Consider the following 1,153,433-nt stretch of genomic DNA (forward strand, 5'->3'; position numbering starts at 1 on the left):
AAGTCTGCATGCTTCTTATTTGTTCGCACGGGCCCAACTTTGATTAAACTCCACAATGGGTAATGCCAGGAGCCTCATATAAGTGATCTTTTTCCGAGCTTGAACTGATAGTGCTTGCTCAAAATAAGGCTGTGCTTTTCCCACTTTGTAAGAGGCATCCAGTGTGGAAACTATAAACATATTACCTCCGGAATTGGAATCACCATATGGATTCCAACAGGCTGCACAGCCTTTGTACACCTTTGGTTTGAATCCAATGAATCAATTTCAAATACTTTTACTTTCAGCCATGCTGAACAAGAGCGAAACTGCAATACAACATAGCAAAAAACTTTGACAATGCCATTATCCATCATTCTTGAATTTGAGCTGGGAGCGGTTCCCTCAGAATATTCTGTATCTTTTTAGTTTTGGGTTGTAACAATGGTCTTTAAGCTGCAGTTTTGTATGGTATCTTACGTTTTCTTACAGTATTGGTTAGTTACCTATCTTATCTGACAACCATAATTTCCGTTAACAGATTACACACGTTTTGGGGATTTGTTATGAAATACTCAAACAAGTGCGTTAAATTCACCTTTGGACCTGACTTTAGTGCCATTATGGCAAAACCATAAACTGTGCCCATCGGGCTCCGGGTGCATTATTGTGACCTTTTCCCATTGACTTGGTCTATTTTACCTGTCCCAGCACCTGTTGGGCTGAGCCAATCCCTGTGACAAGCTGGTTTTGACCACGTGACTTGGTCCTCAGCCATACGTGCACCTATTCTTGCTGCTCTAAAGCTGGCAAGGTCTTGAGCTGTACCTGCAGTGCTGGGCTGGCTTTTCGGGCAGTCTGGTACTGCCAGATGGGCCAGTTTGGAAGGCCCAGTGAGTAAGCAAATTGTTTGTCCCATGGGTCGTGATGGGACCGGACAGACCAGCCCCCACACTGGCCCTTTCAAGCTGGTCCATCTGGCAGAGGCGGACTGCCTGAAAAACCTGTCCAACAGTACATGTGAGGTGGGCTCTGCTAGCAGGGGATGGCCTTGGGTCATGCCTCTTCTTTGCCATCCATCCTCCAGTGGCCTCTGGCCACACCTTTTATCTACTACCACTGTCCCTTGTGCACTTGGGCTGCTTCCCATTTAGCTGACTGACTGAAATATTTATAGAGGGCACTAATGCCGAGGCGTCTTGGAGCTGGGAGGTGTGAAAGTCGAAACAGCAGCAATAATTGGAGGACCCAGGCACTCCTGGCCTGGGACTGTCTATATGTCCAGCAGACAAAGCTTTTGGCCCTATTCTCGCCCACTACCCTGACAGCCGTACAGGCAGGTACAGGACATAATGTCAGCCACACCCAAGGATTCACTGCCTACTACACGACGCCTGCAGCGGTGTTTATCAAGAGCTGGGCACAAAGCATTGCTTTGGCCACACCTTATGCCCATTACTTTTACTACCTCCAGTGCCTACTGAATAGAGCCAAGTACCAGCACCACAGTATAATTTCGGTATCACCACTGACCTTGTCCAGTTGTTGCTGGACACTGGATGTACCCATTAATGAGGTCCTGCGCCTAATGAACTGCCTTCGGTACCCTCTGGGACAGCCCACAGCCATGTATAGCAGGCACCTTGCCTGGTGCACAGCAAGGATGTACTGTGCACAGTATCCTCCCATCAATATTGACTGCCCATAGTCTTCAAGATGCATGTTTTGCTTTCTCGCCCATCATGAATACTCTGTGACAATTTCAATGTAAATTCAAATGTAGGTTCTTATACAAGTACTTTGCATGCAACTTTCTAAGAGCAAACATCGGTGGATATATTTTATTTGGGAACATGTTTTGAACCTGCATCATAGATGGCCAATGTTAGAAGCAAGTATGTGCCAGCCTCAGACAGCACTGGGATAGGACATAGGCCTCAAGCAAGCCCGAGCATACTGGTTGAGTGTAGAATTTAAGTGAGGATTCTTGTTCTTGCATACCCATGACCCTATTTTTAATCACACATATGGTCAGATATCTCCGCCTTGTATGCCATGTTCCACAGCATCAAGCCACCATGTCGTTGAATGAGACTTATATTTTAATTTAGCTGCACTGCTGTCTAAACCTATAATCTATGACTCACTTAAGTGCCCTTGTTGCTTAGACTCAGCAGTTTCTGTCCAACACACAGCCTCTTTCTTCTACGCCACCCAACTTTCTTAAGTAGGGGCATACGTTGTCTCACCTTTGAGTGGGCCTCTCATAAAGGGGTCGCCTTTTAGATCGGACTACAAATCCTCATCTGTGCCCTGTGTCTCTCGGCAAAGTCTTCAACACGCCTCTTTATCTCCTTTCTTGCTCTCAGGTACAGTGTGGGTTCATAGGTTTGTTTGGTGCAATGTTGGGGGCATGAATCTCTAATTGGTTCAACTTTATTTCCAAGCTGCACCCATCCCATTCTACCCACCTTCTTTTATCTTGTCCACTCCTTCCCCACACATTCTACTATACCCACCCTCTTCCACCCATTCCCACTATCTTTTCATATCTGTCCCCTCTCCTCCTACTTTGCTTAATACGCCCCCCTGCCCTCTCTCCCTTACCTTCCCCAAACCTCCCAAAATACTATTCAGGCATCACATCTATCGCCTCCTTTTGTGTGCTCCAGGTCACATCCATCTTCTATATCAAAAGAAGAAAATGGTTTTCTTTTCCCCCACTCACCCTTCACCCTCTGCCTACCCCTCCCTGCCAGAACATCTTTTCCTAAATCCCTTATCTCCTCACCATGGCTATTCTGTTCTTTTCACACCAACTGATGCTCTCATCTGCCCTCCCTCAACATCCAACTTCTACTCACCTCATCCGCCGCCATCCTGTAAAGGACATTCCTTGTCTCACGGAGGCAGACACTGAACCGTTCACTCTACCTCCTCCGCCATTTCCTTTGCCCCTCTTACTAGTCAACCCCAAGTATGGCTTACCACAAACTCCATCAACCATTTCACTTCACTACACGACCCTTAAGACATCTGGTCCTGATGCAGATCTCCTAGCCATTATAAAAAGAAGGCCAGGTGGCAATGTACCACAATCCCCCATGAAGCCATCACTCCTGTAGATGGGAGCCACATTCACAACCATCACAAGACGACCGAAGACGAATAGCAGTTATTTTGAACAACACCTTACTGAACACAAGCTTCCAGGAATATAGCACAGCTGAAGGAGAATCACTCCTCATCCTTTAAACTCATTCACCTTCCTTCTCCTAATCATTCCTGTTGATTTATAGGCAGAGATGCCTTCCTTGATGTTGTCTTAGACATCACAGTAAGCCACAACAATCTTTGGTACCAGGAGACCTTAATATCTGGTGCACTCGCATGACAGAACCCTAAATTGCTCATACCACATCTAGATGTCCTCAGCCATCCCAATCTACCTGCCAATACATTGGACGATATAACTATACAAGCCTCGATTGTTTTCTTATCATCCTAAAGACAGGTGTGCTTCGATTGATCGGCCTCTTTCTCTTATATGGATATATTTTGTATATATGTGAATTCTTTCCTGACCGCAGTGAAATGGTTCTTTGCCACCTCTCTTACGGCTGACTATAACTTTCAGATTCATCTTTTCTTCTTCTTTCACATCACTTGAGCACTCATACGGGCACTTTTTCTCATGCACTTATAGGAGCAACCAAAAAGCATTTATTGTACGTAAATGCACTTTTTTGTCAAAAATATGAAAGATTTGAATTGATCTTCATGATACAGTGTCCAATTGTTTTTTCTTTCTTTCTCTTGCTTATCAATTGTGGTTGATGAAAATACAATATTGAGTATTGTTTTTTTTTATCCTGGTCAATAGGATCAATTGCTTTTTGTATCGTATTGCACCCAGGTCCTTTGGCCGTGTTTGGGTTACTCCATTAGCTTGTAATGGAATACATGTAGCTGGGCATACTGTAAATACAATCTCCAATCAGCCGTGATTCATTACAATAACAAAAAAAAAACTTCCCATAATTTGGGGTGACACTAGTTCCTCTCCTTTGTGTGAGCTTCACTGCAGAACAATTAATACAGCAGCACAGTGACTCAAAACTACCTGCAGTGAAACAAGCTCAACCTTCCAGCACGTGACTAATCTCTCTCCAATCAAATAATAGAATTAGATCACTTCTATAACTGGCTTGCAACATGCCTTATCAAACGGATACCCCTCAATAAATCGACACACCCGTATCCCCGACAGAAGAAACTGGAACATTAACTAGCATCACTCATAACAACCAGTGTAATGTGACGAGGATTACCAAGAGACATCCCAGAGGCAGAAAACACTTTCTGGCCTCTTCTTAATAACTCTTTGATTCTGAATTCAGGGTACTGGTCACGACAAGCGAGCCAGTTCACTCCACGTGAAAACACTGAGCAAAAATCGACATAAACATCCTATTCATCACATCTACTGCCTTCCTTTGCAGTATAAACCGTCCTTAACAATTCACTATCTTCAGGCACCTTCCCATCAACCATCAAGAACTATTACAATAGACAACTTATCAAGCAAAAGCAAGCAAAGCCAACAGATCAAATCAGCTACCGCCCTGCAGAAGCCCCCTTAGGAAAGTGATTGAAAGACCGGCTTTCACTCAGGTCTCTGACTTCATAGAAGGAGACAGCCTATAGGGTCCAAGTAAAAGCCCAGCTCCAAAACTAGCAGATGTAGATTTTGAGCCAGCCGGTTTGCAAGCTGGACCTTATTTTACAATGTAAGTGATGTATTGTTGTATTTATTGTATTTCCCTTACCTGTCCTCTGTTTTCTTTTAATTATTTTCCCTTTCACCCTCATGCAAATTTTCTCTTGTGCTGTTTCCCTGTCCTCGCGCCACCTCTACTATTGCTATGTTATTCCTTAGATCATGACAGTTGCTCTGTGCTACTGAGAAGCACAGATTCGCCCAGCTGTGGGGCCCTAATAAAGAGATTACTTCATTATTTTTATGTGGGTCTTCACTTTCTTCCACATTTTGGCTACGATTCTTGGGCTCCGCAGTGACACGTCTCTTCTTTGCTCCTTGTGCTGACAATCTTAACTTGACGACAGTCTGTTGTAATCAAAAGAAGATCCAACTCCAGGGTAGCTTAAGTTAATATTTATTAAGATGTCATCATAAGGAGTAGAAGTACAGTGAGCCCCACGAGGAGCAGCCTCCCTGCTGCTCAGTCCATACACCAACTGCCCAACCTCACTCATCCAACATTCCACAGCATCATCACGCACCAACATTACTTACACACACACACACACACACACACACACACACACACACACACACACACACACACACACACACACACACACACACACACACACACACACACACACACACACACACACACACACACACACACACACACACACACACACACACACACACACACACACACACACACACACACACACACACACACACACACACACACACACACACACACACACACACACACACACACACACACACACACACACACACACACACACACACACACACACACACACACACACACACACACACACCTACCTACCTGTAGGTATAACACAGTCCTGCCTGACAGCACAGCATTTCCTTTCCAAAAGGACTGCTTTTGCTGCTAGGTGGAGTAATATTTATTACCAAAGCAACATCTACTGGACAAAATAGGAATATATGCATTTGGCTGGTTTCATATTGCATTATTAAGATGCAGACACTGAAACAGTCCTGTGCATCTTTGCTGTGACATCTGTGAAAAGTGAATTTATTTACACCATTATATATTTCTGTGATGCACACACCTGTTTATTATCTGGCACATGGTATCAGACTGGATGAGAACCAACTGCCTGCAGCTCAACTACAGCTAGGCAGAGATACTGGTCTTTCACAACAAGACCTCCCAATGGGGCTCCACCCAGTGGCCATCTGAGCTAGGACCTACACCAACAGACCATGCAAGAAATCTAGGGATCATCCTAGAAAACAAACTAGGCGTGATGGCACAAGTCAACGCAGTGTGCCCCTCTTGCTTTCACATCCTACAGTGCTATAAAAGATCTTTAAATGGTTGCTTCATAACACCAGACGAACCATCACACAGGCACGCATCACCAGCATGCTGGACTATGGAAACACACTCTATGCCGCAATCTCTAAACAGCTCCTACACAGACTCCAGACCATTAAGAACATCTCTGCAAGACTCATACTCGCCATGCCACACGCATATAACACTGCACCTCAAGAAGCTTCACTGGCTCCCGATGCACAAGCGCAATCAATTCAAACTTCTCACGTAAACATAGAAAGCAGCCGCATACACTTTCACCAACCCACCAGACACCTACGCTCTGCCTCACTCTCACTCATTCACTGCATAAGCAAAAGCAACAGCTGGAGGATGCTCATGCTCCTACATTGCACCCAAGACATGGAACGACCTCCCTCAATGCATCAGTGCCTTCTCCTCATTTCTTGAGTTCCAAAGAAGCTGACGACCTGGCTCTTTGTATAAGCTCTTAGGGCACCTTACACCTACACACCTGCCCGAGCGCCTGGATACCTTCTCGGGTGATTAGTGGGCTATACAAATTAATAAAACATAACATGACACATTTCAAATATCATGTGTGTTTTATGCACAGAGCGTGATGATATTTGTGAAATGATTGTTCTAAAATAAAGTAGGTAGTGCATCAGTTTACTATTCCACACTGCCTCTACTGGATGGAAAGGGTGTTTCTATCTCCTACAATCTGATTGCACTCATTTTATAACTGTATCATGCTGTTGCTACAGTTCAGTTAATTTTTCCAGTAAGCAGTGTCCATACATTTCCATAATATTACTCATACTAATTATTGGCACAAACATGCAGTGTAGCTTGCCTGCTGCGTTTTTGGATGTACTTGGTGAACACACAATGCAATGGAACTCCGGTATAAAATGGTTTGATAATTATTTATTTTCTGTGGATGGTGAAAACGTTAGTGCTAAAAGAAAAAATAATTATTGTTGAATCTGCTAGGTAGTGAAGCTCAGCAAATATTCAAACATTTACCTCCGTGTCAACAATCTGGTTAATCTTGTGGAGACTACAATCAGTGTTTTCATGCAATTGATAGACATAAAACCTTCGCTGCGGCGGCTATTCCGCCGCAGCGCTAACTGGCGCGGGGGGGGGCGCGCGGCTCACCTGCGCGGGTGACAGAACCGTTCCGTCACGGCTTGCGGGTGAGCTGTGCTTGTGACGGAACGGTTCCGTCACGGCCCCACCCGCTTAATGAAACGCGCCGCACAGGGACGGCGAGCGGGCCGTGACGGAACGGTTCCGTCATGAGCACAGCCCACCCGAGGGGCGTGACGGAACGGTTCCGTCAATAGCGCCGAAAGGGTTAAGTTACAATTCAACGATGAGCCGCATATTGTCATATACAAATTTTTTACAAGTCATCAACTATATTATTAACCTATTGATTCCTATGTAGCAGCCTTGCACATTTTAGCTTCTCATTGTGAATTTGATGGTACACTTGATTTATATATATAAATGATCACATTGTTGTCCATTGTTTCAACAAAACAATTCAGAAACAACTGTTGAGACATCGCAAACCTGCATTTAGAACCCACGACATGATGAAAAGCGATGACGTTGGTATTCATTTCATCAAAGTAATGTCAGAGCATAAACATCTCAATGAGAAAGTTTGTTTAATCAAACCCAAAAGCATTACTGAGAAAAAGGATAAATATAAAGAAAAAGTCAGGCAAAAGTCGGTCTTCAAAGAAATCTGGTTCTCTGCATCTGTTGCACAGGTAATGCAGATGTGGTTCACATTAAGCTATTCGAGACTTTATCCAGCTGTGTGATAAAGTATGAAATGCAAAAAAATAGGTCATTTTGCCTCTGTTTGTGACAATGGTTTAAGGAAGGTCAAATTAATTCAAGATGAAAATGAAGAAGAGGACAAGGAAGAAGCCATCAATATAATTCTAATCATATGTGACCAACAAGACCCTTCAGAGAAAAAGACACTTCAGAATCATAATTTGTGTAAACCTATTTCGGTTATTAAAACTTGCCCCAATACCACCAAAAATATAAATTTGGAACCATATGTACATCCTCAATGTAAAATCGCTATTGATAATGTAGTTACTTTGGTATTAGCTGATTCTAATTCTCCTTCTACTTTTAATTCTGACATTTATTTTTTTTAATAATTGGATTGATGTACCTTTATTTGAACCCGCTATTAAGGCTTTTTCATGTTGTGGTAATATTATTGATATTCTTGGATTTTTTTATTGCAGATATTCAATTTAAACAGAATTCATGTCATGGTAAAATATAGGTTTCTCATGAGAAACAACATTTATTAGGATGGACACATCAAGGCCATTTAGGGTTGACTCAAACTTGGCACTGATGATCCTATTTTGTATTTGTGACTAATTCCATGGACATTATTTTGGATTAGTTTCTTGAAATTTTCAATGGCACTTTAGGAAAAGTCAATGGTTTTTTCTACGAAATTAAATGAATTGAAAATGCCATATCAGTCAAACACAAGATGGGGCATCTGCCCATGACTGTTCCTAAAGAACTTTCCCTAATATTAGACAATATGTGCAAAGGAGGAATTATTCAACCTGTGGAGTCTTCTCAGTGGGTGTCTATTGTTTTAGTTTAAAAAAGCAAGAGATTTAAGGCTATGCACTGATTTAAGATCCCTTAACAAGCAGATCTTAGTGGATTGTCGCCTCGTCCCAAAATTCAGACCATTTTCGCAAAAATGGGAAAGGCTACATTTTTTACCACCTTAGATCTCAAAGCAGCATATCATCAAACTGAATTAACTAAAAATTACAAACATTTGACCACTTTTGTAAAACCTTGTGGGGCATTTTGTTACTTACGTATGCCTTTTGGATTAGCTGTTGAAGCCTCCTTATTCCAGAGATTAATGCATTCCTTGTTTGGAAGTATGGAAGAAGCAGCAATTTTTCAGGGTGGCATCCTCATTTTGTAGCCACCGTTGGGTAACAAAATCACATTCAGCTCACAGTGTTAGCAGTTTTACAAGATAAAGGCATGGTGCTACACAGAGACAAATGTACATTCTTACAAAGTTAAATTGGGTATCTGGGCCATTCTATTTCTCCCAAAGGTATTATTCCTAGTGATGAGCTTCTCAAAGCCATCAAGCACGTTCCCATGCCCAAATCACTTGACGGACCATTTATACTGTGGCTTAACTGATATGTGAACGTCTAACAAAACCTTAGGAATGTCTGACATAACCTGCATACATCAATGTAAGTCTTAGACACATTCTTATAAAGAAGTAGAACAAGCTACTTACCTTCGGTAACACTTTATCTGGCTGAGACTCTATATAGCTGCAGATTCCTTCCCGTAGAATATTCCAAGATAGACTGGATACAGAAGTTTTTGAGCAATCCCCTTACTTGCCAGTAGGTGAAATAGTTTGGCTCCATGTTGGGCCGATGGCATCGTCAGCACCCAAGTTACTTGCATGGTACATATATAGGTGCCACCCCAGAAAACTAACCTCATTTCTCAACATTTTTTCCACACCAGAAACACTGAGCTAAGCTTAAGAGGAAAGACTAGTGTACCAAAAATGAGAGTCCTAAAGGATCTCTTTACGAAAAAGACAGTTTGGAGAATGGGGAGGTCTGTAAGGAATCTGCAGCTCGATCAAGTCTCTACCAGATAAGGAGCTACCGAAGGCGAGTAACTTCTGAGTTTATCTGATAGAGACTTTTAGCCACAGATTTGTACCTTAGGACAGATATTAAAGCATTCTCTCCTGGAGGTGGGTTTACGGACTGTCGAGGTAGTAGCATTTAGCAAACGTGTGTAATGATGCCCACGTAGCTGCCCGACAGATGTCCAGGACTGGGACTCCTCTAGCTAACACAATGGTCGCAGCTATAGCTCTGTTGGAGTGAGCTCTTAAGCCCTTGGGGGCAGTTTCTTGGCCATTGCGTAGTGGATCTTAATGCAAAGGGTGATCCTTTAAGATAGGGTTCTCTTGTGAATTGCCTTCCATTTCTTTGCCGCTACAATTCCAACAAAGAGTTCATTTTCCACCCAGAATTCTTTTTCAATATCAATATAGAACGTTAACGCTCTTTTGGATCCAGATGTGGAGTGTCTCCTCTTCTTTAGAAGGATGAGGAGCAGGTGGAAGTAGGCAGGGCGATGTTTTGCCTGACGTGATCAGGCGTAACCACCTTCGTCAGAAAGGATGCTCAGGTTCTATGAACCAGCTTGCCTGAATAGAGGTGTAGAGAGGGTTAACTGAAAGCCCCTGCAAATCACTAACCCTCTTAGCAAGTGTTATCCTAACAAGGAAGACATGTTTGATTGTTAAGAGCCATAGAGGATAGGCTGTGCATCGGCTCAAAAGGGGGGAGAACACAAGGTGAGAACTAACTTTAAGCTCCATTGGAACATAATGAAGAGCGTGGGAGGAAATGTGCTGTAAACCTTTAAGGAATCTAGTTACAACATGGAACTTGCACAGGTAAGGTTGATGCTGCAACTGTAGGAAGCTGGAAAAGGCAGATATCCTTTTACTGTGGCCAAAGCAAAGCCTGGAATAAAAGTAGATATGATAGAATGAAAGTAGAATTTGAGGAAAGGGGGCAGATAAAGGACCGACTAATTGGGTGTACACCAAGCAACAAAAATGTTCCATTGGCAGGTGTAGATGGTTTTAGTAGAAAAACGTCTGCCTTGTAGAATAACATCACATATCTCAGGAGGGAGATAAAACACCCTCAACTGTCACCGCTCAATCTACATGCATGAGGTGGGTAGTGAACAGGTTCGGATGTGGAACCCGGCAAAGGTGCTGCAACAGAAGATCCACCCAAATGGAAAGCCTGACTGGAAGACAGATGCTCATTTTCAGGAGTTTGGGATACAACACTCTCCGTGCCCAGTCCGAAACCACTAAGATTGCTTGGGCCCAGTGTGCTTGATGTTCTTGAGAACTCCTGGCAGGAGTAGTATTGGCAGGAAAAAAGTATAGCAGTCCTGAGCTCCACTTGAGATAAGATGCGTCTCCAAAGCGAGAGTCGCTTTGGAAACTCCACTGTGCAGAAATAAGGACATTGTGCGTTTTCAGCTGTGGCGAACAGATCAAACCAAATCTCTCTCCAATCTCAGAAGAAACCTTTCACAACCTCTGGATTAAGACTCCATTTGTGATTCGCTGGCCATAGACGGCCGAGTTCGTCACCTTTGACTTTCTGAGAGCCAGCCAGATGTTGCCCCAAAAGGATTAGGTCCCTATTTTCCAGCCATGTTGCAGTACCACATGGTAGTGGTGTTGTCCACTAACACTTGAACTAGCCTTCCCTTGATGGAAGGAATAAATGCTTTCATTGCCAGTCTGACTGCTCTCAGCTCCAACAGATTGATGGGGAGAAGTGACTCCGCAGGAGACCAGAGGCCTCTGATCGCCACCTCTTCCAGGTGGTCGCTCCAACCCAAAAGTGACAGATCTGTCACCACTCTGAGCTCTGGCTGGGGAAGAGAAAGAAGTCTATTGTAGACCCAATCACAAGCCTTTCTGGCTCTGGATGCAACACCTCTCCATTTTGCATGGAGAGTAGGTCTTTCCTCCTCCCAAATTTGTGTGGTGCACTCTGTGTCATTTCCATAATCTGGGAGTACCATGTTTGTCTGGCCCACTGGGGTGCGACCAGTATGAGGGTCATGCTGCTTGTCCTGCACTTGCTGAGTACCCTGTGAATCAGGGGAATCAGCACCATATCCAGAACAACTCCATTGAAAGGGAGCATCTAAGAGGGAGATGTGACTGGCACGTTAATAATGAACCCCAGCGAATGAATCGGGAAGCGGCGGAAAAGCGTAGGCAAATGTCTTTGACAAGCTTATCCATAGGGCATTCCCCAGGGACCCTTCCCCTGGTTGCCTCGATGCGAAGTGTTGGCATTTTGCATTCTGGCGTGTTGCAAACAGGTCTATTGACGGTGTTCCCCACCTGTCGAACAGTCTCCTTGTTTCTTGAGCATTCAGCTCCCACTCGTGCGAGGCCGATGTCTGTCTGCTGAGCCAGTCCGCTTCCACATTGTCCTTTCCTGGCAGATGTATCGCCAGTAGATCTATTTTTAAAGGTATTGCCCATTTCCATATTTCTTGTGCTAGCTCTGACAGTGGTGCTGACTGTGTTCCTCCCTGTTTGTTTATGTAGAACATCGTAGTTGTGTTGTCTGGATCAGCACTGTTTGATTGTACAACTTCGTCTGGAAGGCTTTCATAGCTAGGAGAACGGTCTTTAGTTCTAGGTAATTGATGTGTCTCATCGCATCTGCTTGTGTCCACAAGCCCCTCACGCGTAGTTTATCCATGTGTGCTCCCCATCCCTTTTGGGATGCGTCCGTGGTGATGGTCACTGTTGGTGTTGGTGGTGTTAGAAGTTTCCCTTGTGTTATGTTTCCTTTGTTCCACCATGATATCTCCTCTTGCACTGCATGCGTTACAACCACTAGGTCCTCCCAACACCCCGTCGCTTGTGACCATTGGTCCTGCAGCCACTCCTGGAGTGGTCTCATGTGTAGTCGGACATTTGGTATTATGTGGATGCATGAGGCCATCATGCCCATCATTTTGCTCACCGTCCTCCTGGTCAGAGCTTGCCCCTTCTGGTAGAGGCGCGTCTCCTTCAACAGTGCCGTTGTTCTCTTCTCGCTGGGGAACACCTTCTCCTGAACGGTGTTGATTTGTGCTCCCAGAAATATCTTGACCTGTTGTGGATTTATGGAGGATTTCTTCCCGTGAATGGAGAAACCTAGGGCTATTAGGTCACTCTCCGAGCGTGCTGTTTGCACATGTTGTATGACTTTGCCTTTATGAGCCAATCGTCTAGGTAAGGGTATACGTGTATCCCCTCCCTCCTTAAGTGCGCTGCGACTGCTGCCAGACACTTTGTGAACACCCTTGGAGCTGATTTTAGTACGAAGGCCAATGCCGTGAATTGATAGTGGTCTGAGTGGATTGCAAAACGTAGCAGATGCTTGTGTCGTCTGTTCATTTGGTTGTGTAGGTAGGCATCCTTTAGGTCTATGGTGACCATGAAGTCCCCTGTTTGGATCTGAGGGAGTACTTCTTGCAGGGAGGTCATTTTGAATTTTTGTGTCTTTATGAATTTGTTGAGGAACCTTAGGTCCAGGATGGGTCTCATTGTTTCGTCTACTTTGGGTACCAGGAAGTATGTAGAGTACACCCCCTTGTTCCTTTCCATGGGAGGTACAGGCTCGATAGCCTCCTTTAGTAGCAGTTCCTCTGCTTCCCTCTGAAGAAGCTCTAGTTCCTTCTTGGCTAGTGCTCTTTTCTTTGGTCTTCTGCTTGGTGGTGTTTTTTCTAACTCTATGCAGTACCTGTACTGTATTGTGTTGATGATCCATTTGTCCGTTGTAATTTTTCTCCACTCCTGGAGGAAGAGTCTTAATCTTCCTCCCACTGGTGTTACGTGGTCGTGGTGTTTCGGTGCGTGATACTCATGTTTTTTGTTTTTGTGCTCCACCCTTGGAGTTTTTTGTAGGGTGTGCACTGTCAATGTGGCCGAGTCACTTGGAGGTGGTTTGCCGACCAACCCTCCTGGTGTTTTCATGTCCACTCGCTCTCCCGCGAAAGGACTGGCCCCTATGTTGATATTGCCATTGCTGTTTTTGATGGCCATGTTGTGTATGGGTGTCGCTTTGGTGGGAATGTTGGAAGGACTGATGCGACGTTCCCGGGTGGTTCCCCCCTCTCCAGTGTGGTCTCCTTGAGGGGGACCCTCTCTTTGCTCCCCTGAATTGCAAGGCCCCCATGGATCTTGCGGTGTCATTATCCTTTTTGAGTTGTGAGAGCTTGTCGTCTACTATAGGACCGAACAGTGTCTCACCGTTGAACGGAATGTTCAGGATGTTGTGCTGCACCTCCGGTTTAAAGCCTGATATTCTGAGCCAGGCTTGTCTTCTTTCCGTGATGCCCAGCATCATAAGCCTGCTGGCCGTGTCTGCCCCGTCCAGTGCTGTTTTTAGGCAAGAGTTTGTCAAGTTCTTCCCTTCCTCTACTAGGTGCGAAGCCCTTCGTTGGTGCTCCTGAGGGAGGTGTTTCACCAATTGCCCCAGTTCCTCCATGATCTGGTAATGGTGTCTGTTGAGTAGTGCATTTGAATTAGCCATGCGCCAGTGCATAGCGGCATTCCTTTCGATTTTCCTTCCTGTTAGGTCCATCCTTCTGCTCTCTTTATCCGGGGGTGGACCCGAAGAAGTTGACACATTGGCCCTTCTTCTTGCTCTTGCTGTGATGATAAGAGTCAGCAGCAACCTTCCCCTGTATGTAGGCTGGATCCTTTGAGGAGTGCTTGTATTTTTTCTCCGTCCTTGGCGTGACAGGTTTACACGTAGCAGGTTCCTTGAATGCCTCTCTTCCTTGCCCCTTGATGCTTTCGAGCATTTGCTTGTACTTGGTCCGAGTGTGCATTGGAAGTAGTGTCTCTACTAGGAAGTCCCCTTTTGGCACCTCCTCTTCAAGCTTGACCCTGAACGCTGTAGCAGCGTTCTTGATGCATTCATTATAGAGCCCAATGTCGTCCGGTGGCGAGGACCTGGCTGGATATGTGTCCACTCCCTCTTCAGGACATTCGGCGTCGACGTCCTGCCACTCTACCTCCTCCGAGTATGTTGATTCTTGGTCCACTCTCTGTTCGTCATCTCTCTCCTCCTCGTAATAGGCATCATCATCTTCCTGATATGCCAGATCTTCCAGGCTCTCCGACGCTTGTTCTACTTCGAAATCTTCCTCTTCGTTTCCGACCACCTGTACTTCTGGTGACTTTGGCCTCAAAGGAATTGTGTAAGTTTTCATTTTATCTTCAAAATCTTTCTGTCGCTGCAGGATGTTCTCCATCTCTGCCTCGAGTATCCTCTTCTTTCTTTCCATCTGTGCCGCCTGTTCAACGGTGAGTGGTTGTGCCGGTCTCTTTGGCGCGCTAGATGGCGTCGAGATGGGTTTCGTCATCGAGACTGGTTTTGACGGCGACTCTGTTTTCGGCGTCGGGGCTGGTCTTGCGTCTTTCGTCGTCGAGTTCGAAGATGTTTTCGTAGTCGAGCGCTCTTTTTCTTGGAGGCTTTTCGACAACTTTTGTTGGTCGCCGTCCTTCGGCGCCAGGGAGTTCTTCTGAGAGGATCCGCTGGGCCTGGATGTCTCTGCCGACGCCGAAGTTTTCGGTGTCGGCGCTTTTGGGGTCTTGCCCTCGTTTTTTCGAGAGTCTTGGGTAGACTGTCGAAAGTCTTTCGGGCCTTTTTGGGGCATCGATTCTCCTACCTTTTCAGTAGTCTTCTTAAGATCGGTCTCTGCGACCGTGTAGCCGATGTCTTCTTCGGCAACGTAATCCTCCTCGTCGGTCGAGAGTCCCAGGTCTCGAAGGGAGGGAGGTTGGCCCTTGCCTTGCATGGCGTAGTTTGCAATCATTTGCCTCTCTCTCACTCGAAGGGTCTTCGGGGTGAATGCGGAGCAGGCGTTGCAGTCTCTGCTTTCGTGGTCGACCGGCAGGCAGAGGTTACAGACTGGGTGTTGGTCCTTCTGCGCGTGCTTATGATGGCAGTTGCAGCAGAATTTGAATGGTGTGTTGTCCATGTCTTGCGTTCAGGGGGCCCCCTGTGGACGTCGAAGAATCTCGAAATTTTTCGGGGGCGTGGCTAGCAGCCGATCATGGCGGCAGCATAAGGGACGAGCTCCGCAGCTGAAGCGGCCTCTTCGTCAATCCGACACATAATCCGGCACAATTTCCAAGCCCTACAGGAGGGTACCAGAGCCCAGGACCGGGTGGTGTAAGCAGCGACAAGCGGCGATACAATCCGACGTCTGGAGACCGAGATACGTCGTGGCTGCGGTTCGGCCTACTCCGACCTCCTAAGCCGGGGTCTCCCCTGGTCGAGTGGCCCAGCAGGAAGTGCAGGCGGACCTGGGAATCTGGACCGGAAATGCCCACTGGCCGCGGGGGACGACAGAACGAGTGCCTCCCGGACAGTCAGACGCGGCGACGCACGCAGGCCACAGGAGTGTGGCGGACAATAGCATTCTTGCCGGTGCCCCGGCCATCCCCGATGTCGAATAGGCGGCTCTAAGTGTGAAGGAACCTGTGACGACGAGGGGCATCCGCCATTTTCTAGAACGAGGAAGGTGCTGCGCACTTGGTGAATACCGGCACTCTTCGCCCTACGGAACACCCTACCGAGGCTTGAACACAATATATTTGGTTTGGGTGGTGCGATTACACCGCTCCGGACACCCTGGAGCGTAGGGGCACGAGGAGCACGAAATCCAGCGGTATGGCAGGGAAAGGTCCCAAGGGCGGCGCCACACAGACCCGCATCGAACGGTATTTCTCCGACAAGCCAACTACCTTCCCGGTAACGGGGAAAGATCCGGGAGGCAAGACGACTGACACCCCGGGAGGTAAGAAGGCGACACTGGACGATGTAATGCATGCTCTGGCTCAGCTACAAACGACAGTGGGTGCGATTTCCACGGATGTCACCTTGCTCAGAGCAGACCTCCACAAAATGTCGGAGAAGGTTAAGAACATGGAGGTGGTTACGAAATCTCTAGTGGAGGACGTCTCCGAACTTCAACGGGAAATGGGGAAGATGGCGCAAGACAATAAAATGCTCCGGGAGAAACTGGATGAACAGGAAGGGCGTTCGAGGCGGAACTACATCCGTATTATTGGGGTACCGGAGTCGGAAGGAATTAAAGCCATGGACCTCTTTGTGGAGAGCCTAATCACGGACGAACTTAAGCCGAAAGGATTGTCAAACTTTTTCTCCATTGAAAGGGCCCATCGAGTACCAGGAGGCCAACCAAAGCCAGGGGCAACTCCGCGGCCCATAGTAGCCCGTTTATTTAATTTCCGCGACCGGGACGCCATTTTGCAGGCGGCCAGGACTTCTCCTCCTCTTAAGATACAGAACGCTACCATCGCCATTTTCCCCGACTACACGGTGGAGGTCGCACGTCGGTGACGAACCTTCTTTGATGTTAAAAAGGAACTGAGGTCAAGAGAACTACCGTACTCCATGCTCTTTCCTGCAAGACTTAGAGTGGTAGCTGAGAACAGAACGTGGTTCTTCGACAACCCGGAGACGGTACAGGAATGGCTGGAAGGATGGAGGCCGGGTCAGAATCCACAACGGACAAATCGACCCAAGAAGGATCGAAATGCAGGTCAACGCCAGGGTTCCCAGGCTTCGGGAGGTGGACCAGAAAGTAGCGAATCCTTGGGGGCAGAAGGCGGCCAAGAAGAGAATGAGGAACAATGAGCTTCAGACTTTACTATCGTTGTAGACATTTAATGCTGCGTAAGCGCTTCCCGCCATTGGACGCTGGGTGAAGGGCCTCCGAGGGTGTGAATGAGAGACTGCCGGCAGCGGAGAGTCCCTCACCTCAACGCGCAAGTACACTGTTTTGGGGATGGGGTATGCACTCTGGTCAGTTGGGGGGGGCGGGCAGTTTTGAGTCCGTGCAGCAGGGGGGCAGGGAGGGGGTGGCTAGGGGTTCGGGAAGGTTTGCAATACAGGACCCCTTGGTCCTGCGAGTTTTTGTTCTATGCACACATATGCTTATTGGTACGTTTCATTTTTCTGATAGCATCTTGTCTATTTGGGACAGTGAGGAATTGGAATGTTGGAAAGAGTTACATCTACCCTACACTTGTCTCCGCACGCCACCTCGCCTACGGCGAGGGGGCTTCATGGTTGTTCACCATCTTTCTCATGGCTGGAACAGATAACCATACCACACCGAAACCATTGCACGTCATGTCATGGAACGTCAGAGGTCTAGGGGACAAGATCAAGAGGGGTCTGGTGCTACAGGGAATTAGAAGACAGGGGCCTGCTCTAGTTCTCTTACAGGAAACACATCTGACGGGGGCGGCCAAGAAGGCTCTAGATAGGCGAGGTTATCATATGATAGTGCATGCGGAATTTACTTCAGGATCCCGTGGCACGGGTATTTTGCAGAAGAAATCCTCCCAATTTATAGTGAAATTAACAGCAGTCGATGCTCATGGCCGCTTTGCGGCAGTCCATGGTCAGTGGGAGGGGAAATTGTTAAATGTAGTTTCCGTGTATATACCGTCGGCGCTACACTCGGTAGCCCTGCCGGACCTTGGCAGATTTTTGCTGGACCTCCCTGATGGGGACTTGCTCGTAGGTGGGGACTTCAATATGACACTCACGGACACCCTCGACCGGTTCCCCTCCCGAACACACACAGACAGTCCCAGCAGGTTACAAACCTTTCTAGACGCACAGGGATTGGTGGACATATGGCGTACACTACACCCAGGCCAGCAACAATATTCATATTACTCGGCCACCCACAATAGTCTTTCAAGGATTGACTACTTTCTCGTATTGGGCAACGGGCATCTTACCGTGGCCAAGGCAAGTATACAGCCGAGGGGCATCTCGGACCACTCACCGCTCACTCTGACAGTCACCACCACAGGCACTAAACGACAACGGATATTCCCGATCTTCCCGGGATATCTTAAAGTCCCACAGATAAGTAAGGACCTGAAGAAAGCTACCCGGCTTTACTTTGAGGAGAACCGGTCCTCGGTAGACTCCCCCTCCACATTATGGGAAGCATATAAGACCATGTTTAGGGGCCAAGCCATTGCCATTATTGCGAACCACAAGAAAGCACATAGGAGGGAAGCATTAGATTTAGAGTTGGGCCTCGAAAGGGCCAACACCGCCCATATGGCAAACCCTTCGGAAGACACACTCCACGATCTACAGGTTCACCAGCGTCGCCTCACCGACCACTTACGAAGAGTCACTTTGGCGGACATTGCTGCGACTCAACACAGGGTCTACGACATTGGGGACAAAGCTAGCAAAATCCTGGCGTGGCTAGATAAGAAGCAGGGGGAAGGGAGGAATATTCTACAGCTCACTGACTCGTGTGGCGTCGTCCACACCCTTCCAGGCGAGATAGTGGAGGTCCTAGCTGATCATTTTAGTGAGGTGTACACTCCTGCGACAGTGGTGGCGGAAGATGAGGCTCGGGATGCCCTCGAACGTGTGCCTCTGCCGAAATTGACGGACGAGGCGTCGAAGGATATCGACGCACCTTTGACTGCTGACGAAATCCAACTGGCCATTGGCTCCCTTCATTCGGGTAAGGCTCTGGGCCCCAATGGAGTACCCATTGAGTGGTTTTAAACCATGTCAGAATCCCTGGGTACGCCCCTTCTTCAGATGTACGAGGAATGTAGGCTGAAGGGAATGTTACCGCCGGACCAACGGATGGCGACTATTGTAGCCATCCCGAAACCGGGTAAACCCCCCAGCAATTGCTAGTCATATAGACCCATCTCCCTTCTGAACCCAGAAGCCAAAATAATAGCTAAAGTACTGGCGAACAGACTCTTGCCGTGCTTAACTCAATTGATTCACCCAGACCAATACGGCTTCATGCCGCATCGAAGTACGGCCCTAAACCTTCGCAGGGTGCATGGGGTTGTGGCGAGGCTCTCACTGCTGCGGGAGCCGGCCACTATCCTATCACTAGACGCCAAGATGGCCTTCGACATGGTGGAGTGGAATTACCTCTTTGCAGTGCTCGCACGTATGGGCTTTGGTCCGGTGTTTATCTCCTGGATACGTATGCTCTATAAAGACCCCATAGCCAGAGTGGTAGCTAATGGCCATATTTCTCGAAGCATACATCTAGGACGTGGCACGCGGCAGGGATGTCCGCTTTCGCCCCTCCCTTTTGCTCTGGTTCTGGAACCGCTGGCGGTTACTATTCGTACCACGCAGCTCCTGAAGGGGATCCAATGGAATCCGCAATGGGAGGATAGAGTGTCCCTCTACGCGGACGACATGTTAATATACCTCACTGACCTGGAGGACAGCCTTCCCAACCTCCTGGCTCTATGTAATGCACATGGGCGAGTCTCGGGTTACACCATCGACTGGGCAAAGTCGACAATCTTTGAGCTCAAAGGGCCGCTTCCGCCACTCCCGGACTCTTGTCCGCTGGAGATAGCACCCTCTTCCTTTAAATATTTGTGGGTCCATATTACCCGCGACGAGGCGGAGTTCGCACAGCTTAATTTACAGCCTCCCTTGCTCCGACTTCGTAATGACGTGCTGCATTGGAAGGAACTCCCACTGACATTGCTGGGAAGGGCAGCGCTCTTTAAAATGATGGCCTTGCCGCGCTTTTTGTATATTCTTGAAAACGCCCCACGTTTGATACCGGACAGCTTCCTCCAAAAGATAACGGCACAGATCACGGGCCTGCTCTGGGGGAACCGGCCAGCCCGGATCTCACACATAAAGTTGAATAGGAGTTGGTACGATGGGGGCATCGCATTTCCCAACGTACGGCTGTATTACTGGGCGGCCCAGCTTAAGATCCTTAATCAATGGATACATGCCCCGCAAGAGGATCCAGCGTTCAAAGCAGATAGGGCACAACTGGGCACGAACAGTCTGTTGGCCCCACTGTACCAACGCGGTATTGCGGCGAAACTCATGGGACCCACGAAACACACTGTTCACCTATGGTACAAGGCGCAAGCAAAACTGAAATGGGATTGGACCATCACAAAACGTACACCTTTATGGGACACGAAGGCGCTGGGACATCTGCGACGCACTAAGGGCTTTACGCAATGGGATAAAATCGGGATTTCAACTGTGGGGGACCTGTGGACGAGAGAGGGGGTGGTTCCTTTTGCAACTCTTCAGGAACAGTATGAGCTGGGGGATAACGAACTATACAGATATGTACAGATTAGACGCGCCCTACAAGCGGCGATTCCACCAGACACATCCCCACCAGAATCCTCTCCGCTAGAGGACCGTCTGCTCACGGACTTCTTACAGGAGGGGGCAACCTCGCTGACTTACCGCAAATTGATTAATAACATGCCTGACCCACTAGAGAAGTTGAAGGACAGATGGACGACTGATGTCGGAGACTTAGACGAATCCGACTGGAATGCAGCCATGGCGTCTCCTCGTGAGGCAGGTATATCCTCCAAATTCCGCCTAGTGCAGTTAAAGATTCTACATAGGATTTACTACATTCGCACGACACTACATAAATTGCAAAGAGCAGACCATCCCTATTGTCTCAGGGGCTGCGGGGCAGAGGGCACGTTTATACACACGTTATGGGACTGCCCGTTTATTGTTAGTTATTGGCAGCGGGTTCTACGTACCATCGCACAGGCACTTCACACCTCACTCACACTGGACCCGCGGATGTGTTTACTGAATGTGTGGGGGCCTACTGACCTTACTTTTTACGCAAGGGCGTGGACCACGATAGGGCTGGTCACGGCCAAACGAGACATAGCACAGAAATGGGGGTCGGCTGACCTCCCCACATTGGCGCAATGGATCCGAAATATGGACATGCTCATGCTAACTGAAAGAGCAGTATACAAACTACGGGATAATCCTCGTAAATGGAACGGAGTCTGGCAGCCTTGGAATTCATATAGGGGAGACATATGTGAGCCACTGGATGAGGAGGATCTTGAGGGTTCTGATGATGAAGAAGAACACTGATTGGGGATTGGGGCTGGATGAAGGGCAGCACGTATGGGGAATGGGGTGGGTTTGTGCTGGGAGTCTGTTGAGGGGGGAATGGGGTAGGGCTTAGGGTACGAAAATGTATGATTGGTCCTTCACATGACAACTATGATGCTAGATGCTATATCGAATCTACTTTAATGACATGCTGATTCATGTGTGCAGTTTCTTTTAGTTTATGTTCACTGTTACACAAAAAACACAAAACGCAAATTGTAATTTTTACGGTACATTTATACGTTCCGTTCACCTGATCACTTTGATTAATAATGCTGCTACACGCCCAGAAAAGGGCCGGAAACGTACCTACTGTTTTATATTTACCTTGTGTCATGAGCTGGCCTCACGAATGTAAGCATTTATGTGATTGATGATGATGATACTATTTGTATTTTGCAACAAAAATAAAAAAATTTAAAAAAAGAATCTCGAAATTTCTCCGTTCTTCGTCGTCCTTTCGATGGTGTAGTCTACCTTAGTCTTCTCCAATGTTTTTTCTTCAAAAACTCGAGTCTTGCTTCTTCTTTTCTCCAATCTCTGGAGACCTCTCGGGAACGATCCAGACCCAACGGCGGAAAAAAGAATCTGAAGATGGCACCCAAGTGTGGGAGCTTCCGCAGGAAGCATGCCGACGTCACAGGAAGGACACCAAAATGTGGGACGTCGACTCCCACCTGGGCTACGGAAAAAAAAAAAACCACAAAGAAAAGACTACGATTCCGGACCCAACCACTAGACCGCGGAATAATGCACAGCATAGTGAATCCAGAAAGATTCACGCTGCAAAATTGTGCTTTTCTATAGCGCAGCTATCACTCCAGGGAGTATCTTGGCGCTGTAGCCCGTAGCCAGATGGAACAGGCCGGAAAACTACTCGAGCATCGGGCCCTGCATACTTATACCAAAGCTTTGCACGCGGTTTTCGTAAGATTGAAAATCCAGGTTTTCAAAGCTTTCCTAAATAGGTTCTCAGTGGGGATTTGCCGCAATTGCGGCGGGAGCTTGTTCCACGACCTGGAACCTATCACTCCAAAAGATTGCCCTCCCTTCGTGACGAGCTTAAATTTGGGAATCAACAGCAGATTCATGTTTGAAGACCTAAGGTTACGGGATGGCAGGTAACATCTGAAGCGATACAAAAAGTATTTAGGCCCTCGCTGGTGGTATGCCCTGAATGTGATAGCTAGTATTTTAAACAGGATGCGCTTCTGAATTGGCAGCCAGTGAAGGGCCTTAGGCGCCGCCGAGGCGGACAACTTCCTCGGCCAGCCCAGGAATAGGCGGGCGGCTGCATGCTGGACCAACTGCAGCCTGTGCAGGACCGATTTATTTAATCCTGCATACAGGCTGTTGCAGTAGTCCAGTCTAAATGTTATAAGTGCAACCGCCACCGCTTTCCTGGCTGCCAGTGGAAGAAAATCAAAAAATCTCCTTAGGCCTCTAAGGATGTTAAAGCAGGTGCCGGCCACAGCACCACCTGTTGTTTAAATGACAATGACTCATCTAACTTGATACCCAAGTTACGGGCCGTTTCAATGGTGTTAGGAGGAACTTCTGCATGTTGCGGCCACCATAGTTTGGGGGGAGAACAGATTTTGCTGTCCAAAAGGCAGGATTTCGTTTTTGCCCGAATTGCACTTGAGATGGTTATTCCTCATCCAGTCGAAGGTGGTTGCGAGGCAGTTTCTAAGATTTTCTTCTGCTCCCGGCACCACGCCATCCAGTACCAGGATGAGCTGAGTATAATCAGCGTACGATATAGTGCTGATCTGGAAGGATGAGATCAGCTCGATCAGGGGGACCATGTACAGATTGAAAAGTACGGGGCTCAAGCTGGAGCCCTGCGGCACCCCTGTCGTCATCGCTTTCTCCTCTGAACAAAACTCTCCCAGTACCGTGACTTGCCGCCTATGACTGAGGAAGTTTTTCAGCCACTCAAGTACAACTCCTGCTATCCCTGATGTTACTAGGCGGCCAATCAATATGGAGTGTGAGACCGTATCGAAGGCAGCCGATAGATCTAGTAAAATCAGTACAGCCTTCTTCCCCTGGTCCATGGTGGTCCTCAAGGTCTCCACAGTAAACAACAAGGCGGACTCCGTAGAGTGCATAGCCCTAAACCCGGACTGGTTAGGGTGCAGGATATCATTATCCTCCAGGAACCTTGTAAGTTGTTTATTTACAACTGCTTTCGTCAGTTTGAATAATACTGGAAGCAGCGAGATGGGGCGGAGATTGGATATTGTATATATACAATCGCGTCCAGAACCAGACAGGACGCCTGGATACATAGCGGTTTGGAGGTACGCATACTTCTGATGTGGGTGACCGGGATTCCTGAGCCAACCCCCGTTAAGGACCCCAGGCGGAGAGGCTGCTGCGTCTAAATGCGGAGGACTCGAGGGGGCACTGGACTTTGAAATTGCCTTACCTCCCAACTTGCTTCACGACTGTGCCTGCTCTCGATTCCCATTCCGGCAGTATAACCCCGTCGAGCAATTCCTTACCTGGGCTGAATCATACAAAGGCATTCTGGGACTTGTGGTCGTGATTCACAGGACCACACGTGTGCGCAATGTTAACTGGGGGCGGAGCAAGGTACTTACATCTCCTTCGAGGCAGGGTTTGCCTACGCCACAGCATATGGAGAGGTCAGAGAGGAGCGCTGACGAAGGCCGATGCGCTGAAATGCATTCGCTCAAGACTCTTTCCTAATAAAGTGCGCCTTTGTTTCCTCCACATGGGTTACTGCTCTTTTTTTCAAAGGAGGTTTTCGTGAAACATATATTCACATACATACACATATACACATACATATATAAAAAAGTAACAATGTCCCAAGTTTGCAATTTATACAAGAACAAGGGGATATCGTGGTTGTCGAGAGCTCATAGTACACCATACAATAAAGCCAACAATTAAAAAAAAAAGATTAGTATAAATGCACAACATAAAATCGCAAAACCAGGGAATTTGTTAAAAAAAGAATATATGGGGCGTGTCTAAGATGGCGGCGTGATCGGACGCAGGTCTCCGGAGCTCCCTGCCCGATCCCGCCATTTCGCCAAAAATAGCCGCGATTCTCCCTTAATCGGCACTCAGAGGTCAGAGGACTCACCCGCCGGTGTACGACCTGCCGAGATACTGAAGCCCTTTGCGCCTGCTGCGGGAGAACTGCCGAAGACTCGGACTTGGCGCCATCGAGCAACGGTCGCGCCGCCGGACCGGAGGAGGTCCCCTTGGCGGCCACCGGAGGTCCGTTGTTCCCCTGTGAGGTGGGGGCACTCCTGAACACCCGGCAAGGCTTTGCTGAGCCCCGCCACCGCCCGCTCGGGCCCTGGGGGCTTGCCGCCACGCCAACACTTCTGCCCGGGCCGCCCTGATCCGGCGGCGGACCACGCGAGACCCCGGCTTCTGGCCTACTCGCGGACCGCGAGTGGCCTGTGCATCGGACCGGCGGCGAGTCCGGCAGGGCGCCGGCCCGTCCCTTCCACAGCGGACCTCATAGAATACCTTCCGGGCTGCCACACCTGTCGCCGGAGGTGGCGGCTGCCGCCCGAGCAGCCCGGTGAGCGACCCGGTGGCTGTGCAACTCAAGGCCCCGGCTGCGGGCCTAGTCTACTCCTCCACCTACCTCAGATTCCTGCCGAGAGCCAACCGGAGCCCCGACAGGCCCCGCAACCGGAGGGGCCCTGGACGCTGCCCCCTGGATCTCCTGATGGCCCCCAGCAACCCGGGGCAACACAGCTGACCTGGCCTGGCGAAAGAACTCCCTGAGCACACCGACCTACCACAGGTGAGGAGAGTGGAGAAGGGAGTGGGAGAGCTCGGGGGGCGCAATCGAGTCCCCGGCGAACGGACATCCCTGTGGGCCCCCACCGCAGAACACTAACTGGTACCTCTGGAGCGCCTCCCCGGGGGGGTAAGCCGCACTCCACTCACTGCGGTCTGTCGCCGGCCGGGCGGAGGCCACCTCCTTGCCTGCAGGGCTCCTCCAGAGGGGGTTGGCAGACTGTACACCGCAAACGGTCCCCTCCCCAGCGCTTCAAGCCCGATGCCTCTGTCATTTCCCGGGAGCGTGAGACTGCAGTGGCAGAGGTGATCAAGGAGACCTCTTCCCCAGAGTGATAATAACTCTTGCTAAGGAGATTGTGTATCGCACCTGCTCAGCCCTAACGACGGGTGGGTCGGGCCGGGGGTCCGGAGGAGCCGCCATCGGAAATGACCCCTTCATTGTTCTTTACCACGATCCTGTGTGCCTTGACAGGATTGGGACTACAGGTTTCAGTTTTGATGGGATGGGGTTGGGGGGAGCTGGGTTTGGGGTTTTGTTATTATGCTGCGGCCTACTACTGTCCTTATCTGCATGTACTATCTTGCATACTTTGGTGGCTGTGGGCTGTTTTTGGGGGGGATGTTGGGTTAGGGAGGGATCCAGGGTGGGGACCAGGGTGGGGACCAGTGTGCCACGCTAATTCTGCTCTCGCGCAGAGAGACCCTTCACCAAGGTGCATATGTCGACTTGGGGTATTCACCCACACAAAAGGTTTGCACCCAGACACAACTAGAGACCACACCATGCACTATTCGCCAAGGACCGCCACGTGCTCCCTTGGCACGCCTATAGCCCAATCAGCGCTGCATCACACACCCCTTGCGCGATGACAGACAGCACCCTTAAGATTATAAGGCTTAATGTGAAGGGGCTTAACAACCCGATCAAGAGGAGAGCTGTTCTCTCTTACTTGGAAAACTCTGAAGCTGCTATTTGCTTGCTACAGGAGACGCATCTCCTCCAGAAGGACTGGCACAAAATGCGCTCGCGAGCCTTCCCACAGCAACTCTTTTCCTCCCTTCCAACAAAGAATGCCGGGGTTGCGATCCTAATCTCTAGCTCCTTTAGAGGGAGGGTGGGTAGCAAGGTGGGGGAAATCAAAGGCCGCCTCCTGGCATACACTCTCACTATGGGTGACACAACACTCACAATCGGCTCCCTGTACGCCCCAAACACAGGTCAGGAAGCCTTCTTAAAGGGCGCCATTTCCGAAGCCCTCCAAACCCCACATACAACCCTACTCCTGGGCGGGGACATTAACGTTGTTATGGATACACATGCCGATCGGTCTGGCCACCGCTACGGAGATACTGGAGCCTTGTCATCTGCCGGACATGAATGGCTGTCCGAAAGGGGCTTGGTAGACCTCTGGAGGGCCCGCCATCCGACTGCCTCACAATTCACGTTCTACTCACATGTGCACCGCACCTACGCCAGGCTTGACCACTTCCTGGGTTCCTCAGACCTCCTTACAACCCTTGAGGACATTACCATCACGCCCGCAGCCCTCTCTGACCATGACGCGGTGGAACTCTCCCTCGCTCTCCGCGCACCCCGCCGCCTCCGGGGCCCATGGCGCCTCCGCGAAACCTTGCTACAACGCCCTGATGTCACTAAACATATTGGGGACTGCATAGACACTTACCCATCTACCAACGATACACCGGGCATCTCAGCGACGGCTCTTTGGGGGGCTCTGAAAGCGGTCGTGCGGGGCGAACTCATAGCTATTGCGGCTGCGGAAGCTAAAGACCGCAAAAGCAAGAGAGAGGACCTTACGGCGCGGGTGGCGGAGCTGGAACGGGTACACAGCCGCACATGTGCCCCTCGCGTGTGGAAACAGCTAAAGGCGGCTCGGGCCCAACTCGCCAGTCTGGACACAGACAGGACGGAATTTGCAGCTCTCCGCCTACGACATACTTACTATGTCGGAGGGAACAAAACGGGTCGTCTACTGGCCAGTGCTCTAAAAGCCAAGACCCAACGGGCCAAAATCACCACTTTGGTTGGGGCCAATGGTGAAGTGCTCACAGACGACGCCCAAGTGGCCGAGGCGTTTTGTTCATACTACGCTTCCCTATATGGGGGGGAGGAAGTCTCATCCAGGGATATTGAGGCATACCTAAACACTGCGGCTATTACCGCGATCCCGGAGTCTACTGCAGAAGCTCTCGATGCCCCCATAAGCCAGGAAGAAGTCTTAGCTGCCATATCTCGACTGCGCCCACTTAAATCCCCAGGACCGAACAGCTTCTCAGCGGGCTTCTATAAGCTCTTCAATCGGCGTTTGGCCCCGGTGCTTGCTCGCCTCTTCAACTCCTTCGAGGGGGCGGCAGCCATACCTCCGGACATGCTAGCCGCTGAAGTGGTGGAGCTTCCTAAACCGGGGAAAAAACCCACGCACTGCTCCGCGTTCCGCCCCATCTCGTTACTGAACCTAGACCTAAAGCTTTTTACAGGTATCCTTGCTGCCCGCCTTGGCCCGTGCCTTCCTGGTCTTTTGGAACCAGACCAATCTGGCTTTGTTCCAGGCCGCCAATGTGGAGACAATACTAAACGGGTGCTCCACCTTATTGATAAGACACATTCTCGAGCTTCGGACTCTGCGCTTCTTGCCATCGACGCGGAGAAAGCGTTCGATCGCGTGAACTGGGATTATTTACAACACGTACTCCGCCGGTTCGGTCTCAGTGACCGTTTTTGCTCGCGCATAGCGAGCTGCTATCATCACCCGCAGGCCACGGTTCGCCTGGGGAGCCTGCACTCGCTTCCGTTTGAGATCCAGCGAGGCACCAGGCAGGGGTGCCCCCTCTCCCCCCTCCTATTCGCGATGTATATCGAGCCGCTAGCACAGAGAGTCCGAGATAACCCGAGGATAGAGGGCATCGACTTCGGGCGCGAACCCCATCCTATCAGTTTATACGCGGACGATGTCATAGCCACTCTACACAGCCCTGATACTTCTATACCTGCCTTCATGGAGGAACTTGACTCATTTGGGGCTGTTTCAGGCTTCCGCATTAATATCGCAAAATCCCTCATCTTACCTCTAGGCAAACATGCGCGCCCGCAGGCCCCGGCAGTGGGTCACCACAGCCGCCTACAGGTGGCCGACCGGATACCATACCTAGGTATCACCCTGACTCCCTCAACCGACCTCACGGTCTCCACTAATTACGCAGCTCTCACCACCCAGATACGATCAGACCTGACGAGATGGTCCAAACAACCTCTTTCTCTGTTGGGGAGGGTGGCGGCTATAAAAATGTCAGTCCTGCCGCGGATTTTATATTTGTTTCAAACAATCCCAATTATGCCCCCAACGGGCACATTGAAAACCCTACAAGACTTACTGTCTGGCTTTATTTGGGAAGGGAAGAGAGCCCGACTTCACAAACTGCTTGCACACAGGAGCATGGACGAGGGCGGTCTCGGAATCCCGGATTTGGTGCGATACTTCCAGGCATCCCAACTCCGGTACCTGGTGGAGTGGTACAGACCCGAATCGGAGAAGAGATGGCTCTTCCAAGATAGAGCTATGGCGCAGTCGCCGCTGTGGCGGGTTCCATTCCTGGCCAAACACCACAGGCCCAAATACATGTCACGGTCCCCAATCACTCGCACGACCCTACAGGTGTGGAATCGGGTAGCACTTAAACGCGGACTGACTACTTTCCCTTCCCCTTTCACTCCCCTACTGGACAACCCTGACTTCCCCCCAGGTGAGGGCCCGGGCGCATTTTCTCAGTGACGGGGCTCGGCATGCCGAGCTGCGGGTCACCTTTTTGACCTGAACGGATTTCTTTCCTTCGACGACATTAAACAAGGATACGGGATAGAACACCCCCACTTCTTCCAATACCTTCAGCTCCGACACTGGCTCACTGACCCGAACGTCATTACCCTAGTAGGCCGCCCCATGACGGACTTCAAGAAGTGGCTGCTTACTAAAACCACAGACAAGCGCCTCATCTCCGAACTCTATAAAATGCTTGCCCCTTCACCCTCCCAGGCTAAATCACCCGGTCAATGGCGTTGGGAGGCTGAACTTGGGAGAACCTTGTCATCCAAAGAATGGGGGTACATTTACCACAGAGCCTCACACACTACACGAAACACCAAAGCAAGAGAAGCGGCAGTCAAACTCGCCATATATTGGCACCTTACCCCAGTCCGATTACACCAAGGCAACCCGAAGCGCAGCGATCTTTGCTGGAGAGGGTGCGGGGAACGAGGTACCCTAACTCACATCCTCTGGGAGTGCCTCGAGCTGGGAGACTTTTGGAAACAAGTCCTGGATGACATAGACTCCACTTTCGAAACTGAAGTCCCGAGATTCCCTGCATACACCGTGTTGGGCCTACCCAATGCCTTAATGTTTCCCCTCAAATCACTGCGAGGTCGACAGATGGGCATTGCTATGCAGGCAGCCACACAACACATCTTGTCACTATGGGGCACTACGACTAAACCTACACACACGGGATGGCTCCACAAACTGTGGTTCACCCTTGGGATGGAGCGTATCCATGCCACTCTCACCAGCTCCACAGACGCCTTTCGCAAAACGTGGCTTCCTTTGCTGACCCTCTTGTCCAAGGAGTTCAATGAAGTTACCTGCCCCAAATACCTTAGGGTTTTGCGTCTCACTAACACCACCGATGACTCCCGGTGACTCTACTCTTGGCCTCGTCATACTCCCGCGACATAATGCAGATGTCACTGACCTTCCTGGGCACACTGGTCGGGGCGGAAGGAAGGGGGATTTTGTGGGGAGGGGGTGGGGGTTTTTGGTTTGTGTTGTTTTTCTCATGTCAATCTTTTGCCCTTCCAAGCATGATGTCAAATCGCTCATTGGGCATATCTTCATTGCTTATTCTGCTGCACAAGGGAAGACATGCTTGTCTGTCCCGCCCGCAATGTATGCTCTAAGCTTACTTTTCTCACAGAGATGTCTTACTATATGCCTGTTAAAACTTTCAATAAAAAACACTCTTGAAACTAAAAAAAGAATATATATCATTTATTTCAAGTATCACAATTCCATCTTCATATACAACACAGTCATGAATAAAAACATTGGAATCACAAAAAATGCCATACAAAAAATGTGATTCCAATGTTTTGCCGCGGAGAAGACCTAGTTTTCCGATGCGAGCTCACAGGAACCACCTGCGAGTGAGGTCCGGATTGGAGGTGTTAATTCCTTGCATCACCCGATGAATGGGAGTGACGCAGAGACGTCAAAGAAAGGTTCAACTTCTTGAACTTCCTCTTATGGGACTTACCTGAAGAAGTCCTTGAAGACCAACGCGAGTAACTCCAGGAGCGGGCCACAAAACCGCCCATGCGAAGGGTACCTGGAGAGGCATGGAGTTGCATGGCGAGCAGCCAAGAGCTTCATTGCATGCTACTGGGTGGCCTAGGGTTCATCGTCTTGCACTCTGAGATGTAGAGTCGTGGTCCGCCTTTCCATGCACCGTAGCCTAACCAAGTGGGGGTCCATGTCTGACTTCTGTCGATGATAGTCGCCACAAAGTTTGGACCGGGTGTGTTTCTTTGGGGATATACCGAAAAAAATGGAAAGCCCACTAAACTTTGACAAAACGGCGAAAGATGCAAATTAAAAGTGAGTGAGGGAAACTAGACACAGATCATTGCTGATGGTGTGGGAAAGAAAGTGAGATCACTGCCTTTATAGGCACCATGCATGCCGCTTTAGTTTTTGACAACGAAACATGGAGTCAAATGACGTTACCCACCGGGCTCAAGGGGATTGAATAAAAACATCCAGATCCAGTTTGTCAACTGGGAAAATTCTAAGGTAAGGAATCTACAGCTAGAAGAATCTACTAGACAGGTAAAAAGCACGTAAATTCAGACTACATTGTTTAGGTTATCATCTGACCTTGAAGAACAAGTTACTTACCTTCGGTAACTATATATCTGTAAGAAACAGTAGTTCGTATTAGATTCCTTACCTTAGAATATCCCCAGGCGTCAGACTGGATCCGGAAATGTTTGCGTAGCAGTACCCTTGCGCGTCGGCAGGCGTCGTCTGCGGCTCCGCGTCAGTCGTCAGTCGTCGGCGTCGTGATGACTTCTTCGGAGTACTTAGACGCCATCTCCGCGTGCTGACGTCAGTTCTTAGACACAGCTTTTCCGCGCCAGAAACGCAGAGCCATGTTAAAAACCAACACTGATGCCATTGAAACTAGGGCCCTGAAAGGGGATGACCTTAACCCTAGATATCGGTTCGCAGAACGGGGGGATGGGTGGGGCGGTAAGGAATCTAATACTAACTACTGTTTCTTACAGATATATTGTTACCGAAGGTAAGTAACTTGTTCATCTGAAAGAAACAGGTTAGTATTAGATTCCTTACCTTAGAATAGATACTCCAGCAATACCAACCCCGGTGGTGGGTCTGCGAACCAATAATCACACCAGAAAGTCCTGGAGGACGGAATGGCCAAAGAAGCCATCCCTCCGGACTTCGCTGTCCAGGCAGTAGTGTCTCGCAAACATGTGCAACGATGCCCACGTAGCTGCCAGACAGATGTCCTGCAAGGGGACACCCCGGCCCAGGGCAGTGGTAGCCGCCGTGGCCCGAGTGGAATGGGCCCTCAGCCCAACAGGAGGCTCCTTCTTTGCCAAGGAGTAACAAGCCTTGATACACAAGACGACCCACCGAGAGATGGTCCGCTTGTGTACCGCCCGTCCCTTCTTAGCGCCCACGTAACCAACAAAGAGTTGGTCATCCACCCGGAACTGGCGTGTGCGATCCAGATAGAATGAGAGCGCACATTTTGGGTCCAGACGGTGGAGCCGCTCTTCCTCCTTTGAGGGATGCGGAGGCAGAAAGAAGGTGGGCAAGGTGATAGATTGCCCAATGTGGAAGGCTGTGACAACCTTGGGCAGGAAAGAGGGTCTAGTCCGCAACACAACCTTGTCCGGATGGACAGAAAGGAAAGGAGGTTTGGATGAAAGCCTGGAGCTCACTCACTCTCCTGGCACAAGTGATGGCAACCAGGAAAGCAAAGCAGTCTTCAGAGTAAGAAGGCGGATAGGACAGTTGTGAAGTGGCTCAAAGGGAGCGCACATCAGATAAGTAAGAACCAAGTTCAAGTCCCACTGAGGCATCACGAATGGAACAGGTGGAAACGTATGTGTGATGCCTTTCAGAAAACGAGTTACAATAGGGGACTTGAACAAAGATGGTTGATCAGGCAGCCTTAGAAAGGCTGAAAGGGTGGAAAGGTAGCCCTTGATAGTGCCCAGAGCAGAGCCCTGCTGGGCAAGAGAAAGAAGGAAGAGAAGAACCTCAGAAAGAGGGGCAGAGAGAGGATCCACAGCCTTTGCTGTGCACCATGCCACAAATCTGTTCCACCTGCAGGCATATACCGACTTTGCGGAGGGACGCCTGGCTGCCAGAATGATATTACAGACTTCAGGAGGCAAGTCAAATGGCCTCAACTGTCGCCGCTCAATCTCCAAGCATGGAGGTGGAGACTGGACAGGTCCGGGTGGAGGACCGTCCCCTGCTACTGCGACAGAAGGTCCTCCTGAAGAGGCAGACGAACTGGGGGAATCGAATGACATACTGAGTAGCTCGGGATACCAGTACCTTCCTGCCCAGTCCGGAGCCACAAGGATGACTTGGGCCCGGTCGCGTTTGATCTTCTTCAGCACTCTGGGCAGAAGTGGTATAGGCGGAAAGGCTTACAACAGACCGTAACTCCACTCGCGACGAAAAGCGTCTCAGAGCGAGTACTGCCTTGGAAATTCCAACGCGCAGAACTGATGACATTGTGCGTTCTTTTCGGTGGTGAAAAGATCTAACCAAGGCTCTCCCCACTGCAGAAAGAGACCTTGCGCCACGTCAGAGTTCAGACGCCATTCGTGATCCATCATGCACCAGCGGCTGAGTTCGTCCACCCTGGCGTTCAGAGAACCTGCCAGGTGTTGAACCACCAGGGTCACGCCCTGATGTTCCAGCCACTGCCAGAGGTGCAGAGCCTCCTGGCAGAGGGTCCACGACCCCACCCGGCCCTGTTTGTTGCAGTACCACATGGCGGTGGTGTTGTCCGTGAACACCTGCACTACACTCCCCCGTACAGAGGAGAGTAATGCCTTCAGTGCCAGACGAATCGCCTGCAGCTCCAAAAGGTTGATATGGAGCCGGGACTCCGCCGGAGACCAGAGGCCTCTGATCTCCGCCTCTCCCTTGTGGCCTCCCCAGCCCTGGAGGGACGCGTCCGTCACAACTACGTGCTCCGGTTGGGGAAGGGAGAGGGATCTGCCACTGACCCAATCGCGGTCCGTGAGCCACCACTGCAGCTGTCTTGCAGTGCCCTCCGAGATCAGGACATGGTCAGACAGGTTGCCCTGATGCTAGGCCCACTGAAACTTCAGGTCCCACTGCAGTGCCCGCATCCGCCATCGGGCGTGATGCACCAGAAGGATGCAGGAAGCCATCAGCCCCAGAAGCCGCAGCGTCAACCTGACTGAGACCCGGGATAAAGGCTGAAAGATCGGAATCAGAGCCTGAATATCCCGAACCCGCTGCTCGGGGGGATAAACCCGAAACTGCGCCGAGTAGAGAACCGCTCCGATGAAGAGGAGCTATTGAGAGGGACACAGGTGTGACTTCGGCACATTGATGGAGAACCCCAGCAAGTGCAGGAGGTCCGCCGTAGTCCGGAGGTGACTGACGACTGTCTGGGGCGAGCCAGCCTTAAACAACCAGTCGTCGAGGTAGGGGGAAGACTGAAACCCCTAATCTGCGCAGATGAGCTGCGACCACCACCATCACTTTCGTGAACACCCGAGGGGTGCTGGTAAGGCCGAAGGGGAGCATGTAAACTGAAAGTGCTCGTGGCCTACCGTGAACCGCAGGTATCGCCGGTGGCCCGGCAGGACGGGGATGTGGAAATAAGCGTCCTGCAAGTCCAACGCTACCATCCAGTCTCCTGGGTCCAGGGCAGCTAAGACCTGAGCTAGTGTCAGCATTTTGAACTTCTCCTTCCAGAGGAAGCCGTTGATGTTCCGTAGGTCCAAGATAGGGCGTAGGCCCCCTTTGCCGTTCTTGGGCACCAGAAAGTAGTGGGAGTAGCAACCACACCCTACTTCTGGCCCAGGAACGCGCTCGATGGCCCCCTTGGCCAAGAGGGCCGCAACTTCCTCCTGCAGAAGCCGCAAATGATCCCCCGATACGCAGTGGTATCGCGGTGGCATGGCTGGAGGGGTCGTCTCAAAGGGGAGGGATTAGCCCCTTCGGACGATTTGCAGCACCCACCTGTCCGATGTGACAGTGCGCCAGTGGGAGTGGTGATGGCGAACCCTGCCCCCCACTGGCGTCACATGGGCCCGAAAGCAAGGGCTAGGAAGGTTTTAGGCGGCTGCTGCGGGGGAAGGTTGGCCCGCTGTTGTCCCTGACCGCCTCCACGGCAGTTTCCACGGCCGCCACCTCGTTGGATGTTAGTCTGCGGTGCGTGGCTGGCAGCACATGTGGGGGCGCCCCTTCCTTGGTCACGAAAGGAGTGAAAAGCACCCGTTTGCTGGCGCGGGCCGAGAGGCCCAAGGACTTGGCCGTAGCCCTGGAGTCCTTAAAGCGCTCAAGCGCATGGTCCTTGTCACCAAAAGGCGACGGCCATCAAACGGCAAGTCCATGAGGGTATTCTGGATATCCGCTAAAAAGTTGGCGGACCTCAACCAGGCGTCCACACCTTCCCCCGCAGCAGCCGCCTAAAACCTTCCTAGCCCTTGCTTTCGGGCCCATGTGACACCAGTGGGGGGCAGGGTTCGCCATCACCACTCCCACTGGCGCACTGTCACATCGGACAGGTGGGTGCTGCAAATCGTCCGAAGGGGCTAATCCCTCCCCTTCGAGACGACCCCTCCAGCCATGCCACCGCAATACCACTGCGTATCGGGGGATCATTTGCGGCTTCTGCAGGAGGAAGTTACGGCCCTCTTGGCCAAGGAGGCCATCGAGCGCGTTCCTGGGCCAGAAGTAGGGTGTGGTTGCTACTCCCACTACTTTCTGGTGCCCAAGAACGGCAAAGGGGGCCTACGCCCTATCTTGGACCTACGGAACATCAACGGCTTCCTCCGGAAGGAGAAGTTCAAAATGCACAAGTCTGTGGTATCCAGCCCACACCGGATGGAAAAAACGTGCCGCATCTCGACCCTCCGCAAGGGCTTGGGCGAGTTTAGCCTTGACCTCCGCTGGGCATTTTGGCAGCACGTCCGCGACCGAGTCCCACAGGGAGTGGGTGTAGCGGCCCAAGAGGCATGCGGTGTTGGAAGACCGCAGTCCCAGACCAAGGGAGAAGAATATTTTCTTTCCGTAATTCTCATACCTCTTGGATTCCCGATCAGGCGGAGCCGACGGGAATGCGGTCTGGGAGTTTGAGGCCTGGATGACCAGGCTCTCGGGGGTGGGGTGGGTGGACAGGAAACAAGGGTCGCCCGGGGCCGGGTAGTGGCGTCTGGCCACGTTCCTATCTACAGGCTGGCCTGTAGCGGGCCTGGACCAAGTGCCCAAAAGAACGTCAGTTAAGGCCTCATTAAAAGGCAGCAGAGGCTCAGCCGAGCTTGACTGCGGTTTAAGGACCTCAGTGAGGAGGTTAGTCCTCACGGCCGCTACGGGGAGCTCAAGGCCCAAGGCCTTGGCCGCCCGCGTCAACACCGCACTGAAGGTTGCCCTCTCCTCCGAAGCCACAGTAGGAGGTGAGACAAAACCAGTGTCTGGTGAAGTGTCCAGACCACTAGCATCCCCAAGTCCACCTGTCCAGTCCTCCTGGGACTGATACTCACGTGTCAGAGGGTCCTCAGACCCCTCCCAATACTCCTCGTCACCCATCTCCTGATAATCAGGGTTGTCAAGTGATGGGGCCGGTTCATTGAAGTAAAACTCCCCAAGCGGCGTCCAGAGCGGCACCGCTCCGGTGCCGGAACCGGGTCGAGGGAGGTATCGAGGACGGAGACGCCGGTGACACCTGAGGGACCGGCGCCGGTGAGGTCGTCAGGTCAACCGGCGACGATCCGGATCCAGAAGCGGATCCAGTGGGGCCCTGCGGCGCCGGGCCCGAAGGCGCCGTCGGGGCCGAAGCACCCGACCCGCTAGGGCCCCCAGACTGGTCCGCTGGGCCCAAAGGCGCCGCGGAGCCCGCCGAAGGAGTGAGGGATCTCATGGCCATGAGGAAGCGCTTTATCTCCTCCGGCGTCGCTTGCTGCCCAGGGACCGGAGGGTATGGGGCAGGTCGCGACACGGAGCCGCGTGGGCGGTGTCACCCGAACCCCCGGCCACGCCGTGCGAGCGTCGGGGTGAGTCAGAAGAGCGATGACATCTCTTCGACTTCTTGTGCTTACCTGACGACTTCGAGCCTGAGGAGTGATGGCGACTCCCGGAGCTATGATGGCTCCGACCCCGCGACCTGTCCCTCGACCTCCGTCGGGACCGGGAACGGGACCCCTCGCGGCGCAGGGCCGACTGCCGGAGTTCGAGCCGCTTGCGGAACCGCTCCCGCCTAGCTTTCGAAGTCAGGGCCCTGCAGTCGGAGCAGGCCTTGTGGTTGTGATAGACGCCGAGACAGTGGAGGCACCACGGTGAGGGTCGGTGACCGACATCAGTCAGTCGCAGTCCTCACAGGGCTTGAAACCTGGCATCCCTACCGGCACCGTTCGGAGTCGAAGACTCAAAAAATGATCAAAAGGGATCGTAAAACGTTTAGTCAAAAAATGACTAAGGTACCACTTTTTCCAGATCTGCGCTGCTGGCGCGGAAAAAAAAAAAGAACTGTCGTCAGCACGCGGAGGTGGCGTCTAAGTACTCCGACGACGTCATCACGGCGCCCACGACTGACGCAGAGCTGCAGACAACGCCTGCCGAAGTGCAAGGGTACTGCTACGCAAACATTTTCGGATCCAGTCTGACGTCTAGGGATATTCTAAGGTAAGGAATCTAATACTAACCAGTTTCTTTCAGATACAGTAGTAGCAAGGCACTTATCCCAGACTGAGGTCACAACAGGTGTCTCATCTTGGTCATTGCCTACGTATCAAGTGTCTTATCGATGTCAGTGGCTGAACAACTTGACACTTTCACAAGTTCTAGGAAAGAATAGGACAGACAACATTGCAGTCAAAAGCAGATATGTCAATTATGAAGCAAAAATACAGAAGATGGAGTCTCTGCCTACTCAAGATGGAGTTGGTCATTTTGGACTTTAAGTCAATTGGGTCAAGGCTGCTCCCATCACCCATTGTCTTCACTGGCTCTCAGAGCACTTCTTCCTGCCATAATATAGCCCTTCAAAAAACAAGTAGACAGGCTATTCGCTGTGGAACACACGTGGTGATCACACAAATGATGAACACAAAAAAACCAAGAAGAGGACAAGGACCAAGGGTGCTACAATCCCCCAACACTTAGCAAAAATATGCTTTACTAATGAATGTTCTCTCAAGCTTTTTTTAACTGATAATCCCAGGCTTTGCCTCTGATCGCTCACAAAACCTGAACAATGTTTTGGAACTTACTCCCTAATTCTGTACATCTACATGATCCTTGACAGAGGAGACATGGAATAGTGAACTTTACAAATGGAAATAAATTAACAAACTGTTGGATCTTACAGCCGCATTGGCTATGAAGGAGATTGCCAGCACCTAGAAGGCAAGAATGGGTCCCAATTCTAAAAAGTGGGGCGGGTGGAGATGAAACACTGGGGCAGGTGGAGATGAAACACTGGGGCGGGTTGAAATGAAACACTGGACCAGGGTGGAGAAGAGGCATTGCTACACGAGGAGGCCATGAGGATATGTAGGTACCCCTTTTCTGATATGCGGAAAGAGGTATCACAGAGCTTATACACTATCATGATACACCTGAAGTGCAGGATTAGATAATAGAGGTTTAGACAATAAGTGAAGAGGGCTCAAGAGAGTGACATTTTCTGCCTTAGCGGGACAACTGTGGTCCGCAACCCCCGTACCACCGCCAACCCTAGGACATCAGGCATTGTGAATTTGTCAGATATGAAAATGCTGGAACCTCATGGAGCAACAATCCTAAATATAAAAGAGTAGGTACTTGATGTTGTGCTTTTTAAAATGCTGTATTGTATACATTTATTAGAAGACCTTCTCGCATATACGCTATTTGAACATTGGCTATCTGAAGGAAAATAGGTTACAAAGTATGCGTAATAAAGTGTATAACATACAAATAATTCATTAATAGGTTTCAAAAATTCAGAAATGTAATCAATGAACTGCATGCTCTATTATTAGATGCATGCATGAAAAATAGCAACAGACTGTTTTAATAAACGTTTTTAAAAAATGAAAAAGGGGTGAGTATGTGAGGTCAGAGAAGGGGTTTTGGCTTGATTTATATAGTTAAAGCGTATTTCCGGCTGACAAAAACAGCGCAAAACGATTATGCATGTATTTATATATGTAGAAATATTAAAAGAGTGCAAACCTAACTACAAAGCAACAGAGTGTTGTACATGAGTGTGGAACAGAAGTGGTGCCAGTCTCTTCAATCATAGCCAAAAATCTGGGGAGGAGAGTTGCATAATGCAGGACGATGACGAGTATTAAGTGCAACCTTCAGATAAGGCCATACTTCTTCAATAAAAAAAGAAATTTCCTTAGAAAGAAGAAATTTTAAAGTTTTTGGCAACAAAACCAACAATAAATTGAACTGCCAAACCAAACTAATGGACCGAATATACTTCAATGGGTTTACATAATTCTGCAATACAAACATGAACATTCATGATCAGGTTTTTGCGTTGCTTATTTTTAAATAAAATCATTCACGAGCAAATCCACACTGAGCGGAAAATGTTCAAATCCATGAAGATGAAAAACAGATCAATGCAATCTTATGAGAAAATAAAAAGAGACCTTAATTTGCCTTGAACCTAAGACTTTATTTCCATTCGGAGCCGTTGGATCGCTTAACTTCATTCATTCAGCTCGTTGCACAAGGCAGAGTAGATAAAAATTGATAATTTAATTATGAAAATATTTTCTGCAATACACTGAAATAGCAGCATAGAGGTACAGTGTCCATTAATCATCTATAAATGTTAATCTCCCAGGGCCTTCATTCTTCATCCACCTCCGGTATCTTTTCCATCGTGGGTCCGAGGCCATCTTCTTCTTTAGTTCTTCCTCCTGCTCCCGTTTATAAACCTGATGGGAAAATATAATTCCCGATTTAAAATACTGTACAAGTTTCAACCCATTTAGAACCATGAGTATGCGCTCTCCTCCAAACGCCACATATTCTCGTCACCTTTCACCCTCCCCCCTCTAAACTTCCTTCCACTTATTATCCATCCTGTGACTGAGGGAAGCCACCCAGTCCATCATAATCCTTATCCCTTTAGGGTGGCGAGAGGAAGACTGAAGGTGCACGGTAAATCTTGCCTTTTCATTTATTGTAACCTCTTATGAATCCATTCCCTGTATCGCCTTTTCCCTCGGCTCTCCATCTTCCAAAACCCAGAACTTTCTACGTCGTGCTATTTATTAATGTTTTTAATTAATTATGCCGTCTCAGCCCAGCCCACGCATAGGTGCTCGCAAACATTTACCCAGGGGCCGCAAAGTAAGGCCTGTGATGTGCCCATCTTAGGTACATCCCCTCTGCATGGGACGACTCTTGGTGGCCGGAAGCCCTTGGAAAAGCACCCATCCCGACAGACCACGCACGGAACCTAGGCGTTATCCTGGATTCTTCACTTTCAATGAACAGACAAGTCAGCGCCGTATCCTCATCCTGCTTCAACATTCTTCGCATGCTCAAAAAAACATTTCGCTGGATCCCCACCGAAACCAGAAAAACAGTCACCCATGCTCTGGTCACGAGCCGACTGGACTACGGAAACACCCTCTACGCAGGTACTACCGCTAAACTCCAGAAGAAACTCCAACGAATCCAAAACGCCTCAGCCAGGATCATATTAGACATCCCGCGTAACGAACACATCTCTGGTCACCTGAAAGACCTCCACTGGCTACCCGTCAATAAGAGGATCACTTTCCGACTGCTAACCCACGCACACAAATCACTCTACGACATCGGACCAGAATGCCTCAACTCACGACTGTCCTTCTACACCCCCTCCCGCTAACTACGTTCTTCCAGCCAAGCCCTCGCCACTGTACCTCGCATCAACAAGACAACCATGGGAGGCAGATCCTTCTCATACCTGGCTGCTAAAACATGGAACTCACTCCCCACTTACCTTCGCCTTACCCAGAACCACCCAGCATTCAGAAAGCACCTTAAAACGTGGATATTTGACAAGTAATCCTCTTCCCCTCCCTAAGCGCCTTGAGACCCTCTGGGTATGTAGTGCGCTATATAAATTCTTTGACTTGACTTGACTTGACATGGTGGGAGTGGGGCTTAGTGAGAGAGGTTAGTCTGGAGAGATTCAAGTGTAAAAAGCTCCTCGATGCTAATGGCAAGCCACAATATGCCTATTGACAGGCAGCACATGCGCAAGTCTGGTAAGCTCAACCTAAAGAGGCATAGGGCAATCAACCAAACCTGCCTGTCAACTGAACACCTTTTAAGTTATTGGATTGAACTATCTGAATGTTGTGACATACGCTAGAGGGCTACTGTCAACATGAGTAGATGTTCACAGGACGTGCGCCTACCACTACTGCTAGACCTGTTTGAGCTATATGGCTAAGCTGCCGCCAAAATTAGAGGTAATAAGTAACAAGTGTGACTCAATTAAAAGGTGCTGTCAACGCAGAACACAGTTCTTCGTCCCACTGGCTAATACACAAGGGGTGAATAATTTGTGTATCATCTACTTCTATAGCCAGTCTTCAGTACGCACATTCACAAAGATCACAATATTTTATAAATATCTTCAACACATTTGGTAAGGCAGAAACAGGTAGAGAACCTTGAGGACTGGATCTCTCTATAAATAACCCCATGTGCAAGTCCCAAAAAGGAGCTAAACCTGTACATTAAACGTTACATTACTGAATACTTTAACCTATGTAAATACTTCACTAAGCAGCATAAAACTGCCACCTAAATCTGCCAATCTCCTTGGAACTGCATTCCTATCTGGGCTATATGCAGCTGATGACATTTAAGGGAATACAAAAGGCTGGAGGTGCATACCTCCTTAAAGCTAAGGGAGTTTAAAAATAATGCAGAAAGCCAAACTTCTTAATTAAAGAAAAAACTTTACTTCAACTTCTCTTCTCACTATATACATTACAGTATAAGCAAGAGGGTAAACTAAATTAATACTACTTTTCCTCTTAAAATCGCAGCGTGAAATCTGGATAACGAGCACTCGATGCTATAAAAGATGTGTGGGAAGACCAGCGTGAACTCGGCCTAGGAGGGTACAACAGACTGAAGTTATGCCACCTTCACAATATTATAGTTCTAATGAAGATAGACGAACAGTGCTGGATTCCCTCAAATGGTGACATCTGTTCACAATGATATTCAAATGATACTATGTCCTGTCTTTTGCAAGAAAAGGGTCTATTAGGTGAAATTAGAGGCAGTGAGAGTTAATGGTATAATTTGAGAACCATTTCAAATTCCAAAAGCTGCAATGCCTAGGATGGCCCACAGCGGTTTAATTCCCTAGCTATGGTTTTTCCAGAGATACAAAGGCATCCATAAGTGCATGTTGGAGGAAAGGGAGTCTTGATATGTACAAAACTTTTCATAAGTTTCCTTCCCTACAGTAATGGAGGAGGCCTGTAAATTAATTAGCAAAAATGCGTACAAAATTAATTATCGTTAGGAGGCTCAAACCCATTGCCAACAAGCTTCCAGTAAGAGTTTCAAATTTCATATTTTAAGTGACCCAGATAAGAGTCTATGGTGAACATTTTAGCTTTAAATTGATTCAAACTCGTCTATGCAGCCCACTATGGTTAGGGTGAACGCTAGACTTTTGAACACAACACTTCCTGGTCACTCAATTTTCAGGCCCCTTATGTTGCAGAGTATAGACACACCTCAAAAACACAGAAGAGCTGTCTAAAAGCCTACTTTTGGGGCAATCGCACCACACTCTTCTTGTTCCACTTATCACAATTTATTTTATTCAAAAATGTGTGTGATTGTAGGGATAAGATGACAAAGTGCTGTAAAACCTCTAACCTTTGGAAAACGTACACTGTTCAGTTAAAATTGCCATTTTGAAATCCACTAATGCTCATCACATCAGATTTGCTCACCTCATAGTTTTCTTTTTTCCACAGTTCTCGTTCCAGGAAAATCGTTTTTTGATGGTCTTCGACTGTGTCAAACTGAGACTGGGACATCTTCATATATCTGCGTATAATGTACAGTCTTTCTTCCTCGCCATATTCTTGTCCTTTGATGTTAAATGTGTAAATCCACCAGCAGTACCACACTATATATTTGCACAGGTACACAGGGCATAAGACAATTTGGAAGAGAAGAATATCATATATCTGAGGCTTCTGATAACCTCCTTTAATATCTATTTTAGTCTTTATAATGTCCCGTATTATCTCTTCTTCCTCTGCTTTTATTTCTTCTTTGGACCGTCTGTTTTTGCCCTTCTCTTTAGCCCGGTTAAAAAGGCCTTGTTGCTTGGCAATTTCCGCTGCTTGAATTCGATACTTTGGCACCGTAGAAAGGTAATTTATGGCTTCATTGTAGCTGGCCCACCAGCTGTAAAACTAGAACATCAAAGGTAAAAAGAACGTATATCATCTTACATAAAGAGAGCAAATAGAATAGCACAAAAGACAAAAACTGTTCCTGACCCAAATACAAACAACCTCCATAAATGACCACAAAAGGCTAAGCCTATAGGCAGGATATGTACATGCACAGCTTCCACGAAAGCCAGTGTAAATATGCATTATTTGAATATATAGCAGATTCTACTTAACATACAAAACAAGCACACAGTCGTCACCCATTCCATCGTGGACTCGCCAATTACAGACATAATCTAAGAGAAAAATAAAAACCGAAGTGACTCTAAACCACTATGGCACAATCACCGACCATTTGTAGGTGTTCCAATCTTTAGTACATTGTTACTCAGCAGGCATATTTTCCAAGCAGAGCCTTGCCACAGGTCACAAGTAGCCATTGGTCAGATGCGAATCACTAAATTAAATAGATTACCTCATTACTGTCAATTTATCCAAGACAAAAAGGTAGTTAACCAGATAAATGGGAAATACACATTTCATAGCTCATTATGCAGGCCTTTGGTGGACACATACCCACTCCTTAGGTGGTGTGGCCATGACAATGAGAAGGCAAATAGGAGATTGATGGTGAGAAGGCGTAGATCTGTAAACATACACATTTTCACCTTTGTGATGGCAGCCACATTTCCATTTTAAAAAATTTGGAATTTGGCATATGCTTTAACTGCAACACTACAGCAGCGGAGCCTACCAGTGTTGAAAATGCAGAAATGCTTTCCTTTTGCAAAGTGTTCATAAACACATACATTAATAATTTGCAACCGGTTAATACTATTTTAAAGGGAAGCACTAACAAAGGTCAGGTGAGATGTAAATAACTGATTTTTTCTCAAAGATTAAAGGCATGATGGAAAGGGAATTGGTCAGCTTGATTGGTCTTTTTAAATAAATGGGATTGAGTACTTCTGTCAACGCGGTGCTAGAGGATAAGTTAGAAGCTGTAAAAAACGTACTTTTGTGTAGTGTTTTATTGAGTTAGAGGTTAAAAACAAAACTATAGGCATGTTTGTAAAATGCTCAAAGGAGTAAAGAGGTTTTTGAGGATCAGTCCCATTTCATGCTTTGTAATGAGGAAAGGTTTTTTGAGAACAGTGGCTTCCAGCACTTTAAGAATTGGGCTTGATTTGCTAATGGTGGGTAGTCAAAGCATGCATTAATTTCTTTCTAAACAGCTCCCATGATTTCTACTAACAAAGTTCATGGAGCAGACAATGTCAAATCTTGAATTTAATTTGGATAGTAGATTTTCAGAAGGGAGTCTGTGTTAAACAGTGAATGCCACATGGGAGATTTAGAATTGATATTCCAAGGATAAACTTAATGAGCTATAAAAATGACATTTCCAACTAAACACTCTTGATATTTTGAATTTCACGTTGATTATACAAGTTACAGCCTTGCAGAAACAGGCTTTACTTCTGGCTGGCTATTTTGATATTCTTGCTCTCAAGGCTGCGGTCTTATCACCGGTCAGCCTTACTTTAAATCACCTATAACCAATGTATCACCGGTATAAGATGGCCCACAGCTAACTGTAAGTCTCATAAGCAGTAGGAAAGATGCAAGACTGCCTTCTTTTCACCTCTTTTCTACACTGCCCAAAGTTACCTCCATGGGTGATAGATGTAATAGTTCAAATTACAATGCCCTATCAATGCATAGTTCTCGGTTCTGCATTTATACATACAATATCGTGGTGTACATTTATTTTCTTGCAAATGTTATCTTTTCCATGGAAACTCAAATTAATTGCATTTGTAACCATTGCACAATAGGAAGATGCTAATAGGTTATTTAAGTTTTGGCCTAAAAATAATTTTAATTTCTGAAAAGCAAACGTCAAATTACTCACTACTGTGGAGTGCAATGTTGCATTACTCCATTCTTCCTTTAATGTAAAGGCCTGTCTTAAAAATATTTAAACCTCAATAGAATAAGCTCCACAGGCTTTATATTTCATACCAATGAGCCCTAATTCAAGGCAAACTGAATGTACATGTAGGTTTCTTCTAGACCATAAATGAGTTAAAAATTTTAGTCCAAAAAATTCACAAAGAAAGAAACTTGGAAAGGGGACACATTCAAAGCCGCATAAAACGGCAGATGGAATTTTCGGAATTCTTAACGATCATCAAATGATTGAACAGTTTTTTTCACATTAGTTTATGAACAGAAGGAAGGCCTACTATTTGAGAAAAGGCTGTTACCAGTCAATTGTACAGTATGTGGTGAGAGTTTAAACCTTTGGGAAATTATGACACCAATATATTTATAATGCTACAGCATAACCTTATTTTTCTCTATATTTGTTTTAAAACGAGGCACAGAATAGGTGTTGAGAATCGAGGCCAGCTGCATCTTGAATCCAACTCTGAGTTCGGGAGGACATCAAAACTCCCTCCACCCACTGAGAGGTTAGTGGAAGAGGTACACTTAAAACGCACTGAACAGACTGCTACTGCTACAGTCCTGACAAATGACACAGGAAACAATGTTACTAGCGTTCCCCTCTCTGTTGTTCCGCTAGGAAATTTGGAATTTTTGCTCAGGTCCCTATTATTGCCAATTAGCGAGAGCATCAAAAAGGTTGAGATCAGACTCACCATCCTGGAGGCTACACTAAACAGTATGAAAACCTCGGCTGGCCTCCAGGGCAGATCTCCAGAGACTATTCCCACTTCCACGGCTCCCCAGAAGCCCCCCAATAGGGCAGCGAGTTTAGCCCCCCCACAGGTCGCTACTGTTGCTGCCCCTCCACAACCCCCTAGGACTAACTCTGTACCAGCCAATCCACCTAATCCCAACAGGTCATCTTCCCCTGTAGACCCAGCTCCTCCTATACAACCCAGTGAGAGCACTGCTCCCCCACCTTTAATGAAGCCTCCCCCTAGGCCACGCAGGCCCAATCTACCCCCAGAGGCAAATGATTATACGGTAGTCATGGCTGGTGTTCCCCCACTTGAAGCTGGCGAAGTTGAGAACTTTTGCTCATTGAAAAGTAAGGTAATCAAGTGGTTGAATGTGAACAGACCCCTCCCGGTACATCTCAATAATGAAATCATAATGGTGAGAAGGGTGCCCTGGGTGGGTAAAACATACAAATCTATAATAGGGGATTGCATATTGGTGAGTTTCAGAGATGCTGGGACTGTTACTCATATATGTCAAGGGAAGAATAGATCACTGGAATCAACAATTCAAACCCTCCATGTGTCTTTCTTTTTCCCCCCTATCCCAATGCACCCTAATCAAACTTACGACAACTGGACGAGGGTCGTTCGGAGGGGAAGACATCACGAATTTAACACTCGGCCACTATTTCGCCGCCCGGAGCTACCCTTTCACAGCTTTAACCGATTTAGTTGCCTGAACGGACTTGAAGGGGTTGATTGACACATGGGAAGATTTTCCAACTCAATGGGTACTGTTTCTCTAGGAGATGGAAAAAAAGGGGTCTTAACACGGGAGTTGGAGCAGCAAAGCCCCCAGGTACAGCAAACCTCATCCAGCAGGGTCGGGAGGTCCGCGCCAGATGTGTCCATGGTTACAGTTATTGAAAGCACAGGGGGAAGAAACGGGCTGGAAACGGGACGGGTAGAGACTGTGGCGCAAACGGAGCTCCAAGGGGGAATAGAGCAGGTCTATGAGGCACTGAGAATTATTTCCTGGAATATAGCAGGTTTGGCAGCCAAATTTAACAACAAAGAGTGGTGTGATTACATTAGTAAATTCCATGTAATCAGCCTACAGGAGACATGGGCCCTTGATAACAACTTCCACATGCAGGGGTATAAATGTTTTTTTGTACCGGCGCAAAAATCCAGATCAGGGAGAGCCATGGGAGGACTATCCATTTATGTAGATCTAGACCTCCCGGGCAGTTGGTCTACCCCAGATTGGAACTCCCATGTTATACAAGCAGCACGGTTTACCGGGAAGGGGCTAAGACTCACTGTTTTCAACATTTACAACAATGGGGCTGGGGGAGACCACACCTCATTTGTAGGAGAGTTGGAAGACAGATTGGGCCAGGAAATTACAGCTCAGAAAAAGGGGCAGTCACACGCTCTGCTGGTCATGGGAGACTTTAATTGCCACCTATGCTCGGCACTGGTTCCAATAAATACAGAATGGTCTCAATGTCCTGTAGAGAATTGGCCGCATTTCTCCCACACGCCGGAAGGGTTAGCTTTTAGTAAGCTCCGGCTTAATTACGACCTAGTGCACACTATCAATATGATGGGTACGCAGAAGGATGGCACCCTCCCACCCACATTCAAGGGCAGAGGATGCTCATCTATTATTGATTATATCCTGGTTTCAAGATCCCTATTAAGAAGAATCATTAGTGTAGGGATTGAATGGAGCAGTTTTAGCGCCCACAACCCCCTCGTTTTGGAGCTGATGTATCGGGTGGGCTCAAAAAGTAGAGACCAACGCACAATCACGGAGAAGGTAACAGATCAAGGCAGAAGATTAAGGTGGTCCAAAATAAACGGGGAAACTTTTTATAAGTCCCTGGTGGACGCTGGCAAATCCGCTATTAATGACTGCTTAGACATAGACGTCCAAGGACCGAGGTTACTTGAAGCATTCGGCCAGATTGCTGACCTAATAGATGGCCTATTAAAAACCAGCGCGGCCACAAGGAACCATCGTAATCCACGATGGTTCGATAGAGATTGCTCAAAGGCTTTGAGGGAGCTTAAAAGCTGCCTTAAAACCAAACCAAGGGACTCCCAACAAATTAAGGTGTGTAGGGAGAAATATAAGAGAGAGATCAAGAGGAGGAAACTTGCTCTACAGGGAGAAGCGTGGGCATACCTAAGAGAAGCAGGGGAAAAAAAGGACATGTCCGGGTTCTGGAGAATTATTAACAAACCTACTTTCCAGGAAAATAACACCCCTGAGATAGGGTCCAACATCCTCCCAGAACAGTGGGTCACTCATTACAGGGGCCTGTATAATTATGAGCCCGGTACTTCCGTAGAGCCACCTGAGATTTCACTTCAGGCCTCAACGGTAGTATTTACCATTAAGGAGATCACTGCTGGAATAGAGGGTTTGACCAAAAATAAAGCCCCCGGCCCTGACGGAATTCCCCCTGATTTGTTCCTGAGCTGTGTAGAACTTTGAGCTCCCATAATGACCAGGGTCATAAATACCGCCATCAATTGTGGCCTGCCACCGTCTTGGTCTAAGGCCATAATTGTGCCGATTTTCAAGAAGGGCAACAGGGATGACCCTAAGTGTTATCGTCCTATCTCCCTGATTGATGTATCTGCCAAACTCCTGGGTAGGGCGATCCTTAATAGATTGTCCGAGTGGACCGAAGAAAATAACATCTTCTCGGACACCCAATACGGATTTAGGACGGGGAGGTCCACTAGTGATCAATGCCTGAACCTTTACATGCTGACAGCCAAATACACCATGGCCAGCGATGAATCCACCTATATGGGATTCATGGATTTGGCAGCGGCATTCGATCACGTTAATAGGGAGAAACTTTGGGCATGATGTCTCGCATGGGGATAGAGGGTGGCCTAATTAACATCCTAAGGGAACTTCACAGTGACACTACGGCCAGGGTTCGATTCAACAGGGAGGGGTGTGGAAATTAGCAATATTAATGTACATAAGCGGCGTTCATTTGCCTTCTCCCATCCCCCTCCCTGTAGGCACCATGAATACCGTGAAACGTTGACCGCACCATCCCCGCTAGTAAAAGTCAGTGCCCATATATACATGACAGCCATTTTAGGCACCATGGCCTTTTTGCCCGCTCATTGGAATCCCCGGCTTCCCTCCTGCGCGTATTTGAACACCCCCCCCCCCACTCTCACATGCACAGACCATAAAACTCTCTCCCTCTGCGCGACCCTGCTCTGAAAAGTAACCCTCCTGCTTGACCCACGCACCCCCCCCATTTTCCTCTTGAAGAAGCATCCTTCGCCTCAGCTGACATAACCCCCCCCCCCCTAGCTGTACCTGACTGCGCCCGCTCTCTCATATACGGGTCATAAGATCTCTCTCTCTGTGCGACTCTGTCCCTGGGAATCACACCCCGTGCCTGACCATCACCTCCCTTCTTCCTATGAATACCCCTCCCTTGATGACCCCTCCACTGAGCCCGATTGTCCGCACGGACCACTGGTCATCCCCTTCGCCTGAGGATACAGTTCATTGCCCACCACTGTATGCACTCGTCCCTCTTCAAAAGAGCTACTATTGATCATGACCTCCCCACCCCTCCGAGAATCGATCAGGCGCACACATTCCAAAGAAATCAGCGGAACACTCAGCTGAGCAATAAGCCCCCTCCCATTGTATGGTGTGAGGACCTGTACTGTAGCCACGTGTTGGATTGCGCCAGAACGGGGAGGGGTCGGGGATGGCTTTTCCTTGCTTCACAATGTCACTATTGTAATAAGGAATATATGTGATGTATAGAAGGCGATGCCTCAGAGAACTTGTTAGAGCACCTCCCGATGACACCTTGTTTCGTGTCTGAAATGACAGGCTCTCCTCATGAGAAATAAACTCTGTTCTTGTATTCCTGCTTCCAGCGCCCGTCTCTTTATTTGGTAACTATTCAGGATGGGAACTAAGAGGTGTCTTGCGCCAGCAGCCTGGGCATCGATTGTAAACTGGGCTGACTTTTCCACAATTGACGTCCCAACGCGGGGCCCATCAGCGACATAAGGTCCAGTAAGAGAGGTCCAGACGATGGGGTGAACGTCGAGACGATTGGAGTATACCTGCCTTGAGAGGGCCCTCGCCCGGCTGCCGATTGAATGAACTTCACCGATTCTGAGCGGACCTCTCTCGGGTGACCTACTGTCCTGACTGGGATCCCACAGGAATGCTGCGGTAAATAATGAAGTAAGAGAACGATCGGGCGCTGGAAGGAGGGAGGCGAAGAACTGCCCATGCGGTCCGGGTAAGGTCGTGTAAATGCGACAAATTGCGAAATGATTGTTTGATTTGGATAATACTAGTATTACTCTTTTGTTGATTTGTCTGGAGATTCGCTGTCTGCAAACAGAGAAATAACAGGCTCTCTCTTTGCAGGTAGCGAAGGATAGGTAACGCAGACTTTTGTCCCCGTTGTAATCCGTCGTGCCTATCTTCCTCCCCCACTGTTTTCCCGAACTGTTGTTCGCGGATTGTTGTCTGGAGATTCTCTGTCTGCAAACAGGGAAGAACAAGGTCTCTCTTTGCAGGTAGAGAAAAAGTAGGTAACGCAAACTTTTAACCCGCCGTACCTACTTATTCTCCCCACTGATTGATTGATTGACCGTACATTAAGTGTTCGGTATTGGTTCTTTTGAGGTATTCACCGCCTGCAAACAACGGAGAATAGAAATATTCTGTCTAGTCTTTGCCCGCCGTGATAAGATAGGCATGACGGATTACAACGGGGACAAAAGTCTGCACTACCTATCTTCTCCCCACTGATTGGTAGCCTGTTTAGCCCGGACCGCTTAGTAGAGATGAACCATCCGGCTCCACTGGAGGACACCCCTAATAAGGACATGTTCATTAAGCATGGACTAGTCGCTATAGCTTATAATTAGTTATGGCATAAATATACAAAGAAGGACCCCGAAAGTCAGTGGCCACTGATAGGTTCCTTTGATGATAATAAAATAGAAACCTTAGAAGCAGCGCTCCAGAAAAATAAGACTACGCCCACCATGCTCGATAGTGTTGGCAGGTGGCGCAAAGAAGTGGAACAACGAAAGAAAAGAGAAGAAACAAAAATAGGGAAGGAGTTACGAAAGGCAGCCCACCTAGCCGCTAAACAACTAGAAGAAGAAATAAAGAAAAGAAGGAAAAAGAAGTCGAGAGAAATCAGTAGGCCACTGATGAGCTTCCGACTTCGCTAAAAATAAGAAACGTTATAAATAACCCACAATAAGAAACATAACAAGCATTAGAAATGCAATAGGTCTCGCAGCATTAGAGTTAGTGCTTTTAGAATTGTTTATGGGTTTTTTTGTAAATCTTTAGCATTTTTGTTCCCTGTAGCCAATGCTAAAGAATTAAAAAAAAAAGCCATAAACATTTCTAAAAGCTCTAACTCAAATGCTCCGAGACCTATTGCACTGTGTGAGGGTGAGGGGTTGAGGGTGAGTGAGGGTGAGTGAGGGTGAGTGAGGGTGAGTGAGGGTGAGTGAGGGTGAGTGAGGGTGAGTGAGGGTGAGTGAGGGTGAGTGAGGGTGAGTGAGGGTGGGTGAGGGTGGGTGAGGGTGAGTGAGGGTGAGTGAGGGTGAGTGAGGGTGAGTGAGGGTGAGTGAGGGCGAGTGAGTGAGGGTGAGGGCGAGGGTGAGTGAGGGTGAGGGCGAGGGTGAGTGAGGGTGAGGGTGAGGGTGAGTGAGGGTGAGTGAGTGAGAGTGAGGGTGAGTGAGAGTGAGTGAGAGTGAGAGTGAGGGTGGGTGAGAGTGAGGGTGGGTGAGAGTGAGGGTGGGTGAGAGTGAGGGTGGGTGAGTGAGAGTGAGTGAGTGAGAGTGAGTGAGAGTGAGTGAGAGTGAGAGTGAGTGAGAGTGAGTGAGAGTGAGTGAGAGTGAGGGTGAGTGAGGGTGAGTGAGGGTGAGTGAGGGTGAGTGAGGGTGAGTGAGGGTGAGTGAGAGTGAGTGAGAGTGAGGGTGAGTGAGGGTGAGTGAGGGTGAGTGAGGGTGAGGGTGGGTGAGGGTGGGTGAGGGTGGGTGAGGGTGGGTGAGGGTGAGTGAGGGGTTGAGGGTGCGGTCAGGTAGACCCAATGCTGCTTGGTTTAATAATTACTAGTCATGTACTGATTAATTAGTCAAATTCATGCTGCCCCTCGATCACCCTTTTATACTCCTGCCTCAACAGACCTACGGGAGCTCTGACACTAATTAAGCATTTTGTTGGTCTAATAGTTTGTAGCGAAAATGGAAAAGAGAGGTTGAATACGTGAACATGATGATCACACCCAACGACTTTGTAGCTCCTAGTCCCTGCCACTGTGGTCGGTGCAAAAAATATAGGTCAGCCTTGTCAAACCAGGTTTTGAAGCCTCCAAGTATGCACAAATGGAGATGTTTTGAGGTAGCCTGAACAACAGAGTCCTGGAATGGGTCAGAAAATACCAGGCCTTATTAACACAACTCGGCAAAGGAAGCACAAACCTGAAGTGGCAACACTAACAGGAAGGGACAGGTATACAAGAACAACCTTCCACTGCTGCAATGAAACAAAGAAAAGGGTACAGGGGCAGAGGTGGGAGCGGGGATGATGCGCCCTTGTGAGACTGCAGTACTGAGAGAATGGGTCTCAAGCGGGGGGTCTTGTGGGGGATGACGGTGTGAGCAAAAGGATGTTGAACAACCCACGATCTGACTCAACATCGTTACAGTTGGTTGATAAACGCAGCCTTTCAGTGGGCTTCAGTCTGGGTCGTGGGCATGACGAATGTTGCTTTATTGAAGGGGCCAAGATTTGCAGATCCTGCTGAACCAGATAAACGGCTCTGTCAGGGACCAACCCTACAAAAAAACAGCATTTAAAACAAGGCGGGAGAAAGAGCGCCGGGGCAGTGCCAGGAGATCGCACGAGCTGATGAGCGCGCACTAAGCAGAGAGGCACTAAGCAGAGAGCCACTTAGCAGAGGGCGCACTTAGCAGAGTCAAAAAAAATCAATAGCCGAAGGTGACACGCTGCTCTGATACAAGCCCAAAAAGTATTTGCAAACAAAAAGGAAGAAATGCGCAAGCAGAAACAAGTGAACCACTTGAACACTGAGGAAAATGAATGGAGTGGGGGACCACAAACAAAATAGCTTTCAAACCCAGGTGTACAAAGAAAACACCACTGAGGCGGGGGACTTGAAAACTCAAAGACACAAAACATAACCTTCCGCCTGTTAGCTCTCTGAAAGGTTCCAGGTGAGGTCCTCGCCAACACGTTCTCCGACAAGATCCGGAGAGAGTAAAAAATGGCTGTCACTTCCCCTCGACGGGACTAAACAGCTAAAAAAGAAGCCGGAGGGAAGAGAGGGGAGGGGGGAGGAGAAATGCGACACGGCGGGAAGGGGAGGGGGCGGAACGGGGGCGGAGAGGGGCGAGTAAAATAAACAAAAAAAAAAAGAAGCCGGAGGGAAGAGAGGGGAGGGGGGAGGAGAAATGCGACACGGCGGGAAGGGGAGGGGGCGGAACGGGGGCGGAGAGGGGAGAGAGAGTAGGCAAGGCGACACGGCGGGAGGGGGCGGAGCGGGTAAACAGACGGACATGCACGCGCCCGTGACTTTTAAGGTCAATGCGCATGCGCATAAGCTTAATGCGCATGCGCATTGACCTTAAAAGTCACGGGCACTGCAAGGAATCGCCACGATTCCTTGCAGTGTTGCCAAAGAGTGGATAACTCGCAATACTCTCGCCTTGCTCGATGCGCATGCGCATCGACAGGCGAGACCTAAAAATGGCGAGGGAAGCCAAGCTTGACTCCAAGGCAGACACGAGGTAGTTAGGCTTCACCGCCCCTCACTGCTCCAACCATGTCTATCCCACCGCCCGCCATGCCCAATAACTGTAAAATGAAATAGATACAAATCAGCAGATACCTACCCCCATTCCGGAAGCTCCCGAGGTGCAACAGGCCCGCGGCTACGCCCATCCGGAAGGCGAGGCCTTGACGCGTGCAGAGCAGGGCCCGGCTGACTGCCATCGGAGGGGGAGGCCGTGGGGCGGATGGCCCGAAAATGTACCGGTCTCCCTTCTTCTGCCGCCCCGCAGGCCACGGGGGGGGATGTCTTGCCTCAGCCTCCGACCCCCCCCCCCCCCCTCTATTGCCTGATCCGGCCATCATCAAATACCGGAGCCAAGGCGAAGGGGTCCCTTGTCGGCAGCACTTCTTTCGGCAATTATGGCTTGGACAACACTGGAGGGTTGCAGGACAGCGCCCTTCTGCGACAACACTGGAGGGTTGTTGGTTACGGCAGCACCTCCAATGATGGCTGCGACGATGGAGGGGGGGGGGATGTCTTGCCTCTGCCTCCGACCCCCCCCCCTCTCTATCGCCTGCTCCGGCCGTCAGAAAAACGAAACCAGAGCGGAGGTCGGTAGCAATGCTGCGGCAATACTGGAGAGTTGCAGATAGCCTCGCCCGGTCTGGCCGCTACGAAAAGTCCAGAGAAAACGGTGCCCTACAGGCCGCACGGGGGGGGGGGGGATGTCTTGCTGCCTCCGACCCCCCCCCTCTCTTCATTGCCTGGTACGGCCATTCCAAAGTGCTGGAGCCGAGAAGCGGCGTGGGGTCGCTGGAAGGGGGAGGCGGCACGAACGAGCCTCCCCCACCCCCCCAGGTGGGGGCTTCCAGCGACACCCCAACGCTTCGATCAACAGGGTCCCAATCGAAAAGCGGTCCTTGGCCCAGGACCGGTGCACGTCCTGTGTTTTTCTCTCCTCAACCTTGAAGATTCTATGAAAGCCGGGGGGCCCCGACCCTTCCACACGGGGGCCCCCGCCCCCGTTGGGAACCGCGACATCGGCGCACTCCTGCCGTCGCCAACCTCAGTTTTGAAATGACTAAGACCCTGCAAGACCGCCAGCTTGAACAGTTCCGGTGGGATACCAATATGACCCGGTAGGAAAATTGTTGCCTCTCTCCCCACTTTTTGACTGATGGTTCACATTGCCAGTCTCTTCTGTTGCCCTTTTCGAAAACAAACTTGAACTGCCGAAAGAGGTTCTGGTCCAACCACGAGATGGTGGAGACATTTCGACTATACTTGGGCCTGCCTGACCTCGCCCAAAATGGCGCCGGTACAAATGAAACTTTCAGCTACTTTCTGTACCCTGATTGCTCAAGCCTTGACGTTCTGAGATGTGTAAGAAGTTTTTGGACAATGAAAGTAGATAAGATGGAGATTGACAATGTGTTCAGAAAAGAAAGTGATATAAGATGGATATTGATTATGTGTTGGGACAATGAACTGGTATAGGGTGGGTACCAATTATGTGTTAAAGCAATGAATTGATATGAGATAGGTACTAATTGAGCATTCGGACAATGAATTGATATTAAGTTTTAACGCACCATGGTTATTGAAAGTTTGACTTTGACATTTATGATGCTTACTCCCAATGAATTCCGATACGATGTTATTGCACTTGCCGCACTTTATATTATGAAATGAATGGCCACTGACTCCGTTCCCCTCACGCCCGGCTCCAGTCTGCTCTATGGCCGGCCCACTGGGTTGTAGGCTCGTGTTTGTGCGCCAACATTTTTTATTAAAGGTTTTTGAAAAAGTACAACTGTAGCGATTGCATTAATAAGTCTCGAATGTGTTACTACTGTCTCCGATATAAGTGAAAGATAAGCAGCTTTATTAAGGTTGAAGGTTAAAAAGCCCGATACTTAAGCCATTACATTACATGCCACAGGCAACAGGAAAACGTTTTAGGTGCCCTTAAACAATGCTGAAGAAAACGCCACCTGACCACCACCCTTGCGCATGATCTAAAAGACCACGCTCGAGTGATCCTTGCGGATACGCAGAACACCAATGATTATGTTTCTAACACTACTGGTCCCTCTGGGCTTAAACGCCGAGATGGTAGAGAATGCACCGTGTGGAGATAGGTCGAGTATGTGGTAAGTAAAAACTTTTTCGGATTTATGCGCGCTGATGTGTTTTGAATGTTGCCCCCACCCCCCTTCTTTCTCCTCCCGTCTGCAGGTCACGTCGGAACATCGGCTGAAGTTTGGAGGAGTGATGACCGAACGACCGACGGATGGGGGAGTAGGGAATTTGAGCATAGTGCTTATACATGACGAGCTTTGTAAGATATAGCCCCTTGCTTAGACATGACTGTTCCTCCCTCAGAACCTAGTGATTGGGAGGATGGACTGACGTAGATACTCGACGAGTTAGTACGATATGACAGAATATGACTCGAACCAGCACGCCAGATAATACAACTATGACGTTTAACTAGATAGGGAAAGGACAATGAAAGTTCCGGGGTAAGGTTTGCCTAAGCACCGCCCGTCTGGAAAATTAGGAATGTTGTTAATGTTTTAAGACCGTGTACCATCTCCTTCTCGCACCCGTATAGATATAGCTAAGCTGTCCGACTGTTCTCCCGATTAATGCCCTCCGTTGCCTCAGCCTGGAGAACCTTTTCGCCAAAGGGAGAAAAGGAAAAATGATTCAAAGATCCCACCGTGAGTAGTAGCCTGACCAGGTTAAATCCTGACCAACTGACCGAGGTGCAAGTATTAGCAACCGAGAACACTCGCAAAGATGGCAAACGAAAGGGAAAGGAGGAAAAAGGTAAAAAGAGCTCAGAACGTAGATAAATAGGATACTAAAGATGCGCAGCATGCAGAAAGAGATCTTTTTGGCCAATAACTGTTCTATGTTTTGTCGTGAATTTTTTGTAACACACGTACTGTCTTCCCTTGTCTGAGTTTGTGTGTATGTAATGTATGGGTTTATGTCTTCCCTCTGTTTGCGTTTCCGTGTTACCTGACCCCTGCCGTTCTGTGTTGTGAGCGCACTAAATGACCTATTACCGTACACGTCTCTCTCTCTCTACCTTTCTCGTGTCATACGTGTACCGAATGGCTCGTTTAGAATGTGGTACGACTCTCACTCTCTATGAGAGCCACCCCCCCTCTATTGCCTCTTCCCTTTTTGTGGTAAAATTGTGCCCCGCCGTCACCAGCCTAATCGGATACTCATTGAACGCAAAGGTGTTCAGCAAAATTAACAGAAACAAAAATGATTGCAGCTCGCCATATTACTACCTCTCCTTTCTGCAAAAATGAAAGAACTTGAATTGGTTAAGAAGGAAGGGACAGGTAAGACGGCTGATGCCCCCTAATCTGGCCCTTTTGTAGGGGGACTATATGTCAATGGCATCCTATTTTTCAGTTCGTTAGATATACAAGCCCCAATGTCCAGATTGATCCCCAATGCCCAGATTGCCCCACCCCTCTGCACTCAAGCGCGAATGTCCAAAGCGTCCCCGCCTCTCCCTGACCCCTGTTCCATATCAGCTGTCCTTGAAGAATAACTGATGACCTTGATTAACTGTCGCTCCTCGATGAAAGCCTGTTTTCCCTCCCCCTCTCTCGATGATAGCACCCCTGCCCTGTTTTTGAAAGGGTTAGCCGGAATGAACGATAAATAGACTTGGCACAAACACAGTAGGAGTGCCGACATGTGTACTTCATGGTGGTAGGGTTCTGACTGTGACCGATGAACGTAGCCCCCCCAATGCGTAGGATTGAGGGCGGAATTCAAATGCTTAAATGTCTTCTCCTACCAGTTCTCTAAAACTTGTTTTGTACCCATTCAAAGATATACGATCATCGGAGGAGAAGGGTCGGACGTGACGTACAGCCTGGCTGCAGATCTTGAGACACATGTGACTTCGACCAAAGGTGGAGCTGCAGAGCAACAAGATACGGGACGAGACAGCAATCTCAAACGTGGAAAATAAAAGGTTGAAGGGCTGCCCTGAAGCCCTCTGTCTGCTAACCCACGTGTGCCTGAAGTCTTCGCCCCCTTTTTGGGCCAGATTGATGGGCCTGCCTGCTCGTTTTCCTTTGCTCCCTTGGTCCCTTGATGTGTCCAAGAAAAGACCTGACCCCACTCCGCCCTCTCTTCCCTCAACTATCCAACACCCCCTCTTTCCCACTTGACTTTTTGACTCAGACAAGAAGAACAGCGTTTAGATGGAAATGGGGTTTGCCACAGAAGGAAAAAGGAAATACACGTGCCAAGCATAAGGCACCCTTAAAGAATTGGTTAGGGAACAGGACTGTGGTCTAACAGCAGAGGACTGACCGCACCCTGCAACGCGTAAGGATAGATCCGAGCTGGACCTATAGCTCCACCGCCGGTGCTCAACAGCGCCAACGAAAGAAAACGGACTAGAGCCTACCAGTGATGGCTCACTGCTAAAAAGACACTGTGACGAAGACACCCATCAATTTGACTAAATTACTTGTGTCGAACTGAATTCCGCCCTCAACCACTTTGTATTGCTTTCAAAATGTTTTTCGGTCACTTTTAAAAGCTGTACATTGATGCTACCGAAAAGAAAGTCAGAACATCTATACTATGTAGTATGTTGATCTCTAGGCTTGTATAGGTAACCCAGCAACTGTGAATTCATATGTGCTACATTCCACCAACCGCATCGATCGTGCCATGGTTATATGCAATTCACTGGTATATGACAAACGCTATCTCATCGTCCACACATGTATTATATGTACGCCCATTAGTTAGGAAATGAACTTACTTATGTTAAATATTTACAACAAGGGGTGGTGAGGGACAGAGTCTCTGAATTAAGCAGAAAACTCTCACCCAGTCAAGAGATCAGGGCTAGATCCAACACCGTTTTTTAGCTCACTGCACCATCCCAGTTTCAGAACCTGGCTGTATGCAAATTAGTCTGTTCCTGTCCCAGTGCATGATGGGAACAGGGCAAACCAAACTACAAAAGCCAATTCTTACACTGGGAAGGAAACAAGCTCCCGGGGACCGGTTTCTGGCATTACAGCCGTCTTCGGCCCAGTTTGCTTGAATCCTGATGGTGCAATGAGCAAGGGACTCATGTCTGAGTATACCCTTCCACGCTTAGGGTGGACAAAAATATTTACAACAAGGGGTGGTGAGGGACAGAGTCTCTGAATTAAGCAGAAAACTCTCACCCAGTCAAGAGATCAGGGCTAGATCCAACACCGTTTTTTAGCTCACTGCACCATCCCAGTTTCAGAACCTGGCTGTATGCAAATTAGTCTGTTCCTGTCCCAGTGCATGATGGGAACAGGGCAAACCAAACTACAAAAGCCAATTCTTGCACCATCAGGATTCAAGCAAGCCGGGCCGAAGACGGCTGAAATGCCAGAAACCGGTCCCCGGTAGCTTGTTTCCTTCCCAGTATAAGAATTGGCTTGGTAGTTTGGTCTGCCCTGTTCCCATGATGCACTGGGCCAGGGTCAGACTAATTTGCATATAGCCAAGTTCTGAGCTGGGATGGTGCAGTGAGCTGAAAAACGGTGATGGATCAAGCCCTGATCTTTGGACTGGGTAAGAGTGGTCTGCTTAATTCAGACACTCTGTTCATCACCAACCCCTTTTTTGAATAATTTTTGTCCACCATAAGCGTGGAAGGGTATACTCAGATGTGAGTCCCTAGCTCATTGCACCATCAGGATTCAAGCAAGCCGGGCCGAAGACGGCTGAAATGCCAGAAACCGGTCCCCGGTAGCTTGTTTCCTTCCCAGTATAAGAATTGGCTTGGTAGTTTGGTCTGCCCTGTTCCCATGATGCACTGGGCCAGGGTCAGACTAATTTGCATATAGCCAAGTTCTGAGCTGGGATGGTGCAGTGAGCTGAAAAACGGTGATGGATCAAGCCCTGATCTTTGGACTGGGTAAGAGTGGTCTGCTTAATTCAGACACTCTGTTCATCACCAACCCCTTTTTTGAATTACTTATGTTAAAAGCGGCGACTGTGGAAATTAGCAATATTAATGTACATAAGCGGCGTTCATTTGCCTTCTCCCATCCCCCTCCCTGTAGGCACCATGAATACCGTGAAACGTTGACCGCACCATCCCCGCTAGTAAAAGCCTGTGCCCATATATACATGACAGCCATTTTAGGCACCATGGCCTTTTTGCCCGCTCATTGGAATCCCCGGCTTCCCTCCTGCGCGTATTTGAACACCCCCCCCCCCACTCTCACATGCACAGACCATAAAACCCTCTCCCTCTGCGCGACCCTGCTCTGAAAAGTAACCCTCCTGCTTGACCCACGCACCCCCCCCCCATTTTCCTCTTGAAGAAGCATCCTTCGCCTCAGCTGACATAACCCCCCCCCCCCCCCTAGCTGTACCTGACTGCGCCCGCTCTCTCATATACGGGTCATAAGATCTCTCTCTCTGTGCGACTCTGTCCCTGGGAATCACACCCCGTGCCTGACCATCACCTCCCTTCTTCCTATGAATACCCCTCCCTTGATGACCCCTCCACTGAGCCCGATTGTCCGCACGGACCACTGGTCATCCCCTTCGCCTGAGGATACAGTTCATTGCCCACCACTGTATGCACTCGTCCCTCTTCAAAAGAGCTACTATTGATCATGACCTCCCCACCCCTCCGAGAATCGATCAGGCGCACACATTCCAAAGAAATCAGCGGAACACTCAGCTGAGCAATAAGCCCCCTCCCATTGTATGGTGTGAGGACCTGTACTGTAGCCACGTGTTGGATTGCGCCAGAACGGGGAGGGGTCGGGGATGGCTTTTCCTTGCTTCACAATGTCACTATTGTAATAAGGAATATATGTGATGTATAAAAGGCGATGCCTCAGAGAACTTGTTAGAGCACCTCCCGATGACACCTTGTTTCGTGTCTGAAATGACAGGCTCTCCTCATAAGAAATAAACTCTGTTCTTGTATTCCTGCCTCCAGCGCCCGTCTCTTTATTTGGTAACTATTCAGGATGGGAACTAAGAGGTGTCTTGCGCCAGCAGCCTGGGCATCGATTGTAAACTGGGCTGACTTTTCCACATGGGGGGCTGACCGACTCATTTTCCTGCAAGAGTGGAGTTCGGCAAGGCTGTATTCTTGCCCCTTTTTTGTTCTCCCTTTATTTAAATAATTTGGAGCAGTTTTTGCTAAACTTAAAGGCAGATTGCCCAAGGGTGGGGTCGCGTCACATCCCCGTTCTGCTCTACGCAGATGACGCGGTCTTGCTCGCACGCACACCTAGGAGCTTACAAATTTTGATTGACGGATTCGTTAAGTTCATGGGCTCCCTAGATCTTTTTGTTAACCTGGGCAAATTTTATGTGCTTCTGGCTGGTAAAAAACCCTGCTCCAAATTTACGTACACAATAGGAAACCACATAATAGAAGAGGTTAAAACATTTCCCTACCTAGGTGTAATTTTTGATGGTGCCTTACAGTTCAACTCCCTGGTTGAGGAGCGCTGCAGTAAAATGATCGCTTCTAATGGGGCTATAGCAAGCTATGGTAGGAGGTTAGGCAGATGGAGTCCTGAACAGGCGATGAACCTGTACAGCTCCATATGCTGCTCCAAAGTGATTTACGGGGCAGAGGTATGGGGCTTTGTTAATACCGTAAAAATCCAACAGGAGGAAAACAAATATATAAAAACCATCCTGAGGGTATCCCCAAGTACTGCTGGTTTTATAGCACATAGGGAACTAGGGAGGCCCCACCTAGATGATTTGGTAAAACTAAGGCCAATTATAGCCTGGTTAAAAATCTGGGTCAACCCTGATGCGTCTCTAAGCAGAGAAATTTTAAATGATCGCTTAGAAAGGGACAAATGTATGCGAATACCATGGCTCAATTATGTAAAGATTACCTTAGAGGAACTAGGTTATGGGAACCTCTTTACCAACCCTGTAGCAATTGTAGCCCAGCACAAGATGTTAGTAAAGAAAGCCTTTTTAGAGCAGAAAAGACAATGGAGAGCTGAGGCTGAAGGGCTTAAAAAGACAGTGAGGGCCCATAACCTGGTCAAGAGCGTTGAGGGAATGGAGCCATATTTGTACCTCATACACAACGCTCAGGATAGATTTTTGATGTGCCGCTTTAGACTTAACCTACTTCCATATTTATTGGCATCACCAGCAGGGTTCTCAACAACAATTGAGCAGAAAGGATCCTGCGGCTGCGACAATAGGTCTCCGCAGGATTCCCTTCATTTTGTTCTACTCTGCCCTTTTTTCACAATGCCCAGGCGCAGATTCCTAGTGGAAATTTTAAAACAAGCCAACTTGGAACATGCCAATGAGGCATTAGTCTATTTACAAAAAGCATCGGACCCTTTAACATTGTGCTGTATAATAAATGTTATCAAAGTGGCGGTCCGTTTAAGGGTAACCAGGGGAGAAGAATGATGTTTTTTAAAAATGGTTATTAATCTTTTTAATGTGTCGCATTCCCTCTTCCCTTTTTTCTGTATCATGTCAACATTATTTTTCACAATTGGGATTTTGAAATTGTTTAATGATTTTTTACTCATGTATATATGTATGTGCTTTTATGGTGATTTTTAATCATCGAATAAAGAATCCTTGAATTGAATTGAGTCCAACTCAAAATAATGCTACTAATGCATAGATTCTTGCTTAGTTAATGTTAATTGGGACTTCTAGAGCGCAAAATCACCGACAGGTCTCTAGAGAGAGCCTAACCTCACCATATCCGCATGTACATGCACCGAAACTTGGCCTAGGTTATGCCCCAGGCTTCAGTAAAAAGAAGCGTTTTAAGTTTTTTCCTAAATTGAAGAAGGGTGGGTGCGTTGGCTTTCCAGAGTTGAGGGATCATTGCGGAAAAGGCTCTGCCCCCTTTGGAGGATTTATTGAAGCGGGTGCAGGCCTAAAATCAGACAATCGAAGGGAACACCCTGGCACAACGTTTGAGGGGCTCCTTAATGTAAGCTGGGACCCGGCCGTGGATGGCTTTATGGGCTATGCAGAGACCTTTAAACCTTGTTCTCGGTTTGATTGGGAGCCAGTGCAGCTACTGTAGTGGGGGGGGGGGGGGGGGGGGGCATGTGCCCGCCTTTGCTTTCTGTACAATGGTCTGTGGCAATCATTCGACATATCATTATGTTTTATGGGCAAAAAGATATTTGTTAGCACCAACATGCCACAAGAAACTACTGTTTCAAATGTGTCTCTTGGGAATTCAATACATTTAGAGCCAATGACAAGTATTTAATTTACTTCAATCAGAAACAATCCCAGACAATTAACTAAGCCAAGCTTCACTGTGCCAACAAAATGGAGTTAATAGCTAGTTCAAAAGGGGTAAACAAATGTGCTTGTTCATTAGACCTAAGCAGGAGTTGTTTCTACTTTTGAGAGGTTGTGTTCTCAGGAGTGTGATGGATTCTTACAACATGATAAGTTAAACTAAATGTATGGGAAGTTGCTCTAGTGACTAGGAACATAAGTGAGGAGCTGTGCATTTGCCTGGGCATCAGGTGTAGCAGTAACAAAGCAAAAACTAGCCAGTCATACCTTTTTAATACAGCCTTGCAACTATGATGCTAATGTTTTGGGACACACCACTACTTAAAAAAAATGATAACATATATAAATCATTCAAGTTTATGCGTAGGTTGCCTAAATAGCTTACTTGGAAGATGGAGATGGCACACACAGTGACCAAGATGACTATCCTTACATCAACCTTGGGGGCCAGCCTACGGCTGTAGTAATGGTAGTAATGCCTGTAGTATTCTTCTGGATGATCAAGCATGTAATCATAGTCCTTACGCGTTTCTTCATCCTGCAGCATAAAAAGGAGATTAATAATGAGAAATCTCATGTCTGCTACATGAACAGCCATTAACATTCAGAGATTTGGAAAAAAATATTTTCAATCAAAGATTTTAATGCTCCATCTGACTTTACGATCCAGACCAAGGAACTGTCAGTTTAACACCCAGTATTCTATGCTTAAAGACATGCATCCATTTCAGTCAACAAATACATTCTTCAATCTACTTGGCTCCTGTATTTTCAGTTAGGATTAAAAAGTTCTCCATGATGGAATTTTCAGACACATTAGGTCTGAAACACATTTTCATAGATTAATATTTTTCATGTAACTCCAACCATAAAGAAAACATTACTAAAAAGCTACCAGTGTCTGTCTTTAAGCAGGTAATGAAAAGTCAGCTATATAGAACACGCGGCTAAAAATCTCATCTTAATTTCTTTCTTTTTTTAAAGAACGGTGCATTCTCACTGTGTTTGAGATCATTTTAACTCTTACTTGATAAATCCAGGAGCCTCAAAGTTAAAGAATACAGGGCTAAGTAAACAGCGAAGTTAATTTTTCTACTCTGTGAAGCAAAGATGGAGTCAAGTAGCTGAGGTGTTTGATGCTTGGAATTTTAGAAAAAGTCATTGCTGCATCCGTTTTAGGTCTCGCCTAGTGACGCAGCGCATGCACTGTCCGCCTTGGTGAGATCTATTGTCGTCGTTTTGCTAGCGAAGGGGTACAGGAGATGTGCAAGCACCCGGACAGGTGATGTGCATCTCCTCTTGTACGGCTCGCAATGTTGTTTCAGCACGCTTGAGCGCGTCTCCTGTTCGTCATGCGTCTCTTTTCATCACTGCTTTTTATCACAGCGCGTGCATGGCACGCTTTCACTTTCGCGTACTTCCACTTTTTTCTACTCCATATTGTATCCGCGCAAGCACTTCTTTAGTGCGCACCTATGTTTACCCCCTTCATTCTTCCGAATACTCGGCTCAGATCTGCCTCGCATCCTGTTAATATTCCACCGGGGAGCGCGGCTGGGCACCTGGGGCTGCCTAGGGCAGAGGAATGCTGCGATGTCAGGCTGCGTGTGTTTTATCCCGGGCAGTCATTTCATTGCTGTTTTCTTTAGGAATATGCCTTCTCTCGCCTCTAGTCAGCACGTGGTTTCCACTGTCCCTCATTTATTGCAGGGAGTCTGTCACAGACGGGCTGCCATTGTTGTGTTTGTGAGGGAGTTGTGTTGTTTATGCAACTGTTTGGTTTTTCTGTGCTTGATCTTTTAAAATGTTGGTGTCACTTACCTGCTGAGGCATCAAAATGTAAGCATACACTTCAGTTTCTTATGCAGCTTGGGTTATGGCGCTTCCCAGTTATTCTATGTGCTCTTGACTCTGCAGTTTGTGTGCGCACACAGTACCAGCTTGTAGATATTGTGTTGGATGGCTTAGCATTGTTTTTACTGGGTGACGAACGTATACTGTTTGGCATAAAGGGCACGGAGTGCGCCACAAATTGCTTTCATTGCCAGTTCAAAGATTCAATATGCACTTAATTTGATATTGGGTGCTGTTTTGTCCTCGACCTGTATTCTACTTTAATTTTGAACTTTCTCCTTTTTTCGGGAAGAACGTTATTTTTATTAACTTCCAGGGTTCATATTTGGCTGGACACTTACAGGAAATTTACATTTTGCTGAAGACCTTCTATTGTGGCAGCTACACCAACTGCATCATCTCGTTACAAGACGTACTTTATTTCGAAACTTTTCAGTCTGCTGAACAGTACTCGAGCTTTGACCGCAACAATAAAGTGGTTCACCTCTGTTCGATTTGCATTTTTACACCGAGCACTCCACTTGTCAATTCCGTGATGTGTGACAATGTGAAGTTCTATCTGCCGATTTCAGCATCCTCTCCAACCTACTTTCTGCACCTTCAGCTCAGCTTTAGTTATTCCCATGAATTTACTGCTCTTCCATGCCACCAAATAACCTCATTTCGCCCTCTTCTTCACCCTCCATAACACTATGCCCCTCTATATTTCCCACACCATCCTTGGTAAGCCCTTTTGCCTTCCATCACTTTAACAGAAACCAAGATGGGTGCCCTTAAACGTCAAGCCTCCCATTGGGCCCCTTTCTCCGACCTTTTTGCCCAACATGGTCAGATTCTTGCTCCTCCTTTTGGGATCAGTCCTTCCTAATATACCCTGCATGCCTCTACCTGTAATCTATCTCCTGGTTTTCTTTCAGCAAACCCTGAAATGCATTCCTTTTCATGCAAGAATCCTGTCCCAACACTCATCCGTTTACCGCTCACTGAAAAGAAGTCTGATTAGTTGTTCTTCACAGAGGCAAGATTGGCAGATATCCGTGTAATGTTCCCAGAAAGTATTTTTTCCGACTCAGTAGGAGCTGGAAGTGAAATCAAGGTGCACAAAAACACCTTTAAGTCTTTCCCCACTACTGACTGACTCCCTCCTTGCCTAGAGCAACTCATTCCATCTATTCACATTCTGCTCTCCAGGCATTCAGCTCTCCTTTGCTGAAACTTGTGATTCCACTACAAACCTTTGCTTAGCAGGCTACCAGACTGTCCTTGTTGGCTTCTTCTTTGACATGTATTATATCACTCTTATTAAATCCTTAATCTATACTTTTGAACTGCAGCAGTTTTTTTTGCGCGTCATTGGTTCAAACCATTCAGCAACATGACATTTTTTACAGATTACATGATAATAGATATTTTAAAGCCTTCACTAGTTCTTGGAGTGTCCACCTTGCTACCTTGGTCATCATTGCTACCTCAGCCTTGATCAAACATACCCGATTAGAGCCCTGATTAGGCTTCTCCGCCCATCTTTTCCCTGCTGTACAGTATCACTAGATCAAATATTGTTGTTTCAGCCTCTAATCTGTAACTTGAAGATACAGTAAGTACAACAGCTTTTCCTTCTCTTAGCAATACATGATCTGGAAAAATTGTATTGAAAGAGATTGCAACTCTTAATGCTATAAACCAAGCGTTTGTGTAAGTGAAGTAATGGAACAGGCAACTTAGCCCATCTGCTGACCACACTTGAGGATGCACAGGGCAACAACCGTGAAAGTCAAGTAAAGTTATTGTTCCATCTGCCTTTCTTGTGACTCTGTCCCCACCAAGGAACTCTTTGGTATCTTCTCTCAATTAAAAAACATTGTCTGCGCCAGTGATATGTGTCCTCTCCTGTTCTGTGACTTTCTGGCCATTTGACTGCGAAGGTGCCTTCATTTGTTCACCATCTTTCTTTTCCAGCTTCTCACTTGCTGTTTTGTACTGCTGTCACGTTGATTTCAGTTTACCCCTTCACCCTTCAAATTCAGTGATCATGTTTCTGATGCGCGAATCTGGATCACTAATGGATCCCTGCTTCCAAAAGTGGTTTATTACAAATTTTCAGTTCACCTCCGTGTCAGTTGTATGTCAAACCTGTGCTTCATGTCCAAGCACAATACGAACAGTGGCCTATCATTGGCTTATTGATTTTTTGCTCACTACTGTGTCATACATACAAAAGCTAGCCAATTTGGCAAGTGTGAAGGTTGTTGTACCAGTGTTTTGGTTAGCCCTGAGAGCGAGACACACTGGAGTAGTTACTGCAAGCGTCTGCCCAGCTAAGCAGGATAGGATATCTGGTGTCAGCTGTCCCAGAGACATGGCAGGGCTCACTACTGGTAGCACTAGACAACAAGCATTTGCAATGCAATACCTCTCGCTTTTGCGAGAGTTTCAGCTATTGGCATTGTAAATGACAATGTCTTATTTCTTGGTTTTAAAAATAAAGACATTTTCATTTACAATGCCAATAGCTCAAACTCTCACAAATTCAAGACCTATTGCATTGCAAATGCTTGTTTTAATAGTAGGGATGGGGAAATGTTTTTGGTTGTAGGATAGAAGCACGAATGGGTTTATCACGAGTGCCTCTACCATGCATTCCCTTTCCAATTTACCACGAAATTTCGAAGTATAGACATGAGTGGTAAAATGGGTATGGGTGGCTAAGTTAGCCATCTACCACACCCCTGCCCCCCCGCGCTGTGCCTTCCACTGCCCTAAAACCTACCCTGACACCCCTCAACATTAAGAACTACCCCAACTACCTATTCCCCTCCCACTGTCCTAAGACCTAAAACCCTACACTAACCCGACCCCCCTGCCCTTAAACTAACCCAACCCTTTTCACTGCCCTAACACCTACCCCGACCCCCCTGCCCTAAAAACTACCCCAACTACCCATTCCCCTCCCACTACCATGAGGCCTAAAACCCTACACTACCACGACTCGTCCCTTAAACTACTCCAACCATTCCACTGCCCTAAAACCTACCCAGACTCCCCCTGCCCTTAAAAAAAAAAAACAGCCCCACTTACCTCACCGTAGCATCTTCCCGCTTCCGTCCTCCAGCAGCTAGACTGCGCACTGCCTCAACCCCGCATATGCGTACTAATGGCATATGTGTGGTTAAGGCAAGCCTGGTAGAGCTTGAGTAGTCGGAGCACGCGTGGTACAGACCACGATGTTCCATCTGTTTCCCCATTTTTTCACGTTTCTCTCAAACCTATTCCCTCAACAGTTTTCTTAGCTGCCATGCAGACTCTTCGACCACCATTCCACCTGCTGGTGTATAAAAATCAGAGCAGAACGACTATAGTTTTTATGGATGTTTCTTCTAGTCTAGCATGAAATTGAGGATTGTCTCATTTGGGCCAAGATGCCATGTAGACGCCTGAACAGGTGTGCTTTCCTCATGGCTAGGCGGTGGTACAATCATCACTTACAGTCTCTGGTGTGCTTAAAGGTTTTCACTTTTCATCTTCATTATCAGTTCTTCTAGACAAAGAAAGCAGGTGCATGCATGGTCATCCAAAGAACATATAGCTCAAAGGGTGGCAAGTTCTACAGCTCTCTTCAATTTCTATGTACGTGCCCACAGAGACACTTTGGAAGAGTGCTAAGAAAAGTCGAAAGGGAAGATTAAAGCAATTTTCAAACGGAGATGGTTGCGTCAGACCAATTCCTCACCTCATCAAAAAAGGCCACTCGTTTCAAGAATATAGCCATGACGTTCCTACAAGTAGTTCTTAAAGGCTTCCTTACGGCTAATGTTCACTTGCCCCAATGCCCTTACTATAGAACTTCCATTTTCTTGAAAAATTCACTTCACCTCCCAGGATTAACTTTCGAAAGCAAAAAATGCGATTCTAGGACTGCTCGGATGGACACGAGAAAGAACTTCTGAGCTTAATTTATGTCTTATGGTAAGTGGCTTCTCTAGGCAAGTAAGAATACACAACGACTACCATAGCTTTTCTTGACATTCTGCAATTAATTGTTTTAAATAACCAGGTGTAGCAGAGATCCAGGTCTCAACAAACGATAACTGCCTTTTACCAGCAAATCCGCCAGCAAGAACAAATATATAACAAGAACAGTTTGCAGACCCTCCAGGATATTGCAGCAAAGACAATTTGTTTATCTCAGCAGATGAGATAAAAACAGCGGGCATTGCGTTCTGCCTCAAATTTCATGGGGAAAAGAGTGTTTTTTAAAATCTGAACAAGCTATTGGGCTGGTTATAGAAAACGTGTTTCCTCAAGTCTGGCACCTTCAACCCTTTGCCGTTATCTGCAGGTACATCTTTCTGAACAATTTTCCATACAGTCCTAGGAATTCATTCTGCCCCACACTCTGGATAGATAGCCTGGTACTATCTATCATACAAGAAGAATGGCAGAAAGTAGCAACAAAAAAAGAAAGTAATGCTATAGATGATCTTCTGAACCAAAAGGCTATAAACATGGCCCCTGATTCGTCCGTCGTCTCAGTTTTAGGGCCCTATCAGAGTAACAACCAACATATTAGTAGCAGTCTCTTATACCACAATACAATGGTGGACCGACCCAGCAAACATAAGTATGGAAGCCGGCTTTTGTTCTCAGTACACGCAGTCTGGTATAGAATAAGGAACATATATAGGGAGGTCACCAGGTGCACTTGTTTAAGAATCAGGGTCCGAAAAGGTTGACTTTCATGTCCCCTTCCGATCACTAAGCAGACTTATACCCGCTAGCTAGGGGCTTGGAAGGCACAGAGGATTTTATTTCGTGATAGGGGAAGTGCATAATAACATACAATAGGGTGGACATGAGAAAGTGCAGGTATGGAACTGCTTGCTTGTCTCGCCAACTTTTTCAGCAGCTCACAACTGCTCACTCTGCTTGAGAGCTTGCTCATGAATCTCACCAAGTGGCTCGCTTGGCCTGGTGACCCAATAATAAGCACAAGGTTGAAGAAGCTGTTGCATGGAGCTTTCACTTCCCTCCTGACCAATCCCTCACCTTCTAGGCCCCTTAACATGAGACCCATAAAGTAAGCACACAATGATAAAAATCAATTAAGAGATCAAGAATTATGATTTTTTAAGTAAATGTTACAAGGCGCACACAATAAGTAATGAGATGATTGAAAAAAAATCAATTAGTCCAGGAGGTGCAGGTTATCAGATCTGGGTGAAATCTAGTGGTATAACCTGGTGAGCCAATTTCCCTTCAAAATTAATATCCTGGATGAAGTAAGTCCTTCAGTGGGCCAAGGCAATATAGTATAGCCGGATGCACTGAATTTGGGCTCCACTGAATTTGGGCTCCACTGTCCCTCTGTTTTGGTTCCAAAAGGGAACAACTTGGAAAATGTGGCTGTTGAGGTCTCTGGCATCACTTTCCTTAACCTTCACCTGTTGCTCTGCCAGGAATCTTTCACCAAAGCAGGTGACCCAAAAGGCTGTATGTTCACTATAAGGTATTTGATGGGTGCCCTTTACACTTCCACTCTAGATTAGGGAAACCCAATTAGAGTAGGGGATGGGAGCGTTGAAGATTGAATTTGGAGGCTATCATGGTAGAAATGTACAATTTTCATAAAGATCATTTTTAGAATATTGTGCCAAAAATCAGCTCAGCAGCAAATTTGTTTTTTAAGAAATAATACAGCTAAAATGGATTTTCTAGTCCTGGGATAATCTCTGACTGCCATAACTTGGCTTAACACCCCTAGCCATTCATTTAAGAAAAAATAAAATAAAGTCAGTTTCAGCTAACTCAATAACTATCACATCTGAATCCTATTACTATAGGGACAGAACAGTCACATCTTTGATATGGCTTACCACTGCGCATAATGCCCATGGCATCTGTGGATACCAAGTCGCTACTCACAAATAGGTTTTTTTTAATTACTTTTCACACATGCTTCCAGCTGCTTATCCTGGAGGCAGTCAGAGTTGCTAGTGCAGCCCAGTGCCTGGTTGCTATTGCAGCCCAGTGCCTGGTTTTTAGAATCACTCATGTAGGTCATGTATGTCTGCATGGCATCCAACCTTTGTCTAATGCCACCAGTGCGATTTACAGACATCTGTTTGAGAAAACAATCACTGAGTGATGTCACTGACCATATCATGAGTGATGTAATATGTGAGGTCATAAGCAGTGCGTTGCAGGGGCGTAAGTTATAGTTAGCTCAGCTTATTATAACTGCTGAATTTCTCTGATTCTGCACATGTGAAATGTCAGTCCAACAATAACATTCCTGGAACCTCTAAAGTTTTTTTTAATTCTATTTTCTAACTATGTCCCTGTAACCTTTGTTTTTTTCAGTGAAATTCTATGTTTTTTTAACCAGTAGTCAAGTTTGTTGAGTGTTGGAGATAAGGGGCGGGTCTGCGAGCAGCTCTCACAAATCCTCCAAAGAACTTTCAGCAATCCCGCTGTGTGGTATTGACTGGAGGCAACAGGAGGTCTTGTTTGCCCACCAAGGACCCTCTGGAGCCAAGGAGACTGTATTACCCAAACAGCAGTGCGCCTGGAGAAACATTCTCAGAGTAGTGGAGAAAGGGGGCGGGCCTCCAGTGACTTGCCAGGTCCCGTATTTTTATATTATTTTTTTTAACAGGGAGGGTCAAGTACACCCACCCCTTTCCTCGAGCCTCAGGGTTAGGCTTTTTTTATGGTGGAGGGGTCCTTCGCAGCCCATCTCCTCAGACCAATTTTGGCCCGGGGGACTCATCTCCCGGCCTATTGTGTGGGTGCCCTGGTCCTATCCAGGGTATCCACTTTGTATAGCTGGGGACCGTGGGGCGAGCCTCAAGGCCCCCCCTCCCCCGCGGGCACTGCTTTGACAGAGAGATTTACTAACATGCAGCTACCTAGGAGTCAAAACAAATAAACTCCACATCCAGTACAAGAGCAAATTGCTTTTGTTTGCTCAAAGTGGAGCACAGTTTGATATGGCTTGGCGGGAGGAGTAAAGCTCCTGCCAAGCCATAGCAAACAGTTATGTCCTGGGGGTGTGCACCCTGAGACATAGCAGGAGTCGTGCCTAGTGTGTATTGGGGGATAGAGGGGAGCGGTTCCCATGGCCCTGTATGGCTCCAGGAGGGGGCTGCCTTTTTTAAGAAATTTGCCCCGGGAAGGTGGTGGTGTGCGTGCACCCCACATTAATTGAAACTGAATACCCAGGGAGGTGGAGGTCTCCAGAGCTGGGGAGTGTCCAAGAGGCACCCCATTTATTAATTTTAAAAAACAAACCCCGGGGTGGTGGCGGTCCCCGGAGGAGGCACTACGGGCTTACCCTGTATTTAATTAAAAAGAACCCATGGGGAGGTGGTGCTCCCCAGGGCATCAATGAGCCCCAGAAGGGAGAGGTTCTTCCCCCCCATTACTACAATGCCTTGGGAACCTGGCCCTCTTGGGGGCCAATATGAAACGAAGCACAGGAGCCCGCACTTGTGTTTTTTTTATTTTAAATTTGATTTTGAACCCACCGAAAATTTACAAAAATAATCATTTCGGCCCTGTGGACTAGATCTATATACACACCCTGCTAGGGGCTGCCCACCGTGCACAGGGCCATGCGTCCTCCACAAAAGGGAATGAGGGCATTCAGCTCTTTCACAAGTAAGACATCAGCAACGAAAGTGGTTTCCTACAGGTCCAGCGACTACTATGCCGATGTGTGCGTTTGAGATCAAACCATTTTTTTGCTTTTCGTCAAGGTTTGTCACATTAGTGAGGGCCTAGCATCTTCAACGACCGTAACGTTTTACAAAAAACTGTCAAAATGCGAGGATTGGGGTGTATTATATGACATCCGAGAGGGTATCTAGACGCTGTGCTGCACTGTCAATCAAACAGTCAGGTCTTGAGTCCCTTCCTAAAGCGGGTCACTGAGTGTGAAGTGTGGAGGTGGAGGGGGGGAAGGGTGTTCTAGTACTTGGCGGCGAGGTGGAAGAAGGAGCATCCTCCGGTGTGGGAGCAGCATATGCGTGGCATCTATGCGAAGTGAGCTGAGCTTCCTGAGAGGAAAGTGGAAATTCAGGCGTTGGTTCATGTAGGCAGATCCTTGGTCATGGAGGGCTTTGTAGGGAGCTTGAATTGGCATCTCTTCTTGATTGGGAGCCAGTGGAGGTCTTTCAGGTGCTGAGTTATGTGGGTCCTCTTAGGCAAGTTGAGGATCGGTCTGGCTGCTGCGTTCTGGATCATCTGGAGTCTTCTCGTGAGTTCTGTGGTGGTGCCTGCATACAGTGTGTTGCCTTAGACAAGCCAGTTGGGGATGAGGGCAATGAGCATAATACTGAATAAAGCATCTAAGAGTTGCTCCTCCGCTACTTCATTGATCATCTCCTCTACATCGGACTGGGGCTTGGCATTATTCCTGAAGAGTCAACAGTAACTTGATGTAGAAATTGGCCAAGGGTTAGGCTGAAGCTGTACTTCTGTTCCACTGCCAGGCGTTTATGAAAGCCTGTATACATACATTCTCTAACTTGCAGGTACCAGTGGCATACACAAACAGGGCAGTATAGTTTCCCACCTACTCCAAACTGCTATCCTATAAGTGTGCAATACATGAACGCCAAATAACGTTAAGTGGTTGGTGAAACACTGAATAAGTTCAAGACATGGGCATGCCTACCTGTTTTGTTTACACATTTATAGCCCAAAGAGTGCAAGGTGGAACTATCATTTGTTTCAGAAGAAATCTCCTCTTTGGCTCCAAATTAAAGGCTAGTAGAGCCTCAAAACTTTCCATCTTTGAGGACATATGAATTGGACAAGTGTTCAAACACTTTATTTAATATCAGTCGGATGTGTCTTTACTTTCTGTTAAGGCTCAACGTATACTGGATACTTCTGGGCCATTATAAAGGATTTTGCAGCAGCGGGTCTAGAGTGGACCATTCCAAAGAGCCCAGCAGTGCTGCCAGCCGCATCATCCATCTTTGTTAATGGCACACTGATGTAAATCCCCTTGCTGTATTTGTGTACTTTCTTTACATGTAGCTCTTTTGGGTGCATCTGTTTCAGGGCAGATAAGCTTTTTGCAATCTGTAAAACTAACGTGTCATTCTGCACTACATCTTTTCACTGCTCCAAAAAAGAAACTCTGGCTAACCCGATAAGCTCTGCGTTGTTGGCAGTTTGATTTGTGGAGAATGGATCAGATTCTATGTTTTATTGATAGATTAAAGAAGGTACCTGTAATGCTTAAACTTCTGCTTCATTACAGAGAAGCCTTTTCTTTCATCTGCACGAATATAATACAAGTGTTCTACTGTTCCGAGTATTTTTCTGAAATATTCGAAGAGATGTATTTTGCAATTACCTTTTGGTCTGTAGCCATAAGCCCATTACCTCAGATAATCAATGACATGGATGGTAACAAATGCAGAGTTGCCGAGGATCAAGGTCTTTTCATCTTTTGATTGACAATCTGCATATTCAAAAGAATGGCCTCTGAATCGGTGATGCTCTTTGCTGTGGCTGGGTTTTATGAATGTACTTTTGCTTCTCGGCCTGCAACGTCCAGCAGTTTTCTTCAATAGTGTGCACGTTTATCACTAGGCGTGGCTCGCCTCCTGCTTAACAAAGAGACTGACTCGCATTACAAACCAGTTCTCTCAGTTTCCGTAGTATTGTGGGTGCCAGTGTATTTTTAATGCCTATTTTGTTATGCACAGACGCATACATCTTTTCACAGAATGATTTTGCTCACAATTGTAGACCAGCCTGATAATAAACGCACATCACTGGACAAAAGAACTGGACAAAAGAAACCATGAAGGAAAGAGTTGGAGACTATTGGCTACAAACCATTTAAGAGCGGGCATTAACAGTGCATCGGACTGCCCCTGGCTGTCGCTGGGAGGAGGGGGGGGGGATGGGGTTGTAAAAGGACACTTTCGGTGTTTACACCAGAGGGATTACTTTTTTGGGGCTCGCCGAGCCATTGCATTAGCAATGCTTAAAGTAAGGGCTTTGAAAAGTGCTCCTAAAATGTGGATTGGGTACCGTGCATGTGAGCACAGCTTCCATTTGCCACCAGACAATTTGTGCACGCGCGCTCCGCCACTGCTGCCACACACATTCAGCTCACCAGGCTGCACACCCCCTCACCCCCCCATATGCTCGCTCACCAATGTCCCTCCAACCCTTCCTTTGATCTCCGCTTTTCTTTGAATTTTCAGCACGAGGTCTCACAGGCTCCTCTCCGCCCCCTTCCTTTAATGGCCCTCCCCGTAACCTGCACAGAGCGTGCATCGCTTTTAAAAAAAAAAAAAAATTATACCCAACCCTGCTGCATATTATAGCCCAAGCCATTGTTGCTGCTTATTTATCTTATGCAACTAACAACCATTGACAAAGCCAATAGACCCGACTTATTGTCAGTATGCTGCTACTCGTATCCTATATCTGGAGGCAATGACAGAAACAGACAAAATACAAGTGGGGCAGCACACAGCTAAGCACAATTTTTTTTTTTGCACGTTCTTTAAGCCACTCCCTTTATTACATTACCCACGCTGCCGGTGTTATCCTTTCAATCCACTTTTTGCTGCTGTACTGTTCCTCACATTTTAGCAAATTAAGGCGTTATGTGAGGCTGTTAAAGCAGGATGATGGTAGGTGGTATTGCAAGTTATTTCACCCTTCACCCCCTCTCAACTCATTGTAACCTCCTTCAGCGCTGTGCACCCCTTCACACACTCGCACATAGTTGACCCTCGCTGCGTGTTCTCTTCAGAGAGGCCAGGTATTGGATGGGCGTGTCTCCTGTTAAGGGGCGTCATTCATTCCAGTTACCTTACACAAGGTCACGTTCATTTATATTGTCCCGGGAATATTAGCTTATCCGTACAGAACTAAGATGTCGAGCGACTTTGTGACTCGAACCAGATTCCCAGTTCTAAAGTCAGCGCGTCTGGCCATTACACCGCATCCTGGGGTAAGGGGAGAGGGGCAGGCAATGCCACATGGAGGCTCAGCTCGTCATGGGCTCAAGGTACCAACAGGACCTCGGGCTGAGCCAGAGCCAGGCATCCCCCCCCCCCCACACACACCCTCCTCCAGTATTCAGGGAGCCGAGTCGAGCCTGCCAGGACCTCTCTACAGGCCTCTGCTCTGCTGATGTGGACGGCATTAAACGAAGAGTGTACTGTGAGGTGATGCCACGAGTCCTCGCTTCCTTCCCGATGGCTCTGCACACGAGTCTCTTCTCCGTACATCTATCTCCCGTAGCGCCTCGCTCGCACACAGCTGCTTTCTCCTAGCGCTGCATGCTTCTAGCTCACTAAAGCTTGGCGATGAGTTAAAGCGCAGTGCAAGACCTTTTACAATAGTTGACTAGGTATCTTTCATTTGTTTATTGGTACATTTGGATGTTAAACAGGTACTGCTAATAAGGTGAAATCTTTGCCCAGATGGTGTTACCGTGAGTAAAAAAGACAAAATATTTAATATAACAAAATGTGTTGCATTATGCCGCATAATTTGCCTTTTCTTGCCATATAATTTAGCGGCATACTTTGGTCCATCACTGCCACATAATCCCAGTGGTCCTAGATATAATGTTCTAGTTAGACCACTATTTCTATGTCAGCAGAGTATAAAAGCTCAGAAATAGACATGTGCATACTTTTGTAATCGTCTAGCGTAGGGGCGGTATGTCGGGGTCTCGCACATGACCTATTTTGCAGCTATTTTCTCACATTTCTGTAGTTTTTGTAAATACAGTTGGGTAATTTAGGTGGCTCCTGGACATGTCACAGCAGCTTCTTTTGGCATCTGAGGTATAATCACCCTTGGATCTCAAGGGGCTAACTCTCGGGTCTCACCGGAGGGTCACTTTATTATCTCATGTGAAGGTCATTTGAGGATATAATGTAAGGGTCACTTTAAGAGCTAACATGAGGGTTATTTTATTAAATGCTTTAGATTTCACAGGTGGGTCTCCATCAGTCAGCCAATTAATCAATGTACTGGTACACTGCTTTTTCCCAGTGGAGACAGATGCAAAGCGGAAGTGTGCCTGGGATTTATTGAGGCTTAACAGCAGTGCAAGGTATAACTCGGACGGACCGTCAATGGGGAGCAGGGAGTCTGGAAGCACATGCTTCAGAATATGAGCATAAACTGTGTGCTACTCAGAGCTGACAACATTACGCTTATCTGCTCCCTCACCCGCCCCACACACACACACACACAACCACACACACACAACCACACACACACACACAACCAGCCACACACAGAACCAACCACACAACCACACACAGAACCAACCGTCAGTGCACACTTTCACCAAGCACAGACATAATCAGTCATCAGTGCACGCTTACACCGGGCACAAACACCACCAGCTGTCAGTGCACGCTTTCACCGGACAACCACCACCAGCCGTTAGTGCACGCTCCCACCAGGCACACACCACCAGCTGTCAGTGCATGCTTTCACCAGGCACACAAACACACCACCAGCCGTCAGTGCACGCTTTTATCAGGAACACACACACCACCAGCCGTCAGTGCACGCTTTCACCAGGCACACACACACCACCAGCCGTCAGTGCACGCTTTCACCAGGCACACACACACCACCAGCCGTCAGTGCACGCTTTCACCAGGCACACACACCATCAGTGCAGGATTCCACCAGGCACACACACACACCACCAGCCGTCAGTGCACGCTTTCACCAGGCACACACACCACCAGCCGGCAGTGCACACTTCCACCAAGCACACTCACCACCAGCCGGCAGTGCACACTTCCACCAAGCACACACACCACCAGCCGGCAGTGCACACTTCCACCAGGCACACACACTACCAGCCATCACTGCACAATTTCTACAGACAGACACACACACACCACCAGCCATAAGTGCACACATCAATTGTTAACGCATCCACAATTAACTATTGTAACAATAGCAGTATAGCGCACTTTACTTCTAAACATAAATTTAAAGCGCAGCATGCCACCATTGCTACAAAAATAAGTACAAATTTTTTTGCCCTACAATTTATAGACTTTTGTTGCAATTGGTGTTGCAATATTTAGCAATGCCAATAGCTCGAACTTAATTAATGCGAGACATATTGCATTGTAAATGCTTGTTCTTTTTTATTTTGGCTGCTTAGGTACAGCATCCTGAGCAGCCTGAGACAGAGTTTTTTTTCTATGACTATCAGCGTGCATGGCACGTTGGCATAACTACTACAAAAGTGAAAGCAATACAAACTCAAACTGATCAGCTCTTTTATACTTTTACTGCATAAGGGCTCAGGGGCATATCTCAGCCCCTCTCGCAAGCACTGCTTGTGTTGAGGGAGGTTAGTTGGAAAGGGAAAAATCTCCCCTTTTCAATTGTATCTCTGCAGAGTGGATCCCTGCTTGGGGAATCGCCACAGGAGAGTGATTCCAACCAAGGATCAACCCACTAGGCACCAGGGATTTAATAAGATGAGCAGCTCCTTAGGCAAACGCTTGTGCTCCCAAAACCTCAAAAAGATGTAGTCTTTTTCCCCCGAGGCAGATGGGCGGGGAGGAAACACCCCAAATCAACACCCATCTCGAAGCTGTGTAATTAGGCAGAAAAAAACACTGGTGTAGGGGTTGCCCACCATAGGCACGGTCATTTCCCCCAACCCAAAATAATGCAACAGTCCTTCTGTCCCCACTTCCCAGGGAGTAGCAGGCTGAAGGTTTATCTCACTATGCTCCCCTTAGGGGGGGACTGCACACCATTCACAGGGCCATGCCTCCACCACAGAAAGGGACAAACCAGTCTTTCTGCCACCCTCCCGAGCAGACACGGGTGGGTGTTGCCCCTAATTTGACCCTGGGGAGCCCAATACACACCAACGATTTCAAGATGCTGCCAAAAAAAACTAAAGGAGGGGGCAGCCTACCCTCACAAGGACTCTCAAAAACGTGACCCCTTGCTTTCATATGCTTCCAAGGGCAGGGAAAAAAACTATAAAGAGAAAATCACCCAGCAACCTTTTTTCACTTAAGTTCTGAAATCTACAGGATATACATCAATGTACGACCCAGAGGGTTAGAATTTTTCCATATTTATCATTTTATTATAAATCTATGAAAAAATTATTATAATATATTTCGGGAGGTAAGCAGGGAATTTGAAGATATACCCCGATATCCTAATTGATGGGCATATTGCTTCAGTCCATCTGGTTTAAAAAATATATATATTTTTTTTTAAATTATGAAACGTCCTCATAATATCAGTTTCAATGAAAATGTTATTTATTGGGTACACGTGAGTTAGAATGAATGTGTAAATAGTAACTGAACTCTTTATAAATAAAAGTGTAATTTTTAATTGGTAGTAATTATGTTTTATATCTTTACCAATAGATCACTGTAGTCATAAAATTAGTGTCCAGAAGAACGTGATTTTATTGAGCTTTCATCCACAAACGTCACGTTGACAACTCTAGGTTTTGGTTATTTTACCGGTACATATGGATAGCTACATGTTAGATATTTATGTACTTTTTTATGTGATGTTGATGATTTAATTTATGTACATTTATGTATAAACTGTGCCTGTATATATAAAGTTAAACTGTCAGCAGTGTAGGCCAATGATGGCTGCACAGGTATATTAATTCTCAAGTTATGTCTTACTCTATTATGCTCAAACTTTGTGTGACCTCACAACTTGGAAGTCACAATAATAAATCACATTTTTCAAAACTAAACAATGAAAAGGAGCATACAATTATACACAATTCTTTTGTAAAATACAATCAGTATCACAAATCCATCAGATCCAAAACTATTGAGCAGGGAGTCTTGGAGTGTCTTTCTCTTCATTTGTAGTCATAAGTGACATGCGCACATCAGCGTCCAAGTTTTCATATGTTAAAAGGAGGATTGCCTTCTTGACTGATCTGTCGTGTTCCATGTTTTAATCAGAATGCCATTCCGTCTGTCCTACGCTATGGGGAATCCCAGCGCATAATAGTATTGGAGTAGAGGAAGAAAACGCCAGTTCCCTTGAAAGATTTACCCAACCCTGAGGAAGTCCATGTTGGACAAAACGCATTGGCTGGGTTGATGTACGCATGTCACTTATGACTGCAAATAAAGAGAAGCTGGGGAAAAACACTCCAAGACTCCCTGCTCAATACTTTTGGAGCTTATGGATTTGTGATACCGATTGTATTTTACAACAGAATTATGTATAATTGTATGCTCCTTATTATTGTTTGGTTTTGAAAAATGTGCCAGTAAATACACTCAGAGATTACTCGGTGATTAGTACCGGAATTTGTCAGGCCGTGGTTTATTTAATAATTAGTACTGTTATTAACAATTTATACTGCTAAAACAAAATGATTATTACATATAAATGGGTTCAGCACTTTCGTTTTGTGAGGTAGAGGTGTGAATAAGGGAACGCCTGGGGTGCAAGAAAACAGTGTGACGTGGGGGACTCTGCCTTGATTATTTGTTACTTGATCCTGTCCCCTATACTGTAAGGGTATCTCTCACATTTCTGTGGAGTGACTACAATTGTATACACTATGATTCAGTCAAACCAATCCAGATTTAGCTCGTTTGGGACAAAAGGCTTAATTTACATAAACAAAACAACGTGTTATTCATTGAGAAGGTTGGTGAAACGATCCTAATGTCACTACAGGGCCCAGGTAAGGCCTTTGATTCAGTCGAGTAGCCATTCAAGTTCCCTTATAACATTCCCTTGTTGGAAAATAAATAGATTTGAACACCGTTTCCTGTCCAGGGAGTGAATACTTAACACTGCCCCATTAGTCAAGGCAAAGGTTAATGCTAGTGCTGTGGCCTTTTCCCACAAGTCAAAGGACAAGGCAGAGATATCAGGCGGAGTAGACATACCAAGGTTCTCTAATCAGGGGTTGGAATAGGAATCAGCTGTAGTCTGAGAGAATCTATTTTTACTCAGACAATATATTACTACAGAAAGGTGACACAAATATCAGCATCAACAGACCAGGGTCTATATTTGAAATGTAAGGAAGGTACTCTGGATTTCAAATTTACTGGCAAAAGCCTCTTTAGATATGGATGTAAACGATGACACTTCCTATTCCCTTTACAAGTGAACAGATAAATTTAAATCCTATGGGGAGATTGATATTTACACATCCGGTTACATTTTATTCAGATAATGTTGTATACCCTTAGATCTGAGATGGCGAATTGGAACGGATGTTCCTGTTCTCTGCTACTCTGCACTGCCCTCTTCAAAATAATTTCCAAAAGGTCTTCACAACCTTCAGAACACAAACACACCATTTGATGTACCTGATAAGTTGGAATAGTACTGCAAGTGGTGGTAAGGATGGAGATATGTTCTACTAGACACCTGCCTTATCTTACAAGAGCGGAAAAATTATAGCAATAGGTGTGAGGTTTCCATAAGAAAAAAAAATGTGGTTTTGATTCAGGTATGCTTGAGTTGGGTCTGGGTTTCCATAGATCAGAGTGGCAATACAGAAAGATTATAAGTCCATCATATTGGGTCAATTTCTTTCACTAGGAAAATAAACTATTTTAACTAAGGTTGAATGAGTCTGAATATGACGTTTGCTTTTTTAAAAGATATTATTTTAAAATAGGTGCACCCTGGCAAAAGCACCTGATGAGGGGGTCTGAGTCTCTATCTGTAGACTGGTCAGCTAAGACAGTTGTTGGAATATAAAGCAGTGATTGACAGTAAAGTAAGCAACAACGGGAAGGCTTCTTTTTTGCTGCATCCTTAAGTGATGTTTTTATTTTCACTTTTTTCTTTATTGACCGAAACCGGATTTTCTATATTGGGATTCAAAACACTAATAACTAAAAGGAAAACATCTGCAATGTTCAAAGACCACCATCCAATCAAACAGAGGGTTCCTTAAACCATTGCAGGGGGTACCTTAAACAAATTCATAGCGCACCCTGATAAGGGTAACATGTTAAAGCACAGAGCAAACTGCTCCACTTGCTATTCCAGCAACACCTAACATTTGGGCTTGAATTGCAACTTATAAATGGCATAAACATTCACTCCTGCCGCAGGTGTACAGCTGTAGTTGGAAAAGGGTCAAACTCAACTGAGGATCTAGACGCACCAAGTCAGAGTTCTTCGATTATAGAATATCCATTGAATCTGAAACTTGTTGTGAAAAGTTACCACAGCTAATTAATGCTAAAATTGCAGGACTAATGAGTATTTCCCCACCAGTGTACATATCTTGGTGCTTACCTCTCCCACCTACTTAAAGCTTGCCATTATTTTACCTTCTCTCACTCACAAACCAACTGAATGGGAGGGGTCACAAAGGTCTACCATACTTTTTGACAAGGGACAAACAGTATAATCTGCCACATATGATTCGGATGGCCATACATTTAGCTGGTTCAATTTACTGTGTGATGTTGAGTAACCATAGACATCATATTTTAACATACATGGGGACGGAGAAGGCAAAAATCAGGCAAGTAACTAGAGAATAAAGAAAATTGTCTTACGCCACTTTTACTTAAAGCTGGAAATGCTGTATTAAAAAACAAGTATAATGTTCAAGTTGTCCTTAATGTATCAGACGGGTGCATCTGACATCTGTAATCCAAAACGCGTGCCGGGTGAGGCCTCACCCGTCGTGCTTTTTGGATTACAGATGTCAGATGCACCCGTCTGATACATTAAGGACATTACTTTTGAGAGCCTTTTAAACGATCTTTCAACCAAATATACCAGTGGAAGAACGCGGATTCTCTAGATCTTAAATCATCAACTTCAATAGTTCCCAACGTTTTCGGAGTGTCACCTAAATCTATCTTGCAATACGAAGATTAATTTGACAAGAAATCCTCCATTTATCGTGCTTCCTACCATAAAGTCCAGGGCCCTGTTGGGTCGGAAGTATCACCGACGGAGCGACTCAACACATGATACCACTTTTCGCCATAGCCCTGAGGAGTCGCGGGAAGATAATCTCAGACACGACGAAACATGTGTCTGCGGGTTTCTATGAACATTAAAAACACCCTTTTCTCAAGACCGATTCCAAGAACACTGATCCTTTTTTTGCATTTATATGCTTTGTCTCCTATTGTACTATAAGGTCTACACTGACAGTTCTGTTTATTATTTAGAGTGTGCATGGGTCTCAAAAATTACTGTACAGTGTCTGTCTTGACTGACACTACATTGAGGGGTTATAGGGCTTTTACCCCTCACCCATTGTTGCACCTCAGACTCATCATATATTCACGAAATATTATTGTGTTATTACCCAGCTGTGCGCCCTTTCATTAACCTACCAAAAACCCTTCTTAGACGCTTAAAGTATAATGTTCAACCAATGATTGTCTCTCTGCGATAACTACGGTGAAGCCAAAGGCTTAAAACGGAAGAACCATAGGTACAAAAAAAATGTGCCTTGCTGTTAGAAATGTCCTTACATGAACCTTTCTAGACCCGATCTGGCCAGGAAATTTTAACCACAGTTTGGCAGCAAAAAAATAAAACTATGATAGTTAGACTGCAATGCATACCACCTACCAACAGACGCGCGCACACACACACACACACACACACACACACACACACACACACACACAAAGCAAGTGAATCAAGAGGTCTTGGCACGTTTACATCTCATTTGATACTTTTTAATATGCAACAGGCAGGGGAATAAGCAAAACGTCTTCATAAAGGATTATTCTATTCACGAAACTGATTTTACATTTGGCTCCATATTGTAACTGCTGAAATGTAATGTTTGTAACTCATAACAGTCAAATGTGCTGCCTTTGCAGCTTACTACAATGCATGCAAGATGTGTGTGGTCAGGATACTATTTTAAGAGGCCACGAGATTGAAAAGTGAATATATAAGCACATTTTTTTTTTAAAGGGTCATGGAGAAGTTGCATATTGCTTTTAAAAAAAGTGACTAAAAGGCAAGCCGGTGGGAACAATCACAAGTTTGACAGCCATACATTCAAAAGTGAGATTTTGCAGCCGATGTGTACTGAACTGCAGGATGAGAGAGTATTAAACAATTGCAATATTATAGAGGTCCAGGAAATAATCGTTATCGAAGTCTTACAGAAAATCAATGTGAGGTTGTAAACAACCCGTCCTTCACTGGTTTACCTCATTCCTCCCTAACATGACCCAAAGAGCCATGGCCAATCAATCCCTATCCAAGCCCACTGCGATCACCATTGGGGTCCCACAAGGATCCGCTCTCACCCATTCTCTTCAACTTATTCTTGGAACCTCTAGCAGACGCCTTAACATCTTCTACCATTAATTATCACATGTATGCAGACGACACCCAATTGTATCTGAAAATCTCCTCCCAAGAGGACTTCATGTCCCTCAACACTATTCTACAAAATACTCAGAACTGGCATACTTGCACCCACCTCAAACTCAAAGCAACAAAACTAAATTCCCTCTCATTACCAACCTATAGATGAAAAATCCAATGGCCTTCACCTGCTCTCCTCACATCATAGACTCAGACTTGGGAATTACCCAAGACAAATACCTGAACATGCAGAATCACATCAGTTCTGCCACCAAAAGAGAACTATCAGTTGAGCATTTTTACTAAAACCGTTTCTTCCCAACGTCGACTTTAAATCTGCGATTCAAACTCTTGTCTTGCCCAAACTGGACTACGAAAGTGCTACACTTACAGGGCTAACCTACATACAAGCTGGCCCCTCTAAGGGCCTCCCTTAACTCTGCTGCCAGACTCATCACAGGAACAAAAAGAAATAAGGCATCACCCGAACCTAAAACCCTTGAACTGGCTCCCTTATGAGGTAAAAATATAACTACAAATTGTGTGCATGACTCTTAAAACCTTACCTTTCAATACCCCGAGGTATTTGGCACAAAAATTAGAACTATCGGGCTGTCCGTAAAAATAAAACATGCAACCTTTTTGTGTATCGCCCTAAAAATGCGGAATTCTCTGCCTCGGAAAATCTGTTTTTAATTCAGTCAACCACCTCCTTCAAAAAAGAAGTGAAAACACTTATGATGAACACATTTTTGCCCTAAGATCACTACTGTTGTAATTTCAACAATTACTGTTGCTTTCATGATCAGATCGATGAATATGATTCATTTGTTGAGCATGACCACTGTATTGCGGACTTCCTATGGAGATCAAACTTATCAACCTGTTTATCTTCCTTGTTTGCACCTTTCTCATACTTGTGACTGTTTCTTGTCTCCTACTTATCTCGTTCGTCACCTAATGTAAAGTGCTACAATTCTCTCACGAGTCATAGAAAACGTAATAAATAATATGAACAGACGAGGTTTAAGATGATAGGAATGAGAGTGCTAGCCATGAGCACAAGAACTAACTGGAGTGTAAATATACGAGACCCATCGTGTGCAGTAATTTAGTTTTCCATTCTCGTCACCCTTTCCCAAGTGTCCTCTTAAAAAGATCATTGCAATCCTCGCTTCTTAGCTAACAGCAGTAAAATCTGTGCATTCAAACGAATCCTACCCAAGATGTTACCTTCAAACCCAAGACTGGTTAAAGGTTTCACTTATGAGACGGCTGGAATTCATTTTAAATGATTATTTACAACCTATCGATCCAGACGTATTTGACCGATATGATGATATCTCATTCACGCGTTGATCCTTCCCAATCAAGGGGCATACTATCAACGGCCAGCGATAATTATCACTGACCGTACTTAGCAATAATTATATTATCACAGGTATCTCTGGAATGTATCGCCCTGGGAGCGCATTATTAACAACGCGTTACTCCAGGGCGATACAAATGCCAGAGATAGCGAGATTGTTGCCCTTTTCCAGCAATGTTCCCTGCAAAACGGCAATTACCTTGCTGATACGACCCACAGGGTCGTATCAGCATAATCCACCCTAAAGTGGGGGGTAGGTAAGTCTGCATTTTAGCTGACATTACTTTTTGGACAAAACAGCTGTTGTCTCCCAAAAACTAACGTGTGCTAAAATGATGGGGTAGGCTTGAAAATATTGCGATGTGAACATCAGCGATATTTGCAAGGTTGTCCATCCGGGTACGCCCAGTGACGCCCACTTTGCATCTTATTAGAGATGCGTTGGGGAAAAAAGAGCTAACATGCATGCTAGCACCCTCTTGTAAATAGGGTCACTGGCGTAACGGAAAGTGAGGGGCCTCCCTTCACTGTACTTAGAGGGGCACCCTCCGGGCTCAATCAGGAGCTCTCCGGCCAGAGAGCAGTGCCGAGGGGGCCTCTTGGAGCTAGGGCCCCCCGCACCGCGGGGGCCTGTGTTACGCTCCTGAATTTATTTATTTTTTTATTTATTTATTGACATTTGTAGAGCGCGGCGAATACCCGTGGGCGTCTCGGCGCTAGTTAAGGGATGGATCAGCAACTGGGGTAAAGAAGATATACAAGGCTATTGGTCAAATAGGCTGTTAGTTTTATCTCCGCTTTTTTGGCTTAAAAAAAGCGGAGATAAAGCCCTTGTAAATATGCCCCTAAATTCCTAAACCTTTGCCTGCAATTTGCAGCAACACAATGATATACAGGTCCTTTGGACTGAAGACATAGCTAACCTTCAATGTCTCGTAAGCGGTTGCTACCAGCAAGAACTTCTCGTGCGCGGTCTCGTCGGTATCTCCGGGCTGGCGGCGGTAGCGATCTGGGTGGTATTGCCTTGCCAGGTGGCGGTAGGCACGAGCGATCTCCTGCTTACTGGCCGTGCGCCCCACATCGAGCACCTCATAGCAGTCGCGCGTCCCACAGTAGAGACCCTCGAGCAGACCGCGCGCCGGTCCCACCGCCGCCAAGAGCAGCACCAGGACAGCGAACGGCCCGCCGGCTCCCGCCACCATGTCCAGCCAGCATGCCCAGCAGCCCAGTGAGTTGCTGGAAAAGGAATGCAGGGCAGGGGACGGGAGCCCGGCGCGTCAGCGTTCAAAGAAGGTGAGAGACGTAGAAGAAGATAGATAGACATAGAAGGGGGACTAAGGGCAGTCCGTGAATAGTAAGATGGCCATGTTGAAAACTCTGCAGTTCAAATATAACAACGAAAGGGGTAAGAGGCTTTAATTGCTGAGTTCGAGTATTCGAAATACTATATGTAATTAGGTACACCCTGTACAACTTCAAAAATCTTTAGTTTGTAAAAAGACACTGATATATTAAAATATTAAAAAACGTTTAGACAATATTGGGAATATGTTTATTGAAATTGATTTTGGTAGTAGGTAAACAAATATATGCATTACAAATACCTAATTAAATAGGAGGATTGATCTGTAGGTTTCAGATGTCTAACTGCATTACAAATAAAACATTTGAAAAGGGAAGTGGGAGGCCAAGATAGCACTCCCCGGTTCAAATACGTAGGACTCTGAGCAGCATAAGGAGACCAAACTATTGCTCGGAGTGTTTTGTTTCTGTTCTGTATCCTGTAATCTAGGTACCACACAGCCTTCTGGTCCACGTCGCCAATTATAGGTGTATCATTTCATTGAAAGCGAAAACCCGTGTGACGTTTCCAGTTACACATTAGTTTTGCTTAAAATAAACTGACATTAGTAATAGCTTATATTTTAAAGGGAAAATACGTCGTCTTGAATATCATCGAAATAATTCACTCTTGTTGATTTTTTCAGTACACTCTAATTATTTCGCTTGACATTTCTCAAAGACATTTTTGCGCTCAGAACACTTTTTGTCGTCACAACAGGGATTTATTCCCGCTGTTCCTTAAACTCTACTTGCAAATTAGGCAGTTATTAGCCATCTAAACATGGCGACCGCCGCATGCCAGACTGGATTCCGCTGTCGTGGCGTGTTATTCCGTTTCTATTTATTCATATTTGCAGTTTAATATAGCGCTAACTAGACCCGAAAGAAGGCATTTGAACACTTTGGATGAGCACCGATTACATTATATAAAGCATTCATTTTTTTAAAGGCGCGGAGATTATATTAAGTAATTTTCTGTAGTAAAGCGAGGAGACAGTTGTGTAGTTCGAAGATTTATTGTGGAAATAGCAAATATCAAAGGGGAACAGGCAATGCCAGGCAGCACGACTAAAACTCAAAGAAGCCAGTACATAAATGAATCCTAACTCTAGAACATTACATGACAACACCTAAATTATATGTCTCACGCGAGCACGAGTCATTAAAGGAAACTTACATGAATAATAAGGAAAAGAATACACTACACATCTCCCTCTCTTCATAAACAAGCATTTGCAATGCAATAGGTCTCACATTAATTAAGTTTGAGCTATTGGCATTGCTAAATACTGCAACACCAATTGCATCAAAAGTCTATAACTTGTAGGCCAAAAAATGTGTCTTTATTTTTTTAGCAATGGTGGCATGCTGCGCTTTAGATGAATATGTTTAAAAGTAAAGTGCGCGATACTGCGATTGCTACTATTGTCAATTGTGGATGCGTTAACAATTGATGTGTGCACTGATGGCTGGTGGTGTGGGCCTGTAGAAATTCTGCACTGATGGCTGGTGGTGTGTGTGCCTGGTGAAAGCGTGCACTGACGGCTGGTGGTGTGTGCCTGGTGAAAGCGTGCACTGACGGCCGGTGGTGTGTGTGTGTCTGGTGAAAGCGTGCACTGACGGCTGGTGGTGTGTGTGTGCCTGGTGAAAGCGTGCACTGACGGCTGGTGGTGAGTTTGCGCCTGGTGAAAGTGTGCAATGACGTCTGGTGGTGTGTTACTATCAACTATTGTCCTCTGGGAGACATAAATCATTAGAAGTCATTCACTTCATTCACTTTCATCCACCATACACAGTTGGGCATTTAATTCAATCCAACTTCCCGAAACCCAAGTATTGGCACAAGACCCCCAATAGTATGTAGAAATAGTTACACAAATAACATTTTATGATGTCGCATTGCTATGAAATGATGATGTTTTGATTTATAATGAAGATTTGTTAATGAATGTTTTTTAAAAACTCTTTGTAATAATAAATTGTGTATCTATTTCTACATACTATTGGGAGTCTTGTGCCAATACTTGGGTTTCGGGAAGTTGAATTGAATTAAATGCCCAACTGTGTATGGTGGATGAAAGTGAAAGATTTCAAATGATTTATGTCTCCCAGAAGACAATAGTTGATAATAGTTCTTGTCTGAACCCTAGTCCTTTGGGTTTCCAAGTGTTCCACTCGTTTCTTTATATATAGTCTGGTGGTGTGTGCCTGGTGGAAGCGTACACTGACAGCTGGTGGTGTTTGTGCCTGGTGAAAGCGTGCACTGATGGCTGGTGGTGTTTGTGCCCGATGAAAGTGTGCACTGACGACTGATGGTGTCTGTGCCCGGTGAAAGCGTGCACTGAAGGTGTGGTTGTGTGTGTGGTTGTATGTGTGGTTGTGTGTGTGGTTGTGTATGTGTGGTTGTGTATGTGGTTGTTTGTGGTTGTGTGTGTGTGGTTGTGTGTCTGTGTGTGGTTGTGTGTGTGTGGTTGTGTGTGCTTGTGTGTGGTTGAATGTGTGTGTTTGTGGGCATGTGTGTGGTTGGGTTGTGTGTGTGGTTGTGTGTGTGTGTGGTTGTGCGTGTGGTTGTGTGTGTGCTTGTGTGTGTGCTTGTGGTTGTGTGTGTGACAGTAATACTAAAAGCATCTCAAAATAAAGGAACACAAACATAGAGTTTGTGGAAAGAGAAAGCAGGTTGTAAGTCAAACGGGCAGCAGCAAAGCATTGAAACCTCTTCCATTCAGATGGGTTGGTTCAGTGTTTTGCCCTAAAATAGCTGGGATTTTAGTTTTAGTGCATGCACGTTTTAGAGAAGGGAACGTGGAGACTTGCCCCGTGACAAAACAGCTGTGGCATCAGTAGCTGCCTTTCGACCAGGTTTGTTTGCGATATACAGAACTGCTGCAATAGCAATACAAAACAAGCAGTGTGGCAGACACTGGCTGGGTTAGTTTATGAAAAACCCAGCTACACGGCGGAGGCTGTAAATAGACACGTTCATCGTGAGTGGAGGGGGGGAAAGCCTCGCAGTTCATTTGGCTCTGCTGAAGCTACTCTGTGCCTGGGGCGGTGACCGTTCCGGGTTAGCTTGGGTTCAGGTCAGGAGGCCCAGCGATGCAATAAAGGGGAGCCTTCTGTACTCAACTCTTCAAAGATGTGCTAGATTTGATTAAGACTCCACCAGGGCAAGGGAGGACGGAGAAGAGAGAGATAGTGAGGTTGGGAGTTGATTTGTTGGGAAGCAGAGTCCAGGGCACAACGCATGCCTTAAACAAGGATAGGTCAAGCAGCAATTAGGGAGGTGGGGGGAGGGGTTAAGCTGCAAATCTGGAGGATGTTAGAAAATGGTGGATGGAATAGGCGCCATCAGAAAACAGCGATGTGCCGACAAAAATGCACAAGCTTGGCGTGCCACACTTTATAAAAAATATTATTAAGATGAGCAGTCTGACCACAAAGACGCACCGCCTATGCTTGTACTCTTCACATACTCACCGGGAAAGCTATTGTTTCCGGTTTTGAATGATAGGGAAAACCTGCTGAGAATCCAAGGCAGCCACATGGCGACTCCAGTTAATACAAGTATCCGTATTAAAGCTAATAGACATGAAAAACACAAAGCTATGAATCTCCCACACCTGATAAGAAGCGTACTTCACAGCAGTCCTAGACAATTTGAGTATTTTAAAGCAGGCTGACAGATACTTGTCAGGATTAGCGTGTAAATGCGGACAGCCCATCGCCTATTGTAGAACAATGCAGTGAGGCCGGTGGCAGCACTGTCCGGCCCTCCCCATGTCACTTACCAAGGGGGTGAGGGTGGGTGTCACTATTGGAACTTGTCTCTGTTTTGTGAGCTCACAATCCCCAAAACCAACACCAAAGCAGACCAAACAAACACATTACTTGCCCAAATGTGCAACTGCAACACTGCTAATGAGCCCGGGGGTGTTGAAAGTAGCTAGGGAAAAGCATTAGTCGAAGAAACCGATGAAGAGTTCCTTCTTCTTTGGGAATTATCAATCACATTTTCCCCGTAGATCGTTCTAATCAATATAAAGAATTTGCTAAGGCTATGGATGGGTACTTACGTTTGTGAGATGCAGGATGACGAAAAATAAATAAAACATTTATTTGCATAAAATTGTGGCTTCTGAAAGGCCTTTGTGATAAACAAGATTTTGTCTGTAGGCGCAGCGCCTGGGGGCGGGATGGGGATGAGGGGCTGTGAGCCGCATTCACCATTGTTGAATGTGTGCTGATTGATTTGGGTGAGCCGCGCATAACAAAAGAAATGCGTGGCTGCTATTCTGGAACTTGAAGCGTGCCTCGCGCTTGCAAACATATCACAAAGCGCTCTTAAAACCAAGGTACTGTAAAGAAAATATATTATGGTGTGAGCAGCGTTTATAGCGCGGCTGCAAAAAACATAACATAAGTTGAAGCGCAGCTGCACTTCTTAAAAGAATAGGCCATCACCCAAAGGAAAAAAAAAACGCGTGGCCGCGAAAGTGGTGCATTATGAAAGCTGAAAGAGATAATAGTATTCAAATTTCAAAGACACAACACATTAACATATGAGACTGCATGTTTTAAAATAACCATGCAAACTGCAATAACCGGATGGCAAATTTCGCAGCCACTTTGATGTTCTCAGTGAGCCGCCTCAGTGGTCGCGCGGCTCACTGAGAACATCAAAGCAGCCGCAAAAGTGATCACGCAGGCTGACAAATAGTGTGCGCGCCCGTCGCGCATGCACTGTACCCGATCCGCCTGCAGACTTTGGGAGCACTTTCAAAAGGACCTTTACTAAATATCTTGCATAGCATCGCTTATGCATTAGCTAGGCGGGACCTAAAAAAACAAAATGGGAAAATGCAATCAAGGAAGAAAAGGAATGAGGGAACAGAAGGAAGCAGAACAAGGAGAAGGTACAGGGAAGAAAAGAAATACAATCACGTAACATACTCATTCAACCAAGCAGGGAGAACACTCCTCCTCTTAGCAAGGTTTTTATTATCAACATTCAAATTATGTGACTCATTAACTGGTTCAACATTAACAGAAGACTCTTCCCCTCCTGTTAAAGCAGAAGCAGAAACACTGGGGGTATCATGACTGGTGGAAGATGCAGACTCCTGATTATTTTTAGCTGCTATTGCTTCTACAGGAATAAAATCTTATGAGCCTAAATGAGATTGTAAGCTACTATTACTAAAATAATCCTCCACCCAATCAAAATTGGATGAAGATGCAGATTGTTGTGAACATTGTACATCTTGGTGATTAACATCCAGAGCAACATTCTTAAGATTCCACACCTTTCCATCAGCAAGCCTAATAGAATTGCATAGGACCTCATTAATTTGCTGTGGTGTATCAAATCTACTTTCACCTTTGGAGACTTTAATAGGTTTTCTGATACGAACCTAGTCCCCCACATTAATAGGAACCTGTTTAGTACCATGATGATTGTCGTAATAGAGTTTGCTCTTCAAATGAATAGACTCTAAACTTTTTTTAACATCAACAGGAGACCATTGTTGCACAGTCCCTTCAACAAGCCAACTAGGATTAAATTACACCTAGGCGTCCTCCCTCTCATCATAATGAAGGGAGATAGCCCGGTTGAGGTTTTGGTGGTAACCCTATAGACCCAAACAGCTTTCTGTATCTCTAACTTCCAGTTCAAGTGTTTACTCATGGCCGCTTGGATCACACCCTTGATTACTCTATTGAAGCGCTCCACAGTGCCATTTCCACTAGGATTGTATAGTGACGTAGTTTTGCGTTTGACACTGTCGAAGCTCAATGTTTAACTGCAAGAATAAAAGATCAATGACAACAGTAAAATAAACAATTCGCTCTCAGCATGTTTGAGTATGCAAGATTTATTGGGAACCCAATTAGAAAGTAATCCACAATGTTATATACGTGCACACGGAGACCTCAGCAAAGCTCACTGAGTGCCCAATTGGTATGACAGTGCAGAGACATTTTATAGGTATAAGCCCTCACAGGATGGGCATCATAGCATACGTAATCTGGATCAGGCTATGACCTGCTAGACCAATCAGTGAAGTGCACATATGGTGTGATACCCTTTTAAGGCTCGAAGTGTGCCTACACCCTAACATTGTTACCCACGTGTCATCTACAAGAGCAGATTTGGGCTTTTCCCTAAAGGTGAAATCTGCGTTTCTAGTGTTTGTGGATTTTGGCACGTACTTGACCAGCTGGGGCAGGTCATGTCGACATCTTTTACTGGAGATATGATGTTTAGCAATAGCAAGCTAAAAGCTGAAAGCTGGCACGTCATTTCTCGGAAGCCTTGCGTTTGCTCTGCACGTTGCAGCTGACTGAAACTGGCTTGACACACAGAATGGAGCGTGCGACCATTCTGTGGATTTCTGCTGGTGTCTTTATTTAGTAGTACAAAGAAGACTATAGGCCTGAAAACATATGTATTTGGTATCATATAAATGTCTGCTTCGTCATCCCCAAATCTGATACTAAATCATATGTTAATCAGAAGTCATTCATCTTTGTCATCTCCTGTTCCTCATCCTCATCCTTGTGAGTGTGGTGTGGTGAACCACCTTTCCTGAATATGCAGTTGGCACAGGACCTGAAAATTGCTGCACAACAAGATGGGCATATTCTTATCAGGAGGCACAGTGTCAAAAGAGCTGCTACCACTATTATGACTGCCTCAAGTATCCATGAGCCCCAGCCTGTGAACCATTTCATCACATCTTCCCATAGACTACATGTGTGTATCCTGTCGGCCTCATCTCTTATATTCTTAATTTTTTTAATGGCTTTTATTATATTCCCACTGTTATCCGGAATAAATACACAGCATTGGCTCTGAGCCAGGGAAGATGTTGGGGGAGATGCCTCATGGAGGACGGAACAGACTCCTCCCTCCTTGGCCAGAATCATATCGAGAGCAATCCGGTTTTGAATTACGACAGCCCTCATTGAGGTGAGCTCTTCTGTTATATTTCCTAAGGCATCAGTAGTAGAGTCCGCTAGATCTTCAATCATCCTGGACAACTGGTGTATCCGTTCTGAAGTATAGATATTGCCTAGTATTGGAACCATTGCCCCAACACCTGTTAACGCGTGGTCTACCCAAGCGGCCGTTCTCTTGGCCCTCACCAGTGTCATCTTTGTTTTTTCTGCTGGCACTAATTTTGTGAAGTGGGTCGTTTTTGGGATGATGGATGCTAAGTAGCAACTTCCATACCATCCTGGGGGCAGGTAGAAGTATGCCCATGGACCATAAACAAACAAAAGGCCTTTGTAACCTACCAGACCTGGTGACGGCTCGTCACGACTCCTAACTCGAGTTAGTCTGGTTGTGTGGTTACAGCTGCTCATTCCCATGTAAATCTGGTGAACTGCCTTTATGGGTGGTATGCCTTTTATCTTGTTTATCCTGTCCTCGCAATCAAATAGGCCCTGCTCTCCTTGAGCGACCTCCTCGAAGGTACATCCAAATGAGATGCACTCCTTCCAATTGTCTTTGGACAGCAGTTCTGAAAGGGTGCATGTTCTGGTAGCTCCCTTTGGAAGAACCGGCACTCTCTTGGGTGTTACTACTTCTTCCTTGAGGATGCAGGAGGGGGCTGGAACTTCCCCTACCCTGAACCTTGGTATTTTCAAGTGGCCTGTTTCTATGTCATCCCAACCTGCCCTGCCCTTCCATTCCTTGTTTCTGGACGCCCTGTCAAATCCCTTTAGCATCTCTAAGTCTCCCTTAGTTGGCTGCATATTCATACATGGGATCCTCTTAGGTCTGGGAGGGGGGTCTGTTGTCCTTCTGCTATAGCTATAGCCCTCGCTACCGCTGGGATCAACAGTCAGTATTTCAGATGAGGGTGTACCTATCGATACTGACACAGACATGCCGTGTTGACCTTGTAACATGTCTCGCAAAAGGACACAGCCTACATATTTGGATAATGGCAGGAAGTTGTACTTTAAACTATGTGTGGTGTCGGTGGGCAGGTGTGTGCAAACATAGCAGTCAGATATATTCAAAATTGTCACATACAGTTTCAACATTTCCACATATTGGTTCCCCTCATATGTATCCCACAATCCTTCTTGGTCCCCTCTATTCACATCCACCCCCACACCAGTAATGTTCATTGTTACATTTTGTTCATAGTCTCTTGGTGTTTTTGTTGGCTCAGTTCCATCACTACCATCCCCCACCCTTCCATTGAGGTGTGGTATTTCAAGCTCATTAGAATATGTTATTATAATTGCTGTCACTATAACCGCTGGAACTGGTAACAATATTGCAAGAATCACTGCTCTCCAATTACATGTGTGTCTCTCAGTGGACTGCATGACTCTGTACAAATCTTTCCCTTCCGTATGCTATGCAATCTTCTTGTGAATAGGCCCTAAATTTATTCTTGGTCCACTCGGTCTTGTGAATAGGCCCTAAATTTATTCTTGGTCCACTTGGCGCTATGCTGGCTGGCCCTTAGAGTCAAGCATTTAACCACTGCTCTTCTCTCAGTTTTCAATGTCTCGAACAGGTCTAGGACCAGTGATTTCTGTTGCAAAAGTGGCACAATGGATGGTGTTCAAGGTTTTGAATAGCTAGAACCAGTACTCTGTATCGCAAAAATAGAACTATTGAGAATGTTAAAGCGTAGGTCTGTTAACTCTTGCTCAGGAATTTGCTCTTGGCCCGCCGGAAAGGAAATGTCATTGAAAATAAAACGTATTAGCTCACTGAGCAATAGCGGCCTCGGTACCAGGAGGGTCAGAGTTGCAGTTATGTCTTCTCCCGGGCATAAAATAGTTAATTCTATCCTGGACCGTTGTCCGCAGGCTTGTATTGACACAGATCGAAGTCTATTTGTCAGGAGCATTGCATTTAGCCAGCAGTCTGTTGATCATTAACTTCCTTGGTCATGTTTCTGTTTGCTGTGGGAGCGAAGGTGGTATCCTCTGCTGGGCTCGGCGGCTGATATCTGAATCGGTTGCTTCCTTTCTCCGTCCGTTACTTTCTTTGTGTGTGACGCATGAATCCACGAAGCTATGCAGTCACACTTCACCGCTGTGGCCGTCGTGAGGATGACTTGTCTGGGCCCCTTCCATCTCAGCTGCAAGCAATTCCTCCGTGTGTGGGCTTTGACCCAGATCCAGTCACCAGCTTTTAGGTCTTGGGCTGGTGGTGCCACTGCATCTGGAAGGGACGTCAGCACCTGGCAGTGGAGGTAACGTAAGACATGTGTTAACTCTTTACAGTAACATAGCAATAAGTCGTCCATTACTGACAGGGGGGCTGTTGACACATAGCCTGGTATTTGCATGGGTCGGCCAAATATAATCTCGTGGGGGCTTAACTTTGTTATTCTGTCTGGTGTACATCTCATTGCTAGAAGCGCTAGAGGCAGCGCGTCTACCCACGAAAGGTCAGTTGACGCACAGATCTTTGCAATTTTATTTTTCAGAATTCCATTTCTGCGCTCGACAGCCCCTGCCGCCGGCGGGTGATAGGCGCAGTGTAGCCTTTGTTTTATGGCCAATCCCTTGCACAGTCCCTTTATGACGTTGGAAATGAATGCAGGCCCATTGTCGGATGCCAGGACGGAAGGTACCCCAAATCTGGGCAATAGCTCTTTAAGTAGACACTTTGCCACGCTCTGGGCATCACAGTGTTTGGTGGGGTAGGCCTCTATCCATTTGCTAAACATACAAACGATTACCAAAACAAATCTATATGACTGGGTGGGGGGCATGTCTATATAATCAAGCTGAAGGCTTTCAAATGGTCCATGGGGGGTGGGAAGTGGCCAGGCGCAGTTGGGATACCTTTTGCAGTGTTGTACTGCGCACAGACAGCACACTGCTTGCACAGCCTTTCTGCTGTCTGGCGGAATTTCGTGTTGTACCAACACTGGGAGAATAACCTGACCATCCCATCCCGCCCCACGTGTGAGGGTCCATGGAACAACCTACTCATGGAAGGGAGCATGGTTGAAGGCAAGCATATCCTGCCATTAGGTCCTACCCATAGCCCCTCTTCAGTTTGTTTGCATCCCTGTTGCTTCCACTCCTCTCTTTCATTGTCAGCAGCCTCCCTCTGAATACGTATTGGATCAGAATGCAGTGAACCCTTACCCTCTTCTGTGTCTGTCTTGTTGCCTACTAGTTGTACCATAGCTCGCTCGCAGCCTGTAAGCGTTATTCTCTTTGCTTCTTGGTCAATGAAAGCATTGCCTCTGGAGATGGGGTCTTTTGATGAAGTGTGGGCAGCACATTTTATTATGGCCACCTTGCAAGGTAGTAGCAGTGCTTGGAGGAGGTCACAAATAAATTGTGCATGCTGTATTTGCTGGCCTGCTGATGTAAGGAACCCCCTCATTGCCCATAACTGGCCAAAATCGTGGACCACCCCAAAGGCGTACTGACTGTTCGTGTATATATTTACTTTCTTCCCTTCAGCCCATGCACATGCTCTGGTAAGTGCCACAAGTTCAGCTGCTTGTGCACTTTTTGCTGCTGTCAGTCTCCCTCCTTCCAACAATCTAGTTGCTGTGCCCACCGCATAGGATGCTTGTAGTACTCCTGTGTCATCCCTTAAACATGACCCATCTACAAATAGATCTCCTTGAGCATCTGGGAGCGGTGTGTCTTTAAGGTCTGGTCGTATCTTAGTATGCCTGTCTATGGCCAATGCACAATCATGAAAGGAATCATCTGAATCAAAATCCTCCAGCTCATGCTGCGTGGGTAGCAAGCATGCAGGGTTCAAAGTGGTACACCTCTTGATGATAATGTGTGGTGTCAGGAGTACCAACTCATACCTGGTGAGGCGTGCATTTGTGAGGTGCTGTGTCTTAGTGGATGTCAGAAGTGTGTCCACGGCGTGGGGCACATGTAGCACTAGTGTGTGTCCTAGCACTAAGTTGTCTGACTGTTCCACGGCGAGTGCTGCAGCAGCTACTGCTTTCAGACACGGTGGGAGCCCTGCAGCCACTGGGTCTAGTGTGGCAGAATAGTATGCCACGGGGCGGTAGAAAGCTCCATGTTTCTGAGCCAAGACCCCCGTTGAGCACCCCCCCTTCTCGTGGCAAAACAAATGAAAATCTTTTCCATAGTCTGGTATGCCTAATGCTGGTGCTCCTTCCAATTCTCTTTTTAGCGCATTGAAGGCTGCCTCGCATTCTGGTGACCAGGGTACAGTGTCAGGTATGCCTTTGTGTGTCAATGCCTGCAGGGGTTTTGCAATGAGAGAGAAGTTTGGTATCAAATGGCGACAGTATCCTGCAACTCCTAAGAAAGCTCTAACTTCCTTCTGAGTGCGGGGTCTGGGAAAATGTGTTATTGTCGATATTCTGTCTGGCAACAGTTTTCTTGTTCCTTCTGTTAACTCATGGCCTAAGTATTTCACAGAGGTGAGGCAAAACTGTAACTTCTTTGGGGAGACTTTGTATCCCTTTAATGCTAAGTGGCATAGGACAGCGATGGTGTCCTTTACACAAGCCTCCTTTGAAGGTGAGGCCAATAGCAAGTCGTCAATATACTGGATAAGTGTGGACCCCTCCTTTAGTACCAGGGAGTCTAAATCTGTTTTTAAGGCATGTGTGAAAATGGATGGTGACTCTGTATAGCCCTGTACCAGCTGTGTCCAACAAAATCTGAAAGGTGAAGAAGTGTTGGCTGTCAGGGTGCAAGGGGATGGTGAAGAAGGCGGAGCTAAGATCCATCACAGTGAAAGTCGTAGCCCACACAGGTATATTAGATAATATTGTCGCTGGGTTTGGGACCACTGGGAAAGATGGCAAGACTATTTTGTTCAATTCTCGGAGGTCCTGAGGGAATCTATAGACAGGGGCCCCGTTCGGGCCCTTGGATCCCTTTTTCACAGGAAGTATAGGGGTGTTACATTGACTGTATTGAATCTCTCTTAAAATTCCTTGCTTCAGAAGGTCTTTTATAACTGGAGCGATGCCTTCCTCCCCTTCTTTTGAGATCTTGTATTGTGGCACTCTTGGGAGAACTGCCCCTGATTTCAGTTTTATCTGTACCGGTGGGTAGTTCAATACCCGCCCTACGTCATTGGCACTTGTTGCCCAGACCTCCGGCGGCACACAATTGCGTAATTCTAGTGGTATTTGGAGGTCGGTGCTGGAAGGAGTGCATTTCATAAATGCTTGTATCATTAAACCGTTTACCTTGCTCTCTAAAAAGACCCCTGTTGGTGAGCAGTGTATGGTGCATTGTAATTTGCATAACAGATCTCTCCCCAGCAAATTCACGGGGCAGAACCTGCTAAGAATAAATTGGTGGTGCACTGTTATCGCGCCTACTACAAACTATAGTGGTTCAGTAAGGTATTCTGTAATAGGTTGGCCAGTCATGCCTACTGCGGTTATCGTAGTCCTAGAAAGTGGAGCTTCAGGCGTTGTTAGTGCCTTCAGCATTGATCTTTGAGCCCCTGTGTCAATTAGAAATGGAACAACCCTGCCCAATACCTCTCCCTCTACATATGGTCCGGATTGATCTACTAATATTGCTGGTGCTATTATCACGCAGTTTCCCACTTTCAGGCATCCCTATAATGGTGCTGGGGGGGGGGGGGAGTGGGGGCCAGTCATTCGTTACTGGAGTCCATCCCTCCCCCCCTGCCCATTGCTGCTGGGACTCATTTTCATGTGGCGTGTTGTCTCGGTACTCTGTGTGCCGAGTGTAGTTGGCGTGCTGGTGTCTGCCCTCTTGCCTGCTGTTCTGTTTGTACCTACTGTCCTCATTTCTTTTCTTTAATATTGGACAATCTGCTTTCCAATGATTAGGGTCCTTGCAATAGAAGCCTGCTGTTCCTTGGGGTGGCAGGGAGGTTGATCTGCGGGGTAAGGAAGGTGTCCTACCGGTCTGCTGTCTTCCTACGCCTCGCCCCCCCCCCTCTGCTCCTTTCCCTACCTCTGTTATTGCTATAAAACTGTTCCTGTGCTACCATTAACCTGACTTTTTCTTTCTTTAATTTTTCTGTCTCCATTGCCTGCGCGCTAGCCTGGAAATCTGCGCAGTATTTAGCTGCCGATAGCACTTTTTCAATTTTCTCGTTCTGCCAACAGACGAAAGAAGTTTGCAGGTGTGTCCTGATGGGTGGTGCAAGGCCTTGTACAAATGTAGTTACCAGGGCTGGCATTGCATCTCCCATCGGGTCTTTCAATCCACTGTTCTGCCTATATACTTGCAGGAGGCGGTCAAAGTATGCATTCACACTTTCATCTTTCTCCTGTTTGGTACTTGTAATTTTGCTCCAATCAACCCTATCTTCCGGTACCTTTTCCTTCAAGTGTTCCACTACTTTTTTGTATAACTCCTCTACTTCTGGGCCTGGCGTCCCTCCGTTCCCCCGCTTTGGTTCAACATCTGGCCACTCAATCGTTCTTTTACAATCTTCCCATAGATCTTTTGGGATGATGATGTCAAAGAGCGCATTGAGGTCGCGCCACAGTAGACCTCCCAATGCTATCATTCTGCTAAGCTCCTCGTACCATCTTCGGGGTTCCTCTCTTAAACGGGGGAAGTCTCTGCTGAAGGCGCTAATGTCTTGCCTTGACCATGGGACATAAACATATGCTAAATCATTTGGCGCGCTGCCAGGTGGTGGCGGTATCTCTCGTAGGGGCATGATAAGTGATGGGACCTCGGTTGTCGTGGAGTTGCCTGTTTGGTTGGCTGTGGAGATGGAGTGGGCCAGAGAGTGAGCTACGTCAATCACTGCACATGTGTGTATTAACTGCTTCCATTGTTGTAATTTATCTATAGCATATTCAAGCGTGTCCTGCAACTTAGACTCCTCCCATGTTATCAAATCTGGGTCTGTGAATCCGAACTTCCCTACCTCCCAATCATATTTTTCTGGAAGTTGGGCACGACTACCTGTGGTCGTCTGGGCGTCAGCTTGTTTTGCATATGCTAAGTGGGTCTGGGGTGCTTTGTTCATTAACTCTGCTCGTGCTAAGGACAGTGTTTTCTCTAAATACCTCCTATGCTGTGTTTGTATAAAGGAGTCCACAGTTAGTGAGCCCTCCACTAGCCGCTGTAGTAGCGCTTGACAATTTAAAGAATCACTTTTTAACATCAGTTTTGGTGAATTTGGATTTGACGCTGAAGCTCCTCCCACCATTCCTCCAAAACTGCCTCTTCTTTTGTTCTCTGGAGCTGACTCTGTTTCTGTTAAACACTGCTCTAGTGTGGAAATATTGTGTTCTGTGTGCTGGACATATGTAAATGCATCCCATATTAGCGAGTGCCATTGTTGTTTGCTGAATGAGTCATCCTGTGATTCATCCTCAAATAATTGCTGCCACGGTCTGTCTATTAGCTTAAGTATTTTAACCTGTTTTTTAACACATTGTTTGAGAATACTGTGCTTTTTCTCGTTGTAGTCTGAAGCGGCTTTGACCGCTATCCCTCTTATTAGCTTCAGCGTACCCAGGTCTTGGATAGACTCCAATTCCGGTCTCGCAACCTTATCTTTCAATGCTCTGTGTACAAAGGTTATGGCTGCCTTTCGTTCCTCGGGAGTTAGCTCAGTGTGTTCTGACTCAGGTGCCTGCAGCGGTGAATCACCACCTAGGCATCCCAAGAGAATGTCTTCTAAGACTTGATCTTCTGCCTCTTCTTCTTTAACTTGTACACATGGGAATGCGCCTATTGTATCTAATTGCTCTTTTCTCCATCTGCCCTCCAATTTTGCCTGTAATATCTGTTTTTTAATTTCCATAAGTTTGCTGTGGACTTTAGATTTAACTGCGCTTGTTGAACGCATATCGCTTAACACAGAGTCCCAATTATGGTACGCCTCCCATTCTAAACTTCTAATCTACTTTTCCTTTATATTTAACATCTGGCGCAAGTATGATAGTTTGGCCATGTCATATGTGCCATTACATGGGAATTGGAGATCCTTGTTTTTAGATGTCAGATCATGCCACTTATGTGTGTACATGATTGAGCTTAAGCCTCTTTTTATAGCTACATTAAATGCAGGTGAGTTCTTGGGTGGGGCTGGCTGAGTCATATTTAAATTCTTTTTACTATTGAGGTTTCCCATGGTTGAGTCGTGTGTAGCAGCTAGTCCTAAACGCTTTACAAATAGCTGTTCAAGTATACCAAACGGATGGGTTGCAGCGTGGACTTCAATAGAGTAACATGTGACACAATAGGTTGACAGAAATACTTCACTTATATTTCAGCCGTACAGTATTTGCAAGAGGGCAACAAGAAAGCCATACATCAATCACCCCAACAGGTCATGTATGCCAATTCACCAAAGCATTTTCACAAGGGAGAAAAGAAGCCAGATCCTAGTTTGTTTATTTGGGCCTTGACGGCCTGTGAAAACAGGTATGGTAGGAAAACAGACCCTGTCTGAGGCTGTGCCACAGGGTGCTTGCATTCAACAAATAGAGCGATAGTGGAGAATTGTTTCGTTCAGTTCAGTCAATCACATAAAACATCTAGGACAAATACGGGGATCCTACGCAGCAGCGCTGTAGAAAGAACTTTCTGTGCAGAGAATGTGTGTGGGTCTGCTGTACGTAGTCCCAAAGAAGTGAGGGGAATATTAGAAATGTTATCAAATTTTCGATTTTTAGAGAGGTGCACTTTAATCGGTCTTTCCAGCCAGTCCCTTCCAGAGGCCAGGGGGTATTGTGGGCGGGAGTACTTATTTGGCAACGTTGGTAACTGGGTGTGTGAGATGGAGGTTTTCTACCAGATCTCCTTCAGTAACGTTCTAGTATACAGTTTGAATGAATAAGCCGGCAAAGGTAACCTAGAACCTAGCCCTAGGCAAAAATACTCCACCTTCCTAGCAATATTTGGCCACTACATAGGCCAAGCACATCACAAGTACACAATAAAAAAATGCAATGAAACCTATAATGATTGAGAAAAGAAACACTGTTGTACTAGGCGTCACACCCCCCTCTTCGTGCCGAGGATATCCCCTAGGCACGAACCTAGAACCACTCTGGCCCCTAGGTGGACGTCTCCAGGGGGAGGGTGGAGGCGGAACCCAGACAGGGCAACTGGCGTTAGCCAAAGAGCCAGGAGCGCCCGGGGCGTTCCTCATAAATGCCAAAATATTAGGCCAGCTGCGCGTGGGCGATGGTGCTGGACCCAGGCCAGAGCTCATGAGAACAAATAAAATCACGATCTATCAAATACACAGTACAAACTAAATCTAGTAGCCAACCTGGCCACTCGTATCGCGATACTTAACAGGCAAAAACACTGTGTGCCAATCTGGGGAGCGAAACTGCCACGCCCTAAAACGGCGAGCTACCTGCTACCACCCACAGGGGAGCACAAACTGCCACAGCTCACAATGAGGGGCCAACTGCTACAACCCAATACCGGAGGGTTAAAGTCCCCTCCCAAGTGTACTCACCGGGCTTCGTCCGGTCTGTTAGAGCCTACCGACGTCCACTGCACCCGCTGGGAATGGTCTGGCGATGGTATCCCGCATCCCAGCTGCCGGTGACTCTCTGCGGCGGGGGTGGGGGTTGCAGACCTTCGCCCTCAATGGCTGGCCAAGGGCCCACTGACACGAAGTCACCAAAGAGTTACTGCCGGCCAGGAATCCTGCAGAAACTTGCCGTCACCAGCCAGCCAGGGAAACTCAGGGGACCAAGGCCAGACCCTATAAGATAAAAAAATGTATGTGAGAAAAGGCAGTGGACTTCAGGCAGCAGTGACAGAGGTGAACACACGCCGGTGGCACAGAACGTAAGAAAGGTCAACAGCACTGAGGGCTGGAGAAAAGGAAAAGAGAGCTAGACGGGAGCTACCTCCCGGGCCGTGTGGTGACAAAAACACACGTAAACCATCAGAGCCAGAAACAGCAGAATGAAGAAAGCGATCAGAAAAGGAACCACAAAAGACATGGAGTCTGAACAAGCCTTGTACATATCCCCAGGACACAGGCACACCTCGTCAGACATGGAGAGGCAAGAATAAGAAGAGTCAGGAGCAGAAACACAACACAAGCGTGCCGAGAGCGAAAAGGAGCAGGACAAGACCAAAGACAGCAGAGAGGCCACACACGGATCATCCACCGGATCCGACCCCCTCCAGCAACCAACCAGGCCGGGGAGAGATAAACAAAAAGAACGTTATCACCTCAAATCCCCGCCCTCAGATGGGTGCCGAAGGGTCCGATCACCAGTGCTCTGTCGGTGTAGCCAGTCAGCTGTAATGAGTCCGCATTCTCTCCACCAAATGTCGAAGCTCAATGTTTAACTGCAAGAATAAAAGATCAATGACAACAGTAAAATAAACAATTCGCTCTCAGCATGTTTGAGTATGCAAGATTTATTGGGAACCCAATTAGAAAGTAATCCACAATGTTATATACGTGCACACGGAGACCTCAGCAAAGCTCACTGAGTGCCCAATTGGTATGACAGTGCAGAGACATTTTATAGGTATAAGCCCTCACAGGATGGGCATCATAGCATACGTAATCTGGATCAGGCTATGACCTGCTAGACCAATCAGTGAAGTGCACATATGGTGTGATACCCTTTTAAGGCTCGAAGTGTGCCTACACCCTAACATTGTTACCCACGTGTCATCTACAAGAGCAGATTTGGGCTTTTCCCTAAAGGTGAAATCTGCGTTTCTAGTGTACGTGGATTTTGGCACGTACTTGACCAGCTGGGGCAGGTCATGTCGACATCTTTTACTGGAGATATGATGTTTAGCAATAGCAAGCTAAAAGCTGAAAGCTGGCACATCATTTCTCGGAAGCCTTGCGTTTGCTCTGCACGTTGCAGCTGACTGAAACTGGCTTGACACACAGAATGGAGCGTGCGACCATTCTGTGGATTTCTGCTGGTGTCTTTCTTTAGTAGTACAAAGAAGACTATAGGCCTGAAAACATATGTATTTGGTATCATATAAATGTCTGCTTCGTCAACACCACACCTCTCGAAATCATTTTCAGCCAAGTTAGACACAAACTGTACCCCATAGCCTGTTTCTAAAATCGACCGCCCTGAACTTACCGGGCTAATCTTGCTGCAAGCGAGCCATTCTTTTTCCGGGTCATCGCGCAGGAAGTGCAGCACCAGCACCATCAACGACTGTTAGTCTCCCTCGCCGACGCTCTCTGACATCGAGTGGCCGCTGAATGGGGGGACTACAGCCCCCACAATTCCTGCACTGTCCTGCCCCGCCCACCAACTAGCACTTCCGTGCCCGGAGGCACAAAACACAGCTGCTTCCTCCGCGTCGCGGGACGAGCGGAGGCGAAGCCCGGTACAAGGGCGGGACCGTCTGTGGCCGTCCGGGGCCTGACGGAGACTGGACTGGGCTACCCCCTTTACATTTTACTTTTCGCCTCTTGGGAACTGCGATCAAGGTGACTTGTAAAAACCTTTTAGTCCATATCAAAAACATGTTAAGTAGTTGGTACTTGTACTAATTGCATTGTGTAGATTCATTTTGAACATATACTCACAGCTGTTTAAAGGCAATTATAAATATGAGTACGAACAAAAGAACACCAATGGCGACTCGTTCGTCCTCAAGGAAAAAGGCACAAATAACTACCCCACTCCCAACCTTAACTGCTATAGATAGGATGCTCCAAAAGACTATAGGAGTTGTTGTCACTGCGATTGAGAGCACGGAGAGGCGCCTCTCATTACCACCAAGTATGTGCCTATCCACTCAGCTTACTCAGGAAATTAATATGCATGCAAACACCTCCACAATAATGGCGTATTCACAGGACTCTATTCTCATGGAATCGTATGCAGGCTTCCCAGAAAAAGAAAATGAGAACAACTGTGCAACCACACTATATCAAACCTCCCCAATTGACTTTTTCACTCGGGAAAGCAGGTTGTCATTGACTCCTAATATGCGGACAAATGTAGAATTCCCCCCACTCACTAATGTTTCGGATGGTGTAGAGGGGACGGATGTCTGTATTATTAATGACAGTAATTCTGTAGATAAAGTGCCTACCTCTGGAGATCAAATACAGACGAAGGCTACCCAGGGAACCACAGGCCCCGATATAGAACTGTCAAATCAGGTAAATGATAATAATACTTGCGTGGAAACCCTCATGCAACGAATGGAACATTTAATGAAGTCGCTCATGCTCCCAATGTACGAAAGGATAAAAGTGATAGGGGAGAAATTGGTAAAAATAGAGGAACTGCAACAGCATAATAATGAACTTCTGGTAAAACATAATAAACCCACCCAAATACAGACCCAGAATAAAGTTAATGATAGGCCAGCAAACCTATCAAATAATAAGAATACTATAGAAGCTGCACCAGGCATACGCAAACCCGCCAAAGCACGCAGCTACTGACACTATTAAGCAATGGGCATAAGGAGTCATCAAAGGACCCGCCAGTAAACTCAGGTGGGAATAGAGATGAGTTGCCTGCTAGTGCACGTGTACCGTCCAGAGAAGCAGGACCGGAAAATACAAACGGGAGGGATGAGAGTAAGAGGGCAGCTGAGGGTCTGAATAATAACAACCAACAGAAGCAACCCAATAGAGCAAGACCACCCAATAAGAACACACGCATTGATTTGCCACCCGAGTCTCACCCTTTTACTGTGGTCATGATAGGAGTTCCAATTTTAGGAGAGGGGAAGCTAGAAAACCACTCAGAACTAAAGAACAAGGTTAGCCATTGGCTAAATAAACACAGGCCTATTCCCCCTTTCCTAACTGGTCAAATACTCCATGTAAGAAGATTAAGCTGAGAGGGACAGAGGAAAAAAGACCAAGAAGGGGACTGCATTATCATACATTTTAAAGACAGGCGTGTGGTGAACTATGTTAGCGGTTGGATGGAAGGTGACTTAGAAAGTAGAATTCAACCAGTAGATCTCATTTATTTCTACCCTTCACCACCCATGTTTCAACGCAATATGTTCACAAACTATACACAAGGAAGTAGGTACTATGATCCTTATGACAACCAATATAGGATACCTACTTTCAACCGATTTGACGCCTTCCACTTTCAGGAAGGCCTCGAGGGAGTGGATTGACCCTTTGTCGAGATTGGGACCCCAGCAACCTATAATTCGTTTGAACCACAAAGTAGTGTAGCGAACAGGGAACAGGCGCAGGCAGTCCTGCATTCAGTACCCGCCTCACGGGATAGATTGGAATCACTACTACTAAATATCCCAGGGGAAAGGGATGAGCCTGAAAAAATACGCAGGGCAATTGGCGGTAGATAATGAATTACTGAGTAACAAAAATCTAGTTAAAGACCCATCCGCACAAATGTGCCAACTTATAAGATTGCCACTAACTGAGCGGAACAATGCCCTCGACTTAAAAGTACTTAGCTAGAACGTTGCGGGCCTTGAACCCAGACTAATGGACAAAGACTGGGTCGATCTAATTTCAAGGTACGACATAATTATGTTCCAAGAAACTTGGGCACCCTACGACCTGCATGTTAACGGGTTCCACTGTTATAACACAGTGGCTCGCAAGTCACACTACGGTCGAGTTGTCGGAGGATTGTTTGTCGGATTTACTATAATGGCCGGGGGAAAACACAGGATTATTAACACTAATAAGGCTAATATACAAGCTATTGAGTATACGCGGAAAGTTTCCTTTGTTCAAATAAATTTGTATTACAACGATTTTATTTCGGTTCCAAATAGGAATTTCCTAGCACTTTCTAAATTTATCTCTAAATTAGAGGATACTCGGGGCAAAAGTAATGGATTAGAGATTACATTGGGTGGCGACTTCAATGCTCAGCTCTCAAAGAATATACGGCAGGCAGATTTAAGAAAGGGGGACTCAGCCAATCAAAGGGGCCAAGAATTGAGAGTCATGCTAGACAAGCATATTTTGAGTAACATAATGGACTTTGGTCAAAAAGCTCTGTCGCACCAGGCCCCTACGCGTAGAGGACTAGCTAGCACCTCAACTATTGATTTTATTTTTGTCTCTCCTGGTTTGACAGACCGTATAATAACAACTGATACAATAGCATCAGACTTTGGGGACCATAATCCCGTAACTGTAACTATGAAATTAGAACCCCGACCCGTCTTTAGTATGATGCAAGGAGAAAAGGATATAAGTGTAACTACAGATAAATTGAGGTTGAAATGGAAAGGCATAGATAAAGAGGGAATTACCATGTCCCTCCTAAGAGAAGAACAGAGATCAATAGATTGCTGTCTAGATTCCACAACTAGTGGTCAGGTAATTTTTATATATTTTAGTACAATATGCTCCACAGTCAGAACTTTGTTGACAGTACCAGCAGCCCAGGGCCCCAAAGACCCTAGGTGGTTCGACAACAGCTGTTCTGTGGCGAATAGAAATCTACGCAAGGCCCTTTCAGAGATCCCCAGAGTTAGGGCGAATGTTAGTGCAGCAAGGAAAGCATACAAATTAGCCTTAGATAAACGGAGAACCACACTATTGGGTGAACGCTGGGAGGCCCTAGCTGAAACTGCTGGAGGGAAATCAAGCAACCTATTCTGGCCTGCAGTAAAAGAACTTCGGAATATGGGCCAACAACTCACCCCAATTAGTTGTACCATTGCCAGTAGCTCCTGGGAATCCCACTTTTCAAAAATTAATGCCACACCATTAAATAATCTGACCCTCGATACACTCGAGGTGATTAGCAATCTAAAGATAACTCTGGGAGAAGTGGAGGAGGCAATTGCCCAAAGTCTAGGAAATAAAGCTCCCGGTCCAGACGGGCTGCCTATTGATCTTATTAAATGGAAACCTGATCTCTGGGCCCTGATATTGCTGAATATTTTTAATAGCCTACCTCAAGCTACAATGCCTAATACTTGGGGTACTAGTATAATAGTCCCCATATATAAGAAAGGAGATAGGTCTGACCCTATGAATTACAGACCAATCTCATTGTTAGATAACACACTAAAAATTTTGGGCCGTGTCATCTACAATAGGCTAATCTCATGGACAGAGGAAAGTGGGATTTTATCATCTTGCCAATTAGGATTCAGAAGTAGGGTTGGTACTGTTGAACAATGCCTCAACCTTAAATTAATTATTGATAAATATAACATCGCTCGTTCCGTCCCTATTTATTTAGCATTTATGTACTTGTCATCCCCTTTTGATTTGGTTAACAGGTCCATACTTTGGTCTATTTTATTGGAGTATGGCCTGGACATTTCCCTGGTCCACTTTTTAGCTTTTTTACACACAGATCTAAAGTCCAGAGTGAGAATAGGAACGGGTGGGGAACTATCAGGACCAATTAAAATTGGAAGAGGAGTTAGGCAGGGGTGCGTTTTAGCACCCCTGCTCTTTATTATTTATATTAACGGACTCAGTAACCATCTTGGAAAGTCAACCACAGATGTGCCCTAATAAATGGTAAGCCCATACCGGCTCTACTGTATGCAGATGACGCGGTATTAATGGGACGCACTCCGAATTCACTCCGTATTTTGGTTTTAAATTTTACAAAATTTATGGGCAATTTAGACCTGCGGGTTAACTTTAAAAAATCTTTTATAGGGGGGCGTGGCTAGCAGCCGATGATGGCGGCAGCAACCTAGAGAGGCTCCCGTAGCGCGGCGGCTTCCCGCATCAATCCGCATGCCTATCCGCTCAACAATCGACCCAGAAGGGGTGTCCTAGGTTCGGTGACCGAACGACGGTCGCAGGAGAAATTTGGGAGCGTTTACGCCCCGGGAAGAGGAGGAAAGAACTACTTTGACTTCTACCGAAGTGCTGCCTGGTGGCACGAGTACAGCCGCGGTGGTCTAGTCGAGTTCCATCCGGGCGGAAGTGGACCCTCATCGGCGGGGCCGACAGGAAGTGCCCGCTGCGAACATAGATCGACACCAGCGAACCTCCGGACTGGCGGGTCCCTCTTGAACACTCAACTTCTAACTCTAACTCTCCGGCGACAAGGCGGAGCAGTGTATTGCGGCGATGAATTGCCGCGACTGAAGTTTGAAAATCACTGTGTAGTCGCCGCCATCTTGCACCTCGTCTGCCACTGCTGATGCAGACCCACTGCCGAAGGGACTAAAACGCCAGTAGCGGTCTCCGAACTGTGCCTAGCGGACCTCTCCATCAAGACGCCTTGGCGCCACTGGACGTAGGCGGCCTGCTTGCCCTTCCACCGAGAGTGCCCCGACGTCGAGCCAAAATGGCGGGGAAGGGACCCCGACAAACCGCCGCTCAGGCGAAACTCGACAAATTCGCCTACGACAAACAGGCACTTTCCTAGTCGGAGCAGCGCAAATCTCTGGGCAAAGGTGCGGACAGTGATGGGGCTAAAAAGGCTACCCTGGATGATGTCCTACGCGCCCTGGAGCAGGTTCAAGCAACGGTGGGCTCGACTGCTACCGAAGTGACCCTAATACGAGCAGACCTCCAAAAAATGAGCGAGAGAGTAAAGCAAGTGGAGGTGGTAGCCAAATCGCTTGTGGAAGATGTCTCGGATCTACAGGTAGCGATGGAAAAGTTGCAGGCTGACAATAAACTCTTGAAAGACAAGCTGGACGATCACGAGGGGCGCTCAAGGCGGAACAACGTCCGCATTTTGGGGGTCCCGGAATCTGAGACTAAAGGGGCCATGGACCTGTACGTGGAGGACTTGATCAAGAATCAGCTAGCCCCTAAGGGGCTCTCCAACTTTTTTACTGTAGAGCGAGCCCATAGGGTACCCGGTGGAACACCTAAACCGGGAGCTCTCCCTCGTCCTATCCTGGCGAGACTTTTCAACTTCAGGGATCGGGACACGATCCTCCAAGCGGCCAGGGTGGCACCACCTACCAGATCCAAAACTTGCGCATCTCCTTTTTCCCGGATTACACAGCGGAGGTCACGAGAAGGAGGAGAACTTTCCTGGAGGTGAAGAAAACGCTCCGCGAACAGGAATTGCCATACTCCATGCTGTACCCGGCCCGGCTACGAGTGGTGGCCGACAAGAAGGTCTGGTTTTTTGACTCTCCGGAGACAGCAAGGGACTGGCTGGAGGGATGGCGCACAGTGGACCGCACGTCTGGCCGTCAACGCAACAGGCCCCAAAACGACAGCCGGCCCGGCTCACAGACTTCGGCTAGAAGGAGTGCGAGTGCATCGCCAACGCGAGATCGATCTGGGGCTGCCGGGGGGCGAATGAGATTCACAGGCAACGGAATGGTTAGACTCTGACTTCCTCCCACAAGGGTTGCTCAACCTCGTTGTTATTGGACTCCGGCCTGGACATCCCGAGGGCGGCAAGGGGGCCGCCTGCTTTGGGAGACACTCTCCCCTGACGCGCAAGTACTCTGTGTGTGGGATGGATTAAGCGCTCTGCTAAGTTGGGGTGGCGGGCAGTTGAAGGTCCGTTAAGCAGGGAGGCAGGGTGGGAAGGGGTGGGGAGGGGTTGGTTCTTTTTCATGAGAAATTCACTACGTCGATCAAGAACTGTAAAGTGTGTTACGACTAGAATTGTGTTATTGCAGGTGCGAATGGTTCCTTCTGGACGTTTTGTGTGTTTGTTGATTGAAGATGGCGGATGAACGACTCAATACCGTGAGGATGGATGGGGCGCAGACTAATGGCTCCGCCCTCCGGATCCTTTCCTGGAACGTGCGGGGCCTAGGGGATAAGGTGAAACGTGGCCTAGTTCTGTCTGAATTAAAGCGCCATAAGCCAGACTTAGCACTCCTGCAGGAAACTCATTTGGTGGGTGGGGCTACCAAGGCCCTGGACAGGAAGGGGTATAGGATGATTGTTCATTCCGAATTTTCATCTGGTTCACGGGGCACGGGTGTCCTGATTAAAAAATCCTCCCATTTCATCACACTGAGTACTAAAACTGACAATCAGGGGTGCTTTGCGGCGGTGGTGGGGCAGTGGGACGGTCGTCCGTTAACGGTGGTCTCGGTGTATGTTCCGCCGTCCCTACACTCAGTGATGCTCCCAGCCCTGGGCGACTTCTTGCTATCTCTCCCGGACGGTGACGTGATCTTGGGTGGGGACTTCAATGCAGCTGCGGACCCGCAGCTTGACAAGTTTCCGGTAGCTGCTTTGCCGGGGGGACCCTCCCGGTTTCGGCGGTTCTAGAGGCACTGGGACTGGTAGATATTTGGCGCCATGTTCACCCCCTGGTCAAACAATACACGATCCACTCCACAGTTCACAACAGTCTCTCCCGCATTTATTACTTCTTAGCATTGGGGGAGGGGTTACAGCGAGTGGACGCGGTAGACATACACCCTCGAGGCATCTCTGACCACTCTCCGTTGACTCTCACCATTACCACCCGGACACAGTCTCGTCGCCGCATATACCCTATTCAGGCCTCTTACCTTAAAGTCCCGAAAATCAGGAGGGCTCTTCAGAGGGCCACGGAGCAATACTTTGTTGAGAACGAACCGACTGCGGCATCCGCCGAGGTTCTCTGGGAGGCCTATAAAACAGTGTTGCGGGGACAGGCTATAAGCTCAATATCGGCGCATAGGAAGGAACGAGCAGCTGAACACTCTGCTCTCGAGCTCCAACTGCGCGAAGCCACAACCACCCACGAAGCCGACCCCACAGAGGACACAGCACACAACCTTGCACTCCAACAGCGATTATACACGGACCATGCACGCCTCACGGTACAGGGACATATCACTGAGACACAGAATCGGGTGTATGATGTAGGGGACAAGGCGGGGAAGATGCTGGCCTGGCTTGATAAGAAAGGGGGTAGCTCCAGGGGGATCCAGCAGGTGAGGGATGGTAATGGCTCGATGCTAACTGACCCCGAGCGGGTGGTGGAGGTGCTGGCGACCCACTTCGAAAGGGTGTATACTCCCGAAAGGGAGGTGACTGCGATTGCGGCCCAGTGTGCGCTGAGCGACATAGATATCCCAACGCTGCAACCGGAGGCTATGGCCGACCTGGATGCGGCACTGACTACCGACAAACTACGGATAGCCATAGGGGCACTCAAACCCGGTAAGGCGCTTGGTCCGAACGGCGTTCCGGTCGAATGGTTCCAAGCACGCTCTGAGGACCTTTGTCCCTACCTACTTAAGATGTATGAAGAATGTCGGGAGAAGGGGCAGCTCCCACTGGACCAGCGAACGGCCACGATCGTGGCTATACCAAAGCCCGGCAAGCCTCCGGAGGAGTGCTCGTCCTACCGCCCCATCTCCCTGCTGAATGCAGAAAGTAAAATTTTGGCGAAGCTTCTGGCCAACCGTCTGCTGCCTCACCTGCCTGATCTTATCCACCCAGATCAATCGGGGTTCATGCCTCATAGAAACACTGCGCTTAATCTTCGTAGGGTACATGGGGTATTGGCGAGGGCAGACCAACTTAGCGGTAGTGCAGTTATACTGGCCCTGGACGCGAAGATGGCTTTTGACTTGGTGGAGTGGACCTACCTTTTCGAAGTTCTGTCTCACATGGGCTTCGGCCCGAACTTCATATCTTGGGTAAGGCTACTCTACGCAGCACCAGTGGCGCACGAATGGCCACATATCACGCACGTTTCCGCTTGGAAGAGGCACCCGGCAGGGTTGCCCTCTATCTCCCCTGCTCTTTGCGCTTACCCTGGAACCTCTGGCTATTCGCATCAGACAAACTCCCTTACTCAAGGGAATTCAATGGAAGGAGGGATGGGAGGACCGCTTGTCCCTCTATGCGGACGACATGCTGGTGTACCTGACGGATCCCGAGCATGGAGTTCCGGCCCTTTTGCGCTTGTGCGACGAGCATGGCGAGGTTTCTGGTTACACCATACATTGGAACAAGTCGGAGATGTACGTGTTGGCGGGTCAAACCCCGACACTCGGGCCAGACTGCCCTCTGAGTCTGGCTGGTTCCTCCTTTAAATACTTAGGCATCCATGTCACGAGGGACCCATCTGAATACAAGAGACTAAACTTGATACCTCCACTGGAGCGTCTCAAACAGGACGCCGGCTTCTGGGCGGGGTTGCCGTTAACAATGCTGGGGAAAGCAGCGTTGTACAAAATGAAATCGCTGCCCCGCTTTCTGTACATCCTGGATAACACACCATTCCCGGTGGCAGCGGAATACTTCAGGAAGGTTGCAGCGGTGGTTTCCGGGCTGTTGTGGGGCAATCGCCCTGCGCGCATAGCCCAAGCTAAACTTTGCAGAGGCTGGTATGATGGGGGCATTGCACTTCCTGACTTGCACTTGTATTACTGGGCAGCACAACTTAGGCCCATTAATCAGTGGCTACACGCCCCACAGTCTGACCCTTCATTCCAAGCGGACAGGGCGCAGCTGGGCACCAATAACATACTTGCCCCACTTTACGATCGGAGAAAGCTGAGACTGCTCGTAGGACCCACTAAACTCACTGTGGACACCTGGCACGCGGCGACAGCTGCGCTAGGATGGAAGGGTACACTCACTAAGCTCACCCCGCTTTGGGACGCGCGCGCTTTGGGCAATTTGAGGACCAGTAAGGGGTTTTCCCACTGGGACTCCATTGGCATCTCCACAGTGGGAGACATGTGGGAGCGGCGAGATGTTATTTCGTTCGCCCGCCTGAGAGAAATATATGACCTTGGGCCGCACGAATCATATCGATACGTGCAGATCCGCCATGCTCTGCTCTTGGCCATCCCTTCCGGATCGACTCTCCCTGAGTCGTCCCCGTTGGAGGATCGCCTTCTGACCGACTTCATGGTGGAGAGAGCAACTTCCTTGACGTACCGTAAGCTCCTAAACAATTCACCAGATCCTCTGGCACCCCTCAAGGAAAGGTGGGAGCAGGAGGTGGGCGCCCTAGATGAGTACGAGTGGAATGAGGCTCTGGCTTTCCCAAAGGAGGCGGGCATATCGGCCAGGATGAGGCTAGTCCAGCTAAAAGTCCTTCACAGGGTATATTACACGAGGACACTGCTACACCGCATCCACAGAACTCCACACCCTTTTTGCTTGCGTGGCTGCGGGGATGAGGGTACCTTCTTTCACACGTTCTGGGAATGCCCGCGCATACAAAACTATTGGCGCCAAGTGTTGCGTACTGTATCCCAGGTGCTAGAGGTCTCGGTTCTTCCGGAGCCAAGGCGGTGTCTCCTCAACATATGGGAACCGACGGATCTGTCTCGGCATGGCCGACTTTGGGTGTCACTGGGAATGATGGTAGCGAAGCGGGACATTGCGCAGCGTTGGGGGGCGGCAGACCTTCCAACAACGTCACAGTGGTGCATGAACATGGACAGAACAATGGTAACTGAAAGGGCGGTGTACTTGAGTCGGGCTTGTCCAGGCAAGTGGAATAAGGTGTGGTCCCCATGGAACGTGTACCGAGGCGACATTTGCGATCCACTGCCAGAGGACGATCCGCTAGACTCAGATGATGAGGGGGGGATGGAATGAGGGGGAGCGGTTGAGGTAGGGGGTCCTTTGGGAGGGCAGTGGGGAGGTGGTAATCTCTACGCACTCCACATTGGTTCCTAGATAACGCACGGCACTTTATCCTGTCCTGGGGTCTTCCTATAGCTATCCTGCAATGTTCTTTGTTAATGATCGCACTGTGATTTCCCGAGGTTCTTTTGTTTCCTTTGTTATTTTCATTCAAAAAATAGAAAACGAAAACCTCATTTACTCTGTATGATACGTGTGCTAGTGCCTTACATTCATTTATGTGGCGAGCCTTTCACTACAGTGGCTTTCTCACCACATGGACTTTAACTTCACAAGGCTGTCATTGCAATTTTCTTTTTTCATTTAGCGGCCGGCCCCTCGGGGTTGTAGGCGGCGTGCTGTGTAACTGTAAAAAGGTACAATAAAGGTTTTCAAAAAAAAAAATAAAAAAAAATCTTTTATAATGTCATGTGGGCCAGGAAAACAACAGATGAACTCCATACAGGTTGGCGAAGAAAAACTCATTGCTACCTATAATTTTCCATATTTGGGAGTGACCTTTGCTGCGAATGGCTCGTGGACTGGGCACTCAAAATGTGCCCTAATTTTTCTTTCTGCAGCACTAATCATACTTTCTATGGCAAAATATACCCCCTCATTTTGTTCCTTTTTAAATTAAATGTTTTAAGAGTTACCACTTTATTCCAATCAAGATGGCTTCAGGTGTTCCATACCTTTGTAATAAGTAGGACTGTTAGCGCTCTAGTTGTTCTTTAGAACACTCTGAGACATTCTGTCATTGGGCTATACTTGGGCTACATCTGGGTGATATTTGGGCTCTTTTGTCTCTGGTGGCCATCTTGGGAGACTGCATGTCAGTATTTTTTAATGAAATAGAAGAGGATTTGAGAAGTCACTCAAAATGTGCCCTAATTTTTCTTTCTGCAGCACTAATAATACTTTCTATGGCATAATATACCCCCTCATTTTGTTCCTTTTTAAATGAAATGTTTTAAGAGTTACCACTTTATTCCCATCATGATGGCTTCAGGTGTGCTATACCTTTGTAATAAGTAGGACTGTTAGCGCTCTAGTTGTTCTTTAGAACACTCTAGGAGGCAGCAGTAGAACACAAAGGAATCAACTGACAGTCTCTGTCCTTGTTGGATGTACATGTTTTACTGAGAATGTCAGACTTCATTCTCACATGACTGAGAAAGATAATGTGAATTTACAGAAAATATGCTTTCAGTTTAGCTTATAGATCCCCTTCCAAACCACTGTGGGAAAATCATGAGATATTAGTTTTCTTTCAAACATGATTCATGATATCACAGCAGAAGGCTTTTTCACATGGTAAAATCACCTTAGAACACACCACAATTCCTAAAATGAGTATGGTACCATCAACAAATGATTTATAATGTAACTAAAGTCCTAAAACCCTCTATTAACTACAATGCTTTTTAATGAGGTGCTATCATGTATATTGGTCCCAAGATGGCTGCCAACACTTCTTGGATGAAGTGCTGACAGCCAATCAGATCAGATGTGTGGTTAGGGTCCTCCCAGATATATATATTTTTTTGAACCTAAATTACTCAAAATCCACTGGAGCACATATCTTGAGACATAGCAAAGGCACATCGGGCTACCAGTCCCTACAATTTTGCCAAGTTTTGTGGAAATCCATTCAGCCGTTCGGGCTAAAAGTGAGTCCAACCGCCCTATGGAAATTAACATGGGGAAAACACGTTTTGGGACCCCCCTTTTATCTCGGCTCCCGCTTGACGAATCCCCTCCAAACTTTCAGGGAGCAAAGCGCAGCGAGGCAAATTTAAGGAAAATTACAGGCAGATTCCAGAATATCTTATCACCATCCCTAGAGTCAAGAAGGCGCGCAGGGGTGGAAGGCACTTCTCTGTCCATACAGCCCGCCTTTGGAACTCGTTACCCCGCGACCTTAGAACAGAACCAGACTATCTCCGATTCAGGAAGCGGTTGAAAACTCACCTCTTTCCCTAATTTGACTCCCCCCCCCTTGCCTCACTGACCCGCAGATGTATGGATTTTAGCGCTGGGATACTCACGGGTGACTACGCGCTTTATAAAATTTAATAATAATAATAATAATAATAATAATAATAATTCCTCAACCGGCGCCAAAGTTATTCCCAATAGAATGTTGCGGATTTCCTATGGAAAACAATCCTAACTATAACTACCTACTGGCGACTGCCAGTAGGTAATATATATATATATATATATTGTCATGTGATCAAGGGATCGAGGTCCCGAAACGCGTCATGGCGGCGTGTTTGTCTGCACAAGGATGAAATAAAAACACGTTGCAATTTTCCAATTGGGTCCGGTTTCGTTGGTGTTCTAAGCAGCGTTTGGGACATAACGGAGTTCGTCTCATATATATATATATATATATATATATATATATATATATATATATATATATATATATATATATATATATATATATATATATATATATATATATATATATCCAAACAGCTTGGCGAAGTTCGTGCCTGCGCCTCTTAATGTGGCGGGCCTCGACGGGGTTTCGCCTCGCCCCGTTGAATCCAAAAGTTTACCGTCTTTGATTGTGGACAGAGAGTCGAGGCCCAGATTAGCTTAATTCAAGTGCTTTTATTTAGCAACACTAACACCCAACGCGTTTCGCAGCCTCCGCCGCTTTCTCACGAGAAAGCGGCGGAGGCTGCGAAACGCGTTGGGTGTTAGTGTTGCTAAATAAAAGCACTTGAATTAAGCTAATCTGGGCCTCGACTCTCTGTCCACAATCAAAGACGGTAAACTTTTGGATATATATATATATATATATATATATATATATATATATATATATATATATATATATATGATAAGAGCCACTCGCCAAACATCACAATGGCTATAACCGAAACTCAACACTTCAAATGACCACAGCCGCTGAAAGCACGCATCACAATGGCCCTAGTCAAAACTCAATACTTCACCTGGTGCAAACACTGCATATCAGCCCACTCCTGACTGGGGGAGTTAAACAGCTGCGGTTGAGAGCCTCAGCGACCAGGGTTCCATGCTCTAAAGTAGACACGTCCGTCCCAGTTCGGATTCCAAACTCCCGCTTTCTAAGTCAACAACCCTCAGCTTTATAATCTCAAAACACACTAGAAGGTTCAGAAGAGACCTCCCCTGTGCCAGAGGAATCTTACCAGAACTGGCCAGCTTCCAAGCAAGCATTCCCTGGCAGGAAGAAGTTCTCACATCACCTTCTCCAATCTTGCATGTTCCAATCTTTATCTTGACGAAGCTCAAAAAGCCTTCCGGGTACATTAAACAATCTCGAACAAAAACAATCCTTGAATGTGAATAACCCAAACAACTTACAAACGCTGATGTGCACACAGAAAAGAGTCAGACTTCAGGATGACATGAGGCCATGTCAAAGCCAATAGTAAAAACTTCATAATTCTACCAATGTACAACACAATGCACATTTGTGCACACACTGCTTATAGATTCACATACTTCATCTCTCAATGTACAACACCGAGCACATTTGTGCATCACTGCACTTCGAGACCAAGAAATACATTCCACGCCTCTCTCTCTCTCACTGATGCTTTCAAATGCACATCCCAACCTTCTGTTCTTGGCAAGGCTGTCCTACTCTGTGACACCTCCCCCTGAAAGACTGCAAGATTATAAGAAATAAACTTTTAAGAGAAACAAGGCATATGCAGGAACGTCGTACATTCAGGCTAGGATAAAATAAATCACTAAAGTCAATTAAAATAATGGTAGTCAAAGGTCATCACAGGGGGTCAGACCACAAGAGTGCCTCTAGCACTACAACCCTTACTTAATAAAACAGAAGAGTAAATCTTCCCCTCTAACATGATCGGAGGATTCGATTCTATTAAAGACCAAGAGCAGAAGATTATCTCTCCATGCCTCTCCCTTAACTGTGCTTTGTTTTTCAGTTAATTTTCGAACCCATTTCATCTTCATAGGAGACTGTTTGTCCATGACATTGTTAGGATTTGCTTCATTCTTTTTGGATCTATCTGATTGCCGTGCTCCAGTTTAAGAGGCTAAGGTCAACGCTACTGCGCACGATAGACCAGGAGGCAGACCCAGCTGCACCCGGAACTCACAGCGAACCGCTCCCATGCTAGTCAGGCCTTGCTGGTGACCCATTGTTGGTGATGAAGTGGCGGCACCACACTGCAGGGAACAGGTGCCAAGACACAGATCACTCATTGCCAAGCCACAGAAACGAGGGTGGGAAGTCATTAACTTACGCCCGGTGACTGGAGGGACCACAGTTAGTGACTAGAAACGAGCACACACAGAAAGCAGTCAAGAACAGTATATAGATGCAAAGAACAGAAGGTGGTGGGGAGGGATCAATTTCGAATTTTGCTACACCTACAGGGACTATAAATACCCCCTACAGTGAGAACACAATTCTCAATCTTAATTTTTTACTTTTTTCCATAATGATCACATGCCATCTAGTCATCACGATCACCAATTTTATTTATGGTAATCTGTACTTCAAAATAGTATTCTCTTTTTTTATGTCTGTACAAATTATTAGTCATAGAAAATACATGTATATATACACATCATTGTTTCACAATAAACAAAGAATACTAACAGCAAACAATATTCTGAAATAAACGAATACATTTTGTTTTCTTATTTTCACCCAAAAAGGTCATACATAATCAAAAAGGTGTCCCCCGGCGGAAATGAATAGAAGTGTGGACCAACTGGAATGAATACAGAGGTAACATCTGTGAACCCCCCAGGCTATCCCAATTGATGAACCGCTGGTACTGTGAACGCAATGTGATGTATTATTATTAATGCCTCTATAACATGATTACTGTGTATGTATTGAAATTTCCTGCGCCCATATGCGGATATTTTATGCCTGAATGTGATGACCACCACCTATTTCTTAGTTGTCAATAAAAAGAATTAAAAAAAAAAAGGTGTCCCCTGTAAGATCAGGAGGTACACTCAAGAGAAGGTTGTGTATTCACACAATCAGTTCTAAAGTTCTGAACCTAAGTTCAAGCATTGTGTACAGCCTAATAATTAATTCAGGTACAATATATCACAACGACTGCTCTTGTCATAATGGCAATTCGACGTGGACGCGTTTTGGCTTCCAGGAATCTTGGCCTCCTCAGAACAAGGGTGAATAAAGAACCTAAAAAATACACAAAGAAAAAGGAACCCACAAGGTATTACACCTATCAACGAGGATTACGTCCAATTCAATGTCACCCAGGCGCAACGTGGCCACCACCAACACCAAGAGTGAGACAACCATTTACCCAAAGAGTCAGTCAACCAAAAAAGTGAAACAAAAGTCCAGACGCAAGAATCGTGCAGAATAAAAAAATAGCGAAAATACTACAATATCAGGACCAAAAGCCACCTTAAACAAAATACTTGATGTAAACAAAACAAATCAAGACATCACCACCTATCACATCACACAACTCAAAAATCTACATAGTGATCTCAACCCAAGTAACTCCTACATAAATAAATAACGATACCCCGAGACCAAGATCAAAGACTTACTGCTCTCCCAATCTTAACTGTACGTCAAAAAAGCACCTCAGGGACTCGATTTTCTGACAATAAAAAAGAGTAACAATGGCATCTGTAAAACATGGGCAGACCTGCCCCCTCCCCCCCCCCCCCCAAATAATTTAGGGAAGCACAGCAAAAGTCCTATATCTACACGCTAAAACAATGACCAAAAGACGGGAATCTCTTAACTGACAGACTGTCACAATTACGGCCTGGTCGCTTCGGGCCCTCTCGCAGCGACCTCCGGCTCCTATTCTACTTTTATGGAGTCCGGCAACTCTGTGAACAGACCACACAGATCACCAAACAAGGTACCAATCGCCTACCACAGAGAAACCCCCAGTGTTACAATGTGCAAAAAGTTATCCCAGCACATTGTGAGCCTCGCCCCACTTTCCTTTTCCTTTCGTGATTAAAACGCGGTATGCAGATGATCCAGCGCTCCTAATGAAAAACTGTCTTTCAAACGCTACTCATCTCCACAATACTCACCATTAATCATGAATCACTACTAAGGCCAATAAACTAAAGAGACAATTTTTGAGCGACTGAATCATGTGACCTAATTAAAACACTCTATTCATAAACTATTTACAAAATTATATACAACTGCAGTTTATCATTTCTTACCATGGTTTTTGATCATATGACATTTAATTAAGTCACTAATGCGAATGGATCTAATAATGATAACTAGACCATGAATAAACAAGACCAGCTTGTCATTTCAAAAATCTAAATTTATTAGCTTTATTTATTCAAAGAAAGAGCATTTTTATTCAAAATCATTACTTATTAGCAAATTGAAAGCATCATTCAAGGAAAGGCTTATTAGACTGACATATTAAAGGTAAATCAATTAGCATGAACTAAAGCAAAAATATAAATTTCCATCCCCTAAGTTCTATCACCCTGTCTAAAAACTCTCTTCACCTAAAGAAAATTCATTAAAGACTGCTGTCCTTACGTGCGCCAAAGAGTCCAACAGCACGTCACGCTCATCAGGAAACGGAAAGCGAGGAGAGATTCCCTCCTCCCCGTGGGTCAAGTTTAATACCTTTCTAACTAGCTAATCTTCCCAAAAAGTTTTCATTTTTCTTTGCCATCAGAGTTCCCATTGGCTGACTTATGTCAGTTCATTTTGCGTCATCACCATTTTCCAACCATGTCCGAGCTATTTCTTTAGCTCCATTGTCCTTTTACTTTCGTGTCATTTTGCTTCCTAGAGAATGTATAATTTCTCTCGAGCTACAGTTCATGACTTCCTTGCCTTGGCAATCCTGCCGCTTCCTGTCCTTGAATCAAACTCTCCAAGAGCACGTTTAGCACATTCTCATTTAAACAGTATTTTTCTGATAAACTTTTCAACATGGAAAACCACTTCTGTGCATGGCTCCTTTCTGGGCTGGGTTCGAAACGCCATCTTTTTCACAGGCCTAAGGCCTCTTCACGAAAACTAGTATTTAAACAAACACAAGACATCAATTAATTAAAGAATTGTGATCCATACTGTTACCCGCCCCCCTTCTAATTATTAACCAGGTTAATTATGTTACCTGGCCAAAGCACATATAGCAGCAATTATATTAACCTTCTTCTTTTAGGCCATAAAGATCCTCCACAAGCTTTTGCCACAGAAAAGACATAACGCAACATAAGCACACAAAATAGGCACATGCCATTAATTAAACAGAGACAATAGACAAGGTTAGTTTATTATTTTTCCACACACTTGCGAATGCAACATAGAAGCACATTAGTCCCACATGTAATGTCTGCAATTTTAAACTAAGTTGATTAATAAATTCAACACATGCTATTAGTACTGTTATATTTGTTATGGAAGTTTAACTTTGCGAGTATGAACAAAAATTCATTCAATAACTCGCTCCATCAACTCCATCATCTGGTGATTTCATAATCACCAAACCACACCCAAAAATGTTAGCAAAATTTTATCTTCATGAAACACGTTTTGAACTTTCACTGTATTAGTATTTCTAAACCTTTGATTCAGCAGTCTGTCTGCAACTCTCATATTAGGCTCTACGAAACTCTTCCAGTTCTATTTCCTTCTCTTGTTCTTTTCTGAGCTTATAAATTCTTTTCTTTTCCCTCACATATTTCTTTCTTTTGTGTATCATGCAACTAATTTTTTAGCAAAAGTGTCACTATAACTATAACTATTACAGGATAAAGTATTTTACAAATGATTGAACTACCAATCTCATGAAACCAGTTTCTGATTGCTGCAAATCTTTTGCCAAAACGTTCTGAAAAATTATCTTCTTCTAAGGGTTTTATCTCAGAGTGTAATTCTGTAATATTTCTGATAAACATCTCTATGTTCTGGCTCTTATCTGGAATATATGTACAGCAATGCTGGACATGTAGAATTCCACAAACTCCTCCTTCTTTAGCAAGCAGAATGTCTAGAGCAAGACAGTTCTGCATAACCATTGAGCGCATGGCAATGAGCTCAGTATCAACTAATTGAAAACCACTTGCAGTATCTGTTGACAATCTGTCCACAATTGTAGACACTTTTCTGATTTTATTTGCATTCAGGGTTATTCCCACCATAGGTATAATTGCACCAAATATATCTCCTAATATTTCTGAAAAACTTTCCCTCTTGATCCTATTCAGGTTTTTGCCAATTTCAAATGAGCCTTCTGAATTTCTATCAATATGAAAATCTTCGGCAAAACTAAACCAATATAACATGTCCCATACCAGTGGTCTGGAAGACTGAAGTAAGTTTTGTTCCCACAAACAAAATAAATTCCAGGAAAAATTGGATCTTTACCTCCTTTAAATCCCCACCCTCCTAAGATACGATAGGTATCTTCACATTGACTAGCACCCACAAAATAATTATCAAATTGAGTGTTATCTCTCCTTATGCACAGTTTTCCACTAAAGGGTTTATCTATGTGTATAGCAATATTTTCATTTCTACCATTAAGCTTTTCATCCTCACTTTGCCAAAACTTAGATTTGGTTTGTTTCAGCATCTCGTTTCTTTTATAAATCGCTCTTCTCTCTTCAACCATGTTTAAAAGAGACTTTTATTCTGTTCTCAATTTGCATGTTAAATTGTTTCTAAAAGCGTACTCGTATGTAAGCTCATTAGTCACTATGAAAAATTCCCTCATCTGTTTAGCATGTTTCAGTTTATTTAAACTATTGTCAATCTTTAAATTTGCAAAATTCTCATCATAATCAGAGTAATAATACTCCAGACGTCCAGTTTTATAAAACAAACTAGCTATTACACTACAAGTAATGCCATAGGTAAGAGGAAGCATATTAAAGGTAACCCCTTCTGAAACAGAAGCAGGTAGTTTCACACAGATGTAGCAATCTTTCATATTCATTACCTTAACATATTCAGATAAAAGTCTAGAAAAGGTATTACTAGAAAAATCACCAACAGATCTATCTTGGTGGATTTCCGGTTTGTGCTCAATGACTCTATTAGTCTTACCCACTACATCATGAATAACTTGTTTAGCCTCAACTTTACTAGTCATATTAGCTTTATACATTTCTTTGTCAATTCCAAATGGAAAAATGACAGCTAAAATTAGACAGACCAAAATTATTAAAACCACACAAATAGAAGACATTTTACAACATCTTCTTAAAATAGAGCATCTCGAATTATTGTTAGAATTAGGCATCTTTTACTTGGGACAAGAGCCTTACAGAAAAAAACAAAAACAAAAATTTAAAAATCACGAAATATACCCCCCTTATTTTACTTTTTTTTTTAAATAAAAGAAACATCTAACAGCTTTTCTTCGACCTTACGTCTTACATCAATGTGTTTTTCCAGCTAACACAATTTCTTTGACCTTGTGTCACCTAACACAATTTCTTCGACCTTATGTCTCCTACAACTTTTAACCTTATATGAAAACAAACTTAATCATTGTCACTTGTGTCATCTATATCATCTTGGCTACTACTGCTCACTTCCACTACTGGTGGAATGATTATATAAGTCCATTCAGGTGATTTATTTTTTTGATTAGGCTTTAACACTCTCTTTGCTCTACTGCTAATCCCTTCTATTTTCTTTCCTGTTTGATCTTTCTTGTCTAAATCACTTTTCTGACTTGAAATTTCATCAACCTGTACTTTTTATGTATTCATTAATTTGAATTTCAGGCCCTCATTTTCATTTGGCCAAGTATCTCCTTTTCTTGAGAGTTTCTTCTTTGGCTCAGTTTGATTACACTCAACTCTCCAGGCTCTTTTTCTTGATCTTCTCACATTGGATTCATCATCACTTTCATCTGTTTCGCTCTCTGTGATATCAGCTTTAGATTCAGGCACTTCTTTACTCGGCAGCTTCACTCTGTTAGGAACATCATCCTTATAGCTGGTACTTGGTAATTTGTCTTCTTCTTCTTCAATTACTCCAATCCACCAGTTTCAGAATTTTCATTGCTTCTTCCAGAGCTTCCAATCCGCTTTTCAATACTCTCCTAATCTTGATTCACTTCTTGATCAGACTCTTTTTCTGCTTCTTTTTCTAGCAGATCTGCATCATTTTCAGAGTCTACTATCACAATTTCTAGATCTTTTTCAATCAATGTCTCATTCACATTTGAATCTTCCAGATGTCGACTTTCTTGTCGATCTTCAGGATCTGTATTCCTTTCAGTTCTTCTTCAGAATCTGAATCAGTTGTTGTATCACCTTCTTCATCAGGATTCTCAGGTGGTGGTACTCGAATGGTATGACTTGCATGAATCCACCTTTTCAGACCTCTACACTTTACTGCATTTGTTGTGACAAGAATCACCTGTCTTGCTCTCTGCCATCTGGGTACCAGACAATTTCTCCTTCGATTAACCTTTGTCCTCACCCAATCTCCTGGCAAAAGATCATGAGCCTGTTCTTTTTCTTTTGCACTTCAGTTCCTACCTGATGGAACACAGAAGTCACTATGTCAAACAAATTTTTACAGTAGTCCATATTTGCACTATCATTTATACTTAGTACTTTATCTACTGGAACAAATGCTTGTCTCATTACTCTGCCCATGAGAAACTCATGTGGGCTTAGACCTGTTTTTCTATCTGGAGTACTTCTCAAAGACATCAAGACAAGTGGAAGTGCATCAGTCCACTTCATTCCTGTAGCCAAACACATTTTTGCAAGCCTATTCTTGATTGTACCATTGACTTGCTCAACAACACCTGATGCTTCTGGTCTGTAAGCACAGTGCAGCTTTTGTTTTATACCGAATGCTTCACAAATCATCTGTAACAATCTGTTTTCAAAATGTGTGCCACGATCAGTTTTGACCGTCACTGGAAATCCATACCTAGGTATGATTTCTCTCAAAAGCAATTTTGCCACAGTAACTGAATCATTATGGCGAGTTGGAAACGCTTCCACCCATCTCGAAAACAGACAGATTATCACTAAGACAGATCTCAATCTGTTATGCGGAGGAATATCAATGAAATCCATCTGTAACCTGGTAAAATGACCACCCTCCGGTCCTATGGTTCCCAAGCTTACAACTGTTTTTCTGTTTGGATTGATCTGCTGGCAGATCAAGCATCTTTGGCAAAAGGACTCTGCAATTATCCTGAATTTTGGATTGTACCATGTCTGCCTAAATAACCTAATCATTGAATCTCTTCCCAAATGTCCTGGACCATGATACATTCGGGCCATGTCAGCAATCATGCAGTTTGGCATTACTGGTCTGTCATCTTTGTAAACCCAAATTTCATCTTCGTCTCGCTGTCTACAACCTGCTTTTAACCATGTGTCCTTTTCCTCATCATCTGCCTCATCTTGTAAATCTTTTACTCCTTGCCATGTCTCAACTACAGATGTTAGCATAAGTGAGTTGAAAACATGTTCATTATGTTTTCCCCTATTAATGGACATATTATTTTTCGCACAAAATTTAGCAATTTCATCAGCATATGCATTTTCCTTGGTCATATAATCATTTTCTTTTTGGTGTGCTGTGCATTTTACTACAGCAATTTTCTCTGGCAACTGAATGCCATCAATCAGGTTTTTAATCAATTTTGCATTTCTGAAAGGTGTTCCCGCAGAAGTTAAATAACCTCTTTGAGACCAGAGCTGGCCATAGTCATGGACTACGCCATATCCATACTGACTATCAGTCACTATGGTAATTTTCAATCCGGTTGCTTCTTCACATGCACGAATTAAAGCAATCAATTCTGCCATTTGAGCTGAACGAATTCCTTTGAGACAAGAGGCTTCAACCACATCTGCAACTGTACAGACAGAATATGCTGCACTCAGAACGCCTTCATCCGTCCTCAAGCATGAGCCATCAACAAAGTAAACAAAATCTGATTCAGGCAGCGGGACATCTTTTATGTCCTGCCTAGGTTTTTGTGCAATATTCTAAAACATCCAGGCATTCATGATCAATGTCATTCTCATTTCTGATCTCTGTCACAGTACCATCAGGCAATAATGTGGAAGGATTAAAATTCACACATTTCGCAATAGACACGTTATCTGATCCCAGAATAACTTTTTCATATTTTGTCAATCTGTTACGCGTTAAATGCTGTGTCTTACTTCTAGTAAGAAGAATCTCAACTGAATGGGGAACATATACTTTTACAGGAAACCCCATTATTATCCCTTCACTTTGTTCCAGACTCACACTTGTTGCAGCTACTGCCTTTAAGCAACCTGGTAATGCTTTTGCAACAGGGTCAAGAACTGCTGAGAAATAAGCAATTGGCTTTCTCAGTTTCCTATGTCTTTGAATCAAAACTGATAATGCACATCCTTCCCTTTCACAGCAATACAGTTCAAATTCCTTTTCATAGTCCGGCATTCCCAATGCTGGAGCTTCACACAAACTTCTTTTTAACTGCTCAAAAGCCTCTAACTCAGTTTCTGTTAGGGTAATCAGGTCTTTTATGTCTGCTTTTGTCAGTCTCTGTAATGGTTTTGCAATTACTGAAAATCCACTAATCCATTGACGACAATAACCCACCATTCCTAGAAACATTCTGACCTGTCTCTGTGTTTTTGGAGGTTGCAATGCTTGGATCATTTTTATTCTTTCAATTGTTACTTGTATAATTTCTTTTGCAATCCTGTGACCAAGATATTTTACTTCCTGTTTACAAAACTGTATTTTTGCAGGTGACACTTTATGTCCCTCATCTGCCAAATGATTCAAAAGAGTAATGGTATCTTTCACACAGTTGTCTCGTGATTTTGCAGCAACAAGGAGATCGTCAATGAATTGCACTAATGTCGATTTTCCAGGCAAATCTAGATTTTCCAAGGATTTCTTTAGCAACTGATTAAAAATAGATGGACTTTCTGTATACCCTTGAGGGATACGATACCATGCTAAGATACGCTCTTGAAATCTGAACGCAAACATTTGTTGGCTTTCTGGATGCAATGGAACAGTAAAGAATGCATTGCAAAGATCTATAACTGTATACCATTCTGCATCATGCGGAATCTGATAAAGAATTACCGCTGGGTTTGGTACGACTGGGCAACATGGGACAACTATTTGATTGACCTTTCTCAGGTCCTGAACAATTCTGAAAGTTCCGTTTGGCTTTTTGATTCCCATAATTTGTGAATTACATGGACTGCTTTCAATTTCTTTTAGAACACCTTGCTTTATGAATTTTTCTATTACAGGTATGACACCTTCAATAACTTCTGCTTTCATTTTATACTGAGGAATGTTTGGATAATTTGCTCCTTGTCTCACTGTTATTTTTACTGGGTCTACATGTTTCATTAAACCCATTTCATCTCCAGATAAATCCCAAATTTTAGTATTGACTGTCTCTTTTAATTCTTCAGGTAAATCATTTTTGTCAAAAGCAGGAAATAATTTACTTTCTTCTGCTTCAACCATTAACATTGTTAATTTATAAAGGCCATCCTCTTCTTCTGGAGTTTGAAGCTCAATACCATCAATATATTTTGCAATTCATCTTACAAAGATGACAAACATAACATAACATAACATAACAAAGGATGTCCCTCCCTAACAAGTTTACAGGACTCCTATCACAGACTACAAATCTATGTTTGTCTTTAAATTTACCAATTTCAACTTTAACTGGTTCTGTCAAATCTGTTTTAATCTGTTGATTAGCTACGCCAACTGCTTGGATGGTGTCACCAGAGAGAGGTAGGTTTTCTATTTCCACTGATCTAACAGTAGAACGGGTAGCACCTGTGTCCACTAGAAAAGTGATTTCTACATCATTCACTTTACCATTAACAAATGGACCAGACTGATCTACCTCAAGAGTGGCTCCAAGCACACACTCTTCCTCCTCTCTCAGGCACCGTCATAAGTAATCCTCAGCCTCACTTCCATCATTTTCTTTCAACCAATATTGTTGGGAAACATTTGACACATTCACGCTTGGTGATCTGTTTACCTGTTCACCTCCGCAGAATCCTGTTTCTGTATTGTATCTCTGCACATTAACACAATTTGGAAGTGGCGGTTGTGGAATCTGACTCTGCTGATTTACTACCTGTCTCTGTAGCTCTTGCTGCTGATTTATTTCATTTAACTGTCGCTGTAGCTGTTGCTGCTGATTTATCTCATTCTGCATCTGTGGATTTAATGATGTAGTTTTGAAATTTCTGGGCGGATTCTTATACCCTCGCTTCCAGTGTCCAATTTCGCGGCAATTAAAACATGGGAGTTTCTGCTTTAATTCTTCAATATTACCTGTTAATTTTGGCTTATTAAAATTACCCTTAAATTTTCCTTGATTCTGGTGAACATTTTTGTTTTCTAAAGTTGCAATCTGTTGTTTAGGCACTTTTACCTGTGCCCACATTGCTTTTTCTGTCAGCTTCTTTTGTTTAGCATCAATCTCATCACTGCAGTATTTTGCTTTTCTCAGGATGTCATCAACTGTGAGTGATTGCCAACCAACTATTCCTGATCTGATCATCTCACCAATTTCAGGTCTCAAGCCATAAACAAATCTGTATATAAAATGGCTCATATCCTTCTCACTCAGCTTCTCATAACCACTATATTGTTTAAATACCAGCAGTAGTCTTTCATAGAATGAATGTACTAATTCTTTTGGTTCCTGATTTGTTCTGTCAATTTTAACCCAATCTACTTCTTTTGGGGGAATCTTGTTTTTCAACCACACAATCACTTTATCATACAGATTTATAACATCAGGTGAAGGTGCACCTGTTACTTTATCTCGAGCTGGTTCTTCTTTGGGCCAATCTATAGAAATTTTACATTCTGTCCAAAGATCTGAAGGAACAACAATGTCAAAGAATCCATCAAGATCAATCACAGAACGTTTGAGACTTTAACAAATCTCTTTACCTGTCGATACCATTCCACGGGTTTTTCTCTCAGTCGGGGAAAATCATTTGTAAACAGCAAAATGTCCTGTCTTGTCCATGGAACATGAACATACCCTCCGCCAGCTATTTCTCTCATGGGAAACTCAGTTGCTATTTCCCCTCTTTCTCTTTTGTCTTCCTCTCTTTTCTTTGTCCATTTTACTCTCCATTTGCTTAATTCACCTTATCTTTTTAGAAACACTATTAACTCTTTTATATGAATTATCCTTCCTGTGGTGTTCATGTTTTCAATATCTTTTTCAGAGAAATCCACTCTGTAATGTTTTTGCAAATTTTTCTGTCTACTCAAATCTATTTCCAATTTAGCAGCCATTTCTTCTAACTGATCATATTTGGTTTTCGTTTTCCATTGTATGCTTTTGCAAATAAACAACAATTCATCATCCTGGGGGGGCGGGGCCAGGCGCCGTCTGAAATGGCCAGCTAACTCCGTGCTCCTGCCGGGACCGTGACTGTCCCCTGAAATCCGGCCATTATATCCTCGCTGGGGCGTACTGCCAACGGCGCCCCAGCTTCCTCAGGCAAGTGCCGACAGCATCTCTTTTGAAGCGGAGCCCCGGGACCCTCCAGGAGCGCATCACCGCGACCGGAGCTCCAGCGGCCTGCCCCTGTGAGGGTGTGGAACCCGAGCGCCGCCGGCCGCCAAAATCGAGGCCCAGGACTGCGGCCTGTGCGGAGGGCGGGGCCGGCGTGTGGCGGTGCCGCCGGTGCAAGTGGGGCCTACGAAGTGAAGTGAGTGCGGCGCCGAGATTGCGACCCGTCTGGAGGGGGCGGAACACACCATACGGCACATAGGGCTCCACGCAACTTGCGGGTCCAAAGGAAGGGCTGGGACCCGGCCAGCCGCCAAAATCAAGGCCCAGGACTGCGGCCTATATAAAGAGCGGGGGTGACGTGCGGGGGAGCCGACGCGGGTGGAGCCTGCGAAGTGAGTCTGGGCATCAAGGTCGCCTGACTGGAAGGGGGTGCAGTGCCTAAAACGAATGCAGGAATCTGGAAGTAGCCTGAGGGTGCGAGGGAAGGGCTGAGACTCAACGCTACTCCCGCGAGGTGGCCATCGGGCTACGTACAGGCCACGTGTGACTGTGCCCCAGGGTTGTCCGGTCCCCATAGACAGTGAGCGGGGTGGCGGAAACTTCCTGCTGAAATACGGACTCTATCTACTGAACCCCGACGGGTCTGTTGGTGGCGAGAGGCGGAGAAGGCCGCAATCAGAGGAGGACGAGGGCCCAAAACGCCAGTGAGTGTTGACTCCGTCAGAAGCGGTCGCTCCCCTCGCTCCCTGGCTCAAGATGGTATTGTAGCACTTCATTGCAAACATTGTCTTGTGCTTTAATATTGCCCCCATTAGTGACTGCGCTCCGTCTTGATCATCTAAAATTGCCGCATTGCCTAATTATAGCGTAACGCTATTTTGCACAGCCCACATCGAGTTGATCAGATTGTGTTGCATATTTTAGCGCTTGTGTGCTATCGTAGCGCTTTTGCAGGCTCGCATTGTGTTCTCTGTTTATCTGTGCCTGATTGTGCCTGCGTCTCTGCCCACCCCAATCTCGTCGTGTTTCCTTTCGTTTTGCTGCCATCTTGTTGTTGTTGTGCCTTCCAGCCCGCCTCTCCACCCCGCTCCCGCCTCCCAGCTGACCCTTCCTCCCACAGGAAAGGTAAGGACGATCTCGTAGACCACAGCGTTGTGACCGTCCTGACTCCGTCAGAAGCGGTCGCTCCCCTCGCTCCCTGGCTCCAGATGGTATCGTAGCGCTTCATTGCAAACATTGTCTTGTGCTTTAATATTGCCCCCATTAGTGACTGCGCTCCGTCTTGATCATCTAAAATTGCCACATTGCCTAATTATAGCGTAACGCTATTTTGCACAGCCCACATCGAGTTGATCAGATTATGTTGCATATTGTAGCGCTTGTGTGCCATCGTAGCGCTTTTGCAGGCTCGCATTGTGTTCTCTGTTTATCTGTGCCTGATTGTGCCTGCGCCTCTGCCCACCCCATTCTCGTCCTGTTTCCTTTCGTTTTGCTGCCATCTTGTTGTTGTGCCTTCCAGCCCGCTTCTCTACCCCGCTCCCGCCTCCCAGCTGACCCTCCCTCGCCCCTCCCCCTCCACTATCCACTTATGTCAGATGCATTTGCACGCAGCGTTGACGCGCAGTGGTCGCGCCCCAAGCGCGCCGCAGGTGCGCCAAAGGTAAGCCCGTCTACGCCTGTCCGCGCCTGGACCGCGCCCAGCACCAGACCCCCTGGCCCCCGCGATTCCCTTTCCACCCGCATTACTTATGATGCCGCAACCCTCTCAGCCCTTAACCCCAGCCGACTCCCAAACTGCTGCCAAGCCGCCCCAGGACACACCCATGGACCCTTCACCTGCCACTTCTGCAAATACGATTGCATCAGGACCCACACCAAATCCACAAACTCCAAACAGAGATCCGACACTAACCACCTAAAGTGCATCCTGATCAACACCCGCTCAGTCCACAGACACTCCATTGAACTTTGGAACCTACTCGACACTACATCGCCGGACGTCGCCTTCCTCACAGAAACATGGATGAACGCCTCATCAGCGCCCGACATCGCCGTAGCCATCCCGGATGGCTACAAGATCATTCGAAAGGACCGCATCAACCAAACAGGAGGAGGCATCGCCATCGTCCATAAGAACACCATCCGCATCACAACCAGTTCCGAAGACAACCTCGCTTCCGCCGAACACCTCCACTTCCAGATTCACATAGACCACAAAACCACACTCAGAGGCACCCTCATCTACAGACCACCAGGACCCCGCACACAATTCAGCGAAGACATCGCTGACTTCATCAGCCCACATGCCCTCCCCTCCGAGAATTACATTCTACTGGGAGACCTCAACTTCCACCTGGAAAACAAAAACAACAACAACACCACCACCCTTCTGGATAACCTGGCCAATCTAGGACTCAAACAACTTGTAGACACCCCCACTCACTACGCCGGACACACGCTCGACCCTATCTTCACCTCCAGCAAGCACATCTCCTTTGATCACACCACATCTCTCCATTGGACGGACGGACCACAGCTGCGTTCACTTCAACTACAAAAAGTCCACGACCCACAACCCCCCACAACCTATTCCGCGAAGAAATTGGAAAAAAATCACCACCAAACAACTCTTCACATCGCTTCACCAAAACCCCCCCACCAAATCATCGGACCCAAACCAAGCAGCCACTAACCTCACCCAATGGATCACCCATAGCGCCAACAAACTTGCACCCTTGAAAAACCATCTAATCAAGCAAGGCAGCAAAAAAGCCCCTTGGTTCAACGATGACCTTAAGAAATCCAAGAAGTTCTGCCCTACTCTCGAGAAAACCTGGAGAAAAAACCCAACCACTGATAACCTAGCCACCCTCAGGAACGCCACCCGCAAACACCACCAACTAATCCGATCCACCAAGAAATCCGCATTCAAGGATCGACTTCACAACAATGCCCAAAACAGCAAGGAACTATTCAACATCGTCAAAGAATTTACTTACCCCACCGCCGGCACCAACGACATTTCTCCCTCCCAAGACCTCTGCGACTCTCTAGCCTCATTCTTCCACAACAAAATCGCCGAAATACATAACAGCTTTGAAAACCAGTCCGAAGACTTGTCCACTCCACCAATTTCTGATCCAACACCGCCCTCGAACAACCTTTGCGCCTGGAACCCAATCACCACCGAAGACACCATCCGCCTGATGAACTCCATCCACTCAGGATCGCCAACCGACCCATGTCCCCACCACATTTTCAACAAAGCAGGCTCCATCATCGCACCCCATCTCCGCGATGTCATCAATTGCTCCTTCAACTCCGCTACCTTCCCGGAAATCTGGAAACATGCCGAACTCAGCGCCCTCCTGAAGAAACCCACAGCAGACCCCATCGAACTTAAGAACTACCGCCCCATCTCGCTCCTCCCATTCCCCACCAAAGTCATTGAGAAAGCCGTCAATAGTCAGTCCCTCGACCCTTCACAATCCGGCTTCCAAGCCAAACACAGCACCGAAACCGCCCACATCGCAGCAACAGACGACATCCGAACACTACTGGACAACGGAGAAACAGTTGCCCTCATCTTACTTGACCTCTCCGCAGCCTTCAACACAGTCTGTCATAGCACCCTCATACAACGACTCAGCAACGTCGGAATACAAGGAAAAGCATTGGAATGGATCATGTCGTTCCTTGCCGGAAGAACCCAGAGAGTCCGCCTCCCCCCCTTCAAATCAGAGGCCAGCGAAGTCATCTGCGGCGTACCACAAGGATCATCACTCAGTCCCACCCTCTTCAACGTATACATAAGCCCCCTCGCATCCATCGCGCGCCAACACAACCTCAACATCATCTCCTACGCAGACGACACCCAGCTGATCCTGTCCCTCACCAAAGACCCGAACTCCGCAAAAACCAACCTTCACTAAGGAATGAAAGAAGGAGCCGAGTGGATGAAGAACAGACGCTTAAAACTGAACTCTGACAAAATGGAAGTCCTCATCTTAGGCTCATCCCCCTCGGCCTGGGATGACTCTTGGTGGCCACCAGCCCTGGGAACGCACCCACACCAACGGATCACGCATGCAACCTGGGCTTCATCCTGGACTCCTCCCTCTCGATGACCAGACAAGCCAATGCCGTCTCATCATCCTGCTTCAACATCCTACGCATGCTCAAAAAAGTCTTCCGCTGGATCCCCACTGAAACAAGAAAGACGGTCACCCACGCACTGGTCACCAGCTGACTGGATTACGGAAACACCCTCTACGCCGGAACCGCAGCCAAACCACAGAAAAAACTTCAACGCATCAGCCAGACTCATACTGGACATCCCTCGTCAAGCTCACATTTCCGACCACCTGAAAGATCTCCACTGGCTCCCCGTCAACAAGAGAATAACGTTCCGTCTCCTCACCCACGCACACAAAGCCCTCTATGACCTAGGACCCGAATGCCTCAACACAAGACTGTCCTTCTACACCCCCACCCGCCAACTACGATCTTCCAATCAAGCCCTCGCCGCAATTCTGCGCATCCACAGATCCACCATGGGGGGAAGATCCTTCTCCTACTTAGCGGCCAAGACCTGGAATTCTCTCCCCACCCACCTCCGCCTTACTCAGAACCACCTCTCCTTCAGAAAGCAACTAAAAACTTCGATATTCGATAAGTAAATGTATCCGCCTCCCCAAGCGCCTTGAGACCCTCTGGGTGAGTAGTGCGCAATATACATTTCTGAACTTGAACTTGAACTTGGGGCGCGGACCTCTTAAAAAATGAGTGCCCTGCCCGCGTGAATTAGAAACCAAGGCGCGGCGAGACAACAGTGGTTAGGCCAGAGCCCGGACCTACGCCAGTGAGAGGGGTGAGGCAAGGTATTCGCTGGCCAACATACGGACCGAACCCTGAGCCAGCACAGGCCCGCGGAAGGTACCATCCCAGGCAGGATACGCGGACGCCTAACGCCAAAAGGCCCTGCTCCGTCATGCGGCTAAAGGGGGAATGGTGACCCAAACCAACAAGCTGGACCAATATGCAGTGATAAGACTGCAACAGCAGTCCGCCGGGGCGGCAAAGGACAGTAAAGAACAGGCGGAACCGTCCCTGACTTCCATCATGACCGCAATCCAGACCCTAGGAGCCAACCTTGAGACAAAAATAGACAAGATCTCCATTGAGGTAAATTTACTGCGCAAAGACTTGGGGAAAACCACAGAGCGGTCCAAGGCTAACGAAGGGAACATAAAGACGCTACAGGCCTCTGAAAAACGGCTGGAGGACAGGGTAAACAAGCTCGTTCACCAACAACGACAAATGGCGATGAAGCTCGAGGATCAGGAAGGGAGGGCCCGAAGGAGCAACATCCGAGTGGTAGGTGTGCTGGAAGGACTGGAGGGGGACAGCACGGAGCTGTGTCTGGAAAACCTAATCCTCCGCCACCTAAAGCCCAAGAGACTATCAAACATCTTCACCATCGAACGGGCCCACCGAGCTCCAATCCCCAAGCCAAAACCAGGGGCCCCACCGAGAATGATCATCGCTAAAGTGCTTAACTATAGGGACCGCAAAGCGATCCTCCAGGTCGCCAGACAATAGGGAGACCTGCAGTACGAAGGGGCTACGGTCCGCTTCTTCCCAGACTTCACGTTGCAGGTCCAGCAAGAATGGTGCTCCTTCCAAGGGGTTAAGGTGACGCTTCGTGAACGAGGATTAAAATACATGATGCTCTTCCCAGCTAAGCTAAAAATAATTTCGGGAGGTAAATCACACTTCTTCACTTCACCGGGGGCGGTTCAGGAATGGTTGGACGCCACGGAGCCGAAGGCACAGGCAGGTGGAGACATCGACAACTGGAGGGAACACGGGGTTTCCTCCCCTGGTTCGGCGACTGGGCGAATGGAAGGAGAAGAACAGAGCCAGCGATCTTGGTGTTCCAGGTCGAACAGTCCCCGTTGGGACTCGCCCCGGGACAACTCAGCGAGATGAGGACACTGACATTGATGCCGTGATTCTTCGAACTGTAACGTATAACATAGACATTGTACTGTTGGGGCTGATGTAAGTGAGTAATTGTGTGTCTGACCTGAAACTCTAAGACTTCATACTGCATTTTCAAACTATTTCAGTCCTGAGGTAAGAACGCACTGGGGCAGCATGGGAAGGGCGGCCAAGGAGGGGGCCGGCTTACGTTTTTTCCCGCAAGAAGTTCCTCGGAGGGGGCTCGCCTCTCTCCGGGGTAGGGTTGGGCGACAGGCGCTCTGCTAATTGGGGTGGTGGGTAGTTTGGAACCCACTGAGCAGGGAGCAGGGTGGGGGGGGACTGTTTCACGGGGGAGGGAGGGTATAATGCACGAAGTTGGGGGAAAGGGAATGGGAGACTCCACAACTGCGGTGATGATCAATGTTTGCATTAAGCATAAATGTTGGGGGGGTAGCTGGGAAGCCAGGGGAGTTGGGAAGGTTTTACGGTCATGTGTAGTTAGCAATGTCAGAATCGACCCGAGCACCATCATGCAGGTACAAGTCATTTCACATAGCAACAGTTATGGCTAGGAGGTGAGAAAAAAGCCTCAAAGTTCTGAGCTGGAACGTCAATGGGCTAGGAGACAGACTCAAACGCACCATAGTCCTGCAATTCATTAAAAGGTACCAGCCGGACGCAGTCCTGCTACAAGAAACGCATCTCATGGGGAACACATGTCAGGCCCACAACAGATGGGGGTATACCCTTGCAGTCCACTCTGGCTTCACCTCAGGCTCCAGGGGTGTGGGGATCCTGTTGCGCCCCTCATTGCCCCTTCACATAGATCACACTGAGTCAGACCCCCAGGGCCGCTTTGCAGTAGTGTCCGGCAGATGGGAAGGTTATCATCTGAACCTCCTCTCTGTCTACATCCCACCTGGCCTCCAAACTCAAGCATACGCAGATCTGGGCAAACTGCTACTCTCCCTCCCTGACGGGCAGTTGGTAATGGGAGGAGATTATAATGCGGTAGTGTCAGGCACCCAGGACAGGCACCCCCCAGAGACATACCACAAGGGCAGAAATGGCTGGCGGACTTCCTAGAAGCCTTTGGGCTCACAGATGTCTGGCGACTGCTACATCCAGCAGATACTCACTTCACCTTCTTTTCCGGGGCACATCGCTCATTCTCCCGCCTCGACTACATCCTCACTCTACTACAACACGACACAACGGTACAAGAAGCAAAACACCTTACCCGCGGCATATCTGACCACTCGGCGGTTTTTACACATATAACATTCGGGACTCGGCATGAGGGCTGCATTAAACCAATAAGCGCTTGGCACTTACAAAATGAAGAGACTAGGAAGAAGCTAATTAAAGCAATCACCCAATACTTTGACACTAACGTAGGGTCGGCGAACTCCCTAGTTACCCTATGGGAGGCATTTAAAACCGTGATCAGGGGGGAGGCGCTATCGGTCATTGCAGTAAAGCGAAAAGACAAAAAAAAACAGGTAGCCGCCATGGAAAAAGATTTCGCGAGGCTGGAGAGGGAAGTGCGTGACACTGGGGCGCCTGATGTACAACATAGACTGCAGCTCAAAACAGTAGAATATAAGGAACTAGTTACGCAGGAAGCTCAAGCAGTAGCCAGGCACAAGACGTGGAAACTATATGACCAGGGCGACAAAGCTGGGAAGCTTATAGCATGGCTCGATAAAAAACAACAGGCTAGTAGAGTAGTACCAGAAATCCGAACGGCCACAGGGACTGTTATAACCGAACTCCGGGAGATAGTGGCTGAATTTGCACGACATTGCAAAAAGGTTTACAGCCGGGAGTCGGACCGTCCAGAGGAGGACTCTGTAGCCCTCCTGACGGACATCCGAATGCCTTGCCTGTCGGCGGAAGACCGTGAGTCCCTCGAGAGCCCGCTCGAAGTCACTGAGCTGCAACGTGCAATCACTGACCTCCGCCCAGGCAAAGCCTTAGGCCCCAACGGCCTCCCAATAGGGCTCTACAAATTAAAGCCGGATGCACTTAGTAGACACCTAAAACACATGTTTGAAGCAAAGAGACGGGACGGTTGCCACGAGACCAGCGCATAGCCAATATAGTGGCAATACCTAAAGAGGGGAAGCCTAGAGAGTCTTGTGCCTCATACAGACCAATCTCGCTGCTCAACGCGGAGCCAAAAATCCTGGCCAAAACACTGGCAAATCGACTCCTGTCGGTCCTACCTACCTTGGTCCATCCGGATCAATCAGGGTTCATGCCCCACCGCAACACCGCACTCAACATACGACGCCTTCACGGGGTACTCGGGCACGACACAGGTCGCGAGAAGATGCGGTGGTGGTCTCTCTCGATGCCACCATGGCATTCGACACCTTAGAGTGGCCCTACATGATCGCGGTACTTCGTAAATTGGGCTTTGGGCCTAATTTTGTATCATGGATCCGTCTCCTTTACACTGAGCCGCTGACCCAGGTAGTAGTGAATGGTAAGGCCTCTGAGATCTTCACCCTAGAGAGGGGGACTAGACAGGGATGCCCTCTCTCACCTCTCTTATTCGCACTCTCCCTTGAACCGCTTCCGGCCTGGATAAGGCAAGATGTCTACCTTAAAGGGATAGCCTGGACAGAAGGATGGGAGGACAAGATCTCCCTATACGCCGATGACATCCTACTGTACCTCACCAGGCCGCATAGATCTATAATGGCGGCGCTCAACATCTTCACGAGCTTTGGCCAAAACTCCGGATTTTGGATAAACTGGAGCAAATCCCACTTGTACGTACTCCATGGGGCCCCTCCGAGGCTCCCTGCCACATGTCCCATAACGGTGGCGGAAGACGGCTTTCGAAACCTAGGAGTCTTTGTCTCCACAGACAAGACTCTGCTGCACGAGAGAAATCTACTGCCACCTCTACGACGGCTCCAGCGAGACGCTAAATCCTGGCAGCAACTCCCATTATCATTGCTGGGCCGTGCGGCCCTCTTCAAGATGATGACGTTGCCAAGATTTCTCTATGCTTTGCAGAACTTCCCTGACCTAGTACCCAAATCGTACTTTGCAGCAGTTGAAGCGGCACAACGTGTCCTCCTATGGGCAGGGGCGCCTAGAATAGCCCTGCGCAAACTCACATTGGGGTGGTATGACGGTGGAATCGCCCTCCCCGACATCCGCAAATATTATTGGGCCGCCCACCTTGTGGCGATCAACCAAGGAACATATAGTGACGGGAACGAACCCGGGTACGGGATGGATAGGTGGCTGCTACCTGGGGGTAACTACGAGATCGCACTCTACTCTAAGCTAGCTAAACACCAACTTACGGGCCCGACACAACACTCAGTACAGCTATGGCACATTGCTCAGCGGGAATTGGGGTGGTCGGATGTCCTTACAATGTCAACTCCACTTTGGGCCTCCAAAAAGCTTGGCAACTTGGGGCGCACCAAGGGGTTCCGTAACTGGGACCTGATAGGAATCTCACAAATAAGAGACCTCTGGGGCCCTAAAGGAATCCTCACTTTCACCCACCTGCGGGAAACATACGACCTAGCTCATACCGAACACTTCCGATACATGCAAGTGCGGCACTCCCTACAGGCGAACATTCCACCAGATACGACACTGCCACAGACCTCCCCACTAGAAGACAGATTATTGGACGGACTCATCCCAGAGCACGCCATCTCTCTCACTTACAAAAAATTGATAAACAATCCCCCGACACGCTCCTTCCCCTGAAAGAGAAATGGGTCACTGACGGACTAGAGATAGATGAGGAGGAATGGATGTTCGCTCTTGCCTCCCCTAGGGAGGTGGCGATATCGGCCAGATTGCGATTAGTCCAACTGAAAATCCTTCACAGAGTGTATATCTCCTGTACTAGGCTTCAAGCGATGGGGAGGGGAGGAGAAGGGCTCTGCAGAAGGGGGTGTGAAGGGACAGGCACCTTCTTTCACATACTGTGGGACTGTCCGATAGTGCAAAAATAATGGAGAAGAGTGGTGCAGTGTATGCGGGAGGTTTGGGAAGTTGAGATTCGCCTTGAGGCTAAAAGATGTCTCCTGACTCCTGAACATTTGGGAACCCACGGACCTATCTCCAAAAGGGAGAATCTGGGTGACACTTGGGCAGATGATAGCAAAGAGGAACATTGCTAGACTGTGGGGAGCCTCTAATCCACCAAAACTGATGGACTGGCAAAGCGACATGGACTGGTGCATGCTGCAAGAAAAGACTGTATACATAGCAAGAGGGTGTCCCCGCAAATGGGGAGAAGTCTGGTCAAGATGGAACGACTTTAGGGGCAACATATGTGAGCCTCCTCATGTCCCACAGTTCGGCCCAGAAGACATAGACTAAACTGTTTCTCAATTGGCTATAATCGTAGAAATGTACAAATTACAGATGCATTGCTGGTGCTGAAGCGGAGTCGAGATTAATGTAACTAACTGACCGTGCTTGTTTCTTTCTTTAACAGACACAATTTTTGAACACTTCAAAAACACAGCTTAATGTTATAAAATATAAAATCGGACCTACATGAATCCGCATCCTGAACGAAAACCCAAATACACACATTGATTTACAACGCCGCCGTACCCCCGGGTTGTCGGCACATGGGCTGTGTGACTTGGTTATGATTGCAAACGTGAGAACATGCTGCTGCCGGCCCCAGGGGTTGTAGGCAAAAAGCTGTGTAATTCCTAACGGTACAATAAAGGTCTTAAAACAAAAAAAATCATCATCCTGATATAGCTTTAAACTATCAGGTCCTATTGTGCCAATAATCAATTCCTCAAAATCCGCTTTCAATTTTGCAACATCAAGCAATTTAAATTCTGGGGGCTGTGGAGTCTGTGTTAAATCTATTTTATATATGCTCTTTTCTGGAGTTCCAGAATCAGATCCTGCAACAGTTGGAGATTGATCATTTGAAAAACTTTGTTAAGTCTGGCATCTTTATCTCTCGGTGAATTTCTTATAAATCTGAATACAATTTTTCAGCTACTTTCTGAATTTCTGCATTTAAAGGGACAGTCAGAGCTGAATGTCTAATTTCTTTTTGATCAAAAACTGGAACAACAGGTCCAATAGTTACTGGTACCGTTACTGTTCCATGCCTTTAGTTAACTGCTGTATTAATTCTTCCTTTGATCGAAGGTATTCTGAAATATCTGGAATATCCTCTGGTCTTTCTGTTCTCTTTACATTTCTTGGAATTTCATTTCTCACTGGAGTTTCAGCATAATTTCTACTTTCTCCAGATGTACTAGAATTAGTTCTTGTTTCTACTCTTTCAGAAAATGTTGCATTATTCTGATTTAATCTAAGTGGAGACTCATCATTAATTTCTCTAGGAGGAGCACATGGAGAAGTTCCTTGAGGAATTCTTGGGGTTGACCATGAACAAACTGGTTGATAAGGTGGCGGCCGTTTTGATTTTGTAATATAAATCTCTTCCAAAACTGAATCTTCTAATTCACTATCTTCAGCAATATTATTTTTCTTTGCAGAACTCCTTTGACCTGTTTCCTCAGTAAATCTTGCTGGGTACAAACCATCACACATATTAGCTCGTCTCCAACGACGCATTCTATCTTCATGTGTTTCTCGATTGATGTCCAATCTAGTGCCTCTTGTTACACCTCTGTTTTCACGTTCTAATTCAAACATCTCATCCTCCCATTCAGCTAAAGCCTCAAATTGTGTAGGTCTAGGTACATCATTTTTTCTCTCAAGTTTTTCAACACTTTAATGTTAAATGACCCATCATCCGGCCATGCCAATACACCATCTTTTGCGGTATATTCCATCCAATTCTCCATCCAAAGGCAAGTATGATAACCATATTCACCTTCCATATAGGCTGCAGGTGTTTTGTACTTATGAAGTAATCTTACACCTTGCGTTTCAATTTTCTTGTCACTTTTGAAAATATTTTTTTATTTCTGAAACCATGAAGGCTTCTTTTCCTCATTCATGTAATAATAACTCATGTTTTTAAACAATTCTGCTTATTTCTAAAAGATCGTAAAAAAATGTCTTGTTGTTCCGCTACTCTAGCCAATCCGTGTGCGAAACTCACCTACAAGCCAATCAGGTTAAGTCACGTCACTATTCTGTTCAGCCAACAAAATTACAGAATTTCAGAATGAGCCAATCAGGTACGAGCCTGCCAAGTCACATAAGCCAATCAGTGCGCGAATACTGTGACGTATGTTAGCCAATCACAGCGCGAACCTGGTGACGTATGTTGCCACTGCAGCTTCACTGTCCTCGCTCTGCTCTGACACTGACACCTCCCTTACAAAATATTTTCACAGCGCCATTTTTACAAATCTTTAAATTAAATTTGGTTTGTAACTTCACAAAAACAAACCATTTGTCTGTTTTGCTAAAATAAAGAGATAGCTTTTTCAATCATTCAAGTATTCTTTCACGTGAAATAGACTACGGTATTTTCACAGAATATTTAAATTTGTTGATAAAAACAAGTAGCTTTGCTCTACCCTTCTAGCACATGCAATCATACGGAAAGAATCCCTAACCATTCATACATGAAATTTTTGGTAGGACTTTAACCCACCAATAAAAATCCTCACTTGCCAGTAAGAATAGACGAAACTTCCTTACCCTTCACTCAAGCTTGGATAAATTCTACTACTCTTTTCACAGTGAGTTTTAAAACAGGACAGTTGTCCCTATACTCAAAAGCTACAATTTCATAGACAATCCTCACTATACATTCTTCCTAACATACCTAAGATCCCTAAACTTAAGCTGTACGTCCACAACACTAGTGATATATGACAATACCACTGTAGGAGAGTAGGGTCTGCTATCCTATGGTCACCCCAATTTTTGCTTTTTGCTTCACTGGTTTTCGACTTACTGAGGCTGTGGGCCTGCTAATCAGACCCCAGCCTGCTGTTCTCTCTCTAAATTCGTAATACATGTGCTATAGGTACATACCACAATTGGAAATGGACTCCTTGTCAGCCCCTGTTCCATGCACTATAGGTGCTCAGGGCATAGGTGCCACCAAGGCCTACCAGGGGCTGAAGCATAGCTTTTGTCACCCCTGGCTGTTTCTTAAATTGACACAACTGGCTGATCACTCAGCTGGAGCAAGTTGGTGTAATCACCTCTTGCTTAGATGTAGTATACCTATATCTAAACCTATATCTGGACACATATAAACCTGTGAGTCACTCCTATGGAAGGCCTTATCAATCCTGGAGGCAGAGTGCGTGGATTAATGTGAGATGGAGCTCTGGCATGAGCTGAGCCTGTCTGCAGCTGTCGGGAACAACTCCCTAAGCTGATCCGGGATAATGCCATACCATATACTATTAAGTGCCTTATAATCCTCGGGGTTATATAGCAACTTTGATTTGGCTTTATCAAAACATGTCGTGTAAGGTGTCATACGATTTGGAATACTATCCCCTCGACAGTTCTGTCCACGGGGATAGCATTCCACCCCTCTAGAGGGAGAAGACATGTTCCTTTACTGAAAACGCGGTTGATTTTTAAAAGAGCCTAAGATCCACAAAATGGATGCCTCTGCCACAGACACGGGTCTGACCTCCTGCTGCTGACCGAAACTCAGCAGAGGAGGCCTGGACAAAGAGTTTCATGTTGCAGGGCGGTGTTACACCACCCCAGACAGGAGATAGTGGATTGTAGCAGGGAGGTTTGAAAGAAACCAGACACTGCCTGGGGAGCACAAGGCTGCCCCTTGCATAATCCGGCCAAACCGGTTCTGGGGCACACCAGCCCCTGTCCCAGTGCGGCCTGGATCAAAGGAAAGGGGTGTATCCACCCCCTTCCTGGGTCCCACCCATAGGAGGGGACCTAGCAGGTAGGTAATCCAGCCCCCTAGATTGGTATAAGAATGGGAGCAGTGCCAAAGCACTCAGATTATCCTGACAAAACATTTGAAACGAAACCCTGGACCCTTCGACATCCTACTCAACGTAGAAGACTGAAGAATCTCCCTTGTGGTCAAGGAGTGACCACCCTGTGCAAACAGGCACCATCCAGCACCTTGACCCTTGCTTTGTTGCAGTTCCCGCCGGAACTCGAGCGACAGAGATCGACGAGATCAAGCTTGCCTGCCTTCCTACAGCCCGATCCACAGTCCCTGCAGAGCTGAGACCCGTGGAGGCGACCGGAAGCGTGGGGCACGCCATCTTGAAAAGGCCACGAGACGCTGACCGTGCAGCCCACGAGTGACCCTCGAAGCTGAACACCGGGATCTGAGAAGCCCCAACCCTGAGCCACTCTTGCATCGAAGCTCACCCCTCTACACTCGACGAGTGCTGCGTGGGGCCCTTCTGCTTACTTTGGCTCGATTCGTTGGCCCGGTCACTTGCCAGCTGGCTTGTGGCCCCTGTGCGGACGAAAACCTAAAACCGACTTGCGATTCTGGTTGCTCCAGACTTGCACCAGCTCCTCTGAAAAGGAGCCCCCGCTCTGACCCTCCTGGTCCGAGTGAGAAGCAATCCCCCGGTCCTGCGTGGATTGCTCTTGCCAAGTGTTGTTTGCTCCAATCTTGAAGTTGACTGCGCCGACGGTGAGAGCCTGCGTGGGACAGATCGTGACCTGCTCCTGGACGTTGCAGATGCCCCAGAGCCCACGTGACAGCAGAGAGAAGCTCCTCGACGACCACCTGATTGCGCCCGACATTGCCTGGTTCCGTCCTGGTTCCACCCTGGTCACTACTGAGTGACCCAGACTCTGTCCCCTCTGCTTTCAGATACTTTTCTACTCCGATCCACCCTTGGATCCCACCGGACACTTCTCCTTCCCATCGCCTGCAGAATCTTCAGCTCCAAGCACCAAGAGTGTGCGTGTCAAAACCCGACGCCACTTCGACCCTATGCACCCGCTTCCTGTGGGTGAGGTAACATTGCAACGATGGTGTTCCCACACTGGTACACACCTCTAGGGTCTGTGTCTAAAGTTTTGTTCCTCTAGGTTCAGCGGAAGTGTCCTTAAAATCTATTTGTGTAACTTTTACGCACCATTGACTTTTTTTTTAAACCTTTATTCGCAACAAGTAATGGAAGACAAGCATGAGGCCATCAAAGACGTACATACAAAGCATACAAAAATTCAGGTGTAGTGAAATGTAGCGGCATACAGACATTGTCCAGGTGTCATATCCAGAAGGGGATGCACAGAGGGCAAAAAATGAGGCCATGGCAACAATAGTGGCACGAGACGTGGCACATCATTACAGAGCATATAAACATATCAACAATACAAAGATATCTTCCCAAGGGTGAGGACGGCGGCAGGGCCGCGGGCACGCACGTACCGTGCGACAGACAGTGAGGTAAGGCATCATAAGCAGCACCACGAGAGAGAGGGCTCCCCCGCCGATGAGAACAGCATTCTCCCTATATCAACAACAGCAGCAGTGCAAACATAGGGACCCTCCCACCGTGCGGACTGGACAAGTGGCAGATAAGTGTGTAATTCCAACAAAGGAGGCCCCATTAGCCCACCCCGACCCGATCAGCACTATCCGAATCAGAGTCCCGTACAGCCCTGGTAAGAAGGTACACCTGCAGCGGGCTCCAAAAGTCTCTGGGCCTACAGCGCACAGGCATCATCTCTGCGTAAACATTATATTGGTCCTGGCAATAAACGACATCTTTCAGCCAGTCTTCGAACTGCGGTATCCTGCCCCTTCCCCAGCAACAGGCCACACGCCTCTTCGCCAGCAGCAGAGTGACATCCACAAACCTACGATACAACGCCGGTACAGCTTTGGTATAACCCAACAACAGGACCATAGGGTCAAGTGGCACTCCATCGTCAGTCATAACCTGGAGAGCACCATGGACTCGCACCCAATACTCCGAAACCACCCCACACTCCCACGCCAAATGAAGGAAATCGGCACCTGGCATATGGCATCGAGCACACCTATCATCCCCCGCTAGCCGGAACCTGAGCTTCCGCGCCGGGGTGTAGTAAAAGCGCTGTATGAACTTGTAGTGTATGAGTTTTAGGCGGCAGCTAGAGGAAATGTTGGCGGTCATACCGCAACAATACTTCCACTGGTCATCAGAGATAGAGATCCCAAGCTCTGCATCCCATTGAGCACGCGCCCGGCCAGGCGAGACAGCACGTTGTTTCCTGATGGCACCATACAATCTAGACACCAAGTGACGTCCATCAGATAGTAACAGCACATGAAGTGGCAGAGTCACACCCGGCTCCATCGGGAACCCAGGCAACAGCGACCTTAGGCCCTGCCGCAGTCGGACATAATAAAACATTTCAAGCGGGGAGTACGCACCACCCCCGAAGAACTGATCCAGGGTACAGAAGTTGCCCTCACGAAACAGGTCACCCCAGGCACGTATCGCCAGACGACTGCACAGGCGCTGGAACCCAGTTTCCTGCAAAAGAGACAGAGCAGGGTGATATATCAAAGGCAACGCAGGCGAGTAAAGAAAAGCAACACCCAGCGCCTTCGCGATACGCTTCCATGCATCAACAGTGCAGGTCACCGTCGTCTGGTGTGTGTCAATGTCCCCAGTATTACCCAGGACCATGCCCTCCAATGGGAGAGGGTGAGCAACCCACTGTTCAGCGGCCACCTGAGGCATAAACGGCGTGGGACGCATCCAATGGTAGGCGTAGTGCGCCTGAGCGCTGACATAATATAGTTCGAAATCAGGGACGTCAAAGCCCCCGTCGGCATAAGGCAGCGTCAGTGTAGCCCACGCCACTCGTGGCTGTTTGCCCCCCCAGAACAGCCGAAGCAACTCTGAGCGGAGGCGCGTGAAAAAATAAGCCCCGGGGTAATACGGAATATTTTGAAATAAATATAAGAAGCGGGGTAGCACCACCATTTTAATGAGAGACGCTCTACCCGCCATTGACAATGGTAAAGACCTCCACCTCGTGACGCTATCTGCCAACTTAGTTATAGCCATACCGTAGTTGAGTCGTAGCGTCTCCTCTTTGAGCAATGACACAGCAATACCCAGATACCGCAGCTCCGAGTCACACCACTCCAGGGGGTAGTCAAGTGGGAAACGACGAATCGCTGCAGTGAGTGGAAAGAATTGGGATTTCTGCCAATTGATATTAACTCCAGATATACCGCCAAAAACAACAAATTCTCGCAGCAACGCATTAAGGTTCAACTGCGGATCTTTCACATAAAGGGTAACATCATCGGCATACAAGGATATGCCAATCTGCCGCTGAAGACAGTTAAATGCACTCTGTTGATGCAATTGCCGAATTCTACATGCAAGAGGTTCTATAGCAATGGCGAACAAGAGGGGAGAGAGTGGGCATCCCTGCCTGGTGCCTCTCGTGATCGGGAAAGGGGAGGACAACACACCATTCACAACCACTCTGGCCATAGGGTCGGTGTAAAGTAATTTAACCCATGAAATAAATATTCTGGGAAAGCCCATCCGGCAAAGAACGTCTATCAAATAGCCCCATTCTACCGAGTCGAACGCTTTTGTCGCGTCTAGAAAAATAGCAGCCACCGGGAGCTCCGGGGATATGGTTGAAATTAAGGAGAATAAGGTACGAAGATTATGCGAGGTCGCCCGTCCAGGCACAAATCCTGACTGGTCAGGCAGTACTATAACGGGCATAAGTTCAGAGAGACGCGTCGCCAACACCTTGGCCAGAATTTTAACATCGCAGTTGAGCAATGAAAGAGGCCTATAGGAACCCACGTCAAGGGGATCCTTCCCTGGCTTGAGCAAAGAGGTGATAGCTACTTCCCTCATAGACCCTGGCAGGCGTCCCACTTCAAGGGACTCCTCGAAGACTTCCCGCAACACCGGAGCCATAATATCCACGTAACATTTATAAAATTCTGCGGGGAGACCATCAAGGCCTGTAGCCTTGCCATTATTAAGAGACATGATGGCACTCCTGACCTCGTCGACCTCCAGGGGCCTACCCAGAAAAGCCCTATGGCCATCAGAGAGCCAGCAAAGCGACAAGTCATCCAAAAAACCCCCGTACCTTACATCCCCGGAGTGCTGGGAAGTGTATAAATGTGTGTAGTGCTGTAGAAACGTGTCCCGAATAGTCGTCGCGTCTGTACTGCGCGTACCATCAGTCAAAACCAACTCCAAGACATCCGTGCTATGCCTCTGGTGTCTTGTAAGAGCAGCCAGCACCTTCCCTGGTCTCTCACCTTCACAATACCGTCTAGCCATCCAGTATTTTCCCCTATGTTTCGCTTCCCTGGCCGCTTCCTCCTCGTACTCCGAAAGTTTGCCCCTAAACTGGTGCATGAGATCAGGGTCAGAGCCAGAAAGCAGTTCACGCTCCAGGCGTCGCAGGTCGGCTTCTAAGTCAGCAAGTGTACGAACAATAGTCCTAAGTACCCCACAACTCTTGGAGATCGTGACCCCCCGGATCGTGACTTTGAAAGCCTCCCATATCACCTCCACACTGTCCACAGACCCCCTATTCCTCGGAAAGAAAGCCTCTATTTCTTCGCCCAGCTCCGCTTTAAAGATGGGGTCCAGAAGGGCCGATGGGAAAAGCCTCCAAGGCGGACGCGGTCGGTGCAATCCAGGCACCGACACCACAACCCGGACTGGACAGTGGTCAGAATATGTCCTGGGGAGGTGTGTCACCCCATGCAGTCCAGCCACTAATCCTCTGGAAAGAAAGATATAATCCAGCCTAGCCCAGGTACGGGCCTGCGTTGTGAAATGCGTGCCCTCCTTAACAGTGGGGTGTAAATGTCGCCAGCTGTCAACCAGCCCCGCCTCCTCCACTATGCCCCGCATAACATCCCTGGACTGAATGTTGTATTGATGACTCCCCTCCGATCTGTCCTCAAGTGCCCCCATCGCCAGATTAAAATCCCCCCCCCACACAATATGGGAAGCATCCACAGCAAGTACATGACCCCACAGTGCAAGAAAAAACGCAGGAGTATCAACATTCGGTGCATAACAATTCACAAAAAGCACAGTGATCTGCCCAATCCTACCCCACAACAGTACATATCTCCCATCAGAGTCTGAGTGAGATCCCAACTCCTGGAAGGCAAGTGACCTTTTAATCAATATGGCAACCCCCCTTGCATAAGAGGAGTACGATGAAAATTTCCTCACAGTGGCCCACCTCCCTCCAAACGCATGCGCCGGCGACTGGCGCAGATGTGTTTCTTGTAGAAGCGCCACCTGTATGGCATGCCGATCCAGATACTGCAGCACATTGCGACATTTCCTGGCATCATTGAGCCCTCGTACATTCCAAGAAAGAATCGATATCCTATCCAACACTTCAACCGACATTATTCATAAGGAATTCGTGCCATGGAACCCCGAAACACCGCAACAGGCACACCATACGAGCCATGACAGTAGGCCGCAGCCGCCACACACTCACCCACCTAGTAACACGACAAGCACAACCATCCACGCCGTCTTCCGGAACCAAACCTGACCCCCCTCTCCCAAAACCAAACAAAGCACAACCGTGCAACAGGCACGTAGCACCACACGAGAACATTCCGATCACAGCACATCCAGCAAGTGAATGTAAAATTACCAACGCGTCCCTACCTCCCACCACCCACCTGATCAACCCCAATCTGTCAGGACCGCCTACCACCCCCCCTCCCCACACCCCAGGCATCCATCCATCCGCACAAAAAAACAGTCGTACAACAAAGTAAAGTGTAAACATAGAGGGGGTATTCCCAGAGGGGATGCCCACCAGAGGTGCACTTCACCACCCGCTCACACCATGCCGCCCTTCCAGCCGAGTAGGCAAAGAGACGGGGCAGGCACAGTGCTGGGGTGGGTGCCCGGAGCAAAGAATAAGAAAGATCCAACCATCGCCACACCAATAGCCACAGTATACGGCCACTCAAAGCGGCCCGGAGGACAACCCATCCTCCCACCATAGCACACTTCATTGGAAAAAAAAAAACAGCCGTCAGCGGCAGGTGTAGTTGTAGTAATATGAAGTGTTCAATACAGACATCGTGCCATCAAAAACCTGGTCAGGAGTCCTCCTCCTCTCCCGCCGATTGGCGATCATTCTGTCCCAGTCCATCCTGGCGGTCAGCAGCAGCCCGCTCCCTCTTCAGCCGCTTCACAAAGTCTTCCGCCTGCTGCGGATTCGTGAAAAAAGTCTGCTTCGCCTGATGAGTGACCCTCAGTTTCGCAGGATAAAGCAAGGCATAGTCTACCTGGAGGTCCCTAAGCTTCTTTTTAACTGGCAAAAACTTACGCCGTTGTTCCTGCACCATCGGGGTGAAGTCCGGGTATATGGTGAAGGTGACCCCTTCAAAGGAGAGTGAGCGGGAAGTGCGGGCTGCATGGAGAGCCGCATCACGATCCCGATAGTTCAGGAGGCGAGCGATGATAGGGCGAGGGGCCGCCCCGGGAGCCGGTCGCGGTCCGAGCGAACGGTGTGCCCGTTCCACAATAAACTGGGTAGAAAAGGCCCCCGCCCCAACTGCCCCAACCAAAAGTCTCTCCACATACGTTTCCATCTTCCCAACATTCGTCGTCTCCGGCACACCCACTACGCGAATGTTGTTGCGCCGACTTCTCGCCTCCAACTCCTCATTCTTGGCGGCTATCACTCGTAGGATATTGTCCATCCTCGCCAATTGAGTGGTATGAGCGGCCGCAGTGTCGTCGTGATCCGAGATCCGTTGTTCCGCCGTAGTCAGGCGCTCTTCATGGACATCAAGTTTCTGCACCACTGCGTCCATGCGGGAGGATAGTTTGTCCACTTTGTCCACTATGGTGGCGAAGCCCTGCCGCATCTCCTGCATCATCTGCTGGAAATCAGGGGTGGCTGGCTGTGAGACAACATCAACGGCAGGCGGAGGTGGAGATCGTGAGGTCCCAGCCTCTTGCGCAAGGCGTGCGCCCCTTCTAGAAGCCGCCGATTCAAAGGATAACTTAGTCTGCTTATTGTCAGGTTTGCCCATGGTGGTACACACACAGCACGTACAGTTGGCGTGAATAGGGAGGTAAGGAGGTTGATCCTCGAATGCAAATCAACGCTCAACCCGGTAATGTGCGCAAAAAAAAGGGTGCAGCGCAAACAATGCCAAAAATGGGTCATAGAGTGCACACCCCCGCATAGGGCTTCCAGCACCCCCGGTGCAGAATCAGCAGTCCGACACTGCCAACAGGGCAGCCGTACTAAAGTTAACAGGACTTAGTCCAGTGGGGCACAATAACGACCCCCTCCACCACACCATAAAGTAGAAAGGGTAGTGCTAACCACAGCCCTCGAACTGGGACAGCGTGCAGAGGGTCAGCGCTAACCACGTGTCACAAGGGTCCAGGGGGACGCAGTCAAGGATCTCCGGGCAGAGCAGGCGCCGTAAGGGACACCCGTGGGCTGTGGCAGGCTAAGGACGGCAAAGGCGCTACATCCAACAGAAGTTCCCACCGGGAAAAAACTGACACGGCGGGCCCCGTAATACAGCGTCCGTTGCAGTGAAATAAGGGCGCCAAATGATAAGAGTCTAAGTTCGCCGTGCCACGCCACACAATCCCTTATATAAACCCCATGCCGAGGTGAAGTGCACTTTTGCTCACCACACGTAGAGTCCGATCAGCTGCAGCAGCTCCGCATATGGGGGGCACGAGCAGGCATGCAGGCCCCGCCACTCCCCTCCGTGCAATGGCCGCGTCAGGGTCCAGGGGCAGATCACAGCCTTCAAAGCAGTTCCGATGCCACAACCTCCGTTGCCAGCCGCACCGGCGTCTCTCATGCAGCGCTGCCGTCCACGAGCCAAAAGGGCAGCAAAGAATCACCAACAGTCACGCAGGCATGAAGAAGCACCGAGGGGGGAGGGGGACAGGCCCTCTCCCACGTGTGCAGCCGCGGACTAGTGTGGGCAGGCTCGCCGGGCTGCCGAGTGTCCGCTCTCCAGAGCGTGCGGCGGTGAAATCTCCGGACCCTCTAGCGTCGGGAAGGAACCACCGATCGGGTCAGGATTTCAGCCGAGGGTAGTCCGTGGCTAACCCGAGCAGAATCCGGGGTCAGGGCAGAGAAAGGCAGTGGTTAGACAGGATCCTTAGGCGGATTAAGGCTCCGGGCTGCAGGAGCCTCACAGCAGTGCGGCCATGCTGCAGTGCGCCCTCTAGCGCCCCCCCTACGCACCATTGACTTTGCATTGGTGCAAGCCGCACTTTACGTGCTGCACCCGAATCCCGCGGGCTTTTCCCAACTTCAGCATTGCTTGTCCCGACTGCTCCCAGCGATTTCCTAGGCCCTAGGCCTAACCACTGTTCGATTGGTATCTCTTATACCACTTTTTTTAATATATGGTTTGAGTGGCCACCCGCCTTCATCCATAATTGTGCAACTTTGTATGTTATACTGTGCTTTTGATTTAACGCTTGTGCCCCTTTGCTCATAAAGAGTACTGGGGATTATTTTAGAAATAAACACATATATTTTTATAATATATACTTGTGTGGTGTCCTTTCATTTGATATTACAGGATTGTATGTGGTAAAACAGCTCGCTTAACACAACCTCTTGAGTTAAGCCTTTAAGGCTGCTTAGTCTATGCTACCCTTAAGATAGCTTGTCTAATAAGGTTGACTTACAACCAGACACCATAAGGGATTGTTTGGACTGATACAAGGTGGTTCCAGAATTGGAAACATCATATATCAGGCCAACTTCTCACATTGGTGTGCAGTGGTGCGGATTCGAGCTTGCTGTTGTTTTACCATTGCAATCTTTTTTATCAAATTGAAAGATCACATCAAGTACCTTAGGTACATATAAATCAAAAGCTTAGCATATTAAGTCCGCCTGAACTTAGTAGTTGTAGATTAAAGGGATTAGCACACCCTGACTACAACTCACTAGCAAGGTACAGTAGGAAAACACTTAGTGTAGGTAAGTGCACCACTTGTACCTCACTAACAGTCATGTCTGACGCAGGTGGAGCTTCAGGCTCTGTCCCTATGACAGTTGACCCTACCAAGGCAACTTCCAGCTATGACAAACTTAGCCACAAAGACTTGAGTGCCTTGTGCATTGCAAGGGGGCTAAAAAGGGGCAGACACCCCACCATTCCTATCCTGATAGCCATCCTGGAAATGGATGATTTAAACAAGGAGAGTGTAGCTCCCTTAGCTTTAGGAGATGGAGTGACCCACCCTGAGAATGAGACAACTCCAGAAGATGAGGAGGAGGAAGAGGAGGATGGCTCAGAAGTAGATGACCCTGAGAATCAGGATCAACAGGGTAACCAGGTTGTAGTTGCCAGGCTTAACCAGGCCAACTTAAGCCTACATGGGAATGGAGAGGGTCAGCACCTCCCCAGACCATACACCATAATTTCCTCAGGCAATAGAAGGGTGAGGTGTCCCTCGAGGGGACTCTCATGTTTCTAGTGTCTCCAGGGAATCTCAAAGGGGAATGACTTTTCCCCAGAGGAAAGAGCATAGGGCCAGGGTGAGGGCTGTCCAACTCCAGATAGAGAGGGAAGAGATAGCCTTGGCTCAAGCAAGACTTGCCTTGGCAAGAGAACAAAAGTTGTGTGGCTTAGATGCCACTGGTGGCAGAAATATTCCTAGAGAGAAAGACAGGGGCTGTCAAGGTTAGCAGCAGACAAGTAACCCAAGTGAAGAATACACAAGCCACTAACCTTAGGTGTCTAGCCAGCGGGGACCACAGAGAGAAGATAGTCTTCCCTATACCCGATAACACTGACCTTCTCCGTGTGACATACACACCGGACACAGGTAGTCCTCCAGGTAAGGGGAAGGATAGTTGCTCGGGGAAGGTTGTTGTGAAGACACCCCTCAAGGTCTGGTCTAAGGCTTTGGATGACTTCAAGTCACAACAATGTCTGTAAACACAAGAACACTTGTTTAGTACTACTATCAGGCAAAGATCACAGTGGTAACATATACACATATAATCAAGTAGTCACTTACGAATAACCACCGCTTGAAACGGCCTGAAGTCTGGGAAAGATGGAGACTCTAGTTCAAGCAGGAGGGGGGCTGTTAACTCACAGCTCGATTCACAAGAAGGAAAATTAAGTTAACTCTCTCCTCGAGTAGTTCGATTCACTAACGGGAGGGAAATATGTTTTTAGTACGTGTTAGGTTCAAAAATATCCTCTGGGAAATATCCGAAGGAAAGTAGATACCTACACTCGGATAGCACGGCCGTGCTAAATGTATATATCAGATTTCTACTTACTAGAAATTCACAAAGTATCTCGGCGTCCTCAGCGGGAAGGCAAGCGTCCGCGCACCCTCGGCTCTCGGCGTCCTCAGCGGGAAGGCAAGCGTCCGCGCACCCTCAGCTCTCGGCGTCCTCAGCGGGAAGGCAAGCGTCCGCGCACCCTCAGCTCTCGGAAGGCTAGTTCCAAACACGATCAATAAACCGGAAGGATTGACAAGCATCCGGTGGTGGGACGAGAGTGTTTTTATACGCCCCCAGAGGGCGTATGCCGTTTAACCAGGTCCCAGGGCTTTCTGGGAGATGTAGTGCTGCATCGGTATTTCCGAATACAAGCTCTCCAGCTATGGGTAATCGCTACAGGGGCTATGACAATAGAAACCTGACAAAAATTGTGCCCCCCTACAAGGAAGGGGATGACATCCACAAATGGATGACTGCTCTTGAGAGAGCCTGCATGGTACAGCAGGTTCCTCAGTATCAGTGGGCTGCAATTTTATGGTACTCCTTTTCTGAGAAAGGGAGGGATAGGCCCTTCACAGTTAGACCTGAGGATGCCAATAACTACTCTGTCCTCAAGAGTGCTCTTATTGAAGGGTTTGGCCTAACCACTGAGCAATACAGGTTGTTGTTCAGAGACACACAAAAAGCACAGACTAGACTGGACTGATTTTGTTGATTGTGTCACTAAGGCTCTGGAGGGTTGGCTGCAGGGAAGTAAAGTCTCAGACTATACAGGATTGTACAATCTTATAATGAGAGAGCAGATCCTTAATAACTGTCAGAACCAGCTGTTGCATCAATACCTTATTGACTCTGATCTGACCTCTCCCCAAGAATTGGGAAAGAAGGCGGACAAATGGGTCAGAACAAGGATTAAGCAGAAACCCCAGAACCATGGTGGTGACCAGAAGAAAACAGACCAGAAGGGGGGAGATAAGAAAGATAAAGAAAAAGACCAGAAGTCTTCTTCAGGCCCACAAAATTCTAATAAGGAGGGTGGTTCCCAAAATGGTAACAAAAAGAAGAAGAATGATGGCCCAAAGAAACCTTGGTGTAATACCTGCAAATCAGTTTCACACTGGGGCAGTGAATGCACCAAGAAAAATCCAGTTCCTACCACTGCAGCTCCTAAAGCACCTGCACCCCCTAGTACAGTCAGCAGTGGTGGTGCACAACCTAAGGGGATAGTAGGGTTAACCTTGGGTACTGAGGTGGATTCTGGCCTAGTCAGAGTCCCCACTCAGGCAGTTCTCCTATATGATGTGGACTTATCCTTGACCACTACAGTGAGCCCCAGTAACCTGGGCAAATATAGGCAGACTCCTTTAATCAATGAGAAACTGGCTCAGGCCTTCAGGGACACTTGTGCCAGTGTCACTATGGTGACACCTGACCTTGTGGACCCTGGTCAGATTGTACTAGGTGAAAGTTACCTAGTGACCAATGCAAGCAACTCCACTACTTCCCATAGTGTGGCTGTTGTGAACTTCTCCTGGGGAGGGGTAAATGGCCTAAAGAAAGTTGTGGTAAGCGCAGACCTCCCAGTAGACTGTCTGTTAGGCAATGATCTTGAAAGCTCAGTTTGGTCAGAATTGGAGTACAGGACTCATGCAGAAATGCTAGGGATTTCAGCTCATGTCCTTGCAGTGACAAGGTCTCAGGCTAAGAAGTGCCTTCCTGAACCAGTGGTGGATCTTGAAACATTAGACCAACCACAACCCAAGAGAAGAAGCAAGAGGGTTAAGGCTGTGCCTTCCCACTTGCCCCAGGTTGAGGATCAGACTTCACAGGAAGCTGATTCTGCAGTCCAAGAGGAGACTGTCTCAGAGGAACTTGAGCCTGACCAGGTTGAGTTTCTGGGGACAGGGGGACCCTCAAGGGCAGACCTGGGGCAGGCCCAATTAGATTGCCCTTCACTTGAACCCCTCAGACAGCAAGCTGCTGCTGAGGCTGCAGGGAATGCTCAAGGTGCCCATAAAGTTTATTGGGATGATGGACTCCTTTACTCAGAGGCTATAGACCCCAAGCCTGGTGCCACCAGGAGGTTGGGTATACCTTTGAAGTTTAGGGGTTTCCTTCTTACCTTGGCCCATGATATTCCCCTTGCAGGACACCTAGGCCAGAACAAGACTTGGGACAGACTTGTCCCTCACTTTCACTGGCCTCACATGTCAGAAAATGTCAAGGAGTTTTGTCGCTCCAGTGTCACTTGCCAAGCCAGTGGTAAGTCAGGTGGCACAACAAAGGCCCCCCCTGATACCACTACCTGTGGTGGGGGTACCCTTTGAAAGAGTTGTAATAGACATTGTGGGTCCCATGGATCCTCAAACAGCATCAGGGCACAGATTTATACTGGTGGTAGTGGATCATGCCACCATGTATCCAGAGGCAATTCCCCTGAGGACCACCACAGCACCTGTGGTGGCAAAAGCCCTCATTGCAGTTTTCTCAAGAGTGGGCTTTCCAAAGGAGGTTCTTTCAGACAGAGGTGCCAAATTCATGTCTGGATACCTTAAAGCAATGTGGAAGGAGTGTGGAGTAAACTACAAGTTTACCACACCCTATCATCCACAGTGCAATGGGCTTGTTGAAAGATTCAACAAGACCCTCAAGGGAATAATAAAAGGATTACCAGAGAAGCTTAGGCGGAAATGGGACACCCTTTTACCCTGCTTGCTCTTTGCTTACAGAGAGGTCCCACAGAAGGGGGTTGGCTACAGCCCTTTTGAACTTTTGTTTGGCCATCCTGTGAGGGGTCCACTATGTTTGGTGAAGGAAGAATGGGAGTTACCTCTCAAAAAGCCTAAGCTAGATGTTGTGGACTATGTACTTGGTCTCCGCTCCAGGATGGCTGAGTATATGGAGAGAGCATCCAAAAACCTGGAGGCCAGTCCAGAATTTCAGAAAGCTTGGCATGACCAAAAGGCTGTTCTGGTTGAGTTCCAGCCAGGGCAGAAGGTGTGGGTGTTGGACCCAGTGGGCCCAGCAGCACTCCAGAACAAATGGACTGGACCCTACCCTATCATTGAGAAAAAGGGAGAAGTCACCTATGTGGTTGACTTTGGAACCCCTAGGAGCCCCCACAGGGTGCTCCATGTGAATCGTTTGAAAGCATTTGTTGACAGGGAGGACATGAGTCTCCTCATGGCCACAGATGGGGATCAGGAGGAAGAGAGTGACCCTCTCCCAGACCTGCTTTCCTAGAACCCTGATGATGGTTCAGTTGATGGAGTAGCCTTGGCAGGCAGCCTCACGGAGCAGCAACAGGTGGACTGCAGACAGGTGTTGCAGGCCCACAGGCATATGTTTTCACTCACACCCAGTCAAACTAACTGGTGCACCCATGAGGTGGACACTGGTGACAGTCTGCCTGTCAAGAATAAGATCTACAGGCAACCTGACCATGTCAGGGATTGTATAAAGGCTGAGGTGCAAAAGATGTTGGAGCTTAGAGTGATTGAGCCATCGGAGAGCCCATGGGCTAGCCCAGTGGTCCTTGTGCCAAAACCTCATGCCAAAGATGGAAAGAGAGAAATTAGGTTTTGTGTGGACTACAGAGGTCTCAATGCTGTCACTAGGACAGATGCACATCCCATTCCAAGAGCAGATGAGCTCATTGATAAATTGGCTTCTGCCAAGTTTCTGAGCACATTTGATTTGACAGCTGGCTACTGGTAGATCAGGTTAGCTGAAGAGTCGAAAGCCAAAACAGCATTCTCTACCCCTAGTGGACATTATCAGTTTGTGGTAATGCCCTTTGGTTTGAAGAATGCACCTGCCACCTTCCAAAGGTTGATGGATCAAGTCCTTGCTGGGTTGGATGACTTTTGCGCAGCATATCTAGATGATATTGCTGTCTTTAGCTCCACCTAGGAGGATCACCTGATCCACCTGAAGAAGGGTCTGGAGGCCCTGCAAAAGGCAGGCCTGACTATCAAGGCTACCAAGTGCCAGATAGGGCAGAGTAAGGTTGTGTACCTGGGTCACCTAGTAGGTGGGGGTCAGGTTTAACCATTGGAGAGCAAGATCCAGACCATACAGGACTGGGCTCCTCCAACTACTCAGACACAAGTCAGAGCCTTCTTGGGCCTGACTGGGTATTACAGAAAATTTGTAAAGAACTATGGGTCCATTGTGACACCATTGAATGACTTGACATCCAAGAAGATGCCCAAAAAGGTTCAGTGGACAGTTAGCTGTCAAAAGGCATTTGATGACCTGAAGAAGGCCATGTGCTCTGCACCTATCCTGAAGAGTCCTGACTACTCCAAACAGTTCATTGTACAGACAGATGCTTCTGAGTTGGGGGTGGGAGCTGTGGTTTCACAACTTAATCAAGATGGTCAAGACCAGCCCATTGCTTTTATTAGCAGAAGGCTGACCCCCAGGGAGAAACGTTGGTCAGCTATTGAGAGGGAGGCCTTATCTGTGGTTTGGGCCCTGAAGAAGTTGAGGCCATACTTGTTTGGAACTCACTTCCTAATTCAGACAGACCATAAGCCCCTCTTGTGGCTAAATCAGATGAAGGGTGAAAATTCCAAACTGCTCAGGTGGTCCATTTCCCTACAGGGGATGGACTTTACAGTGGAGCACCGCCCAGGGACTGACCATGGTAATGCAGATGGTCTCTCCAGGTACTTCCACTTAGAACATGAAGACTTATCTGGTCAAGGTTAAGTTTAATGTCCCTGCGTTTGGGGGGGGGGGGTTGTGTAGGAGAGTAGGGTCTGCTATCCTATGGTCACCCCAAGTTTTGCTTTTTGTTTCACTGGTTTTCGACTTACTGAGGCTGTGGGCCTGCTAATCAGACCCCAGCCCCTGTACCATGCACTATAGGTGCTCAGGGCATAGGTGCCACCAAGGCCTACCGGGGGCTGAAGCATAGCTTTTGCCACCCCTGGCTGGTTCTTAAATTGACACAACTGGCTGATCACTCAGCTGGGGCAAGTTGGTGTAATCACCCCTTGCTTAGATATAGTATACCTATATCTAAAGCTATATCTGGACACATATAAACCTGTGAGTCACTCCTATGGAAGGCCTTATCAATCCTGGAGGCAGAGTGCGTGGTTTAATGTGAGATGGAGCTCTGCATGAGCTGAGCCTGTCTGCAGCTGTCAGGAACAACTCCCTAAGCTGATCCGGGATAATGCCATACCATATACTATTAAGTGCCTTATAATCCTCGCGGTTATATAGCAACTTTGGTTTGGCTTTATCAAAACATGTCGTGTAAGGTGTCATACGATTTGGAATACTATCCCCTCGACAGTTCTGTCGACGGGGATAGCATTACACCCCTCTAGAGGGAGAAGACATGTTCCTTTACTGAAAACGCGGTTGATTTTTAAAAGAGCTTAAGATCCACAAAATGGATGCCTCTGCCACAGACACTGTTCTGACCTCCTGCTGCTGACCGAAACTCAGCAGAGGAGACCTGGACAAAGGGTTTCCTGTCGCAGGGCGGTGTTACACCACCCCAGACAGGAGATAGTGGAATGTAGCAGGGAGGTTTGAAAGAAACCAGACACTGCCTGGGGAGCACAAGGCTGCCCCTTGCATAATCCGGCCAAACCGGTTCTGGGGCACACCAGCCCCTGTCCCAGTGCGGCCTGGATCAAAGGAAAGGGGTGTATCCACCCCCTTCCTGGGTCCCACCCATAGGAGGGGACCTAGCAGGTAATCCAGCCCCCTAGATTGGTATAAGAATGGGAGCAGTGCCAAAGCACTCAGATTATCCTGACGAAACATTTGAAACGAAACTCTGGACCCTTCGACATCCTACTCAACGTAGAAGACTGAAGAATCTCCCTTGTGGTCAAGGAGTGACCACCCTGTGCAAACAGGCACCATCCAGCACCTCGACCCTTGCTTTGTTGCAGTTCCCCCCGTAACTCGAGCGTCAGAGATCGACGAGATCAAGCTTGCCTGCGTTCCTACAGCTCGATCCACAGTCCCTGCAGAGCTGAGACCCGTGGAGGCGACCGGAAGCGTGGGGCACGCCATCTTGAAAAGGCCACAAGACACTGACCGTGCAGCCCACGAGTGACCCTCGAAGCTGTACACCGGGATCTGAGAAGCCCCAACCCTGGGCCACTCTTGCATCGAAGCTCACCCCTCTACACTCGACGAGTGCTGCGTGGGGCCCTTCTGCTTACTTTGGCTCGACGCGTTGGCCCGGTCACTTGCCAGCTGGCTTGTGGCCCCTGTGCCGAAGAAAACCTAAAACCGACTTGCGATTCTGGTTGCTCCAGACTTGCACCAGCTCCTCTGAAAAGGAGCCCCCGCTCTGACCCTCCTGGTCCGAGTGAGAAGCAATCCCCCGGTCCAGCGTGGATTGCTCTTGCCAAGTGTTGTTTGCTCCAATCTTGAAGCTGACTGCGCCGACCGTGAGAGCCTGCGTGGGACAGATCGTGACCTGCTCCTGGACGTCGCAGATGCCCCAGAGCCCACGTGACAGCGGAGAGAAGCTACTCGACGACCACCTGATTGCGCCCGACATTGCCTGGTTCCGTCCTGGTTCCACCCAGGTCACTACTGAGTGACCCAGACTCTGTCCCCTCTGCTTTCAGGTACTTTTCTACTCCGATCCACCCTTGGATCCCACCGGACAATTCTCCTTCCCATCGCCTGCAGCATCTTCAGCTCCAAGCACCAAGAGCCTGCGTGTCAAAACCCGACGCCACTTCGACCCTATGCACCCGCTTCCTGTGGGTGAGGTAACATTGCAACGCCGGTGTTCCCACACTGGTACACACCTCTAGGGTCTGTGTCTAAAGTTTTGTTCCTCTAGGTTCAGCGGAGGTGTCCTTAAACTCTATTTGTGTAACTTTTACGCACCATTGACTTTGCATTGGTGCAAGCCGCACTTTACGTGCTGCACCCGAATCCCGCGGGCTTTTCCTGACTTCAGCATTGCTTGTGCCGACTGCTCCCAGCGATTCCCTAGGCCCTAGGCCGAACCACTGTTCGATTGGTATCTCTTATACTACTTTTTTAATATATGGTTTGAGTGGCCACCCGCCCTCATCCATAATTGTGCAACTTTGTATGTTATACTGTGCTTTTGATTTAACGCTTGTGCCCCTTTGCTCATAAAGAGTACTGGGGATTATTTTAGAAATAAACACATATATTTTTATAATATATACTTGTGTGGTGTCCTTTCATTTGATATTACAGGATTGTATGTGGTAAAACAGCTAGCTTAACACGACCTCTTGAGTTAAGCCTTTAAGGCTGCTTAGTCTATGCTACCCTTAAGATAGCTTGTCTAATAAGGTTGACTTACAACCAGACATCATAAGGGATTGTTTGGACTGATACAAGGTGGTTCCAGAATTGGAAACATCATATATCGGGCCAACTTCTCACAACCACTATTTTGAAACGGAACAAATGCACTGTGTAACTTCACTTGTCACACTTAACTTTGCCGGCAAACCAGGAATTTTCACACTGCTGGAAAAAACCTTTCGACTACATGTAACAACTGAACGTGTAACTTCACTTGTCACACTTAACTTTGCCGGCAAACCAGGAATTTTCACACTGCTGGAAAAAACCTTTCGACTACATGTAACAACTGAACAAACTTAACAAGGTTTTTATCATGTAACATGTCAGTTACCATAGTAACCGTAACTCTGCTACCAAGTAATTGATCCACCGCTCCTAATGAAAAACTGCCTCGCAAACGCTACTCATCTCCACAATACTCACCATTAATCATGAATCACTACTAAGGCCCATAAACTAAAGAGACAATTTTTGAGCGACTGAATCATGTGACCTAATTAAAACACTCTATTCATAAACTATTTACAAAATTATATACAACTGCAGTTTATCATTTCTTACCATGGTTTTTGATCATATGATATTTAATTAAGTCACTAAGGCGAATGGATATAATAATGATAACTAGACCATGAATAAACAAGACCAGCTTGTCATTTCAAAAATCTAATTTTATTAGCTTTATTTATTCAAAGAAAAAGCATTTTTATTCAAAATTATTATTTTATTAGCAAATTGAAAGCATCATTCAAGGAAAGGCTTATTAGACTGACATATTAAAGGTAAATCAATTAGCATGAACTAAAGCAAAAATATAAGTTTCCATCCCCTAAGTTCTATCACCCTGTCTAAAAACTCTCTTCACCTAAAGAAAATTCATTAAAGACTGCTGTCCTTACGTGCGTCAGAGTCCAACAGCACGTCACGCTCATCAGGAATTGGAAAGCGACGAGAGATTCCCTCCTCCCCGTGGGTCAAGTTTTATACCTTTCTAACTAGCTAATCTTCCCAAAAATGTTCATTTTTCTTTGCCATCAGAGTTCCCATTGGCTGACTTATGTCAGTTCATTTTGCGTCATCACCATTTTCAAACCATGTCCGAACTATTTCTTTAGCTCCATTGTCCTTTTACTTTCGTGTCATTTCGCTTCCTAAAGAATGTATAATTTCTCTCGAGCTACAGTTCATGACTTCCTTGCCTTGGCAATCCTCCCGCTTCCTGTCCTTGAATCAAACTCTCCAAGAGCACGTTTAGCACATTCTCATTTAAACAGTATTTTTCTGATAAACTTTTCAACGTAGAAAACCACTTCTGTGCACGGCTCCTTTCTGGACAGGATTCGAAACGCCATCTTTTTCACAGGCCTAAGGCCTCTTCACGAAAACTAGTATTTAAACAAACACAAGACATCAATTAATTAAAGAATTGTGATCCATACTGTTACCCGCCCCCTTCTAATTATTAACCGGGTTAATTATGTTACCTGGCCAAAGCACATATAGCAGCATTTATATTAACCTTCTTCTTTTAGGCCATAAAGATCCTCCACAAGCTTTTGCCACAGAAAAGACATAACACAACATAAGCACACAAAATAGGCACATGCCATTAATTAAACAACTGCATTTAATACTGACAAAGACAATAGACAAGGTTAGTTTATTATTTTTCCACACACTTGCGAATGCAACATAGAAGCACATTAGTCCCACATGTAATGTCTGCAATTTTAAACTAAGTTGATTAATAAATTCAACACATGCTATTAGTACTGTTATATTTGTTATGGAAGTTTAACTTTGCGAGTATGAACAAAAATTCATTCAATAACTCGCTTCATCACAGACTTCCACTGGCGCACTCAAACAGGGCACACAAACTTCACTAGGAGGGGCACCTTAAAACACACACCGAACTACGGCGTCTCACGTGATCACAGCTAGGCGTACCACGTGATCGGCCCCACAGTAGCAGGAAACTAAAGACAGACTTCTATAACAACAGCTAACAATGCACTCGGTGCTCAGAGTGCTTATGCTCGAAAAAACAGGCTAGGAGCACTAAAATGTGGATCTGCTCACTTTCTAAAATATATACAAAAAGAATTGCCCCAAAGGTTCGGTAGTGAGTGCGGGAGAAAAAGTGAACAACAAAATACCATAACTAATGGGGAGGGGACAGAGCACATCACCCAAAGGAAACCCATATTTCTATTGGCCAAACAAGCTAATTTTACCCAATCATTCATTCAAACAACCATGTATCTCAAAAGGTGCCTCACAATTATTTTCAAACCCCACGGTGAAAGGATGGCAACCCAGCAGCACCCTGGGGAAACACAGAGATGGACCCATAATAAATGTAAATCAAAATTATAAAAGAATAAACAAAAACATAACGTGTAGATAGAACAAACAGTAAAAACATACAACACTATTAACACATTTGTACTAAAGTATGCACAATAATGCACATATGTGCCGGAGAATAACCAAACATATACTCAGCTATATACAAAGCATATTACAGAAAATCAATATGTACACAGGACAGAATCGTCCTAGTCTCTCTCAGATAGGCAGAAACGGTGATCAAATCAGCGCCCATATTTCGTCGCGATCGTTCAGACCATGTGTTGCCGTGTGGTACTTCTCTATCATGCGAGCTTCAAGTTTGTTTAGAGTCATTTGTTGGGTCACCTTATTTTGGGATTTCACAAGCAAAAGTACTAACCACTTGATGTCACTATCGCTGTGTTTATGCTCCAAGAAGGGCTGGACTAAGGGGGCCCCCAGAGTTTTGCAACAAATTCTTTATTGGTGTTGCATGATTCTTGACTTAACTGCTTGTGTAGTCTGACCAATATATACCTTATCACACGGGCATGAAAGGCAATATAAAACGTTTCGTGTTGCAATTGGAGAAGCTATTTTGTACATGTTTCTCATTATTCATCATCACGTACTTTGAATTGGTCGTATAGGTACATACCCCACAGTTATTACATTTAAAATGTACAATAACTGGTGGGAGACCCAACATATGTCTTAGTCCGCCTTTGGGTTGTGTTTCCCGAGCTGCTTTAACAAGATATTGCCGTAAGTTTTTTCCTTTGCGAAATGCAAATAACAGCTTGGGAATATCAAATTGCTCAGTTAATCTCCAATTACGCAACATGATTTTTTAAATCTTGTTAGCTTTGGGGTTATATGTGAGCACACAGGTGAGTCTATCAGATGTCTTCTTTTCTTTAGGGGTGAGTAAGGTTTCGCGTGGGGTAAACCATGCTCTTTTTAAGGCTGTTCTCACTAGCTCCCTCGGGTAACTTCGGTTACACAACTAGGTTTGAGGTCTTTCAGGATTCTGGAAGTAATCTGTTTTGTTAGTGCAATTTCGCATAATCCTTAAAAACTGGCCATACGGCAAATTTTCTTTTACGGATCTGGGGCGGCCACTCGCAAAGTGCAATAGCGTATTGCGGTCTGTTAGTTTAGTAAACAAACATACTTCTAAAAGCCCATTATTGTTACAAACAGATACATCCAAAATATTAATTTCAGAATCATTGAATGTGATAGTAAAATTAAGATCAATTGAACGTGTGTTCTGCCAATTGTGGAACGCCATGAGATGTTCCTGCGTTCCAGACCAAATCATAAAAATGTCATTGATGAAACGCATCCATCGAGCAATATTGGACTGTAAGGATTGCAAGAGAGTTCCACAGGAGCGTCAGGAATCCGAAGAATAATCCACAGTCCTCCCCTACGGCCTCTCGACTCTATCAAACACTAGAGTACGAGAGACACGCCAGGGGAACACAGGGAGACAAAACAAGGGAAGATGGTGAAGAAGAAATGATGTGTAGATACTCTTCTGGATGATCTGCGTGGTACATCAATTGGGGGAACTGGCAACAGGCAGCCTGCAAAGAAAAGCAAGTAAGCAACTATCTATTGGTATCCTACACTGAATAAACACTAGCACAACTAAAAATAGAAATAACACATACCGGAAACCTTACTCAGCGAAGAACATGTATATAAACGACGTCTAGATAAGGAACATCATCTGGCTCTGTGACAAAGATAATGTAAAGTATTAGTAAGTATGCACGAAACTCAATAGTGATTCTATGGTCTAATTAATACACTTCTCACTTTAGCTGTCTGGTGGACTTCGTGAAGTATTAGGTACAAATGAGGAATATGTAAGGAAACCTTTAGCCACCTCTTTTCTTGTAGGGTTATCTCTAAATGAAAAGCAAAACAACATATATAAATCATGCGTATGACTGTTCTTTGTATAAGTATAAAAGAGCGCAAAAGCGCTGTTACCGTGATTCTCTGTGAAGAAGCTGAAGATAATGCCCCCCTTGGGATCCACGCAAGAATTACTCCAAATGCAATAGCAGTATTCCAGAAGTAGTATAGATAGGGAATAACTAAAATACGGAAGTGGGACAAATGTGGAAGGGATACTAACTGACTAACTAAAGGGAAAGGGGGAAAATCGCGGATGCTCAAACCGGAGCACCGGAGATCAGGACTGGCTGTCCGGTAAGGCAACTCAAACACAAGCACAAGCTGAGTCCAACCGGAAGGCGGGGAAAAAACCCGGCCGCCGGACTAGACTCTAAGGAAATGGGGAAATACGAATTGGTTCACGAAGAAGAACGTGAACTCCTCACATAAGGGATTACAGGCGCCCAAGCCTGAACGCCTGTAAACAGCAAACCGCCAACGAACAGATGAGCACACCGAGGCCCGCTCCAGGAACGCGGGGGCCGGTCAAGCACTCTGCCGAGCAGCGCTTCGAAACAGGAAACTCCAGGGAAAACGGAAGTCAGGCAAAGAAGAACAAGACGGATGCAAAACACGAAGGGAGCTTGACGCAAGAACGTGAAGCGTCGCTCTCTGGATCCTGATGCCCTAAATAGCGATCGTCTTAAAGGGACAGTGTTGTTTTAGGAGTCTCGAGGCATGACATGGACATGAATGGGGCAGCATCATGGAAGATGTAATTTTTTTCAAAGGTGTCCATTACCAGGTTTGCAATCTCAGGTGCAAAGCAACACCCCATAGCCACGCCCTTGACCTGGGTGTACAGTTCATCCTTAAAAGCAAAGAAATTGTCTTTAAGACAAATCTTAGCCAGGGCTGAAATAAAGTCAGTGGGAACTACATGGGGTCTTGGCCTCTCATCTAGCACTTTCTCTAACACAAATAGAGCCTCATCTTGTGGTATGTTGGTATACAGACTTTCGATATCGAAAGTGACCAACAACTGCTGGTCACTATCGAATATCGAGTCTTCTATTTTCGAGATAAAATCCATGGTGTCCCTAATGTAGGCTTTTGTTAGGGGCACAAAAGGTTTCAAGAATACATCAATGTATTTTGCAAGAGGTTCCAGTAGAGTCCCACACGTTGCAATAATCGGACGTCCTGGTGGTTGTTGGCTATTTTTATCAATTTTGGGCAGGACATATATATTGGGAATTTTTAGATGTAATTGTGTTCAAGTATTCATATTCTTTTTTTACAAATGAACCCTTCGTCCAATGCTTTGGTAGTCAAATACAATTTATGGGCATTAAGACTTGCAGTCGGGTTATCAAAGATTTGCCTGTAATGTTGACGATTGTTTAATTGATTCAGTACCACATTATCATATTCGTTGGTGTCCCAGAGTACAATCCCTCCCCCCTTATCAGCAGGTTTAATAACTGTAAGTGGGTTGTTGGAAAGTTCCTCAAGTGCAGCCTTTTCAGGTTTCGTGAAATTGGGTTTAAAGAAAGAACTCTTTTTATTGTATTCATCCACTTCCCTAAATATTTGGTCTTCGAATAGGATAATCTCATCAGGCATAGATGCTTTTTCTGGCCAGAATGAAGATTTATTATACAGGCCACTCGTATTATTCCTCATTAGCAGAATCATTGTCTGAAAAGAAAATCTTTAATCTTATTTTCCGTAGAAACTGTAGGACTTCCGTTTTGGTGTTAACGGGGTCTTGTAAGGCTACGGGGACAAAAGACAAACCTATATGAAGGACTTGTGTTTCTATATCTGTCAAAGGATGTTTAGACAGATTATAGATCGGGATCAATTCATTCTTTTTTACACCTGGGTCCTTCATAAGTTGAAGATTCATCACTGTTGAATGAGTGTGGTTACAGGATGCGCTGGGATGCTCCACGGGTAGCCATGCGCTATATAAGTGCGTATTCATTCATTCATCTGTTGTATGTCCTCCTCTGTGTTCTGAAGATCCCCTGTTCCGTGGGCGGTGCAGGTGCTCTCCTTTCTCCCCTGTATCCCCTACCCCTGTGGCCTCTGTCTAAAAGAGGTACAGCTCTTGGATACTGAAAATAATTAGGGTATGGGTGGTAATAACCTCCAGAACCTTGGTCAAAATCTGAAGAGGAATCAGAAAAGGTGATTACATTTCTGCGTGATCTCGCCCTATACTGAAGATTAAGCGTATTCAGGTTGTTCTTTTTAAAGAAATCTTCTTTCAGATAAGGGTAAACTGTATCAATTTTAAAATTCTTTATATCCCTTGCCACGTATGTACTCTGAATACCACAATGGTTTTTTCACTGGATTCCAACAAAGCCTTAGCATCAGTGATCCCAGTATCTGACCCAATTTCTTCTTCCAATCTCTTAATCTCTTTCAGTTCTTCTTCCCTTATCCTAAGAGCTGTTTGTATAGAGAGAACTTTCCAATCTGGTGAGCATTTGGTACCAAGTACATAGAACGCTAGATAGCAACACACTCATTAAAGCCTCTATATGCCTTCTGCACAAAAACTCACCTTGCGATTGAACGCTTCGCAGTCAGCAGTGTACTCAGATGTGGGCAAGGCATCACGTGTGGATGGTGGCAGAACCCGAGAACCCCCACACTCATCCCTGACCACTAGATTGGACTCGGTTCTAGCAACAGTGGCGAAAATAGGTACAACCCTAGACCTAAAGCGCACATCCTTGGAGTCCAAAAGTGAAAGTCAAATCTGACTTTACACTCCTGAGGGCCGATCACTGCAAACTAGCTGAAAAAGTTTATGCTAATGAGCTTGCTCTAAAAGACCTGCAACCAATGGCCCACACCCACGCGGCGACATTGCAAGAAGCTATTGGACCGAGTGAAAACCTTGGAAGACAAACTGGAAGATGTGGAAGGTCGCTCACACCGCATCAATGTGAGGGTGGTGGGCCTTCTAGAGGGTGAGGAGGGGCATGACCTGTTGGCCTATGTCGAGCGCTGGTTGAGGGAACTGCTACCGGAAGGTGCCTTGTCACCCCAATATTCGTGGTGGAATAAGCGCACAGGGTGCCGTCCTGCAGACCGCCGCTGGGAGCCAACACGCGTTCTCTCTTATTTAGAATGGTGAACTACAAAGACATGAACACTGTCTTGAGAGAAACACGCAAGTTGAATGACATTAGGATTCAAAACACCCAGATTATGCTGTTCCCTGACTATACAGCAGAGGTGCAGAAACGGCGGAGCTCTTTCAGCACTGTGAACCGCCAAATCAGAGAATTGAACATACTTACTCCCTGCTGTTCCCGGCCAAACTGCGGATGATGTCGAATGGTAAGTAACTGAGCTTATAAAGCGCCTGGTTACACTAGCCAGTGTGTCCCCGTGCTGTACCGCTGAGGAACCCATCCTGGCCTATTCCTATGAGCCGCCCACTCCTGGGCACCCCAAGGAGAAGCCAGGCATCCTTAGCGATTAGGGCCGGTGTGGAGATTAAGCAAGCTATTGCCCAGAGTTGCAGAGTGGGACCCATGATTAGAGTAGGTACTGTGGTGAGAATTATCGGGTCTGCGGACATTGAGCCCAAGACCCTGCCGCTACGGGAATTGAACCCTGGTCCCGGGTCAGATCTCTGCATCAGGGTCTGCCGCTCTAACAAGTGAGCCACACTTCTCCAAAGGGTGCCACTCACTTCTTTGACAAACAATCGGACGCCTAGGACTGGCCTAGCGACTGGACACAAACCGACTTGTGACGCAACTGCACCAAGACAAGAAAAAAGAGGCTGGCGAAGGGGCAGGGGCCTGGGCTGCCCTACCTTGGGCGGCTCCTGACCAGGAGCAAATAACAGAGACGTGAAGCCCTCCACGTAGTGGTGGCAATCCAAGCCAAGACACAGGGTTCAGACCATGAGGCGGAGTCTGCCGAGTCACAGAGCAAAAATGACTTCACTCCCATATGGTCTGGTGAACCAGACTCTCTGTGCTTGCCAAATGTCACACTGCAAACTTCAGACGATATAATTTGAGTGGCCACAAGAAGACAGACGGTTGAACTGTACCTCATGGTTCAGAACTGTAGCAATGAAGTGGTTCCAAGCTAGGTGCCCCATATGGTACAGGTGGCGGGTTGTTTTCTGGGAGGGCTCAGGAGAGGGGGCTTCAGAGCACAACACTTCCCCCTGCGCGACGGCTTACACACTAGCACTCAAACCTATGGGAAACACTTGGAAATTAAAGTAGAGCACTTTGGGGGTAGACTGCAATTAGCATCACATAGCACGTGGCCCCCAAATATAGGCATCAGTATACACAGTAGTTGCCATGGTAGAGCAATGCAGTTTGGGCAAACTCCTGTTGCGAGTTCACCCTTAAGAGGATGTGCAAGTTGCAATTCAAACCTCAGTTTTTCTTTTGAAACCCTACGGAGCACCAACCAAGTACCTGGTTCCCCACTACACAAACATACTTCTCTACTGCGGTAATTACAATACACTCCCAACATGACGGACGCAGGTGAACATCATCACATGGAAAGTGAGAGGTGTACACACGCCTGCATGTCGATACTCCATATATTCATACTTACAGCGTAGATCCACCAGCATAATCCTCCTACAAGAAACTCATCTGACCCAGATAGAAGCAGTTTGTCTTCATTAGCACTGACGAGGACAGGTATATGACACTAACTACCCCTCTCAAGCTAGGGGGGCCTTGGTATGGGTGAGAGCTGGGGTTCCCTATGTGGTGAAGGTAAAGGCCAACGAGGGGGCAGATACGGGATTACGAAAGGCAGACTAAATGGCCAAAGTATACATATTTGTTCTGTTTATGCCCCCAATATAGAGCTAAACTAATTCCTACCAAACTGATCGAAGTCTTGGCCCGATAGAGGGGAATTAACTGGCTTATAGTTGGCGATTTCAACTCTGTACTTGATGTGGCGCTAAATCGATCATTTCTACCACTAACGCACACCACAGCCATGTTGAATGCACAGGCGCTGATTACATGGCTGGCCCACTAGTCCCTGGTCGACATACGGCGTACTCGCATGTAAGGCTGAACCGTATAGTGGGGTCCCCTATCTTGCTACCCCTTGTTGAAGAGACAGATTACTAGGGGCGCACAGATTCCGATCAAAATTCTCAGCTCTTACAACTCAAATTGGATGTGGGCCTGCCACCCGTCCCTACCTGGCGCCTCCAGTTGGCGGCGCTGGAGGACCAGGCGTTCCATACACCAAGAACAGACTCGCCAACCTATACACGCTGTGCGCAACGACACGGGTGCATGCTATATATGCAACACGAAATACATACAGAAACTATGCTACACTATGCAGCACTCTACCAATCTTCGTTGACCGGGAACGGTTGGACGCAGTCCTAGATTCAGTGAGTCTGACTAAGATCACCCCTGAACAGTGTGCGACATAGGGCACACCTATTGCTCTTGAAGAAATCTGTGAAGCTATTATGGTGCTAGCGACAAGTAAAACCCCTGGGCCAGATTGGCTGCCTGCCGAATATTACAAGGCGTATGCTGCGACACTGGCCCGCGCCAACACACCCTCTATGCTGCGGCACTAGAGGAGTCGAGACTCCCCCCATCTCTACGTGAAGCGCACCTAGTGTCGCTGCTAAAACCTGACAGATACACCACTGACTTAGGCTCCTACCGGCCGTTGGCCCTACAGAATGCGGAATATCAGGTTCTAGCCAAAGTCCTAGCGGACCGACTGATGCCCATAGTCCCAACCCTAGTCCATGTGGATCAATATGGGTTTGTGCCCTCTGGGTAACACCTACTTAAACCTGAGGCGCTTTTTTAGAGCTGTCACATATTCGGAGAGTCGATGGCCATACTCTGGATGCTTAATATCAGATCTGGAGAAGGCCTTTGACTCCCTGAAATGGGAGTTCTTATTTGCCGCACTAGCCCGCTATGGCCTTGAGGAAACATTCATCCGCATGATTAAGCTGCTACATAGGGAACCAACGGGGTGGTGAGGACAGGTCCATATATATATACCTGCGCCAATCACCAGGGGAAGGGTAACTAGGCAAAGATGCCCGCTGTCCAGATCCTTTGTCATTAGCCATAGAACCCTCGGCATGGGCTGTTCTGGTGGAGCAGGCTGGGGTATCCCGCTCGGGGAGGGCATGCACACGATCTCACTGTACACGGAAGACATCCTTGTGCATGCTGATCGATCCCCCCACAACTAGCAAGTGCTCTGGGAGATTTTGCTGCCTTGTTGGGACAGAGTTAACGCAGCGAAGTCAAGCTCGTATCCTTTCAACAGCGCACGCCTGATCCCGATTTATATACTTAATGGGGCGTGTATACTGTGGAAGACAGATGCCTTCCGCTACCTGGGCATAAGGATAGATCATCAGCAGGCAGACCTACTTAACAGTACCCTGGGTAGAGCGTTGACAGCTGCCTGCTCCAAATGACTTCTGAAGCATGTTTCCACTATCAGTAGTGGGCCAGGTGGCTGTCACTAAAGTGGTGATCCAACCGCGACTCCTCTACTATTTTGCAAACTTATCCTTATATATCCCCCCGTCCTTCTTTTGTGCTCTTGAGAAAGCAGAGACTTCCTCTGAGATAACTCTCGCCACCGGGTAGCTATCAAGAAACTTTACCTGCCAACAGGTCAAGAAGGCCTAGTGGAGACAAACATGGAACAGTATTATCTTGCGGCACAGCTGCAATGGGTGGTCTGGTGGCTGGATGACTGCCAACGACGTGACAAAGCAACCACACTGCCGCCCTGGTCCCTAACTGCCCTGGTTAACCTGTTTCACCCCTGTGTGAAGTCAAAGCCACCGGCACCTCTGCTGCTCAATACGGAATACATATGTTATCGAAGATGCTTAAATATTACACAGAGCGTGAAACTATATGCACCTGCTTTGCCACTGAAGGGCATGCGATCACTACGGCAGTTGAACTGCACAGCTGGTGGGGAGTCAGGAAATATGGACCTGTATCGGGAAGGCGCTCTAATACCGTATGCCACGCTAGTCGAGGAAAATGGGTTACACCCAAGTCAATTCCTGCTACATTGTTCGCTTTTGGCAGCTCTAGCCAACAAATGGTCAACGAGCCCCCAACACATCTCACAATCCATTGCTTGCATGTGATGGGGCGAGGTGGACATTTCACACAGTGGCTTGCCACTTCCCTAAGACAGCACACCGCAATCACACTGACACCATTGAGACATCACTGGGAGAGAGACCTGAAATGCCCACTCACAGACCCCGAATGGGTCTCTGTACTGGAGAGCATTATACATATCCCCTGCCGCCATATACAATAATATTATGCTGAGAGCATATCTCACTCCACCTAAAATCAACTGTTATTTCAATTGCGTGGACGCTGCTTGCCCTTGTTGTTAAAGATTAGACTGCAAAAACGTCAACATTATCGGCGCCATCTTGCCCCTTTTTAAGCCCATTCGTGCGCGTAAGCAGCAGCCATTTTGAGTGCCATGGCCTCCCTGCCCCTCGCTGATAGCCAGCGCGTCTCTCTCTCTCTCTTAACCTCACAAGCATTCCCCCGCACACTGACAACCCCCGCTCTCTCATGTCTTGGGTCATAAACCCCTCTCCAGCGCAGTTTCACCACTGAATCTCATCCTGTTCCCAGCGCGACACCTCCCCTCATTCCTTTCATGGCCTCAAACCCTTTTGATGCAAACCCCCTTTTCCTGTATCCCCGTTTGTCTTCCCTGTTCCCAGACCGCCACCTGGCTCTGCGGATACTGTTTATTACCCCGTACAGTAGGAAGCCTCCCCTCCCCATCAAAAGACCCCCGAACCGATCAAAGCCCCCACCCCATGAGATCCGATCAACCCCATGCATTCCGTGAATCGGCGGAATGCCCTGCTGTGTGACAACTATCACCTGTTGTGACCGGGGTGGGGAATCCGACTGTAAATGTATGTGGGAACGGGTCTGAAGGGGAGATTCCGAGGATGTTCTTTCTAGTACTAAAGTATTGCGAGAATGTGTTATGTGTAATAAAGGTCGTAAACTCCAGTATAAGAGGCCAGGCCTCAGAGATGTGGTTAGAGCACCTCGTGACGATACTTGCTGTCTGAATTGATGTGTTCTCCTCCGGAGAGAATAAAATCCTCGTTTCCCGCCTTCCAGTCTCCAGCGCCTGCTTCTTCATTGATTAATATTGGTGGGTCATAGAGGCGATACCGCCGGGCAACATAAAGGGGTCTTTGGTTACCGGTTGTCTTTGGAACCCCTTTTACAATTGGCGTCCCAAACGTGGGGCCCATCAGCGACTCGTGGATCCAGTGGGAGAGGTCCTGACGACAGAGTGAACGACTGCAACGATCGGAAGGTACCCTGTCCGATAGACCCTCGTCTGACAGCCGATCATCCGAACTTCACTGGTTCCGAACAGACCTCTCTCGAGTGATCTGCGGTCCTGACTGGGAACCATCAGGAGTGCCACGAGAAGTACGGAGAGAAGAGGACGATCGGGCGCTGGATTCGGAAGACGAGAAACTGTCCATGCGGTCCGGGTAAGGTCGTGTAAACACGACGAATTGCGAAAGTGATAGATAATTGAAAGAAATTGATAATTGTTGTGAAAATACTAGTATTACTCTTTGTTAATTTATTGGAGATTCTCTGTCTACAAACGGAGAAACAACAGGCTCTCCCTTTATAAACAGCGAAGGATAGGTACGCACCCGTCGGACCTATTTTTCTCCCCCACTGAACAATTGCCCCTTCGCCCCATTGATTAACTGTTATAGATTGTTTTCTGGAGATTCTCTGTCTGAAAACAGGGAAGATTAGGTCCCCTCTTTACAGATAGTGAAAGGGTAGGTGACGCGAACCTTTGCGAGCCTACTTATTCTCCCCATTGACCATATTGATTTTTTATTTTTGACCTAACGTTGATTGATTGCTCAGAATTGGTTCATGAGGTATTCACTACGTGCAAACAACGTAGAATAGAAATATTCTGTCTAGTCTTTGCGCGCAGTGATAAGATAGGTAGTGCTGACTATTATCCCATTGCGATCCGTCATGCCTGTCTTCTCCCCACTGGTTAGTAGCCTGTTTAACCCGGACCGCTTATTAGAGATGAACCATCCGGCTCCGCTGGAAGGCACCCCTAATAAGGACATGTTCACAAAGCATGGATTAGTCGCTATAGCCTATAGCCAGCTGTGGCATAAATATACGAAAAGGGATCGAGAAAGTCAGTGGCCACTGATAGGATCCTTCGAAGACGATAGAATAATCGCACTAGAAACAGCCCTTGGTAAGAACAAGACGACGTCCACTATGCTTGACAGCTTCGGCATGTGGCGAAAGGAAGCCGAACAACGCAAAAAGAGAACCGAGAGTAGGTTGGGAAAAGAGCTGCGGAAAGCAGCCCACCTAGCGGCCCAGAAACTAGAGAAAGAGATAAAAGAAAGAGAGGATACCAAACAGAAGCTAGAAATAGAAACATCAAGCCAGTGCCTGGTTAGAACTCCCTCCACGCTCTACCCTGATTTACACTCAAAACAGCGAACCAACGATGATCTGCTGCTAGGTCCTCCGATCATCCACATGCCCCCTCCATACGCCCCTTCCCAACCCTTAGCCCAACGCCCACTATCCCCAGGTACCACCGAGAGTAGCACCACGGCTTCAGCCCCCATGGCCTCCGTGCCGGCTGAACTCCTTGTATTAGATACTACGCAAACGACAACGCTGAGCGACCCGGAAGCCCGAAGGGGTGGTCCTGCTAGAGCATATAGACTAAACAAACATGAACGAGCAGGGGTCGACAAGATAGCAAAGATACTGATAGAGAGGAGGGAGGATGAAGAGTCCGTCATGGATGTGTTTAATTCTTATACTGGGAGTCACAGACGACACTTCACTGTACAGCTGTGTTACCATGTCTTAAATGCATACGAGGACCGATATCAAGAAAAGGGTCCACAGAGCCTAACGACTCTGTACCGGAAGGTTGATATCGGGGATGAGAGTGAGAGTGATGTGACGGACCTCCTTACGCGTACGCTTGAGGTTTTCCGCCACCTCACTGAACAAAAGCCAAAAATCGAATCCACTACCTCCGTAGCAACCAACCCGCAAACTGAACGACCTAACACTATGATGCCGATACGAGAGGCTGCCCCTTACTGGGTTCCTCCACGAGGTGAAGGGACTCACGATGATGCAAACCACAAAGATGCAAAGGGAAGGGTAGTGTACAATTGGGTCTACCAACCATGGGACCGGCAAGAGATTCTGACCTTCCGGAAATCTCTGCCAGACCTACGTAAAAACCCCACTGCCTTCTATACTGAGTTGGGTACGGCCCTAGGATCGACGATTATGACTCTAGCTGACATCGACTTGTTTTTCGGGTTATGTCTACCAGCTGATGTGTGGAAGCAAATCCGGAAAGTCGACCACTCTGAGCTGTTTGGACATAACTGGTCACAACTTGATGGCATAGACAGACAACGAGAACCCGGACAAAAGCCTTTAAAAGCCATTTTAGACCTCCCGGATAAAATCGTGCAGAAATTAAAAACCCTGATCCCAGAAAAGAAAGTGGACTGGTCGATAGTAACGGCTTGTCGCCAGAAACCTCAGGAGGATGTATCGGAATACTTCTCCCGGTTTGAAACGGTGTTCTCCGATTACAGCGGCCAGGACCTGACCACTGCAACCGGACACCATCTGTTTGTCCAGAATTACGTTAAGGGCTTATCACCGGAGGTCTCGCAGAAACTGCAGGCCAGTGAAAGTAGTTGGGCAGCCTCCAAACCTACGGCTATCCTCCAGATGGCCCAATATTATGAACATCAGAAAAACGAAAACGATAGAACAACAGAGAGGAAGAAGAAAGAATTAAAGGAGAGGGTGATGATAGCACAACTGCAAGGGGTGACTCTGGGACGAGACCAATACCGGGGAAACCATCAGATGAACGTCCCTAAAACGGCACCTCCCAAAGACCGTGCTTCAACTCCCCACATTGGACGTACAGACATTAGAGAGGACCAGTGTGCCTTCTGTAAAGGATCGGGCCACTGGAAATCTCAGTGCCCGGTTCTTTTTGAACTCACCAGAAACAGAGATCCTAGAGATTCAGCAAACGAACCAAGAAATAGGGGACCACAGCGAGGGCCCCCAAACAACGCAACTAATGATAGATCCAGTAGACCAAACACATTTGATCGACCCCGACAGAACCAATGCCAGCAATCTGACTACGATGACGTTCATGACTTTGCATAGGACTGCCTAGGGCAAGGGAGGGATCCAGTCGAGCTCCATGTTGACCAGCAAGGCCCTTATGTCACTGCTAAGGTCTTGGGTACAAAGTCACCATTCCTGGTAGACACTGGCGCAACACGTAGTGCATTATCTAAACGACTGATTCCAAGGGCACCCTTGTCTGGCTTACTAATAACATCGACAGGTTTCGATGGGACGCCCTCCACTAACCCTTTGTCCGCCCCAATCCTCTTTGACTTAGAAAACAACACCACTGACACCACGTTTTTACTCTCCTCCAATAGCCCTGACGCAATTATGGGACTCGACTTATTGAAACACTTCCGAGCAACGATTAGATGTTCTCAAGATGGAGTCCGAGTTTTCCTTTACGACAATCCTGTTCTGCTTAGACATTGCCCCCCCAGACACATGTTTTCCATCACCGACGCTGACACTTCCCTACTTGACACTCTGCCTCCGTATCTGTGGGCCAAAACGGATTCGGATGTAGGGCGCATGATGATTGACCCAATACACATCACTGTTCGACCAGATGCAACACTCCCAAAACTTCCACAATATCGAATATCGCCCGAGGGCGAGAAGGCATTGGTAGAAATCATCCAATCACTGATAGACGCAGGAGTGGTAGAGGAAGTAGTTAGCAACGTTTGCAACAGCCCAATCTTGCCCATCATTAAGAAGCAGGGAGAAGGGGATGAGAAAGCATACCGCTTCATCATTGACCTTCGGGAGATCAACAAAGTGGTGGTACCCCAGTACCCTGTGGTCTCGGACATTACCACCATCCTGACTTTGATTCCCTCCACTGCCACCACCTTCACTGTCATTGACCTCAAAAACGCATTCTTTTCTATCCCCATCCACCCAGACAGCCGATATCTCTTCGGTTTCACCCTAAAAGCCCGCTCATATAGGTTCTGCCGAGCACCCCAGGGCTACACAGAAAGCCCTAGCATCTACAGCCAGGCCCTCAAGAGACAACTGGATCAAGTCCAGTTACCCGATGGAGTGGTATTAGTACAATATGTCGATGACATCCTCTTGGCAGCCGACACCACTCCACTAGCTGTCACAGCCACCATTCAACTCCTGCATTTCCTTGCAGAAAATGGCCACAAGGTCTCCAAGAAGAAGTTGCAATTCTGCCAACCCCAGGTCACTTACCTAGGCCACCTTTTGTCCAAAGACGGAAGGAAACTGACTCCTGACCGGATCCAAACCATTCTCGACACCCCCGTCCCTAAGACCCAGAAACAGGTCCGCTCCCTACTAGGCCTCACCTCCTTCTGCCGACAGTGGTTGCCCAACTTTAGCCTTGTAGTAAAACCACTGCTTTCATTGTTAGCAAAGGACATCCCTCTCCCACTCCCTTGGACCCCTGAGTGTCAGGCTTCTTTCGTGCAACTACGAGATGCCCTCTGCTCGGCCCCTGTGTTGGGTACCCCTGATTACACAAAGCCCTTCTCCCTTTACACCCATGAGAGGGAGGGGTGCGCTTTATCTGTCCTGACCCAGTCCATCGGCCCAAAGCAACGACCATGCGCTTACTTCTCAGCCACTCTTGACCCCGTAGCCAGAGCCCTGCCTGCTTGCCTTCGAGCCGTAGCTGCTGCTGCGATCTCTATCCGACAGAGTGAGGGGATCGTGCTCTCGAATTCCCTCACAGTACTGGTACCCCATGCAGTTGACACCCTCCTAAACCAAACCAAAACGCAACACCTGACGAGTGCACGACTGACAGGATACGAACTGACTCTGCTCGCACCCCACATCACACTGAAGAGATGCACCACGCTGAACCCAGCAACCCTGCTGCCCTTACCAGAAAACGATCCCAATGTGCACCCTGTACACGACTGTGTGACCCTCACCGACGAACAGACCAGAAGTAGGGTTGACCTCAGAGACACGGCTTTCCCCGACCCCGACGGAGAGCTGTGGGTGGACGGTTCTTGCATCAAGCTCCCCGATGGCACCACTTCAGCTGCCTATGCAGTCACCACGGCTCGAACTGTAGTCGAGACAGCCCGCATAACGCAACGATCTGCCCAGGCAGCGGAACTGATTGCCCTGACACGAGCCTGTATTCTAGCAACAGGAACCACAGCAAACATTTACACCGATAGCCAGTATGCCTTCGGGGTGGTTCACCATTTTGGGCTCCTTTGGAGGGAGAGGGGATTCTTGACCTCACACGGCACCCCCATTTTACACGGGGACCTAGTCTCCGCCTTGATCGAAGCCGTCCTTCTCCCCAAAAAGCTTGCAGTCATCAAATGCCAGGCACACAAAAAGGTGACAGACATTATTGGACAGGGAAATGCACTAGCCGACCTCACTGCCCGAGCGACAGCTGAAAATAGGACGACAACACGCATGTACGTGACCAGGTCACAAGCAGAAAAATGGACTGACGCTAGGGACACTATCAGAGACATTCAAATGGCTAGCACACAACACGAACTGACTGAATGGACACGGGTGGGACTGAAAGATGACGAAGGCTGCTGGCGGACAAAAGACACAAACAAATGGTTGTTACCTGACTCATACCTGATTCCCATATTGACTATGGCACATTCCCCTGCCCACATAGGATCAGCCCCCATGATTGAACTTGTCTCCAGAGTCTGGCACAATGATAAGATCACAGAGTCCGCCAAACGCCTGGTCCAACAATGTCTGATATGCCTGCAACACAATCCCGGGAAAGGAACTGTAGTACCCCGGGGAGGGTTCGGGGTCCCGAATCACCCATTTGAAGTCCTGCAGATGGACTACATCCAACTAGACAGATGTCAAGGCCTGAAATATGTACTTGTGGTAGTATGCGCATTTAGCAAATGGGTGGAAGCATATCCAACCCGTGACAACACTGCTATGGCCACAGCAAAAGTACTGTTAAAGGAGTTTTTCCCCCGTTACGGCCTTTGTCGAATTTTGTGGAGCGACAATGGCCCCCACTTCGTAGCTGAAGTTATCCAACTCATTTTGAAGGGGTTGGGTGTAAAACAAAAGTTCCACGCAGTCTTCCACCCCCAATCTGCTGGACTAGTGGAACGACATAACGCCACACTGAAACTAAAATTGGCCAAAATAGTAGCTACCACAGGACTGAAATGGCCAGACGCACTCCCCTTGGCGCTGCTTTCAATGCGTTCCACCCCCACCAAACACCACTTGACACCATACGAGGTTGTTTTCGGCCGGCCTATGAATGTCTGGTCTGCACCAAAACCAACTTCCATTCATGACGTCCCGGACGTCCTAATGTCTGATTACTTATGTCAGTTGACTAAAACGCTGTCTGTTATCCATCAACAGGTGCTGCATGCCATCCCTGACACTTCCAGGGGTCCCGGACACACCATTCAGCCTGGGGATTTTGTCCTGATCCGGAACTTCCAGCGTGCCAAGAGTCTGGAACCCCGGTGGACGGGCCCCTGGCAAGTCCTCATCACCACCCGAACAGCACTACGGGTGGAGGGAAAACGCAACTGGCTGCATGCACACCACTGTAAGAAGATCTCCTCGACCCTGACCTCGACTGAAAACATCGACAGCCAAGAAGAGCTCCTGAACAAGGACCGACCATCACTAACCTGCTATCCTGATACCGACACACTTGAACTTTCAAAATTCTCTGATCCCACAGTGCCATCAAAAGAAGGGTATTTCCTGCGTCGAAAGGAGGGAGTCTCGGCTAAGTAGACCACGGACTGAGTTAAATCTCAGAACGGTGACCTAAACACTACCAAGGGTTACCCGGAGAGAAGCAAAGCAAAGTCTGTGGTTCTGCCCGCTACCGAGCCCCTTGAAGATGATGGAAGCGCCAGATAAGAAGATGATGGAAGCGCCAAATAAGAAGATGATGAAGGAAACAGGAAATACCCACCGCAGAAACCCAAAAGCAGACAAACTCCATAGCCCAAAGACTATTGCGCTCTTCATCACAATCCTCCTCTGCTTTCTCCTCATGACCACACTCTGGATTGTGGAAGAAAATGCACCTGCTCACGAAACATTCCTGACCACTGTCCAGCCTACCACCATGAAGGAACATTATCTGATCTCGCTCTCTCCCCAACTCAGAGAGAGGCGAAAAGAATTTTGGAATAACTCCTTCGTACAACTACTTCACCAGCACAACCTTGCCACCAATGCCACCAACTGTTGGATCTGTGGGTTGCTACCCCACGCCACTGGACACTCGATACCATTCATCCCTTCACCTTTCTCAGTTCACGGTTCCTGTCTTGCCTGGCTGATGCTTCTGCAAGAAAGCTTTAAGGACAATGCCACCTCCAGCAAAACGGTAACGCATTTCTACCACGGGGTCTGGCGGAACAGAACAAAGACACACTTCTGCCCGCAGACCAACAACAACACAATCCACTTGGACATCCCTGCTAAAGAACAAGTTGAAATGCAAGTGTTCAATAATCCAACCAGAACCACCTTCTCCTACCTGCGAAAACGAACGGCTGCCACTCTGACTGTGGCCCTGTCAGTCATCAACGTCACTGGCCACATGTGCATGGAAGGGCTTGGGACTCAGCTGGTAGGCCACAGTGCCTGCCGGTTTTCCAGAACTCTGGACTCCATCGACCCGCCTTCCTTTGTGGCATCTCCAAACACGTATTTCGTCTGCGGCACGAAGGCTTACACCTGGCTCCCCAAAGGCTGGGGGGGGCACTTGTTTCATTTCCTTCATCCTTCCTCCGACTTATGTGGCACCAGCAAATCATCACAGACAAAAGCGAGCCAAGGACATCGAACAAGCCGATTCAACAGGAGCGCAATTCATCGATGCTATGAAAGGACTAGTCCCCCTCTGGGGCCCGATGGCAAACAGCCGTGCCATCCGACATCTGACTCAAGCAGTTGAGACAACAATGAACATCACGGCTGGTATCCTTGCTAACAACACCGCTGAACTTCAAGCGGTCCGCTTGGTGGCCCTCCAAAACCGCCTTGTCCTGGATGTGGTTCTTGCGGACCGTGGTGGAGCATGCCGCATCATTGGGTCCAGCTGCTGTACATACATACCGGACAACTCACCCTCAGTGTACAAAGCCATCGAACATCTTCACAGACTCTCTTCAGAAGTACACCAGGAACAAGAAGAATGGTCGCTTGGTGGTTGGTTCTGGAACACCGTTAAGAACTGGGGTTGGAGACTGTTCACCATTATCCTGATTCCTGTAGTTGTGATGTGCGGTCTATGCTTAGGAATTCAATGTCTGCCACCTCTGTGTTCATTATGTGCAAATTGTATTTGCCCTAAGACTGTGGACTTTGAAAACGAACGTATGAGAGCAATATATGATGCCGAGGTTAGGAATTTGATGAAGATTGACATTGAGTAAGCAAGTTGGCTAAGATATGTTGAAAAGGGAGGACTGTTAAAGATTAGACTGCAAAAACGTCAACATTATCGGCGCCATCTTGCCCCTTTTTAAGCCCATTCGTGCGCGTAAGCAGCAGCCATTTTGAGTGCCATGGCCTCCCTGCCCCTCGCTGATAGCCAGCGCGTCTCTCTCTCTCTCTTAACCTCACAAGCATTCCCCCGCACACTGACAACCCCCGCTCTCTCATGTCTTGGGTCATAAACCCCTCTCCAGCGCAGTTTCACCACTGAATCTCATCCTGTTCCCAGCGCGACACCTCCCCTCATTCCTTTCATGGCCTCAAACCCTTTTGATGCAAACCCCCTTTTCCTGTATCCCCGTTTGTCTTCCCTGTTCCCAGACCGCCACCTGGCTCTGCGGATACTGTTTATTACCCCGTACAGTAGGAAGCCTCCCCTCCCCATCAAAAGACCCCCGAACCGATCAAAGCCCCCACCCCATGAGATCCGATCAACCCCATGCATTCCGTGAATCGGCGGAATGCCCTGCTGTGTGACAACTATCACCTGTTGTGACCGGGGTGGGGAATCCGACTGTAAATGTATGTGGGAACGGGTCTGAAGGGGAGATTCCGAGGATGTTCTTTCTAGTACTAAAGTATTGCGAGAATGTGTTATGTGTAATAAAGGTCGTAAACTCCAGTATAAGAGGCCAGGCCTCAGAGATGTGGTTAGAGCACCTCGTGACGATACTTGCTGTCTGAATTGATGTGTTCTCCTCCGGAGAGAATAAAATCCTCGTTTCCCGCCTTCCAGTCTCCAGCGCCTGCTTCTTCATTGATTAATATTGGTGGGTCATAGAGGCGATACCGCCGGGCAACATAAAGGGGTCTTTGGTTACCGGTTGTCTTTGGAACCCCTTTTACATTGTTTGCCACCTTATTGATGCAGACTTGCTGCACATGTTATGGGGATGTCCGCACCTTCAGGGATACTGGAATGTGGTGTTGGACGCCCTCGCCCATTGCATGAAACGCACCATTCCCTTTGAATGGGAGATCTATATCCAACACCTTTACTGTATAAGTAAAAAGCACAAGGTGCTCGCCTGCTTCCTAGATCTGGGGATAGCAGTAGCTAAGCGGGTGAACACTAGGAAATGGAAGGCTCCTGAGCCCCCTCACATACTGGCTTGGGGCGCTCCCTGCTGACGTGCGAGGGCTAAAGCAGAGAGCGTTGCGCTTCATCAGGAGAACACACTGGGCATTCGTAGGACCCCAATTGCTACAAACTGGGATGGGATTCTGAGTGAGCTACAAAGCACCCATAACACCACTGTACGCACACCAATCTCAAATGATAGTAACACCCCTGAGCATGCACTAGGGGAGGAACATAGGCCCTGACAAAGATGTAATTAAGGATTCACTGCTGTTGGGCGCGCTTACGCATCACCTGAAACGGGTTTCAGGGCGCACATCAAAACGATCCAACAAACAAGAGCAGAGAGTATGCATTGATGCAAGGGACCAGGAAGCGATCCTCGGCACTCCAAACGCTGGACCTTTGACAAACAAGCCCTATATGGCCGTGGGGAATTTCCCTTAAGACTCTAGATTACTGCATTAAGGACTAACTAAATCCATGCCCATTTCTACATCTGACAGATCTTAGGATCGCTACGGACAAGCTTGGGATCACACAGCTCACTTTGACAATAACATATGGGAGCTTTTTTATACGGAATTCCAATTTAGACCTTCCCTGTACTCATATTTGATTTAGATATTTCTGCTGTGGCCAAACTTCCTTACAGATCAGGACCTTTATATATCTACATTGTTATTTTCATAAATAACTCGTTTTCCCCTTCGTAAGGGTGACTGCCCTTAGGAGCCCTGATGAAGTTCTCCCAGGGAGAATGAAAGGTGTTGGCTGGAATCTAATGTCTTGAAACCTCATAAGAAATGATCAATAAAGAATTTTAAAAATCTTACTTTCGCTCTCTGGACTTTGCCACTCTGCGCACACCCACTATTTGCTTGACCAGGAAGCGCTCCAGTTAGATGCACAACTACGAGTTTTATTTTTACTTTGCCCGTTTCATTATTGCCTGCCTCCCCTGTTAGCAGACAACCACACAGTTAGCACTTACTGACAAAACAAATGGGGGATACCAGGGAACTAAGTAACTGCAAATACCACCAGAGGTCAACATGTGAGGAGTATATAAATTCAGTATGCGCAAATGATTGTCACCACTAGAGGAGCAGATATGTCCAGATCACCCCTGTACCAATATATATCGTCTACTAAGTAACCAGCTAATAATGGCTACAACAGAAAGTGATTTGCACTGTGTAGGTGTGTGTTGTTAATTGAAATTCAATAAAAACAGCCAAACAACAAAAAAAGAGGCTAAGGGCAACGCTTTATCAAATATTTATAGGGTATCTGTTTGGACCTTTAATCATTGCAAACAGGGAGTTTACTGATCTGTGTGGTTTCTTATACTCCTGGCTGTATTATTATTTGTGGTTCAACAGAGAAGCCATTGCACCACTGGAGTGCAGACCTTTGAGACCTGCTAGTTATATTTCCCTCTATAATGGAAATGTAATGTTTGCTTTTTTCTTTGGTATTGGAATTCTCAGTAAAGAAAATCAGTCATAATCAAGCCAGCAGTCTTTTTAGGAAGAAGTCACAATCTTGGCATCAATATCCTTAATAGATTCCAAATCACCCATCACTTTAGTGGGGAAGAATTTCCATTATCTCGGTCCATTAAGCATGGTTGCCATAAGTAATGTAAAAATGCCTGTATCAATTGGGAATGCATCTACATGGGTTATATACACATAATAACAATAGCTGCATTGCCCCTGGCACCAAAATCCACCAATTGTTTCCAAAAATCAACTTCTAGGTTCTGAAAATATGCACATTTTCATCTCAAATACATGCTTTCATTTTTGTATTCACATATTAATTCAATTAAGCAAAAGTTTATAATTCGGTAGGCTGAGCTGCAAAGAGGGGAGCTGGAGAGCATGTAGTAAACAAAGAAAAACATAGCGACAACGTTTGCATTTTTATATATTTATTAAAAAGCATCATTTTCATCAACTGGGCAAAACAGCTCCCAAAAGTCGAACAGCAGGTATATTGTGATGCGTGTTTCTCAATCATCATGAATAAAAAAGTGTGCAATACATTGATTGGCCTGGTTTTTTTTTTTTTGGACTGCTACAACACAACTGAGCAGATAGAGGGAGAAATTTAGATCTGTGACATCAACGTGAGTGAGGAAGGTGTGTGCCATGGACACCAACATAGACGCAGGTCAGTGTCTTTATATTTCAGAATTAATTTCCGCATACACCGCTGATTTTAGCTGCCGCACCAATGACACAATGGAAAGCAACCCCAAACATTTACTTTTGTTTTCGATTTATTTCGCATCGTCTGACTAAAATCACAGGACAATCTGCAGTCAAAGAAGCGCACGTGTAACTCCCCGTGGCAAGCCGCGTGTAAACAAGAACGGCAAATTCCTGTTTTAAATATAAAACGAAAGTAACATGGAAATAAAATATTTACAGCGAAGTTCACGTGAGATTTGTGTATAAAATCCGGAGTACCCAGTGCCGTTCCCGTGCGATGGCTCAGCTCTTTCTAAATATACCAGTGTAGGGGAAGGAGGGCCGGCTGCAGGCAGAGGGAGTCACAGCCAGAGACGAGGCTGTTTCTCTTACCAGCTACAGCCGCCTGGCGTTCCGGCTCTCTCCGAGGCTAAGGGGCCGTTTTCCTCTCATCTTTCCGCAATACGCAGACTCGCGGTGGACAAAAATCCACACTTGTTCGACCGAAGTCGGCGGAGACAACAGCCAGCCTTTGAGAGGAGAACCATCAACATAACGAACAGAAACCCCGCCTGCTGCTGTTCTCCACCCGGCAAACATGGCCGCCCCTGCAGCAGCCGCCACAGCGCAGGACGAGCTGGGTGAGTGCGAGCCCTTCCCGGCTCCTGTCCACAGAGCCACTGACAGTGTGCGACCTGATCTGGCTAAACCCCGTGTTTTGTAGATTGGATTTATTTTTATGAAGGTGCCCGATCTGTGTGACAATAACCCCTCCCATATCCGGCTCAGGGCTCTGTTCTGTGTGTGCAGCGCACTTGTTACTCTGAAGCTTTTTAGTCGTAACGGTTGCGTGTTTCCTCCGCTGGCCAGGTTGTGCTGTTGCGGGTGGGTGTTATTGGGGGCGCCCTTGGGCCTGGAGGTGTGCTGAGGGCCTAGGCATGGACAGCGGCTTTGCACTGTCATGTTACGAAACTGAAAGCTCGCTTCTCCTTCCGTGTCTCACTCCGGCTGATTTTATCACTCGGCAGCAAACGCACCTCTGAATCCCTGTAACGTCTCGCGCCACTGTCTTGCCTCTGATTCGCGATGCCAACGTTTGAGGACACACGTTACTTTTTTGTGTGTTGTGTCAATGATATAGGGAGCGGCTAATGACGATATAAAGGCGTAAGTTGTTGAGTGGAGAAGCGTTGGCCAGTGTAGTCTAATATTGTGAGACGAGTCAGTAATTGAACTAAAGTAGTAGTCCTTGAGCTAGGAGACGCATTTTTATGGTGTCATTTAAATTACACTGGTTAATAAAAGGAACCCCAACAAGATCTGGAGTTTTCATATGTTTCGTAATATTAATTCTCGTATTTGGTGATATGACATAAAAGTGATATTACCCATTGATTGCTATCAGCCATAACCGGGTAGGTGATCTAAGTCAGGTAACAGAATTTGTTTTTGATTTTTGTTCAAAGTATTTTACTGAAGTTTAAACAAAAGGGGAATGCAATTAATAAATGGAATGAATGATACAGGCCAGACAAAGCGGTACATCTGCAAAAAGTTTAAAGGAACTCACAAAAGCAGATATAAACAAAAGTCGATGGCAACAATAAAAGGAAAAATACTACACCATGTCCCTGTAAAAAGTATGAAACACGGTACATAAGTAAAAGTAGCACATGTAACCCAAAAACATCCGGAAATATTGTGTAGGGACTGGAAGGAAACAAGCCATGTATCAAATTACACCGTAATAGTCAAGGGTAAAAAACGAAAGGGGGAATAGATAGGGAAGGAGGGGTAGGGGTGCCCCCGTGGAACAGCTGCTTTAAAGGTAAAAATAGAAAAACAAACGCAAAAAAATCTTAAAATGGTTCAGGTATTAGAGGTGTATGCCTCGGAGTCCTGAGCACAGTGTTGAGCATAATTGTCCAAAGATCGCCAGACTATGTTAGAGATATTATCGAAGAGGAGTGACTATCAGAGTTCAGTGTATGAGCGCTACGAAGATAGGATACCCAGACCCACCAAAAGTACAATAACAAAACGTTAGTAATATTGTTCCATGTGCACAGGAACGGAAAATGTCCAGTGCAAATGTGAAAATGTATTTCAAGCACCAGAAGTGGATGCTCCACACTTAAACTGATGTGCCTGCATGATGTCACCATTTATGATGAGAGGGTGTCCTATAGTGTCTGATATTCAGGAACTGCTCTACCTACAGCTGTTCTCATAACTACTGTGCTGTGACCATGTTCCATCAACACCGTGACAGCAGAACTGCCAATGAAAAGCTATCTAGTACAGGCACTCTAGGCAGTTGACTTCCACTCAGGTTGGGCAAGCGAGATCAACAACCTTCCTTCAACCTAGATTCCACATTCACTGCACCCATGCTTGTGCAGGCAAAAAATCAAGTGCAGTAATGTCTTTTACAACATACTCTGCCCCTCTCAGGCTTTTCTTTTCTTGCAGAATGTTTCTTTGGAATTGAAGAGACCTATTTTTTCTTCAAGGGACAGTTACCTATTCATTACTTGTCTAAAAAGTACTGCAATGTTTTACAACTACATTTCTATTCAGCCAGATAATTTCAATCCCATTATCAGAGGGCTCTAGTACAAGAGTATACTATGGCTGTGGACAGGTAGGGTTAGAACACCTCCTGTCTGGTACATCTAAAACTTTTTGTAATGTTGAACGGTTGCTACCAATGTAAAAGTTGCAACTAATGGCTGTAATATCACTCCACACCGTAGAGATCCACGAGTGACCAAAGGCCTCTTCAAATTTTCTTTTCATGAGTCTGACAAGGGACTATGCAACACCTGTGAAAAATATCAAACCTAAGTAAAATTACAAAAAAGTGATCATTCGAATACTTGAACATCAGCCCCTGTGGACTGGATTTGCCCTGGCCATATCCCAATTCATAGTGTTCTTTCCTCAGTGTGGCATAACGCAAAAGGACTAACCATATGCAAATCAGTTTGGTCCTGCCCCATTGAATACAGTCTAGCCTGAAATGACAGACTACAAACCCTCTGAACAGGAACACAAGCAACACCGGACCGATTTTAGACCTCTTCACTGATGTTTTGCCCATCTTTGTCACAGCTGCCTCTCCTCAGCACGATGGATTATACCCAGATCTTTTGACTGGGGGTGAATGTTTGGATTGTTAAGCATTACATCCATCAATTGTTCTTTTTGCTTTTGTCACCTGAAACAGGAAGGGTATGCCAAACATGGGTCCCATGCTCACTGCGCTACTGAATTCAAGCTAACTTGGCTGGCTGGTGAGGGGTGATGCCCCTCAACCAATCAGAGGATGCTTGTTTCCGGTCCATGGAGGACCACCTGGCTTTCCAGTTTGGGCTGGACTGTTCCCATGAGGGACAGGGTCAATACTGGTTTGCATATGTCTGGGTTCAGACGGGGTGGTGTTGTGAACAAAAAAAACAATGGATTAAACCCAGATCTTTGACTGGGGATGAATGTTCGCATTGTTAAGCATTCCGTCCACCCATTGTACTTTTTGCTCTCTTCAGCATACCAACACTGACTGTTATGACTGTTACAATCCCTGGAATTTAGAAAGAGGCCTTACTTGGATATGGATGGCATCAACTAATCAAGATGGGATTTCCCCACTCCCTTATGCCGGAATTGGGGTTTTCCCCGCTGTTTATGCTTGTGCCAGAATCCTGTGTCTCTCACTTTTTTCAATGACCTTCTCACAAACTCTGCTTCAAAGCTCTTTATTTCTTGTTCATGTCCCATACTTCTTCTGTTCTCCCTTTGAAGTGCCTTCAGTAATTTTTAAATCCTGTTGTGTACATAGCAATATAATATCACATTTTTTTTCTTCTTTTCATAATACCTTTCTAATTCTCCTCACATGTTCTCAAGTTCCCTATGTGCCTAATGCTTTAAAGCAGACTTATTACAGATTTGGCCTTGAAGGTAGAGCTGCTGATCTTGGAATTGAGGAACCAGGCTTGATCACTGCCATTGGCTCAACATCCTGTGATTCCGGGCAAATCAATCTCCCCCCAATGCCTAAAAAAAGAAATTCATAACATGATATGGCACTCTTGTAAGGCGCACTAATGCCCCGGTCAAGGATCGTGGTTTTTAAAATTACAAAAAATATATTCAGGCAAATACCATTCCATAATATCACTGTCCTTGATTTTATATGTTTATTGGTTTCAGACTTCCTCAGTATGATTGCTTCTAATGCATGACAGCTGCACTTAACTGAATCCTTAATAGAATGAAACCTTTTCTAAACTCTTGCTTGGGTTTCAATAGATTGCTTTGATCTATTGGACTAGGGGTTAGGATAGTTGCTTGGTTTTAGTTCTGGGTTGGAGAGATTTTAATTCTCTCCTATGATACAACACAAAAACCTTAGGACTTTGCTTTGAAACATATTGGGCCTTTCATTGGTTTCTTTCATCATGGTTTTCAGATTTTTGGTATTGAATATTGCAATGTTTTTACATCACCAAATAGAAGTTATTCCTGAATGTTACGGCGGCCATGTTGGTGATCAGGTAAATGGACTTAACTGTGTGGTGATGTTTGTTATAAGGTTAGTTAATTTGTTTATTGATTTGTAGAGTTTATATATAGCACTAATTTGACCTAGGCATCAGAGTGCTTCACAAAATTTACATAGCAATAGTTATGTGGTAGACATAGAGGCAAAACTGGCAGTACGTCAGCGAAACATATGACTGTGTTATTATCTGTAGCTGGTACAAGTTTTTGGGGTAGAAAATAGCATATGAATATAGATGTTATTTTTACAGCGCATATTAGGGCACGCATAATGACATAGTGGCAGTGCGTAGACAAAATGTGAGGACATTGGGATCAGTAGTTGATATGTTTTTGAGGTAGAAGCAGTGTGTGTGTATATAGATGGAGGCGGGACTCACCTTTGGCTTGTGGTAATTTCTACTGGATGCTTGGGGCGCTGAGGAAGGCAGTAAATCTGCCGAAATGCGTTTGCCTGGTCCTGAATAAAGATGCTTCTAACGGTTCCCCAAGGGACTCTGCTTCTTTCTTTTGGGAGAAGGTTGTTTGAGATATATATATTGTTTAGCAGCGCATATTTGCATTTTCACAGGGTTACATGGGGAATAAGTAGACATGCATAGAGCTAAATAACAAATGGCTGCAGTGTACAGTCGAATGGATGGATACATTCTTGAGGTAAAACCAATATATAGATATAAATATTGTTTTACCAGCGCATAGTAGCAGAACATATTGTGATAGGCATACAGACACGATGGCAGTGTGTAGGCGAGATATATGTAGGCATTGGGATCTATAGCTGATACATTTTTGAGGTAGATACATCATATAATGTAATCTCATCAGTTCCATGCACCTGTCAAGAGAATGCATTGGAGTCAATGGTTCTGGATCCTTGCATTGTGAGTATTTTGAGTTCCCTTTGATAGAGGCTCGAGATGTCACCAGCATGTACATTATCCACATGTACAGAAGAAGATATAACAGTTCTGCCGTGTTTGAAGCAGTGTATTGCTGGATTTGAGTCTTCTCTTTATTATTGGTTGAAGGGCTGTGAATGCGCAAGGGTGAATTTTCCTGTTCATGTTAGAACTGGTTGTGTCTCCAATGCTCTACAAGCAAATGGCCACAAACAAAATCAAGGGACTGCAGAACAAAAGAGAAGGACTGCGAGTTTACCCTTATGCCTGTGTTTTGGTAAAAGTAAAAAAAATAATACTGACAGTAGTTGTTTTAATAGTACTTTGTATTGGAAGCAGAGTACATTAGTGTGGGGTGTTTGGATGGTGTTTTCACATATAAGTGCTTTAGAACTAATCATAATAGAATACGAATGGGAGGATCCGACAGATGTGTGGTTCTGGAGGCAGTTTACGTTGGTGTTTGTTTTTGTGCGTGTATCAGCTTGCTCATACTAGGGTTAGTCCACGTTGTGCACAGGTGGGAGCATGTGATTTGCCTTCAGATGGTGCAAGTATAGTAGGCAGTTGCTTTCTCATTTTGGTACCTTATGATGCTAGCTGGGAGTAATGATGTGGACTGGTATTGAGAGTGGGAGGGATGTACAATACCTGTTTTTTTGATAGTTTTCCTTTGTGTGCACTGGGAGCTGTGGTGTTCCTTCTGGTGTATATGCAGTATCCAAAAGGTTGTGAGTAGCTTCAGGAGCTTTCTGGCATTTGGTCAGCTTGCATGAGCTAAGTTTGCGCTTTAAAAAGCTTGCATTCATTCATGGCCTGCTGTTGGGTGATTTTGAGTGCTGAGCTGCAGTGGGCTGTAAATCCCAGCCTTGTGTTCCTGCGTGGATATGTTGTCACTTAAAAGAGGGAGGAGTGCTGAGAATTTGTTGCATTATTTGCCTGTTATGTTTGCAAGGATCTGACGTTATCCCTGTGTATTAAGTAAAGTGAATGATATATTATATATATTTATTTATGTATTTATTATTTATTTATTTATTTAAAGAGTTTTATATAGCGCTGGCTAGAACTGGAGGTATCGGAGCGCTTTACATTAGGTGTGGCTCACTGGTTAGAGGAGGCAGACCTGGAAGCAAAGGTCAGCCCGGGACCAGGGTTCCATTCCCGGCTCGGCGGGGTCATGAGTCCTAAAATGTCCATGGACTTGACAATTCTCGCTCCGGTGCCTACTCGATTCACGGGTTCACACTCTGCGACTCTGGGCAATAGCTTGCTTAATCTCCACAACGGCCCCTCGCGGCGGGATGCCTGACTTTCATCTTGCGGATACCCTGCCGGGGTTATCTCACAGGGGAATACCAGGACGGGTTCCCTAAGCAAGCGCTTAGAAACTGCTCGGTGATTTTTGCGCTATATAAATTCCTGTACATTTACATTTACATTTAGCATTAGAAATTAACAATGTTACAAATTTATATCCGTTACAAGAGCAAATCAAGGCATAGAGAAAATAATTTGTTACATAATTACATATGTTACTGGAGCATTAAATAATATAGAAAAGAAGTCCTATGGTGCGTAGAGAGTAGTGGGGGAATAGTAAAGGAAAATGACTCAAGCGCACATGTAGCAGCCCGAAGGGCTCAAACAGTGGACCAGGGCAGACCCTACTCCTGGACCGAAAGAGGAGCAGTTCCTACGAGAGAGGGGTCGCGGACAGGTAGTCCACACTCACCTAACCGCACCGACCTTGGGGGAAACATCTGGGGGTTAGGGTAGGCATGACAGGAGACAAGCCAGGCCGTCGACTCAAGGCAATTCGCATGCAAAGTCGACTGTAGCGGGAATGCAGAGCAGCATGGGAGCGACCGGAAGGTAGATAAGGGCAAAGGGCAGACACCCAGAGACTAGTAACGTGGCATGTCTATATGTGCATGGACTGTGTGAACATGGTCTGAAATTTTGGGTGTGCATTGTATGAGAACGCAATGATTCATAGAATGCTGTGATGTGTGTACTGGGAAAGTCTGCAGTTTAATTAAAGTTGGAGTAAGGATGGATCCCTGAAGGGAGCTAAAATGTGGCTGTAATTAAGCGCTTACAACATAATAAGGAACTTTACTATTAACAATCGGGTCTCAGTCTAACATATCCAAAGACCCTGCCGTCCAACTACAACATTCGGATACCTTGGTTTTAACCCACATTTTTTTTGTTCCCGATCTTTTCGTCAGCATGCCTTTAGTAATATAGTTCGATATATGCTTTTGATTTAAGTAAAAAACTGAAACTTGCGTGAAGCTGGAACAAATGTGCAACACAAAACCGTTTCAGAACCTGTTCAGCCTTATAACTTGATGCGACTGGTACAGAGGATGCCATGTCTCTAGTGGGCCATGCCGCATGAAGGCATTCTTGAGGACAACGTTGGATTTGGAAGGGCCACAATAATCTCTCGGTTTGGTCTAGAAATATAATAATACTAACATGATTTGAGGGTTCTGCACAGTGGTGTTTTAGATGTTTTGTGTTTTACAGAAGTCCATTTCATCTCTGAATTTCTTCAGGTTTCCCTACAGGCACTTCTATAGGAATGTGCGTATTTCTCTGAAGGCATTGGTTAGTTTGAAAGATTTATAGTAGAATTCAAAACAAGTTACCCTGCATGACTAAAATAGTTAACTAATAAATAGTACACTGAAAACATGCTGCCATGAATAATAAAGGTTATAGGCTTAGTGGTTATTCTGTAGTACTTGAAGCATCATTATCAGTGTCATACTTGCAGATCTAGGTATCGATTTCACTCAACTGAGCTAGTAAAACATTGTCACAACATACAGTAACGGCGCGTGTTCCCTTTACAAAATTAATTGATTTGTTTATTAGTGCTAGTTTCTAGGAATATCAATAAATATTCTATAGTTACGTTCTCAAGTTCAGAGCAGACCCAAAACATTTTTGTCTTCAGGATACTGTTGTAATATTCTGTTGCAGGAGACTTTTTACTTGTCAGCAATTCACTTTAGTTTTGGTTTGCAAGTTTGAGTCCTGCTGCAACTTAATAGTTTTGCAATTTTGGGAAGAAGTTTCGCTGGGTTTGAATGAGATCTGACAGTTGCTATAGGTATCCCCAGTCACAATCTCAGCTTGGATCCCAGAAAGGACCATCAGGGTTGTGCTCTATCAGATATGTTACTCAACTCGGTCTGTACAAGGAGCCACTGGGCATTCTGTTGTCAAGTCACTGTCTCCCTTTATCATTTTGAGGTCAAGCCTAGCTCAGCGCGCATGCGCTGCCCTTTGGGCGGCTTCCTGTGAGCATCTCTGTGTGGGTCTGACTCCTCCCACACATTGGATTGGCCTTTGCGTGTGTCTTTCAATAATGAAAGCACGCAAAGGGCCAAAGGCTGGCGCTTGTCCCACCGCTTTAGCAAAGGTTCACTCCCACAGTGTTTTGCTTGTGGGAGCGAGCAGCGGTGCACAGGGTGGCAGCTGCATTCCTTGTTTTTTTCCTTAAAGCGCGAGGATGCTGTTCTTTGTTAGGCATGTTGCAAGCATTTTTACTTTGATGAACCCTCCCACGCTTGCATCTGAACGCAACAAAACCATAGAGACAACAAACCGCGGAGATAAGCACTGCTGTCTCCGCCTCAATTAGAAAGTCAAGAAATTGCAGCGTCTGGTTTCTGGGTTGGGCATTCCAGATGACTGGCAAAGATCACACGGGGGGATCCCGACAACAGCTGAAGTATCCACTGGGGCTTTCTACCTCTCTCTTGCTCTCACAGCATAGGCCGTCGGAGTGCTCTCCGCCTTAGCTATTTTTGCTCTCCAGGTTCAAACAGTCCCTGAAGCTATGTCTCCGCTGTATATCCTGCCCAAGACAAGGAATTGCCTCCTCCCTCCCAGCTGCATGAAGGTCTCCAGTGCTCTTTCTCGCGGCTCAACCGGTGTAGACGTCTCTGGAACTTTCTCTGGGTCAGGGATGTTTCTCTGCTCTTCTAACTGAATAGGTCTCTGAAGCACTCCCTTGCTCTTTCTCCGCGTCCACACTGCCCGGATCAGCACTTCATCGGCTCTTTCTGCCCAAGATACTGCTGGTCTCCCTGCTCTGACTGTGCCCTCTGCCTTTCATCTCAGTCTGTTTTCCCAGCTAAAACAGTCTCATGTACTATCTCTCTGACGCAGTTATGTCTGTCTGCTCTCTTAGCTGAAGCTGTTTTCCGAGCTCTCTCACACAACTGGTTCGGCTCCTTGGTTGATAGTCACTTGAACTCTGACTTTTACTTATCTATATGTTTAGTGTTGGAGAAGTCTCCTGTCTCCTGTCCTCTCTCTCTCTCTCTCTCTCTCTCTCTGGCCAGTTGCCTCTGCTCTCAGCTGAGGTACTGACTTGGACTCTAGCAAGCAAATGCTTGGTCCACGTGATGAAGCAGTCTCTCAAGCTCTTGCACCTCTTTTTGTTATCTGAGCTTAAACTGTCTCTTGAGCTATCACTCTGCCTCAGCTGCCTCTGCTGCCCCACTTGAGCAGTCTTCAACTAAACAGTTTACGCTGCCTCTTGAGCTCGCTCTTCTCCCCTCGCTCTCTGGCCTGGCTGTCTCTGTTCTCTCGGCTGAAGCAGTCTCTTGAGTTCCTTCTCTGGCACAGCTGCCTCTCCTCCTTTCCTGCTGAATCAGCCTCTCGAATACTCTCATGCGGCGGGAGCTTCCCTTCGGGCAGGCGGAGCTCGGGGGCCAGGGCAACCCTTCCCGCGCCTCAGCCCTCCACCCCTCCCCACCCGTCCCACTCCCACACCGCTACCATATCTTCCCCTCCTCTCTGAGAGCCGAATCCCTCTAGAAGGCAGAAATGAGACTGCAGGCAGACCTTTGCAGTGCCTGAGCAGCCCCCATGACTCTACAGATGTAGTAAGCTCTATATAAATGCAATTACAATACAATTTGAAAATTGTTCGGTTATGGTGATTCATTTAAAAAATACACTCTTGGTAGTAAGGTAGGATTAACTTTTATGAGGATTAATTTATTTCAAAAATTGATTTCAGAGCAGCAATTTCACAAGCACAGTAGTTTTTAGCTCACCTTTCAAACAGTACGAAAGCAGAAACACAAAAGTTTTTCATTTACACACTATTGTTTGGGAACTCTTGGTTCGATTCAATCAACTTAAGTGAACTGAAACCGCCCGCAGCTCCCAAAATGCACAAGGTTATTCAAAGAAAATCCAGGACTGAAGAACTGCGGCCTTCGTGACACAGAGCTATCTGGGAACCATATAATATTGGCACAGCTACTGCATACTGGAGGGGAAACGGCCATTACAAAGCAGCTGTTACCACACATAGCCGGTACCATGTACCAGTGGCACAAAACTATCTTATATATATTTCTAAATCCGACTACTTGAACTAGTGTGTAGCAGTTGTATAGCTCTTTAATTCCTGGCTGCACAACACCTACGAACATGTGCTGCATAGCTAAACACTTCGAAGGTCTCAAAGGCGAGACCTATTGGCTATGACAATGCTTGGTCTGATGGCAGTCACATTTGTCTTTGTTTATAAGGTTTTTTTATTGATCTGTCCGAGGCTATTGAAAACACTGGAACAACACCTCTTTAAGGTGCATCTATCAAATTATCAAGATTGAACTGTCCGATTGTTGTGATTCCAGTTTGCTCGCATGTTAAATTCACTACTATCAAAGAAAAACCAAAGGAAATGATGGACCGAGCGTTGACAATACAAGCACTCACCCCCAGTCAACTGATCTGGGTTTAATCCATCACTGTTCTTTAGCCCACTCTTCCACCCCAGTTCAGACATGGCCATATGCAATAATTCACTCTATCTTCAGTGGTTCTGTCTAAGCATGAGAATTCAATCCTCGCATGTAAAAGAAATATTTTATTCTAACTAACTATAATAGGACACTGATACAAGCATTGAATGGTGTTGTTGTTTTTGGACTTGGAAATTCCATTTCGCGATGTATCTGCGCACACTTGCTAAAGCATCTACAATCCAGTCAAAATTCTGTGGGCAGATTGATCATAGCCTACGGCAGTGGTTCCTAACCTTTTGACTTCTGGTGACCCCAAAATAATCATTACTGGAACCCAGTGGCCCCTTCCAATCATTAGTGGAATCTGGGGACCTCCCCACTGAGCCAAGTTTCTAGCCAAGGCCCCCAGCATAAGCAGTGTTGACGATTAGAACTGCAAAACAATACACCAAAAACATTCAAACAACTGCACCAATGATGACCATTTTAGTTAATGCACAAACATATATAAGTAAAACAAATCACAATTTTAATATGAAGGTTGGCGCTTTTCTAAATTCAATTGAGGCCATTCATCATCCATACTGGTTGATGCACTTTCACTGCTCCCATGAATCAATCTAAGGCTACTAATTTAATTCTTAGTCTCCAATTCTTTCATATTTTCAGTACGTTTAAATATTTTCAGTTGTACATTTAGCTTACTTATATGCACTTTATCAATCTGTTAATGTTATTCAATTTTCTAAATAGTCGCGGACCCCCTGAGGAGGCTTTGCGGACCCTCAGGGGTTTCCGGACCACATGTTAGTTTGTGTGATTTAGGTAACATGCTCACAACACTGCTGTGATGCACCCTGTGCAAACAAGTGCAGCACAGGCTGCATGTGCTTCCCCGCAAAGGCCAGTAGTGATCATAGGACACAACATTTTTTTTATGATCCAATTTCCACCGAGGTAATTGTTTTTATCCTGTGAAATAGCTTTTGGACTGTTTATCTGCGAATCGGTCTTACTTCCAAAAAATCATTTTTCCCTAGCCAAGTAGCATGTCCACAGAAAGGACAGCGTGGGCACGCCTGTGAATCGAAAATCTGTACTTTTAGAGGAAAGAAGATCGCTTATTTTTCTGTTATGCTTTCAGAGACTGGAACTTGGTGCTGGTATTTGTGGGATTGGTACCATCACTCTTTTGATTTTAGGAAAGAGTTTAAAACCTCTTTTTCAGAAGGTATGCACCTGAAACAGTCACTTGTTTACCCAAAATCTGTTGGAACACTCTTTTATTTTAGCATGAAATAATGTGTAGAAGATTGAAGTTCTTTTTTTATAGTGAAAGGAGTATTCGTGCTCCAAGGATGTGATTTTTTTATTTTTTTTATTTCTACAGGTCAAGAATCCGATACAACTGAGTACATTTATTACACAGTGCCTATTACTTACTATTCTACCATTTTTAAATTACATATTACAATGGGAAATTGCAAAATGTATCTGTGGAATTGACGTGGATGATTAGTGTTCTTCATTGCTTGTAATTTGAAATTGAAACTGATTGGTGATACAGCAGGCTAATTAAATGTCTGACTTATTAATGAGGACAGACCGATATGCAAGTGGTTTTACCCCCTTTCCACTTGGCAAATTCATAGCTATATATCTTGTATGGATGAGATATTGGAAATTGGATTGAACCCAAAGAGTTTGCTGACACTTTTGCAGTATATGGAAGTTCTAGAATAGTTAGTTACTATGTATAATTATTGTTGAGCAAAAAGACTGTTATGCTTGGGATACATTTGTATTTTATTGCCTGCAATCCTGGGTCAGGCTGTGGTGGTTAGGGCAAGTAGCTGGATCCTGTATTTACAAAGTGTAGAGAACGGGAGAACGAGAACCAGGCCCAGTTGGCTTAGGAAATCTTTGCCTGGTTGTAGCCTAATCTTATAGCTCTGGAAGTGGTTTATCACTGGGAGAGTAACAATCGGCATGCTGACTGTCTAATGTTACCACTTTCATTGTTTACTGTTTTCACGACCAAGTTTTCTAAGATGGAGTGTCAGTTATATATGATTGCATTGCTTTTTCCCTCATGTCCGAATGTCAATTTTCATATGAATGTGGGCAAACTCTTTTACTAACATGATCCAGATGTCTCCTTTTAGTCTTTTACCCAAATCCATGACGAACAATGGTTTCACCCAAAAATTTCCGGATAATAGAAAATTCATTATAATAGCACAGTTTGACCGTGTAACCCTTGATGCTACTCTTTCAGAGGGTCCTTTCCGCTCTTTGAAGATTGTCACCACCTCCTTATCCAGTTCGCCATCTCCATCTCTCTGGCCTAGTTCTAGTTCATCTCGGACAAGGGGTCTGGAGACTGTGCTGCTAGAGTGTAATTAAGGGGATGCTTGCAGCAATGTACCCTGTGTATGAAGGATTGCCGTCAGCAATGCTAAAATCTTGTGTTCAGCACATGAAGACATTTTTCTTGTGGTATGTGTTCAGAGGCTTACATTCCTGTTTCTGCGGACCATTTTAGATTGTTTTGTAGAACTCACCCTCCTTCCTCCCTCTCTTCTCTCCCACTATGTTTTCTGTTCTTTTCTTACTCCCTCTCTTCTTGTTTTCTCACCGTTGACTCTGTTTCCATTCCTCCTGCTTCTCCCTTTTCTAGTAGTATGGCTTTTTCTGTTCGGATCACTGTAGAAATAGCAAACCTACTATTATACCTTTTTTCCTCATTTTTGCATTCCGCTACAGGTACCGTTTGTTCTCACAAACGGTATTGTAAGGAATTTTGAAGGGGTTTTTTTTCTTCTTCTTCAAACCTACTTATCCGATATTTGATAACAGAAGAATTTTTTTTTTTTTTTGTCAAAGTGATTTTGCTGCAAAGTTAATATTTGTCATACAGGGTTAGTCAGTTGTCTTCTCTCCAGCTTGGTGTTCTTTTATAGAATAAACAGTTAGATTTCTGATGCGCTTGGGTTATCTTATTAGGATTATCTGTGGGCAGCTGCTAGAAACATGATTAGATATGTCTCATGCAATTAACCAGGTTATTGTTTTCTGTGAAGCAATTTAAATGGCAAGCTAGTAATGCATTCCCTGGCTCCTTCTTGCAATCTTCTGTTTGCCCTCAACGACCGTCAGCCTGCTCACTTTGAGCCTGTGAGGAAGTTTCTTTGGTACTGCTTACTCTAAAGTGATCTTTTAGGTAGTTATTACATTGGCTTGCAGAATGGGAGATCCTGCAAATTTGAAGCCCCCTTCCTTCAGATTATAAACTTAAGGTGGAAAATCTTTTATGGTATTAGGCATTAAAACCTGGAACCAATTGCGATGATACAATATGGTAACCAGTAACGAGAACAGGCGCTCATGCAAATCAGGGTAATGTAATCAAATCGCAATGTACATAGGCGGTGCTCCAGGAAGATCCAGGGTCGTTACCACAACCCCAACTGTACCCCACTGGTGGAGTGACAAAACAAATAAAGTCTTTCCGAGCACACAACAGTCAATAATGCAGTTGTAAGTCAATAAATATCCTCCTTCAATTAGCGGTTCAGCAGGGACTGTATCCGAGGTTTATTATTTCCATTTGTCGATAAACAGTCCAATCCACAAGCAATCCGTACAGCCAATAATCCAATCCACAAGCAATACGTGCAGCCAACACGTGTTTCGTCTTGCCTGTTCAAGGCATTAGACTTCTTCAGGGCTGCCACCCAAATCAAAAACACATAATAAATATATATGTTCCATACCAGTCAAGAAATACGATCCCAAAGGCAGGATCAGGAAAGAGTACACACCATCACAGCAACCCGTGTATATAGGTTAAGGATAAAGAACCAAGTTACCCTGTTAACAACACCCAAGTTGTGCTCAAAAACAGGGTTGCACCACAGAAGCTCCCAGAGTTACAAAAGGTAGTTGTCACACGAACCTTATCAATAAATTGCACGCAATGTTACACCACATTGCACCAGCATATCAAGCTAAATTCTCCGTCCTGCATAAAACCTAGAAAACACAATCGGAAAATACTGTACCCCATTACTCCATATAGCACAATGTGGATTTCCTACAAGTCAGGAGTCCGAGATCACACACCCTCCACCCCACAGTGCTCGCAACCCGTGGTTAAACAGGTCACAAAACCCAAAAACACAGTTACATCTGCTGCATGGTCCTCCACATTCATTTATAAGTAGATCCGAATTCACCACATTCCTAAGGGAGACATGCTCATAAAAAGTAGAGCGCACTCAATGTGTCAGTGAGACGCGATCAAATTCTGCACACCCCATCCCATCAAGAAAACTGATTTTCGTTATTCCACAAAGTAACCATAACGCGCTCATCTCTACCAATGCGCACAAGTCCGTCTATTTTATCCGAGCAGCTCCCACGTAACAATTGCAACCTCACGGGTACGTAATCTAAGATTCAAAAGATTGAGTGAGGACGGCTGCAAAACACGATCATACTACTTCAGAGCCCCCTGCGTATCGCATGCTTACCTCCTGGTCCGGGAAATGTGTCTTCCAAAAAAGCTGGCGTGTTGCGCAAGCGCCATCTTGGAATGGCTTTAAATACACTTTAGTTACGGGTGCCATCTTAGAATAGTCAAATACACTAAGGAATTCAAAAGGTCCCCCAATTGCCTATTGTAAATACCGACAACCAATACAGTCACGGGCAAAGTCTTAATCAAACCCACCCCATCTCATATATCTAAATTATTACTATATCTCTATCCGACACAATTACCTCGTATATGCTAGCACAGGTATGTTCACTATAGTTAAGGCGCCAACTTAAAGTGGTCAACAAACATACTGGTTCATGCGCTGTCCTTGATATCAATACAAATACCAGTACTAATTCTCACATACCGCAGTATTATAGCCACAACAATCACAGTAATACCACTAGCTGTAAAGTCACGCGATACCCTACATGGAGTCCTTAGAGGTATACGTCGGCTATATAATACGCCGTACGCCGCCCCTGCCATACTCGTGTAAGACAAAAAACAGTGTGTTAGAGGAGATACAATATTACTATAAGATACAAGTACCAGCTCCGGTCAGCAGTAGTGTGTGATCCACTGATTACCTAGTCACCCAAAGGGTGAACTCTCTGGTCACCACAGAAGAGTAACAAAATAATATACATACAAAAAGCTATGTAGTGCAACCAAGAAAACCGGTGAAGTCAAGGAAAAAGTCAAAGTATAAATTACAAAGAAAATGTAAAAGTCGAGGGGAAGTATGAAGAAAACCGTAACTTGAAGAAAAGTCAGCTCTTGACATAGAGCAATTCACAATTACATAGTCTGATTTTTAACAATAGTCCAAAACGTTACACATACATCATGGTACAATCACATAATTAAACAGCACAGATACATTGATCCAGATGGAGACCACATCCAATCCCCAGGCGTCGTAGTAATCCCCCCATAGTATACTTATACATACATGTCTAGTGGGGAACATAAACACAGCAAAACAATACCTTAAACGAGGACATTCACTCTTGACCAAGAAAATATTGAAACTCCTTGTCAACATTCATACCTCGTTCCACTGCTCTGAGTTTCATTAGCCAGAGGACTTCACGCCTCCTCAATCTTAACTGTCTATCACCCCCTCTGGGATCTTGCCTCACATGATCCATACCATGAAAGTTAAAGGTGTGTTGTTCCCTATTCTCATGGTTACGTACCTTATGGGAAGCAATTGTGTATCGTGTATCCCCATTTTTAAGGGCTCTAAAGTGTTCAGTCATCCTGTCCCTAAGTCTTCTGATGGTGCTACCCACATAAATCATCTTACAGAAACACACAATAACATAGATTACATATGTCGTATCACAGTTGATGAACATGGCTATGGTGTGGTTCTCTGTATCATTATAGTTAAACGTGGTTATCTTGTTAATAGCCCACCTGCAAGAGCTACATTTACCGCATTTGTAAAAGCCCTTGAGTGTATTCTTCAACCATGTCCCCTGGTCACTTTTTATAGGGTAACTAGGACTCACCAAATTAGATATAGTCAAGCTTCTCTTAAATGTTCAGCCTGGATTGACTGTGAGGTAAGGTATTAAATCATTGTCTGTCCGAAGCAGATACCAGTGCATTTTAAGAATAGAATACAGTCGCCCTTTATCAACACTATAATTGGTTATTACCCGTATCGTCTCCGTATCACGTTTCCTAGTATCTTGTTCCTTCGTACCCAAGGTGTTGCTGTGTTTCAAGTTCCTCGCCCTAGTCACCGCCTTTTCAATCACCTTTTTCTCATAGCCACGTGCAAGGAATCTCCGTGTCATGTCCCTCAAGTTATACTCAAAATCAGTCTTTAGAGCAATTCCTCCTAGCACGTACCATTTCTCCATACGGTATTGCATTAACCTCACTGCTGGGGTGACCGCTATTTGCATGTAAAACTGCGTTACAACTCGTAGGTTTCGTGAACATCCTGCTGTTAAGTTTCGTATTCTCATGGTCCACAAATAATTCAACATGTAAAAATGTTATGTGGTCCTCATCATATAATGTAGTAAATTGCAAATTAAGTTAATTATAATTCAGATAATCAAAGAAGTCCTTGAGTTCGTCCACAGACCCCGTCCAAAATAATAGACAGTCTTCTATGAAACGCCCCCAATAGTGTATATTGTCTCCCTTTATGGCCCCAGATCCACTCCGCCTCGAACCATCCCATAAACAGGTTGCCAAAAGACGGAGCGAATCTGGAACCCATCGCAGTACCAAGGCGTTGCTTGAACCAATGACCATAAAACAAAAATACATTGTTTTTTAAGACCATCTCCGTCATCTTAAGGATCATTTGTGTATGTTCATAATATTCCGCAGATCTTCTGCTAAGAAAAAAAATCCACTGCATTCAACCCCAATCTATGGTCTATGTTAGTATATAGTGACACTACATCGAGTGTCACCATAATCATCCCGTCCTCCCAAGTCATATCATTCAATATGTTCAAAACATGCTTGGTGTCTTCAATAAATGTGGGCAGGTTGTGTACATATTGCCTCAGAAAATAGTCAACAAACAGAGACAACCTCTCCGTTGGGCCCCCAATCCCCGAAATAAGGGGTCTCCCCGGTGGTCTGTCTACACTTTTTTATGCACCTTTGGCAAAGTATACATACAGGGTGCTCGAGGTGCAACAACCTGTAAATATACATATTCATCAAAGTTCAATAATGACAAATCATACCATATTTTAAGTTGCTCATTGATCTCCTTGGTTAGTGTTCCCAGTGGGTTACTCGTCAGTCTATCATAGTAAAGGGCATTGTTGAGTTGTGAGTATACTTCCTCATTGTAATCAATAGTGTCCATGACAACTATATTGCCCCCTTTATCAGCCATACGTATAGTAATATTCTTATTACTCATTAGTTCTCTCAAAGATGTCCACTCACCCCTGGACAGATTATCATCCCTCATGCTAGGTCCTTGCTTATTTGTTTTCTCAATCATTTTATCAAGATCAAAAAGTCACTGCTCTGTAGAAAGCATCAATGGTACTACCTGTCGCCATTTGTGGTGTCCATTTGGACTTCAGACGTAACCCACTGCCCTCGATCAAAAAAGGTTAATCTCAAATTCATCTAGTAGTTTGGAAACCGTAACAGGGTCGTCCTCTTTCTCTGTGAAGGAGAGCAATATTTGTGTATCCTTAACCTCTTGTATCGTCAGACTACTCACATTCATTATTTTCAAACTTTTAGATTTCTCAGGTAAATTCACAATTTTTTTTGGAGCTTTAATCGTCTCACAAATTGAAATAAATGTATCTTGGTCATGTACCAATCAGCTGTTGCCATCGGGCAAAACCCCACCCCTTTCTTCAGTACTTTCCTCATGTTGTCCGATAATTCAGAACTGTCCAAACCACTTATTTTTTCCATGATCTGGTTCTCATACCTTGTCTTACTCCTGTTTCTTCTCCTTCCTCTCTTCCCTCTCCTTGTCTTTTTGCAACTAGGTCTCGATTCCTGCTTCCCTATTCTCAATCTCTGTTTCCCGGACCAGGAGGTGAGCATGCGATACGCAGGGGGCTCTGAAGTAGTATTATCGTGTTTTGCAGCCGCCGTCCTCACACAATCTTTTGATTCTTAGATCACGTACCCGTGAGGTTGCAATTGTTACGCGGGAGCTGCTCGGATATAATAGACTGACTTGTGCGCATTGGTAGAGGTGAGCGCGTTATGGTTACTTTGTGGAATAACGAAAATCAGTTTTCTTGATGTGATGGGGTGTGCAGAATTTGATTTTGTCTCACTGACACATTAAGTGCGCTCTACTTTTTATGAGCATGTCTCCCTTAGGAATGTGGTGAATTCGGATCTACTTATAAATGAATGTCGAGGACAATACAGTAGATGTTACTGTGTTTTGGGGTTTTGTGACCTGTTAAACCACGGGTTGCGAGCACTGTGGGTGGAGGGTGTGTGATCTCTGACTCCTGACTTGTAGGAAATTCACATTGTGCTATATGGAGTAATGGGGTACGGTATTTTCCGATTGTGTTTTCTAGGTTTTATGCCTGACGTAGAATTTAGCTTGATATGCTGGTGCAATGTGGTGTTACATTGCGTGCAATTTATTGATAAGGTTTGTGTGACCACTACCTTTTGTAACTCTGGGTGCTTTTGTGGTGCAACCCTGTTTTAGAGCACAATTTGGGTGTTGTTAACAGGGTAACTTGGTTATTTATCCATAACCTATATACACGGGTTGCTGTGGTGGTGTGTACTCTTTCCTGATCCTACCTTTGGGATCGTATTTCTTGACTGGTACGGAACATATATATTTATTATGTGTTTTTGATTTGGGTGGCAGCCCTGAAGAAGTCTAATGCCTTGAACAGGCAAGACGAAACACGTGTTGGCTGCACGTATTGCTTGTGGATTGGATTATTGGCTGTACGGATTGCTTGTGGATTGGTCGGTTTATCGACAAATGGAAATAATAAACCTCGGATACAGTCCCTGCTGAACCGTTAATTGAAGGAGGATATTTATTGACTTACAACTGCATTATTGACTGTTGTGTGCCCGGAAGGACGTTTCCACTGGAACCAATTGCCACTGCATATCCAATTTATAGATGAGGAATCTGGTTTTAAAAATCCCTTAAGACCTAGCTTTTTCAGGCAATGGATGCTCTACCATGCTCTCATTTAACTGACTTAATGAAGCTTGGGACAGGGTTCACCCTGTTGCTTAGTGTAGCACTGGGGATACTCATTCTTGAGTGACAATTGCGCTTTTCAAATGCCCTATTCCTTTATTAGGTCTCGCTACGACGAAAGCGCGTTCTCGCAGCGAGAACTATAGTTGGCGTCTCAGCTCAAAAACCAGTGTTTCGACCAGGCCTGGCCGCGCGCAGCGTTTCCCCATAGGATAACGTTGTGCGCGGCCAGGTCTTTTCTCCACAGCTTGTCAGAAAAGACCAGATCGCGTCGCGCGCCTCTCTGGAATGCAGGGGGAGTCTGCAGAGAGGCACGCGGCGCTGATAAGCGTCGAAGCTTGTTGTTGCTCTGTGGTGGATATTGGGTTACAGGTGCCTCCAGCCCTCGATCGCGCCAGCACCTTTAAGTATGTGGTATCCCATTGCTTGTTGTTCTTGAACTGTTTTTAGTGTGTCAATGTGAGCATTCTGTTGAAATAACAGGCTGTGCTTCCTGTTGATTGCTGGTATCTTACTCATCTGATCAGTACAGTGCAATTGCCCATCAAAGCTGCTGTTTTCCTTGATGTGCCAACTTGTGTAGGACTAACTATTGTTAACTGCTTTTGGACATATTCCATGTTGCTTTGCAAAGTGCTCCAATTGCCCGTTCGACATCTGCGATTTTCAAAATCTCGAATCAAATCCTGGTTTCAGCATCATCTATTGTTTGCGAGTACCTGTCACTGAAATTGGGTCCAGACTCTTTGACTTTCTTGATGTGAGACCCCTTGACCATAGTCTTCATTTATTGATTCCCTCTACAGCACTCCAGACTTGTTTTCATCTGTTTCAGAATTGAATGAATAAAGCAGCGGGTTCTGATTGTCATTATCTTATTTTACTGTCTGTATGCTTTCTTAAGCAAGCTTTTTGTTCCGTTTTGAATTTTGTTATGTACTGTGCCGCATAGTCAAGTTAGGCACAGGGCATTTTTCATTTATCAACACGTATAGACCCAGATATACACATTGATTACATTGTTACTCTGCCATTTAGGCTATGTGATCTTAGCGTTTTCTGCTGGGAAAGATTAGAGCAGCTCCGATAGCAGGTAACGCGAGTGGACGCAGATCACACAGCCAGGCAGGCAGCGCGCCGGGACTTGAGATGCTGTCAGGGAGAAACGGCGCAAATAAACCCGGGTGCCTCTGAAGCTCCTTTCAACCCGGAGAGCAACGTCTTAATCTGAGGCTGGATGAACATATCACCTGCTGAACGGCTAAATTACTGAAGAAGAACAGGCACTGGTAAATCCAACCATTCTGGATGTAACCTTGGAAGAGAAGCATGCGCACGTGTGCGTTTGTACATGGAACCAACAGAGGGACAGAGATGTATAAAACAGTCCCTCATTTATTGCAATATGCGCTCCTTTGAGCTGCAAGGGCGCAGACAATAGCATTAGGAGATAGAAATCCTCCCCAGGGCTTAGCAAGATGTGATTGACTGACTGAGTAAACCCAATAGTTTAAAAGGGCCGGCCCAAATATCATAGTATATATTATGGAAAATAATAGTTTGATTTAATTTAGACATGCACAGAATCCTAAATCGAGCCAATTTGTTGTTTTCCTTCCAGGCCGTGCTGTTAACTGGAGGTATGACTTGGGTGACTTCAGCCACTCCTGGTTTTGTTAAACAAAGACTTCCATCACCTGCTTCTCTAATTTGCTCATCCGTAACCACCCACGTTCTAATTTTTTATGCACTTTTGCATGAAACAATATTTACTGATTCAAGCATCGTCCACCATCTTGAATTGATAAATAAAAAAAGCAAAGCAAATTGCACCCATGACATTCTTCTGGTGTGCAAGATTTCTGATGCATGTTCACACATAAGTCATCATGCACCATTGGAATGATGCAGATGTCAGCAGCAGCGCCAGCCACATAACACACCACCATTTGACTGTGCCTCAGCATCAGACTTCAAAGGCTGCCGCTCCCCCCCGCCACAGCAATGCCGAGAGCTTGTTTCTGGAGGAAAGTAAAAGCCTGCCATGCTTGTTTATAGTAGCCTTGCTCCTCAAATGCTTCTCACTAGGGACACTCAGCTTCAGAACACTCGACTTGCTAGCTGCAATGCAACATCGCTATGCTTTGCCTCTAGACACGTTGATCCCTCGTAGACTGTGCTGGCTCTGCCCCTCCTGATTCTGAAACTGACCAACGCAGTCACCATGCAGTCTCTTCCCTCCATCTCATGATGTCTGCCCTGCCACCATTTACTTTGGACCCTCACGCCCTCTCACCCTCACACACCCTCTCACCCTCACCCACCCTCACTCACACCCCCTCACCCTCCCTCACCCACCCTCACACACCCTCACCCCATCACCCTCAACCCGTCACCCTTACCCTAACACCCCCTCACCCTCACACACGCTCATTCACCCTCACACACGCTCACTCGCCCTTTCACCCTCACACCCCTCACCCTCACACCCCTCACCCTCACACCCCTCACCCCCTTCTCACACCCCTCACCCCCTTCTCACACCCCTCACCCCCTTCTCACACCCCTCACACCCCTCACCCCCCTCACCCCCCTCACCCCCCTCACCCCCCTCACCCCCCTCACACCCCTCACACCCCTCACACCCCTCACACCCCTCACACCCCTCACACCCCTCACCCTCACACCCACACACCACATCACTCTGGAACACCACCACATCACTCTGGAACACCACCACATCATTCAGGGACACCACCACATCATTCAGGGACACCACCACATCACTCGGAGGCACCACTCGGGGGTACCACCACGTCACTCGGGGGTACCACCACGTCACTCGGGGGTACCACCACGTCACTCGGGGGTACCACACGTCACTCGGGGGTACCACCACGTCGCTCAGGGACACCACCACACCGCTCAGGGACACCACCACACCGCTCAGGGACACCACCACACCACTCTGGGACACCACCACATCCAATTGCAAATTAAAAAAAAAAAAACTATGCAAAGCGTTGTCATTTACAATGCCAGTAACTCAAACTTTAATGCTGCGAGACCTATTGCATTGTAAATGCTTGTTCATTCTGGGAGCATACTATGCCAAAAGCCTTTTTGGTACCCTTTCTATGCTTTACCTCCGATAAAGTGGATTTCTAGCTCAGCCACATTTCCAGTCTACAGCTGTCTTGAGCGTTCATGAAGGACAAGACATTGACCTACCCGTAATCTATCCCAATCCAGTATTCTCAGAAGAATGTCTATTGCATTTTTGGACATCGGTCTCTGTTCATTTAAGTTAACTGTACATTGGGAGTTTGGCAAACATGGGCCTAATTTATTAGGGAAGCGTAGATCAAAAACATCTGTGACTATTCTTTGCTACTAGATTTTGATGCCCAACAATAGGGGCAGAAAAGGCATCGGGTGGAACTTTCTCGGTAGGTTAAGGAAAGAACCACTAGCAAATAGCAGATTGTGAGTCTTGTCTTTGCAACGGGAAGGGTCATTAGGACGGGACTAAGTGCCCCGGAATCGGCTAGTCTAGCCCGAGGCATTATGGCCAGTCTTTAAAGGTGTAGACCAATTTTACTTCGTGTCACTGTTGTGACTGGTGTTTTTAATTGAAATGTAAATGAAAGCTGTATGGTTTTGAGAAAACAACATCAGAACGAGGAGTTTTTGGATGTAAAACCATGTGAAAAATACATTGCCTGCCTTCTCAGCAAAGACTTGCTTTAATAGGTAAGGAATCTGACGAAAAGCCCGTGGACTGGGGTTATTGAAATTTATCGTATTCGTCCTTACTATGCACCATGGTGATGGGGGGGAATAATGCAACGGGTCCCGATGTTTTGTACCTTTTTAAAAGTATTATTTATTCTCTATCCGCTGCCTTTTCTGTGGTTTCAAAATGTTTTTCTCAGTCATCTGCACCATTACATTTTAATAAACAATAAAACAAAATGTGTAACTTTTGACAAAAACGACTTGAAAACTGCTTATTCTTCGTTTATACACAGTTGTGAATGAAATTAAGGTGCAGCGGTGTAAGCGCTCTTAATTGATCCTCTCATCCAAGGAGAACAGAACGTGTTTGAGATGTAGTTTTATTTTTCCGTAGCTTTTTTTCTGACATTCACTCATACAGAGGGAAAAAGCTCAAGCGAGAAGCGAACAGACCTAGGTTTGAAATAGATTTTCTATAGAGATGTACACTGTATTTCCATGGCAACCAGCATCCATTCTTATGTGTTTTGGAACATTCTGAGATTATGAAAAGCGTTTTCTCAAATGATTCATTTCAATATTTATTACTACATGAGCTGTTTTTATAGCCACGTGACTGTTGAGCTACTGCTCTTTTTAACATAATGCTGATTTTCTTTTTAGTCAGCAGTTTCATAAGTTTGTATGCTGTAATATTCCTGCTGTATGTCCATACCCTCTTACCTTGACAGCTCGTGGAAGGAAAACCAGTTTAGATCTATTGAGCGCTTTCACTGAGATAAGGAAATATATAATGTAGGCAATTACTTTCAGCATGAAGGATTCTGCGATTTTCACTGTAAAATAATACAGAAGAATTACCCAAAAAAGCACAAATCCGTTCATTCGCTTGAAAATAAAAATCCATCTGCACGCATGATTTTTAAATGGAAGAGTAAAAAAAATCTTACATGTCTACCAAAATGTTACTCTTTTGGAATTAAGGAGCAATTAAGTGACCGAGAGAATAGAGTGTCTCTGAGGAAACTTGCGGAAGGGGGTGCTAGGCTGAGCTAGGGAGCTCTTTCATTAATCATTTTAGCACTATGCAGCTATAGTAAGCCACGAATTACTTCACATACTATTTTCCACATGTTTTTGAAATAGCTGGTTTCATATCTGCATCAATCACTCGGTGCTTATTTACTTCAACCTGCCCCAAAGAAAAAACTTTAAATCAAACAGCTTCCGTGTAGTAGTTGGTATACAGGTATGTATTGTCTTCTTTAAATAGAATGTGCTGAACGTGTAGAATGTAGTAGTGTTCTAGTGTATATATACGATGGCATGGAATGTGGGGAACAGTGGGAGACGGGTGTAGGAGGTTGGCTCTTAATATTGTATATCAAAATGAGATCCATTGTGTAAAGAGTACAGGGGTTCATTTATGAGTGGATAGGGGCTTGCTGTGGCAATCCCAAAGTGCTCTGTTTAGGGGTAGTGTGGTCAAGCACATTAGGCATAACACAGAGGCGTGCAAGACATCTGAGAATATACACAATGGTCAGTGAGACACACTACTCAAGAAGAAGGTCCACACTCATTTATAAAAATAGCAAGTATCTTTATATATTGTTTAGGCATCAGAAGAAAATTGTTCGTGTAAGTACGTTTTTACTGATAAGCGTGGCTCAAATCCACCCGAGTGACTTACCGGACTCACCTATAGTCGCTATATAGGAAGTCAGCCGGACAGTGGAGAAGAATAAACAAAAGTCTTTATTAGGCCAAACAACACTCATATGAGAGGGCCCTGTCCGACCTCACTCCTAGGAGTGCGAACAAGAGGACTGACTCTCTGCATCACAGCAATACATTATAATGCAATACAGTAACGAGGGGTACGCCCCTAATGAAAAGTTACCGAGCCCCAGACCAGCGAACAATGCTCTCATAGAGCAGGCATCTGCACCTGCAAGGGATACATTATTATCTCTACTCAAGGCCATGGAGCTAGGCTTCAGCATCTCTGGGCATGAGAACATTACTGATAAAGAGTCATGTTAGTTTCGGCCACAGCAAGCTGAGAAATGAAAACTGCTGTCTTAGTACATTTCTGTATTCCTGCGGGAGGGGCATATGAGCGAGCAGGGCCCGCAGGCACAGAGGGTTACACAAAATGGTGGCACACAGGCTAAGCTAAGAAACTAATATGGTCACACGTACATTTGAACATAGTAAAGAGCAAGAATAGTAATTCAGCATAGGTGCATATACGAACTTCATTAGTTAGTCATATGATGCTAACTCGCACATCATCATAGGGTAATTAGGGTATCGAAAAGTGAATTCTATCAGACCCTCCTTTTAGCATCATTGGCTAACTATAGCCTCATTTATTTGCAAAAGGTAGTGCCGACATCCATTCTAGGGGCAGGACTCTATTTCTTTAATCTAGAACATCTTCTGCAATGAACATCAACCAACTTGCATCAGCAGGAATTTCAGTAATCATAGAAGTAGTATATTGACCAGGTAGCTTCTTTTTCGGACGCATATTCGCAGCACACATTGAACAACATGGAGGGAGGCAGTATATGCAAAGGCAGCAAGTTAGAATTACACTCACCACACCAACCAAACCCATCAATATTTTCCAACCCCAGGAAGAGAAGGCACCCCAGAGCCACTCCTGTAGGGACCATGTCCCATTATCCTGATGTAGTTCAGTCGCTAATCTATGTAATTTTTGTACTGCCAAGTTAACAGTCGGGGCTGAGTCAGGTATATAAACACAGCAAGACGTCCCGATGACGCGACAGGCCCCGCCCCTATCAGCCAGTATGACGTCCAGCACCATCCTGTTCTGGATCGTGAATAATCTCATAGCCTGAATCTCAACAGATATGTTAGTCGTAATGTCAGCTTCAGTTAGAACCACCTTTTCCATTACCCTAGACAGTCGTCTAATAGCTCTGCTGTTAAATATCGGACCCCAGAAAGGTAGCAAACCCTTAGAAAAATCAGTCCATTGTTGGTACGAGGTGTCCGTCTGATCAACGTCATCTACTTGAAGTTCCCTCCTTTTGCGCTGCTCTCGCGGCTGCTCCTGAGGACTGGGGAATCGACGATGAGTTTTGTGGTAATCAGAGGGAGCCACATACACAGGGGGAATCATGTAGGCTAGGTAGCACACCCCACCCCAACCCTCGGGCAACCATAAGTATCCATTATCACCGCAGACGAAATAGATACTGGGTGGGGCAATCAAAGAGGGGCTAAGAGGCAAGCGTATCGAAGCAGTCACATTACAAGAGCTATTACCAACTTTGATGGGACCCCTTCCCTCTATACAGAAAAATGGAGAAGGACCCACCACAGCCAGGGGTATCAGAGACTTGGAACTGTCGTTACTCTTCGGGGGGTGTCTGTAGGACAGAGTGGCATTCAATTTCAGGAAACTATCCCTAAGTCTGTCAGTATCATTTGGTATCAGGAATCGACCCAGCCTTTTCTCACACGTCTCTATAAAAGTCTGGTCAAAACGTCCATCAGTATATATTCGTCCAAGGGAAGATGGAGGCAGAGGGCGTACTCGCATTGTCATTGTCCACCCCCTATTCTGCAGTCGGGGAGTCAGGGAATCTGGCTGTTGGAAATATTTAACAAGACCTATAAGAGTATACCACCCCACACAACTATTCACCGGCGTCAAAGGGAGAGCAAGGAATCTATCTTTCTTATAGGCAGCAGAAGGCAAAAGCCCACAAACCCAGCAATCTGTCATGTTGGTAGTGGCGTGTGCATGGTGCAAAGTCTTAATGAAAACATTATCTTGGTAGCTTTTTCTCAGCATTCTTTCACCGTAATCAACAGTAATCATATTGTGTTCAGGAACAGCAGTGGGTGTGGGTGCAAACACATGAACAGGGTAAGCTTTATCCAAGAAAAATAATATTCCAAGAGTCATTATAAAAGCAATCAGAACAATGATGATGACCACTATCTTTCCTCGTCGCGGAAGGGCCAACCAAGGGGAATCAGGCACAGGTCTTGGAGGAGCCGCAAAGGGCTGCTCCTCATCAGGAATGGGACGCCCAAAGGGATACATTCTGAATAATCTTTCAAAAATATCAAAAATCTAAAATTTTTTGAAAAATCACACTACTACTAGAAAAAAATAGTCCCAGACAATCCTCAACCGGCCAGAGGGGTTCTTCAACCCTTAAAAAGGGATCTTCTCCCTGTGTCCTTCAAAGCCTCACAGGCAGGCTTTTACCGTCCATACCTTACTCCAACGACGCTGTTCAGCAATTTGGAAGCAAGGGAAACACTTAATTCGGGCCCCGCACCACTCTAAAGTCTCATAGAACACAATCTTCGGCTAAACACCAGGGCTCTTACAAGTCCATCCCTATCACTAAATCTTCTTATTCAGAAAGTCCACTAAGCCCTTCTTCCAGTGTTTAGTCCATCATATTTCAGCACTTTTTACTTATTTTCTCCGGGGCCGCAAATTGTAGCGAGTGCTCCCTGGCACTTCGGGGTCAGTGAACAAAACAGGTGTATCTGTGGCAGACGCTGGACTCTCTGATGTCTCTTCACTAGTAGCAAGGGGAGTAGTAGATCTCACTGAATTCTCTATTCCGCTACGCTCTTCTCCAATCAGTGAAGCATCCGAGAAAGGAGCATACCTCGGTATAGACTCATGCTCTTCGTCAGCGATGCCATCCTGTACCCATTTGTCATAGGGCAACGGGAGCGGGACTCTCTTCACATGTGAGGCATGTGTCCACGCCTTCCTTCCGTCGATCCGAAGTGCCGTGCGTGTGGTGAGGAGCACCTGGCGCGGCTCCGACCACCTTGGCTCCAGACAAGACTTCCGCTGATATCTTCTTACTACAACCCAGTCCCCTGGGTGGATGGAGTGTCCAGGCCCCTCCGGCAACGGCTTCAGAGTGTCTGCTACCTGCTGATGAATAGAACGAAGATCTTTAGTCTAGGCATACAGATAATCTGTCAACGAAGGGTATGGCACTTCAGTAAAACATTTAGGCCTGGGCACTCCCCAGATATTGGCCGGACGGCCGAATACCACTTCATGGGGGGAGACGCCCATTTTCGCATTCAGTTACTCTCGTTGAAAGCAAGGCTAAGGGAAGTGCGTCTGGCCAACGGAGACCTGTACTCTCACATATTTTGGCCATCTTTAGCTTGAGCGTGCCGTTAAACCGCTCCACAAGTCCTGCTGCCTGGGGATGTAAGGCTGAATGGAATTTCTGGGAAATTTGCAAACCTTTACATATTTGCTTCACTAATTCTGCATTAAAGGACGTACCATTATCACTCCAGATCACCCTAGGTAATCCGAAACGAGAGAAATACTCCTTTATCAACATTTTTGCGGTAGAAATGGCTGTGCAGTCTTTCGTAGCGTACGCCTCCACCCATCTACTAAAGGCACATACGACTACAAGGACGTACTTCAAGTTATTGACCCTTTCCATTTCGATGTAATCCATCTGGATCACCTCGAAAGGGAAAGAAGGGGGTGCAAAATTTCCAGTTGGGACAGGAGTACCCTTTCCAGGATTGTGTCTCAAACACACCATGCACTGACGAACCAGGTGAGTGGCCACTTTAGAGATATTTTTATTGCTCCACACCGGGTCTAACAATTTACAGATGCCCTTGGCGCTAATATGGGCAGGCCCATGCGCCATCGTCACTACTGGAAGAACATACGCATTCGGGAGCAACCATCGTCTCTTATCTGTCACATCTGTCCAACATTCATCCGCATCCAGTCGTCCCTGCCCATCCTTCCATGCTCTCAATTCCTCGTCTGTCGCTTTGCCCTGTATGTTCTTGACACTCTGTACAGTGTCTGCGAACATATGAACATCTGGGACCCATCTAGCTGGTCCTGCCACAAACATCCGTGGTAATTTTTCTCTAGCAGTTTCCTTTGCTGTCTCATCAGCGAAAGCATTGCCTCGTCCTACATCATCCACTATTGTCTTGTGTGCGCTACATTTTATCACAGCCAATCGTTTGGGTAGTGTCAGTGCCGTTAGCAGTCGTAATATCAGTGGACCATGTTGTATGCGTTGTCCGTGAGAAGTCAGAAATCCCCGTTCTGCCCAAAGTCGCCCATAATTATGAGCCACGCCAAAAGCGTATTGGCTGTCAGTATAAATGTTCACGTCTAGCCCCTCACTCAATTCACATGCTCTCAGTAAGGCAATAATCTCCGCAGCCTGGGCAGAATTGTAAGGTATCCTAGAAGTCTCCACCACCGTCTGTAATGTTGTTATTGCATATGCTGCTGTCGATGTACCGTCTGGTAATTTAAAACAGGACCCATCTACATACAACTCCCTGTCTGGTTCGTCCAAGGGCCTGTCTGTCAGATCCACCCTCCCCTTTGTCTCCTCTTCAGTCCTGAACAAACAGTCATGTATGTCATCGTCTTTTGTATCTGTGTCTGTGGGGATAGGTAACAAGGTGGCGGGATTCAGTGTAGCACACCTTTTGATCGTGACATGGGGTGCAAAAAGAGTCATCTCATAACCCGTAAGACGAGCACTAGTTAAGTGCTGCGTCTGTGTCCTGTTCAGCAAAATGTCCACAGCATGCGGTACCATTACTGTGAGGTCTGATCCCAGTACGAGCCCTGCCGATTGTCTTATGGAGACCGCAGCAGCCGCCGTGGCTCTCAGACAGCTCGGCAGCGCTCTTGCCACATTATCGAGCATGGCAGAGAAATAAGCACAAGGTCTCTGCTTCCCCCCAAAACACTGAGTTAAGACAGACAACGCGCAACCTTCCGCCTCATGCACGTAAAGAACAAAAGGCTTCTGGTAATCAGGTGTCCCAAGAACTGGCGCAGAACACAAAGACGTTTTTAGTGACTCAAACGCTTCTTGACATGCAGGGTCCAGGGTAGGGGCTCGCGCACTTCCTTGGTAGTCAGATACAATAGGGGTTTTGTTAGTAACGCATAGTTAGGTATCCACTGACGACAATACGATGTTATGCCCAAGAACGCGCGCACCTCTCGCTGCGTGTTAGGTACCTGCATGTTAGTGATCGCCTTTATGCGCTCTGGCGTCAATCTCCTCCCCACTTTCGAAAGGAGGTGACCGAGGTAGGTGACCTCCGTTCGACAGTATTGAAATTTTGGAAGGGACACTTTATGTCCTCTTGTAGCCAAATGATGGAGTAATTTCACAGTAGCATCCCGACAACCCTGTTCGTCATCCGATGCTATCGGGATATCATCCACATACTGCAACATGACGTTGCCAGGTGGAAGTTCCAGCTCATCCAATTGTGCCTTCAAAGCCTGACTATAGATGCTCGGACTCTCAGTGTACCCCTGAGGAATTCTCTTAAAGCGGAAGCTTCGGCCAGCCAATGAGAATCCGAAGAGATACCTGCTCTCTTCATGTACTGGGATGCTGAAGAAAGCATTTTTCAAGTCTAGGACAGAGAAATATTTAGCAGAAGGGGGAATCATGGTCAATATTGTTGTAATGTCCGAGACCACCGGGTACTGTGGCTCCACTACCCTATTTACATGTCGCAAATCAATCACAAATCTATAAACATCAGGGTTATTATCAGTAGCCTCAGGTGACCGTCTTTTGAGGATAGGTAAAATAGGGCTGTTGCATATGTTCGAATCAGTCTCTTCCACTACACCCGACCGTATTAAATCTTGTATTATTTGTAACAGGGCCTTCTCCCCCTCCCTCTGAATCCTGTACTGTGGAACTCTGGGCAATTTCGCTCCTACCTTCACTCTTATTGTCACTGGGGCAATATCCATTTTTCCTACATCTGTATCATTGACAGCCCACAAGCTGTCGGGTATGCCTTGGAATTCAGGTGGTAAGGGGTCATCTTTCGAAAAACACTGCAATGGGCGGGCAACATTCGGGCCCAAAGTAAGGTACACACCGTCGGGAGAACAATAGATGGTGGCGTGTAACCTCTTCAATAGATCTAGGCCCAACAAATTTTCCCCACAATTGGATGTCAATAAAAACGGTGAATCAACAGTGAAAGGGCCAATCGTCAACGTGAGAGGTTTAAATGGGGCTAATCACCGGAGTTCCTGCGAAACCCACGGAGATGTTATTCTTGCCAGACAGAGCCGCCCCTGGGACCCGAGAACGAGCCACTGAACTTTTCATTTCACCCGTATCCACTAGAAATTTTTGTTGAGACCCCGATAAGTCGGCTTCGACATAAGGTCCCCTCTGATCAACTTCCATAAGTACTGGTCCCATGCTCTGTCCTACGCTGTCCTAGTTGTGGGAAAACCCTGTCAAATCGTCCACTGAGTAATCATCGTTATAATACTGGCCACCACCCCTCTGCAACTGTTGTCTGTCTGCACCATTGTCAAAGTAATTTCCTCCCGGTCTCCCGCCTCCTTCTGACCGTGCAGCCTGTTTCCCAAAATCACCACTACCTCGTCCTCGTCCTGGACCGGTGCCCGACTGAAGCAGTGGGCAATCCCGCCACCAATGCCCTTCCTGCTTACACTTCGCACACTGATTCGGTCCCAGCCTCTCCCTACTTTCACCTCTCCCAAAACCGCCCCCACGACTCGGCGCTGCACCTCTTCCCCTTCCTCTAGCCACTTGCTGTAACAAAACTCTCGTCTTTAAATCCTTAGCCTTCTTTTCCTGTTTGTCCTTACTTTCATTTTCCCTGTGTTCATAATATTGCGCCATACTGAGGATACCCGAAGGAGAGGACGTTGTCCACGTGCTCTCCGACGCTTGCAGTCTAGCTGATATTTCAGGCAATAAGTTCGTAACAAACCTATTAACAAAAAGCCGCAATCCGCCATCTTGTGACACATCCTGCCCACTGAAATCCATAAACGTTTCCTCAAACCTCGTAAAGAAATCCGAGACCGCTTCATCCTTTTTCTGCTTACAAGCCGTCAACTTGTCCCAATCTACCTTTTTCGGGGGAATGAGAGAGTGCATATACTTTATTATGCGCCCTGGCAAAGCTAATATTTCAGCCTTCGGCTTCTCCCCTGGCTTACGCTCCTTGTCCCAATCCTGCAACTCCTGCCATGTACCTCCCAACTCTTCCGTATGATCCGTACCTTTCACTTGCCGCCACACATCAACCGGGACCAAAAGTCCGAAAAACAATTCAACATCAGCCAACGTCATCACAGTGGAAGACGCCGCTTCCGTAAGCTCTTTGTAATAGGCCGTCGGGTTCTTTCTAGAATCCGGTAGCTGGGCCTTCAATGATAATACCTCACTTCTCTTCCATGGCGTATACACCCATTGCTCCTGGAAATGTGCATCGATCCTGTTCCTGGTAACAGCCTTCATTACTGGATCTAGCAACTCGGGGACCTCGGGATGGAAAATAGGGTGCACCTCGTGCATTGGGTGGAGACCTGGGAAATTGGGTGTGCCGGCAGAGGGTAATTCATTCCTGTATTGCAATAGTGCACGCAAACTACTCATCACTTCTTTCACCCCTGTGTTCGTTCTATATGCTCCAGCCTGTATATCTCGTAAAACCGCTGGAGCCACACCTCCATACCCCTGCTCCCATAGCGGTATCAATACATTGGACATATGCCACAAAGCGTGCTGCTGCATCAAAGGCTCAAAATCTTTCATAGTGGACCAAATATCCTCAAACGAGTAAATATTGTTCCTGGCCCACTGACATGCCTGATTGGCCACCATACTCTTTTCATCTAGACCAACCGTAGAACGCGTAAGCAACTTCCGTACCTGCGAGAGTAATCCGCTACCTGCGCCTCGACTCGGCGTTAGCATCTCCTGACTGGGGGTGGTACTAGCTGAAACACTAGGGAGTGCCAAAGAAAATTGGGAGGGTGCAGGTGAGGTGGTCTGGAGTAAGGAAACGAGGGGTGTCGAGGGCGAAGATTGTTGGGGAACACTGGCTGAAGGACCCGGGACTTCACTACTAGGGGCCGAAAGTGGCAAGGAGGGATACAAAGGCTGTGGAGCATAAGGGGGAGGGGGTCGGGTATTCAAAATGTCTTCCATCTCATCTGGGTCGTCTTCGCGCACTACATAACTCTTATTTTCTTTCAACCTGCAGAGCCTATCTGCGCGCTCCAAACGCTGCTCATTCTCATTCTTAGTGTGTTCTCTCGCCTTCTGCGCCATAGTCTGGGTGGACTTTTTATAAGCTTCTTTCTCGTCTCTCATCTTACGCTTCCGAGCTTCCTTCTGCCACAATCTCAAGGAATCAAACATGCTCTGGCGACTACGCCTAGCAAACAATTTGTCCTGTAAATAATCCAATTTTTCTTCCTCAAAAGAACCCGTCAAAGGCCATTGCAAATCCACATTATCAGCGGTATACCGATGCCATAAAGTACCAAACAAAATCGGGGGCAATCCATGCTTGACATACATATCAAAGCTTGGAGTGCCCTCAGGAGGGGCAGGTTGGCTTTTAGCCAGTCTAGTATCTGAGGGTCGACAACAACATCCAAAACATCGTAGCTTACTAAAACACGGCATCTTTACTTCGGTGTAAAAGTAGCACTTCTCCACAGACTGCGTTACCTTGAATCACAAGCTCGAGCTCGTTCACTCACACATATAGACATACATCGAAAAACCACGCATGCACATATACAGTATCTCCAAACACGTGTTACCAAATGGGACAAGGCCCGTCGACCAAGTCCTGGGGAACCTGGACTCTACCGCAGACCGAACAGTACACTAACTGTTCTGAGGACGGGGAACAGATCCGCCACCCGTGCGGCACTATGGATCACTGCGCACTTTACCGCGGGAAACCCAGATCTCACCTCCACTGAACCACCACACTAGGAGTTCAGGGTAAGTACCGGAGTCTGCCCACAATGAGCCACGCCTTCACCACAGTACCACCCGGTCGGATCGCTACAAACAATTACATCTAAATACATCCCCAACCTCGTCAAGTCTGTCAGAGCACCAACTCGTACTCTGAGTTCCCCGGAGCACACTAGCCCCAGGAGCACACCGGCTCCTCAAACCATCGGAGACACTCTAGTCTCCCGGAACACTCCCGTTCCTGCAACAATCACAGGTGGATCACTCACCTTCCGTAGGCGGCACCGACCTCTACGGTTCTCCACCTCCGGCTGCCAGGACCAACACGGTCAGCTTCAAGTTCTGCCTTCTGGACCCCGGCGTAAGATCCGAACCGGGACCTCTCCCGATCAGCAGGGTGGGGCAGCGCTGCGAGAACCAAGCTCGGCATCAGATGGGTACCCGGGCCCACCGTGCCGACCAGCGGGTCCCCGGTCTTCTGCTACCCACTTACGGGTGAGGAAGATCCTTATCGCGGGGTCCCTATTCGGGCGCCATCTGATAAGCGTGGCTCAAATCCACCCGAGTGACTTACCGCACTCACCTATAGTCGCTATATAGGAAGTCAGCCGGACAGTGGAGAAGAATAAACAAAAGTCTTTATTAGGCCAAACAACACTCATATGAGAGGGCCCTGTCCGACCTCACTCCTAGGAGTGCGAACGAGAGGACTGACTCTCTGCATCACAGCAATACATTATAATGCAATACAGTAACGAGGGGTACGCCCCTAATGGAAAGTTACCGAGCCCCAGACCAGCGAACAATGCTCTCATAGAGCAGGCATCTGCACCTGCAAGGGATACATTATTATCTCTACTCAAGGCCATGGAGCTAGGCTTCAGCATCTCTGGGCATGAGAACATTACTGATAAAGAGACTTGTTAGTTTCGGCCACAGCAAGCTGAGAAATGAAAACTGCTGTCTTAGTACATTTCTGTATTCCTGCGGGAGGGGCATATGAGCGAGCAGGGCCCGCAGGCACAGAGGGTTACACAAAATGGTGGCACACAGGCTAAGCTAAGAAACTAATATGGTCACACATACATTTGAACATAGTAAAGAGCAAGAATAGCAATTCAGCATAGGTGCATATACGAACTTCATTAGTTAGTCATATGATGCTAACTCGCACATCATCTTAGGGTATCAAAGTGAATTCTATCATTACATAGAAATATTTTTCAGTTCAAAGCGTCAACAGTGCAGTTTCTGAGTTCTGCAATGTTAACCTATGTGAGGAAAATCATATGCGGTTTATCGATTCTTGTCCGCGACTTACGGGACCATTTTACAGGAGTTAAGTTGAGTAGTGGGCAAGATCCAGGGCCGCACCAGCAGAACACCACCAGCAGTGCGAGGACAGCAGGGTGCAGAGGTGCAAAACAGCATCTGGTGCCCAATGTTATCTAATGGAGAGCGGTCACTGTCAAAATAGGCTGCAGGAGGGGACTATGTGACCAGTCCAATTAAACCAACAAGTGGCTTCGGTTCCTGCGAAGTTGGGGGATGTGAGGTACACCTTTTGGTCCTATTCTCGGGGCGGGGTGTCTGGGTGCAGAGGGTCTTTGGTGTGTCGGGTTTACCTGTCCCGCAACAATTGCGGTTGAGGGCGTCTGCCAACAGAGGCTCCAGGCGATGTCGGGGAGTTCACAAGGGGTCACTCCAAAGTGGACTCGGTACCTAGAGGGCTTGGGGACCACGCTGACACTGTTCGCCCACTTCAACACAGCTGGGGGTCTCGGGTCCAGTGGTGCTTGGCGGCGTTGGGTTTTGGCGGGCCCGGAGTCCTCTTGGTCTTTCTTTTGCTGTCTGCTGGATGCAGGGGACAATTCTGCTGTCCCTCTGCTTGTCTTGATTCCTGGGCAAAGACTGGCAGGTCTCCCTGGCTTTGGGGACTCCACACCTACAGGACAAGTCCACTGTTGGTGCAATAGACTAAGTCAGCGGGTATGCTGGGGTTGGTACCAAGTCTGTTATTGGTTATTCTGTTCTTGCTGTGCGTCTCTTATCAGTCCAGTCCTCTTTCTTCAGGTCATCCTGATCTGAATCTCTTGTGCAGGGATTCCCCTAAATACTGAATTTAGGGGCTTTAGTGTAGGTTAGGGTTGTAGCCAATGGGCTACTGACCCTTGTGGTCACTAAGCCCTGTATATGGCCATTTCCTGTTTGAAGTGGGTATAGCCCTGTCCCAGAATTCCTAAGTATGCCATCACAAAGATGGCTACTTCTGAAAAATGGTGTCCACCTCAGTTTAGCCCACCTTAGGGGTGATACTAACCTGGGGGTAGCACATCTACCTGACTAGCTAATTTTCCTGCCTGACCAGGTGCCAAAGAGGGCTTTGGTCAAGAGGGTTGGCTTAATCTCCTGTGAGGGGGAGCCAGATTCGCATTTCAAAGGTGGCAGCTCTTTGAAGCTTACCAGCCTAGGAAGGTTTATGAGCAGGTCATCCTATGGGAGGGAGTGTTACACACTCTTCCTGAAAAGTCTTTTGTTCTGGGCCTTCCGAGAGCAAAGGATCTCACTCTAAGAGATCAGAACAGTGTCTCAGGTAGCAGGGTGGCAGAAACCAGTCAGGGAGCACACCAGAGGCTGATAGTCTTTCATGGGGCACCTCTAAGGTGTCCTCTGAGTGTATGCATTGGTAAATCAAACACTGGATTCAGTGTGGGTTTACCAATACGAGCTGTTTGATACCAAACGTTCCTATCTTCAGTAAAGCCACCATGTAGCTGTTGAACTTGTTTTCACCAGTGTCCAGCACATGTTTTAAAATGGCTTTCCTGGTAATTTGTAATGGCAGCAATAGGACTGACCAGCACATGGTTATATCTTCTCATGCAGGTATGCCCTCACATGAAATATTCAGCATCCTGCCTTAGGGCTATCAGGCCTGCTGTAGGGGTGACTTACAAATATTACCTGCACTGTTAGGAGACAAGGTACTCGGGTATGTGTGATATGAAGTGTTTTTACTTTTGTCTGTACAAGGACAGAGCCTACAATGGCAGCCTTGCATGTGCTTGGTGAGGGGTCACGTAGGTTGGCACAATACGTGCTGCTGCCCTTAGGAACCTTCTTTAGTACCTTGGGCTCTGAGGCCATTTACTAGAGACTTACAAAGGATGCTAAAGTTTTTGCCAGTTGGGGGAAATAATTGTACAGTTTTGGAAAAGAACACTTGTACTGGGGGCCTGGTTATCAGGAACCCAGTACACTTCAGTCAAAGTTGCATCAAATACCAGTCAAAAAGTGTGTGTGTGTGTGTGTGTGTGTGTGTGTGCGTAGGGGGCAGGTGGGGGGGGGGGGAGGGGGCACTGCAACAAGAACCAAGCTCCCTACAACGGTGCGGGCTGAGATGAACTGTACTTCCTTGTGCGAAGATACTTGCAATAAACTTGATGGAACTGCAAAGTATGGTCTGCATCATCACTACAGTATTTTGACGATGAGCAGGAGCTGTTATTAAACCGGTTTCAACCAAGCACCTGTCGCAAGGCAGTGCTTTACATGGCATCGATTATTGGATGTTTCCACTTAAAATTGCAACACGTTTTGGAAGGAAAACTAAGGAAGTGTACCTGTACCGTAAGCATACCTCATCAGTGTGGGCATGCTTTATCCAATTCATAGATGTGGGTATCAGTACAGCATTTGAAGCAGGCCAGCGAGAGCCAGTAATGGCAACCTTTCCAACGACTAATGGACCCTCAGCGGGGGCAACATTTAGAAGTCACACTTGCAAACACGCTGACCCCCGGGAACCAGAGAATGCATTGATGAATACATGCTTCCAAGGCTGGGTGGAGTGCCGGCATATAAGCCGATGTATTCTGCCTGGCAACCTAACAATTCACATAAGGTCAAAGCAACGCGCCGTTTGGTTTTGTCATCTCGCAAGGTCATGCCAATGTGTGGCCGTCTTTGATTGTATTTTTACTTTGGAAACATATTGTGCTACTGCGCGCAGCGCTCTTGTGTTTTATTGGTGCAGGAAAGAAATCACTGTGCGTTCAAGCACTGCTAAGAACATAGCTTGTATAGTGACTCATCAAGGGGCATTGCACCATTTACTCAGCATCGCAAAACAAGGATGTATACAGCTTTGTACGTGAAATACTGCTTCTGTGGTAATTCTTTAGTTTTTTGGGTTCAGTTGATTTGAACGTGTCTGCCAGTGAACCTACAGCAGCTACGTGCAATGGGACTGCACATCCCGTACATTTAAGTCCACCCAAGGAAATGTTGGCAACTCCTGGGGAACCTGCTGTTCCGTGGAGTGATTGGAAGGAGTACTTTAACTATATAGCTAATATGGAGGATAGTAGCGACCCTTTGAAAGCTGAAAGGAAAAAGAGAGTTCCCATGTATTGCCTGGGCCCAGAAGGGTTAAGTATCTATAATTAACTGCAGAAATCAGAAAGGAGTGCTGGTTATATAGATGTGTTCAAAAGCGGAATTTTGGATTTGGATGAATACTTTTCGCCCACAACGTGTAGAGCAGTGATGAGACATGCCTGCTTTCAAAGGAAGCATGAATGTATTGAGGATTATGCATCCACATTAAAAATCTGGTGATCACATGCAGATTTGGAAACCTGCACGATGAACTAGTATGCTACCAGATTGTTCCTTTACCATTGTTTGACCAATAAATGAGATGTTTTTAATATGTTGATGTAGACAGTGCTATTATAGCATTTTTAATCTCACAACCTTTTTAACATTTGAGTGTATATTTTTGCAAAAATTTGAAATGTATTGCTTGTTGGTTCAGATAACGTATCTCATGTTATTATGAATCTTTTAACTTTTACTAAATAAATGAATGATATTTTACATAAACTTTTGTCCTTGTACATGAGGTTTTTATAGTACGTGTGGGTCTGACAGATTGTTTCAGGTGTAAATTTGGTAACCCGTATAACACTGCAAATCCCTTGTTTCCCAATGAGAACGTCCGCTTAGGGATGTACCTCAATTAAGATTTACTAAATCCAGGAGAAGGAATTCTGTACTTTGTATACCAGGTCGTGAGGTACACTAAGAATATGTCCATACATGAGAGACTGTAGGTAGAGGAAGAGGCGAACCTCAAAGACCTAGCAATTGTAAAGAAGGCAGAGCTTTCAGAGTGTTGTGCCAAAACTACCCTATCGCAGGAAAAGAAGGTCATAGACTCTGTGAGTAAAGTGTCTTACACCAGGCAGAAGAGTATACTGACCAGTTAGCGGTGCTAGGACCAGAGAAAGGATAGACGTAAGGGTGACCATTTGGAACTAGGAAGGATCAATAACATTGTTTGTTTTTGGTGTGGCAGTACTTCACATTCGGCTAGGTTTGATAACTGGCCCGCAAAAATGGCTAACTACTTAGAGTGTGGCATAATGAGGCATTAACCTAGAGTGTGCAAAAGAAGAGCGGCACCAACAAAGTAGCATGTGTGAGAGGGAGTGATGAGGAGAATTCCTCAGAAGAAAATTAGGAGTATGTGGATGCAAAATGCTGTTGGCATAGAAAAGTCGTATTAAACATTGCAGATGAAAGAATAAGCAAACCATTGTTTTGGTTCTCGTTTGACTCTGGGTCCCCATACATGATAATTGCAGAAAGTGTTTGGAGAAGTACTTTATTACCAAGATCGGCATTCACTTAGAACCTCCGTATATTTCCCCAGAGAGTTACACAGGGGAGAGAATTGATATGGTGAGTTTCAGACAGTTGGTTTGTAGGTTAAAAAACAGACCTGCATCTTGTAAATTGTACATTGCCAAGGATGGACCGTCAGTGCTGGGGTGGAAGGATACAAAATTAAGTATACTTTTAGATCCTAACCGTGCAGAACAAGTCATGGTAGCATGTGATGAAGAGGTCGCGGGGAAATGGGTGCTACATGAATTCCCCAAAGTATTTGAAGGAAAAATTGGAAAAGTAAACGGTTTATCATACAAATAAGACTAAAGGACGGAGCCACACCTAAGATACATAAAGCATGCAGCATTTCTTTTATTCACCGGGATGTGGTAAAAGAGCTAGCTAAGGTATTGGAACAACAGATCATTGAACCTGTGGAGGCGTCCGAGTGGGTTTCTCCAATAGTCATAGCCATGAAGGCTAATGGCAAGGTTCGTCTGTGTGTGGACTTGATGAAGCTGAATAATAGCATTGTGGTGGATCAGTTCCCGTTGCCTAGAATAGATTAAATGATACTGTATTTTTATTGTCTGATTGTGCTTTTATGATTTTAACAATCGACTAAAGCTTGTTTTTGACTTGACTTGACTTGAAGTCATTATCTAGACAAGCGAAGTGGTTTTCATTGTTGAACCTGTCTACAGCATACTACTAGGTGGTGTTGGATCATACCATCATCAGGCATCTTACAATGTATTGTACACCCTTTGGATGCTACCAATTCAGACACCTGCTGCTTGGTGTGGCATCGGCAGCAGATATGTTTCAGAGGCTTAAGTTGTTTTTTTGGGCACATACCAGAAGTACATTCTTCCAGGATGACATTTTGGTTATGGGGAAAAGCAGAAAACATAATGATAAGGTACTAATGTAGGTGCTACATATTCTTTAAATTAAAAAAAAAAGTTTGTCAGCAGAGATTAAGTGCAGGTTTGCAGAGAGAAAGTTCACACATTTAGGTCATGAGATCAATGGTGTTGGAACAAAAAAGGGAGCTAGAGGAGGCTACTAACTGTGCTCCCCAACTTATGGGGATGAATGTAGATAATTTCTTGGATTAGCAGAATTTTATAAAAAATCTATGGAACATTTTACACAGAAAACACATGACATGAGACGATTATTGAAAAACAAGGCACAGTTTGTGTGTAATGAGGAGTGTCAAAAATCATTTTTAGAGATCAAGTAAGCAATTTGCAATGCTCCAACGATGCAAGGTTTTGATCCGACTGCAGACATATTGGTGACTTCTGATGTCAGTGGTAAAGGGTTAGGCAGTATGTTAACCCAGAAGAGCGGGTAAAGAGGTTGTAGTTGCGTTCACATCCCATTTGTTGGTAATACTCTGTGATAGAAAGGGAGACATTAGCATGCATGTGGGCACTGGAACATTTTTCTAGCGTTCACAAGGGGAAGAAAGTTTATGCTGAGATCAGTTCATAAATCCTTAACCAAGTTGCTAACCCCTGAAGGGTTATCCAGAGCATCAGCATGGACCACAAGATTATCTGTGCGGCTACAAGACTTCTTGTATGAAGTGCAATATGTACCAGTAGTCAAAAATGTCACAGCTGATTTCCTGAGTCGAAAGTCACTACCTCTAAGAGAAATCCACCAGGATCCCTGAATGAGTTTTGTGTGGCTGGTATTTTTTCGTATGAGGGGATCAACAGTCTACAAAAGTAAGATTGGATGGAATAATACAATAAGGATGATGTGTTGAAGGATGTGAAGGACAAGATTGTGAATGGTTGGGGAAATACTAGTAAATCTGAGATAGTTGGAGAAAAGAAAACATTCTGGGAGGTACGCAAGACGATGTATTTATTTGTAGCGGCAACAACATTATTCCACCAACTGGGGTTAGGGAGAAAATAATCTCTATTGGTCATGAGGGACACTCCAGCATTCCATGCATGCAACTCAATATAAAAATGTTATACTGGTGGCCCTAGGTAGATCTGGAAGCAGAGCGATTTGTAAAAGCATGTATGGATTGTGAGAACGCAGACAAATCCCAGAATACCTTCAATCCTTCCACATCCTCTTTGGGGTGTCCTAAATTGCTGTGGGATGACATAGCACTGGACATCTTGAGTCTGTTACTTTGTGTGATGGTTAATGTAAGAACGTTATAGTTCTGGTGGATATGTTCTCCAGGTGGATTGAATTGGAGGTAGTGACTAAGGTGGCTACAGGTACATTACATTTCTTGATGTTTTTTTTTTTTTAGGAGAGGGGTTTCCTCCGTCAATATTGATGGACAATGGGGTACAGTTTAAGTAAGAGGAAATGAAGATATTTGTCAAATTAGCTGCCATAGACCAGAAGTTTACGGCGTTATATTATCCTGGTGTAAATGCTGTTGCGGAAAGGGGAAATGGAGTAGTGAAAGAATAAAACAGTTGGCTAGCAGAGAAAAGAAGAATTGGGAGTAAGAATTGAAGAGAATGATATGGACATACAGAATTACAGCACATGAGACTGTGGGTGAAAGTCTGTTTGGATTGACAGTTACAGCATTCAGAAGTGAATCCAGGTTTGATGAAAAGAAGTAAGAAATTGAATTGGGATGGTACGGATGTAAGGAAATGCATTTTGGCTTTGCAGGAAAAGAATAAAACTTATGTAGTTCTCTTACACCATGTTTGGCATCAAAATATCATTGGGTTTGTGTGAAATCAGTCAGGAAAGTAGCCAAAGGAGAAAGTAAATTCAGCAGTCCTAAAGAGGTAGTGAAATTTATGAAGAATACAGTGGAGCTGGACGATGGCAGTATTTATCACGAGTCGATTTGCTCTTGCTAACCTGGCAAAGATAAGGTGAGAAACAGTGAAGATGGCTTGAACAGATTTTGGTGGTTGTAGGTGTCCCATGGAAAGGAACAGGAATAAAGCAGCTAGGCCATTGCTGAAGAGTGTGCAAGAAACTCGTGAAGGGAGTAAGACGGTTAAACTGAAGTTTAGTAGAGAGGATCAAGGAGGTCATAATGGTAAGACTCTATTGATCCCACAAAGATCAGCTGCGGAGTACCCCAATGATCCTCGCTCAGCCCCATGCTCTTCAACATCTACATGGTCCCCCCTCGCCACCATCGTTAGATAGCATGGGCTCAGCATAGTTTCCTACGCCGATGACACCCAGCTCATCCTCTCCCTCACACAGAACCCTGAAGACCCAAGGCTCGGCTTCCAGAAGGAATTCAAGACGTCACAGCTTGGATGAACAACAGCTGCCTTAAGCTGAGCTCTGAGAAGACAGAGGTCTTCGTCCTTGGGCCCTCCTCCACTGCCTGGGACAACACTTGATGGCCTTCCGCCCTGGGAAACCCAACCACTCCATCAGACCACGTCCGAAACCTCTGCATCATTCTAGACTCCTCCTTCACCATGACTCACCAGATCAACGCCGTCGCCTCCTCCTCCACCTGCTTCAACTCCCTTCACATCCTCCACAAGACCTTCAAGAGGATTCCCATCCGAATGCAGAAAGACCGTCACCCACGCACTCATAACCAGCAGACTGGACCACAGTAATGCCCTCTACACTGTAATCCACAAAACCCTGCTACACAAGCTCCAAACAATCCAGAACGCCGCAGCCAGACTCGTCCTTGGAACCCCACGACACAGGCACATGACCCAGCACCTACGAGACCTCCCCTGGCTCCCCATCGAGAAGAGAGTAACCTTCAAGCCACTCACCCACGCCTACAAATCCCTCCACAACATCGGACCCAAATACCTCAACAAAAGAGTCTCCTTCCACTTACCCAAAAGTAACCTCGCGCATCCGCAGAACCAGAGGAGGCGGAAGAGCCTTCGCCTACATCGCAGCAAAGACCTGGCATGAGCTTCCAGTCAACATCAGATGCTCCCCCACTCTGCACACTTTCAGGAAGAGCCTCAAGACCTGTCTCTTCGACTGATCCGGAGCTGCACCCTCCTCCACACCCCCCCCAAAGCACCTTGAGACCCTCACGGTTGTGTAGCGCGCTTCATTAACCCCTGATTGATTGATTATTTTTGGAAGAACTATTTGAAATCCTAAAACGTTAGAGAATTATGTCTGTGAATAAAGTTTTAGTTATCTATTGTAATCGTGAAAAAAGGGAGGATAAGAAATATTCCTCTATTTTAAGAGAAATGGATGTGTAGTAGTGGGGAGATAGGAATGCATTGTCTCCTTTAAATAGAACGTGTTGATTGTGTAGAATGTAGTAGTGTTTTAGTATAAATATTGCATGGAATATGGGGATCAGTTGGAGATACTGCAGGGCTGAGATTAACCATGTACATCCTTGTAAGAAGATACTTGCAATAAACTTCATGCAACTGTAACATATGGTGCATCATTGCTGCATCTACAAAATGGCATTCAAATCTGCCTCGTGCTTTTCATGGATCTAGATTATTAGCACTCTAGTTGTTCATTACAACTCTGTGGTGACCCTGCAGTAGAAAACTGGGTAATCAGCGGACTGACAGCTGCTTGTAAGTACATGTTTTGCTAGACATGCCAAACGTTTTTTCTCACATGGATGTTGAAGCGACCTATGAATTTGTAGTAAATGTGTCCTCATTTTAGCTTCTAGATCATTAACCATAGCTTCCATAAAAATCATGATACAACGCTGTTCACAAGGTCAACCCTTTTGACCAGTGCTTCATTTGTGTAGGTGCTTAAAGGTGCTGAGCACCGGCACCTGTTTCTCAGGGCCGGGTATATTTAATTTTTCTCCCATACACAGCCAGCACTGTGCACAGGCCATTAAAAAGCTCCAGCCTCGAGCGAGGCTTGTGCTGCTGTAGGTTCAGAGTCAGTGCATGCTGCTAGTGTGCTTGCTTTGGCGCGCACCAGTGCCTGGCCCTCAGGGTGGGGGAAGGGCAGGTGTGTTGAGTCATGCGCAATATAAACTGCACGAACGATGAACTGGGAGCATAATTTCAGCTGTGCTACCCAGCAGTCTGCGCTTTCCAGTGTAGCCAAAGCCGCAAGATTGGGGGAGTTGTGTGTACGTTATTTTACACACAACTGTTATCCTACAGGTGACAGAATAGTGCTTGGCCGTGGGACACTATTGATAAATTCCTGCACAGTGGCACCCGCAGGAAACTGCCCAGTAGCTGCCTGCCTCAGGAGCCCAGACAAGGCCTTGCAGTGTAATAACAAAATACGGGAAGCAGCAGAGGGTGGGCCAAAAGTGAAAACATTTCTTCCTGCCAGTCAGTGTATTCGTACCATGCTCCTACCTGTCCCAGTACCATTTTGTCTCTATCAGACCCGTCCTCTCCCTACTGCAATGGGCACTGTTGCAGCCACAAGCACCTTGAACACCTCCCATCTGTGCCACTGTGACTGTTCCCCACTGCTACTTCCGACAGTACCCCTCTCTCCACAGTGGCCTTCTCTCAATATCCCAGTGCCCCTCTCTCCACAGTGCCTTTCTCACCTGTATTTCAGTGCCCCTCTGCTTACAGTCCCCTTCCCCTCTGTATCACCATGCCTCGCCCTCCAACAACACTCCCTCACTCCTGTTACAGTACCCCTTGGCTCCCTTCCTCACTCTCAGAGCACCCCTCCCCACTATTGCTTTGTATTAAAGCATGCACTGGGCCCTGAGTATCCACACTTTGAGTTCGCACGTGAGACCGCAAAGCCCTTCTCAGTCTTGGCCACTCGAACCAGGAGGCTTTGTCAATTACCCCCTAACCAGAGAGAGGATACACAGATAATTACTCAGCTTAGACCTGGAGGAAAATAGCATTGATTCAAAAAGTGCTATTAGAGGGGCTAGGCTGTGTTAGGCACTCTGTACCCCCCACCCCACCCCCACAACCATGCTGAGATCAATCACCTCACACCTTCTCTTCACCTCCAACTTACAGCCTTATGTCCCTGTTGGAGAGAGATCAGAGTTTTGACTGGTTGTAGTTTTGACTCTAGCACAGAGGGGTAATGTAGAACATGTACCATGCAGATGACAGAACTATATTATATGGATAGCTCAGTGGGTTTCTGTTTTTTGTCACAGACATCCTTTTGTTACTCGCTCTCATAAATTACAATCCTAATATAGCACAGGCGGCAGACTCAGTTGAATTTTGTGCTTTATTAGTTAAAAAGTATGTGTGGAAGCTTGTCTGCATGACGTTGAATGTCTGACTTCATTTGAAAATAGGTGGCAGTGGGATTTTGTGACTTAGTCTGATCATGTAATAGAACTATTTGTTTGAAGCATGGGAGTTTGGTTCTCCATCAGGGCATAATCCCAGTGGTATAACTGACACTTTATTATGTTTTTATCAGGGATACCCAATGTGACATAACAAAACATCTTTTTATGGCATAAAACGTAACACAGTTAAAGAATCGCGTTTGTGTGTCTTGGACAACACTGCTGTGCATTGATGAGACCGGCCAAGAATGATACACTCCTGTCACCTCTCAACTTTACATAATTAATGACTGAAAATTTAATAAAGCAGAGGTTTACTCTTTGCTTGCTCTATCTCAGTATCTGCTTTTCTTCCTCCTTCACACCTCACACCTTCACTTCTCTCCAATCTTACTTCACTTTCTGCCCTACATCTGCATTTTCTCTAAATCGCCACCTCCCCTCATTAAATGCTTTTAATTGTTCACCTTTCCATCTTTCCCTTCCACTCTACTCTCACACGCTCTCCACTGTTCGCTTTTCTTCCCTTGCCTTTCTCCTCTTTTCACTTTTCCTTCTCATCAAGTTCCACTCCAATCTTGCAATCCCAAACTCTGCTTTCCATATTTCTCTTCACATTGTCTACTGCATCTATCTTTGCCTTTAGACCTCTCCTGCTCCCTCGCTCTCCCTTTTAATTTTTTCCTTCTTTCACATATGTTTATATCTACTCCAGGAATCTGTGTTCTATCTCAGGGTCATAAATTGAAATCTGGCATGGTCACTCAGTCTTTCATCTTTAGATAAAGTTAGTGCAATTGAGCTGGCTAACAACATTTTTAATTTGGTGTCAAGGCCCCCTCTAGTGAATATGTGCTTTACAAACATACATGGTGTGTTTCTCCCTCTATCCCTTCATTTGTTCCTTTCACATTCTTTTTCTTATTTCCTCCTTCTTTCATCCATTACCTTTTTATTTCCTTACTCGAGTGCTCCTCTTCCTGCCTGCATTTGTTACTGCCTTCTTTAATGTATTCCTTCCTTCATTCTTTTCTTTCGTTTAAACAGTACAGTGTAAGCACATTTTCTTTTGTTTGCAAAGCTGCCTCAAGTCCTCAAATGACCTTTCTCTAATTTGAGTTCACTTTTGAGTTTTTGTCATAGGCTTCCAATATGTTATATTATGTTATATTGATTTGTATAGCGCACTAATCACCCAGGAGTGTATCCAGGGATTTGAGCAGGTGTGTAGGTGTGAGGTGCCGGAGTTGCTTTTGTGAAGAGCCCTTCATCTTCTTGCAGAACTCAATAATGGATGAGGTGACTCTGATGTGTTGAGGCTTGTGGATGTGGGTGGAGCCAATAAAGGGAAGTGGGTGGGGCTACTGGAGAGAGTGGGTGGAGCACGGGAAGTGGGTGTGGCCTCGTTAAAGACTGTGAGCACCTGCACTTCATATTTTACGAATTCAGCACAGCTTTTGACAGGATTGAGTCCAAAAGAACTCACCACAGTTTCTAAATTAATATGGCATTACCAACAGGGCCAGACTGGGAACCACAACGGGCCCTGGCAAAGTGCTCGGCCGCCCCCCTCTCCCCACTCGAGGGGGGGGGGGCAGTTGGAGGTGCCGCCGAGCTCTTTGCCAGGGCCGGTTTTCGGACGATTTTGTTAGAGGGCTGATTTTGCAGCTTTGCTGCAAAAATGGCTCTGTTACAAAAATGGCCCTGTAACAAAAACGGCCCCCAGGGGCCCCAAACCGCCCCCTACCTGTGCAGCGCACCGGGGGATTGCCCGGTGCCGCTATGGCCAGTCCAGCCCTGATTACCAATAAAAGTTACATGTTGTGACTAAAATTCAGTACCAACTTTTCTTTATGTCCTTTTGTGTTCTTAAACACCAGCCATTAATTACAATGCATTTAGGCAGGCCAAAATGTGTAAGAAAGTGGCTCTGTATATACTGGACCAAAGTAAGGTACAGTGTGCAGAGTCCACAGTCCCCAGAGGTATGGCAGAAGCTAAAGTTAGATATAACCTTACTCTCTAAAGTGGTAGCTTGGTCGAGCAGTAAGGCAGTATCAGAGGACAGTCTAAAGCATTTGTTGTACACACTCAGTCAGCAAATGGTCTCACATACTCAAGAACTGAACTCGAGGCCAATTGTTATGTATATAAAAATATATAGTTGTTTATTTTAGAACCACAAGTAGGTATCCTAAATACTTTCTCAGAATGAGATGTTGCAATTGAATACTTTCAAATAGCAATAGACTTTAGAATGCAATAGTTACAGTTGTTGCAATATGCAACACAAGGTAAATACAAAATAACATTGAGCTCAATGGGAAGTTTTAAGTAAATTCAATAAAATCACTTTACGTATGTTTTTCTTACTCCGGGCTGGATCCTGGATTCAGCCCTGGTGCATTTCCTGTAAACAGTTGAAAGAAATTGTTTTTGTTACACAGGCTTTTTTTTTTTTTTTTTTTTAAAGGAATATTTGTACGTTTTGAAAATCGACAGAAGACATTCTGGCAAAAAACAGGCAATGTATTCCTATGGAGGAAAATTGGGTTAACAGTAAATCATGGTTATAATTACTTTTGAGGGTCCGTGCTGGGCACAAAGATCCAGCACCAGGGTCTCTCATGATAGCAAGTGAGTAATTTAGTTTTTGTTGTCCGGACAATTTTTAAGGAATATTACAAAGTTGCAAAACTCGACACTTAGAAGAAATTCTGAGTGAAACCCAGCCAATGTTACCCTGTGGAGAAAATAAAGTTTACATCGTCTGTGCTTTGTATGTACTTTATCTGCACTTTTATGGTCCTCCGGATCAAAATAAAGTTATTGGTCTTTGGGTAAGTATTCGGCTGGCAGAGTTAAGGTTCTGGGGGTAGACTCACGGGGTCTCCCAGGGTCAGGTAAGTACAGTTGTTACACCCTCAGCGGCACTGGGGCAGCCGGGTGCAGAGTGGGTAGGCCCAATGTTATCCTATGGAGGATAGGGGGCCTTTGGTTGGTGGCTGCTAGCAGGCAGACCACACAGCTGTGGGAGTTGAGCTCCTGGTCACTTCACAGGGCTAGTGGGGAAGTAAGATAGGATAGTTGCTGCACTTCCAGTGGCACTCGGGCGGCTGGGTGCAGGGTGCTTTTGGGCCGTCAGGTGCCCAATGTATTTCAATGGGAAAGCTGGATGTTGAACAAAGGCTGCAGACTCTGGGATGGAGATTCTTCAGGTGCGACCACCACTTTGAGAGGTAAGTTGGGAAGCTGGAGGTTAGGTAGCCACCCGTGAGTTGGGCACAGGGGGCAGTGGGGCACCGGGTGCAGGGGTGTCTTTGGGTGTCGGGATATCTTACCCTCGGCTGGTCGCGGTCGGAGGGATCCCTTGTTGTGAGGCTGCAGGCATCGTCAGGAGAGTCAAGGAGGGTCCTTGGGCACTGGATTTGTGGTCCCAATCGCCGGGGGGACGTCCTCATGGTCTTTGTTCACTCAGGCACAGGTCGGGCTCGGCGGGTGCAGAGTGTGCTGGAGCGGTACAAAAGGGGGTGGTGATGGACAGAGCATCTGAACCAATCAAACACTCTCACCCAGTCAACAGATCTGGGTTTAATCCATCACCGTTCTTTAGCCCACTCTGCCATCCCAGTTCAGACATGGCCATATGCAAATCAGTCTGACCCTGTGCCTCGTGGGAACAGTCCAGCCCAAACTGCCAAGCCATGCCTTCCCTGGACCGGAAACAAGCTTCCTAGGACCGGTTTCTGGCATTACAACCGTCTTCAGCCAGGCTTGCTTGAATCCAGTGGCAAAGTGAGCAAGGGACTCACGTTTGAGCATACCCTGCCAACTTATGGCGAACAAAGCGGTACAAAAGGGGTGGTGATTGACGGAGCATCTGAACCAATCAAACACTCACACCCAGTCAACAGATCTGGGTTTAATCCATCACCGTTCTTTAGCCTACTCTGCCACCGCAGAGACCAGGGGTTTTTGCTGTTTGAGCAGAACCACTGCTCATGGGAGTCCCAGTCTTTAGATGATCAAGGCAGTCAGGTCTTCCCAGGTTTTCGAGGTTCCTGACCACAGGAGACACCAGGATTTAGCAGGAGCAGGCTCAAGATCAACAGGCCAGTAGGGCTGGGGCCAAGTCAGTTGGTGTCGTCCTCTTGTTAGCAGCTGCACGGCAGGTCTTCTTTCTTCTTGTTCTTCTTCTTGTTTCAAAATCGGGATCTGAGGATGGAAGGTTCAGGGTGCCCCTAGATACTAAATGTAGGGGTGTTACAGGTAGGGCAAGGGCAGGGACCAATGGGTCCCTGTCCTGGGGGAGTACACCCCGTAACCTGCCACTCTCCAGTGGGAGGGGGGCAGGAGCCTAGATCTGATTGGGTAGGGCTCCCCATCCTTAAGATGGCGGGAGCCCGGAGTTGTGCTTCACCTCGCCTCCCCCACTTGAGGGGTGGAGTTGGCAGAGGCTGGAACACCCCCATTCCTCACTTAGGGTTTCCCGCCTGTCTTCCTGCCAGAGTGGGGTCAGAACCGGTGGGGGCCAGTTGCTGAGTACAGCAAGTGGCCTGGAGAAGCTCACAAAAGGCGGTATGCCTTTGAAGCTTCCCCTGCCCATCCTGGGGGAGGAGGCTTGGCATCTCGTCCCAGGATGTGCATTGTTTCAGGCTCCAGAGAGCGGCAAGCTCTCGACCCAGGAGTCCAGAAACATGGCTGGTGGTGGCAGCCTCGGTAGCCACACAGTCAGGACACTGTGAGCTGGTTAGGTTTCAGGGGCATCTCTAAGATGCCCTCTGTTGTGCATTTGGCATTAAATCCCACACTGGCATCAGTGCGGGTATAATGTGCTGAGAAATTTGATACCAAACTTCTCACTCTTCAGTGTAGCCATTATGGTGCTGTGGAGTTCGTAATGACAACCTCCCAGCACCATATACTCTTAATGGCATCACTGCACTTACAGTGCCCAGGAATGGCCCTGGGTACTGTAGGGGCACAGGCTCATGCACCTGTGCCCACACCACTGGTATAGTACACCCAGCTAGAGAGGTGACTGGTATGCCAGGGCAGTGTGTTTGTGGGCATGGCACACAGGGATGTGAGCCATGTCGACTCTCAGTTTAGTTCTGCACCAAGACACTCCGCCTGCAAAGGCAGTGTGTGTGTGTGTGTCAGGGTACAGGGCCTCTAAGGGTGGCACAATAAGTGCTGCAGCCCTAAGGGGCCTTCTCTGGTCACAGTGCCCTGGGTACCTAGGGTACCATTTACCTGGGGCTGACCTGTGGCCAGAGATGCCAGTTGGGATAGTTTTGGGGAAAAGAACACAGGCCCTGGGAACCTGATTGGCAGGGACCCAGGGCATACCAAGGAAAAGTGCATCAGTTATCAGGCAAAAAGGGGGGGGTTACAGCAACAGAAACCCACTTCCTTACAATATGCTGCCTGTAACCTACCTAAATAGTGCATTGAAAACACATCATCGAACAAACTGCTGTGTGACTTTCACTACAAATGTGAAGGGTCAGATCTATAATTACAGAAGTATCCAAGGGGACAGGCACCTGGATACTCTGACTACATTCCGGGCCAATAACTTCCTAGGTTTGTTACCTCCTATCACTCAGCGATCCCCAACTGGGAAAATATTGCTTCAATAAAATTGTTACATGCCCTTGCTCTGTTTTCAAAAGTTGATGCACAACGTCATGAACAGAAAAGGTGGTTTGTGCCTTACCCACAAATTGGAGATAAGCAGTCAAATTAGAGGTATTTTCTGCTTCTTGCTCATATCCTTTGGAAATCAAAGTGTAAAAAATGTCACGGAAGAGATGTAGCTCAAGTGTAAAGGGTTTTTATTGAATCTCATAAAAGCCTCTAAAGCAGGAGACCGAGGTGGAGAAAAACTCATAAAGTGAAAGCTTTCTTGAGCAAAAAATAAATAAACTGCTTGCTGTAATGGTTGTATTTCCTTCAAGGGTTGGGCTGGGCACATGTTTGTTGCTGTTCAAGCTTGTTCAGTGGTTTTTGAAACCCAGACCAAGGAAAGGGAACATTTGTAATAGGAATTACCCTGAGCTTAGAAGGGATGACTTGCCAGTCATTCTCATATTCTATGTTGAGAGGGTTATATGGAGGATTGCCCTCCCTGCACCATAACTAAGAATGTAAGCAGGCTGTCTACTGAGGACCTGCTCTGTCTGGAGAAGGGAAGGGGTTGGGTGTATCCATATTTGCCTAAAAGGATCCAACTCTGGCATTACTTGAAGGTTCCATAAAAAAGAAAGATGTTAAATGCTAAAATTCTGAGGAATTTTATCACACAACAGCGCAAAAAAGGATGTTAGAAAAGTATTTTATTTTATGAATATTGTGTCTTTACTTCAACATCCAGATGATAGTCCCTCAAAATGTAGGTAGACCTACTTTTTCAGGGACATTGAGAACAACCTACATCTGGAAAGGATAAAAACTTGAAGTTGATAGTAGTTTATGGGTGCTATATTGACTATCGTGAAATGTTTAAAATAGCCTTGCCATTGGCCTTTTTTGATTGTTTTTGAATTTGCCATATTTGATGATTTGGGGTTGAGAAAGATAAGCAGTGGGTAATCGTACTCTATTTTGTACTGTTCTTTGTCTTCAAATTCCTCCTCATTGCTGTCTAGTCTCTCCATTGTCTTTCTGTCCCACCAAGGTTTAAATTATTGATAGGTTTGTGGTTTTAGGTCGAGCCTAGCGCAGCGTGCATGCGCTGTTTTAGGAGATGACCTTTTGGAATCGGTCTGCACTTTTCCTCACACTCGTGCGTGTGGCGGCATCCACCTTGCAGGAGCGAGCAGTGGCGCGCAGGGGCCATCTGTTTGAAATGATATGGCCATGCGCGCTTGTTTACATTTGCCTACTCGCTACATTTGCCTGCGCGCGGTCGCTGTAGCTTTAATTTTCTTGATGGCTCCGGGGGTTCTCTTTCTACTGAACATTTGCAGGAACTGTTGTAAAAGGCGTTCCATACACTGCCGTGTGCGCCCACAGATCACTACCCCAAGACCCAGTGCATCATGGGAACAGGGCAGACTAAACTACCAAGCCAATTCTTCACCAGAAAGGAGACAAGCTACCGGGGACCGGTTTCTGGCATTTCAGCCTTCTTCGGCCCGGCTTGCTTGAATCCTGATGGAGCAGTGAGAAAGGGACTCATGTCTGAGTATACCCTGCCACACCTATAGTGGCCAAAAACGATTTAGAAAAGGGGGTGGTGATGAACAGAGTGTCTGAGTTAAGCAGACCACTCTTACCCAGTCCAAAGATCAGGGCTTGATCCATCACCGTTATTTATCTCACTGCCCCATCCCAGCTCAGAACCTGGCTATATGCAAATCAGTCTGTCCCTGGCCCAGTGCATCATGGGAACAGGGCAGACTAAACTACCAAGCCAATTCTTCACCAGAAAGGAGACAAGCTACCGGGGACCGGTTTCTGGCATTTCAGCCTTCTTCGGCCCGGCTTGCTTGAATCCTGATGGAGCAGTGAGAAAGGGACTCATGTCTGAGTATACCCTGCCACACCTATAGTGGCCAAAAACGATTTAGAAAAGGGGGTGGTGATGAACAGAGTGTCTGAGTTAAGCAGACCACTCTTACCCAGTCCAAAGATCAGGGCTTGATCCATCACCGTTATTTATCTCACTGCCCCATCCCAGCTCAGAACCTGGCTATATGCAAATCAGTCTGTCCCTGGCCCAGTGCATCATGGGAACAGGGCAGACTAAACTACCAAGCCAATTCTTCACCAGAAAGGAGACAAGCTACCGGGGACCGGTTTCTGGCATTTCAGCCTTCTTCGGCCCGGCTTGCTTGAATCCTGATGGAGCAGTGAGAAAGGGACTCATGTCTGAGTATACCCTGCCACACCTATAGTGGCCAAAAACGATTTAGAAAAGGGGGTGGTGATGAACAGAGTGTCTGAGTTAAGCAGACCACTCTTACCCAGTCCAAAGATCAGGGCTTGATCCATCACCGTTATTTATCTCACTGCCCCATCCCAGCTCAGAACCTGGCTATATGCAAATCAGTCTGTCCCTGGCCCAGTGCATCATGGGAACAGGGCAGACTAAACTACCAAGCCAATTCTTCACCAGAAAGGAGACAAGCTACCGGGGACCGGTTTCTGGCATTTCAGCCTTCTTCGGCCCGGCTTGCTTGAATCCTGATGGAGCAGTGAGAAAGGGACTCATGTCTGAGTATACCCTGCCACACCTATAGTGGCCAAAAACGATTTAGAAAAGGGGGTGGTGATGAACTCTACACCTAATGTAACCCCCTTTTCTAAATCGTTTTTGGCCACTATAGGTGTGGCAGGGTATACTCAGACATGAGTCCCTTTCTCACTGCTCCATCAGGATTCAAGCAAGCCGGGCCGAAGAAGGCTGAAATGCCAGAAACCGGTCCCCGGTAGCTTGTCTCCTTTCTGGTGATGAATTGGCTTGGTAGTTTAGTCTGCCCTGTTCCCATGATGCACTGGGCCAGGGACAGACTGATTTGCATATAGCCAGGTTCTGAGCTGGGATGGGGCAGTGAGATAAATAACGGTGATGGATCAAGCCCTGATCTTTGGACTGGGTAAGAGTGGTCTGCTTAACTCAGACACTCTGTTCATCACCACCCCCTTTTCTAAATCGTTTTTGGCCACTATAGGTGTGGCAGGGTATACTCAGACATGAGTCCCTTTCTCACTGCTCCATCAGGATTCAAGCAAGCCGGGCCGAAGAAGGCTGAAATGCCAGAAACCGGTCCCCGGTAGCTTGTCTCCTTTCTGGTGAAGAATTGGCTTGGTAGTTTAGTCTGCCCTGTTCCCATGATGCACTGGGCCAGGGACAGACTGATTTGCATATAGCCAGGTTCTGAGCTGGGATGGGGCAGTGAGATAAATAACGGTGATGGATCAAGCCCTGATCTTTGGACTGGGTAAGAGTGGTCTGCTTAACTCAGACACTCTGTTCATCACCACCCCCTTTTCTAAATCGTTTTTGGCCACTATAGGTGTGGCAGGGTATACTCAGACATGAGTCCCTTTCTCACTGCTCCATCAGGATTCAAGCAAGCCGGGCCGAAGAAGGCTGAAATGCCAGAAACCGGTCCCCGGTAGCTTGTCTCCTTTCTGGTGAAGAATTGGCTTGGTAGTTTAGTCTGCCCTGTTCCCATGATGCACTGGGCCAGGGACAGACTGATTTGCATATAGCCAGGTTCTGAGCTGGGATGGGGCAGTGAGATAAATAACGGTGATGGATCAAGCCCTGATCTTTGGACTGGGTAAGAGTGGTCTGCTTAACTCAGACACTCTGTTCATCACCACCCCCTTTTCTAAATCGTTTTTGGCCACTATAGGTGTGGCAGGGTATACTCAGACATGAGTCCCTTTCTCACTGCTCCATCAGGATTCAAGCAAGCCGGGCCGAAGAAGGCTGAAATGCCAGAAACCGGTCCCCGGTAGCTTGTCTCCTTTCTGGTGAAGAATTGGCTTGGTAGTTTAGTCTGCCCTGTTCCCATGATGCACTGGGCCAGGGACAGACTGATTTGCATATAGCCAGGTTCTGAGCTGGGATGGGGCAGTGAGATAAATAACGGTGATGGATCAAGCCCTGATCTTTGGACTGGGTAAGAGTGGTCTGCTTAACTCAGACACTCTGTTCATCACCACCCCCTTTTCTAAATCGTTTTTGGCCACTATAGGTGTGGCAGGGTATACTCAGACATGAGTCCCTTTCTCACTGCTCCATCAGGATTCAAGCAAGCCGGGCCGAAGAAGGCTGAAATGCCAGAAACCGGTCCCCGGTAGCTTGTCTCCTTTCTGGTGAAGAATTGGCTTGGTAGTTTAGTCTGCCCTGTTCCCATGATGCACTGGGCCAGGGACAGACTGATTTGCATATAGCCAGGTTCTGAGCTGGGATGGGGCAGTGAGATAAATAACGGTGATGGATCAAGCCCTGATCTTTGGACTGGGTAAGAGTGGTCTGCTTAACTCAGACACTCTGTTCATCACCACCCCCTTTTCTAAATCGTTTTTGGCCACTATAGGTGTGGCAGGGTATACTCAGACATGAGTCCCTTTCTCACTGCTCCATCAGGATTCAAGCAAGCCGGGCCGAAGAAGGCTGAAATGCCAGAAACCGGTCCCCGGTAGCTTGTCTCCTTTCTGGTGAAGAATTGGCTTGGTAGTTTAGTCTGCCCTGTTCCCATGATGCACTGGGCCAGGGACAGACTGATTTGCATATAGCCAGGTTCTGAGCTGGGATGGGGCAGTGAGATAAATAACGGTGATGGATCAAGCCCTGATCTTTGGACTGGGTAAGAGTGGTCTGCTTAACTCAGACACTCTGTTCATCACCACCCCCTTTTCTAAATCGTTTTTGGCCACTATAGGTGTGGCAGGGTATACTCAGACATGAGTCCCTTTCTCACTGCTCCATCAGGATTCAAGCAAGCCGGGCCGAAGAAGGCTGAAATGCCAGAAACCGTTCCCCGGTAGCTTGTCTCCTTTCTGGTGAAGAATTGGCTTGGTAGTTTAGTCTGCCCTGTTCCCATGATGCACTGGGCCAGGGACAGACTGATTTGCATATAGCCAGGTTCTGAGCTGGGATGGGGCAGTGAGATAAATAACGGTGATGGATCAAGCCCTGATCTTTGGACTGGGTAAGAGTGGTCTGCTTAACTCAGACACTCTGTTCATCACCACCCCCTTTTCTAAATCGTTTTTGGCCACTATAGGTGTGGCAGGGTATACTCAGACATGAGTCCCTTTCTCACTGCTCCATCAGGATTCAAGCAAGCCGGGCCGAAGAAGGCTGAAATGCCAGAAACCGGTCCCCGGTAGCTTGTCTCCTTTCTGGTGAAGAATTGGCTTGGTAGTTTAGTCTGCCCTGTTCCCATGATGCACTGGGCCAGGGACAGACTGATTTGCATATAGCCAGGTTCTGAGCTGGGATGGGGCAGTGAGATAAATAACGGTGATGGATCAAGCCCTGATCTTTGGACTGGGTAAGAGTGGTCTGCTTAACTCAGACACTCTGTTCATCACCACCCCCTTTTCTAAATCGTTTTTGGCCACTATAGGTGTGGCAGGGTATACTCAGACATGAGTCCCTTTCTCACTGCTCCATCAGGATTCAAGCAAGCCGGGCCGAAGAAGGCTGAAATGCCAGAAACCGGTCCCCGGTAGCTTGTCTCCTTTCTGGTGAAGAATTGGCTTGGTAGTTTAGTCTGCCCTGTTCCCATGATGCACTGGGCCAGGGACAGACTGATTTGCATATAGCCAGGTTCTGAGCTGGGATGGGGCAGTGAGATAAATAACGGTGATGGATCAAGCCCTGATCTTTGGACTGGGTAAGAGTGGTCTGCTTAACTCAGACACTCTGTTCATCACCACCCCCTTTTCTAAATCACTACCCCAAGTTCACCTTTGAAGCACATTTACAAAAACCCTATCGGGGGGGGGTATTCTTACGTGCCAAGTAGCCAACATACATACTGTGAAGTAAAAACAAAATGCACTCTGGATACATGTGTCGCCATCAGGGTCTGCAGCAAACAACATTATTTAAATAAAAGAAGCACGCATTTTACGCATTTTACAGTAAATACAAATCATGTTGCATTTATGGAAGATTTTGCCACGCCATCCCTGTGTTCTCAGGCCGCTTTGCGTCATCTAACGATCAAAGGATGCTGCAATATTATTTCCGAAACTTCAGGATTTGTGGCACAAAAGGGGGAAAAGGAACACCCACATTCTTACATGGTTTAATCTTGAGCTGGAGTTCACACAATGTGTGCAGAAAGCTTACGACAGCGCAGTCACGAACTGACACAGATGCCGATTAATTAATTCTCACCACTGTGCACAGCGTTGGCTGCTGAGAACACACCGGAAATTGGGAAATCTAGCCCCACGTGACTTCCTTGCTGCAAGAGAGCTGTGTTCAGAGAAAGAGCCAGGTGTGCCTTAACAGCAATATTGTCACCCCTTGCACTGTCCTTCTACAACCGAATGCTACGGCATGCCTGCAAGCACAATGCAGAGCGGGCAGCTAGTACCTCAATTGTGACACTGCTGGTGCAAGTTGCCACAAGGTGTGGTGGTGTGTGAGGTTAAATGGCTTGTGCTTAAGATGCTAGTAAGATCTGAATGCCTTGAGTAGCTGGTGTAGTGGATGTGGTGTCTCCTATGTTGTGAAGTGCAGAAGAGATGCATGAGGTTCAGAAGGGTGTTCCGATCATGTCTCGGCAAATGTCATGCTGGAGGTAGGATCACAGTATATGGTGAATGTGGTAACAGTGATGGAAGGACACTAGCAAGGAGGAGTTAACAAGCAACCTGGTAAAAGGTGGCAAAGTTGGGGATTACTATTTTAACATTATGAGGAGTTGGAATGGATAGATCCAGGAAATGTAATCCAGGATGAAGTGCCATTTGATGTTATGTACTGCTAAAAAATGTGGGTGTGCGGGTTAGTGTTACCAGAGGCTCCAAGGTTTAGCGCTTCCGGGACTAGTGGGAATACGTTATTTTCAACACCAACAGCAAAGGGGGTTATCTTATAGCAGAACATTTTTTGACAGGTGTCCACGTATGAATTGGTAATGTGTCCCCTGCAAGCCCTATGCAGCCTGTCTCTATTTTGAACTTCCAAGAGATGTACTGTGAGAAAATAATGAGTACTGAAAATACCATGTCCTAGCTATTGTGAAGTAAAGTTTATTTTCTATTAAGGACACGGAGCAAGGATTATGCTTGACTCTTTCATTGTATTCACATAGCAGCCTTCACAAAACCTATATTTTTTAAGACCACAAATCCCATGAGCTTTTGCAACAACTCAACATGACAACCATAGAGCAAGTCCCATATATCCAGCATGGAGGGAAAACGTTTCCTCTTTCTTCGAGCAAAACATCCTGAAATCAGTTTTTTTTTCTCCAAATCTTTGCTTGTGGTCTGAGCCTAAGGAAAATAACAAGATATAAAGGGTAAATTCCACAAACCATCAATCGTGTCTAAAATATCGACAAACATTGGCAGAAATTAAGATATCGATAAATTGACAAGTGTCATGCGAAACATAGCATTAACATACTTAAGAACAAAAATTGTATGAGAACCTTTGTTAAACCTATGCAGTGACAACAACACTCAAAATTTACTTATCCAACACTGAAGACTTCTTAGGAAATGGGGACGGTAATAGATGGTATCCAATCAGGCGGGATAATCCCTTCCTTCGTGTTCTTAATAGAATTGAAACTTTCCACCGCGAGTTTGAAGCTGGTTGACAACCAGTGAAGCCATGCCAGAGAGCAGTTTAAAATAAAAGGTCTTAAAAGTTGAATCTGAAGACCAATCAGCTGCTCTGGTGATCTGCTTCAGGCGTCTCCCCAAGAAAAAGGCCTTCAAAGCCATAGGTCTCCTAGTGGAGTGGGCCCCAAAGGAGGACTGGACTCATCCCACCCATTGGGCGATAGTAGTCGCTAAGACCGGCTTGAAAGGTTTCTTGAGGGAAATAAATAGTTGAGCCATGGTCTATATTCCTCTGTAAAAAGTTTCATATTCTCTCAGGCATCGGACCACACACCATTTTGGATGATCCCGGGAAAGCCAAGTGATGAACCACCCTGGTATTGGACTTAGTATATCATAAAATAGTGAATGACAACCCTTCTGGGATAAACATATGACGTAATATCTAGGGCACCAGAAACCCTTTTACAAGAAATGAGGTATAACAGGATTGCTAACTTAGTTCCTTACGAGACAAATACTGATTATCCTGCCATAAGCGCAGCATTCTGTACACAACATTAACATCCCAAAGGGAGGAGTGCTTTGGTTCTGGTGGAAAAGATACCAAAGAGACGACCGATTAGTGGATATTCAGGAATAGGCATATGACCCGCTGAAATTGCAGATCTGCATCCTTTGATTGTGCGATAAGCTAACCCTTTGTCAACTAACTCGGACAAGAAATTGACAGTATGCTCTACATCTGTCTCCACGGGATCAAGATCCCTTCGCATACACTAGTGTGACCATCGCCTCCATGCCAAACCATATTTCTTAACAGTAGAATCTGCCCATGCTCTTCTGATGAGTGAATCAGCCTGTGACGAAGGGCCTGGGACTTCCCAACGTCCCCTGTAATCCTCCAACTCATCAGTAAGAGAGTCCCGTCCTGAATCATCTGGTGCAAGTTGCCATGAAGATCCGTCAATAGATTAGGGGATGTGGTATTGTAAAATCCATAGAAAGTTCCAGAATAACTGTATACCATACATGCGATTTCCAGAGCGCTGTCACTAGGATTGCTTCTGCCTTTTGTCGCCTGACCAATGTGGTGAGTGTGGCTATGATTGATAATGGAGGAAACGCATACCCCCGAAATTAGCTCCAGTTTTGCAGGAAAGCATCTGTCCCCTCTGCTAGAGGATCCGGATGACAACTGCAAAAACATGGAAGTTGATAGTTTAGTCTCGCTGCAAAGAGAGCCACCTGGCATGACCCCCACTAAATCCATACTTCTCTGAAATCGAGGGGGATTCTGTTTCCATGCGCTGTAATCCTTCAGGTGTCTGGATTGGCAGTCAGCAGACTGATTGAGTCTCCCTGGCAACTAATTTTTAAGTCACAGACCACATACTCCAGACAATAGTTCCAGGTGTCTTTAGCCCAGTCTGCCAGTACTTTGGACCAGGTATCCCCAGGTGGTTGATATATCTCACTGCCGAGATGTTGTCCATCTTCAACAGAATAGCACAAGGCACATTGTTGGCTGCTAAAGTCTGCTCCTCGAAAGATCCTGCAAGGAGTTCCAGACAGTTGATGTGGAGAGCCTCCTCTTGCTTTGACACGGTTATCCTGTTGTAATATTTCCACAGTGTGCACCCCCTCCCTGATGACTGACATTTGACTCGATAACGAGGTCCAGGGCTGAGCCAAATATGGCTCTGCCGTTCCGGGCATGCATGTGATGGAGCGACCACCGAAGTTCCATCCAGGCCTCTGGAGAAAGATCTCTTGCACATTTGTCACACTCCTCCAGAGGTGATGCGCCTTCAGGCCTTTCCGGTCCCGGTAGTGCAGTGGACCCTGAAAGATCGCCTGGGTTGACAAAGACAAAAGGCCTGCAATCTTCGCCAAATGGCGTAGGGAAATTATCTTTCTCCCGTCAACATTTTATGCAAATCCTGATGGCTAATAATCATCTTGTTCTGAGGCAATCTGAGGAACTGTCGCACTGTGTCGACACAAATCCTAAAGGTCATTTGTTACGCTAGAACAAATTAAAAAAATTCCAGACGTTCCCTGTAAATCCCAGTTCTTGCAGAAGAGACTTGGCCTTCTGAAGTTGGGAGACTATAGTGGATTTTTCCTGGGGCATTAGGAGAATGTTATTTAGGTACACTATTAGTTGAACTCCCCGTGCGTGAAGCCATTCCTTGACCGGTCGCAACAGTGTGGTGAAACGCCAAGGTGTGGAGGACAGGTAGAACGGCAGGCATGTGAACTCCAAATTCTGGCTATCCCACTTGACTGTACAAATAGTCTGTGGGGAGGAAAAATCGGGATAGCGAGGTAGGTGTCCTTTGGATCATGCCTCACCAACCAGTCGTTGGGCAACAGAACACCTCGTAGGAGATGGAAGCCTTCCATTTAGAAATGGTGATACACCACCCATTGATTTGAAATCTTTCAACTTTATGACTGGTCTGAAACCTTGGTCCTTCTCCACCAGGAAAATATTGCTCTGGAATACTCAAGGGTTAAGGATGGAATGGGCAATTGCTGCTTTTTTGAGAAGCTCTCTCTCCTCTTTGTCTACCACCTGTGTCACTTCCTGTGAGAAGACCATGGGATGGGAGTATTGACTGGGCGTACCGTAAAACTCTATGTGAAAGCCCCTCCTGGTTTGGAGCACCCATGCATCCCATGTTATGGACGTCCAGTTTTAACTGAACCACTGTAGCCTTTTCCCCACTCCTTGTAGGGAAGAAGGGATATCGCTTACTGGTGGTGCCACCTAGCATGTTGCTGGCTCCTCGGAAGGCTCCACTGCTGCCACGTCCTCTGCCACGACCTCTGAAGGGTTAGAATCCTCCAAATTTTTTGTGGTATTGCCACTGGCTAGAGTGCCTTGTTTGAAGTTTATGGGGGGGTTAGAGTTATATGCCCGGCCGGAGAAGCTCTTCCGACCCCGCCAAAACGTTGCTCGTTGAAGACCTTCTTGATGGACCACTGGGCCTTGTCCAGGATGTAAAGGTGTTGACGAAGTGTGTAGCTTCTTAATGAAGGGTTTTCCAAAGAGACCTCTATTCGTCATTGGGCCGTCTTCTGTGGTGGCCAACTCACCCAACCTGGGGTCAATATTAATCAGTCAGGAATGCCTGTGCTCTGTGGATAAGGCACAATTGGCCTTTTCTAAAAAAGAATGGGGCCATTGAGCCCAACCAGGCAATATAGTGCGATCGATCAAATGACCGTGGCATCTTCAGCCATATCCAATATTTTGATAAGCGGCCCCAAAACATCTAAGACCTTATCCTGACAGGATCACCAGGAACGGTCTAGGCCCTTCTTAGTGTATTTGACAAATTTAGTAATGAACTTCGCCATTCTGGCATCAATGTCTGGGGTACTTGCTACCTTATTGGGCAAGGAGGATCTGGGGCACCCAGCCCTCAGACGCCCCGGACATCCTGGTACATATGTTTTCTAATGCGGCTTACCACATTGTGCCACTTTTGGTCTGGATTAGTGCGGAGACATAAATAGCTTCCAGGTTCAACATGCCTGGCTTCCCCGTGGAGTCCTGCTCGCATGTGCCCTCCAGCCTGGTTTTCTTAGCACCACCCTCCAGTCACAAGGGTCTGCTTGGACCTGGTTCATCGCCGAGTTCCCATCGGGGGCATCTGAACAATCCCCAATATTCTTATCTGTTCCTTGATGGGAGCAGGAATTGTGCTCGGGGTGGGTGAATATCCAGGCTGGGAATCATCCTGTGCCTCCTGGGCATCCATGCGCCTTTTAAGGAAGGCCAGGAGAAGCCTCTCAAAGGCGTCAGGCGAGGTAGCATTTGCCCTGTCATTGGCGTTCAGTTTGGCTTTGATTAGGCCCACCAATTATCAGACACAGGTTCAAGTCTCGGGCCCTGTCAGGGGTAATAAAGTGCGTCTCACTGCCAGGTCAATAATACGTTTGCTCAGGGATTCCAGAGCCGAAGAGACTGCCCTCTCTAGGGATGCGCCCGTCCTCATCCTCCTAGATATGGAGAACCATCTGCTCCTCCTCAACGGACTCGCATTATTCGTCAAAAGCACCTGCCATGGCTGATCAGGTGAAATTAGAGGTCAAAAGGCAGGGATATTGAGGGGAAACGTTATAAAAAACTCCCTAGCCAGCCCAGGCAAATTTGGGTTAGCCAATGCTTGTTGTCTGCTCGTAGAAAAAAAAAACCTGAATCCAGCCCTCTAAATACAATGGGCCGTAAGGGGGAAAGTGTCAAGAGCGAAAACGCTTATCAAGAGCATAAACTGTTACAAATATGCACAGAATGCAGGGCTCGGAGTCTCCTGCGCTTGCTAGGCTGTTTTCCCTTCACTGACCGCTTAAGGGGCAAAAAACTACGAGATGCCTAGACGGGCACCAAGGAATGAGAAGAATGTGATAGGAAGGGGCACGTCTTCTTTTTTAAGAGACGCGTACCCTCCACACCACCTACTGAGGTTAGCCAGTCACCATCTCTCTTAGCGAAATGCCCAAAAAATGTAGCTGCATGGTTCGGGATGCTGTGAGCCTCCTTTAACAGTCTTGCAGACCATGCGTCTCTCTAGAAAGCGAGACACAACAGGAATAAGCAAAGGAAAAACCCCACACCAGTGTGAGGCCGCGGGCCCTGGAATTTAGGCCCAGAGGTCCCGGCCACAACGTGGACTCGTCCGTACACGGCCTCGAGTGAAGAACTGCGGTTATCGCCTAGGGCAGCCCATCTTAGACCTCTAAAGCACCAACGCTCTCCAGAGCATGCACAACGGTCAAACCGTAGGATTCCAACAAGTCATGCAGTGTAAATCAATACCCAAAATCCAAGACATTGAGAAAAAGCATTTATGTGGCTGCTGATCAGTGAAGAAAGAGGAAGTGTTTTTCCTTGATGTTGGATATATGGGACTCTGTTTGTCATATTGAGTTGTTGCAAAGACTCATGGTATAGTAGTCTTTGAATGAAATATGTTTTGATAAGGCTGCTGAGTGAATACAATGAGTCCAGCATAATCTGAGTCTCTGGTCCTGACATAGAATCTCAGGTGACCTTGACCGAGAATAGTGGTGAGATGAAGAGGCACCAAGCTTGCAGTTGTGGAATGTCTGTGTCGGTAGAAAGGTGCAAAAACATTTTGGCGATTTTGAAAATGAAACAAGAAGCTTATGGGATTCACTCTCTTTTCAGACCAACTCGAACGTGTCTTCCTGCGCCTTGGCCATGCAGACACAGATGAACAACTGCAGAGTATCATATCCAAATTCCTTCCTCCTGTACTTCTGAAACTGTCAAGTGCACAAGAAGGAGTTCGCAAAAAGGTACGTTTGTTCTTATTGGTTGACCCATATTAGTGAAGCACATGTTGAGATTGACCAGAGTCCTTCATTATTAGCCCATCACTCTGAAGTGGTGTTTAAAAGACTCTCAGTCTGTTCCGCACTGTATATTTTATGTTGCAATTAGTGGGAGGATAGTCTGCTTGTTAATAATTACTCGAATTATACTTTCTATTTTAAGTTGTGCTGTTCTTTAGTTCTTTTATTTTTGTAGTATTTTAGGTCTGACGACAAACAGCTTTCGCTGTTTGGCTAGACCAGTGGTTCTGAACTCTGTGATGTCTGCGGAACCCACTGTATCACAACTGGAAGCCTGGTACCCCCTTAGCCATTTCTATGATTTGTACTGCAACAGTAATTTACATGTCAAGTCAAGTCAGAGAATTTATATAGCGCACTACATACCCAGAGGGTCTCAAGGCGCTTAGAAAGAGGAGGAGGATTACTTGTCAAATATCCACGTTTTAAGTTGCTTTCTGAATGCTAGGTGGTTCTGGGTAAGGCGAAGGTAAGCGGGGAGTGAGTTCCATGTTTTAGCAGCTAGGTATGAGAAGGATCTGCCTCCCATGGTGGTCTTGTTGATGCGAGGTACAGTGGCGAGGGCTTGGCTGGAAGAACGTAGTTGGCGGAGGGGGGTGTAGAAGGACAGTCGTGAGTTGAGGCATTCTGGTCCGATGTCGTAGAGTGATTTGTGTGCGTGGGTTAGCAGTCGGAAAGTGATCCTCTTATTGACGGGTAGCCAGTGGAGGTCTTTAAGGTGACCAGAGATGTGTTCGTTGCGTGGGATGTCTAATATGATCCTGGCTGAGGCGTTTTGGATTCGTTGGAGTTTCTTCTGGAGTTTAGCGGTAGTGCCTGCGTAGAGGGTGTTTCCGTAGTCCAGTCGGCTAGTGACCAGAGCATGGGTGACTGTTTTCCTTGTTTCGGTGGGGATCCAGCGAAATGTTTTTCTGAGCATGCGAAGAATGTTGAAGCAGGAAGAGGATACGGCGCTGACTTGTCTGTTCATTGAGAGTGAACAATCCAGGATGACGCCTAGGTTCCGTGCGTGGTCTGTCGGGATGGGTGCTTTTCCGAGGGCTTCCGGCCACCAGGAGTCGTCCCATGCAGAAGGGGATGTACCTAAGATGAGGACTTCTGTTTTGTCTGAGTTCAGTTTCAGACGGCTTTGTTTCATCCATTCGGCAACTTCTTTCATTCCTTCGTGTAGGTTAGTTTTGGCGGTGGTGGGGTCATTGATGAGAGAAAGGATTAGTTGAGTGTCATCCGCGTAAGAGATGATGTTGAGGTTGTGTTGGCGGGCGATGGCCGCGAGGGGGCTCATGTATACGTTGAAGAGGGTGGGGCTGAGAGAGGATCCTTGTGGTATGCCACAGATGACTTCAGTGGCCTCGGACTTGAATGGTGGGAGGCGAACTCTCTGGGTTCTTCCGGTGAGGAACGAGGTGATCCATTCAAGTGCTTTTCCTTGGATTCCGATGTTATTGAGGCATTGTAAAAGGGTGCTGTGGCAGACTGTGTCGAATGCTGCAGAGAGGTCGAGGAGGATGAGGGCGACTGTGTCTCCATTGTCCAGTAGAGTTCGAATGTCGTCTGTTGCTGCGATGAGGGCGGTCTCAGTGCTGTGTTTTGCTCGGAAGCCAGATTGTGAGGAGTCGAGGGATTTGTTGGCTTCGAGGAAGGCGGCGAGCTGGTTGTTGACAGCTTTCTCGATGACTTTGGCCGAGAATGGAAGGAGCGAGATGGGGCTGTTGTGGATGTCCGCAATTTTGTTGTGGAAGAATGAGGCTAGGGAGTCGCAGAGGGCTTGAGAGGGGGTGATGTCGTTGGAGTTGGCCGAGGGGTTGGAAAATTCCTTGACGATGTTAAAAAGTTCCTTGCTGTTGTGGGCGTTGTTGTCAAGTCGATCCTTGAATGCTGTTTTCTTGGCCTTTCGGATTAGTTGGTGGTGTGTGCGGGTGGCGTTTTTGAAGGCGTCCTTGGTGTTAGTGGTTGGGTCTTTTTTCCAGGCCTTTTCAAGGGAGCGGCAGAGTTTCTTGGACTTCTTAAGATCATCGTTGAACCATGAGGCCTTTTTGCTGCCAGGTTTGCTTTGACGTTTCTTCAGTGGTGCTAAGGTGTCGGCGGTGTTGGATAGCCATAGGGTGAGGTTGGCGGCGGCTTCGTTTGCGTTAGAAGAGTGGGCTGGGGTGTTTAGAAGGAGCTATGCGGAGATCTGGTCCGTGGTGATTTTGTTCCAGTTTCTTTGCAGAGTTGGTTGGAGGTGGTTGGTGGGTTTTGGTTTGTTGTAGGTGAAGTGAACGCAGCTGTGGTCAGTCCAGAGGAGATCCGTAGTGTGGCTGAAGGAGACATGATTGCTGGAGGTGAAGATGGGGTCAAGTGTATGACCTGCAATGTGGGTGGGGGAAGTGACCAGTTGTTTAAGTCCGGTATACACTATATGAACTATTTTCCTCTGTAACTGCATGCTTACATATGAGACCAACTGTATACCAGTGAAAGACCCTGGTCTAATTTACAAATCAATAATCAGTTGTGTGAGATCACAACCCTCAGCAGAGGCGCTGGTACAGAAGTATTAACTGGATTGACCCTGGCCTCAGACAGAATAAATGTAATCACCCAGCACACGCACATAGATTCAATCAGTGCTTTAAATGGGAAAAAATAAGTGCAGGTACTCATAAAATGCGCTAGAGGTGTAGTGAGTGGGCGTGGCTAAGGGCAGGACATGATGATACTTAACGACTTCTATAATAGTTGCAGCACACACCAAAATACATGATAAGTGTGGTTATATAAACAAAGCAGGTTAACTCATTACACAAAATGAAAGAGAAATGCAATAATATGTTAACATTTACTTTTTTTTGCAATAGTTGCACCTTCTTAATGCCATACTGTTAATTGCTGTTGTTTAGCACATTACTATATATTTTTGAGCAAGTGAGTAGGTAGAAACTGAAAATACCCCCACTTCGAACCAAAGCTCTTATGGCACCAAGCAAATCATCATGACCCTCCCCAGAAGATATCTCTTGTCTCTTCCATCAATCTATCCATTCATCCTTTCATCCAACCATTTACCTGCTGATGTTCACCATTTACCGTTTACATTTTGTTGTCTATTCAGGTTTTCATCCATCATTTAGTTGATTTTCACCATTCCGTCTGTCCACCCTTCATATCCAAACCTATCCATCCCTCCTTAAACCTATCCATTAATCTTTTCACTCATCCATCTCTTTATACACCTTTTCACTCACCCATCAATCCTTTCGCTCATCTATCCATCAACCCTTTCACTTCTTAATACCATCCGCCCTTTCATTCCATCCCCCCTTTCACTCAATCCCTCCTTTCACTCATCCATCATCCACCCTTTCATCCATCTCTACCTTTCATTCATCCATCCAATATTTAACTTATCCACCCATCATCGGCCCTTATATCCAATCATCCACCCTCTTTCACCCATCCATTCACTCATCCATCTATTCATATGCACATCCACCCTTGCTCACTCATTCACCCATCCACTCGCTCACTCACCAACCCTCCCTACTACGTTATTTATGAACCTTTGTCGCCGAGCAGACATGTACACACAAAGGGCCCTCCATTTTCTTTAAAATACCTCCTGAGAGTGTCTTGATTCTTTCTCTCTCACTCTTTTCTTACAAAAAACAGGCTTACAAATGCAGGCAAAGAGACAAACGTAAGCAGACACACAAAAGATTTTGGTATGTTTAAGGTCATGTTATACTCTTCAGTATGGCTTTTTTAATTGCCACTGCCAGGGGATTTCCAGGATTCCAGTGTTTACGCAAATGCAGAGGATAGTGTGAATGTGTTGACAGCACAGGGCCAGAATGAACCCCAGAGCTGCCAAGGTTTCAGATTGCTATGTGTGACATTTCCATATTTTCATTGTAATTATGAGTGACATTTCAACGATGTGAGTGACACTTTCTCACTAGCAAAATGAGGGAATCCTATAAATATTAAAAAATTACACATTAGAGTCGAGCTGCTGTTTCAGATTGAATGTGTGACATTTTCATAGATTCAGTGGATTTACGAGAGTCAGGCAACAACTAGATGTTTAACACTTAGAGGGGCACATTCTTGCGAGCATAACCATGGTATGAAGTCAATGGAAGTAGACAAATATCAGAAATCACACTCATTTGAGCAACAAGGAAGTCAAACTCGGCAGCAGGTGCTTTTGAAGCTATTATTTAATTTCAATAAAAATCAGCACCCTCCACCCCAACCTCAGCTTTAGGTGCAGCCAAACCACATATAACAAAGTGATCTCTGTGACAAAAACAGCAACTCACTGAGCTATCTATATATAATACAGTACAATACAATATGCCTTTTTGAAGACGCATTAACCATCTATGCTATTTATTGGTCAGAGTGCAAACTGTAAGTAGAGAAAACTGACTTCTCGACAGCGGCAACAATAATCCCATGAGTTATCTCTGACTTAGCAAGTCGAACTGTGCCGAGAAAATAAAGGGTGCTGCTTTGTAATGTCACTGTCAAGCAGGGATGTTAAACACTTTGCACTACTAATAAATCAGCAAAACTGCTAGTTAAGACAAAACGTAGCGCATATTCAGCACACACAGACAACTCTAGTGTGCCCATTTGCAAGAACCTATGCCGTGCTGGAGCCCTAATCATTTTTGTAACAAACAGTTTAAATGTCAGCAGCAGGAGAATATTAAATGATCTCTTTACTGCTGTCTGAACGATCCACCGAGGAGCTGCTGCCTGGCACCGCGGGGATCGCTAGCCTGTCTCTTCTTCAGAGAGTCAGACAGCGAGCCCTGCTGCAGTGTCTCTGCCTGTGCCACCAGATCCCACTATGAGACTCACGATGGCGTGGTGAGTCTGGGCAGAAGTCGGGCTCTACTGGGCACAGCAATAACAGGAGGAGGTGAGCGGGTGATTGATTCTCAAACACCGGCTTCCTCCTTCAACTCCAGGCAGCAGGGGAATTTCATGGGTGCACTGGGGCCCGGCTGGCAGGCAGGAAAGGAAACATCCTGCCACAGCATTGGCATATAAGAAGCAGACCGGCCAATGGAGGCATTTGGCGTTAGGAAGGCAGGCGCCTCAATGCAGAAAACAGATTAGCGCTCCAGGGGCCTCTTCGATCGCATTGTCTGGGCATTAACACTCACATCAAGAGAAAGGACGTGTGAGATTCCACCGCCCTTCTGTCTGGTAACATTTATGTTCAAAGTGTTACACTGCACTGACTTACTTTTCACTTGTCACTACCTGAAGTGCGGCGCTTTGAAAATCACACGCGTACACTAGCAGGTAAAATGAATCCCGACGCACCTCTTTCAAGCACAGCATGATGGCGAGCACCGGACATTATCCAAAAGAGCCCTGCTGAATAGCTCAGCTGGGGCTCTGATGGGTGGGAGAGGGCTGCAGAAGCGGCGCCTCGGCTGCCAGTGACATGTCCCACTCCGGCTCACCAGCACAGCCACGAGGCTACCTTTTTATGAGTACCGGTACTCTCCTTTTGAAGAAGAGAAGTGCCGGTACTCAAAGTGATAAATTTAGAAAGTGCCGCTACTCAGTACCGGTGAGTACCGGCCCATTTAAAGCACTGGATTCAATACAAAATATACACAAGTGTGAATTGTTCTTTTGTTCTTTATTGTTCTCCTGTTCAGGAATATTACTTCATACTCAAATGCACAGATTCCTTAGCAAACACAGGTTTCGATCGCACCAAAGGGAGAGTTATCCCGCGACTTCCTCACGGCTAAATCCACTATCATTCTTATCTCCCTGTCGGTTGTAATTCCGTCCTGAATCTTTCAGTGTTAAGATTTCAAGCATAAATCCTTAGGATCCTCACACGGTTCCTCTGTCTTTCTAATAATGTGCAGTTTTGCGTATTATTAGTGGTCCCCTTATACGGGGAAGTCACCACCCTTCTGCCTGGTATGTGATTCAGTTGCCGTGTTGCCTTTAGCGAGTATGCCGACGGCGGGAACGAGAGTGGTAACTTCCCCGTAGCCCGCAGGAAGCTGCGGTATAACTCTCCCTTTGGTGCAATGGTACGTTCGTTGGCTAAGGAATCTGTGCGTTAGAGTATGAAGTAATATTCGTGAACAGGAGAACAATAAAGAACAAACGACAAAGAATAGAACAATTCACACTTGTGTATATTTTATATGGAATCTATATGCATGTGCTGGGAGATTACATGTATACTGTTTGCCGGTCTCTGACCGCTTATCAGAGAGGAGGGGTGCTTTGTAAGCACTGTTACTTGCAATTGACACACCACTAAACATATTATTGTGTGGACTTATCCCCTAGGGCGCCACTTCCCTACGCACTAGCCACCCCTCTTTCTTAACAACTGGCCTAAGGCAGACACAGGGCAGCAATTGAGCTTGGTATAGACCAAGCTGGGGATATTGCAGGGTCTTTGCGTCAAAAGGTGGCAGTGATCGTGATTGCATAAAATCTAGAAGACAATGGTGCTTATTATGCCATAGTGTATGATTCCTACTCTGCCTGTAGAAGTATTTAACTTGTGTTGAAAAGTACAGATGTACGCCATTTCAATACAAGAAGTAAAGGTTCTTAGAGTAGCTAAGTGTCTTGCATGTAAAACAGATGATGGGAGACTCTGCGGCCTGGAAGGACCTTTAGGTAGACTGTGTAAATGTGTAGATCACGGTCTGCTTTGATCTCTGCCTCTCTAAGTGTGCTGATACGTATGATTTCTCTTGAAAAGAATGAGCAATTCAAAATTGGTTTTAGTCAGAAGTTGCTTGCTAGTTCAGATCGGAGTGTGCTTTAAATACAAACAGTAACAGCTCGCATTCAGATATGATCTGTCCTGAACTAGCAGTCCACTTACTGAAATTCTTTTAAAAATGCTTATGATTAGTTTTTCAAACCTATCTTTATTGATCATATTAGTACATATATCAATTACATTTGGAAGACTGTACAGTTGACTTCAAGTAGGTATTGTTTGTTACTTGAGGAAACATGTGTAAGGGTTTTTAATCTCAAAATTCTTATGATTATTTACAAATATTATGGTTTAAAGGTCATATGTCTTGTGACTCACTGGATAGGTGCCACGGACCCTCAGGGGTCCATGAACCACAGGTTCAGAACCACTGCTGTAACTGCTGACATTGTGACCCCTTACTGAATAAAGGCTTATTTAGATGTTATAACTGAATAGGTCTATCCTAAAGTATATTAGGTCCCTGGCAAAGCTATCTTTTTACTTGGTGACAGTACAGTCTTCCACAAGTAGAATAACTAACCTGAAGTACCCTAGAACTGGATACTCTTGTGATCGATGGACTACACTGCATTACGAGACTCCTCAAATATTACATGCACTGCTTTGGTGTGCATTCACTGCATATTCTAAGATTAATTGGTTAAGATAGGAACGTTGTTTACCTGGGGCAGCATTTCTCTGGCCATAATACTTTAGGAAATTAACTATAAGAAACTCCCATCTTCCCATGGTAGATTGAATTATACTATCTATCACTTTTGTACCTCCGATATTATGATGATTGATCTAATCTGATTTTTATGACTTTCTGATGCTTCAAAGAAAAGTTTGATTCTTTCAAGTGTTCTGGGATCTCCACTGAAGCCAAAACGAAAGGTCACAGCATTTTGAATCTAAAACAGATATCTAAGCAGCAAAAATAGTTTCCGCACTATGAGTGGCTTTTAATGGTTGTGGCGAGTGGAACTAGGATATCCAAATACTAGACTTGGCTTCCCAACTAGCTTTCATTGTGTGAACCTGATCAAATGACTATTTTCCATTGCCTCCGTTCAATTTTAAAAAATTTGATAACACGCAGGTGTTCTTTTTGCAAGTTGAACACTAGTATCTCCCCTTGTTTGCTGAAGAGCTAATAAGTGATGTGTAGCAAAAGCAGTGGAACACGGGGGACACCAATGACCATTATTGGAAGGCATTGATCTCGGCTAACATTTTCGATTATTTGTACTTCAAATCCATATGCAAAAATACATAAACAATCATTCATCAAACAGACACCTAAATGATGAAATATTTTATTTAATTCACAAACTATTTAAAAAAAACAAAAAACATAATTTTAAAGGGAAGGGTGGCGCTTTTATAAATTCAATTGAGGCCACTCATCGTCCAAACTATATTCTGTTTGATGCATTTGAACAGCTCCCACAAATCAATCTGAGGATATGAACCTAATATTTAGCCTCCAATTTCTAGTTCCTTCACATTTTATTGAAAATTTTACATTTTACATTTTAGTTCTTTATCGACATACACTTCATTAATCTGTTAATATTTAATTTTTTAAGCAGTCGTGGACCCCCTGAGAAGGCTTTGCGGAACCCCAGGGGTCCCTGTACAGTAAGTTAAAAACCACTGGCCTAATTAAAACGGCAACTAAACTCATAAAAACTCCTAAATGTAGAACATAGGGTGCAAGCCCATTAGCTCTAAACAAAGAATTCCTGATTGCACTTAGCCTAGTTGTTTGTTGTTCATCAAATGGGCAATGTTTTATAAGGTTCATAAAATTCTGTTTTATTCCAGGTCATGGAGCTTTTGGTCCACCTAAATAAGCGTATTAAAAGTCGCTCAAAAATTCAGCTGCCAGTGGAAACATTGCTTGTCCAGTACCAGGATCCCGCAGCTGTGTCGTTTGTCACGGTGAGCTGTATTCTTCTTCATATTTGCATGTAGAGGAGCATGATGCTTATTTTTGTTGTTTATTAACTTTTGCAGTTTGTCTTGTTTCTTTCCTGGAGGTTGGCTTGGCATTTTCTGCTTGCTTGCCGAAAGATCATGTCTGTTAGGAATAAAACCCTCACTCGTGTAACTTCCTTGCAGGTTGAGCCTGCAATAACTCATTAGAAGACTGTTATGTTATCTTATTGCAATTTATATAGCACACTTATACCTGTGGGTGTCTTGTCTGTATTACTTTGCTTTTTAGTGACTCAAAAGAAGTTTTTGTATAGTAAATATGCTAGAAAAGGAGGGCATTGTATGAATATTGCAGTCCATGTCTTTCGAAGTTGTCATGAAGGTGTAAGGTTATTTTTGGTAGAATGTCCCCCTTGTCTTCCCTCTTCCCACTAGAAATGCTTTGCATTATATATCTATATATATATATATATATATATATATATATCTATATCGTACTGGCGGTTGTCAGTTATGGTATGTTATGTTAAAAACATTTATTACGCGCACGTACACCAAACGGTTTCATGGCACAAGAGTCACGGGGAGACAGCGGCAGGGAGATAGCTTAGGCGTCATATGCCTGGGAGAACAACCAGGTCTTGAGCTGTTTTCTGAACTGCGCAGGAGAAGTCAAAGACCTTATCTCCACCAGGAGGGAGTTCCAGAATTGTGGGGCCAAAACTGCAAACCTTGAACCACTGTCCTTTTTGCGTTTAAAGGAGGGGGTTGCCAATAGGTTCAGGTGGGAGGACCTATGGTCTCGAGAAGGAGTGTAGCGTTGACGTCTAGCTGAAATAAAAGCTGGACTATTGCCATGAAGAGCTTTAAAAATGGTGCACCCCAACTTAAAGGCACAGCACTTGATCACTGGAAGCCAGTGGAGGCTTTTCTTAAGTGGTCTAACGTGATGCCACTTTGGTTGATGAAAAATCAACCTAGCAGCTTGGTTTTGAACCAATTGAAGGCGTCTCAGTTGGTACGCAGGGATGCCAACATACAATGAGTTTGCAAACACAACAGGTGATGGACCGAATGTGGATCAATGCCACACACTCAACCCAGTCCAAAGATCTGGGCCCAAATCCATCGTTTTTTGCACTCCACACCACCCTGGGTTAGACAATGGCGATATGCAAATCAGCTCTGACCCTGTCCCCATGGGAACAGTCCAGTCCGAACTACAAAAGCCATGTCCTTCCCCGAACGGAATCAAGCATCCGAGGACTGGACCGGTTTCGAGGTAACACCTCATCAGCCCGGCTAGCTTGACTCCAGTGGTGTGGAGTGCCTGGGACCCACGTCTGGGCATCCCCAGCGCACTTAGGGCAGAATATGCAAACACAACAGGTGATGGACCGAATGAGGATCAATGTCACACACTCAACCCAGTCCAAAGATCTGGGCCCAAATCCATCGTTTTTTTGCACTCCACACCACCCTGGGTTAGACAATGGCGATATGCAAATCAGCTCTGACCCTGTGCCCCATGGGAACAGTCCAGTCCGAACTACAAAAGCCATGTCCTTCCCAGAACGGAATCAAGCATCCGAGGACCGGACCGGTTTCGAGGTAACACCTCTCATCAGCCCGGCTAGCTTGACTCCAGTGGTGTGGAGTGCCTGGGACCCACGTCTGGCATCCCCAGCGCACTTAGGGCGGAATATGCAAACACAACAGGTGATGGACCGAATGTGGATCAATGTCACACACTCAACCCAGTCCAAAGATCTGGGCCCAAATCCATCGTTTTTTTGCACTTCACACCACCCTGGGTTAGACAATGGCGATATGCAAATCAGCTCTGACCCTGTGCCCCATGGGAACAGTCCAGTCCGAACTACAAAAGCCATGTCCTTCCCAGAACGGAATCAAGCATCCGAGGACCGGACCGGTTTCGAGGTGACACCTCTCATCAGCCCGGCTAGCTTGATTCCAGTGGTGTGGAGTGCCTGGGACCCACGTCTGGGCATCCCCAGCGCACTTAGGGGTCCAGGAGAACCAGGGCCTGGGTAATGCCCTTATCAGCCCCCTCTAAGTACGTCCATGACAGTAAGAATAACAGACTCCGTGGAATGTGCGGGTCTAAAACCGGCGTGTTGGGAGTCCAAAACCTGGGAGTGTTCAACGAAAGAACTGAGGCAGTAGGTAGTTATAGTTAAGACCAAAGTTTCTATAGGAAATGTATTTTTTGTTTTGCAACTAACTTTGGCGCTGCTTGACAAATCTCCACAAAACGTCCCCATTTTGGTTCACCTGCTGTGTTAAAAGGTTCGGGGAGATCCTTCAAGCAGGGGCGAGAAAAAAGGGGGTGGTCCCAAAACTTGGTTAAGTCCTTGTGGATGTTTAATTTTTTTAAAAATACAATTAAAGGTCGAACTGCTAAACGGAATTACACCAAATTTGGCAGAAAGCTTGATATTGGCCCAGAAAGAGTGCTTTGGTGTAAATCAGTTAAGTAGTTTTTGAGATCTCTTTCTTTAAAAAACATAGATATCTGGGGACGAGAGTCCTTGCAGTGGACTCTCGAACCCTCTTAAAATTTGATTGGCTGTCAACACTTCAACCAGGAAGTGTTGCAGGCATTTTGGGACTCTGCTTGAAGCAGAGTCCCAGAAAAAAAGTAAAAATGGCAGGGTAAAAATTTCCTGACCCCCCCCCCCCCAGATCAGGTGTGTGTGTGTGGGGGGGTCCCTCAGGGGCTCTGCCGGGAGTAAAACGCCTGTATTTTTTATTTGTATAAGGACTCGAGGGTGCATCAGAGAATCTGTGGCAAATTGTTTAAAAAACAAAGCGCTGACTCCCGCGCTTCCTTTACTATAGGCCCCGGGCAGGCCACGTCTTGGTGGCATTATGGAAATGTAGGAGGGGGCGCATGGGGCCCCCTCCGAGGGATTATCATAGACCCGGAGAGCACCACCTCAGAGGGGCTTTAAATATTTGGGTTGGGGGCGGCTCAGACCTCCCCCCGGCGGCTATCACCTCCCTGTGGGCCAAACTCTGGGATGGGAGGGGGGCCCCCTCCCAGGCCTTTCTTGGACCAGGGGACTGCCACCTCCCTGGGGCCGGCTCCTAGTCAAGGAAGGAGAAGGGGCCGCACCGGCCCCTCTCTCGTGGAGTCCTGGATGGCCCAGAGACCTCCACCCCCAGGGCCGGTCCAGCAATGTCCTTGGGTGCCCACCCCAGGGACATTGCAGTTTGCTATAGCCTGCCAACCTGCTCTGCTTTTAACAAGCTAGAGCAAAAAGGCTCTTGCTTGCTGAAAGCGGAGCAGTGTCTATGTCCCTGCCCGCTGTGAAGCGAGCAGGGAAACGGTCATTGCTTTGAGATCCAGGGAGCTGCATGTCAGCAGCTCCCTGGATCCCAAAGCAATGTCGGCTTCCGCCGGAGACTGGGAGCCGGCAGTGACCGCTGGGGCCTTGAGGCTCCCCTTTGGTCCCCTATGAAGAGGCCAGGCCACAGAGGTGAGTGGATGTGGGTATAGATCTATGAATCAGTGAGTGGGTGTGTGAGTACTGGTATGGGTCTGTGAATGGGTTTGTGAGTAGTTGAATGGGAGTGTGTATGAAAGGTTCTCTGGGGGTGTGAATGGAAGCATGAGCTATTTTTGGGGATGATGACATTTTATATGTCATGAATGATTTCATTAGTGATGTCACTGACCATGTCATGAGTGATGTAAAATGTGAGGTCATAAGCAGTGCATTGCGGAGGCGCAAGTTATAGTTAGCTTAGCTAACTATAACTGCTGAATACCACTGGTTTAGTATGAATGAAACCTGAGAATAACTATAACGTCTCCTGTAACATTCCGTTTTTTTAGTGTATGTATATAATGTATGTGTGTGTGTATGTATGTGTGTGTGTGTGTGTGTGTGTGTATATATATACACACACAGTCAGGAAGCACAATTGAGAAAGGCCACAGGAAGCTTAATAAAAGTCCATTTATTGTGCATTCGAACTCTTGCCTGCAGTCCAGTCACAGTACAACCGGCTTCTTCAGTAAAGGGTATATATATATTACACACACTGAAAAAACCATAGGTTTTAGGGGTGTTATAGTCAGCTGGACATTTCACTAGTACAAAACCATTGAAATTCCTCCGTTATAGTTAGTTGTACTAAGTTTAACTAGCACACCTGCAATCCACTGCTGATGATGTCACATATGACATCATTTATAACCTGGTCAGTGACATCACTGATGACATCTCAGATGACATCTCAAATGACATCACTCATGACATCACTCATCACATCACTCATCCACGTGACCATCTAATACACCTCATCATACACTAGTATAACTTTTCATCACTCACTGTAAAATACAGAGTACCATATTTGAGTCTATTGACACACCAATACAAGTTTCTAAAAACCCACTCAGTGATTCCTAGATCTACACACACACATCTAATCACTTACCTATACAAGGATTGCAGCGCCTGCTCGGCATTCACCCCGAAGACACTCAGGGTAAGTGAAAGAACGAGGAGAGCCAACTACAACATGCAAGGCCAAGCTCCACCCCCGTCGCTCCGGGACTTGGGCCTCTCCAGTGGGGAAGAGGACCACATCGCCGAGGGACCAGATGACTACATGGTCATTAAGACAGATATGAAATTTACAAAGGAGGTAACAGATGTCGACCCCTTAAACCCGACAGACTCTCGAAAAATCAGTCGGACTCTCAAAAATCAAAGTCAAAGTTCTCGAAAGGAGCACTGGCACCGAAACATTCGACGGACGCAGCTGCATCCAGGGACAAACAGCCCAGCAGATCCTTCGAAAAGGACTCCCACGTCTGCGAAAACCCAAGACAAGCCAAGGTCGTCGAAACACGTCACGAAAAGGCACGCTCGACGCCGAAGGAAAAGGACCCGAAACCAACTTCGACTTCGACGTCATCGAAGAGATCGGCCGAAACCCTCGACGTCGAACAGTTCGCCGAGATGGAGAGGAAAAAGAGAAGGCTCGAGGCCGAAATGAAAAGTATCCTCCAAAGGAAAAAGCAATTCGACGAATGGATGAAAAGGTTCACCATCCCGTCGAAGCCGCCGACGATCGACGAGGTTGATTACGAAGAGGAATTAGACGCTGAAGAGCCACCAAAAACTCCGGAGCCCCAGGAACAGCAGGAGCAAGAGGGCCTATACTATTATGAGGGAGAAGGCAAGGAAGACCAACAAACAAGTTTGGGGTCGGCATCCTCGGTGGCACAGGACCTATATTGGCAGGACCTCGACACCGAAAGCCCGGAAGAGGCCGTAGAAACGTATCCTTCGAGGCCTTCGCCCCCAGATCACATTGGCATCTACAATATGGTCATCAAAATTGCGGCAGCAGCATATGGGGTGAAACTGGAGGAAGAGAAACCAAAAGCCTGCTCCCTTTTAGAGACCCTGCTCCCCACTCAAACCAGAAGTCAATTCCTCCCCATGCTCCCAAGTGTCCTGGACCAGGGAAGGGAAGCATTCAAGGAACCATCAAGCTGCAGATCTGTCACACCAAGGACAGAGAAGAAGTATAAACATTCCTCTAAGGACCCACCATACATCCAGGGATCCGTCACGGCTGACTCCATTGCAGCAACCGCCAGAAAAAAGGGCCAACATTCCAACAAACTCAGGCCCACCTCCAGAAAAGGAAAGTAAGAGGATAGACCTCACTGGAAGAAAAATAGAGGAATGCAGCAATCCACTGGCGCAGTGCCAACTAGAATGCCCTACTCAACAGGCATACATACCAGCATTGGGAGAAGGTTGGACAGCTACTCTAACACCTCCCTTAACAATACCAACAGAGAGCAGCTCACATTGTGGAGGAAGGCAAGAACACGGCAAACTCATGCCTCAAATCAGCCCTGGATGCGGCAGACGCATCCAGCAAGCTCATGATGATTGGGGTAACAGAAAGAAGGCATGCGTGGCTGAGGATCTCAGGCTTCAAGCTGGAAGTCTAGAATAATATTCTAAACACACCCTTCAATGGAGAAACACTGTTCAGAGCGGCAGTAGATGAGAAACTGATGCAGCTGAAGAAGGAAAATGAAACTGCAAGGTCCATGGGGGCGTTGCAGTTCAGAGGTATGAGAAGGGGCACCCCAACACGGAGACCAAACGGAAGAGGGGGAAACCATCCGGGAACATCACATCAGACTTTCCAGCAGAACTACCAGGGCAACAATAAAGTGCAGCAGGGTCAGCAACAGCAAACCTGGCAATACCAGCCTAGGGGCCCAGTCCTTTTGCGGGAGGGCGAATGGACGAGGACAAACAAGAAGAGGGTGCCAGCAACCCACCTCAAAGTGACTTCGCTCCACCAAATGTGCCCACCCACACAATAACTCTAGGGGAGGGGCACAACAAAATAACCAAAAAAGTTTTACTCCAATCAGAGATCAATGAACATATAACACCAGTAGGACGCAGACTAAAACACTTCTTCCAAGAGTGGAAGAAAATAACAACAGACAAATGGATACTGAACATCATACAGTTCGGGTACTGCATAGAACTGGAAAAGAAACCTCCAAACAGGAAACCAAAAAGCAAGGCGCGCTCAGCAAAAGAACTTACGCTCCTCCTACAGGAAGCACAAGAACTCCTCCACAAGGAGGCGATAGAAACAGTACCGTTCAAAGAAAGAAACAAGGGAGTGTACTCAAACTACTTCCTCGTACCAAAGGTGGACGAAACGTTAAGACCCATCCTGGACCTATGGTTCCTAAACCAATACATAAAGACTCAAAAAGTCAAGATGACATCCCTACAGGAGGTTATTCCTCAGATAAGGGACGGAGACTTTATGTCCACCATAGACCTCAAAGATGCCTACCTACACATTCCCATGAACAGACAACACAAGCATCTACTAAGATTTGCCATCAACAAAGCGCACTACCAGTTCACAGCCCTAGCCTTCGGACTAAAGTCCGCACCAAGGGTCTTCCCCAAATGCCTGGCAGCGGTAGCTGCGCACCTACAGAGAGCAGGGATTCATGTATATGTGTTATATGCTGCTCTTCCTCTCTCTTTGTCCCTCCTTAGTGTTAGTGTCTGCTTGTCTATGTCATGTCTCTGTGATGTCATCCATGATTCTACCTGTTGCTATTCAAGGGATTTATCAGTTACCTGGAGGCTGAGCAGGAAGTTATCTGCTCCCGGTGGGGGTTCTTACCATATTACATTCCTACCTGAATGCTGTACCTGACTATCTAATCCAAGAATAAATATACTACATGAACATTACAACAAGGATCTATCATCATTTTTTTACTGAATTTAACACTGGCGACGAGGTAAAAAAAGGACCCATTTAAAAGAAAAGGAACTTCAGTGAATTTAAAGAGATCATCATTGCAACCAAAGACAAGAAGATGTTGTGAACAATTTTGCATATTTCCTAATTTATGCAATGTGTAGTTTGCGCTGTAATTTACCCTTGAGTGCATTTCTTCTAAGTACTGTGGTGTGCTAAATATCTATTTATATGCTCAATGCTTAGAACTCTGTTTCTAGGTTATGTATGTATGCTGTTACATGTTCTTTTCTGTGTGGATTTGCAAGTGATACATTTTGAAATAATTTATTCTATTATTGCCTACTTTACTGGAGCCACGTTTGTGCTCAACCTTTGTTGAGGTGCTCATTTGCTTTCATTTTGGTGATGATTTGTAGGCGTTATGCTTATTGGGGTCATTTATGTGCTCAACTATGTTGAGGTGCTCCAATTTGTTTTCATTCTTAGTGATGATGAGCTAGAGTGATGCTCAATATTGATGTTTATTTCTGTTATGAACCACTTTATAGTGCTCTATTGTTAGAGGTGTTCATGTGCTTGCTATTAGAAGCCATAGGGGCTCAATTTTATTGTCATTTCAGATGAGCCACTTATAGTGCTCTATGGTTAGAGGAGTTCATCTATTTACTGTGAGGAGCTGCAGGGCTCAGTTTTATTGGTGATTTTCTGTTACTTACTGTGAGGAGCTGCATGGGCTCAGATTTATTCTATTGATAGAGAAGTTGTGCATTTTCTGTGAAGAGCCGTTTTGTCAGGGACCACTTTTACTGTGCTCTATGTTTTGAGGAGTTCATGTGTTTACTTTGAGGAGTTGGGCTCATTTTTATTGTGCTTTATTTTAGAACAATAGAAAATATTCGAATTTGAGGAGTTGATATTTCATTTTCTATCCACGGTACTGAGCCATACTGTACCTTTGCTCATTTGTATTGAGATGTTCAGTTTTCATTTCATTTAAGCTTACATTCTTTTGTTAGCTTACTGTGCTTGTACAACCTTTGTACCTGCTCCCCTTTGATACTCTTATTTCCATCATGTTGAAGAGGGTGTTTATTTCTGGTGCATTTATGTTCTTTCTTTCTCCTGCCTTCTTCTGTTTCATCGTATTCATTTTTTTCAATTAAAGGAGGGAGGTGTGTTATATGCTGCTCTTCCTCTCTCTTTGTCCCTCCTTAGTGTTAGTGTCTGCTTGTCTATGTCATGTCTCTGTGATGTCATCCATGATTCTACCTGTTGCTATTCAAGGGATTTATCAGTTACCTGGAGGCTGAGCAGGAAGTTATCTGCTCCCGGTGGGGTTTCTTACCATATTACATTCCTACCTGAATGCTGTACCTGACTATCTAATCCAAGAATAAATATACTACATGAACATTACAACAAGGATCTATCATCATTATTTTACTGAATTTAACAATACCCCTACCTCGACGACTGGCTAATAAAGGCAAGTTCATACAAACATTGTCAACTACATGCAGAGCGGGTTACACAGACGCTGATAGGACTGGAATTCTCAATACACTGGGGGAAATCCTCGATGGAACCAGAACAGTTGAAGATCTTCCTGGGCGCACAGATCAACACCATCCAGAGCAAAGTGTTCTCCAGCGACAAGAGAACACTCACCTTGATGAAGGAGACACGTCAATACCAGAAGGGGCAAGCTCTGACAGTGAGAACAGCGAGCAAGATCATGGGGATGATGGCGTCATGCATACACCTAGTCCCCAATATACGACTCCACATGAGACCATTCCAGGAATGGCTCCAACAACAATGGTCACAAGCTACAGGGAGTTGGGAAGATCTAGGGGTTGGAACGCATGCAGTGCAAGAGGAGATAGTGTGGTGGAACAAGGAGAACATAACAAGGGGGAAGCCTTTAACACCACCATACCCAATAGTGACCATCACCACAGACTCATCCCAGAGGGGATGGGGAGCACACACAAACCAGCTCAAGGTGAGGGGTCTGTGGACTCAAACAGATGCGATCAGGCACATCTACTACCTGGAACGTGTTCCCTGCCCTGAAAGCCTTCCAGAAACCACTATACAAGCAGAGAGTGTTGATACAAACCGACAACACAACAACGATGTCCTACATCAACAAACTGGGAGGAACACAATCAGCTGCACTATCCAACTTAGCGCAGGAGATATGGAGATGGGCCATCCCACTAGAAATAGACCTCCTGGCAATATACCTACCAGGAAAGGACAATGTGGAAGCGGACAGGCTCAGCAGACAGACATCAGCATCCCACGAGTGGGAGCTCAATGCACAGGAAACGCAAAAGCTATTCAAGAAGTGGGTGACACAGAAAATAGACCTATTTGCAACACACCAGAAGGCAAAATACCAATACTTCGCAACCAGGGGAACAGTCCCAGGGGAATGCCCTATGGATAAGCTGGTCAAAAACATTTTCCTACGCTTTTCCCCCGATACCACTGAGACACAGGGTACTCAGTAAATGCAGAACCAGCAACATGACACTGATTCTGGTGGCACCACAGTGGGCTAGGGAGTCCTGGTTCTCACAAATAGTGGAAATGGCGCAGGCACCATCATACAAGTTCGCAAAAAGAAAAGAATTGCTCTCCATTCAAAACTGGGAGGTACTTCAGCCAGAGATCCTCTGCCTAGCTGCCTGGCTCCTGAAGACTTAGAGTTTGCACACCTAAAACTCCCAGAGAGCACACTGCGGGTGCAACGGGAGGCAAGGAGACCTACCACACGGAGGTGCTATGTGGCGAAATGGAAAACATTCATACAATGGTGCATCAGTGAAAAACTACACAAGAAAATAACCAAGGAATGAACTGTGCTAAAATATTAAACAGACCTGCTAAAAACAAATGAGCTCTACCTCGCTGAGAGTACACTTAGCAACGGTAGTAGCCTACACAAGAGGAGAGACGGGAAAGAGCTTCTTTACATCCCAAGTAGTAAAGACATTCCTAGAAGGGGCTAAAAGGATAGCCCCCCCAAAAAGGATGCCGCCACCAGCATGGAACCTTAATATAGTTCTAACCGTGCTTATGAAAGCGCCTTTCGAACCCATCCACTAGGCCTCACTACAGATGCTCACAATGAAGAGAGCCTTTCTGGTAGAAATTGCCTCGCTACGCAGGGTAAGCGAGCTACAAGCGTTGACGCTACAGGATCCCTACATTCAAAAACACAATGACAGGGTGGTAATAAGAACTGACCCACACTTTATGCCAAAGGTCGTGTCAAGGTTTCACATGAACCAAACAATACAGATACCAAGTTTCTTTCAGAAACCATCCACAAGCGCGGAGAGATCACTGCACACTCTGGACACTAGAAGGGCTGTAATGCATTACATGGAAAGAACTAAAGCGCACAGGGAAACAAAGCAGTTCCTTCTATCCTTCACAAGCAGTTTCCTGGGAAGACCAGTAACAAAAGGCACCATTGCACGATGGATAGCACAAACTATACAATTCTGCCACAAGCAGGAGGGGCAAAAGCCCACACTACCAGGAAAAAGGGAGCAACAATGGCCTTCCTGGCAAACACACCCATCCAAGACATCTGCCTGGTGGCAACATGGGCTTCAGTGCACACGTTCACTAAGCACTACTGCTTGGATATACAAATGAACAAGGAAGCACAAGTAGGACAAAAAGTGCTACAACATATACTCAACAACCAATGATCATCTTCCACCCAGCCTCCACAAACATAACAAACCGCTACAAAGTCTATGCACAGCATAGTGAATCCAGAAAGATTCACGCTGCAAAACTAATAGTTTCTTACCTGTTGGCCTAGTTTTGCAGCTTGAAGACTTTCTGGATTTGCTAGCGAACCCTCCCACCTCCGCCAGAAAGATGAGACAGGAGGAGAGAATACAAGGACAGTATACAATCAGACTTTTTAAGAGACAAAATTAAAGTTCCTTTAAAGAAAGAAGGACATTGAAAAGATTGGAAAAGGATAAACAAACATGACACAATTAAGAAAAAAAAAGAAAGAATCCGAAGATGGCGCCCAAAGGTGGAAGCTTCCGGGGGAAGCGTGCCGACGTCGCAAGAAGGACACCATACTAAGATTCCGGACCCAACCACTAGACCGCGGAATAATGCACAGCATAGTGCATCCAGAAAGTCTTCAAGCTTCAAAACTACTCCGACTGGTAAACTATTCGTTATCAGTAGCTTTCTGAATTTAAGGTAATCCTAACCTAAGGGGATTGAAAGTCCACACAGATTTATATTTGGAAGTCTAAAATGAAATTAAATTCGATACTTAATACCAAATATCCTCCTATCCTTGTTTCTTACATTTCTGTCAAAAGAAACAAAAAATACCCCACATATATGTGTGTAACTGTTGCATGGAACAGGAAATGGCCAAAAACACAGCGTGGAACCATCCAAGTTTGCTTTGCATTACATTGCTTCTTGGGACTGAGTGTCTGCAGTATTTGAGCTTGGGGTTGGCAGACAAGTAAAATAACCTAACTAGTCTAGGCATTTTTGAACAGCAGGCACGTTTGAAAGTCCTGAGTAGTGAGGATTGCTCAAACCACTATTTTTCTTACTGAGAATGCCCTACAAACCTCAAACTTCGGGTAAAACCACAGAATTTCCTCATTTTTTCTTAGAGGAAAAAGTTCTGAAATCCACAAGAATTAACAGAAGTCCTTCCTACCTTTTAAGCTTTCCCACAGTTCATCTGTTAAAATGGGCGCTGCCAACGATAAGAAAGTTCCCACAATGTAACATGGAAATTTGAATACTTTTCCTTCAAATTAAGTCATTTGTGGTATATAAAGTGCTCCTGAAAACCAACCAACAAACCTGGGAGACATTTTTGGAAACTTGAATGAGAAATGGATTGTGTGGGGGCACCTGCCTGTTTTCACATTGGGTCCTGCATCTAGGCACCAGATTGTTCTTCTACCATGCAGGCTCATATGTCAAAACTATGACCAAAGAAATCTAATTTTCTTAACACTTCCCATGAGGGCCAGTTCAGTTTTAAGGGCTAGAAAAACAATTTTGGAGTTCTGGACTGGAAGCTGGATGCCAGAACAGGCCAGGAACCAGCCTATTTACATTTTTTTTAATTTTTTAAATCGTTTGCAAGGGTCTAGTGGTATTTCTGCGCTGGCAAGTTGGAGCAAAACCTCCCAATGTGCCCGTCACCTGAGGTAGAAAGACTGCCTCCTTTGCCCCTCTGCATCATATTTTCTAGGAAGCTGATGTCTAGTCTCACCTAAAGCTTTTTCATGACTTTCTTTTTGATTATTATTAATAAAAATGTAATGAAGACTGTTCATATCATTTGTGTAGTGCTACACTTGGATTGGAATATACGTGATCTATCGCTATTAAAGTTGATTTTACTGATTTTATCTTTTTACTTTTAGAATTTTACGATAATTTACATAAAGATGGGCTACCCCCGTTTACCAGTGGAAAAACAATGTGAACTGGCTCCAACTCTCCTGACTGCAATGGAAGGCAGGCCTCAACCACAGCAAGATAGGTATGTTACACTGAAATCCCTTGCTAAGCGGGGTGACTTCATAGATGGAGCCATTTGGCCTGAGATTGTCACACACCTTTTAATATAATGAAGAGTTTAACTAAAGTTTCTCATGTCAAGAGCATCAGACAGTGTTGTGCTTTTACCTGTAGTCATCTTGCACTACTTAATATACATTACAAAACTAAAGTGGTGTACTGTCGTGATCGCTTATCGGAAATGTTAAGTGTAAACCGCAGGCACCCAGCTGCGTGTCTGGATGTTTTGGAATGCTTTGTTTCCAGTCTTGTAATATTGCTAATGGTATTATGCTTGTAGTTTCATCTTTCTAATATGTCTTTTTTTACTTGGTATACCTGCTTTATATTCCATGATGACAACCACATACAGTTTTAAGTTAACAAAATTTCCTCAAAATAACATTATGTGCTGCCTAGCAGCAAGACCAAGTTCTCCTCTTTATATCTTGGCCAAAGTTGATGTGATTTGTGGCCAGTGCTTAATTGGAGCTGGTGGTTGCATGTGGGGCCCACTGACACTCATTTTTAGGAACCAGCACTTCTATTTACCTCCGAATTTTCCCTCAGAACAAAAGAGAAACAAACACAAAGGGAAAGAAAGTGGAAGACTGAATAACCGTGATAAAGGGAGAAAGTAGGGGCGAAAAGGCACATGCAAGAGGATGTTATTAGAGCAACTTTCTTAGATAGCATAGTAACACAGAGTAGTTAATGTACTATGAACAGATTTTGGCAGCCAGGAAATTTGGTGCTGCACTACCTGATGTAATCACTGTATGTAAATAGCAAAACAGTTGCCCACCTGGTACGACAAGCCAACATTTAGTCAAAGTCCTACCGAGAGGCAACAAACAACTTTTGTTTGAGCAATGTAATAATATAGATCAATATAAGCAAGGAAGACAAATAAAAGAACATACTCTAGCAGAGGATCATTTTGTCTTGCATTTTGTCTTGCATTTTGTTGATCTATATTGTTACCTTGCTCAAACACAAGTTTTTTGTTGCCTCTCGAAGATGATATGATATGATATATGATAATCTTGGCGCTTAGATTCATATGCTAAAAGATGGTAGTATTTGTTGTTCTCAGTCATCCGGTAAAGGTTTTAAACAAATGTTTTACAGACTGAGTCCGCCAGGCTATAAATCCATGTTTTTAGGGATTTCCTAAACTCCTATTCAGAAGTGGTTGCACGAAGTTTATGGGGTAGTTTGTTCAACGCCTTGGCCCCTATTACTGCCAAGGATTTTCCTCCTTTTGTTGCCAGTCTGAATTTTGGGACAATCATCAGATTGGCTGTTGCGGATCTAAGTGCTCGAGTGGGATGGTATCGGTTGAAATTTTTATACAGGTACCTTGGGCCATGCTTGTGGAAGGCCCTAAAGGTGATCATTAGGACCTTGAACAGGATGCGTTTCTGAATAGGAAGCCAATGGAGCGCATCCAACGCAGCAGAGGCCGAAGATTTTCTTGCCAGTCTTGCTGCCGCGTGCTGGACCATCTGCAGTCTATGTAGGGCAGATTTATTTGCCCCTGCATATAAGCTTTTGCACTAATCCAGTCTGGATGTGATCAGCGCCACTGCGACAGTGCGTCTGGCTGATAAGAGCAGGAGATCAAAAAATTTCCTAAGGACCTTAATGATGTTAAAGCATGAGCCAGCAACTTCCCTAGCCTGCTGTTTAAAAGAGAGGGTCTCATCAAATTTAATTCCTAGGTTTTGCGCTGCCACGATGGTATTGGGCGGGGCTTCTGCCTCTTTTGGCCAACACGTACAAGGGACCAAAAAGATTGTTTTGACCAAACGGCAAGATTTCCGTTTTGGCAGTATTACATTTAAGGTGGTTGTTATTCATCCCGGCAAAGGCCGCCGTCAGACACTCTTTCAGGGCCTGTTTGGCTTTTCCCGGGTCTTCATCCAAAACTAGAACTAGTTGAGTGTCGTTGGCGTATGCTATTGTGCTGATGTTAAAGGAGGAGGAGATGAGCATATGTAGTTGGATTGCTTACTCTTGTTGTCAATGTTTCAATAATTGCACTTGTTTCTCCACAGTCTCATGCATCTTCTCATACCCACCCTTTTTCATATGAAATATCCGGCTGAACCGTCCAAGGTTGGCGCCCCTTTTAATCTTGCGGAGAAACCAAAGACTGTGCAGCTACTGTTGGATTTTATGTTGGATGTTCTCCTAATGCCTTATGGGTAAGTGGAAGTAAAATGCTCTACAAGATTCTGCATAGACGTCAAGATGCTTTGTGTAGTAGTTGTCTCTTAGAGGAGACGTGTGATGTTTGTAGTTTAAGGCTTTTTAAAGCTTTGTTTATAGGAAATAATTTAGGATTTTCCATCATCTAATCTTGTTGTGTGTATATATATTTTTTGACCTGCAATTGAATACTTTCTATGGATGGATTTCTTGGACCTGTGACTTGCAGTGAAATTGGAGAAAGTTGTTCCTGGATTCTTGCAGCAATGTAGCAAATGGTGACTGAATATGTTTCATAATGTTCAATAAGTCTAAATCTCTTGCAATGAAGCTGTAAATATCGAAGCGAGTTACATTTTATAATCACATTTCACTGTCTGTATACTAAATAGTGTTTACACATGGTCTTGCCAGCCGTCAAATGCATATAGAAGTCCACCCTTTTGGTTTGCCTGTGGATGCTGGAGCATGCATACCTTTTCATGAATCTATACTTGCCGTCTTATGTTGGACTACTCCTGGGTTTTCGCTTCCTCTGCACGTTTGTCTGCCTGCTGTACTTTATGCATGCATTCTTTGGTTTGGTGCATTCTCGAGGGTAGCTGTTCGATGTGGATGTCTGTCACCCTGGCCACCCTGCTTTTAAATCTCACTTTATGGTTGTCTTGTGATTTGTATGTATGGCTTGACTGCCTGTGCTTGTGTGCATGTACTTCTCTGTCAAGTTAGTTTTGTGTACGTTAAACTTATTTTACTACTCCTTTTTACATTTATGCAATTAGATGTTTTATCAGTACTTGGGTGCATGAGGGTGGAACTGTGTTTGGATTTTTCTCTGCACAGTGCCTGGTTGACCCAGGCTCCAGCAAAATTCAGTTTGAAAAGTTCTCACTGGTATCCTCCCAATCAATCCTCCCACTTTATTCCCTGAACTACATTTTTTTTTCTTCACTGTGCATTGAGTCTACCATCCTTGTGGCTCCCCAACAATTCTGCAGCCAAGGCAGAGTGTAGTTTCAGGAGCTTCTACCAAGCTTCACCAATTCACAACCGTGTGTGGCAATATCCAGTAGCTTCACCTGTTTCTGGGATTCCGTCTAGCTCTTGCTCCAGCTCTGTGGCTGGCTCCATTTTCGTGTGGTGTTATCAAAGATTAAATACTGCAGGAGGTGTTGTTGTCTGTGGCTGATGTAGTTTAATGCGTTGGTGTTGCCAGGTCAGTGATGCCTGAATTCAGTTGACTTCCCTGTCCACACGGCTTGTGGGGGTGATCTAGATTATAGAGATTTCTGAGCTTAAAGGTGCAAATGCACCGGTATTTTACTACCTTTCTCTGTACATAGAGATTGTTTTCATACCCCTGTATAGGAATACATCTCAGCTCAGAAATTTCAAAACCTTTTTTGTGATTCTGTTCCAAAGTGTATTTTAATTTTCACTAAAATATGGTTATAAGGGGGATTTTTTTGCTTTGTCTATTATAGGTTTATTTCTGGTGACGTTGGAGGAGTGAATGGTGCTGGAATTTACTGGATAGCAAAAGTGAGGGGGAGCGGGATTCTCCCTTTAAGTCGATTTAAAGCTAAGGATTATATTCAATGGATTGCTGAGATTTCCTCAGTTGACGCTGGAGATTATTTGTGGGCGAATGAGCTGTAGAAATGTGCTTTGAGTTTACTACATAGTACTGGACATCCGTGAAGACCGTTTGTACACTGTTGATTGGCTGTTGTGTGCTTGAAGACCTTGATGTCCTTTGGAAACAGGTAGAGGTCTGTAGTGTTGTGGTTATTGGGTGGCATGGATCACAAAATATACGAATTGTATTCCTCTTTGCAAGTAGCCCCTATTTTCTGGCAGTAGATCACGTAATCTCTACTCGTTACTGCGAGTTCCCTAGGTCGGCGATGTTTTGACAGCCAGGTTCTAAGGTGTGGAGTTTAACAGCTTATAAGACTGCTTTATACACAGGAAACTTCTGCTGAGCATAATGACTGACTGTACCATAACACTAATAAAGATATCCTCTCTATATAGATATAGGCACCTTTTGACACCTCGCAATCCCGAGTTTGGAAAACTCTCTTATGCTCTACGTTTCAAATCGTAAGATAAGTGTGTGTGAATTAGGTGCAGACTCTGCCAGAGCTGTTCTTTTAACTCCTTTTGTTTATATATATATATATATATATATATATATATATATATATATATATATATATATATATATATATATATATATATCTATATATATATCCACAAACACCCGGAGTCTCGTAAAGAACAGTTGATGATCTAATCAATTTTAAACAATTTCACCACCTATTGCAAACGCCCATTGAGCGAGAATGCCCTTAGCCCAGACGCAGTAAAGCGTACCTCCACCTAGAACTTTCACATTACTGCACCCGACGAACCTCATCAACCATAAACACCTATTGCAAACGCCCACTGAGCGAGAATGCCCTTAGCCCAGACGCAGTAAAGCGTACCTCCACCTAGAACTTTCACATTACTGCACCCGACGAGCCTCATCAACCATAAACAATTACAACTGACACCCATGATATTTCATGGCTGAATTTATCAGCTCCCTTTCTCATGCATCTATGATGGGGAGATATATCACAATCCGTAATTGGGCTATTCTGGAACTGGCCAAAAAACTAATCTAACAAAAAAACTCCCTTCTTCAGTCAACTCCCAAGCACGGTGCTTGACTTGCCGTGTTGTTCTAAGGTAGACTTTAGGAAGAGGGCATATTGAATGAATTTGTATAAATAAGCATCTCTGTCATGTTTCATTTTTGTGGCTGTTAACCAATGCATACAGAACTGTGACGCATAATTAGAAAAAAAGAACCAATTAATTATTACATGCATTTTGCCTGAAAAGCCCAACTAGATGTTACTTTCTCACCTGTTCTTCCTCCTTTCCGGTGTTTGATTTAATAGTGACCAAAATAATCAAACTAGTCACGATTTTTAAAGCTTTCCCACTCCGTCACCTTGCTGAATTTGGAGCTTTGTGAAGCCTTGGCATCCATCTCCACTCTTTTGACCTTTGTGTCCTTTTCGATCGTCTGATATCATACCTTCCCCCTACAGTTCTTGCCTTCATGTCTCTCTAGTGCTCTGTCCCCACTACTGCAACACTGCCACTCTTTCAGTCTCTGCATCCCTTCCTTCCTTGGACAAAACCTGACCCCCATCTCAGTATGCCACCTGATCTTCGGTGCACCCTTCCACCCTGTGGAGTACACACCTTCCTCCCGCCTGGAGGTGTTATGGTGCAGCCTCACCGTGCTTTACCATCCCCTCTTTGAAACTGCCTGGACTTGAATTTTTTTCCAATCCAAGCTTTAGACAATCTTGCTTCCAGTAGTACAAATATAGAAGAAGTAGACCGAACATAACATTTAAATGGGGGAGGAGGATAGTTTAAAGGAGTGTTTTAAAATGCTTCAAAATTCAGTTTTCAAATACTCACGCAAGGCCTTTGCGTGCATGAATTTTTAAAGCATTAGTAATGAGATGAAGTCCCTAACATGGAGACCAACGGTTCATTCCAGTTGGAGACGATCTAGCCCTACAGCCATGCTGAACAATGTTCCTAATCCATGATTTGCAGCGTAGCCTCCTGGAGGTCATGTTGCACCTTTACTGAATGTTTTGATTCAGACTAGGGGTGAGAAATCCAAGTTGATCATGCCCTGAAAAGTAGTTTTTTGACTGAACTAGCCTGATCCCATCTCAAATGAGTCTTCTCACTAACTGCTGCACCTTATGGGCCTGAGCTTTCACTGTCAGACCAGTGTTCTTGTATTGCTGTAGATCCGTAATGAAGGAAATGTTTCTTGTAATCCTAGTTCTCCATCGTGAGAATCATCATTGTACTCTTGATTGAAATCAAACAGTCCATCAATCTCACTAGCTTTTAAAATGAAATAAATATTTGGTTTTGCTCAGGATGGGGCAATTTCTCAAAAATGAATTGATATCAACTGGCTGAAAAGGCCGGCAAAACACACATGAGCACATAGTGAGTGCACCTAGCACTACTCCTCCCCTCCCATGCCTCGGCCTGCCCCTTCCTGTAAACGCTGTCGGAGCCAGCGGCTTGAAAATAAAACAAAACAACATTGAAATGTTTTTTTTTTTGCTGCTGGCTCTGAGGCAGTGGGGCGACGCTCCTCCGCCATTGCGGAGGAGCAGTGATGGATAAGCAGTTTGACTCGATGCTGGGAGCGTCTTAATTATATATGACTAAAAACAGTTGCCAGTCAGTTCAGGTAAGCTGTAGACTGACCGACTGATGTATTTTTTAATTTTTTTATTAATTAACAGGAAGCCACAATTCATCTGCCCCAAAATCATCACTTTTATTGTTGAAAGGGAATGTCTAACATTGATTCTGCTTTGTTGGGGAAACAACACGTTAAAGTTTTGTATATGTACCGAAATATCTAAATGCTGAGCTTGGGGAAGCAGGGGTTCAATCCTTGGGAATCAACGAGTATTTGTACTAACCGGCAATCCATAAATTAAACAAGAATTTATAATTTTATTTTGTGTTTTAGATTTGTCCTACCTGAAAGTTACAATCGACAGAATACACCGTCAACACAAGGTTCCCCACAATCTAGCGCGACTGGAGGATTAGGAATCCCCCAGCCACCTCCTGGTTTGAGTTTCCAAGCTGCAAAACGAGTTATTGGCGAAAGTCCATGGACTGCTGAAGAGCTGGAACAGGTAATGCCCCCCCCCCCCTGAACTCTACATGACTCTATATCACATTAAAAGTTAATATAATAATATAAAGTGCATGCTTTAAAAATGCTTTTCCTTTGTTTGTTGACTTGTCCGTTTCTTAAAGGAATATAAAGCCTTGTGTAAGTAAGCCTTGTGCATTTCCTGACTAACACTTTCTGAACGGAAATGTTAGTTCTGTAACCCCATTACGGTCTAATAGTTTGGATAATTTGTGAAGGGTTTGTAAGAGTTTCCAAAACGTATTATGCTTATCAATACAAAGGAAAGCTAATGAATAGGGATTTTTAGTTCATTTGAAACTACAACAGACTTGTGACTGATGTCCTGTTTTTAAAATTCATCTACTGTAAGCACCATCTAACTTTGAATTAGTGGGATTTTTTCCTGGTACATAAGCTCCTGAAACAAAGAACATAAATCTACTCTGAATAAATGTAGTATGCCAGAATTTTAAAACCCCCGCTCGGGTTGCCGGATCACTGACAGAATTTCGACCTCCTAAATATCGACCTACAGGAATATCGAGTCAACAATATCGATGGCAAGAATATCGACATCCTATCTACAACATGGTAAGTACAAAAATATCGAAAAAATAATATAGATGTAAAAAATATCGATGTTATAAATATCGTTTTTTTTCCTTTTAATATATAAATGTAAAATAAAGTATATAACGCTAATAAATAAAATCTACATAGTTAAAAGTATCTAATAATGTTTAAAATCAATAAATAATACATATATATTAATAATACATTAATTAAATATATACAGTAAATATATAATATATATGTACTGAACAATAAGTATTAATCATTATTTTACTAATTTATAAATTAATAAAATATATTCTAAATTACTAATAGATTTACAAACATAAAACTAACAAATAAAATGTAACTAATATAAAAAATAAAATAAACATTTAATTTCGTACAATTAATTATATAAAACGTTGGATAGCGTAAGGGTAAAAATTACTATTCCCACTCCAGATAGTGCAACAGTAGGGAAAGCGTTGGATAGCGTAGGGGTAAAAATTACTATTGCCACTCCAGAGAGTGCACCAGTAGGGAAAGCGTTGGATAGCGTATGAGTAAAAATTACTATTCCCACTCCAGAGAGTGCAACAGTAGGGAAAGCGTTGGATAGCGTAGGGGTAAAAATTACTATTCCCACTCCAGAGAGTGCAACAGTAGGGAAAGCGTTGGATAGTGTAGTAGTATAAATTACTATTCCCACTCCAGAGAGTGCAACAGTAGGGAAAGCGTTGGATAGCGTAGGGGTAAAAATTACTATTCCCACTCCAGAGAGTGCAACAGTAGGGAAAGCATTGGATAGCGTAGGGGTAAATATTACTATTCCCACTCCAGAGAGTGCAACAGTAGGGAAAGCATTGGATAGCGTAGGGGTAAAAATTACTATTCCCACTCCAGAGAGTGCAACAGTAGGGAAAGCGTTGGATGCCGTAGGGGTAAAAATTACTATTCCCACTCCAGAGAGTGCAATAGTAGGGAAAGCATTGGATAGCGTAGGGGTAAAAATTACTATTCCCACTCCAGAGAGTGCAACAGTAGGGAAAGCGTTGGATAGCGTAGGGGTAAACATTACTATTCCCACTCCAGAGAGTTGAACAGTAGGGAAAGCGTTGGATAGCGTAGGGGTAAAAATTACTATTCCCACTCCAGAGAGTGCAACAGTAGGGAAAGCGTTGGATAGCGTAGTAGTATAAATTACTATTCCCACTCCAGAGAGTGCAACAGTAGGGAAAGCGTGGGATAGCGTAGGAGTAAAAATAACTATTCCCACTCCAGAGAGTGCAACAGTAGGGAAAGCGTTGGATAGCGTGGGGTAAAAATTACTATTCCCACTCCAGAGAGTGCAACAGTAGGGAAAGCGTTGGATGCCGTAGGGGTAAAAATTACTATTCCCACTCCAGAGAGTGCAATAGTAGGGAAAGCATTGGATAGCGTAGGGGTAAAAATTACTATTCCAACTTCAGAGAGTGCAACAGTAGGGAAAGTGTTGGATAGTATAAGGGTTAAAATAACATACTTATAAATGAAAGATTTTTGTAATTATAAAAATATAAACTATTAAATAAATATAAACCATATACAATACCTATACATAATTATAAAATACATGCTTAGCGAAATATATTTAACCTAAAATAAATTTTAAATAATACCATTTAATAATATTTTATGACCAATTAATAATTAATTAACAATTATATTATTAACAATACAATTATTTTTAATACATAATTAATTAAATTTACATTACTTCCCACCATATTTCCCTATAAAACCACTACCCACAACATAACACATTTATCCATTTATGAATTAATGAAAATTAATTAGCAAATACTTAAAATTAATTAACTATTAATTAAAATTATTTACCAATTAATTAAATTTATGTTATAATTTCTACTAATTATTATTTAATTAACCATAATTAAATTACTTCCCACCCTATTCCCCTATAAACCCACTTCCCGCTACAGAACATATATATCAATTAATCAATTAATTGAATTTTTTTTCCAATTAATTAAAAATAATTAGCAATTAATTATAATTAATTAATAAATCCTACTAATTATTAATCAACTTACCATAATTACATTACTTCCCACCCTATTCCCCTATAAACCCACAACCCGCTACAGAACATATATATCAATTAATAAATTAATTAAAATTATTTTCCAATTATTAACAAATAATTACCAATTAATTATAATTTATTAATAAATCCTACTAATTAATAATCAATTTACCATAATTAAATTACTTCCCACCCTATTCCCCTATAAACCCACAACCCGCTCCGGTACTAAAACATACAATTTTCTTATAAATTATTTTATTATTATATAAAATTAATACACATATAATAGTAATTATTTTAAATACTTAAGTTAAACATATAACACATACATAATAAAAAACTATAAAATAATACAAATATCGATATTAGTGTCATCGAAATTAGTAACATCGATATATATGCTATCGATATTACTAACTTCGATATTACTAACATCGATATAAAGAATTTCGATATTACTTACCTTAGGGTCGATATTCTGTCCTACGATATTCTTGACTTCGATATTATGCTCCTTCGATATTTCATACTCGATATTATGGTAGGTCGATATTTCCTACTCGATATTTTGACTGTGTACCGGGGTTGCCACCTAGCCTCTTTTATACCATCTTGACTGGTATTTTAATGCCTCTTTCAGTAAAAATATTAGAAAAAGTGTTCTACAGATGACCTAATGAACATTGGCGCTGACTGATCTAGTAAACCAACTGAAAGGCCATGTTATAATACAGACTATTTCATACAAAGTTATAGTTATGGATCATATCTGGGTCTTTGCAGAATCTTAAAATGCGAACAGATGGCTGGTATTTTTCTCTTGGAAAAGTTGCAATCCTATACCCCACACTCCTTGTCCGAATATAAGCTTAACCCTTCCACCTTGTTCCTAATCAGCTGAAAGTCCAGTTAAGTAATATACATGAAACCTTCTCAATTTGACCTAATTTTCGGGACAGCTTTAGCATACGCTTATAAAGATTTCTCAAAAGCCCCTATGTGGTACATCATGTCAGTCCACTCTCGAAAATGACCTGCAGTGCCTGTTTTACAGGAACTTAAAGTGCTCCTCAGTAATCCATTTGAGGTGGCAGTCTTCACTTACTTTACTGATGTGGTGTAGTTTGAGCCACCACACCTCCAGGACCGAAGCCATCGAAGATTGCTCTAATGTGTGACCCAGCATTTCATATATTGTTCAAAACACCCTACTAAAAACCATCGAATCTGGGTCAATCATAGAATATCTATAGATACGTGCCTCTAGTGCCACACCCTCAAGGCAGGCTTCTGATGGCTTCTCATCTATTCTATGGAGTTAAACTAGAAAACAACTGGTATGGCGTCTACAATCCCTGTGGTCATGCATATACAATAGTCTACTAGACCATCCTCGGGTATTTGGAGACCCAGATGTGTCACCCACACTCTCTTTAGAACTTCTAGTGCGACATTGTTTACTATACAAATGGCACATAAGAAAGGTAAAGCAGGTTGCTCAATGTGTGACCCGAGGGTGCTGGACAGGGGGTGCTGATAAGTCACCAGCTGCAGAGGGACTTGTAGGATGAGGAAGTGTGAAGGGTATCTTGGAAGGAGGCCAAAGGCAAGTGTTGATCAGTGAGAGAGGGAGATGGGCAGCAGGGCAGACAGAAGGAGGAAGGTTACAAGCAGCACAGAAAAGCAGGAGCGCTGCAAGTGACCTGGGCTTATATGTTAGGTAGGTAAGTGTACTCGTCTTCAGATGGTATGTAGGGACTGTATAAGCAGATAGAGAAGATGGTGCTGTGGGTTAGCTTTGTTTGTTTGTTGGTGTTGCTGCACTTACGGTAAGCAATAGTTTCCAAATTGGGGCATAGGAATAGGATTCTTATGGGAACAATGGGTGCAGTAGCACTCTTGGGACTGTTGAAAGCACGTTTAATGATGGTAAGAGCTAGTGCTGTTTATCTAATGAATCTGACATGTTTGGCTGAGAGACGTGCATGTTCCTTAATAAACTAGACTGGAAGAGGGTAACGAAGAGCAGTAGAAGCAGCAACTCGAATGGAAATAGTGAGAAGAAGGTGGTTGGGAAACTTTACCAGGTTTGTTAATATAGTGTAGGGTACCCATGTTGGGCAAGGAGAAATGTTATCTGGCTTGAGTCCTGTTTCGAGAATTGAAAACCTTTTGGGGCGATTGCTTTAGGGTTGTAAAACCAACCACATATTGAGGCAGTTCAGCACATCACTGCCAACATAAATGCATTTTCTCTGAACAAACTGGAAGCATTCTGTTTTGGGATATGCTGACTTGTGTCTGACCTCTGGAACTATGCAAATAACTTTTATCTACCTGTGCCTCCCATTGTAAACATGTTTGAGGCATGTGTGGCTTTAGATACACAGGCTTTGCATACTCCTGCCATCTAGTGTTGAGTGCAAGTTTTTCTTCGAAAAAGTTTTTTGAGTCGCAAGGTAGTGACTCCTCCTCTTGGTGATAATGCACATGTGCATCAACTCCATTGTTAGATTGTTTTCTTTCCGCCCTCGGGTTCGGACGTGTGTGCATGTACTCCGGTTCGAAGTTGTTACAGTGCTCTTTTTGGTTCGTGCAGTACTCTTATTACTATTATTGTTTCGATCGCTTTTTCCATTCTGCAAATCGAGGTATAGCTACGTCGCTCATTGAGTCGACGCGCTTCTACCACAGCTCCAACAGGGCCGCGCCCTTCAGGGCCTTTTTCCTCAGTCAACGCCAGGTTCTGCACAGAATGTCCTGCTGGTGATGGAACGGACGCCACTTCCGTTACTGCCCTCACTACCACATGAAATATTCCTGGACCGACTTGCATCAGGTCTGTAATCTGTCTTTGTCTCCAGAATACAACTAAGTGAATTGCGAAGCTTGTCGCTCCAAGAAAATCCCACCAGAGTAGAGAACCGACACTCCGGACATCTTCGGCTATGGAAATGTTGAAGAACAAGAACAACACCATGAACCATCTTTTGTGGAGAAGAGGCGTTCTCCGTTAAGGGCAGTTCCAGCTCCGACCTCGAAATCGAGGACATCACACCGGCTCAACAGTCCGTGAGTATGGTACCCCCATCCCTCAACACTGTGTGTAACCATCCAAGAAACATTGCCTTTGGTCCGCCACTGCCTTCTGGTCATGGTCTGCGCTGAACAACTGGTTTGAATGCCCCGCTCTCCGGCTCTGCGTAAAAAATACTAATAAAGCTGAAGCCTTTGACATCAGGAACTTCAGTGCCTAGCCGATCTTCGGTGCCGAGCCGGCAGTTGCCATTCACCAATTCGACGGTGAGTGCCACCCCAGTTCAGACATGGCAATATGCAAATCAGTCTGACCCTGTGCCTCGTGGGAACAGTCCAGCCCGAACTGCCAACCTAGTTAGTGAGCTAAAGAATGATGATGGATTAAACCCAGTTCAGTTGACTGGGGGTGAGTGCTGGCAATGTTCAACACTCCGTCCATCATCCCCTTTGGTTTTGCTTTGTTCGCCATAAGTTGGCAGGGTATGCCCAGACGTGGGTCCCTTGCTCACTTGGCCACTGGATAAAAGCTAGCCTGGCTGATGACGCCAGATTAGCCAGAAACCGGTACCAGGATGCTTGTTTTCCGGTCCAGGGAAGACATGGCTTGGCAGTTCGGGCTGGACTGTTCCCATGAGGCACAGGGTCAGAATGATTTGCTTATGGCCATGTCTAAACTGGGGTGGCGGAGTGAGCTAAAGAATGATGATGGATTAAACCCAGATCAGTTGACTGGTGAGGGGTGGGGGGTGGGGAAGGGAGTGCTTGCAATGTTCAACACTCCGTCCATCATCCCCTTTGGTTTTACACTAGACCAAAGGACGTGTATTTTCACATACCAATAAATCCACCACATCTCAAATATTTCAGGTTTATTGTGGCCGGCAAACATTACCAATTCAAATTCTTCCCTTTCAGTGTGACTACTGCACCTTGGGTATTCTCTAAATGCCTAGCAGTTGTATCAGCATATCAACACAGACAAAAGGTTCATGTATTTCCGTATCTAGACAATTGGCTTATCAAAGTCAACACTCCTCAGCAGTTTTAACAGCACATTCAGATTTTAATAGTCTCCATCGCTTAGGCTTCACTATCATTATCACCAAGTCCCACCTACAAAATCTGCTCTTCAACCATATCTAGGGGCTATCCTAAACACAAAAGTAGGATTAGCCTTGCACAATAATGCAAGGGTCCAATATTTCCTAGCACTCAGACCTCAGTTCCAGACTAATCAACAACTTACAGTGAGAACAGTCATCTGTCGCAAGGTGGCCTCCTGCATTGCCATAGTCCCTTATGCACAACTGAATATGCGTCTGCTGCAGGAAATCATGGCGCAAAAGTGGTCTCAGTCACAGGGTCAGTTAGAAGATCTAGTGTTGATAGACCACTGCACTCATCTCTCTCTGCAGAGGTGGAATACCAAAAACGTAGGCAGCCTTTCTTTGACCCTGTTCCCCAGACCACTCACAACGGCTACATCACTCAGGTTGGGGTGCACACTTGCAGAACCTCACAATACAGGGCCTCTGGGACACCGTCCACCAGGGTATCCACATCAACTATCTAGCGCTTCAAGCTGTTCACCTAGCATAGAAAGCATTCCTACCTCACCTGATTGGCAAAGTTGTCTTGGTCTGGACAGACAATATGACAGCCATGTATTATCTACAAAAACGGGTGGGGACACATTCTTCAAAATGAATTCACCTATCCCACACCATTTGGAGGGGGGGCTCTACATAACAAAAAATAATCTCTTAGTGGAATACCTTCCGGGAACAGACAACCGCTTTTCAGACCTCCTCAGTAGGATGCAGTAATAAGTCCATGAGTGCGAACTCCACCCCCAAGTACTTCCATTAATGGGGTTCACTCAAATAAATTTGTTATCTGCAGAAAACGCCAAATGCCCAAACTTTGCACCCAGGTCCCCAAACCCACTATGGATGGGCAACACACTAGGATGAGTCGGTCAGGAATATTTGCCTATGCTTTTCCTCCTCTCCCTGTCACTCCATTTCTGGTTTGGAGGCTCAGGCAAACATCTCTCACACTAATACTAATGGCTTCCACATGAGCTCCTCAGCCCTGGTCCACAACATTACTGGACCTCGCTGTAGTACCCCACAAGAAGTTCCCCATGGAGAAATCAGGCACCCAGATCCCAAAACTCAGCATTGCAATCTGGCTCCTGAGATCATAGAATTTAGGGCCAGATGTAGGTAGGCTATTACCGGTCGGTAACGGCCGTAATAGGCCGTTACCGACTGGTAATAGGCTTTTCCTATGTAGGTGGTATATTTACAGATTCGGTAAATAACGAATCGGTATTTACCGAATCGGTAAATGAGATGTAGGAAGCACTGTAAATGAGATGTAGGAAGCACTGTAAAGAGTGCTTTTGTGCTTTAAGGATTCGTTATTTACCACCAACTATTGGTTGGTGGTAAATAAGGAGTTCCTGTGTAAATGCAAATCTGTGCATTTACACCTGTGCCATGTGACAGACATGTATGTATGCCACGTGTGCACACCAGCACTATTCAGGGGTGCAACAGGGTGTCAAAGTGCCACCCTGCCACCCTTGACTATTTCCCTATTTTACCGAATCAGTAAATACCGATTCGGTAATTGACATTCATTCCTACATAGGAATGAATGGCAATTACCGAATCGGTAACTACAGATTTCGGTAATTACCGAATCTTAATGATTCGGTAATTTTTACCGAATTATTACCTACATAGGATTTACCGATTCTAAAATACCGAATCGGTAAAATTCGGTATTTTAGAATCAGTAAATCCTATTTACCTACATCTAGCCCCTAGTTACTTAAATCTACTATTACTGAATGTATGACCATTTTTAAGGAAGCCCATAAGTCTACAGGTCGAGCATGTTACATGGGTAAATGGAGAAGGTTTATTATTGTCACTCAAAACCAATTGATGCTTTCAATGTCAGGGTTCTGAACAGTCTGTTACCTGCTTTATCTACAATTCTCTGGACTCCATAAGGTTACATATCGCTGCCTATCTACAAAAGAGGCAACAAATGTCTTTATTCAAAATACCTTTCATTAAAGCATTCGTGGAAGGGCTTAAAAGAGTAATTCCACCCAGGGCCCCACCTGCACTTTCCTGAAACCTGGACATTGTTCTTTACACGTCTCATGGGACCTCCATATCTGCCCTCTTCAATTTGTATCTTTGAAGGTGGCATTTTTAATTGCTGTTACTTCACTTATACATGTTACTGAGCTCTAAGCATTAACCTTAGTGGAACCTTTCTTACAGCTCCACAGAGATTGGGTGGTCCTTCGTACCAATCCTAAGTTTCTCCCTGAAGTTGTCTCTCACTTGCATTTTCATCAATCCAGTGAGTTACTGGTTTTCTTCCCTCAACCAGACTCCGTTGCGGAAAGAGCTCTGAACACTAGATGTCAAAAGGGTCCTTATGTTCTACATTATTAGAATTAAAACTTTTAGGAAAACGAAGCCACTATTTGTTGCTTTTTCACCACCTCATAAACTAAAGCCTATATCCAAATCCAGTATTGCTGGATGGATAGTTACCTTCATTAAACAGGTTACCTAAAGGCCAGAATAACTTTGCTTGCACCTCCTAGAGCACAATCCACTTGTAAAAAAGGAGCATGCATGGCTTTCCTGGGAAACATTCCAATAGCTGACATATGCAAAGCAGCTACATGGTCTACTCCACACACTTTCACTGAACAGTGTATGAATGTCTTAGTACGCCAAAAAACTAATGTAGGACAGGTAATTCTACTTATTCTTTCAAACAACGGCAATACCCACAAATAAGCCACCGCTTCTGAGGAGGACTGCTTTACAGTCTATGCAAAGTATGTGCATCTACAGCCACCCATGCCTCAAACAGAATGTTACCCTGTAAGCATCTGTTCGTGGCATGATGAGCTATATATTCACATTCGCCCACCTCTTTCCCGGACTCTTGCAGCCGTTACGGTCTAATTATTATGCACATGGACATCTATTTACTTACATTTATTCTACACTCCATTATCACCCGCATGTGGGAAAACAATCTAACAATGGTGCCCATGCGCATTATCACCAAGAGAAAAAGTCGCTCTCCCTCATGACTCCAAAGACGTCTTCGAAGAAAAACAACTTGCACACTTCCGAACCCAACACTAGATGGCAGGAGTATGCAAAGCTTGTGAATCTACAGCACAACCTGCCACAAACCGATGCTTACAGGGTAAGTAACATATTCCTTGCTGTAAATATATAAAAATAACTTTATAGAGTACTTTCTAATATTTAACTCCTTATGTTCCCACCCTCTGCCTGTCATATGTTCATCTGTCAATTAATACCATTCTTTGCAGTGCATATCTTATTTAAAATGCTTGTGCCTTTTTTTTCAAATGTTCTCTGGAAAGCGCTTTAGCATGGATAGAGGTTCTCCCGACATCATATGTTAAAAAAAATAAAAGATCGATGGTGGTGTCAACTGCGCTTTACTTTCTTTATTTTGATCTTGTTTGGCAGTGTAAATTGGGGATAGTGAAGTTTATTGAAGCTGAACAGGTGCCTGAAGTGGAAGCTGTCATCCACTTGGTAATTGCTTCGAGTGACACCAGGCACAGTGTGGCAACTGCAGCTGACCTGGAGTTAAGAAGCAAACAAAGGTAAGCCCTTTAGTTTCTACATCTGTGTTGTTACTTTTCGATTCCTTTCCATGTTTAAATCTATGCTTTCTCAAAGGTAGCATTTTGGCTTTTGTGGCAGAGTGGGGCTATTTAAATTCCTGGTTTTGTCTGGGTTTTTATAAACCTAAAAATGGCACAGTTGTGGCCAGTGTTCTAGATTCTGGTGCAGAGTAAAATTATTCTTGATTAGTTTGGATCCACTTTATTAAAGAGTTGTTTTCACTTCATAAAACTATTTCTAAATGGGCATTTTTTTTATAATTTCAAATGTTTCGATTTTGAAACTCTGACCACACAAAAATTATGATCTCTTCGAGTTAAGTTAAATTTAAGTAACAGTTAAGTTAATTATGTTGGAATAATTCAATGGGACCTAGAACACATTGGTTTGAATAATGCATCTCAATAATAGAAGTGATTAATGATACGAATGTCATCGGTCTTGACCGTGGCTTGTTATCAATATTCTGTCTGCTTCAGTGTATCAGAATTTAGAATGAGCAATGTAACGAGCAATGGCGGTTGGATGGCAAAGCGGGTAAGTTTATTTGCAGAGAATCGTTTTTAGTTAATTTCCAAAATTGCTTAAATATTTAACCTGTTATTTTCTTTGACTAGTCAATTCTGTGTAAAATGTTCAAAGTTTAATTGTAAAAATGTTTAGAGTATCAAAAAATGTCGTTCAATTTAATGGATTTTTTTCACTTTATCCCCAGCCTTATTGACTGGAATAACCCTGCAATTGTTAATAAGATGTATAAAGTATATCTGGGAGATATCCCTCTGAAAACTAAAGAGGTAAGTCTTTTTGCTGTAACTATTCTAGACATGAGGCTATTTTTCGTGTTCAGTATTGTTACAGCTCCAGGAGGCCTTGATGGTTATTTGTTTATGACTGAGAATTGAAAACAAATATGGGATTACATTCTGATGTGTTGTTGTTTCCTCCAAATACCCCTCCTCGACTTGTCACCCTTGAAACTTCTTAAATAGCTAATTTTCCAGTTGTTCATTTGGCCTGAGATGCTAATTCTTACTTATGAATGGGAAAGAAAAGATTTTGGCGGCACTTCACTGAAGATATTGAAAAGTTAAAAATGAATATAATTGGATGACTTGCTTTCTTCTTTCCACGAAAAATACTGAATCCGGTTCACTCTATTTGAGCAGGAAAACAATTATTTAGAGATTATAGCTACCGTTGTGGGGATGTGGATGTGTGCTTAGGACTGAAATGCTCACAAAATGGAGTGGAGTTGCTGAAAGGGAATGGGGACCACACTCCCACATTCTCTTCCCTCCCTTACTATAGAATTCCTTCCCCCTCCATAACTCTACTTTCCTAAAGAATGTTTACAGCTCAGTTTGTTACTTATATACTAGAGCTGTATGCTGTATTTGATTTATTTAACAAGCTTTCAATAGATATACTGCACTTAAGCAATATTAGTGTACTTTGTAGAGAACAAAAAACTAAAAATGATTTAAGAATAGCAGTAATCGCTTTGATACAAAGGAGTAGTTAACTGAGTTGAGACTGCTACAGAGTCAAATTAGAGTAGGGAAGATGGAAAAAAATTGTAGTAGTTAACAAAAAGGTAGGAAGTTAGGTTGAGTTCTTAATTATGGCTGTGGAGTGTTCCATAGTACATCTGCAGCACAGGTGAAATAGGGCGTCAAAGCTCGAGTGGTTTTAAAATTTTGGAGTTTCCAATTGTAGTAAATCTTCTCTTTAGCATGTAGTAATTATTTTAACATTTTAAATGCTTTTGGACCTGTAGAATCTACGAGTATATCTGGTGTTTATTGCTGATAGTGCACTAACCATCCTTTTTAAAGAAAGTAACATTGCATGAAAGACTGCTGTGAAGATCTTGTAACAATACTTCATAAAGTTTTAGGGGCTTCTCACAATTGGATGTTCTGGAATTAGTGCACACCCTGGAAATTCAAAAGCAAAGAATGTGGTGTTCTAGGTGGGGCAACTGAGTAATAACTGTAATTTACATGTATCCTGCTCATGCATCAATGAAATGGATATATAGTTTGCCCATGCAAACATTTACTAAATCTACTAGGGCATTATGAATGTGATATTTTCAGTTTCTGTAATGTCTCAAATTCACTAGACTTGTTTTTGTTGCACTGCATTGGAAACTTGTGCAGGGCTAAAAGGGGGAACTGCAGAGTATAATCAAAGGAAGCTAGATAAGAAGGCAATGAACTGGAGAATAATAGTTTGCTAGTCGAATGTATATAGATAAATGTTTAAAAAAACATGATCTGCCATCATGAAAAGAGCAATCTTTCATCCATAGTCATTTCGTTATATATGGCTGACAGGTATGCTAGTATTTCTGCATTAAAGAAATTGAAAGGCTAAACATTTGCCATGTGGTCAAAGGAGTGCAACCTAATATGGTAAAAACATATCGCAAAATCGCTTTCCCGCTGGGGTTGAGTTGCCAATTACATGCTGCTGTATGCTAGTGGCCAGCCTAGGAGCTACTTTTCGTTGCAACGTTCACAGAAACTAGTTCTATTAGGTATTTTGTGGTGGTAAGACATTTCACATCCGCGTTCTTTTGTTTGGCAGGGTAGTCCAATGAAACCAGAATGGAAACGGGATCCAGTCGGCACCCGGGTTAAATTAAAGATTATCCCTCATCTCCTACGTTCCAGACATGCTGCTGAGACCTTTCCTGCCAATATCCAGGTATTCTCAAAGAAATGTGGGAAGCTTGATAAGGTGTTGCTTTGATACTATAAGTAGGATGTTAAAACATAATTTCTGATGGATACTTCTTCCTGCAGAATTCTGACCTGTTCAATATCCCCAGGTGCAGACTAGATCTGGAAACCTATCGTAGCTACCTCTCACCTTGGTGCTGGAAGCGATACCCAAGTGAAATCACAAGAGCCATATAGCACGGACCCTGGTGCACTGACATCATAAACCCTTTTTTGTATGCCTTTCGAAGAAGACTTGCCTCTTCTTTTTTTTTTTTTCTTCAAGTTTTTATGTGTTTTTCACAAATAAATTCTCTCAAATTCTACTGTACAGTGCATAGGGATGTTGCTGCCAATGAAGTTTGTCTTTACACCTGGGCTCACTTGCAATGAACAGATATCCATTTCAGATTCCGACAAAGTCTGACGGTGGTGTCTGGAGTTGAATATCATGCGATAACTGCTGTGGCATACTCCCCATAGCCATCAAAGAGCACACGACCAAACATTTTATGGCCTTTGCCCACAACAAACATTAGGCTCGTTGCTGCTTACTTTCAAAGCGAAGGTTGCATTCCTCGCCTTCAAAATCCTAGAGAGAAGAAGAGGAAACCCAATAAGAACTCCCCTCCACACAGAGCGAAATCAAGAGGTTGATTGCCTCAACGCACTGTATGCCCCTCCCCAGCTCTGAGTCCTCCTTGAACCTGTTCTACTGGATGTCCTTCTGAGGAGCTTCCCCTCTGGAACCAACTACTGCTGCGCCTGCCACAGGCCTGTTCCGCGCCATGCCCCGTCCTAGGCCGTTTGCTGCCTCTACTGTTCACTGCATTGATGGCAGCATATTAGGAGTTTCTGGTGCCATGAACCAATCTGGATAATTTCTTCAGTGACTTGATGGCGCTGATACCGTTGACACTGCTGGCCAAGGAGGAGGACTCCATTATTCCCTGTCCTGCAGATGCAGGAGGCACGTTTTTGGGCGCTTTATCACTGCGCCTAGTCACCTGCAGTGCGGGACGTGCCCGGACAAAGACCGGTCCAAGAGCAGCCTCGTCTGTGCCAGTGAGAACCTGGAGGGGATGGGCTGGGCCGGTAAAGTCTCTAGGCTTTTTCTTTTAGTGCTGGGTTATACTTCTTTCCCATCACTTTTGGCATCCGATGAAGAGAAAACATCACCCTTAAATTGTGAGGGCTTTGGGTAAGAATTTCCACCTCAGTTGCCATCTTCTTAACCAGTGCAATGGGGATCATTGATAAAGAAATTAATAAGATTGAAGAGACTTGTAATTTATCATTGGACCCCGTCAGAGTTACAAAGTTATTTACATTTGAGTATTTCACCTAGGAGTAATATTAGGACTGTTGCGGACATTGTGAATAATGAATGTGTTCTCAATTATTCTTAATCCATTACTTCCATTTCTCAATCTGATTCATTATCCCATCCTTGTCCTAAGCCCAAAAAGACACCAGGCTCTACTCCTAGAGCACCAGTAAATAGTATAGAGGGTGGGGCTGTATCTGCTAATGAATTGTTTAAACAGCCAAATAAAAAGGTTAAAACTAGGATACCAGAAGTGATTACGACTTCTGGGGAGCGCGTGGAACGCGAGCCTGCCTGTCATCTGAGAGTTGTAACCAAGACGAATTGCCTAATTTTAAATTGTCTTAATCGCCGCTTGCATTTTACAGCCCCACTTACCCGCATTTTACAGCCCCACTTACCCGCACTTTAAAAATACAATTGACACCCGCCGCTTGAGCGGAACACTCACTCCCTTCACCCGACCGCTCCATCTTGGCTGAGTGAGGCAGGACTTTCCATCAGTGGCCGCCATAGGTGGTGAGGCGCTCTAGTGGTTGGGCCAGCTGCCAGCTGACTATATTTAAAGTAGGCATTGCTCGCGCGTCCTCAAGGATACAAGAAGTGATTACGACTTCTGGGGAGCGCGAGGAACGCAAGCCTGCATGTCATCTGAGAGATGTAACCAAGATGAATTGCCTAATTTTAAATTGTCTTAATCGCCGCTTGCGTCTATCGCATTTTACAGCCCCACTTACCCGCACTTTAAAAATACCATTGGCACCCGCCGCTTGAGCGGAACACTCACTCCCTTCACCCGGCCGCTCCATCTTGGCTGAGTGAGGCAGGCCTTTCCATCAGTGGACGCCATAGGTGGGGAGGCGCTCTAGTGGTTGGGACAGGCTACCACCCCACTATATCTAGAACAGGAAACACTGGCGCGCAGTGACTGCGCGCAGCGGGCACGCCGATGGTGCGCCGGAGGCGTGCCAGAGGCAAGCCCGTCTGCGCCCGTCCGCGCCAGTTCGGGCCAAGGGGCAGGAATCCCTGCCCGAGTCCCTCCTGATTTGATGCAATATAGTAGGGAGGCATTACTAATGATTCGGGACAACCCCATGTATAGCTGTTTGCACACTATTTCTCTAGAGGATGATGGGATTTTTTGCCCCCATTGCCCTGACTGCGGCTTCACATTTATTCCTTGTGAACCTCCCCATATTGACATCAAAGAGAGTGCTCCCCTTTCTCTGCTGTACGTGAATTGTCGTTCTCTGCCCAAACACTCAAATGAAATCCATTTTCTGCTTGAGGATAGAGAGCCGGATGTCCTCTTTCTCACGGAGACATGGACAAATTCAGCTTCTGGCTCCGATGTCGTCCTGGCCCTTCCTCCTGATTATACCCCGATCAAACCGGATCGAGACTCTGGGCGGGGAGGCGGCATTGCTATTATTTAAAAAAAAATGTATGGTTGCAGAGTCACAAAGGGGTCCTTGACAGACTGCGAAAATGTCTCCTTTGCCATTTCCTTTTCGCCCACTTGTACCTTCTCCGGTATTTTGTTATATCGGCCCCCGGGGGCCTTTTCCGCCTTTTGCAATGACCTGGTAGGTACGGTCATAAACCTTGCAAGTAGCTCCTCCAACTTCTCGATTATTGGTGACTTTAACCTTCATTTAGATGATTTGAATTTATCCTCTTCTCGAGAACTGGTTGCAGGAATGGAAGCTTTTCAGTTTAAACTTATTGTAACTGGCCCTACCCATAATGCTGGCCACCTGCTCGAGCCTCTGTTTACTAATCTAGAGGATCTTACCCTAAAGGAGAAGATTGCAGTACCCTGGTCAGATCATTTGCTTCTTTCCTTTGTATGGACTCCGGTGATCGTCCCGCAATCCTCTATAAAAACCACTAAGTTGGGCCGAAGTTGGTCTAAACTTGCAGTTGAAGAGTGGGTAACCCACCTAAACAAGTCCATCCCTGACCTCGCCACCAACCCTATTGAAGCAAATGATGATTTCAATACTTGGCTGGAAGCCTCCTTAGACATTGTGCTACCAAAGAGGTGCTTTGACTTGCGAACTGGTTCTAATAAGAAACCTTGATATACGCCTGAACTTAGGAAAATTAAACAAACCTGTAAGCAGGCAGAACGGAAATGGAGAAAAATAAATTCTACACCGAGTAAGGACAACTATAGATTAGTACTTAGGCAGTACAAAGCTGGTATTAAAGACGCTCAATCTAAGTACTATCAGGGAAAGATTATGTCTGCTGCTAATGCCCCGAAGGAAATATTTAAAATCTTTAAGTCCCTTACCACTCCTCCTGACCCCCTCCCTGATGCCTCGAACGCCCAATGGTGCTGTGATGAAATTGCTAACTTCTTTTTCTCCAAAGTCACTAACATCTACTTGCAGTTTCCTCATTCAGTTCTGGATTTGCAATCTCTGGCTCCAAGACCGAAGTCATGTTATTGGGTCATGCCTCCCCTACTAATCTTGATCCTAGCTGGCCAGCAGTACTAGGCCCTAGCCCGCTGCCGAAGAGCCAGATTAAGAGTCTGGGCGTGTGGATTGACCCCCGTCTCAGTTTTCTGGTACAAGCTCGCAAGGTCGCAGCCACCTGCTATGGCTTAATCAGAACGCTGAGGAAGATCCTCCCTCTTCTCCCTTGTGATGCTAGGCGCACGTTGGTGCAAGCCCTCATTCTATCACAACTTGACTGTTCCAACGCGATCTATTTGGGCGCTCCACAGGGGACCATTAAGACCCTTCAGCTGGTTCAGAACTGCGCAGCACGTCTACTGCTAAAGGTGGCGAGACGTGATTCTGCTAAGCCAGCACTTCGTCAGCTTCACTGGCTTCCTGTACAACAGAGAATTGTGTTCAAATCTTTGTGTACTGTATACAAATCCCTCACTGGTAATGGGCCATCGCTCCTTCTACCGATGTTTCAACGCTTGCCGGTATTGCGAACCCTCAGATCCAACCATAAAATGTTGCTGACAGTCCCAAGGATTCGCCGGGCTCGCTCTGGCGGGCGCAGATTTGCGCGACACGAGTCAAAACTTTGGAAGCAACTCCCTGAATCGATCCGTTTTGAACCTAACCACCTAAAATTCAGGAAACCGCTGAAAACCTTCCTTTTCCCTTGAATGGCTATGACATTCTGGTTATCCTAATGCGCTGGGATGCCTATGGGTAATCATGCGCAATATAAGTGCATATTCCATTCCATTCCATTCCAAAACTACTAAGCCGCCTCCTGTTAATCCAGGTGTGGTTTAGTGCTCTGCTTGCCTCCATGGTTGCTTTAGAGTCTCTAGTTAAAAACTCTTTAGACCCATTAACTTTGAGGCTAGCACTAGTGGAAAAATCGACTGCCAGTTGCTTAGAACTATTGAAATCTAATGCTATTAGCCCTAACTGTCAGACTGCATCCACTACTTTGCCGCCCGTTATCACAAATGCTACTTCATAACAACACTTTACTGAAAAGCAGGTTTCACAACGGGCCCCTGCAGTGTTATTGTTCCATCACTTACTACTCCTAGCGATAACTTGGTTTTATCATCAGACAACCAATCTTCTAGAGGCCCAGGATCCCCTGTGGCCACTGGAGTATCAAAATGTTTAGATCTTCCAACGGAAGCCATCCTTTTTTTTTTTGTTGTTGTTGTTGTTCTGATGAATGTCTCTAAATTAGATCAGCAAGACCTAGAGACCTGGGAAAATCTGAGGAATAAATCAATCCATTGGGTGGGGAAGAAAACTAGACTGACTTGAGGCCCTTTTTAATGATATCAAAATGGTCAGTAGGGTAACGTGGGTTGGCAGGGGGTTAAAGTATTTTTGGGTGACTGCGTAGTTATGTCTTTTAAGGCACCTACACTGGTAGATACCATCTTACATAAAGCCTGAGCACCAGATATTTCTCCCCATCAGATCACTGCTATACCTCTTGGTTATTTCTGTCGCCTGGAGGCATTTAACAGATGTATATGACCTCCCTCTATTGTACCTCCTCGGCCAGTTGGATGGAGTGTATCCAGGGGTTTCAGGCTACAACCGTTTTGCACCACTGGCTTCATTGGAAGGTGTGAATTGACACAGTCAGAGTGTGGAGATGGGTGGCTCAGTTGATGGATTTTTGTGGTCTCAAACGCCCTTTCATCTGATTGCCTTGGACTATCGCCCCACTCTAAAGTTCGAGCCTGATGCCCGTTGCGTTAACCTCCATGTAGAATTCTATTTTGGAATGTGGTAGGATTACACTTCAAAGTTCATATTACGGATCAGTATGATTTTATTTCCAAATCTTCTATCCTGTGTTTTCAGGGAAACCAAGTGTTTTCCTATTAATGGTTTTATGACAATCCAAACAAAGGTTGAACCTTCTCCGGCTGGCAGAGGGAAAGGGGTTGGGTCATTTATATTTCAAATTTGTCTGCCTCCGTTTGGAAATCAGTTACTGAATACCTCTATTATCAAAATATTATGATAAAAACTTCTTAAGTTTTTTTTCATTATAGTTTGTTTATTGGCATTTCAAAAGATATATAATGTCAAACAGAAATGAACATACAGACCGTTGCACAACATCCATCGTCCTTGCGTGACTATACAGCATTATACGTAGAAATAAATAACAGTAGTGTAGCTGATACATACAATTAGTCAACGTTGTGTGTTTTCAAGTATTCTATGCAATATTTCCAGTAATCTCGAGTTCTAGACCCCCAGGTAGCTCTTCCTCATAAGTCTGCTGGGTGTCCTTGCAATACACCATCTTTTGAATCCAGTGTTTGATCCTTGGTGCTTTTCTGCTACCCCAGCCCAATGATATCCTAAGTTTAGCCAGGAGTAAAGCAATTGCACACAACTTGCGCTTAATAGCACAGACTTTAGGGACCAGGCCTAACAGACATGTACGAATATTACATTCAATAGTTGTGTGTAGCATGCTGCCCAACATTTGCATCACCTTCAACCAATAATCTACTACCCTTGTACAGGACCATGCAAGGTGTATAAAACCTGCGCTCTCAGCGTTGCAACGTTGTCAGTAAGCCCGTCAGTGCTCCAGTCGTGGCCCATTCTTGGTCTGTCAAAGGAGTGTCTGGACATTCATTCCATTTCTCCAGTGCTTTTTGCGTAGTGTCTGCTATATCTTCCTGCAATTGAACATATAATTTGGATACCATATGTTTAGGGGTGGAAGTGGTGAGTAGTAATTGTAGTGCGGACAATTGCTGTAGTTCCGCAGTGTAAGAGGAGTACAGTTTCTTTATAGTCCCCTGTAATCTGTGATCTGTAAACAATAGTGTTTGATTGCTGATGAATGAAGGGTCATCCAACGTTTTAAACAACCTGTTGCAATGTAGGCAGCCCATGGTGTCAATGCCCACTTGCCTGAGTAGCTGGTAATGTAGTGGGAGCGCAGAAGCGTATAGCTGCAGTTTGTGTCTTGCGGCCCATTATGTGCCAAGCATTGTTCGTTGTGTCTATAGTGTTAATATTTTGGTTATGAAGTGGGGGTCTGCGATGCGTTATGATTGCAGTCGGTGGGATCGGTAGTGCATCCCCTTCCTCAATTGCAACATGGGTGAGGTAAGGGACTTTGCGATACCAAAAATGGGCGTATTGTGCTTGTACGCATAGATAATATAACAAGAAATCAGGGACTCTAAACCCACCTCGTGAGTAAGGTAGTGTTAATGTGCGCAGTTCGACCCAGGCCTGTTTACCCGCCCATATCAGACTTAGTGTCATAGTGGAGATTCTACGAAACACTGCCATAGGTGGTTTAATGGGGATATTATTAAAAAGATAGAAGTTTTGGCAGAATAACCATTTTCACAATGGCTAAACGAACAGCTAGCGAGAGCCTTAATTGAATCCATCTCTCTAGTTTCTCTTCCAAAGCACTGACAGCCCTGCTGAAATTTGTGCGAATCACTACTTCTGGGTCCCGGTGGTACCAGACACCTAGATATTTCACTGGTTCTGATTGCCACTCTAGCAGGTAGTCTGTCTGGTGCTGTTGGGTGGTATCTGTTAGTGGTATAATTAGTGCTTTAGACCAGTTGATGTTAAGTTCCGACTGTTGCCCAAATTTGATATATTCCCTCAATAGTGGGTTTAAATGTTGCCCGGGGTCTCTGACATACAACATATTGTCAGCGTATAACGATATGTGCAAAGGTCTTTGTGGGAACTGAAGCGCTGAGTAGTGATGCCCCTGTCTTATCTTACAGGCCAGTGCCTCAAGCACTATAGCAAACGGCAGGGGGGACAGAGGGCAACCTTGCCATGTCCCCCGTGTTATAGATATGGTGTCGGATATATATTTGTTGATTTTTATGCGGCCGTCTGCGCCGTGTACAGCACCTGGTTCCATTGTAGAAACATGGGGGGAAGCCCAAGCGCCGCAGATTCGTATGTAGATACGGCCATGCTATAGAATCAAAGGCTTTAGCCTCGTCTAGTAAGATCGCAGCAGCCTTGGTGCTGGGGATCAGATAATGTGATAACGCAAAAAGTGTTCTGGTATTTTTGGGCCGTTGACATTGATGGAATAAACCTCGATTGAACGCGTAGGATCAAGTTCGGCATCAACGGCTGCAATCTGGTGGCCAACAGTTTGGACATAATTTTTGTGTCCACATTAATGAGGGACAATGGTCTATAAGAGTCACCATATTCCGGATCTTTATTGGGCTTCAACAGAGCTAGCAACAGGGCTTCTCTCAATGTTTGCGGTAGTAGTCATTTATCGTGAACATCCCCGTAGATTGCCACCAGGTGCGGTGCCACTAGATCCGCAAAGGATTTTTAAAATTCTCATGTGAACCCATCAGGGCCTGGTGCTTTCCCATTGGGAAGTGATTTAATAACTGCAGTTACCTCCTCTACGGTGATCGGCAAGGATAGAAACTCTCTTTGGGCATCAGACAGCCATGCTATCGATATGTCTTCCAGATAGTGCATGATGTCCTCTGGAGAGGCGATGGGCCGTGCCGCATATAGCTCTCCGTAAGGGGACATGAATTCTTTCAATATACCCTGAGTATCATGATGCAGATGACCTTTTGAATCCCGGATTGCTCGAATTGCTTGTGGTGGACGTCCTGCGCATATTTTAGCTGCCAATGTCCTGCCTGGCCTACCACTTAACCCGTAAGATCTCGCCACTTGGCGTTTAGTAACATATCTGAGTTCATCATCTGCGTATGTTTGATATTCTGTCAGTGTAGCTCTAATGCCCCCTAAAAGTTTTGTGTCGCTTGTTTCTTCGTACTCGCGTTCTAAAGCACGTAGCCTGTCCTCGTGAAGAGAGAGCTGTCGCCGTATATCTTTTAGAATACCAGCATTGGTACTTAAGCAGACTCCTCTAATTGTAGCTTTGAAAGCTTCCCATACCAACCCTGGATCTTCCGTGGTGGGCGCATTTAGCTCAAAGTACTCGGCGATGGCACTGCTAATTGTGTCGGTGTATACTGAGTCAAGTAACGCTTTCTCATTGAACCTCCAGCTATATAGAGGTGGGGTACATAATGTGGTATAGTGATGGTAAGTAATACCGCATTATGATCAGACAGTGTTCTGGGTAAGTGTGACACGGACTTTGTCCATAAGGATATGTCCGTAGTACCCAGCCAATAATCTATACGAGACCAACTATTGTGTGCAACTGTTGTGTGTGTGGCCTCCAGGTGTGCAGGGTGTCTCGTTCTCCAGAGGTCAATGAACCGCCTGTCTGCTATAATATCTTTCAGTTTGTCTAGTGCACGTTTGTGGGGTTCTACTGACGCACCAGATCTGTCCAATGCATCGTTTAGCGCGATATTGACTGGACATGTAGTAAGCGCTGAGTTACAATCTAACATTGTACTTTTTGCAGTAAACATTCTATTGTATCTAAACACAAAATGTATCTTGGATTAGCTTTTTCACAGTCTCAGCCTTGCAAACGTAATGCTTGCGTACAAAACCTGCAGTTAGATGGTCTGTCTTCTCAAGACTTGGGAACTCATAAAGTATAATATGTTTAATAGAAAATAGAGAATAACCATTGTAACTACAGTTGTTGACACTTTAGTTAAGGTGATGTTTATGCCATTTTTAAAATAGTGCGAAATTCTTTAAAAGGAGATCAGACTCTTCATATAAGGGTTTAATGCTTTTCAAAGGGATTGAGTAGTTATCTAGTATTTTCTCTTGTTTATAGGTGGTGTACGATGGTCTTTTCGGTGGGAATTCGAATGCCAAGTTAAGAGCATTGACTCTGCAGTTTGTTCACCATATTTGCATAGTGTAAGTAACAATATTTCATTTGATTGTTTTGGTGTATAATTTATCAGTTCAGTTAGTTTACATAGTACTGAACATGGCTGTGAAGTGGACCACGGGACCACCAATTATGCAAAATTTCAAAGTAGTGTTGTGTAATTCTTGAGGGAAGGGGTTGCAGCATTCAATAGTTAAACAAGAGATTCTTGTCTTGATTTCACTTCTTTTTACCAAAAGTACACAAACTGTCAAGCGTGGGGAAACCCAATTGGTCGAGAGCTCACATTTTCAGGGTTCACCCTGAGAAAGAGTGCCGGATGTTGTACTTTGAATTTCAGTGCTTCCAAGTGCCTCCAGTTCTCCTAATACAGGGCATGGATGTTTCATCCAATATGAATTATTTTGTGATGGACAAAAGTGGGTTCGGAGGGACCATCTACTATTACCACTGATATTAAAAAGGCACTTTCTTCTGAGGAGGAGCCAAGATGGCGACCGGAGCAGACCTGTAGGCTCCCGGCTCCGCCAGCCTTTCACCGCCGCACCGATATCCTGGCATAGATCCTGGTGAAATTGACGACGGATTGGGTGCGACGCGGCGCTGATCCCAGCGGTGTTTTCCCGGACTCTCGACCTGCCCGGCGGCCGGAGATAGCCGCGGACCAGTCTGCAGCCCTGGACCCCGCCTGCACGGTCTCTTTCTGCCGTGCCCCGGAGAACTGCTGCCGGCCGGAGTGCTCGATCGGCGCTGACTGCTGGACCACCGGTGAGATCCTCGCGAGGCGCTGCCCGTGCTAAGCCACCTGAAGTGACTCGAAGCAGGCGGGGAGAAGGAAGCGCTCGCGACGCTGCAGCACCCCTTCGGAACGGCTCCTTTGTTGGCGGCTGACGGTACGGGGAGAGGATTGCTCGGCCATGTTTGATTGCCCAGGATTGCCTGACCCCATGCCTCTCTACCCGGGTCTGCCACGGGGCGCTTATCCTGCACTGCGTGTCTCACTGGCACGGTACATAGCGCCCCTCCAGCATTGAATGGGCGTACGCTAGTGCTTCACCTATCCTGGCGATCACCCCGGAGTTTCGCCATAATGGCTTTGCGTAGTGCTTTGTGTGGTGGGGATGTGCGCCCGTCCCCGCCAGTGGCCTGTGCTGCCCCGCCTGAGGTGGGGTTCGAGGTTCCAGAGACTCCCCGGGGACATGAGAGGCAGGGGCTACAGCCTATACTTTCTCTTGGCACCGTTCTGTCCGCCCTGTGCGACCTCCGTGCGGATATGTACCACTGCTACGGAAGATTGGGAGGCAAGCTAGACGACATGGCGTCTGCGCTGCGGCGGGACTGTAACGCGCTGATCCCGCAAAGTTGCCACTCTCCTCCGCCTACATTCCACGGGGATACAGCGCTTTCTCCTGCCTGTTGGACACCTGAGCCCGCTTCCAATTTTATTGGCGCCCAAGACCGCCCGCCTGACAACTCCGTCCGGGATACTTTGTTTCCCCTTTCAATGAAGAGTGCTACATTTTGGCTGGATTTATTATCGTGTGTGCCTTGGGACCTATCTACGACATTGCTGGTTCTAGTGTCGGCTCCTGTGTTGTGTCCCCTGACTTTGCTGCCTAAAACCTCGTGCACTCCTGGTGTTTCTGTGGAACTCCCTGCTACAGTCGACGGATTTCCTGGTGACTTTCGACTGCCATTTTGTGTTCCTAAGTCGCTTTCGTTCTTTCTCTCGCCATATTGCTTCTTTGTTCTACAGTGGGCGGGCCTCTCTCGGGGAGCGTATCTGGGGGTGTATCCACGTTCGGGCCAGGGCTAGGCTGCTTTCCTTGTCATCGGCTTCTTGGCTGGTTGAACTAGGTTTGGGATTGTTTTTTGTGTCCAGTTTACTCGAACGCTGCAAATTGATGTTTCGCTCCTGTATCTGCCTTATTGCTTGCCGCCTATCCTGATCTTGGGGTCGAAGATGTATCAGTGGCTGGTGGGGACCGGGATGCCTGGAATTGATCCTCCTCCTGTTCTATTTGTCTTTGAGAGTCGAAGATTAGGGTGTCCTTTTCTCCCTCTCTATATCGGATGTTATACCTTTTTTCTTTTTCCTTTTCCTTTCTTTTTTCTCGCTACATTTCGGGTTTATTGGGCGACAGACACACTGCTGGGGGGGGGCAGGCCGTAGCCTCTGCATGCGTGTAGGGTGGGGGGTTAGTAGTTAGTATCTAGTTATTATTTCTATGGTGCCTTATTTTATTCCTATTGTTGATTTTTTCCTTTTGGTCTGGGTCCATGTCTAGATTACTAGAGGTTAGGTGGCGGCGGGCAACGGGTGGGACGTGAGGAGGGTCATCTAGCTGGCTCTACAAATTGCTGCCATGCTGCCCGGGTGGGACTTGACGGTTGGGTCGATATCCTGTGTAGAGATTTGTAGTTAATGTCATGCTCCTCCCGCATGGATCCTTCCTTTTTGCTTCTTCTTCTCTTATGATTCGGGACAGTACGATTTGATTCAATATCTGCATTAAAAAAACCTTTAAAATTAACCTTCACTTGTTCTGGGACATGGTATTACAGCAATTAATGTGTAACTCTTTAATGCTTGCTTAGGATGATGGGGTAATACTGTGTCGCCGTAACGCTTGCATTGGTGCTTTAACAGTTTTGTGGCCGGCCGGATGGTTGTAGGCCCGTATTTGTCCTTCTTTGATGCACAATAAAGGTTTTCAAAATTTTAATAAAAAAAAAAAAAAGGCACTTTCTATTGTATGATCTTTTCAGCAAATTCTTTATGTAGTATCTCCAGGTGAGAGATTGGATATGGATTTCTTTTTTTCTAGGAACTCACCTAGCAGGTGCTAGGTGAATCAGATGCAGGGCCAGCCACAGATCGAACAGACATCACAGCTTTGAATGACATTGTGGCTGCATGACAGAAACTATGCCAATTACCTCATTAACTTGTTTCCTGTGCAGGACAAAGACCTGGATCCGAAGCTTGTTAAGCCTTTGGTTGTTGTCCATTCCAAATCTTCAGATCTTGTACTTTTCAAAGAATGCAGGAGAGAGATGTTTTTGTGTGAGGCACATTCATTGTGGGTATTGTGTATTGTCGGAATAACTGTGGGTCTAGAAAATAACTCATCTGTTCGTTTTAACCTGCTGAGTTGTATATTCTATACAGTGTGTATAGCCTACATCAGGACTCTCATCCGTGCGAAAAGATTCCCATCAGTTACACCATCTATGCCGCCCTTTTGTCATCATTTGGGTCAGCTGCACAGAGCTGGGAGTCCTTGTTGCAGACAAAAACACAGTGCTTCGTGTAGTGTCTGACTAGCTCTAAAGAGGGACTCTATCTGTGTGTATGGTAACTGAAAAGCAGTGCAAAACTCAGAAAAATATGAGTGAAAAAGACAAGAAAAAGTGCTCTATTAAAATTTGGGTAGTGGATGCAACAACAACTTTATTCATAAGCCATCCACTCCCAAAGATTAAAAGCTGAAATGTGCAAAGAAACAGTAGTTTCTCACAAATATCTACTGTGTAAGATATTAGGTCGACATGTTTCTGCAGATTTATTGATCCAGCTGGTATCAACTGCTTCCTCAGGACCATTATTTATCTTTGCTACTGCTATCATAAAGTGTTGTGTGAAGAAAACAACAAATAGAAGGAAAAACTTAGTTTTGTATCATCTCATTTCGTCCTCTCACTCCTCTTTAGTGTGAGAGGTATACTCATCACCTCACCTGGCTACAGCTCAGGATCAGGGAGCACCGCTCTGTCCGTCGGTACACCAAACCAGCATCTGAGCTGGTGTGGAGGTAACTGTGCTTGAGGTCTCTAAACTCTCCCTAGGACCCCTTTTCTAAATGTTGTTGTGTTATTATTGTGTATTGTCAGCACATAACATGAAAAAGAATTGTGTGACTTATGCTCTCTCAGGCATTTGAAGGCCTGTAGACCGAGTGTGGAGAAGCAATTTATGGCTTTTATTAGGATGAAAGGTGTCTGCCTGGCTTTATGAAGTTGTGTGTTTCCGGAAGCTCCTCTTCCAGTTGGCTTTTCAATCATGAGAGCCTATTGAGAGTTCTCCCATTAGCTAACTTTAAGGCATCTCAGCTAGGCTCTGAGGTCGAGAGGGCACCCAAAGTTCATCCTTCTTTTTGAGCACCCTTCAGCACTGCCCGTCCATGCAAATGAGTCTGTGCTTAAACTGGCAGCTTAGTTGGTGACCGGGGTCTTTGTACTTGTACACCAAGGAGAAGAAAGGCCAGCAGGCTCTATCCGTCTGTCAGTCTGTGCAGTCTTCAGTAACTGGGGTCGCTTGATTCCATCCTATCTGGGACATTGGCATTTGAGGGTGTGTATGTTAATGTGGTTCACTTGAGTTTGCAGACAAGTTAATGGTAAATGAAGGAAGTGGGCTCTTTTTAAAGTGGACCAAAAAGAGGTACATTGTGTAAAGAGTCCAGGCACACACCGAAGGATTTACAAAGGCACAAATAACACCCCAAATGCTCTCCTTTGTGGTAGTATGGGCGAGCATTTCGGCATATCAAAGGGTAGCGCTAAGCATTTATTGCACACCCAACAGCAGTAAGTGAGACCACACTCCAAGAAATCAGACCCCAATTTATAAAAATAACATATACTTTTATGTGAAGTTATGTACCAAGATCATTGGAATCAATTAAGTACTTTTCGAGGTCTGAATTTGTACAGTTTCTAAAAATGGACACCGTGCAATTTCTGAAGCTGTAATGCTTGCTTTTGGAGGAAAGACATACACTGCATACAGGTACTTCACAGCAACTTACGGGACCAATCTCCTAGACTTCAGATAAATATGGGGCAAGGTCCAAGGCAGCACCTACAGGTCACCCCAGTTGGCTCTGGGGCGGCTGGGTGCAGATGGGCTTTTCAGGTTGGGTGCCCTATGTTATCCTACTGGTGGTGGTGGGGGGGAAATGTACTGCATTCTGGCACTTCACAGCGACTTGGGTGTTTGGGTCCCTTACGGTGGCATAAGATATGCTGCCGCCCTTTGGGACCCTCTTTAGCACTCTTGCCCTAGGTACCTGGAGTACTGTTTACTAGGGACTTACTGGGGTATAAAGGACTTAGCCAATTGTAGCACAATTAGACAACACTTTGTTTTGGGGAAGGGGCACTGGCACTGAGGTCTGGTTAGCAGGCCTCTGTGCACTGTCTGAATCGAAAATCAGCATCTAGTAGGTAAAAACGGGGAAAAGGGTGGGGGGATAACTGCAACAAAATCCCAGTTTCTCACAGTGAAGGCCTGAGCTCTTCACCGTGACTAGTACAGTAGGACTGATCTTGCAGTATACAAAGTTTATTTTCTTTCCATTTTTATTCCTTCCTCAGGTAAGCTGCAACTTGCTGTACCTTTTTGATAGGTATGATTGGGTATTGGAGAGTCCTGTTAGTAAAGGATTGCCATTGTCCATCTTCAACATTATAAGTGCTCTTTGTGCCAATAATGATTAGGACTTGATTTAGATTTTGGCGGACAGGTTATTCCATCACATACATGACTGATATCCCTCTGCCAAATTATAAGTACATTGTATTTGAATTCACTTGTAATTGGGTGGACAGCATATCCGTCATGTTTGTGATGGAGTAACCTGTCCACCAAACTCTAAATCCGGCCCTCATTTCCTTGTAGTATACAGAATAATGTATAGTTTATTGAATGGTCTTATTCATATTTATATCGCACAATAGTCAGTCTCACAAAGCTACTAGTTAAGGATTTGCAACTTTTTGTTTGTCTGGAAGCATACAGCAGTTGGAATCTAGGGCAGTTAAAGCTGCAACGCTTGGAATAAATTGTTTGTATTTACTGTCTTTTAAGCCTCCTTGGTCTAAACATGGCAAACAGAGCATTAGCATTCAAGAGGTGTGGCTTTTACTGACCACTCCGTACAAGCTTACTGTTGGTGTAGCACCAGATAAAGTACGCCAATGAGTGCTAAATCACATTTAATTTTTGTATTGTTGAGAACTTGAATTAGATTAAATGCTGGATCGTCTGTAATATGTCACCTATATGAAAGAATTTGGGGAAACATTTTTAATATTTTACAATTGCTAGTTTCACTAGATAAGCAAACCTGATTAGCAGACATTCTTTTGAGATGTTTAATGCACTCATAAGGACACAAAACTTGTCAATAGAAGCTCATTAATCAATCTGTAAGGCAAGGAAAATTAAGTGTAAAAAAGATAGCCGGCTGAGTGCATTAAAAAATTCTAAATACCTCCAAAGTAGATGTTTTAAAGTTTTTCCCTTTCTGCAAATAGTAGGATATCGCAATGACCTTAGTAAGCAAAGATAGAACACAATTATTTGTATTACTTGAATGTGATTTTTTCTTTTTCAGTTGTCCGGATGTGAAAATGAAGCCTTTGGGCCCCATGCTTCTTAATGGTCTCACAAAGCTTATAAATGAATATAAAGAGGTAAGTTTAGTTATTTCAGGTTAATGGCACATCAAAATACCATACTTTCTCATTTTCATCTCCTTTCTTTTCTATATTAATCTTACTCTGCCTTTTCTCAGAAGTAAATGATTTTCATAAACCCTATCTTCGATCGTGGCATGTGTAGCTGTAAATACACATGCTGTGCATACTCCTGCTATCTAGCATTCAGCGTGGATGTGTGTAACTTGTTTTTCTTAGAAGACGACTTTGAGTCACGCGGTATAGTGACTCCACCTATTATTGGTAATGCACATGTCCATTGGCTCCATTGTTAATTGTTTTTTTTCCCCACTGTCTGCTTTGGTCAAGCTTGAACAGATATCTTGGTCAATGCCTCTCTGTGTTTGTCTTGCTTGCCTTCAAACTTCTATATACCTTTAGGATAAAAGATACCATTGTCGTCGGCAGAATCTTTTGTGTCGTCGCGACCTCTGTCCGAGTCTGCAATTAGGTTGTTTTTGTGGCTCCTACAGGGTCAGCCCACCTCTGGACCTTCAACCTCCATGACAGACCTCATGAATACAGTCATCCTAATGGAAAGGATTAATTTTCAGTACTGCCGATAGAGCAGAGCGAAACCCCTCTGCACAGACCACTAGCAGGTTTGCAACTTCGGTCTGTCCCCGGAGCATGACCAGGCCTCCTGTGAGGCCTGCCTTAGCTTCTGAGGTGGGTCGGGCATGGAGCCCATAAGGAAATTGTCAAGCTTCCAGTCTGTCACAGCCCACGGTCTATGCTCTGCACTTAGACAAGGCTTCGGATCAGACACCAATCCAGCCTTCGGCACCAAAACTGCCACTGAAGACATGGCATCAGGCTCCAACGACACCTTCCACGCCAAACACATCCTCTGTGCTGATACCACAACCAGCCTCGAAGCCGACCTTGGCTCAGAAAAATCCATTGGTGCTGAAAAATGCCATTGGTTCTGGCTAGGCAGAAAGCATTTTTGCCACTGAAGAGGCTGGCTGACTCCCACATCTCCATGGCCTTTGATGACCAGGGTCAGCCAAACGTGCAACACCTGCAGCAGGAACTCAACTTTGAGCAGAATAGAATCCTAATCCATCCACAGGCTGGCAGTATCATCACACAGCCTCCTCCCAAGACTTTGGACACAGTATCTCACAAGAGGAAACTGTCTTTTGAGGAGGCTCTCACCTTGGAGCCTGAACAACCAACCAAGGCCAGAAAGCACCAGGATCACACTCCCACATTCATCATTCAGGGAGTGCGGGTGGTAGTTGTATTCCTTTCTATCCTTTAGTCCAGTGGTTCTTATTCTTAACTTGTGGTGTGGGTACCCTCAGATCTGTGAAGCCTACTCTAGGTGTCTGCGACTGCTTAGAAAATGTAATAATATTAGCAGATTAATAAAGTGTATGTAAATAAAGAAGCAATATGAACATTTTTAAAGGGTTCTGTAAATGTGAAGGAATTTGAAATTGGATACTAAGAAGTAATATTCTCAGCTTGATTGGTGGGAGCAGTGCAAGTGCATCAATTAGAATATAGTATGGACGATGAGTGGCCACAATTGAATTTAGAAAAGCTCCAACCGTCCCACTAAAATTAAAATGTTTTTTTAATTTGTTTATTTGCTTGTGGATTAAGTAAAATATTTAATCATTTGTGTTTTTGTTTGATGAACGCTTGATTCTGTATGTTTCTTGTCTATTGAATTGCGGTTCAAATAATAAAAAATGCTTAGGTCCTTGGCTTCCAGTAATGACTCCCTGGGGATCCCTGGATTACAATACTGATGTAGCGAGGATCCCCAGTTTCCATTAATAATTAAGTGGGGGTCCGTAGAAGTTAAAAGGTTAAAAACCACTGCCTTAGACACTTGTGATGCTCCTCTAAACCCCTAAACCCCAAACCTCAGGATGACCCTTGGTATGATTAGGCTGTTAATCCACTTGGGGGCACTTACCATTACCTCTATCCTGCCAAGCCTTCCCCTCCAGACGACTCTACATAATACCACAAGGCCCTTCATCGAGCCGCCGCGTTCCACAAGGTGGACTTGCGTGAGATCCCGTAGCACAAGGATTTCTTCATGGAGATGCTCACCTCCACAAGGTGCTATCTCCAGTTTTTACCCATGCTCAAGGGCATACTGAAGACTGATTCTGACTGAAACATTTAAGGAGCCAGTAAAAGCCAGGGTATGCACTCCTAGGTTGGACAAGAAGTTTCACCTCTTTCTCAGCTTAATTCTCAGGTTTCATCTCAGGTTTTGTCGAGGCCCTTGTAAGGGTGTCATTCTATAGAAGGTATTTATACTGGATAATTAGAATGACTTTTAGGCCAGTGCTTGGTGTGACAACATATTGTCTATTACACTTTCTTATTTTACTTTTCAAATTCTTCTTAAAATGGGCAGCGAACATCTTTATCACTAATTTATTTTTAAGATACAGCCTTGTCGTTTTGTAATGGATGATATATTTATGAACATCTTTTTCTTCTAATTTTTTTCAAGGACCCTAAACTTCTGTCCACTGCATATTCAGCGGTAGGAAAGCTGTCCAGGTGAGAATAATGTGTTGCTTTAGAACATATCTTAATAGATGTTTACATATGTTAATGAGAATAACTTGTACTGTGTAACCTGTTAAGTATTTAATACATAAATTAAGGTTCTCATCACTTTGTGTTTTTTTTCCTGCTTCATTATTTTTTTAATTTTATAGTTAAGAACTCTTTATTAAAATTGAAAAATATCACATACACGCGCCTACAACCAGTGGCCGGGGATGGGTAGAAAACCAGGACCGTAACTGGATGGGAGGAAAATATGTTGATGGTGGGTGGTTCCAATAGAGGAGGAGAGGGAAGAGGAGTGAAAGGGGAGGAAGAGCGGATAGTGGAGGAAGAAATAGTCCAGGCTATAGTACACGCCTGCCCGCCCGGAAGCGCAGGAGATGCTTCTGGGAGCGCAGGCAACAAGAGAAATATTGAAGTCTTCACTGAACTCTGGGCATATTGCCAGTCAGTCTAAGCACCCAGAGATATCTAGGATAGGTGAGTTCCCAGAAGTCACAAGCCAGGAACTGAATGCCAAAGCCACACGTTTTATCAAACCAGGGCAGTGCTCCCTCCACTGAGGCGGTGATCTTCTCCATAGCTAGTGTGTCCAACATTTTACGTAGCCAGTCTGAATGTGTAGGTTCAACATATTTGCCCCACTTTGATAGGAGAACTTGGTACCCCACCCAGAGAGCAAGCGTAATCGCTTTGTTCTATCAAACCTAAGTGGGTAAGTCAGGAGGTTAGAAAGTCCCAGCAATGTGTAGCTTGGGAAGTGGGGGATGTTTTAAGTGGAGTGGATCTCCTCTACATCCTGAAGACTACTTACCAGTATCTTTGAAGTTTTGTGCATTTTTTTTAGAATGTAACACGAACGGCAAGTACTTCACATACTCATATGTTCACTGAATGTGTCACTGTTGTCCCAGTTAGGATTACATTTTTGGTGCTTGATTTATTAAAGTAATGTACATTTTCAGCTTCTCGGAAGCCTTCTAGCAATCACTTTATGAAAACACTTTCTGCTCTGTTATTTAGAAAAAGAAGAAGTCTTCAGCTTGCCAAATGATGGTAATGATGGGTTATGATGAGAGAAAGCAAACTGGGATCCCAGTGCTGTCACTTTTAATTACTCATTGTGCTCCATTTTTGGACAAATACGTATATATATATATATATATATATATATATATATATATATATATATATATATATATATATATGTGTATATATATATATGTGTATTACAAGCTTTTAAAGATGACAGATTATCACGGAACACACTGGGGCTAAAGAAATGAAGCGGTTTCCTGGGACTACAGGTCCCAGCATGCACAATCCATCAACACGCACTTAGCGAGGCCCACGTGGGGCCACTAACTAAATTTAAATAAGGAAGCTGTCCGTGAGACATTTGTTTAAGAAGCTGCCCATGATGAATGAGATGGAATAAAAGTGTGAGCTAGCTTTAAAAGAACCGGATTGTGGGCTCCTTCCCTGAGTGCGCTCCTAAAAGTTCTTGGGCATTTGTTTCGACATATATATGTGTATATGTATATGTATATATATATATATATATATATATATATATATATATATTCCTAATGGTATAAATACATGTTTCTAAAAGTTGAACAAGGTGTAGATTGAATCTAATATTGGGGCTTTGACAAATCCCCCTTTTGGTTCAATTTATGTGAAAACAGGTTTGTTTAAATTTTTTGTTATAAGCAGGCGTCTAATTAGCTAGATGGGCTTATTACGGCTTTCTTCTCAAAAACAAACACTCTTTTACACCAGTCATTCTGGAGGCCATGCCCAATCACACTTTAATAATGTTGAATAAAGTGACAATAGTTTGAGTAAAAGATACAATTGTCTTGATGGTGCGTAAGCAATATCTCCTAATATTCCTCACTCTTTATTTCTTTTCAGCCGGATGCCACAACTGTTTACCAAGGACATTGCTCTTGTACAGCAGTTTTTTGAAGCTTTGTGTAAGGTAGGCAAAATAAAGACATTGATGGTGGACAGTGCGTGTGGTAATTTGTTTGGTTGAAGCCTACTAGACAGTGCAGCTTTCCGGTTTGCTAACCACATCTTGGGGACAATCGGAATGTTTTGTACCTATTGCTTCCCATTAGGTTTGTAACTCACATTTGCTTGCTTTCTATTTGCTGGCTGTATAGGTTTTAGGCTGTCCAGCTTGAGTTTGGCCTTTCCGTTTCGCAAACCATGTTTACTGTATTCTTCCACCAGTACTGAATTTCAGCAAACAGGCCTTTAAATCTTGTTCTTATCTAGTCACATTTTCCGTGCATTCAAATACAGAGGTCAAATGTCAGGCTCTGTCTGCCATGGAGCCTGGTGTTTACTTTTGTTTCTCTAACTTCAAAGTGAGAGGATTTATGTGACAATCATGCTGGCTATTGGGGGTGTACCTGAGGAAGGCTGTTCAATGTTATTTTCTTTTCTAGCTCACAACAAGATTCCATTGTTTGTAAATGAGCTGTGCAGATATTTCAGAATATATTAGAATTTGAAAAGCACATATGAAGCAAATCTTTTCAGTAATTTTGAAGGGTGGCGGGAACAAATATTTTAACACAATCAAAATAAATCAATACACTGAATGATGACATTTCCACCCATTACCGTTTGTGCACTGTTTCCTTTTACCACTGAAACTGTTTGTCTGTGCAAATTTAATGGTCATTTCAATTGGAGATGTGTTGTGTTGCCTTTAATGACAGTACGCTACCACACCATACATACTCCACTTTACCCAACTCCACTTTACTTTGCACCCCTCCACACTACGCCACTCCATGCAACTCCGCACTGTGTCACTGCACTCTGCTCTGCACCCCTCCATACTACGCCTCTTCACTCTTCGTCACTCAACTCTAAACCTCTCTACTCTATGCCAATGCATTTTACTGAAAACCAATGCATTTTACACCAATCTGTTCTGCCTCCCTGCATTCTCCAACATTGTACTCTACATCACAGCACTCTACGCCACTCTAGTCTTCTCTGCACCACTGTACTCTACGCCACTGCTCTCTATACTACTGCACTCTACCATGCACCATTCCACTCTGCACCACTCCACTGTACTCTCCACCACTGAACTCTACGCCACTTTTGTCTGCACATCTGCACTCTGTGCCACTTCACTCTACTCTGTACCACTGTACTTTACTGCACTCTACGCCGGTGCACTGTATGTCAATACACTCTACGCCACTCTGCTCTGCTCCACTCTGCATCGCTCCACTCTTTGCCACTGTACTCTATGCCAATCCACTCTAAACCACTCGAATCTACTCTGCGCCACTGCACTAAACACTACTACACTATAGGACACTTCACTCTAACACTACTGCACTCTGACACTGCTGCACTCTGCGCCACTCCATTCTACACCATTGCACTCTACACCAATATATTCTGCAAGACTAGAATGTGAAGTGGGGTGGGGAGCGGCACCAGAAAGCCGCCATGAGTGTGGGGCTGAGTCAATAAAGGAAGGAAGGGCCCGTAGGCTCCTATTGTCAGAGAGCGTGCTACAACCTGAGCAGCAGTTTATGCAATTCCTAATATGAAAGCCTGATAATGCTCCTATGTTTGTTCAAAGGATCCAAGAAAAAAGGAATCGAGCCTGTGCCTCAATCGCGGGACTCGACATCTGCACTCTTGCAGACGTCAAGTCCCGCGATTGAGGCACAGGCTTGATTCCTTTTTTCTTGGATCCTTTGAACAAACGTAGGAGCATTATCAGTGCAGACGTCTGGTCCCGCGATTGAGGCATGGGCTTGATTCCTTTTTTCTTGGATCCTTTGAACAAACGTAGGAGCATTATCAGGCTTTCATATTAGGAATTGCACAAACTACTGTTCAGGTTGTAGCACGCTCTCTGACAATAGGTACGGGCCTAACCTTCCTTTCTTGACTCAGCCCCACACTTATGGCGGCTTTCCGGTGCCCCTCCCCACCCCACTTCACGTTCTAGTCATGAAGAAGACCCCCCATAGTAAGGTGGAACTCAACCTACGCCATTCGGGGGTCGAAACATCGAGTTTTATATCTACACCTGCCCATGAACAACAGATTATTGTTACTGTGTTTTAGCATATGGGATAGGTTTGCAAATGTTGTCTATGTGGCTCAAAAAACATGCCTATGTGATGTCAACTATTCATTCTGGGACCACATTTGGCCTTTGAAACTATTCACTCGGCCCCATTCCTCACAAACCACTTACCCACCCCACCTCTTCCCCCTCCATTCTTTGGGCACATTGTTTGTCTATATTCATTGAATACGTTTTTGCATAATAACATCTCTCATTAAAAATTGCGTAATTATGTTTGCATTGAACAGTATAAAGAATTTTCTGTTTTATCAAGAAGTGCACTTACTGGGACCCTTTTCCTTGTAACATTGAATACCCAGGTCCCAGTACCATTGGGTCTACCCTTCTATGTAACGCCACTTTACTCTAAGCCACTCTATGCCAGAATACTCTACGCCAATGTACTCTACACCATTACACACTATACTTCTCTGATCTACTGTGCACCACCCGCTCTATGCAAGTGCACTGTACCCCGCTCTACTGGGCAATACTGCACTCTTTGCCACTGCACTCTACACCACTCCAGTTTAGGCCACTGCACTCTACTCTGCATCACTCCACTCTATGCTATTCCACTCTACTTTACAACACTGCACTTTGTCACTGCACTCTACACGGATTTACTGCCACTGCACTCTACCCTGCACCACTCCACTCTACCATGTACTACTCCACTCTACGTAACTTCACTCTACTATGAAGCAATCTACTCTACTCTACTCCCCTGTACTGTACTGCAGTCTACTCTAGTCTACTCCACTGCGCTCTATGCCACTGGACTCAACCCTGCATGTCTCCACTCTGTCACTTCACTCTACTTTGAAAAAATCTACTCTATGCCACTGCACTCTCTGCCACTGCACTCTACACCAGTCTTTACCACTTTTCTGCACTCTACGTTGTGCCACGTTTTGCTCCACGCCACTGCCTTCTATGCCACTTCACTCTTAACCACTGCACTCTACAACAATGCTCTCTAAGCTAACTACTCTGCACCACTGCATTCTACACCACTACATGCTACGCCACTCTATTCTGTTCCCTGCAATTCTGCTCTGCAAGACTGCATGCTGTGCCACTCTACACCATTGCGCTTGTCACTGCACTTTATGCCACTCTATTCAACTCTGCACTGCTCTACTCTACGCCAATGCACTCCACTCTGCACCACTCAAATCTTTGCCACTCCACTGTACACCAATCTACTTCATTGCACTTTATGCCATTCTACCACTAGATTCTACGCCAAGGCACCCTACACCACTTTACTAAAAACCAATACACTCTGCGCCAATCTACTCTTCACCACTGTACTTTATGCCACTTCACCCTAGGCCACTCTTCTCTACTCTACTCCACTCCACTCTTCTACTCCACTCTTCTACTCCACTCTATGACCCTTTATTCCATTAAACTCTACTTCACATTGACGCTGCTTCACTCTATGCCACTCACTACTACAACACTCAACTTCACTCTGTCACTCTACAACACTACTCCAATCTAGAATGCTCTGCTTATCTTCCTCTATGCCACTCCTTGCCACTTTACCCCACTGTATTCTATGACGTACTACTCCACTCTACTGTGCACCATTCCACTGTATGCCACTCGACTCCGACACTCTATGCCACTCCACGCCAGTCTACTCTCCAATACTTCTCCTATACTACACTACTCTACTACACTGTACTTCACTTTATGCAGGCTCTTCTACGCCACTCCGCGACTCTCTACGCCACTCCACGACTCACTGTGCCATTCCATAGCACCCCACTTTACGACACTTCACGCCACTGTCCTTTACCCCTCTAATTTTTAGTCATGCTGAACAGCAGCCATGCTGGCGTACAACATGGCTAAACATATTGGCAAAGCCAATAGCTCTTGCATAGATGAAATCTAAATGCTTTGCCATTGCTTGTTATTTATGCTGATATAAATGTTTTATATGAATTTTATTAACTTGAAACATACTTTCAGCAAATTAATCTTCAGTCTGTCCTCTATATTTCCCTCCTTTGGAAGGTCTTTAGCTGTGTATGCTTGTTCTGGAACAGTGGAGTATTAGTCGACTTAGGGTTATCTACATACAGAATGTTTTTCAAAGCTTAGTGATCGCATTGCAGTATTGTTTGGATGTACTTTACAGAAGTAGTCTCCAATGTACATTTGTATAACACTGACCATGTCTTGTTTTACTTTTGCAGGAAGCACCCGACACCAGGCTTTCTATCCAAGAAGCGTTGTCTATGATGGTTGGAGCTTACTGTAAATTGGAAGGAGCACAGGTTACACTGATGGAGGCTCTTGTAGCATCATACTTGGTTAAGGTATATACTTTATTATTTTACAGTGGATTTGTATATCTGTAATGGGGTGGAAGGGGTAAAAGGAGGTGAGTCAGAGGCCTTGAATAATGATCTTAAAGATGGTTTTATTTTTGTATATGATTTCCTCCTCCTGCTAGTCAGCCTCTCTCGGGCAAAGGCTGCAGGGTCCGTCTTGGTGTTTGGATCTAGACTGGGAGGGTGTTGGTGCTACCGCTCCGTCCAGCATCCGGAAACATAGAAAGACAGATGGAGGGAGATTAGAAGGATGACCTCAGTTTGAACATGCAGGGGCCAGGGGTGAAGGAAACCGAGTGCAGAGGTGTTATATACAGGTACGGCTTGTGCCTACAGTGCTCGTGAAAGGGAGGGGTCTTTGGGACACTTAATCACTGTACAGTCACTATTTACAAGCGGGATTTAGCTCACGAGGTAGGCTACATCGCCCTACCCAACCCGCTACTCTGCCCCGTACCTGGTCAAGCCACGCTCCTCCCGCGGGAGCGTGGCGGGGTGCCTCGTGGCGACGTTGGTCTCCTGGCTTGGTGGAATCAGCTCGGGAGTCTTCGTCTTGGCTCGTCTCGTCTTCTTCCTCCTCCTGGATGCACAGCTCCGCTTCCTTCTTTGCTCTCCTTCGCCTTTCTCGTCCTCCGGGGAAACGCCGTTCGCCGACTTCCTAGATCGGCCTTCTTTTGTTGTGGTGACCTCTGTCAGGGGAGGAGCGTCGTCAGGCTGGAATCCCCAGTTAAAGGAGCCCTGGTTATGTACATCCTCGTAAGTCCAGAGGTGATCGTTTTCCTGACGATGCCACTCCTCCTGATAGTGCGGAGTGGGTTGCTGTTGAGAAGGGACAGAAGCGGGTGAGAGGGGGGCAGCTAGCCACCAGTCATGTATATGTTCTTGTTCCCCGGAAGTCTGACCCGCTCCGTCACAATATCACATGTATATTACTTCAGACCCGTCATAAGACAATAAAACCCTCCAATTTGCATCATGGAGTGAGACCGAGTATCTCCTTATGACATTGCTGTCCTCCTCCCTCCTTTGCCCATCCAATCAGCATAGGTGAACATTTGAGCACAAGGCTGCTGAGCATGAGAAATCTAATCCTTTATTTTCACATATATCCATCCGCAGTATGAAATGATCTAGCTAGACGTCTGAACTAATGTAATTAATATGGCTTTGGGTAGTTGGCACCCATTTGGTTATTTTCTTACGTAGCCAACAAGCAGTAGGAAGAGTTTAAGGAGATCCTAAAACTGTTTCAGAAGAGGGCCTATGTATTTGTATTGAGGAAAAGACTATCTATAGCACTTGCATTAAGTCATCTCTGAATGCTGTTGATGTGGCTTGTAGGCAACTGAGCTCAGGTACATTTATCGGCACAGGATTTTGGGTTTCTGGCCAGATGTTCAAACTAATATAACTGATATGGCTTTGGGTGGTTAGCACCCATTTGGTCATTCTCTGCACAAAATACTAAAATAAAAAAAAGAAATTCACTGAAACTGCGAGAGTGGGGTGGATGTTGCAACACAGATTTTTTCAACAGAGGTCCATCAACAAAGACTTTACACAAGGCAGCAATGTGTAATGGCCAGCTCAAAACAGCATTTTCACTGTGACTAGTGGCCAAGTACATCTTTGGCAATGGCAACTGCATCCAAAAACAAAGAGAAAGACCTTACAGGGTAGAGGATAACATAAAGGGCTAGAGTTGTTGAGGCTTATTTACCACTTCAAAGTGGAACTGTATCCCATGACTGTACAGCCCTATTTATGTTAGACCTGTCAGCCTTAGGGTGGTCTTCCCCAAAATCTTTTGCCTTACTCCTCCGGTTTCTGCTAAATTCATTTATGTTGGCCCTAGGACTCTGTTCACTTTCCCACTGCTAATCAGTGCTAAAGTGCTTATGCTCTCTCCCTTCAGCATGGTGAAATTGGCTTATATACATTTGGCACATTTAATCTACCTCTAAGTCCCTAGTAAAGTGGTACCGCATGTACCCAGGGCCTGTAAATTAAAGTCTACCCGTGGGCCTGCAGCACTTATTGAGTAACCTTTTAAACATGTCTTGGGTCTGCAATTGCAGTCTGTGTGTGCAATTTTAATCTCCTATGTCAAACTGGAAAAATAAACCTTTTGCCAGGCCTAAACCTTCCTTATCTGAAAGAGAATATTAGTTATAGATTCCTTCCCAGGTGTCAGACTGGATCCAGAGAACTTTTTTCATAACAGTACCCTTGCGCGTCGGTAGGTGGCGTTGGTCGTCTCCGCGTCCGTCGTCGTTGTTGCCGGAATGACTTTGTGGTGTCTACTTAGATGCTGACCCTGTGTGCTGACGTCCGTTCTTCCTTTTCCGCACCAGGCAGCGCAGATCCGGGGAGAGCGTGGCCCTTGGTCACTTTTTGACTAACTCTTTTTCGACTTTTGTCGACACCTTTTTTGAGTCTAACGACTCCTGGTGCACAAGGGATGTTCAGCCGTTGGCCCGGTTTCAATCATTGGGATTCCTGTCACAAGTTGATGTTGGTAACCAATCCACATCTTGTGTGCCTTTGGTGCCTGGAGCGCGACTACTACCCGAAGTCGTGCTCCGACTGTTGGGCCCTAAACCCGTAGTCTTTGCGGGAGCAGTCCCGAAAGCTTTTGGAAGCTCTGCAGCCCACTCCTCACCGCTCAGTCCAGGTCGAGGGGAATGTCATGAGACCGGTCGTGGATCCATCACCATTCTTCGCACTTATTGGATAAGTCGAAGCACAAGAAGAAGGCGAAAAAGCATAGTCGCTCTTTGCCTTCTCCTCGTCCGATGGCCGTCAAGACGTGGGAACCTAAGCATCGCCCACTGGGACGACTCCATGCTTGCCTCCCATTCTGGGAGCTGGAGCTTCCCCTGCCCAGCTTTGTGTCTTTTACGAAGCCCTCCACTCCATCTTTGGGCAGCCTGACTCCGCTGGCGCACCTTTGGGCCCCGTGGACTTGGCTGGGAGCTCTAAGCCTTCGATGCCGGCAGCTCCATCCTTGGGACCCGTGGATCCACGCCTGGATCCGTACCGGTTGACTTCACGGTACCTTCCCCGGCGCCGATCCAAGTGGCGACACCCCAGACGCCGGCTGCGCCCCCAGCCGGCGTCGACCCCAGCCTCACCCGACATCTCCCCCTACTTTGGCCACAGAGAAGGGAGCCTCCTACGGTGTGGTGTTGCGTAGGGCGGCTGAAGCTTTGGGGCTTGAGCTTCCTATGGTGGCAGTCAGGACTAACCTCCTGAATGAGGTACTTCAGCCGTCAGCCGCCTCTTCGGAGCCCCTTCTGCCTTTTAATGAGGCCCTCACTGACATCCTTCTGGGCACTTGGTCAAAGTCAAAAAGTTTATTATGTTTTGGCTCTCAATGAGGGCCACAAAGTAAAACACACAATATACATCACAAAAAATGAAACAAAAATAAAACCATGCAGTCGAGCATAAGCAAGGTGACACATACAGTCATTAGTCGAGCAGTCCCCAGCACCTCCCCGTGTATTATTAATAAATATCTAAAAAACTTTTAAAAAAGTTAAAAATTCTGTAGCAAAACATTTCATTTGGCGGGCAATAAAGTGCATGGAGAAAAGTATTTACATTTAAAATTCCTAGTTGCAGACAGATTGGTTTTAACCATTTAAGGCGAAAAGGGCGCAATACATTACATACAAACAAAACATGGTTACGATTCTGTACAGCATTACGACAAAAATTACATACAGGAGACACACCGTACCATTTTGCGAGAAGGGAGTTTAGAGGAAGCAGGTCTTGTCTTAATAAAAACCATAGCCTTCGGACTCTATGAGGAATATTCCAAATAAGATATTGTTGGGGCTGTTTGAATAAGTATGTATTTAACAGAGATTGTCTTTCTTTTTTCCTTGATTGGGCTAGCCTATCCAGTTTGTAACATAGTTCCCAGGATGCATTTTTTAATTTCACCTTGAGTTCAGCAAGATCTAGTAAAAACAAGGTGTTTGCATCCAACTCTAGCAGACTTACGGCATTTCTAAAGTTTTTTACTAGTAGAGAGAACTCGTTGAGATCTCCCAAAAGCTCTCTTTTAATAGCTTCTCTAAGGGAACCAATTTTACCTCTAACCAGACAGGCTACCCATCTTACAAGGGCAATCAACCCCTGAACCCACTGGGCACTTGGTCCAAACCCAGCACAGGGGCTACTATGGATAAGATGATTGCCCGATGCCACCATCCTTCCCCGGGTGACCCACTTATCCTCTTCTAACACCCTACCCCAGAGAGCTTGGTGGTCCAAGCCTCAACATCCAAAGGTGCGTTCCCTACTGCCCCCCATAGGGAATCCAAGAAGCTGGTCCATCTTGGGAAGATGTTTTCTTCCGCCAGCTTAGGGCTGCGGTTGGTGAACACCACATGTCTCTTGGGCCGTTCCAGCCACTCTGTGTGGGACACGGTTGCGCAAGTGCTGCCACAGTGCCCGGAGGAGGCCCGGGCCATGATCACCCTTTCTGTCGCAGAGGGTAGAGACTCATCAAAGTTTGCCATCCGGTGTGGGCTGAATACCACTTACTCGCTGGGTAGGACGATTTCAACGTCAGTAGCCCTGAGGCACTAAACCTGGCTGAGGTCCACTGGCTTCTCTGGGGATGTTCAATCGACCCTGTTTGAACACACCCTTTGATGGCCGTCACCTGTTTGGAGACAAGTCGGACAACGCGCTCGAGTGCTTCAAGGACTCCAGGGCTGCGGCCAGATCCTTGGGCCTCGCTGCTACCTCTCGCCCATGCACCCTGCCTTTCGCCCCTCTCTTGGATAAGAAAGGGGTGCCCCACCACGTTCCACCCAGAGCCAAAGACCTGTGCATGCTACCCAGTCTCTGCACGACCGGGGACGTGGGACCCAGTGTTTTGGTTCTGGCGGCCAGCGGGAGCGCCAGTCTACCACTGCCCCCCCTCCCCCCCCTCGCAGCAGCCTTCACACCTTCCTAGTCCCACCCTCCAGGGCCACCAGGGATTTGCCATCACCTCCTCCACTGGCACATCACGCTGGACAAGTGGGTTTTGAAAATTGTCCGAAGGGTCTACTCCCTCCCCTTTGAGACTTCCCCTCCCTCCATGCCACCAACACTCCATCGCATGCCGGAGGATCACTTGGCCCTTGTCCGCCAGGGAGTTACGGGTTTCTTGGCCAAGGGAGCTATCCAACGAGTCCCTGTGCCAGAAGTAGGCCGTGGTTGCTAGTTCCACTACTTCCTGGTACCCTAGAAGGACAAAGGCCTGCGTCCTATCTTAGACCTCTGGGACGACAACCGCTTCCTCCGGAAGGAGAAAGTTCAAAATGTTAACCTTGGCTCAGGTCTTCTCTGCCCTCAACCCTGGAGACTGAATGGTAGCGTTGGACTTGCAGGACGCTTATTTCCACATCCCCTTGTTTCCTGCCCATCGGCGTTACCTACGGTTCACGGTAGGCCACAAGCATTTTCACGAAAGTGATGGCGGTGGTTACAGCTCATCTGCGCAGATCAGGGGTGGCAGTCTTTCCCTATCTCGACGATTGGCTGTTGAAAGTGGGCTCACCCGAGGCTATAGCCTCCCGGCTACGGCAGACCTCCTGCATTCGCTGGGGTTCACTATCAATGTGCCAAAGTCGCACCTGATTGCCTTTCAGAAGCTCCTTTTCATGGGAGCAGTTCTGGATACAGCTCAGTTTTGGGATTATCCGCCAGAACAGCGAGTCTGGGATATTCGGGCTATGATACCGATGTTTCAGCCTCTATCCCGGATTTCGCGGAGAATTACCCTGAGGCAGCTGGGTCTCATGGCCTCCTGCATCCTGCTCATGGATCATGCCAGGTGGCGTATGTGTACTCTGCAGTGGGACTCGAAGTTCCAGTGGTTGCAGCATCAGGGGAAATCATTTAGATGTCGTCCAGATCTCGCAGGGGGCTGCAAGTCAGTTGCAGTGGTGGCTAACAAACCCGTATTGGGTCAACCTCGGATCCCTCTCCCTTATCCAACCAGAGTTCACAGTAGTGACAGATGCGTCACTCCTGGGATGGGGTGGCCACATGGGAGAGGTGGAGATCAGAAGCCTCTGGTCTCTGGCAGAGTACGGGCTCCACATCAACCTTCTGGAGCTTCGGGCAATTCGTCTTGCAATGAAGGCGTTTCTTCCTTCTGTCAAGGGAAGAGTAGTGCAGGTGTTCACGGACAACACCACCGCCATGTGGTACTGAAACAAACAGGGCAGGGTGCTATGTCATAAGGCTCTTCGCCTTTGGACATGGCTGGACCATCCGGGCATATCTCTGGTGGTTCAACCCCCGGCAGGTTCCCTTAATACCAGGGCGGATGAACCCAGCTGCCGGTGCATGATGGATCAACACCCGGCAGGTTCCCTTAATACCAGGGCGGATGAACTCAAATGCCGGTGCATGATGGATCACAAATGTCGTCTTTACTCGGAGGTGGTGCAAGGTCTCTTTCAGCAGTGGGGAGAGCCTTAGTTAGATCTGTTTGCCACCAAAGGGCCATTGACCCATCCTTAGGGCCATGAATCTTTTTTCCATACTGCTGCATAAGTGCATTTAGATATGGCAACGCAACACCAGGCCTAAACCCCGAAATAACCTTCCAGGCATGTTTGTTTTGCCAGTTCTGCCCTGGCAGAGTGAAAAGACCAGAACAGGACTCTTTTATTTATTTTTAATGTTTTTAGGGCCTGCTGGGGCGGGTTCGTTTCTCAGTATTCGGTTGATTCAAGCATTTGCAGTTAGTGTTCTAGGTAGCAGCTATGTTTTTGTCCCACTTGGCTGAGCCATCCAGCAAGCTCAGGCACGTCACCAAGGGTGAAAATGCAACACAGGGTCAAGACTGATTTGCATATAGCTGTATCTGAAATGGGGTGGCGCAGTGTGCTAAAGAATGATGATGGATTCAACCCAGATCTGTGACTGGGGGTAAATGTCTGAAAAGTTTCAGCGCTCCATCCATCATGTCCTTGTATTTTCCTTGTCCGGTTCTCAGCGCTGACCTCCTAACCAAACAAAATCCTCAATCTGTCACAATGAATGTGCAGAAGAAACAACCAAGGTCTTGACGATGTGCCGAGCAGCATGTTATGCAAATGGAACAGCCACGTCTTTAGTTTCTTCTGAAACCCTGCTAGTGAATCACATGCTCTCAGTGAAAGTGGCAGACCAATCCACAATTTGGGTCCATGGTATGCGAAAGACCAACCACCCTGCCGTGATCTCCTGAACTTAGGAATCGAGGCCAGATCTGGATGGCTTGAATGCAGGGAGCGGTTGGAAGAGTATTTTGACACCAAACATCTTAAGTACAGAGGCCCTGTGTTTGCAAGGCACTTTTGCATATAGCAGAAGGTCTTAAATTGGACCCAATGGGCAGCCACTGCCAGGTACACAGCTAACTGGTTGTAGAAGTGTGCCTAGGTGGACACAGTAGCTTATGGGCTTCCACATTTTGAACAATTTGAAGTTGTTTAAGCAGGGCTTTAGCCATACTCGGGTAGAGCACGTTTCCATAATCCATTCTGGAAATAATTAAAGTCTGAATCTGAATTACTGTTCGTTGGGCTGCAGCCGGTAGACAAGCTAACATATTTTCTTCAGGCATTTAAGGATGCCAAAGCATATCGCTGCTGCTTTATTTATCTGGAGACTCATGGATAGTTTATCATCAATCCATACTCCCAGACTTTTCTCCACCTGCATTGGGGGTTGAGGCCAGGGTAGAAGGCTAGAGATGAGAACTCCAGAGATGGGGATGGTTGCCTACCAAAACGACCTCTGTTTTGCCCCCTTTGAGCTTCAGCGAATAATTGATGTTCATCCAGGCCGAAACTTGAGCCAATCAGTTGCTAAGAGCATCAGCATTTTAAGTGTCACTAGAAGATAAGGACAACATCATTTAGGTATCGTCTGCATATGAAAAGAGTCCATCCATGGGCCTCAACAATGTCAGCAAGAGGCTGGGCAAATAGATTAAATGTAAATGTAAAATGTAAATTGATACTTGTATAGCGCACTACTCACCCGCAAGGGTCTCAAGGCGCTTGTATGAATACCGCTGTGGAACCCATCCTGGCTTTCCCTGTGAGGCGTCCACTCCTGGGCACCCCCAAGGTGGAGGCCAGGCATCCTTAGGAGAGGACTCAAGGTAGAACCGTGAGGCACCCTGGAGGTTCACAGATGGGATTTTGTGAATACACCGGATAGGTGCGATTATGCAGGAAAGATCTAATCCAAGCTAGGGATGTACCCTGCACTTTCTTCCTTCCAGGTGACCCAGCAGAGTGGAATGATTCACAGTATCACATGTGGCACTGAGATCTAATAGAATAAATTCAGCTCAACTGCCAGAATCGAATTGGCTATGCAGATATTCCATGACACCAATGATAGCGGATTGAATGCTTTAATATGCCCTGAATCTTGATTGTGATGGATACAAGATCTCATTCTGCTCCACATAGGATGTAGGTTGCCAATTACAAGCCTTTCCAGCACCGTAGCTAAGGTAGGCAACAGAGAGAGTGGCCGATAATCAGACCATAAAAGCAGGTCAAGATTAGGCTTTTTTATTAGGGGCGTAACTAAAGCCCTCTTCCATGCCAAAAGGCACCCTGCCTTCTGCAAGGGATACATTCAAAATCTGGGTAAATGCACCATAGTAAACATGGCCAACTTACTCAAAATAGAAGGGGGGCAGGGGTCAAGCGGGGACCCAGATCTAATGACAGACAGCAAGAAAATGAATGAAGATACTTATATTGGGGCAAAAGCGTTCAATACACCGGACACCTGTGGAGGATGTACATTTTCACAGGCACTCAAAGTATTAGAAAAAGTTGCTTGAATATCCATTATTTTGTGTTCGAGGCATGAGGGCTGCTGAATTCGTATCTGTGCATAGATCGCCGCCTAGTGTTGGGTCCGGATGATTGCACATTGTTGTCCTGGAAGAGTCTTCGAAGTATCACGAGATAGGTGGCTCCTCCCCTGGACTACAGTGCGCATGGGCATCCTCTCCATCCTCATATTGTTTTTTTCCGCCATTGGGTTCGGATGTCTAATCTCAACTCCAGTTAAATAACTAGTACTCTTTCTATTCCTAAGGCCAAAAGGCCTTCTTAGCGTCGGTATTGTATTGTTCGGTGCCTGGCCCTTTCGGTTCTTCGATCGGCGTAGAAAGAAGTTTCTCTCGACAACACAGGCCCAGACTACATCGACGATGGAACGGACCCCGTTTAAGCGGTGCCCCGTTTGTAATTCAAAGTATTCGAACTTAGATGTGCACCCGGTGTGCAATACATGTTTGTCCCCCGACCACGACGAGTCGAAATGTTTCGCCTGCTCAAGGTTCCGCTCAAAGAAGACTATTCTACTTCGACGCGCTGCGAGGCAGTCGGCCCAGCAGTCGGCACCAGCACCTGCGAACATCTTCGATGCCGGGGACGAGGACCTCTTCCAGGATGAGGAAGAGGCAGAAGAGGACGTTCCCGAAGAAATGTCGGAACCGGCGTCGGAGCAGGACTCCAATTTCGAGGTGGACGAGCCAGACGAGGAGTTCGTCCACGACCAAGACGTCGTCGAGGTAGGGGACAACGATGAGGCCCTTGCGGCCGTTGATGACGACTCCGGTGGAGAACCGAGTCCGCCCGCAGTTCCGGGGCCTATCATTAACATTCAGCCCTCTCCGGCTCCGGTCGAGGCATCGCCGAAAAGGCCTTAGCCAAGGTCCATCCTCTTGGTCTACAGCTCCGCGACATAGCCAGGCTAAGACCCTTTCAAAGGAGCCATCGGTCGATTCTTCGAAATCGAAACCGAAACAAACGGAGCCGAAACCGAAACTACTCCAGATGGTGATCGGTTCGACGTCGACTAACACCTCGAAGGTTGTCGATGATCCTTCGACGCAGAAGATACCCGTCGGTGCCAAGACTGGGGCTTCGAAGCAAGGCTCGGCCACCAAGCACGTCGCCTCGAAGGGCTCGGCGTCGACGCCAGCGTCGACGACCAAACATGGCAAGAAGAGCAAAGGCCTTCCATTGGGTAAAGGTCTCCAGCCACCCCTCTCAGGACTCAAGGTTGGGCTGGCGAAAAGGGTCGAAGCCACGGCCAAGGACGCCCCGAAATTGTCGACGACGTCCAAGGATGGAGGCGCACCGCGCCGGGAGCTCGATTCGACGCGGTCAAGCGAGCGGCCTACACAGGCGTCGAAGAAACCCGAAACAGCCGCTTCAGGTTCGAAGCATGCGGAATCGACGCCGCTTAAGTTTGGCCTTCTGCCCACGGCCCGTCCAAAGCATCTCGAGGCTTCCAAAATGGCGAAGGTGTCCTCACATGCACAGGTCGTCTATCATGAGCCTTCTTACGACAACCAGACAAAACTGTTTATTGACTCTGAGTCGGGCAGGCTTACCGTCCACAAGCGGAAGATCGCGCCTGAACATCCGTTGGAAGGTTACAGGATTCCCCTCAAAAAGAAAATGGTCTCCACCACCTCTCCGGTTCTTGTTGAACCTCTTCAGGACTATTCGCACCATACTGTTCATTCTCCAACACAGAGTGAGGAGGACTTGAATGTGGACTATAGCCAAATGGCCTTCTCTTACAACACTGACACTGATCAGGATGCCTCAAATCAATGGTCAGGAGCAGGAGATCAAGGCGATGACACTGATGACCCCCATACCGCTCCAGACTCTCAGTCCTACAATGTGAAACAGTCTCCAACTGAGGACACTGCAGCATTCAAAGCATTAATAGAGCGGGCAGCCCTTAAACATGACGTTGAAATGCATGCTGAGCCAGTGGATGACGATTTCTTATTCAACACCTTCTCCACATCTGAACGCTCCACCAAAACTCTGCCCATGCTTAAGGGGGTCCTCAAGCATGCCACAGCCATTTTCAAGGAACCAACCAAAGCCAGGGTTATCAATCCCAGGATCGACAAGAAATACAGGCCTGCCCCAGTGGACCCCACCTATATCAAAGGCCAGCTCCCCTTGGACGCCCTCGTGGTGGCTAATGCACGCAAAAGGGCTGACTCTCAATCAACTGGTGACGCTCCCCCTCCGGACAAAGAGTCCAAGATCTTTGAAGCGTCTGGGAAGCGTGTTGCAGCGCAAGCCGCTAACATTTGGAGAATAGCCAATACACAGGCCCTGTTGGCTAGGTACGACAGGGCGCACTATGACACCCTAGAACAATTAATGCAGCACATGCCTGATATGTACAGGGAGGCAGCGGAAATGGTTATACAAGAGGGCAAACTGATCTCCAATGCGTCAATCAAATGCGCACTGGACGCAGCAGACACTGCAGCGAGGGCAGTAAATACTAGCGTGATGCTGCGACGCCATGCATGGCTATGCATCTCAGGCTTTAAATCAGAGGTCCAAACTACTCTTCTCAATCAGCCGTTTAATCCGGACTTCCTGTTTGGACCGGAAGTTGACACCACACTTGAGAAAATGAAAAAAGACACTGAGACAGCGAAATCCATGGGGGCTCTTCAGTCACAGCAGTTTCGGGGAAGTTCCTTTCGTCGCTCCGGTAACAGGGGAGCAACAAGAGGACAGGCTCTACAGCATTCCCAGGACGCCACGGGTAACACGCAATCTGCCTACACAAAAAACACCAGAGGTGGATACCGTGGAAATAACACCAAAGGGAGAGGCAGCGGCAATAACAACGCCAGTTCCTCCACTCCCAACAAACAGTGACTTCTTGTCACTGCCCCCCGACCATCTAACACCTGTCGGGGGAAGACTCCAGCAGTTCCTGCCACTCTGGGAAAACATCACAACAGACAGGTGGGTGAGACAACTTATCCGGTACGGCTATTGTCTAGAACTAACCTCCACCCCCCCCCCCAACATACCCCCAAGAAACCGTCCTATGTCCGCAGAGCACTCGCTCTTATTGCAGCAAGAAGTGCTCTCCATGCTGCAAAAAGGAGCCATAGAACTCGTACCTGTCGAAGAAAGGGGTGCAGGGGTGTACTCCCTGTACTTCTTGATTCCAAAAAGGGACGGGTCCCTGCGGCCTATTCTAGACCTCAGACCCCTCAACCAATACATCCTTTCGGAGCACTTTCACATGCTAACCTTACAACAAGTCCTGCCGCTGCTCCGTAAGGGCGACTTCCTAGCCACCCTGGATCTCAAGGATGCGTATTTCCACATTCCCATTCACCCAAGTCACAAAAAGTATCTCAGGTTCACAATCAACAGTCAGCATTACCAATTCAAGGTTCTGCTGTTCGGGGTCACTACTGCTCCCAGGGTTTTCACCAAGTGCTTAGCGACTGTGGCAGCGCACCTTCGCAGGCAAGGTGTTCACGTGTATCCCTACCTGGACGACTGGCTCCTGCAGGCCAACTCTGCCATGCAGTGCGGCCGCGACATGTCGCGGACCATTCACCTCCTTCACAGTCTGGGGTTCTCTCTCAACTACGCAAAGTCTCACCTGCAGCCAGCCCATGTGCAACAGTACCTGGGGGCAACACTAAACACCCAGTCGGCCACGGCGCAGCCGAACCAGGCCAGGGTCAACAGCATGCAAACGCTCATTCGGAGGTTCCAACCTCAGCGGTCCCTCCCAGCGCAGGTTTTCATGCAACTGATCGGCATGATGGCATCCTGCATATTCATAGTCCCGCACGCGAGGCTGCACATGCGTCCCCTTCAAGAATGCTTAGCCCGTCAGTGGAACCAGGCTCATGGACATCTAAAAGACCTAGTGTTGGTGACCGGTCGTGCTTACAACTCTCTGCATTGGTGGACCCCACAAAACCTTTGCAGGGGACGACCGTTCCAAGAGCCTGTCCCACAGATAGTGCTAACGACGGACGCATCTCTCCAGGGTTGGGGAGCGCATGTCCTCCACTACACAGTGCAGGGGCTATGGACAGCACAACAGCAGAGGATGCATATCAATGTGTTGGAACTCATGGCGATCTTCATGGCACTAAAGGCATTCAAGTTGCACCTGTGCAACAAGGTTGTGTTAGTCCGGACGGACAACATGACCGCCATGTATTACATCCAGAAGCAGGGGGGCACGCACTCCCCGCAGCTGTCTCACCTGGCCCAGAGCATGTGGAAGTGGGCCATTCAGAGGAACATCTTCCTCATGGCGGAGCATCTCCCGGGTGTCGACAACCAAATGACGGACCTGCTCAGCAGGCACAGTCATCAGATGCACGAGTGGGAGATCTACCCGTCGGTTCTCCATCCGTACTTCCAACAGTGGGGTCATCCAGACATCGACCTCTTCGCCACAAGCGATAACGCAAAATGCCCAAACTTCGCCGCCAGGTTCCCACACCCGCAGTCTCAGGGCAATGCGATATGGATGAACTAGTCAGGCAGATTTGCGTACGCTTTTCCGCCAGCCCCCCCTCATACCTCTGGTGGCGCGCAAACTGCGACAGCACTCCATGACACTCATCCTGGTTGCTACAACGTGGGCACGACAAGCTTGGTTCACCACGTTCCTGGAACTTTCAGTGGTGCCTCACCAGCGGCTGCGCCTCACTCCCAGCCTCCTCACTCAGAGCCATGGCGACATTCAGCACCCAGATCCCCAACAGTTGAACCTTGCGATTTGGCTCCTGAGGTCATAGAGTTTGGGTACCTGAACTTGCCTCCTGAGTCATGAACATCATCAAGGAGGCGAGACGACCGACTACCAGGGCCTGCTATGCAGCCAAATGGAAGCGGTTTGTTATTTACTGCTCCAACAATAACATTAATCCGTTGGACGCATCTACACAAAATATCATATGTTACTTATTGCATCTGTACCAATGCAACCTAGCATACAGTTCAATCAGGATCCATTTGGCGGCCATAGCCGCTTACCTTCAAAACAGGCAGCACCTTTCCGTTTTCAGGGTGCATGCCATTAAAGCCTTTTTGGAAGGACTTAAGAGAGTAATCCCTCCCAGACACCCCCCTTCACCAGTCTGGAACCTAAATATTGTTCTCACCAGACTCATGGGGCCACCTTTTGAGCCACTCCATTCCTGTGAAATACAATTTCTTACCTGGAAGGTGGCCTTCCTAATAGCTATTACATCGCTGCGGAGGGTCAGTGAGCTGCAAGCCCTCACAATTCAAGAACCCTACCTGCAAATTCATGCAAATAGGGTGGTGCTTCGCACCAACCCTAAATTCATGCCAAAGGTGGTTTCGCAGTTCCCCCTTAACCAAAACATAGAACTGCCAGTTTTCTTTCTTAACCCTGACTCGGTGGCAGACAGAGAACTGCACACCTTAGATGTCAAAAGGGCTCTCCTGTATTACATCGACAGGACAAAAGACTTTCGAAAAACAAAGCAGCTGTTCGTTGCCTTCTCTCCACAACATAAAGGCAACCCCATCTCCAAGTCAGGTATAGCCAGGTGGATTGTTAAATGCATCCAGATCTGTTATCAAAAGGCTAAGCGCACATTAACAGTTCCCCCTAGAGCGCATTCCACACGCAAGTTAGGGGCTTCCATGGCTTTCCTGGGTAACATTCCTCTAGAGGATATATGTAGAGCAGCCACATGGACCACCATACATACATTTACAAAACACTACTGCGTAGATGTACACTCCAAACAGCAAGCTGCTGTAGGACAGGCTGTTCTTAGGACTCTCTTTCAGACTGCTGCAGCTGGCACGGGCACCCGCTGGTAAGGAGGTAACTGCTATTTATTCTATGCACAGATATGAATTCAGCAGCCCTCATGCCTCGAACGGAATATGCTACTTACCAGTATGCATCTGTTCTTGGCATGAAGGGCTGCTGACATTCATATCGCCCACCCTCCTCCCCGGTGCCTGTCGCAGCTGTAGCTCTCAGAATCATTTTCAGGCATGGTCATCACTTTCAGTATTACACTCCATCTCTGCCACAATGGCGAAAAACAATCTGAGGATGGAGAGGATGCCCATGCGCACTGCAGTCCAGGGGAGGAGCCACCTATCTCGTGATACTTCGAAGACTCTTCCAGGACAACAATGTGCAATCATCCGGACCCAACACTAGGCGGCGATCTATGCACAGATATGAATGTCAGCAGCCCTTCATGCCAAGAACAGATGCATACTGGTAAGTAGCATATTCCTTAAAAAGAAGTAAGCAAAATCATCACATTGAACTTGTGTAAGAGGAGTAGTGGGGTGCTGTAGATTTCTGATCTGACAAATTCTTAACAACTCTAAAGAGTTATTGTTTTTTTCCTACGCATAATGGGAACCAAGGCTTCTACTGGGGATCTAACCCATAAGTTGCTATTATCAGCGTCCATGTCCTCTACATTCCTAAGAGTGGAGCGATGTGCTTCAAGTGCTGAGTTAAGCTCCGAAAAAACAATTTTTTACCAATTTCTCCTCATGGGATTCATCTGGCCAGCCTGATTTCAAGCCCCCAACAGAACCTGGAAGGAGAACGGGACCACAAAGTGGATTGTCCAATTTAAAGGAGGGGGGAGTTGAACTGAATATTACCCTGGTTTGAAAAAAGTGAGTCTAACAAATGCGCTGTTACATGTGTAAGGAGCTTTGTAATCAACTGCATATCAAGTGCCTCGAGATCTTTCGTCACAGATTTAGCAGTTTTGCACGCCAAATCGTCAAAATGAATGTTCAAATCACCCATAATTATAAAATGGATGAATTTCAGAATAAATGGCTCAAGGGCCTCCGCAATATTCCAACTCCAATTAGATACATTGCCAGGAGGTTGGTACATAAAGCCGCCAGACAGAGTAAACTTATCAGCAATTGATGAGGAAAAAAATCAGTGCTTCACAGTGGGAATTGCTAGTTTATCAACTTTGCACCCATATTGTGATTTACAAACAATAGCTATCCCCCCCCCCCACCTTTTTAATTTTCCTGACCCAGTCTCTGGATCTGATAAAAAAGGGGGCAGTGCTATATTCACATCAGATCCTGAGGCTGAGGTAAGCCAAGTCTCAGTCAAAAACATTGTATCTGGCTCATGGTCACTGAGAAAGTAAAACCGCTCCCAATGGTGCTTTACTAACGACCTGAATTGAGGTTAAAAAAAGCAGAACTGCTACCAACCTCGGGCAGGATTATCCCTAATATACACAGATTGAGCTACCGGAATTGCAGCTACTTTATAGGCTGGGAGATTGGTCATAAAACGATGGTGTGCGCACTTTTGAATGGTTACTACTTGATCCAAGTTTGCCAAAAGGGGAAAGACTGTATCCTGGGGGAGAGGTAAATGAGCTTACCTGGGTTGGTTTTGGTGTGCTTTATCCAGTTCAAATTTGTATTTAGTTATTCAATCCATAAAAGGGTCGGACAATTGGTTAAAGTCACTAGCCACAATTATATTGGTGTTAGAGATATTAGCAAGTTTTACTTTTATGGAGTGGCAAAAGTCAGGGTAATATTTAACAGGAGCATAAACATTGAACAAAGTAATATGTTTGTTGTGGATAATGGCATTGACCGCCACTCATTGTCCATTCAATGGAGAGAACTTGTAGAGAAAAAAAAACCTAACCAATCCATTGTTTCTTCAGTTTAACAGATTCAGATGCGTTAAAATGTTTGTTGTTAAAAGGCAATTTGAACACCAATTTTAGACAAGTGAGCGAGTACCTTTTGATATTTTATAATATGGTCCAGTCCACCAACATTCCATGAGACCGCATTAAACATATTGGGTATAAGAGGAGAGGAGTACAGTAAAATGTGTGACAAGCTGCATAATGAGAGGAGACAAATTTACAACAATTATTATACAAAACGAGGGACAGGAATATGGAAAAAAAGAGAACTCAAAAATCATACAAGCACTCACAGAAACCAGAGAAGAGAAGGGTAGAAGTATGGAATGGAAATATATAAGAAAGCCGGAGCAGATCAAGGATAAACATCTAGATCTGGAAAGATAATGACTGAAAAGTGATATAAGACGTGCCAGTACCATAAGATCAATAGCAGAGCACAGAAAACTAAAATAAGAAAGGAAATAGCCATACGAACACAACCATTTTTAGGACTTCTGGGCAACAGTATCCATCTTGTTGGATGTAACGTTCTGGAGGAAAACTTTAAATTTAGCAGAGTCATCAAAGGATTTAAGTGCCTTTATAAGTTAATTTGCATATGCAGGGATGGAGAATGCCATAATGTACATTCATATGTCGCATTTAAAATCTGAAGGCAAGTAATTCCTTACTTCTAGCATTGGAGTCTCCTTCAAAACACAAAAAAGGTCTGAAAATTATAGAAGAAGCATAATTGTGGCGCGAGGTTCAGAAAAATGAGGATGAAGTTGAGCTAAACGATGAACGTGTTGCAATTTAGGAGGAGTAGTAGTTGGACATCCAAGTAGGTCTGGTGGCAATTTCTTTAAGAATTCAATAAGATTAGGACCCTCAAGTGCTTCCAGTAGTCCATACAGACGGAGATTATTGCTACGATTCCTATTTTCCGAATCCTCCTAGTGAAGTTCCAGGGTCTTTTGTTCAAGTAGTGGATTTTTTTGGACATATCCTAAAGGGAACTAACACATTGTTCGTTTCAATCATTTTGCCCTTCGCAAGGATCCATTTGTCTTCAGTCAATTGTAACTTCATCTTAGTAGCCTTCATAAAAGGCTGAAGAGCCCTCCTCTCATCCAAAATGTTACCCAAAATCGGATTCCTGGATGAAGAAATAGGTGATATGGAATCATTCTTAGCCCTCTGAGATTTAGCCCCAGAAGCAGTAGCCTTAACCCCAACAACTGGGTTGGTAGCCAGATTAACATGGAGGTTCTTACTATGAGGCAGTCGCTGCACAGACTTTGTACGTCCCATAAACTAAAGAAGTCAGAGAAAAAAGCAAGGCAAATTATCATGCAGCAAAAATCAGGAACGCAGAAAAGATACCTTCAAATTACCAGATTAAAGTTCATCTTTAAGGTATAAATGCCTGTGATGAAAAGCATTGAGTCAGAAATATCAGACAATCTAAAACAAATAACTTGTGCCCAAAATTAACAAAACGGGTGCATTATCCAAAAAGGTGAAGCTTCAGTTGAACAAGCAACACAGTTCCTCAAGAGAAGTTCCTGAAGAGACAAGGCCGTGCAATACAAAGTGGTGGCCACATACAGTGGAAGAAAGGCTCTTTAATGAGGAGAAAACTCCTCAGTTTGAGAGGTAAAAAAATACCACCAGGTGTGGTATCAATTCAGGACTGTGTGGTATAACGAGGGTTAAGTGAAGAATGAACGTCTTTTCCTTTAAAAAGAAGCTCTGCCACTGGTTGGAACTCCTAGGACCGTTGCCATCCTGCCTGGTGCGCTAAGCCACGCCTTACCTTGTTAAGTAAGGTATTTAAAGATGAATGTAATATGCTATCCTATTTGTTTCACTGAGCAATTATAGCTTTAATTATGTTTTAAAAAATGTACTTATTAGAATAACTTCATCTAGATCACACATACAGTTATTCTATCAGCAAATCAACGTATAACACTTCCATTTGTTTTATTCTAGCCTGAAACGCAGGTTCGTCAAATAGCAGTGAAATTTGCAAGCACCGTTTTCTCACCAGCCCACATACCTTCGAGATATCTACTTTTACTGGCTGCAGGAGATTCGTAAGTTCCAGCATTGAATAAATGTAGTACTTTGTCATTGTAAACCGGTTATATATTCCTTTTGTTGCCTGTTTTAGTATGCTTCTTGAAAATTTAAGTGATCCAAAACTAAGGCCCATTTGTCTCCTCATATGAAATATTTTCCTCCCTTGTGGGTTTGAAAAACTGATGATGCTGCAAAGGCATAAGTTGCACAAACGTACTGGTCTTTAGTTATGTTTAGTTAAATTTACTGCATAAATACTACTCGTACAGAAACTCTTTAAGATGGATAGCCTAAATAGTTGTACAGCTATTCTAATGGGAAACTAATTGACTGTTCTACAACAGGTTATAAGGATGAGATTATATCTAAAGTCATGAATGACCTGTGAATACCTTTTGTCTAGGCAGTGCCATTTTAAAAAGGAGACAACTTTTGTGTCATTTGGTTGGTGTATGAGTTTCTGCGGTATAATCTGGTTCTCCACCAGCAACTAGTGTTGGTATTGTAGGCTAAGAACTATATGAATAATTTAGAAAGGCTGTTAAGCGCCATCTCTTCCAGATGATCTCCTAATTCTAAGCCTTTTTATACTTAAACCCCAAGATACATGGTGCTATAGAAATTGCAATTATGAACATTGTGATGGTCGTACCCGATGTAGGTTGGCTTAAGTGTTTTTTTAAAAATGTTTGCAGTCTTATAGTACATACTTTGGGAAGCCTAGTCTGTGTAACAATCGCAGTTGATACTGTAACCACAGCTCTAAATTTTAAGATTAACATTTTTTGAGCCGCCTTTGGGACCATGGCTTGGAAAAAGTTGGTTATTGCCTAGGGCGTGGAGTTCTAGTATTCTGTTAGTTAATTGCAGTGCCAAAGTATGTACGTCCGCATCTGTCATCTTTCCAGCTGTTTCCAGCATCCTCTGGGCTTTGCTTCGTTCCTTTTGTGAAGCTTGGCTGGAGTTTGGCACCAGTGCATCATTATTTTACTTGTTGTTTATCTCTTCGAGTAGCTTTGCATTGTTTTATGCGCCCTCAAGAGAATTTTTTGTCAGTCTTTATTTGATGTCTCTGCCAAATTCTTTTTCCCTTCGTTTTTGGCCTGATGGTTTTGCTGCTGTTTGGCTGATTAGTTTGAGCAAGATCTGATTTAGCTGGGTCTGGTGGCTTGGTGAACTGCTACATCCACTTCAGGAATTTGTATTTGACTGTAGGGTCACAGGTTTGAATGCTGGAGTGTCCAGTCAAACTTTCAGCCTTCCAAGGTCAATAGAATGAGTACCTTTAAGTTGGTTAATAATAAACATCTTATTTCAGCACCCATGTGGGTGAGCATGCACCTTACCAATGCACATGTAATGTTGTGTTTTATGTTAATTTTAATGTTATGTTCTCTTTCAACATCAATTTTTCATATTCTGTGAGCAGCCTAGATGTTCCCTTCTTGACATCTGGAGTACCTATTGCCTTATTTAGAAATGGCAATGTCTATCCCTGTCAGATAGGCTGAAGTCAACCTTGAAGTTTCCCTATTTTAATAGTGACCCTAGCATGATACCGTGTTTCTCCTGCCATCTTTTTAAGTCTTCTCCCATGCATCCCAGGCTGAAATCCCGATTGACACAGGTGGGTGGTGTTCTCTTCTTTTTTTGTAAATGGAGATGAAAAGGAGGTAAAGCCTCAGACAACTGCTACTTCATCCTATATTCCAATGTGATCCTAGTTATGAGGGATGAATAGAAATCTCAACTTCTGTGTTTTCTTTAAAGCCATTGTGCCCCCTGAGAGGCACAATGGCTAGATGATCTATGAATCATCATAGTTTTTCAAATACTTTTTTAACCCTCTTTACTATGAAGCACAGCTCACCCACTTGTAAGTATTTGGTCAAGTTAGGAATTGTGAATCCCTCTGTTCGAGGCATGTGGGCTTCTGAATTCATATCTGTGCATAGATCGCCGCCTAGTGTTGGGTCCGGATGATTGCACATTGTTGTCCTGGAAGAGTCTTCGAAGTATCACGAGATAGGTGGCTCCTCCCCTGGACTACAGTGCGCATGGGCATCCTCTCCATCTTCAGATTGTTTTTTCCGCCATTGGGTTCGGATGTACTTTCTTGACTCAAGTTCGGAATCAGTATAAAACACTTTGCGCAAGGACCAAAAGGCCTTTGGGGCGTCGGTATTGTCTCGTTCGGTGCCTATACTTCATCCAGTTCTTCGAACAGGACGTTGAAGGCCGTTTGCCTTTTCGACACCAAAGGCCCCAACTACGACGACGATGGAACGGAGCCCGTTCAAGAGATGCCCCGTCTGCAACTCAAAATACCCTCACATTGATGTGCACCCAGTGTGCAATAAATGTTTATCCCCGGACCACGACGAGGCCAGCTGTATGGCCTGTTCCAAGTTCCGGTCGAAGAAGACGCTTCGACTTAGACGCGCCGCACAACAGTCGGCGCAGAAAGCGGCGCCTGACTTGGAGAACATCTTCGAGGCTGATGACGATGAAGGCGTCTATGAAGAGGATCCTGACCAGCAGTCGGACCCTGCGTCGGAGCAAGACTCTAACTTCGGTGTGGACGACGATGAAGAATACGTCCAGGATGAAGACGTCGTCTAGGTAGGAGACGACGCAGAAGCCATCGGAGCCGTCGATGACGACTCGAGCGATGAGCAAGGCCAACCCACAGTCGCGGGGCCTAATATTGACACTGTGCTCTCTAAGGCTCAGGTCGAGGCATCGGCGAAAGGCCTTAGCCGAGATCTTACTCCACATTCTATAGCCCCGCGTCAAGGCCGGGCTAAGAATACTTCTAAGGAGCCATCGGTCGATCCACCAAAATCGAAACCGAAACCAACAGAGGCGAAAATGAAACCGAACCTGTTGAAGACAGTCCTCGGATCGACGCCCTCAGACTCCTCGGCTCCAGTCAAGTCTAAAAGTGTCATCGACCCTTCGGGGTCACAAGGGGCCATCAGCCCGAAGAGCGGGGCGCCGAAGCCAGTCTCTACGGTCAACCACGTCACTCTGACGACGTCGACGTTCAAACATGGCGACACTGCCAAAGGACTCCAGGCTCAAATAGACTGTCGAACCGATGCTTGCAGCCTCAAAGCCAATGTTAAGCAAGGTCCTTGAGTCGAAGACCAAACCCGACCCGAAAGAGCATATCGCGGCGAAGCCCAAGACCGTACCTGCTGCGCACCAAGGGCTCGAGTCGACGCAAGGCCGCAAGCATGCTGGTGATCCACCGAAGCAGATCAGATCGAAGATGACTTCAATCTCGAAGAAGGTCGGGTCGTCTCCGGTGCGTCCTCCACCAATTAAATACGGACTGCCCCCGACCGCTCGACCCAAAGCGGTTGAACCACAAAAGAGAACAGACACGTCCAAGAAGGTGTCGGGACCTTCCAGGTCTCAGTCCATTCCAGAGGAGGTAATGTTCCAGGCACTCTCGTATGACAATCAGTCGAAGCTCTTCATCGACTCGGATTCTGGCAGGCTCACCATTCACAAACGGAAAATCGCTCCAGAACATCCTTTGGAGTCATATAAAATCCCTCTCAAAAGGAAAAGGGATTCAGCCACCTCACCTGTTCTCTTTGAACCTGTGGAGGCATATACACAACACTATGCCTATTCTCCCACACGCAGCGAGGAGGATGTGGGAGAGGGTTACAGTCAGGTCGAATTCACTTATCATGCTGACGCAGATCAGAAGGAAACCTCAACCCTGGACTGACCCTGTTGACCCTGATGAGCCACACACTACGCCTGATACTCAGTCCTATAATGTCAAGACCTCGCCTACTGAAGACACGGCGGCGTTTAACGCTTTAATCGAAAGGGCGGCCATTAACCATGACGTTGAAATACACCATGACCCAGTGGAGGAGGACTTTCTGTTCGATACTTTCTCCACCTCGGAAAGATCGGTAAAAATATTGCCTATGCTAAAAGGTGTCCTTAAACATGCTACTGACATTTTCAAGGAGACCACAAGGGCAAGGGTTGTAAACCCTAGGATTGAAAGAAAATATTGGCCTGCGCCTGTGGACCCTACGTACATCAAGGGCCAGCTCCCATTGGACTCCCTAGTAGTGGCTAATGTTCGCATGAGAGCAAACTCTCAAACAAGTGGTGATGCTCCTCCTCCGGACAAAGAATCCAAAATCTTGGAAGCTTCTGGCAATCGTGTAGCAGCTCAAGCAGCTAATATTTGGAGGATCTCAAATACGCAGGCTCTATTAGCTAGATATGATAGGGCTCACTACGACACGTTAGAACAGCTAATGCAACACCTGCCTGATGTTTATAAGGAAGGAGCAGAAATGCTAATACAGGAAGGAAAGTTGATTTCAAATTCATCCATCAAGTGTGCACTCGATGCAGCAGACATGGCAGCTAGGGCCATCAACACTAGTGTAATGCTGAGACGTCATGCCTGGCTCCGCATCTCTCGTTTCAAACCAGAGATCCAGACAACTTTGCTCAACCAGCCAGTTAACCCTGACTTTCTTTTTGGTCCTGATGTAGACACTACCCTTGAAAAAATTTAAAAAGACAATGAGCCGGCAAAATCCATGGGGGCTCTGCAGTCACAGCAGTTCAGGGGTAGTTCCTTTCGTCGCTCCGGTAACAGGGGAGCCTCTAGAGGTCAAGCATTGCAGCAGGCCCAATACAACAAGGGTAGCATGCAGACCGCCTACAACCAGAATAACAGGGGTGGATATTGTGGGAACAGCACCAAAGGCAGAGGACGTGGAAGTAACAATGCCAGATCCTTTGCCACCAATAAACAGAGACGCCTTGTCACTGCCCCCAGACCATATAACACCGGTCGGGGGAAGACTCCAGCAGTTCCTGCCAGTCTGGGAAGGCATTACCACAGACGGGTGGGTAAGACAACTTATCCAATACGGCTATTGTCTGGAACTAACCTCCACTCCTCCCAACATACCCCCAAGGCACCGTCCTATGTCCGCAGAGCACATGCTCTTATTGCAGCAAGAAGTAATCTGCATGCTGCAAAAAGGGGCCATAGAACTCGTGTCTTTAGAACAGCAAGGTACAGGGGTGTACTCGCTGTACTTCTTAATCCCAAAAAAGGACGGTTGCCTACGGCCCATTCTAGACCTCAGACCCCTAAACCAGTACATCTTGTCAGAACATTTTCACATGTTAAAACTTTACAGCATGTTCTACCATTGCTCAGGCAGGGGGACTTCCTGGCAACCCTAGACCTGAAGGATGCCTATTTTCACATTCCCATTCACCCAGGTCACAGGAAGTATCTCTGGTTCACCGTCAACAACCAGCATTACCAGTTCAAGGTCCTGCCTTTCGGGGTCACTACAGCCCCCAGGGTGTTCACCAAGTGCTTAGCGACAGTGTGGCTGCGCACCTTCGGAGACAACACATCCATGTCTATCCTTACCTGGACGACTGGCTTGTTCAAGCAAAGTCAGCCCAGCAATTTGCCAGCCACATGTCCCGCACAATTCACCTCCTACACAGTCTAGGATTTTCACTAAATTACCCCAAATCACACCTTCAGCCCGCACATGCACAACAGTACCTAGGTGCGACAATAAACACTATGACAGCAACAGCGCAGCCGAACTCAGCCAGAGTCAACAGCATGCAACTGCTAATTCAGAAATTCAGACCCCAACACTTGCTCCCAGCGCAAGTGTTCATGCAACTGATGGGTATGATGGCCTCCTGCATCTTCATAGTCCCACACGCGAGGCTGCACATGCGTCCCCTCTGGAACCAGGCTCGTGGACATCTAAAAGACCTAGTGTTGGTGACCGGTCGTGCATACAACTCTCTGCATTGGTGGAACACACAAAACCTTTGCAGGGGACGACCGTTCCAAGAGCCCGTACCACAAGTAGTGCTGACAACAGACGCATCTCTCCAGGGCTGGGGAGCGCATGTCCTCCATTATACAGTGCAGGGACTATGGACGACACAGCAGCAGAAGATGCACATCGACCTACTGGAACTGATGGCAATATTCATGGCGATGAAGGCGTTCAAATTACACTTGTGTAACAAAGTCTTGCTGATCCGGACGGACAACATGACTGCCATGTATTACATCCAGAAGCAGGGAGGGACACACTCTCCACAATTGTCTCATCTAGCCCAGAGCATGTGGAAGTGGGCCATTCAGAGAAACATGTTCCTCATGGCTGAACATCTCCCAGGCAAGGACAACCAGATGGCGGACCTGCTCAGCAGGCACAGCCATCAGATGCACGAGTGGGAAATACACCCCTCGGTGCTCCAACCATATTTCCAGCGGTGGGGTCATCCAGAGATCGACCTATTCGCCACTCAGGAAAACGCAAAATGCCAAACCTTCGTCGCCAGGTTCCCACACCCGCAGTCTCAGGGCAATGCGATATGGATGAACTGGTCAGGCAGATTTGCGTACGCTTTTCCTCCAGCACCACTCATACCGCTAGTGGCACTCAAACTGCGACAGCACTCCATGACGCTCATCCTGGTTGCTCCAACATGGGCAAGGCAGGCCTGGTACACCACATTCCTGGAACTTTCAGTGGTGCCTCACGAACGGCTGCGCCTCACGCCCAGTCTCCTCACTCAGAGCCATGGAGACATTCAGCACCCAAATCCACAACAGTTGAGCCTTGCGATATGGCTCCTGAGGTCATAGAGTTTGGCTACCTCAATCTACCCCCTGACTGTATGAACATCATCAAGGAGGCAAGGCGACCTACAACTAGCGCGTGCTATGCGGCCAAATGGAAGCGATTTGTCATTTACTGTTCCAATAATGACATTAACCCGCTAGATGCGTCCACGCAAAACCTCATATGTTATTTGCTGCATTTATACAGATGCAATCTGGCATATACTTCCATCAGGATACATTTGGCTGCCATGGCAGCTTATCTTCAAAACAGACAGCATCTTTCTCTTTTCAGGGTGCCAGCCATTAAAGCTTTTATGGAGGGACTCAAAAGAATGATCCCTCCCAGACACCCTCCCTCACCTGTCTGGAATCTAAACATAGTTCTCACCAGACTTACGGGACCACCCTTGGAACCTCTTCACTCTTGTGAAATACAGTTTCTTACATGGAAAGTGGCTTTTCTGGTTGCCATCACATCGCTACGAAGCGTTAGCGAGCTTCAGGCCCTAACTATTCAAGAGCCTTTCATACAGATTCATGCTAATAGGGTAGTGCTACGTAACAACCAGAAATTCATGCCTAAGGAGGTGTCGAAGTTCCTTATTAACCAAACCATAGAACTGCCAGTTTTCTTCCCCAATCCAGATTCTGTGGCAGACCGTGCACTGCACACCTTAGATGTTAAAAGAGCTCTCCTGTATTACATCGACAGGACAAAAGATTTTAGAAAGACGAAACAACTGTTTGTTGCCTTCTCTCCACAACACAAGGGCAACCCCATTTCCAAATCAGGTATAGCCAGATGGATTGTTAAGTGCATACAAATCTGTTATCAAAAAGCTAAACGCACATTAACACTTCCCCCAAGAGCGCATTCCACACGCAAGTTAGGGGCATCCATGGATTTCCTAGGTAACATTCCCTAGAGGATATATGTAGAGCAGCCACATGGACCACCATACATACATTTACCAAACACTACTGCGTAGATGTACACTCCAAACAGCAAGCTGCTGTAGGACAGGCTGTTCTCAAAACCCTTTTTCAGACTGCTGCAGCTGGCACGGGCTTGTGATACTTCGAAGACTCTTCCAGGACAACAATGTGCAATCATCCCAACACTAGGTGGCGATCTATGCACAGATATTAATGTCAGCAGCCCTACATGCCAAGAACAGATGCATACTGGTAAGTAGCATATTCCTTCTTAGTCAGAAAGTATCACAAGGTGTACGTAATCCATCACCCAAAAGAAATTGTTGACGAGTGTCTGGAACTTTAATATGGTTAGGGAGCAATATGGCCTGAAATAAATAGGAGTTTGGCTGCTACAGTCATTTATTGGTTTCGCCAGTACACGGTTTGCGCTGTGCTTATGAAATTGCTTGTATTTGATATTTCCTAAATCGGGGCTGTTATCAGTTCCCATAGCCAAATTACTGTGTTCATTCGCTTTTGTGTGGACCGTATTTTTTTTGTTAACTTCCCCTGGCTGCAGCATTTACTATACTTCTACTAAAACTGTTTAAGCCCCTTTCACTGTCAAGATAAAGTCTCTTCTCACGGAAAAGGCAGACAGCTTCTCACGGAAAAGGCAAACAGCTTCTAACAGTTTGCTGGAATCCTTGCTTTATTTAAACTTATTTGTGTAATGCAGATTCTTTAGTCTTGGAACGTTTATGACATTTCCTATTCATGTCTCAATAATCTTACTTTGTAGGCATTATCAGATTGAATTTTTCAACTTAATCAATTTGGTCAATATGATCAAATTTTAAATGTTGTAATAAACATTGCACGTTAAAAATAAAGTTCATATACAAGAGCTATGCTATATTTTACTAGTAAACAGGCAGCCACAAGTGCAGTTACCTTGCAGACAACAGGGCCATGATTTGAATGGTGCAGCAGGTGCAGTAGCACCGGGATCAAGAGTACATAGGCCCCGTAAACTAAGGTAAAAACCTAATATTGCTATTTGTGATTACTAAACAGGCGGTCACAATTGCAGTTACCTTGCAGTTAAAAGGGACTTGATTTGAGCGGTGTAGCAGGTGCAGGGGCACCGGGGCCAAAAGCTCTTGGGACCCCACTAAACCCAGATTATTGCTAACTTTTCATACTAAACAAGCAGTCACAAGTACATTTATCTAGCAGTCAATAGGGTCATGATTTGAATGGTGCAACAGGTGCAGTAGCACCAGGACCAAAAGCTATAGCCACCCCACTAAACGCAGAATATTGCTAAATTTTACTACCAAAGAAAACCGTCACAAGTGCAGTTACCTAGCAGGCACTAGGGCCATGATTTCAATGGTGCTGCAGGTGTAGTTGCAATGGGGCCAACAGTTGTCAGAACTCCTCTAAACACCAAATATTGCTATATTTAACTCCTAAATAAGCAGTCACAAATGCCATTACCTTGCAGGATCTAGGGTCATGAATTCAATTGTGCTGCAGGTGCAGTGACACAGCGTCCTAAAGCTATAGTAGCCCCTCTAAACACCACATCTTGCCATGTTTTACCACTAAGCAGGCATTCACAAGTGCAGTTACCTTACAGGCAATAGGGTCATGATTTGAATGGTGCAGCAGGTGCAGTGACACTGAGGCCAAAGTTTGTCATAACTCCTCTAAACCCCTAATATTGCTAGTACATCAATCAAATTTATTATTTCCCTCTTTGATTTCCTTTTTCAAAATGTTGCTATTACTTACCCGCACTATACCATTAGTAACAGCACAATATATTGCCTTTTTTGTACATAGACCAGTCATAACACCGTAACAGATTTTCTTGAACTTATATTGTATACCTACTCCACAAGCTGAAACTTGCAACAAAAACAGCTTATTATTAATCACATAGGCGAAACCCGAAACATTTTCCAATGCTTGTTATAATAGGTGTTCTCCCCAGCCATGAAACGTTGCCCTGTCCCTTATCAGCAGGGAAGCTTTTATGTCTGCCAGTATAGGGGAGTAATTCAGAGCAATAATGCAAGTGCTCTGCATTTTAAGCAGTGTTCTGACATGCTAGAACAGAAGCAATACTTTACCATTGTGATTGCCTACTACATTAGTGATAAATACTAAAGTTAGACATCCAGTGTTCACTGCAGCATATGGAGCTAGTCAAGAGCCAAGCACTGGCAGCAAAATATTCGCCATTCTAAGTTATTCATTTTTTTCTACTTAGTGAGACCTTGGTTTGGTACAATTTTAGTTTCAGGAATGTTTAATTTTTCCATGCAGTGAAGACCTTGAAGCTGAAAAGAAGATCAGCCAAAGTTGTACTCTGTTCTTCATTTAAAGGCAGGGCAATGCAATCTTTGAATCATCTGCTTGGTGAAGAAGTTAACGTTATAAAGTCAATAGGCTGTCTGTTGTTGAGATGTGTATATTTAGCAATAATGGGAAAAGGATGATCTCCGCGGAACCCTACTGCAGATTTTAACTTCTTTACAGCAGCAAAAGATACTATCGGAGTTTAATTCTTAAAGAAAGTAATGATGTTCTTCAAGTCCAGATCTCTAAATCCCATTTCAATCATGCCCTTCAAAAGTACAGCATGGTCACTAGTGGCCCAAGACCAAAAACACAATTACAGCACCACCAGCATTGTTCAAGGTTTGCTATGTATACAGGCTCTGCATACTCTTGCCATCTAGTGTTGGGATCAGACAATTGAAACTTTCGAAACTTTTTTAAACTTTGAAGTCTTTTGAGTTATGAGGTCTTTGTGACTTGTCCTGTGGTCTTGGAACGCATGGACACTGACTCCATTGTTAGATTGTTTTTTCCTGGCATCAAGTTCGGGCGTGATTTCGTGGATTTTTACGTTCCCAGTCTCAATGAGTTCATTGGTTCTCATTATGTCCTCTGAGTTTGTTCTCTTCTGTCGCGAGAAGACTTTATCTTCTGCTATTGGTACCGATTCCATTCCTCCAGTCCATCGTTTTCAGGTGTTTAGGCCTCTCTCCCCTTTGGGCTTTAGCGGGTTCTGGCCTATCCTTCGGAGAATGAGATGCGCTGAGGTAGCAGAGTGTACACCTTTCAAGCGATGCCCATGGTGTCAGTCTAAATACGCCACTGCCGATCTTCACGCCGTCTGCAATCTTTGCATATTGCCGAAGCTCGACGAGTGCCGCTACAACTGTTGCTTAGCATTATGCAGCAAGAAGACTGTACGCCTGTGCTGAGACTGATTTTGGGCCCTTAGCAGGATCGCACAATCCTTCTTGGAAACGCCTGACCTCTTTGGTGAGGCAAATCCCCTCAACACCGAAGAGCAGGAAAAAGCACTTTGAGTTGCTCGACCTTCCGCCCACACCAGCCCAGCCCAGTCCTGTGTTCATCGAATCCAACATCTTGGAGTCAGGTGAGTAGAAGCTCTTGGAGGAAAAACTAGCACCTGAGGATGTTCCATCTTGCTTGGCCCGCTCCAGTCCATGCTTGAAGACCATGCCAAACGTGAGTACATTCGATGCTCCAACCCCTCCGGAACATCTAAAATCAGTGCACATTGGAGCCGTATACCTCCCCTCCAGGGGACAGGCTTCTGATGAATAAGTCTGCTTGCAGATTCCTCACTTGTAGAATAACCCTTAGGCATCATATTGGATCCAGAAAACTTCAAAGCCACAATGGACTCAGTTGGTGGCGGAAATTATGTGGGACGACGTCCCTGAGGGCAAAAGCGCCTGACCGAGCGCATAAACATAAGTTCCCTTTTTTCCACGCCTTAGATGTAGATCCGGAGCTTCGGTCTATGGAGAGCTTTCCTCCCATAAAAAATTTCAAAAGCAGTACCATGTCCCCTCCAAAGAAATCAAGTTTTAAGCCCTGTAGGGATTGTAATTTATTTTATTCATTTATAAAGTTTTTTTATATAGCGCAAACTAGACCCAAGAGGGTATCATAGCGTTTTACATTTAGGATTGTTGCGAGTTACATCAGATACAAGAGCATAGTAAGGTACAGTACACATAAACAATGATTATAGAATTTGTTGGAGGAAGGGGAGGAAGGGGAGGAAGGAGTAATAGAGGGGAGACTACGAGGAACTGTGATGGAAGGTGACGGTCAAGAGGAAACCAGGGCCAATCTCCTCAGTAGCTGTCTAGCCGCTCCACCGGGCATCAGCCATGTTGCTCAGGTCTCAGCAATTCAGGAAAAACAGTTTTTAGTTATTTGATTTGAGAAGGTTGTATAGCGATGACTAGACCCGGAGGTATCAGAGCGCAAAACCAGAGGATTGTTGCATTACAAGGAATATCTAAAAAAGTTTATATAGTGCTGGCTAGACCTGGAGGTATCAAAGAGTTATACAAGAGGAACATTGCGTTACAAAGTACATCAGTTACAATACTGTATTAAGGTACAGTAAACAAACAACGAGAATGAGCGAATTTGTAGGAAAGGAGGGGAGGAAGGAACCGTAACAAGGGAGACGAGGAAGAACTATGTCCAATGTCCGGCTGGGCAGGTGACGGTGAGGGGGAAACCAGGGCCAAGCTCCTCATTAGCTGTCTAGCAGCTCCACCGGGCATCAGCCATGTTGCTCAGGTCTCAACGATCTGGAAAAACTGTTTTGAATAGATGCATAGGCTACGAGGATAGAGGTAACAGAAGGAGCAGGGGAGGGAGTAAAAACAAACCAGAGAAGGAGCGGGGGCAACTATATAGGCCGATGTGGGATCTGATCAAGGTCTGGACGGAGTCCGGTGGCAGAGAAAACTGTGGCAGCCATCTTGGGGTCAGGCCGGGGATTCTGACCTTGGAGATAGAAACAGCAGGTACCCATTTAAGTGTTTCGCTCGAGGTGTCATTAGGAGGGTGACGTCCCTCATGGTGGGCCACCGCCGCACTGTTCCACAGTCCAGTCACAGTACACTCAGTCCGCCTTGCCATTGTTTATACACCTATTACACCAAGCCCGATCTCATCAGGAAAATTAAGCGATCTACTTCGCCTTACAAGGCCGCCATTTTAGGGTCCGGCACCGTACAGTTGCAGGACATTGGGAATGTGCTGTCGGCCCCGTTATCACTAGCTCCTCAGACATTGATAGCACTGGCTGCTCGAGCTTACATGTCGCATTGAGGGCAGAACGCCTTAATGCAGACTTGCTCGACTTAGGGATGCAGGCAGTAGTCCCTTCGCTGCCTGGGTCAGTAATGTCAGGGCGGGGGAATCTCCCGCGCTCCAACCGTGATCAACAGTAATCCCGGTGGGCGGCCCACTATCTAACCCCAATGCCAACACTTTCCACTATATGCGCTCATCCAGGACCCTCAGCGGTAACCGGGGCCATGGAAAGATGCGGCAGCTCACTGCCTAAGTTCAGCCGCGGCACCCGGGCCACATACAGGTGATCCTGCGGTGGCGAGGGGGGGCACCCCACACCTTCACAGCAACTGGGCCACCCCTCACTAATCTTTCCACGTCTCCGGGGGTCCGCCACTCACATCAGGGGTGCGATCTGCCCAAACATCTGATCACTCTCAGGCCACCGCCTCCGCCGGTCCGCAGCCAGCTGACACAGCCCGGCGCCAAAATCCGTACCGGGCGGGTATGGCAGCGAGGCTTGAGGGTAGTAGGGCCCTAGCTCTGGTGCCCACAGGATATGCGCTGCGGTGCCACCATCTCCTGGATATCGCCTGTACGTGCTGCCCCGAGACCACACAACACGCTCCAGAGACCACTGCGCATTTCTGCTCCCCTGACTTCACAGGGTCTTGTTTCTCGGCATTCCCAGGGCCCAGCTCCTCGGGGATAGCCGCATACAAGAGTGGGAGGCTTTTTTTAAATTTTTTTTTTTAATTTTTGAAAACCTTTATTGTGCATGAAGTAAATAACAAATACGGGCCCACAACCATCCGGCCGGCCACAAACTCTCATTTAGCACTATAGCTTGCAGTATGGCGACACAGTAATACAGCAGAACCGCGGTTATTCAGCAGAAGTAAAACTGGAAAACGCCGCAATACCGTGACACAGGAGGAATGAAGGTTACATTTTAAGTTTTTTATGCAACTATTGAGTTCAGGTCGTGGTGTTCCGTACTAATAAAATAGGAAAATAAGAACAAGGTCCATGCAGGTGGGACACGACATTGGCTACAGTGTCAAATCAATTCACATATCGATAATCAAGTCCCAGCCAGGCAGGATGGCCTCACATTATCCACGCTACAGGGTAGCACTCTACATCCCATTCGTATCTCCGCGGCCACCCATCACCCAGTGTGCCTGAACATGGGCCAAGAGAAGGTAAAATCATAGAAGAAGCAAAAACAGGTCCCATAGAAACTAACAAAAATGAAATATAACCCCCCACCCTACACACATGCAGAGGCTATGGCCTACCCCCCCCCCCCCCCCCCTAGCAGCGTGCCTGTCGCCCTATAAACCCGAAATATAGTAAGAAAAGAGAAGCCGGAAGAAAAGGGAAGAGACAGCAAGAGAATGTAGAAAGAAGGAAAAAGAAGACAATAAGAAATGAAAAATTATCACTCTTGAATATAGGGAGGAAGAAAAGAACAAGCTGATCTACCACTCCCAAAAGAAGGAGGCGGGGAGGAGCCCACACAGTAACCGATCTCCCGGACTCCCAGTCACTTGCAACCCCAACGCCTTGTGAAACAAATAGTCAGCGTCATGTGGAGGGGGAGGAACAATTCTGATGGAACAGGCAAAGGAAGCCAGGAACAGTCCCAACCCGATCCCCGCCCATGCATCCATCACACGAAGTAAAGCCTAGCCCTGGCCCGATCTGGGACGTCCCCCTGCGCCCGCCCACCCTGAGAAGCCTGAAACTGCGAGAAGAAAGGGAGAGCCCACCCCCACAAGAACAAAGGGACAAAATGGCCACACTCGGCAATAGAGAAAAGTCCGAGGACTGAGTAAAATTCGCCAGTCCCAACCAAAGTCAACACTTAAGTAAAGCAGCATGATGAAAGCCACAATACCACACATCGCGGAAGATAATGATGTCCCCAAAAGATAAGCACAGTCAGGCAGGATAGGCAGACACTGTAGCAGCAGCCCCTGGAACTCCGTGGGAGAGGTTGCTCTCAGTGTTGGGGAGAGAGACACTGTAGCAGTACACAGGCGGGAATATTGTAGCTCGTCCACCTTGACACCGCGAAGCTGCTGATTAGTTCCACACGTCCCAGGCAACAATGTTTCACTGACCGGGATCAGTGGAGGCTGTTTAGCAGAGCAGGGAGAGAGGATGGGCAGGGTGTATTCCGAACCAGACAGGCAGCCATCGACCTTCTCCTCCAGCTGTAGCAAATACGTGCGCCATTCACCCCGCAGTTCAGTTAGAGCCAGAAAAACAGAGGCGAGGGTAACTTGAGAGTGCTCCTCCATTACCTCCGTGGTATGAGACTCTTCAGCCAAGTCAGCTCCCCAACTAGATGCAAGCCGGAGCTGTCGAGCAGGAGCCAGGGCGCCACCCGCCATTACCACAAAGGAGCCGGCCGTCATGGTCCCACCATCGAGCAAACAGTGATTCCAGGCAGAGCCGGCGTCAGGAGAAAATGATCCGCTCCCTCGAAACAGGACAGGTCCGCAGTCGCAGGCTGCAAACAGTGGGGGGGGCTCTTTGCCGATCGGCACAGGAGAGGCGAGGCAGTGAGGGAGTTATGGCTGCTGAGGCGCCCCCGGCATGCGATAAACAATGAATAGGTATCCTACCGCTTTTCACCGTGGGAAGGAGCAAATGAGGCTTACAAACGGCCAGCAGTCCCAGTCACCCGAGCACCTAACGTAGAAGCCAATTGTCCAGTCGGCCAGCCCAGGATGACTGCGCCGCTCCAAGGTAATCGGCCCCAGTAGCCACGGTAGTCGCAGGCGGCGCTGTGTGGAGCGGGTCCCGGGTCCAGGGCTAGGGTCGTCCCCTGCGCGGCTCTCGACGTTTCTCAGGCTGCCGGGCGGGTAGAAACACCGGAGGGACACCTCCGGAATCAGGAAACTTCCCCAGTCACTCCGCCGGTACACAGGTACAGGATAGGAAGCGGGATTGTTGTGCGGGAAACAAGGGCTCGGGGAGCCGGGAGATCACACGTCCGTCTCCGCGGCCATCTTGGCTCCTCCCCGATGCCCAAGTATCTTTTTTTTTTTTTTAATTTTTAAAACATTTTTTAAAACCTTTATTGAGAAAAATCAAAGTTGACACAGTGCAATGTGCAATATCGCAGTGTAATAGTACATAAAGCAAGAATCAGACAATCGGTGCATTACAAAGAGATATCAACTGACAACATTTACAAAGGCAGTTTCACAGCTCCACTCCATCAATGTCCCTCCCCCGCGGGGAAACAACGCACAGCAGACACAGCAAAGAGGATCGGATGAAGCGAGGGTGGAGCGCATATGTCAAGGTGGCGGGGAGTGGGTCACTAACCAATGCCGGCGGCCGCCACGGACTCAGGGCCGGTGGAGAATGCGGGAGTGGCAGCGCCACTTTGGCGAGGAAGGGAAAGAAGATGGGTAACCAGGGGGCTCCAGATTTCTACAGGTCGGGACCTAGCAGGCATTAAATCCCAGAATTCCGATAAAAGGGGCTGGCACCTGGAGGCATCCTCCAGCCAACACTCAAACCTGGGAGCCGGACGACGACCCCAGCACATGGCCACCCTACGCCTGGCAAGGACCAGCAGCATCGCGATGAGACGGCGAGAGACATCGGGGCAGAACTTGACGAAACCAAGAAGGCACAAAGGTGGATCCGGGTACACCGCTGTGCCGGTAATGTCAGAAATTGCAGAGCACACCGTCTGCTAGAATCCCGAAACTCTAGGTCAGAGCCAGGCAAGATGAGCAAAGTCTGCCGCAGGTGCAGCACAACGCACACAGTTCTCACCAGGGGTAAGTCCGAGCCTGTGAAGCTGCACCAGGTTGTGCTACAGCCTGTGCAAATATTTCAAATGGATCAACCGAGGCGGTAATGCGGCGACAGCCTCTTTGTTTGATTACAACAGTAAAGCCAGTCGGCACCCCACACCTCCCGAGCAGGGTCCGAAGAGATAGGGGCAGACACCATAGTAAGAGCATATAATTTAGTAACTAATTTATGCGGGGTCGAGGAGGTGTAAATTAAATCCAGAGCTGTCATGGTGGGTGGGGGCTGAGGGAAGGTAGGGTGCAACGTCCGGCACGTGGCACGCAACTGGTAGAATAGAAGCGTGTCAGGAAGCGTATAAAAGTTTTTCTCTGAGTAGAGATCCACAACCGTCGTTAGGCCCAGGCGCCTCGCGCACACGGATATGCTAGAGGCCTGGAGTGAAGGAAAATCCGGGTGGTTTACAATTGGCATGGAGTTGGCCTACCAGGCCCATCGGAGCGTCTCGACCGTGTCGACCTCAGCACAAGGGCGCACCACGGGTGCAAACAGGGCTGTAGAAAGGGGCCAGGGAGATGCCAAGTCCGTCTCCACCGCGACATGAGGCAGATAAGGAGAGGGGTGGATCCAGAAATGCAGAAAGCTGGTCTGAGCGCAAAAGGTGTAGAGCCGAAAATCAGGCGCGCCCATCCCGCCGGCAGCCATGGGTAAGGTAAGAATGTCGTAAGCCACTCTTGGCTGTTTACCCGCCCAGACCAGTGAAATGATTAGGGAGCGTAATTTGCAAAAGAAGTGGGAGGTGAGGGGGATGGGAATATTTAAAAACAAATAAAGAAATTTAGGGAGGACAACCATTTTAGAGATTGCAATGCGACCCGCCAGGGACTGCGGAAGTCGGCTCCACGACATAATCCTGGATTCAAACCAGCCCACAGCGCACCCAAAGTTTGATCTCCAGAGTTCATCTAGATCCCTGCTAAGCCAGATGCCCAAATAACGCGTAGGGCCAGAGGCCCCAGCGAAAGGAAAGTCCGATGGGAATGACACAGTAGCATCAGTCAAGGGGAAAAGAACCGACTTGCTCCTGTTTACCTGGATGCCCGATAGCCCACCGAAGCGAATGATCTCCCGGACCAGAGGTCAGAGTGGCGTCCAGCAAGGCAGCAACGGCCGGTAGGTTGGGATTAATTTGGTGTATGACCGAAAATATGGTGCGGAGATTATGCGAGGTAGCCCTTCCGGGGATGAATCCTGATTGATCGGGAAGGTCAATGGTGGGCATGAGTAGAAGGAGGTGGGAGGCGAACAGTTTGGCAAAGATTTTGTTGTCGATGTTAATTAGGGAGAGAGGGTGGTACGAATCGTGACGGTCCGCAGGCTTATCAGGTTTTAGAAGCAGGGTTATTAGCGCTTTGCGCAGAGAAGGCGTTAAAGAGCCGTTGTCAAATGAATCGTTGTAAATTGCAGCCAGATGGGGCTCCAAAACGCCGGCAAATGTTTTATAAAACGAGGCTGGCAGGCCATCCAGTCCAGGGGCCTTATTGCCTACTGATGGCAGCCAATATTTCCTCCCTGGAGAATGGTTCTTCAAGGAATTTGCGGTGGCAGTCCCCAACCAAACCAGCGCAATAGAATCTAAATATTGGTCAAAATCCTCACGTGGCAGAGGAGAGCCAGCGGAGTAGAGCTGGGAGTTAAAGTCAAGGAATCGAGATTGTATTTCCGCCGGATTGTTTTTTCGTCCGGACCACCATCACTCAAGGCTGTGATATATGAAGCCTCAAGGGGAGGACGTAGGAGGTTGGCGAGTGTACGCCCCGGGCTGTCCCCCTCTCCAAAGCGATTCGCCTGACCCTCCCTGCCCAGAAAGGAGAGTTCAAGCCCAGCCTCATCGGAGAAGTCAGTGTGTTTTTGACGTAAAAGAGCGAGCGTCTCGGAACTGGGGTGAGCCACCTGAGCAGCATTAAGCGTTTTGATTTCCTCCTCAAGCTTTGCCAAAGTGGCACAAATAGAGTGAAGAACGCTCCTGACTGGGAACCATCAGGAGTCTATCGGACAACGCCGGCCTGTTTAGTGATACTCTCGCCACGAATGACGACCTTAAACCCTTCCTATAGGGTGGATGCAGAGTCCACGGAGCCCGCGTTGAGATCAAAATAGTTAGTAATCGCTGTCTTCACAGAAATCGGATCGCGAAGGGCATTAGGGGGAAGGCGCCAGGTAAAGGCCTGACGCGGGGAGCGTGGGGGGTGAAGATGGATCTGAACCAGCGCGTGGTCAGAAAAAGTGCGAGCCAATATGCCCCGCGTCGGTAAGCCAAGACAGGGCACCCGGCGATGCCAGCCAGAAGTCAATGCGCGACCAACATCCACGTGCACTAGTGAAGCAGGTGCCCTCCCACACGTCTGGCTGAGAGTGACGCCAGGCATCGTAAGGGGGCATTGTCAGTTAAAATGGATGAGAGAACAGCAGCAGCACGCGCGTGAGACGAGTGAGATCCATATCGATCTAAGGACGCGGATAAAGCAACATTGAAGACCCGTAATGCGAAGGTTACACCTTCGGGAGCGGGCCTCTAAGTCTTCATTCTTGTCCCGGATAATGTCGAGGATCTTGTCCAACTGCAGCAGTTTCTGCCGGTCCTGGGTGACCGCATCCTCAGTGTCCGAGACCCTGGTCTCGACGTGTAGAAGTCCGTTATCGTGGGAGTCCACAAGGGCCTTCACCGCGTCCAGGCGGGCTTAGAGCTGGGCGGCAATGCCCGTCACGGTGGACCTGACGTCCAACATGATGGCCTTAAGGTCGTCCTCACGGGTCGAGGGGAGCCTCCACGTCGACCCCAGAGTCGGCACCGGCAGCGTCCTAACGAGAAGACTTTCGGAGCTCGAAGGCAATCTTTGGCTGTTTTGGGGCGTTTTTCCCCATAGTGGAACGCCCCAGCAGGTAAGCAGCAGCCCAAAGGGATGAAGAAGAGCCGGTTGCCCCGCAGGGGGGAGCAAGAGATAATAATAATAATAAAGAAATTTATAAAGCGCATGGTTACGCCATCTCGGCGTGTCCCCGCGCTAGGGTGAGATAGAGTGGCAGCGACCCGGCTCCATGGCCTCGGCATTAACTTAGACAGAGAACAAGTGGGTTTTAAGCGCCTTCCTAAACCTAGCTTCGGTGGTCTCCATCCGAAGATTTATAGGGAGTTTATTCCAGTTCTGAGCTGCCAAGACCCGGAAGGATCTGCCTCCCATTCTGGCCTTCTTCACTTTAGGCACCATCAATAGGCCAGTCCCACTGGATCTCAGGGACCTACCAGGCACATAGTTGGTGACAAGGTCCTTCAAATAGGAGGGGCCTAAGTCCTGGGTAATGCGATGGCATGTGCACATTTAAACATCACTCGCTTCCTAACTGGCAGCCAGTGCAAAGCATCAAGGGCTCTTTTGGAAGCTGCCATCCTAGGTTGCGCCAGTACCAGTCTCGCAGTGGCGTTCTGCACTACCTGCAGTCTCCCCAGGCATTTCACAGTAGCGCCCAGATAGAGGGTATTGCCATAGTCTAGGCGAGCTGTAATGAGGGCGTTCACCGACGTCTTCCTCGCTTCTATAGGAAGGAGATCCATACTTCTCCGTACATTTTTGAGGACTCCGAAGCATTTCCCCACTACACGTCTGGTGTGTGTTTCATAGGAGAGAGTGGGGTCCAGCCAGACCCCGAGATTTTTAGCCAGGGTACATGGAACCAGAGTGGGGCCCAGACTAGGAGGCCACCATGCCGACGTCCAGCCTAATGAATTTCCCCCTACCACGAGCACCTCCGTTTTGCTGCCATTCCACTTCAGGCAGTTCTCTGCCATCCAGGAGGCAAGCTCCTGCATGCATGCCCTGAAGTTAGAGGCAGCAACTTCCGGCGCCCGAGATGGGGAGATCACCAGCTGTGATTCGTTGGCATGAGACAACCTCTACTCAGAAACCCTGCGCTATCTCAGCCAAAGGGGTGACATACAGAATGAACAAGATAGGGCTCAGGGCAGAGCCCTGGGGCACACCCTGTTCTAGCTTGACATCCTTGGAATAGTGCATCCCTTGTCTGACCTGGAAGCTCTGCTCTACCAGAAATGATTTCAGAGCCGGGCCAGAGACACTGCCTTTATTAGGACACTGCAGCAAGGTGTAGTGTGCCGCAGTGTCGAAGGCAGCGCTGAAGTCTAGCATAACCAGGGCCATAGTGTGCCCAGCGTCTGCCCCCTGTCTGATGGATTCTGTGGCCAGGAGTAATGAAGACTTCGTAGAATGGAATGCCCGGAAGCCCGATTGAGATGGTTGCAAGAGGCTGGATTCCTCAGAATAGGTCATCAGCTGTTGATTGACCACCTTCTCAGCTATTTTGGCCATGTACGGCAGAAGCGAGATAGGTCGCAGGTGTTCCAGTATGTCTGAGCTGATGTTCTGCTTCTCCTGGAGAGGGAGAGCAATGGCCCTTTTCCACCTACCAGGAACCGTATGAGATCTAAATGAGACCTCCAAAACATGCCTGATTTAGGGCTCCAGAATATCCACACTTTCGAGCAACACCTTGGGTGAGGCAGGGCCCTTGAGGGAACCAGACTTGATGCTACTGCAGATTTTCCTGAGGAGCTCGGGGGAGGGAATAGTAAAATTATACAATCTCTGACCCACCTCATCTTCCCCAGTCTTTTCCTCGAAATCCACACCCCTCATTCCAATCCCTGGAAAGGAGGAGTACATTTTCTCCACTTTTTCCGTGAAAAAGTTCGCAATCCGGTTGCCTGACTCACACGAGCCAGCTACTGGTGCGGCGGTAGCTGCAAGGGAAGAGATCCCCTTATATATTTTAAAGAGTTCTTTGGTGGAATTTTCCGCAGACCCAATTTTCGTCTGATAGTAGGCAGCTTTTGCCCTCCTGATAAGGCCATAATATTTTTTTCGTTCCTCAGTGTATATCACTTTGTCATGGCACAAAAAACCCTTTCTCCACTGCCTCTCCAGGCGTTTACATTCAGCTTTTGCAAGGCTGATGTAAACCATGGTGCAGATTTCTGAGCCCTACCCACAGATTTATTAGGGAGTAGCGGGGCCACCTTATTAAGAGCATTGTCTGTGCGCCTTTCCAGGTTTAGGGAGGCAGTTTCAATATCTGTGCCTCCTGGGGGCCCGCCTGTTGTCAGTGCACTGTTATCATCCCGCGCAAAGTTTTTCCATTTCCTGCGTGGGTGATTGCATGGCTCTTTTTCCAGACCACCAGTCTCTGGGACCTTCACCTTGAAGAGGATCAAACAATGATCCGACCAGGGAACCGGGAGAGGGGGGGTAACTCCTACATCCTCCCAACTGGCAAACACAGGGTCTAAGAGGTGTCCATGCTGATGATGCTGATGTATGGGGGCACATGATTTCAGGCTCATATGAAGCAATAAAAGGTCCTGTTGTAGGCTAGAGGCCTCCTTATCCAATGGATCCTCCAGATGCAGGTTCAGGTCACCCAACAACAGAAGCTTATCATGTCTTAGTGCCAAGTGGGCGATCCCCCTCAACCAGACTCGGGAGGAAACGTGTAGGGGGACCGGGAGGTTTATAGACTAAGAGCCATTTCACCGCAAAATTAGCATTAATTTTAAGTGTAAAGGAGCCCGCCTCACTGTCGCAGATCATAGAAGGTTCAAGGAGGCATTCAAGGGGGGGGGTTAAAAATGACTGCTATCCCACCTCCTCTGCCTGTAGCCCTATCCATTCTAGCTATAGTATAGCCAGGCAGAAGTGCTTCTAGGATATCTGGCTCAGAATCATTATCCAGCCAGGTCACCGTAAGAAACAGAATATCAAACTTGTTATCGACGAGCAGGTCATAGATTTCACTTTTATGTTTACATAAAGACCTACAGTTAAGTAGCCCGCAGCATAGGACAGTACTCCCTGACTGCCTTTCCCGCTCAGTATTCCACCTGAACGAGCAATGACTGCAGGTCTCAATGCCTGTAGTGCTGTAGAGCTATATTGAATGCTTACCGCTGTTGGAGCAGGATTTCTGGCCCTGGTCCCCGTACGGCCGCGGACGGGCGCAGACGGGCTTGCCTTTGGCACGCCGAAGTGTCTTGGCTCTCCCTTCCTGGCCCTCCACACAATGGCGCTAATCGCCGCGTCTGACCAGGGCAGGAAGGCTGCAAGAACGAGCCCAAGCACCTAGTAAGGCCAGGAACCCCTCAAAACCGGCACTGACACCCCCAGGTAGGATTCCCAGTTGTTATTTTAAAATACCCCAGTTGCAATTGCTTCGATTAAAATGCAGTGTCAAACGTGAAAGTGCAATTTTAAAAACAGCAGGTCAGCCAAGCGAGCTAAGCGCCAGCAGCTCACGGGCTCTGCCACCGCCCACTCACCACAACGCGCCCGCACTTCCAAGCGGCCTTTATCTCTGCTCTCCTGCAACAACTAGACCGCTACCTGGCCCACCGGAAGTCTCTTGGATCTCCCTTCCTCGCCCTCCGCGCAACAGCGCTAATCGCCGCGTCGGACCAGGGCAGGAAGGCTGCAAGAATGAGCCCAAGCACCGAGTAAGCCCAGGAACCCCTCAAAACCGGCACTGATACCCCCAGGTAGGATTCCCAGTTGTTATTTTAAAATACCCCAATTGCAATTGCTTCGATTAAAATGCAGCGTCAAACGTGAAAGTGCAATTTTAAAAGCAGCAGGTCAGCCAAGCGAGCTAAGCGCCAGCAGTTCATGGGCTCTGCCACCGCCCACTAACCACCGGTGAGACGGATACGAATTCCGCCTAATACGCCCTCCGGGGTAAACAAGAGGCACCCAGAGGAAGGAACAGCGGGGAGAGGACGTGGAGCCCCCGGACTCAGCAGAGAGGTGCAGGTTAAAAGCTGCATGACCGGCCCCGCTCCGCCCCAGGCCACAAGCCAGTAAGGCTGCAATATAGAGTATCCAGCGAGTTACAGGGCAGGACGATACAGCCAGCCAGCCAAGTAGAGACCTCCCAAAGAATGTAAGTTGTGAGGAGGCACCACCGCAACCGCTAAGAGGCTAGCTCCCAGGAGGAGAAGGGGCGACAACACAACGCACCACCAGCCGCCAGTTAGGCAGCAACACTCCGGAGATGACGGCCCAGCTGGAGCATACCCCGTGCTAGCTCCCAGGAGGAGAAGGGGCGACAACACAACGCACCACCAGCCGCCAGTTAGGCAGCAACACTCCGGAGATGACGGCCCAGCTGGAGCATACCCCGTGAAGGAAAGTCGGAGCAGGCAGACACGGCCAGGCACCAGGCTGAAACTTCGGGCAGGGTGCAAGCAGACACAACAAGTCCACAGGGGCAAAAGCAGCAACAAGCGGGGGTTGCTGGTTGTGCAGCCACAAAGATGTTGTGTGGGCCTGCCTGGGCGGCGGCAAGGGACGATCAGAAAAGGTGACCGTGGAATCTCAGCATAACCACGGTCAGCTCCTGGAGATAACGTTCCAGACCAGGACACAGCACTAGGTGCAGGAGGCATCCAGCAATGTCCGGCCGTCCACAGCAGCCACAGGCGAGGAACAAACACAATCCGGAGGCCGCAGGGCCCAGCCAGCAGATTCGCGAGCCGGCCCCACCAATGAGTACAGCAGGAGGTGGTGAAATGGCGGCTCCGGGCATCAGCAAACTGTAGAGAGGCCGCGGGTCGAGACTGGGCTTAAGGCCCGGCCCGACGATGCAGCCCGCAGGAAGATGATGAAGCAAGCAGGGTACAGACCCCAGCGGGCAGCGCCCGCGTACCTAGGGAGGCAGCGGGACTCTGGGAGTGAGCGACCCGCCGAGACAAGCGCAAGCGAGGAGACGCGAGGGGGCCCGCAGCGCCAGGTGAGACCAGCGGCCAGCAGGCCAGGGCACACCAGAAGCGCCAACCCCTCAACAGCCAAGGCCGAGCGAGACGGACCAGCCCCCAACCCCACCCGCAGTGCCCCAGCAGCCGCTGCACTCACCCCGGGGAAGCCAGTAGCAAGGAGTCCAGCGCCCGGATGCAGTCTCTTGTGTCGAAGGCCCGATCTCGCAGGCCCGAGGCAGGGAGCTCGGCCTCGCAGGGGAACCGGCACCACTCCACCCCCGAGCACGTCCAGAGGGCGGAATTGCGATGGATCCTCGCCAGAACGAAGGGGGAGTCGGGATAGACCGGCGAGGCACTCCAGAGTTAAGGATGTCGTCAGGATCATTTTGGATAAAAGTGCTTGGCCGGCAGAGCCCACTCATTGTGCTTCCATCTTGCAGCCGGCCAAGCCACGCCCCAGAGTGGGAGGCTTCACGCAAACGTACAGACAAATTGAGCTCTGCCTCTCACTGATAAATACAGGATAATCCAGGCAGTTGTCCCGGCCTCGGGGGAACTCTGTAAGGGGACAGATGTCCATATCAGACCCCCACTCTATTTGTTTATGGTTCTTGGGCTCTGACCGTGATACCAAATCCTGTTCACCCTGCCTCAGTATGAACCCCAAGGCCATTAGAGAGCAGAAAGACAAACACTTTATGGCCGGGTTCAAGGACGACCATCAGCTTCGTACGCGCTCTCAACGTAGTTACCATTTGCCACCTTCTTTTTCCACCAAGTGCTGAAAATACTTGAAAATAAATCATAGAAGTACTCCAAAGTAGGTCACCCAGACAATCCCCGACATTTGTCTTCTGAGCCAGAGTTAGATGAGATTCCGACTGAGGATCCTCCATGCAGACCTGCTGCTCCGGTGGGACCGGATTCGGACAGACCTCCACTGTAACCGAATCCTTCAGCACCAGCTCCCTTTCCTGCCCCTTTGCTGCAGTTCCCAGAGTTCCAGACACCAAGTTTGGTTCCAGTGGCATTCCTCAGTGCCATGTCCAGCATCTTCGCAAAGGCGTCCACTCCATACTAGGTCCCCAAAGATTTGAAGGCTCCACCACTGTTCCCGATATTCTTGCAGTTGGATCTGGCACCTTGCTGCCCGGCTTTGACCTGGTGCTTTGATTTTGACACTGCAACTACCTTCATAGCTGCTGCCACTACCATCACCAGCTTCAGATAGCCAATGGTGCAGCAGACAGACGTCAAACACCTCCCACAGAGAGGTACAGAGGCTAATGGAGGAGGAGATCTTACTGAGCATGCCTCCACAAATCCTTTGGCACAGTTTTGGTTCTGGTGGAAATCCTACTCAATGGAGAATAAGTGCAGGATCTCCTGCAAGACTTTCAGGGCCTATGATGATGCCCTGGATACCTCTCCAGAATTGACAATGGAGTTTCCTGCTGGGCCACCAATGTCTGAAGTGGTGTTCCCTCATAAAGTCATGCTGAAGGCTGCAGAGGCCTTAGATTTTACAGTTGCCATCAGCAGAAACTAAGACCAACATCCTTACAGAAATCCTAATGCCGTCATCGGCCACATCAAAACCCTTGCTGCCTTTAAATGAGTCTTTACTGTCCCAAGTCCTGGCACCTTTGTAAAAGCAATTATCTACTCCAGCAGTTGAGGGGCTTATGTCCCGATGCTACCACTTAGCCTCAGGTGATCTGCCATTCCTTTCCACACACTCCCCCTCGGAAAGCCTGGTTATCCAGGCGTCCTGTTCAGGTATGCAACTGAGGGGCGCTTCCCTACGGTGCTATCGAATAGGGAGGCTAAAAGACTAGAGAATTAGGGCAGGCAAGCTTTATCGGCTGGACGTATGGCCTTAAAGATGTTGAACTCCAACTGCCTCATCACCCGTTATACCCATGCGTTGTTGTGGGACATGGTCCAAATAATGCTGCCCCATATCCCTACAGACAAGAACCATTTTCAAGGGGTCTATGCTGATGGGCGATATGCTTCCCATCATATGATTAAGTGGCTCCGGACATTCCTGGGGTTGTTTCCGAGACCAACTGCACATAAGGTTGAATCAAGGTTTTTTGATTTTGCACAGGTATTGTCGAAGAGGCGAATCGCCATGAATTGCAAGGCTATTAGAAGCCCCAATGTGCAAGCCTGGTGGGAAGACATCACAAGATGGGCTAAAGCTGCAGAAAGGGCGCTGTATAGAAAGGGGGATAGGGGGGTACGAATTTGCCCCATTGCAGATTTATGGATTGAAATAATACTCACACGAGAACACCTGGAGACTGGGCATGAGGAAGACTCCACGGATAATACTGACAGTTCAGGGGAGGAGCAAGTTGAGGCACCCAGGAAACAGACCGAAGAAGAGGTCTAGACGACGAGGACTCCTAGATTTCAAGGTAGAGCCACCTTATGCATGATCTATGGCAGGAGAAGAAAGGCCAAGCACCGCACAGACCACATACAACAAGAGGTGATGTTTAGTCAGAACATTCGATATAGGTAAGTGGAAGATAGCTTGCCCTACTACACATGGACCCCCAACCCGAAGATACATATCCTGACCAGACTGAGACCACGTAATTCGATGCTGGAATTATAACGTCAAAACACAGATAGAACCAGGAGGGCTGCGTGCATGTACAGGTGTCTATTTGTTTTTTCTTGAATCGTTCCAATTTACACATTGGCGAGTTCTCCTATATTAAAATGGTTATATGGCATATACTGAATAAACTCATATCACTACAAAATCAAAGACTTTGTATGTTACCCTTGCGATATAGTAAGGGGCTACTCCCATATAAGATACATGATGCTCTGCTGTATAGGTTATAAAATATGCTCCAGAAAGTAACAGCAAATGTAAGTGTACTAACCTTACAATGATGACATATTCATATGCTCGGAAATGCCTACTAATGTGATGATTATGTAATCTTTTAAAATGCCAATAAAAATTTACTTGAAAAAAAAGTGGCTCCAGGCATCTAACTTCTCTTCTGACGTCCTGTCCAGCTTAATGGATCTTCCTTTTGAATGGGTACTCTTCTTTGGTTATAAGGTAGATTCGACGTTGGAGAGATTTAAAACATCAAGAGCCACAACATGTTCACTGAGCCTTCAGCTTCCACCACCAGCCAAGGACTTTTAATTCTTTTGCCACTTTTGTGGCTTTAGAAGAGGTTCCTACTTCCTTTCCAGCCAACATCCACTGCTCCAGCAGCATCCTAACCCCCTTGTTTAATACAGGGGTTGTTCCAGAGGATGAGGCCGTGGATCCACCTTGCAACTCTCCTCCTTTTCCTCCCCTGCACATCTATGAAAGCAGCACTAGTTTGTTTCTTCAATCCCACATGGAGCCCGTGGGAGCGTGGGTGTCCCATTTTCTTCTGTCCTGGAAAGCCATTATTGGACCAGTAGGTCTTTCAGATTATAGAAAAGGGCTACAACTTTCCCTCCCTTCAGGCTCTGCCTTCCAATGCACCCTCCTACCAATAATTTGGTCATTTTTTTAGCAGGAAGTGGCAGCTCTCTTTTTGAAAGAGGTGGAAGAATTAGTGCCAGACGAGAAATATGTCAAGGCTGCTATCTACGTTACATCCTGGTGCCCAAAAAGGGCGGCTGCGTGTGTGCTATCCTAGACCACAGGAACCTGAACATCTTCCTCCAAAAAAAAGTTCAAGATGATGACCCTAGCTCAAGTTCTTCTGGCGTTGTAGCTTGGAGACTGGATGTAATCACTGGACCTCCACAGTGCATTCTTCCACATCTCTATTCTGCGGGATCATCATAAGTAGTTGTGATTTTTGGTAGGTTTTTTGCACTACCAATTTGCAGTACTACCCTATGGATTGACATCAGTACCTCGAGTCTTCACCAACGTGATAGTAGTGGTTGCAGCTCCTCTTAGATGGTCGGGTATACCAATTTTTCCCATACCTGAACAACTGGTACTCAAGGACAAATCGCCAGAGATGGTATTGCACCACCTGCAGTGGAAAACAACCCTGTTGTTTGACCCGGGCTTATCGATAAATGAGCCCAAAGCTCACCTTTGGCCCTCCCAACAACTCCAGTTCATTGGGTCGGTAGTGAACACCACCCTTCTCCGTGCCTTTCCTCCTCGACAGAGGTTCACAGACATCCAGGAGGTGAGCCCATCTTTCCGATAAGGTGCGAGATTTTCAGTCTGAGAGTCTTCTAATTCCTAGGTCTGCTACCTTTTGTATTCTCCTAGTCACAGACACATTTTGACGCATAAGAGCCCTGCAGTGGTGCCTCTGCAGGCAGTGACTACAGTATGACGGAGACCTGTCCGATTCCATTGTGATCTCTACTAATGTTGCAGCAGATTTGGCTTGGTGGGGTAACAAGGCAAACCTGACAGAGAATGGCCTTGACTCGCCCTCGGGCAGTGACAATGGTAGTGACGAATGCTTCCACCTTGAGGTTGGCAACTCATCTGGAGGATCTGGAAATCGATGACCTGCGGTCTCCAAAGGAGCAGGTTCTTCACATCGACCTTCTAGAATGCCTTCCTTCCCTCCTTCCTAGGTCAGTTCGTCCAGACTGCGATGTGGCATGTGAACAAGCAAGGGGGGGGGAGGGGTGAGGGTGAGTAGGGTCGTCTTTGTCTGGTGACATTGAGACTATGGTCTTGGGCTCACTGCCAAAGGACCTGGCTCACCGCCAATCACCTAGCGGGGTCTCTGAACTTCTGACAGCCTGAGCAGGCGGCGTCTTGCCGTTTCCAGTGGCGTCTAGTACTATAGGTAGTCCAGGACATTTTCGCCTGGTATGGCACTCCCCCAGTGGAGTTATTCACTTCCTTGGAAAATGCTCAGTGTCAGCAATTCTGTGCACTCCATTATCTGTCAAGTGGAGTCTTGCTGGATGCATTTCAGTTGAAGTGGAACTCATTACATGTTCGACCCCATACTCTTTATTCCCTTGATTCTAAGGAAGATTCACCAAGACCGGGCCCAAGTCATTGTTATCACCCCGATTGGCCGAGAGGGGTATGGTTTGCAGACCTCCTTCACTTCTCCAGGAGTCCTGTGCTCTACCTTCCATTCAGGTCGGACCTTCTCTCCCAGTCGGTGGTAATGGTTCTGCACCCCAGCCCCTGAGACCTCCACTTATATGCTTGGAGATTCACCAGGGAGAACTGAGCTCAGAGATGACTGACCTAATTTGGTCAGTGCGTCGCCCCTCCACGAAGTGTGCATACTCAGACAGGTGGGCAACTTTGTTGCTTGGTGTTCGGACAATGATGTGTATCCCTTGCAGGCCAAACTATTCCAGGTGCTGCAGTTCGCGCTTTCCCTAGCTTAGAGGGTATGTGCAATTGGCACTGATCTCTTTAACCACATTGTTTGCTTTCCCCCTGTCTGCCGGATCAGCCATCCCTATTTAAGTCTCCCATTGTCCTGGGTTTTCTTAAGGGCCTGGCTAGATGTTTCCCTCAAACTCCATTTGTAGTTCCTCAATGGGACTTGAATTTGGTTCTTAGATTTTTTATGAGGACTCCGTTTGAGCCCCTACACAGTTGCTTCCCTCGCATGTTGACCCTCAAGACAGTAGTTTTGGCTGCCATCACGTCTGCTAGACGGATCAGTGAGCTGCAAGCCCTTCGCTGTCCTCCCCCATTCACTACCTTCTTTCAAAACAAGTTGATGTTGCGAACCAGGACTGTATTTGTTCCATGGTGATCACTACTTTCCACCTTGCCCCATCGAATACCCCTTCAACCTTTTACCCCCAATTCATACTATAAAGCAGGAGAAACAGCTGCATTGGTATGCCCTCGTCAAGAAGGAGCCACCAGAAGGAATCTGGGCCCATTCCTCAAGGGCTAAGTCTAGCACTTCTTTATTGGCTCAGTATGTCCAGATTGCAGAAATATGTAAGGCAGGGACATGGGCTTCCTTGCACACTTTTGCAAAGGTGCGCAGGGACGGGCACTTAGCAAGACCCGTCTTGCAGGATTTTCTGGTCTAAATCATCCATCCAATCTCCTCCTGGGCAGGGTGTTGCTGTGAAATCTGTTACACAGGTTAGAAATCTGCATGTAGAAGTATCCATCAGAAGAAAAAGTTATGTACCTGCTGATGTCACTTCTGGCACTGACTGAGTTCAGCGGCCTATGCTGGCTGCATCGCAGCTTTGAAGTTTTCCGGATCCATTGTTTCATATGGGGATTGTTCTATAAGCGAGGAATATGCAGGGAGATAGCATATCCACCAGAAAGAATGTTACTGAAGGGAAGTACCTTTTTCATTAAGACAGATGTCGAAGCTGCTGCCACCCGTCAATGCGCCACCACATCCGAGCGCTGGTCGACTATGAGCCAAGACTTTGATTCCAAGAAAGGACCTAGCCAGGGGTCTCGGTCCTCAACCAACCCCAAGCCAAAGGACCTCGAGTAATGCTGAGCCATCGAAGGCAGTTTCGCCTTTGAACCCGAAACCAGCACTGGCACCAAAACACCCCCAGTTAATGCAAAAACATTGCCTCGGAAAGCCTTTGCTGTCAATGTCAAGGAACACCTTCTTCTCAAGAGGCTACAGAAGGAGCTGGACGAACACCAGAGGAGGAGCCTTATCCATCCACATACTGGAAAGATCTCAGCCTCTGAAAAAACTTTAACCAAAAAACAGAGGTTTGCTTTTTAGGAACCCCCCTACCGGACTCATCTATGCCCAACTTGCCTCCCAAGAGGCCCATGGGCAAGGTCCCTCTTTCTCCTTCGCCTCCACCACCACGTCCACCACTATCCTTACCCCCCCTACACTACCTTGACCCGCCCTACACTACCTTGACCCACCCTACACTACCTTGACCCACCCTCCCTCTCATGGGACTTTGGAGTCTTACTCCGATACAGGCAGTCCTAGCCCTTATTCCAAGGACCTTTCGCCAATTGACCCTGGGGCTTCCGAACACCCAAGGGAGGACTACAACCTTGAACTCCACATAGACCCGGACTTATGCATTTTTCAGTCTGACAGCACAGCATACTACAGCGTCATCCAAAGTTGCCTATAATAAGGTGGTGGTTTACACTACCCCTGATGAGAACGACTTTTTGGTGGAAATGCTCTCAAAAACAGAGCATTCTGTTCAGGAGCTTCACATGCTCAAGGGCTTGATTAAGTCCACCCTGGAAATTTTCAAGGACCCGGTTAAATCTTGCCTGGTCACACCACGCATCAAGAAATAAATACAGCTGGCGGCCACCAACCCACTCTATATCAGGGGCCAGGTCCCTCCTGACTCCTTAGTAGTCACTACGGCTAGGAAGAGAGCAGCAGCCCAGGCCACTGGGGTGCACCACCTCCTGATAAGGGGAGAAAACAGATATACACTGTAGGAACATCCTTGCATTGGCACATCTTGAACTTCATAGGTCTCTTTTCCAGATATGATACAGCCCACAGGGAGGAGATGGAAGGGCTCTTGCAGCACTTCCCAGGTCAATATCCTAGGTGGGGATGGGACCTTGTAGAGGAGTGTAAAGTAATTTCTTGTGCGACTATTCAGTGTGCTTTAGATGCGTCGAATACCGCGGATAGGGGAGTCAATGTCTCGCTTATCCTCAGGCACCACTCCTGGCTCAGAGTGTCTGGATTCAAGCCAGAGGTGCAACAGCGCCATGTCAACCTGCTGTTTAATGGGGAGGTTCAGGCTCTCCTACTCTAAAGAGCCATAGAGCTTGTGCCCCTTCAACATCAGGGCAAAGGTGTCTCTTCCCTGTACTTAATCATTCCCAATAAGGACAGATCCCTCAGACTTGTCCTCAACCTCCGTCCTCTCAACAGGTGCATCTTGTCCGAACACTTCCATTTGGTCACCCTACAAGATGTCCTCCCTTTTCTCCAACAAGGCGACTTCATGGGCACAATAGACCCGAAGGGCATCTGCTTTCATATACCAATCTATCCCGCTCATCTGTGCTACCTCCGCTTCATAAGTGGCCAACACTACCAGGTACTAACTTTAACATCACTACCGCCAGAAGTGTCTTTACCAAGTGTTTACTGCAGGTAACTGCTCACTTCACTTTTTGGACCAGAAGCTACAACTCTTCTGAGCCAAGTTTGGATTACATGACTCTATTAAAACTGTGCAAGAATTCGAAAGAAAGTGAGCCTGAACGTTTTGATCAGGAACTGGCATTGATCTTTTGAATGTCTACTCATACAGTCAGTCAAAACAAACTTTATTTGGTTTGTTACAACTATATAAGTACAATTTACCTCTTATCCTAATAAAAAACATCAAAAACATAACACAGCGGTATCACAAACCATATTACTTCTCGATATACATATAGTTTAACTTTCATTTCTAAAATCGGAGTATTCTAACAGTTAAATTATTAAAATTACTTAATTCATACCTATACAACACCTCCTTAATCATGCAGCACATACTACTGTAAACACTAATTGTTCCACCCTTATATGATGCCAAGGAGGAGCATTATTAGTGCTTACTCTGTGCACTTGAGGAACACCTTGACTTTATTCATATATTTCCCCAGAGCACAGGCTATATCTAAATTCCCCATTTCCAACAAAAGATTAACGGCTTGCATCCTGTTTGTAATATTATAATTTTTAAAAATCGGACATAAAAACTCATTTCGTATATATCTAAAAACCACATACAATCTAGTAAAATATTGCAAGTAGTACCTAATGTGCAAGTGCAATTACCATTACATCCTATCATTTGGTTTCGAACCCCATTATTAGCGTAGCATGGGTTTATTCCAATTCGCATTTTTAGGACTTCCCGCCTTAAACTGTGACTTGGTAGCCGGTCCACATAGGGAAAATGTTGGTCGAGCTCCCAGACCAGTGTCATGTGGGCTACCGAGGTCTTTTGTAAAAGGTACTCCCGATCATAAGTACGGGACATATCGGACCCTTGAAGCCTTAGTTCTTTCTTACCTATTATTATGTGGTCTGGCAGCGAACGTTCCTTCAGATCGAGCACCCTATATGCATTACTTATTGATGCTCCAGTCTCTTTTGCCCAGGGTAGCTCGCTAGTGGCGATTTCCTCTTTGGCCCACTGGGAGATTTTAAAAAGCTCCCCTGCTCCCAATCGCTGCCAGAATCGTACAAGGGCCATACAAGCAGTTATCGCCCACAAGATGATTCCCAGCTCAAGTCTTGCCGCCTGTACCATAGATGATTTAGGCAGCAGGAATAAGCTTTTTAGTATATTTCCCTCCTCTCTATCCTAAGACGTCTTACCACTTATGTAAATAACCTCGGCTCCATACAAAAATTGTGGGGGCAACATTGCTTGGTAGGCTTTTTCGGACCGGTCTATCCGACATTTCTCCATAGGTATTATTGAATCTTTTTAGGCCTTTCACAGACGCCAATGCCCTCATTTTTAATGCTTGTGAATGTGTATACCATTTCAGGGTACCAGAAAACCACATTCCCAAATATCTGTAATCAGCTACTCTCTCAAGCAATACTGTGCCCAGGTACCAAGAGAACTTCGTTTTCCTCCTTCCAAAACATAACATTTTTGTCTTCTCATGTTTACTACAAATGTTTTGCTTGTACAATATTATTTAAATCGATTTCATTTTCTTTGGAGGCCTATCTCAGTCTGATCCATGATCACCAAATCATCAGCATATAGGAGGCACGATATCTGGTTTCCGCCCAGTTTCGGGTTCGCCCCTCTGACCTCTCTTAATTTTTGGGGTAGGTCTGCTAAGAACAGGGAGAATAGTAGGGGGGCGAGTAAACACCCCTGCCTTAAACCGTTTCCAATTGGGATTCTCTTCGTCAAACCTCCCTCCTTATCCAGAATTATCTGTGCCCAATTTTCTGTATGCAGTGCTTGGATTAGGGCTAACAGGTCACCCTGTATTTCATACCCTACCAATGTTGACCACAGCTGTTCCCTGTCCACCAGATCGAAAGCTGCACGGAAGTTCACGAAACAGCAGAATAAATTACCCCTCTGATCGATCGACTTCCGTGCAATGGACCAAAGAGCAAAGCAGTGGTCAACCGTTGCGTGGCCTTCTATGAACCCCCCCTGTTCTGGTGGTACTATCTGTTTGTCATCCACCCATTCCTTTAGTAAACCTAGAATTACTTTAGAGAAAACCTTTTCACCTATGTCCAGAAGGTTTATTAGGCGGTAATTATTTGGGGAGTTTACATCGCCTTTTTTGTGTATTGGCCTGACAAAAGCCCCTTTCCAATTATCTGGGAAATTGCCAGTATTTAAAATCACTTGGAACATATTAGAGAAAAACTCCGCCCACCATACTATGTTCGTTTTTATTATGATAGCTGGTAGATTATCTGGGCCTGCTGCCCGTGTTAGGTTTAATCTGTTTATTAAATCTCTAATGGGGTCTGAGGAAAAGTGTACTTTTGTTTCTTCCTTTTTTCCAGGCCAGACATTGGTCGTTGTTCCCTCCCTGTTTGGCCATTTACCATAGATTTCCTCCAGGTAGGTCACCCACTTGTCCTCTGGCACCGAGCAGTGGAGGGTCCCTAAGACTTTCCCCCTGCATTCCTGTATTAACAAAAGCCTCTCACATTTTTTCTTCAATTGCCTCAAGTAAAATCCCCCAACATTTATCCTTAAAAATCAATTTTTTATCTCTAATGGTTGCCTTATATTTTATCTTTAATTTCCTAAGTTCTATAGCCGCTTCATCACTATAATTACCTCTTAGGCGTCTCTCCTGTTTTCTAATACCAGCCTTTACTTTCCGGCATTCATCATCAAACCAATGTTTGATATTATTGGGGTGTAATTTCGCATTAATTACTGATTTTGTTTACCGTGCTTTAATTTTATCCTGAGGCATTCCACCAGTTGCCTTATTGTATCCTCATACCAGGTTATACCCTCTTCTGGTGCTAGGTTATCTAAATTCACAGTTAACTGGTGTGCACTCAGTTTCTTTATGTATTCATCAGTAATTCTCGTAGTGAGTCGCTTGGGATATTCCACCTCTACTGATAGCACTTTTTGTCTATGCGGGGAGCTATTTACCTGGAGTTCTACCTGCAGTGGATAATGATCATTACCCTCCACCCTGAGTATTTCAAACTGTTTAATTAAATGGAAATTCCAGGCCTGTATGAATGCGTAATCTATGGGGCACATTTGTTGCCCTACTTTAAAAGTACGATTCGCGGGCCGGTCCGCTTCTTTTCTTCCATTCACGCAGACCAGGCCCATGGCCCCCAACAGTTGCCCAAGCTCATCATCTTGAGTTGAGATGTCACAACGGGGAAATTGTGCAAGCTCTATTTTATATACTCCTAGCAGATCCCTCAGCCAGGAGTCCGTTTTATTGGGATTCAATCTATGATTGAAGTCCCCCAGTATCATGAACAAATCTCTTGGATAACAATCACATAGGTCTTCCAGGCTCGTTTTTAAATGTTCCAGGTCAATCTTATACTCGTTTGTTTTCCCTTTCGCACTCTACTACCCAAAGCTTAGTTGCACTTAAGTTCGAGGGGTTCCATGTCTTTAGCTATCCTTGTTGAGACCAGCGTCATCTGACCACCAGAAGGTCTACCTGATATGTTCTTTTTTGCAGGTTTTACTCATACATTTGTGCCCATCTTAGACTATTCACTTAGTAGAAACAGAGTAGAGACTAAAAGACATGCTTTTGTGTCTCTTAAAGTGGTGTGTTTTATAAACTTTTTTTATTGATTTTCTACTGCAAAAAACAAGTACACACATTGACCCTTGTACATTGTTAAGTACAGCAGTGATATCTAGTAGCTTATAGACCTGGAAACTAATGAGACTGAATCTTAGTACTGTATCCTTTGGCATGTTTTAAAAACATATTTACAATCTTTCCTGTCAAAATTCTAATTCGCATATTTGGTTATGGGCTTGAGATTGAGTGCCCACCATTGCCAAGGTGAATAACGTGCACTGTAATTATCCATTAATTACGTTTATTTATTTTTTCAACTCTGTTTATTCGCATTTTTTATTTTCAACATTTCATTGGGTGCACCATTTACATTTAGATAATTCTTCAACTTTGTCTGGGTGCCAGTGCACTGACAGTGCGGTGAGCCAATAAGGCGCTACTACAGGTACACCTATACGGCATGTGACTGAGTCTTGGGCACCCAGGCATGTCCGCAGCAGTGCGTCCCATTTCCGCGTGGAGAGACAAGTCTTATATGCGTAACTCAGTTGCAATAAAAACATTTGCAAGAAAACAAGAACATCAAAATACAGCATTGTCACCAGGATTCAGTACAAAATGCCCCTTCAGTCCCATTCCAGAGGCCCGCCTCCCTCTCCCTTTTTTCCCATGTTGTTTGTCCCTTTTCTCTGTATCCATTAATTACGTTTATATGGTCCCATTTGAAAATACAGTAATGAAAAGGGCCTTACTTAAATGATATACATTGAAATGGTAAAATGAAAAAAGATTCCAGTAAGTTCAAATTATGGTGCTCCGAAATAAAAACGCACTGCAAATCCCACAAAGGCCACACCTATTGCAAATACACTTAAAAACAAGAATGGATAATTTCCCACTATCACTTTTCTGAACGCCACTGTCTTTGATAAAAATCTGTCTAAAACATGAATTCACATTTCTTAATCTGCAGCCATCTATTAACATATAACCCAAATGTCATCTGAAAACTGTCTGTTTTTGGTTTGTGTTTTCTAAGCTGTTTTAATTTTCTGACAGGCGTGAAGAGGTGTATGGTGAAGCACAACGTGCACTCCGAACGTGCCCTACAAAAAATGAAAAGGAGAGCACAGATGGACAGATGCCACCTTTTCCAGAAATGGTCCATTACATTCAAGAAAAGGTAAATCAGGGCATGTAAATCTCATCTCCTAAAATTGTTTGCTCAGTTTAAGTCCAGCAATGGGCTATTCTTTGCTAGATAAGCATTAAAGCTTTGCTTATATTAGGCTGCAGTAAAATATTAACAAACTCTGTCCCTTTGAACTTACCCCCAGATTCATCAAGGCTACATTCTGCGAATTCCAAATTGCGATAATTACCGAATCGCAATTTAGAATTCGCAGAATGGCATTCATGAAGAAATGTGATTTTTAAAAAACGTAATCGCAATCGACCGCATTTGCCAATTGCGATTTTTTACAATCGCATAAAATTCGCAGAATCGGCCTTTTTCCATGTTCAAATTGCGATCTCGCAATTACCGAAATCGCAATTTGCGATCTCGCTAACTGCAAGATCGCAAAAACGGGAAGGTACATTTTGAGCCCATTGATGACATCACAACCAGGCAGTAGGCTGTTCCCTCCCTCATTCAGATCACTGAGCCTGAAAGTGGAATCAGTACTGGGAAGAGCTCCACTACAGTCAACTTGCAGCACCACAGCAGGACATTAACCACCTTCAAAATGTCCCAGGAAGCAGCAGGGAGCAGTGCCCGAGGGAGGAAGAGGAAGATTAAGTTTTCGGAGCAAGAACTTGAGTTCCTCATTGAGGAAGTCTGTAAGGACCATGTCGCCTTTTTGGCCAGGACTCCAGGAGGGTGCCTGAGGCTGACAAGCGCCGCATCTGGCTGCGCATCAGTGCCAAGGTCAATTCTGTCGGGGTGACCCAGCGGTCAATAGACGATTTGAAAAAGAGATGGTACGACCTCGGAGGGCGTGCCAAAGAGCGAATCGCGGAGAGGCTGGGGGAGCGACTTACCACCGGTGGAGGAGAGCCCACTGCCACACCCAACACTCCACTGGAAGACCTTGTGGGGGACACCCTGACTCCTGAAGCCTGCGTGGGGGTTACCCAGCTTGACTCGTCCAGACCCACCCAACAATCCCAAGGTAAGTGCCATGTGACTGCGACCCAGTCCCCTAACAATGCCCATGACTCCTGAGCTAGCTATTTGACAACCCCAGTAATGCAGGCCATTCACACCTGAAATGCCCTATTGCATTGTGGTAGTTGTAGTGTAACCAAAATTCCCAGATAGCCCAACACAGCCAGACCTGTCAATTCAAAGTAATTCCAAAAGCCAGTCAGGGAAAGCAAGCCGGCATGCATGTAGCAACATCTCGTATGCAAGATACATATCATTAATCATGCACCCATTTACATCACAGGTGCACCTGAGCAACCCAGCACCGACAGTGAGGCCCTACATATTGAGGAGATCCCGAAGGACACAGAGGGTGAGGGCCAAATTGCACCACGACCAGGACCATCTCAGCCACCTGCAGCAGTACCACCACCTCCCCATGTGGACAGGGCCACCCCTGCAGCCACAGGTGCCCAGCACCCCAACTGACACCCACAGCAGTGGTACAGGCCACACCACCAGCAGCCAGGAGGCAGACCAGGCGCTCAGCCGCAGTAAGATCGTAGTCCAGCGGACTGACACGCCAGCAGCGTGACGCCTCAACACGCGCGGGCAGGGCTGTCCATGTACGGGATCCTGGCCTGGCCATTGAACGCCGCATGCTCGCGGTAAATCAAAAGCAGGCTCGTCACCTGGCAGCCATACACCTGCAGCTGCATAAGACCGCCCAAAATGTTGGACAGCTCACGGAATGCATGCGAGGGCATGGCCGCAGCTGTTCGTGAGAACAGCCAGATCCTGGTATCCTAGCAGGATATCACCCGCCGCCACCGCCAGCTGCTGACCCGCCTGTCAGCCTACCCCAGGTCCAATCACATCATTGGCAATGCTACCTCACAACTTTCCAGCCGGTCCCTTCCAATGCAGGTGCAGATGGACCAGTGTTGCCAGGACGTTGCCAGGGCACTGGAACAGGTGACAGCAGCAGGGCATAGTCTGCAGCCGACTGCCCATGGTGAACCAGGGGTGGGTGATGCCAACGAGGGCACTTCAAGCCATAGCAGCATGTCCTTGCCGCTGGTGACTGAACGCTGCCGCAGCAGCAGGCCCACTGCAGCATCACGGGCCAACACTGTTATTGAGGACACCGAGAGGCGACTGGGTGCCTCCGGACGGAGGCGCCAGTGACACTTTTCACTCTGCCTGCAGGGCCATGCTGATTCTAGGAGCAAGCCCTCTACCCCTGCATGGGGACGTATGATGCAATACTGTTCTCATGTGAAAGCATGGACAACAAAGGCTACATTATTGAGAATTAACAATAAGAATTTATGGTCTCACGTAAATCCGACTCATGTCATTATTACATTTGTCATGCATGAGTGTTGTGTGAGGGGAATGGGTGCACTAGAAACAGTTCATTGTGATTTGGTTGCGGCGTCTGTGTCCTTCAGCAGGATTCTCCCCGCGTGCATGATGCACGTTTGCAGGTTGGCTGTTGTCCCCTTCTGACTCACTACCAGAGATTTCCACAGGTATCCTCCGCTAGGTAGCAATGTTGTGGAGTATTGCACATACGGCCACGATGCGGCAGCAGACCTCAGGCTGGTATTTGATGGCCCCACCAGTCTTGTGTAGGATGCGGACTCTGCTCTTTAAAAGTCCAAATGTCCACTCAATGCAATTCCGAGTGCGAATGTGAGCATCATTGTAACGCTGTTGCTGTGGTGTGGCAGGGTTGAGGTATGGGGTGAGGAGGTACTCACGGAGGCCATAGGCGCTGTCACCTGAATGAAAGGAGCAGAGTGTGAGTGCCTGTCATGCGCAGCTACATGGTCTTGATCTACTGTTTGTTGGCACGTGTACTTACCTAGAAGGTGTCCTTCGCCATAGTTTCCCCTGGCTAGTCGTGTGTGCAAGCCGCAGTGCCGGAATATGAAGGAGTCATGCGTGCTCCTCGGGTATTGTGCCACTATGTCAGTGATGATTGTCTTTGCGTTGCACACCATCTGGATGTTCAGGGAGTGGTAGGACTTGCGATTCCTGTACATGTATTCTGTCCCTTTGGGAGGGCAGATGTGGATGTGGGTACAGTCTATGCATCCAATTACATGTGGGAATTGTGCTAAGTTGTAAAATTCTAGCTTGGTTTGATTCAGGTCCTGTTGGGTGCTTGGGAATTTAATGTAATGGTGTAGGCGGCTCAACATGGCATCCAGGAAACTCCTCAGGCAGCGGGACATGGTGCTCTGGGAGATCCCCCCTGCAACGGAAACTATCCCCTGGAAGCCAGGAGATGCAGGCTGCACAAGACCTGGACATGGGTGGGCACGGCTTTGGTCCTCCTTTTTGGGTGCTGCATCAGGGGGTCAAGGTCCCGGATAAGGTTTGTAATCATTGCCCCATTCAGCAGGTACTTCGAGTAGATTTCCTCCGCAGTTTGGCCCAGCAGTGTGACCCGCTGGCGGAAAATTCGCTCCTGGATCCTGCGTCTGTTCCTTGCTGCAGCCTGGAGCCTTCGCCGCCTGACCACCATGTAGAGTCCTGGTATTGTGAATGTCCTTATGTTCCTACTGCGTCTCCTTAAGTGTGTTTGGTCAGGCCCACACCTGTGGCTAGTTTGGTGTTTTATTTATTTATTTATTTATTTTACTTCATGGTTACCACCTGGTTTGGGTTTTCCTTAAATTAGCGATTTTTAAGTTTTTCGCTAAATGCGATTTTTCATGAATTTTATTAGCGATTTCGCAATAGTATTCGCAGAATCATTGGAGTCTCGCTAATTCCGATTCGCTAAGGGGGTTCCACCTAGATTCTGCGTTTTTTTTTTTCTTTTTAATTGCGAATTCGCAAAATATTTTTTGCGATTTCGCAAAATGGTCTATTTTCTTTTCATGAATTGCGATCGCAATAGCTATTGCGATCGCAATAGCTAATTCGCAGCTATTGCGATCACCATTTTGGTTGATGAATCTCCTTGTTAATCTTTAGTTGGAGCAGGTGAGGATTCCTCATTCATTTGAATGCTTTTATGAGTCTCTGTAGCATCAGAAATACTGTTCTCCCAGCTGTACACTAAGATGGGCATGACTATCTTCTCAAGATGTCTGGTAACATGTGTTGCTTATTAGGAACTGAAGAGAGGGGAATACTGTTTAAATCAATTTTCTGCCTAGTATTCAAAAGATAGTGACTAAAATCAGTAAATGGGCAATTTTACAATTTGGACGTTACGATCTAAAAAGTCTGAGTCATAAACTGTCTTGATGGACTTAAAAGGTAACATCCATGAGCTAGTGCCTGTAGATAATACTAGCAGCCCGTCCCGACGTTGTCCAGGAGCAAAAGGCTTGGGAGCAATCAGGCTTCAGGGCCCCGGCCAGCCCCGACGTTGTCCGTGGGTCCCCCGGAGCGCACCCGCGGCTGCTTCACCTACCTTAGCCACCGCTCCACCCCGTGCTCCTGTGTTCACCGCTTCGCCGCTCCTCGCGGCTCCTCACCGCTCCTCCCCGCCTGTCCATCGCTCTTCACTGCTCCTCCCCGCCGTCCGCTGCTCCTCACCGCTCCTCCCCGCCTGTCCGCCGCTCCTCCCCGCGCTCATGTCCACCGCTCCTCCTCGCGCTCCTGTACGCCGCTCCTCCCCACGCTCCTGATGTCAGCACGCACGTCGCGGCTGGCGCTACTTCCAAGGGACTACTTTTTTTTATAGTACATTTTTTAAACAACGTATATATATTTTTTTTATATAGCCTATGTCCATCTGTTTGCCCTGACGTTTTCAAAGATGTATTGGGTGTTTGGATTGGTGGTGTAGTTTTCGAGTTTACCTGGCTCAAAGGACACAGTTCTCTCTTTATAATAGTAGTATAGATATCTGTTCGAGGAATATAGGCTGCAGATTACACACTGTGCATAGATCGCCACCTGGTGTTGGGCCCGGATGTTTGTAGTTTGTTGTTGTCCTGAAAAGTTCTTTGGAAGTCACGAGATAGGTGACTCCTCCTTTGGACCCCATTGCGCATGGGCATCGGCTCCATCCTCAGATTGTTTCGTTTTTTTCCGCCATCGGGCTCAGATGTGTTTCCTGCGCTCCGGTTTGAAACCGAATTTCCTTTGGCGCTCAATCCTCACCCAGTTCGACGGTATTGTTTCGATCGCGCTCCACATTGACGCGATTCTTCAACGCTTTGAAGTCATCGATTCCGGTCGTCGTAGAAGGCCGTCGGGCCTACCTAGGCCTTTCTCTCTGGCTCATGGAAAGGACGCCATTCAAGAAGTGTCCTTAATGTGGGTCGAAGTTTCCCCACACCGATCTACATGAGGTGTGCAACCTTTGCCTCTCACCGGAGCACGAGGCCAAAGACTGTTCCGCTTGTGAATCTTTCTGCTCCAGGAAGACAATTCGGGACCGACGAGCTCGAAGAACAATGGCTCGCTCGTCAGCTTCGATCCCCGACAACATCTTTGAAGAGGGCGTCGACGTGCGACAACACCAACACGCCGAAGGAAGTGCCAGCTCCTCTGATGCCGAAGACTCAGACGTCAAGGACATCACTCAAGCTCTACGGGTCGTAAGTAAGACCGTCGACCCCAACCCTTCATCGACACCCTCAAAAAAGGCTTCGGTCACACCCTCACCTTCTGGCCCGGGTGCACACCGAGAAACTGCTTCCCACGCCCCGCCTTTGGGCCTGGCAAAGAAACCTACTAAGCCTTCAGGCGGCTCGGGCTCAGCCTATTCCCGGTGCCGATCCTATACCGACACTGAAGAAGAAGCCGTCTTCCTCAACCACGCCGACCACTGCTCCGACACCTAAGCATACAGCGCCGAAGACTGGCAGCGGCTCATTGATGTTGAAACCGCTCTATGAGCCGAGTAAAAAACCACCCAAAGGCCCCGATTCACACGCTTCGGAGCCGAAAAAAAACTCGGAACCGAAAAAATATGTTCCGGTAAAAGACATTTCGAAAGGTCACACTTCTAAACCAAAAGACCCTAGACCAGCTACTGACTCGGTGCCGAAAAAACCTCCAGAACCGAAAACTTTGACGTCGAAGGATCTGCCCTGTACAGAAGAACTTTTTACACCAGATCCTAATGAAAAAACTCTTGTAAAGGATCCTAAGACTGGCCAGCTAGCTCTTGGCTCCAAGAAGAGACCACTAGAGGCGCCCGCACCTCCTCCTCCTCCAAAGAAGAGAGACATTGCAACCTCTCCATTAACGGTCCCTTCTCCACCACCTCCCCATACTGTCCCTCCTCCTACACCTCCTCCACCACATCATTCACCTACACCATCCACTAATCCAGATGATGTGGATACAGACTCTTATGAGACAGGTGGGGATGCACATGACCCAGCAGGGACCAATAGTCCCCCTCAATCGCCTAATCCATGGGATGATTAGAACACCCCTGATGTGCCTTACGTCCCACAAGACGATGTATATCCTTTTAGACCTTCCCCACCAGAGGACACTATAGGTTTTAACCTACTAGTCCAGAGAGCTGCCCAGTACAATTGGTTTGACTTGCACACCAATACTGTGGAGGAAGATTTCCTATTAGACACTTTTGATAACACACAAAGGTCTACTGCCATTTTGCCAATGCTTAAAAGTGCCATCAAGCACGCAACAGAGGTTTATAAAGATCCTGTAAGGGCTCTGGTCCTCAACCCTCGCATTGAGAAAAAATATAAAACTGCCCCTACAGACACAGTTCACATTAGAGGTCCAGCACCACTAGATTCTTTAGTAGTGTCTAATGCACGTAAACGTGCTAATTCACAAACATCAGATGAGGCCTCACCACCAGATATAGAATCTAAGCTCCTTGACACCTCCGGTAAACGAACAGCGTCACAGGCAGCCAACATTTGGCGCGTTGCCAATACCCAAGCGGTGTTGGCAAGATATGACCGGGCACATTATGATGAACTGGAGTCCATAATGCAGCATCTACCAGACAAATCTAAAAATAGGGGCAATGAACTTGTACACGAAGGTAAAAATATTATTACTTCCATTCGTTGTGCTCTAGATGCTGCAGATACTGCCTCAAGGGCAATCAATACCAGTACCCCTTTGCGGAGACATGCCTTGCTACGTGTTTCAGGTTTTAAACCTGAGGTACAAAATTCCATCCTCAATCAGCCATTTGATGAGCTGCATTTATTTGGCCCTAATGTCGATGTGTCTCTAGAGAAAATGAAAAAAGACACCGACACAGCAAAATCTATGGGAGCCTTGCAGCAGCAAGCTCCCAGACGTTCTTTCCGTCGCTCATCATATAGAGCCAACACAAGAGGCTACTCTCCCGAAAGCCCCTCCACTTCCTATAAAACCCCTAGCTAATCCACATACACTAAGAGCTACCAGAGAGGTTATTACAGGGGTAACAACAACAAAGGCAGAGGCAAAACCAACAACTCCCACTCTGCCTCCACCCCTACCCAATGACTTTCCTCCCCTTCCCCCCCCAACATTCCACTCATGTGGGGGAAATACTGCAGCAATTCCTTCCTGCCTGGACCAACATCACATCAGACCGGTGGGTGCGACAAATTATTCAGTCAGGTTACTGCCTAGAACTAACATCTACCCCACCCCCAACATACCACCTAAACAGTGTCTAATGTCACAAGAACATCTATCACTGGTAAAGCAAGAAGTAGTATCTCTGCTAGAAAAAAGTGCAAAAGAACTAGTTCCTCTGCACCAACAAAACAAAGGGGTTTACTCCCTATATTTTCTCATCCCAAAAAAGGACCGCTCTCTAAGGCCTATTCTGGACCTCAGACCGCTAAACATATACATGCAGTCAGACCATTTTCACATGGTCACACCAACAAGTCCTTCCTCTGCTGTTACAAAACAACTTCCTTGCTACTCTAGATCTCAAGGACGCATACTTCCACATTCCCATTCACAAGGCTCACAGGATGTATCTCAGATTTGCAATAGACGGGCAGCACTATCAATTCAAAGTACTCTCATTCGGAGTCACAACAGCACAAAGAGTATTCACTAAGAGCCTAGCAGTAGTGGCAGCACATTTACGAAGACCGCACATCCATGTCTTCCCGTACCTCGACGACTGGCTCATAAAAGTCAGTTCATGCAACCAGTGTGTAGAACACACTCATGCCACAATCCAACTGCTCCACATCTTGGGGTTCACAATAAACCACACCAAGTCTCATCTGCAACCATCCAAAGTACAGCAGTACCTTGGTGCTACAATAAACACCTCAACAGCGCTAGCTTATCCCACTCCAGTTAGGATAGCCAGCATGCAAACTCTTCTCACACATTTTCAGCCTCAACACTCCCTTCCAGCACGAGTGTTCATGCAACTCATAGGGATGATGGCCTCTTGCATTTTCATAGTGCCCCATGCAAGACTTCAAATGCGTCCTCTACAAGAGTGCCTATCACGTCAATGGAACCAGGCTCAACGTCAATTAACAGACCTAGTGTTGGTAGACGGTCGGACACATCGCTCTCTGCAGTGGTGGAACACCAAAAACCTTTTGAAGGGATGACCGTTCCTAGAGCCAGTTCCTGAGAAAATATTGACAGCTGATGCATCGGTCTCCGGCTTGGGGGCCCACCTACTGCAACACACCAGCAAGGCAGGTGGACACCGCAACAAAAGCTACTCCACATCAATCTGAAAGAAACACGTTAGTGTTAGATTCCTTACCTTAGAATATCCCCAGGCATCAGTCTGGATCCGGAAACTTTTGCGTAGCAGTACCCCTGCGCGTCGGTAGGCGTCGTCTGCAGGCGTCCCCTGCGGCTCCGCGTCCGTCGTCGGCGTCGTGCGCCGTGATGACGTCGCTGGAGTATATAGACGCCGCCTCCGCGCGCTGACGTCAGTTCTTCTTTTTTCCGCGCCAGTGGACGCAGATCTGAAGAGCAGTACTCCGGTCTTTGACCAAGTTTTTCGAAGTTAAATACTCACTTGTGCCTGATAGGATGCCTGGGTTCAAGCACTGTGATGACTGTGAGCGCACGATGTCGGTCACAGACCATCACCGCCTCTGTCTCTGGTGTCTGGGCCCGACCACGACATGGACTCCTGCGTCGACTGCCGGGCCCTCACCAACAAGGCTAGGCGGGAGCGGTCCCGCAAGCTACTGGAGCTCCGGGTGTCGGCCCCACGTCGGGACCGGGAGCGGTCCCGGTCCGGCCGGAGGTCGAGAGAGCGTTCGAGGGAACGATCGCGGAGCCGCGCCGAGCGTTCCGGAAGTCGACACCACTCGTCAGGCTCGTCAGGTAGGAAGCATAAGAAGTCGGGGCGTCGTCATCGTACCCCCGACTCCCCCCCGACGCTCGCGCGATGCGGCCGGGGGCTCGGGTGACCCCAACCCCGCGGCTCCGCGAGAGTCGCCGGCGCGGCCTGCCTCATACCCTCCGGTCCCTGGGCACGGTGCGACGCCTGAGGAGATCGAGGCGTTCCTCATGGCCATGAGGGCGCTCGGTTCTCCGACGGGGCCTACGGTGCCTTCGGGCCCAGTGCTACCGTCTGGGGGTCCTGGCGGTTCGGGTGTCCCTGCCTCGGCGCCGTCGGGTGCTCCGGCCCCGGCGCCGCCGACGGCTCCGACCCCGGCACCGCAAGGGCCTTCGGGATCGGCGCCGGCTGGTCTTCCGGCCTCCCCGGCGCCGTTGCCATCGGGGTTACCCCCGACGCCGCCCCCGCGCGACGCCGGTTCTCCGGTGCCGGCTCCGGCCGGCTCCGGGGTTCCGGCGCCGGCTCCGGGCGGCGCCGTCCCCTTACCTTCCCCGACGCCGGACGCGGCGCCGGACGGGCGTCGCTCGACGCCGGTCCCGGCGCCGATGGGGCCCATGAACCCCGAGGAGCCGGTCTACATCGTTGACTCCGAATACGGAGGTGATGAAGAGTTCGGTGAAGGTTGGGAGGGGTCCGAGGACCCTCTGTCACGCGAGTGCCAGTATGACCCGGACTGGACAGGTGACTTGGGGGATGCCAGTGGTCTGGACGACTCTCCTAACCCTGGTTTGATCTCTCCTCCTACCGTGGCATCGGTGGAGGGAGCTGCATATTCTGTGGTGCTGATGAGGGCTGCCAAGGCCTTACACCTTGAGCTCCCCGTCGCGGCCGTGAGGCCTAACATCCTCACCGAGGTCTTCAAACCGCAGTCATGCCCACAGGAGCCACTGCTGCCGTTTAATGAAGCCTTGTCAGACGTTCTGTTGGGCACTTGGTCCAGGCCCGCTTCAGGTCCGCCTGTTGATCGGAACGTGGCCAGGCGCCACCGTCCTTGTCCGGACGACCCCAAGTTCCTGTCTACCCACCCCACTCCTGAGAGTCTGGTGATCCAGGCCTCGACCTCCCAGTCCGCATTCCCGTCGGCCCCGCCCGACCGGGAATCCAAGAGGTATGACCAATTTGGCAAAAAGGTCTTCTCGTCCATTAGTTTGGGCCTGCGGTCTTGCAACACCGCCTGCCTCTTGGGCCGCTACACCCACTCTGTGTGGGATACGGTCGCGGAACTGCTGCCAGAATGCCCCATGGAGGTGCGGGCAAAACTCGGTCAGGCTGTGGCTGAGGGCCGAGATGCAGCGAAATATTCGATACGGTGTGGTCTTGATACGACCGACTCGCTGGGCAGAGCTATGTCAACGACAGTGGCGATTCGTCGCCACGCCTGGTTGAGATCCGCCAATTTTTCGGCAGACGTCCAAAATACACTGATGGACATGCCGTTCGATGGCTGTCACCTCTTCGGTGACAAGGCGGACCACGCGCTGGAACGCTTCAAGGACTCCAGGGTCACGGCCAAGTCCTTGGGTCTCTCGACCCAGCGTCAGCAAACGGGTTCGTTTCGTCCCTTTCGTGGCCAAGGAAGGGGCGCCCCCACACGTGCTGCCAGCCACGCGCCGCAACAATCCTTTCAACGCGGTGGCGGCCGTGGAAACCGCCGTGGCGGCGGTCGGGGACAACGGCGGGGTCAGACCACACCTTCCCCCGCAGCATCTACCCCAAAATCCTCCTAGTCCGTGCTTTCGGCCCCATGTGACGCCAGTGGGTGGCAGGGTTCGCCATCACCACGCTCACTGGCGCACGATCACTTCGGACAGGTGGGTGCTGCAAATCGTCCGAAGGGGCTACTCCCTCCCCTTCGAGACCTCTCCTCCAGCCATGCCACCGCAGAACCACCGTGTGCCGGGGGACCACTTGACACTTCTGCAGGAGGAAGTTACGGCCCTCTTGGCCAAGGGGGCCATCGAGCGCGTTCCTGGGCCAGAAGTAGGGCGTGGTTGTTATTCCCACTACTTTCTGGTGCCCAAGAAGGACAAGGGGGGCCTACGTCCTATCTTGGATCTAAGGAACGTCAACGGCTTCCTCCGGAAGGAGAAGTTCAAGATGTTGACGTTAGCTCAGGTCTTGGCTGCCCTAGACCCACAAGACTGGATGGTAGCGTTGGACTTGCAGGACGCCTATTTTCACATCCCCGTCCTGCCGGCCCACCGGCGTTACCTGCGGTTCACGGTAGGCCAGGAGCATTTTCAGTTTATCGTGCTTCCCTTCGGCCTTACCAGCGCCCCACGGGTGTTCACAAAGGTGATGGCGGTGGTCGCAGCCCATCTGCGCAGGTTGGGGGTTTCAGTCTTCCCCTACCTAGACGACTGGTTGTTGAAGGCGGGCTCGCCCCAGACAGTCGTCCACCACCTTCAGATGACGGCAGACCTCTTGCACGACCTGGGGTTCTCCATCAATGTGCCGAAATCACACCTGTGTCCCTCTCAAAAGCTCCTTTTCATCGGAGCGGTTCTGGACTCGGCGCAGTTTCGGGTTTATCCTCCGGAACGGCGGGTTCGGGATATTCAGGCTTTGATTCCCATCTTTCAGCCGCTATCCCGGGTTTCGGTCAGTTTGACGCTGCGGCTGCTGGGACTGATGGCTTCCTGCATCCTTCTGGTGCATCACGCTCGGTGGCGGATGCGGGCTCTGCAGTGGGACCTGAAGTTTCAGTGGGCCCAGCATCAGGGCAACTTGTCCGACCACGTCTTGATCTCGGAGGGCACTGCGAGACAACTGCAGTGGTGGCTTACGGACCGCGATTGGGTCAGGGGCAAGTCCCTCTCCCTTCCCCAACCGGAGCACGTTGTCGTGACGGACGCGTCCCTCCAGGGCTGGGGTGGCCACTTGGGAGAGGCAGAGATCAGAGGCATCTGGTCTCCGGCGGAGTCCCGGCTCCATATCAACCTGTTGGAGCTGCGGGCGATTCGTCTGGCACTGAAGGCATTCCTCCCCTTTGTCAACGGGAGTGTGGTGCAGGTGTTCACCGACAACACCACCGCCATGTGGTACTGCAACAAACAGGGCGGTGTGGGGTCGTGGACCCTTTGCCAGGAGGCTCTGCGCCTCTGGCAATGGCTGGAACGTCAGGGCGTGACTCTGACGGTTCAACACCTGGCAGGTTCTCTGAACGCCAGGGCGGACGAACTCAGCCGTCGGTGCTCGATGGATCACGAATGGCGTCTGAACTCGGACGTGGCGCAAGGCATCTTTCTGCGATGGGGAGAGCCTTGGTTAGATCTATTCGCCACCGAAGAGAACGCGCAATGTCATCAGTTCTGCGCGTTGGAGTTTCCAAGACGGCACTCGCACGGCGACGCCTTTCGGCGCGAGTGGAGTTGCGGTCTGTTATACGCCTTTCCGCCTATACCACTTCTGCCCAGAGTGCTGAAGAAGATCAGGCGCGACCGGGCCCAAGTTATCCTTGTGGCTCCGGACTGGGCTCGAAGATACTGGTATCCCGAGCTACTCAGCATGTCAGTCGGTCCCCCGATCCGCCTGCCCCTTCAGGAGGACCTTCTGTCGCAGCAGCAGGGGACGGTCCTCCACCCGAACCTGTCCAGTCTCCACCTCCATGCTTGGAGATTGAGCGGCGGCAGTTGAGGCCATTTGACTTGCCTCCTGAAGTCTGTGATGTTATTCTGGCAGCCAGGCGTCCCTCCACTAAGTCGGTATACGCCTGTCGGTGGAACAGATTTGTGGCATGGTGCACAGCAAAGGCTGTGGATCCTCTTTCTGCCCCTCTTTCGGAGGTTCTTCTGTTTCTTCTTTCTCTTGCCCAGCAGGGCTCTGCTCTGGGCACTATCAAGGGCTACCTTTCTGCCCTTTCAGCCTTTTTAAGGCTTCCTGATCAGCCTTCTTTGTTCAAATCCCCGATTGTAACTCGATTCTTGAAAGGCATCACTCACATGTTTCCACCTGTTCCGTTTGTGATGCCTCAGTGGGATTTGAACCTGGTTCTGACCTTTCTAATGTGTGCTCCCTTTGAGCCCCTTCATTCTTGTCCTCTCCGTCTCCTGACTTTAAAGACGGCTTTCCTGGTTGCCATCACCTCTGCCAGGAGAGTGAGTGAGCTCCAGGCTCTTTCTGTCCAACCTCCTTTCCTGTCCATTCATCCTGATAAGGTGGTTCTGAGGACTAGACCTTCTTTCCTGCCCAAGGTTGTTTCGGCCTTTCACATCGGGTAGTCCATCACCCTCCCTTCCTTCTTCCCGCCTCCGCATCCTTCAAAGGATGAAGAGCGGCTCCATCGTCTGGACCCAAAACGTGCGCTTTCATTTTACATGGATCGCACACGCCAGTTCCGGGTGGATGACCAACTGTTTGTTGGCTACGTGGGTGCGAAGAAGGGACGGGCGGTCTGTAAACGAACCATCTCTCGATGGGTCGTCCTCTGCATCAAAGCGTGCTACTCTTTGGCTCGGAAGGAGCCTCCTGTTGGGCTGAGGGCCCATTCCACTCGGGCCACGGCGGCTACCACTGCCCTGGGCCGGGGAGTCCCCTTGCAGGACATTTGCCAAGCGGCTACGTGGGCCTCGCTGCACACCTTTGCGAGGCACTACTGCCTGGACAGTCAAGTCCGGAGGGATGGCTTCTTTGGCCGTTCTGTCCTCCAGGACTTTCTGGTGTAGTTTGTATTGGTTCGCAGACCCACCACCGGGGTTGGTATTGCTGGGGTATGTATTCTAAGGTAAGGAATCTGACACTAACGTGTTTCTTTCAGATGAACAAGTTACTTACCTTCGGTAACGATATATCTGTAAGAAACATTAGTTAGTGTTAGATTCCTTACCGATCCCACCCATCCTCCCCGTTCTGCGAACTGATACCTAGGGTTAAGGACATCCCTTTCAGGGCCCTAGTTTTACATGGCACCAGTGTTAGTTCTCTCATGGCTCTGCGTCTCCTGGCGCGGAAATGCTGTGTGCAAAGAACTGACGTCAGCGCGCGGAGGCGGCGTCTATATACTCCAGCGACGTCATCACGGCGCACGACGCCGACAACGGACGCGGAGCCGCAGGGGACGCCTGCAGACGACGCCTACCGACGCGTAGGGGTACTGCTACGCAAAAGTTTCCGGATCCAGACTGACGCCTGGGGATATTCTAAGGTAAGGAATCTAACACTAACTAATGTTTCTTACAGATATATCGTTACCGAAGGTAAGTAACTTGTTCATCTGGAGTTACTAGCTATATTCCTAGTACTAAAAGCTTTCCAAAATCAAGTATCAAACAAAGCTGTGTTAGTCCACACAGACAACATGACAGCCATGTATTACATACAGAAACAGGGCGGAACACACTCCCTGCAACTCTCTCAACTAGCACAGGACATATGGCGGTGGGCTATACCTCAAAACATATTTCTTCTAGCCCAGCATGTTCCAGGAGTACAAAATACCATAGCGGATCTGTTAAGTCGTCAGACTTCAACCATTCTTTCAGATATGGGGACAACCTCAGATAGACCTCTTTGCCACCCACGAAAACGCCGAATGCCCAAGCTCCGCCGCCAGATATCCACACCCACTGTCAAAAGGCAATGCGATATGGATGAACTGGCCGAACAAATTTGCGTACGCTTTTTCTTCCTCTACCACTCATGCCACTAGTAGTACGCAAACTACAGAAGCATTCTCTAACCCTCATCCTAGTTGCTCCAATGTGGGTCAGACAGCTGTGGTACACCACACTGCTACAACTGTCTGTAGTACCGCACCAAAAATTATACCTGTCTCCACACCTTTTAAAACAGAACTGTGGAGAGATTAGGCACCCGGACCCAGCTCAGCTCAACCTTAGGATCTGGCTTCTGAAATCCTAGAATTTGGATATCTTAACCTTCCTACAGACTGCATGAATGTCATAAAAGAAGCTAGACTCCCAACCACTAGAGCATGTTATGCAGCTAAGTGGAAACGCTTTGTAATATATTTTCACAACAACAATATTAATCCCCTAGATGTGTCTATTCCACACATTATAGGATACTTACTGTATCTCCAAAGATGTAACTTAGCCTACACATATATTAGACTGCATCTGGCTGCAATAGTAGCAGATCTGCAAAACAGACAGCATCTATCTCTGTTCAGAGTGCCTGCTATTAAAGCCTTTATGGAAGGCCTTAAGAGAATAATTCCTTCCAGAGTACCACCTTCACCTGTGTGGAATTTGAATATTGTTCTCACACGGCTAATGGGACCTCCCTTCCAACCATTACATAAATGTGAACTACAATTTTTAACATGGAAGGTTGCATTCCTAGTAGCTATTACTTCTCTGCGAAGAGTTAGTGAACTACAAGCACTAACCATTCAAAAACCCTTCTTGCAAATGCATCATAATAAGGTCGTTCTATGCACTTATCCGAAATTCCTGCCCAAAGTCATTTCTCCCTTCCACCTCAACCAATCTGTGGAACTGCCCGTTTTCCTCTCGCAGCCACAGACAGTAGCAGAAAGAGCTCTTCATACCCTAGATGTCAAAAGAGCATTGCTATACTATATTGAGAGAACACAACCCTTTCGTAAGACAAAACAACTTTTTGTGTCTTTCTCACCACCACACAAAGGTAATCCCATTTCAAAATCTGAGATAGCTAGATGGATTGTCAAATGTATACAGATTTGCTACCACAAAGCTAAACGTACTTTATCTGTTCCTCCTAAAGCCAACTCTACAAGGAAAATAGGGGCTTCAATGGCATTTTTAGGGAACATTCCCCTAGATGATATCTGCAGAGCAAATAGGCCAACATGGATTAACCAATACAATGTACACCGAGAGCATATGCATTTTAGCTCTGGTTAGTGGCAAAGTGCCCAGAGTCCTAAAGCCAACAAAGACCGGTCATAAAAAATAGGAGGAAAAAGGCAAAATGTTTGGGGATACCCCTGCAAAAAGTGCCAGGTCCAACACATCGTATCAAAATGTGCCTGAGTTTTAATATCTCTGCATTGGACAGCAGTTTGGGAGAGTTGATTTTAAATCCTTGGACTTAGTACCTTGTACACCTGCTATACCCACTAGTGCTTCCTAAATGACCTATATAATCATAGTGTGATCAGAGTTGCCCACCTGTTCTTGCAATAGGGATCGAATTGAAGAGTTCTCCATTCAGCACGAGAAAAGCTTCCGAATTCAAGGTTTTGCCTGGTGAGGAATGTGAATCTGAGGTATTGAATGTTGGAGACAATTTAACCACACCCAATCATATGCAACGGCTTCAGTGCCATTACGCCCAATGCTGGCAAGTTAAACTTCCGATAGTTAAATGCTGGCTGCTTTTATTAAAAGAATTTGAAGAATTCATCTGCTGTGGAGTATGTTTTAAAATGGGGCAAATTTATATATCTTACAAAGACTCCTTTCCAGTGGTGCTCAATAATTCGAGCAGAGGCGGGGACCAGGGACCACACATGCACACTCACATCCCCTAAAACACATTCATTCATACATACATACACATGCATGCACGCACCAAACATTAAAAATAAATAACACTTACTGGGCCACAGCAATAATCTCTGGTGAGAAGAGGGAAGTCTTAGTGGTTCCTGCGGATTGGGACTGCCGCCTCCTCTCATTGACCGAAGAGGCAGCAGTCCTCTTACTCCTCACAGAGTAGGATGGGGTCAATGAGAGTTGCTGACCCCAGCCCACTCTGTGACTAGCCTCACTGATAGCACTTCAGGGCTCACAATCGAAGCGCTGAGGTCTGAAACAATCAGTGACGTTCCCACTGATCGCGAGGGGCAGGACCATCAAACGCTTGCTGAGCTGAGGAGGTCACACGCAGAGGTCTGTGCCATCTTTTGCCCAGCAAAGTTCAGCTCAGGCAGCCAAGCACCTGCTCATTTTGCACAAGTTCAGTGCCGGGCTGCCTGACCTTCACAAGAAGAGTATCTTATAAGGCTGACCTTTGCTCAGCCTCACAGACCATCTTTGCTTTTGGGAAAAGGTTGGCGGGGAGGGAGGCGGGTCCTCTGCGACCTTCAGCATGAGTCACTGCTGCTCATTTTTATAACTGCTCAATGTTCTTCAAGAGTTTAATTACACTTACAAATTGAACAATACGAAACAAGTTTGAATGTTGATGTTTAATTACATTTGTTAGGTTGACTTTTAAATCGGATGTATTCTCTACTAAACTTCTTTGCATATTAGAATTAATAGAATGGCATAAGTGTTTCTGCTTGTTTTTTCAGGCATCCCAGAGAATAAAAACGCCAGCTAAATACATGACAGGAACGTCAGTCCTCCCGTTTAATCCGGCTACATTTGCAGAGGTACTCTATGAATAAAGTTTTCCATCTGTTGCAAATACTATACATTCAATCCATTAATAACATTTCCTTCACAGAGATTGCTTTCCAACAAATGTATGCAAAATGATAAATCTTGTTCCCATAACTCATTACGGTGCAGATGTACAGTCCCTATTTAAATGCATCAGTAGTTGTATTAACTTGTGTAATTGATTTACACATGTATAAGGAAAGTGACAATAGGCTTCTTTTAGTACTTTAATTTTTGGTAGCCCTCCTTTGTATGCCCTGTTTTAAAAGGCAAGTTGAATATGCTTTTTATACGGCGGCCTCTTTGGCTGCCCTTATACTCCTAAAGACCTTGTCCTCAAGCCAGGTAATGCATGAAACTGCCACAGGCTCAGTTTATACAAAATAATGATTTAAAATGTAGCTGAGATGTGCCTCCAACGCATGTTGTTTTCTTTGTCCAGTTGTTATGGAAAAAAAGGGCATTCGAAAACACATATGCTAAAATAATGTTCAATTTATACAAGTTTGCTGCTCAGACCTTTATCCGCAGAGATCCAGCCATGGGCTTTAGACATTGTTGTGGTGTTTTCCTTTAACCAAATCTTTGACGAATCACTTTGATAAATTTGTCACACACATTTTCGAAAAGGTTGACATTTTAAGTATATGTGAAGAGATTGTGTAGATTCGAATCCATTGAATGAGTTTTGGAGTCCTATTTTTATATAATATATACATTTTTAACGGTATCCGTGCATAAACATTGTCAAGAAGTCATTTAAAATGTTTCTAACATGTTCAAAATCATTTAAAAACAGTTTAAAAAGCCAGGAACTAAATGTTCTTTGGTAAAGTATGACTTTGTTGTATAGTTAAGCAAATCACAGTTCTAAATGAGTTCGATCACACAAGTTGAACTACTGCAAGCGTACTTAGAATGCCATGCTTATAGAAAGTGTCAGTTTGAAAAGTTATTTTGAAGAAGGGGAAAGAATTTCTGAATTCGTTCCAGCACATGGCGAGACAGATTTAGATTAGATGTCCTGGCTGGGAGACATAACATTATTGCTTCCTGCTACAGAAGGGTACAAAGACTGCAATACCTTGCATAGCACGCCAAGTGTGCATAGATGAAACTCCTTGCTGACAACAGCTGTTGTGGAGGTAGATGGTGCTGAATTCCATACCTCGGTGCCGATGCTGGAGCTGAAATTCAATTCAGGCATGAAAGGCACCTGCAGTTCCTCGAGGAAGGCATGCATCAAGATAGGAATACGCTGGGGACAGAGTGGTGCATGGGACCATAGGGTTCCAGCCTGGAGTCTAAGTCCGCTGGCGTCTCCGTGACAGATGTCTAACTCTCATTCTTCTACGCAGAACAGGCATCGGAAAACAGGTACGATGCAGTCATCAAAGACTGGTCTGAAGGATAAGAACCAAGAAGCACTTAGTTCTCGTAGGCGAGGTGCTCCCAGATGTTACCATGCGCTCAAGGTAATATCTCTCCAGGAGAGCTTTTGCAATATCTCTGGCGGATGGTCCGTCCATTGTGCAGCAGGTAGACAATAATCAGGATTCCAGCTACAGCGAGCAGGATCGGAGGTAGACCCCCGAAAATGCTTCCAAATACAGAGTGTATAAAGTTAGGAATAACTCCGAGGATCGCCTGGAAGCTGTTAAGGAATCCTGACCCTATGGTCTTAAATAGGTGTACAATGCCACCCGTATCTGACATATTAAAGATACGACTCACCATTTCTACCAAATGCAGGGGGCAGTTGGTACGAATTAGTGCTTGTATCTCTGTTAAGGTCCTTGCAACTTGGAGTTCAAAGGTTTCTCGAGCTGAGCTTTAATGGTACGGTTTGCTGTAAAAGCCTGGCCTTCATTCTGCTCAAAGCAACAAACTGTGTAAAGGAAACATTCAGTGAAGGCCATAACAGTGCCTCCCCTGACTGTATTTGTCGGAGGAAACAATACTTGCATACAGCAACTAAATCTGGTGTTCACATTGACCAGATATGCAATGCCAGGGAGCATCCCACAACAACCTTGATCGTTCAGCATCAAGTAACTCCCATTCGGAAGTAGCTCAAAAGCTGGCGTGATCAGAGCAGCTGGAGTCCTTTTCGTGTGGCAAGATAGATCTGCAATTGACCCTTTACAACCTCCGTGCAGAATAATGTCTTGGCACATGAGAGAACGGCTTAAAGCGTTCTTGCAGTTAGTACCACTTAGAAACACTTCTCGATCCCCACTCCAGCATAGAAATCTATATGGTAATTCTCAAGATTTCTTAAAGTAAAGCTAAGTGTTGTTTTACCTCTGCAAGTTTTGAGGTTTCTAGCCAATCTGGGCACAACTTCCCAACACTATAGGATGTTACTACCCCTGTATGTTCTCTCTGTACATAACGTGGGTCTGGCCTATGCATGCGTAGTCCCTCGGTGATATGTAGGAACCGTTTGACATGTGTTTGTGTCTAAGGGCCAAATTGTACTTTAGTATGTCATCAACTGTTGCCCCTTCCTTTATAGAAGAATTCTACCGCCCATGTGTTGGTGTAGGTAACCTTATAGAAAATGAGGCTGGATCTGTTGTATTAAAACCTGAAAAGTATGCAAATTTCTCTGCAAATGCATGTGAACTGGTTTTTGGTGGTGTTGGGCAATGTTCCCCCCGATGGTATTCAAAAAAATTCCTAGATGTAATGGATTTGTCCAGAAAATGATGACCAAAATGTACAGTTCAATTTGTCATAGTATGAAGAACCCTCTAACATTTCATTATTAGAAAATGCAGCAGTTTTCTCGAAATCAGACAACATATTATTTTCTGTTTCAGTGTCCCAATAATCAGAAAATGTACTGGAGGTAATTACATCACTTAATGAGATTTTTAAATACATGATTAATTTATAAAAGTTCGGTCGGTCCGAATATGTTAAAAATCAACCTTATCTCATCGGGTATAGGGACTGCTGTAATGTTCACTGATGACCAGTCTCTTTGTTCAGGATGTGATGATGGATGTGGCTTCAGTAGGATGTTGACCTTGTGTGCTGTGGAACTTCGTTGAAGATAGTACCCATTGATAAGCATACTAAAAGTCAATACTGAACCTAGCCAGAAAAGAAAAACGATATCTCAGAAATTACCCAGAGTTCAATCCAAGGTGATATCGGGTATGTATTTTGAAGAAAGAGAAGAGCGTTCTTTGCTTGTTGCCTGAACGGTGTTTTGGCTGCCGTAGTTTCCGGCTTGCTTGGATCCAGAGAAAACGTATCAATGTTAATGAAATAGCCAGAAGCAGTTTGATCAATTGTTGGAATTGCATCGGGATTAGTTGAAATGTTATTTTCCTCTCGTCGAGGCAAGTTGATGTAGACGTCTGTATTTGGTCAAAAAACAGTTTGTGAATTATTCTGATTTTCGTTTTGAATTTGAATGTCTGGTTCAAGTGGAACAAGTTCCATAGTATTGCTGCTTAGTTCTTCATTCCTTTCAGGTGGCTCTTCAAACCTTTCTGTTTGAATTTTTTGAATTGTAGCTAGAGGAGGACGTCTGCTACATCGGAGTCCACTAGGCCTACTGTTTAGTATCGTACACATAGTGTGGTTTGATTAAGTTGATTGAGACTAATCTTGTCTCCTTCTTTCCGGCAAGAGGCAGGAGCGGCACACTCCTTCTTCCATGTACTGCAAGGACTGGTACAGGTTTTCTGTAAGAGGGTCCACATTTCTTTTTGTCCGCTATTTTCTCTCTGATCAGATCCCCAACTTTTGGAATCTAGACAGGTCTTGCCGTGACTACCTTGACTTTTTCAGTGGCGGTCTGCTTTAGATGGACATTGCTTTGTTTTGTCCTGGATTCATTTAGATCCTGTAAAACAACCAAAGGATCATGGATATCCAATGATTTTTCATCCGCCACTGCGCCTTCACTATCAAGATCAGGTACCCACATTTGTGTCACAAAGAGGACCTCATATGGAGTGAGACCTCCTAGTGAGTTTCTTGGCTGGTTGTTTAATGGCCGCTGGACCCCATAAAGGTGTGTGACCCAACTACCGCCCTTGCCTAATACCCTAGCTATTAAAGATTGCTTTAAGTCCCGTTTTTTTCTCTCCACGACCTAATTACCCTCTGGATAGTACGGATATGAGAACCGCAATGCTATGCCCATTCCTTCCATGGCCTCTTTGTAGGCCCGAGAGCTAAATGCAGGGCCGCGGTCAGAGTGTAACATGCTGACTTCGTATGTACCGATAAAGACTCTCAAATCTTTTATAACAGTTGGAGCATCAGCAGAACGCTGAGGCCATACCCATAGGAATCTGGAGCATGAATCCACTGCAACCATGATATAGCTGTAGACCCCGTCCGTTTGTAAGGGGCTTTAGTGGTCCAAGTACACACATGCGAGAGGTTTGTCTGACTTCAGTAATGGTATCTGTGCCAAGCGTGTAACGCTGGATCCTTTAATCTGCTGGCAGATGTCACATTTTAAGATATAGTTTTTAGTTTGCTTAGATAACTCTGGCCACCAATAGCGTGGGTTCAGTAAAGAAATAGTCGCTGTTATTACTGTGTGCGCAGAGTCGAAACCCTTGTGTGCAGCTATTATTAGACCTTGCCTACGATCCATATTAGGTATTACTCTATCCCCCGCTCCAGGAATCTGAGCATGTGGAATGTTTTGTGCATCTAACTTGTAGGAGTATTTGATTGGACATTTTTTAGGTACTGCTGTGCTGCCTTTGTCGTTTTTGAACGAGTCAGCGCAGCTACGGAAGCTGTGCGACTAGCCCCCTTTGCGGCTTCATCAGCCAATAAATTCCCTGCAACGTGAACGCCATCACGTTGATGACTCAGTGTATGGATCACTTGAGTCCTCGGTAGCTCGGATTTCAATTCCGCAACCTGTTTCCATAACATTTTATGTTTAATTGTGCCACCTTTTGATCTTTGAAACTGTTTGTTCCCAATTCTGTAAGTACTCATTGTACGACTGTACACAGTAGAAAGAATCACACGTGAATAATGTGGGGAATTCTCAATCCGTATTTACAAGTGCCAGTATAAGTGCTTTTAATTCTGCCAACTGAGCTGTGTAATCTCCTAGAGATTGCATTTTTGTGCAACTAAAATGGAACTTGCCATCACTCATGCGACCTTTAACGATGGCACATGCCGAAAAATATTGTTGCCTACTCCCTATCACCGGTTGCGCAGATCTGTCAGTATAAATAATATATTCATACTGATCTAAAGGCAAGATTTCATTTGGTAGAGGATCTTCTTGTTTATATTGCAGGAATGCATGAGTTTGTAAACTTTGATCAAATCTGTATTTAACATCTGTTGCAGTGAGAGAATTAGCCCATTGTATCCATCTTGGATGTAACTCTTTCGCATTTGGGATGCTGGCTTTTGTAACTGCTTCTAAAGCTGGTACTGGAGTTACCACAGTAATGCGTTGCCCTTGAGCCAGTGCTCTTTCTCTTGCTACAGCAGTCTGAAAGGCTGTCGGGAAGTGAAACGCATTTCTGCATTTGTGTACAGGTGTGATTTGTATTTTTGCACACAAAGTTATTCATTAATGCGGCACTATGTGCTTTTTGGACTGCAAATGTCTTTGTGCATGAGTTTAAATGTCTTTAATCTAAAACTAGACTATATGTATTGTCAGGTTTAGAGACGGAAAATAAAGGATTGTTTATACGAAGGTAAGTTTTTCAATGACCCCCTGGTATTCACGTTGATCTAAGATCTCCCTGACCTGTTTTCTAGCTCCTTGCTTTATTGGATATTGCCTCTGCGCTATAGGTAACATTTTTAACAGGATCCTGTGGTAGGTTGAGTTCTCATCCCACCCTGCATAATTTTTGTACAATGCCGGAGCTTGGGCTACTGCGCATATGTACGTTTAAGGTGAACGGGAGCGAGGTTGGAAAATATAGGAACATTTATACTTTCTCCCCTGGGTCACTCCATTACGAATGCAGGAGGCCAATCTTGTTCTGCTAACAGGATGTCATAACCAGATAACAAGTTCTTCCAAAAAGGACCTTTTACTTTCCTGGGCTTTCCTGGGCTCCAACCGAAGCTTTATTTCATATACCTTATGTGGGTCGCCCACCCTGGTGTCTGGTGTTTCCACCGTAATGTAATCATTCAATTCTGCTGTCATCAGAAATTCCTTCAGGTTCAGGCGATCTATTGTTACTTCTGCTGCACTGTCTAGCACCGTCGGAGCCCATTTCTCATTCAGAAGTTGTGTCCTCAGAATTCTGGGCATTTCTGATTTTCAGACCATCAACTTTCTTTTTCTTAAATTGAGGTTTTGAGTTTTGCTTATCTTCTTTTTTAGAAGTAAAGTCTTGAGCGCACTGCATGTCTCTGGACTGTCTGAGCTCCTCTCTATTTTCTGACCGTCCTTCCCTTTTAGAGCTTTTCTTCGAGCCCTGAAAGGAACAAGAGGAATGTGTATCAGTATCCTGACACCTGTCAGGTTTCCTAATATTATCCCTATTCCTAAGGTTGTACCTCTTTTCAGAGGGCTCCTGTGGAGGAGACCTATTTCGGGATTGAGATCTCTTGTCTTTAGAGTTTTCTTTTTTATTATCCCACTTCTTTTTAGAAGAATTAGGTGTCTGATTTGAAGTGTCCTTCTTAGGACTGCCCTGTATATGAGGTTTTAAAGCTTTTTCCCCCAAATGAGCACTGCCTAATTCTGCATACGCAATTTCAATTAATTTGGGTAGTTCAGCCTCCTGTATTAACGGGCCGGCCTCCCTTAGGTGTTGGCGGTTTGCCATTGATGCTGCTTCCCCTTAAATGTAAGCTATTATTATGGCTGATACCTGGTTGTAGTTATTTAATAACTTCATCCCTAAGTTTAAGGCAGGTTCTGCTCCTTAGCCATTTTGTATTTGTCTTAATACATCTGGATCTACTGCTAATGAAGGAATATCATGAGTTCTGGTATATATGGCAGCAAAGACTGTACCCCAAGAGGCGCAATCCTCTAACTGTGGTGTAATCCCCATGGGCAAACAGATTGTTAAAATTCTGTGTTTTTCAAATAGTGTCGTATTTGGAAATACTGCTTCTAACTCGGTTATTTTCTGAGCTATCCAGAAAGGAATTTGTTCACATTTTGTGGGCACTGTGCCCATTACCGCATGTAATGTTTGTGGAGTAATTTTAGTACCTGAGCTCTGTGTCAGAGCTGGATTTGGTGTAGTTACTGTTTGTTGAATCGCTACTGTCCTTAAGACGAAGTGTGTCATAATTCTGTAGAGTTTTATAAACGCTTTGATTTGAACAAGTAGTTCATCACCTGGCATTGTGTCAATGTCTGAATGCGGTGCATAGATCGCTAATATCGGCCATTTTGCTCCTGGTCTTCCTAAAAGACCAAGCCTTGCTCTTGTTCTTGTGTGGGGTAGGGCGCCATTAAACCAGAAAATATGTTCCTGGTAGGTACGCGGAATTTCTATCCCCTCAAACCGAGTGTAAGCCGCTGGAACCTCTTCATGTGTGTAATAATGAAAAAGTTTTGTTACAGCATCTGCTTCTGGGAATGTAACCAAAGAGTAGAATACCTCTGTTTTGAAATCTTCGTGTACCTCTATCACAAATATTACTACACCTCCTCTTGGAGATAAACCATGTCTGAGTAGTTTAACTGTAAGAGTTTGTCTTACTTTGGGTGTAATATGTATTGCATCAGCATCTTCCTCACCAGACTGATTAAGTTCTTGGACTAGATGGTTTAAATCTCCCTCTTGTTCAACCATCGTGTTTAGAACACAAGCTAACTTTCCAAGTAAGTTAAGAAAGGTTTTATGCACAATTTTGGGGATATTGCCTTCAAGCTTGAATAACCAACAGCCAATACATAGGATATCTCGCCTACTAAGCTGTGGCAGAGTTTTTCCCCCCTACTCCAGATGTCTCTGGGTTTTGTAAGTCAGGTCTCTGAGATAAAGCACGACTGAGCTAGTCAGATTCTACTGTTGAGTATGTGTGCTATGTATTTACCATGTTGGGCAAACCATGTTTGACATGTTATGTGCCATTAGACCACGTTGGGTCCTATGTAGTGTAGTTCTAATAGTACCCTTCATGCAGAACCTACGCATTTGCGGATATCGTATACTGTGGGCTTGGTGGCAAACTGACTACGTACTCCCCCACCAAATATGTCAGCCTATATTTTCGCATTAGCTAGCTCGCAGTGCTACTAGAATCTCCTGTTATCAGAGAGATTAGTTTGTGCAACTTTCAGAACATAATAATCTCAGACGCATGGAAACAGTATACTGCTTTTCACCCAGTCACTCGTGCTTGCTTGTTTTGCTCTAAGAGAGATACACAGAAGAAACAGTCAAGCGTGTTTGCAATAAGACTTTATTGTACCGTTCTTCTTCTCTTGTAAAATAAGTGCCCTGCTAGAACTGTAACACAGTAGCAGAGATATAGTATCAGCAGTACAGTAAATAATAAGGAATAGTACAGCTCTACCATTTTTCAATAGTCCTGAACCTATACATGAATATAAAATGCATTTATGAAATAGAGTGCATACTCCTAAGATGCCTGTCTTGATGTACCTGAGTGTACCTAGCATGTGAGTAGGTGCTAAAGAGTTAATAAGCCTAAGAGCCTTTATTGTCTATGAACCCAGAATCTAAGAGCCAAGAATCCCACTAGGATTTAGTCGAACCCCCATACCTGAATAGTGAGAGTGTGGGACTTCGTCCTGGGCTTGAGTTGGACACCCCGCACGGGATGGTTAGACCACTGTCAGCTGGAGCCATGGCATGCCAGAACTGCTGCATCTCTGGTCAGTGTGTCAGTCTTGAAGTCTTGGTTCCCTCCTGCTTACTGATAGCAAGAGGTGCTGTATTTATACAGTCTTATGTATGTGTGTTACCCATTGTTTAGTATGAGGATCACTTTGGGGATTAAACCTTTTTTGTGTAGATAGGAGAGGTGAAGTATGCCCCCCTGGAGAGTGTACTCCTAAATTATTCATATGTGCTAAGGATGAAGTCTTGGCAATATCTATCTGGCAGAACCCACCCCTGTCATGAACTAGGTGAAAGGTTTAGTCCTTAAAAGGCGTCAATCCTTATAAGGATTTCAGTCCCTATAAGGCATTCTGTCCTTATTTGGAGTTCTGTCTTTTAAGGCTCGTTCATAGGAAATGAAGGGGAGATGATGTAGGGAAATAGTATGATGTTCTCTAAACCTATGCCAGGGTAAAATATAACAGACCTCCCACCTGATTTTAAAGTGGGTGGTGGAATGGGCAGTGTTTACTTTCACATACTGCCATACAAAATGTGGCGGTAAGTGAAAGTAACTGGGAGGAAACTTCCATGGCGAGAGGGGCCATTCGTTTTTTTGTTTTTCTAAATAAAAAAACTGCTTTGGGATTTTGTTTTTCAAAAGTATATAAAATTATTCAAAGTGAGTGTTGAGAGAGCTGTATGGCATACTTTCAAAACATCAAAACAATGGTCAGAGATGTCGACTGGGCTGGTGGACATCCCCAATTTCGGAGTGCTATTACTCCAAACTCTGTATCACCCCCTAAGTCCGCTGTGTGATGGAATATTTGAGAGTCCAATTCTTAAGTAAATTTTTTTAAAGATGTAATCTTTATTTATTAGACATTTTTACAAACAAACATTTGGAATGTTTGAGCGACTCTCAATTACTTAATTCTCCAAACTACTCATCAGGAGAATTAATTTGACAAACAGCATACCAGTGTACGTCTTTAATAATAGTGTAAGACACAAACTTTATTATTTTCTGTGGGAGGCATGAGCAATAGAAGAAGGAAACCAAGCAAAACCCCAGCCATTTTGGGCAAACTTCCAAGTCCCCTGCTGTTCCTTAACTGGCAGATATTTAAATTGATGGCTTATTGAGACCTACCCCATGTCACCTCTTACACCCATTCGATTCCATTCCTTAAAGTTCTCAGTGCAATCAAATGCTATTCCTGATTTTGTCAAGAAATAAAATGCAGCCTCCATCTGCACTGCACACCTAAGGTTTTACCAAAACATGTACCTTTAAATCAAAGAAGACTCACCTAGTTGCCTTTAGGTCTCGTTATTTTTGTAGACTTCAGAAGAGTCTCTTGAAAGACCAGAACCCTTTCTACAATAATAACCTTTTAAGACTCTCTACTGAAAATGTGTGCTTCCTATATATGTATTTTAGGGTGGCCACATTTGTGTCCATAGCACATGTCCACAACAGATAATATTTTGAAAATCCTGAATACCTTTTTCATAAGCGCAGACTTCCCTATTTAGAATGGTTTCAGGACCCTGCGGTGGCTTCTGTGTTTTTATATATGTCTTGTGTTTGATTCGAAGTACAATTCCTCAATCTTTCACTGGTTCCACCTGTCTCCACCTTCTTCTTGTCAAATAGCATTCAAGAGGCCTTAGTCTTTTTAGATTTTCTGTGAGGTGCCTACAGTTGGGCAATGAGTGCCTTTGTCTCCTTTGGTATACCAACAACTCGGAAATAGGTTCCGATCTCTTTCCATCAAATTCCACTTATCTTTTGAGGCAAGTGCTAGTTATCAAATCTATTAACAGCACTAAAGTCCATGAATTTGAACTCCTCTCCTACTCTTGACCTTTTTAATTCCCATTCCTTTCAGCAGTAACTTGGATGTTACAGCTGTTACTAATATACAAAGCAATGTTTCTCTTCGAAGAACGTATGAATATGAGATATTACCTTTCCTGAGCATTTGTCTCACTGTTATTCTTCCTGATTAGGTCTTGAATGGTTGAATTTGATGTTGTTTCTTTTTTATACATTTACCTTGTATCACTGCAAATCTGCTATTGAAGTACTACCTTGTCTTCAGTAGTAGATAATTTTCACTATAAGCTGTATCTTCCTAATGGTTTACGCGCTATGCTTATTATTACTGGCTTTATTGTGCACCATTCCAAAGAGATTTATTAACTTTGTTCTAAATCATTACCTTTGCTATTCTAGAGAGTTAGCTAATGGTGTTCTCTGTGCCTATGATGGTAGCATGTGACGCCAGTAACCTTGCGTGTCAAACGTGATTCAGATTGTATAAAAATATTTTTATGTCTTTGATGATCATTACCTGTTCCCTATGATATCTCCTATTTTGACAGTATGTTATAGCCCTGGCCTCACAGCAGGCGCCTGGCATAACTCTTTCACCATATTGTGCACTGCGGAAGGCCTGTTATCCTGACTTGCTCCTCACAGACTCACCCACCCTCTAAGGCCTTTAGAGTGCGGCCTCTGTCCCAATTTGCACTCAACCTACTTAACAAGAATTCTTTGGCTGCAGTTTGGTTTTGATCCCTGTTGGAGTGTATCCTACCCTAGGACTCTGTCCTAGAGCAGGACCTGCTGCTGAATGGAAGAAATATCTGCACAAGCTTAGCTGCAGAGTGGATCCTTGTCATATTGAGATCTTTAGACCCTCTGGCCCTTTCACCAGTTTTATACAAAGTGTTCCTGGCTTTTTAGTTTCATTTTAAGATTGCATATGTAGTTTTAAAGGTTTGAGCTTGCTGCCTAAAAGGGCAGAAGTGGCTGATGGTGCCACACATGAAAATTTGATTGCGAGGGAAAGTAATAAAGGCTTGAAGATAAGTCTGGCACATGTCTGCTCCAAAAGGCTGGGACCGATATTGTTACTGTATTGACTCAACTGCACTGGTCTTTCTGAGGTTCTGGACTGCCTTTGAATCCTATATCTTTTCATAGGTCAGTAGCCTCTTCTTGGAATCTCAGGTAAAGCAATGCGAAGGCCGAGAATACGGTGGGAGAAGAGTGAGAACCCAGGTCCCTTGCAGGCTTTGCAATTGCTACAGCTGTGCGTAGTACACCTTGTCTGTTGATTGTTAAAGAGTCCCTCTTCTGGATAAAATTACAAGCATTCCCTCCTTGGCTATTTTTGAACAAATACACATTTTTACCATGCTTGTGGACATAGAGGACGATTTTGTTATTTATTTGGAGGTTCTTTCTACTGCTTTGCATTCCCCATTTTAATACATTTATCATGCAACATTGGTCCCATGCATACAAGAAATTAGAAAAGAATAAAATATAGACAGAGTCAATCTATATTAACCCCTTCGATGCTGTTGACGGAACGGTTCTGTCATGCACGTCGGTTGAGCTGTGCGGATGACGGAACCGTTCCGTCATGACTCTGCCCGCGCAAGGCGGAGTCAGCATGGGCGGGGAATTCGCGCCGCAGCGATGCGGTTAAGAGTGACATGTCCTGCCGGACAGTGGTCTTTCAAAAGTTTACTCAATATACATGTAGTTATATCACACAGAGTACCTTCCACAAGTCAGCCATTGTGGAACACAAGCCTGTGCCCAGCACTTACAGAACGGGTACGGAAGGTGGGTATAGAGAGCAAAGAAGGGCTTTATAAGGCAAAACACATTTCTTCTGTCATAAATGCAGTTGTACAGAATATTTCAACGAAGCACCTTTAAAACACATAGTAATCACGTTTGTTGTTTTTGGTACTTAAAGGTCGACGGCGTTTCGGACCCCTAGTAAATCACGGGGACCATCATCAGGACATTTTCAGTGAAAGCCTTAACAATAACTTAGCCTCTAAATGCCAGTGAACCTCATTGGGAAACGGCAGTGGAGGAATGGAATTGACGGGCGCCCAGAGTCACAATTCCATTCCAATGTTGCATGATAAAAGTATGTTCCCCGAGGTCCCTACTGACTAATTTGGGGCCCCTTGTTGCTGTTAAATTAACCATTTTATTACATGGCATATTGTACGAATTGCTATACTGACTGCCTTCCTGTCCATGTCTGTAGGACCGCCAAAGGGCAGGTCCAAAATGGAGGGGGATAGCGGTTGGGGTGGGGGAGAGGGGTAGAAAGAAAGGAGAAAACCCAGCAGAGGGATGGCGTTAGAAGAGTGAGAAATGGTAATTGCTGCGAAGAGACCCCCCTGTAACCCCCACACCCCCCTCAGATGAGGGAGAGCTAGAGGATGGATTGAGCCCCCTTCTGAGGATTCAGGGGACAGGTGGTAGAACACTGTTGTTGGCAGAGATGTGGCAGATAGGAGAAACATTAGCGATGCATCAACTATAGAGGGGAGACCGTAACACTGCAGAGGAAGGAGGGAGTATAAGAGCAAGAAAACAGGTAGGCAAGACAAGATGTGAAGTGAGGGCTGTACGTGTGAAAAAGAGTCCCCAGGAATCGGTGGCGGCAAGGGCTAATTAATATATGGGAAAGGTTGGCAGTTTATGCTAAATAAGTACTGTGTCAGACAGTTCTAGTTTCTTTGAAGATTACCTGCAGGACACACACCTAAATTGGATTTTGCATCGATCCGGTGATTGTGGTTGTCAATTTGAATACTTGGGCAGAGTATATAGCCTCATACTTTTCTTCTGGGATTAGAGTGCTTTTAAGTAAGTGCTAAGATAACTGTATGTATCATCTGATATCCTGAGCATTTTGAAGGTATTTCTCTACCCAGATTTACCCTAAAATGCATCTTTACTCGAAGTCGAAATGTTATACACACATGGGCGGCACTATGGGTTGTTTAGGAAGTAGGCAAGGAGCCTGTCACTGAATTCAAAATACAATTGTCCTATGTGTATCTTTCTTCTGCAATTAACTTGAATTGTTTCAATGATTTGAATGGTGAAGCCGGTGCAGTGGCACCGGGTTTCCAAAAGTTGTCCGCACTCCTCCAAACACATAATATTGCTAGTACATCAATTCATTCTATTATTTTCCCTCTCATTTAATTTTTCCAAATTTTGCTATTACTTACCCGCACTATACCACTAGTAACAGCACAATATATTGCCTTTTTGTACATAAACAAGTCATAACACGTCAACAGACTTTCAGTAACTTACATGGTACAACTACTCAGCAAGCTACAACTTACAACAAAAACTGCTCATTAATCAAATAGGTAAAACCTAATGCATTTATCAATGCTTGTTAAATATTGTCTGTTTCAGATCATTTTGTACCTTCGAATGTGCCTTGCCCATAGTGCAGGAGTGGTGCCTACCTCACAAAGTTTAGCGGATATGCAAGATCACGCTCCGGCCATTGGACGTTACCTGAGAAGCTTACTCTCTGAGAGCTCCATATCCTCATCTCCTCCTTCTTCCAAAGGTGGAGAGACCAACCCTGCTCAAATTTATGTCACTCTTCTTCAGCAGCTGCTATCTGTCGTTGGAGGTGAGAACGCTGTTTTTTACATTGAGGTGTTTTCTTCAAAAACTGTAAAGAATTAATAAATCTTAACTTTCCTGATAATGTAGTCTACATTTTGTATTAGGATGTACATTTTTGATGGATACTTTTGCCTGGGGATTCCTCACCTTTTCAGTCTCTCTATGCGCCAGGCTCGATCTAGAAAGTTTGTAAAAGCTCTCCTGCCCTGAAGTTTGTAATTGGCTCAGTCTCAACATAGGATCTGCACCAGGCATGACATCGCGGGGCATTTATGTTCCATGCTGGCTCCCTGACATCTGTCGCAGTTTTCCACACCCTTCAACTCTGATACAGAGTTGCTCTCTGTGGAATAATTTTCACCCCAGAAATAAAATAAAATGTTAGTGTTGAGCAAAATGTTCCCATCAAAAAAAGTCAGGATTCATATTTTGTGTAGTGATGTAATACAGAATGTAAAATGTATGTGGTCATTACAACAAATAGAATGTCATATATCTGATAGAGACCTCTAACTGCAGATTCCTTACCTTTGAATTTCCCAGGCTGGATACGTAAGATTTTTCTTCGAGCAATACCCTAGCACGCCGGTAGGTGGCATCGGCCGTCTGTGTGACGTCGTCAGGTTTGTCTCCTCCATTGTGATGTCCCTGTCACCTATATAGGCAGCACCTCAGCGAGATGACTTTGGTTCTTTCCTTTCTGTACCAGCCAGCGTAGATCCGTGAAGAGAGCCACACTGGCAGTTTGTGACAGGATTTGTTTGATGTTTTGGTGAACATTTTTTGGTGTGTAGATTTTTTCAACATGTCAAAGAAGACTTCTGCACCGCCTGCCACCGTCCCATGTCAGTTACGGATTCAGTCCTGGTTTGTCTTTGGTGTCTGTAGCGCGACCATGATTTGAGGTCGTGCTCTGACTGCCGGGACATGGCTCCGAAAGCAATGCCTAAAGGTGCTTCTGGCCTGGCGCCCGGCACTGCGTCATTCACCCTTGAGGTCTTGTTTACGGTTCCCTTTGAGAGGAAGGTCCAGGCACCGCTCAAGGAGTCCTAAGTCCTCGTCCTCACACTCAAGAAGTTGGTAGGTCAGGGAAGAGGCCTAAGAAACACAAGAAGTCAAAGTGTGCTTCGACTTTCCTCCGTCCGTCCATCGGCTGACGTGATGGAGGAGTCTGGGCACTCCACGCCTCATTCTGCGGAACCTGCGCATGGGTTGGTTCCACACTTCCCTGCCCTCCCGAGACCTGTATCGTTCCCTGCCCAGCTCAAATAATTTCATGACGCCATGTACCTTCTATTTGGGCAGCCTGATTCTCCTGGCGCTTCTTTGGGCCCCGGTGGCTCAGAGGGGGCTTCATCGGGTTCCTCGCCTGCTGTTCCGATACCCCCCGCTACCCCTCCCCCCCACCTTCCTGGATCCGGTGGTGGATACGGACCGATGTCTGTCGCACCATGGCAACCTTGCCTCGAGCAGAGACTCTGATGCCATTCTTATTCCTGATGATTCGGAGCTGTATTGGTGCCTATTGATGCAGATTCCAGCTCCAACTGCACCCTTGTCTTAGATCGGTTCCTCAGCCTTCTTATGAAGAACTAGGAATGAAGGAAGATTGGGAGGGGGTTTCTGGACCCTTTACCGAACCAGCCTGAACACGAAATGGACTGATATGAGGAACTGGGTGAGGCCAGTGGATTGGATATCTCTCCAGATTCTGGCCTGCTTTCTCCCGCTTTCGTGGCTACGGAGGAGGGAGCTTTATATGCTAAGGTGGTGAGAAGGGCAGCTGAGGTCCTGGACCTTCACTTCTCTTCATTGGAAGTCATAACTAACATCTTGACAGAGGCCTTGCAGCTGGGTGTCTCCTCCTCTGAACCCTTCCTGCCATTCAATGAGGTCTTGACTGATGTCCTTCTGGGAACCTGGCCATAGCCCAGCACAGGGACTTATGTGAATAGGACAATAACCAACCGCCATCGCTCTGCACCAGGTGACTGTGCAAAATCTATGAGGCCGAATTCGGGGATCAATTTTGACAAGTTTTTATTAGCATTTAGCAAAACTCCAAACGTCAGCCCAATGTGATGGTATATCCTCTTCTTTCCCTCTGGTTCTGTGGCCATGGTCTTCCTTGTTGTGGAGGGGCACCCCAAGAGGCTCAAGAAGGAAGAAGAGAAGGGCAGCAAGTTATTCTGATTTTCTACGCTTTTGTTGGACAGAACTCTCCACTGTTCTCAAAAAGGAAGAGGTATACATACATGCAGTAGAAAAGACATGAGGGCCTGTATACGGCACTGTACACGAGACCATTACCAACACTGTAGGAGTGTTTATACTAATTATCCCAGTCCCTTAACTTCAGGGTACTGAGAATGGACCAGCGTTCGGTCCATTCAGGTGCAATTACTAGAGTTATGCGGGAGGCAGAAGTAGGGGTAGGAAGTGTCAGACGTGGTATTCATGAGGAGGACATGTGGGTCAGTGCAGGAAAACGAGTGCAACAACACAGTGACGAGGCGCACTACCTGGTTCCCTCCCTTTACTCCCTCCCCCTCCTGATTCACTTACTGCAATAGCCGCAGCTCTCAAGAGTTGTGGCGGCTCATAGGCATCCTCCAGGAGTATCAACCACTCCTCATACCAGGTCTCCGGACCTTCGTCGGCTTCTTGGGCTGAAAAGGTGATGGCATCTGGACTCTCCGCTCCATTGGTTTCCTTCTGCTTCTGGGCACAATCCCTTGACACTGCGTTCTCCTCCTCTCCCGCAATCAGATCTCCTTGCTCCTCAGGCATCTGGCGCGCTTCCGGGTTCCCTGTGACCTCCTTACGAGGTGTTGGCCTCGCCTCTCATTGCTCCCATTGGTTTGGGCCTCCTATCCGGGGAATTCCTTCCTGCACATGAGGCATTATAAGAGGTAAACCCTTTCTCTCCCTGCCTCTGGGAAATAGTGTTCGTCCGTACGCGACCCACAGGGCCTAAGGTTAGGAGGGGTAGAGAGGTGATGGAGTCAACCCCCTCGCAGTGACCTAAATTTCCTCACCAACCACTCTAACCCCGAGAGCTTGTTGGTCCACGCCTCTACCTCACAAGGCGTGTTCGATTTCCGATTCGGAAAGTTTGCCATTTGTTGAGGGCTTGATACAACCTACTTGCTCAGCATAGCGATGTCATTGATGGCGGCCGCTCGACTCAACGCCTGGTTGAACACTTCTGCCTTTTCTGGAGATATCCAGACTACCCTCATGGGCATGCCTTTGATCGCACCCATCTCTTCGGTGACAAAGTAGACATGGTCTACAGCGCTTTAAAGACTCACAGGCTATGGCCAAGTCCTTGGGCCTCTTAGTTTCCACACATCCCGTTTGTGCTACGGAAGGGGCTTTCAGCCACGCCAGCCATACCTTAGCCACAAGGCTGCGCAAGTTCAGCAACCTCTGTGCAGTAGTGGGCACGGCTCGTTCCAGCCCCGTGTGCGGGCGGCCAGAGGTCAGGTCAGTCTGCCACCCCACCTGCAACCTCAGCCTCCAAATCCTCCTAGTCCAGCACTTCAAGATCATGGGTGGTTAGTTGGTGGCAGGATCAGTCATCACCTCCACCACTGGTAAAACATCACGTCGGACAGGTAGGTTCTTCATATAACACAGAGATCCACCTTAAGATAGATGTCAGAATAAAGTAATCACAGATCATGTGTGTTTCCTACGATAGTTGGAAGCACATAGTGTTTGTTTAAATACCCCTCACACATCAAAAGGGCCCTTGGTGTCATTCTTCATCATGGGGGTCTTCCCGCCCCGCTGTGGGACGGGGCGTGCTACGACCTACGACTACGTGAGCGCACTAATTTTCAGGACTATATGTTGTGTAGGAAAAAGTGAGTGGAAGGGTCAGAGGTGAGTGAAAAAAAAGTGTGTTAAAAAGTACCTGGCTCATGGACTAGAAACTTTAATATTCCTTAGGGCTGATACTATTAAAAGAGTCGGTTGGAGGTATCCTGCTTCAATGAGCGATCACTCCTGTGTATGTCCACATGTTTCAAAGCTTACAGGCTTCTTCTTCAGGACAAAAAGAGATCCCTTCTGTTCTCACTGTATAGTCGAAACAATATCTGTGAATATCTAGAGTGGTAATATGTACAAGTGGTGTTACTAAGTGAAGAGGCAATAAATCATGCACAATATACAATACCCAATAGGTATTCAATATTATAATTTGTTTTTGTGGAGTCAAAGCTCCATGAGCCTTAGAACGGGTGGGAAGGGTGCCTATAGTAACATTTGACTCTAGGACACTGCCTCGCTTAGGTAACACCTCCCCGCGTTCAACTGAGCCCGGGGAGGTTCTCTGCACTACGGACAGGTTTCTAGGGCCAGGGCTGACCCCTTTCACGGTCCTCGTTGTTAAGAAACACACTAAAGTCAGCGCACTCCATGGATCTATGCTTCAGGGGTGAAAGTGGTGAAAAGTTGCTTCACACAGGGAGGGGGAGAGACGACCCATCCAGTGACATTCTTCTGAATTTATATCTACACACACAAAGATAACTAGGTATTTTGGACGGAAAGCAAACGAAAGAGACAAGGGTAACACTTAGAGACCCTACAAAGATTTAGGATTAGGTGTCGCGCGCACTAAATAGCGGCATGCTTCATCCTCGCCACCTATCCACATACTGATAGGCTATTACCATTTGGGGTGACTCACAGGGGCGTAACACAGGCCCCCGCAGCCCCTGCAGTGCGGGTGGGCCCCAAGCTCCAAGGGCCCCTCTCAGCACTGCACTCTGGCCAGAGAGCTCCTAATTGAGCCTGGAGGGGGCCCCCTCTTCGCCCTCAATTTTCGTTACGCCAGTGCTGACTCAGCCACGATTGGGAGTTTGTATATAAAATATTGATCTGGACACAGCAGGGATCCAGTTATAGGAGAGAAAGAGTTTAAAATAACCCCTTTCCGAACCACCTTTATGAGAAGGGTACCGTAGGTTAATTAAAAATACCAGTGCAGTGTTCGGATTGAACATCAATCTCTCAATCAACCCTCATTTATTGCCGAAATGTTTTCGCTCTCACAATGAGCCCAATTGGGTCTGGGGCCTTCCTCGGGGCTATGCATAAATGTCCCTGCCTGATCTAGAATGCGTTCCATGCAATTTTAATGAGGCATAAGGCTCTCACCCGACGAGCAAGAGTCCTTCTGTAATTCAGGGGTACCCCGTCTTGTTCTATTCCAGGGATCAATCAATAAAACACTTCTTCACTAGAGCATATATCAATTGGAGGGAATACAAAGTAGTGAATGTGAATCTTTCAGAAGAACAACAAGAACTGCCATGAAACCATAAAGGCTCCTTGAAGAATGCTATTATTTGTTTTTGTTTATTTGTTAGAAGAGCATAGATGTAGTAATGTAATACAGAATGTATGTAGTCATAACCACATATAGAATGTTATATTTCAAGTGGTGTTCAGTTATAGGAGCAGTGCTGAGGACAAGATGTTTAAGGAGGCTGTCTCAGCAGTTGATAAATACATTTGACATATTATGATTGTCTTCGTGTCATTACACTCTGTTATTCTTGCCATGAGCAATTGCCCGTTTCAGACCCTCATGTGATCTATTTGTGGTGTGCGAGTCCTACGCACGACTCACCGTTGTGTGACCAGGGTGGCCTCATGCACTCTAAATCCATTAGAGAGGTGGACCTTTTTATGGTGGGCTCTACAACGGTTGCACTTCAGGTCTTACTTGAAGTCCTGGACCTCATACTCAATCAAACTTTCTAAGGACAAGAAGAGTGAGCACAAGAAAAAGATACCGATCTTTCTTCAGGGATAGGTCACTGTGCCGTTCATCTACTCAATTAACACAATCCTCTTTGGACCTGGCATCAAATCTGGCTTCTACCCAGTGCTGACTCCAGTGTTGGTTTTAGCTCATATTCCTCCTCAGACGCTCCCAGAGTTTCCAACCTGAACAGGCCTAGCTTATGGCATTCATGCAGGCCATCATGGTGCTGTTTCATAGCTCCCAATTCACCATTGTGTGCTTTTGCAACCTATGGATCCTGTGGGGTCTGTTCTGGAAAACTACCAGTTTGCTTTTCCACAGTACCAACTGACCAATTTAGCCTCCTAAAGGTGCCATCCCAATTCCAACTGGTGCCGCTTTTGCACCTAAGGCTTCACCAGTAGCTCTTTTTATTATGCAATAATGGACACTGTCATTGCCTTCAAAACCTATTCCTAAAACCAATGCTGTCCTCGTGACAGGCACTCAGTTTAAAAGAGGAAGCCTGGTTTAGAATAAAGTCTCTGAGCCGGACTTTGCCTAGTGATGAGTACTTTCAGTTACTCGATATCTTTGGTACAGACTCTGAAGACTTCCAGGTGCTGGACATTATTGGACATGACCACGTCCGTAGTAGTGAGACAGCAAACATACTCATTCCTACTAACACTGAAGATGCACACTACCTAACCCTTCAAAATACCAGCAGACTGGATACATCCCAGGTTTTGGTATTTGAGTGCCCTTCGGTGCCGCCATCAGCAGAGGTGGCTGCGTTTTGTGGCAATCCAGAAGACGATATTGGTCCTTGAACTACCTCTTCCTTTGGAAGAAATCAAAGCTAATCCTCTTATTCAGATTTTTCGGCCGGTGTCTTCATCTTTGGAGCCCTTGCTCCCAATTATTTATGCTCTGATGGCACCTATTCTGGCAGTGTGGGGGCAAGCAATCTTCCTTCCCAACTGTGAACCTCTAGATTGCCGGCTGACACTGAGGGACCTCCGCTTTCTCCTTGTTCAAACTTATCCTAAGAGCTCGGTAGACCAAGTGTCATCCTGCTGTAAACCGAATCTGGAATCCTTCCCCAATGCAACTGTTCATCTGGAGTCTTAAAATATAGAGACTATGAGAAAATGGTTTCTTCTTAAGGAAGTCTGGCTGTTTGGTCCACCAGTATGACTTTCTTCTTGGCTAGTTACTCCCACCAGGCACTGAGGATATGGCACTGATGGTTGTGCCGAGCCTCAGGGGCTAGCTTCTAGATAACTTTGCCAAACTGGTTTGTGATGGACCGGATGTGGCAAAACCGATCTTGAGGATGGCAAGCCACTCTGGACTTGGGGGATGTCTAGGAAATTTTGATGGATTTACCCTTTAGTGGCCCTCGCCTCTTTGGTGAAAAAGCTGATTTGGGCCCTTGAACATTTTAAACAGACTTGGACAGTGATAGTTCTCGTTGATTAGTTCTCCTGTATGCCAGCTTCGCATACAGTACTCCGTGTCATGGATAAGTCCTTCTTTTCTGCAGCGTCCTGCCTCTCAACCAGTACAAACCACCAAACCAATTATTCCGACAGTATAATGGGTGCTGCGTATCTGTAGACCAACAAGCGGCGCATCAGCAGTCAGCTTCCCCTTCTCCACAAAACTGCTTAGGTTTTCTCTTAAGGGAACAACCACATTCTGTGAGAGGGAGATTGTCGCACCACGTGAATGCTTGGCAAGACATATCATTGGGTCCTCCCAACCATCCTGTTTTCTCAGCCCAGTCAGACAAGGACATTCGTATTCTGCAGCAGGAAGCCTTAACTCATCATTTGCCTGCTGAAGGCAGACTTGCTGTAGTTGGTGTCTGCACATGGACATGCTTCATTGTCCATGCTAATCCACTCTGGGTTGTCCAACAGTGGAACCAAGTCTCACCTGGAGCCCTCATAGCACTTTGTTTCATCAGTGTGGTGTTGTTTACAACAATGGCTCAGGGCTTTCCTGTATCCCCAGAGAATGCAAGACCTTCAGGATATGATTTCGGTGTTTCTGGAGGGATCTCTTTTCTCAAATCTGACAGCCCTTCGCCTGCTGGGCCCTCTGGCTTCTGGTCACTCATGCTCGCTTGCATATGCACGCCCTTTAATCTCTCAGTATTGCATAATTTTCAAAATCCTACTGTAAGCTAGCATCTAAAAAGAAAAAATGTGGCCAATGATTTTAGCATCATGAAATTCATTGTATAAAAGAGCTGATGTTTAACATTATATATGTAAGAGTAACCTAAATGAAGAGGTGGCCACCACAAATATGACCACATTGGAGGCAAAACACACCACCCCGGACGTCAGATCCTGTGGGAGGGCAGGTTTGATATATAGGCGAGGAGGCTGTATGTATTTGCCAAAAGATCGTTTTTTATTATCAGAAGTATCAAGTGTCTGTGAGTCAGGATGCTTTTCTTCTGATGGGATCCCGGTTGAGCTGGATGGGGATGTAGAGGGCGATGGTCCCGGCTCCTCTTCTTCCAGGTTAAGGCTATCACCCTGGAGGTTCATAAGAGAGGAAAAGAAGGAGCCGTCAGACACGAGTTCTAAGTTACTTCTGTATTGTAGACCCGTCGCCACACCTTAAAGTGCTCAAGAAGTTTTCTCTTTCCGTGTAGTTTTGGGGGAGGGGAGTCTTTAATTAGTGTCTATGGGACCTATCCGGGTGCTGGTTGGGAAATCTAAAACAATGCGCGGTTTGTTAGGAAGCCTCAAACATTAATAAAGAATGCCATACGGGAACAACATACTTATATGCCCCACTGTTGGAGAAACAAGACACCAGAACTGAGGCTTATTTATCCGCTCCACTTGGTCATGGAAGGTCTTGCCCCCAAGTTAAATAACCACTCTACCGGCATTTAAAGGGCATGGGTCTACGGGAACCAGTGGTTATCGCTTCCCTTGATGCGACCATGGCCTTTGATACTGTGGAATGGTCCTATTTTTGTGGGCTGTTCTGGCTAAGTTTGGATTCGGACCGTAATTTATTAGCTGGGTGCAGCTATTACACATTGAGCCGCTTGTCCAGGTGGTGGTCAATGGAAGAGTCTCGACACCCTTTCATTTAGGACGGGGCACGCAACAGGGTTGCCCCCTGTCTCCTCTTCTTTTCTCTCTAGCTTTAGAGCCCCTGGCGGCCTGGATCCGGAGGGAGCCATCGATCCGAGGAATACGATGGTCCCCTGAGTGGGAGGATCGGATTTCTTTATATGCAGATGATATTCTGCTTTATTTGACCTCCCCTCGGAAATCCCTCATGGTGGTATGTGATGTCCTAGCTTCCTTTGGTAAAAACTCTGGACTTTCCATTAATTGGGGGAAATCTGTGTTGTATGTCCTTCACGAAGAGGCCCCGGTCCCCCCGAGATACTGTCACATCCAGATTACCACGAGTGGATTTAAATATCTTGGGATTTTTGTTTCGCGGGACCCAACAACTAGATATGTTGAAAATCTTACCCCCCCACCCCCCTAGCAGCAGCTTAGAGGTGACTCCGCTCATTGGCAAAGGCTTCCGATCTCTTTTTTGGGACGGGCAGCCCTATTCAAGATGATGTCCCTGCCGCGATTCCTTTATGCCCTTTAAAACGCTCTAGACGTTGTACCCACTAGCTATTTCCGCAAGGTAGAGGGACTTCAACGAATTTTGTTGTGGGAGGGTAGGCCCCGCATTGCCTTAACCAAGCTAAGGCTCACATGGTATGATGGTGGTATCGCCCTCCCGGATATCAGGCGTTATTACTGGGCCTCCCAGCTAGCTGCTATTAATCATGGAACATATGAGCCAGTTGAGGATCCCGGATATGCCATGGATAAAATGGCTCCTGCCGGGTGGTAATTATAACAGAGCACTGCATTCTAAACCAGTAAAGTTTGGACTTACGGGACCAACAAAGCATGCAGTAAAAATCCGGCATGATGCCACGAGTTCTTTGGGGTGGAAGGATAAATTAACATTAGCTACCCCACTTTTTGCTTCGGAGAGATTAGGTAAGCTTTGGCTTACTAAGGGATTTGATAAATGGGAACTGATAGGGATTTCAACTATTAAGGACATGTGGAGCAAGGGGGGAGTGAAATCATTTAAAGAAATGCAGGTAGAGTATAAGCTCTCAGACTCTGAACATTTTCGCTATTTGCAGGCTCGACCCTCATTAACGGCGGCTCTGCCTGTAGATGAGGAATTACCGGAGGCCTCGCCGCTTGAGGATAGAATCTTAGATGGCCACCTCCCCGACAAGACGATCTCCCTGATTTATAATAACTTATCAATAATAGGGCGGACTTGCTTACGGCTCTGAGGGTTCAGTGGACGCGTGATAGTTTAGAACTGGATGATGAAGATTGGCAATTGGCTGTGTCCTCTCCAAAAGCGGTCGCTATCCCTGCAAGATTGTGACTGGTACAGTTAAAGATATTACATAGGTTCTATGTTACTGGTCCTCGCCTAGTACAGATGGGGTTGTCGGAAGAGGGATTGTGTAGACGAGGATGTAGATTTTATGCATATTTTTTGGGAGTGCCCCCAAATGACTGAGTATTGGGGTAGGATTCATAACGTTATTCGGGTGGTCACTGGAGTCTCCCTTTTGCCGGAGGCACGAAGGTGCCTTCTCAATATATGGGAACCTACTGATTTGATTTGAATAATGCGCAGACACAGTGGACCACACTAAGTTATATGATTGCTAAACGAAATGTCGCCCAAAACTGGGGTGCTGAGCTCCCTCCTACCCTCGATAATTGGAAGAAGGATCTGGATTGGAGTATGTTCAGTGAAAAAACTGTGTTTATGGCGAGATGGCGTCCCCGGAAGTGGGCATCAGTTTGGAATCAATGGAATCAGTATAGGGGAGGGATCTGCACGCCACCTCGGAATTCAATATTTGATGTCCCCCCCCCCTCCCCGTGATGCCCTTTATAAGTGCATATTGTGGTTCAGCTCCCCTCCTCTCTTGTTAATTTACTGCAATTATAATGTGATTTATCTGTATTGTGTCTTTGTGTTTGATGCCTTGTTTTAATAAAAAGAAAAGTAAAAAAAAAAAAAGGGGATGGGTAATTTCATAACGGAACCCCTAGTTCCCTACCCGCCACCCTTCCCGGTTCACCACCCGCTTCCCTCGTACCACCCTCCAGTTCCCTCGAGATGCGTCCACTCACCGGCTCTGCCGCAACTCTCCTGAATTGCGGCCGCTCTCCAGCATCCACCACTCCTCACACCACCGCTCGTCCGGTTCAGCGTCTCCTTCTTCCAAGTCGTCTACGCTCCTCGGTTCTCCTTCAGTTGTCCACTGGCAGGGTCCGTCGTCTTCCGTCCGTTCTCCCATCACCATTCCTGCTGCTTTCATGCCACCGGTCTGAACAGCATCCAGTTTGGTTTCTCCTCTTTTCATTGGGCCATGACATGTACTTCCGGGGTTACACTCGCCCACTTCCGGGGTCACGACGTCTCGCTGTGGAGAGACTGGATAGTGGAATGAGTTTTGCATTTCTTCGTGATCCTGTAAGTCCCGACTGTAGATGGGAATACGGGCTTTACAGGGATGATCCGCCCACGATGGCACATCGGTGAGTCCCTCCTGTATTTCCTCACAGATCCACATCTGGTTTTTCCACAATTTAGGAAGCAGAGAAGAGGCCCACTTTACTGACCATTGCTTATAAAGTGTACCGAATTCTTAAGTAGAACTTTGCTATCATAATATCTAAGGTCAGTTCTCAGAATAGAATGTGTCGGGATCAATGAGACAACTGTAGGTAGAGTATCCACCAGAAAGATTATTACCAAATCTAGGTAACTTGTTTTTCACCTTTTGAATCAATACCACAGCAATCCCCCTCCCATATTATATGTCTGATAACATATTCCCACCTCAGGAATCTTGCAGTTCAGATCTTTGAAAATGGCCATCCATTCGTACTAAGCAACATTGTTTTGTAAGGGGCAGATTGAATCCCACATCACAACCCACCATATGTTCAAGATGGGCATACCTCTGGACAAGGCAAGAGATCACCTTCCCCCTGGTGGAATTGGCCCTGAACCTTAATGGCCTTTCTTCTTTCAAGGACATAGCAAATGTAGATATATAGTACAATCCGTCTGAACAGTGTCCTCTTCTGAACAGCCTTGCCATTTCTGGCACAAACTGAGATTATCAGTCTATAATTGCTAGCACACTAGGATATAAAATTGCCCTGTGCCCAGGGTAAAGAGATTTTGTAAAGGGACAACACCCCAAAAGAATGTGATCCACCACCTCTGGAGGAATATGGAAATAATTTAGAATGCCTTGCTCAATCTCCAGGGATGAAGTTTAAGGCTCTGGAGGCTGGAGTGCAGAACCTACCTCCCTCAGCTTCCCTGTGACTGCAACAGTAGGTCTCCTCTGAGCGGAAACAGGAGAAGAAGACACAGTGATGGGCACATACATGCCAACATTTTGTAACCAGGAATAGGTAGATTGTAAAAACCAAATCGGAGGCATTGATTTTCCCAAATTACTGACACTGTAAGACATGTGATTTTAATCTGGAGAAAGATAAATTGAAGACCTTTTTCGTTCCAAAAATTGTGACTCTTGCCTCAATTGAGTCTGTCGGTGTATGCATGCAGAATAGGTTTCTTATGCCAAACCCTCTGTGGACACACCAGAGCAATGCGAATATTGAGTGCCCAATTCTGGTGCAGCGTCTTTGGAACATGAGGACTCTGAGGCAAAGGAGGGAATGCATAACAGGGATAAATCCCAGGTCAAATGGAATTCTTCCCTGAAAGTTCCCTGCAACAGTAACTAGAGGGTGCCAAGCAGTGATGCCACCTTGGGACACAGACGTCCCCTGGGGTCAGCCCTCCTATTCTGGAATTCTGCCAAGTGGTTGGCAAGCAACCAGATTCTGTGAGCCTCAGCTCAAACCCACATTTTCAGTGCTTCTCTACACAAATGGTATTAACCCTCACTGCCATGCTTGCTGACACTACTTCACAATCATATTCTCTAAGAATTGTGATGAATTGACCATGAATGGATCCCCCTCCACGGTGATCCAGACATAGTCTGGCGGTGCACCCCAATGCTACACCTATTTCCTAAAGCAGCTAAAGTTCTTTTGTACATAACCAGTTTTGTTCCCTGTAGTTTATTGAAAATTACAGGAAAAGCCGATAGTGGAGATTTTAGTTCCTGGACGTCCATAATTCTTTTCTCAAGCTGCCTTGTAAGATTGTGAAAGCTAATAAATTGTGACCTAGCATTTGGATTGGATAGCCAGATTATTGCTCTTGAGTCAGTTTGCGATTTACAGCTCATTACTCTTAATGCACATAGCTTAAGAAACTGATCTTCCGTATTAAAGGAAATGAATATCCTGTGGATATGGATCTCTTAGTTTAGGTGGGCATAGCTCCTGGGAGATCTTTGAGCTTTGGGTTTCTCTTGCCTCTGTTTTACTTATGAAATACATTACTGGTTTCATTTTCCATTTGTAAAAGGTCATGGAAAAGAGTAGCATGTTCCTCTGGGATATGTGCCCCTACACCTCCACTAAATAATGGACCTTTTTCTTTTACCTAGAGTTGTGGTCTGCACCAGTTTTCTCCTCTCCATTGTTTGGCCACGTACATATTCTTCCTTATAAAAAGATCAGCTGTTGAACTCCTCTCCTTGTCTCGATTTGCTAACTTTCTCAATCGTAGTGTTCTTTTCTTCATCCTCCCCCAAACTCGCTGTGCCTTCCCACCCAAACTCATCTAATTTTCACTTTCCTCTTCATTCTCAGCCCTAATCACCATGCAAGTGAGAGAGCCTTGAGGTCATAGTGATGAGAAATAGTGCTGGAATGGAAATTGCTGCGTTCCATTTATGTGTGTTATTTTCATACTCATTTGCATTATGCAGTCTAATAAAATACACATTTTCAGACAGTTGTCCTGAGAGAGGCTATCCTTCTTGTTAAAAAGTGGTCAGTAAAACACGTTCAGTGTAATTGTATAACATGCTTAGCAAAAAAGTACTGTGGGGTACTTGATCACTTAGTAAAACTGATAGAAGCATGTGGCATTCATGAATGAATGAAGATGCGGGTAGGAGAGGAACTTATCATTTCCAGGCCGGGACGAGACCTTGGACGTATATGTGACAACAAGCACCACTTGCCTTTTTATCCCCATGCAGCAGAGAATGGAGTGTTTAATAAAAACGCAGACAAAATGACTAAATAGTTTGGCATATATGATGTGATTGATTAGGACGAATGCTTATTTTACACTTTGATGTGCAGGAATAGCATTGACACATGGATGGATCCTTGTGAGGTCCTGAGGAAAGCCAATTAGCCCTGTTAGGCATTGTTGTGATGACTGAAACATGTTGACCAGGGGATACTGAGACTCCTAGTTTCCTCAGTGAGTGCCCCTGCCTATTTTTTTTAATAATCTTTTTATTAAATAATAAAACAAAATTACATAAAATAATTCTCAGGTGGACGCCAGCAATGCAAATGCACAGGTTACAATACCATACAGAATGAAATATTCCACATTTGGTAGTTAGGGTCCATCGGATTCTTGCAGTGCTGCATCGAGGCCCGACACAGGCGGATCACAAATGTCACCCCGGTGACTATTCCACGCTCCCCAAATCTTACTCCATTTCCGTGGGGACCCCTGGGCAACATAGACTAACTTCTCCTTAAGCATACACCAATCAAGGTCTTCCGCCCATTTGGTGACCCGGGGCGGCTGGCCAGCTCCCCAGAGTTGGGCTACATTTCGCTTAGCCACCATGTACGTCAATGTAACCCACTGTTTTTGGTAGACACTCCAATCAGGCGGTTCCCACGCGCTTAGCAGGCATCTCTGAGCCTCTGGCTTCACCTCCACTACCAACACCCCCCCAACTCGGCATGTATTCCGGCCCAGTATGTCTGTACCATATCACAATGCCACAGTGTATGCATCAGGGTGTCCTCTTCTCCACACTCCCGCCTACAGGCACCACTCTCAGCCCGCCCCATTCGTACCAGGCGCAGCCCCGTAATATAAGATCTATGCAGGTTCTTCAGCTGCACCAATCGGAGCCGCATCTGAATAGCAACTACCTTGGGAGAGGCCACCGCCTCAGTCCAGTCCCCATCGTCTAACTCTAGCCCATCTGCACACCAGTGAGCTCGAATCTTCAGCAGTGGGTCCTCCTGAATGATTCACCAGTTTACGATAAATCAACGATAATGTCTTCTCCGGGATATGCCAGTCTAGTACCCGGTACTCCAGAGGGGACGCCTCCGGGAGAACCGCACCCCTCAGGTGTAATTAAGGCATGCCTTACCTGCAAATAGCGGAAATATTCATTTTGATGCAAATTATATTGTTTCACCAGGGACTCAAACGTATGAACAGCGCCTTTCCCCCAGGCATCTCTAATCCTAGAAATGCCAATGAGGTCCCACTTATTGAAGCCCTTGGTCTTCCACATACAACCTAGCTTCTCAGAATTGAACAGAGGGGTGTCCAACGTTAGTCTACCCTCCCACCCTAAACATTTATTAGCCGCGTGCCACACCCGTATCACATCGGCAGTTGGACCAGTCAGGGGGAACTTACCAGGTCTAGAATATAAAGCTCTATCAATTATCCCTCCGGGTGCTTGACCCCTTTCCATGGCATAACCTGGGTCCCCTGGTATCCCATAGACTATATGGTTCACTGCGGCCAACTGAGCGGCCCAGTAGTACTTACGGATGTCCGGAAGCCCAATCCCACCATCGTACCAAGGGAGGGTCAACTTGCTGAAACCTATACGATTACTACCACCCCAGAGGAGCTGCCTCTGGAGGGCCTCGATCTCCCTGAAATAAGCTACCGGGTCCATCGAGTTCTGCAATACATACAAGAACCGAGGAAGCGCCATCATTTTAAACAAAACGGCCCTCCCGAGTAAAGAGAGGAAGGGACCTCCAGCGTTCCACGTCTGCCCTACATCTACTCAATGGAGCAGCCAGCTTATTCTCATAGCGCAACCTCGGATCGAGCGAAATATAAATACCCAGATACCGAAACCCAGTTGTCTCAATCCGCACAGGGCACGACTGCGGGACCACCGGAGGGTCCCCGACAACTACAAAAATCACTGACTTGGCCCAATTAATGACCAAGCCGGAATACCTGCTAAAGATAGCCAACACATCCAGGAAAGCCCCAAAGGACTCCTTAGGCCTAGTAAGGTAGAGCAACACATTGTCGGCATATAACGAAATCTTGTCCTGTCCCATAGCACCCACGCAGCCAATGGTTGCAACGCGAGCGCAAAAAGCAGAGGGGACAGCGGGCACCCCTGTCTTGTTCCCCTCTCCAACTGAAAATCACGAGACTTGCAGTTGTTGACAATCACTCTAGCCAGGGGCTTAGTGTACAGTAAGCGCACCCAACTGATACTCACTTCCAAAGCCAAACATTTCCAACACCGCAAATAGATACCGCCACTCCACCCTATCAAATGCCATCAAAGCGTCCAACGAGACCAACACCGTTGGTTCAAGTATTTTCGAGGCCCCCCCAAGGACCCCCTGTAGCCGACGCAGATTCAGCGCCGTATTGCGACGCGGCATAAAGCCAGACTGGCCCGAATGAATTAAAGACGTGATCACCTTGACTAACCTGGTCGCCAGGAGCTTAGCCGATATCTTCGGCTCCGCGTTAAGGAGTGATATGGGTCTATAGGAGGAGCATTGCGTCTTAGGTTTGTCCGCTTTATAGATAATTACTACATTGGCGATACGCTGATCATAAGGGAGCTCACCACACTCCTTACTTTCCATAAACATGGAGCTAGTTTATTAGCACTCAACTTATACAATTCGATAGGGATCCCGTTCGGACCAGCTGCCTTACCAGATTTTATCTGCCTAATCGCTTGGGCAACCTCATCATCCGTCAGCGCGGAATCAAGGAAACCCCTGTCATCCGCTGACAAACAAGGCATAGCAATGTCCCTGATCATCTCACAATTTTCAGCCACCGTAAAGGCACTCCCTGCCGTATAGGCCTTCTGGTAGTAATCAGCAAACTCATCTGCCACTGCCTGCGGATCCGTAAGCATCCGCGACTCCGACCCCTCCAACTCCTGCACCAACACGGAGGTCTGCTCCCCACGTTCAAGCCAAGTAATCAACTTTCCGGCCTTTTCTCCTTGTTCATAAATACGGCTCTGGACCGCTGCATGGCTTGCTGCCGCCCTATCCCTAACTAGCACTCTATACTCTTCCTCACGGAGAGGCAACTGATGAAGATCAGCCGGCACATGTGTCTCAGTCACTTTCTCCTCCAAGCGCGCAATTTCCGCCTCCTCCCGAACCATTTCCGCTTGTGCCTTCTTCTTCTTCCCGACCACCAGGGACAACACTTCCTCCCTCGCCACGCTCTTATACGCTTCCCAGAGGGTTTGGGCGGAACCCACCGATCCTATATTCTCCCGAAAGTAACAATCCGACATCCGAAGAACTTCTTTCTTAATGGCGGGATCCATCAGGTGCCATACACTAAGGGGAGCAACCCTGCCAACTGCCGGCAACTCTAGGTCAAGGTACACCCACAACGGGGAATGATCAGATATTCCTCTCCCGAGGTAACGCGCCTCCCGAATCTTAGGTGCCATCACTGCCGGAAGCAACACGTAGTCCAGCCTAGACAGGCTACCATGAGCAGCTGAGACATGGGTATAATGCGTGGCTGTCGGGTTACGTACATGCCAACTATCAATCAGACCCAGTGCTGCCAGAAAGTCTGGCAACCATTTTTGTGATTGACGAAGCACACGGGATGGACTACAATCCATTTCGCCATCTAAAACTGAATTAAAATCGCTGCCGATTACTAAGTCGCTAAGAGGTAGAGAGAGGAAAACGCTGCCTAGATCACGATAGGTCTCGTTCTGCAGGCCAGGTGGCACCTACACCGACAATAAGACAACAGTCCGACCCCCAACCTGCCCAGATACCCCCACATATCTACCCCTCTGATCAGTCCAAGTGTCCTGCACAGACAACGGGAAGGAGTTCTTAACCAAAATCCCAACACCCCTGGAATCAGTAGTGAAGCCAGCATGCGCCACTAACTTGTACCCATGTTGGAGTGCCAAACATTTATTGCCAATTAAGTGGGTCTCTTGTAAGAGCACCACATCCGGAGAATGCCGCCTAATAAGCTGACTCACCATCCCTCTCTTGATCTTGTCTCCCAGGCCATTAACGTTCCAACTCAAAATTTTCATCCCGACCCCTTAGCTCTACTTGGTTCCGCACCCATGCAACACAAGTCTTGCTACAATGTCCACACCGGAGAGAAAACAATTAGAGAAACCACAACACTCCCACCCTGCACCCCTGCACTCGGCATTTGCGAAACCCCAACTCGCAGTGTGCCTGTCGCCCCATAATCAAACTAAACTACTATCTAAATATAGATCTGATGAGGAGTACAGCGCCCCCGACCCCCAACCCCTGTCCGAATCAAACAGTCCCATATCCCACACCAGGAGAGCGTGCACACAATCAAAATTTCCGCTACCCCCCTCCCCCACACCATCACCCCCACACCAGTCTATGGCCGCTCATGAAATCACTGATCCTGTGCTTCTCCTTCATCCTCGCCACTGCGACCCGCGACTCTGTCTGTGTCTGAAGACCATCAGCCCAGTCCGACGCCACCTCAGGATTGTCAAAAAAACCAGACCTTGCCATGAGCCGCAACTCGGAGCTTAGCAGGGAACATCATAGCATACTTGTATCCCATGTCCCGAAGCCGCTGCTTAACTCCAAGAAAGCTTTGCTGCTGTCTCCGTAGTTTCTGGGTGAAGTCCGGATAGAAGTTAAGAGTCGAATTTTCAAACTTCAAAGGCCCCTTCGACCTGGAGGCCTGCAAAATCGCATCTCTGTCCCTAAAATTGAGGACCCTTCCAATCATCGGTCAAGGAGGGACGCCCGGGCGCGGCTGTCCGCCAGGCACTTTTTGCGCCCTCTCGACGGTAAAAAAGGTACTCAGGCCTTTAGGTTGCAGGTGATTCAAAATAATGTCTTCGACGAACAGGTCGGGGGGCCGTCCCTCTGCTTTTTCCGGGACCCCCGTAAGACGCACATTGCTCCTCTGGGCCCTCCCTTCGAACTCATCCAACTGGCGACTCGCGGCCTTCCAGCTGCCTTCAAGCTCCGCACCTCCTGCTGAAGTTCAAGCTTGCCATCTTAATATCCAGGGACTTCACCTTCTCACTTGTTTTAGTGAGGTCGGTCCGGATCAGATTGACCTAGATGGTCACTGTATCCAACTTATGGTCCAGCGATTCCATTTTTTGGCCCAGAGATGTTTTAACACCATCGATGGCCGCCATCACATCTTCTAGTGTGAGTTCAGGAGTGGAACCAGAAGCATACGTCCCACCATCTTGCATCCGACCAGACCCTACGGGCGAGCCCTTCAGCGTCGTATACCGATCCAATTTATTTGACTGCTCTTGACGGGCTCCTCTGGTAGATTTAACCTGAGACTTCTCCGCCTCAGGTCTGGTCGCCATCGCAACTTCTTGGAGCAAGGCAGCCTGTTCTCAGAGGCCACAAACTTCCCTCAGCACCACGGCCAGCTACCAGGGGACTTCACCTCTCCGATCTCTATTTGTTCGATCGTAGTCTATTCTGGTACCTCCACATCCGATGCCGTCGCACTCGTCCACAGTCGACTGGTGTGCGGGCGCGGGGGGGCCGAGGGGGACCGCCCCTACTAAAGCAGACGTGACCGGCAACCAAAATGGGGGTCGGACCGGCCACTTCCGGTGCTCAAACCCGCTGTTGTTCAACTCTGGTCGGGGTCGGATCACACCCAAGACTCCGGTCGCCTTCCGGTCGTAGGCCCCAAACTTGCCGACCCCACAACTTTGCAGTCCAATGTCAGAGCCGGTCGCGGAACCTCTCATTCGATGCGGCCTCCTTTCTGCCACGCAATTCCGATTCACCGGGACAGGATTGTATTCAGGATATTACCGGTGGCGGCAGGGGTCTCGGGAGCCCCGAGCTCACGCGGCCATCTTGGATGAGCGCGAAGCTTCTCCTGTCCCTGCCTATTTTTAACATTGGCGGGATGCCCCAAACAATAAACTAAATGTTTGAAGCACCTTACACAATTTTGAACTTTAGGACTTTAGGATGCCTATTACAATCAAAGAGCTCCCTTGGGTTCCAAGCTCAAGCCTGTCCAGATATATACTAGGTATAAATGTCTGTGGCTGACCTACATGTGGTTTGCCTTTGGTACCTGGGCTCGCTCTAAGATTCCAAGGTCTGCAGTCATTGTGCTTTGGTGCACCCCAAGGTCATTTGAGACTGGGAAGTGTAGCTCTTCATGACAAAGCATTACAAACCCTCTTGCCAGGATCGGTTGAGTTCTAAATTAGGCCTCCGTCCTGCTCGCATGACAGGTGTAGGATAGTTCCCCTTTTTGACATGGTCAACCCCACGTTTTGTTCACTGATAATGATGTTCTTGAGTGTATATGCACTGGGTCCCTGATAGAGGCACAAGTGTAGCTGTTCTTTCTCTAAAAAACTGTACATGTTTAATTGCAACCCAATTGGCAAGTACTTTAGATCCCTTGTAAATCCCTAGTAAATGGCACCAATGGTACCCAGTTCATGCATACTGAAGAGGGTCCTTATGGGCTGCAGCATGTATTATGCCACCCAAAGGGACCCACACAAAAACCACATGCAGACTGCCACTGCAGGATGCGTGAAAGGGCGCAAGCCTTTCTGAAAACATGACCGTGCACGCACCCTGTGTGCAATGGCCACACAATGTATATACTATATGTAAGTTGACCCTACCATAGGCCTTAAGAGCTCTAAGGCAGGGCACATTTTATTACATGTGACTGCACATGTACATTAGCAGATATGCCCCTATGATGCCTACTTGTATTTCTAGAACATTGCAAGTGATCAGACAGCCATGTTAAAGGTATGTACTGGGCACTGGTCATTGCTAGTTACCCAGCTACACAATGGCTGCACTGAAAATGATGGTGTTTGGTATCAAACACCTAAAATCTATACTGATGCCAGTATCAAATGTATTGTGACACGTAGCCAGAGGGCACCTTAGAGGTACCCCCTGAAAATGTACTATTCCTCTATTGTGCTGCCTGAACTATATCGTCCAGACTTTCACCACAGACAAGCTTTTAACCCCCTGTAGGTGAGAGCCTGTGCTCTCGGAGGCTAGAAACAATGCCTGCTCCAGAGAAAGGTGTTCACACCTCCTCCAGCACACAGGTTAGTGTAATCAGCATATCAAGGACAGAGGCTTCAAAGCCTCTGCCGCCTTGCATATGTGGCCATGGCTACCCCCCCAGGACCTGGGGGGCTCCACCCCCTGCCCTGAAGGCCGTTTGGCACCAGAATAGGCAGGAAATTAGATAGTCAAGAGGCTTGTTGCCCTTTCTGGCTAAGATGGGCCACCTGAAGTGGACAGCCAAGAAAATGTTTCGACATTTTGGATTTGGTGAGACTAGGAACTCTGGGTCAGGAAGATGCCTACTCTCCACAATAAGTGGCCATATAGGGGTTCTAGTCCTCCCAGAGGTAATTAACCCATTGACTACTACCCTACATTGCTCTAAATGCCCCTAAATTCAGGATTTAAGGGTCCTGCTAACACCAGGAACTCTGGTGCACCTACTGGGAACCAAAGAAAGGACAAAGAAGAGCCAGAGACTTGAGAACAGAGGTCCTACATCGAAATTGGTGCCACACCCTGCCAGGCTGCTTGTACCTCGACAGTCACAAACACGGCTCATCCAGGAGCAGAACAGCCCCACATCTTCTAAGTGGATGGGTCCCCCCCCTTCATCATCCTAGCAGCATCTCACTTGGGATGGAGTAGTCCTCCCCCTGCTACTGCAGGTTCAGACCGCACTTGCCCTGTACCTCAACTTGCTGGCCAGCGGGTCTACTGAGTGAGCAGCTCCCCAGGAAGAGGTCTTTGCTGCTCCAGGAGGTCAGATCCGTCCCCTGCCAAGTTTGTAGATGCCAGGCCCTTCAGGAGTTGCCCAGCACCAATATCTTGGGTACCGGAGCATTCACCACAACCAAGGTTTGTTGTTTGTCTAGTGTGGGTACCACAAATGCCAAAGCCGGCCTGCTGACTAGAAGCTTCAGGATCACCAAGGTCTGGACTGAGAGTGTCCCGGCTGTCCTGCTTTCTATAACTCTCCAGGTCACCAAAACCAAGTGAAAGCCTCTAAACACAGCAACCCGCCGTACAAATGATCTCTGAATCCTAGCCCCCCCAGCCCTGGTCCATGAAGGCTGACTGTACCCCTGTACCCCAGAGACCCTCAAGGGTCACCCCTTGGTGCCCATGAAAGTGACTGCATTGTTAGAAGCAAATATTTAGAGGTTGGGAGTTCCAGTCTTGCCCTTTTTAGACGAGCAGTTGTTGAAGAACGGCCTGCCCCAGTAGTCTACCACCTGCCTTCAGTGGGACCGGAATTCAGGTGGGCACAACATCAGCAGGATCTTTTCAGTGTGATCCAGATTTCCAAATACACCATTTTCCAATACATCTAAGCATCAGTCAGTCACTAGGGAGGCTCTCTGGGACCTCCACTGGCTCCTGCTGGAACATCAGATTCAGTTAAACTCTGCACAGGGAGATCAACAATCGAGGCCCACTCTTGCTACGATCATTAGCATTCCTTTACTTGCCTATAAGGCTTCTTAGATTAGCGTCTGCTTACTTACTGAAGGTTCTCAGAATTCATAGATTGCATAGAGGTGGAAGCTCCACATAATTTTTGGAGTCCAAACTCGGGAATTCCTTGCCCCTTGAACTACACCTTCTGGAGCAAGATCTCCCTTTTCGTGAAGCCTTGAAGACCTGTCAGTTCAGGGAATAACGTTGTCTCCCTGATGCTGCTACTGTATCTGCTGCAGTGCTGGGAGGCCTTCTGGTAGCCATGCGCTAAACAAAAACTGATGAATAGAATAGAATCTTAGTCTAGAATACGAGCTAGAGCGAGATGGTCCTTTTCTGCACAGTCTTGCTTTTGTTTGTTCCAGTGAACCCGATAAACAGATAGTTGTTTCATCCGATGTTCTTTGGTAGATTCAATGCAGAAGCTGAGAACCCTTTTTGTATCCAGCCGGGGACGTTCCTCCTACTCTTTAGAGGTTGAGATGAGGCAAAAACCAACAGAAGAGTGATATTACAACCAACATAAAAAGTAGTTACTATCTTTGGTAGGAAGGCTCGAGTCTGCAGAACCAGCTTGTTTGCGTAGAATATGGTGAAGGGCAGGTGAATAGAAAGGACCTGCAACTTGCTGACCGGTCACACCAATATCTTGAGGGTAATGAGCCCTAGGAACAACTGTGAAGAGGCTCAGAAGGCATTCAGAGGGAAAAAGTGAGTACCACATTTAAGTCCCATTGCAGCATAACAAATGGTATAGGAGGGAACATAAGTTATAACCGTTTGAGGAAACGCAACACAGCAAGTGACAAATAATGATGGTTGGTTGGGCAGTCATAACAAGAAGGCCGAAAGACCTGACTGGTACACTTTAACAGTGCCCAAAGCAAAGTCGAGGGACAAAACAAACCACAGAACTTCTGATAGTTATCATCGAGTGTGTCGATCTGTTTAGCAGTGCACCAGGTCCCAATTTACTTACTTTCTGTAATGCTCTTTCTAGTAGAGACTACCTAACCACAGATTCCGTACCGAACTTCCCACGTCTCCATTCCGTGAACCGATCTCTTCACATATAAAGATCCAAAATCAGGAATCTGTGCTCAGGTCATGACCAATCTGTAAATCTCTGCCTCTTTGGGCACGGAAGTATCAAAGCAACTGATATCAGCGTGCATGGATGGCTCTTCTATAGTCCAGTTTGCAGAACAGTGTTGATACGGAGCTGCCGGCATGTTTGGGTACTAATGATGATTTTTCAGATTCAGCCTGACCCCTGGGGAGTATTCAAAAAGGGGAGATATTTGCTGTTAGATAGCCTCTACCAGATAGACCACTACCGAAGGTAAGTAACTTGTTTGTTTACTACACTGACATACAAATGAGCCTCATTACTTTTGATTTGTTGCTTTGTGATCAGCTTATTAGTGCTCCATATTCACATTATAAATGTTAAACATAAAGAAACTGAAGAGAAAGTCCTGGTGAAGAATAGGTTGCTAATACAGATTAGTAACCTTAAAACATTGGAATATTGAGAGCTCCATTGAAAACAATCGAGCAGCAGCAGCCTATATGAACTGGTATAGGCCCGCTGCTCTTAACATTCCAATGTACTAATAAACAGCTTCTGCCTTTGTCTTTCCCCTATCTTTCCAAAACACATGGAGTGGGCAGGGGAAAGCGAAAGCCAGAGGCTGTGCTGCAGAGCACACCTGAGCCTTCCCTACTCCCTAGCTCAGAGTCACCTAAGCCTCAGAGAGAGAGAGAGAGAGAGAGAGAGAGAGAGAGAGAGAGAGAGAGAGAGAGAGAAAGAGGAAGGGGTAATGCTGCTCAGCTCCTGGGTCTCCCTGGCTCAGCTGAACGCGGAAAAAAAAACATTTAGCCAAGCTGGGGAGAACCAGGGGCTGAATTAAGCCACCTTTCACAGCTCTTGCTGTGAATGTTTAACAGCTAACAGCCGTGGCTCAGTGCGCTTTTAACTACTGAACAGTCACAGCAACATCAGTGAAACAAAGGCTTAGGAGCTTCAAGGATTCCAATCTTCTTGAGCTCTGATGCCTTTGTGTTTATAATTGGGACATTCTGCCCTTAAGGGATGGAATACTCTAATAGCCTTACAGCACACTGTAGCAGGACTATACAGGCCATTAAAGGCCTGCTCCCTCGTTAAAGCTGGAGTGGGCCTTTAATGACCGGTATAGCCTGCTACAGCGGGCTGTAAGGCTATATTATAACATTGGAATGTTGAGCGCTAAATTGAATACAACTGAGTGTTCCGGGCTTCTAATGACTGGTAGAAGTCCAGAGCATCAACATTCCAATGTTTAACAAAGGCCTCACGATGCCCGAGGGGATTTCAACCCCCCTCAGGCTCTGTGAGACCTTTGTTTTACAAATGAGAACATTCTGCCCTCCGGGAGTGGAATGTTCTAATAGTCTTAGTGCTATTTGTAGTGGGCTCTACCGGCCATTAAAGGCCCACTCCCCGGTTAAAGGTCTTCAGCTCGGGCCTTTAATGCTGGAGCAGGCCTTTAATGTCTGGTAGAGCCCGCTATGGTTGGCTCTAAGGCTATATTAGAACATTAGAATGCTGAGTGCTCCAATGAAGACAATTAAGTGGCTTGGGGCTTATAATGACGAGATAAGACTTCTGCTCCAACGTTCCAATGTTTTTTTCTTTTAAATTTAGAACATTCTTCCTCCAGTGGGTGGGATGTTTGAATAGTCTTATAACCTTTCTGCCTTGGGCTGCAACAGATAATATAGGCCCTCTCCCTCATTATATAACTTAAATTCTGGGCCTGTCACAAGGGTATACAAGGCTATAATAATGGTTTGCCGTATTCATGTTCCATAGTCCTACTCCGTACACAGCCCCTTATGAGCTTTCTGCTCATCTTTCTCTGGTTTTAAAAAAAGGATCCTTGATCGCATCTTTGGGTTTTGTTTTCACAGCCTCGTTAATGTCTTGAAGAATACTCCAAATTGTTGTCTTTAGTTGTACCAATAATATGATATGGGTTTAGTGCTTTGAGTTCCTCACATGATACTCTGGTAAAATCAAGTATATTGGTGTCAAAATTGCAATGTCGGAAAAATATTGTCACAGGGCAGGATTGTTTTCTCTCTACTTCATATTAATACCGATTAAATAGTTAAATAGTTGTAAGTTAAATAGTTGTAAGAAGGTTCAGAATTCATGAAATGTTTTAATCAAGATTTAGAAGCTGTTTCACTATTAGATTTCCATAAATTGTATATGACAAGGGGACACATTATTTTAATGGATGTTCTGTCTAATTTTATTCAGGTTTGCCAGTGATGTACTGTCTGCTGGAAGCAGTTGCTGTCTGTCCTCAGAAACTAGCCGCCAAGTTTACGGATAAAATCGACTGGATAAAGGTATCAGAATATATAATTATTTACTAGCATATACACTTATGTAATGCTAACTTAAAAGATTCCTGTGTCTTTTTCTTACCATTGTTTTAGTGGTTTAATTTTAAATCATTTTGTGACTCTAGTTTCTTAAGTGTCATCATCTCAGTCGTAGTATCCTGTTACAACTCTTCAAATGTGGGTGGTATTTGGTTGGCTTGGTTGATTCTCTTCAACTGTTTCACTCAAAACAACGTTTCATAAAGTGACCAATCACCTGTTAAATATATATCAGTTCATCTTTTGTAGAACATGTCAATAAAATTTCAAGCAGCCCTATAACATTTGTATATTTCCCATTTGTACTTCATTCACAGGACCCATTAGTGAGGCATTGCTTTCCAGTTCTTAATATGCTCTTTCCACATGTTTCAAGGTGCCTGTAGCACAATTTTGGGATCCAAAAGATGAGCCACTATTATAATCCAAACTCAAAGCACCCTTTTCTCTACTCTTCCTCTAGGCACTAACCACACGCCACTCTTTCTTCGACTAGTATTTAGGTCATCCTTTGTGACAAAGCACTTTCATCACATACTAAGTATCGTACTGGCGGTAAAGCAGCTGAAGTGTGCTTAGTCTGGGAGGATAGTTTCTTAATTGAGCTAGAGTTTTTAACTGGGGAAATGAAGAATTCCTCATGTTTTAGTTAAGCTACTTCTGTGTAGAAGCAGATCGATCATGAGATTTTCAAGTATTACTGCCTACTATATGTTGTGCATCCACTACATCACCGAGGAGTCCTCCATATTTTTGCAGTGTCTTACAGTTAGTCTCCAGCGTGTGATGCAGCAGAATTCTCCCGTGTTGACTGGTCTGTATTTCATTTGGTAAAATTATCCTGGAGACTCTTTTGCTCGGCAGACTTGCTCTACATGGCTGGTCTTCCAGACGTTTTTTATCTGTATACAATCCAACCATATGTGTATTGCTGAGACTTCCCTCTCCTTACATCTCCAAAATATGACACCGGTGTTAGAATAAATGTATTTTAGCCTCTTGTGTGTAAAATACCAGTCCATTATGATTTTATAGGATTATTTTGTACTGTGAATAATTCAGAAACTCTTTTGAATATTCCTCTAGATTTGTTCCATGCATCCTCACTAATATTTGACCCCTTGGACATCGACCCATTGTTTCTGATATCCCACGTTGCGCTTTACTTTCTTTTAATTTAGAATGAAATGTAGCAGTTATATTAGCCCTTTGGCTGTATCATATTCTTATTGTATTTTTTAATGGGTGGAGCTGCCTCGTAACCTCTTAAGTTAGATGGTTGCAGAACCTAGTGCCTAAATTGGAAGTATTGGAGCCAACCATAGTCTGTGACATTAAAATCTGTTACATTCTTTGAACTGTTACATTTGGTACCTAGTGGAGGACAACGCTCCCTCAGTCTCCATCTCAGAAAGCGAACTCATTCCATTGCAGGAAAAAACATGGATTAAGATGCATGGGGATAAGAATGTGGTGAGGCTCTCTCTAAGCACTATCTAGTCCCAAATTTGCAAAGTATGTTTGGTGATTCCACCAGTTTTGTTTTTCAAGCTGCGCTAAGTACGGTTAGATTCAGAAAAGGGACGCTGCTGAACCTGGTGCCCTATGTCAAGCTGTTTAGATCCTGATGGGGAGGAAGGAGTTATTTTGTTGTCAATTGCCTTGTGATATGTTGATTATGGGGTTGTTACCAAATTTACAAGACACAAAGATGTGTTCCAGGTGGGGCTGGTATTCTCATATGGAGGGCTTCAAGATTTGTACCCTTCTGTGTACTTTGGCTAGCCTTAAAAGGCTGAAGGCTGAAGACTGGGGACTGTGGATCAGATCTCTGCAATAGTCACTCAGATCTGTATGCTGAAAAATGTGGAATGCCTTAGCTTGATTTTTTTATACACCAGACTATTAACAGAAATACAAATAGATTGCTGTCTCACTTACAAAAAGGGAGTCTGTCTTAACCTGAAAGTGACATGCAGCTCAGATTTGGGACTAAAGTTAACTACATGGCTTGGTTAAAGCTGTGCTGTTGTGCTGCGACTATTTTTTCCAACTTACTTTATTTTGCCCACCGTAAAATAGACAATCTGCAAGCCCACAGGAGGTGCAGCACCTTGTATCAAGAGAGGTGGAAAAGCAGATTCTAGCTTTGTTTGCTCCTGCAACCAGAGGGAGTGTAATGGATCTCTTCGACCACACAAAGAGAGGTAGTGCGTTCAATGTTACTCAAGAAACTCTTTATGAGGGACATTTCTAACTGCACCTTGTGAATATCCCCAGGCACCAGACTGGTTCCAGAAAGTTAAACCGTAGTCCTGTGCAATGGTAAGTGGTGCCATGCAACTCTGCGACAAACTCGTTTGGCTATTGAAGGGACAAGTGGCGCCGCAAAGTGTCACCCATGTGGCACTTATATGCACTTTTATGTGTGTCAGTTCCTTTCTTTCTGTGCTTCAGATGCAGATCTATAGCTCTGCTACTTTTCTTCATAATTTTTTCTTAAATAATTCTTCTTTTAAATTCTTCTAGTATACTAGGGAATATGTAATCACCTAAGACTACTTATTTTAAACCTTGTAGGGACTGTCACAAACAGATGTCTGTGAAGTATCCCCATGAGTTGTCCCTCTAATGTTTGGTATCAGCTCACAACTTCAAGGCCTGTGGCGACGGCATCCAAATGAATCCGAAAACTGTCTTAGAACGTGAAGTAAAGCTCTACACCACAAGACTCCACTCCTGTCCCACCCCTGGCCGAAATCGAAAGTGCAGACCCCCTCCCATCCTAAAGTTGTTCCTACGGTAGATCTTCATCGTGGTTGAATTCATCTGAAAGAAACACGTTAGTGTTAGATTCCTTACCTTAGAATATCCCCAGGCGTCAGTCTGGATCCGGAAACTTTTGCGTAGCAGTACCCTTGCGCGTCGGTAGGCGTCGTCTGCAGGCGTCCCCTGCGGCTCCGCGTCCGTCGTCGGCGTCGTGCGCCGTGATGACGTCGCTGGAGTACATAGACTCCGTCTCCGCGCGCTGACGTCAGTTCTTCTTTTTTCCGCGCCAGTGGACGCAGATCTGAAGAGCGGTACCCGGTCTTTTGACCAAGTTTATTACAACTTATATCTATCTTTTGTGCCTGGTAGGATGCCCGGTTTCAAAAACTGTGACGGTTGTGACAGCACGATGTCGGTCACGGACCATCACCGACTCTGTCTCCGGTGCCTGGGCCCCGACCACGTCGACTCCTGTGTCGATTGCCGGGCTCTGACTAACAAAGCTAGGCGGGAGCGGTCCCGCAAGCTGCTCGAGCTCCGGGTGTCGGCCCCACGTCGAGAACGGTCTCGGTCCGGCCGGAGGTCCAGGGAGCGTTCGAGGGAGCGGTCGCGGAGCCGCGCCGAGCGCTCCGGAAGTCGACATCACTCGTCGAGTTCGTCAGGTAAGAAACACAAGAAGTCGGGGCGTCGTCATCGTACCCCCGACTCCTCCCGACGCTCGCGCGATGCGGCCGGGGGTTCGGGTGACCCCAACCCTACGACTCCGCGGGAGTTGCCGGCGCGGCCTGCCCCATACCCTCAGGTCCCTGGGCAAGGTGCGACGCCTGAGGAGATAGAGGCGTTCCTCATGGCCATGAGAGCCCTATCTCCTCCGGCGGGTTCCACAGCGCCTACGGGCCCAGTGAACCCGTCCGGGGGCCCTAGCGGTTCAGCTGACCCTGCCTCGACGCCGTCGGATGCTCCGGCACCAGCGCCGCCGACGGCGCCGATCCCGGCGCCGCTAGGGCCTTCGGGGTCGACGCCGGATGGACGTCCAACCACTCCGGCGCCGATTCCATCGGGGTTGCCCCCGACGCCGTCCCCGCGCGACGCCTGTTCCTCTGTGCCGGCTTCGGGCGGCACCGGGGCTCCGGCTCCGGCGCCGGCTCCGGGCGGCGCCGTCCCCATACCCTCACCGAATCCGGACGCGGAGTCGGACCGGCGTCGCTCGACGCCGGGCTCGACGCCGATGGGGCCTGTCGACCCCGTGGAGCCGGTCTACATGGTTGACACCGACTATGGTGATGATGTGGAGTACGGTGAGGGCTGGGAGGGGTCTGAGGACCCTCTGTCACGTGAGTGCCAGTATGACATGGACTGGACAGGTGATTTGGGGGACGCCAGTGGTTTAGATGACTCTCCTAACCCTGGTTTTGTCTCTCCTCCTTCCGTGGCATCGGAGGAGGGAGCTGCTTATTCAGTGGTGTTGATGAGGGCTGCCAAGGCCTTAAACCTTGAGCTCCCCGTCGCGGCCGTGAGGCCTAACATCCTCACTGAGGTCTTCAAACCGCGGTCATGCCCACAGGAGCCTCTGCTGCCGTTTAACGAAGCCTTATCAGACGTTCTGTTGGGCACGTGGTCCAGGCCCTCTTCAGGTGCGCCTGTTGATCGGAACGTGGCCAGACGCCACCGTCCTTGTCCGGACGACCCCAAGTTCCTGTCCACCCACCCCACCCCTGAGAGTCTGGTGATCCAGGCCTCTAACTCCCAGTCCGCATTCCCGTCGGCCCCGCCCGACCGGGAATCCAAGAGGTATGACCAGTATGGCAAGAAGGTCTTCTCGGCCCTGAGTTTAGGACTGCGGTTTTGCAACACCGCTTGCCTCTTGGGCCGCTACACCCACTCTGTGTGGGATACGGTCGCGGAACTGCTGCCGGAATGCCCCATGGAGGTGCGGGCAAAACTCGGCAAAGCTGTTGCTGAGGGCCGGGATGCAGCTAGATATTCTATTCGATGTGGTCTTGATACGACCGACTCACTAGGCAGAGCGATGTCCACGACGGTGGCGATTCGTCGCCACGCCTGGTTGAGATCCGCCAATTTCTCGGCAGATGTCCAGAATACTTTGATGGACATGCCGTTCGATGGTTGTCACCTGTTTGGTGACAAGGCGGACCACGCGCTGGAACGCTTCAAGGACTCCAGGGTCACAGCAAAGCCCTTGGGTCTCTCGACCCAGCGCCAGCAAACGGGTTCGTTTCGCTCCTTTCGTGGCCACGGAAGGGGTGTCCCCACACGTGCTGCCAGCCACGCACCGCAGCAATCATTTCAAGGCGGTGGCGGCCGTGGAAACCGCCGTGGAGGCGGTCGGGGTCAACGGCGGGGTCAGGCCACATCCCCCCCCCCGCAGCATCTGCCTCAAAATCCTCCTAGTCCGTGCTTTCAGGCCCACGTGACGCCAGTGGGTGGCAGGGTTCGCCATCACCACGCCCGCTGGCGCACGATCACATCGGACAGGTGGGTGCTGCAAATCGTCCGAAGGGGCTACTCCCTCCCCTTCGAGACCACTCCTCCAGCCATGCCACCGCAGAACCACCGTGTGTCGGGCGACCACTTGCAACTTCCGCAGGAGAAAGTTACGGCCCTCTTGGCCAAGGGGGCCATCGAGCGCGTTCCTGGGCCAGAAGTAGGACGTGGTTGCTATTCCCACTACTTTCTGGTACCCAAGAAGGACAAAGGGGGCCTGCGTCCTATCTTGGATCTCAGGAGCGTCAACGGCTTCCTCCGGAAGGAGAAGTTCAAGATGTTGACTTTGGCTCAGGTCTTGGCTGCTCTAGACCCGCAAGACTGGATGGTAGCGTTGGACTTGCAGGATGCGTATTTTCACATCCCTGTCCTGCCGGCCCACCGGCGTTACCTGCGGTTCACGGTAGGCCAGGAGCATTTTCAGTTTATCGTGCTCCCCTTCGGCCTTACCAGCGCCCCACGGGTGTTCACAAAGGTGTTGGCGGTGGTCGCAGCCCATCTGCGCAGGTTAGGGGTTTCAGTCTTCCCCTACCTTGACGACTGGTTGTTGAAGGCGGGCTCGCCCCAGACAGTCGTCCACCACCTCCAGATGACGGCAGACCTCTTGCACGGCCTGGGGTTCTCCATCAATGTGCCGAAATCACACCTGTGTCCCTCTCAAAAGCTCCTTTTCATCGGAGAGGTTCTGGACTCAGCGCAGTTTCGGGTTTATCCTCCGGAACGGCGGGTCCTGGATATTCAGGCTTTGATTCCCATCTTTCAGCCGCTATCCCGGGTTTCGGTCAGGTTGACGCTGCGGCTGCTGGGGCTGATGGCTTCCTGCATCCTTCTGGTGCATCACGCCCGGTGGCGGATGCGGGCTCTGCAGTGGGACCTGAAGTTTCAGTGGGCCCAGCATCAGGGCAACTTGTCCGACCACGTCTTGATCTCGGAGGGCACTGCGAGACAACTGCAGTGGTGGCTTACGGACCGCGATTGGGTCAGAGGCAGATCCCTCTCCCTTCCCCAACCGGAGCACGTTGTCGTGACGGACGCGTCCCTCCAGGGCTGGGGAGGCCACTTGGGAGAGGCGGAGATCAGAGGCATCTGGTCTCCGGCGGAGTCCCGGCTCCATATCAACCTGTTGGAGCTGCGGGCGATTCGTCTAGCACTGAAGGCATTCCTCCCCTTTGTCAACGGGAGTGTAGTGCAGGTGTTCACAGACAACACCACCGCCATGTGGTACTGCAACAAACAAGGCGGGGTGGGGTCGTGGACCCTTTGCCAGGAGGCTCTGCGCCTCTGGCAGTGGCTGGAACGTCAGGGCGTGACTCTGACGGTTCAACACCTGGCAGGTTCTCTGAACGCCAGGGCGGACAAACTCAGCCGTCGGTGCTCGATGGATCACGAATGGCGTCTGAACTCGGACGTGGCGCAAGGCCTCTTTCAGAAATGGGGAAAGCCTTGGTTAGATCTATTCGCCACAGAAGAGAACGCGCAATGTCACCAGTTCTGCGCGTTGGAGTTTCCAAGACGGCACTCGCACGGCGACGCCTTTCGGCACGAGTGGAGTTGCGGTCTGTTATACGCCTTTCCGCCTATACCACTTCTGCCCAGAGTGCTGAAGAAGATCAGGCGCGACCGGGCCCAAGTTATCCTTGTGGCTCCGGACTGGGCTCGAAGGTACTGGTATCCCGAGCTACTCAGCATGTCAGTCGGTCCCCCGATCTGCCTGCCCCTTCAGGAGGACCTTCTGTCGCAGCAGCAGGGGACGGTCCTCCACCCGAACCTGTCCAGTCTCCACCTCCATGCTTGGAGATTGAGCGGCGGCAGTTGAGGCCATTTGACTTGCCTCCTGAAGTCTGTGATGTAATTTTGGCAGCCAATCGTCCCTCCACAAAGTCGGCATACGCCTGTCGGTGGAACAGATTTGTGGCATGGTGCACAGCAAAGGCTGTGGATCCTCTCTCTGCCCCTCTTTCCGAGGTTCTTCTGTTTCTTCTCTCTCTTGCCCAGCAGGGCTCTGCTCTGGGCACTATCAAGGGCTACCTTTCGGCCCTTTCAGCCTTTCTCAGGCTTCCTGATCAGCCTTCTTTGTTCAAGTCCCCTATTGTAATGAGATTCTTGAAGGGCATCACACACATGTATCCTCCTGTTCCGTTTGTGATGCCTCAGTGGGACTTGAACCTGGTTCTAACCTTTTTGATGTGTGCTCCCTTTGAGCCCCTTCATTCTTGCCCTCTCCGTCTTCTGACTTTAAAGACGGCTTTCCTGGTCGCCATCACCTCTGCCAGGAGAGTGAGTGAGCTCCAGGCTCTTTCTGTCCAGCCTCCTTTCTTGTCCATCCATCCTGACAAGGTGGTTCTGAGGACTAGACCTTCTTTCCTGCCCAAAGTAGTTTCTGCTTTTCGCATCGGGCAGTCCATCACCCTCCCTTCCTTCTTCCCGCCTCCGCATCCTTCAAAGGATGAAGAGCGGCTCCATCGTCTGGACCCAAAACGTGCGCTTTCATTTTACATGGATCGCACACGCCAGTTCCGGGTGGATGACCAACTGTTTGTTGGCTACGTGGGTGCGAAGAAGGGACGGTCGGTCTGTAAACGGACCATCTCTCGATGGGTCGTTCTCTGCATCAAAGCGTGCTACTCTTGGGCTCGGAAGGAGCCTCCTGTTGGGCTGAGGGCCCATTCCACTCGGGCCACGGCGGCTACTACTGCCCTGGGTCAGGGAGTCCCCTTGCAGGACATTTGCCAAGCGGCTACGTGGGCCTCGCTGCACACCTTTGCGAGGCACTACTGCCTGGACAGTCAAGTCCGGAGGGATGGCTTCTTTGGCCGTTCTGTCCTCCAGCACTTTCTGGTGTAGTATTGTATTGGTTCGCAGACCCACCACCGGGGTTGGTATTGCTGGGGTATCTATTCTAAGGTAAGGAATCTAACACTAACGTGTTTCTTTCAGTTGAACAAGTTACTTACCTTCGGTAACGATATATCTGTAAGAAACATTAGTTAGTGTTAGATTCCTTACCGAACCCACCCGTCCTCCCCGTTCTGCGAACTGATACCTAGGGTTAAGGACATCCCTTTCAGGGCCCTAGTTTCAAATGGCATCAGTGTTGGTTCTCTCATGGCTCTGCGTCTTCTGGCGCGGAAAAGCTGTGTACAAAGAACTGACGTCAGCGCGCGGAGGCGGCGTCTATGTACTCCAGCGACGTCATCACGACGCCGACGACGGACGCGGAGCCGCAGGGGACGCCTGCAGACGACGCCTACCGACGCGCAAGGGTACTGCTACGCAAAAGTTTCCGGATCCAGACTGACGCCTGGGGATATTCTAAGGTAAGGAATCTAACACTAACTAATGTTTCTTACAGATATATCGTTACCGAAGGTAAGTAACTTGTTCTTTAGGTAAGTCCAAAAAGAAGCATAACCAGTCCAAGCTAGATTCTGCCCCATCCTGCCGATCCCGATCTCCAGAAAAGGTGCAAAGCGTCACTGTGCCTCTAGGTCTCACTTCTGTTCCATTGAGGATCCAATGATGCGCCCAGAGTTTCTTGGACTATTTTGATGTCCAAGCAGATCAAAGCCTTTAGAGACGCCATGGTACACATCTTCCTCCAGGTTCCGTCTCCATTTGGCTCACCTTTGGGCACCGAAGTTCCTGAGCAGTCTCCAGCCGAGTTACCCCTGGCAGATCTGTCCTCTGTACCTCTCAAACTTGCTTCAACATCTGTGTTGACTTTGGGTTTCTGTGGTGGTCCCTTGGACGTCAGTGCTGGTACTAATTGCGCTGGCACCAGAGGCCGATCCACAACCTATCGAGGTAGCCAGTTCAACAGAATTTGTTTTGGCCGAGCTGCACACCAATCCTGATGTCACACAGCCAGTACTCAATCCCTCTGACTCACGCTCTACACCATTACCACACAGACGCTGCACCAGCTTTTTTGTCAGACTCCAACCATAGTCTGCCATATGGAGACAACAGTGGGTGTAATTGAAAGGGGTTTTACCCACCCTAAGATGAAGACAGCTGATAACCTGCAAATTGCCAGTGCACTGGATATCTCACCCAATACTGAGTTGATTTCCCTTCCTGGACTAGCTACTGGGTGTGAGAAGTTGGCCTGATATGCAGTGCTCACTATTCTAATGAACACTATGTATCAGTCCAGACAACCCTTATTGATGATTGGTTGTAAGTCAACCTTATAGACCAGCTATCCTAGTAGCGTGGATACGAGCAGTCTAAGGCTAAAGACTCGAGAGGGCGTGTTAAGCCAGCTGTTATACCATCACATATACCCCTTGAACACCAAGTGAAAGGACACCACACAAGTGTTATGAAAATAAACAATGTATTTATTAGAATCACAACAGCCCTGTACTCTTTATGAGGACAGGGTACTAAGCACAAAACAAAACTCTTACGAAAATACTTAAGTTAGCACAGTATATACAAATGCCCGAAGGGCACGGAAAACCATATACTCTGAAAGTGGAATGCGAAATTACTAGCAGGTAAGTACAGTACTAATAGGCTTTGGAATCGCTAGGTCTTGACTATAGAATCTTTAGATTACTTCTAGGAGGCCCAGGGGACTCGGGTTCAGAGTGTGCACTCTCACGCGTGATGCGGGACAAAGTCTATGGTAGCTAGTAATGACAAAGTTAGTGTTCTCCGGCGAACCCGACCTGGTATGAGGAAAACGAAAGTGGATTCTGACCCTTGGATAGTGAGGCTATGCTGGGGCACCGAAATGCCGAAGTTACCTAGCCCAGGGGCTGCAGCTGCATAGGTCTCAAAAGACGTCGGGAATCCTCGTAGACGGACCAGGAGCCTGGAAGGAAGATGCTGGCAGGCGACCAGTGAAGAGAGTTCGAAGTGATCCAAGCCCGGATCTTGAAGATGGACGATACCTGAAAGCAGAGGGGACCAAGTTCGTGACTACTAGCCAGTAGTCAGGTGGCACCAGGAGGGCACCGGATGGTAGTCACCTCGACTAGGTGAGTGGGCGACGCTGGGCTCTGCAGATCTCACGGACCAGGAGGCGTTGTCGGCGACCAGGATGGAGGAGCGAGCTGTCCCACGATGGATGAAGCTGTCGGCGTCGCTGGACCCAGGATTGGGCAACAAAGCCTTGGCTAATTCAAGCCCACGCGGTGGACCTAAAATGGCGTCTTAAGTGGACCAGGAGGGTCCGGGGTGCTCCTCTTTTGGAAGGGAGCAAGGGCCAGTCTGGAGCAACCAGACCAGCAGCAGTGATGTCGTCGGGCGTCGTGAAGAAGGCCGCAAGCCAGTGGGCTAGTAGCCAAACAACGCGGTGAGCAGCAAAAAGCAGAAGGGCCCCACGCAGATCGTGGAGATGCTGGGAGGCTGGACTTCGGTGCTGGAGCTGCTCAGGGTCGGGGCTTCTCGGACCCCAAAGCACTCACCAGAGGATCCCTCGGCGGTCGTGCTGGAAAGAAGTCGTGCGGTCTTGAAGATGGCCGGTCCCTCGAGGTCTCGTCGCACTCACGGTTCTCAGCTTTGCTGTAGAGGTCAGAGGTGCCAGGGAAGCCGGTTCTCGTCGAGCTGGGCAGTCTTGCAGCAGACCGCAGTGTTCTTAAGATGGTGCCTGCGGATGCAGGGTGACTACTCCTTAGTCACAAGGGAGAATCTTGAGGAAGAAATCTTGAAGTCCTTTCGAAGAAAGTCGTGTCTTGATTCCAAAGATGATCTAATTTGGAAGGGTCCCCGCTCCTGCCTTTATCCTAAAGAAAGGGGTGGGTACGCGACTAGGTCCTGCCCTAGGGGTGGGACCAGGAAGGGGGGTGGTTACACCCCTCTCCCATGCCGGACTTTCCCCAGGCCAGGGGCTGGTGTGCCCCTGGAACTGGTTCTAGCCGGCAGATGCGTAGTGAGCACCGGGGTGCCACTCAGCAGTCACCTTCCTGTAAAGCCCTGCCTACCCAGGATACACAAAACCCTGTCTGGGATGGTGCTAGCACCGCCCCTGACAGGAAACCCTTTGTCCAAGCTCTCCTCGCTGGAAGGACTCCCAGCAGCAGGAGGTCAGACTCGTGTCTGTGGTGGCAGCATCCATTTTGTGGAGCTGAGGCTTCGTTTAACTTTAACCGGGGTTCACAGTTACATACATGTCGTGTCCCTCTAGAAGGGTGGAATGCTAGCCCCGTCGCCAGAATTGGCGAGGGGTTAGTATTCCAATTCGTATGACACCTTACTCTACATGTTTTGATAAAGCAATACCAGAGAGAGCATTTAACCGCGAGGATTATAATGCACTTAAGAGTATATGGTATGCGTTATCATGGAACAGCTATTAGGACTTGGTTCCGCAAGCTGCAAACGGGCTCAGCTCATGCCAGAGCACCATTTCACACGATTCCAAGCACTCTGCCTTCAGGATTGTCAAGGCCTGCCATAGGAGTGACTGATAGGAATCTGTGTGTCCATTTTTAGGGTTAGATATAGGTATACTATATCTAAAGCAAAGGGTGAGTACACCACCTTGCCCCAGCTGTCGTGCAGCCAGTTGTGTCAGATTTAGATGGCCATCCAGGGGTGGCATAATACATGCTTCAGCCCCTGGTAGGCCCTGGGTACACCTATGCCCTGAGTTACAGGGTCTGATAAGGTGGCCCAGTACCAATTGGAAATGTACCTAGGGTACATGGAATCCATTTTACAGAGAGAGCAGTAGGCCTGGGGTCCTGATTGGCAGGGTCCCAGGTCGACTATGTCAAAAACCAGCTAAAACACAGGGCAAAAAGTTGGGGGCAACCATAGTCAGGATTTACCTTCCTACACTGGGGAAAGTACATACTTTGCCAGAGTCATTAGATAAGCTGCTGTAGTTTTAGACCTCCACCTCCCCACAATGGAGGACAAAAATAATGTCCTCAATCGGGTCTTTCAGCCTGGCCAGGCTCCCACCCAAAACTCTTCTGACGCTAATTAAGGCCCTCACTGATCTACTCCTGGGCAGTTTGGTTAAATCTTGTCTGGTCCTCTGGTCAATTGCCAAGTTGCACGTCACCATAGACCAGCTCCATGCAACCCTGATAGTTTAATTCCGCATCTAACCCCTGAGAGAAAACTACTGCCCTTCCAACTGCTCCTCCAGAAAGAGTCACAACGCATAGAGCCTTTTTGGTAATAGGATGTTTTCATCGGCCAGCCTTGCCCTGAGGTCTGTTAATGATGGATGCCTTCTGGGATGCTACATTCATGCATTCTGGGGCATGGTTGGTGAGAGCTTACCAGCGGTTCCAGAAGACTTGGGGGCGTGCTTGGCTCATGCCATTCAGAATTCTTGGGATGCGGCTAAGTTTGTTATTCAGTCTGGCCTAGACACCACTGATTGTCTGGAACGAGTTATTGGGACACATTTAGTGGATTGGCGTCGGTTATGAATGAGTGCCACAGGCTTTTCCGGAGACATCCAGGATCCCTTGTGGACATGTCTTTTGATGGATCTCGCCTGTTTGGCTTAAAAGCAGACTTGGTGAACAGGCGTTTTAAAGAGCCGAGACTTGGAATGCTCTGTGCCTGTCGGCACCAGTTTGGCATTCTTCCCAATAGTTTTGCCTTTTTTGGTGGTATGCCTAGGGCTTCACATCTCCCCTGATTCAGGGAGAGCTGTCTGTGGCAGGGAAGCTTCAAAGGCCTTGCCACCTTTGTAACATGACCCCTAGCCTCTCCTGCTATCAGGAGCAGGCCCCCTTCCTGTCTCACCCCCTTTTTAGCTGGAAGACAGGCGGGAAAAATTAGAGCAGCCCAGAAGGTGTGCCCACCTCTGCCAACCCCACCCCACAGGTGGGGGAGGCGAGATAAAGCCCACTCTTCAGTGCCCGCCATCTTGTAAATGGCAGCACTCTCCAATCCGAGTTAGGGATTGCGCCCACTCCCCCACGTGGGGTGGGCACACCAAGGGTGTAGTCACCCTAAGGTCTGTAGCCCATTGGCCACTGACCCCGAGACCCCTAAATACAGAATTTAGGGGGCAAACCTGAACCAAGAAGGCAGATTCCTGCAACCTACGAAGAAGACACACAATAGAGGAGACTACAGAAAAGAACTGACTTGACCCCAGCCCTGCCAGCCTGTCTTCAGTTTCTGGAGATTCTGCGCCAAGAGTTGACCTGCCCTGCAGCCAGCGTCCTCCAAAACCCCTGGGAGGCCAACAGCATCTCTGTTCGAAAGAAACTCCAAAGCCAGACTCAGCCTGCTGAGGACGAAGAAGCTAGATGCCTGGAACTACCACTGCACCCGTCGCCTATGGCCGGAGTCCTAGTGGCCCACCAGCCGCAGGGAGATCCCCCAGCACTCTAGGCAGAGTACACCATGGGTTTACCCCTCCAGAACTCATTGATGTTGCCTGCAGCCTCTGCAGGGAGACCCCTCCCCCAACAGCGAGTGGCTCTGTGAGGTAAAATCCAACCTCAAAATGCACCCCTGCATCCAGCCGCCCTGTGCCGTGGAGTAAAGGACCCGAGGTGCACCTACGTCCCATAGCCTTCCAACTGACCTGCCCAGCTGTTGGTTACTCCCGGAAGATTTCCTGGACTGAGCCTGTAGCCAAAATGCCAACCCAGCAACTCCTATTGAAAACAACAGGGAACACGAAACCGGCCCGTGTGCCGCTGTGGGTGCACCTTGTGTGCTAACTTTGACCCCCCTTTACCCTGAGCTTTACCCTAGGAGCTCTGCTCCCTCAACCTTGTGGCCTGCACAAGAGCAGCCACTAACAGACGGCCCCATAAGCTATCATTGGGCCTCAGCACTTTACACTGCCCACCTTAATGCCACTGAGAGTGCTTTTTGAGTGCATCCTTGACCTTGGGGGACCTCTTGTTCTAACCCCTGAAAATCAACCCTCAAGACCATTTACTTACCTGCAAACGGATAACCTCATTTTTTCCATTGGATTGCATTTACTGCTTTCCTCTGAAAAACGTGTGTTGAGGGTGTTTGTATGAACATATAAAAAATTGTTTTTTAATAAAAAGAACTGTTTTTCTTACCTTTTATATAGGAAATGTCCCAGTGTGATATCTAGGCATATCACACTGAGTAGAAACAGTAATGTAAAACGTGCTCTAAACAGTAATCAAATGTAATCCAAAAGTAATTTCAACTGTATTTGACTATTTCACAAACCTCTAACAGGTCCTTATTCATCCAGCTGGTTTGTTGAGCAATCTGTCTTGAAAAGTACAATTCCACTTACATGTACCAAGTTTTGCTTAGTTCTAAAAATTAAATACAACAAAGAAACATTTTTTATATAAACAATTGGTCTGAGTTCAATCTTGGTGTTTGACAATATTTCTTGCCTGGTTGTGTACAATAAATGCTTAACACTACCCTCTGATAAAGCCTTACTGCTCACCCAAACTACCAAAAATAGAGAGTAAGCTATTATCTACTTTAACCTCTATGCCTTTGGGGATCCACTGGACTCTGTGCACACGCTACCTTACATTGGTATAGTATATACAAAGCCAACTTCCTGCGCATATCATGAAGGAACCCGTCTGATTCCTTCCAGTTTCAGTGGAGACTGCAAAAGATCCGCAGTGGAGATTGCTCGACTGCAATTGGACCAGCTGCAGACCCCTTTCCCTAGCCTGCCCAGATGGTGGTGATCGACACTTCGCTACTAGATTTGGGTCTCTGTCTCCACATTCATTTGACATTGAAGGTCTTCCAACCAAACATCAAATAGAGGCTGGCATAAGTTCTGATGGACATCACCACCAACCAGTGGTGCTGCAACAAGTTGGGCAGGTGGCGTCCGCATAATCAGCATGACGCATGAGTGAGTTTCAGGCCATCTTGGTCCGCCTGCCTTATACAACCTTATAGTCGGACATATAGGTGTTAAGAACTCGGGCCGTGTTTCTGCTGACGACAGTCATCCTATTTTATGTTGGACATGTAATCAATCTTTCATCATTCTTTCCTCCACCACATTCCTTGAAAGAGGCAGAGAGATTCCTTTGCTTGGACCCCAAGAGAGAACTGAGCTTCTATGCCGCACATACCAAGAACCATTGGGTGGCCAATCAGATGTTTGTGGCGTTCTTTGGACCATGTCATGATGGATAACCTCTGTATTAAGATCGACTACACATTGGCTGAGAAGTGGCGTCCAGAGGGTTTGATAGCTCATTCCACCAGAGTTGTCACTGCATTGGTACGTGGAGTGCCTGTCCTGGGTATCTCTCAGCCTGCTGTGTTTGCTTCAGTGCACACGTTCAGGAAGCACTATTACCTTGAGAGGTGCATTGGAATGGATATTTGCCTGTACAGATACGCAGGACTTCTTGATCTGATCTTTCCACAGCCCCACCACTTTAGGAGGTAGTATTTTGGTATCCATTTACAAGCTGATGAATTTGCAGTTCCAAGAATCTATCAGGAGAACAAGCTACTTACCTCCGATGGCACTTTCTGGTGGTTACTGTATCTGCATATTCCTCCATGCTCTCCCAAGTTCCAGTGTGGTGGAATGGTCTCCTGGTCCATATAAAAAGGTATAAATTAAGGAATCTGCAGACTGGTCCTTCTAATCTGTGAATGGGCTCCTCATCTGCAGTTGCCGACAAGCTTACGAAAAGAACTGAGATCAGGGCCCATGAGTGGCACTTATATGCGGCGCCGCTTATCACTTCCAGCACGGAATGAGTTCTGTACTGAGTCGCACAGCGCCACCTACAGGCACGCAGGAGCACTGTTTAAGTTTCCTAATCGCGTTCCGACCTGGGGACATTCATACGGTGAGGAATCTGTGGTTAGCTAGAGTATAACACAGCAGAGCGTTTCCAAAGATAAGTATCTAGATCCCCACAATGTCTTCAAACACCTAATACCATTCTTCTAAGCCCAAGCAAAAATCTTGGGGAGACTTGTGCAAGACGAACTGGCAGTATTCCTGGAGGAATTGGAAGTCTTTAGAGGCTTCTATGTTTAGGACGGAATGTCTGAAATGTATTTGGAATGAGGGTGGCACAGCCATCCTACTTCTTCTGGGCCTCTCTGCCATGTTGATACTGTGCATCGCTCTGTTCTGATCCAATGACAAAGAGGTGGGAATTGGGGGCATCACTGTGCAGCGGCTCGTATCTTTTCTAGAGGTTTGCACCCATTCTCTCCTGCTTCCCCCTGGCACGTTAAAGAACACTACTGTGGTTTTTATTCTAGCACACTGGCATCCTTGTAATCATTACTATTTAATATTTACCACTAATTACTTTCCAAGATTATCTGAGCTTTGAGTGCATAGCACTTTCATATGGTGACAATATGCAGATGATTGTCTGATTGGACTAGGATTCCTAGTTTCCTGTAAAATTTCACAGCTGCTTGAAAGCTCTGCTGGCAGTGGTATTGGCATCACTTCTTAAAGCCCATGATATAGGACAATTGCTAATTGATAAAAACAGTAATCGCTGGAACAGATCCTTGTGGTCAGTTAGCATGGGAGAGGCTCGAACACAGTTACCCTAGGTTCAATCCCTTGGGAGTTAGGTCAGATCATGACCTCTCATTTAATGTGCAGATTAATACTGTCTGTAGGGCACAATTTTAACTTCTGCATTTTCTAAAATGGGCATTTCGATACACAGCTTTGTCTCGACATGTCCTCCAACCAGACAGATGCCTTTTAATAGTAAAATAACAGTAAAATGAAATGACATCAAACACCACATGACTGTAAAGTTAATGCACTTGGAAAAGCCAAAAAATAAAGGAGGAACCGCCATGATGGAAAGGGAAAAGAGAGCAAAAACCTGCAGTGGACTAGCTGCAGAGTCACCTTAAATGCAGGTGCAAGCCCTTATTGCCATTTTAGAGTTGAAGAGAGAAGGAGCAGCACCCAGAAGCACAAGAGGAACCAGGCCCAGGCAAGAAACTCTCCGAGATGGACTTTGTATGCTGTTTTCTAAGCTCCAAAGAACCCCGGACCCTGCAAAGTACTCTGTTCTTGGATGCTCAGGCGGCCAAGAAACAGCAATGCAACATTATACAATTGTTGCAAAGTCTTGGGTATTGTGCAGATTGGACCAGAATAAAGGGATCTACCGGGCACCTCCTGTTTGTGCATTAGCCGAGCTGCAGCATGTACAAAACTTGTCATTCGTAATTTTTTCATCATCTGAGCTTTGATCATTTGTCACAGACAAATGCTATGTTGGTTAGCAGCGATGAAGAGATTGTTGATGCATCATGATTTCTACAGCCATGAGTATTTTTCCCGTCCAGCTACCCCAGCCCTTGAGCGATTGCTTGATCTCTTTGTTTGGAAAATAAGGATCTGTTAAAGATCCCTCGGATAAAACATGAGCTATTGTATGAGGTTATTTTGATTATTGGGACTCTAACTTTAAAATACATTTCTGTTGCAGATCTGGAAGACGGGTTCTCATCTCCCTGTTAGGGCACCCCTTTAAACATACCTGTTCTGTTAATTTATTAGGGCTCTTCTGATGTGCTTAGTCTACTGTCAAATTCGGTATTTTAGCTCCAAGAAGCCACTCGCAAATTCTTAACATTTTAGTTACATGGAGGGAATGAAAAGGTGAGTGGAGGATGGCAAATGGAGGAAAATAAGAGCACATGGTAAATTCATCCAGCACAAATATATTGAACTTGTACCGTAAGATTTGTTCTTCAGTCCATCGGATCACAAATGGGAAGTAATTTCTGGACTAGTTTGTGCCAAGCTTTGAAACACCAAAGGTTTTTCTGCACCATGGGTTTGGAGACGATTGAGTAAAAACTGGCCAGTTTTTTTAATGGTAATTATCTTTCCTTTAAAACAGTTCAATAAGGAATGTTTCCATCTAAAGCTACATTTGCAGGGTAGGAGCGGTCTGAATGATTGGAGGCAGAAAAGCAAAAGCGTGGTCAACTTTTTGCCTTTAAACTCGTATCATAATAATATTTGAATGCCTGAGAGAAGCTTGCAGGTTAGAAAATATAGTAGTTCTGCAGTTCTGTTCTCAGAAACTCTGGCAGTCCAGTATGTAGACTGGTGAATAATACAGAGCATGTTTAAATCTGTGTTACTCCACTGGGAGCCTATATAGGGATCTCATTTCAAAATTACTTTATTCGGTTACTGTACAAAGTAAACCATAAAAGCACAGTTTATAAATTCACATAAAAACAATCCATAAGGTTTTTTTCTTATTAGACAAATATACATAATATTATATCACAATTGATTTCCGTTGTATAAAACATTTTTTTTAAAAGCAGTATAGAGGCAATGGTAAATTCATTATCAAGATATTGTAATGCCGGACGACATTGTCTCAGTCCCTGTCGTTTTAACATTGGCATGATCCATCTTTTTCTGGGAATGAGAACATTTTCAAAAAAACTGAATATGTAGGGAAGATTGTGAAGAAACGTCGTCACACGGGCATTTACATAAGATTCTGGACCAATCGTTACGTTCAGGAAAGCTTAGCGCTCTATGGATAATGTTTAATCTAAAGCGCGTTAACAGAAAGCTCTCATAATCACTGGAAACTAGTAAAACATGTGGTTGTATGTTTTCGAAGGCCAGGGTAAGATAATGTGACTGGACTCTTGGTTTCTTATTTTCAGACAAAGATCTCATTTCGCTCAGGTACCTCATACAACTGACCTTAAGTTCGTTTCTAGTCAAATTACACAGGGTATGTGGACCCTTATAGTATTCTTGAAGTCCCAGACAACCTAAGAATTTTTTAACATATTCCTGCCATCTGATATGTTTTACGCCCTCCAGCCCCATAATATCTTTTAAAATGTGATGATTAAAAGTGGTCTTCTCTGTGGTCCACACCCTATGCCAAAGAAGGACTGGCTGAATCTTAATCACATCCTCCAGATAGGGCAGACCAAGTTTAGCATGGCAATTAAAATTAGGTGTACTGTCAGGTACTGATAAAAGGAATTGGAGGAATGTGTTTTCTACCGCCTGTAATAATTTTATGTTAGCGATGCCCCATATGCCCGCTCTATAAGTGGCAATCGCAACACATTTCGCTTTATAAATGTGGAGTAATTCCCCTGGAGATCGTTTACCCAATTTGCAACTAAAATTGGATAACGCCATAACTGATAAGCTGAACAAAAGCCTTCTTAGTCTGACTGCCCTAGTCCAAGTACCTACTTGATGAAATAAAATCCCTAAATAGGAAAACGTTTTGGTGCACTCTATAGCCTTACTGTAGATAAAAATAAAAATACTCTTGCTCTTTTTAAGAGACCTGTTGCTGCAGTTCATTGCAAAGGTTTTTGTACAGTTTCAGTCCCAGGTTAGACATAAAATTAGTAAAAGAAGTAACTAACCTTTGAAAGCCGAGAGGCGTGCGAGCAATAAGGACCGCATCGTCTGCATATAAGAGTGCAGGAATAGGACGGTTAGCTATTAGTGGTAAATTTCTGTACTCCTTAATCAGGCAAGACTCTAGGTCATTTATATACAGTGTAAATCGAAAAGGAGCGAGAACGCAACCTTGCCTAACACCTTTCTTCACACTAAAATCTTTTGAACAATCCCCGTCCTGACCAAAACGTACCCTAGCCCTTGCCCCTGAATAAAGTTGCCTTAAAAAGGAAATCAATAAAATGTCTACCCCAGTCCCTCTAAAATCTGCCATAACTGTTCATGAACTACGCAATTAAATGCGACTGTTAAATCGACAAAGGTTAAAAACATCCTTTCCCTTCTAGCATGGGTATATTTCTCTAATAGGATATGTAAGTTCAGTCCCTGTCCAATGGTCCCCCCGACCCTTGCGGAAACCGTATTGTAGATCACTGATAACTCCTTTCTCCTCCGCCCACCCCGGCAGTCTTTCTAATATTATCCGTCCTATTATCTTCACGGTTGAATCCAGTAAAGAAATCGAGCGATAACATGTTGGATTTGCTCAGTCTCCCTTCTTAAAAATGGGGATGATTATTGAGTCATACCAGGTCATTAAAAATCCATTGGTACAAGCAGCATTAAAAATCTGAGTTAAAGGTGGTCCTCACAGTGCCAGATTGGATTTAAATTAGTCTACCGGGATCCTGTCCGGCCCTGGGGCTTTACCGCCACAGCTTGCATTTATGGTGGCTTTGACCTCACTCAAAGTGATATTCAGGGTTATTTTTTAAAAGGGGGGAGGTCCAGAGTCAGTCCCGTTTTCCACAATACTCTGTGCATCACTAGTTTGATTATTATATAACTTTGAGTAGTGCGAGATCCACTCTGATTCACGTATTGCAATTTCTATGGTCGCAGAAGGATCTCAATTGGTAGAGGCTTCCCGCAGTGCGCTCCCAGCCTCCTCTTTCAGCTATTTCTTCCTATCCTTCTGGGCCCTCTTGTAGATCCTCCTTGATTCCCTAATGAGCTCCTGATCTTTCACCCTAGCGTTTAGGGCATGTTTAAGTTTAGTGTGAGCTTGTGTGCATTGGGAATCAAACCAACTCTCGCTAGGTATGTTATTCCTTTTTGCTTAAATGTATAGTGCCTGCTGTTGACTACTCTGGAGGAAGAGGAGGAGTTACGTATCACCGCTGTAGCTGTCTCTGCTCGCCGCTTCTATTCCTGCGGCTCCCTGCCGCTGCTGCCTTCAATGCCGTTGCTCCCCCCGTGGCTTCCTCCCTTTGACTACGACCTGGTTGGAGGCTCGCCCGGGTTTGGGAAAGGATAGTGAAGTGCGGGGGCGTGAGCTTCGAGCTCCGAGCTCCGAGGTACGGCGCTAAGGGTTCCAAGCAGACGGAAAAGGGGAGTGCCGTGCAGTGCCTGGCCGCGCTTGGAGAACGGTGCACGGCCGGTTGGAGCTCCCAGCGTTGCAGCTCCCGGCGTCTCTGGCATCTTCCGGCATCCAACCCCCCCCTGCGGTGGCACACCTCCAGGCCCCCTCTGCTGAAGTCTGCACAGCCATAACTCTTATAGTGAGTTCGATTTTCCCATAAGTTAAGTTCACTCAAGCAGCTAAGCTCACACAGACAGAGCACAGACAGAGCGACGGAAGCAACTTGAGCAGCAGCCGCCGCAGCGCCAGTGTTGCGCCAGTGTTGCGCCAGTTTTGCGCCGCGCTGGTAACCCACCAGTAACCTTAAAACTTCAAATAGATCCTTGATAGCCCATGAGAACGGGTGGCACAGCTCCGGGAAAGTGACCTGCGGTGCGGAGCGGTTAGCTGTGAGACTCACCCGCCCCTGGCTCTTGGCGTTACCTTGATTGTGGAGACTCTTGCCCTTGATTGGATTCTCTTCTGCACCTAGCCGCACCCGCTTCACAGGTGCTGCGTTGCTTGTGCCTGTCCGCGGGGGGCTGTTGGGAGCAGGAGTTGCTCACAGCCCAGGAGCTCTGAACTTTGTGGGTCCACCCTGTGGTGTGAGAGGCGGCCAGAAGGAGCGGCGTAACTGCAGGGACTCGCTTTCCCAGGAGTCCCTGACCTGGACAGTACACCTGGTCCGCGCTGCCTCGGTGCCACGCCCATAGGTCATCACACGTCCTATTTGAGAGACCCTGACCCCCCCCGCCTCTGGGGGCCAGAAGATGCCGGGCAACCCCCCTAAGCTGGTCCGTTTCAACCTTTGTCCGGCAATTAACTCTACCCCTGGTGACCTTAGTTCTTGTTCATAGTTCTTGTTCATGGGTCTTTGACTGTGATTGCTCAACCCTGGGTAGTTGCCTTCTATAAATGCCGATGGCAACTCGTTCAAGCCAAGCTCGGAGGGGGGGTTGCTTCTGTGGGTGGCACCATGGACCAATTTATAACACGCGCATTCTCAATCGTAGAGAAGGAGATTGCTCTGACGGAGCGTAGATTATCACGGGAATCCCTGGCTAATAAACGCTCTTCCCTGGGCCACCTAGCGTTAGTCCCTTCCCCCGCCCAAGTTGCCAACCCCTTGCTGGATGTTACCTCACCCTGCGATGCCCAACGAGCCAACCAAATTAGGGCTAGTTTGGACAGGCTGTCCTTAGTTGCCCAGTGCAGGGCTGGGGTAACTATATCTGGTTGATATGCTTTATTTCGATACATAAAAATATCTTAAAAGCAGTACGTACAACAAATATTTAAAAAAAGGCATTCACCAACTGTACATAACAAAACATCAAAAGGGATAAAAAAGACGATAAAAACATTGGGATAAATATAATTAAAAAATAATTGAATTGATACAGAAAGCCTATTTGAACGGATCAACCAGGACCATTTAAAAAATTTTGAGATGCCACAAACTACAAGGGCAGAAGTGTCTGTTAATAGAATCCGTAGGGCCACTGAATATTGGCGGGTGCCAAATGATCTGCCCACTGGTTTGAGCCAACGCTTCCTTGGGTTACAATAGTCCGGACATTCAAAAAGGATGTGAGCAACCGTCTCCACCCGCGTGGAACATAGGGCGCAATAGGGGGAATGCTGGGAGGTCGATTTCCATCTCGATAGCAAATTGCCTACTGGTAGGGTGCCCACCCTAAACCTAAAGTACAATGCCCTATCAGATGCAATGGAAACCAGATCAAGATAGGGTTCGTAGGCCACCACGTCTTTGATTCGTAGAAAAGCTGAGGTGGAATTGCAGTGACGTGGGTTGCTAATGAGTTTGAGAGAGACCCAGTACCAGTACAGTTTCTTCAGGGTGGCTTTGGGTGGGGCAGATGGAGTAACCCATGCTTCGCCCAATCCCAGCTCCCCCAAGAGGCTTTTGACATCCCTCAACCACTTTACCCTGTGCCAACCCCCCATGGCCATCACCTCGGACAGGCCCTCAGTGTATGAGGCAAGTTCGGGAACCCTCCACAAACGAGCCCACAACAACAGGGGCCGTAGTCGTGCCTGATCCACAATCGATCTACATCCCAGGTCCAGTAGTACGGGAACTGTGGGTGTGCTCAAGGGGAGAGCCATCAGATCTTTCAAAAATTTGCTCTCCACTTTGGATAATACCTCCAAATTACAAGTGCCCCACAGCTCTGCCCCATATATTGCAGCGGAGACCCCTCTAGCTTTATAGATATCAATAACAGGGGCCATGCAATGTTTGGGGGAAGAGCAGTGTTCCCTGAGTAACGCACCGCCTACCCTTTTATGGCTGAGAAGCATTTTATTAATATGCGGAGTCCAACTCATGGAGTCACTAAGCCGGATTCCCAGGTAATCAAACTCTGCTACCTTCTCCAGTGGACAATCATTCAGGACCGGTGGACGCCCTAGTTTCCTGGGGGGATTCATGACCAAATGTTTGGTCTTATCGATATTGATCACCAGTCCCCTCAGGGAACAGAACTCCTGGAAACGGTCGAGAAGCTTTTGCAGGCCTTGGGGGGTCTTCGAAATGAGGAGAGTATCATCTGCAAAAAGCAGAGTAGGGATCCGGATGCCCGCCAGGGAGGGTGCATCGGCCAGTTCTTTTTGTAAGTGCTCCATCACCCCATCCACATACAGAGAATAGCGTGGGGGCTAGCACACATCCCTGGCGGACACCCCTGCACACCGGGATCCTATCGGTCCCGTCCCCTTGACCCCCCCCCCCCCCCATACCCCACCGAGCCTGCACATAATTCCCTGAGTGTAGTTTAATAAGGAGCGACAGAATATAGGGGGCAACCCCATGTTCTGCAGGACCCTCCACAATTAGAAATAGTAACTGCCTGGGGGTTGGGGGCCATATGGGGCAGGGGTTTCTCCCTACCCTTAAGCCACTGGGGTGAGAGGACAAGAGAGAGGAGATTGTGGTCACTCTCAATTGTCGACTTGATCTCCATATCCCTTAGGGCACCCCATAAACATACATCAAGAAGAATGTAATCTATTCTAGATGTATGATTTGGCCTATTGTAGGTGTGGGCCCCTTTCAGATCTGATTTGGACCTCCCATTGACTGCCCTGAAGTCTAATTCCATATTGAGGGAGTTAATCTGTAGAGCCACTTGGGTCCACCTCTTAATGGGGGGCAAGGCCAGAGCGGGGATCCCCCTCCTTGAATCCTCCGCATCTGTGCCTAATACATCATCCGTATCAAGGGGCTCGAACGTGCAATTGAGATCACCCGCCACCAAGATGTGGGATTTGTGGGGGCGCTGCCTAAGCAGTCCTTCCAAGAGAGCAATGGTTGCCGATTGTGTGCCACCCTTCGTTCCTCTAGCGTAGATGTTAAAGATGTCCATAAGCAGGACACCCCGGGAATCCTTTAAGGTGATGTTAAGGAGGTCGGGAGAGTTGGTGGGGTGCTCCTCCACCTTACACTCTAAGGAGATCGCGACCCTTCCCTGCCACCGGGGGAACAGCTGGAACAAAGTGGGTTGAGTATCTTACCTTGTGACAGGGCTCCCTGAACCAAGTTTCCTGGAAGATACAGATGGAGTAACCCTCCACAAGGGTATTCCAATCCGGCAGGCCCAACTTCCTATCAATACCCGCGACGTTCCAGCTGCAAATCCTAAGAACTGGATCCGCCACAGCTAGCTTGCCGTGGAGTACGGGTCCATCTCCACCCTTCAACTGATCCAGGGTTCCTATTCCACTGCCCCTGCTTAATCTCCCATGGGACGTGTTATCTCCCAATACAATAATAGGGGCCACCGGGCCGGCGAACAGGATGTCGCCGACTACTGGTGGCTTAAGGGCTGCGCTAACTACATCCGTACTCTGGGCCCGGGTAGCCTCCCCGTGGTGGACATCGTTCAATATCCTGGAGGGCTCCAGTCAAACCCAGGCCAGGGAGCACATTGTCCACTTGTCCATCAACTCGCCCCCCCAGCCGTCACAACTCCACCTATGCCCCGGGCTCACAGCACGTCTTTTCCCCAGCCTGAAGTGTTGCTCCAGGTAGTGGGGGTTGCTGCTCCAGCTAAAAGAAAGCGTGCTGTCAGCCCTCGTAAGGGTAATATGCTCAAACCTCACAACAAATTAAGGAGGAAAAACCTGTACAGGGGGGGTGTGTTGAAGAAGGGCTTAGGGGAGGGGGAAGCTCTCTTAAAAACCCAGCAGAAAGGGGAGGGGATGGGGACTTTGCAACAACAGCCAATCTTAGATCCCCAGATGGCCTCTCATGTAGGTACCCCTCCTGTTAATCTTTTGCTCCCTAAGATTGAATGTTTGGTGAAATCGCTGATTCTTCCAGTGATAGAGAGGCTGAAAAAATTGTCAGAGCGGGTGGATAACTTCGAACAGACTATCCTTGATAAGTTTTTTCTCGGTGAAATCTTTGATCAAACTTCATTCTAAAATGAGAGAGGAAGGGCAAGCACCAAACTTGATATCAGGGCCCCGTACAGGGGGCATCGGTTCTTCGCCAGCCGCAGCGGGGAGGTCGCAGGGCTTACCCGTGGAGAGTACGCCAAGTGAACCTCCAGCACAACCGGTGGGAGGGAAGCAGGCAGCAGGGTCCCTACCCGTGGTTAATCTAACAAAGCCCAAATCCCTGGGTAAACCTAAAAAACTCCCCAAATCTGCTACGAAGCACAAAAACTCCCCCAACCCTCGAGCAGCTGGATCAGCCAAGACCATGACAGCATCTAGTATTGTTAGTGTTGGCGGGTCCTGTCCATCAACTAGAACTTCTCCCCCTACCCCAGCTCCTAAAGCACAGTAGGAGGGCAAGAAAGGGGCAATCACTGCACCTTATGCAAGCCTTCCCCCAGGATGCCAGTCATTTGTGGTTATCCTTACCGGGGTTCCCCCTCTTAAACCAGGTACCCAAGAGTGGTATACTGAACTTAAAAATAAAACAGTATTCTGGCTCAGAGAGAATAGACCCCTTCCTGGTTTTATTGATGGGCGGATCCTTCACGTGAGACGGGTTGGCTGGGTAGGCGAAAGGCCAAAAAACCTAAAGGGTGACTGCATATTAGTTAATTTCAATGATCCCAGAGCAGTTAAGCACATTTGCAATCAGGACTCAAACAGTGACACCCCGGGTATAAATACCCGTGATCTTGGCTATTTTTATCGGCCTCCGCCAACCCTTTGGCCTGGTAGCCAGGTGCTTAGGGAGGGCAGGAGTAGCTGGTATCCCCGTTATGAGACTCTTGACCCTAGGCTCATGTCAAGGAATGTTGGCCTACGTCCCTATTCGGCATGGTGGGGCTGCTGACACGATGACCAAGTAGTGGCTATAACTGGCTGCAAGGGAACCACTAGTGTTATGCGCAGTGGTTTAAATGGCTCAGGGCATAGTGTGCTCCCTTGTGATAGTGACTCTTCCCCAGCTCTTTTATTGGTTCTCTCCTCTAGCTTACAGAATGGGAATGCAACTGTTGGTTCCAGCCCTGCCGCTAACAGGATCCTGCTGACGGCAGATGTTGCCCAAAGCGACACTACCTACACTAGGCTAACCCATCCTATCCGTTCCTCCCTTCCCGAGCTAGCCACAGGTACTGTAAATCTGAGGGTGATTTGCTGGAATGTGGCGGGTATTAGTCACAACGTAGAGCTGCCTGACTGGAATGCCCTTATTGAGTTCTTCGGGATTTGTGCTTTCCAGGAGACATGGTCTATAGAACCCCGACACAAAGTGGGCTACATGACCTTTCACGTCCCCGCTAGCACACCCCCGGCGGGGAGGGGCCGCCCGTCAGGTGGGCTACTTATCTGGGTCAGTATCTCCTTGGGCTTTCATGTGAGGCAGCTTAAAACCAAGTCGCCCGACTTACAGAGGCTCTCTGTGAGGGGCCCCCTTAGAGGTAGCCCCCTGGAGATCTTCAATATTTATACTAGAGGCCCAAAAGGGGGTTTACCATCCCCGACCCTAGCGGCCTTGGAAGACGAGCTTAGGGAGTGCAACCCTAACTCCTTTATTTTGCTCATGGGCGACTTTAATTGCACGTATGAGCCATTAGCGGCTGACGACATCATGGACACCATAGATGAGGACACCAGAAGAGGTATCCCGCCTCTCGATTTACCCCCGATTAGGAGATGGTCCTAACGTGCTATACAGTTGAACGCCCTTACTTTGGAGTTTGGGTTAAGGGCGGCTAACGGGAGATCCATTTCTGACCCGAATGGGGCACACACATACAATAGGGTTGGACACTCATCCAGGATAGACTATATCCTCCTTGACTTCCGGCTCTGGGCACACATGGTAGACATGGAGGTTGTCCTATCCACGGATAGTGATCATAACCCACTTACTCTGTGTCTAACTCCCTTATGGTGCATGGGAAACAGATCCCCAATCCCCCCAGTCATAAGGCTGACAGGTGAAGTCTGCCCCGCGAATTGCGGGTGACGGTTAAAATGGGATAAGTTTGTCCTTGATGAGGGGAAGGTTATGGAAATAGGGGTGATTATGACTAGTGTCACATTCAAGCTGGAATCTGCCACACTGACTGCTGAGGAGATTTCCTCTTTATTTAGAGACACCACTAAAGCTATAGGTGATCTTTTTGTCATCCCTACCCGAGGAGGCAGCGACCGGAGGGCAACGCGCCCAAAGGGTAACCCGGGCTGGTATTCCGCTGCCTGTAGGGCAACAAAACGGGCTCTAATTTCAGCAGTGAGGAAGAGAGACGGTGGGTTAGTTGCAGCTGCAAGGCAGAATTACAGGTCAGCCCAAAAGGTTGCCAAGAAGGACTGGGGGGATCAGTTCTGGAGTAACCTGAAAACCGCAAGCGCAGGGAGGAATCCTAGGGGCTTTTGGAATGCAATTAGAGCTAAGCATAGACCTACAGATTCGCTTATCACTTGTAACATCCCCGAGGCTTCTTGGTTGAGCACTTCTCTCGTCTTTACACTGCCCCGGAGGAAGATGAGCTGGACTCCTTTGCTCTACCTATACTTGGTGGTTGCAATACAGAGGTGGACACCTTCTTCACAGTTAAGGAGGTTGAAAGTGCCATTAAATCCCTTGACCCGATGAAAGCTGCCGGGCTGGATGGCTTGCCGGGGGATTTGCTTCGTCTCAACCCCGGAGAGTGGGGTGCTTTGATTGCTTCTTTGCTCAGTGCAACCGAGCAAGGAGCCGCACTCCCAGAGTCTTGGATGGGTGCTGAGGTCGTACCGATCTTTAAGAAAGGTAGTCTGGACGACCCAGCAAACTATCGACCCATAAGTCTGATAGACTCGTCCCAAAAAGTGACAGGGAAAGTAATCCTAGGGAGGGTTCTCCATTGGGTGGTAGAAAACAAGATACTGTCCGACTTTCAAGCAGGCTTCAGGGTGGGCACTGGGACCATCGAGCAGTCATTCCGGCGGCTGATGCTATATTAGAAGGTGGTGGTCATAGGCAAAGGCAGTCTGTATTTGGCGTTTATTGACCTGCGGACTGCCTTTGAACTTGTGCCCAGGGAGCGTTTGTGGAGGGTCTTGTGTGATTTAGGTTTGCCCCCGCATCTGCAGCGATTAATAATGAGGCTTCATGAGAATAACTTTGCGCAGGTGAGGTGGGGACCACAAGGTCAAAAGACTGCCTGCATCAAAGTTAGCAGAGGAGTTCGGCAGGGGTGTGTCCTCGCCCCTACCCTTTTCTCACTCTATATAAATGGAGTAGTGGACCACCTCCTAGAAATCTCAGCTGATGCGCCATCTTTGGCAGGAAGGAGGGTACCCACACTACTATTTGCAGATGACACCTTGCTAATTTCAAAAACCCCGGTTGGCCTACAGACCTTGCTGGTGGGCTTTGAACAATTTTGTGGGTCAATGGGTCTGAAGATCAACACCGATAAAACCAAGTTCCGTGTATTGAACCCCCCCAGTAAACTTGGACATCCCCCAGTGCTTAATACGGTCCCCTTGGAAAGAGTCAAGGAATTTGACTACCTCGGTATTCGGCTACTGAACACTGTGAAGTGGGATAGTCACCTCCATAAAATGCTCCTGAGCCACAAAAGGGTGGTGGGGGCTCTTCTCAAAGAACAGAGGGCATCATCGATGAAACCTATCGCCCCAGTGCTAGACATTTATGCTGCTAAAGGCGTTAGTGCGGTGTTCTATGGAGTAGAGCTCTGGGGCGCCCTGGATGTGAGCAAGTTGGCCCTTTCTGAGAATAGTTTTCTTAGGGATCTGATGTCTCTTCCCAATAGCACTCCCATTCTTCCCTTGTTGCTGGACATGGGCTGTCGCTCCATTCAAGATCAGGCTAGGCTGCATGCCCTCCTTCTGTGGGCTCGCCTATGGAGGGTGCCGGAACTTTCTTGCTATGCCGAGGGGCTAAGGGTGATACTAGACATGTCTGGCTGGGCAAAAATAAGGTGGCTAAGTGACGTGAAAAGTCTGTTGGTTGAGCTCGGGCTGGAAGGGGCTTGGCAATCTCGGTCTGCTCCACCCAAGGCAGCCCTGAAGAACATATACTGGACTTGGGTAATGAACAAAAGAAACACCGAGCTCAGCTTGTGCCGAACTTCAAGGGACTTTCTGCTTGTAAAGGATGTGGCACTCCGGGAACTCTACTTGGACATTATTTCGATCTCCAGGGACATGGCCTTGTTTTTTAAATTCAGAATTGGCATGCTACCGGTGAGAGATTTGACTGCACGGTGGAAACCCCCAGCTCAAACCACCCTTTTTTGTCCTTTCTGTCCACTTAAGCCAGAGACGATTCCACACCTCTTGTTCGAATGTCCTGCCTATAAAGTACCCCGACGTAGGTGGTTAAAGCCACTATGTAGGGAGTTGGGAACTCGACAATGCAGTGTAGCCCTGCGAATTTTAAGATCAGATACCCGCCGCTGTATGTTTGTGGCCTATCCAAATATATAAGCTGGGCATGGTTGATTAGGTCAAAGCGGCTTTCCCAAATTGTTTAATTTTGGTCACTTTTGGTACCTTCTTAGTTAATTTATTACCGCCATCTATGATGTTAGAAGAATCCAGTTTTGTATGGCTTGGTTTTTATGTTTTTAAATAATTGTTGTGATATTTCTGTATTGCTTTTAAAGATATTCTTTTATCGAAATAAAGCCGACTTGACTTGACTTAATGTACAGTGTATCCTTTATTTCATTAGTGATGATTAGAAAATTCTCTACAATTACTTAGTGATCTCTGTTGAAGGGATACCTGTTCAAAATTTGTGGCGTCCTCTGCAACTATATCATACTCAGTTAGGGTTATCAATTAAGTATGATCTTAGATATGTTTAATTTAAAATTATGCTACAGTGATATACCAAGGTTTTATTGTGTTCTTCCAGTTTACCATCAAGAGACTGTAACACATTTTTGTTGATACAATTATTTTATTCACATTCATTTTCCTTGGGATAAAATTAGGGAACCAAAAAGCAAGGAAGAAATTCGTTATTTTTCAATTTTGATGCAAGCAAATGTATTTTGATTATTTGGAGCTTTCATTCTAGCAATCAGGAATGAAAGATGGTTGTGAGGAATTGGGGTGTATTATATGGTGTGATAATGCAACCTCACTGTGTAATACACTTACCAACCCCTTTAGGACCCTTGGGTTTAGTCTGTGAAACCCTCAGATCAATCCTGGGTAGCCGTGGCACTGAGCAGCAAGTCTTACTCTGAGGAATACGTGTTAGGCATTTAAACCGCAACAAGTCAATTGAAAAAGAAATGGACACGACACAAGAAATCGGACACCTCTGCCTATTTGTGTGTCTGCATGTTTGAGAGCAATCAAAGATTCATGCCTTTCAGGCTGCGCTGTTCGTGTGCATCTGTTTTCTTCGGACAGACAGCATTGATTTGAGCTACACATTCAGTATTATGTCATGTTTCATCTTGTGTAACACTTAACACCACACTAGTCATTGTTGTGGTGCATCTGGGAGAAGGACAGGGAAGGAAGATGCATAAGGGGAGAGAAGGAGCTCAGAAATTGGGAGTGTGTACAGCTCCTCTATATGCAGGACCTAGAAGCGCACAGGATCACTCTGCCACAATTCAGCTTTGCCTAGAAAGTGGACAGACAAATACCATTGACATAGCTCACAATGGATATAAAATAATGCTAGTACCCTAAGACAGTCTGAATTTTTAATATTGTGTTTAATTTGCATTATCCCCGTTCAGCAATGTTGGAGTAGCTTTTATCTTTCCTTTTTATATAAACTTGAGGAATAAAAAAAACACATTGCATATTTTTAGCTTTGTGCGAGTGTGATTACTAATGGTTTCAGGAACAAAATGCACTGGAACAGTTGAAGAGTTCCTCTAGACCTGCATCGGTTTTTCAAGCCATGGCTATTAATTTCCGTTGCAAGAGCTTTAATTATATATGACATTAATAAAGATTTATATAGCACTGCACTGCCCGTGGATGAATCTATTTTTGTCTTACAGGAGGCGCTTCTGCTGTAGGCTATGCGCTTGTTTATAAATTCTGTTTCACTGACCTGTGCATTTGCTTCCTGAGCAGGGTCTGATGAGCAGCAGTAAGGAGGAAATGCGCGAGTTGGCATCCCAGCTGTATGCAGTTGTGGTGTCTACAATGTCTGGGGATGAACTGAAAGCTGCCATTCAGAATCTGATCAAGAGTACAAAGGACAACAATGTAAGCACTTTTAAGCACTGAATAAAAATGCATTACACTGTGTTTAGTAGCCTATTGTCCTATGCAGAAGTGGACAGATGAATGTGGCTCAATAGCAGCACAGTTTAACTGCAGTTAGCAGAGTCTGAAATGTTGTTCTTATTGAACTACTTCTGCTTTTGGATCAATTTTCTGGAATCATGCCACTCATACATTTGCAGATGTTCAGACAACTTTATGAATGTTTAAAAAAATGTTCAAGGTGGAAACATCCTAGGAGTTGCTCTATCTTCTTTCCCACCCAAGAAATGCACTTACTGCTATCCTTACAGGTGCACATTTATGATCTGTTTCTGTGAGCAGAAACTACTTGCTAAGGGGGTGGTATTGGGGGGGTGGGGTGGGGGGGGGGGGGGGTCACAGGTAATTTTACACAGGCACACCTTGAATTTTGAAGAAAGGTCCAAATTTGTAATTGCAGAAATTTCATCACTAGTGGAATTTTGACAAGTTAAAGTGCACACTTCCTTCTGCTAATCTTGAGTCTGTGATTCAGGATTACTAATTTACTGCTACAAATTGCATTTATTTTGCTCCCTATGACAACGTTGGGTGCTCAATTTGTGTTGAGAATTGGACCCATAGAGAGCTGCTTGTTATGTCACCGTAACTCTCTGCATGCATTATTATCTATGATTAAATCCATGTATAATGTTCCAGTGAATGGTATTGTTTGTGTTCTAGAACCTAGAGACACAGCATGGCTCTCTACTAGCGTTGGGATACATGGTAGGACGGTATATGGCCAACAAGAAAACAAAAGACCCGGAGTTTCGCCTGGAGTCGAACATGACTGTGATGCCAGAGCAAGACCAGCTCATCCAAACCGCTACAGAAACCATTGGTAACCCATTGACACCAGTAAAATAAGTTTTGTGATAGACAAGGGTGATTTGGGGTAAATGTGTCTAGTTAAACTTAAATAACACAGTTATCCTGTAACGTCAAACAAATCGTGCTTCTTATTAGCTAACCATTTTTAATTCAAATCTCTTGCACAACAGTTGTAGTCATCAAGGTTCCTATATATGGATGTGTGTCAAGAGGACTCAAATTTTCTGATATTTTTCTGCTGTCAGGCTTGACTTTCAATAGTTTTTTCCACTGCAGATGCTTCAGCTACCTCCCAGTCCTGTCTTAAACGGTGTTCCTTGTTTCGTCTAAGTAATGGTTGCCTCTGACATTTCACTGGTGGACAGCTGCATGACAAATTCAGTACTTCACATTTTTGTTGGTTTAACTTGTGCCAAATTATATTTTCCGTGTGCTAGGTGACTTGGCCCTACTGCCAACTATTGCTTAAACAAATCATTTTAATTCAGAGCTTCATGACTTTATTAGTTTAGTTAACACTTTCTGTTGGTAGTTTGACTTGCTTTTAACTTCTCAGTAACCAGTGGGGCTGGGGAAGAGGCTAGGGAACATGTGCCATCATGGTAGGAGATGCTGAACTCAGATTCATCTTTTGTGTTTTTTTTCTCCACTAGAGCAGAGCTTGACTTGTCTCTGTGGCAATGTCCATTTCCTCCTTCCTTCTCTGCTGCTAATGGGATATTTAAACGTTGTGGGCTCTCTAATGGTGCATTTAATGCATGCCCATTGGCATTGGTCTGTCTTAGATGTTGTGTCCCTGCATCTCCCCTGCTTGCTTAAGTAAGAACTAGGAGAAGTGCTGCAATCCCAGAGATGAACTCTAGTTGTGCCTTGTGGATCGGCTTGGGGAGGGTAGCATGAGCTGGCTCAAGACAGTGTTTAGTTCACATGATACTGGAGGGCACCGTAGAGGTAGACATTTTCTAAGGAGCCCTACCACATCAGTGGTCAGTGTTCCACATGGCGCTGAGCTTCTGGCATGGAAAGTCGTGAAAACAAACTGATGTCAGCGCGCATGGGTGGCGCCTATTTTGTTACTGCAACGTCACTTCAGCACGGACGACAATAGACTCGGACCCAATAGACATCCCCTAATGGTGTGCAGGGGTATTGCTCACAAAATATCTTCCGGATCCAGTATGACACTTGGGGAAATTCTAAGCTAAGGAATCTGGCGCGAGGTATAGTCTCTACCAGATAAGGTGTTACTGAAGGTAACTTGTTCTTTGGCACTACTCATCCTTTAATCCCTGCTCCTCCATATGGGAGGAATACCACTATATAATCAATGCACAGCAAAAACATTTTTTTACCTGTAACAATATTTTTTTAGCCTGAAACTCTTCTACGCTTACATGTTCCCTGTTTCTCTTATCAATAGCCTCCATATTTTCATTTCCATGAATGAAACCCAGTTGTATCATTAATCTGCAGAATGTGTTGCCATTAGATATTTCAACTCCTTGTATTTAATTTCTCTCTTATGTTCATGGTCCCTAGATTTCAGTTGTCATAGTGCTGCCTGCGTAAATGAGATAGCCAGCTCAGTATGTAAGCAACCAAGTTTGTATTACAATTAATAAATTGACAAATATTTGAGTTAGTCTAAGAATTATAGTTGAACTTATTTTTTCTTATCTATTTCAAATTCACAAGTCTTACAGCTCTTAAATATATGGAAACCCAACAGTTTGGTAGACTACCAATCTTCCTTTTGTTCTGGACCGATATAACTGGGGAATGAAACCTTTCAAATAATTCTCCAAGGTCAAGCCAATATTCCATCCCTTAGACAATATATATGCAACGATTCGCGGCCAATGAATTCTACTTATTCTTAGAGTTGTCACTACACAACATAGGATATTGTTTGTCATGACTAAAGGGGATCTACATTGCATTTTTGCTTTCACCTTTAAAGTATCCTGTCTTTTGCATCTACATGTCCACATTTCACCTTTAATTAGGCAATGTACACTTTTTTCCTCTTACCATGAAGTAATCTTTCAGAAGCTGTATGTACCCTTCAAACTCCCTTTAGTTGCTGCAGTCGTGTGAACACTGTGCCATCTCTCCAGATGATATGCCTGAAATCCCTGAGACTGAGAATGTTTGTTTAATGAGGGTAGGAAATTAAAAGTTACGGACAAAAGACACTCTTGGTCTCTTGGACTGTGCCATGGCTATACAGGATATAAACCCTGTATAGTAACAAGTATTGGTATGCCTGAATATTTTCCCTATATAAAATCTGTACATTTATTGGCAACATGTGTAGTATACAACTATATTTGGATTCATTTTTTTCAAACATTTTTTACTGTTTTCATATGAATTCTTTAAATATATCTCCATGGTGATTTTTTTAATGAGTAATATATGAAGAAGTATTCATTTTAAAAAACAATTTTATATGTGTAGTATTTGCATCTGTGAAGAAGTTCCTACAAAGGGACCAAAACGCCCTGATGCTGTCTATTTTGTGAATATGGAATTCTACTAAAGGTACAATATGACTAAAACAAAACTGGCCATGAAAATTTATAAAACTTACTAATATACGGACACTTATTGAAAGTAGGACACTTGATAGTGCCTTCCTCCTTTTTTGAAGTATAACTTTGAGACATGTTTGCAAAGTGGAATTATCTGCATCACTCTTGCTCTAGGCATATATTAATCGCAGGGCAATTGTGAGCAAGGGTTCATTAGGTAAGATTACTTTTCTGACGATGACATGGTATGGTGAAATATATTCTCTGCTAGTGTCCCGATCCTGTTTTCGGAGGAAGAACTGAGATAGTTAAGCTTTTATAATAACTTTTTTTCATATAGTACTTAATTGCACATTTTCTACTTTTTCTGAGGACTGTAAGAAATTGCTATAGCCCAAGTTAATGGTACTCCATTTACTGGCCTATGGATATTTTAATTCTGAGGTAGGTTTGCTGTGATTCCTTTATGAAAAAGAAGTAAAATAAATGACCTGAAGGTTTTTTTTTTTTTAACTCAAGTGTCTGCAATACAGTTGCTGAAATCCTACTAATGTATTTAATTTCATCCCATATCTAAATTATTGAGACCAAGTATGGAATACATTTTTATCAAGATTCGATATTCGTAGTGGCAATGGCAGGGATATTATTAAGAGTGCAAAAGTGCTTTTGACCTGGTGGCTCGGTGTTTGTGGCCAGTCAAACCAGTATGCAATTCTCTTTTGTCTGATCTTCCCTTTTATGGTTAAGTAACTTCTACTTATATGGGAAATACATATTGAGATACTGCTTTTACAAAATCGGTTTCTCTGTAGGAGTTTGTCTGCTACAACCAGAGCATGATTTAAAAAATAAAATAATATCCAGATTGATTTGTATTTCTCAAAATATCCATGTATATGGACCTTCTCATCCCAGCAATCCATTGTTTGAGCCTCCATAATAACTCATCTTTTTTGTGAGCAGGGAAACGATTGATGTTGAGTAATTGATTTTGTGAGTTCTTCAATTTTAAATGTGTTTTTGAAAGGGAGCCCAAATCAAGGTCCCTGTTGTAGTTGAATAAAAGCATCTTTGAGCGTCCTGAATAAACATCAGTTGAAAATGTTCGTTATCAGCGTAAGAGTAAAAGATGGCCCTGTAATGTGATGTACATGCCATCCAAATAATGTAATTATGATTCACCATGCTCTGAGTGCTTTGGTGTTGTATTTCAGATTGTTATTGAATATAAAGGAACATAAATAACTCAGCAAATAAACACATTATATGTAGATTTCTTATATGGCAACCAAATTTTAAGAACTTTCTGATACAGTTGAAAAACATTAACGCTAAAAGATGCATCATTCATTTTCCCCCAAAACGTATCTGAGATTGCTTATAACTCCATTTTGGAGTGCATAAAAAAGGCTTCTAAGGTTGTTTATTTAAGAAAAATATCATGCTTGTGGCTCTTCACCATGTTTTTTCATAGACACAAATTGCTTTAGAAACTGTGGTACTGTTAGGGTATTTGGGGTCTTGGATGATTGTTCTCATTAGAAGTTCAGGAACAACCAGACCAACAACAAACCACTCATAGAGCTGCTTGAGAGAAATTAAATTAGCTTGAATAAGAGATCTGAACACTTGGTTAATAGTATTGATTGTCAAACCAAGACCTTTGGTAAAGCTCAGAAATCTTGAGCGAACTTTTCCAATTTGAGAAAAATGTGTGCCAATCAATCTTGCGTTTCTGTAAAACTGGAAGCCTTTCTGTGAAACTGGAAGGACTAATTTCTTTGAGAAAAATATTAAATCCTAAGATACGCGGTCTTTAAAAACACCTTATATGGATGACAGAAATTGTGGGTTGTTTTTGCCCTTGAAGTTCTTTTTCCATACTGAAGGTGTTTGTGATGAATGATCTTGACTTCTTCATTTCCAAGTCTTTTTGAAAGCTCAGGTGCCTGAGAATCCTCTCACACAAACCTTTTCTATATATATGAAAGATGGACGTGTCCCGGCCAACAAATGGTTTTCCTGTAGAAAATATAAATGACACATTAACCCAACAGAGAGCATACAGAACAAAACTCCTCCTAGCTGGATCTTTAAGGTCACGAAATTTGAAAGAAACATATTTAAGGCCCCCGCATATGTGATAGTATTAACAAATTCCTTCTGCTCCTTTTCTTCACTAACCCTTTTAGTAGGTTACAGACACAACGTCTCCACCCTCTCTCCTCACTTTACCCAGAATCCTCAGTGGTGATGAAATCCTGGACCTACACTCCTCCCATCTCCACTCATCACCCCCCCAATTGGGAAACCCTTATACCAACCCCAAACAACAACCTATGTGGGCTTCTCCCTTTATCCAGTATTGGGGTATCTTTCATAGATTCACATGCCTGAATCATTCCCCGTCGTCGTAGTGGGAGTCCCATGGTACATACATTACAAAATAGTAAGTAATAGATAATACCTTTCCATAGGCTTTTATGCCAGCAACCATATTCTCTATAGCCTATTAGTCTCCCTTTACAAAAAGGACCAAACTGAAAACTCAACCAATCCGCACCCAGCACACTCTAGAACCTTCCCAAGAGAGGCCGAGTCCTTCAGATTTTCACTGCACTTCGTTGTGTAAGGGAGTCTCTCTGAGCTCTGCTCAGTTTACTTCAAATGTCTCAGATAAGTCTCTTTCGGATTTCTTTAAGAAGAATGTCTGAGAAGAAAGGATTATTTAGAGCCTATAAATCCTGTGGGAAGAAGAGAGTGCATGTAGATGATGCACACAAAGATTGTGTTTATTTTCTCTATCCCAGCCATGAGACTAAGCAATGTAAATTTGCTGCACCTTCTCCACTAAGACCTTGAGGGATAGAGAAGGAAGGCTTCTACTTTGGCTGAAGAAAAAACAGTCTGCGTCTTCGGATGTTGACAGCGACACGTCCTCTGTCACTCAAGAGTCCCAGGTCGCCTGAAGGTCAGCCTGAAGAGAGGAGGAAACGATCCAAAACCTCTCCAGCGCCTAAAGAATCTCTTAAAAAGGAGAAGCAAACTAAAGTCTCCTCAGAGATTGGATCCCTTCAGAATCCAGGAATGTCTAAGGAAAAGCCAGAGTCTTCTAGCCATTTTAAAGGTAAAAATGGCCACAAGTCTTCATCAGGCGCAGGTTCACCGTCGACGCCTGTTCTCACTTCAACGACGACCACAGTGACTCTCTCGTCGTCGAGATAGTCGCGGCGTTTACCACATCGACAGTGAGTTCTGCAGGTTCTATACTGTCCGCGCTGCCCTTGTCGTCGTCTACTGTACCGTCGACGAGAGTCAAGACCACATCGTGGACGAGCCTGTCAGCGAAGCTGTCGACGACGATGACATCGACGATGACATCATCGACAACATCATCGACAACACCATCGTCGACAGCGAAGACACTGTCGACGAACACACCACCGTCGACGAAGGCAATGCTACCGTCGACGACACAGTCATCGACTGAAGATGTGGCAACAGTAATCCCAATGGCTGTGACAATACCGTCGACGACTAAAGTTTCACCGTCGACGATAAAACAGACAATATATTATACATATACAGGTCAATCAACACCATTTCAACAACCTGCACAACAGTAGTTTAGGACACTAAAAATTTCTCCGCTCTTCTTGTACTTTATTTTAGTTCAAACTCAGACTCTCCATTCCCCTCCTCTTAGTGGAATGTAGAAAAGCAACTATAGCTGCTGTCATAGCAGAATTCATTTTTTATTGTTGTTTTCTATTTTTATAAAACATATTAGTCATTTCACTATATATATATATATATATATATCTATATATATATATATATCTCTATCCAACCAAACAAGTCGCTGTAGACCCCTGCCGCTTGTCAAAGGCGGGCCTCGGATGGGATAGCGAGTCCCAATGTATCCAACCAAAACCTTCTCCAGTAAAGAGAAGAGATCCGGGCCACTTGGAAGTGCAAAGCGTGATTTTATTCAATGGCTTTCTCGACGCGTTTCGCAGTCAATTCTGCTTTTTCACGAGACAGAAACCAAACAGGAAGTGCTGAATAAATACAGTCACATGGTATTGAATTCATACTCATGGAAAACAGACTACAGGTAAATTTACGGGCTGAGTTCGGTGTAAACAAAGACTCACTGTGCAACAGAATGGACACATTAAAGCTGTGGTACGTAGATTAAAGTTGCTGATTTGCAGTCTTAACTAAACAATAATAAATGAATTGTTTTAGCTCACATTGAATACTGTTCGTGAAGCCCCAGTGGGCACCGTGGTTGCACAAAAATAGCGTGCACTGGTTACAGGTTAAAAATAAGTGCAACCAAATGCTGGAAGCATTGTATCCGTCATTCAGTTAGTGAAGAGTTGTGCCCCAGTGGGCACCATGACAGCCTTGAATTCATTCATTCATACTGTCGGAACATCCTCAAACATGTGAAGCCTTATTCACAATACTGTGATTGCGCCCAAGTGGGCAAAACCAAAATGTTCCAAAGTTTCACAGATTCAGCGAAGTCCATTCATACATTTCATGCTCATCTGAGGCTCTTAATAATCGGACAGATTCCCAAAATTGGTCACCAGACCACTCTGTAAACCAAAAGAATGAGAAATATGCAATCAGTGACTGTAATATAAGTGATAAAGTGATAAAGAAAACAATGTTAGTTAAAAAACGGCAGATATATACACAGACAAACCGACAAGTTAACCTAAATGCACACTCAATTCCTCATGCAAATTATGGCCATTAGGTTGGGTGGTCCTATACTTGATAATTAGTCTAGATTCAAGTCTCCTCATCTCCTTGATGCGGTCTCCCCCTCTTTCCCTTAAAGGGACTGTCTCCAGTACACAGAATGATAGCAAATTCGCATTGCTCTTATGGTGCGTTGCGAAATGCCTAGCAATGGGATATTGCTTATCTCCATTGGTTATGGCTCGCATGTGTTCGAGCACTCTTTTCTTGGCCTGGTGTTTGGAGCTGCCGATGTAATGCAACTGGCAGGGGCATTTCAATGCGTATACAACATGGTCGGTAAGACATGTTACATGCTTGGTGATTTTAAATTTGCTAGCATCTTTGGACAATTGTACTTCCTTAATGTTTTTGCTATTGCGACAGGCTTTACACCTGCCACAAATGTAAAAACCTTGTAGCGGGTTCCTCTGTTTAACAGTTTTGGGTAAGAGAGTTGAACAGAGAAGGTCTTTCAGGGATTTGGGTCTCCTGAAAGTGAGTTGGGGATGCTCAGAGATTACTGGAGCTAGGTCCTTGTCTAGTTTTAAAATGTTCCAGTATTTGCTCAAAGCATTCCTCACTCCCCTGGGGTCACAGTTGTAATCAGTGATAAATCTACTGATCACCCCTTCTTTAGGCTGACTTTCTGGTGTAGTGGGGCTGAGGAGGCTTATCCTGTCTCTTTCTTTTACCTTGGCCAGAGCCCTGGCTATACATTTTCGACCATACCCTCGTTCTTTGAACCTTTCACTCATGAGGGTCGCTTCTCTGTTGTAGTCTACTTCATTAGAGCAATTCCGTTTAGCTCTAAGGAATTCCCCTACAGGGATAGAATTAATGAGGTTGGTCGGGTGACAGCTCGAGGCGTGCAGTAAGCTGTTCCCAGCCGTACTTTTGCGGAATAGGGTCGTAGTGAGAGTGTTATTCTTATTCTCAACCCTGACATCCAAAAATTCAATGACTGTGGGATTCGTATGGCAAGTGAAGCTGAGATTAAAGTCATTAGAATTCAGATCTTTAACAAAATCCAACGCCTCTTGTTGGCTTCCACTCCAGACAATAAAAATATCGTCTATGTAGCGTAGCCAACAAGCAACTTTGGTCGAAAACGCCGGGGACTGGTAGACCACCTTCTCTTCCCACAGTCCCAGGTAAAGACAGGCAAAACTGGGCGCAAAACAACTCCCCATCGCCGTGCCCAGTAGCTGATGGTAGACAGTCTCATTAAATAGGAAAAAATTCTTAGTGAGGCATGTATGTGCCATCGCAAGAATCATCTCAGTATGGAGAAGGTAGGAGATAGACCGAGTTTTGAGGAAGTGTCTGCATGCCTCAATGCCTTGCTGATGGGGAATACAAGTGTAAAGGCTATTTACATCTAGGGTCATGAATAGCCACTTAGGGTCCCAGGGCATGTTGTTGATTTTCTGTAGGAAATGACCCGAGTCTCTAAGATATGAGGGCAAGTTCAGCACCAGTGGTTGCAAAAAGAAGTCCACATATCTTGAGGTGTTTTCCCAACAACTGCCCCTAGATGATACAATGGGTCTCCCGGGGGGATCAGTTATACTTTTATGGACTTTAGGTAGGAGGTAGAGGGCGGGTATTTTGGGATGTCTATTGAGAATGAAATTAAATTCCTCTTTCCTAATGAGCTTCCTTTCCCTCCATTCATTAAGTTGTTCTGTGTAATTGGAAACACAGGCAAGATAAATTGCCCTATTACTTTTCTCATACTTAGTGCAATCTCTTAGCTGGGATAGGCCTTCATTGATATACATGTCACGGGGTAACACCACCATATTTCCCCCTTTATCAGATTTTCGTCATCAAGAAATCTGATAAAGGGGGAAATATGGTGGTGTTACCCCGTGACATGTATATCAATGAAGGCCTATCCCAGCTAAGAGATTGCACTAAGTATGAGAAAAGTAATAGGGCAATTTATCTTGCCTGTGTTTCCAATTACACAGAACAACTTAATGAATGGAGGGAAAGGAAGCTCATTAGCAAAGAGGAATTTAATTTCATTCTCAATAGACATCCCAAAATACCCGCCCTCTACCTCCTACCTAAAGTCCATAAAAGTATAACTGATCCCCCCGGGAGACCCATTGTATCATCTAGGGACAGTTGTTGGGAAAACACCTCAAGATATGTGGACTTCTTTTTGCAACCACTGGTGCTGAACTTGCCCTCATATCTTAGAGACTCGGGTCATTTCCTACAGAAAATCAACAACATGCCCTGGGACCCTAAGTGGCTATTCATGACCCTAGATGTAAATAGCCTTTACACTTGTATTCCCCATCAGCAAGGCATTGAGGCATGCAGACACTTCCTCAAAACTCGGTCTATCTCCTACCTTCTCCATACTGAGATGATTCTTGCGATGGCACATACATGCCTCACTAAGAATTTTTTCCTATTTAATGAGACTGTCTACCATCAGCTACTGGGCACGGCGATGGGGAGTTGTTTTGCGCCCAGTTTTGCCTGTCTTTACCTGGGACTGTGGGAAGAGAAGGTGGTCTACCAGTCCCCGGCGTTTTCGACCAAAGTTGCTTGTTGGCTACGCTACATAGACGATATTTTTATTGTCTGGAGTGGAAGCCAACAAGAGGCGTTGGATTTTGTTAAAGATCTGAATTCTAATGACTTTAATCTCAGCTTCACTTGCCATACGAATCCCACAGTCATTGAATTTTTGGATGTCAGGGTTGAGAATAAGAATAACACTCTCACTACGACCCTATTCCGCAAAAGTACGGCTGGGAACAGCTTACTGCACGCCTCGAGCTGTCACCCGACCAACCTCATTAATTCTATCCCTGTAGGGGAATTCCTTAGAGCTAAACGGAATTGCTCTAATGAAGTAGACTACAACAGAGAAGCGACCCTCATGAGTGAAAGGTTCAAAGAACGTGGGTATGGTCGAAAATGTATAGCCAGGGCTCTGGCCAAGGTAAAAGAAAGAGACAGGATAAGCCTCCTCAGCCCCACTACACCAGAAAGTCAGCCTAAAGAAGGGGTGATCAGTAGATTTATCACTGATTACAACTGTGACCCCAGGGGAGTGAGGAATGCTTTGAGCAAATACTGGAACATTTTAAAACTAGACAAGGACCTAGCTCCAGTAATCTCTGAGCATCCCCAACTCACTTTCAGGAGACCCAAATCCCTGAAAGACCTTCTCTGTTCAACTCTCTTACCCAAAACTGTTAAACAGAGGAACCCGGTGCAAGGTTTTTACATTTGTGGCAGGTGTAAAGCCTTTCGCAATAGCAAAAACATTAAGGAAGTACAATTGTCCAAAGATGCTAGCAAATTTAAAATCACCAAGCATGTAACATGTCTTACCGACCATGTTGTATACGCATTGAAATGCCCCTGCCAGTTGCATTACATCGGCAGCTCCAAACACCAGGCCAAGAAAAGAGTGCTCGAACACATGCGAGCCATAACCAATGGAGATAAGCAATATCCCATTGCTAGGCATTTCGCAACGCACCATAAGAGCAATGCGAATTTGCTATCATTCTGTGTACTGGAGACAGTCCCTTTAAGGGAAAGAGGGGGAGACCGCATCAAGGAGATGAGGAGACTTGAATCTAGACTAATTATCAAGTATAGGACCACCCAACCTAATGGCCATAATTTGCATGAGGAATTGAGTTTGCATTTAGGTTAACTTGTCGGTTTGTCTGTGTATATATCTGCCGTTTTTTAACTAACATTGTTTTCTTTATCACTTTATCACTTATATTACAGTCACTGATTGCATATTTCTCATTCTTTTGGTTTACAGAGTGGCCTGGTGACCAATTTTGGGAATCTGTCCGATTATTAAGAGCCTCAGATGAGCATGAAATGTATGAATGGACTTCGCTGAATCTGTGAAACTTTGGAACATTTTGGTTTTGCCCACTTGGGCGCAATCACAGTATTGTGAATAAGGCTTCACATGTTTGAGGATGTTCCGACAGTATGAATGAATGAATTCAAGGCTGTCATGGTGCCCACTGGGGCACAACTCTTCACTAACTGAAAGACGGATACAATGCTTCCAGCATTTGGTTGCACTTATTTTTAACCTGTAACCAGTGCACGCTATTTTTGTGCAACCACGGTGCCCACTGGGGCTTCACGAACAGTATTCAATGTGAGCTAAAACAATTCATTTATTATTGTTTAGTTAAGACTGCAAATCAGCAACTTTAATCTATGTACCACAGCTTTAATGTGTCCATTCTGTTGCACAGTGAGTCTTTGTTTACACCGAACTCAGCCCGTAAATTTACCTGTAGTCTGTTTTCCATGAGTATGAATTCAATACCATGTGACTGTATTTATTCAGCACTTCCTGTTTGGTTTCTGTCTCGTGAAAAAGCAGAATTGACTGCGAAACGCGTCGAGAAAGCCATTGAATAAAATCACGCTTGCACTTCCAAGTGGCCCGGATCTCTTTTCGTTACTGGAGAAGGTTTTGGTTGGATATATATATATATATATATATATATATATGTTACCCTTCATAAATCTACATAACAAGAAGGGGTGACTCAGGGGGCAAGAGTGCAGCATTGAATCTCCCCAGACAAATTCTGAACATAGACGTTCACCACCCCATTTCATTAACACTCCTCTTCATCCTTAGTACCAGACCTTGACGAGGTCAAATCATACAAATCGTATACTGATGTCATTACAAAGAATCATTAGTACCCGGTCTGTGTTGTCCATGGTCCCCTTACTTTTAGGAACATTCCTGGGCACGCTACCTTCTTACATTGATCTTTCAGCCCAATATACTACTACAAATCTTTCTTCTAGTTCTCCCTCTTTGGGAGGGTGCCCTCCCCACACCTCCCCCCCCCCATAGTCTTGCCATTTTTCACCTGGCTACTACCAGTCCAAGGTTGCAAAACTATTTTGGGTATTGTGACACAGCACCACCAAAGGCCCCCCCAGAATACATAATTTTGCCTTTGCTTCAACAAGAATTCTTTCCAATACAGCAGAGTTTAGGGCACATTGCCAGATATTGTATATGAATGCCCCCCCCTGCAATTTCTGAGACAACTGGGTCTATCCTTCCAAACTCTCAACAGCACCCATGTATATGAGCACCCATGGAAGTTAAAAAACATCCTTAATTACCATATCTCTCCTAGGAGCAAGGAATCACTATCTTTAAAAAAAAAATGTTTTACCACAATTGCAAAATATTGATATTCATGCAGCCAGGCTTGTTGCTGCATAACTGTTTCACCACAGCTAAGCTTGCCCTAGACAAACCACACTGGATTCCAATTCAGAGCAGCATATCTCTTTAAACACTTTGCTAAATACATGTGTCTTTAAGGAAATGCGTCATTGCTTTAAAGCAAACATTTCCCTTCCTTCTTCAAACTTTCCTGTACAACCTTCCTTTAAAAAAACATTCTATATGGCTAAGGCTTTTCTCCACCCTTGCCCTTGCCACCCTATTCTCAAGAATAACTTCCTCCTGGAGTAAAGATTGTATCCTCATACCGTCTCTTCAGAAAGAAACTCCAAACTTTATTTTCAGGTTCACCTGCCTCTTCGAAAAGTCAAAGAACTATCCCTGGAGAAGATAGTTTTATGGGAGGTTATCTCACTCACTCACACTGAATACTACAGATAATATTTTAAATCACTGGTCACAAACTAGTTTATACCTTTCACAGTCTTTTTATTATTAAAAAACCTATAGATTAAAAATTCATTACAAATTCAATAGTACATGTAAAGTAAAAACATTTCATATTATACAGTAAATTAAAAAGAATGTTAAAACATATTTATACAGTGTATCAAGCAGGGAAAGAAAATACACATTTTAAATTGTCAACATGATCTTATCATTGATTGTAGAGGACATATAAAGAAAACAAAGGAATGACACAATCTTTCTAAGGTGGAATGAAAACGAACCCCCTACTCTAAAGTAACACCTTTTGTTGTGACGGATTGTAAGATTCACCAGCCTATACCATACTTTAATAGGTTTCCCGTGTTGCAATGTGCAAAATATCAAGAAACTCTTAGGCTTGAATTCTACGAGAAAAAAGCGTTGACGCGTTTCGGTGTCTTGGCCCTTGGATATGGTCACACCTTCATCAGGACAGTTTGAAATCGTTTGGGGTTATAATAAGTATCCTTCCTGTGTGTTAGAAAAGGATCGATGAATATATAATAACTTTTATAGTTCGATGTCATTTGCTTATTTAAGCTAATATTCAATCCTAGGCAAAAGATTGTAAACATGCATTAAGGACATATCAGCATTCAGGAAAACATAGTATTCATGATGTTACACAATTTAATCCAGTGATGTCTCCTCATGGATTAGAATTCGGCTAGTTTACAGTTCCCTCCGTTATAACGTAGTTAATGACCAGATCTATTAACTCAGTCATACCACTCACTCCAGGTTACTGACCTTGCGATAAGGATCTGAATCTCTTATCTTGAGGTTTTGACAGTTTCCTCTCCCAGCTAGACCGTTGCCTTGGTCTGTCGGTGGATATTATGTACGGTCTAGTGATAAAGTATACAGATATGTGGATTACTGAATCACAGACCTCATATTTCTTAGTATTCGTACATAAATGTCTATTCAAAATTATAACGAAATTTCATTACCAGTTAGGATGTTCGCTTGCACTTAAGAATCGGAAAATGCCCTTTGGATATGGGACTTCTGAGTGTGTCTTCGATCAGTTACATAAGAGGAACCCCTATAGAGAATAATATGGATAGACATTTTTTTAAGGGGATATTCAATGTTTGGGGTTTCAATTAACCCTAACTGAGGGGTCAGTCGTTTACCTACCTTCAGTTATATAGGGTATGTCCTTCCCCGTGGTTATCCTTCTTTTGATTAACCTCCACTCGCCTCTGGATAACAGGTGGTGGGTTGTAGGTACTCGGATAGATCTGTGGGGGAAGTAAATTATATATTTGTTGCCCTTTCCGTGTGTTTGGTTTGCCCTCCGTTAGATTCATATAGTCAGCTATTTATTTATTACTCACCTGCCTCTTCTACAGTTCTTATTCCTCGTATTGCCCAGGGACCAGAGGGTGTATGCTGTGCTCTTCAAATACCTTAACTTACTTAAGTGAGTTTAACCCATGTTTTGCTTTTAAAATAGGCCCCTTCTAACACTTGCGGGCCTGTCAGAACTTTTGTCTTACTTCTCTCAGGACATACTACAGCATCCTCTACCATTAGACAGATTGAAGGACTTTAATCCGTTATAAAAATGTGTTAGAAACTAATTGTCCTTTTGACAGATTTTCAACAGTTGTATAGAAGTGTGTTGTTTGAGAGAGTGGGGAATGATAGGCTATTTTAGTTCCAAATATGTAAACCATTGTATTGTATTTCTTATGCAGGTTTATTTTTGGATAATCCTTCTCCGCTGCTGGGAATGGCGGCTTGTACAGCTCTGGGGGAAATAGGCAAGAATGGACCCTTGCCAATTCCCAGTGAAGGTTCTGGATTTACTCAGCTGCGCCTTGTGGAAACATTACTAGCGAGAATACCGTCTGGCAAGGAGACAAATAAGGCAAGGTTCTTTGAGTTTTCTGTCTTTTTTGTTTTTGTTTTATGTACACAGACACTCAGAAAGAAGTGTACTACCAAGACATGAGGAAGTAATGTAAATGTAGGAAATTGGGTTACTGGTTGAGCGGGGTGAAACCTTACTCAAGCAGCAACCACAGTTGCTGTCAGGGTAAAACACAAGCAAACCTCAGATTACCCTGTGCTTAAGCCTCTGATAGCCTGGCACAGCAGCAGTTAGGCTTAATTTAGAGGCAATATGTAAAGTATTTATGCAGCAGTTCAAATAGCAATGAAGTGAAAACACAACGCAAGAAAAATCTATTTGAATTGAGAAAAATTGAATTAAAATACAATTAATAGAAACTGAGATGTTCAATATTTAAGATTTAAATAAAAACAGTGCTTAAAATCACAAAGCACCAACTGTGGTTATCACTGGACCGGGACAGAGTCACTAGTTCAGGCCAACGATGATGGAGCGTGGGCCGGATACAGGGACCAAGTTAGGCCTGCTTAACAAAGAACCTTAAGTACTCTTTGCGGCACGTTGTGAGATCCTGTGTTGAGGATGCCTTCTGCAGCGGCGATTCCTGATAGCTGAGGGCTGCAAAGCATGGTCCTGCGACAAGGATGGACCATTGGTTCTGAGGAGTTTCAGAGCTGCAATGTGAGCTTCTGCGTTGGAGATGTCTCGCAGTGATGCTTCCTAAGAGATGCTGGGTCCTGCATCAGGGATGCGTCGCACAGAGGCGGTTCTGATGCGGAGCTGCAAGGAGATGTATCATACTGCGCCGGTTCTACCCAAATGACCTCTACTGGCCTAGCAGAGCACCTTCAGGCCCACTTCCATGTGTCCAGGACTGGGGTGGCACCACTTGGGGAAGGGGACTCGCAGAAAGCAGAGTCCAGGTGCAGGGTTCAAGATGGTTGAATCCCTCTCTCTCCCTGAGGCTCTGATCAGGCAGCCAGCCAGCTAGCCCTTGGAGTCACTCTGGTGGTCCTGCTTTCAAGATGCACATTAGTCCTTCTCACTCAGGCATCAGGGCAGCAGAGTAGCACTCCTTACAGCAGAGCAACACAGTAGTCCTTCTGAGTCTTCCACAGGTCCAGAGATGTACTGATGAGTTTTGTTTGAGGGTCCACTACTCCTACCTGGTGCCACTTTAAAGTGGGGAAGCTTCTAGAGCCCTCCCCATACAGGGGTGTCTGGATTTTTCTGCCTCCTTGCCCTGGCCCCAAATTGTCCGGGGGTTCAAAAGACTAGTGTGAAACCCTTTGTGATTGTGCTGAGACGGAGTCTTTGTGATGTGCCATTGTGGCAGGTGAAGCACCCCCTCCCCCCATCAAGTCAGAGATGGCCCATCCTTCCAGCACCTTTTCCCTCTTCGTCAGTGTCTGGGAACAATACAAAACAACTGCCAGCTACACTTAGTCGTGTGACCCAGTATACAGGCTGTAGGCGCCAAATACTTTGGACAAGAAAATGCCAACTTACAAAAAGTAACATTTTCAGAATTTTGACTTAAAATCCAAAGTTACCCTTAAAGAGGGTTTTAAATTGAAATTCTTTAGAGACCAAACTCAGTATCCCTCCCTGCTCCCAATTGAAAGTTATCACTTACTAAATGTAATAAGGTAATTCAATGTTATCCTGTAGGAGAGGTTGGCCTTGTAGTAGTGAAAACAAATGTACATTGTTTTCACTGTCAGGACATGTTAAAGTACATGTACAACTTTTTTAATACATTCCACCCTGGCCTATGGGCTGCTTAGGGCCTACCCTAGGGGTGACTTATATGTATTAAAAAGGATGGGTTGGACCTGGCAAAAGGTTTATTTTGTCAGGTCGAAATGGCAGTTTAAAACTGCACACACAGGCTGCAATGGCAGGTCTAAGACATGTTAAAAAGACTTTCTAAGTGGGAGGCCCAGTCAGTCCTGCAGCCAGCTAGTAGCATTTAAGTTACAAGCCCTCGATGCACGTAGTACAACTTTACTAGGGACTTCCAAGTAAATTAAATTTGTCAATTGGGTGTAAGCCAATTTGACCATGTTTGAAATAGAGCACAATCACTTTAGCACTGGTTAGCAGTGGTAAAATGCATAGTCCTAAAATCCAACACAAATGGGTTCAGAAAACAGGAGGATTAAGGCCGAAAAGTTTGGGAATGACCCTGTAGAGAAGTCCAAGTCCAACAGTAAACCTTACTAGAAAGTTAGTTGTTTGACCTGAATACTTGTTCAAATCTCCTCACGTGGAAGGGAGTAACTCTGTGGATGTAGGTTAATACTAGCAATTATGTTTGATTCTCAATCCTAATTGCTGTTTTGTAAGAGTCCAATCAAAAAATCGTACAACGCTCACATGTGGAAAGATATCTTGACAAAAAATAGGGGTGAAGTCCTCGTATTCTGCTGGCCAACTTCTTATCCTAGTAGTTTGTCTTCCGCAGTTATACATTAGGCAGCTCAAATGTATTTGCGGTGTTCAGAGAATTAGGAAAGGTCACAAGTATTCGTGAACAAGAAAACTTAGCAACCTTATTTTTAAGTCACTTTAGTGCTCACTATAGTGGGAGCTTGTCTGGAATAGCATAGGTAGATTGTCAAATAAACTGGGTATACTTTATATAGACCACCCTGTTGCGGTACTGACACAGCTTAGCACTCATTCTGATACTAGACACATGGTCCCCTGTCTTTTTGGGATTGATGTATCTTATATATCCAGATGTTATTGCCTTTCTGGGTAGCAAAATGTCCACAGTTTCAGCCACATCATGTGCACATGCCCTAATAAATGAAATCCGGTGGGCAACTAATAGGTGTAACCCAATGCGTGTTGTTGTCACCATTCCTCTTACATAAGCAGAGTGCTCACAAACTTTAATTAGTCTATTCCCCAGGACTGGATTACTTAAACTACTCTGCAATTGTAACCATAACTTTAAATGTCTGCTTTTACATTCTTGTCCCTACTGTAAATGAGGAGTGTTCTGGTTAAGTAGAAACAGCTCACTGGCCATGCTACCTTTTGCACTTTTAGTCTCTCTCTTCTCAGCCACTCACCCTTCCTTTCCGGTAGGTGGTGGATGCTAAGGTCCCATTGGGGGGAGAGTCACTGTGTACTTCTAGATAGCATGGCTTGTAGGGTTTAGATAATTGTGTGTGTATGTATATATATATATATATATATATATATATATATATATATATATATATATAAAATCACACTCCTGTTTTGGGATTGGTAAGCCTAGCAGTAAGAATACATGGATTACTACAAAAGTAGAACTGTTATTCTCTTTGCTGCTGAATCTTAAATGGAGTGTCTTCAATACCCACCTGTTGACGCTGCATCAAAAGAAAACTGCATTACCTTTTAATTGTTGTGTGAAGTAGTAACAAAGTTTGTATTAATCTTTTAAAGGCAAAGGAACGAGCAATACAAACCCTCGGATGCTTTCCAGTGGGAGATGCTGACTTTCCCCATCAGAAAAAATTGTTGCAAGGCCTAATGGATTCAGTAGAGGTATGGTTCATTTGTGCACACTGTTGCAATAAAAGTCTTACAACAGCTCTGAAAGTAGATACTCTGAATCATTCATTAAATGCAATATTAATATTCAACCTCAAAGTCAGCTGTGATTTGCGCTGAAGAAAATTATGTCTGCATAAAGTCGATTATTACTGCAGTCGAGCTGAATGATGATTTTTAAACAGCAATATGTTTATATGAACAATAATCGATCGGGTGGATGTAAAGTTAATAATACATATTTTAAGACTTTTAAAGACTGTGTAAAGCTGAATAGAAGCAATGATTTTGTTAACTTGCAAGATGGCAATATCTTTTTCTGATGGATAGTTGTAACTACTGATTCCTCACCTTTCCAAAATCCTCCAGAAATTTTCAGCAGTGCTTTCGCCCTCCGCTAGGTGGTGCTGCATGGCTCCAAGTTGGCGTTGTTATGACCCAAAAGTGACAAAGCGTAGTGTCATATAAGCCCCATCCCCTCAAGTTGACTGTTTCCTTTCTTTCACACCTTTGAACTCTGACCCTGGAGCTCCACTCCCTATTTTTTCATTTTCTGACAGTTTATCAAATAGAAATTCGGTGTGCAAGCGAACGATGTTCCCACCCGTGACTTCAGGTTTCAACCATGCCATGACTGTCAGAAAGCGATAAAGGATCCACACAAGGTTTTCCTTTGGTGTTTGGGCTCAAAGAACACTCCAGTGTGTGATGAGTGTTTCCTCATCTCAACCACCTGGAGGTGATCTGGGACCATGAAGTGAATCTGTACATCGCTGAACATAGACAAAAGTTACAGACGTTATATAAGTGCCTGTCTGCTCCAAGTCAAAAATGCGGATCTGCTTCTGCTTTCGGGGATGATCCTGCAACAGATCTTCATGCGCAAGGTCATTTGTTAAGCCGAAGTGCAAATCTAAGAAAGCACATAAAAAGGCGAAGCGGGACAGGGCCTCATTCGACACTTTCCATATAAAGGAAAAGATGCAAGGGCATCCAGGTGTCAATCAATCCTGCTTACAATCCCTGAATGAGAATATGATTTCACAGTTTGTCCTGATGCACACGGACCATCTTCGATTCCATAGCAAGTTGAGGCCTTTAAATAGGCTATACTGCATGTTCGAGGCATATGAGCTGCAGATTGTATACTTTTGCATAGATCGCAATCTGGTATTGGGCTCAGATGTTTGCACTTTGTTTTGTCTTGGAAGAAGTCTTTGTAGTCACAAGGTAGGTGACTCCTCCCTAGGACGATAGTGCACATGGGCATCCACTCCATCCTTAGATTGTTTTTTCGGCCATCGGGTTCGAATGTGAATTGTTGCGCTCCGGGTTGATATCGGTTTCGAATCCCCCTTTGATGCGCAATCCCTCTCCACTCGACAGTATTGTCTCCATCGTGTTTTCCTTTTCGACGTGCGTCTTAAAATTAACTCTTCGATCTCGACGCGGGCTGTTAAGCCTCTCTGTGCCGACCATGCCTGCAGTCAATTGGAAAAAACTCCTTTAAAAAAAAAATGCCCAGGTGTGGTGATAAGTTCCCACACACAGACTTGCACGAGGTGTGTAATCTCTGCCTCTCCCCAGAGCATGAAGATAAAAACCGCAAGGCCTGTGCATCATTCAGGTCAAAGAAAACCATCGTGATATCTAAGCCGTCACCACCAGATGATAACACTGGGTTTACGCAACTTATCGACAGGGCTGCCCAATACCACAAGGTCTTATAGGGAGGGATGGTGCACCAGAAATAGGAGTCCAAAGAAGTTGTAATATTAAGAAAGAGTTCTTTTATTGTTTCAATTCTTTAAAAGGCCTCAGCCAACACGTTTCGTTCTCGTGGGAACTTTGTCAGGGCTAGATTGTTTTATAGGGGAGTCCCGTGTGGAAGCCAAGCGCATTCAAAAATCACAGAGTCTCCAAGTTGTAGGTGGATCAAATTCTCTCACCTTGCAGCCAGCAGAGGAGACGTAATATGTAGGATTTCGTAAGGTCTATTGGATCAATTGAAGGCCGAGGTAGTCACACTCCGGACAGGCAGGGATATCGTAGAAGATGGATCTGTTTTAGAAGAGTGAAGTACTCAGCCAGAACTGTAGTTGTAAGATGCAAAACTGGGGGTAGGAACTGCAGATAGGCAAATGACCAAAAGAACGAGGGCATCTATAACCCCACATCAACAAGTAAATATATTATCCTTATGTCTGCATAGGTACTTTCTACCTCCTACAGCTGTCGTTGCGTCCGTGTACTCGCACTTACGGACTTGCCGATATTTGAAATTTAAGTGCGAAGCCCTGGTCAGCTGCAGTTGTGTTGGTTTAAATCCAATACCAGAAGGTTCTCTTACATTCTGACTCCTTAGATGAAGATTTTGTGCTAGAAACTTTCTGCCAATGTTAAAAGGCTTGTTAAAACATGCCCCAGAAGTTTTTAAGGACCCAGTCAGAACCAGGGTTCTCAATCCCAGGGTGAATAAAAAATACAAGGCAGTTACCAGTGACCTAATTTACATTAAAGGTCAGGTTCCCTTAGATTCCCTTGTGGTAACTAACGCACGCAAGCGTGCAAATTCACAACGTACAGGCGACGCCCCCCCTTCTGATAAGGAATCCAAATTAATTGACGCATCCGGGAAACGTATTGCGTCGCAGGCTGCAAACCATTGGTGGATCGCCAATGCCCAAGCTTTATTGGACAGGTACGACAGGGCTCACTATGACAAGCTTGAAAAGCTCATGGAACACCATCCTGACCAGTACAAACAAAAAGCCAATGACCTTATCCAGGAGGGCAAACTAATTACCAACACCTCAATAAAATGTGCACTCGATGCGGCTGATATTGCATCACGCGCAATTAACACTAGCATCTTATTGCGTAGGCACGCTTGGCTCCGGGTTTCTGGATTCAAGCAGGAGGTTCAAACTGCTATTTTGAATCAGCCATTTGATTAGGAATATCTTTTTGGCCCCTCAGTTGACGAATCCCTAGAAAAGAGGAAGGATGTCCAAACTGCAAAATCTACAGTTTCCTTCCTCTAGAGGCTCTTTTTGCCACTCCTTCTACAGAGCTGGCTCCAAAACCATGGGTTCAGAACATCCCTCTTCCTCCTACAAGAGCACCACTCAAACATCCCCAAAACCATACTTTTGTGGAGGCTACAGAGGCAACAACAATAAAGGGAGAGGTTGTGGCAACAATAGCTACACCCCCTACCACTAAACAGTGAGTTCCTACCTGTCTGGAATTCCATCATAACAGACAAGTTGGTAAAACAAATTATCCAGTATGGTTACTGCCCGGAACTCACTTCTATCCCCCCCAAACATTCCTCCAAGACAGCGTCCCAAGTCCTCGGAACATCTGACACTTCTCAAACAAGAGGTTCTCTCTCTAGTACAAAAACATGCAATAGAGCCAGTCCCTGTGCCTCATCAAGGCCAAGGGGTTTACTCCCTGTATTTCCTAATCCCAAAAAAGGATGGCTCCCTCAGGCCCCTACTTTACCTCAGACCGCTAAACCTCTACATTCAGTCAGACCATTTTCTCATGGTCACTCTCCAACAGGTGCTCCTACTACTTCAACGGGCGACTTTCTTTCCACTCTGGATTTAAAGGATGCCTTCTTTCATATCCCCATTCACCCTTCTCACATGAATTATCTCAGGTTTGTGGTAGATGGTCACCACTACCAATTCAAAGTCCTCCCATTCAGGATCACTACAGCACCCAGAGTCTTCACCAAATTCCTCACAGTAGTTGCAGCCCAGTTAAGGAGACCACATATTCAAGTTCAAAAAACTTTATTTCGATTAAAAAATCACAAAAGTTGATACATGCCATATAGTTGGTGAAATAAAAATCACTTTATAACCAATGCATGGTATTTCACAATTGCTCATCAGTTCCTACGTTTTAACCTAATAGGCAAATTATGCCTGAATATGCACACGACATATTAAAATCATTAAAACAATCAAGAACATTAATATATATGTTGTTAGCACAAGTAATTCCAACAAACAGCAATCCATAAATACTACAAATACTACATTCAAAGTGCACAGTGCCAATATTATAAAGTGCATAAGCCAAGATCAGTTACAAGACAAAACTATCATACGATATTAGATTTTAAACGAATAGTCCATACCCATCCTAAAACTTTGGCGACTGCAATCACAATCGGCTCTTCCAGTGATGTGGATAAAATCCTAACAGCCTCATTGCTTGACCTGGTTCCCATATTCTGACAAACAGGTTTCAACCATCTTTGCCTAGGTTTATAATAGGCTGGACAAGCAATCAGAATGTGAATCACTGTCTCAACCATATCTGAACAATACGGACTGGCACTGGTATTCGAACCATTCCATTTCATTGTAAATGCCTTGGTAGGTAGAGAGCCCATCCTAAACTGATGGTATAGTTTCCTTTCGTTGGGGGTGGTAATAAGATCCCAATAGCCTTCATACTTGGCTTTGTGTTTTAGGTCGAGAAATGCTCTAGACAGAGAGGGCCCAATAGAGGACACGTAGCGCCTGGTCACAACCATGTTCCAGTACGCTGCCTTAAACTCTGCCTTGGATGGAAAGACCGCATCCCCTGGGTTGGTCCATAACCTACTCATACCCATTTCAGTGAGTGTATTCCTCACACACTTTAACCATAACATTTTATTAGCAACATCAGAGTTCATGACATCATTTAGAGCCAGTGCATAATGTTTTAACTCTGGAGTCACCCAAATCCTCTTCCAATGAGCAATTGGCCTAAACTTCGCCACATCCCTAATGGAGTGGATCGCATATTCATGTCTTCCCTTATCTGGACGACTGGCTCATAAAAGCCAAATTACGCAGCAGTTGTGTGCAACACACACAACACAATTCAGCTGCTTCACAGCTTGGGATTCACCGTAAACCTTGCCAAATCTCATCTCCAACCATCCAGCATACAACAATACCTAGGGGCTACAATAGACACTTCAAAAGCTCTAGCATAACCCAGTCCAGTCAGGATAAGCGCCATACAGTCTCTAATTCAAACATTTCAGCCTCAACACTAACTACCAGCGCGAATGTTCATGCAGTTATTCGGGATGATGGTCTCCTGAATTCTCCTCGTCCCTTATGCAAGACTCCAAATGCGCCCCTTACAGGAATATTTGGCATGTCAGTGGAACCAGGCTCAAGGTCGGGTGACAGATCTGGTGTTGGTGGACGCCTGCACCCATCGCTCTCTGCAGTGGGGGAACACACAAAACCTTTCCTAAGGGCGGCTGTTCCTCGACCCAGTTCCACAGACCGTGCTAACAGCAGACGCATCCCTCACCGGCTGGCTAGCTCATCTTCAAACCCATACCACCCAGGGCATATAGACCCCCCCCAACAAAGACAATTTCACATGAACTACCTGGAATTGTTAGCAATATTCCTAGCGTTAAAATCTTTTCAACTCCACCTCCTAGGCAAAGCTGTCCTGGTCCGTACAGACAACATGATAGCAATGTACTACATACAACAACCGGGGGGAACACACACTGCAGCTTTCACAACTAGCTCAGAGCATATGGAGATGGGCCATTCCGCAAAACATACATCTCCTTGCAGAACACCTCCCAGGTGTACACAATCCTATAGCAGATCTACTCAGTCGTCAAACACAGCAGATCCACAAATGGGAACTTCATCCTCAAGTTCTTATTCTATTCTTTCACATGTGGGGCTACCCAGAAATAGATCTGTTCACCACACACCAAAACGCAAAATGCCCAACCTTCGTGTATAGATATCCACACCCATTGTCCAAAGGCAATGCGCTATGGATGAACTGGTCAGGCAAATTTGCTTACGCTTTTCCGCCTCTCCCACTCATTCCGTTAGTGGTTCGGAAACTCAAACGGCATTCCTTCACAATGATCCTAGTTGCTCCAACATATGCCCGACAACCATGGTTCCCAACACTATTGGAACTATCAATCGTTCCTCATCAAAAACTATGTCTCTCACCCAAGCTTTTCACTCCGAACCATGGAGAAACAAGACATCCAGATCCCAATGAACTCAACCTTGCAATCTGGCACCTGAGGGCTTAGAGTTTGGCTACCTAAATCTTCTCATTCAAAATGCAATGACCTGGTCCAATTAAGGCACTATTCTTAATTCCTTTCCTTGATGTTCAATATTATGAAAAAAGCTATCTTCTTTTCAAATAACTCCCCTATCTCAAATGTTCATGGGGTAAAGAGTCCATCAAGAACATTATCTTACTTTGCTGCTTTGCCCGTTCTGGAACGGACTCGACTGGGGGCATTGTTTCAAGGCCGCTTCTCTTCCCGAGGGGTCCGTCGCCGCACATCGCTGCACTCGATCTCCCCCTGCCGCCGCAGCTCATTTCCAACAGAGCGCAGCCGCTGTGGGGGGGAGAGCGCGGGTGCAAGGGACTACATCACCCAGGTGCCGTAGCGGCGGGAAGCCGCCAAACAAAGAACCCGCGCCTGGAGGCGCATAAATCTGCACGCCATCCCCGGTGGAGCGGGAAACATTAACTTACTTTGCTGCTTTGCCCGTTCTGGAACGGACTCGACTGGGGGCATTGTTTCAAGGCCTCTTCTCATACCAAGGGGTCCCTCGCCACACATCGCTGCACTCGATCTCCCCCTGCCGCCACAGCTCATTTCCAACAGAGGGCGGCCGCTGAGGGGGGGAGAGCGCGGGTGCAAGGGACTAAATCACCCAGGTGCCGTTGCGGCCGGAAGCCGCCAAACGAAGAACCCGCGGCTGGAGGTGCATAAATCTGCACGCCATCCCCCGCATCGCGGGAGCGCGCAGGATCATCCCGGGACAAGGGCGGGACTGTCTGCGCCCGTCCAAGGGCAGACGAGGCTGGGCTGGGCCACCCCCCTAAATTCGAACTTAGGATTTTCTGAGTAAGACCCTATATGTAAATTGTATTGTGGCAATAGTTCATGTAAATGTGGTTGTTAAACATTTAATTGTTATACCTTACTTGCCTGTATATTTTAATATTTTGATTCTTAACGATAAGTAAAATGACGTCAAAATTGGGCAAAATTAGGTAGTCTGTGGTGGGTGGTACAATTACAGGGACTTTAGATCAGTTCATCACTAGGGCGGCCTCAGTTTTAGAACATGAGATCGCCATTACGGAGCGTCGTCTATCCCAAGAACCATTTTATAATAGGCGGTCTTCTTTAGGACCTATAAATCTAGCCATTACACCACCAAGATTGCCATTAACACCCAGCAATGATAAAGACCGATTTAATGTGGATAGTACCTCGCCCCATTTATTTTCTCCGGATACATCTAGAGTCTCAAATAGGGAAACTATCGGAGAGGATAAAGTGTAGAGCGGATACTAGACATTATTTCTGAAGAGAGTAACCCCTGTCCCTCATTAAATAGCCCCCAAACTATTTTTTAAGGGCAGGGGTTCACCTCCAAAAGAAAGTGTGGGGGAGGTCTAAGCACAGGGGTAGAGCGGCAAAAACACCAAAACTGTGTGCAATTCCATCTAAGGAAAATACCCTTGCCCCCAGGAAAACAGTGCTAAAGCCTTCTGCCACACTGTCCCCTCAGTCCCAAGCTCTACTTGAAAAAACTGAGCAAATGCTCAAATCACTGATACCATTGGCTGAAATGATAAAAAGAATAGGGGAGAAGCTGGGTACTTTAGAGGAAGAAATAATATCTAACACTTCACTAATCAACAGAACGATTGCACCTCCTCAAAACCAGACCCAAACCCTGACTTCTCGCGGGATGAGTTAACGCTGCTTCTTGCTCCTGATAGTGAATACAACAGGAGACTTAAGATAACCCACGGAAGGGGTGGGCGCGACGCTCTCTCCGTCCTAACCCCTCCGCCTCCATTTTGTTATTGTTGACCTCCTCAGCCCGACCCGCCTCCCAGCTGAACCGCCCTCCCACAGTAAACAAACAGTGCTCCATTGCCTGGAAGCGCCGTGACTCGCTCCTCGCTTCCGAGCAGAGTGGTCGCTCCCCTGCTGCTGCGTCCTCGCTGCAGAAGGCGTGCTACTTGATTTGAAGTATTTATCGTCGATTGTCTCCTGCTTTGCGTTCTAGTTGCCGCTGCGCGCTCTGTGCATTGATTTTGCCCATTTGTAAAGTTGATTAGCTGTGCGCTACAGTTGTTGCTTTGCCAGCGTGACTCTAGCTGCTGGTCTGCTCCCTGATTGCTTTTTGTGCGCTCGAAATCGCCGCTTTACTTGTGGTCCTGGTCAATTTCGCTGCACTTCTCTGCATTGGTGTTTCCCCCCCCAAGCGCTCTCTCCGTCCTAACCCCTCCGCCTCCATTTTGTTATTGTTGACCTCCTCAGCCCGACCCGCCTCCCAGCTGAACCGCCCTCCCACAGTAAACAAACAGTGCTCCATTGCCTGGAAGCGCCGTGACTCGCTCCTCGCTTCCGAGCAGAGTGGTCGCTCCCCTGCTGCTGCCTCCTCGCTGCAGAAGGCGTGCTACTTGATTTGAAGTATTTATCGTCGATTGTCTCCTGCTTTGCGTTCTAGTTGCCGCTGCGCGCTCTGTGCATTGATTTTGCCCATTTGTAAAGTTGATTAGCTGTGCGCTACAGTTGTTGCTTTGCCAGCGTGACTCTAGCTGCTGGTCTGCTCCCTGATTGCTTTTTGTGCGCTCGAAATCGCCGCTTTACTTGTGGTCCTGGTCAATTTCGCTGCATTTCTCTGCATTGGTGTTTCCCCCCCCAAGCGCTCTCTCCGTCCTAACCCCTCCGCCTCCATTTTGTTATTGTTGACCTCCTCAGCCCGACCCGCCTCCCAGCTGAACCGCCCTCGCCCCTCCCCTTCCTCTGTCCATTAATGTCAGATGGTCCCACGCGCAGCGTCCACGCGCTACGTACACGCCGAAGGTGCGCCAAAGGTAAGCCCGTCTACGCCCGTCCGCGCCTGGACCGCGCCTGGACCGCGCCCAGCGCCAGACCCCCTGCCCCTCGCGCTCCCCTGCCCTCCCGCGTTACCTACGATGCCGCCACTCTCCTAGCCCTTAACCCCGGTCGCGCTCCCAACTGCGTCCAAGCCGCTCCTGGTCGCACCCATGGACCATTCTCATGCCACTCCTGCAAATTCTGCGGCACCGACAACATCACCGCTACGACCACACATCAGACTCCCGACCCCAACCACCTACAATGCATCCTTCTCAACACCCGATCGGTCCACAGGCACGCCATTGACCTATGGAATCTACTAGACACCATCTCTCCAGACGTCGCCTTCCTAACGGAAACATGGATGAACGCTTCCTCCGCCCCAGACATCACCATCGCTATCCCTGATGACTATAAGATCACACGCAAGGACCGCACCGAACACACAGGAGGAGGAATAGCTATCGTCCATAAGAAATCCATCCGCATCTCTACCAGCTCTGACGCCAACCTCGCTAACTCCGAACACCTTCACTTCCAGATCCACATCGACCCCAAGACAACTCTTAGAGGCACCCTCCTCTACAGGCCACCAGGACCCCGCGCAAAATTCAGTGAAGACATCACGGACTTCATCACCCCACACGCGCTCCCCTCCAAAGACTACATCCTTCTGGGAGACCTCAACTATCACCTTGAAAAGAACAACGACCGCAACACCGCCACCCTCATAGACAACCTCGCCAACCTTGGACTTAAACAACTGGTCACTTCCCCCACCCACATTGCAGGTCATACACTTGACCCCATCTTCACCTCCAGCAATCATGTCTCCTTCAGCCACACTACGGATCTCCTCTGGACTGACCACAGCTGCGTTCACTTCACCTACAACAAACCAAAACCCACCAACCACCTCCAACCAACTCTGCTAAGAAACTGGAACAAAATCACCACGGACCAGATCTCCGCATCGCTCCTTCTAAACTCCCCAGCCCACTATTCTAACGCAAACGAAGCCGCCGCCAACTTCACCCTATGGTTATCCAACACCGCCGACACCTTAGCACCACTGAAAAAACGTCAAAGCAAACCTGGCAACAAGAAGGCCTCATGGTTCAACGATGATCTCAAGAAATCCAAGAAACTATGCCGCTCCCTTGAAAAGGCCTGGAAAAAAGACCCATCCACCAGCAACAAGGACACCTTCAAAAGCGCCACCCGCACTCACCACCAACTGATCCGAAAAGCCAAGAAAACAGCATTCAAGGATCGACTTGACGACAACGCCCACAACAGCAAGGAACTTTTCAACATCGTCAAGGAATTTTCCAACCCCTCGGCCAACTCCAACGACATCACCCCCTCTCAAACCCTCTGCGACTCCCTAGCCTCTTTTTTCCACAACAAGATTGCTGACATCCACAACAGCTTTGACAACCAACCCGGAAGCCAACCCACCCTACCATCTGCTGACCATCTTCCCCCCGTAAACACCCTTAACGCCTGGAACCCAATCTCCACTGAGGACACCATTCGCCTGATGAATTCCATCCACTCTGGATCCCCCACAGACCCTTGCCCTCACCACATCTTCAACAAAGCAGACTCCGTCATAGCACCGCACCTCCGAGACGTCATCAACTGCTCCTTCAACTCCGCCACCTTCCCAGAAGTCTGGAAACACGCGGAACTCACCGCCCTTCTGAAAAAACCAACAGCAGACCCCACCGAACTCAAAAACTACCGCCCCATCTCGCTTCTTCCATTCCCGGCCAAAGTCATCGAGAAAGCCGTCAACAACCAGCTCGCCGCCTTCCTCGAAGCCAACAAATCCCTCGACCCCTCACAATCTGGCTTCCGAGCCAAACACAGCACCGAGACCGCCCTCATCGCAGCAACAGACGACATTCGAACTCTACTGGACAATGGTGACACAGTCGCCCTCATCCTCCTCGACCTCTCTGCAGCATTCGACACAGTCTGCCACAGCACCCTTCTACAACGCCTCAGAAACATCGGAGTCCAAGGAAAAGCACTCGATTGGATCACCTCGTTCCTCACCGGAAGAACCCAGAGAGTCCGCCTCCCACCATTCAAGTCCGAGGCATCTGAAGTCATCTGCGGCGTACCTCAAGGATCCTCACTCAGTCCCACCCTCTTCAACGTATACATGAGCCCCCTCGCGGCCATCGCCCGCCAACACAACCTCAACATCATCTCTTACGCGGATGACACTCAACTGATCCTCTCTCTCACCAAGGACCCCAGCACCGCCAAAACTAACTTACACGAAGGAATGAAAGAAGTCGCCGAATGGATGAAACAAAGCCGTCTGAAACTGAACTCAGACAAAACAGAAGTCCTCATCTTAGGTACATCCCCCTCTGCATGGGACGACTCCTGGTGGCCGGAAGCCCTCGGAAAAGCACCCATCCCGACAGACCACGCACGGAACCTTGGCGTCATCCTGGATTCTTCACTCTCAATGAACAGACAAGTCAGCGCCGTATCCTCTTCCTGCTTTAACATTCTTCGCATGCTCAGAAAAACATTTCGCTGGATCCCCTCCGAAACAAGGAAAACAGTCACCCACGCTCTAGTAACGAGCCGACTGGACTACGGAAACACCCTCTACGCAGGTACCACCGCTAAACTCCAGAAGAAACTACAACGAATACAAAACGCCTCAGCCAGGCTCATATTAGACATCCCACGCAACGAACACATCTCTGGTCACCTTAAAGACCTCCACTGGCTACCCGTCAATAAGAGGATCACTTTCCGACTGCTTACCCACGCACACAAATCACTCTACGACATCGGACCAGATTGCCTCAATTCTCGACTGTCCTTCTACACCCCCTCCCGCCAACTCCGCTCTTCCAGCCAAGCCTTCGCCACTGTACGTCGCATCAACAAGACCACCATGGGAGGCAGATCCTTTTCATACCTGGCTGCTAAAACATGGAACTCACTCCCCGCTTACCTTCGCCTCACTCAGAACCACCTAGCGTTCAGAAAGCTGCTTAAAACGTGGATATTTGATAAATAATCCTCCTCCCCTTCCTAAGCGCCTTGAAACCCTCTGGGTATGTAGTGCGCTATACAAATTTTATGACTTGACTTGACTTGACATACCCCAGGGCCGGTAGGAGTTACATGGGCCACTTGGGGTCGTGAAGAAAAGTGTGTCCAGTCTGTATGCAGTGGCTAAAATAAATAATTAATACCCTGAAGAAATTGCCATTAATGTACACGGCAATGAAACATGTTGGCGAGTGGTGTGTGGCTTTATAGGTAAAAGCCCGCCCAGCTTTTTAATTAGATAATGCTGCATGAAAGAACAGAATAAAGGTCGTATGGACGTGCAGGTTATCTTATATATATTTTTTGTTTGTGTGTTACACTGTTTGTATTGTATGTTTTACACACGTTTGTTCCACTGCACTTTATTTGTATATACACATTTATGTTTGTTTGGACACATTTCATTTAAAGCTTGATGACTGCCGATGATAACAGGGCAACTCTGGTGAGTACCTACCAGGTTCCCCGTTGGTGGTTCGCCCGTGAGGGGTCATCTTGCTTGCACACATTTTTTCACTAAATACACTTTGGAGTGTGGTGTCTAGAGGTTATGACTGTCTGACAAGGAACTGTGGCTTATTTTAAATTTGACATGATCTTGATGTACTCTTTACCCCATGAACATTTGAGATAGGGGAGTTATTTGAAAAGAAGATAGCTTTTTTCATAATATTGTACATCAAGGAAAGGAATTAGAATAGTGCCTTAATTGGACCAGGTCATTGCATTTTGAATGACTTTGTGATTGGAGGGCGACCTGGGTTCCTTTTTCCCTCTGTGCTCCTTTTTGTGTTGATACCTAAATCTTCTGCCAGATTGTATGGATATCATTAAAGAAGCTAAACACCCTACCACCAGAGAATTCCACCCAGATCCCACCCTCTTCAGTGTGAAACCTAAATGTGGTCCTTACCAGACTCATGAGTCCCCCTTTTGAACCTCTCCACAACTGTGAACTACAGTTCCTCACTTGGAAGGTAGCTTTTTTGGTTGCTATCACATCTCTCAGGAGAGTTAGTGAACTCCGGGCATTAACCATACAAGAACCATTTTTACAAATCCATCATAACAAAGTGGTCCTTTAGAACTAACCCTAAATTTTTACACAAAGTCGTATCTGCCTTTCATCTCAACCAGTCTGTTGAACTTCTAGTGTTTTTCCCTCAACCAGACTCAGTGGCAGAACAAGCTCTTCACACGTTCGGCGTTAAAAGAGCAATACTCTACTACATTGAAAGGACAAAGTCCTTTAGAAAGACCAAACTACTCTTTATGGCTTTCTCTCCACCTCTGAAAGGCAATCCCATCTCAAAGACAGGAATTGCCAGGTGGATTGTTAAATGCATCCAAATATGCTATATCAAAGCCAAACGCACACTAACCATTCCCCCTAGAGCTCATTCCACACGCAAAGTAGGGGCTTCTCTGGCATTCTTAGGGAACATTCCCCTAGATGACATCTGCAAAGCAGCAATTTAGGCTACACCACACACCTTCACAAAACACTATTTTGTAGATGTGCAGGTAAAACAACTAGCTAGTGTGGGCCAGGCTGTAATAAGAACACTTTTTCAAACCACTGTAACAGATACAGGTAGCCACCGCTAAGGAGGTAACTGCTGTATAGTCTATGCAAAAATATACTATCTGCAGCTCATATGCCTCAAATAGAAAATACTACTTACCAGTATGCATCTGTTCTTGGCATGTAGAGCTGCAGATTTGTATACGCCCACCCGCCTCCCCGGATACCTCTATCTGTTCCAATACTATCTTACTTAGATACATTACAAATGGACATCTCTTTCTACTTCTTATTACTCCATCATAACCCTGCGTGGCAAAAACAATCTAAGGATGGAGTCCCCTACCTCGTGACTACAAAGACTTCTTCCGAGACAAAAACAAAGTGCAAACATCCAAGCCCAACACCAGATGGCGATCTATGCAAAAGTATACAAACCTGCAGCTCCACATGCCAAGGACAGATGCATACTGGTAAATAGCATTTTCCATTTGTGGCACTCGTCTGACTCCTTCTTATTTTCCCTTGGGCCTCGTGAATCCTTGGGTTAGGTTAAACGCTGGTGAATTCCTCTTCTACACTTTCTGAGCCCCTTTAAACAGTCTCAGATTATGCTCCATCTCCAGTACCGACTGCCATTCGCTCTTCAAGACTTGCGCCTGTCCCTCTTCCATTTATGCCGGATCTCAGGCTGCAAGTGTCAGAGAGGGAGTCTGTGCTGACTCCTTTGTTTATCACTGAGCTGATTCGGTCTTGGTCTCTACAGAGGTCATGCTATGGCTCCAGTCTAATGCACTTGGTTCCTGTATAGTCTGATTCAGGCACTACAGTGACTTCATCAACATTTTGGTTCAGATTCTCACCAGATGTTGGCACTACACCGAGATTTAGTGATGGTGGGGCTGATTTAACTCCACATTACAATGATGAGAGTTTATATATGGACTTAGAGGAGGCCAGTGGGCTTGATACTTCCCCTGATACAGGGTTGATTTCCCCCTTTTGACCACTGACGGGAGAGTCTTGCTTTTGCATTGGTAATTTTATTTGCTATTGAGTCCTAGACCTACAACTGCCTTGTGTTGTACTAAGACAAACAACATTACAGAAGTTCTCCAGCCAGGGCCTGCTGTCTTTGAGCCCCTACTCCTTTTCAACAAGCTCCATCAGATACCCTAACTTTGTCTAAGCCTTCCTCTTGCCCATCGGTGCAAAGGCAGGGAGCCATAAGCTATAGAGTAGTGCATGGTGACCCAGATTTTCTAAACCGCACCCTTCCCCCAAAAGTTTGGTGCTCCAAGCTTGTACCAGCATGATAAATCCTAATTGATTCTTCATGACTCCCCGGGAAAGGAAGTAAAAAGGATTGAGTTGTTCGAAAATCAAATGCTCTCCTTGGCCAGTTTAGCCTTCTGGATAGTCAGTGTGGTTTGCCTGCTAGGCTGATATCTGCACGTCTCTGAGACATGGTCACTGAGATCTTGCCAGTGGTCCCTGTAGAGTTTTAGGCTCCCTGGCTCAACCCCGTCAAGATGTGGCCATATATGTCATTCATGCTGGCCTTCTTAGTGCTGATTACTTGGGGCAAGCAGTCGACACCAGTGTACTTCTCAGTCACCATGTGTGAATATGTTCCACAGGTATTACAGGAGATGTGCAGGCTTCCCTTATGATTAGATCTTTTGATGGCTCCTATATATTTGGTGAGCAAGCTGTCACTTGATAATATTTTATGGAAAGTCGAGCCAAAGTACATTCACCAGTTTCCGTATCTCTTGACTACTCAACACACCCGCCAGCCCATAAGCAATTCACTATGGATTACCTGGTCAGGGATATTTGCCTACCCTTTACTTCCACTTCTGCTGATCCCATGGGTTGTTATAAGAATGCAGCAATTCTCATCCAATTGGCATCAACTTGACTGAGACAGCCATGGTATTCTATGCTGCTAGAAATGTTGGTTGCAAAAACCACAGTTGATGGACAGAATGCAAAACAATGTCATACATTCACCCCAGTACAGAGATCTGGGCCCAAATCCATCGTTTTTTTGCACTCCACACCACCCCAGTTCAGACATGGCCATATGCATATCAGTCTGACCCTGTGCCTCTTGGGAACAGTCCAGCCCGAACTGCCCACCCCTGCCTTCCCAGGACCTGAAACAAGCTTCAGAGGACCGGTTTCATACATTGCATATGGCCATGTCTGAACTGGGGTGGTGTGGAGTGCAAAAAAACGACGGATTTAGGCCCAGATCTCTGTACTGGGGTGAATGTATGACATTGTTCCGCATTCTGTCCATCAACTGTTGGTTTTGCATTTGTCACCCCGAGTGGGATGGGTATGCTCAGACGTGAGTCCCGTGCTCTCCACTCCACTGGAGTAAAGCTATCCTGGCTGAAGACGGCTGATAGCCAGAAACCGGTCCTAGGATGCTTGATTCCAGTCCAGGAAAGACATGGCTTGGCAGTTTGGGCTGGACTGTTCCCATGAGGCACAGGGTCAAGGCTGATTTGCATATGGCGTTCCTCAAGGCTCCTCGCTCAGCCCAACCCTCTTCAACGTCTACATGAGCCCCCTCGCAGCCATCGCACGCCAACACAACCTCAACATCATCTCCTACGCCGACGACACCCAGCTGATCCTCTCCCTCACCAACGAACCTGCCACCGCCAGAGCCAACCTTCATGAAGGGATGAAAGCGGTAGCCGAATGGATGAAGAACAGCCGCCTGAAACTGAACTCAGATAAGACGGAAGTCCTCATCCTGGGATCCTCACCCGCCGCCTGGGACGACTCCTGGTGGCCCCCCGCCCTAGGCAGTGCACCCAAACCAACAGACCACGCACGCAACCTGGGCTTCATCCTGGACTCCTCCCTCTCCATGACTAGACAAGTCAACGCCGTCTCCTCGTCATGCTTCAACATCCTGCGCATGCTACGTAAGATCTTCCGGTGGATCTCCACCGAGAGCAGGAAGACGGTCACCCAGGCCCTCGTCACCAGCCGTCTGGACTACGGCAACACCCTCTACGCCAGAACCACCGCCAAACTCCAGAAGAGACTCCAGCGGATCCAGAACGCCTCAGCACGACTCATCCTGGACATCTCCCGTCGCAGCCACATCTCCGGACACCTGAAAGATCTGCATTGGCTCACGGTCAACAAGAGAATCGCCTTCCGTCTCCTCACCCCAAGCACACAAAGCCCTACACAGCCCTACACAGCCAAGGGCCAGGATACCTCAACAGCCGCCTCAACTTCTACGCTCCCAAACTCCAGCTTCGGTCGACCAGCCACGCCCTCGCCGCCGTCCCCCGCATCCGTAGAGCCACCACAGGAGGGCGGTCCTTCTCCTACCTCGCCGCCAAGACATGGAACTCCCTCCCCACCCACCTCCGCCTGACCCAGGGCCACCTCGCCTTCAGGAAGCAACTCAAGACCTGGTTGTTCGAGCAGTAGCAGTCCCCCCCCCCCCCCAGCGCCTTGAGACCCTCTGGGTGTGTAGTGCGCTATATAAATACGATGATTGATTGATTGATGTCTGAACTGGGGTGGTGTGGAGTGCAAAAAAACGATGGATTTAGGCCCAGATCTCTGTACTGGGGTGAATGTATGACATTGTTCCGCATTCTGTCCATCAACTGTTGGTTTTGCTAGAAATGTTGGGGCATCTTCAAAATAAGCTACTGCTGAGACCAAATCGCCTACACCAGCATCAAGGTGAGCTCAGACATCCGGCCCCAGGCAGTTAAATTTAGCAAAAAGTCACCTGAGGTCTTAGCGCATGGTTATCTTCAACACTCGGAGTGTTTGCATATCCTGCGCAAGTCATGTAGACCCAACATGCGGCCTGCTACACAGCAGCGTGGAAGAGATTTAACCATTACTGTTTGGGAAAACAAATTGAACCTATTAAAGCATCTGTTCAAGAACGCAGCACCTATATACTGCATTTGGCAAAAGCAGGATTGACATACACTTGTATTTTGTTACCCTTAGCTGCAATCGCTGCTTACATGCAAAATTGCGACACACTTGGCAGGGGCGAAAAAACAATCTGAGTTGGCTTCTTTGTGCTGGTGCATTGTGGGATAAAGGAAAGGAGGTCATAGGACATCTTTTTTTTAATTTATTTTTTAAAAATATTTTTTATTCGTTTTTGTCTGTTAGCACAGTATAACCGTTTCAAGCACAAACATATAGCTGAGCATTGTATCTTAACATCAGAGACACTTTCTATTAAGATAAAATCACAAGTGTACATTTTTATAGCATTCGAGAGTGACCTCTGTACTGTTATTTTAGGAACCTCCGTGTTCTTCTCAATCCGTACTGCTGTCATCTTGGTCCGATGGCGGCTCACAAATATTCCCTCTGTATTTGTTCCACGCCCCCAAATTTTGGTCAATTTTCTTGGTCAACCCATGCTACTGAACACCGCCCTTTCCGCTATCATGGCTGCGTCCATGTCATTACTCCATGCTGTTAGAGTAGGTCTTTCTGCTCTTCCCCACCTCTGTGCTATATTTCTCTTGGCCACCATCATGCCCATTGTAGCCCAACTCTGCCCTGAACGTGTTAGGTCATTTGGTTCCCATATGTTTAGCAGGCAACATCTGGACTCTGGTAACATCGGGACCCCCTCAGATTGCGACATAGTCCTTAACACTTGTGTCCAGTAGTCGGCTAATTTGGGACAATCCCATATGGTGATGTAAAATGTTCCTTCCTCCCCGCATCCTCTCAAACAGTAGGGATGAGCTATTCGTCCTATTTTATGTAGGGTGTGTCTTGTATAGGAGGAGCGGTGTAGGATGCGTAATTGTACTAGTCTAAGGCGCGAGGGAATGCCTACCTCTTTTGGGGACGCTAGTGCTCCCTGCCACTCCGAGTCATCACTCTCAGCAATATCATAAGACCATCTTTCCCGTCGGGTTCCCATCGGGTCGGGCAGATTATTCACCAGCTTACAGTAGGTTAGGGAGGTCGCCTTCATTGGCATGTAATCTGTTAACAATCTGTCCTCTAGAGGGGATGCCTCTGGAACTTCTGAGCTAGGTGAAAGTGCTGTCATCAGAGCATGTCGAATCTGGATATATCAAAACATTTCAGAGGGGGCTAAGTCATATTGCTGCCGTAGCGTATTAAAGGGAATCACTCCCCCTTTTTGCCACAAGTCTCCGATCGTGGAGATCCCGATATCATCCCATCGATCGAAACCTTTGCTGTGTCTGAGTTTTCCTAGTTGCTTTGTGTCCCACAGTGGAGTAAGCTGTGGTAGCACCCCTTGCCATCCTAACTTTGCCTGAGCTATGTGCCACAGTCCAAGTGTATGACGCAGTGGTCCAAACTTTGTCAGCAACAGCTTTTTATCGTAGAGGGGAGCCAACAGGTCTGCCATGCCTAACTGTTCCCTGTCTGCCTTCAGTGCCAGGTCTGATTGCGGAAGATGTACCCATTGATTAATTACTTTTAATTGGGCTGCCCAGTAATAAAGTTGTACATCTGGAAGCGCTATTCCTCAGTCGTACCAACTGCGCACCTGCTTAGCTTGTGCTATACGTGCCAGTTCATTGCCCCATAACAGATTGGATACTTGTGCCGCAATGGCTGTAAAATATGAGGACTTCACTGGGTAGGGTGTCTTTTCCAAAATACACAAAAAACGAGGCAACGCCATCATTTTAAAGAGCTCTGCCTTCCCCAGCAAGGTTAGCGGTAGTGTTTCCCAGTGTCGTATGTCTCGCCTGAGACGCTCCAGCGGCGTTTGAAGATACATATTGTATCTTTTTTTTAGCACTTTTAAAAGAAATGTTATTGGTCAAATACACAGTTAGGTGATTACAGCAATGAATGACACAGCCATACAGCACACAGTTTATATTTCGCACTTGTGGGTTATTCAGTAAAGCATCTCAGTACAGGCCTACATTACTCCCCCCCCCCCCCCCCTCTGTAACGACCGGATTTTCAGACCAAGCAGCTTACCAACCGTAGCAAACCCAGTCGTCCCGTAACAACACTCTTCTCAGGCCACTATTTACATAATCTCCAAAGTACTCACCTGAGAAAGTGAAAAGGGCTATTTAAAAGACTGTACAATGAAACATACCACTAACATCTAATGGATTCCATATCTTATCCTATAGTTACCTTTCTGTCTCTATATTTATAGTCCCGTAAGACTTTTATCTTTAACGTCACCCGACGATATCTTTATAGTCTCCCGACTTTTATCTTTAACGTCACCCGACGATATCCTTAACGTCACCCGACGATCTACACTAATAGGGATTCACCTTTAAAAGTTATTTCCCAAATGAAGTTCAGACTCTCCCATCATCATCAGTTACCTTTTCAGAAGGGCATATCCCATCCTTCTGTATGTCAGCATCTGGTTAAAAGGAAAGGTCAATCCCATTCATAAAAACAACATTCAAAGATATTTAACATTGAATCTTTATTCTACAATTAAGCATGACAGAATGAGCAAAAGAAACATGAATTAAGTTAGTCGCTACCTGTAACCTAAAAAGGGGAAAATAAGAATGAATGATTACATATATTCTACACTAAGCTCAGAACGCCTCACCTTAGACGTGTGTCTATCCATCTCAGCAGCGGAGCAGATCCCTCTCCCTTCTCCCTCTCTCGTCTCGGGACTCTGCTCTTCTTCTATGGCTCGCGAATACACGTCTGCACCGCTACACCTCATCTATGCTGCCATGGTTCCGAAATACTCGAACCCTCTTCTGGACTCAGTCTCTGCCACTCCTGTATGATGTCACTACAGGACCTTTAGCCACTTTCCTTCTTGTCTCAGGATTTCAATTAGCTGATGGTATCAATCTCACTGCACCAGCCTTCGGACCAACTTCTTCTGTCTGCTCCACACGTTACTCTCTCCCTCCTCTCTGCCTGCTCTTTGATAATATAGAGCTCTCTTTCTCTATGGAAAATTCCAGTATTTGGCTGACTCCCACCGAATTTCTGTACCAGTCCCCGGTTCCCTTCGCTCTCCGCAGTGGCCACCTGCGTATTGCGTCTAGAGCCGGGGAGACAAACACATTCTTTCGATAAGGGCCAGTCTTGACCGTTTCCTCACTAGCGAACAACAGACTAGTTTCTAAACACTACCTTTAACCTGCAAGCGCCTCGGACTGCAGAGGCAGAATTACAAAATGGCTTCTCTGAGGCTTTCGGGCTTATAGGCCAGAGAAAACGGAAAAAGGCACTAAACCCTGTCAAGGCACATAGTTAAGCCCTACAAATGAACGCAACTGCAACTAGGACTGAGATGGTAGTGGATTATAGTCACCACCAGTCTAAAAATAGGTTAAAATTACCCTGTCACTACACCCCCCCAGCACTTTTCGCAGCACATCTTTTGGCCAAAAGTTCTTTGAGCAAAAACAACTTTTAAACATCTGTGCCAAACACTAGATGACAGGATTGTGCAGAGCATGTGCATCTGCAGCATTACAAGCTATAAACAGATGCTAGCTGGTTAACCATCTTTTTCCTTTCTAGGAATAATGCCCCCACCATTTTCAGCATTGTTTTTTAGATATGCTAGATATTCCCCCGATTTAGATTTAGGATGCTTTCTGTTTATAATTTGAGGAACTCGGGGCAGATGTAATATCAGGTTTTGATCTACCTAGGATACATTTTCGGGTTGTAAGCACATAGCCACCTCTAAGGATTTTACTTGTGGTGAATTAAACTATTGCTAGAGCAGATTACATTGAATGCTTCTGGTGCTGCATTGTCGCATGCAATGCAATGTTATTTATTGGATATTTGGACCTTTATCAAAATAGCCTCCCTACGTTGTTATCGGTAAATGCAATATAATACTGAAAGTAGAATGTCTTAGATTCTAAGCTGCAATCATTCTGTTTCACTTCATTGTGCTTTATTGTTGAGCTCTTACACTGAACACTGGAGGGATCTACCTTAAGTGATCCTTGATTTGTCAAAGAGATTACTTAATTTTCAGGAACAGTGGCTCATAAAACAGTGACAGAATGAAGTCACAATTTGCAGATAAAATTCTAAGAAGATGGAACATTAATTATATGCATCAAAAAATGTATTAATCAGTCCTTCTGTGTGTTACCTTACATGTATTTATTTATATGCTGTACATAATGCCATTAGCGTGGCCTTGTAGCACCAACAGGTCACTTACTCAAAACACTTAAATGGTGCTTCTTATGGATTAAACTATAAGTGACCCTTTAAAACACCCAACTTCACTTTTGTTTTTCATTGCCGGTTTGGTGTTAGCAACCATTTAGAGTTTTACTTTATAGCTTTATCTAATTGTTATTGGTATAGAGGTTTCTTTCCTGCAGGCGATGTCAGCTATTGCACACAGCCAGCATAATTCTTTTTCCGGATAATATAATGTATGCTATGTCCTTATGCTAAGAATTGAAACACCTTCTTGTTAAATATTATTTTACTGGATTACTTTGTCATCGAATGTGAGACCCACATACTTTGATACTTTATTCTTTTTTGGAATGTTTAGGCAAAGCAGCTAGAACTTCAGTTCACGGTTGGGGAAGCCATTACCAGTGGTGCCATTGGAACCAGTTCAGTAGCAGCCCGGGATGTTTGGATGGTGACCGAGGAAGAATACACTCCTCCTGCTGGTAAACAATTGCTATATATTTTTTAACAATCGCTGTTGAACCGGTATGCAAGAGTCTGATCCAAATAGCCTAGCTTTTCAAAATCAGATGTTTGCACACATTAGGTTCTTTAGATTTTTTAAGTAGATTTCTGAGATTTATGGTCATCTTTAAGATATTCATGAAAAGTCAAAGGCATGCACTTGAAAATCTGTGACAGTTGTATACTTTCGGGAGTACTAAACTGCACGTGTTTTACATGTGAAAATTCCATTAGTTGTAAACATGTGTGAGTAAATGATATGGAAATGTGAACTTGCTTACATTTAATTTTCTCCATGTGAAATATGTGTTCGAGGCATATGAGCTGCAGATTAAACACTGTGCATAGATCGCCACCTAGTGTTGGGCCCAGATGTTTGCAGTTTGTTTTTGTCCTGAAAAGTTCTTTGGAAGTCATGAGATTGGTGACTCCTCCTTTGGACCACATTGCACATGGGCATCGGCTCCATCCTTTTTTCCGCCATTGGGCTCGGATGTGTTTTCTGCGCTCCGGTGTGGAACCGAATTTCCTTCAGCACGCAATCCTCACCCAGTTCGACGGTATTGTTTTGATCACGCTCCTCATCCATGCGATTCTGCACCACTTCGAAGTCTTCGATTCCGGTCGTCGACGATGGCCTTTGGGCCTACCTGGGCCTTACTCTCTGACTCATGGAAAGGACGCCATTCAAGAAGTGTCCTCAATGTGCGTCGAAGTTTCCCCACACCGATCTACATGAGGTGTGCAACCTTTGCCTCTCACCCGAGCACGAGGCCAAAGACTGTTCCGCTTGTGCCTCCTTCCACTTCAAAAAGACAATTCGGGACCGACTAGCTCGAAGAACCATGGCTCGCTCGTCAGCTTCGATCCCCGACGACATCATTGCAGAGGGCGTCGACTTGCCAGAACACCAGGCCGAAGAAAGTGCCAGCTCCTCTGATGCCGAAGACTCAGACATTGAGGGCATCACTCTAGCTCAACGGGTCATAAGTAAGAACGTTGACCCCAACCCTTCCTTGACACCCTCAAAAAGGCTACGTTCACACCCTCACCTTCGGGCCCGGGTGCACAAGAGAGACTGCTTCCCATGCCCTGCCTTCGGGCCCGGCAAAGAAGCCTACTAAGCCTTTAGGCGGCTCGGGCTCGAGTCAGCCTATTCCCGGTGCCCATCCCATACCAACACCAAAGAAGAAGCCATCTTTCTCAGCCACGCCGACCGCTGCCCCGACACCCAAGCACTCGGCACCGAAGACTGGCACAGGCTCATTGATGCCAAAACCGCATTCGGAGCAGAGTAAAAAAACGCCTAAAGGTCCCGACTCACACGCTTCGGAGCCGAAAAAACTCCTGGAACGGAAAAAACACGTTCCGGTAGAAGACATTTCAAAAGGTCATAGTTCCAAGCCAAAAGACCCTACATCAGCTACCGAGTCGGTGCCGAAAAAACGTCCAGGACCGAAAACATCGACATCGAAGGATCTGCCCTACACAGAAGAGATTTGTACACCATATCCTACTCAAAAGACTCTTGTAAAGGATCCTAAGACTGGCCAACTAGCTCTTTGCTCCAAGAAGAGACCACTTGAGGTGCCTGCAACTCCTCCTCTTCCAAAAAAGAAAAGAGACATTGCAACCTCTGCATTAAGGGTCCCTTCTCCACCACCTCCCCATACTATTCCTCCTCCTACACCTCCTACACCTCCTCCACCACATCATTCGCCTACACCATCCACTAATCCAGATGATGATGTAAAGTCAGACTCTAATGACACAGGTGGGGGTGCACATGACCCAGTAGGGACCAATAGTCCCCCTCAGTCACCTAATCCATGGGATGATAATAACACCCCTGATGTGCCTTACATCCCTCAAGACGATGCATATCCTTCCAGGCCTTCCATACCAGAAGACACTATAGGTCTTAACCTACTAGTCCAGAGAGATGCCCAGTACCATGGGGTTGACTTGCACACCGATGCTGTGGAGGAAAACATTTTATTGGACACTTTTGATACTGCTCAAAGGTCCACTGCCATTTTGCCAATGCTTAAAGGGGTCATTAAGCACGCAACAGAGGTATTCAAAGATCCTGTCAGGGCTCAGGTCCTCAACCCTCGCATTGAGAAAAAATACAAAGCTGCCCCTACAGACCCAGTTTACATTAGAGGTCCAGCACCACTAGATTCTTTAGTAGTATCTAATGCGCGTAAACGTGCTAATTCACAAACATCAGGTGAGGCCTCACCGCCAGATAAAGAATCTAAACTCCTTGACGCCTCTGGTAAGCGCACAGCGTCATAGGAAGCTAATATATGGTGAATCGCCAATACTCAATCGCTATTGGCAAGATTTGACCGGGCACATTATGATGAACTAGAATCCATAATGCTGCATCTACCAGATAAATATAAAAACCGGTCCAATGAACTCCTACAGGAAGGTAAAAATATCACCAATACTTCTATTTGTTGCGCCCTAGATGCCGCAGATACTGCCTCAAGGGCAATTAATACTAGTGTCCTTCTGCGTAGGCATGCCTGGCTGCGTATTTCAGGTTTCAAACCTGAAGTGCAAAATTCCATCCTGAATCAGCCATTTGATGAGCAACACCTATTTGGCCCTAATGTCGATGTATCTTTAGAGAAAATGAAAAAAGACACAAACACAGCTAAATCTATGGGAGCCTTGCAATTGCAAGCTCCCAGACGTTCTTTTCGTCGCTCATCATATAGAGGCAACACGAGAGGCTACCCCTCCGATAGCCCCTCCACTTCTGATAAAACCCCTAGTCAATCCTCATTCACTAAGGGCTATCAAAGAGGGGGTTAAAGTGGTAACAACAACAAAGGCAGAGGCAAAACCAACAACTCCCGCTCTGCCTCCACCCCTACCCAATGACTTTCCTCCGCTTCCCCCCCACCATTCCACTCCTGTGGGAGGGAAGACTACAACAATTCCTTCCTGCCTGGACCAACATCACATCAGACAGGTGGGTGCGACAGATTATTCAATCAGGTTACTGTCTAAAACTAATATCTACCCCCCAAACATACCACCCAAACAGCGTCCAATGTCACAAGAGCATCTATCACTGCTAAAGCAAGAAGTAATATCCTTGCTATAAAAAAGTGCAATAGAACCAGTTCCTCTGCACCAACAAAACAAGGGAGTTTACTCACTATACTTTCTAATCCCATAGAACAGGGGTCTCCAAACCGGTCCTGGAGGGCCGGATCCATGCCAGATTTTTGGGATATCCCCATTGAGATACATGTAGTTATTTTAAAAATCTGGCATGGATCCGGCCCTCCAGTACCAGTTTGGAGACCCCTGCCATAGAAAAACGTCTCTCTAAGGCCTATTCTAGACCTCGGACCGCTAAACATATACATACAGTCAGACCATTTTCACATGGTCACACTTCAACAAGTTCTTCCTCTCCTGTTACAAAACAACTTCCTTTCTACTCTAGATCTCAAGGACGCATACTTCCACATTCCCATTCACAAAGCTCACAGGAAGTATCTCAGATTTGTAGTAGACGGGCACACTATCAATTCAAAGTACTCCCATTCGGAGTCACAACAGCACCAAGGGTTTTCACCAAGTGCCTAGCAGTAGTGGCGGCACATTTACGAAGACAACACATCCATGTCTTCCCGTACCTCGACGACTGGCTCATAAAAGCCAGCTCATACAACCAGTGTGTGGAACACACCCATACCACCACGCAACTGTTCCACAACTTGGGGTTCACAATAAACCACACCAACTCTCATCTGCGACCATCCAAAGTACAACAGTACCTCAGTGCCACAATAAACATCTCAACAGCGCTAGCTTATCCAACTCCAGTAAGGATAGCCAGCATGCAAGCTCTCCTCACAAAGTTTAAGCCGCAACACTCAATTCCAGCAAGATTGTTCATGCAACTCATAGGGATGATGCCCTCTTGCATTTTCATAGTGCCCCATGCAAGACTTCAAATGCGTCCTCTTCAAGAGTGCTTATCATGTCAATGGAACCAGGGTCAAAATCAATTAACAGCCCTAGTGTTGGTGGACGGTCGGACTCCTCGCTCTCTGCAGTGGTGGAACACAAAAAACCTTTCCTAAGAGCGACCATTCCTAGAGCCAGTTCCTCAAATAGTCTTGACAGCGAACGCATCTCTCTCCGGCTGGGGGGCCCACCTACTGCAACACATCATGCAAGGCAGGTGGACACCACAACAAAAGTTACTCATATCAATCATCTGGAGTTATTAGCTATATTCCTAGCACTGAAAGCTTTCCAAAAGCAAGTATCAAACAAAGCTGTGTTAGTCCGCACAGACAACATGACAGCCATGTATTACATACAAAAACAGGGTGGAACACACTCCCTGCAACTCTCTCAACTAGCACCGGACATATGGTGGTGGGCTATACCTCAGAACATATTCCTTCTAGCCCAGCATCTTCCAGGAGTACAAAATACCATAGCAGATCTGTTAAGTCATCAAACACAACAGACCGACGAGTGGGAACTTCATACGCAAGTTCTTCAACCATTCTTTCAGATGTGGGGACAACCTCAGATAGACCTCTTTGCCACCCACTAAAACGCCAAAATGCCCAAGCTTCGCCGCCAGATATCAACACCCACTGTCCAAAGGCAATGCGATATGGATGAACTGTTCAAACAGATTTGCGTATGCTTTTCCACCTCTACCACTCATGCCACTAGTAGTACGCAAACTACAGCAGCATTCCATGACCCTCATCCTAGTTGCTCCAACTTGGGCCAGACAGCTGTGGTACACCAAACTGCGACAACTGTCTGTAGTACTGCACCAAAAATTACACCTTTTAACACCGAACCGTGGGGAGATCAGGCACCCGGTCCCACTCACCTCCACCTTGCGATCTGGCTCCTGAAATCCTAGAATTTGGATATCTTTTTTTTTAAACATCTTTTTATTGAAAGACAAACAGTTCCATCGTAATACATACTTAGGAGCAGTACAGGAGCAGAATTAGGTTACAGTGTAAAAATCACATCAGTCCAATCATCTACAGGTATTGGGATGTTCCATCTCCAGAGAATTTGGATATCTTAATCTTCCTCCAGACTGCATGAATGTCATAAAAGAAGCTAGCCGTCCAACCACTAGAGCATGTTATGCAGCTAAGTGGAAACGCTTTGTAATATATTGTCTCAACAACAATATTAATCCCCTAGACGTGTTTATTCAACACATCATAGGATACTTACTACACCTCCAAAGATGTAACTTAGCCTACACGTCTATTAGACTGCATCTTGCGGCAATAGCAGCATATCTGCAAAACAGACAGCATCTATCTCTGTTCAGAGTGCCTGCTATTAAAGCCTTTATGGAAGGCCTTAAAAGAATAATTCCTCCCAGAGTACCACCTTCACCTGTGTGGAATTTAAACATTGTTCTCACATGGCTAATGGTACCTCCCTTCGAACCCGTACATAAATGTGAACTACAATTTTTAACATGGAAGGTTGCGTTCCTAGTACTATTACTTCTCTGCGGAGAGTTAGTGAACTACAAGCATTAACCATTCGAGAACCTTTCTTGCAAATGCATCAGAATAAAGTCGCTCTCCGTACTAATCCGAAATTCCTGCCCAAGGTCATTTCTCCCTTCCACCTCAATCAATCTGTGGAACTGCTAGTTTTCTTCTCGCTACCACAGACAGGAGCAGAACGAGCTCTTCATACCCTAAATGTCAAAAGAGCATTGCTATACTACATCGAGAGAACACAACCCTTTCGTAAGACCAAACAACTTTTTCTGTCTTTCTCACCACCACACAAGGGTAATCCTGTATCAAAATCTGGGTTAGGTAGATGGATTGTTAAATGCATACAGATTTGCTACCACAAAGCTAAACATACGTTATCTGTTCCTCCTAAAGCCCACTCTTCAAGGAAAATAGGGGCTTCAATGGCATTTTTATGGAACATTCCCCTTGATGACATCTGCAGAGCAGCTACATGGTCTACACCGTACACATTCACAAAACACTATTGTGTAGATGTGCAAACCAAACAACAAGCTAATGTGGGCCAGGCTGTTCTCAAAACATTATTTCTAACTACTGCAACAGATAGGGTGGTCGCCGCTAAGAGTGGGTACTGCTATACAATCTATGCACAGTGTGTAATCTGCAGCTCGTATGCCTCGAACGGAAAATGCTACTTACCAGTATGCATCTGTTCTTGGCATGTAGAGCTGCAGAGTTACACACGCCCACCCGCCTCCACGGCTACCCTTGTCTGTTCCAGTATTATCTTAATTAGATACAGCTTACATGGACATCCTTCTTTTTCTTGCAAAGCTCCATCATTTCCCTAATGGCGAAAAACAATCTGAGGATGGAGCCGATGCCCATGCGCAATGTGGTCCAAAGGAGGAGTCGCCTATCTTGTGACTTCCAAAGAACTTTTCAGGACAAAAACAAACTGCAAACATCCGGGCCCAACACTAGGTGGCGATCTATGCATAGTATGTACTCTGCAGCTCTACATGCCAAGAACAGATGCATACTGGTAAGTAGCATTTTCCTTGTTCGAGGCATATGAGCTGCAGATTACACACTGTGCATAGATCGCCACCTAGTGTTGGACCCGGATGTTTGCAGTTGTTTTTGTCCTGAAAAGTCTTTGGAAGTCACAATATAGGTGACTCCTCCTTTGGACAATAGTGCGCATGGGCATCGGCTCCATCCTTAGATTGTTTTTTTCCGCCATCGGGCTCGGATGTGTTTCCTGAGCTCCTGTTTGGAACCGATTTTCCTTCGGCGCGCAATCCTCACCCAGTTCGACGGTATTGTTTCGATCGCGGCTTCCCATCGGCGCGACTCTTCACGACTTCGAAGTCTTCGATTCCGGTCGTCGACGAAGGCCTTCGGGCCTACCTGGGCCTTACTTTCTGGCTCATGGAAAGGACGCCATTTAAGAAGTGTCCTCAATGTGGGTTGCCTCTCACCGGAGCACGAGGCCAGAGACTGTTCCGCTTGTGCCCCCTTCCGCTCCAAGAAGACTATTTGGGACCGACGAGCTCGAAGAACCATGGCTCGCTCGTCATCTTGGATCCCGGGCGACATTTTTCAAGAGGGCGTCGACGTGCCTGAGCAGGTGCAACAACATGGCGTCGACAGTGACTCCGAGGCCGAAGACTCAGTTGTCGAGGACATCACTCCAGCACAGCGGGTCATGAGTACAGACCTCTACACCGACCCTTCCTCGACACCGTCCAAAAAGGCTTGGGTCACACCCTCGCCTTCAGGCCCGGGTGCACACCGAGAGACTGCTTCCCATGGCCCGCCTTCGAGTTCGGCTAAGAAGCCTAATAAGCCTTTAGGCGACTCGGTCTCGAGTCAGCCTACCCCCGGTGCTGGCACACACCTACCGGCACCGAAAAAGAAGCCGTCTTCCACCTCCACGCCAGCTGCTTCCACATCTAAGCACTCGGTGCTGAAGACAGGCACCGGCTCCTCTGCACCAAAACCATACTCTGAGCCGAGCAAAAAATTGCCACCGAAAGCACCCGACTCCCATGCTTCGGAGCCGAAAAATCCATCGGAGCCGAAAAAAGCTTCGGAGCTGAAAAAAACACACGGCCCATCAGACAAAGAAAATATTTCTAAACCAAAAGATGCTACTGGTTCGGTGCCGAAAAAGCCTACGTTACCAAAAACCTTGGCACCGAAGGATCTACCTCCCACAGAGGACCTATTCCATCCAGATCCTACACAAAAGACTCTGGTTAAAGATCCCAAAACTGGTTGATTAACTCTTAGTTGTAAAAAACGACCATTAGAGACGCCTGCACCGGCTCCTCATCCTAAGAAGAAGGACATTGCGACTTCTCCTCTAAAAATACCTTCTCCTCCTCCTCTTCCTCCCTTGCCACACCACTCCCCTACACCATCTCCTACTCCATTGGAAGATGATAATGAGGGGTAAAACACCACTCATGACCCAGAGGATGGTGCAGATAATGAGCCACTAGATAATCCTAGTCCTCCTGGCTCTCCTGACCCTTGAGATGATTATAGTACCCCAGATGTCCCTCACATCCCACAAGATGACATCTACCCCTCCAGGCCTTCCCCACCAGAGGATACTATGGGATTCAACCAACTTGTCCATAGAGCTGCCAATATCTTGGAGTTGACCTACATACTGACCCAGTAGACAAAGATTTCCTTATGGACTGCTTTGATACAACACAAAGGTCCACCTCAATTTTACCTATGCTTAAAGGTGTTATTAAGCATGCGCCAGAGGTCTTCAAAGATCCAGTTAGGGCTCGAATCCTTAACCCCCGAATTGGGAGGAAATATAAGGCTGCCCCCTCAGACCCAACCTACATTAAAGGGCCTGCGCCGCTAGACTCCCTTGTAGTCTCCAATGCACGCAAAAGAGCCAATTCCCAAACATCAGGGGAGGCTCCCCTACCAGATAAAGGGCCAGATGTAGGTGGCCCAATACTGGTCGGTAATGGCCGAAATTACCGATTTTCGGCTGTTACCGACCGGTATTGGGCATTTGGGATGTAGGTGGCCTAAATTGCAAAATCTGTAATTTACCGATTCGGTATTTTAAGGAATCAGTAAATTACTGATTCCTTAAAATACCGAATCTGTAAATTACCGAATTTGCAATGTAGGCAGCACTCAAATGAGTGCTTTTACCATTTTAGGATTCGTTATTTACCACCAACTATAAGTTGGTGGTAAATAAGGAATACCCTTGAAAATGAAAATCAGTGCATTTTCAAAGGTGCCATGTGGGAGACATACATGCCCTTAGGGCATGTATGTGTGCCACATGTGCACCCATCCCCAATTGAGGGGTGCAACAGGGTGTCAAAGTGACACCCTGCTACCCTTCAATGTTTTCCCCCTTTTACCGAATCGGTATTTACCGATTCGGTAATTGCCATTCATTCTTATGGGCCTCCAGGCCCATAGGAATGAATGGCAATTACCGAATCGGTAAATATTGATTCGGTATTTACCGAATCTTACCGATTCGGTAATTTTTAACGAAAAATTACCTACATCCCATTTACCTATTCTTAAATACCGAATCGGTAAAATTCGGTATTTAAGAATAGGTAAATTGTGATTACCTACATCTGGCCCAAAGAGTCTAAACTCCTAGACGCCTCAGCCATGCGGACGGCATCATAGGCAGCAAACATTTGGCGTATTGTTAATACTCAGGAATTATTAGCAAGGTACGACAGGGCACATTATGACGAGTTAGAATCCATAATGCAGCACCTTCCTGACAAGTACAAGAATAGGGCCAATGAACTTATACAAGAGGGTAAAACCATCACCAATACCTCTAATCGTTGTGCCCTAGATGCAGCAGGTACCGCTTCCAGGGCAATTAGTGTCCTTTTGCGTAGGCATGCCTGGCTACGCATTTCAGGTTTCAAACATGAAGTACAAAGTGCCATACTCAATCAACCCTTTGATGAGCAACACTTATTTGGACCTAATGTGGACATATCCCTTGAAAAAATGAAAAAGGATACGGACACAGCTAAATCTATGGGAGCCTTGCAGTTGCAAGCTCCCAGACGTTCTTTTCGTCACTCATCCTATAGAAGCACCACTAGAGGCTACTCCTCAGATAGTCCCTCTACTTCTTCCAAAGCCCCTACCCAATCCACCTACAATAAGGACTACCAAAGAGGGGATTACAGGGGCAACAACAATGAAGGCAGAGGCAAAACTAACCACTCCCGCTCTGCCTCCACCCCTGCCCAATGACTTCACTCCACTTCCCCCACCACATTCCACTCAAGTTGGGGGAAGACTAATTGTGGGTTTATATAGCGCTAGGAATCGACTCCCGGAGGAGTATCTCCGCGCTTCGACCGCTGGGGAACCCGTCCTGGCTCACCCTGAGAGATGGTCCCTAATGGGTATCTCTAAGGTGCGACCAAGCATCCCCGGCGGTCTGGGGGGGCCGTTGTGAAGATGAGGCAAGCTAATGCCCAGAGTTGCCGAGTGTGGTCCCTGACTGGAGTAGGCACCGAGGCGAGAATTATCGAGCCCGCTGACCATGGTCCACGACCCTGCCGCGTCGGGAATCGAACCCTGGTCCCGGGCCGTCCTCTGCTTACGGGTCTGCCGCCTCTAACCAGTGAGCCACACCACTCCACAACAATTCCTTCCTGTTTGGACCAACTTCACATCAGACAGGTGGGTGCGACAAGTAATTCAAGCAGGTTACTGTCTCAAACTAACCTCTACCCCCCAAACATACCGCCCAAACAGGGTCTAATGTCACAAGAACATTTGCTACTGCTCAGGCAAGAGATAATATCCCTCCTATAAAAAAGCGCAATAGAACCAGTTCCACTGCATCAACAAAACAAGGGAGTTTACTCCCTGTACTTTCTTATCCCAAAAAAGGATGGCTCTCTAAAACCTATTCTAGACCTCAGCGCACTAAACCTGTACATAAAATCAGACCACTTCCATATGGTCACACTCCAACAAGTCCTTCCTCTCCTTTCACAAAACGACTTCCTTGCCAGTATAGATCTCAAGGACGCCTATTTCCACATTCCCATTCACACAGCTCACAGAAAGTACCTCAGATTTGTACTGGAACGGTCCGCACTATCGATTAAAGGTACTCCCATTCGGAGTCACAACAGCACCAAGAATGTTTACCAAGGACCTAGCAGTAGTAGTAGCAGCAGCACACTCACGTCTTCCCATATCTCGACGACTGGCTCATAAAAGCCAGCTCATACAGTCAGTGTTTACAACACACTCACACCACCATCCAATTACTCCACAACTTGGGGTTCACAGTAAACCACACCAAGTCCCACCTGCAACCGTCCCAAGTACATCAATATCTTAGTGCCACAATAAACACCTCAACAGCGCTAGCTTATTCATCTCCTCCCTGGATAACAAATATGCAAGCTCTTCTTACCAAATTCCAACTGCAACACTCTTCCAGCTCGAGTGTTCATGCAACTCATAGGAATGAGGGCCTCTTGCATATTCCTAGTACCTCATGCAAGACTCCAGAAGCGTCCTCTTCAAGAGTGCTTAGCACGACAATGGAACCAGACTCAAGGTCAATTAACAGACCTAGAGTTGGTAGATGGTCAAACTCCCCAGTCTCTGCAATGGTGGAACACCAAAAACCTTTCCAAGAGCCGACCGTTCCTAGAGCCAGTTTCTCAAATAATCATAACAGCAGACTCATTGCTCTCAAGCTGAGGAGCCCACCTACTGCAGCACACTGTGCAGGGCAGGTGGACACAGCAACAAAGGTATACAACAAAAAAATACAGGCAGCTCTATACATTGATTGAGATGAAAGGGTGAAATGACTTTTGGAAGGAATTTAGGATTGGTACGTAGAACAACCTTATTATGATGCATTTGCAGAAAAGGTTCTTGAATGGTCAATGCTTATAGTTCACTAACTCTTCTTAGAGAAGTAATAGCTACTAGGAAAGTGACTTTCCAAGTTAGGAATTGCAGTTCACATTTATGTAAAGGTTCAAAGGGAGGTCCCATTAACCCTGTGAGAACAATGTTTACATTCCACTCAGGTGAAGGTGGTGCTCTGGGAGGAATTATTCATTTGAGGCTCTCCATAAAAGCCTTTATGGCAGGTACTCTAAAAAGTGATAGATGTTGTCTGTTTTATAGGTATGCTGCAATGGCAGCAAGATGCAGTCTAACCCCTTCCATGCTGGGCCGATTTTTCTCGTGTGCTAGGCTTATTGAAGAATCAATGGCTTTATGACGGCCCCCAGCCGTCATGAGCACACGAGCACTGTAATGCATGACGGATGGGGGCCGTCATCAGCATGGAAGGGGTTAATAGATGTGTACGCTAAGTTACATCTTTGGAGATGTAGTAAGTATTTTATGATGTGTTGAATAGACACATCTAGAGGATTGATGTCGTTGTTATGGCAGTATATTACAAACCGTTTCCACTTGGCTGCATAACATGCCCTAGTGGTGGGACATCTAGCTTCTTTAATAACGTTCATACAGTCAGGAGGAAGGTTAAGATAACCGAACTCTAGGACTTCAGGAGCCAGATCGCGAGGTTGAGCTGCGCTGGGTCCGGGTGTCTGATGTCTCTATGGTTCTGGGTTAGTAAGCGTGGAGACAGGTATAGCTTTTGGGGCGGTACCGCAGAAAGTTGCAGCAGTGTGGCGTACCACGTTTGTCTGGCCCAAGTTGGAGCAACTAGAATGAGAGTGAGGGAATGTTGCTGAAGTTTGCGCTCCACTAGTGGAAGCAGTGGGAGAGGTGGAAAAGCGTACGCAAATTTGCCGGACCAGTTCATTATATCGCATTGCCTTTGGAGCGTGGGTGTGGATACCTGGTGGCAACGCTTGGGCATTTGGCGTTTTCGTGGGTGGCGAAGAGGTCTATCTAAGGTTGTCACCACATCTGAAGGAATGGTTGAAGAACTTGTGGATGAAGTTCCCACTTGTGGATCTGTTGAGTCTGACGGCTTAGCTGATCGGATATGGTGTTTTGTACCCCTGGAACATGTTGGGCTAAAAGGAAGATGTTCAGAGGTATAGCCCATCTCCATATCTGCTGCGCTAACTGAGAGTTGCAGAGAGTGTGTCCCTCCTTGTTTGTTTATGTAGTACATCGCTGTCATGTTGTCTGTGCGGACTAAGACAGCTTTGCCCGATATGTGCTTTTGAAATGCTTTAGGGCTAGAAAAATGGCTAGTAACTCCAGGTGGGCGTGTGCAACTCTGCAGCTCTACATGCCATGAACAGATGCATACTGGTAAGTAGCATTTTCCTTCTAGGTGGAGAAACTACTTCTCTACACCTCAATTGCACCAGTGGGTGTATGTCTTTACCATGGAAATGCCATTAAACCTTCTTTTCACAGAAATCGTTTTGTGTGTGTTTCCACGATTGGAAACTACCAGCAATTCGTTAGGGAAATTTCACAAACTCTAAATTCAGTTTTAGTTTCAGCTGCATATCGAAAAGGCCAACCTCGAGCGTAGGAATTCCTACCCCTGCATCTGCGTGTATGAATGCAGAAACTCCATTGTACTAGGAGATCCTTTTATATTCCCAAGTGCACTTAGCAAGTGCAATATTCACTGATTCTAGCAGTCTGAATCTGAAATTTTGAGATGGTCCTTAAGTTGACCAGATTCTTCTCATTAGCAGGCAGTAATTCCTGGTTTCTTCATTGCTCATTCTTCTTCTGAATTTCAGTTAGGTTGAGTAGTTGTTAAAGGGAAAATGTGCTTGCGTTTTGTAAGCGCTTCTTAAACAGAAGTAGACCCCAGTGTCCAACTCTAGTGTATTGTTTTTCCTGCTCCTCTTAAGTGTCTTGTGGCAGAGGTAATCTTCCAGAGTACGGAGAAGGTAACATTTTGGAATATCAGTGAGCTTGCTTATCATTACTAAAAAAGATTTTCATATTACACCACTGGCAGGGCTTCCCGCAGGCTGAAGGGACAGTGGACCTAGAAAGGATCCAGCAGTTATTTAGACCTCAAACATCTTTTTGATAAGCACTAAAAGTATTCCTGAAGGGCATTGCCAATCAATCATCCGAACAGACACAAAAAAGCAAGGTGGGCCAAATTCAGAGGCGAGATCACAAGATCTCAGAAACCCCGGCACCGGATTCTTCTTCTTCTTCATCATGTTGACACTGTCAGTGGAGCATGTCCCTGGTCTGCAGAATATAGCGATGAAGGACTTTAGGAGGCCAATTAGAATGCTATGAGTGGCAAATATACATGACCAAGCTTTGATTGATCTTCAGAATATGGGGAATACCCCACATTGATCTGTTCGCTACATCCACCAATGCAAAATGACAACTCTTCCCAGTAAGTGGTGGTATCATGAGACTTGAGGAGAATCTCTTTCGAATCCCTGGTTGGAAATCTATGCATACACTTTTTTCCAGTAACTGCATAACCCTTGCGTTTGCTAGAAACTCAAGAAAGAGTTGTGAATGTTGATTCTGTTTGGGCCAGGTAGTTGATTCAGTTCAGAGTGGACCCTCATCTTCTAACCAAGGATTACAGACAAGTTCTGCACCACTGTCTGAAATCACTTCATCTGACTGCCTGGCTGGTACAGACTTTGTGTTTGGACGTCTCAGCATTCCACCTGATTGACTCGAGAAAGTCTGGAGAAGGGAACCTACACCGGACAACAGGACCTCCCTCAAGCTTGCCACCAGGAAGCACCACCAGCTGATCCGCGCCGCCAAGAAAACAGCATTCAAGGACCGGCTGGACAACAACGCACACAACTGCAAGGAGCTCTTCAACATCGTGAAAGAGCTCTCCAACCCCAGTGCAGGGAACAACGACATCACCCCATCGCAAGACCTCTGCAACTCCCTCGCTTCATACTTCCACAACAAGATCGCGGACATACACAACAGCTTCAACAACCAACCAACGCACACCATGACCGAACAACCACCCCCCACCACCACCCTCCACGCCTGGACCCCGATCAGCACCGAAGACACCATACGCACAATGAACTCCATCCACTCCGGATCACCGACCGACCCCTGCCCTCACCACGTCTTCAACAAGGCCGACGCTGTCATCGCACCCCACCTGCGGGACATCATCAACACCTCCTTCGACACCGCCACCTTCCCTGAGAGCTGGAAACACGCCGAACTCAGCGCTCTCCTCAAGAAACCAACAGCAGACCCCACCGAACTCAAGAACTACCGCCCCATCTCGCTCCTCCCGTTTCCAGCCAAAGTCATCGAGAAGACCGTCAACAAGCAGATGGCCGCCTTCCTCGAGACGAACGGATCCCTCGACCCCTCAGTCAGGCTTCCGAGCCAATCACAGCACCGAGACCGCCCTCATCGCCGCCACCGATGACATCCGAGCCCTGATGGACAATGGAGAAACAGCGGCCCTCATCCTCCTAGACCTCTCCGCGGCATTCGACACTGTCTGCCACCGCACCCTAGTACAGCGCCTCAGCAACGTCGGAATCCAGGACAAGGCGCTGGAATGGATCATCTCCTTCCTCGACGGAAGAACACAGAGAGTCCGCCTACCACCGTACAAGTCAGAGGCCTCCGAAGTCATCTGGTGCGTCCCTCAAGGGTCATCTCTGAGCCCCACCCTCTTCAACGTCTACATGAGCCCCCTCGCGGCCATCGTACGCAAACACAACCTCAGCATAATATCCTACGCCGACGACACCCAGCTGATCCTCTCCCTGACCAACGACCCCGCCTCCGCCAGAGCCAACCTGCACGATGGGATGAAAGAGGTAGCCGAGTGGATGACGACCAGCTGCCTGAAACTGAACTCTGACAAGACGGAGGTCCTCATCCTGGGCTCTTCACCCTCCCCCTGGGACGACTCCTGGTGGCCTCCCGCCTCGGGCACCGCACCCAAACCGACAGACCATGCACGCAACCTGGGCTTCATCCTGGACTCCTCCCTCTCCATGACCAGGCAAGTCAACAACGTCTCCTCGGCTTGCTTCAACATCCTACGCATGCTACGAAAGATCTTCTGGTGGATCCCCTCCGAGACCAGGAAGACCGTCACCCAGGCCCTCGTCACCAGCCGACTGGACTACGGCAACGCCCTCTACGCCGGTACCACCGCCAAGCTCCAGAAGAGACTCCAGCGGATCCAGAACGCCTCAGCCAGACTCATCCTCGACATCCCACGAACCAGCCACATCACCGAACATCTGAGAGACCTCCACTGGCTCCCCGTCAACAAAAGAATCACCTTCCGCCTCCTCACCCACGCACACAAAGCCCTACACGACCAGGGCCCGAGCTACCTCAACAGCCGAATCAACTTCTACGCTCCCAAACGCCACCTCCGATCAGCCAACCACGCCCTCGCCGCCGTCCCCCGCATCCGAAGAGCGACTACGGGAGGAAGGTCCTTCTCCTACCTTGCCGCCAAGACCTGGAACTCCCTCCCGACCGACCTGCGCCTGACCCAAGACCACCTCTCCTTCAGGAAGAAGCTGAAGACCTGGCTGTTCGAGCAGTAGCGGCACCCCCCCCCAAAGCGCCTTGAGACCCTCCGGGTAGGTAGCGCGCTATATAAGTGTCACTGATTGATTGATTGATTGATTGAACATTGTGAATGTGCCAAGAGTGGCCACCATTCCAAAAACATATTTTTTTTAATGGAACATCTGCATTTGGACAGTGGGTGGTAACATAGCCCGACATGATATGTCGCTTTATGTGTTACATGTAACAAAAGTTGGACTAATGTATGAATCCACACATATCTATTTATCTGCTTTCTCATGGCATCTTAGAATCTTGTAAATCCAATTACTTTTTTTGAGTTACAGAGTTAATAAGGTCTAGGTCAGGTATTCACTCTTACAGTTAACCAACCACCTGACAAGAAGTACATTATGCTAACCGGAGCTCCCATGCGAGGTTCATTTGAAACCATTCACATATCTCAGCAAATAGTCTTGCAAAGTAACCATATTTGAAATTTGAAAAATATATTCATTGTTACAATGAACACACACAAACATTTGGAAGGTGCTTTCCAACGTGTAATAGTGTCTCTAATCAAACAATGTTTCTTCTATTGGGCTAAGGTTTTTGGGACTCACATAAAGTCAGCGAGTCACATTCCTCATGGTTCTCCAGGAACTTGATTGAAGTAATAACCAGCAAATTTTTAAATTAGGCTACTTTTTATATATTTACAAAAAAACATTTGCCTATGCATTACAGCAATGGAAATGCAGAGAGAACTTGTTTTAAGTACTATGAATGTCTGCTCTGAAAACAATATCGGAGAAGGCTGATCAGGATTATAGTTCAGATGAGGATTTGAGGCGTTGTATGAAGATTTCACATTGGTTTCCTATATACTGAATGTCTCAAAAGAACACACTGTAACTTTATCATCATACCATAGTGGGATTTATTTCTTAAAAACTACAATGAAAGCCTTTTCCTAAAAGTAAATGAAGGGATTGGTCCACTGTTACCCAAAGATCAACAGATCTGTAAATTAGGCAGACTCGAGACACATGATGTAGACCACGTACTGTTCCCATCTCCGATTTCACAGATAGAATACATTTTGTTTCTGCACTTTATAGGCTGAAAAATCCAAATGCAACTCACCATTCACAATTTACTGTAGTATATACAATAAATACCCACAAGTCCTTTATATTTGTATGCCATGGGATCTGGTATTGATTTTGGCATGGTTAATGACTCCCTATTTAATCTTCTTAGTAAAGGTGATTTTCAGCATCTGGCTGTCAATATGCCTTTTTAGGTTGCAGTAACTGCATTCAGATATTTAGACATTTAAAAGTATTGCTTGCTGATTTCGTTTTCATTTAATTTTTCGCAATGTTTTTATCTTGAGTGAGAAATCATCTTTCCCATTTGTGGTTGTGTTAACATTTCATGGAAAACACTGTATTCAGCTACTAGCTTTCTTTTCAGCCATTTCATCCATTCAACATGGACAAGAGAAAGCAGAGATAGTGTATAAGTTGCTTTTAGCCATTATGTTTTGCAAGATTATGCATGCTGCATGGTTTGAGAAAAACAAGGACCCCCTGGACACTGGTGTAGAAAAACTCCTAGGGCAGGGATAACAGCGTCTGAACGAAAATCCTAGGCAGTCAACAAAATAGGCAAACAAGTAATATAAAATGACAGCGAAAAATCAAACATAGAAATAATAATTACAGGTAATCATGATTTTAATGAACAAAGATAAAAATCATACAAGTAACTGGTGTAACCATCACCGTATGATAATAAAAGGTAATTAAAAAACATACATTCCATACATTTATTATATCATATAAAAAACATTCCTACAAATTAATATCATTGGTATCAGAAAGGTGAACAAACACTGCATGCTGCATGAACAGACAAGATTTTGTTTTGTGTGAGGAGCCTTCCACAACCATTGCAATAATAACACAGCCATTATCCTATTGATTTGGCCATCTATGAAACAATGCATTAGGGTGGTTAACAGAGCCAAACTTGAAGGCTCATTCTGATTTTCCTAAGGGGTGGCTCCTGCAGTAACGTTTCTGAGAGGTGGTTCTTAACAAGAGATTAACAAGCTAGCCATATGATCTGTACTGCATGTATTTGCAAAACATTATTGCCTACTTTAGCATGTTTATTAAGAAGCTATGTGGTCCGGCATATCCTAAGATATTTATTTGATGAATTTTAATAGTGCTGGCTAGACCCGAAGGTATCAGAGCGCTTTACATGAGGTTCCACAATGTTACAAAATTACATCAGTTACAGGTTACATCAGTTGTAAGAAAAACAAATAAAGATCATTGAAGACAAGGTCAAAGGAGTGAAGGGTAAGGGGGTAGGGTAAAGGGGAAGGAGGGAGATACGACAGAGAGACAAAGGGAAAGTCTGCCCAAGTCCGGCTGGGTAGGTGACGGCCGAGGGGGAAGTCCACAGCCCACCTCCTCTTTAGCTATCAGGTTGCTCCACCTCGCATCTGCCAAATAGCTAGACTTCAAAAGAAAAACATTTAAATAGCATAGAAGACGAGATGAATGGAGCATAGAAGGAGAAGGGGGTAGGGTGAAGGGGTAGGAGGGAGATACGACGGAGAGACGAAGGAGTCTACCCAAAGTCCGGCTGGGTAGGTGACTGCCGAGGGGGAAGTCCACAACCCATCTCCTCTTTAGCTATCAGGTAGCTCCACCTGGCATCAGCCAGAAATCTAGGTCTCCACTGTCGGAGGTAGGTTCAACAGGTTCTAAGTCCTGATGGGTAAGCCGAATGGGGGATATTTCAAGGTCGGGTCGAAGTCAAGTTTTTGTTGCTGAGTAGTAGTACAAACTGGTAGGGACCACTGTGGCAGTCATCTTGGGGTCAGGCAAGGGAATTCTGACCTTGGTGTTACATTCAGCCGGTCCCATTATTATCTTTCGCTCGAAGAGGGGTGTTTGTTGTGTAATGGAGCAGCTAGAGGCCAGAGCCAGTGTCCGCTCGCCTTCCGAGGAGGAGAGTATTGCCATGTTATAGCTACAAGGGAGAGAAACTGCTGCCATTTTAGGATCAGACGGGGCGCCTCCTATATCCCTCTCACTCACTCATAAAGAAACAAATTGGTCTCAACAGAGATGAACTACTCAATAGAAGGGGGACCCCTCTTCACTTCAAGGCAGGTAGGCGGGGAAAATACAATAACCAAAAGAGAACAGAAATGGCCTTCCCGTAAGGATCTAGTGTAGGCCTAGGGATAGGTCCTTATATACTTGCATCAACCCCTGAACCACACAGAAGGACTTCAACAAATAATTACAAAAATATACGGAGTTTATTGCATGGAACAGCAAGCTTTCTCAATACATTATAATTGCATAAATAATTGCATCATCTTTTCATTTAATATAACAATAAAAGCTCAATCACATCATCACAGCAAATCCACATGCCAGCCTACACTTTCATACCAACATACATACAACTTTAGTCACACACAACACACAACTCCACAGATATATCATAGCAAGTGGTTGATCTGAAGGTAATAGATGGTAAACAATCCACTAGGGAAGAACCCCAGATCGCTCAGATGGTCCCCAGAAGTAGAAAACGTCAACGCGTGTTTCGGTGTATAGCCCCGGCCGGGGCTACACCTTCATCAGGGCGGGAGTATACAGAGGCATAGTGGGACGGGGTGTCTGTGAAGAGAATATATACATACTTAAAACAGGTACAAGATTTTAACCTATCCAAAAAACAAAAAATGGGGTTCAGGGGGATCAAATAGATAATCAAGGAGGATACAAAGTGAGAAACCCCATGCTTCATATTTAGAACAACCAATATTCATTCGACATAACAAAAAGACATGGGCTACATGTCTAAAGAACACCTTCATGAGAATAATGAAAGCCTTAAAGAATAAATAGTAGGAATGTGAAAACCAGATCCCAGGATGTGCCAGGATCTCCAACTCACCCAATAGAGAAAGTGAATATAGATTTAAGAAAAGAGTGGTTCAATTGCACCCAACAAAAGAGTAGCAACCAAGGAGTACATACATTATATTTCCACATCCCAAGGTGATCGACACCAGTATGCAAAACAATATTTCTACAACCCTGAAACATACCATTTTCAGAGATTGGAGGCACACCGAATATTCAGATATCTATACGGGCCTCAACAAATAGGATCTTAGAACAATCCAGATGAAAAGGAATTTCAGTAGTAGCTCTGAGAGAAACAGGAGGCGGGTAAAAAAAGGGAATACATACAGCCATGAGTCAACCTATGGACATTATCGCGTAAAGATGACCGCAATAATCAGAGTTGTTGGTGGGTACAACATACCCAAGGAATTGAAGCTGTAGAAGTGGTCCTATCCAGTAAGTTTCCACATTTCTGTCAGTAACAAGCAGCCAGGTAAATTCCAAAGAACTCTTCCTCGGTCAGGGTTAGGAATCATTAGGCGCTTATCTGATATGAAAAAATAGGAAATGTCTCACCAACAGAGTTGCTTTTCAATTGCTCAAACGGTGTAAACAGGGCGAATTTTGGGAGACAGTCGGACAAAGAGGCTCCATGGTTTCAAGTGGCCCCAACAAATACTCGTCCCGATGGTGTCCCGAACAACAACATGGTGGGACTACCACCTCCCATGCACCCACATTTCCGGTATACTAGTGGGAACAGACCCGCTATCAGTCACGAACATAATCGAAATGGGGTAAATACTCGGGCGCCCGCGACCTCATGCAGATGGAAAAAGGGAGGAGCGGAGAATAAACCTAGAACGGAGATGTAAATATGTCTCAACCGGATCGCAACAGGTTAAAGATGAGCTTCAGTGGGAGCAAAGTATGAACAAGCCCCAGCGATGCACAACAGGGGGATATAACAAGATACGGTTCAAACGCATGAAAGAATAAACAAGTCTACACTTAAAAAAGCCGTCAAGTTTGGGCTTTCCGAGGAAGAACTCGCCAACGGTAGATAGAGGCATTCACAGTCTCTCCACATGGGCCAGCACAACGGATACGCGCGTGGTCCCTGACTCATCAAGGGTCAAAAAGAAATAGCTCTGGGGGATCCGTTTTAAGAAGTCAGCCATACATAAGCCAACGTCGGGATAGTCGTCCTGAAAAGCGGGATCGGCGTCTGGTAGTAGACATAAGACAGACGGGGATTTCCCTAGGAGCATTTCAGTTTCAAGCGGCGGCCATCTTAGCGTGTCCATAACTGGAGAAAATCACTAAAGAGGGAACACAGACATCCGACCAAGGAGCAAAAGCGCCATAGAGGATATCCTCCTGAATCCACATTATGTGTATAGACAATGAACTTGTGGGGTAAACCACCAGGAGAGCAGAACACTTCTCCTGAAAAAAACCCCAATCTAGGCGAGAGAAGGAAGAAACAATTAAATAAGATAGGATGGAGGTCTCAGAAACAAAGAAAGTTTCTGGTATATAATAAAATAAAGACCACCGCCATGATAGACTGTCGCAATAACATAGAAATATATATCAAAACAAAAAAAAAACACAGGTGGGGGTAAACATAAGAGCAGCTAGTATTTAGAAACGGGGCTAAGTAAGGCAGAAGAGATATAACCACATTGCATGATCTAATATGCACAGACATTCCCAGCCGGGAATTCACTACACTATAGCATTAGCCCAGGGGCATTCCTCATTCAGACCCCTTTCCACACTATTAAGATAGTAGATCCAGAAGACTTCTCTCTTCCTACGTATGGCAGTGGGGTCAGAACCAGGGAGAGCCTGAATCTTCTCTAGGACTGACCATTTCAGATCATTCTCCGAATGATTATTTTGGTGCCTGTGGGCCACAAGGGGGGCACCCAATTTGCCAGTCCTGATGTTGGATTTATGTTCTCCAATCATAAGGCGAATCTCACGCCTGGTTTCACCAATATAGGGTAAGTTACACATACATAAGATAATGTACACCACATTGGTGGTGCGACAATTTGTCATTCTGGCCAGACGAATGGTACGGACCAAGGTGACAATCCTGCTCCCAGTAATAGCATTGGGACAGGCTTGACAGTGACCGCATCGGTGGTTGCCCATGACTGGGTTAGTCCCCACGAGGGAGATTTGGGATGGTTTCTGAGCTTCCAGTAATTTTCCTCTCACGAGGTGATTCTTCAGGTTTTTGTTCCTCCTAAATGCAAAGATGGGTTTAGGTAAATGATCATGGTCATTGCCTAAATTGAGGAGGGACCAGCAAGAGTTAACAGCTTGCCTCAACTTGTTGTTGAGACTAGAGTGTTTGGTGATGCATACAATCTTATTCATAGGGTCACAGTCCTTGGGCTCAAACATGGACTCCCGATTATTAAACCTAGTCCGTTTAAATGATTCCTTGATGAGTCTATATGGATACCCGCGTAGTAACAACTTCTCCTTAAGGATGTCACCCTGATGGAGAAAGTCCTTGATGTCAGAGCAATTTCTCCTAATGCGGAGAAATTGACTGAACAGGATATTGTCCCTCTGACAGCGCGGATGGAAGCTGCTGTATTGCAGAGGGCATTTCTCGCTGTGGGATTGGTAAACAATGAAACATAAATTTCATTGTTCTGGTGTCCAACCCAAATATCAAGGAATTTGATCCTATCACTACTAGAGTGAGAGGTGAATTTCAGTTTACTATCAACAGCATTTATCCACATGATATATTCGTTCAATGACTCCTGGTCCCCTTCCATATAAAAAAGTTGTCATCAATGAACCGGGACCAGGCCCGGACATTTTCATGGAAGGGGGCCATTTCATTGTAAATGTGGATTTGCTCAAAGAACCCCATGTATAGGCAGGCTATACTAGGGGCACAGGCAGCGCCCATACTCACTCCTCGGATCTGTTGAAAGAAACAGTTATTGAACTCGAAGTATCTCATAGAGAACGACTTCCAGGCACTCGATAAAAGAGGCGTTACTTATTTCGGACTTAGACGCTAGGATGTCCCGCAGGACTGTAATCGCACCTTCCTGGGGAATATTGGTGTACAGAGACTCGAGGTCAAGGGTGACCAAGAGTTCTCTGTCTTGCAGGTAGGTGATCCCCTCCACCTTAAAATTAAAATGACCCGTGTCCTTAACAAAAGATTCTAAAGTCGTGACCAGAGGTGGTCGCCAACAAAGATGAAGCTATGATTCGTGGCGGGCAACAGACAGCTCGGACACCTTGAATGTCATTTAGATTGCCGAGACGGTGGGGTAGAAGCAGCAGAGCTTCCTCTTACTCTGGAAGACGAGGGAAAATAACGGAGGGGCTGCAGGAGGGTGATTAACTAGTCACCATGGCATCTGCTGAGTATTCCTTGCCAGGAGTAAAGAAACTGAGCTGTGTTTAGAAAGGAGGAACCCCGGGTGCAGTGTTGGGCCACCTGGGACCTCCTGACTGTGGGCGCCATTTTGGGGTCAGGCATCGGTCTCCCCTGCTCACCAAGAGTATTACAGAATCATGTCTGAGTTGGGAGCGCCCCACTTATTCGTACGGTGCTCCTGCTCTCCATTGGGGGATGGCGAGTGAAGTGGTAATGCGCCCCATCTCGCCGGCATGAAATGAGATCTCAGTTTTGCTCACCGGTGGCCGTTCACTTTCGCTGCCCCTTCCGACCTGCTTTTAGTTACCGCAGTGAGTGACCCTCATTTCAAGATGTGGGCCAAGGGTAAGGGGTGTTGTTTGCTGGATAATATGGAGGTCGACGGCCTCAAGGTGCAGTTGCTTAGCCCGGGCAAGATCTCACTGCTCACCAGGCGCCATCTTAGCATTTCATAGGTGGGGACATAACGCTTGTAACTCTGTGATGCTAGATCGAAGAAGGGCGATAAAGATCTTCTGGTGATCTGCCAGCATTCTGGCTGCAAAATCGGTGTTCAGGGTGTGAAAACAGTGTGGCGGGATGCCGCTTGGGAAGCTGAAAGGAAGGTTCAAGAGGGAGCATCCGCTCCGAGCGGCCATGATGGGCTGGCATCAACCCCTCAAATGATGCTGTGCAGCTTTGTTAGGCATTGTTGTGAAAATCTTTAAAAAATAAGATTCTTCAGCAGGCATAGAATCTTTTAGACAAAAAAATAATGCATCTTTGATAACATTGGTTCTTTTGGATGCTTTGTAAGCTCTGCCGACACTTTAATATCTGCGTCCGTGAGCTCATAGAACTTGTACTATTTTGATTCCCTCTGTGACTGGGACCATTTGGAAGTGGTGTTTTTATACCCTAGAGCATGGATTCTTAAACATTTGAATTCTGTGGAACCCTTCTTAATCCTACTGGAACCCGGGACCCTTACTGAATTAGTATTGGAATCTGGTGGCATTTTTGATAACATAAAAATAAAGAAACCAGTATTCATCAAACAAATACACAAACAATTAAATATTTCATTTAATTCACAAACAAATCTAAAATTTGTACATTTTAATTTTAATGTGAAGGTTGGATCATTTCTAAATTCAATCGAGGCAACTTATCGTTCATACTATATTCTGTTTGAGCCACTTGCAATGCTCCCATGAATCTGAGCGTACTAAATTAGTCTCCAATTTCCAATTCTTTCTCATTTACAGAATGTTTTATAATTTTCATTTGTACATTTTGGCTTCTTTATTTACATACACTGAGAAACATACAGAACTACGTAAGCCACGAGTTCAGGAAGCCCACAAGCGTAAACCACGCTTGCCCAAACAACGAATTTTCCATAACCACGTAAATGCGTGGTTAAGGCAAATGCGCGCTCTAGTGTTCGGAATTGGCGAGAATCTGAAAGAGGAGCGTTGGGAAGCGGACATGGACAGGTTAGTGGGGCTGGGTCTGAGGGGCTCGGGAGGCTTCAGAGTTAGGGGTTCAGGGTAGGTTTTTGGGGTGGGGTTTGGGGTAGTTTTCAGGGGTTGTTGGGGGTTCGGGGTAGTTTTCAGGGGTGGTGGGGGTTGGGGTAGTTTTTAGTGGTGGGGGATTCGGGTAGTTTTCGGGGGGGTTCGGGTAGGTTTCAGGGGTAGTTTTTAGGGGAGGGTGGGGTCTTTTTAGGGCTTAGAGGAGGGTGGGCTAGTATTTAGGACTAGAGGCAGGGAAGGTTTTAGGGCTCAGGGAAGGGGGTTGGTTTTCCGGAGGGAAGGGGGTGGTTTTATGACTCAGGGCAGGGGGCCAAGTCTTAATCACGGAAATGTGTTTACCATACGTGCTTTGACAACGGATAAATCTTTGTAAATACATGCGTGGTAAAGGCATATTCGTGGTTAAGACTTGCGTTGTACAGACTGCATGGGACAGCCATGCGTGATAAACGCCTGTGTGGTTCCATCACACAACTCATACACTTTATTAATCTGTTAATATCATTTAATTTTCAAAGCAGTTGAGGACCCCCTGAGTTGGCTTTGCGGACCCCCAAGGTCCTCTGACTAGAGTTAAATAACCATTGCTCTAATCGTTCTGTACTTTTATGGTCTGATCCATTGTCACACCCTGACCATAGTGGTGATCACTGGTGCTAGGATGTTGTGAAGATGTCTTAAGTATGGATATTTGCTGTATGATAAGTTATGAATAAGGCTGCCTGTTTTTCCGTTCTTTCTGACTTTTACACATAAATAGAGACGGAAAACCATTTATTTTCCTGTCTGTGTTTATTTTTATATATGGATCAAAATGGAAATAAGGTTTTATCAGTGATTCTAAATTCTTCAATTTATGACTGCCAGACTAATAGCTGTGCGGATTAGCAGGTAAGGGGGTTAAAAAGAAAGACATTTTAGTAATGAAGCTTAACCAGCAGGAGATATGCGCAAAGTTTACACCAAAAGTTGCATGTTTTCAAATAAGGTGAATAAGGAAAATGCCGACAAGGGAATTTACTTTGAGAAAAATTGCAGCACTTCGAGTTTTTGTTTTGACTTCAAACTTCGAACCAATTGAATTAGTGTCTGATAGCAATTTACAATTATTGTACCTCTGATATAGAGAGTAATGTTACCACACTAACGTAGGAAAGAGAACAGCAACACGGGAAGTCTTTTTATCAAAAAGTTATTATTTACTTGTTGTACAAAATTTATAAGGGTACATATCAATCATAACCATTGATCAAAAAATGCAATTTAGATGAAAAAGGAATCCAGCAATTTCTCCTATAATACATCAGAATAAAGTCCAAACTGAAATGTAAAATACAATGACTTCTAATCTACTAAAAGTAAGTCACTTGTAGCAACAATCTTAGATGCAAAATTGGACTGAGATGTCGACGTTTCGGTCTTTTCGTTTTACCTCACAAGACCTTCCTCAGGGCAGTTTAAATTAGCATCTAGCGATGACCCCTTAAAAAAAGGATTTCCGACTCCAAATTAGGCGAAGCGTTTTGATGTTGGCCCAAATTTTCTGGATGAGTTTCAGAGACACTAGTCAGCGTCTAAGCGCTTTTCTTTTCTCACCAGAAGTATTCTTTTGCCACTTAGATTAATCAAGCGAGAATTTTGAGAAACCGTGTTAAATCAGTGTGTGATTCGGGTTGTCGTCACGGGTAGGCTTCACACCGACGAAGTCACGGCTGGAACAGCTGTCCTGCCGTGACTTCGCCGGTGAGAAGCCTACCCATGACGACAACTTCGCCTAATTCTGAGTCGGAAATCCTTTTTCTACATGGCTGCATACAGAATCAGCACTTGACTTCATGCGGGCCTTCCCCCAAGGTTACCAAATACTACGTGCCGACTGCAAAAGCGAAAGGGGGGGGAGGCCTAGCAGTCCTCTATAAAGACTGTTACGGGTGTCGTAGCACCCCCACCTCCATACCAGACTGTGAAAGCCTCCCCTTTACTATAGACTTCACCCCCACTTGCACCTTTTCGGGAGTGCTTTTATGCCGTCCACCCGGCTCCCCGGGGCAATTCTCTAATACCCTCCCACCCATCATTGCCAGCCTAGCATGCAGCCCATCCAATTTTACCCTTCTAGGGTATCTCATTTTTCATTTTGATGACTCCTTAAACCTTATCACCTCAGAACTGACCACCAGCCTTTCAGCTCTTCAGCTCAAACAGTTAGTGCCTAAACCGACCCATATCAAAGGTCATCTTCTCGATCCCATCTTTAGCAATAGCTCAGATCTTTGAGTTGGAAACCCCTCTCCCCTTCCTTGGACGGACCACTTCCTTATCCATCTATTCTGGCTCACTCAAGATTCACACTCCCCCCAGCCCTTAGGTATTCGAAGAAGCCGTAACTGGTCGAAACTTTCTCAGGCTAAATGGTTGGCAGGCCTCGAAACTTCCAAGCCGCCCAGCATCCCTGATCCCACATTGGCCAACGAGAACTATAACAAATGGATCTCCGACTCACTTGACTCTGTGCTCCCCATCAAATCTACCGAACCCAAACGCAGCAATGCGACTGCTCCCTGGTACTCTTCGGAATTACAGGTATTGAAACGTACCTGCAAAAAGATGGAACGGAAATGGCGTCTTGACTACTCTCCTTCCAGGAAAATGGAATACAGAGCAGCGATAAAAATCTACAAGGACAGAATTAAAAGCGCACAGTCGTCCTTTTTCGAGGAAAAAATTACGGAGGCAGCCTCAAAGCCGAAGGAAATATACTGTATAGCAAAAACTCTTCTTCAACTCCCAGAAAAACCTCAAGACCCCTCAAACGCCCAAACCCGCTATAACAATTTAGCAGATTTTTTTTTCCACAAAATCGAAACAATTTATACTTCTTTTCCGCATCCCGTGACCCTGCCCCAGACACGTGCTGATCCAGAGCCTCGGCCTGTAGCTACACTTGACCATTTCCCTCCTTTAGATCCCACCAATCTTGAATTTATTTTGCACCAGGTAAAATCTGGCTCTCCTAACGACCCTGCGCCACCACGCACCTTACTCCCAGTCACCAGCCATATTCTGCCCACCATTTTGGAACTACTCAATGCCTCCTTGTCCACCGGCATTGTCTCACATCCATGGAAACGAGCCATGGTCAGAGCCCTTCTTAAAAAACCCAATATAGATCAAAACAACCCCACCAACTATCGACCCATCTCCCTGCTGCCCTGGCTAAGTAACATTTTGGAGAAGCATGCTAACACTGTGCTAACAGACTTCCTGGAAGCCAACAATCTTTTGGACTCCACTCAGACGGGGTTCCGTCCTCTCCACAGGACCGAAACCGCCTTGGTCGCAGTGACGGAGGAGGCCAGGAGGATCCTAAATCAGGGAGGCTCTGTAGCCATCATCCTCCTCGACCTACGTGCCGCCTTCGACACTATGAGCCACAGCATCCTACTGCACCGACTTAGCAGCAAGGGAATCTCAGGGACGGCAATCACCTGGCTTAGGTCTTTCCTTTCTAATCGCTCTTTCCAGGTCTTTGAGGGCGACTACACCTCCCCCAGCAAGCCCTTTGGCTGCGGTGTGCCGCAGGGCTCTTCCCTGAGCCCCACACTATTTAATCTATATATGAGCCCCCTAGCCGAGATCGTTCGCCCTTTTGGAGTGAAAATTGTCACTTATGCGGACGTCACTCAGCTAGTGGTGGCTCTTAATCCCCCTCAAGCCGCACCCAATTGTCTGAAGAATTGCCTGGAAGCAGTCGCCGAGTGGATGACATCTTCTTGTCTCAAAATGAATGGAGACAAAACAGAGCTGATGCTCCTTGGCAGCCCCTTTAACACTACCATCAACCCATTTTGGCCTCCTTGCCTGGGACCTGCCCCTGTGCCTAAAGATACGATCAAAAACCTGGGTATTTGGCTAGATAATTCCCTTAATTTCAACTGCCACGCAGCCAAACTTTCAACCACCTGCTTTGGCCTACTAAGACTCCTATGTAAAATCCTTCCCCTGCTACCTTTTCATGCAAGGCAGATAATGATCCAGGGTCTGATCCTATCTCGGCTGGACTTTGCGAACGCCCTATATCTAGGTGCACCCCAGACGACCCTAAACAAGCTACAGATCATTCAAAACTGTGCAGCCAGAACTCTTCTCCAGATCCCTCGCCAACTCACGGTCAAACCCAGACTGAAGGGCCTCCACTGGCTCCCACTGAGGGAAAGGGTCGAATTTAAGGCAATGTGCATCGCTCACCGAGCCTTCTGGGGAACAGGCGCTATCATTAACCAATCTCTGATAACCGCCTATCATCCAAACAGACAGCTCAGATCCAGATCCTCCTTCCTGGCTGTGATACCTAGGGTCAAGAGAGCCAGGTGCGGAGTCCGCTCGTTCTCCTACAACTCGGCCAGGCTTTGGAACTCCCTCCCCCTCCAACTCAGATCAGAGCCTAAATTACTCACCTTCCGTAAACTACTAAAAACCCTGCATTTTAACGAACCAGAATAGCCTGAACTGTTTTCGCTGTAAGAGTGATGTCTGCAGCGCTAGGACGTCTGAGGGTAGCTAATGCACTCTATAAATGGTCTTTTCATTTCATTTCCTTTCTCTAAATTTCTTCCTCAAGAAGGAGAACTTCAAAATGCTCACTCTTGCTCAGATCCTATCTGCCCTTGACCCAGGAGACTGGATGGTAGCGTTGGACTTGCAGGTTGCCTGTTTTCACTTTCCCATCCTGCCTGTGTACTAGCATTACCTGTGGTCCCAGTGGGCCACAAGCACTTTGTTTGTTGTGCTCCCCTTTGGACTCACCAGCATCCCTTGGGTTTTCACCTAGGTGATGGCATGGTTGCAGCGAGATCAGAGGTGTGCCAATCTTACCCTTACTCGATGACTGGCTATTGGCAGCTCGTCCCAAGCTATCTTCTCCCTCCTCCAGACTCAGACAGACCTCCTGCATTTGCTGGGGTTCATTGTCAACGTACTGAAGTCACACCTGGTTCCCTCTCACTCTCTTTCATCTGAGCTGTTCTGGACACGGTGTATTCTGAATGGCGAGCCCAGGATATTCAGCCTCTAACCTGGATTTCGGTGAGACTGACTCTGAGGCTGCTTGGCCTCATGACCTCCTGCCTGCTGCTGGTGACTCTTGCCCGGTGGCATATGTGGGCTCTACAGTGGGACCTGAAGGTCTAGTGGGCGCAGCATCAGGGGCATCTTTCTGACATGGCCCAAGTCTCAGAGGTAGCTTACGAAATGCTGCAGACCCCTCTTCCTTCCCCAACTAGATCTGACAGTAGTAACAGATGTGTCACCACTTCCCAACTAGATCTGACAGTAGTAACAGATGTGTCGCAACTTGGATGGGGCGGCTTCCTGGGAGAGGTGGAGATCAAATGACACTGTTCTCTGGTAGAATCCGAACTCCTCATCAACCTGTTGGGGCTCTGAGTGATCTGATTGGGATTGAAAGCCTTTCTACTGTCCATCCAGGGAATGCTAGTGCAAGTGTTCATGGACAGCACCACCGCCGTGTGGTACTGCAATTAGCAGGGCGAGGTGCGGTTGTGGACTCTTTGTCAAGAGTCTCTGCCTCTCTGGACATGGATGGAACAGCAGGGCATATCCCTGGGGGTTCAACATCTGGTGGACTCTCTGAATGCCACAGTGGACGAACTCTGCCACTGATGCCTCGCGGATAAATGGTGCCTCCATCTGCAGGAGGTACAAGGTCTCTTGTAGCAGTGGGGAGAGCCTTGGTTACATCTGTTAGCCACTAATGAGAACGCAATGTCCACATCTCTGCGCTCTGAAGTTTCTAAGGCAGATCTTGCTCAAAGACACTTTCCACCTAGAGTGGAGCTCAGGCCTCCTGTATGCCTTTCCGACCATAACACTCCTGCCCAGAGTTTTCAAGAAGATCAGGAACGACTGAGCCCATGCCATCCTTGTGGCTATGGACTGAGCACAGAGAGTCTGGTGTACAGAGCTGTTGGCATGGCCATGGGCCTCCGATCAGGCAACCCTCTGGGATGATCTTCTATTGCAGCAGCAGGGTAGGGTTCTCTACCCAAACCTGTCAACGCTCCGCCTTTTAGCGTGGAGATTGAGCGGCGATAGTGGACAGCTTTCAACCTTCCTCCTGAAGTCTGTTACGTTACCTAGACAACTAGGCTTCCTTCCACCAAGACGGTTTATGCCTGTCATTGGGGAAAGGCATGGTGTTCAGAAACACAAATCAATCCCTTTTCGGACCCATTTTCTCAGGTTCTCCTTTTCATCCTTTCCCTTGCCTAGTAGGGCTCTGCTCTGTGCACTGTGAAGGGCTATCTTTCAGCCATTTCAGCTTTTCTGCGCTTTCTTGATTAGCTATCCTTCTTTAAATCCCCTTTTATAAATAGATGTCTGAAAAGTTTACATTTGTTTCCACCTTCTCCCTCTATTATGCCCCAATGGGACCTCAATCGTGTAATCACTTTCCTTATATGCACTCCCTTTGAGCCCCTGCATAATTGTCCACTCGGGCTCCGTACCATGAAAATGGTCTTTCTCGTGGCTGTAACATCTGCCCGGAGGGTCAGTGAGCTTTAAGCCTATTTATCAGCGCTCGGTGCTTCATACAAGAGCTTCCTTTCTCCCGAAAGCGGTCCCTCCCTTTCACATAGGCCAATCCATTACCCTGCCTACTTTTTACGTTCTACCTCATCCCTGCAAGGAAGAGGAGCAACTTCACTGTCTGGACCCAAAAAGAGCATTGCCATTCTAGCTTGACCACACACGAGTTCCTGGTTTACGACCAACTCTTCGTGGGGTGTGTTGGCGGGAAGACAGGACAGGCTCTGTAGAAGAGGACCATCTTAGGATGGATCGTGCGATGTATCAAATTCTGCTATTCATTAGTTAAGGGTTTGCGTACCCTTTCCACCAGAGCTAAACCTGCAACCACTGCGTTAGGTTGTGGAGTCCCAGTCGTGGACATCTGCCAGGCAGCAAAGTAGGATTCCCTGCACACGCAGACCAAACACTACTGCCTGGACAGTCTGGTCCATAGGGATGGGTATTTTGCCTGTATGGTCCTGCAGGACTTTACGTGAAATTGTTCCGCAGAACCTCCTCCCGGGAGGTATTGCTTGGATATCTATTCCAAGGTAACGAATCTGCGGATAGAAGTGTCTATCAGATGAAGTAGTTACTTACCTTCAGTAGCGCCTAATCTGGTAGAGACTCTATCTAGCCACATATTCTCTACCGACCGACCCACCCATCCTCCTCACTCCACAAATGGATTGCTAGGGACATGGGCTTTCAGGGCCCTAGTTTTGCACACCAGTTGTCAGTGTACTTCATGGCTCACGCTTCTGGTTTGCAAAATAGTGAAAAGTAACTGATGTCAGGGCCCAGGGGTGGCACTAATATAGGCACCACGCATATCACTTCTGTTGCTTACGACGCCGCTGACACCACATGGAGCCGAAGGACGCCTCCTATCTTCACACAGGGGTATTGCTCAAGAAAAATTTCCAAATCCAGTCTGATGCCTTGAGTTAATTCTAAGATGAGAAATCTGCTGCTAGATAGTCCCTACCAGATAAGGCGCTACTCAAAGTAAGGATTTTCTTAATTAGGCGTTATGTAAGTAAAAAAAGAAATAGAAAATACTGTCAATGAGAACTCCGGGTCCGCAGTTTAGAATATTTCCCAGGTGCCAGGCTGAATCCAGAAACTTTCTTCTGCAGTATTCCACTGCGAACTCTGGGTGGTGCTGTGCATCTCCTCTATGGTTTCCTACTGCCCCAGCAGTGATGGAGCACATAAACACCACTCATGGTCACTGACGTCCGTTCCATCCTTTCTATGCCTTTTGACTTTGATCCAGAGCTTCGCTCTGAATCTTTTTGGTTTACCAAAAGCTTCTAAAATCAGTTCCAGTGTTCTAGGGAGCAATGTCCCCTCCTAAGACTGCAGGTTTCAAACCATGCCGCGAATGTAGGAAACAAATGTCAGTAATGGTTCCACACAAGGTGCATCTCTGGAGTCTTGGCTCAGGCCACAATTTGAAATCATGCGATAAATGTGCTCTCAGGAACTGAAGACAATCCAGGGCTCGAAGGTGAAATTATAAGTTTTATGAATACTATAAGAAGTTATGACTTTCGCATAAATACTGCTTCTGTTCCAAGTTGCAGGTGTGGACGATGTAAGGATCTCATGCAACGCTATCTTTGTGCTCAAAGTCCTCCTGCAAGTCAAAGTTGAAATTCAAACATCAGCTTAAAAAAGAGAAGCAGGACTCCTCTTCATACCTTTCATCTGAACCCAAGGAGAAGGCTTGAGGGCGTCATGATGTTAGGCATTTACCCACAAGGTCCCCGGTCGCGGAGCCGGTTCCACAGCTAGTCTTGTTGTGCCCCGAGTTCCCCGGGCCATTGGCATCATCATAAATGATTGAGGCCTTAAAGAGGACTTGCGGTAGATTTTTGGCATGCTTCTGGCTCCCTCTGGCATATCTTTGTGCACTAAAGAACCATAGAAGCCCCCAGTCGGGTTCCCACTGGCAGATCCGTCCTTGGCACCATTTGACCCCAAAAGCTTTGACCCCCCATCCTTACTCTGGTACATGCTTCCACTCATTCTACTGGACCTGCCCCAGGGCCTTCCTTGTTGACACCAGCACCCAATACACTGAAGTCACGAGGATCCAATGCGGATTCTGTTGTCGTACACCAAACCAACTTTGGCTCGATTTTGCCTGATGTCACGCTTTTAGATTACAAACGTGCAACTGATCATACAGCCTGACCCAGTGTATCCTAGGGCAGACACTCCATTATTCATTATCTTTTGGCTCCGAACAAGGGACCCTCTAGGATAGGATGATTATGGTAGGGATGGTGATGGGTCTCTCTCCCCTCATTACACAGATGACAGCTTCTACATAGACTTGCAAGAGGCCAGTGGGCTTGACACTTTCCATAAGGCAGTTGACTCACCACTGGGGCCACCAATTGAACAAAGTGCATTTGTTGCATTTGTGTTCTGATGGGCTTCTGTGGTCCTTGATTTACAGCTGCCCACAGTCGAGACCTAAACAAACGTCCCTATAGACGTTTTCCAGCCTGGACCAGCAACATGTGAGCTTTTGTTCCTTTTTAACAAGGTCCCCATTGATCACTGCTTGGTCAAAGCCTTGTTCCTGTCCACTGGTAAAAAGACAGGTAGCAAGGTGTCAAAGACCATCTCCTGGCGATCCTGATTTTCTTACTAAACATCCTATTCAGAGAGCCTTCTGGTTCAGGCTTCAACCAGTAAAGTGAATCCTAATTCATTTTCTACAATTACGCCAGATACAGAGTAAAGAGGAATGAGGCTTTTGGTAGAAGTTTTAATCTGACAGTTTAGCATTGCAGTTGACTAATGCTGTTTGCCTATTGAGTTGCTGCACACATGTCCTGTGGAGCATGGCCAGCGAGATCATGCTGGTGGTTTCGGAGACCTTATGGCCTCCTTGGCTCACACAGTTCATAAAGGACAAGTCCCTGCATAATATGTGATCCACGCTGGCCTAGACAAGCCTATTACCTTGGGTAGGCAGTTTGCACCAGCTATGCACTTCGCTGACGTGTGAATGGAGTCCATAGGATTTTCTATTGAAGTACAAGTCTCTCTCATAGATATGCCTTTTGACAGCTCATGCCCTTTTTGTGAAAAGGTAGAATCAGCGTTAGAATGCTGTTAGGGGTTCCTGTTAGGGGTCACAGAAACCATCCGCCAGAATTTAGACAAAGGAGAAACAGTGGCGCTCATTCTGCTTGATTTGAGCGCCGCTTTCGATACCATCTCACACACGGTACTTCTAAACACACTGAGTGACATCTGAATTGGTGAGCTTTAAAATGGATTCAAGCTTTCCTTTCAAACAGAACCTTTCAGGTCTTTTCTCAAAAAGCCTGTTCCAAAACCCATTCCTTCGCACAAGGAGTTCCTCAGGGCTCCATCCTGAGTCCTTTACTCTTTAACCTATACGTGAAACCCCTGGCAGAGCTAGCAGAGAAATCTGGTCTGGTAATCTTCTCGTACGCAGATGATTCCCAAATCATGTTCTCACTATCTGCACAAAACCCTAATGACACCTCTACACTCAAGACAGGACTTACCAACATTGCAGACTGGATGCAATCCAACGTTCTCAAATTAAACGGAGAGAAAACAGAGGTGCTCATAATGGGTAAACTAAACAAACCTCTGGAGCACACAACATTGGCCAGACAAAATGGAAGCTCTACCCACCCCTGTACCCCAGGTACGTAATCTAGGCGTAATCGTGGACGGCCCCTTGAGCATGCAGGCCCAATCGGTAAAAGTTGCGGCAACCTGCTTCTCTATCATCAAATGGTTGAAAAAAATCTGCTGGATGTTACCAGAAACTACCAACAAAACAATAGTCAATGCCCTAATTACTTCCCGGTTAGACTACGGAAACATCCTTTAAGTGGGTTCCAACAAACAAGTAACTCATAGACTGCAGATGGCCCAAAATGCAGCGGTTAGACTTCTATGTAACGTGCCAAAAATAGAATCCATCTCCGTGTTTCGACAGAAACTGCATTGGCTAACCATAGAAAATAGAGTAAAGTTTAAGGCACTTACTTACATGCATAAAATCAAAGCTGGGACAGCCCCGAAATACCTTTGCTCCCTGGTCACACCCTATGTTCCATCGAGAGATCTTAGGTCAGCCTCCCAAGGATGCTTTGCGGTTCCAAAGTACAAGCTAGACCGCATGGGAGGAAAAACCTTTACATACCAAGGGCCCACATACTGAAATTGCCTTCCCATTCCACTTAGGAAAGAAATAAATTATTCCAGTTTCCGCAAGCAATTGAAAACTTGGCTGTTCGATAAATAACCTTCCAGTACCTCATGTGTTATGGCTTCATGGTATGCGCCGGGAAACCCTTTTTGGGTAGCTGTTGCGCAATATAAATTCTAGATAAATAAATGAATAAATGCTTTAAGGAGAGTAGAGCCATGGTGTGTTCTCTTGGACTTTTGCCCCTCCAAAGCAGTTTCCACACCAGTTCAGAAGGTTCAGAGGGCCGACGTGTAGGCAAAGCTAGTCTTCGCAACCAGTACAGCAGCTTCCTTAGTCCTTTTGTGGGCATGGGTCTAGCAGGCTGTGCACAAGCCAGCAGGGGTATCAGTCCCCCAAACAATTCTAGTTCACCCCTAGTGGTGTATGCCCATTGGCAGGGCGAGGCGGAGCAGTGTTAGAAGCTTCCTCCCAGTGTGCTGACCCATCATGTTTGACAGATGGGCCTTACAAATGTTTTTTTTCTTTGTGCCGAAAAAGGTCTGTGGCCTATTTGGGGCCTTCACACTATGAATGCCTTCTTTCGGAAGGACACATTCAAAATGCTCTCTGGCCTGTCCTGGACCCTGGTGACTGAATGCTGTCCTTGGGCGAGCAGGATGCACATTTTCGTATTCTTAGCTAGCAGTCCCACAGACCTTGCAGTTCAAGGTAGTCCAGGAGTAATTTCATTTTCATGTATTCCTTTTTGGCCTCGCCAGCACCCTTATGGTATTCACGAAAGTAATTGTGGTGGGTGCGGGTCATCTTCGTAGTGATACTAGTCTTTTTCTACCTTAAGGATTGGCTGTTGAAGGTGGGTTCACCACAGAGTGACCCCCCCCCCCCAGACAACGACAAACCTCTTGACATCACCCACCCCGGGTGATAGTGCCCTCTACAAATCTGCATAACATAAAGGTTCATCATCAATGAGGTGAAATTGCACCGGACTCCTTCGCAGAGGCTTCCAATCATTGAAGCTTCCAATCATTGAAGCGGTCTTGGACAGAGTGCTGGGCCTTCTCTCCGTCGTGAAAAGTCCATGACATTCTGGCTATGACCCCAATGTTTATGCCCCAATCTTGGATCACGTTAGAGCAGTTCTGAGCTTCTGGTGCTTCTAGCCTCCTGCAATCTCCCTGTCAGCTACACCATGTGGCACAAGCAGGCTCTGCAATGGAATCTGGAGTACCAATGGGCCGACCATCAAGAAAATCTGATGTCATCCAGATTTCGAAGGAAACAACTCATGACCTACAGTGGTGGCTGTGCAAACTAAATTGATCCAGTGTCAGGCCCTTCTTCTTTTCTCATCACCTAGAACTATTAGTGGTAACGGACATATCCCTTCTGGGTTGGGAAGGCCATCTGGTGGAGGTGGAGAACAGAGGACTTTAATCTCCAACAGAACCTGAGCTCCACATCAATTTGTCGAAGTTGCGTGTGATTTGGGTGGCTGGAAAGACCTTCCTGCCATCCATCAAGAGGAGACTGGTGCAGGATTGCACAGACAATACTACTGTCATGGGGGTATTGCAAAAAAACAGAGTGGAGAGGGGTCCTGGTGCCAGGAGGCTGTGCACTTTTACAGTTCGTTGGAGTGCCAGGCCATTTCCTTGGTTGTGAACCGTCTGGCAGGGTTCCTGACTTTCTGAGCTAATGAGTCAAGCAGATGCAGTCTGCTTCTGGAGGTGTGGCATAGGGCATCTTCAAACAGTGGGGAGAACACTGGGTAAACCTTTTTGCTACCATCTTGAATGAGCTGTCTTGAAAATTTTCCAGTTGGGCTTTTTGCAATTAAGAGATGCATTACGGCTCAAATTGAATGTAGGACTCCTGTACGCCTTCCTGTCTTTCCTGCTTCGGGTTCTGAAAAAGATCTATAATGACTGGGCCCAAGTCATCCTGGTGGCTCCCGAATGAGCCAGGAGAGTGGGGTACCCAGAACTGCTGAACATAAGCATCTGTTCTCTGATTAGGCAATCACATCGGGAGGGTCTTGTATTGTGGTAACAAGACAGGGTGCTCCACCTGAATGTGTGCAATCGGCACCATCGTACATGGAGATTGATAGCACCTGACTGAGTTTTATCTTCTGCCAGAGGTAGTGGATTTTATTGGTACCAAGCACCCTTCCACAACATCCATTTTTGCCAGACGCTGGGACAAAATTGTGGCTTGGCATGACGTGCTCAAAATGGACCCATTACAAGCAAAGCTGTTGGATGTTTTTGTGTTTGTTTTCTCTTTAGCGCAGCAAGGCCTTGCAGTGGGGAGTGTTAAAGTTTATATGTCTGTGCTTAAATGACCTGTTGGCATGAGATTTATTAAAGGTTTGACACACGTTCCCTCACAAAGTGTTTGTGACACCGCAGTGGAACAATAAGTTCCTCTTTACGTTTCTCATATGTACGTCCTTTTGAGCCGATACATAGTTGCTTGCTGCATCTTCTGACCTTAAAGACTGCCTTCCTCATCGCCATTTTGTTAGCTCGTCGAGTGAGTGAACTTCAGGCATGTTTAGTGCAACTGCCATAAATCTCCTCTTTTCCTGTACATGTTGGTGCTGTAGACTCGGGCAGCATTCTACCACATTTTATGACTCTTTTTCACATTGGGCAGTCCATCAGCATGCCTGTGTTCTCTGCCCCCCCCACCCCCCCATGCCCTTCAAAAGAGGAGAGTATCCATCATCAGGACCCCAAAACAGCTTTTACATTGATCTTACCAGGGGACGCCTTGTGGGCTATCAGCAGCTTTTTGTGGTGTTCTCTGGGCCGAAAAAAGGGAAGACTGTACAGAACAGGACCCTGGCGAGGTGCATAGCCCACTAGATCAAGATCTGCTACGCACTGGCTAAGACAGGATCCATCAATGGTCTGATGCCCCATTCCACCAGGGCTAAGGCTGTTATGACTCAGTGGGCATGCAGAGTGCCTGTCCTTGACATCTTCTAGGCTACGACGAGGGCGGCAGTAGATATGTTCAAGAAGCATGGCACCCTTATTAGCCAGGTCTGATGAGACAAACTCTTAACCTTCTCGGTCCAACTGGATGTTCTGGTTGGAGTCCACTCCATAAAGCCTGCTTTGGTGTCTATTGTAAGGTGAGGAATCTACGGTTAGAAGGATCCATCAGAAGAAAGTTTCTTACCTTTGGTAACTCTCTTTTAAGTGGGTACTCTAACTGCATATTCCGCACTGCACTCCCACCTCCCTGTTCTGTAAAGTAGTCCCTTTTTCAAAACCAAAAAGGTCCCAAGTTAGAGATCAGCATTCTGGGTCCTGCAATTATTCATGTTTCCTGTCTGACAGTGCAGAAAGTGAAATAAGTTATTGACATGAGGGTGTATGATTTGCGCCACCGCTCCATCACTTCCAAGGCAGTACGGCACCAGCATGGAGCCCCATCTGGCACTATTGAAAAACGTTTCTGGATCCTGTCTGGTGCTTGAGGAATATTCTAATGTGAGGAATCTGCAGTTAGATAGAGTTTCCACCAGAAAGATCGTTAACAGGGGTATGTACCTTGTTAATTTGATTCTTCTTTTACAGTTTCAGACAATTCACTACTCTGTTTACTAGCTTTATTTCTTTTTATATGTTCACCAAGTACCCATTTATCTGAGGTTTGACTTTGCAAATAGTCATTTTGCAACAGGGTCAATATTTGAGTTTTTGTTGATATTTTCTTATTTTTTTTACAGTTTTATATAACACAAACGTGGCCCAGGGTCATTAGAACTATTTACATGGGCAGCAGATTATATTACACAGTACACAAGTTCAGATTCTTCTCTTTTAATAGGAAACATGGAGATTAAGTATTAAGTTATTTGCCCTGAATCACAGGATATTGAGCAGACTCTGTGGCTTAAAGCTTATAACAAAGTAGGCAGCTCTAGCTGTTAGGCTACATTTGCTCCCCAGTAATGAGTGACTTAGAGGTGAGGGAATAAATCTAATTCTGACCAGAATGAATGTTGAAAGTACTTGCCTACTGCAACAATGCATAGGTTTGGCCTCACACATCTTGGGCCTTAAGGGTTATTGCATGGATGTTGAATGTTGGGGTAATATGTGAGATTAAATGAAACCATCAATATTGCATCGTGTATTTGTGTTTTATGATGCTAGAGATGGAAAAGGTATGTAATAAATTAAATACATTAATTGTGACATAAGCTAATTCTTGGGAGAAAAGTTCCAACATTCTGCTTTGCTTTGTTTATCTCAGTTACTGAGATAATGTTCTGTTTTTTCACTCTACTAGATATGAAGGTGAATGATGTGGTGCCATGGGTCCTGGATATAATCCTGCATAAACAGATTGTCAGTACCAACCCACATGTTAGGCAAGCTGCTTGCATCTGGCTTCTATCATTTGTGAAGCGGCTTAGCAACCATAAAGAAATCAAGGTAACATGTTTGTCTTGGTAAGGTAGAAGCTTTTGTTGAATGGGGTGGATACATATTTCTTATGGATTCTTTTTTCTTAGAGATTTTTCTCCTTTAGAAACCGTCCCAGGTGCTAGATTAGGATGCAGAAAACCTTACTGTAGATGTCCCCGATAAGAGCTTAGTTATCCCTTTGTTGCAGTGTGAAGCAACATAAATGGCTAGAGGTAAGTTTGTACATGGGGTTTCACCCTGTTTAGTGACCATGTTTTGTCTGTCTTATTGATCAGGCTTAAGAAAAGCTAGGGTGATGGACCTGGACACAACTGGCTTATGATTGGCAACATACAAGACAACCTGATATTCGATCATGACAACTACAGCCTTGAAAAATAGGCACTCCAATCAGCATACTTATATTTAAAGGCAACAAACTACGCAGGGTGTTCCTACCAATATCCTTCTGCACTTTTGTAATGCACATTTGCATAAAGAATCACTGCTGTTTTATGGCCTAGTAATTGGGGTCAATGTAAATTCTTGCTATAGCATTTGGTTGCGTTTTATAGTATTTAGATGTGAATTATATTGGTTAGGGGCCAACAAGATTGAAATCTGTGAATGTACTTCTTAGCAAGGTATTATGTTGAATTGGTTACTGGCTGGCATGATCATTAAAGGATCCTTGTTAAGCATTATTTGTAGGAATGTGTGTGCTGAAGACTTTTCAATTTCTTGTTTTCTGCTGAAAGTTCAGTTTTTCCTTTGTGGGTTTGGCATTCACTCTGAAGTTTGCATGCATCTTTGTTAATTGGCCTTAATGTCCTGATATGCGCATTCGGGTTTGTTGTATGTAACATACCTTCTTCTGGATGTTTGATACATGGATTTTTAGGAGGATATGAAAGTACTGTTGAGGTTGCAAATGCTTAGCCATGTGTATCCAAAAAACTACAAGGGGGTGGCTCTGATCAGTATGGCTGAGCCAATATCTGAAAAAGCAAAGTGAAAATGCCAGTACTGATACAAAAGTATCTACCAATCAGCTCCCAGTCTTGAATTACTCCTTCAGGTTCTGTGTTTTAACATTTGTTAATTATTCTTTTGTATCAGTGCTGGCATTTTCACTTTGTTTGTCTAGCCATGTGTATGGCTTGGAGTAGTGTTGGGTTTTCTCTGTATAGGTCAAAATATTAATATAACAGTGTGGGAATGATGTTCCCATGGCAAGTGTTTAGCCAAATATATGGCTTGATGCTCTGTTGTATGTATGATGTTCTGGGGTTTATGTTTTAATGTGTACTATTTGTGTAGTTGGAGGCGAAAACGAATGAGTATGCTGTTGAGGTGGTAAATGCTTAACTAAAAGAAAGTCAAAGTGGAGTGGTGTGGCTCACTAGTTAGAGGCGGCAGACCCGGAAGCAGAGGACGGCCCGGGACCAGGGTTCAATTCCCAACGCGGCAGGGTCGTGCAACCAGGATCAGCGGACTCGATAATTCTCGCCTCGGTGCCTACTCTAACCAGGGATCACACTCGGCAACTCTGGGCAGTAGCTTGCCTCATCTCCACAACGGCCCCCACATACCCTGGGGATGCTGGGTTTCACCTTGGAGATACCCAGCAGGGACCATCTCACAGGGAAAGCAGGACGGGTTCCCCAGCGGTCTACAGTGTGGAGATACCCCATGTGGGGTGATTCATGCGCTTTACAAGACATCATTACATTACATTACATGGAGCTGTGCTGTATGTGTGACTGAATTGGGAGTTGTCTAATATATTGTTGAAGTATGTGTAAGTAGGGATATGATTTGTGGTATCATAAGCTACGAATATGACCCCCTACATTATTAGCCCACTGCGATATGCATGAGTTATAACGTAAATGCACACTCACTCACTCACTCTCTCACACTGACACACTTAAATTCTGTAAACAAATCTGTGTTTTATTGTTTGAGTGTTGGAAGAACACTCGTGTTTTCGTAGGTTATGCATGATCACTCCAACTAGGTCACATTGATGTCGCCCTCACAAAACAGAGGCTTGGGAGTTATGCAGCTGGCAAGTAAAAGTGCAAGTCATGCCCAACAAGCACGAGAGGTCCTTAGTGAGTACCCTGGTACGGCACCGGTCATTTGTACACAGTACCTTCAGGCACTAGACTAACCGCTGAAGGGGGTGGGGTGTCTCGTAGACGGGGCTTTCAATGCGGCGGTTGTCTGCCTGGGGTTGGGGGTGACACTACAACAGTCTCCCTTCCAAAGGGTAGGCGGCCCCAGAGTTGCCCAGCGATGCTCCGAATCAGCCCAGCAATCTGTCTCTCTGCTGCAGCAGGCTCAAGTATGTGCCCATCTCTCACCCAACAAAGTGCACGTTTGGAGCACAGCACAATCGGGCAATCAGGCACAGTCTACTACAAACACAAAAAAGGATACCTGATCTCTCTACCAAGGGAACGTTTGGAGCACAGCACAATCGGGCAATATGGGCTCAATCTGTGGCGAGCCAGGTGCAGTTGCCGGACTCACGATGACCAGAGTCCCATGGTCATGGTGAAGCTCTTGATGACCCTGAGGCTATGAAACATGGGGCAAGCCATTGGAAAACACGTTCTAGGTAGTATAGAGAAGGCAGCAGGCCAGCACACCAAGGACGGTAGCAGAGTGGCAGTCCCTCCTGCAACAAGCAAGCAGCGGGCCAACACAACACAGCAGTTAGCAGAGTTGCAGTCCCTCCTGGCAGCACAACAATCCATCTAGCAATATTACAGATGTAAAGCCAGCGTTGGCTGGTTACAATTACAATGAAGTGTCTGCTTAAATAGGGTCGGAAGCCCCGTACTTGTACCCAAAAGTGCCTTTGATGTGGGGGGCTGACTTCAAAAGAACTCTCTGAAGTGCACACATCCTATTTTAGTCTAGTCCTGTCTGCCAGCCTAGCTTTGGGGTAAATCAGCCCTTTGTGTGGAGATAGGATACTACCTTTTCAAGTGAAGTGCCACCTCCTCCCTCCTACCTAGGATGACCTATCAGTATGCAAATGCAGTCGAGTGTCCAGACTTGTGGCTGTCTAGAGGGAATGCACAAATATAGCTGTCACCCACCTTAGCACACGTGTGCATTGGAGATAGCCTGTCAGGAACACAGAGCAGTAAGTGCAGAAAAATGTCCGCTTTCTAAAAGGAACATTTTCAAAATAGTAAAGTTATATCCAACCCCACCAGTAAGTTTGATTTATCAATACCTTTCCAAACATACGCAACATCAAGAGGCTTCTCCTCTCTGATCAGGAATTTCAGCTTAATAGAATATTTAGGAATTCCCAATGCTTCCCTATGAGAGGGGTAGGCCTCACAGTAGTGAAAAGCGAAATAGGCTGTTTGTCACTACAAGGACATGCAACAAATAAAGGTAAATGTCCTACCTTTTACTTACATACCACCCTGCCCGTAGGGCTCCCCAGGGCCTATCTTATGGGTGACTTCTATGTAATAACAAGCATTTGCAATGCAATAGGTCTCGCATTAGGAAAGTTTGAGCTATTGGTATTTTAAATGATAAATATTTTATTTATGTGTTGGTTTTGAAAATAGCTAAATTAATAGCTTTGTCATTTACAATGCCAATAGTTTTAACTTTCGCAAATGTGACACCTATAGCATTTGTAATGCAATATGTGTTGTATTTACGTGACTTAAATGTATTGATATTACAAATAACAATGGTGTTTAATTTATTAAAATAATTAATACTTAAATAAAAGTTATTGTAATGTATAATGGCAATAGCTTCAACTTTTGTAAATAACTTTTGTGAAGATTATGTTCAGTGTATTTTATTGTGACGAAAATCCAAGAACAGAAGTGAAATATTAACATCTTTTTGTGACTTTTGTAATAAAGCTTGAAACATTAAGAGAACTTATTTGAACCAGTTGTTGTTGAATGGTTGCACAGATTGATGCTGTGGTGGTGCTGAGTGATGCTGTGGTGTTCAGTAATGCTGTGGTAGCGCATAGTGATGTTGTGGTGCCCCAGAGTGATTCTGTGGTGATGCAATACATAGATAGACTGAGGGCGATAGATAGATAGAGGGAGGGCGATAGATCGATAGAGGGAGGGCGATAGATAGATAGAGGGAGGGCGATAGATAGATAGAGGGAGGGCGATAGATAGATAGAGGGAGGGCGATAGATAGATAGAGGGAGGGAGATAGATAGATAGATAGGAGGGCGATAGATAGAGAGTGAGGGCGATAGATAGAGAGTGAGGGCGATAGATAGAGAGTGAGGGCGATAGATAGATAGAGTGATGGCGATAGACAGAGTGATGGCAATAGACAGATAGAGTGAGGGTGATAGAGAGATAGATAGATAGATAGGTAGGTGTGGTGTGGTGTGGTGTGGTGTGTAGATATTCTTGGAAATGGTTGATTTGAATGTTTAGTCTTACTCTATTGTAAACTAATAACATTTATTTTTAGGTAATTACATGCAAGATCACTTTTTTCTCAAATGTTTACTTTCCTTACGGGTAATAAATAATGCACGTCTGAACAAAAACTTAAAACACTAGAGTGATAAGCTATTGGTACTGCTCTGACTTCTACCACGCCTCTTGACGACATCATGGAGCTTGTTAACGTAAACCGATGAAATAACCTAGTAATGCTCGTCTACGTAAACCGCGGGAACCAGAGTGCTCTCTTTAAGTAAATGTCTTACATCACAAGCCCTCTGTGTGTTCGCTTGCGTGCCGGGCCTAACATTTCTCTCTGTAGGTGAGTAAACCGAGCGAGAGCTGAGGCGCACACCTTGCTTCTAGCTCGAACCAGCGCTTGGTATTTCGAAGATGACGGAAGCTGCGCTATAAAATTCTGCCACGCGCTTTTTAGCGGATTAATTTACACTTACCGACCTGTGAAAACATTAGTGTGTTTTCAGAAAAACAAACCGTGATGCTATGTGTGTGCGTTCACGCGTTTGTGTTCTTCTTCTGTGTCTGCTACTATACAAGAGAAACTACTTTGGACGTCTGGATGTGTCCGGTTTCTCAGGGAAGAGGGGGAGGACGAGTTAGTGGCGTCATTTAGGGCTCAGTCTGTGGCCCTGTTTAATGTCATGTTGTGGAAGTCTGAGTCAGCGCTATCGGTCCTGCTACTTGACGGGACTGGTACTTTTATCCTGTCTGTATTTGTGCACAAGAGGTAACATCGTGACGAGGATTTGCAACGACAGCACAGTCCTTGTACTAAATGCGTTAAAAATTTGTTAGGGTACGGACAGGGATACTTTTTAATCAGTGCTTTCAGTGGGATTAAAAGGGAGGGGGCTCTGAAAAGGCCGGCGTCTGAAAAGCGTAGTTAGGACGCCTTTGCAAGAGGTAACCTTTGTAATGAAGTGCGTACCTTAAACCGTGCCCTAAAATACTGTGCTTGGCACAGCATGTCACGTGACCAGTATTTGGGTGCTTCTCTGAGTTTTCTGCTACTGCATCCAGAGGAGAGTGAACAGATTTTAACAAGCTCATTAATAAATTGAATTTGCAGTCCCCTCCCCCCAAAACAGTCTTGCACGATTTATTTTCAAGGTGGTTTTATATAGCGCGAAGTCCACTTGAAGGTAGCGGTGATTTAAATGAGCACCAGTTGCATTCCCGACGGACGCAGAATGACAGCATGTTTGAGCCTCCCACCAGACTCGAACCCCGTTTCTTAGCGTGAAAGTTAGCCGCCCTATCCATTACGCCACAGAAGACCAGAACTGCAGTGAACATAGCTGAGCACGCCATGCATGGGCTGCAGGCAACCGCAGCTACTGCTCGCCCAGGGGTTCGCTGTATTACTGTGCTAGCACTCAGCCTCCGGTTCACAGGGCATGTATGCTTCTTGCCCGAAGTTCGGCGCCAATGTTGGTGCTTCAGTAAGCATGCAGCTTGTGCGAGAGCTCTGAGTATTAGTAGGACGGGTAGTGGCACCGAGGATGCCGGAGCCGGCGCTGAGAGTATGACGGGTCAAGTTAAAAAAGCACGCCATGGCCAGCAGCTGCAACGCTGGTGAGCCTATGAGGCAGGGGCGGCTGTCCCTGAGTAGCGCGGAAGAGTCAGACCCGGCTAGAGAGTGGTGGAGCAAGGCGTCGGGTGAAGGCAGGAAGCTGGCAGATGTGCCTGAGGCAGCAGTGCACAATCTTCCTCTGAGAATCCGAGCAGCAAAGAAAAACCCACAGCGGGTGGGCTCCGACTCCTCTGTGCACGTCAACAGGGTGGTCGCTACCTCATGGGGACGTGCTGGTATCCGGGACGCTGTCTCCCCCTGCGCTTAGCAATGCCTCTGCGGCCGCCGACGCTCGGCTCCTCTCCACCGGCCACACGCACGAGTAACGAGTTAAAACGAAACTGAAACATACAAGCCGCGCGACGTGAGCTGTCTACGGTAGAAGCTCACGCGCGTGAACAAATCCCAAGGCGCGCGTCGACACGCGCGACCCAAGGCGCGTCGACACGCGCGACCCAAGGCGCGTGTCGGAATCAGACTCTGCCATGCTTCGCAATGCTGCGCGTGGCCATCTCTTGTCTCCACTCGTTGTCGGCTGAGCCGACGACTATAGTCTCGCGGCGAGAGCGCGCTTTCGCCAGGGCGAGACCTAAAAATCAGACAAAAGGAGACCGGATTTGTTTAACTCTGGAGGAAAATTAAGCCAGGCTCAAATAAATGCTGACCATTTCACAAAAATACTGGACATTTAACCCAACTGAGGTTCTGAGGAAGCACAATCTAGGTTTCAAGGTGATACTTTCAAAGAGTCACATCAGCCTAGGAGAAGGTAAAAAGCGATTACTGGACCACAATGGGCAATGTGGTACATAAAAAGTTATACCGGACAGCTAATGAAACCGTTAGGTGCAAATAAATAAAGTTACAGTGAGATCACGCTATAGAGAAGCATCTGATGCAGGATCTGCCATAATTTGCACATGCTTTCAGGGTCTATGATATGCGGACTGGTGTCTCCGCTGACAGCTGAATCTCAGACCCCAAAGAAGTCTGCTCATTAAACAATCAAGTATAGTAGTACCCACTTTCCTCACAATGGCCATAAAGGTCAGACAATATTCATCAATTTGTACAGCAATTTGGGATGGGGTATCCAAGTCCCCGTAAGAAGTTATTGGCATTTCTTGTAAATAACTTTATTGCTACTTATTAAGGTAATATAAGGAACAGTGAGCAAGAAGAAAGCACAAGCGCGGTCAAACCATAAGAAAACAATACACAAGGTGGTACCCACAGTCTTTACCAGCCTGCTGTGGCACTAGAAACCCTACTTCGATCCTGTCCAGCAACAAAGCTACAAACAAGACCTCAAATTGTCACATTGTCATTTACAGGTTGACTCGGAGACAGCAAATCATGAATAAACTCAAATTCATAAATAGCAAGCAAAGGGGTGCTACAGCAAACCTCTCGTAAAAAAACCAAGGGTACCAACTGCGCTGCAAGATGAAAGGGCATGCAGGTAGAACATGAGCTACCTCCCCCGCACCCTTACACGTACAAAATCGCTTCCCTTTGCACAACATACTCACTTTAAACGCACAGATTAACTACTGCAATAAAGTAACAACCAGGTTAGGAGGTTGATGCAATCTTTTGTTTACATCGCCCATCCCTGATGAAAAGCCATTGTAACCACAGAGCTGCATTAAGAGTCATTGCAAGGCAGGCTTGGAGTGCGCATTTCAACGGCAACTTTATTTTCCCCACCTCTCCAAACAGCCCGGAAATGCTATCTTATTACATAATAGCCCTTTCTCGAAGCGACACGGTTTCACAACAGGCAAGGCCAGATTCCTGAAGCACGGAGAAGGAATGTGGATATTCCTGTCTTGTGAAGAGACACTGGTTTGACCCTTCCTGCGGCAGCGACAACATATGTAGCGAGTTCCAATCATGGTCGCTATACTTATAGGCTGAACTTCGGCACATTTTACACACATTCAAAAACGTGTAATGCTCTAGGAGCAACTTATTTTAACTATTCCTCTAGTATTAGGACACACAACAACCCCATAACAGGAATAATACTTTATTATACTATTTTACGCCAAGAACTGGTACACTAAAACAACGATGACAACTACCTCAATTGAGCTACACAAGTGAATATTTTGTTAAGTGGAGGTTTTAGCCACGCAAGGGTCTTTAATCTTATCTTGTATAGGAACGCAGTAAGGAAATAATATAAAAGAAAGGCGCAGAGATCTACTCGTGAAAAAGCTGCAGTAAAGGGTGTGTGTGTCATCTGTCTTGTCGTGTAAACAACTTATCAAAGGACATTATGAAATGCAGAAATTAAAACGCTGAGCCTTGGACCACGGAAATAATTGCACGTTGTTTCCTGCGTTTTTAAAGCTCTGAATCAAATAAAGAAACAAGCAAACTCACCGCCGCAGCCCGGCTTCAACAGGAAGCCAGGCAACCTTTGTTGGGACGGGGGCGGGGCCGGACACGCGACCGGAGCTTCCCAGGAGGCAGGCTGCAGTGGCTGGTGCATGACTCCGGTGCAGAGAGAGGAGAGCCCTGCGTGCAGCCGGCGTCCGCCCGGGAAGCCAAGGAGCGGAGTGCCGGTGTCCCTGTGCCCGTTGACGTCGGAGTGAGCAGCCCCGGAGCCGGACCTGACTGGGCACGTTGTCTCCCCGGAAGAGTCCTGCGGAGTAGAAGTCCCGGTGAGTGGGGCTCCGTGCTTGCGTGTCTGTGTGTATGCAGGGGGGAGCGGGGGGTGGGGGGCGGCAGCGTGTGTATGTGTGTGCGTGTGCGTGCATGCAGAGGGGTGGGGGCTGGCTGTGTCTGTGTGTGAGCAGGGGCTGTGAGTTACTCTGCGCAAGCGCGGCTCAGACGCGCGCTCCCGCGGTCAAAACTGAGACTGCAAAAGCGCGCGTCTGAGTCCTGTCCACATTCCCAAATACGGGCCACATTAGGTCTGAAGCAGACACTCTCAATGCTCACGCATTGAGAGTAGGTCTGCTCGACCTAAAAAGGGGAGTTTAAGGCTTGGCAAGTAGGTCTTAAATGGCAAAGTTGAAGTGGAAGTAAACTGCACACACAGACCCTGCAGTGGCAGGCCTGAGACAAGTTTGAAAGACTACTTCTGTGGGTAGTTCAGTCAGTGCTGCAGCCCACTAGTAGCATTTAACTTACCGGCCCTGTGTATATAGTGTACCTCTTTACAAGGGACTTACAAGTAAATCAAATATGTTAATCATGTGTACACCAATTACATACATTTAGAGAAGAAGCACATGCACTTTAGCACTGACTAGTAGTGGTAAAGTGCTCAAGTGCTCAGAGTCCTAAAGCCAACAAAAACAATGTCAGAAAAAGAGGAGGAAGTCAAACACTTTGGGGTAATTCTAAAAGCGTACAAAACATTGATAGAAGGAATGCTTGACTTAATCTCAGCCACTGGTAATCACTCAGGCCACACCCAATCCATTGTTATTCTTCACACAATGCCACCTCAGTTTGGACCCAGATATATGCCAATCAGTCTTGACCCTGCTCCAATAGGAACAGTCCAACCCGAACTGCCAAGCTAGGTTGTCCTTGAACTGGAATACAAGCAAGCCAGGAACCCTAGTTATGGGCTCATCAGCCAGGTACAGCTTGGTTTTAATGACCGTGTGTAAGGAACCCATGTCTGGGCTTACCTGTCGCACTTAGGGCACACAATAAGTATACAAAACAGTGATGGAAGGAATGTTTGAATTCATCTCCGCCACTAGTAATCACTTGGGGTGCATCCCAATGCATCTTTACTCTGCGTGCCATGCGACCTCAGGTTGGACCCAGCTATATGCAAATCAGTCTTGATCCTGGTCCAAAAGGAACAGTTCAACCTGAACTGCCAAGCTAGGTCCTCTCTAAACCGGAACACAAACAACCCAGGACCGGTTTCGCCCTAGTTATGGGCTAATCAACAAGTTACATTTTGGTTCCAATGACAGTGTCGACGGAACCCACATCTGGGCATACCCGTCTCACTTAGAGTGACATAATAAGTACACAAAACAGTGATGGAAGGATTGCTTGAATTAGTCTCAGCCACTGATAATCACTCGGCCGCAAACCAATCCATCAATATTCTGCACACCAAACCATCTCAGAATGGTATGGTGAGCAAAAAAGCGATGGATTTAGGCCCAGATCTCTGTACTGGGGGTGAATGTTTGACATTGTTCAGCATTCCGTCGATCAATTGTTCTTTTTGCATTTGTCACCCCAAGTGGGATGGGTATGCCCAGACGTGGGTGCTGTGCTTGCCATGCTACTGTGGTCAAGCTAGCCTGATGAGGGGTGATGCCCCAAAACCCAACCCTGGATGCTTGTTTTCAGTCTAGCGAGGACCTGCCTGGCATTTCAGGCTGGACTGCTCCCATGGGAAGCACGGTCAAGACTGATTTGCATATGTCTGGGTCCAAAATGGAATGCACTGGTGAGCGAAAAAAACTGATGGATTTAGGCCCAGATCTCTGTACTGGGGGTGAATGTTTGACATTATTCAGCATTCTGCCCATCAATTGTTCTTTTTGCGCATTCTAAAAGTGGCAATTTCAGACTTGCAACTTAAAATCCAATGTTACCATAAGTTGTGATTTTAAATTGTGAGTCCAGAGAGCCCAAACTTGAAATATCCATATTTTCCCAATTGGAAATTACACTTATAAAATGTAATAAGGTAATCCCAATCTTAACTTGTGGGAGAGATGGGCCTTGCAGTAGTCAAAAGCAAATTCAATAGTTTTTCACTACCAGGACATGCAAAACTTAAAGGTATATGTCCTGTTTTTTAAATACACTGCACCCTTCCCTTAGCCCTGTGTAGGGCCTACCTTAGGGGTAATTTATATGTATTAAAATGGAAGGTTTGGGCCTGGCAAGCAGATTAACTTGCCAGGCTGACATAGCAGTTTAAATCTGCACACACAGGCTCTGTCGTGGCAGGCCTGAGACATGTTTAAAGAGCTACTGAAGTGAGTGGCACAATCAGTGCTGCCGACTCACCAGTAGCAGTTTACTTACAGGCCCTGGGCACATGTAGTACACTTTACTAGGGACATACACGTAAATTAAATATGCCAATTGTGGATAAGCCAATGTTAGCATGTTTTAGGGAAAGAACACATGCACTTTAGCATTGGTCAGCAGTGGTAAAGTGCCCGAAATCCTAAAGCCAGCAAAAATGAAGTGCGTTAAACAGGAGTTCAGAAGGCAAAAAGTAAAGGAAAACCATGCCAAGCATGCTAGGTCTAACTTTTTCAAACCGATGGCTTTCTCTAGACCCATCTTACTATTAGTCCCCAGAACTGTGGACCCAGATAAAGAAAAAATCCTGACTCCAGCTACCATCAAATGGACTACTCCAGAGCTTCTAAAAAAAATAGACCTTTGACACAGGATCCGTTTTTTTTTAGGCAAGACCCTAAGACTGACTTGGAATAATCATGTCTGTAAGAAAGACACACCTATGCTTCTGAAACATTTTGTTCGAGGCAAATGAGCTGCAGATAGTACACTTTGCATAGATCGCCATCAGGTGTTGGGCTCGGATGCTTGCACCTTGTTGTTGTCTTGGAGGAAGTCTTTTGTGGTCATGAGATAGGTGACTCCTCCCTTGAATGATAGTGCGCATGGGCATCAACTCCATCTTCAGATTGTTTTTTTCCGCCATCGGGTTCGGATGTAACTTCTGCGCTCCGGTTCGGCACCATATCTACAAACCTTTTCGACGCACAAAACCATCATAGACTCTACAGTATTGTTTTCGATCGTGTGATCTTCAACTCGCTCCTCAAATACTCGATTCCAGTCGTCGACGAGGGCCACTGGGCCTATCGACTCCATTCGGGCCTACGGCTCATGGAAAGGACTCAATTTAAAAAATGGCTCTAGTGCGGAGCTAAATTTCCACACAGTGACAACCACATTGTCTGTAACCTGTGTCTCTCGCCTGATCACAACAAGAACAACAATTGCCAGACCTGCGCTCCTTTAGATCCAAAAAGACCATCCGTGATCGCCTGGCCCAACGACACATCATGGCGCAGAGAGCAGCTCCGGCACCGGTGGACATCTTCAATGAAGGCCCTGATGTTCCGGAAGAGGACTCTGAGAATCTGCAAATCGTGTCCGAAGCAGACGACTCCGACTCAGACCATGCCATCACTCCAGGTCAACGAGTGAGTACAACTGCCCCAGCCCCAATCCCACCTCCAAAAAAGAAGGACCTGGTCAAGACTTCGCCTGTTGGCCGCCGTCACGACCAAAAATAATCTTCAAAAGCCCTGTCCTCTGGCTCGGCTCCGAAGATAAAAGACAAGCCTTCTGGTAGCTCGGGACCGAGCAAACCACATATCACTGTCCCTCAAGCGCCATTGGCACCGAAGCATGGAGCGTAAAAAGACCTCGGCACCGACCACCCCGTGCCGAAAGAAAAGGCATTGGATCCGAAACCGAAACATTCATAACCGAAAAAGATTTCCGCCTCCACATCGAAGCCAAAGGACCCGAAGTCACCCTCCAAGGCTCTGGAGCAGAAATCCAAACCCCGCTCGAACCCGAAAAAATCAGCGCAGAATGCATCTACAGAAAAGGAAGAACTTTCTCGACCGGATCCTATCGAAAATACTCCATATAGACCCTAAAATAGGACATGTATCTACTATTCCACACAACAAAAGGAAATTCGACAACCCAGGCATTCCTGCAGTGCCAGTAAAGGAGGACTGTGCTACTTCACCTTTGCAACCCTCTTTTCCTGTTCTTCCTTCTAAACCTGTCTCACCTCCACACTCTCCTATACGTCCACCAAACTCACCACTACCACCCGGTGATGATGATTTAGGGGATGGGGGACACAACACTGACCATTTTGATGCCCCTGATAACGATACAGACGTACCACAGGATGATTGGGATGATTATGATGACACAGTGGATCCTCCAGACCTCCCTAACCCTCATGCATATCCAACAAAGCCATCTCCCCCAGATGACAATATTGGTTTTAACCAGCTTGTAAATAGGGCGGCTCAATACCATGGTGTCCCAATGCATTCAGACACCGCAGAGGAGGATTTTCTACTAGACTCCTTTGAACAGTCGCTAAAAACTGTACAAAAACTGCCAATGTTAAAAGGGGTCATTAAACATGCACCTGACATATTCGAGGACCCTGTTAGGACTAGAATTCTAAATCCAAGGATTGACAAAAAATATAAATCCGCTCCCAGTGATCCCACCTACATCAGAGGTCTGCTCCCTTTAGATTCCTTAGTGGTAACTAATGCTAGAAAACATGCCAACTCTCAAACCTCTGATGATGAGCCACCTCCGGACAAGGTGTCTAAATTATTAGATGCTTCTGGCAAACGATTGGCTGCCCAAGCTGCTAATAACTGGTGAATAGCCAACACACAAGCATTACTTGCTAGGTATAATATGGCTTTATATGACCAACTAGAACCCCTATTGCAACATTTACCTGATCAAAATAAGACCAAGGACAATGATTTAATTCAGGAGGGGAAGGTAATAATGAATGCATCAATAAAATGTGCCCTTGATGCAGCATACACCGCCTCTAGGGCCATTGACACTAGTGTGTTACTCAGACAACATGCCTGGTTGTGCATCTCTGGCTTCAAACAGAAGGTACAAACAACTATCCTCAATCAGCCGTTCAATCAGCAACAGCTTTTTGGACTAGCTGTAGATACTGCTCTTGAAAAAATGAAAAATGACACAGGCTGCTAAAGCCATGGGAGCATTGCAGTCTCCATCTCCACGTGGTTCCTTTCGACGCTCCATCTATAGGGGAGCATCCAAAAACATCAATACAGACAATGCATCATACAAAAAACCACACAAACATCCCCAGACAGGGGATATTTTAGAGGTGGATACAGGGGAAACAACAACAACAAGGGAAGAGGCCGAGGTAATAACAACACTCACACCTCCCCCAGTAATAAGCAGTGACTTCACTCCCTCCAGACCATTCCACTCCGGTCAGAGGGAGACTATCACAGTTCCTACCTGTCTGGAATTCCATCACTACAGTCAAATGGGTAAGACAAATTTTCCAATATGGTTACTACCTGGAACTGACTACTACTCCACCCAACATACCACCCAAACAATGCTCAATGTCTGGGGAACATCTAACACTCCTCAAACTAGAGATTCTTTTACTGCTTCAAAAGCATGCAATAGAACCAGTTCCCATACAACATCAGGGAACAGGGGTTTACTCTCTCTATTTCCTAATCCCCCAAAAAGACAGGATGCTAAGGCCAATACTGGACCTCAGACCTCTCAATTTCTACATACAATCAGATCATTTTCACATTATCCCTCTTCAGCAGGTTCTTCCACTGCTTCAACAAGGCGACTTCCTTGCCACACTAGATCTCAAGGACACCTACTCCCACATTCCCATACACCCTGCTCACAGAAAATATTTAAGGTTCACTGTGGACGGCCAACACTATCAGTTCAAAGTCATTTCATTTGGGGTGACCACAACACCCAGGGTGTTCACAAAGTGCCTTGCAGTAGTAGCAGCACGCTTGAGAGGACAACACATTCATGTATTTCCATACCTGGACGATTGGCTGATAAAAGCCAACGCATGCAACCAGTGTGTTCACCACACTTATCAAAGAATTCAACTGTTACACAACTTGGGGTTCACACTAAACTACATCAAGTCACACCTTCAACCATCCAACATACATCAGTATCTATAAGTCACAATAGACACTTGCAAAGCTCTAGCATACCCGAATCCAGCCAGGATAGCCAGCATGCAAACCCTCATCGACAGGTTTCAGCCCAAACACACTCTCCCAGCTCTAGTGTTTATACAGCTCCTAGGAATGATGGCCTCTTGCATTTTCATCGTACCTCACGCAAAACTTCAAGTGCGCCCTTTACAAGAATGTTTGGCACATCAGTGGAACCAGACTCAAGGACAACTTACAGATCTGTTGTTGGTGGACAGCCGCACACATCGCTCTCTGCAGTGGTGGAGCACACAAAACCTATCCAAAGGGCGGCTGTTCCTAGAGCCGGTTCCACAGATAGTGCTAACAACAGATGCATCACTCACCGGCTGGGGAGTCCATCTCCTAAACCATACAATTCAGGGCAGGTGGCCCACCTAACAAAAACTGCTCCATATCAATCACCTAGAACTACTAGCAATATTTCTAGCCTTAACCCCTTCCCAGCGCTGTGAATTCTGGCGCGGGGGCCAGGGGGTGGGCGTGGCGCTTCGGTGCTCGTGACGGCTCCATGCCATCATGAGTCACGGGCGGCGTATTCATTGACATACACCAGTCTGCGATATGCTTAAACCATGGGAGTTTTTTTGCACCTCTGATCATCATTAGCTCTCTTAGAGAGTTTCGGTAATCGATAACTTGGGGATTATCCATAAACGCACCCAGTAGATTAGGGGTTTCAGGGCAGCCATGACACCAATTCTCTTCAAGCGAAGATCACAAAAAAGGGGGTTTAAAGGAGTTGTAATAGATACTGAAATGAGAGACCTAGCAAAGATGTTTTCACAGATCATTCACTTATTAACAGTAGTATAGCCCCATATCTCGGTTCCATACAGGGCTTCACTTTGGGTTGTTGCACGATAGATTTCCAATACTGGGGATAGGGGTTGAGTGTAAGATTGTTTGTGGAATCTTAGTATAGATTTAGATCTTTGACATAGGGTGAGGTAGCTCTTACTTAACTGGAATTCCCAGCTGAGTGACTCATTCAAACCTATGCCAAGGTAATCAAAGTTTTTTACCCGTTCTAGAAGATCGTGTGTGATCCTGATCTACCGAAGACCTCCCCGTATTTTCCCAAACACCATATATTTTGTCTTGGAGGTGTTAAGTTCCAATTTCCTATCCCTACAAAATTCTAGGAATCTATCCAATAAAAATTGCAGGCTCATAGGTGTTTTACATATTAATAGGGGGTCATCTTCAAAAAGCAGGATAGGGACTTTCTCACCGTTCAAGGAGTGTGTGTCATTCGTACAGGCCACCAATCGGCTAACCACATCATTAATGAACAAAGAAAACAACGTTGGTCCGAGTACGCACCCCGGCGCACCCCTCGCTGGATCTGTATCTTCTCTGTTATTTCGCCATTTTTCCCCCATCTGACCTGGGCGTAATTGTCCTTGTGGAGTCTGCTTATCACTGTTACCAAATCCGCTGTGGCACCTTGGTCGAGCATGGTCTCCCATAACAAGTAATGCGTTACTAGATCAAGTGCAGCTCGCAGGTCCACTAATGCTACATATAGTTTCTGTTTCCTGAGTAGCACTTATGTCCATGTTAATAGAATGAATCTGAAAGCTTGGTCACACATGCTTATTTTGTAACGAAAACCGTCCTGGAATGTGGACAGTATCATGTTATCGTCCATCCATCCTTGAAGTTTATCTAAAACTTGTCTAGCAAAAATCTTTTGTAAATTGTCTATCAGACTGATGGGTCTATAATTGGAGGGGATAGCTGCATCGCCCTTTTTGTAGATGTTCATTATCTTGGCTATCCTCCAGGTTTCTGGAATATCCCCACCAGCCACTATGCAATTAGAGAAAAGATTTATGTACAGGCCCTTTTCATAGATTCGGATTTGAACAAATCACCCGGTATCAGGTCCGGCCAGGGGCTTTACCTGCCTTTAATCTGTTGATCACTGACGGGGTATTTTCTAGGCTGAAAGTCCGTGCTGTGTTATTTGTATTCAGCGCAGGAGCAATAGTTACAGAATTTGGATTGGCCTTTTGGGTATTTAAACTACCCTGGTCCTCCGTCCTGGAATATAGATTTGAAAAATGTTCCACCCAAGCCTCGGGTTGGATATGATAACTAAGAGTGGAAGCATTTTCCAGGCTGCCCTTTGAGACGATATACCAAAAAAGGCGGCTATCTCTCACTGAGCAGTTAGGGCCAGTTTTGATCACCATGGTCTCGGTTTACTTTTCTTAACGCTACTTTAGAACTGTTGCGTGCCAGGGTTACTTCGGCTCTAGAGAGCTCTCTGACTGCAAGTTGCAGAGCCTTCTTGGCTCTCTTGCATTCGTTATTGACCATTTATTTTCCCCTATGCTAGCAGGCCTTCTACTAGAACAAATTTTAGTAAAAATAGTTTGTAATGCTTCAAAAAACTCATGGTGCACCAATGGTTTCAGGGGGTTGTATACTTCCCACACTACTACACAGGTTAGTTGAGTACGCAATCAGATAGCGGATCTAAGTCGTCAGACTCAACAAATACGCAAATGGGAACTTCATCCACAAGTTATTCAAACTTTCTTCCAAATGTGAGGCCAACCAGACATATATCTGTTTGCCACACATGCAAACGCAAAATGCCCAACCTTCGCCACCAGGTTTCCACACCCGCTGTCCAAGGGCAATGCGATATGGATGAGCTGGTCAGTCAGATTTGCGTACGCTTTTCCGCCACTCCTACTCATTCCACTAGTAGTATGCAAGCTCAAACAACAATCTCTCCAAATAATCCTAGTTGCTCCCACATGGGCAGGGCAACCATGGTTACAACACTACTCAAACTATCACTAGTCCCTCATCAAAAATTACGGCTCTCCCCAAAGATGCTGACGCAGAACCATGGAGAAATAAGGCACCCAGATCCAGCGCAACTAATTCTACCGATCTGGCTCCAGAAGTCTTAGAGTTCGGTTACCTAAACCTCCATCCAGACTGTATGAATATTATTAAAGAAGCCAGACGCCCCACTACTAGTACTTGCTATGCAGCCAAATGGAAAAGATTATGTTCGAGGCATGTGGGCTGCTGAATTCATATCTGTGCATAGATCGCCGCCTAGTGTTGGGTCCGGATGATTGCACATTGTTGTCCTGGAAGAGTCTTCGAAGTATCACGAGATAGGTAGCTTCTCCCCCGGACTACAGTGCGCATGGGCATCTCTCCATCCTCAGATTGTTTTTTCCGCCATTGGGTTCGGATGTACTTTTCTTTACTCAAGTTCGGAAACTTCAAAAGGCCTTTGGGGTCGTCGGTATTGTTTCGATAGGTGCCGAGTTCTTGTTCCTGTTTACTTGAGCAGGACGTCGAGAAGAGCCGCGTAGCCTTTCCGACAACGGAGGGCTGATCGTCGATGAAAGGGAGCCTGTTCAAACGATGCCCCCTTTGTAACTCCAAGTACCCGCACATCGATGTACACCCTATGTGCAACAAGTGTTTATCACCGGAGCACGACGAGAACAACTGTCTAGCCTGTGCTCGATTCAGGTTGAAGAAGACGCTTAGACTCCGACGTGCAGCGAGGCAAACGATGTCAAAGCCAGCACCCGACCCGGTGAATATATTCGATGAAGACGCCGATGAGGTCGTTGACGCAGAGGATCCAGAACAGCAGTCGGATCCCGGTTCGGAGCACGGCTCCCAACTATTATGAAGAAGACGACGACCATGTCGAGCTGGAAAACGTCGTTGCGGTAAGGGACGACGTATCCCCCCATCGGAGCCGTTGATGACGATTCAAGCGATGAGCCAGGCCCAACTGTGGGTACTGGGCTCGAAACAGACACTCCAAGACTTTCAAAGGCTCAGGTCGAGGCATCGCCAGAAGGCCTTAGCTGAGATCGTGAAGAACATTCTATAGCCCCTATCTTAGGGACCTCCAAGGTATCGAAGTCTATCACGTCACCCACAAACCGCCGGTCCGGTAAAGACCCGAATAACAGAGTAAACAGCGCGGAACACCTTTGATAGGGTGTCCACTCCCGAAGTCTCGGCATAAGCAGCTTCTTGCTTCAAGAAGATAGAATAAATACTACAGGCGCCGCAGGACTCATATGAGCCTTTGGAACACACCGGATCACACAATACCGACAGGATTCACAGGATTCACTCGAGGCCATCCACAGTGGGGTTAATTTATTCAAAATTGAAGTTTATTTCCTCTGGCGCACCGAATTCACCGCTACCTCTGGTCTAATTCTATTCGACTTTTGAGTCCAGTTCTGCTTACACACAGAACCCGCCCTGACGAAGTTCCTAAAAAGGCAAAAAAAGAGGAACGAAACGTGTTGGCTGTGCCTATGCTTCATGAACATTTGTTGAATAAAGAAGATATTTAAAAATACTATTTCTATTGACTTTATTTGAGTGCACCTTCCATTTTGGTTTCTGTATTTCAATAATTCATACATCCCACGGCAGCGGATGTTGGAAGGGGTTGCACCACCATAACTTAAGAACTAAATTATCCGTAGTGCTTGACCTGGTCTGCTGCCTCTGGTCCTTTTGATTTCACTGGATTGAGGATGTTATAGGAGAACTTAAGAAACATCTCGAAACTTTTATTATTGCCCAGTTGAAACCTATCATAAGTAAGGTGGACAAAATAGCGAGTGAACTGACCAAACAAGGCAAGATATTAGACCTGACAACGATGAATCCCCCTCGGGTCCTAATCAACCTCTAAGTGTGGCCGCTAATACCGCTAATAATAATACAATGGTAAACAACAATTGTGTCAGTAATATCCAACACACGGTTGCCCAGATACATGATGCCCCGACAGTTTCTCAAGATCAGAGAGGGGGATCAAATCAAAAGATGAGCTCCAAAAACACTGATAAAGCCCCCCTGCAATCACTAATACAAAGGGGCCAGGAAGATCATAATGTTAGAAATGGCCCTTATAGCTCACCCTACACGGACTTTGACCCTTTCTACAGTCCAGTTATCCCTCCCCACATATAAACCTACCTCCGGAAGGCAGTCCCTAAGTTATAGTATTTGCGGGGGTACCGGAACTCAGGGCCTCAGACAAAGAATTGCACTCTCAATTACATGCTAAAATCTCCAAGTGACCATAGACCATTGAATGCTGGGGAAAGGGGGGAGATAGTGCATGTAAGAAGAGTTAACTGGCTTGGTGGTAGGAAAAAGGACATAAGGGGGGATTGCATTGTGGCTAATTTCAGAGATGCTAGACTGGTGGATTACATACTGAAGAATTCCAACAGAAATCACACCAGCACAATCTGTGCGCTCCCCCTTGGGTATTTTTACCCAAGGAGATGGAGCAGTAATAATGCTGACCATTCAATGTGGAACTCGGGAAGGCCACAACATATCCAAGGGGTTAGAGCCACAAACTAAACCGACCAGTTCATCCTACCCCGAGATTACTCCCAGTGGAGAAATAGATTTGCCCCTTTGCAGTCGCTCGATGAAAATGATTGACTACCCCCTACAGACAAAGAGCTTGTAACTACTACTGCAACAGGGGGACTAGCTTGTCCTACAATAGAGGAGGAAATTGTTAATAGCAGGAACGGGCTAAAAATTAGGATAGAAGAACCCACAAAACGGATGGAAGAGAATGACAAAGTTCCAGAGACCCACGAAACAGGAAACTGTGGAATAAATGAACACAGCCCAGAGGGAAGGAATGCAAATAGTCAGGATTAGCCTTTCTGTCCTGGAATGTAGCAGGCCTGGAGGGTAATTTTGACAATAAAGAGTGGAGAGAGTACATAAGGGGCTTTCATATTATAGCCTTACAAGAAACATGGGCGCGAGACCCTGACTCCTGCCAACTGGAGGGCTATAAATGTTTCTTCAGACCAGCCCAAGAAGCGAGATCTGGGAAGGCGAAAGGAGGGTTAGGGATATATGTTGATTTAGACCTAAAAGGCACTTGGTCACAACCAGTCTGGGTGTCAGACACCATACAAGCAGTGAAATTTCAGGGACACGGGCAGAGATTTCTAATTTTAAATTTTTACAACTCGGGCCCAATTGATGGAAACTTCCCCATACTAATAGAGCTAGAGATCAGGTTAAATGAGAAAACAGACTTAAGGCAGGGGGGGCCCGAACCAATCATCCTGCTGATGGGGGACTTTAATTGTCATCTGTGCCCAAAGGTATTCCCTATTTCCCCTAATTGGTCTTCCTGCTCTGTTGAAAGTGGACCACACTTCGAACATAGCAGAGAAGGCACACTGCTTATGAAGCTACTTGATAGCTTTGCCCTTACCCACACAATGGACCTGTTGCCACTGAATGCAGGAGACACCCTCACTCCTACATTTAAAGGAAAAGGTTGTGCTTCTATAATAGACTTTATTGTAATCTCTGCTTTTGCTAAAGTCCAGATTATTAAGGTAAGAACGGAGTGGAGCCCCTTCAGCGACCACAAACCCCTAACTCTTGAAATAGAATATAACAATCTACCAGTAAAACACCAGGGGGGGGATACGGCAATCCGACCAACGGACCAAGGGAGGCGCATAAGATCGGCAATGATTAATCCACAAGATTTCTATAGCAGCCTAGTGGATAGAGGAAAAGAACATATAGAGATCAGTCTAGACCTTGCAATAGAGGGTAGAGAAGTGGTCCTGGCATTTGAATCCTTAACTAGGATAGTTGAAGGATTATTAAAAACTAGGCGGCATACTAAGGACCTAACTACTCCAAGATGGTTTGATTCGAATTGCTCACGGGCACTGAGAGAATTAAAACAGAGCCTAAAGAAGTCCCTGAGAGACAAGAATGAAATCGCCCTCTGTAGACGCAATAATAAAACACAGGTTAAGCAAAGAAAGAGTGCACTCCAAAAGGAAGTTTGGGCAGACCTTAGAGAAGCAGGAGAAATCCGAGATTATGCCCAATTCTGGAGAATCCTAAATTGACCCTGTTACCAAGACTCCAGTTCCCCTGTAATTAGTACCAATATACTCCCCGAACAATGGATTAACCATTTTAAAAATGTGTATAATCAACAGAAGTTAAAAAACAGGGATGGAGTATGGGAGGGTCCCAGAGCAATTGAGCTAGAATTCTCCTTGCCGGAAGTTATGTTATGTTAAAATGTGTTTATATAGCGCTCGGCTACTCTAAAAGAGTGTCCCGGCGCTTTCCACATACAGCTACAGTGTATAACAACATAACAAGAAAAACAGAAGCCCCAAAGGAAACAGAGAAGAAAATCCACCTAAACAGAAAGATTAAAAAGCCAAGTCTTCAAATTCCTTCTGAATTGAAGCAAATTGGGAGTGCTGCGAAGTTCCAGTGGGAGCGAGTTCCACAGCTGGGAGGCCTTGAGGCTGAAAGAGCGCCCCCCAATCCGGGCCTTCCTCACGCGTGGAACCACAGCCGTAAAAAGAGATTCCGAGCGCAATGAACGGGCAGGGCGATAGAAGGCCAGTCTCTTCTGTAGATATCCTGCGCCTGAGCCAAACAGAGCCTTATGCACCAGCGTCAAGGATTTGAACATAATCCGCTTTCGGATCGGGAGCCAATGCAGCGTCCGCAGAAGACCAGATGCCCGTGCGCGTCTATGCAGACCAAAGATTGCACGCGCTGCAGAGTTCTGTGTCACCTACAGACGCTGAACCAAGTAGTCTGGAAGACCCAGGAAAAGGGCATTGGCATAGTCTAGCCTGGATCCGATAAGCGCCTGCACCGTAATCCGTCTATGCTCCGCAGAAAGTAGTGGAAGAAACTTGTGGAGCATTTTCAGAACGCGGAAACAGGTGCCAGCCAGGCCAAGAACATGTGATCTGAGAGAAAGCTTGTTGTCAAGCTTAACGCCAAGATTTTTGGCCACCAAGGAAGATTGTGCCGGAGGACACATGGCGGCCGGCCACCACTGCCGCCACTCGGGATCGGTGACGCAGCCGAAGAATAACACCTCCGACTTACTGGAGTTGGCCTTTAGACTGTTCCGCTGGAACCAGCCAAAGACCATATCCAGACAGTCCCGAATTTTCTCCCCATCAAATGGCTGGTCTTTAGCACATGTGAAAAGGAGTTGCGTGTCGTCGGCATAGGTCACGATCTGGGCTCCGTAAGCCTCCACCGCTGCCGCCAGGGGGGACATAAAGATGTTGAACAATGTCGGGCTCAACACAGACCCCTGTGGAACCCCAACTCCCAATGGCGGCATCTCGGCGGAGCTCTGGGAAACCCAGACAGTCTGGCGGCGGCCCTCCAGAAAAGATGAAAACCATCTGAACACCGTCCCCCTTAGGCCGATGTCATAAAGCCTCGCGAGAAGCGCCTCATGAGGGACGGTGTCGAAGGCCGCCGACAGGTCCAACATGACTAGCATGGCCTTGCCACCCACATCCAAGGTCTCCCTGATGATCTCAGAGACCTCCACCAACGCCGTTTCCGTACTGAAGTTCGGACGGAACCCGGATTGGGACGGATGGAGCAAGTTGTTAGATTCTAAAAAGCTCAACAAGACACCATGAACATGTTTCTCGGTGATCTTAGCCAGGGCCGGGAGCAATGAAATTGGCCTATAATTGGCCAGGACCTCGGCATCAAGACCAGGCTTTTTCAGGAGGGGGATCACCATCGCCCTTTTCCAGGTGCGAGGGACACTCCCCTCTCTCAAGGAGGCATTGAGGATTGGGTTGACCAGGGGATTCACCACAGCCGCCATCCCGGCCAAAAATTTGGCAGGGCAGGGGTCAAGCGGGGAACCAGATTTGAGACTGGCCAGCAGAGCCCGGGACATATCACTTGAGACAGGTGGAAAGTCAGCCAGAACTGCCGTAGGCAGGGACGATGTTCCAAGTCCTGCCCCGGGGCCACAGCAGCCCTCCGCAGCGCTCTCCGAGAAGGAGGCCTGAATAGCCTTAATCTTGTCGGTGAAAAAAGTGGCAAGATCACATGCCCACGTATCCGCAGAGACAGGCGGGGGAGAATAGGAGGAAGGGGCCGTGAACTCCTTCACAATCGTGAAGATCTCCTTACAGGAGTTCGCCGCCATGTCAATCCTTCTGGCAAGATATTCCCGCTTGGCACCAAGAATGTCACGATGATAGGCCTTCACCGCCGATCTATAGGCGAGTTTGGCCTCCCCATCATATTGAAGGCGCCAGGCCCGCTCAGCAACCTTGCATTGACTGCGAGCCAGACGCAGCGCCTCCGTAAACCACGGTGCCGACTGCCGTATCACCGAGGACCGGGGGGTCACCCTTGGTGCAAGATCATCTAACCTCTCAGTCAGCCATAGCTGCAGGGCCTCAGTGTCTCTTTCCGGATCCCCCGAGAGGGGACAGGGATGTTCCGTGAGCGCCTGCTCCAACATATCTGGCGTCACTCTGTGCAACGCTCTCGAGGCCGTTCTGGGCACCGTGGGGGCGCAGATGTCAGACCGCCCATTTTCCAACACGGAAAACCCAATCAATCTATGATCCGACCAGAGCACCGGCCGCGTTTCGATGTCAACAATTGGGACAGAAGAGAACACTTGATCGAGGGTATGCCCTCTCTCATGTGTGGGCCCTGACACAAACGGTGTCAAGCCAAGCGGGGATGTAATATCCAGCAGTTTAACCCCATTCGGATCGTCCGTGACATCGAGATGAAAGTTGAAATCGCCTGCCAACAAGCAATGCTGTGCAGAAAGCGCCAGCTCCGAGATGGCTGTCTGTAGATCCTCCCAAAAGGAACCCACCGGGCCAGGAGGCCTGTAGACTAGCAGACCCTTAAGTGCTTGAACTGGAGACAGTCTGAGCGTAAAGCCAAGGGATTCAGAGCCCTCAATGGAGTTAACCGGAAGAACAGAGCAGGAAATGTTCTTCCTCACCACCACAGCAACTCCGCCCCCTCTACCCTTCGCCCTGTCTTGGCGGAAAATATTATAGGATGGAGGGATCGCAGTGAAGATGTCCGGATTAGATGCCTCTCCCAACCAAGTTTCGGTCAGGAACAGGCAAAGAGGATTATCCCTGACAAGAAGATCGTAGATGTGCTGGGCATGTCCTCCAACCGATCTTGTGTTCAACAGCAGACAAAGATGTTTCGCATGCACTTTGGGTGTCCTAGGGGCGCAGCAAAGTGACCCAGTGGGCGACCAGCCGCACGCCGGGCAGCGACGTTTACCCTTGTGTCGACCGGGGAAAACAGAACGACACATGCTAGATGTAGTACGCAAGGCTCGAAGCGTAGCAGAGGTATAATGTATCATCCTCCCTGCTCCTAATCAGAGTCCGCTGCCGCCCCGCCGCCTCCGAGACGCTGACGGGCGCAGACGGGCAGGACTCTGGCACGACTCAGGCTAAGCGAAGGCGTCCGCCTGCGCGTTCCGCTGCGCGGAAGGGGGCGACTTTAAGTAGGCTCTCCCGTCACCCTACGCGCGCGAGTCCGCTCAAAGATGGCGGCCGGCGCTGAAAGTAGTGCCCCAAACCAAAATGGCACCCAAAATCGATCCCCAGAACCCGGACCCACCAAAGTGGTGGTGCTTGGAGGCACAGAAGTGCACTTTTTAAATGCAGTGAGGGGCCAGAGGGCGCGCGCTACAAGCTGGAAGCAGCAAGAGGCAGTGGAGGTTAAAAACGAAGGTAAGCGCTAAACAGATACAAACCCAGAAATAAAACAGGCAAAATTGTTAAAAACACAGCGCTAGTGCAGCGCAAGCTTTACGAAGTGGTAGGTGGTCTTAAAGGCAGTGCTTGGGCTGACGCGTAATAAGGCGCCAGGCCCGGACGGTACACCCCCAGACCTCCTTTTAAGTAACACTGACTTTTGGGCACCGATTATGACCAGAGTACTTAATGCAGCTATTAAAACTGGTCTCCCGCGATCTTGATCAACTGCAGCGATTGTTCCTATATATAAGAAAGGTTGTAGGGATAATCCGCAGTGCTACAGACCAATCTCGCTGATTGATGTCTCAGCGAAACTACTAGGTAGGGTAATACTAAACCGCCTTACAGAGTGGACTGAAGTACATAACACCCTGGTGGAGACCCAGTATGGGTTTAGAACAGGCTAGTCAACTAGTGACCAATGTCTCAACATATACCTTTTAGCTGCTAAATACACTAAATCAGATACAGGAACCCTATATATGGGGTTCATGGACCTTGCAGCATCATTTGATAATGTAAATGGAACTAAACTCTGGGCGCTTATGTACAGATTGGGAATTGATCCATATATGATAAACATACTTATGGAACTCCATTTGAACACCACTGCCAAGGTCCGCTATAGCTCGGGAGGGGTGAGTACTGATCCCTTCCCGTGCACTAGCGGGGTGAGGCAGGGGTGTATCCTGGCACCATTTCTATTTTCCCTCTACATAAATGACCTGGAGAGTGTTCTGCTGACACTGTGGACTGACTGCCCAAGAGTAGGATCGCGTCACATACCGGTACTTTTGTACGCGGATGACGCGGTCCTGCTCGGACGAACAGCAGTGAGTCTGCAGCGGCTAATTAGTGGCTTTGCAAGGTTCATGGAGAATTTAGATCTCCCTGTAAATCTGACTAAGTCCTTTATCATGGTGGCAGGGAAAAAAACCCTCAAGAGATTTCCGTTCAAATTAGGAACCCATGTTTTGGACACTGTGAATACTTTTTCATACTTGGGTCTCTTGTTTGATGAAAATATTAGGTTTGCCCCATTGCTGGAGGAAAGGTGCAGGAAACTTGTTTCAGCGAATGGTGCCATTTTAAACTTTGCGCGAAGGATGGGTCGTTGGTCCCCTGAACAAGTATAGAGCGGTCACTATTTCTAAAGCTACGTACGGGGCAGAGGTGTGGGGCTTTAGGGATGCACACCAGATACAAACTGAGGAAGATAAATTCCTAAAGAAACTGCTAAAGCTTCCACAGAGCATCCCAGCAGCAGTCACACACAAGGAGCTTGGTACCCCGTACATTTCTGACCTGATTAGAATAAGACCAATTTTGACCTGGCTTCGAATTTGGCTAAATCCAAACGCTGAATTAACTAGACAGATTATTGAAGATTGTCTTCGAAGAGACAGATGGTTGCAAATCCCTTGGCTTAAATACATTAAAGAAACCCTAGAGTCTATTGACTACCAAATGTTATTTACTGATCCCTCAAAGATTGATAGCTCTAGCAAATATCGTATTCAAAAGCAGTTATTGGATAAATAGGATCATAGCAGGAATCGACTTGACTCTAATAAAACATCTGTAGTAGCGCACTCTCTTGTGAGTAATGAAATGGGCATGGAACCATATCTTTTTTTAATGCATAGTCAACAAGAGAGGTTTTTAATGTGTCGTTTTAGGCTCAATTTGTTACCAAACATTTTAGCTTATCCGTCTGGTTTTACTTTAACAATTGAGCAGAAGGGTGCCTGCGGCTGCTACAATAGGTCTTCGCAGGACACCCTTCATTTTGTATTATTATGTCCTTTTTATAAAATCCCACCCAGAAGATTTCTTGTGGATATTTTAAAGGAGTCAAAAATCTTTCATGCTAAAACTGCTTTATTATTTTTGCAACTGACATGCGTACTCTGTGTTCTATAATGAGTTTTTAAAAAATTGTTGTCAAATTAAGAAATACTAGGGGTTGATGTAGGATTAAATGAATTAATTGATCTCTCCCTTTCAATTATTTTTAATAATATATATTTTAAATTTGTTTTTAACATTGTAAAGTTCAGAATAACAATGTAAAATGTTGAATGTGGATTTGTAATGTATTGTGTATTTTTAGGATGGTTTTTAACCACCGAACTAAAGATGAACTGAACTGAACAGTGGTATATTAAAGCTGTCCAGCCAGACAGGGTTAGTTTAATATTATATAAATTTGAAACAAAAATACATTGGGACACAGTCCTGCGTCCAGCAAGGTGCATCTAACACAAAAACAAAACAAGGGTTCAGGCAGAACAGATGCTTATGTGTCACACATTAGTTAGAGCAAACAAAAATGAACAGAAACACCTATACACAAAAACAATGACAAATTAAATAGTGTTTGCGGTGTACAAAGAGTCGATGACGTTTCGATCCCATGAGAACAATAGTAGGATCATCATCAGGACATTATATTACTTATCCTGAAATAATGTCTGATGTTCTTAAAAGTCTGGTGCGTCTTGGAGCTAAGGCAAAGGGACTGGCTCAAACGTTTTAATTTCATGTATTCCAAGGTGCTGCGTTGTACCCATATTGACCATCAATCAACTTTTACTTCCCTACGATGGTTTTGAGAGCACAAACCCAAAACCGTACTTATTAACTCCAAAATAAGTGCAATCTCGGTCCAGGATGACATTCTAAAGAGGACTTCACAAAAGGATTAGGATTCTGACGGACCTTGCACTGGTGCCATGTGGCCCAAAGGCCTTTACAATATGGAAGTTGAGACCTTTCTGGATGAACTCTCTCGCTGTGAGCTGGTGGGTGGCCTATGAGACTGAAGTAATTGTAACTTGTATTTATATAGCGCTTACTACTCACGATGTGGCGCTTTGGGTTAGTGGCTTTTTAGGTCATAGTTCCATGAGGATGGACACAATGTCACCCTCTGAACCAACTAAATGAGTAATCTCCTACCACTGAAATATATCAGCTATTTGCATCTCGTAAAAGCATAAGACTTCAGAAATAGGTAAAGTCAATGTTCTCTGTAAATCAGGGCAGCAACGTAGACTAAGGATGATGCACCAGTTGGGAAAGGAGAGGAAGTTCTTCAGCTGCCAGGCGACTTCAGGATAGTTATATCGAAGTACTTTCTTTCGAGGAGAAGCTGGCAGACTGAGCTCCATGATCACATTTGTGTCGTTCCTATAATTGTTGCACGAGACATGTAGATTTTGCTTTTCATTTTGCATTGACGGCCCCGTCAGTAAGGGTATTTATTCTGTCTAGGGACACCCATTAGGATGAGGTGTTTTGCACAAAGCTAGTGTAGGTTATTCTGCTGAACTTGTGTGCTGATATGTTATTTACATTCTGAGGTGTGAGATGTGTTCAGTTTACTCTTTTGCTTCTGCATATTCAAAGAATGAAAAAAATGCTTTTTTGGTCTCCTGAAAGCTTTAGTCAAAGTTTGTGTTCCTCCAATAAGTCAATGAAATTGAATATGCTTTCGTTTGTAGTTACATGTATTTTAATGATATTCCTGAAATGTCACATCGCATATGCAATTACTATGTTTTTGTGTTAGTGAAATTCACTGCTAATTTGAAGTATTGACTGAAAAGGGAATTAAGTCAGTTCAGTTCAAAAGCTTTTATTCGATTTGTTCATACAAATCATACAAGCAAAAACACAATTCAAATATTAAAATCACCAAATAATCTTTCCTAAAAAGTGGAAAAAGCTAAAGTGCAGCAAGTGAAAAGTAATCATGCCTCTATGGATCAACATGTTTTTATAAAATACACGACATTCTTACATGGACTAACTAGGAGTCAGTAGAAGTTACTTACTAGGCCATTACTGGGAACTGTATATTAAAATTATTAAATAATCATTCAATACTGTGGGGTACTGCATAAATTCCTTAATACAGACATTGATATTAAATTCAAAGAAAAACGTATATATACAGACAGGGATAATAGCATTAATTTCATCATGAAAAAACCCTGGCAGCTGTATAGCACAAGTACAGACAGGTCAGTAAACAACATTAAAGTACGATACTTTTCCTGGCAGCTGTACATTTTAAAATAAAAGTAGCCAAGAAGAAACAAATCTCCTCGTTCACTAATAAAGATAAAAATATCAATGCTGTTTGGGTGGTACGGATACTGTATTTAATAAAAATTGGTTTAAGGTATTTAAGCCTAAAATTCTGGTAAAATTTACAAAAAAGTAAAAAATGGCAACTACTCTGACGAGAAGTACCGTCACACGGACAAGGTGTGTTTGAACCAGTCTTTGTGTCTGGAAAAGCAACCAAGTGGTGTACTATACCCAATCTGACCCGTGTTAAAACATACTGGTGGGAAGGGCGGGTCACAAATACAAGATAGGATTGTAGTCCAGAAGCTAAATTTAAATCTTTGTAAAATTTCAAAGTAGCAAGATTTCCAACAGCTTTGTCTCGCTCAGCCTTACGAAAATTAAGGAACGTTATCTTAATTTCTTTTTTTGAAATAGATACAACCTTTTCCGGCTCTCGGAACACATTAGTGTTGAACAAAAGTAGATACCAATGATGGATGTATCTTAACCATAATACACGTGAGGAATGATCCAAACCTATACAGTCAAGAATAATATCCTGAGTGAATCGGGTCTCCGACTTAGCCCAAATAGATCGCCACAATAAAAGTGGCCGAACTGCTGCTAAGTCAGAGATGTACTCGATCCCAACTTCGTCATGGATCAACTGTATGGAGGCAGAAGGGGGAACACATAATAACCTCCTTAAGAACTTGTTTTCCTCCTTCTGCAGGGAAATACCCTCACAGTGACCCCATACCCCTGCCCCATACAGAGCAGAGGAAACACAACATACTTTATATATGTTCGTCATATCATAGATACTTCGTGAGCCAAGTTTAGAGGCAAAACGAAAAATGCTACTAGTGGACCGTAACATTTTTATTTTTACGGCATCAAATTCCGCATTCCAGGACCCACTGTTACTATATGTTATTCCCAAATAACAAAAAGATTTAACAGAGGTCAGCTTTTCCTTATCTAAAAAGAAAGTATGTTTTACCTGCTTGGCTGCCTGACCACATGACATTACGTATGTCTTAGTTTTATTCACACGAAGCTGCCTAGCTTGTATAAACTGCGTGAAATTATCAATAAGGCGCTGTAGGCCCAACTGTGTTCGAGATAAAAGAACAGCGTCATCCGCATAAAGTAACAGCGGAACAGGTTTACCACCAATCAGGGGGGCATCTGCTGAAATGTTGGTCAAGGATCGGTCTACACCATTAATAAAAAGGGAAAATAAAAGCGGGGCTAAAACACAACCCTGACGAATGCCCCGAGATACTTTAAAGAACGGGGTACATTCGCCAAGGGTGCCATAGCGGACTTTACATGAAAGTTTTTCATATAGTCTGGCTAAAAAATACACTATTTCCCTTGGTGCCCCTGCATCAAGCAGAACCTCCCAAAGAATACTGTGGTTAACCAAATCAAAAGCGCTGCTCAAATCAGCAAAACATAAAAAGAGGTTGCCACTTTTAGCCACAGTATATTTACTGATTAAAAGGTCCAGATTTACGCATTGGTCCAGTGTGCCCAGACCTTTGCGGAAACCATATTGGACTTTAGTTAAGATGTTAAAATCAGTTGCCCAGTCTTCTAGCCTCTTCAGCAAAATCCTGCTCATCACCTTTACAGAGGCATCCAGTAGTGAAATTGGGCGATAATTAGAGGCCTCTGACTTATCGCCCTTCTTATGTAAAGGAATGATGATCGATTGACCCCAGGTAGAAGGGAATTCATTTTCAGCCGCACAATTAAAAATCCTTGTCAAAATGGGAGCCCATAATGCTGTTTCATCTTTATATAGATCCAGCGGGACCCCATCGGGGCCAGGTGCCTTGCCTCCTTTACTTAAAGAAATTGCTTCCTGACATTCTTCCAATGTTATAGCCAACGAAAGGGGCAACCATGGGTTTGTATCTGGTGGTGGTGACTCAGAAGTTGGTCCTCCAGGGTTAAATATTTTAGAAAAATGATCAACCCAGTCGCTACATGCCACATATGAGGTCAGCTCTGGAGCATTTTCTCTACTGAGAAACGGACTATTAATCGTTTCCCAATAGAGTTTACTGTTTTTAGTCTCAGCAGCCTCCCTCAGCTTGTCCCACGCCTCAGACTGTAATACCCTTTTCCTTTTGTTAATGGCTAATTTATAACTAGCCCTAAGGTGTTGTATCACAGTCTTAACACGAGGTTTGGTGCCTAGCGCATTCTTTAGGTTACGGAGGGCGACGATACATGTCTTATCAAACCACCCCTGCTTTTGACCACTGTTGGCTGACGGGGTCTTAGTAAAGATACCCTCAATAACGATGTTCAAAGATACAAAGCATTCTATTAAACAGCCAGAATCACTGTCATCATCCAAACAATAACTAATTTGGTTCTTGCATTGGGTGACAACCTCCTTCTGCTTAACTTTGGAATTTACACCAGTCCATTTAACCCTAAGGCCCTTTGGTCTAGTAGGCACTATATCGGTTGTACATTTACCACCTGAAACTGTTGAGGTGCCATGCCCCAAGAGGGTAACACGTAAGCTATTATGGTCACTGAGACTTTCTTCGTTCACATATAAATCAGTGTAGTCTCCACTGCTAGACAACAAGATATGATCAATGAATGAACCTGCATCTCTGCCCGTGAATGTAGGGCATATTATTGCCCGGTTGTTAACATTGCAGTTTAACAGGGTCATATCTAGCATGGCTAGCATATTATTTAGGATAGAACCATAACTGCAGTGTTGGAAATGAGGGGAATCCTCCTTTCCCCCCTGATCTCTCCAGTGGCTATTTAATGCTACATCAAAGCCACAGATATTCCCGTTAGATAGATGGCAAGGCTGCAAATTAAAATCCCCAGCCCATACCACCTCAGCCTTTCTTTTCAAGATACCTAGAGCTTTAATGATTTCCTTTTCTAAAGGCAGTAAAATATCCCCCCTGGTGGTGTCAAAAATGTTGTTGTAGAAGTTAACAATAACTAAGTCAATGTTCTTTCTGCATTCCATCCTTATAACTTGACTGTGCGTCCCCACGGTTGTACTATATTTGACCGTACAGTCACGCAGCTTAGTTGACACTAACAATAAAAGGCCTCCCTTGGCCCTACCCGAGCTGGATTTGGTTGCCCTGAGACAAAAAGATACATACCCTTCAATATTAATATGGTCTGGACACCAAGTTTCCTGTAATAAAATTAAATCAAAACCCTCGCCCAAAAAGCTGGTCCAAAAGGGTGTACCCAATTTACTAGAAAGACCAGCAATATTCCAGGAAATAAGAGAGATTCCTGCTGGTTTCCCAGCATTACCAGCAACAGGTAACTCCTGCTGGTTTACTGGTGATAATAAAGCAGGACCCTCTTCCCGAAAGCTGGTAACCAGACTTAGGCTGGGGCTTGCAATGGTTGTACATATATCCAGGCTACCCTGATTGCCTATGTGCTGGATAGAACTTAATGATGACAATTCAATAGATTCGTGGGGTACAACTGGGGGCTTGGCAGGGAGAAAAGAAGAATACTCCATCTCAGAATTAGGGTTGTTTGGATCCAATGCTTCTAGTGAGCTGAGTCAGTCTACCTCATCTAGCACGGCATATCTATTTGGGTAGGCGAATTGTGAGGACATGGGGTCTTGAGAGTGGGGGTGGGGCGGGTCCTGCCACGTTTGTTGCCAAGAATATTTATCCAATTGGGGTGGCTGAAAAGATTGCGGCCAATGGTAAACTGACTGGGGTAAAGGTGGCGGAAAATGAAAAGGATGTTGCCAGTGAGCTTTTGCTTGATGCATAGGAAAAGGTGGAGCATTTGGGAGCTGCTGCTGTAAATTAACATGATGTGGGAAAAAAGGGGGCGGATAAGGTGGTTGCAACCAAGATTTAGCAGGTTGCTGTGGAAAATATCCAGGTCCACTGTTGCTTTGAAAAGTGGGACAGGGAGTGTTAGGTCGTACGGGCTTTGATAAAAAATAAGACAGGGGAAGTGGGTTAATTTGGGTCGCAGGACCACTATTGGGTGCATTACACACGTAGCTTGCTGCCCCTACATCCCTAAAATTAACAGTTATTACGTCCCCTACTATTGATTTCTTGCTTCTGCCCACCCAATCCCCTCTACGCACGGTAAGAATTTCACCGTTCATGTTATTAGGTAGAGGTTTATGTAAATGGAGCCATTGAGCACATTTGTTCCTAAGTTCAGTAAACGATTCTTTTACTCCCTCCTTCAATGGAGGAACCGCCGTCAGCACGACTACAAAAGGGGAAACCTCTGGTGGTAGGTTTATAGATCTAAAACGTGTCTGCTTTGGTTTGGGCCCTTCAGGTTTATTTATAATGGGAGGTGCAGAAGTTGAGTTAGGTTTCCCTGCAACTTCTTTAGCTTGGATAGTGGGGGTAGCAGTATTAGCAACAACAGAATGTTGAGTCGCCTGAACAGGAGTATTCCCCTTTGTAATCCCCTTTGTTATTGGTTGAGCAGGAATATTCCCTGTTTGCGGCTTAGGGAATATAACTGGGTTCCCATAGACTATAGTACCTTGAGCCTTATTTGATACACCTATGGGGGCCTGAGTACTCGTTGAACATTCAGGGGTTGATTCTATGGTCCCTTGTGACTGGACAGACACTTGTACCTGCTTTTTTTGTGGCCATTTGGAGTGTATTAGAGAAGTAAGCCTATCCACTTTAGAAATTAAAGGCTTAATTTGAGCTGCTAAAGTGGCTTCTAAGTCTAGTTTTAAGTCTATTACCATGTTTTGCACCCAGCACGGGATACCTGATGTCAATTGTGGGGTAGGGGAGATCAAATTATGATTCCTAGCTGGGGCTTTTACTTTACTTTTGCCCTTCAATATGGCCTTATGGGGGTTAGAAGCCCTTCCCCGTGGAGCAATAGGTACAGAAACTGTTTCCGCGCCCTTATGCCTACTCGGACTCGGCTCCACTTTGTCAGGTGACTGACAGATTTCGAGATCTGGTGTAACCTCCAGATCTTCGAAAGACGGGTCCGAGTCCGATGGGGCAACCGATAGATCTACAGTATTCGGTACAGACGAAACATGATTGGTGGGCAAGGTTATGGGTAATGAACAATTATTCACATTCTGCAGAACAGGAGATTTAGCCTTTGCCAATGGGCCCAGAGATGAACGCCTAGCGTTAGCGAGGTCCATAGAGACTCTTTTTTCCAATAAAACAATACTTTGGTCAATAGTCTCGTGTACGCGTGAAATAAAAAGATCAATGGGACCAGTCACCTGGGCTACCGCCGTAGCTTTTTTCGCGCAACTTCGAGTTCTGTTGCGTATGGTCGACATCTTGGGTATTGGTTTTCAGGGGTGAAGACACAAGAGTTCTGGGCCAGGGCCGTCCTCTGCCGTCCTTGAACGGCCTTAAACGGCCCGCTCTTTGCCCGGTCTTCGCCCCGGTAGTCGCCCCGCGCGCGTCCCGCGTGCGCGTTGTTACAGGTAAATATATGGAAGAGGCAGGTGAAGGGGCGGGAAGAGGACCAGCTGCGGCCGATCAGCGCCGCGCTGCCTGCTGGTCCTCGCAGTCCCGCCTCACGTCCTCTGGTGAGATGCTGGCTCGACTTAGCCGCGTTGGTGCTTCCAGGCACTATGGTGTTGGTCCAGCTACACAAGACTGCAAGTTGACCTGGCCTGCGAGCGGCACCCGCGAAGCGGGGGCCGCGAGGCGTAGGTCTCGGCAACAGTGGAAAGGAAAGAAGGAACTGCACACGCTGCACAACAGCTGACGAAGAGCGTCCCAGGCAGCTCACTCGGCAAGGTGTATTTGACCGGTGGAGGGGCGGGAAGAGGACCAGCTGCGGCCGATCAGCGCCGCGCTGCCTGCTGGTCCTCGCAGTCCCGCCTCACGTCCTCTGGTGAGATGCTGGCTCGACTTAGCCGCGTTGGTGCTTCCAGGCACTATGGTGTTGGTCCAGCTACACAAGACTGCAAGTTGACCTGGCCTGCGAGCGGCACCCGCGAAGCGGGGGCCGCGAGGCGTAGGTCTCGGCAACAGTGGAAAGGAAAGAAGGAACTGCACACGCTGCACAACAGCTGACGAAGAGCGTCCCAGGCAGCTCACTCGGCAAGGTGTATTTGACCGGTGGAGGGGCGGGAAGAGGACCAGCTGCGGCCGATCAGCGCCGCGCTGCCTGCTGGTCCTCGCAGTCCCGCCTCACGTCCTCTGGTGAGATGCTGGCTCGACTTAGCCGCGTTGGTGCTTCCAGGCACTATGGTGTTGGTCCAGCTACACAAGACTGCAAGTTGACCTGGCCTGCGAGCGGCACCCGCGAAGCGGGGGCCGCGAGGCGTAGGTCTCGGCAACAGTGGAAAGGAAAGAAGGAACTGCACACGCTGCACAACAGCTGACGAAGAGCGTCCCAGGCAGCTCACTCGGCAAGGTGTATTTGACCGGTGGAGGGGCGGGAAGAGGACCAGCTGCGGCCGATCAGCGCCGCGCTGCCTGCTGGTCCTCGCAGTCCCGCCTCACGTCCTCTGGTGAGATGCTGGCTCGACTTAGCCGCGTTGGTGCTTCCAGGCACTATGGTGTTGGTCCAGCTACACAAGACTGCAAGTTGACCTGGCCTGCGAGCGGCACCCGCGAAGCGGGGGCCGCGAGGCGTAGGTCTCGGCAACAGTGGAAAGGAAAGAAGGAACTGCACATGCTGCACAACAGCTGACGAAGAGCGTCCCAGGCAGCTCACTCGGCAAGGTGTATTTGACCGGTGGAGGGGCGGGAAGAGGACCAGCTGCGGCCGATCAGCGCCGCGCTGCCTGCTGGTCCTCGCAGTCCCGCCTCACGTCCTCTGGTGAGATGCTGGCTCGACTTAGCCGCGTTGGTGCTTCCAGGCACTATGGTGTTGGTCCAGCTACACAAGACTGCAAGTTGACCTGGCCTGCGAGCGGCACCCGCGAAGCGGGGGCCGCGAGGCGTAGGTCTCGGCAACAGTGGAAAGGAAAGAAGGAACTGCACACGCTGCACAACAGCTGACGAAGAGAATTAAGTCAAAATCATTGATCATGAAATACAATTATTCACGGAAAACCAAAATAATAAAGAGCCATCTATTTAAAACGGATGTAATAGGGGGCTTTTTCATGCACATGGAAATATTAATGGCCTAGATTTATGTACACCTAAACTCCCATATTCCGCAGAAGCAATAATCCGTCAAACAGTAGCTAATAGAGAATCCCATTGGGCAGACGATAAAACGTCCTTTCTCCAAACATCGAAGTCACCTCATCACGAGGCTGGGCGTACGGTAACACCTCATACAAGCAGTGGTCGAAGTGGGGAAAAATAAGTAGGGGAACTGTGGGCGGGGAATCAGGGGGGGGGAATAACCTTAGGATTGGATCAGTGGGCGGAGTCAGAGGTGTGGCTAGAAAGAGCAAAACATACCAATTTTTTGTACGTTTGGCATTTCACTGACCAGTTACAGCTTATAACGTTATTTACTTCAAACAATGGATAAACGTGTTTATTTGAGGTTTAATGTAGAAGGTATTTACATTGAAATACATTTACAATGTGGGATTAGTTTCCAATCGCAGAATACACTTATAAGTGGAATCATAAGCCATTTGTCTCCGAGCCATGCAGTTTCTTTCTTCAGCACTTCTATTCCCTTTTTCTAACAATTTCTGAACAAAAAATGTGGGTTTAAATTCTATGACCGGAGGCCCCTCAATTTTATGAACATTAAAGAAGACAGACGATTGATTGATATTCTGTTCCACAGTGGTGTGAGCACATTATTCATTACACTCCTCCGGGCGCCTGTCTCTAACAGAGGAGGAGGCAAGAGCGTGGAGAGAGCATGGTGGGGGGTGCATTCTTTCAGAGGGCTCTTCCGTCAGATTATGCCTTACCTAGTCCTGTAAGATCTTGGGACGGGGTGGTAGTCTTCAGTGTCTCAAACATTCCCTTTCTTCCAATCACATTACTTTACTCTGCAGTCTGTCTGCTACACACCTACAACAAGGGCTTTAATTGGGATGAACAAATTAGGGGGGGGGGCCTGAATGTCAGAACCTAAATTAATTAAGGGTGTTCCTTAAACATGTACACTAAAATTCCTCTACAGTACTCAGAACCACTATCCCACACATTTGCATAGAATCACAACTGCAACCGGCATGCCAGAATATTGCTCTGTGTGCCTTGTAGCAGCGCTAAAGATAGAACAACTACAATTTCTGAACACCGTTTTGCCTCTGATAGGAATTCAGAGAAATGCACACTACCTTCAGCCACATTTCAATTTTGCCCGTTATAAACACTTGGATGCAACTCAGTTCGAATTATGCACTACACAAGACCACTATGCTGCCTGTAAAAAAAAAAAGGTTACACAACATCCTTGAATAAGCATTAAATATGCAATAGGTTCACCTTTTATTAAGTTAACGCCATTTACTTTGCTATACATTACCATTAGCAAGGTAAATGGCTTTAACTTAATCAAAGGTGAGAACTATTGCATTTTCAATGCTTGTCTTCTTTTCCAGTAGGCGCCCCTCAGTCTGCGTGAGCCTGAAAATAAAGGGCAGATGTGTTCAAAGGCGGGGGCCACCAAAGCATCCTTATTTGCCCATTGTATTGGTCACAGTGAGGGGAAGGCAGGTAGCCTTGGCAGTAATGAGCTGTAAATCGCTGCACAGCAGGGCCATCAGAGGTAGCCGGTTTTGCGTGCTAACCCAAGACTGATGGCCCTTTCAGCTTGCTTTGCAGGTCCCTGCCCCCAGATACAGAGGGAAAGGGGGAGGAGGCCGTGGGCACTGCAGAGGCTTTGCCCGATGTGCACAAAACAGAGGACACAGCTGAATGCTAAAGTTATCATTTTTAATTAGGAACATTCCTGCCGTCCTGGGACGCTTTTTAAAAATAAAGAAGTAGGGGAACGGACTGTTAAAATATTTCAAAGTAGGGGCACGCCGTGCCCTGCCGTTCCCGCCCACTTCTACCACTGCATACAAGAGACTCTGCGCTGCATTGAAAACACCTCCACTGTAGCAGTGTGTAGAAGTGTGGCTCACCGGTTAGAGGAGGCAGTCCCTGATGCAGAGGTCAGACCCGGGACCAGGGTTCTCTCCCCGACGCGGCAGACCCTTGAGCTCAAAATGTCCACGGACTCTATAATTCTCGCCTCAGTGCCTACTCGAATCGTGGGTTCACACTCTGCAACTCTGGGCAATAGCTTGCTTAATCTCCACTACGGCCCCACCGCGATGGGATGCCTGGTCTTCACCTTGGGGATGCCCAGTAGGGGTAATCTTGCAGGGAAAGGCCAGGACGGGTTCTCAAAGCAAGCGCCTTGAGACCTTACGGTGCAAGGCGCTATATAAGAACGTATGATTTACGATTTATTTACGATTTGTAGCGCAAATACTACACAACACCTTGGGAGCTCGAGCCATGGGTCCAACCAGTGAGCAGAAGGAGGAAACATGCACCATGAGCAGGCGAAGCCGCTTTCGTGGGGCGACTAGCTAAGGACGGACGTGACACCGGAGCAAACCCTGCCAGTGACCAGGGAGATGGGCTCAAAATATTAATATACAATATATTCTAACTCAATAATGACGTGAATCATCGCAGCATCTACTCAAGGAGGCAAGAACTGATAATAAAAAGAACCACTATATGGTAGCCACGTTATGCTGCATCCCCTTAGTATTCTCATATATCCAAATGTCATAAAAACTCGAAAAAACCTGCTGTGTGAACTTTTGTTCGTACCACTTGCAGCACATGAACGCCAGCAGTTAAAAATAGAAAGCTATTAGCTACGAGCAGCTTTTAGTTTCTCGACCTTCCGAGATCTAGTGTTCATGGGCACGTTTGCTGCCATCTAGTTTTTTTTTTAAATATCCTTTATTGAAAATCACAGGAGATAAGAACACTTGCAAGATACATCTTACACATCTTTACATCCCGGGGATGTCTGTCATGGTTGCGGGGCACAGTATATCACATAGCATTGTATTACATCATACATCACGCTAGTAGTGTGCTACATACTTCCCACCCATGTTTGCGTGGCAAAGGAGAAAGCATAACTATGTAAACAGTAAAGAACCAGGGGGAATAGGGAAAGGGGAGGGTGTGGTCACTAATTCCGAGAGTGTGGTGTGTGCGTGCCGCATGGAGGGCGCGTCGATGTTTAGGGTGCTCGTGCTTAACATCAGGGCGTGGTTATGGGTGCGGGTCCTGTGTCAGGGAGGGTAGCGGGCTGGCGGGGGGGAGGGCGTCGGGAGCATGGGAAAGTGTTGGGCGGGACAGTGCCCAGTTAGTCGCCATGGAGCGCCGGCTGCCTACGTCGTGTCTATGCTGTCGGGGTGATCATGCGTGGTTCTGCCGGTGGTGACAGGGTTGTGGCCTATGCGTCTCCCTCTCCACCCTGTGTCTCCTGGTCCCCTCTGGGGGGGGGGTCATGTTGGGGGTGCCTCATCAGTTGGCATTCCTTATGAAAGGAACTGAGCGTCGCGTCCCATAGTGCCGCGATCGGGAACTGTCGCCGTCCCGCCGTTTCCTCACTGTGCAGGGTGGTACTTTCTGCCTTCGCCCAATTATCTAGGGAGGTGCTCCAGTGCTCCGTCAGGGGTGGAGTTGCTCGCTTCCAGTGCTTCGTTATCAGCCTTTTGGCTGTGAGAAGGCCGAGGTCCCAGAAGCGAGAGGGTACTTTAGTTTGTTTGGTCCGTCTGTACAGGCCTAAGAGGCCTGCCTCCCAGGTGTGTGGTATTGGCATGGCCGTGCATTTTTCTAAAATCTGTAGCACTGTCTGCCAGTATGTCTGGATCTGCGGGCACTGCCACAGCATGTGTAGCAGGTCTGCCCCCACCAGGGCACATCTAGGGCAGCTAGCCGTAGTGCCCGGGAAGTACTGGTTAATTTTATCAGGTGAGAGGTATGCTCTGTGTAGAATGTAGAATTGAATCAGTTTGAAGCGTGCGTTGCGGGGAATGTTTCTCGGGCCCATGAGTATCATTGCCCACTCCTTGTCCGTCCAGTCCCGTCCCCTGTCAAGTGCCCATTTGGTGCGTAGTGGCTGCAGAGTATTTTGCGTGTGTGTCAGGAGCGCCTGGGTCAGCCAGTGTACAACATGTGTGCCGTTCCCCATGACATGCAGGTGTTGGATCAGTTGATGTGTAGGCAATTCCTCAGCAATGCTCCCCCACCTCTGTGTGTACGCCATGATAAGACGTTTGCTGCCATCTAGTGGCCAGGTCCGATACCAAACGTGCAAAAAAAGTGTCTGGGCAGTACTACATTTCCGAATTTACTACACCAGAATCTGGGTCTTAAATGAACGACGCTCCGAACTGCAAGTCATTAAAGTGTAAAGAAAGCAGCTCTGTCCTACAAGAGGCCGTTCTCGGGAAGCGGGATGCAGAGACCGGTGCCCTCTCGGCGATTAAGGTATCTTGCAGGCAGACGATTAAAGTGAATAGAAAGTGGTGCGCGCGAATGAAAAAGCACAAGCTCGGCCCCGTGGCTGCGAAAACAGCGATTCCCTTGCGGAAGCGAGCCTTGGGCACCATCTGTTTGGAAGTTAATTACAACCAGATGTTGCCAAAGCTCACTCCCGCAAGGGAATAGCCAAACGTGCACGCGTTGCCATTGAAAGCAATGCAACGCGGGCACGTTTTTGGGGAAAAAGCGGATCGATTACATGAGGTCCCCTCCTATGCAGTGCATACGCACTGAGTAGGCGAGACCTAAAGAAGGTGGACTAGGCCAGAGGCCCGGAAATTCTTTTCTTCGTGGGAGAAAATATTGTAGCACATTGTATATTTGCTTGTGCGAAAATGGAATTCAAAAATGTTTGTTAGGCGTATGCCTGGCTGGAACTGAAAATAGGCCTGGCCACCAACATGAAAGTGGATCCTAAAGCGAATCAGATAGCTAAACAAATGGCCCACATATGCAAATCGAGGCAGTTTTGAACTTTTGAAGACCTGCTGTATAGGTGCTTTGCGAGGTATGGGATTTTACATGTGTTTGTGCTTGCTGCAGGCAATCGTTGCGGTAATATCGGGAAAATCGACGGGTAATGTTGGCCTACCAGACCATAAAACAGGCCTACAAACATAAACAAAACACACTCTCTGACCTTACATACCAACCCTTGGGGCAATGCCAGGTTGCGCTATGAGCTAGTCCAACCCTGTGACTGGAAACCTGCAACAGTTTCATCAGGGGTTTTCTCCAAACATCCGCTTACGAGTTCTGAAAACACACATTTTCGTCTGCAATGCACAATTTTCAATTGTGCGCTACATTATTATTTAATTAAGCCTAACAAAAGCTTCTGATTTGACTGGGCTACACCCCGGAGAGCTATGCACTAGTAGCTGGAGAGAAATAAGTCTCTCTTTTTAAAAAAAAATATATTTTTATTGGAAGAATTCATACAATCATCAAGCGATTTATACATTAAAGCCATACTTCATGATAAAAGATGATGTTAAAATTTCTGAAAGAACAAACCTAACCCAAACATGATAATGACAGTAAAAGATCTTATGTTCCATTGCGTCTCCACTTTCAAATTAATTGATTGATCTTGTAAACTTTACGCCAAGAAGCGGGATGAATCCTCCCTCTATTCCCCCTAACAATCCCAACACCCATCCCCCCCCAATAATCTTTGAAATTTGTTCTATGATCCAAACTGTAAGGCATATTGATGTTCTAGCTCCTTCATTTTTACAATTTTTAATCTCCACTGTTGAAAAGTCGAAATTACTTCAGAACGCCAATTCTGAAGAAGTATTGATCTTTCAATTTATACAATAATAAACCGTTGCTTTTTTGCAAGGGTTCTAATTTGACGTCAGCAGAGTACCCGAAAATTGCTGTTGGCACATTTATTAATTGTTCTATCTTTACTTTGTGAAAGCAATATTTCTGAATTCCTAACCAAAATTGCTTAAATTTAGAACATCCCCAGAAAATATGGGTCCAGTTACCCTCCCTCTTCATTGAACACCTAAAACAATTTTCTGTTATCTGGAAGTTAATCTTTTGCAAGACCGGGCTGCTATAGAGTAGCCACCTTGTGGTGTAAAATTGCATTTGTCGAAAATTCGCTCCCTTCATTAGAGGTAAATGAAACTCATTTATCTTATTCCAGCAGGAGCAGCATCGATCGGGGGTGGCGATGCAAGTTAGTGTAAAAAAAAGAAACAATCAAACCCTCTTGCCTCATTGCCGTCGTCCCTCTGTCTTCTCTCGTGGCCGGTGTTCCAAGCAGGACGGACCCAGGCTGAGGCTTCCCTGAGCCATTGCAATGCAGCGTCGTGATTGGTTCCCTAGCCAATCATAAGGCTGCAATGCAGTCTTGTGATTGGTCTGTACACTATGGTTCGGTGCTCAGACAGGGGCTTGGGGCATTGGCAAGTTCTCCATGCAGGCTGTAATGCAACTTGGCTGTAGAACACGCAAAGTGCGTTTGTCTGTTTGGCTGGCCCAAGAGGGTCGGCCAAGCAGTCATGGGCACTTGGAATGGGCAAACCACTACTTCCCTGCCCCTCTATCTCTCAGCAGCCCCGCCCCCAAAGCTGACAGCAGCAGGAAAAAATAAAAGTATTATAACCTAGTTATTCTCATTTTACTTTTACTTTTCTTTCACTGTTGCAAAGCAGTGGGGCGATGCTCCTCCACCTTAGTGGAAGAGCCACCACTGATTCCAGGTCTCTACTTGAGTTTGGAGACCTTCCTTAGACTGCCACTTATCTCGAGCCTTCTGAAACAACTTGTTAGCCTTTTTTTGTCTGAGGAAGGAGCCCAAACAGCTAGAGGATCTCCCGGTTCTCGTTTCTATCAAATATTCAGCCAGATCTAGACTTATAAAACATTTGTATGGTCTAGAACCCTCAGAAAATATCTTATCGTTGGACCCGTGCAGCATTGTTTTGAAATGCCTAATAGAGGACTCCACTTCGGGCCAGTCCTTCCAGGCGTCTAAATTAAGGAAGTCCACGATCTTTCGAGACCCATTACTCTCCCATCTAGAGACTATGCCCTTATCTAGTAGGGGTCAATCCCCACTACAAATGTCTGCCAAGTAGGTAACTCCACTAATAATGGGGATATCGCCATGTTTGAACAGTTAATTTTGAGAGCTATCAGTCTCATGAGTTACTTGTTGGAGAAGCCGGGGTTACACATTTCCAGGCCTACTTCTGTAAACTTTTCTCATTTTTTACAAAAGTCGAAAATCTGCACATATGTTAGATCCTAGACCTGCAGGTGCACTTTAGTGAGACTTTCTTTAACAATGGAGTTTATAATAATTTCTTTTTTCACATCTTGAACTTGATGATTTTGCAATGATTCTCCATTACTAATAGTTTATAGTATTAACATGCATCAAACATGTTTTACACAAATGATGCCATTGAAAAGAGGCATTTAAAATTGCCTTTAACATTTGTAGGATTATTCAGCAAAACCAGCTGTAATCTTTGTCCGTTTTTTCAAGTTGTAAACATTTTTAGTGACTTTTTATTTTGAAAGCAAAACATTCCCAATCGTGCTTCCATTCTTGTGTGTATTTGCATTTAATGTAGGATCATTTGGCTGCAAATAGTTATATTTTTATAAACGTGTACATGTTATTTTTGTATTAAAATCACTGTCATTAATCAATCTGTGCTTACAAATCACTGTATTTACAAATAGTGCTCGACCATACAGTAAAGGCTTTGCATTTGTAGCTCATGGATGTAATTTTGAACAGCTTAGAGAGGCAGCAGACAATCCTGCTTCTCTCAACCATTTTGAGACCCTGCAAATAGGCAGCTATGTTTTGTGCTGCATGTAGCTCAGACAACTTCTCGAGTGGACAAAATAAACATGAAGTCTTGTTGTCTTTGACCTTAAACAAAATGTCCTGTTTGGCAGCCACTGGGAATTACTTACCCCTGCCTACAAGAAGATTGAACAGCAATGCGTTTTAGGCCTCTTTCACTTAATTTGTTTTTAGTGCCCAGAAACGGTATTTTATTGTAAATGTCACAACAAAAAATTGGAATTTAGTTCTGAAGTATCTTCCTCCGCGGTTGGTATTACCTTCGGAGAATTCCGTATCGGGTCATTTTTGTGTCTAGTTCAAAATCAGACCAACATTATCTATTGGTGATGCTCCGGAATTAATGGTGTGGGGTACTTTGTGGGATCTCTTAATTTAAAACGATCGATTTGGTTGCAGTAATATTTTTGAGACAGCTGAAGCACGTTTGTCTAAATGTATTCAGCCAAACCTTTTTAGTATTTTTTCAGCTTGATTGTGTCAGTGATGAACACTGCTGCTATTCTTTTGTCAATTTCAATGAGTGCTTCATCTAAGCATTTTAATTTGTTCTCCTTCAGTGATGTTTGTGTATTTGCGGAATTATGTCCAAAAGTCATTTCTGCTCCTTAAAACGCAAATTAATAGACCCATGCTTCATTTGCTCCACTAACTACTACCAACCTCGTGCCGCAAGTTGTTCCTCTTTCCATATGAAGCATAATATTCCACCACCAATGTAGAAATGTGATCTTGAAGCACAATATTTCACCTCTGGTATAGCAGCGTGACCTTTCTTATTTTTTTCTATTTGTTCTGCTCATGCCAATTTTGTGCCACAGTGAAATGACACTTTTTAAAGAAATGTGTATATTGCAATACGGTCAGTCAATAGTGGTTTGCTCTTATTTGTTTCTATCTAGTCTCATCTCAAGGAGATCCAGAGTGCTTTTGTTTCAGTCCTTTCGGATAACGACGGTAAGAGCACATCATTTTTTCCAACTAATAACTTTGTGATTGATAATATTGTGTTGCATTTCTTCAAGGAGAAATACGTAAAACCTACATAAAGAATTTTCTTCTACGGTACTTTTTGAAAGTTAAAATATGTAAATTGTTGAACTATGTAACCCACAATTATGAACCGCTCTAATGTCAGTTTATTTGAAATAACTTGCCTATTTAAAAGAGTGGATAGTTAATTACAATTCATGCTTTTATAGAGCTCAGCCAAGATGTTGCATCCAAAGGTCTTGGACTGGTATACGAACTGGGCAATGAACAAGATCAGCAGGAACTGGTGTCCACACTTGTTGAAACACTCATGACTGGAAAAAGGTACATTGAGCCTACATCTTTGCCTGTCATTGTTGTCTTCCTTGGATTGCAATTTATAGCAAAGTTGTCACATATTGTGCAAATTTCCTTTAATATGACACACCGTGTTTTTTAAGAAGTGCCTTTTGGAACTTTGGTTAAAAAAAAAAAAGGAAATTCAGCATAGGAAAAATCTACTTTTGGAACATTCATTTAGAACTGCGCTGGAAGGCAGCATTCCTGTACACTTCCAAGAATTTTCAGTGCTGTCACTTATGAATGGAAATAATAGCGTCCTCTACTCCACCAAGAATAAAGTTCAGTGTCACTACCAAGGTCTTTCACAGTGTTGTTACTTATGGATGGAAATAATACTGTCCTCTAACTCACCCAGAATAAAGTACAGTTTCATCTAATGTCACTGTGTGCATAGAGACTTCGAGTCTTCACATATTCCATATTACTGCACTATAGTAAACGGCTAATAAAAAGTCATGTGGAGCAAACGGACCTTAGTCCGCCACGGTGACGGAGTGCCACTGACAAAGCAATCTCACCGCCTTGCGAGTCGGTCATATCCACTCACCAGCGTATGGTGAACTTTGCTGCATCCGTGCCATCGTCAATTGCCTGGCTAAGGATGGTTCAGGCCTTCCTTGAGACCATGAGCAGCACCTGTGCAGCCGAGTTTCAAACTGTGTGTGTGTATAACGACCCAAGAGGCACACATCTTCACCAATGGCAGTACAAGGCTGGTGGAAGAGAACATCCTCTTGCCAAAGTCATCCAGCCTCTTGGATTCCCTATCTGGTAGTGTTGTAGGGAACGCACCAGGATTGACTTTGGAGGTGGAAATCTGAACAACCAAACTCTTGAGTGGGGTGCTGTGTTGGGAAAGCTAGGTCCCCAGGAGCAGGCGATAGCGCAGGCAATCGTCATGTGCACAGGAGTTACACCAAACCAGTTGAGTGGTAGCTGAGTACCAAAAAGCCTGCCCCTTTTTTGTGCCTTTGTTTTGGCTCTCTCTCACAGAGAGCTCCTAGTCCCGCTCCTCCTTCCTGCTGATATAGACTGCAGCATGACAAGTCTGGGTAGGAATATGCAACAATCAGTAACTAACCGAAACCTGTACCTCAGCTGGACCTGCTGTCATTGTGCCAAGATTTCTTATAGGCTAATGACGGGAGTCGCACCCATTGGTGAACACGAAAGACCTTTAAGCTTCTGGGATGGACTTGCTGATTGCCAGCTGCTACCTTCTGGTCTGGTTACAGGAACCTGGACGTTCTGCATCCTGCTAGGTAGAGTTGCCCTGAATCCACCATCAATGAAGTAGCTCACTGGCTACTGAGGATGAGTGCTGGTGATGCTCTTGCATCTACGAAAGGCTGTTCAGAAGAGGGAGCTATAATGAGCGGTACTGGACTAACTGCAGTTGGCGTGCTGTAGCCTTATTTGAAGGATCTGCATCCCCAAATCATGTTACCCTGATTCCTCTGCAGTGAGATGGCCTTAGCTCTTAATTTGTACTTGTGTACGGGCACTAGAACCTTCTTTCCTGAGTGGTCCGCAGAGCCCAAGGGTGCACCACCACCAACTATAACGTATACACCAGATCATCTAGTGCCTTGGACGATTGGGCAAGGCGAAGAAGCACAATTGCATTCGAGGATTTACAACTCTACCTCTGACTTGATCACCACTGCGACTTGGGTAGAAGTCTCCATTTTGTATAGGTGAACAACCTTATCCCCTACCCTCTTCAATCTGTACCTCGAACCGCTCTGAGGTGCTGTGCACTGCCAATATCTCCTACCACATGTATGCCGACGACACACAGCTCTACATCAATATCTCTTATCCAGAGGATATCCGTTCCCTGAATGAGGCCTTGAAACTAACTGTTCACTGGCTCACATCTAACCAGCTTAAACTCCATGCCAAAAAACAAAGTTCCTCTTAATCGCCCCACCCAACGCCAATACAGACATTCAAGTTTGGACCAAGGCTATCACAGCGCTAAACTGCTCTCCTACCTTTGTGGACTGCTAAATCCCTGGGAATTACCTTAGACGGCAACCTGAATATGTGGGCCATATCAACGCGGTGGCCCAAAATGCCAGATTTCACCTGAACTACCTACGAAACTTGAAACCTTTCCTCGACCCCCCCCTGATCTAAAATCGGCTATCCAGGCCTTAGTCATCTCTCGACTGGAATATGGTTGGTCCACCCTACCCAAGATCTCAATGGCTCCCTTGAAAGCCTGCCTCAACGCCGCCGCCAGACTTCTAACTGGCTCTAAGAAGTTCAACCACATCTCGCCTACCTTAAAGCTCTGAACGGCTTCCTCTTGAGGCCAGAATCCAATTCAAACTGGCGTGCGTCACCCACAAGGCTCTCTATTCCAAGTCCCCTGCTTTTCTCGCATAGAAACTTGTGTTATCCGGAGGAATCAGAAACTCCCGGTCGGCCAGAGCCCTTTTGTTCCAACCTACACGCTTAAGAAAAAAATAACATACAATCTGGCTTTCTCTGGGGCCGCCTCAAGAATATGGAACTCACTCCCACCCGCCATTAGAAGAATACCGTCTCTAGCTCACTTCAAAAAGGAGACCCAAATATTTCCTAATGGGCAAATTCCTATCCTAAAGCTCACGCTACAATCACCCCCTCAACCTGACTTTACCAATCCTAACTGCACTATTCCTTAGCTGCCTCCCCCTATGTTACCCACCGAGACCGCTGTGCTCCTGGACACTCTAGGTGCAGCAGGGCTAACCCAACTGGTTGATGCTCCTACTCACGAGGTGGGGCATACCCTGGATGGGATCTTCTCTTCCTTTCATGGGCTCAAAGTTAAAGAAGGGATTCCTCTCCCCTGGTCAGATCATTCACTTATTAGTTTTACCTTCCCTAAGAGTATTTATCGGCAGATCAATATAACCACACATAAGGCAGCCCCTCGTAGAGCCTGGAATAAAGCGGACAAAACTGTTCTTCGAAATAGTCTATTAGGTTCCATTCCTCCTGGCTGTGCCAATGTTGATAAAGCAGTGGACAACTACAGCAATTAGCTACGACAGACCATAAGCGCAGCGGTTCCTATCAAGAACATTTCAGTTAACCGAGCGGTACCGTCCGCAACATGGTTTTCTGATCTTCTAACTGAAAAACAGAAATGCCGTCGTTTGGAACGTCGATGGCGCATGGATTATCTTGATACGGACAAGCAGATCTACAGGACAGCCCTTAGATCTTATAAGGCACTTGTGATTACCGAGAAAAGTAAATATTTCAAAACTCAAATTGACTCCGCGAAATACTCTTCTAAAGAGCTATTTTCAATTATAAATAAACTTACGGTCCCCAAGGTCTTAAATACATTAGGCAGTCAACAGTTTGTGGATAACATGGCGTCTAACTTCAAAAGTAAAGTGCTGGATATTGTTGACAAATTTAAAGAGTGCTTAAATGTTCAGCCAACTTCCAACCCACAGACCCCGCCGGTCGATATGTGCAGGTTTACTGAATTCCTCCCGGTGTCAGCCGACACAGGGCACCAGTTCATTTTGACCTCCTAATCAGGCTCCCCACTGGACCCTTGCTCTCCAGCTTTCTTGATAGAATTTGCAGATCTGGTGAGTCCTGTGTTGACAGACATCTTTAATAAGATGTTCTCCTCAGGTAGATTTCCTACCTCCTGGAAGGAGACATCTATTCTCCCGCTTCTCAAGAAAGCCACTCTAGACGCCTCTCGGACATCGAACTATCGCCCGATTGCACGCCTTCCTCTCCCAGCCAAAATTGTGGACAAGATTATGAATGTCCAATTGACGCAGTTTATCGAAGATAATGGGCTGTTGGACCATTCTCAGTTTGGGTTCCGTAAAGAGCACAGTACTGAGACGGCACTCATCAAAGCGGCCGAAGAAATTAGAGCGGCGATGGACAGTGGAGGGTCTGCGGCATTGATTTTGCTTGATCTTTCTGCCGCATTCGACACTGTTGATCATACTCCCCTGATTCACCGACTAAAAGCAGTAGGTGTAGAAGGTATGGCTTTGGCCCTTCTGGCCTCCTTCTTACAGGAGAGGAGATCAACAGTGTCACACGAAGGGTTCAACTCGGAGGCCTATGTGCTGCCTTGTGGGGTGCCACAGGGCAGCTCGCTGAGCCCACTGTTTAATGTATATGTCACCGAACTAGAGTTATTAATGAGAGGCTATGGCTTCTCTTTAACATCTTACGCTGATGACTCCCAGATTGTGATCACAGCTAAAAGGAAACAGAGCTCCCCTGCTGTGCAATTCCACGACTGCATGACCGCCATTAACATCTGGATGGGTAGACGCTGCCTCAAGTTAAACTCCGATAAAACTGAATTTTTGATTTTTGGCAACCTACAACCGGCTTGGAGCAACCTTTGGTGGCCGGCAGATATGAGATCGCCTCCTATTCCATCGGATAAGACCAGAAATTTGGGCATCCTGTTTGACAAAAGATTAACATTTTTTCAACAAACAAATGCTATTGTCTCGGCCTCTTACTTCCTGATAAAAAAAATTTAAGAAGGTTCTTCCTTACATCCCTGAAGAAACCAAGAAAGTGGTAATCACCTCCCTTATACAATCGAAATTGGATTACTGCAATGGACTCTATCTGAATGTCCAGAAGCAGTGTCTGAGGAAACTTCAGGCAGTTCAAAACTCGGCGGCGCGCCTTTTGCTGAGGCTACCACGGCATAAATCCATCTCGGGAGAAATTCGAAAGCTGCATTGGCTGCCAGTGGTTCAGCGAATTAAATTTAAGGCGCTGTGTTTGGCCTTTAAAGCCTTAACACATAAGGGTCCATTGTTTTTGCAAGAACTCTTTAGGTGGTACGAGCCAGGCAGATCACTCCGGTCCACCGGTGCTGACCTTTTAACTGTATCGAAGATCCGGACTTCGCACTGGGGAGGTCGGAGTTTTCACAATGGCACTTCTAAGTTGTGGAACTTGTTGCCACCTGATATTAGGAAGGCTAGCTCTCTTATGAGCTTTAGGAAATCTTTGAAAACTTGGTTGTTTCAGTGAGATGAGTCGTTTGAGGTTCTACTCTTGGTTTCGTTCTAGCGCCGAGACACCATTTTTGGTATTTGTGCGCTTTACAAATGTCATTATCATTATCATCATTCTCATTATCACCCTGTACTTCTGAACAATCCTTCAGGGTGATGAGACTGCTTTTCTAGTTTATTGCATCGTTTTTGCTCCTATCCTTTATAGTAGTCCGATATTATGACTGTTTGCTTTGCCATATACTGTTTCTATTTGTTTCCCTATCCCTGGGCTCTCCTCCCCCCTTAGTTTTGTATCCCACCTGATACTACTGTAAAGCACTCTGATACCCTCACGGGTCTGGTTCGCGCTCTATAAAACACAAAATAAATAAATAAGAAGAGCAATCTCTAGCAGCAGTGACCTACATTATGCAGTTGATGTCCGAATATATGGTAAGTGCTGCACCGTTAGATTTACATCAAAAAGGTGCAGACATGTAGTCCAGTATTTGAAGTAACACTAACATATTTTTTATATTACATTCTGCGTGACCTCTCCCTTTCTGGTTGCATATAATGTAGCATATGAAGGCCCTGAGAAATTTACAGCTAGTATTTTTTTTCTGTATCGAATTACAAAAATTGTGAATATTTGCATTTATTCATCGCATATGTAAATAAACCAGCTGTTGGCAGCAGTCTTGTCCAGTACTGTAAACGTAAGTTAATTAAATGTTCACAGTAGAGGTTATAGCCTCCTGAAGTGCCCAGTCCTTATTCAGCTCGCAGGCCTTGTCCCTAAGCTGCACTGCCTAAGACTGTAGAATTAAGGGTCCAAGTCTGGGAATTAATTGCTGTTGTGATGCTTATTTGCACCATGGTTGTTTACGATACAATCCTGTATCTCATGACACAGGTCTTAAAAAAATTTGAAATTCTGATTGCATTTACTCTAGATAAGCTACATTTACCGTAATCATTGACCTTGCAGGGGATCGTTCTTGCGATAAGCTATTTTACCGTGGGAAAACACTTTGGACCACTCAGAGCCCAGGCAATTTTAAAGTCTATAACTACTTTGTGTAAATCTTTATATAATGCGGTTTTTCTTAAAGCTGGCTTTATAATAAGCAGACGCTAAATTTATGGCAGAATTTTCCAGTTGTTGCAGTTTACAAAAATGCAGGATGGACTGACCAGTCAAGTTACTGCTCTTTTTTCCTCCTTGCCTCAATGGTTGAGATAATTGATAATTTGGTTGATAAAAGAAAAGAATGTGAAGCCCAGAGAGGGCAGATTGCCTGCTGACATGAGCACAGTTGACCAGGTCTTAGAATTAGTTGTGTGCAAATCACACTTTATCTCATCATTTGATAAAGTGGACCAGCACACGTTTATGGATATGCTATCACATGTACACCTTATTGAAGTTGGTGGTTTCGTTTTCAATGTGACTGATGAGTTTACATATAGTATTCAGATAGTTAAGGGAGTCTGAGAGGGCTGAACATTAGCATTAGCATTGATTATATTGAATATAACCATTATTTAGATGTCTGCCTACAGAATTGACAAGTTTATGTACCTATGTTGGTAGCCCACCTAACACCAATCAATCAATCAATCAAATCATTTGTAAAGTGCACTACTCACCCGTGAGCGTCTCAAGGCGCTGGGATGGGGAATGCTGCTACTACTCGAAAAGCCAGGTCTTGAGGAGTTTTCTGAAGGTCACCAGTTCTCTTATAGGCAATGACGCCATCCTTTTGTCAAAAACAGAACATAGTATTGCCAAACTTGTTTCAGCTTTTGCTGGTTTTTCATACTACTACATTTAACTGTCATGTTTTACATTGTGTAAACCGTGCCCTTAAGCCCTTGGGACAATGTTTATAATTCCTTCCACGATTATTTTTAGAGAGATTTTTTACGTGTTATGTTTAATGCTTTAAAACAATCAAGCATTTATCTTCCGCACAGCGGACCTGATTTTCAAAGGTAAACTAACACTTTGAAGTACGTTTACTAGTTTTTCGGAAATACCAAACTACGTGCAGAATTTTATGTCTTCGCACTCAGGTGTGTGGAGTTCTCTGCACCTGGAGAATCCGCAGTCAGGACGAAGAACTTTACACACATAAGTATAGGGAGTGCAGAGACATAAAACTCCACAGGAGGCTTTTGAATAACATATTTTAGTACATTTTGTAGTGCTACAAAATGTACTACCAATTGCAGCGAGAATCCAGCCCAGCATCTTTTTTTGCTAAAAGGCCACATTTTAACCCTGGCTTTTTCATTTTGTGTTTTTGTACTTATAGGGATACTTGTTTGACGTCCTATAGAGTGTCCCTGGAAACTATTGAGCCAAAGTCATTTAAATCTGCACTCAGATTATGATTAAACTTCTGGAACAGGGATTACTAATTACATTGAATTATCAAATAATCTACATTTACTGCCCTAAATATAAGGTTTACTTGTATTGTTCTGATGCACTCAGGCTACCTAGAATACGGACATTTGCGTGAAGACAAGCCAAAGTTTGAAACCGTTTCTCTGAAGCCATGGTCCTAAATACTGCTAAGAGTTATTAAAACTACATATAAAAGACAAACTTCAAATTGCAATGTGCGGAGGTTAAATGTGTCTCTGAGGAGATCCACATTACTGTTGCACACGTGCACCTATTCCTACTCCTCTTACAAGTGGGTGATTGAGTTCAAAGCAATTGCTCCAAATGATACACGCGACAGAGGTATAACGCAGAAACTGAAATTACACTTTAATTAAAGGATCTTCCATCTAGTATGAATTACATTGTGTTGGTGCATGAGTCACATTTTACAAACTGTGCCATGTGGTAATTGCTAATGACTGGCATCTTTTCCAGAGCCAGACATGAAGTTTCAGGAGAAACTGAGGTGTTCCAGGGAGACTCACTTGGCAAAACGCCTGATGGGTAAGTTTCTTTCTGTGTATTTATTTAAAACGAAAATTACTTGCACATGCAGCTATAGTTAAATACTGTAATTGACATACATTTTGATAGAGGTTGTTATTGTTTATCGTGGAACAACTGAAACAGTCGTGTATTGAGTGCAGTAGGTGCTCCTGCAAAAGAAGTGAGGTATTAATTCAAAAGTATACCTAAGAGCTTTAAACTGGAAGCCTGAATAGAAGAAACAAACATTCTTTTGAGTTATAGGGAACAGCTTCTATGTCTAATTTGAATCTTCTTTAGATCCTGGTCCTTGGATGTGCTTTCCATCTTTATTAGGACCTTTGGTAATCTGCCTTTCTTCACGGTGTATTACAGTTCAGTAATCCCTCAAATTAGTGCTGCCTCACTTAATGACTCCCTCATTTGTGCCTGTGATGTGAAGTTGCATAGACTTTTTTTGGTAGCATTTAAGTCAGCTAAGAGTGTAAGTCGACAGCCTTGTATATATTTGCTGTAGATGGTTTGCTCAAAAGATACTCTCACTACATCAAAATGCATATTTTCTTCCTACACTGGTAGCAGAATTTCACCATAGCCAGGCCATGCAATTGCCAGTCTACTTCCTGCTGCCTCTTTCATGTAAGGCCGAGGGGTTTTGGTCAAAGTAAATCTAAACGTGGCGTATAGCCATTATATTGTGTGATTCTCAGCCAGGGATGTATACACTGCTTTTGAATTGTATGGAAGTACTGCCAAGGATGTGACTATAACAAAATAGATGACTCAACAGTAGATCTTCGCATGTACTTGGGAGTGCCAGGAGACTGCCAAGAGGATTTCTGGGAAAATAATAGTGCATTCTACCAGGAGCAAAATAGCATTTTTGATGAGGAATGCACTTGAAAGATATTGATAAGACAGCCACTTGATCTTCCCTTCACACATTTGCAAAAGATGAATGCCTACTGCGGAAGTCGGTGTGGAAGCTTTGTTGATTGTCTGTAGTTCAGCATTTTGTATGATAGCTTTTCTTTTTTGTTATCAATGTCCCCTTCATCCAGATTATCAGTATTCAATGAGGAATCTTTCAAGGTTTGAGAATCTACAGAGAAAACAGTTATCCATTAGAAGAAAAAAATACATATCTTCAGTAAGGCTGGCTTTGATTGGGTGCTGTTTCTTTTTCAGTCTCTTTATTGCTTACCCAAATTCCCTCATAGTCCTCGGGTCCTCTAATTCCAGGGGAGCTGTAGAATCCTAGGAAGAGAAACCGTGCATGAGGAAGTTAATGTATGCAGTGTTCTTGATGTCCAGTCAACATTGTTCACTGTACCAGTGCGAGGCTCTGGGGCATGAGTGGAGCACTGCTTTAACTGCTAATTTTGGTTTCTAGGGTCCTTGTCTGTGTCTTCGCTACTTCAATGATCATAAATCTACAGAGTGAAAACAATATTTCTTTCTTCCATGGCATCTGATACTGACTAATTGCTTCTTGCTGATTCAGAGCATCACCTACTACTGTAATTATTTTAGGATCATGGGAGATAATGGTTAGAAGAAGAATGCAGATGCTAGCTATTTGTGTGCATGCATGTTGGAACAGGTTATGTTTTGTTTTATCATAATATAGTAAAATATCTATGTTGCTATCTTTCCTTTTTATTTCCAAGTCAGAATCTGTCTACTTATAAGGAGTTGTGTGCATTGGCAAGTGACCTTAATCAGCCGGACCTCGTGTACAAGTTCATGAACTTGGCCAATCATCATGCAATGTGGAACTCCAGAAAGGTAAATCCTTAAGCAGCTTGAAAGCATTCCGAGGTAGCTTGGTCTACGATCAACCAAGTTAGTGGTATATGAGTGCTGTACATGGAATTGATTGATGATTTGCCGCAGTTGAGTGGCCCATTAGGACGTAGTGTTTTCTACATTATTACAAATTAGCTGTAAGAGTCTTAACCCCTTCGCTGCTGAAGACGAGCTCAGCTCGTCATCAGCCACGGGTGGCGTGTGCTGATGACGAGCTGAGCTCGTCATGTAACGCGGTAATTAGAAAATAGCCGCACAGCGCAAAAATCGCTGAAGCAGCGATGCGGTTAAGGAAACCCTTTTTCCATAAATTGCTACCCTCAAAGGTTGTTTGACTTAAGCTTTATATGTCGGTTAGGTTGCTGCACTGTTTTTTTTTTTTAAACATGCAACGGTTAAGCAACTCACAAAGGATTCTAGAATTCTTTTTGATATCAATGGCTGTTCTAACTAAGAATCAACTCCTTTTGAGATTAGGTCTCCATGGTTTTCCTTATACTAAGGGAAATTCGGGCTCTTGGCTCATTTTGTTTTATGATGTTTTCTCTAATAAGGCCACTTTGATCAGTGTTTTAATCTGGTGAGATTATTAGCCAAATAAAACCCTATGGGTGGAGAAATGCAGTCTGGGTTACACATCTGGTTACTGTTTCTTCATAGCAGATGTTTCTGCAGCATAATTGTAAGCAGTAGCCCCTCACAGCGCTCATCTCAGTTTTCAGACCCCAACATGCAAGTGGATCAGCATTTCTGCCCCCAAGTAATGTTTGGGAAAAGGTAGTAAATTGTGATTTTCAAAGCACATTGCGCAAAACCTGATATGATTTAAGCATAATTTTTCTAGGGATTATGTTCCATAAATTGGCAAATGTGCACTTGTAAACTTTTGGGCCAGTAGCATGTGCTTAATCCCTTATAATTGTTTGGAAGAGTACAAAACATTGTTAATAAACTACGCCTAGGAAAATAGATTTTCCTGCAGTTCCTGTAAATGAAAGGGTAATACTTTGATTGCTTCTGCCATTTACTGGGCAAAAATCCAACTGAACTATGAACAATGTGACTGATTCTGCCTCAAACATACATCGTGTATTTCCTCCTGCACTGATCAAAGCCAGTCTTTGCCTTTGTTGTGGCCTTTCCTCGTACTCTGGGGGCTCTCGTAACTGATGCAGTCATCACCGAACACCACTAAGTTGTGCTTGAGGATATGTCATTCAATTGAGATGGTTTTTGTAGATCATTTACTTCTGTACTTCTGTATTGTCATGAAAGCTAGGTCTCCCAAACACCAGTTAAAATTAGGATTAGTTAACTACATCCACTTGAGGCCCACCTTTCATTTGGCCTACACCTATAACGATCTGTTTTTAAATGTCCTTGCACAAAACTAAATATCAATATTTATTTATAAATCTGCGTAAGTAGACCAGTTCAAAAGAATTTACTGCATGTATTTTGTGGTATTTCTTTTAACCTTATTAATGTAGTGTGTGTGAGAAAATGTCCTCTTTCTGCATGGTTGCCCCACTTTTTTCTGGACTGTTGTGCTTTGACTGAGTGTGCCCTGGGCTCCTGCCTATCAGGTACCCAGGGCCTATGTTCTTTCCCTAAAACTGCATTGGAGACCAAACCTAATTGGCATTCTCTGGCCACAGGTCAGTCCCTGTTAAAGGGTACCACAGGTACCCAGGGCACTGTGTCCAGGGAAGGTTTCTAAGGGCTTCAGCACTTCTTGTGCCACCCTTATACGCCCTGTACCTTTGCACTCACACACTGCCTTTGCAGGCTGCGTGTTTTGGTGCAGAACAAAGTGAAGAGTCAACATGGCACACATCCCTGTGTGCCATGCCTGCAACCCACTGCCTTGGCATAGAACAGTCTCCAATCTAGCTGGTTACACTATACCAGTGGTGAGGGTACAGGTGCATGAGCTAAGTCATGTCTAAGTCAATTCTTAGACATTGTAAGTGCAGTGCTGCCATTAAGAGTATATGGTGCTGGGAGTTTGTCATTATGAACTCCATAGTAACATAATGGCTGCTCTGAAAACTGAGTAGTTTGGTATCAAACTTCTCAGCACATTAAACCCACGCTGATGCCAATGTGGGATTTACTGAAAAATGCACACAGAGGGCATCTTAGAGATGCCCCCTGAAAAAGTCCTGCCACTAGTGTCCAGGCTGAGTGGCTGCTTTCAGCTGTCACCACCAGACATTTTTCTGGACCCCTGGGTCAAGAGCCTGCTGCTCTCGGGGGACTGAAACAATGCACATCCTGGGACGAGGTGCCAAGCCTCTTCCCACAGGATGGGCATGGTCCAAGAAGGGGAAGCTTCAAAGGCTTGCCGCCTTTGTGAGCTCCCATGGATCTTTTGCAGCTTCCCACAACTGGTCACCACCGGTTCTGACCCCCACTTTGGGCAGGAAAACAGAGTGAGGATGGGAGGTGTGCCCACCTCTGCCAACCCCACCCTTCAGGTGGGTGAGGCGAGGTGAAGCGCAAATCTCCGTCCCCGCCATCTTGCAGATGGGGGGGACCCAGCCAACAAGGGTGAGGCTTATGCCCCCCCTCCCACTGCAGGGTGGCATAATAGGGGTTGTGCCCACCCCAGGGAGGTGACCCGTTTGCCTCAAGCTTTTACTTACCTGTAACACCCCTAAATCTAGTATTTAGCTGCACCCCTGAACCTTGCTTCCTCAGACAAGAAACTTCAAGAAGAAACGAAGAAGGACCGAATAGCCGTGCCGAAGCAAAGAAGAGGAGGACGCCCAATGACTTGGCCCCAGCCCTACCGGCCTGGCCCCAATTCGAACCTGCAGAAGCGAAACCCCGGTGTGTCCTGCAGCCAGCAGCCTCAAGAACCCCAAAGACCTGCACTGTCTTCAAAAGAATCGACTCTGTCTACCAAGAACACCGAATTTGTTCACCAACAGACTCCAGCTCTGGCAAAGTCCTCAAGTCTGCACCACGCTGCACCCGATGCCCACAGCCCTAGTTCGAGTGCCCCAACACCACAAGGATGTCTCCCAGCCGATCCTGACCTGAGATCCGGTGATCCCTGACCTGTCTGAGACAGCTGACACCTGCAGCCTCAAACCGGAAGGTCCCCGCAACCGCGACCAGGAGCTGGTAAGAAGATCTGACACTAAAAGGCACCACTGCAGCCGATGCCCCACAGCCTTGGGTGGCCCAACCGATTGGTACCTTACCAACCCCCGGCATCCCAACTTACCTCTCTATGTGGTGGTCGCACCGAGAAGACCTTCATCCCCGAGCCTGCAGTGTGTTTGCAAACCGGAGACACCCCATTGAAAGCAACAGGGCGTCAGATGCAAAAACAGCAAGCTCCAGTGCCGCTGAGGGTACACCTTTTGTGCTGGATTGAACCCCCATTTGCCCTAAGCTTAAGTCCAGGAGCTTCGCTCCCACAACCTTGTGGCCTACTCGAAAGCAACCACCAACCGGAGGTCCCTTATCGCCCATTGGATAACATTGGGCCTCAGCACTCTGCACCCGCCGCCCTATTGCCGCTCGTGGTGTAACAAGAGTGCATCCTTGACCCTGGGGGACCCCTGAGTCTAACCCCAAAATACCAACTCCCACAACAAAGTACTTACCTGTTTACCGATAACACTATGTTCGAGGCATATGGGCTGCAGACCACACACTGTTGCATTAGATCACCATCTAGTGGTGGGCCCAGATCATTACACTTTGTTGTTATCTTGGAAGAGTGTTTGTCTGCTAGGTAACTCCTCCCTTAGACTGTAGTGCGCATGGGCATCCACTCCATCCTCAGATTGTTTTTTTCCGCCATCGGGCTTGGATGTGTTCATCGTTCGGTCCCGTTACCGATCTCTTTTCTAATCCATAAATCAATCTACAACATCAATATCATCTTCGACACTGATTCCGGTCGCCCGCGTCGAAGAGAGGATCCCCTTCTCCATTCCAGCGCTCGTCGGGGCCGTTGGGCCCAACTGCGCCATTTGGGCCTTTGGCTCAAGGAAAAAACACCGTTCAAGAAGTGCCCTCAGTGTGAACACAAGTTTCCCCACACCGACCTGCATGAGGTTTGCAACCTGTGCTTGTCTCCAGAGCACGAGAGTCGAGACTGTGAGGCCTGCGCTTCGTTCTGGTCCAAGACAACAATCAGGGACCGTCGAGCTTCAAGACCTATGGAGCAGTCATCGTCATCGACACCAGACCTCATCATAGACGAGGCGCCGATCGAGGTAGACGCCAAAGAACAGCAAGAAGACGTTGCTTCCAAAGCAGAGGAGACAGCTTCCGGAGATGGCGATCTTCTTCCAGCTGATCAACAGGTCGTGAGTAAGAGCGTCGACCCTGTTCACCCCCCCCCCCCCATACCAGACAGGCTTCGGTTCCACCCCCACCTTCGGGTCCGGGTGCACACCGATCGAAATCTTCCGACACCCCGCCTTCAGGCTCTGCAGCGAAGAGTATTAAAAAGCCTCCAGTCGACTCGGGCTCGAGTTAGTCTGTCGGTCCCGAAAAGCAGAAATTGCTTAAGCTAAAGTCAACACCGGCACCGAAAGACCCATCGATACCGAGAGTTACCGAAGCAAGTTCGGCACCAAGAGAGGTTTTGAAACCAAGCTCGGCACCGAAGGAGGTTTCAAAGGTTACCTAAACAAAGACAACTCCGGTAACTAAAAAAGCGGACCCGAAAGCGGTTTCCATACCTAAACACACTTCGGGGCCAAAAGCGGATGAGTCTAAACACTCGGCAGCCAAAGCTTTGGATCCAAAAAGTACAGATCCAAAGAAAAGGCAAGAAAAGTCTTCAGAACCGAAATCAACACCTGTTCCAAAGATAATAGACACTGTAAAGCCTAAACCTGACGGTTCCAAACGAGAAAAATCGGCGCCAAAAAAAGATTTACCCGTAGAAGAGCTTTTCCAGCCTGATGACTAAAAATTCATCCAAAGACTGGACATGTGTACACAGTGCCTAAAAAGAGGAAAATGGACTGTCCTAAACCATCTCCTGTTCCTCCAAAGAAACATGTTCAAACTTCCCCTATAAGACTTCCTTCATCAGAAGTAGAAATACTACCAGATATTTCTCCTGTACACTCGCCAGCTAGCACACATAGTATAATATCACAGGAGGAGGATTATGGGCATACATACTCGCAACAGAGTTATCAGCAAATGGATGACATTAATGACCCAGATGATATGGCTGAGTCTTCAGGTGACCCATGGGAAGACTACAATGCAACAGAAGCACCAGATCTACCACAGGACGAGGCACACCCGTCTAGGCCTTCTCCACCAGATGACACCATTGGGTTCACACAACTCATCCATAGAGCAGCTACTTTCCATGGAGTAGACCTGCATACAGATCCAATAGAAGAGGATTTTCTTAAGGATACACTATTAACATCACATAAAACTACTACCACACTGCCAATACTTAATGGAGTGGTAAGACACGCACCAGAAATATTTAAAGACCCAGTCAGGGCCAGGGTAATTAACCCCAGACTGGAAAAGAAATATAAAACAGCTCCCTCTGATCCTGCATATATTAAGGGACAGTTGCCGCTAGACTCGTTGGTTGTGTCAAATGCGAGAAAAAGAGCCAACTCGCAGACAACAGGGGATGCTGCACCCCCTGACAAAGAATCAAAGCTTTTAGATGTTTCAGTGAAACGCACACTATCACAAGCTGCTTATATATAGAGGATTGCTAACACTCAAGCTCTGTTAGCAAGATATGACAGAGCTCATTATGATGAGCTAGAGTCACTCATGCAACACCTGCCAGAACAATATAAGGCTAGGGCTGCAGATTTAACACAAGAGGGCAAGGTTATAACTAATACCTCCATAAGATGTGCGCTAGACACTGCAGACACAGCATCTAGAGCAGTAAATACAGGGGTACTGTTGTGTAGGCATGCATGGCTAAGAATCTCGGGATTCAAACCAGAAGTACAAGCCAGTATATTAAACCAGCCATTTGACCAACAACATCTTTTCGGTCCAAATGTAGACACTGCACTAGAAAAGATGAAAAAAGATACGGATACCGCAAAATCAATGGGAGCTTTACAAACACAAGCTCATAGACCTTCCTTTTGTCGCATCTCGTATAGGGGCGCATCAAGGGGTTTCCAAACTGACAACACCTCCTCTACTTACAAACAGCCAAACCAAGCCTCGCCCGGTAAGGGATACTATAGAGGAGGGTATAGAGGAAACCACAATAAGGGCACCAACAATCGCAACGCCTCTACTCCCAAACAGTGACTTCCCTTCCATCCCCCCAGACCATTCCACTCCGGTCGGGGGAAGATTACAACAGTTCCTACCTGTCTGGAACTCCATCACCACGGACAGGTGGGTGAGACAGATAATTCAGTCAGGTTATTGCTTGGAGCTCACTCCTCCAACAATACCACCCAGACAACGTCCTATGTCACAAGAACACCTCTTACTACTAAGGCAAGAGGTGGAATAACTACTGCAAAAGAATGCAATAGAACCAGTACCAAAGGAACATTAAAACACAGGGGTTTACTCCCTTTATTTTCTCATACCCAAAAAGGATGGGTTTCGCAGACCAATTCTAGATCTAAGACCCCTAAACCAGTACATACATTCAGACCATTTTCATATGGTCACACTACAACAGGTTTTACCGTTACTACAGAAAGGCGACTTCCTTGCCACATTAGACCTCAAGAACGCCTACTTCCACATTCCCATTCATCAGTCTCACAGAAAGCACATAAGGTTCGTGCTAGGTCAGCACTACCAATTCAAGGTGCTCCCCTTCGGAGTGACAACAGCACCTCGAGTATTCACACAAAGTGTCTAGCAGCAGCACACTTAAGGGACAACATTCATGTATTTCCAAATCTAGACAATGCCTAATAAAATCCAAGTCATGCAACCAATGTGTACAGCACACGCAGCAAACAATCTGCTTATTGCACAACTTGGGGTTTACAGTGAATCAAAAGAAATCACATCTACAACCGTCCCTATCTCAGCAGTACCTAGGTGCCACAATAGATACCTCCAAGGCAATAGCATACCCCAACTTAGTGAGGATACAAGCTATGCAGAATCTCATCAAAACATTCCAATCACAACACTCACTGCAAGCTTGAGTGTTCATGCAGCTAATAGAATGATGGCATCTTATATTTTCATAGTACCACACCCAAGACTACAAATGTGCCCCATACAAGAATGCTTGGCAGGTCAGTGGAATCAGGCTCAACAAGAAATAACAGATCTGTTGGTGTTAGACGACCGGACGCATCGCTCTCTGCAATGGTGGAACAACAAAACCTTTCTAAGGGCCGGCCATTTATAGAGCCTGTTCCACAAATAATACTGATCACAGACCCATCTCTCACGGGATGGGGAGCGCACTTATAAAGTCACACAGTACAAGGTACGTGGACAATGAAACAAAAAGTAATCCACATAAATTATCTGGAGTTACTAGCAATCTTCCAAGCTCTAAAATCGTTCCAACATTACATAACAAACAAAACTGTACTTGTTAGGACGGACAATATGACAGCAATGTATTACATTCAAAAGCAAGGAGGAACACACTCCCTACAGCTCTGCCGGTTGGTGCAGAGCATTTGGACATAGGCCATTCCTCAAAACATTTTTCCTGTAGCAGAACATCTACCAGGAGTTCACAATCAATTGGCAGATCTGTTAAGTCGTCAGACAACAGGTTCACGAATGGGAGCTTCATCCTCCAGTTCTTCTGCCATTTTTCCAAATGTGGGGACAACCAGAGATAGATCTGTTGGCCACACAAAGCAACTCCAAATGCCTAAGCTTCGCCACCAGGTATCCACACCCATTATCCAAAGGCAATGCGGTATGGATGAACTGGTACACTTTTCCACCTCTCCCACTAATTCCATTAGTGGTACGCAAACTAAGGCAACATTCTCTCACATTGATTCTAATAGCACCAACGTGAGCGAGACAGCCATGGTACACAACGCTACTGCAGCTCTCTGTAGTACCACGTCACAAACTAAAACTCTCCCCACATCTACTAACACAGAACCATGGAGAGATTATGCATCCAGATCCAATGCAGCTCAATCTAGCGATTTGGCTCCTGAGGTCTTAGAGTTTGGATATCTGAACTTACCTCCTGATTGCATGAATGTCATTAAAGAGGCAAGACGTCCTACCACTAGAGCATGTTATGCAGCAAAATGGAAACGATTTGTTGTTTATTGCACAAAAAATGTTAACCCCTTAGATGTTTCCATACAAAACATCATATGCTATCTATTACATTTACAAATATCTAATTTAGCATACTCTTCAATCAGGTTACATCTTGCTGCTATAGCGGCATATCTCCAAAACAGACAACATTTGTCATTGTTTAGGGTAACTGCCATCAAAGCGTTTATGGAAGGACTTAAGCGAATAATTCCTCCGAGAATACCACCTTCTCCAGTATGGAATTTAAATATTGTTCTCACAAGACTTATGGGTCCACCCTTTGAACCATAGTATAAGTGTGAGTTACAGTTTCTTACATGGAAAGTCGCTTTTTTAGTAGCAGTTAAATCACTAAGAATAGTGAGTGAGATATAGGCATTAACAATTCAAGAACCATTTATACAACTTCATCATAATAAAGTGGTTCTCAAGACAAATCCAAAGTTTCTGCCGAAGGTAATTTCACCGCTCCATCTCAACCAATCCATTGAGTTGCCAGTATTTTTTCCACAACCGCAAACCATTGCAGAAAGAGCTCTACATACATTAGATGTAAAGAGAGCACTTCTCTACTACATTGATAGGACAAAACCATTTCGTAAAAGTAAACAACTGTGTGTGTCCTTTTCTCCGCCACATAAGGGCAATCCGATTTCTAAATTAGGCATGGCAAGATGGATTGTTAAGTGCATTCAAATTTGTTACCAAAAAGCAAAACGCACTCCATCCATTCCTCCTAGGGCTCATTCTACCTGTAAGATAGGAGCATCTATGGCATTCTTAGGAAACATACCATTAGATGATATCTGTAAAGCAGCTACATGGTCTACTACGCACACATTTACAAAACACTACTCTGTAGATGTGCAGGCAAAACAACAAGCAAGTGTGGGCCAGGCTGTACTAAAAACATTATTTCAAACTACTGCAGCAGATGTGGGTGACTGCCGAGAAGGGAGAAACTGCTGTGCAATCTGTGCAACAGTGTGTGGTCTGCAGCCCATATGCCTCGAACGGAAAATGCTACTTACCAGTATGCATCTGTTCTTGGCATGTAGGGCTGCAGAACCACACACGCCCACCCGCCTCCCCGATACCCATATCTTTTCCAGTATTATCTTATTTAGATACACAATACATGGTCATCCTTATCTGTAATAATACAACTCCATCATTTACCAAATGGCGAAAACAATCTGAGGATGGAGTGGATGCCCATGCACACTACGGTCTAAGGGAGGAGTCACCTAGCAGACAAAGACTCTTGCAAGACAACAACAAAGTGTAATCATCCGGGACCACCACCAGATGGTGATCTAATGCAACAGTGTGTGGTTCTGCAGCCCTATATGCCTAGAACAGATGCATACTGGTAAGTAGCAGTTTCCTTCCTCCATAGGATAACATTGACTGTTTTTCTAAGTGTGAAGTTGGAACATCTATTAAAGTCTTTAAAACTGTAACCAAACAACAAAAACGCTTTTACTTACCTGTTATACAGGAAATGTCCCAGTGCAGTATCCAGGTATACTACACTGTGTGAGAAAAGTAATCTGTAAAGAAATCTATTTGACATTCTACTAAAAAGCCAATACAAAGTATATGTACAATATTTCAAAGCATTGTATTACTAGTAGTTCTACTGTAATCAAACCAGAAGTATATATACAACTGTAATAATAACTGGTAACAAACTGTATTATTACTGCAAAGTATTTATCACTTACCTGTGCCAGGCTTGATAAAGCCTTACTGCTCGCCCACACTACCATAAGTAGAGAGTAAGATGCTATCTACTTTTACCTCTGCCTACCTTTGGGGTTCCACTGGGCACTGTACACACTATACCTCACGTTGGTGTAGTATATACAGAGCCAGCTTTTTACAATGTGACTTTGTGTTTCAGTGGAGTATTTATTGCTCTGGTTCATATAGTTTGCATTGCTTTTAAAGGAAGTACAAATATTGCCACAAACATGAAAATTTCCTAAAGATTCTTAACCTGCTTTCCATTTATCAACAGGGTGCTGCTTTTGGTTTTAATGTGATTGCAACAAAGGCTGGAGAACAGCTAGCTCCATTTTTGTCACAGCTAGTTCCACGTCTCTATCGGTACCAATTTGACCCAAACACTGGAATTCGACAAGCTATGACTAGCATTTGGGATGCCCTGGTGACAGACAAAACCACTGTAAGTTCCTCTAACAAGAGTACTTCTAATTAAACTGTGTTGCTTTGACTGTAAATAAGTATTTTATGTTCTGTTAAATTATGTTTTTGTTCAGAGTTTTTTTCCATAGCTCTTTGTGTAGTGTCTGATTTGGAAGGCTCGCACACCGAAGGGACACTCCTTGACCTGCCTGTAGTTGTGTTTCTAATTTGAATTTTCCTATAGATTCCTCATTCTCCAAATGTTGTACAGGTGTCATATTAGATCTGGATTTTTTTATTACCACAATAACTTATGTATTGGCACTAGGTAGCTCCACTGTGGCATTGGCCACACAGTAAGAAATGTTTTAATGAGGCCCCCTCTTAGTAGTTGTCTGGGACTCGGGGGAATGTGGCCACACATCCACTCAACATCACTAGAAAGGGGATACCTGCATCTGTGTCATCTTTTCTGTGCACCACTTATGAGAAGACCAAGAGCTCTGGGGCTATATTAAGATGACCTTTTTGTGCTGCACCAGTGCAGAAGGGGTATGTACTCTTCTTTTTAGTGTCTTGGCACATACGTTAACTCAAAACATCTGAGTTAATTAATGTTTGTTCGAGGCATGTGGGCTGCTTAATTCATATCTTGTGCATAGATCGCCGTCTAGTGTTGGGTCCGGATGATTGCACTTTGTTGTCTTGGAAGAGTCTTCGAAGTGTCACGAGATAGGTGACTCCTCCCTGGACTACAGTGTGCATGGGCATCCTCTCCATCTTCAGATTTATTTTTTTCCGCCATTGGGTTCGATGCTAACTCGAAAACAAAACTTTTTTAAAGGCCAAAAGGCCTTCAACTTCGACGGTATTGCTTTTGTTCGGTACTTCTCTACTCGATCCAAACTTCCATCTCGAATCGGTCGTCGACGCCGGCCGTTGGGCATTTTCGACTCCACGTGAGCCGACCGATGGAAAGAAGCCCGTTTAAAAGGTGCCCACAATGCCACTCCAAGTTCCCACATACTGATAAACACTCACCATGCAACAAGTGCCTTTCCCCGGACCGTAGGGAAGGTAACTGCCCAGCCTGCGCCCAGTTTCCATTCAAGAAAACTATACGAAACCGACGGGACGCTAGGCAAGAAATGCGGCGACAGGCACCAGAACCGGACAACATCTTCGATGATGACCAGGATCTCCAGGACGCTCCAGACTCGGACCTAGAAATCGTCACCGTTGAGGACTACTCGGACTCTGATGACGAGATCCCACCGGGGCAAATCGTGAGTACCCTACCCCCGGCACCAATTAACCCGTTACCAAAGGCTCCGGTCAAGGCATCGCCAAAACGCCTTAGCCAAGATCATAAAAAACTTTCGCCAGCCCCGCCTTCCAGCTCGGCTCCGAAACCGAAACCTTCAGAAACCCCAGGGCCCAGTACAATCGACCCTAAGAAGCTTCCAGAGCCAAAAAAAAATGGTCACCGACCCGAAGAAGGCCGCACGGCCAAAGACTGTCGACCCCCACAAAGGTCGTTCAGCCAAAGACTATTGACATAAAAAAAATGGTCGTCCCGAACAAAGGCACACAGACAAAGAAGGAAGAACTATTCCACCCAGATCCATCAGACGACCAAGCTAAATTATATATTAATCCAGAGACTGGTAAAGTTACCAGCCTGAATAGGAAAAAGAGGCCTTTGGACTTTGAACCTAATTCCCCTATTCCACTAAAAAGAAAGGACTTTGGGACTTCTCCCACAAGACCTTCAGCCCTTTTCAACCTAGCATGCCTACCACACCTTTCGCACCATCCTCACCTTCTCACCACGATGAGGGGGACACTGGGTATGAGCCACAGCTTCTATATGATTTCCCACAAGATCCTAACCAAGAGGAGCCTTGGGAAGAGCCAACAGACCCTTATGACACCCATCCCATCCCTGATGTATCCACTTATCCTACTAAGCCATCACCTACCGATGACACAGTACTTTTCAATCAGCTCATAGACGGGGCAGCATAATTCCACAATGTGGACATGCATAGTGACCCTGTGGAAGAAGACTTCTTATTTGACACATTCACTACTGCAGAAAAAAGTGTCAAAACACTTCCCATGTTAAAGGGAGTTCTTAAACACTCACCTGACATATTTAACATCAAGGGCCAGTTGCCACTAGACTCACTGGTGGTTGCTAACGCACGTAAAAGGGCCAACTCTCAGACAACAGAGGAAGCACCTCCCCCGACAAAGAGTCAAAAATTCTAGAGGCATCAGGCAAAAGGGTAGCTGCGCAGGCCTCCAACTCATGGAGGGTTGCTAGTACACAAGTCCTACTGGCTCGTTACGACAGGGTGCTCTATGATCAGCTCGAAAGCCTTATGCAACACCTACCCGAGCCTTTTAAGGCACAGGCTAATGAGCTCATCCAGGAGGGAAAATTCATATCAAACGCCTCCATCAAATGTGCGCTTGACGCTGCAGACACCGCAGCTAGGTCAATTAATACTAGTGTCTTGCTACGCAGACATGCATGGCTGCGTATTTCCGGTTTTAAGAATGAGGTGCAGTCCACTATTCTTAACCAACCTGTCTATCAGGATTTTCTATTTGGCCCTGCTGTCGACACCATTTTGGACAAAATGAAGGAAGACACAGAAACCGCAAAATCTATGGGTGCATTGCAATTTCTGCAACATAGGGGCTCCTTTCAACGCTCCTCATACAGAGCAAATACACGAGGGAATACTTTGCAAACATCTGCCTCATACAAAAGTAACACACAAGGTTCCTTCAACAAGAACACAACCAGAGGAGGGTTCAGAGGTAACAGTAATAAAGGAAGAGGACGTGGAGGCAATAACACCAGAGCCTCCACTGCCACAAAACAGTGACTTTATTACGCTGCCTCCAGACCACTTAACACCGGTCGGAGGCAGACTACAGCAGTTCCTACCTGTCTGGCACGCAATTATCATGGACAGGCGGGTGAGAGAAATTATCCAGTCTGGTTATTGCCTAGAACTGACTTCAACACCACCCAACATACCACCCAGACACCGTCCTATGTCCACGGACCACATCACCCTGCTACAACAAGAGGTGAAATGCATGATGGAAAAGGGGGCCATAGAGCAAGTCCCTCTCCACCAACAAGCGACAGGAGTATACTCCCTATACTTCCTTATTCCCTCAGACCAATATTGGACCTCAGACCCCTAAATCAATCTGTACTATCGGAGCACTTCCATATGATCACACTACAACAAGTGCTCCCGTTGCTGCAGCAAGGAGATTTCCTAGCAACACTAGACCTCAAGGATGCGTATTTTCACATACCCATTCATCCAGCCCACAGAAAATACCTTAGGTTCACAATAGAAGGTCAACACTACCAATTCAAGGTTTTGCCCTTCGGGGTTACCACGGCTCCAAGAGTGTTTACAAAATGCTTAGCGACAGTAGCAGCACATCTCAGGAGGCAACACGTCCATGTGTACCCTTACCTGGACGATTGGCTAATACAAGCAAAATCGTTCCAAGAGTGTGCAGCACACACAACCCAAACAATTCAGTTGCTACACAGCCTAGGCTTTTCCATCAACTATGCAAAATCACATCTGCAACCGTCCCACATACAGCAGTACCTGGGAACCACTATAAACACCTCATTGGCAAAGGCATATCCAAACTCAGCAAGGATAGCCAGCAAGCAAACACTCATTCGCAGATTCCTGCCACAACACTCTCTGCCAGCTCAAGTCTTCATGCAGTTCATAGGCATGATGGCCTCCTACATATTCATTGTCCCCATGCCAGACTTCAAATGCGCCCATTACAGGAATGCCTAGCACGGCAATGGAACCAGGCTCAAGGACCACTAAAAGACCTAGTGTTGGTAGACAGTCGCACTTACAACTCTCTGCAGTGGTGGAACCCACAAAACCTTTCCAAGGGGCGACTGTTCCAAGAGCCGGTTCCACAACTTGTACTAACAGCGGACGCATCGCTGACAGGCTGGGGAGCCCCTCTCCTTCAATACACAGTGCAAGGGCTCTGGACAAACAAACAGAAAAAGCTGCATATCAACCAACTAGAATTGCTAGCGATATTCTTAGTCTTAAAAACATTTCAAAAATACTTGTACAGCAAGACGGTGTTGATCCGGACGGACAACATGACTGCAATGTACTATATCCAGAAACAGGGAGGAACGCACTAGCCACAGCTGTCCCATCTGGCACAAAGCATATGGAAGTGGGCGATCCCCAAAAACATTTTTCTCAGCAGGCACAGCCAACAACTACACGAATGGGAGATTCACCCCCAAGTTCTCCAGCCATTCTTCGAGGAGTGGGGTCACCCAGAGAAAGACCTGTTCGCCACAAAAGAAAACTCGAAATGCCAAACCTTTGCCACCAGGTTCCCACATCCATTGTCACAGGGCAATGCGATATGGGTGAACTGGTCAGGCAGATTTGCGTACGCTTTTCCCCCAGCACCACTGATCGCGCTGGTGGCACGCAAACTGTGGCAACACTCCCTAACACTAATCCTAGTTGCTCCCACATGGGCGAGACAACCGTGGTACACAACGTTCCTAGAACTCTCAGTGGTTCCTCATCAAAGACTGTGCCTCACACCTCATCGTCTAACTCAGAACCATGGAGAAATCAGACACCCAGATCCAATCAAATGAACCTAGCGATCTGGCTCCTGAGGTCTTTGAGTTTGGATACCTTAACTTGCCCCCAGATTGCATGAACATCATTAGGGAGGCAATACAACCAACCACACGAGCGTGCTATGCAGCTAAATGGAAGAGATTTGTTATTTACTGCAACAATAATCAAATCAACCCCTTAGACGTTTCAATACAAAACATTATATGTTACCTGCTGCATCTACAAAGATGTAACTTGGCATACTCTTCAATACGACTACACCTCGCTGCTATAGCAACATACCTTCAAAACAGGCAACACCTTTCACTGTTTAGAGTACCAGCAATCAAAGCCTTCATGGAGGGTTTAAAAAGGGTGATTCCTCCCAGGCACCCCCCTTCCCCAGTCTGGAATCTAAATATAGTGCTTACCAGACTAATGGGCCCCCCTTTCGAACCTTTACATTCATGCGAACTACAATTCTTAACGTGGAAGGTTGCATTTTTGGTTGCCATCACCTCACTCAGAAGAGTGAGCGAATTACAAGCGCTAACGATTCAAGAACCTTTCATGCAGGTACATGCCAACAAGGTGGTTCTTAGAACACACCCTAAGTTCATGCCTAAGGTTGTATCCAATTTTCATATCAACCAATCAATAGAACTGCCAGTTTTCTTTCGAAATCCACAGTCAGTAGCTGAGAGAGCCCTGCACACATTAGATGTAAAGAGAGCTCTACTTTATTATGTGGACAGAACTAAATCCTTTAGGAAAACCAAACAACTGTTTGTTGCTTTTGCACCACAACACAAAGGAAATCCTATTTCAAAGTCAGGAATAGCCAGATGGATAGTTAAATGCATTCAAATATGCTATCAAAAGGCAAAACGCACTTTAACCATCCCCCCAAGAGCACATTCCACAAGGAAAATGGGGGCATCCATGGCTTTCCTGAGAAATATTCCTCTTGACGATATCTGTAAGGCAGCCACATGGACCACCATACACACTTTCACCAAACACTACTGTGTAGACGTGTAGGCCAGGCTGTCCTCTAAACTCTTTTTCAAACTGCTGCAGCTGGCACAGGAAGCCACCGCTAGAGGAGATACTGCTATTCAGTCTACGCACAAGATATGAATTCAGCAGCCCACATGCCTTGAACGGAATATGCTACTTACCAGTATGCATCTGTTCTTGGCATGTAGGGCTGCTGACATTCATATCGCCCGCCCTCCTCCCCGGTGCCTGTAGCAGCTGCAGCATTATCTCTGGCATGGCCATCTTTTACTTTACTATCTCCATCTCTGCCACAATGGCGAAAAACAATCTGAAGATGGAGAAGATGCCCATCCGCACTGTAGTCCAAGGGAGGAGTCACCTATCTCATGATACTTCGAAGACTCTTCCAAGACAACAAAGTGCGATCATCCGGACCCAACACTAGGCAGTGATCTATGAACAAGATATGAATGTCAGCAGCCCTACATGCCAAGAACAGATGCATACTGGTAAGTAGCATATTCCTTCTATTAGTTTGAAAACAGAAATATGAAGTTACTGCGCTCTGTTTATGCTCTCTGCTTTCAGTAAAACATGCAGTAACTCTGAGATATCAGAAGTTAATGTGTGCACTCAACATGCCAAAAAAAAGAATACATACCCATTATTCCTTGCACAGAAAAATGGAATCATGACACATCCCCTGATGGCTTGGTTTATCAATTTTTGTTATATAGTTACTCAAAAAATGTTTTCAACAAAGCAGCATGTCTCCTAAACCTTCATGTTTGAAGCCCTCTTCTAATTGTAAGACGCAGTTGTCTGTATGTAAGCCTCATTTCGCCTGCATTAGATGTTTGGAAGTGGGGCACAAACTCTTGGAAAAGTGCTACATGATGTACTCAAATGTCATAGGAGAAAAAGAAGCAACATTATTTTACTCCATGGACATCATAAGAATTAGTTGAAATCCAGCGCGCTGTCAGGGGCAAGTCTTGATTTCCTAGAAATAGGAGCGCTTTCAAGGAGAGATCTTCGTCCCACCATGAGACAAGTATGCATAAGAAATAGAAACTGGAAAGGTCTTGGATTTCATTTAGAATGCGTTTGGGTTTTCAGGCAGAGCATGGGTGCCATTTGCACTGTTCCTGGACTGTAGGGGATTTAAGTTTCTCAGAACCAAATATAGTCTCACTACACTTCAGATATCTGTCTTGTCTTACTCTGCAGACCCTCCTCTAATGAAAGCTATGATTTAGATTTTTAAGATTATTCCTCTGCCCTCTAAGAAACAATAGTGGCTAATTCAGAAAAATCCATGCAGGAAGTCCAGGTTGACTCAATGCCATCTCTGCTATAGACATAATTTTTGCACAAGAATATAACGGATAAGGTGACGGTCTAGCTGGCATTGGCAGTAAAGGTGATTCCAAGTGCGTTGGACACAGCGTTATTGGCCCTGCTACATCTAACGAGAATATGTACTATAGATTTGAGTTTGAAAACTGCAGAATTTATGGAGGAGACATTGGCTTAGAAGATTATACTTTCCATTTAAAAAAATCTTCTTTGAGGTGCTCTTTAGCTCTGATTCTTTAGAGTTTACTTAGCCTTACCACCTAAGGTATTAAGACTGTGATAGTGAGGTCAACCATGTGTTGTCTCAAATAGAGGAATGTATTCGAATTTCAGAATATAAGACTGCTTGTCACGTCGCCTGGAAGTGTGTTTCAATATACAATGCGGTTCGCAATGAGGAACAGCCATCTATTGCTGCTGTTATTTAAAAGCAGAAACTTTGAAACTGACCCTAGCCATAAAAGACATAGAAATATTCTTACAGAAATTCTTCAGCCAACCTGGTCTGTCCCAACAAAGTTGTTGGTTTTCCATTACTGCCTCGTATTCTTTCAGTCTAGGTGAAACCTGATTTGACTTGGCAAGTTCTTGGGTACATTGTATTTAGCAGCTACCTGGCACCCTTGTATCCAAAATTCCTTACTATGCACCCCATGCCCGAGAGATTTTTGGTACAAAATTGCCACCGAAAACTAAATTATATTCTTTTATTTGCTTGACTTTTGACAGATCATCTAAACAAAATTGGCACCATGGAAAAGAAAGTCTTTGTATCTGAAAGAAACACATAGTGATAGATTCCTTACCTTAGAATTACCCCCAGGTGTCAGACTGGATCCGGAAAGGTTTTGTCAGCAGTACCCCTGCCCAACGGAAGGTGGCGTTGTGCGGCTCCGCGTCCGACGTTGGCGTCGTGGTCGCCGAGATGATGTGTGGCAGCTACTTAGACGCCTCCCTCGCGTGCTGACGTCAGGTCTTTCTTTTTCCGTGCCAGCAAGCGCAGATCCGGAGAGAGCGGTACCCCCAGTCACTTTTTGAGTTTTTCAAGGCCTTTTTGTTTCTTCTTTTTGAGTCGATTGACTCCTGGAGCCGTAGTGAGGCCCGGTTTCAAATCCTGCGGGGACTGTCATCGAATGATGCCGGCGATGGACCCGCACCACATGTGTCTCTACTGCCTGGGGTGCGACCACTGCCCTAAGTCGTGCCCCAACTGCCGGGCCATGGTGCCAAAGACTTTGCTGGAACGGTCCCGAAAGTTGCTTGAAGTCCGGATCTGCTCCGTTCAAGGTCCTGGTCCCGTGGATTGTGGAAGGACCGGTAGCGGAGCCATCACCATCGTTCTTTGGGATCGAAGTCTTCGCACTCTGGGTCAGGTAAGGCAAAGCATCACAAGAAGTCGAAGAAGCTTCCTTGATTACCGACTTCCCATCGCACGACATGGCTGAGGGTGCATGTGGTGCCTCCCCCACGGCTCCGACGGAGCCTACTATGTTGCCGTCGGCCTACCCACCCTTTCGCTGGTCCGTCGACGACTCCGGCCCAGCTGCAGGAATTTCTGTCAGCCATGGCCTGCCTCTTTGGGCCGTTGGGGCCTCCACCCCCGCGGGCCCGACTGGGGGTCCTCTCCCTTCACTGTCGGCGGCTTTGGTTCTGGCATCGCCACAGGGCCCCCAAGGATTCAGGCCTGGATCCCGGTCAATGCCGGTTGACCTAGTGACACCTCCACCGATGTCTATCCGACCGGCACCACTCCCGACGTCGCCCATGCCCCAGTATGACGCCTCCCCCGTTTCAGCCCTAATGTTGACATTGCGCCGGAAACAGTGGCGGCTGGTGACTTTTGAAAGGGGGGGGGACAGGGGGTGTAAAATGATCTTCATACTACACCGTAGCGAGCGAGCCCGAACAGCCTAATGGGGGGGCTTCCCCCTCAGAGAAAATTTTGAAAAAAGAGTGGACAAATGGCGCATTTTCAAGCAAATTCTAGAAAGCAGGAATGTTAATAAAGCAATTGTGACAGTGCAGTTATTACATTAAAATGTAAGATTTAAATTGGTGATGGGATACACTTAGAATGGGTATTAAGTGTCACGCAATTGGTGTGAGGCTTTCTTAAAGTAGCAATGCAATCATAGCAAACACAAATAATGCGGGGTTAACACTGCTGAGAAATCAGAGAGCGTGATAAATCGAAAAGTATGATTTGAACAAGGGAAATAAGTCATGAAAAGGGGGCAATTTACAGATTAAAATGGACACATCCTACATTTCAAGGTAAGAATATAGTATCAACTCAGAACAGATTGGGTGAAAAGAATAGGAGGCAAGATAACTGCATACATTGCGTTATAGAACGACTCACACTGTCTCTGACAAAGGCATAAAAGAGTGCGAACGTGAATCAGTGGAATCAGCCACTGGAAAGTCCAAAAGAGGGCAAAGTAATTCAGGGTATTAATTTACATATATTTCGGTAACTAGATGCACTTGGCAGAGGAAAGGTATGCAGGAATATTACCACACTTTATTCTACTATTATAACATTGGTGCGCCTGCACCACAAATCGGATCTACCATCAACCATCAAATTAGTTTCCCAATGTGCTCATTATTTACTACCAGAAATGTGCATCAACGGTCAGGAAGAATTTGTTTTGTTAAAAAGATTTGCTCATGAAGCACATACATGTCTTAATTCAGTGCATATTCAAATGTCTTGATTCAGTGCAAATTCATATTCATATTTCCATGTGGTGTAGGCCGCACTGCGTCGATAGGCCTAACGGCCCACTTCGATGACCAGAATGGAAGTTATGTCGTCGAAACGCCTTGTCTTCGATGTCAAAGGTAGTTTTTTGAAGTTTGTGGAAGTTTTCCGCTTTGAAGTTGCTGGAAAAGTTTTTCTAGCCGGAGTGGAGAAACTTTCATCCGAACCCAGTCGTGGAAAAAAACAATCTAAGGATGGAACCGATGCCCATGCGCAGTATTGTCCAAAGGAGGAGTCACCTATATCGCGACTACAAAGACTTCTCCAAGAAGACCATAACCTGCAATCATCCGAGGTCAACACCAGGTGGCGATCTAATGCTAAGTGTACGAATCTGCAGCTCTACATGCCAAGAACAGATGCATACTGGTAAGTAGCATTTTCCTTTAATTGAATGACAGACAGTTTACCGACCGTATGAGGATGAGTGGGCTGTATTTCAACATCAAGTGTTTTGCTCACTGAGCCACCCCACCATTTCGACTCTGAGTGAGTGATGCAACAGAAAACCAGTGCCACCCTTAAATGCACTTTTAAGTATTTTGAATCCTAGGGAATACTGCAAAAGCTTGCCTCAGATTGCCTTTAAAGCAGCAATCCCTGCACATCTCTCACCTTTTTTTTTTTTAGATCTCCGGCCCCTCCAAGAATATAAATAGTGGCCAATAACTGAAATACTAAGCACAGTATGTGATTTTCTGGTTGGGCTAAGCGACCTGCTGAAGCCTACGAGCTTTAGCATGGTGTCTGGTCCGAGAGAGCAAGAAAAGAAAGGTTGAGCCAGGTAACTGTAGAAAAACCACGGGAGGAAGGGGAATTTGGCATGGACTTAGAGACTTGGAGAAGTGATTCTCGCAGATTTGTGGATTCACTTTTTTTTAACGGAGCCCGTCTTACCTGATGAGGAGCTGGTGATTTCTGCAGAGACGTAGCCTCTTTCTGTCTGAAGCTCCGGGAGGCCAGGTGGCGGCTTCAGAGCCTATCTTCAAGGACCGGACTGCTACATCTTGATCTTCTTTTCCCTCACATAGCTCCCCTGAAAGGTATGGTGCAGCCTAGTGATGGTTCCGGTCAGGATAAGGGCAAGCAGCCTGCGAAAATGCCTATGCCGCCCTGACAGACGGCGGCACCCAATGCTTTATGCCTCCAAGCCCTGGCTGCGCAGTGCCTCAGCCAATCCAGGCGCTGAATTAGCAGCGCCTGGATTGGCTAGAGCAGGGATACGGCCCAACCATTAGGAGACCGGGGGTTGCTGCATGAAGCAACCCTCGGCCTCTTTGATCCCCCTCGCTCTCCTACTGTAGGTGTCTGTAGTGCGCATGTTTGGGCTGGTCATAAAAATGACCAGCCCAAAATCGAGCATGCGCACTATGGCAGCAGATGTGCTTAGTGCGTGCTGCTGTCACTCAAACCCTGGCTTGAGTGCTGCCCCAACCCCTTCAAGGGCAGATTGCTTCGGACGTTGAGCGCGAGACAGCCCTGCTGCGAGAGTTATTATATTACTGCAATGGGGCTCTATGGCATTAGTGGGGCAACGCCCCAGTGCCCCCAATGGACGCACCTCGGGCGTCGCTAGACGCTGATTCCGACGCCGATGGGGCCTTTATACCACAATGTCCAGCCTCCGTATTTTCAGCCTGTCCCACAGCCTTTGGAGGAAGGGGATGACTGGGAGGGGTCTGAGGACCCTCTCGCAACACAGTGTGAGTTTGACCCAGACTGGGTTGAGGAATTGGGGGATGCCAACAGTCTTGACACCTCTCCTGACTTTGGCATACTAACTCCTCCTACCGTGGCTACGGAGGAGGGTGCGAGTTATGCATTGGTGTTGCGTAGGGCGCCGAGGCTCTCCACCTCGAACTCCCTACAGTGGCCGTCAGGACTAACCTCCTAACAGAAGTGCTTCAGCCGGCGGCTACCTCAGCGGAGCCACTGCTGCCTTTTAATGATGCGCTCTCTGACGTTCTTTTGGGCACCTGGCCAGGCCCAACACAAGGGCTCCTGTGAATATGAACATGGTCCGATGCCATGCATGGCCCTGAACGACCCCCTCTTCCTCTCCTAACAGCCCAACCCTGAGATCTTGGTTGTCCAAGCCTCTATGTCTCAAAGCATCTTCCTTACCGCACCTCTGGATAGGGAATCCAAGAGACTGGAACAATTTGGGAAGAAGATTTTTTCTTCCGCCAGTTCAGGGCTGCGGTCTGTGAACACTGCAGGCCTCTTGGGCTGTTTATTCCTACTCCTTGTGGGATACTGTGGCGCAAGGGCTGCCTCAGTGTCTGGAGGAGGCCCGGACAGTGCTCTCTAATGCTATTGCATAAGGGAGAGATGCTGCAAAGTTCACAATATGATGTGGCCTTGACACCGCCGACTCGCTGGGCAGGGCGATTTCTACGACAGTGGCGCTCCGCATCCATGTCTGGCTGAAGACTACTGGCTTCTCTGGGGATGTCCAGGACACCCTGATGATAATAGAAATAGGGTTTGTGTGGAGCACTCCGTTGTATTCTTATTTGTTAAGTTCATCCACTGGTGCAGTGATTAATAAGGATAGTCACTCCTTGTTTACGAGCTTGGTTAGGGTGGGTCTGTGGACACCACTAGTCACGCACTGTTCACTAGATGCTTCCGCATTTAATTATGATTAATGAATTTATTCACAGTATACCATGTTTTTATACTTCTTGTATTTTGTTTTATTCAATGTTCAATCCATTTTCATTGAAATTTCGTCTTTCAACAAAAGTATTCTCATAGATGCAAACACTATTTACATGGAATCAATTGTAATTTTGTTGCAAATAGTTAACATATCTCTTGATTACAAAGTCTTTATGAAGCCCAATGCATTTCGGCACCTGATTAGTGCCTTCGTCAGGGGAAAACCTAAAAAAATCAACAGATGCAATAATATAAATATCCAAATTTGATAAACCACATGGGAGCCAATGTGTGTATTCATATTCATGTTTTCATACCTGCATGAACTGACAAATATATCCGTGGTGATCCCTTGTGTGCCTCAAAAGCATTTGTATGTCTGTAAACACAAATATAAAAAACGACATCACAACTGTCTAATTGCATGTGAAATCACATATGCTTTATGTGCTCGGGAAAAACGTGATCTCAGCCTACCTTAAACTGGTTCAAACGAAAAAACGCTGTAAGGGCAAAATATGTGTATGTTAAGCAAACAAGTCTGCCAAAATATATGTAGGTCATAACCAATATTTAGAGAAAGGTCGTACCTCTCGCGTTGTTCTCTGTCCTGTAACGATACCAAAATAAATAAATCACTCTACAGCTGTCTACCAACTTAGGTCGTATACATGTTAGCATAATGCGTGTTATGCATACCTTATATTAGCGTGCGTCTTTCGGTGTATGATCCCCGTAGCGCTCAAGGCGACGCCGGTTTTAGGGGAAGCGGCGCTAAAAAACGAACTTTAAACGCTCGCGTTGATGTTTACCAGTGATAATAGAGAACGGACTAAGCCGGGCTCGTACACTGTTGTGTAGACGCCATGTTGGAATGGTTAAGAAATGTAAACAATGTCTCCTAATCGTTACCTCTTGCTGTGACTAATATACATAATATTAGTGCGGATTATATAATGCGTGGGTGACGCACTGTTAGATGTAAAGACTATATTAACGTTCATGGTAAAACTATAAGCATTCATACAGTGTTGTCCCCTTCTCTGATGCGAACAACAAATTAAACCCTTACACGTACTGGTCTATCGGCACCATGAATAAACGATGGAAATGAAGGAAAGTAAAATGATGGTTGCACATCAGTCTACTAGATCATATATGTTGTCAGCGATTGATGTGATAATATGATAATAGTCACCAACGAAACGGCTATAAATGATGCGCGTTATAAATCTTAAGTGTGGATGTGAGCACGGACAGTTGTGTGATCCAATGATGGTCACACATATTATAAAACTAGCTAGCTGTATAAATGATAAAGAGCATGAAATCAGAAGCTCAATACGCTGTTAGGTTTAAACGTGTTATAAAATACCACCTATGTTAATTGTCAGTGGTTGAAGTTTACCATGTTAGTTAATGAGTCCCATACGTTCCTGTGTTCCCCACACCTGGGCGCCGGATATTCTAACGCGAGTTATCCGAGTTGTATGATGGTGAGGAAGTGAGATGAGTGTAGTGGTGTTATATCCCAATGTTTTGAACAAATAACAGTGTGAAAAACATAGTATCAGAATTACATAACCATGTACTATATCCAATTGACAGTGAAAACAATGAGCTAATATATACAGTCACATGTTAGAGTTATAGTTAATGCCAGATAACTACAAAAAGCACGATAAATCATATTTATCATTAAGGCCCGTTGGAGACATGGTGTTAAGGTACTTAATCCAAAAGAGTTCCCGTTGTAACAGTCTCTGGTGATTGTCAATGCCTGGTTTGATCGCTACTAGTTCAATGACAAAAAAACGCAGTTGGGATATGGTATGTTTTGCTTCTATCCAATGGTGAACCAATGGGGATGTTAAGTTCTCATTCCGTATCCTGCTTTTATGCTCCGTGATTCGGATTTTGACTTTTCGCTGTGTTTTTCCCACATACAGTTTCCCGCATGGGCATTTAATGCCATATACAACATTCTGGGAGTTGCAGTTACTTGTATGTCTGAGATTTATTTGTTTTCCCGTGGTCGGATGGCTGCACTTATGACATTATTACAGTTAGTGCAGTTGTGACATTTGGTGGTTCCTTTGTATTCCTTGGTTGTAGGGGCCAATGGTGTTTGGTTTAATCTCTCCCTGAGATTTTGTCCTCTTGTGTAAGCATGTAAAGGTGGATTTCTGAATAGGTCATTGAAATCTGGTTCCGATGCCAATAGTTCCCATCTTTTATTAATGATACTCTTGATTTTCTTTGATTGAGTAGTATATTTTGTAACAAACACCATTCTTTCCGTGGTTGTTTTAATTCGTGGTTTGAGCAACTCAAGTCTATCCATTCTCATAACTTTTTCCTTGTGTTCTTGTAGTATTTCAATGGGGTATCCCCTCTCCTTGTATTTTATTAGTTGTTTCTGAATTGCATTTGAACAAGTTTGTGGATCCGAACAGATGCGTTTAATCCTAATGAATTGAGACACTGGAAGATTCCGTATCAAGCTTTTTGGATGAAAGCTGAAGAAATTTAAAGCATTATTTCGATTAGTTGGCTTCGTGTAGAGCTCTGTGGTGAATCCTCTATCTGTTTTGAAGATCCGTACATCCAAGAAATCAATCATTACTGGGTTAATCTTATAAGTGAACTGTATCCTTGGATTAATTTGGTTCATTCTTAGAATCAGTTGTTCCAAGGTGTTTGGTGTGTCATCCCAAATTAAAAAGATGTCATCAATGAAACGACAGTACATTTTGATGTGCTGCCATTGTTCAGTGCTCATCAAGTTCTCCGACTCAAACTGGGCCATAAATGTATTTGCGTATGCAGGGGCCCCTGCAAAGCCCATCGCAGTTCCAGTCAGTTGTGCATAATAATGATCATGCCATGTGAAGTAACGGTTGTAAAGACAAAACTTGAGGAGTTTTAACAAAAAAAATGTCTGGCTGAAGACTACTGGCTTCTCTGGGGATGTCCAGGACATCCTGATGGACATGCCCTTTGATGGCATTTGCCTTTTTGGAAGCAAGGCAGATAGTACGTTGGAGCGTTTTAAGGACCCACAGGCTACGGCCAAATCCTTGGGCCTTTCAGCCACTCGCCCTCCTCCTCCTTTTGCTTTTCGCTACTTTCGTGGACACGGAAGGGATGCCCCAACACGTTCGCTCCAGAGCCACAGGCCACAGGCCGCAGCAGCAGCGGCAGTCTCAGCACGGCCGCGGACCTGGGACCCTCAGAGGTGGGTCGGGGGCCAGCAGGCGGGTCAGTCCACCTCCACCCCGGCCACCACTGCCTCCGAACCTTCCTAGTCCGTTTTTTTAGGCCCATCAAACGCCAGTGGGCGGCAGGATTCACCATCACCTCCCCCACTGGCGCACCATCACTACGGACAGGTGGGTTTTACAAATAGTCTGAAGGGGCTACTCCCTCTCCTTCAAGACTACCCCTCCAACCTTGCCTCCCGAGTACCACCGCATGTCAGGGATCACTTCACACTTCTTCATCAGGAAGTTGTGGCCATTTTGGCCAAGGGGGCAATCGAGCGCGTTCCTGCACCAGAAGTAGGTTGTGGTTGTTATTTCCACTACTTTCTCTGGCCCAGGTCTTGTCTGCCCTCGACCCTGAAGACTGGATGGTAGCGTTGGATCTGCAGGAGGCATATTTTCATATCCCTGTACTGCCGGCCCACCGCACAGATCAGGGGTTCCAGTCTTCCTCTATCTCGACGACTGGCTTTTGAAGGTGGGATCGCCCCAGGAAGTCGTCTCCCACCTCCAGACTACGGCCGACCTCCTGCATTTGCTGGCGTTCTCCATCAATGTGCCGAAGTAACACCTGATTCCCTCTCAGAAGCTCCTCTTCATCGGAGCGGTTCTGGACACAACACTCTTTCGGGTCTATCCTCCCGAACGGCGAGTCCAGGCTATTCAGTTTCTGATTCTGATCTTTCAGCCTCTATCCTGGGTTTCAGTCAGGCTGACTCTGAGGCTGCTGGGCCTCATGGCCTCCTGCATCCTGCTGGTCGATCATGCCAGATGGCATATTGGGCTCTGCAGTGGGACCTGAAGTTCCAGTGGGCGCAGCACCTAGGGAACCTGTCGGAGTCCGTCCAGGTCTCGGTGGACACTGCAAGACCGTTGCAGTGGTGGCAAACAAACCGGCATTGGATTAAAGATCCCTCTCCCTTCCCCAACCGGAGCACACAGTGGTGATGGATGCGTCCCTCATCAGAGGCCTCTGGTCTCCGGCGGAGTCCCGGCGCCATATCAACCTTCTGGAGCTTCGGACGATCCGACTTGCCCTGAAGGCATTCCTTCCCTCTGTCCGGGGAAGAGTAGTGCAGGTTTTCATGGACAACACCACCGCCATGTGGTACTGCAACAAACAGGGCGGGATGGGGTCGTAGACCCTATGTCAGGAGGATCTGCGCCTCTGGGTATTGCTAGAACATCAGGGCATTTCCCTGGTGGTTCAACACCTGGCAGGTTCACTGAACGCCAGGGCAGACGAACTCAGGTGTATGATGGATCACGAATGGCGTCTTTACTCGGACGTGGCGCAAGGTCACTTTCAACAGTGGGGAGAGCCTTGGTTAGATCTGTTCGGCGCTGAAGAGAGCGCGCAATGGCGGTATTTCTGGGTGTTGGAATTTCCAAAGCGGCACTCACTTGGTGACGCTTTTCATCCCAAGTGGAGCTGCAGTCTGTTGTACGCCTTTCTGCCTATACCACTTCTACCCAGAGTGCTGAAGAATATCTGGCGCGATTGGGCCCAAGTCATTCTTGTGGCTCCGGACTGGACTCGAAAAGTATGGTACCCCAAGTTACTCAGTATGACCATCAATTCCCCGATCCGACTGCCTCTTCGCGAGGATCTTCTGTCGCAGCAACAGGGGACGGTCCTCCACCCAAACCTTTGTGACATAGTGCACAGCAAAGGCTGTGGATCCCCTCTCGGCCCCTCTTTCAGATGTCCTTTTGTTTCTTCTTTCTTTGGCCCAGCAAGGCTCTGCTCTAGGCACTATCAAGGGCACTTCTCTGCTATTTCGTCCTTTCTCAGCCACCCTGATCAGCCCTCTCTCTTCAGGCCCCCTGTTGTAAATAGATTCCTCAAAGACATTACTCACCTTTTCCTCCTATTCCTTTTGTGATGTCACAGTGGGACTTGAATCTGGTTCTCACATATTCAACGTGCGCTCCCTTTGAGCCTCTTCAAAATTGTCCTCTGCGTCTCTTGACTCTAAAGACTGCTTTCCTGGTTGCCATCCCCTCCGCTAGGAGAGTGAGTAAGCTCCATGCTCTTTCTTGTAAACCTCCTTTTCTATCTGTCCATCCGGACAAGGTTGTGCTCAGAACCCATCCATCCTTTTAGCCAAAAGTTGTCACTGCATTTCACATCAGGCAAACCATCACTTTGCCCATCTTCTTTCCGCATCCTTCTAGAGAGGAAAAGAGGCTCCACCGTCTGGACCCAAAACATGCGCTCTCATTTTACTTGAACCGCACACAACAGTTCTGGGTGGCTGACCAGCTCTTTGTTGGTTACGTTGCCGCAAAGAAAGGTCGAGCCATACACAAGCGGACTATTTCCAGATGGGTCCTCTTGTGTATTAAAGCCTGTTATTCTCTGGCTAAAAAGGAGCCTCTGGTGGGGCTGTGCACCAATTCCACCAGGGCGACGGCAGCCACTCCAGCATTGGAAAGTGGTGCCCCCCCGCAAGACATCTGTCAGGCAGCTACGTGAGCCTCCCTGCACACTTTTACTAAGCACTATTGCCTGGACAGCCAAGTCCGGAGAGACGGCTTCTTTGGCCTTTCTGTTTTCCGGGACTTCCAAGTGTGATTTTGGTTCGCAGACCCATCACCGGGGTTGGTATTGCTGGGGTATCTATTCTAAGGTAAGGAATTTATCACTTGTGTTTCTTCTAGATAAACAAGTTACTTACCTTCGGTAACGATACATCTGTAAGAAACATTAGTAGTGATAGATTCCTTACCGCCCCACCCATCCTCCCCGTTTCTGCAAACTGAATTCCATGGTTAAGGTCATCCCTTCCAGGGCCCTAGTTTCAAGGCACCAGTGGTCAGTATCTTGCATGGCTCTGCATTCCTGGCGTGGAAAGTCATGTACAGAACTGACATCAGAATGCAGGGCGACGTCTAAGAAGCTGCCGCGACATCATCTCGGCGACCACAATGCTAAATACGGGCACGGAGCTGCACAACGTCACCTTCCGACGCGCTGGGATACTGCTGATAAAAACTTTCCAGATCCAGTCTGATGCCTGGGGTAATTCTAAGGTAAGGAATCTATCCCTACTAATGTTTCTTACAGATATATCCTTACCGAAGGTAAATAACTTGTTCTTCAGGTAGTTTGAAAATGCATTATGCTTACTAGCTAGGTTCACTTATGCACTGTGGGGAAAGCCTGCTGCAGAAAAGATTTTATTGTATGCCTTCAAGAACCCTCCTCAGTCTTAAGGAAACTAAACCAATAATTTAGGAGCGGATGTTTATATTTAAATGTTACCACTCTCGCTCTAGCCTCAGGGCCCTATTTACAGATCTTCTGGGCAAGCCAAGCCATTTTTTTCCAAGTATTCAATTTAAATTATCTGAACCCTTCTCAGTTATTTTACTTGGGAAAACCTCTCGTCCATTTAGTAACAGACTAACAATTTTGGCATTATAGGTCTCTTTGAGGACTTAGATGGTACTTACAACCCAATATTAAGTTCATCCTATACAAAGCACCTGCAAAAGCCTTAGCATGCACCTTAGGATGGTCAGTATGTGACTTAAAATTCAGATTATATCGAAAAAGGAGACCAAGATAACGATATTCCTTTACCACCTTTACTGGAATGCCACTTAACCTCCACTTCAATCTCTTATTCTGAACCATTCCTTTAGAAAGAACCATCACTTTAGTTTTTGCTGTATTTATTTTCAGATCATTGGCCTTACAATATTCAGCAAAGCATCTAATTGCCTCCAAAGACCAACTGGTGTCTGGTCCAAAAACACGGTATCATTGGCATAACACACTACTGAGATGGCCTCATTACCTAATTTAGGTGGAAAAGAACAAACCTGGTTTAATCAGTGATTCAATCATTTTGGGCATCTGATTTTAACCAGATTCTTAAGTAAGCAGAAGTTCAAGGTCACAATGCTTTTCCAAATGTTGCAAGCTCTGTCCCTCCAGGACAGGATGGTAATAATCTTTATGATGCATCCTTTCTTATACCAGTCATATCAGGGCATAGGAAATATTTGCATTTTTGCAGTGGCTGGCATGTGTTTTCAATTTGAGTTGCTTTGCTTGGACCAGCCTTGGTACCTAAAGTCATAAAAACGCATGATTCTGTTCCCTTAAGAAATAGTTCACTTGTACCTTTATCTGGATGATTGGTGTTTGAAGAAAAGGTTTATGTGGTTGGAAGGCTCACATGCCAGACTTTCAGGCAATTTTCTATATGATTGAGGTATTTTGATAAATTAAGTAACATTTTTACCAACATGAACACACTAGCTACAGTTCATAGGTGTGGAGCTAGATACTGCTGTAGGTTCTTTATTTTGTATTTTGATTCAAAACCTAACTTGTTAAGAGTATATTATCAAGAAATGCACACTTTATGAAATAATTTCTATCCAGAAAATGCCAACACATATTTTGTGAATAAAAACAATTAATTTACCGCATTTCAGGACATAAAGAATTTATATTTGCTTTAGACATATTTCTTCAAAAGTGATACTGCTTGCAGCTAAATTACAGTTTGATAGACTAACTAGTTCAAAAAAGAAAAAGGGAATTGAAAAGTCTGAAAAAGAGAAAAATGTGGGGAGAATAGCAATTAAGAATTACATTACATTATTAGTATTTTTCAGTAATACACCTAATTGCTACAACAATGTGATTCAGAAGTCATAATGTGCTTAGTTGATACTTTTCAAAGTGTTTTATTCCAATATTATTGACTAGAAGTCGTCGGCTACTGGTGATCTGTATGTAATTTGACCATCTATCAAGAATATTTATTCCACCGCCCCCCCAGGTCATAGAAAAATGGACTTGAATAGGAGTTTCATTAGGTGGTGTATTTGAATTGGTTACCAGAGATGAATGTGTTCATGAAAATATCTGATTGATGAAGCTTGTTTTGACAGGATTATTCACTTCACTAGCTCAAACGTAATGCATGGAGAAGCTTGTATATTATAAATGGCTACCTTGTTATTTATATTTTTGATACATTTCTTTTATTGAAACTGTATTGCTTGGGATTCTCGTAAAAAAATATACCAGTATGTTACGATGCAAGATATAGGCTTTAAAATGATGAAATCACTGTGAAACTTAGAAATACCATAGGGCTAGCATGAAAATATCTGAAAGTACACTAACCTTGGCCAATTTTAATGAGTCAATTGATATGAATATGGGTAAATAACATTACAAATCTCTTTAGTTCTGGGTCGAAGGCATGGGCACAAACGCCTGTTCTGTTAATGATAGTGGTGTGTTAGAAAATTGGGCATGATGTTAGGCCATCTTATATATTGGTGTGATCCTGGATTTAACATCGGGGTTTTACATTTTTCTATTCTGTGGTTGTGTGGCATCATTTTTAGACACTCTTGGTAATTGAGCTATAAGGTGACGACTTACTATTCTATGGTTTGAAGGTGGTTGTTGGGATCATGAGTCTTCCCAATCCTCATTATCTCAATGATGCCATTACATTGATTGAAATAAAATGCCAGTACTAGCGTCAACATTTCTAAACTAGATACTTTCGAATTTAATCATACTAACATGTCATATTATGCACTAAAGATTTAAAAAACAAAAAAATCTAATTTGCATGTGTAATTTACACAAAAGTTTAATAATGTTCTATACTATAGTTATTGCAGAATTGAAATTTTAAAAGTTGATTAAATTGTTAATGTGCGGTTTCTATTACTGTGTAGTTACATAGTGGCCTTGTGGTACAATAGACTCTTATTATGTAAGTGAGCTTTTGTGTTAGCGTCATAAACCTTTGGTGGGTGTTATTTTAAGAGTTTGTATAAAATATCGCAATTCAAAAAACAAATTCCAATTAAGGCCAAATGTATTAGAGTAGTTTGTGCAAAAAAATGGCAAAAACTGAATTAAGTTGTTGATAATATTAAATATGATTCTTATATCAGATTCGAACCCTTAATGAGGGCTACACAACTGTGTTATGCATTCTGTCTATTCCTAAAGTAAATGCAAATTTGCAAGTGTGCCTCTCCCTTATCCATTCGATTGCCAATATTCAGATGTGTGACTGGTAATCAGATTTGCATCTTTGTGTACTTATATAGCCGTTTATGAATGTTGTTTTGAAGTAATTTGTAGTATTGTTTACTATTACTCAATTGAGGCATTGGATATCCGATGTAAACCCTGAAATAATGGTTTAGTGTAAAGATAAGTCAATTGCAAAATGTGTGTTGGTTTAACTCTTGCTAAATCCCTAATAATATTTGATAAAGGATTATTTAAAGTATTTTTCATCGGTTTTTATAGTACAGATAAAGTGACTATTACTGAGGCGTTCAATTTTAACCCTAATAATAAATGAGAAAAGAGGAAGTGAAATTCAATCTGTGAGTTTGTCATTTCCATAAAAGGATAACCCAACTCAGTGTGATCTGTCTCCCTTTCTAACATGTAAATAGATGAGTAATATGTCAATCTACTTTTAGGAAAGTATGCTCTTCTTCCTCCTGGTTACCACCTTATTTGATCCTACAGATCTCAACAAATTTAGTGTGCCTATGTGTTCGAGGCATGTGGGCTGCTGAATTCATATCTGTGCATAGATCGCCGCCTAGTGTTGTGTCCGGATAATTGCACATTGTTGTCCTGGAAGAGTCTTCGAAGTATCACGAGATAGGTGGCTCCTCCCCTGGACTACAGTGCGCATGGGTATCCCCTCCATCCTTAGATTGTTTTTTTCCGCCATTGGGTTCGGATGTACTTTTCTTTACTCCAGTTCGGAAATTTTTCTAAAGGCCAAAAGGCCTTCGGGATCGTCGGTATTGTTTCGATCGGTGCCAAGTTCTTGTTCCAGTTGTTCTTTAGCAGGATGTCGAAGAGAGCAGCGTGGCCTTTTCGACACCGGAGGCCCGATAGTCGATGGAACGGAGACCATTCAAACGATGCCCCCTTTGTAACTCTAAGTACCCGCACATCGATGTACACCCGGTGTGCAACAAATGCTTAACACCAGAGCACGATGAGGACAACTGTCTAGCTTGTGCTCGATTCAGGTCGAAGAAGACGCTTAGACTCCGACACGGAGCGAGGAAAACTATGTCGAAGCCAGCGCCCGACCCGGTAAATATCTTCGAAGAGGATGATGAGGTCGTCGAGACTGAGGATCCAGAACAGCAGTCGGATCCCGGTTCGGAGCATGACTCCACCTATTATGAAGAGGACGAAGAGAACGTCTTAGATGAAAACGTCGTCGAGGTAAGGGACGACGTATCCCCCATCGGAGCCGTTGATGACGACTCGAGCGATGAACCAGGCCCAACAGCGGGTACGGGGCCCGAAACAGACACTGAAAGACTTCCAAGGGCTCAGGTCGAGGCATCGCCAGAAGGCCTTAGCCGAGATCATGAAGAACATTCTATAGCCCCGCGTCAAGGCCCGGCTAAGAATAAATCACATGAGCCATCGGTCCAACTACTTAAAATGAAACCGGAAGCCATTGAGTCGAAAACAAAATGAAACTGCTGAAAACAGTCTTCGGATTGAAGAGCTCGAGCCCATCGGAGTCGACGACCTTGCAGGGTCAAAAGTAAAGTGTCGAACCGAAGATCGGTGCGCTAAAGTTCACCATTAAAGCCAAGCACGTCAAACCGACGAGGTCGGCGTCGACGGACAGCGACACAAACAAGGGACTCTAGTCTCGGAAGGTTCTCTATCCGAAGCATCAAGTCGACAGGCCACAGCTCGTCAAAGGCCTCGAGTCGAAATCCAAAAGTGCCTCGAAGGACCACATCGAGTCGAGGCAGAAGAGCGCGTCTCCGACGCCACAAGCACCGAAGTCGACGCAGGGCCAAAAACTTATTGGCGAAAAGGCAAAGTCGGTTGGACCTACTTCGACTCCGGCCCCGAAGAAGGTCAGTCTGTCTAAAGACACTATGCCACTGAAAAAATTCGGACTGCCCCCGACTGCACTCCCTAAGGCGCTCGATCCGAAACCTGGGGTCGAAACACCCAAAAGGGTGTCAATGGGGAAAAAGGAGTCATCCTCTAGAAGAGGACGTTGTGTACAAAGAACCCTCATATGATGACCAGTCGAAGCTACATATCGACTCCGAATCTGGTAGACTTACTATTTATCGAAGGAAGATCAGGTCGGAAAATCCTCTGGAATCATACAAAATTCACTCAAGAAGAAAAGGTTTTCATCAACATCGCCTGTCCTTTTTGAGACTGTGAGGTACCATGGCCAGGACACTTCTGCATACTCACCCACACCCACTACTGAGGATATGGGGTATGATGATGATGAACAATATTATTACCCTGTGGACACGGATCAGGATGACCAGACTCAAGCCTGGACGGACCCTGCTGACCAGGGGGGAGTCACAGACTATTCCTGATACTGCTTCTTATCCTGTTAAAACTTCGCCAACAGAAGATACAGCTGCGTTCAACGCTTTAATTGAAAGGGCAGCACAAAATCATGATGTGGACATGCATGCTGACCCAGTTGAAGAGGACTTCCTGTTTGACACTTTCTCCACTTCAGAGAAATCTGTTGAAACTTTGCCAATGCTAAAAGGTGTCCTTAAACACGCAGGAGACCTTTTCAAGGAAACCACTAGAGCAAGGGTTATTAACCCCGGAATTGAAAGAAAATGCAGACCGGCGCCTGTGGACCCTACATATATTAAGGGACAGCTGCCATTAGACTCTTTGGTGGTATCAAATGCTCGTAAGCGCGCCAACTCACAAAGTACGGGTGATGCTCCTCCTCCAGACACTGAATCTAAAGTATTAGAAGCTTCTGGGAAAAGGGTGGCTGCTCAAGCAGCTAATATCTGGAGAATTTCTAATACACAGGCCCTATTAGCCAGATACGATAGGGCGCATTATGACACACTAGAGCAACTGCTACAACATTTGCCTGAGGCCTACAAGGAGGGAGCAGAAATGCTAATCCAGGAGGGGAAACTCATATCCAACGCATCCATTAAATGTGCGCTAGACGCAGCAGACACCGCAGCCAGGGCCATCAACACAAGTGTCATGCTCAGGAGACATGCTTGGTTGCGCATCTCTGGGTTCAAACCTGAGATTCAAACCACATTATTAAATCAGCCTGTGAACCCTAATTTTTTATTTGGTCCTGATGTGGACACGATCTTAAAAAAGATTAAAAAAGACCTAGAGACAGCCAAGTCTATGGGTGCCTTGCAGTCACAACAATTCAGAGGAGGTTCCTTTTGTCGCTCCAGTAACAGAGGAGCTACACGAGGCCAGGCATCCCAGCAGATTCCATACAATAAAGGGAGCACGCTGACCACCTATAATAAAAACAATAGAGGTGGATACCGTGGCAACAGCAGCAAAGGCAGAGGTCGAGGGAATAACAACACCAGATCCTCCGCCAATACTAAACAGTGACGCCTTGTCACTGCTCCCGGACCATGTAACACCGGTCGGGGGCGATTACAACAGTTCCTGCCAGTCTGGGGGAGCATTACCACAGACAGGTGGGTGAGGCAACTTATTCAGTACGGCTGGCTATTGTCTAGAGCTAACTTCCACTCCACCCAACATACCCCCAAGACACCGTCCTATTTCCGCAGAGCACATAGACTTATTGCAGCAAGAAGTTATCAGCATGCTGCAAAAAGGGGCCATAGAACTCGTCCCCATACAGGAACAGGGTACAGGGATATACTCACTGTACTTCTTAATCCCCAAAATGGACGGGTCTCTCAAGCCAATACTGAATCTCAGGCCCCTAAACCAATACATCTTGTCAGAACATTTTCACATGCTCACTTTACAACAGGTTCTGCCATTGCTCACTCTACAACAGGTTCTGCCATTGCTCACTCAGGGAGACTTCCTCGCAACACTAGACCTAAAAGACGCGTACTTCCACATACCAATACATCCTGCACACAGGAAGTATCTCAGGTTTACCATACAAAATCAGCACTACCAGTTCAAGGTAATAACTTTCGGGGTGACAACAGCCCCCAGGGTGTTTACCAAGTGCCTAGCAACAGTAGTGGCGCACCTCAGGAGAAACCATGTCCACGTCTACCCCTATCTGGACAACTGGCTCATCCAAGCAAAGTCAGTCTAACAATGTGCCAGCCACATGTCTCGCACTATTCACCTCCTGCACACCCTCGGATTTTCATTAAACTACGCAAAGTCTCATCTCCAACCCGCTCACGTACAACAGTACCTAGGAGCGACGATAGACACTCTAGCAGCAAAGGCACAGCCAAACTCAGCAAGAATCAACAGCATTCAATTACTGATTCAGAGATTCAGACCCCAACACTCGCTGCCAGCACGGGTGTTTATGCAGTTGATAGGCATGATGGCCTCCTGCATCTTCATAGTCCCTCACGCGAGACTACACATGCGTCCGCTTCAGGGGTGCTTAGCACGGCAGTGGAACCAGGCTCAAGGACAATTGAAAGACCTAGTGTTGGTGACCGGTCGCGAATACAACTCTCTGCATTGGTGGAACCCACAAAACCTTTGCAGGGGACGACCGTTCCAAGAGCCTGTACCACAAATAGTGCTGACGACGGACACATCTCTCGTGGGCTGGGGAGCGCATGTCCTCCATTACACAGTGCAGGGACTATGGACGACACAGCAAAAGAAGATGAACATCAACCTACTGGAACTGATGGCAATCTTCATGGCAATGAAGGCATTCAAGGTACATTTGTGCAACAAAGTCGTGTTGATCCGGACGGACAACATGACTGCCATGTACTACATCCAGAAGCAGGGAGGGACACACTCTCCACAGTTGTCACATCTAGCTCAGAGTATGTGGTAGTGGGCCATTCAGAGGAACATATTCCTCATGGCTGAACACCTCCCAGGCAGGGACAACCAGATGGTGGATCTGCTCAGCAGACACAGCCACCAGATGCACGAGTGGGAGATACATCCCTCAGTGCTACAACCGTACTTCCAGCAGTGGGGTCACCCAGAGATAGACCTGTTCGCCACTAGGGAAAACGCAAAATGCCAAAGCTTCGCCGCCAGGTTTCCACATCCGCAGTCTCAGGGTAATGCGATATGGATGAACTGGTCAGGCAGGTTTGCGTACGCTTTTCCCCCAGCCCCGCTCATACCACTAGTGGCACGCAAACTGCGACAACACTCCATGACGCTCATCCTAGTTGCTCCAATGTGGGCGAGGCAACCGTGGTACACCACGTTCCTAGAACTTTCCTTGGTGCCTCATCAAAGGCTGCGATTAACACTCAGTCTTTTAACGCAGAGCCATGGAGCCATTCAGCACCCAGATCCGCAACAGTTGAACCTTGCGATCTGGCTCCTGAAGTCAGAGAGTTTGGTTACCTGAACTTGCCTCCTGACTGTATGAATATTATCAAAGAGGCAAGAAGACCTACAACCAGAGCATGCTATGCGGCGAAGTGGAAACAATTTGTCATCTATTGTACCAATAATGACATAAATCCGCTAGATGCATCTACCCAAAACATCATATGTTACCTGTTACATTTACACAGATGCAATCTAGCCTACAGTTCCATACGTATACATTTAGCTGCGTTGGCAGCTTATCTTCAGAACATGCAACACCTTTCACTCTTTAGAGTACCTGCTATTAAGGCTTTTATGGAGGGACTCAAACGAGTGATTCCTCCAAGACACCCACCTTCACCTGTCTGGAACCTGAACGTGGTTCTAACCAGGCTGATGGGACCACCTTTTGAACCCCTACACTCGTGTGAGATACAATTCCTAACGTGGGAAGTGGCTTTTTTTAGTGGCGATTACATCCCTTTGAAGAGTTAGTGAGCTACAAGCCCTAACTATTCAGGAGCCATTCATACAAATTCATGCAAATAGGGTAGTGCTATGTACAAACCCTAAATTTATGCCAAAGGTGGTATTCCAGTTTCACATCAATCAGACTATAGAACTGCCAGTGTTCTTCCCAAATCCAGATTCAGTGGCAGAAAGAGCTCTACATACCCTAGACGTTAAAAGAGCTCTCCTGTACTATATAGACAGGACAAAACTTTTCAGGAAAACTAAGCAACTGTTTGATGCCTTTTCACCACTGCACAAAGGCAACCCCATTACCAAATCCGGTATAACCAGATGGATTGTTAAGTGCATACAAATTTGTTATCAGAACGCTAAACTCACATTAACAGTTCCCCCGAGAGCGCATTCAACGCGCAAGTTAGAGACATCCATGGCTTTCCTGGGAAACATTCCTCTAGAAGACATATGTAGAGCAGCCACATGGACTACCATACATACATTTCCCAAACACTACTGAGTAGATGTACACTCCAAACAGCAAGCAGCTTTAGGACAGGCTGTACTCAAGACTCTATTTCAGGCTGCTGCAGCTGGCACGGGCAACCACCGCTAAGGGGGAGACTGCTATACATTCTATGCACAGATATGAATTCAGCAGCCCACATGCCTCGAACGGAATATGCTACTTACCAGTATGCATCTGTTCTTGGCATGTATGGCTGCTGACATTCATATCGCCCTGCCTCCTCCCCGGTGCCTGTCGCAGCTGTAGCACTCAGAATTATTCTATAGCATGGACATCTCTTACTGCATCATACTCCATCCCTGCCACAATGGCGAAAAACAATCTAAGGATGGAGAGGATGCCCATGCGCACTGTAGTCCGGGGGAGGAGCCACCTATCTCGTGATACTTCGAAGACTCTTCCAGGACAACAATGTGCAATCATCCGGACCCAACACTAGGCGGTGGTCTATGCACAGATATGAATGTCAGCAGCCCTACATGCCAAGAACAGATGCATACTGGTAAGTAGCATATTCCTTCTACTTTATAATCAGTGACATTGATATGTATAGACAGAGGTTACTTAATGTCACTGTGCTTGAATGCCTTAAATGTTCTTCTATATCCTTTGTACTTAGTGGTCTCAGTTGTCCTGGGCTAAGGGACAGAAGATAACGTCCCTGATCATCGGACGGTGAAGTCAATGAAATTATCTTGTACCTGGATACCTGGCTCCCCAAACCCTTTTCGTGTCTTCGATTCACAAAACAATGCTGCCTAGAGTTCAGGGTTATATCACTGGTGTATTCCCTTAAGGGAGTTGTAATGCAGGTAGATGGTGGTTAGAGCCAAAGAGAGAGTGACACAGAAATAGGAAGAGCAGAAAGAGGCAGGTTGCACTGGGACAAGGCACAGCCTGCCATGTATATGCACATATCTGTACCTGCATGCATTAGCACATTAAACACAGACCTATTGACCTTTCCTATTCTTGTTTTAGAGACGAAGGGCTTGAAAGGGCATATAACATATTAATGAACGGCACAAATTTTAGTACATGGATTGACATTGCTGAAGTCTTCACTAATGTTGTTTGTAATCTCTGCTGATGTTTGAATTTCATCTTTTCTAAACCGGTTCCTTTGCTCACCAGGTTGACAAATATTTGACAGAGATTCTTCAAGACCTGATAAACAATCTGACAAGTAATATGTGGAGAGTGCGTGAGTCTAGGTAAAGGATTCTGTTGTTTATTAATATATTTCCTTTTTACATGATGAATAAAATGTTTGTCTTTTTAGGGTCGTTTAAAGAAATTCATTGTTTCAACATGTTTGCACTCAATATTGGCTTTTCGTGAAGAGTGTGTATGTGTACTACACTCCAAAATATTTTAGTGTGCTGTTATTTACTGCACCAATTGAATCCTTTTATTAAAAATAAAGATGTAATTACACAGCATGAACGCTTTCTTAAATTGTTCTGTTTTCATCTTCTGACGCTTTGTGGACGGATCAAGAACATTGCATAAAAAAATATTCTACACTTTCATCAGCAGTGATATTAACACCTTGGCTGCTAGGTGTTTTCCCCTCCTATGCTGACTTATCGTCAGGTCCATTGATCATGACGAGCTCAGCTCGTCATCAGCACAGCTCAACCATGCATCATGACGAGCTGAGCTCGTCATGAGCATCGAAAGGGTTAATAAAATGCAAATCCGCACTCATCATTTTCTAACCACATGAGCAGGTTATTTTGATATCGGTCTTATCGGGATCCTGAAGATGTAAGTTTCTTAGTGGCTGAAATCTCCGCACTAAAATTCTTCGGCTCCTCATTTTTTGACTTGGCTTTGGATTTTCAATGTGCACCGCAGGTGGCACTTTTTTAATGAATGTGGCACCTGTGGACCGAAAACATTTTTTGAACTGAACCTTTTTCGTCATTGTGAAAGGGTTTATCACATTAAGCATATTTTATTTGGCTCCCATTCCTCAGTGGTCAGTTGGGCATTTGGTGTGGTAACTGTTCTGTATTTTTTAGGTCTCGCCTAGACAAAAGCAAAAGCGAAGCTTTTGCTGTCTATGCGAGACAACTTATGTTGCCACTTTTCTGGGAATGGTGTGGACACCAGACTGTTACGAGCTTTTTCTGCTGTAGTCAGGCTGTCACGAGCTTCTCCTTTGGAGATTTGACCTCGTGAGCGCGCCTTGACTGCATCTAATGTGTGTGGCTTTTTTTAACGTGGGCCGTGCGCTTCCTTTAGTCAGTTTCACTTTGTTTCATTTCACTTTGAAAGTGCAGGCGTCAATGTGTCTGGTAGTTGTTCATGTGGAGTGCCTTCTGACCTCGTGAGCGCGCCTTGACTGCATCTAATGTGTGTGGCTTTTTTTTTTCAACGTGGCCCGGGCGCTTGCTTCAGTCAGTTTCACTTTTAAGGTGCAGGCGTCAATGGGTCTGGTACTTGTTCATCTACTTAAATCCCTGCGTACAAGTACACATCAAGATAATTTCACACATCTTAAATAACATGTAGGTGTATCGCTTAGAATAGCAGACAGATAATGAAAGCGATCCGCAAAAGTTGAACAAGTTTTTAGGAGTTCACAACTGTATTTCCACCGATTTGAAATATTTTGCTATTGAAAAAACCCCAAAAGTTGTGGGGCAGGTGAAAACCAGGAACTGGCTTGGAGGGGGTGGGAATGTGAATTCCTACTGGCACTGAAAATTAGCTTCCCTAGATAATACCGTTCTGAATTTTACACTTTTTGAGTGGATTCATATGGGATGCTCTGACGATCGGGAGCTTCTAACTGAGAATACAGGCTATGCGAATCTCTTCCAGCAGGTGGCGCTACAACGTGAGTTCGGCGTTCAGGGAAGTGTGTGACGGAGATTTCAACAGAATTGATACGTTCTATTGCTACATGTGACTGACAGACTATTAGAAAGTATTTTTTCATAAACATTTTGGTGCACTTCGTCTTTTACACTGTCTGCCATAACATTGTGTTTTATTTAGTTATAGCCATTTCTTTGTAATAGTTTGATAATTTATATTCATTGAACGATAAAGTGTCCAAAAAGTATTTTTTCATAAACTCAGTATTAATAGTCTGTTTTAAATTGCGGTTAATATTAGGCATGAAACGCTAGTGTGTTACTAGAACATGTGTGAAAGGCCCCCGTCACGTGTTGGATGACGCATTTTGTTTTGTGTTTAGAAGAGGGGTGATCTGCGCATCTCACAAGCTAAGCAGCTGTATATCTTTTGTTGTGAATCACCCTGTGTCTCTTTGGTGACGTCAGTCTTGAATGAGGGTGTATGAGTGTGGGTAGGTGGATGAATGGGTAACTGGTAGGATAAAAGGGTGGGGGTGGATATAGTGTGACCAGATTCTCAAAACAAGCATTGGCATAGCCAATAGGTCTCGCTTTTGGGACCTTACAAGTATTTGGTTATGCACAGGGCTCGTTTTATTTCCATGTAATGCTCTTTGGAACAACAATTTTATATTACTTGTGTGTATTACCACTGGCCAGAATTTCAAAGACTTATATTCACGCAGGTGAAATAATACTATTGTGATCAGGGCCGATTTTTGGAGTCTGACCATTTATTTCCTCCTGTTACATGTGGTATAATTTTAAGCAAATGATTGGCGTGGCAGATATGATGTAAGGCGCCCACTGCCCCAAATGAAATCACATGAAGTGGTATATCACACCTTCTGGACTAAGAGGTGTGGTTCTTCAATTTTTTTATCCTGTACCCCCGGTAATGCCTGGCTCCTGTTGTCACACAGGGGATGCAGCTACCCTTCCTCCTTCTGTTCCGGGGACCTGCAGCTTCCAGCTTTCCCCTCCTAACATCAAGCCCCGTTTTTATTTTACCGAATCACATGCTCATGCTGCTGCCTGGTTTGTCTACATGCACACAGGCAGAATCACTCGGTACAAAATGGCTCCTGTTCACTCGTCAGTACGGTCTTGCGCCGCCCCACCTTCCCCCTGCCAAATACATTCATTCCAAATACTGCTTATTTTCATATCAGACTGACTTCTCACATCTGGGATAGCAGGGGCACCTTCCACAGTGATTAGTGCTTCACAAAAAATAATTCTCGGCTAGCGCTCAGAAGTCTTGAAGCTTTGATTGAATGACACTGCAGTTTGATGCCCCGCTCGTCTTTGATGCTATGCGTTCCAGACACTGATTTTATTAAGACTCACTTGGAGCTCTAAACTGTCACTTGATCTTTCTTTGGGTCATTTCGTTTGCCCGGAAGGACTAACATATCTGTGAAACCCTCTTCTTTTATAGTTTGAGCATCGTCTTCGTTTAGCAGGATAACATTATATATTTGAAAATACAAATATCCGGGAAGAGCAGAGAGCAAATCTCCGCGATGTTGGGCATTCTCCTATCATAAAGGAAGCGTGTTGGTGGGACCTGTGGCATCTAACGCATCATTTAACCCTATATGCGTGGGCACCTTCCACAATAATGTATAGGATGAGTTTGTTCCGTTCCCGTTTTTAATTTGATGTAAAACTCAAATCACTGCGCACTCTCTACTACACACTCTCTACTACAGTCACTACTCTCTACTACACACTCCCTACTACAGTCACTACTCTCTACTACACATTCTGCTACACACTCTCTACTACAGTCACTACTCTCTGCTACGCACTCTACTCTCTACTACACACTCTACTACACACTCTCTACTACAGTCACTACTCTCTACTACACACTGTACTACACACTCTCTACTACACACTACTACACACTCTCTACTACAGTCACTACTCTTTACTACACACTCTACTACACACTCTCTACACACTCTCTACTACAGTCACTACTCTTTACTACACACTCTACTACACACTACTACACACTCTCTACTACAGTCACTACTCTCTACTACACTCTCTACTACACTCTCTACACTACACACTCTACTACACTCTACTACACACTCTGCTACACACACGCTCTACTACACACTCTACTACACACTCTACTACACACCCTCTACTACTCTCTACTACTCTACTACACATTCTCTACTACTCTACTACACACTCACTACTTTCTACTACACTCTACTACAGACTCTCCACTCTCTACTTCAATCTCTCTACTTCAATCTCTCTACTTCAATCTCTCTACTTCAATCTCTCTACTTCAATCTCTCTACTTCATTCTGTACTACACACTCACTACTACACACTCACTACTACACACTCTCTACTACACACTCTACTACACACTCTACTACACACTCTACTACACACTCTACTACACTCCCTACTACACACTCTCCTACACACTCTCCTACACACTCACCACTCTACTACACACTCACTACTGTCTACTGCTCACTCTCTACTACACACTCTACTACACACTCTCTACTACACACTCTCTACTACACACTCTCTACTACACACTCTCTACTACACACTCTCTACTACACACACTCTAGTACACACACTCTAGTACACACTCTAGTACACACTCTAGTACACACTCTAGTACACACTCACTACTCTACTACACACTCTAGTACACACTCACTACTCTACTACACACTCTACTACTCACTACTCTCTCTACTACAGTCACTACTCTACTACACTCACTACTACACACTCTACTACACACTCACTACTCTCTACTACACACTCTACTACTCACTCTACTACTCTCTCTACTACTCTCTCTACTACTCTCTCTACTACTCTCTCTACTACTCTCTCTACTACTCTCTCTACTACTCACTCTCTACTACTCACTCTCTACTACTCACTCTCTACTGCTCATGACAATGACATTTATTTATCTGTTTCCAAAACCAACACATAAATAAAACATTTGTCATTTACAATGCCAAAAGCGCTAACTTTTGCAAAGGCGAGACCGTTGCATTGTAAATGCTTGTTTATCTTAATTTGTTCACTTTCTTAGTCCTGGCAGTAGGGTGTTCGACCAGTAGACAATAACTCTCAAGTTCTGATAGAATTCTAACTGCCGATTTCTCACCTTGTGAATTTCCCCAGGCACCAGAGGTGTACAGAAACTTTAATAGAAATCCACATGTTCTTCGACAGGTAGCTTTGTGCGGCGCCACATCAGGTAATCAGATCTGTATGTGACTTGGGGGCCAATTTAAAATTGCCGCCTCCACGCACTGATGTCAGTTCTTTTATTCCTGTTGCTTCGGATGCAGATCCGAAGCTAGCAATTCTGTCTTTTTGACAGAACTTTCCCTCATGAAAATGATTTTTTCCTCACAAATTTCCAGTGGGCAGATATGGGCCCTCAAACAAACCATTTTTGAACTGTGCAGCAACTGTCACTGGCAAACAATCCTGACCGATGCTCACGACGTCTGGGCTGCTGCCATTCGGTCTTCTTCCACTGAGCAGACCGCTACGGCGGACGAAATACAACACCTGAAAGAGGCTGCAGCCTCCATTTTTGGTACCCCACTGATTGCCCTGCAGTGCCTTCGGATCCCATGGATTCGAGGTGGCAGCCTGTCAGAAGTCCATTGGTGGATCCATCTTCGATGTTGACTGCGCCACCCGACCTCCAACAGCGGTTGGCCCCATCTCTGCCCATGGTGCCACTGGCTCCTGTCTCAGCGCAATGTCCGACACCATCTTCGATGACAAGACTGACCTCACTGGTGTGAGCCTTGATGCTGATTCCTACTTCACCAATGCTAGATTCGTGTCTGATAGTTCTATTGGAGCTCAACCCCCCTACGTCATCCCATCCCAGACTTCCACGACTGTGATCCAGATGAAGATGATGACAGCAATGCTTTTTATGAAGAGGGGACCTTTTCTGATTATCAGCAGGATTCCAATGTCCTTGACACCTACCCTGACACTGGCCTGCCATCTCCTTACCCTATTGCCACAGAAAAAATCTAGCTTCTTCCCAACTTTTATTAAGAGGGCAGAGGAAGTACTTTATTTAACATTACCTATGCCGGAGCTCAAGATCAAAGTTTTGACCGAGTTTTTTAACCCTGCAGCGACCACACAGAAACCTTTCTTACCCTTTATGTAGGCTCTAACAGAAATACTAGGGGGCACCAGTGCTAAACCTCGGAATTTGCCCACCAGTCAACAGGCAAGTGGCATGACCGGTCATTTCCCGGATCCCGTTTTCTTCCTCCAGCATCCTACTCCAGAGAGCTTGATGGTTCAGGTATAGTCCCGCTGCCTGAACCCCAATTCTTTTTCCACACTTCATCCGACAGGGAATCCAATCAGATGGGTAATTTCACAAAACATGTTTTTTCTAGTGCCAGTTTTGCTCTGCGATCGATCAACACATTGTGCTTCATCTGACAGTATGGCGGATGCGAGACAGAGTGGTGGATGTGTTGCCAGCTGTTGTCAAGGTAGTCCAACATACCCTACAATGTCTTATCTTGCAGGGCCAAGATCCCTCGGAATACATGATCCTTTCTGGCCTAGACACAGCTGCCTGCCAGAGTAAGGCAGTCGGCACCAGCATGATGCTTAGATGCCATGCGTGGACCTGTTTCACAGGCTTCTCTTCAGACTACCAGCAGTCCCTGATGGGATGGCAAAAGATGGCTTTAAACTTTTTGAGAGAAGGTTGACTCTGCCCTCAAAATTTCAGGAGTGCGATGCCACTGATTGTTCTATGGGCCTAGTTCTGCCAGCTTGGCAGCTCCTCCAGCAAGAACACCCCTTTCCAGGCTTTGGCAGAGGCACAGCCAGTATGGCTCTCAGCAGCAACAGGCCTTTCAGCCCTTTTGGTGGCGAGGCCGGGGAGCCAGCCAGCAGCATTCAGGTTCACTGGGGCAACGTTCTAGCCAGATCACAACCTCTCCCTCAACAGTCAATGCTGCTGCTTTAATTTATTCTTGGCAGCACATGATTGCCCAGTAGAAGGTCTGGTCACTTTTCACCCCCTAACATGGTAAAGTGTTTAGTCAGACCTGTGACTGCTCCAGTTCATAGACCATTGCTTGTCACTACATTTTCTGTCCTATGCCCGATCTCCCCACCTGCACCTCAACACCTGGAGTGACACTGTTCCATGTTTCTTGAAGAAGTTAAAGCTCTCATGGCAAAGGGAGCAATAGAGAGGGTGCCGGCATACAGTTGTTTTTCCTGTTTGTCCTGGTGCTAAAAAAGGATGGTTGCCTTTGTTGCATACTCAATCTTCCTCCTCTGAACTTCTTACGCTCGGGGGACAAGTTGAAGATGCTTAACTAGGCCCAAGTTCTGTCTGCCCTGGATCTAGGAGACTGGTTAGTGACGGTCAACTTGCAGGACACCTATTTTCATATTTGTATCTGGCAGTTCCACAGGCGTTAACTGCGTTTCCAGGTAGGCAAGGACTGCTTTCAGTTCTTGATTCTCCTCTTTGACCTGACCAGTTTACCTCGGGTGTTCACAAAGGTGATGGTGGTAGTTACAGCCCATCTGTGAACGTTAGGTACACCAGTCTTTCCTCGACGACTGGCTACATAAGGTGATTTCCCCTTAAACAGTCGTAAGCCATCTCCAAACGACGGCTAATGTGTTGACATTGTTGAGTTTCTCCATCAGTGTGTCAAAATCGCACCTGACATGTTCACAGTGGCTCCCCTTCATCTGAGCCACACTGGATACAGTGCTTTTTCGAACTATCCCACCTCCTCAACAAGTCCTGGATTTTCAGGCCATGATCCTGAAGTTTCAGCCCTTGACCTGGGTCTCAGTGAGAGCAGCTCTTAAGCTTTTGGACCTCTTGGCTTCCTGCCTCCTGCTGGTGGACCACACCAGGTGGCAGATGCGGGCTCTGCAGTGGGATCGAACAACTCAGTTAGCTCAGCACCAAGGCAACACGTCAGAATCCATTCAGCTGTCAAAGGAGACTGCAATACATGTTCAGTGACTGCTACTCACCATGTCTACATTGAGGAAATAAACTTAAGGCATCAGCTCAACACTAGCTGGTCATTTAATATTCCACTTGTGACAATGTGAAACCATGCTGTGCAATTCCTGTGGCGTTGTGGTGAGGTGGGCAGGCGAGGAGCTCGGACTCTTGATAAGGCATGGATTAAGTGTTTCCAGCAGTTCCTCCTGCTGGCGTTAACTCTTCTGCTCCCAGGGTTATTAATTTACACATGCAGTTTCCTCATTGTTGGTGCCGCAATTTGGGTGCATTTATTGTTTAAATCTGTTCATCACATAGTGAGTCCAAACAAGGTCATATTACACTCACATACAAGCAACCCCCTCTGTCTAGAAGAACAACTGAAGAGAAGCACCCACAAAACTCAAAAAAGTTCCTGCTTCTCTGTCCGCCCCTGAGAAGTATCTACAGAGCCCACAACGAAAATGATATAAATAAACTCCCTGTCACTGCAGATACACCAAGAACGATCACTGTGCCCACAACAGGAAACAATCCGTTTGAATTCTGGCTGAGACTCTCCATTAAGGCACATGCTGATTCCATCTAGGAACAACACTCTTCCCTTGATACTCAACTCGTAGTTTCACATTAGAACCTAGTTGTGCAGTTAGTTCACTATTCATCAGGTTCTGCCTAATGCAAATCAGTGCCATTTTCCTGTCTAAGGTATTCTGGTGCAGTTCAGGAAGTAGCCATAAGCTCTTCTACTGCCACTTTTTCTCTTTTTTTTTCTGCATATCTGCTCTTTAACTCCGATATCTCAGATCCGCAAAGCTGACCATTACCAATGCCATCTTTGGTACCTTCATTGGACTGACCCAGCTTCGGCAGAGTATGTAATCGTTTACAATCTGTCCCGGGCTAAGTCCTGTGGTAGACCATGCACCTCTGCCAAGAAGAGCCTCACTGTTGATTTCTGCTGGTCTCAGCAGTATTTTAATGTGAGTATCCTTGCTCAGGTTGTCCAACGTCTTGTTTCATTAATCTTTATGGTCTACAGTGGTCGAAGCACTAATGTTATAAATTTATACAGCTCACGAATACCAAACTGTGTCTTGGTTCTAACAGTCTAGAAGCGAGCTGGATCACTATTCAATGAACAACCAGGTCTTAATGGCTTTCCTGAAAGATGTCGAGGAGTAGAGACTTCTGATGGTAATGGGGAGCACACTCCCCATTACCTTCAGAAGTCTCCCCTCCTAGGTGCATACTGTTCCTCATCAACTCAAAACTGGCTATAGTGAAATCTCAGCTCAGAAGATGGCATATTTACAAGCAGACAGGTGCCAGGTTAGGAGTACCAAAATGGTGCAGCATTCTTGTAATCCAGCTGGCGCAGAACACCAATGCTGCAGCACTTTATTGCTTATCCTCTGGATCCCCATTGTGGTTGTATACATGTTTCTCTTTAATATTAGGGGGTTCCTTGATTATGCATCCTTTCTATTTGACTCATGGATCTTTCCTTTGCCCTACATTTGATCTGTGCATTAGTGTAACATTCAAGAACCTTTATGAAGGGAAACGCTATTGTAGGCTTTACTTCTGTTCTTTTATATTTTCCAATATATTTCCTTCTTTCGGATTTTCTTCTAGAGTAAATTATAACTCTCAAATTAGTTGGTCATTTGTTTTGCCAGTCTTCTTTTCATACCCAGAGTTGCCATTTGATCTGGATATCATATTGTAATAGTACAAGCTCTTTAACTAGTCGCCACCTAGAGGTGACACAGCAAAACCAGTGAGTAATTAGTGCGTAACCTTTGTTTTTAAAACACTTTATTTTTGCCTTTTTTAACAATAAGAGGAAAAGGAGGTCATGAAGAAAGGGGGGTAGGAGGAGAGAAAGAGAAAACATCATAGTGAAAAGCTTATTGCATTCAGAGTATGTACCTTTTGAACACTGAAACATTAATGCCACCATTAGGAGTCGCCTGGGAATTCTGGTGGGCATAGTAATGGTGAATTACTAGGTGAATCAACTCGGCATTACTGATTATCCCAGTAATGTTGCAGTGGAACCTGAGGTTTCTACTCTGAATACCTGGAAAGTCTGCACCTCTGGAATTAACAGGATCACCTCTAAAGTTAAATCCAAGGGGGGCAGATTTACCAGATATGGGTCCTGGGCTCTCAGAATGAATCCCTATGTGAGACCTGAAACGTGGTAACTTGGAAATCTGTAACACAGTAGCTAAACACGTCTATCTAGATTCTAGAATGTTTTGTCCTTGCATGTGTGGCTGGGTGTCATGCTGCATTGAGAAACATCTATTGTTTAATCTTCATTTACTCATTCGGTGTAGTTTATACTTGCTACTCCATTGTAGGAAAGTGCTCCTTTTTGACATGGTCACCCTCACTTTTTGCCTGGTATCTAATGCAATTTTGACATAAGTGCTCTGGATTTCTGCTATCCACGTCCCCAGTGCCAGATCTCTTTCCCTAAAACTGTACAATTGTTACCCCAAATGGCAACACCCTGTGTAAGTCCCTAGTAAATGGTACCTAGGACAAGATGGCAAAAGAGGCTGCAGAATGTATTTTGCCACCCCAGCACCATCAAGCAAACTGCCATTGCAGGCTGCGTGCCATGAGCAGAGAGAAGTGAAGTTGTGTCATGGGACACCTCCTGTATGAAATGCCGGAAGACACTGCATGCAGTGTTGGTAAGTCACCCCTACAGCAGGCCTTACAGCTTTAAGACAGGGTTCACTATACTACATGTGTGTGGACATATCACAGGGGCATATCTGCTTATTCAGATGTATAAGTATATTCTTAGATATTAAAAGTGAACAGGGAAGCCGTTTTGAGAACATGTGCTGGACACTGATATTTATGAGTTCCCTAGTTAAAAGATGGCTTCACCGAAACCACAGATGTTTGATATCAAACATCTGGTATTAATAAACTTACACTGATTCCTGTGATGGATTTATCAATACATACACACAGAGGACACCTTAGATGTGCCCCAGAAAACCTACTGACTACTAGTGAAATGTCTGACTGGTGTAGACCAGCCTGCCAATGCAGACCGGTTTCTGACACCCTGCAGGTGAGAGCCTGCACTCTCTGAGGGTTGAAGCAATGCCTGCTCCGGCCAGCGGTCTTGTTACCTCCTCAACGCAGGATGGCTAAGTGATCAGCATATCAAGGCAGGAGGCTTCAAAAGCATCTGCCGCCTTTGATATGGAACCCAAGGCTTCACCAGACAGGGGAAATGCCAACCCCTGTACCAGGCCCATATGGCACCAGAAAAGGCAGGACAATTAGCTAGTCAGGAGGCATGTTGCTCCATCAGGCTAGATTCACCCTGAAATTGGACTGCCTGATGTGAACACAAAACTTAGAATTCCACCATCTTGTTTTTTGCGCAATTTGGCTCACTGGTTCAGGGTTATGCTCATTTCCCACATGAAGCATTTCGTGTTGTAATGTTTGCCTCTGTAAAGCATCAAAGGTTGCCTGAACTCTTTACACATTGCACCTCGTTTTGGTCCACTATATAAAGAGCCAGCTTTCCACATCTGTGCAAAAAGTTATATTCTTACTTGACTGTTCTATATATAGTCACACGTAGCATGTGGATTATTGAGAGAAATTGATATTCTTCGACCTAACAGAAACAGAAATTGCATTTCTTTTTTTCATTGTTGCATCTCCTATCTTTTTAGCGTAGTAAATTAAATACTGGTGATTTGCGAATAGACACCTCCTGTAGAGTATATTTCGCTTTGATCTGTAATTGCAATTGCTAAATATATTAAACAAGCATTTGCAATGCAATAGTTCTCACATTAACGCAAGATCTATTGCATTGTGAATGGTAGGCATCACGAACAACAGGGGGGAGAGTGGGTGGTGGCAGAATGCATGGACAACGGGAGGGAGGGCGGGGTGGGGAAGCGGCGTGGAGGAGAAGGCAGGGACAACAGGAGGGAGTGCGGGGAGGGGAAAAGAAGGCACAACAACAGGAGGGGATTGGTAAAAAAGGCACCAAAGCATGTTGTGCCTGCAGTAGGAGAACCTCAATAAATAGTGCTTACAATCTAAATAACACGTACGTGTAACAACCAAAGTAAAGGGGTCAGTCGCCATGGGAGGTGACAAATGAAGAGGAGGCCGTACTAAGGAGGACTAACAAGCCTATTGACGGATCAGAAGTCAGCATTAGGACGGACAATGACACAAGCCAATTGCAAATAAGGCTGGACTTTGGGCGGGGCTTCTAGTCCCTAATCTTCTACAATAAGTCTCACACAGCAGCACCTCGACCTAAAAATGGATGGTACTGATTTATGATCATCACACTTTATCTCACCACTTGCATATTGATGTCAATGTGCTTAATTGGGTTACCTGCCATGGCTGATGCCAGTTGTATATTGTACTAGTAGCAGTGTTGCCATTAACAATATATTTTAATTACCAAACTGATGCTTTTCAAGATGCAGTTTGACAGTCAATGAATGTCTAATTTTAACATGCAAATAAACATGTTTTTATACAGTTGTTTAGCACTGAATGACTTACTCCGGGGGCGGCAGTTGGATGACATTATTGATAAGCTTCCAGAAATATGGGAAACTCTTTTTAGAGTGCAAGATGATATTAAGGTAAGCTGACTGTGCCACATGATGGTCTGTATTCGCATATCAGTACATATCAATAGTTATTCATAAGAATTTAAAGGAATGATGGTTTCGGTTTTTATCCAAATGGAGTATTTGTTACTGTTAGTTATGGTTAAGTGTCTCTTGCCACTGAAAATAGTTTTTTGTTTTGCTAATAACTTTGGCGACGTTTGACAAATCAGCGCAACATGGTGCACACAATTAGTTCATTCAGGTTTTGCTTTGTCACAATGCGTGTCAATCGGGCTAGAGGTTTTGAGTCCAGATTAATAAAGAACCGTTTATATTGGGGTTCATAAGAATTTCAGCTTTCCATAACGCAAAAAACGCTAAATGGAATTACACCAAATTGGCATGAAACTAAAACTTACTCAAATTTTTTTTTTTTGTGATAATTTGTTTATATGTTTAATAGTGTTTGAGATACTTGCATTAAAAAAGTGACATGGACTTCCCATCTTTAAATGTATGTATGTATTGACCTATCAGTCGTGGATTATCATTTGATCAGAGGATATGCATGTCTAAAAAATAAACAAATTTGTTGGAAATTTTTATGTAGGTTTCCCCTTCATCCAGTTGTACTCTCTGCGGATCCTTGAAGTTATATCTTGGCTATCTCATTAGCTCCCCGCAGGTCCCATGTCACAATATATAACTGTGGGAAGCTGCTTATGGCACAGGAGGATGTCTGAGTGAGGGTGTCCAGAAGAGTAGATACTGTTGCTCAAAAATCCAAACTAGACTGGTTTTGCCACTCCACCTGTGGATTTGCATATCCAGTATACTCCTTTGAAAGTTAGAGAATACTTAAAAACTCTTACGCTGATCGTCATTGACCAACAATGTACAGGTCTTTTCCCTTGTTGAAAATTCTTGTTATTTTATTACTGTCAGAGTGGGAGTCAATGTTTTTCTAAGGTCAGCATGAGAATAAGACAACCCATAAATTGGTATGGGTGTAGCAGAAGCAGTTCTCTATGGAAAAATATATATATAAAAAACGAGTTTGCATAGTCAAATGCACTTTCACATTCTCATACAATTCTTTACGAATCTTAACTATAAATCTGTGACCTAATAAACCCATTATTTACAGGAGTTTCTGCAAATGTAAGTAACTTATTTCTATCATTATGGCACTGTAATGTTTGTTTAGATTTGAAAATGTTTAGTACGAGACGTGCACAGAAATCAAAATAAACCTTAGTAGTTTCCAAAGTTTTGTTTTTCTTGAAAACTGCCATTTTCATGCAAAAACGACTAAAATATATGCTAAGGTCACAAGGTTCTATGCGAATTGGTCTTTTGTGTGAAAATTAGGACTTTTGGTAGCCTTTTGTCTCAAGTTTATTTAGACATACTTTTCCCTTGTTGAGTCACTCAATAGGAAAAGTTAAGTACTCATTTAAAAAAGCAAGTTGTTGGCGATAGGCTACAGAGCATTCGAATACTCACAAGTTAATAGCATCAACTAACACTCGCAAGAGTAATATTTTTAAAATAATCTTTTTATTGGTTATTTTCATTGACAAGATAGCATATGAAATCATTATACAGTGGTGCACGACACCCACAGGCATGTAATGAAGTATAATATGAAGGAACAGTATTTGTGTATTCTTGCAGCTCAGGAGCATATCAATAACACATAGTTAAATGTCAATGCCAGTGTATTCAGCCCACGGTTCCAGGTTTTCCTGTGCTTATGTGGACAACCTTGCATGTTGAGAAAATTATTTCTGATGAATACATTTAGCTGTAGATGTTTCACCATAAGACTATTCCCAGGTACTATACTGGATCCGGAGAATTATTTTTGCAGTGCTCCTATGTGTCGCTAGGTGGAACCATGTGCCTCCACGGTGAATCCATACCCTCCTGTCCCCTGCCTTTCTGCCCCAGGAGTGAGGGATCCAGCTCTCCACACCCAACTTTGTTTAAATAACTTAACGCTCAGATAGTGCTCCAGAGACGATTTCCTGGCTCGGATGTTCTTTCTTACCCTCTTTTTGATGCCATCGGAACCCAGTTCCAGATTGGACCCTTTATCCGGGGCGCTGTCAGCATCAGACACATTTAGCTCCTTCCCATCTTCTAGCTTCACTTCAACCTTACCAGGGCTCACCTTTTCCAAATCCTCCTCTTCATACCCCCCCCCCCCCCCACCCCCACTCAGTGGCTATTTTGGTCACCTCCAGCCCCAAGACTGGTTTGGGCTTTTTCTGGTGTCTTTGCACCTTGTCATAGCTTTTCTTGTGGCTCTCACTCTTAATAGGCTTGGCAAGTAAGATTCTTCCAGCCCCACTGCTGGAGGTATCTTGTTTGGAGAGTGTTCACTTCAGGATATTTAGCTAAGCCTGTATTTAAGTCAAGTTCTGAGACACTGAGGAGATTTGCATCTGCAGAAAGCGTGTTTACATATTCAGTGGTCCTCCCTGCCACAATGTCCTGCTTTAAATCCTGATCACACTTTTCGGCCATCTCCGCTTGTCGATGGTGTCAGCAACCGCACTGAACAGAGATTTCAGATGTACAAGGAGTTTAAGGCATTCTCCAGGGCCTGATTCAGTGGTCCCTTTTCAGGGTTTGTTAAATGTACTAACGTTCACAGCTCTTTCACCAGGCTTTTTGCTGTACTCACGATGTTGTGCAGCTCAGACCGAATGGCTCCTCTCTGTAGAGGCAGGTCACTGCTGGATCCTCTATGTGGATACATTGCCCAGTACCTGGGCATCAAACCTCCTCCATCTTGAATCTCCATTCCCACTCGCAAACTTTTGATAAGTCAAAGTTGCACCATACACGAAAGAATGGCAGTGGGTCTCAACACCATTCCACGACTGGAATTCAGACGAGAAGACACAGATGTCAATCAAAGTGGCATTCAACACAATTGTCTTACAAATCTGATGCAGTCCCACAATTGATCCTAGCATGCCACAAATTCCCTGGGCCATCGTCGACCCACAGTAATTTGTGACTTTGAAGGATGGCATGCTGCATCTTTTTCAGCTGTTTCCCGCTCGCTCTGACATGCCTTTGGGCACCTTTGCTCCTAAAGTGATGCCTGTTGGGCTTCATCTGGTGGGGCCCTTTCTTTGTGCCAACTTCCCCAGGGCATTCCCACACCAATTCACTTTCACTCCAGCTTTAGTGTCCCCACCAGTCCCTTCCATGCTTGTTCTATCCCGAATTTGCTGGCCTTGGCCCTGGACCTGAACACAATGTGGCATCTGACCCCTAAAAAGCATTGGCTCGCTCCAGGCCTATGTTGCGCTATGATATAACAAACAGGCAAGCAAACTACTTGCAAACTGACACTAATCCTCCACCTCGAGGCTAGTACTAGCAGAGACTGGGGGCCTTATTTGGCTTCAACTCTGATGTGGTTTTTGCTATGCAAAGTGTTCCCCGTTACACTAATGGGGGAGGGAGGGAGGGAGGGAGGGAGGGAGGGAGGGAGGAGGAGGTCCTCACACCCCACACTATAGTGATGAAGGGCTATACCTGAATTTAGAATATGCCAGTGATTTAGATACATTTCCAGGTGCTGAGCTAGACACGCCATCTGGGCCACCAATGGAAGAAAGGGCCTTTTGCGCAGTAGTTATGTGAAGGGCAGTAGAAATGCTATATTTAGAGTTACCTACTGTGGAAACAAAGGGAACTTTGTTAACTGAGATCCCTCTCACGAGCCCTAAGTTTTCTGAACAATTTTTGCCATTCAAGGGAAGCTCTTACAGACACGCTTGTGTCCTCCGGTCAGGCGGGCTTGTTGCCAGTTGATGTGGGCTGTCCTCTGGTGGCACTGATTTTTTGAAAAAGCTCCCTACACCTGAAAGCTTTGCCTTAAAGGTGTCGACAAATAAAGTCACAGCTAATGTCTTTACGACCAATACTCCAGGTGGAGAGTCGAAACGTATTGATGCATGCTGAAAGAGATTATTCTCTTTGGTGAGGTTGGCCTTAAGATCCTTAAGCGTGGTGTGCAGCTGTTCCGGACGACTTCAACACCTCATTGACAGAAACCATACATAATGGCCAAAACACAGCAAAGTATATCTTGTATGTTGGTTTGGACACCACATACTTTGTGGTCAAAACTATTATCACCAGTGTAGTACTTAAAAGGCATGCCTGGATGTGATTAACTGGGGTTTTATGTGTGTCTAGGTGTCCAATATGGACATGCCCTTTGATGGCTCATGTTGGCTTGACGAGAAGACTGATTTGGTGCTCTTAACTATTTAAGGACAGTCGAACCATGGCACTATCCTTAGTAGTCTTGTCTCCTTCCAAGCAATTCCACCAATAGTACAATAGGTGACCCTCTGAAATTCCCTGGGACGCTGTGAGGACACTTGTGGGCGCCTCTGCCTATCTGTACCTGCGCTACTACCGGTGCTACTTCTTGCCGCTCCCGCTTCGCGGGAGCCGCTGCGTGGGAGGACTGCCCAGCGACGCTGCCTGTTTTCCCGTGCTTCAAGTTCATCGAGGTGCTGAGAGGCTGCAGGGGAGTTGCGCGGCAGGGACTCACTCTCCCAGGAGTCCCTGCGTGACCAACCAACATCCGGTCAGCGCCCCCTTCGTGACCCGCCCATAGCCGCCCTCCCACCTATAAAATCTGGTGGGGGACCGTCTTGCGGTACGCGAGCGGGACGCCGAGCGAAGCCCGGGCAAAGGTCTGTGGCCGTCCGGGGCCAGCAGGGGCCGGGACGGGCCACTCCCCTAAGCACCAGATCACGGTAATGCAGACGTTTCTAGATATATTGACCGGGCAAACTGTTGATAATAATATATGTCTGGTTATACACCCATGTCAACTCGCTCTGGAAGATGTACGAGGAGAGGGGGTGACTCTACAATAGGCACTATGGACCAGTTTATAACCAGGGCAGTTTCTGTTGGGGCGAAGGAGATTATCTTAGCAGAGCGAAGATTATCGCGTGAATACCTTGAACACAAGCGCTCCTCTTTGGGAGCACTGGTACGGGTTATATCTCCCGTTAATACTAACCCAGCGGTACCCCTGCTAAATACTACACCAGGCAATATGCAGCCTTGTGCAATCGAGCTCAAGGAAAGTCCTGAAAATCTTGAAATTCTACCCGACCCTGAGGTGGTAAATAGGAGCCCAAGTAGTGCTGTGGTGCCGGATCATCCAGCTTCACCAGTAGCAATATCGCCCACTCTACCTACGATAGTGACACATGAAGCACCTATACGACAACAACTATTAGCCTCTCCGGTAAACTCAGACTGTGTAGCATCAAAAAGGAAAAAACCAGCTACTCCGCGTAAGGGCCATAGAAGAAAAGCTTTCAAAAGAATACGGAGACATTACGCGAAAGAGGGCGTTCCTTATAAAATTACAGGGACTGAGACTAAGAAAGGAGGCGACCAACAAGAGGTGGAACCTTCAAATGTCCAAGACAGTTGCCAATTTGATACTGACCAAGTTAATCGCTTAAAAGATCCACCCGTAGACAAACCCCTAATGGAACAGATCCAACTATTAATGTCAACTCTGATTCTTCCTGTGATCGAAAGACTGAAAGGGCTTTCGGATCGCCTGGACAAATTCGAACAAGTCTCACTAGATAATTTTTTCGCACTAAAATAGTTAGTTAAATTGCACACTAAAATCGGGGCTGATGTGCCAAGGGGAGAAACAAGCCCGATAACTACAAATCCACCCGAGAAAATCCGACAACCAAGGAAAGAGAAGGCTCCGACTCAGAAAAAAGGCCCTGTTCACCAGCCCCTCTTGGGGCATTGCAAAATACTGCAGATTTACCAACTGCTGCCCCTCCAAGACCAGCACAACGCAAAGGGAAACCTGATCCCACAATAAGTGAGAAAGTGCCTACAATCACTGAAACCTTAAGGGCACTGAGAACTGACGAAGGGGCAGGCACTACCAATTGCAGTGCCAACTGTGCTAGCGAAAACACCAAAGCTAACAACGTTAAGAAATCAGTACCCAATTGTAACATAGGTCCAACAGGGGCAATACATGTTCCAAACGCTGACTTTCCTCCTGGCTGCCATCCCTACGTGGTAGTCCTTACTGGGGTTCCTCCTTTGAAACAAGACAGAAAGGAATCCTATGATGAACTTAAAAACAAGACCTTGTATTGGCTCAGAGAAATCAGGCCTCTATACCACACTATTAACTGTCAGGTTATACACGTTAGAAGAGTTAATTGGTTGGGCACTAGACCAAAAGATATAAGGGGGGGCTGTATCTTGGTCAATTTTAAAGATCCTTCAGTAGCCCACCGTGTGTAGAGCCAAGAACAACGGAGAGGATATTCAGGAATTGGAACTTGTGATCTTAGTTACTTCTACCCAAGGCAAACAGTGCCAAGCAATAGAGGTCTACCCCACGAGGCTATGAGGAGTAGTGGGTATTCGTTTTTTGATCCTCCAACACCAGGCGGTGGAATGCCGCCGCAGAATATGGGTGTGGACACAAACTGGTCTTGGTGGGGCTGTTGACAAGATGGAGAGTCCCGAGTCGGGGAAAAGCTTTTTTCTCCTCCTAATGAAGCTTTGCCAGGTCGGTGTGCTAGATCATGTACAGTGGCTCCTGAAACTGAAATTAACAAAACCCAATGGGTTGGTTTACCACCTGCTAAGATTGCTGGAGAACGCCCAAGGGGGGCACCTGTAGATGTGTTTACTGTCTCGGGCGAAAATGAGCCTTCCCCAGCATGTATGGAAGGCCAAGAATCAGCTATTAGTAATGGGTCCACGGTTCGACCAATCAGGAGGGAACTACCAAATGTATACATAGTCACAAATGACTCTCCTAGTAGCACAGAATCATTTAAAACGATGTCGGAAGTAAACATTTTGTCATGGAATATTGCAGGGGTAACGAGAAATCTTTGTGATAGTATTTGGAATTCTTTCATGGAAGAGCATGATATCATACTCTTACAAGAAACCTGGGCAATTGACATGATCCATAGACTTGGTTATAAGGCTTTTCACTGTGGGGCAATTCCGTCTACAAGAGGTAGACCGTCAGGGGGTTTAATAATTTGGGTAAGAATAACCCTGAATGTTGTTGTTCTGCCTCTTTGCCTCCCTTCTAATGATCTGCTTGGGGTAAAAGTGATTACGAAGGAAATGGGGGTTGTGTACATTATAAATATTTACAACAGGCCCAACCCACATAATAAGGAATCCATGGTTGTAGAACAGTTGAGTTCGTATTTGGACACACTAGAATCAAATCCTCAAGTTATAATAGGTGGGGACTTCAACTGTCAATTCGAACCTGTACTGGGCTTGAAAATCTACTAGAAGATGAAGACAGGGCTCATAGTATACCCACACTAGATAGTGTAAAAACAGTCAAAAGTTCAGTGGCAGCTATACAGATCTTCCAACTAGCCATGTCCAATGAGTTAAGGGCCTGTAATGGTAGATTTGATTCCGATAAACCTGCGAATTACACATATAGTAAGGGAATTTCCAAATCACTCATTGACTTTATGCTGGTTACTACTAACCTGTGGTATTTACTGTTGGATTTCCGAGTTGAGAATAGGCCTGAAAGCGACCATTTTCCATTACAACTGGGTTTACACTCTAATTTATTTTTGAAACCGCTTGCCGAAATAGAGCCTACAAGGGAGGCGGGTGATGTTGAGGTCTCCAATAATAGGAGAGCTGCAGCGTGGCCATATATTCTAGCGAAAAACGAGACACTGCCCGGAATTTATAATACCTTTTCAGACACAATCTCCTTATATAATAATTTGTGTCTGGGCTCCCAGGAAGTCCTCAACATGCACTACCATTTGGTAGAATCCCTGACCCCTCTTCTGAGTAAAACATGTGGTAATGATAAAAGTAATAAAAGTAGGCAGTTTGAATTAGAAACCCCATGGTATAATAAACAGTGTCGCCTAGCGAAAGGTAATTTAATTAAAGCTGTCAAGTCTAAGGATCAGATGCAGATAAGAGAGTGCAGACAAGAGTACAATCACTCTCTCTCCCGGGCAAAAAAGAATGGGAAAACTCAGTCTGGGAAGATCTCCTAAATGCAGCTAGGAAGCATGACCAAAGCACCTTCTGGAGTCTGATATCTAAAAAAATCAAAATAGGTCGATCCAATATGGACTACTATCTCAACGAGGAAATATGGTGTGACCATTTTCTTAAGTTATATGACTCGGAAGATGTGTGTTTGGGTACCAATGAACAGGGAAATAGCCTGTCCTTGTGTACTGGTCTACCCCAATTCAGCGAAGAAGAGACACTACGTGCAATACACGCCACTAAGGCCGGTAAGGCACCAGGCCCTGATAAATTGCCCAGGTACTTATTTACCCATAACACTGAAGTATGGTGCCCATACATCAATTTTTTGTGCAATTCAATACTGGCAGGGACCTCAATTCCTGAGACGTGGAAGGGGGCGGAAATAGTTACTATTTTTAAAAAAGGGGACCGTTATAATCCAGCCAATTACAGACCGATTAGTCTAATCGACATTTTACAGAAAATTTTTGCCAGGCATATTTTAAATCGACTTTTAGACTGGATGGAGGAAACTAAAATCCTCTCCAAATATCAAGCGGGGTTTAGAATTAAGACAAGTACTGTTGACCAGGTGTTTAGGTTTATGTGCATCTGCTGGAAATATGTACAAATAAAGAAGGGTAGCCTTTACGTAGCGTTTATGGACCTACGTGCGGCGTTCGATCTTGTTCCACGCTCCCTTCTTTGGGATGCTCTGAAGAAAATGGGTGTCCTGGGCGAATTGTTAACAATCCTCATAAAGTTACATACAGATAATTTTGCAAAAGTAAGGTGGGGAAGAAATGGAGAATTGACTAAGGCTATACCAGTAAAAAGGGGGGTACGGCAAGGGTGCGTGCTGGCCCCCACCCTTTTCTCCTTATTTGTGAATGACATCCCACCTTTCCTGGCACAATGTAACCACGATTCTCCAAAATTGGGCAATGAGGCAATTACAGCATTGTTAATTGCCGATGACACCATTTTAATATCCTAAACCCCTAAAGGACTACAAAATTTAGTAAATCAATTCTATAGCTACTGCGAAGTAAAGGTGCTAGAAATGAATTCCTCAAAGACTAAGTATATGGCCATTAATCCTCCCAATTTAGCAATTTAAGGATATACCCATGTTTGAGCAGTTTATGGATGAGATTGAGCCACCACTGGCTAAAACTGTATATTTACAATATAGATATGGAGTTTTACAATTAAATGCAAACACCTGTAGGTGGGGACAAAGCACAGGAAATGAGTTGTATATTTGTAATCTGTGTGATCTCAAACATAAAGAAGATGAGGCCCATATCCTCTTCTTTTGCCCGGTGTACAAATACCCACGCATGAAATGGATCAAACCTCTTTGCAAAAACTTGGGCTTAAGATCATACAAAGAGGCAGAGAGGATACTTAAATCTACAACCTCTCAGCTGGTAGCTTTTGGAGTCAGTAGGTACCTCTTCAGTGTCTGCTTGATTAGAAAGAAATTTGGGGTTAAAACATAGGGTCTGATACCCCGCAGTCCTGTTTTTATAGGAAATCTTAAACTCATAAGTTTTTATAAAAAATATGTTTTTTAATTTACTGGCTTTTTTAATTATTTATACAATGTAGATATGTTTTTAAATTCGGCTCTGTAATTGACTATTGATTGTATTTGGCATGTTAAATATTCATAGTGAATTAGTAATGCATTTCCACTTCCAGTGTATATATCCCTTGACAATACTTCCCTTGATGTACTACAGACGTAGTTATTGTACTTTTGTGATCATGTTTTTTGAATGTATCCTTAAAATGTTTTTATGGCTTCAAGACAAAAATGTCGAAATAAAGCTTTACAAAAAAAAAAAAACAATAGTACAGGAAGTTTAGTTGTTCCAGGAGGCTAGTCTACCAACCATGCCCACCTTAATAGCCTGAACAGCAGCAGGCTCAGTCCTTTTGGAGCAGAGGTCATGTTGGCGGATGAGGTTGTTCTCACCTGAGGTTGTTCTCACCAGCAGGAGCAGCTCTCCTCTCCATCCGCTCCTTTAATAGCTGTTGCGTCACTTTAAGTAGCCCTCACAGTGTCACCCTTCATTGATAGGAAGGATATGCCATTTGCTCCCCAGTGGGTAATCACCACATCAGACAGATAGTTCTTACAAATCATTGAAAGGGGCTATGCCCTGCCTTTCATTTCTTACCCCTTGTTTTCCCTCCACATCTGAGGTACTGTCAGTGGATTATTCTGCTGTCTTGCTGCATTGTCGACTTGCTGCTGGCCAAGGGTGCCACTGAACAGCTGTTAATTTCAAGGGGAGAGTAAAAGGATGCTATTGTTTCTACTTCCTCTCCTCGTACAAAAGGATGGAGGCTTCAAGTCTACACTGGTCCTCCAACCACTGATTGTCCCTCTATGAAAATACTAATACAAGATACTCACTCTGTCCGAGTTTCTTTCTGTTCTAGACCCAGGAGACTATGTAGTGTCCCTGGAGTTGGAGGACATGTATTTTCATGTCTGTCATGCAGTCCCACAGGCATTATCTGTAGTTCACAGTTAAGATCAGACTACCTACACATTTCTGTGCTCACCTTCGGTCTTCACTCAGCCTTTTGGGTGTCCATGAAAATGATGGTGGTGGGCTACCCACATTCATAGGTCCGGCATACATCAGTTGAAGTACCTTGACGAGTGGCTGCTGAAAGCTGGCTTGCCTCAGTCTGTCGGAGACCACCTCTGAACAATGAACAAACTCCTGACAGCTTTGCGGTCTCCTATCAATCAGCTGAAGTGCAATTGTGTCATGTGCAGAGGTTTCCCTCATTAGGGCAATTCTGGACATTGTGGCATTCAAGGCCTGTCCACTACCACAGTGAGTTCGGCACATTCAGGATATGATTGCAATGTTTCTAGGACAATTCTGGGTCTGAGTGATAATGGCTCCGAGACTTCGTAGACTTCTAGGGTTGAACATCTTCCTCATCCCTAATGTTAAGTGTGCATATGCAGGCCCTGCAGTGGAACCTCTGGTTTCAGTGGGCCCATCCTCGGGGATGCTTTTTCGACTCATTCAGATTTCACAAGAGACCATTCTGAATCTTCTGTGATGCGGCCTGATCTGCACTCCCCTTTCACCACCTAAAGTTCAATCCTGTGAAACCCTCATCACTGCTGGATTTGGTGTGTGGGGAGACGTGTTGATCAGAGGCCTCTCATCTCTGGCTGAGAGAAGCATAATATCAGCTTTTTGAATCTTTGGTGATACTTCTTGTCCTGTAAATCTTCCTGCCATCCATGAGGCTGATGGAGGTCCTTGCAGACAACATGACTTTCATGCAGTACTGCAACAAGCAGGGCAGAATGGGGTCTTGGGTTCTGTGGCAGGAGGCCCTACTTCTATGGAAGTAGCCGAACCTGCAGAACATTTTTCTGGGAGCCAGCCATCTGGCCGGGACTGTGAATGCCAGAGCAAATGTGCTGAGCAGACATCGGCTGTCAGTCTACTAGGCGCATCTGTACTTCATGGTGGTGAGGAGCATCTTTGACTATTGCGGTATGCCCTGGTGGGTTCTGTTTGCCACTTGGGAGAAAAAGCAGTGTCCAGTCTACTGTGCACTGGAGTTTCCTCCAGGAAAGTCACTAGGACACATTTTACAACTATGATGCAATATGCTGGTTCCTCTGCTAACTTGTGTGCTGAATAAAGTCAGAACAGACTAGGCCCAATTCATCTTAGTAGGCCCAGATTGGGCCAGGTGAGTTTGGTACCCAGAGTTCCTGAGCATTAGTATTTGCCCTTCAAACTGGCAATCAAATCTGAGGACCTGTCACACCAACAAGTGTCTTTGCCACCTACACCTTAATGTGTGCAGATTGAGCAGCTTGGAATGCTTTCAATCTGCCAGCCGCAGTAATTAATGTTATCTTGCCTGAATCCTTTTGACAAAGCCCATCAACTTTGGAAGAGGTTTGTTGGTAGTTTGATACTTGTCATAGCGACCCTCTTTAGGCTAAGCTTTCAGATTTATCATTGGCCCAGAAAGGCCTTGCAGTGGGCACAAATAGGCGGTATCTGTTGGCCCTTTGGGCCTTTCTGTATTTACCTTATAAATCATCTCTATTGAAATCACCCGTTGGTATATGTTTTATCAGAGGTCTAACTCATGTTTCACCCAAAGCCTTTAGTCATAATGCAGTAGTAATTGAACGTAGTGATCACATTTCTTATGTGTGTTCCTTTTGAGCCAATGCATGTCTGCTGACTGCATTACTGAAGCTCAAAAGAGTCTTCCTAATTGCCATCACCTCTGTGTTCCACGTGAGTGAACTGCTGATGCTCTCAATGAAGCCAGCCTACACCACCTTCTTACCGAACAAGTTCTTGCTGAGAACCAGTCATGCTTCCCAAAGATGCCTTTCCACATTGGCCAAACAATCTTAAACTGACTATTAGTTATAGATTCCTTACCTTAGAATTTACCCCCAGGCGTCCGACTGGATTCTGAGATTTTTTCTTTACCAGTACCCCTGTGCGTCGGTAGGTGGTGTCAGTCGACTCCACGTCTGTCGTGGTCACCGGAATGACATTGCGGTGTCTACTTAGATGCCGCCCATGCGCGCTGACGTCAGTTCTTTCCTTTTTTGCGCCAGCCACCGCAGATCTGGAGAGAGCAGTACCCGTAGTCATTTTTTTATTAACAGTTTTTCCACTTTTGTCCCCCCAAAAATGTGAGTCATTCGACTCCTGGTGCATTTAGGGATGTCCCATCGTTGGACCGGCTTCAAGCCTTGTGACTCCTGTCACAAGTTGATGTTGGTCACGGAACCGCACCTCGTGTGCCTCTAGTGCCTGGAGCGCAACCACGACTTGAAGTTGTGCTCCGATTGTCAGGCCATTAACCTGAAGTCTTTGCAGGAGCAGTCCTGAAAGCTTTTGGAGGCCCCGCAGTCTGCTTTTCGTCGCTTGAGGTCCTGGTCGAGAGGGATGTCTCAGACTTGTCGTAAAAGCACAGTCACTCTTAGCCTTCTCCCTGTCTATCGGTCGACAGGACGCGGAAGGTCGTCGTCCTTCGGCTCTGCCTGCGGAGCCTACTGCGACTGCTCTGAGCTCCCCCCCTTCCCGGGAGCTGAAGCGTCCCCTGCCCAGCGTCGTGCATTTTATGAAGCCCTCTACTCCATCTTTAGGCAGTCTCATTTTTCCAGCACGCTTCGGGCCCTGCCGACTCGGCTGGGGGCTCTAGGAATTCGATGCCGGGGCTCCGACCTCGGCACCGTAGCGCGCCCAGGGACCCAGGCCTGGATTCGATTCGGTGCCAGTCAACCTCACAACACCTCCCCCGGCGCAGATTCCTCTGACGACTCCTCTGCTACCTCCGACGCCGGTTGTATCCCCGGCCAGTGTCGATCCCGTCCTCCCCATCGACTTGGACATGGAGCCGGACCGGCGTCAACCGATGCCAGTACCACCGCCGACCGGTACTTATGTACCACTGTCCTACCCTGGTGTTCCTTACCACCCTGAGTGGCAGCCAGAGTAGGGTGAGGAGGACTGGTAGGGGTCTGTTGACCTTCCGGCAGGCTTGCTTGAAGAGCCAGACTGGAGAGAGGAGTTGGGTGAGGCCCAGTGGTCTGGATACACCCCCCGACCTTGGTATGCTTTCTCCCCCTACCGTGGCCACAGAGGAGGGAGCCTCCTACACTGTGGTGTTGCGCATGGTGACTGAGGCCTTGGGCTTAGAGCTTTCTATGGTGGCAGTCAGGACTAACCTCCTGACTGAGGTGCTTCAGCTGGATGCGGCTTCTTCGGAGCCCCTGCTGCCGTTCAGTGAGGCCTTCAATGACATCCTTCTGGGCACTTTGTCCAAGCCTAGCACAGGGGCTTCTGTGGAAAAGATGATTGCCCGACGCCACAGCCGGGCCCAAGGCGACCCGATTTTCCTCTCCCTACACACTACCCCCGAGAGCTTGGTGGTCCAAGGCACAACATCCAAAGGTGCATTCCCTACTGCTCCCCCAGATAGGGAATCCAAGAAGCTTGACCATTTTGGGAAGAAGATGTTTTCTTCTGCCAGTTTAGGACTGCGGTGAACACTGCATGTCTCTTGGTTCGGTACACCCCCTCTGTGTGGGACATTGTTGCGTAGGTGCTGCCACAGTGCCTGGAGGAGGCCCAAGCTTTACTCTCCAGTGCGGTTGCAGACGGTAGAGATGCAGCAAAGTTCGTCATTCGATGTGAGCTGGATACCGCCAACTCGCTGGGTAGAACGATTTCTACTGCAGTAGTCTTAAGGCACTACGCCTGGCTGAGGTCCACTGGCTTCTCCGGGGATGTCTAATCGACCCTTTTAGAAATGCCCTTTGATGGACATCGCCTGATAGGTGACAAGGTGGACAATGCGCCTTCGCTCTTCAAGGTCTCTAGAGCTACTTCCAGGTCCTTGGGCCTCGCTGCCACCTCTCACCCCATTCAGTCTGCCTTTCGTAGCTACGGAAAGGGTGCCCCACCACGTTCCACCCAGGGCCACAAGCTACCCAGTCTATGCACTGCTGGAGACGTGCGACCCAGCGCCGTGGATCCGGGGGCCAGCGGGTGGGCTAATCCACCAGTGCCCCCTCTGCAGCAGCCTCCAAACCTTCCTAGTCTGACCTTTCAGGGCCATCAGTTGCCAGTTGGCGGCAGGATCCACCATAAACTCCCCCACTGGCACAACATCACGTCGGACAGGTGGGTTTTGCAGATGGTCCGAACGGGCTACTCCTTCCCGTTCGAGACTATCCCTCCATCTATGCCACCAACAACCCATCACATGTCGGAGGTTCACTTGGCCCTTCACTGCCAGGAAGTTTCGGTTCTCTTGGCCAAGGAAGCTTTTGAGCAAGTCCCTCTCCCAGAATTAGGTTGTGGTTGTTACTCCCACTAATTCCTGGTACCCAAGAAGGACAAAGGCCTGTGTCCTATCTAGGATCTCAGGGTTGCCAACCACTTCCTCCAGAAGGAGAAGTTCAAAATGTTGACATTAGCTCAGATCCTGTCTGCCCTCGACCATGGAGACTGGATGGTAGCGTTGGACTTGCAGGGCGCTTACTTCCACATCCCCGTCCTGCCAGCCCCAAGGTGATACCTACGGTCAAGGTAGGCCACGAGTATTTTCAGTTTACCGTGCTCCCATTTAGCCTTACCAGCGTACCTCAGGTGTTCACAAAAGTGATGGCGTGGTCGCAGCTCATCTGCGCAGATCAGGGGTTCCAGTCTTCCCCTATCTCGACGACTGGCTGTTGAAGGCGAGCTCGCCCCAGGCTATCTTCTCCCACCTCCACACTATGGCGAACCTCCTGCACTTGCTGGGGTTCACTATCAATGTGCTGAAGTCACACCTGATTCCCTCTCAGAAGCTCCTTTTCATCAGAGTGGTTCTGGACACAGCGCAGTTTTGGGCCTATCCTCCCCAGCAGCAAGCCCAGGATATTCAGGCTGTGATACTGATGTTTCAGCCTCTACTCTGGATTTCAGTGAGAATGACCCTGAGGCTGCTGGGCCTCATGGCCTCCTTCATCCTGCTGGTGGATCATGCCAGGTGGCATATGCGGGCTCTGCAGTGGGCCTGAAGTTCCAGTGGGTCCAGCTGCAGGGGAATCTTTCCGATTGCATCCAGATCTCGGAGGGCACTGCACATCAATTGCAGAAGTGGCTAACGAACCAGGAATGGGTCAACGGCAGATCCCTTTTCCTTCTCGAACCACAGTTCACAGTGGTGACAGATGCGTCACAACTGGGATAGGTGGCCACATGGGAGAGGCGGAGATCAGGGGCCTTTGATCTCCGGTGGAGTCAGGGATCCACAACAACCTTCTGGAGCGCCGAGAGATTCATCTTGCACTGAAGGCATTCCATCTTACTGTCAGAGGAAGGGTAGTGCAGGTGTTCACAGACAACACCACCGCCTTGTGGTACTGCAATATACAGTGCAGGTGGGTTCGTGGACCCTATGTCAGGAGGCTTTTCGCCTTTGGGCGTGGCTGGAACATCAGGGCATGTCTGGTGGTTCAACACCTGGCAGGTTCTCTGAACGCCAGGGCGGCCAAACTCAGCCGCAGGTGCATGATGGATCACGAATTGCGTCTTCACTCGGAGGTGGCGCAAGGTCTCTTTCAGCAGTGGTGAGAGCTTTGGTTTAGATCTGTTCGCCACTGAAGAGAACGCGCAATGTCAGCAGTTCTGCACGTTGGAATTTGCTAGGCGGCACTCACTCGGCAACGCTAATTGCGGTCTTCTAGACGCCTTTCCGCCTATACCACTTCTGTCCCGAGTGCTGAAGAAGATCAATCACGACTGGGCTCAAGTCATTCTTGTGGCTACGGACTGGGCACAAAGAGTCTTGTGCCCGAGCTCTTGAACCTGGCCATCGATTGAGAGGCAACAGTTGACGGCTTTTGACCTTCCTCCCGAAGTCTGTAATGTCATCTTGGCAGCCAGGCGTCCCTCCACTAAAATGGTATACGCCTGTAGATGGAACAAATTTGTGGCATGGTGCACAGCAAAGGCTGTGGATCCCCTTTCTGTCCCTCTTTCAGAGGTTCTCCATTTCATTCTATCTTTGGGCCAACAGGGCTCTTCTCAGGGCACCCTTTAAGGCTATCTTTCGGCCATTTTGGCCTTTCTTCACCTTCCTACTCAGCCTTAAAGACTGCTTTTCTGGTTGCCATCACCTTTGCTCGCAGGATGAGTGAGCTTCAGGTTCTATCTTCTAAACCTCCTTTCCTTGCTGTCCATCCGGACAAGGTTGTCCTTCGAACTAGACCTTCTTTTCTTCCCAAAGTGGTTACCTCTTTCCAGATAGAACAGACCATCACTTTGCATACCTTCTTCCCGCCCCTGCATCCTTCCAAGGAGTAGAGGCTCCACTGTCTGGATTTAAAATGTGACTTATCATTTTATCTGGATCGCAGAAAACACTTCCGGGTGGACGATCAACTCTTAGTTGGCTATGTGGGCGCCAAGAAAGGCTGGGCTGTGCAAAAACGTTCCATCTCTTGATGGGTTGTCCTTTGCATTAAAATCTGCTATTCCTCCGCAAAAAAGGAGCCTCCAGTAGGTCTAGGCACCCATTCCACCACGACCACGGCAGCCAATACTGCTTTGGGATGTGGAGTCCCCCTCAGTGAAATCTGCCAGGCAGCCACGTGGGCATCACTGCACACGTTCACTAAACATTACTGCCTGGATAGTCAATCCAGATGATTCAGAAAAGGGGGTGGTGATGAACAGAGTGTCTGAATTAAGCAGACCACTCTTACCCAGTCCAAAGATCAGGGCATGATCCATCACCTTTTCTGAATCGTTTTTGGCCACTATAGGTGTGGCAGGGTATACTAAGACATGAGTCCCTTTCTCACTGCACCATCAGGATTCAAGCAAGCCGGGCCGATGACGGCTGAAATGCCAGAAACCGGTCCCCGGTAGCTTGTCTCCTTTCTGGTGAAGAATTGGCTTGGTAGTTTAGTCTGCCCTGTTCCCATGATGCACTGGGCCAGGGACAGACTGATTTGCATATAGCCAAGTTCTGAACTGGGATGGTGCAGTGAGATAAATAACGGTGATGGATCAAGCCCTGATCTTTGGACTGGGTAAGAGTGGTCTGCTTAATTCAGACACTGTTCATCACCACCCCCTTTTCTGAATCCTTTTTGGATAGTCAATCCAGACAGACGCTTCTTTGGCCATTCAGTTCTCCAGGACTTTCTGGTGTGAACTTTGTTCGCAAACCCACCTCTGGGGTTTTTAATTGCTGGGGTGTCTATTCTTAGGTAAGCATTATATAACTAATAGTCTCTTTCAGATGAACGAGTTAGTTACCTTCGGTAACAATATGTCCGAGGCATGTGAGCTGCAGAGTGTACACCTAGCATTAGATCGCCACCTGGTGTTGGGCTGGGATGATTGCAGGTTGTTGTCTTTTTGGAAGAAGTCTTTGTAGTCACGAGATAGGCGACTCCTCCCTTGGACAATACTGTGCATGGTCATCGACTCCATCCTCAGATTGTTTTTTTCCGCCACTGGGTTCGGATGAAACTTTTCCGCTCCGGCTAGAAAAACTTTTCCAGCAACTTCCAAGCGTAAAAACGTATACAAACTATCGACATCGAATAGACTACTTTCGACACCATCAGCTACATTCCGGGCCGTTGGGCCTATCGGCGCCGTACGGCCTATGCCTCATGGACAGAACTCCATTCAAGAGATGCCCGGTATGTCGAGCAAAATTCCGTCATAGCGACCACCACGAGGTCTGCAACCTCTGTCTATCGCCAGACCACGACGAGTCGACCTGCACAGCTTGTGCATCCTTTTTTTTGTCAAAAGTATTTTTATTGACAGTTTAATAAAAAACAGTAGAAATAAATATGCGACAATCCCACACTTCATCACACACAGGGGGTAGCCAGAGCAGTCGCCTGAAGACAACATGGTAGACTGGGGAAGGGATCCAGTGGTCAAGCTTCTTACACATAGCGTGGTGTCCTAGGAAGTGCAGATCAACCAGCATGTGAACCATCAATCCGGTATTCAATGGAGGAAGAGGCCAGCTAAGAGTCTCTGTTGTACAGAGTCATAACAATGCGTTCAAACGGCTAATCCTCCCGGAAAGTTGATCACAAACAGCTTGCAGTAGTGCTAATAGACCCTTCCGCAGGCATGTGGCCTGGCATGCAATACTATAATTGAGCATTAAGAGAGATGTCATAACGAACAAAGAAAACAAGCAAACCCTCCCCTACCCCCACCCCCCCACCCAACTCCCCAGTGGTGGTAGCAATAAGCACATGACAAGGAACCTGATGTGTAGCGGCAGGGATTCAGAGTTGAAGCAAGTGGAGAGCTCGAACGCTAGGTGGACAGACCGCGGATGGCAGGCCCTTGGAGAGGAATGTGACCAGCGGGCCCCAGCGAAATTCAAATTTCTTAAAATCATCTAGAAAGATATCCGGCATCCTTTCCATACTGAGCAACTTCCAGATTCTGTTGGTGTTCGAGATCTGGATCACGGAGACCCAACAGAGTGGAAGCCATCGAGGTAGGAATGGGGTATCCCAACATTTCCCTAATTTGGGCTAAAATTTCCTCCCAAAACGGCCAGATAATGGGGCAGACCCACCAATTGTGCTGGAAGTCCCCCAAGAACCCACATCCCTGCCAACATCTATCGGAGGTGCCCGGGAAATTCAGTTTCAGCTTGGCGGGGTGTAGGTACCAGTCCATCATGTTCTTCATATGTGCCTCCCTAAGCTCCACTGAGTGATTAAACTGGGCAATATCGGACCATAGGTGAGTCCACTCGGCGTCTGAGATGCCCTGTTGGAGGATCCCTTCCCACATATTCACATCCCGGGGCCTAGGGGAAACTGCAGTGGTAAGGAGGAGCCCATAGATGACTGATGGCCCCTTTCATGGAGGAAGTCCTGGTCAAGAAGGCCTCGAACTTGTGAGGGGTTGAGTTGCCGCCTCCCTCACCTGGGGGGGAGAGCGCCCAATGTAGCAGTTGAGCGTGATGATATCGCTCACTCTCCAGCACCCCATAATCCCTCCTACAGTTTTCAAAGGTGAGCGGGTCAAAATTGTTAAATAGGTGTGTGAGCGCTAGGCAACCTCCTTCCTTCCAGGCCCTGAAGGGGCCCTCGTGTGGCGCCGGGGGGGAAGGCGGGGTTGAAGTGTATGGGCGTGAAGGGGGAGGGGAAGGTGGTCCACCTGTCATCTATACAGAGTTGTGCAGCTTTATAATACATATGAATGTCAGGCAGCCCCACGCCTCCCTCTTTCCTTGGTTTGCGGAGGACAGCGAAGGAGAAGCGTGCCCGGCCTCCCTGCCAGACGAAGTGCAGCATCATGGACTTCACTCGCCTGAAGAATTCTCCGTCAAGATCTATAGGAAGGGCCTGAAACCGGTATAGGAGCTTGGTGAGGTATTGAATAGAGGAATCTGTCCACGGTAGAGGAGTTAGTGACTTAAGATGGGGGAGTTCCAATTGGGGGGTCGTGAGGCTGAGGACATAAGATTTGTTGTAGTTAATTTTGAACCCCGCCACCGCTTCATAGCACTCCAGTGTGGCATGCACATGGGGAAGAGAGTGGGCCGGATCAGAGAGGGAGAGGAGTACATTGTACGCAAAGAGAGTAATCTGTGGGACTCCGCAGTAAAAGGCAGTCCACGGATATCGGGGTTCGGCTCTCACCGCTATTGCCAGTGGTTCAATGCTAAGGGCAAAAAGCAGCGGCGACAGAGGACATCCCTGCCTTGTGCCCCGGGAGAGCTCAAAAAAGGGAGATAACTGACCATTCACTGCTACCCGGGTTCGGGGGGGAGGTAATTTGCCCGAATCATTGTTAAAAATTTGGATGAGAAGCCGAAGGCGGCCAGCGTGCGGAACAGGAATCCCCAGTCCACCCTGTCGAACGCCTTCTCGGCATCTAGGCCCACCAGAACCGCTGGAATTGTAAACTTATTGGCTTTCCCAATTAGGTGTATCACCCGCCTTGTGTTATCATGGGTCTGGCGCCCTTTGATGAACCCTGACTGATCCGAATCTATGAGGGCCGGCATCAAGTCATTGAGCCGCTGGGCGATGATGTAGGATTAGAGCTTCGCATCTAAATTCAGGAGGGCAATCGGCCTAAAGGAAGTGCATTTACTAGGGTCTTTCCCGGGATTGGGAATGATGGATATTAGTGCTTCTGCCATTGTGCGGGAGGTCTCACCCTCTTCCGCCATTCCGTTAAACAGCTGGACTAGGTATGGGCATAGTTCAGAGGTGAAAGTTTTATAGAAGATGGCCGTATACCCATCTGCCCCCGGAGCCTTGTGGGGTTTTAGAGCTTTATTGGCAGCCAGCACGTCTTCCCTGGAGAAGGGGGCGGAGAGTGCCTCATTCCATTCCGCTGAGACCTGAGGCAGTGTTAGTCCTTGTAGGTATTCGGCTTGAGCGGTCGCGTCTAGGTGATCCCCTGTATAAAGGGTCTTGTAGAAGGCCCCGAATAGCTCTGCCTTCGCCTCGTCTTGATGTGTCACTCCCCCCTGTGCATCTTGAATTCCCCCTACGTACTCCCGCTCCCTTTTGTCCCATAGCTGCCTGGCAAGGTGTCTCCCCACCTTGTTGCCCTGGGAGTAAGAGGGGCGTCGCAGTTTTTGCAGGGTATATTCGGCCCTATTATTATAGTGGGCTCGGAGTTTACCTCTGATGGCCGTCAGCTGCCTTAGTCCCAATCTGGAGGTGTTCTCCTCATGCGCTTTTTCTAAGGAGGAGAGCTCCTCCTCTAGTTGCTCTCGCTTCCGACCGTGCTGTCGGTTAAGAGCAGCGTTCAGTGCTATGCAATGCCCAAGAAGGCACGCCTTGAAGGCATCCCATGTAGTGAAGACCGAGGTGTCTCCTGGATCATTGAGTGTGAAAAATTTGGTGATCAGGCCTCGCAATTTAGTACAAGAGGGTTTGTCTCGGACCAGAGAAGCTGGGAAGTACCACCTGGAACTATCCTTACTCTTCACACCCCACTGGAGACCCACTGCGAGTAGGCTATAATCAGAAACATATAGTGGGAAGATCTTGGCCTCCCGGAGGTACCCCCGGAGGGACTGGCTCAGGAAGAAGTGGTCAATTCGGGAATAGGAGCGGTGGACGTGGGAGAAGAATGTGAAATCTCTGGACTGGGGGTATAGGAAGCGCCAAGCATCAAAAAAGGCCCAAATCAGAAATCTGTTGCGTGTCGGGGGAGAACGTGCCCATGTCTGACCTCTGTGAGTGCGTGCTATCTAGGTCTTTCTGTCACACCAAATTATAGTCCCCCATGACGAGCAGCGGCCCCTCCACAAAATCAACAATGGTCCTCAGCAGGGTATGTAGAAAGGCATTTTGCCCAGTGTTAGGTGCGTACAGTACAAGAAATGTGCAGAGTCTACACCACAGGAGGCCCTTAACCATGATCCAGCGACCCTCCCTATCACTTTGTACCCCCAGGGGTTGTAGGGTCGAGCGGAACATAAGGGCCACCCCCTCTCTTTCGTGGCGGCGGAGGATCTATAGATTAGTGGGAACATTTTGTGCTTAAGGCGTGAGTCCTCCGTTTTAGCCAGATGAGTCTCCTGAAGGCCCACTATATCTAGATGATGATCCATGATATACTTCCAGACCTAGGGTAGAGGCAGCATTGGAAGTTCCTACGATACAGCTCTGCAAAGGCCGTCTGCCCCAGCCCACCATGGTGAGCGGCCGAGGTAACGAGTCCCACACCCCCAGCTCCCCGCCTGGATCCGAGTGTAGCATCCAACCACCCGCTCATGTCCGGACCAACCCGCTCCGCAGCACCTCCCCGCCATGAACGCCCCACCTCCCCTCCGCCGACCCACCCCGCTCGTAAGTACCCCTGAAGCCAATCTACGAGCATGCCCCTGCTACCACCACTACCCACCCTAACCCACCCCTCCCATCCACCCAACACCCCTAGAAGAAAACGACAGTACTTCGAACAAAAAAGGAGAAGTCTTAAGGACAGGGGGACATGGCACCAGTCACTTTTCTTCCAGTTCGTGTCATCGGGCACCCTCACGATCATGGAGAGAAAGCACAAGTGTTACCTCATAGTGGTGGCCCCCTCCGGCGCCTGCAGATGTCCCTCTCGGTTTCATGAGGCCGCCTCACCATGATCTGTTGGTGCGTCAGTGACCTAGGCCACAGAAGCGACCGCTGCACCCCGCTCTTGTATCGTTGCCGACAGGTCCCGTCCCCCCACCTGCATGGGCTTGCCCACTCTCTGCCACTCTGAGGAGCGCTGTCGTCGCCTGCCAGTTGAGCCGCTGTCCCTGGACGCCGGTTCCTGGCGCTCCAAGCCCAGGAGATCCATTGCCGCCTCCAACGAACGCACCTGAACCAACTTGTTCTGCCAACGGAAGATGAGACGGAAGGGGTGCCCCCAGGAATAGGGCACTTTTTGCTCCTGTAGGTATGTGGTAAGGGGCTTCAAGTCCATGCGCTTTTGCAGTGTAGAAGCCGCTAAATCCTGATACAGCAGGGGGCGATGATCCCGGAATTGGAGGGGAGCCAGATCTGGTGCTTTCCTAAGGATCCTTTCCTTCAGCTGGAAATCATGTACACACCAGAATGTCGGGGGGTAGTGCTTGGGGTCCTCGCGGCAATCCAACCCGGTGCACTCGGTCCATTCGTATGGTCTGGATGTCCTCCTCCCCAAGGATGTGCTTGATTAGCGCCTCGACGTACTCCCTCAAGTCCGCCCCCTCTCCTTTCCAGGGCACTGAGCGAATGCGGATATTGTTGCGACGTGACCTATTCTCAAAGTCCTCGGTATTGGCCTGCAGGTCAAGGTTTTGCCCGTCAGGCGAATCACATCTTGTTGAAGACGGTGAATATCCTCTGCTGTTCCCACGTCGTGTTCTTCCAGCGTCGCTACCCGTTCCCCCACTCCGTCCACATCTCTCCTCACTTCGCGCAGGTCCGAGGCCAGTTGTTAGCGCAGCTCCGATATGTCTTCTTTAATGGCCGCGAAGAGTTCAATCATAAAGACCTTGGTCGCGGGTTCTTCACTCTCTACCTTTTTTGGGAATTTATCGGGGATAGGCGAGGCAAACTGCGCCGCTCCTTTCGGGATCCCATCTTTCCCAGGCTTATCCTTTTTCGTCATGTTGTATGCCATGATTGCCGGCACGCACCCCAAAGCTATTTCTTGGGGAGGCTCACTACGTCCGTCCAACGCCCCCGCTTCCTCCTGGGGTGGCCCTGTACCGATCGCCGGCCCAGCGGGCCTCGCCGCGCAGTTCGCGGAGTCCTGGGTTGTCCGACAGTGACCCTCTTCCTGCCGCCACTCGCACCATACAATCACCGTCTGCTGTGTCGCGCCCTCTACTGCTGCACGGCCCTAGACGCTCCCACCGCGCTCCCGGGACTTCTCCAGGTGGATCTCCCCACTACAGGCCGCTTCCCTCCGGGTCCCGCACGCCGGTCGTCCGCATCGGGGGTCGGACCAGCTGCGGAACCCCAAGCGGGCCTTTTCACCCTGGCGTCCGCTACGCTTCCTCTTCAGCCCAACTGACCACGGGGCCCACCACCTTCATGTGCCCTTTCAACTGCTGCCTGTTCTCCGGGCCGGCCAGGCCGGAGCGCTTCCTCCAAGGCAAGGCCACACTAGGCCGCAACACAGTCCAATACAGGTTCTTCACTGCCACTGACCTGCAATAACTCCACCGCACGTCGGAGGCCTCACCAGACTCACCCTCCGGGTCCCACCGCACTCTGGCAGACCCACTCGTGTCCAGGACCCGTAGCGGTGATGTTCGGGAACTACGGGCTCCTTAAAGGCGAACGGTCTCCACAGGCCCAGAACTCGCCGTACCCCAGGGACGTTGCTAGGCGGATCGTCCGCTCTTGGATCCACCGCTGACACCGCGCTCCGGCAGCCCTTCCCGCATCCAGCACAGGCACAGCAGTGTGGGGGGCCCACGAGCTGCAGTAGATTGCGTGGCCCGCACAGGCCCAAAAGCCTCGGCCTCAGGTGGGCAGCGCCGCCCCTTCTTCGTGATCCGGCACCTTCTACACACTTACGGGGGTCCGCGATCACTGCCGCTGCACGGCCAGCGCTGTCTCCTTCCTTCCCCGGGGTCCTGAGGCTCCAGCCCTGATGGCCCCTATCCTGGCAGCTCCTCCACCTCGGTGCCCCTTCCGTCACGGGGACTCCAGCCGACAAGGCCCACACCGGTTCCCGGGCTCAGTCGCGTCACAGGCCCCACCGCCAGCCGCGGCGAATTCCGGGTCAGCGGGCGCAAAAAAAACGCCAGCCGCCTCCCTGCAGTAACTGGACACCAGGCGGGGACGAAACACTTGTGAATGCGGCCTCTAGGAGGGAGCTATACAATGCTGGTAAACTCATGGCGCCGGAGGGACACAGAGACACGTCCTACTCCGCCGCCATCTCGGCCACGCCCCCTGTGCATCCTTTTGATCGAGATCAGAGGGCCCGTCGACACGAGATGAGGAGATCAGCCCCAGCACGGGAGGCCATCTTCGAGGAGGAGATCGTCAAAGAAGACCTCTCCGAAGACGAGGATCCACTCGTCGCCGAACAAGACTCGCCTGATCTCCAGATCATATCAGAGGCAGAGGACTCAGATGACTCGATTCCATCTCGTCAACCCGTGAGTACTCTTGCCCCTGCACAACAGACACAGCCCAAGCCAAAGGCAACGGTCGGCACTCAGCCCATGGGGCCCAGTCGAGACCGAAATATCCCCTCAAACGCCCCGCCTTCGGGCTCGGCTCAGAGGAAAACTACTACGCTTTCCGGTGCCTCGGCACCGACCAAGCCACACGTGCCAATTCCACCTCTTCCATCGGCACCGAAGCACACACAACCTTCGACACAGAAGGATTCTTCGACACTGAAGCCAAAACTCCCTTCGGTGCCCAAAGACAAAGATCCTTCGGCACCGAAACCTAAAGAGGCACCAGCGCCGAAGCCAAAAACTGTACCGGATCCGCAAAAAGCTCCAGCTCCGAAGCCTTCTGGTTCCAAAAATAAAGATGGAAAGCCAGCGTCCGACGCCTCAAAGCCAACGAGACCTGCTTCCATTCCAGAAACTCCAACCTCGGCACCAAAGACTCCAAGGCCTGATTCAGAGACCCCTAAACCCTCTAACAAGCCTGCCAAGCCAAAACCACCTTCGGCACCGAAACATTTGCCACGGGACTCTGTAGCGCCTCCTACAGCAAAAAACACAAAACAACCCCTATCGACGCCGAAGAAGGTTGTAGAGGAAGAAGAACTGTTTAGACCAGATCCTAAACAAAAGAAGGTCCATATCAACCCAAAAACTGGACATGTCGAAGCTATTCCTTACAAAAAGAGACCAGCAGACGCACCACTTCTACCTGTGGTTCCTCCCAAAAAGAAGGATTGTGCAACTTCGCCAATACACCCTTCCTCTCCTTTACCTTCTTCCTCCCCTATCCCTCCTTACTTTTCACCAAGTTTCTCCTGTTCAATCTCCTGCATCATCACACCACACTGATGATGAGTATGATATAGGTGGTGGGAATGACACACCAGACCCACTCACATACCCTGTAGATGAAGGTATCAACCGAGATACATATCCTACAGATAAAGATATATATGAGTACCCAGCAAATAATGTGCCTGACATTCCTGATCCTCAGTCCTACCCAACGAAACCTTACCCTCCAGAAGATAGCATTGGGTTTAATCACCTCTTAAATAGAGCTGCCCTTTACCACGGGGTGCACTCTGATGCCATTGAGGAGGATTTTTTATTAGACACATTTGAGCAGTCACAGAGGTCTACACAAATACTACCCATGATCAAAGGAGTCATTAAACATGCTCCGGAAATATTTAAAGACCATGTGCGTTGTAGAGTGTTAAATCCAAGAATAGAAAAGAAATATAGACCAGCACCATCTGATCCAGTCTATATTAACCACATCGCTGCTGTGGTTATTTTTCCCCTGTGCTGGAAAGGATATTCTACTGTATTCATGACGAGCTCAGCTTGTCATCAGCACAGCTCAACTGTGCCTCATGACGAGCTGAGCTCGTCATGAGCATGGAAGGGGTTAAGGGACATCTGCCACTAGACTCACTAGTAGTGTCCAATGCACGGAAGAGAGCTAATTCCCAGACTTCTGGTGACACGCCCCCTCCTGACAAAGAATCCAAGGTTATTGATGCGCCAGGGAAACGGATTGCTGCGCAGGCTACAAATATATGGCGCATAGCAAATACACAAGCCCTGCTCTCACGCTATGACAGGGCTCACTACGATCAATTAGAAAAACTATTAGAGCCCCTCCCAGATCAATACAAAGATCAAGCAACAGAGCTCATACAAGAAGGCAAATTAATATCCAATGCCTCAATTAAATGTGCACTAGATGTAGCTGACACAGCATCCAGAGCAGTCAATACTAGTGTTCTATTCAGACGACATGTGTGGTTATGCATTTCAGGGTTTAAGACGGAGGCGCAGACTACCATCTTGAACCAACCCTTCAATCAAAACCAATTGTTTGGGCCGGAAGTAGACACTACACTAGAAAAAATGAAAAAAGACACAGACACAGCTAAGTCTATGGGAGCATTACAATCCACACAGACTAGAAGTTCTTTTCACCGCTCCTTTTATAGAGGAGGCTCCAAGCAAACCGGTGCAGATACAACACCATCTTTCAAAACGCACACACAGACCTCCTCTAACAAAGGCTACTTTAGAGAAGGATACAGAGACAATAATAATAAGGGAAGAGGTAGAGGTAATAACAACCGCTCCTCTTCCACTCCCAAACAGTGACGTCCCTCTGCTTCCCCTACAGCATTCCACTCCTGTGGGGGGCAGATTATCACAGTTCCTACCTGTCTGGAATTCTATCACAACAGGCAGGTGAGTGAGACAGATTATCCAACATGGCTACTGCCTAGAACTCGCAGCAACCCCCCCAAACATACCACCCAGGCAGCGTCCAATGTCTACAGACCATTTGACTCTGCTTCAACAGGAAGTTCTAGCACTTCTACAAAATGATGCTATTCAATTAGTTCCTTTAGAAGAACAGGGAACAGGAGTTTACTCCCTGTACTTTCTAATCCCCAAGAAGGACTGGACACTACGGCCAATTCTCGACCTCAGGCCCCTCAACCATTACATACAATCAGATCATTTTCACATGATCACTCTGCAACAAGTACTCCCACTACTACAACAAGGCAACTTTCTTTCAATACTAGACCTAAAGGACGCCTACTTTCACATTCCTATACGTCCTGCGCACAGGAAGTATTTAAGGTTGGTCATACAAGGACAGCACTAACAGTTCAAAGTCCTTCCATTTGGCGTCACAACAGCACCACGAGTGTTCACAAAGTGCTGTGCAGTAGTAGCGACACATCTCAGAAGACAACAGATACATGTCTTCCCTTACCTCGATGATTGGCTCATAAAAGCCAAATCATTCCACCAATGTGTACAACACACTCGGCAGACAATTCAACTGTTGCACGACTTAGGGTTTATGATCAACTACACAAAGTCACACCTAGAGCCTGCGCACGTGCATCAGTATCTAGGAGCTACCATAGACACATCTACAGCTCTAGCGTATCCCAGTCCAGCCAGGATACAGAGCATTCAGGCCTTAGTCTCCAGTTTTCAACACCAGCAGTCTCTCCAAGCCAGAGTGTTCATGTGACTAATAGGCATGATGGCATCTTGCATCTTCATAGTTCAACATGCAAGACTGGAAATGCGCCCATTACAAGAATGTCTAACAGTGGAATCAGGCTCAAGGTCAGCTCACAGACCTGGTGTTGGTAGACAGCCGTATATATCGCTCTCTGCAATGGTGGAACACCAAAAACTTGGCAAGAGGACGGCCGTGCCTAGAGCCTGTTCCACAGATAGTGCTCACAACAGACGCATCCCTCACAGGACGGGGAGCCCATCTCTTACACTATACCACACAAGGCCAATGGAACAACCAACAAAGAATGGTCCATATCAACCATCTAGAGCTGCTAGCAATTTTCCTAGCCCTCAAGACGTTTCAATTACAAGTACAAAACAAAGCTGTCTTAATCCGGACGGACAATATGACAGCCATGTACTATATACAAAAACAGGGGGGGACATACCCTCTACAACTGTCCCAGCTAGTGCAGAACATTTGGAAATAGGCCATTCCTCAAAACATACACCTGACAGTAGAACACCTTCCAGGAATTCAAAATCAGATAGCAGATCTGTTGAGTCGACAGTCATAACAGATTCACAAATGGGAAATACATCCACAAGTGCTTCAACCATTTTTCCAAATGTGGGGGCATCCACAGATAGATCTGTTTGCCACCCACGAAAATGCAAAATGCCCAACCTTCGCCGCCAGGTTTCCACACCCACGGTCGGAAGGGAATGCGATATGGATGAACTGGTCTGGCAGATTTGCGTGCGCTTTTCCGCCTCTCCCACTTATTCCACTAGTAGTGCGCAAACTCAGACTACAGTCTCTCAAACTAATAAAGTTCCGGCTATGCTCAAGGAGGCCAGGCTGATTCCACTGCTTAAGAAGCCTGGGGCGGAAACTAAAATTTTAAAGAATTTTAGACCCATCTCCCAATTACCCTTTTTAGCAAAAGTCCTGGAACAGCATGTGCTGACATACCTTTCAAAGCACCTGGAGACCAATGATCTGCTAGAGCAAAATCAGGCTGGTTTCCGGGCTCATCACAGTACGGAGCTGGTGATGGTGTCCATCCTGGACGAACTGAGGTGTAGAGCTGATAAGAAGATCCCTGGGGCCCTGGTGCTCCTCGATCTCTCCACGGCTTTTGACACGGTATGTCATCTTCAATTGCTGTCGCGTTTGAGAGACATGGGCATCGGGGGGCCTGCTCTAGGTTGGCTCACCTCTTTCCTGCAAGATAGATCGCAGAAGGTGCAGCTGTCCGACCTAGTATCAACATCAGCGGCCATCACCTGTGGAGTGCCGCAAGGTTCGGCTCTCTCACCGCTCCTTTTTAACATCTATCTGCAGCCTCTAATTTCAGCCCTCAACCAGATGGAATGTCAGATTTTCAACTATGCTGACGACACGCAGATCGTCATCCAAATAAAGTATTCATCAGGAGCACAAACAATGCTGCATAACATCTTAAGGTTCACGGTAAACTGGATGTCCGCCAACTCCTTGAAGATTAACCCAGATAAAACCAAGGTGCTGCCTATAACCATCCAGGGCAGCCCTTTCAATGACGGGTTTTGGCCCAGGGAGTTGGGCAGGACACCGGAACCAGCAACCGTGGTGAAAAGCCTGGGAATCCATATTGACAGCAATCTGTCTATGAAGAAACAGGTGTCTGTGGTGGTAGGCACATGTGTTGGTCTTCTGAGACAGCTTCGCAAGATCTCTCACCTGCTGTCATTTTCTACACTTAGAAGTGCTGTGTCAGCTAAGATCCTGGGCCGTTTGGATTACGGCAATGCGCTGTATATAGGGCTGCCTCAGCGACAACTTGCGCGGCTTCAGACAGTAATGAATGATGCGGTGACGTTGATTTTGAAGAAGCCTAGGAAAACACATGCTTCACCTCTCCTGCGTCAGTTACACTGGCTCCCTGTTAGACAGAGAGCACTGTTCAAAGAATTATGTATCACACATAAGGCACTCTATGGTAATGCGCCTAGGTACATTAAATCCAGACTATCCGGCTACATCCCTGCTAGGGTGCTGCGGTCCTCTGAAGCCACGTTTTTGGTTAATCCACGGTTCCGCCTGTCCACTCTGGGCGGGCGTTCTCCACTCTGCTTCCTGCAGCATGGAATAAACTACCAACCAATCTCCGTAAGTAGTCAAATTTGCTGCCCGTCCGCCCAATGCTAAAAACCATACTCTTTCGGGAAGCGTAGGGTGTGTTGTAAGTTTTCTATCTGTTTTCGGTAGTGCTGGTTTCTTTTTGTACAAGCGCTTAGAGACCCTGGGGTGATAATGCGCTATATAAATGGAAATAAAATAAAAATAAATAAAATTATTTGTATCTTTCTCTCCCCCACACAAAGGCAACCCCATCTCTAAAGGGGGATCACCAGGTGGATTGTAAAGTGTATACAAATATGCTATCAAAAAGCTAAACATACACTGACCGTTCCTCCTAGAGCGCACTCCACTCGCAAACAAGGAGCCTCTATGGCTTTCTTAGGAAATATACCAATAGAGGACATATGCAAGGCAGCAACATCGTCTACACAACACACCTTCACTAAACACTATTGTGTTGATGTGCAGGCCAAGCAGCTGGGTGAAGTGGTCCAAGCTGTCCTTAGAACACTGTTTCAAAATACTGCAACGGAAACAAGCGACCACCGCTAGGGGAGACACTGCTGCACAATCGATGCAGTATGCATCTGTTCTTGGCATGTAGAGCTGCAGAGTCGTACACGCCCTCCCACCTCCCCGGGACTTGTATCCGTTCCAGTTCTCATCTTACTTAGATGCACACCCATGGACATCCTTTCTCTTTACTTCTACTAACTCCATCATTTCCCATCATGGCGAAAAACAATCTGAGGATGGAGTCGATGACCATGCGCAGTATTGTCCAAGGGAGAAGTCACCAATCTCGTGATTACAAAGACTTCTTCCAAGAAGACAACAACCTGCAATCATCCAAGCCCAACACCAGGTGGCGATCTAATGCTAAGTGTACAACTCTGCAGCTCTACATGCCAAGAACAGATGCATACTGGTAAGTAGCATTTTCCATCTGTAAGAGACATATATTAGTTATAGTTTCCTTACTGCCCCACCCATCCTCTCTTTTCTGCAAACTGACTGCTAGAGTCAGGGACTCCCTTTCAGGGCCCTAGTTATGTGCAGGAGTGGGCAGTGTCTTGCATGGCTCTGCGTTTCAGGCGTGGAATGTCGTGTAAAGAACTGACGTCCGCGTGCAGGGGCTGCGTCTAAGTAGACACCGCTATGTCATTCTGGCGCCCGCGACTCCACGACAAACGCGGAGTCGACCAAAGCCACCTCCCAACATGCTGGGGTACTGCGAAAGAAAAAATCTCAGAATCCAGTCTGACGCCTGGGGTAATTCTAAGGTAAGGAATCTATAACTAATATATGTCTCTTACAGATATATTGTTACCAAAGGTAAGTAACTTGTTCATCACTGCCAAAGGTATTTGTCCTCCTAATCCTCCGAAGGCGGAAAAGTGACTCCATTAGCTCAATCTAAAAAGGGCTTTGAACGTTTACATTGACTGCATAAGGGGCTGTTGTGACCGGCTCATGGCATGGTTTTCTAGAGAAGCAAGTTAAGACTGCCTTGGCAAGATTAATAGCCATCAGCATTAAAATCTATACGTTGGCCATGAAGTAAGCTCTTGAAGTCCTGTAGGTGCATCACTCCAGGCCCGTGGCCGCAATAATGGCATAGTCAAGAAGCATGATGTTTCTGGACACCTGCCAGACTGATGTGTGTGTGACATGATCACGAATACTACTGCCTTGACAGTCTGGACTTATGTGAGGGCCATTTTACTTGCTTAATCCTGGAAGTCTCATTCATCTGAGTATGCTTCTCAGACCCTCCACCTTTAGGAGGTATTGTTTTGGAATCTATTTTTAATGTGAGGAATCTGCAGTGAGAACTATCCATCAGAAGATCAAGTTACTTACCTTCGGTAACGCTCTTTCTGTTGGATAGTCTATTGAACCACTTACTCCTCACTGCTTTCCTACTTCCTCATTCTGTTGTGTGGAGTCCTGAAAATCTTAAGATTCCATACTAAGTTTTGGAATTCTGTCACTTGCAATTTTTTGGTAGGGCTCCACATCGAAGTGTGTGGAGGGAGAAGAATTAAGAAACTTTTGTCAGCATGCAGCGGTGGCATTGATATGTATCTCCACTCCGTCATTTCCGGGTGGTATGGAGTCACTGTGGAGCTACAAGGCACCACCTATCAGTGCTTGGGGGCATTGGTGTGAAAATTCTCCTGGTGCAGCCTGCTTCGTGGGGATACTTTGAAGGTGAGGAATCTGCAGTTAGAATATCCACCAAAAAGAGTGTTGTCTAATATAAGTAATGTATTCTTTTGGGCCTAGGTGTAGGGGAACTAAGATTAAAAGGGTGTATATTATATTTTGCTTGCATAGTAACAAATCTGCACACTTCTAAAGAGATTGCCTGATCATTCTTTGTCTGGATTTTTTGAAAATTTGGTAAAGTTTACTTTGTATGGATTTATGATTTACCCTTTGTTTAAATAATGACAATACAAGTGAGTGTTTTAAATTCTTAATACTGATAGATTCTCTGTATTAATGTCTCCTTTGTTCCCCTCAGGAATCCGTAAGAAAAGCAGCAGAATTAGCATTAAAAACTTTGAGCAAGGTAATATTTCAATAGGACTTTCTTTGCTTGAATCTTATAAAAGTGACTGTCACCTTTCATAAATATATTACTCCAAAGAGCACACTATCTGTGGAACTACCTTATTGTATTTTGTAGTTGATGTTGCAATAGCCCCTCCAACACAACCCTTCTCTAAAGTGTTGGCATCCCATTGCTCTTAGACACATTTGAAATGATTATAGTTCAGGTGCATTGGGATTTGCTTTTCAGATAAACTGATGTTGATTTAGCATCTTTTTGTTTGATTATCTTATTTTTGATAGATTTGTTAGAGTTGGTTTTTCTTAAAATAAAATTCAAATTTTTTCCCTCAGATTTGTGTGAGAATGTGTGATTCCTCAAAAGGACTATCTGGTCAAAAAACTATTGCTGTGCTTCTTCCATGCCTTCTCGATAAAGGGATGATGAGTACCGTGTCTGAAGTCCGATCCCTCAGGTTTGTATTTGCATAACCTAATTGGATCAAGTACAGCTTATGTTTTTTTTGTCCACTTTAATATTTGAAATAAATTGTATCATAAATAATTTAGTAATTACTGTGTGTAGTTTTTCTTATTAGTTTTAAGGTGTGTTTGTTCTTCTCCTAAAAATGTTAACACTCCGAGTCAGATGTCTAATCTAGTAGAACTTACTTTACCATCACGCCATTGGTTTCTCATTTTCTAGAAGCTTCTTTTTGAAATGGTCTTCAGCATTTCACTCTGCATAGATGAATATGTTTTGTATATTTCCCATGATTTGGAAAGGTGACTATATAATGATGTCTTTAGTAAAATTAAAAAAATATAAGCAGAAAATAAATAATTTCAGATTATCTTGCCCACCCGTAAATATTTGCCCAATTGAACATCTTATTAGTTTTCATTTTTGCCACATAGGCGCATCTCTACAAATGGCTAGACTTTAATAGTACCTGCGCAAAATGTTTTGTTTTTCCATAACATTTCTCATATTTACTGTTCGTTTTAATTGTTTTCTGTAGTGGAACTTGAGCATTCTAGATTTTACATAGACGTGCACCGCCACCGGTAGCGTCGGGCTCCCCGCCGATGTCGTCCCTGGCTTCCACCCCAACATGGAGGCGGTGCCGGACTGGTGTTGATCGACGCTGATTCCAATGCCAATGGGGAATTTTTATATCTATCTCCATCCTCCTCCATCTTTCCCACCTGTCCAGTAGGTTATGGATGACTGGGAAGGGGTCTGAAGACCCTCTCGCAGCCCAATGCCAGTTAGACCCGGATTGGGCAGAGGATTTGGGGGACGCCGGTGATATGGATTTCTCACCAGAACCTGGCGCACTGTCTCCTTTTACCGTGGCTACGGAAGAGGGTGGTACTTATTCAGTGGTTTTGCGTAGGGCAGCAGAGGCTCTCCACCTCGAGCTCCCTACAGTGGCCCTCAGGACTAACTTCTTGACAGAAGTCCTTCAGGCAGAGGCTACCTCTGCGGAGCCGCTGCTGCCCTTTAATGATGCACTTTCAGATGCCTTTTTGGGCACCTGGTCCAGGCCCAACACAGGGGCTCCTGTGCATAGGAACGTGGCCAGACGCCATCACTCGGCCCTGGGCGACCCTATTTTCCTCTCCCAACACCCTACCCATGAGAGCTTGGTTTCCCAAGCCTCTGCTTCCCCAAGCGCATTCCCTTCCGCACCTCCGGACAGGGAATCCAAGAAACTGAAGCAGTTTGGGAAGAAGATTTTCTCTTCCGCCTGTTCACGGCTGCCGTCTGTGAACACCGTATGCCTCTTGGGCTGTTATTCCCACTCTGTGTGGGATACGGTGGCGCATGTGCTGCCTCAGTGTCCGGAGGAGGCCAAAACGGTGCTATTGCTGAGGGGAGAGATGCAGCCAAGTTCACAATTCGTTGTTGCCTTGACACCGCCGATTCGCTGGGCAGAGCGATTTCCACGATAGTGGCGCTATGCCGTCACGCCTGGCTGAGGACCTCTGGCTTTTCAGGAGATGTCCAGAACTCTCTGATGGACATGCCTTTTGATGGCACTCGCCTTTTCGGCGACAAGGCAGATAGTATGTTGGAGCGCTGTAAGATCTCGCGGGCTACGGCCAAGTCCTTGGGGCTTTTGGCCAACCGCACCCCTTCCGCTTTTCGCTCCTTTCGAGGCCAAGAAAGGGACGCCCAAACATGTTCGTTTCAAAGCCACATGTCTGTGCAGCAACAGACTCAGCGCAGCCATGGACTTGGGACTTGCCGAGGTAGGTCACGGGGCCAGCGGGTGGATAAGTCCACCACCTCCCCTGCCACCAATGCCTCCCAACCTTCCTAGTCCTGTGTTTGAGGCCCACCAAACACTAGTGGGTGGCAGGATTCGCCATCACCTCCCCCACTGGCGCACCATCACTACGGACAGGTGGGTTTTACATATTGTCCAAAGGGGCTACTCCCTCTCCTTCAAGACCACCCCTCCAGCCATGCCACCTCAGTACCACCGCATGTCGGGGATCACTTGACACTTCTCCAGCAGGAGCAGGAAGTTGCATCCCTCTTGGCCAAGGGGACCATTGAGCGCGTTCCGACGCCAGAAGTAGGTCGTGGTTGTTACTCTCACTACTTCTTAGTTCCGAAAAAGGACAAGGACCTGCGTCCTATCTTAGACCTTAGGAATGTCAATCGCTTCCTCCGGAAGTAGACGTTCAAGATGCTCGCACTTGCTCAGGTCTTGTCTGCCCTAGACCTGCAAGACTGGATGGTAGCGTTGGACTTGCAGGACGCTTATTTTCATATCCCCGTCCTGCCATCCCACTGGCATTACCTGCGGTTCACCGTAGGCCACGAGCACTTTCAGTTCACTGTGCTCCATTTTGGTCTTACCAGCGCCCCCTGTGTGTTCACGAAAATGATGGCGGTGGTCGCAGCTCATCTGCGCAGATCAGGGGTTTCAGTCTTCCCCTATCTCTACGACTGGTTGCAGAAGGCGGACTCGCCCCAGGCAGTCGTCTTCCATCTCCAGACTACGGCCGACCTCCTGCATTTGCTTGGGTTCTCCATTAGCGTGCCGAAGTTGCACCTGATTCCCTCTCAGAAGCTCCTCTTTATCGAAGCGGTTCTGGACACGGCGCAATTTCAGGTTTATCCTCCCAAACAGCGAGTCCGGGATATACGGGCTATGATTCTGATCTTTCGGCCCTTGTCCTGGGTTTCGGACAGGATAACCTTGAGGCTGCTGGGCCTCATGGCCTCCTGCATCCTGCTGACCAATCATGCCAGATGGCATATGCGGGCTCTGCAGTGGGACCTGAAGTTCTAGTGGGCGCAGCATCAAGGGGACCTGTCAGAGTGCGTCCAGGTGTCGGAGGGCACTGCACAACAGTTGCAGTGGTGGCTCACAAACCAGCATTGGGCCAGCGTCAGATCCCTCTCCTTTCCCCAACCGGAGCACACAGTGGTGACGGATGCATCCCTCCTGGGATGAGGCGGCCACATGGGAGAGGTGGAGATCAGATGTCACTGGTCTCCGGCGGAGCCCGGGCTCCATATCAACCTTCTGGAGCTCCGGGCGATCCTACTTGCACTGAAGGCATTCCTTCCCTCTGTCAAGGAGAGAGTAGTGCAGGTGTTCACAGACAACACCACCGCCATGTGGTACTGCAACAAGCAAGGCGGGTGGGGTCCTGGACCCTATGTCAGGAGGCTCTGCATCTCTGGACATGGCTGGAACAACAAGGCATTTCCTTGGTGGTTCAACACTTGGCAGGTTCTTTGAATGCCAGCGCTGACTAACTCAGCCGCAGGTGCATGATGGGTCACGAATGGCGTCTTCACTTGGAGGTGGAGCAAGGTCTCTTTCAACAGTGGGGAGAGTCTTGGTAAGATCTATTTGCCACCGAAGAGAACGCGCAATGTTAACAGTTCTGCACGTTTTAATTTCCAAGGCGGCACTCGCTCGGCGACGCGTTTCATCACAAGTGGAGTTGCAGTCTGTTGTACGCCTTTCCGCCTATACCACTTCTACCCAGAGTGCTGAAGAAGATCAGGCGCGACCGAGCCCAAGTCATTCTTGTGGCCTCGGGCTGGGCTCGAAGAGTTCGGTATCCCAAGCTACTCAGTGTGAGCGTGGATCCACCGGTCCGACTGCCTCTTCAGGAGGATCTTTTGTCCCAGCAGCAGGGAACGGTCATCCACCCGAACCTGTCCAGCCTCCACTTCCTTGCGTGGAGATTGAGTGGTGACAGTTGATTCCATTTGAATTGCCTCCTGAAGTCTGTGGCTGCCAGCCAGGCGTCCCTCTACTAAATCAGTATACACCTACAGGTGAAACAAATTTTTGTCATGCTGCACAGCAAAGTCTTTAGATCACCTTTCTGCCCCTCTTTCAGAAGTCCTTTTGTTTCTTCTTTCTTTGGCCCGGCAAGGCTCTGCTCTGGGCACTATTAAGGGCTACCTTTCAGCAATTGCGGCCTTTCTCCGCCTGATCCGCCATCTCTTTTCAAGTCCTCTGTAGTAAGTAGATGTTTGAGGAATATGAGCTGCAGATTCTACACTATGCATTAAACCGCCACCTGGTGTTGGGCTTGGATGATTGCAGGTTGTTGTCTACTTTGAAGAAGTCTTTGTAGTCACGAGATGGGTGACTCCTCCCTTGGACAATACTGCGCATGGGCATCGGCTCCATCCTTAGATTGTTTTTTTCCACCACTGGGTTCGGATGAAAGTTTCTCCGCTCCGGTTAGAAAAAGACTTTTCAGCAACTTCGAAGCGTAGAACTTCCTCAAACTTCTACAAACTACCCTCAACATAGACTACAATACTTTAGACGTCATCAGTTCCATTCCGGTCATCGACGCGGGCCATTGGGCCTACCGACGCCGTGCGGCCTACGCCACATGGTAAGAACTCCGTTCAAAAGAAGCCCGGTATGTCGAGCAAAGTTTCCACATAGCCGCCACCACGAGGTCTGTAACCTCTGTCTATCGCCGGAACACGACGAGTCGACCTGCACAGCTTTTGCATCCTTCCGATCGAAGAAAACCATCCGGATCAGCGAGCCAGTCGACATGAAATGAGATCAGTTCCAGCACCGGAAGACATCTTCGACGAAGAGGTTCTCGAAGAAGACTCACCTGATCTCCATATCGTATCGGAGGCAGACGACTCGGATGACTCCATTCCATCGGGTCAGCGCGTGAGTACTACTGCCCCTGCACCACATATTCTGTCCAAACTGAAGGCAAAGGTCAGCACTCCGCCCAAAGGGCCCAGTCGAGACCGAATACCTGCTTCGAAAGCCCGCCTTCCAGCCCGGCTCGAAAGAAAACAACTAAGCCTTCTAGTGCCTAGACACTGAGCAAGCCTCTTCCATCGGCACCGAAAAATAAAGATGCCTCGGCGCTGAAGCCAAGAGACCCTTCGGCACCAAAGCCTAAAATAGTACCGGCACCGAAGCATAAAGACTTACCGGTACCGAAACCGAAAGAAGCACCGGCTCCGAAGCCGTCCACTTCTACATCTTAGGTGCCGAAGAACATAAAGCCTGATTCCGATGTGCCCAAATCCTCGAACATGCCTACAAAGCCGAAAACAACACCTTCGGCACCGAAAGCTATGCCACAGAACGTTATAACACCTCCCAAGGCTAAAGACACACGACAACCTCCCCTGGTACCGAAAAAATTGACGCCCAAGAAGGTTGTAGAGCAGGAGGAAATTTTTCGACCAGATCCTCGACAAAAGAAATTCTGCATAGACCCAAAGACAGGTCAGGTAGGTGCTACACCTCACAAGAAGAGACCAGCAGATGCACCACCCACACCTGTGGTTCCTGCCAAGAAAAATCTCCTATGCAGCCTTCCTCTCCTATACCTCCTATACCAGTCTACATTAAAGGCCACCTACCACTAGACTCATTAGTTGTGGCCAATGCTAGAACGAGGGCAAACTCTCAAACTTCTGGAGAAGCACCCCCACCTGACAAGGAATCAAGTGATTGATGCGCCAGGTAAAAGAATAGCTGCAGAAGCTACAAACATTTGGCGTATAGCAAATACACAAGCCCTCCTCTCTCGTTACGATAGGGCTCATTATGATAAATTAGAAAAACTTTTTGAGCACCTACCAGATCACTACAAAGATCAAGCAAATTACCTTATACAGGAAGGCGAGCTAATATCCAATGCCTCTATAAAATGTGCGCTAGATGTCGCAGACACAGCATCTAGGGCTGTAAATACCAGTGTTATACTTGGGAGACATGCATGGTTACGCATTTCAGGATTTAAACAAGAAGTGCAAACCACCATTTTAAACCAACCATTTAACCAGAACCAGTTATTTGGCCCAGAAGTATACACTACACTGGAAAAAATGAAGAAAGATACCGACACCGCAAAGTCTATGGGGGCTTTACAGTCCACACCAGCTAGAAGCTCCTTTCGTCGCTCCTTCCACAGAGGAGGCTCCAAACAAACTGGAGCAGACACTACAACATCTTTCAAATCACAGACGTCCTCTAACAAGGGATACTTTAGAGGAGGATACAGAGGCAATAATAACAAAGGAAGAGGTCGCTGTAACAATAACAACCGATCCTCTTCCGCCACAAAACAGTGACTTCCCTCTGCTCCCCCCCCCCCCCCCAGCATTCCACTCCTGTAGGGGGCAGATTAACACAGTTCCTGCCTGACTGGAGCTCCATTACAACAGACAAGTGGGTAAGACCGATTATCCAACATGGCTACTGCCTAGAACTTACAGCAACCCGTCCAACTATACCTCCCAGGCAGCGTCCAATGTCTACAGACCATCTGACCCTGCTTCAACAGGAGGTTCTATTACTTCTACAAAAAGATGCTATTCAAATAGTTCCTTTAAAAGAACAAGGAACAGGGGCTTGGATGGAACACTAAGGCCAATTCTCGACCTCAGGCCCCTCAACCCTTACATACAATCAGATCATTTTCATATGATCACTCTTCAACAAGTGCTTCCACTGCCCAGACAAGGCGACTTCCTTACAACACTAGATTTAAAGGATGCATACTTCCATATCCCCATACATCCTGCTCACAGAAAGTATCTAAGGTTTGTACTGGAAGGACAACACTATCAGTTCAAAGTCCTTCCATTCGGAGTGACAACGGCACCACGAGTATTCACAAAGTGCCTAGCAGTGGTAGCAGTACATCTCAGAAGACAACAAATACATGTCTTCCCTTATCTAGACGACTGGCTCATAAAAGTCAAGTCATTCGATCAGTGTGTCCAATACACACATCAAACAGTTCAAACGTTGCACGACTTAGGGTTTACAATAAACTACACCAAGTCGCACCTGCGGCCTTCGCATGTACATCAGTATCTAGGGGCTACACTGAACACGTCTACAGCCCTAGCGTATCCCAGTCCAGCCAGGATACAGAGCATTCAAGCCTTAGTCGACACTTTTCAACACCAACAGTCTCTGCAAGCCAGGGTGTTCATGAGACTAATAGGCATGATGGCATCTTGCATCTTCATAGTTCCACACGCAAGATTGCAAATGTGTCCACTACAAGAGTGCCTAGCAAAACAGTGGAACCAAGCTCAAGGTCAACTAAAAGACCTGGTGTTGGTCGACAGCCGCACGCATCGCTCTCTGCAGTGGTGGAACACCAAAAACTTGACAAAGGGTCGGCCGTTCCTCGAGCCTGTTCCATAAAGTAGTGCTCACAACAGACGCATCCGTCACAGGATGGGGAGCCCATCTCTTACATCTTACAACTCAGGGTCAATGGAACAATCAACAAAAACTGTTTCATATCAACCATCTAGAGTTGCTGGCAATATTCATAGCACTCAAGACTTTTCAACTTCAATTACAAAACAAAGCTGTCTTAATCCGGATGGACAATATGACCGCCATGTACTATATACAAAAACCTGGGGGGGGGGGGGGCACACTCTCTGCAACTGTCCCAGCTTGCACAGAACATTTGGAGATGGGCCATTCCTCAAAACATACATCTGTTAGCGGAACACCTTCCAGGGGTTCACAATCAGATAGCAGATCTGTTAAGTCGGCAGTCACAACAGATTTACGAATGGGAACTACATCCGCAAGTTCTTCAACCATTCTTCCAAAGGTGGGGGGCACCCACACATCATAGATCTGTTGGCCACCCACGAAAATGCAAAATGCCCAGCCTTCGCCGCCAGGTTTCCACACCCACTGTCCGAAGGCAAAGCGATATGGATGAACTGGTCAGGCAGATTTGCGTACGTTTCTCCCACTCATTCCATTAGTAGTGCGCAAGCTCAGACAACAGTCTCTCACATTGATCCTAGTAGCTCCCACATGGGCACGCCAATCGTGTTTCACCACACTACTAGATCTCTCTCTAGTTCCACATCAAAAGCTACAGCTCGGGGCGTGGCTACGATGGCGGCCTAAGAGGACGCGTTTTCGTGGAGCTCCTCGTCCCGATCCCCCCGTTGCAGAGCCACGCCGCGGCATCTTGCCCAAGGTTGGGGTACGGGGTGCCCCGAGCTCGCTGCATCAGCCGGGAGGCCGTCTGTCCGTTGATCCGGCCCCGGAAGCCCCGGGCGGACCCACCCGCCAGGGTCGCGCGGCGGCCCCGGGCCCTTTGGCGCCAAAGTGGTCGGCGCGGCCGAGTGCGGAGCCGCGGGGCCGGGCCCGAAGGGCGGCGCCTGAGATCGGGGAGCCGGACCGAGGGAGCGGCGCCAGGAGCAGTGACCCGCCCGTGGAGTCAGCGGTGCAAGCGGCGGCCCCGCCGGCGGCCCTGGGAGAACCCCGTGGACGGCCCGGCGGAGGAGCGAGGTGCGGCGGCCAGAGGATCTACGCGAGGCCCCGGCTTGGGCCTCCCCCTGCAGGGGGGTAAGGTACTACGAGCCCCCGAGACGAGGCGACCCCCGAGGGGCGGCCGGTCAGGCGTCCTCCGCCCCACGCTCCCACCAGCCGGGGGCCGGAGCCAGAGCCCGAAGACGCTCCTCACCGGCCGCGGGGCGGCCATTCTCCACGCGGTCAGGGGTACAGAGCGGACCGGGCTCCCCCGAGATGTCCAATCCCGGCCGCCGGAGGGGCCAAACTATCCCCGACATGCTGGCGAAAGGGGCCTCCAAGGGAGACAAGAGCCCGGACAAGCCGACGACGACCCCCCCACCCAAAGGCAAGGAGCGCGGGGAGGGCGACGCTCCTGCCACCAAGGCCTTCATGGAGGACCTGTTCTCCTCCCTTAAAGCGGACTTTCAAACCCTCCGGCAAGATATGGCGGGGGAATTCAGGGAACTCCGCCGCGATGTGGACGACATTGGTGAGCGGGTGGCGGCCGTTGAGGCATCCAACCAGACCAGGAGCGCGGAGGTGGAGCATTTGCAGCAAGAAATACTCCGGCTCCACGACCAACAGACTCAGCTCCAGGCCCATGCCGAGGACCTGGAAAACCGGTCCAGGCGCAACAATATCAGGGTGAGGAACGTGCCGCTCAAAGCAGAAGGAAGCGATGTTGCCGCCTACCTACGGGACTTATTCCGGGAGGTCCTGGGTGAGGGAGACAGCTTCGACATTCGCATCGACAGGGCCCACCGAGTCGGCGTTGCACGCAAGGCACCAGCCCCCCCGCCCGACATCTTGGCTTTCCTCCCGGACTACCCCCTCAAGGAGCGCATCCTGAAGGCTGCCCGCCAAAAGCAACCTCTCCACTTCAGGGACCACGCCATCGAGCTTTTCCAGGACCTGTCGGCGATCACTCTCCAAAAGAGGCGAACATTCAGGGTGGCGACTACTTTTCTACGGGATAAAGGTATCTCGTACTCCTGGGGCCATCCCTTTAGATTGATTTTTAAGTGGAATGGCACGCTTCACCAGCTTCGGTCCCTACGGGACACCTGTGCAGTGCTGGGCCTCGCTGCAGAGGAGGAGCACCAGGACGACGACGAGGGCCCGGACCCTCCCAAGCGCGATCTTCCCGCTCCCAGGCGGACGGCTGGCAAACTGTGCGGAACCGCCGTTCCCCCAGGAAAGGGTTCAAGCCGGACCCCTCGGAGGTCGAGATGGAACATGCCGCGGCGATTCAGAAAGTCTCCACGGACACCGCGGCTGTGCCTTGAGGAGTCATGTGCACGAAGGTAGACTAACGCATAGCACGATTTATGGGGGGCGGGACGGGGGGCTCCAGGTCCGCCATTGCCACGTTTTCCCATTTTCAGAGACTTCACCAGGGGCCTGGACAATTGCCGTATAGGCTCCGGACAATGTGTTCTTGTTGGGGATTGTTGGTTTGGGTTCTGGGTTTGGGGGGGACATGTTCGGGGCTGGGGGGGGGTACTCGGTGTGTTCGGGATGTGCTAAATACTGCAGGACACGGGGAGGGCGGGTGGGAGCTGGCCCCACGGCGCTTCATTTCCACAATCTCCCATGGCAGTTGAAGGGGTCCGTGTCTTATCTCTTAATGTGAAGGGGCTCAACAACCCGATCAAACGCAGGGCAGTGCTCTCCTTTCTAGAACATTCCGGGGCTGAACTTTGCTTACTGCAAGAGACGCACCTGCTGGCTAAGGACTGGCACCGCATGAAAGCTAGGGCCTTCCCGCAGCAGTTTTTCTCGGCGACTCCCGAGAAGAAGGCGGGGGTGGCTCTCCTGGTCTCTAGGCACTTTAAGGGGCAGGTGGGCGGTAAGGTGGCCGAGATCAGGGGCAGACTCCTTGCTTACACTATCCACATTGGCACGCTTTCTTTCACACTGGGATCGCTCTACGCGCCTAACGCTCGCCAGGAGGCCTTCTTGCGGGGGGCCCTGTCGGAGGCGCTGTCTGGCGACTTGAGGCATGTCTTGATCGGGGGGGGCCTGAACCTGGTTATGGACAATGAGAAAGACAGATCGGGCAAGAGGTTTGGGGACTCAGGGGCACTCTCAGCAGCGGGAAAGCAGTGGCTCACGGATAGGGGGTTAATTGATGCTTGGCGGGAGTTTCATCACACTGCCCCAGGGTACACTTTCTACTCCGCGGTCCACCACACTTACGCCAGAATTGACCACTTCCTGTGCTCTACTGACCTTCTTCCCACGCTTACAGGCATTGACACTACCCCGGCGGCACTGTCGGACCACGACGCAGTAGTCATTCAGCTGAGCGTTCCTCACACACCTCCACACAAAGGACGTTGGAGGCTTAGGGAGAACCTACTGTCCAGGCAGGGGACGGTCCAGAGGCTTTCACAGACCATCACTGATTATTTGGGGGTTAACGACACAGGGGAGGTAACCCAGGCGACTCTGTGGGGGGCACTCAAGGCGGTGGTCAGGGGCGACATCATAGCGATAGCGGCCGCAGACAACAAAGAGCGCAGGGACCGCCGGAGGGAGCTGGAAGAGCAGGTAACGACACTGGAAAGGGCCCACAGCCGCACGGGAGCCCCCGCATCTGGCGCCAGCTTAAAACTGCTAGGGCCCACCTTGCGGGCCTGGACCTCGACAGGGCGGAATATGCAGCGCTTCGCCTCCGCCACACATACTACGTAGGGGGCGATAAAACAGGCCGCCTCCTGGCCAGCACCCTTAAAGCCAAAACGGTCCGCTCCAGGATCCCGGTCATACAGGGGGAAGGCGGCGAGGAGTTCCGGGACGATGCTAGCATAGCCGAAGCTTTCCGCACCTTTTATGCCCAGCTCTACGCCGCGGACCCGGCCATCGAGAGCGAGGCCGGGCAGGCATACCTCGAGACCGTGGAAGTCACCTCCCTCAATGAGTCTAACGCCAGCGCCCTGGATAGCCCTATCCGGCTGGAAGAGGTGGTGTCGGCCATTGCCAGACTTAAACCCTTGAAGGCTCCGGGCCCGGACGGCTTTTCCGCGGGTTTCTATAAAACCTTTTGCCACCTCCTCGCGCCGATTCTCATGAAGCTTTTCAACTCCTTCGGGGGGCCGGGGTCGATCCCAGCAGAGATGTTGGAGGCAGACGTCGTAGTCCTGCCAAAGCCGGGGAAGGATCCCAGGAGATGCGCGGCCTATAGGCCGATATCTCTGCTCAATGTCGACTTGAAGCTTTTCACGAGCATTTTGGCTTCCCGCCTCGGCCCATGCCTCCCGGGCGTTATTGAGCCCGACCAGGCAGGCTTTGTCCCCTCCCGCCAATGCGCGGACAACACCAAACGCATATTGCATGTCATCGACAAGGCCCACTACAACGCCTCGGACGCCGCTCTGCTCTCGGTGGACGCCGAGAAAGCGTTCGACAGAGTGGACTGGCGATTTCTCGACCACACTCTAGCGAAGTTTGGGGTCGGCCCCCGGTTTCGCTCTTGGGTAGGAGGCTGCTATGCGACACCCAGAGCGACCATAAAGGTGAACGGGCTCAGCTCAAAACCGTTCGATATCCGACGCGGCACACGACAGGGCTGTCCGCTCTCGCCACTCTTATTCGCCCTATACGTTGAGCCCTTCGCTCAACGGATCCGAGATAATGGGGCAATCACAGGAGTCCGGTTCGGGGGCGCGGAGCAAACGATCAGCCTCTACGCTGATGACATATTGGTCGCGGTGGACAATCCCGGGGTCTCCCTGCCCGCCTTCCTGTCTGACATGGAGGCCTTTGCCGCGGTGTCGGGTTTTAAAATGAATGTTCAGAAATCAGTGGTCCTCCCACTGGGGCGCAACACCAAGCCTGCTCACAGTAGCGCGCTTCGCATAGGGGGACTGGAAGTCAGCACCAAGGTACCGTATCTAGGGATAGATTTGACTCCCGCTACTGCTCAAACGATCGAACTTAATTACAATACACTGCTCTCCCGGGTGCAAGGGGATATCGCTCGCTGGAGGCAAAAACCTCTGTCCTGGCTGGGACGCATTGCGGCCGTTAAAATGACTCTTCTCCCGAAGATCCTCTACCTCTTCCAGACTCTCCCGGTCACCCCCCCGCTGGGGATGATCAAGAAGCTCCAAGATGCCCTGAACCACTATGTGTGGGGGGGCAAGCGACCCCGACTTCGTCGCGACCTGGCTATGAGGGTTACTGCCGAGGGGGGTCTGGGAATCCCGGACTTGCGCCGCTATTTCCAGGCTACGCAACTCCGATATCTGCTGGAGTGGTCCAGACCCACCTCCGAAAAACACTGGTTGTTCCAGGACAGGGCCATGGCGGGCGTGCCGTTGTGGAGGGTCCCTTTCCTGGCGCGCCGGGACAGGCCGGCATACTTGAGAAAATCCCCTATCACTAGGACCCTGCTACAGGTCTGGAACGCCACTGCTGTCCCGAAAGGCCTCACGACCTTTCCATCGCCAATGACACCCCTGTTGGACAACCCAGCCTTCCCCCCGGGGCTACCGCCGGGCTCGTTTCCCCAGTGGCGAGGGTCAGAGTGTCGTTCGGCGGGCCACTTGTTTGACACGGAAGGCTTCCTCCCGTGGGACGAAGTGGTGGCGGGCTACGCCCTCAATAAGCCCCACCGCTACCAATATTTCCAATTCCGCCATTGGCTAACTCACCCTGAGGTTGCCCCACTGGTGGGCCGCCCAATGACTCCATACGAGAAATGGCTCGTGACTAAAAAGTCAGACTCTGGGTCCATTACCGAGCTGTACCTCTTGCTCTCTCCGCCCCCCCCTGAGAACGATCTGCAGGCCAGAAACGGTGGGAGCGGGAGTTGGGACGCTCGCTGTCTGATAGAGAATGGCGGGACATATTTCACAGAGCACACCACACTGCGCGTAACACGGCTAGCAGGGAGGCGGCGGTGAAAATTGCATGCTACTGGCACCTGACCCCCGAACGCCTTCACCAGGGTAACCCAAGCAGAGATCCCGCTTGCTGGAGGGGGTGTGGACACACCGGGACCATGCTTCACATACTATGGGACTGCGAGGCTGTTAAGGAGTACTGGGAGGTGGTGCTGAATGACATCAACACTTACTTTGACACTGACATCCCACGCTTCCCGGCATACACGATTCTTGGGCTCCCCAATGCACTCATGTTCCCCCTTAAGTCAGTGCGGGGGCGGCAGATAGGGCTGGCCATGGGGGCGGCGACCCAACACATTCTGTCACTCTGGGGCACGCAGAGGAAACCCACGCACACGGGGTGGTTGCAAAGGCTATGGTATATCATGGGGATGGAGAGAATCCAGGCCTCACTCACACAAGCCTCAGACGCCTTCCGCGAGACATGGCACCCACTTTTGTCTTTACTGTCTCAGGAATTCACGGAGCTCACTTGCCCGAAATACCTGAGGGTCCTGAGACTGGCGGAGGAATTCCGGGGGGAGACGACCAGGGCAGAACATAAAGTCTGATCCGGCTCTCGCCCGATCCCCGTTCTGCTCACTAGTAACACACCGAAGGGGGGGGCTTCGTTGGGGGGGGAGTTGGTTTGGGGGCGAAAGGGGGGTTCAGTTTTGGGGGGGGGGTTGAAAAGAGTTCTTGCACTTGGGGTTGGGCTTGTTTTAGCCGCATGATTTAAAATGCCTGCTCAGTTTCTCAGCCGGCTGGACTTTAGCAACCCTAGCCTACACCCGCAGCATTTATTTTATTGCCTTGCCAATGATGATTGTCTTCTTTGTCTTCTCCCGCTGTATTTTGTTGCACTGTGGAACTCAATAAAAGATATCTGATCAAAAGCTACAGCTCACACCCTCCCTGTTAACACAGAACCATGGAGAAATCAGACACCCAGACCCAAACCAACTGAATTTGGCGATCTGGCTCCTGAAGTCTTAGAGTTTGGTTATCTAAACCTACCACCAGACTGTATGAACATCATTAAAGAGGCTAGGAGACCTACTACCAGAGCGTGTTATGCAGCTAAATGGAAAAGATTTGCCATTTATTGCAACAATAACCAAATTGATCCCCTGGATGCTTCCATCCAGAATATCATTTGCTACCTTTTACATTTACAAAGGTCTAACTTGGCATATTCTTCCATACGCCTGCACCTTGCAGCAATTGCAGCCTATTTACAAAACAGGCAACATCTGTCTCTCTTCAGAGTACCTGCTATCAAAGCATTCATGGAAGGATTAAATAGAATAATCCCACCCAGATTGCCACCTTCTCCTGTGTGGAACCTGAATCTTGTCCTTACAAGACTCATGGGGCCCCCCTTTCAAGCCTCTACATAAATGTGAACTGCAATTCCTAACATGGAAAACAGCTTTGCTTGTTGCCATTGCTTCTCTCAGAAGACTAAGTGAGATACAAGCTTTCTGTTATAACTTGGTTTCCCTGCTGCTCTTTCACTATGCAAGAACCATTTTTCAAATACATCACAACAAAGTGGTTCTTAGATCTAATCCAAAATTTCTTCCGAAGGTCATCACTCCTTTTCACCTAAATCAATCCGCAGAGTTACCTGTGTTTTTCCAAAACCCAGACTCTGTAGCGGAAAGGGCTTTACACACATTAGATGTTAAATGGGCTCTTTTATACTATATAGATAGAACTAAATCCTTTCGAAAGACAAAACAACTGTTTGTATCTTTCTCTCCTCCACACAAAGGCAACCCCATCTCCAAAAGTGGGATTGCAAGGTGGATTGTAAAGTGTATACAAATATGCTATATTAAAGCTAAACGTACATTACCAGTTCCTCCTATAGCGCACTCCACTCGCAAACTAGGAGCCTCTATGGCTTTCTTAGGAAACATACCCCTAGAGGACATATGCAAGGCAGCAACATGGTCTACACCACACACCTTCACGAAACACTATTGTGTTGACGTGCAAGCCAAGCAGCAAGCTGCAGTAGGCCAGGCTGTCCTTAGAACTCTTTCAAACTACTGCAACGGATAAAGGTGACCACCGCTAAGGGAGACACTGCTGCACAATCGAAGCATAGTGTACAATCTGCAGCTCATATGCCTCGAACGGAAAATGCTACTTACCAGTATGCAGCTGTTCTTGGCATGTAGAGCTGCAGAGTTGTACATGCCCTCCCGCCTCCCCGGTACTTGTATCCGTTCCAGTTTTTCATCTTACTTAGATGCACACGCATGGACATCCTTTTTCTTTACTTCTACTAACTCCATCATTTCCCATCATGGCGAAAAACAATTTAAGGATGGAGCCGATGCCCATGCGTAGTATTGTCCAAGGGCGGAGTCCCCTATCTCGTGACTACAAAGGCTTCTTCCAGGAAGACAACCAGCAATCATCCAAGCCCAACACCAGGCGGCGATCTAATGCATAGTGTACAACTCTGCAGCTCTACATGCCAAGAACAGATGCATACTGGTAAGTAGCATTTTTCTTCTCAAAGTCACATTTTCCCTCCTATTCTGTTTGTGATGCCGCAGTGGGACTTGAATCTGGTTCTTACTTATTTGATGTGCGCACCTTTTGAGCCTCTTCACAACTGTCCTCTTTGTTTACCGACGTTAAAGATTGCCTTCCTGGTTGCCATCACCTCCGCTAGGCGCGTAAGTGAGCTCCAAGCTCATTCCTGTAAGCCTCCTTTTCTGTCTGTTCATCTGGACAAGGTTGTGCTCCGCACTCGGCCTTCCTTGTTGCCAAAGGTTGTTGCTGCCTTCCACATCGGGCAAACTATCACCTTGCCCATTTTCTTTTCGCTTCATGCCCTTCCAGAGAGGAAGAGAGGCTCCACCATCTGGACCCAAAATGTGCGCTCTCATTTTACCTGAACCGCACACAACAGTTCCGGGTGGATGACCAGCTCTTAATTGGCTCCGTAGGCGCCAAGAAAGGCCGGGCTGTACACAAGAGGACTATCTCCCTCTAGGTCGTCATGTGTATAAAAGCCTGTTATTCTCTGGCTAAAAAGGAACCTCAGGTGGGGCTACGTGCCCATTCTACCAGGGCAACAGCCGCTACTACTGCTTTGGCACGTGGTGTCCTCCTGCAAGACATCTGTCAGGCAGCCACGTGGGCCTCGCTGCACACTTGTATTAAGCATTATTGCCTTGACAGCCAAGTTCGCAGAGATGGCTTCTTTGGCTGTTCTGTTCTCCATGACTTTCTGGTGTGATTTTGATTCGCAGACCCACTACTGGGGTTGGTATTGCTGGGGTATCTATTCTAAGGTAAGGAATCTATCACTCATGTCTATTTCAGATGCAGAAGTTACTTACCTTCGGTAACGATATATCTGTAAGAGACATTAGTTAGTGATAGATTTCTTACCATCCTCCCCGTACTGCGAACTGATTTCTAGGGTTAAGGTCATCCCTTTCAGGGCCCTAGTTTCAATGCACCAGTGGTCAGTATCTTGCATGGCTCTGCGTTCCTGGTGCGGAAAGTTGTGTACAGAACTGATGTCAGCGCGCGAGAGCGGGGTCTACGTAGCTGCTGTGACGTCATCCCAGCGATCACGACGGCTACAACAGACATGAAGCCGCACAACGCCAGCTTCCGACAGCAGGAGTACTGCTGACGAAAACTTTCCGGATCCAGTCTGACTCCTGGGGTAATTCTAAGGTAAGGAATCTATCACTAACTAATGTCTTTTACAGATATATTTTTACCGAGGGTAAGTAACTTGTGCATCTCGCTCCTTCTCGGGTAATGCTCCGAAGATCTGGAATTTGCTACCTAAAGATCTCAACTGTAACCCTTTGTTCCTCTCATTCAAACGTGAACTCAAATCTCTACTCCTCAACAGCTACCGCCACAGGCACACATACTGTTCTTTGTTCACCCCTTTGATTAACACCTTCAAGATGGTCACATTAACTGCTCAATTGCCTCATTGGGGCTTGCCCAAGCCTACAACTAGTGATCATGTTTCAGGCGCTGCTTCCCCTTCACAGCCATAGTGTCCTGTGATGGTGAGAATGGTAATGAACCTGTTGGAAATTATGGCGGCTTTTATTGCGGCAGTCTCACATGCAAGGCTTCTACATCTGCACCCTTACAAAAGTCTTTCTCGGCTGAGGTCAGTGACGGAACAAAAACAACTTTTTACTGGGCAGGTCATTTCTTAGTCCACAACCACAGGTGACCATCAGTACAGTTCGCCCTCTGAGCATTTCAGACACAGATTCGCCACAAGGTGGTTCATATATATATATTTTTTTAAACGATTTTTATTGCAGATACTCAGACATAATAAGGATTACATTGGCAATGTTATTCAGGCAAGACAGTTACATATTGAAATACAGTGCACGGAACCCCCAGTGCCGCATTGACGCATAGTCCAGAGGTCATTCTGACCGTATCTTCGAGTCCTTCTCGGTGCACCACCGCCGAAACATAATTGGTGACCACATTAGCCATCTGGGCATCTGCTTTTTAGGTTTTGTTAACCCCCTCCCTCCCCGCCCCCATCCTACCCCCAACAAGCATTATCATGAATAGAAAGTCGGTAAAACATCTTCTCAATCAAAGCTTAACCTTACAGTCATGTTAAGGGCACATACAGTTCCCGTCAACCCCATCCCTCCTCCCCATACCTGGTAAACAAGTGGTATGAAGACATTCAAGCAAGCATTGCGTGACTGGCGCATCAGTGTCTATTCCTAACATGTCCCCTTATTCTCAACTCGCTCACCCTCCTATTTCGGGGCCCACTCACGAGCCTCCCTCCCCAAGCCCACTATCCAACCCATGATATTGTCTCCACTTTGACTAGACCCTTTTAAACTTTTTCGGGCAACCTTTTGATTTATACATCACTCGCTCTGCCGCCATGTAAAGGTCTAACCCCCTTCTCCATTCCTCCATAGTGGGTACGGTCACAGCCCCCCAATATTTTGCGATGTCAAGTTTTGCTACTACTAGGGCTAATGTCAAAAACACCAGTAAGGGGCGGGGGAGGTCAACATCATTAGTCATTCCCAAGATGGCCAGTTTGGGCTCCTGATCGAGCGGCACAGACAGGACCTCCCGCAGTTCGGTGAAAATGAGCATCCAGTAGGATTGTATTTTATCACAAGCCCATAATATGTGGAAGAAGTCCCCTCCCTCATGGTGGCATCTCAGGCACCTATCGTCTCGTGTCTTCCCCATTTTGAACAATCTCACTCTATCAAAGTACGTCCTGTGGAGCACGTTAGATTGGATCAGGCGGAGCCGGGATTTGATAGCCACCTCCCTCGGGTGCATGAGGATTAGGTCCCAGTCAATATCTTCCAGTGTCCCTACTTCCTGTTTCCAAGTGGCCCTAAGCTTTGCCAGGTCTCCCAGCATGTTGTTTGGGAGTGTTTTGTATGTGAGTGGCACTGCCTTGTTTGGATCTGCTCCTGTAGCAGTCTGCCTTCCAGAGGCGCATATTCTGGCAGACCCCCTAGGGTCAAAGCCTGCGCCCTCCATGCATGGCGCAGTTGAATGTATTTAAAAAACTGGGAGCGATGGAGCCCATATTCCGCCCTCAAGATTGCGAAGGATTTTAGTTCCCCCCTGGCGATGACATCTCCCACCGTGGAAATCCCAATGTCGTCCCATTGCTTAAATCCTGTGAGTTTGTGGAGCTCGGAAAGCCACACGCAGTGCCAGAGTGGGGTCTGTCGGGTGGGCTTCCAATCCCATCCTGTGCGTCTCGTGGCCACTCTCCAAGCCCGGAGTGTAATATTCGTGGCCGGAAGTAAGGACCTCCTCGCCGCACCACCATATAAGTACGAAAGCAGATTACGTGGGGACAGTTTGGTACGTTCCAGTGAAAACGTAGGGTGGTCCGCCGGGGCGTGAAGCCAGTCGTTAATGGGAGACAGGTGCTCCGCCCAATAGTACGCCTCAAGGTTTGGTAGCGAGATTCCCCCGCTGTACTGATGGCGTTGGAGGGTGGTCAGCGCTATTCTCGGCTGCTTACCCAACCATATAAAAGATCTGAGGTCGGCGTGTATTCTGCGGAGGAGGCTGTCCGGAATCGGATAATATTCATTCTGTAGGGCATATAAATATTTGGGCAATATAATAATTTTATACATCGCCGCCCTACCTAGGAGCGTCAGAGGGAGCTGGCGCCACCGGGCCATATCAGCCGCGGAATTCATGAGTATTCTTTCAACATTTCTGAGATGCGACAGTTGCCTATCCAGTGTGATGAATACTCCCAGATATTGGAAGCCTTCCGCGGACACCACCAATCTATCCGGAAGGGCCCCCTCACTCGTGTCACCTCTGGGGTCGAAAAGGACGGACTTGTGCCAATTTATTGCGTATCCGGAGTAGCTGCCATAGCCGTCCAACTCCCGGAACAATTCAGGCACTGAGGTCTGTGGATTAGTGATATAGAGGAGTACATCGTCTGAGTAAAGGGACAGTTTCTCCTGCGGACCGTCTGCGTCCGTAAGTCGGAAGCCGGAGATCCTTTGGTTTTGCCTAATCCTGGCCGCCAGTATCTCAATGGTCAATTGTGAAGAGAAGCGGCGACAGGGGACATCCTTGTCTGGTGCCTCTTTGGATCGAGATTTCGCGGGAGAGCCTCCCGTTCACCCGCACCTTGGCCCTCGGGTTGGTGTAGAGCAAGTGTACCCATGAGCAAAATTTGGGGCCAAGACCAAATATTTCCAAGGCGGCCTCAAGGAACGGCCAGTGCACGGAGTTGAAGGTCTTTTCAGCATCTAAGGAAAGGAACCAATGGGGCGGGTCCCTATCCCTCACCTCCTGCAGGCAGTTGTGCATGCGCCGGAGGTTGAATTTTGTGGCCCTATCCGGCAGGAAGCTGGCTTGGTCCAAGTGTATCAGGGCAGGTAGGACTGTTCTAAGGCGTCGCGCCAGGATTGTGGCAAGGAGTTTCACCTCCGTATTCAGAAGGGAGATGGGACGGTAGGATGCGCAGTCTCCCCGCGGTTTGCCCTCCTTGTGGATAGGGACTATGGTCGCCAGGCTGAGGTCAGAGGGTAAACCTCCTTCATTATATGCTTCAAGGAAGAGATTTTTCAGGTGTGGAGCCAGTATGTCGGCCGTGCACTTAAAGAATTCCGGGGGGAAACCGTTCGGTCCCGGCACCTTACCCGGCTTTAGTCCGGCAATGGCGGTTTTGACTTCTTCCAAGGAGATATCGGCCTCTAACGCAGGTAGGGCCTCAGCTTCTACCACCGGGAGGTCGACCTGTGACATATAGAGAAGTGAGTCCTCACACGAGCCCAGTTGTCTGGCCTCGTATAAGCGTTCGTAGTAAGCTGCGAACGCATCCGCAATGTGGAGGCCTGAGCACACTGTCCTCCCCATCTCGTCCGTAACTTCATCTACCCACCGCGCCGCCCTCTCCCTACGGCTAAGCCAGGCTAAAAGTTTGCCAGACTTATCCCCCACATCGTAAAGACGGTGTAAAGTGGCCAGGTCTGCGTTCTCGCCTCGTCCGACACAAAGTCTCGATAGCGTCTTTGATTGTCCAGCAGCTTACGCAAGGTAGTCGTGCATTTAGTGCGCAAATGGTCCCTCTCCAACTCCACTATAGTGCGTTCTACAGTCTCCACCTCTTCCAGTAGTCTCTTCCTCTCCTCCCTCAATCTGCCATTTATCCTGTCTCTCATCACCGGTTTCAGCGCTTCCCACAGGGTTATCGCCGAGTCTACCGACCCTTCATTTTCAGCCAGGTAGACCCGAGCATCCGCTCTAACGCCTTTAAGTATTGTCTTGTTCGCCAGGTCCCAAGCGGCAAGGCGCCACGTGGCCTCTTTCTTGTGGCCAGACCGGCCCATCGATATGAGCAGTGGCGAGTGGTCTGAAAGGCCCCTTGCTAAATATTCCGCCGTGCTGTCCATAGTCAGTTTCTGCCTAGGGATAAAGACATAATCTAGTCTGGAAAACACTTTGTGTGCCGCCGAGTAAAAGGAATAGGCCATAGTGTTCGGGTGTAACAGTCGCCATACATCGGTCAGGCCTAACTCTGATACCATTTGAGCCAGGGGAGTCTGAGTACCTTGGTTGCTAGACGCTCCTGATCTATCCATACCCCTGTCCATCACATCATTGAAATCACCCCCCACTATCTGTATTGTGTCTGAGGTGTCCAAGAGTATGGTCGCTAACCACTTTAGCGCGTTTGCCTGTAGTTTAGGTGGTGCATACACTGAAACTAGGGTGTAAGTACGTCTGCGCCAGGACCCCTGCACTCCTACACATGTTCCCAGTGGGTCTCCCCACGTCCGTGTGACATGGAAGGGGAAAGTATTCATAACAATAATCGCCACTCCCCTGGAGTCAGTTGTGTATCCCGCATGGCCCAATACCTTATACCTACCCCGTGCTATGAATCCACAAGCCGTGCCCCTCAGATGCGTTTCCTGCAAGAAAATGATGTCAGGGCCTATTCTCTTAAGAAAGTTGTTCACCAGACCTCGCTTAATTTTAGTACCCAGACCATTTACATTCCACGTCAGTACATTCAGTTTTTCAGTGGCCATGGGTACGACAGTAAGGCATTTGTACTCCAGGCCGAGGGGCCACGCAGGTGGGCGAGCGCCCATAGCAAAAGAACCAAAGAATGTGCCAATCCCCATGACTGTATTCACCTAACATCGTATCTCTCCCCACCTCCCCCCCCTTAAACAACCAAACTGTACGAACAACCCCCACGCCCCCCACTCCCACCCCACCTGTACCCCCCGGCCATCCCGCCCGTACAACCATCGACGGTTCGGACTACCAGGCAGCAAGGTCTGTCGCCCACCCCTCAAACAACCCCAGCTAAGAAATGTCTAGCTGTCCAAATTCAAGTCTTGAAGTGGTGTGTGCCCACCCCAAAGAACAAAAAGAGTTACTTGCGGGGCTCAGAGCAAAGAACTGCTATGTTGAATCTCAGTCCCGTAGCTTCTCAGGAGTGGGAGTCTTGCGTGTCAGGGTCAGTAGCCTCCGCGTTGCCCGGCACTCCCTGTTCCAAATCTCGGATGGCAACAGCTAGTGGGTGTAAGGATTGCTCCGTCTGTTCTTCCATATCCGAGATATTCGTACCATCCTCATGATCTGTCGCATTTTCTGATTCTGGGAGCAGGCACCTGAATCTCGACCCCCGAGAGGGATCCCCAGTGGTAGCAGCGGCGCCATCTTCTCGAACTCCTCCGGTCGCTACCTGCTTAGGCGGGTAAGGTGTTCGTTGTGAGTGCCTGCCCGTCCGGTGATGTTGTGTCCTCTGTGACCCGTTCGGGCTTCTCCTGAAGTTGGCCGCCGCCTGCTCATCTCGGATTCTGCGACCCTCCTCTTCTGCCTCCCTTAGTAGTGGTCTCTCCTCCAGCCAGTGCCAGGCCTCCTCGGGCGGTTGAAGAAGTGCGACTTGCCTTTGAACAGGACTTTCAGTTTCGCAGGAAAGAGTAGCATATAGGATATGTTCAGTTCTCGTAGTTTGGCCTTCACATTGTCATATGAGCGTCTTTGCTTTTGCACATCCTGGCTATAATCAGGGAAGATCATGACGACGGTGTTCTCATACTTGATTTCCCCCATTTTCCAGGCTTCTCTAAGGATGAGATCCCTGTCCGCATAGTTGAGAAATCTCGCAATGATTGGGCGAGGTCTCGCTCCCTCCGGTGGTCTGGCAAGGAGCGCCCTATGCGCTCTCTCAATCATAAAACAGTTGGAGAAGTGAGCTTGGGGGAACATAGTCGTCAGCCAGGAGTGAAGGAAGGCTCCAGTGTCGGCCTTCTCGATTCCTTCCCTCAGGCCCACAAAGCGCAGGTTGTTTCTGCGTGCCCTGTTCTCCGCATCGTCCACTCGCCACAGCAATTGTCAATGGGAGGCCTGCAATTCCGCCATATCTTTTTTGAGGGATGTAACAGAGTCTTCCGTTTCCGAGATCCTGGTCTCCGCCGTGCCCACTCTGTCAGATAGGTTCCTGAAATCTTGACGTAGTAGGAGGACTTCAGAGCCCACCTCCCCGATCTTGGTCTCAAGGGCCGCTCTAGAGTTCTGGATGTTGGTTTGCGAGGCCTGGATCGCCTCCAGGAGCATAGCAGTGTCTGGTTGTGGTTCTCGGGCCCCCACGGCCACGTCCCCGCGCGCCCGCGTAGTGGTGGTGTAGGTCTCAATTGATTCCTGCCTGGCAGGTTTTGACACTGGGTCTCTCTTGCCCATGTTGTCCGCCGAAGGGCCCCCTGATGTTGGGATCCGGAGCGGGGGGGGGGGCAGTGGCCACAGCCTCCCAAGATGGTATCAGCACAGGGCTGGGATCAGCCTCGTGGTCCCCTCGCACCGCCGGGAATTCTCTGCACTACTCCCCGTCCAGTGGGCCCCTCGCAGGGTGGTCAGAGCCAGCCCGGACCCCCTCCTCGATGTGAGGTCTCTGATGGTTCCCCACGCTCTCCGGGGGGGGAGAGGGGGCGGGGGAGGAGCCCGAGTTCACCACAGTAAGGCCCCAATCCGCTTGCCACCTCCGGATCCAGGGCAGGGTCTCGTAGTTTTCGTACTGCCGCCATTGATGGGGCAGGGGGGGGCAGGATGTCCGCCACGCGGGAGCCCCTCCGCGGCCCCCTCAAAGCAGCTCCAGGCCCAGGGGAGTGTAACCCCACGCAGGTCTCGCAGGCCGGGCAGCTTACTCGGCGGGCAGCAGGTAGCAAATCCAGGCCCCGGCTTCACAGGCCCCAGCCCGTCTGCAGGATGTCCACTACTCGGCAGCCTCCCCGCGGCCCCCACAAAGCAGCGCCAGGCCCAGGGGAGTGTAGCCCTGCGCAGGGCTCGCAGGCCGGGCAGCTCACTCGGCGGGCAGCAGGCAGCAAATCCAGGCCCCGGCTTCACAGGCCCCAGTCCGTCTCCGCTCTCGGGGCTGCCGGAGCGTTGGTGGGGGGCTCCCCAGCAGGGAGGCGAGGCCCAGGGTCGTCCGCTGTCGCGTGGTGGGGGGGGTCCCCCGCTGCCCTCACCGCCTCACCTCCTCGTCAGCCGATGGTCCCGATGACTCCGGGCGCCGCCATCTTGGCGTCCAGGGTCACCGGCCGCGGTGGCAAACCGCCGAATATCTCGCCTCCGCTTGGGTGCAGGACGGAGCCGGCGGGCTTTCCAGGTGCCTCACCCTTTCCGATGCCTCCTCAGCCGATTTTCCCCCCAGTTGCACGCTTTCAGGTAGTTAGAGTGCCTGATCTATTGCAGTCTTGCCAGGAGCTGCGCTGAGGCACGTCTTACTCAGCCATGCAGCTGGCCACGCCCCCAAGGTGGTTCATATTTGAACAGAGAAGATGCCCACCATATATTGCTTAAACGTTTCCTAAGCAGGAGTCCTCAACAAACTTTCTAGTGAGAGATCAACTCCCATGTACTGAATCATTATTTTTAATGTTGTACTGCATCAACAGTAGACCTGCTATCTATACTTGAGAACTTGAAGTACCAAAACTTTACGTCCAGGTACCTTCAGCCACAATGTCTAGGCAGTGCTCTGTGGATCAGTTGGTTAGGGGAATTGCCTTCTGCCTTCCCTTGCTACCATTGCTTCTGTAATCAGTAAAATGTGTTGGTTGTTGTTATAACTGGCTATTTCTGGTTGGCTAAGGCTGACGCCAAAGCTAGGCAGAAACCACCATTCTAGTCAGGGCAAGGAAGTCACACGCCAAGATAACCCCTGCCCACCCCCTTGGTAGTTTGGCACGAGCAGTAAGGCTAAACTCGGAGGCGCCAGCACACAACAGCAACAACATCCTAGGCACACCACAAAAGGGACTCCACATAAGGTTATATTAAAATAACTTTTGTATTGTAAACACACATCAGATAAAAAATCACACATGTACATTGTGCCAACTGGCACGGGCAACATTCATAAGGGATTATTTACAAGACCGGGCCACATGGGCCACTGTCAGAATCAACACTTTAAGAAATAGAAATACTTGTCAGAAATTAGAATAAAAGGATATAAAATCACTGTAGCACAAAGTAACTGTTATAAATCACATCCAGTAACTACTGGGAACAGGTACCAGGACCTCACTAGGACCACCTGTACTAAATGAACAACCACCTACGAATAAAATACATTTAGGGGTATAAACCAGAACACATTACCCATGATGCATGCAACACATTCAGAGGAGTAGTAAAAGAAAAACACATGATGCTTAAAACATTCAGAGGTGCAGCATAGGAATGAAAGACACATGATGCATAAAAATACATTCAGAGGTGTAAGACAAGGGAAACACATGATGCATAAACCTACACATTCAGCGGTGTTCAGGACAGAGCACATGATGCAATAAAATACATTCAGGGGTGCAGGGCAAGAAGACACATGATGCCTAAAACATTCAGAGGTGCAGCGCAGGGAAAAGGAAGACACCTGATGCATAACCCTACACATTCAGAGGTGCCAGAACAATACAATAACGCAAAAATCACATGATGTCTAAAACATTCAGAGGTGCAGGAATAACACATGATGCAAGAAAACACATTCAGAGGTGCAATAACCATACAATTGCGCAAAACTTACATAAGCCACCACCTGTGGCAGTCCCTAGGCCAACTGGCCTTGTTGGGGCTAGGACGCCCTGAGTCTCAATGTCAGTGTGCGCTGCCATGCAGCGCCAGTCCAAGCACAAGCCTAAACGTAGCAGGTGCCCACTACTTGCTGGGCACCTGGAATCCCACAAGACCTAAACGGTGCAGCTGCCCACTAATTGCTGGGCAGCTGGGAGTCCAAACTGCGACAGGGTCCTCACTGACCCTCAGGCGCAAACTGCGCCACGCTGGAGCCACACAGGCTCTAAAAACACATTCCTCGCAGGCAGGAGAGGGCGGGCAGCGGCAATGTGCCCCAACGCCCCCTCTAACTAAAAATGGCCAAACGCTGGAGCCACACAGGCTATGAAACAAATATGCCCCATGGAGCCCTCAGGCTCAGACTACCAATGTGCCCCCTAGAGCCTCCGTGGCTCTAAACACAAAGTTGGCTCTCGAGCCTCGCTGGGCTCGTAAATCAAAATGCCCCTTCAGAGCCTCTCTGGGCTCTACTTCAACGTTGGGGCGACCCACCGCCAACCGGGGCCGCCCTGCTGCACCAACTATGCCCCCCCTAGACAGAGGGCAGGACACGGGCCATCGCCTACGGGCTCTATAACACGCAATACCCCCGAGCCCTCGTGGGGCTTTAAACCATAAATATGCCGCCTTGAGCCTCACGGGCTCACATCCACTCAGGCCCTGCACTGGAGGGGAGGGGCGGGCACCGGCAATGTGCCCCCGCTGCCCCCTCCCCTTTGAAGGCACTCACCATGCTTCCTCAGGCAGCGAGGGGCTCCTCTGGGCAGCGCGGGGCTCTCCTTCCTCCAACGGGGCCCCGCCTGCGCCTTCCGCCGCCTCAGCTCTTCTTCCCGGGGCTCCCTCCAGATCACGGGAGCCCCGGGCAGCCATCACTCCTCTTCGCCTCCTCTCCTCGGACGGGCACCCAATCAGTGCTCGGCGGCCGGCGGGACTTCCTTTTTCAAACCGGAAGTCCCGCCCGGAGTCAGGCGCGATGCCGCCTGACTTCCTGTTTTCGGCCCGGCCGCGGAGGTGATTCAAAGTGGCAAAACGAGGGGTTGACACCCTCGAAATCCAAAATAAAAGTAGAAACTGGGTGAGCACCCGTTAGGCAATGAAATAAATGGGGTGGCACCCATCTATAAAAATAATTAAATAAAGGTGCCGGGTGGGCACCGGCACTCGCACATAAAGCGCTATAGGCCAATCCACAGCGCTCCTAGTGCTATAACAGCAACCAAAGCGCTTCCAGGCGCTTTAGGCTATAAGAAGCCCTGGCAAAAGCAAGACAAAGTTATCTGAAAGGAAATGCAGCTTCTCCATGCTGCAAAGGTCCCAGAGATTCCCAGGGGGGCAAAGCCAAGTCCCCCCCCATCAGTCCAAGCAAGGCAGAGGGGTCCCCCAAGAGTCCAGGAAAGTCCATCAGGTGTCCAGGGGCTGGGCAGCGCCCGCCCCTGGTAGATTCAAGTCAGAAACAAGAACATTTTGGAAGGGGACACAGCCTCTTCTTATACACAGAAAAGTCTTTGAAGTCTTTGTGTAGGCAGTGTGAGAACCAGCTAGAACTGGTTATAGGGAAGTCCTGTCAGTATCAGGGACAGAGGTGACAGTCGCCCAGCGGGGGGGGTGGAGCCAGCATTGTGGCAGGCAGGCACAGCCCTTCACTATCAGGTGCCATCTCCTCCCACTTCCCTGGCAGCAGATGCTGCCTTTCATCCATGGGCTGACTCAGACAACCTCCTGGGCTCTCCAGCCCCTGTCACCCTCAAACCAGACAGTCTATCCACAAGCAGGCCCAGGCACTCCTGACCCAGGCTCACCAGCCAATCACACGTCAGTCACAAATATGCCAACTTCTAAAAGTGGCACTTCTAGACTAGACACAGTCATGCCGCATATACCATTTCGCAGCATTCCGTCTCACGAGTTCTCTCATACCAAACTCGCCCCTGCACTCCGCACACATCAGGAACTACCATGGGCATACATATTCCCCATTCATTCCTATGGGAGGGCAGGTCACTCACCACACATAAACAGAGAGCTCAAGCACTTTACACTGTACCACAGTGAAAAAGTGCGCAGAGGCCTAAAATCACCCCACCAGGTTCCAGAAACAGATTATGGAAAACAGGGTTAAACCCACTAAAGTCAAAGGGACCTGGATAATTATCGTTACAAAAGGAAGGGGTCCCAGACAAAAAACAAAATATTGCAAACTTAATACACGATAAATTCAAGGAGCAAAGCTAGTAAATGCAAAAAAGTTTTATTCAGATTTGCATGATTACATTTCACTGGTTAGAGTTCATATTACATTTGATTATATACATGACAAATTTGGAATAAATGTACGTGCCCACATTCACAACGGGGAGGGGGGAAGTGAAGGACGTGTCAAGGACAGTCAGATTCATTCAGTGGCAAGTATTAATCTCAATTTGGAGACTAAGTACATGTAGTCCCTTTAGCCAAAAGGCCACAACATAAGGCTCTTAGAGAGTCCAACATATAACTGATGCACAAAACCAAACTCCGCTTCAGCCGTTAAGGTCTTGCTTGGGGTAGGAGATTGGTCGTGGTTGTGTAGTCAATGTTTCGACCCGGATTATAGGTAGGAAAGTAGTCCTTACAAGGCGGGTCTTCTTCAGGACAAAGGAGTTGTGGGAGGGCAACCTCCTGGGGAGTAGTTAAAAAGAAATCAATTAGCACACACCCATCCTGTTGATTATTACAAGGAGGGCGGAATTGGAGAGAGCGATTTACAATTAAAAACGTGCTGTCAAAGGTTTGGTCACGAACAACGTTTATACAGTGTGAGACAAAGAAATACAAAAGACCTGAATGAGTTACGATAGGCTCGTTACACTTGATAATATGAGGCAGAGTGTTGAATCCACACACCTCAGCACAGAGGGAGATCACTATTGGAGTGGGAGCGTTATCTGCCCTCATGTATTGGCATGTTAGTCAAGATTCAGCCTAGTTGACTAGGCTGCCTCAGATTATCAAGTGTAACGAGCCTATCGTAACTCATTCAGGTCCCTGGCAGTGTCATTCGGATCAGTGTCCGCGGCAACAGTGAATTCAGGTCACTGTTGCTTGTGCCAGAGTAGAGGTGGGGGAGCCAGCATATTACCAAGGAGAGTCAGGCCAGAATCGAGCCAAGGATCCTTCTTGGCTCTAAATAGTCGTACACGAGTTGAGACATGGAAAGATCCATGTAAATCATACAACACAAATCATGTAAAGAATGTGCTAGATTTGCCTCCAAAAGTGAATTTGTGGACTCTGCACAGTTTACCTCTTTTTGGTATACTATATGAAGAGCCAGCTTCCTGCACAACTCGCCAATGCCATGTCTACAGCCTGTCTAGACAGGTGATTTACTAAATGCATTCTAATCTGCTGTACCAAAGCCTAAAACGCTTTACGTTCTGTCCCTAGAGTGCATTCTATTTGGAAAAAGGTGCCACAATGGTCTTCTTGAGCACCCATCCCTCTAGTCTTTTATTTAGTTAGTATGACTGTGCAGATAGTCAAACTGTACTAAAACACTGCTCTACATATCTCTTGCCTTCATTGACAAGCCACAGTATTAGGGGTTGATTACTGCCTTTCTTTCTATGCACAGCATGGGATCTACAGGTATAGAAGCTGGGAATCTCCAGCGCTACTGGCAGCAAACCAATTGCCACAGATAATCAATATTTTCCTTCTTTTTCTGTCTCCGTTTTGTGCTGCTTCCCTCCTCAAAACCCTGCCTCTGTACTCCCCATGTTGCTGTTTCACCCTCATTTCTCCCATCCCTTGCTACACCATTGCTTCCACCACCCGTTCATCTGCCTTTTTTTTTTGTTGTTGCTAGTTTTGAATTTTTAAAAATATTTCGAACCCCTCGTGCCAGGGCGCTTCTGCCCCGCCACCATGTTGGTTCCATCATTCAACATTTACCTGCTCTCACCATCCGCACTTCTATTGTACCCCTTCTGCGTTTCATACGTTTTTAATTATTCAATTCACTACTGGACTGCTTTCTTCATTTTAATGCATGTTTGTGCATCTTTTTTAAATGTACCTCTTCAATGCTGGGATTCGTCGTCTTGGAGCATTAAATTCAAATTTTACTTCCATTTTATAATACTCATATGCACTTGAATATGGATGCACACGTATATATTGTTACACTGTTAATTTTTTTTTTTTGCCTCCAGTGTTTTTATCGGCAATTAAGCATCTTTATTTTTGCCGGTGTTTAGCAGCAGTGGCAAAAGCATTGGCAAAACCATAAAGTCGCATAATTCTGTTAAAAAGTTAAAGTACTTGGCGTTTTCTTTTTTTCTTTTTTATTTTTGTAAACCTTTATTGTGCAATAATAGAAGAACAAATACGGGCCCACAACCATCAGGCCGGCCACGATACCATTTGAAGCACAAGTGCAAGCAATGCGGCGACTCAGTAGCACATCAATACAAAATGACAATCAATTAAAGGTACACTGGATATCACCGTGTTACCGAGACACAGGCGCAATGAAGGTTAATTTTTAAAGATTTTTTGTTTCGAATATAAAATATTTTAAAAACAGTAAACCAAGGAGAGCAGAGTCCGTGCAATTGCTTCACGACATGAGCAGGCAACATCGTCACGTGAAAACCAACAACAACAGAAGCTGAAACCCCCCAGGCAGCATGGCGGCTCAAGAATATATGCAACAGGATTATCAACCAACCATTGTGCTCCGTGTCCACCGTCACCCACCCCCTACCTATCTCATTCGCGGACCCAAGAGAGAAATAGGAGAAGAAAAGATCGTAAGAGTGAAGAGAAAAATAAGGCCCATAGAAACTAAAAACGGAAAACTAAATTCCCAACCCCCAACCCCCCACCCTACACGCATCAGAGGCTACGGCCTACTCCCCCCCCCCCCCCCCCCCCCCAGCAGTGTGCCTGTCGCCCAATAAAGAACCCGAAATATAGAAACGAAGGAAAGGAAGAAAAGAAAAAGGAAGCCTTTTAATACCAGAGGAGGGCCAAATCCAGAGTCTCCCGGACTCCCCAGCCACAAATGTACACTCTACCCCATGTATAAGAGCAAGAACAGAGAGCATCAAGCACAAAATGAAGTGGGGAGAGTCATCACATATCACATCAGTACGTGTTGAGGAAGCGCCCCAGTCCGAGTCTCCACCGGCCAATCAAGCACAAGTTGTAAAAAGAAATCCGCTAGCCCTGGCCAGTTCGCAAGCGTCCCCCTGAAAATGGCTCCCGAAAAGGGCCCGCCTCAGATAGAACAAAGGAACAAAATGGCCACACTCGGCAGAGAAGAGATGCCCAAAAACAAAATGGACATCGCCAATCGCAATCAGTTCCATTGACCCAAAGGAGTGGCGTTTCCAGGTTCGCCCGATGTTGCAGAGTACAATGTAGTGGTAGCGGAGCTTGCAGGGCGTAAGCAGCCAAGAGTACCAGTTGCTGCACCAGCGGCGCCAAAAACAAAGGTAGCGATACCATGGGTGAGGTCGTAGGCTGCAGCAGGGAAGGAAACACTGTAACATCATTGGGGTAGGCGGACAACAGTCCGCAAACACTAACACTGCCAAAAAAATCGCTCCTCCGTGCACTCGCGCGGCAACAATGTAGCCCGGTCAGGAATCAGTAGGGGCAGTTCGGTGCAGCGAGGAAAACAGGCTGGTGGTGCACATCCCAATGCGAGTGTGGCATCATCAAGCTTCTTGCCCAGCAATCGAGAGCCCTCACGCCATTCAGCTCTCAGGTCGGCAAGAGCGGCAAGAACAGAGCCGCAGGTTAACACAGACTGGTGTTCCATCGTCTCCGCGGTACGAGGTGCGGCACACGGTCCAGCACACTGCTCAAGTCCTTGCAGGGCGACCCAGTCTTGAGCCGAGGTATCACCCACCATCACCTCAAAGGAGCCAGCCGACATTGCCACCCCGCCAGGGGATTCACAAAGGTGCGTGGGCGAAGCCTGCACTGAACGGCTGGGGTCCAAACTACCGGTGCAATCCGGACCCGCTAACAATGGGCGACCCACAGTGAAAGTCCCCCCTGTTCGGCTCAAGGCGGGGGCAAACTTAGGGGTGAGCCACGGTAGCCGGATAAACGCCGATATGGGAGAACCACAGCGCGGCTCACCTTCAGCGTTCCACAAAGAGAGAGCAGCAGAGTAAACTCCCAAGCGGCCGATGTTTACTTTCCGCATAAAGGGCTGTTAAGTTCCTTCGCAGCAAGTAGCGTGTTTCAGAATGCCAGCTCCGCCCCAGCTCGATCGCCCCACGTAGCTCCAGCAGCCGCCGGCGGTGCACAATAACATGGGTCCCGGTTCCAGGGCTAGGAAAGGCCGTCAGATTAGCTCGTCAATATCTCCGGCCAGCAGGCAGGCAGGGACATCGGAGAAACGCCAACAACAACAGCGCACTTTCACCGTCATCCCGCTGTAGCGCAATCGCAGGATAGGGGACAGGATATTGTTGCGGGAAACAAAGGGTCGCGGAGCCGGGAGACTACACGTCCGTCTCTGCCGCCATCTTGGCTCCTCCCCCCGTACTTGGCTTTTTCAACGATTTTCTTTTTATTATAAAATGGACCTTTTACCTCTGCAGAGTATAATGTACTTTATACACAAAATGTGAAGATTACACCACTGGTAAAGGGCTGGTTTGAATAGTTAAATGTGTCAAATATATATGTGTAAATATTTTTTATATTGTAGCCTGTACTGTATCTACCATTTAGTTTCAATGGACACATTTTATTGTAAAAGGAGCAGCATGCAAGCCATTTTACATGATATGGGTTTTGAAGAATCCATATGATACTACCTTGAAAATAAATCATTATGATTTTGTGAGGTGATACGTATGACTATAGTCATTATTAAAAAAATATATATATTTTGTGTCACAAGTTTTCAAGGAACATATATGTGCATATGCCAGTGTGGTTGTTGCAAGCATTTATACATTAACACATTTGTCTATTTTTTTCAGCATTAACACGCTTGTAAAAATCAGTAAAAGTGCTGGAGCCATGCTGAAACCTCACACACCAAAGCTCATCCCTGCCCTTTTAGAGTCACTGAGTGTTTTGGAACCACAGGTCCTCAACTATCTTAGCCTACGAGCTACAGATCAAGAGAAAGTATGTTGATACTAATGGTTGTTCATAATTGTATAAAGATTTGCATTAAAAGAAAACAAACTAATAATGTTTTGACTGCATCTTCAATAAATGGTCAAGATAAGAAACACCAATGCAATGATTTTAATTACTTTGTGCATATATTTTTGACCTCATATTCTTAATCTCTTAACATAACTCAAATTGTCAGATGTGCTGCAGGTGGCACTACTACCACCAAGTTGCCCATCCCAGGATCATCTGAAATGATGTTCTCGTACTATGTAGGCCTGACGCAAGAAATGCCTTGTGTTAAAATGGTCCTAGTGCAAGTCTGTTACACTAACTTTCTGTTTTGTTCTGGGGCAATTGTACTAACCCATTTTTAGTTTTTGGCGTCAGATTGGGGAACAATTGATTGCACCTGATTTCCATTTATTATTAGCATTACAGACTTCTTTTCCTTACACAAACTCCTTCAGTTTATAACTGAAGAAATTTGTGCGGGTACATGCCATGTGGTGTGAAATTACCAAACTTCTTTAAATCCAGTGCTTAATACCAGATTCAAACTTAACTTTGACCGAAGTGCATACTGTATTTTGTAACAAATTATAAGTAAGAAATTCAGTTGTAATCTTGCAAGCATTCTAAGCATATGGTTTGCATGTTATTATTTTAAGTTATACTTACTAGGTTTTCTTTTACATCAATCAATTTCAGGTGCTGTAAAAAGTGGGGTTGTTGCATGTTGTTGATTGACCCCAAGATTGTATATAAGGGAGTTTGTTCCGAAAAAATGAATTAATGACCCTCCCCCCACTTCCTGGACGTTGTCTTTTTTTCCTGCCACTGGCTGCCAAGTTTTACTTGGTAGTGACAGGGAAAAAGTCATTATCCACTCTAAATTCATACACTCTAAATAGGGCAGACAGTTTCTGCCCTTCCTCTGACGGCCTCTACGCCATTGGAGGAGGATTTTACTTGACTTCGCTCATACAAGCTCTTTTGAAGGAAATCTGGTAGTCTGCATGTCTCTAAATGAGGCGGGTGGACCGATAGTTTGAAGGATAGGGTACTCTGTCACATTTTTGATGGAGTATCCTATCCACCGAATGTTTAAATCAGGCCCTGTATCATACATGTTCCAGACTACAACTAACATTAATTGACAGGAGGAGCTGTGTAATAAGGGAAGGCGAAGTCTCATAACCTCTTCCCTCTTTATTCTGCTAAACTGCTTTGCTTCTGCAGTGTGACAGGCGAGGGTGACAAGTAGTAATTGGGGAGCGCCCCACCCGCAGCACCTTCCCTTGGCTCTCCTTGTAATTGCATAACATGATTACTGTGGCAAACTCTAATTGTTTAGGTTCACTGAAAATCACCTTACAGTCCAGCAAATACAATTTTCAGATAACTTGTGGCTGTATTATATTAACTCTAAATGTTGTTCTTCCTTTAAAACATGTCATGTTCATGTTTCTACTAGAATGCAATGGATAACGCAAGGCTCAGTGCTGCTAAATCATCACCCATGATGGAAACAATCAATATGGTAGGTACCCATGACTTTTGTTGTTGTTAAGACTTGCTACGAGCCTGATCACACTCCCTACCCATATTAATGTAACCCCTTCTCTATTTCTTAGAGGTCACCTTTTATGGCTGCCTGCTCATTTTGGTCACTTGTTTGACCTGTCAACATAAGTGAAACAACCTATGCACACAGTCTTTGAGAGGTTGTTAAGGAGTGGTATTGGCAGGGTGTCATGGCTAATAATGTAATCGGAGAAAATGGTCTCCTGCTCCCCAGTTGTATTACTCTTCCCCACTTACTACTTTGGCTCTAATGCCGCTACTTGTAACTACTGTCATTATCACTATGACTAACAGGAAGCACTGAGAATTAAAATGACATCTGTTATGTTTTTATTGCATGTTGTGTGCTTAGTCATACTTGCTTGACTTCCCCTTAACTCATTCATTTTACAATTTAACTTCACTATTACATGACTTACATTCATCATCCGTTTTGTGCTCAAAAGGGCCTATGAATACCCCAGATTGTCTGTTCTCAATGAGATTTCCTCTCACTTGGATTTTGTCCAGTTTCTAAATTCCATTGAAGTTATCAGTATTAAAATCTAAAATTATATCAAATATAGGTGTTGACTTTCAATAAGATTGCAGCTTTAAATGGGTTCATGATAGTCATTGTAGCACAGAAAAACAAGTGATTTACCTTCGGCAACGCCTTATCTGGTAGAGACTGGTACCGTAGAATTATCCCCAGGTGTTAGACTAGATCCAGAAACTCTTTGAGCAGTACCTTTGTGTGCCGGTAGGTACCATCTTTTGGCTCAGTGTCGTCGGCGCCGTCCATTCTGCAAGTAACATTCGCGGTGCCCTTATAGGGCCACCTCAACACACTGACATCTGTTACTTTTCGCAACCTTTCCACGTCAGAAGCCTGGAGCCCAAGAGGTTGCTGATGTACCAGTGTGCAGACACTAAGGACCTCATAAGGGTACCTCGATATGGAGAAATTGATTTGCTGAGTGGGGAGGATCTGTAAGGAATCTAGTTAGTCTTTACCAGATAAGGTATTCCTAATGATAAGTAACTTGTTCATCTGATAGAGCCTCCTAACCGCAGATTTGCCACCTTAGAGTAGATACCGAAGCAATACCTCTCTGGAGGTGAGTCTGTGAATAGGTTTAAACAAGGAAGTCCTGTAGGACCGGCAAAGTGCCAGTCACGACGGATGTGAATGTCCAGGCCAATAATGTTTTGTAAATGTGTGCAGAGGCACACCCCTTGCAGTCTGACAGAGGTCCAGGTCAGGGACTTTGCAAGATAATAGAGGTTTGCAGCCTTCGCTCTGGTGGAATGAGCATGCAGGCCCCCATGGGGTTGCTTCTTGGCTAATGTGCTTCAAATCTTAATTCCGAGCACTATTCATCGTGAGATGGTCCATTTCCACATGTACGTCAAATGTAAAAAACAAATCCGAGAATAATGTTTTAGAAAAATAAAACATGATAATGTGCCTCTTTGAATAAATTGACAAAAATATATATATTTTTCTAAAACATTATTCTCTGATTTGTTTTTTACATTTGACGTACTGTGTGCTTTATTGCTGTCACATCTATAGCTGCTGGTGGTCTTCTGAGTACAACATTGTGTTTATGATTTGTATTTTACGCATTGGTAACCAGTAGAAGTATATGACTGGTATTGCTAAACATTGCAAAACGCATTATAGATTACTACTCCATTTCCTACCCATTTTGTGGTAAACCTGTGGGACGTTCTTCGGTTTCCTACGCTATCTCCCCTGTCCCAAAGTTGACAGTTAAGGGGGCCTCCTTTAACTTTATTGTTATCCATTTCCACATGGCCTTCTTTTTCTTTGCCCCAACAAACCCAATGAGATGTTGATTATCCACCCGGAACTCTGGTACAATCAGTGTAGAACGACCGCACTCTTTTTGGGTCCAGTCAGTGGAGTCTCTCCTCTTCTCTGGAAAGGTGAGGAGGAGCAATGAAATTTGGCACAGTGATGGTCTGGCCCACATGTAAAGGTGTCACCACTTTCAGTGGAAACATGCACTTGTTCTCAGCACCATGTTGTCTCTGAAGATAGATGTGTAAGGAGGGTGCACAGAATTAACTGCAGCTCACTAACCTTCTTAACCGATGTTATGGCCACTAGAAAAGCAGTTTTTAGCGAGTAGAGAATGTAAAGAGGGGTGGGGATGAAGGGCATCCCTACCTCGTTCCTCTTTCCACCTGAAGCACATCCGATTCCACCTGTCCTGTACGGACCCTTGCACTGGGCTCCATATATAAAAGACGCACCAAGGACAAGTATCCCTGGCCTAGCCCCATCTGCTGCAGCACCTCCCACAGATACCCCCAGGAGAGGGTTTTAAAGGCTTTCTCACTGTCTAGAGCAACCAATGCTGCCTCTTCCCCTACACCCTGGGAGATGTGAATGACATTAGAAAGCCTTTGTAAGTTCATGTGGTTGCCCCTCCCTGGCATAAAGGCACACTGGTTAGTATGAACCACATGGGTGACGACGTGGCCCAGAAGCCTCACAAGGACCTCCGCAAACAGTTAAAATTACATGAGCAGTTATTAGGAGCCCTCAGGACGCTGTGGGGTGTGATGGACACAGAATCACCAACACATGCAGTGAAGCATGCACTACACACCTTGGCAACAGATCGACACCTCATCACTCGGTTTTACAGAACCATTGTGGATCGCAATGGGATCTCTCTGAGCCAGCTCCGTTAGGAATGGGTGTAGGATTTAGCTCACCCCCTGCATGACACTGATTGGATGCTGGCACTTGAATCTCCTAATGCTATCTCTAGAAATGAGCGATTCAAGAACATTCAGTATATGATTCTTCATAGGGCTTACCTCACACCTTCTCGAATAAACCATATGTTCTCATCGGCTGATCTTGCGCTGTCAGCTGACTTTTGGCACATGCTTTGGGCGTGCCCAGATATTGCCAGTTTCTGGCTTTCAGTGCACACCCTATTAGCCACAGTTACAGAGCTAACAACACTCAACTCATGGGAAGCTACAGCGTTGGGCATTTTTTCAAGGAAGAAAAGTTTTACGGTGCAGGTGCCCTTTGCAAATTTAGCCCATCTTTTAGCCGAGAGCATATTAACCATTTCTGTCTTGAGTGGTGTCGAGCCTTGTTCCACTGGTGTGAAGCAGAAAATTCTGCGCTGCACTGGGAGGAAGCCCGGAGAATATGAAATCATCACATAGCAGCAGCCTGGAACACCATTGCTAATAAAATTCAAAGAGCATATGACTGAGTGTCCTCTCTAAACCTCACATCAGTCTACTCCTCCTCTGTCCTTATCTGAGGGGGAATAACCGGTCATAAGGTGGATCTGGCCCCACACTACTTATTCATGGCCACCTAACTAATATTGCGGTGGATTTGGCCTCGTACTACTTACGGCCCCCTAACCAGTATTTCAGTGAATCTGGCCTCCCACTACTTACCCACGGCTCCCTAACCAGTACTCCGTCTATCCCATCATTTGCGTAAACCTGCTTTCTGCTCGTATATTCCTCTTTGTTCTACCCTCTTCGAGTTGGACTTTCCAAACTTTAATTTTTTCTTATCTTTATAAATGTCCTCTTGCTCCATGATGGAGGACCAAAATATTTGCTTGTATAGTCATAGTGCCACAGCTGATGAACCCAACTACTTAACCCTAAATGTTTTTAAGATGAACTAATCCCTCTTAATGTATGTAGTGCAAAAAAGCTTGTTGTATTGTATTACTGTATTGAATAATCAAAATGCCTTAATAAAAATTATTGAACAGTCAGGTGTGAGAAGCATGATCATCAAAGCTTCCTGCATGTGCTCGGTAGGATACCATACGATTTCACCTCCTAGAGGGTTTCCAGGAGCTTATGAAGTAGTTTAGCTGAGTATGTCTGGTGAAATTCTAATGTTAGGCCATCAGGCCATGGGCATTTCCCTCGAGCCAGTCTCGGAGAGCCTCCTGAAATTTGTCCAGTTGTCTCTCCTCCTCTAGGCTGTTCCTGTGGGCCGCCAATAGTCTAGAGATCGGGACCCTTCAAGAAATGTCCTCACATAGTGCATCCCATCCCTCAAGGGGGCCGTGTATATTCTCACCAGATGATCCTATGGAGTCGGATTAAACACTGCCTGTCCCATCACCAACACCCCCATCTGCTTGGGTCAAAGAAAGGATCGTCAGCAGGGGCCATTCACATTATTACCCGACTAGTCCCCCTCCCTGTTTAATCTTACCATAATCTCATTTTACATGAAAATCCTGTCCGTTCCAAATACCGGCAACTCATCTGTGTGCCTCAGCCTCATCTGCCTGTCCCACCGCCTATCTCTGCAGGCAACTTAGGCATGCTTCCTCCTCCCATAGCGCCTGCTCCAACTTCTTTCTTGTGCTGTAGAACTTGCTGAGCCCCCCCCCCCCCACACACACACACAGCTCCATTCTGTGCCGTAAGCCCCTGCGAAATTCCAGTTTGTGTCGAAATAGCCCTGTACTGTCAGCTGCATGTCTAATTTATATTCTGTGTCCCTTAGAGACTCCGGGTGTTATCTGCATAGGGCAGTGCAAGGTCTGTGCCCCACTCAGTCCGCATTCCAACATCAGGGAAGCTTCCTCCACAAGAAAACGCCCCTGATCTGATAACTCACTCCCTAAACATTCAGAGCGCCATCAGCGGACAACAAAAACTGGTTCAAGCGGCTATGGGTGCGGTGCTTGGTGGTGTCACAGGCGAATTCCTTATCAGTGGGATGGAGCTCCTGCCATTTATCTACACACTGCAGTCGTTTCATGGTCTTCCTGCAGCTCAACACCATATTTGGTTGAGTTCCCAGCCGGGGTGTGTGTCTGTCCGGGCGCAATTGAAATCCTCCGCCCAGATATGGGCATGCCTACAGATGCTGCGAGCTCAGTCTCTAGTGTTGCAAAAAAGTCTCTGTCATCAATGTTAGGCGCGTAGATGTTAAGAAGGCACAAACTCCACACCATCCAACATGCCATGCAGTAGAACGCAACAACCCTCTATGTCTGCCGTGTGACTACGTTGACGAGTATGTCGAGCAGTTAAAGCTGTCCCCTCCACTTTGTTTTGCAACCTCTGCGCCTCCCCATCCATCAGATGCGTCTCCTGCAGCATCGCAATGTCAACTTACATCTGGCTTAAGTATGCATGGGTCCTATACCGCTTTACAAAGAAATTCAGGCCTCTTACATTCCATGTGAGAAAGCAAGTGGGCCCTCCCCATCAGGAATAATCTGATAGCATGGGTCCAAGGACCCGTCGCGTCCACAACCCCAAGCCACCCGCCACCCCCACCCATCCTACACCACCCACTGGAGCAGGAACCACCGCAGACCACAAAAAAATAAACCTTAATTAACAAACACAAATCTACCCACCTCCCCGGGTAAGCACAGCTAAACTGAAGTTGTCTTCCCAGCCATAGTGTACCCACTCACCCTTATATAAAATAACTAATACATGTGACTGTATGAAGGTGGAACAAAACCTATACTCTAACCAACCTGGAGGGAATAATGGCTTCATGTAGCGCCCAACAACATCAACTTCCAGACAGACCTCCACATAGATGTACACCATGTATCGGTTATCTAGGATACCATGTCAGTTGGGTGGCCATCACATTGAAGGATGTGACACCATCCGGGGCCTCGTAGCAGGCCATCTGCAGGCGAATAGTACTAGTCCAGCTTCAGCAGTTAGATCAAAGCTGTCTCCATCTCAGGAAGCTGCGTGTTGTCCACGAAATCAGAACCACTGTCGACAGTGACAGCTGAGGCGACCGACTCCGCCAGCGCCCCGGTCTCCTCCCTTTGCTGCCGTCGTAGTTCCACATCCAATGTGCCAACTTGGCACACCACAACCTTTGCGCTGGATATGGAGATCTGCCGTCGTCTTTGCTTCTGTTCCTTGCTAATGAGCCAGTCGGCCATTCCCGTCCCTCCCCCGGGGTCTGTGTCAGAATTCAGGTGTTCCCTTGGAGTTCCCACCAGTCCCAGACATCCTACGGCTGCATGAAAAAGTGTGAACGGCCCTCATGGAACACTTTGAGCTTGGCTGGGTAGAGCAGCATATACTGAAGGCCCATTACTTTCAACTTCGCGAAAAGTTTCCCTTTGCTGTTATGCAATCCATGTATAGTCTGTGAATATTTGGATAACCTGGTTCTCTTAAGTGGGGTCACCCTTCCGCCACACTTCCTGCAGAATAGCATCTTTGTTCCTGTAATTTAGGATTTTTGCAATAATAGTCCTAGGGGGCTTCCCCCTTCGTGGGGGTGGTGTGGTCACCAACCTGTGGACCCACTCCACTACAAAGAGCTGACAGGCCAGCGTTTGGGATCTGTAATCTTATCCATCCTTCCAGGAACAGCTCAATGCTTTATTATAAAAAGTTAAAGGGGAGTCCCCAAAAATTATAAAGATCACCAGCCTCCCAAATGCCCCTTTTTGTATGATCTTCCTGGAAGGATTTCTTAGTCTCTAAATTAGGTGGTACATGTACCTCCCTTTGTGATCACTGCCAGAGCATTCTCCTCCCCCTGAGTGGCCTCACCCCTTGTGGCTTCCATCCCACTCACTACATCTTTCAAGGGCAAGGTTGTCATGTGTGTGAAACCTTCCTTTCCTCTGACTGTGACAGAAGTTACATATTGCTTAGGTAATCTTGTTGCCATCCGCCTCACTCCTCCATCTAAATAAGAGATGTTGCATAGGTAGACCACAGTAGAGTCCTCTGACCTGCAACATGGCATGGAGAACAAAGAGTCAGTCGGCTTGAGCCCGGCTTCATAGACACTTGACATGAAACATTAAGATAGCAGGAACAGCCCTTATGCCAGATTGAGTTTCATGCTTAAAGAACTGAATAAATAGTCCGAATGAGGCCACTGACAAAGAGACTGTCTGAAATGACTAAGCAGAGAAGGTGCCATACCGCTTTAGTTTGGTGATTGTTATTTACTGGTTTATGCATTTTTAATTTCTTCAGTGTCAAAACAAAAAATAATTTGACATAATTCATATGTATTTTGCTTATTTTCAAATCACCAATGTTTGCATGGAAAATCATAGTTAAACATGGCCATGATCCAAGTGGGATCTTTTGTAATCTAGAGGATTACCATTGAGGAATGTGAATGCTTGTCTACTGAAATCATTAAATCAGCTGTAATCTTACCATGGCTCCCAGCAGCTGTGCTCTTTGCTCTGGTACAATACAGTAAATATCTGCAATGTAACTGTGTTAGTTTTCCTATACGTGAGAACAACAATGGATATATCTGATTACGTTAATGGGTGGAATAGAATTGACCATCTGTTCTGTAACATTCTTGTTGATGCATATGAGGGTGCTGAAACAGAGAAACATTTTATTTACTCCATAAATTTAACTCATTTATCCAATTACAGCTTGCTGCAAAGCCATATGCGAGGGCTGCAGGATACATTGTAATGATTGGGGTTTTATATAAAGTTATCTATTCACTAAGTGTAACATTTCATTAATATTTTAATTTGACATGTTTCCTCATATACAGTGCTTGCAACATCTTGATGTGTCTGTCTTAGGGGAGTTGGTTCCGAGATTGTGTGAACTTGTCAAAAGTGGACTGGGTATTGGAACAAAGGTAGGACCTGATTACATTATTTGAACTTCTACCATTTCTAATTCATAGAAAATGTAGATGCGGTTTAATTTATTTTTTGCCAAATACATTAATGGCTGAATGCTTTTATGTTTGTGAATATTTTTTAAACTACTTCTGTTGTCCTTTCAAGTACATTGTGTCCTTGCAGTTTGCAAGTTTAAGCTGTTTTCATCTGTCATGAGGTAGCCATATATAATAATTTGCCATACATTTTATTATAAAAATGTTGAGCCAAAAGACTCCTGAGTGGTCCTATTATCATATTTTTGGGTGAGAACGTTTTTTAATTTTCTACATGCAAAGATGCATCTTGCCGCACATTGAGCGAAATTGACATTACTGGATTTCAAGATGTGGGCGGGCTTTGGGTATCTCCTACACGATTACACTATGTGGTAGGTACACCTTGTGGGAGTAAGGAGAGATGGTTCCCATTATTAGGTAAGCTTGTCTATAATTTGTGCAAGAGTTTCCTCCTCGAAGGAGGGTAAAGAATATAACTGCTGCAAACTTAGTTGGGTGGTGGGAATCTAAGGAGGAGAGGAAGGGGTGTAGTGGGGCCTACCGATCGGGTGCTCGAGTGTATACGTTGTGTAGATGACCGCAGTTATAATGCACTCTCTCTTCTATCTGCTGATCCTGCGAGGGCTATTTGGGTCTGTGTAGAGAAGGAGGGGTGGGGGAGGTCCTGTTCCATCCTCCTCTCGTAGTGTGAAGGGTGAATCTAACTGGCACTACCCACGGGGGTCTGACAAGGTGGTTCGCCAATTCCGTGTAGTGGGGAGGGAGGATTGTCTGGTTCAAACTCTTTAAAGTGGACTCACATCACATCCAACATAGGGGCTATGGGCTGTCTGCAGAGGCCTCCCAAACCCCCTCTCTGTGCAGAGGTGTTGCCTCTGCCCATCGTTTCACCTTTGCTTCCCATTCTACACCACAAGGAGGGGGTGGTGTTCTTGCACGTCAACAGCATCACCCTTTTTGCTAATATAAGGACCAGATCAATAAAATGGGAGGCGGTTTTGTATTTCTTTGTCCTTTTGTAAATCCACACGGGTCCAAGCTTTCAACTGTCCAATGAGGGCTGGCCCGTAATCTCTGAAAGTGTTTGGAAGACCTCCTGCCAAAAATGTAAAAAAGGACCGGACAGTCCCTTGAAGTGTTTAAGGTTGGCTACAGAGGAGCTACAGTGACCACAGGTGTCTTGGGACAGCAGGAAATACGGGGTGTAAGCGTGGCGGTGACTGGTAAGCTTTATGATATATGTTAAACTGTAACAGTTAAAGGCAGTTGTTCCGAGAGACTTTACGTCTGTATTCGAGAACCCGTGTCATACAGCGCCTTTCCAAACTCAGCTTCCCAGGTATCTTGTAGAGACTGCAGGAAGACCTTGCTATGGGTCACTAATGCCCTTGTTATTATTCTTCGTCCGTTACCCAGTGTGTATAGGCAATCAGTCAGGGTATATGTGGTCAGTTCGGGAGCCTCTACCTGCCATTGGTGTTGAGTCGCAAGCATCTGCTAATGGACATATAGATAAGGAACTGTCCTCTGAGTAGGTCATGCCGGGTTTGCAAGTCTTCAAACGCTTCCTGTTGTCGTTCTGGAACAGGAGACCAAGAGTACTGAGGCCCACTTCATCCCATAATTACAGGTCTCGTCTAGTAAGGAAGCCTGCGCGCTTGGGAAGGGCCAACAAGGGGACAGAAGGCGTGTAGGCAGACCGCGTCCCCAAATTAGGCACTGCAAGGCTACACATGTCAAGCAGGTGCGCCCTCATGGTAGGCGCACCCCTGGTGCAATTAACAAAAGTATTTTGTCTGGCTGAACAGGGTGTAGACTACTCGGTTTCCTCTAGTCCACGCCTTGTTAACAATCGGGTGAATCTATGCAGCTAGCTGCTAGGAAAATAGTTCACGGTCTGGGCACCTAACCCACCTGCATCTGAAGGGAGGTGTAATTTCTTTAGGGCTACCTTGCACAGGTGGTTATGCCATATTAGATCTCCTAGCAATTTATCCAGTGCTCGGAGCGTCCATCGATGGGGGATTACCAGAATATTAGCAAAATGTTATAGGAGGCGGGGAAGCATCACCATTTAAGCCACAGCGATGCTGGTCTTAACATGTAATGGCAGGGTCTTCCAGAAGGAGACTTGGACTCTTAGGGAAGATACTGCTGCTGTAAGGTTCCCACTCCAACAGATCTGGTTTTGTGTGGAATATTTCAATACTGAGATATTTAAAAGACATGTCCTCCCATCACAGTGGGCCCTCTGACATATCCAGTCGAGTTGGTGGTGTGGGAGGGAGGAGCGGAAATGTGTAGTATTTTTTCCAACTGACTTTCAGCCTAGAAAGAATCGCGAAGTGTGTTCGGATGTGGACAATGCTTGAAAGGTCTACTGGGAGGTCATTCATTTAGATTTAAATTCCTGTCTGGTACCTCTACCTACTCATATTTGGCTTGAGATTAAGTGTTCGAGGCATGTGGGCTGCTGAATTCATATCTGTGCATAGATCGCCGCCTAGTGTTGGGCCCGGATGATCGTACATTGTTGTCCTGGAAGAGTCTTCGAAGTATCACAAGATAGGTGGCTCCTCCCCTGGACTACGCATGGGCATCGACTCCATCCTCAGATTGTTTTTTTCCGCCATAGGGTTCGGATGTATATTGGTTCACTCTAGTCGGAATCGATATAAAACTTTCTTAAGGCCAAAAGGCCTTTAGCTTTTCGTCGGTATAGTCTTGCGTTCGGTGCCCGATTCTTCCAGCTCAGTTTCGAGCCGGATTCCAGAGAGCCGCTTGCTTTCGACGCTGAAGGCCCAGTCGACGCCAAAGACCTTATCGACGGACCATCATGGAACGGAGTCCGTTCAAGAGATGTCCCGTGTGCAACTCCAATTATCCCCACATCGACGTCCACCCGGTGTGCAAAAGTGTCTGTCGCCGGATCATGATGAAGCAAGCTGCATGGCTTGTTCCTGATTTCGATCCAAGAAGACTCTTATGCATCATCGCGCTGCGCACCAGGAGGCCCAGCAGACTGCACCGGCGCCTGTGAACATATTCGATTCCGGGGATGATGAGGGAGCTGACCGGGAAGTTAGTGAGAACCTGTCGAATCTCGCGTCGGAGGTCGACTACAACTACGACGAGGACGTTGAAATGCCCGAAGCGGAAGAAGTCGTCGACGAGGTAGGAGACGACGATGGGGCCTTTGGGGCCATGGAGGATAGCTCGAGCGAAGAGCTAACTCAAACTGACATTGGGGCCGAAACGCTTCAAAAGGATCGCCACTAGGCCTTACCCAAGGTCTTCCAGTGGGTTCTACGGCCCCGCCTTCGGGCTCAGCTACGGACATTGCTATTGAGCCGCACCCTGCAAAATCGAAACCGAAAGTGAAGACACCGGTCTCGGCGCAAGTGAAAGCACCTGTGCCCCCCTCGAAACCAAAAGTGCGTATTACTTTGGTCGGCTCAAAGCCCTCGGACCTGTCCGCACCGACGAAGAAAAAGGGCATTATCGACCCGAAGAAACAGCTCAAGGGCGTCGAGACGAAGTCTGGCACGCCGAAGACCAAGGTCAAGGCAGTCGAGCCGAGCAAATCGGCGCCGAAGACGGTCGACCCTGACAAAGGGCTCGGTGATCCGAAGGTTCTCGAGACTCCGCGTCGACAAGACAAGGCCAGGAGCGGCCCAACCCACGAGTCCACGTCTAGCGGTGCCTCGAAGGATTCCGTCGACTCGACGCAGCCGTCCGCCGCTTTCTCCAAGCAAGTGGCAGACTCACTGAAGCGCATCAAGGACAAGGCCTCAAGTGTCAGGCCAAAAGATCCTCCACCTTCGAAGCCTGTCGATAAACCTCAGAAAGCGTCGACGCCAATTCACTTCACGTTGCCGCCGAAAGTGGCGCCAAAGGCTTTCACCCCTAGGATGGTCACCAACGTGCCCGAGAAGGTGCCCTCGGTGCCGAAGTCGACAACGGTGGTCCCGGCCTTAAAGCATCGACAATCTTCGCTGGAAGAACAACAAGAATATTTTATCGATGCCGAAACAGGCAGGCTTTCCCTTCATAAGCGGAAAATTGCCCCGGAACAGCCAATGGAGTCCTATAAAATTCCACTGAAGATGAAGAAGGATTCCACTTCGACCCCTGTTCTTGTGGAACCAATTTCTCCACATGGCCATGATGTCTCACCCACTTATTCAGATGTGGACACTGGGGAAGGTGATGATGAGGAGTACAGCTATTCTGTCTACACTGAGCCAGATGATACCAATGAACCCTGGGCAGCTGCTGCTGACCCAGGTGATCCTACCCCAGACACTCAGATGTATGCTGTAAAAACGTTGCCTACAGAGGATTCAGCTGCGTTTAATGCCCTCATTGAAAGGGCAGCTAAAAATCATGATGTCCAGCTCCATGCTGACCCCATTGAAGTAGAGTTTCTTTTTGACACCTTTTCCGTCTCAGAGAGGACTGTCAAGACTCTGCCTATGTTGAAGGGTGTCTTGAAAAATGCTGGGGAGATCTTTAAAGAGCCTACGAGAGCCAAGGTAATAAACCCTAGAATTGAGAAGAAGTATAAACCGGCACCTGGTGACCCTACTTACATCAAGGGTCAGTTGCCTTTGGACTCTCTTGTTGTTTCTAATGCCCGGAAGAGGGCTAATACACAAACATCGGTTGATGCTCCTCCCCAGATAAGGAATCTAAGGTGTTTGAGCCATCAGGGAAAAGGGTGGCAGCTCAAGCACACATGCACTTCTAGCAAGGTATGACAGGGCACATTACAACACACTGGAGACCCTGTTACAGCACCTGCCAGATGAATACAAAGAGGCAGCTGAGATGCTCATCCAAGAGGGGAAGCTGATATCAAATGCTTCTATTAAATGTGCACTGGACGCGGCTGACACCGCGGCCAGAGCTATCAACACTAGTGTCATGCTGAGACGACATGCCTGGCTCAGAATCTCAGGATTCAAAACGGAGATACAGACCACCATTCTCAATCAGACAGTAAACCCTGATCATCTATTTGGCCCAGAGGTGGACACCACCTTGGAGAAAATCAAAAAGGACACTGAAACTGCTAGGTCCATGGGGGCTCTGCAGTCCCAGCAGTTCAGGGGTGGTTCTTTTCGTCGCTCAAGCACTAGAGGTGTTTCCAGAGGCCAGCTCTCCCAAACCACACAGTACTATAAAGGCAACACGCAGACCACATAAACCAAACAAAGTCGAGGTGGATATCGTGGAAACAGCACCAAAGGCAGAGGTCATGGAAACAACAACTCCAGATCCTCCGCCACTAACAAACAGTGACGCCTTGTCACTGCCCCCCGACCACGCAACACCTGTCGGGGGGAGACTTCAACAGTTCCTGCCAGTCTGGAAGTCCATCACCACAGACAGGTGGGTCACACAGCTTATACAGTACGGTTATTATCTGGAGTTAACATCCACTCCACCCAACATACCCCTAAGACACCGTCCTATGTCCGCCAAGCATTTGCACTTATTGCAGCAGGAGGTCCTCGCCATGCTGCAAAAAGGGGCAGTCGAGCTCGTGCCTGTGAAAGAAAGAGGCACAGGAGTTTGCTCACTGTACTTCTTAATACCAAAAAAGGGCGGGTCCCTCAGACCCATACTGGACCTCAGACCCCTCAATGAGTACATCCTATCGGAGCACTTTAACATGCTGACCCTGCAGCAAGTCCTACCGTTACTCAATCAGGGGGATTTTCTCGCAACTTTAGATCTGAAGGATGCGTATTTTCATATTCCGCTACACCCGTCACACAAAAAATACCTCCGGTTCACCATCCACAACCAACATTACCAGTTCACGGTTCTGCCTTTTGGGGTCACCACGGCACCCAGGGTGTTTACGAAGTGCCTGGCGACGGTGGCAGCACACCTAAGGAGACAAAACATTCATGTCTACCCTTATCTGGATGACTGGCTCATCCAGGCAAAGTCGGCCCAGCAGTGTGCCGCCAACATGTCCCACACCATTCACCTTCTTCACGATCTGGGATTCTCACTGAATTACCCAAAGTCCCACCTGCAACCCGGTACATACGGCAGTATCTGGGTGCGACTATAAACACTCTGGCAGCCACAGCACAGCCGAATTCAGTGAGGGTCAGCAGCATTCAATCGCTGATACAAAAATTCAGACCTCAGCACTCGCTTCCAGCACGAGTGTTCATGCAGTTGATAGGCATGATGGCCTCCTGCATCTCCATAGTCCCGCACGCGAGACTACATATGCGTCCGCTTCAGGAGTGCTTAGCACGTCAGTGGACTCAGGCTCACGGGCAGTTGAAGGACCTAGTGTTGGTGAGCGGTCGGGCATACAACTCTCTGCATTGGTGGAATCCACAAAACCTTTGCAAGGGACGACCGTTCCAAGAGCCTGTGCCACAGATCATCCTGACATCGGACGCTTCTCTCCAGGGATGGGGAGCTCATGTACTCTACTACACTGTGCAGGGACTATGGACACCACAGCAAAGGAAGATGCACATCAATGTTCTAGAACTGATGGCGATCTTCCTGGCACTGAAAGCCTTCAAAGTACATCTGTGCAACAAGGTCGTGTTGATCCGGACGAACAACATGACGGCCATGTACTACATTCAGAAGCAGGGAGGAACACACTCTCCACAGTTGTCTCATCTGGCTCAGAGCATGTGGAAGTGGGCCATTCAGAGAAACATCTTCCTCATGGCAGAACATCTCCCAGGCAAGGACAATCAGATGGTGGACGTGCTCAGCAGGTACAGCCACCAAATGCACGAGTGGGAGATACATCCATCAGTACTCCACCCGTGCTTCCAAAGGTGGGGTCATCCAGAGATAGACCTGCTCGCCACAAAGGAGAACGCAAAATGCCGAAGCTTTGCCGCCAGGTTTCCACACCCACAGTCGCAAGGCAATGCGATATGGATGAACTGGTCAGGCAAATTTGCGTACGCTTTTCCCCCAGCACCTCTAATACCGCTGGTGGCACGCAAGCTGAAGCAGCACTCGATGACTCTCATCCTGGTTGCTCCAACGTGGGCTCGCCAACCATGGTACACCACGTTTCTGGAACTGTCCGTGGTACCGCATCAAAGGCTGCGCCTCACACCCAGGCTTTTGACGCAGAACCATGGCGACATTCAGCATCCAGATCCGCAACAGCTCAACCTGGCGATCTGGCTCCTGAAGTCTTAGAGTTTGGCTACCTCAACTTACCTCCTGACTGTATGGACATCATCCGGGAGGCAAGGAAGCCCACCACCAGAGCATGCTATGCGGCGAAGTGGAAGCGGTTTGTCATTTATTGTGCAGACCACAACATTAACCCGCTGAATGCATCTATTCAAAACATCATTTGTTATCTCTTACATCTGTACAAATGTAATCTGGCCTATGCTTCCATTCGTATACATTTATCCGCAATGGCTGCTTATCTCCAAAACGGACAGCACCTCTCACTTTTCAGGGTGCCTGCCATTAAAGCCTTCCTGGAAGAACTCAAACGAGTCATTCCTCCGCGGACGCCACCAGCTCCAGAGTGGAACCTCAATGTGGTCCTCACCAGGCTGATGGGTCCCCCTTTTGAACCACTGCATTCCTGCGAGATTCAATTCTTGACATGGAAAGTGGCTTTCCTTATAGCGATTACGTCACTACAACGAGTTAGTGAACTCCAGGCACTAACTATCCAAGAGCCATTTATTCAAATTCATTCTAACAGGGTGGTGCTTCGCACTAACCCTAAATTCCTTCCTAAGGTAGTGTCTCAGTTCCATATCAACCAGACTATAGAACTACCTGTGTTCTTCCAAAATCCAGAGTCACTTGCGGAGAGAATGCTCCACACCCTTGACGTCAAGAGGGCCCTGATGTATTACATCGATAGGACCAAAGATTTTAGGAAGACTAAACAACTATTTGTTGCCTTTGCACCACAACACAAAGGTAACCCCATTTCCAAGGCTGGTATAGCCAGGTGGATCGTTAAATGTATTCAGATCTGCTATCAGAAAGCCAAGCGCACTCTCACCATTCCACCACGGGCCCACTCCACCCGAAAGTTGGGGGCCTCCATGGCTTTCCTTGGAAATATTCCTTTGGAAGACATACGTAGCAGCCACATGGTCTACCACACACACATTTACAAAACATTACTGTGTTGATGTGCACTCCAAACAACAGGCAGCTGTAGGGCAGGCTGTTCTAAAAACACTTTTCCAAACTGCTGCAGCTGGCACGGGCGGCCGCCGTTAATGGAGGGACTGCTATGTATTCTATGCACAGATATGAATTCAGCAGCCCACATGCCTCGAACCAAATATGCTACTTACCAGTATGCATCTGTTCTTGGCATGTAGGGCTGCTGACATTTATATTGCCCGCCCTCCTCCCCGGCGCCTGTAGCGGCTGCAGCATTCACACATACTTCTGGCATGGTCATCATTCACTTAGTTTCACTCCATCTTGGCCACAACGGCTAAAAACAATCTGAGGATTGAGTCGATGCCCATGCGCACTGTAGTCCAGGGGAGGAGCCACCTATCTCGTGATACTTCGAAGACTCTTCCAGGACAACAATGTGCGATCATCCGGGCCCAACACTAGGCGGCGATCTGTGCACAGATATGTATGTCAACAGCCCTACATGCCAAGAACAGATGCATACTGGTAAGTAGCATATTCGTTCCTGTGTAAACCTGCACTGTTGAGTCCGTTTACAGTGAATGGCTCATCATAATTGTGTGGTCCCCGGAACGAGGCCCATACAGAAAATAGATAGACCCATGCTAGGGAATCAAATGCTTTTTTAAGATCTAATACTAGGGCAGCGGCTCGGGCCATTGTTTTTCTGTGGCCTCCGCAACTCGGTACAGTTGTCTGATGTTTAGTGTACATTTTGACTGACCCTTCTGTTCAAGCGCACCCCACCCAACCCCCCCCCCCAACCCCCACACCCCCAATTGAGTCCGGCCTGGGTATAGTGAACTATAAGATGACCAAAATGAATGTTTAAACTAGTGCATCTCACCCCTCCCACCCTAAGCTGTAATTCTCTCTACATCTGCCCCATGCTCTGTCAAATTTTTTGGGGCATCCTCTGTTGATATAGACCACTCTTTATGCCTCAATGCACAATCCATGCCCAAGATCCATTGACTTTTAGTTGGCCATTGCGACCCACCTCACAACTTAGCATTGTCCCTGTTTGCTAACATGAATCCCAAATTGCTAAACAAGAGGAGGGCTTGCGTAAGGTTTATGCTACATGGGGCTCCCAGTCGAATGAACTGCTGTGCCGTAGGAATTGTTCCCTCAAGGATTGCCTCTGTTTCTTCAATGATGGTGGCCCAGTACCTGTCAATAAGGGAGTAGGATCAAATAGTGTGAAATGTACCCTCGCCGACCCTGCATTGTAGCCAGTTGGGGTTTGACCCAATTGGCTTTGATTATAATAGACCCTTTGTAGGACTTTTAGCCTTAATCTCAATTTGGGTTTATTAGTCACCTCTCTAGGATGCATTCAGTCTGCATTACCAGGTCAACCTGAGTTTTAGAAGCGTGTCCGGTTTATCATTTTTGATGGTGGAGTATGCTTGGGAGACTATGTTACTAATCCACATTTTCTAGGAGTATCCTATTTTCCAGAGGCTGCAATTGGCCACTGTGTTCCAGTATATTTTCTCTGCTTGCAGAGCATGATGCAGCTGCAGGAACCTATATTTCTGTGTGGCATTCAAATTCTATTCTTGCTGTAATACAATTTCACCCCATTTACAGACATTATGTTTTCTATTGTGGAGATGCCTATGGCATCCCGAAATCCAGTCAGCTTTCTGATCTCCTTCTGCAAGTGGCCTTTCCACAGCAGTATTTGCTTGGTCACCTTTCCCCTCAAACCCAAGTGCTTGTTGGCCTTGTCCAATACGTCCAATGATGCCCGAGTGGTGCACAATAATTGCAGTGTACTCCTTTGGCTATATACATAATGTATATGTGTGTGCTCTTCCAGTCCCAACCATTCTAGTCTTGTAGCGGGGGTGTTGTAGCCAGATGTTTGCCAGGTGATAGTTTGTCCAGTTGCCACAAGTGGGAATCTGTATTTAATGTTTTTCGGAAGGATTTAGTGGGCAACTGTTTGAAGACATTGATCAATTAGACAGTAGTTGAGATCTAATGGATTTTCTTATGGTTTGCATGCCATAGGTGTGTTGAAGCAGAGTGCATCTGCCTTTATGAACCCTATCAATTGGGCCAAAGAGGATCGACTTAAAAGTAGATAGTCATGGAGTTTTACTCTATGGTGTTTTAGCTTTCACGCTCTATTTATTTCTTTCCCTCTCTCACACGCTCTCACTTTAGGAAACTTCACACTTCTTTGGATTTTCCTAGGCCCACCCTAGGCCTGACCCATTGATGTTTAACAGGCCATCCATCCTAAGTACCTTCCCTTTGGTGAGGGAAATGTTTAGAAGACTCTTGTTGCCACCTACTGCTTCTTGCCAGACGGCTCCAAGGTGTCTCTTCTATTGATGAGGCCTTGACTGTTGATGGCCCATGTGTCACTTTCTATCATTGATGTATCCAGTGCCAATGAAAGCTATTCTAGTGACAAACGACCATTGATGAGAACACTTGTTGATCAGCCCCCAACACCACCACTTGGTTGTTTTCATTCCCAATGAGAGTTCCATCATCAAGAAAATCTGCTGAATAAAACAGAGACAACAAGGCTCTCTGGTTGACAGACTTCACTTTCAGTGAGACTTGGATATCCTCTGTGTATTCTCACCTCTGCCACTGCTTCCTCAGGTTCTTAAGAAAGTCACAGGTACCAGGCTCATCTTATTCTGGTATGATACTACACCTGTTGTTTGAGCATCCGCCTCCTGCTCAGCCTTCCTTTTTCAGGAGGAACTACTGTCACAACAGCAGGGCAGAGTGCTACACCCTAACCTCAATAACCTGCACCTCAGTGCATTAAAATTGAGAGGAATCAGCTGAGAGGATTTTGTCTGCCTAAGGAGGTAATAGGTCTGACTTTGACATCTCACTGCCTGTCCGCAAAGTCAAATCAATTGTGAATGATTGGCGAGGTTTATGGCTTGGTGCGACGACCATTGGGTTGATTTACCAAAGGCCAAACTCTTTGATGTACTTCTATTTGTCCTGTCTGTAGCCTGGCAAGGCCTCTACACGGGCATTGTTAGAAGAAATTTGTTGGACCCTTTTACATTTAACTAGAATAGTCAAACCGGTGAGCAAATAAAGTATTTCACATTGATTCATCCTCTGCATCAGGATCTGCTGTTTGTTCGTCTTTGTATACTTTTGCTTAGCACTAATTCCTCCCACAGGGATGGGTACTTTGCCTATCTTGCATGTTGTTCTTTGTTAGCCAGCACTATTCAGTCCCACCTCTTAGGGAGGTACTACTTTGAGACTTACCCATAAGGTGAGGAATCTCCAAGAAATCGTTTCCATTAGAAGAAATTGTTACCTTTCGTAGCAGTATTTCTGGTGTGTATGTTTAATCTGCTTGCAAATCCCTCACCTCTTTTCGTCCTCTACAATGAGTTAGTGCTGTGATTAATAAAATCCCAAGGTACAAATTGACATTGTGTGCTGTATCTGTTGATTGACCAGGATTGCTCAGTTCCTCTCTGCATATCTCGATGGGTCATGGAGAAAGAATCACAACCTGATATCCGGGCTTAATTTGCTCTGGTGGCGTCACCTCCAGCGGTAAAGTTGTAGCTGGCGAAAAATGTACTAGACTAGTCTGAAGACTGGAGCAAATAATCACTAGGTGAGGAATGTGTGGGAAAATGATGTATCCATCATGAAGGACTGGGTTCTTTAAGACCCAGCGGTGCCAGGGGACAACACCTGAAACCTTCGTGGGTAACCTGCTCCGGCGTACGAATGACAGAGACACGGGACACTTTCTTCGGCGTCAAAGATTCGAGCTTTATTACTGCAGGGAACACAGAAGTCACAGCAAGTACAACACGTGCAACTTGGGGAGACTGCTTCAAATTGCTGCAAGTGGGTCGCTCCTTTTATACATGTTTCTTCCATAGGTTTACATGGTGCACAAAGGTTTACTACTCGGTTCCCATAATTATCCCCGAGAGGGGTCGCTTTGGTCACTTTGATACATTCAAAGTCCGAGACATAAGTGCGGAAACATTTGGCGGTTCCCAACTGTAAAAACCCATCTTCTCACCATTAGTATATTCCAATCAGCAGTAAAACAGATCGAAGAAGGAACAAGGACAGGTGCAGAGGAAGATGGAGACAGTGGGGGAATCGGAAAGGGTGTAAAAGGGGAGGTATCGGGTAACACGAGCTATAGGCATCAAAGGGTCGTGCCTAATGAGATGCACGGCTAAGTCAATAAACCGGCAAGATGAGCCTCGAGCGGGGCCATCTGCCTTACAGTATCATCCCCCTCGTCATAAAGACACTTTCAAAGGACATGTGTCTTCCGCAGATATCTTGGGAATACCAGGGTCGCGAAACGGACAACGTCCGTTCGCTGGCTACTTGAGGGCAAGAGACAAAATGGATGCCGTATCTAAAATGGAACCCGTGGGTACAGAAAGAAAAACCCACGTAACAGACGAACGGTTTAGGTTAACACAGCAAAACTGCGTACACCAACTAAACTCGTCATTTGCGGTTCGTAGATACCAGACTCGACCATATTCGTGCGAGTCGAAAACATCACTTACAATTGTCACGGAACCTCAGACGCTCCTTTTGCCCTCATGTAGGCAAGCACTAGTCGGAATCATACTCGATATTCATCAGACCATCTAGATGTTGCTGTAACATAGCTCTGTCCAATCGAGCTCCTTTGGTAACAGGCGGCTGTCTTATACACGTTGTAGCACAGAGGCCACATAAGGCAGGACCACACTGCACACAAAGGCAACACGTGAACAGGAACGCCACGACAACTCCGATAATCATCAGAATCTTCCAACCCCAAGTCGACATCAGGCCCCATAACCACCCAAGTAGCGTCCAATCCCCTACGTCCACGTGTATGGACTCAGAGATCTTATGCAACTTTGAGATGGCTTGATAGACAGTCGGAGCGTTGTCTGGAATGAAAATACAGCAGCTCGAATGAATCACCTTACATACCCCACCTCGATCTGCTAAGATCACGTCTAAAACCATACGGTTTTGTAACGTCATAAGTCTATCCGCCTGAAGTTCTGTGGTGATATTACCAAGGGCACTGGCAGTAATATTAGCTGTCGATTCCACCACCCGAGTCAACTGTCTCAGGTTCCTACTATTAGCCATAGGCCCCCAAAACGGGAGGAAACCCTTGAAAAAGTCTCCTGCCTCTTGACCGGCAGTGTCCTCTTCGCTAATTACGCCTCTCACAACTCTAGTCTTGTGATAGTCTGCGTCTACAGTGAACGTCGGAGGCAACAGGTTTGCGATAAAACATGAGCCCACAAAGTCGGAGGGCAACCATGCATACGCACGATCATGGCAGACAAAGTATGTACCCTTGGCAGCCAGAAACACAGGGGACGAGACCATCGGCAGAATGTAATTCTCGGTGCAAGCACTCTCTCCAAGTCGGGCTTTCGATCTTCGACCACGACCCATTAAACAAAAATTACCAATGTGGGGTACGACCCATATCGGAGGCGAGCTTTTAAGCTGTTTATCACTCGTGAGCACACTATACTCGACCTTACTCAGGACCCTATAGGCTTGTACCTCTTCCTCCGGGATGAGCGACGGCTCATAGATATCTCTATCTAAGTCTTCTATCGCTATAGACAAAGGCTTGTGATACGAGCCAGGGCCAAAGTAGGGAGATCGTGGCTCTCGACTGGGGTAAGAATCTAGTGCGCTTCGAAACATTGTTTGAAATGCTCGAGCGGAACCCTGGGAACTATACGGTAAAACCAGATATGGAATTCCCTTATCCGTGGTATGTGGCATCAACCCACACACCCAACAATTAGTAGTGTTAACCACTAACTGGTGCTGGTGAAGGAGCTGAATAAAGGAATTATTGCGGAATTCTGCACGTCTAGCCTGCTCGTGTTCGGGTAAGATATGAAAAGAATGAGGAGATATAGTGAAGGTAAATTTAGGGTCAGAAGTAGGAGTAGGTATGGCAGAAGGTAAGAAGTAAGACATCGTGTAATACACCCCACCCGCCAATAGTGCAGAAACAATCAAAAGCAATACGAATATTTGAAACATAAAACATTTGGTACGACTAAGTTGTTGTAGCTTGAACCTTTGCGCCTGAGCTTCTTCCAAGTCCATCAGCTTTGAAAACGCCATCCCCTACGACCGTCCGCAACGTTTCTTGACGCACTTCGTTCTGTGTAGCAGTAGTCAATCCCTAGGAGTTCCCAGGAACCGACGGTCTTTAACCTAGCGTCAAGACCTACTAACCAGAAGGAGGTACACGCGCGGCCCTACGGCCTCTATTTACAATGTATATGCAAAAATATCTCTCAGCTGTGGAAGCAAAAATGCATGTAGAACGAAACTCAATATATACAGAAATAATTACAATGATACGGGTGTTCAGACTGGTCGTGGAAAACGGGATAATGCAATTGTCAAGGGACAGAACTAAATCTTTTTATTTGTCCTTAGTGCTGGATCGCAAAAAGTATCGAGTTTTCCCAGGACGTGTCTGTTCGTCAAACAAAGGATCCGTTAAAGGAACAGAGTTCCGTTGATCAGTTGAATGTTCTGGTCTTGAGTCTTTTGGTGACAAATGTTCAACAGTGTCTTTCTGCTGCACTGAAGATTCTCCGACAGGTTGTGCGTCACTAAAAGGTACAAACGCCGGCAATCCTTCGAATTCAGCTGAAGCAATGCCCCTCCTCACCCACGAGTCTGCCGGTAACGGTATAGGAACTTTCTTCGTATGGGTGGCATGCACCCAATTTTTCCGGCCCTCTAGACGAACGGCAGTTCTCGTGGCAAGGAGGACCTGGTAGGGTCCAGTGAACCTGGGCTCCAAATTCTTCTTACGGGCAAAATTTCTGGTTACCACCCAGTCTCCGGGCTGGAGCTGGTGGCCTGGACCCTCCGTCTGCGTCGGCAATGCTTCGTAAACCTGTTGGTGAATTAACCTCAGTTTAGCAGTCAGATCATGAAGATAGTCAATCAACATTGGATACTCAGGATCGCAGAACACACCCGGTCTAGGGACCCCCCAAACATTCGCAGGACGACCGAACACTATTTCATAGGGACTGAGCCCTACTCGGGAGTGTACGGTTGCCCTTGTTGACAATAAAGCTAAGGGTAAAGCGTCACGCCACGAAAGACCAGTCGTAGCCTGAATCTTCGCTAGCTTTAGTTTAAGGGTGCCGTTATACCCTTCAACCAAACCAGCTGACTGGGGATGATTGGCGCTGTGGAATTTTTGATTAATTCCAAGGCCTTTACACACACTCTTCATCACACTCCCCACAAACTCACTTCCGTTATCAGACCATACAACCCGAGGCATTCCGTACCGAGGAAAGTATTCCTTCAGTAGGATCTTTGCAGTTGACAAAGCAGTGTTGTCTTTGAGAGGATAGGCTTCAATCCATCGGGAGAACGCGCAAACCACAACTAAAACATATTTCAGGTTATTGCATCGCTCCATATGGATGAAGTCTAATTGAATCACCTCAAAGGGACATGAAGGGGGAGCAAAACTACCAGGAGGGGTTGGGGTTCCCTTACCAGGATTGTACAACATACATACCATACAATTCTTAACCAAACGCTCAGCACATTTCGTGATACCATCATTCTTCCACACAGGGAACAACAACTTGCAAATACCTTTCACGCTAATATGTGCTAACCCATGTGCCATTGTCACAACAGCCAGCACATACGCATCTGGCAACATCCATCTCTTATGTTCCGACAAATCAACCCAACAACCATTCGCATCCAGCTTTCCCGTGCTTTCTTTCCACTTGGTCTTTTCAGTCTTGGTGGCCTCATTCTGAATTGCTTTCACACTCTCGATAGTGTCCTCACACATACTAGACTCTGTAGGCCACCTAACCGAACTCGTCACATACATTCGAGTGCTAAGGTTCCGGGCAGTCTCCTTAGCAGTCTCATCCGCAAACGCATTACCGCGACCAACATCATCCGTCACCTTACGATGCGCACTACATTTAACAATCGCTACCTGCTTAGGCAACGTAAGTGCATCCAAAAGATCATTCACGAGCTGACCATGCTGAATCTTCGTACCATGCGATGTCATAAAACCTCTCTCTCTCCACAACCGTCCAAAACTATGCGCGACGCCAAATGCATATTGGCTGTCGGTAAACACATTCACACGTTTCCCTTTCGCCAACACACATGCTCTAGTGAGAGCAATCAGTTCTGCAGCCTGGGCAGAATTCTGATTCAATCTTGCAGCTTCAACAACAGTATTCAACGTTACAACAGCATATGCAGTAGTCACATCACCATTCGGCAATTTAAAACATGAACCATCCACATACAAAGTTCCATCTGGATCTTCCAAAGGAGTGTTTTTGAGGTCCACGCGACCTTTCGTTTCTTCTTCAGTCCTCAAATAGCAGTCATGCTCTGCTATTTCATCTGACTCTGTGCTAATTGGTAACAAGGTTGCCGGGTTCAGAACATTGCAACGTTTTATCTGAATATGACTTGCCAGCAGCATTAGCTCGTACCCAGACAACCTCGCACTCGTCAAGTGCTGAGTTTTCGTACGATTTAAAAGAGTGTCGACTGCATGCGGAACCATCACCGTAAGCATATTATCCATGACCAATCCTGCTGATTGTCGGATGGACACCGCAGCTGCCGCTGTTGCTTTCAAACAACTCGGCAATGCTCTAGCTACCGGGTCCAAGGTCGAGGAAAAATATGCACATGGACGTTGCTTACCACCAAAAGGTTGCGTTAAGACACTCAAAGCACAACCTTCCCTTTCGTGAACATATAATGTGAACGGCTTACTGTAGTCAGGAGTACCTAACACTGGAGCCGAACACAATGAGTCACGCAATTCAGAAAAACTCTTCTGACATTCTTCCGTCCATGGTAAAGGAGTTGAAACATCTTTGCACGTAAGAGCCACCAATGGTTTCGCTAGCAATGAAAAATTTGGAATCCATTGCCTGCAGTACGACGTGATACCTAGAAAGGCACGCACATCTCTTTGGGTTGTTGGGACAGTCATTCGCGCAATTGCTGCAATTCTCTCTGGGGTCGACCGCCTTCCCTCCTTTGACAATAAGTGACCTAGATAGGTTACTTCTTGACAACAATATTGGAGTTTAGAAGGTGACACCTTGTGATGTAAGTCACAGAGATGTTGTAGCAACAACTCCGTAGCAATTTTGCAAATGTCCCGAGTATCTGCAGCTACCAATAAGTCATCGACATATTGGATTAAAGCCGCACCAGCCAGCAACGTAAACGCATCCAGTTGACCCTTCAAGGCTTGACTGTAAATCGATGGACTCTCACAGTAGCCCTGAGGAGCGCGTTTAAACCGGAAGCTGCGTCCACCAAGAGAGAAACCGAAAAGGTCTCTGCTCTCTTCCGCAATCGGAATGCTGAAGAACGCATTCTTCAAATCGATCACCGAAAACCAAGATGCAGAAGCTGGAATCAGAGTCAGTAGCGCCGTGATGTCAGGCACAACGGGGAACTGAGGAATCACAATTTTATTTACCTCCCGTAAATCGATAACAAAATGATAAACAGGTTGTTTCGAAGGATCAGTACGTTTTAGAATGGGCAGTACAGGGCTGTTGCACACGTTTCCCCGCGTTTCTTCAATAACGTCTTTCTCGATCAAATCATAGATGATCGCCAACAGTGCTCGTTCACCATCAAGGGAGATACGATACTGGGGAATACGTGGCAATCGCACATTAGATTTCAGCCGAACAACGTAAGGGGAGATGTCAAGCAGGCCCACATCATTGGGACCTGTTGCCCACAGAGATACAGGAAGAGAACTCAATTCCGGTGGAAGCTTATCGAGAGACCAGTACATAGGAGAGACAACCCTCTCTCCTAACGTAAGCTTTACACCCGCAGGAGAACAATACAGAGTTGCATACAAACGTTTTAGCAAATCCAGGCCCAAGAGATTTTCACCACAACCAGTAGTCAAAATCAACGGAGCTTCAAGCTCACGTGGCCCAAATGTAAGGGGCAAAGGGCGTGAAACTGGATTGCTAACGGGGGCGCCAGAGAATCCAACGGAAACATTTGTTAAGCCAGACAAAGGTGCGCCAGGGAGTTTCGAATGCATTATGGAACTTTTCGCTGCACCAGTGTCCAACAGAAAAGGCTCAACGACGCCCGATGTAGCAACTGCGACGTAAGGCCCTCTCTGATCAACCGGAACTGATACCACTCCCTCTCCTTGTCTATGGCTGTCCTAGTAATTACTGTCGTCAGTTCCCTGATTGACGTAATAATCGTCTACATTGTACTGCGCAGATCGTCCTTGCGATGATCCACGGTGATCGAAACAGTTATTGGAATTTGATGAGTTATCTGATAGGTCATTTTGAGCACCACGACCTCTACCACGTGATGTCTGCTGAGAACCACCACGACCTCCTCTAGATGAGTTACCACTATTACGGTCGTTTAGAACAGGACAATTGAATTTTAAATGACCCTCCTGTCTACAATAGGCACACTGATTGTACCCTAACGAAGACCTTTGGGAGGAGGAGTCATTTCGAGATTGCGATCTATTCGATTGTGGCTGCGATCGATTTTGCTGTGAAGCATTCTGATTCGAACGCGGAGGATACGCTTGCTGTAACAACACTTTAGTTTTAAGTTCTTTCGTCTTTTTATCAGCGCGGTCGTTCTCCTCTTTTTCTCTGTTCTCATAATACTGTGCCGTAGCCAATATTTGAGCCGAGGTAGAAACGGCCCACGCACTCTCAGAGTTTTTTAATTTATTGCTCAAATCAGGCAATAAGTTAGAGACAAATTTGTCCACAAACAACCGTTGACCACCCTCAGTGCCCATATCCTGACCACTATGGTCGATGAATGCCTCCTCAAATCTCGTAAAGAAATCAGAGACACTCTCGTCCTTTTTCTGTTTGCAAGCTGACAATTTGTCCCAGTTCACCCTCATAGCTGGCATAAGTGTTTTCATTAGCGTAATTATTCTCTGTGGGAGAGCAGCAATCAACTGCTCGGGTTTAGCACCACCAGTTTGCAACCCATCCGCTGCTATAATGGCCGCCCACTCACCACCTAATTCGTTTGCGTGATTTTCCTGACGAATCTTAGCCCATACCGGTTGCGGTACGACATTACCAAACAACATATCGATATCGGCAAGATTCATTATCGTAGCATCTACGAGCTGCGACAATTCTTTATAATACCCTGCAGGATTTTTGCGAGGGTCAGGCAAAGACTGCTTCACCTGTAACACTTCCGATCGTTTCCATGGGAGATGTATCCACACTCTCTGGAAATAGGGTGGAACAATGGGGTTAGCATTAGGATCGCCTGGCATCCATACTGGTGGAACTTCCCGCATGGGAAACTGACCAGACGCATCTAACTGCCTCTCAACGTCCTCAACAAACAAGGCTTGAGGTATAGGAGTGGGACGGAAAGATAACAACCGTTCAACAGCACGTCGAACGTTAGTATCCACTATCAGTCCGTTAGAGAACTGAAGCTGTAGATCAGACAAAGCGGTCAACACCTCGTCAGGTGCATCGGCCGATATCTGATCACGCAAAACTTTGCACATTTCTTCGAACACAAATCTTTGTGTCGGTACATTGAATTGACAGAACGTATCAAGTACAGCACGTGGAGGATTTCTAAGAGGATGCGTCATCCAACCCATCGCCATATTATATAGCGAAGCACGTTCCCTGTTACCGGGAAGCTGACTACGTCTCTGAGGACCATCTAAACCAGCGGACCCGAAAACAGGTCCGAGAGAATGAAAGAAGCTAGCCGCAACAGGAGAAGTGCGACTACGAGTAGATGGAGAAGTATAGCACAAGGGACTAACAAGAGAAGGAGTAGAGACAGAAGCAACAACAGGAGTTAATAGAGCAGGAGCAGTAGCGGGAGCAGGAGTATGTGGAAGCGGAGGAGCAGTAGGAATAGAAATAGGCAAGGGAGCAGGAACAGTCGGAAGAACTGGTGTAGGTTGAGGAACAAGCTGAGGAATAGGTACAGGAACAGGTACGGGGGGACCACTGGAGCTGCGGTACCCTGTACATACGGAGGTGGCGACTTCATAAGATAAGACAGTAAAGGATCCTCAACTGATTCTTCCTTCTTATCCGATTCCGTAGGCAAAGCAGGATAGCATTTATCTATGGACATACGCTGTAGCCTATCAAACACTTCCTTTTCCTTTTCCTCCTTATCACGCTGAAACTGCTCTGCTTTCTTTACAATGGCAGCAACACCATCTCTCTGATTACGTTTAGTCTGTCTGATCTCTTTCTGTCGGGCTTCTTTACGCCACAACCGAAAGGCATCAAACATAGCCGGGGCCTTGACTTTTTCTTAAACAATTTTGCCTCAAGATTATCTAAAATCGGGGTCTCAAAGCTACCATGAGGTGGCCAACTAAGGACACCATCCTTTTTAGTGTAACAAATCCAATATTCATTGAAAGTAATCGGGCCTAGCCCGTGTTTGCTGTAGAGCTCATAAGTTGGAGTTCCAACCGGAGGTATCGGACACGAGTCCTCCAGTCGGGAATCCGTACCACAACGTCTGAAACAACTAAACAAAGTACTGCGACCAGGCATCTTGCACACTAGCCGAGTTTCACAAACTTCAAGGGTTACGGGATTTACCAAGTCCCAGCAAAGAGGAAAAACCCTCGGTTTTTGGCGGCTGCAGTCGTCAAATATCACAACAAAGTACCAAGAACCACAAATGCAATGGAACCATGCAACAACTAAGCAACCACAACCAAGAACTCTGGGAGCGACCCACAAATACTTAACTCAAAGATCGATGGCGCCACCAGGAAGGCCCGTCAATCGTCTCGCTATACCAAGATCTACGCCTGGCGCCAAAACGGGTCTACAGTCAGGGCAGCAGTCCGTCGCAGCCGTCAGGAGGCGGGAATTTTCGCGGGAAAAGTCTTCGGGCCACTTGTTTCGACAACAGGATCGATGAAGCGGAGTGCACCTTCCCTCGGAGATTTCACACAAAGTTCCTCACGATCGTCGGGCTTGGACCGGTACCACTGATGCAGCCCCACGTTGGGCGCCAAACTGAAGGACTGGGTTCTTTAAGACCCAGCGGTGCCAGGGGACAACACCTGAAACCTTCGTGGGTAACCTGCTCCGGCGTACGAATGACAGAGACACGGGACACTTCCTTCGGCGTCAAAGATTCGAGCTTTATTACTGCAGGGAACACAGAAGTCACAGCAAGTACAACACGTGCAACTTGGGGAGACTGCTTCAAATTGCTGCAAGTGGGTCGCTCCTTTTATACATGTTTCTTCCATAGGTTTACATGGTGCACAAAGGTTTACGACTCGGTTCCCATAATTATCCCCGAGAGGGGTCGCTTTGGTCACTTTGATACATTCAAAGTCCGAGACATTAGTGCGGAAACATTTGGCGGTTCCCAACTGTAAAAACCCATCTTCTCACCATTAGTACATTCCAATCAGCAGTAAAACAGATCGAAGAAGGAACAAGGACAGGTGCAGAGGAAGATGGAGACAGTGGGGGAATCGGAAAGGGTGTAAAAGGGGAGGTTTCGTATTCGTGCGAGTCGAAAACATCACTTACAATTGTCACGGAACCTCAATCAGACCTATCATTATCGGAGGTAAGTAACTTTTTCATTGAGTTTCAGAATCCCTAGAAACAGCAGTGGCTATTTTTCTGACTTTGTCTATACTGTTTGATAATGCCATCTGATTAATGTTTCGCTTCTATTATGAACACTTCCTTCTTTTTTCCGTGTTCTGCATGTGCTCCCACTTCCAGATGTAGTTCCAGTCTCCAGTGCACATTTATGTTCACCCTTACCTCAGCAGTTATCCTTATACACAACTAGTTGAAGTAATCACCAAAAGCCCTCTTCTCAGTGCAGTTTCTTATGGGATGTAGACTGTGGCTTTTGCACATCTGTAACTGTGACGCTGTACCTGTTGAATTTTTATGTGCAGCACTTTTGATAACATAGCTGCCAGGTGCCCCAATGTCTTTTGTTATACCGTCCAGGAGTTCTGACACAATGTATTCTGGGTCATAGCAAGAATTACTCACAACTAAGTATGCAGAACTCAGTTGACTAAAACGCTTGAACTAGCTGAAGGCATTACATACAACATGGGGCACTTGGCTGCAGAGATTAACTGGCGAGTGATGTTTTTATCTGGTGGGCTAATTAGTGGGACAGCCACAAGAAGAGTAGGAGGGCAGCTGTGGACATATAGTGTAGAAATGATATTCAACTTTTCTACACTGTAGCATCTTCACTGATAGTCATAAAAATAGAATACTCCACCAGCCTGTGTGGCCCATGGAACGCTTCTTTTCGACAGAATAGTAGACAGATCATTTTTTGAGGTAGACATTTTTTTAAAGGATGCTCTTTATATGCCACCTCCATGGAGTTACTCAGGACGTTTTGAGCTGAGATTTTCTCTTTATAATGGGCAATTAAAAAAATAACATAAAAGGCTTCACTGCACAACCTAGCTGAAAATGTTTGCTTCTCGTGTTAAAAAAAGTATGTGCAACCTTGCATTTCACCTGAGACAAATGAAGAGAAAGAATGTCTGCTAAGTTAAAGTGCCACCGGTCAACAAGAGGGCCCTACTCCTTTAAGAGCTTAGCAACGTCCCTCTCCCAACATGCACTGGATTGGCAGCTTGCCTTGTAGCCGAGGTCTTTTTTCCAGCAATTACTGACTGAATCCTAGAACGCTTCTGAGAGGTTTTTATCCCAGATTCCTGAGGTATTCTTTTACCATTTATTTCTGATTTCACCCGACGTCTTTCGGCAGCTTCTCAAATGATTACAGTTGTAGTTTTAAAGCTTTATTCGACATTTGTCATAAAAGCATTCACCTAACCCTAATACAATAAATACTACATGTTAAAAATATTTTCTAAAAATACATATTAAACATGAAATGTCGAATAAATACATGATAAAAATACATCAAATTATCACACTTCTTAAAAAGAGATTTTTCTATAAAGTAAAATACAATAATCCATATGGCAAAGTGCAAAATTGAGGATGTACATAATTTCATTACTAAGCAATTGCCATTAATGATCGGGTACGAATTAACCATGACCAAGCCAGAAATTTTGCTACCCCAACCACAAGCAATATGGAACAATCTGTTTCAAGTATCCTAAGGGCTTCAGAATGGCTGCGGGTTCCCAAACTTGAGCACACAGGTTTTAACCATTTACGTCTGGGGGACGAGTATAGTGGGCAACAGAACAAGAGATGGGAAATGTGCTCAGTTTGTTCGTTACAATGGTGACAATGTTCATCCCATGCTGGGGACCAGTGCTTCTTAAACGCATTCACCGGGAGTGTACCTATGCGAAATTGAAAATAAAGTTTTCTGTCATAGGGTTTTTCAATGATGTCCCAAAAAAATTCGCAAGAAGGGTACATTTTTATATCTAAGAAGCGAGATGTTAAGCTTGAACTTGTGCTGTCACTAAACATTGTAAGATATACCATTTCCCAATATAGTTCTTTCAGCTTTGCCTTCGTAGGAAAGCAGGTTACGTCTTTGGTGTCCCATAGATAGTCCAATTTCAGTTTTACAAGGAGCCCCCGGAGCTCCCTTAGCCAAGGAATACTATGGAAGCGGTCGAATTTGATGACGTCCGTCAATGCCGCCGCATAGTGGCTTAATTCTGGGGTCACCATAATCCGTCTCCAGTATAGAAGAGGGCGTAGCCTCGCTATGTCCTCTATACCTTTTCTTCCCAGATCCAATTTTAGTGGGATTGTGGGTGTGCTTTGGGGGACCATCACAATCCCTCGTAAAAACCCTCATAATTCAGAGCCATATAAACAAGCCCCCAGGACTTTCATAGAATAAATTTCCAACACACAGTTTACTGGCTTTGTCAGCGAGGTGCGATGTTTTAGGGTAATTGCGCCTGCTAGCTGCCTAAACTTTAGTAAAGTTGTGGTTATATGTGGTTTCCAACTCATGTTTTCTTGTAGAGTGATGCCTAGGTAAGAGAAAGAGTCCACCCTTTCTAGGGGTGTACCTTTGCATTTTATTACACCTTTGAAGGTGGACTGCTGGTTGAGGCACATGAATTTTGTTTTGGAGGTATTCAGTTCAAGGCCCCTCCCGTCACAAAATACACCAAAGGCATCAACCACTTTTTGGAGCCCCATGGGGGTACGGGAAAGTAGGAGCGTATCGTCCGCAAACATGAGGACGGGTACACGAGAGCCTGCGATTACTGGGGCGTCACTAGCAATCTTCTCTAGATGTTCTACGATACCATTTATATAAATTGAGAAGAGGGTCGGCGCTAGGACACACCCTTGTCTCACCCCACGTTCTACCGGAAAGGGATCAGTTACTTCTCCTTTCTTGCCCCATCTTATTCTTGCAAAGTTATTTTCGTGGAGACGAACAAGGAGTGTAAGCAATTCCTGGCTTAAGCCTACGTCCGCCAAGGTCTGCCAGAGTTTTTCTCTGGGGACCAAGTCGAAAGCGGCTTTTAGGTCCACAAAGACTGCATACAATGTCCCCTTCTTTAAAGTGACGTTTCTCCAGTAGATGGTTAAAAAGTGGAGGACTTGATCAACGCTACTAGTTGAAGGGCGAAACCCAGCTTGGTAAGATGACAAAATATTTTTTTCGTTGATCCATTGCTGCAGTTTGTTTTGGACTAATCGGCCCATTAGTTTTTGCGCTGTGTCAATCAGACTAATGGGTCTATAGTTTTTAGCCAGGGTTCTATCACCTTTCTTAAATATGGGGATAATTTCAGCTCCCTTCCATGAGGCAGGCACTTTCCCTCCCATTGCCACCGCGTTGGCCAGCATTGCAAAATAGCTACACCAGGACTTCCGATCCGATAAAAATATATCAGCCGGAATTCCATCCATGCCTGGAGCTTTGCCCCCCGCTTCGCAATCCAATACAATACTCACATCCTTTTCCACAAATATTGGAGATTTGTAGTAGACTTGTGGAGGAGGACAATCATTGGTAAACAAGGGATTACGGGCATACTGTGGTTGGAAGTATTCTACCCAATTGCTTTTCGGAACATGGTTCGTAGGCTGGAGTGCTACGCCACCCTTTTCCCATTTTACTGTGGCCCAGAAGCGCTTGGAATCCTTGGAGGCACACGCCTCCTTGAGTTCGCGCCAGCAATCCTCATCCCAACGCTTCTTAGCCAGTTTTTGGGCCTGTCTATACTGGTTTCTCGCCAACCTTACTGCTGCTGCATTTCCTATTCTCAGTTCTACGCTAAGGTTATCTCGTGCTATCCTGCAACTCTTGTCATACCACCCTTTACTCTCTTGGACCTTTTTCTTTTTATTTGAGACTACTGTTTTAACAAAGAAACTTTGAATTTTGGCAAATAGTTTCTCATGAGCAGCCATCATGTAGTCTATAAAGTCAATCATCCCATAATGGGAGTTAATCTTAGAGACTTCGTCCACCACTAATTCCTTTAAAGTCTCTATGTTGGCAACGTCTTCTAGGAGCATACTCCACTTCAGGTGGCGAAGGTTATTTGAACTTACAAGATCTTGCGTTATCATTTGATTCCCTCTTGGATGATCGGACACTTCATGGTAGGGATGGAGTGTCAGGCACAAAGGATTGTGGTCACTTTCTATTTTGTCCTTCACTTCCATGTCTACCAATTTATTCCAAGCCCTTACATCCAGTAGTATATAATCTATTCTGCTGGCTGCTCGGCCGTTATCAAATGTATTTTTCCCCATTAAATCAGAGGGTGCCCGTCCATTGACTGCTCTAAGCCTTCTTGAAAGACAAAAACTCTTCAGTTGGATTGCTACTGTGCTCCATTTTCTGATTACTGGGATGTCTAGTTGAGGAATTCTCCACTTGGTATCCTCATCTTCGGCCAGGACCCTATCCTCTTCGCCCAAAGGTTCAAAGGTGGTGTTAAAATCCCCGCCTATTATTATATGGGGTGGCACTGGTAGCATTTCAATATGATACTCAAGGGTCGTTAAGGTCTCTGATGGTTTTCCCCTACCAACTCCCCTGGAGTAGAGGTTAAACAGGGCTAGTTGTTGGCCATTTTGCCAGCTAATGTCAAGTGCTAGAATATCATTAGAGGGTATAGACCTTTGCTTGATTGAGCAATTCAATGTTTGGCGTACCCAAATTAACAGGCCCCCAGAGGGTCGACCCACTCGGTTTCTTATAGCTGGGATATAAAAGTTCAAGTACCCTTGCCAAAAAATTGGGGTGAGCGACCAAGTTTCTTGCAGCATAATAATATCGTAATGGTCGATAAAATCGACCCAGTCTGGGATGTTTAGCTTGTTTGTGATGCCAGCTATATTCCAAGAGATAATAAATAATGGCGGTATATCCAGTTGATAGTGTATCTGGTCAATATCAGGAGTATTTATTGCTTCGTCGGGTTCAATGCCTGGAGCTAAGCCTCCACTCAGTGATGGTGACTTCTCAATTACCTCTAATGCTCTTTTTTGTCCCATCAGTACTCTACTTAGTTCTTCTGGGGCAGGAGTGAGGGATACTTTAGGAACCAGGGTCAATTTATCTAATAAAGGCTCGTGTGGAATAGGAGTCCTATCATGTCCCTGATGCGGCTGGATTTCAGGAGGGACAGGAGAAGCACGTACGAGTCAATCACACTCGTTTAGGTCGGATAACGCAGAGTAGTGGTTATCCAGGTTTAGCCCCCACTCACATAATGGGTCAGTCCTAGCCCTTCTATTTCCCACAACTGTCCACTTTGTTCTCAGTATGCTAGGTTTAGCTACTAGACCTCTTCTGCTATAGAAGAAATCCAGTGTCAGTGGTATTATTTCTGCTGTTCTATGTTGTGGAGGGAAGATGTTCCGTAGGACATCAGGCAATACTTCAGGGCCCTTGAAATTCAAAACCACACAGTCCCCTTGGAATTTCTTTGTCTTAGTGCCTATCCACTTAACCCTTCTTGCTGTGAGCAGATCATCAGATAATTTTTCCTTACCCCAGGGAGATATGTGCATGTTGTTACTAAGCCACTGGAGAGCCTTGTTTCGTAAGGAATCCGAAGACTCGATCTGTCCTGTTTTCAACGGTGGTGTGTTTGCAAGTACTAGAATCAAGGGGGAAGCTTCGACAATTAATTCAACTGGGCCAGTTTCTAGGTTGAGAATCTCAGAGGTAGTATTGCCTACTGCTTGTACTGGATCTAAAATTAGAGCGGTGTCAGGGATGTCACCGTGTCTAGAGCTGGCTTGTTGAATTTGGTCAGATGGAACTTGTGGGCCTACATTCATATTCCCCCCAAGTGTTTTCCCTGCAGCCTCTATGTGTTCAAGTTTGGTTATTATTAAATTTGGTATTTCCCCCACCCCCTCATTGGTTTTTCTTAGGAGGGTCTCTAGTTTGTTTACTTTATTAGCTAGTTGGTCTACTTTTGATATAAGGGGTTTCATTAACCCTGATAATTTGGACTCCAGTATGCCCATGAGCTTATTTAAGAGGGTATCCTCACAGTCTACACTTTCGATCTCTTCCTCCCTTATCCCTTCTTCCGCCCTTTTCTTTGTTCTTCTGGGTGGAGTTACAGGTTTATTCTTACAGGAGCGTAGGCCACCTCTTCTAGGCGGTGCCTTGGTAATCCCTTTTTAGCTCTTGGTGCAGGGACAGGAGTGGGAGGGATATTGCTCTCTCGGTCTAGCTCCACAATTGTATCGGATTTATTTGGCTCTTCTAAGATAAGTAGATCAACAAGAGGATCATGTTGTTGGACAATGGAAGCCATGGATACATTTATTGTGGAGCAATCATTAGGGTCCTCAATCGGGTCGGTGGTGATAATTTCATCACTGGCAGACTGGGATACCCCTGATTGGTTAATTTGGGCACAGGGTGGCGAGTCCATAAGTCCCAGGGAGGACCTTCGATCATTATTGATTTTTGCCACTACCTGGACCAAATAATTATCCATTGTGTTCGCCGGGGTGGCAGGTGTTTTTTGCCTCGACATAATGATCAGTCAAATCTGAGCAGCAGTGCCCTGGTGGAGAATATAGCAATAGTAGGCCAATTATACTATAAATATAAAAGTAAGTCGCCTTACCACAGGTAGGTTTGAAAGTTAGGGGAAAGAGGGGTGGCCCAGTCCAGTCTCTCACAGTCTAGAACGGGCTAAAACGGGCCCGCCCTTGGCCCGGCGTCCCGCGAGACGGGGGTGACACCAAATTTATGCGCCTCCTGGCGCTCGATTGACGCGGACAGCGTCGCCGGGAATGCTGGGAAATGTAGTTTTTAGCAAGCCCCAGCACCGCGCTCCGCTCGGCGGTCAGACCCACTGATGGGACAAGGGTCAGGCGGCGGGAGGCGGGTGGGCGAAGACTCAGCTTCCTCAGGTGCTCGTTCTCCTCAGACCAGCGTTAAGGTACTTTGACAGCAATTGGCTTTCTGGCAGGTTCCCCACTTGACCGGGGTGACACCAAATTTATGCGCCTCCTGGCGCTCGATTGACGCGGACAGCGTCGCCGGGAATGCTGGGAAATGTAGTTTTTAGCAAGCCCCAGCACCGCGCTCCGCTCGGCGGTCAGACCCACTGATGGGACAAGGGTCAGGCGGCGGGAGGCGGGTGGGCGAAGACTCAGCTTCCTCAGGTGCTCGTTCTCCTCAGACCAGCGTTAAGGTACTTTGACAGCAATTGGCTTTCTGGCAGGTTCCCCACTCGACCGGGGTGACACCAAATTTATGCGCCTCCTGGCGCTCGATTGACGCGGACAGCGTCGCCGGGAATGCTGGGAAATGTAGTTTTTAGTAAGCCCCAGCACCGCGCTCCGCTCGGCGGTCAGACCCACTGATGGGACAAGGGTCAGGCGGCGGGAGGAGGGTGGCCGAAGACTCAGCTTCCTCAGGTGCTCGTTCTCCTCAGACCAGCGTTAAGGTACTTTGACAGCAATTGGCTTTCTGGCAGGTTCCCCACTCGACCGGGGTGACACCAAATTTATGCGCCTCCTGGCGCTCGATTGATGCGTACAGCGTTGCCGGGAATGCTGGGAAATGTAGTTTTTAGCAAGCCCCAGCACCGCGCTCCGCTCGGCGGTCAGACCCACTGATGGGACAAGGGTCAGGCGGCGGGAGGCGGGTGGGCGAAGACTCAGCTTCCTCAGGTGCTCGTTCTCCTCAGACCAGCGTTAAGGTACTTTGACAGCAATTGGCTTTCTGGCAGGTCCTGTTTTTCCCATATTTATGGGGTGTTTTTTATTCACAATGTCTTCACTTTTTGTGAAGTGACCTTCCTGTGGGACGGAGGGGGTTGTTCGAGGTCCCCCCTCTGCCTGTGTAGTGTCTTTCACCTACACATTTAGTTAAGTCCTGTGGGGTCTTCTAAAAAACAAAGGCCAGAAGCACCCTTAAAGACAGGGAAGGCTTTCACTTTATGGGGCAGCTGGAAGATATAAAAGTGAAGCATGCGAGAAGGAGACACAGAAGGGAGGTCAGAAAGGGCAGGTCCTCAACTAAACCTATGCCTTCCCCAAGAAAAGACTCTATAGAGGGGAGATTAAAAGACAAGAGGAGGCATAAACAACATTGCCACCATTCAACACAACCCCGGAGATCACAGTTTCACCTGTCGACTTTGGGGCATTCTTCTGCCTCGCAAGTTCACATCAAAAAAGCATGGTGGTGCTTTTGACCTCAACAGTGAGGAGCACCTGGCCAGCGCTAAAACCATTGATGGTGAGGGCTTCTCCTATTATACTGCTTTGGACACTGAACAGATTGTCATCAAGAATATAGATGTCATTGGCGTTCAGACATCCACTGTTTTCTTTGAAGCACTCATCGAGGTTGATCTACTGTTGCTCCATTTTAGAATCACCAGCAGGCTGTCCCAATTTCTCAACTCACATTTGACCTCTTCAGCCAAAAATGCCAAAGATGATGATTCCTGTAGCTGATCCTATTCAGGATCCTTTACCAATGCTGGATCTGCCTCTCAAGCCACAATTGGTTTAAAGGAGCATATCTATGTCTCCATAAAGGAGATGTCATTACCAGACCTTCTGACAACAACTATGTATGACCCCACCCCACCTCTTCCTGTAACACAGGGCAGGCAAAAAAGGAGATCCCCACCTTCCAAGTCTCCATCGGTGTATTCTGCATCGGATTCTTATTCATTAAATGCCCAGATGTCACCAGCAACTTCTCCATATGCGCTCAACCCCAGTGAATGATGTTAATACATTTCAAGATGTATTAATAATAGGTGAAATCTAATTTAATATTCAGCTAAGAATGGCACTTCAGCCTAGAGCAGCAACCGAAACCTGATTTGATGAGTTATTGTTGCAGCATTGCAGAAGAAACATCAATCTGCTCTGGAAACTCCAACTCCGCTATACAGTGAGAGTAAGAAGATGGACACTACAGGGTACAAAGTGTGTGGCACAGTGACAGTTGCTCTCAAGACTGCTAGTGATGCTGCAATTTTGGGTAGATACAACAGGTCATTGTGGGAGTCTCTATTCTTTTTTGTGGAAGACCAACCAAGAGAACACATACAACATTTTTGGACATGATTCAAGGATGCCAACTGGTAAGCAACCAAGTCTTAAGTGCACTTATAGACTCCACATATTCTTCCCAAAGTGGTCTCAGATTTTCAGATCAATAAATCTTTTTCCATACCATTGTTTTTAGCAATCCTTCTTCCTCAGCAGTAAGAACATTGCCCTCATTAGATACAAGAAGAGTGTTAAAGTTTTATTTAGAAAGAACCAAAGGCATATCCAAATCCGCACTTTAATTTGTCAATTATCAACCTCTCCTTATGGGTTGGTGACTACTAAACAAACCAATGCTGGGTAGATCTTGTCCTGCATAGTAAATTATCAACAGGCTAACAAGCCTTTGTCTGGTAGTCCGAAGGCTCATTCCATGAGAGCTAGCACAGCTACTGTTGCTTAGTTGAGAAACTTTCTCTTTTCTGAAATCTGTAAAGCTGCTTCAAGGAGATCAATCCGCACATTTACGAGTCAGAAGTGTTTAGCTGAGGACACTAAACTGACTCTATGGTTGGTGAAGCAGCTGTAAAGTATCTGCAGTAAAGGCCTTGAGTTTTTCCATATCTTACTGGAAAATATTGGTATTCGCTCTGAGGGATATGCTTGCTACTCTGTTTACATTTATGACCGAGTGAGGATCCTACAATGTAGAAGGAAATGTTACTTGCGTGTAATTCCAGTCCTGCATCATAGGAATCTTCACCTAAGTCCTAAACAACCTACCCTCCTCTCTGAATTCAATTGTTGAAAATCATACTTTGCCGCTCAAAAAGAACTGGGGCTTCCAATACAGTTCACGATGAGGGAAGCTGCTGAGCCTTTACAGGAGCTGTCTGTTTTTTTATCTGATGCATTTTAACTGAGTAGGCATTATTTCTATTCGTTTTTCTCTAGTAAAATGCAAGGTTGCATTTGTTTTTCAACATTGGAAGCTAATATTTTAGCTAGGCACTTCAAGATAACATCTTTTTATTATTCTTTAAATTGGCCATTTCAATGAGAAACTCGGAAAAAGACTTCCTGTTCTCCTCTATTGAGGTACCACATAAATTACTTACTTTAAAATGTCTCGCTCCAATAAAGATTTTTTTTGTGTATTATTCTATGGAAAAGAATTGTTTCAGGTTTCCAGCATGTTGGTGGGAATATTCTCCATTTATGGCGAGGTGAAAGGATTCCTCTGATGCAGAACTGGAATTACAAGGAAGGAAAATTCCCATGTTTCTTTCAAAATCTGTACTAGTGCAATTTCCTGTCTGAGAAAACCATCTCATCTTATACATTTTGTTTATATTTTCCTAGGGAGGATGTGCCAGTGTTATTGTGTCCCTTACAACACAATGTCCTCGCGACTTGACACCATATTCAGGTATGTTTTCAAAGTATTTATAAACTTATATGGATTTAAATTATGTTTTATCTTAAAATTATTTTATTTGAAACCAGCATTAACTTTATTCAGCATTAAGTTTCAGATTTAGTGGACCTTTACTACTCGTTTTACTTCACACCATGCATTATGAAAGTATTATTAAAAGTCATCAGGGAGCAGGAGGACTTCCCTGACTCCAGACTCTTCCAAGTTAGTGAAGAACATTTTGACATTAAAAAAGATGAATCTAGAATTTCCATATCCATCGGCTGACCTCCCAGGATCAAAGCCTTCTGGCTAGCCATTCTTCTTGGTCCAGTGCAAGTTGAATGGATACTTCTCCAGGATGCATGATGCTTCATTCCTCTGGCCCTCCTTTTTTTTCTTTCAGAAGGGGCTATCCTTTACTGCTCTGACCTTCCTTCATTCACTGTTGCGGCATGAAAAGCAGCACAAGCATTGCAACTGGCCATCTATGGAGGCTATATTCAGCATTTTAACAGATCTTGACGCCCTCTACTTTATTTGACGAGCATTGCTTTCCACTCCTTGAACCTGTATGCTTGGAAAAAAACATTTCTGATGATACCTGCAGAGTCTTCACCTGTTGAATAATCCCAGGTCCTGCTTGGCTTTGCACGTCTGGGTTTTCCACAGATGTGCATGACACTCATGTGCTTATCCTTTGACAGCGCCCTCTTCTTTCACAATAACGGAGACTCTGATCTGGAACGATTTAAGGCTAGTAAGGCTAGAGCCAGATTCTTTGGTCCCCAACACCCTCAACCTCCGTTGGATTACAGACCATGTTTTTACTTTCAATGCTTCTGTAGAGGATTCAGCTTTTACCAACACCAGTCTTAACAGGCACAACAGGTCTAAAACCCTCCAGTTAGGCAATACAGAGGCAGGGCCTGACGTAAAGGCTGTGGATCCCTCCACCCAGTCTCCTCATTCTCCCCTGTATCATAACTAAAGCATGCCTAGTTTGCTCCTTCTGCTTAATAGGAGCCTGTGGGAGGCCAGGAGTCCTCCTTCTACCAGTCGAAGACAATTACTTCGGGCCAGTGGGTCATTCAGGTAATAGAAATGGGTCTACCCTGCCCTGTTATACACTCTTCACTCTCTTCTGACCGTCTGCTACCCTGTCCAAAGCACATTTTTCCATTTTGAAGCAAGAAGTGGCAGCGCTTCTTCTGAAAGGAAAAGTGGAGTTATTGTCAGAACAGGCCTTTGGGTACGGACGCTTTTTAGGATACCAAAAAGTATGACGTCTACATCTGATTTGAGGCTTCAGAGCTCTGAACGTGTACCTCAGGATGGAGAAGTTCAGGATGCTGACCCTAGCTCCGGTCCTACTGGCATTGAAAAGGGGGACTGGATGGTGTAATTCAGCTTGCTGGATGCTTACTTCCACATCCCGGTCCTACAGTTGCACTGGAAGTACCTTCATTTTGTGGTGGGCTCTATCCATTACTAATTCACAGTGGCCCTGTTTGGTTGACTGGGACAAAGTAATGTTACTTTCTGTGAATTGGCAGAGGTGGAAGTGGTACGTAGAACTCGTGCACTTCTCCCTGTGTTCCCCGCATCGACTGCCAACCAGGGCAGACCTTCTCTCCCCGTTGGAGGAGGATAGTGGTGCACTCCAATCTTCAAGGCCTCCACCTTCATGCCTTGAGATTGAACAGGAACATCTAAGCTCCTTTCAGCTGCCACCAGAGGTCGTGGGCATCATCCTGTCAGCTTCACAAAATCTGTGTTTTCTGGTAGATTTGGTTTCCTTGGTTGCAGACAACAATGTGGGCCCTTTGCAAGCCTGACTGTCAGATGTCCTCCAATTTGCACTCTCTCTATCTCAGAAAGTTTGTGCGTTGAGCACTGCAAAAGAGTTTTGGCTGCATTTTCAGTGTTCCTCTATCTCCCAGACAAAATTACCCAGTTCAAGTCTCCTGTTGTGATTAAGTTTCTTACCAGGGGTCTAATCTGCAACCTCCAACTGCTTTTGTTATTCCTCATTGTGACCTAAATCTTGTTTTGACATTCTTGATGTGGTCTCCATTTGACCCCCTCCACAGTTGCCATTTGTGGTTTTTAAGAATATTTATTTTGCTGGCCATCACTTCAGCAAGGCGGGTCTGTGAGCTACAGGCTCTGAGTGTCCACCCGCCTTTTATGACCGGTTTCCCTGAGAATCTGGTATTGCAAACCAGGGCTGCTTTCCTCCGAAAAGTGGCTTCACCCTCGTATTCTTCTATTCCTGCCCCAAGCCACAAAGGTGGAGGAACAAATGCATCTCCAATACCCTACCTAGGCCAGGGCAGTTTTTATCTTTACCACAATTGAGGCATCAGATTGAGTCACCAACTATTTGTCAGTTACTATGCCAGTAGGAAATGAAAGGCTGTACAGAAGTAGACTTTATCCTGCTGAATCATCTTTTGCACCAAATCGTGGTGCATACTTGCCATAAAGGCACTTCCTGAAAGACTCAGATCTTTAAATGGCTCTCGACCAACACTTGCCTAACCCTCCCCCAAGTCCACCTCACCAGAAAGCTGACTATGGCAATGCACTCTCTGCCAAAATCAATGTTCTGGTGACCAGAAAACTCCAGACCATGCAGTGACCAGCATCCTCCTCCTACCTTTCACTCATCATCCTGCAGGACAAACAGCTCCACTGACTCCCAATCCACACATTAACACTTTTCAAACGCCCCACATATGCATACAAATCCTTACACAGCATTGGCCCCACGTATCTCGACAACCGAATAAACTTCCACAAAACGTCCATTTCTACAAGACATCTCACACACATCCCCCACATACAAAGAACCATATCCAGCAGTTGTGCCTTCTCCTACCTCGCTCCTAAAGACTGAAACAATATGCCTCTGTGCATTGGAGCTGCCTCCTCAGTCCTTGAATTCCACAAGAAACTGAAGACCTGGCTCTTCATCTAACCCCTGTCCTGCTTGGGCTCATGCAGCTCCTACTTTCAGTGCCCGGATACCTCTTTGGGTGAGTTGTGCTATACAATTGCGCATAACAAAACCTAATTCACTCCACCAGATTCCTCATCTCCTGTCCTCGAAAGAAGAGTTCATATTTCTAGAATATACGGGTAGCAACATGGGCACCCCTACACACCTTCGACAAACATTACTGCTTGGTCGGGGAGGGATGGGCGCATCGCCAAGTCTTTGCTGCAAGATTTCCTTGTCTAACAACCCATCTACCCTCCTTCAGAAAAAGTATTGCTTGGGACTCAACAGGTGACAAATCTGCAGGCAGAAGTGACCATCAGAAGAAAAAGTTGCCTAGGGTAACTTTCTTTATAGTGTGTACTCTAGCTAACTGCAGGTCCCTGGCCTATCCCAGCCATCTCAGGGTAAGTGTTAATAAGGTTCAGATTAAAGTTTGGCACTGCACTATATGAAATCAATGTTCTTCCATCCAGTCACCTCAAAGGCTTGGGGAAAATGGATGGAAACTAATGTTGGGCTGGGGAAGGCACTATATAGTTTTGGTGACGTCACCCAACATCACTTCCAGCATAAATACGAATCCAGCGCCCCCTAGCTGCGTCATTGATCTTTATAGTTTCCAGATCCAGTCTGATGCCTGGGATTATTCAACAGGTAAAGAGTCTAAAAATAAGTAGAGTATCCACTAGCAAAATCATACCTTTTTTCTTTAGGTTAGGGTCTATATCTGTTCTATCTGCTTGCGAAAAATCCTTTTTTGATAAGAGACTTATAGGTGCAGATTTCTTACAATAGAATTATCCCTAGGCATCCAACTGGAGCGGACATGTTTTCGTGAGCAGTACCCCTGTACGCCGATAGATGGCGCTATTCGGCTCCTTGTGGCGTCGTCTGCACGAGAAGTGACATCTGCTGTGCCTATATAGGTACCATCCCAGCTCGCTAATGTCAGTTCTTTTCTTTCCCCGCGAATAAGTGCAGATCCGGAGAGAGCTACCCCCAGTCATATTTTGACTGACCTTTTCGACTTTTGATGAAGCCTTATTTCAAATTTTCTGGTGTGACAGGATGTCAACTAGAAAGGTCGGCTTCAAGTCCTGCTGCTCCTGTCACCGATAGATGTTGGTGACAGACATGCACCATGTGTGCCTCTGGTGCCTTATGCGCAACCATGATGCAAATACCTGTGCCGATTGCCACGCCCTGCATTCCAAGGCCTTGCAGGAGTGCTCAAGGCCTTGATGGAATACTCCCTCAATCTCTTTGCTGCTCGTTGTGCATCATCGCGACCAATACAGGCGGAAAGAAAGGTCCTGGGATCAGTTGCGGAGCCCAGGAACCACATGGCATTCAAAGACCTCTTTATGTAAGTCCCACAAGAAATAGAAAAAAAAGAGGTCTTTAACTTCGCCCTGTCATTTGTTGAGATGAGGGTGTGTTGTTGTTAGATGCCTGGCTCCACGATTGAGCTCGCGCCTTCCCCGAGTTTCTGGGCCAAGTTTGTGAGTTGTGTGAGGCCAGGCATCTCATATTTGGGCGGCATGCTGGCGCACCTCCGAGCCCCGCTGGTTTGGGAAGGGCCCTCACTGGTTCTCCGCTGGCTGTTCTATCCCCCGGCTCTAGTAGGGCCCCTTAGATTCACTGATGGATCCAGACAGGCACCAGTCGTACCAACTCGACCTTCCCCAGCACTGGTCCTGATGCTCCTGGCATCACCATCAACCTCAGGCAGCACAATTCCCAATCCCATCACCGACTGACAAGGAGCCAGAGGGGCGCCGTCCGACTCTGGCACCATGCCTTCCAGGCTGGAACACGAGCCCTGTTACTGTGGGTTGGAATTTGGGGAGGTTTAGGAGGGTGGCTGGACCCTGAAGATTACCAGCCCCTAGACCCTAACATCGACTGTTGTGAGGAATTGGTGGACAAAAGTAGACCGGACACCTATTCAGATACTGGCATGGTCTCTTCCTCTACTGTGGCTAGAGAGGAGGGAGCCTCTTTTGCAGTGGTGGTGAGAAGAGCGGCAGAGGTCGTGGACCTTAGCCTACCCTCAGACTAGCGTTTTGACAGAGGTGCTTCTGCTGGGAGTGACCCCCCTCAGAACCACTACTCCCATTTAATAAAGCCATCACAGACGTCCTGCTTGGGACTTGGCCTAAACCCTGCACAGGGCCCCTATGAACAGGACGATTGCCCTCCGCCACAGCCCATATCCCTGCCCCAGGGCACCCAGATTTCCTCACTCAACACTCTACCCTGGAGAGCTTGGTGGTCCAGGCTTCCATCTCTCGTGTAAATCCTGACGCATTCCCTAACACTCCACCAGACAGGGAATCCAGGAGGCTGGAGACTTTAGGAAAGAAAATGTTTTCTTCCACCAGCCTGGCACTTTGGTCTGTGAACACCATGTGCCATTTTTGATCCGTTAGTCCCATACACTGTAGTGTTCAGTTGCGCAGTTGCTGCCCATGGTAGCAGAGGAGGCTGGGGCCTTAATTTCCCAAGTTATTACATACGGGGGAGATGCAGCCTAGTTCATGATCCAATGTGGTCTGGACACAAGTCGCTGGTCAGAGTGGTTTCTGCATGAGTGGACTTGCGACACCACTCCTGACTGAGAACAACTGGCTTTTCCAGGGATGTCCAAGCTTCACTTATGGACATGCCCTTTGATGGTTCCCGTCGCTTCCACGACAAGGTGGACTCTGAGCTGGAATGCTTTAAGGATAGCAGGGCGACGGCCAGGTTCTTGGGCATTTCCATGGTACTTTGCCAACCACAGTCTGCCTTTTGCTCCTTTCATGTTTACCGAAGGGGCTTCCAGACTCATCTTTATGCACCCAGCCACCACCGTACTACCCAGCCACCATGGCAAGCAAACTTCTCAGCCTCTGCATGGCCGAGGACCGTACTCACAGACCCCGTGGTTCAGGCAGCCAGAGGTCAGGCCGGTACGCCATCACCTGCCCCATTGGAGGTCAATAATATCAGACCACTGGGTTCTTCAGATTGTCCGAAGGAGCTTTTACCTCCCTTCGTGACCTCCCCCCCACTTATTCCACCCACTTGCGACACACTGATGGAGACTGACTGAGGACCATCTCTCCTTCCTCCACGAGGAAGTGGCGACTCTCTTGGCCACTGGAGTTATAGAGAGGGTTTCAATGCCAGAATTACGTTGTGGTTGTTGTTCCTGCTATAACTGCTATAACTGGATGGTAGTGTTGGACTTACAGGCCCCATTCCACATTCCCGTCCTGCCTGTCCACATGCACTACCTACAGTTCACGGTAGGCCATGATCTGTGCTCTCTTTTGGACTAACCAGTGTCCCTCGCGTGTTCACCAAGGTGAGGGCGGTGGTTGCAGCTCATCAGTGAAGATTAGGGGTGTCAGTCTTCTCCTATCTCTACGATTGGCTGTTGAAGGCGGGCTCGCCCCAGGCTGTCATCTCCCACTTTCGGACTACGGCAGGCCTCCTGCACTCACTGGGATTCACTAGCAATATGTGTAAGTCACACCTGACTCCTTTTCAGATTCTCCCGTTGTTGGACCCGGCCCGTTGGGCAGGTTCACCCCTAGGCTTTTTGCTTTTTCCTAGCCTGTTTATGGAACCTGGTGTTGGTGATTTTAGGCCTCTGCGCACTTTTTCACTGTGGTACAGTGTAAAGTGCTTGAGCTCTCGGTGAATGTGTGGTGAGTGACCTGCCCTCCCATAGGAATGAATGGGGAATATGTATGCCCATGGTAGTTCCTGATGTGTGGGGAGTGCAGGGGCGAGTTTGGTATGTATGAACTCGTGAGGATGAATGCTGCAAAATGATGTATGCGGCATGACTGTGTCTAGTCTAGAAGTACTACTTTTGGAAGTTGGCATATTTGTGTAAGTTGGTGCTGGCGTGTGATTGGCTGGTGAGCCTGGCCCAGAGTGCCTGGGACTGCTTGTGGATTGACTGTCTGGTTTGAGGATGACAGGGGCTAGAGAGCCCAGGAGGTTGTCTGAAGTCAGCCCATGGATGAAAGGCAGCATCTGCTGCCAGGGAAGTGGGGGGAGATGGCACCTGATAGTGAAGGGCTGTGCCTGCCTAACTACAAAGCTCGCTCCACCTCCCGCTGGGCGACTGACTCCTCTGTCCCTGATACTGAAGGGGACTTCCCTCTAAACCAGTCTAGCTGGTTCTCACACTGCCTGCTTCAAAGGACTTCAAAGGACTTCAAAGGCTTTTCTGTGTATAAGAAGGGGCTGTGTCCCCTTCCAAAATGTTCTTGTTTTCAACTTGAATCTGCCAGGGGCATGCTGCTGCTGGGGCTCAGGGGAATCCCTGGGCCCTGCCCAGCTCCTGGACACTTGATGGACTGCTGGGGGACTCTTCCTGGCTGTCCCCCTGCCTGGCTGCACCTTTGAGGACTTTTGCTGGACTTTGTTTTGGCCCTGGAAGCCTTGACCTGTAATGCCCTGCAGCTGCTGGGACCCTCCTTGCTGTGGGGGTCCTTTCTGGGGCGTTTTGGTGCTTTCTGGGCTCCCCAGCGCCTCGTGGGCGCTTTCTTATCCTGATTGATGGCAGAGCGCTGTGGTTATCCCGTGGGGGGAAGCGCTCCTGCCCTGTGACTGTCCGAGTGCTTCGTGTGCACTCTGATCTGATTTGCGGGTGCCACCCCGACTATGGCGCCCTTTGCGAGTGCCTACCTCGCTTAACTATTTTGTTCCAGTCTCGAGGGTGTCCACCCCTCGGTTTGCCCTTGTTAATCACCGCCGCGGCCCCTTCGCGCTGCCATCAGGAGGCCAGGCATCGTTGTGCCTGACACGGGGCAGGACTTCCGGTTTTCGGAGGAAGTCCCGCCCGCCGCCGCGCACCGATTGGCTGCCGGCGCCCGAGGAGTGAGGGGAGAGGTATTGAGGGTCTCCCATGAGCGGAGGGAGCCCCGTGGTGTATGGAGGAGCCCCGGGTCCCAGGAGGGGGCCCGGGTGAAGCACCGCAGCCGTGAAGGGCCCCGAGGCGGCCCCCGCTGCGGGCGAGAGAGGAGACGGAATGCCTTGGAGCCACGAAGGCTCCACGTAGAGTCCCGGTCCCGAGATGGGGGACCGGGTGAAGGGCGAAGCAGAGACCGGCAGTGAGTGCTTCCCCGCCCCCGCAGCAGCCGCAGACAGCCGGTGAGTGACTTGAGGGAGAGGGGGCATCGGGGCATATTGCCGGTGCCCGCCCCTCTCCTCCAGCACCGGTGCCTGGGTGTTGGGAGGCCGGGGGGGCCTCCCTTGATACCGAGTTCCCCGGGGGGACTCCAACGACAGGGGCAGTCTTTCTTTGAGCCCTGAGGCTCTGGGGGCATTTTTTGAGAGCCCACGAGGGGCTCAGGGGCCACGATTATTTTAGAAAGCCCAGGGAGGCGCGAGGGGCCTCATCTTGTTTTGCGAGCCCAGAGAGGCTCGTAGGGTCATATTGAACTATGCTGCATTTAGGGCTGCCCCGGATGGCCGTGGGTCGCCCCAACGTTGGCTAGAGCCCACAAGGCTCCCCAGGGGCAATTGTTTTCTAAGAGCCTGAGAGGCTCATGGGGGCACCATTGTATTTAGAGTCCTGAGAGGCTCCAACGCTGGGTGCACAGTAGTTCCCGAGCCTGTGTGGCTCAGCTAGCGCAGTTTTGTTGATTCTCCAGTTGCCCAGCACTTTGTGGGCAGCTGCCACGTTTAGGCTTTTTGTACTCTGTGACTGGCGCTGCATGGCAGCGCGCCCTGACATTGGACTCGGGGCATCCTTGCCCCACAAGGCCAGGTGGCCTAGGGACTGCCACAGGTAGTGGCTTATGTAGTGTTGGCGCAATGTGATTTCTATGCTTTTTAATAGTTATTGCTAATGTGAGTTTTTGCGCTATTGATTTATTATGCACCTCTGAATGTGTTATTGCATCATGTGTGTTTTCTTTTCCTTATTACTCCTCTGAATGTAGGTTTATTGCATCATGAGTAATGTATTCTTTCTTAGACCCCTAAATGCTGAGTGATACTTAGGTGGTTGTCTTTTCTACTCATCTGAATGTAGGTTTATTGCATCATGAGTAATGTATTCTTTCTTAGACCCCTAAATGCTGTGTGATACTTAGGTGGTTCTTCTTTCTTAGTACAGGTGGCCCTAGTAAGGGCCTGGTTCCTGTTACCAGTGGTTACTGGTTGTGATCTTTGTGATTACCATTTTTATGTTTATTATTCCTTATTCTAAAAGTGCTATATCTGATTATGACAGTGGCCCATGTGGCCCTGTCTTGTAAATAATCCCATGTGAATATTACCCGTGCCAGTGGCACAATGTATATGTGTGGTTTTATCTGATGTGTTTTTACAATACAAAAGTTATTTTTATAATAACCTTGTGTGGAGTCTCTTTTGTGGTGTGCCTAGTATGTTGTTGCTGTTGTGCGCTGGCGCAAATACTTTACACATTGCCTCCGACTTTAGCCTTACTGCTTGAGCCAAGCTACCAAGGGGGTGAGCAGAGGTTATCTTGGCGTGTGACTTCCTTGCCCTGACTAGAATGGTGGTTTCTGCCTGGCTTTGGCGTCAGCCTTAGCCTACCAGAAATAGCCAGTTCTAACACCCGTTCATTGGAGCGTTTCTGGACATGGGGAAGTTTCAAGCATATCCTTCCGAACAGTGAGTGCAGGATATTCAGTCTATGATAGCAATGTTTCAACCTCTATATTGGATTTTAGTGAGACTGACTCTGATGCTGCCGGTCCTCATGGCCTCCTGTGCCCTGCTTGTGACACAGGCCCGCTGGCATATCGGGGCTCTACAGTGGGACCTGAAGTTCTAGTGGGTGCAGCATCGGGGGAATCTCTCCGACCTGGTCCAGATCTCGGCCAGATCTAACTGTGGTAAAAGAAGTGTCAGTCATCATCCTTCTGGAGCGCAGGGTGATATATCAGTCATTAAAAGCCTTTCTACCCTCCATCAAGGGAAGGCTAGTGCAGGACAACACCACTGCCATGTGGTACTGCAACAAACCCGGAAGGGTGGAGTCATAGACTCTTTGTCAAGAGCCCCTGCATCCCTGGACATAGATGGAATGTCAGGGCAAATCCCCAGTGGTTCAACACCTTGCGGGCTCGCTGAATGTCAGTGCAGTTGAACTCAGCCGAAGATACCTAGTGGATCACAAATGGCACCTCCATCCTGAGGTGGTGCAAGGTCTCTTTTCAGCGGTGGGGAGAGACTTGGTTTCAACTGTTCTCCACCATAAAGAGGGCGCAATGTCAGCAGTTCTGCATGCTGGAGTTTCCAAGGTGGCTCTCTCGGAGACGCTTTTCCTCTCGATTAAAGCTCAGGCTTCCTCTATGCCTTTGTGCCCACACCGCTCCTGCCCGGAGTTCTCAAAAAGATCAAGAACGACCGAGCCCAAGCAATCCTTGAAGCTCCTGTGGGAAGCTGACTTTTTATGTGGTACTGGCAATGTAAGGGCACACCATGGATAAAGTACTGATGACCCTTATTGGTGTACAGGGCTTAAATTAATAATCCCAAGTGCTCTATTTGTGGTAGTGTGGTTGAGCACCCTAGGCTTATCTGAAGGTAGGGTTAAGCATTTGTTGTACACACGGAGTCAATACATGAGACACACACCCAAGAAACAGAAGACCAATTTAGAAAGAATACAGATTTTATAAAATTTTAGACATAAAGATAATTGGTATTGGGTAAGTACTTTCGTATTTATGGATTTTTGTAGCATTAGCAAAAATACAGCCTCGAACACGGTAATTGTATTCTATGAGAGGAACACTCACTGCATAGAAACACTTGCAAATGGTTTACACGGTTCTTCTCCTGGACTTGAGGTGCTTAAAGGGCCAAGGTCAAAGAAACTACTGTCTGTTTGGTTTTACCAGCCCTGGTTGGTCTAGGTGCAGAGGCGCTGTTTGCGATGGTAGCCTCAAGTGCTACGTGGTAAAGTCAATGGAGAAGTAGCTGCAAAGAGAAAGGCTGCAAGTGGGGACTGGGGGACCAGTCCGGCAGAAACCAAAGGCGGGCTCTGCTCTTATGGCTCTCTGGAGTACGAAGACACCATTGGCTTAAGTGGACCAGGACTGGGGGGGGGGGGGGCTTGGGTGGAGAGGTGTTTTGTCCAGTGGGTCACACAAGTCAGAAGTTCTCACTTGGTTTAGGTGACCTGGAGAGGGAGAGAAAACAAGACTGCAAGGCCACTCTCTGTGATGACCTTTGAGATCCCACTGTCCCTCGTTGGCAGCTCGGTCTTGGCGTCAGTGGTGTCTGGGCTGGAGACACAACAAGCCTGGTGATTTAAAGGGCTCTGGTACCCCAGGAATTGGTGCAGGGAGGGCCTGGAATGGCCCAGTGGCTTGAGACTTGGTAAAGCGATGAGCCTGACCTCCTGGACTCTTGATGACATCCTCCCTGCGAATTGCTCCCTCGGTAGACCCAATGGTCAGCATAATGGCGATCAGGCAGATGCTGTTGGTCCCTGCAGATGCAGGGAGACAACTACTCCCCCTCAAGGGAGATGCGGCTGGGTTGGCCAAGTACTTAACAGACCTCCAAGGGTTTGGGGAGGCTGTTCACTGGCAGGACACATCGAGAGAAGCAGACAGGCAGGGTTTAGCGCCAACTTCGGTGTGGACCCAGGAGTGGCTTATGTCAGGGAAAGGAGGTGCAGGTTGTTGAGGGGATGGTTGTGGATGGGGACGAGGGAGAGAAATATAAAAAAGAACTTGTCTGCAGCTGCCGCCCGTCAGCATCGCGCAGCGCTCTTCTGCTCCTCTGCAGGCAGGCATAGGCACCCAGACTGCACTGCGGCCAATCCTGATGGATTGGCCTGAGCACCGATGATTTGTGCTCCAGGACAGACAGGGAGCCTTTGCATGTTCTCTCCAACCCAGCAATGCAGCTGGGATTGGAGAGAGCTTCACTGCACATGTGGGTTTGGCTGACCTGAGACGTCCAACCAAATCCACATGCGCAGTGAACCCACCAATCCACCCTCGGTGACTGTCATCACACTGGTCCGGCCCCCAAGACTCGACTCAAGAAAAATAAAACTATAATAAAACTGGTTTTACACCCGTTTTATTATTTTTATTTTTCTCGTTTTTGAGGGTGCTGGCAGTGGTGGTGATGCTCATCCACCATAGCAGAGGAGCCACCCCTGTGTGGACTACATATTTTGCTTTGTAGGCTCATCTTGGTCCTTCTTCTGCTCCCAGGTCGACAAATCCCTGGAGTCAGGGGGCACCGTAAATACCGATTTTAGGGGCGTTAAGGGGAGTGTAAGGTAGTGACAATGGGCTACCTACCCCTGAGGTGACTACACCCCCTATATGACCACTTCGTAAACCTGACCCAGAGTTCCTAGTTTCACCAAAAACAAGATGGTGAAACCCTTCTTCAAGTGTCCACTTCAGGTGGCCAACCTTAGTAGTGTGCCTAGCCTGCTAGTGCAACACGCCTACTGACTAGCTAATTTTCCCTCCTGTTCTGGTGGCAAAGGAAACCCAGGAAAGGGGGTGGCATTCTCCAGATCTGGAGGAAGCCGGGGTCGCATATCAAAGGCAGAAGAGGCTTTGAAACCTCTGGCCTTGGTATGCTAATTCACTAGCCGTCCTGCTGGAGGAGGTATGACCACCTTCTTCCGGAGCAGGTATTATTCCTGACCTCTGAGAGCGTTGGCTTTCCTGAGCATGGGGTCAGAAACTTGTCTGTGGTGGCAGGCTGGAAGAGTGAAGTCAGCCAGCACGCTAAATGATTGCTTTGTTTCAGGGGGTACCTCAAATGTGCCCTCTGTGTGCATAATAAATCCAACATTGGCATCAGTGTAGATTTATCAAGCTAAGGTATTTGATACCAAACACCATTATTTTCAGTGAAGCCATTTTTAGCTTGGTATCTCATAATAACCAGTGCACAGTACAAATGCTTAAGATGGCTTCCTGATCGCTTGCAACGTCATGGCAATGGAACCTGACACCACAGGGGCATATCTGCTCATGCAGATATGTCCTGACATATTATATAATACACTCTGCCTTAAGGCTTTAAGGCCTGTTATAGGGGTGACTTACATATAGTATATGCAGTGTTCATGGGCATGCACACAGGGAGTGTACCATGTTGTATTTTCAAAATGGTTAGCACCATTTCACGCATCCTGCGATGACAGGATGCATGCCGTTTTTGTGTGGGTCCCCTTGGGTGGCACAATACATGCTGCAGCCCATAATTACCCTGTTTACTACTCATGTCCTGAGTACCAGCTGTACCATTTACTAGGGATTTACAGGAGTGCTAAAGTACTTGCCAATTGGGATAGAATTAGTAATTTAGCTGTTTGAAAAGAAAGAACACTGGCACATTGGGGGCCTGGATAGCAGGAACCCGGTGCATTTTCAGTTGAAAAGTATCAGTACTAGTGCAAAAAGTGGGAGAGGGCCATGTCAAAAAAGGGGACTTTACTACAGCTCTGGACTGAGCTTGAAGAACTTTGGTATTCCTTGCTGTTGAGCATGGCCATCATTCCTCTGATCCATCTGCCCCTTCAGGGGGATCTTCTGTTGAAGTAACCGGGTACGGTTCTCTATCCGAACCCATCAATGCAACGCTTTCATGCGTGGAGATCGAGCGGTGGTAGTTAACTGCTTTGGAACGTCCGCCTGAAATCTGCAATGTTGTCTTTGCAGCCAGGCGTCCTGCCACCAAGACTGTATATGCCTGCCGTTGGGGCAAGTTTGTGGCATGGTGTGTAGAGAAACCCATTGACTCTCTTTCTGCTTTCCTCTCCCAGGTCCTTTTGTTTATCCTTTCTTGGCAGGACTCTGTTTGAGGCACCATAAAAGGCTATGTTCGAGGCATGTGGGCTGCTGAATTCATATCTGTGCATAGATCGCCGCCTAGTGTTGGGTCCGGATGATTGCACATTGTTGTCCTGGAAGAGTCTTCGAAGTATCACGAGATAGGTGGCTCCTCCCCTGGACTACAGTGCGCATGGGCATCGCCTCCATCCCCAGATTGTTTTTTTCCGCCATTGGGTTCGGATGTGTTTCGGTCCCGCTGTCGGAACCGATAGTACTTTTCTGTTTCTACTTGAGACCTAACGGTCTTTAGGCTGGGCGTCGGTACTGTTTCGTTCGGGTTATCTTATTCTCAGCTCTGAACACTCTCTGCCCCTCCGCGTGCTCTCGGCGCGGACGGGCCTACTCGACGCTCGAAGTTCCTATCTTGGAACGTACTCCGTTCAAGAAGTGCCCGGTGTGCAATTCCAAATATTCACACCTCGACGTGCACCCTGTGTGCAACAAGTGTTTATCACCGAAACATGACGAGACCAGGTGTATGGCCTGTTCAAAGTTCCGGTGCAAGAAGACCCTAAAGCAGCGTCGCGCCGCTCGGCTCCAGGCCCAGTTGGCGGAACCCCCTGCGAGCCTGCCGGACAACATCTTCGAAGGTTTTGAAGTTTCGGACTCTAACCCTGCGTCGGAGGAAGAGGAAACCGGCGACGCGGAAGATGCGGACTTTTATGAAGCCGGCGACGAGGTAGGGGACGACGATGAGGCCATTGCCACCGTGGGGGATAGCTCGGAGGAAGAGCATCCCCAAACTGACTCAGGGGTTAATCCCCAAGACACGGCCCAGGTCGAGGGATCGCCTTCGGGCCTTACCCAAGACCTCGTTACTAGTCCAGCAGCCCCGCCTCTCGGCCCGGCCACGGACATTTCGGAGGGGCCACTCCCGTTGAAGGAAGCGAAAGTGAAGCCATCGGGATCCACGCAGTCGGTTTCGAAACCGAAAGTGAAAGCTCCATTGATGGCGCAGAAGGCTCGGGAGGTGTCAACACCTAAGGCAATCAAGATGGCCGACTTGAAGAGCCACGCCAAGATGGCCGACCCCAAGGCCTCGGGGTCGACGCCGAAACCAAAGGCGGCCGACGCGGCTGCGTCGGCGCCGAAGACATTGGGGGTCGACGACCCAAAAAAGGCTCCGAAGAAACGCCAAAGCGATTCCACGGCTCCGGCTGTACCAGCTCCGACCGTCGGAACCAAGGATGGAAAGGTGTCGACTCCGAAGACACTGCCCCCGGCTGACTCGACTCCCGACTCCGGGAGAGCTCACAAGCCAGCCAAGCCCTCTCCGGTATTGGCGAAGAAGGTAGTGGAATCCCTCCAACGGATTCGAAGCGCTGAAGTTCTCGAGCCGGAGGGAGTGAAGCCGAAGCCCGCATCGAAGCCGGCGAAGGCGCAGACGCCTATTCGCTACACCCTGCCGCCGAAATCGGCGCCGAAGGCCTTCGCTCCGAAGCAGGGGGCGGACGTGCCCTCGAAAGAGACATCGACGTCCAAGGCGGCGTTAGGGGTGTCGAAGCCTCGGCTCCAGCCACTCGCAGAGGAAGAGTGCCGAGAGGTCGTCATCGACGCCAATACTGGGAAATTGTCCCTCCTCAAGAGAAGAATCACCGCGGAACCGGTGCTGGAGCATTTTCGGATTCCTCTTAAGAACAAGAAGGACTCGACGGGTGCTTCGGACCCTATGGAGCCTTCGTCTCCCACACATGTAGAACGTTCTCCTACTTGTTCTAATGCAGGGGAAGGTGACGATGAGGAGTACGACGAGTACAACTATCCGGCGTACTCTGATCCGGAGGAGGAACCTGCTCCTTAGTCTGCCGGAGCCGACCCAGACGACCCGCAATCGGGTCAGGAACCGCAGCTATTTGCGGCAAAGACCTCACCGACGGAGGACTCAGCGGCCTTCAACGCTCTCCTCGAGAGAGCTGCGGCTAACCACGACGTCGAGCTGCACTCGGACCCGGTGGATGTGGACTTTTTATTTGACACTTTCTCAGTAGCCGAAAAGTCAGTCAAGACACTGCCGATGCTTAAGGGGGTGCTAAAACACGCAACGGAGGTCTTCAGGGAGCCCACCCGGGCGCGTGTCATCAACCCTCGCATTGACAGAAAATATAAGGCAGCGCCCTCGGATCCCACATACATCAAGGGACACTTGCCACTGGACTCGTTGGTTGTATCCAACGCTCGGAAGAGGGCGAACTCGCAGACCACTGGTGACGCTCCTCCCCCAGACAAAGAGTCCAAGATCTTCGAGGCCTCTGGGAAACGAATTGCTGCACAGGCAGCAAAACATTTGGAGAATCTCAAACACACAGGCCCTACTTGCACGCTATGATAGGGCTCATTATGATACCTTAGAAACACTACTGCAACACCTGCCTGACCAGTACAAGGAGGCAGGAGAAATGCTTATTCAGGAAGGCAAGCTCATCACAAATGCATCCATAAAATGTGCGCTGGATGTGGCTGATACGGCCTCCAGGGCAATCAACACTAGTGTGTTGCTTAGACGGCATGCTTGGCTGAGAATTTCAGGGTTCAAGCCCGATATTCAAACGACAATACTGAACCAAACTGTTAATCCTGACCACCTATTTGGCCCTGAGGTGGATGCGACGCTGGAAAAGATGAAGAAAGATACGGACACTGCCAAGTCTATGGGGGCCCTCCAGTCTCAGCAGTTTCGGAGCGGTTCCTTTCGTCGCTCCAATTCCAGAGGCGCCTCAAGGGGTCAGGCATCGCAGTCCACCCAGTATTACAAAACTAACACCCAACCCTCATACAACAACAAGGGTAGAGGTGGCTACAGAGGCAATAACATCAAGGGCAGGGGACGTGGAAACAACAGCTCCAGGTCCACCACCGCCAACAAACAGTGACGTCTTGTCACTGCCCCCCGACCATACAACACCGGTCGGGGGGAGACTCCAGCAGTTCCTGCCCGCGTGGAAATCCATCACCACGGACAGGTGGGTCAAGTCTCTTATCCAGTACGGTTATTGTCTGGAACTTACTTCCATTCCACCAAACATACCCCCAAGAAGCCGTCCTATGTCCGGCGAGCACTTGACCTTGTTGCAGCAGGAAGTCCTTGTCATGCTGCAAAAAGGGGCAATAGAGCCCGTTCCATTGCAGGAAAGGGGAACAGGGGTTTACTCCCTGTATTTTCTAATCCCCAAAAAGGATGGATCCCTCAGGCCCATCCTGGACCTCAGGCCCCTCAACTGGTACATTCTCTCGGAGCACTTCCATATGCTCACGTTACAGCAAGTACTCCCTCTGCTTCAGCAGGGGGACTTCCTGGCTACGCTGGATCTGAAAGATGCATATTTTCATATCCCGCTGCATCCTTCCCACAGGAAGTATCTCAGGTTCACGATTCAAGACCAGCATTACCAGTTCAGGGTTCTGCCGTTCGGGGTCACCACGGCGCCGAGGGTATTTACAAAGTGCCTGGCGACCGTGGCGGCGCATCTCCGGCGCCAGAACGTCCATGTCTACCCCTACCTGGACGACTGGCTCATTCAAGCAAAGACAGAACAACAGTGCGTCGACCATGTGTCACGCACCATTCATCTCCTGCACGATCTGGGATTCTCTCTGAACTACCCCAAGTCCCATCTCCAGCCCGCCCACGTGCGACAGTATCTGGGCGCGACTATCGACACTCTGGCAGCCACTGCGCAGCCAAATTCAGTGAGAATCGCCAGTATTCAGGCGCTGATCCAACGATTCAGACCTCAACACTCGCTTCCAGCGAAAGTGTTCATGCAGTTGATAGGCATGATGGCCTCCTGCATCTCCATCGTCCCGCACGCGAGACTACATATGCGTCCGCTTCAGGAGTGCCTTGCACGTCAGTGGACTAAGGCTCATGGGCAACTGACAGACCTAGTGTTGGTGAGCGGTCGGGCATACAACTCTCTGCATTGGTGGAATCCACAAAACCTTTGCAAGGGCCGACCATTCCAGGAGCCTGTGCCATAGATTGTCCTGACAACGGACGTCTCTCTCCAGGGATGGGGAGCGCATGTACTCCAGTACACGGTGCAGGGACTATGGACACTACAGCAAAGGAGGATGCACATCAATGTGTTGGAACTGATGGCAGTCTTCATGGCCTTAAAGGCGTTCAAAGTACATCTGTGCAACAAGGTCGTGTTGATCCGGACGGACAACATGACGGCCATGTACTACATCCAGAAGCAGGGAGGCACACACTCTCCACAGCTGTCTCATCTGGCTCAGAGCATGTGGAAGTGGGCCATTCAGAGGAACATCTTCCTCATGGCAGAGCATCTCCCGGGCAAGGACAATCAGATGGCGGATCTGCTCAGCAGGCACAGCCATCAAATGCACGAGTGGGAGATACATCCATCAGTACTCCAACCGTACTTCCAAAAGTGGGGTCATCCAGAGATAGACCTGTTCGCCACGAAAGAGAACGCAAAATGCCAAGGCTTCGCCGCCAGGTTCCCACACCCGCAATCACAGGGCAATGCGATGTGGATGAACTGGTCAGGCAGATTTGCGTACGCTTTTCCCCCAGCACCTCTGATACCGCTGGTGGCACGCAAACTCAGGCAGCACTCGATGACTCTCATCCTGGTTGCTCCAACATGGGCTCGCCAACCATGGTACACCACGTTTCTGGAACTCTCCGTGGTACCGCATCAGAGGCTTCATCTCACCCCCAGCCTTCTGACGCAGAGCCATGGCGACATTCAGCACCCAGATCCGCAACAGCTCAACCTGGCGATCTGGCTCCTGAAGTCCTAGAGTTTGGCTACCTCAATCTTCCCCCCGATTGCATGGACATCATTCGAGAGGCAAGGAAGCCCACTACTAGAGCTTGCTATGCGGCTAAATGGAAGAGGTTTGTCATCTACTGTGTTAACCACAATATTGACCCGCTAGATGCTTCCATTCAAAACATCATTTGTTACCTGTTCCACCTGTATCAATGCAATTTGGCGTACTCTTCCATCCGCATTCACCTGTCTGCTATGGCAGCATACCTCCAGAATAGGCAACATCTGTCGCTCTTTAAGGTCCCTGCGATCAAGGCTTTTTTGGAAGGACTCAAGAGGGTCATTCCACCAAGGACACCACCAGCTCCAGAATGGAACCTCAATGTGGTTCTTACCAGACTGATGGGTCCTCCCTTCGAGCCACTGCACTCTTGTGAGCTTCAGTTCCTAACTTGGAAGGTTGCGTTCTTAGTAGCAATCACATCGCTACGGAGGGTTAGCGAGCTGCAGGCGCTCACCATCCAAGAACCTTTCTTCCAGGTACACGCTAACAGGGTTGTGCTCCGCACTAACCCTAAATTCTTACCCAAGGTGGTATCTCAATTCCATATAAACCAGACAATTGAGTTGCCAGTGTTTTTCCAGAACCCAGAGACGCTGGCGGAGCGGATGCTCCACACCCTTGACGTTAAGAGAGCCTTGATGTACTATGTAGACAGGACAAAGGATTTTCGCAAAACAAAGCAGCTTTTCGTTGCTTTTGCCACACACCACAAGGGAAACGCTATCTCCAAAGCTGGGATCGCTAGGTGGATAGTGAAATGCATTCAGATCTGTTACGCTAACGCTAAACGCACTCTAACAATTCCACCAAGAGCCCACTCCACTAGAAAGTTGGGGGCCTCTATGGCTTTCCTAGGTAACATTCCCTTGGAAGATATTTGTAGAGCAGCTACATGGTCAACCACACATACTTTCACAAAGCATTACTGTGTAGATGTGCACTCTAAACAACAGGCAGCTGTTGGCCAGGCTGTTCTCAAAACGCTTTTTCAGGCGGCTGCAGCTGGCACGGGCGGCCGCCGCTAATGGAGGGACTGCTATGTATTCTATGCACAGATATGAATTCAGCAGCCCACATGCCTCGAACTGCAAATGCTACTTACCAGTATGCATCTGTTCTTGGCATGTAGGGCTGCTGACATTCATATCGCCCGCCCTCCTCCCCGGCGCCTGTAGCAGCTGCAGCATTCATTTACATATATTTATATGCTCTTAGCATGGGCATCATTCACATACTTCACTCCATCTCTGCCAATGGCTAAAAACAATCTGGGGATGGAGGCGATGCCCATGCGCACTGTAGTCCAGGGGAGGAGCCACCTATCTCGTGATACTTCGAAGACTCTTCCAGGACAACAATGTGCAATCATCCGGACCCAACACTAGGCGGCGATCTATGCACAGATATGAATGTCAGCAGCCCTACATGCCAAGAACAGATGCATACTGGTAAGTAGCATTTGCACTTTCTAACATCTCAGCCTTTCTGCGGTTGCCAGATCAGCCATCCCTCTTCAAATCATCTGTGTACATAGGTTCTTGAAAGGTTTGCAACACGTCCCACCTTCACCCATCATACCTCAGAGGGACCTTAATCTAGACCTCTAACATTTCTAATTTATTCTCCCTTAGAGCCATTGCACAACAGTTCTCTCAGGCTCCTGATCTTCAAGACGGCCTTTCTGGTGGCAATACTATTTACTCGTAGAGTCAGTGTGCTTCAGGCTTTATCATTCAAGCCTCCATACCTGAACATCTACCCCGACAAGCTGGTTCTATGCACCAGAGCTTAGGTTCTGCTGTAAGTCATCACTCCCTTATATAGGCCATTCCATCACCCTGCCTACTTTTTACGCTCTGCCACATCCCACCAAAGAAGATGAGCAACATCACCGTCTGGACCCAAAAAGAGTGTTGGCATTTTTTCTTGACCGCAGTAGAGAGTTCCAGGTGAACAAATCACTCTTCGTCGGTTATGTTGGCATGAAGAAGGGAAATGCCATGCAGAAACGAACCATCTCTTGATAGATCATGCTCTGCATTAAGATCTGCTATGCATTGGCCGAGAAGCAACTACCTGGGAGTTTATGTGCTCATTCCACCAGAGCTAAGGCTGCGACCACTGCGTTAGCACGCGGAGGTCCGGTCCTGCACATCAGTCAGGCAGCAACGTGGGCCTCTTTGCACACGTTTACAAAACACTACTGCCTGGAAAGTTAGGCCCATTGGATCGGGCACTTTGCTTGGTCAGTCCTGCAGGACTTTTTAGTGTGAAGCAGTATCCTAGAACCTCCTCCTCAGTGGCATTGCTTGGGTATCTATGCTAAGGTAAGTAATCTGTGACTAGAAATCTCTATCAGATGAACAAGTTTCTGACCTTTGTTAACGCCTTATCTGGTAGAGACTCTTTATCTAGCCACAGATTCCTTACTGACCCACCCATCCTCCCCACTCGGCAAAAGGATTTCTAGCGACCGGGACGTTCCCTTTTCAGGGCCCTACTTTTCCTCACCAGTAGCCAGTGTAATTTGTGGCGCTGTACTCCTGGTGTGGAAAGTCGCGAAAAGAAACTGACTTCAGCATTCTGGGGTGGCACCTATATAGGCACCAAGTACGTCACTGCTGGCGTGGACGACGCCAACTGAAGCCAACCGACGCCACCTACCGGCGCTCAACGGAAATTCTCACAACACAAATTTTGTATCCAGTCTGATGCCTGGGAATACTTCTTAAGGTAAGGAATCTGCGGCTAGCTAGATTCTCTACCTGAAAAGCGGTTACCAAAGGTAAGAAACTTGTTCTTCTTGTCTAGCAGTTCCAAGAAAAATAACCATATGAGACAGGCTCAGTGTCTTATCATCCCACCCTTTGCCTTAGAGATTAGTGGTCAAAGCCTCATCTTCGGAATTGAAACAAAGTACCTTTCCTATGAGCTGTCAGAGAAAGTGTTAAAAACTGGTTCTTGTGGGGCATATAGACATTGTTTCAGGCCATCTCGCCTTTCACATTGTGTCGCATCTCCACTGTATCAAAAAAACTACTTAAAGCCCCAACACCAAATCTCATGGTCAACACAAATGGGACAGTGTTAGTGTCCACAATCTCCCTTTGCTTTAGCCTACTATAGTGTTGTAATTGTATTGTATTGTAATTGCATTTATGGAGCTACCCCTGACGAGGCGTCGAAGTGCCTTTTCGGCGGGTAGCACGCTACTCCGGGACCCATAGAGGATTAGTGTTGAATTAGTATAGTGAAACATGCAAATACATTTTAAGTTGTGGATAGGTTAGTCAGTTATTTGGATTTGGAATGATAGCAGAAGGATAGAGGCGGAAAGAAAAGGTTTGTATTTATATAGCGCTTGTTACCCCTGATGAGGTGTTGAAACATGCTATTCAGGAAGCCCATAAAGGAATAGTGGTGAATTAATATGGTGGAATATGAAAGTAATTTCAGTGGTGGATATTAGTCAGTTATTTGGAGTAAGCAGGATAGCGAAGGGATAAAAGGGGAAGAAAGGTTTGCATTCATATAGCACTTGTTACCCCTGATGGATGTTGAAGCGCTTTTCTGGAGAGTAGCACGCCACTCCGGTACTCATAAAGGTTTAGTGTTGAAAATTAGTTTAGTAAAATATGAAGTAATATGAGTGGTGGATATGTTATTCAGTTATTTGGGTAGAGAAGGGTAGGTGGTGGGATAGTGAAGGGAAAGAGGTTTGTATTTATATAGCGCTTGCTACCCCTGATGTGGTTTTGAAGCGCAAGTAGTACGCTACTCTGGAACCCATTAGGATTAGTGTTGAATTAGAGTGGTGAAATATGAAAGTAATTTTAGTGGTGGATATGTTAGTTATTTGGATTGAGAAGGGGTTGGGGAGGGGTAGAAAAGAGGGAAGAGTTTAGAAAGGTTTGTTTTGGGGGATCGGTATAGTAAAAGAGGTATAAGATGATGCAAGGAGGGGTAGAGTAGGAGAGAGTCTAGAAATGGTAATTTTGGGGATCATAGTAGTGGTATGGGGTTTGGGGTTAAATGAGAGAGTGGATGTAGAGGATATATTGAGCGAAGTATAGGCTGAGAAATGGGGAAGTGCATTGGAAATTCTAAATTAGAAAAAAGTGATAAATATATAGATCCAGAAGTATATTGAAAGTATATAGATGCATAATGGATGTATGTATAGTGGGAAGCATTTCTGGCCCTGGTCCTGACCAGGCTCAAACAGGCAACTGCCCTTTTCCTCTCTGCCCTTAACAGGCTTAAACAGGTAACTGCCCTTGTCCTCTCTGCCCATAACAGGCTCAAACTGGCAACTGCCCTTGTCCTCGCCGCCGGGAGCGGCCAGAGGCTGCCGAAAGGGAAGAAGGCGGCCGGCTGGCCGGGATGGCCAAACATGGAGTCTGCCGGTCACGTGCATGGGTGCAGGCACGCGGTCTGGAGGTCGTTTCAGGTCCGATGTAGGAGTCTCGTGTATAGTTCTGGGTGGACGGGAATTAGTTCTGTCCATCGTTCTGGGTTATGGGGGGTCAGCGAGGGCCAAGCCACGAGGCCGGGTCCAACACAGGTGATAAAATATCCAATCACAGGCAGGTTAAAACTATAATTTTTAAACGGTAACAACCACAGCAAAGACAGAAATCACAGAAAGGGAAAACCTCTTTTTAAAACTTTTGTTTTGGGGAAGAGATAGCACAAGTCTGCCTCCTTACCACTTTTGCTTAGGCAAAGGAATCCAAAAAAGCTTTTTGAACACTTAAATAAGCTCTTGCCTTGTGCTTAAGTGTTGGTTCACCCAGACACTGCTAAACATTTCGTGTAAAGAACCGTCTTCTCATAAAGACATAAAACTTGGAAAACGTCTGCAGGCCAAAATTATATGATTACAGTGATAGAATTAGTGACAATCCTAGCTGCATTTAAAGCCAAGAGACATTAACTTTTGGGAGCAAGATATCAAGTCACAGTGTACACCAATGTCAGAAAGTTACAATGTCTTCGTCCTGCTCTGATGGACGTTATTTTTTCTGACCAAGACAGTCATCACATTTCATTAGGGAGTTGCAAATTACTAGCTGGACTCTTTACTAAGATGCAGAACTTAACTCTGGAAAGCCTCCACTAATCACACCAATTAGTAGGAGGTGGGGATTGGTGTTATACACACCATTTTTTATTCTGGTCAATATGCACTGTCCCTTGTCTCTTTATAACTCTGTCTCACTGTAGTACTGCTTTTTTGAAGGATTGATATTATGAGGTCTTTATAAGTAATTATTTTATTTTTTAATACATATAAATTGTTTTCATCCAGCAAAGGAAAGATGTGGTAAGTTAATTCATATGAACACTGTACCTTAAATCAGTTCTGCATAACAATATACCGACTCCGTGATAGAGGAAAAACATGACGAACTCTAAGGCCCCGATTATGAGTTGAGGTACTATTTAGTGCACCTGATAAATAACATTACAACACTGTACATTATTTATCGGGGGCTGTAAATAACATCTATTAAATGCTTGTGAGGAATAACATGCAGATTTTGGTTTTCAACGCTACAAAATATGCATGGTTCAGTAAATACCCCTGTTCGAGGCATATGAGCTGCAGATTACACACTATGCAAAGATCGCCACCTAGTGTTGGGCCTGGATGTTTGCAGTTTGTTTTTGTCCTGAAAAGTTCTTTGGAAGTCAACAGATAGGCGACTCCTCTTTTGGATCATATTGCGCATGGGCATCTTCTCCCTCCTCAGATTGTTTTTTTCCGCCATCCTTCTCGGATCTGTTTCCAGCGCTCCAGTTTAGAACCGATTTTCCTTCGGCGCGCAATTCTCACCCAGTTCGACTGTATTGTTTCGATCACGGTCCCCATCGATGCGACTCTTCACCACTTCGAAGTCTTCGATTCCGGTCATCGACGAAGGCCTTTCGGGCCTACCTAGGCCTTACTCTCTGGCTCATGGAAAGGACGCCATTCAAGAGGTGTCCTCGATGTAGGTCAAAGTTTCCCCACACCGATCTACATGAGGTGCGCAACCTTTGCCTCTCACCGGAGCACGAGGCCAAAGACTTTTCCGCTTGTGCCTCCTTCCGCTCCAAGAAGACTATTCGGGACCGACGAACTGGAAGAGCAATGGCTCGCTCATCAGCATTGATCCCGGACGCCATCTTTCAAGAGGGCGTCGACGTGCCAAGAACAGCAGCAGGCCGAAATAAGTGCCAGCTCCTCCGATGCCGAAGACTCCGACGTAGAGGACATCACTCCAGCTCAACGGTTCGTAAGTATGAACGTCGACCCCAACCCTTCCTCAACACTCTCCAAAAAGGCTTTGGTCACACCCTCACCTTCGGGCCCGGGTGCACACCGAGAGACTTCTTCCCACGCCCCGCCCTCGGGCTCGGCATAGAAGCCTACTAAGCCTTCAGGCGGCTCTGGCTCGAGTCAGCCTACTCCTGGTGTCGATCCCACACCGAAAAAGAAGCCGTCTTCCTCATCCAGGCCTGCCGCTGCTTCGACACCCAAGCACTCGGCGCCGAAGACTGGCACGACTCATCGACGTCAAAACCGCACTCGGAGCCGAGTAAAAAAGGACCTAAAGATCCCGACTCCCATGCTTCGGAACCCAAAAAACCCACGGAACCTAAAAAAACACGATCCGGTTAAAGACAAGGAAAAGGTCACAGTTCTAAGCCAAAAGATACTATACCAGCTACCGAATCGGTGTCGAAAAAACTTCCGGAACCGAAAACTTTGACACCGAAGGATTTTGCATCCACAGAAAAGCCTTTTTTACCAGATCCTACTCAAAAGACTCTTGTAAAAGATCCTAAGACAGGACAACTGTCTCTTAGCTCCAAAAAGAGACCACTAGAGGCGCCTGCACCTCCTCCTCCTCCTCCTCCAAAGAAGAGAAACATAAGGGTCCCTTTGCCACTTCCCCATACTCTTCCACCTCCTCCACCACATCATTCTCCTACACCATCCCCTAACCCAGGTGATGATGTAGACACAGACTCTGATGACACAGGTGGTGATACTTATGAGCCAGTAGTGAACAATAGTCCCCCTCAGTCACCTAATCCATGGGATGATTATAACATTAGAGGCCCAGCACCCCTAGACTCCTTCGTAGTTTCTAACGCACGTAAACATGCCAATTCACAAACATCAGGTGAGGCCTCACCACCAGACAAGGAATCTACACTCCTTGACGCCTCCGGCAAACGAACAGCGTCACAGGCAGCTAACATATGATGTATTGCCAATACCCAAGCGCTATTAGCAAGATATGACAGGGCACATTATGATGAACTGGAGTCCATAATGCAGCATCTACCAGACAAATATAAAAATAGGGCCAATAAACTCATACAAGAATGTAAAAATATCACTAATACTTCCATTCGTTGTGCCCTAGATGCTGCAGATACTGCCTCAAGGGCAATCGATACTAGTGTCCTTTTGCGTAGGCATGCCTGGCTACGTATTTCAGGTTTCAAACCTGAGGTTCAAAATTCTATCCTTAATCAGCCATTCGATGAGAAACACTTATTTGGCCCTAATGTCGATGTATCTTTAGAGAAAATTAAAAAAGACCCAGCTAAATCTATGGGAGCCTTGCAACTGCAAGCTCCCAGACATTTTTTTCGTCGCCCATATAGAGGCAACGCAAGAGGCTACTCCTCGGAAAGCCCCTCCACTTCCTACAAGACCCCTAGCCAATCTACATTTATTAGGTGATACCAAAGAGGGGGTTACAGGGGTAACAATAACAAAGGCAGAGGCAAAACCAACAACTCCCACTCTGCCTCCACCCCTACCCAATGACTTTCCTCCCCTTCCCCCCAACATTCCACTCATATGAGAGGAAGACTGCAACAATTCCTTCCTGCCTGGACCAACATCACATCAGACAGGTGGGTGCAACAACCTATTCAGTCAGGTTACTGTCTAGAACTAACATCCACCCCCCCAAACATACCACCCAAACAGCGTCCAATGTCACAAGAACGTCTATCACTGTTAAAGCAAGAAGTAATATCTTTGCTAGAGAAAAGTGCAATAGAACCAGTTCCTCCGCACCAACAAAACAAGGGGGTTTACTCCCTATACTTTCTTATCCCAAAGGAAGACTGCTCTCTAAGGCCTATTCTAGACCTCAGACCGCTAAACATATACATACAGTCAGACCATTTTCACATGGTCACAATCCAACAAGTCCTTCCTTTCCTATTATATAACGACTTCCTTGCTACTCTAGATCTCAAGGACGCATACTTCCACATTCCCATTCCCAAAGCTCACAGGAAGTATCTCAGATTTGTAATAGACTGGCAGCACTATCAATTCAAAGTACTCCTATTCGGAGTCACAACAGCACCAAGAGTATTCACTAAGTACCTAGCAGTAGCTGCTATTAATTGCACTTGCCTGCCACTTTGAGGACGCTGCATTCGGGATGTTTCCAAGCCGATTTGGGGACAAATATAGGACCTGCGGGACTGCGAGGACCAGGTTTCCCAGGGGCGAGTGACCGGCCGCACCTGGGTCCTCTTCCCGCCCCGCCTCCCTGCACTTTAAATTGACTTGCGGCCCCTGCTTCGCGGGTGCCGCTCGGAGTCAGGACTTTTGCTGCTATTAATTTCACTTGCCTGCCACTTTGAGGACGCTGCATTCAGGACCTTTCCAAGCCGATTTGGGACCAAATATAAGACCTGCGGGACTGCGAGGACCAGGTTTCCCAGCGGCGTGTGACCGGCCGCACCTGGGTCCTCTCACCGCCCCGCCTCCATAATTAGCTACGCCCACTTCCGCGGGCGCGCGCCGGGCGAAGCCCGGGCCAAGGGCGGGCCCGTTTTAGCCCGTTCTAGCCCGAAATAGCCCGGTCCGGGCCCCCCCTCAATATAATATTTTATTATATTTTGTTACTTGCTCACATGTTTAATTGATTCTTAGTTGAAAGAGGGTTTGCTTTAAAAAAATTATGTCTATACTCGAAAGCAAGGGTAAAATGACAACCAAATCAGGGAAGCTATTAACTGGTACTCTAGATAATTTTATTACCAAAACAAATTCCTTTATAGATCAAGGAATAATTTTATTGGAACGGAGGGTGTCACAAGATTTAGCAATGGCCAAAAGATCATCTATGGGACAGATTGCATTAGCTCGTACCCCTGATCGCCATTCATGCGATAACCCTAATGACACCCAGGTTTTGATACACTATGCTCCGATACCGCATGATCTATCTTTGATGGATCTACAAGATACGCTAGATGTTAACATTGTACCTGACTCCCCCGTGATGAACGAAACCCTAAACTTGCCAGAAAAACAGAATATCAGGCAACTAAGGGAGAGACTGGGAGGAGCTATCCCGAAGAAAAAGCAGGTTAATACCACCACAGCGGGAAATAGAAAAACAAAAACTAAAGTAACAAAAGCCCCTGGTAGAGATGATACATTGGCAAAAGAACAGGAGGGATCGCCTGGGATCTCAAATTCTAGTAATGCACTATTAACATCAGCGGTATCGACATTGAGATCCTACATGACCCTTGCCTTGATAAATTAGGAGCATTGTTAAAAACTTATCTTAAGCCGCTAGAAATTAGATTGTCAAATATAGAGAAACAACTCTCCCATATATTAGCCTCCACGAAGAAGGCATCAGAGGTTGTGAAGGACATACCAAGTAATAAACCCTTGCCCACTAAGAAGTTACCTAATGTTAATAGCTGTGTACCCCAAAAGTCTAAAACACCAATAAAGCCACCTGAATTTACAGCCCCCGTGGGCGAAAATCCCCAATGACTAAGTCTAATTCCAGAGAAGATAGACAGGCACCGGTAGAGGGAACTAGAACTAAGCTCCAAAGAATAAACTTACCCCCGGAATCTAGCCCATACACAGTGGTATTGACTGGAGTCCCAGAACTACCTGACCCAACATTAGAACCTTACATAGCATTGAAAAATAAAGTAATACATTGGCTCAACATAAACCGTCCCTTACCCGAATATATTTCAAGCGAAATCATGATGGTTCGTAGAGTCCAATGGGTGGGTAATAGTGAAAAAACAACTTCGGGGGATTGTGTATTAGTAAATTTTAAAGATCCTCGAACGATGGATCATATTTGCAACTGGAGTTACCAGACCACTAGATCAACAATTGAATCCTGGCCACTTTCATACTTCTACCCATTGCCCAATCCACCGGAATATGGAGTAGACTGGACACAGATCAAGCATCGCACAAGAGGATGGATGCCATATGAAGGGCAGGGTCTCTTCAATGATTGGAGAGACCTTCCAACTTATAATAGATTCAGTGGCCTCGATAACGTTGATTGACTTGGGTTGCCTAAAAAAATAAATCTCCCTAGATTAGCGGGGGTCAGGGTAAACCACACCCTTCCAAATCACCATTAAATAGGAGAACGGATAGGGCTGATATTATAGGACATGGCACCCAAATTATAATGGGGGAGAAAGAAAGTCACTCTTTAAAGGTAACCCCGGCCCTGGTGCCCCCCCAGGTAGACATAATAGACAGGCAAGTAATCTCAGAAGCACCAGTGGCCTCCAGAGCGCATGGGAGGACTGTAGAGTCAATGTTAGATAAGCATATCCGAGTGCGGTCTTTAGAACGACTGCAGGGGAATTAAACTCGCCCTTCTTAGGTGAGAGCTCTATAATTCTCTGTGAAAGATATATGGGTGACACACTTAGTATCTTAAATTGGAATATAGCAGGATTCGTGAGTAGAACTAGGGAGCCAGCTTTTCTATCCCTGGTGGATCAATCTTCCATCATATGTTTGCAGGAGTGTTGGGCGTTGGAACCCATACATTTAAATGGCGTTCGAACATTTCATACCCCGGCTAAGCCTTCAGCGAGGGGGAGAAACTCAGGGGGTCTCTGTACCTACATTTCCAACATGGCAAATATAAAAAATAAAAACTATAATTTGGAGTCGTCTTACTTTCAGTCACTAACTCTAGAAAGTGGAGGAAATTAAATTATTAATCTGATTAATTTCTATAATAACACCTCAAAGGCAGATTTGTCTTCCACTCTTAATGAGCTTTTATATCATGTAAATGAGATAGAAGTAGATACCCCAGCAGGGGCTTGTATTCTTTGGCTGGGAGATTTTAATTGTTACATTTTCCCGCATAGCCATACAGGGATTTGTGGGATAGAACATCTTAGAGGAGAGCCATGCACTCACTTTGTCCATACTACCCATGGAAACTTCTTTAATACTCTTGTATCCCAACATGACTTGGGTTATGTGAATGAATTATGTAGTCCACAGGTAGATTTTAGCCCGGCCTTTAAAGGTAGGGGGTGTAACTCCGTATTGGATTATGCCTTGTTGTCAAATTGTCACTCTGGAAAAGTGTCTAACTTTAATGTAGGTGATATTGCCATAAGCGATCACTATCTGATGAGCTTTTCCCTATCCCTTTTAAAAAATGATAATAAAAAACATGATGTTGTAGATGACTTATATAAATATAAGCTATCTTTAGCAAAATTAAATGATTATGACATAAAATGGGAAAAGATAGAACCTCTGACTTTCATGGAAAGTCTCCTAAGTAACAAGCAAGAGGAGTTTATGACTTGCTTATCTGCTGATAAGGATAGTTTCTCAATTATGACGGCCTACCAAAAGATTTCGGCTGAGATCTCGAAGGCACTCACAGGAAACAAAAGAAGGACCGCAAATGACAGGGTGGAAGGCTGGTTTGACAAAGAGTGTAGAAAGACCCATGCTGCATTGTTACAGAGCCTTAAAACTAAGCCTGAAAATGTGTCTGATATAAGAAAAGCAAGAGCCAATTATTATGGCTCCCATCAAGAAAAGGAAGACCCAGATTAAACAGGAAGCATGGCGAGTTCTTCATCAAGCCTGCATCCTGAAGGATAACGTGGGTTTCTGGAAAGCAGTGAATGCCCCGTTTTTCCAGAATAGGAAGGCTGACATTATAGAAATGGCTATAGAGGAAGGCTCATGGGTAAAACACTTTACAGAGCTCTACAAAAGAGATGACCTACAGGGAACCAGCCCGGCTGAACCCGTTGGGCAGTCTGGAAATATTCCACAGGCACTATATCGTTTAAATATTACTTTTACAATACCTGAAGTTGAGGTTGCAATTAGAGAAAGTGCGGCAGGTAAAGCCCCAGGGCCAGATGGGGTACCCGTTGACATCTATAAATCGAATTTAGAACTATGGGCCCCCCTTCTGACCAATGTGCTAAATAACTGTAACAATGTGGGGTTTGTAAGTACATGGCAAGAAGCAACATTGGTCCCCATCTTCAAAAAGGGGGACCGAAATGACCCCAAGTGTTATCGTCCAATATCACTATTGGACTCGTTGGTGAAGGTGGCTGGAAGAATTATTTTGAATAGGTTGCAGGAATGGGCAGATGATACAGGAGTCCTTTCAAAATTCCAGTATGGTTTTAAGGCAGGGCTGGACACAGTCGAACAAGGGCTTAATCTCGCTATCATCATAGGTAAATATGTAACCGCAAAAAAGGGAAATTTGTTCCTAATCTTTGTCGATTTAAGCTCGGCTTTCGACTGTGTAAGCCATGAAATTTTATGGGACGCCCTAACGAGATTGGGCATCGAAAGTAATATTTTAAATTTTATAAAGGAGCTATACCGCGGGGCGGGTGCAAAGGTACGGTTCGGTAGTATGGGCGAGTGCACTGCAAATTTTCCCATAAAAAAAGGGGTCGGTCAAGGTTGTATCCTTGCGCCGTTTTATTTAACCTCTACATAAATAGCGTGGCAAGTCATCTTATTAGCTTGGGACTGGATTTTCCACAAATTAATGGCTGCTTGGTTCCGATTTTACTTTATGTGGATGACACTGTCATCATGGCAAGAACACAAGTCAGCCTCCAGAGAGCGCTTGCAATTTTTGCAGACTATATGAATGTAAGAGGTTTAAAGATGAACGTGGGTAAAACTTTTGCTATGAGCTGTTCACCCAAGAGAAATGTTCAGTGTAATATTTACTTATTCCAGTCAAAGATAGAATTAACCAATACTTTTACTTACTTGGGTATTAATTTTAGTAATAATGGGAAATGGACATCTGCGGTTAACATGGGGAAACTGGCCTTTTCTCGGGCCATTGGCGCGGTACGTCATTTCTCAAATAAGTTGGGGGGTCGACCAGTAAATATCCTGAGGGACATTTATATTTCGAAATGTGTCTCCACTGCAATCTATGGTGCCGGTTTATGGGGCCTAGCGGACACCCGGGAGATCCAAATATGTGAAAACTCTTTTCTGCGCTATCTGCTAGCAGCACCCAGATCAACCTCGACACTTGTCTGCCACAAAGAAATAGGAATGGCTTATATAACTGATCTTATAAAAGTTAGCCCAGTCTTATTGTGGCACAAGATCTGGACGACAGAAGAAATGGGCTTTAACAGAGAGGTAGTGTTGAATTGCTGGAATTTACAGGGGGCATCGAAGATTGATTGGTTTGTTTATATTAAGGGCTTTCTGAAACAAATAGGTCATCCTGAATTCTTTGACTCCCCAATGACCTTAACGGCAATTTCTAGAAAAAAGTTAAAAGAGAAATGCCTTTGTTTTTTGGGAAATAAACGCTGGCTTATAGAAAGTAAGAAAGTTTCGACACAGGAAAATCAACTAATTCTACAAGGGGAGGGCATCCAGCTTTACTTATCTAATACTCAGAGTAGTTATACTCGGATGCTCCTTACACGTTTTAGAACCAGAAGTTTCTTCAGATTAATTACCTTCCCCGAAGTGAATGGCTGGTCAAGAGACCTAATTCTCTGTCCATGTGACAATGTATCTCAGCAGTCCACTCTACATTGCACTTTTTTCTGTAAATTTTATTCAATAGCTAGAAAGAACTATTTGGGTGTTCTGCTGAGAAGATGGGGTCTCAGGCAATGTAGACCAGCATTACTTAAACTTCAAATGTTAGAAGATGAGATGGTAATTTACTTAGTAGCTATGTTTTTAAAAAATGTCATCAGATGCAGATTAACCCTTAATTAAATTTAATTATCTGAAATTGGTTCTTAATAATTAACTGTACTACTGTATTTTATATGTGCTTTTATGATTTTTTATTGGAAATCGAATTAAGCTATCTTTGACCTGACTTAACTTGACTGGCCTAGCAGTAGTGGCAGCACATTTACGAAGACAGCACATCCACGTCTTACCGTACCTAGACGACTGGCTGATAAAAGCCAGCTCATACAACCAGCGTGTGGAACACACTCATGCCACGATCCAACTGCTCCAAAACTTGGGATTCACAATAAACCACACCAAGTCTCATCTGCAACAATCCAAAGTACAACAGTACCTTGGTGCCACTATAAACACCTCAACAGCGCTAGCTTATCCCACTCCAGTAAGGATAGCCATCATGCAATCTCTTCTCACAAAGTTTCAGCCACAACACTCCCTTCCAGCACGAGTGTTCATGCTGCTCATAGGGATGATGGCCTCTTGCATTTTCATAGTGCCCCATGCAAGACTTCAAATGCGTCCTCTACAAGAGTGCTTATCACGTCAATGGAACCAGGCTCTAGGTCAATTAACAGACCTAGTGTTGGTAGACGGTCGGACTCCTCGCTCTCTGCAGTGGTGAAACACCAAAAACCTTTCCAAAGGGCGACCTTTCCTAGAGCCAGTTCCTCAAGTAGTCTTGACAGCGGACGCACCGCTCTCCAGCTGGGGAGCTCACCTACTGCAACACACCATGCAAGGCAGATGGACACACCCAAAAAATTTACTCCACATCATTCATCTGGAGTTACTAGCTATATTTCTAGCACTGAAAGCTTTCCAAAGGCAAGTATCAAACAGAGCTGTGGTAGTCCGAAAGGACAACATGACAGCATTGTATTACATACAGAAACAGGGCGGAACACACTCCCTGCAACTCTCTCAGCTAGCACAAAACATATGGCGGTGGGCTATACCTCAAAACATATTCCTCTTAGCCCAACATGTCCCAAGAGTACAAAATACCATAGCAGATCTGTTAAGTCGTCAGTCACAACAGATCCACGAGTGGGAACTTCATCCACAAGTTCTTCAACCATTCTTTCAGATGTGGGGACCACCTCAGATAGACCTCTTTGCCACCCATGAAAACGCCAAATGCCCAAGCTTCGCCGCCAGATATCCACACCCACTGTCCAAAGGCAATGCGATATGGATCAACTGTTCAAACAAATTTGCGTACGCTTTTCCACTTCTACCACTCATGCCACTAGTAGTACGCAAACTACAGCAGCATTCTCTGACCCTCATCCTAGTTGCTCAACGTGGGCCAGACAACCGTGGTACCCCACACTGCTACAACTGTCTATAGTACCGTACCAAAAACTATACCGGTCTCCACGCTTTTTAACACAGAACCGTGGAGAGATCAGACACCCGGACCCAGCTCACCTCAACCTTAGGTCTGGCTCCTGAAATCCTAGAATATGGATATCTTAACTTTCCTCCAGACTGCATGAATGTCATAAAAGAAGCTAGACGTCCAACCACTAGAGCATGCTATGCAGGTAAATGGAAACACTTTGTAATATACTGTCACAACAACATTATTAATCTCCTAGATGGGTCTATTCAACACATCATAGGATACTTGCTACACCTCCAAAGATGTAACTTAGCCTACTTGTCTATTAGACTATATCTTGCGGCCATAGCAGCATATCTTCAAAACAGACAGCATCTATCTCTGTTCAGAGTGCCTGCTATTAAAGCCTTTATGGAAGGCCTTAAGAGAATAATTACTCCTAGAGTGCCACCTTCAACAGTGTATAATTTGAACATTGTTCTCACACGGCTAATGGGACCCCCCTTCGAACCTTTACATAAATGTGAACTACAATTTTTAACATGGAAGGTTGCGTACCTAGTAGCTATTTCTTCTCTACGGAGAGTTAGTGAATTACAAGCACTAACCATTCAGGAACCTTTCTTGCAAATGCATCATAATAAGGTCGTTCTCCGTACTAATCCAAAATGTCTGCCTAAGGTCATTTCTCCCTTCCACCTCAATCAATCTGTGGAACTGCCCGTTTTCTTTTCGCAGCCACAAACAGTAGCAGATAGAGCTCTTCGTACCCTAGATGTCAAAAGAGCATTGCTATGCTACATTGAAAGAACACAACCCTTTCGTAAAACCAAATAACTTTTTGTCTTTCTCACCACCACATAAGGGTAATCCTGTATCAAAATCTGGTATAGCTAGATGGATTGTCAAATGCATACAGATTTGCTACCACAAAGCTAAACGTACATTATCTGTTCATCCTAAAGCCCATTCTACAAGGAAAATAGGGGCTTCAATGGCATTTGTAGGGAACATTTCCCTAGATGACATCTGCAGAGCAGCTACATGGTCTACACCGCACACATTCACAAAACACTATTGTGTAGATGTGCAAACCAAGCAACAAGCTAATGTGGGCCAGGCTGTTCTCAAAACATTATTTCAAACTACTGCAACAGATAGGGGTGGTCGCTGCTAAGAGTGGGTACTGCTATACAATCTATGCACAGTGTCTAATCTGCAGCTCATATGCCTCTAACGGAAAATGCTACTTACCAGTATGCATCTGTTCTTGGCATGTAGAGCTGCAGAGTTACACACGCCCACCCGCCTCCCCGGCTACCCTCGTCTGTTCCAGTATGATTTTAATTAGATACAGCTTACATGGACATCCTTTATTTTCTTGCAAAGCTCCATCATTTCCCTAATGGCGAAAAACTATTTGAGGATGGAGCCGATGCCCATGCGCAATATGATCCAAAGGAGGAGTCACCTATCTTGTGACTTCCAATGAACTTTTCAGGACAAAAACAAACTGCAAACATCCGGGCCCAACACTTGGTGGCGATCTATGCACAGTGTGTAACTCTGCAGCTCTACATGCCAAGAACAGATGCATACTGGTAAGTAGCATTTTCCTTCCACTCATTTCCCCAGTTAAATTTCAGCAGGTTTACCCTGCCAAAATTTAACGAAGCTTGAAGTATTTAAAGCATCCCATAATTATCGGATACAGTAACTAACTTTTACCTGTCTGTCCATAAACATAAGTTTACGCATGCATCGTAATAAAACGACCACCAGTAATCTAGCCCTATGTAGGCAAACAATGGCAATTCGCAAATCTGTTCAGAAGTGGTTCTGCCCTCCCACAGCATGCACCTGTGTAGGCATAGAAGAGCCATGGCCTTTCTCTGCACTAGCAGTTCACAGTCCTTCAAAATAAAATAGTACAAATAAAAAAGTATTTTAATGATTGGCAAACAAACTTAATAGCAGCACATTCTTAAGCAAATGTATGTTGGGCTCAGAATGGCAAGCTATCTCAGAGGGAAAGGCGACAAAGTCCTCTTTGCTCACATGCATACATACCTCCTCGGTCACACACAGCTTGGGGCACATTGATAAATTAATGATGATCAAATCACAAACATAGGGCTCCATAAGGGACTTGCGTCCAATATTCAATAATATTAAAGGGGAGGAATCCCGGAAGACCAGTTTTCTTACCAGCGCAGTAAACTGTTGTCAAGAGCTTGACAGAGTAATCACTCTTTTCTGGTTAATTGTAATAGCTTTCCAGTAACCAGTTTGCCTCCCTTCACAGACAAGACACTTGTACGTGACCAGTGTCTTTTCTATTGGTCCCAAGAAGGGTAAGGAAACACGTGATAGAAAAAACCTCCTGCACTTATTTGTAGCTTTTAAATGAAGATACAGATGCAGGAGAATAGAGTAATGCTTCACTCCCTCCCTTATTCAGGGTAGACAAAAGAGGCAGCAAACATCTTCTCAGAATCAGGAATTCAACAGAAATCTTGAAGCTGGAAAAATAGGTGAGAAATCCTAGCTAAAAAAATGATAGCAAGAGGGCGATGTACACTACAAAGAAATAGACTTTGAATGTGTCGCCATGTATCCTCTCTCAGTGCACTCCTTAAATATGAATCAGACAAGAAGTGATGTGAGAGAAATTGGGATTTCAGTGCTCTTGCCAAGTTTTACGAAAATACTGGCAGACAGGCTTCCTTAAGTAGGTCTCACCTACATTTATGGGGAGCTGCAAGGGAATGTGTAACTGCCACTTCCGGAACATAACCCAAGCAAGAATGTGTGAACTCCTTCCCTGTCACCAGAACGCCTAGACAGAGGTAAGGGGACTGGTGCTATCTAACTACACGGTAGAGACCAAAGCCACCAGTGCTGTGAGCATGGCAGAGCTCTGAGCTACCTGCACAGTCTGCAACTACTGTGCGGGTGTTCAGCCATGATAAGAGTGCCCTGCAGTTCTTCTCCTGGTGCCCAAGCCCTCTTTTCTTCCCACAGCGTGCACTCATTGGTTCATGTGAGCAGATCTTCTGGCTCACTTAACTCCCAGTCATAGGGCTTGTAGTGGAGCTGGCAGGACACTAGTGACAGAAGTCCATCCTAGCTTCTTGGACTCTCATTGTCTGGGCTGTCTAATGTAGCGGATGATTGGCTGTTAGGAATACTGCTAGTTTTAGACAGGCACTTTTAGGCTGCGGTGGGGCTTGTTTTTATCATTACTGCATAAGGGCGGAATTTGCCATGGTCTGCATTGGCCTCCTGAAAAGCTGCTCAGTGATCCGGTTGAATTCGTAGGTTGTAGGACATTAACCTACCACCTACATCTTTACTGCGTGCATGGGTATAGTAAATGTAAGAATGGTAGTTTTCTGATCAGGAATGCGTTTTTATGTGTTTGTGAGGAGCATGTTGATTCTATTGCATTGCCATTGGTGTTTATGCAACATACCTCATTTATTTGAAGCATACTCCGCAAGGTGGTGCATTGAAGGAATATTTGTACTGAGTACTGGACTTACTATGAGAGTACCTTGCCCCATTCTCTATGGTCTCCCCTCCTGTGAGTATTTTTTTTATTGTCTTCAAGACTTCCGTCACTTTACTTCCAAGAAATTGAATTAGTGGCACGCAGGCTCTGCCAGAGTAGTGAAATAATGCCATAATGTTCTGTGGCTGATTATGGTCCATTTTCAAAGGCCCACCTAATACCTCTTACAGGTTTTTCAAGAAGTAGTGAACTGGTTTTACTATCATTATTTTATTTGGCTATCATCTGTGTGACTAGGTATACTCCCTGCCTCTGCAGCCCCCACAATTTGCACAATAGAATGTGTAATTTCTTCATATTTGTATTATTTGCAAATGTATGGAACACAAAGATTATGCTTTCACCAATTTTCTCCCTGTGTTTCATGGTCTGGCTAACAGGTAAACTCATGAGTGCTCTTCTCAGCGGATTGAATGACCGCAACAGCGTTGTACAGAAGTCTTATGCATTTGCGATGGGACATTTAGTTCGGGTGAGCCCTGTTTCAGTATTTAGTTTCTAAATTATGTAATTTCTGTAGATAAAAATTAATGAACTTTCACTTCACATGTTACTATTACAGACAGCAAAAGATAGCAGTACTGAGAAATTGCTCCAGAAGCTTAGTGGCTGGTACATGGAGAAGGAAGGTAAGTCCCATTTTGAATAAGTCATTGATCTGTGGTTCTTAAAGTGGCTACTTGAACTCAATTGAAGGTCATTGTTATTTGAAAAAGGGTAGGATAGATGTATCTAAAAGAGGGGATTTGTTCTGAGCTCTAGCTCACTTTAATGGCTGATTCTGAGATTAATGTTAACTGATTCCTTCAACCTGAGGTGCGAAGATGGGGCAGAAGTGCTTCTCTGTTATTTGTAACTCACAAATTAATTTAAAGTAATATTTAAACTGACCGTTCTCTCGTCCAGGAGGGTCCTAACCTGCTTTTTTGTTTGTACTGATACATCTCAGTATAAAATGTACTACACAACCTAATATTGTTGTCTGTTGGTGCATCTTTTCGTACTTCTGTGAAGTAACAGACTGTGCCAAATCTTCTGAATGCCTTTTTGTGCCGGCTAGTGAAATTTTGAAAGAAACAAGACTATATTGCTAGCCTTACTTGGTTGGCTTCCATGTATTTACCTATCTCAAGCAAATTCTCAGATGTAATTTATTTTGGGTTTTATTCAAGAACCGATGTAAGTCTTTTATGAAATTGAGTCCCTACTTCCCGCACACTTTTGATATTTCCCTACCGAAGAAGGTTATTAATATTCCATGAGCTTGTTAAGTTGTATTGAGCAGGCTTCCTCCTGTTCCCCATGTTCTCCATGATATGAGCTTGGAGACTTGAACCCTTTCTTTTATAACATGCAATCCTAGCATTGGGAGTGCACTTATTTTATATTGTTGAACTAACATAGAGCAATGCTGAATAGACTTGAAGACTCCCCAGTTTATAAGCAGTTCCCCTTTAGCCAAACTTCAGGATTCTTTAATGGACCCAGGTCATCAGAAAACTGTGAGCTCCGGTCAGAGGTCTGCTTTATTGGAATTATCATTGTTTTTTTTTCATATTTGTTGTTATTTCTGAAATAGCATTCCCCTAGAGTCTCTGTCTCCAAATGATCTGCTAAACATTCATAAGACACTGAAGATCCAGCTGTTCAGACAGTAATGTTTGCCAGCACTTTCCATAGCCTCCAAGAGACTCTTTGATAAATATCCATGAATATTTTCTTTTTGATTGTAAATATAAGCAGAAGGCCTCAGCATTTAAGATTTGCCACATTACTGCAAATCTATTGGACTGCCTACTAATTCAGTAAAGCTAGGGGAAGGCTAAATGCTTTCTGTCTTTATGTATGGGTACCAGAACTTATTATGGAAGTTTTTGGAGAGCCCAGTGGTTCACTTGCCTGATGATCATACAGCCAGTGATTGATAGATTTCTCCTTGTTAAACAGTCTAGTCTGCTGTCTCAACTCTGGCAAAAGGTAAAACCCCTCACGCTAATGGCTTACTAGTAGAGTTCTATGCTTCTCTTAGAGATTTACTATCTCCCCACCTTCTGGAACTATATTTAGCAGTTAAATAAAAAAAGGCTTCCACCCACCCAAAGAAAGTTGATTATATTAGTGCTACTAAACCCAACTGGGATACGATGGAACACTTTGCACTGCCTACTCTTGCTGCAGGACATTTACTGCAAGGTTCTAAGAAAGCTAGTACCAGTTGAAAGACGGTTGAAGGTGCTGCCATTGCTAGTACACCCATATCAAGCATGTTTAGCCTTAACAAGAACACCTCTCCAAAAATAGAGGAGCTGTTCTTTATATTGAGAGTAGCCTCTGGAGTGGTCCTGTCCCACTGGTGGCCTCCTTAGAAATGAAAAAGCTTTTGATACTCTGGGGTTGGAATATTTACTCAATATGCTTTCACAGATGGTGTTTGATGGCAAGATTCTTTGCTTGCAGACCTATTATAACCAATCCAATCCAAAAATTCTTTATTTCGGTCTATAAGACCATAAAAGATACATGTTATATACAAACTGACAACATTTAAAAAAGGGGGAAAAAAAAGTTACATTTATAAAAACACATTTTCATTTATAAGAAATAACGCGTCATTCTAGGGACGATGAGGGAAAAGGTCTATCATAATCAGGAATAAAATAGACATGAATGATAAAAGCACAGTCCATGAATATAACAACAAGTTCACACTTGGGGGTTTTGTGCAATGAACAATTTTTTCCTGATGAGCCACATGGCCATGATAAATTTCGCCACAACAAAAATTACATGAGCCAGAGTACTGGTTTTTAAAACTCTGTAGGCATCTATGTAGCTCCTAAAACCCAAATTCCTGCAAAGAGGGACCAATTGGTACTTCCTGGGTCTATAATATGCAGGACAGAAGAAAAAAAGATGGGTTTCTTCCTCATCGTGAGAATTACAGCCAGGACAGGATTTATCATCGCTCTGAAGCCATTTGGAGGTAAAAGTTTTGATCGGTAGAGTACCAACCCTCCACTGTATAAACCGCTTCCTAGCAAGGATTGGGAAAATAATGTCCATATAATCCTCAAACTCATAAGAATTTTTGGATTGCAGGAACCGTTCAGTTAGGGTGCCGTTATTGGTCAATGTCATAAGTAGATCGAGGCTTTTTTGCTTGTATATTTGGACAAGTCGTTTCCGGGATAACCTTTGGCAGCCTGCTTCAGGGGCTTCCCAGAGTTCAGACAGGTTTAGCCGATACAATTCCTTCTTAAAAAAGGCCAGCCAGGGAATTCTGTCTCGTTGGTTCAGGGCCAATACATGGGTGAGGTCACTCCTGTAATGTTCAAGCACGCTGGTGTACCAGAGCCTGTGCCAGAATCTTACTGGTTTAGACTCCAGTTCAGCAGCGATAGGGGGTAGACCCACGTCCAATCTCAGGGGAATCAGGGGTGTGCCACGGGGGAGAGCCAGTAGGCGTCTGAGAAAGATATTTTCTACTCTTGCGAGATCCCGACCTTCTCTATACCCCCAAAGCTCACTGCCGTACATTGCAGCCGCCTTGGCTTGCGTTTTGTACAGTTCTAGAGCCGGACTTATGGGTTTATAGGTTGATGTATTTGCAACCTTCAAGATTTCACCAGATAATTGGGTCAGCTTTAGCCGAGATTTCACTATCTGGGGTTCCCAGGATAGATTTTCGTGGAGAGTCACCCCCAGATACTGAAAGGTTGTAACCCTTTCTAAGCTGGCCGTACCCAGAGTGGGATTTGGTCTGCTCTTAGGTGAGGGATTAAAAATCATGAATTTGGTCTTCTCTGTATTGATCTCTAGACCGTGTTGTCTACAGAAAAGACCAAATCCATCCAGAATCCTCTGGATCCCCATTGGACTTTTGGAAAGCAGGAGGGTGTCATCAGCAAACATGATAGCTGGCACCCTCCTGCCTTCCAGGGAAGGGGCGTCGTTGTCTTTTACTCCATCAAGGTGGGATATAACACTGTTCACAAAGAGGCAGAACAGGGTCGGCGCCAAGACGCAACCCTGCCTAACCCCCCTGAGAACAGGAAACCTTGCGGAGAGCGCTCCATCCCTCCCACACCTGACCTGCGCATAGTTGCCATCGTGCAACCTGATTATGGCATGCAGCAGCTCGGTTGGTACGCCCAGCACCTGAAGGACCTCCCATAGTTTTTTTCGTGGGACCAGGTCAAAGGCTGACCTCAGATCTACGAACACCATGTATAGTCTCCCGCCCTCAATCCTCACCGTTTTCCAATACAGGAGGATGAGGCGGAAGATCTGGTCCATGGTGGACATATTTTTTCTGAAGCCAGCCTGCAGAGGACTAAGAATCTCATTTGCCTCCATCCAATCCAGGAGCTGGTCCAAAAGGAGACGAGAGAAGAGTTTTTGGGGAACATCTATGAGGCTAATCAGCCTGTAGTTGGCTGGGAGGAGAGGAGAGCCCTTTTTATAAATTGGCACTATCTCTGCTCCCAGCCAAGTACAGGGGATTTCCATACCTCTCAAGATGGCATTGAATAAAATGAGGAGGTAGGGGCCCCAGACTTCAGGATATTGTCTGAAGAGATCACCGGGCAACCTATCTAAACCCGGAGCCTTCCCCAATGCCAATCTCTCTACTGCACCCACTACCTCACCAAGAGTGAATTCCAACCCAACTGCAGGAGTGATTATATCCTCGCGAGCCACTTCAGTGGCAGGCAATATGGTGTCCTGGTAGAGTTTGCCAAAGTGGGCCTCCCAAACAGATGGTGCAATATTTGGCTCCACGGCAGCTTTGGCCTCTCCAGTACCATTATTCACCAGGGACCAGAATCTTTTAGAGTCTCTGGTTTCTAATGCGAGGGAGAGATCATGCCAATGGTTCCAATCCCACTCCCTTTTTGCTATCGCAATGGCATCTCTATAAACCCGTCTAAGTTTGGCGATCACACCCTTAACTGACCCTGTCTTAATATTGGCAATTAATTCTTGCTTGGCCTTGCGACAGGAGGAGTTATACCAGAGTGAAGTGCGTGTCTTTTTACGCCGTGGGGCAGCCACAGGATGGAAAACCTCTGCTAGGGAACCCACTAGATTTGCATGTATCTGCCCCAGTTTGGAATTAAAGTCCGTGGAACCAGGCTGATTAATTAAATCGTCTAGTTCCGCAAACTTCGGGATTGCAATATCAAAGATTTTCCTAATGTTTTCCTCAGTACTGACTATTTTCGCCCATTTAACCCTACGTCTATTGGAACTTAGGGCCAAATTTCCTGGGTCATCCTTATAGTTAGTGGATAGCGAGTCAGCAGAGGGTGCTGGATGTTTCAAATCTAACAAGAGAGTGTTATGGTCGCCATCAGTTCGGGGAGATACCCTGAAATCCTGAACCCTAGACCATGAGCTGATGTCAACGAGAATGTAATCCAACCTGGATTCGTGACCCTTCCTATTGAAGGTACACGAGGAGGGACAGTCCGAGGGGGTGCGGCCATTGCAAGCCCTCAATGCATAGTTTAGGGTTAGGGACATAATTTGTACAACAAGTGGAGACCAGGATTTGGGATGAGGGGATGAACATGGTGGAACACCCCAGAAGTCATCTTCTGTGGTAAGGGCACCCTCCTTTAAGCCTTCCAGGGGTTCAAAGTGGCAATTGAAATCTCCGCCCAGGACGATTTTGCAGTCACTGGGCAAAGAATCCAAAAAGGACGCAAGATCCTCTAGGGTAGCGATTCCTTGGATGCGCTAACTGGACTGGAGTACACATTTATAATTGCCAGTTTTGCTGCGTTGGGCCACCCGAGAAGTACACACTGGATGTCCTCGGAGAGCGTAGGAATGCTCTCTGCGGTACAACCAGCGTGGCTCGCTACCCAGATCGCCAAGCCCCCCGAGGGTCTCCCCTTTCCACTCCATTTAGCCTGGGTCTCGAAAACTGCAAAGCCCACACTACTCACCGGTTCCCTGGCCCAAGTCTCCTGGAAGAGACAGATATCACTGGTACTAATTAAAAGATCCCAGTCTGCTGTATGTATTTTATTTGCAATACCTGCCACATTCCAGGAGAGGATTTTTAGAATTTCAGTGGTCAGTTTGGGGATACACCCATCAGTTATTTCGGGAGTCGTGCCCGTGGGTAGGAGTAGGGGGGACCGGTCTAGCATTCCCGGGGTAGTTTTAACAGAGGTGTTGCATTTGGAGCAGAAAGTGCTTCCGAGGAAATCAGGGATGCACCTTCTGCAGTGGCCCTAAGACTAGGGGATTTTAAACCACCGCCCTGATGTAGATCCAATTGTCTGTTTAAAAAGACATCCCCTTCTGTTCCCAACTCTTGCCCCACAGGTTCATTGTCACTGACTTGGTAAGATTGAGGGGGAGAAACCCCTCGGAGTCAATCTACTTCGTCAAGGCAATTAAACCTGTTGGGATGTATATAATTTGTGTGGGGAAAATGGGTGTTATACCTAGGCCTATATCTAGACCCATCCACTGCAAAGCCCACCTTTGTCCATCCTTCGTCCCTTCTCATAGTTGTCTCGCTCTTGTTGGGATAAAAATATGAGAGAGGGACGAGTTCGATTAATGTGTGAGTGGTATTACCGAACCAGTTGCAGATGTAAGAAACAACCTGGGAATTCTTAAAGCTAACAATTACACAGTCTCCCACACTTTTCTTGGCGGTATAGCCCACCCACATGACCCTTCTAACCATGAGGACTTCTCCTTTTAGGCTGGATGAAAGGGGCCTATGTACATTGAGCCAGCTGATGACCTTATTTCGTAGGGATTCAAAAGACTCAGTTACCCCACTAGCTAATTCAGGGACCCCCATAAGTATAACGGTGTAACTCGCTGCCTCAGGGGGCAAATTCACTGCCCTGCGTCAGGTTTTGGGACTAGGCCGCTGGGCAGAACTACCAGTTAGGGGATTTGATGAAATCCCAGGTGTGGGTGGATTAGCCGAAACTGGTTGTTTCGACCTCCTAGGCGGGGGAACCGGAGGCAATAGCCTCGGCGGTGGAACTGGTGCTATTTGAGGCACTACAGTTGTACTATGAGAGCTAATTCCCCCGTTGGAAGTTGTAGAGGATTGGGGAACCTGAGTCCTGGCAACCCGGGGGGGATCTAGATTTCCGGCTCCCCCCACGGTTAGCCCTTCTGTGCTTCCTCTTGTTCCAGACCGGCCTAGACTGCCTTCACTGAGACTCTCGATCACAGCTAATCTCGACTCTATCGACTCCAACTTGAGTAGAATAGGATTCAACAGAGCACCGAGAGCAGCAGTGAGCGAGGCAATGATGGAATCTGTAGCATTGGGGCTAACCCCACCAAAAATGAATGGCTGGGAGAGTGGGGGAGTGGCTACAGGGGAGGGAACACATGGCACTACCCTCTCCTTCCCCGACCCCAAAGTGTCTTGTGGGCCCAGTTGTTCGCCAATAGTCAGAGGAACAGAGTCAGTTTTGGCCCTTTTAGCACCCTTGGGCTTTCTGGATCTTTTCCTTTTCATTACACGATCCTCTTTTGGGTCCGTGCTCTTCGGTGAATTTTCTACCACACCCTGTTCCCCAGAAGATATAGACTCTGCACCAGGGGAGGGATCCGCATCGCTAACAATTACTGGTGTGTCTCTGTCTCTAGGCAAGGATGACAGTGTCCTCAGCTGTTGGAGTACAGACTCTATTGTTTGATCTATACTGTCCATTAGGGATAGGTGGGTAGCGTCAAGCAAGAGCGGAGTGCTGGTAGACATTGAAGGGCCTGGTGATGACAAACATGTGTTTTCCCCACCCTCCTCATTGGTTTTGTCTACCAGAGCGATACCCTTAGTGGTCGCTAGGTTATAACCACTTCCACATGTCCAAAATGGATGAGTTGTCTTGGGGACCTCTCCAATTGAGAGGCGTCTCAACAAGGATATCCCCCTTTCCACTCCTTTTAGCACTAGCAGTTGTACCATTAGCAAATATTGTCAGATTGGAGGAGCCAACCAAAGGTTTAAATCCTGCCAGCAAGCATCATTCCGTTTAATTGCATGTAGACGATGTGTTGTTGGACCTGTGTGACGCTTCGTCCAGCCTGAAATCCCCCTTCTACATTTTGAGAGCATTCAGCGCAGCTTTGGGCTTGAAAGTAAATTGTGGGAAATCATATAGGGTACTTTGACAAGCCTTGGTATCTAGACCTAGGGACCCAGTTTTAGTGGGCCTTCGGCGTAGGTAGTATAAGGCCATAATCACAAATAGATATCAGGATGTTGGACCAGCTTACTGGGCAACGCTAGTTGAGGCACAGATGGGTAATAGTAAACTATTCTGGACCACTGTACCTGAGTTAAAGAGCTACAACTCGAGGTCCCTTAGCGCCATTACCTGCCATATTCCTTGCAGTACCTGGGAGGAGCTTTCGCCAAAATCTATGCCGCATCTATCATATGACATTTTTATTATTGACTCTGGGTTAGCTGCAGGATTTCAGACAACCGTAGTGGAAGTGGAGGAAGCGATCAATCAAGTGTAGGAGGTAAGGCACCTGGCCCGATGGGGTACCCATTGACGTATTAAAGAATAATGCAGTTTTTTGGGCGCCCATTCTAACAAACTTTTTTAATAATCTTGCCCATGCACCCTTGCCACCAACTTGGGGATTGTCCCCATATTGCCAATTTTCAAGAAAGGAGACCGTTCTCAACCAGGCTGTTATTGGCAGATCTTCTTAATCCACACTACTGTAAAAATCCTGGGTAGGATTGTTTACAACCTGATGATAGATTGGTTCCATGATGCGTCAGCGTTACACCGTTCCCAGTATGGGTTTAGGCATAAAATAGGAACAGTCGAGCAATGTCTTAACCTAAACTTAGTCCTGGGCAAATATACGGTGACCAAGCAATCTCCCTTGTACCTAGCATTCATGGACCTATCATCAGCAGTTGATTGCATCAACAGGGCCATTTTGTGGCACCTCCTTATTGCACTGGGGATTAACACAACACTGGTTAATTTCCTCACCTACCTTCATGAGGATATGAGTGCAAGAGTCTATATAAGTATTCAGGGGAGGTTTCGGGTGAAATTGGCATCCATCACAGGGTAAGACAATGCTGTGTACTCGCCCCGCTTCTCTTCATATTGTGTAGAAATTATCTCCATCCTGTTCTAGTGTGTGTCACCACAGATATACCAATGATAAAGGGCAACCCCCTCCACACACAACCCATGTGGGAGTCTCTGCCTTACCACTGCTGTAAGTTTACAAATCCCAATGTCTGCCAATTGCTATGTCTGGGGTGGAGGTGTGTGGGGGGGGGGGGATGGGTTCGAACTGTTTGGTGATCCAACAAGAAGAAAATTGATTTTGCAGAAAGTTATCTGTTCCTATATCTGCTGCACATTTTGTCCTGCAGAATGAACTAGGGCTTTCCTATATCGTGGACCTACTTTGGGGCACGCCCAGTTTTCTTCTGGCATTCGATTTGTCACAATGATGAGGCTGCCTTGACTAGAGATAATATTTTGGACTGGATTGCATATGTTAGGACTGCGTATTCTAAAATTAGGATGCAGTCCCTTTTTACTGACACTTCTTACTGTATTAGCACTAGTTAAAAAACGGTAGCTCAAGCATTCCGTCTATTGTGGGACTCTGAGAGGTTTAGGGTTCTGGAAGGAACACAAATTGCGACTAGACTAGTTATCTTAGTCTGTTTGAATGTATTCACCCTACTGATTGTTTTTTTAGCACGCAGTCCTTGAGAACGATCTTTGTTATTCCGCTTTAGGTCTGACATTACGAAATATCTCCTATGCTTTCCCATGGGTTGTTTGAGTAGCCTCAAAACTAGTTTATGTTCCTTTGATACCGCATCTGGTCAATCTATGCTTCATTTTGTGTTTTGTGTAAGTTTTACACAAGATGTACAAGACTTATTTTAATCCCCCTTTTAAAAAAATACTGCTACGATCTTAAACAGTTTAGACCTGCTTTTAGATTATTATTGCTTCTTGATAATGAAGAAATTATTTTACATATTGAGTCATTTTTAAAACCTGCAGTTCGAGATCTCAGATCCATGCTAAATTAAGCCCCATTGTTGCCTTACTATCAAATTGATCACACACGCTGTATTCATAGTTAACTATTTGAGTGCACCTGACTCATACTTTGTATTCGCTTCATGTTATACAACATCCAGCTGTATATTATTAGTCGTTATTTGTATTTTTCTATTCTTTATCTACCTCAAGTACTGTACATTTTATAGTGATTGTTTTCTACTATGCTTTTATGGTTGCTGCAACACTTCTGAATAAAGTTTACTGACTGACTGACTGGGGTCAGCACGGCTTTGGGCTTGAATGTAAATTCTGGAAAATCATATCTTTTCCCCACTTAATGAACAGGCACCTTGCCCAGTGTGTCTCTACAGTGTGAACAGAACATGCTTGGGTACCTGGGGATCTAAATCTACCATTTTGACGCAAATGCTATATTGAATGAGATAATGAAATCCCTTTTGACCCTTTGCAATTCCTGAGATCCTCTTTGGGCAGAAAAGCTCTTTTGAAAATAATACTCATGCCACATTTATTTTAATTTTTCCCTACTCCACTACTGGTCATAGCACATGGGGTCTTGTGGCTAGATGTACTACGTGAAATTGCATGCGCAAAAGGGTTTGCGACCCCGTTTGAGCATGCAGGTTTAATCTGAAAGAGACACATTAGTGATAGAGTCCTTACCTTCGAATATCCCCAGGCATCAGACTGGATCCGGAAAGTTTTGCTTAGCAGTACCCCTGCATGTCAGTAGGTGGCATCCTGCGGCTCCGCGTTTGTCACTGGCATCATCAGCGCCGAGATGACGTCACGGAGGGTACTTAGGTGCCACCCAGTTCTTTCTTTTTCTGCGCCAGAAAGCACAGATCCGGATTGAGAATGTACCTCAGTCACTTTTGACTACTCTTTTTTGAGAATTCAGTCTCCTTTTTCTCCTGGTGCACGTAGGGATGCCCAGCTTTAAGTCTTGTGGGGCGTGCCACCGTAACATGTCGGTGGCGGACCCCCACAATGTGTGCCTCTACTGCCTGGAGACCGATCATGATTCCCGAGACTGCCAAGCCATGGCCCGAAGGTCTAGCGGGAGTGGCGCAGGAAGATGCTAGAGGTCCGGCATTCCTCTTACCGCCGCTCCGGATCTCCGGCCATTCTTGAGACCGCTCAAGGGGCCGGAGCCGTCGCTCCTTGGGCTCCAAGTCTTCGCCTTCGGATTCCAGTAAGCAACGCCATAAAAAGCAGTCGAAGGAGCGTCTTCGCTCTCCGACGTCCCCCCGTCGCTCTCCGGAAGTGGACGAGGGGGACAGGGGCTCCTGTTGACCCTGTTTTTGTGGCTCCGCCACTGGCGCCAGCTCCGGTGCCACAGGATCCTGAGCTGCTGGCTCCATCTCCGTTGGTGACTCCCGAACAGATGCAAGAGTTACTTGCTGCTATGGACCACCTTTTTAGGCCCCGGGCTCCTGCCGGCACGCCTTCGGGCCCTGTGGTCCCATGTCCAGATCCTGTTGACCCTGTGGCTCCTCCACCGGCGCCACAGGATCCTGAGCCGCTGGCTCCGGCGGCACGAGGTGTAGCGCTGCCAGCTCCAGCCCCGGCGCCGCACTGGGGGCCGCTTATCCCACCCCTGCCCCGATTCCCAGATCATTTTGTTCCGGCCCGGGATCCAAATTGGGCTTCGACTGCAGCCCAGCCCCGGCCGGCGCCGCTTCCAGCGCGGTTTCCGACGCGGTTCGTCCCTTCTCCGGCTCTGCCGCCACGATCGGCTCCCTCTACTCCAGAGGAGGACGATGATTGGGATGGGTCCGAGGACCCCTTTGCTCGGCAATGTGACTCCGAGCAAGATTGAGTGGACGACCTGGAGGACGTGGGTGAACTAGATGTCTCTTCTGACCCAGGGTTTGCCTCTCCTCCGCTTACTATGGAGGAGGTTGCTTCCTACACCGTGTTACTCAGTCGGGCTGCGGAGGCTCTCAATCTTGACCTCCTTACGTTGGCCCTCAAGACCAACCTCCTTATAGAGGTTCTCCAGACTGCGTCTGCGTCGTCGGAGCTGCTGCTTCCCTTTAATCAGGCCCTTACCGAAGTCCTCTTGGGCACTTGGTTGCGGCCGGCCACGGGGGCGCCGGTGGATAAAAACGTGGCCAGGCGTCATCGCCTGGCGCCCAGTGATCCCGCCTTCCTGAGCACTCACCCTATGCCTGAGAGTCTGGTCATTCAGGCCACGATATCGCAGAGTGCCTTTCCCACTTTCTCCGCCGGATAAGGACTCAAAAAGGCTGGAACAATATGGCAAGAGGTTGTTCTCCTCGGCCAGCTTAGGGCTGCAGTCTGTTAACACCGCCTGCTTGTTGGGATGTACTCCCACGCGGTGTGAGATTCAGTAGCTCAGGTCTTGCCTCAGTGTTCTGAGGAGGTCTAGGCTGTCTTGTCCTAAGCGATTGCAGAAGGTAAGGATGCAGCACAATTTGCCATCAGGTGCGGTTTGGACACCGCTGATTCATTGGGCAGGGCTGTTTCCACGACTGTGGTGTTACAGCGCCACCCCTGGTTGCGTTAGACTGGGTTCTCGCCCGATGTCCAGGGCTCGCTCATGGACATGCCCTTTGATGGCTCCCACCTCTTTTGCGACAAGGTCGACAATGCCCTGGAGCGCTTTAAAGACTCTCGAGCCACGGCCAAGTCCTTGGGTCTTTCTACGAAGAACCCTGCTACTCCTGGGTTTCGTTCCTTTTGTGGCCAGGGCAGGGGCTCCCAGGCACGCTCCTCCAACAAGCCTGCGCTGAACCAGCCTCAGCGCGTCCGTCGATTCCGCAGGGGGCGGGTCTGGGAACAAGCGTGCAGGTCAGTTCACCTCCACCCCCGCTGCTTCTGCCTCCATGCCTTCCTAATCCGAGCTTCAGGGAGCACCCCAGGCCAGTGGGTGGCAGGGTCTGCCACCACCTCCACCACTGGTGCGACATTGCATCAGACAAGTGGGTGCCTCAGATAATCTGCCAAGGTTACTCACTCCCCTTTCTGTCCCCCCTCCAGCCATGCCACCTCGGTACCACCACATGTCGGGGGATCATTTGACTCTTCTCCGTCAAGAAGTCACGGCCCTTCTGGCAAAGGGGGCCATCGAGTGCGTTCCCGGTCAGGAAGTAGGGAGTGGGTGTTATTCCCACTACTTCCTGGTCCCCAAGGAGGGCCTGCGCCCCATCTTGGACCTCCGGGACGTCAATCGCTTCCTCCGGAAGGAGAAGTTCAAGATGCTGACTCTGGCTCAGGTCCTGGCTGCACTGGATCCTGGAGACTGGATGGTAGCGTTGGACTTGCAGGACGCTTATTTTAACATCCCCGTCCTGCCGGCCCACCGGTGCTACCTGCGGTTCGCGGTAGGCCAGGAGCATTTTTAGTTTGCCGTGCGCCCTTTCGGCCTTACCAGCGCCCCTCAGGTGTTCACGAAAGTGATGGCGGTGGTCGCAGCTCATCTACGCAGGTCAGGGGTGTCAGTCTTCCCCTACCTCGACTACTGGCTTTTGAAGGCGGGCTCGCCCCAGGCAGTCGTCCTCCACACTACGGCCAACCTCCTGCATTTGCTGGGGTTCTCTGTCAACGTGCCGAAGTCGCACCTAAGTCCCTCTCAGAAGCTCTATTTCATCAGAGCGGTTCTGGATTCAACGCTGTTTCGGGTTTATCCTCCCGAGCAGCGAGTCTGGGATATTCAGGCTATGATTCTGATCTTTCAGCCTCTATCCCGGGTTTCGGTCCGGATGACCCTCTGGCTTCTGGGCCTCATGGCCTCCTGCATCCTGCTGGTGATACATGCCGGATGGCATATGCGAGCTCTGCAGTGGGACCTGAAGTTCCAGTGGGCACAGCATCAGGGCAACCTGTCTGACCATGTTCAGATCTAGGAGAGCGCTGCATGGCAGTGCAGTGGTGGCTCACGAATCGCGATTGGGTCAATGACCGATACCTCTCCCTTCCCTAAACGCAGCACACAGTGGGTACAGATGCAGAGATCAGAGGCCTCTGGTCTCCGGCGGAGTCCCAGCTCCATATCAACCATCTGGATCCGACTTGCACTGAAGGCATTTCTTCCCTCTGTCCGGGGAAGTGTAGTGCAGGTGTTCATGGACAACACCACCGCCATGTGGTATTGCAACAAGCAGAGCGGGGTGGCGTCCTAGACCCGGTGTCAAGAGGCTCTGCTCCTCTGGACATGGCTGGAACGTCAAGGCGTTACCTTGGTGGTTCAACACCTGGCAGGTTCTCTAAACGCCAGGGCGAACGAACTCAGCCGCCAGGGCATGATGGATCACGAATGGCGTCTGAACTCAGACGTGGCGCAAGATCTTTCAGCAGTGGGGAGAGCCTTGGTTAGATCTATTTGCCACCGAAGAGAATGTGCAATGTCATCAGTTCTGCGCATTGGAATTTCCAAGGCGGCACTCGCTCGGAGATGCTTTTCGTTGCGAGTGGAGTTGGGGGTCTGTTATACACCTTTCCGCCTACACCACTTCTGCCCAGAGTGCTGAAGAAGATCAGGCGCAACTGGGCCCGAGTCATTCTTGTGGTGCCGCACTAGGCTCGGATAGTATGGTATCCAGAGCTACTCAGTATGAGCATCGATCCCCCGATCCATCTGCCACTTCGGGAGGATCTTCTGTTTCAGCAGCAGGGGACGGTCCTCCGCCCGAACCTGTCCAGTCTCCACCTCCATGCTTGGAGATTGAGCGGCGACAGTTGACACCTTTCGATCTTGCTCCCGAGGTCTGTGATGTCATTCTAGCAGCCAGGCGTCCCTCCACCAAAACAGTGTACGCCTGCAGGTGGAACAAATTTATGGCATGGTGCACTGCAAAGGCTGTGGATCCCCTTTCTGCCCCTCTTTCGGAGGTCCTTTTGTTCCTTCTATCTTTGGCCCAGCAGGGCTCTGCTCTGGACACTATCAAAGGTTATCTTTTGGCCATCTCCGCCTTTCTGCGGCTTCCAGATCAGCCTTCTCTTTGTAAGTCCCAGGTTGTTTACCGTTTGCTTAAAGGAATTACGCATACGTTTCCACCCGTGCCCTTCATAATACCTCAGTGGGACTAATCTTGTCTTGACTTTTCTCATGTGTGCTCCCTATGAGCCCCTTCATAACTGTCCCTTACATCTTCTTACTCTCAAGACTGCTTTCCTGGTAGCTATCACCGCTGCCAGAAGAGTGAGTGAGCTCCAGGCTCTTTCTTCCAAACCTCCTTTCCTTTCTGTTCATCCATACAAGATGGTTTTAAGGATCCGTCCTTCTTTCTTGCCAAAGGTTATCATGCCCTTCCAAATCGGGCAGACCATCACTTCGCCCACTTTCTTTCCGCCTCCACATCCTTCGATGGAAGAGGAGAGGCTCCACCGTCTGGACCCAAAACGTGCGCTCGCATTCTATCTGCAGCGTACACCGCATTTCCGGGTGGATGATCAGCTCTTTGTTGGGTACGTGGGCGCCAAAAAAGGTTGTACGTGCACAAACGGACCATCTCCCGATGGGTCTTTCTGTGTATCAAAGCATGTTACTCCTTGGCCAAGAAGGAGCCCCTTGTGGGACTGCGTGCCCATTTGACCAGGGCTACTGCAGCCACTACTGCCTTGGGACGTGGCGTTCCCTTGCAGGACATTTGTCAGGCAGCTACGTGGGCCTCACTGCGCATTTTTATCAAGTACTACTGCCTTGACAGTCATGTCCGGAGAGACGGCTTCTTTGGCCGTTCTGTGCTCCGTGACTTTCTGGTGTAATCTTGTTCGCAATCTCAGTATTGCTGGGGTTTCTATTCTAATGTAAGGAATCTATCACTAACTGGTCTCTTTCAGATGCACAAGTTACTACTTGTGTAACAATATATCTGTAAGAGCCATTAGTTAGTGATAGATTCCTTACCGCCCGACCCATCCTCCCCGTTCTGCGAACTGATTACTAGGGTTAAGATCATCCCCTCTTAGGGCCCTAGTTTTATACACCAATGGGCAGTATCTTGCATGGCTCTGCGTTTCTGGCGCGGAAAGTCGTGTACAGAACTGACAACGCCAGTGGCGGACTCGGAGCCCCAGTACGCCACCTACTGACGCACAGGGGTACTGCTAAGTAAAACTTTGCGGATCCAGTCTGATGCCTTGGAATATTCTAAGGTAAGGAATCTATCACTAACTAATGTCTCTTACAGATATATTGTTACACAAGTAGTAACTTGTGCGTCAGGGCCATGTACTTACTCTATTTTAAGAGTCGCAAATAATTAGCTACTTGCAAAATAGTTTATTGTGACTCGCCATTAGGAAGGGGCTTTCCCTTCCAAATAGGGACCGCAGAGCCATATATGAATGTTGTACGACCGCAATAGCTGTCGCAAAACACTCGCAAATTACCACCCTCTTCAAGAGGGTGGTAATGAGGCGGCAAATGGGAGGGGTCCCCAGGAGACCCCTTCCCCTTTGTGACTGGCTCCAAAAATATTTTTTAAAATATTTTAAGATTAAAATATTAAACGAAAACGTTTCATTTTTTTTTTCTCTCTTAAATTCATCCCGTATTACTTTAAGGAAAACGGGCTGCATTAAAAAAAAAGCAGCTTTATTTAAAAGCAATTCCAGACATGGTGGTCTGCTGAACCCATCAGGCCACCATCCCAGGGACGGCCTGTCATTCCCAATGGGCTCGCAAATTGCGAGAGGCTCATTAATATTCATGAGCCTCGCAATTTACGACCCCATTGGGAATCGCAAACCGTGTTAAACATATTGTTGTACATGCAAAATAGCGCCTCGTAAATAGCGAGGCGCAAAAGACTTGCAATTTGCTAGGCACTATTTTGCGCGCCCTACACCTGGCCCTTAAATTCTTTACTGGTAGAAATAATATGGGGCACTCGCCGAAGTAGACTGGCACTCAACAATATCTAGCTCACACTGTGAAAAAATGGACTTGGGGGAGGTTCCCAGCAATAAAATGTATTACCTTGTGGCCCAGTTACAAAGGGTGTCATGGCTGTGTGCTGATAAACAAACCCTCACATTAGGGAAGAGGCTGAGACCACATGCTGTACTTAGTGTTGCTGGTGGAGCCGGCCGTTCCTTGTCTCCCAGATGTTTTTAGTGTTGAAATACTGATGGGGGAGCTACTTGGTTAGAAGGGAACCATGACATGCATATAAGGAACTTTTACAAATTAAGAAACATTACCTGTTTGATAGACACCCAACTTTGAAAGAAGACACAAACATGAAGAAGCAAATTATACATGTTTGACACTTTAATACAAATGTATCATATCCAACTGTGTCCGCTTTTGTTCTTTGGCTTGATCACTAAAGCTGCGCATCAGACATGGGGTTGCGAGGTTAAAGAACCACTTAGACACAAAGCATTGCACAGTATGTTAACTCTAATGATTTAAAGTAATTTGGTAATCCTCTTGTTAACAGCAGTACTGCAAACCCAGTCTGAATGAAGGAAGGCCAGATGGGTATCAGATATCAGAAGAGAATTAACTGAGGGTGAATTGGCAACAGTATTTATCATACAGTCAAGGTATCCAGGAACGCATGATATAAGCTGTTGCAATTTAACAACATATATCAAACATGCCAAACACCCGATGGTTTGGGTAGAATATATAGTGGTACGACAGATGAATGCCCATGCTGCAGAACAAGTTGGGTAAGCTTTTGCACATGGTGTGGGACTGGCTTATGATAGGTGAATGTTTGGGTGACTGTCACAGGCACTGTTTCAACACTAACAGTGAAAATAGGCATTCATGAACCCAAAACATGCCATCTGGGCTTAATGACCTCACTCATAAAAATGTGTTTTACCTATGAATGTTTTGATTAAGCCTTAATGTCCCATTACCATGTTGGTGAGGTCTAAACTCCTCCTAGTTAGCTGAGGTGTGGGCAGAGGCTGAAGTTGCAGTGCTAACAGCACAGGAGAATTTTAGGAAGGCCTTGAAAGTGGCATGGGGTACAATCCTACCTTGTCCAGCAAGAGCAAACATGAGATATGACATCAAACCACCTTGAGATGGAGCTAGGTTTGAGGAAGGGCTGGATTCTATCTGATGGATGTAGGAGTGATTGTGAGATGCAGGGACATAGTAATGTAATCAGGAAGTTCCTACCCCAGAGAACCCAACAGTCCTAAACTGTACTTATTTACCCCCACAAATTTCACATGGAATGAAACTGTTTGGTCTCATGGAGAGTTGTCACTGAAAATCTGACAGAGACATCTAGCTGCAGATGCCTTACCTTTGAATTTTCCAGGCGTCAGACTGGATCCGGAAGAATTTTCTTCGAGCAGTACCCCTGCATGGCGGTAGGTGGCGTCCATCGGCTCTGTGTGGCGTCTTAAGCACCGGAAGTGATGTCTGCGTCACCTATATGGGCGCCAACGCTGTACACTGATGTCAGTTCTTTTCCATGCCAGTCAAGCACTGATCCGTGAAGAGGAAGAGAGTAATGATCTATCACTTTTGGACAGGATTTTTCAACATTTTGTTGACCCTTTTTTAGTGTGAAGCTACAATGTTGAGGAAGACTTCAGGTTTCGAGCCATGCAGCACCTGTCACTTCGCCATGTCCATGACGGACCCGCATTTGGTTTGTCTCTGGTGTCTTGAGCGTAACTGCCGGCATAGCTCTGAAGGCTTTGAGGGAGCGGTCCCTAATGCTGCTTGCTGCTTGGCAGGTGACACCATGTCACTCGACTGCTTGGTGGTCGTGATCATGATCAAGATCAAGAGGAAGGTCCGGGCGCCGCTCCAGCTGTCTCAGGTCCTCTTCATCCCATTTAAAATCACCAGACTTAAGAAGCACCTAGAAGTCGATGTGTGCTTTGACTTCTCCCTGTCCATCGGCCGACGTGACGGAGGAGCCTCGGCATTCAAGGCCTCATTCTGCGGAATCTGCGCCTGGGTCATCTCCGCTCCTCCACGATTTTCCAACCCCCGCCCAACTCAGAGAATATTGAAGCCATGTGTCAAATTTTTGGGTGGCCTGAACGCGCCCTTGCGTTCCTTCGGGCCCCATAGGGGCAAAGGGGGCTCCATCGGGTTCCGCGCTGATAGCTCCTGCTCGCTGCCCTCTTGGATCCGGCCCAGCAACGTTTGTGCCACTATGACCTTCCCCGAAGCCATTCCCTATGCCGAAGCTCCGATGCCACCGGCGACATAGACCCTAAGCTTGTACTGCATAGCTCAATGTCTATTCAGGCACTGACCGGGCATCCAGGTCCTAGGTTGTTTCCTGAGCCTTATTTGGAAGGGCTAAGAGTGGGAGAAGATTGGAAGGGGTCTCTGGACCCTTTAGAAGACCAGCCAGAAGAGGAAATGGACTAGGATGAGGAATTGGGTGAGACCAGTGGACTGATCACTTCTCCAGAAACTGGCATGCTTTCTCACTCTACAGTGGCGAAGGATGAGAGAGTATCTATTCTAAGGAAAGGAATTTGCGGCTAGAAGTCTCTGTCAGATGAACAAGTTACTTCTCTTCAGTAGTGCCTTATCTGGTAGAGACTCTGTCTAGCTGCAGATTTCTTACCAACCCACCCATCCTGCCCGCTCTGTGAACAAATTTCTGGGGACAGGGCTTATCCCTTACAGGGCCCTAGTTTTCCACAACGTTGCTTAGTGTACTTCGTGGCTCCGCGCTCCCTGCATGGAAAGTTGTGAAAAGTAACAGACTTCAACAAGGCTGGGTGGCACCTATACAGGCATCACAAACTTCACAAACTTCACTTTGGCTTGGACGACGCCAAAGACGCTACGCAGAGCAGAATGACGCCACCTACCAGCACACAGGGTACTGCTCACAAAACATTTCTGATCCAATCTGACTCCTGGAGATGATTCTAAGGTAAGGAATCTGCAGCTGCTACCGAAGGGAAGTAACTTGTTTGTTAGGGTTAGATTTACTCAGTTTGCTCCTTTATTGGTTACACTGCACTGAAACTGCCCACATTTATGCTTATGCTTCACATACTCACGGCCTATACCCCTTAAGCAACTTACTCCAGGACCCCCACAGCGGCTAACATACAACTGGGAGATAAACCCAGGTCCTTGAGACTACTTACTTGGAATGTAAATGGGCTGCTTAACAAGATTAAGCCTGGAGCAGTCTTGAGGGCGGTCCATATGGCCAGATAGCCTGCTTTTTCCAGAAACCCATATTGTAGATCATAAATGTCCTTTCTTGGCACGAATCTAGTTTACAAGGGTATTTCACTCTGGGTTCCATAGAGGGTCAAGAGGGGCAGCTATACTCATGAAAGGGCACATCCAGTTTTACCACATTTAGACTTGGCATGACGGATTAGGACGTCACGTCGCACTCTGAACTTCTTCAAGGCAAACCCTTCTTCCTTATTAATGCTTTGCCCCCCCCTCTTTGTCACAAGTATTTTTGCAGACCATACTCTGTGTCATTGTGGAGTTCCCTCTAGGGCCTTGGACCCTGGGGTGGACATAAATTTTGTAGCTCACATTCAAATGGACCGTTCCGAGAGCTCGAGAGGTCCCCGTCCCGGATGGTATCAACTCGCCTCATAGATAAAATGGGCTTATTAGCTGCTTGGCATTTCTGCCATCCCACAGACAACAGTTGCTCATTTTTTGGGGGGGTACAAAAGACCTTTTCCAGATTGGATTATTTCCTCCTCCTCAAATCCCAAGGCTACACAATACGCGAGACACAGATTTGGGTGTGTGGATTGTCTGACCACGCTCCAGTTGAGTTGCTGGTGATGTTGGGGAAGAGGGGAGGCCCACCTCAGTGGCATTTGAGTAACTGGACCCTCGTAAATTTAAGTTAGCCCTGCATAATAATGTGGGTTCATTCGCCTACCATGTGACCCTGTGGGAGACATTGAAGGCCACTGCACCAGGCTTCATTAATAGTTACCGCACAGCCCACAGGGACCGTGTTGAAGTAGAGGACTTGGAGGCGAGACTCCAGGAGTTGGAGGCACAATATGTGGACTCCCTTGATCCAACTATCCTTTGAGATTCTCTACATGCCAGCACCTTCTTGTGTCAAACCTAGATGGATGAAGCACGCTCAGCCTGGATGGCGACTCAGTTCTATCGATCAGTTGGGGGGAGGAGGAAATCTAGTAAAACCCTCCACTAGCTTTGTTCGGTTGCATCTTCACAAGATCCCATTACCCTTGTTCTGAATACCCAGGGCGAAGGTTTGACGGATGAGCGACGGACCCTTAGCAGCCTACTACAGAGCACTATATGCTCACCAAGAAGCAGAGTGCTCCTCTGAAGTAGAAACGTTTACACATGATCTCCCTACCTGAGTCCTCTCGGAGGAAGACCGAGAGACACTAGGGCTAGCAATCTATGGTAGACAAACTGGGGGTAGGGCCATTGATGCAGCTCCAACCGGGGAGTCACTGGACCTGGTGGTTTCCTGGCCGAGTTCTACTAGGCCTCTTGGACGCCTCTTGGACGCTCACAGGCCCTCATCTATTAGGGGTCTTTTTGGGAGGCTCTGAGGGGCAACTTACTGGCCCTGAATTTAGAACATCTTACATCATTGTAATTCTAAAACTGCACCATCCACCGGAATTCTGTGAATCATACTGGCCGATTTCTCTTCGTAACATTGAGGTCAAGGTGTGGGCTAAGGCTTAGTTATAATAGGCTGATCAAGGTAATCTCCACCCTTGTCCACTCAGACGAGTAGGGCTTAATGCTGGGCTAGGCTATGAGACACATCATATGATACCTTTGCAAGGCCATCACACTGTCCAAGCACAACCACAAAGAGAGTGCGCTGTTACAAGTGGTCTTTTGCCACCCCTTTGGCTTGGTTGGCTGGCAGTTTCTATTCTCTCTCCTTGCCAGAATGAATTTTGGGCCCCAATGTATCAACTATGTCAAGCTTCACTATAAGGAGCTGTTTGCCCAGGTTAGGGTGGGCAGAGCCACCTCCTCTCCCTTTCTGGTTGAACGAGAAGCATGTCAGGGGTGCCCCCTCTCAACCCTCCATTTCACCCTGGTCATTGAGCACTTGGCGGACTGGATTAGGGTAGATGCGCAGCTGAGGGTATTTGAAGTGGAGGCCAGGGGCGAAGGAAAGGGTTGTATTATACGCAGATGATGTGCTCATCTTTCTGACGGATCTCCAGGGCTCGGGTCTCTCGTGCTCCAGATAGTGGACATCTTTCCAGCGGAACTCACGCAAATCTTTCACTGTTCTTCAAGAGGAGTTCCAGCTCTACCGGACCCAATTCTATAAATACCTGCAGCTCAGTAACACGGTCACTCCCTACATTGCACACTTGGAGGATATCTCCGAATTTATCCCACTAGAAGCCAAAATACTTCTGACCAACATCTCACAGCATAAGATCTATCTCCGTTATATATCGGTCCTTGGTTGTTAGTGCTCCAGATACTTTTGAGGCCCTCTGAGAAGCTTGGGCTGGCAACCTGGGCCCTCGAGGGGAGGAGGACTAGAAAGAGTCACTGACTTCTCCCCACGAGGTGGCCATTGCCTCACAGTACCGCCTTATTCAACTGCACTACTTCAACAGATTTTATTATACTAGGGAGAACCTGTGGAGGAAGGGGCTTATTGGGTCTGCCGCTTGTCTGTGCTATCAGACTGAGACTGGAGACTTCTTACATACAGTCTGGAGCTGTGCAGTTCTCTTCCCTTCTGGACTGGGGTCTGTTATTGCCTAGAGAGGGTGTTGGGGCCTGACCCTGCTGGGGACATTCCAGTGTGCACTGCTGCACATCTCGGACGGAATTGAAGGGAAGAGATATCTGCTGGTCCTGCTATGGCTGGGCCTTACTGTAGCCAAATGTGATTTTGCAAGGGCGTGGAAGGAAGCTCTTGCTCCCTCACTGAAGGTTTGGAAAGGGGGCTAGGCTGCTGCTAAGGCTTGGAATTCCCTAATGATATAGCTCAGGCTGCCCCAATAAAAACAATAACATTTTGTAAGGGTGGGCAGACTACCGTGGGATATAATTGGAGCTGTGTCTTTGGCAGGGGAGGTCCCTGGCCAAAATCAAAGCATTTACGGAATGAGTACCTCTTCTGAGTGGGTTGGTGGAGATGAGTGGACCTATGGATTACTATACACGTTGTTGCGGTCTGTGGGTATATCATTATAGTTTTTGTTTGCTATTTTTCTTTGCTTTGTCATATATTATAAAGACAGGTCACACAACCAGGCTGAATGGCCTGCTATCCCAAATGTTTGACAGATGAGTTGATATCCATGCCTATTGGCTGTCTATTTATATTGTATTGTATTGCATTATCGCTAAAAACCCAATAAAGAGTTTTGAAAAGGAAAAGAAAATCTGCAGATTATGTTTTAGATGATGGATTGTGCTGCAAATCCACAATCCTACATAAAAGCTTCAGATTTGCATAATTCCAGGGGCCCTGCTCATGACAACTCACAAACGATCAGTGAGACCCCTGTTCATTTACCCCACTCTGGTGGTCTGTATTCTAGCTACACTGGTCTGAAGATTAATATTGATATACGGTGGAGGTAGCAAAAAACTTTACTCTTGCACCAGTTCACTTTCTTGATATCTGTGGTTCTGGGATCAGCATGATGTTTTCCACAAGTAGCCCAAGCACGTAATTCCAGATCATTACACAAAGCAGTGAAAGGATGCGGGCAAAGGCCGTTTGAACCAGAATAACTGCAATGAAGAACCTCCATTTAAATAGTGGTACAGTCCCATCCTGGCTCACTTTCCCAGGCAAACGAGTATTGAGAGAATCTGCTGCTATGGTGCCACAACAATGTGATTTATTATATTTAAAGAAGAAATCATCTATTAGCTTCTCGTTTGCTTCATTCGGCCAGGATTGTGTTTTCCCTTATTTATCACAGTTACCAGATCCAGGTTTGAGACCAGATATCCTAAGGATTCGGATGGGATTTAATCCAATTTATTCATCCCACCCATATAGGACTGGGGTGCAGAATAATAGTGGTCTTTGTCCCTGCCCTTTGAAAGCCAAATGTACTATTACACATATTCTTATAGACTGCGTTTTTTATCTTGCAAATCGGATGAAGTTTTTAAGACCTTTGTTTTTTAAATATAATGCTCTTCATAGGAACAAAGCGGTGGAGTTACTGTCCAAGATGCGATATTTTGATGTGGCAGTTGGAGTTGCTCGGTTCTTACGATCTGTTAAACAGAATTAAAAAAAATTAAATGTAATGGGGCGGTGAGGAAGGGGGTTCATTTAAAGGGTTTTCATTAATGTGTACTTTTTAGAATGTTTTATGGACAATTGTCTAAATACACTTGTTTTTGAACCTGTCTTAAGAACACCAGATCATTACACACATTTTTATCCTTAACTTTCATTTGAACACATAATGCATTCTGGGTGTTGTAGTTTTGCGTTGTTGCTATTGAATGTAATTAGACTACCATACCTGAAAATACTGGTTGTAGGTGAGAAGTTCAGAACTGGACACCTTGTCAGCAATGACCTGGAATGAGCTGATCACACAGTCTGTAACTGTTTTGATACCCTGTAATAGTATCAATAACTTGCAAATTATGCCACATATGTAGCATTTCACATATCGAAAAAGGTAGATACATTTGAGTTGGAGCTGAAAAGCTTTCCAGATTATAATGGTTCATATGGGGAGCGGGATCCAGAGGCAGATGAAAGTGGTACATGCACCATTGAACGCTATTCTTAGTTAATTTAAATCTGTTTTCTGCTCTGCATGGTGGACCGGATTCCCATTTGTGGTAATTGCATGGAAACTGTTGAATAAATCATTCTTGTTGTTGGTAGTTCAGGTTCATGCATTGCAGATTTGTATGGAATGCCAACATCAGTAAATATTTCTCCTAGGCTGATTGTGAATGGCTTAAATAAAGAACTGCACTGATTTACTTGTTTTGATAGTTTCAGAATTTGTAAAATCTGTCATCATGTGATTTGCGCTATCTATTTTAATCTGCTTTCCTTTGTCCTACAGAACCAACATATCGTTCAGCTTGCGTGTTAACTGTCCATGCAATGGGGCGTTATGCCCCAGATGTGCTGAAAAATCATGCTGGGGTGGTTCTGCCGCTTGCGTATTTGGGCATGCATGAAGTGGCAGATGATGAAAGTGATGAGAAGGACTACTCCAGTATGTGGACAGAAGTATGGCAGGAAAATGTGCCAGGTATATTTCTCCTGAAATTAAACATTATTGCTGAAATGGAATTTGAAATCAATGAAAATATTGGTGCTATGGTAGGCTGCTTCTTAAACTACTGTTCCCCATATGTTTGCATTGCAGTTCTTTATCATAGGATATGTGTTCTCTTTTAAAGGTAAGTGTCACTTATAAATTGCAAAACAAACATGAACTGGCTTTAATTTTTGCAAAAGGACTAAGGCAGATCTACATTGACTAACTTAATATTTGTGCAATCGTGGTTTAATAAAAATGGATCTAGGTATTGCATAAAACCTGCAAAAAAAAACCCACCAGATTGGAGTGTACATGTTTTACAGTGCCATCGCAGCAGGCGCAGCTAAGCTATCCAATTGTCTTGACCAGTCATGCTGTCTCAGGAGGATCACTATGCGATGGGCCATATCACATTTCAACCTTGTTAGCACAAACATGAGCTAAGGCTTTAATAGGTGCTCCAAGTGATTTTGATTTATCAATTTATATAGCGAGTGAATGCCCGAAGGCGTCTTGGCGCTTATGACAGACAGCAGTCCCCTCTGAAACGGGCCACCTAACAGCAGACCGCAGTAAAAAGCCAAGTTTTCACTGCTTTTCTAAATGAGCCTAGAGATGGGCAGTTCTTTATAGTGAGTGGCAGCAGGTTCCAGGCCCGTGCTGTATGTCCAAAAAAGCTCCTTCCACCCAAATTGGCCCGTCTGATTTTCGGGACTCGAATTAGTTTCAATTGGCTCGATCTGAGCAATCTGGAAGGTTCATACAATTTCAGATTGGTTCTCAAGAACTTTGAGCCTGATCCCTGTAAGGTTGTAAGCCTTCAGTAACCCATAGTTTAGCATACATAGAGACATTGATTTGTAGACACTCTCTTTGGTGTCTTTCGTCTTCAAATAGCTGTGGGCTCCATCTTTTTACGCACCCTTACTCATCCAGCTCACACATTCTGGGTCATTAAATATGTTGGGGTCAATCCAGCTTTGAGCAACGGATCTTAATATGCCTCAACCAGGGAATGTGCAAAGCTAAGTCAAGAGTGAGATATTCCTGAATTGTTAGACTAAGCTTTGCTACTTCGTTTGTCCACACCCTATACCAAAGTAGAAGGGAGTGAAGCCTAATCGGATCCTCCTGAAAAGGTAGTCCCAACTCTTTATGAGTAACTTAAAGCCGAACGGCAGCTGGCTAGTTCTAATATCGGTATATCAAGATAATTTTGTGGTTTTTACATATTCCTGACATCTGTCCAATAAGTAGCCAACACTATACACTTTGCTCGATAGATAGTACCCATCTTTCTAAAGGGTTTCAGACTTTAATTTCTTGGAGAAAGCAAAAAGTGTGGTTATGGCCTTCTCAAACTGATTCTGGCTTTGCTGTTTCCATGTGCACCCGAATCAAATTGTACACCCAACATTATCTCCAAGTTGTTCCTGTAAAGTTTAAAGAGGAAAGGAGCAAAAACACACCTGCCTGACCCCCCTGTCAGTGTAGAAATCCTCAGTGCATTGAACATTAACTCCATGCCTTACTCTGGCATTTGAGCCAGTGTAGATGTCCAGTAGAAGATTAATAATAGATTTCTCCACCCCACCTCCCTCCATCAAGTGCCACAATTTAGTATGGGTACACCCTTTTTAGACACCATTTAGTTTGTGATAAGTAATCCCAGGTTCAAATAGTCCTCATACCTCTACGGAATCCATATTCAGTGGCAGAACTACAAAATGTTCTGCTTACTGATCCAACATAGCTAGTTGTATCTGCCAATGATTTTCACTAGGACCTTGTTGAGTCATTGGTTTCTGTAATTTACCATTTGATAACGTGCAAAAACGTGTTTGAGACTTTACAATATGGCTGTGTGAAGCACACAACTGTGTCTGCCAAGTGATCCCTAAGCACCAAAGTAATTTCCTCAACCCAGTGTCTCTTAGAGTTTCTGACCTTCACTGTGACTCCAGAGATGTCATTTTTGCACATTTGTTCCAACCACCCTGTCCTCAAGCATTTCCTATGAAATGTGGCGGTATAGCCTAGCCTTTAAGGTCCCACTCTGATTTATCTCCATTTTAAGCACTACTTGGCATCAATTTAAGCTTAGCCATACTCTTCTACTATGTGGTGTTTCCCACTTCAGAGAATTTCTGATGGATACTTCTAACCACAGATTTCTCACTTTAGAACATTCCTCGGACGCCTGAATATATAAGGAGATGCTTCGTAACAGCACTCATGTGCGACAATAGGTGGCTTATTGCTGCTCTGCATTGACTCCATACTGCCCCAGAAGCGACAGAACTTAACCTTTTGAGGCGGAATCAGAGCTTTGCTCCCAAATTTGTCAGTGTCTTGACGACTTTCAAGCTTCAAACAGTGAAATTGGGAATAGCATTGGCTCCCAGTCAACAAAAGACTCCCCTTCAAGCTCCTCACACACTCCTACAAAGCCCTCCATGACTCAGGACCAGCATACCTGAACTACCGCCTCTCATTCCTCGTACCCACCAGACACCTCCGCTCCACCCAACTGGCCTTGGCCACCGTACCACGGATCCACAAGACCAGGACCGGAGGAAGATCCTTCTCCTACCTCGCTGCCAAGACCTGGAACACACTGCCTCTCCACCTCAGGCAATCCCTGTCGGTGACCCATTTCAGGAAGGATCTCAAGACCTGGCTCTTTGACTGATCCCCAGCGGCCAGATGGATCAGAGGCCCCTTACACACACACACATACTTCCGCCCTCTCTCAGTGCCTTGATGCCCTCGGGTGAGTAGGCATGCTTCACAAACCCTTGATGATTGATTGATTGTCCTCGCCGAAAATGACAGGATTCAAGCCATGCCATGACTGCAGGAAGCCCCCATCGGTCACTGATCCACATGAGGTGTGTCTTTGGTGCCTTGGTTCAGCACACCGCTCTTAAATAGTGCGATAAATGTGTCCTCATGCATGCAAAGGGTGATTCAAGACCAGGAGGCAGAGCTGTACATGACAGAGCACAAGACGTTGTTGTAGCCATCAATTAGGACCCGCTCCTTATCCAAATCACACACACAGGCTTCGTCCCGATCTCAAGGCCATTCTGAGTAGGCATGCTTCACAAACCCTTGATGATTGATTGATGTCCTTGCCGAAAATGACAGGATTCAAGCCATGCCATGACTGCAGGAAGCCCCCATCGGTCACTGATCCACATGAGGTGTGTCTTTGGTGCCTTGGTTCAGCACACCGCTCTTAAATAGTGCGATAAATGTGTCCTCATGCATGCAAAGGGTGATTCAAGACCAGGAGGCAGAGCTGTACGTGACAGAGCACAAGACGTTGTTGTAGCCATCAATTAGGACCTGCTCCTTATCCAAATCACACACACAGGCTTTGTCCCGATCTCAAGGCCATTCTGGTGGCCGTTCCACTTCCTGCTCAAATTCTGTAAGTCAGTGTTCAATTGCAAGCATGAAAAAGCGAACCGGGATTAGACCCTTTCCCACCACTCTGACTACAAGGAGAAGGTTCTCGGGCATCAATGTGCAAGTTGCATTCCATCAAGGTTTCTGGTCACCAAGATGATTCCTCAGTTGATAACCACATACCCTAGTTTTCTGGGCTGTCATCAACAACATAGCAGATTGAGGCCTTCAGAGAGGACATGCGGCAGATATTCAGTGTGGTTCATTCTCCATCCGGCATGCCTTTGTACCCCAGGAAACTACAGGGTCCTCCAGTGGAGCACTTCTGTTCCCTGGGGACTACAACTGGGCCCATACCAACTCTGGTACAGACTTCCACACCGGCCCCATGACGCATATCAGTTGCCGATGCTGATGCTAAAAAATGACTCGGTCCTGACATTTTTATCCAATCCCAAACTGGCTCCAGCCCGGGCTCGATCGATGCTGTACTTCAAAATTACAAAAGGGCACTTGTTGTCATGCCACCTATTAAGAGAGGCTCCATTATCTTTTTGGTTTTCACTCTGATACTGTACCAGAGCAGGGATCACTCCAGGATGTTTATTATGGTGAGAGTAAATTCTTGCTTTGTGTATGGTTAGATAAACTAGCCACCAGAAAGAGCGTTACAGAAAGTAAGTAATATGTTCTTCAGGGTCATCTCATGAAATTAGAGTTTAAAATGTTGATAGTTATTTATTTGTTCTAGTCAGGGACAGAATGGTGTGTCAAAGTAAAAACTAAGTAGTCAGGCCTACATTTTTACTTTGAACATGGCTACTGCCATAAAAAAGATATGCCTTGTAAATCCTAAATTGCGGTCTAGTTGTTGTGTCTCAGCGAAGACGTATGTTGATAAAGACATTCATGATGCTCAACTGCATTATAGTTTCAATGAGGTCTTACTTTTTGACATTTCCAGAATTGGCATATGGGTCTTCATGTGGTGGAATGTTGGCTTCCCATGAATGTCTGGATGGGCTATGACATTTTGGATATCAACTCACGTGCATGCCTTCCTCTTTCGCCAGCATGACCTTGTGATTGTGTTTTTTTTGCCAGTACAAGAGTGCGTATAGAGATTGTCAAAGAACACCTGCAGAAGCCATTTTCTGTAGAACTAATTTTATTGACATTTGTATAGCTCACGGCCTGCCATTAGTTTTGTTTTGTAGCACTGTCGGCTGGGGGTGCCTTAGTACATGGGTCCCAGGTTTCTCCCAGCTACAGAACGGAATAAAGATAGTTCCTGAAGCAGAAGGTATTCTCCTGACCTCCCACAGAGAGCTTAACAGCATAGTATTGTTGACTGCAGAGGTATATTAACTTTAATGTCCTCTTTCTCATATAAACACCCAGAAAAGCACCCAAAAAACGACTTACTGCAGCCTCCATGTGGGTTTGCAATGGTGCAGAAGATGATGTATTACCGCAATCAACATGCGTAAACATTCTCTGGCATATTTGAAGACCTTGATTAAGCATGGACTTAGGTGGAGTAGCAAATGTAAACCTTTCCTTGTCTATTCCTTTGGCAATGCTAACATTGATGTCTGTATCATGGGTCAGGGGTGGCGGGCTGCTACACTGCTTTCAGACATTCAGTAGGATAGGAGACCTTCCTTTAGAGTGAACGATATTATTGGTCTTGATACCGACTGAGTTAAAGATTGCCCAAAGGATCTTAAAAAGTCATTAAGTTGGTTACATTTTATCATTTTGTTTATCGTTTCTTGTAATGATAATGTGATGCGTTGCTGTTTACGCAAATGTTCGCGCACTGATACCTCATGGTTGAGTGCACTATATAGCAATGCAAAAATAAATGATTAAAATAAATAAGCCTGAAGAGCCTGAGAGTGTGATCTGCTTGGCACCACCATTGGAAGATGAGAAAATGGCATGCAGAGAAACTAACAGCTGCCCCAGATTTTCCGTGCCCACCAGCTTTGGATCCTGTGCTCATGCTTACATTAACCCACAGAAATAAGGAAAGGTTCAGGTTCCTACTGACAACAATTCCACCGACCTCCAAGTTGGACTGCTGGAAACATGCATGTCTTCTAAAGCCACTTTCCATTTTCAGCACATAACAGATCCAAAACAAGAAAATGTCTTTGTGGAATCCGTTCTGTGAATGAGAAAATCAGTTTGTTAACACTGGCCTGAAAATAGCCAGAAAGAAACCTTTAATATGTAAAAATCCAGTTAAGTGAAAGAGTCAATTTTTAAAATGTAATGCGTAATACTGGGGTTGAGTCTGTTTTACTTGCTTGCTGATTTTGTCAGATAAGTGTCAGAGGCACATGAAGATTGATTGGCGTGTCTAATTCTCGCTTTTGTTTTGAAATGCAATTATTTAAAAATATTTGCTAGACGTGTCAGTATTTTTAAGATGACATAAGAGTCATACTGTTTATACCACCTCAGAAATTATCAAGTTGTTAAGTCTCCACTTTGACAAATTAGCAAATGGAAGAAAACCTTTTCAAACAAAATGTAAACAAATTTTGTGGGAAATACGAGTTAAACAGAACTAAACTTCAGACTTTTCTTAACATCTATCGAGGAAGACAATCCTAGAAATCGTCAGAGCAACTAGTAATTAATTATGGAACAGCTAGAGTGAAGAAACAAAACAGAGGAGGAGACTGGGCATGTGAACAGGAGCAGAAGTAACTTAGAAATAGAATAATCTGGGTGAGACCGAAGAGTATCAGTAGAGGCCCAAATATCCTCCTCTCCAATCTACACAATGTTTTTTACATTGCTGCAAGATGTTCACCATCCACGAGGTGGTACGTGTCAGATGGTAGAAACATGTAAAATGTTTAGGGCTACATATTTGTGAATTGTTTTTCTGTCTTCTCCCATATCTTGAACACCATCTCTTATTTTATTTCATTGGGATCCTATCTTACTGGCATACCAAAAAGGAAACTGTACAAGGTGATATTAGAAGCAAGGCCTAGGCAAAAAGGCCAAACATTGTTCTACCCTGAGAACAGTTTGGAGACATAACTGCACCAGCTGACACACATTTCAAAGAATGTTGAGCACAAAGGAGCGCCTTCATCCTGCACTAACAAAAAATATTGTTACAATACTACTCAATCGTATCTACTGACTCTCTGGGCTAAACTAAATTTAAACAGCACCTTTCTTTCCATGTGGTTGGTGCTTTAAATTGTGCAGTGGTATCTGTAAACAAATGACAATGTCAGAAGTGTATTAAAATCAAGTTTTTGATATTTGAACAAACGTTGAAATACCTTAACTACATACTGATATACGTGCATTATTGTCACAAAATAGTGTTAATAGCTAAATTTGATGCGCCTTACATATTAAATACTTAGCAAATCATGGGATAATTTTCACACATGCTGGTGAGAAGATAGTTGATGTCCAGAGGCGCATAGGTGTGAGTGTGGGGAATACCACAGTTTTGACATCCTAAATATTTACCTCAACAGAGCACTCACATTTCAATGAATTATAGACAGTGTTAAACCTCAATTTCATGAGGCAATGTGTCACTGGGTAAGGCACCTCTCAACACATTAAAATATCAGAAAACTGTCAATTAAAAAAAAAGGGCCCACTCAAAAATTGAATTCTAGATCAGCTGAATAATTAAATGATTTTATTACAAAATTCAGACGTAATGAAATGAAATGAAAAAAGAACTTAATTAAGCGCACTGCGGCCAAGCGGCTTCCTGGCGCTGAGGGTTAGACCAGACTCACAGAGGGCGCGCGGGAAAACTAACAAGGGAAGGCCTGGGAGAACAGAAACGTTTTAAGAGCTTTGCGGAAGTGAGTGTAGATGGGGATAGAGCGGATGGACAAAGGGAGGCTGTTCCAGAAACGGGGGGCCAAAACCGAGAATCGGGTGCCTCCCGTTCTGGATTTACGAAAGCGGGGAACATGGAGAAGGGAGAGAGAAGAAGAGCAGAGGGTGCGGCTAGGGACGTGAGGAGAAATAAGAGATCCGATAAAGAGAGGAGCTGAGCGGGTGTGAGCGCAAAAGGCCACACAAGCCAATTTAAAGAAAGATCTAAAGTGAACAGGAAGCCAGTGGAGGGACTTGAGTGTAGGAGTGATGTGGGAAGATTTGGGAAGGCGAAGAATGAGCGGGCGGCCTGGTTTTGAATGGCCTGAAGACGACGAGTTTCGTAGGCAGGTATGCCCACGTACAAGCCATTCCCATAGTCAAGGCGAGAGGTGATAAGGGCCATGACTATGGTTTTGAGGGCATCCGTAGAAAAATAGCGAGAGATTTTCCGAATAAGGCGAGAAAGCAGGAGGATACTACTGAACTAACTTGGGCATGCATGGTAAGGTCGTGGCTGACCTTGATGCCCAAGGTCCGGACCGAGGAGACCGGTGAAGGGGGGGACCAAAAGAGGGAGGCCAGTGGGCCGGGGACCAGGGGTTGGAGGGACCACCCGTGAGGACAAGCTCCGTCTTGTCAGGATTGAGCTTCAAATGATTGAAACTCATCCATTCAGATATAAAGACTAAAGTGGAACAAAACTTAGGAAGAGAAACAGAAGGGGAAGAAAGATCAAAGACGAGCTGGAGGTCGTCCGCATAGTTATACACAGAGACCCCCAGCTCGAGAAGAGAGGCGATAAGAGGGTGGATATAAAGATTAAAAAGAAGAGGGGAAATGGAAGAACCTTGGGGGACCCCACAGGTGACCGGGCGGGGAGGAGAGGAGAAGCCCGAAAGTTGAACCGCTTGGGACCTGCCCTGGAGAAAGGACTCAAGCCAAGAAAAGGCAGTGCCCCGGATGCCCGCTGCGCTGACGCGGTCGAGAAGAATGGAATGATCGACCGTGTCAAACGCAGCGGACAGATCGAGAAGGACCAGGGCCTGGAGGAGATTGATGTCAGCTTTCCCTTTGAGTTCGTCCAGGACGGCGATGACCACTGACTCCGTGGAGTGGCCTGGACGAAAGCCCGCCTGATGGGAGGCCAAAAGGTGGTGCTCCTCAATATGATTGGACAGGCAAGATGTGACATGGCTTTCAAGGATCTTTCCCAAATAAGAGAGGAGGGAGATAGGCCTAAAATTAGAAGGGAGCGAGGGATCCAGGCCAGGTTTTTTAAGAATAGGGAGAACAATAGCGGATTTAAAGGATGAAGGAACAGAACCTAGTGCTAAGGAGGCATTAAGAAGGGCAAAAGGGGGAGCAGGACAGCTAGTGAAAAGAGTTTTGAGGATCCGTGCAGGAGCGCTGTCCGCCGGACATCCAGACTTGACTTTTGTAAGCAAGTTGAGGAACCGGTCCGTGGAAATGGGAGGGAAATGATCCAGAGAGGAGGAAGGCAGGGGGAGGGAGCATGAGAGGCCGGGTTGGGGTACCGTAGGGATATTGGCCTTGATATTAGTGATTTTATCAATGAAGTAGTCATTGAGTGATGAACAGAGGGCCTGAGACGGAACAGTGCTGGTACTGGTGCGGTCGGAGGTAGCCAGGTTGTGAACCAGGGAGAAGATTTCTCGGGATTTGTTAGCTGATAGGGCAACTCTCTCGGTAAAGTATTTGGTTTTGGCCGCAAGGATCGCTCTTTTATAATCATTCAAAAGAGGTTTATATTTAGCGCGAAGATTAGGGCAATAGTTCCGTCTCCAATGACGCTCCGACCTCCTAAGATCAAGTTTGAGAACTTTGAGCTCGTTGGTAAACCATTTGTGCGCATCATACGGGCGAACAGATTTGACCTTCTTGAACGGGGCGACCTGATCGCAGGAAGAGGAGAGCCAGGTACTAATGGCGACAGTCTGCGAATCCAAAGAGAGGTCAGTAAGATCCGGAACAGAGGAAGCCAAGGAAAGCGAGAGAGAGTTGAGGTCAGTTTCATTCCAACTGCGGGCCAGTACATTTTTGGGAGGAGGCACCTTGTAGGCAGAAGCCGAGTGGATGCGAAATGAGATCATGGCATGGTCGGACCAGATGCAGGGGAGAATAGTAGGAGAAGAAACGTCGCAACGTAGTGACCAAAGTTGGTCCAGGATATGGCCCTGGGCGTGGGTGGGAGCCAGAATGTGGGAGGTAAGGTTCAGGCTCTGAAGGGTAGCAGAAAAGTCTTTAGAAGCTGCGTCTTATGCGATAAAGGTACAATGCTGTGAAGGCACTGTGCTAAAAGGGTATTACAGAGAAGTGCCAAATCAACTTTATTCTAAGTCCCAAATGGTCAGCAGAATCAAGAGAAAAACGGACAGCATCCCAAGCAGCATAGGAAAGATCTCACAGAAGTTCTGCCTCACCTCTGAAAACCGAAGTTTTTTATGCATTATTTTCATTTATTAAATTATTAATACACCATATTCATTGTGAAATGGTCAAATATGTTACATTTATAGCAAATCGGGTCACAAATTCATTCAGCGCCATATTGCTTTAGCACCTAAGAACTATCCCAATACATGGATATTGATTCTGCCCTCTTTATGATAATGTTATCCGGAGATGGTGGAACAAACTCGATATATGATCATCAGCAAAGTATGAAATTAATAGGGTACAGTAAACAGACAGAAGGACCTTGGAAAGAGATACGGTTTTATGAATGGGCCGGGGAAGATTAACAGCATGAACTATGACTATGGAAATAAACAAATATGGTTCTTCTTTACTACGTGCTACAGAAATAACGAACAGTGAAATTTGCACGGGGAGGACAGCAGAGACATTGATTTTTTTAAAAGATGCCTGCTAGATCTAATTGAGGCCTAGTTTACAAGGATTAGGAAAACACACTTTTATTCATCATGTGTAATTGAGTGTAAAACCAGATTTTACACTTTATTAATATTGCATAAAAACAGGATTGTAAAAAATCCTCAACATACGTGAGATGGGCTAGACTAAGGGAGTACGAGAAGAGATTAGTAGATGGGAAGCAGGAGGGAGATGGGACACAGATAGTGGTGAGGAATAAGGGTCGCCAGTGTGAGACAGGCTGGATAGGCATAAAAAGGGCACACATGGCAAGATGGCAGAGTAAATAATTGTTGTAGGAGGCAGGGAATATGATTAGACAGTCATAAGAAAGAGTCTAAAACAACGCTGCTGTGGGAAAAGGGATTGTTCAAAGGGGTAATCACAAAATGTATTTGGACTAGTGAGTGGAAGCCGATTGAAAAAGGAACAATCTCAAGGGCTACCTGAGACTGGTTCACAGCAGAACTCCCTCTGTAATTTGGACTCGCAAGGGGCCATGTACTAGGGGTGGCAATAGGGCAGGAGACCTGTGCAAAGCACTGAAAAGTGGTTGGCGCACATAATCAGTCAAATGGGTCCTGAAGCAAGATTGTTGACCGCTTATTTTGGGACTTGCTTAGTTTCCCGGGATTATTGGAAACTGCCAAAGTAGGGATTGCCGAGATATTTCTTTATTAGTAAGGTACCTGTGGGGCTCCATGATCTCCATTTACTACAGTTGTGCCTATTCCATTCCTAACAGTCTTTCATTCAGTGATCCACATACTGATGCATATGCTAAGTCTGTTATTCTAAATTGGACTTTCATTATCATGCAATAGTTAAACAATGTTGATTTGCTTAATCAGTGAAATAGTGAAATGCCTAAATAGTGAACACACACATATTTAACATTTTGTGTTGTTCTAGGTTTTTATAAAGATTCTCTGTATCTCTTTTTCAATGCATATAGGGAGTTCTGGAGGTGGGATTAAATTGTATATGCAGGAACTGCTACTCATCACACAGAAGGCTTTGCAGTCCCAGTCATGGAAGATGAAAGCCCAAGGTGCAGCTACCATGGCCTCTATTGCTAAACAGCAGACTGGTTCCCTGGTACCACCAAATCTAGGCCTGATGCTCAATGCACTTTTACAAGGATTGCCTGGTCGCACATGGGCAGGCAAGGTAAAGTATCTAAGTGTACCCTCCATAAATGTTCTTATATCCTACCTTTATATGCATATAACATTTAAAAAAACTTTTTCACCTGATGTGTCTATCAAAATTCCAACTGAATCTTTTGCAATTGTTATATTAGATTGAAGACCAAGTGTATCTTTCTCAGATATTTGTTTTGTTTACTTTAAGAACAGTTTTTGTATTGACTGTTGAATTGTAAGTAATGCAAAGTTAGGTCTACAAAATGTTGTGGGGAAATCCATGAGGAAATTCTGCTGTTATTGAACTTTAGCTGCTACTCAAGCATTTCTGTTGGTTGCACACTGCAATTTTGGGAGCATTTTACTTGTCTGCCAAACGTGGCACCATTTTTACTCTGCTCCACTGGACCATTTTCTGGTATCCATCTTGCTTGGGTTAGTGGTCTTGTTGCTATAGAGCAGCTCCCAAGCACCTACTTAAGGTGACTGACGCAACAGACGTTCAGCGGGCGCCCCACTGATGCGCTGAAGGCAAGCACATCTGTGCCTGCACACATACGGATCACGTCCAGCGCCAGCTATGCTGCTCGTTTCTCTACCTCTCAGGTTTGCCCCCTTACAAGAGAAGCTCTCCCAGCCTTGAATTGCGGTCTGTGCCACTCTAGCTTGCTTTATGACCCTGCAGTTGAGTGCCTCTGACTTTCTGTGTAAAGCTTGTGATTCCACCCTAAAGGCTCTAGCCACGCCTGGGGAGGGGTTTCGATACCCCACGTGGCATTGAACAGAGTGGTCGGCTTTAGAGCCAACCTTATTTACTGTAGGTCCCTCCCCAAACACTGCCCTGACATAGGGCTTTTACTATCTGAAAATACTTAGAATCTCATGTTTCTCACTGAAACATGTCTCAAGGACGGCTCTAATCCAGACCTTGCCTTGGCCATTCCCCAGGGTATCGGATCCTGTGTGGCAACCAGGATGGAGATAGGTTGAGAGGTGGTATAGCCATTATACTCAGGGATACGTTGGAGGTTTTGTCATCTAGGTTTGACCAAATTGGGACTATTGAGGGCCTCACCTTCTGCATCAACCTTACCCTTTCTCTCCTTTGCCAACTTGCTGATCTTTAAACTCCCAGACTGCTTCAACAGCTGCCTACCTCAACTATGTGATGCTATTGTCCAACTATCCTTACAATATACCAACTTCACTTTTTTGGCAAGCATTAACACTCATGTTGTTGACCCGAACTGCTCCAGGCTTCTCAGTTGACCCAGAACCTGGCAGGCCTTAACCTGACCCCACCCATATAGCAAGCCACATATTGGACATCAGCTTTTCCAACATTACTGGTCTCCAAATCGGTGTTCCCATGCCTCTGGAATGGATGGACCATTTCCTTGTCGTGTTTACTTTTTATGGCTTATGTAACCTGTTAGAGGCCAAGACTGCACCGGAGTAGGAGAAAGTGGCAGAATGTTACAAAGGAGGCCTTTGTGCTCTCTTTTCAATCTACCTTTCCATCTTTCACAGGCAATCCTGACAATGACTAACGCCTATTTAATCAATGGATCGCTAAGGCTTTGCCTCTTATTGCACTCTTAAAAACACTTGCGTCCAAAAGATCCAAGCCATCTACTTTCAGGCTTTCAAACCACCCTAAGAGCTGAGAAAAGCCTTTGTTAAAAAACTTGAGCGCAGCTGCAGAAGGTCTTATTACCCTGTAGCAAAACACTCCTACAAGACAGCTCTCAAATATTTCTGAAAACTTACGCTGCACACTATGAGAGAGCATATGACGTTGCGTAGCGAGAATGCCGACTACTGTTCTCATGAAGTCTTTAATATTGAAAAATCCTTTATCGCCCCTGAAATGGTTAAAAGTGCCTTTCACCCTTCGCCTGCCCTCTGCTGTAGCCTCTCGGACTTCTTTGATGAGAAAATTCTAAAACTTAACTCGAATTTCCAGAAAGAAAGCCGGTTCAGTACATTCACTGATGCCCACGCTAGTCCATCAACACTTTATCTGAATTTTGCCCAATATCTGAAGTAGATTCTCTTGAGGAGCGACTGAAATGCAAATCCTCCTCCCGGAGGACCCCAGACACCTCCCTCCACCCCTAATTTCTCAGACTGGTTGCCCTCACTGTAAATCCTTTTCTCAAAAATGATTTTGAATGCCTCCTTGAAATCCGGTGTCTTTCCTGCTATCTGTAAACAGCCATTCCTGCTGCCGCTCCTAAAGAATCCTAATGCGGAACCTAGTGTGCACAGCAATGTCAGGGCCGTCTCATTGTTGCCTGCACCTGCAAAGGTCTTGGAAAAGCTGGTAAATCAACAACTTTTATCCTTCGTTGAAGCAAGCAATCTGCTTCATGACACTCAATCTGGCTTGAGGCGCCTTATTGGAAGCGTTGCAGTCCGTCAGAGAAATCTTGGCAGCAGCGCCTCTGCCATGTTGGTGCTGTTAGACCTGTTGGCAGCGTTCGACACAGTAGCACACTCTAGCTTGCTAAATAGATTAAGCCTTCTTGGCTTTCAGGTCACTGTTCTGTCCTGGATTCGATCATTTGTGGAAGAACGATCTCAGCGGGTTTTCCTTCACCCATTTTCCTTTTCTCCCTAACCCCTGGTCTGTTGGGTGTTCAGGTCTCTGCCCTCAGTCTGTTGCTCTTCAGCCTTTCCTTGGCCCCCTTTGGCCACTGTAGGAAAGTAATCTCTGCTTCCATGGTTACCCTCACTTTTTGCTGGTGTCAGTATGCTTTTTACTAATCTGACTGGGATCCTGCTCATCAGTACCCCAGTCACTGTGCTTCCTCCCTAAATTGACCATGGTAAGTACTTCTGTCCATCCACAATTGGCTACTAGTGTACCCTTATAAGTCCCTAGTATATGGTACTAAGGTACCCAAGGCATATGCACACCAAGGGTCTCCCATGGTCTGCAGCCTGTATTGTGCCACCCATGAGAGACCACATAAACTGTGACTACAGGTCTGCCCTCCTGCTGCTGAGCCAAGCTCAAGCCGGGGAAGGTAGAACAATAGGTTTCCTGTTGCAGGGAAGTGTGACCACCTCCCAGACAGAAGTTAGTGTATTGGGCTGGATTGAGGGCACTTGCCAGCATCCGACTGCTTTGAAGGGCACATGTGGTGTCCTTCTAGCATACTCCCCTTTTAGCCAGTTCAGTGAGCCCTTGGCTCCCGCTCTGGCATGAAACTGGACAAAGGACATGGGAGTTTCCTCCCCTCTGTCCAGCCCCTCCTCTGTAAAAGACCCCTGAGTCCTCCTAACGCCCTTCCTGGAGTATTTAAGAGCTTACATGTGGTTGGGCCCTAGATTCGTTGTGGGGCAAGGCTCAAGCCTAAACACCCTCACTCTTTGACCATCTGGACACTTGGACTTCGCTGGACTTTGCCTGAAACCGAGACTGCATCAAGGAAGACTCCTGCTGCTTCTGGTCTCTCTGTTAAGCAAGTCTTCTTCGTTATCTGTGCTTCTTCTAGGATCTTCAACAGACATGTGTGCATCAAGGACACCCGAAGTAATCTCCCTTGGAGTGAAGAGTCGCTCCCCTGCATCTGCAGGCACTGCAACAACGTTGACCGGTCTGCTGCTCCTGACATCCCATGGATTTCGAAAGGCTCAGCAACAGAGGTGGTGGTTCTGCAGGGATTACATTACCTAGAGGCCTGACCTGTCCTCTCTGTAATTTTGAGGCCAATATCCCTTGACGGAACAGCGGGGACCACACCCCTGTGCTCCACGTCGACTTGCCATTGCCAAGGCTTGTTCCCGCTTGACTCCAGAGAGACTCCCACAAACACACATGCATAGAGTTTGTCTGTCTGCTTCCCGCGTTATAATCAGAATCCAAACACGGCAAGAAGACTGCTATGTAGTGGGTGCAAGACGGGCCCAGATTGACACTTCTTACATCTTTGAACAGAATTTTGTGATCACGCTATATGGATTTAACTGAGAATTAAAAAGCTGGGCTCCAACTCTAAACTACCTTGTGGTATTTAAAACAAAGGCTGTTGATTGTTCATCATTACTTTAAGCAACATATTGAGAATATTGCCATTGGAACCACAGAAATAATTTCTGACATGGAGGCGCCATTTGAATATATTGGACAGTCTTGGAAGTTTTGTGTCTCATAAACCACTGAATAAATATTCAAAGCAGAGTAGACATCCCAACTGAAAGATTTGGAGCCACATTTTCGGCCAATGCGCTAGCTGCTCTCTCCATATACAATAAATGGTTATACCTAAGATGGTCCCCTGATGAAGGCACACATGCTGCAACGCACATAGTTCTCATCTACCGCTAGCCTTCCTACGATCTACAGTGACATCGGACATTTCAACTGAAACCAAACTGAATAATGAATTGTAATATCATTGCTTTGTGTCATTTAGATATATGACTGTGTTGCTGCTATATATTTTTTTAACTATTTCTTAAAGAAAACAAATACTTTGCTTGCAATAATTAAAAAAACAAATCAAAAAAATCAATGTTAATATTGGTACATATTTTTCTGTTTTCTTTTGAATTAATGCATATGATTTATTGTTAATCACATTTTTTTGTTGCTTAGAAAATTTGAAGGAGAGGTATTCACTTGCTTTTATGTACTGTTTTCCCCCAAGAATTCAGTACTAGCAAGTATATTGTGCATGTAGGGGTCCCTATTTTCTGAAAATATGTTCCTATTAAACTCCAGGGATCTTCGGCTACAAGAAGCTCCAACCTCCAGCATCTCTTCCTGCCAAGTACAGGATCCTCACTGCATCCTCTGCACCTTGGTCCTTCCTTCTTGGCATTGCCTATTGATTGGACTCCAACTTTTTAAAACTGAATGCAGAGAAATCTGAGGTGCTCTTCTTCAGCCATCTCACCCGATTTGAAGCAGCTTCACTGGCTTCTTGTTGTGAAGAGGATTGAGTTCAAAGCCCTTACATAGACATTCAGAGCCACTGGGGGCAAAGGCCCTCGATACTTGAGAAATAAACTCGGTGGATACCAACAGGAGAGATCCCTGAGATCTAATCCCCTGTGGCAGGTCTTTTTTGGGACTGACCGCTTAACTTTGGAACATCTTGCCTATCAAACTCTGCATGGCCGAGTCCTAGCACTGCTTCAGCAATGATCTAAAAACCTGAATCTTTAACCAAGTGTAGATATGAGTGTCCGCTCCTATTCTACAGTCTTTGCTTTTGAGCGCTGGGACGCCTCAGTCGAGGCAGTCATGCGCTTTACAAATACCTTTGATTGTTGCCCTAGTGTTCCCACCAAAAGTATTGGTCTTTTGAACCTCCAACATATCGCTTTGACACTGAACAACACTCATATATCAAGGGCACAGGATTGTTGTTTGTGTCCCAATCAGCAAATAAGAATCACATAGGCTGCATGTATAGCTTTTTGTTATTTTTGAGCAGTAGGGCTCTGTTCAATTCCATGCAAGGGTGATAGGACTAAATCCCCACTTGGACGAGGTAGTGGAATGAGTTGTCCTAGATGCATTTGTGTAAGAGCGAGAGTTCCTCTGCATGCTGGATCAGTCCAGGAGGTATCCCAGGCATGGGATTAAGGTGTTTCAAGAGGCTGAGGCCCTCCACTTTGGGTTTGACTTGTCTGAAGATTTTCATTCTCTGCTTGTGGTTTTTTTTTCCATCCAATAGTGAAGCCTAGAAACATTAATGCTTGTCTCAGAAGAGTGCTTGAAAGCTCTGTTTCTAATAGATAACTGTTCCCTCAGATTTAGATATGATCCTCTTCTGCACATTTTTCTATGCATGACAACTGACAGGCGTCAGATGACACTGCATCACACCAGTCATCATTTCACACGGCTACAATGGAAGTGACGTAGCAGGTACATGTAAGGTACCAAAGGCTTGGGTGGCACATAGTTTTCATTTCTTGGGAGGTAGGGCACCTAATGTACCCGCCAGAATATTCAGACTTTAGGCCATACTCTGAATGTTGCAGAAAAATGTATGCAACTTATCCCCTTCTCAGAATGCCAGTGCTGCCTGGATAAGTCACATGGTCTTGTGAAGTTCTCCCAAATGCTTTCCAGGCAGTTCGAGAGAGGGAAGCTACGTTGATGATTGTCTCTGATAGTAACCCCTTCTTAATGCTGGACTCCATTATGAAGGGGCCTACAGGAGAAATTGCCCACATTTTTTTAGAAACACTAGAGATCCTCCACATCCTACAAAAAAGAGGGGAAGGAAAAATAGAGAGGTCCATGGAGTTGTCTTATTTCTCTTCGGAGGCCATCCAGATTCTTTAGAAGGCTTTTCCAAAGAGGTCACTTCCCCTCCTTCTTGTGACTCTGAGTTTCAGTTTCATGCTTACCAAAAAGCAATGATTGCCAGTTTTGCATCTGCCACACACACTCATCCTTTCTTTGGTGTTGCTTTGGTATTACAAGCAGTACTGACTTGCTTTTTTTAAGGCTATCTTCCAACTGTACCTTACTCCACTGAAAAGTTGAAGACCATGCATTTGGAGAAAAACTTTTATCTTGAGCGTTGGTGCCATCAACAATTAAACTGATGTTGAAAAATGTCTCTCTAAGCAGATGCCACAGATCAAAAAGGTCACCGCATCATAGTTCTTTGTCATATTTGGGTCAGATTCTGACACCTAAGGGTCCCTAAATTCTAGATTCAGGTACGTAGATGATCTGCTTCTTCAAATTCACTTTTAATCTGGATTTTATATTGACTCAGATTGCTTGCATGCAGGACACTTCTCCAGATGCAGATTTCCCTTAGCTAGAAGTACCCTCCTTCAGTGAGCAGTCTCACTCTGCGGCTGTCTTAAGAAAACGGCAGATAAGCTGCATATTTCTCTGTGTGATAGACTGTTCTGGTTGTAATCTCTTATCCGAGATATTGTCTGGAAATCAGTCCTCTGAAGCCATTTAGTGACACCTTAATAGATGCCATACGAGAGGCATTAGAGGAGCTGCACTGACGTCACTTTCTTGTCTAGCTTTCTCTACTTAGCAGATCCAAAGTTCCTCTCCCGAGAACGTTCTCTACCAAATTATTTCTACTTGTAGTTTTTTCAGGGGTGGTTCCCCAGACCATTTCAGGTTTAAACCTTCTCATTCTTGTCAACACAAGATGTTACTATTGGAACCCCAGGACCTGTGTATCTGGTGCCTGGGACCCACATGTGACTCCAAGTCTTGCTCAAAAGGTGGCCTCATGCACATCAAGGCCATAAAGCAGCAGGAGGCCAAACTCTTTCTGGCACACAAAATCCAGCTCGACTTCAACCGGCAAGATGCTGCTTCCAACAGCATGAAATGCCAGAAACCGGTCCCCGGTAGCTTGTCTCCTTTCTGGTGAAGAATTGGCTTGGTAGTTTAGTCTGCCCTGTTCCCATGATGCACTGGGCCAGGGACAGACTGATTTGCATATAGCCAGGTTCTGAGCTGGGATGGTGCAGTGAGATAAATAACGGTGATGGATCAAGCCCTGATCTTTGGACAGGGTAAGAGTGGTCTGCTTAATTCAGACACTCTGTTCATCACCACCCCCTTTTCTGAATCGTTTTTGGCCACTATAGGTGTGGCAGGGTACACTCAGACATGAGTCCCTTTCTCACTGCATCATCAGGATTCAAGCAAGCCGGGCCGAAGACGGCTGAAATGCCAGAAACCGGTCCCCGGTAGCTTGTCTTCTTTCTGGTGAAGAATTGGCTTGGTAGTTTAGTGTGCCCTGTTCCCATGATGCACTGGGCCAGGGACAGACTGATTTGCATATAGCCAGGTTCTGAGCTGGGATGGTGCAGTGAGATAAATAACGGTGATGGATCAAGCCCTGATCTTTGGACAGGGTAAGAGTGGTCTGCTTAATTCAGACACTCTGTTCATCACCACCCCCTTTTCTGAATCGCTTCCAACAGCAAAGACAGGGCCTCTAAGAAGAAGCACATGAAGCATTGTAAGATGTGACTCTTCGACTTCTTAATGTTACTCCTGCTCAAGGAGGAGGTCTTCCAATCTGTATTGTTGTTCCCCAATACCATCATAGGCATTATCTTCAGAGCCTATTTTGGTGGTGTTGGACCTTGCACTTCATTTGGTCCTGGCACTGGTTATGGAGTCTCCTGCTCTGTTCCCGGAGCTCCCAGCCCTTGGCTTTCACCCTTAACAGTTTGTGGCTTTCACACATATGATGCGTGTCCTCTTCTGCTCAACCTGAATGTCTTGTTTAGGGATCCCCAGACTACACTTTGTCCTGCATCACTTTCACCAGCACAGATCCATCCAGTTGGCCCTCTTCCTGACACCACTATGGCACTGACTTATTCACCTCCTTGTCCATAGGCCTTACTGCCTGCTCTGCCGCTACTGGTGACGACTTTGCAACCGTTCCAAAACACTACAAACTTTTTGAAGATGAAGACTATTCTGGCCCAACAGTTCATGGAGGATGAGGCCCCTTACAGACACTAGTCTTGTGATGAGTACTTTGACAGGCTGGAAAGGTGTACCTAGATAACAGTGATAGCAGTAATGCAGGCAACCTTCTCCCCCTCACTGGGGTAGAATGTGGTGGCTGTATGGCCCTGCGAAAGGCTAGTGCCTGGATACATGCCCGAGGTACACCTGGAGTGTCCTTCAGGCCTCCTGCTGACAAAATTGTGTCAATTGCCAGCTTGCTCTGCAACGCAGTAGAGATCCTTGACCTGCCTTTGTTTGTGGTGGAGAACAAAGCTAACCCTTTAACAGAAATTTTACAGCCTGCATCGTTCACCATTGAACCTTTGCTCACTCACCTTCAGCAAGGAACGGATGGACCCCATCTTTGTCACATGGACCAAGACCACTCCCTGTGGTGAACAGCCAGGTCACCTGCCTACTGTGACCCAAAATTCTGTTCTGTACACCCTGCTGCAGAGAGCTCTGTGCTTCGTGTGTCTCCTTACTCTAAGAAGCATTTTGACCCTTTTTCATCTACTGCTGTAGATAGGAAGTTGAGGTAGTCGGAGAAGAATGTCTACTTGTCTATCTTTATAGCGTGATTTGCCTTGTGTTCAGTTACACCTATGTCCTTTGGGAGATGTTGCAAATGGTGGTTCCAAACCTTCTGGGCCATCTTAGCGACCATTTCAAAGAAGTTGTTCATCATCAGAGAAACGCAGTAAAGCAGATCATTTACTTTGGCCTAGACACTGGATTTTGTGGTGTGTACCAAGGGTTCTTGCATCGCACGCTACCGCCATGCCTGAATCTGTTCCACTGGCTTTTTGGGGGATGTCCAGAAAGTATTATGGACATGCCTTTTCAATGGAGCCTGCCTCTAAGGCGGGAAGGCCAACTCAAGCACTGCAGGTTTTGAAGCAAGTGCCAGACTAAGGCCTTTGTGCTAGTGGCCTCTGAATGCTAATTTCTGATAGATACATCTGCCGTGTGGATTCCTCACCTTGTGAATATCCCCCTTGCGTCAGCAACATTCGGAAATTCTTTTCGTAGCCTCGCGCCGACGTGGATAGGACGTCACAGAGACACGGCTCCGCTCGTGACTCTGCTGACGTCACCGACGCCTATAATAGGCCCACGCCGGCGTGATGACATCAGTTCCCTTTTTTCCGCGTTGTCGACGCTAACGGTTATCTGGAATCTCTGTAGCCAACTGGTACTTTGTCGCCATTTTGTTGCAAATTTCTGCTTCTCTGTATCCTGTCTCTTCGACGATGTCATCCAAGAAGACCGGCTTCAAGCCCTGCAGGGAGTGCGGTAAAATGATGTCTATTACCGACCCCCATGATGACTGCATCTGGTGTTTGAGTTCCGACCATGATGTGGAAGATTGTTCTTCATGTCGGAAGATGAACCCGAAGGCCCTGAGGGAGAGAGAAGCCAAACTCCTGGTTGCGAAGGTGAAAGCTGGGAAGGAGAAGTCGTCGAGGTCTCGTTCTCGAAGGGCGAGGTCGAAGTCCAGGGCGAGGTCGAGATCTGGTTCTCGAGAGAGGTCGTCTTCGAAGTCGGCATCGGATCATGTTTCGAAGTCGAAGAAGAAACATAAGAAGAGGAGACATGAGTCCCGACGTCGGTCTGGTAAGGAGTCGGGCTCGAGGTCGAGGTCACCGAAGAAGGTACGTTCGAAGGTGGTTACTCTCGAAGTCTCTGAGCCTGAAGGTGGGGCCTCACCTTTGGAGTCGCATGGGCGGTCTCCCACTCCGGCTCCCGTTCCTTCTCCGGCTCCGAATCCGTCTCCGGCGCCGGCCCCGGCCCGTGAAGAGGAAGAGGCTCAGGAGGATGTGGATTCTGCGCCTGTTGAAGAGCCGAATCCGATCCCTCCTCAGGACCGGCCTGATGGTTTTCAACCGCCCTTTCCTGCTCCAGGCCAGGACCCTTCAGCGTTTCTTAACGCTATGTATGGCGTCTTCTCAAGGGCGTGGTACCCCTCTGGTGCACCATCGGGTCCCATGGGTCCTTTGGCTTTCAGCCTGGGAGTTCCTCACTCCTATCCTCCTGCTCCATTCATGCCTTACATGCCGGCTCCGACGCCACATTGGCAATTTCCGGCTCCGCCGAAGTCGTCGACGCCGATTCCGGCGTCGCCCGCTCAAGATCGTCCTCGAGGGCATTCCTCTGTGCCATCGGATTCGTTTCCGGCGCCGGCCCCAAATCCGACGGAGCCGCAGGTGGATCCGGCTGCGAGGCGTAAGAAGGAGAGATCCAGAAGGGAAGCTCAACGCCTTTTGGAAGAGCAGAGGTACCTGGATTCACATTCTGATGTTGAGGAAGGTGAATTGGAGGAGAGCTGTTTTGAGGAGTTGGCAGATTCAGGAAGTCTTGATTTCTCTCTAGAGTGGGAGCTGCCCTCAGGCTCTAGTGCTCCTTCTAAGGATATCCAACCTTACCATCTAGTTATGAGGAAGGCCGCTGAACTTCTTCAATTGACTTTGCCTACAGTGGAGTTTAAGTCCAGTATCCTCACTGAGGTCTTGCATTCTCCGAATTCTGTGGTTGAGCCTTTGCTTCCATTTAATGATGCCTTGACGGATCCTATTATGGAGGTGTGGAAGAAACCATTGTCGGCTCCAGCGGTTTCTAAGAGTGTTGCGAGGAGGTACAGGGCTGCTCCTGAGGACCCGGCTTTTCTGTCTTCTCATCCTTCGCCAGAGAGCCTGGTCATTCAGGCTGCCTGTTCTAAAAAGAGTCTTAGTGCCTTTCCTCAGGTTCCATGGGAAAAGGAGGCAAAGAAACAGGACCAGGTTGCAAAAAAGACCTTTTCTTCGGCGAGCATGGCGTTGAAGTCAACTAATGCCACTTGTCTAATGGGAAGGTATGTACATGCCCTGATGGATTCTTTGCGTGTCCTGGTTCCAAAAATTCCTGATGCCAACCGGAAGGATTTTGAGGAAGTGATTTCTGATACTCAGGCGGCGGCTCGCCAGGTTATTCAAAGTGGTCTGGACACTGCCGACTCTGTGGCTCGTATCATGGGCACTGCTGTCGCCACTAGGAGGTCAGCCTGGTTGAAGTCATCGGACTTTTCGGCTGATGTTCAGGCGACTTTGCTAGATCTTCCTTTTTATGGTACTGGTCTCTTTGGGAAGAAGGCGGATGCGGCTCTTGAGAGATTCAAGGATTGCAGAGCGACAGCTAAGTCTTTAGGTCTCCAGATCAGAGGCACTTCTTCCAACAGGAGGTTCAGGGGCTTTGGTTGCTCCTTTCGGAATTTCCGGCAAGGCCAACAGCAGCCGCAGCAACAGCAGCAGCAGCAGCAACATTCTATGTACAGATCGTACAGGGGAAAGCAAAGAGCGCCTCCTCGTGGACGTCAGCCCTCTTCCTCCTCCACCTCTTCCAACCCCCCTGCCACAGAAAAGCAGCCCTAGATCCGCTATTCAGGATCATGTGGGTCCGGTTGGGGGTCGGCTTACCCATTTTCTACAGGATTGGGAATCGGTTACATCAGATCTTTGGGTTCTCAATCTTGTAGAAAATGGGTATGCCCTTCCCTTTCGGGAATTCCCTCCTGTATACCCTCCTTGTCAAGGCTTTTGCACAGAGGAACATCTGTCTCTTCTGCAGGAGGAGGTACTAACTCTGTTACGAAAGGGTGCGATAGAGGTGGTCCCAGAGCAGGAAAGGGGTCAGGGATGCTACTTCCGGTATTTCCTGATCCCCAAAAAGGATCGCAGACTTCGTCCAATCCTGGATCTCAGGATCTTGAATCTCCATCTGAAGCAGGAGAAATTCAAGATGCTCACCCTTGTTCAGGTTCTTCAAGCGCTGATGGAAGGAGACTGGATGGTGTCGCTCGACTTGCAGGATGCGTATTTCCACATCCCTATCCTGAAGTCGCACAGGAAGTATCTCTGTTTTATGGTGGGATCTCAACACTACCAGTTTGCGGTCCTTCCGTTTGGTCTTACTACTGCGCCTCGAGTCTTCACCAAGGTGATGGCGGTGGTGGCAGCTCATCTCAGGAGGTCGGGGATACCTGTGTTCCCTAATTTGGACGACTGGCTGATCAAAGCGGAGTCGTCAGAGAAGGTGCTCCATCATCTGCAAGTGTCAACTCAGTTGTTGTTCAGGTTGGGTTTTTCGATAAATGTACCCAAGTCTCATCTGGTGCCCTCCCAGCGCAACCTGTTCATAGGTGCCGTACTGGACACTACTGTTTGTCGTGCATTCCCTCCTCCTCAAAGGATTCGCGACATTCAGGAAATGATTCCTTTATTTTACAATGGAGCGGTCGTTCCAGTCCTGAAGGTCCTTCGCCTGCTCGGTCTGATGGCTTCTTGCATTCTGTAGGTCAACCATGCACGCTGGCACATGAGGGCACTCCAGTGGTGTCTCCGCAGGCAGTGGTATCAGCGCAAAGGGGATCTCGGGGAGTCAGTGAAGATCTCCAGAGAAACTGCAGTGGATCTGTCTTGGTGGAGTGTGGAAGGCAACCTGTCGCAAGGAAAGCCTTTCCAACTACCTCCATCGGTGGCCACGGTGATAGCGGATGCATCCACTCTAGGGTGGGGTGCTCATCTGGGGGATCTGGAGGTCAAGGGTCTTTGGTCTCCAGAGGAAAGGTTGCTTCACATCAACCTTCTAGAGTTGCGGGCGATACGTTTGGCGCTCAAGGCCTTCCTCCCTTCCCCTCGCGGTCGGTCGATCCAAGTCCTGACGGACAACACGACCGCGATGTGGTACGTCAACTAGCAGGGAGGTGTGGGGTCGCAGTGTCTCTGCAGAGAGGCTCTGCGTCTCTGGTCCTGGGCTCAGGACCACCAGATTTGTCTGATGGCAAATCATCTGGCCGGAGTTCTGAACGTTCGTGCAGACATTCTCAGTCGGCAATTCTCTGCCGACCACGAGTGGAGGCTTCACCCGGAGGTGGTTCGTCACGTCTTTCGGACTTGGGGGACTCCTCGGGTGGACCCGTTTGCCACTCGCGAGAATGCTCACTGCCCGTTATTCTGCAGCCTCCAGTATCCGATGCAAGGAGCGTTGGGGGACTGTTTCAGTTGAGTCGGGGAAATCAACTCCTTTACGCGTTTCCTCCCATACCTTTGATGCCTCGTGTTCTGAGGAAGATTCGCCAAGACCGGGCCCAAGTAATTTTGGTCGCCCCGGATTGGCCAAGAAGGGTGTGGTATAGGGATCTACTCCACCTCTCCTCTCACCCGCCGCTCCGTCTCCCTCTCAGGGCAGACCTCCTCTCTCAGATGGAGGGGCAGGTTCTACACCCCCACCTCCAGACATTGCACCTTCATGCCTGGAGATTGAACGGGGCAACCTGATTTCCTATTCTCTCACGCCTGACGTGGTGGATGTCATCTTGTCAGCCAGGCGTGACTCCACTAAGACTGTCTATTCATGTAGATGGTCAAGATTTGTCACTTGGTGTGGTGAAAATAATATTGACCCTTTAAGAGCACGCTTGTCTGATGTTCTCCGGTTTGCTCTTTCTTTGGCGCAGCAAGGGCTTGCTGTTGCTACGGTTAAGGGCTACCTTTCGGCTTTGTCGGCTTATATTTGTTTGCCTGACCAGCCCTCTCTTTTTAAGTCTCCTGTAGTTTTAAGGTTTTTGAAGGGTCTTGTAAACAAGTTCCCTCCTACTCCTTTTATTGTGCCTCAGTGGGACTTGAATCTTGTCTTGACCTTTCTGATGGGCGCTCCCTTTGAGCCTCTTCATAAATGTCCTATGAGGCTTTTAACCTTTAAGGCAGTTTTCCTCGTTGCAATAACCTCGGCAAGGAGGGTGAGTGAGCTAAAGGCTCTTAGTTCCAAGCCCCCGTTCCTGACCATTCATGCTGATCGGCTGGTTCTAAGGACCAGGGCTGCTTTTCTTCCTAAGGTGGTGACTCCTTTCCACCTTAGTCAATCCATTACCCTCCCTACCTTTTATCCTCCCCCGCACCCTTCCAAGGAGGAGGAGAGGTTGCACCGTCTGGACCCCAAAAGGGCGGTGTCATTTTATTTGGACAGAACAAAGGACTGTCGCTTGGATGATCAGCTCTTCGTTGGATTTGCTGGCTGCAAGAAGGGGAGAACCTTGTCAAGGTGGATCGTCCTGTGTATAAAGATCTGCTACTCTTTGGCCGGTAAGGATCCTCCAGTGGGTATTAGGGCTCATTCCACTAGAGCTAAGTCGTCAACCTCGGCTTTGGCTAGAGGTGTTCCTATTGAGGACATTTGTAGGGCGGCAACTTGGTCTTCCCTCCACACTTTCGCGAAGCATTACTGCTTGGATACCGAAGTGAGGAGGGACGGTCATTTTGCGCGCTCTGTCCTTCAGGATTTCCTGGTTTAGAAGAGTGGACACCCTCCTCCGGGAGTGGGGACTGCTGTGGGACTCTATTCACAAGGTGAGGAAACCACACGACAGATGTATCTATCAGAAGAACAAGTTACTTACCTTCGGTAGCGCTTTTTCTGGTAGATACTATATCTGGCTGTGGATTCCTCACTGACCCACCCGCCTCCCCGTTGTCCACTCTTCTTTACCAGAGTTATCGTTTTATATTGTTTTTATATTGGTTTGTTAAGGAGTTGTTTTATTTGCTTTCTTGCATTAGCTCCACACTGTGTGTTTTTCTCCTTGGCATTTGTTTATTGTGTACACTGTGTATATTGCTACTGTCATTGGTCCGTCCGTGTGCCTCGATGGCACGGAAAAAAGGGCGGAACTGATGTCATCACGCCGGCGTCGCCCTATTTTAGGCGTCGGTGACGTCAGCGGAGTCGCGAGCGGAGCCGTGTCTCTGTGACGTCCTATCCACGTCAGCGCGAGGCTACGAACAGAATTTCCAAATGTTGCTGACGCAAGGGGGATATTCACAAGGTGAGGAATCCACAGGCAGATATAGTATCTACCAGAAAAAGCGTTACCGTAGGTAAGTAACTTGTTCTTTATCGACAAAACAAAACGTTCAGGGTATATTTTCAGGGTGTGTCCTTTTGGAGGTACCATGCAACAGACCAACAAGTTCTTCTGTAGCTACAGGAGTCATGGTGACTCCATATATTGTTAAGGGAAGCAGCAACAGTACTTCTTTTTTTCTTGTCTGGCGCCTTTCTCAAAACCAGTTTAATCTGCACTTGAGGGAGCATGTGTGGCCTGTAGGAGGGAGAATGTCCGCTTATTTACCATACTGGTAATCCACCACCATGGACTGTACGGTCCTTAAGATAATTGAGTACGGCGATACCCTTCCTGTCCATCTTCGCCACCTCCTAGTCCCCCTGTTCCCTCTGTCATCTCGGAACATCATTCTGGCTTTCTGCAGCATTGTTATTGCCCTTTTTAACAAAGCAGCAATGAAGTTGTTCCCAGATAGCCAAATCCTGGATGCTACTTTTACTACTTCCTTGTGGCCAGGAAAGAATGTGACACTTGTCCCATTCAGGGCCTCTGCATACTGAATGCCCTCCTAAAAAAGGAGAAATTTAAAAACCTTTCAACCATGCAGGTTCTTTTGGATTTGGAGTTATACAGCATCCCAACTGTACTCTCAAACAAACATCTTGATGAACTAAATTCAGTTTCTAATTTGGAAAAGAGCAAAAGCAAGTGAGCCCCTTTCAGAAGGAAGCACATGCTTCTATTCCCGAAGTTTCTGACTCCCAACACAAAGGTGGCATTTGTCAAAAGTTGTTATTAAGCTTCTTAAAAAATAAAATTCCTAAACAAAAAAATTCAGTTTGGTGAACATGCAGCACACCATTTATGTGATCTGTATTGTTGCTTCCGATTGGCAGTGCAGTACCCCAATATGAATCGTGTTACAACTTGACAGGCTGTATAAATGTTTTTTGCATGCCAACCAGAGGCTGGTCTATTTTGAAGATTGCAAATTTGCAGGTGGATCAAGGTATCCATCAGAACTAACGGTACTGAAGGTACATACTTTTTCTAGACTCCATCTTCAAGTCATATAAAATGCATCAGCTTAAATTACCATTGGATCACCACACCTGGAGAGCAGTCAGTTGGCTGTCCACGGATACCTAGGTCTACTTCATAACTTTACCTTGCTGCAAAATACAATCCGAAATACCTCTCGAGTAAGATACTACATCGCTGGCTATTTCCTAAACTCCCCTCATAAAAAAATCTACTTCGCATCCACAGAACATTATTGAGCTCAAAATGTGGATGCCACTTTGCCACAAACGTGCTCCCTGTAGAACAAAACGAAACATCCTAAAGATGCACCTAACCTTTGTGCCATCACCTCTTGAACCAGAAAGCTTATAGATTGAATTCACTTTGAAATATTGTACTGTACAATCCCTCTCCCATGCTGATGAGTATGTGAGCAAAATGAATTCTTATAGGTGACTATGTTCTTTTCTTTTTTACTTTGGAGGATAAGCAGGCCTCAGGCTGGTAGACTGGCAAATGTATATCCCTCAAATGCAAAATAGTATTGCAGGTTTCTGAACTCCAGCCTCCTTTGCACTTTCTGCAGTCAAAGGCATTTGCTTAATCCTGCATCCTTCTAGCTGTAAGAAGGTTCAAGGTAAAGGTAAAAAAAAAGAGCTCCATTACAATTTCTCAATTAACTCACTGAAGAAATACAGGGAATTAACAATTCTAGCAAGTATCTCCCCACAAGCTAATGGGGAATATGAGTTAAACTCTAAATCTGGTATTACCAGGCCCTTTTGTGCAGTTTTGTTTAAAACTCCCACCTGTTTTGAGCATATGGTAAATGGGTGTAGTGGCCATAGGGTTGCTATGCAGGGACTGTATGATTGGGAGGGTGTCGAGGCTGGACAGGTTATTGGGCTGCTGGGGTAAGCATTACACGCTCCTGCTGTTCCCTAATATTAGGGTTTATTTGGGGACCGGCCTGAGCCTCTGCTAGCCCCAGTAGTATTGCCAGGTGCAGATCCGCACCCCATTAATTCTGGCACCGTTTTTTTGCACCCTTTTAGCCTCGGTGCTAGATAATAGTACCATTCAAAATTAGGCAGAGCAGTATGCCCCCAGACTATCGTTTCATACATCTTAGTGGAACCCTAAACCTGCTCAACAAGGGGTTGGTGACCTAGTATACATTGCTTTCCAACCAAATACCATTTATCCAGGGTATCAACACCTGTAAAGGATGACAATCCAATTCCTAGATTTTACCTCCTGGCAGATCTCTTCCTATAGCACCTGCTGCCTTGCACCATTCATGTTGTGATACAGTAGAAGCCCACAGTCTGTGTCACAAGATTCTAGTTAGCAGTAAAGAATGAGTTATGAACATATATCCAGCGATTTGGCTTTGCTTATCGGGAGTGTTTTTTTATTCTAATTTGTTTCAAGCCAAATACATTTTTAGTCTTGAAAGATTACTGTGACCTACACACATTTTAGCAAGGTATCATGGGTGCATCCTCATTATTTTTGTTCCTGTTTAGTACAAAGTATTCGCCATCTTGATTATCTTGTTGGATATGATATGTTCATATTGGGTCATGTAAGGTTTACTTGAGATATTGATACTTAGTGGGTTTCCAAAGGGAATGTTTCTTAATATGGTACAATGATTTTCAGAGGGTTCCAAGGCCTGTGGACCATTCACCACTCATAGTGGCTCAACTCGGTGCTGACAAAGCAATACGCTCTATACTATGGATAGTTTAATTCTTTGTTATTTGGCAGACATTTCTATTAAAGCCTATGTTTGATTGCCTATTTCACCAGAACCGAGGCATTATTTCAGTACTCTAAGAAAGTCCTTCATCTAGGACTGTGCTAGGTATCTTCCTAAAATACTATGCATGCTTTTGTAATAGTTATTATATGGGAGTTTATTAGAAAAATGGATGCCCTATTTGGCCACGTCATTATTAACAACCCTAATGTCTGAAGCATTGCTTGTTGATATTTTGCAACTACTATACATGTTTGATAATATCCAGCCATTTGTTTGGAAACTCAGTTAAGCAGTTTCTTGCAAGTATTATTACCAGTTTAGCTGTGCAGCTTCTCTTAATGTCACCTTTTTTTGATTACCAACTTGCTGTCTTATATGTAACTTTTCATTTCTGTATGTTGAAATTGTTCTACATTGTGTTGTTTTAAATGTTTTTTTTATCATTGGCAATGCTTATTTACTAGCTGGCCCTTACTGGTCTGGAATTTACAATTTTTGTTTTCCCCTCTAGGAAGAGCTCCTGAAAGCTATTGCCACTGTAGTTTCGGCAAGCAGGTGAGCAAAAAGGTTATTTTCCTGTAATGTCTAGGATGATTCAAACAGTTGCATTGCATTGGTGTTGTGTAATGCAAAGTTACAATGCGGTATCAACTGTTACACCTCTGATCTCCAGAGATTTGTTTCTTAAGCTCCAAAGTACAGGTCTGATCTCTACTGGTTCTGAATTTTTGTTGTGTAACATTGCATTTTTGTGTTTTCATCTTAGACTTGTTTCAGATTCCTCACTTTTTGAATATTCCACAGGCATCAGTCTAAATTAGAAAACTTTTGAGCAATACCTCTGCATGCCAGACAGTGGCACCATGCTGCTCTGCACTGAATCCATTCTAAAAATTATGTGCACTAGCAATATACGCACTACTCCTGCATGCTGACATCAGTTCCTTTTTTTCCATACCACTAGACATGGATCTGTAGCAGCCCCTCTTTTTTTGAGAACTATTTATCCCAGACATTTTACAGTGTGCAAACGAAATGTCACCTCTGAAAACAACAGTTTTAAACCTTTTAAGGACTGTTGCAAACAAATGTCTGTAACAGATCGTCTTCAGGTTTGTTTGTGATGCTGGGGTCGAGTCACAACTCTAAGGTCTGTAGTGATTGTGTGTAGATGAACCTGAAGGCCATATGAAACTTCGAAGTGAAACTTTGTCATTGAGCACCAGAAGAGTCTTAGGCCCATTCCCTGTCCTGTGAGTTGCAGGGGTAGATCCTGAGTTGATCTTCGGCACACTTCAAATCTTCGAGTATATCAAAGAAATGGGGGTTTGGGGATTATTAGTATACTCTAATAATGGTTGATGGTTGCCTGGACCTAAAATGCGCCGCCTCGCCAGATCTCTGCTTTCCCTCATTACTGTCGCCGCACACTAGATTGGCGCTCAGTCTAAGTAATGCCTTTGTGAATGTGGCTCACACCCTGGACCAGCCCAACTATCACTGCAATCGGCTTGCTGCCTGACACTACGATGGAGGCATTACGTGGACATTGTGATGGCCTCCCAATGCCTGACCTTAAAATGGCGGCGTAGTAAATCCACATGACTACCCACACTCTGGCTAGCCTTTGAAATCAAAGGATGTAGGTGCACGACTATTGTCACAACCTGAACCTAACGCACAGCTGGGGTGAATCCTATTTCACACTTCTTAATGTTTAAACAACATTTAGACTTTTCGTTCATGCAATAATAACACTTTACAAATTGGCTTTGCTTTATCATTGATTCTGTAATTTTCTTTTTGTTGAAGATATTTATCTCCTATTATGTTTTGGATGTGCAAATTTTCCATAGAACAAGTCATTTCTTCATGACTACATATACATAATATTTTCATCAGTTATACATATATAATAATAGTTTGACTTTCAGCATGAAAATAAATCATAGCGGTGATTGTCGATAGTTGGCCTGATGCATTTCGGGACATGAGGTCCCTTCCTCAGGGGCTGCTGTAAATGAAATGATGTAAAAAATAGTAATTGCACATTACTGTATCTCATGTCATATTCACATTACTTCAGTTCTTATGCATTCAAAGTTATAGGCCAACTGCAACGGTTCTGAGGCACACCTATGGCAGCATGCATCGTAAATAGTATTGACAATCAGGGTCTAGTGTTCTATATCTACCAATATGTTTATATACAGAATAAAGAGGCTCAGAAATGAAACAGAGCTCAACCCAAGTAAATAACGGTGTTACATAAGTCTAAAACGCAAGATAAACTTCCATGTTTGTGTGCTCAAAACTTTAACGGGTATACATTCGAGTGAAGGTTAAAAGTGAAATGAAAAGTTGCGTATTGGCGTTCGGTGAGTGAGCTTATAACGTGCATCCAAGTAGTACATGTGCCGCTATAAAAGCCAAAGAGATGGCTGACTTCAACATGCGTAACCTCAGATTCATGCGTTACGTACGACAGAAGCTGACCTTTATAAACCCATGCAGCGTGGACAAACCATTAATGAATTCGCTGAATGATCTGTAACAGAAAAACTATCAAGAACCGAGAAGCGTAAAGAATGTTACTACCCGTAAACCAGCTGAAACACGACATACCTGGATCTGTTTGGATACAAATTCTCATATCTGCAAGAAGTGAAATGAAAACCAGGTCATTACTCTCTACTACGTGAAATCTGAGTGCCGATAGAACATACACGTAAATAAAACCGATGCTCATCTTCGTTAGAAAACTGTTGTTAGCTGGTTTAGCGGTAACCGGTACACTACTAACTCACTGTATTCATCGTGCTTAGATTGAACACCCGCGAGCTTAAAAAGGTTTGAGTTTTCGTAAAGGGTACTAGAGATAGACGACGGCTGTGCTACGACAGTGCTGACGCGAAGTACACGGCAGCCATCTTCGTGTGGTGGTGCTCGTATAAATAAAGTTACGTGGTTAGTAGCTAAAACATAGACAGAACAGAAGGTGGAATAAACCTATACTGAACCAACTAAAAACATAAATATGTTTAGAACTGTAACAAAGTACTCCGTGATAACTGCATGTAGACAGTGACATTTCTGCGTGCACTTTACTCTCTATATTTGTCTGTAATAGAACCATTACATAGCCCACAGCTTTCCAAACTGTATGGCGCGACACATTACTGTGCCGCGCCCCATATGTTGGTGTGTCGCGCGAGATGCGATGGTCTGACGGCAATCGGCAGAGCCGGGCTGCAGGGGGCTCTTAGAATGGGTGAAAGAACAACAAAGCCCTATTAACATGCACAAGGTCTTTAAAGACCTGTGAAGTGCTCGGATGCGGCTGTGAGCGGTCCCGGGCTGCCACACACGACTGGGGGGCTGAAGCCTTTTGATGCCAATGGCTGTGCGTGCCTGATACCGTGTATCAACTATAACGCTCCTTAGTTCACCCTTGAACTCAGGCCTCCTCGCTGTGATGTGGTCCTTTCACCTCTGACCTTTGCCCTTGACCCCCTGCACTCCTCACTGTTCAGTCCTGCACTTCACATCTTGACTACTAGTCCTCCTCCTGTATCACGTATGAGCCCCTTCCTGTCTAATATGTTTACTGTTCTTGTTCAGCGCCTTGCGGATTCCTTCCCCGTTTTATTTCTCCAACCCTACTTGGCAGCCTCACCCTGCTGAGTTTGTAGCCCTCTCTCCAGTTGCCCTTTAACCCCTCCTTCCTTGTGGTTGGCACCTCAGCCTCTCCCTATCTCTCCATAGCAGTCTCACCTGTTGTTGGTGTCTCACTCTCTTTCCAGCAGTCTCCCCTCTGGCATCCTCTCTCTCCCTGAGCTCTCCTTGTCCCAGGTCAGTAGGCGAGCCTCCTACCTCCTGGAGACATCTCTCGACACACAGCATAGAGGCAGGCAGTATGAAGGGCAAGGAAGTTAATAATGAAAGGAGGGTGGCCCTGTGTCCAATCCTCTCAGAGTGTTCCCTAGCGAAGCAGGAAGTTGGGGTCCATGCTGATCACTCCTTTCATTCAAGAGAAGCGGGAACAGATGCCACTGAGCCGAATGCTGTGAGCAAGCTTCAAAACGGCATAAAAAAGTCTTGAGAGCGCAATTACAGACAATATACATTGTCGCGTTTAAAAATAACAACAAAGCTCTATTAACATGCACAAGGTCTTTAAAGACCTGTGAAGTGCTCGGGTGCGGCTGTGAGCGGTCCCGGGCTGCCACACACGATGGGGGAGGGGGGGCTGAAGACCTTTGATGCAAATGGGTGTTGCGCGCCTGATACAGTGTATCCGCTATTAACACCACGCCAAAGCAGCTGGTCTGACAGACTTTTTCATGCTGTGGTTTCATCCTTGCTTGCTATTTCAGATGTTTTAACCCCTGATGGACTGCAGGGAATAAAAGATTGCCTAAAAGAAGCTGCGCTCTAGATGACATCTGCATAAGTATGATCGGTGGAGGGTGTGTGTGGGGTGTGGGGGTTGGGTGTGTGTGTGGGGGTGTGTGTGTGTGTGTGGTGTGTGGGGGGTGGTGTGTGTGTGTGTGTGTGTGGGGTGGTGTGTGTGTGTGGGGGGGGGGTGTGGGGTGTGTGTGTGGCCCGAACCCACCATAGGTGGTTTGGGCTCGCTCGCTGCGCTTCCTCGCGTTACCGTGTCCGTGAAATTTTTTTCACAAAAAGGTGTGTCACCAACATGAAACATTTGGAAAGTTGTGACATAGCCTATACACAGTATAGCAATGTAGATTGCTTAGTTGGTCGTGAGGGTAAATATTTACAATCATAATTGGCTTAGATTCTGGACCCTGTACTGTAACTGTGCCTTATTTCAAGGATAAGACTACATGCCTAAAGACATTTGAGACCTAACGTGTTGATGTAAGATTAATAGAGCACTTGTGACTCTTTTATAAAAAGCAGCTCAAGTCAATTTCATCATTCAAGCCCAAAGGTTCCATGGTTTGATATTTTTTGAATAGGATTACCTCACGTTGAGTTAAGCTATGGCCGGAATCCCTTCCCTCTTTGCTTTCTACTTTTTCAATCACCATAAATCTGACTTGGGAGATGTTATGTTGGTGGTTGAGCCAGTGTACTACGAGGTTGGAGTTAGTGATTTTGTTCCATATGATACTTTTATGTTCTCCTATTCTTATTTTGATTTTCCTTTCTGTTTTCCCTATGTACATGAGCCCACAGGGACATTGGATACTGTAGATGACAAAACTCGAATTACAGTCCGCTGTGAAGTGCAATTTGTTTTTTTTCTCCAGTTCTAGGATGGGTTAAAAAGTTTTGCTGCATCACATTATTGCAGTGAATGCAATTGTTGCATTTCCTCATCGCTCTGTGTTGGGTGTTATCAATCGGTTTGGTGCTAGTCAGCTGTTCCTTCAGTTTTACTATCTGACCAGACATTTACCATTCCTGCTGTTTCACCAAAACTGCAAGACATGGTCACAAATTTGTGCCAAACACAATACGTCAGTAGAACTAAATATATTATCTGTTTCCCAGTTTATGGATGCTCTCAAGAACCATAATTCTTAGTATTTCTTTCACCTCATCCTTCCATCTTACATTACTCTTAAAACACAAGTAGATATCTTTAAAGCAAATTTAGAATACATTTAACTTGAGATCATATACTATTAAATAATATTTTAAGCAAGTGAGTAGCTACATACGTGGTTCTATCAGTGTGTAAGAAGCTGTTTAAGTGTCTGAGTATGGATGTATAAATGGGTATATCGGTAGCTGTTTTTGAGTGTGACTGGTTGTGTGAGTGGATATGTGAGTGAGTGTATCCGTGCATGCGTGGGTATGCCACTGGATGTGCAAGTCGCTGTGTTGGCATGTGACTGGGTATGTTATTGACTGTATGGGTGTCTAAATGTGTATGTAAATGGTCGTATGGATTGGTAACTGGCTCCGTTAGTGGGTGTTTGCATGTGTAACAGTGTGTTCAAGTGGCTCTATTAGTGGTGGATACATAAGTGCTGTGTGGGTGTATGAATTGTATGTGTTAGTGCCTCTGTCGCTGTCTGAGTGTGCGAGTGGCTGTATAGTTTTCCAAACAGGTATGAGTGTCTATATTAGTAGGTGACTATAAGTGCATATGTAGCTGACTGAGTGCTGGGTATATGAATGGCAGTATAGGTGTGTAAGTGAGTGTGACAGTGCCTGTGTGTGAATGACTATGTAAGTGGAATATGGGTGTGTGAATAGTTTTATGGGTGTGCAACTGAGTGTGTCATTCATTGTCTGGCTGTAAGAGTGATGGGTACATACGTGGTTTTGTGGGAGTGTAACTGGGTGTGTAAGTACCAGCCTGACTGTGTAGGATATGTTGGTCCTCAGGGCCTGGGGGCGGGGAGGGTCCCTGAGGCCCCCAATACATATTCCGTATGGCGTCAGGGAGGTGGTGGTCCCTGGAGCCGGAGGTGGGTCCGAGAGATCCTCCCCATTTAAAATGAATAAGCCTCAGTGAGGTGGTGGTCCCTGGGGCATTAATAAGCCCCCTCCGCTTTATTAGCAACATGCTGCTGAGACCTGGCCCACCTGGGTGCCGGTTACTAACGTAGCGTGTAAGTCTGCGCTTTTTTGTGTGCTTTTTTGGGCGGATTCCACAGATCCTAAACAATTTGTGCCGAAAATGACTAAAAATGTTTTTTGGGCTCAGATGGGTGCCTCTTTTCCTCTTCTTTTTTTTTAAAGGTTTTTTTCTGAGACTCCGCTCAAGCAGAGTCCCAAGATGGCTGCCAACACTTCTGGTTTGGAGTGTTGCCAGTCAATCGGGTATCAGCATGAGCTCGGGAGGGGCGCGGAGCCTTTGCATCCCTAAATATACAAATTTGAATTTCGGTTAATATCTCCTAATCTACTGAACAGATTTTCACCAAATTACAAAAAGGCTCTACCCTGAACCTACATGTACCTTCCTGTCAAATTTGGTGTAATTCCGTTCAGCAGGTCGGGCTGTTGCGGTGTCTAAAGGTCCTATGAGAATTAACATGGGAAACTGGTGTCTTTTTTACCTCCTCTTTTTCTCGGCCGCTGCTTGAAGATCACCCCGAAACTTTCCATGCGCCACAAGAATCATCGGAGCACTTTTTTGGGAAAACTTTGTGAGGATTCGTCAAATGACGCCAAAGAAATAGTCAAGGCGATAAATGCTTTTCCTTTGGAAACTGGGTCCTAACTGTAACTACCTACTGGCAATGTATGATATAAATATATAATATTACTGTATTCTTTTTGCGCATTAGGCAGTATTCTCTTGCTCTGCTCCATTCCCAGCTGGGTCCTGAGCTTAGTTCCGGATTGAAATTTGCCTCTAGATTAGATTTTCTAAGCTATTTTAGATGCCTCATTTTGCACTCTGTCATCTATTACTATGTTACACCACCTTTCACTGATTTACTTATTTCACTGCACAGTACGTTGGTTTAATGAGAGCGACTATTTTAGACATTGAAATTGGCTCCACAGTCAGTGTTGTTTTCTTTAATTACCATCTTTTTGCCTTGTTGTTAATATTCTCTCATCTCTCACTTAATGATTTACACTAGTTCCACTGCACACTTCATGTCGCGCTGCTGCACTTGCAGTTCGCCCCTCACCACTGCTTTGTCCCTTTCGGACATGTTTGGATGGTGTATGTGGTTTTATTACTTGTCTGCATCCCACGTTAGCCCATTAGCGGGTTCCCTAACAGTTTCATGCAGGCAATTATATTAATTGTTTGGCATCTGTGTAACATAAGGCGGTTATTTGGGCTTTTGTTCTACAATGTCCCTAGTTTGTATATGCATCTCACCTTCACTATTCTCCCCGTCTTTCCTGAGTGCATTACTCACATGCAGCAAACCAGGCAGACAGGGCGCGCTTCAATTTTAGTTTTGAAGTTTCTTACTCTTCTTTCTCTTTGTTCGTATCCAGTCTGTGCCGCCTCTCGAGTCTTTCCTCTTCTTTCTTCTTTTCTGGCATCCTCCACAACATGTTGTCATTGGTAACTCTACCAAGACCTGGGGCAGTGACGTGATTGCATACATCATTTTCTTGTGTAGTAAATTTACAGTAAACCAACTTGTACTGTCATTGTCAGTTTTCACCGATACCGTAAAGCACTTGCATTTCGTCATTTTACAACGTATTGCAGCACACGTACCTATCTGCCTATTTAAGCTGGTACTTGCATGTAGCGTGATCATGTTATCAAGGCTGCAGGTCGGCGGCCGAAACACGTTATGTGGACCTGTTTATGCTGTGAATAAACTCACCATTTCAACTGCTGCTGTGGTCTGTGCCTGTGTGTTCTTTTGCTGCCTGCAACCACTATGGGATATTCTGCCGATATATATATATATATATATATATATATATATATATATATATATATATATATATATATACATATACACAAACACTGAGGCTCGAATATGATATTAAGGATCAGGGTAGAGGTTTCTTGAGTCCATAGGACTGATGGAGGGGTCTGTGAGGGACCACTCATGTGCAAGAATTTACCCAAAAACGTTTTATTTCGGTGCGCGTGGATCTGCAGTTTCACAACAGCGCGCACTGTATCCCCGTGTGAATCTGCGATGGATCCGTGGATCCAGACCCCAATTCTTTTTTAAATACACCCACTCACAGACCCATTCAAATGCTCTCTCACTCACACACCAATTCACACATTCATACAGCCACTCATACTCCTTCATACACTCACACAATCATTCAGTTAACTGTGTTTGATCTCACTCCTGAAGTTGTGGCTGTCATTGTGGCTGCTAGGTGTCATCCTATGTAGTATGTCTATTATGGTGCTGGAGCAAATTTATAGCCTGGTGTAGCACCCACAAGAACGATTCACTACAGGCCAAGTTGTCTGATACTTTTTATTTGTTTAGTTTCTGGCACAGCAGGCACTTGCAGTGGGCACTGTTAAAGACTTATCGGTCCTACATTTTTTTTACTTTCACAGCACCAGCCGTCCTTTTTCAAATCGCCCATTGTGATGAAATTTAGAAAAGGCTCGCTCCTATGTTTTACCAAGCCCTTTACGATGCTACAGTAAGACCTTAATTTGCTACTCAGTTTTCTAATATACAGACTATTTGAACCCCTGTTAAGCTGCTCTCAACGTCTCTTGATTCTAAAGACTGTGTTCCTGGTTGCTATAATATCTGTTCGCTGCATGAGTGAATTCCAAGCTCTCTCAGTGGAGCTGCCCTATACCACTTTTTCCCCCAGACAGAGTATTGTTGAGGACCAGGGCAGGCATGTTACCTAAAGTCGTGACTGTTTTTCACACTGGGCAATCCATCTCTCTTCCTATGTTCTATGATCTGCCTCACCTCTTGAAGGAGCAGGAGAGACTCCATTGGGTCGACCCCAAAAGAGCCTCAAGCTTATACATCAATCGCACCAATAACCATCAGCAAAAAAAAGGCACAGTAATGCAGAAAAAAGATGGATTGTCCTCTCCTAAAAGGATCTTCTTCACATGAGCCAAGAAAGATTGAGGGCCCATTCCACCAGGGCCAAGACTGTTCTCTGCACTGGCACACAGAGTGAATGTCCCTTCAGGACGTTCCACAGACCCTACTCCTTGGTAGGTACTGCTTTGGTGTCTGTTCTAAAATTGGGGAATCTGCAGTTAGAAGTATCCTTCGGAAGAACAAGTTACTTACCTTCGATAATGTTCTATTCGAGGCATATGAGCTGCAGATCGTACACTATGCATTAGATCGCAACCTGGTGTTGGGCTCGGATGATTGCAGGTTGTGGTCTTCTTGGAGAAGTCTTTGTAGTCACGATATAGGTGACTCCTCACTTGGACAATACTGCACATGGGCATGGACTCCATCCTTAGATTGTTTTTTTCCGCCAATGGGTTCGGATGAAAGTTTCTCCGCTCCGGCTAGAAAAACTTTTCCAAGCAACTTCGAAGCGCAAAAACTTCCTACAACAATATAGACGTCGAATATACAACTTTCAACACCATCAACTCGATTCCGGTTCATCGACGCGGGCCGCTGGGCCTATCGACGCTGTGCGGCCTACACCACATGGAAAGAACTCCGTTCAAGAAATGCCTGGTATGCCAGGCAAAATTTTCACATAGCGATCACCTCGAGGTTTGCAACCTCTGTCTATCGCTGGATCACAACAATTTCACCTGCACAGCTTGTGCCTCCTTCTGATAGAAAAAGACCATTCGGGATCGGAGGGCCCGTCGACACGAGATGAGGAGATCAGCCCCAGCACCGGAGAATATCTTCGATGACGAGGTTCCACTCGTTCCAGAAGAAGATTCGCCGGATCTCCAGATCATATCAGAGGCAGAGGACTCGGATGACTCAACTCCATCATGTCAACCTGTGAGTACTTCTGCCCCTGCACCACATACACTGCCCAAGCCAAATGCGAAGGTCAGCACTCCGCCCAAGGGGCCCAGTCGAGACCAAGTGCTTCCTCCTAAAGCCCAGACTTCGAGCTCGGCTCAGAGGAAAACAGCTACGCCTTTAGGTGCTTCGGCACCGAGCAAACCACACGTGCCGATTCCACCACCTCCATCGGCACCGAACCCCAAAGATCCTTCGGCACCAAGGCCAAAAGACTCTTCGGCACCGAAACCAAAAGATTCTTTGACGCCGAAAGCGAAAGACCCTTCGGCGCCGAAAGCGAAAGACCCTTCGGCACCGAAAGTGAAAGAAGCTGCGGCTCCGGCTCCGAAGCCATCGACTTCCAAAACTAAAGATGGAAAACAGACAGACGCCTCCAAACCTGCGAGGCCACTTTCCACTCCGAAGACTCCCGCTTCGGTGCCAACACCCGCAAAGCCTGATTCCGAGGTTCACACACCTGCCAAGCCGAAAACAACACCTTCGGCACCTTAAACTTTGCCACAGGACGCTGCAACACCTCCCAAGGCTAAATGACAAAAACAACCTCTTTCGGAACCGAAGAAATCGACGCCAAAGAAGGTTGTAGAGGAAGAAGAGAAGAATTGTTCAGACTAGATCCTAAGCAAAACAGGATCTACATAATCCCAAAGACTGGACATGTAGGTGCTATACCTCATAAAAAGAGACAAGCAGAAACACCACCTCCACCTGTGGTTCATGCCAAAAAGGACTGTGCAACTTCCCCTATGCACCCTCCCTCTCCTGTATCTCCTTCCTCTCCTATCCCTCCTTACATATCACCTAAAATCTCTCCTGTTCCCTCTCTTGCATCCTCTCATTCACCACAAACTGATGAGGAGTATGACTTAGGTGGGGGGAGGATCCACATGCAGACCCTAATACATATCCTTTAGATGAGGATTTCTATACTTTTATACTGTGCCTGATGTCCCTGATCCAAAGCTATACCCATCAAAGCCTTCTCCTCCAGAGGACAGCATTGGTTTTCATCACCTCTTACACAGAGCTGCTGTCTTCTACAATGTTACAATGCATTCTGATGACATTGAGGAGGATTTTCTGTTGGATACTTTTGAGCCATCACACAAATCTACTCAAATTCTCCCCATGATCAAAGGAGTCATTAAGCACGCTCTTGAAATATTCAAAGATCCTGTACGAGCTAGGGTACTGAATCCAAGAATAGAAAAGAAATATAGGCCTGCACCCTCTGATCCAACCTACATTAAGGGACATCCCCCTCTAGACTCTTTAGTGGTGTCCAATGTAAGAAAAAGAGCAAATTCACAGACTTCTCGTGAAACACCCCCACCTGACAAGGAATCCAAAGTTATTGATGCGTCAGGTAAAAGAATAGCTGCATAAGCTACAAATATATGGCGCATCGCAAACGCACAAGCCCTTCTCTCGCGTTATGACAGGGCTCATTACGACCAATTAGAGACACTACTACAGCACCTTCCAGATCAATATAAAGATCAGGCAAATGAGCTCATACAAGAGGGCAAATTAATTTCGAATGCCTCAATAAAATGTGCCCTAGATGTCGCAGACACGGCCGCTAGTGCTGTAAAAACTTGCGTAATACTCAGAAGGCATGCGTGGTTGCGCATTTCCGGGTTCAAACAAGAGTTGCAAACCACAATTTTGAACCAGCCTTTTAACTAAAGCCAATTATTTGGCCCAGAAGTAGACACTACACTGCAAAAAATGAAAAAAGACACAGACACGGCATAGTCAATGGGAGCTCTACAGTCCACACAAACTAGAGGGTCTTTTCGTCGCTCCTTTTATAGAGGAGGCTCCAAGCAAACTGGAACAGACACGACTACATCTTTCAAAACACAAACATCCTCTAACAAGGGTTATTTTATAGGAGGATACAGAGGCAATAATAACAAGGGAAGAGGTCGCGGTAACAGCAATCGCTCCTCCTCCACCACTAAACAGTGACTTCCCTCTGCTCCCCCAACAACATTCCACTCCTGTGGGGGGCAGATTAACACAGTTCCTTCCTGTCTGGGAGAGTCCATCACAACAGACAGGTGGGTGAGACAGATTATCCAACATGGCTACTACCTAGAACTTACAGCAACCCCCCCAAACATACCACCCAGGCAGCGTCCTATGTCGACAGATCACCTGACTCTGCTTCAACAAGAAGTTCTAGCACTTCTACAAAAAGATGCTATTCAACTAGTCCCATTACAAGAACAGGGGGCAGGGGTTTATTCACTGTATTTTCTAATTCCCAAAAAGGACGGGACACTGAAACCAATTCTCGTCCTCAGGCCCCTCAACCATTACATACAATCAGATCATTTTCATATGATCACTCTTCAACAAGTGCTCCCGCTACTGCAACAAGGCGATTTCCTTTCCACGCTAGACCTGAAGGACGCCTACTTTTCACATCCCAATACATCCTGCTCACAGGAAGTACCTATGGTTTGTGATACAAGGACAACACTATCAGTTCAAAGTCCTTCCGTTTGGTGTCACAACAGCACCACGGGTGTTTACAAAGTGCTTAGCAGTAGTAGCAGCACATCTCCGAAGACAACAGATACATGTCTTCCCTTACCTGGACGATTGGCTCATAAAAGCCAATTCATTCCACCAATGTGTACAACACACTCAACAGACAATTCAACTGTTGCACAGCCTAGGGTTTACGATCAACTACACAAAGTCGCACCTAGAGCCTTCGCACGTGCATCAGTATCTAGGAGCTACCATAAACACATCTACAGCTCTAGCGTATCCCAGTCCAGCCAGGATACAGAGTATTCAAGCCTTAGTCTCCACCTTTCAGAACCAACAGTCTCTCCAAGCAAGGGTTTTCATGAGATTGATGGGCATGATGGTATCTTGCATCTTCATAGTACCACACGCAAGACTGCAAATGCGTCCATTACAAGAATGTCTAGCACAACAGTGAAATCAGGCTCAAGGTCAGCTCACAGACCTGGTGTTGGTAGACAGCCGCACGCATCGCTCTCTGCAATGGTGGAACACCAAAAACTTGACAAGAGGACGGCCGTTCCTCGAGCCTGCTCCACAAATAGTGCTCACAACAGACACATCCCTCACAGGTTGGGGAGCCCATCTCTTACACCATACTACTCAAGGTTGATGGAACAACCAACAAAAGCTGTTACATATCAACTATCTAAAGCTGCTAGCGATATTCGTAGCACTCAAAACTTTTCAACTTCAAGTACAGAACAAAGCTGTCTTAATCCGGACGGACAATATGACAGCAATGTACTATATACAAAAACAGGGGGGGACACAGGGACACACTCTCTGCAACTGTCCCAGCTCGCCCAGAACATTTGGAGATGGGCCATTCCTCAAAACATATATCTGTTAGCGGAACACCTTCCAGGGGTTCACAATCAGATAGCGGATCTGTTAAGTCGGCAGTCACAACAGATTCACGAATGGGAACTGCATCCACAAGTTCTTCAACCATTCTTCCAACAGTGGGGACACCCACACATAGATCTGTTTGCCACCCAGGAAAATGCAAAATGCCCAACCTTCGCCGCCAGGTTCCCACACCCACGGTCCGAGGGCAATGCAATATGGATGAACTGGTCAGGCAGATTTGCGTACGCTTTTCCGTCTCTCCCCCTCATTCCACTAGTGGTGCGCAAGCTCAAACAGTCTCTTAACTCATTCTAGTAGCTCCCACATGGGCACGCCAACAGTGGTTCACCACATTACTAGATCTCTCTCTGGTTCCACATCAAAAGTTACAGCTCACACCTTCGCTGTTAACACAGAACCATGGAGAAATCAGACACCCAGACCCGAACCAACTGAATTTGGCGATCTGGCTCCTTAAGTCTTAGAGTTTGGTTATCTTAACCTACCACCAGATGGGAGTATGACGTTACAGCGCATACTTTAACAACGCATACCATTACAAGGCAGTTTTTACAACGCAGGATCCTTTACAACGAATGCCTTTACAACGCATGACATTACATAGCAGATGCTATTACAACGCATGCCATTACAACGTAAGTATAGGTAAGTATATCATTTTTAAAAAAAATGTAATTAATAAATATTTAATTAATTTAATTTATTTAAGTAAAAATGTTTACATGTATTTGTAAATATATACTTTTTTTTATAAAATAGTGTAGGTGTTTAAAAATAATAATCTAACTCCAGGGGGGAGTAATAGCAGGGTAAGTGCTGGATAATGTAGGGGTAAAAATGACTATTCTAACTTTAGGAGGGTGGAATAGTAGGGTAAGTGCTGGATAGTGTAGGGGTAAAAAATACTAGTCTAACTCCATGGGGGTGTAATAGTAGGGTAAGTGCCGGATAGTGTAGGGGTAAAAATTACTATTCTAACTCCAAGGGTTGTAATAGTAGGGTAAGTGCTGGATAGTGTAGGGGTAAAAATTACTTATATTTTTTAATTTTTAGAACTTATTTTAAATTAGTATTAAAATTACTTTAATTAATTTAATTTATTTATTTAAAGTACTTTTCTAATTAACAATTATTTTTTTGTTTATATTTATTAAATTATTACAATTTTATTAATTAATTAAATAATTTTTTTTAATTAAATAAATGTTTAAATAAAATGATATACTTACCTATACTTACGTTGTAATGGCATGCGTTGTAATACCATCTGCTATGTAATGTCATGCGTTGTAAAGGCATTCGTTGTAAAGGATCCTGCGTTGTAAAAGTAGTCCATTGTAATAGTTGCGTTGTAACGGTTGTTTCCCCCACCTGACTGCATGAATATTATTAAAGAGGCTAGGAAACCCACTACTAGAGCGTGTAATGCCACCAAATGGAAAAGATTTGCAATATATTGCAAACATTATCACATTGATCCACTGGATGCTTCCATCCAAAATATCATTTGTTACCTTTTACATCTACAAAGGTCTAATCTGGCATACTCTTCCATACGCCTACATCTTGCAGCAATTGCAGCTTATTTACAAAACAGACAGCACCTGTCTCTTTTTAGGGTACCTGCAATTAAAGCATTTGTGGAAGGATTAAAAAGAATAATCCCTCCCAGGCAGCTACCTTTCCCAGTATAGAACCTATATCTTGTCCTTACGAGACTCATGGGACCCCCTTTTGAGCCGCTACATAAATGTGAACTGCAATTTCTAACGTGGGATAACTGCTTTCCTTGTTGCCATCACCTCTCTCAGAAGACTAAGTAAAATACAAGCGTTCACCATACAAGAACCATTTTTTCAAATACATACTAATAAAGTAGTTCTCAGGTCTAACCCAAAGTTTCTCCCAAAGGTTATCTCACCTTTTCACCTAAACCAATCTGTAGAGTTACCTGTGTTTTTCCAAAACCCAGATTCTGTAGCAAAAAGGGCCTTACACACGTTAAATGTTAAAAGAGCTCTGCTACACTACATAGATAGAACTAAATCCCTTAGAAAGACAAAACAATTGTTTGTATCTTTCTCTCCTCCTCACAAAGGCAACCCTATCTCTAAAGGTGGGATTGCCAGGTGGATTGTTAAGTGTATACAAATATGCTATCAAAAATCTGAATCATTTTTGTCCACCATAAGCGTGGAAGGGTATACTCAGATGTGAGTCCCTAGCTCATTGCACCATCAGGATTCAAGCAAGCCGGGCCGAAGACGGCTGAAATGCCAGAAACCGGTCCCCGGTAGCTTGTTTCCTTCCCAGTATAAGAATTGGCTTGGTAGTTTGGTCTGCCCTGTTCCCATGATGCACTGGGCCAGGGTCAGACTAATTTGCATATAGCCAAGTTCTGAGCTGGGATGGTGCAGTGAGCTGAAAAACGGTGATGGATCAAGCCCTGATCTTTGGACTGGGTAAGAGTGGTCTGCTTAATTCAGACACTCTGTTCATCACCACCCCCTTTTCTGAATCATCAAAAAGCTAAAGGCATACTAACAGTTCCTCCTAGAGCACACTCCACTCGCAAACTAGGAGCCTCTGTGGCTTTCTTAAGAAACATACCATTAGAGGACATATGCAAAGCAGCAACATGGTCTACACCACACACCTTCACTAAACGCTATTGTGTTGATGTGCAAGCCAAGCAGCAAGCTGCAGTAGGTCAGGCTGTCCTTAAAACACTGTTTCAGACTACTGCAGTGGATACAAGCGACCACCGCTAGGGAAGACACTGTTGCACAATCGATGCATAGTGTACGATCTGCAGCTCATATGCCTCGAACGGAAAATGCTACTTACCAGTATGCATCTGTTCTTGGCATGTAGAGCTGCAGATTCGTACACGCCCTCCCGCCTCCCCGGACTTGTATCCATTCCAGTTCTCATCTTATTTAGATGCACACGCATGGACACCCCTCCTCTTTCTTCACTTTTACTAACTCCATCATTTCCCATCTAGGCGACTCCATAAGAATGGAGTCGATGCCCATGCGCAGTATTGTCCAAGGAAGGAGTCACCTATATTGCGACTCCAAAGACTTCTCCAAGAAGACAACAACCTGCAATCATCCGAGCCCAACACCAGGTGGCGATCTAATGCATAGTGTACGAATCTGCAGCTCTACATGCCAAGAACAGATACATACTGGTAAGTAGCATTTTCCTTCTAGTGGTAACTGTATCTAACCACGAATTCCTCACTGCCCTCGCCCCCCCCCCCCCCCCCCCCCCCCCATTTTGTAGAATGCCTCTCTTCCCACCTTAAAAGGTTCCAAGCTAGAGATCTGCACATTGGCACGGATTGGTGTTTGGGCTCCACATCTGAAGGGACACCTGAGAATATGTTGAACGACTCTGCCGAAAGTCTCACCTTTTTGGAGTTGACGTTTTCCCCTAAACATGCTGCATAAGCAATTTTTGAAGCTAAATTCCAGTAGAGCACATATCTGAATCTACAAAGGGTGTATACAAAAAACTGATTTTAGATTTCAGTAACTCTACATGTTTGGTTTTGTGATGTCACATCCAAGGAGAACACCAAATTCAAACTGGTGCTATGTTGGCACCTAATGCAGAAGAGCTACATCAGCTTTTCCACCTCCAGTCTGGCATCTGGAAAAGAGTTGTAGGTGTGAAATCTGGAGAAAGAGAATCCACCTGAAATACAGTTATTTGGTATGGTAAAGCAGATATGTTGCTTTGAGAGCCAGGGCCTTAAGCATTTTAATTCAAATGTTTACCTATGTCAAATGATGCATTATCCACTGTGTGAAGTAACCCCTTATCATAATGCTAAAAACGTTTTGAGGCTTCTTGTCATGTGATAGTAACAGTAGTGCTATATTTTTGATATTTCTGTATAGGGCAGAGCTGCAAAGATGTGTGCCAGACCAGCCTACTGTGGAGGATATTGTACAATCTGTTTTGAAGGAGTGCCGAAAAGAGAACCTTAAATACAAGACAACAGCCCTTAAGTGTGCAGCGGATGTACTGAATGCAACCAAAGAGGACAGATTCCAGGATATGGCAGAAATTCTCTTTCCTATTATAAAGAAGGTACTGATTCATATCTACTTAAAAATCGCAACCATTCAAGTCAAGTCAAGTCAATAGCACTTTATTTTGATTACTAAAAATCATAAAAGCGATCACACAATTATATTACACACAAGAATATTAAAAACATTAAAATATATACATGTAACATGTAAAAAAGACATAAACTCAGGTATTGGTAATGGGCTCATTCAAAAGTTAAAAAAATCTCACATTTAGTAGTGTTTATACCAGGTTATATATTTTATTGTATTCCCTTCGAAAATTTCTGCTCCCATGAATGCTCTCATATTCATCTCTTTGTGGAGCGGAATATCATATTGAAATGATAATAAGAGGCATTTACAGATGTTTTGCTGATTCTAAATCTTTTCAAGCATCTATACATCTTTGTTTGTGACCCTGAATTTGTAGTATCCTAACCTGAGCATTTGGTATACACAAAGGTATTCGTACCAAACTCTATTTTGATGGCAAATCTTTTCATCAACCTTGCACCACGCTGATACAAAAGTGTCAAAGAAAGGAGCGAATAGGTTGTAGAGCTGTTTGTGACATCAGTAGAGTTATGCTGAACATGACTCAAGCACTGCTTTAGAAGTTTGTTCATTTGAAACTCGCTATTTTATGGGACAAGGGCTAAACACTCTTCGTACGTTTTTAAAAGGATGATGAATCCACTAGTATGAAGAAAGTGAATCCCAGAAGCGAGTGATTTCTCCTAGTTTGAGAGGAAAAGAATGCAGCTGAGAAAAGCCAGGCCTCAGACAGGGCATGCGTAGTGTGAACAGCCTGGCTAGTTCACCTCAAGTGTCACGTCCGCCCACCTCTTCAGCATCTTCTAGGAATACCATTAATATTTTGCTATTGTGAATGTTAATTCATTCTGTTCCTGCTACTTCTTATTTAGAAGCAAACATAATTGAACAGTCATTTACAGCTACTGGATTTTAGAGGTATTGATTTCAAAACATATCACCAGGTGAACCCAATTTTGTGGTATCATTTTAGTGCAAAGTATGCTTAAGGAGCTCTGAGGCAGCGGTCAGTAATGGGCAGTGTTTTAAAATGCCCCTAAAATAAGCGCATTGATTACACTTTTTTTTTTGGTGTGGCCCCTTGGGTATTGTCTAATTTTATGAATCAAATGTTTTTCCATTATTCTTAATACTAGCATATTTTAAAAGCATTTTATCACTTTGCAGACTATTTTTGTGAACTTCTATCAAACCTTGAAACTAGATATTGAAGGATAGGCAGGGGAAGGTTGTTTTTCCATTTACTTCTCAGTATTAAGGTTACATATTTGGCCATAGTATCCCTCTCCAACCCAAATCAACCCATAACATCCTTTGTATCCCCTTGCATCTCCACTCTGTGAAAACATGCATACCTGAACAAACTGGGTTTTGAAGGGCCATCATTATTGCATTGTATTTTAATTGCATTTATATAGCTCCTACTACTCCAAACGAAGGTCGAAGTGCTTTTTCGGCAAGTAGCACGCAACTCCGGAACCTAAAAAGGATTAGCAGTAAATTAGTATAGTGAAATATGAAATTAATTTGAGTGGTGGATATGTTACTCTGTTATTTGGATTCAAAAGGATAGCGGGGGGATGGAAGAGGGAAGGGTTTGCGTTCATATAGCGTTTGCTCCCCAAGGTGAGTGGTCGTAGCACTTTTCGGTGAGTAGCAGGCTACTCTGGAACCCAAAAAGGATAAGTGGTTAATTAGTGTAGTGAAATATGAAATTAATTTGATTTGAGCCGTGGACATGTTAGTCTGGTATTTGGATTGTAAAAGGAATAATGAAGAGATAGATGAAGGGAGGGTTTAGAAATGTTTCTTTTTAGTTCATAGCAGTTGTAGGGGATTTGGGATGAGTAAGAGAGCTGGAGGGGGGAAGTTAAAGGGAGGGAAAAGCTTGTTTGGGAGATCTGAAGCGTTATGTGCATAAGAGATGTTTGGATTTTGTAGGAAAGTGGAGTATTATGTAGCGAAGCTGGTTAGGCCTCACTATGCAATACTCTGACAATACCTTATGTAGTTCCTTTGGATTCACAGTAATCAATCCATAGCTCAGTCCTAGAACAGTGGCACGAGCAGTCAGACTTTACTAGACAGTTATATGTGTTTAGCATTTCAGAGTACCTTGGAGGATACGAATTTGACACGACTTGTAATATATCTAACACCAATTTATAACCATAAAGCAGATTTTTATATAAATTTAGATACCAAAACGAACACGATCAGATAAGTATAACCGGAGTTATGGATTTTAGAAGAAAAAATAAATCTGTCCATCTGCAAAACGTAAACATTGCAGTCAATTTTGAAAAACACTGGTTACAATCAGTCACTTGCAAATCGAGCCCAATGGAAACAACTGGGGGTAAGGAGATGCGGATCCCAGAAACAGGCCTCAACAGTTAGTTGGATTTTACTCAGCTCATAAGACCTGGGTATAGAGTTGGCGTGGCTGTCCATGGTGCTGAAATGGGAGCCACGGGTTTGCTGCTTTTACCGATTAGACGGTGCTGGCTATGAAACGGACGCAAAAACTCTACAATGGGGCCACTGAGGTGATGAGTTGAAGACGCTGCAGAGTTCCCTCGAGACACAGCGTCGAACAAAGGTAGTGGTAGATGGAATGGCCACCAACAAGCCTTGACAGCAGCAAGCTCAGCCTTGGGTTATTTCAACATCCTGGAGTCCTGGGGAAAACGGTATCCACCTGAAACTTACTGGAGGTCAGGACTAAGTTTCCAGAGCTGTCATCTTGAGCTTAGATATATGGCAGTTCTTATTTGCTTTTTCTATGTCTGAAATTGTTTTATGCAAAACCAAAGGGGATAATGGACGGAGTGTTGAACATTGCAAGCACTCACCCCCAGTCAACTGATCTGGGTTTAATCCATCATCATTCTTTAGCTCACTCCACCACCCCAGTTCAGACATGGCCAAATTGTTTTATGTCAACAGGTTCTAACAGCATTGCATTTTATGATCCTTTATTCACTGCTGTGTCATTTGAAGATGGAGCCTCAGACACATCTTTCTGATGGATACACCTGTCTACAGATTCTTCACTTTATGAATTATTCTTCCAGCCTTTTAACTGGTGCGGCAAACTTTTCCCCAGAAATATCTCCCAAGGACACCAAGTGGCTACTGATGCGGCTCCTCCTTTGCATATTGTATTTTAATTGGATTTATATAGCGCTTACAACCCCTGACGAGACGTCGAAGTGCCTTTTTGTCGAGTAGCACTCTACTCTGGAACCCATAAAGGATTAGTGGTGGATTAGTATAGTGAAATACAAAAGTAATTTGTGCGGTGGATATGTTAGTCTGTTATTTGGTTTGAGAAGGATAGTGGAGGGATAGAAGAGGGGAAAGGTTTGCATTTATATAGCGCTTGCTACCCCTTATGAGGTGTTGAAGCTCTTTTTGGCGAGTAGCACACTACTCTGGAACCCAAAGAGGATTAGTGTGGAATTAGTATAGGGAAATATTAAATAATTTGAGTGGTGGGCATGTTAGTCTGTTATTTGGAATGAAAAGGAGTAGTGGAGGGATAAAAGAGGGAAGGGTCTAGAAAGTATCTATACATTATTTTGGGAGTAGGAGGGGGCTTGGGTTGAGTTAAGGAGAGGTGGTGGGGGAACCTTCCGATGGAAGGGTTTAGAAGAACAAGTTACTTACCTTCAGTGACTGTATCTGGAAGAGAAATATGTTAGTTCTAGATTCCCCACCCCAGACACTGACTGGAGTATTTTTAGGTTACAGCAGCAAGCTTGTTGCAGTTCCTGTTTTTCTGTGCCGCATAGACTTGAGTCCAGCGCATAGACTTGAGCCCAGCGCTCTTGTTTCACATAAATTCCTCTTCTGAGCTACAGTTCACATGCTGGGCTTAACCTCCCCAGAGGGCAATCCCATTAGCTGTATAGAAAGTTTAGAAGCTTCCATTGCCAGGTGTAGAAACCTCAGCCGGACCAAAAGACAATTCATCTGTTTTGACCTGCTCCCTGCACTGTTTCGAAATGAGTGGACAAGAAGTTACCATCATGGACAGCACCTTTATTGAGTTGATGTATCACTTCAGGCGTTGAATCAATAACTACGCTGCGGGAGGCATTCAGATGGCAAGATGGTACTTGGTGCCAATTGGAATATGGTTGTAACTCTTCTACCTCTCTTGTACTTCTAATTGAGAAATTTATTAGGAGATCAAGTATCCATCAACAAGAACTTTTTGAAAGATAAGTAGCTTGCTGTTTTGTAATGACTAGTTTTAATTTGCTTGTGAGATAACCTGGAGATAATTAAGGAATGTTTACTTTTGAAACATAACTATTTTACACATATAATATCCTGTGCCACAATTCATCTAAACACAGTTGGGTAATCATTAATAGGATTGGTTCATCCAACTAAATGCAGTCACTTTTGAACTTTCAGAACAGCTTTCCGATGTACGAGTGTCATCTCTGATGTTCACTTTTTGTAATCTTCCTTCAGAATTCCTTCGAGAATGGAGCTCGTTCATCTAAAGATGAAGAGGATGAAAATGAAAAAGCAAAGGAACTACAATTGGAGTGTCTTCTGTGTGCCTTTGACTCCTTAGGCAAAGCCTGGCCTAGAAATCTCGAGACGCAATGTGAGTTTTAGTGAGCATTAACTTTAAATTGTTCCATTTTAAATAATTCCAATGAGGATACGTTGGTCTGAATGCCCTTAAGTTAGCCACATGCTTATGATGGTGATGGCTTTGCAAAAGTGTTTTACTATTACGTTGCTTCAGCATTGTTTTGCCTATACTGGCTTTGTTGTCATGTTTTTAAAAAAAATCATAGATGTGCACTCCTTAATGTACTCCCAATCCTTCTGATAGAGACATCTAACCACAGATTCCTCACCTTTTGTGAACTTCACCAGGTGCCTTTCTGGATCTGGAAACTTTTGAGCAGTACCTCTGTGCGCTGTCAGGTTCCACACTGACGCCATTCCATTCCATTCCAGAAATGACAATCGGTCGCTAATCCAGAGATACTGATTGTTTCTTTCAACATCTATTTACCTCACAATATATGCAGTGCAAGTGAAATGTCAGTTTTCAAAAATGACAGGTTTTAGATCTTAAAAAGGCCTTTTGTAAGCAAATGTCTGTGAAAGACTTACTTCAGGTTTGTCTTTGATGCCTGGGGTCGAGCCACAGTTCTTAAGCTTCCAGGGGCTGCTCGTTGATTCATCCTCAGGCCATTTGGGTGCATGGGTGAAGCGATCCATTGCCAAGCATCAGAAGACCCCTTATCAGGAGCGGTCCAGATCCAAATGTCGGTCCCGTTTACAGCCCTGAAGTTTGTCTCAAGATTGATCATCATAGAGTTCCAAATCCTATGGTAAGTCCAAGAAAAAGCATTATCAATCCCAGCTGGACTTCCCCCCTTCCTACCACTCTTGTACACATGAGAAGGTGCCACAGTGTTGTCATGCCTCTCAATCTTGCTCCCAAAGACGGTTGTTGTCAGAGCCAATCCTGCAATATGTCCTGGCACAACCCAGGTTTCAGGGGCCTTCTGTAACTCTGAAATTGACCAAGAAGTCCCACAAGGCCATGTTGTGACTCTTCAGATCCCTTCCAACTTCCTCTTACATACCTGCCAATCCCACATACCCTAGAGGCCCTCCATCTGGAACACCTCCAGAGGATTTGTACTTCGTGCCAGTTGGACCCTCTGTTACAGCCGCTAATCTCTGCTAGCACCTTTGCGGACTCCACAATTGTCTCCACGGCCCACAGTAGTTCCTGGAAGGTCGATGCCTCTGCTGACTATATTGACACTGAAGGACAAGTTGAATTGGGTTGCAAATTCAACTCACGCCATGCCCAATGTCCAGTGAAATGCAGCCTTGCCCACTCCATCCGAGCCACTGAACATCCTGGTTATTCAGGGCAGGTCTCGTACACTACATTCCTTGTTTGGGATGGATCATGGCAATGAGTATAATGTAGGGATGAATTTGTTCAACTCTACTGTGAAGAAAACTCGTATGAGGACCTTCAGAAGGCCAGTGGATCTGACACATCTGACACTGGCTTAGTCTCAACCCCAAGTCCTTCAACTGGGGCATGTGTCTTCTTTGCAGTGGTGGTCACGTGAATGGCGGCCAAAGTTCTAGCCTTCCAGCTTCCTAACTTGGAGGTTAGATCAGTGTGCTGACAAAAGTCCTCTAGCCAGGGTAAACCAATACTAAGCCCCTTTGCCTTTCAATGAAGCCCTTTCCAGCACCCTCTTAGGGGCCTGGTCAAGTACCCTGCTTTGGTCCCCTGTGAATTTCCAAACTGTGCGATGAATCTCCCTGCCGCAGAAACCCTGCTTTTTTGACTCAAAACCCCTCCCCAGAGAGTTTGGCGGTGCAAGCCTCCACCAGTGACACAGATCTGAATGTCTTCCTGACTAAGCCCATCAGATAGGGAATCTAAAGGAGTCGAGACCTTTGGGAAGACAGTATTTACTTCCAATGGTTTGGCCTTCTGGTTGGTCAATGCTGGTTGTGTTTTGTGCCTATATTCTCACACTCTCTGCTATTCAGTCACACTTGTCCTCCCAGGTGCCCCAAAAGGCTACATGGTGTACTGACAAAGGCCATTCAAGATGGCTGTGATGCCAGTAAATTTACCATTTATTGTGCCCCTGATACCACCATTGTTTCCTACTTCTCCCTTTGTTATGCCACAGTGAGATCTTAACATGGTCTTCACCTCTTTATGTGCACTCTGATTGAGCCATTGCAGAGCCTTCCTATGTGGCTTCTTACCCTCAAAACACTGTTCCTAGTTGCCGTAGCGTTGGAATGGCGGGTGAGCGTTCTCCAAGCTCTTTGTGTCACCCCACTGTACACTAACCTCTTCCTAGAGAAGCTACTTTTGTGGACTCTGATATATTTCCTTTAAAAAATAGTGCTGCTCTTCCACGTCAGTCAAACCATCGCGCACTGGCATTCTATGGTCTGCCTTACCCTTCTAAGTAGGATGAAAGACTTCATGTTCGAGGCATATGAGCTGCAGATCACACACTATGCATAGATCACCATCTGGTGTTGGGCCCGGATTTTTACAGTTTGTTATTGTCTTGGAAAAGTGTTTGGAAGTCACAACATAGGTGACTCCTCCTTTGGACAATAGTGCGCATGGGCATCAACTCCATCTTCAGATTGTTTTTTTCCGCCATCAGGCTCGAATGTGTTCCACGCGGTCCAGTTCGATATTGTTACCGAGTTAACTTTCGACGCGCAATCCTTACCACATTCTTCGGTATTGTCTTGATCCCTTTTCCCTTTCGACGCGCATCTCCACATACTTCTACTTCAGTTCCAGTCATCGAAGCAGGCCTTCGGGCCTAGCTGTGCCATCAGGCCTTCGTGGCTCATGGAAAGGAAATGTCCTCAATGTGGAGCCAAGTTTAACCACGCTGATCTGCATGAGGTGTGAAAGCTCATCGGAACCCAAAGATCAACTGGTTCCAAAAACACCCGGCACCTCCTATCTGAAAAAATCATCGGAGCCAACCAAGCCACCGGTTCCAAAGACTCCAACAAAACCTTGGGAACCAACAAACTCCTCAGGCCAAAACAAAGGAGCAAACAATTACTCCAAAGACTGTGCCACATAAGCATTCGGACCCGAAAAAAATCAGCACCGAAACACCATGCTTCCGAGGAACAGCTTTTTGAAACTGATCCTACACAAAAAACCCTGGAAATAGACCCAGAAACAGGTCATCTTAGGATTAGTCCTTCCAACAAAAGAAAAATGGACAAACCTACACCATCTCCACTTCCCTCAAAGAAAAGAGACATTGCCACCTCTCTTTTAAGGATCCATTCTCCACCTTCTCCACAATACATTTCTCCTGTTCCATCTCCAAAACCAATACAATCTCCTCCACCTCCAGATACTGATGATACCACTGGTGACGAAGGAGATAATTAAGCAGATAATGAACCTCAGCCTATTCTTGCATCCCAAATGATCCATGGGAAAATTATGGCACACCAGATGCCCCTGATGTACCACAGGAGGATGTCTATCCATCTAGACCATCCCTCCAGAAGACACTATAGGTTTCACTCAGCTAGTACACAGGACTGCACAATATCGCGGGGTAAACTTACATACAGGCCCCATAGAGGACGACTTTCTCATCCCAAAGGTCCACCTCTATTCTACCAATGCTAAAAGGGGTAATTAAACACGCTCCTGAAGTCTTTAAAGACCCACTTAGAGCTAGAGGCATTAACCCTAGAATAGAGAAAAGTACATAGCTGCCCCAACTGACCCTACATACATAAAGGGACAGCTTCCATTAGATTCCCTAGTTGTTTCCAACGCCAGGAAAAGAGCAAACTCTCAAACATCAGGTGATGCTACACCACCAGTCAAAACTATTGGACGCATCTGCCAAAAGACAGCGTCACAAGCATCGAACTTATGGAGGATTGCCAACACACAGGCTTTATTAGCCAGATACGATAGGGCCTACTATGAAGAGCTAGAGACCCTACTACAACACCTTCCAGATTAATGTAAATCAAAAGCCCTATGATCTAATACAGTAAGGTAAAATAATAACTAATACCTCCATTCGCTGTGCTCTAGATGATGCAGATACAGCCTTTTGAGCCAATAACACCAGTGTCCTTTTACGTAGACATGCCTGGCTAAGGATATCCGGTTTTAAACAAGAGGTTCAGACTACCATACTGAACCAACCCTTTGACGAACAACATTTATTTGGACCTTAGGTGGATTCATCTTTCCAAAAGATGAAAAAAGGCACTGACACCGTCAAATCAATGGGAGCCTTGCAAACTCAAGCTCCCAGAAGTTCCTTTCGTTGGTACTTTTATAGGGGCGCCGCTAGAGGCTTCAACACAGAGAATGCCTCCACTTCATACAAAAGTCCCACACAAACCTCCTCTAGCAAAGGTTATTACAAAGGAGGCTACAGGGACAATAACAGCAATGGTAGGGGCAAAACTACCAATACTCGTACCGCCACAAACTCAAAACAATGACTTCCTGTCGCTTCCCCCGGACCATTCTACTCCAGTCGGGGGACGATTAAACCAGTTCTTACCTGTCTAAAACAATATCACCACAGACAGGTGGGTGAGACAAATGATCCAATCTGGTTGTTGCCTGGAGCTCACTGCCACTCCCCCAGTATACCACCTAGACAGCGTCCATTGTCAGCAAAACATTTATCGCTTCTAAAACAAGAGGTGCTTTCCTTACTGCACAAACATGCAATAGAGCCTGTTCCCCTTCAGCATCAAAACAATGGAGTGTTCGAGGCATATGGGCTGCAGATGGTACATTATGAATAGATCGCCATCTGGTGTTGGGCTCGGATGATTGCACTTTGTTTTTCTCTTGGAGAGTCTTTTGTATTTTGGTGACTCCTCCCTTAGTTGGTAGTGCGCATGGGCATCGGCTCCATCCTTAGATTGTTTTTTTCCGCCATCGGGTTCGGATGAAGATCGAGACGCTCCAGATCAACTTCTGAAGAAAGTGATTTTTCGGCGCGTATTCCCTTTCCAATTCGACGGTATTGTTAGCGAACGCGTTCTTTTCCATTCCGACGCGTTACAAATTCAAAATAGAAGAGAAAAACTTGGATCTACGTCGAGGAACAAGAGACCTTTCTCGGCGCAGTCAAGCCCGGAGTCCATGGAAAGGACTCCATTCAAAAAATGTCCATCGTGTGGTGCTAAGTTCCCACACAAGGACCTACACGAGGTGTGCAACCTCTGCCTATCGCCTGAACACGAATCCAGGGACTGCGAAGCCTGCGCAGCATTCTCCTCCAAGCTAACGATCAGAAATCGTCGAGCTCGAAGGCACGAGGCTTCCAGAATGCAGGCGGAGGCGATCCCGGAGCTGTTCGGAGACGAACAAATCGAGGAAGAAGAGGACCAGTCGGGGTCGGAAGGGGACCAGTCGGAGGTTGAAGAACTCTTCGAGCAACAAACCGTGAGTGACGACGTCCCCTTACCGAAAAACCGACCCCGTGCGGTAACGACCCCGCCCTCGGGCCCGGTCAAATCGCTGAAAAAAGTTTCCGACGCCCCGCCTTCGGGCCCGGCAACGAAACCGAAACTGAAACCGAAACACTCGGAATCCCACCACGTCGGATCCGAGAAAAGGGCGTCATCGACTTCGACACCGAGGCGGCATATAAAGGAGAGCTCGGTATCGAAACATTCCATGTCGAAAAAGAAATATGATGTATCGCCCAAAAGACACTCGATACCCAAAAAGTCGGAATCGAGCAGACATTCGGTGTCGAAACCAGAAAGATCTGAGGATCGAAAACAAAAACAGCTCTCGGAACCAGGACCCTCGGTACCGATTCAAGAGCAACAAACAGATCCCAAGCAAAAGATCTTGTTTATTGACCCACAAACTGGGAAAGTGGTCACGAAGAAGAGAAAGAGTGAACAGTCAGAAGATAAACCTCTTCCTCCAAAAAAGAGAACAATGGGGACGAACATAACTCCTCCTGCTTCTCCTCGTCCTAAAGACACACCCTCTTCTCCTATTCCTCACAATAGGCCACATATTCCTACACCCTCCACACCAAGACCAGCTACACCTCAGTCAGATGTAGACAGTGATATAGGGGAGGGAGAACCTCAAGGGGATGACGAATCTATCCAGGATGAGGAAGATCCATGGGAAAATTACGATGTAGGGTCAGATGAGGACAACGACCCAGAGCTATACCCCTCAAAGCCTTCACCACCTGATGATAACACAGGTTTTGTGCAGCTCATTAATAGGGCAGCAAAATATCACAAACTAGATATGCACACAGAACCTCAGATAGAGGATTTCTTGTTAGAGACTCTACCTAGTGCACAGAGAACATCAGGTACTCTTCCTATGCTAAAGGGTCTTCTCACTCACACAGAAGAAATATTCGAAAACCCAGTGAGAGCCAGGGTGTTAAACCCAAGAATCGATAAAAAATATAAAGCGGCTCCAAAGGACCCAATATTTATTAGAGGGCATGTACCTCTAGACTCGCTGGTGGTCTCAACCGCTCGTAAGAGAGCAAACTCATTATCTACAGGAGAGGCTCCTCCACCAGATAAAGAGTCGAAGTTAATAGATGCATCAGGCAAGAGAGTAGCATCACAGGCAGCAAATAGCTGGCGTATAGCTAATACACAAGCTCTACTCGCACGTTACGACAGGGCACATTACGATGAGTTAGAAAAACTTCTCACACATCTTCCAAAAGAACATCAAAAGAAGGCAGACCAATTAATTCAGGAAGGTAAAATAATAACTAATACTTCCATTAAGTGTGCGTTAGACGCAGCAGACACTGCAGCAAGGTCTATTAACACTAGTGTCATGCTAAGAAGGCACGCATGGCTCAGAATCTCAGGATTCAAACAAGAAGTTCAAACAGCCCTACTGAACAGACCATTTGATCAGAAGACATTGTTCGGTTCAAGTACAGACGAGACATTAGAAAAGATGAAAAAGGATACAGAAACGGCTAAGTCAATGGGAGCATTGCAACAGCCAACGCACAGAGGTTCCTTTCGTAGATCCACCTATAGAGGGGGCTCAAAAAACACAGGAACAAATCAGCAATCCACATCTTTCACACCAACATCACCCAGAGGTAATTCAAGAGGTAATTACAGAGGTAACAACAATAAGGGTAGAGGCCGCGGAAATAATAACAACCGCAACGCCTCAACACCAAAACAGTGACTTCATAGATCTCCCCCCAGACCACATAACACCGGTCGGGGGACGTCTATCACAGTTCCTACCTGTCTGGGAAGACATCACGTCAGACAAGTGGGTGAGACAAATTATCCAACATGGTTATTGCCTAGAACTCACAGCTACCCCGCCAAACATCCCCCCCAAACAGCGCCCAATGAGTCAGGATCATTTGACATTGTTAAGGGAAGAAGTGCTAGCACTTCTACAAAAGCATGCAATAGAGAAGGTCCCAAAGGATCAACAAGGAACAGGAGTATACTCTCTATACTTCCTGATCCCCAAAAAGGACGGGTCCCTACGACCAATATTAGACCTCAGACCTCTCAATGCTTACATAAATTCGGAGCACTTCCACATGGTCACGCTCCAACAAGTACTCCCTTTACTGAAGCAAGGGGACTTTCTTTCTACACTGGATCTAAAAGACGCTTACTTTCATATCCCAATTCACAAAGCCCACAGAAAATACCTAAGGTTTGTGTTAGAAGGACAACACTACCAGTTCAAGGTCCTTCCGTTCGGTGTCACAACAGCACCGAGAGTTTTCACAAAATGCCTAGCTGTGGTGGCAGCACACCTAAGAAGACAACAAATACATGTCTTCCCATACTTGGACGATTGGCTAATAAAGGCCAAATCCAAGGAAGAATGTCTTCACAACACACAGAAGACAATTCAACTGCTGCACCACCTAGGGTTTACGGTGAACTACAAAAAATCACACCTGCAACCAAACCAGATCCAGCAATACCTGGGGGCTACAGTAGACACAGAAAAGGCAATAGCATACCCCAACCCAATCAGAGTACAGACAATGGTCGGGTTAATACAAAAATTTCAACCACAACACTCACTACCAGCACGAGTGTTTATGCAACTATTAGGCATGATGTCCTCTTGCATACTGCTAATACCACATGCCAGACTACAAATGCGCCCACTACAAGAGTGTCTAGCGACACAGTGGAATCAGGCTCAAGGTCAGATTACAGATCTGGTGTTGGTAAACGACCGGACGTATCGCTCTCTGAAGTGGTGGAACACAGAAAACATTTCCAAAGGACGGTCGTTCCTAGAGCCAGTTCCACAAGTAATAATAACAGCGGACGCATCGCTCTCCGGATGGGGAGCGCATATGGACAAATACACAGTACAGGGGAAGTGGAGTGCGCAGCAAAAGAAGCTGCACATCAACTACCTAGAACTGTTAGCAATATTTCTAGCACTAAAAGCTTTCCAAATGCAAATAACAAACAAGGCAGTCCTGATCAGAACAGACAACATGACTGCAATGTATTATATTCAAAAACAGGGGGGGACACACTCTCTCCAACTGTCCAAACTAGCACAGGACATATGGAGATGGGACATTCCTCAAAAAATCTACCTGTTAGCGGAACACCTACCAGGAATTCAAAATCAAATAGCAGACATCCTAAGCAGACAGTCAGAGCAAGTTCACGAATGGGAACTGCACGACCAAATACTACAGCCATTCTTCCAAAAATGGGGACAACCAGAGATAGATCTGTTTGCAAATCATCAAAACGCAAAATGCAAACAATTCGCATCCAGGTACCCACACCAAAGGTCCCAGGGCAATGCACTGTGGATAAATTGGTCCAACAAATTTGCTTACGCGTTCCCTCCTCTACCACTAATGCCACTACTGGTGAGGAAACTGCAGCAGCACTCAATGACAATGATACTAGTGGCACCCACGTGGGCAAGACAGCCGTGGTTCACCACGCTGCTACAACTCTCACAAGTACCACATCAAAAGCTAAGATTATTACCCATGCATCTTACACAGAACCATGGAGAAATAATGCACCCAGATCCCAAACAACTGAACCTAGCGATCTGGCTCCTGAGGTCATAGAGTTTGGGTATTTAGATTTACCACCAGAATGCATGGAAATCATTAAACAGGCAAGACGTCCTACCACCAGAGCATGCTATGCAGCAAAGTGGAAGAGGTTTGCTATACACTGTAACAGTAAGCACATCAACCCTCTGGACGCATCCACTAAACAAATCATTTGCTACTTATTACACTTACAACAATGTAATCTAGCATATACATCTATTAGGGTTCATCTAGCAGCCATAGCGGCGTACCTACAAAACAGACAACACCTGTCATTGTTTAAAGTACCAGCAATTAAAGCTTTCATGGAAGGACTCAAAAGAGTCATTCCACCAAGAAGACCACCTTCCCCAGTCTGGAATCTCAACATAGTGCTTACCAGACTAATGGGGCCACCCTTTGAACCTATGCATAGGTGTGAAATACAATTCCTCACATGGAAGGTGGCCTTCCTCATAGCTATCACGTCACTTAGAAGAGTAAGTGAACTGCAGGCTTTTACGATTCAGGAACCATTTATGCAGCTACACCAAAATAAAGTGGTTCTTAGAACAAACCCAAAATTCTTACCAAAGGTTATTTCAGCATTCCACATCAATCAGTCAGTGGAATTACCGGTTTTCTTTCCAAAACCACAAACAGTAGCGGAAAGAGCCCTACATACACTGGATGTTAGGAGGGCCATATTGTACTATATAGAGAGAACACAAACTTTCAGAAAGACAAAACAGCTATTTGTTGCGTTTTCTCCCACACATAAAGGCAATCCCATCTCCAAGGCGGGCATTGCCAGGTGGATTGTAAAATGCATTCAAATATGCTACTTAAAAGCAAAGAGAACATTAACTGTTCCTCCTAGAGCTCACTCTACACGTAAACTAGGAGCATCTATGGCATTTCTGGGAAACATTCCACTAGATGACATATGCAAAGCGGCTACCTGGGTTACACCGCACACTTTCACAAAACACTATTGTGTAGATGTGCACACAACACAACAAGCTAGAGTGGGACAAGCAGTATTAAAAACATTGTTTCAGACAGTTGCAACAGACACGGGCGACCACCGCTAGGGAGAGAACTGCTGTATAGTCTATTCATAATGTACCATCTGCAGCCCATATGCCTCGAACGGAATATGCTACTTACCAGTATGCATCTGTTCTTGGCATAGAGGGCTGCAGAGTGGTACATGCCCTCCCAGCCTCCCCGGAAACCTGTGTCTGTTCCAACACTATCTTATTTAGATACACTTACATGGGCACTCTTATCTGTATTCTACTATACTACTCCATCTAACCCTACTATGGCAAAACAATCTAAGGATGGAGCCGATGCCCATGCGCACTACCAACTAAGGGAGGAGTCACCAAAATACAAAAGACTCTCCAAGAGAAAAACAAAGTGCAATCATCCGAGCCCAACACCAGATGGCGATCTATTCATAATGTACCACTCTGCAGCCCTCTATGCCAAGAACAGATGCATACTGGTAAGTAGCATATTCCTTACTCCCTGTACTTTCTGATTCCAAAACAGGATGGAACCTTGAGGCCCATATTAGATCTCAGACCATTAAACCTATACATACAATCAGACCATTTCCACATGGTCACTCTTCAACAAATCTTTCCCCTACTCAAACAAGGCGATTTCCTTCCCACTTTAGATCTCAAGGACGCCTACTTCCACATTCCCATTCACCCAGCTCAGTGTTTATGCAACTAATAGGATGATGGCCTCTTGCATATTCATAGTACGTCCAACAGCAGCTAACTTTCCCTCCTGAGGCGGAAGCCGGGAGGTCTCTCCTCTGTACTTTGCGCTTTTTAGCGTTTTAATGCTTTTAAACAGTTCGTTTTTCTCACGCTTGATCTAAAAAGCGTGCAGAGACTCCCTTTGTGTTGCCCCTCGCTCTGTGTACCTTCTCCCCCCTCCCTCTGCCCCCGGCCAGCTCTCGGCCGAGTACAGACGCCGAGGGCTGGTTCTTCCGACTTTGGCGGCCATATTGGGTGTGGGCTGGTGAGTGACGCGCTCTAGCAGCGCTCATAAAGGGTCCTGAGAGCCAGTGCTTGCGTTTCCAACAGCAGCTAACTTTCCCTCCTGAGGCGGAAGCCGGGAGGTCTCTCCTCTGTACTTTGCGCTTTTTAGCGTTTTAATGCTTTTAAACAGTTCGTTTTTCTCACGCTTGATCTAAAAAGCGTGCATAGACTCCCTTTGTGTTACCCCTCGCTCTGTGTACCTTCTCCCCCCTCCCTCTGCCCCCGGACAGCTCTCGGCCGAGTGCAGACGCCGAGGGCTGGTTCTTCCGACTTTGGCGGCCATATTGGGTGTTGGCTGGTGAGTGACGCGCTCTAGCAGCGCTCATAAAGGACGGCTAGGACTCCGTGCAGCGGACGCGTACAGCGGACGAGCCGGACCTGCGCCAGAGTCGTGCCAGAGTCGTGCCCTTCTGCGCCCGGACGGGCCTAGGGCCAGCCACTCTGCCTAATTTAGTAAGTTCCGCAACCACTTATTCGCGTGCTGACCTATTTCGGCTTGCCCCCCTAACATCTTCACACTGTACATTAGTGCAGAAGGGCACTGAACCTTTTACATACTGTGCACTATGCAGCCCCCTAATCAAGTAGTGACAAAGAACACTTTACGATCAGCCCTTCTGAATTGCAGATCTCTTCCGAGGCACTCATTGGAAGTTAGCCTCCTTATTCACGAACACAAGTTAGACATTCTGTTTTTAACAGAAACATGGCTTATGCAAGGCTCAGAAGCGGACATAGTGAACGCCCTTCCTCCTGGTTTCCTAATCCACACTCAGGATCGACCGGTGGGTCGAGGGGGAGGTGTTGCTATTCTGTATAAGAACTCGTTGGTATGCAGAGCCCAAAATGGTGAGGTGGAGGATTGTGAGAGCTGTAAGTTTTCCTTCCAAATTTCACCTATTGTGGCGATGTCTGGGTTATTAGTCTATCGTCCCCCAGGAAGTAATGGTAACTTCATAGGCTCTTTTTTGGAAACGGTAATGGTTCTTGCCGCTTCTGTGACAAACTTCATTACTTTGGGAGACTTCAATCTTCATTTCGACAACCAGGAAGACCGGTCGGCGACAGCCCTTCAATGTGACCTAAAAACCTGTGAGGTTAACCTTATAAACCTGGATGCTACCCATAATAAGGGTCATTTACTTGATCCTATTTTTACTAACATTACCGCTATGAAAGCAGCCTCCCCGATTCCTCTTCCGTGGACGGACCATTTTATGGTCCCCTTTGCCTGGCAAACCGAGCCGGAGAGTACCTCCTCCATCAGTGTCTGTGCGCCTGAAAGACCTTGGGCTAGGCTGTCTGTGGAAAACCTGTCACGCAGTCTGGAGGCCTCGCGCCCCTCACTAGCGAAGGACCCAGTACTGGCGGAAGCAGATTTCTGCAGATGGATGTCTAATACACTCGACTCCGTTCTCCCCTTAAGATCGGCAGGAAGGAGGGAGAAAAGATCGTGCTCCGCTCCGTGGTACACACCAGAGCTGAGGGTTATGCGGAGGGCCTGTAAAAAACTAGAACGTGCCTGGAGGAAGAATTGGGAAGTAGCGTGTAAGACTGAATACCGAGTGGCGATAAGGAATTACAAGCTCACCATCCGGTGCGCCAAAACTCAATTCTTGGAGGAGAGAATCAGCAATGCCTCCAACGGTAGGGTGTTAAAATATCGATTACAAAAATATAGCTGACATAAATATAGTTGTAAAAATATTGTTTACAAAAATATCGACTCCCTATACTTAAACAGGTAAGTACATAAATATCGACTCCAAAATATCGTTGTAATTAATATAGATGTAAAAAATATCGACTTTTTTAAAATAATTAAAATTACATTAAATAATAAATACATATAAGTACTATTAACAAAATACATTACATTACTTTTATTTTTAACTATTTAAAACAAATTTACTACACTTTTTAATAATACACTTAATAAATGTGGACATATGCATATATTTAACACATTACTTTATATAACAAAAATAATACATACATATAATTAAAATATACAATCTATTACTAATTAAAACATTTGATAGCGTAGGAGTAAAAATTACTATTCCCACTCCAGGGGGTGCAACAGTAGGGAAAGCGTTGGATAGCGTAGAAGTAAAAAATACTATTCCCACTCCAGAGGGTGCAACAGTAGGGAAAGCGTTGGATAGCGTAGGGGTAAAAATTACTATTCCCACTCCAGGGGGTGCAACAGTAGGGAAAGCGTTGGATAGCGTAGGGGTAAAAATTGCTATTCCCACTCCAGGGGGTGCAACAGTAGGGAAAGCGTTGGATAGCGTAGGGGTAAAAATTACTATTCCCACTCCACGGGGTGCAACAGTAGGGAAAGCGTTGGATCGCGTAGAAGTAAAAATTACTATTCCCACTCCAGGGGGTGCAACAGTAGGGAAAGTGTTGGATAGCGTAGGGGTAAAAATTACTATTCCCACTCCAGGGGGTGCAACAGTAGGGAAAGCGCTGGATAGCATAGGGGTAAGAATTACTAAATGTATTTAATCATTTATAAAATAACAATTAATATTTTTATTTTTTTAATCATTAATTAAATAATTAATCAATTAAATTGTAATTAATTTACTACATTTTCACTAAAAAATTCCTGTACACACACCTAAAATTAATAAAAAAAAATAACATAATTAATTACATAATTATTAATCAATTAACTAATTGAAATTAATTAACGATTATTACACTATTTATATTCATTTAAAACATTAATTAATCTATTATTTCATTATATTTAAATTACTTCCCACCCTACTCCCCTATAAACCCACAACCCGCTACGGAACTATTAATACTAAATTCAACATAAAATACATTATTAACTAATAAAATACTACTAAAAATACTACTTTATCTACAAATACTCATTAAAAACACTACATTACTTATAATTATTTAAAAAACAATATTATTGTAAACTATGTTTTTGTAAACAATATTTTTTACAACTATATTAATGTTACCGATATTACTTACCTGTCTGTCGATATTCTGGTCAGACTATATTTTTGTCATCGATATTTCTTCCTGTAGATATTTTTGCAGCGATATTTAGGTAAGTCGATATTTTTGCGACGATATTCCCGTTCTGTACCCCTCCAACTCCTCCAGAGAAACATTTCTAGTGGTCAAGGAGCTTTTGAGGGTCCCTACACCACCTGCCTCCACAGATAACTTGGAAGAAAAATGCAATGATTTAGCAGAGTACTTCCACACTAAAATTGAAATTTTTTTGATTACCTTGCCCCAAATTAACATAGGAGCCGAGCCCTTCGAGGAAGAGGGAAGACCCCTGAAGACCCTGGAGTCTCTTGGACCAGTCTCTGAGGACGAAGTCCTTAAGGTCTTGGTGTCCGTTAAGAGTGGCTCTCCCCGGGACGTAGTCCCCATGAGGATTCTCAAACTGGTGGCCCCTTCCATTGTGGAACCAATCACTGAGGTAATCAATGCCTCGTTGGGTGCCAGTGTGGTGCCACCCAATTGGAAGGGTGCAATAGTAAAAGCCCTCCTAAAAAAACCTAGCCTTGATCCTCTTGACATGGCGAACTACAGGCCCATCTCGCTACTTCCGGGACTCAGTAAAATCACGGAAAAATTGGTTAACTTCCAGCTATCCAACTTCCTTGAGTCCAACGGTGTACTGAGAAGCTCCCAAACAGGCTTTCGCCCGAATCAAGGCACTGACACCGCCTTGCTGGCAGTCGCGGAAGAGGCACGTTGCATTTTGGATTCAGGAGGATCAGTGGCAGTGATCCTCCTGGACCTTAGTGCAGCGTTTGACACTGTTAACCATCAAGTGTTACTTCAGCGGCTGTCAGATGCCGGAGTGAGGGGGATGGCGCTGAAATGGCTTTGGTCATTTTTTAGCGACCGGACCTTTCAGGTCTGGGAAGGGGGCGCACGATCTGCATCCACCACCTCCATTGTGGAGTGCCTCAGGGCTCCTCTTTGAGCCCCACATTATTCAATGTGTACATGGCCCCCTTGGAGGATGTGGTCGCTCCATTTAACATCAAAATCGTGAGCTATGCCGATGACACCCAGCTGGTGTTTGCCCTCTCTCAGGCCACGGAAAATCCCCAGGTGCTACATTCCTGCCTATCCAAAGACCACACCTGAATGGGGGAATCCGCACTAAAGCTGAACGGTTCAAAGACCGAGATAATGCTGATGGGGATGAAAAGTCCCTCACTCCCCCAGTCTGCCTGGCCTAGCTGCCTGGGATCCCCTCCCAAACCCAAGGCTGAGATTAAGAGCCTTGGTTTTTGGTTGGAGCAAGATCTTTCCTTCAGGACCCAGGCTACCAAACTGGCTGGTGTCTGTTTTGGCCTTCTCCGATCGGTGCGCAAAGTGCTGCCTCTGCTTCCATTTCTATCTCGGACGCTTTTGATCCAGGGCCTGATTATATCAAGATTAGATTTCAGTAATGCAATCTATCTGGGTGCCCCTGAGATCACTCTGAACAATTTACAGCAAGTTCAGAATGCGGCGGCACGAATGCTCTACAACATCCCTATGTCCAGATCGGCCAAACCCGCATTGAGGGCGCTGCATTGGCTACCAGTGCGAGAAAGGGTGAAATTTAAATCTCTCTGCCTTGCACATAAAATCTTGCAAGGTAAAGGCCCTCCCGCCCTTCAAAAGCTGGTGACCCCGTATAAGGCAAGTAGAACACTACGCTCAGACCAACAACACCTACTTAAGATCCCCAGGGTCAAAAAGGCCAGTTCAGGAGGGAGGAGATTTACCATAAAGGTTGCAATCCTCTGGAACTCACTCCCCCTAGGCTTGCACTCTGAGCCTTGCCTTTTGCATTTTCGTAAACAACTGAAAACTTTTCTCTTTAGTTAAGTCGCTGTGCCTCTTACTCTCCTAAATTGTTACTCTGGTTAAGCGCTGGGATGCTCTAGGGTAACCACGCGCTATACAAAACTGTTTTAATAATAATAATAATAGTACCTCACACAAGACCCCAGATGCGCCCCTTACAGGAATGCTTAGCACGTCACTGGAACCAAGCTCAAGGTCAGTTAAGGGATCTGGTGTTGGTGGACACACATCGCTCTCTGCAGTGGTGGAACACCCAAACCCTTTCAAAAGGGCGACTGTTCCTAGTGCCGGTTCCACAAATCGTGTTAACAGCAGACGCATCGCTCACCGGCTGGGGAGCTCATCTACTACATCACCATAAAGGGCAGGTGGACACCACAACAAACGATACTCCACATCTTACACTTGGAGTTACTAGCAATATTTCTGGCATTAAAAGCATTACAGAAACACATATCAAACAAAGCTATTTTAGTCCAGACAGACAATATAACAGCGATGTATTATCTACAAAAACAAGGGGAGGACACACTCTCTACAGCTCTCTCAACTAGCTCATAGCATATGGACATGGGTAATTCCTCTAAACCTATTCCTCTTAGCCAAACATCTTCCAGGGATACACAATCGGATGGCAGATCTGTTAAGTCGTCAGATACAACAAATCCGCGTGTGGGAACTACATACACAAGTCCTTCAACCGCTTTTCCAAATGTGGGGGCATCCACAGATAGATCTCTTCGCCACACATTTAAACACAAAATGCCCAAGCTTCGCCGCCAGATATCCACACCTATTGTCCAAAGGGAATGAGATATAGATGAATTGGCCAGGCAAATGTGCCTACGCTTTTCAGCCTCTCCCACTCTTTCCATTAGTGGTACGCAAGCTGCAATAACAGTCACTAACGCACAAGTTACTACTTGTGTAACGATATATCTGTAAGAGACATTAGTTAGTGATAGATTCCTTACCTTAGAATATCCCCAGGCGTCAGACTGGATCCGGAAAAATTTGCGTAGCAGTACCCTTGCGCGTCGGCAGGCGTCTGTGGCTCCGCGTCCGTCGTAGGCGTCGTGGGCGCCGTGATGACGTCGTCGGAGTACTTAGACGCCGCCTCCGCGTGCTGACGTCAGTTCTTAGCCACAGCTTTTCCGCGCCAGAAGCGCAGAGCCATGACAAAAACCGACACTGGTGCCAAGAAACTAGGGCCCTGAAAGGAGATGACCTTAACCCTAGATATCGGTTCGCAGAACGGGGAGGATGGGTGGGTCGGTAAGGAATCTATCACTAACTAATGTCTCTTACAGATATATCGTTACACAAGTAGTAACTTGTGCATCTGAAAGAGACACGTTAGTGATAGATTCCTTACCTTAGAATAGATACCCCAGCAATACCATCCCCGTGGTGGTGGGTCTGCGAACCAATATTTACACCAGAAAGTCCTGGAGAACGGAGCGGCCAAAGTAGCCATCTCTCCGGACTTGACTGTCCAGGCAGTAGTGCCTAGCAAACGTGTGCAACGAGGCCCACGTAGCTGCCTGGCAAATGTCCTGAAAGGGCACACCTCGGCCCAAGGCAGTTGTAGTGGCCGTGGCTCGAGTGAAATGAGCCCGCAGCCCAACAGGTGGTTCCTTCTTAGCCAAGGAGTAACACGCCTGAATGCACATGATAATCCATCGAGAGATGGTCCTCTTGTGCACCGCTTTCCCTTTCTTAGCGCCCGCGTACCCAACAAAGAGTTGATCATCCACCCGGAACTGGCGTGTGCGATCCAGATAGAACGAGAGCGCACGTTTTGGGTCCAGACGGTGGAGCCTCTCCTCCTCTCTCGGGGGTGCGGAGGCGGAAAGAAGGTGGGCAATGTGATGGACTGCCCAATGTGGAAGGCCGTGACCACCTTTGGCAAGAAGGAGGGCCTAGTCCTCAAAACAACCTTGTCCGGATGGACTGAAAGGAAAGGAGGCTTACAAGAGAGGGCCTAGAGCTCACTCACTCTCCTGGCAGAGGTGATGGCTACCAGGAAGGCAGTCTTCAAAGAAAGAAGGCGAAGTGGACAGTTATGAAGTGGCTCAAAGGGAGCGCACATCAGAAAGGTTAGAACCAGGTTCAAGTCCCACTGAGGCATCACGAAAGGAACAGGAGGAAAGGTATGGGTGATGCCTTTCAGGAATCTGTTAACAATAGGGGACTTGAACAAAGAAGGTTGGTCAGGCAGCCTCAGAAAGGCTGAAAGAGCCGAAAGATAGCCCTTGATAGTGCCCAGAGCAGAGCCCTGCTGGGCAAGAGAAAGAAGGAAGAGAAAAACCTCAGAGAGAGGGTCATTGAGGGGATCCACAGCCTTTGCTGTGCACCATGCCACAAATCTGTTCCACCTGCAGGCGTATACCGTTTTTGTGGAGGGACGCCTGGCTGCCAGAATGATGTTGCAAACTTCAGGAGGCAAGTCAAATGGCCTCAACTGTCGCCGCTCAATCTCCAAGCATGGAGGTGGAGACTGGACAGGTTCGGGTGGAGGACCGTCCCCTGCTGCTGGGACAGAAGGTCCTCCTGAAGAGGCAGACGAATCGGGGGATCGACTGACATGCTGAGTAGCTCGGGATACCAGTACCTTCGAGCCCAGTCCGGAGCCACAAGGATGACTTGTGCCCGGTCGCGCTTGATCTTCTTCAGCACTCTGGGCAGAAGAGGTATAGGCGGAAAGGCGTACAACAGACCGCAGCTCCACTCGCGGCGAAAAGCGTCTCCGAGCGAGAGCCGCCTTGGAAATTCCAACGCGCAGAACTGATGACATTGTGCGTTCTCTTCGGTGGCGAATAGATCTAACCAAGGCTCTCCCCATTGCAGAAAGAGGCCTTACGCCACGTCCGAGTTCAGACGCCATTCGTGATCCATCGAGCACCGACGGCTGAGTTCGTCCGCCCTGGCGTTCAGAGAACCTGCCAGGTGTTAAACCACCAGAGTCACGCCCTGATGTTCCAGCCATTGCCAGAGATGCAGAGCCTCCTGGCAAAGGGTCCACGACCCCACTCCGCCTTGTTTGTTGCAGTACCACATGGCGGTGGTGTTGTCGGTGAACACCTGCACTGCACTCCCTCGGACAGACGGGAGGAATGCTTTCAGTGCCAGACGAATCGCCCTCAGCTCCAACAGATTGATATGGAGCCGGGACTCCGCCGGAGACCAGAGTCCCCTGATCTCTGCCTCTCCCAAGTGGCCTCCCCAGCCCTGGAGGGACGCGTTCGTCACAACTACGTGCTCCGGTTGGGGGAAGGGAGAGGGATCTGCCGTTAACCCAATCGCGGTCCGTGAGCCACCACTGCAGCTGTCTCGCAGTGCCCTCCGAGATCAGGACATGGTCGGACAGGTCGCCCCGGTGCTGGGCCCACTGAAACTTCAGGTCCCACTGCAGAGCCCGCATCCGCCACCGTGCGTGATGCACCAGAAGGATGCAGGAGGCCATCAGCCCCAGAAGCCGCAGCGTCAACCTGACCGAAACCCGGGATAACGGCCGAAAGACCGGAATCAGAGTCTGTATATCCCGGACCCGCTGTTCGGGCGGGTAAACCCGAAACTGCGCAGAGTCGAGAACCGCTCCGATGAAAAGGAGCTTCTGAGAGGGGCACAGGTGTGACTTCGGCACATTGATGGAAAATCCCAGCTTGTGCAGGAGATACGCCGTAGTCTGGAGGTGGTTGACGACTGCCTGGGGCGAGCCCGCCTTCAACAACCAGTCGTCTAGGTAGGGGAAGACTGATACCCCTAACCTGCGCAGGTGAGCTGCGACCACCGCCATCACCTTCGTGAACACCCGTAGGGCGCTTGTAAGGCCAAAGGGGAGCATGGTAAACTGGAAGTGCTCGAGGCCTACCGTGAACCGCAGGTAACGCCGGTGGGCCGGCAGGACGGGGATGTGGAAATATGCGTCCTGCAAGTCCAACGCTACCATCCAGTCTCCTGGGTCTAGGGCAGCCAAGACCTGAGGCAATGTCAGCATTTTGAACTTCTCCTTCCGGAGGAAGCCGTTGACGTTCCTCAGATCCAAGATAGGGCGTAGGCCCCCTTTGCCCTTCTTGGGTACCAGGAAGTAGAGGGAATAGCAACCACGACCTACTTCTGGCCCAGGAACGCGCTTGATGGACCCCTTGGCCAAGAGGGCCGAAACTTCCTCCTGCAGGAGCCGCAAGTGATCCCCCGATACGCGGTGGTGTTGCGGTGGCATGGCTTGAGGGGTCGTCTCGAAGGGGAGGGAGTAGCCCCTTCGGATGATCTGCAGCACCCACCTGTCTGAAGTGACTGTGCGCCAGTGAGAGTGGTGATGGCGAACACTGACTCCCACTGGCGTCACATGGGCCGAAAAGCACGGACTAGGAGGGTTTAGAGGCGGATGCTGCGGGGGCAGGTGTGGACTGGCTCCGCTTGTTCCCCCGACCGCCTCCACGGCGGTTTCCACGGCAACCGCCGCGCTGGACGACAGTTTGCGGCGAGTGGCTGGCGGCACGCGTGGGGACGCCCCTTCCTTGGCCACGAAAGGAGCGAAAGGCACCCACTTGCTGGCGCGGGGCCGAGAGGCCCAAGGACTTGGCCGTAGCCCTGGAGTCCTTAAAGTGCTCAAGCGCGTGGTCTGCCTTGTCGCCGAAGAGGCGACGGCCATCGAACGGCATGTTCATCAGTGTATTCTGGACGTCTGCCGAGAAGTTGGCTGACCTCAGCCAGGCGTGGCGTCGTAGCGCCACCGTCGTAGCCATCGCTCTGCCCAGCGAGTCAGTAGTATCCAGTCCGCACCTGATTGAATACTTCGCTGCTGCGTCCCGGCCCTCCAGTAGGGCTTGGCCGAGTTTGGCCCGTACCTCCAACGGACACTCTGGCAGCACTTCCGCCACCGTTTCCCACAGAGAGTGGGTGTAACGGCCCAAGAGGCATGCGGTGTTGGAAGAGCGCAGTCCCAAGCTAAGGGACGAGAACACCTTCTTGCCATAGGCCTCGTACCTCTTGGATTCCCGATCGGGGGAAGCCGTCGGGAAGGCGGTCTGGGAGTTAGAGGCCTGGATAACCAGACTCTCGGGGTGGGGTGGGTGGACAGGAAACATGGGTTGCCCGGGGCCGGGCGGTGGCGTCTGGCCACGTTCCTATCTACAGGCGAACCTGTAGCGGGCCTGGACCAAGTGCCCAAAAGAACGTCCGTCAAGGCCTCATTAAACGGCAGCAGAGGCTCCATGGAGCATGACTGCGGCTTAAGGACCTCAGTGAGGAGGTTAGTCCTCACGGCCGCGACGGGGAGCTCAAGGCCCAAGGCCTTAGCAGCCCTCATCAACACCACACTATATGTCGCGCCCTCCTCCGAAGCCACGGTAGGAGGAGAGACAAATCCAGTGTCTGGAGAGGTGTCCAGGCCACTGGCCTCCCCAAGGTCTCCTGTCCAGTCCATGTTAGACATTCCCTTGTCAGAGGGTCCTCAGACCCCTCCCAATTCTCCTCGTCCCCCATCTCCTGAGATTCAGGGTCATAAGTGAATGGGGTGGGTTCATAGAATTGAAATTCTCCGAACGGCGTCGAGAGCGGCGCCGGCAGGCGTCGACCCGACGTCGGAACCCAGTGAGAGGAGGTATCGGGGACGGCGCCGCCCGAGGACGGCGCCGGAGGGGACACCACACGGACCGACGCCGGGGGGGTCGTAAGGTCCACCGGTGATGATCCATCGCCCGACGAGGGCCCAGCGGTGCCCTGCGGCGCCGGGCCCGAAGGCACCGACGACGCCGGGGCCGCTGTACCCTGCGGCGCCGAGACCGAGGGCAGCGGCGGCGTCGGGATCGTGGAGCCCTGCAGCGCAGGGCCCGAAGGCGCCGGCGGGGTCGAGGCCGAAGCACCCGACGGCGTCTGGTTCGTAGCCCCCGACCCACTGGGGCCCCCAGACGGGTTCACTGGGCCCGAAGGCGCCGCGGAACCCGTCGGAGGAGAAAGGGACCTCATGGCCATGAGGAAGCGCTCGATCTCCTCCGGCGTCGTGTTCAGCCCAGGGACCGGGGGGTATGGGGCCCAACGCGGCGCCCGCGACTCACGAGGAGCCGCGTGGGCGGTGTCACCCGAACCCCCGGCCGCGTCGCGCGAGCGTCGGGGGGGAGTCAGAAGAGCAATGATGTCTCTTCGACTTCTTATGCTTCTTACCTGACGAATTGAACCCGGAGGAGTGGCGCCGACCCCCGGAGCTGTGACGGCTCCGCCCCGCGACCTGTCCCTCGACCTCCCGTGGGACCGGGACCTCACACGGCGCGGGGCCGACTGACGGATCTCGAGTCGCCTGCGGGACCGCTCCCGCCTGGCCTTCCTCGAGAGGGCCGGACAGTCGGAGCAGGCCTCGTCGTCATGGTCGACGCCCAAACACATCAGGCACAAGCGGTGGGGATCCGTGACCGACATGGTACGGTCGCACTCGTCGCAATGCTTGAAGCCGGGCATCCCTAACGGCACCGTCGGAGTCGTAAAGACTTCGAAATGGATCAAAAAAGATCACAAAAGTTTAGTCAAAAAGTGACTAAGGAACTGCTCTTTCCAGATCTGCGCTGGCTGGCGCGGAAAAAAGAAGAACTGACGTCAGCACGCGGAGGCGGCGTCTAAGTACTCCGACGACGTCATCACGGCGCCCACGACGCCTACGACGGACGCGGAGCCGCAGACGACGCCTGCCGACGCGCAAGGGTACTGCTACGCAAAACTTTCCGGATCCAGTCTGACGCCTGGGGATATTCTAAGGTAAGGAGTCTATCAGTAACGTGTCTCTTTCAGATACTTATCCTAGTTGCTCCAATATGAGCCAGACAACCATGGTACACAACCTCCCCACCCAAAAACGACATCTCTCCCCACAACTGTTAACCCAGACCATGGAGAGATCACACACCCAGATCCAGGACAGCTCAACCTAGCGATCTCGCTCCTGAGATCCTTTAGTTTGGGTTACAAAATCTCCCACCTGATTCTATGAATGTAATCAAAGAAGCTAGACGCCCCACTAGAGCCTGCTATGCAGCCAAGTGGAAAAGGTTTGTGATATTGGTACAATATAACACAATCAATCTTCTAAATAAGTCTATTCAAAACACCATATGTTACCTACTACATCTACAAAACTGTAATCTGGCTTATACATCAATCATGTTACATCTCGCTGCCATAGCAGCCTACCTGTAAAATAGACAACATCTCTATTCAGAGTACCTGCCATTAAAGCATTTATGGAAGGCCTCAAAAGAACAATTCATCCCAGGGTACCACCCTCTCCAGTATGGAATCTAAACATCGTCCTCACTAGGTTAATGGGTCCTCCATTTGAACCGCTACATAAATGCGACCTACAATTTCCTACATGGAAAGTTGCTTTCCTTGTAGTTATCACATTTCTCAGAAGAGTCAGTGAGCTACAGGCACTAACCATTCAAGAACCATTTTTACAACTCCATCATAACAAAGTGGTTCTCAGAACAAACCCAAAATTTCTTCCAATAGTTATTACTCCCTTCCATATCAACCAATCTATAGAGTTGCCAGTCTTCTTCTTGTAACCGCAAACAGTAGCAGAAAGAGCTCGTCATACTTTAGATGTAAAAAGAGCACTTCTTTACTACATTGAAAGAACAAAACCTTTTTGTAAAACAAAACAGCTTTTTGTTTCCTTTTCACCACCATATAAAGGCAATCCCATATCAAAGTCTGGAATTGCAAGGTGGATTGTCAAATGTATACAAATTTGCTATCACAAAGCAAAACGTACACTTTCCATCCCCCTAAAGCTCATTCCACTCGCAAAATAGGGGCTTCCATGGCATTTTAGGAAACATTCTCTTAGATGATATCTGCAAAGCAGCTACATGGTCTATACCACACACATTCACAAAACACTAGTCTGTAGATGTGGAAGCAAAACAACAAGCTAGTGTGGGCCAGGCTGTACTCAAAACACTATTTCAAACTACTGCAACAGATACAGGTGCTCGCTGCTAAAGTGACGGTACTGCTATGCAATCTATGCATGGTGTGTGATCTGCAGCTCATATGCCTCGAACGGAAAATGGTACTTACCAGTATGCATCTGTTCTTGGCATGTAGAGCTGCAGATTTACACATGCCCACCACCTCCCCGGCTACCTTTATCTGTTCCAGTATTATCTTATTTAGATACAACATACATGGACGTCCTTCTGTTCTCACAAAACTCCATCTTCTTCTTCTTCTTCTTCTTGGCGAAAAAATTATCTGAAGATGGAGTTGATGCCCATGCGCACTATTGTCCAAAGGAGGAGTCGCCTATCTCTTGACTTTCAAACAGTTTTCCAAGACAATAAACAACTGCAAACATCCGGGCCCAACACCAGATGGCGATCTATGCATAGTGTGTGAATCTGAAGCTCTACATGCCAAGAACAGATGCATACTGGTAACTAGCATTTTCGTTCTTGTTCCCAAAAAGAGCACCTAGCTTTTACATCGATTGTACCACAGTACACTAAGTGAATGATCAATTCTTTGTGGGGTTCGCATGAATTAAAATGGGCAGAGCCTTGCAGGAACTGACCATCTGTCGCTGGATCATGCTCTATATTAAGATCTGTTACGCATTGTCCAAGAAGCAGCCCCTAGAAGGGTTAAGGACTCAATCAACCAAAGCCAAGGCTGCTACCACTGTATTGGCACATGGAGTTCCTTTCCTGGACATTTGTCAGGCAGCTTCATGGGGATCCCCCCACACATTCACGAAGTAAAAATGGATGGCCAGGTTCGCAGAGAGGGGCATTTTGCTTGATCAGTCCTATAGAAATTTTTAGTTGGAGTCAATTTACAGACCCACCCTATGATAGGTATTGCTTTGGTATCTATTCAAAAGGTGAGAATCTGAGGTCAGAAGAACAAGTTACTTTCCTTTGGTAACGCTCTTTCTGATAGAGACTTTATCTAACTGCAGTTTCCTCACCGACCCTTTCATTATCCCCATTCTTTGAATCTGACTGTGCCATTTATAAGATCCCATGTTTGCTTTTGGGACTCGGTCTGTTGGGTCTCTGCACCTCAAAACTAACGTCAGCATGCAGGAGTTGTGCCAATATGGGCTCCACACATAATTTTTGAGTGAAACCGTATAGACGAAAAGCAGCACGTGCCACCTACTGGTGCTCAGAGTTACTGCTCAAAAGTTTCTGGATCCAGTCTGAAGCCTGTAGAAATATTTAAAAGGTGAGGAATTGGCGGTTAGTCTATACCAGAAGAAGTGTTACCGAAGGTATGTAACTTCACACAAGGGTGTACATGTTGCTAATGCCTTTTGAAGGTGACTTCAATGCCCCCATACCTTGTTTTTGTATTGACAATATCTGATACAGCCTGAGATTCCTTACCTTAGATTATTCGCCAGGAGTCGGACTGGATTCGGAAAATCTTGAGCAGTACCACTGCCCATGGGTAGGTTGCGCCATATATCTTCACATTGTAGGTGTCATCCACGCCAGAACTGAAGTGCACTTTGCCTAAATGCGTGCCACCCAGGCATGCTGACCTCAGTTCCTTCCTTCCTTTCTTTCTTTGCGAACAGTACAGATCGGGAAGAGCTAGCTTGGTCATTTTTTTACCACTTCAACATTGTTAGTTTTTTCGAGCCTTTTTGCTCTCAGTGTGCTATAGTGATATCCCCTAAAAAAATCTTGAGGGTTTTAAACTCTGTGGAGCCTGTCAAAAGCAAATGTCTGTGTTGAACCCCCACCTGGTTTGTGTGTGGTGCCTGTGACTATGACTCTTGGGCCTGTCCCGACTGCTGCAGCATGAATCAGAAAGCATTTTGGGAGCAGGCAAAGAAGTTCTTAGCCGCTTGACATTGGGTGACTCTGCACTGCTCCAGATCCAGGTTATGTGGGAGGTCCCGGGCCTGCTGTCGGAGTCATTTCTGTCAGTTATCGTTGCGGTTGAAGTTGTTGTCTGGTAAGTCGCACAAGAGGGGCAAGAAGTCGAAGCACTCTTCGACTTCACCATGCCGGTCCAAGTCAACGGACAAGGTGCAGGAACGATGTCACAAGTCTAGGACCCACTCCCGCACTCTACCTTTGGAGCTTAAACTTGGGCCTGCTCAGTGCCTCTCGGAATTTCCCCGAGCCGGAGTGAAACCTGCCCAACTCAAAGAATTTTATGAGGCTATGCACCTCATATTTGTGCGACCAAACCCCTCGATCTGTACCTAAATCCAGCGACTACCGTTGCTAATTCACGACCTTCGCTGAAGTTCAGTACCGTGGCATCGATCCCAGTGGCACCGAACCAGTCATTCCTGACTCTGATATGGAGCCCAGTCGGCTTCGCTGGACATCAACACTGATGCTGACCAAACCATGATCACCCGGGTTGGAGACAGTGCTTTTGTTTAAATATAGGCCCTGTTAGTAGTATGACAGAGGTGGATCTGAGGACTGCTATGGTTACCCTGACCCCTTGAAGAACCTTTTTCCGAAGACAAACTAGTATGAGTACCTGGCTGATGCCAGTAGTTTGGACACCTCACCAGACATTAGCTTGGTCTCTCCGTCTGGTGTAGCTATGTAGGAAGGGGGCTCTTTTGCTTTGGTAGTGCAGAGGGCAACTGAGGTCCTTGACCTTCCACTACCATCAATTGAAGGCAAGACCTACCCACCCAGAACCCTTCCTGGCCTTCAGTGAAGCGCACTCTGATGTTTTGTTTGGGCCTAGGCCAAGCCCTGCACAGGTACTCCTGTTCACAGGAGAATTGCACATTGCCAGTGTCCCGCACGCAGCACCCCACTCCTGAGGACTTGGCGGTGCAGGCCTCAGTCTCCATGCTGTATCCTGGTGTATTCCTCCCACTTCTCTGGATCTGAAATCCAAGCGGCTGGCTATCTTTGGGATGTAGATTTTCTCTTCTGCCAGCCTTGCACTGTCATCGGTGAACAACTCATTCCTTTTGGGGCAATATACCCACATGGTGTGGGACTCAGTTGCAGAAGTTATGTTATGTTAAGCATATTTATTATGCGCACAGATGCTCCAGCGAAGGAGCGTCCTGGCGCCCGACAAGATAGCAACACAACATAACTGGGCAGAGCAGAGAAAGAAAAATTAAGGAAACAGGAAGGTTTTTACAGCACGGCGAAACGAAAACAGGTCCCCTAAAGCGCGAATCGCAGGGGGAAGGGAGTTCCACAACACTGCGGCGCGAACTTGAAACGAGCGACCGCCTGCCCTGCAGAGCTTGAAGCGGGGGACCACCGCGAGTTCTAAATCTGAAGATCTTAAGGCTCGGACAGGAACATAACAGGACAGGAGGTTGGAGAGGATCATAGCAGGGGATCCTTTAAGAATTTTGTAGGCTACACAGAGGACCTTGAACTGGATCCTTTGTGCGATTGGTAGCCAATGCAACGCACGCAAGGTGTTCGAAGTTGGACAGAATCCAGGTAGCCCCACAACAGCTCTCGCTGCAGCATTCTGGACCCGCTGCAGGCGGGTGATTTCCGCTTGATTTAGTCCCGCTAGGAGAGAACTGGCGTAATCAAGGCGGGAGATCACGGTTGCTTGAATCACCAGTTGCCTGGTGGTAGCATCAAAGAATTTCAGCACAGGCCGTAATCCACGCAGGATACCAAAGCAACAGGCCGCCGTGCGCTTGGTATGGCAGACAAAGGTGAGTGTAGGATCGAGCCAAACCCCAAGGTTTTTTAACTCCGTGACCGGGGTTGGCATAGGACCCAGGTCCGACGGCCACCACCTATCTCCCCAGAGTTCCGTTTGCTTGCCAAAGATCATAACCTCCGTCTTGCTTGCGTTCAGCTGGAGACAGTTGGAGGTCATCCAGCTGGCGACCGCCCGAAGTCCGTTCTGGAATCTGGGGGCATCCACATCCGCATCCCCGCTGATCGTGACCGCTAACTGAGTGTCATCGGCATATGACACCATGGTCATACCCCACTGCCTGACCACCTCAGCTAGCGGTCTCACGTACAGATTGAATAACGTGGGACTCAGCGAGGAGCCTTGGGGGACCCCCAGATCCAGAGGATGGAGTTTAGACTGATAAGGCGGGACGGTCACGCAAAAGGAACGGTTGGCAAGAAAGGAACGGAACCACTGGAGAGCCAGGCCCGAGACCCCAGCTTCCTCCAGACGCAGCAGAAGGATAGGGTGGGACACGGTGTCAAAGGCGGCGCTCAGATCTAATAGCACCAGCGCCGCCGGTTGACCCGCATCAAGCACGGAGCGTAAATGCTCCACCATGTACAGTAGAGCAGTCTCCGTGCTGTGCCCAGCCCGGAATCCATTCTGTGTATTGTCTAAGATGTTTGCCTGGAGGAGATGGTTCGAGAGGATAGAGTTGACATGCGCCTCCGTCACCTTAGCTGGCCACGGGAGAAGTGAAATAGGGCGGTAGTTTTCGGGCTTGCCGGCGTCCAAAGACGGTTTCTTAAGAATAGGCATCACCACTGCCTGTTTCCACTTCAGTGGAACCACGCCGGATGCTAATGAGGTGTTGATCAAAGAGCAAACCGGCGAGAGACCGTGGGATGCAAGATCTTTAAACAATACTGGCCATAAAGCTTAAGCCGGAGACCCTGACTTAACCTGCTGGGCCAGTTTACTGAAGCTTTCAGATGTTAGGCTCGGGAAAGAGTTTAAAACATCCAGAGTTAGAGGCTTGAGAGGTCTGCCACCCGAAAGTGCAACCGAAGGAAAGGCTCTATAGATGGCGTTAACCTTTTCCAAAAAGAAAGCCGCCAAGGTTTCACAGTGAGCAATAGAACTCTGATGAGTCGCAACCACCTTTTTGGCCGTAAGATCTTTCAGGGCCTTAAAGATAGTTTTGGAGGGGTTGGTGCTGGTACGAAATTGCAAGGCATAAAAGGCCGCGCGGGTTCTGCAAACTGCACGATGGTAAAGTTTTACAGTGGCCATATACAAAACTTTTTTGTCGCTGTTATAGGTTTTGCGCCATTCCCGCTCGGCACGCCTACAGGTGCTTTTAAGCGCCCGCAGCGAATCATCATACCCGGACTCGGATCCCTTGACCCACCCTTACACGAAACTATCGGAATAAGGGAGTCCAGGGCACTAGTAACCCACTCACAGAAGCGGTCGTAGCCCACATCCACAGTCTTGATAGAGCCTAGCGGGTCGGTGGACAAGAGATGGAAAAAGTCATCAAGTTTCAATTTATTCCAGCGCCGTCTGGGAATAGCACGCACCGTGGGTTTAAGTTGCGGCTCATTCAGGGGACACTGGATACACACCAGGTAGTGATCAGTCCAGGCCGCGGTGATATAGTGGTAATTCTGGATTCCGCTAGATTAGTAAAGAAAGGGTCTAGGGTGTGACCACCTACATGGGTGGGCTGCGACACCAACTGACCAAGCTAAGAGCCTCGAGATCAGCGACAGAGCTGTATACCGCTGGAATAGACATATTGTCGTAGTGTAGGTTTTAGTCGTCAAGGATGGAGAAATTGGAGCAGCCTGCTGCCAGAATGCTAATCGCATCTGGGAGTGCCTTCCTACATGCCACATCGCTACCAGGCGGGCGATAAATCAAAAGGCCAGAAAAAGAAAAATTAGGCGTAATAGCGATTTTAAACAGCGCGCTTTCACAGCCTGAGATTTTTTGCCACGCGGTGCCGCCAATCTGCGCTTTGCATAACTATTGATTGCACATTGCTGCCTGTGCCTGCCTGCCGTTTTGCGCCTGATTGTACCGTTCACAGTGGTGTTTGGACCGCCATTTGCCCTACCTGTGCCCCAATCTTATCCTGGTCGCCTTTTGGCTTGCAGCCATCTTGTTGTTTGTTTGTTGTGCCTCCCAGCCCGGCCCAGCCCTCCACCCCGCTCCCGCCTCCCAGCTGCTCCGCCCTCGCCCCTCCCCCTCCTCCATCCACATATGACAGATGCTTCCGCGTGCAGCGTTCACGCGCAGCGGTCGCGCCCCATGCACGCCGAAGGTGCGCCAACCACCGACAACCTGACCACCTTCAAGAACGCCACCCGCTAACACCACCAATTGATCCATTCTACCAATAAATCAGCATTCAAGGATCGACTCGACAACAACGCCAACAACAGCAAGGAACTATTCAACATCGTCAAAGAATTTACCAACCCCACCGCCGGCACCACGACATCACTCCCTCCCAAGACCTCTGCGACTCTTTATCCTCTTTCTTCCACAACAAAATCGCCGACATACATAACAGCTTTGAAAACCAGCCTGAAGAACAGCCCACTCCAACCACATCCGAACCAAAACAGCACTATCACAACCTTTGCACCTGGAACCCTATCACTACCGAAGACACCATCCGTCTGATGAACTCCATCCACTCAGGTTCCCCCACCGACCCTGTCCCCACCACATCTTCAACAAAGCAGACTCCATCATCGCACCCCATCTCCGCGATGTCATCAACTGTTCCTTCAACTCCGCCACCTTCCCGGACAGCTGGAAACATGCCGAACTTAGCGCCCTTCTGAAGAAACCGACAGCAGACCCCTCTGAACTTAAGAACTACCGCCCCATCTCACTCCTCCCATTCCCTGCCAAAGTCATTGAGAAAGCCGTCAATAATCAGCTCGCCACCTTCCTCGAATCCAACAATTCCCTCGACCCCTCACAGTCCGGCTTCCGAGCCAAACACAGCACCGAAACCGCCCTCATCGCAGCTACAGACGACATCCGAACGCTACTGGACAACGGAGAAACAGTTGCCCTCATCCTACTTGACCTCTCCGCTGCCTTCGACACAGTCTGTCATAAAACCCTCATACAACGCCTCAGCAACGTCGGAATACAAGGAAAAGCTTTGGACTGGATCATATCGTTCCTCGCCGGACGAACCCAGAGAGTCTGCCACCCCCCATTCAAATCAGAGGCCACCGAAGTCATCTGCGGCGTACCACAAGGATCATCTCTCAGCCCCACCCTCTTCAACGTTTACATGAGCCCCCTCGCATCCATCGCGCGACAACACAACCTCAACATCATCTCCTACGCAGACACCCAGCTGATCCTCTCCCTCACCCAAGACCCAAACACCGCCAAAACCAATCTACACGAAGGAATGAAAGAAGTAGCCGTTTGGATGAAGAACAGCCGTTTAAAACTTAACTCTGACAAAACAGAAGTCCTCATCTTAGGATCATCCCCCTCTGCCTGGGACGACTCATGGTGGCCTCCGGCCCTTGGTACAGCACCCATACCTACAGATCACGCACGTAACCTGGGCTTCATCCTGGACTCCTCCCTCCCGATGACCAAACAAGTCAACACCGTCTCATCTTCTTGCTTCAACATAATTTGCATGCTCAAAAAAATCTTACGCTGGGTCCCCACCGAAACAAGAAAGACAGTCACCCACTCACTGGTCACCAGCCGATTGGATTATGGAAATACCCTCTACGCCGGAACCACAGCCAAACTACAGAAAAAATTCCAACGCATCCAAAACGCCTCCGCTAGACTCATACTGGACATCCCCCGTCAAGCTCACTTTTCCGGTCACCTGAAGGAGCTCCACTGGCTCCCCATCAGCAAGAGAATAACGTTCCGTCTCCTCACCCACGCACACAAGGCCCTCTACGACCTAGGACCCGAATGCCTCAACACACAACTGTCCTTCTACACACCCACCCGCCAACTACGATCATCCAATCAAGCCCTCGCCGCAGTTCCGCGCATCCAGAGATCCACTATGGGAGGAAGACCCTTTTCCTACTTAGCGGCCAAAACCTGGAACTCTCTCCCCACTCACCTCCGCCTTACACAGAACCACCTCTCCTTCAGAAAGCAACTAAAAACCTGGCTATTCGATATATAATGCACCCACCATCCCTCAAGCGCCTTGAGACCCTCTGGGTGAGTAGTGCGCTATACAAATTACAGAACTAGAACTCTTTTGTGCCAAAGGTGATGACACTCTTCTATGTTGGCCAACACATCTGACTGCCTCTCCCCTCCAAGGAGGAAAAATACTCCATCATCTGGACCCTGCTAGGGCCCTGTCATTCTATAGCAATCTCACCAAAGAACACAAGATGGACAATCGGCTATTTGTGTGGTTTACTGGACAAAGAGGGGGAAGTCAGTGCAGAAACTGACCATTCCCAGATGGATTGTGCTCTGCATTAAGCTCTACTATGCCGTAGCCAAGAAGCAACCCTCTGGGGGCTTGCAGACTCATTCCACCAGAACCAAAGCTGCATTAACTGTGTTAGCTTATGGAGTACTGCCATGATAGTCCGGTCCCTCGTAATGGGAATTATGCCCATTCCGTCTTCCAGGGATTTTTGTTCTGAGACAATTTACAGGCCCACCTCCAGGGAGTTGTTGCTTTGATATCAATCATAATGTAAGGAATCTGTGGCTAGACGTCTCCATCACGCGAAAAGTTACTTACCTTCGATAGCGACTTATCAGGTAGAGACTATTGAGAAGCAATATCTGTCAAGAGGACTCAAAGGTTCTTTTGTCTTGAAAGGAGCAGTGGCATGAACTGAGTTGGTGTAAGGAAGATTAGCAGGCTAGACGCACTAAAGATTAAATTTGAAGTGTCAGTTACAGTTCTGGTACCAGAAGGATTTGCAAATAATAGTGTTTCAATTTCTTGAGGAAGGATGTCAAGCTTATATTTGCCTGTTTTGAGATCAGGTTGCAAGGAAAAAGAAACTTTCAGTAATTGCTGTTTTGTTGGCTGTATCTCTCTTGGTAAAATGTTTCATTCCATGATGAAGTCAGAACTGTTTGGTAATAATTTTATTTGACAAGCTAGTTAATTCTTGGTCTGAATTGATTGACCATGGCTTGAGCACTCCTTTATACTAAGTCTGACTAATTCCTCAAGTGCGTGAAAATCTTAATTCCCAATGGGCTAGTGTTCTAGTTCTCCTGCAGGCATATCACTTAGAGGTTCTCAAAGTCTAGTAGGTCATTGCTGGCTAGTGTCAGTGTGTTTGCGTAGCACTGCAATGTTCCATGAAAGTTAGCTTAACACATTTGACCTTTTAAGGATTCTCTAATTTATAATTGTGTTTGAGTTATCCCTGGGTTCTGACTTCACTGACCCTTCATAATGATTTGTGCCGATTTGCTTTTCCTTTTGAAGCTATACACATATGCAGAATATTTATGGGGGATGCAGCTGACATGGGTTAACAGTATTTTAGTAGTGGGTTTATGGTGATTCATCACCTTGTTCTCTTATACAAGAATTTGATGATTTTATCTGTGTACCTTGTTTCCTTGGCTCCATCATTCTTCTCTGGATAATTGTCGGGTCTAGTCTTTCATGCAAGTAGGATAGGTCTTTTTAAGATGAAACGGGTGTAAGAAAGTGATTATAATGCGTTATCTGCCAATTGCTAGGCATCTTATTGAAGGAAGTTGTTGGGTGTCACTATGCAACACACTTGGAATTAAACATATACGATTACAAAGCTCCATTTATTGTTTTATGCTGTTACGTTTGGGCATTCAAAAATTGAGCTCACTTTCGCTTAAGGATACATAGTACCAATGTATTAGCAAGATGGCACTGTTGAGTTTTCTTTAAATAAGTTCATTTTCTGAAACTAACCTGTTTTAAATGTCTGCTTTTAGGCTGCTACCGATTAGAGATGTGTAAATTGATGTGTGAAAGACTGAAACGTAGTACGTGGAAGGTACAGGTTGGAGTTCTGCAATCTATGAATGCTTTTTTTAAAGGGTAAGTTTATTTCTCTTTATGGATACATTGATGTGTCTCAATGTTGCAGAGATTGAAATTAATGAATTGAAGTCTGGTGAATGAATATGGGGGCCATAAAAAAATTGGATATAATGAAGTCCACATCTTGGTGTTAAGCAACGTTTTTAGTTTTCCCACTAATGGGGCCTTTGTTTCTAAATATCACGCTCTTTAGCAGGTGACATTTTGTGATGACTGAAATCTTTGAGTCTTCCTTATTATGGATATATAAATAATTCTGATAGATACTTCCATCCGCAGATTCTTCAACTTCTGATTACCCCCAAGTGCAAGACTGGATCTGTAAACCTTTTTCAGCAATTCCCATGCGCCCGGTAGGTGGCGTTGTGTGCTCCGTGCCGACCCTGTCCCACACCCGGAGGCAAATATAACTACCACCGTTTTGCGCTGACCTCAATTCCTTCCTTTTTGCGTGGATTCATAGCTCACTCCCTCATTTGCCTGTCACTTAATAGGATTCTTTTCTCAACAGTCTTACAGCATGCAAGGGATTACTTCCCTTCCAAAAACCAAAAGATATAAACCTTTCAGGGACTGTCAGAAACAGATGTAACTCACCAAGTATGTCTCTGCTACCTGTGTTTCTGGCTTGACTCCAAGTTGTGTGTGAACAGCACGAAGATGAACCTGAAGGCTAACTCGGACTGCAAGACCAAGCTCCATGTTGCCAAACATCATCGGAAGGCAAGTAAGAGCTGGTGTTTCTCAGAGTCGAGGATGTGAACGGGTTCTTGCTCGTGAGGACGTTCTTGAGAGCGGACCTCTACCCAGGTAAGAAAGTCGAAGAAAAAACAAAAGGAGTCAAAACATGATTCTCCTTCATCAAACCACTCTTGCAGAAAACATTGCGTGGATGTCAGGGTGCGCCCCGATCTTGGTCTCCTACCGTAGAGCTGACTCCCCAACTTCTCCCAATGTGGCCAGAATTCCTGGGCCCAGCAGTGAACCTGCAGCAAGTTGAGGTTTTAAAAGAGCGCCATGTCGTGTATTTTCAGCACTCTTCTTGCCCCTTCTGGCACACCTCTGGGCCTCAAGGATCCAAAGAGGACTCCAGTCGCATTATCATCTGCAAATTCATCCCCGACTCCAAACCTGGCACCAAGATCCATGCCAGCCCTTCCATTGTGGCACTGATATCAGAGGGAGAACTAATTGTCCTTTCGGACTCTCAAGCGAATCTATTTCAGTCGTGACCTCGGGTGCAATTGATTCAGCCCATTCACACTCAGATGGGAAATTACTTTTGCGCAGACAAGATGTTGGATTATGTTGGATTCTGAACTTCATGATAAAGGAGATGACGGGGATGACGCATCACAATTTTATGACTGAGAATCTATTTTCTAGACCCTCAAGATGCCAGTGGATTGGACACCTCCCCTGACACTTGAACTTCCCATCTTGTCTTCAACAGACAAATCTGCTTTATTTACTGTTGTGATGAGGAAAACTATGGAAGTTATGGATATCTGGCTCCCAAGTGAAGACCAATGTCCTCATGAAAGTCCTGCAGCTGAGAAAAACGTCCTCAAACTCTTCCCCAGTCAATAAAGCCCTTACAGACCCTCTGAGGGGTACTTGGGCTGGTGGTGCCCACCATTTCTCCTTCATTATCTTACTCCTGAAAGCATAGTGTCCCAGGAAGTCCATACCTTATTCAAGCCAAACTCATTCCCTACTACACCCCCTTAGAGGGAATCCAAATGGATGGAGGCATTCAGCAAGGGGATGTTCTCTGTCCGCCTAGCCCTCCACTCAGTTAACATAAGTAGCCTCTTGTGAAGCTCTTTGCATGCATTATGGGAGATCTTGCTCATAGTCTATGAAGAATTCAGCACCAGTTTTGTACAGAGTATCCAAGATGGACGAGATGCAGTACCACACATGGATGAAATCCACTGGCTTTTCAAGTTACATTGAGGTATCACTGATAGACATGTGATTTGATGACACATGCCTCTTCACAGACAAAACAAACTTGGCCCATTTTAAAGAGAGCCGAGACATAGAGTCCCCTTCTCATTTCCTCACCCATGTGGCAATATACTCAACAATTTCTCCCCTTTTGAGGTTTATGAAGAAGCTTGCCACAAAGGCAGTGCCGAGGCCCACCGCAACAACAGCAGTCTCCTCCAGTCCTTTCGACACCGGAGTCAGAAAACTGGCCACAGCGTCCAGGTCCTCAGGCAACGTACCACTCAGTCCAACTTTCCCCGTCACCACTTCCAAACAACTTTAGGTTGCCGTCGGCGGCACATAGCCATCCCGTTGAAAGCAGGCATTATCTTCACTGGGGCGAAGCATCACAGCTGACAAATGGGTGCTCCATGTTGTTCAGCAGGGATACACTGTTCTATTCCTTTCCACCCCATTGCACATACTATCAGCACCAGAGTGGCTGCCGGCGGGCCATTTGTCCATCTCACAGCAGAAGGCCCATGCCCTTTGGAAAAACAGTACCATTGAGACTGCCCTGTGCATCGGAAAAATGAAAGGAATGCTGCTCCCATTATTTCCTGGTGCCAAAGTAGGACTGAGGCCTTCATCCTATTTCAGATCTTTACCCTTCCAACTACGTTCTCAAACAGGAAAAATAAAGAATGCTTACCCTGGCCCAAATTCTACCTTCCCTGGATTTAGATGACTGGATGGTGACAATGGATTTACAGAATGCATATTATCACATCCCCATCCTTTAATCCCACAGACATTATCTGCGGTTCAAGGTGGGCCAGGAACATTTTCAATATTCAGTGCTCTCTTTCGGCCTAACAAGCACCCCTCAGGTGTTCACGAAAAATATGGTTGTGGTTGTTGAACATCTTCAAAGACTAGGAATACTAGTCTTCCCATACCTTGATAACTGGCTGCTGAATATGGCTCATCAGTCAGTTGTAGACCACCTCCAGACAACAGAAAACCATCTGTTATCTTTAGGGTTCTCAATCTAAGTGCCAAAGTCCCACCTTATTCCTTCCCAGAGACTTCCGTTCATTGGAGCAGTTCTGGATACAGTGCTCTTTCAAGTCTTTACACCAGCTCAGCGAGTCCAGGACATGCGGGCTATGATCCTTATGTTTCAGCCTTTGGCCTTGTTCTCAGTCAGAATGACTCTGAGGCTTCATAGGCTTTTTGCCTCCTGCATCTTGCTTGTGAAACACACCAGATTGCCGATTTGGGTTCTGCAGTGGTGTCATGTGGTCACATTTAGGCCTGGGCGGAACACACCATTTTACATCAATCAATCAATCAGATACACTTATAAAGCGCGCTACATACCCGTAGGGTCTCAAGGCGCTGGGGGGGGGGGGGGTGCCGCTACTGCTCATGTTGCTTTCTTTTCTTAAACACGCTGACATTTGACACACATTTGCTTGTGTGCCTCTGCTGGATAATATTCTCTGAAATAGAACCAGTGATGCGCCACACAGGTTGTAAGTCCCAATCAAAGTTAAGAAAAAATGTTTCACTTCCTCTTTATTTTTCGTGAAAAAAGCATCCAAAGATGTACAGCACAAATCAGCCAACTCGTTACGTCCAGGTACTGGATTTCTTCAGTGCAAGCTTTTTCTGATAGATACTTCTGCCTGTGGATTCCTCACCTATTGAATACCGCCTACGCCAGCATTCAGCGGGAAATTCTTTCCTAGCTCTCTCACGTCAATGAGGACATCAAAATGGACATGCTCCGCTCGCAAAACCGTATGACTTCAGCGGAGCTACAAAAGGACCTCCTCGGGGTGCTGACGTCCGTTCCCTTTTTCCACGCCGTCGACGCTTAACGGTTTTTCTAGGGGTTCTCCATTTTCTGATATAAAACATTGTATTTCTTGATTGTTTCCTGATGGCTACTTCTTGGAAGACTGGTTTTAAACCCTGCAAAGAGTGCGGCGGCATATGTCAATCACGAACCCGCACGATGACTGCCTCTGGTGTTTATCTTCGGTCCATGACGTCGAAGAGTGCAGAAGCTGCAGGAAGATGAATCCAAAGGCAATTAAGGAGCGTGAAGCCAAGTTGTTTATGGCCAAAGCCAGGAAGGAGAAGAGGGGTCAAAAGAGGGCGAAGTCTTCATCTTCTAACACTTCGAAGTCGAAGAAACATAAGAAATCTAAGAGAAGACATGGCTCTCGGCGTCATTCCTTGCAGGTCAGGGCTTTGAGGTCAAGGACGTCGACTCCGGCTGAGCGACCTCGTAGGAAGGACTTTATCTCTCCATCCCCTTCTCCTCAGGTGACGCCGGTTCCATCTCCGGTTCCGGGGTCGCCGGCATTGAAAGGTTCTTCGCAGCATGAAGATTCACTGGCTCCAGCAGCGTCCCCGGCGCCTAGGGAGTCCTCTCCAAGCTGGGTGGCATCACCAGTGCGGGTGCTGTCCCCGGCTCCGCAGCTTCCAGTTTGACCTCAGGTAACTCCTCTTCAGGAAGGCACGGATCCATATCCTCCTTTTCCTACTCCTGGGTCAGATTCTTCGCATTTTCTCAATGCGATGTTTGGCATGTTTGCCAGGGCCTCAGCTCCATCCGGCGCACCTTCGGACCCTGTGGGTCAGTTCATTTCAGTTCAGTAGATCTTTATTTAGATGATTAAAAATCATCATAAAAATACATTGTACAAAATACATTAATTACATTTCTGAACCGTACATCATTAAAAAAGAAGGTTAAACCATTTTAAACATATGGCAGTATATAAATCATTACTCAGTCTCTTGTGTTTCTTAATCTTACTGCTATTTTTAAAAAAATCGTAATAGAGCACAAGGTACGCATATCACTAGCCTTTTGCAAAAAGAGTAGGGCAGTCTTAGCTTGACAGAGTTTTGCCTCTTTTAAAATATCAACAAGAAATCTACAACGAGAAGTTTGATAAAAAGAACACAAAAGTACAAAATGAAGGGGGTCCTGTGGAGACCTATAGTCGCAGCCGCAGGCACCCTTCTGCTCAATTGTTAAAGTAAAACCTGATGGATAGGCTAAAATATTATGTAACAAATTGAGCCTAAAACGACACATTAAAAATCTGTCCTGCTGGTTATACATTAAAAATAAATAGGGCTCCATGCCCTCTCCATTACTCACTAGACGGTGTGCCACAACAGATCTTTTTGCTGAGTCAGAGCTTAATCTACCCAAATCAAATTTTTCTAGTAGCTGTTTTTTAATTTGATGTCTGCATGAGGTGGTAATGGAACTCGGATCACTAAAGAGTAACGGCTGATCAATGGTTCCTAGTGTATCCTTGATAAACTTCAGCCAGGGAATTTGGGGGCAGTTGTCTTTTTGTAAGCAATCGCTAACTATTACCCTACTTAGCTCAGCTTCGGGGTTCACCCAAATTCTGAGCCATGTCATAATAGGCCTCACCTTCACCTGGTCTATGATAAATGGGATCCCAAGCTCTGTGTGTGCAATTCCTGCTGGGGTACTCTGTGGTATCTTCAGGATCCTACATAGAAATTTGTCTTCCTCCATTTGTAAAGGTCTTCCATCCCTAAAGCCCCAGACCTTTGCACCATAGTGCTTACAGCTACCTATAGATTCATGACTTGCTCTGGTGACCAACGACCCAGCCTTCGGGCAAAGTTGAGTATCGCACCGTTTGAGGAAACCAGCTTTCTGCACCTTTCCTCAATTAAAAAATCGAACTTTAACTCCCTGTCGAACAAAAGACCCAGGTAGGAAAAAGCGCTTACAGTTTCTATTGTGTGGGACTCTATTTTAAATACAAATTTCCTGCAGGGTTTCTTGCCCGCCACCATCACGAAGGATTTGTTCAAATTCATGGACAGATCTAACTTGTCCATGAATTCCACAAATCCATCAACGAGACGTTGTAAACTCAGAGCTGTTCGTGCAAGCAGGACGCGTCATCCGCGTACAGCAGTACCGGAATATGATGCTTTCCTGCTTTGGGGCAATCCACGTTTAAAGCAACCAGTGTTCTCTCTAAATCATTTATATAAAGAGAAAAAAGCGGACCTTGGCAGTGGTGTTCCAATGTAATTCTTTGAGAATATTGATAAGTCCGGGGTCAATTCCCAAGTTACTCATCATGGTCCAAAGTTTGTTCCTATTTACATTATCAAATGCCGCAGCCAGATACATAAAACCCATGTAGAGTGTTCCTTTACTAGCTTTTGTGTATTTTGCAACTAATAAATAAAGGTTAAGGCATTGATCACTTGTTGATTTACCCAATCTAAAGCCATATTGGGTATCTGCTATGATGTGGTGCTCTTCAGTCCTGGCCATAAGGCGATTTAAAACCGCCCTGCCCAGCAATTTGGCTGACATGTTTATCAACTAAATTGGTCTATAGCATTGAGGATTGTCCCTGCTCCCTTTTTTAGAGATGGGGCCAATCAGTGCAGTAGACCAAGATCGCGGAAGCCCGGATTTTATAGATGCATTTAACACCCTTGTCATAATAGGAGCCCAAAGGTCGATGTTACTTAAATAGAGGTCTGGTGGCGTGCCATCAGGCCCCGGTGCTTTGTTACGGGTCAAGCCTTGGATCGCTTGGGTAATTTCTTGAAGTGAAAATTCTGGTTCGCCGAACCCCATCCCAACCCCTTACAGACACAGTGTCACAGCTGTGATTGTAAAGGCCCTTAAAATGAGCTACCCACTGTTCGGGGAGTATATTATTACTAATCACCGGGGCATTGTTGTCTTGAAAGCAGGGTCTATTGATAATTTTCCAAAATTCGTTGAAATATATGTTCTCCCCATCCTCCCTCAGGTCAGCCCAGGAATGTATGACTAAATAACTACTTCCTAAACCACGACTTTCTTAACCACGAAAGCTGAACAACGAGCTATTCTAAAGCACTACTGTTTTTTTCAACGACTTCCTAAACCACGAAAAAAAAACATTTTGTGACTGGCCATTAGATGGCACTATTCTAATAACAATACTTCTTCGTAATGTTTTCAATGTTTGACCACTTTAACTCCAAAAAAGTGGTCAAACCAGCAGTGGTGCGCCTGGCTTATCATCGGAGCAGAGTGATGACGTATTACGTGCACCCTGGTCGAAGGATTGCAATTCAGATAACAGCTGCAGACTTGACTTTTCTCTAGAGTGTGAAAAGTATTCTTCAGAAATTATTTTGAACATGTATTGCAAGGCTGTTCCTACTTGAAAGTCGCTATAAAAGTATGGATGGGGAGGAGGACAGACTTGTGGTGTTTGCATGCTGCATTATTTAGGCTGGCTGCTTCCCTACTTTCCTCTGAGCCCGTCAGCCTGATACTTCTATTCAAGTGTCATGTTGGGAGTTTGGGAGATGCATTACCTAATTCAAGAAGAATAGCGCGCTATCTCTTCAAAATCTCAGGCATTTTTATTCACGCACCATAGTGAGACCACAGCTGGGCACACAGCACGTACCCAGGAACAAAACAAGAGAAGAAACATGCATTTGAGCTGGCAGAATCCGGGCATTTCTCTCATGCGCCTGGCATTTTAGCTCTTCAGTCGTGATTGGCAGTCATCCAGTTTGCCTCTCTTCCGTTTCCAGGTTTATGGGGTGGGGAGGAGATGAGTGACGTGATAGCATAGTTTAACATTGCAGTCCGGGAAAAGTCGTGGTTTAGGACTTTGTGGTTTAGAACGTCGTTGTTCAGGATTTCTCGTGGTTGGGACTTCGTTGTTCAGGTAAGTCGTACTTTATATTTCGTTGTTAAGGATGTTTCCCCAGCCCAGACTTCCGCTTGAAGCGTAGTCTTCCTCTGTTTTACCTTTGTTTTATATATATTTCTACTGAGGGCTACTTTCTGCTTATCCCTAGGTTGGGTTTTAGGCATAATTTTAAATCTCTCAATGCTCTGGAACATTCAGTATCAAACCATCATGGTTGTGGTCCGTTCATTTTGGTACCTTTTACTTTCAGTAGTTCATCAACCAGGTAAGTTAAAGACTCGAACACTGAGACCAACGTACCTCCCTCTACTGAGGGTTCAAGACAATCATGGATCTGTTTTTTGCCTATTTCTACCAGAGTTCCATAGGCATTAATTTTTGACCATCTGAGTCGTCTCCCCTGGTCCACTGGTCGCAACTCAATGGCTGTCGGTTTACTTCTAATGGAGCGACCACTGTATATTAATTCCATCACCAGTGGGTTATGGTCACTGAAGGGACTCCAGTCTATTCTCACCTCCTTAACCTGGTCCTTTGCAAAAGTAGAAATCATCATATAGTCTATAATGGCATGGCATCCCCTGCCTTTGAATGTTGGTGTGAGGGTACCATCCCTACCCGGGGCCGCCAAGTCTATTGTGTGTGTTAGAGCGTAAGTGCCTAATAACTTCATTAAGGTTGTTCCCTCCTTGTTATGCTCAAAATGTGGCCTGCTCTCTACCGGGCATGATGACCAGTCAACACTTACAGGTAACAAATTTGGGAAAAGATGGCAATTTAAATCACCCATTATCAGGACTATTGGTTCTCCTCCCCCTTTCCTCTGCTTGATCTCATGGTTGAGTCTGTTATCTAGTTCCTGGATTACTGAGTAATTCCCATCCACTGGCCCTGAGTTATAGATATTAAATATCAGTAACCTCAGCCCTTGTCCTTGGAATACAACTGCCTGGAGGGTATGCAACGTCCAGGAAGGTTGTGACCATGAGCCTTCTAGGTCCAGAACAACGTACAGTGCTAGCCCTCCCTTAGCTCTGCCTGATCTGCCTTCTTTAGCTGGTACGAAAAAACACTTTTAACCCTCTATTTGATAAGGGGAGGATTCTACCGCCCATGTTTCCTGGAAAGCTAATATATGGCAGCCGCGGAGGTTTTTCTTCCAATCACCATTTTCACATTTTCCTGCCAGGCCTGCAATATTCCAGGACAGTAAAATCAAGCCTTCACTCTGTACTTTTTCAGCCTCTCCTCCCTGATTGTGGATCCTAGGAACATCCCTTCTATGCAACATAACCCCCTGATCTCCATCACCTCTAGTTACTCTGTGTTCATCCACCCTCTTTGCTTGGGTGCTTTCTGTGGTCCTATGTGCACTTAATTTGTTGTCCACCCTTTCGGCCATCTTTTCATGACATTTCCCAGTTTAGGTTAGTCAATCATTTTCATCGAGGGACAGTAGCGGGCTGAATCTGTTTGCCCACTGAGTGTAACCCTGTCCTCTCTGCTCTTGCATTCTAGCCCAGTGTCTTGCTGGTGCATATCCTGTTCTAGCATCAGCGTAGTTCAAGATGTTTACAGCGCGTCTCCTCTGGTAGAAATATCCTAATCGTAGGGAACATATGGTGCTAGTATGGTTTTTATTGTAGCTACCTAATATTTATTTCACTAGATCGGTGTTCCTAAAATTTACCACAATGCAATCCCCTGTGATATCTTTCCTCCTACTGCCTAACCAGTTTACTCTTCTCACGTGAAGAATCTCCCCACATTCTCCTCCCTGCAGGGGCCTATGTATGTTTAACCACTTTATTATTTTGTTTTTCAATTCCATGTGTGACTTTCTCCCCTTCCCTGAGTTCGGGTACCCCAGTAAAAACAACAACATAAGGGCATGCTTCAGGGGGCAGATTAATATGTGGTGGTGCAGGGTGAACAAATCTGTCATTCGGCTCATGGCCTGTCGGATTTGTATCAGTGGAAGCATGACTTGTTGGATTTCCTGTTTGTGCTAGCTGGGCATTTGTTCGCTGTTGGGCCTTATCAATGTCCTTAGTCCCCCCCCCTTCTGAGTGTTTCCTCTCTCTACCTGGGCTGTAGGTTTAGGTATTTCGTGGACTTGTACAATAGAACGTTGCTCGTTGCTCACACAGTTATTATTGCCAGCTATATGTTCGGCTGGCGTAGTGCCTGCTAAGGAGCGGTTTGCTGTTAAATTACAGTCTTTAAGGCCCTTTGACCTTCCCTGCTTTGTCAGTTCGTTTAACACTTTATCTAGCCTGCTAATTATTGGTTTCAACTGATTCATAATAAAAGTTTCCAGACGTTTTTGGAGGTCTCCAATTACTTCATCCATCCATCCTGGTGGGATTTGATGACGTGCCACTGCCACTTTGGTGACTGCTGCCTCCCTTTCTTTTGGACTGTGTATGACCCTGGTTTGTTTGTTTTTCCGCGGTTGGCCCTTCCTGACGCCCCCTTGTTTTAATTTCCTACTTGTAGCATTATTTCTATTTTTGTTTGTATCTGGAACTACTTCTTTTACCACCTGCACACAAGGAATAGCTTCAGTGGAGTTTTCTAAAGAGTCGTTAAGAGAAATTGCTGATGTGTTTAAATCAATGGGTTGTGTAGGTGTGTCTGGAATAGATAGACTTCTCTCTGTGCGCTCAATCTCCCTATTGACTTTTCTCAACATCAGATCAATCGCGGTAGGTTGTAACACATTTGGTTCAAGCCCTAAAGGATTCGAGGTGCGAGAAGAATGTACTTTGCTCGTGGCAGAGCGTGTTTTCGTTCTGTTGGACATGACTAAAAACAGGAAGGGAGGAAGGTGTAGGAACTTACACTGCACCTACCCACCACTACTCTCCCTCCTTGTCTGGTAAGCTGGTGAGTGAATCTTCCCTATTTTACAGCACAATATAAGAATTGACCCCTCCCCTCCCTCAATTGCACAATGATTTGTAGTCCACTATTTATACTGTCTTTTTGTTTAAAATCAGTTCAGGGTTGGGTGGGCGTCTGGGAGTTGTGCTACTAAGAGGGACTTAATAATGTAATACCTCTGACACAGTCACAAGGGGGGTGGCCCAGCCCAGCCTCTTCTGGCCACTGATGGTCACAGATGGTCCCGCCCTTGTCCTGGGCTTCTCCCGGTAGCGCGAGAGGCACTCCTGCAGATAAGGCGCCTCACCAGCGTCAGTCCTGCCGCGCGAGTCCCGGGGCAGCTGGGTTTTGTGGTTCCCCAGCTGCGTATGGCACCGGGCAACTGGCTGCAAGCGCAGGAGCCGTTCCCCTCACGGCAGGATTCAAAGGTGAGGAGCTGGTTTTGTACGCCGTTTCCCTCACGGCTGGCTTGGTGGTCCGATTTAATGCCCTGTGGGTCATTTACCTTTAACCTGGGTGTTCCTCAATTATATCCCCAGGCACCCTTCATACCATTCTTGCCGTCGACTTCTGCTTGGCATTTCCCAGCGCTGAGATCCTCCACTCCGGCTCCTCGGACTCCTTCGGCTGTTGAATCAGCACCGCCTCAAGTTCGATCTACGTCGAGGTTTGAAGCAGAGGCTCCTCCGTTGATGTCTTTAACGGCGCCGTGTATGGCTCCACCAATGCCTATGCCTAAACAATGTTCTAGGAGAGAGGCTAGCGGCTCATTAATGAGGAGGAATATGCTCAGAATCAGGAGGAAGGGGAGATTGTTGATTCTATGGATGAGTTTGAAGGCCTTCATGAAGCTAGTGGCCTTGATACTTCTCCTGAATATAACCTTCCATCTGCAAGTGGATTTGTTGTACAGGACATTGCTCTATACCATGTGGTTATAAGGAAGGCGGCTGATTTACTTGGTCTTCAGCTTCCTTCAGCTAAGGTAAAATCTAATATTCTAACAGAAGTTCTAAACACATCTTTGTCAACTTATGAGCCGTTGCTTCCCTTTACGAATGCTGTAACTGAACCAATCCTGGCGGTGAAGCCCTTGTCTGCTCCTAGGGTTTCTTGTTCTATCTCGAGGAGGTACAGGCCTGCCCCTGGTGATCCGGCTTTTTTATCATCACATCCTGTGCCGGAAAGTTGGGTTGTCCAGGCTTCTTGTTCGAAGCAGTCTTCTAGTTCTTTCCCTACCATTCTGGGTGAAAGGGATTCTAAAAAGATGGAGCAAGCTGAAAAGAAAGTGTTTTCTTCTGCGAGCATGGCTCTTAAGCCAACTAATGCAACTTGCCTTCTTGGATGATATATCCATGCTTTGATGGACTCAGTTGTGCAATTCGGCCATAAGTTGCCTGAGGAAGATCGTGTCAATTTCTTAGAAGTCCTTTTGGATTCGCATGCTGCTGCACGTCCGGTTATTCAGTCGAGCATGGACACTGCCGACTCTGTGGCTCGTGTGTTGGGGTCATCTGTGGCTGCAAGGAGACAGGCATGGCTTAGATCATCTTAGTTGGATTTGCCCTTTGATGGGTCTAAGCTCTTTAGTTCAAAGGCGGATTTAGCCTTAGAGCGTTTTAAAGACAGCAGGGCTACTGCAAGGTCTCCGAGACTCGAGGTGCAGTCTAGAGGATATAGCTACAAGCAGGATCGTGGATCTGGGAGGTCTGCTTCCTTTCGTGGCCGCGAGCAATCACAACAGGGTCAGCAACAGCAGAATCCCTTGTACAAATCGTACAGAGGGAAGAATAGAAGCGGTCTTAGGGGTGCAACTCGACAACAATCCTCCTCCTCCTCCTCTACCACTCTTCCCGCCCCCGTTGGTACAACAGGAAAGCAGTTCTAGATCCCCCATCTTAGAACATGTTGGTCCGGTTGGAGGTCGGGTGTCCCACTTTCTACAAGATTGGAGATTGATCACGTCCGATCTTTGGGTCTTGAATCTTGTAGAGAATGGGTACGCTCTTCCCTTTTTGGATCTTCCTCCTCCTCACCAGGGTTGGTGCTCCGAGGACAACTTACTGCTTTTGCAGCAGGAGCTTCTTACTTTGCTTCAGAAAGGTGCAATAGAGGTGGTTCCGGAGAAAGAAAGGGGTCAGGGTTGCTACTCCCGGTATTTCCTGATCCCCAAAAAGGACGGTCGTTTGAGACCTATCTTGGACCTCAGGATTTTGAAACTTTACCTCAGGCAGGAGAAGTTCAAAATGTGGACCTTTGCTCAGGTTCTTCTGGCACTGCAACAGGAATGCTGGATGGTGTACATCGATCTACAGGATGCATCTTTTCATTTTCCCATCCTAAAGTCACATCAGAAGTATCTCCGGTTCACGGTAGAGTCACAAAATTATCAGTTTGCAGTCCTCCCGTTCGGTCTTACTTAGTCTTTACAAAGGTGATGGCGGTGGTAGCGGCTCATCTCAGAAGATTAGGGGTTCCTGTTTTCCCCTACCTGGACGACTGGCTGTGGAAAGCGGAGTCTCCAGAGTTGGTTTTGCGTCACTTGCAAGTGACAACTCGCCTGTTGTACAAATTGGGTTTTTCCATAAATCTACCCAAATCTCACCTGGTGCCTTCTCAGCACAGCCTGTTCATAAGGGCAATACTGGATACTTCTGTGGTCGAGCATACCTGCCTTGTGAGAAGTTGGCCTGGTATATAATGCTCACTAATTCTTAGTGATCACTTTGTACCATGCCAAGCAACCCTTATGATGATGGTTGTAATTCAACCTTGTAGACCAGTTATCCTAGTGGTAACGTGGACAAAGCAGTCTTAGGCTAAACTCTGAAAGGCATGTGAAGCCAGCTGTTATACCATACACAACCCCCTTGAATACCAAATGAAAGGGACACCACACAGATATATATTGAAAATATATATTGATTTATTAACTATAAAATCCCCTGGACTCTTTATGAGCACAGAAGCACAAGCGTTAAATCACAAGACAGTTTAAAATACACAAACGTTGCACAATATGGATGAGCCCTAGGGGCCACCTAAACCATATACTAAGAAAGTGGTATAAGAGATACCAATAGGAAAGGGAACAGGCCTAGGGCCTTGGGAATCGCTGGAGCTATTCGAGACTAGCAGTGACTAAGTCGGGAAAGGCCCGCGGGACTCGGGTGCAGTGTTCAAAGTGCACGCACTTTCCAATGCAAAGTCTATGGTGCGTAAAAAGTACAAAGTTAGAAAGTTAGGAACCTTCCGAGTGACCTACGGAGCTGAAACTTAAGACACAGGCCCTTGAGATGTGTACCAGTGCAGGAGCACCGGCGGAGCTGAGTTACCTCACCCACAGGAAGCGGGTGCACAGGGTCGAAGTAGTGTCGGGTTTTGTCACGCTGGTCGATGGTGCTTGGAGCTGAAGATGCTGCAGGCGGCTCGATGTGAAGAGTTCCGGTGGATCCAAGGGTGGATCTGAAGATGTGAAGACCTGAAAGCAGAGGGGACAGTGTTCAAAGTCACTAGCCAGTGACTACCGTGGAACCAGATTGGAACCAGGCGATGTCGGGTGCAACCAGGCGTTGTCGGGTAGCTTCTTTCTGCAGCCACGTGGATACCCGGGGTCGAGGACGTCCAGGAGTCGGTCACGAGCTGTCCAGGCTTCTCGCTGTTGGCGGTGTCGGCGACCTGATCGGAGCAAACAGGCCTTGGCAAATGCAAGCCACGCAGAAGTGGAAAGATGCTTAACACTCGGACCAGCAAGGTCAGAGCGGGTGCTCCTTTTTACAGGAGCTTGGGTAGGTCTGGAGCAACCAGACCTGCTGTGTAAATCGTCGGTTTCGTCGCCAAGATGGCCGCTGACCACGTGGCTAGTGGCCGGGATGGCGCGTCGAGTGGCACAATGCAAAAGGGCCCCACGCAGATCGTGGAGATGCTGGAGGGCTGATCTTCGGTGCAAGGGCTGCTCGGTGGTGGGGGTTCTCAGTCCCCAAAGCACAACGTCGAGGATGCCTCAGAAGCTGCGCAGTCAGCTTTTCGAGTGTCTTCCAAGAGGTCCGGTCCCACGTCACTCGGTGCCTCCACGGGTCCCTTCTTTGCAGGGACTGTGGATCGGGCTCTGAGAGGTCTGGGAGTCTGGTTCCTGTCGGGCTCTGGGCTCGTGCTCCGGCGGGAGGCGGCGGCAAAGCAGACATCGAGTTGCTGGTTGGTACCTGTGTTCACAGGGTGGCCACTCCTAGGCCACAAGGGAGATTCTTCTTCAGTCTTCTGTGCAGCAGAATGTCGAAGTCCAGTCGTCTTCTTAGTTTTAAGTTGATTCAGGATGATCTGCTGTGCAATGGCACTGCTCCCACTCTTATTCCCAATCTGAGGGGTGGATCACCTACTAGGTCCCTCCTCTGGGAGGAACCAGGAAGGGGAGTGGTTACACCCCCTCTCCTTTGTCCAGCTCCTCGCCAGGACTGGGGCTGGAAAGCCCCAGAACCGGTTTGGGCTGGCTTATGCACAGGGACACCTTGTGTGCCCCAGGCATGTCTCAATCTATTCAGCCCTGTCCTACCCAATACACAAAACCCTGTCTGGGGTGGTGCTCGCACCTCCCCAGGCAGGAATCCCTTTTTCCAGGCCCTCCTCGCTGGAAGGACTCCCAGCAGCAGGAGGTCAGACATGTCTGTGGTGGCAGCATCCATTTTGTGATGCTGAGGCTCTGGTTAACTTTAACCGGGGTTAAGGCTACACACATGTCGTGTCCCTCTAGAAGGGTGGAATGCTATCCCCGTCGACAGAACTGTCGAGGGGATAGTATTCCAATTCGTATGACACCTTACTCGACATGTTTTGATAAAGCCAAACCAAAGATAGCATATAACCGCGAGGATTATAATGCACTTAAGAGTATATGGTATGGCAATATCCCAGAACAGCTCAGGGAGTGGTTCCCGACAGCTGCAGACAGGCTCAGCTCACGCTAGAGCACCATCTCACATATTTCCAAGCACTCTGCCTCCAGGATTGATGAGGCCTTCCATAGGAGTGGCTGATAGGAACATATGTGTCCAGTTTAGGGTTAGATATAGGGATACTATATCTAAGCAAGAGGTGATTACACCAACTTACCCCAGCTGAGTGATCAGCCAGTTGTGTCAAATATGAAGGCCAGGCCAGGGGTGGCACAATACATGCTGCAGCCCCTGGTAGGCCTTGGCTACACCTATGCCCTGGGTACCTATGGTACACTGTTACAGGGGCCTATAAGGTGAACCAATTCCAATTGTGTTATGCACCTAAGGTACATGGAGTCCATTTTAAGGAGAGAGCAATCAGCCTGGGGCCCTGAATAGCAGGATCCCAGGCCAACTAAGTCAAAAACCAGCTAAACACCAGGCAAAAAGTTTGGGGGTAACCATAGTCAGATATCCACCTTCCTACATGCCTTTGCAGAGGATTCTTGACATTCAGGAAGCGATTCCTTTATTTCACAATGGAGCGGTTGTTCCAGTCCTGAAGGTCTTTCACCTGCTCGGTCTGTTCGCTTCCTGCATACTGTTGGTCAACCATGCACGCTGGCACATGAGGGCACTCCAGTGGTGCCTCCGCAGGCAGTGGTATCAGCACAGCAGAGATCTCGGGGAGAAGATCAGAATCTCCAGAGAAGCTGCAGCGGAGCTGACTTGGTGGAGTGTGCAGGGCAGCCTGGCTCAAGGAAAGCCCTTTCAGTCTCCTCCACCGGTGGCCACAGTGTTCACAGATGCCTCCACTCTAGGGTGGGGTGCTCATCTGGGGGATCTGGAGGTCAAATGTCTTTGGTCTGCAGTGGAAAGGTTGCTTCACATCAACCTTCTGGAATTGCGGGTGATACGTTTGCCACTAAAAGCTTTCCTTCCTCCCCTTCGCGGTAAGTCGGTTCAGATCCTGATGGACAACACTACCACGATGTGGTACATCAACAAACCGGGAGATGTAGGGTCGTATTGTCTCTACCGAGAGGCTCTGCAACCCTGGTCCTGGGCTCAGGGCCAACGGATTAGTGTGTTTGCAAATCATCTGGCCGGTGTACTAAATGTTCGTACGGACAGTCTCTCAGGCGGCGTTACTCGGCCAATCACGAGTGGCGGCTTCATCCAGAGGTGGTCCATCCAATATTTCTGATGTGGGGATTTTCTCGGTTGGACCTGTTTGCCACTCACGAGAACGTGCATTGCCCGTTGTTCTACAGTCTCCAATTTCCGTTGCAGGGGACGTTGGGGGACGCATTTCAATTGGATTGGAGTTCGCAACTCCTTTCCGCGTTTCATCCCATACCCTTGATTCCTCGGGTTCTGAGGAAGATTCGCCGAGACTGCGCCCAAGTCATATTGATCGCCCCTGATTGGCCAAGAACGGTGTGGTATACAGATCTACTTCACCACTTATCGCACCCGCCGCTCAGTCTCCCTCTCAGGGCAGACCTCCTGTCAGTCGCAGGGGCGGGTTCTACACCCCCACCTTCAGAGCCTGCACTTTTATGCCTGGAGATTGAACGGGGCAACCTGAATTCCTTCCCTCTCCCGCCAGATATAGTAGCTACTGTCAAAGACTATTTATCGGCCTTGTCAGCCTTTCTATGTTTGTCGGACCACCCGTCTTTAGTTAAGTCCCCCATTGTCATGAGGTTCATTAAGGGCCTTACAAATAAGTTCCCTTCCACTCCGTTCATTTTGCCTCTGTGGGATTTGAAACTAGTCCTTACTTTTTTAATGGGTTCTCCATTTGAGCCTCTTCATTCTTACCCGTTGATGCTTCTTTCTTTTAAAATGTTTTTCTTGATTGCCATTACCTCGACTAGGAGGGTAAGTGAGCTTCAGGCTCTTAGTTCGAATTCTCCTTTTTTGACCATTCATGTGGATAAGTTGGTTCTAAGGACCAGGGCTCCTTTCCTTCCCAAAGTGGTTACCCCTTTTTATATGGGACAATCCATTACTTTACCCACCTTCTATCCTCCCCCTCACCCTTCTAAGGAGGAAGAGAGACTGCATCGGTTGGACCCTAAAAGAGCTGTCAGCTTTTATTTGGATTGGACAAGAGATCTGAGGCTGGACGATCAACTCTTCGTGGACTATGTTGGGAAGATGAAAGGCAAGGCTGTGCACAAGAGGACCCTTTCCAGGTGGATTATCTTGTGCATCAAGATTTGCTACACCCTGGCCAAGAAGGATCCCCCAGAAGGTATCTGAGCTCAATCCACCAGAGCTAAGTCTACTTCTTCTGATTTGGCTAGTGGTGTTCCTGTTCTTTGTATATCTGTAATTCAGCAACATGGGCCTCCCTCCACACCTTTGCCAAGCATTACTGCTTGGACTTTGAGGTTAAGAGGGATGGCCATTTTGCTCGTTCTGGTTTGCAGAATTGTTTGGTTTAGTCAGGTGGACACCCTCCTCCAGGAGAGGTACGGCTTTGGGAGTCTATTCAAAAGGTGACGAATCCACAGGCAGAAGTATCTATCAGAAGAACAAGCTTACCTTCGGTAGCGCTTTTTCTGGTGGATACAGTATCTGGCTGTGGATTCCTCACGGTCCCACCTGCCTCTCTGTTGTCCACCTGCTTCTACCAAAAAATGTGTTATTTTAATCCTGTTTATGTCTTAATAGTGAGTTTTCCCTTGCTATTTCTCTTTGTCTTTATTGATTATGCATTAGTGATTTTACATATGTGTATATATTTGATATGCTATGTATGTATTGAAAATGTGTCAGTCCGGCCGTTTGCCTCGGTGGCACGGACAAAATGGGTGGAACTGAGGTCAGCATGCTCACGAGGTCCTTTTGTGGCTCTGACGACGTCATACGGTGCCGCAAGCGTAGTCTGTCCATTGTGACGTCCTCGTCGACGTGGGAGAGCTAGGAAAGAATTTCCTGCAGAATGCTGGCGCATTTTCAAAAGGTGTGGAATCCAAAGCCAGATACTGTATCCACCAGAAAAAGCATTACCGAAGGTAAGTAACTTGTTCATTTGGTCGATATTCTTAGTGAGGGATGGGAGGGTGACAAGCACTCGGTGGAGGCCTCAAAGAGGGATCAGTCAAAGAGGTGCTAATCTCGCAGCTTCGGTGGAGTTAGGCATGTATGTTCCAAGCGGGTTAAGTAGTGGCTCAAAGGGCCCCAGATACACTGAAATTTTGCTTCGGTGTGTTACATTATTGGAGAGTTGTTCTATCACCTTGACATGCCATAGATGAGTGAACCACTGAGCAATGGAAGGGGCTGATGTATTTTTCCGCGCTAGTGCAATAACCGGTCTTGCAGCATGGAGCATGTGGCTAATAAGTTTCCAGTATCAACATGGGACACGCTGCTAGTGTGAGGGGCCACACTCCAAAGATAACCATGAGATAAGAGGCAGGTAGTGGATATACTGTAGTGGCTTTAATGTGTTCTAGGATTTCTTTCCAGTAAGAAGGGATGAGGCTACATGACCACAAAATATGACGGAAGACTCCTGCTGCCAAGCCGTAGTGCCAGCAGAGGGAAAATGCGGAAGGGTATATAGTGGGAAGGTGAGACTGTGTATAATGCCATTGGTACATGAGCTTATCCGGCATCTCTCTAAGGGATAAACTTAAATAGGTTTTGGGCATATCCCGCATGAGGGCATCTTATTGCAGAGGCGAGATACCCTCAGTAGTAGTACCCTGCCAGCATGATTGGTAGGTTTGAGGTGCCATATAGTGCTGTTGTGTATGGTATGTATTAGATATCATTCTCCAGGAGCCAGTGTATGCCCGCACCAGTTTTTTTTAAGGAAGTGTAGGGTCTAGCTGTTCCCAGGTAGTTGGAGGGATGGAGCTCCTAAATCCGCAGTGAACAGTACTGTAATTTCGCCAATTCCGGGATATGGAAATCAGCTCTGCACTGTTCAAAGTTCTTGATGGAGAGTCCTACAAACAGGTCATGCAGTGTCCGACATTCTTCCTCCCCCTGCCAGGAAAGGACTGAGGCAGCAGTGCAGGTGTAAAGTCAGGATTACGTGCAATAGGTGTGCTGGGGGAGAGGGAATGTAGTGAACCCCTGTTTAGTCACTAGTTTATCTCATATGTCAAGGACCTTTCTTGGTGAGGGTGGCCAGGTATGTACTGCGTGGTCTGGTGTGCCTAGGAGCCAGGCTAGATCACACAAGGGCCGCATGCCACATTATGATCCATGTGAAACCTGTGCTTCTCACTCTCATGCACCACCCATTCCGATATGTATCATAGGTGAGCGGCCCAATAATATTAAAGAAAGTTGGGACAAGCCAGTACGCCTCAGTCCCGTGGCTGCATCAGTAGGGAGGTAGATATCCTCTGCTGTTTCTCGTTCTAAATAAAAGAATAGATGTCCCTTTGCATACAAAAGATATCCTCTCGAGGAATTGGAGTTGGCAAAGTCTGGAAAAGATTCAGAAGGAAAAACAAGGGAACCCTACTCACTAAGGAACCAGGGTGCGTACTTTATATTGAAAACAACGGTTCCAGTGGAATAATACATATACTTTCTTTAGTAAGTACAAAGCATAATAGCGATATCAGCTGATGGTTAAAGGGGATGTTAGAGAGAGAGATAAAGCTCGTGACACCAGGGTTCATATCTCAATTGAATTTGTATTGTTTCAAAAAGAGTAAATAACATATAAATTGTACAAAATAGATTTCAGACAGTTCGGAGTGTCCCTAGTGTCAAAGAAAAGAACTGTTGAGTGACATTAAGTGAAAATATTTACAAGGTTTCCAAAAAGATGTATATTCATAATGAAAGCGACCATTCAATAACAGCAGAATGTTTCAGCGACTATATACAATCATAGGCGCTGTCTACGTGGTTCGCTTCTATCAAGCGTCAACGGCGTTTCGACCCGACTGTGAATAAGGGGTCTCGTCAGGACCAAGGGAGTGGGGGACATCTGTAATTCACAAGGCTCATTCACTTTGTGTGGTGTGCCAACCGTGTGCGTTAAAACCAGAGAGTAAGAATTATACTCACAGTGAACCTGATAGCGGTGAATGAGCAATAGATAAATCGAGGAACCGCTGGATTGCTGGATGTGTGGGGAAGCCCACGGAGGGGTTGTGGAATCAAGATTTTAGGACCACTGATAGCTGGTCGAGATGTGCAGCCCACAATGGGGTGAGAGATGCCACGGACAATGCCTTGGGCACTTGCTTGATAGCCGATAGCAGTCTGACGGGATCAGACTCTGAAGGTCCTGATACATGGCTGTGCTAATGTCTAAGTCTGGGTCCCATACTAAATTGAGATCGCCACAGACGATGATGTCGCCCTGCACCTCTGCCAGTTGTTCGAGGTCTTCTTATGGAACCCTCTCCCATGAGCTATCTATTCTCCCACAACTTTCCAGCCAGTCGAGCCATATAGTGGAGTCCTAGAGAGTCAAAGTAGGACCAGGCAGGCTCACCTTCGCAATGTAGTTCCGCGCCATCCAGGCCCGCAGCACCAGTCCGAGCCGGCACCACAGGGCTCCGCTTACTGTGGGGGGCAAGATCAGGGTCGCAGTCGCCAGTCTATGCAGCTCACCTCAGGGGATCAGGTGAGGGGGACTCCCCCCGCTCTCATTAATCATTCAGCATTATCTGCCTGCAGATCCCCGGTCCAGCTGCTTCGTGTTCAGTCTGCGTGTCCACTGCTTGCCACATTCACTGGCTCCCTTTTTAGGCAGGACCCTCTGCAACTCCCGCCATGTCTCTGGCAGCTGCAGCACCCAATCCCGCAAGATGGCTGCTGCTTTCCCACGCGTCGCACCACCGGGCACCCGCGGGGCTCCGGAAGCAAGTCAAGGTGGACTCACCTTGGGTCCCTTCACCAACAGTGTTAATGCTCAGGCAGGCCATCCAAATAGGCTCAGGGTCGGGTGGTTTTCCCTCTGCGCCAACGGCGCCGTAGTGTGCAGGGAACAGCTCTTCAAGTTGGTGGTTTTGACTCTGCCAGGCCCCAGCTTCAATTGTACTAGGTTGTCGCCAGGATAACAAGAAAGGGGTGAAATAGTCTCTCCCCCAGATGTAAGGATGAAGTGCTTATGTCCCGGTGCAGGTATACCCCGGCTTCATCACCCATGTGCTGTGGATGCCTGAAGGATTCCGACAGGGGGCCAGAGGACAGACGAGACATGTCTACTCCATACCCCACTTGACCACCCCCCCATACAAATGCTTTTTCCCCAGACAAGTTGGTTCTTACAAGGCGAGGAATTTTACTTCTGTCCTTTCCACCTGAGGCAATCCAATACCATCCATTCCTTTTTTCCCTATTGCATCCCACCAAGAAAGATTAGACGTTACACATACTGGACCCTAGAAGAGCGGTTAATTATTACATTAACTGCAACCAAAGATACAGTCAGTAAGCAGGGCAGGGACAGTCCAGAAGAAAAGCTTATCCAGCTGAATTATTTTGTGCATAAAGATGTGCTATGCCCTCGCAAAAAAGAACTCTCTGATTGAATCCAACCCATTTTACCCCATTTTTGGCCAGGGTTGTCTCAATGGCTGAAATTATTTGAATAGTGACATTGACTTTCTTTCACACCTTTGCCAAACATTATTGTTTGGATTTGGAAGTGAGAAGGGATGGCGTTTTTGGCTGTTTGGTGCTGCAGTTTTCCTTATACAATTATAACTTACGATCCATCTCCTAGGGAGGTACTGCTTTGTAATCAGTTCAACAGGTGAGGAACCTGCCATCGAAAGAAAAAGTTAACTAACTTTGATAATATCCCATTCGTAGCATGTATTGCTGCAGATACACATACTATTGTATTGTATTGTATAGGCCTGCCATCTCTTGTTGAGCTTGGACGTTTGCCATTTGTTTTTCTTTGAAGAAAGTCTTTTTGAGTCCTGAGATGGAACTGTGACTCCTCCCTTAGTTGGCAGTTGCCATATGGGCAATATTTAGATTGTTTTTTCCTCCCCAACAGGTTTTTGATGTCTACTCCTGGAGCGCTGATTTTAGACATGTTTTTCACGCCCCCTCTGGGGCCCAAGCAGTACAATTTGATTCTGATTCTTGGGGGAAAAGGCTTTCTCGTCCACGTGTCTCTTGACGACAACCTCTGAAGATCGACTTGGATCATATTATGTGTGCTAGGGCCTTTGGCCTCTTCAGGGCCTCAAGCCTCTTGTCTGTGACTATTTCCCTGCAGAGAATACCCTCATGGTGATGGAACAGATGCCTTTTCCATACTGTACCCTGTGCTACACCAAATGTCCAAGGTCTACCACCACAATGCCTGTAACCTCTGCTTCTCCCATGAGCACGACAGCACTGTATGCCAACACACCCAAAGCGATAGGTACCCTTTGCACTCCATCACTTGCTGGCTCCTTTTGCAGGCAATAATGCAGTGCAGGTCCCAAAGTCACTTCACCAGACCCTACCCCCTCATACCAGAACCAACAACACTTATACTACCAGTAGGCAGTACAAGGGTACACCAGAGGCGCCTACAGGAGTAACAGCAGTGGCAGAGGAAAAGGAGGTTTTGCCTCAGCCTGCGAACATTGACTGCCCTTACCTCCACCCTGATCACACAACATCTATCGGGAGCCTGCATATTTCCTCCCTTACTAACAGGAAATAACATAAGCCAAGTGTGTATTAGTCATTTGTTCACCACAGCAACTGTATAGAACTTCTCACACACCCTCCAAACATCCCTCCTCCTGCCCACACCCTCTGCAGTGACAATCTCAGCCTTCTGTAGGAAGAGGTACAAGTGCTCCTCTAAAAAGGGTTTGTAGAGCCAGTTCATCCTCACCAGCAGGGCAAGAGGGTCTACAATCTTTACTTCTTCATCCCCTAGAAGGACTTCGCCCTCAGAACCATCTTGGATCTCGGGCCACAAAACTGCTACATTCTCTCTGAACACTTCCCAATGGTCAAGCTTCTGGATGTCATCCCTGTACTGCAGCTAGGCGATTTCCTGGTGTCTCTAGAATCCAAGGATGCCTAAACCAAACTCCCCACCCACCGGCATGATCTCCCCTTCTTTGCACGTAGTCATCACTACCAGTTCAAAGTACTTCCCTTTGGTATCACCTCGATTCCATGGGTATTCACAAAGTGTCTAGCAGTAGTAGCTGAGAAGAGGAGGGTATCCATGTTTTTCCCTACATCAACAATTGGCTGATCAAGAGCTCAGGCAAGCAACAGTGCGTAGCAAATAGCCAGGCTACCATCTCAGTACTACGAAGCCTTGGATTCGCAATACATGCCACCTAATTCCACCTGCAATCCTTTCAAATCCAGCCCTTTCTAGTAGATGAAAAGCCTTGCAGCAGCTGTTACCTCTTTTTCATCTAAATCGCCAAAACTCCATCAGGACTTTTATGAGCTTGCTGGGCATGGTGGCTTCCTGTATTGCCTCCAGCAATCCAGACTCAGTCTCTAGGCAATGCACTATGGATAAACTAGTCGGGGATCCTTGGCTGTGCTTTTCCGCCTCTTCTTCTCCTTCCATTCATGATCCGGAAGATGTGACCTCTCAGACCCTCATTCATCTTCATAGCTCCATCTGAGAGAGACAGCCTGTTACTTGGCACTCCTCAAGATGCAAGTCATCCCCTTTGAGAAGCTCCATAACCGGCCGGACCTTCTCACAAGGTGTCCTGGCCAAATCAGGTATTCAGATCCCACACAGATTTATATAGGGATCTGGTATCTGAGGTCCTAGAGATGGGCTACCTACATCTTCCACAACAATGCATGGACATCATAAATAGGTCCATCCTTTCTGATGATAAATATGATTCTGTCCTGGAGCGCTTCATGGAAAACTGGGCTACAGCACATTCTTTGGGCCTTTTGACCTCTACCAGACAATTTTCTCATCGGTTTTGGCACTTCCACGACTACTTAAGTGGTTTGCCATATAAGCAATACCCGACCCTACCCCTTCTGGTCACCTCAGTGCTTTTGGGGATAGGGATCAGGCAGACAACATGCAGGTCACCAGGGGTAGTTATCTTCCCAGTCCGTCTCCCCATCCGCATCAGCTCCATACTGCTTCAGTTTGCTGTTAGTGGTGCAGAACCCCCCCCCCCCCCCCCCCCCCGTTGGGAGACAACCTCCCACATTTTCTCCCAGAATGGCAGTTTATTATATCTGACAGAGAAGAGCTCTGCTCTTCTGTTTCTTTCTAATCCACCTTCACTTTCACCTACATCAGAGGAGCACCTATCCATCTTAGTGCAAGAGGTGCAGGCTCCTCTGTCCAAAAGTGTCATCAAGAGGGTGCCGTCTTTGAAAATAAGGGCAGGTTATTTCTTCCTGTATTTTATTGTTTTGAAGAAAGATGGAGGCGCTCATCCTATTTTAGATCTTCGGCCTCTAAATGCCTTCCTGCAGCAGGACAAATTCAAAATGCTCACTGACCCAAATTGTGTCTGCCTTCGATCTGGGTGAGTAGGTGTTCGCTTTGGGCCTAGAGTATGCACATCCTGCAATCTGAAATTAAATAACATTATATAAATTTATATAGTGCAACAATGCCCAAAGGAATCAAGGTGCTGAATCTCACAGATGTTACTTGCCGGTCCAGGTCAGCCATAGCATTTTCAATTTGCTGTGCCCTCCTCCTTCAGCCTTAACAGAGCGCCTCAGGTGTTCACAAAAATGATGGTGGTGGTCTCCACTCCTCTTCAGAGGTTGGGGATACTGGTTTTTCCCTAACTTGGTGACTGGCTGTTGAAGGAGGGCTTTCTACAGTTAGTCCTAGAACTCTCCCACATGACGGCAAGCCTCCTGACATAGTTGAGGTTCGTAATCAACAAGCCAAAATCACATCTGACTCCTTTGCAGCGGCTTTGTTACAGGAGTTATTCTGGACATAGTGCATTTCAGGGACTTTATTTTGTCCAGGACATTCTGGCTATGATCTCAATGTTTCAGCCTTAGCCCTGGATCTCAGTGAGACCTGATTTGAGCCTTCTTGGCATGTTGGTCTAATGCAACCTGTTTGTCCACTTTGCCAGATGGCATATGCTGACTATGCAGTGGGATCTGAAGTCTCAGTGGGCTCAGCATCAAAAGAAACCGGTCAATGTCACCTAGGTTTCAGAGCGAACTGCACAACATCTGCAGTGGTTCCTAATCTGTTGCATCCTGACCAGTGGCAGATCCCTCTCACTCAGAGTTGACGGTGTGACTTATGTGTTACTGCTGGATTGGCGATGTCATCTGACCTCTGATCAGGCTACCTCTTCAGGAAGATCTTCTGTCGTATCAGCAGGGCAGGGTTCCCCGCCTGAAACTGCACACTACACCATGTGTGGAGGTTGAGTGGCAACAGCTGATGGTGTTTGGCTTGCACCTGAAGTTGTGGATGTCATCCTAGCTGCCAGGCATTCATCTACAACAAAGTTTATTTACGCTGGGCCAATTTGAGGCCTGGTGTGGCACCTGCTTTTCTTTGTTTACTGGACATCTGTCCTTGTTCAGATCACCAGATGTGCTGCTGCTTCTAAAATGTTCTACCCACATATTCCCTCTTGAGCCATGTGTGATGCAACAGCTGAAGTGATTGCCCTGAGAAAAAGTCTTCAGTACCGAAAGACGCAACAAGTAGTTGTGCATCACTTTGAAGGGAGTACACATGAGAAAAGTCAACACCAAATTATGATGACAACTCCCGGATCCAGTCTGGCATTTGAGTAATACTCTAAAGGTGAGAAATCTGAGGTTAGAAAGTGTATCAACCATAAAGGAGCGTTACTCAAAGTATAACTGTTGTGGGTCACTTGCAAAATGTTCCGGGCTGCTAAGATGATGGCATACTGATTAGCAGCTACTACTTGGGAAAGAGAATTTACAATCAATCTTGTAGAGGACCCTGAACCGGAAGTTCCCCCTCCGCATTGAAGCTGGTCAACCCTTTGTGTATAATGATGTAGCATCTAATTCTCAGTAGGAGAAAGCTCAAGTTGACTCTCTAAGTCCAGAACTCTGCTCCCCAATTAAGCAAACAAAAAAGGCTCCACGACCATGCTGCCTGGGCTCCTAAAGTGTTTGACGTTGCCTTTTGGGTAAAAAACACACTGACTTTTAATGTAGTGCTATCCTCACACTTACGTCTTCTTATTGTTAGTTCATTAGAGACTTCCTCACCTGGGTAGCTTTCTGTTCAAGCTGCCTCTGTATTTCTCAAAGGGAAGCATAGCAAATAGAGGACACAATTCAAATGTGTTAACCAGAGCAAGCAGTCTCTTGAACTGAAAAGCCCACCTTCAAAAAACCTGCATATTGATTTAGAAGAATGAAGGGTCCATGTGCACACCAATGTTCAGTGTCAAACAGAAATGTATTTGCATGAGCTTCTCCTCCCTGTTTGAGGTCTAGGTTATCACTCAGTCTACTGACTTGTGCCCTTTTAGTTCAGTTCCAATGGATTAACAAAGAGTGGCAGACGTTATGTGAAGTAGGGCATAGAGTGCTGCAAGCTGCCAATTACAAAAGAATGGCTTTCCTCTCTAGATATGCCGAAAAGGTTACACAAGATGTTTCCACTTTCTCCAGAGCATTGCTTCAGGCGTCAGGGTCCTGGGATAGGGACTTAACCATGTTTTCTTTCAATTGTCGACACCTAGAACAATTTTGGTTCGAAGTTTTTGGAGTTATCAATCTCTGTGTGTACATATTATACCTTCCCTAAAATTGTTTTTATTCGGTTCTTCTTCGGAGGTCTACCATCTCACAAAATACCAGCAATATGTTTTTTCTATAGCTATAGCAGTAGCCAGGTTGCTAATTCTTCAGAGCTAAAAATCCGATAAGATACCTTCGATTCACCATTTGCATAAGAAAATGGCTAGGACATATATTTGGGAAGAGGCATATGGTAAACAAATCGGGGTCCTACATAGATTTAAAGCGATCTGGTCAGGGTTTGTTTTTAAGCTTTGTTTAGTAGGGTCTTCTCGTTGCACTCTCAGCATAATTGTTTCTATTCTTCTTTATAATGCACTTTTTTTTCTTTTTTGGATGGGAACTTATTCTAGAACTATTATTAAATGTATAGTCACTTGACTTAATGTTGGAAAGGGTGATGTATATTTAAGACGCTGCTATTCATGTAAGTTATTTTTGTTTTTATACACTTCCTGGTGAAATGACTCTGTATTCTTTCTGAAATCTTAGCACTTTTTTGCCTTGGCACTTTATTGTGTTTTTTTCTTTATATATATTTGTTATGTGTCGATTGTTATTAAGGAGAGTCTTGTCTGTAGCAAGACATGTTCTTTTTAATGATACATTTACATACATTGTAATTATGTTTTCATCTACTCAATAAAAAAAAAATATATATGTATATATCACATTCAGATCAAAGCTCCCATACCTGAACATGCTGAGATGAAAACCAGAAGGTAGAATCTCCTTTCAGCAATCTGCTTATACTCAAGAATTCTCGGAGAAAACCTCTGCTCATTTAAAGTTGTCTTTGTTGCTCCATCTGGGCAGGGACAAGGTGTGCAGAATCACGCCACCTCAGGAATTTTCCTTATAAAGCATCGAACCCGAGTGGCATGGAATAAATAAGTTCTGCTCCAACATTATGCCCCAGATTTTCCAAGTTTCACGTGAATGCCCAGCTTGGAGAGACTTTGAGGTAGAGTTAGCACAAGGCAAAGGCTAATATTCTAGATCTGGCTGCTCTCGGAGTCCTGCGCTTCTGCCTGCGCTATCAGTTGTTTTCTGTAAAAAAATGCTAGTCCTATGTAAAATAAAAAACATAAACAAAGTGCATACCTACGTTTTTATGCCTTCTGATTTGGCCTATTTTGCTTTCAAACATCAAAATAGGTGCCATAGTTATGCCCAAGGTGTACTAATACTTAAAATTGTGGGCGATCTAATGATGTGAATAGTTACCAAGCCCTTACCTGCTCCAGAAGTTTATGTAGTAGAACAGGCCATAAACCGTATTCCCCCACATACTTGCTTCCTGACATTAGGAGAGTAGAGGAAGTGCTAAATGTTTTGTTTTCGCCTCATTTTGATGATATCTCCAGTCACCAAGTAATCATGACTGTAAATGCTTTCCTAACCAAGAGAGTTTTGAAATTCCATCTATATTAGGTGATTTCCTTTTCCTATCTTCCGCCTAAAAAATCCAGGGAAGAGAAGTTACATAGATAAGGCTCTAGTAGGCCCTTCGTTGCTACATTCAAAAGTCTATTATTTACTTTACTCAGTAGATGACAAGTTCTTTGTTTTTGAAGGTATTTTTGGGCGAATCCGTGAACAAGTATTTGTGGGTTTATTTCTTTGGCCACCAACCTTTCCACTGAATTGACTGGCTTAGCTTTCCCTAAAGGGGTTAAGTCAGTTCATTTGCCTTCCTGAGATGAGACGAGATTGTGTATGTGCAAGGCAGCTTTCTGTGCCTTTGTCTGGTTAATATAAGGAATCGGTGAGCATTCTGTCTGATGTATGCAATAGTTGCCGCTGAGTCCTTATCACCCTCTCTCCTCCTCAATATGACTTTATATGTCAAATTCATTGTTATTTGTTTGTTCTATGCCCTCTGCATCAATGGCCTTTGTCAGGCTGTCAACATCTGGGCAGAACAGACGTAATTGGCACCTTTTATTGATTTGCTACATCTCCTCCAATAAAGTTGTGCAACTTCATAGCCAATGACACCAATGCCTGTTAAAGCTGAAATATCCAAATCCGTCTTGTGTCTGGGAAGAGGGAATCTCCAGGAGCTAATGTAGCCATCGAAAAAAATGTTAGGTAAGTAACTTGTTCTTTCTAAATACTAAACGGTGTATTGCTAGTACTTCCACTGGGGTTTTAGGTAAATTACCCTCCTTTTACTCTGCTAGGAGGATGCAAAGTAGAAAAGATACAAATGCCGAGAGTGCATGTGTGAAAGTCCCCTGGTAAATCTGCCCTGTACTTGTAAATAACACATATACTCTGAGCATTTACATTTTGAAAAGTTCTGACCTTTTTCTCTGATTTTCAGATTAATGCTTTTAGAAAAAGAACACTCAGACACTGGTGCATTGACAGAAATTCTGCTGGAAGCAAGCCCAGCACTTGTTCATTCTCTAGGTAAGTACTTTTTTCCCTCAAGACTATATGTTTAAAAGTCACTTTTCCTTTTTGACTAATTTGATGAATTAATCTATGCGTTTAAGGTCATGGCCCCTTTCGAAAGAATGAACATATTCAATCGTATGGCAAAACATCTGTGTTTCTTTGCACTTATTAAACTCGTATGTACAAAAATTAGTATACCTTAAAAAATATATATCTTTATTTATTTTTGAAACAAAAACAAGTGTAGCATGGATATTAAAAGTTAGTATACTTGATAGATTTAATGGCTACCTCAAATTGATGCCCCATTTAGGGGATTGTTACATAGGATTCAACAGCAGTGCATGTACGTTAATATATGAAAACACTGTGAAATTCTAAATTCTTTATCCATTTATAAAGTGATGGGCAAAAGATGGTTGCCATTCAAGGTAGACAAAGCTGTCCCATAACCATGCTAATCTAGCCAAACAAGAAGAGAAGAGTATGGGTAAGCTTCTATGGCATACAAAAGGGCATCAGGACCAATAACCTCCACTGAGCCGACTGCTGGCTGCTATTTGGGCCAGGGTGGTTAGACGGCTTATACAGGCACAACCGTTTGCCCCGGAGGCAGACTTTTGGCTGATGCCGCCTTTTGCGCTTATTGACGGGGTCATGTCTATCGATAAATGGAAGGCGGGAGGCTGTCTTATGTTGGCGAACCTCTATCCTGAACAACGGTTTATAACAGGAAGCCGTAGACTCTTTTGAACTGGGACCGGGGCAATTCTTACAATACGCCAAAATAGCGGCAACGGCACAGCATCTGTGGCCTACTTTCCTGGATGCCCTTGAACACACACATACTCTGGTCACGATGATACCCATGGCGGGAGGGCGGAAACTTGCCACTCATCTGTACAGGGCGTTGCGGGACGATAGAAAAGGCGCACCTCTCAAAATAGTAGGTAGATGGCAGGAAGTGAGCCCCAGGAGATCACACAACGAGAGTGGGTAAAAATTCATGAGGGCCTCTGTAAGGTGGCGGTTTCCAATAGATTTATTCAGATAAAATACAACATGTTCCACAGGACATATCTCTCACCCAAGCGCCTCTACGCTATCAACGGCTCGAGAGACTCAAGGTGCCCCAGATGCCACTATGTACAGGCAGATTTTCCACCTATGGTTTAGTCATGTCCCATGATTCCGATGTGCTGGGCAGCTATCCTAGAGGACTTACACAGAATAATGGGATGGAGAGTTGCCCTGGAGATATGTACTTGTCTCCTTGGACTGATCCCCTGGGACTCTAAACGTGAAACCAGCAGGAAGTTCCTGGTGTTGGGACTTGTAACAGCTAGGCGACGAATAGCAATTTACTGGCTGACAGAGTGGGCCGCTGGTAGCGAACTGGAAAGTGGACCTGAAGGAATGAGTGCTATCAGAGGAGGGGAACATATTTAGTACTAGGAAAGATGCTGAACGCCCGGAAGTATTGCAGGCATGGGGGCTAATGGTCCAGGAGATAGGGAGGAGCTCCCCGAGTTCCACGCAGACGGTGTTGACAGGTGTTAGCCACGTGGGCACTTCATCCTCAAGACAGGTGGATCCCTGATTGAGATGTGGTTAGAGAGACCTCTGGGTGGGAAGGGGGGGTGGAGTTGGGCGGTTGGGGTGTTCAGTTAAAAGTTCATACGATTGCTATTGATAATGTTTGCAATATTGCTGGTTCGGTATACGCTTCAGAGACAACCCAAATTGGGCTAACTGATGCTGTACAGGGATTGTAAGGCTGACTGTTCGGAGCGTTCTGTAAAATATTGCTGTACCGACATGTGAGGTGAACCTTAAAAACCGCAATAAAGAAATAAAAAAAATTAAAAAAACAAGAGAAGAGTAATACTTTATCTGGGACTAAAGCATGGAATCAAGTTAAGCAGAATTTGGGAAAAAACCATAGCAAACATACATTTAACACATTACACTTAAGGTGCAGTAATGGATAGCCCACAAATTGATATATGGAAAATATATATTTATTTTTATTTTTATTCTATTTCATTCTCTTTTCAGTATTTTTTGTTTCTTTTCTATTATGGGTGCAATATTTCAACTCATAAAATGCATTTTCTTATTATTATTTACATTTCACGTTTACATTCATAATTCTAAAAACAAACAACATAAAAACGGATACATATGATGATGGCTAGCGGCAGAATAGAGACTAAGTTAAGCAGATACACATTAACTATCATTATCACATTGATCAATTAGCAAAATTGTGCCATTCTTGAAAGAAAATGAGCTAGCCGCATTAGTAGAGGCTCTAGTCAGATTGTCTAGGCTCCTTCAATATTCTCCTTTTGGACATAGCTAAGATGTTGTGTGGTAGGCTTCAAAACATTCTGAACATAACTCCAAAGACAGCTGATTGTAGAGGTATCATGGTTGATGTTTCGATCATATGTTCCCTTCACTGATTGAAAACTGATCTTTGATGAAGTGTTTGTGTGTGAGGACACCCTTACTTGCACTCTGGCTGAAAAAAGTTTCATTTGGCTCATTCACTACTTTTACTAGTTCTCATCGCATGCCGCACTCTTCACTAGTTACTGAGTGGTGCAGCATGGCACATGACTAGTCAGTCTTCCTTTCAAGTCACCAGACCAGCAATCAAGTGCATCTACTGCTCAGGGTTCAATCTCTGTGATATAGTAAAACATGAATTTAGTGCCAAAATGAAAGCTTAGTTTGCCTACAACTCCATGGTTACTGAGAGTTTTTTTAGATGTAGTTAATTTATGTAATCCCGTAAAATCTTGACTTTTCCAATCCTTATTATTGTGTAGATTGAATTTCTGATAGAGACTTCTAGCTGCACAGTCCTCCACTTTTGAACATTCCCCAGGCCTCACACTGGATCCATAAAGTTTTCAGCAGTACTTCTGTGCACCGAAGGTGGCACCGTCCGTCTCCACTCTAATGTTGTTCCTCTCTAGATGTAACTTCCAAAAAACTACAGCTTTTAAGCACTCTAGGCCTAGGGTCTGTCGCTAGTAAGTGTCTGTGACGGGGGTGAATGTTTGCATTATTCAGCATTCCGTCCTTGAATTATTCCTTTTTCCACCCTAAGTGGGAAGGGTATGCCCAGACGTAGGCCCCATGCTCACTGAACCCTGGCTGATATGGGGTGATGCCCTGAAACTGGTCCCAGGATGCTTGTTTCCTGTCCAGGGAGGACCTGGCTTTGCAGTTCGAACTGGACTGTTCCCATGAGGAACAGGGTCAAGACTAATTTGCGTGTGGCTGGTTCCAAACTGCTGTGGTTTGGTGCTTGTTGTGCCTAGGGTCAAGCCACGACCCCAAAGCATGCGGCGACTGCACGTCTATGAACCTGAAGGCCATCAGGAAATGCAAGGCAAAACATTACGTCAACAAGCATAAGAAGACTCCACTCTTGGACTGTTTCAAGTCATTTTTCATGTCCAAGGTATGATCTCGACCCCGACCCAGGAGTCGATGGAGCTTCTCCAGGCACCGGTCTTCATCGTGGTCCAAATCCTCAGGTAAATGCAAAAGAAATCCTAGCTGGGATATGCTGCTCTCTCACACCACTTGCATTCGCCGTAGCAGGTACAGATGCATGGCACCTTTCTCAGTACCTCTCCCGACATCGGCCGACATTGGAGCTGATCCCGCAGCTGGTTCCAGCACAACCTGAATTTCTTAGGCTGTAGTCAAGGGCCTCTTTTGGAAATGGTTAGCCCCATTATTTTCCTGGAAAATGATGTAATTTTGACTGGACATTCACAGGGTCCCTGCCAACCATGTCCCCTGTGCCAGAGCTCCTTCCCTAAACTGTACCTTTTATTTCCCAATTGGCACCACTTCAGTACCCCTTATAAGTCCCTAGTAAATGGTACCTCTGGTACCTAGGGCATTGGCACTGAAGAGGGACTCCAAGGGTAGCAGCACAGATTGTGCCACCCTAAGGTCCAAGGCCCTGCACTCTGCCATTGCAGACTGCGTGCCTTGGTGCGGACAAAACTAAAGAGTCGACATTCCTGTGTGGCATGCCCACGGATACTGCATGGGATAAAGATAAGACACCCCTCTAGCACTAAGGTAGGGTGCACTGTCTCTACTGTGAGGACATACCTGCATGAGCAGATATGCCCCTGCAATATCCATGGATATTGTAAGTGACCAGGGAAGCCATAGTATGTACTTCGGCTGGATACTCCTCATTACAAGTTCCTCAGCTCCATGATGGCTTCACTGAAGTATGGGGTATTTGGTACCAAACATCTCACCATAATAAATCTGCACTGATTACAGTGTCTGATTTATAAAAAATTGCACACAGTAGACCCCTTAGAGGGGGTCCCCTGGAACCTACCAACCCTTAGTGTGGTTAACGACTGGCCTAAGCCATCCCTCTACCGAGACCGTGATCTCATGGGGTGAGGCCTGCACACTCAGAGGTCAAGAACAGTGCCTGTCCTGCAGGGCCGGACTGGGAACCAAAACCGGCCCTGGCAAAGAGCTCGGCCGGCCCCCTCCCCCCCCCTCACTCTGGGAGGAGGGGGAGGTGCGACCGCACTCCGTGCCAGGGCCGGTTTTTGGCCGTTTTTGTTACAGGGCCGTTTTTGCAGCATAACGGCCCTGTAACAAAAACGGCCCCCAGGGGGCAAAAACCGGCCCCCAACCATGCGGCCCACCGGGGGATTGCCCGGTGCCTGCAACTGCCAGTCCGGGCCTGCTGTCCTGGGTGGAGGTGTTCACACCTCCCCCTGGTCAGGAAGAGCCAGCTGTGGCAGGAGGGTTCAAAGGCCTTGTTGCCTTTGTAATTCGACTCCAGCCTCTCCTGTTAGAAGGAGCAGAACCCCCTCCTTTCCTCACCACCTTTTGGCAATAAGACAGTCTGATAGAGACTACTAGCCGCAGATTCCTTCACGTAGAATTATCCCCAGGCGTGAGACTGGATCCGGAAAACTTTTGCCACAGCATCCCTGCGCGACGGGGATGGGGCGACATCATGCGACTCCGCCCAGGCGTCGTCCGCGTACATGACGTCAGCGAGGTCACATAAGACCTGCTGCAGTCGCTGCGGGAGCGCCGTATGAAACTTCTCTCGGTGCATCTCTCCAGGTCGCTGCCCTCCCCTCGGTCTACTTCAGCAGACGGCTTCAGATACGGCCGTGGTTGTCGTCCTCGCCCTTCTTCGATATCACGCGAGTGTCGTTCCCCGATGGGTAAGTGTCGCAGTTTGTCCCCGGGGGCTGGTTCCCAGCCGGCTGGGGGTGTGGACTCTCCATGGGGGATGCAGCCCTGCGTGCCGCCCTATCCACCGTGTACCGGTGTTGGGGCATCGAGAGTCCAAATGGAGACATACATGGCAGCTCTGCAGGCCTCGCTGACATCTCCTCCTCCTGGGGCGTTGGCGGATCCCCCGCCTTGCGCGTGGCCCTCCGTGGCGGCTTCGGCCCCGGCGCCGACTGGTTCGGATCCAGACTTGGAGGATGTGGTGATGTTGGGGTGCAGCTCCTCTGGGGCACCTCCTTCACACCACAGCATCTCTGCCTCGCTGCACACTCCTATGGGAGTCGCTGTGGCTTTGCGGGAGGTCGCCGGTGCTCGGGTTGCATCCCTGAGCCCCTCCCGGTCCTTTGACGAGGTGGTCCTGTCTAAAGCTGAAGTGACGCCGTTACGGTGCCGGCAGCAGCTGGCCCATGCGGAACGACAGGGGTTGGCGGCCCCTCCACGTCCCGCTCCGGGCCAAGGCCGGATGAGGACCCCTCGTCCCTCTCTGGGCCCTTCTCGTTCCTTCTCGCAGGCGGCAGCCTCAAGGGGCCAAATTCTGGGCCGTGGCTGGCGGAGGACTTTGGGTCATTCCTCAGGGCTGTCTCTTACCCCCAAGTAGTTGTACACCTCAGAGGGGATCGGGTCGGCGTCGTACCGGTGCCGGCTCGATTCCAACTCCACTCCGGTCTCCAGTTGGAATACCTTGATAGACTCTTGTCCAGTGACGCCAGATGGTTCCGGCGTCCTGCCTCAGGCGGAGGACTCTACGGATCCGCGCAGGGGTTGTACCGCGGATTCGTCTTTAGACGCTCCATTTTCCCCGGAGGCAGGCTGTATTTTGGTGTCGTCCTCTCCGGAGACTTGCTGACGTGTGGTGTCTTTTTCACCGGCGTCGAAGGACGGCTCTCTGCCCTTCCTGAGGCAGAGATGTTCGTCGGAAGAGCAGCAGGTCCCTCATTCTTCAGCTCCCTCTGGCTTCCAGATCTGGCCCCTGCCTGTCATGCTTGGCCTCGGGGACAGCCGCCTTAGTTTGCAGACGTCCCCCACGGAGGAGCTGCTTTCTCCGCCGCAGAGCCCTACGGAGGCAGATGCGGCCTTCGCTCACGCGATTTCCAGGGCTGTGGGCGTCCTGCGCATGGGTGACCCGGCGACTCACATTCTGGCGGACCACCTCTTGGAGGTCCTCCACCAGGGCTCTGGTGGGAGAGAAATCTTACTCCCCTTTGAAGGTTCCCTCCTTTCTTCCTTGACGGGGGCTTTGAGGCAGCGTGCCTCAGAGGACCCAGTGCCTCAGCATCTTCTGCACCAGCACCTCCCGTCGCCGTGTGACCCGGTGTGTCTGTCCCTTTACCCCTTGGCGGCCAGCCCCCTTTTGCACACTGCTTTTCCCTCCATGCCGCCACTGTTGACTCCGCTGTGCCGGTAGACCCGCTGGCTGGACTCTTGGGGGCGCAACATTTTCACCTCGACAAACACTGGCCTGCGCACCCTTAACACCTTGTGTGTTCTGGCTAGGGCCTCCTCCTGTCTGTGGGACTCGGCTGAGTCTTTGGGAACTGCAGCGTCCCAGGAGCCTGGTCAGGTGGACTTGCGGCATCATGCAGCGGATGGACGGGAGCTTGCAGCATTTATTCTCCGCTCTGGACATCTCAGAGGTGCTGGGCCGGACCATGGCTTCCTCGGTCGATCTCCGGCGCCATGCTTGGCTTCGGGACTGAGTATTCCCTGAGAATATTCGGGACCGACTCATTGACCTGTCGTTTGACGGTGCCGTGTTGTTCCATGCCCCGACCGACTCCGCCATCCAAAGACTCTTGGTGGGGCTCCTCCCTCCTCCTCCTCCTCCTCCTCCTCCTCCGCCCTATCGTCCTCCATCTCCTCCTCAGTGACTCGTGAGTTGGGCGGCTTCTGGGCCTTCTTAGGCTGATTGTTCTGGTTGTGGAGTGTAATTTTCTACCCATCGCCTCCTCTCCGGACTTTAGTATTGTTGGCCGCTGGACGGCCCTTTGTTACTTATGTGTGTGTTATTGCGCAGACTCTGTCTCAGATTCGGCCTTCTGCTTGGTTGGGCTGCTTGTCCAGCCTTTCGCCGTGGGGGCGGGGGGGGGAGGAGGGGAGGGGGGGCTTCCCCGTGGCACTTTTATTTTTTCCTCTGCTTTGGAAGTTCTTCCATACAGGATTCCCGTAGTTTGGGACTTGCCATACCCTTGTGGAGTATTGGTAGCTGTTATATGGCTTGCGCCGTGCTTGGGGTTCTGGTCACCTTCAGGTCTCTGTTCTCCATGGCGTTGTGTGGTTGCCTTGCTGCTTGAGGTCGTCTGAGCGGCCGCTCGTAGTGGTGTGCCCAGGCTCCTCCTCCTCCTCCTCCTCTCCAGACCCCTGTCCTGAGGGCTGGGGTGCTCCTGTGTTCTCCCTTGCCAGGTGCTGCCTACTCTTTTCCGGGGATTCAGCCTGCTACTCCTGCTTCTGGCGGCTTGTCTGCCGGCGCTGTCCTAGCTGGCAGGTTGCTCTCCGTCTGGAGTGGGTTCGCCCTCTTTTCCCTCGCTTCCTTGGGTCTTCTAGGCTTCTTCTTCCGCTCTTCCTGTCTTGGCTTTGAGCGGTGGCTAGTTTGCCTTGTGGAGGAGTGGGTGCAATGACGAGTTGTCTGAGGCCGAGGTTGTCGATCAGGGTGGCGGAGTTAGCGTCGTACTCTCGAGGTGGAAGTTCAGGTCCCCGAGGAGAATGTAGTCCGTGGAGGTGAGTGCGTGGGTGCTGGCGAGGTCGGCGATGGAGTCGCTGAACTGAGTCCGGGGGGTCTGTAGAGGAGTGTTCCTCTGAGGGTAGTGTTGGGGTCGGTGTGGATCCGGAAGTGCAGGTGTTCGGTGGTTTGAGGGTGTCGTCTGCGTGGGTGGCGACCTTGAGGGTGGACTTGTGGACGATGGCTATTCCTCCTCCGATTCCGTTGGCGTGATCCCTGCGGGTGATCTTGTAGCCATCCGGGATGGCTATGGTGATGTCGGGCGCCGAGGAGTCATTCCACCAGGTCTCGGTCAGGAAGGCCACGTCTGGGGCAGAGGTGTCCACAGATCCCAGAACTTGACGGCGTGTTTGCGTGTGGAGCCGGTGTTGAGGAGTATGCAGCGGAGGTGGTTGGGTCCAGTCCTTGGAGGTTTGGTGGTTCTGTCGCAGGTGAAGCTGCAGGTGCGGCAGGAGAAAGGTCTGTGGGTCAGTTTTGGGGCTGCCTGGAAGCAGGTGTGGTTTCGGCTGGCGTTGAGTGCATGGAGGGTGCTGGCGTCGTAGTGGATTCTGGTGTCGTGGCATTCGCGGGGTCCAGAGGTTCTGGCGCTGGGCGCGGTCCAGGCACGGACCGGCGCAGACGGGCTTGCCTTAGGCACGCCTTCAGCACGCCAGCGGCGCGGCCGCACAGCGTCCGGCATATATGGGGAGGTGGGAGGGAGGAGCAGCTGGGAGGCGGGAGCAGCGAGTGGGCAGGGGGCGGGGCCGCAGGGGGCACAGCGGCAGGGAAACACTAGTACAGAAAGCAAAAATGGGGCACAAGGGGGGGGGGGACGAGTCGCACAGAGGAGAAAACGAGGCACAGAGAGGGGGAAACAGTGGTACAGAAGGCAAAAAGGACGGAGGACACTTACCAGCGGCAGTAGGGGCACACAGTCAGAGCTGTGTGGAGGGGGAACGACCTACCACGAGGGTCAGCGGTCACAGAAGTTCTCCAACTGGGACAAACATCTTCCAAACTACTTCTTCCATTTAATAGACAATGACGGATACCCTTTTGGGGGTTGGGGCCAAACTTGTTCGGCCCTCTCAGTCATTCATCAGATTGCCAGGCGAGATCGCCTCTCTCCTGGCTTTTCTTTCACTGCACCTTTCACCAGCGCTCTAATCCCAAAATATTTCCTATAGCTCCCCTCAATAGGAAATCTTAGTGTGTGGAAACACTGACCAAATGTGTCTTTTCCTCTAAGAGCTTAGTAGTCTGCTCTATTAATGCAGCTGTTTGTTGGGATGCTACTCTCACGCCCTTTGGGATTCAATGGCACAAGTCCTCCCTGGTGTCCCCAAAATCCTTTAACCTGTTCTCGCTCAGGTGATTCCAGATACCCATTATGCAGCAAAGTTCTTAAGTCTTTGTGGCTTGGCTATCACTGACTCACTGGGTGGGCTATAAGCACCAGCTTTGCTATTAACCGCCAAGCATGGTTGTGATCAACTTTTTTCTCCAGCAATGTCCAGTCCTTCCTGATGGATATGCCCTTTGATAGGGCTCACCTGTTTGGGGACAAGGCTGATTTCGCTCTTGAGTGCTTTAACCCCTTGGACGCTGATGACGGAACCGCTCCGTCATCAGCTGCGGGTGCGCTGTGCTGATGACAGAGCGGTTCCGTCATGGCCCGCTCGGAACGCCTGCACGGCGCGAATTCCGCGCCTGCGCTGAGCGTTCTATTGAGCGGGGCGGGCCATGACGGAACCGCTCCGTCATGAGCACAGCTCAACCGAGGCTGGTGACGGAGCGGTTCCGTCACCAGCATGCGGTCGCCGCGCGACCGCCCCGCCCCCTTAGCACTGCGGCGGAATAGCCGCCGCAGTGAAGGGGTTAAGGAGAGCTGGGCTCCCGTTCTCTCTCTAGGCCTTTCCACCCAATCTTGCCAACCACAAAAGTTCTATTGGTGCTTTCGTGGCTTTGACCAGCCGGTCCAGGCCCCACAAGGAACCCAGCAGTTTTGCGGTGGAGGCCAAGGTCATCATGCCTCACAATCTACTGCCATAACTGCCCCCCCCTCTGCTCACCCTGGCGGCCCCACCTGCATAACCTTTTTAGTCTGCCCTTACAGGGACACAGCCACCAAGGGGGAGGCAGAAATCATCAATTCTTCTCGGGCTGGCAGGTGATCACGTCAGACAGGTGAGTCGTACAGATAGTTCACAGGGAATACACCTTACTCTTCCTTTCTTCCCTGCTGCATTTTCCACCCTTGGTTATTATTCCGGTTATTTTCTAGTGTCCAAGAAAGACCGAGGCTTTTGGCTTATTTTAGATTTGCGACCTCTCAATACCTCCCTCCAAAGGAGAAATAAAAAATGCCCACCCTGGCCCATGTATTTATTTGTTTTTTTTTTTATTTGAAAAGTTTTATATAGCGCTAACTAGACCCGTAGGCATCAGAGCGCTTCACATACACAATATGAAAAACAGAAAGGTCTTACATTACATAGGAGGCTGACAGTAAGTAAGCAAACCACGGATAACAGCATGAACAATAAATAACTGTGCACGGAGGGTGAGAGAATAAAAAGAAAAACAAGGTGATTAGCATAGTCCGTTCACAAACAATCCTTGAATGGGAGTCAACTCAGAAATAATGAGGTCTAGGTTAGTTGATGATTGTTCAGGAAAGTGTGTGTTAAGGAGATGGAGTTTGAGGTCCCTTTTGAAACAGAAGGAGGGGTTGTATCTGAGGACTCAAGGGAGAGCTTTCTATATCCTGGGCACGTTGCCAGAAAACGATCGGTCTTGGGTGGTTTTCTTTTTCATTTTTGGTGGAATAAGAAGGAGTGAGTTGGAGCTTCTCAGTGTTCTGGGTTGACCTGCTTTTACCAGTTTGTTGTTCAGGTAGTTGGGGACCGGAGAGTGGAGGGTTTTGTGTGTGATGCAGGCCAGCTTGTAAATGCATCTCCCTTCCATCGGAAGCCATTTGAGGGAGTTGAGAGCTGGAGTGATGTATTCAAATCTTTTTACTCCAGATACAAGTCGAGCGGCCATGTTCAGCACTGCCCTTAGAGGGGCTAGGTGAACTTTTGGAGTCCCTGTAAGGATGGCGTTCCCGTAGTCGATTTTAGAGAGAACCAGGGATTGAACTACTGTCTTGAGGTCATCCTGGGGAAGAAAAGGTTTCAATTTCTTGAGGTGTTTTAGAGAGAAAAGAGCCTATTTTTTATACCTGTCCTGCTGGTTCATTGACTACCTGCGGTTTGTGGTGGGACAGAAGCATTTTCTGCGATGATCCCCTTTGGTCTCACCACCGCCTCTCGAGTGTTCACATATGTTTTGCGGTGGTGGCAGCACACCTTTGTCAGTCAAGGGCACCAGTCTACCCTTACTTTGACGACTGACTTTTAAAGACAGACTCACCCAGGCAGTCTTCAGCAATGTCTAGACTATGGTGAACCTTTTGTCATCTTTGGGGTTCACTATCAATGTACTAAAGTTACATTCGACTCCTCAGACACTTGTCTTCATCAGAGCCATTCTGGACACTATTTGGTTTCGTGCCTTTCTCCTTTGAAAAGGAGCCTAGGATATTCAGGTTATGATTCTGATATTTCAGCCTTGGCCTTGGATGTTAGTGAGACCAACTCTCAGGCTGATGGGACTAATGGCCTCCTCCATCGTGCTGGTGAAATACGCCAAGTGGCATATGCGGGCTCTACTGTGGGACCTGACATTCCATTGGGCCCAACATCAAGGTTACCACGGCGACCACATTCGGATTTCCGAGGAGACTGCAAGATATCTGTAGTGGTGGTTCCTGGGCCACAATTGGGTTTGCTCAGACCCCTCTCAATCCCCCACCTAGAGCTGACAGTGGTGATCAATGCATTGCTTTTGGGTTAGGGTGGCCATCTGGGAGAGTTGGAGTTCAGCAGCCTCTGGCTGAGTCCTGGCTCCACATCAGCCTTGTGGATCTGAGAGCCATCCACTTTCCGTTGGAAGCCTTCCTTCCTTCCATCAAGCAGAGGCTGATACAGATGCTCACGGTCAACACCACTGTCATGTGGTATTGCAGCAACCAAGCCGAGGTGGGGTTGCAGACCATATACCAGGAGGCCTTGCACCCCTGGAAATGGCTGGAGCACCTGGCGGAATCTTTGAATGCCAGGGCGGGCAAGTCCGCTATAGACACCCAGCAGATCACGAGTGCCATTATACTCAAAGGTGGTTGTAAGCCTTTTCCGTTATATACGGAGAAGCTTGGCTCCATTGTTCACCTCAGCCAAGAACGTGCACTGTCAGGGTTTCCGCATGTTGGAGTTTTGAACGCATCTCTTGCTCGATAAAGTGTTCCAACTTGAGTGGACCTTTGGACTCCTGTATGTCACTCCTGCCAGAGTTCTCAAGAAAATCGGGACTGACCAGGCCCAAGTCATCCTAGTAGCTCCGAATTGGGCATGGATAGTATAATATTCAGAACTCCTGGGCTTGAGCATCAGTCCTCCTATCAGGCTGCCCCTCTGGCAGGATCTGCTGTAGTAGCAGCAGGGTCAGGTTCTGAACCCGGGCCTTCAAAATCTCCACCTTCATGCATGGAGATTGAGTGGCGGCAACGGAACACATTCAACCTTCCACCCGAGGTGGTGGATGTCCTCTTGTAAGCCAGGTATCCCTCTATATACCCCTTTCGTAGGGACACATTTGTGATTCTGTGCAGTACACAGCAGATTAATACCCTCCAGGCCTAGTTGTCTGATGTTCTCTTACTTGTTTTGCCTCTTGTCGCCATGGATTTCCCTTAAGCACGTGTAAAGTTATCCTTCTACCTTCTTACGATTAACAGATCAGCCCTCCTTGTTTAAGCCACCAGCTGTGATGCAAATTTTCAAAAGGGCTTCAACACATTTTTACCACTTCTCCATTTGTGATGCCACAGTGTGACCTTGACGTGGTCCTTACTTACTTGAGGTGCAGTCTGTTCAAACCGCTTCACAGCTGCCCCTTGTAACTTCTTACTATCAAAAGTGTGTTCCTCATTGCCATCACCATGGCATGGCATGCCAATTAGCTTCAGGCTGTTTACCACCTTCTTCCCGGGCAAACTGGTTCCGTGGACCCAGGTGCCTTTTCTGCCCAAAAATTATGACAATGTTCCACGTCACTCAGACCATCCCTCTGCTGGCATTCTGTGCTCCATCCCACCCCTGTAAGGAGGAGGAGAGACTCTATCATTTGGACCCCAAGAGAGCGCTGAGCTTCTACATAAATCGCACTATAGAACACCAGGGTAGTATTACAGAAATGCCCCGGGAGCGCAGTGGGCGTTTGTGCCTGCTTTGTGTGTCCCCAGGGCACTTTGGTATTACAGGAGGGGCCGCAGACACTTAAGTGGCCCCTTCTGTAATACAGAGAGCGCTGGCTCACAACGAACACCAGCGCTTTCATCCGAGGGTGTACTCCATGAAAGCAGTATACCTTCTGGGCTGGTACACGCAGGCTTTATGCGATATAGCCAGCAAGATCTTGCCAGCCATTTCAGAAGCCCTCCGAGTTTTACTGCCTCAAATGACATCATGCAGCCAGGACGTGGCAAAGTGCGTCTTACATGTTGGCTTGGACGCCACAGACTGTGATGGCAGAGATGCTGGCAGCCACTAGATGTTCCGAGAGCCCATTACTCCAGGGCCAAGGCGGCTGCTGCTGCGTTAACACGGGGTGTGCTTGTCTTTGCATCTGCCAGGCTTTGGCTTGGGTGTCTGGCTGCATGTTCACAAAGCAGTGTTACTTTGACAGCCAGATCCAGCCCTACCACGTCCCTGCTATGTGGATTTGCCTCTTTAACATCTGATAAGATCCCAAGTTTGGAATCTTCACGTTGGTCCTAAAAATTGTTCACACTCCTTGTGTGAGGGTGCGGAAAGAGCAAGAAATTAAAGTAGCACACAGAGGTTGTGTTTATATGTGGCTCCTCTCTGCCACTTCTGTGACATTTTGGAGCCAGTGCAACGCCATATGGCACCACATAGTGGTGCGCAGGTGGATTGCTGGAAAAAGTTTCTGGAACCAGTCTAGAAAGTGTTGTAAAGTGTGGAATCTGCAGTTAGATCGAGTATTCACCAAAAAGAGCATTACCAAAGTTAAGTAAATTGTTCTTTTATCCACTAATCCTTTCTGCTCTCTTGAACTATTTGAGGTACACAAAGGAGTCTTGGCTCTTCTAGTTCTGGACCTGCCTTTTGGTCTGAAAACGACACCGCAAGTTTTTATCAAGGTTCTGTCCATGGTTATTGCTTCATTGCGGTCTCCAGCGCTGGTTACAGAATATCTTTACATCATGACTCTTCACCATGGCTTAGTTTCATGATCAATGCCTAAAAATCCCATCTCACCAATACAATTTTCCATATCTTCAGTTTCACAGTCAGTGCTTAATAGTCCCATCTCGTCCCCCCCAGAGTCTGACCTTTATAGGAAAATGATGGTTCTACAAGTCCAACTCGTGTTCGGCTTGATGGTCTCATGCACCCTGTGACAGATGGCGAACAAGGGATCTACAGTGGTTCCAAAGAAAAGATTAACTTCAGCATTAGAGGAGCCTCTCGACTGAGACACAGAGCTATGATTCTGCCCGTCTAGATCTGCAATAGTTAATGTGTCTATCCATCCTCTTGATGGGTCATCCCTTCAAGCAGCCCTAGTTACATTGCCTCGTAGCCCTGGTGTGCTCCTCTAAACATTTCATAATACATAGCTATGGTCCACATCGGAGGAGTGCCTTCCTATAAACTTTTTGGAGATACTAGGACTGGCCTCCTACCTTCCGCTTTAGGGAGCACCATTCAAATTCTGTCAGACAGCATCGCCACTTTCCATTACCCCAACATAATGTTGGGTCTTGGACCCTGTGTTGGGGCAGTGAAGGCTGGCACAGCTCACAGGTGGCGGGCGGATGCAAGGGGGCGTGGGGCACAATGTAATATTTAAAAGAAATACACTTACCTTGCCGCCGGATCCCACGTTTCCACTCCCTTCCGTTTCAGACTCCAAGAAGTTAGCCAGGCTCCCATAACCATTCACAACGCTGCAATGCAGCATTGTGATTGGTCTGAGCGCTGCGGTTCGGCGCACACCCAGGGACTGGGGGTCTAGGCATGTTCTCTATGCAGCCTGCCTAGAGAACAGGGAAAATGCGCATATCTGAAAGAAACAGGTTAGTATTAGATTCCTTACCTTAGAATATCCCCAGGCGCCAGACTGGATCCGGAAACTTTTGCGTAGCAGTACCCTTGCGTGTCGGTAGGCGTCGTCTGCGGCTCCGCGTGCGTCGTTGGCACCGGGATGACATCGCCGGAGTACTTAGACACCGCTCTCGCACGCTGACGTTAGTTCTTTTTTCCACGCCAGCAAGCGCCGATCCTGAAAAAGTTGTACCCTAGTCCATTTTTGACTAACTTTTTTGATCCTTTTTTGATAGGCTTTTGAAGTCTCTCAAATCCGATGGTGCCGGTAGGGATGCCCGGGGATCAAACCCTGCACCAATTGTTGCCGAATGATGTCGGTAATCGACCCCCATCGCCGGTGCCTTCACTGTCTTGGCCCCAACCACGACGACAAGTCCTGCTCCGACTGCCGGGCCCTGCCGTCCAAAGCTAGACGGGAGCGGTCCCGCAAGCGATTCGAGCTCCGGCAGTTAGCCCCGCGCCGCTCGAGGTCCCGGTTCGGAAGGAGTTCGAGGGACCGGTCGCGGGGCCGGAGTCACCACAGTTCCGGGAGTCGTCATCGGTCTTCGGGCTCGAAGTCCTCAGGTAAGAGGCACAAGAAGTCGAAGAGGCGACATCGCTCTTCTGACTCCCCCCGACGCTCGCGCGGCGCGGCCGGGGGTTCGGGCGACACCACCCCCGCGGCTCCGCCGGAATCCGCAGGCGTCGCGGCCTGCTCCATACCCGTCTGTCCCTCGGAAGAACGCGACGCCGAAGGAGATCAAGGCCTTCCTCATGGCCATGAGGTCCCTTACTCCGACGCCGGGTTCCGCGGTGCCTTCGGGCCAAGCGGCCCGACTGGGTCCCCAAGCGGGCCGGGTGCTTCGGCCCCGGCGCCGTCAGGTGCTTCGGGCCCAGCGACTTCGGTCCCGACGCCGCAGGGTCCCGCCGGATCCGGCTCCGGCTCCTGGTCATCGCCGGTCGACCTCACAACCTCGCCGGCGCCGGCCCCGAGGGTGTCGCCCCCAGCGCCATCCCAGGACGACGCCCTCCCCGGTCCTACCCTTGATTCGAGTCCGCCGTTGGAGCCGTATTCGACGCCGCTTGGAGATTTCTACTTCTATGACCCTGCCCCATCCTTTGAACCTGAATACCAGGTGATGGGTAGCTAGGAGGATTGGGAGGGGTCCGAGGACCCTCTGGCACGTGAGTGCCAGTCTTCTCAGGACTGGACAGGTGAGCTTGGAGAGGCCAGTGGTCTGGACACTTCACCCAACAATGGTTTTGTCTCCCCTCCTACCATGGCTTTGGAGGAGAGGGCTGCCTATAGTGTGGTGCTGACGCGGGCTGCCAAGGCCTTGGGCCTTGTGCTCCCCGTCGCGGCCGTGAGGACTAACCTCCTCACTGAGGTCCTTAAACCACAGGCAAGCTCAGCCGAGCCTCTTCTGCCTTTTAATGAGGCCTTGTCAGACGTTCTTCTGGGCACTTGGTCCAATCCCGCTACAGGTCCGCCTGTAGATAGGAACGTGGCCAGGCTCCACCGCCAGGCTCTGCGCGACCCTTGCTTCCTTTCCACCCACCCCACCCCCGAGAGCCTGGTCATCCAGGCCTCTAAACCCCAGACTGCATTCCTGATGGCTCCCCCCCGATCGGGAATCCAAGAGGTATGAGCAATACGGGAAAAAGGTATTCTCCCTGAGTTTGGTGTTGCGGTCAGTCAACACTGCGTGCCTCTTGGGCCGTTACACCCACTCTCTGTGGGACACGGTCGCGGCCGTGCTTCCACAATGTCCGGAGGAGGCCCGGACTAAACTCACCCAAGCCCTTGCGGAGGGTCGAGATGCGGCATGGTATTCCATCCAGTGTGGGCTGGATACCACGGACTCACTGGGCAGAGCGATTGCAATGACGGTGGCAATTCGTCGCCACGCCTGGTTGAGGTCCGCCAAATTTTCGGCTGATATCCAAAACACCCTTATGGACATGCCATTTGATGGCCGTCGCCTCTTTGGCGACAAGGCGGACCATGCGCTTGAGCGCTTTAAGAACTCAAGGGCTACGGCCAAGTCCTTGGGCCACTCTGCCCGCGCCAGCAAGTGGCTGCCTTTCGCTCCTTCCGTGGCCAAGGAAGAGGCACCCCCTCACGTCCTGCCAGCCACGGGCCGCAGACTTCCATCCAGCGCGGTGGCGGATGTGGAAACCGCCGTGGCGACGTTCTGGGACAACTGCGAGGCCAGTCCACACTTACCCCTGCAGCATCCGCCTCAAAACCCTCCTAGTCCGAGCTTTCAGGCCCAGGTGATGCCAGTGGGGGGCAGGGTTCGCCATCACCACCTTTACTGGTGCACTGTAACATCGGACAGGTGGGTGCTGAAAATCATCTGAAGGGGCTACTCCCTCCCCTTCGAGGAATCCCCTCCAGCCATGCTACTGCAGTACCACCGCGTGTCGGGGGATCATTTGAAACTTATACAAGAGGATGTTATGGCCCTCTTGGCCAAGGGGGCCATCAAGCGCGTTACTGGGCCAGAATTAGGGTGTGGTTGTTACTCCCACTACTTTCTGGTACCCAAGAAGGGCAAAGGGGGCCTACCTCCTATCTTGGACCTGCGGTACGTCAACGCCTTCCTCCGGAAGAAGAAGTTCCAGATGCTGACACTGGCTCAGGTCTTAGCTGCTCTGGACCCGGGAGGCTAGATGGTAGCGTTGGACTTGCAGGACGCTTATTTTCATATTCTCGTCCTGCCGGCCCACCGGCGTTACCTGCGGTTCACGGTAGGCCACGAGCACTTTCAGTTTACCATGTTCCCCTTCGGCCTTACCAGCGCCCCACGGGTGTTCACGAAAGTGATGGCGGTGGTCGCAGCTCATCTGCGCAGGTTAGGGGTTTCAGTCTTCCCCTACCTCGATGACTGGTTTTTGAAGGCGGGCTCGCCCCAGACAGTCGTCAGCCACCTCCAGACTACGGCCGACCTCCTGCATCTGCTGGGGTTCTCCATCAATGTGTCGAAGTCACACCTGTGTCCCTCTCAGAAGCTCCTCTTCATCAGAGAGGTTCTAGACTCGGCGCAGTTTCGGGTTTATCTTTCGGGTTTATCCCCCCGAACAGCGGGTTCGGGATATTCAGGCTCTGATTCCGATTTTTCAGCCGTTATCCCGAGTCTCGGTCAAGTTGACGCTGCGGCTTCTGGGGCTGATGGCCTCCTGCATCCTTCTGGTGCATCACGCCAGGTGGCGGATACGGGTTCTGCAGTGGGACCTGAAGTTTCAGTGGGCCCAGCATCAGGGCAACTCGTCTGACCATGTGTTGATCTCGGCGGGCACTGCAAGACTGTTGCAGTGGTGGCTCACGGACCGCGATTGGGTCAGCGGCAGATCCCTCTCCCTACCCCAACCGGAGCACGTAGTTGTGACTGACTCGTCCCTCCAGGGCTGGAGGGCCACATAGGAGAGGCGGAGATCAGAGGCCTCTGGTCTCCGGCTCCACATCAAACTTCTGGAGCTGCGGGCGATCTGGCTTGCACTGAAGGCATTCCTCCCCTCTATCCAGGGGAGTGTAGTGCAGGTGTTCACGGACAACGCCACTGCCATGTGGTACTGCAACAAACAGGTCGGGTGGGGTTGTGGTCCCTATGCCAGGAGGCTCTGCGCCTCTGGCAGTTGCTAGAACATCAGGGCGTGACCCTGGTGGGTTCAACACCTGGCAGGTTCCCTGAACGCCAGGGCGGACAAACTCAGCCGCCGGTGCATGATGGATCACGAATGGCGTCTGAACTCGGACGTGGCGCAAGGCCTCTTTCAGCAGTGGGGAGAGCCTTGGTTAGATCTATTCACCATAGAAGAGAACGCGCAATGTCATCAGTTCTGCGCGTTGGAATTTCCGAGGCTGCACTCGCTCGGAGCTGCTTTTTGTCGCGAGTGGAGCTGCGATCTGTTGTACGCATTTCCGCCTATACCACTTCTGACCAGAGTGCTAAAGAAGATCAGACGCAACCGGGCCCAAGTTATCCTTGTGGCTCCGGACTGGACACAAAGATATTGGTATCTCGAGCTACTCAGCTTGTCTGTCGATCCCCCTATTCGTCTACCTCTTCAGGAGGACCTTCTGTCGCAGCAGCAGGGGACGGTCCTCCACCCGAACCTGTCCAGCTCCACCTCCATGCTTGGAGATTGAGAGGCGACAGTTGAGGCCATTTGACTTGCCTCCTGAAGTTTGTAATGTGATTCTGGCAGCCAGGCGTCCCTCCAGAAAGTCGATATACGCCTGCAGGTGGAACAGATTTGTGGCATGGTGCATAGCAAAGGCTGTGGATCCACTGTCTTCCCCCCTTTCTGAGGTTCTCCTCTTGCTTCTTTCTCTTGCCCAGCAGGGTTCTGCTCTGGGCACTATCAAGGGCTACCTTTCTGCCCTTTCCGCCTTCTTAAGGCTACCTAATCAGCCTCCTTTGTTCAAGTCCCCGATTGTTAATAGGTTCTTGAAGGGCTTCACTCATATGTTTATCCCTGTTCCTTTTGTGATGCCCCAGTAGGACTTGAACCTGGTTCTGACTTACCTGATGTGTGCTCTCTTTGAGCCGCTTCATAACTGTCCTCTCCGTCTTCTTACACTTAAGACTGCTTTCCTGGTTGCCATCACCTCTGCCAGGAGAGTGAGTGAGCTCCAGGCTCTTTCCTCCAAGCCTCCTTTCCTTTCTGTCCATCCGGACAAGGTTGTGTTGCGGACAAGACCCTCTTTCCTGCCCAAGGTAGTCGCAGCCTTCCAAATCAGGCAGTCCATCACCTTTCCCATCTTCTTTCCGCCTCTGCATCCCTCTAAAGAGCGGGAGTGGCTCCACCGTCTGGACCCAAAACGTGCGCTCTCATACTATCTGGCTCGCACACGCCAGTTCCGGGTGGATGACCAACTCTTTGTTGGTTACGTGGGCGCTAAGAAGGGACGGGTGGTTCACCAACGGACCATCTCTCTGTGGGTCGTATTGTGCATCAAGTCATGCTACTCTTTGGCTAAGAAGGAGCCTCCTGTTAGACTGAGGGCTAATTCCACTTGGGCCACCGAGGCTCCCTGGGCCGGGGAGTCCCCTTGCAGGACATCTGTCAGGCAGCTACGTGGGCCTCGCTGCACACGTTCGCAAGACACTACTTCCTGGACAGCCAAGTCCGGAGGGATGGCTTCTTTGGCCGTTCCGGCCTCCAGGACTTTCTGGTGTGATTATTGGTTCGCAGACCCACCACCGATGTGGGTTTTGCTGTGGTATCTATTCTAAGGTAAGGAATCTAATACTAACCTGTTTCTTTCAGATGCACAAGTTATTTACCTTCGGTAACAATATATCTGTAAGAAACAGTAGTTAGTATTAGATTCCTTACCGCCTCACCCATCCTCCCCGTTCTGTGAACCGATATCTAGGGTTAAGGTCTTCCCCTTTCAGGGCCCTAGTTTCATGGCACAAGTGTTGGTTTTTATCATGGCTCTGCGTTTCTGGCGCGGAAAAGCTGTGTATAAGAACTGACGTCAGCGCGCGAGGGAGGAGTCTAAGTACTCCGGCGACGTCATCCCGGTGCCAACGCCGACGGACGCGAAGCCGACGCCTACTAACGGGCAAGGGTACTGCTACGCAAAAGTTTCCGAATCCAGTCTGATGCCTGGGGATATTCTAAGGTAAGGAATCTAATACTAACTACTGTTTCTTACAGATATATCGTTACCGAAGGTAAGTAACTTGTGCTACTGTTCTGGACGGCCCGAAAGGGCGTGCCAAACAGTCATTGCTTACTTAGGAGTGTTCTACCACTCCTTCCCTGCTCTGCAGCCCCGCCCCCTCACGTAAGCTCCCACAGCAGGAGGACAAAATAATATGATAATAACATTACGTTATTATCATTTTATTTTTTCCTTTTTTTTTACTGCTTCAAGGCAGTGGGGCGACACTCCTCCGCCTTAGCATAAATGCTTCCACTGGTTTGGAGGTAATTCGAATGCAGTGACAGGCCCAAGAAGTGAGCATTTTCTCAGCAGCATTCCTCACAGGCACCCTCAACGCAATGGTGGATGCTCTGAGATTGGGGTGTCCATTCATGGATCGCTTTGACCTGGTCCAGAACTCTAATTGTATTCTGTTTTGTGCCATTCTCTTCCTTCTGAATGTTACCTGAGTGACGCCTTCGGGTGGGGTTGGTCAAAGGGTCTGCTTTGTGCATCCCCACGATCCTGCTTCTGTCAAGAGTCCTGCAGCAGGTTTGGCTGGACCAACTGATTCTGAGCACCCCGTATCAGGCAAGGAAGATTTGGTACGTCTATCCGTTTACTCTGTACTTTCCCTGTGAACTACTCTTGCTGGATGATGGTCACATCCTTCGTCCCGGTCCCCAAAGCTTTTCATCTGCACACATGGAGTTTCAGCGGTGTCAAATGGAAACTGTCTGCTTGCCGCTTAAAATTGCAAACGTCATCTTAGCTGCCCAGGAAATTCGCCACAAAATCCATCTGAATGCAGCCACAGGAATACGTTGCTGATTGTTGTGAGTCAGTGTGTGAATCTATTTAATTACCGTTTTTCCGAGAGCTTTCTGCCTTCATGTGTCTCCCTGACAAGCATTCTTTGTTTAAGGCTCACTAGAGGAGCATTTTCTGACATGTTTACTCTACTTGTTTCCTCCCGCTCCTTTCTTTTTCCCTCTGTGGCATTTGAATCTGTTTTTAATGTTAGTCATTGCAACACTTTTTGAGCCGACTGTTCCACTTCTGACTTTGAAAACTGTTTTCTTAGTGGCTATAACTTTAGTCCCTAGAATCTGGCCACCCTGCCCAGATCAAGTGGCTCTTTAGACATGCACTTCTTTCATATCGAAAGTGGTTTCTGTCTTTCATATTGGCCATTCTATTATTATTTTATCCTTCCTTTCTCCTCTTGCAAAAAAGGAGGAATTGACTGTAAAGAGTGGATTACCAGCTCTTGTTGGCTTTGCCCGAGCCAAGAACGGCAAACTTTGGATTTTCTCTAGTGCAAAGCAGGTAGGGGACTTTATTTGCTGACTTGTGTGTAAGAAAACAATCATATTCTTGTACTTTACAGTTGCAGTACTGGACTTGTTGAGCGCTCATCTGTGGAAAGGTTTCTAAAGTTTCTTTATTTCAGTTAGAGTGTGTGGTAAAAAGGTTTAGTCTCTGGAAAGGTGTATATGAAAATCATTGTTAATTTCAAGGTTAGTTATTTTTTTAAACCAAGCCAATATCATATCCTTACTAGCAGTGTTTTGCCTCCAGTCATTTTTAATCTGTAGCACCCAGCTCAGCTGTATTGGAGTTTACGGATAGCTACTTCTTTAGGCCAGTTTTATTTTTAATTATGTGTACAACCTGAAAGTGGATGTAAAGGTTTTTATTGTGATTGCTACCTTTTTAATATAAACCAGTCTTGATTTTCTTTTTTTATGTTTCTTTTCTAGAAAATAAAAGTTACTCTTCTGTAAGAACGGAAGCACTTTCTGTCTTGGAGCTACTTTTTCAAAGGCTTGAAGGTAAGCTTTTAACACTAATAGTAATAATGAAAATGCATGTAAGTAACTGTTATCCTGTGAGTTGGTTTTTAGAGTCCAGCACTAACAAGTACTATTATTTACTATGACAGGGGTAGACCAAGCTGACTTTGAGGTCGACCAGAGTCACTATCTCAAAAGCAAAGGAAAGCAATAACTTCTGAAAGAGCACTTATACCTGCGGCTTTCCCACCTCAAGAACCTCTCCAGGCTCCAGAGTGGAGCCGTATATAGCTCTCTTGCACCAATGGTTGGTGTTATGGCACCCACTTGACATCTGAGATGTGTTGTCATGAAGCTGAACATGGCACTACCTCAGTGCTCTGACATAAGTTCCTTTATTCCAGGCCCTTTGATGTGAACCCACACTGGTTCTCCGTTCCTGAATCTTCAGAAATTTCAATTGTATAGTTCATTAGGGACCTGAAGGAAGAAATCAGTCTGCCATAGGTGTGGCTCCTGCTTTTCCCAAGGGTTTTGCGTTCCCACAATGCCAACCCATGAGGTGGTTTGGTGTCTCTTCGCACTTCTGGTACCAGTGCCGGTCATGACTGTTTCCTTTTGGCATCTGTCAAGGACCAAATGGAACTTCTTATGCATCTGGAAGCCACAACAAGCCTTGGCAACTCTTCACATCCCATTCACATCCCTTTCCGAGGAAGTCTCCTTGTTCCAAGATAACAACTTACTGTAAGGACGACTTGTCTTCATCTGTGAGTCAATCCCTATCATGGGACAGGACTTCTGGGTGGCTGATTCAGTCGGTAATTCCAACATATGGAACTGTGACCTACTTTGCTGGATATGAGCACCTGGCTCTGTTCTGGATCTGTATTTGGCACTGCCATCTCCACTTTGTTTGCGTTTTACAAATACCAATTTCCATTTAGTTTCATTTCAGTAAGCTTGCTCTGTTTCTGTTCAGACTCTGAAGAGGTCCCTCTTTGGAGCTTCCAGAACCTCAGTTACTTCACTACATCTGGTAAGGTTATTCCTGACTCTCCTTGGCAGTCCCATCAGATCATTTCTTGCCTTTTAAGGCAGTCTTGGGCAAGGCAAATGAGCTCTTAGGATTGCCTGTGCCATTCACCGAGATCAAGGATTACATTTTAATGAAAATACTGCATACGAGTCCCTCAATATCAGAACCCTTATTGCCTTTTAATGACTTAGTTACAAATTTCAATAGATTGAGTTTATGGGAAATAAATTGTTTTCCACAGGGAGTCTGGTCCTTGGCTTCTATAATGCCATGTGCCTATTTGTGACTTACTCCCATGCTGTTTGGGAGATGGTCTGGTTGGCGGGATGCCACTTTGTGGGCTGCATGAGGGGCCACTTTGCTGATGTAGTCCGGGATGGATTTGGTGGTGCTAGACACTTCTTAGATCCAGACTTAACACCATGGATTTGGTGGCTAGGTTATGTTATATTTAATTTATAGTTCCATTGGCTGTTTAGTAGTCATTTGCAGGAATGCTTGGTTGAGATCCTTGGGCCTTAACTGAAATGTTCAGACAGATGTGCTGGATGCGACCTTTGATGGTTCCCATCTCTTTGGTGAATCAGCCTTGCTGGACCTAGGTAACATTACCTGGAGTTTTACCAGTGCTGGAACATGAGGTTAGAAATCTGCTACAAGCGTGACCCTCAAGCGGCATGGGAGGTTCAGATCTTTAACAGTGCTGATCCCATACAAGCATCACCAACACTCCCACTCTGATCATCATCTGTATCTACCTGCCCATGAATCAGTGTAACTTAGGGCCTTTGAAGATACTGACACCAACAGAAGCAGTTTTCGTCTTCATCATCCCTGCCTTTTCTTGTCAGGCAATTTTATATGAAGGGTAGGTGCCTGGGGGCAAGGCGGTCTGTGTCTATTTGGGCCTCTGGAGTTTTTAGTCTGTGTGGGGTGGTCTGAAGCCACTTTTGGGGCCTGTTAGTTGAACTACTTACCTTCTTGTTTCTCTGATGGCATGGCACAGCTCCGAGGCAGGGAATTGTAGTTACTTGTTGCTATTCTAGAATGGAACCCCACATCCTTAACCCCTACTCTGCGGCGGCTATTCCGCCGCAGCGCTAAGGGGGTGGGGCGGCCGCGCGGCGGCTCCATACTAGTGAAGGAACCGCTCCGTCACGGCTCGCGGGCGAGCTGTGCTTGTGACGGAACGGTTCCGTCACGAACCCGCCCGCCCATTAAAGCGTCAGCGCAGGCGCGAAATCAGCGCCGCGCAGGCGTGGCGAGCGGGCCGTAACTGAACCATTTCGTCACAAGCACAGCTCACCCGTGGCTTGTGACGGAGCGGTTCCGTCACAAGCATGGAAGAGGTTAAGGAGGCACTCATGTGGCTCATGAAGGAGATGTTACCTTTCATTCAGGTTATGTTTGACTTTGAAGGTGCATTTATTCTTAGTTTTCAAATTTCCCCGCATGAGGTACAGTAACTCTTTTCTAAGTTTGGATTGCAGGTCTGGGCATGACGTGGTATTCAGGCTTTATATCCTCCGACAGTCATTGGCTAGTGAATGCCCCAGTCAATGATTTGAATTGCAATAGCATCACAGTAGGGTTTGTTGCTACATTCGACATGTTTGTGTATTTGTAAGGTGGGGATGTAGGTTACTGTAGACTATCATGTCCGCTTACAGTGTATGTGTCTTGTGTTGAGGGGGTGTGATGGTCTTCTGATTTTTCCATTGCTGAAGAGCGCAGCGAAAGACCTGTATTGAAATATGTAGACAAGCCTCCTTTTTCTTGATCATTACCTTAACTCACAGAAATCCAAACCACAGAGATCCCCAAACCACTTAAAAGTATTCTAGGACTCCTAACTTTACTACTCTTAAACTGAGAAAAATCCTAACTTTAAGACTTTTGGTATTCACAGAAGGCATTTAGGAGTCCTAAAGTTAGGACTACTAACTTCTGTGAGTACCAAAATGAGTAAGTGCCTTCTGTGAATACCAAAATGAGTAAGTGCCTTCTGTGAATACGAAAATGGTAGTAAGCTTAGGATTCGGTCTTAAGTTAGTTCTGTGAATCTGGCCCATGGTCTGTAGACATTTTGTTCCCCCCATGCCTCCGTGTTTTTTAAAACTCTGCAACTCAGACCTGTTGGCTTTGTCAATGCCTCTAGACATACTTGCAGTGTGACAATAGCTGCACCATATAGGTGGTTTACAGCTCAGTATATGCCAGTGCTTAATTTGTAAAATATAAAGTGCCAGGACCCTGATTAGGAGTCCACTGCAGCTTGCACTGCCCATTGCCCATTAATCTCTGCCAATGGTGGTCCCAAAACAACTACTAACCATATCTCTCATCTGCAAATGTGACTGGTCAGATTATTCTAGGTCCTCAAAGCTACAGGAATGGCTGGCGAGGCAGGTATTTGTATTTTTTAATGTATATGGTATACATAAACAACCACTGTTCTTCTCTTGTGTAAATTAGATGATCAGCGCCACCATGTGGCAGAGTCTGTCACAAGTGTGGTGATGACAATAAGGTGCTGGTACCGAGCACCGGAAACCGGTTAAGCCCTGGTATATGCACATTTTTTTCGGTTAGGCCACAGCTTCATTTTTATTTAAATCTCTTTAGGCTATCATTTTATCCTTTGCATTGTGTCGTACTATAAGAAAATTGTAACTAATGAATATTCTTGACTTTGTTTTTATTCTTCCTCAGAATCCAAACAGTGGAACAGTTTGCCACCAGAAAGCAGAGAACACCTCAGTTTATCGCTGACGTCAATGGATTCGGACAGTCGGCCAGAACTGCGGGACCGAGCTGCTGTTCTGAAGAGGAGGCTAGAAATACTTGGCTGATAAAAAACACATTTTTGAAAATTACAAAGTGCCATATAAAAAAAAAGAGTGGAGAGGAGTGAAAACACAAAGCAGGGACATGAAACTAAATTTATAGCATGTATCATTTCAGGATAATAAAGATTTCTTTAAATTCTCTTCTTTTTGGGTTGTATTGTATTCGTTCTTTGGACAGGGTAATTGCTGGCTTACTTTTGATTCTTAGGAATTCTGAGTAAAGCAAATTGTCTATCACAGACTAAATAAGCTCCTTTAATCGACACCGGGGTGAAAATGCAACAAATGTATCAAGTAAACAGAGAAGTTAATTAAGATGAATTGAAGAAAAGAACATTTTGAAGTGTGGTTTTATAAGAATATCATTTTCTTTTTGTCCAGATATATAGCACATATTTGTGTGTGAAATTCAAAAACTTTTTATCCTATAGTTTTTGTAGCCGAGTAACTAAAACATGGAGCACATATCCAGTATGGCCAGAGAGACGGTTGTTCGTGCACTGATTCTTTCTCGCTTGGATTACGTCAACACCCTCCTAGTAGGCAGCCCAGGTTTCCTTGTGAAGAAATTTGCAGAAGAAACTTGCTTTTTACATACCAGAGAGACAGTTGCGTTCGTCTTCTCAGCTGCTGATGCAGACTCTGAAGTTTAAGCGTCGGTGGCTGGGGGGAAACTCCTTTGTGCGCAAAGCTCGTTTGGCCTGGAATGCGTTGCCTTTGGCTTGGAGGGCCACCCAGGATCCTCTTCTGTTTAGGAAAGCCTTAAAAACCCTACTGTTTTAATTGGTTAATTGTGCATTTTTTGCCTTTTTGCTGTAAGCGCCGGTACACTTCCGAGTAGCTGTGCGCTGTACAAATTAAAATAACATAACATAACATATCTGCATTAAGTCAAATCTCCTTGGAATTTTTATACGGTCAGAACAGTTAAATGCAATTGCGTAATTCACGCTTTTCCAAACACTTTTTTCCTATAAAAAAAAATGTCTAAGTTGCTCAGTGTGCATGCACGTCAGTCCGATTCTACCATCATATGCACCCACCTACTTCGTGTGTTTTGGTGCTTTTCTTCTTAAGGGGTTTTCTTTTCTTCTACTTAGGGAGCTAAGCTTTTCTTTGCATGGTGTACATATTTTAGCTTGCCTGTTATTGTATTTTTTCAGTCCATGATGTTTTGCTCATTGTCCGTTTTGTTGTGTAGCTGCTAGCACCTTTATCAAAACTCGTACATCAAGAGATGCAGCTCATGCCTTTTGCAGGTACCAAAAGCTAACAATAAGTGATACCCCCAGTGCCTGGGAGCCCAAAACTTCTTGCTTGACAGCACACTTTTTAATTATTTTTCCACTATTTCTTTTAAGAGGGTCATCGTGGGTGGTCTACCAGCTTCAGTACATTTCCCCATCACCACTGAGCTATCAGGATTCAGTTGTACGAAAGTAACGACAGAATAGAGAGAATATTACTGCTTTATTTTTCAAATATCGTTAACTAAGATTTAGATTTCTTAGATAAGTTGTCAGAAAGAGACTGAGGACTATACGGCACGTCAGTACCCAACCTTCTAACTGCGCATCTTGTATGTAATACTGGAATCCTTGTTGCGGTGTTCTCTTTGCCAATATCCACTGGTGTATGCTACAAGGCCCTGAAGAGCCAAAACAGTGGATCTCATTCTGTGGAGGAACTACAAACTTATACGAGAGAGTGCGCTGGGTGCTGTCTGAGTTGCACACGGGAGGGCTCTTGATGCAATTAAAAGGTTTGATATGCATGGTAATCCAGAGGTACTTTTCGGTTTCAGTGCATACAAAGGTTCTTCAATTCTACACCTCTTTAGCTGTAGTGGTCCTATGAACTCTGTAAAAGCTTAGACACAGCATCTGACCTCTGTTATTGTTATATGTCTTCTGAGACTACAACTCACTCTTCACTTATCTGTATTGCCCCTTTGTGTGCATTTTGATGCTGAAGCAGGGGAAAATTGTTTATGAATAATGAAGGGTTAATTAGGGCTATGTTATCCTCTGGTGTGTCCATGTTTCACACAGCCATGGAGAAAGGTTCAAGCCATCTACAGCAATCCTTACTGTATCTTTTGATAGATGGATGGATGGATGGATGGATGGATGGATGGATGGATGGATGAATGGATGGATGGATTTGTAGTTCCCTATATTGTGAGATGATTCTGACAAGTCCTCTTTCTTTGCAAGAGAGAGAGAAAGATTTTTGTTGGTCCTCTTTATAACACTGTAACACTTTTGGCGCAGAATGTATTTATATATATATATATATATATCTTTAAAATATAAAAAAAAAGATGGTATTTTTGATAAATAAAAAATGAACTATCCATGTTGTTGTGGTACAATGTATTTTTGAGGTTGGATGTATCACCTGTACACTAATTAATTGTTAAGGAGAGATTCTCTGTTATTCTCCCCCTGAACCACTGACAGAAGAGTGGCTTCTTCGCCCAGGTTTTGAATTGCGCGTTGAAGACTTTGGACTTGCAATTGCCCATTATGGAATTCAAAACCAATTGTTCTAACTGGTTTTATAACCTTGTGAAACCTCACTAGAGCCTTTACTCCGATCTAAAGAGGCTCTGATTGAAACCGGCCAGGGCCTGTGTTCTCCCTCTGATAGACAGGTTTCCAGATACTAAACGATTGTGCCTGACAATTGATATTTTGACACAGCACCCTACACCAGAGAGTTTGTTGGTTCAAGCTTCCTCTAGTAGTGTGAACCCCAATTCTTTCCTCAGGTGTCCTCTAAGAGTCAAAACGCCTTGAGACCTTTGGAAAGCGGATGTTTTCTTCAGCCAGCCTTGCCCTCCAGTCAGTCAGTGCCAGCTACTTGCTTGGGAGGAATACCTATGCTTTATGGGGCATGGTTGGAAAGAACTTGTCGGCAGTCCCCACAGAATTTCACACCAATTTGCTCAAATCATCCAGCATTGTCAGGGCACCACAAAGTACATTACCTGCTCTGGGCTGGTCAAGACCTTGTCTGCAATCTCTACATAATTTTGTATCAATTTGGCTCAAACCATCTAGCATGATTAGGGCCCCACAAAGTACATTACCTGCTCTGGGTTGGCCACTTCTGACAGTTTAAGCAGAGCTTTTTGCATTAGGATGATGCTTTTTCAGCATGCTTGATTGCGATCCACTGGCTTCTCTGGAAACATGCAAGCGTCTTTATTGGACACGACATTTGATGGGTCTTGCCTTTTTGGCGAAAAATTGATTCAGCATTGTTATGCTTTAAAGAAAGCTGGGCCATGGTTGTTCCCTGGGCTTTTCAGCACCCACCGGCAGTATGCTCACAAGTTTTGCCCCTTTCGAGGCTACTTCAGAGGATAGGCATACTACGTATGGCAAAGCCCTCTGCAACTGACACACTAGCGCTTTTGGGGTCGGGATCAAGCAGACAATGCCCAGGCAATCAAAGAGAGCAGAATTCCAAGGTCACCACCCTTCCAGTATCCACCTCCAAACCATTCTTGTTTGCCCTTAGCAGCTCATGACTATCCTGTGGGAGGCAGGATCAAATACTTCCTTCAAGAGTTGCAGATTATAGCATCCAAAAGGTGAGTCTATATCGTCCAACGAGGCTTTACTTTCTTGCCGTTTCTTTTCAACCCACCGCACCTCTGACTTCTATCGAACATTTCGGAGTAGCACTTGTCCTACTCATTCCAGGAAGTGCATGCTGTATTGCCCAAAGGTAAAATAAAGAAGATTCCAGCCCAGGAAGAAAAGATTGGATGTTACTCATGTTACTTCTCGTTCCTGAAGAAGGATGGAGGCATTGCTCCCACCTTAGATCTCTGCCCTCTGATTGCCTTCTAGTGCAAGGACAAATTCATGATGCTTACTCTCGTCCAGGTTCGGTCTACCCTGGATCCAAATGGCTGGATGGTGGCTTTCATTCACTTACATTGATGTCCCTGTCCTGCGGTCCCACAGATTTGACATGTGAGTCAAGGTGGGCCAGGAGTTTTTTTATTTTGCAGTGCTCCCCTTTGGCCTTACCAGTGTCCCCGCGTTTTCTTGGCCTAGATGTTAAGTGGTTCTGAGGCTTCTGGGCCGGTTTCTATCCTGCAGTTAATATGCCAGGTGGCATATATGGCCTTTGCGGTGGAAGGTGAAGTCTTATTGGGACCAGCACCAGGGGGACCTGTTAGAGTCTAACAAGGTTTCGGAGTAGACATCAAAAGATCTGCATTGGTGGTTCAACCGCAGTTGGACCTGCGGCAGACCCCTCTCACTTCCCCATCCAGAGCTGATGGTGATGAAGATACATCACTGCTGGGATGGGGAGGTCATGTGGAGAGGTGAAGATCAGTGGACTCTAGTCTCTGGCAGAGACTCATCTCCACATAAACCTCTTGGAGTCGGTGCCAATCAACTGATGTTGTAGGCCTTGCTGCTGCCTAAAGTTGTTACGACATTTTGCATTGAACATCCATCCCTCTTCCCATGTTCTTTGCTCCATCTCACTCGAAATAGAAGGGACCCCGTCAGCTGGATACTATTAGAGCTTTAGGTTTCTATATGGATCACACCAAATACCATGATTGATCAGCTCTTTTTAGGGTTCCATGGGGCAAAGAAAGGCAGTGCAGAAAAGAACTCTTGTCAAGGTGGATAGTCCTCTGCATCAAGATCTGTTACGCAATAGCTATGAAGCAGTCCTCTGAGGGGTTGAGGGCCTATTCTACCTGAGCCAAGACTCCCATGGTATTCCGAGTGCTTGTACTTGACTTCTGTTAGACTGGAAGTGGGTGTCAGTCCCCATGTTCATGAAGCACTACTAACTTAACCAGTTCTGTAGGGAAGGGAATTCCGCTTGTTCGGTTCTGCAGCCATTACACAGACCCAACACCTTCGGCTGTACTGCTTTGGTATCTGTTCTAAAGGTGTTGGATTGGGGTTAGACATATCCATTATAAAACCAAGTTACTTACATTTGGTAGATACTCTAACCGTAGATTCATAACCACCTCCCTGTTCTTTGAACTGATCTCATTTTCAATTTAAAAAGGCCCTAATTTAGTAATCTGCACACTGTTAATGACTGCTTATTTTTGGGTTCCGCTTCTAGAGGCATAGACTGAGTCAAGAAATTAACTGACTTCACAGCGTAAAGGTGGTGCTTATATGTGGCTCCATTTCGTGGCTGAACACATTCGGCGAGGTGCCGCGCGATGCCACCAACTGGTGCATACGAGCAATGTTAAAATCGAATAGATCCAGTTTGGTGCTTGGGGATATTCTAAAAATTAGGAATCTGCAATTTGAGTATCCACCAGACAGTGTGTTACCAAAGGTAAGTAACTAGTTTGTCTAAAGTGACAAATAAATGCCAGAAATGCCAGTGTCTTCCTGCCCGGCACTATGAGTATCTTTTCTGCCACAGTTGTAGTTGCTTATTGTGTCTGTGATCCTAGGTAGAGGTAAGAACACAGCTCCTTTCTCTACTCTTTTAGGCAAGGACGTTAAGTGCCTAGATTCCTTTAGTAAAAAGATGCAACCAAACGATATTTGGAGATTTGCAGAGCTCATGCAAATGTTTTTATCAGGCGACATATAGATAGCGCTGAAGCCTCTGTCAGATTTGATCAATGATGTTCCCTCACAGAGGCAGCATGAATTTCGATCTAAATTCAACGAAAAAAAGCGCAGTGTTATCCTTGTTGAAACAATACTCACCCATGTCAATACTGCAGCGATAGGCTTAAGCATGTTAGGCACCTTTAGCAACACTCCTATATCCGATTGGAGACTCAAAGGTTTTTAGCTTGACCCTTTGGGGAAAATGTGTTCGCAGATTACTCCGTCGCTATGGCTCATGAAATTGTGGGCTATGACCATAATTCCCTGGCAGGGTGTGGGTGCCTCCTCTTTCAGGCTTGACAAGCCTAGGCCCCTGCATAAATTGTCTGACTGTTCAAACCATGGAAACAGAAATTCTAGCAGTTTGTACATTAAATAGCAAACATTTCCCAACAACTGTTTCTTAATTTCTCTGACTGTTAAAGGCTTTAGGTTTCTATTTCTGTTAGCCAGGGAGCATCCAACCCTTGTGGGAGTAGACTTTATGCCTTCAAGCTTGGAAAAAAATATCACCAGACAGTTATCTGGGTGACCTTACACTGCACAAGTCACTCTAAAGAGTGTACAGTGTTACAAACATTTTTACAATGCTATATGAACAACATTTAGTGACTAAACCCAGTTATACAGTCATTAATCCACTTTTTAAGATATAACTAGTAACATGTGGTCTTCCAACGTTGTTTCAGTGTTTTTTTATTTTTAGTAACTCATGGAGATTGTTGTAAATTTCACAAAATCCAGATTATGATTGGTCAATAGTAACATCATGTTTGTGAATTAAAAATCCCAATGCATTTCGGACAATAACATCTGCCCTTCTTCAGGGGCGTCTGTGAAAAACAATAATAAACCAATAGGTATGTATGTCATTATACAGCGGAAACAAATGAAGTCTTATAAATGAGGCTTAGGATATATAAAATTTTAACAGGCGATGTCAACGATTCATTACAGTGAGAAGAAATGGAATGAGGCTGGGTAAATGAATACCATATTGCCATTTAGGAAAAGCGACTGAGTGAAATAGCAACCAGGAGTTAACTGAGCTAGAGCAAGTGAAATGACAAGTAAAAAAGCCAGTGAAGAAACGAGTGAAACATGCAGACCAAAGAATGAGTGATAATGATGTTAGTGAACCTTACCAGGTCGAGTGGTAAACTCTATTAACAAAGATACGGGTAAAAATAAACCATGTCGTGGCATGTATCTAGCCAATGGATACGTAGTGATGGGTGAAATTGACTGCAGAAAAGATGGTAAAAGCTGCAGTCAATAAAAGGAAAACCGAATGTGACGGTTGGAAAAAGAACAATGTGAAAGGGACTTACCAAGCGCTAATAATAATTAGCTAAATGAAGGGGTCGTTGAAGAAACGAGGATATGAAGAGATCTAAGAAACAAACAAAGCGGAAAAAACGGAAAATTCAATTTGCTTGACAGCAAGACACGCTCTGTGAAAAAAATAGATATGTGAGACGCACTCACCAGTGTAAAGTTAGACCGATACACCAGAAGTTCACCAACTACCGACAAACGTGTCCCAATGAGTACAAACGAGCCGTGTGCTTGCTCCGTGTTTTGTTGATAGTAAACCAAGAGAACAGACTACGGTGAGATGCGATATGGTGGCGGCCATCTTGAAATGGGTAGTGAAGTGATAGGAAAAAAAAGTGACTTAAGTGACAATCGCATGAACATATAGCTTGTAATTACAATGGATATACGAGCACATCAGGGGTAGTCCAGCATTTACAGTCAGAGTGAGTCAAAAAGACATAAGATGCGAGCAAGAATATTTACAGATATGTAAAAGAATGATTGCATAATCAATAATACTTATCATTCAGGCGTTGACATTTCAAAAGAAAATGGCTATTGATTAGCTCTATCTAGATCTTAAACAGCATGGATAAACAGAAAACCGAATAAAGACATAAATTGCAATATCATAGGGAACAGGCTAATTCAAATTTGTCATTGACCCCAAGGGGGGTCAATGTTTGCATGAACCATATCCAGTGTGTCTCTCGCTGGGATAAGAATTTACTTGTATCCCGATCAGGACGGCACTCAATGACTTCAAGTACCCCACATTTAAGTTGAGCAATATTATGTCTCATCGTGCGCTAATGCAGAGCAATAGGAGAACTAACTGTATTAGTTCTGATACGACTTTTATGTTCAGTTATACGGGTGCGCAAGGCCCATTCGTTTTCCCTACGTAAAACAAGTCGCAAGGACATTTGATGAAGTACACCAGATGATGGCTGTTGCATGTAGCATTAAATTTCAGAAAGATGGGTTTTCCTGACCTAGGATGATGTATAAGTCTGCCAGTAATGACATTGTTACAGTTTGAACAATTCATGCAAGTCATCATGCCTTTAAATGTTACTGGAGGTCTTGATGGTTGATTCAAGATTTCTTTCAAATTACGTGATAGTTTGTAAGCAAACATGGGCGGTTCGGAGAATATCCCTTTGAAATCAGGTTCTGATCGTAAAAGAGCCCACCTATCCAGTATGATGGATTTCAACATTTTGTATTGGGTTGAATACGTGGAGACAAAAACCTTTCTATGTGGAGAGTTCGACTTAACAACTTTTTTCAGTAAGTCTTCACGTTTAAGAGCAGGAGCCCTGATTGCTGCCTGTTCTATCACAGTAGTGGGGTAGCCTCTTTGTAAATATTTGAGCTTGAGAGTATCAATAGTCTGCATGCCAGTTAGCTCATTGGAGTTTATGCTTTTAGCACGCAAAAATTGCGAGAATGGTAGGTGGTGTTTCAATGACCAGGGATGAAAGCTCTGGTAGGCCAGAGCCTTGTTGCGATCAGTCTTTTTAACAAATACAGAGGTTTCAATGTTGCCATCAGTTAAAGTAATAAAAAAAAACAGAAATGGAATGTTGACTGCCTCTATTTGATGAGTAAATTGGATGCATGGATTGATGGTATTGAGATCATGAATATAATGTTCAAGTTCAGATCGTGACCCGCGCCATATAATAAAAATATCATCAATATAGCGTTTGAACTCTATTAAATGTTCAGTCCAGTTAGGTTTAGACAAAATGTGATCGTCCTCATATTTCATCAGGAAGATATTGGCATAGCTTGGGGCTCCAGAAAAGCCTATAAACGTGCCATTGGACTGGAGAAAGAAACGGCCCTTGCATTGGAAGTAGCTGTGAAACAAGCTGAAGTGTAGTATCTCCATTAAAAATACACGATTGGCACCGACATTATCTGCTCTCAGTAGTGCCCATTCTATGGCCTCTATGCCCTTGAGGTGAGGAATGGAAGTGTACAGTGAAACAACGTCCACTGTACATAACCAGACGTCTTCATCAGTTGGTATTTGAGTATTACTCAAAATGTTGAGTAGATGTATAGTATCTTGGACATATGTTGAACTGGATTGAACCATTGGCTGCAAAAATGTATCTAGATAGCGTCCCAAGGTGTCATAAAGGGAACCGCACTCTGACACAATTAGTCTCAGGGGGGATCAATTAAAGATTTATGGATTTTTGGCAGCATATACAGGCGAGGCCTGCGTGGAAAATTTGTAAACAGGTATTCTTTAGTTTTTTGGTTAATCCACTTCATGTCAATAGCCTTAGTCAAAATCACATCCAGAACTCTTAGGAAATCCAAATGGCGGTGTTAAGTAAGGGCTGTTCTTTTGTTCCCATCAATCAGGCCAGAAGCTTAGACTCTCAAGTAGAGTTATTAAGATTCACAAGGAAATTACGATTACGACACTTTTTTTTCGACTATTGAGACTAGTTCATCAAATCCAGAGCCAGCTGAATATCAGGAATTCAGACTGAAAAGTACTTTCATATGACCGGTTTCACACAAGGCCATGGACCTTTTCGAATCCTTGGTGAAACAAGACATCGCTAAGTTACCCTTAGTATCCCATTCTATTTTTAATCTCTCAAGAAATGAGAGAGGTACATTACGTTCATTACAAATGAACACCTCTTTGCATTTCACAAGAGCAGACAAAGGTGGCGCTTTAGTGGTCATTAACCAGTCGAAATATGATCTTAAAATTGAATATATGCTACAAGACACCGCTACATATCTCCAATTACCCAATTACCCCACCAATGATTTCTTAAGAGTTCTGGATGTGATTTTGACTAAGGCTATTGACATGAAGTGAATTAACCAAAAAACTAAAGAATACCTGTTTACAAAATTTCCATGCAGGCCTCGCCTTTATATGCTGCCAAAAATCCACAAATCTTTAATTGATCCCCCCCTGAGACCAATAGTGTCAGGTTGCGGTTCCCTTCATGACACCTTGGGACGCGATCTAGATACATTTTTGCAGCCAATTGTTCAATCCAGTTCAACATATGTCCAAGATACTACACATCTACTCAACATTTTGAGTAATACTCAAATACCAACTGACGAAGACGTCTGGTTATGTACAGTGGACGTTGTTTCACTGTACACTTTCGTTCCTCACCTCGAGGGCATAGAGGCCATAGAATGGGCACTACTGAGAACTGACAATGTCAGTGCCAATCGTGTATTTTTACTGGAGATACTACACTTCTGCTTGTTTCACAGCTACTTCCAATGGAAGGGCCGTTTCTTTCTCCAGTCCAATGGCACGTCTATGGGCTTGTCTGGAGCCCCAAGCTATGCCAATATCTTCTTGATGAAATATGAGGACGATCACATTTTGTCTAAACCTAACTGGACTGAACATTTAATAGAGTTCAAACGCTATATTGATGATATTTTTATTATATGGCGCTGGTCACGATCTGAACTTGATAAACAAAAGAAGGGCGTTCCCCGTGGGTAACTTTAGGATATGGGCAGGTCGTAGGGGGAAGAGACTAATGTGAATAGAACAGAAAAGAACACCCTGCCTCAAGATATAAAGGCCCTAACTAGAGGGTCCAACAGATATATATGGAGGGGTGATTAATCTAGGAGTTGACACTACACACAACAATCACAAGGTCAATCCAAATAGACTCTGCAGATCATGTTAGAAATATATATATTTTTATTTCTTTTGGGATAACAGGGATATAAATAGTAGATAGTATCTTCGTATCACAAATACAATTAGAGCATAAAATGACAAACATGGATATAGGGGCAATAACGAAAGGGAAAATAGGGCTACATTAAGACCTACCCAGTACCGGCCACACTTCAAACACACTGTCTCACTTACTTCAGTCTCTTCTCACTCTCTCTCATCTACTACCATTCACCTTTCATTCTTACATTCATTCTTCTAATCCTGGCAAATACAACACATAGATGGTTAACGTGTTGTATGGATCGGGGTGTTGGTCCAGGTAGATGATTTTAACTACGGGTCCTGATGTAATTAGGACAATGACCTTATTCCTGGAGACACAAGCCGACGCGCGTTTCGGTGACAGGCCAATGAGGCCACACCTTCGGCAGGGCTAGGGGCAGTATACTGGGAGGGACACAAGGGTAAAATCTGTATGATTATTTATCTCTGTTGCTTAGAGATCACAGGCATCTGATGGCCGCGTGTTACACCGGAGCGCAACTGTTTTTCATAGGCAGGACTCCAGAGCGATGCGGATCCGGAGTGGCCGGCACGTCAGCGCTGTGTTTATTTCAATACCAGGGGATCACGTGGGTTCATAATAATATTTGGCAGATAGCGAGCCTTCTATGAGTCTGAAAGCTTTTTCTCAACGGGGCTCCAAGGGCTTCTCTACTCTATTGACTTCCACCGTGAAAGATGGGCCGATGCAGTGCCTTCTCCACTCGGTTAAATGCCACCGCGGGAGACGGGCTGAGGCAGAGCCTTCTTCTTGAAGACTGTTTCGTTCGGATGGGGTTCCGCCGACCGCCGGCTTACTGCTGGAGACTGGATTCTCGATCTGAACTTGAACATAATATTCATGATCTCAATACCATCAATCCACGCATCCAATCCACTCATCAAATAGAGGTTTCAATTTCTGGATGTTTTGATTACTTTAACTGATGGCAACATTGAAACTTCTGTATTTGTTAAAAAGACTAATCGCAACAACGCTCTGGCCTACCAGAGCTTTCATCCCTGGTCACTGAAACGCCACCTACCATTCTCGCAATTTTTGCATGCTAAACGCATAAACTCCAATGAGCTAACAGGCATGCAGACTATTGATACTCTCAAGCTCAAATATTTACAAAGAGGCTATCCCACTACTGTGATAGAACAGGCAGCAATCGGGGCTTCTGCTCTTAAACTTGAAGACTTACTGAAAAAAGTTGTTAAGTCAAACTCTCCACATAGAGAGGTTTTAGTCTCCACGTATTCAACCCAATCCAAAATGTTGAAATCCATCATACTGGATAGGTGGGCTCTTTTACGATCAGAACCTGATTTCAAAGGGATGTTCTCCGAACCTCCCATGTTTGCTTACAAACGATCACGTAATTTGAAAGAATTCTTGAATCAACCATCAAGACCTCCAGTAACATTTAAAGGCATGATGACTTGCATGAATTGTTCAAACTGTAACAATGTCATTACTGGCAGACTTATACATCATCCTAGGTCAGGTAAACCCATCTTTCTGAAATTTAATGCTACGTGCAACAGCCATCATCTGGTGTACTTCATCAAATGTCCTTGCGACTTGTTTTACGTAGGGAAAACCGAACGGGCCTTGCGCACCCGTATAACTGAACATAAAAGTCGCATCAGAACTAATATAGTTAGTTCTCCTATTGCTCAGCATTGGCGCACGATGAGACATATATTGCTCAACTTAAATGTGGGGTACTTGAAGTCATTGAGTGCCGTCCTGATCAGGATACAAGTACATTCTTATCCCAGCGAGAGACACATTGGATATGGTTCATGCAAACATTGACACCCCTTGGGCTCAATGACAAATTTGAATTAGCCTGTTTCCTATAATATTGCAATTTATGCCTTTATTCTGTTTTCTGTTTATCCATGCTGTTTAAGATCTAGATAGAGCTAATCAATAGCCATTTTCTTTTGAAATGTTAACGCCTGAATGATAAGTATTATTGATTATGCAATCATTCTTGCATATATCTGTAAATATTCTTGCTTGCATCTTATGTCTTTTTGACTCACTCTGTCTGTAAATGCTGGACTACCCCTGATGTGCTCGTATAGCTATTGTAATTAAAAGCTATATGTTCATGCGATTGTCATTGAAGTCACCTTTTTTTTCCATTCACTTCACTACCCATTTCAAGATGGCCGCCAACATATCGCATCTCACCGTAGTCCGTGTTTTGTTAATAGTAAACAAAGAGAACAGAGCAAGCACACGGCTCGTTTGTACTCATTGTGACACGTTTGTCGGTAGTTGGTGAACTTCTGGTGTATCGGTCTAACTTTACACTGGTGTGTGCGTCTCACATATCTATTTTTTTCACAGAGCGTGTCTTGCTGTCAAGCAACTTGAATTTTCAGTTTTTTCCGCTTTGTTTGTTTCTTAGATCCCTTCATATCCTCGTATCTTCAACGACCCCTTCATTTAGCTAATTATTATTAGCGCTTGGTAAGTCCCTTTCACATTGTTCCTTTTCCAACCGTCACATTCGGTTTTCCTTTTATTGACTGTGGCTTTTACCATCTTTTCTGCAGTCAATTTCACCCATCACTACGTATCCATCGGCTAGATACGTGCCACGACTCGGTTTATTTTTACCCGTATCTTTGTTAATCAAGTTTCCCACTCGACCTGGTAAGGTTCACTAACATCATTATCACTCATTCTTTGGTCTGCATGTTTCACTCGTTTATTCACTCGGTTCTTCACTGGCTTTTTCACTTGTCATTTAACTTGCTCTAGCTCAGTACACTCCTGGTTGCTCTTTCACTCAGTCGCTTTTCCTAAATGGCAATATGGTATTCATTTACCCAGCCTCATTCCATTTCTCCTCACTGTAATGAATCGTTGACATCTCCTGTTAAAATTTTATACATCCTAAGCCTCATTTATAAGACTTCATTTGTTTCCGCTGTATAATGACATACATACCTATTCGTTTATTATTGGTTTTCACAGATACCCCTGAAGAAGGGCACATGTTATTGCCCGAAATGCATTGGGATTTTTAATTCACAAACATGATGTTACTATTGAACAATCATAATCTGAATGTTGTGAAATTTACAACAATCTCCATGAGTTACTAAAAATAAAAAAAACACCGAAACAACGTTGGAAGACCACATGTTACTTGTTATTTCTTAAAAAGTGGATTAATGACTGTGTAACTGTGTTTAGTCACTAAATGTTGTTCATATAGCATTGTAAAAATGTTTGTAACACTGTACACTCTTTAGAGTGACTTGTGCAGTGCATCAGGTCACCCAGATAACTGTCTGGTGATATTTTTTGAGTATATGCAGAGGCTTGCAGGGCCTTTTTCCTGGTGCACGCGTTTCCTTAAATTTTGACTAAATACTGGTTAAAGTTTGATTCTTCTATTTCACTGAGTGCAGTTTGGTTGCTCCCCTTCTCGTTTTCAAGCTTGTAAAGACATGCCTCGGAAGCCACTCTTTGGGAACTGGGGTTAATGCTGCCTTTTCCTCCTCCTCTTCTTAGTCCTGCCCATCAGCACCAAAGCTGGTGGTTTCTCTAGAGTCCAAAGGTTTCCTGACTGAATAGGGTTAGATTACCTAGGCCATTCGGGTTACTCCGTTCCCGGTAAATGCTGTCAATTTGTGTTTGATATTACTTTTTTAGTGCAATGGAAGATCGCCTTAAGCTGAGTAAGAGTGCAGCATATAAATCCCGGTAAGTAAGCATATCTGCAGTCAAACATCGAGATTTCAGGGACATGTGCCGTCAAATCAATTTCAATCGATTCAGTGATTGATATTTTGTTGTATAATACACTTGAAAAGATTTGTTTCAAATGTATCATAGTTTGAGTAAAGAAACCTCCAAAATTATAGGCCACAAGGGAATTAGGGAGTGGTGTTACTGCTTCAAGATGCAGTTTAAGATGCAAGCAATGAAAACCCCTCACCCAAATTTTAAAAATTATTTCCTTATGGAAGGAGGGTACATTACTGCCACGCAGCTTCCTGGTTCCCATCGGGTTTTACAGCCAGAACCTCTAACCACAGATTCCTGACCTTGTGATTCGCCCAATGTGCCAGACTGGATCTGGGTACTCTTGATTTTGATGGATAATTCTAACTTGAAAATGTCTCGCCTTTACAAGGAATTGACTCATGCGCTTGTAGGTGGTACTTTGCACCATCGCACTGTGACTCCTTCCGCCCCCATAACTGAATTCATGTCTCATATAAAACCACCCCTGCATTCTGATGTAAGTTCCTTTCATTCCATGTCCTTGGAGGATGTTTGGTAGCTCAGCTCCCAACTTTGTCGGCCTTCCAACGCCTTCAAATTCTACTATGACAATGTGCTGGTGAAAATGACCACCCCAAAACAACAGCATACAAGCTGTGCAGGGATTACAGGAAGCAAATGCCAGTCATGGACCCACACAATCTGTCCCTTGGCAAGGGCCATGACTCGAAGTTGTGTGAAAAGTGTGCCTTAATGCACCTGATAAGGATCCAGGAACAGGAGTCAACGCTCTGTCACTGAGCAAAAAAGAAGGATGCAGTGAAAACTCAGGCCTCGCTCCAGTTCCAAGGACTGGGGCTGCTTGTGGCCCTGTTCACAAGGCGGTTCCGGTGAAAAGTCTACTTTAAAACGCGCCTTAAGCAAACAAAACCTATGTGGCACTCTGTCCGGCAAGAAGGCTCTTGGGAGTCATGCTACATTTGTTGACCCTATACTAGATTACAACCTTCAAAGAGGCCTTGCTGCAAATATTTCAAATGCTTCTGGCTCCCTCTGGTGCTCCTTCTGAGGCACAGGAACCACCAGTTAGACTTCCACTGGCATACCTTCCCATAACTGACCCCTTGTCATGCATTCTGGACCTATACTGATACCAGTTAAGGCCTCCACACCTCAACCTAGGTCCACATGAGTTCCTTCTGTACCAGCCCCGATACCGAATCTGCCTGCGCTCGTCTACGAACCTGAACCGATGTTAGCCTGCTCCATGCCTGTTTCATGTTATGAGATTACAAAAATGCAGCCAGTGATTATGAAACGAGACCCTAATCCTGTGCCTCAACATCCATATTACCAAGCTGCTTGTAGCTGCTCTCTTTGGCTCTGATTCTGATGCAATTTAGAACATACATACTCTTCCTTGTGATACTGATACTTGAAATTAAGGCAGTTTTGGTAACTGAAAGTTTCCAACCTGAGCCAATTTCATTTAAACCACCCTTGCTATTTAATCAAGCTAGTATTGACACCATCTGATTGTGACACAGCCTAAGCCAGAGGCGCAACTAGAGCCAAAGTCTGGGGGGGGGGCTAAGAAAAAATTTTGGGGGGGGGGGGACTGAACCTTTAATCAGTAGGCAGAGTGGAGCTGCAGGGGCTCTTAGAAGGGGTGAAACAACTGCAAGGCCTAATTAACATTCAAATGGTCTTTTAAAGACCTGTGAAACGTTCGGGTGCAGCTCTGTGTGTGCCCGGGATCTGTCTCATCCCGGGCTGCCACACACGGCGGGGGGAGGGGGAGGGGGCTGAAGCCCGGTGAGTCCAATGGGTGTTGCGCCTGGGCTAAGCCATGTTCTGGCCCGGACAGGACGCAGCCAAGTATGTTCTTTGTGCCAGACTGGGCACGGGGAAACTGCTCAGGAAAAACTGTTCAGGAGATGTACAAGCCCTCTTTATTTATGTGGCCATTTAGTGCTAGAATCATTTAGGGATAACTGCACCATAGCACGATATTTCAGTCTATTCTTTGCTACCAAGCAGTTTCACCTACAGTACTGAAAATTCAGAGGCTTTTCCAGAGAGTTGACCTCGAAACAACACTATCCCTCCCACCATGTACTAAAGCAACACATTTGGCAAGGGAATATTTTAATCTGTTAGCGTTTAACTCTTAAGTCAGTCCAATCATGCCCTCTGGGGAATGAGGTTTTGCCCACTTTGTCAGAAGTCTTCTGAAACTCCTTTGCCCAGAAAGTATATGATGGCCAGGGCATAGCAAAGCATATTGGAGGTCGGGCCTGGATACCACTTATTGTAATGCCCAGGCTATGGGTACAAGTCTTCTCCTAAGACACAATGCTTAAATGTGTGCGCAGTGGCTTTTACAGGGTTTCCCTTTGATGGGGCTTACTTGTTTGGGGGAAAGGCAGGTTCTGACTTTGAACATTTTAAATACAGCAGAACAGTCTCAGGGGTGAGCTTAGTCCGTGAGATTCGGGGAGTGTGAATCTCAAATTTCCGAACCAAAAGAACAGTTGGCTGCAGGTTGGAGTCGTGAAATTACCAAGGTTCAGGATGAAATGTTTACATGCGGAACAGGATCAGTACTGACTTACATTCATTGGGCCTTGGTCTAGAGTGAAACAGTAGGTGAAAAATGATGGGTTGGAATGCTGCCCTAAGTGAATGCCACTGTTAAGACGATTTGCACACATTCTTTCCATCACCTTATAGGTGTTTGACTGCAAGTAGTATACCTGGAAACCTGAGACTAGAGTAGCTTTCCAACCCTACTACTGCCAATGTTTGTGAATTCTGAAAAGTGGTAAATGTGCATCTGTTCAAGGAGTTCTTCAGTCTATGCAGATTTACTTTTGCTTCGATAAACCAGTCACTATATACAATTAAGGTTCTGACCCAAAAAAACGAACAAGTTAAAAGCTCTTACTAAAACAAGAATGAAAAAAATCGAAACAAACATAGCAAACTTAACTCAGGATCAAAATCGACCATGAAGCAAGAATGCATTTGGGGAGGGTTCTCCCTTGGAACTCATGACTACGGTCACATTCAACACAATGGCCTGAAGTCCCTTCCCTGGTATCACTTATTTTAAATGTATTTTCCCTGCATGCCCTCTTGCTTGTCTCGGCTACTAGAAGCCATGATGGTAGACTTGTGACCAGTGCTTGTAGACAGGGCTCCTTGTTTCCAGTCCTATCCTTTTATACCTCATTTTATCAAGTGACTGACATTCCAAGGTATTAAGCCCAAGTTGCAAATAGGGATGGGCATGCCAGAAATTTAAATTGGCGAGCCGAGCTAGTGCCGAGCCAATAATCTGGCTCGGTTCTAAGGCCAAGATTTGGATGTGATGTGTGCTGTACATATGCAAAATGGCGAAAAAATAAGAGAAATAAAAGCATTTTTCTTTTTAGATGTCTTTTTCAATGCAGTGGCATCTTTTGGTGCAAAAACCTGTCTACTATTGTAAGTAAACAGGGTTTTGTATCAAAAGCCATGGGTGGTTGCATGTGAATGCCAATGTACCACCCATGGAACAACCCCTTTGTTTTGGTTTGTGTTACAAAGAGGTAACTTACCAGCTCAAACTTTTTTGTACTGGAAAGTAAACCCCCCAAAAACATGTTCTGCAAGTTTGTGTCACTTTTGTTAAGCAAACCCAGTGCAAAATGTTTGTAAATCTGTGCATAAAAGTCAAGCCATGAAAATGTTTGCCATATAGATCATGCGAGAAACATGATGTAAAAATATGATAGTCTCTTCAAAAAATGTAAAAAGTGTATTACTAAACCTGCAGAATCATTTCACCGCAGTACATTAAATTATATCACTGAATATACAGACATTTATTAGCAGTGACAGTTTTTAAGCGTGAACTTAGAAACATTAATGGCTCGCCCCTGAAGACAATGCCATTAGTGAACTAAGAGGCCGTTGTCATGTAAACCCAATATATATATCCTAGATTCTTATTATAGTTTGAGCAGAATTACTAAATTAAACATAAGCAGTGCTTGTACAGCACACATCTAGAATTCAAGAGTTTTAAAGTGCTTGCCTTCTTATTTGATGATAATGAAAAAGGAAGCTCTGTGAAATAAAATGTTTGCCCAGGATCACATAGTTAGTTTGGACAGGCAGGGAAGCGGTATTGATTCAGGGTTATCTGGTTACACAAATTGAAATTCAGCCAGCAGATGTACACCTCTACCTCTCTCTTTCCTTTAATTTGTCAAAGGTCACTGTTTTTTCTTTATTCTTTGTGCACAATGAAAAAACCGACACACATATCAGACCCCCACATCCAACTACTAAGCCAAGAATTAATATATTTGGGGGTGTCACACAACAAACACTCCCCTGAAACAATGCCCCTGAGCAGTGGCTCTTTAGATAGGGTTGATTTCCCCTGCCAGATTTCACTAACAGTATCTGAGTTATAAGGATATTCAAGGAGATTTGCCTCATTTCAAAAGCAGCCGTAACAACCTATTCAGAAGCCATTCTTCATTCCTCCAGGTCTCTGGTGGTGGTGGTGGTGGTGGGGGAAGAGGTCGTCAACACAACAGTCCACCTTTATGCAACTGGAGACCATAGGGGGCCAACTCCAGTTATGTCTACCTCCTGGCACTCTATTGCATCAGATCAATGGGTCTTCAAATTGTTCGAAAAGGTTATGCTATTCAGTTTCTGTGTTCCTTCTCTAAGTTTTTGCTCAGAGGCCATCATCCTCGCCTCTATGGAAAGAAAAGTATTCTTTCCTAGAGGTCAATCAATCCATCAATCAATCCAATCATAGCATTTGTAAAGCGCGCTACTCACCCGTGAGGGTCTCAAGGCGCTGCTGCTACTGCTCGAACAGCCAGGTCTTGAGGTGTCTCCTGAAGGTGAGGTGGTCCTGGGTCAGTCGAAGTTGAACGGGGAGGGAGTTCCAGGTCTTGGCGGCCAGGTAGGAGAACGATCTTCCTCCGTTGGCGGTTCCGCAAATCCGTGGGATGGTGGCGAGGCTGGAGGAGCGGAGCTGGCGGGACGGAGTGTAGAACGTGAGGCGTCTATTGAGGTAGTCGGGGCCTATGTCGTGGAGAGCCTTATGTGCATGGGTGAAGAGCCTGAACGTGATTCCCTTGCTGACTGGAAGCCAGTGCAGGTCTCTCAGGTGGGAGGATATGTGGCTGTGGCGAGGGATGTCGAGGATGAGGCGAGCGGAGGCGTTCTGTATGCGCTGGAGTCTTCTCTGAAGTTTTGCTGTGGTTCCTGCGTAGAGGGCGTTCCCGTAGTCCAACCAGCTGGTGACGAGGGATTGAGTGATGGTTCTTCTTGTTTCGGTGGGGATCAATCTGAATATCTTTCGGAGCATGCACAGGGTGTTGTAGCATGAGGATGAGATGGCGTTGACTTGTTTGGACAGTGTGAGCATGGAGTCCAAGATGAATCCCAGGTAGAGGTGAGGATGATTTTTGCCAAGGGAGTGATTTCGACTGTACATAAGGCAGAGAATGACTTGGGTTGCTCTTCCAGATATTCCCTGCCCCCCCCCCCCCCCCCCACCCCCCAAGAAGGATGGTTGCTTGAGATTATTGTTTGGACCTAGTTTCTTAATAAGCAAAAGATCATAATGATGACACTTACTCAAGTTCTGCTGGCCTTGGATACAAAAGACTCAATAGTATCCCTACACTTGCCGGACGTGGACTTTCATGTGCTGATCCTTCAGGCCCATTGGAAGTGTCTCTGCTTTGTAATGGATGGATACCTTCCAATTCTCTGTCCTACTAGCTGACCTGACATTGACCTCCCAGGTTCTTAAAGAGGTCATGTTAGTGCTGGCAGTCCATCTTCACAGGTCTGGAATCCATGTGTTTCTGTACTTCAACAAAAGGCTGTTCAAGGTGTGTTCATCTCACACCTCCATCAGACAACGTATGTAAAGGAGGGATATTGAAGAAAAAAAAAGTGTGTGCATTTACAGCATTCGCAATGTTTGGATACCATTGCATTTAACAGAGATCAGTCTGCATTTGGAAACTAAATACTATCTAGTGTTTCAATCTGGCAAATTAATCATCAATGATTTTCTTTTAGTTGAATGTTTCTGTATTCTTCTTTCTTATATTTCCTACTTTGATTGTGTTCACAGTATTTCATGGGAGAGTTGCAGTTCCAGCCTTGACTGTTCTGAGACTGCATGGGTTTATAGTATCCTGCATCATTCTGGTGCCTCATGGTGTTGGCATTTGGTTCACCTTCAATGGAATCATCACCTGTAGTGGGCCCAAAATGTAGCATCCTCTGGGACAGGATACAGATCTACAATAAAGCTGCTAAGGGCCGTCAGCAGTGGATGTCAGATGCGTCCTGGTGTGTGGCAGGTCGCTCTCCACTCCTTTCTAGAGGTCTCAATGACATTTGCATCCACTGTGGGTTTGGTCTGTCACCTCATCAACATATAGCTGAGAGGTTTCTGGTCTCCCATGGAGCATAGCAATCCCATTAATCTTTTGGAGCTGGCACCTTCCGTCTGGCCTGGAAAGTGTTTTAACCTTACCTCTAGAGCAGGTTGAGATTTTATGACGTCAGAGGATTTTGACGAAAATGGTGACTCGCTTCCTAAAGTATTGCACAGTAATGAAAAGAATGCAGGGAGTACAACTTTCCTCTGCACTGACTCCTGAGCAAGAGAGTGTAGAGCGGTTTTAGGAACATGTTTCCATTTCTATTTGCTGACTCCAGGATTGACACGTGTGTGTGTGTATATATATATGTATGTGTGTGTGTATGACACAGATACAGTGACAAGCTTTCTATTGAACATCAGGGTTTTCAGGCTGTCAGCCCATGTCCAGGAATGCCTCAAGGCACTGATTATTACGGTGTTGGACTTGGGGATGATTGAGCATTCCCGTTGTCCTTGGCCAATTCAGTGGCATTGGTACCTGTTGCAAAGTCATATTGTGCCCTCAGCAGCCTCATTTTGCTAACTAGTACTGGTGGTAACTGACTCTGACTGTCCCTAGGCTCTTCCTAACCAGGCCCAGGGCTATGCTGAAAACACACTTAGAATACAGTGAAAACACATACATACACTAGGGTACGCTATGGGTTAGGATACCCTATGATTGGCATGACCTCCCCAATAAGACCCTAGTACATAATAGGGCAAAGGGATCCAAACTACCTTTAAGTCCCTAGTATATAATAAGTAGGGCTCCGGGTTTTATGGTATTTATTTTTTCTACATTTGCGTCTGTATTTATCCATATTTATTTTTTGCTAATTTTGTCTGTATTTATCCATTTTTATTTTGTGTTTTCTGTATAAATGAAGCTGCAATGGGTATTTTTCCACATTTATTTGACTGATAAATGTATATGCGCATTTGAATGTCCAAAAGGTTTTAGCAGTATACAGTGCAATAACGTTATCTGAAAACACTTGCATTGATGAATAGCTAAATAACTGTAGATCTGCACTTAATTAGGAAATCTATTGTCTTTTTCCATCTACCCTACCTCTCAATCTGTCCACCTACTCACCTGGTACTCATGATTGACAGTGGGGAAAAAACATCCAGAGAAGATCTATTTTCAGTATTTTTCTGTTTTAAAAAATAAATACAGACAGGGAAAAAGTTTCCTGTCTTTATTTATCTGTAAAAAACTGTAAAAAATGGAAAACTGAGAGCCCTAATATTAAAGCATGGCAGTTTAGAGGCCAGCAGCCCTTCCTTCACTTGCATGTGTGCACTGCTAAGGACAGATGTCAGTTTAAAACAAGCTCTGTGTTGCAGGACTGCTTTTAGCATGTAAATTGTGCCCAAACTCAACGTTGGTGTTTGGGGCACTTACAAAATAATAAATGTCAATAGTTTGGATTATTTGGTACCCCCAGGGTCTTACTTGGGTGTCCCAGGGGATGGGGGAGGGGATGTGGGTCAGGTACGTATAAGCAGGGCCCTTATAAAATAAGTTTTATATGCCTTGGTGATAGTGAAATTGTAGATTTCACTTCCCATATTGTAGAAAACTGCTTCCCAAAATCGACTTTTGTGCAAGCAGCACTATGGAGTGAGGATTTGCAATATTTTTACATATTCAGAACAGAACCCCTAAAGTTTCCATGGGTAGGGGGTCCTTTAAATATAGGCAGGGTCCTTATAAAAGAGGTTTTATAAGCCATGGTATTGGAGAAATTGCCCAGTTCATTTTCCCCATAGCAGATCCCCAGCCCCATAGGTTAACAGGGCAAGAAGTTATTAATTTATAACTCCTGCCAGGAAACACAGAAAAAGTATAATTCAAGGACTTAGTAGAATTGTATTGATAAATCCAGCATGATGCTATTGTTGAATTTACCCTAAAATGTACCCACAAGAGGTTATAAAACTTGCTTGTCAGTATGCCAAAATTCAGCCTTCCAGTGATGTGTCCTGATTGGTCAGAGTTAAGTGGATTAGTCAGGCTGCTTTGATGAAGTGATAAGTGGCACCTGGGGAAGAGCCTTTCTGGGAGGAGAAGGTTCTGCTGCATTGGAATGCCAGAGCAAGGGGGAGGGCTTGTAAACCATGATCTTCAAAGTAAGGAGGGGACAGTCCGAAGAAGCCTGTTTCATTTACACCCCTGCGCTCTGAACCCAGTGAGATGGCATGCTTAAGGAAGGAATGTGCAGATGCCAAGGGGAAGAAGAATATGGAGATGAGCCATTCTGGAGGTTGGTTTAGCCATCTCTTGCCTCTCTGCTGAGACTTCCACCATATTGAATTTTGGAAAAATAGTGCTTTCTGGAAGACCCTTGTGCCACACTTTGGAGGAAATGGCCATGCTCTGGGGTGTTGCCCCACATTTCATTGGACAGGAGAGCCCTCCTGTGTGACCCCAGAGAACTCTGAATAAGTATCTGAGAGTGGCAGTGCCTCTCGGATCCGCTGCTTGAAACAAAGAAAAGAAGAAGGGTCCATATTGGAAGTTTGATTTGCACCATCCATCCCAGCACTCAAGAAGACTGTGCCTGTTTCACAATCTGAAACTACATCCCTGTGGACCTAACTTGCTTCAAGAAAACTAAAGACGGGGCTACATATAAGCTACAGGTTAACAAAGCTCACCTGGACCATCACCACCAAGAATCCCCAGTCAGTTGATTGGGAAGGGTTTTGCCCAAGTGGATTGTGGGGATTGAAGTCCCAAACTTTCAAGCACTATCTTGAAGAATCCAGAATCTTTGAGTAAGTTTTGGACACTTTGGGACCCTCAAAAGAACTTCAGGAAGAAGCTTTGGAAAAAGCTCCATAAGTGGACCTACTCGACTTGGCCAGCCAAGCCTGCGACCACTCAACCGCGAGCTAAGCTCCGGAGGTCTGACTTCCAGGGTTTGACCGGGAGCTGGTTGAAACCTAAGCGGGCAAAACCTCACTGAATCCGGCCTGGTGAAGAGCATCAAGTGACCCCGGGAGGAAAAGCTTTGTAAAGGTTTCTAAGTCTGAATGTAGATAAGGTGACCAGGACCAACTTTGAGAGTCAAGCTGCCCACTTTAACGCGAGCCAGCCTGGATCTTTGGTGCATACCGCTGGAAAGCTCCAGAGGTCTGACTTCCATAAGTTTGACCGGAAGCTCATCGCAAGGCAAGTCAGTAAACCCTCACCGAATCCGGTCTGGCTGAGAGCTCTGAGGAACCCCAGGAAGAAAAGCTCCAGAAAAGTTTCTAAGTCAGGAGGTAAAAACTTTGACTAAGGCCTACTGGGAGGGGTAGCCGCACATGGCTCCATTGTGGTCTGCCTGAAACTTTGAGTTTGTCCCAGTCCAGCACAACAAAATGTCTCAATAGATGAGGGCGCTAGGTGGCGCATGACCAAGATGGCTGCACGTAAGTGAGGCTCATGTGGTCAGGGACCAACAACGGCTAATAATCCTCATTCTTCACCGAGATTCTGGGGCTCCAAAGCCATGAAATGAGGGTGGAAAGTGCCGTGATACAGACACTGATCAAATCCTGTCGGCAAACTCTGCAGAAAGTGCCCCGACCAAGCATTTGCGGAGCCGGTGAGATAGGTGGGCTGAGTGGCCTAGGCAGCACAGCGGAGATCGCATTTACGCTGCCACAATCCCGGGCACACGAAACAAAGGCGTTGAGACTCTGAGGCCCCATGGCTGCATCACCCTGTCCATTGTCCATGTGAGGAGGCTCACAGCTGTGGTCCCGTTGGAGCGCACGGTGCCGTGCCTCCCACCCGCTCCCAGGGCCACCGAATAATGAAAAACACAGATGGGGACGCAGCGCGAAGCTCTTCCTTCAGCCCCAGTGTAAAGCAGGCAGAAACACTGGGATATTGTACAAATTACACACCACCCAGTGGATGCCATAGCCGGATCACCGGATTGAGACAGTGTTCCCCCGGTAGTGCCTGAGCGCGAGTGTGTACTCCGGAGGCTATCAGCTGCGTGAAGCACATCAGTTGAGTAACACAGGCTAGCCCTATCCCCAACCTACCACAAGGACAACAGGGACCCGACGGCTGTTCCCAACCACAAAGGCCTGAGCCTAGACCCTTAGAGACGTGGCACTATTGACTTGGTGTGACTAGCGATTCAGAAAAGGGGGTGGTGATGAACAGAGTGTCTGAATTAAGCAGACCACTCTTACCCAGTCCAAAGATCAGGGCTTGATCCATCACCGTTATTTAGCTCACTGCACCATCCCAGCTCAGAACCAAATCAGTCTGTCCCTGGCCCAGTGCATCATGGGAGCAGGGCAGACTAAACTACCAAGCCAATTCTTCACCAGAAAGGAGACAAGCTTCCGGGGACCGGTTTCTGGCATTTCAGCCGTCGTCGGCCCGGCTTGCTTGAATTGGTGTGACTAGCGGCGCCCTACTGCTCCTAGCCCAAGACCCAAACAGCATCCGGTATATTGGTGGGGAGGTACACAACAGTGCCAACATAATCATCAACATCTGGCAGGCACCTAGTGGAATTCCAGTCAAATGTGATTGGTCTGCTGCTCACTCGTCATGCCCCAGCCAGCCCCTATAACAAGCAGCAAGAGAGAAGGCGCGCTGACCCATTAGTGGTACAAGATGGGTAGAGCAGACAGACAATTGTCAAAACTCCCATTTGAAGCGTGAAAAACTACCTGCACACAATCAGAGGATCACACTGAAGCTGTAGCTCCTATTGATAACCAAGACGAAGACTGGAGATCTTTATTGCTCACAATGAAAAATAGTCTCACATCCATTGAATCCAAAATGGATGCCATGACCTCCCGCATGGACTACATTGTCCACAAGTTAGAAAAACACTATCGCAGACTCCCAGAAACGGAAAATAGAATCTCTGAATTAGAAGACGGCGCTACCAGCAGCAAAGAACAAATATACCAAATGGATCAATTGCTGAAAGTAATAGCAGATAAAAATGAAGATTTGGAGGCGCGTTCCCGGCGAAACAATGTGCGTATACTGGGGCTATCGGAAACAACCAATACAGGCCGCATGGAAAACTTAATCGAAAAATTACTCTGTGACCTGTTTGGAACAGCGGCATTCTCGCAACACCTAGTGATTGAAAGAGCCCACAGATCACTGGGAGCGGGAACTCTACCCGGAGCACCACCACGCCCGGTGATCATCAGATTTCTGAACTACCGGGCTAGAGATACAGGTCTACGCCTGGCACAGGGAAAAAAGACAGTAGAATATGAAAATACCACCCTCTTGTTTTTTCCTGACTTTACATTGAACGTCCAGGAAGCAAGGAGAAAGTTTATATCGGTGAAGAGAAAACTCCATAACGCACACATCGACTATGCCATGCTGTATCTGGCGTGACTTCACGTCCCTCATCGGAGGAAACAGCACTTCTTCCAGAACCCTCAACAAGTGGAAGACTTCCTGAAAAGGAACCAGCGAGCGGCATCCAACGTGAACCCCAGCAGATCCAGATCCTGGTCCACCTCACCGCTGTTACAACTGGACTGAATGAGATATGAACGACATATTGGTAACAGTACGAAACTATGCAATGCTCAGCAACACATTAGCATTGCCTTCAAGTGAAAAGAACATCTTCCATCTCAAGGCAAACCCATGGTCTGCTAGGCTCAAAGTGACATTATCCAGAAGGTACTGATAAGCATATGACTTTTGTAGACCCGAAACATGTCATCTTCCGCTATTGGAAGTTGTGTCCCTAGGTTTTCTAATGGTGGAACATAATTCTGAGCCCGGACACCTACCCCTTCCCCTTGCACTTATTCACCTAGTGACAGTCCCTCTGCCAGAGTCTTCTAGCAGCAGCTCCACCGTTGAACCCCATTACTGTTTTTTCTTGCATAAGATTTACGATGTTAGAAAGGCATACTAGTAAGATACGTCAACCGTTGTACTTTTTTTTCGAATTTATGACGGGGTGGGAATGTATGCCTGACAAGTTGAGGATGTCGGTGTGGGAGGTGGGAGCGTGGGACAGTCAGACACAGTATTATGTACTTAGTGATCACAATTATAGATCGTCTGTGGTTCACAGCTTAGAATGCAATGGCAAAAAAGGCAGACCTAGGAATTCTTGGTTATTAGATAGCTACAGGTGCCAAGATTCAGGCTAAACTTTACTGTTTATCCTGGAATGTCTGCCGGTTAAACAACCCAAGCAAAAGACAACATATCTTGGGGTATCTGGATAGACACCAGGTACAGATTGCTCTATTACAGGAGACCCACTTAGACCCCACTACCATCCCAAAATTTGCTACCCGATGGTCATCACATCATTGCTTCTTGTCTTATACCAAGTACGCCAGAGGTGTAGCAATACTTATTAAAAAAACACACCATTTGTACTGGGAAGAACTCTCCTTGATCCCCAATGCCGCTACTACATAATGTGGGGTTGATTAGGGTCCCAAGAGATTACTATAGCCAATTGCTACGGCCCTAATATGGACGACCCCTATTTTCTTTGCCACTCTATGGGGTAAAATACTCTCAGGCGGGTCGACGGTGGTCCTCTGGGGGCGATTTTAACACAACAATGACATCATTAGACAGGTCTCACCCAACCATGCAACATTACACCACTGCATAAGGGCAACTGGCAGGGATTATCGCAGATAATTACCTTTAGATGCATGGCGACATTTACATTCATCGGCGAAAGAAGGTACACATCACTCTGCTGTGCATTCGAACTGGTCAAGGCTCAACTATTGGATAATCTCAAGCGGAATGGGGCACTGGGTGGACTTAGCGTACACCTAGCAAGGACATATTTTGACCACTCCCCAGGGAAAAAAGTGATGTCTGTCCCGGGTGACGAGGGGCCCTATGTTAAATGGCTATTAAACTCAATGACTTTATTAGATACTGTATTTAAAGCCAAAATCGGACAGGAAATTCAGGACTGTTTTGAGCGTAACACAGATTCTGAACCCAAGGTTACTACAGTTTGGGAAGCGTTCAAAGTTACCATAAGGGGAAGGGGTATATTGAGAGACATCCGTGTGCAGCTCAGCCAACTTGACACTGAAATCAAAGCCTTAGAGCAAGAGCTATGCAACACAGCTGAAGAGAGCACCACAAAAGTCGCGCTACATGATAAATTGACACAATGACACAGCGGAATGTGAATGTAAATTCAGAAGTAAATATCACATAGCACGTAGATACGGAGAAGGGCATCGACTGGGGAAAGCCATAGCAGACTATATCCGGCAGCCCAGGTTCTCCAATTTCATTGCTGAAATTCATGACTCCGAAGGGGCGATTCACAGAAATATAGCAGGCCTCTTACATACTTTCACTTCTATTATGAAGCCCTGTATTCCTCACTCAGGACCAACCACTAAACCTCCCTCCATATTTCGAAGACACTGCCCTGGCCTGGTTGGGAGACTCCCAGAGGGAGTTCCTAGCAGAAGACCTAGAGGAGGACGAAATCATGGCAGCCATCATGCAAATGAAATCAGACCGGGCTCCGGCGGGCTACCAATTGAGTTTTACAAAACTTACATAACACAGCTAGTCCCTACATTAAAAATGGTTTCCAAAGAGGCAAAGGGGGATGGTCTACTCCCAACAACCCTGAGAGAGGCCATGATCACATATTTGCTTGAACCCGGTAAACCAGCTGAAAATTTTGAATCCTACCGCCCCCTCTAAATTTGTTAATGAACGGATTAGTATTGACTGACCAGTCCAAGTTCATCCCAGGTTGTGCAACATCACACAACCTCTGGACATTGTTTACTGTTTTGCAAGATATTGACCCAGATATTGCTGCGGTGGCAGTGTTTCTCGACGCCACCAAGGCGTTCGACTCCGTTGAATGAGATTACCTCATAGGGACCCTGCAATACATCGGAAAGACCCCCCGATTCCTTAACTGGATAGAACTCCCATAATGTCAACCCACTGCCACGGTACTCCCATATGGGATGCGTTCTCCCCCGTTTGCAATTACCAGAGGTACACGTCAGGGCTGCCCTCTATCCCCTACACTATTTGCCTTAGCCATCGAACCACTTGAGGCTAAGTTGAGGCAACACCACAAGGATCAAGCACTAGCATACCCCACCAGATACCTTTTAATTTCATTATACGCAGATGATATTACTCTTTATCTTAATGACTCACAGGATAACCTAAACCCACTCCTACGCAAAATCACCAAATTTGGAGAATACTCGGGCTTGCACATCAAGTGGAATAAGTCAGTCATTTTTCTGCTAACCGATAAGGCCGAACCATATATACTTGACTATCCCCTAGCGTGGTGTAACAGAGGTTAAATACTGCAGGATAAGGGTCATTAGGGACAAAAGTGAACTGATGTGCTCCAATTACCGTGAGACCCTAAAAACCATCACAGACTCCATCACAAGGTGGATAGCAATGCCGCTGTCCATGGTGGGGTGGATTTCACTGGTAAAAATGGTTATACTGCCCAACCTCCTTTACCTATCCATCAATATCTCCTACAACCCGGGGAAACCGTTCTTTAGGACCCTGAGAACACAAACAATTTGGCTAGTATGGGGAGGAAGGCAGGCTAGACTTAGGTGGGAAACATTGACTCTTCCGTTCTCACAGGGGGGGTTCGAGGTACGAGATTATGAACTCTATTACTATTGTGCACAAGCACACTATGCTACGTATTGGTTCCACCCACCTCCCTTCATGCCACACCTAACGGTATAAATGGGATACACAGTTCCTAGTCCACTTCTGGGTCTCATTGCCATTCCCCCAGAACAACTAGATACTGATCCCACTACAGTTGCATGCACTAACTCTGCTTGGAGGAAAAAAGCCACTAGGTTAGATAGACCAATGCTATACTCTCCCCGGTTGCCCCTGGTGCGCCATCCGAATTTACAAGTCACCTATGAACGGCAATGCAGACAACTACTTGAAAAACTCCAAATGGAGACATAGGGAGACCTGTATACAGATGGGCAATTCCAGATGAAGGAGCAATTCTTTAATGGGAATGTACCCACAGCTATGGAGATAATTATGTTTGTTAGACTCAGACAAAGCGTCCAGGCTGGCACGCCTGAATTCCCACACGAACCACCAATTCTCTTACCACTTCATGAGCTTTTACAAACTGAACCACCTCAACACATTACTGCTCAAATTTATCACAACACGCAAAAAGCAACTAAACCTCATTAATTAGCATCGCACCTAGAATGGAAAACTGACCTTGGCATACCACTATCAGACAAATAGTGGAGAATCTGCTGTAAACAAATAGAGGCCATCACAGCAAACAGTAGGCTGCGTTTGACCCATTATAAGTTGTTACATAGGCTTTACTATACCCCGGTTAAATTGCACAAATTTAAGCTAAGAGATAATGACAAATGTGCCAGATGTGGCAGCGACGGGCCGAATTTCTTCACTATGCATGCGAGTGCCCTGCAATCCATGGATACTGGCAAAAGATATTTGAAGCTATGTCACAGATGGTGTGTGCAACACTCCAGATATCCACTGACACAGCAATTCTGGTGTACATTGATGAAGTCGACACTGTACATAAGAAATATCTAGCACTGGGGTTACTGATTGCCAAACAGAAAATTGCCTGTAGGTGGGGTAGAGGTCGGGCCCTCAAAAAGAAGGAGTGGTTGTAGGATCTCATAACGTGGCAGGAGCAGTCATTTACCGATGCAGAATTGCTTCCACCCACTTCCAGACCAAAAGATATATGGGACCCCCTGAAAACTTACCTGCTGTCCTCATCAGATGATACAGGGGATGCCACAAACAGGCAGAACAGTGCTGGGCCCTAAAGGCCCAAGGGATATGCAATGAACCTCATCCCTATTATAAACTAAAGGTATACATGGGACCCCAATATGGAAGCATACGCTAGTACTTAAGACACCTACAGGGGCAGGAATTAAACAACCATAAGCACATAATGTCTACTACCATACAACTTCGAAAAGAATAAGTACCCATACTAATAGTACTCGGATTGATATAAATGTTTAATATTGTATGCTGTGAAATGTAATAATTTAACACTGTGAATATGTACCAACAGTACTGTACAAAGCTGTGAAAGACTGGGGGTTTTTGGTGTCTCTGTGAGTATATGGAAAAACGTTAATATATATAAAAAAAGTCTCAATAGGTGCTATAGGTTTCTATGTGATATATAGTGCTAACTCTTTAAAAATTCACATCTCCAGTTCCCTACTTTTGATTTTGATTCCTTTTGGTGTCATTTTAAGACAAAAATATATCCCATTTTTATAAATTGGTGTTCGATTTTTATTGTGTGTTGTGCCTTATTATTTACTGAACTCGTGTTTTTTTTTTTTTAAACTTTATTGTTAGGAAGGAATAGTGGTTAATCAATTGCATACATCCAATTGGTAATCTTGCATTTCGTACAATTTATCTGTGCAATAATTCACGGGCTACATTCTCGTAACTAAGACATAGTTTCTGCTGCGTCATGGGTCTCATCTATGCTTCCAATATGTGACATTTGTTCATAACGTGCGTTCCCTCGATAACCCCTCCCCCAACTTCAGTGATGACTATGTCTCCTTCCATTTAACTATTAAGAACAAACTTCCCAACATGCCCCCCCAACCATGTGCCATCGTATCCCCTGGACGTCTCCCACAGCTCGTAATATCCTGCGCCGCTATTCGTATCGCAATAAATGGCCATGTCATTGCCACCTATGTATCCGTGTCATATGTCTGAGGCCATCTCCTCGCAACTGTTCATTTACTCCTCCTCCCCCTCGGAGTCTGATTCCTCTCCCTCTGGTAAGGGCTCACAAAGCTCCCCTCTGTACACGTTCCATGCCGCCCAGACTTTGTTCCATTTCCGGGGCGCTGCTCGAAGCACATAAACCGCTCTCTCTGTCACCATTAGGATGTCCATGTTTTTAGCCCACCTACTGGCGGTGGGTACTTCCGGCGCCCCCCATTTCTGTGCTATATCCCGTTTAGCTACGGTCAATGCCAGTGACGCCCAAATCAGTTCATATCTACCCAGGTCGTTTGGGTCCCAGATGTTTAGAAGGCATTTACGCGGTTCGGGTAAGATGGAAAGTTTGAGGGCCTGGGAGATGGATCGGAGCACCTGTCTCCAGAATTCGCGTATTTGCGGGCAGTCCCATAGTGTGTGGAACAGTGTCCCTTCCTCCCCGCAGCCTCGCAAACAGAAGGGGTGTGTTGCTCTTTGTATTTTGTGCAGCAGTGTCCTGGTGTAATAGATGCAGTGTAAGATTTTAAGCTGTACCAGTCTGAGCTTACTAGAGATTCCCACCTCTTTCGGGGAGGCCAGGGCCTCATTCCATTCAAATTCGTCTGTCTCACCTAGTTCCCCCTCCCATTTCCCCTTAAGTTTTAGCGTCGGGTCTTTGAGATTGTTGATTAGCTTTTTGTATGTAAGGGAGGTGGCGCTCTGGAGCATGAAGTCTGTTAGTAATCTATCTTCCAAAGGAGAGGAGTCTGGTAGTGTGGTGCCGGCAGGGATGGCCTGTAGTAATGCATGCCTAATCTGGACATACCTAAACGTTTCTGTGGGTCCGAGGTTGTATTGCTGTTGCAACTGTGGAAATGGTAATATTGAGTCATTGTCCCAGAGGTCTCCTATCGTAGAGATGCCTATTGAGTCCCACCGCTCAAACCCCTTACAGCCTCTCAGGTTCCCCAACGCTTTCGTGTCCCACAAGGGTGTCATTTTAGTGAGCCGGCCTGCCCACCCCAGACGGGCCTGTGTCACGTGCCATAGCGCCGCCGTGTGTTTGGTCGGACCGATCAGGGCCTTCAGTTGCGACTTGTTGTAAAGCACGGACAGCATACAGTCCGTCCCAAGTTGCGACCAGTCTGCCCGATAGGCCGGGTCGTTCTTCGGGGCGTGGATCCAGTAGTTTATAATCTTGAGTTGGGCCGCCCAGTAATATAGCTGAATGTTGGGGAGCGCTATGCCACCCTCGTACCAGCTCTTTACCAGCTTGTCATATGCTATGCGCGCCGGGCCTGTGTTCCAGAGCAGGACAGTGACCAGTGCCACAATCTGTTGAAAATACCGCTGTGGTACCAGGTATGGAGTATTTTCCAGTACGTAAAGGAGTCTTGGGAGGGCCATCATCTTGTACAATGCCGCCCTGCCCAGTAGGGTCAGGGGGAGGGCCGCCCAGTGCTTAACATCCGCTCGCAGGCGGTCTATAGGTGGTTTTAGGTTGTTTACGAAAAAATCTGCTTCCCCGTTCGCGATGACAATACCTAGGTACTTGAAAGAGGCCGACGTCTTAAGCATAGGACAGTTCCCCTGCAGTCTCGGCTCTGGGCCTTTTAATGTGTACACGGTGGATTTCGACCAATTGAGAGTGTAACCCGATGTGCGCCCATGTGTGTCACAAAGGTCTAGTAGGGCTGGGATGCCGGTCTCGGGTGTGGTCATGTATATGAGCATATCGTCTGCGTATAGCGAGACTTTGTCCTCCCATCCCTCCTCCCATTTGATGCCCGCGAATAGTGGTGTTGATCTGATTTGGATGGCCAAGGGTTCAAGTACCAGCGCGAAGAGCAGGGGGGACAGGGGGCAGCCCTGTCTGGTCCCCCTGCCCAGTGGGAATCTCGGCGACGTGTGGCCGTTGGCCACCACTTGCGCCACGGGTTTTGTGTAGAGCAGCCGTATCCACCTTATGTATTTTGGCCCAAAACCCATGCGTTCCAGCACCACGAAGAGGTATTCCCATTCTACTAAGTCGAACGCCATTTTGGCTACGAGGGAGAGGATTACCGCCTGTTCCGTGAGGAGGTGCGCACGGGCCAACACTCCGTGGACTCTCCTGAGATTCAACGCCGTACTCCGGTGGGGCATGAAGCCCGACTGGTCAGGGTGGATTAAGGTACTGAGATGGGGCATCAATCGGGTAGCCAGAAGTTTAGCTAGTATTTTGGCCTCGATGTTCAGTAATGATATCGGGCGGTATGAGGTGCATTCTGTCGGTGGTTTTCCGGGCTTGGGTATTGCTACAATCGTTGCTGTGCGTTGATCCAGCGGTAGCTCTAGTTTGTCTCTACTCTCTAAATACATAGCCAGTAATGGGGCACTGAGGTCTACAGCCATGGACTTGTACCATTCTACCGGTATCCCATTAGGGCCCAGTGCTTTACCTGACTGTAACGCCTGGATCGCCAGCTGGATTTCTTCCCCCGTTGGGTCTAGTTCTAGGGCGTCGCTATCCTCTTGTGTAATGCTGGGGATGGTAATGTCTGCAAGTGTTGCCGTCGCCATTTGTCGTGTGACCCTCCGTCCCGGTGTATAGATTTCCTGATAGTGTCGAGCCAGTTCGCCCACTATTTCTTCCGGGTGTACCAGTGTCCGCCCATCCTCCGTGTTGAGTCTATGTATACCTCTCACTCCATTCCCTCTCTTGTCCAGCCACGCTAGCATACGCCCCGCTTTGTCGCCCACATCATAGATTCTATGTCTAGTGTTCGCGATGTATCCCTTCTCTGTCGTTTTGAGGTGGGCTAGGTATTGTTGCTGCCGGAGCATGAGTGTGTGTGTCGCGGCCGGGGAGGGGTCTGTCATATGAGCGTTATTGGCCGTATCCAGTGCAAGTTCCAGGTCTGTAAGTTCCTTCCGTGAGTCCCGCTTGTGTCCCGTAATCGCCGCAATGGCCGCCCCCCTGAGGACAGTTTTGTACGCCTCCCATAGGATGGAGGGTGACTCCACTGTGCCCGTGTTTTCAGTAAAATACAGTGACGTTGCCAGTTTGAGTTTCTTTCGAATCTTGGGGATTTTCAGGAAGTTGGGGTAAATTGGGTATGGTCGTGCATTCCGTTTCCCTCCGGTGGTCAGCGATAGGACGATTGGAGAGTGATCCGAAACCCCCCTGGGTAGTGTGTCCAATTTTTCTACCATATCCAGTCCCAAACCCAGTGTCATGAAGTAGTCTATGCAAGATAAGCTGTTATGTACCGCTGAGTAGTAAGTGTAGTAGGTGGTCTCTGTGTGTAGTTGCCGCCCGAGGTCTACAAGGCCTAGGGCTTCCGCAAAGTCTGACAGTGGTGCAGTACCTCGCGGTCGGGTTCTGGAGGGAAAAGTGTCCTTAAGTGGATCCATGACTGCGTTAAAGTCCCCCCCGACAATCATGTCGCCATCAGGGAGATCAAGAAGGAATTTGCCCAGTGCTGGTAAGGCCACCGAGTGTAGGGCTGGGGGAATGTATACTGAAATCACATTTAGGGCCCTGCCCTCCCATTGTCCGTGGATTGATGCAAAGCGACCCTGGTCGTCTGCCACACGGCTGGATACCATAAGGGGGGAAGATCTTCTCACCAGTATGCCTGTTCCCCTGGAGCCAGTAGTGAAGTCGGCGTGGATCGCCATTGTGTACCCACGTCTGTCTAAGGCTTTGCAGATGGATCCCGTGAGATGGGTTTCCTGTAGGAGGACCACATCTGGGTTCTGCCGTTTTATGGCCTGGAGGACCAGGCCTCTCTTGATTTCGTCACCCAGGCCCCGGACATTCCATGTCAGTATACGCAGTGGGGGAATCTTTCCGGTCGTGGAGGGGCCCTCAGCAGGCGTGTGATTAAGTGGCCTGGCCATTGGACTGATGAAGGAGTCTTGCACACCACGTGTGCTGCGGCTTAGCCCAGGCGTCGACTAGTGTCGTGTTGTGTAGGAGGCGTGCTGATGCCAGGGTGATACTACTGTGTAGGTGGTGAACGATGACTACAAACAAGAGTAAACATTTCAACAAATAAACTTCAAACCCATCCCCCCTCCCTGCTACCCTGCTCCACGGACAAACTCCCGCCCGCATCCCCAACTGTGCAGAGTGCTTCAGCCCTCCCCTAAACATCTTACTTGCTCGTAGGGTTGGTGAGTCCCCTCTGGGCACTGCCTGTGCCCACCCTACTCAGCTACGTCCGAGCCACGGTCCCGCGGCTCACACAGTCTCGAAAAACAATACAGGTAAGTGTTACACCGGAGCCGATTGTCCAGAGTCTAGTGGATCTCTCTCAAGGTCGGAGTCTATTTCTGTCTCGCCTCCCTGGTGTGGTCGGTGGGAGGACTGACTGGGCGGCGTCCGTTCAGTATGATGTCGCGGCTGGTCTCGCTGTGAGCGGTGTCGTCGCCCCGCTGGCCGCCAGCCCTCCAGCCATTCTTGAGCCACCTCCGGCGTGTCAAAAAACCAGGTCTTCCCCTCGGCCACTATTCGAAGTTTAGCAGGGAACATCATGGAGTATGGCAGTTCTCTGTCGCGGAGTGCTTTCTTAACCTCCGTGAAGGACTTGCGTCGCCTGGCCACCTCTGCCGTGTAGTCCGGGAAGAACGCTAAGGTTGCATTTTGAATCCGTACTGGTGGTGAATTCCTCGCCGCCTGTAATATTGCGTCCCTGTCCCTGAAGTTGAAGAGCCGGGCTAGCACCGGTCTTGGAGCCGCCCCCGTCTTAGGTGGGCCCCCCGGGACCCTGTGCGCTCTCTCCACCGAAAAGAAGTGCGATAGGCCCTTGGGCTGGAGCTTGTTCTTGATGAGGTCTTCTACATATAGGTCCATGGCACCCTTCCCCTCTGTCTCTGGAAGCCCAAGGATACGCACGTTGTTACGGCGTGAACGCCCTTCCTGGTCGTCCAGCTTGTCGTGCAGGAGTTTGGTGACTTTTTGCATCCTTTCCATGGCCAATTGGAGCTCTGAGGTGTCTTCTACGAGTGATTTCGTGACCACTTCCACCTGCGACACCCTCTCCGCCATTTTGTGAAAGTCCGCTCGCAGCAGAGATACTTCTGAGGAGATGGCGCCCACTGTGGTTTTCACTTCTGAGAGTGTTTTCATGATGTCTTCTAGCGTTATTTTCGTCGTCTTTTCCGCTTCCTGGGCATGGCTTGTGGAGGGTCGCCCTGTAGTTTGCTGCTGCCCTTGGTGTCCATAGGCGAATTTATCCAATTTGGCTTGTGTGGATCCGCTCCTGAGGCCTTTTCCCGCCATGGTGTTGGGGCCTGCGAGTGCCAGAGGTATGTCCCAGGTGGCCGCGGCTTGTGAGCCGATTGAGGTCTCTGATAAGCGGTATCAGCCAGATAGTAGTAGGTCTCACTGGACGGTAGCGTGGGAGTCTAGGAGCCGCTGATGCGTATCGTGTCGTTGCCCCCTGTAGCCTCTCTCCGGGATGGAGCTGTCACTGTGATCCCTCCCTCGCTGTTTTGCACTGCACCGTATCTCGTGCACTGGACCGGCCGCCGTGTGTTGGGTCGCTGCTGTTATGTCGACGCTGCTGGTGGCGGGCCCGTGGGTTCCCCCTGCGTTCCGCGTTTATGTCCGGTGTTGCGTCCCCCCCCCGGGGCACCTTCCAACTGGCTTCTGTTCTGGCTTGTTGTGCGGGCCCACCATTCCCCCGCTTGCATGCGGTGTCTGATATTGCCCCCCGTAGTGTTGCGGCGCCAGTTATGTCCTTTTTTTTTGGGGGGGGGGTTGCTGCAGGGTAATGTCCCGGCTCCGCGCGGCCCAGGCTGGGGTTGCACTGACCTCTGTACCGGTCGGGTCCTGCTTGGTGTTTGCGGCAGCCCGTTTGTCACCGGAGGACTCCGCCAGTAGTTGTAGGCTTGGTCTGAGGTTTGCGTTATGCACCGGGGCGCGATCACTTTCTCCGGCCGGCTCTGCCGCACTTCCGCCGGGGTCCGGATTCCACTCAAGGTCGGTGCTTCACCTCCTGTTGTAGGCCCCAACTCGCCTCACGATGCTGCTCAGGCTCCGGTGCTCCGATTTCCTCGAAACTTGGACCGGTGACACCGCTTGGGTCCCGGACTCGAACGCCGCCGCTTCAGGCGCGCTTGGTGGCGGATAGATGTGACGGATTTATTGAAAGGCTGCAGTGCCCTCGGGAGCTCTCACACTATGCGGCCGCCATGCTTGGCTGCTAGCCACGCCCCCCTGAACTCGTGTTTTTAAATGCTTTACATATCTGTCTCTGAAGTTAAGCCTGCCTGCTTGCAGCCAAGCTACCAAGGGTTGAGCATGGGAATAATTTTCTGAGACCTATTCTGAGACCTAGACTGTGCTAGTGGCCATATTGCCAGTGGTATGTATGTTTGTATGAATGTATGTATGTATATATATATATATATATATATATATATATATATATATATATATATATATATATCTATCTCACTACTGATAAACCACTGTCCAACAGTACCCAAGCAAGAATCCACAGACTTGCATTTTTGGGTCCTAAATAGATGCACACCTGATTTCCAGAGCGGATGAACTACTGGATGGTTGAGTGCTGCTTGCTTCTTGAGTGCCTTTGATCTGACCAGTAGGCACCAGTAGATCGCATTAGCACCTAGTTCCAAGAAGAAGCCTGCTTTCTGATAGATACTTCTAATTGTAGATTCCTCACCTGTAGAAAATTCCCCAGGCACCAGATGGGTTTCCCCCACTCCGCTTGGGTATGTCCCAAATGTAATGGCGATACCAAAGAGGATGATGGACGGAGCGTTTGAGCAAATCAAACACCCACCCCCAGTCAACTGATCTGGGTTTACTCCATCATCATTCTTTAGCTCACTCCACCACCCCAGTTAAGACATGGCCATATGCAAATCAGTCTGACCCTGTGCCTCCTGGGAACAGTCCAGCACGAACTGCCAAGCCATGTTTTCCCTGGATCAGAAACAAGCATCCTGGGACCGGTTTCGGGTTCATAACCCTCATCAGCCAGGCTATCTTGAATCCAGTGACAAAGTGAGCAAGGGACCCACGTCTGGGCATACCCTGCCAACTTAGGGTAAACAAAGCCATACCAAAGGGGATGATGGACGGAGCGTTTGAGCAAATCGACCAGGATGCAAAGGGGCAAACTGTGCTGGGAGGTGAAGCAGTGTGCTCCCATCCCCCTTCTGTTTGAAAAGGCTCCCTTGAGCCTCTGAGCTGACGAGCTCTTGGAGATGCACCTGTGCGCCAGGGAGAGGTACAGAGACCAGAGAGGAATGTGGCAGCTTTCTCAGCAAACCCTAGATGAATTTCGTTTTATCTCTACTGATGAAGGATAAAATCCAGAAACACATGTGTCTAGAGATTAACAGCACTAACCTGCACCAACTTTGGTAAAACACTCTGAAAAACTTCAAGTAAGCATGTAAATTGAACTGCATTTACCAGGATGCAAAGGGGCGAACTGTGCTAGGAGGTGAAGCAGTGCTCTCCCATCCCCCTTCTGTTTGAAGAGGCTCCCTTGAGCCTCTGAGCTGACGAGCTCTTGGAAATGCACCTGTGCGCCAGGGAGAGGTACAGAGACCTGAGAGGAATGTGAGGTACAGAGACCTGAGAGGAATGTGGCAGCTTTCTCAGCAAACCCCAGATGAATTTTGTTTTATCTCTACTGATGAAGGATAACATCCAGAAACACATGTGTCTAGAGATTAACAGCACTAACCTGCACCAACTGTGATGAAACACTCTGAAAAACTTCAAGTAAGCATGTAAATTGAACTGCATTTACCAGGATGCCAGGGGGCGAACTGTGCTGGGAGGTGAAGCAGTGTGCTCCCATCCCCCTTCTAAGTGCCTGTGAGACCTGCTCTTTGCACCGACAACAGTCTGCGGCGACTGGAAATGCAAGACCTGCACTTCGTTCTACAGAAACATTAGCCTATGGTGACTGTTGTAAATAGCTTGTTATCATTCTACACTATTTGTAGTCTTTCTACTGCTTCTCTTCTGTGACTCATTCTCAGAATACCACTGTGATCTACATGCTATGACCTCATGCTGTTAATGTTCCAGCTTGGTCAGTTGGACTCTGGTCAGCTGGTGGTGTACTTGTTCTGTTGTCTGTGCTGCAATAAATACAAGAAGACTTCTAACCTACAAGTTGTATTGGACCATCTTTACCTTACAACATTTGGCGACAGTTATTGAAGTTGACCAGAGAACTTTATAAGAAATTTTATTGCTGTGGATGTTCTACTAGGTGAATCATCTACAGAAAACGAACTACATTCACCCAGGAAAGAATTCACGCGTAAGAAGTGTTTTCCTAATGTAGTCTGGAAGCTCCGGTAAGCAGAAAAGTCATTTTGGGTGATTTTTAAGACTTACAGTTAAAGGTGTGCTGTTTTGAATCCAGCACGAGCTTACTCGCATCAGCGCGTGTTTGTTTGCACATTTCTCGAGCCACCGCTGTTACAGAAGTTCCCGAACGAAGAGGCAAGTTCAGAACTTCAACTTGGAACAGAGACAAGTCCCAAATGCAGGTACCGGCAGACTTCTAATGGTCTTCAGCGCTGAATTGGAAGTGATGTTTCACTACGTAGTGACGTGGGACGTCGGCGTAGTGACGTGGGACGTCAGCGCAGTGACGTGGGACGTCAGCGCAGTGACGTGCAACGTCGGCGGCCATCTTACTAAAGGAATTTGAAGGCGAATACTCGAAAGAGATATTGCGAATGTAAACAAGCTACGCATTCGTCTGGACATCGTGAATATAAACGAACTACGCACTTGTCTTCGTTTTCAAAGAAATTCCAGAACAAGAATACATCATCTTCGTTTTTCTTTTACCGTTTACCTTCATTTTTGTGTTTCTTCAGGAAAACGTCGAAGTGACTGTTCTCTTTCCCTCTAGAGGTGACTTTATTTTGACTGACTATTTTTGCGTCCAAAGAGCATATCAAAGAGTGGAACTTCTTTAAGCCTATATTTGATATCAACATATTGTTTTGTGTTATATTCTTATATTTGATACTTGAGTGTGATAAGTATTCATGTACTTATTAGTTTAGATGGTCAAGATTTTCTTCTATTTATTTAAATTCTAAATATGGCTCAACAAGTGAATGTTACCTTACCTCCTCAGTTTTTAAACGAACCAGGTAATCCACTATTACCATGGGAGGACTGGATTCTAATGTTTTATAACTACTTAGAAGCATTAGATGAGGAAGATTTTTCTCCTAAGAGAAAGAAAGCCATATTAATGACCACTTTAGGGAAGGAAGGTCAAATAATATTCAAATATCTTCCTCAAGTTCTAGCAGCTAGCAGTCAATCACCTTTAGATGAATTTAAAGAAGCCATTTCAAGGTTAGAAATAAGATTTGCGAAGGAAGAGAACCTCGTTATGAATAGGTATACATTTTCCATTAATAAGCAACGTGAAGGTGAAACTATAGATGATTTTGTTGCCAGATTAAGAGAACTCTCTGTAAAGTGTAGCTTTGGACAAATGACTGATTAATTAATCAGAGACCAGTTAATTGTCCAATGCAATAATCGGAAAATTCAGGAGAGGTTATGGGCGGCAAAAAACCCAAATCTGATAACTGCCATTGATCTAGCAAAAGTTGTTGAAGAGTCAGAAAAATGCATGAAAGAACTTCAAAAGTGCTCATCTGATCTTAATGTAGGAGAGGTTTCGTGCAAAAATGCAATTGACAGTGATAATAGTGATGAAAATGCTGCGGCATCAATAAAAAAGAAGAGTTATGCTTTGCAAAAGAAACAATTTGGGAACAAATTCACGAGCAGAGCCTGCTCGAAGTGCGGTAGTTACACTCATAGTTCAGACGCTAAGTTTTGCTTTGCCAACAATAAGGAATGCTTAAAGTGTGGCAAAATAGGACATTTTGCAAAGATATGTAAGAGTGTGACTAAGTCAAGAGTAGCTATCATTAATGGAAATGATGTTGAGATAAAAAGAGAGACTAACAAGCTGTTAGTCATAGAAGACTTGTGTGTTGATGTGTGTCAAGAAGCAAGAGAGAAGAGACCTAGGGCTGATTTCATAATTGATGGGAAAAGTGTTAGTCTTATGGTAGATTGTGGGTCAAAATGGACAATCATTCCATACTCTATGCTTAAGGAAACATGGGGGAAAAAATAGTTGTTGGATAGTGATATATTTCCCACCGGGTACCAAGGAGAAAAAATTGACCTTCTAGGACATTTCGAAAGTAAAATAATTTTTAAGAATAGATCCACTGTTGGCAAGGTGTATGTGTCCGTGGATGGTCCACCTATTCTAGGTTGGATGCATCAGTAAGATTTACACTTCAGAGTTGATCCCAGAGCTAAGGATCAAGTGATGGTTGTTGATGATTGCAACATGGATGATATTTTGAAGGATTTTTCTATGGTTTTTAGAGATGAGTTAGGTGAGTTGGTAGGTTACGAGCACAAGATACTTCTCAAAGAAGGAGCCATACCTGTCCAACACAAGGCAAGGAGAGTACCCATTGCCGTGAGAGAGGAAGTGAAAAGTGTGATTGAAGAGATGTTGCAAGGGGGCATAATAGAACCAGTTAAGGCGGCCACTTGGATTTCTCTGGTGGTTATCACACAGAAAGCGGATAAAAAAAATAAGATTCTGTGTGGACCTCAGGTCATTGAATAAGAATGTAGTGGCTGATGTGTTCCCCCTACCAAATATAGGTGAACTGGTATCTACTTTGCATGGGGCAAAATATTTTAGTAAACTGGATTTAAAGCACGCTTATCATCAGATATGTTTACATGAAGATTCTAAACACCTGACTGCATTTATTACAAGTGAGGGGACGTATCAATTTACGAGGCTGCCTTTTGGCCTTATATCAGCAGCCAGTGTATTCCAAAGAATGGTAACAGAGATATTCAAAGGTGTTGGTCAGGTGTTGTTCTTTCAGGACGACATACTGATATTTGAGAGCAGTATTGAACAACACAATATTGTGCTTAAAACTGTTTTAACTAGGATTCAGGAAGCAGGTTTAACTTTGAGGAAAGAAAAGTGCTCTTTCTTGGTTCAAGAGATAGAGTATTTAGGTTATGTCATTACAGCTGAAGGTATTAAACCTAAAAAGAACTTGTTAGCCACCATTGAATCAGCTCCATATCCAAAAGACAAGGATCAACTGAGGTCTTTTATGTTCCTGATTGAGTTCTACGCAAAGTTTGTGAAAGGGTTTTCAGACAAGACTGCTGCGATGAGAAGCCTTTTAAAAAAGGGGTGAAATTTGTGTGAAATGATGATCACAATGAATGTTTTGAGCTGATAAAGAAAGAATTATGCAATGCAAAAGTGTTGGTACCATTTGACAACAAGCGAACGTCTATTTTAATGGTAAATGCTAGTAGTATCGGCTTGGGTGCTGTTTTATTACATAAGCATGGACATGAAGAAAGGACTGTAGCCTTTGCTTCTCGACCGTTGAGCAAATCAGAACAGAATTATTCTGTCATTGAGCGGGAGGCATTGGTGGCTGTCTGGGCACTTATTATTTTCGCACATACCTGTGGGGCACTAGGTTTATTTTAAAGTCTGACCATAAACCTTTGGTGAATGTCATGGCTCCTGGTGGAACTGGGAAAGGGTCACCTAGACTTGCTAGACTAGCCTCGAGGCTACAAGATTTTCAGTTTGAGTAATCTTTTGTGCAAGGTTGGCGCAATGTCCAAGCGGACTGTTAATCGAGGCTTCCTGTAGCAGAGGATATTTCTTGTGACCTAACGTCATATTGCCTTTCTTCATGATGTAGTCTCTCTTGGTGAAGGTTCATTTTCTAAAAATGAGTGGAGTTCTGGTATGGAAAAGGACTTTGTTTTGTTGAAAGTCATTGACTTGGTTAGAAAGGGTACTAGACGAGAGAGCACTGTTGAGCCTAGTGTGAGACCTTTCATAAGGGTTTTAGATGAGTTGTCTGTTTCAGGGGATATGGTTTTGATGAGAGGAGACAGATTTGTTCCTCCGTGTTCGTTGAGACCAAAGTTACTTAAGATAGCTCATGAGGGCCATTTAGGACAGTCGCTTACCCAGCGCAGGCTTAAAAACAATTTTTGGTGGCCTTCTATTGACTCTGATGCTGCGTCATGTGTAGAACATTGTGAAGGGTGTAAAGAAGGTGAGAAGAGGCTCAAGTTGATGTCTAATCAGCATACTGGCAAGATTTTTGCGCCAGAGAAACCATGGCACAGCATATGTTTAGACTTTATTGGTCCCATGGATGAGCTGCCTCTTAACCAAAGGTTTGCTATTGTTGTTATCGATGTTTTTTCAAAATGGCTGACCGTATGTTTTGTCAGAGAGATTACTACTGATGTTACTGTAAGGTTTCTTAAAGGTGTGTTTCATGATGAAGGATTTCCTTCAATTCTCATAACGGATAATGGAACGCAATTAACGTCAAATAAAATGAAATCGTTTTTGGAAAGTGTGGTATAAGTCATCATTTCACAAGCTTGTACAACCCACAGGGGAATGGTATGTGCGAGAGAGTCAATCGTTTGGTCAAAGGCATTATACAAATGACTAGTGCTTTAGGTTGTTTTTTGGAGGAGAGAGTTATGGAAATGGTTTGGGCATATCGTTCTACTCCGCATAAGCAAGATTTGAAGTCTCCTTTTGAGGTAATGCGGGGAAGGCCTCCAGGTACAAAATTGATTCCGTCTTGGCTAAAGAATTTTGATGATGAAAGATCTTCTTTTAGTTCTATTGAAACATCCTCAGGAGGAGTTTGTGCAGGCGACTTAGTGAAAGTTAAGCCTGGTAGATTTTCTAAAGGTTTGACTAAATTTAGAGGTCCTTATTTGGTGAAGAAAGTTTATCCTCACTATTTGGTTCTAGAAAATGGTGAGAAATGGAATTTTCGAAGAGTTGCACTATTTCAGAAGGGTAATAAAACTGCTTCTGATCAGTGTGATCGAAACTTAGGCTGTCATTCCTCTGGCAATAGTGGTTACATGTTTTCAACTCAAGGTGAGGGGTGTGCATCTTCCTCTTTTGCTTGTAGGGGGGAGGATGGTGGTGGTGAAGCTTCTCAACATTTGGGGAGTATGCCTAGCTCTTTTGATAACATGAACACTGCTGATGTTGAGGTTCATTCCATTGTAAAGAATCCAAGACTACGTCGTCCACCATTGTATCTGAAAGATTATGTTTGTTGATTTCTTATGTTTTATTTTCTTTTAGTTTTTAGAATCTGTGGTAAATAAGCTTCAGGAAACGTTGTTGTAGAAGATAACTTCTTTAATCACGAAGTTACAACACCCACAGGTTTGTGCTGCCGCTCGACTCCAGGACTCCAGGCAACTGAATATCGTTGCCTAGAGTGCTAGAACCGAACGGAGCCATCAGAACACTAATCAAAAGGAAACAAGAAGTATTCCCTCGTGCTGAGCACAGCACGAGGAGAATAGGCAAATACCACAACTTCTCCCTTTCCACAAAACAAAAGCATATGAACTGTGACATAAAAGTATTGCAAACTGAAACATGAAAATAAATTTCAACTTAAGACGTAATCATTAAACCTGACAGGTAATTTCCTACATCGAACAGATGGAGCAGAAGCTTGATGTAAAACCTTCCCACCAACCTCAGAATCAATGGATGAGGGAGAGGAACACATTAATGAAGCGGAAGCATCTGACAAGGAAGAGGAACACGTTAATGATGCAGATGCATCTGACAAGGAACTGGATGAGGAGGGATCAGAAGAAACAGGAAGATCTAACCAAAAAGACCAGTCACACTGATCAAATTGTTCTTTGGTCAAATTCAATAAGGAGCGAGCCTGTGAATTGGACAAGTGAACTAAAGCTCTCTTGTTCCACCATCCTCTGCTGCCAAGTAAAGCAGAAGCCTTACTGACAGCAGTGACCTGAACTGGGGTAGAGAATTTTGAGAGACCTTTAGCAACCTTTCTTGGGTTTTTGATGAGAACCCAATCACCAATTTTTAAGACAATAGAACTGAAAGATTTACCTGAATCATGCTTGCTCTTCATGACAATCTGTTTTTGTGAGACTTTTTCAGATAAAGCAACATCAGAAGGTTGAGGGGTCTCGACATTTTTCTCAGATAACCATTTGGGACACAATTTGGTGTGGACGTTCCTATTTCTTAGTAAAGAAAAGGGAGACATCCCAGTTGTACAATGAGGAGAAATGTTGTATGACCAAAACTTCTCTTCAACAAAATTCCTTACATCATTGTGAGAGGAAATAGCAGTTTGAACAGCATCTTTGAGAAGTCTATTAGCCCGTTCAACCAAACCGTTTGAAGTGGGCGAGTAAAGTGCGACTTTAAAATGAACAACATCATGTTCCAGTAGAAATGAAGTAAATTTCTCGGATATGAAATGGGAACCATTATCGGTAACTACAACAGAGGGACAACCTTCAATGATGAACAGATTCCGCAAAAATTTGATTGCGTTGGCAGAGGATGGAGAGTCACAAAACATGTGATACAACCATTTTGAATGATAGTCAATCAGAAGAATGACATATTTCATGTCATAAGGGAGAACATCAAATGGGCCAGAAAAATCCAACCCGACCTTTTCCCAAGGATTATCCGGAAAAGGAACAGGATGGAGGGGCGTACTAATGAATTTCCATTTCTTATCCGAGAGTAAACATTCATTACAAGAATCAATGTAAAACTTTACCTGGGACTCAATAGAAGGCCACCAATAATGGGATTTGATAAGTTGAGAAGTTTTTGTTATGCCCAGATGCCCTTGATGTGCAAATTTAATGATATCGGGTCTGACATCTGAGGGAGGAACAAAAACATCATGCCTCATTATTAAATTGTTGACAAGAGAGAGTTCAGAAGAAACCATGGAAAAAGATTTCAGCTCATTAGACAATTTCCTATTCTCAGGCCAGCCCTTAGAAATGTATTGCGCAACCAATTTTAAATTGTGATCATTCTCAAATGCTTTGGACCAAGATTCTTCCGTAATGCAAGGACACAATTTGGTGGCGTCAAGAGTGTGGCGACTACACACTCAACGTCACCAATTTCTTGAAAGTCAGATGAATCATTGAGTGACATGCGAGATAAACAGTCAGCACGAACATTTTTACCACCTGATATGTGCTTAATATTGAAGTGAAACTCATGTAATTTGGACAAGAGCCTGACAAGTCTTGAAGAGGCTTTCCCTAGGCCATCCCCATTGAGAAGTTGAGTGAGTGGCTTGTGATCGGTAAATAAATCAAATTCTCGTCCCCATATGTAGTTTTTGAACTTTTCAATGGCCGACACGCAAGCCAAAGACTCTCGTTCAATGGTGCTATAGTGGGTTTCGGAATCCTTAAGTCTCCTAGAAGAAAAAGCAACTGTGTGTTCTTTACCTGAAACCCACTGACCTAGGACGGCACCTAAACCAGTCAAACTGGCGCCAACCATAATGAAACATTTGGCAGAATCTTGAAAGGGATGTAATGCGGGAGCACCAACAATCGTGTGCTTGATGTGGGTAAAAGAGGCATCGATCTCTTCAGACCAAGAGAAATTAGAGCCTTTGCGAAGCAAAGAACGAAGAGGTTCAACAATTTGCGCATAGCCTTTCACAAAACGGGCATAATACTCTGCTAAACCCAGAAAGGAGCGGAGGGCATCCTTGTCCTTGGGAGGGGTAGCATGAGTAATAGCCTCAATGAGAGAGGACTTGGGTTTTATGCCTTCAGGAGTTAAGGTATGACCTAAGTATTCCAAAGATTGAGAGCCAAATTTGCATTTGTCAGCTCTGACAGTCATGCCAGCTTCATTGAGCTTGCTCAAAAGAGAAGACAGATGAGACAAATGGGAATTCCAATCAGGCGAAAAAACCAAAATGTCATCCTGATAGGCCTGTACCCCGGGAATAGACTCAAAAAGATGATCCATTATTTTTTGGAAAACACTAGCTGCACTAGCAAGTCCAAATGGAAGTTTCAAATATTTGAAAACACCAAATGGGGTCACAAAAGTGGTGAGGTCTTGTGAAGGCTCAGTGAGGGGAACCTGATGGTATGCAGAACGCAAATCAATTAGAGAAAAATATTTTGCACCACCTAGATTGGCCAGGAGATCGTGAATTTTGGGAAGGGGATGGCAATCAACCAAAATATTTTTGTTTAGCGTGCGTAAATCGGCACATAGCCTAACCTCCCCATTCTTTTTGCGAACGATAACAATGGGGGAAACCCATTCGGAAGAATCTGAAGGTGCAATGATACCATCCTTTTTAAGAGAAGTGAGCACAGATTTAAGTTCATCCCTGGCACTAATAGGGACAGGGCGAACTTTATGAACAATGGGTTGAGCAGAAGCTTTCAGCTTAATTTCATGTCGAAAGCCTTTGACAGTACCTGGTTGGTTGGAAAAAACTTTGGGAAATTTGTCCAAGATTTGTTTAATGTCTGACTCATGATCATTAATGAGGAGACAATTAGAAACGAAAGGTGGAACAGGGGAATAACCCTCAGGAGGATCACCCACTCTAATGGGATCATCCGAACCAGGAACTAGGAAGAGACCCATTTTGGCAAGATCTTGCCAGCCAACTATATTGCGACCCTTAATCGCAACATAAATCTTTGTAATGATAGATCTGCAAAAACACTCTAGCCTATAGTTAAAATAACCAAGCATAATAATGTCAGATTCGCCAAATGCCTTTGGGCTGAGGTCAGATTCGAACAAAGAAATGGAATTGTTCAATTATTCATGAAAGAATACATCATTAAGAATGGTAATCGGAGATCCAGAATCTGCCATTACTGTAATTTCAATGTTCCCAACCAGTGCAGAGCAGAATGGACCTTTGACTAATTTAGAAGCATAGATGAAGTTGCAATGGATAGATACAACCATGTCTTGGAACTCATCAATGCAATCATCCAAATCAGGACATACAATATTATTACCAGAAGGTCTGGACGTCTTTTTGACAGATCTGCACATACCCTGGAAATGTCCTAATTTTTTACATAAAACACACCCTTTTCCTGTAGCAGGGCAAGAGGGATTATTGCCAATATGGGATTTAGAACCACACCTGTAACAATAAGGGTTAGGTTTTCTTTGCAATTGTCTAAAAGACTTATTGATATTGACTAAATTAACAGAACTAGAATTATCAAATGAAGAAGTATGAAGAGAAGTATGAGGTTGATCTTTCTGAAGAGCATTGGATGTAGTAATGGATCTCTCAATGCTCTTGGCAATGTCAATAGTTTCTTGAAGTGTAGGCTTCTTGCAGCTCAAAAGGCGTTGTTGAATCTTTTTAGAGAAAACGAATTGATCTCGAATGTAAATGTCGGGATTAGATTCAAATTCGCAAGTGGATGCCAAGATTCTCAACTGAGCAATGTACTCTTCAATAGATTCATCTTCTCGTTGTCTTCTTTTAAAGAAGTTATGTCTCTCGAGCATTTCATTAGGTTCTTCACCATAATGTCTTGCAAGGCGAGATAAGGCTTCCTTGTATTCATCCCAATGATCGCCAGCAACTTTCCTTTCAGGAGTAATCTTGACTGCGTCAATTGCCACAATGTGATTGGCAAAAGCTCTGACCCACTGACGCCAAGGAATAGTTGGTTTGCCAGGAAGTTGTAAAAAAGGTGGGGGTTGAGCAAATTGTTGAGAAGAAGCCATATGAAATTAGTTGCAGTTAAATTGAACGAAATGATGTTAGAGAGTTGGTTAAAAACAATAACATATGCCCAAGGAATGAAGGTGTAATCAGTCTTGAGTACAGGTGTGTGTATACAGTCTTGAGTACAGCTGTAAAGTAGGATGTAGTGTAATTGTCATTGAGGAAAGAAAGTTGAACAAAATAATGTAAGTAGACACGCAAAGAAGGTAAACAAACATATCACCAAATACCAGTAATGCAGCCTTGAAGTGAAGAAAGAAGCGCGTTGCAGTCTTGTGTGGTTAGAAGAAATCAATTTCTCTGAAGCGGTTCCGTTGTGCCGGCTCCGTGTGAGTGAGACACGAAGCTGTAACTAGGCAACCAAGAAGTTAAAATGGCCACCGTGCGTGAGCGTAATGACGTAGGTAACGTTGAAACGAAAGGCGTCACATGCACGTCAGGGTAGGGAAGATTCACGCGCTGGTGGATGATGTGGTAAACACAATGGCAGACGACATGGTGCTCGCGCTGTACTCACGCTATGAAAGATGACGTGATGTTCACGTGAGGCAAGCTCGAGCCCCACAGACAGAGGGATGTCAAAAATTGGAAGTAAATTCCTCACGATGAGAACGGAGCTCAGCCAGACAGTGAAGAAAGGAGCGTGCAGGCAGAAAATCGAGGGCGAACTTCGAGGAAGACGAATGAAGAAGACAGAGTCGGCAGCTTCTGAAGGTTAGCCGAGTTTCTTCCTGGTGGGTGTTGAGGAGGTTCGGGACCCGCTCTTGTCGCCAATTGTGGTAAATAAGCTTCAGGAAACGTTGTTGTAGAAGATAACTTCTTTAATCACGAAGTTACAACACCCACAGGTTTGTGCTGCCGCTCGACTCCAGGACTCCAGGCAACTGAATATCGTTGCCTAGAGTGCTAGAACCGAACGGAGCCATCAGAACACTAATCAAAAGGAAACAAGAAGTATTCCCTCGTGCTGAGCACAGCACGAGGAGAATAGGCAAATACCACAGAATCCTGTAGGGAAGGAGATGTGTTGTAAATAGCTTGTTATCATTCTACACTCTTTGTAGTCTTTCTACTGCTTCTCTTCTGTGACTCATTCTCAGAATACCACTGTGATCTACATGCTATGACCTCATGCTGTTAATGTTCCAGCTTGGTCAGTTGGACTCTAGTCAGCTGGTGGTGTACTTGTTCTGTTGTCTGTGCTGCAATAAATACAAGAAGACTTCTAACCTACAAGTTGTATTGGACCATCTTTACCTTACAACAGTGACCATCAATGTGAAGCTACAGCAGCAACTGTTTGCGACACCTGACCTGCTCTTTTCGCTACAGCAACAACCGTCTGGGATGCACAACCTAGTAATCACTCTATCTTGACAACTACCCACGACGCTCAGCCTCATTCTGGAGGCCTCCTCCAACACGAATGCAACTCTTTGTGCCGGACTTTGAAGGTAACTTTTCAGTGGGACGAACCTTGTCCCTGTATCTGAATAGTACTCCATAGTGGTCAGCCTGAACTTGTGTCTTTCCCCCAGTCTATCTCGCCTAGATGATTGCAAGTGGCGCTTTGTGCTTTTAGACGCTATTTTTACTAACCACTTTAAAACGGAATATCCCTTGTTCTTTTAATGTACTCTGTTTTTTTAATTAGGCCTGGGATTTTTCTTATGTTGTGTTTTCAATTTATTATTGTTTGTGTGCTAAATAAATACGTTACACATTGCCTCTTGTTAAGTCTGACTGCTTTTGTCCCAAGCTACCAGAGATTAGGCACAGGTTAATTTAGTGATTTTTGTGGTTCACCCTGAAAATGACTGGTTGTTGCCTGAGTGGAGCTTACCTACAAAAAAATGTCCTTCCATTTCATACATTAGTGTTCAGTGATGGGATCCAGTACCAGGGCAGTGCATCAGTGACCAAAAATCACATAAAAATAATCTGACATCAGATTCAACCTTTTTTATGGTTTAAATTGTTTTATTGTGTATTATTAACAGTACAACATACACTCACCTACATCCATAGGCAGGTGAGGTATATAACGGGGCAGGGGAGGGTAGGTGAGGGAGGGCAGTCTCCACAACCAAGTAGAGGGGTAGGGAGGATAACATGCTTGGGTTGAAAACTGGGAAGGAAGGGTTGTCTCCTCTGTTCAGACGGTCATGTTGATAGACAGAGCGGGTCTGGATTTAAGTTGCAGGGTGGTATTAAGTGTCAAATTAAACTGGTCCTTCTCCATTCCGGTAGCCAAGACCAGGCTCCTGTTGCATAAGCCAGAAAACCCAAAAGTAGGTTGGCCAGGAAAGTTTGTGGAAGTCACATGAGAGGCTTGAGCCTCACTGCTTATCAAATTGTTTCAGTTTATTATCAATTGACGCAATAGGTTTTTCAATGCCGATAATGTCCCAAAGGCAGAGCAGCCAGTCTGTCTAAATGAGTAGGGAGTTGGTGCTCCACTTGAAGGTGATAGCTTGATTAGCTCCACATAATTCCATAGTGATAGCTTTGCCTTTATGATAGTGGAGTGGATATGGTTAGTACATTTGGAAAACCCAGTATGGTCTAGCTGAGAAAAGCTGGGGCATCTGTATCAAAGATCTCATTGACGTGTCTCAGAACCATGTTCCAGTATCGTTTACATTTTGGATAGTACTAGAGGAGGTGTGTTACGGTGCCTTTGTTGCCACAGTCACACCAGCGGGCCTCCCCAGTGCCGGACCTCCACTTTGCCATCCTTGCAGAGGTATAGTATCCATAATTCATTATTTTACGCAGCACTTACATGCGTGCTGCACTGAGTGAAGAGATCCTAGCCCTATGGACAGTATCAGACCACTCTTTGGGAGTAAAAGTGCATTTCATTCTTCCTCCCATCTCTGTTTAGCTGGTGATTTGGTAATATCCGTCAGCGGGTTTAAAACCTTGTATATATCGGTCAGCAAGCCTTTGTCTCCCATACTCGTGATGAGCCACTTTTTTTTACTTTATAAGTGGTCTTCTGGCCACAGTGCGGACTTGAGGTTGGGTTGACCCAGTGCTTAACTGCAGTCTAGTGACAGATTTCCTCAGACGGAAGCCCATAGGTGGTCTGTACTTTGTTTAAGTCCATGAGTCTTGTATGGTCAAGGAGGCCTCCTATCCTTTTGCATTGCACTGTTTGCCAGGCTTAGTTGGTGGGACCCGGGTGGAATTCGGGATTGCTCAGCTAGGGGATAAGTGGGGAAATTGGTGTTGAGAGGCCTTTTGATACCATAACTCTGTCCCAGGCCCCAGACCCATGTTCTTTTTGTTGTTATTGGGGGAAACATACACCAAGAATGAAAAGCCACCATTTTAAGGGTCAGTGAAAGGGCACATAGGTCGATCAGGTGCTCGTACATATTGTCACAGGTCATAAGTTTATTTCTTAATAGGGGCATGGTCGTTGTTTCATGCACTTGGGAAAGCCCGGCTTCAGAATTCAAGTGTGAGGTATTAGGGGCGACGGTGTCATTCCATTTTGTCCTGTATTGGGGATTACACCAACGATAGTGTTGTATGTGTTCACATTAATGCGTGCCACTGGATAGTATTGTTCAACCCCTCTATATCTGTCTTAAGGCGATGGATCCAACGCTGCTCTTTTTCTAACAGGATTCTTTCGGCATTATGGAACTTCATCTGTAGTGTCTCTAGGACTACCCAGTTCAGATCATCAGTGTCGTGGTTGCTCTCAATATAATGCTTGCTCATCCTGGTGGTTGCTCTTTTGCATGTCACGTTGCTTCTATGCTCACAAATACGTTGTTTGATTTTGCGGCACGTCATCCCTCTGTATTTTCGTCCACAGGGACACACAATCATGTAAATCACGTGTGTCATGTTGCAGCTTGTGTGGTGAAGCAACGTCCACGTGAGATTAGGTAAAAGTTGTAGAGTCTTGGTTATTTTGTTAAGTTCCCAGACTGAACAGGAGCCACAAGGGTAGTGTCCTACTATTGGGCTTAGGTTCCATGCTGCCGTTAAGGTTTCTCTTTTTGTAGTGGGTGCTGGTCTTGGGTGTACAAGAAAGTCCTTGAGGTTCGGCGTTCTATTGTTCGCGAATTCGAGGTTTGCCCTACTTCAGGGCGTTTGATGTGAGAATCCTCCAGTTCTTGTTGAATATTTTCTTCACGGTTTTCGTGGATGTACTGTATTGTGTTACACAGGTTAGTAGATCCACTGGTGCTTCCCATGGGATGGTCTCCAGTAGGTTTTCTCTGGGCTGGTTCCTCGTTCTTTTCTGGCACTTTCTTATTGTTTTGATGGGATAGTTTCCCTTTTCAAGCATATGTTCCAATTCTTTGGCTTGTATCTTGTAGTCCTTCAGTTTGCTACAGTTCCGTTTAAGGTGCAAAAATTGACTGTAAGGTAAGTTATCCCTCAGTGGGCGGGGGTGAAAACTTTTGTAAGACAGTATGCTGTTCTTTGCTTTGGGCTTATAGAATGTTTTTGTTTGAAGTGTTCTGTTTTCAGAATAAATTATGACGTCTAGAAAGTCTATTTGTCTTTTATCTGATAAGCATGTAAATCTCAGACACTTATCCCTGGTGGTTATTCATTTCAGGAACTCCTGTAGTGCTTCTTGAGAGTCTTCCCAGATCATAATGCCGTTGTCTATGTATCGGCGGCAAAAATTCATTTGTGTCAGGAAGGGGTTGTTTGGGTTCTGTATGTGTTGTTCGAAGCTGCTCACATACAGCCCAGCGAATGTGCTGCCCAGCGAAGTGCCATGGCATTGTTCGAACAGAGTTCCCTCATATTCCAAATAGTTCTCGGTGAGAGCCGTCCTGCAGCATTCCAGCATGAAGTATCTGTGGGTCCTGTGGTTCCAGTTCTCGGAGAAAAGAATGTCCTCCAAAGTGTCTAAGGTTTTCTGTTGGGTGTAGAGACTCTCTACATCGAGTCTTAACAACAGCATTGTTCTTTCATCATATGTTTGGCCTTCTAGTAGGTTAAGGAGATCTCTTGTGTCCTTCAGGTAAGTGGGTGTTCTTTGCACTATTGGTCTAAGGAATTGGTCTGCGAATTGTGATAGGGGCTTGAGAACAGATCCAATCCCCGAAACTATCGGGTGTCCAGGTGGTGGTGTCTTGTTCTTATGAGTCTTGGGTAGCGAGTAAAAATAGGGTGTTCTGGGTGATTTTGTCCTGAGAAAGTCTGCCTCATGTTTCGAAATCCATTGGTTGGTTTCAGCCTCTTCAACCATTAGTTCAACAGTTCTTTGTAGTCTCTTTGTGGGGTCAATTGTAATCTTTTCGTAGAACTTCTTGTCTGAGATGAGCTCTAAGCACTGATTGTTATATCCTTGCATGCTCTGGAGGACAATAGCTCCCCCTTTGTCCGCTGGTTTGATTATCAAGCCCTCATTTTTCCATAATTCATTCATCGCTCTTTGTTCTTGTTTCGTGATGTTAACAAATAGTTTTGCGGCGAGTCTCATGTTTTCCACCTCTCTCATGATCGCTTGTTCAGATGCCTGTATTTCTACGGGGACCATGTGGGTTGGTGGGCAGAATGTCAATTTGGGCCTTAGATTGGTGTCACTTTCTGGGATATGGTTCTCTTTGTTCATGAAAAAGGCTTTGAGCTTGATATTCCTACAGAATTCTTCCAGTTCACATCTTAGTTTGAAGACATCCAATGGAGGTTTGGGAACAAAACCAAGTCCCTTGTTCAGAACCTTCTCTTGGTCAGCTATGAGAGTGATGTCAGTTAAGTTGACTACCAGTGATTCATTGAGCTGGTCCCTGGTTGTTCTTTGGTCATGCTTCGGGTATGTATCTGTCTCTCTTGTTCATTCCAGGTCACTCCTTTTCTCCTTCCTCGTTGGGTGCCTGGGCCTCTCCCTAAAAAGGAGGAGGTGGTCGCATGTTCATCAATGGTCCCATTGTGTGCGGTCCCTGGAAATAAGGATTCATACAACCTTGAAAGTTTGGAATATAGGGCTGGAAGTTGGCTTGTGGTTGGTCGAAATATCTTGGCATCTGCCAATTGTTTGTTCTCTGGCATTGATTCCGTCTGTGTTGGCCTCTCCCTCTTCTGTGGTTTGTTCCTTCGCCACTGCTCCAGTCAGTGTTGTTGCTGGAGCTTTCTCCTGTGGAATCTTAATCTCCTAGACATAATCATATTTCGCATAAGGATGCATTTTCTCCATTAAGAATATCTTCAGGTCTTTGCTCAGCTTCTGGATTTTGTTCTGAGTGATATATTCTTTGGTCTCATTCATCTCCTTGTTTATCTCGTCTAGTCTTTTTTTGTATATGTAAATGTGGACTGTCGTCTTCAATTTTCCTTCACTGACTTGACTCTTGATCGTCAGGGCCTCCACCAGCCTTGTAGCTGTCTTTATGATAAGTACTAAATAATCTCTGGTGCACTTCCATGATATGGAAGACCAGTCTTTTCGGAAGGCAACATCTTTAAGAAAGATCTGTGGGGCGTTTTGTACCCATAGGCCCTTGGGGGCTGTGTTCGCACGTAGATATTCTTTCATGATGATACCATAGATTGCAGTCCTTACTTGATCTTTTTTAGTCTCTGTTAGTTCATCCCATTCGTTGGTTTGTGTCAGTGTCTGTGCTAGATCTTTGTCTTGCAGTAACAATGTTTTTGATAGGATGGCACTTACTTCTTCCTCTGTGTAACTCAATCCTTGGTTGTCCTCCATGTTATCTCGGTTTGCTCCAGTAGTGGTTTTTTTTTGTATTCTGAGGATTCTTTTGAACAAACCACTATTTGTGGTGCTTGTTCTGGGTGGAATGGCAGGTTTCTGCCACTCACTGTGATTAGATTTCCAACAGCTGTGCGCAGCTTAAATTCATAGTAATCAATGAGGAGGGAAAGAGAAGCTGTGATCCATTCGGCTTCCAATGGTTAGTACACTTAGGCGGAGAATCAAGATAAACCGCCAATGGCCTGTGTACTTGTTTGAGGGTTTTTATGACGGTTCCCACATGAACAAAGACCCTGGTTATACAGGACAAGTGGTCCATTCTCCCCCCTCTTTGATTGTTCTACCAACCATTGGAAGCCGAATGGATCACAGCTTCTCTTTCTCTCCTCAATGAATACTAATCATTTGAATTGTGCAACAGCAGGGTTGACTGACTTGTGGAACTTCACACTCAACATTGGCAATGACTAGGAGAAGCATGTGGTACAAAGCATCATGGAAAACGTATTTAATCATGTGGCTTAAGCTCAGGAACAGGGGTTGTGTTATATGAGTGCACTGAATGTGAGCCGCAATAATATTGGGATCGTCCTTGAAGAAAATCAGGAGTGAGGACTGACTTCTGATGTCACCCAGGGTCTAGTAGTTTCCGTGTCTGTGAAGAACCAAATATTTACAATACTCCTTCTCAGGGGTCTTACCAATAAGTAGTCCATTCAAGAGTGGCAAAGAAATCAACACAGAATCTGAAATATGAAAAGACATCTTTATTATCATTAATTGTGAGGCTCCGTCGCCCAGCCACGCTTAAAGCAACTGGATGAGAGAGTCTGCCTGCATGGCCTTCGCACAGGCCTTTTATACAGAATATTTCGCTTTAAGCACACATTCCTGCTTTGAAGTGCATTATGTTGGAAATTCCCAGGACGTGCATACAAAGCACCACTTTCAGGATAAGTCCAGGCTAAGAAAAGAATTGCACACATGCTTGGTTTCCTGTTCCATCAGGCCGGACAAACCCACCATAAAACCCTTCAACTAGATCGATGAACATGTCTTAAAGGAAAAGCAGCAACAGATGGGACGGAGATAGAAGCCGTGGGAATGGTGCCATAAAAGGTCGGACATGTCCTGCTCTTTGAACTTTATTGCGCCAGCTGCTGAACAAGGAACTGGCTTGGGACTGGCTTGGGAGGTTAGCCTCGAGCAACAGGGTCAGCTGTCGTCAGGTCATGCAGAAGTCAGCACAAAACCCATGCTAAGGTTATGTCCTTTAAATGCTTACTCTGCCATGGGAGAGAGCCTACTGTAAGGGCAACAAAATAACATGGCTGCTATTTACAAGATGAAACCCAAGTGTTCAATGCAAAACCTTCAAATGCACAGTGAATCCATTGGTGTAACATGATGAAAATACTCATGAATAACGCATTCATTATTTGCGGTTCACTGATACCAAATTCATAACAGAGTCATGACATTTAAAACACAGGTTCAGAATGCCAAGAACCTCAGAGCATCCTTTTGCCCTTACATAGGCAATAACCTATACATGGCTATATTCATCACTAGCTGGTGTTGATGTAAATACTGTACCAAAGGAATTATCAGTAAACTCTGACCTAACCAGTTCATGTTCAGGAAAAATATGAAGCTCATGTGAAGAAACAGAAAGAGTATGTTGGGAAGTTGGTGCAGACGTCAATAGTGTAGGGGAAAACATACCAAAATATAGTAGCCAATAAAATACATAAAAGTATTAAATCGTCATTCCTCAATACAATCTCCATTTTCTAATGTCGCTCACGCAATCTTGGTAGAGTACATCAGCTGTGATTATTAGCAGGTCATAGGGACACTGCAGGTCCTGCAGGCCTACTGCCACTACTCAGGTCACAAACTGAACCATTTGTACTCCTACGTGACCCTGCAACTGGCAAATGGTAACCAATCAAAAATTTAACAAAATACCATAATACAATTCAGCAAGGGAAAAGGAACAACAAAAGGTCAAATGCGTAATACTTGCACAGTCCTAAGCAGACAGCAAATCCTAGAATTTTCTAATAACGTTTTATATTGCTTCCTACGCATTTCAGTAATTCATTATATGTTTAAGTGAAACAATGGTGTTCTTGATCAATGCTCTCAGATGAAAAAGGGATACTCTTCCACAGAGAGTGGACTTAATTCTGCTTTTACTAAACAGAAATACTTTAAAACAATGCCAGCAAAGCAGCAAAAATTATTTTCCAAACTTCAAGTCTATATAAGCTCACAAAAAATACCCAAAGTCCATCAGATCCGCTTCCAGTTTTTTCTTCGCGTTGGGCCTCTTCAAGTCAGGCCTTTCATGAGGAGACAATACTGTTTAGTTGGAGTGCCGTCCGGGGAAAACACTCACAGCTCACTCGAAAGTTTCAATGTTTCAAAACAATGCACCAGTGTCTCTTCTTGGTGGCAGGCACTACAAATGATGTGCTGTTCATTGATCAAGGGCACAAAGCATCTCGTGCAGATCCAAGCACTATTTAGCAAAATCAGCAGCACTTTCAGGCTCCAACACATCATTTAGTGTCAGAGGATGCTCAAGCTGCTCTCTCCTGGGCACCAGAATGTAGTGCCTTTTTCCAAACGTGGATCCTTGGGTGCACTGCCTTTCCACTGGTGCAAAGCAAAAGAGGTGTGAATGTGGCCAAAACTCGGGCCAATGGCTCAAGGGAATGTACACTGACAGAGGTTTCCAGCACATAACAGGTACAGAGCCCAAACAACAAATAAACGAATCAGCTCCTCCTTTCTTCTGCAACGCCTTTCGCAAATCAACTGCCTTGCTTTGGAGGTACCACTGATGTTGCGCTGATGATCGTTGTCCCCGCTTCGCGACTTCCTTGTTTGCAAGAAGTGTAGAGCCAGGACATCTGTTCATCTTAGAGCGGTCACTGATGGGGTGTGAGCTTAATGTTGATCACAGGTCTGCAGGGAATCACTCTTCCTTTAACTCTGGAAGATCTTAGCAGGACCTGTTAATGATGCAGGATATGTAACACAATTGTTAGTTTCCTTCAAATCAAGCACAAAAAGCAGTTCATGTGTTTTAACAAAAGGACTGGCAAGCAGGTGACCTACAATCTGCATGGGAGTGACAATGTGCTATGAGCATAAAATACAAGAGCAAAGGCAAAAGGGCCAATCAGTATCTTTAGAATCTTCAGGTATGTTCTTTTCATTATTCTCTGTCATCTATAGCTACACAGGAATTCTATCAAAATGAATTTCCTCACATAGTGGCATTGTCTAATGGGGTAAATACATGTGTTCCCTCAATGACTAAGCCTAGGTGTTCCTAAATTCCTTATCTAGAACATCTCGAATAGAAAGATAACATCATTCACATTATCAAAGACATGAAGAAAAGTCCCTTTAAAAATGTGCATTAAATGCACTATGCAATATAAAAGGCTAATGATCAAATGTGAAGACAAAGAACAAACACTAGAAAGTCCTGGTATTTGCATGTTTAGAACACATCTAATCCCACCAAAAATTAAAGCAGCAAGAAAGCTGAAAAATTAAAAATAGACATTGGAACCAGCCTATCACTACCTTGACAGTCAGTCTGAAAAAAACATTTTACATAACATGGGGGGAAAAAAACATTTTACATAACATGGGGGTCCCTAATACATAACTACGGTCTAGAAGTGTACACATAAACAATACACCCATAATGATAAATGGGCTGACTGGTGAAAGGAATATGGGAAAAGGGGAAATGGAATTAGGACACAACTAAAATGCCTAATAACTAAGCATAATGCGACATTGGTCAGGGGCATTGGTCAGGGGCGGAACAACAAAAGAAAAATCTATAGGAAGAACAAGAGTGTGCTTGGGTGCCTCAGGCATGTAACACAGCACCAAGAGAATGGGGAATACACAAAAGACCAAAGTTACACAAATTCTAATTCTATGTTCATGTTCTCTCTTCAGGGAGAGGAAAAAAATTAAACCTGGCTTCCTTTCAAGGGGACAAAAGCCATATGCTATTTGAGAAACAAAACATGATTAAATAACGCAATATAAAAATTAGGTCACCGTGAGTCACAGATCTATAATTCTATCCTTAGGTCCAATCAAGGATACATAACAATTTAGGGCTGCCTATTCCTTTAAGGGAATGTGCAGTACGTAACATCAGGTGATACACTTTGAACCTGTTATATTTGTTTAGTTATTTATTTTCAATACAGCCAAATGTATAGCCAAAGGTAGGCATGCACTGGTAAAAGTGCTGCCATCCTTCCTCACAGTATGCAAACCATATCTGTGAAATTTATCATTATACCAAATTCATCCAATACAGGAGAACTTGTGATGGTAACAACATGAACAAACATACAAAAATGCAGCACCATGGCATGTGTATTTTATGCACTTTAAACCTGCAGTCAAAAACCCAATATTTGGGCCTGTCTAAATTGTCAGGTCCAAACTCCATACAAACTCTATACCCAGCGTTTGACATTTGAGCACAACGCAGTTGTAGATCAATTGTCAAAATATAATATGTCATGACAGCTGTAAATACCGCAAACAGAAACATGTACATTTTTTTTCTGTTAAAGAAATGACGCAAAAACACATCTTTTGTCAATTAGCCAAACTCACGTGTCTTCTCTTCTTAAGAACAATCCATGAAAAAATCTGTTGGCAAAAACAGAAAAATACACAACACAAAAACATTGTACCATACACAAAAAATAACTGTGTATTACTTAACTGTTAATGAGCAAATCTGTACTGAACGTAGGCCTGTAACCTATAACCTTCAAAATTGTGTGAAAAAGGCTGCATGTTATTTTTATCTAAAACTGGATGCATCATTTCGTTTTCCGTAAAATAAAACACAGCTAGCAAACATTATTTTCCATAACTGGAAACATAATGTAGCAGTCCTGCCAAGCATTTAACACAATGTGTAAAGAAACCCCTTTTCATCTCCCCGTTTAAATCACAGTCCTTCATGTTACCACGTGAAACCAGAAACCTCACTTCTAGCAGCCCTTGCAGAGAGGTCATTCTGCATTCCTCGGAAACAAAGGCCTAATTAAAAGGCTGTAAATGGCAACACATGAGGGGCCTGCTCCATAATTTATGGGGAAACACTTAAAAGAGAACATCTCAGCGAGCGCGCTGAACCAGCTGTTGCAAATTCTCCCAGCCCCCAGCTTCTGCCACAGTGGAGCTGACAAAGCCAGTAGGCTGGATCTAATCAACAATAATTCAAGCTATTTTAAAATAAATTTTTCTCTTTTTAGGCGCTAAAATGATCACTATTCCCATATTATTAGACTACATTCACTGTCAATGTGTCTCAAAAGCTGAAGACACACAGACCAGTTTTTAGAGTAATTTACTTGTTGCAATCCTATGGCACACACTTCATCAGCGTTAAATAAGCAAACTGTCCGTAGGCCTAGCTTGAAAGTAGAACCTCCAATCCTGATATTAAAACAAGCCTGTGTACTGGCACATTAACCCACTGAATCACAAGAAAGCACAACCTTATGTCAAAACCTAAATGCATGCATTTGCTTAAGGCTGAGACACTTTAAGGAAAGCAAAAATGCAGTTTAAACAGTGAATTTACTCAAAATCGACTTTCTGATTTTGGGCATTACAAAATGAATATTTTACAATTTTCTTGCAGAATATGTATTACTAGAAAGTCTATTACATAATCCAAGAGTCAGGTATCTGAAAATAATAATTTATACGTTATAAAAATGAGCTTGCCTGCGCCTATGGCAAGCGAATTTATACAAATGAATTCTTGTCATTTAAGTGATGCAACATAACGCAAATCACATTTTAATGCTAAGAGGTCATAGCATGAGTGTTAAGCTTTATGAATATTAGAAAACGATTTTGGTAGCACTAATTTTTATGAATTATTTTTTCATAATTAATAATTTTTGTCTTCTAATAAAACCCAATTATTTCTGTTTGTGATTGTTTTTGCATATAAGAGCCCGCTACATCCCTTGCCTATTATTTAGATGCATTAACTCACAAACCTTAGCGCATATGCCTAGTTTAAAAAGCGTCATATTCTGCGTCACTTTTTGGGGCCTCTGTCATGTAAAAGGGCCATCATGCAAAATTCCACCCGTGTTTAACTACAAAAATTTCTGGCTGAAAAAACATTCCTATGCAAATATATTGCAGCTAAAAACGTCTTGCCTGTGAACATTTAATACAGTGCATTTAAGTGAAAAACGCTGTAAATGCATTTATTTCTGCAAAAACATGTAACTTCGTTTTTGGCTGGGGCCTTATTTAAATCCATTAAATGTGAACCACACACATTGAGCACATTTCAGACATAAACAGAAAGTGTTGAAAACATTTAGGACACACAATACAGCGCTCTCCAACCATTTCTTGTAAATCGCGTCGTCGCAATGTACAACAAAACTCACAAACAAAATAGACATGTAAACACACATTTTAACCACGCATTCAAACATACATTTAAACCCACAAATCAACACTCAGAACGAAAACAGGACAGTCCGGACTATACGTAGCTGTAAGTCATATTTACAAGAAACACTGCTCAACAGTGTAAAAACCAAAAATACACTCAATTCACTAGCTGCAGCTGGCAGAACACCAAAAATCGTTCTGCATATCCATTCATAAAATTATACAGAGTAAAGCATCCTTATTATGTATTATTACATATTTTAATTCCCTGCGAATACAAAATCACCAAGGAAGAAATATGTTTGTAAATCTAATTTATTTAGATAAACCGGCTAATTCAAACGTATACAAAGTTGGCCAATACAAAGCTTCAAATTCGCTAAGATCAGGCATCTTATAGCTCACTAATCCAGCATCAAACTTCAAGGGTTACGGGATTTACCAAGTCCCTGCAAAGAACAAATACCCTCGGTTTTTGGCGTCTGCAGGCGTCAAATAACACAACAAAGAATCAAGTACTAAGAACCACAAATGCAATGGAACCATGCAACAACAAAAACGCTAGCAAAGTGTCACCGACAAAAACACTAGCAAAGCGTCAACAACAAAAACACTCGCAAAGGTGCATACGACAAAAGCACCAGCAAAGTGTCAACTACTAAGGACTCTGGGAGCGACCCACTTAAATACTTATCACAGCTGTATCAAAGAAATAGATGTCCAAATTCTAACTGCCAATTTCTAACTGCACTAACAGTCTCTTTAAAAAAAACTTGCGCCAAAAAGGGTTGCTCAGTCAGGAGTGACATCTTTTGGAGAGTTTTAAGTCAGAAAAATCAAAAATATGCCAGGCCGCAAAGACAGAGAATCCCCCAGAACCTCCGTGCACAGAGTACCTCTTTTAGTAGATTCCTGTCTTGCCTTCCCCAGCATAGTTCTTTTCTCTGAAAAACTCTCCTCCAGGTATTCACTTCCATGATGATGCCCCTGTTGGTTGCGCCAACTGAAGAACCAAATATTTACAATACTCCTTCTCAGGGGTCTTACCAATAAGTAGTCCATTCAAGAGTGGCAAAGAAATCAACACAGAATCTGAAATATGAAAAGACATCTTTATTATCATTAATTGTGAGGCTCCGTCGCCCAGCCACGCTTAAAGCAACTGGATGAGAGAGTCTGCCTGCATGGCCTTCGCACAGGCCTTTTATACAGAATATTTCGCTTTAAGCACACATTCCTGCTTTGAAGTGCATTATGTTGGAAATTCCCAGGACGTGCATACAAAGCACCACTTTCAGGATAAGTCCAGGCTAAGAAAAGAATTGCACACATGCTTGGTTTCCTGTTCCATCAGGCCGGACAAACCCACCATAAAACCCTTCAACTAGATCGATGAACATGTCTTAAAGGAAAAGCAGCAACAGATGGGACGGAGATAGAAGCCGTGGGAATGGTGCCATAAAAGGTCGGACATGTCCTGCTCTTTGAACTTTATTGCGCCAGCTGCTGAACAAGGAACTGGCTTGGGACTGGCTTGGGAGGTTAGCCTCGAGCAACAGGGTCAGCTGTCGTCAGGTCATGCAGAAGTCAGCACAAAACCCATGCTAAGGTTATGTCCTTTAAATGCTTACTCTGCCATGGGAGAGAGCCTACTGTAAGGGCAACAAAATAACATGGCTGCTATTTACAAGATGAAACCCAAGTGTTCAATGCAAAACCTTCAAATGCACAGTGAATCCATTGGTGTAACATGATGAAAATACTCATGAATAACGCATTCATTATTTGCGGTTCACTGATACCAAATTCATAACAGAGTCATGACATTTAAAACACAGGTTCAGAATGCCAAGAACCTCATCTGGCATCACCCAGGGTCAGACAATTAATGAGGCTTCACAAGACGTTATGTGAATGCCCGACATCTGTGTTAACCCTTTTGCAAAAGGTGACCTTTCAAAAGTGGTATGTGGCTGTCCACTTTCCAAGTTGTATAATTATCCTGGACAGCAGTTGGAGCATGGTTGGTGGAAGGAAAGCTTAACCAATTGGGGCCAGCTTGGGGAACCCCTCACGGCGGCGAGAGCGAGACCAAGGACTCGAGGCGAAAGCCCGCAAAAACGCAGTGTTGCAATTGGGCATGTCTTTCAAATGGAGGGACCCGCCCAATAGGAGACCAGAGGACAGATAAACAGAAGAAGGTAAAAAAGGACACGGACCCCCTGTAACACACAACTAACCTCACCAGTGTCACCCACTCACTCACACTAGAATGCGGCAGTTGCAGACGTGAAAGCAGTGAGAAAGGGCAGAGCGGAGCCTGCACAGAAAGGTACCCATGAAAAGAGTAACTTAGAAGAGTTGCTCAAACAGTGTCCTTGGGATGCCTCACTGCAGGGGCATGGGTGAGCAAGCGGGTGGTCATCAAGGGTACAGGCCAAGCGGAAGAGCACGTGCAGCCTGGGCCAAGTCTGATGGCCACCCACGAGGTTGATAGCAAGGGAAGCCTAGAACCTTGAACACTGGGATACCTGCGGAATGGGTCACCGCACAAGTTTAGTGATGTCAGCTAGAAATGGAAAAAAAACAAGAGGGACAATATTACTAAGAGATGTAAAGTAGGACAAGAAACATGGGTTGCGAATGACCAACCATGATGTTGTGAGATGTATGATCCATGTTGTGTTGTGAGAAATAAACTGCAGCCTTTATACACCATAAACTTGTGTCCTCTAAAATGATGTGCAGGAAAAGGGTGAATAAGGAACGGGGCCAGGGGAAAGAGGGTGAGAGTGAACTCGCAGGATTGGGGGCGGGGGTGGGGGGTTACGCATATGCTGTCAGTCAAATGGGCCTCTGGCAGAACATCTGTCTCAAACCTGTTGCAGTGAACGCTAATATTTGTGTTTTCAGTCAGATTTGCAGTGGAGTATTGCAATTTTACAACCATATGGTACATTACAAATTTTGGCTGATATCCAGACTTTTACACTCTCTGAGGAATTCTTGTAATACGTTTAAAGTAACTTCGATCTAAACATCGTTATCACACGATCATCATTTAGTAAGACATTTTTGCTCTCCTATAATTTCATAATGTAGATATTGCTGACTACTTTATTTTAATGGTTATACTTTTAGGGTAATTTGATTGCAAGCCTTTTCTTCACAGGGTGCAGTGACTATTTCATTTCAGTTTTTTTTAACCCTTTGATCAAGTTACTTTTCTTCAACATGTTTAGATTTCAACTGCCACCAACGTTTTTATCTGGACCAGGTGAGCCACCCGTAGAACAAGAAATCTTTTCGAGCTGTTGCAAGAAGAGGAGTGTGTATTATTTGTGTTTTGAGGGAAGCTTGCACTGCCGCTGTCTATGCTGGGCTCTGGGTTGTATGACAGAGGCACACATGGCTAAACCACGCGTACCATGCAGCCCGAACAACAAATCCGTCTGAACAACGCATTCCTTTACCACTCATGCCTTTCCCATGCAATGTTTGTGGTTAAAGGCATGAGTTGTAAAGGGATGTGTGGTAAAGTTCACACCCCAGTCACTCCGCCCTGAACCATAAAACCCTGGCCCCTGCCCTATAATTAACCCTACCCACCAAGCTCTAAAAAATACTCCACCCCTAAACCCTTAAACTATACTGACCCCTTCTGCCCGGAGCCCTAAAACACTGGGCCCTGCTCTATAAACACCCCCCCCCGAGCCCTAAAAACAGACCCCATCCTAAAGCCTACCTCCCTACTTTGCCCCCTTGTTCCCCTACCCTCCTCCTGCCTTTGTAAAGCACTCTGTTATCTGCAAAGATCTTGTTTGCGCTATATAAAACTCTCAAAATAAATAAAATAAATAAATACCCTGACCCCCCTGCCCTAAGCCGTAAAAACAGTCCCCCTCCCCTATAAACAATCCCGACCCGGGCCCTAAAAACCTCCCTACCCTAAAACAACCCCACACTCTCCCAAAATCTGGCCCAGCCCCTCTTACCAGTCTGCGTTCTCTCCTGATCCTTCCTCTTCCTGTGCCTGCTCATCCACGCATATAGACCGCGTACATCCTAAACCATACATATGCATGGTAAGGCATATAAGGGGTTAAGGCATTTGTGTTTGCGCTTGCGGGAAAACTGCACATGCGGCTATGCCTGCGTTGTAAAGGCCGTTTACCGTGCTCTGTCTATGTAGGTGATTTATAGAATACAACTGTAACTCAGAGAAGTTTCCTGGCGCTATAGAAAAGATGCCATCTACAGGCAGGAAAGGAGAAGAGTCTAACTGAAGGAAAAGAGCCAGGACTTAAGTTTTTTCCGGAAGATCAGTGTTTCCTTTATGGCCCTGAGAGTCAGTGGCGGCTCATTCCAGAGAGAAAGGCCTTGAAATTAGAAGGATCTGCCCCCCGCCCTTGCCTTCTTAACCCGAGGGACTATGGCCAGACAGAGATTTCCTGAGCGAAGGTTTCTCTGGGGAGTGTAGGTTTTGATTTTATCTTGAAGATACCTTGGACCAGTCCCGTAAAGTGCTTTTTGGGTTAAAAGTAATTTTTTAAAAGTGATCCTCTTCTTACCTGGAAGTCAGTGTAGAGTATGTAGGAGGCCAGAGACATGGGAGTGATGTGGGAGCCCAAAGAGGGAGAGGTGTGGCGCCGCAGCCAGGGTGACTGACGCTGGAATCTGGGGATCACGGTTCGATCCCCGTTGCCGGCGGTAGATTAGCCCAGCACCATGTGACTCTGGGCAATAGCTTGCTTAATCTTCCCGACGGCCCCCAGAGCCTGGAGACCCTTAGGGTGATTGTGTGCGCTTTACAAATGTGGATTATTAAAGATGGTACGTGCTGCTGCATTCTGAACTAACAGCAGCCTGTCTATCAGGTATTTGGGCAACCCCGCATACAGGCTATTTCCGTAGTACAGCCTTGAGGTTATCAAGGCCTGGGTCACCTGTTTTCTAGCCTGAGAGGAGAGGTAAGAATGTTCTAAGGACACGAAGGAGGTGCAAAGACCATGCCCACCACAGAGTTGATTTGAGTGTGAAATTATAGCTGCTTGTTGAATTTAAAACCCAGGGGGCAGATTTATGACGACTGGCGCATCCCTGAAAATCAGCAGAGATGTGCCAGATGAGATGTGTCATGCAAGTTTACCCTTGTTTCTCCACAGATGCGCCGCATTTACAATGCGGTACAAAAGGGGGTAATGATGGACGGAGCATCTGAACCAATCAAACACTCACACCCAGTCAAGAGATCTGGGTTTAATCCATCACCGTTCCTTAGCCCACTCTACCACCCCAGTTCAGACATGGCCATATGCAAATCAGTCTGACCCTGTGCCTCATTGGAACAGTCCAGCCCGAACTGCCAAGCCATGCCTTCCCTGGACCGGATTCAAGCTTCCTAGGACCGGTTTCTGGCATTACAGCCGTCTTCAGCCAGGCTTGCTTGAATCCAGTGGCAAAGTGAGCAAGGGACTCACGTCTGAGCATACCCTGCCAACTTATGGCGAACAAAGCGGTACAAAAGGGGGTGGTGATGGACGGAGCATCTGAACCAATCAAACACTCACACCCAGTCAAGAGATCTGGGTTTAATCCATCACCGTTCTTTAGCCCACTCTGCCACCTCAGTTCATTCATGGCCATATGCAAATCAGTGTGACCCTGTGCCTCTTGGGAACAGACCAGCCCGAACTGCCAAGCCATGCCTTCCCTGGACCTGATTCAAGCTTCCTAGGTCCGGTTTCTGGCATTATAGCTGTCTTCAGCCAGGCTCGCTTGAGTCCAGTGGCAAAGTGAGCAAGGGTACCACGTCTGAGCATACCATGCCAACTTATGGCAAACAAAGTAGTACAAAAGGGGGTGGTGATGGACGGAGCATCTGAACCAATCAAACACTCACACCCAGTCAAGAGATCTGGGTTTAATCCATCACCGTTCTTTAGCCCACTCTGCCATCCCAGTTCAGACATGGCCATATGCAAATCAGTCTGACCCTGTGCCTCATGGGAACAGTCCAGCCCGAACTGCCAATTAATGCCTTCCCTGGACTGGATTCAAGCTTCCTAGGACCGGTTTCTCAATCAATCAATCACTGACATTTATAGAGCGCACTACATACCCGTAGGGTCTCAAGGCGCTGGGGGTGGGGGGGTGCCGCTACTGCTCGAACATTCAAGAGATCTGGGTTTAATCCATCACCGTTCTTTAGCCCACTTTGCCACCTCAGTTCATTCATGGCCATATGCAAATCAGTGTGACCCTGTGCCTCTTGGGAACAGACCAGCCCGAACTGCCAAGCCATGCCTTCCCTGGACCGGATTCAAGCTTCCTAGGTCCGGTTTCTGACATTACAGCCGTCTTCAGCCAAGCTTGCTTGAATCCAGTGGCAAAGTGAGCAAGGGACTCACGTCTGAGCATACCCTGCCAACTTATGGCGAACCAAGCGGTACAAAAGGGGGTGGTGATGGACGGAGCATCTGAACCAATCAAACACATACAGTCAAGAGATCTGGGTTTAATCAATCACCGTTCTTTAGCCCACTCTGCCACCCCAGTTCAGACATGGCCATATGCAAATCAGTCTGACCCTGTGCCTCATGGGAACAGTCCAGCCCGAACTGCAAAGCCATGCCTTCCCTGGACCGGATTCAAGCTTCCTAGGACAATGCGGCGCATCATGGCGCAAGGATAAACAGATGTGTGACGCATCTCCTGTTGGAAGGGTGGCGCATTGCTGGAATCATGTTGCATGCGCGACGCAACTCCTCGTGGCCTGCCCATACACAAGGTGGTGCATCAAGCCTGCTTCCATCAGGCGCAAAGTTTTTACACAGTGGCGACAGAAAAGTGATAGAGTGAAATCTTGTAGATTTCACTCAGGCACTTTTCCGAGGCGTTCCTGCGCCGGAATGCCCACCCTGCACCAGAACGCCCACATAGAACCTGACGCAGATTTCATGTGGTGCAGGGCTTTACAACGTGACGCATCTCCCTAGATGCGCCACGTTGTAAATCCATCGCAGCATGGCGCTAGCTTTACGCCACCGCTGCGTCACAGAGGTGACGCAGCGGCGGCGCAAAAGTGGCGCACGGGGAAAGTAAATCTGCCCCTGGTTTTTTAGCACTTGACTTAATAATAGAGATTGGGGCATCTTTCGGCCAGAAAGTTTCCCAAGATGTCTTGGCCTCCGGGCCAAAGAAAAGGAGATTGGTCTTACCTGTGTTTCATTTGAGATTTTTATTGGATAACCATATAAATGTGCATTCAGGCACCCGTGGATTTTCTGCCCAGGGAAGCACTCTGGGGTAGATTTACATTAACTGGCGCATCCCTGCAAATCAGCAGGGATGCGCCAGTTATTGTGCGTCACGGCTGCGGCACCATGGATGCGCCGCATTCACAATGCGGCGCCCCATGGGGCAAAAATGGACAGATGCGTGATGCATCTGTGCCGTAAAGGCGGCGCATTGCTGGAGTTGCGTCGCAAGCGCGACGCAGCTCCAGCAAGGCTCCGGGGTGCCCTATCTTTATAATGCTGCGTTAATCCTTAGGCCTGCTTCAAGCAGGCGCAGGGTTTTGACGCAGCAAGGGCTTAAAAGTGACTGAGTGAAATCATGTAGATTTCACTCAGCCAACTTTTAGGAGGTGTTCCTGCGCCAGAACGCTCCCCACCCCCTGCGCCGGAACGCCTACATGTGGCGCAGGGCTCTACAATGGGATGCATCTCCCAAATGCGTCACGTTGTAAATACCCCGCAGCATGGCGATGGCTTTGCGCCACGTCTGCGTCACAAAAGTGACGCAACGGCGTCGTAAAAGAGGCACAAGTGGCTTGTAAATCTGCCCCTCTGTACTTTAGTAAAGCTTGTAAAACCAAACTACAAAGAGACCCAACCTGTGGCCTTTGTCAATTCCTGTTGACCTTGCTCTGTAGTGTGAGTTCCTGTTCGCGCAATATGTGGTACTCACCAGTCTGACGATGGTTAAGCCATCGCTTTTCATAAAAAATGTTTTTAAAAATTACAATTCAACAAGTGTTATCTGACAGCAGTATAATTGAATTAACCTTTAGGAGTGACATATTATCCAACAATCTGAATTGTATGAGAGCTGACTATTATAAATCGAGTGTCTTCCTCCTCTTTTTATTGTACCTTAATTGTTAACACTTTTTTAAAGCGCGGCTTGCGTATGTTATAGGGCCAAGGGCTTGGTTTCAGTGTCCACCCTCACCCTGCTATCCTTCTCACCCGCCATCCTACCCACCCGCCATCCTACCCACCCGCCAATACAGCGAGGCTTCCTCTGGGCAGGGGTGCCAGGACACCCACTGAGCGGGTTAATTTTCCGGATTTTCATTTAACAAAGTGTACTTCAAAATGCCTACTCTTCATTAAGGCCAACAACGTACTTTGTTTTTTTCGTACAGGACAGAAATGTATCGAAATATAGAATCAGAAATCTAGCCAAATGAAAACTGGAGACAACACGCTGCAGGCATCAATGGACTCATGAAGCAAAGAGAGTGTCATTCCTCTTTAAACAGATTCGTCACAGGTCGCACGAGGTTCCTCAGTCCCTGCATCGGTTGTAACCCATAATTGTTTTGCTAGGAGGCGAGCAGCCGAGAAATGCTGGGAAAAGGCCAGCCCCCAGAGGTACCGCTGTCAGTATACGTGGTTGCCATGACGATTACGCAGAAGAGAAGACTGCCGAAATTACGAGGACACATGAGTTTAAATATGCCTGACACTGAATAATGTCTCCCGCTTCCAACAAGAGTGCTGAAACATTTATATAATCAAACCTTCGGAAACAAAATAGAAACGCCGCGTAAATTTACACTTTTTCAAGAGTAAAGTCACACGAAAGATGTATTTGAAATGGAAAAGTGACAATCTCTCTGGCCGTCTCTGTCTGTTTTAGCCACAGCTAACAGTTATTTATTAACAAAAGAGATACAGAAAAATACGGAGTAAACATATAGACTGACCTTTTTCAAGCATGGAAGTTATAACCTAATCCTCAAGCGGAACTCACCCATTCTTCACATTCCACCTGGAAGTTCCACATTTCACTTACCATACAACCCCCTTTCCAAGTGCTAAGAAGACAATGCTGAGTACATTGGCAATAGATTAACCTACGATCGCTCACACCCACTACACACACTCAAACACGTCAACCACACACAACAAAAACTCACGTAAACCTTTCACAACCTAATACACAGAGGGCCTCATTTATGAGAAGTGGCGCATCACTGCTTGAAAGCAGCGATGCGCCACTTCTCAGTGCGCCCTTCTTGCGTCACCAATGATGCGTCATATTTACAGTATGACGCATCATGTTGCAAGGAATGACAGATACGTCAGTATATCTGACGTATCTGTCGGCGCAAAAATTGGCGCATTGCTGGAGTTGTGTCGGAAGCCTGACGCAACTCCAGCAATGTTCCTTTCACATGGGGCAAGCCCCATGTGAAAGGGCTTGCGTCACCCTTATGCCTGCCATGAGGCAGGCGTAAGGTTTTGACGCACTGGCGTCCTAGAAGTGTCGCAGTGAAATCTCATAGATTTCGCTGCTCCACTCCTATTACCCTTTCTTGTGGGGGAGCACCCACCCTGCATACATATACCTGGCGCAGGTATAATGTAGCACAGGGGTTTACGAAGTGACTCATCTACCTAGATGCATCACTTCGTAAATATGAGCAACATGTCACATTTTTTACGCCACTGGTGCATCACAAAAAGTGACGCATCGGTGGCGCAAAAGTGACACTGGGGCTCATAAATAAGCCCCATAATACATACCGCACCTATCACCGCATTACAAAACCACTGTATTATCTTGGAACATTTCTTCTCAGAGTGAAACCCGTCGGCTCCTCCACTACTGCCTTGAAGCAGTAAAAAAAATAAAAAATAAAATGATATTTACGTTTTGTTATCATTTTTATTTTCTCCTCCTGCTGTAGCAGCTTTGCAAGAGGAGGCAGGGGAGAAGTGGTAGAACCCTCCTAAGTACACAATGACTGTTAGGTTGGCCCTCTCAGGTCGCCCAAAACAGCCATGCACTCTTTCCCTGTTCTCCATGCAGGCTGCATTACAGCCTGCATGGAGAATATGCTCAGGCCCCCAGTCCCTGGCAGAGCACCGAACCACAGCGCTCGCGTTGTGATTGGTCAGGGGAGCCTGTGTACTTACCAATCACATTGCTGCATTGCAGCGTTGTGATTGGTCTGGGGAGCCTGGCGGTGTTTCCTGGAATCTGAGACGGAGGAGAGCAGGACCGGAGACGCGAGACCCAGCAGCAAGGTAAGTGTATTTTTTTTACTAAAATGTAACATTGTTCCGCGCGCACCCCTGCAACTCCTCCTGCCTTGCCTTGCCCGCCCCGACACCCGTGCATCGTGCCAGCCGCCACTGCTCATAGGGATCTGTGCCTGTGCCAACGCTTTAGTCTCTAAATGGAAAGACTCATCCCAAATTCCACATTTTACACTCTTTTACTCTGACAGTACTCTTAAAAACCTTCACTACCTCCAGCGGCTTCGCCCACGCAGGTGTTTCCATACCTGAATCACAAGTCCTCCTGACATGAACCCATTGCCCGATGGGAATATCCACTTTGCATAATTTGCCTTTTTGCTCGATCCATCTGAAGCTGCATTCTAGTCTACTACATCTATCCTCCTATGAACTTGTACCGCAATGCTTCGAGCACAATGTCTGTTCCTTAACCATCAAGGATACATCTTTGAAACAGGTAGTCAACCTTGCAGCAATTGAAGTGGTGGACACCAGACACAGAATGATTTGTGCTATGATAGGACAACAACATTGTGTGGAGACCTCCCTTCCTATTCACCTCATTACTGTGTGCCAACTGAATGCTATTTTTGATGACCTTAATAAACCTCTCCACGTCCAACTATCAGTGATGCCTTCTCCGCTAAGGTGGAGGAGCTTCTCCCCACTGCTATTCAGCAGTATAAGAAAAAATAAAATAATAATAACTCAATGTTATAATTTTTTTTGTTGCGGGCGTAGCAGCTTTTGGAAGTGGGGCAGGGCGGGGCTGCTCTGCTGAAGGAGCAGGGGAGGAGATGAGTCGTTTTCACTCCCTACATGCTCATTAATGTTTGGCTGGCCTTCTCGGGCTGGCCAAACATTCATGCACTCATAGCATGCTCTCCACCCAGGCTGCATTACAGCCTGGGTGGAGAACATGCTCAGGCCCATATTCCCCATCTGAGCGCCGAACCACGGCACTCAGACCAATCACAATGCTGCATTGCAGCATTGTGATTGGCTCATGAGAGCCTGGGTGTTTCTGGATATCCTTCCTGCTCCGGCCGGAGGAATGAGTGGAGGGATGCGACAAGGAGGATGCGGCGACAGTCAGGAGTTTTTAATTTTTATTTACCCCCGCCATCCCCAATCAGTGCCGGCTGCCACTGCTATTCATTAGTGGCAGGATGGAACACAGCAGTTCTCTTATGATAATACCCAACTGCTCAAAATACTCTTTCCCATAAAAATATCTAAACTATTGCCAGAGACAATACTCTCATACAAACTTCTCTTTTAAAATATAGTCCAAACACTTTGTAAGCCTGTCTGCCATCACTCGTTCCACCATTCTGATCTTGAGTCACATTGTAAAGCAATCCATTAACACAAAAAATCACTCCTTCTGTGGTAAACGTCAAATGGCACTACAGTGTCCAACCCCAATTTCCTCCACAACCAGCCGTCACTTCCATGTTTTTAAAATCAAACCTGTGCACCTCGACTGCCTTGTTACTACTCATACAGATTATACAGTTCATGACCAAAGTATTAACACACACGACCATTGCTGGCCACCATCACACTTCCGTAATGAGGCTCATCATGGGTGGCATGCCCATGTGGCCTTGGTAGTTTCATGTGAGTTTGTAATGACAGAACCATTGTGGCTCCAGATGGACTTCGTAGAACTGTGACGTAAGTATTAGAGAGTAGTGAAGTGAATGCAGGTTTAGAATGCTGAGTTCGTGGTTACACGCAGAAGAATAAAGACATGTTATATTAAACTTCGTGTGTGGCATAGTCATTGGCGAGTACCCAGGATTGGGAGGATGCTACAGCCTACATGACACCATTTGACTTCTTCTTTGGTAACTCATGTGGACAAATAATTTCTTCCTCTCAAGTCAAAATACCAACATCAGCTCCCAATGCAGCTAGTAAAAAGATAGTATTCTCCAACAAGCTTCCTCTCTTCAGGCTAGCTCAACTTGACATACTCCACTACTGTGTTCACCTCTACATCAGACTCAGTTTCTGATACCCATTAACACTCTTTGGTACACATTGTCTGGAATGAGACTCCTACATAGTCATGAGTCGGGTCTGGTGAACAAATGCGTCCACTGCAGAGGCCTGAGTTCGACGTCATGGTCATAAGTTCAAATCTCAGCGGGCCCACTGAGCCTTTCCTCCGTCTGAGGGCGATAAAATGAGTACCATTGAGTTGGGTAACAATAAACATTGGTTATTCAGCGGCAAGATGCCAATGGCTGAACGTGTGCTTTACAAATACACGTTGTGTTATGTATGTTAGTAGCACTTGACAATGGAGGGCTCACAAAGACATTACACGGTGGCAGTACTTTGATGCCAATACCATGAAGGAAGCAAAAAACAACAATTGATGGACAGAATGCAGAACAATGTTATACATTCGCCCCAGTACAGAGATCAGGGCCTACATCCATTGTTTTTTTGCTCACCTTGCCATTCCAGTTTGAACCCAGCCATATCCAATTCAGTCTTGACCCTGTGCTCCATGGGAACAGCCCAGCCCGAACTGCCAAGCCAGGTCCTCCCTGGACTGTAAACAAGCATCCTAGGACCGGTTTCCGGCTTTCAGCGCTCATCGGCCAGGATAGCTTGATTCCAATGGATTAATCCCAGATCAGATGACTGGGGGTGAGTGCTTGCAATGTTCAACACTCCGTTAATCATCCCCTTTGGTTTTCCCTAATACCATGAAGGATGCCACTTTATGCTTTTTTTAACTTATCTTTCTATACTTAGAGGCAGTGCTTAGTTTGTAAAAGAATGATACCTGGTGCCCAAAGTTCTGTTCAGAAACATGTTGCTGGTGCTTTGCTTTTAAATGTTGGTGTAGTAAATAGTAAAAGGGGACCTAGTCTTGATTTGACCTCATGGCTCTTCCATTCCCTATTAGACATTCTCTGTCCCTTTACCTAAACCCTGCATGTTCCTGCTTTCTTCCTTTGCAACGTGTTGTCCTATCTTTCTTTTCCTATGTCTTTCTAATTTCTGTGTTGTTCTCTCTTTTCCTCACGGCCAAGTTTGATGAGAAAAATATGTGCTTGTCCCCAGAAATGACGGATTGCTGGTGTGCCCTACTGGCTCACATTTTGCACTGCTTAGAGCTATTGCATTCAAGGTCCTTCTTTTTACACAGTACTTGCTGAATGCACCAGACTTGCTTAGATTTGCTTCATCCACGGAACAATTTCAGGCTCTAGCTATTAGTCAGGAGCTGTCCAGTTTGAGGTACGAAAATTTAACAGATATGACACAGATTTGGTTTCTTTCACTTTTCTGACATAAGATATATTTAATACAGAGAGAACAACCTGACCTCCTTCCAGCTAGGTCCCTGTCACCATAACCTCCCCACTTAGAACTCACCCAACTATCACTTTCCACATTCCACTTACCCCATGGTGGGGCAGAGTTACTAAGATTTTAAGCCGGGGTTGCATCACTTTTGTGGGGCTGATCCAACGCAAAAGAATTTTTGTTATTCACTAAGTCATGCAAAGCCACTTTGCATGGTTTAGTAAATACAAACTAATGCAAGAAAGTGCATAGGTGTTCCATGGGTGGAGCATGAATGCACCCATGCATTTTGCACATTCCCAGATTTACAATAACTTGTAAATCTGGAAAGGCATCAAAATGCTATGTGTTCCCTAGTGAGGCATAACAAGGAGAAATATCTTTATTTTTATCGTTATTTCCTCTTTCCACGTGCGATTCATTTTGCAGCACATATAGAAAGAGGAAAACACCATTAAGGATTTGCACAAAAACAATCCTGCCTGTAACGCAGGCACCATTGCACCATGGTGCAAGGGGAACTGAGCTGGTGCTAGGCAGGACACTTTGCAGCTGAGCTAGAGGCTGCAGAAACGTGCCACATCCTAGTTGATATGATGCATTTCTGCTATCTCCTTTCCATGGAACGCAGCACAGCAACTTTGCTTTCTGCCCTGTGCTGCGCGAAACATTTGTAAATCTGCCCTGATCTCTCTTACTTTTTGCTCAATATCAACGTGGATAAAAGTATGTTAGTCACCTACACCATTTTATATCCTTACCGTGAGCGATTCTCCACCTTTGGCTCAACTTTTTATTCCTCTTTGTTTATCTACATGAATAGAATTCAGTTTATCTTAAATACATTTCTCTATTGAATTTATATTGAATTCATCTTAGATGTTTTGCACTGAGTTAGACCCTATTTTGCACTCATTTGAATGTAGTTAAATACTTCCACACCTTTTCAGTGAAAGTATTCTTGATGGTGTGAACTTCCTGAATTCATTGTATTCTTGGTGGACTAGTTGTTGGAAAGACCTTCTGAGCATGTGCCATAGTTGGTACACCATCAAAAAGGGACTAACTGTGCATGATACACACATAAAGGAGGATGTAGTCAGCGGAGGGGAGGGTGTGCGGACGTGCGGGCTGATGAAGTCTGCAATGTCTTCGCTGAATTGTGTGCGTGGTCCCGGGGGTCTGTAGATGAGGGTGCCTCTGAGTGTGGTCTTGGGGTGTGTATCTGGAAGTGGAGGTGTTCGGCGGCGGTGAGGGTGTCGTCGGAGTTGGTCGTGATGCGGATGGTGTTCTTGTGTACGATGGCGACGCCTCCGCCAGTCTGGTTGACGCGGTCCCTCCGGGTGATCTTGTATCCGTCCGGGATGGCGGTGGCAATGTCGGGCGCTGAGGATGCGTTCATCCAGGTTTCCGTGAGGAAGGCGACGTCTGGTGATGTTGTGTCGAGCAGGTTCCAGAGTTCCACGGTGTGTCTGTGGACGGAGCGGGTGTTGAGCAGGATGCACTTGAGGTGGTTGCTGCTGGTGATCGGCTTGGTGGGTGCGGTGCAGGTCCGGAGGCAGGTGAATCAGAGGCTTGGCAGGTGAAGGGTCCGTGGTTGCGTTTCGGTGTGGCTCGGTAGCAGGAGGGGCTCCGGCCGGCGTTGAGTGCGTGGAGGGTGGCGGCATCGTAGGTCCGGCGTATGGGCTGGCATCGGCGGGGGCCAAGGGTTCTGGCGCTGTGCGCGTGTAACGACCGGGTTCTAGACTAGATGGGATCAGCTCCTGAGAGCCCCTCCAACCCAGCCGGAACGTAACCACCTCCCTCCTTAGGACCATCTATCCAGGCACCTGGGTACCTACCTGAGGATGGGGAACTCGCAATATACAAGCTCATATCATCAGAAACACCACTAAATCTATAGGGATACTAAGAATACTCACTGATTACTAAGGACATCCATGCCCTACACCACACTCATACCTCATAGTCTCGCGACCACATGGGTCCAGACTAATCTACCCTGGGGCAGTTCTGATTATCTACCATTACACACTGATTACCCTCAGTGCTCACTCGACACGCAATCTGGCGTGCCATACACACTGAGCTGCAGCCTCAGTGCTCACTCTCTTTCTATTGTGTCCGCAATCCGGCAGAACTACACACCGTGTCCCCCCGGTGCTCACTCACTTACAATCCGATCTGCAATCCGGCAGATCTACACACTGACTACCCTCAGTGCTCACTCAAGCCGCAATCTGGCGGGTATACACACTGACCACAATCAGTGCTCTCACTAACGCCACTTACCAATGACGACCACTTTCCTATGAATACCTTCAGCTCTCTGTCTCTATCTTGGGAAGTCTCTCTCACTATTCACTAAGGGTTCGCTACTACAATAATATTATGGGATGGCCGAATTACTTAGTATATCAATTATCCCTTAGTTGCAGGTCTCCTCTCTCTCCCTAATTATTCAGTTATCACTTACCTGATCAGGGGTAACATCTGTTCAAACAGTAATACCTGACTAGGAGACAAGGTTACCTCCACTGTATGGGGACAAAAGATATACACACTGTATGCAGGAATAAAAATGCTCTCTATCATAAGAACAACACATGCACACTAGTTCACTAAGAACTGGGGTATCTTTATTACAAAATGGCAATAGAATACACATACATAAATCTGCGGGGTCTCTATAACTAGCAGGAACTTTTAACACACCGCTGAAAGAAAAGGATTAGACATACAGTATGAGGGCAAGATTATCTGTGGGGTCTCTTGACTAACAGGAACACACCGCTGAAAGAAAAGGATTAGACATACAATAGCCTAGGAAATAAGGACAAGATTAAGGTGTAAGTGTAAAGGGGACTGGTTTAGACTACCTCACCTATTAGAAGGAAGATTTCTCTCTGTCTCTGGTGGGATCAGGGCTCTCTCTCTGTCTCTGGTGGGATCAGGGCTCTCTCTCTGTCTCTCCCTCCGTCACCACAGCTACACGCCTCTGGCTCATTTGCTCCAGCTGACAGCCTCAGCTCCTCCATCTGCTTTAATGCTCTCTGACAAACTGGCAGTCCCAGCTGATAGTTACTGCTCTCTCTTCAGCTTCAGCAATCATCTGCCTTCTTTCTCCATTCCAGAAAGCCAATAGAACTGCACAGGATTCTGCAGCTCCAGCAGACATCCTACTCTTCACTCTTCAAGAACCAAACTGAACTGACCCCTCCTCCTCTCCTGCAATTCGCTAATATGGATTCCTCTCCCCTCATGGAAATTTCCAACAGAGGGCTGCCTCCCACCGAATTCCTGTGCTAGCTCCAGAGCTCTTTGCGCAACCGCAGTGGCCAGCTGCATGTTACGTCTGGGCCCAAGAGACAAACACATTCCTCGGATAAGAACCAGTCCTGACTGGTTTTCCCCTAGCACACAACAGCCTTAACTATAAACATTACCTTTCCCGTTGAAGCATCTCAGCTCCATCAAAATGGAGTCTCTCTAGTTCTGGGCCTTGTAGGCCTGAGAAGGATGAAATAACCCTTAGCTCTATCAGAGTACCTACACAAATCATACCAATGTATAATATAAAGTCAGGACCACAGGATCCAACCTCTACTATAGGCAAAATAATGAAAGGCAAAGCCAATAGGCAATAGATGGATTAGAGTAAGGGATCTATCATCATATAAAGCAACTATCCTCTTCTAGGTCTGGAAGAAATGGCTTAAAAGAGCCAACACAAGCTAGGAATACATATCCTAGATGTGAGCAAGATTAAAGTCTTTATCACTCCGAAATAGAGCCAAAAAGCCTGTCAAGACATTCCACCCTTAGACTTTATCTTGCGAACATCTATAAACAACATCCAAGTAAACAAACATCAACAAAATCTATCAACAAAACCAAAAACCAAAAGACTCTCTAAAATAAATGACAACGTAAGGAAATTCCACCTGAAACTTAATGTAGGGAATACAAATCTAACAACCAACTGAAAACAAATCAAAGCACCCTTGACCTGAATGCTGAAACATATCTAAGATTTGATCTGATAACAACAGAAACTAACCAAAGCATCCTCAAACTAAATGTGCCTCAACTTCTAGTGATAACTGATGAAATCTATTGATGTAGGGACTTGTTAGTGTAATGAAAACAGCAAGGGGCCTAAATGGGGCCTACCTACTTCGGACAACTTAAGCTAATGATAACTCATAACATCTATTGGTGTAGGGCCATGTGTGTGGAATAAAAATAATAATGGGCCTAAATGAGGCCTACCTACTTTGGTCAACTTAAGAAAGAATTTGATAAAATCTGAGAAATAAACATGACAAACGGTCCTCAAGGTCTGGGCAAACATTAATAATAGATGTAGGACATATAGGATACTAAAATACACACCTCCCAGGACAACTTAAAGTCTAGGGTAACCACCCTTGGATCAGTCAAAGTGAAAGTGTAATAACAGGAAAATAAAGATAACCCCATTCCTACAAAATAGCTGGTGTAGCACTATGCATATCAGGCAATGAATCAAAGAAATTTATCTAAGTGTGGTGAAAGGACATAATATCACAAAACAGTTAGCACCTAGTTTCTCACTGTATCACACTGTGGAACACATGTGTGCACCACCATTTAAAAAATTACAATCCTTCTGTATCGATCTTTCATTGGCAAAAACTGTTTTGCAGAAAACAGGAAAACTATAATAGGTGAAAGATAAACCAGTGTAAAATAGCATAGCATACTAAAGGCAAAATATAGTACTGCATAAACATCAAAATCATGAAATTGGGGCCTGTTTGTGATAATGTCCATCTGAAAAAAAAAGAATATAGGAAAAATGCAAGGCCCAATTATGCAGCCAAGTAAATACTGTTCCGCATTTCATAATTAGGGATTATAGCACATGACTCGTGCAATATTATTATAATTTAGTGTTCAAGGCAGTCAATTGTGGATTCATCAGTGTAGGTCACCACCCTTCATCTTCATCTGTATCCGGTACCAAGGAAGCACATCCTCCAGTCATCCGCTTCCGCCGTTCATCCGCCACCAATCCGGTCTGGTCTGGTTCCATCTTCCAAAAATAACAAACTAACATAAAAAAATGAAAACAAAAAAGTAAAATAACAAAGGAGTGGGAGGGGGGGTGGGCCGACGCACACACCAAACACCACAACCCAACAATCCTGAAACGAAAAAACAAGTATCATTAATCCAGCAAAAATACATTTTCCATTTAAAAAGCACCCCAAGTGTTGGTCATTGTCGAAAGGAACCACCTAATTAATAAAAAACATTATTCTGAATTCAAGGGATAATTTAAATCATGTACTATTAAATTTGTTTGAGCAAAATCCTAATTTGTCATACACAGCCAGAAGGGCTGGGGCCTAGCAACTCCCTAATCCTCTGAGAGACAGCCCCTCCCTTCAGAAAGATGTTCGCGCTCAGAATTTGAAACCGCTCCAATCAAAATAAGCAGAAGCCAGTCTACAGTGTGATGTAATTTTGAAACACTGCCAAGTGCTGATCTCATTGCAGGAGCAAGGCTACTGCCAACCATTCTGTCCAAGCATCTCTAATCTCTAGTCAGGGAAGCTCACCCAGGCCTATGGTATCTATCTAACTCCAAGGGCCAAGCGTCTGCCAATTATTCTGCATGTACAAGGATCCCTTATCTGAAGGCAATGAAGCTGTCTGCGCCGACAGCAAGGAAGAGCGACTTGACCCCCCCCCCCTACATAAACATTTCTCAGCGGAAAGAAATTGGAGAATGGCCAATAATAACAAGACAGGCACTGCTCGGCGCTCCAAGAGGGAAAAGCCCTCCCTTTACAAAACAGCCTTCCCTGGGAGCCAGGGTAACTTCAAGACCGAAAAACACATTCCCTGGAACTCTAAACAAATCTGTTCCCAGGCCAGAACCACTATTCTCAAACTAACTGAAGCAAATTGAAAACTTGACGAAAAGCATCCAAAAATTAGTAAGTAATAAGGGCATATTTTTTTCAACTAAGCCACAGGCTAGCAATTTGAAATAAATCTATTATAAAAACAGCTAATTGCTGAAAGGGAAAAATATTAGAAAAACATTGCATTTAATTTTCCATATTGAAAATAACATGAGAAGTAAAACAAGGGGTAACATGTCATAATTTAGTGTGCAAGCATTTGTAATTTATCTATTAAAAAGGGCCAGATTCATCAGTTTTACAAATAGTCATTTTTCTAACTGAGTGGGCACACTCACACAATGGTCTGTTACATATCAGAAACATTTGCATTTGAAAAAGGTTCAGCTTGCATTGGAAAAATAAAAATCATGTTTACTAGAACACATTTTATGTTTAAAAGCACACAGTTGCATTTCACTAATTAAAAGCACATTCTATGATGGGTCTGTTTTTATATTTTCGTTTCTCACAACCGCTAACGCATTAATTAAAACATCCTCCGTGCAAACCCTTATCTCAATCCGACTGGTTGATTTATAACTTACCGACCTCTAAGAGTCAGACACATTAAATCATCAGTTCCAAGGCAAACCCACACAAATTCGTAGACGCATTTCAAAAAGAATGTTAAAAGAACACAGCTTTACTCTCTGGTCAAGATGTCACCATTCCGTCAGCAAGCTGACAAAGCACATAGGCAGAACCCAGCAACCAATGAAAGTCAAATCAAACCATCATTCATCTAAACACTCACTGACTTTTAGTGTCAGCCCACATAACCATGCATGTTAAACAGCATGTTAAAATAAATACTGCCATCTCAATACAAGATATTAACCCTTTGGCAGCTGAAACACAATCATTCCCCAATGTCTGCAGTACATGGGAAATTCAAGAATTTATCACTCCACGTTTTCAAATAACACGTGCACACATCTACAAAACAAATCCCCCAAGCATTTGAAAGAGATCCAGCTCTCTCCTACCTAACGCAACAATAACATGCTCTGTACAAGCCATATCCACATGGCGCTATTCACAAGCCATATTTACAAGAAAGTCAACAAGTTCAAAAAATGACATGCTCCTCACAAGGAATATATTCAAGGCGCAATTCACAAGGAACACAGCAAGTCAAAATGAGAACATGCACCTCACAAGCCATAATTATATGACGCTATTTACAAGGCATATTTACAAGGAGCTATTTACAAGGAACTCCACAAGTCATATTACATTGAACACATTTCACATTGCACAGCATAAGCAGACGCAGCAAGCAATTTAATGGGCAATTTAAAAGCATTTTTCACTCACATTTGGACAATTGGATCATCACAAAGATGTTATTGGCTCCCTCACGTAATGTCATCCTGCAAGCCTGACAATTCAAACACCAAGATGAAAAGCATTTCTTCCACCCTGCATAAGCCAAATGCCATGATGTACTGCAATCTCCTTACACTCCAACTGTTCAAGCCCATAGGTCACACAGGCCTAATAAACTGCCCGACTATGCCAAATGTTACTGGCGATCAGGGCACTCCTCCACAACATATGGGAAACTCTGCAAACACATGGCCAGGTCACACAGGCTTCGTAAACAGCCGACTACGCCAGATGTAACTGGCGATTAGGGCACTCCCCCACAACTTATGGGAAACAATCCAAACACATGGCCGGGGCACACAGGCTTCGTAAGCAGCCGACTACGCCAGATGTAACGACCGGGTTCTAGACTAGATGGGATCAGCTCCTGAGAGCCCCTCCAACCCAGCCGGAACGTAACCACCTCCCTCCTCAGGACCATCTATCCAGGCACCTGGGTACCTACCTGAGGATGGGGAACTCGCAATATACAAGCTCATATCATCAGAAACACCACTAAATCTATAGGGATACTAAGAATACTCACTTATTACTAAGGACATCCATGCCCTACCCCACACTCATACCTCATAGTCTCGCGACCACATGGGTCCAGACTAATCTACCCTGGGGCAGTTCTGATTATCTACCATTACACACTGATTACCCTCAGTGCTCACTCGACACGCAATCTGGCGTGCCATACACACTGAGCTGCAGCCTCAGTGCTCACTCTCTTTCTATTGTGTCTGCAATCCGGCGGAACTACACACCGTGTCCCCCCGGTGCTCACTCACTTACAATCCGATCTGCAATCCGGCAGATCTACACACTGACTACCCTCAGTGCTCACTCAAGCCGCAATCTGGCGGGTATACACACTGACCACAATCAGTGCTCTCACTAACGCCACTTACCAATGACGACCACTTTCCTATGAATACCTTCAGCTCTCTGTCTCTATCTTGGGAAGTCACTCTCACTATTCACTAAGGGTTCGCTACTACAATAATATTATGGGATGGCCGAAGTACTTGGTATATCAATTATCCCTTAGTTGTAGGTCTCCTCTCTCTCCCTAATTATTCAGTTATCACTTACCTGATCAGGGGTAACATCTGTTCAAACAGTAATACCTGACTAGGAGACAAGGTTACCTCCACTGTATGGGGACAAAAGATATACACACTGTATGCAGGAATAAAAATGCTCTCTATCATAAGAACAACACATGCACACTAGTTCACTATGAACTGGGGTATCTTTATTACAAAATGGCAATAGAATACACATACATAAATCTGCGGGGTCTCTATAACTAGCAGGAACTTTTAACACACCGCTGAAAGAAAAGGATTAGACATACAGTATGAGGGCAAGATTATCTGTGGGGTCTCTTGACTAACAGGAACACACCGCTGAAAGAAAAGGATTAGACATACAATAGCCTAGGGAATAAGGACAAGATTAAGGTGTAAGTGTAAAGGGGACTGGTTTAGACTACCTCACCTATTAGAAGGAAGATTTCTCTCTGTCTCTGGTGGGATCAGGGCTCTCTCTCTGTCTCTGGTGGGATCAGGGCTCTCTCTCTGTCTCTCTCTCCGTCACCACAGCCACACGCCTCTCGCTCAATTGCTCCAGCTGACAGCCTCAGCTCCTCCATCTGCTTTAATGCTCTCTGACAAACTGGCAGTCCCAGCTGATAGTTACTGCTCTCTCTTCAGCTTCAGCAATCATCTGCCTTCTTTCTCCATTCCAGAAAGCCAATAGAACTGCACGGGATTCTGCAGCTCCAGCAGACATCCTACTCTTCACTCTTCAAGAACTGAACTGACCCCTCCTCCTCTCCTGCAATTCGCTCATATGGATTCCTCTCCCCTCATGGAAATTTCCAACAGAGGGCTGCCTCCCACTGAATTCCTGTGCTAGCTCCAGAGCTCTTTGCGCAACCGCAGTGGCCAGCTGCATGTTACGTCTGGGCCCAAGAGACAAACACATTTCTCGGATAAGAACCTGTCCTGACTTGTTTTCCCCTAGCACACAACAGCATTAACTATAAACATTACCTTTCCCCTTGAAGCATCTCAGCTCCATCAAAATGGGGTCTCTCTAGTTCTGGGCCTTGTAGGCCTGAGAAGGATGAAATAACCCTTAGCTCTATCAGAGTACCTACACAAATCATACCAATGTATAATATAAAGTCAGGACCACAGGATCCAACCTCTACTATAGGCAAAATAATGAAAGGCAAAGCCAATAGGCAATAGATGGATTAGAGTAAGGGGTCTATCATCATATAAAGCAACTATCCTCTTCTAGGTCTGGAAGAAAGGGCTTAAAAGAGCCAACACAAGCTAGGAATACATATCCTAGATGTGAGCAAGATTAAAGTCTTTATCACTCCGAAATAGAGCCAAAAAGCCTGTCAAGACAGCGCGGTCCAGGCGCATACGGGCGCAGATAGGCGCATTTTTCTTAAAGGAAACAAGCTGCATTAAAAATAAATAGATAAAAAATGTTTTTTTTATAATTGAGCTGTGGTCCTGTGGCTCGTTGCCACTCCAAAACAGAGCTTTTTTACATTCACAAAGAGAAGGAGTACAAGAGGACCCCTTTCCTTCTACAAATGAGTTACAATTTCTGGGGAGTCTGTACCCTGTCAGTGGTTTGCACCAGAAATTGCAGAAAGAGTAGTAAACTATTGATACGTAGCATTCTGAATCGCAGGTAAGAAGGGATGCCCTATACACGCCTCTTCCTAATTGTGATTTGGTATGCACTTTGAAACCTATTTTGTGATTCGCTAAGCACTAACCGAGAGCCGCTATAGGGAAGTGCGCCCGGTGCCACCGCACCGGGTGCTGATATCTAGGGGATGCCGTGTTTGCAAGTTTAATATTATTTGAAAGCACCTTGTTAGACCTGCAAGCCCTAGGGTGGTCTTACCCCGTTTTTTCCCTTTGCGCCTAATTTTTGCCACCATCTTTTTGTTGGACCTAGGCCTCTGGGTGCCTTACCACTGCCAAACGGTGCTGAGGTGCAGGTACTCTCTCCTAATAACATGGCTGCCACAGGCCCCTGCTACTGTAGAGTCGCCATTGAACATACACGCACCTGTAGTTAGGAGCAGGCTGGGACATACTACTACTGTATCTTTGCCGACCTGCCTTTTTGTCCCATAGACAGACAAGTAGAAGGTCCTGGAACCTTCCAGCCCAGGGAGGAGTTATGCTTTGCCGCCTTTCAGGAGGGTCACCTGACCTAGGTAAGGAGGAAAGGAGGGAAACCTGACTAGTTAGTTGGGGCACCACTGGACCTGGCGGAACCTCTGCCGGAGTATAGGCAGTTGGGCCTAGGGAGGAACCTACACTACTGAGACTGACTGAGCTTAGGCCCTGCTTTACCCAAGATAGCTGAGGGACTCTGCCAGCCTGCTGACCTTGCCCAGTGAGGGGGAAACCCAGGAGACCAACTCCAGTGTGCTGTAGGGAACCATCCTGCCTCTGGTGCTTGTCAACTCAACCCCTACCTTTCCCCCAAGATACTGCAACCAAAGAACCTGAAACTAAGACCTGCTAACAACTAGCACTGAGACTGAAGTTCTGGGGACACTGTGAGAGCTGCTGCTACTGGGGGATCACCAGGTAAAGCGCTGTGCCCACCAAGCGCTATATTGATAGAACTGTGCCCCCCTGCGCTATGGGAGTGTAATCTGCTACCTGCTGCCAGTTCTGGACTAAAAACCCCTTGCTGTGCCCTGCTACGGGTGCTGTACTACCTTGAATCGACTGCCCACGCGGCTGCTGGCCTGAAAGAACTACATATGCTGCCAAGTGCTGTGCCCTTTGAGCGCTATTTGCCCCAGATCACCGCCGCAGCCCAGGAACTGGCCAAACTGCTGCTGTGCCCCTGCGCGCTGTGCCTTCCAAGCGCTGAGACCTCTAAGCGCTATTGGCCCAATCACCGCCGCAGCCTTGGTGCCCTGAACTGGGAAGCGCTGTGCATGAAACTCACCACCACGACCTCGGGGTCGCTGGAGAAAGGAGCGCTGTGTGCCTCTGGGGCGGGAAGGAAGCTTTGCGGGCGGTTCCAAGGTGAGCAAGGAGGAGGCGCTGCTCGAGACCCCTGCTGCGGTCCCCGAAGCCTGGGAGAGCTGCCACGGTAGTGGAGAGAGCCGCGCTAGGCCCTGGAGTGTTTCCTCGTGGCCGACGTCATCGGGCGCGTCTTGTAGCAGGCTCGGCCCCATTGGTTCCTGAGGCCGCGCCCACTGGAAGCCGCCATCTAACTGGCTTCCGCGTCCAGCCCCCAGTACGCCGCAACCCCATTGGCTCCTTGGCCGAGGGGAGGCCTGAGGCTGGTCCTGAACATGGCTGGAGGGGCTCTGTTGCTAGTGGGAGCCCCTCAATTGATTTCCCCACCGGTGCGGCCCCCAGTTCAGAGAGGAACTCCCGATGCCCCCTCAAGGTGAGAGCCCAGCGGGAGAAGAGCAGTGGGCTACCTGGGGAGAGGGCGCCTACCCGGGACTCAGCTCGTGAGTGGGAGACAGCTGAGGCCCAGACGCCTGTATACTCACTCTGGAGGGAGGGGGGAACTGCTCCTCCTAACAGAATCTGCTCAGCATTGCCGCTGTACTGGGGGTGGAGGATATGTTCCCTTTTACTGCATGAATGCCCAAGGATGTGTAGTGGCCTGGAATCTACGCCACAAAAGTTGTGTTAACTGTCTGGCTGACACTCCTGGATACCCCATGCTAATTCTTTGCCTGAGAAGTGTTGCAGGCATCATCCACCTGCCTAGTAAATGTCCCTGAGTTTAAATACATGCAGCCAAGGTGTTGCCCCTAAGGAAAGTGTGCATAGGAAATGCTACTGATGCTGTATACATGCCCCCAAAGTGTTGCCTTATTGGAGAAGTGCGGAGGGGATGTTACCTTTTTTAATGTTTGCATAAAAGATGTTGCCTATGATGTCCCTGACTATCAGAATTGTTATCTTCATTGAATTAATGCCTTAGAGATGTTGACTACATTAGCCTAGTACCTAAGAAGTGTTACCTGCCTGAACTAAAAGTAGATGAAGAATCTTGGTTTATAAAACAACCTGGTGTGGTGTCACTTCATTGCGTGCTTATTCTTGAGTCAGTTTGAGCGTGTGCTGCACCACTGCTTTACACATTGCCTTCGGGTGCCTTCCTGCCTCGCGCCAAGCTACCGTGTCGGAATTGGTGACCCCAGTTCTAACACACCTGCTGCAGCGTTAGTTTCCGCCAGCAATTTCCAGGCAGCCAAAACAAAATGTCAGGATAACTCCTGTGATTAATGTTCTTCCTGATGAGAGATCGGAGTTTTGTTTAATTGGAGTTTTGACTCACTATGGTAGCGCAGAGAGTTAATACGCCTGTTGCAAAAAACAAGTACCTTGCAGATTACAAAGTGCACAGAATGTAAATAGGTCAGATGTTTACTGTTTTTAAAAGAGATATCAATTTGTTACTTGCAATTTATACGTTAAATACAGAGCTGTTAACCTTTGTCAAAGATCTGCATGCTAGCTGCACAGTATAGATTTGTGCAAAGTTTAATGTTGCAAAAAGGATTCATTTGGGTAGAAATCTACTCTCATTTTTAAAGAGAACCCCCAACTATGGTGGTCCTTTTTAAATTCTGAGTTTGTGTTTCTCTAGACCAAGCACTATTAAACTATACTACCTAACATTTCCTATATACTGATTTACAAACATATGATTGATCGCCTCTCTGTTATGTGTGTGTGAATCCAAGTGCTCTTGACACCCTACACTGGTATGAGTTTCGCTATATATGCATCGGAGAGAGAGTTGTTATGGAGATTTAGGCATTGGTAAAGGGTGGTGGTGAGGTAATCTGTGGTGGAGGTGGTCATTGGGGGGCGCCAACAAACATTGTCGCACCGGGCGCCACCAGTTCTAACGCTGCCCCTGCACTTATCAATTCGAAGAATGGGTTTAGGACATACTAAAAAGCCTTCTAGAGGTCACTAATCCTGTGATTTACAGAATTGTAGGGGTTGCGACTACTAAATGGCTTTGTACATCTGGCCCTAAATTCTTGTAACACATGAATGCTGCGAGTCAGCTCTCAATTAAATGTGCAGTAACTACTATGTTGTTCCCCATATCTAGTGAAACGGACAGCTTGCTGAGTAAGTCTTGCCAGCCGCAGCATGGCTGGAAACAAAGTCACATAATGAGTTTTGGTAAAAGGGCCAGCTTCCTCTCACCAGTGTGTACTGCTACTGAGAAAACAACAAGCGTCTGTTTCTTCCAAATCCTTAAAGCTTGTTTGGAACAATACCACAATCAACGCATTTATTGCTAGGGATCCTCAATTTTACATTGACTGTCACTTTCATTTAAAGAGGATCATGGATTTCTCTATTCTCAGTATTATGCCAACAAATACCGTGCTTAGATGCCAACATGAACAGTTGCATGCTTTACCAGGGAATCCTTGTTTGCCTAATTTTAATTGTCCAGCTCCTTAGACCACTATGCAACCCATTTCACTCATCTCACAACCACATTAAGGCTGCCCTTATCAACGCCAGATTGCTACCTAACCACATTATAGAGATAGGCAACAATACTAAGGGTAACTCTTTAGATAGGATTTTTTGTGGTGAAAACTTGGCTTAAGCCTAGTTTGGAGACTCCATTGTGGAAGATTCCCCACCTTTTCAAATGTTTGTGTACATATAGATAGAGTTGGTAACAAATGTGGTGGGGGGGGCAATACCTTTAACTATTCTTCCTTTTTCCACTTTAACATATTCAGAAGTTCCTACTATTAAGACTTTTCCCAACCCCTGCCTTCAAGATTTGGCTGATGTCCCAATTGAATTCGACATTAGCAACCCTCACCTTTTACCTTTTGTGATTTCAATCTCCATATAGACAACATAAATGACCCTTATGCTGGTCATCTATCTACACTTTTCTTTTCTTTTTCATTACAGCAATGTCTAAAAGTCATTCTGTAGGCCACATGGTAGATTTGCTTATTGCCCCCAAAGACAGTATATATAATTTACAAGCATCTCCATCTGATTGGTCTGAACACTATCTTCTTGCTCTTGTTGACCTTCCTCCGCTGTCCATTAGACCCACTATGTAGAGATAAATGAGAGAGGGAGGAAAGAGTCAACGTGGGGTCTAATTAATTTCCCCTTATATAATATATTCTAATCAAGAAGAACTGGATCACACTCTTGAAGCTTGTTGTGTATGTGCGGGAAACAATTTGTTTTTTTATGAAAACCCTCACTCACCAACCTAGTTGGTGGCATGCTTCATCATCGGGTCCCACCCAAGGTGCCGAGTGCACCTCGGGTGTGCTACGGCGCCTGAATTACAGCGGAGCAGTATTTTATGAGTGCAAAATGGTGCAGTTAAAGTGATGTTAAAAACTGTCTACAGGGTCCCTTTTACTAAAGGTTCATTTTTAATGGTGGGCCCTATGACAGGGTTAAAACTGGAGAAAGGTTGATATGTATAGAGTTTATTATTATGCCTCTGATATCCTGGACAAAAGGTCTACATGTTTCAGCCAGGCTCCAAAGTGTGCTGGCTTTCTTCAGGAGCTGTGTGGTAGTGAATGTTAAAGAACGTGATGGTCAAGTATAGTGTACTTGGCCATTTGGAGTGACAAGTGTCTCACACGCTAAGGTGCGGTAAAGGAGGGAGATTGTATTATAATTATTATTAATATTATTAATATTAATTGATTCTTGATAGAGCACATGGCTACCCCTAGGCATCCTAGCGCTGGTTGCAACCACAATCATTTTCCGGTTTTACTGCAATTTCTGGAAAAGCCACTCCTAGTGCTGCTGTAAAACCTAAAAAGAAATAAGACAGACAAAACACAACAACATGAAGGGGTGGGAGCACACTGCTTCCCCTCCCAGCATAGTTCGCCCCTTAGCATTATGGTAAATGCAGTTCATGTTACATGCTTACTTGAATATTTCCTGGAGTATTCCATCAAAGTTGGTGCAGGTTAGTGCTGTAAATCTCTAGACACGTGTTTCAGGATATCATCCGTCATCAGTAGAGATAAAAATTACTGGTCTCAGTACCTCTCACAGGCACACAGGTGCATCTCCACGAGCTCATTAGCTCAATGGCTCAAGTGAGCCTTTTCAAACAGGAAGGGGTGGGAGCACACTGCTTCACCTCCCAGCACAGTTTGCCCCTTAGCATTATGGTAAATGCAGTTCATGTTACATGCTTACTTGAATATTTCCTGGAGTATTCCACCAAAGTTGGTGCAGGTTAGTGCTGTAAATCTCTAGATCCGTGTTTCTGGATATCATCCGTCATCAGTAGAGATAAAAACAAATTTCATCTGGGGTTGCTGAGCAGGCTGCCACAATGCTTTCAGGTCTTGGTACCTCTCACAGGCGCACAGGTGCAGCTCGTATTTTGGGTACTGTATCAAAATATGGGGTTCTGGCTTTTTTGGTACATAGGAAGTCTGCCTCTTGCTTGGAGATGTGATTTCTTGCCTCTGCTTTTTATATGGGACCCAAGATACACAAGGAGACCAGACCACCCCTAGGTCGCCCCATTATGTAGGGAATAAACCACCTTCTGGAACCTTTATCACGATTCTGTGATTTCTTTCTGAATCCACTGGTGCAAATCTCATCACAGATACACCTTTTGACCCGCATAATCACCTCTTAGTGGGTCTTGACATAGAGAGTCTCTATATGAGTCTCCCCCCTGGATGAAACCTTGAGAGTCATCAAACAAACACTGGAAGGAACCGCATGGGAATTCAACACACCCAGTGTATTCATTATGCAGTGACACAATAAAGCAACTCCTTCGTGACCTCCTAATTTTTCAGGGTTTAACCTCCAATTGTATGGGCATAATCATACTACAATAACACATGCATTTTCCTTTTTTCATTTTTTTATTGAAATTATTTTCTCATTAAACGTTTCTTTTTATATCATTATTTTCCATTTAAAAAAAAGTTTTTTTCACCACAGACTACATTATTGTCATCAGTAAATCATAATACAAAATTCATTGTTCATATACCAATACACATACTAATAACCATATCACCAGGTAGAGAACTAAACCAAACACAACACTCTCTCTCACTCATTCCACATACGCAACTTCATATATCCGGATTTATTAACACATTTTGTTGATTTTCTATCTATTATCCAATATATAACCACTCTAGTTAGTGGGATTTTACAAGGACTTGGTCAACGCGTTTTGTTGAAAGGTAACAACGATGGAAACCACCTTCATCAGGACCCGCCAGATATGTCAATGTGTGTTCTCTATACCCTGGAATTACCTGCAAGGGTGTGTATGAAAAGACCATATTAAATTTTATGCCCATAGTACATATTAAAAAAGACATTGCTATGGACCGACGAATAACGACAACAATCACACAATCATTATCACCTTATGTGTCACCTTATAGCCCAAAACCACAAGTGTTTCCTATCTACTAAGAAGAAAAATACAAATTTTACAATACCCCTTTGCCTTTACTTACTCAAGGCAAAAAGAAAGTTCATCTATCCCCTTTAGATGGATATCTGAGTACTCTAAGAAGTCATCAAATCTTTTATTAGAGGATTAGCACATATCAGAACTTACTCTTAGTTGGATCTTCGATTTAGCGTTTTCACGGATTATTTCAGATTCCAAAAACTGCAGCCCCCATAGATTAGCTGCCTATAAAGTAAGAAGGATTTATATCACCTATCCTGCAGCAGGATCAGTTATCATCCTCAAACCCCAGCTTGCACCCCTGTTACCTTAAGTCTCTTTGTACAAAGGAGGGAAAGAAAATGCAATCCTGTCTAGGTTCGGCTACCATGATCTCCATCAAGGTTTACACTGAAAGGTAGATGAAGCAACAATACTTAGCACCTACTTCCCATAGGGAAACTTTATTCAGCAACTATTTTGTTAAAAAGGGAAGCCTTATTACCGTAAGTATCTTATTAAAACTGAGACGTCCTCGATTCTGTATGTGGTTGGCCTGTGTCAGTTGCTCTCAGAGTCTCTCAAATGGTGTTTTAATCTATACATGCAAAACGGAAAAAACGGAAAAAACGCTGATATGACTACACAGGGGACCTTTTTGAAATAACGTGACATTCTTTATTATCAATGTGTAGCCCTTATAAATACCTTCAACTTTTTTCTTTTTTTATGTTCCTTTTTGCAGGAATACAATTTTCTTAATAAGTCCTATCCTAAAACTGCAGCATTGTATGGTCTGCCAAAGACACACAAAGATGTAGTAAATCCACCTATGCGCCCCATTATACCGACTAGGCTCAAGTACTGAGCCATTATTGAAATATGTTGACTCATACCTATATCCTCTCACTCGGACATATGTTTCATTTATTCGCGACACTGGAGATATTATTGGGAAACTGGAAGGAATGCAATTTTATCCCGAGACTGAAATACTGGTAATGCTTGACATTGAGGTTTTGTACAGCAACATTCCTCAATGTCAAGCGTTACAGGCAGTAGCCGCCCTTCTACACAGGACCCCAGGAGAGAGACCAGATAGATGTGTGCTTGAATGTTTGGAAATAGTTCTTGTAAATAGTTTTTTTGAGTTCAATGGATCCCTGTACCAACAGATAAAGGGTACCAGCATGGGGGCTTCCCGTGCTCCCATTGTCGCGAATATTTATATGGGAGAATGGGAAAGGCAAAATGTTATCAATGAGGCGGCTCCATTTTTTGACAATGTTATTACGTGGAGACGTTTCATTTACAATATTTTTTCATTTGGAGAGGAGACAGTGGCTCGCTTGAGGAATATGTATTGTGGTTAAACGCAAGTGACCAGAATCTGAAATTTACTGCAAAGAGCAGTGCCCAGTGTGTGGAATTTTTAGATATTGTGATCTCTGGATCTAATTTGGTTTTGGAGATCAGTCTATTTCGCAAACCAACAGCAAAAAATACAATCTTACATTACCAAAGCTACCACCCGAATATTCAGAAAGATTCAATTCCTTTTGGGGAGTTTCTTCGCATTTGAAGGAATTGTACCGGTATGGTTGAATTTCACAAACATGGTGATGCTTTAAAATTAAGATTGTTGGCTAGAGGTAACCCTAGAAGGCTTGTTCGCCATGTGTACAAGAGGGCAAAATACTATAATCGTGATGCCCTCTTGGAGGGAACACAATGAACCCCGAAAGATCAGGTAGTTTGCGTTGTCAATCACTCCCCTTTTAATTTTAAGATAAAGAACATCATTCAAAAAAACTGGAAAATTCTGAATACAGGTGAGGAAGAAACGAGGTTAGATCAACCTTTGGTAGCCTTCTGTAGAAATCAAAATCTACGTGATATATTGGTACATACTAGACCAAATATGTCGGCAAGGATGCGTCAAACAACCATGACAGGATTACCTATGGTGATTGGCAATCACAGGTGTGGATCTTGTCATGCCTGTGATTCGGCCATTGTTACGGATTCCATTGAGTATCAAAGTAAAAGCTTCCAGTTGAGAGATCTAACTAATTGTAGGAGCCAAAATATTGTGTACAGAATAACTTGTCCATGTAAACTGTCCTATTTTGGAGAAACATCGCGTGAATTTACAGTGCGATTTAGTGAACATAAATCCGCGATACGCAATGGCAGAGTGAAAGCTCCACTCGTTCATCCCTTTTTAACAAAACAACATTCTGAAAAAGACGCGAAATGGTGTATCATAGAAAAGGTGAATGGACAAATGGGGACTCCGATGGATATTATCCGTAAAAGAAGAGTGTTTTTGGATTTTTTCGCTGGATACTGTAAAAAAATGGACTGAATGAAGAAATCCAGTAGAATATCACAAAACCCTGGTAATATCGCATCTGCAACCTTGTAATCGTGCAGAATGGAGAATTGCAGTATATTTGTGTTGAGGGATGTAGACAGCTGTCTACCCCTGTAAGTGAAAACACTGTGTGAAGTTTCAATTGTAGTATTAGTCTGGTAATCTCAGACTGCTGATAAGGAGCGTGATGCGTGTAGTTATAACGGAATACAACAAATATGTTGGTTTGAATAATTGATTGAACTAATGCAGTCATGCCAGCGATAGGTGAGGTCCCCGACTATTATTCAACTTTAAGCTTTGGGGAGTATTTTACCTATGTATGGCAGTATGTGTAGCAATACGCTAGTCTGACAAGAATTTGGTCAATTCCTGATATAATGTAGGGGGCGCCCCAGTAGTGCAAGTCACTTTGTTGCCATAAAATTGTATCCCGGTTTCAAACTATAGACATGCCATACTGACAATGGTACCTGACATTCAGGACCATGCAGTATTTGAACTGGGTAACAAGATGCCTTCTTTGTAACAAATATGTATCTCTTGTTATTGTAACAACGTTCCGTTTATTAGATTATAGAGGAACAGTGAGACTTGAGTAATATGTTTGATATCGATGTGGTGGGTTAACTGCATATTATATTCATACCGGAGATTCACAGCCAAATGGTTTACTTTCTCAGTATGGTGCCAGGATTCCACTACCAAGAGGAGTCTGTTTTCAGTATCAATGACTCCCTTTGGAGCCACCATCAATGCATAGTCCTTTGTCAGTAGATGCAATTGTCGACGTTGTTTATGTCGGAAGTCCTATGCGATAGGATACCGGCCTCGTTTTGAGGATCATGTGATAAGGGCCGCTGCGGCTGAGCGATCCATGGACTGTTTGAAGTAATTGAAACCAGGTGTCTTTTATCAAGCGAATTGGGCGCGAGGAATCTGGTATATAAAGGGCCCCCCATAGTAGCATAAATCAATCGTGAGGGTGCGATGTTTGGTGCACGACGCTGATGGCGACGAATGCGAGAAAAAGGTGTAGGTCCAGATTAGGACTCGGGTATATTATTTCGGGAAGGTTGTAACACACTAGAAAACCTTGGTGAGATTGACACAGGAACTTTTGAACGTAGAGGGTACAGCAGAGTCTAAAGCTGTGGTAGAGGAGGGACTCTGAGAGAGATTGAAAACTTTGTCAGCCCGTTTGTGAGAGAAACTAAGGGGCAAACAGACTTGCAAGAAACAGACTCGGATTTGAGTACATTCAAACCGAAGAGTGTATATATGGCACTGGTGTCTCACAAACTTTTAGACACCTTTGAATCATTGGTAAGACATGATTTAGCAAAATTAAATCTTAAGCCACCTGTTAGACCTAATTTACACAAACATGAGATGCATATGTTGAGAGAACTTACAGCAGACGCTACTATCACTTTCCAAATGGCAGATAAGGGCGGTGCCCTGGTTATCATGGACACTAGTTTTTATCAAGAAAAGGTGACACAACATCTATCACACACCTCCACTTACATTAAACTAGACCAGGATCCAACACACACGATTATAGAAGCACTTAATCAGATTTTGGACAAAACGGAACAAATGACTTGGATTAACACCACTTTAAGGTGGTATCTCACAGTCCAATATCCCAGAAGACCCAAACTGTACATGCTTCCAAAAGTGCACAAAAGCATTACTGATCCTCTATTTCGCCCAAACGTCTCAGGATGCGATTCGATATTCGCACCCGCAGGACGATTGGTAGATCATTTTCTCCCAAAATTTGTGCAAACATGGCGTAGCTACGTCAAAGATACAACACACTTTTTAAATCTTTTCAAACAATTTCATAACAATTTTCCAAAACAGTGGCTGTTGTGTACAATTGATGTCACTTCGTTGTATACTTCAATACCATTGAAGGAAGGAGTTGAGGCCTGTGAATGGGCATTGTTTCAATTACCAGAAATTGCAGTGAACAAAGTTTTCATCCTGGAATTACTCATCTTCTGTTTGCAACACAGCTACTTGGCATGGCAAGATGTTTTTTACCTACAAGTTAGCGGGACCTCCATGGGTTTTCCAGGGGCTCCCTCATACGCCAACACCTTTATGGCCCAGTTTGAGAATGATTTCATCTTTGAGCGAAATGAATGGCAGACTAATCTAGCATTTTATGTTAGATTCATTGATGACATTTTTCTAATTTGGACTAACTCACAAGAATCGTTGGAAAGACAGATTGAGGCCCTCAACACTAAGCATGAGAGGATCAAATTCACTCACTCTATCAGTGCACACAACATTTCATATTTGGATGTACTTGTCAGTAAGAACAATAATTCTCCTGAAACATCATTTTTCACAAAGCCTACAGACAGGAACAATCTTTTGCTTCATTCTAGTTTCCATCCACCGTCGTTAATTCAGAATTTACCCTTCTCGCAAATGCTCAGAATTAAACGCATAATTTCTGACGACAACAGATTGCAAGAAGCACTCCAAGAACAGAAAAACAAATTCATGGATCGAAGTTATCCAGATAGCATACTAGATGTCGCAATAGCCAAAACACAATCACGAGATCGAGTCAGTTTACTCAGGCCACAAGTCAAACAACCAACTGATCGGTTGGTATTTGTGTCTAAATTTTCTACTCGATCACATTCGATCAAGAAAATAATCAAGTCCAGATGGGATCTATTACGAGGTGAACCAGATTTCAACGGGTTATTCAATGAAGAACCTCTCTTCGCATATACCCGGAGCAAAAACATTAAGGATATACTTTCCACCAAGATATTGAAGACGCAACAATTCAAGGAAATGCGCAAATGTTTTAACTGCGTACACTGCAACAACGTCATCGTGGGCAATGTGATTCACCATCCACATTCAGGCAAACCCATCACACTCAAACATAACAGTGATTGCAATTCAAGCAATGTTATATATGCAATCAAATGTACGTGCTCTATGTGGGCAAAACTTCGCGTAAAATTAAAATAAGAATCACAGAGCACAAGAGTACATTTCGCACCAAATCAGTCAAAACTTTTTTTGCTTCACATTGGTTCGAGAACCACCACACTAATGCTCAACTACAATTGACTATTCTTGAGTCAATGACATTCACTTAGGGGCAAAATTCAGACAGGATACTAGGACAAAGGGAGGCATGGTGGATCAAGTTTCTACAGACCTTAGCACCAGGGGGTCTGAATGATAGAATAGAATTGATATGCTTTTTGTAAGAATACAACACGTTTACAATTTCATGTGTTCCCATTGAGTGCTCCTGTTGTTTTGTACATGAATCGGCTGTTTGTTCAAGTAATACATTGGGAATAAGGTTTTTTTCACACACACAGTTTATATGTTTACAATTCCTCCCAGCTCATTATTATTTTTCTTTGCACACAAATTTCTACATGATTATCTTTTCTTTTTCTTTTCTGTTCTACAAATTTTCAGTGGAGTGTCACTCCTGGAAACCTTGTATTTAACATCATGTGGCTCACATTTGATTCGGAGGCTTTCTTTAGCACAATGTAATGCTCATCATTGTGCGTTTTGGAAATTATCTCAACGCTGATCAAGTTTAATAATAATCCTATACAGTCGCTGTTTCCCACTTTTAAAAGTAGTTTTCATGCAGTGGGATTTATGCTAGTACTATTCTAAGATGGCCGCCAGTGACAGTTTTCTTTCCAGTTGAAGCTGTGGACATCTCCTAACACATGCGTGCAACCAACACACATGTTTGTTCGCTTTAGTGACACGAGGAAGTGGGCTTACTTTATGGGCTAGAATTGTTCTCAGGGAGATTAGCAGTGCACTTATAGTTTTCCCTGATTCAATCTTCAACTAACAAAGGTATTGGGTGGTGATATGTCAACACTACTTCAAGATGGCCGCAAAAGACAGTCCTCTTTTGTGTTTGAGCCAGTCTCGATACTACATAATACACGTGGTTAACCCGCATACCCTTTCGTCCAGTTTGGTGATACGAGGAAGCGCGTCTTTTCAACGGGTAAGACATTGTTCTCAGGCAGAGCAGCAGAGCTTTTTGAGTTAGTTTCTGATTTCAGTTCCCATTCACAGAGATATTTGGTTATCGTTCACAGACTTCACGCTAACTGTGGGGTGAGTGTTCAGCGGGAACACTTTACCCACCTGCAGCAAATACTACATTAGATTCTAAGCAGCAGTACGGCGATTTTCTAGCAGCGTTTCAGTGAGTACACACCAAGAACTTCATTACAGACACGGTTGATCAAATTGGGGCGTTTAGGCTCATGAAAGCATTTGGTTCCTTTATTTATAGATTGACACCGCAAGGTATTTTGAGTACTGGCAATCTCACGTTTCATTTGTGACTGTGTGACGAGTGTTTAGCAGTAACAGTTCACCTACCTGCAGAAAACATTTCATTGGGTCTCTAGCAGCTGCACAGTGATTTTCAAGTAGCGTTTCAGTGAGTACATGCCAAGAACTTCACTAAGGATACGTCTGGTTAAATTGGGGTGTCCAGGTTCATTAAAGCATTTGGTTTTCTTATTCATAGATTGATATCGCACTTCCTTGGTCACATTGTAGTCGACCCTTCGTGGTCACTCAGCATACGGTATGCACTGGCACATCTCTATTTGGTCAGGGTTTCTGCAATCACATTCTGTCGTAGGGCAACTTTCGAAACAAGCAGAATTACACAAGAGTGCATGTCACGGATACGATTTGGTCGTGTTTTTTCTCTCTCTCCCTCTCGCTTTTCATCTTGGTTCACCCTGTTTACTCATCGTATACACAACATATTGGTGCAGGTGCGCTGGTTCTCTATTTTGCCTCTCAGTATTCCTCGGTTGTGAGTAATTTCACACTATATTCTATCCTTGATTCACCGCTTTTTAATCTGGACATACAGCTGGTACATTAGGAAATCACCATCAGATTCATATTGGATATCCATATATTGAGAGTTACCTTGGACATTATTTCACGTATTTTCATTATAAAGACAGTAACAATTGTTTCTATCATACAGTTACAGTACATGTCATGTTGGTTTCTTGTTGTTCTCTTTACAGCGCCCCTGAAGAAGGGATTATATCCCGAAATGCATTGGGCATGATTTGGAAGACTGTTTTGCATTGTTAATGTGAATTCTTATCACAAATAAGAAAATCTTGTTGATATATAAACATTTTGTTATATGTACATTACGTTTTGAAAATGCAAATTCGATCATTCGATATCATGTATTTTAGCATGACTTGATCTTAGAGTTAGTTGTATAATCCAGGACAGTGTACAATGGATTGTTAGCAATATAATTTATGCAGTGACAAAGACATTTTTTTTTAATGATATAAAAGTGCATTCAATATCACACATCTATTTGGTCGTTCATTTGATAAAAGTGATATACTTTACATAGCAGTGCATCAGGCATATCAGTGGGTTTCCACTAGCAGTTGATAAGAAACTAAGGGGCACCTTACTGGAAAGGTTAAAATGGCAGTATTATAAATCGTAGGTTATGAGGTTTGTAATACAGTCCAGCAGAGTTTAAAGCTTTTGCATATGGGAGACTGTGAAAGAGATCGTTAATTCTGTGCTAGCCTTCTTGTGAGAGAAATTAAGGGGCTCCCTGTCAGAAAGGCTAAAAGGGGCAATATTGTAAATCTTTGGTTGCCAATATTGTGTAGATCGGACATATTATGACAGTGATTTGATGAATGGTAGTTGTATTAACATGCAAAAAGGAACATAAAAAAGAAAAAAAGTTGAAGGTATTTATAAGGGCTACACATTGATAATAAAGAATATCACGTTATTTCAAAAAGGTCCCCTGTGTAGTCATATCAGCGTTTTTTTCAGTTTTTTCCGTTTTGCATGCATAGATTAAAACACCATTTGAGAGACTCTGAGAGCAACTGACACAGGCCAACCGCATACAGAATCGAGGACGTCTCAGTTTTAATAAGATACTAACGGTAATAAGGCTTCCCTTTTTAACAAAATAGTTAACAAAATAGTTGCTGAATAAAGTTTCCGTATGGGAAGTAGGTGCTAAGTATTGTTGCTTCATCTATCTTTTATTTATCTTTCAGTGTAAACCTTGACGGAGATCATGGTAGCCAAACCAAGACAGGATTGAATTTTCTTCCCCTCCTTTGTACAAAGAGACTTAACGTAACAGGGGTGCAAGCTGGGGTTTGAGGATGATAACTGATCCTGCTGCAGGATCGGGGATAGAAATCCTTTTTACTTTATAGGCAGCTAATCTATGGTCGCTGCAGTTTTTGGAATCTGAAATAATCAGTCAAAACGCTAAACGCTAAATCGAAGATCCAACTAAGAATAAGTTCTGATATGCGCTAATCCTCTAATAAAAGATTTGATGACTTCTTAGAGTACTCTGATATCCATCTAAAGGGGATAGATAAACTCTCTTTTTGCCTTGAGTAAGTAAAGGCAAAAGGGTATTGTAACATTTTTATTTTTTTTCTTAGTAGATAGGAAACACTTGTGGTTTTGGGCTATAAGGTGACACATAAGGTGATCATGATTGTGTGATTGTTGTCGTTATTGGTCGGTCCATAGCAATGTCTTTTTTAATATGTAGTATGGGCATACAATTTAATATGGTCTTTTCATACACACCCTTGCAGGTAATTCCAGGGTATAGAGAACACACATTGACATATCTGGCGGGTCCTGATGAAGGTGGTTTCCATCGTTGTTACCTTCCACCGAAACGCGTTGACCAAGTCCTTGTAAAATCCGTATTGGCTATCCTAGCTAAGCCGCACATTATTTAACATATATGTGGCGTACTTGGCGAAAGTTATTAAAGCTCATGGACTCCGCTTAACCACCTATGCGGACGACACCCAATTGGTGTTGGCAGTGCACAAGGATGGACCAGCTGTGGCCGCAACATTTCAGTAGGGGATGCTGGCCATTAGTTCTTGGATGTCAAGCAACTGCTTGAAGTTAAATTCGGACAAAACCGAGGTGATGACCTTTGGCAACCTTTCACCGGAATGGTCTTCCATCTGGTGGCCCAGTGAAATGGGTTCAACCCCCCTCCCCAGTTGCCAAGGTCAGAAACCTCGGTATCATGTTCGATGAGAAGCTGTTGTTCAAACATCACGTGAACACGGTGGTTTCATCATCTTTCTATACACTAAGGAAGATCAAAAAGCTGTTGCCATACCTCCCTTCAGGGGCAGGGAAAACCTTGATCACCACTCTTGTTTTCTCTAAAATGGATTATGGCAACGCCCTCTTCCTTGGTACTCAAGAACCGATCCTAACAAAACTACAATTGGTGCAAAATGCAGCGGCTAGAATGCTGCTAGGCATCCCCAGCCGTCGCCCCACCTCTCTGGCTATTCGCCAACTGCACTGGCTAAGAGTCAAGAGCAGGATAAAGTTTAAGGCACTCTGTATTGCCTATAAGGCTATCCATGACTCAGGACCCAGGTTCCTCAAGGATGCCTTTCGGATCTATGCTCCTCAAAGGCCCCTTCGCTCGGCTTGCACCCATCTCCTCTCGGTCCCACGTACCAGAACCACTAGCTGGGGAGACAGACGCTTTCTAGTAGCAACCCCCAGGCTGTGGAACTCACTTCCCCTGTCCATCAAAACCAGTCCCACACTCATCATCTTCCGGAAACTCCTGAAAACCTGGTTATTCAATCAATGATTCATCTGGTAGTTCTTCATCCTAGGCAGTCTGATATGCGCCGAGACACCCTCAGGTATTTGTGCGCAATAAAAATCTCAAAAACATAAACATAAACATAAACATTGGATAATAGATAGAAAATCAACAAAACGTGTTAATAAATCCGGATATACGGAAACATGGCTTCAGGCAAGCTCAGGACCGGATATTGCCTTTGCGATTCCTTCTGGCTATGTCATGGTAAATAGAGATAGAGACATAGGAAGGGGCGGCGGTATTGCCATAATATTCAAATCCATTTACAACTGCAAATTTGAGTCTTTTCCGCTACAGGGCTGTGAGGCTGCCTTATTCAAATTAGCTATCAGTGCCCAGATGACTCTATCTGGTTTACTGATATATCGTCCCCCTGGGAATTCTAACCCCTGGGTAACATCCTTTTCAGAAACCATTGCCCCATTGATCTTGAAAGCTGCCAATTTTACTATTCTAGGAGATCTGAATTTACATCTGGAAGACCCCCTATGTCCAACTAGCAAAACTCTTTTGGCCGACTTAGAAGCGCTTAACATCTTACTATGCAACTCTGGACCCACTCATTCGGCAGGGCACCTGTTGGATCCTGTTTTGTCCAATCTTGCGTATGACTGTGAATCGGCCGCCCGTCCTCTGGGATGGTCGGATCATATGGCAGTCAAATTTTCTCTCCCGTGTACTACGAACATAACATTTGATGCTGATTTGGGTGACAAATCACGTTGTTGGGGTAAACTTAATGTCACTGAGTTTAATAGGTACCTATCTAACACTTTGCCAATTGTTAATCCATCTTTTTTGGTATCGGAAGCAGCAGTCTCCGATTGGCTGACTACTGCTGTGAATAAACTCTTTCCTCTTGCGCCCTTACACGCTTTGTCCCATCGTCATCCTGCAGCTTGGTTTTCGGAGAATTTAAAAACTACGAAATCCAAATGCAAGGTACTTGAGAGACAATGGAGGCGTTCCTATTCGCCCTCCCGTAAGATGGCATATAAGGTAGCGCTTAGAGACAACCACAAACAATGTAAGACCGCAAGAGCCACTCATATCGCCAATACCATCTCACATGTCCAGAATTGTCAACGCACATTATTTTCTGTGGTGGAAAAACGAACTGGAGCTGATTCCATCCCAGCCCCTCCAGCTTTGAATGAGGAACAGTGTAACTCAGTGGCTGAGTTTTTTATCACCAAGGTAGAACGGATCTACGACTCGTTGGGAATTCGTCCTTTGAGCGCAGATTTACCTTCTACTCCTGTGCCAGCCCAAGACTGTCAACTATCTATGACAACTAAACTTTCTGAGTGGCTGCCTTTTGATGATGCCTCCATTGCCAATTGTCTTAATAGCATTAAATCTGGCTCTCCCTGTGACCCTCTTCCGGCAAAAATTTTAAAACAACTTGATTTAAACTCCCGTCGCGTACTGATGAAACTTCTGAATACCTCATTGACAGAATCATGTGTTCCACAGAAGTGGAAACACGCAATAGTAGTTCCCCTGCTGAAAAAAGCAGGTGCGGATGTTTCAAACCTATCCAATTATAGGCCCATTTCATTGCTGCCTATTTTTTCCAAAATCTTAGAGAGGCATATTAATTCCCAACTATCCCATCTAGTGGAGAGTTCGGGCTATCTGCATCCATCACAATCTGGTTTCAGGGCCCATCACTCCACTGAAACTACTCTTTTGGGGGTTACAGAGAATCTGAGACACAGTATCGATCGCGGGGAGACACCGGCGCTTATCCTGTTGGATTTAAGCGCTGCGTTCGATACTGTGTCTCACTCCATTCTTCTCTCATCCCTCCAATCCTTGGGAGTTGGGGGTTCGGCCCTAACTTGGATAGCCTCTTTTTAGAGTGGGCGCACCTTCCAGGTTTTTTCGGCCAAAGCATCGTCTAAAATGTGTGCATCGGTGTACGGCGTGCCCCAGGGGTCTATTCTTAGCCCATTACTTTTTAACATCTACATTAGACCCCTGGCCACTATTGTGGAAGAAGCTGGCTTAACTTTATTTTCGTACGCCGATGACACACAAATAATTTTTTCTCTATCTGGAAGGGACAGCAGCAATATCTCGGCTCTTAAATTGGGTTTGTCACAAGTGGCAAGTTGGATGCAGGTAAACTTCCTGAGGCTAAATGGTGACAAGACCGAGATTGTAATCCTGGGTAAGGACAAAGATCTCTGGGGCCCCCAACATTGGCCCGAGAGTATGGGTCCTACCCCGAAGCCTGTGGCCCAGGTTCTCAATCTCGGATTTTTAATTAATGAAAAGCTCACAATGCGACAACAGGCCGTTAAAGTGGCTGCTATTTGCTTTGCCCCCCTAAAATGGCTCCCAAAAATGTTGTGGATACTTCCGGTTGCCACTCAAAGGACGGTGGTCCAGGCCTTGATAACATCTCGCCTGGACTACGGGTATGTACTGTATCTTGGTGCAGATTTGACAACTGTGATAAAACTTCAGGTTGTTCAAAATGCGGCCGCACGGTTGTTACGTAATGTTCCCCGAAAAGCATCCGCATCCTTAGCCCTTCGCGATTTGCATTGGCTAGAAATTAAAAATAGAATTAAATTTAAGGCTCTATGTTATATCTTTAAGATAAAACAGGGCTCTGCCCCCAGGTACCTTCAAAGTCTTATTCATGCCTATACACCTAGTCGTACCCTCAGATCTGCAGGTAAAGGAGATTTTGTCGTTCCTAGATTTAGGCTGGTGAAGATGGGCGGCCGCTCATTTTCGCACCTGGGCACCAAAACTTGGAATGCTTTGCCTGTTAGGCTGAAGTTGGAAACTGATCTTGTCAGGTTCCGAAAGGGATTAAAAACTTGGCTTTTCCAGCAATAATTTTCAGAACAGTCTCTTTCTAGCTGTCCCATTCTTTAAAGCTTTGTAGTTCTTTCTTCTCTAGTCTATCCCTTGGCGCCGGGAAACCCATTGCGGGTAGCTGCGTGCCTTATAAGTTTAAATAAATAAATATGAAGTTGTGAATGTGGAATAAGTGAGAGAGAGTGTTGTGTTTGGTTTAGTTCTCTACCTGGTGATATGGTTATTAGTATGTGTATTGATATATGAACAATTAACTTCGTATTATGATTTACTGATGAAAATAATGTATTCTGTGGTGAAAAAACCTTTTTTAAAAATTGGAAATAATGATATAAAAAGAAATGTTTAATGAGAAATTAATTTCAATAAAAAAATGAAAAAGGAAAATGCATGTGTTATTGAAGTATGATTATGCCCATACAATTGGAGGTTAAACCCTGAAAAATTAGGAGGTCACCAGGGAGTTGCTTTATTGTTTTTGTTGTTTTCCCCTCTTCTCCCAACCTGAAAGTAATTGCTATGGAGGGGGTCCCATAAATTTTACTTGGTATTCATTATGCGGTGTGCAACCCTTGCCCTCAAAGAGAACTATTTCGAATTTGAGGGGGATTTCTTCCTACAATGAATGGAGCATCAAAGGGGAGTACATTCAACCCCCAGTGTGGCCGGCCTTTATGTGTTTCACTTCGAAACCACACGCATCCTGGCCCCCCACAACCCTTTCAAATCTAACATAAAATTCTGGCGCCGCTTCATTGATGACATTTTTATGATTTGGGCATGCAAAGAGGATACTCTTGCAACTTTTCTATCATGGCTAAATAGCTGTGACCCATATTTGCACTTCACCAGCACTGCAGATAATAAGGAATTGGCGTCCTTGGATCTAACGATAGAAGCAAAAGAAGGTTCTCTACAGACCACTACCTTCACACCACCACCACAGCCAGAAACTCGCTACTCAAATTTGATAGTTTCCACCCACGTTCACTCAGGGAGAAGTTACCATACGGACAATTCCTCCGGATTAGAAGGAATTGTAGCAATATTGAGGCCTTCCAATCACAATCGGCAGATCTAGTGGAGAAACTGAACAAGAGAGGTTACCTGAAGAAAATCATATGCTCCTCAAAGAAGAGAGCACAAAAACAGAACAGGGAAGCTCTACTAGAAGAGACTCAAAGACCAGACACAACCATCCCACTGACATGTGTCACAACTTATAACACTGTCTCAAATAAAAAAACTAAAATCATCAACAAAAACCGGCAAATCCTCAACACAGGAAAATTACGGTGGGAAACACCATTATTCTCCTTCAAAAGAGCAGATAGCTTAAATGACCGTCTGATCTCCACACGCCCGAGACAGACCCACACCTCAAGGGGTAACACTGTCCTTAATGTGTGGAGCCTCCCAAAAGTAACAGGCCATTTCCCTTGTGGGAACTGTTGTGTATGCCACCTTACTATAACCACTAAGGGGTCAATTCCGATGTCGGACGGTCAGTCAGGAGCCGTAACCGACCGACCTGCTGTGGTTACGGCCCTGCTAGTACGATGCGACCGAACCCTGTTCGGTCGCTTTCATATGGTTCACAATGCAAGCATGCATTCCGAGCGTAATGCATGCCTGCATTGAGAAAAGCTGGGGTGTAGTTCATCCCTGCACCCGGCACCCCAAGGTGCGGGTGCAGGGATCCACAGAGGGGCACCATAGGTGACCCCAGACTGCCATTCGGCGGCCTTGCACCCATGGGGGCCCTACTGGGGGCCCCCAAAGACAGTTTCTGACTGCCTTTTCGTACCGGACAGACCGGTACGAAAAGGCAGTGAAAAGCTGCCATCGTACCCCCTCGGTCGTAAAGAGGCGACCGGGGGAGTACTGGAGGATTTCCGGTTGGCAGATGGGCTCTCCGAGCCCGTCGTAGGCCATCTGGAAATCCGAGCCGGATTCCTTTCCGACCAAGCTCATCGAGTTCGGATCCCTTCCGAACCGAAACAGAATCGGCCCCTCAATCTCTATAATTGGAAGAAGGCAAAAAATGGCTTCTTAAAAAACACACTAATTGTAACTCCACACATGTCATATACATGATAGAGCCGGCACAAAGGATAATCCTCTATTACAGAAGGATCAACGCTGGATTTACCGCCTTTCATCCCACAAGACCGGGTTGAATGACACCATGCCATGGAATGCGCTGAACAACCGCTAACCACTTATCTATCACCAGTACATATTGTCAGGAAACATCGTGAACACCCACCAAAAGAGTTTGGTAGAATACAGCAACAAGGACACATGACAATCTCTAGGGTGAAAACCATACCAGCACGGTCGCAACAGTACCTCACTGCAAAGCCAACATGTATAGGGGCCCAATTCACGTGTAGACTGCCCTGTCAGGCCGTATTAACTGTGGGTCAATGTACCTATTCATGTAATAATTTCAGAAAGGCATACAAGCACCTATCGCAAGACACTTAATAATATCAGGCGCACACCCATACCAGCATTTAACTTGCATTTGCTAAAATTGATCAGATCTCTACCACAAGGCAAATTACAATTTTAAAACATCACACACATGTCATCTATTTTGCGATCACCTTGTGAAACATTCTCTGTTAAGCAACCTGCTGCCACAACAAGACCCAATCAAGGAAGCAGAGTCCATTCTTCCTTTCTGTCCCTTGCCCATTGTCACACCCCCGAGTGACGTTACCACACCCCGCGTGATGACACGGTCACTCCAAATTACCGGCAAGAGATGGCGGGAGATCGCACATATAACGTTGATCTCCAAACACTGAGTACAAAATGTTCTGATTCTGTAGCAACCATTTCTCCATGTTTATGATTTTTTGTGTTTTATCTGTCTTATTCTTTTTCAGGTTTTACAGCAGCACTAGGAGGATACAATCTCCCTCCTTTACCGCACCTTAGCGTGTGCGACACTTGTCACTCCAAATGGCCAAGTAGACTATACCTGACCATCACATTCTTTAACACACACTACCACACAGGTCCTGAAGAAAGTAAGCACACTTTGGAGCTTGGCTGAAACATGTAGACCTTTTTTTCCAGGATATCAGAGGTAACAGAGGCATAATTATAAGCTCTACACATATCCGCCTTTCTCTAGTTTTAACCCTGTCATAGGGCCCACCATAAAAAATTAACCTTTATTAAAAGGGACCCTGTGGATAGTTTTTAACATCACTTTCACTGCACGACTTTGCACTCATAAAATCCTGCTCCGCTGTAATTCAGGCATCGCAGCGCACCGGAGGTGCACTCGGCACCTTGGGTGGGACCCGATGATGAAGCATGCCACCAACTAGGTTGGTGGGTGAGGGTTTTCATAAACAAACAAATTATTTCCTACACATAAACAGCAAGCTTCAAGTGTGTGAACCAGTTCTTCTTGATTAGAATGAATTAGACCCACTAGTCATTGATTTTGAATCACTTCTGCTTGATTGAACCCGACCCTACTGAAAGGTCTAGGACATTTGTGCCCCTAATACTGGCAAAAAATACATCTTTTGTTTTCCAAAGCAGCAACAGGGGCAGCTCCTCCACAGTGTTGCGCCACTGGTCTCAGAGCAGTGGAAAAAGTAAAAGTAAAATGATAATAACATTGTTATCATTTTATTTCTCTTAGCTAAAGGGCTGGGTTAGGGCGGGACTGATGTCACAGCCTGGAAGGAGCAGTGGTTTGTGTACAATAAGTGCACATGACAGTTTTGTAGTTTTGTGCTGCATCAGGCTTAATTCTAGATAATCAAGCATTGGCACAAGCATAATGTGACAGACAGACGGCCTGATTCACAAAGACAAGTTACACTTTTGTCTAAGTGTACAATTGTTTGCTATACACAAAAGAGAAGATAAGACGGTTCCATGTTTAAATATCTATTTCAAAAATATAGATAAAAAAATATCGATGTAAAAATATCGATTACAAAAATATCGCCTTCCTATATTTAACACCTTAGCTGCTATGGAACGTCCAGCTCCAGTGCTGAACGTTCCATTGCGCAGGTGCAGCTGAAACGTCCAACGGCCGACGGCAGCACTCCTGAGGTAGTGGTGCCGTCGGCCGTTGGACTGGGCGCAGCACTTATGAGGTTAAACAGGTAAGTACAATAATATTGACTCAAAAATATTGATGTAAAAAATAGAGATGACAAAAAATCGACTTAAAAAAACTAACATAGCTTCAGTTAAATTAATTAAATATTATTAATATTAAGGTGCAATAAAGGTTTAAAAAAAATATATATTAATATTATTAACTAAATAAATTAAATGTAATATATATTTTAACTAATTATAACAAATACACTTAATTTAATCAATATAAACACAATAAAGTACATATACATATATTTACTTAAATATTTTTTATTACCTATTATCTTTATTTAATTTATGAACGTTTTTAATTATATAAAAATAAAATAAACACATCTATAAATAATTTGAAATAAAATATTCTATATTTAATTAACACATTCAATTATTTAAAAAAAAAGAATACATACATTTAGTAAGAAAATAAAAACATTTATTGATTTATTGTTAAAACGTTGAATAGCGAGGGGGTAAAAATGACTATTCCCACTCCAATGAGTACAAAGGTAGGGAAAGCGCTGGATAGCGGAGGGGTAAAATTTACTATTCCCACTCCAATGAGTGCAACAGTAGGGAAAGCGCTGGATAGAGGAGGGGTAAAAATTACTATTCCCACTCCAATGAGTGCAACAGTAGGGAAAGTGTTGGATAGCGTAGGGGTAAAAGATACTATTCCCACTCCAGTGAGTGCAACAGTAGGGAAAGCGTTGGTTAGAGGAGGGGTAAAAAGTACTATTCCCACTCCAGTGAGTGAAACAGTAGAGAAAGCGCTGGATCACAAAACAATAAAAAACAAAACCATCAACATTTTAATTAAATTTAATTTCCAATATTAAAACATAATTAATATATACATTTAAATATGTTATTCCTAACAAAGATAATAAAACATAATTAATTACACATTATTTAACACTATAATATCCACATCACACACCTAAAATCAATTACACAATTACATTTAATAATTACTAATTAATTAGGAAAATTAATTTATTATTATTTATTAATTAATCAATAATAAATTAATTACTTACCACCTTTCAAACCATTACACATATAAACACCACACCAGGTGCCTAAAATTAATTACACAATTGCAATTAATAATGAATAATTAATTAATGGTAATTAATTTAAAAATATTTGATAATTAATCAATTAAAATGTAATTACTTACCACCATTCAACACGCACCTGAAATTAATTAAATAATTAACATAATAATTAATAGTTGACTAATTGAAATTCATTAACAACTATTTATTAAACTATTATTAATTAATCAATTAACACATTAATTATTCAATACATTTTATATAATTACATTGCTTCCCACCCTATTCCACTATAAACCCACAACCCGTTACGGAACTAAAAACGCAATATTATAATTTAAAAAAACGAAATTAACTAATATAAATTATTATTTAAATATATATAATTAAATTACTTCCCACCCTTTTCCCCTAGAAACCCACAACCCGCTATGGAACTAAAAATGCAGAATTAAACTTGAAATAAATTATTAACTAGTAAAATTCTAAAACATATAATAAAATGACAAACAATTCTCATTAAAAACAGTAAAATACATAACATTATTACTACATCGATATTTTTGTAAACTATATTTTTGTAAACGATATTTATTACAAGGATATTTTTGTAATTGATATTACTTACCTGTCAGTCGATATTCATGACAACTATATTTTTGTTGTCTATATTTCTTCCCCACGATATTTTTGCGCCGATTTTTAGGTCCCACGATATTTCTCCGTCGATATTCCTGCTCTGCACCGATAGAACAGTACAATCTTCTAAATCATTCTTATTATGCACCCCAACCATCCACAATCAAGTTCCCTGAAGAGCGTCTGCCCTTTCTGGGTTGTTTCTTCTTGCACAAAAACAATCCTGCCTACAATGAAGGCCCCCTTACAACATGACGCAAGAGTTTATGCCTTGGCACAAGGCATCACGTTCTGTGCCAGAGCAATTAAAGGACAGAAATGCACTTAGAATGTTGAATTCCAGTGCATTACGTTTCCTTTCATGCAGTGTAGTGCGGCAAGGTGGATTGCTGCATTGCACTGCATGAAAGTATAATAATGCTGTGTAGAGCTGATGTAATGGAAGTAATGACATCAGTAGAATGTGGAATATTGAAGTTAGAATGTGAGAAATACCAGTTAGAGAAATCAGTTGCTTGGAAGATACAGAACGCTTGGGCACTTAAAAAAACAAGCTTTTTTAACTTCCATTTGTGTAGTGTGCTACTACCCAGAACTTGTGTCGAGTTGCGGTCAAGCCTTTTTCATGAACCAACTTATGCCCAACCGATGTTTCTCTGTGAACATCTTTGATTTTGACAAGAAAATTTGAAGGAGCGCCTTTCTAATGTGCGGCTGTAAAGCTTGTGAAGGTCATGTGCCGTTGAAAAGACCAGTTGTAGCTGTGCCTCCTTTTGTGATTGGCACACACACTTGTAATATTCAATGGGCTGCCCATCAGGGCCAGCTGTCTTTCCCGCTTACAACCCAAAACCGCTGCACTCACCTCCTCTCTCGTCAGAGCTTGGTCCAGTTCCTGAGCCAAAACATTGGGTATAGTCAGCAATGGTATACTGTCCAGAAGGAGGTTTGTGACCTCCGCAGGTGGTGGGGGCACGGCAAGTATAACTCCTGGTAAGAGTCTGCAAAAGTCTGGGCAATGACCGAGATCTCCACCTGGGGCTGGCCCAACGTGTCCCAAATCACCAGGACCACACGTCGGATAGTTCCCGGGTTGCCAACCAATACAATAATTTTCCTGATTTGCCTCCTGGGGCAAATACCCTCTGTGTTGAGGCCCTCCAGCATTGCCTGGCCTACTCTAAATATACTTGCCATGGCTCCCTATGGGACTCGGCCAGGAGAAGACGGGAGGGTTCGGGGTCATGACATCAGAAAGCAGCTACCACCCTTAGGATCTGGGCTTCTAATTCAGTCAGACTTGCTACTCTGTGCGCCTCAGCCTGACGAATATAGCCTTTAATACAGCCACTCAGGGAAGGCTTACTAGCTGCCCATAGTGGCGCCACCATGTCCACTGATCCTACATTGAGCTAAAAAACTGACACAATTCCTTCTCAACAAGAGCCTCACATTTGGAACTCTGCAGGTGCCAGGCGTTAAACCTCCAAATGAGTCGTAAAGCAGTAACTGAGTCCCCCACGACAATGACAATGGAGCATGATCAGAGATACTACGCAGGAGAATACACACTGATTGAACATACAGACATCAACACTGCCATCCCGGACGGATATAAGATTCAGAGGAAGGACCAACACAACCACCCGGGAGGGGACCTCACCATCGCCCACAAAAACACCCTCCGCCTCACCACCTCCAGCTAAACCTTCCCCTCCGCCGAACACCTGCACTTCCAGATCCAGACCAACTCCACACTCTGCGGAATCCTCATCTACAGACCCTCAGGCACCCGGACCCCCTACACCGCCACCACCACCGACCTCATCGCACACCATGCTATTGCCTCAATGAACTACACACTCATTGGAGACCTGAACTTCCACCTCAACAAAAACAGCGACCCCAACTCCACCACTCTTCGTGACCACCTCACCAACTAGGAACTCAAACACCTCATCATCACTCCGACCCACAGAGCAGGATACACCCTCAACCCCATCTTCGCAGCAGGAAGCAGCGTTCACTTCAGCCACATAATGCAACCCCTATGGACCGACCACCACTGCGAACACTTTACTGTCGCAAACCCAAGACACCCAAACCAGCCCCACACCCACCTTGAAGGAACTGGAGCAAGGTCACCGACGAGCAACTAAACTCCGCCCTCATTTGAGACAACCACACCTTATCATCCAACGCCAACATCCCAGCCAGGGAACTCCACACCTCTATCTCCAACTGTGCAGACGATCTCGCCCCACTACGCAAGCCCAAAAAACAGCGCCCCAGGAAAGCTGCCGGGTTCACCACCAATCTCCAAGAAGACTGAAGTACCTGCAGACGCCTGGAGAAGAACTGGAGAAACACCAAGACTCCCGAAAACCATGCCACTTACAAGAATGCCATGAAGGATTACCACAACCAAATCAGAACCACCAAGAGGACCTTCATCCACAACAAAATCCTCGCGAATTCCACCAGCTCCAAGGAACTCTTCAGTGTTATTCAGAACTTTACTAACCCCCATAGCGAAGCCACGGACATCACCCCATCCCAAGACCTCTGCGACAAGCTCGGAACCTACTTCCACCTCAAGATCAAAAACCTCTACGACAACTTAATCGACCATCCACCGGATGCCACAGCTGGCCCGCCCCCCAGATACACCAGCCAGCACACCATCTTCTCCTGGACACCTATCACGACCGAAGGCACCGCCTCGACCATGAAAGGCATCCACTCAGGGGCACCCACCGATCCCTGCCCTCCACACATTTACCACAGAGCCGCCACGCCATTGCAAACTACAACCCCCAATCAACACCACTTTCGAAACAGGCACCTTCCCAGATGACTGGAAACGCTTGGAAGTCAGGCCCCTGCTCAAGAAGCCCACAGCTGACCCCACCGACCTCAAGAACTACCGGCCCATCTCGCTCCTACCATTCGTGGCCAAAGTTGCAGAGAAAACAGTCAACGGGGAACTGACACAATTCATCGAAGACAACGCAATCCTCGACCCCTCCCAATATGGATTCCGATGAAACCACAGCACCGAGACCTCCCTACTTGCCACCACACACGACATCCGCACCCGTATGGACCAAGGCCACTCCTCATCCCTTATCCTACTTGACCTATCAGCAGCCTTCGACACTGTCTCCCACGGCACACTAGTCGCCAGACTACACGATGCCGGCATACAAGTTACAGCCCTAGACTGGATCCGATCATTTCTCACTGGAAGAAGCCAAAGAAATAGACTGCCACCCTTCATCTCCGATCCCACAGAAATCACCGATGGATTTTCACAGGGGTCATCACTAAGCCTGACTCTCTTCAACATCTACATGGCCCTCCTCACCGACATCGTCCGACAACACGGCCTCAACATAGTATCCTACGCTGACGACACCCAGCTCAACCTCTCCCTCACCAAAGACCCCACCACCGTCAAACTCAACTTCTAGAAAGGAATGCAGGAAGTCGCAGTCTGGACCAATAGCTGCCTAAAGCTCAACGCAGTGGGACCAACAAAGGCTTGGGTCTGGTTACTACCTAGACCACTCTAACTGGATAAACAACAAAAATGGCCAGTACATACATTCAAAATATTAACATTACCACCCCACCTAGCCAATAATCCTAAGCGGGCAACGTTTTTCTTTCTGATAGTTTTTTACTTATTTACACATTTTTTCAATAAAAAAATGTGCGAAAAAGAGACACTGTTATCAAAAACATTGGACACCATCAACACATGTTACAAACAATAAACAAATGAATAAATGAAATACATTTATATAACAACCAATGGAACGTAATGCAAAAACATTCATATAGACACCATATATAAACACAAGGTAGGGGAAAGAATGCCTCCAAATTTTACATTTATGGGGCACCAGTCCTAGTATCATATATAAAGACAAGCGGCCAATTAATAATTTTCATGGGCCTGCCTGTCAACTGCACTGGAAAATGGTTCTTTTATCAGGGTCTCATTTGCAAGAAAAAATTATTTAGACTATATTTCTGCAACACCCATAAAAATTCTTATTCCAGCGTAGAGTGAACGCGTTTCGAACCCTCACAACATTCAGGGGTTCTCCTCAGGACAGGGACTGAAGGTGGCCTGTGTATCTTTATGTCTTCCTTTCAGTGCTGTTGTATTCACAGAAGGGGCGAGAAACCCTGTGGCTTAATTCCTTGCTTTGGAACGGGGTCCCTTCTCTCATTAGTCGGTCGCATTATGTTTTGCACAGGGTGGCGCTGCGCTTGTAACTTCTCATGTCGCCAAGTTTAAAAGGCAGAATGCAGCATGTATACCTCCAATTTAAGGTGTACAGCAAATTTCTTCAATTATTTTGAGGGCAGCCGAGCTTGCTCTAACTTCCGTGTTCACTTCCAACGGCAACGCTGAGCAGACAGAAGTCCTCGTCCTCATAACCAAACCCTCAGAATGAGACAACAGCTGGTTGCCGACCCCCCTCAGAATCCCACCGACCCCCTCGGACCACGCCAGAAACCTCGGCATTGTACTTGACTCAGCCCTCACCATGAACTGAATGTGTTCACGGGAGTGCTTGGATCACGATAATAGCATACTCGCTTTAAGAATAACAGACTTATGCGGCACATTCCGGCCTCTTTACACTTCCGCCTGACCTAATTGAATTTGCAACTCACAACGGCTTGTATCATATCAGCCTAGGCCTGCTATGTATTAAGAATCATGAAGTCTTTTATCAGAAGAATTACTTGGGTTTTCCTATGACCAGCTGGGTTGGAATTATTACCGGCTTATAGGTCTGAGTTATTGTTTTCTCGACAGCCCTGAAGAGGTCTGGGTTACGACCCTAATGATGAAACACATGTTGCCTGGACCCTGTGTTTTTCTTATTGAATTAAAACAAGGAGAACATCTTATAAGATTTCACTTGCTTTCATCTTTTCATCAGTATACAATTGAACTTTTATACAATACTATAGCGTGTGCATAGGAATTGCTTGCACGTGTGAAGGACCTTGGTCAATTTCTAGAGGGTCTTAGGGATTTGTCCCTCACCTTTTGCACCGCAAAGATTCTGAACCATTTACTGAATGACACTTGGCGTGCACCATTGAACTTCGTGTGTTAATTAACCTCCCACGTTTGCTGTAGATGAACCAATAGGTCAATGCCATCGCCTCCAGCTGCTTTAACATCCTCCGCAAGACTTTCAAATGGATCTCCCCCGAGCCAAGGAAGACGGTCACCCATGCACTCATCACCAGCAGGCTGGACCATGGAAACGCACTCTACGCCAACATAAACAAATCCCTACTCTGCAAACTCCAGACGATACAGAACACTGCTGCCAGACTCGTCCTGGGCAGCCCCCGTACAAACACATCAGCCAGCATCTGCGGAGGCTCCACTGGCTCTCCATGGAGAAAAGAGTCACCTTCAAAATCCTCACTCATGCCTACACAACACCGGACCCAAATACCTCAACAACAGAATTAACTTCCACTTACCTAAAAGAAACCTCTGATCCTCGAACCTCGCACTACCCAATACCCCACACATTCACAGAGCCAAGGAAGGCGGAAGATCCTTCTCTCACATTGCATCCACGACCTGGAACGAGCTCACGGCGGACAGCAGACGCGCCCCCTCCCTGAGCACCTTCAGTAAAACCCTGGCTCTTCGGTTAAGCAGTTCTGCGGACCCCCCACAGTGCCTTGAGACTCTCACGGGTAAGTAGCACGCATACAATCCCCCTGATTGATTGACTGATAGAGAAGGTCCGCTGCTGGCAACAACACCGAGTCCATGCAAAAGTCCACAGCATGCACAGCGGATTGATGAGTATAGGCCCTTTGGCCCGAATGCCAGGAGCGCCAGGCTTAGCAGAACCCCAACGAGTCTGACCTGATCGGGAGTGCCTGGTCGGGTTTGGGGCAGAGGAGGCGTCCAGGACCGGATCAGGGATCGCATTAAAATCCGCTCTAACCATTGTAAATCCGCTTGAAACATTGTAACGCTCTGAGGGAGGATCAAGAGAGAGGATTTGCAGGGAAGACTGCAGTAGGGGTGGTGGGATGTAACAGGATATAAAATTATAATGCCTCACTTCCACTCGGCCTTCAATACCCACATAATATCCCTGAGTGTCCGAATGGTAGGCTGTAACCGCCAATGGAAGAAATTTGTGTATCAATATTGCAACTCCCCGGGAACCTCATATAAAAGCTAAGTGGTAAACCCTGAGGCTAAGTGATATTTTTAACAAATGTGGGGTTTGACACAGGACGACATTCCTTTACAATCCAAGTGGTAATGGAATGGTAGAATGCTTTAATAGAGTGCTCAAAGGAACCATTCTGTTAACATTAAAAAACAATTCTTGTTGGGCAATGTAAGTATATAAAACTCTTTGGTCATATAGGTCAACAGAAGTGGCATGAACAGGGTTTTCTTCATTTGAAGTAACCTCACCTCCACCCTCAGCTGCACTAATCTCCCTACCACGACAGATGCCAACACAGCAGCAAAAATCTCCGCCAATGGATCGCCAACTGCGCCAACACTCTCGCCCCTCTCCAGAACTCCGCCAGATGACACAATGGGAAAGCCGCCAGGTTCCCCACAGACATCAGAGAATCCAAGCGCTCTTGCTGCTGACTGCAGAAAACTTGGAGAAACAGAAAAACCCTGGAAGTACACTCCAACAACAAGTGGGTACCCATTTATAAGAAAGGGGACCTTCAACTAAAGTATATTTCCCTTTGGATGGAGCAGGCAAAATCCCAAGACCTCTGCAAAAACTCAGCTCCTTCTTCCACCTCATGATCAAGATGCTCTACGACAACTTCGACAACCAAGACCACAGCACTGACCATACAACCCCCATCAGCGATGCCATCCAGCTGACCACCCTCACCTGGACCTCTCTCACCACAGAAGACGCCGCAAAGACTATGAAAAGCATCCACTTCGGAGCACCCACTGACCCCTGCCCGCCGCACATCTTCCACAGTGACGCCTCCACCATCGCACCCGAACTATGACGAACGATCAACTGCTCCCTCGAGACAGCCACATTCCCCAATGACTGGAAATGTGCCGAAGTCAAACCCCTCCTCAAGAAGCACACCACAGACCCGACGGACCTCAAGAACTTCAGACCCATCTGTTTCCTCCGCTTTGTTGCCAAAGTCTTTGAGAAGGCTGTAAACACCCAGCTAGCGTTCTTCATAGAGACCAACAATATCCTCAACACCTCTCAATTCAGATTCCGCAGCAACCACAGCCCAGAGACTGCCCTCATAGCAGCCACAGATGACATCCGGTCCCTCTGGAGTTCTGGACTTTTTGGTTCCGTCCAGAGGTGTCAGGGTACAACACCCAAAGACCCCGGAGTCCCACCTGCCTTGGTGCACAAATGAACAGAAACACGGGCTTCTCGATGGTGGCGTCAAAGACCAAAGGTTTATTACTGCAGGGACACAGAAGTCACAGAATCTACACACGGGCAGAATCTAGGAGACTGTTCGATTTGTACAAAGTGGGTTGCTCCTTATATACTAAAAATTGTGCTCTAGGCAAATATTTCACATGTCGGTACATTCCCAAACCTTTGTGTCTCTAAACAATAAATATTTGGCGTTACACAGGAACCGTCGATAATATCTGATACCAAACATCACGAAGAGGGGTTCCCACCAGTCCATCACAATCCCTTGTCAATATTGCATTCAAGACCCGGACCGCCTCATCGTAAAGTTCGTTACCTCCCCCTAATAAAGGCCCAGAAGGAAAAGGAGCAGAGCCAGGTGCAGAAGATAGAAAACGGGATAAGAGATGTTTGTGGGTTGTAAATGGGCAAGGCTACCGGCTTCGGCCGCCTAATCATGATCAGGTACAATGGACAGGAAAACCAGTTCAGGTGGGCTGGCCTCGGGCAGAGGAGGCAGCCTTTGTCGAGTCATGCAGCTTCAGCGTGATCTGGTTTAAGGTGCACGTGTCATGTAAGAGGTGAATCTCCGGCTAAGGCTACGTGTCCTTAATCAAAGTGAAGTGAATGAAATGATCAGAGGCTATTGCATATGTGAGGGCAAGGAACCACAAAATGGCGGCCACGATCTAAGATGGATGCCGTGTGTATATCAGAAATGTGTCAGTGGAAGGAGTGCTCTTGCTCGTAGCGTAGCGAAAACACCAGGATATACTAAATGGATCATTTGCGGTTCGCTGAGACTAATTTTATGTATTTCCGACAAACTTGTAAACACGGGTTCAAGTCGTCACGGAACCGTCACGGAACCTCAGACCCTCCTTTTGCCCTTACATAGGCAATTACTCAATCTATGTCTGAATCTAGTTCTATGCTCATCAGGTCAGTGACATGCTGTTGTATCATCATCCTTTCTCGTGTCTTTTCTCCAAACGCAGGTGGTTTCCTAAAACAGGTTGTAGCACAAAGACTACACAGAGCAGGACCACACTGGATAATCAGACAACATGAGAATAGTAATATTAAGATGACACCAATGACCATTAGAACCTTCCATCCCCACGCTGAGATCAGAGTCCAAACCCACTCCATAAAGGACCAGTTTCCCTCATCTACATGTATGGAGTCCGAAATCTTGTGCAACTTAGAGATCGCCTCGTAAACTGTTGGAGCATTATTAGGAATAAAGACACAGCAGCTCGATTGGATCATTCTGCATACCCCACCTCGATCTGCAAGTATAACATCTAGAACCATACGGTTCTGCAATGTCATGAGCCTATCCGCCTGAAGCTCAGCTGTCAGATTGCTAAGGGCACCAGCAGTTTCGGTAATAGTAGATTCAACTACCCGTGTTAGCTGACGTATGTTTCTACTATTGGCCATAGGCCCCCAGAACGGAAGGAAGCCTTTGAAGAAGTCTCCAGCTTCCTGACCAGCTGTATCTTCCTTGCTGAAGACACCTCTCGCTACTCTTGTTCTGTGGTAATCAGGTGAAGCAGTGTATGTCGGAGGCAATAATCGAGCAATATAACATGAACCTGAGAAGTCGGCAGGCAACCATGTATAAGCTCTGTCTCGACAAATGAAATAGGTACCCCTAGCAGTAAGAAAGGCAGGGGAAGAGTTAGCCGGAAACACATAAGTCTCTACGCACTCACTCCTCCCTAGCTGAGCTCTCGGATTTCTCCCATTACCTTGCAAACAGACCTGACCTCGGTGAGGTACGACCCAGATTGGAGTTGAGCTTTTACGCTTGCTTTCTCCTAAACTAAGGCGATACTCTGAAGTATTCCAACTTAAATATACTCGCAATTCGTCTCTAGGGTAAGATGGAGTATTATTGACGTCTTTGATCATGTCAATAATTCCCTGGACTAAAGCTTTGTTGGCAGAGTTATATTTAGTGGAGCGTGGTGGACGTGGAGGATAGGTCTCAAGAGCATAAGCAAAGATGGTTTGAAGGGCCTGAAATGATCCATTGTAGCTGAAAGGCAAAACCAGATAGGGAATACCTTTATCCATAGTGTGGGGTATCAAGCCACACACCCAACAGTCTGTCGTGTTAACTACCAGTTGGTGTTGGTGCAAGAGCTGTACAAAAGTATTATTAATGAATTCTGAGCGTCGAGCTTGCTCATGTTCCGGAAACGAGTGAAAAGAGTGTATAGAAGAAACAGTAGAAATAGCAGGATCAAGGGGAGGTACTGTAGATACTGGCACAAAAATCAAATTTATGCTAAAGACAATTCCACCCACCAATGTTGCTAAAACAATCAAAAATGTAATGGCACATTGCATCAAGAAACATTTGCTGTGAAGAATTCTATTTAGTCTGTTTCTGCGAACGTAAATCACATTCTTTCGTTGCAGCGCAGGAAGCTCCATCTTCTACAATCCGCTCGCGACCACTGATGATGTGTACGTAGATGAAAATGCCTCTGTCAGCCCTGGGAGTTCCCAGTACTAACAGAAAGATCGACCTTGTGTCAGACCCCTGCAAATTCAAACTAGGCACACAGCCACGACCCTACGGCTACCCAGACGGCAAGGCAATTTATTAAAAACAATAAACAATAGCAAACTTCCTGGCTGAAAAGCAAAAAAGTCCAATGTATATAAATATCAAAATCACAATATGCAGTTGCCTGCTTTATAAGTTCGTTTTATGGCTTCTAAGGTGGTATCTTTTCCTTGCTGGTACTGTTTGATCGGAAAATAGTGTATCACTAGCAGCTGTTGCAGAGTTTACGTTCGCAGATGGCAAAGTTTCTTCTGATGCTGGAGACAAATGTTCAATGTTCAAAGTAGTCTTTTCAAGAGGAGAGTCACGTTTCAAAGTGTCAGAAATCAAATCGGCATCGCTGAAAGGGACAAATTTTGGAGTTATTTCAGATTCGGAGGCACCAATTCCCTTCTTCACCCAGTCGTCGTAGGGCAGCGGCAGTGGAACACGCTTTACGTGAGAAGCGTGGATCCAGTGCTTGCGACCAGCAACACGTACAGCTGTCCTCGTCGCCAGCAGGACCTGGAAGGGGCCGATGTAGCGAGGCTGAAGATTCTTTGTCCTCGCAAAATTTCTGACCACCACGTGGTCGCCGGGTTTCAGCTGATGCCCTGGACTCTCCGGAGGTTTTGGCAAAGCATCAAAGACCTGTTGATGAATAAGACTTAATTTAGCAGTCAAGTCGTAAAGATAGTCTATCAACATAGGATATTCAATGGAGCAGAATTGTTTAGGCCTTGGCACACCCCAGACATTTGCCGGGCGGCCAAATACAATCTCATATGGAGAAAGCCCTATTCTAGAATGCACTGTTGCTCTCGTTGATAACAAGGCCAAAGGAAGTGCGTCTGGCCAGGCTAAACCTGTGGATGCTTGAATTTTGGCTATTTTAAGCTTGAGGGTGCCATTGTAACCCTCGACTAAACCAGCAGACTGGGGATGGTTTGCACTGTGGAATTTTTGTTTCAATCCTAGACCAGCACACACACTCTGCATAACTTTCCCTATAAACTCACTTCCGTTATCTGACCATACAATCCGTGGCATTCCGTACCTAGGGAAAAATTCTTTGAGAAGAATTTTGGCAGTTGATAAAGCAGTGTTGTCCTTTAGTGGGTATACTTCTATCCACCTGGAAAAAGCACAAACTACCACCAGGACGTATTTTAAATTGTTGCAGCGTTCCATGTGAATGAAGTCTAACTGTATTACTTCAAAGGGACAGGAAGGAGGAGCAAAATGACCAGCTGGAGTTGGAGTTCCCTTGCCAGGATTATGCATCAAGCACACCATACAATTTTTCACCACTCTCTCTGCACACTTACTGATTCCCTCATTCTTCCAAACCGGAGCTAACATCTTACATATCCCTTTAGAACTTATGTGCGCCACTCCATGCGCCATCGTCACTACTGCAAGCACATACGCATCAGGCAACATCCAACGCTGCTGTTCTGTCAAATCAATCCAACATCCATTCGAGTCCAACTTGCCCGTACTTTCTCTCCATACGCGTTTCTCTTCCTCAGTCGCTTCTTTCTGAATCTCTTTCACACTTTCCATTGTGTCCTCACACATTCCAGACTCAGCAATCCATCTTGCAGACGTAGCAACATACATTCTACTCATCATGTCTCTAGCTGTCTGTTTAGCGGTTTCATCAGCAAAGGCATTTCCCCGACCAACATCATCCTTGATTGCTTTATGAGCACTGCACTTCACAATCGCAACTTCAGTCGGTAAGGTTAGAGATTCTAACAAGTCGTTAACTAGCTGACCATGTTGAATCTTAGTCCCATGGGACGTAATGAAACCCCTTTCTCTCCACAACCGGCCAAAACTATGGGCCACGCCAAATGCGTACTGACTATCTGTAAACACATTCACTCTCTTTCCCTCAGCTAAAACACACGCTCTCGTAAGAGCTATTAACTCTGCAGCTTGGGCAGAATTCTGACTCACTCTTGCAGTCTCCACAATCGTCTTCAAAGTCGTTACCGCGTAGGCAGCAGTCACATCACCATTCTCCAATTTAAAACATGACCCGTCCACATACAGCGTACCATCTGGGTCGGATAGAGGAGTATCTCTTAAGTCGATACGACCTTTTGTCTCTTCCTCCGTTTTGAAATAACAGTCATGTGGCTCAGAATCACTCGACTCTTGATCAGTCGGCAACAATGTTGCTGGGTTCAATACATTGCATCTTTTGATCTGAATATGACTCGCTAATAACGTCAGCTCGTAACCAGATAATCTCGCACTAGTAAGGTGTTGTGTCTTCGTTCGGTTCATGAGTGTGTCCACTGCATGAGGAACCATGACCACTAGCATATTGTTCATCACCAAACCAGCAGATTGTCGAATGGAAGCTGCAGCTGCCGCTGTAGCCCTCAAACAACTAGGCAATGCTCTAGCTACCGGATCTAATGTTGATGAGAAATACGCACAAGGGCGTTGTTTATCACCAAACTTCTGTGTCAAGACACTCAACGCGCAACCTTCTCTTTCGTGAACGTAGAGCGTGAATGGCTTACTGTAATCAGGTGTGCCCAATACAGGAGCTGAACACAGTGCTTTTCGTAACTCAATAAAACTCTCTTGACATTCATCAGACCATGGCACCGGACTCGGAACATTTTTCCCAGTCAAAGCTACCAATGGCTTTGCTAAAAGTGAAAAATTTGGGATCCATTGCCTACAGTAAGAGGTAATACCTAGAAAGGCACGTACTTCCCTCTGTGTGCGTGGAACACTCATCTGCGTAATTGCTTTTATTCTTTCTGGGGTCAACTTCCTTCCCTCCTTTGACAAGAGATGACCTAAGTAGGTTACTTCTTGGCAGCAATATTGCATTTTGGAAGGTGACACCCTATGATTCAAATTAGACAAATGATGCAATAGTAAAATTGTAGCTGCTTTGCAAGTTTCCTTGTCATCGGCAGCCACCAAAAGATCGTCTACGTACTGTACTAGGGCAGAACCTGGAGGAAGGACAAAAGAATCTAACTGGCTTTTTAAAGCTTGACTGTAAATAGATGGACTTTCACAGTAGCCTTGTGGAGCGCGTTTAAATCTGAAACTGCGACCTCCTAAACAGAAGCCAAAAATATCTCTGCTTTCCTCGGCTATCGGAATGCTGAAAAAGGCATTCTTCAAGTCGATGACTGAGAACCATGTAGCTGTAGCGGGAATCAATGTTAGCAAGGCAGTAATGTCTGGCACTACAGGAAACTGCGGAATTACAATCTTATTAACTTCTCTAAGGTCTATGACAAACCTATAGACTGGAGGCTTTGTAGGATCTGTTCGTTTCAAAATCGGCAATACAGGACTATTACAAACATTTCCTCGCGTTTCTTCAACCACACCTTTTTTAATCAAATCTTGCACAATCAATAAGAGTGCACGCTCACCTTCATTCGATATTTTATATTGAGGAATTCTTGGAAATTTCACATTCGCTTTCAAAGTTACTACATACGGTGGAATCTCTAGTAGACCTACATCATTGGGACCAGTCGCCCAAAGAGAATCAGGGAGTGAACGTAGCTCCGGCGGGAGTTTGTCCATTGACAAGTACATCGGAGAGGTGAGTCTTTTACCCAAAGTAAGCTGTACTCCTTCCGGAGAACAGTACAATGTCGCATATAGTCGTTTTAACAAATCTAAACCAAGCAGATTTTCATTACAACCTGTCGTCAAAATTAAGGGTGCTTTCAATTGACACGGTCCAACAGAAATAGACAAAGGACCAGATATCGGGTTGTACACAGGGGCGCCTGAAAAACCTACGGAAACATTTGTTGAGCCAGACAAAGGTGCGCCAGGGAGTTTCGCATGCATGATAGAACTTTTTGCGGCACCAGTATCCAACAGAAACGGTTCGACTACACCTGATGTTGCTACTGCGACATAAGGCCCACTCTGATCCACTGGAACTGATACTACTCCCTCTCTCTGTCCATGGCTGTCCTAGTACCCATTCTGTTGAAATCCCTCTTCAACTTCACAATAATCCTCAACAAGATATTGCTGAGATCTATTCTGTTGAGCTGACTGTACATTTTGTTGATCAAAGTGATTAGAAGGACGATCATTAGTTTGTGGAGGCATAGCACCTCGTCCCCGACCTCTAGAATTCTGTGCAAAACCACCACGACCTCTCTGAGCTGCTGCCGCATTATTTTGCGCTAAGATCTGACAATCATTTTTATAGTGACCCTCTTTCTTACAGTACGCACACTGATTCCACTGGTATTGAGGCCTGGTCGAATTATAATCTGTCTTTTGATACGAATTCTGCTGCATATTAGTCTGATTCGTGCGAGGCGGATACGCCTGCTGTAAAAGAACTTTAGTCTTTAAATCTTTCGTTTTCTTCTCTGATTTCTCCTTTTCCTCTTTATCCCTATTTTCGTAGTACTGTGCAGTCGCAAGTATTTGCGCTGTCGTAGATACAGCCCATGCACTTTCTGAGTCTTTCAATTTATTGCATAATTCAGGTAACAAATTATGCACAAATTTATCGACAAACAATCTCTGTCCTCCTTCAGTGCTCATATCCTGACCACTATGATCTACAAAAGTCTCTTCGAACCTCGTGAAGAAGTCGGAGACACTTTCGTCTTTCTTCTGCTTGCATGCGGATAATTTATCCCAATTAACACGCAATGCTGGCATCAGAGTCTTCATTAAATCTATTATTCTGCCAGGAAGATTAGCAATTAGGGGTTCGGGTTTCGCACCACCTGTTTGTTGAGCATCTGCTGCAGTGATAGCTGCCCAATCACCACCTAAAGCAGCCTGATGATCCTCTCTACGAATTTTAGCCCACACTGGTTGTGGAACTACATTACCAAACAACATATCAATGTCGGCTAAGTTCATTATACAAGCCTCAACTGTCTGTGTCAATTCCTTGTAATATCCGGCTGGATTCTTACGTGGATCTGGCAAGGCCTGTTTCACTGCTAACACTTCTGCTCGCTTCCACGGAATATGTATCCATACTCTTTGGAACTGTGCTGGAGCAGCTGCAATACCCGCATTATCATCACGTTGTACTGCCTCGCGCCAAATTGGAGGAACTTCCCTCATAGGATATTGGCGACTTAGCTTCATTCTACCTTTCTCTAAATCTCTCGGGGAACGAAGAGATGGATCATTCCTAAAACTCAAAATGAGTTCCATCGCTTCCTTTATATTATCGCCCACTATCATTCCAGCAGCAAACTCTTTTTGAACCTTAATTAAATCTTCCAAATCTGATTCGACATCGTCTTCTTCTATTTCCTCACGCAACAACGAGCACATCTCGTCGAAGACGTATCGCTGCGTTGGCTCTCCCCATTGCATAAATGTCTCTAACACATCTTTCGTACTATATCTTCTAACTTTTGTAATCCATCTGAGAGCTGTGGAGTCTAAAACTCCCCGTTCCTCAGTACTTGGAAGCTGACTCCGTCTCTGAACAGAGTCAGGAGTAGGAGTCTTAATCAAGGTTTTATATATAGGCGACAGCATATTAGTAACAGAATCAGTAATTCTTCGACGAACAGAAAGTGGAGTTAGTACACTCGCAGACATAGAAAATGCAGTAGAGGTAGGAATAGATGACGAAACAGTAGGAGTATCGAGGAAAATAGTTTGAGGAGCAGTAGGTACAGAAGTAGGTATAGAAGCGGGCAGTGTAGGAGGAGGAGGAGCTGTAGGAACATTCACATTCATCACAGGAAGTACAGGAGCTTGATTCTGAGGAACAAGAACACCAGGTTGTCCAGCAACCGGCAATTGAACATTCGGGATGAGTGGAGCCGCAGCACCTTGTGCGTACGGTGGAGGCGACCGTAACAGATAAGATAGCAGAGGATCGTTTTCGGAATCCTCCAGTATCTTAGCCATTTTCGATGGCAAGGCAGGATAGCACTTGTCAATCGCTAAGTTACGCTCTCTAATGGCTACATCTATGGCTTTCTCACACTCGTCAGCCTGCAACTGCTTAGTCGCTTGCTCTAGAGTTAACTCTTCTAGTTCTTTTTGCTCTTTTTTCAACCTTTTCATTTCTCTCTGTTTGGATTCTTTCCGCCAATAACGAAAAGAGTCAAACATTGCCGGCCGGGCTTTCTTCCTAAACAATTTCGCTTCTAAATTGTCGAGAATCTCTTGTTCAAAACTACCATGCAGTGGCCAACTAAGGACACCATCCTTCTTACAATAACGGACCCATATCTCATTATAAGTTATAGGACCCACACCATACTTACAATATAGGTCATATAGGGGAGTCCCAATCGGAGGAACCAGACAGGAATCCTCTAATTGTGAGTCACTGTTGCAACTAAAACAAGACAACATTTTCCGACTTACCATTTTCAGTCCGGAACACAAAACAAACAAAACACGGAACAAATATGTGCACTCGAACCAAGAACTTAGGCCTACCAAAAACGAACTGATGTATCGATACCCAAACTGAACCAAATAGATTATCGTAACCAGAACAACTAGTGATAATCTTACGAAACCAAACCAAACCAAGAACCGATCAAGGATTTTTAACAATCCTCACAAAAGTAACCAGCTAGCTATCACTAAATACTTAACTGAGGCACTGAAGACGTCACCAAGGAGAAACCCGTCACGTTTCGCTGTACTAAGGACTGCACCACTTCGGGTCCAAGACAGGGCGACGGTCAAGGCAACGGCCCACTGCAGCCGTCCTGAACGGGAACCCTCGTGGAAGAGAACTTCAGGGCCACTTTTGCGATATGCCGGGATCGATGAAGTGGGGCGCCTCCCTCAGGAATCTTCACACGAAGCTTCTCGAACTCTTCAGGCTTTTGGACCGGTACCGAATGACGTCGCCCCACGTTGGGCGCCAATTGGAGTTCTGGACTTTTTGGTTCCGTCCAGAGGTGTCAGGGTACAACACCCAAAGACCCCGGAGTCCCACCTGCCTTGGTGCACAAATGAACAGAAACACGGGCTTCTCGATGGTGGCGTCAAAGACCAAAGGTTTATTACTGCAGGGACACAGAAGTCACAGAATCTACACACGGGCAGAATCTAGGAGACTGTTCGATTTGTACAAAGTGGGTTGCTCCTTATATACTAAAAATTGTGCTCTAGGCAAATATTTCACATGTCGGTACATTCCCAAACCTTTGTGTCTCTAAACAATAAATATTTGGCGTTACACAGGAACCGTCGATAATATCTGATACCAAACATCACGAAGAGGGGTTCCCACCAGTCCATCACAATCCCTTGTCAATATTGCATTCAAGACCCGGACCGCCTCATCGTAAAGTTCGTTACCTCCCCCTAATAAAGGCCCAGAAGGAAAAGGAGCAGAGCCAGGTGCAGAAGATAGAAAACGGGATAAGAGATGTTTGTGGGTTGTAAATGGGCAAGGCTACCGGCTTCGGCCGCCTAATCATGATCAGGTACAATGGACAGGAAAACCAGTTCAGGTGGGCTGGCCTCGGGCAGAGGAGGCAGCCTTTGTCGAGTCATGCAGCTTCAGCGTGATCTGGTTTAAGGTGCACGTGTCATGTAAGAGGTGAATCTCCGGCTAAGGCTACGTGTCCTTAATCAAAGTGAAGTGAATGAAATGATCAGAGGCTATTGCATATGTGAGGGCAAGGAACCACAAAATGGCGGCCACGATCTAAGATGGATGCCGTGTGTATATCAGAAATGTGTCAGTGGAAGGAGTGCTCTTGCTCGTAGCGTAGCGAAAACACCAGGATATACTAAATGGATCATTTGCGGTTCGCTGAGACTAATTTTATGTATTTCCGACAAACTTGTAAACACGGGTTCAAGTCGTCACGGAACCGTCACGGAACCTCACCTCCTCGTCCAAGGTCACACAGCAGCCCTCATCCTCCTAGACCTCTTAGCAGCCTTCAACACCGTCTCCCACTACACACTAGCCTCCAGGCTCCATGACGCTGGCATTCATGAAACTGCCTTAGACTAGATTCGATCACTCCGCTCAGGCAGAACACAAAGAATAAGACTCCCGCCCTTCCTCTCTGAACCTACAGAGATCAGATGCGGAGTACCCCAAGGATCCTCCCTCAGCCCCATGCTCTTCAATATATATGGCCCCCCGTAACCATCGTCAGGAAACACGGACTCAACAAAGTCTCATATGCCAACAACACTCAGCTCATCCTCTCCCTCACCAAGGAACCTAACATCACCTAGCACAGTTTCCAAGAAACGATGAAGGACGTTGCATCCTGGATGAGCAGCAGCTGCCTGAAGCTCAACTCAGAGAAAACAGAACCTTCATCCTTGGCTTTACCTCCTCTGCATGGGACAACATCTGTTGGCCCCCCGCCCTCGTAAACCCAACCACCCCTACGGACCATGCTCGCAACCTCGGCATCAGACTGGACTCTTCACTCACTATGAATCACCAGAACAATGCTGTATCCTCCACATGCTTCAACACCCTCCACATACTCTGCGAGACCTTCAAATGGACCCCCAGACTCCAGGAAGACAATCACCCACACACTCATCACCAGCTGACTGGACTACGGAAACTTGCTCTATGCCGGAATCAATAAAACACTCCTCCGCAAACTCCAGACCCTCTAGAACACCGCAGCCAGCTTGTCTTCGACATCTCACGACATGACCACATCACACAACACCTCTGTGACCTTCACTGGCTCCCTGTCAAAAAAAGAATAACCTTCACTGTTCACACACGGCTACAAAGCCCTCCACAACACCGGACTCCATTACCTCAACAAAACAATCTCCTTCCACGCCCCCAAGAGAAACCTCATCTCTGCTGACCTAGCCCTAGCCACGGTCCACCGCATCCGCAGAGCCAGAGCGGGTGGCAGATCCTTCTCCTACATCGCGGCCAAGACCTGGAACGACTCCCTCTCTGCATCAGACGAAGCCCGACACTGCACCTATTCAGAAAGGATCTCAAGACCCGGTTCTTGGGATGGCCACGGAGCTGCTCGAACCTCCCCCCGTCCCCCAGCGCATGGAGACACTCATGGATGAGTAGCGGGCTTCAAAAACCCTGATTTACTTATTGATTGAATTAATGAGAGGAAAGAAACCTACAACAAAATTTATCCCAGGATGGTTACCCAATCCTTCTAGTGTAACCTGGTTTTCGGGAAAGGTCAGAGAAAAAATAGTAAACAAACGAGAAAAATACAAAAAATATTATGACAGGAAACATGAGGTTAAACACAGTAAATTGAAGGTTGGACAGTATGCTAGATTTAAGAAACCATGCATAGTTCCCGAGGGAGTTAGTTCTTACTTTTAACATAATATGCATTAAACAAGTGTTAAATAATGCAGTCAGATTAGAAGATGACATGGTGTGGAATTTAAAGAGAGTAACTGTATATTCTGAACAATGCAGAGTAGAAATGCCTAAGAAACATAATGATAGGACACACAATCTTAAGCGTCCCATGAAGTTAGGTTATTATCTTTGTGATCCATGATTTATGCTAGGTTACATACCTGTTTTTCCAAAAGGCTATATGGTGATTTTCACTATTTAAAATGTATTAATGCAATGATTGTACTTTTTCAATGTGATGTTTATAAGGGTTTTTATTTGTGTTTAAAAGGGGAGATGTGTAGAGTTGATGTAATGGAAGTAATGACATCATTAGAACATGGAATGTTGAATTTATAAAGTGAGAAATAACAATTGGAAAAATCAGTTGCTTGGAAGACTCTGAGCGCTTAGTCCCATAATAAAGGAGCTTATTTAACTTCCATTTGTGCAGGGTGCTACGACAATCTGGGCCTCTATTTATTCAGCACAGTCCACTGAAATAAGAAATCAAAATGGATAGAATATTGAAATTAATGTATATCTTATTATTTCACATTTTGACAGTCATTGTAAGAAATTGGGTTATTGGTTGAGAGGGTTGAAACCCTACTCAAGCAATAACCACAATCTTTGTCAGGGCAAACCACAAAAGTCATTATATTAACCGGGGCTTAACCCGCTTTTAGTTTGGCAGAAAAGCAGTCAGGCTTAACTTAGAGGCACCATGTTAAGTATGCATGCAGTACACAATCACTAATGTAGTGAATATACAACACAAGAAAAAACTCACAACAAATCCTCACCAGATCATCTGGACGGGCCACTCCATGGTGCATTTCAGCATCACCACCTAAAAGGCCTCCTCACCACCCCCCTCCCCGGACGTCCCAGCAAACCCGGCCAAACCCGGAGCAAAGTCACAGAGACTGACTGGATCAACACTCACATCCAGCCAACCTGAAGCCACGAGCAGTCTGTACCTCAGCGTCAGAAACTTCAACACCTGGATCACAGAATGTGCTAGCACGCTTGCACCAATCAAACACACCAAACACAGGAGAACAACGAACAAGCTTGCTGGTAAACTGAAGGCCTCAGAAACTCCAAATGCTGCTGCAAACCGCTAGAGAAAAGATGGAGAACAAGCAAGGACACCAGTGATATGACCACGTACAAAACCTCACTCAATCACTACCACCACCAACTGCTGGAGACAAGGAAAAAAGCCTGCACAACAAGAACCGAAGCCAGCTCTAACAACAATGAGGAACTCTTCGACACCATCAAGGAAGTCACCATCCCCCAAGCTACAGCAAACAATGCCATCCCTTCGTAAAACCTCTGCCTCAGCCTCACAGACTTCTTCCACGACAAGATAGCCACAATCTACAGAAACCTCAATGCCCAGACCCTCAGAATTCATCAACCATCCCTCCACTGGTACGACAGGCACCCTCTGACGAATTGGAGCACACTCCCCCATGAAGACACCACCTATATCGTGAAGACAGTACTCTCAGGGGTCATCTCATACCCAGGCCCTAACCACATCCTCATCCTAGACAGACCCAAGATCAGCCTCAAATTCACAACTATCCTTAATGCCTCAATAGCCACTACAACCTTCCCAGAAATCTATTAACACACAGAGGTCAACACCCTACTAAAGAAACCGACCCAAGCAACTCAAAAATACCATCTCCTGGCAAAAGTAATGAAGAAAGAAATCAATCAGCAACTTGCCAAACACCTGGTACACTAGCAACTCCTGAACAGCTCACATACTGAATTGTGAAGCAACCAAAACAGCCCTTATCGCAGCCCCGGCCAACATCCGCGCTATACTTGACCAATGCGAAACAACAGCACTCTCCATCCTCGACATCTCTGTGGATTTCAACACTGTCTCACCCACACACTCATCAATAGACTCCACCATATTGGAATTCAATGCTTAGCACTCAAGTAGATCACCTCCTACCTCACAGGCAGAACCCAACGTACACCTTTCACCTCCAAACCCAAGGAAATTATTTGTGTAGACCCAGAAAGCTCCCTGCTAAGCCCCATCTTGTTAAATAATTACATGACTCTGCTGACCAACATCGTCATATCCCACAGACTCAGCATCATCTCTCATACCGATAACACACAACTCATTCCCTCCCTTACAGAAGACCCACCAACACCAGGAACAACTTCCACAAATGCATGACTAGTGCTGCTGATTGAATGAAGGAGAACTGTCTAAAGCTTAACACTGACAAGACTGAGGTGCTGATCAGTGGAGGACAGAAACCACTCTGTGACTCCTCCTAGTGGCCACATCAACCTCAACTGAGCATGCCAGAAACCTCAGAACCATCCTGGACAGTAAACTTACTAAGGTCTCTCAAATAAAGGTTGTTACATCCTCCTGTTTTTCTTCATTCTGCTCTTGCTATGTAAGATCTTCAAATGGCTCCCCAGGACTCAAAATGCACCAACACCCAGGCCCTTGTCACAAGCAGATTGGATTACGGCAACACACTCTAGGCAAGAATACCCGCCCACCTCATCCAGAGACTCCAGACCATTCAGAACTCCACTGACAGATTCATCCTCAACCTACCTCGACGCGCCAATATCACTCCCCACCTCAGACAGCTGCCCTGGCTCCTGGTCCAAAAACGTTGCCAGTTCATGATCCTCACATACACATTCAAGGCACTGCACAACACTGGACCCTCCAACTTCAAAACCGCCTCCACTTCCATCAAGCCACCAGAATCCTTCCCTTTGTCTCTCTCTCTTTCTCACCCATACACCTTGCATGTGCAGAAGCAGAGCCGGAGGATGATCCTTCTCCCACCTCGTAGCAAAGTCCTGGAATTACCTCCCCTCCACATTGCTGCTGAAATTCTGAAAGAAGCTGAAGACCTGGCTGTTCGACTAGCACTCTAGTCTTTGTTCGATCAGAGCCAGACTCAGATATCACCTGCCCAGTGCCTGTATACCATCGCGAGTCATAAGCTAGACTCTAGAAATCCACTAACATAACATAACACCAATTTAGACATATAGAGTAAAACTGTATAAGTAAAATGACACCAAATTGGATTAAATCCAATTAGTAGAACCAGAGTTATCAATATAAAGTTTTTTAAATCTAACCTCAAAAAAAATCTAAGTGCCAACTGCATGTGTCTGGTTGCACCAGACTGGGGCAAAGTTAATAGTTGAGGCCAGCCGCGATGGAGCGTTGGGTTGGATACATGAGCCTCAAGCAACAAGGCAGTCCTCTGGTAGCAGCAGGGCAGTCCTTGTAGGTACAGGGCAGGCCTCAAGCAGCAGAACATTACTCATAGAGTCCAGGGAAGTCCTTCTGAAGTCCTCCACAGGTCGAGGATTGTACTGAAAAGTGGCTGTGAAGGTCCAATATTTATACCTAATGCTAGCCTTTAAAGTTGGGGAAATTTCTAAGCTACCACCACATTTGGTTCTCTAAAGTTCCTTCCTTCACCGGACAAGGCTCTAAGAAGTCTAAGGTGACAAAAGACTAGTGTTAGGTTTCTTTGTGTGTTGTAGAGGCATGCACTATTAAAGTGCAAGTGGGGCAGGGAACCGAGCCATTCTGTCAGGATAGCCCATCTTGCCCACACCTAAGCCCTTTTGTCTCACAGTTTGGTAGGAATACTCAAAGCCTAACAGCAGGGTCATGTGACCCAGGCCACTGGCAGCAGGGACCAAATGGTTAGGGCGAGAAAATGCCAACTTTCTAAAAATGCCATTTTCAGAATTGTGACTGAAAATATGACTTTACCATTACAGAAGGTCCTAAATTACAATTATTGTCCAAACATTATGTACCTATCTGTTCTCAATCAAATGTTACAACTTATTACATGTAATAAGGTGACCCAATATTATCTACTTCTGAGAAATAGGCCTTACAGTAATGAAAAAGGACTTTAGGAGTTTTTCAGTACCACGACATGTAAAACTTAAAAACACGTCCTACTTTTAAGATACAATACACCCTACCCTATGGGCTGCTTAAGACCTGCCTTAGGATTGACTTATATGTATTATAAGAAAGTTTAGGCCTGGCAAAACGTTTATTTTGCCAGGTTTGAATGCCAATTCAAAACTATACTACAGGTTGCAGTGAAACATGTTTTAAAAGGCTAATTAAGAGTGTAGCACAAATAGTGCTGCAGGCTCACAAGTAGCATTTCATTTACTGGCCCTGAGTACATGTAGTACCACTTTACTAGGGACTTACAAGTGATTTAAATGTGCCAATTGGGTGTAACCAATTTTACCATGCTTAAAGGAGAGAGCACGAGCACTAGTCAGCAGTGGTAAAGTGCTAGTGCCAATATAAATCTAAATTCCCAAAACAGGAGGGGTGTATACAGTTTGGTGGTAACCGTACAGAGAGGGCCCACTTCAACATTCATGTAATATTATCTATAATTCACACAACTCTGAATTCAATTAATTAGATATCCATTAAATAACCCTGTTAAGGACAGCAACGCGTCTAAAATATAGGCTAAGTTCTCACTTCCGTAAATGAGGCTCATCTATTATAAATGAAAGTTCCTATAATATTTTTTCTAAAATCTTATATGTTACTTTCTTCTTGTTTGAATGGATTTCGTATGTAATTGGCACTATCTTTTACATTTTTCACTGTGCACTTTTTTCTTTACATTTGATAAAGTTTTCTTCATGCTTGATAAAAAAGTGTGAAATTAACTGAAGCATTTTTAGTATTTGTCCTTTTAGATGTCAGTAATGTTGAAATCTTCTGATGCTTAGGAGTATAGTTGCTTTCCCTTTGTTTTAAATCTAATGCACTGAAACCAATTACAAATATATATATATGAAACAAAACACAATGGCTCCTAACAAAACGTAAGTTACATTTACAAGTGGGTGACATTTACTTTTGATTAGTGAAATCATAGATTATCACTGCAAAAACAAAATTTATGATCGTAATGGGCATCTCTAAATTGAGGAGATACTTTAAAATGTATGGAAACCCGTTGGATCCCGTCGACCAATACGATAACCTAGGAGTAAGGTTTGAGTCCAAGTTGGCCTGGTCAGCTCAACTACTTAAATGTGAGGCAACATTAAGTCAATATGCGGGACGGGGTGCTCAGCTTTGCCAAAAGTCAGAACCAAATAATTGGCCCCGCCCTCGAGACCTATAGAGTGCAAGCAATCGCGGCAGGCCTATATGATGCAGAGACGTGGGTCTACAAAAATGTGACCGGGTTGGCTAAGGCAGAGATCGATTTATCGTTGTTTACTTCTTCTTGGTCCTGGGGCCCCTATGGATACATTGAGGCATGAGCTGGGTATTAAACCCGCTGAATGGTCTGCAGTGTTAAGTCTCATTCAATATAGGGTAAGAACATGGACAAAACCAGAACTGAAACTTTATCTGGACACCATTTGAGATGTATGATTACAAACTTAAAAAGCTAAATTACCCTACAAGAAAAAACCTATGACCAATCCTTCTCTGGTATGGCTCCTAGGATCTGGAACGCTTTGCCCAGTGAAACAAAAATGAACCCTTCCACTGCCTCCTTCAACAAAGCAGTAAAAGCGATCCTCATGGCTGAATTCACGTGAACTCTAAGGGCTCCATTAGGATGACGGGCGGACTTTGCCTGCCTGTCATCCCATCGTAAATCGGGACCGCCTGCCATAAGGGCGGGGGTCCCGGGGGTGCCATTAGAATGTGCCTGCCACAGTGGCGGGCACATCCTGTATTTTCAGCATTGTGGCGGGCGGTGCTCTCTGCACCTCCCGCCACAATGCTGAAAATGCACTTTAACATTGTCATATGCAAAGCGGCAGGCACCGCGCGGTGCCTGCCGCTTTGCAAATGACAATGAATGGGGGTACCACAGGTACCCCCCACGTGCACCCCCCACCTGTTCTTCACTCTGGGGGCCTGCAGGGGGCCCCCAGAGGGACGACCGCATGCCTTTCCGTGGCGGCATCGCCGCCGCGGAAAGGCACTGCACACCACTCATCATAATATGTCTGGTGGTGTCTATTAGACACCGCCACCATATTATTCCTTTTCCGCCCCGGCCGCAAGGCGACCGAGGCGGAAAAGTGGCGGGTGGTGTTTCCCTCCGTTACGGTCCCCCCGCCATTGTAATGTGGCGGGGGGGAAAGGGTGGCAGGCGGGCTTTTCTGTCGGGCGGATCGCCACCGCCACTATGGCGGTGGCGATCCGCCCGACATCGTAATGGAGCCCTATGACTGTTTACTGTATTTTATTACTTGTTCTGTTTTTGTGCTCCATAGTCGTCCTTTGTTTTGGCGGTAGCTTAGTTTTACGATTATGAGCATTGTACACCTTTTTCACCTAGATCTTTGTATGCTATATCTTACTTTCTACATATGACTTGTAAAGCGCTCTGATACTCGCAAGGGTCTTGTTCACGCTATATAAAACCTTCAAAATAAATAAATAAAAATACCCTGGTTTAATCATGTGGACTCTCATTTTGCAAACCAGAGGATATGCTGATTGCTGGTTTGGACCAGAACAAATGACGAAAGATGCCTGGAAAAGTGTAAAGGGAAGGTTTTGGCATTATATGTTCATTTCTCTGTCCGGCGGAAGATGGGTCAGCTCAGGACACTCAAGCTCTATTCGGTCTTTGAACCATACTTAGACAAATTAAATCCAACTTTCAAAAAATCATTTTATATTCATTTCAGGCATCGTACTCTGCTTGTGAAGCAGTACACCAGCTTATGGAAAAAGGATGGAAGCAATCCATCTACCTATGGGTGTGATTTTGGGGCACAGAGTCTGTAATGCACATTATGTTCCTTTGTACCTTTACATTAAAAGCTAGAGGAGACTATCTTCGCCTGCTTTTTCTTGCTTGAGCAACGAGAAATTGCAAGGAAGCAATGACATTGTGGCTGCGCACTGTGGCAAATTATAAATCAAGTATCTTCTTACAAATATGTTACCTGGAGAGTAACTAGACAACTGCAGTAACACTTTTCTCTACTGAGTTTTTCTTATTTACATATTTTACCTGCACAAACCGTTAATTCGTTTGCAGCCCCCTATACTTGTAGAATGATGAAGGATAATTTGATTGATGGTATTTATTTTGAATGATTTTTAAAATATTTCTGTGATTTTACAACCAGATGCCCTTTTGACTAGGTGTAACTAATCTATTTTTACAGGTAGCACCATTTTAGAGTAGGTTGATGGCTATGCCTGAGCATTTTTATTTATTTCACTAGGGCCAACCAGTGACGCGCTTTAATAGTTAGCCAGTCTGTTTTGGTCGGTCCTAAACCATCCAGGCGGCCTAGAAATTGATGTCTTTTTGGCTAGCTGTAAAAGTGTGTCTTTACAAGAACCAGCCTTCCAGGCCAAGCCACTGGCCAGGTATTCGAATGTTTATAGTAATATAGGCCATGTTGAGCTTGTCATTGGCCAGCCTCTAGCACTTTTTTAGTAACAGGGCCATCTCGAAGAGCACTTTGTTAGCGACTTAACCTGATTTGATGAGTTTAATAACCTATGCAGCTCCTCAATTTTTGTCACTTCGATTAGCCCTAATAAATGAATTTTTACAAGCATTAATATTTTTCGAGTTGGCTGTTTGCTATTTAGTGTAAGTGCTACGTTTTAATTGTTATTCATTCTTGAAGTGTGTATATTTTGATATGTCTATTGTATGGCCTGTCTCTGGCAGGATGACACAATAAAATAAATTTGCTAAATTTGCACATCATACCCTCTGTTTAATTTCTCTAAATGTTGTGTGGCTCGCAAGTGTCAATGCCGACTTGAGCATTAGGCAGTACTTGCTTTCGTCAGGTGGTAGTTTTCTATTTATTGCTCCCCGACCCACCTATTCATATTTTTAGACATCATGGGCTACTGACTAAAATTAGAAACTCACAGTGTTACCATACCAGTCTTTTCTCACGGCAATCAAACAAGGTTTACAACTAACCAATGAATTGTGTACTGTAAGAGTTAAATTCTATAAAGTGCACCACATCTTAGTGAGTCTAGCAGCAAGGATGATAATGTATGTATTTTTGGAAACTCCTGTGCACACTGGGTGATTGTTGAAGTGCAATACTGCATAACCCTGGTCAATGTCTGATCGCACTGATCACACCAGTCAAAGTCAATATGGGTTGGTACGTTACAAACTTGTTTATAACTCGTTTTTATATCACTTAAGATCTGCCTATTTTATAACATGGATTGTTTTTTCTTGCACATTGTAAAGGTTTTAAATTACCATATACAATAAGGATATTATTAACAGTCAAAGTGAGAAATAGGGTTGTTGGTTGAAGGGGGGTGTAGCCATCTGTGTCCTCCTCTCTTCTGCACCCATGTCCAATACCAAGAGGCCTCTTTTGACCAATCTCCTTTCCATAGATGTTGAACCATCCGAGGTCCTCGCTGTCCTGCTTATCGGGCAGGTAGACTGTAACCTTTCTGATGGTGCTCCTCATCAGTACTGCCTGTTTGAGTAGTAGTAGTAGTAGACAGCTTTATTCGATTTTAGTACAAATATAAAATCATAAAAGCGACATTCAATATATGCAATTTCAGCTACATCAAATATTACACAGTAAAAAAAGTATTAAACAAAGTGTGTGAACACACATACAATAAAGCTTTACATCCATACTGTAATTCTAACAGCTACAAATACAAAGATAGACATATCGGTCAACAATGATCTAATTGTTCTTTAGAATTACCGTTTGATTCCAAAGTGGCTCGGATTTTCAGACAAGTTTTTAAGTACATGACTATACATTTAGCACTTGATACTGAATCTAAGAATAGTAATGCCATAAAGGCGGGCGACATCTTCTCCCACCAAGGGACGATAGGATAGGAATAATCCATTGTTTGCGTGGTACTACATAATATTTACAGAACATCAATACATGTATATTTGACTGTTCAGAGGTACCATCACATGGACACTGGGTGATGGGAATTGACCAGTCCTGTCTTCCTGGAAATATAACCAGTCGAAAAAACAAATTAAATCTGAACCGGGTCAACAGATACTTTTCATAAGTTGTCAAAAAGAAAGTAAGATACGGCTGAATGCCCAAGGAGCATTGAATAGTGAAAATGTGACAGTTTGTGACTTTTTGGGATTCTTGGGCCAAGCGGATTTCCTCAAGATGGGATAAACACCATACCAGTCTTTTCTCACGGCAACCAAACAAGGTTTACAACTAACCAATGAATTGTGTACTGTAAGAGTTAAATGCTATAAAGTGCACCACATCTTAGTGAGTCTAGCAGCAAGGATGATAATGTATGTATTTTTGGAAACTCCTGTGCACACTGGGTGATTGTTGAAGTGCAATACTGCATAACCCTGGTCAATGTCTGATCGCACTGATCACACCAGTCAAAGTCAATATGGTTTGGTATGTTACAAACTTGTTTATAACTTGTTTTTATATCACTTAAGATCTGCCTATTTTATAACATGGATTGTTTTTTCTTGCACATTGTAAAGGTTTTAAATTACCATATACAATAAGGATATTATTAACAGTCAAAGTCAATGTGAGAAATAAGGTTGTTGGTTGAAGGGGGGTGTGAGCCATCTGTGTCCTCCTCTCTTTTGCACCCAAGTCCCATACCAAGAGGCCTCTTTTGACCAATCTCCTTTCCATAGATGTTGAACCATCCGAGGTCCTCGCTGTCCTGCTTATCGGGCAGGTAGACTGTAACCTTTCTGATGGTGCTCCTCATCAGTACTGCCTGTTTGAGTATGCATAGCTATGCCTGTCCTATTTGTGCCATACTTTTGGATGCCCACCTTGGTGAATGCTGACAAGAAAGGTCATACAGAGTTCTGGCACAATGACTAACAATGAGCACAGGTGATAAAACGAATGTCATGAATTTGGCAACAAATACAGGACATCCAGTACTTGATTCCTTATATGCTGAACCACTGTGTATTTAGTCAACAGTGATGTTTACCAGTAGCATAGCTAGGTTTCTAGAGGCCCTGGTGCAAGCAAGGAAAATATCCACTATTACTGCTGCTGGGATGGTAAAATACAACAATTTACAGGGATCAATGGGCCTGATGCACTGCACTTGCTGCACCAATGGTAGCAAGGCCCGCGGTGCTTACATGTTTTACCATTAGGAATTAAAGTGCAGTGTATAATGAAACAAATTGGTTGCATCTATTGCTTACATTTGCATTCCTGCTGCAAGTCCTGAATCTGTTCTGTGTGTGAGTCGTGAAACGTGCATTGCTACTGTTGTTGCGGCAAAAAGCTTCCACTGCTGCTGCTGCCATCTGAACTGCACCCTTGCTTTGTGTTAGGAAAGCTGCCTTGCACTGTGCTGCCAATGTGCTGTGCATTAGTAAAAACCAGTAACAACCTTTCCAGTACTCAGAAAAATATTTGTGTTTGCCAATTGACGTTCAAGCTCTTACCTTGAGCACGAGCTGTACCTTGAGTAACGGCTAACTTAAGAGAAGTGCCTACACTTCATGTCATACGAATCAACAGTAAATACATAATAATAACAGTATAAATATTATGAGAATGTTATATAATCATAAACATTGGATTAATTTGCACTGCCGAGGTATGTTTTTAGGTTAATGGGCAGCGAACATGCGCTGTTGCAAGAACTGTTGTAAGCAGAGTGTAATCCCGCCTGCTGTTTCCATTGGTTAACTCCTCTATTGCTCTTCTTTCCTCCTCCTTATTGGTTGGTGCTCCCAATACATCCCTTCCATTGTATCACAAGGAGCACTTTCCAACAACATTTTTGTTACGCTATGTTTACGTGTTTTGTTTATGGACTACTTCTTTTGTTTTGTGCTAGTGATATTTTATCACCATGGTGCCTAGCACGGTGCCCGGTGTCATGTTTTCTTTTTATCACCATTACGCCTGCTTCACGAGTTGCCATGCACATAGTTTAAATATGCATGGGCGCCACGCTTTATATTTTAGCACGGCGCCCACTTTCATCATTATTTTTTAATTATTGTGCTTGAGCAGCATGGTTTATGTTTTAGCATAGTGCTCTTCTATTTAAATTTCCGTAAGAACCTTTTAATTAGATGCGTTGAAGTAGTTATTTTAAAAGTTCATTTTGTTTGGTGGAGTGGGGCTCTCACTCCATTTTAATTACAGGTGCAATTGCAAAGCTTACTGATAAGACCCTAATGGAAATTTGGGCCTCATATGATATCATAGTACTGCAAGAAACCTGGCTGACAAATACAATTCAGACACCTGGATTCATAGCACATCAGGTGGATGCGGAAAAGACGAACCACTACAGATGAGCAAAGGGTGGTCTTGCGGTCTACATATTAAATAATATTAAGGCAGAGTCAGAACAAATGCAGACAACTTCAAAAAATATACAAATAATAAAACTTAACTTTGGTAGCGGTCACTGGATAACTTCACTAATCCTGTTTAATATCTACGCTCACCCAAATGCTCAAGAAAAATTAACAACATTCAATAAGCGAATCCATGAAATAACCGAAGTAAGACACAATACTCCGACCTGCAAAATAGTCATTACAGGTGACTTTAATACTCATCTCATCTTTACACCAGACGAAGACGACCAGTTAATTGCAGAAAATGAAATATGGTCGATAAAACATCAAAATGCCCATCAATGGAGGAAGCCTAACAAAGTGGATAAGGAACTAGTAACTACACTGAAACATTTGGGTTTAAGAGTAATCAACTGGAGAATGCCGGATGACAGTCCACCAAGCTTAACACATTATGGCCCAACTACAGGGTCTGTCATTGATTATACAATTTTAAGCTTGCCATTAATCCTTCAATTAAGTATGTTCAAAATTAAGTGTACAACGGAAAGTGATCGCTCGATGCAGCAAATAGTAATAAACACTTTTTTGGACAGATTTCAAACAGTTCCAACATTGGATGAGGGAAGTATAGCAATCACCTACAAAAGAGTGAACTGGTCAAATGAACGACTACCCGAACTCGTAAGTAAAGCCAAAGCAATACTGGAGGATAGTATAGTGTTATTACCTACCATATTAAAAGCTTGGAGTTAATTTGAGCTCGAAGTAACGAAACAGAATTCAAAATTAACAACGAGAAGGACCACAGTACATACTCATTCATCAGCAGAAAAAAATTAAGGTGCTAAAAAAAGAATTGAGAAGAGTGACTAGACCTACCATATTGAACAGGCGCCCCCCCGCGCCTAGGGGAGGGGCGGCCTTAGTTGCGCCACGGGGCTGATCCTCCTCTGGGGCCCCTGGCTAAGGAAGGGGTTGGATGGTGAAATGAAACCTTGCAGAAACGAAACCTAACAGTGAAATGAAACCTTGAAGAAACGAAACTTAGTGGGTATTTAAGGCTGTGCCCTGGGGGGGTTTCATTCTCTTTGTCCCTTCGGACCACAGCCTGGCTACTGGAGCGTCGTTGATGTGAAGAAAAAGTTTCTGATCGGCGGTGGCGGAGGTAGCAGGCTGAGTCGGAGGGGGCCATGGCGTAGTGTATTACTAGTTAAGTTTGTTATATTTGTTTTCATTCGTATTATGTAGGTTTTCATTTGTTTCATGTTCCGTGGCAGCACCGTCGTGTGGGGTTCTGCCGTTACCATTAGCAATGGGCGCGGGCATGGTTTATGTGGTCATGCGGTAGTAAGAGTTGAAATACATATCGTTATGGGAGAATGTTCCTGGGGACCTGTTTATTTCGTCTGGTTAAAATGAAAAGCGCAAACACTTGTCTGCCTTGCAGCTTTTGTGTCCCGTCAGAGACATTATTACATTAAAAGCCTCACAGTTGATTTCTGTTCGGTAGGACTACCATGTCAGCATATACACGTCTGGGGGCTCAATATTCTAGATAAGCAAGCAATGAGATGGTGCATGAAGGGCAGGTGGCTCATACAGCTTGCTTGACCGAGCAGGTCTCAATCTTGGCGTCACTGCAAATACGCTCCTACGTTGATATTTACGATTTTCTCCCTTGCTCATTCCAATGTACAGGACCACTTTTAAAATGTAACGTGTGACGTGAGAAGTTGGGAAGAAAGTACCATTTATGGGACTTGGTCCCTGGTCGGCATGGATGAATTTAAAATACAAGCGCGTATTTTACTTGAATTTATATTCTGTTGTCGGAGAGGGATTACAACTGGGAAACGAAGTATGACCTTGCACTGCCGGGGCTGGATACTTTCATGGTGGTTTAGTTTTGTTTCCTGTGCCGGAGTTTGGAGAGCTGTGATCACGTCAGGGATTGTTCCTGCAGCAGGAACAGCCCCATTCAACTTGCCGTCTATATTTATATACTTTCCACACATTTCGTGTGTTAATGTCTGTGCCTGACGATTCCTCACATCATTATGGAGTTGTGCAGCAATAAAGGTACATTTCCTTGCAAGAATGCTAAGCTTGTATAGTGATTGAGAATTGATATGTTTTCAACACATGTGCTTGCTGCAATGATTCACGATGTCTCTAAAGGTCTGTGGCAGTCGTTTCATACATTCTGTATTTTAACATGCGTGCACCGACATGACGCTTCTTCAGATCAGGGAGTATTTCACTGATCTGGTCTTGAGTGCTCGCTGTGGGTTTATTAGTCAGTGGTTGCATTCTCTGGCCAGTTATAGCCTTGTGATTTTGTACTTTGTTTTGCATTTGCTGTGTACGAAGATCTAACATGCAGTCAGTACTGTTTTGGAAGGGCACGCTGAAAATGCCTGGTAATTATTGTTTTATTTTTCATATCTAACAGCATACCCTTATGTCTATGTTCACACCATGTGTTCTATGTGCAGGCTAGGCTGAAGGTCTGCGCTGTACTAGTACTCACTCTTCATATTATGACATGCATACATATACATGCAGCATTTTTGGTGCATATGATGTAAACCTGTGGTCAATATTTAATGCAGTAGTTGCGTACATTCTGTATTTTAACAAGGTGTATGCTGCATGGAGTAGCGGATGCTATTGGCAGCAGAGTGGTCGGCTTTGCTGCATACTAGATGCTGCGTGCACCGACATGACGCTTCTTCAGATCAGGGAGTATTTCACTGATCTGGTCTTGAGTGCTCGCTGTGGGTTTATTAGTCAGTGGTTGCATTCTCTGGCCATTTATAGCCTTGTGATTTTGTAGTTTGTTTTGCATTTCGCACAGCATACAGATATCTCTATGTTCACACCATGTGTTTTCTGCGCAGGTTGTTCTTTGCAATCGGACGTGGTATGCCCTGGATATGAAGAAGATGCTATGTATTGATTTATTAAACAGGCGCCCCCCATGCCTAGGGGAGGGTCGCCAGTTAATGGAGTTGCATGCTTTCTGATAATGGCCGCGAATGTTCCGCTATGTCGGTGGACGAGTGGGCGGGAAGAGCATGCAAGGGGCCTGAAGTGGCAGCGGTCGACCGTGAGCGAGTGGAGGGGCCGGGAGGCTGAGCTATCTGCAGCTTCAGCGTCAGTGACTAAACTAGCTTCCATGGCAGAGGGCTTTGGAGGGGAGCTCATGCCAGTGCATACTCCTGTCACTGGCTGCCCTCCTTGGGCAATGCGCAAAGAACTCCGGGAGGGTCCAATACTCAGACAGATGAGAAGTTTAGGGAGGATGAGCAATTGATTGGCATTAATTATAATCTCCTTTTGAGCTTCTCTGTACCAATGGTTTTAGTATTATCAAACTTTTGTTATTTATCTTTTGTGCTACGGCTAAGTATTCCAGCTATGCTGTTGGGCAGCTGGATTTTCAGCGTCAGTTTCTAAAGAGTCAGTTTTTCCCAAAAAGTTTGTTGGGCCAGTGTTAACCTATGTTTAAACTAATAACAAACCGAAGTACATTTAGTTTTAAAACGAAGCCTGACTTTCAAAATTATTTACGTAACTGATACTATATTAATTTTTGTCGCCAGTTCAGCTGGTCAGATACCTCTGGAGCCAAGAGTAAAGCTGCAGGAGCCCTAAGAAAGGGTGCAAAACCCCAACAAAGCCTCGTTATCAAATAAATGGTCTATTAGAGACCTGTGAAGTACTCAGGTGCGGCGGCAATAAGATGGTCGCCAGCCTGGGAAGCTGTCTCAGCCAGGCGGACATACACGACCGGGGGGGGGGGGGGGGGGGGGGGGTGGGGCTGAAACCCTTTGAGCCCAATGGGCGTTGTGCGCCTGCCTCTGACTACATTGCTCTAGGTGCAAAAGCTACTCCTACATTTTGGCAACGGTGGTTTCTGCGGCAACTTTAATTGGGTAACACAGCTTCAGGCGAGGGTGGCGATAATGGGGCCTTGGCTCACTGTAAAAAAAAAAAAAAAAATGCGCATAGCGGCAGGTGCGCTAGGTGGGGCCGGGGAGTATACACAGGGGCTGCATGTGTTTGTGTGGCATGAATTTACAGTAATCCCTGCGTATTGCCATCACTATACTGGGCCCAGTATTAAATGCATGCGCGACGATCTGGAGCTTGGTTTGAAGCATGTCTTTATGCCGGGACACTTAAGGTTTCTCCGGGCTCATTCATCTTGAACTGAATAACGGCACAGTAGGGGAAGGCTACGCAGTGGAAATAATAAGTGGGGCAGGATACTTTTACCACAAAAGGCGCAAGGTAGTATGGTGTTTAGGATTGTGCAGGAATGTCTGTATTGTCCACCAGTTAACAGTATGGTTTGAATTTTCTCTTGCCGGTATGAGGTCCTCGCTGGGGTGGCGGCGGCAAGGTCCCATGAAGATAACAGGCATTTTCAGAGTGGGTGTGGCCAGCCGGCAGAGGAAGACACACAAGTCCATTTAAGGCAGCACACCTGGTATCGGATGCACCAAGGGTATCGGTTGGTATCAAGCTCCATAATGCAATGTACTGAGGCCAAGGTGCTAGGTATTAATGTATGTGCCTCCTGATCACACGGTACAATTTTGTATAAAAGCCCCCAGAAGGGGCTGAAACTAGCATTACAATCGCCCAAGTTCGCAGGCACTGTGGCAAGTCAGCACACTGCCGGTGGGCAAGGCGGAAAACTGCATCTGCAGTACAGTATATTTGTGTAAAACGGGTGAACAGAACATTTCAAAGTTTGTTGGCAGTTTAAATGTAACCTTAGTTACTTCTCCAAGGGAGGGAACGTGGCACAGCAGCCTCGGCTACTAACTTGAGAGCCGGTTGGAACTGCAATCATTCGGCCCCAGGGAACCCTCCGGGGTTCTTGGTATACTTATATTGTGCAATGCGTGTGAACAGAACATTTCAAAGTTGGTTGGCAGTTTAAATGTAACCTTAGTTACTTCTCCAAGGGAGAGAACGTGGCACAGCAGCCTCGGCTACTAACTTGAGAACCAGTTGGAACTGCAATCATTCGGCCCCAGGGAACCCTCGTGGGTTCTTGGTGTACTTAAAAGGAAATAACTCACTGATTCAGGCTCGGGCAGGACGCAGCAGGGTCCTACAGGATCTGGGATGGCAGCCTAGACAGTCCGGTCTAGGTTCACTCTACTTTTCACCCTTCCAAGGTCGAGGTAATGCCGGCTAGTGGGTATTAACCCCAGGAGTGACTGTTTTGTTTAAAAGCCCAATTACTTAGGTGTAGAGGTGCTACTTCTGTTCAAAACAATTGGCCCTGGGGAAAGAATGCATTAAAAAAAAAAAAAAAAAAAAAAGCACTTTTCAATGATAGGTAGCGATTTCAGGTTATGTGGGGAATAGTCCACAGTTCTTGGTAAGGACTCTTCATCTATTCACAGGCAATAGGAATTGCTGAGGAATCAATAAACATTGGGGCGGCTTTTCTATATTGCAAAGCATGGATATGCACAGGGCTGTTCCTTCTTTTTTTGGTAGGTGTCAGAAATAACATACTTATCTGCAAAGTTTCTCTCCCCCTTTCAAATTATCAGCAGGACCGGCCTGCTGGTGGTCCTCGACTGTACTGCCCTATCCTGAGATTATGGACCGAGAAGATTTTTGGGGAAGGCTACCTGTGTTCAGGTACCTTGGAGGGCCGGTGCGCTATGAGGTGCCCTGGATTTCAAGTAATGCAAATGCATGCTGTAGCGCATTGTGGCCTGCCGGCACAATGAGCACAGCAGAGTGGTCAAGAGTATGGACAACTTAACGCTATGCGTAACTATAATGACAATTTACATTTCTTAGTGCCTTTGACATGTGAATGTCGCTAGAGGTTGATGCTAGGGTTTAGGTACTTCGGAGCATGTGAATGTCGCTAGAGGTTGATGCTAGGGTTTAGGTACTTCGGAGGGCCGGTGTGCTATGTGGTGCCCTGGATTGCAAGTAATGCCGGCACAATGTGCGCAGCATAGGGTTCAAGAGTATGAACAACTTAATGCTATGCTGTAATGTGATGACAATTTGGTGTGCAACACAATACAAATCATGCGGGCCTTGGGGAAGAGATATGTTGTAACGCACCCCAGCAACAAGTGATGAGTTATATTGGCATAATCCACAGGTAAAAAGGGATTTCTAGTACTCTATCAATGTTAGGATGGCTTGACTAAATGGCCAAGCATTATTATGCAGAGTGCTGTGTGCTCTTTTGTTTACGTGTCAGCAGCTGGTCCCTAATGAAGACTAATGGTGCGCAGCACGGGTAAGACGGAGTGGCCTGGGGGAAGGAAATCCTTTTAAAGCCTCATCCCACTTACCAGTGCACACCTATGGGGCTGTATTTCACTGCCAAAAAATACATCTGCAAAGTTTTACTTTCCCCTTTTTAAGTATCAGCAGTTCTTAGTGAGGACTTGTGGTGTGCGTAGCACTTAACATGGAGTGGGCCTTCATAACCACACACATTTTAAAGACAAACAACAATCAGAGGGGCTTGCGGTTTATTGGTGGCATAATGTGCAACTAATTGAGGTGCTTGAAAATCCTTTTATGGTATGGTGGCTTCATTCAATGGCCAAGGTTTTATAAGCACAGTTACATATTGTTCTTATTACAGGCTGGCAGTTTTAGTAAGGACCAATAGCATGCTATGCAACTAACTTTCGGTAGGCCGCGGGTTCTACACCGGCCAGTGGCATAATGCACAAATAATTGAGGTGCTTAAAAATTCATCTATGGTATGGTGGTTTCATTCAATGTGTAACAACAAAGAGAGAGATAGGGAGATTCCAAAGACACTCTCTTAATCCCCGGTTATATATCCAACAACAAAGTAAGAGAGGTCTAAACTGGTCAAGCTCACGGCTGCCATAGACGTGGAGCAAAAAAGATAAGCAAGATATTGATGATCACAGTCACTCTAGTTGAGTGGGATCACAGTCACTCTATTTGAGTAGGAAAGCCCTCACACACCGACCTAGTCAGTGTCATGCTTCATCATCGGGCCCCACCGAAGAGACCGAGTGTCTCTTCGGTGTGCTGCGACGCCAGAAAGACTGCGGAGCTGGTTGTGTGGGGAGGAAGTGTTGTGAAGGTTCTCAAATTAAAAGTGACTAATAGGGTATCGAAAAAAACTTTAATAAGTGATCCCTAAGACACGTGTAAGTGGTAATATGTGTCTGAATTTAAAAGCCAAGGTTATTAGGATCTAATTTAAATTCAGCTAAATACCACAAATTTGTTAAAATCAGTCAACATGTTTCTGCCTTTGTGGTATATATTCACCATGGCATTCTTCAGGACTATAACCCCGGCGGTATGGACACTCTAATAGTCCACCCTGACCTGGGGACGTGAAAGTGAAAAGAAAAAGTGAAAAAAGTGCTTAAATTGGGAGAGCAGTTTGCTCAATCCAAAAAGCCCCAAAATTCGGGGTATATCAGCACCTGTAGGGAAAGATATACAAACAAACATATAAAGACATACATACAATTAGTATATGCCAGCGTAGGCTTATCGTAGTGCTCCTAAGATGGTGGCAAACCTTTGTGTGCACACAGTAAAGACTAACTTTAGCACCATCCAAGTAGCCCTTAGGGGAAATAGTATTTGCTAAGAGGTGAAGTGCTATTGCAATTTAACAGTTTCCATCCGCGCCCGTTGAAAGAAAATTTACCTTACGGGCAATTTCTCAGGCTGCGGAGGAACTGCAGCACAACCACAGACTTCAAACTTCAATCAGCTGATTTGACCGAAAAACTGAAATATAGAGGCTATCCAAACTCCACACTAAACAAGGGTTTTAAAAGAGCAAAAAATCAGCCAAGGGAAGCTCTCCTTGAAGAAAGAACTAATAACTCAGATCAGATCCCACTTACCTGTGTCACGACATTCAGCAGCCTCTCTAACACCATGAAAAAGAGTATAAATAAACATTGGAGCATTATAAAAACCTTTAAGAAGGATTGGGAAAAACCCCTTTTTTCCTTTAAAAAGGGACGCAGCCTAAAAGATACGCTGGTCCACACACGCCCGAAAGAGGATCCACCAAATATTACACCATCAGTAACAACAGCGTGGGGACTCCCCAAAATCACCGGGCACTATCCCTGCTCGGATTGTAGTGTTTGTCATCTAACACAACCCACAAAAACCTTGACACTGGAAGAAGGAAGAATATGGACGCAACGGGTCCATACAAACTGCAACTCATGCAATGTGGTCTATCTGATCACATGTTCTTGTAACCTTCGGTATGTCGGCATGACTACTAGAAAGGTGAAACAAAGGATATGCGAACACCGAAGTAACATAAGGTGTAAGAAGGTAACCACCAAGCTGAGCCGCCATTTCCTTGAAAAGAATCATACCACCAATGACATGACATGGACTGTCATTGAAGCGATTGATGGTACAAGGAATGTACAGAATAGACTGTTCGAAAAGGAACAGCGTTGGGTATATCGCCTGGGGACAAATGTAAATGGGCTCAACGACGATATCCCTTGGAATACAGTCCTAACATGAACTCTTTAGCTCCAGCTGGCTGTCTGAATTCATACAAAACTGATCTGCTGAAAAACTTTGTAACAGTCTATTTAGAATCTGTGTGCTCCTACATCTAAGTCCACAGCTCAATCCAGGTGCACAAATTCATAACTGTCTCTCTCTTTTTTAGCCAAATATGTGCACTCTCAATGTCCCTTATGACTTTTTGTTAAACCCATTGGTCTAATAAGTCCAACAAATCTCTAAAGTTATTGATTATAAACGAAATACCTGCCAATCGAAACTGTTTATCACTCGCACCCTGTTCCTAGAGACAAAGCTCCTTTGGGTGCCATGACAACCCTGAGCATGCTCACACACCCCCCCTAAGGCCCAGCGCAAGGATAGGCTCCCCGCTCCAAGCCTCGATCTGATCAGCAACACGCCTTCTGTTGAGTGGGCGTGTGCGCCTCAAGCCTCGCTCTCACAAGGATACGCCCATCGCGAGAGTAGCGAGGCACGCCCAAACCCGGAATCGAGCGCGTAAACAAAGCGCTCTTATACCCATTCACCGGCCCCGCTCTCCATCGTCGGGGTCCGGTCTAGAGGGTTGCAGTAGGTTTGAAAGCGGGCTGAGAGCGCTGAGGGCGTGAGTTTATATCAACAGCGGAACGATCACCACGACTAACAAAGCTAAGTGCCTGTGTGTTGTATGGGTCATGCTGACATTTCGACTCTGTACTTTTTCTTAGGATGTGCCAATCGCGCTCCAACCCCCCTCCCGAGACCCATGGTGCAAGTAGCGCCCTATTTTAAAGTGAGATGTTCTCCTTCTTTTACCATCTTGTGGGGGTCACTGACCATTTGGTCATATTGATCCCTTCGCTTGGAGAATTCACATCGCGTTTTTATCCCTTTCACTACAATAGTAGTTTTTAAACCACCTCTAGCACTTCACCTCTTAGCAAATACTATTTCCCCTAAGGGCTACTTGGATGGTGCTAAAGTTAGTCTTTACTGTGTGCACACAAAGGTTTGCCACCATCTTAGGAGCACTACGATAAGCCTACGCTGGCATATACTAATTGTATGTATGTCTTTATATGTTTGTTTGTATATCTTTCCCTACAGGTGCTGATATACCCCGAATTTTGGGGCTTTTTGGATTGAGCAAACTGCTCTCCCAATTTAAGCACTTTTTTCACTTTTTCTTTTCACTTTCACGTCCCCAGGTCAGGGTGGACTATTAGAGTGTCCATACCGCCGGGGTTATAGTCCTGAAGAATGCCATGGTGAATATATACCACAAAGGCAGAAACATGTTGACTGATTTTAACAAATTTGTGGTATTTAGCTGAATTTAAATTAGATCCTAATAACCTTGGCTTTTAAATTCAGACACATATTACCACTTACACGTGTCTTAGGGATCACTTATTAAAGTTTTTTTCGATACCCTATTAGTCACTTTTAATTTGAGAACCTTCACAACACTTCCTCCCCACACAACCAGCTCCGCAGTCTTTCTGGCGTCGCAGCACACCGAAGAGACACTCGGTCTCTTCGGTGGGGCCCGATGATGAAGCATGACACTGACTAGGTCGGTGTGTGAGGGCTTTCCTACTCAAATAGAGTGACTGTGATCCCACTCAACTAGAGTGACTGTGATCATCAATATCTTGCTTATCTTTTTTGCTCCACGTCTATGGCAGCCGTGAGCTTGACCAGTTTAGACCTCTCTTACTTTGTTGTTGGTTTCATTCAATGGCCAACGTTTTTATAAGCAGAGTTATATATTTTTCTTTTACAGGCTGGCAATTTTAGTAAGGACCAATAGCGTGCTACACAACTAACTTTCGGTAGGCCGCAGGAGGTACACCAGCTGGTGAAGATAGCGTTCTCTGACTTTTCCTTCTTTAATTTCAATGGCCAACGTTTTTATAAGCAGAGTTATATATTTTTCTTTTACAGGCTGGCAATTTTAGTAAGGACCAATAGCGTGCTACACAACTAACTTTCGGTAGGCCACAGGAGGTACACCAGCTGGTGAAGATAGCGTTCTCCGACTTTTCCTTCCTTAATTTTACTTTTTGGTTTCCTGGCACCATTAAAAGGAAATACACTAATGGATAACATTCTGGGGCTGGGGTCCTTTGGGGTCCATTATAGCTGTCTGTTACTGCCAACAGAGAAATAAGCAGAGACATTTGGGACCAGGGTCTCACTTTTGGGGCTGCAGAGCCATGAACGGGGGGGGGAGACGGATAATCTGACTATGGGATTACTGATAGTTCTCCGGGGTATTAAGCTTTTGGTTTAGGGGTTAGTTTAACAACTTGGTAGCAAGTCCGACAATAGGCACAATTGGCTCTACTCGTCTACTCAGGAATTTGGCATGGTTCTGTAAAAATATAACATGCAGGTGTTATGGAGTACGGTCAGCGTCTGCGGGGGGAGGGTGAATACGCCGGGGAGCTTTTCACCCTGTGGCGGAGCGCTGACAGTTAACAACAAAGAAGGATGCACAACAATGGAGGTGCAGCCATTCGATGGACCCCAGGAGGGGGTAGATTCCACGTGTGCAGTGGGTCGTCAGGGAGGAGGGACTGACCTGCCGGTAGTCCTGGACTCTACTGCCCTAACCCACAACGTATGGACTGAGTAGAATCTTGGGGAGGAGGCCTGTGTTCAGGTACCCCAGTGGGCCGGTGCGGTATGCGGTGCCCTGGATGTCAAGTAGTGCAACTGTTGGCTGTAGCGCATTGTGGCCTGCCGGCACAATGTGCGCAGCAGAGTGGAACATTGGTGGCCGAGACGATCAAGTTCAAATGTACGGCCAAGTTCTAATGTACAGCCAAGTTAAAAAAAGTTAAAGTGTAAGTTCAAAGGTACGGCCAAGTTGTTCTAGTGTATGGCCGAGTTAAAATTAAAGTGTAATGTTGTGCCTAATTCACTTACTGCCGTTGACATGTTGATGCAGCTAAAGTGTGATGCTGTGAATAATTGTTATATATCCAAAAAGGATACGTTTCTTTGGTAATGGTCTGTGGTAAATTACTTGGTTTGAAGTAAATAAAAAGCTACGCCCTAGACAACATACCCTGATTCTGAGAGTTCTTGGGCGTAGTGGGCGGTAAGGTGACAGAATTTGCGGAGGAGGGAATGTCACGTTGTGCGCATACTATGAACAGGCGCCCCCCGCGCCTAGGGGAGGGGCGGCCTTAGTTGCGCCACGGGGCTGATCCTCCTCTGGGGCCCCTGGCTAAGGAAGGGGTTGGATGGTGAAATGAAACCTTGCAGAAACGAAACCTAACAGTGAAATGAAACCTTGAAGAAACGAAACTTAGTGGGTATTTAAGGCTGTGCCCTGGGGGGTTTCATTCTCTTTGTCCCTTCGGACCACAGCCTGGCTACTGGAGCGTCGTTGACCACCCACCCACCCGGCAGGTGAGAAGGCTTCACGGAGGCGGAGCGCTGACAGTTAACAACAAAGAAGGATGCACAACAATGGAGGTGCAGCCATTCGATGGACCCCAGGAGGGGGTAGATTCCACGTGTGCAGTGGGTCGTCAGGGAGGAGGGACTGACCTGCCGGTAGTCCTGGACTCTACTGCCCTAACCCACAACGTATGGACTGAGTAGAATCTTGGGGAGGAGGCCTGTGTTCAGGTACCCCGGTGGGCCGGTGCGGTATGCGGTGCCCTGGATGTCAAGTAGTGCAACTGTTGGCTGTAGCGCATTGTGGCCTGCCGGCACAATGTGCGCAGCAGAGTGGAACATTGGTGGCCGAGACGATCAAGTTCAAATGTACGGCCAAGTTCTAATGTACAGCCAAGTTAAAAAAGTTAAAGTGTAAGTTCAAAGGTACGGCCAAGTTGTTCTAGTGTATGGCCGAGTTAAAATTAAAGTGTAATGTTGTGCCTAATTCACTTACTGCCGTTGACATGTTGATGCAGCTAAAGTGTGATGCTGTGAATAATTGTTATATATCCAAAAAGGATACGTTTCTTTGGTAATGGTCTGTGGTAAATTACTTGGTTTGAAGTAAATAAAAAGCTACGCCCTAGACAACATACCCTGATTCTGAGAGTTCTTGGGCGTAGTGGGCGGTAAGGTGACAGAATTTGCGGAGGAGGGAATGTCACGTTGTGCGCATACTATAAAAGCTTGGAGTTAATTTGAGCTCGAAGTAACGAAACAGAATTCAAAATTAACAACGAGAAGGACCACAGTACATACTCATTCATCAGCAGAAAAAAATTAAGGTGCTAAAAAAAGAATTGAGAAGAGAAATTAGGAAGGTAAAAAAACAAGGTAACAATTCAGATGCTTGGGGCAAGCTAAAATTACTGAAAAAGGAGTTTAAGAAACACGTCTGGCAAGAAAAACGAAAAACAATTGGACTAGTTTTGGTTTGGTATTTAAAAAAAGTTTTTTTGCCGAAGACAAATTGAGGGCAAATGAAAATAATAAAAGTAATCAAACCAACAATTTATCATTACATCATGCCCATGTACCCACTCTTGATGATACATTGTGCACTAGAGTCGAAAAAGTTATAAAATCAGGGCGAAGTGACAGTGCTCCAGGACCAATGTTATTCCACCAGCCCTATTCAAAGCTGACCCAAAATATTGGGCCAATCCCATAATGCTATTATTCAAAGAGGTGGAAAATACAGGTACGATTTCCGATAGTTGGAGAGGTTCGATAATAAAACCTATCTATAAGGGTGGTGATAAAACAAACCCATCCAATTACAGATTAATAGCTCTTACTAATCCAGAAGCAAAATACTACGCTTCAATAATATTGGAAGAACGAATTGAGTGGTCCAACGATAACAATATGATTCCGTCCCAGCAAACAGGCTTCTGGAAGGGATATGGTTAGCAGTAGCATCAATTGCGGAAAAAGGTAAATGTCTAAAGAAGAAATTACAACTTTGTTTTATAGACCTGAAGGCTTCCTTCGATCGGGTGGATCGTTCTCTCCTTTGGGCAAAGTTAAGACATTGGGGTATACAAGAAAAACTAATAAGAGCAATCGAATCATTATAAACAGCTATGTGGATTCAGATTAAAATAGGGGATGGGACCAAACTGTCAAAAAAAATACCAACGGCTAGGGGGCTTAAGCAAGGCTGCGTGTTAGCCCCACACCTTTTCAATTTATTTATGGGGGATTTGTCTCTCCACTTGGATTCAGTTAATGCTCACGCACCAAGATTAGGGCCATTGATGATATCTCATTTAGCATATGCCGATGATATTTTGCTGCTGAGTCATACAGCAATTGGTCTTCAGAGACTAATCGAAGAAACAGTGATCTATACAAAACATAACAAACTAGAAATAAATATTTCTAAACAAAGGCTATGCATATCGGGAGGAACATTGGCACATCCTTAAAGATCAAGCTGGATAATCTAACCATAGAAGTAGTCACTACTTACAAGTACTTGGGGTTTATTTTTGACAAAAATCTTAATTTTGAAGTGCAACAGCATTACATGGTTAGGAAGGACAATGCTTTGATACATGCATTCAGCTTGTTAGCAAACAAACTAGATGGACCCTTCTATCAACCATTGCTTACAGTAATTAAAGCAAAATTGCTCCCTTCGCTAACTTATGCAAGTGTGGTGATGTACAGTAGGAATGCTAAAATGTTAGATAGTCTACAAACCAAAACTTATAAGCAGGTATTCCATCTGCCCCGTAATGCCTCTCCAGCCTAAATCCATCTGGAATTTGGATTAACACAGCAAAACATAGCAAGAAGGTATCAGTTTATTAAAACCATGCATAAAATACGAAACAACTAATCGAGTGTTTTAGTTAACGCATTATGGGAAGCCATGGTCAACGATGCTAATTCAACTTATAGCAAATATTTGTTCTCATCACTACAATTAATAAATGCGGGTGATTTGTGGGACTTAAAATTGCTGCATCCCATGTTTTGCCAAGCTGTGAACAAATCGGCTAAAATTCACTAATTGATAGAGGATAAAAGTGTTTTTTCACGACGAGCCCATGCATGGATGACAATCCAATCGTACGTCACACTGCAACCTGCAACTTACTTTCAGTTAACTTATCCGGTCCACTTTAAGAAACAACTATTGGCCATGCGCCTAGGGGATTTGCCGTCTTTATCAGAAAAACCACTTTGGCGATACAATGGACCAAAAACATGTAGATTATGTGACGCCGCAGAAGAGGACTTTGTGCATTTGGTTTGCATATGCCCCGAAATGAATGCGCGTAGATTATACTTAAAGTCTTTATTCAATGAGCTAGGGATCCGTACATGCAGAACAGCAATCATGAGGAGCTTGGACTCTACTGACCGTCGGCTAAATTGTAAATTGGTGAAGTTCTTGCAAATCCACAACAAAGCAGTAAAACAGGCTTGAAGGGGTATCCAAAAAACGCAGGCTATAATATTGTTTGACACTGATAGGAGGGTAAAATTGTAGCAAACAACAACATCTAGGCGTAGAATCATGTTTGCTATTACCTGCGTACCCCACACGAATAAACTGCAAAGTACCTGTAATCATGCCCTGAATATATTTTATAAAACCGTATTTTATAACTCATGTTATGTGATATGCTAATATATATTAATGTTTTAAAGAAGATGGAGCAACATCCTTTTAATATATATTTAACCTGTATTTGTATTGTGATGGTTTTTATTAACTAAAAACAATAAACAATAATCAATCGTTTTAATTAATATTATTAGATTTTATGGTGTTTTGCAAGTGTTTTATATGTACTGTCCGTATGAACCAATAGATTTAATAAACTATTAAAATCTAACTAATGGAAAGCGCATATGCCTTTTTTCCACTGTAAAGTTGTAACTGTAATAAACACTATCTCAAACGTAAGGGCACTCGATGGAACTCCTGAGCCAATAGGATTGTTCACTTCATTCCTTCTTATGAACCAGATTCGCAAACATATTTATACATATAAGATCAACTTACACAAATACATTCATTTGGATGGGTAGAGTGCCAATTCTAAGCCAAAGAATCAGCCCTGGTGGAGTTTTACTCTCATATATGGGATTTGCAAATGCACAAATCTGCCAGGATGGAGGAATTTAGAAATCCACAAATCACATGGCAAATATATTGCACCCACTACATCATCCCAACTACTATATTGCACTGTAAGTATAGATATGGAGGTAAGACTAGTGATTATAGGCTTACCATGATGATGCAGTGGGAGCTGGTATTGTTGAGGATAATATATAACTGTAGTTCGTTGTTCACAACCTCGATATAGCGCCATTGAACAATTCTAGGGAGTTCCTCCTTGACAGGGTGGTTAACACCCACACACTTGAAGTTTGTGGGCATTCACACACACCTTGCAGGCAATAAACATTTGGAAGAGCTCATACATTTACGGCCACATGCATCAAAGTACGGTTTTGCAATTCCTTATTTGCGATTTTTAGGGAATCGCAAATAAGGAATTGCAAAATGGGATGCATGATTTAAATCGCAAAATATTTGCGATTCGGTAAAAATTGCGATTTTTACCGAATCGCAAATATTTTGCGAATTCTAATTTGCGATTTCGCAATTCCCATTGATTCCTATGGGCCAAAAGGCCCTTAGGAATCAATGGGAAGGCATTGACATTTTGCGAATTTCAAATAGCGATTCGCAAAATGTTAATGCATTCCATGGATGCAGGGGGGGTCCAAAGGACCACCCCCTGCACCCCTGAAATGTATTTTGAAGTGCATGTTTCACACACACATGTCCTAAGGACATGTGTGTCTGTAACATGACAGTGTTTTAAAATGCAATTTTGAGCATTTTAATACATTTTCGCAAATTACCACGAGGTTCACCCTCGTGGTAATTTGCACCCCCTAATTGAGAATTCGCAATTTTAAAAGTAATCATGCATTGCTTTTAAGGAATCGCAAATTTGCGATTCCTTAAAAGCAATCGCATTTTTGGAATTCGCTAAAAATAGCGATTTTTCCCAAAAAGTTTGATGCATCCCAAAAACCTATTTAGGAATCGCAAACGGCCGAATTTACCGATTCGCACCGTTTGCCCTTCCTAAATAGGTTGATGCATGTGGCCGAAAGTCATGATAGCCAGTTTATTTCCTGTGAGGGGATGGTAAACAAACCCGAATCCGTAGGGAAAGGGGTTTCACGGTGTGTGGTGAAACAAGAACAAAAAAGTGAAAAGTGTAACTACAGATTTGAGTTGATTTTTGTGTGTAGAATATTTTAGGTAATGGAAATACCACATATTTAAATTATGAATGAGAACACGTGTACTACCAACACTATGAACTGTGTAATTTTCAATGATAACTCTGTGATTCGTTCAGAGTTTCATCAAAGCCATTAATTGGCCCCGTACAAGACCACATGTCTGCCTTATGTCATTACCTTCTGTGAATAAGACCCTTCGAGCTTTATGCTGGTGCAGCAATTTGCTGTGTAAAATAAAGCAAACATTTTTGGGAGCTGAAAATCAGAAAGCATTTGCTTTAGTGCTTTCCTTGGTAGAGTTTCTCCTGCACAGTTTTATGTTCATTCCTGCTGCAGGTCGGTTCATGCAATGCTCGCTCAGATAGCAGCCACGTTCAAGGGGGGTGAGTATGTTATGACAGTTGAGCTACCTCACTCCTTGGTGTTAGAAAACCAGCAGAACTGAGGGCATGGTGCCCAGTGAGTGCTACCCCATCGTAGACGGCGAGGCAAGTAATTAGGGCCACAGCCCAGCTGCCCTGCACCCACAAGGCTGTTCGAGGAGTTATTGGCCTCGCGGGCGGAAGCAGGTGCCTGCTGCAAACGAGGGCGCGCGCACATCATAAAACTGCTCTGCCAGCATTATTCCGGTGCACAGCCACATTCAATTATCTGACAGAACACTTTCCACCGACTAAATAGGTCAAAACTGCTCTGCGGATTTAATAAATGTTAAGAGCAAATCAGAACTGGCAGGAAAGCAAATTGGCTATGAACAATGTTCCTCCTCCTGAGTCCCAGCCAAATTGCTTCTGACAAGCTGTCATACTCAGACGGAGGCACTGCTCAAAGGCTGCGAATACTTGGATGCAAACTATTTGTCCCTGCCACTTGTAAGGTCACCGAGTTTACTCCTGAGATCATTAATTTGGAGTTTATGCAAGAGTGGGAAAGGGAGGTATCCGAGGAGCAGGGCCCCAGCGTGCATAGCTGTACGTTCACCCATGCCTGCTTGTCTATCACAGTGCCTCTCTGGGTTTCTACCTGTCTGCCCATCTAAGTACCTGTCTCTATATCTCTTACACGCTACAAGGCATTCCTGTATACAGTACTATGGTACTGTCTATGTTTTTTTTTAAAATGACATCTATGTATTGTCACTGATCTAGTGGGAATAGATTACAGACAAGGGTGTAGTTAAGTCAACGAGAGTCAACCAGGGATGTGAATTTCAAACTTTCCAACTAAATAAGCAGTGGGCTTGCAGGGTGGTGGGATGAGGTGATCAAGGTTTGGGATGTAGGGGCAGATTTTTGAGGCCCTTGCGCCACGTTTAATCCGCTGTTGCGTCACGCAAGGTGGCGTAAACGTGGCGCATCCCTACGAGGCATTTACAACGTGACGCATCTATGGAGATGCGTCACGGTGTAAGGCCCTGCGCCACATGAAACCTGCGTCAGGTTTCATGTAGGCGTTCCGGTGCAGGGGGGCGGCGTTCCGTCGCAGGAACGCCCCTGGAAAGTGACTCAGTGAAATCTACAAGATTTCACTGAGTCACTTTCTACGTCAATTCCTTACGCCTGCTTGAAGCAGGCGTAAGGGTGATGCACCATGCAATGTAGGGGTGGCATCTGTGCATTGCAGGAGTCATGTCGCACTTGCGACATGACTTCAGCAATGCACAGCCCGTACGCCAAAAGATGCGTCACGCATCTTCCCTGCCTTGCACCATGGTGCGCCGCATTGTAAATGCAGCGCACCATGGGTGGCGGAGCTGTGGCGCACTGTGGGGCACATTAACTGGCGCATCCCTGGGGATGCGCCAGTTAACGTAAATCTGCCCCGGAATGTTTTGATGAGGAACAGGCTTAGTACTGGTTTGCATTACGTAGGCCTCTGTCTAGAGTGGCAGAGTGGATGAAAAACAATGGTTTGGAATGCTACCCCGAGCGAATGCCACTGGTTAGACTATTTGCACGCATTCATCCCATCGCATTTTGGGTGTTTGACTACCAGTAGTATGCCTAGAACTGAGATTAGCACTGCTTTCCAAGCCTACTACTGCCAATGTTTGTGAACTCCAAAAAGTATTACATTTTGACCAATTCAAGGAGTAGTTCTGTCAGTACAAACTTACAATTTGTTGGTAAACCAATCACAATATGCATTTAAGATTCCGTTCCAATGAACAAGTTAAAAGCTGTCGGCGACTATCTACTGCTGGTCTTATATTCTATTCCTGTTTTTCAATAAAATCAATAAAATTGATCATAAAAAAAAAGCTGTTGGCGAAATGAGAATGATGAGAAAAACTGGCACAGATATAGCAACCGCTGTCAGCACACCCAGAACCAACTACGAAGCCAAGAATGCATCTGGGGTGTCACACTCCAAACACCCTCCTGACGCTACGTCCCTGACACTCTCACCTGGTCCTGTTAATTCTCCATGTGAACTCATGATTACAGTCATGTGCATCGCAATGGTCAGGAGTCACTGACTCATTTAACATTTTCACTTTATGAACTCTTTCTTTTTCTCTGCTACGAGAAGCCTTGATGGTAGAATTGTCAAATTGGTGCATGTGGGGTTCTATGTTTCCAGTCCTCACCTTTTACAAATAATTTTATCAAGTGATTAATGGCCCCATGTACTAACCCCAAGTTGCAAATAGAGGTGGGCACACCAGCAAATTATTAGGTCTAGGCGAGGCAAAGCCGTGCCAAGTCACAGGTCTGGCTTGGCTCTATAGCCCAGATTTACAAAACAGTCACACAAATCAGTGCAGCACCTCAAGTTGCTGAACTGTATTGTGCTTGAGAGAGAGAGATGAAAAGCTCCAACTCTACTAAAATAGAATGCTAGCCTGCTCTCTCCTTAGCTCTGGTTCACATTTAGGCTGCTGAGCACCACGTGCACACCTCTGCACCTTAGTGCAAAAGTGTCTGAATGAGTCTAGCATAGGTTTTGTAATGGAAGGGTACCCTTCTAGTATAAAATACTAAATCTAGACAAACTTCAACACTTTTCCCACTTCAGATGTGTGTTGTACAGTGCAGCACACATGTAAAGTGGGAAAAGGTAGACTAAATAAAAACATTTCTACTTTTTAACACATGCTTCAAAGTGATGTTATTTTGTGCTGCAAAACCTTACCTACTGTTGTTAATGTATGAAGCTGGCTCTGTATATACTATACCAAAATGAGGTATATTGTGCACAGAGTCCAGTGGAACCCTAAAGGTAGGCAGAGGTAAAAGTTGATAGCACCTTACTCGCTATTTGTGGTACTGTGAGCGAGCATTAAGGCTTTATCAGAAGGTAGTGTTAAGCATTTTATGTACACACTCTGGCAGCAAATGATGTCACACCCTCAAAGACTGAACTCAGACCAATTTGTTTGTATCAAAAATATTATTAAGTTATTTTATTTCTTAGAACCAAGCCAAGCCTGGTGCAGGTAAGTCAAAGCAAAACCAAAGGGGATGATGGACGGAGTGTTGAACATTGCAAGCACTCACCCCCAGTCAACTGATCTGGGTTAATCCATCATCATTCTTTAGCTCACTCCGCCACCCCAGTTCAGACATGGCCATATGCAAATCAGTCTGACCCTGTTCCTCATGGGAACAGTCCTGCCCGAACTGCCAAGCCATGTCTTCCCTGGACGGAAACAAGCATCCTGGGACCGGTTTCTGGCTAATCAGCCAGGATAGCTTGAACCCAGTGGCAAAGTGAGCAAGGGACCCACGTCTGGGCATGCCCTGCCAACTTATGGCGAACAAAGCAAAACCAAAGGGGATGATGGACGGAGTGTTGAAAATTGCAAGCACTCACCCACAGTCAACTGATCTGGGTTTAATCCATCATCATTCTTTAGCTCACTCCGCCACCCCAGTTCAGACATGGCCTAATGCAAATCAGTCTGACCCTGTTCCCATGGTGCAAGTAAGTGAAATAAATGCTTTGCAAAATCTTATGCAATGTTTTACAGTTGAATGCAGGTTCAAATGCAGTTGATTGAATTACAGGTAAGTCAATGTTTCGAAATACATTTTCAGTTACTTTTCAAATTACTATGTACGTTACTTTTTATATTATTTATCAGATTACTTTGCTAATCAGTGTGATATGCCTAGATATAACACTGAGACATTACCTTGATAAAAGGTAAGTAATTCACTTATAGTACATAGGCAGTTTTTCAATGTTCCAATGCAAACCAACTCCACACTGTATTCCTATGGAGAAAAATGAAGTTAACAGTTTGCAGGTAAGTACTGGTTTGTGGGAGTTGGTATTCTGGGGTTAGAACCAGGGTTCCCCCAGGGCCAAGGATGCACTCCTGAGACAGCCGCAGCGGTACTAGGGTGGCCGGGTTCAGAGTGCTGAGGCCCATTGTTATCCAATGAGGGATAGGGGGCATCCGGTTGGTGACTGGTCATGAGCAGGCCACAAGGTTGTGGGAGCAAAGCTCCTGGTGTTAGGCTCAGGGCAAAGGGGGAACTGAGTTAGCATCCAAAGTACACCCACAGCGACACAGGGGCGGCTGGGTGCAGGGTGCTGTTTTGGCGTTGGGTGCTTTGTTGATTTCAATAGGGAATCTCATTTCAACAAAGACTGCATGCTCGGGCCGAAGATCTTCTGGAGGTGACCACTGATTGGAGGGATAAGTTGGGATGCCTGGGGATGCTGGGACACCATTGGTTGGGCCACCGAAGACTGTGGGACATTGGGTTCGGGGGTGTCTTTAGGCATCGAGTTTTCTTACCAGCTCTGGTCGCCGCCATTGGGGTCTTCCTGAAAGAGACTGCAGGCATTGTTTGGAGAGTCGAGGCAGGTCAGAGATCACAGATCTCAGGTCAGGATCGCTGGGGAGACCTCCTCGTGGTGTTGGGGCACTCGTACTTTGGCCTTGGGCATCTGGTGCAGAGTGGTGCAGAGTGGTCAGAGCTCTTGAGGCGGAAGCCGAGAGCAAGGAACAATTTTAAAAGACCAATTTTTAAAATTTGGATATTGTGATAACCTGTATTTTTAAAACGATATTTACCTCTTACTCCCTTCGTGATTCCCTCCCCGAGCAGCCGAGTCAGGCGCTGCAGCGGGTCGCAGGAGAATCGCTGTGACCCCCGGGCTACGCCCACTGACACAGGCCACGCCCCCTTCACTACTTAAAGCGCGCTTTCCTGCCAGCGCTTGTTGTAAGTCAGAGCTCTTGAGGCGGAAGCCGAGAGCAAGGAACAATTTTAAAAGACCAATTTTTAGGTCTCGCCTGTCGATGCGCATGCGCATCGAGCAAGCGAGACTATGGGGGCTTATCCACTCTTTGTCCAACTTACAAGGAATCGTGGCGATTCCTTGCAGTGCCCGTGACTTTTAAGCTCAATGCGCATGCGCATTGAGCTTAAAAGCGCGTGCACATGCCCCCAGCTGCCTGCCTTGCCTACTCTCCCGCCCCCTCACTTCTTGATTGCACGGCCGCTAGGCCGTGCCTCCCCTACTCTCCTCCTCCTACTCTCCTCCCTTCGCCGTCTGTTCCCGCACTCCTCCCACACCCTCGCTCCGCCCCCTCCCCTGCCTGCCATGTCGCGTCGCATTTCTCCTCCCCCCTCCCCCCATCCGCCTGCCTTGCCTACTCTCCCGCCCCCTCACTTCTTGATTGCACAGCCGCTAGGCCGTGCCTCCCCTACTCTCCTCCTCCTACTCTCCTCCCCCCTCCCCTTATCTGGCCTTCCCTCCGTCTGTTCCCTCTCCCCGCTCCGCCCCCTCCCCTGCCCGCCGTGTCGCATTTTTTTTTAAATCACCACTTACCCCCTACCCCCCAGCAATTCCAACACTGACGCCGTGCTCGGTGTTTCTCTTGTTTTCCTTTTCACTGCAAGGACCTTTTAGAGACTGTTTTGTTCCTCGCCCTATTCTGGGCAAGTGGTGGCTTGTTTTCGAGACCCAGAAACGAGGAGTCTTCATTCCAGGAACACTTTGTTCGTTGACGTCCTGTAGCCAAGCCAGGTTTTCAGGTTTTGATGTTATCAGTGATTCATTTACTAGGGCCAGCTTGCTCGTTCCAAGGCGAGATCTTTTCATTGTGTGGCTTTCAGGTGTTCTGCGAGTTTCCCTACCCTTCCTCAAACGTTGCCTGCTTATTCTTCCTCGTAGTGCCTGCTTTGAGATTGTTTTGCATTTATACTTTTTAAAAGGGAGATTGGCGTGAAAAAATAGGGTGTTGTCCAGTGACTTTCATTGGAGTCTGGGGATAAGTAAACTAAGAGCACGTAATATCTCTGAACAATGTTCTGTCCACACATAGTGAGCTTTCCTCCCAAATAGGGATTTCTAGGAAATGTGCTTATTGACCATAAGTTAACTCCACTTTGAGGTATTTGTAGTGAAGCTTTCAATGCTAGAAATGTGAGTGTATTTTTGTAAGCACTGAAGCCCTAGCATTAAAGATGATTCAGGTCAGCGTGTGTATTGTATGAAAAGTGTATCGTACAATCTTTTTCTACATTATATTTCTGCTTTGTCCCCCAAAATTTAGAACGCTTACCCCTATGATGCCTCTACATACAAACCCAAAAGTGGTTTAGGAAACAATTAACGGCTACCTTAATTTGTAGGCAGTTGTGTTCCTTATAACTGAGCATGCCAGTGGACCAGATTTCTGATAATAGCACACTTTTTAGCTGCTTGCTAAACTGCCGGTGTCGCGCATAGTGCTTATGGCCTGCATGCCTACTCCCGTTCCAAGGCGAGATCTTTTCATTGTGTGGCTTTCAGGTGTTCTGCGAGTTTCCCTACTCTTCCTCAAACGTTGCCTGCTTATTCTTCCTCGTAGTGCCTGCTTTGAGATTGTTTTGCATTTATACTTTTTAAAAGGGAGATTGGCGCGAAAAAATAGGGTGTTGTCCAGTGACTTTCATTGGAGTCTGGGGATAAGTAAACTAAGAGCACGTAATATCTCTGAACAATGTTCTGTCCACACATAGTGTGCTTTCCTCCCAAATAGGGATTTCTAGGAAATGTGCTTATTGACCATAAGTTAACTCCACTTTGAGGTATTTGTAGTGAAGCTTTCAATGCTAGAAATGTGAGTGTATTTTTGTAAGCACTGAAGCCCTAGCATTAAAGATGATTCAGGTCAGCGTGTGTATTGTATGAAAAGTGTATCGTACAATCTTTTTCTACATTATATTTCTGCTTTGTCCCCCAAAATTTAGAACGCCTACCCCTATGATGCCTCTACATACAAACCCAAAAGTGGTTTAGGAAACAATTAACGGCTACCTTAATTTGTAGGCAGTTGTGTTCCTTATAACTGAGCATGCCAGTGGACCAGATTTCTGATAATAGCACACTTTTTAGCTGCTTGCTAAACTGCCGGTGTCGCGCATAGTGCTTATGGCCTGCATGCCTACTCCTTCATTTCCCTATGCGTGTTCATGTCTGATCTCTTTACCATACCAAGTATATGGATTTGGACATCAGAATCTTCTGCTTCTACTAATGTAGACCAAAGACCTCTTCGATCTTTCAGTCTTTCCATTTTTTCTCCCGTCTCTTCTTTCTTCAGCTGGGTTATCTCATGCTACAGTGCTCTGCTTTTAAACAGTGTGCTTCGTGTCACAGGTTTTTTCAGCAGCTGAACAGCATGACATCTGAGAGCCAGGTGATGAGTACATGGTATCATTGAGCGCCCTATCTACCAGTGAGGTAACCAGGCACCCTTCCCAGAGACACATCTATGAGATCATCATCACACTCACCCTCACTCACCCTCAACCCCTCACCCACCCTCACCCACACTCATCCTCATCCTCACTCACCCTCAATGCCTCACCCTCATTCACCCTCAACCCCATCACCCTCACCCTCACTCACCCTCACTCACCCTCAACCCCTCACCCTCACTCACCCTCACTCACCCTCAACCCCTCACCCTCACTCACCCTCAACCCCTCACCCTCAACCCCTCACCCTCAACCCTTCACCCTCAACCCCTCACTCACTCTCAATCTCACTCACCCTCACTCCCCCTCACCCTCACTCACCCTCACCCACACTCACCCTCACTCCCCCTCACCCACACTCACCCTCACCCTCACTCACCCTCAACGCCTCACCCTCACTCACCCTCAACACCTCATCCTCACTCACCCTCACTGACCCTCAACCCCTCACCCTCACTCACCCTCACTCACCCTCACCCTCACTCACCCTCAACCCCTCACCCTCAATCCCTCACCCTCACTCACCCTCACTCACCCTCAACCCCTCACCCTCACTCACCCTCAACCCCTCACCCTAACCCACCCTCACCCTCACTCACCCTCACTCACCCTCACTCACCCTCACTAACCCTCACTCACCCTCACTCACCCTCACCCACCCTCACTCACCCTCACCCACCCTCACTCACCCTCAACCCCTCACCCACCCTCACCCACCCTCACTCACCCTCAACCCCTCACCCTCACTCACCCTCAACCCCTCACTCACCCTCACCCACCCTCACTCACCCTCACTCAGCGCAACCACAGCATCTTCACTAAATATATTTAATAAACTTTAAGCTATTGGCAATATAAAATAAAATCCATTTTATTTACGTATTAATTATTAATTGATTTTTAAAGCCATTGATTTTTTTATATCAATACATATAAGTCACATATAAGTCCCGTTAATACAAAACATGTTGCTTTACAAATGCTAGAGGTGTCACATTTACAAAAATTATAACTATTGGCTTTGTAAAGAAGAAAGCTATTAATTTAGCTATTTAGAAAAAACAACACATAAATAAAAAACAAAAAAATAAATAACACCTATAGCTCAAACTTTACTACTGCGAGACCTATTGCATTTCCAATGCTTGTTAAAATTTGTATATTGTGATAACCTGTATTTTTAAAACAATATTTACCTCTTGCTCCCTTCGTGATTCCCTCCCCGCGCAGCCGAGTCAGGCGCTGCAGCGAGTCGCAGGAGAATCGCCGTGACCCCCGGGCTACGCCCACTGACACAGGCCACGCCCCCTTCACTACTTAAAGCGCGCTTTCCTGCCAGCGCTTGTTGTAAGTCAGAGCTCTTGAGGCGGAAGCCGAGAGCAAGGAACAATTTTAAAAGACCAATTTTTAAAATGTGTATATTGTGATAACCTGTATTTTTAAAACAATATTTACCTCTTGCTCCCTTCGTGATTCCCTCCCCGCGCAGCCGAGTCAGGCGCTGCAGCGGGTTGCAGGAGAATCGCCGTGACCCCCGGGCTACGCCCGCTGACACAGGCCACGCCCCCTTCACTACTTAAAGCGCGCTTTCCTGCCAGCGCTTGTTGTAAGTCAGAGCTCTTGAGGCGGAAGCCGAGAGCAAGGAACAATTTTAAAAGACCAATTTTTAAAATTTGTATATTGTGATAACCTTTATTTTTAAAACGATATTTACCTCTTGCTCCCTTCGTGATTCCCTCCCCGCGCAGCCGAGTCAGGCGCTGCAGCGGGTCGCAGGAGAATCGCCGTGACCCCCGGGCTACGCCCACTGACACAGGCCACGCCCCCTTCACTCCTTAAAGCGCGCTTTCCTGCCAGCGCTTGTTGTAAGTCAGAGCTCTTGAGGCGGAAGCCGAGAGCAAGGAACAATTTTAAAAGACCAATTTTTAAAATGTGTATGTTGTGATAACCTGTATTTTTAAAACTATATTTACCTCTTGCTCCCTTCGTGATTCCCTCCCCGCGCAGCCGAGTCAGGCACTGCAGCGGGTCGCAGGAGAATCGCCGTGACCCCCGGGCTACGCCCACTGACACAGGCCACGCCCCCTTCACTACTTAAAGCGCGCTTTCCTGCCAGCGCTTGTTGTAAGTCAGAGCTCTTGAGGCGGAAGCCGAGAGCAAGGAACAATTTTAAAAGACCAATTTTTAAAATGTGTATATTGTGATAACCTGTATTTTTAAAACAATATTTACCTCTTGCTCCCTTCGTGATTCCCTCCCCGCGCAGCCGAGTCAGGCGCTGCAGCGGGTTGCAGGAGAATCGCCGTGACCCCCGGGCTACGCCCGCTGACACAGGCCACGCCCCCTTCACTACTTAAAGCGCGCTTTCCTGCCAGCGCTTGTTGTAAGTCAGAGCTCTTGAGGCGGAAGCCGAGAGCAAGGAACAATTTTAAAAGACCAATTTTTAAAATTTGTATATTGTGATAACCTGTATTTTTAAAACGATATTTACCTCTTGCTCCCTTCGTGATTCCCCCCCCGCGCAGCCGAGTGAGGCGCTGCAGCGGGTCGCAGGAGAATCGCCGTGACCCCCGGGCTACGCCCACTGACACAGGCCACGCCCCCTTCACTACTTACAGCGCGCTTTCCTGCCAGCGCTTGTTGTAAGTCATAGCTCTTGAGGCGGAAGCCGAGAGCAAGGAACAATTTTAAAAGACCAATTTTTAAAATTTGTATATTGTGATAACCTGTATTTTTAAAACGATATTTACCTCTTGCTCCCTTCGTGATTCCCTCCCCGCGCAGCCGAGTCAGGCGCTGCAGCGGGTCACAGGAGAATCGCCGTGACCCCCGGGCTACGCCCACTGACACAGGCCACACCCCCCTCTTCTGACATATAGGAATGTGTTGGTTCCGGAAGCGCAGCGGACGGGCGCAGCGGGCGCGCCGGCGGTGCGCCAAAGGCGCGCCAAAGGCAAGCCCGTCTGCGCCCGTCCGCGACCATACGGGACCAGGGGCCACAATCCCTGGCTCCCACATAACCCAGGGCAGGACGTACAGCTCGGCAGCCATCCACAACATAGGAAGTACAGCTGCTGCTCACTGTACTCACATCGACTCACCATCTGAGCTCCCCCCTCGCTGCCCTGGCTGCAAACACCCCTTTCGCAGCACCACTCCGCCGGCCGCTTCACAGAAATACTGTATGTATGTACTAAAAAGTCGATCATTGCCGAGGCACAGCACACAAATTGCCCTGCTGCTTGAGGAGCACAAGCCAAATGCCATCTTCTTAACAGAGACATGGCTTACATCCCAATCCGAGCCAAACATCGTCTCAGCCTTACCCACTGGTTTTCAAATCTATAGATTAGACCGGCCAGAGGGGAGAGGAGGAGGCCTGGCTATAATACTAAAAGACCAGTATCGCTGTCGGACTACAGCTGAAACCATTCCTGAGTGCGAGAGTCTAGAATTCAGCATAGATTTTAATGCGAACAGTACCTTCTCCGGCACTCTGATATACCGCCCCCCGGAGCCCGCAAAGCTGTTCCATAGGTCTCTTCCAGAAATCATAGCCAAACGACTCATGACCTCCGCTAACTACACGGTCTTAGGGGACCTTAATTTCCATTTCAACTCCCCTTTAGATCACATCGCTATGGAACTAATTGATGACCTAGGAGCCCTACAATTATCCCAGCTGGTCGCAGCCCCTACCCATGAAAAGGGTAACTTACTTGATCCGATCTTTAGCAACTGCACCGAGCTGGTAGTGGACCAACCCATTCCCCTCCCCTGGTCGGACCACTTTTTAATCCCGCTCACCTGGCTCACCTGCAAAACCCCCCTGCCTATTCCCCAAGTCACAACGAAGAGGAATTGGGCTAAACTCCCGATGGAATCCTGGACAAGCAACCTAGATTCCACCCGCCCACTTCCCTGCACAGACCCCAATGTGGCAAACAAAAATTATGAAGGTTGGATCACGAACTCTCTGGACACGATTCTCCCTCTTCGTAGATCCACCTCAAAGAGACTGCACAAATCAGCACCCTGGTTCTCAGACTCTCTAAGAGATAAAAAACGCCTCTGTAGGAAACGAGAGAGAGCGTGGCGTCTAGACTTCCTACCTGAAAAAAAGGTACAATATAAAGAGGCAATCAAGGCCTACAGAGAAGGGGTCAGGGCGGCCCAGGCTACCTATTTTGCGGACAAAATCATGGAAGCCAAATCTAAGCCCAAGGAAATCTTTCACGTAGTAAAACAATGCACTAAAGTGAACATAGCTCCCCCTTTGAAAAAAAACCAGGAACAATGTAATGAGCTTGCGGAGTTCTTCCACAACAAAGTCTCTCAGATCTACTCCGCCTTCCCAATAGCAGCCACAAATCCAAGGGCAACCAACCGACCTTCTTTGAGACACCCTCCTTCCCCAGACCAGCCAAGTCTTGAGCACTTCCCCCCACTAGACCTTGATACCCTTGGCAAACTGGCACGCCAAGTCAAATCTGGCTCCCCTCGTGATCCAGTCCCCCCGGAGATTCTGATACAAGCAATCCAAGCCATCCTGCCTGTAATCTTGGAGCTACTAAACTCTTCCATCTCCTCCTGTATAGTGCCCACTGCTTGGAAGCGAGCCATGGTGCGGGCGCTGCTAAAAAAAACCAACCTGGATCCTGATGACCACTCCAGTTACCGCCCCATCTCACTGCTCCCCTGGGCAAGCAAGGTCCTGGAGAAGTATATAAACGCCCAGTTAGTCCAATTCCTTGAGAACAACTCACTACTGGATACGTCCCAGACAGGCTTCAGACCGAAGCACGGTACTGAAACCGCCTTGTTAGCGGTTACCGAAGAATCACGAGGGATACTAGACCAAGGAGGATCAGTGGCAGTGATCCTCCTTGACTTAAGCGCAGCCTTCGACACGGTCAGCTATGCCACCTTGCTGAACCGTCTATATAACATCGGAGTATCAGGCGACGCATTGAGGTGGTTCGACTCCTTCCTGACCAATAGATCTTTTCAGATCTTTGACGGGGAAACAGTGTCATCCAGCAAATCACTAAGCTGTGGAGTGCCGCAGGGCTCCTCCCTGAGCCCTGCGTTCTTCAACGTATACATGAAACCACTGGCTGGGGTCGTCGAACCGCACGGTATCAAAATCATATCGTATGCCGACGATACCCAGCTAGTGGTTTCGCTGGCACAAGAGAGCAACAGGCAAACTCCGGAAGGCCTGTTGAAATGTTTAGAGGATGTCAAGGAGTGGATGACTACCTCCTCTCTAAAACTAAATGGAGATAAAACTGAGCTCATGCTCCTTGGCCCAGCTTCACCAGTGCCTTTCTTTTCCTTATGGCCCCCCTGTCTGGGTACCCCTCCCACCCCTAAGGAAAGTGTAAAGAGCCTAGGAATATGGCTGGACAAAAGTCTCTCTTTCTCCACCCAGGCCACTAAGTTGTCCGCCACATGTTTTGGCCTACTCAGAACACTGCGGAAGGTTCTACCCCTTCTACCATTGGAAGCCAAACAAGTGGCAGTACAAGGCCTGAATCAGTCCCGTCTAGATACGAACAACGCCCTATATGTGGGGGCCCCTGAGATGACTCTTCAGAAGTTGCAGGTGGTACAGAACTGCGCAGCCCGTACCCTGCTACAGATCCCACGCACTCAGTCAGCCAGACCCGGACTAAAAAGTCTACATTGGTTACCAGTAAGGCAGAGAGTGGCATTTAAGGCACTATGTATTGCCCATCGGGCCTTCTGGAAGACAGGCCCAGCAATCAATGACAATCTAGTCATTCGTTACCACCCAAGTAGAAACCTTCGCTCCACGGAGGCTTTCCTGGCAGTGGTACCCAGAGTAAGGAGAGCTAGGGCCGGAGGCAGGATGTTCTCCCTGAACACCTCGAAGTTGTGGAACGCACTTCCTCTACAACTCCGGTCCAACCCGAACCTGCTCTCATTCCGCAAACAGCTGAAAACCCTACTGTTTGCTAAATCCACCGAGTTCTAATCTCTTCTGCACCTCCCATCTCTGTCTACTTACTCAGCGCTTGGACGCCCTTGGGCAGCAATCGCGCTATACAAATCCATATACAATACAATACAATACTCACAGTTTTGGCTGGGTCCAGAGTCTGTTGGTGAACAAATCCAGTGCTCACGGGAGACAAAGTCTTTGGCTCGGAAGGCAGGGCAGGTCCATCGGGTTCCTGAGGCTGCTGGCTGCAAGACACACCGGGATTTTGTTGGAGCAGGTTCGAGGTGAGGACAGGCCGGTAGGGCTGGGGCCAAGTCAGTGGGCATCCTCCTCTTCTTAGTTTTAGCATGGCATCTTCGGTCCTTCTCTTCTTCTTGTTGATCCTTGTCTGAGGAGGCAAGGTTCAGGGTTGCCCCTGAACCTTGATTTAGGGGCATTACAGGTAAGTAAAGGTTGGGCCTAATGGGTCCCTTCTTTTGGGTGGATACACCCCCTATTATGCCACCCTCCAGTGCCTCACTCTGGTTGGCTGGGTTCCCCCATATGCAAGATGGCTGGGACTGAGAGTTGTGCTTCACCTCAGCTTCCCCACCAGAGGGGTGGGGTTGGCAAAGGTGGGCACACCTCCCTTCCTCACTAGGTTTTCCTGACGATTCTCCTGTCCAAAGTGGGGGTCAAAAATGGTGGGGGCCAGTTACTGGAAGCAGCAAAGGCCTGGGTTAGCTCACAAAGGTGGTAAGCCTTTGAAGCTTCCCCTTCGTGGACCCTGCCCTTCCTGTGGGAGGAGGCTTGGCCCTGGGGGGGGGGGCGCAGCGCCGCGGTGCTCGTGACGAGCCCAGCTCATCATGAGTCACAGTAGAGCTGTGCTCATGATGAGCTGGGCTCATCACGACTCCGCCCACTGATTCATTCGCCCACACAGGCGGGGAATCGATCGTGCGTGGGCCGACCGCGGCAGTTATGACGAGCCCAGCTTGTCATGAGCACAGCTCTACTGTGGCTCATGACAAGCTGGGTTCGTCATGAGCATGGAAGAGGTTAATGGCAGTACTGCACTTACAATGTCTAAGAATTGGTTTTGACACTGTAGGGGTACAGGGCTCATGCACCTGTACCCTCACCACTGGTATAGTGCACCCATCTAGAGGGTTGACAGACCTATGCCAGGGCAGTGGGTTGTAGGCATTGCACACATGTGTGCCATGTCCACTCTTCACTTTGTTCTGCATCAAAACACGTAGCCTGCAATGGCAATGCGTGTGTGTGTGTGTGTGTGTAAAGATACAGGGTCTCAAAGGGTCGCACAATAAGTGCTGCAGCCCTTAGAGTTCTTCCCTGGCCACAGTGCCCTTGGTACCTATGGTACTATTTACAAGGGACTGACATGTGGTCAAAGATTGTCAATTGCGTTTTGTTTTAATGCAGTTTTAGGGAAAGAACATAGACCCTGGGTACCCGTTTGGCAGTCAAAGTACATCAGCAGTTTAGCAAAAAGTGGGGGCAACCCTACCATGTAAAAGAGAGCACTTTCTTACAGTTAGTAGGTAGGGTTTTGTATCTGAAACCATACGTTGTTGCATGGGAACACCCATTTACCATCCAAGCAATGCCCTTTGATGCAGAGTAATGCAAAGTAGCGCTTTGCTTTAAATTGACCAAAACCAAAGGGGATGATAGACAGAGTGTTGAACATTGCGAGCACTCACCCCCAGTCACCTGATCTGGGTTAATCCATCATCATTATTTAGCTCACTCCATCACCCCAGTTCAGACATGGCCATATGCAAATCAGTCCAACCCTGTGCCTCATGGGAACAGTCCAGCCCGAACTGTCAAGCCATGTCTTCCCTTTACCAGAACCAAGCATCCTGGGACCGGTTTCGGATTCATAATCCTCATCAGCCATGCTTTCGTGAATCCAGTGGCAAAGTGAGCAAGGGACCTACGTCTGGGCATACCCTACCAACCTAGGGCAAACAAAGCAAAACCAAAGGGGATGATGGATGGAGTGTTGAACATTGCAAGCACTCACCCCCAGTCAACTGATCTGGGTTTAATCCATCATCATTCTTTAGCTCAGTCGGGCTGGACTGTTCCCATGAGGCACAGGGTCAGACTGATTTGCATATGGCCATGTCTGAACTGCGGTGGTGGAGTGAGCTAAAGAATGATGATGGATTAAACCCAGATCAGTTGACTGGGGGTGAGTGCTTGCAATGTTCAACACTCCATCCATCACCCCCTTTGGTTTTGCTTTCCTTTAAATTGAGTACTTTCCAGCTCAAAACAAGTTTTGCATTGGAAAGGTAAACCAAAAAAACATTTTCACATGTTTGCATTACTTTTGTGATGCAAATCCAGCACATAATATTTGTAAATCTGGAACTATGAGTCCATGCTGAAGACAAGCCATGAAAACGTTTGGCATGTACATCGTGCAACAGACATAATGTAAAAATGTGATACAGTCTCTTCAAAGAAAAAAAAAAGTTTATTTATTTAATAAGAGTAAGCGTTTCACCTTAGAACATCATATTAGAGCACTGCATAGAGCAACATTAAGACAGATAGTTTTCAGACATGAACTTAGAAACATTAATGGTTCGTTCCCCCAAAAGACAATGCCATTAGTGAACTAAGAGGCAAATCAGAAGTCATGTAAACCTTAACCGTGGCCTAGATTCTTATTATAAATGGAGCAACATTATCGTCTATTAAATCAAATGTAAGAGGTGCTTGTACAGCGCACATCTTGAACTCAAGTATGTAAAATTGCTCTCATATGCGATAGTAAGGAAAAAGGAGTCTCAGTGAAATAAAATGTTTGCCTGGGATCCCACAATTTGGATAATCAGGGAAGCGAATATTGATTTCAGGTTTTCTGGTTTCACAATTTGAAATTAAGTCACCAGATGTACATTTCTATCTCTCCCTCATTGTCACCTCAATGCTCGCTAGAGCATCGGGCACACATTGGAAGCTTCATCTTGTAAGAGGCCTTTCACACAGCTATTACTCAGATGATTTAACTGAGCGGAGCAGGTGAGAAAGTCACATGAAGGAAGCAATACAATCTCTTATTTAGTCAGGTGGCACGCTACTGATTCTTTCTTATGATATTTGTACACACATGTGCATGTGAGTACAGATTGGGTAAAAACTAGAAAGTGTTTGAAATAAAAAATAAAATCTGTAGCGATGTTTATATTTAAAATAAAACACTGATTGTCACATTTATTGTGACAACAGACCGTACCTGGAAAAATGAACACCTGTGTGTCCTGTTGTGAAGGACTTTACCTACTGTGCTGTAAGTGGGCCAAGGACTGAGCTCTGCCAAGTCAAAAAAGCGTTGGCACCATCAGTAGGGCTAGCATTTTATAAGGAGACGCATATCCATTTGCTTTGCCAATGCTGTTTAAATCTTGTAAAGTAAATACAAAAAATCCAAGATCTGTCGGAACAAAAATAATTCTCTTCAGTTTATGATAAAAAACATTCCAAGATGGCCACCCTTGCATAAGCATGCATTGATTCGCATCAGTAGCTACCTGGGAATTATTTTTATCATAAAGAAAAAGCATTCCATTGACATCGACCCTTGCTGAAACACCAGTAGCTTTTTAGGTTTCGACCTGGCGAGGGGCAAAGCCCCTCCCAGATCGAACACTTTTGTTTTCAGTAGGGATGTTTGGACTGCCTCTGTCTATCATTGGCTAGCTCCATAAATGGAGGCTAGCCATTGGGAGACAGAGGCTGTCAATCGCGCTTTCTCTTGAAAACGCGATTCGGGGGCGTTTCTGGTGCTTTTTTTAAGCCCCGCCCCTTTGTCCCGGGCCGCGCTGCGATTGGCTACCGGCCCGGGACACCCCCGTGACGTCATTCCCGGGCCGCGCTGTGATTGGCTGCCGGCCCGGGACACCCCCGTGACGTCAGCCAATCACAGCGCGGCCCGGGACCTGACTTGTTTTTTTTTGGTAATTGATTGGCCTTCTGGCATCTTCCCCGAAAGAACGTTTAGCATAATCCATGACAAATCAAGCATTGATAAGCCAAAGGGCAGAGGCCAACACTAGACCCATTGGCTGTGCCAACGCTATACTTAATTCCCGGCCTCCAGTGGAATCACAGAAAGAAGGGCTCAAAAGGAGGCTCGGGCAGAGAGCACCGGAGGACGATTCCCTGCTTTTATTTCTGGAAAATTGCAGGTCCTCCAAGCCGGGAACGGAGTCTGACAAAAGCGAGGGGGAGATTACAAAAGAAACGCAGCCGAGAGCGGGGATTGTGCGCTGCGAGGCGGCGCCTCGCTCTCTCGGCGCTTTTGTGCCGGCTGCGGTTGATTTCAATCCGGAGCCGGTGAGATGGAGGCGTCGAGGCCGCGAGCGGCGGTGATCAGTGCGGAGAGACTGAGCCCCCCCCCAGCCCTCGCCCCCTCTCTTCCATCACTCCTCCCGCGGACGCGCATCCCTCCCTGGCGAGCATTTCACGGCACCGCTCGCCGTCCAAAGCAAATTCATTTACAGCGGAGAGACGAGCCGAGCGGTGGAGGGAGAGGGGGGCTTCTTTCACAGGCCTTGGGGAGGGGGTGGGCAGGTGAGGGGGCGACGAGGAAGGGCTGCCTTCCCTGTCCAAGGACATCTTCAAGAAAAGACGAAACAGCGACTGGCCTGCGCAATAAAAAGTATATGTTTCTTCAATTTAACAGTGCTCACCTCTGACCTTCTGAAGTTTCTAGGGAAGGGGGCGTGAATCGTCTGGAATGAATCCCAAAGCATAAGCCAAAAGTCACCCAGTTCTCAGGGGCACCATCGGTACCCAGCCTGCTCCCCGACTTCCTACCCTAAACCCCTCGAAAAGAATGCCTAGATGCAAAAATATGACGAACAGATCACTCGAACTACAAGCCCCACAATGCAGTGTGTTGTTGAATAAAACGTGGCCACGTGTTGTATCCGACCTTGTGTGGAACACGTCAGCCGCAGGACAGGCTAGTCCATCCTGACTGGGGTTGGCCTTTACGCCACACCCAGGGCTTTTCCTCCCAAGTTAGAGCTGGGCGCTAGACTCGTTCTCGGTGACCCAGGCCTGAGATCCAGGGATGTATGAATGGGTGCAGTGGTCCATGTGCGCTCACCCTCCCATAGCGGCTAGACTTTCAGAGTGGGAGCAGAATGGAATGCGCAACCTTCCCCCCTCATCCCTCTTCACACTCCATCCAAGAGAGGCTTTTGCCTCACCTTTACCCCATGATAACTAGCTAAAAGTAATAGAACGCTGGTCTAGGCTGTTTGGTGCCACAGAACCCCGGCCCAGGTCATAGAAACAAACGAGGGACTATCTCCCCCCTCTCTCCGGGAGAATCTTGCTGATGGGAAAAGAAATGTTGTGGGACGCTGCTGAAGTGGGTGTATAGAGCTGCGTTTCCTTCATTGGTACGTCTACTATCTTCAGGGCCATTGAAATTATTTGGCTGCAGTTTTTTTTCTCTTATTAAGGATTTGCCACATAATCTTTGCCCAGACATCATTACCATGTTCAAACATTACCAAATAATGAAATACTATCAAAAAATTTACTGCATTATGTTTCAAAATATCTTGCCTCATACTTCATTCAACTTTTAAACATAATTTGTTGCTCCCCTGTCGCATGATTCGTTGCTCTGTCTGTGTGTGTTGCTCTGTCGGTGTGTGTTGCTCTGTCTGTGTGAGTTGCTCTGTCTGTGTGTGTGGCTCTGTCTGTGTGTGTGGCTCTGTCTGTGTGTGGCTCTGTCTGTGTGTGGCTCTGTGTGTGTGTGTGCTCTGTGTGTGTGTGCAAATGCAATAGGTCTCACATTTGTGAGAGCCGCAGGACAGGCTAGTCCATCCTGACTGGGGTTGGCCTTTACGCCACACCCAGGGCTTTTCCTCCCAAGTTAGAGCTGGGCGCTAGACTCGTTCTCGGTGACCCAGGCCTGAGATCCAGGGATGTATGAATGGGTGCAGTGGTCCATGTGCGCTCACCCTCCCATAGCGGCTAGACTTTCAGAGTGGGAGCAGAATGGAATGCGCAACCTTCCCCCCTCATCCCTCTTCACACTCCATCCAAGAGAGGCTTTTGCCTCACCTTTACCCCATGATAACTAGCTAAAAGTAATAGAACGCTGGTCTAGGCTGTTTGGTGCCACAGAACCCCGGCCCAGGTCATAGAAACAAACGAGGGACTATCTCCCCCCTCTCTCCGGGAGAATCTTGCTGATGGGAAAAGAAATGTTGTGGGACGCTGCTGAAGTGGGTGTATAGAGCTGCGTTTCCTTCATTGGTACGTCTACTATCTTCAGGGCCATTGAAATTATTTGGCTGCAGTTTTTTTTCTCTTATTAAGGATTTGCCACATAATCTTTGCCCAGACATCATTACCATGTTCAAACATTACCAAATAATGAAATACTATCAAAAAATTTACTGCATTATGTTTCAAAATATCTTGCCTCATAATTCATTCAACTTTTAAACATAATTTGTTGCTCCCCTGTCGCATGATTCGTTGCTCTGTCTGTGTGTGTTGCTCTGTCTGTGTGAGTTGCTCTGTCTGTGTGTGGCTCTGTCTGTGTGTGGCTCTGTGTGTGTGTGTGCTCTGTGTGTGTGTGCAAATGCAATAGGTCTCACATTTGTGAGAGATTAAGCTATTGGCATTGTAAATGACAATGCCATTTATTTATCTGCTTTCAAAGCCAACACATAAATACAAAATTTGGCCTTTACAATGCCAATAGCTCAAACTTTTACAAAGGCGAAACCGTTGCATTGTAAATGCTTGTTTATATTTTAATAGAGTTTGCATGGGATACCGCTAAAACTTTAATGAAGCAAGTGGTCTGACAGGCATGTGCAACAGCCAGGCCCTTGCAAATGCAATTAGAAACAAGCATAAGCAAAGCCAATAGGTTTTGCCTATGTAAGAGCTATTGGCTTTGCCAATGTCTTTTAGCCATGTTGTACAGCAACATGGCTGCTGTTTACCATGGTTAACGGTTAGTGGCATGACGTGATATGACTTGGCATGGCATAGAATAGAATGGTGTGGAAGAGAGTGGAGTGGTGTTTAGTGGCATAAAGTGGAGTGGAGTAGTGTAGAGTAGAGTGGCCTTGAGTTGAGTGGCATAGGGTAGAGTGGTGTAGAGTAGAGTGAAGTGGCGTATATTGGCATAGAGTCGAGTGACGTAGAGTGGACTGGCATTCAATAGAATGGCGTGCAGTGGCATAGAGTAGAATGATGTTGAGGAGAGTGGAGTGGTGTTTAGTGGCATAAAGTGGAGTGGAGTAGTGTAGAGTAGAGTGGCCTTGAGTGGAGTGGCATAGGGTAGAGTGGTGTAGAGTAGAGTGAAGTGGCGTATATTGGCATAGAGTCGAGTGACGTAGAGTGGACTGGCATTCAATAGAATGGCGTACAGTGGCATAGAGTAGATTGGCTTGGAGTAGAGTGGTGTAGAGTAGATTAGAGAGGCGCAGAGTAATGCTTTACAAATATACAAGGAAGAACAAAGGCGAGGAAGAACCAATGTACTTGGTCCATTCTACAGGGAGGAGCTAACACAGGAAAGTAAGGGAAGCCTTCAGGAGCTAAGCAATCGAAAGATTGCAAATGAGAAAGGAAATGAAAAGAACTAATGGTATGCTGTGGGCGGGATGTAAGATCGCTGCATTGTAAAGAATACATCACGCAGCACAGCGCATGACCTGTGCAGGTGAGACCTAAAAAAGAAAGGAACAGCATAGGAAGATATGGAAGAGGCTGTAGGAAGGTGGATATCTGACTTTGGTTGCCCCCAACTTTTTGCTTGGTGTTTTGCTGGTTTTTCGACTTAGTTGACCTGGGGCCCTGCTATTCAGGACCCCAAGCCCACTGCTCTCTCTGTAAAATGGATTCCATGTACCTTAGGTGCATATCCAATTGGATACTGAGTCACCTTATCAGTCCCTGTACAGTGTACCTTAGGTACCCAGGGCATAGGTGCACCCAGGGCCTACCAGGGGCTGCAGCATGTATTATGCCACCCCTGGCTGGCCATCCAAATCTGACACAACTGGCTGATCAATCAGCTGGGGCAAGGTGGTATAATCACCCTTTGCTGTAGATATAGTATCCCTATATCTAACCCTAAAATGGACACATATCCTCCTATCAGTCACTCCTATCGCAGGCCTTATCAATCCTGAAGGCAGAGTGCTTGGAATTATGTGAGATGGGGCTCTAGCATGAGCTCAGCCTGTCTGCAGCTTTCGGAACCAAGTCCTTTAGCTGTTTCCATGATAACGCTATACCATATACTCTTAAGTGCATTATAATCCTCGCGGTTATTGCCAACTTTGGTATAACATTATCAAAACATGTCGAGTAAGGTGTCATACGAATTGGGATACTACCCCCTCGCCAAATCTGGCGACGGGGGTAGCATTCCACCTTTCTAGAGGGACACAACATGTATGTAACTGTGAACCCCGGTTAAAGCTAACTCGAGCCTCAGCATCACAAAATGGATGCTGCCACCACAGACACAAGTCTGACCTCCTGCTGCTGGGAGTCCTTCCAGCGAGGGAGGCTTGGACAAAGGGTTTCCTGCCTTGGGAGGTGCTAGCACCACCCCAGACAGGATTTTGTGCATTAGGTAGGACAGGGCTGAAAGGAATGAGACATGCCTGGGGCACACAAGGTGTCCCTGTGCATTCACCGGTCCAAACCAGTTCCTGGGGCACTCCAGCCCCAGAGCTGGCACAAGACCGGACAAAGGAAAGGGGGTGTAACCACCCCCCTTCCTGGTCCCACCCAAAGGAGGGACCTAGTCGTAGTGCAGCCCCCTTTAGCTGAATAAAGGTAGGAGCTGGTCCCATTCCAAATTAGATTATCCTGAACAACTTTACAAGAAGAAGCTCTGGACTTCGACGTTCTGCTCCACAGAAGACTGAAGAAATCTCCCTTGTGGGCAAGGAGTGTCCACCCTGCACAAGCAGGCACCATCAGCGTCCAGCGGCTTCACTTTGTTGTCTTCCTTCCCGGATCCAGACTTCAGAACCCAACGAGACCCGGATTCCAAGACCTCTCCAACCTCTACCTACATCTGCAGCACAGCTGAGATCCGTGGGTGCGACGAGACACGTGGGACCGGCCATCTTGAAAGAACCTGCACTTCGCTTTCAGCACGACTCCCGAGGTAAACTCGACCAAGTGCTTTGGGGACTGAGAAGCCCCGACCCGAGCAGCTCCTGCACCGAAGACCAGCCCTCCAGCATCCACGAGATCTGCGTGGGGCCCTTCTGCCTGTTTGTTGCTCGACGCGTTGTCTGGTCACTTGCCGGCTGGCTGGTGACCTCCTAGACGATGAAACCCAACATCTTCACTGCTGGTCTGGTTGCTCCAGACTGGCCCTTGCTCCCCTCCAAAAGAGGAGCACCCCGGACCCTCCTGGTCCACTCCAGACGCCGTTTCCACTCACCGCGTGGGTTGCCTTTGCCAAAGCCTGTTGACTCCGAATCCGAAGCCGACACCGCCGACAGCGAGAGCCTGCGTGGGACAGCTCGTGCCTCCATCCTGGTCATCGAATACACCACCTGGTCCACGTGGCTGCAGAGACAAGCGTCCACCTTCACCTGATCGCGACGACGACAACTGGTTCCACTCCTGGTTCCACTCCAGTCACTGGCTAGTGACTTTGAAAATTGTCCCCTCTGCTTTCAGGTTCTTCTTTTCACTGATCCACCCTTGGATCACACCGGACATCTTCCTCCTGACCGCCTGCAGCATCTTTTCCTCCAGGCTCCATAGACTTCAACGCCGGAACCCGACACGACTTGGCACCTATGCACCCGCAGCCCGTGGGTGAGGTAACACGAGCATTTCGGTGCTCAAGGGTAGCTTGACTCTCCTAGTGTCCAGTTCTACCATCGTTTTGGTCCTATCTAGTCAGCGACGTCCGTACTCACCTTTTTCTTAAAACTGTACTGTCCATAGACGTTTGTACGCATCTCGCGTGTGAGCTCACACTCTGCACACGCGTTCCGTGGGCCTACTATTACCTACCTCCAGTTAGTATAGCGTGGTCCCAGCGATCCTACAGCCTCTGAACAGCTCCATTCCTATTATTGACTTTCACATTCCACTTACTTAGTATATGGTTTGTCGTGCCCCTAGGGCACCATTGTAAATCGTGCAGCTTGAACTTATTTTTCCTAAGAGTTTGTCATGTGCTTAGCCCTCTGACCTCATAAAGAGTTCAGAGGTGTATGTTAGTTAATAAATACTTGTTTATTTTCATAACAACCTGTGTGGTGTCCTTTCACTTGGTATTCAAGGGGTTATATGTGGTAAAACAGCTGGCTTCACATGCTAAAAGAGTTTAGCCTAAGACTGCTTTGTCCATGCTACCACTAGGATAGCTGGTCTATGAGGTTGACTTACAACCAATCACCATAAGGGTTGTTTGGACTGATACAAGGTGATCACTAGAACTAGTGAACATCATATATCAGGCCAACTTCTCACAGAGGCGATGATTGATGATGTACGAGCAATACCCAAAGCAACCTTATGGCAGCAATGTGCAGCTGTCAGGCCCTTGCAAAATGACTAAAAACAATTGAAAAGAAAGAAATCATGCAGGGATCAAAGGGTGGCAAAGGGAGCCAAAGGGAGCTGGTGAAACAGGAGCAATGCCTAAATAAGTGGCCTGATATGGATGTGCCGCTCCCGGGCTCTCCAGATAGAAGTTAAAATAAAAAGTAAAGAGAGTCCGGGAGAGCAAGGAAAGCGATGCACTGCCATGGACTTCGAAAGAACAAGACAAAACAGTCCCTACATGTCTGCAGTGGAAGGATGAAAGCCATGCAAACAGAAACAATGTAAAGGGGAAGTACTTATTCAGGGGTGGGACAACCACAAGAATAGGGCATAAAGTTATCGTATAAGGACAAGTGAATGGAGATCATTCCAGTCATGAGCTAGGAGCTGACCCAAAGCCTACTTCAGCTATGTTTTATTGTTGACAGAAGTTTCTTGACAACAGACAGGCAGATAAAGCTGTCTGTTAACAAGACCTAAAAAAACAGACATTGAACCAGGGCCTAAGGAATTTGCTATTTCTGTCCTTTGCCAGCTTGGAGGAGGAAGCACTATGTTATAACTTGTGTTTCCCTGCTGCTCAGCTGGTATGTATGTCATATGGAATGTTGGATGATTGGAATGTTGCTGTGCTGTGAATGTCAGTTGAGTGAGGGCTGAGCAGCAGGATAGCTGCTCCTGATGGGGTTTCCTTTCTATCTTAACTAATTAACTTAAATAAAGTAACTTGATCAATCCTACTACAACACACTACAATCAATATTCTCATTTACCATTGCTGCCCCAGGGCCTAATGATCAATTTATCTACAACTGAGTAAGCAAGTTATTCCCTTTGTACACTTAACAATCAAGCGGTAGTGATAACAAACAGGCTTATTACCACTATCCCTTAGTTACTTACTTTAAAACTTCCCTGATCAAGTGTTTTACCGCTTACGGTCAAGGAAAATGATGCTATGCAAAATGTCAGATAAATATCTTATTGTCTCCTGATTTCAGTTATTCTTTGTCCTTTCGGAGGTTTGTATGAATTTGTGAAGCGCAGAATTCTATTTCTCTCCCTAAGTTACATAGGGGCATATTACCAAGGGCCATTATCGCCGCCTTAGCGGGACTTTTTCCCGCTAAAGCGGCGATAATTTTATCGCCCTATTACCTAGCTGTCGCTAACACCAGTTAGCGACAGCTAGTAGGAGATAGCGATCATCTTGGGGCCCACTTTGCATGTCAGTGATATTTATGACTAATGACATGCAAAGTGGGCGTGCCAAGATGTTAGCGACTGGAAACAGTCGCTAATATCGCTATCTCCAATTATCAACAAAGCCTTACTTTTGGAAATATTCACGCTAAACGCAAATATCTCCAAAAGCTAACGCCTGGCCAGAGCAGTTCTTAGCCATGTTATCCAATGGAAGGTGGATAACATGGCTAAGAGCATTGTCACGATAATGCATGAATATCGCTGATTTTTCAGCGATATTCATGCGTTTCGCAGGATTTTTACCGCTTTTGAGATAAACCTTGATAATATCAAGGTATCTCAGCGGTAAAAATCGTCGGAGCGCGTGGATATAATTTTAGCCGCTAACCATGCATAGCGATAATTATCGCTATTGCTTGGTAATATGCCCCATAGTCCGCAAGTTTCTTAGATCTACTAATGAAAGTTTCTTAGATCTACTTCTTAATCCACAGCCCTTTCAGAGCCTCCCCCCTTTTTCTGCCCACTTCACTTGATGTTCCACGAAAAAGGCTATCTCTCTCATAACACATGAACTAGTAAAAGTGCAGCCTATAGATTAATTTGTAACTTGTAACAATAAAGCTTTGATGAACAGAGCCACTTTGAAAATTGGATGGACACGTCTCCAATGTCTTTTTTTAATAAGATATTTTTTTTAACTAATGACCGGGTGCTTAATGCCAAGGCCTAATTAATTTTAGACTCTGCTTTAAGGTCATTGCGCCTCCTGTTATAGTGCCCTGTCCTATCCGCTGCTTGGAAGATGTAGTACTGTTCAATGTCCTGTTACTCTGGCCTTGGACCAGCAGAAAAGAATAATGACTCCCTTGCTGGTAATTGACCTTTTTTTTCATATCTCTATAACAGGCTGATGTGGCAGCTGATTTTAATAGGATGGGTAGAAATATTGAATAGAAAGTATATTTATCTTCCATGTATTGCACCGAGTATTGAAAATGACTCTGAACTCTTTGAGCTACAGTGGATTGATATATATTTTGTTTTAGGTCACTGGTAGACTGTGATAAAACCGTAAAATACCTTAAAAGCAATAAATGTGTTGAAGAGGGATAGGATATTTGCATTATTTACAAGCCTTGTTTATTTTGCGACACTTGCCGTAATGCTGCTAGTTCGGCCGCGCAGATATTGTGTTATGTCTTGTTTCCTTTTATGCAGACATAGCTTTGCGGCTGCTAGCATGAATGGGGAATAACCTATCGGGAAGTGTTCCAAAAGGATGACAGCAACCTAGGACCTTCAGTGGTGGAGGAAGTGGTGGGGGGGGTGGGGGGGTGGGGGGGGGGGGGGAGACAACTGTTGCAAAGGCATTATAGGTTTGCTAAAGACCTAGGGAGGATCAAGAAAGTGCAGGAGACCAGTGAGAGGGGGACAATATCTCGAATCTGAAACCGAGAAAAAAGATATTAAAGTTTACAGCACAGGAATTGAAAGTGCTCATCCACAAAGCAACCATTTTTTAAAAAGTATTTAAGCCCTGAACATTCTTCCAAACCAAACATCCCATCTAGGAAAGTATTGCTGTACATTGCTTTTAAACCCCTATAACTTATAATTTAATCGCGCCGCATACCTGCGCTGGATTTGTAAATTTATTTGATTGCGCTGCATACCTGCGCTTGTTGGCTTTGTATTGGGCTGTCTGAGGGCAACATTGTAGTTGTAGCTCTCACCTGCACTATAATAGTGGCTCACCCTGCACTTGGCAGGATTTAGGGCAGTCAGGCACCGATATCCATCGCTTCGCGGCGTTTCAGGCCGCCATCTTGGGAGGGGGAATCTGGGGCTGCCGATTTATGGGCGCCATCTT

General features: G+C 46.3%; 2 protein-coding genes across 3 annotated transcripts; one reads left to right on the forward strand and one right to left on the reverse strand.

Annotated features, from left to right (window-relative positions):
* Positions 1-39,481: 39,481 nt before the first annotated feature.
* On the reverse strand, positions 39,482-87,067 carry DNAJC25 (DnaJ heat shock protein family (Hsp40) member C25). The gene is made up of 4 exons (XM_086962064.1): positions 86,626-87,067; positions 63,503-63,655; positions 42,813-43,283; positions 39,482-39,767 (listed from the first exon to the last, which is right to left on the reverse strand). The coding sequence occupies exons 1-4, from the start codon at positions 86,902-86,904 to the stop codon at positions 39,645-39,647; spliced, it is 1,026 nt and encodes a 341-aa protein (XP_086818190.1). The 5' UTR covers positions 86,905-87,067; the 3' UTR covers positions 39,482-39,644.
* Positions 87,068-186,696: 99,629 nt separating this feature from the next.
* ECPAS (Ecm29 proteasome adaptor and scaffold) lies at positions 186,697-966,874 on the forward strand. 2 transcript variants are annotated; one of them, XM_086962068.1, is made up of 49 exons: positions 186,697-186,766; positions 252,257-252,387; positions 261,026-261,142; positions 273,898-274,016; positions 276,094-276,243; positions 280,827-280,998; positions 291,234-291,373; positions 292,111-292,192; positions 293,991-294,110; positions 303,663-303,748; positions 310,124-310,202; positions 312,712-312,761; positions 314,694-314,760; positions 319,110-319,232; positions 337,789-337,892; positions 374,986-375,109; positions 392,620-392,700; positions 406,754-406,979; positions 432,846-432,937; positions 464,572-464,706; positions 465,430-465,589; positions 480,300-480,472; positions 483,902-484,003; positions 506,108-506,231; positions 546,309-546,454; positions 591,728-591,782; positions 592,028-592,142; positions 600,057-600,125; positions 601,778-601,895; positions 612,196-612,363; positions 641,515-641,594; positions 653,852-653,957; positions 686,912-686,959; positions 687,295-687,416; positions 720,286-720,436; positions 721,905-721,970; positions 729,567-729,656; positions 761,810-761,876; positions 799,898-799,989; positions 800,080-800,146; positions 824,579-824,770; positions 835,926-836,140; positions 854,774-854,817; positions 872,012-872,204; positions 876,731-876,869; positions 910,422-910,527; positions 940,089-940,177; positions 962,813-962,884; positions 966,597-966,874. In XM_086962068.1, the coding sequence occupies exons 1-49, from the start codon at positions 186,745-186,747 to the stop codon at positions 966,734-966,736; spliced, it is 5,529 nt and encodes a 1,842-aa protein (XP_086818194.1). In that variant the 5' UTR covers positions 186,697-186,744; the 3' UTR covers positions 966,737-966,874. The 2 variants fall into 2 exon arrangements, with proteins under 2 accessions (XP_086818194.1, XP_086818193.1); XM_086962067.1 differs by lacking the exon at positions 186,697-186,766 and adding an exon at positions 187,048-187,427.
* The last annotated feature ends 186,559 nt before the right edge of the window (positions 966,875-1,153,433 follow it).

The sequence above is a fragment of the Lissotriton vulgaris genome, chromosome 3_1 (genome assembly GCF_964263255.1).
Source record: "Lissotriton vulgaris chromosome 3_1, aLisVul1.2, whole genome shotgun sequence".
Lineage (NCBI taxonomy): Eukaryota > Metazoa > Chordata > Amphibia > Caudata > Salamandridae > Lissotriton > Lissotriton vulgaris.

What these genes read in the sequence shown, in the direction of transcription:
- ECPAS (XM_086962067.1), top strand. Translation starts at nt 187,385, where the DNA reads ATGGCCGCCCCTGCAGCAGCCGCCACAGCGCAGGACGAGCTGG. An exon ending in GAGCTACAGATCAAGAGAAA is followed by an intron (nt 720,437 to 721,904) that starts GTATGTTGATAC and finishes TGTTTCTACTAG; the next exon opens with AATGCAATGGATAACGCAAG. An exon ending in CGACTTGACACCATATTCAG is followed by an intron (nt 761,877 to 799,897) that starts GTATGTTTTCAA and finishes TCTGGCTAACAG; the next exon opens with GTAAACTCATGAGTGCTCTT.
- DNAJC25 (XM_086962064.1), bottom strand. Translation starts at nt 86,904, where the DNA reads ATGGTGGCGGGAGCCGGCGGGCCGTTCGCTGTCCTGGTGCTGCTCTTG. An exon ending in GTGCCATCTCCATCTTCCAA is followed by an intron (nt 43,284 to 63,502) that starts GTAAGCTATTTA and finishes TTGATGTTCTAG; the next exon opens with TTTTACAGCTGGTGGGCCAG. An exon ending in GGAAAAAAGAAAACTATGAG is followed by an intron (nt 39,768 to 42,812) that starts GTGAGCAAATCT and finishes TTTTCCCATCAG; the next exon opens with GTTTATAAACGGGAGCAGGA.